The sequence below is a fragment of the Rhinolophus ferrumequinum genome, chromosome 9, assembly GCF_004115265.2.
Source record: "Rhinolophus ferrumequinum isolate MPI-CBG mRhiFer1 chromosome 9, mRhiFer1_v1.p, whole genome shotgun sequence".
In the NCBI taxonomy this organism is placed as follows: domain Eukaryota; kingdom Metazoa; phylum Chordata; class Mammalia; order Chiroptera; family Rhinolophidae; genus Rhinolophus; species Rhinolophus ferrumequinum.
Window position 1 is genome coordinate 57,388,425 of NC_046292.1, and position 1,153,433 is coordinate 58,541,857.

The 1,153,433-nt window shown below is 36.7% G+C and overlaps 11 protein-coding genes, 5 non-coding genes and 6 pseudogenes across 59 annotated transcripts; 11 read left to right on the forward strand and 11 right to left on the reverse strand.

Moving 5' to 3' along the window:
* The first annotated feature begins 1,293 nt into the window (after positions 1-1,293).
* On the forward strand, positions 1,294-206,446 carry AK5 (adenylate kinase 5). Of its 2 annotated transcripts, none has more exons than XM_033115574.1 (14): positions 1,294-1,696; positions 5,955-6,141; positions 10,989-11,084; positions 15,209-15,378; positions 15,477-15,590; positions 45,816-46,007; positions 98,687-98,777; positions 105,784-105,860; positions 141,236-141,278; positions 145,842-145,886; positions 173,235-173,398; positions 174,811-174,927; positions 184,629-184,808; positions 200,795-206,446. In XM_033115574.1, the coding sequence occupies exons 1-14, from the start codon at positions 1,637-1,639 to the stop codon at positions 200,861-200,863; spliced, it is 1,605 nt and encodes a 534-aa protein (XP_032971465.1). In that variant the 5' UTR covers positions 1,294-1,636; the 3' UTR covers positions 200,864-206,446. The 2 variants fall into 2 exon arrangements, with proteins under 2 accessions (XP_032971465.1, XP_032971464.1); XM_033115573.1 differs by having other exon boundaries at positions 10,917-11,084; positions 200,795-200,930.
* LOC117026707 (40S ribosomal protein S27-like) lies at positions 37,425-40,185 on the reverse strand (annotated as a pseudogene).
* Positions 108,625-108,698, forward strand: TRNAK-CUU (transfer RNA lysine (anticodon CUU)). The gene has a single exon. It is a non-coding gene; the product is annotated as a tRNA-Lys (tRNA).
* Positions 206,447-206,485: 39 nt separating the features above from the next.
* On the reverse strand, positions 206,486-298,292 carry ZZZ3 (zinc finger ZZ-type containing 3). 7 transcript variants are annotated; one of them, XM_033115569.1, is made up of 13 exons: positions 298,174-298,292; positions 256,846-256,978; positions 248,447-249,993; positions 223,215-223,353; positions 220,074-220,221; positions 219,872-219,987; positions 219,095-219,166; positions 217,997-218,098; positions 217,034-217,129; positions 214,952-215,104; positions 210,600-210,734; positions 208,082-208,182; positions 206,486-207,774 (listed from the first exon to the last, which is right to left on the reverse strand). In XM_033115569.1, the coding sequence occupies exons 3-13, from the start codon at positions 249,940-249,942 to the stop codon at positions 207,630-207,632; spliced, it is 2,703 nt and encodes a 900-aa protein (XP_032971460.1). In that variant the 5' UTR covers positions 249,943-249,993; positions 256,846-256,978; positions 298,174-298,292; the 3' UTR covers positions 206,486-207,629. The 7 variants fall into 7 exon arrangements, with proteins under 7 accessions (XP_032971460.1, XP_032971457.1, XP_032971461.1 ...); XM_033115566.1 differs by lacking the exon at positions 298,174-298,292 and adding an exon at positions 257,626-257,772; XM_033115570.1 differs by lacking the exon at positions 298,174-298,292 and adding an exon at positions 257,727-257,741.
* A 6,276-nt stretch (positions 298,293-304,568) lies between these two features.
* USP33 (ubiquitin specific peptidase 33) lies at positions 304,569-360,581 on the reverse strand. Of its 3 annotated transcripts, none has more exons than XM_033114042.1 (24): positions 360,496-360,581; positions 334,922-335,053; positions 334,547-334,600; positions 334,075-334,137; positions 332,545-332,697; positions 329,938-330,040; positions 329,373-329,442; positions 326,845-326,958; positions 324,462-324,540; positions 322,861-323,278; positions 320,849-320,989; positions 319,490-319,605; positions 318,204-318,376; positions 318,010-318,104; positions 317,311-317,344; positions 315,059-315,104; positions 314,434-314,614; positions 313,873-313,999; positions 312,675-312,844; positions 311,442-311,523; positions 310,564-310,672; positions 307,208-307,310; positions 306,102-306,170; positions 304,569-305,716 (listed from the first exon to the last, which is right to left on the reverse strand). In XM_033114042.1, exons 2-24 carry the CDS (start codon positions 335,000-335,002, stop codon positions 305,559-305,561), a joined length of 2,739 nt encoding a protein of 912 aa, XP_032969933.1. In that variant the 5' UTR covers positions 335,003-335,053; positions 360,496-360,581; the 3' UTR covers positions 304,569-305,558. The 3 variants fall into 3 exon arrangements, with proteins under 3 accessions (XP_032969933.1, XP_032969932.1, XP_032969931.1); XM_033114041.1 differs by lacking the exon at positions 360,496-360,581 and adding an exon at positions 350,486-350,699 and having other exon boundaries at positions 318,010-318,080; XM_033114040.1 differs by lacking the exon at positions 360,496-360,581 and adding an exon at positions 350,486-350,698.
* Positions 339,373-340,206, reverse strand: LOC117026709 (peroxiredoxin-6-like; annotated as a pseudogene).
* An 89-nt stretch (positions 360,582-360,670) lies between the features above and the next one.
* Positions 360,671-437,665, forward strand: MIGA1 (mitoguardin 1). Of its 2 annotated transcripts, none has more exons than XM_033114045.1 (16): positions 360,671-360,803; positions 363,630-363,743; positions 374,026-374,203; positions 376,198-376,334; positions 378,658-378,784; positions 381,556-381,689; positions 382,439-382,562; positions 407,907-408,007; positions 420,224-420,342; positions 420,604-420,676; positions 421,359-421,445; positions 422,679-422,777; positions 424,725-424,859; positions 426,178-426,231; positions 432,193-432,309; positions 433,932-437,665. In XM_033114045.1, the coding sequence occupies exons 2-16, from the start codon at positions 363,645-363,647 to the stop codon at positions 434,148-434,150; spliced, it is 1,803 nt and encodes a 600-aa protein (XP_032969936.1). In that variant the 5' UTR covers positions 360,671-360,803; positions 363,630-363,644; the 3' UTR covers positions 434,151-437,665. The 2 variants fall into 2 exon arrangements, with proteins under 2 accessions (XP_032969936.1, XP_032969934.1); XM_033114043.1 differs by lacking the exon at positions 360,671-360,803 and adding an exon at positions 360,875-361,068.
* A 4,752-nt stretch (positions 437,666-442,417) lies between these two features.
* On the forward strand, positions 442,418-486,144 carry NEXN (nexilin F-actin binding protein). 10 transcript variants are annotated; one of them, XM_033113168.1, is made up of 13 exons: positions 442,420-442,791; positions 464,111-464,189; positions 465,611-465,802; positions 466,000-466,078; positions 466,164-466,312; positions 472,037-472,234; positions 472,332-472,508; positions 474,749-474,937; positions 478,113-478,310; positions 480,890-481,111; positions 484,718-484,903; positions 485,375-485,732; positions 485,827-486,144. In XM_033113168.1, the coding sequence occupies exons 1-13, from the start codon at positions 442,595-442,597 to the stop codon at positions 485,838-485,840; spliced, it is 2,238 nt and encodes a 745-aa protein (XP_032969059.1). In that variant the 5' UTR covers positions 442,420-442,594; the 3' UTR covers positions 485,841-486,144. The 10 variants fall into 10 exon arrangements, with proteins under 10 accessions (XP_032969060.1, XP_032969059.1, XP_032969061.1 ...); XM_033113173.1 differs by having other exon boundaries at positions 442,665-442,787; XM_033113174.1 differs by lacking the exon at positions 442,420-442,791 and adding an exon at positions 443,460-443,550.
* Positions 486,145-486,863: 719 nt separating this feature from the next.
* FUBP1 (far upstream element binding protein 1) lies at positions 486,864-519,061 on the reverse strand. Of its 21 annotated transcripts, none has more exons than XR_004423777.1 (23): positions 518,756-519,011; positions 512,093-512,183; positions 511,190-511,252; positions 510,340-510,378; positions 509,799-509,838; positions 509,227-509,279; positions 509,070-509,141; positions 508,884-508,941; positions 506,862-507,024; positions 506,666-506,764; positions 506,438-506,539; positions 506,087-506,189; positions 505,881-505,981; positions 505,349-505,490; positions 504,367-504,527; positions 501,885-502,036; positions 501,718-501,797; positions 498,438-498,575; positions 496,814-496,888; positions 492,217-492,276; positions 491,991-492,136; positions 489,352-491,609; positions 486,864-488,444 (listed from the first exon to the last, which is right to left on the reverse strand). XR_004423777.1 is itself a non-coding variant. In XM_033113182.1 (22 exons), exons 1-22 carry the CDS (start codon positions 518,873-518,875, stop codon positions 491,601-491,603), a joined length of 2,067 nt encoding a protein of 688 aa, XP_032969073.1. In that variant the 5' UTR covers positions 518,876-519,011; the 3' UTR covers positions 486,870-491,600. The 21 variants fall into 21 exon arrangements, 19 of the variants coding, with proteins under 19 accessions (XP_032969073.1, XP_032969081.1, XP_032969082.1 ...); XR_004423776.1 differs by having other exon boundaries at positions 486,870-489,398; positions 490,273-491,609; XM_033113182.1 differs by having other exon boundaries at positions 486,870-491,609.
* Positions 519,062-519,116: 55 nt separating this feature from the next.
* Positions 519,117-553,167, forward strand: DNAJB4 (DnaJ heat shock protein family (Hsp40) member B4). 2 transcript variants are annotated; one of them, XM_033114476.1, is made up of 4 exons: positions 519,119-519,210; positions 543,723-543,964; positions 550,236-550,804; positions 552,753-553,167. In XM_033114476.1, the coding sequence occupies exons 2-4, from the start codon at positions 543,754-543,756 to the stop codon at positions 552,984-552,986; spliced, it is 1,014 nt and encodes a 337-aa protein (XP_032970367.1). In that variant the 5' UTR covers positions 519,119-519,210; positions 543,723-543,753; the 3' UTR covers positions 552,987-553,167. The 2 variants fall into 2 exon arrangements, with proteins under 2 accessions (XP_032970368.1, XP_032970367.1); XM_033114477.1 differs by lacking the exon at positions 543,723-543,964 and having other exon boundaries at positions 519,117-519,210.
* On the reverse strand, positions 533,742-533,843 carry LOC117027926 (U6 spliceosomal RNA). The gene has a single exon (XR_004424038.1). It is a non-coding gene; the product is annotated as a U6 spliceosomal RNA (small nuclear RNA).
* On the reverse strand, positions 539,265-539,338 carry TRNAM-CAU (transfer RNA methionine (anticodon CAU)). The gene has a single exon. It is a non-coding gene; the product is annotated as a tRNA-Met (tRNA).
* Positions 553,168-573,502: 20,335 nt separating the features above from the next.
* On the forward strand, positions 573,503-643,971 carry GIPC2 (GIPC PDZ domain containing family member 2). The gene is made up of 6 exons (XM_033113347.1): positions 573,503-573,850; positions 600,759-600,944; positions 610,606-610,786; positions 629,074-629,180; positions 634,080-634,161; positions 643,050-643,971. The coding sequence occupies exons 1-6, from the start codon at positions 573,611-573,613 to the stop codon at positions 643,208-643,210; spliced, it is 957 nt and encodes a 318-aa protein (XP_032969238.1). The 5' UTR covers positions 573,503-573,610; the 3' UTR covers positions 643,211-643,971.
* Positions 643,972-661,490: 17,519 nt separating this feature from the next.
* On the reverse strand, positions 661,491-665,775 carry LOC117027095 (E3 ubiquitin-protein ligase RNFT1-like; annotated as a pseudogene).
* Positions 665,776-680,009: 14,234 nt separating this feature from the next.
* Positions 680,010-680,083, reverse strand: TRNAI-AAU (transfer RNA isoleucine (anticodon AAU)). Its single transcript has one exon. It is a non-coding gene; the product is annotated as a tRNA-Ile (tRNA).
* Positions 680,084-707,972: 27,889 nt separating this feature from the next.
* LOC117027543 (40S ribosomal protein S3a-like) lies at positions 707,973-708,765 on the reverse strand (annotated as a pseudogene).
* Positions 708,766-848,394: 139,629 nt separating this feature from the next.
* Positions 848,395-890,417, forward strand: LOC117027096 (peptidyl-prolyl cis-trans isomerase D-like; annotated as a pseudogene).
* Positions 890,418-919,482: 29,065 nt separating this feature from the next.
* On the forward strand, positions 919,483-952,488 carry PTGFR (prostaglandin F receptor). Its single transcript, XM_033113338.1, has 3 exons — positions 919,483-919,618; positions 921,063-921,932; positions 948,692-952,488. Exons 2-3 carry the CDS (start codon positions 921,135-921,137, stop codon positions 948,992-948,994), a joined length of 1,101 nt encoding a protein of 366 aa, XP_032969229.1. The 5' UTR covers positions 919,483-919,618; positions 921,063-921,134; the 3' UTR covers positions 948,995-952,488.
* Positions 932,786-932,883, forward strand: LOC117027924 (uncharacterized; annotated as a pseudogene).
* A 70,632-nt stretch (positions 952,489-1,023,120) lies between the features above and the next one.
* Positions 1,023,121-1,039,305, forward strand: IFI44L (interferon induced protein 44 like). 3 transcript variants are annotated; one of them, XM_033115969.1, is made up of 9 exons: positions 1,023,121-1,023,245; positions 1,024,387-1,024,868; positions 1,025,382-1,025,430; positions 1,026,621-1,026,816; positions 1,029,924-1,030,076; positions 1,031,598-1,031,769; positions 1,037,749-1,037,849; positions 1,038,156-1,038,330; positions 1,038,493-1,039,305. In XM_033115969.1, exons 2-9 carry the CDS (start codon positions 1,024,397-1,024,399, stop codon positions 1,038,525-1,038,527), a joined length of 1,353 nt encoding a protein of 450 aa, XP_032971860.1. In that variant the 5' UTR covers positions 1,023,121-1,023,245; positions 1,024,387-1,024,396; the 3' UTR covers positions 1,038,528-1,039,305. The 3 variants fall into 3 exon arrangements, with proteins under 3 accessions (XP_032971860.1, XP_032971862.1, XP_032971861.1); XM_033115971.1 differs by lacking the exon at positions 1,024,387-1,024,868 and having other exon boundaries at positions 1,023,140-1,023,245; positions 1,038,493-1,039,302; XM_033115970.1 differs by lacking the exons at positions 1,023,121-1,023,245; positions 1,024,387-1,024,868 and adding an exon at positions 1,024,880-1,025,036 and having other exon boundaries at positions 1,038,493-1,039,302.
* An 8,264-nt stretch (positions 1,039,306-1,047,569) lies between these two features.
* IFI44 (interferon induced protein 44) lies at positions 1,047,570-1,067,274 on the forward strand. Of its 2 annotated transcripts, XM_033113302.1 has the most exons (10): positions 1,047,570-1,047,694; positions 1,047,940-1,048,397; positions 1,057,668-1,057,704; positions 1,058,683-1,058,878; positions 1,059,037-1,059,183; positions 1,063,139-1,063,310; positions 1,064,364-1,064,464; positions 1,065,968-1,066,142; positions 1,066,592-1,066,632; positions 1,067,020-1,067,274. In XM_033113302.1, exons 2-9 carry the CDS (start codon positions 1,047,950-1,047,952, stop codon positions 1,066,615-1,066,617), a joined length of 1,302 nt encoding a protein of 433 aa, XP_032969193.1. In that variant the 5' UTR covers positions 1,047,570-1,047,694; positions 1,047,940-1,047,949; the 3' UTR covers positions 1,066,618-1,066,632; positions 1,067,020-1,067,274. The 2 variants fall into 2 exon arrangements, with proteins under 2 accessions (XP_032969193.1, XP_032969192.1); XM_033113301.1 differs by lacking the exon at positions 1,066,592-1,066,632 and having other exon boundaries at positions 1,067,020-1,067,271.
* Positions 1,067,275-1,112,516: 45,242 nt separating this feature from the next.
* On the reverse strand, positions 1,112,517-1,112,590 carry TRNAT-AGU (transfer RNA threonine (anticodon AGU)). The gene has a single exon. It is a non-coding gene; the product is annotated as a tRNA-Thr (tRNA).
* Between the last annotated feature and the right edge of the window lie 40,843 nt (positions 1,112,591-1,153,433).

Below are 1,153,433 nucleotides of genomic sequence, written 5' to 3' on the forward strand. Positions count from 1 at the left end.
CTGCAACTGGAACACCTGCCTCATTTGAACATCTGCCTCGTGTGGAACATCGGCCACCATGTGACAGATGGTTCACAAGTGTTCAGAAAAACTTCAACTATTTTACAAAATTCAATTAATTCTTGAGTTTCCTCTCTTGGGTAAAACAAAACCGCAACTATCGTTAAGGCTTAAGAAACAGTTGCTTATGTGACATGAAATAGAATCAAGAAAAGATCTGCAAAGATGAACTAGAAATGGACATTCAGACACTGGTTTTTGGAAGCAATTACAGTCTTGCTTCTCTCTCTCTGGCCAGACCCCAGATGTCAGTTCCTCTCAGAGCCTCCTTGTTTTTCACATACCCTCCCACAGAGCCAGGCCTTGCACACAGTTAAAGATCACATTCTCAGGGTGGCACAGACAATGTTTCAAATAGTCAATGAGAAAGATATCTTAATGGGGGAAATGAGTCATCTTGGGAGGTAGGATGATGGGTACACCTTAATAACGGTCTGTAACAGGAAGATCCTTTACCTACATCACTGCGTTAACGAACCCCTCCATAGTCACCCAAGGGTGCTCTGATGGCCCACTGACTGCACACTCCTCAGATGTAATTCACAAAGCCACCCACACCTACTAAGCACGTTTCCAATTTCAGCGGTCTCCAGCTCTCCACCATCACCCACTTTTCTTCTCCACCTTCCACCCTTATTTATGGAGATAACTAACTAGTTGGCTACTTACTAATCCTTCCGTTAATGAAGAGTTTAGGCTCATCCTAAGACCTTATACTGAAATGTATACGAATTAAAAAAAATTAAAAACCTGCTAACAAAACTTTCCTGAAGCATAGAAATATCCAAGATCTGAAACTTAACTTAAGGAGATGGATTCCACACCATGAACCCCCCTTTTCTCATTACCCCCAGCTTCCTATTGTGAAAGATCGGCAACCTTATGAATAAATGACAAATTCTGTGACAGTTAGGTTTCTTCTTGGGAGCTCCTTAAGGATGCAGGAGTAACCGTGGGGTGTGGGGGAGGGCGGGTGGGGGGCGGTTGGAGAAGGTCCGGAGAAAGGAAAAGGTCGCAGGTTCCTATAGCCCCCGATTCTATTCCTGTGGTTACTTGACCCCGGGTTGCTGCGTCCGGGGGGCTGCGGGTTAGCGTGGCGGGTATGACTCCGAGGCCCCGCACACGCCGGCCCCCACCCCCGCACCCCGCGCCCGCCCGCGCAGCGTGACTGGCCGCTGCTGCAGACTGGGCTCCGGGAGGCGCAGAGCGCCGCGCGCTGAGCAGGAGAGGCAGGCGGGCTGCTGTCTGGCGTCCGCGGCGCTGTCCTCCCTCCTCCACCGTTTCCGCCCCTCCCCTGGCGGTCGCGCTGCCTGGGAGCCGGGGAAGCCGCTGCTCGGAGCCCGCAGCCGGGGTGCTCGGGCCAGCACCGAGGCGGCGGCGGGGCGGGAGATCGGAGACCATAGCCCCGGGGGGAGAGGTGGAGGGGGCTTCTGGCCTGGGCGGTCGGAGCTGAGCGTGTGTTTGCGCGCAAGAGTGGGAGCTGCACTGTGCACGGAGCGGACCCGGCCAGCCCCAGCCCAAGTCGCCGCAACCCGGGAGCCTCCCCGCCTGCGCCCAAGGCACGCGCGGCACAGCCATGAACACCAACGATGCCAAGGAGTATTTGGCCCGAAGGGAAATCCCTCAGCTTTTCGAGGTAGGGGGCTAGGGCTGGCAGAGGGGCGGGAGAATGGGGAGGATCGGGGTGAGGAGGGCATCTTGGGGTTCATGGGGAGGAAGCTGCGCCCCGTCCCACCTTGCCGACGTGGGGCACGGAAGTGAAGGGGCTCGCAGAAGCTCGGCCGCCCGCTCGCCCGGGGGTAGCCGCCCTTCCTGGGGGGTTGCCGGGGTCCTTATCCGATGGCTGGGCTCAGGAGCCCGCATCTCCTAGGTCAAGTTTCATTCTTCTAGCGGGTGCTAGAAGCAGGCTGTACCCCTCGGACGCGGACATCCAGGGTGGGCTACAAGCAGCGGCCGCCCGCGCTTTCTGGAGGCGAGGGCCAGGCCAGGTGGGTACGCTGGCGCCCAGGAGCCAGCGAGGACTCGAAACCCGGTATCCAGAGCCCTAACCCCTCCGCGCGCCGAGGGTCGGGGTCCCAGCGGTGTAGACGGAAGCAGCCCTCGTCGGGGACAGCTTGGAGGAGAGGGATAAAGATGCAAAAACAAATCCAAACCCACCTAGTGCAGCGCTACCTCCCGGGTGGCAGGCAACCAGCGCGGCTCTGCGCTTTCGGTCAATGAACTCCTGAGCACGTTTTTCCGTAGCCTTGGAAGGGAGGGTTCACTTCGCCGCCTCCGCGGCCCAGCTTTCGCCAGCCCTCTCCAACCCACCTAGAGGAAGCAGGTCCGAGAGGCAGCGGCGAGGCGGGCGTGACTCCTGTTGCTCTGTCTTCAGACCGCATCACAGCATCATCTGCACCGGGGACCCGGGGGACGCGGGACACATTGTGAATGTGGAAGAGGAGGAGGATTGAGGAACCAAAGGAACCTTGGTTAGCTCCAAACCACAGCCTCCGTCGCGAATCGTTTTGATTCCTTTCATTCTCTCCATATTTGAATTTTAAGACATTTGCTTAGGTTAAAAAAAAAAAAAGGAAAGAAACATGGAAGCCGGCCAAGTTCCATAGAGGGAACCCTGACAGGGGACATCCATCCATTCACTGCAAACCTGGCCCCCTATTTCGGAAAGATGAGACTGTAGACTGATACAGTAAATTAAAGGTCATGGGTTTTTCTTTCCCCTGTATGGGGGAAGGGGGGAATTGCTCTACTGAAAGGAATTTTAAAATACCACTTGGGAAAAGAATTTTGCCCCTGTTTTTCCGAATTATCTTTAAAATGGGATGTAATTACAGATCTTCATTTTGTTGTTGTTCACCTCTGTAAGCCACCGTTTTTCAGGTCCATTTGAAGCCAAGATTTCCAGGTCAATCACCCGCTTAGTCCAAGCCTGGCATGTGAAGCCACAAATCTATCAAGTGTGTTACTTGTGCTTGAAAATAATCAGGAAGTGTTGTGTAAGGACAGGGTCTTGAGAGTATGTAGGATTCTTGTTAAGAGTTTTCCTTTTTCCTTTTTTTATTTTTTATTTTCAAAAAGTAAATATGGAGATGAAGAACTGAACGTTTTTGTCATAAATATTACTACTGAGATCAATTTCATTCCTACATTTCTAAAAGAATAACTAGAAACATCTGTAGGAGAGTCACCTGAGTGTAAAGTGCTGCTTCATAGTACATCTTTTTTCTATAATTGTTTTTCCTCCTTGTTGGAAAGTAACCACAGAGCATTTTGATAGTTTATTCAAGAAAATCACTGTGTATGCAAAACAGGAATTTCTGTTCAGGTGCTGTGCTTTTCTTTCATTGGCTTTTCTGCATTTGAATGAGATTTTAAAAACAGAGCACACCCAAAAAAGGAAGTCAACTGGCTTAGGTGAAATGCAGTAACACAGTGTACTTAAATGCAATCCTGGACAATGGAAGATGGAAAGAGACTGCTGGTGACCTCCAAAGGCCTTCCAGTAAGAAGAATCTGTGTGTGCACAGCAAAGAGAGAAGTAAAAATCTGGCGCTTCTCCATGTGATGAGTGTAGACAACAAAACCAAATACTTTAAGTTTCCAAACTAGATTTTCTCCCTCAAAACCACAGTATAGGTATACAACGTTTAACAATTAGGAATCTATCAAACCCAACACATTGGCCCAGACGTGGATATTAAACACCATTATAGACCAAGTGACTGATTATTGAATTTAGATATTGTCAAACAACTAGGTATAGCTAATTGACTTTTTCAGATTTCTTCCTGACTTGAGAAGAAATCACATAGGCTAAATGGGATATGTCTAGTAGATGCAAGTTTGAAATGTGTTTCCATTTTTAGATTAAATGTTTCTTTTTAAACCACTTTCCCCTGCTTTTTGTCATGATTTTTTAACTCTAGCTTAACTTTATGGTGTATATATCGAACGTATACTGCTATACCTTAGAGCAGAGATTTGGCAATTAATTTGAATACTGTGAAAAGTCAAATTAGGTTACTCAAGTCCTCAATTAACTCAAAGAGACTGAGTAGTAATGTTTGCTAGCTATCTTTGATATTTCTGGTGGCTTGCTACTAGAAGAAAAGACTTAAATTATCCAGGAAGGAGTGGAACCCATCCCCCCTTCTAAAATCAGTACCCTTTGGGGAGTTGATTTTGTTTAGAAAGGCTGGAAATGTTTATTTTCCAGTAAAAAAAAGAAAGAAAGAGAGAAAGAAACTTCATTGAGCATGTAATAATAAGTATTAAAAAAATAAAAGACATAATCTTGATTATGTAATCTTGATTTGGATTATGTATGGGGCAAAGATAATCTGGCATTTTCTTTCTATCCCATATCATATTTTTGCAAGGTGTAGAGAAAGAGTAATATATATGATTTTGAATCAGAAACACTGAGTTGGAATCCTGGGCCTATGAGTTTCTATCTGAGTAACCTTGATCAGTTAACATCTCTGAGTCGTGATCTCCTAATCTATAAAATGTAGACAATAATGCTGCATAAGACTGAGAATGCGTTGTGTTAGCTAATGTATAAAAGACAAAGAGGAATCACTGCCACAGAGTTAGCTACATTAATATAGGAGAATGTGAGAAGTTAAAAGCTGTGTGTGTGTGTGTGTGTGTGTGTGTGTGTGTATGTAGCACAGATTTTAACACAAAAAAACGGCATGGATGCCCAAGTTAGTTTTTTCCACTTCCTCTACAGTTAAACTTGTCTGATTCAACACTCTAATGCACACTATTTAGGATTTCAGAGAACAATTGTACCTGGTAAGAATTGCCTACCATTTTGAGCAAATTGCACAAGAATAATGTGAAAATAAACACTGTACTTAGGAAAGATGTCAACCTTTCAAAGGGTGTGTGTTTTGTGCATTAGTAATGTCTATTGGTGATAATAATCCTCAATGCTTTTTCCATGAAATACTCTAAAATATTGTGTACAGCAGTCCAGTTCCTAGGAATCAGCATTTCCAAATTTGTAGCATTTTTAGAAACTAGTCCATGTAATGCATCAGATACCAGGAACAGAAAAAATAATACAGGATCATGCTTTTACCCCCCTTCTATGTGGGAATTATGGTGACTTATATATCAAATAGCATGTTTTGAGTCTCAGGCTTCATGTTTTGAGTGAATTTTTTTTCCTAATTAGAAACTGTTCAGTATTCACCTAGCATGTGTCAGGAGCTGGAGACTGAACAATAAATAAGACCCACACTGTGCTGTTGAGAGGTTTATAGTTTGGATGAGGAGACCGACAGATAAACTGATGATTGCAGTATAAATGACAGGGTTTTTTCTGAGTACCATAGGAACACAGAAGAAAGGGTCCACAAGCCAACCTGAGGGGTCAGGGGAGACTTTGTGATAATGATAACAATATTAGCTAAAACTGCCAACAACATTTATTGAGCACTTACTGTGTGCCACGTATTTAATATGCATTTTACAAATATTAAATTTTTCAGTCCTTAAGAAAGCCCTCTGAGGTAGGTATTATTACCCCTATTTTACACTAGAAGAAACTGAGGCTTGGAGACTTTAAGGATGGGTAGAAATGTGATCAATAATAACTGGGGTATTTTACACACGGTACTTTATCTCACTTTGATAGAGCTCTTCCATTTTAAACTATATCGTTGCCTGAATTGTTTAAAAAGCAGAGACTGATTAGCTGAAAACTAATTGGTCAAGAATTTAAGGAGTGATCTTAATTAATCAGATCATAATTTCAACTCTAATTATTTATTAAAAGACAAATGCAAAGAATAAAACCCAGAATTTAGAGATGGGACATACATTATTTTTAAAAAGGGGGTTTTAAAACATATTTTATGTGGGCATATTTTGTTGTGTTTCAGAGCCTTTTGAATGGACTGATGTGTTCTAAGCCTGAAGACCCAGTAGAGTACTTGGAAAGTTGTTTACAGAAAGTGAAGGAACTAGGTGGCTGTGACAAGGTGAAATGGGATACATTTGTCAGCCAGGAAAAGAAGACCTTGCCTCCACTCAATGGAGGACAGTCACGGAGATCCTTTCTGAGAAATGGTAATGTATATGCAGAATAATAGTTTATAGCTATAGCAGTTCTCTTTAAACCAGACCATATAGACTGTAGGCAGTAGTTTAATTTATTAGGTGTCCAAATGCCTGAAAGGGTATTTGGCCCTTGCGCATGATTAATCTCCCTCTGCCACTAATTTTAATCACCTCTATGATAAGACAAACATAATTACATACCATTGTCCAGCACTTCATTATAAAGGCTTAGTGAAGTTTTATATTACTGACTTCATTATTTTGCAAAATGAATTACATTAGCAAGCTATGAATTGTTCTTAAAATTCCAAATAAGACTTCAAAATAAATGAGAAGATGACAGACAAAATTAATAGTTATTACTCGCTGGGAAGAGATTTGACTTATTAACATGGTTTCAAATTCAGAGTTCCTATTGATGCATCTGCATAAACGCATGTAGAGTTTATACTAGTTAATTCAACAAGGATTTATTACACAGCTACTGAATGTGATACATTAATTAGGTGTTTGGGTGCTATAAAAGAAGTAAAAGCCATAAACTCATTTAATAGTTTTAGGAATAGTGTGAAACAAAGAACTGGAATTTGCCAGAGGAGATTCGTGGTATTCTGATAGCTTTCTAAACTATGTGCTTATTGAAATAGTGGTTCAGCGTCAGCCAACAAGCCTTTTAGGCTCTGAAGGAAATTGAGAAGTGTAATAGTATGTGCACAATAGAATCAGTTTCCAATCAGGGGAAACTAAATTAATTCTTTCCCAGGAGCCAAGATCATTATATTTTCCAAATTTAAATCATTCTCAAAAATTGTGCCATGAAAAGTTTCTGCTATACAGGCAGAATTTGAAGTGGAGATCATTCTATTTGCAATAAATACAAGGGGAAATATATCTCAGTTTGTTTTACCCTACTTAGTCATGACCCAGTTAGATTTTGTTTGAATGCAGTGTGGGGGAAAATCAAATGTGCGAATTTTTAAGAAACACAGCAGGGAGGGAAAGCAGAAACAACATTTGCTCAGAAACATCTCCAGAGAGGAGAAGAATCCTTTCCTGTCTGTACTGGAATCATCACAAGGTGATTTAGGCTCGGGTGCTCAAGAGAGCACCTTTTGCCAGTTACTGCTGCAGCATGCCGCTAGGTAAATTACTGCTTCGGTGAACACAATGATATTTTCGTGTGTTTGAAGAGTTCAGACACCTTCCTGAAATGGTTACCTTACGTCCCAGGGTGTTGTCATACTCTTAGAATCTGGCTCAATGTTAAATACATGCCCTATGCCCTTGTTAAATCAAGTGAAACAAATATTGGTGGGTAACTGCTTTCTAAACCTTAAAGCACTAACAAACCTCAGGTAGTATTGGATTTAGTCTAAGATATTTTTACGTTTTTAAGTTTAAATCTAAGAGGATATGACATTCACTTAGTCGAAAACTGCTCTCAGAGGGGGTATAGAAAGTGACAGTTTTGCAACAAAATGAAATGTCTCTATTTTATAGTTATTTGGCCTGATTATACATAGAATCCAAACAGGCCAGTGTGTAATAGAGACTGGTGGGGACTGTGGTCAAACTAGAGAGCAGAACTAGAGAGAACAGTTGTTGTCTAAACGCAGTTAAGTACAAATTTTGGGAAAATGTCAAACTGAAAATGTACAAAACACATCTATTGGGCCCACAGATAACCAGTTTGTAACTCCTGATCTGGCAGGAGAAGCTAAAACAGGAATAGAAAAGATAGGTTTAACTCTCATTAGAATTAAAATTGCTTGTTAACTTTAGTCTCCATACCTATTAATACTTCACCAGAATTTCCACTCAGAGATCTTTTAATTAATCATCAATTAGAACTTTTTCATGTACCATGGTGACAAGAATGTTGTATCACACTGTCATTTATCTAAAATGTATGCTGAAAGGCAGAGAATGATTTGTCTTGTAATAATATAATTTTATTTTATGAAAATGCTTTATGCATTTGTGCTTTATAAGTTTTAGCTATAATTTATGAACTAGGTTTTAAATTCAACAAAATTGCTAACTTCCCAGTAATTTAAAGCATTACAATTATTTTTATGAATATAAATTGATTCATGCATTTTTGCTGAAATATTGACATAGCCATGCTAATATGTAATTATCGTGAAACATTATTATGCGAAACAAAATATTTTAATCATTTAAGCAAATTACTTTCCTAAGTAAAAATATGATAAAAGCAAGGATAAATTATTGACTGACAGTTCTTTAAAGCATTTTATTATAAATGTGAAATGAGTATTTATTTTTTTCTGCCATATGTATACAACTGAGCAAAAAATTACTTTTTTTTTTTTTGAATAAAAGTTCTAGTCCCATAGTTCCAAATGTCCATAGAGCTTCTCTCCTGGAATATCTCATTGTCATATTATACTCAACACATCCCAAACCAAACATATTAACATACCATATCTGCTTCAAAACAAGCACTCCCTTCTCATTTTCCTATTTCCATGAAGTCAGTTAATGAGTGAGCTGAGCAAAATAACCATTTATTGAGTACTATTTATTGAGTGCCAGACACTCTCAGGATTGAGCATGTAGCCACCAAGAAAGAACAAACATGGCACCTGCCTCATGGAGCTTACAGTCTAGCGATGAAGTCAGGCATTAAAAATATAAGTAGAAGCACAATGGGTGCTATAGGAAATACCATATGTTATAGAACTAACCATATTAACAGGAGGATGGATCCAACTTAGGCTACGGGACTTAATATTCTAATGGATGAAGACAAATAATGAATGAATAAGAGACCTCTTGGATGAGGAAGTGGAAGGTGTTTTACAGAGTATTATTACAGAGATGTTTTTGAAATTAAGTAGGTGGCTTTAGATTAAAAAGGAAGTAAAGTCCTCTTATAAAAGGTGACATTTAAGGTGGGGTGTGCATGATAAGAAGCAGTCAGCCATGGGACCAACAGAGGAGCATTTTAGGCAACGGATAATGGATTGTGGGGATAAGCATGGAAACAGGCAGACCTGCGAGAGTCTATTATGATAGTCCAGGTAAGGGATGGTGACCTGGGGAAGAATTGTGGTCATGGAGATGGGTAAAGGCATAGGAATTTGGGGATATGTTTTGGAGCTAAAAATCTATAGGAGTGGTTGTGAAGAGTGAGGGAAGAAAGTAATCGAGGATAATGCCTAGTTTCTCCTTGTGTTAGATGAAGTAATTAAATTTCAAGGCAGAACAGGATACTGTTGTCAGTGCCTTCCCTGATATAGCCCTTCCCAGAATTTCCTAAAGACTATCCACTGTCATGTGCAGACTATTCCGTTCCTTTTGTGGAACTAAAATGAGTCCAGTAGGTCAGTAGTCAATGACCTCATTTATTGTATCAACAGAGAATGGAAATTTCTACCTGATAGTAAAAACATCTCGGGAGGAGATGTGGGCATTATGCCACACTAAAATACAGTGGTCCTCTTATCTGAATTTCTCATGGAATGCCAGATAGTATCCTGTTTCCTTTGTGCAGATGCCTTTTGGGTAGTTAGGGCTTCTCTGTGCCTCTTGGAATACTGACACATGGGGTGAGAAAGGAAAGAACCATGCGTTATATATTGACAACTGGTTGAGACCATCTGCTTGATTTGGGATTGCCAGCTCTGTCCTCTTGTTCTTTTGACTACTTCATTTGTATTACTGACTCTGAGTCTTAGTGTTTTGTTTCTACCAATTGAAATATTCCTTCCACATTTTATCACCTGTATTTGTCTTTCAAAGTACCTCTTTCTTGCAAGGCCTTTCCTACCACTCCAACCCAAATGGATCTACCCATTCATTGAACTCCTGTGGTGTTTACCATAAGAAATATTCATTTTAGCACTTACCCTCCTGGTGTGCATACTGCTGTGAAATATAAGCATGTAAGCTCCAGTTTGTAAGCCCTGTGGGGACAGGATTACATTTTATTCTTTTACGGAATCATGCTCAACACACAAACATGTCTAACAATAAATGGCAAATACTTGTAGCCATTGTAGATGTAAACTTAAATCTTCATAGTTACATTTTTAAATCAAGGAGGTTGAAGGTAATAAATATTGGAAAAGTAAAATTCAGTGATGTTGAAAGATATTCCAAATATAGAAATTGCTTGCTATCCTTTTACCTATAATAACAGTACCCTAAGTTTTGGTGCATTATGCCACCAAGCCATTCCACTGGATTACAGTAGAGTGCCTGAATCATAGTGAAGGTGTATCTGTATTTATTGAATAAATAAAATACATTCTGCATAAGCATGGGCTTCATGGCAGCTGCATACAGATGTGAAAGTTTGGAAGTTGTGTACTTCACAACTGTAGGGAGCACTATTTGCAGAGACCAGGATGTATACAAACGACCAAGCAAGACTAGGCCGTACTTAAGAACGTTCCTCTAGAGCAGGGGTTGGCAAACTATGACCCATGGACCAGGTTCAGCTCCCTGCCTGTTTTTATAAATAAAGTTTTATTGGAACACAAGCACATCCATTTGCTTATATATAGTTTATGACTGCTTTCCTGCTACCATGACCAAGTTGACTATGAGACTGTATGTCCCTCAAAGCCCAAAAAATTGACTATCTGACCCTTTAAGAAAAAGTGTGCTGGCCACTTATGAGATGAGGTCTTTTTACAGTTGAAAAAAATTAAACTCATTTAGTTTTTAAATGTCTTCTACTAATTGGTTAAGTGCAAAAAATGTTTTGTTATGCTATTTTTTTTTCGTTTCAAAGTTATCTTACTCTTTTGCAGTAATGCCTGAAAATGCAAACTTTCCATATCGGCGGTATGATCGGCTCCCTCCAATCCATCAATTCTCCATAGAAAGTGATACAGACCTCTCCGAGACTGCAGAGTTAATTGAGGAATATGAGGTTTTTGATCCTAGTAGACCTCGGCCAAAAATCATTCTTGTCATAGGTATGAAGACAGAAAGCAAAATTCTCGTTACTATTGCTAACTTTGTTTATATATTTATATTTCAAAAAATTATGTCAATTATGTGTTGCATTTGTAAATACTTAGTTGGGTTAAAAAATGACAAGCAATAGAAACAAAAGCTCAAGAGACAGTAGATGGAAATATTTTTAGCATAATTTTCAATAAAACAAACTGTTATATAATTTAATGCCTATTGCACTTTTATGGAATCCATTATAATGTCATAGAAGTTCTCTATAATGAATTGAAAGTAAGTACTAATCTTTTCAAGATTTATTGTGCTGTGGTTTTGTGTTTAATTTTTAATATAGATAACTGAATTCATTCAAAGTTTTCTAAACATGATGTGTTTTTTTCCCTTTAACTCTACAAACTGAATTTTTATTCACTATTAACTTTAGAGAGAAAAATAAATAATAATAATATATTGGTAAAGACTCAAAAAAAGGAATATTCCTTATGGCAAACTGGTAACTACAATAAAATATAAGTTTTGATGCTATTAGACAAGCAAATCCAATAGTGTTTTACAGAGCACATAATATCTTGAGTATTAATCAAAATAATGATAATAGTTGATTTTTTTATATTACCATATGTTGAATATGGAAGTAATCAGTTTGATGCCACGTCACGAAGAATAGCTATTGAAAAATAGCTATTTAAGTATTTTTTCCAGAATGCATTTTTTACCACTCTTGCAAATTCTAACTTTCTCAGAATCTATAAAAATCATGAAGAGACCTGTGAACATGCGACATAGATAGTCATTGTCTCACTTTCCAGTTTGACTCAGCTTTCACAGAGATGACCAAAAGCAAACATCTAATGTGAAATGTTCAAAGCTATTCTGGCCAGTAACTGTTAATAGAGGGCAAAATGCATACAGCCTTCATGCAAAGAAGTACTGCTTGCAGAAGATATAATGATGATGGCAACCAGGAAAAAAGCATGCAAATAAACACACCAAGCTATAATAAGAATTTAAGTTCACTAGATTAGAAAAAGTAACATTTGTATGCCTCTAAGTGTAATGAAAATGAAATTGGAAATATATTTAACCTTGAATTATTTAAAATAATATAAGAAGAGAATATAGAAATCAACTTTATAAAAGTCAAAATATTCTTGTAGTGTATGGTAGTCACTCTTACGTCATAAACCTCTATCCTTGAAAATGAGATTTTTTTTTTTTGCACGTGCTTGAAAATGTAAGGTCCTTACCTAGAACACTACGGGTGAAGAAAAATTGAAAATTATTTCACCATTCTATAATGAAATATTCTTTCAATTTTGTTTTTCTTATTGCTCTTAGTAAAATATCATTGATTATTAATGGGATGAACAAGTGGAGGCTTGGTTGACCATAAAAAAGTGTAATATCAAATTTCTCTTGTGTAAAACAGCACATATATGAATTTTTGTGCTTTGTGAATTTTATATGAAATTATTAAAACATTTCAATAAACTAAGATGTTTGGAGAAGATATAAATGCCCAAGTCTCCTCCATTACACACACAGTTCCTTTTTACTCAGTAAAATCAAGTTTCTTCCCAAGGTTATGATTTTGGTTTTAGACTTACATGCTGTATTATAACATTTTATGTATTACAAGAATGATGCAGAACCAATGACTGTAAAAATTTTTAGAAGATTGAGATAACAGATGAAAGGAAAAGACTAACCTTAGGTTATCTGAGAAAATGGGGGCAATTTTGTGATTTTTGAGAAATTATAAAATAATTGTAACTGAAGCTTACAAGTTTTTATTAGTTCCCCATGATATTACATCCAAATAAACCAAATTTCCCTTCTGGTGATACAGAATTATTTTTTTTTTTCAAGCTGGACACCTTGGCATAGATATGAATCTCTCTTATGTTAGTGTAATCATAAAATCTAAGAATTAGATGGATCCTAATATTTTTAAGTATTAGAGATAAATAAATAGAACAAAATTAAACTCACTCTGGTTTGAGAGAGAGACAGAAGAAAGTAAAATTAATTCGTGAAGAAATTTCAGTAATCAAACTCATCCAATAAATTAATGCTATTCTCGTGTCAGTTTTGCCAATCATATTTTTTGTTGTCTGCTACTGCATCCATTAGTTGACAAAAAACAGGTTTTTTTCTGTTAAGGTGCTATAACTTTCTTAGTGTGTTTAAATATATTTTTTTAATTCAGTGGAATTTATAATCTTAGTTTGTTGGTTTGTGAGATCAAGTGTGGTAATACAGTTAATGAAAGATAACTTTCATTCTTCAGGGATCAAATCAGTTTGAATTTGTTGATGGAGTTGGTCATATAATTTTTTTTTTCCCTTCAGTTAATCCATGATTTGTCCATAGGTTAACAGGCCAAAAGCAGCTACTTAGAACCAAAAGTAACTTTTGATTTGCAAAGTCATTAATTTAATCTGGTACCATGTTTCCCCAAAAACAAGACATAGTTGGACCATCAGCTCTAATGCGTCTTTTTGAGCAAAAATTAATATAAGACCTGGTCTTATTTTAATATAAGACCGGGGAATATAATATAATGTAATATAATAAATACCGGGTATAATATAATATAATACCAGGTCTTATACAGTAAAATATAGTATAAGACCGGGCCTTGTATTAATTTTTGCTCCAAAAGACTCATTAGAGCTGATGGTCCAGCTACGTCTTATTTTCAGGGAAACACGGTAATAGTTCATAATGTTAAATCTAATAAGATAGGAGTTAGAGTTTTTTAGAAAGAGAATGATCAAAAATATAAACAAGTTCCTATCCTAAGCTTAATGAAACAATAATAAGATGAAAGCCAGATAGTAGGTACATTATTTGTGGTTGGCGTTAAGAAATGGCTCTCATTATATTAGCTGATCTTAGAATTCTGCACGCTACATTTTTAAATGAGGAAATAAGCCCTGGCCAACCAAGTTACCCAGTTGGAACTTTTCTTTCAAAAAACAAAACAAAACACTTGTCTTTCTTTTTTACTTATATTACTTGCAGCACAAATAAAAGATGTTTATTAAATAATTATGTATAAAATTACTTCTACCCCCAAAAACTTGATATGTTGTATTAGTAGGGAGGACATCAACTCACTTTTCTATGGAATTTTTATTTTCAATATTGCTTAATTATAACTATATTTCAATGAGTGTTACCAAAGCATTTCATTATTTATTAGACATTGACTTTTTAAAATATTTTGTCTGCTTATTAAATAATTTATACTTAGGTATTTGAAAACATTTCATTTTGATAATTGCCAGCAAATAACAAATCACACTGGGCTGACTACTATGTGCTTTACTTTGAAATTTGTTCAGACTTTGGATTCCAATTTGTCTAGGTTGTTTAGAAATATAAATTAACTAAAACAAGAAGATTTGGAAATAAAATTTGAGACATAGATTTACAATTATGCTTTTAAAAAATAAATGTCAATTACCAATGATTAGTATACAGTTATGTTGCAAAATGTTGATTCTTTCACACTACTATATCACAAAATCAAACTTAGCATGAGTTCTGTGAAATTGTTCTACCATAAGGAACTATTCCATTTACTCTGCATATTTATTGCATAAAACTTCTTTCGAACTTAAAGGAGATAAGGCAAGCACAAGCGTGAACAGAAAGAGTTAAAGAAAAAGATTTAAATAAGCCACATCAATATTGGTGTGCCTTTGGTTTAAAAATATTTGTCACATTTCACCATATTGCACGTTAACTCTTTGTTGATATGAAGCACATGTCTGTTATTTCAATCATTGTCTTTTGTAGCCCATAGATTTTTCTTTGATTACAGAGGAAAAACTACTAGAGCTTACACAGAAAAATAGTAATGGTTTCTTTCAACAGCATTGTTCAAAATTTTTAAAATTAGTTATTTACTAAAATAGGTAGAGGAAAAAAATGTCTCTTTCATCTAATGCAGTTGATCACGACAAATCTACCCTTTCCTTGGTTAGGCTAGTGGAACAGTTACCTGCCCTGGCTCTGTTGGTCTGGAATCTGTTTCTCAAGATGAGCTTAGTAGTTGCATGAAAGAGAATTTCTTATTGTATCAGAAGGTCACAGTTTTCTCTGTTTTAAATGATAGGTGGTCCAGGAAGTGGAAAGGGTACTCAAAGTTTGAAAATCGCAGAACGTTATGGATTCCAATACATTTCAGTGGGAGAATTATTGAGAAAGAAGATCCACAGTACCAGCAGCAATAGGAAATGGAGTCTTATTGCCAAAATAATTACAACTGGAGAATTGGCTCCACAGGTACTGCTGTATAATTTACATTTATTTTGCCGTTTGTATACCAGTTGTGAGTATACTAAGTTTAAATGTGGTTTTGCATCTGTTTTTCTTTATAAAAGGAAACAACAATTACAGAGATAAAACAGAAATTGATGCAAATACCTGATGAAGAGGGCATTGTTATTGATGGCTTTCCAAGAGATGTTGCCCAGGCTCTATCTTTTGAGGACCAAGTAAGAATGTCTTCTTATATTTTAAATGACTTAATTTTCACTTAAAATCTTAAGGTTGAAAAAAGAAGATTTTTTTCTGGGAGACTTACTGTTATTTGGAATGAATTCTGGTCTGAAAACAGGCAAGTACATCAGTGTGGGTTGGCAGAGGTTCATTTCCTTGGTGCTTAAAAACTGAAGAGACTCTGCCAAAAAGAAAAGATAAAAACTAATAATAGAAATAATTGTTTTTATTAAAAATGCTAATCTCTGTAATCTTTATTTCAAAATACTTTCCCTAAGATTGTATTTTTAATCTTTAATTACTAAAAGCAAGCCTTATTCAGTACTGCCCAGGATATAAAACATCACCTGTACTTACTCATACATTGTTCCCAATGAAGGAAGCCCTCTTCATTGGGCTTAGTTCTAATTGCTCTGGCTTTTTAGAGAGAAAAACTAGAAAAATCAATATTGTTGTTGTTATTGCTGCCACGTGATATTGCTGTTGAAAATGAGTGCTGTGGCAGCCATTCCCGTGTGATTCTTGGCTCTTGTTGGAAGTATGATAGCCAGGCAGGCAGGCATTCCATCCAACCGTGGTCTACCTTCTGTATGGAATGAATGTACTTGGCGGGCACAAGCGGAAAAAGCTATTTGATTCTCTCTCTACTGCCTTTCAAACATGCTATGTCATGTCTTTCTCTTTCCTCCCCTGGATAATAACTGAGGGAGATCCCATATCTTTTCTGGTCACTTTAAAAACATTAACAGCTACTCTCATTTTTCAGGTATTAAAAAGCCCAGTCCACAATTACTGTATCTCAATAAAAGTGGGAAAACATTTTAATTAAAAAAAAATAGTCTTGTTCAATCTAAATCAAAACTGTACTTTCTCAGTCAATTTAACATATCTCTGCTATCCTCAGATTGCACCTGGTTCAGGATCAGATGCTTAAAGCAATGTCTCAGAATACTGCAATTCTTCCTCATGTGGCTTGCAGTGAGCGGGTAGGGGAAAGGGGCAGGAAATACACAATGCTCCAGGAACTCGCTCTGGGTACCAGATCAATCTCCTCCTTCTCTTATACAGCCTGGACTCAGGTGATGGGTCAAGGGTCACAGTACTGATTTGGGGATACCTGTTCGCAAGTTCTGTAGGATGGTCTGGGATCTATCTCTCTCTTTAGAAGGTGCTGTCACTTGCATGTACTAGTCTCAACCACACTCTGAGTCTGGAGAAGTCCATTTTCACATCTTCTTAGTTTGGCCTCGTGGCAGCCTGGAGGTTCTTGGCCACTGTGGGCAGTACAGCGGTACCCGAGAGCGATGCCGCACCAGCTGACTTGCAGGAATTCAGAGGGCACAGAGGCAAAGTTGAAGTGTTTACGTAAAGCAAAGTGTTAGGGGCAGGCCTGATTACTCCACACCCTGTGGACGGTTACGCTCCTATGGTATCTTTTTTTCTGGTACCATTTCTGACAGCAAATATGTGGGGATTTCCCACACCAATTCTCCAATCCTACAACACCAACTAGGTGTCCAATAATGGAATTCAACTCGGAGACTATCCAAAGTTAGCAGAGACCCCACAGGTTAAGGGCTCAGTTCTCACCTTCTAATCTCACGTTTGGTCTTTCTAGCCACGAGCCCCATCCTGATGCTATCTAGGGGCCCCACCCTAAGTCACCTCGTTATCTTAGACTCAAGTGTAGTTAGAAGGGGTTCATTATGAACAACAAAAGACACATCTATCAGGAAATTCCAAGGGGTTTAGAAGCTCTGCGCTAAAAAGCAGGCACAAAGACTCAATGTATATTTTTGTTACACCACAACTCTTCAAGGTTTTTTTCACATGTGGGCACATACACACACATGCAGAAATTTTCCCCAAGACTTCCTCACAGGTCCAGGGTATGTGAAAAGAGCGATTTCCGATGTCAGCCATACACTCATACTGGTGGTGGTAAGACCAGTGTAACAAAAAGACCTAAAACAAAAAGACCTAACACTTAAGTGGAGTATAAGACAAAGAAGTATGTTTTTCTGTTAGGTAATAGCATCAGACTGAACAGCCCAGATCAGCTGTGCAGCTTTTCTCCTTGAAGTCATTTAGGGATCAGGGTTCCTTCCACGTTGTTTTTCTGCCATCTCCTAGGACACTGTCACCATCTGTATGGTCAAAGCAGGGTTGCCATCACATATGGGTTCCAGCTGGCACATAAAGGAAGAAAATGTGAAAGGCTGAAGTCTCAGCTCTGGAAGTAACATCCATCACTTCTGCTCACGTGGTGGTGTTGAGAATTTAGTCATGTTGTAACTGTGGGAAATACAGTCCAGCTGGGCAGTCAGGTGCCTGGCTACAGTTCTGTTACTATGGAAGGATGGGAGAAGTAGCTAGCAGCTTCTACCACAGTTTGCCCCTCCAGACATCCAAATGTCTGCATGCTTCCTTCTTCCCACACATGGAATGTACTTGTTTACTCCCCAAGGAAAACAACTCCGGGTCCCATCGTCAAGTTCAAAAGTCAAGGATCTTTCCTTGATGTGCAGTTCTCTCTATTAGGTCCACGTTTCACTCTTCATACTCAGTCACCTATAAACTAAACATCAGATTGTCTTTCCTCTCTGCCACCAATAAACAGTAGGAGAGCAAGACCAGGAGAAGTTAAATAAAGGCTCCTATTCAGAAAAAGGAAGTTTGGCAATATACATATATAGTAGTCCCAGAACCATACCAAATAACAGGCCCTGTGAGGCAGGGATTGCAAATGGTCCTTGGCCTGGCGTGCAGTCATTTCCTAGGCTAGCCCACTGGCACCTCCTCTGTCTCATGGAGTAACTCCTTGTCCACTCTCATCGGAAGGCCCCTGGCCCTCTGAGAAGTCCTTCCTGCTATCCTTGTCCTGCATGGACACAGCAGAGTGCTGTGTGGGGGACTCTGCCCTCCCTGGGAGCTATTTTAAGTTTGAAAAAAAACAAGCTTTTGGTTGCTTTGGTAAAACCATTTCCTCAAAAATTTGGTAGACTTCTCTTTCTGTCTCCAGTTACTTCCATATGCCCGTAACCCACCCGAAATTCTTTTCTGGATATAGCATCAAACTACTTTATTTTTTTGTTTTCTCATTTTGCTGTCAGTTACCTTGAGGCCATATAAAACAACAGGCTAGGGTAGGAAGACTATAGTCTGGGTTTTGCCTTGGGGCTGGACCCTCTTTTTTTTTTTTTGGAAGTGGAAGTTAATGGGAGTCCTTTGAGCAATAATAGCCTAGTCTTCTGCTGTTTGGAGGCATAGAGGAAGTTGGCGTTTTCAAACTTTCTTTTTTCTTTATCTGTTTGCAAATTGGCCAGTTCTTTCTCGGGTTTATCTCTTTCTTGGAATGTGTTGCTAAGGCGACAGAAAGCTGTCAACACATACCAACATTCTAGCTCTTTCTAGTTATTTCTTCTCATATAGGAACATGACATGCCTTCCAAATTATCACAAGTAATAGTTGTACCAAATAGCTTGCAATAGCATAACAAGGGTCATCAACTAGCTCAAAATATCTGTGCCCTTACTGCCCGAGCAAAGCAATAGCACACACTTTCGTTTTTGGTATAGTCGTGTTGCCCTTATATTATGTAGAGTAAGTACAAGATGCTATAATAAAAAGACAAAAGGGTATGATGGCATAACACAGAAACTTATATTTCTGTACATAACAGCCACACTGTGAGTGAGAGCAGGGTAGCTTCAGTCCTCACAGGCATTCAGAGATGCTGCACGGTCTTTCCAAGTCATTGTTCCTCCAACCCCTAGTGCAATGGTTTTCAATTTTTTTTTGGTCTTGGGACCAAATAGTTTAAAAACTATTAAAGACATCAAAAAGCTTTCATTTACATGGACTTTATCTATTGATATTTACCATATGAGAAATTAAAACTGAGAAATTTAAAACTATTTATTAAGTCATCCTAAAATAGCAATAAATTCATACAGGTTGATATAAATAACACATCTTTATGATAAGCAATCATATTTTCCAAAACAAACAAACAAAAAACAGTGGTAAGAGAGGCATTGCTTTACATTATTGCAAATCTCTTTAGTTTCTACCTTAGCAGAAGAGAGCTGGATACTTATGTCTGGTTTTGCATTCCAGCTACTGTGACACCACACTTCATGTAACCACTGAAAAACTCTCTTGTACATTTGTGAGAGAATGAGAGTAAAAAGAGCACATAGTTTCTTAGGGTTAATATAAACATAGTTTTGATCTGTAGCCTCCTGAAAGAGTCTCAGCAATCCCCAGGGGTTTCATGAGCACTTTGAGAACCACTGCCCTGGGACATGGTTGACATCTGTATGATGAAAAGCTAGCTCACTGCTAATGGTCATGTTCCAGTAGGTTGGAAGGGGGAAAAGAGTGCAGAAGGTACATGCTCCATTTCTTAAATCCCAGACTCCCAGGAAGCACACATCACTTCTCACAGTTCATTGATGAGAACTTAGATCGCATGGCTCAACTTAACAACAAGGGACGTTGGGAAATGTAGTCCTGTGGTCAGGCGTGGGCCTGGCTACAAAGCTGTTATTATGGAAAAAGGGAGAACAGATTTTGAGAGATAACTAGCAGTTTCTACCACAAGTGACATGCTGTGCATAGCTCCATCTTGACCTTTCACTCTTGCTTCTCAATCCAAGAGCTGAGCTCTCCCATCTCTCAGGGCTGCTATTTCAAGGGGAAGAAAGGAGAGATAGACTCTCTTTGTCATCATACTACAGCTCCTATTCTCCTTGCATTTTATAGTAATTCCTTCCTATCTGAAAACTTTTTTCTCAACTTTCATCTGATTGTTGAAAAGACGTAACAGACTGTGAGGAGAAAGCAATCAAGATAGGCAAGGGTTGGAAGTCGAAGATCTCTTCACCACCAACTGAACATACTGCATAGCCAAAATTTTGCTCCAGAGCCCAGAGTCCGCCGTCAAAACTTAATAAGCCAGGTTTTTTATTAAAGTTGTAGAATTTCATATTCCATGGGAGAGAAAAGCTAGATTTATTTACTGAGGATTTATTAACCAAACAGTAAAGCCGAAACCAACAGGAACTCTATAATGCTATTACTGAAAATGGGGCAGGAAAGCCTACACCAAATCTATATTTTAAAAAAGTACAATATATTCAACTACCTGACCCCAGCTGATTTTCCAGTGTTATGTATCTATTTATGCACTGTACATGCCGGACTGCTTCATACTTCTCACAGTGACCTGCTCCTTCTGTTTCCTCAGTGCTGTTTGTATGATCCCATAACTTGCTTTTCCACTTTGCATTCTGATTTTGAGCTCTATCCGTGTTGATACATATAGACCTACCTCATTCTCATAACTGTTTCATAATGTTACATTCAATAAATATAGCATATCTTATTAGTGGACTTTCAGGTTGCTTAAAATTTCTGCTATTACCAATAACACGATGACTGAAATCCTTATACACATTTCCCTCTGCATATGTCAAAAAGATTTCTCAGGAATATTTCTAGAAATGGATTTTCTAAGCTACAGGGAAGGCGTGTGTGTGTGTGTGTGTGTGTGTGTGTGTGTGTGTGTGTGATTTTAAATCTATATATTGGATTTTTTTAATATGATATTTAAAAATGTTCTCAAATAAATCTATGATTACATTATTCCTATTTCCCCTCATCTCACAATGCTAAATTTCAAACCTTTTTATTTTAGGTGACCTGATGGACTAGAGGTGTTTTTGTACTGCATCCTCCTAATCACTAGTGAACTGAAACATTTAAAAACTATGTTTAATGACCGTTTGTATCTCTTCTTTTGAGAAAACAAAGGGTGGGGGACTGTGCTTTGGACATCTGGATACAATTTAGAGCTCTTCGATTAAAACAAACCACGATATTGGTGCAGGAATATATAAACAGACAAAAGAAGTGAGTGGAGACACCATGGGTCGGTCAGTTTGTCTACTGACTTCTTTTGTCTGTTTATATATTTCTGCACCAATATCGTGGTTTTAGTTGAAGAGCTCTAAATTATATCCCGATGTCCAAAGCACAGTCCCCCACCCTTTGTTTTTCTTTTCTAAATTGGCCATGCCTATGCATTTCCTGTAGTTTATGAAGTTTAGAGTCAGTTTTTCAGACCCATTAAAAAAAAGTTGAGATTTTTATTTGAATTTCAACATAGATTATATTACACATAGATTAATTTTCAGAGAACTGTCATCTTCCCATCCACAAACATTGCCATATCACCCCATTTATTCAGGTTTTGTTTTATGTTCTTCAGTAGATAAAGGTTTATAGTTTTCCATGGAAAAGTTTTATACCTATTTTGTTAGCTTTGTCCCTAGGTAGCTTATAGTTTTGCTACTATTATGAATGAGCTACTTTTTTTTCCTAACAAATTCTTCTTAGTGGTCAGTTGATCTTTGAAGAATTATTGTTTATGAATGTGTCTGTCTGTCTCTCCCCCAGACAGGCTTCTATTCCATTCTCCTTAGGGCAAAACTGCCTCATTCACATTGTAAACATCCTTTCATTCTTCTCCTTTCTCAGCACGAACCACTTGCATGATCCCTGCACCTACCCTGACAACTTAGCGCATTCCTTTACTATATTGGATTTTAAATGTTTGTTGATTTGAGCTGGAAAATAAATATTAGTGTCATGGATATCCAGAAGAAGACAGCATCAAGGGATTGCTTAAAAAGTGATCATGAGTTCGATTTCTCAGATCCCCATATAAGTCAGTGGAATTGGTTACAATGTCAAGGGAGGACAGTGGGATTTGATGCTCATGTACTATGTGCTTTTGACCCTCTTGAAGCTCAGTCTTTTCCTTTGAAGAAAGAAGATAATCATACCTCACAGGATTGTTGTTAAAATTCAGTAAGATTAGCACCTGTAGTTCTTGGCATAGCTCTTGGCTCATAGTAACCACTCAACAAAAGGAAGTGGTTATTACTGTGAGACAGGTTGAGGATAAACACTCCATAAATTTATACAGTAAAAGGGCCCTCACCTACTCTTCCCTTCTTTTGCCAGAGGCTTTGAAGGCAAAAGGGACTTCAGATTCCTTCTAGGGGCTGTTTCCAACTTGATTTATGGAGCCCTTTAGAGGCCTGGAGGTGTTAAGGCAGCCCAGAACAGCTGTTTTATTTTATGTTTGGAGTTTTCCAGGTAAAACTGTTGGAAGAAATTTTTCTACTGCTAGAAATGGCTGGAAACCACTCCAGTCAGTGACCTGTCAGCTGGAGTTCTGGGCCATTCACACTGTGAGCTAGAAATCACTTGGAACCCCACCAGTTAGTGGTGGTGCTCTCAGTACTCATCTTGGTTTTACACATTTAAACAACCAAAATTCCTTCTGTTCTGTGTACCCTCTTTGGATTCCACCCAGTTTCTCCCTCCCCAGGAGCAGTCCCACAGAGCTGCCTCAGTTCCATTTCCTGGCGAGGCTGGTGAATCCACTTGCATGTGATTTTCATGTGGCAGTGGTTTGGTGCCTCGCCTGCTTGTTTGAGACCTGCGCAGGACTTCCTTGATGGTCAAGTTGGTTGGTTTTCCTCTAAGTATAGTCAAAAAACGACATTTTATGTTTCTGTGACCCAGATGTCCCAAAAAGCCAGACTTTTACTTTCTGTTGTATTTATAGATACCAGTTGGTGTTCTACTGACCTGATTTTTCCAGTGTTCCTATACTCTTGATTCTGTTTTTGGTGCAAGCAAAGTATATTGTTTATAGAAATTTATTTGAATACACATGTTCTATAATTGATTTTCATTGTGTTATCACTTTACCCCACAACACGAGCTGTTGCTATTCCAAGTTTCCAGGTAAGGAAACTAAAGCAGACAAGTTAAATAAATTGCCTAATGCCAGCAACAAGTGAAGACAGAGCTAAGATTCCAAGGGAAGTGATACAGGTATTCTAGACCACTAGCTTTCTCTAATCTTGAGGTCATAGTCTAGCATCCTTTAGGCTGAATGTGGGTTTTAGACAACTTTTTTTTTAATGTGTGCCAAATTCTAAAATTGAGAGCTTTCATATTAAAAAGCAGATTTCTGTCTTGCCTTGAAAATTTTGGAGACTTGGTAATTCCCAGTCTGTATTCCTAAATCTGAGTCATGTTGCTGTCATTGGACAGTGGAGGTGCTCTTTAGTTCATGGCAGTCCCCCAACTCCCACCTCAGTCGGATCTCACCTTTGCATCCCTGGCACAGCCCTTACAAGGCATTGGAGTCCATACCCTACAGTGCCATTTGTCCTGCCCTTGTGTCAGCTGTGTCTGATTGTAATTGTTGTTTGTCACAAAACAAAACAAAACAAAACAAAAACACACAAAGATATGTAGACCCTACATAGGTGACGTATGGTTGTCTGACCTAGTGGGGGTCACACAATCAGCCTATATATTAAATATTTATGCAGCTTAGTTTCTCCTACTTGTCAATTTTTTTAAAAAAATTAATTTAAACAGGAGATCTAATATTTCTTCCTGCAGTCCATTTCATCATCTTGAGTCATCCTCCTGGGGTGCATATATCCTTCTTAAGGGATCGTGGATGGGAATTAAATATGCCTGACTCACAACACTTAGAGAGCATATAGGGGAATAACTGAAGTAATGGCTTCTTTAACACAAATCCAAACTCTTGTTAAAATCAGTAGTTCACCATCATTTGTTTTCTGAGGTATGTTATTCATAGTTTTGAGGTATGATGTTCTTAGTTCAAGTACTGATGCTTAGTAATAGCAGGGACTAAGCATTTTTACTTGGGTTATAGTGAAGTGGTGGTGGGGGGTGGTAATGAAGGTACTTTAAAGCCCCCCCAACCCCAAGCCAAGTAGCTTTCACTAGTGCTTGGGGAGTATTTATTTTAAATAAAGTAATGCAAGCAAGATTATCCCCATAATAATCCAGGCTTCTTGAGTGAGACATAAAGGACTCCAGGAGTTTTGCTTCTGAATGGGTTGTGGCCCATGAGCACAGACAGCCCTGGTGAATTCCATTGTGAGATAAAAGGGGGTGAGACCTGCTGGAGCAGGTATATATGAGTCCTTTAAATTTTTTTCTTTTTCTAGTGGTGATTTCCTCTAGGACCTGTAATTTAGCCTTAACTTTGCCATTTAAAAGGAGCCTAAAAGTGCAGTTTTAAGTTCTGAGTTTGAGCGACACAGGATGTATGAAAAATTCTCACCTAGATACAGATGTTTTCAAAAAGCTTAGAGACCAAAGAAATCAATCCTCAGAGGGCTGTCATCCTACTTGCATATCAAGTTGACTTGACAGACTCATAATTCAATTTGCTGTTCTTATGGGAGACAAATATGATTTGGTCGTAACAGGGAGTGGTTTAATTTTAATTACACAATTTGTTCCTAAGTATTAGCACTTCAATGCGAAATACTAAAGAAAATGTGCATGTTTCCCCCTGAAACTATTGACTTAGAAGCTTGCTTATAATTATTTAATAATTAGGTTTTGAAATTGAGAATATATTACTAGATGATTATTCATTTACCTTTTCTGTGATGTGCTATGACTACAAAAGACCATTAAAGTTAAAAGGTTGATGAGATTCTTGTAATTGCCCTATATAAAGTGAAAAGACAATTTCCAAATTTCATACAAAGAAAAAAAATCAGAGTTATCTTTGACTTTGCCATATAAATTAGGTACTGTTGCTGCATAACAAATCACCCAAAACTTAGTGGCTTGAAACAACAATATTTATAATTTCACATGCTTTCTATGGATCGGGAAATCCAGAGCTGCTCAGGTTTTGACTCAGGATCTCTAATGGTGGCTCATTGAAATGGTGGCTGGAGGTAGGCTTCTTTATTCACATGTCTGATGCTTAATTTGGAAAGACTCAAAACAGCTTTGGGCTGAAACAGCTGGAGTTCCTCGGGTATCTCTTCTTATCTTGCCACCTGGAGGTCTCAGGGTGGCTGAACTTCACAGCAGCTCAGGGGTCCAAATAGATGTAACCCAGAGAGCAAGAAGGAAGCCCCATTACCTTTTCTAACCTAGCTTCAAAAGTCATTATGTCACTTCTACCACTTTCTGTTCCTTAGAGTCACTAGAGCTGACCCATAATCAAGGAGAGGGGAATTAGAATACACTATATTTTTATAAGGGGAGTGGTAAAGAAATTTGTCAACATGTTTTAAACCACCACACCATGACACTCAATAAATAAATACTAGCCCATTCTTCACTTTGCTCTTATCTGTCCTTTCCCTTCATTTCCTTTCTTCCTAGTCTTTTCAAGCCAGGTGCTCACTCCAGTCTGTTATCTACCCTTCTTGTCCTTATTCTCTCTACATCCAGTCTGGCATGTGTCCTGATTAATCTTTTAAAAAAGACCACTGTCATGAATTCATTCCTCTGGTTGAAAGCCTTTAGTGCCAACAAATATGTTTCTCTCTATGTGGTTTGTATCAGAACCAGGGGCATGCCTTGTTAAAAAACGAGGATTGTTCAAGTCCCTTCTCAAAATTACTGAATTAGAATTTCTGGTGGGTGGAACCCAAGAATCTACACATTACCAAGTTAACAACCTTTAGCAAGGCGGATTCTTTAGCACACTAAAATGCACATTTTCATTCAGTGTTTAATAGCACACAGCAAAGGTTCTCAGCCGTAGCATGTCGCCATAGTTATTGGCAAGCAGGCTATTGCTAATAATACCAAAGTACTGAAATTACAGCAGGTCCACAATGACCCCAATAATGTCATCTTCAGAGTCTTCACACTTACTTTCTTGAGTGAATAAGAAATTCCTTAGGAGATAAAGAATTTCACATAAGATGTGTTCTCAGTATTAATGTCATAAGGTTCTTGTGTTTCTGTGGAATCACTGCCCCCATGCGACCTGATCTGACTCGGACTTGGTTTGTCTTACCACAATCCCTTGGACGTGTTTTATCCTTGCTCGCTCTGTGTTTGTGTTTCTCCTTGGTAGTCATTTTTTACTTATTAAATCTCACCTTCTCCTCGACACCTTCCCTTAGGCTCCCAAGCCTTCGAGATTTCCCTCTATTTTCAGCTTGTTTTGCAAAACATGGTACTGCCTGTAACATTTAGATGGCACTTACCATACAGTACCTTAAAATGTTAACTATTAGTTCATCAGATTTCTGGGCTAGTCAGGTTCCAACAGGAAAGGTATGGCCCATTCATACAGGCTAAACATAAGTCTTTAGTAAAGCAGCTATTGATACTGTGTACACAAGACATGAGGAAACTACAAAGGGTAGTTCAACACAATGAGGCTAGTAAAAAGTGGGGTATGTTACCATTGTTAGGCCTGCAGATGCTAGATGGGAGAGCAGTCACTTGAACTTAGAAAAGAGACAGATAAATGAAGAAGACTTCCTTACAGGAGCCTTGACCTTCAGTAGAGAGAAGGAGCCAGCCTATAATGATCCCACAGGATAAGAGCCAAGGGAATAAATACCCACATGTTCCTCTCCTCCCTTCCTCTGATCTCCTGCTGATGTTTGCCATAGGCCAACACCAACTGGAAGCCAGAGAGCCAAAGAACCCATTGATTCATTTCAAAAGAGTCAATCACCCAGGGCCCAGAGTTGGGGAAAGAATGATGGAGAATGGAGCTAGAGAGGCAAAGGGAACATAGACAGCACAATTACAAATTTATTAAAGCACAGTCTTGCATCTCCTGTTTGTCTTTCCCACAGCCGTGTAATATACTACACATAGTAGTTGTTAAATAACTATATCTTTATTCTTTGATTCCAGCATACATTGTTTTCAGTTCCCCAGAATGTTTGATAAGTATCAGTGACAAAAGACTTTCTCAATGTTAACGTTTTGTATTTTTTGTACAGTGATTCACTCAAACATAAACTACTGTATTTCCTTAATTTCCAGGCCCAATTCCCTTAATGTCTTTAATAGAAAAGGCCAGTTCCTTGAGAAAATGCAGATACAGCTATAATTTGAATCTCCTAAGTAATTACCAAAAATATAAATTCAAATTAAACTGGCTGTCATATATTTTGGAAGCCCAAAGTACTATTCTCAGATCCTACCAATTTAGCCTCACTAACTATAAACTCATTACGTTCTGCGAAAAAATAAATGTGTGCACAAGTGTGTCTCATGTTAGGAAAAAATAATGTCAGAGATGCCGAATTTCTAAAATGAATAAACAGGATAATTTTTACCCTACAAAAGGTCTCTTCCCTTTATAGAACTATTCAACTGGGATTTTCATTACTTGGGTAAAAGTGAACATACTTTAATTTTTTAAGAGATGCTTTTTAAAAATAAAGACACAGACAAGTTGAAAATAAAGGACGGAAAAAGATATACTATGCAAATACTAAACCTAAAAACCTGGAATGACTTCATTGACAGTAGATAAACTAGACTTTAGGACAAAGAATATTACCAGAGATAAAGAGGAACATTTCATAGTGATAAAAGGGTCAAGTAATCAAAAAAACATAAAAATTATAAATGTGTATATACCTAATAAAAAAGTTCCAAAATACATGAATCAAACAATTTACAGAAATAAAGGGACAAAAATCCACAAATAAACAAACTCACACTCATGGTTGGAAATATTAGCAATCCATTCTCAGTATTTGATTAAAAAAAAAAAAAACCTAGACAAAATAGGACTATGGGTCTAGAAGATGTGAGGAACAATAAATATATCTAGAGTACACCATCCAACCACGGTACTATACATACTATTTTCCAGATCAACTGTAGACTAGGCCATCACACTAGTATTAATAAATTTTAAAAGCTTGAAATCTTGTACAGTATGTTCTTTGACCACAATGGAGAAAAAAAAACATTCAACATTGGTTCATTAAAAAGAACTCAGCAAACTGGGACTAGAAGGGAATTCTTTTAATCAGGTCAGGGATATCTATGAAAGAAAAAACGTAAAACTAATATCATACTTTATTTTTGATGCTTTCCCCTAAGATTGAGAACTGCAGAGAGGTCCACTGTTACCAGTTCTATTGAACATTGTACTGGAGGTTCTAAGATAAGAAAAATAAATAAAAAGCATAAATATAGGAAAGGAAGAAGTGAAACTGTACTTGTAGGTGACATGATTGTTTACAAAGAAAATTCTAAGGACTCTACAAAATGACTGCCAAAACTAATTAATTTAACAAGGTCACAGAGTACAAGGTCAATATAAAATCAAGTGTAGTCCTATATATTAACAATAAATGTCTATATAGTATAAAAACAAGGTGAGCCATCTCTGGCTTATTGTTTAATTTAAATTCCCAAGATTCCTTATTAAAATATTGACTTAGAAGGATATCTTTTTGTAGTATTATTCGAATAGATAGTTATTGGTACTTGTTTACACATGTGGATGGGCTAGAGGGTAACATACAGTACTTAGATTTGCATCAGAAAAGTGGTAGCGACTAATTTTCTAATGTGGTGAGTAGCCCTTGATTATTGCATTTAATTTGTTGTAGTCCTCAGTTCATTTTTTCCCCCATGAGTCATGGACAAAAAATATCTTCCCATTCATGCTTTAAATAATACCTTTCATGAGTACACAGATTCATAGAAGCACGAATTTTAGAAACTACTTTATCCTGAATCTTGTAACTGGTTGTCCCTGCATCTGAGGGTTGCTGAGTCATTGCAGAGGCAAACAAAACTAGGCAAAATAATCATTTTTCCAATCAGCTGACAGCATACATACAGCTTTTAATACACGGAAATTCTTAGTATTTTTTTTTAAACTTTAAATAGAATCTTCAAATTAAAAAAGCTTGGTAGCTACTGATCTCATTTTGTAAATGAGAAAATTGAGACTGAGTAAGGTTAAGTGACTGGCTGAATTTCACAAATCTAGTTAAAGTAGAGCTAAAGTAAGTAACTCAAACTCCTGAGCTGGAAGAAACAACCCACACTCTTTTGTCCAGGGTTCTTTTCACCCTGTATTGTGTCCCTGAGAATAAAAGTGGTTGAATCTAGTCTCAAAAGACTGGGATTTATCATCCAAAAGAACCTCTCTGGAGTTAGATCCAAAAGGTAGTTCCAAAAACATTTTGAATAGTGGACAACATAGTGAAATGAATTTTTAATTTCCCAAAAGGTCTATTTGAAGGAGAAAGCACATCCAGTTTTACAAGTCCGTTATATTCTGATATAAATCACTGTTTGTCTTCAGTCATCTCCTCATAACTGTGTTCCAAGCATGTCTGAGTTTTATAAATAGTATATTGTCTGGTTTTCTCTGCTGAGTAAATGTATTTGTATGTAAGAAAATAGATTTTAATTATATATGAGGAAAATCTTCTTAAAAGTACCAATTGTTAAGCATTAAAGCAAATTATTAGCATCAACCATTCCACTTGCCTAGAAATTTTTAGAAATTCTTTAATATTACTTTTGCACACAATAAACACTCACTATTTACTGAATGAATGAGTAAATGAATTAGTGAATAATAAAATGGTTAACGGTTTAAACCCTCTGGTGGGCCTTTCCATATCCATGGTTCTTTGATTTCTATTAAAATTTAATAATGAACCTTCTGAAAGTTTACTCAAGTGTGTTTTATTTGAACTACCAAATATTCTAATGAATATTATTCTTTAGGCAGTGTGTATGTATGTATGTGTATACATACATATATATAGATGGAAAGGAGAAAAGAAAGAAAAGAATAATACACCCACACAAGAAATATTTGGAAAGGGTTTTCGGCTCTGATTTGTTTCTGCCCAAATCACTCATACATTTCAAAGAACTAAATTAATAATCTAAAAATATCCTGTTAGAGTGATTATACTTCAGTGCTCTGGCTCCCTGATAGAACAGAAAGGCCAAGGTGAAGGCAGCCGCTGCTGAGGCCAAAAGAGACTCGAAAGTCTGGTTTCAAATCAATGGCATCAGCACAATTTGAAAAGATTCTTACAATAGCTGTTATCTTCTAGAGCCTTGGGAAATTACCCATTTACTAGTGAGAAAATCAGCTAAAACTTCGTTCACTGAAAATGCAGAGTATAACAGTAAAAGTGGACATCAACAATTTTGGTATTAATTTTAAAATTAATTGGTTTTAATTTTAAAACCAATTGGTTTTAATTTAAAAAAAATTAAAAATTAAAAAAAAAAACTAAAAAAAAACTAAAAAAAAAACCCAACCTATTCTGTCCACCACTACTTAGCATTGAAATCCAGTTGTGTGTGTGTGTGTGTGTGTGTGTGTGTGTGTGTGTGTGTTCATGATGCCTATAGAATGAGACTGAAACAGAGCCGCCTCACTAGTGTGCATAAACCAGCAGTAGCAAAAAGATTTCATCTTGTAGCAAAAAGATTTCATCATATTCAAATGATAATCGATTCCTGGCCTGCTATGTTGAGAAGGATTTTGAAGCTAAATCTAGAGCGTTGTGATCATTAGCAATGATGATCCTCTGCCCATCCCAGATAGAGATGGGCCATATCTGTGCTGTACAGACTGGAGATCATAACACTTTGAATTCCCATCCCAGATGTTCTAGAACCCTGAATCTTCCAAGCCATTTGTTAGATCTTTATAGGAAAAAGAATAAAAACTTTACCCTTCTCCTAGAAGTGGGATTGTATTTGAAGGAGCATGAGGTTGGATAGGGGTACCCACAGAGACTATTCCTGATTGTCAGAAAGAATCCTGATTTCACATAGTCTACTGGTCGCTTCATTGGATAGTCTTTCAGCTTAGTTTGCTACCCTGGATGTGATGACAGCTATCAGACCATCATCTTCTAAAATAAACCCTGAGTCCATTATATTGTTATGCCAAAGCAATTCAGAGCTGGAGGCCAGATTATGAGCTATTGTTCTGATACAAAATATTTCTGGTACTTGGTAGTACTCAGCAAAATCCAACTAAGTGAACGAGTGAGTGAGTGATAGAATGATTTGATTGTATTAGCAGACTTTCTCATAGGTCTATTTTTGCCTACCAAACATAAACTGAATATAACTTCTTTGTTCCTTTCTCTCCCTACACAATTTCCCCAGAAAAAGCAGAGCCCTGGAAAGTTTAGGGGAAAGAAGCCATTCCATATAGTCATGTGGTATTCACATGGGTCACAAGTTTCCAGAACTCCAGGTCCTCTTATGTGCCTTTATTGTACCCTGTCCTGGCTTCCATTTGGAACTGTATCCCAATAGAGTGGAATTTCCATGTAACTTCACTGTGTTGAAACAACACTGTATGTGTTTGCTTCCATATTGGATTGGGAGGTCCTTGTGGGCAGGGACCATGTCTTACCCATTTTGCATCTCTTTCATCTAGTATGGTAGTTGGTCAATAGTAGATGCTCAATGTTTTTGGAACTGAAATGGACCCTTATGGATACATTTCCAAATGATGCTAGAACTCTACTTATCAGAAGATTTTTTTTGTAATATATTTTATTTTGTCAGTTACAGTTGACATACAATATATTAGTTTCAGGTATACGATATAGTGATTAGACATTTATATAACTTATGAAGTGATCACCCAATAATCAGGAGATTTTTTTAAAAAAAAGAAAAAGAAATGAATGAAAGAATAGTGACCTAGTTTAACTACTTATAGGCACATATTAAAATTTTAATTGTGAATTGAATGAATATAAGAATGAAGTGCTCTTCCTTAGGATATTCAAGAAAATCTTGAGAACAAGATGTCCTAAATACATGTTTCAAATTCTGGCTGGAATTTGTTTGGGTCTTAATGCCTCAAATGTTGTCTGAGGATATGAGTTTAAATTATTTTTCTTCATTATCAATATTAGTGAGAATAGTTATTCTAAGCTAAGCTAAGCAGAGAGATATAGTAATGTCTGAGGAATAGAATGGAATATTATTACTCCTTTTCCAGCCAGTAATAACTTAATAGTCTTTTCTGAATTTCCGTGGAGACGGTTTATGTATTTGAGTGAATAATAAACACTTAACACAGATAAGTATGAAATAGAACTCTATGAGGCATGCATCTTCTTTTGAAGTGTTAACTTCTTTCAGCCATATAAATTCAGAAAGCTTATACCTCTGAGAAAGATAACAATTTTTCTTTGCAATGACACCAGTGTCTTTAAAAAGTATTTCCAACTAAACTTCAAAAGAAAATCTTTAATAATGGCATTTTGTGGGGAATTTTCAGCCTATTTTCCACTCAGTATGTCTGGACATGGAGTATTAAAGGAACTATTAAATGATTTTTTTAATCTATTTTATATTCCTATATCAGTTAGCATTTAATATACTCTTGAATTTTATTTTCCTCCAAGAAATGCTTTTAAAAGATGTGAAAATTCGACACTTGCTTTAAGAATTTCAAAACCACTTTTCTAATGCTTCCTTTGAATGGATGCAATATGTCTCAAAGCATAAAATTCACTTGTCTAAAACGGGTAGATCAGAGAGAAACTTCACTGTTCTTGCTTTTTAAAATGAATATATTTTATATGATAAAATTAAAATATATACAACTATTTACTAGCTTCATTAATTTTTGAAAACTGATTGCTGTACAGATCAAATACGGATCTGGAGCACATGATCTTTAAGAATCCTTCCTTATGTTCTTTGCTTCCTTCCATGAATTTATAACATAGTACACAATACAAGGTCTGACAATTAAGTTTGCCAACTTGTTGCAACAATATTGCTAACCTCTTTTGATTGATGTCAGAAGCATTATTCATTATGAATTTGTACCAACTGGACAAACAGTTCTCCAAGTTTACTATTTGGAAGTGCTGAAAAGGCTGCATGAAAAAGTTAAACGACCTGAGCTTTTCACTGACAATTCATGGCTCTTGCACGAGCTCACACAGCATTGTCTGTGAGGGAGTTTTTAGCCAGTAAACAAATAACTGTATTGGAACACCCTCTCTACTCACCTGATCTGGCCCCCAATGACTTCTTTCTTTACCCGAAGATAAAGGAAATATTGAAAGGAAGACATTTTTATGACATTCAGGACATCAAGGGTAATGTGATGACAGCTCTGATTACCATTCCAGAAAGAGTTTCAAAATTGCTTTGAAGGATGGACTAGGCGCTGGCGTTGGTGCATAGCTTCCCAAGGGGAGTACTTTGAAGGTGACCGTAGTGATACTCAGCAATGAGGTATGTAGCACTTTTTCTAGGATGAGTTTGTGAACTTCATTGTCAGACCTCATATGTGTCAGGTTTGTGTCCACACACCAACAACAGGATGTCATGGATAATTACTCCTATTGTCAATACTATGGATTTAAAAGTTAAATGTTTGTAAAGAGGCAAGGTACAGAGAGGGGCTGGTTTAGAAGTTAGCTAAATGGTGAGCATATGTTGAGATCATACCTTCAAGGTCTGTCCCAATGGTGATTTTCTTGTCTGGGTCTAAAAACATCATCCAACGTCATCACCCAATCCTTTGATGGCTTCTTAATAGATACTCTTTTCTGTGGTCTAATCAGTCATTCATCTCATGCACTAGTAATGAAGAGTTCATAAACTGACCACTACGAGCCAGGCAGGCATGGCTTATCCCTCAGGTGTAGAAACAGTTGATGTATTGTTGGACTCGCCAATTTGCCTTCATTCCTGTCTCCTCTCCAATCTCAGAAAGTCCTTTGGTTTTATTGCAGGGCTGTTAACCTAATGCTGGCACTAATGGTTCCCCCAATTTCCTAAATGACCATTAAAATCAAGCACATCTATAAAGACAATTAAGAAAACAGATCATGTTTTGCATTATATTTTATTTGACCTCTGTTCATAAAGGGACTCATCATTGTAGAGAGGTCAGGCTCATTAGCTCTTCCAGATGATCCTCTTGCCTCCAGTTTCTCCCCATCTAGCCTGCCCTCTGCATTACCACTGATATTCATTCCAAGGCACAAAATGAAACGTAACACTCCCGTGTTTATAAGGTAAAACCCCAACTGCTTAGTGTGGAAGGTGATGCCAACCCATCTAGTCTCAGTCTGCCTTTCCAGAACTTCAACTTCTGGCTCATAATAGGATCTTAGTAAACATTAGAAGAAAGACTAAGTGAATGAAGTAATTGCCTGTATAATCAAATTAGTGGTGGGGAAAAGACACCTTGGAAAAAATAGAATTGTAACTATACATTCTTTTCCATATTGTCGACCTGATATATATTAAACAAAACTTTAATCTTTTCCTCTTCATTAAATGTTCGTGTCTTCACAGCTTAATGTACCCCAGCTACTTTTATTGAAATGAAGATTTGCACCATAAATAGCAAACCACAGAAGTGTACGTTTCATAATCTGATAGTTTTTTGAAACCATTAATGATACACTCTGTTCAGCAGATATGATTAATTTGGCTTGTGACAAATTGTGAAAGACAAAATAACCTAGGTAACTACTTAACTAAAGTAAAAGAAACAGTGTGCATTTTGAACTACAGGAGATCAACACAGGATCATGGAAATTGATAGAATATACCTTTTGAACAAGAAATTCCCAAACTATAAAAATAAGATTTCACATGTTAGTTGTTTCCCTGTTAGTTTCTTTCATTTTTGTACTTAATCATATTGCTGTACTTCAGGGTTTTGTTGTCATTATTTTACTATTAAAATAAAGCTCCTGTTCAATAAGCTCCTGTTTTGAGCACTGATTTCTATATATATATAGGATTTCTTATAATATAACGCAGAGGTTAAAACACAGCTTCCTGAGGCCCATCTCCGGAGATTCTGATTCAGCAGAACAGAGTGGAGCTTATGAATTTGTACATCTAACAAGCTTCCAGGATGTGCCCACATTAGGACCCCTAATGCAAGGAACACTCTTTCAGTAACATAGCTGTAGTCTCCTTCACGTTGTTATCAGAATTTGCCTTTAGCAAAAGAGATTTCATTTAATTCGTGTATTTCATGTAATTGTAATAATAATAGAGAGGGGGGTGGTATTTGTCTTGGAGAAGAGAAGACTTATGGAGAATATGGTTAACTGACATCAGGTAGTATAAGAATTGCCATATGGAAGTGGCCTCTTCTTTATTCCCATGTTTTCTTAGACATTGTGCTAATGATATTGTATTATAATTATTTCTTCACTCAACTACCAGACTATGAGCTCCATAAGGTCAGGGAAAGTGTCTTCTTCTGCTTTCTAATCAGGGCCTCATCCCCAGTACCTACCGATCACTGGAAACATGGGAGGTGAAAATTTTGAGGAAGAACAAATCCTATCCTCAGTCTGTCAGTCCTCCATCATGATCGTTAAATCAATGCATACAGGGACGACAACAACAAAAAGTCTTTTACTGTGAGACTTTGTCTCAAGACTACTCCCTGAACCACGTGGAGAATTCCTGCTATCCAGGCTACCGGAAGACTAGAGCCCAGGATCAAGCAGGCCAGAAGACCTCCTCCAACCCTAATCTCACCCCCAACTCTCAGATTGTAACCACTGTTGTCACAGAAACGTCAATCCAGAGAATGCCCATGAAGGAGAAGACAGGGAGGAGAGCCAGAAAACCATAAGTTGTGCCGGTTCTTAGAGCTGCTCAGTGCAGGCCTTCTGACAATTCAGTCCAGCAGATCTCACCAGCTGCACAGAAAGCAGCACGTTCAAAAAGAAAGATGAGAATCAGAGAGAAAGAGAAATGGATGTCACTTCTCCAGACCCTTGGAAATGAAAGAGGATCCTAGGTGAGAGGAAACACACCCCTCGCTAGTATTGTAGCGCTGCGAAAAGTCTTGCTCTGACCAACTTTAGCCACACTTTTTCTCCTCAAAGTGAAGAGGGCGAGATGAGGAACAATGGAAGAGGAGTCCTGAACTTGCTTTCCTTAGCGATTAAAATTCTCCTACTTTTTATCCTTTTCAATAAACCCAAGGGTCTTAAAGCTCAGGTCGTGGAGTTTATAACCAAGCAGGCACAGGGATTGCAGAGCCCATACATATGAACTGGGAAAAGAGAGTAGACCCCCCCCCCAAAAAAAAGATAACAGAACTTCATTTTTGCCAGGGTCCCAATTCATCTGCTCCAGTGTCTAGAATCTTCCACTGGTAAACATTAAACTTTATTTGGAAAATCCCCCATCAAGACATTAATTGCTTGACCCATCCTGGGGAGAAAAAAATATCTACCTGATTAGATTATGTCCTCTCTAGAAGGCTGATGTCTAAAAGATTCTCATCTTGTAAATTGCATACTTTACATAAAATTTGGATGTTGCATTTCTCTTAGGCCACATGCCTGCTCTTCTTTATGAATTTGTGTTCTCTTGGAGGACCACTCTTCCCTTCCCTTCTTTCTTTAGTTAATCCTTCATCATCTTCAGATCTCAGCTCAATTGTCAGATCTTCATAGGAGCCTTCCATGAACTCCGTGATAAGGTTGGTCTCCCTATCATACGTTCTCATAGTAACATCTACTCCATTTTTATCTTGTGGCACTTACCACAGTTACAATTTTATTTTTACTTGTGAAATTCTTTGATTAAAGCTTGTCTCTGCCAATTAGGCATAAGCTCTGTTGGAGCAAGAACATACCTGATGTAGGCTCATTCCTAGTCCTGGGAGCATAGAATCGAATCTAGCACAGACTAGGTACGAGTGTGCTGTTTGAGGAGTTATCACAAACTTGCTCCCGTTGCTGTATATTCTTGTTAACATTTGGCATTATTAGTATTTATTTTTGCCCATAATTAAAACTTTATTGAAAAACTGACACCAAAATAGGAGAGATCACTGTTGTGTACTTACAAAATTAAATGAAATTACATTATCTTGGCAGATTAACTAGAATTAGTGAATGGATAAGGCTTCCTGTGCTATAAGAAATTCAGGAAGTTGTATGGATCATTAGTGTGGCCTCCTTCTAAATGAACACCCTTCTGTGAGTCTGGTCTTTCCTCCTGTCAGTTGGCACAACACTGTTGAACAACCTGGACATTTTACATCCATAAAATAAGAAAGAATTTAGACTTTGAATTAGCTGTTTCTTTTTATGCTTTTTTCTTTTCTTCTTCCGAGGATGGATGTAGTAAACCTCTAGCCAAAGGTATGTTGATCTTTTCACAAGCCCAGCCTGAGCAGATCTCTGGTATTTTTAATTTTAGTCATTCTGGTGGCTATGTAGGTCCAATTTGCGTTTCCTGGATTATTAATGAGTGGGCACCTTTTCAATCCATTTGTCATTTGGATATCCTCTTTTATGAAAATGCTGGTTCAAGTCTCTTGCCCATTTTTCTATTATGCTTTCTGTTTGTTTGTTTTTAACGATGTTTAGGAATTCTTTCTGTATTTTCAAAACAAGCCCAGTATTGGTTATATGGGTTGCAAATCTCTCCTCCCACTGTGTAGCTGGCATTTTCATTCTCTTAATAGTGTATTTTAACACATAATTTTTTAAAAAATTAAAGCCAAACTTTAAATTTACCAAACTTTTCATTGTGGGTAGGGTCCTATTTAAGAAATTCTGTCTACCCAAAGGTCTAGAAGCTATTGTCTTGTATGTTATATTCTAAAATCTTTATCATTTTACTTTTCACATGTAGATCTGAAAATCCTTTTGGAATGACTTTGCATATCATATAATACAATATGTCGGGAGTCAACAGTCACTGTTTTCCATATGAAAATCAAATTGTTCCAGTACCATGTACTGAAAAGTCTGCTTTTCCCACTGCATTGCAGAGCCACCTTTGTTGTAAACCATATGCTCATATATTTGGGCAGTAGATCTGTTTCTGGGTTCTCTCTCTGTTACAAATGGTTTCTAGTCTTCCTTAGAACCTATACCACACAGTCTAATTACTGTAGATTTGTAATAAGTCCCATCATCTGACAGTAAGTTTTATCAGTTTATTCTTTTCCTCAAAATTATCTTGAAGATTGCCTTGGCTACTCTTGGTCCTCTGCATTTCCAAATAAATTTCAGTGTCAACTTTTCAATTCACACACACACACGCGCACAGAGAGAGAGAGAGAGAAAGAAAGAGAGAGAGAGAGAGAGACTGCTGGAATTTAGGGATTATGAGGAATTTAGAGATCAATTTAGGAAAAATTGACATATTTCATGATATTAAGTGTTCCATTCATGAATATGGCATATGCCTCATTTATTTAAATCTTTAATTTATGTCAAGGTCTGTGTGGTATTTTTATACCATTTTTCATTAGATAGTCCCCTAGGTAATTAAGTGATTTGTTTTTCATTTGGTTATTTAAGTAGCATTTTTGTTTCATTTTAAAATTGTTTATTGCTAGCTTATAGAAATAAAATTGATTTTGGTACACTGCCCTTGTAAGCAGAGAGTATGTTTAATTTGCACATTTATTCTAATGGTTTTTAAATTCTTTTGGATATGTTATGAGTAAAATCATATTGTCTAAAATGACTTCGTAGTTCTTTATTTCCAACCGTATGTTTTAGTTCTTTTTTATCTCTTATTGTACTATCTAAAAATCTTCATGACATTGTTAACCAGAAGTAGTGACACTAGGCATCTTTATCTCATCTCAGAGGGAAAGTTTCAGCATTTCCCAATTAAGTATGATGCTTGCTATAAATTTTATGTATTTGTTCTTTATCAGATTACAGATGTTTTCTTGAATTTCTAGTTTGATAAGAGTATTTATCAAGAATGAATATTGTTTTACCAAATGCTTTTTCCATATTTATTTAATTATTAAGATGGTTATATGATTTTTCCCTAGTATTCTGTTAGTTTGGTAAATTACAGTGCTGGATTTTGAAAGGTAATCCAATTTTTCATTCATGAAATAAGCCCAAATTGGTCATGACATACATAATCCTTTTTATATGTTGATGAGTTCATTTACTAATATTTTACTTAGAATTTTACATTTATGTTCGTGAGTGCGATTGGCCTATAATTTTTCTTTTTTCTAATGTCCTTGATAAGCTTTGGACACAAGATAATGCTGGCATCCTACAACGAATTGGGAAGCATTCCCTCCTTTTATATTTAATGTAAGGGTTTCTGTTAGATTGGCATCTGGTGAAGCCAGCAGGGTCTGGAGTTTTCTTTGTGTGAGAGTTTTGAATTATGGATTTAATATCTTTCATAAATATAGAAGCATTCTGATTCTCTGTTTAATTCTTTTGTCAATATTGGAGAGTTGTGTTTTTCTAGAAATTTGTGCATTTCATAGAAGCTTTCCAACTTGTTTTCATGAAGTTATTCTTAATATCCTCTTTTATCATCTCAATCGCTGTTCCTTTTTAATCTCAGTATTTATTTGTGCCTTTTCTCTTTTTCTTGATTAGTTTTACCAGGGAGAATCAATTTTGTGAGTCTTTTTAAAAAACCCACCCCTTAGCTATAGTATCTTTATTTTATATTTTATCAATTTCTGCTCTTTATCTTTCCATCCTTCCACTTTTTTAGTAGACCTAAAAAGATCTAATTTTTCTTTTTTTTACCATTTTGAGTTGGCTGCTTGGATCAGTAATAAAGGCCCAGAGTCCCAGTGTCGTGTCGCAGTGACTACCTCGCCCCTGCACCTTGGCTTTGGCTTGCCCTCCTCCTCTGCATTCACCCCAGTCTCCCACTCTTGCTTTCCTGTCTATGGCTGTTTTCATGCTACTAGACCACATGGCCTGCAAAGCCTAAAATCTTTGCTATCTGGCGCTTGATAGAAGAAGTTTGCTGACTACCATGCTAGGTAGGGCCTATGCCATGCATCGCTAATTTATGAACGACTCATAGAAATCAACACTTTTACCACTTCCTGAACAAGACCTTAGAACAACTGAACTTAATTTACCTGCCTCATAACTAATCTTTATTATTAAATACCACAAAATACTTGCAGTACTCTTTTTACATGATCAATATTTATTTAGATTTACCCACATATTTATCATTTCATTGCCCTTCATTCATTCCCCTGGGTCAACTTGCTATCTTGGATCGTTTTTCTTCTACCTAAAGAATATTCTTGGATATTTATATTAGTGTAGAATTCTTACTCACAAATTCTCTCAGTTTTCGTTTGTTTGAAAATGTCTGTATTTACTTTTCATTTTGAAAGATTTTTCCTGGATCTAGAAACCTAGGTTGGTAGTTATTTTGTATCAGCACTTCAAAGATATTGTTTCATTGTTTTCTGGTTGTCGTTATTTCTTTTGAAAATGTAGCTATCTGTCTTATTGTTCCTCTGAAAGTAATCTTTCATTTCCTTTTTTCTTTTTTTAAAGAATTTGTCTGTTTAGACTTTCAACAGTTTTACAATGATGGGCTTAGATCTGAGGTTTCTGTTTGTTCTTGGTTTTTATATTCCTTCTTGAATCTGGGACTTGACATTGTTTGTGAGTTTGGAAAATTCTTAGCTATTATATTTTCAAACAATGCTTCTTCATTTTTCACTCTTCTTCTGTGACTTTCCAACCATTGTCTCATATGTCTCTTTTGTTCTTTTCTGTACTTTTCCCTGCCCCTTCCTCTCCTTTACTTCATTCTGGATATTTTCTTCTGACCTTTTAGTTCACTAATTCTCTTTTCAGAATCAGGAGGTAACATGCCAAGGGACAACTGCTGTTAAACACATTTAATCACCATAGTATAGTGAAGATTTGGGATGATTCTAAATGGGATTTAGTTCTATGAGGGCTGGTTCACATATACTCCAATGGTATAGCTCTTTAGAATTCAAACCAAAAGCCTAGGGGACAGCAATAGTATTTTCTAGATTTCCTCCTTGGTGGACTCCGTATTACAGTGTTTGTCCCTCAGTCCCATAGTCTGTTAAAAGCTCTGCCCAGAAATTATCTCCATTTTAAATGATAATGAAGTCGAGTTATCTATTCTTTTTTCTTTTTATGATCTAGCCTCTGTGATAGTGATGTATGTTCAATAAGTATTTGAGGGGTGAAAGAAATAATTTATTTTACATTTTCCCTTTAGGCAGAATAAGGAAGCAAATTTTAGCCCAGCATTAGAACAAAATTCCCAATTATTAGACTCATCCAGTAATAAAAGGTGCTGCCTTTTAAGGAACAAGTACCCATCACAACAAATGTTCACAAGAACATTCAAGTTTAAAGGTTCAAACTTAAAAATCACTTGTCAAGAGATTGTGGAGAAGATTACAGGTTTGGCATTCATTTAGGTTATATAACCTCCAACTTTTTTTTCCGTCTCTTAGTTTCTGTGATTCCAGTTTTTTGTTCCCGCTGTGATCTCTCTTCTTCCCCACCCCCATCTCTCTTTAGAACTTTGCTTCCTGGTTTCTGACAGTGTGATCTGAATTATGGAGTATAGGCCTTCTAACACATCTTCATAAAGAGTAGGGCAGTCAAAAGTGCTGACAGTTAAGAACGCGGAGTATTAAAATAAGCTCACTTTGCATTCTGACACAGCGAATCAACACAACGTTGCTTACCAAAGGCAATCACAAGTTCTTTTTCACAGAGTAAACACTCAGCTAGGGACTTTATGAAAATGGATAGAAGAATATTGATTTGTCTATACAGTGAAAAGGGAAAAAAGGTTGGTTTAGCTGATTCGCTGGGAGGAACAATAACAGCAGTTGGGAAGTTTACTTCCATGAGGACGAAAGCAATATCTCAGCTTTTATTCTTATTTATTTATGTATTTTCTCAATTATTCAATCAGCAAACATATTTTGAGAACATAAGCTGAGAAAAGGTGTGCCAAGGATTCACTTTGTTTGTTGAGACTTTTCAACATTTCACAAGTGAATTTCATGAAAACTTTCTAGGGGCTTCACACCTTTTGGAACTGAATAATGTCTGCTTCTATTTTACAGTTTGGGGAAAGAGCAGACAATTTAAATATTTGTCCTTTAAAATGGAGCTCTGTCGGGAGAACTTAAGGCCCTGTGGTGGTTATTAGGATGGGCATGCTTGTGGCAGCTGTCACTCTGTTGATCAATCAGCTGGCTGTCCCTAGCTGCCAACGTGGTCTGGTCTCTTCTACATTTTTAATATTTTTATTCCTAGTTATCTATTGTTTAATTTATACCAAGGAAAGACAGCAAGTTAGTCACAATTAGCAAACTGAGCAACTTTGCAGATACCCTTCTAAAGTCATCTTTATCAGACCTAAAGGTGCATTCGTTGATCAAAAATCTTAGATATTCCACTCAAGCTTTCTGTAAACCTAAAACTGCTTTTTTAAAAGGTCGATTGATTTAAAAAGATGAATAAACAAATCCAATTTTATTCAAAGTGTAAACAAAAAAATCTCATATGTCTTTCAAGCTGTCTCTAGTATTTCAAAAGCCAATAGTAAAAGACAAAATATAGTCATGATTACATATATAAGTGTATCATTGTGTTATGTAGAAAGAAACACTTACATTGAGGTCTGAAACGAAATATAAAATATATTAACCTGAACCATTTAATTTTTTAAAATGCAAACTACAAGAATTTCCAAATGCGTTTTTATCTGCATTCAGTACAGAGTTAGGAGTTCAGGGGTTTTCCATCTTTTAATGTACATTATGACCAAACCAAGCACAATATAATGTCATTTTAATTTATTTGTCTCCTCCCTTATATAATTTATTTAAAGTCAGTTGAAAAGGATATATTTGTTATATTGGGTAAGGCTAAATGCTACCAAAGATTTTAGTAAGTGTGAATTTTATAATATAATATTTGAAAAAAGTCTTAACTTCGGATAATATCTATATCATATATCACACACAAATTACAAAGTGATTTTCTAAACTGTTGAGATTTCTCAAAAGTTATTTAGAACATTTTTTTTAAATTGGGAATTACTAAGCTACGGAGATGGGGAGTTTTTCCCCTATTTTACACTTGAGAAAACTGAGGTTCAGAGAAATTGAATCATTTGCCCAAGGACAAACAACTAACAGATGGCAGATTCTAGATTCAAATTCACAACAATCTGATCCTAAAATTCATGCTCTTACGTACTTATGCTATGTAGTAAGTAGTATGTGCCTGTGACACACGCAGTGGAAAAGGGGCAAAAGAAGTCTGAATGGCAAAATCCATAGGCAATGGTAATAGAGACTGAAGTTGTGATAAGTAAGGGCTAGAAATGATACTAAGGCTTCTAGCTCAGAGATTTAGGAACGTAGTGTTGCTGCCATAAAAATAAATAAACAATATGGGAATTTCATTTAGGTAAAAATGGGCTCGGATTTATTTTGGCCTTGCTGACTCACAAATAAAACATTAAGACTTACAGGTAGGTAGAGCTGTCATTATAGGCATTTGGCAATATAGGATTTAAGCGCTGTTGAAAGTCAGTGCTGAAAATGTAGATTTGGAATCCATCAACAAAGGGTAGTGGTTGAAACCAGAAGAGTGGAAGGGCACTGAGAGAATGAGAAGAGAATGAGAGTGAGGAGGGGGGGAAAAAAAACATTACCTAAGCCTCGGGGGACAGCCCCCCTTGTAGGTTTGAGGAGAAAAAAATGGAGACAAACAAAAAATAAAATAAAATAACATAAAATAAAATTAAAAAGTTAAAGGAGAACTAGGGCAACATAGACTCTTGAAAATCAAGTGATAATAAATGTAGCTAAAATTTATTGAGCACATGGATCAAGCTTGTGCCGTGTATTTTACATACATTATCTTATTTAATTTTCATAATAACTCAGGGAGGTAGGTTTGTGTATCACTATTAACAGGGGGAGGACAGGGAGGTTTAGCAAAGTTATATTATGTGCCCATTGTTCAGCTGGTATGTCCAAGAGCAAAAACTGGAATCCGTATTTCCAGTCTCCAGAGTCCATTTTCTAACCAGTGCTATTCAGAGGGCACAAGGCAAACTGCTGTGATGTGAGAAGAAATTATAAAAATTAAGATTATTATAACTCATGCTTTTTAAAATGTATTTTTGTACATACTTAGCCCTCTGTATTCACATGTCCCACATCTACGGATTCAACCAACCACAGATGAAAAGTATTCTTTTTTAAATGTTACATTATTGTCGATGTGTATTCTGTAGTTAGAGCTACGCTGGTTGCATCTGTATTGAACATGTCTGTACATGAACTATTTTCCTTGTTCTTATTCCTTAAACAATCCAGTATGTCAACTATTTATATGGTATTTATACTGTATTAGGTATTACAAGTAATCTAGGAGTGATTTAAAGTGTAGGGGAGGATGTGCTTAGGTTACATGCAAATACAACACTATTTTGTATGAGAACTTGAGCACCCGTGGATTTTGGTATTGTGGGTGTCCGGGAACCAATCCCCTGCAGGATTGGGATGACTGTATTTTGATGACTGTATTTTACAACAGGTACTCTATGTTAGTGTGGTAATGCATGCATATCATACATACATGCATAATTTATAAATTAATAAGTATGTATTTATTGGGGTGTATACTCAAATAATTTACTAATGTGAGGATGCAGTAAAAAATTGTGGAGATTATTGCTTTAAACCCCTATGCAAAACTGCCTTTCATGTCTTTTTCCCATCTTCAACAAGAAGCCCCATTCACTGTATATGACCATGTTACCTTTTACATGCAATAGTAGTTCTAACTGAGTTAAATAAAAACTGCTATTTCACAGGTTCTTTCCATGTCATTCTTGGTATTTTCAGAAATTCACAAAGGTTTTTGGGCCATTTAGTGCTTTGTAATAGTGGAAGGAACACAGGCCTTACTCCAGAGAGACCTATGTTCAAATATCAACTTTGACCTTACTGACCATATGGCCTCAGACAAGTACTTAATTTCTCAGAGCCTCAGTTTACTCATCTGTAAAATAGAGGTAATATTTACCTGGCAGACTACTGTGAAGTTTAGCAATATCATAGGAAATAACTTAGCATTGGGCCTAGCATACAGTAGATAGTTTTAAAAGGACATCAAATCATAGTAATGGCAGCAGTACTTATTTACTGTCAACAACCTCTGTGGCCCAATAGTCCTCTAAAATCAGGTCACATTTGGCAAAGTTTGGCCTATATTATTCTTAATTCAACCAGGACACATATTTGAGCATAAACAAAAACTATTTGCTGAAATAAATAGGGTCACTGTATATGGATGGCTGTGTGGGTTGGGGTATGCCATGGACTGTAAGGGCAATGGCTCCTCCTAGCATTGTGTAGAGCGATAGCCCTGGAAATGTGCTGGGGAAAAACACAGAAGTATGGCAGCTGCAACAGAACCAAAAGAGACGAATGCTGCTGCCTGCGTTTGCATTGGTTGGTACGTTGAATGCCTGTCTACTTGTTTGATGCTCTCCACAGATCTGTACTCCCGATTTGGTGGTGTTCCTGGCTTGCGCCAATCAGAGGCTCAAAGAAAGATTACTGAAGCGTGCAGAGCAACAGGGGCGCCCTGATGACAATCTGAAAGCCACCCAGAGGAGACTAATGAACTTCAAACAGAATGCTGCTCCACTGGTTAAATACTTCCAAGAAAGAGGGCTCATCATGACCGTAAGTTAGCTATAGTTTTATATCTCTAGTACAAGAGTGATCTTTCAGATCTCTCATTAGCCTTTTTCTCGGTTAGAAATCTTTACATTAAAAAAGTGCTTTTCTTGGGTGCAGATTCAACGAAAAAACTGATAATTTTGACCTGATTTGCCTTTATTAAGCCATCATGATTTTTAAAAAATACTTTCATTTTAGTTTGATTTTACAAAAGATAATTTTTAACCTTGGCTAGAATTCCGTAGCTCCCAAATTAAAAAAAAAAAAAAAAGAGGATTTTGAAATAATTATTTGTATAATTTTAAGCAATACTTGCCCAGTTTCTCAACTCTTCTGTCTTTGGAAATCTAATAAAATTGATAAACTTAAAAACACAGTTGACGTAGTGCTATATTAGACTTAAATTGCTAAGTTAGGCTTTATCATACTGTACCACATAAAGAAATGAGAGTCTGATGGCATAAAAAAGTTTTCCTAAGGGTTTGACTTGTCATGAAGAAGTGATATTGTCTCAGAATCGAAGGTGTTGATCTTTCCTCTTGACACAATGCAAATATTAGTATTTTCATAAATATTTCATTTGTTTTGTGGTTAATAATACTCAATGTGTCAATGAAGGATGAGGCTGAATCATTAGTTAATATAATTATTAGCATATAGGAAGTGAGAGGTAAAAATTCAGCTAAATTTATGATCCCTACAAACATCATTGACTAAAACACAGGCAATAAAGCGGAACATAGGCCACCTGAAGACAGCATTTTACAAAGGACACCAAAACTGGGACAACTCCATGACTGTCAGATGGAGGCAGACCTCAGCAGATCTCTCCCCTCAGTCCTTTTCACCAGACCGGAGTTTCTTGTCAAATGGGTTACAAGCTTCCGTAGAGAATCTGATAAAAATGACCATGCTTATCCCAATAAAATACACGTTTTTCACAAATTTTAGGTAAATCTACTGAAGCCCACCCACAGAGCTCCTATGACCTAACAATCACTGCGTTAACAATCTCTTAGACTAAGATGCCCTTAGATCTGAAAGAGAATGTCACGACATTTGAATGGTAATCTCTTTGCAGTCTTTTTTAGCACTATAAAGAAGTATTTATTAGAATTTGCTCTTTGAGTCAAAGTTGTCATGTCAGACAACTGTAAATCTGCTCTGAAAATTATTCACAATGCCACAGTTCATTTTATGGTATAAAGAGATATTGATTAACGGGAAAGCTTCCAGAAAAATCAGGGTGCCTGTTTCTGTGGCTGTTTTGTGTTGGGATTACTGCTTGTTTCTCTTGCAAATTACCAATGCTGACTCCTCATTGTGTCTTAAAAATAAATAAATTTACCCAACAGACCAAACCTCCAACGAGAAGGTGCAGAGCCAGAGTTTTAATTGATGTTTGCAAGGCTTAAAGGTGTTACTGGAGCATCTCTGCTTACTCCCTGCTTGTCACGTTCATCATCACAAGCAGAGCAGATTTCCCCAATGAATGCAGAGTGGGGATTGTTAATTTACTAATATTTTGCATGGAAGTGAAACGCTGTTGCCTCTAATTGAGGGAGTCGGTAACAATGTGGATGACAGTGTGTCACCTCACTGCTAAAACCAAATGAGCTTTAAGATAAACGCTTCTAATTATCTGGAGAAGACTTGCCTTGGAAAGTCACCTTTTGAAAAGTGGTGAGCACAAACACAGGCTAAGCTCTGGGGAATATAATTTGAAAATTTAGTCTGACAAAGGAGCAAGTGTTGCATCCTGAAACCACATGTCCTCCTTCAAAACCTGGATCATTGTTCACTCTTACAATTAAAATATGTTTGGTAGTATTTCTGCTTGTAAAGATGAGTTAAATAATACAAATCATTATCCTTATTAATCACAAGCATTTAAAGATTTTAATAAAAATCTGAGGGTTAATAGATCAAACACAGATATTTCCTTTTCTCTGTAGTTTTTTTCTTTTGCTTCTTCTTAAGGACCACAGAGCTCACTCACATCCTCCTTCAGTCCAGTTGAGAAATGTCATCTTGATGCTCCTCTTCTCTAGGGCTTTGGAATCTGAAATCTCTCACTTGGAATTTCAGCTCCACTGCCATTTAATAAATTCATGATGCCCTATAACTTGATCTTCATCCATAATTGGAGATATAGTTACTTGCCGGGTAATGTTGTTACACGGGTGAGATGAGAGAACGCATGTAACATGGCAGACGGTGGCAATTCAGAGGACGTGTTTAAAATGCACCAGGGAGCCACATTGTCTGGTTCAGAGTCCAGCTTCACCACCTGCACCTGTGTGACCTTCTGCAGCTCACTTAGCTTTTCTGTGACTCAGATGCCTGACCTGTAAAATGTGTGTAATCGTTGATCCTACCTCACGGTAATTGTGAGGAGTAAATGGATATTAAGTACTTACAACAATGCCTGGAATGCTGTGCAATTTAAATAATTAATATTTACTTTATAATTTTTTTTTTCTTCCTCTCTTCTTCTCCCTCTAAGGCCCATCTTTTGGAACCCATACTTACCAGTAACAGTTCTGTGCTCTTTGAGGGTACTCTGTTGCTTTTTCTCCCTTAGATTATTGAAGGAATCCAAAGTGAAGAAGTTAGGTTTTAAAAACTTCATGCCACATTCATTTTTTCCTTTAAACGTGTCTATTAATCAGTTATAAAATTGTGCCAGTCTTTTCCTTAACTTCTAATCATCCATGTCATTAAGGCATATAGTGACTGAATAATGTAGTTGAATTTCAACAGATGTCACCACATTGTTTTTTCTTTTTTACTTCATCATTCTCTATCTGTTGATAAATTTGACTAAAGAAAAAAACTAGGGTTTGTTTGTTTGCTATAAAAGAACTAGTTTGACTGAAGAGAAAACCTAGTCAAAATAGCTAGGGAAAACATGCTATTGCTTGAATACTGTATCTTGTTTACATGGTTCCCATCACATGGGCCACTTCATCTTTACTTTTTTATTGTACTTGTCTACATAGAGCCATCTGTGTAGGTATGAATTAAATGAGATGAAGTCACAAGACTACTCTATTAGGGACTTCATAGAATCTTTTCAAACAAGCTTATATGGTGTTTTTTTAACTTACCATTAAGGTTGAATGTCATTGCTCATCACGTCTTTTACAGCTTGATGCTTCTAGTTAATGATTAGGATGCTGTGGGTTCCCAAAGTGTGTCAGAAGTTTTCTTCAAAGTTTGTTTGAGTGATACTGAGACTAGGAAAGCTGCTTATTGAGTCTTACTGAGTAAGCTGTGTCTTATAACATTTTGGAGCACTTGGACTTGATGAAACTATGTAACTCGAACAATAATTTCTCTTTTATAGATTTTTTTAAAGCCTCGATAGTATATTTGTTTTGTGATAATTTTTAGTTTTAAAGCTGTGGAAAAAAAAAACCCACTAGCTTTTTTTTTTTTTTTATCGTCTTCACTAAGTTTGAACCCCTTTTTGAAGAAATAGCATTAGTTAAGACAGGTCAAGACTTTGTGAATTTAATAACTCTTTAAAATATATATATGTAGCTTTGTTTATTTTTTTTAAGAAAGGATGTTTTTAAATGCCTAAAAATAATATGGTAAGATGTAATATTTATGGTATTTTCCAAAATGCATTGTGCCATTGGATATTCTAGTAAGTCGGAATAACATGCATGCAACTTGCCAGGGAAATGGTTGCACAAACGTGTACATTGAACAAACTCTACTTAAGATGGGTGGTAATCAGTGAAAGTCCATATTTAGCTTTAGGTGTGAAGTAAGCAAATAGTTGTTTTTCTTCTGAACTTTTTATAGGAGGAAGCAAGATAAGCTTAATGAAATGAAGCTTAACTTAAATGAAAAGTAAGCTTTAGTCATAGGATGTTTGAGAGGTCTACTAGGGAATACCCAGATTTACTGACTGGATTGCTTCAGCCAGGAAAGGCATAGCCTGAAAAATATTAATATCAGGATTATTTCTTGTTCACCAACACCAATTTTCTTGGGAAATTTGGTGAGGGACTAATTATAAACCACCTTGACATATAACAAGGGCACATAGACCAGTGATTTCCTAATGCTTAATGGAGCAGAAAAATTTTTTTTTTAATTGGGCTAAGATGAAGTTGGCTTTTTTCCCTAAAACTGACTTTAATTTTTAGAGCAGTTTGAGGTTCACAGCAAATTGAGAGGGAGCTATAGAGATTGCCCATATATACTCCCTGCCCCCATATACGAGTATGCACAACCTCCCCCATTAAAAACATCCCCCACCAGAGTGGTGCATCTGTTACAATTGATGAACCTACATATCATAATTACCCCAAATCCATAGTTTACGTTAGGGTTCAGGTTCACTCTTGCTGTTATACTTCCTATGGGTTTGGAGGAATGTATAACATGTATCCATCATTATAATATCATACAGAATATTTTCACTGCCCTAAAAAATCCTCTGTGCTCCACCTCTTCCTGCCTTTCCACCTCCCCCCACCCCCCTACATTGACCCTGACAACCACTGACCTTTTTACTGTCTCCATAGCTTTGCTTTCTCCAGAATGTCATGGAATTATACTCTTACAGTATGTAGCCTTTTCAGATTGGCTTCTTTCACTTAGTCATATGCATTTAAGTTTCCTCCATGTCATTTCATAGCTTGATAGCTCATTTCTTTTTAGTGCTGAATAATATTCCATTGTCTGTTTGTACTACAGTTTATTCATTCACCTGCTGAAGGACATCTCAGTTGCTTCCAAGTTTTGGTGATTATGATAAAGCTATAATACTATTAATATCCACCCATGTGCAGGTTATTGTGTGGACATAAGTTTTCAGTTCATTTGGATACATACCAAGGAGCACGATTGCTGGATGGTAACATAAGTGCATGTTTAGTTTTATAAGAAACCACCAAACTGACTTCCAAAGTGACTGCACCATTTTGCATTCCCACCAGCAATGAAAGAGAGTTCCTGTTGCTCCGCGTCTTTGGCAGCATTTGGTGTTGCCAGTGTTCTCTGAGTTTTGGCCATTCTAATAGGTGTGTAGTGGTATCTCATTGTTGTTTTAATTGTCATTTCCCTAGTTGGCTTTTTTGATTTTACTGAGGGGAAGGGAAAAAAAAATCTATAATTGCCATTGTTTAAAAAGGAATACTTTTAGCACAAAAAAAATTAGGAATAACATAACTCAATAAAGTCTCTAAATGAATCTTTTTGGCTTTAAGAAAAACACCCAATATTTGCCTTATTTTTCTCATTTTTCAGAAAAATGAGCACTTCCTCACAAACTGGCATCAGTGCTGGGGAACCCCTGGCATAGAAAACACATCCTTCTCAAACCCACACTATTATTGAGTCATCAGACATTGTCCCTGAGCTCCAAATAAGTCATTTACACTACATTTGCTTAATTTGCCCTGTATGACTTCCTTCAAGTTTGAGAATACACCTATTATATATTTCAAATTTACCACCAAAACTATGTAATTCCCGTCTACCAGATACTCATAGCCAAAGGGAAAACAAACAAGAATGGTGAAAGGTAATTTAGAACTGCTGAATAGTAATTTGTTAATTAACTTCAAGTCTCATGCAAATCAACACTAACATTTAAAATGCAAGTACACTTATCCCTAAACTCCCAGTGGGCCGCCATTGGTTCCTTATTCCCATCTCCACCAGCATCTCTGCTCAGGGAAGAGGAAAAGAAACCTAAACTGCATAAACCCTCAGGGGATTCCACAACTCACCTGAGACACAACTCAAGAAAGGCAATGAAAACACTTGATAACAGTTTACTCAAACAAACCCATTCTCGTAAAATTATGAGGAGGAAAATTCTGTTACTGCTTCTCAATACGTAACAGGTTGATGAACTTGTAATATGTAACAGTGAAGCTGTATTTCCCGTAAGTACCAGCACTACTTACATCCTATTTAAACATCCATTGTCATGTAACCAAAAGCCCCCACTAATCCTGACTTGGTGGAATTAGTAATCAAGACAGAGAATCGTCAAGGAGGAGTTTTAAAAGGTTAATAAATAGGAAAGGCTGTGGATATACTCTGGAAGATATTTACTTGGGTGACGATGGTGTATATGTAAGCCTGGATATATGGCCCTCTGGATTGTTTTTCGGTTGCCCAAAGTATTTTATATTAAGTAGACAGTACCTTTTGGCATCAAACCTGAGACTGATAAAACCTCCATGTGGAGAGCCGAGAAGTCACATGAGAAAACCCATTTTTGACTCGAATAAAGAGCAGCTTATAAGAAATTGCATTGTCTGGGCAATAAGCATTTACCAAATTCTACTGTGGAGCTGGCAAGAGAGCTCTGCCCTAGAAAAAGTACTGTTGCTTACTTTAGGAGGGTAACCTCTCTATGGATTAGTCAGTGGTGCTCATTTAATTTCCCTATTAACATAGATCGCTGTAATCCTGGTTTAAAAATAGCCAGAATTAAATTGAAAAATGAATCCGATTACTCTCATAAACTGTCATTATTGTGGCCTTTAAACGCTAAAATACTATGATGCCAGTTTCATTCTCTGATCTTTTGTATAGAAAGAAAAATAAAAGCTCTGAAATTATAAAGCCATTTGCTCACAAAGTGGCAACCCACCTATCACAAAGTAAGATCCACAGTTCTGGGGCAGATTATACTAGATCCTAAACAGCATCAAAACAACAGGGAGAATAAGCAGATACTGTATTTATAGGTTATTCTGATATTCTGTCTGTCTTGGTAACGAGCAAGCACCCTGACTCACAGCTTTGCCATACCCAAAGCTCGCTCAGGTTCAGTCCTGTTCATTCTCCACGGGCAGAGAGCAAATCAAATGACTCAGCGAATAAAACTCCTTTCAAAGTGGGAAATTGATGCTGATTACATGGCGACCCGATGGCCAAGGCCAGATGGTAAGAGTTCTCCGACAACGATGGCACTACTCCCATTGTGATGTTTCATTCAGGTGTTTACAGGAAAAATTAGGAGGAACTTAAAGAATGAGCATGATTTCTTCCCCAAAAGGAGGCAAAATATGTTCCTGTTGGCTTTATTATTCCATGTACCCTTGAAATAGAATCCAAAAAGCCCCATGAACAACTTTTTCATTATCTTAAGTATCAAGTAGGGTCCTCACATGATAACCATGAAATAAATGTTATGGATAAAATTGACATATTCAAGTGAATGCATTTGGAAGATTCACATTTAAAAAATGCCAATTCCAAGAACTGTATTGACAAGTCTATCTAAGAATACGTTAGTTGAGGCCTGTACTATTTCTGTGAGACTGGCTTTCACGACAGCTTGTCTTTACTTGTAATTTTTTTAAAGAAATAAAACAGGTTAGTAGATAGTTGGCAGCTGAATGTCATGTCATGCTGACAGCTTTCTATCAACTCTGGTTTCAACTGTACAGTTTCTGACAGGAAAATGTACACACACACACACACACACACACACACACACACATATTTTTCAGCTGATCACTTCTCCAGGAGATGCTCTGTGATCAGAATAATTTTGACAATGGTGTCAACGAACATTCCACACTTTTAGAATTAGGTCTTAGTTTACTTTAATATGTTGTACTGAAACTTATCAGGAACATGAGTAAGAAAATAATATTTTTGGTAAAGTTCTTGGGCTAAAATGTTTTTCATGTTTAATACCAAATTAATTGAAATTCATCGATATCTTTAAAGAGAGGTGGCACTATAGTTAAATTAAGTGACAGAAAAAGAAGACGACAAAGAAAAGAAAAAGGACAGGCACGTAAGGCTTGCCAGTCAGGAAAATAACAAGAAAATATTATGAATAGATGGTGTCTTAAAAAACAGTAGCTAACAGATTCTGAGTGTTAATAAGTGCTTGATTCTATTCAAAGTGCTTCACATATGGCGGGTCGTTAATCCTCACATCTCCCCAAGGCTGGTATTATCATTCTCTCCATTCTGTAAATGAGGAAAGGAAAGCACATGAAAGTGCACCTTGCCCAGGATCCCGAACGAGAGGAGTGTAGCTTCAGCCCAGACCCGGGACGCTGACCCCAGAGGCGTCACTTGTGGTTGCTATGATGTCCCTTCATTAAAACATGACACTTCCACACTGTGGATCTTAAAGAGAAAGTTCATTACTGCTTTCTCCGGGTACTTGTTGTTTGATAAGCACCTCTATTCAGCTGTAATCTCTTCATATCTGTTTCTCAAGAAAGAATAAGTGAGAAAATTAATTCTGTTAGTATATTACACTGAGAGGTTTTTAAAAATAATTTTAGTAGGTAACAGGTGTAAAATAATTAAAATAATTCCTACAGTTGATTAACCTGAGCACATTATTACAAGAAGGAAATTTTACCACAAATGGCAATTCTTGGGCCTTGTCTTTTTGGCTAGCTATCACCTTCTTACCTTGCTCAGCTCTACAAGTCAAATGTAAAGCCACAGCTGCAGCTCGGCTACAGGCAAAGCCCTGTACTTTGAGTCCTTGGAGTCTTACTGTTCCTCTTTCCGATTACGACAGTCCTTGTATAGCCGTCCATTCAGTTTTATCGAGGGCCTATTGCATGCCGGACAATAACACTTCCCCATGTAGGGGACCACGTCAGGACTGTAGGGAGCAGAAGGATAATGTGGGACCAGGTCTGCCTTTGTAGCGTTTGTGTGTGGTCACTGGCATAAACACACATGACACGAATACAACACAGCACAGGAAGGGGGAAGTGCCACACACAGAGGTATAATCGGCCCGGAAGAGTCAGGAGCAGGGCAGTGACCTCCTCCTGGAACGATTGGGGAAGACGTTCCTGGAAACGCTGGACCTTGAGGAGCAGGTGAGAGCTGGAACTCAGAAAGGGGGAGGAAGGGCATTATACACAGACACAAGACATGGAGGGTGTATGACTGAGTCGTGAGAATTAGAAAGGAGGGGCACAGCTGTGCTGGACTCAAACTGGGGAAGGCACAGAAGTGCTAAGCGAAGGAGGAAGCGTTGTTGTGTGGGCAGCGGCAAGCTTTAAAGGCTCTGAGCAAAGGAATGACAGAATTAGAAATATTAAGCGGTAGCTGTGTGCAAAACACTGAATGGAGGAAGTGGCTGGAAAGGACTGGCTCAGGGCCTAAACTGGGATGATAACTGTGTGACACAAGGTTTTACTTCTCCATGGGGCATCAGCTACAACCATCTGGAAATGACTGCAAACATGGGAGCAACTGAAAAGGAGCTCTGAGGAGAAACTGCCCTCATAAATCACCTCCGTAGGAGATGTAACATAAGTTTTACCAATTTAGCCATGTTGATTTCCCATTTGGATAACATTCATGGCAGAGTTGAAAGGAAAGGAGATCGGGAAGGAAGAGTGATGTGTTAAGGACTGTGGTTAGTTAGCTAAAGCACTCTAAAGTAACATTAAAATCTAAGTAAAGAGATAGTGGTCAATGGAATCATCAATTCTTTTTTCCACAAATAATGATTTCACAATAACTCCTCAAGTGAGTAAGTTAATGACTTAAGTAAAAAATTATAAATATATGTGGAACCATTTATGTTCATGGCAGGCAGACCTATATACCTTATGGCCATGAGGACATAGCTCAATTAAGGAACAGCATGGTCATCGGTTATCAAAAAGAAAAGATTTCTATCTATCCGGGATGTGTTTGACTACAGTCAGAATAGGTGAAGAGCTGTGGCTTAAACAGACACATCTATTTGACTTGTGTCAAAATAAGTACAGAGGTGGGTGAACCAGAGCTGGTCCAGTGACTTAATGGTGTCATCAGGGACCCATGGCACCTTCTATCTTTATGTTCCACCCTCTTTAATGTGTTTCCTCACAGTAACAAAATGGCTGTTGCTGCTCCAGTCATCAGATCCACAGTCTAAATAGGACAAATGGGTTAGGGCAAAAGGCTGGGCAGCCACATCTGTTACCCATTATTAGGAAGAGCTTTTCCATAAACCCCCTCTCCCATCCTCATTGAGTAGCACTTAGATCTCATCAGTCAAAACCGGGTTATACGTTTTCCCCTGCCTTCAAAAGACACTGGGAGATGAAGTATTTAGCTTCTCAGCCTCTAATGTAGAAGAAAGCAATGGAAAAGGGAGTTACAATAAATGTGGAGAAGACCACCCTACAATAACCACTACAAGGTTTAAAAAAAACAAAAAACAGTTTTCTCTGTTTAAAAAGATCTGGGAAATACATTTGCTAGTAATTCTATCAAAAATAGAAAGTAAGAAAGCAAGTATCTCTGCTTAATAATAATAGCTACTTTTCAGGAAGCACTTTCAAGTCAGTATTCCAGGATCTTTATTCACTTTATATCTAATTCTCACAACTGTCTTTAAACTTTAGTGAAGGAAAGAGGCTTAGAGAGGTTCAAGAATATACCACAAATGCCAGAACCCAAAAAAGAGAGAACTGAGGTTTGAAATAGGTTCTCTCTCCTAGAGTCCATTTAGTTAGTAACAAGGGATTGAGCCGGGCTTTTATCCAAGCAAAGAGTTAACTCCCGCCACTCAAAACAGTCAGAAAAGATATGGATAATGCCATATTGTGAACTGCTGATGTTGACTGAGAAATCTAATCCTAGCAGAAATCAAGAAGAACTCACATACTATATCCAGTGTTAATGCCAGCTGCTTTACAAACTTTATCTCTTTTTAATAACTCAACCCACTAAGGTAGGCAGTGTTCAAATTATTTAGTGCCTTCTATGTGCCAGGTGTCTTACCTAAATTATCTCACTTCAGGTAAGGACAAGAGTTTGCTTCCTTTGTCGGATAAATCCTAAACTGCCAACCTGTCGCTTGTCTCACGCGTTCCATGTCTCACACCAACATTTCTCTTTCTTCTCTGGTCTGCTCACCGCATGCTGTTGTCTCGTCTGCTATGACTGGCTCCCCTCATCTGTCATCCTGCCTCTCGCCCAGCCAGCCTCTGAAAGGCTCCTACCCAGGCACAGCCCCAAGGATGGTGCCTCCATCTTAGTTAACCCTGACCTAGCAGGTGGGACACAGACAGATAACGCAGGGACGTCCCTGCTCTGAAGGAGCTCATGTAGACAAGGGAGGAGAAGAGACAAACAAATGACCTCAGTGTTATCTGACCATATTATGACAGAAGGATGTAGAGAGAGCTACAGGGTGGAGTAAATTGTGTCTGCCCTGGTAACTCTTGTGGGACTGAGTGAGCTCACAATACTCTGGGACAATCTACGAAGGTTATTCTGTACATTCAAAGAATTAACCAGGCATTTGAAATTACTGAGTAAGGAGTCACAGTCATTACCAAACTCAGGATTGGAACTGGGGATAAGTGGATAGGAAAAAACTGAATCGGGCTGAACAGCCAGGGAAGGAGTAAGGAAATTAAAGAAATTTTATTGTCACCATTCTGATTTCTTCTTAATTCCCTCCTCCCTAATTTAGGAATTTACTTAGCAGAGTATGAAATAACCTTAAAAATATACTCGTTCATCAATTTCTTTTTAGGCAATTGTTTCGAAATTTCTAGCTAACATGGGGTACTCAAATATTAATGAAGACTTTGATTTCTGGCTTTCAGATCTCCTAGCTGAATTTAAAAAAGATGTGTATGGAAAAGAAGCCTGATGTGTGTGAGTTGCAGAATGCCCTTGGCTGCTCTCTTCAGTAACCCTTTAGCAGGAACTGCAACCAAATCAGTACCAGATACATAGAGAGCACTTAAGAGTATTTGTTGGATCAATGCATAAATTAATGAGTTGGACTGAATGAATTAGTTCTAAGAATTTGAGAGTGAACAAGCCCTTCTTTAGACTTCATTTACTTGTGTTGGATAAGTACCTTTAAGGTAGTGTTTTAAACTCAGGCTTTCAAAAATTGGTGCTTTCCACTGTGGTCTGGCCTCTAACCATTCCAGTTCACAGGTTATTTGAAGGTGTCAGCAACCGTGAGAGATTTCTCAGAAAATACCAGAGTGTTACTTCAAACAATTTCTACCACTGCTGTCAAATTCAGGATCCCAAAAAAGAGAAACAATGGATTTATTTATTTATTTATTTATTGGTAAAGCCTCTTTTTCCTTACCTGAAAATTTAATCTGAAGGTATTGAGATTGTTATGCAAGTGAGATATGATTTTTCTTCTATCCTGAAACCTCTGCTTAAAAATCTGAATACAGACATTACCACCATCACTTGATATTTACTTGATAATGTTTATTTTTAGTTTTTCTACCAAAACTTTAGAATTCATATATTCATGAGAACCTAGTTTTGACAGAAGTCCAAAAAGATACGATTCCTTACAATTTGAATTCAGCAGTCATTTCTAACTAAACCCTGTCTCTGAAGATTTTAAAACTCCTCTGGCGAAATTCTCTCAGCTCTATTAGCAAAGTTGTACGACTGCATCTTACTTCTGGTTGCCTATTCATTTCATCAATTCAATCTGAATTCCTAAAACACTGAAATTTGGTATTAATGATATCAATTCATTAATTTCCTAGACTTGCATGGGTAGGCAATTCCCTAATGGCACTGCTCTTCTCCACCACGTTCTGTGAAATGATCGCTGTGCTTTAAAATTGGAAGAGAAAAGAAGAAACATACTAGAAACTTCTATTGGCTCAGATTATCTTCTGTTACTTGCAGTTGCTCACAGTCTGCATTCTCTTCAGCTAGGACCAGTTGCCCAGACTTCTCCCTCTCCCCGAGCCCTGATCAATCCCACCATTCTGCCTTGACCTGGTGGGGCTGTCGTACTTGAGATGGCTTCCTCTGGGAAACCACCCCAATGGGGAGAGATGTCCCGTCTATGCGCTTCCTTAACATCCCTTTTTGATCCCTATCATGGCAGTTCTTACACCATTTTATAATTCTACTTTTTTATGATTCCAGTATCTTTCTACCATAGTTCTGTCTTTATAATTCCACTATCTACTTTCTTCTTCGTAATTTTACTGTTGTCTTCAGTATTTTATTTCCAGCACCTGCCTTGGAGCCCATAAATTCACCTTCAATATATATTTACTAAATAAATACACCAGGGGTTGTTAGTTATATGATGACCCTCATTAAATACACACACACGCACACACACACACACACACACACACACACACACACACAGGATGCCAAAAAAAATGTATACACATTTTAAGAAAGGAAAACTATATTAAAATTGTAATACTCAATATATACTGATAACAAAAGATGAATACAAGTCACATTTGAGCAATGTTGACCAAAGTGTCCACTTTTAGCACTGCCGTATATATACTCATGTGTATACACATTTTAAGAGATGTTATCTATACTCAAGCAGTAGTTCACCATAATCAGAAGTATCTGGATGCTGATGGTAATCACTTTGAGCACCTTTTATAATTGCACAAGTCAAACATGACTTGTATTCATCTTTTGTTATCAATATATATTGAGTATTACAATTAATACAGGTTTTTTTTTCTTTTTAAAAAATGTGTATAAATTTTTTTGGCATCCTCTGTATATATATTTAACAGGAAGGAAAAACAAAGCCAGAAAAGATTTTTCAGCTTGAAAACCTTTTCTCACGTCTTCTCTGAAATTAATCCCAGATAACACCTTTTAATAATTCTAGTCTTACTAACAATTGTCACCCCAATAAATTTAAAAAAAAATAATTCGAGTCTTTACATTGTTGTAAACATGCTTTGTTTTTCTTTTAAGTGTTAAGCCTCTTGATTCAAAATTTAAGTCTTAAATTGCACATCAGATTATGATATCTTTGTTCCAGAATGTCATCAGGCAAATTAGAATTCTTCCATTAATGCAAATTTGAGAATGAATGTCTTATCTCACTGAAGCAAAAGTTAAATGAGGGAAACTATTTTGACTGATCTTTTTACCACTATATCCCAAACTCTTAGAATACTGTCTAGCACATAGGACGTACCCAGAAAATATTTATTGAACAAAATGGAGATTTAAATCAACACCCTCATCACATTCTGGATTTGGAGACATAAAGAAAAGACTCTAGAAAAAAAATGAATGTGCCAGACAATTGAATCATTTATCACAGGAGAAAAACAGGGCCAGTGATGAAAAACTCAGAGGTCAGAGGCAAACTGATCATGGTTCCAGGCCATTAACCAGCTCTCGACCTTGCGCGAGTTACTGAACCTCTCAGCGCCTCAGTTATGACATCTGAAAACAGAACCTTATAATCTCTATCTCCTAGGTAAGTTGTAAAAACTGAGTGAAAAAAATGGTAATTAAAGCATTCAACACAGAGCCCAGCACAAAGACAGTTCTAATCAGACATGGCTATTGTCATTGTCACTATTTTGATGGCATTGCCCCTGTCCTAGCCAGAAGTATTATTAGTGCTATAGCAACCACCTGTGCTGGGCTGCTTTCTCCTCCTAATTCTTTTATTATATTGCATTTCTGACAGGAGAGAAATTTCTATATTCCAGTGACATTTCTTAAGCCTCAGGAAGGTGGCTGCTGCAGCTCCTATGAAATGATGAACTGAGAAAGCAGAACACAGCTTAACAGTCTGAAAGAAACAAGCGTTGCCAAACCCGTCACCAGCTATAAAAGCCTTTCAGAATCTATTTTAAAGACTCTTGGTGTTGATTTCGCTCTCTTCTCTTTTCTTCCTCCAATTTTGCTTTCATTCTCTTTTTTGATTTCCCCCTTTTCTCTCTTCCTAAGGATGCTCTCAGTAGATAACCAGGAACATTGGGTAGGGCTGCCAGTTTCATACATTTGTTCATGCCTATGTCATTCAAAAACCCTGCTCAATCTCTAATATATTCAGAGGAACCCTGTGCTGGGGAAACGCTGCAAGGGACTCTATGATAAATACAACATTAAGTAAAACATAGTGTCTTGTGGTGGACCGAAGCTGGCTTTGAAGTCACAAAGACCAAGGTTTGAATCGTGGCAAGTTTCTTTACCTCTCTAAACTGGAGTACCCTCATCTGTAAAAAGGGGATGGACTTAAATGACTTGCAAGATTAAGGATTAGAAATAATTTGAAGAAAGCCCTCATATCATATGGGTGGTTGAATAAATGAGATCTGTAATTATTAGTGTAGTCTATAGTCCCTGCTCCAAAACACCTAGAAAGGTGTCTAATCAAATTATGTGCTAAATAATAATAATGTATAATAGCTTGTATTTGTTGAGTGATTCACTGCTCTGAACAATACCATGCAAATATGTTTTAGAAAGATGACATGTGCTTACTGGTAACTTCTCCTCTAGCGCATGCTCGATCACATCTAAGGTATATCCATTCAAAGTGATGGTTCCATGGGAAAGCTGAAATCCAGTTCTGAAACCTACTCATTATATTTCAAAATGACTAAATCAGGAAACACCACCAAGAGCTACTTATTTTAAGGGAGACATTTTTCAGAAGAAATGTCAACCACAAATCTGTTTCGGCAGATGCATGTGATGTTATTTTCTGTCATTTTACTTCTCAACATTGGCAAATGGAGCTGCCTGAAGGATGAGCAGCTTTCAAGTTCCTATCTAGAGGAGGAGAAATAGAGTCCTGTTTACTTCTGTTTTTAATTATTTTTATGTAAAAATTATATGCTTTCACTTTAAAACAAGTAGTATTTATGGAGAGGTTGTGTGTGTGTGCACGCGCACTCACCAATGCATGGGTGAGTGTTGGGGGTAAAGAATACAGATGATTATAAGGACAAAATAAAAATTATCCATAATTCTGCAACCCAGAAATAACTAGTGTTAACATTTTAGGTCTTTTCTATGTAGTGTTTTTCTATGATATTATGACATATTGTACTCTGCCTTAAATTTTTTTTAGCTTAAAATTATATCACATGCACGTTTGCATGATATCGGCTGGGTAACTCATTTAGCCTTTCGAAGCCTCAACAGTAATGACATAGTGTTTCCACTTCACAGAACTGACGTGAAGCTCAAATTAGAAAAAAATGTGAGAGTGCTCTGTAAGTCACAGAGCACACAAATGAAATTATTATTTATTCGGATCCACACAACTTGAGGAGTCCAAAGGTCCATATTTATTAGGCATCTACAGAGCAGATCACTGTCGGGATCCAGAAAAGACAGCGCTTTACACCAGAGATTCTACAGTCTGGTCCCAGAGATGAAGTTAAAACATGAAAACATTTGAAAAAAGCAGAAGGTTAAGCTCTCCTATTGATGCAAATAGAACTTTGCCTTAATTATTTAAGAAGAGATTTCATAACTTGAATTCTTTCTATCCTTGGCTCTTTTGATTTTAAAATGAGTCATGCTTTAGGGAATTGTTTTCTTCTTACCTGAGACATAATTATAAATTTACACACAATAATGTAATTAGCCAGTTAAAGAGTACATTTCCAGCACCTCTCAAAAAAGAAAAAAGAAATAAAAAGAAATAAAAAGCCTATTTTTATAAACTCAGATCACTTATAACTATTGGTTTAAATTAAAACTAGTATTTTTATGGAGAAAAAAAATCCCCTGGACTCAAAAAAAGTAAAAGAAACAAAGGGAGAATTTTAAAATGAGAAAGCTACTTAAGATTCTGTTAATGTATGTTATAGAAAAAATTGAAACAATTTCTTTTGGCCACGTCATATACAGAGTATTTGTGCATAATTATCATGTTATTATGGAAAATTCATATGTTTTGTTACATCTGGAGGGTGGAATTATGAATGATTTTTACGTTTTTTTCTTCTTTTCTATAAGTTTTTCTACTACAACATATTCTGCTGATAATCTTAAAAAAATGAATAAAAATTATTAAAAATTTGTATCACTCGAAGATCAAAAATAGCAATAAGTCAGGCAGTTTCAATAAATACAAAGTGGGAGAATTCAGCTCAAATAAACAAAGCACAGCAATGTGATAACTATAGGAAACCAATGAAATGTTTTTTTCATAAGGGAAACACACATACTAAGCTTACTTGAACTCTTTGTAAAACTTCTCCCTAGGTAATTCACTCGCTTTACTTCACTTTATTTATTTGGTTCAGGGTATGTCATATAACTGTCAAATTCAGTGGCAGGGGGTTTTTGTTTTCTGTTTTTTTTGTTTTCCCATTCAATGACGTCTACTGGGAATTAATGCTATCAAAAGTCATCCAAAGCTAAATAACCTGGCCAGTGCCAGGACTTGAATTAACAAACCAAGCAATGGCTCTTGGGTGAGCTGAGGCTCAGGGAGAAATGTATAATGGGACCAAGTAGAGAGTTTAGCAAGATTGAGAAGAAAATGCAAGAAGCGCCTGGGGAAAAGGTCAAACAAAGCAGTTAACACAAAGGAGAAAGACATGGATTTTCTTAAGGCTCAGCTTAGAGGAAAGCACTAGGTTATTTGTCCATTTATTAATTCAGTAAGTATGTATTGTTGTTAATGAATAGATTGTAATTTAATAGCATTGCCGCAAGACAGAGTTTGGGTAAAAGCAACATCTTAAGGCAGATAGAGCAAGAAGAGGCAAGGAGAGGAAGAGAAAGTGGTCAAAGATATGGGAGAAAAGGAGAGAGGAGCCAGTTGTCCAGAGTTGCTTCTGTGAGAAGTCAAGCAAGGTAAGGACTGGAAAAAGCCTGTCTATTTAAACAACTGGAAGGTAGTTTGTGAATTTTATCACCCATTGCTCGTTTGGTAGATTGACAGAGAAACCAGATTGGAGTAGCCTAGACAGAGGACTAAGTGGGAGGTGAGAAAATGGACCTGGTTAGGCAGCTGTTGGAAACTCAAAACATTTGACTGTGAAGGATAAAGAAGAAAACTAAAGCAGTAGTTAGAAGGGAAAATGGAGTTGGGCTGTTGGTGTGTAGGTTTGCTTTGGTTTTATATCACATTATTTTTGTCTTAGGGAAGGGAGACTCGTGTGTGTGTGTGTGTGTGTGTGTGTGTGTGTGTTTTAATGCTGGGAGAAGGGACACAATTGAAAAGAAGAGACTCATACTGCTATGAATAGCAGCCTCATCTAAAAGTCTAGGATAGGTCAAAACCAACAACTTAACTAATTTCAACAAATACGTGTTAAGTCTTTATAAGCTACAAATCAAAAACGAAAAGCATGAATCCCTTGCCTTTTAGAAGTTAGAGTTGGATAGAAACTTGCTCATGGGAAGGGTATCCAAGGAAAAAGACAGAAGGCCACATACTTAATATCTGTCACCATAAAGTCCAGAAGAAAATTACCAGGAGAATAAGAAAGACCACAGCAAGCCCACAAGCCGCTACAAACGCTTCCTTCCAACACATGCCTTCCAGTTCACCCTCCCGAGCTTCGCACCTCTTGCTTCAATTGCCCTTTCTCTTCCATTCTCCCTTTCACATCCTGTCCTGTGTCCCTCATTATTTCTCCTTTTACTCCTGACTCTTGCAGCCTCTATCAATCTTCTTGGTTTCTGAATTCCGTTACTCTTTGACACTTGTGTCAAACATTTTGGCTCTTAACTGTTATTCCCTGGGAGGCAGTGTGGTCTGAGGGGAAGGAACACCACCTTTGGTTTCAAAGTGACTTGGGTCAAATCCGTCTTCTATCACTTTCTCCCTATAGGATCTGATCAAGTCCTGTAACTAAAGTCTCCATCTCTAGACTGGGGAGATAAATCTACCTCTGAAAGCTGCTATGAAGAGTAAATGAAATAATGTGTATAAAACAATAGAAACAGTTGGGGCTCGCGACACAGACTATGTGTGTTAGAGTCCAGGTTCTCCTCTCGCATCTCGGGCAGGTTCCTTAACCTATCTGTGTCTCAGATTCCTCCTCTATAAAAAGGAATTCCTAACTGGTACCTACCTGATAGAGTTGTTGAGAAGAATGGGGCAATATAGATAAAGGGCGTAAAACAGCACTATGCATATAGTAAGTACTATGTAAATGTTTGTTGGCAGTTATATTTTCTTTACTGCCATGTTTTATGAGAGTGAAAAACTAGTTTGTCTAAAATGTGTGCTACTCACCCTTTAGCAACATTAGCAATATTCCTAGTTTTCAGATAATTTCACTTTAGTGAGCACAGTGTTTTAATTTTTAAAAACTTCTTTTGCATTGTTTGGATTTTTCTTTTCATTATGTGCTTTTTTTAAATGGCCTACATTCTGTATGCTTCCCCAATTGTAGTTCAATATTTAAATATTTTAAAACTGCTCCACGTTCTGGATCCAATTCTAATTTGTGTGAGGGGGAAAGGGGTTCCCCGCTCAACAAGCAACGCTTCGACCCCAGCGGGGTGTCCTACGGTTCAATTCAAGTCTGACACAGTCCCCCTGAAGATGATATCAGATCGCTCTGCTTAAGGCTCAGCCCCACCAGAATGCCCATTCACCCGCAATTCAGAAGCTAGTCACAAGCCCAGGTGCTTCTGACCCATTGGCTGTCCATTGGAGGTTCCACCAAACCTTGCCTTGGGTTTGATTAATCTCCTAAAGGGGCTCACAGAACTTAGAGAAACAGTTTATTTACTAGATTACTGATTTATTATTGAAGGATAATAATAAGTTATTCCATCAGGAAGAGCCTGATGGAAGAAATGCTAGGAGAAGGTATGCCCTCTCTCCCTGAATCTCCACATGTTCACCAAGCCAGAGGCTTTTGAAACCACTCTCCTTTACGTTTTTACGGAGACTTCATTAGATAACACGATTGATTAATTCATTAGTCATTGGTGATTAAACTCATTATCCAGCTGCTCTCTCCTCACAGGAGAGGTTCCATGATGGGACTGAAAATTTCAACCCTCTAATTACAGAGTTGGTTGTTCTCTAACCAGCTCCCATCCTGAGGTGGGGGGTCCAAAAATCGCCATTAACATAACAAAAGACATCTTTACCATTCTCATTACTTGGGAAATTCCAAGTGTTTTAGGAGCTTGGTTGGTTCCAGAAATGGGGACAAAGACCAGGTATGTATTTCTTATTATAAACTCAATACCACTGTCATTATCTTCCCAAGCATATAAAATGACTTAGAATGTCACTACTCACCAGTTACCGGAAAGACCACTATGGCATCAATTTGATCCCTCTTCTTAGCTTGTACCTCCTTGTCATATACATAAAAAACAAAGAATAATAAGTAATTAAAATAATAAAGCTATGATTATACAAATTCCATTTTATATCAGTCACCAACAGAAAACTTACTCTAAGCTTGATGTTAACAGCCAATGCACAAAAGAAGTAAAAATGATCAACAAAAACATTATAAAAACTTTTTACTTCACTAATCATCAGAAAGTCAAATAAAAAATAAGATTATTATTATATGAGTGACAAATTAAAAGAGATTCAAGTATAATATCCAATGTTGACTGGTAATATATATATTGTTGCCACCTTGAAAAGTAATTTGGCAATATGTATCCAGAGCCTCATGCATGCCTTTTTGATCCAATAATGTCACTCATAGAAAACTATCCTGATGAAATAACCATAGATAAAGTGTTTATGAATAAGAATAATCATCAAAGATGACCGTATTCACTTCCTTGGTGATCTCATCCACCCTCATAGCTATAAATTCTCTAAACACTGCTGACTCCAAAATTTATTTCTCCAAGTAGAACCTCTTCCTCAAACTGTGGACTCCAATATCCAACTGCCCACTTTGCATTTCCGTTTGGGTGTCTCATAAGCATCTCAGACTTAACATGTACAAACTGACCACCAGCTTCCTGGTCTCCCACCATGCACACACCCCCAACCCTGCTCTACTAGTCTTCTCCATTTCAGTTGCTGGCACCTTCTATAGCAGCTCAAGCCAAAAGCTGTGTAGTCTTGACTCCTCTCTAATCTCACACCCCACATCCAATTTCTCAGCAAATCCTATTAGCTCTTTCCTCCAAAATCCCACTGCTTCTCAGGACCTCCACCACTCCCACCCTAGTCCAGGCCACACCTGGATTATCACACTATCCTCCTAACTGGTCTCCTTGCTTCTAACCTTGCCCACCTGCAGACTAGCCACATAACAGCCCAAGGAAACATTTTTTGGGTTTTTTGGTCAGAATTTTATGTTTTTATTAAAACACACACAATTTGCACACAAGCTGTCTATTCATTTCCTTCACTGTGCAGCCTGGCATTGGGACTGGTGACTGAGGGCCAGATGGGCTGCTGTTTCCACAATGGCTTTGCGGTTTTTTTGTGGAGACGATGTGAGCAGTCTCAGCACAGTGAGGTTTGTTGCACATCAGCAGCACTTCAAGCTCTTTGACGTTGTGGACCAGGAACTTCTGAAAGCCACTGGGCAGCAGGTGCTTTGTTTTCTTGTTACTCCCATCACCAGTGTTGGGCATCAAAATCTGCCCTTGAATCTTCTGCACATCCTGTTGTCACTGCTTCTGGGTTTCTGCCAGTTGCACTTAATTTTGACATGTCGGTCTGACTGGTGCCAGATGAACTTCTTGGTCCCCTTTTGATGATCTTGAGCTTCACGAGTGGTCTGAGGGGCGCCATGATACGGAGTAGGGGATGGCTGCCACCTCCGTAGGCAACGCTGAGGAAGAGCCCAAGGAAACATTTTAAACAGCTAATATAATATGTTCAAATCCTTCAGCGGGTGTCAGGGTGTCTCATCTCAGAGTAAAAGCCAAATTCTTTACAACTTGGCCTGCCTGGTCCTGTGTTTCATGTTTGGAGTCTTGTTATCTTTCTGACCTCATGCCTCCTCCTTTTCCTTTCGCTTATTCCACTCCACTCACTGTCCTCCCCATTGTTTTCTGAATGTACCAGGCACACTTCCCCCAGAGGGCCTTGCTTTGGCTGCTCCCTGTGCCTGGAATGCTATTTCTTGTATCCGCATGGCTTGCTTCTTGCCCCATTTAAGGCTTGTCCAGGTGTTACCTTCTCATTGAGATCCTACTCGACCCACTTTGCAGCATCAAAATTGCAGCGTCCCCACACCCACACTCCCCATCCCCTTTACCTGCTTCATTTTTCTCCAGAGCATTTATTACCCTCTAGGATACCATTTCATTTTCTTCATTGTCTGCCTCTCGCCACTAGATACCCTGTTTCCCCGAAAATAAGACCTAGCGAGACAATCAGCTCTAATGCGTCTTTTGGAGCAAAAATTAATATAAGATCCAGTCTTATATATTACATTACATTACATTACATTACATTACATTATATTATATTATATTATATTATACCCGGTCTTATATTTTAGTAAAATAAAACCGGGTCTTATATTAATTTTTGCTCCAAAAGACGCATTAGAGCTGACTGTCCGACTAGGTCTTATTTTCAGGGAAACGCGGTAGTAAATATTATGAAGGACTAGGCTAAAATGCTGGTAAATCACTAAGTAATTTACAATTGGCTCCTAGGTTACATATTTTCCAAGCAGAGGACTTAGTTTTGTTTTGTTTTTTCTGTTTCTTGAATAATGACAGTTGATGCATATTAGCCTTCACCCATCGCTGTTGATTGTCAGTGGTCGGTGAGTAGCACCATCACACCTCGGAAGTGCTGAGACTCTGCAGTTTCTTTCTGTTGGCCTTTGGTTCCAAAACTAAGTATTCTCAAGAGAGCTTGTGAGGTGTATTATAGAGGGTTCTTTGTCTTCTGATTGAATAATGTGATAATACTTTGTTATACATGCATTTCTAAAGATTAATATATGTAATGTAATCTTCACTTAAGAATCCAGCTCCATTTAACAATCAAAAGTCGCCACACATTAATCCTAAGTCAGCCTACCATTTGCAGTTAATACCAGGTTATCAAATGTTTGGTTCATTGAAATGATGTTCGTTTTCATCCTTATTCAAAGACAGTTTTGTTATCCATTTTACAGATGAGAAAGCTGAGGCTCAGAGAGGATTAAATGACCTTTCTACAATCAGTTAGTACGTGAGAAAGCCAGATTTCAAACCTAGATGGATCTAATTCCAAAGCTTGTTCCCTCTCCAATATACAACTTCAGATGTAGTCAAAAGAATATACGTTAGCAAGACCTACTTTTAAAACATAGATAGCAATCTAAATTTTTAAGGAAGTATTATATTAGCAAATTGTTTTTTCAGTGAAAACAAACACCACTTTTATTTTCCCTAATTTTCATCTTCAAATAAGTTAATATATACATCTTTCTTGTAAAGTCGTTGGCTCTCCTAAATTATTCAAGTTGATAGTCTTCTGTTATCATCACAGTCTGTTATCACACATATAATCTTTGTATCTCCTGTACAATTAAGCATGAGAGATATATTAATTCTGGCTTCTTCCATTTGTCTATCTGAAGACAAAATGGTACTGTACTGCCTTTTGTAAAATACGAAAATGGTAAAGGCAAATTGTGTGAAATAAGAACCTATTAAATTAGAATAATTTGAATTGCAAGGAAATTATATTTTATTTCAGAAGTAATTATTACTTTTAAAAGGTAGTAAACATTTAAATAGTTCCAGGAAACATTTTGACAAAAACATTTGGGATAAATTATTAAAGGAAAATAGACAAGTTTTGGAGCTTAGAGGATTTTTCTGCTTTTCCAAAAAACACACTTTAAAGCCATTGCCAGTACATGCCATTTCCAAAATGGCATTTACTGTTGTTGTGACATAGCAATTATATCTGCTTTGAGAAAGCCATATAATTTCCCGATATTGCTTTTCTTCTGGAGATAGCATCCCGTGCTGTTGGAGGAAACTTTTCTCAGCAGCATGTTTCTGCCCTTGCAGACAGAGGCTGACGTGAAGGGAGCAGCTGGTTGAGTGTGCGGGACTAGAGATGAAGCAGATGCCTATTTCAGGACTCTGATCCTGCCCTGCTGGTTCTCACCTGCTCCCGCCTGTCCCACGCAACGGGTACATGGCTTTTGTTTTCACACTTCACCTCCAGCCCTGTGGAGAATTCCAGCAGTGAGCTTGGCTGCCTGATACTTTTTCCCCTAAGTCACTCAAAGCTGAAAGAAAGCAAATTGTACCTTTCAGCCTCTACCAAAAATCCCCTATGTTGTCTTTCTCACAAACTCTCGGGAAGCCTCAAAGCCTCCCAGGCTTCCTCAGAGTAACCTTTCACACCAAGGAGAAGAAATTGTAATCAGACGGGGGTGCGGGAGGGGGTGTTGGATTACAATTTATATTCCAATTTCACGTGTGATATATGAATAATCCAATATGTCTTAGTTGATTGGGGTGTAAAAACTTCAGCCATGGATCAAGATTGTCAGAAGGGACAATGAATGGGATAGAAATACTGAATGACTTTCCTCTTCTCCATGATTCTCCCCCATTTAGTACAGTTTCTTGTACTGGAAAGCCACAGAGAGTGGAAGGAAAAGAGTATTTTACCTCCCTTGTGCAAGGAGTGAGATACCGGCCTCCAGCCCCAGCCCAGTGCAGCTTAGCAAGCCTGCCAAGCAGGGCATGGCCAGCAGCCTGGGCACCAGGCTCTAAGACCCTCCTCCCAGCTGGGCATTGCTTCAAAATAGCCCAGTGCCTCCTTAACCATTCAAGTACTTTGGGGATTATTCTGGCTGTCCATTGCTATCCTGGAGTTAACAGTGACTGCCATATTTTGTTCTACAACACCTTTCTAAAGCCTTCCTTTACCAGTTCTGCTTTATTCATTTTTTTTTTAAATCACTTATGTTTGGCTGAATGTCACTTTTCATTACCTGCTAACTCCATCCTATGTGGCACAAGAGAGGATGTGGGCATAAGACTGTAAATATCCAAACTCTCTTTCCATTCGCATGTCTTCACACAGTTAAGTGGCTTCTCTCTATTTTTTTTTCATTTTTTTAAATTAGTTTCAGGTGTACATAACAATATAATAGTTAGACATTTACACCCCTCACAAAGTGATAAACCCCCTCCCCCAATCTACTACCCTCTGACATCATATATAGCTGTTACCATTTCATTGACTCTATTCCCTATGCTGTACTCTACATCTTGTGCCATATATATATATGTGTGTGTGTGTGTGTATATATATATACATATGTATATATATTTTTAATTATAGTTGACATTCATTATTATTCAGCTTCAGCTTCAGGTGTACACTGCAGTGGTTAGGCATTTACACTGTCCATGAAATGGTCTCACTCCGGTCAGAATGGCTATCATCAATAAATCAACAAACAACATGTGGCTTCTCTCTTGCCGTCAGAATTCTGCTTAGGCTCTGATTCATGATAGTGTGCGTTTATTCTTAACTACAGTTCTCACATGACCAGGAGCCCTTCTTGGCATTACTTAGAGCCTTCCAAGAACGTATTTATATGGATTACTTTAAAGTAGCTTGTCCAGAAGTTGGCTGTCTAGATAGGCAAAAGGGGGCAGGGGTCCAATCTTGTAATTTTCCCTGCAGTCTAAAACTCTCTAGATGGAAAGAATATTTTATAGCCCTGGAGGTGTTATTTGGAAAAGAGGTTTCAAAGGAGGTAGCAAAAGCAGTAAGTTTGTAAATCAATTCAATGGCACTTCATCATTCCTACCCCCGTCCCATCTAGCAACCCTCGGTTTTTTCTCTATGTCTCTGAGACTGTTTCTGGTTAGTTTGTTCATTTATTCTATTCTTTAGATTCCACATATAAGTGAGATCCTATGGTATTTGTCTTTCTCCGTCTGACTTATTTCACTTAGCATAATGTTCTCTAGGTTCATCCGTATCATTGCAAATGGTAAGATTTCATTCTTCTTTATGGCCAAGTAATACTGGATTAAGAAATTGTGGGGGCGGCCGGATGGCTCAGTTGGTTAGAGCACGTGCTCTTTACAATAGGGCTGTCAGTTTGATTCCCACATGGGCCAGTGAGCTGCGCCCTCCACAAATAAATTAAAGACAACAAGTTGCAACAGGGTTTCCAGAAGGGCAGCCGGATGGCTCAGTTTGTTAGAGTGCGAGCTCTCAACAACAAGGTTGACGGTTCAATTCCTACATGGGATGGTGGACTGTGCCCCCTGCAACTAAAGATTGAAAACAGTGACTGGACTAGGAGCTGAGCTGCACCCTCCACAACTAGATTAAAAGACAACTAGTTGGAGCTGATGGGCCTTGAAGAAACACACTGTCCCCCAGTATTTTCCAATAAAAAAAAGAAATTGTGGTACATTTACACTATGACTTAGTTATTTTTAATACATTTAACTTACTAATGTCAAAATGCCCATGTTTAAGAGTGAATTTCTGAGCCTATTTTCTATTTAATAATAATAATTTTTTAAAAAGTATCTACCAAATTACTTTGGATACATAAGGACTCAGATTTACTCATGCAAAAAAGAATTAAGTAAAAGAAATTCTGGAAATTCTTCTAGTCACCTGAATGCCACTAGAAAAAAATCTTAAGCCACCATTTACAAACATTTGACATTCCTCTAAGTAAAATGTAAATAACTAAATATAGTATATGTGTACATATAAGATGAAAGCATCATGTACATAATTGAGTGCACAATTTTTGTCCCTAGGCTTTTTGCATGAGCATTTACCAATTAAATGCCCCACATACTAATATCCAAAATATATAAGGAACTCATACAACTCAACAACAAAAAAACAAACAACCCAGTTGAAAAATGGGCAGAGGACCTGAAGAGACATTTCTCCAAAGAGGACATACAAATGGCCAATAGACATAAGAAAAAATGCTCCACATCACTAATCATCAGAGAAATGCAAATAAAAACCACAATGAGATATCACCTCAAACCAGTTAGAATGGCTGTCATCAACAAGACAAATAGTAACAAGTATTGGAGAGGCTGTACAGAAAAAGGAACCCTCATACACTGTTGGGGGGAACACAGATTGGTGCAGCCGCTATGGAAGGCAGAGTGGAGGTTCCTCAAAAAATTAAGAATAGAATTACCATATGATCCAGCAATCCCTCTCCTGGGTATATCCACCCAAAAAATCTGAAAACATTTATCCATATGACATATGTGCTCCAATGTTCATTGCAGCTTTATTTACGGTGGCCAAGACGTGGAAACAACCAAAGTGTCCTTTGATAGTTGAATGGATAAAGAAGTTGTGGTATGTATACACAATGGAATACTAGTCTGCCATAAGAAAAGATGAAATAGTACCATTTGCAACAACATGGATCGATCTTGAGATTATAATGCTAAGTGAAATAAGTCAGACAGAAAAAGTAGAAAACCATATGATTTCACTGATATGTGGTATATAAAACTGAAAAGAACAAAAGAACAAGACAAATGAAGAAACAAAAACTCATAGACACAGACAATAGTTTAGTGGTTACCAGAGGGTAAGGGGGAAGGGGGGTGGGAGATGAGGGTAAAGGAGATCAAATATATGGTGATGGAAAGAGAAATGACTCTGGATGGTGAACACACAATGTGATATATAGATGATGTATTACAGAATTGTACACCTGAAATCTATGTAACTTTACTAACAATTGTCACCCTAATAAACTTTAATTAAAAAAAAGTCCCGCATAAACACCATTTTAGGGATGTTTTGTATTCTGTTATAGGGATCTATCTAATTTGCTTAGCTATTTTTTTATTCTTTGATGTTTAGATTTCAAAGTTTTCACTATTATAAAGATAAGACAAGCACCTTTGTTTATCCATGTCCACACTTTCAATTGTTTTTTTCAGAATTTTTTCCAAGAAGGGAAATTTGTGGGGTTTTTTAGATTCTTGATACGTATTGCAAATTTACTTTCCAAAATAAGCTTGTAATAGTTTATACTCCCACTAGTTGCATACAAAGGGTTCTGACCTCACTATGATCTTGCCAGCATTGGACACTACCATTTTTAAAAAATATTTTGTAGTTGAGACATATACTTAAAGATGAAAGAGATCTTAGGTGTCCTTTAATGTAACCTTTTATTCAATAGATAATTTGTTTTCTTGATACTATAACATGGATAAGATAGGACTCTGTCTTATCCAACATTATAATATCAACCTAATATACAATAATATAATAATATTTGTTGAGTTAAAGAATAAATAAATGAATAAATATATGATTGAATAGACATCCTTAGTAGATAGTTGTCCAATTGCCAGATTGTTATCGAACCAAAGTTCATGTGCCCAATGCTTCAAAAGGTCAAAACCGAGAACATCAGAGTTTGGAGTAAGACAGGTTTATTGATCAAGAAGGTGCCATCTCAGAGACATAGAGAAAAACTGAGGGTTGCTAGATTGGAGGGGTGGTGGGGATAAAGGGGAAGGTGAGGAGATTAGAAAGCACAATCAGTAACCACAAGATTGCCACGGGGATATGAAAGTTAATTTGGGAAATGTAATCAGTAATGTTGTAAAGACTTTGTAGGGTATCTGATGGACACTTGTCTCATTAGGGAGACCACCTCAGGGATGATGTAGATGCTTGATCACTGCACTGTGCACGTGAAGCTGAAGCTGAACAATAATGAATGTCAACTACAGTTATATATATATATGTATGTATGAAATGGAGTACAGCATTAGGAATAGAGACAGTGGAAGTGTAACGGCTGTATGCGATGTCATAGGCGTAGTAGATGGGGGAAGGGGGTTATCACTGTGTGAGGGATGTAAATGATAAATGTCTAACTATTACATTGTTTTGTACACCTGAAACTAATAAAACAAAAAAGGTACCAACCGAGAAGATGGGAGACCTAATTTTCTCAAATCCATCTTACGCACTGGACTAGGTTAAGGGTTTTTAAAGGATTACAGGGAGCAGGTATGCAGAAGTGCTTGTGGGGCAAGTTTTAATGGGAGGGCCTTGGAACTTGGCCACTTATGGTAAAGGGGCGTCAACACCAGGTCTTCCTGGACAATGGACCCTGGGCTTCTGACAGGGTTCCAGTGTTCAAGTCCCGGTTATGTCCTGGTCCTTTGGTTCTGTGGGGAGAGGGCAAGACTTTGGTTCCAGGTGCAGCTGGAGGTCAAAGTTCTCTCCTCTGCACATTCTTTGGTTGCATGACCCGAGGTCCCAGTCTGCTGAAAAACAACTCGGCACCTCACGAAACAGGAAAGCACCATTTTGAGCTGGCTCTATGGTTACAAGATCATTATTTAAAATTTAGTTGTGTACTCTCTGGATTTAATTTAAAATGCTTTTGATGTAACAACTACATGCTCAGTTTTAGAATTAATTTCTAAATCTTGAACATTACACCGTAATCAGTATATCATTATATCAGAAGAGTCTTTTTAAAAATATTATTCTACATAACATCAAAAATTGCCCAAGAATTTGTATGTCTCTCAGCCAATAAAATGTGTTGGGAAAATGTGTCATTTCTGCAATTTCCATTTAGAACATGGTCATTTTCCAACTGAATGAATTCTAGCTTGGAATCTGTAAACACTCAACTGAAATTAGATTGGCATCTCAATTTCTTGACCAAAGCATGTGACAAAAATATGGAATTTAGCTTTAGCCTCTTTTTTGTCTACCATTCTTAATACTGTCTCATAATAATTTAAAATGTGTAGGCAAATCTCTTAAAATCCATCCACTCCAGAAAAGCTGTGGGAGTTTGTCTTTGAACAGTTCCTAGCTTAGTTTACTTAGCCAAGCAAATGCCCTTGGGTTTGCTTTTATTCTTTCTCTCCTACCTTGCTTGATAGTGACCTCAATTCTGCAACTTGTTATCATGAAATCTTCCCAAATAAGAATATGCTTTTCAGTTAAAATTCTCTATTACAATAGTTCTTTTATGCCAATTGAGGTAATGCTGTCTTAAGAACCACGAGAAGGAAGCCAAAAGGTCTGGTTTAGCAATATTCCTTCCAATAATGCTTTATTCTTGAGATGCATTTCCATAAGGACAGGTTTGTTTTAAGGACAATATATAATAGAGAAACCTAAAAGTCATTGCAAAAGCAGTTAATACATCATTTTAATGTTTGTTAAGTTTATCTGACTCCTCAATTTTAATGATCTTAGTAGGTACATTCTTCTCAAATATAAAGTTAATCACTCTTCCTTTTCATGTGGTCCTTATGTAACATAAATAACAAGGTCACTGTTTACTCTGTGCTTATTATTGTGTCAGGCAGTGAGCTAAGTAACCCATATTTGTTACCTCATGTGGTCTTTTCAGTAACGCTGTGCTTTAAAGTATTATTAGTCTCATTTTATAGATGAGGAAACTGAGGCTATAGAGAGACCTTAAAGCACTGGCCAAGATCATGCAACTGAAGAGAAAGAGCTCTGTGATTCAAACCAGGTCAAAACCTGTGCTCATGGAGCTGCGATGTAACACAAAGCAGTTTAGATCATTGACGTAAAACAGGAATGCCAAAATATTTTATCTAGCATGTGAAACTTGACAAGTAGTCCACCCAGGTGATACCCTGAGGCAGGTGAGTAATTTGAGCTCTATCAGAAAGTGTGTTTTAGTCACCTAGTAGTGCCTGCTGTAAATGCAGGAAAGGGAGGCGAGGGCTGCGTGCTGGGGATCTGCCGTGCCAGGGCGGAAAGGAACAATACTGAGCAAGTGGCACTGCCCTAGTGTTGAGGCTCTGTGCCCCGTCTACAGTCTCTTCTTGTTTTGTTCAATGTGAGAAGAGATTTTTGTGTGTTCATTTGTTTGTTTTGAGGTTTTGTTTTTAGAATCTCTATAGGTTCCAAATATTTTGATGGACTGAATTTTCAGCTGTTCATTAGGGCTGCTTCCCAGGTCCCTGTCTGGGGTTATTGTACAGTAAGCAGATAATCTGTAAGGCTAGGAAACTGGATCCCACTGGATAATCTTAATGTTGCATTAGCTACTTCTTTTCTAGGCCCATGCAATAAAATGCAGCTAGTAAGAGAGGCTGCAATCATCAAACAGATCCAAAGTGTTGGTTTCATCCTGGAGAGAGTGCCATGTAAGAAAAGGGTCATGGTTTGGAAACTGGAAGCCTGGGATTGACTCTCAGCCCCTGCCACTTGCTACATGCGTGACCTAATTGCTTAACTTCTGACCCTCTGTTTTCTCACCTTTGGAAACGGATAAATCATGGAAATAGCCATTTCACTAGGTTGCTGTGATGCTCAAGTGAGAGAATGTATGTACAAATATATTGTAAACTATCAAGAGCTATGTGTTTTAGTTACTAGAGATTTGTGTAATAGCTAATGATTAATTTTTTAAAAATGTTTCACAGTTTCCTATGGGAAAAAACAGCAGCAAGAGTCATGCTTCAGTGTTGAACACATTCACCACAGCCTCAGACTTCTGGCGTTGCATAAAAACTCAAGAGGACACCACTGGTTTATGTCACTTGAGACTCCAGATCCTGAACAATAATTAGGGAACATGACGATAATTTAATTTAGAGTCTACTGCCACACAGTTCAGGCTCCATCCTTCTCTTGTCATACTCACTTATTGCAAATCAAGAGACAGGGCCAGTGGTTTGAGGCAGGCTCTGAGGGTACCTACTCTACAGCAACTGGGGAGACAGAGCCTGCCATGTCTGCAGTGGTTGCAAAACCAAGCTAAGAAGTGAAAACTTCAGGGCATTTAATGCCAGAAATAAACCTGTCTTACTTTTTATTATTATTATTACTATTATTATTATTATTATTACTGACTTGATCAGTGCTGCAGGTAGCTATTTCTATGGGTCTTCTCTTTGATTTTTTTTTTTTTTTGATTTTCAAAAAGAACCATTGACATTTTGGTTCTGTGTTTACTAGAAAGGTTGTACAATGTCAGCCACAGTAAAAGGGATATGGATAAAATGATAAATAAGCAGGAGTCCCACTTTCATTAACCATTAAATAGCACTGCTCTGTAGTAAAGGTGAAATAAGTCCTTATATCGCTCTATACTTGAGTGTTCAAAGTAATGTGACAATCACTTGCCCCAAAAGAGCATCCTGTCCCCATCTTTTATGGGCTGTGTTTCTCCTCTCAGACTTTATGTTGTCATTCTCTGTTTCTCTCTTGACCTTCTTCTCTTCTCCTCATACTCTGTAGGAGCTCAAAAATAATATATCAGCCTCCCTGAGAATGGGGTCCTCTCTATACTTGGGTGCCCAATGGCCAATTTAACACAATCTGTCCAAGACTGAATTTACAATTTCTGCTCTTCTCCAATCCTGCTTCTGTCCTATATTCCTTATCTCACTAAATGTCAACACTATTTCCCAAGGAGCCCATATCAAAAACCTCGGTCACGCTTGACCACCCTCCCTCACAGAGCTTCATGTCCAAGTTCTCACGTTGGCCTCTCTCCTTTATTCTTGCTGCTACAGCTTTCATTTAGCCTTCCACCTCCCACCCCCCATTCCTTCTTGCTGGCATTGCTACAATAACTCACTGCATACCCTTTTTCCAACCCAGGCCCTTCCAGACAATATCCACAGTTTCATGGGTGATAAGTATTATAGTATCACATCACTCAAATGTTTAAAATCCTTCATTGCTTCCCCATTACCTCTTGAAAAACATGAAGATTCCTGAGCATGAATGTAGGGGTATTCTACCATGTTTCTTTCTGACTCTACTGAAATATTAATGGTTCCTTAAATGGGGGATACTGTTTCATACATCTGTGCTTCTGTGAAAGATGTTACTTGGCATACTTTTTACCCTGGGAGCACCCTCAAAAGACTCAACTTGAATGGCACACTCTCTTGAAACCTTACTCCTTTGTGTTTCTATAGCAACTTGTAAATACCTCCTTGATAGCACTGTCACGTTGTTTTATGATGCTGTTTTTCTAAAAATCATGAGACAATTTTATTCAATACAACTAAGGAAAGAATCCGAGAATTTCAAGACAGGTCACTAGAAATTACCCAAACTGAGACGCAGAAGGACAAAAACAAAGTTTAAAAAGTAAAAAAAGATGAACTAAGCATACCACACAATCTAACATACATGTTATTTGAATCCCAGAATGGGGAAGAAACAGAAAGGGCAGAATTTAAATTTAATTGAAATTGAAGAAATAATTTTGCAAAATTAATAATGCACACTAAACCATGGACACAAGAATCTCAGAGACCACCAAGCAGGATAAATATAAAAACAAACAGAACATCTAAGCATATAATAATCAAACTGCTGCAAATAAGAGACAAAGAGAAAATCTTGAAGTCAAGCAGAAGGCAAAAAAAAGACACATTGTATACAGAGGACCCGAGATGAGAATCACAGCACACTTCTTGTCAGAAAACCTGCAAGCTGAAAAAGACTATAAAATAACATCTTTAAAATGTTAAAATGAAGAAAGAGTCAACAAAGCATTCTTTACACAGTGAAAATATTTTCCAAAAATGAAGAAATCAAGACTTCCTCAGACAAAAACTGAGAGAATTTATTGCCAGCAGACTTACAATTCAAGAAATGTTAAGGAAAACTCATTTTTTTTCCCATTTTTAATTACTCAAAAAGAAAACTGTCTAAGGAAAAATCAATAGGCATGTGCTTTGTGTTTATAATGTATGTAAAAGTGAAGTATGAAAATGTAAATAGTGAAGAAAGAAAAAACGTATGAGCACAAAATATGAGAGGTAGGATTTGGGAATATGCTGTCACAAGGTCTTTACACTACATGTGAAGGAGTGTAATTGTGTTTGAAGGTGGAGTTTAATTAATTAAAGATGTATATTAAAGCAAGTTTGGGCTGACGAAGAATCTTGGGAGAAGTCATCACATGAACAGAAGAGAGGGTGTATGAAGAACTATGCAAAAGGGAGGAAGCTCTCCAAGGAAGATAATTGAGTTGTTAAGGCAACAAGGACGAGGGTTGATGCAATTGAAGTGTCAGAAGTACTTAAAATCTCTAGGCAGAGGCACGTTTTAGATTTCTTAAGACAACAAACTGTCATAGATTGGAACAGAGAAGAGGTACAATAAACAGTGTTTGAGGTGGGTTATTATCTCAGCTGCTCTGTATGAGGTGGACGTGCCTTCACAATCTTGCGAGGAAAAACACACCACAGCAGGCACAAGAGAGAACAGAACTATGTTCCTGCTCTGTAAAAACCATGTTTCTTAATTTTGCTCCCCAGTCCCACTCACCTACATGGCATTATTCCACAGTCTTGTGGTCTGAACACGACATGTGCCTTTGACCTTGGCCCAGGACAATCCAGTAGAAGGACCAGTGATTACATAGAAAGGAGCAGTGTATGGCAGAGATCCCTAGCTCTGGGCAAGTCTTGGCAGAAAGCTCCAGATGGCTGCCTCCCTCACAGATAAGGGGCCCTTTGCAAAGGATGCAGCCGGCATCTTCAGCACCCTCTCTAGAGATTCGCCCACTGTGGTTTGCAGAGCGCATTAATCACCATCATCACAGACCCCTGAAAAGGAGGGGCTCTATGTTTATTTCCTTTCTCTGCTGACAGCAAGTGACAGCGGGATTATTTGTCTTTTGTATTTAGGAGCCCTAAAGATTAGCATCAGAGATGCTCAAAGGCTGGTGCTCTGAATAGACTTAAAGGACCACTGAGTGTCACATTTAGGTCCTTTGTTCCTAGTGATCGAAATATCTTCATGGTGGCGGTGAGCAACCCTGAAAATGTACTAAGTTTGAAGATGGAGGCACGTGGTCTATGTCGTGGATTCATGAGTTAATTAGTGGCTTTCTTAACTCTGTAACTAGAGTACTTGGGCTAAAACAGGGCATATCTGTCTTTAAAGTAGAGGCAACATGACCATGTTGAAATCTGAAAACAAAATAAAGGTAGGGGACAGAAAGAAGAGAGAGTGGGACTTTGTTAGTACTGTGTGATGCCCATGCGTTTATTACATGGCATTTCTCAGATTGTAACTTGTATATCTCATGAACCTTAAAACCAAAAATACTTGATCGTGGTTAGTGCTTAAAATGTGTATTTATATGCACATAAGTGTGCATAAATATGCCTGGTCTAGCAAAAAAACAAAGGCCTTGAAAGCCAGTGGAGCCTAAAACAGGTATTATATCACATCCTTACTAAAATACGACAGGTGGATATTACTGTGTTTTAACCATAAGGAAACTGAGACCCAGAAAAGTTAAATAAATCACCCAAGTCACAGAGATTTAAATTTTGGTTTACCCAAGCTACCACATCGTGCTTGTGCTGAAACAATGCAAAACAAAAACAAAAGGAGAAGGAGAAGAGAAAACAAGGGGAGAAGAGAAGAAAGAAGAGAAAAGTAAAGGAAAGAAAATAAAAGAAGAAGGAAGAAAAGAAATAGGAACCTTTTTTTTTTACTGGTCTATAGGACTCTTAAGGGACCTGGAAATAACCCATACCCAACAACCACGATGAAAGCCGATTCAAAGACTAGAACAACATCTACTAAAAACAGCACGCCCCTTCTATGCAGCATTACTTCTAGGATAATGTGATGATGACACTGTTACTACCAGAGAGTAGCAGGATGCAGGTTATTTAGTAGCTGTGGAGTGAGAAGTCGAGTGGAAATGAATTGCCTGGGTGCAAGCCCTGCCTCTGCCTTTACTGGGTATGGAAGAGTAAGGTTAAATGCTTGAACTCTCTATTCCTCACTTCTTTTGTAAAATGGGGGGAAATAGCACCTACTTGATAGAAACGTTTGTGAACTGAGTGAGTGGATAAGTGCTGAACACTGAGAACAGTCCCTGATCCATGCGTGGCAGTGGAGAAGGACACAAGATGCGATAACATTGATGGCATACAAGTAACTGATCTAACAGGGAAGCGGGAAGTCACAGTTTAAAATGTGTACAAGGAGGTTACGAAAAAGGAAAGCAAACAAAGCCTAGGAGAGGGTCAGGATTTGGACGCAATGAGTGCAGCAGAACATAAAGATAAAGCTCAGCACCAAATACAGAAATTTATGGAAAATTAGCATCCAGAAGAGTTGGCTCCACCCCACTGATACCCACATACAGAACACCGTTATCCCTTCCCCGCCCCCTAGGAAGAATTTTGAAGGCTCTTCTCCATAGAAATTAACCAGAAAAATCTCAAGATGCAGAAATACCAAGCATATGATTAGTTTGCTAGGGCTGCCATAACCAAGTACCACAGACGGGGCAGCTTAAACAGCAGAAATTCTTCTCATAATACTGGAGGTTTACAAGTCTGAGCTCCAGGTGTCAGCAGGGTTGGTTACTTCTGAGCTCTCTCTCCTTGGCTTGCAGATGGCTGCCTTTTCCCTGGGTCCTCACCTGGTCTTCCCTCTGTGTGCTCAGCTCCCTTTCTTATAAGGACCAGTTACACTGGATTAGAGCCCACCCGTATGACCTCATTGTCACTTCGTTACCTCTTTAAAGACCCTATCTCTAAATTCAGTCACCTTCTGAGGTACCGGGAATGAGAACTTCAACATATGAATTTGGGAGGGACACAGTTCCGCTTATAACACCTGGTACAGCAGCCAAGGTGAAACAGAGGCTACAAGTGGATTGAGAACCTGCCCCCAATGCTGTCAGACCACGGACCCCTGTCCTGCCCACTGCACAGCACTAATTCATCAAGATCCTGTCCTGTGACGAGATCAGTCACACCTCTCTGGAGGGACTGATGCACCTGACTGAAGTACCTTCTGACCTTTGAAAGGTCTCTCAGCAAAATGGCCTCACTCATAAATATGCCTGGTCTAGCAAAAAAAAACTTTTGAGGAAATCTTCCAGTATTAACAGGTGTGCAAGACAAACAACAGAAAATAATGAAACTGGAAGACATGGAGATATGCAGAAAGTGAGAGAAAACATTAATAACACTCTGATTACACCTTCAGAGTGATGGGAGAAAACAAGTATCATCATGGAACAGAAGCAGGATGCATGAAAGAGCATTAATTATTTAATGGAAAATAGTGACCTAATATTATTGAAAGATTACAATAGGAGGTGGAAAGTGGCGTAAGAGATAAACCCTAAAATTGAGAAACCAAGACATAACAGTAAGAGTACATTATTTATAAAGCAATAACTTCCAGAAGAAACTAGTTAAATAAAAATGTGTTTTTCTTGCAAGAGAGAGTAGTGCTATTTTTCACCAAGCTTTTCAATAACATACTGTTTTCCTTTGTAACTCTGTGGATGTATTACTTTGATGTAATTATTTTTAAATTTTTAAAAAAGCTAGGAATAATCAAAACCTTGCTTATTATAAGACTTGTGTTTCTGGCGATGTGTATAATTTTTTTTATAAATCAATCAATATTACCTATCTTTGAGCTCTTTTAGTAAGCCCAGTAAATTACTTTAGACTCTATAGAGGAATATAGAGACTTGCAAGACAAATCCCACAAGGCAGCAGAAAGTAAGGGTATTAAAATGTGACAGATGGAAAATTTAAGGATTCACAATATTTTTAGCTCCAAGGAACTTTAAAAATTATTTTATTTTAATTGTCACTGGAAATTTCTAGAATGTCATTACAGCGAATCACAGCCTTTGCTTAGCATGAACTAATCACTGTTACTTTACCAACTGGGCAATGACAAGCAAAGAAACTCAAGGTTTTTGTTGGCTTTTTGAGCATTTCTGTGGACAAAAGTACAATTTCCATTAGGCATTCTGAAATACAAAAGAGACAGAAAAGTAACTTATGGATGTGTGTTATTGCCTTCTGAAACCCCAGGAAGACTCCCAAGTTGGAAACCATTGACTGGACCCAGAATGTCTCTGTTTAAAGGTGAAGATACTTACACAGACAAATCCCAAATCATACTTCAAGTTATTCACAGAATGGAGCCAGAGCAAACCTCCTGCATCTTGTTTAAAACGAGTTACTTTCTGCTGAGTATTAACAGTGCCTGGTGTCTGACTAGTAACACTTTTAGGGAAAAACTAAGTTGCTTGAAAAGCAAATAATGATCCCCTCATTTATTTTTTGCTTGAGACTGTATTTTCCATTACCAAAAGTTTACTTAAAGCAAGGTAAACCTTTATTTTGGGATTAAAATTGGCTGCTAAACCACCTGGATACTTTTTCTAACATTGATTTCTCAGCTGTGTATTTTGTTATCATCCTGCTATTTGAAACAGAACAAGTATTACTGTTTCTTGATCCATTCAGACATAATGGCACATTAACGATCACATTGTTGAAAAGTTCCACAGTTGTTACATAAATAAATGGGGCCTTAACAAATTCAAGGTTTGAACCCCACTTATTTCACTTCATGACATATTTTTTCTTCCCTGACTCTGTAAACGGAATATCACAAGTGCTGGGCATTAAATGCTTACTTAGATCAGCTTCACATATCTCTGTAGTGATGTTCATATTTTATGGTAATAGTCTAGCTGCTAGAGTAGCAGAGATTGTCATTAAAGGGAAGGCAAAGTGAAACAGCAGTCACAGATTCTTGGTCCCTGTTACATGTCACATTTAGGGAACAAGTTAGTATGTTTATTCTCTTCTGAATTATCACCCCAATCGTTCTTTCTCTTCCCTTCCCTTCCCTTCCTTTTCCTTCCCTTCCTTTTCTGTCCCTTCCCTTCCCTTCCTCTCTCTCTCACTCTCTCTCTCTACTATTCTCGGCATTTAGGTATAGCCTTTCTTGCCAAATCTTTAACATCTCAGAGTAACGCAAAATCCATGCAAAATATTCTGGAACTTTCTTTTTTCACATTAAGCATTCCTCAAATGTGGGAAACTATCATAATTTAGAATGGAATGTGGGGAAAATACTTTAAAAATCTTGTCAGCTACATAAAACCTGATGTTTAAGAGAACTATTATGCACTATTGAAAACAAAGTGTGGAAAGGGTGATATCTATGTAAAAAAAAAAAAAAAAAGATTGATTACAGCCTTGAACTTTATCTACTTAGCCAAAAGGAGAATGTAAAGAGTGAAGGCTCTTTGGTGGGGTGACTAGAAAAGTTACTGTTTTAATGGACAGGCTGAGTCACAGACCACAAGTTAAGGAAGCAAATTCAGAATACCAGGGAATTCTGGTGAAGGAAAGTAAGAAAGACGAAAGGAAGACTTGATGAAGAGGAGCTCGCTCATGGAATGAGAATTATCATGTTAGGAAAATAAATAATTTAGTGATAACCAAATAGCCTTTTTAAGGCTCTGTAAAGCTTATGGTATTGAACATAGTAATTGACTTCTTGACTAAACCAAAGCCTGAATTGCAAAGCACTATATTTGGGAGCGCTTCACTGTATTGAAACTAGATATCCTAAGGATGATTTTTAATGTTTCCAGAGGGAGGCTGGGGAACTACTTTGATGTGATACACTATTAGTGAAAGTCAAAACTACATCTGCCTGAGAGAAGAAAATATAATAGTGGACATAGGGAAGGAATAATAGCATTCAACTTTAAAACATGTAGTACAGATATTTGCAAATTCTTGTTCCAAATGCTGGGAAAGAAAGTAAATGAATCTATGGCTACCACAAGAACAGTTCCTGGGTTTCACTAACAGGAAAAAAGAAAGAAGGAGACAAAGTAGCATTATCTGGGGCACAGAGGTTGCGTGGAACAGCAGAGGTGCTGAAGTACATTGAGTAAAGTACAAAAAAGTGACAGGAGAATGTAGTGAGAAGGGAGTAGAAGACTGTAGAGAAGAGGAAGACAGAGGAAATGAATACAATTTTAGCTGTTTAAAGAAATTGATAGTGTGATTAATAAAGAATTTTGGGAACTTGGGGAGGTAAAATAATTGCAAATTTTTTATTACTATATTAACAAATTGTTATTATTTTGAAACCACAGTTTTTCTCAAATTCTTTTAAAAAAAGAGTATGGTTCACATAGCAGGGGCTTCACATTGGGTCTGCCTGAATTCAGGAGTGAAAAGAGGTCTTCAGCTGGACATTCGAGTCCTGATTTCACCCTGTGATTCTGTGATTTGAGGAAGTATCACCAGTTATAAAGAATCATTAACCATTTGATAGAACACTTGCAGAATATAAAGAAGTTCCTTCTGTTCTTGTCTGACTATCCTTACCAATTACAATCAGTTACGCTTAGTTTCATTTAAAAGAGCTGCTTTGATACAACATGATCTCTAACAGTGTGAAATGCCCATACCACACACTCATCCATCGTTACTCATGACTGCATGATTTGTCATCGTTTATAAAACAAAAATGTGAAAGTTTTGATCAGATCGTGTGTTTCACTATGTGAAACATATTTTTCCAGACTACTGTATATATATATATATCTTGGATGGCCCCATTATCAGTATCAGTACACGGCTGATAAAAGTGTTACACTGGACACTTAGGCGAGAGTGGAGAAACCCATTTCAGCTCAGAATGTATGAAGCTAACAACCTACTCACACACAGAATGGTAAACTCAGGCCACTTGTGATGAGTAAAAGAAAAAAATCACTGCAATAAACACTGACCCGTGGAGATAATAAGTCACCAATCCATGAAGGGGGGGAGGGGTAGGGGGAGGAGGAGGAGGAGGAGGAGGAAAGGTTTTTATTTCAAGTTTGAAAATACATAGGAAATAAAAACAAACCCCCCAAATTTGGTAAAGGTTCCTACATGAGTTTTTTGTTCTATTTGCTTTATATCCATTATATAGCATGATTTCTTAGTTTTCAAGGTTAAGGAAGTTCTAAAGAAGCTATGATAGTAGGGAAAGGCAGGGCGAAGCCTTAATAAGAATACTTTAAAAGTACGTATTCAATCACTTTAGAAGACAAATGATTACTTTTACCTATGCATTTTAAAAGAGCTCTATTTTAAAAGAAATTTTTGGTTAGTCATTATTGATATATTTACTTGAAAGCTGCACTATCAAAATTTTTATGAAATAATACATGGGCCTGTTTTGTCTTGGGTTGGATTCTGCAAAGCCTGCAAGGGGATCTACTGATAATGTGCTTTCAGAAGACACCTGCCTTGCAGACAGGGAAACGGGGTGGGCAGGGACAGAAGGCAGACCTAAATAAATTGTTTCAAAAGCATTCCAGCCTCAGCCTGACCTCACCAGCAACTCTATAGGGGGAATTGCACAGAGATGCCCCAGGGATTGAGGGCTGCTCCCAGGTAGCACCCATAAGCCAAGAGTAGTCCTCCAGAAAAGGATCCCGGGGTGAGCTGTTAGCAGCCAACCCGCACAACAGCTGGGGATGGCTGTACCAACCTGGTGTGTGTATATACCAGGGGTACCAAAAAAAAATGTATACAAGTGGACACTTTGGTCAACGTTACTCACGCAGTACTTTGCCGTAATCAGCAGTGTCTGGACACTGATGGTAACCCCTTTGCGCACCGCTTGTAATTGCAGAAGTCAAATGGGACTTGTATTCATCTTTTGTGATTGGTATTTATTGAGTATTACAATTTTAACAGTTTTTTTCCTTTCTTACAATGCGTATACATTTTTTGGCACCCTCTGTACATATACTGTATTTGTCTCTCTCAGTACCTTCTCCATGTAAGAACGTCCCCAGGCTCTTGCATGGTGCCTGTCCATATCAAGTGCTCAATTAATAGCTAATAGGTGAATAAACACATGGATAGATGCCACAGAAAAGACACTGAAGAACTAGATAATAAGAAATAGATAATAATATCCAGCATCTATAAAACATTTGCCATGCACAGACACCATGCCTGGATTATTTTGTCAGGCAGAGACTGTTACTGCCTCATTTTATACTTGCAGAAACTGAGATGGATATGTTTCCCAGATCCTTATAGCCGATAAAGTATGAGAACCCATCCACTTAACCTCTTCATTATACCAAATGCTCAGAAATGAGGAAGGTGAAATAAATGGAGTAAAATAAATATTGAAAACCACTGATCTTGGGTCATATGGAGTGGCTTTGTTTTCTTTTTAGAAGGTGGAATTAACACCTATGATAGATTAAGCATTGAATATTAACAGCTGCATCTCCTTCCTTCTTAAAGGTCAGGTATGTAGACTCCGAGATGGTCCTTAAATAAAAATGAGAAATTCTAGAATCCTTGGGTCATGCCCATTAGTTGAAACATCGAGAAGTTTCCCAGTCTTTGGCTCTGCTCTATGATAGATTAACCATTGAATATACACATATATAATTATACATTCTAAACCGCTTGGTTTTTTTTAGGCCTGGCTGTAGTTTAAAAAAATACATGCTATGAGAGTATTATTGGAAGGCGTAAGATTAAAATGGATATTAATTATTTTTCAGCATTCCTCCAAGGCTCAAGTTTTCAAACTGAAAAGCTCGTGACTCTTACGGGGAAAATCCTCTAACACATTTGGGGCCTTTCTAATGAGTCATTTCACTCTTCTTCAGGGTAATTACCAGTTTGCTCTGCGCCACATATGAGATAATCAAAGTTTAAGCCAAATCCCTCTATAATTCACTTGATACATTTAAGAAAAACTTAAAATGACACATTTTAAATGAATATTAATATTAAAGTGAGGTAAGTATCTGGCTACTTACAAGTCTTTACAAATTATGTATCTGAACTTTAAAAAGGGAACCTGTATTGATTTCTCTTCAATGTGTGCTCAGAAGGTAATGTTGAACCCCCTCGGCCGTCATCCAGCTGTGTTAATTGTCACTGGGCTAACGCAGAACCCACACCGGCACATTCATAGTAATTGTTCTGACTCTCCTGACAGGACAGCTAAGTAGGTCATGATTTTATGCCAAAAGGAAATGGCCTTTTAGTGGCCAAAGGACTGTTGTTTATCCTCTGTGAAAACCTGTTACAGCGAGCTACTATTAACATCATTGTTGTAGTTTCGTATTCCAAATTCATCCCTTTACCCACAATCTCCCATTTTGCCTTTCCACCCAGGAAATAGTGGTGAGATGTCTTATAAAAGATTTTAAAATTCAAGCAAGCATTTTGTGATACTGTAGTTATTACCAGCTCTCAGGGTAAACGCAAATCTAGCCTCGTTTTTTAGGGCATGATTTTTGTAACACTTTATACTTCTTTTTGAGGCAGGAGCACTGAGATTTAAAAAAAAAAAGTCATTTATTTATTCGTTTATTCACTTGCACAGCACCTCTTCTAGATTGGTGACTGTGCTTAGTTCAAAAGAGATTGTGGAAAAGTGAAAGTGAGGCACAGAGGGGGGATTTTTGGCTATTGTGGCTTTTATTTCCTTTATCAATGTTGTAATGGGATTTCTAAACTAAATGTAAACCAGGGAGATTTTCAAAAAGCAAAGCAATTATGAGACCTAGGAAGTTCTCAGAAAGAGATGTAAATCATTTTGGATTTCAGAGGATTTATCTCATTTTTAAATGTTCCCAGAAAATGTGATTTTACATGGATGACCATTAGCCGTCCCCTCAATAGAGTAATAGGTAACACTTTTTTTGAGATTTACTATGTGCTAGCTCTTTAGTGAGCACGGAGATTCTCTTACTTAATTACCCGTTTTAGCAATCCACAACCAAAGACTTAGGCACTACGGTTATCACCTTTTTATGGATGAGGAAAGAGACTTAGAGAATCAGTAACCCCTCCAAAGTTACACAACTAGTAATGGTAGGGCTAGGATTTGAATCCAGGTGGTGTAGCTCGAGTGAGAATCTCACTCTACACCTTATCACATCCCTTGAGCATTATGTGTGGTTAAAGCAAAACAGTGCATTGTTCTTGACATTGTTGAGAAACCTAATTCTCCAACCTGATGAAAAATAGTAGATCTAGCTGAGTGTTTTCTGATTCATAAGTTGTTGTCAGATAAAGAAAAATACCTTTACTAGATCTGATGGAACAGCCAATAATCCAGACAGGGACATTTATGAGTCTTGAATACTTTGGACTCAAATGTCCTCTCTCCTACAACATTTTCTTTAACCCACAATCCCACCCATCCTGTACATTCTTAATTCTCCTTCCCTCTCTGAATAGAGACCAATTAATCCTTTTTTCTCCAATGATCTCCCACTATTCCATACAGCTCTGTTAAAGCCCTTTTTCTGTACTAGTGTTAGGCTTCAAGTGAATGCCCCTGCAACTGGACTATGAACTATTTAAGGGTACTGAACCTCCAGTGTATAGCACATAGTAGGTGCACAATAAGTGTTTTGTATGAATTAATAAAGGTTTCCAAACACTCAGTAGTGTCACTTTCTCAAGTACCTGTAATGGAAGGTCCTACTTGGAGAGGGAGAAGACATTCTTAAGAGCTGAAAACACAATCCTCTCTATTATATGATACCAGAGTAAAACATCTTTGCATACTATACCCACAGCAGATGTTAGGTGCTCAATAAACATTTGTTGAGTAAATAAAAACCAACCATTAGAACCTTCCAATGAGCTTACAAACCCAAGAATTTACTGGGGAATAGGGAAACTGATTGTTTCCCTGACTCACAGCTTTTAAAATACCAGGACTTAAGAATACCCAAGTGATCTTTAAATCTGGAGTTCCCTCAATAATACAGATGGTGCCAAAAAAATGCATACACATTTTAAGAAAGGAAAACTGTATTAAAATTATAATACTCGATATATACCTATAACGAAAGATGAATGCAAGACACGTTTGACTTCTGCATTTACAAGAGGTGCTCAAAGTGGTTACCATCAGCGTCCAGACACTTCTGATTACGGCGAACTACTACTGCTTGAGCAATGGTGACCAATGGTGTGCCCTTGTATACACTTTTTGGCACCCCCGGTATATCTCTTCATCCACTATTGGGGAGATGTAAATATGAGGGCACTCCACTCCCCTAATTGCTTCTGCAATGAAGGATTGCAGTTGAAGGAAAGAGAAAAGACCAGAGACATCCTCAGTGAGTTCCAAGCATGGCGCAGATCCCTAGGCTCCTGGGGAGGGTAAATTCTCTACTTTAGGATAAGGACAGAGCTTTGTTTAGAAAGATAGGGGTCCTTTGGGATGTGATCAATTTTCTAGTAGGGTCCTACAAAGTCACTTTGTCATTTTGTAAGAGCCAGCATACTGACTTTGCTTTTGTGCGATCAAAGCTGCTTCATTCTGTTAGCCTGAAAGTTGCATTTGAAGTTGGCATTAATTTTGTTTCTCTCAGGCTCAGCTTTTTGCCTTGAGGCTCCTAAAAGACTTTGGTTGGCTTTGGTCTCCATTGAAAAAAATAAAGAAAAGAAAAGAGAATAAGCCTGATCCTCCCAGGGCCTAAATTAGCCCCTAGTCACACATCTGGTACTTAGGCAGCACAGCAGTTTTTTTTTCAGGCTTCCAGGGTACCACTTAAGGCTTTGTAGCAGGAGACATTTGAGCACTGGAGAGAATGGAGCCTGTAATTAGGAAAGGTACCAAATGTCACTGAAATTTGACTTCTGAAACTGTTAACTAGTTTCTTTAGTTTGTATGCTTTCTTGGCAAAGGTTTGAATCTTTATCCTACCAACTTAGAGTTTTATAAAAGTCTCAAATTGCTGGAATCTTGGAAGAGAAAATAGGAAAGGAAAAGGGTATTTTAATTAATTGAATTTTCTGGTTAATTCAGTTTGATGAGTATTTGTTGTATAACGGCTGGGCTCAGGACCCTGCTAGGGATCGTGGAGAAAAAATAGCACCTGCACAGTGTGATTCTTGTCTCCAGTGAATATATAATGTCTTTTCTTCTCCGTTTTTTTCTTTTAACCTTTCTTCATGAAGCCTTTTCAAAGTATTTTAGTCCTCATTGGTGCTGTAGTAAGTTCAGGAAAGCTAATATGATTAAATCTTCCCTCTATGTATTTTCAATGCCCAACACATACCTGACACAAAGTAAGTGCTCAATAAATCACTACTGAATTGAATTGCATCATGTAGGTGGTATAAAGAACTGGATAGAATCTATATTGATCCTAAGATGTATTCTAAAACTTTACTTATTTGGCAAAATCCATTACATCAACCTATTTGCTGGGCTACAGATCTAGTCCCTAGTTAGTGAGAAGCAATGTATCATGTAGTAGTACCATCATAATGAAATATTAAATGCTTTTGGCATCTACTAAGGATTTATTTCAGCTACCTACATTAGAATGGATATATATACCATTTATATTCTTTCTCCAGAAATTTTATTTTATTTTACTTTTTTCCAAGCTTCATTGAGATATAATTGACATATAACATTGTGTCAGTTTAAGGTGCACAATGTGATGACTTGGTACTCGTATATATTATGATTACCACAATGAGGTTAGTCAACAACTTCATCACCGCACATAATTATTTTGTAGTGAGAACATTCGAGATCTACTGTGTTAGCGCCTTTCAGGTATATAATACAGTATTGTCAACCGTAGTCGCCACATTGTACATTAGACCTCAGACCACATGCACCTTGTAACTGGATGTTGGTGCCCTCTAACCAACATTTCCCCATTTCAACCACCCACAGCCCCTGGGAACCACCATTCTACTCTCTGTTTTTATAAGTTTGGCTTTTTTTTTTTTTTTTAAGATTCCACATACAGCAACTTAATTTTAAATGTGTCCTATCACAGTGCCCACAGATGAGTGAGCAAAATGTGGGGCACTTGCTACCCGGTTAAGATCTGGATGTGGTCAGAATGAGAATGTCTGCCTAGGTCTCTACCTGAGCCTGCAAAATTTCCATCATCACTCTCCTGCAGCTGCCTAGCCTCCAGATCAAGAATTGTTCCAGACCCCAGTTGCCACCGCCAACTTGGATTCTTTATGCTTTGACCCTTTTCTCTCAACAGCAACCTAAGATCTAGTCTCTTCTTTCATATGTGGGTGGCCTGGCTTTGGCTCTACCATCCCTTAATGAGACAACCAAAGCAAGATGCTCTGGAAAGGAGTATGGAGTGCTGCCCCTCAGTCAGAGGCATGGCTGACGCTGGCAGGGATGTGGGAGAAGCCAGGCCATGCCTCAGGTGCTGGTGGATGGAACCCTGGGGCAGGACCAGAGCGGCTTCCACAGGAAGTGCCAGACCAGAGATGAACTGACATCCGAAATCTATCCTTCAATCCCAGAGACGATCTTAGAAGGAGGGTAGGCCTACTCTTTCTTTGATTACTGAGGGAGAAAGGAGTGGTGGTGATAAAAGGAGAAAAAACAGAATCCACGCTGGATCACTTCAGTCCTTTCAACAACTAAAAGGCAGGGCTGTCTGCAGAGAGAACTTTTGTAAGGCTGTTGGAGGGTAGAACTAGAATCGATATTAGATAAAGAGGGATGGAGAGTAGTAGCCAGCTTCCCTGTAAAATTGATAGTTTTCAAATACAGACCCCCCCCCCTTCCCTAGAGAGATCTCTATTTGGAGTTGGGAAGACATCTGCCTCTTACAGTCAACTTTGCCGGTCCTTTCTCCTTCTGATGCTTCTGGCCTGCCTGCAGGGAGGTTTTTCTGTCAACAGCCACAGCCACCTGGATGGGTACATGCATCATAAAGAGAAAGAAAATCACTCTGGCCCTAACGTGAAGAATAAAATCAAGAATGTTTGAGTATTTTGCATCTGGACCTGGCTTGGCTTGGCTTCTGATGATTCTTTGAGGTTTGTCCTGAGAGAACTCCTAAGAGCCCCGATTTGTTCTGCAAGTACCCAGCTAAGTCCTAAGGCTACTACATGGAACTGAGAGCTGGTCCCGACAGCCTGGTGGGTGTTGGGGCTCACAGTTTCATGGAGATAGATGTGGATTCGTTCCTGGTTCGACCACCTATATGACCTTGGACAGGTTATTTAATTTCTGAGGCTCAGTATTTAAATCTGGGGAAATGGCACAGAAAAGATGCTCAAAAAATATTTAGCACTCTTTTGTTGTTGAATACTGATGAAGATTCTGAAAAATGTCCTCTGAGCTAGTGTAGTAAGAGTAATCAAACCTATCTGGATTTAGTCTTCTTTTCTAGCTCTCTAGAGCAAGATACGTCAGTCATTATTACAATAAGGTTTCAAATTGAGGAAGAAATTTTTTCTTAAAACACTTCCTAACTTTTGCAACAATTTTCTCTGGAATCTCTTTATTGTGTTGACCTTTTCCCAACAAAATTTTCTAAGTTTTGTCTATAAATTGAATATCCAGTGAAATAAAGATTCTGTACAATAAGCGGAGAAAAGAGTTTTTACTCAGATATCCATAGCTGTCTGTCCTCATCAGTTTGCATACCAGTCATTGTCTGTTTTTAGACCTATCTCCCTTCATGTTTTGCCCTTATTTCATTCTGTTAAGAACTATATTCTACACGTTTCAGTTCAGCAGGGCCATACCACAGAGTTCTGCTCATCCAAACATGGGGTTGACTTGACTGTCTCAGACGAATATTGTCTCTACCCAAACATCACCAAAGCCACTTCAGTATTTTTCTTTCAAACTTTGTGATTAATTATGAAGCTTTAGAAACATCATTCTGTAGAATAATATAAACTGACATTACTGCATCTCTGATAACTACAGATTTCACTCCATTTACCGCAAGTTTTAAAATTATTACTATTCTTGTGCAATCTCCAATTTTTGTTGGAGAAAAACAAAGTCACTGTACAGAGAATACCAACCAACCCATTTAGAGGGAAGTCGCTAAACATATAAAAGAAAAAAATTTGAAGGGTGACTTATTTGCACGTTGAGAGATCTTCAGTAGCAAATGACAAAAGCCATTGGTGAAAAACATGCTTAATTGAAATTTTTGCATGAAACCAGGGAGAAATAAAAAATTCAAGAAGCTGGTTTGATGCTCAGAGAATGATACTTATGGGCTATATAAAACTGAGACAATACTAATAACAGAGCCAATTTGTTTCCTCCTCAAATGATGAGACAAACAAAAAATGGGAGACAGAAAGGTGGAATCGGGAAGGTGGAACTGATATCCTCCCTTTCAAGTCCATTTAGGATGTTTTATAGACCAAACATTCCTAGCTGACAGAGGTAAGAATGCAGAAAGCCCTGTCTCTATAGAGAAGACTTGGGCAGCCTGTTGCAGCCTGAAAGCCAAAAGAAGAAAACTCATTTCTGCCATTAAAAATGCAAACTGTCATTGCTGCCTTCTCTTCAGATGGTGCCTAATTCTACTCCATATACTATAATTTCCTTTCCTAATCTAGATATATTTTGTACAATTTTGAAAGCTGTTACAACATGTGTTACTCAAATTAAAACGTGTGAGTGAACTAGGAAATTCAGTAAGCATTTCATTTTGAAATTTCCACTTGACCTCCTAGCCTTCTTATAGTAAATCATAAAACAGATTGCATAGACCATGTCCTCTGTGAGCTCTTCTACTCAGAATGAGAAAAGAGTTTTGTTAATATTGCTAGACATTAAATAGCAATCACTGAAAAGATAAAGTGCCCATCTAATCGCAATGTCAGAGCTGGGAGCAACCTCACATCGTCTAGTCTAGTAGCTCACAATTACATCTGCCCTCTGAAGCTTGTTTCTGACCCACAAGGTGTAAATAAACTTTTATTCCTAGACCCTTCATTACTCTTTACCTGTGCTACCTCCTGCAGCATGATCACTTCTGCTATCTTTTGTATTTTGAAATTTACGTTTTTGCAGCTTAAAACCTTTTTTTTAAAAAAAAAAAAAAAAAGTAAAGAAAAATCATCACTACGTAGTTTCAAAACACTATTTGGAAACCCAAAAGCTGAGAATGCCATGGTGTAGGTGAGGGTTCTTAACTTTGGTCCTACTGACATTTTACACTGGATAATTCTTTGTTGTGAAGGGGCTGTCCTAGAGACTGTGGGACAGCTAGCAGCATCCTTGGGCAGTAGCCTTCCCCCTGCCAGTTGTGACAACCGAAAATGTCTCCTAGCCTTGGCAGATGTTGGGGTCGGGGAGAGGGAGTGGACAAAAATCACTCCTGGTTGAGAACCATTGATGTGTATGGTTTGTACAAAAACAAATAAGTAAAATGTTTGATGATTCAAAAGCCATTCCCTTTTTCCGGTCACGCTTACTGTCCTGGGGTTGCGCGCACACACACACACACACACAGACACACACACACACTCACTCACACATATTCCATCCCCAATAAAGGTTAACACCCATAAGTTTTGCCTTAGGCTCTGTTTTCCAGGGGTCCCTGGCTAAAACATAAGATAATGTTCTTTGATTTATAAAATGACAATGTTCTCACCCATCCCTCAAAAGCCCAAGAAGAAAAAAAGCAAAACCCCTCTCAGTAGATATTACTCTTTACTGCTGATAGGTAACAGATGTTTTGAAAGAAAAAAAACCAGCCATGATATATGATGTGGGCAGCAGCGTTAAGATGGTACTAAGTGTGCCTTCACGGTCTCCTTGTATCTACCTTAACCAGCACATACCTGCTTTTCATCCCTTGCTTTTAGACAAAAGGGCGTGTTAACATTGATTTGAACAGAAGGGCTATGCTTGTTTTACTGTCGTATATGTAGCCTGGTAGGATGGAAAGGCTCAGTCATCCTAAGTTCAAGTCCTGGTACTCCTGCTTATTAGCTGTGTGATTTGAGAACGTCATAATAACTCTGAATAGATATTTCCTCACCTGTAAAATAGAAAACTATCTGCCTCACCATTCCCATGGGCTGATGTGACAATAGTGAAAGCACTTTGAGGCACCATATAGGTGTGCTTTTACTGTGTAAAGGGAGGTAAGGAAGGAAATAACTTTCTAATTTAGGCTTCTAACATTTCCCTCACTAAAAACAATTAAATACTTACAGCAGAAAAAATGTAATGGAATAAATCACTTAAATCTTAAATACCTTCAAGATAATAATTAAGATTAAAAGCTAAAGGGTTGAGACTTCATTAAAAGAGACTGGATTTTAGCTCCCACATGAAAAAAAAAACAGAAAAGTGTGTGTGTGTGTGTGTGTGTGTGTGTGTGTGTGTGTGTGTGTGTGTAATTTTCAAGATATTGGACATCAAGCAATGAGGTGATTCCCTGAGAGAAAGAAACCAAACATGGTGAGCCTTACAGTTGCCCCCACTTACTGCTGGAGCGTTTCCAGGCTACCGGTCAGAGAGAAGGAAGCCTTGTGAGGACTGGTGCACCCCATGAGTTGAGCAGAAGGAGCAGAGTCCAAGAGAGCAAGGTAGCTGGACTTCAGAGGACAGAGTATCAGACGTGCAAGACATGCACAGACAGAGAATGCTGGGCGTCTGCAGAACGTTCCCCTCCAGTATTTAAAACAGGACTAATCAGTGCGTACCTGAAGCTGAGGGTAAAATCACCCAAAAGAATTAGCGGGAACAGCAGTTGGTGCTCACACTAGACATGGAACAGTGCCTATGTCTACCAGCCAGAGTGGACAACCTCTTAATTAACAAAGCACTATATAGAAAAGCTTTGCCTCAACAGTGGGGAATAATTGGCCCTAAACTAAATACTTTTCTGGTCTAGACCAACAAATATTAAAATCAAGACCTGGAAGGATCTACTTGTTTCCAAGTAACTAAACTGCATTCCAGAGCAAAACTCAGTAATATTTACAGGAATACAGAAAAATCTAGCATCCAACATGGTTGAAATGACAATGCCTGGTATCCATTAAAAAATTACTAGGCAGGCAAAGAAACAGGAAAATATGGCTCTTAATAATGGGGGAAAAGATAGCAAACAATCAAAACTGACTCAGAACTGACACCAGATGCTAAAATGAGCAGAGAAGGACATTAAAAGTTGTTATAATTATATTTCAGATATTCAACCCTTAAATAGAGACAAAGATATTTTTAAAGACTCAGATCAGACATCTAGAGATGAAAACTACAGTGTCTGAGCTGACCAATAGGCAAGATGGGATTAGCAGTACGTCCATACAATGGAACGCCACTCAGCAATGAAAATGAATGAACTATGGATACAATATTGACAAATCCCAGAATACTTCTGCTGAGTGAAATTATCCAGACCAAGAAAAAAAAGAGAAAGATTGCATGCTGTACAAATCCTTTTATATGAAATTCTAGAAGATGCAAAATAATATATAGTTACAGAAAGCAGATCAATGATTACCTGGCAGGGGGCAGGAGGAAGGGATTCCCAAAGGACACAAGGAAACTTTGGGGGTGATGGATATGTTCACTATTTTGATTTTTATGATGGTTTCACAGGTGTATATGCATATCAAAACTTATCAGTTTCTACACTTTAAATATGTGTTGTTTATTATATATGGATTATAACTCAGTAAAGCTATTTTTAAAAACTAAAGAGATAAAAGTGTGCTTAAAAAAAAACACTGCACAGCTTGGGATGTAGAAGACATAAATATAACCGCATTTTTTTAATATTTAAAACTTTGTAAATTTTAGAAAGTGGTAAAATAAATATTTAAATCTGTCATTTTTATTACATCTAAATCTGTAGTGTCTATAGACTACATCTACAGTATGGCATCTATAGTACCTAGAATGATAACTAAAATTAAAGTTTGGTTAGGGGTTTCTTTCTTTTTTTTTAACAATATTAGAAAATATTTCCTTCTGTGGTTTAAAACAATATGTTTTCATGGGTATTTAAAAAACAAACATGAGCTGTGCCCTCCTTAAAAATAAAAATTAAACAAATAAATAAGTAAATAAAAAACAAAACAAAACGAAAAAAAACTAAGAGCCAGAAAGGCACAAGGTATATTTCGGTTATCATTTTTTCCAAAGCCTACTTTATAAATTTAGAAAATTCTATACATTTTTCTTAACCATAATTGACTGTACGTTTATTCCCTAATGCCCTTTCCTGTTTGATAGGAGGTCTGGGCTGAAAAACCCTCAAAGTGTCTGATTAAAGACTCAAAGGCTTTCATTCCCATTGTCCTGCTTCATTAGAGATACAGTTGTGTGAAGCATGCTCATTGTATTTTGGAGTGAACTAAGTTATATGTTCTCATGTTTGTGACTTGTCTGTCCTGATTTCCCCCAGTTTGATGCCGACCGAAACGAGGATGAGGTGTTCTATGACATCAGTGTGGCAGTTGACAGCAAGCTATTTCCAAACAAAGAGGCTGCGGCAGGTAAGTCACTGTGTCCTTTGGGCAACAGTACACCCTGATCACCTGCCAGGTGCCTGGGGCTTTCTAGTAAGGTTGGAGCTCAACAAACTGCTGTAAGGTTTTAAGGATCATACTGTCCTCATAGCTTTATACTTTCTGGTTAAAAATAAAGGTACAAAACAAAATAGAAAAAGGGGCTATACATCTGGCTCTTATAGTTAACTTTCTTCCAGTCATTACACGTGTAAATTAGCAGGCAGTCACAATGGAACATAACACCTATGTTACTATAATTGAAAAAATCTAATCTAGCCCATGCTTTGTGCTAGAATTCAAAGTTACAATTCCTCCAGGAGTCCCTAACCCATATAGGTCTCTCCTTTGCCACCTGGAAAAAGCCTGCCCTGGATGTGATAGCCACTCCCACCTGACCCACCGCCCCTTCTCTTCCTCTGTTCTCTGGCCTAGAAGCTTGACATTGGACAGCAATGCAGAGTAATCATACTTACGTAGGCAGTTCTCACAGTTCTGTTCTGGACCCTTCTCTCACTCTCTTTTACTCTCTGACTTGCGGTAACCCGTTGTCCCTCATGGTTTCAACTCTCAGTTATATGGAGAGGACCCTCAAATCTTTGTCCCAATCCTGATCTATTTTCTCAGTAATGGCTTCAGGGGCCAAAAAGTCCGGGGCTGGAAAGAAAAAGGCTAACTAACCACTTACAATTTTAAACCATATTTAAATCCCACGGAGAGCAGCCTCAGAGAATGGCAGAATAAAAAGAAAGGAAACACAGTAGTCTTCCTGAGCAGACCCGTAGACCACAGATAACTGACCTCATTTTCCAGTGATATTTACAAAAACATGGCCTCTTGCACGGAAAGATGGAATATTGAGAAGCATGCAGACAAGACTACCGCTGCTCCGAAAAATGCTATGACACCTGTGCTTGTTAATGTTTTATTTAGAACATTTATGTAGACGTCTAACAACAAATATCTAACTGCTAGATATCTGCAGTTTGCTAATACAGTGGCGTGGAGGAGCTGATTTAAGCTGCCCCTTCTTTAGAACTGGCGGCGTTTTGTGGCGTTTTTCCCAGGTGGCCTCGTCCTGCAGTAATGCAGCTGGGCTGGCTTCTGTGCTAGTGGGTAAACTGCCTGAGGACAGGTGCTGTGGCCTCATTCTCTCCAAGTCCCTTTGGCAGAGTGCACAGTGCCTGGCCCTTAGCAGAAGTTGGAAGGGGCCTACTCTTCTCTCTCTACACCTCCAAGCTTGTGAACAGAGGGGTCTGTGCTCACGGTCCCAACTCCTGCTAGATCCCTTCACTCCCAAGTCCCTGAAAGCTGGGTTCTGCTCCAGCCTTCGAATAAGCTATAGGATCTGTCTATAGGATCCCTGAGTGAAGTGAGCCTGGGAGGGATGGTGAAGGAAGAAAGGATGCCTCCCCTACAGGAGGCAGCCACCTCACAGCTCCAGGCTATGGTTGCCACTAAGGAACGGGCCAGGGTTGTTAGTTTCTGCTCTCTTTCAAGAGAAAACAGAAACCTGCTGTTTGTAGGTGAAATCTCTAAGCTTGTAAATGTTGGTGACTCATCCACTTAAACAAGACTGGTCATGTCCTCTGCTGTGTGAATTTTCAACCCCCAGGTTTTGTCCCTTTATGCTTCACTTCTCTCTGAACTCTCTTTGCAGAATCTCAGCTGCCTTGTGGCTCCTATATTACCTCCCTGTGAATGGCTTTCAGTTCTTCTTTTAAATCTTTTAAATAAAAATTGTATATATTTAGGATGTGCAACATGGTGATTTGATATAAGTATACATAGTGAAGTGATTGCTACAGTCAAGCGAATTAACATATCTTCTTTTCACAGTTCCCATTTTTCTGTGTGTGATCAATGGCCCCTAAAACATAGCAAAAATTCCAGTATTCAATACGGTATTATTAACTACAGTCATTACGCTGTGTGTGAGATCTCTAGGCTTATTCATCCTACCTAACTGCAACTTTGTACTCTTTGGCCAACATCTCCCCACTTCCTCTACATCTGTACCCATGGTAACCACCATTGGACTCTGCTTCTATGTATTTGACTCTTTTAGATTCCACGTGTAAGTGCGATCATGCAGTTTTTGTCTTTTAAGAGAGCCAGGCAGAAATGTCCCCACCCTCACAGCCCACACCCATCGTCACTCCGCAGGGACACCTTGGGCATCCGGTCCTTGTTCTCTGGCCCCACGGCACTCATCTAAGGCGGTGTCATTCCTCACCCGCTTTTACCTCATACTTGGCCTCTGCTGTCTGTCACGAATCCTGTTGCTGCCATGGGGATCCTCACAGAATGCAGCTCAGATCACCCTGCTTCTCTGACAACAAATAAAACTTTCAATGACTTTCCACAGGCTGAGCACCAGTGTAGTTAACACGGAAGAAAATATCCGTAGCTTTCCTACAGCGGTCCTGTTCCTGCAGCGGCGTTACCTCCCTCCTCACTCACCCCAGCTTCCTCCAGGGCTTCGAAAGCCTCAGGAGTCTGCCTGCCTGTGGCCATTTATTTGCACAAGTTACTTGGAACTGCCTGGCCCACGTGCATCACTGTCCTCTCCCAACTCCCAGCCCCATCCTTCCTATGGCCAGATCTTACTTTGTATCTCAGATTAAATGGGATTTTTCTCAGAAAGCTTTTCCAGATCCCATCCCAGACTAAATTAGGCCCTTGAGAAGGACCCCACACTTTTCCTTCAGGGTATTTATCACAACCGTGATTGTATAATTAGATGTGATTGTTTGTTAAAAATCTATTTCCCTTATTAGAGTGTAAGACTTCATGGGGCGATGTGGGGAGAGAGATCCAGTGTGAATCTCACAGGAGACGGCACAGAAGGCCTTTCTTTTCCAGCTGGCCACCTCAGCTGGGCCACTCGTCTGAGTACGTTGACTCACAGCCACGCCAAATTTTCTTTGTCTGCAGAGCAGAGCATGCGTTTGCTGACCCCATGGCATAGAATGCCAGTCTCTCAGACCTGAAACTCCAGCCCCATCTGTGGAGACCCCCCCCTCCCTAAAGTCCTCCATTAATGCTTCTGGTAGAGCCATCTGGCTACAGCACGCACATCTCTCTGGGCCTCAGTTTTCTCATCTATAAAGCGAGGAGAATAATAGCACTGCTTCAGAAGATTGTTGTGAAGAGTAAATAATACACGTGTGTAAAGCATATGGCTGTCACACTGAAAAAACTATATATGCGTTAGTGTCTTCGCTGAGTATTTGAGGGGTCACGAGGAGAGACCACATCGTATGCGACACAACTCTTCCCCATTTCCCTAGGTCTGCTTCTCCTCTGCCTCTCTGTCTTCCTCCCTTTCCTCACCCCTATCGTGGAATAACTGAAAAATCCCCTTTTCTCTTCTCACTCAGAGCTGTCTACCAGTCCGAGATCCCCCAGGAACTCACTTTCTAGTCCCAAATACTATCAGGATATTTCAATAATAATAATAAGTTACACACACACACACACACACACACACACACACACACACACACACACAGAGTGCTTTAAAGCAATTCTAATGCAAACTATTACTAACACTTTCCATGCTTGTTGGAATTAGAGCTGGAGGCCCATGGGTAATGCCTGAGGCACTTAGGGGGATTTCATTCTTGTGGAGCTCATGAAGAAGATCAAGACCTGCACAAATACAATGTCAATGTCCTTTTATTCATTTTTCAGTCATTCAGCATATATGTACCGAATGCATAAAATGTCTCGGTTTCGTTCTTAGATTCAGAGAAGAAATACATCCCTACCTAAAACTGCTTACAGTTTAGTGGAAGAGACAGGACAAGGGAGAAACCACTTTCCTCAGAGGGGGCAGATGAAGTGTTAGAGGAGTTTTATCCACAGACGCCCTTCACTGATCAAGAAGCCCTGCCTCGCAGGACTGTCCCTTTATTTGGTACGCAAAGTGGGAGGAGGACCTTCCTAAACCTTCATTCAGAAAATCCACTAGGAGGAAAAAAGTCTGTAACATTATCCCAGAAAGCAGTATGCTTAGCCTTCTGGTACCTCTAAAGCCAATTTGTATCATCTTCCCACTTAAATTTAAAAAGACAACCTGAAAATAATATTTCCAAAGACCATTCTACATCTAAAACTGGTGACACCGAATGCTCCCTGTGGGGTTCTATTTCAGCTCGTATTTTTCTCTGTTATCTATAAAAAGGATATTTTTAAATCTGAAAAGAAATCAAGTTCAAAATGGGGGGGATGTGAAAGCCATACTATCACTTTTTCAAACTGTCCTAATTTTGCTGTCTTTTTGGAGTAACAAGATCATTGAAGTTGTCTTATATATTAAATGGTCCAACAAAAGAAGGCAAAATGGATACATATGGCTATATTTACCTCCCTATTTTGTATGTCAAACCTTAGGCTATTATTTTCAGCAAACCAAGCAACCAATACAAAAGAAAATGAAAGCTATTCAATCATTATAAGCTGAAAATGACATCCTTTGTCTACTGCCTTTTATGATATGTTAGTACTGTTGCCAAGAGCAACAACGTGTCAAGAAATTCCATCCCTTAACGATACAGTAAAATTTCTGTGAAAAGTGTTTTATTAGGAAAGCCAGTATCATCTGGTTGTTTTGGTTCTGCCTTTTTTTTTTTAACTAAGATCTCTTCATTCTACCGTTGTTGAAAATAGTTTTCTAATAATCTTGCTGCAGTTTCAAATATTAACGTGTAATATCTGCTAACTGGGTTGTTTAAGAGCCCTTCACTTTGTACTTTAAAAAAAAAAAAAAAAACCAAAGGAACAGTTTCTAATTAAGTAAAGTAAGTAGGACACAGGAACTAAAACAGCTATATGTTTCATAAGCCTTTGTGTTCAGATCACGTTGCTTATTCCACATGAATCACTCGAAATGCTTGCCAGGGGAGGGTTACCATTTGCGTACCTATCACCACTTCCCCTAGTCACTGGCGGATAATATCCATACTGTGCAAGTAATAAAATTGGCATCACCTTGAATGATGCTGTCGGTAGCAGGCCCCTTGATAGTCACCGGTTGTAGTGACACTCTTTGATTCTATTTCTGATTCTTCGATTTCTACAGCCACCCAGTGACCCATCTCGTCATTTACCTTTCACTGTTCCTCATTTTCTTAGAATGTAGAAGAGATGGCATACTGCTGTAAGTCCTCTCCTATGGAGTGTTAGAATGAGAAGTTTTCTTTATAAATCCATTTGGGCTTACTCCTGCTTAGAATTGAGAGTCAGCAGGATGTGTTAAGGACAAATGGGAGCTTTGACTGCTGTCTTTATCTCACTCACTTTCTGCATGAGCATGGCCAAGTTATTTAACTGCTCCCTAGCTTATTTTTCTCTTTTCTAAAATGAAGGTGTGAAATACTGATACTAAAATGTCTATGATCTTATAATGGAAATATATACATTTTATTTCTGATATCTTTACTACCTCACAGCTCGTAAGTGCAAACTGGTCTTCAAACTGGGTTTTGAGACAATCAATTATTTAGGCCCTAAGATACACCTTATAAATTTTTTTATTTGAATAATAGCAAAAGCACAAAGATAGAAAAATTATATATAATCCTGTGACTTGAAAAAATTATATACACAATGAAAATTTGTATATCACCCCTCTGGTCTCACTTTGTTAATAGCATATGGTATGCATAGGCTTCCCAACTCCATTTTAGCAAGTGCCTTCTTAACAATGGAATTGTCCAGGGCCAGGGCTGCTCTGACCATCTGGTTGGCATCACCTAAAATTGTGCTGCACACAACTATGCAACTGTACATGGTGACTCGATGGTTAGTTACTTTTCCAAAATGGTTTGATGGGTCAAGTATCTCCATTTTGAAAACCTTGTCATCCTTCAACAAACAAGTGCTGGCGAATATGTGGAGAAAAGGGAACCTTCATGCACTGTTGGTGGGACTGCAAATTGGTGCAGCCACTATGGAAAACAGGATGGAGGTTCCTCAAAAAATTAAAAATGGGACTACCTTATGACTCAGCAATTCCACTCCTGGGTATTTATCCAATTCCTCTCCTGGGTATTTGTCCAAAGAAATCCAAAACACTGATTCAAAAAAATATATGCACCCCTATGTTTACTGCAGTGCCAGTCACAATAGCCAAGATATGGAAACAACCAGAATGCCCATCAATTGACGACTGGATAAAGAAATTGTGGTACATTTATATAATGGAGTATTACTCTGCCATAAAAATGGAATCAAATCTTACCATTTGCAACAACATGGATGGACCTAGACGATATTACGCTAAGTAAAATAAGTTAGACTGAGAAAGACAAATAACATATGATCTCACTTATATGTGGAATCTAAAGAACAGGATAAATGAGCAAACAAAACAGAAATAGACTCATAGATACAGAGAAAAAAACTGATGACTGATAGAAAAAAACTGATGACTGATAGATGGGAGCAGGTTGGGTGATGGCTGAGAAGGTGAAGGCTGGAGGAAAAACTTGTCAGGTTTTCAGGGAGTAAGCAAACAAGCTCAGCATCTCTTATTTCTTGGAACCCTGCTCTTCTCCTGCTCTGTACTTGGCTCATGGTTGGTGTTCCTTCTACCTCAGTTTCTATTGGACACCTCAAACTGCTTCTCCTCTTGGACAACCCTTATTCACTTTCACAATTCAGGCTCACAGATTAGTTCCTCGTGACAAATCCCACCTCCACTTCTTGTCAGAATTGGTAGCCCCTTCTTTTTGGTTTCTGAGCCTTGCTGTTGACAAATCAATCTCCGTCACAAGACTGTCTTCTTTTTAAGGGTGGAAAACAGTGTCCACAGCATCTGCATTTTCTATCTGCAGTCCAAACAGTGCCTGGCAGGTGGGAAGAGTCTAGAAATGTTTGCAAATGTAATATAATCATGAGGAAAATACGGAAGCCTGGTGGGAGATTGTTTGCTTTAGAAACAGACACAGACAGCCTCCATCAGTAATCTTTTCTTTTCTCATCTTAGGCTCAAGTGACCTTGATCCTTCAATGATGTTGGGCCCTGGAGAGATTATTGATACAGGATCTGATTATGAAGATCAGGTAATTAAACTCTAAAAATATTTCTCTATTTAAATATTTTTAATTTTAGCCTTTGTTACCGTTTCATGAAAAGGAGGATTATAAATCATTTTGTGACATGTTCACAGATAACTGGTAACATTATATCCTCTGATAAATTATAATAGCCTACAACTTTCATTCATTAAGCTTGGTCCTTTAGCCCTCCCTTATCACAGATCCAAAATGACAATTAATTAAGGAAAGCTGTGTGGTCAAAAGTTACATGTGAGAGAAATGAGGTTATGTGAAGTTCTCTCGCCCAAGAATTTGCCTGTGTCTGTATCCCTTCCCAATAATAAAATAGTAAACGCTGGCTACAGGATCGGGGCTTTTCTATTTCTAACCTTCAAAAGAGCCTGATGGCAAACGACAACACAGCCAAGGAGTTAAATATATTTTCTATTTGAATAAAGCAAAGAAATTTATCTAGGTCATTTTCCTCTCAACAGAACTCTCCCTACTGCTATATTTTAATGTTCCAAAGTAGTTGTCAAATGATCCAACTCTCTAATTAGGCTTTATTTTTTAAAAACGGATATGTGTGAAACTTCCCTCCACCTCTCATCAGTGCTCCTCTGCCATAGCTGAAAGCCAAGTAAACATGTTCTTCTTGGTTATCCTTCCCATCTTCAATTAATATATGTCACAAATAAAGGTGGATCTGACCATTGTCCAAACGCAGTAGCTGGTTATACATTTTATATACATATTCAGAAGCTATTTATATGAGCATTAAGTTTCTTCCCTTATATCACAAAGCAAGAAGTTTTTGACAAGTGATATAATGGCCACCACGTTCTTATATTCTTTAGCATTTTTAGGCACTTAATACATACTAAACATTGCACTAAGTATATTAATTTGATTATCTCGCTAATTCCTCACAACATCTTTAGGAAATAGGAATTATTATCTCTATTTCATAGACCAGAAAATTAAGCAAAGAGTAATTTGCCTACGGTTACACAACAAGTGTCACAGTGGGGAAGTGAACTCAGAGCACATTCCCTAACACTCATACTATACTGCCTCTCACCCTAGCTTCCAAGACAGGCCGTTCAGTGATACATTTTTGGAGGCTTTTCAGTTGCTAACCCATAAGACCCCAGGCAAAGGAAAACGCCCAACAACCACTATTGAAGATGAGCTCATGATCCAAAATTACAGGCTGCACAAAGGAATGTGCCATAACAAGAAATCCAGCTGATTCAACAAACGGAAGGCTTCACACCCCAAGAACTAGAGATAGCAGAGAAGTCTGAAAGAAATCTTAATATAGGAATATTTTAAATATTCAAGGAGATAAAAGAAAGATTAGGAATCTCGAAATAAGTCCAGGAAAAAAATGGAAAGTACAGGAAGGAAAAGGGAAGAAATAGAAATTCTAGGCACAAAAAAACATTGTCCTTGAAATAAGAATTCAATCAATAGTCTTGAATAGTAGACTAGACACAGCTAAAAAGAGACTTAGTGATAGAGCTGAGAAAATTGTCTCAGAAAAAAAAAAACAGAGAGCTAAATAGTTGTCAAATATGAGAAAGAACTTGGGAGATACTGCGTACAGAATGATTGCGCCAACATATTCTAAAAGTAATTCCAGAAAAATAAAATAGAGGGATAAAGCAGAGGGTATACTTTAATAGTAATAGTTGAGAATTTAACAGAGAAAAGACAAGTCCCCAGATTGAAGGAGCATATCCAGTCCTGAGCAGGATTTAAAAATTCTCATCTATTCTTTTTTCATTTAGTCATTCAACAAATACTAATTGAGTACCTAATGTGTGCCAGGTACTATTTAGGCACTTGAAATATATAACTGTATAAAAACAGGCAAGGAGCTTACATCCTAGTGGGGAAGACAGATAGTTAACAATAAACATAAATTACTAAATTCTCTAGATTTTCAGAAATAATAAGTTCTATGAGAAAAGGAAAAGTAGAACAGGGTAAGAGTTAGGAATGCTGGGGTGGGGGACAGATTACAGTATTAAGTAGGATGATCAGTATTAACTAGGATGACCTCGTTAAAGAGGTACGACGCGAGCAAAGACTTGGCATATAATGTAAAACATCAGAACACAGAGGACAAAAATAAAATACTAAAAATGAAAATGCACTACCTATAAAGGAACAGCAATTTTGGTGGCAGCAGATTCAATGAAGCAAGAACTAGAATTTATTGAGCACCTAATATAAGCCAAACACTGTTTTATGGTTTTATATGCATTATTTTTAATCCTTACAGTCACCCAAGAAGGTAGCTCTGTTTACACCTAATGTACAGCTGACCAAACTGAAGCTCAGAGAAGTTAGATGACTTCTCAGGACCATACAGTAAGCAAGCTGTAGAGTCAGGAATCAAAGTATGATCAGCCTGCCACCAAAATCTAGTTTTACTTTAAGCCACTCCAAATAGAGCCATTGTCAAGGTCACCGGTAATCTTACGTCAATTCCAGTTAACACGTTTCAGTTATCTTTCTTGGCCTTTGCTGCATTCATTCACCAAACTTTTACTGTAAAGAGCCAGGTAGTAAATATTTTAGGCTCTGTGGGCTATAATGGTCTCTGTTACAGTCACTCAAATTCTGCTATTGTACTACAAAAGGAGCCATAACAATACTTAAATTAGTATGGTATATCTGTGTTCCAGTAAAGCTTTATTTATGGATACTGAAATTTGAATTCCATGTAATTTTCATGTAATTTATTTCAACTATCTAAGAATGTAAAATGCTTGTGGGTGGCCGGTTAGCTCAGTTGGTTAGAGCGTGATGCTCTTAACAACAAGGTTGCTGGTTCGATCCCCACATGGGCCACTGTGAGCTGAGCCCCCCACAACTAGATTGAAACAACTGCTTGACTTGGAGCTGATGGGTCCTGGAAAAACACACTTAAATAAATAAACGTTTTTTAAAAAGAATGCAAAATCCATTTTTAACTGGGAAGCCATATACAAACAGGCAGCAGAGTGGATTTGACCTGCAGGCCATAGCTTGCTTAACCCCAGCTGTAAATCAGTCCCCATTCTTGACATTCTCTGCGCCACAAGCTTCTAACATTTCTAGAGTATTTCATACTGCCCTAAGTTCTTCACATTTATTACTTCATTTTATCCTCAGACAATTGTATGAGATAGATATTATATTATTATTATTTATTGTATATTATTTAAAATGTATATGAAAATAATAAAATATATTTTATTTATTATTTGATTATTTATTAGTATATTTATTATAAGGACACTGAGGCACATAAAAATTAAGCAGTTTATTCAAGGTCACACAGCTGGCAAAAGGTAAAAACAGAATTCAAACACAACTGTCTGCAGAGCCAGGACCAGGAAAGATAGTCTAGGTTCTGTTATGGTAACAGATGAAACTCAAAATCTGAGTGCTTTCCTTCTAGAGGTTCTTTTACATGTGGCATCCAAAGGGATGATGGATGGGAAGGAAAAAAAGCATAAGGAAGATAGACCTGCACTTAATTGCACGTTACCTCCTCTCACATTCATTTCCCATCCCCAGTCCCTGGCTCTCCCTATGCGCAAGGAGGCTGGAAAAATGGAGCTTCCTTAGTGTGCAGGAAGGGAGAAATCCATTTGGTGAGCCACAAAGCTCTTGCCCTGCAATGTGCTTGCTCGCTTTTGGTGCTCCCACTACTTCCTGGTTCACTCATTCTTGGTTTCCTTGAACTCCTCTCCATCCGTCCATTATTTAAATGTGGGTGCTCCCCAGTATCCTGGCAGTGGCTTCTTCATTCCTCACTGTACACGTTCTCTTTTAAGAAGCTCAGTCATAGCCATGATTTCTGCTTCACTGCACTTAGAGCTTCCTGGTGAGCTCCTTGTCTCATGTCTGCCAGCTAAACAGCAATGGTTGGGTTTCCCATGTGCATCTCAATTCAACACATCCAAAACCAATCTTGCCATCTTCCCCCACAATATCTGTTCTTCCTTCTGTTTTCACTATTTCTGTGAGTGATACCAATATTCTCCCAGCTGCCCAAGCCAGAAACAGGAGCGTCTTCCCAGACTCCTTTCTTTCTCTCCCTCCTTATATCAGTTTGATCAGGAAGCTGATCACTTCTCCCATGGAGGGAATCTCTCCTTCCCTCTCCGGGTCCACTGCCGCTACCCTGGCCCACACCCTCAGCCTCGCTCTGAGGGACCACTGAGACAGTCTCCTAACCAGTGTCCCTACCCCAGCTCCTCACCCACCAAAATCATCTTTCTGAAAAGCAAAACCAATCATGGCATTCCACTACTTAAAACCCTTCTTGGCTCCTCATTGCTGTCAGAATTAAGTTGGAATCTCTTACCATATACGTGGGAACCTTCAAATCAGAATCTGACCCCCTACATCCGTCCCCAAACTTATCCCTTGCCAATCACCAAACACACTGAATGCTCCATCCACACCAAGCCATTTACAGTTCCCCCAAATGAGTTGTGCTTTGCACAGTCCCTTTCCTTTGTATGGAAGCTTCCCCAACCTCATCACCTCTGTCCCAGATAACACTCATGCTTCTTTAAGGCCAAGCTTCTCCTTGAGAAAGCCCTTCTCTTGTTACATGTTCAGTTCACCTTCTCAGGGGTCCCGTGAGACCCTCTGTTGTGATATTCTCTTGTATTGCAGAGACTGTATTCTGCTCTGTGTATCATTAATGCCTAATACACAACCTGGTACACAGCATGTGCTCAATAAATGTCTATTATTTTTTATTGTTTTATTTTTTTATTAGTTTCGAGTGTACAAAACAATGTAATATTTAAACATTTATCATTTATATCCCTCACACAGTGATAACCACCCCCATGTACCACCCCTCTGACATTGCATACAGCCATTACATTTCCATTGTCTCTATTCCTAAATTGTCTATTATTTTAAAAGCCAATAAAATTATTCCTAGTTCTTCTACTTAATATATGATTTTTTTGATAACTTACTAACTCTTTTGAGCCCTTGTTTTCTTTCCTGGAAAATGATGATGATGACTCCACAAGGAAGTACTGTTGCAGGAAGTAGGGAGTGCAAGTTCCCTCACACAGAACAAATACTCCATAAACGTGAACACCCCTTCTTTCCTCCTCCAAACCCAACTTACTGAACTTTTCAGGAATTGGTGCCTCTCTGTAGCTGACAGAGACCACCATATCTTCAACTAGGTGAATACTAATTGTCTGAACACTTCTGGTTTCTGGTCTGGCAGGATCTTAGAAGTCACCACTCTGCCAAAGAACAAGTAAAAAGCTGAACAAATTGAAAAATCAACAATTCTTAGATCTGTTACAGAATTGAGGTCCCAGGGCAAACCACTGCACCAAAAATTGGAAACACAGGCAGATTCAGGGAATCAAACTTACCAGAGCGGAAACCCACAAGCAAGAAGCTCCACAGGAAACAGTGCCTGGTAGGAAACCCAAACTGTAATCAACAAATTGCTGGAGACTCCGTGTGGGCAAGTCTGAGAGTTAAAAACTCCAGAGTATCCAGTCGTAAGAGTCCCCACGCTTCTGTGAGTTTTATTTCCGAGAATTTGACCAGGTCCCACAGTGAACATCCGAGAAAAATCTCTTTATGCTTCCAGCAGGGGGAGAGAGAAAGGAACCATTTTGAAATACACCAGAGCATTCTGTTCTTAACAAGGTCTACCCTCAGGAGAAATTATTTTACCAGAACCTAACCTGCTAGGGCTTTAACAGCCTAACTTACCTGGCACAATGGAAATACCCAATTCCAGTCCCCTCAAGCCACTCTACCCCACGTAAGGGGTGAAAAAACCTGAGAAGCACTGGTGACGTCCAGGGGCATAGGCTCATCAAAAGACTGACACCTAATCATAGAGACGGGACCTAATCATAAACTACTTGCATTTCATAGAACACTTCCCCCCTCTCCCTACAACTTACCACCACATTTCTAAAAGTTTATTGACTGCAGTTCTTTTTACCTAGTACATCATGTCCACCTTTCAACAAAAAATTACAAAACATATTAAAAGGTAAAAACATAGTCTGAAGAGATTGAACAAGCGTCAGAACAAGAGTCAGATATGGCAGGACTATTAAACTTATCACAAAAGTTTTTTTAAGAAAAAACTATGACTAATATGCTAAAGGCTTAAATGGAAAAAGTAGACAACATGCAAGAACAGATGGATAATGTAAGCAGTGAGATGGAAATCCTAAGAAAGAATCAAGAAAAAATCCTAAGAAAGAATCAAGAAATGCTAAAGGTCAAAAACACTGTAACTGAAATGGAGAATGTCTTTAAATGGGCTCATTAGTAGACTAAAGGAAAAAAATCTCTAAGCTCAAAGATGGGACAATAGAAATTTCCAGAACTAAAAGGCAAAGAAAAAAGGGCTAAGAAAAAAAACACAAAACAGAAATTCAAGAACTGTGGGACCATTACAAGAGGTATAATATGCATGTAATGGTAATACTACAAGAAGAAAGAGAAAAAGAAAGCAGGAGAAATATTTGAAGTAATAATAACTGAGAATTTCCCCCAAATTAATGTCAGATACCAAACCACAGACACAGGAAGCTCAGAGAACACCAATCAGGATAAATACAAAAAAAAAAATTTACCTAGTCATATCGTATTCAAACTGCAGAAAATTAAAGATAAAGAAAAAACTCTTGAAAGAAGCCAGAGGAAAATTACACCTTACCTACAGAGAAGTAAAGATAAGAAATATATTCAACTTCTCAAAAGTCATGTAAGCAAGAAAAGTAAAATCAAATATTTAAAGCATTGAGAGAGAAAAAAACAACAGCCTAGAATTCTGTATCTTGTAAAATTATCCTTCAAAAGTGAAGGAGAAATAAAGACTTTCTCAGACAAACAAAAATTAAGGAAATTTGTTGCCAATCGATCTGCCTTGCAAGAAACATTAAAAGTTCTTTCAAGAGAAGGAAAATGACATAGGTCAGAAATTCAGATCTATATGAAGAAAGGAAGAGTATCAGAGAATGAACAAGTGTATGAAAAGTGAAAACTTTTATTTTTCTTATTCTTAATTGATCTAACAGATTGGAGTTTGTTCAAAACAATCATAGCAACAATGTATGAGTGATTATATATGCTCATGTATAAGTGAAATGAATGACTGCAAGGGACAGAAGGAAGGAATTAGGAATGTTTTGTTACTATTAGGTACTTACACCATCCACCCAGGTCCTTGATCCCCGCCCTTCCATCTCCCCCAGGACCTTGCTCCATTAAGATTATTGCTTTATCTTTCTCAAGGCTCTCATCCTTGAAGTACCTTTCTTTTTCTCTATCTACCAACTCACCAGCCCCACTATGAAGAAAGAAGGAGCCATGAAGAGTGCCAAGTGTCACAGAAATGTCAAATGGGAGACGGTCTTTCTTCTTCCCTTTAACACCAAATTTGGAGAAAGAGAAATCACCTCCCACCTTAAGGAGAAAGTGTCCTTACCTCCCATTCTGCCCTATAAACCAGCTTCTGCCTGCTCTGTTCCACTAAGAGACCATTAAAAGTCATCTCATCACTGCCAGTCAGGAGGTTGTCTCCCATTTCTGACATCCATAGCACGTCTGCTTTCTCAAAACTCTGGGCTCCCTTGGCTTATGCCACTCTGTGGCCATTCTTTTTCTCCTCCCCTCAACATGGTTTTTCTTTTTCTGCCCTCCCCTTAAAATGCTGCGTGCAAGTTCCATCATAGCACCTCTTCTCTCACTACACAAATGTTTCATCTATGCCCATGCCTTCAACTTTATTAATGTACTTATTCATTTAATATTGAGAATATTTGATGTGTCCGACTCTGTATGAAGTGCTGGGGATATAATGTAAGCAAAAGAAGACACAGTTCCTACTATCATGGAGCTTAAAATAGAAATAGATAATAATAAAATAATCACATAAATAAATATAAAATTAAACCTGTGTTAAATGCTTGGGAAAAGCACGTAGGTGTGGTGAGTGAGGTAATGAGAGGCTTTTTCTAAGGTACAAGATGCTTGAGTTGAAATCTAAAAGATGAGTAAAAGGTAGCAGGGATTGTGAGAAAGTGAGGTAACAGGAAAGGAGAAGGGTTCAAAGGGGATGGTCAGAAAAAGGAAATAGCTTGCATAAGCAAGAGGAAACATGGCATCCAAAAGAAGGACAGTGCAGCTAGAAAGCAGGGGAAGGGGAAAGGTGGTGTGAGATGAGCCCAGAGATTAGGGCTCTGTAGAGCAGCTTAGGTGTTTTCATTTTACCCTAAGAGCAACGGGAAGCCTTGAATAGTAGTTTTGTTTTGTTTGGGGGGAAGGAGGCGGGAGGGTGTGTCAACACTATATTTGTGTTTAAAGAAAGGTTGTTCTGGCCGCAATGTGGAGAACACTTGGAGGAAGGCAAGAATGGATCTAGGGAATCCAGTGAAAGGCTGCAGTGGCCCCGACAAGATAGCATGGGTGCCACATTGCACTATGGTGGTGGAGGAGAGGGAAAGAAAGGGACATATCTGAGAGGTACTTATAAGGTAAAATCAACAGCACTTCCTGTTGGAATGGACATGTGAGCCAAGGGAGATGGAATCTGTACAGCTGGGTGGATGGTAGTGGCATTCACTGAGAAAGAACACTAAGAAACACCAGTTCCATAAGGAAAGAGCATGGGTGTAATTTTAGACATGCTGAGTTCAAAGTGTATTAACGCATTCAAATACGGAATTCAAGTGAACAATTAAATAAGGTCTGGTGCTTAGAAGAAAGATCTTGGCTGGAAATATTAATTTGTGAGCTGCTGAATATAGGTAGAAGTTTAAACTATAAGTGGTGATGTGCTACTTAGCGAAAGAAAGCAGACTTGAAAAGAGAAGAGGGTCTAAAGCTGAGCACTGAGGGAACTTAAAGGCTGGGTGGAGAAAGGTGAGGCAGCAAAATGATGTACAAGAAGCTCTTAGAGAGACAGGAGGAAAATCAGTAGAACGTAGTGTTCCAAAGCTGAAGAACACAGTATTTCAAGAAGCAGACAGTGTCAAATGATGGGAGGATGGGGAAGAGGGAGAATGGAAAATGGACATTGTATATAGAAACATGGAGGAAAACGGTGACCTTACAAATTGCTATTGGGGAAGTTGTCTTTGTTTGGGTTTGTTTGTAATGGAAGACACTTGAGCATGTTTAAAAACTCATACAAAGGATCCACCCATTAGAGAGAAAGAGAACACACAAGAGAGAGGAATGCAGTAGGGCTGGGTTCTAATGCACAGGTAGAGAAGGACCACATGTAGTTTGTAACAAGAAACACACATAGGATGGGAACATGGGTTTGTATGTTTAATGGTAAGAAGTTATGAGCTCCGCTGAGATGATTTCCAAGACAGAGCTGTCCACTGAGAGTCCAGGGTTTGAAGCAGGTGGAGGCTTGAATTGTGGAATCCAGCAGAGAGTGAACTAAGGAAACAGCAGACTAGGCAAGCTGTCCGAGAGTCCATTTGACGTTAGTGCCTGCTAACTTATTTTGGCCAAGTGATCCTTTTCATTTTTTCCCCATTTGTTTAGCAAATGTGTATTGGGTATCCCATAGGTGCCAGACACTCTTCTAGGCATTAAAGATACAGAGTACTGTGGAACTTCCATGGGGCACAGAGATGGTTGCTCATTTGCTTCACTCAGTGGTGGAGTTTTACCAAATATGTGCTACAAAGAGACAGAGAGCAGAGCATTAGCAGCATTAAGTGGTGGTGGACCGAGAACAGGAAGGGATGTGACTGGGGGGACAGTCAGGAGGCAGAGCCCAAAGAACTAGAAGTACATGTGACTTCTTTAAAAATTTAACTCCATGGCACAAATATGTGCTAGCTCTTTATCAAAGAACTTGATTAAAGAAGATTTGATCCTAGCAATCCTGCAAGGATCATTTCAAATCCCGCTTCTTTCTTGAGACCTTCTCTAATAATGAAATATTCATTTCTTGCCTGCTCCACTGAACACCTAAAGCATTTGAGGTTCATACACAAAGTCTTAGCACTTGATTATGTTTAATTTTGTACTTCAGTGTATGTTGACTCATATGCTCCCTTACTGTCTCCTACATGCATCCAGTATGAGAAAGAACTATGGAGCCATTTACACCTCCTTCCAATCCAGGGCCACACTTGTGGGTTGCAAGTTACTAAACCTCTTCAAGCCTGAGTTTCTTCATCTATAAAAGCAGACCTTGCAAGCTATTTGTATTAAAAGAGATAATTTTTGTAAAAGCACTTGGAACGGTAGACCATCCAGTAAATATTTCCTCGTCTTTCTTTCCTCTCTAGAGGGAGGACACTTTCAGGTATTTCTTTTGTGTCCACCACACTGACAGACACACTGTCAGGACCAAAACAGACTTACTAAATGAAATCATAATGCCACATTTCCCAGCAGATAACAGAGTTGGAGTTGGGAGGCAGGTATTTCCAAAGAGATATTCAGCTTCTAAATCAAGAAATACTACATTTACCAAAACACGCATTAGCTTGTATTTGTAAAGCTGATTTAAAACAGTGTATTTGAGTAACACAGCACTGATCATAATTTGGGGACTTATCAAGGTGTCGCTGATACACTGAGTCCTGTTCTGATGGATAAATCAGGTTTTTGTTGCGAGTCCTACAAGGGCTGGCTGAAGCTGGGAAGCTGGAGTAGCCAGGTTTACCTCTCAGCACTTGTAGTTGGTGGTGAAAACTAATGGTGGCCTACTAGAAAAATGGAGGCAATGGTGTTGGAGAGGGATGGAGGTCAGAAAAATGTAAGTCTAGCTTTTCCCAAACACTGAAACAAAAATACCTGCTGCAGGTTTAGGAAGCCAGCCCTTCCTGACTGTCTCCATCAGCCATATGCAGTTTGGAGCTAATTGATTATGTAAGAAGAAAGACAAGCCATATTTCTAAACCTCATAAATTAATAAGAATATATTTTCACCATTCTTGACTGCAAAGTCAGGTGTACCCTTCATATTTTCAGGTATAGATATTAAATATTAAATAGTGACATTACAGACAGAAAAGGACAATAACCATATGATTCCACTCACATGTGGCCTATAAAACAGAAAGCAACACATGCACAAAGAAACTCATAGACTCAGACAACAGTATGATGGTTGTCAGAGGGGATGAGGGTAAGGGGGGTGACGAGGGTAAGGGGGGCCAGATATACGATGATGGAAGGAGACTAGACTTTGGCTGGTGAGCACACAATGCAATATACAGAGGATGCATTACTACAAAACTGTACACTTGAAATTTATATAATGTATTTACCAATGTCACTCCGGTAATTTTAAAAAACAGACAATATATCACTTAGGTTACCATTTTGAGCATAGAGTTTGATATATTTCCACACTCTAAAGACATAAAAGTAAATGCCTCATCACTATGCACCTCTCTCATGCCCCTTCACAGGACTATAGGGGAGATCTTTGCAGAAGGAAATAAGAACTGATAGAATTCTTTAGTTGAAAGCAATAAGATATACTCCAGGGGGTAAAAACATATACTGATCAGTAGGGACTGTTTGCTTTTCTCTTTTCAAAAACCTTATTATTCTTGTTAGACAGGCTTTGTAATTAATTTCATGGCTCCTATGACGTCTTACTAACTGGAATAACCTTGAATGCCCTGTCATTTTGAAGGCAAAATGAAAATATTTGTGATAACACAATAGTATCACTGCCTTATAAATGGGAAGAAATAGAACTCACATGTGACCCATCATGTGATGTGCCTTGGAACTGTTCATGGGAAACCAAATAAACTTCTGGGGTTATTGTGTATTTGCAGAAGTAAGGGTGGGGAGAGTATGCAAAAACCTGAAAACCTAATCTAAAAGCAAACACAGGCTTACAGACATTTAAATGTGAGTTAGCAGGAGAGGGATGTAATGAGGTTGTCCTTTGCTCCGTGAAGTTCGTTGCTGAGGAGCAGTTATCATTGTCCACCTACTGATGAACTACCTTTCTCTTTCAATGGGTTTTCAGGTCACAGTGTATATCCTGACTTCAGTTTTCATGTTGAGTCCATATTTTCATTAGGGATGGTGGTTGTGGCTGGAGCAAGTGAAGACCCCCAGGCTTAGAGTCTAGATGGGTTTAAATTGTGGTTCTACAACTTTATCACATCGCTTACTTCTCTAAGCCTTAGTTTCCAAATCTGTAAAATGAAGAAAATAATGTGAAGATTAGAGAACTGAATCCTATCAAGGATTCTGTCAAATGTAAGAGAACTATACATATGGTTATACAAACATAAAGTCTTAACATGATGATTATCTACTATAAGTTTCTCATATCCTCTTTTCAATGTAGATAGAAAATATAGAATAGCGTTTACCACTGAGAATTTTTAAAGGACCCTTCCTTGAAATACATTAAATAATGGCACAGAAAGAAGAAAATAGTAAAATAGTGAAAATAAAGAATTTACTTGGTGTTCCAGGACCATCCTGAAAGTTTTCAGCAGGCTTTCCTTACTTTTACCAGCATGTGTTCCTATTTCTGTTACAGCACTTGTCGTGCGGATTATGGCTACTTGTGTCCACGTCTTTCTCCCACAGTAGATTATACCTAGGGAGATGGTCAATGTGTACTTCACCATAGTTCCTTAATTCTTTACATAATGCTTGACAAAGTACGGGAGGACAATTCAGAAATATTTTCTCCATAAACAGAATGAAGAAGAATCTTAAAGGGAAGTACAGGAAGAAATCTGACATTCTGTAAACTGTAAATGGAGAACAGGACTAAAACAAATTTACTTGGCAATGATTACAATTTTTTTTTTTTTTTTTTTAGTTTACATGTTTTCAAAGGAGGGTAGCTAGGATGTTAAGGGATTCAAAAACTATCGTACAAAAAGTGGTGGGAGGATCTGGAAATACCAAAAGAAGAAGAACATTTTCGTGTCCAGGCTCTTGCTAGCCTGTCCACACCATGGTTGGTGAGGTTTGTGGTCTTGTTTGCAGCTCTGTTCCCAATACGTTTTGCATAGCACCTGACTCATGCTCAATCATTAACTGCTCAGTGAAGCAATTCCATTCTGTAAGGGACTGTATCATTTTAGAAGAGGGAAATAGACTTCTGTATTACTGTGTGAGAGAGAATTGGACTCCAGAGATGGGAATTACAAATAGATGCAATTCAGATCAGTGTACGAGGAGTTTCCTCAATAGCGTCATCCAGTTGACCAACTCATTGAAGATGTTCAAATTCTAGGTAACATTTCCTCATGGATGTTTGTAAAAAACAGTGATTTCTCTGAGTGAAAAAATTATATGCCTCCTAAGGTCTTTTCCATCGCTAAGTCTATTTTTTTAAGAAGGGCCAAGGTGTGTGTGGGGTGTGGGTTTGTGTGTGTGTGATGTCGACTCCCACCACCATTATCCCAGAAATATCTAAATATCCCTCCCACTAACCTGCTTTAGTTCCTGAAATACCATCCCTGAGGAATATAAGGAGGGTGAAATTGTGTCATTAGAAGTTCTCTCTCAATTTTTCATCACGTTATATAATATCATTTAACCAAATGGAACTAACTGCAGCTGAATAAAGTTTCTATCATCTTAGAACATTGTTAATTGTACAGTCCTTTTCAGACTTAAATTCAAACCAGTAAAAATTATTGTACTCAAATATCAAAAAAATCATAGGTTTTCTGTTGTTGTTGTTGTTTTGTTGTGGGTTTTTTTTTTTAAGGGTAACCCTGTGAGGATGAGTAGAAACATATTCATTGTCACCCACTGGCCCTAAAATAAGAATGAATTCTTTATCATTGAGCAAAAGTGACAGTGTACGGGAGAGTACAGTGGTTAAAACCATGGGCCGAGGAGTCAGAGTGCCTGGATGTGAGTTCCAGTTCTGCCAATTACTGATTGTGTGGTCTTAAGCTTCTCTTTGCCAGAGTTTCCTCACTTGCAAAATGGGAGCTTTGTGAGGACTAAATGAGATGATACACACATACACTTAGAACAATAATAATATCTAAAATGTATTAAGTACTTACACCAAAGCAGGCACAAGGCTAAACATTATTTAATTATCTTAACAACCCTACCTCTAGCCCCAAGTTTCAGTTGAGACTTAGAGATATTAAGCAGCTTGCCCCAGGTCACACAGCTAGAGTGGCAGAGCTGTAATACAACTGCACTCTGTCCAGTGTCCAGCGCCAGAATTTGTGCTTCTAACCTCTACATCCTTCTTACTGAGGAAGTTGCTTTCTGGCCTTGTATTTATGAGACATTTTTAGAGCCAGAACCTGGGGGAAGAATAATAATTATAGCTAAAATTTCTTGAGTGCTTTCTATGTTTCAGATACTATTCACAGCACTTTGCATACATTAAGCCTCACTACAATCTTAGGAGGTTTTGCTCTTATTCTCATTTTCCGGATGTAGAACTGAGCCCAGAGAGGTTAAGTAACATGTCAAGGATTCAAAACCAGGCAGTCTGACATCACTGAGACTAAGTTTTAACCACACACACTATAGTTCCACTTCAGGATAGCCTTCGGTGGGGCTAGGGACTTGGGAAATCGGGAAACCATATTCAGTCCCAGATCCAAAGGAAGACAAGGTGTTCGGGTGAAGATGAATCAGAGACAGTCAGTGTCCATTTACCTCTTTGATGATTTGCTAGAACTTCCCACAAAGGCAGGAGCAGGAATGGGCCCAGAGAGAAGCAGGTGGGATAAACGTTTGAGGTATGCCACGTGGTAGTAGGTATGGGCTTTTTGTTTGTTTGTCTCGTCTTTAATTTAGAAGCTTTATGACTCAAGAAGAACACACTTGGTTCTAAACAGTAAATGCAATAACATTCCTTTTAAAAGCATTTTGTTTTCTAGTTAGTCTTGTCTGGGGGAAACCGGCAGAGAACACAACCTAAAACTTGCAGTTTCTTTATTGTAGTGTGTTCATAACCTTGAAGAAAATCCAGAGTCAACAGCTTTTATTAAATACTTATCCTGTGTCAGAAGCTCTTGTGATCTGGTTCAATCCTCCCCACAGCCCTGGAAGGAAAGTATCATTAGCCCCAAGCTCACATAACTACCGTGTTTCCCCGAAAATAAGACCTAGCCAGACATCAGCTCTAATGCGGCTTTTGGAGCAAAAATTAATACAAGACCCGGTATTATATTATATTATATTATACTATACTATATTATATTAACGGCCTGGTCTGATATTATAGTAAAACAAGACTGAGTCTCTTATTAATTTTTGCTCCAAAAGATGCATTAGAGCTGATTGTTCGGCTAGGTCTTATTTTCAAGGAAACACGGTTAATAATGTCTTCACTCCAAATCCCTCTTTCCAATAATGCATACTGCTGCCCCAGAATCCATAATAATGAAAACCCTAGAACACCTCTCCTCATCCCCCAAAAAGAGAAAAACAGCTTGCATTTTATCCTACTATTTGATTAGGAAGAGATTACCCTAATTTCTTCACTGGCTTATAAAATGAGCAAGCCACATAAACAAATGGATGTCTAAGATTGTAAGAAATGTCACGTCTGTGATTACTTCTTTTTCGATACATAATATGCTTCCATTTCCTTGTTATTTTCTTAAATTGAATAACTTTTTTCTTATTTGTAAAAGCAAAACTGTATGCTATGGAAAATTAGGAAAATTATAATCATGAAAAAGAAAATTAGTATTAACATTTGGAGTATTTCCTTGACTGTTAGATATTTAATAATGTTATCAAATTTTTCATTTAATAATATAGAACTTCCCGTGTCATTGAATAATTTTTGTAGACACTTTTTTAATGACAGTATAAAATATAATTTTATAGGTATGATATATTTATTTTTATCATTCTCCTCCTCCAAGGCACTTATTTTTCTTTTCACCTTTTCAATGTTATAAATACAGATGACCTTTGAACAATAGGGGGTTTAAATTGTGCTCGTCCACTTATATGTGGATTTTTAAAACTAAATATGTACAGTACTGTAAATATATTTTCTCTTCCTTATTATTTTCTTAATAACATTTTCTTTTCTCTAGCTTACTTTATTGTAAGAACACAGTATATAATACACATACCATACAAACTAGGTGTTAATAGGCTGTTTATGCAGTGTAAGGCTTTTCTGGTCAACAGTAAATAGGCCATTAGTGGTTAAGTTTTAGGGGAGTCAAAAGTTATACATGGATTTTCGACTATGCAGGAGGTCAGCACCCCTAACCCTCATGTGTTCAAGGGTCAACTGTAATGCTTCCCTGACATATCATTGCACATAAGCTTTGCCCAAATCTCTGATTACTCAAGGAGAGATTCCTAATATGGGGATTATTGAGCCAGAGGGTAAAAAGGGTAATACTGTGGTATTTCCACTTATTTCTAATCAGATATACTTCAATAATAAAGCAAAGAATATTGATGGAACAAAAGGATTCTAAAGAGGAAAGGTTTTAGATAAGGCTGTTCTAAATTATTTGAATAAAAGCTGTCAAACTGAGTCCAATTTAGTCCTGTGTGATTTAGGATGCAGAGCGTACTTTAAATGCTAGAGTATCTGCAGTCCATTGATCAATAAGCTAGTCCTCCAAAATGCCAGTCACCCATGCGACCAGGCCAGGTTAAACCCCTAGAACATGAAGCAGAACCTTTCTCTAGCAACAGTATTATTCAAGACATCCAAGACTTGTTGTGATTTCCAAACACACAGGCTTCCTTAAATACTTACAGCTAGTTCCCAGAACTAACTATATCCATTAGTTCCCAGAACTAGTTAATATCCATTAATCTTTTTATATTCCATTTGACCTCCCTATTATCTGTGGAGGAAAACAGGCTTTTTACAAGAATAAAAGAAATTTGTAGAAGCAAAACTAGAAATAAAAGTAAATAGATTTTTAAAAGATATATAAGACAGATTAAAAGCTATAGAGAATGATATAACAAATATCATCTACCCACTTTCCAGCTTACAAAATAAAACATTGCAAATAACTGAAGCCCTTTTGTGCACCCTCATCCAGTGACATTCCCCTGTGGCCTCATCCAGTGGCCTCCCCAGAGATGTCTACTCTTCCAACTTCAATGTTTATCAGTCTTCTTTATGTACAGCTACTGTGTTTCCCTGAAAATAAGACCAGGTGTTATATTAATTTTTGCTCCAAAAGACACATCAGGGTTTATGTTCAGGGGATGTCATCCTGAAAAATCATGCTAGGGCTTCTTTTCCGGTTAGGTCTTATTTTGGGGGAAACATGGTATGTCACTAGAATGTGGGTTCTGGGAAAGCAGGCACTTTGCTTTATTTACTGCTATATCACCATCACCTAAGACAGCATTTGGCACGTGGTAGGAATTCAATAAATATTTATTGTATGTAAAATAGATAATGTATTCCTAAGCTACGTAAAGGTTTTTTCATTTTATAAATTATACCATGTGTAGATGTCCTTCTCAATCTATGCTGATAATGTAACTTGGCTTCATTCTTTCTCAATGCCTTGTAGTTTTCCAATGGAAGACTATAACACAACTAAGTTATCTGTTCTTCTAATAATGGGAATTTAGGCTGTTTCCAGTTTTTAATATCGTAAATTTGGTGCAATGAACATCCTGATACTATCTCCTTATTCAATTGTATAGAGTTTCTCTATAACTAATAGCAGGGGAGAAAGTGGAAAGGGACTGGCCCTTGGTTCTGCTAAATCTCTTCCTCTTCTAAATCTTTCCTGGGGAAAATGGGAAGTTGGGAAGTCTGCTCAGCCCTCTGGGCGTGGGCTTCCTTACAAGTAAAATGAGACGAGTTGGCCAGCCAATCTCTCAGTGGGTTTGTGCATTCCATTGGCTGTGAACTTAATTACATATTTCCAAGTTGCTCTCACTAAATCGATCCTTTTAAATATTTAAATGTAATGATTACATACCAAAGGTAATTGAATTTTTGCTGTTCTATCACTTCATATAGTTCTATCACTTTATAAAATTCAATCAGTAAAAAATTGTATAAGGTATTATACTTCAAATATATGTATCAATTCTAAATTAGAAACATTTTTAGCAACAATGGTACAGAGTTGGGTTAGGATGGTAGACTGCCTCCATGTAACATTTCTGGATTTTTTGTTTTTGTTTTTAGTTTGGTTCCAAGGCCTATCATTGTAGGTAATGGAAGTTTTATTCTCAGTCATGGTTTAGGGAGCCCCTTCTTCCTCTCCTCCAGGATCTTACTAGAGTCTGGTAAGACTTACCTGGTCCAAAAAGTTTGAGGAAGAGACATCTGGTCTTCAACAATTTAAGATTAACGTAAGATGCATATTGATCAAACCTGTGTGATCAACTCAAAAGTGGGCTGCTCCACTCACAGTATTCATGGTGCTGTGACCAGCTGGACCACAGGGGCAGTTGAGACCCCAGCCATCTACCTGCCAAACCCACCAGAGGTCCTGGCATTTCTTAGGACTGTGCCATTATTCTCTGTGCCTTAAAATAATACAATTGGCTTTGCTGAAAATATTCTAGAGATAGGCTAAGAAGATTATTGTTAACTTGAACCCTGCTTTAATGGAGAAAAGTAGTTCGTATCAATTCTGTGGGAACACCCAAACAAAAAGAAAAAAAAAGAATTTTTAAAAAATGATGATAGTTTAAGGGACCTCTGGGACAACATTAAGAGTAACAACATTCTCATCATAGGGGTATCAGAAGGAGAAGAGAAAAAGCAAGGAATTGAGAACCTATCTGAAAACTTCCCTAACCTAGCAAAATAAAAAGACATACAAATCTAGGAAGCTCAGAGAGTCACAAACAAGATGAACCCACAAAAGCCCACAGCAAGACACATCATAATTAAAATGCCAAACATTAAAGACAGACTCTTAAAAGCAGCAAGAGAAAGACAACTAGTTAGTTACAAGGGAGCTCCCATAAGATTGTCAACTGATTTCTCAACAGAAACTTTGCAGGCCAGAAGGGATTGGCACAAAATATTCAAAGTGATGGAAAGCAAGGGCCTACCACTAAGACTGTTATACCCAGCAAGGCTATAATTTAAAATTGAAGGAGCTATAAAGGGCTTCCCAGACAAGAAAAAGTTAAAGGAGTTCATCACCACCTAATCAGTTTACAAGAAACATTAAAGGGACTCCTTTAAGAAGAATAAAGGGGGTGGGAGCAGGGGGGAGAAGATAAATAAGAATAATAAAATGGCAATGACTATGTATCGATAATCAGTTTAAATGTAAATGGATTAAATTCTCCAATCAAAAGATATAGGGTAGCTGAATGGATAAGGAAACAAGACCTATACATATGCTGTCTATAAGAGACCCACTTCAGATCAAAAGACACACACAGAGAGAAGACAGAAAGTAAAGGGATTGAAAAAGATGTTTCACACAAATGGAAATGAACAAAAAAAAGTTGGTGGCAATATTTATATCAGACAAAACAGACTTGAAAACAAAGGCTAGGGCTAGCCCGGTGGCTCAGGTGGTTAGAGCTCCATGCTCCTAACTCCAAAGGTTGCCCGGTTCGATTCCCATATGGGCCAGTGGGCTCTCAACCACAAGGTTGCCAGTTCAATTCCTTGAGTCCCACAAGGGATGGTGGGCAGCAACCCCTGCAACTAAGATTGAACACGGCACCTTGAGCTGAGCTGCCGCTGAGCTCCCGGATGGCTCGGTTGGAGCGAGTCCTCTCAACCACAAGGTTGCCGGTTCGACTCCTGCAAGGGATGGCGGGCTGCGCTCCCTGCAACTAGCAACAGCAACTGGACCTGGAGCTGAGCTGCGCCCTCCACAACTAAGACTGAAAGGACAACAACTTGAAGCTGAACGGCACCCTCCACAACTAAGATTGAAAGGACAACATCTTGACTTGGAAAAAAGTCCTGGAAGTACACACTGTTCCCCAATAAAGTCCTGTTCCCCTTTCCCAATTAAAAAAAAAAAAAGGCTATAACAAGAGACAACAACATTACATAATGATAAAGGGATCAATTCAACAAGAGGATGTAACCCTAGTAAACATTTATGCACCCAACATAGGAGCACCTAAATATATAAAGCAAATATTGACTGACATAAAGAGAGAGATCAACAGTAATACAATTATAGTAGGGAACTTTAACACCCCATTGACACCAATGGAAAAAATCTACCAGACAGAAAATCAAGAAACAAAGCCTTAAAGGACACACTAGACCAAATGGACTTAATTAGTATTTTTAAAGCATTTCACCCTAGAGCAGCAGGATATACATTTTTTTCAAGTGCACATGGAACATTTTCCAAGATAGACTACATGTTATGCCACAAAACAAGTCTCAATAAGTTTAAGAAGATTGAACTCATATCAAGTGTCTTCTCTGACCACAATGGTATGAAACTAGAAATCAATTACAAGAAAAAAAAAAAAACTGAAAAACACACGAACACATGGAGGCTAAATAACATGCTACTAAATAATCAATGGGTCAACAATGAGATCAAGGAAGAAATCGAAAGATACATTGAGACAAATGAAAATAAAATCCATGACCCAAAATCCATGACCACAGCAAAAGCAGTGGCTAAGAGGGAAATTCACAGCAGTACAGGCCTACATCAAATAACAAGTAAATTCCCAGTAAACAATCTAACCTCACACTTAAAGGAACTAGAAAAAGAACAGCAAACAAAACCCAAAATGAGTGGAAGGAAGGAAATAATAAAGATCAGAATGGAAATAAATGAAATAGAGTCTTAAAAAACCAATACAAAAGATCAATGAAACCAAGAGCTGGTTCTTTGAAAAGATAAATAAAATTGACAAACCTTTAACCAGAGTCATCAAGAAAAAAAGAGGACCCAAATAAATAAAATCAGAAATGAAAGAGAAGTGACAATTGATGCTACAGAAATACAAAGGATTATACGGAAATATTATGAACAGTTATGTGACAACCTGGAAGAAATGGATAAATTCCTAGAAGCATACAATCTTCCAAGACTGAATCAAGAAGAAACAGAAAATCAAACTGACTGGTTACTACAAACAAAATCAAATTGTTAATCAAAAATCTACCAATAAACAAAAGACCTGGATCAGGTGACTTCATAGGCAAATTTTACCAAACATTCAAAGAAGAATTAAACCTATTCTTCTCCAGCTATTCCAAAGAATTCAAGAGGAGGGAAAGCTCTCAATCTCATTTTGTGAGGCTACCATTACTCTGATTCCAAAACCAGACAAAGATGTTACAAAAACAGAAAATTGTAGGTCAATATCCCTGATGAACATAGATGCAAAAATCTTCAACAAAATATTAGTAAACTGAATTCAGCAACACATTAAAAAGATCATACACCATGATCAAGTGGGATTATTCCCGGGATGCAAGTTTGGTTCAATATCCACAAATCAATTAATGTGACACACCACATTAGCAAAATGAAAGATAAAAATCATATGATCATACCAATAAATGCAGAAAAAGCATTTGACAAAATCCAGCATCCATTTATGATAAAAAACTCAGCAAAGTGAGAACATACCTCAACATAATAAAAGCCACATACCACAAACCCACAGCTAGCATCATACTCAACAGGGAAAAGCTAAAAGCATTCTTTTTAATATCAAGAACAAGACAAGAATGCCCACTTTCACCACATTTACTGGAAGTCCTAGCCACAGCAGTCAGACAAGAAAAAATAAATAAAAGGCATCCAAATTGGAAAGGAACAGGTAAAACTGTCATTATTTGCAGATAACACAATACTAGATAGAGAGAACCCTAAAGAATCCACACAAAAAAATATTAGAACTGATAAATGAATTCCATAAAGTAGCAGGATACAAAATTGATATTCAAAAATCTGTTGCATTTTTACATCAATAACCATCAGAAAGAGCAATTAAGAAAACAATCCCATCACAAAGAGCAATTAAGAAAACAATCCCATTTACAATTGCATCAAAAAAACAAACAAACAAACAAAAGAAAAACCTAGGAATAAATTTAACCAAGGAGGTAAAAGATCTGTACTCAGAAAAATATAAGACACTGAAGAAAGAAATTTAAGAAGATACAATCGATAGGAAGACTCAACACCATGCTCATGGATAGGAAGCATTAACACCATTAAAATGTCCATATGACCCAAAACAATGTATAAATTCAATGAAATCCGTATAAAAAACCAATGGCATTTTTCACAGAACTAGAACAAATAATCTTAAAATTTATATAGGACCACCAAAGACCTCAAATAGCAGTCATAAACTTGAGAAAGAAGAACAAAATTGGAGGTATCACACTGCCTGATATCAAACTATACTACAAGGCTATAGTAATCAAAACAGCATGGTACTGGCATAAAAACAGACACATACGAGGCCTGACAATTAAGTTTGCAAACTCATCCTAGAAAAAGTGCTACATACTTCATTGTTGAATATCACTACAGTCACCTTCGAAGTACTCCCCTTGGGATTCTATGCACCAATGCCAGTGCCTAGTCCACTCTTCAAAGCAATTTTGGAACTCTTTTTCTGGAATGGCCATCAGAACTGTTATCATATTACCCTTTGATGTCCTGAATGTCATCAAAATGTCTTCCTTTCAATATTTCCTTTATCTTCAGGTAAAGAAAGAAGTCATTGGGGACCAGATCAAATGAGTAGGGAAGGTGTTCCAATACAGTTATTTGTTTACTGGCTAAAAACTCCCTCACAGATAGTACTGTGTGAGCTGGTGCATTGTTGTGATGTAAGAGGCATGAATTGTTGGTGAAAAGTTCAGGTCATCTAACTTTTTCATGCAGCCTTTTCAGCACTTCGGAATAGTAAACTTGGTTAACTGTTGTCCAGTTGTTACAAATTCATAATGTATAATGCCTCTGACATCAAAAAAGGTTAGCAACATCGTTGCAACAAGTTCGCGAACTTAATTGCCAGACCTTGTAGATCAGTGGAACAGTATAGAGAGCCCAGAAGTAAACACATCCATACGGTCATTTAACCAATTTCAAAGGAGGCAAATGGGGTAAAGACAGTCTATTCAATAAATGGTGTTGGGAAAACTGGACAGATACATGCAAAGAAATTAAACTGGACCACCGTTTTACACCATATACAGGCATAAACTCAAAATGTATTAAAAACTAAAATGTAAGACCTGCAGGCATAAAACTCCTAGAAGAAAACATAGGCAGTAAACTCTCTGACATTGCTCCTAGTAATATTTTTCTGATATATCTCCTCGGGCAAGGGAAATAAAAGAAAAATAAAACAAATGGAACTACATCAAACTAATAAGTTTTTGCACAGCAAAGGAAACCACCAACAAAACGAAAAGACAGACTATTAAATGGGAGAAGATATTCACCAATAATACATCTGATAAGGGGTTAATATCCAAAATTTATAAATAACTCATACAACCAACACGAAAAAAAAATCCAATTTTTTAAAATGGGCAGATGAACTGAATAGACATTTCTTCAAAGAGGGCATATACATGGCAAATAGATGTATGAAAAGATGCTCAATGTCACTAATCATCAGAGAAATGCAAAACCACAATGAGATACCACCTCACACCTGTCAGAATGGCTATCATCAATAAATCAATAAACGTGTTGGTGAGGATGTGGAGAAAAGGGAACCCATGTGCACTGTTAGTGGGATTGCAGATTGGTGCAGCCACTATGGAAAACAGTTTGGATGTTCCTCAGAAAATTAAAAATAAAAATATCTTATAACCCAGCAATTCCACTTCTGGGTATTTATCCAAAGAAATACAACACACTAATTCAAAAAGATATATACACCCTTATGTTCACTGCAGTACTATTTACAACAGCCAAGATATGGAAACAACCTAAGTGCCCATCAATAGATGATTGGATAAAGAAGAGTTGGTACATTTATCCAGTGAAATATAAAAAAAGAATGAAAACTTACCATTTACGACAACATGGATGGACCTAGAGATTATTATGCTAAGTGAAATAAGTAAGACTGAGAAAGACAAATACCATATGATCTCTCTTATATGTGGAATCTAAAGAACAAAACAAATAAAACAAAACAGAAATAGACTCATAGTAGATACAGAGAACAAACTGATGGTTTCCAGAGGGAAGTGGGATTGGGGGGGGCTGGGTGAAAAAGGTGAAGGGTTTAAGAAATACAAATAGGTAGTTACAGAATAGTCATGGGGATGTAAAGTACAGCATAGGGAACATAGTCAATATATTGCAACAACTTTGTGTCGTGCCAGGAGGGTACTAGACTAATCAGGGGGATCACTGCATAAATATGGAAATGTCTAACCACTGTGCTCTACACCTGAAACTAATATAAAATAATATTGAATGTCAACTGTAACTGGAAAAAATAAATAATTAAAAATTCAAATAAATAAAGTGCTGGGAACCAAGCCAAAGGGAATCACCAAGACAAAAAGCTTGTAAATATGAACACATTTCTGTCAGTACATACAAAGGGGACACTTCAACACACCTCTGCCTTTAATCCTCCCTCTGACTTTAAAGAGCTTTGCTGTAACGATCAAGCCAGATCCTCTCATAGGACAGCACAAAAAGCCCCAATCTTCCCTCTGGGTCTGTCACAGTGTTAGAACTGTCTGGAGACACTCTAGGCTCCACTAAAACACAACGAACAACAAGCAGTATTGAAGAATTCTAGGAAATTTGGATCAGTAGCAACTTTTAATTATGAAAACCTAATCTAATAAGAAGGGAGATTTTGAATATTGGGATGTGTGGAGGAGAAAGTATCTAGGGTGATACACTGTGATAACATTAAAGGAGGTTACAGAAAACCAAAAAGAAAAACCCTTTTGCAAGTCACAAAAACCAGTTTAAGCTAGCTTCCACAAAAAAATCTTTGGGGACCTCTCACAAATCCAAGGAAGAATGCACCTAAGCATTATTAGAAATAATGCAGAACTAGTACAGAAAGGCTATTAAGAATTCCTCTCCATGGTATGTCTGCACCCCTCTATGCATGACCTTATTTTTCTCTCTTTGCAGACCTATTTCTTCTAACTCCACTGGGAGATAGGAGAATGACTCGAGTTCAGTCTTAAAATGGGTCTTTTAATAAGAGTGGTAGGCAACGAGACAGGTCATTCTAAGGAAAGATAATAGGCTGAATATAGAGATTAGAAATACAGTGCAGACAGAGAGACAGCCAGGAGGGCTTGTGGGAGTGGACAATGACACAGACGAGCCTGGAGGGATGGCCTGACACAGGTCAGGAAGGTTTTTAAGTGTACACTGGTTGAAATTCCGTGTCAGCCTTGGAGCAGGGAGACACCATCAGATCTGCATTTTAGAAATATATTGTTGCCACCTATGTGAAGAAGAATGGACTAAGTGGGGAGACTGGTTGCAGGGAAGCTGGTTAGGAGAATATTTTAGTAATTCAGGCAACAAGAGATGACAGGAGCTGGGGCCAGGGCAGAAGCAGAGGAATTGATGAGAAGAGAGAGACGTAAGAGGTCACGGGGGAGTGAGCTGCAGGACCTTTCATCCTAATTCCAGGATCATATTCTGGAGACTAACTCTGGGAGCTCTTCGCCAAGAAGGTGCCAATGTCGTGCTGTGCTCCTGGAAAAAAGAGAGCCTCCTCTTCCATTTGCTTCTCTGCTCTCCTGCTCAACACACTGATATTTCAATGTTGTTGACTGGCTGGCAGGTCTGAATCCTGATGAAATTTCCAAACCTTCTCTCATTTTCTCATTCATGAAAGCAAAGGGCTGCCACTTCACGGTCCGTGGGGAGAGAATACTGATATCAAGCCAAGAAAAAAAGGAACAGCTCAAGATTACCTTTTTTTTTGTAAAGCTCGCTGCAACTTTTAGATGAAAAATGTGTATCTGCAATTCATGAAAGACAGTGAGTATGCTGTTCTTGAGTTGCCATGGCAACTGCTCAATTAAGTGAAAAAAATGAAGAAACATATGTACTGTAGTTGCTCTTGAGCTTAACACTCTTTTAAAAAAAAAAAAAAAAAAGGAAAGTCACGTTTGGTGAGTTATTTTCCCCAAGGCTTTTCTAAGACTTTGCATTTCTTCGCTTTGTGTTTCAGACCCATGTCCTGTTCATCCACTCCAAGCCGAGCTCAGTGCTAGGCTTGTCACCTGTGGTCAGAAACACAGGAGCCTCAGAATGTTCTGTGGAAATGTTTGTTTCGATCCAATTCCACCGAAGCCCACTGGATTGATTTTTATTTGTAAGGTGGTAGAGTGGAACCTGTATTGGAAGAATAGGTGGGAATAGAGGGTGGGTTCTAGCACTGGATCTCACCCTAAATTTAACCTCGAATAAGAACTGTGACTTTCCTGAAGACGTGGAGAATAATGGCTGCCTTGATATACTAAGACAAAAAGGATATAATAATACCTTCTTACATTTGGACAACAATTCACTGTTTACAAAATATTTTGACCATCTCATTTCCTCTTAGCCACCAGCCTCGTGGGTGGCCATTGTTCTCCCCACTTTAAACAGAAGGACACCTTCAATCCATGCTCCACACAGAATCTAGAGCAATCTTTATAAAAACACAGAACTGATCACGTCACTTTCCAGGACAACCCTCAATGCCTTTCTTCCCATTGCTCCTGGAATAAAACCTGAGCCCTCACTGGGACCCCAAGCCCTACAGCATGTCTTTAGCTCATCGTCCTCCCAGCGCTTTGCACCCAGGCTCACTGCTCTGCTTCAGCTTCTCTAGGGTGCAGGCTGCACCTCTTTTGGGCCTTGGCGTCAGCTGAGGGCTCTTCCTGGGTCAAGCTTGTACTCCCTCACCCACTCTCTGCTCCATTCCCCACTTAGCCAACTTTAAGCCTACTCCCCAACCCCAGTGCACATCAGAGCTCCTATTTTAATTTTTCTAGAACTCTTTATTTATATGCATCTATATTTGATATACATTTACTGATATGATTATCTAATTAATAAGAGTCTCCCCAACTAGACAGGAAGCTCACGGGCACAGGGACCATGTCTGTCTGCCTCCCCATGCGGGTGCCTGGAAGAGCAGACCCTGGAAGAGCAGACCAAGAACACATACCAGTTTGGACCCATACCAGTTTGAACATATACCAGTTTGGACTCCCAGGAAGGAGTCCAGTGCCTTTCCTAGCATCCCACATTGCATTTCGGTGTTAGAAATGGAAATCGCCTCCATTGTGTGAAGTACTACGTAAATATAAGACATTGAAGTCTAAAAAATACACCATAGGTTCTGTGGGACCAGAAGAACTTCAAGATAGACTTTTTTGGACATATAACAAATAGTAACTGTCCTGTCATATGTGCTAACACACTCCTGCATAGAAAATAATGCCAAGTTTCCTCATTTGCTCACTCATCGATGGGGAAAAGCTCACTGAGTCTGCAGGTTTCAGGTATCGGCTGTCTCCCATGCCAGAGGTGTGACAGCAGTTCTGTCACCCCCCTAGTCCTCAGGTGCCTTTCTTGTGATGTGGAGGCTCCTTCTCCTCCTTTGCAGGGTTTCTTGAACACATTCACAGCAGTGAGTATCTGTCTGTCCTCTCTGTAGATCTCCGTGTACAGCACCTGCTGTTCAGTGGTGAGTCAAATCAGAGCAGGGAAAACGCTTTGGGAGACCAAGGCTGACGATTTATGAGTGTGTTTTTGTGAAGCTAAGTTTAAAGGTAAACAGTGTTTATAGCATAAAATAATTATTTTATGGGCCATCCAGTTCTCATACGGTAATTTTTTTTAACTGAGATATAATTGACATATAACATTGTATTGTTTTCAGATGTACGGCATAGTGATTTGATATTTGTATATATTGTGAAATGATCACCATGATAACATCCCTCATCACCCGTAGCCACACATTTGTTTTTTCTTGTGATGAGGACTTTTAAGATCTCCTCTCTTAGCAACTTTCAGATAATACAGTAAGCATGGCTAATTACAGTCACCACGCTGTAAATCCCCAGGACTTACTTCTCTTGTAACCGGAAGTTTGTACCTTCACCAGTTTCATATGGTAATTTTCTACCCATTTTTTTTCTAAAATACATACCAGTGTCAAGTCCGTGACATAATTTCCTCCGTATTTATTTCTCTTAAGGGTTTTTAATTCTTTTAGCACATAAGCAGAAAAGACATAAAAAGACATTGATGAGACGGATTCATTCCAGCCTTTAGGACATCCCCATTGTCCTTTGAAGTGACAACTTCAGGGGAAGGAGACCACTCCGCGCTCATAAGACGGGTCTATGACCGGTCCTGCCCCTCTCCCAAGGTAAAGCAGTTTCATAATAGTAAGCACACCCTGCGTTTACACCTGCCCTTTCTCTTCAGGCCCCACCTGATCCTCGAAACAGTATCATTGTGTAAGTAGGAAAGGAATGCTAGTTCCTATGTTATGAATCAGGGAAGGAGACAGAGAGGAGGGGCTTAAGTGCTGGCATTGGATCAAAGCGGGGCTAGAGGGCCAGCCCAAGGCCATGTGGGCATCAGAAGCACCAGGCTTATCCTCAGAGCAGCTGGGGTGGCATCTGACTGATACCACAGAAGCCACATTTGCAAGAGCTGGGAACCTCTCTTTGCTTCTCATCCCACCCCTTACTCTTCATTTTTTATTCTGAATATTTAATAGAAGGAAAACTTGGTCAAACTTCATCTCAAGGCAGGCCACTGCTAGCCCAAGCAGTGCCTTTGTGCAAATTAGAAAAATGAATAATCCTCTAGGCATACACCTCCTTGGGGACGCACAGGTTGGTGAGTGGTTCAGTCCCACTGAGCCTCCTAGCCAAGAGTGTTGGCGCAGTGCACAACTGCAGGACTGTACACAGCAGCTTTTGTGCCTCCGAGGCAGAATGCCTCCAGCTTCCGGCCCCAGGGAAAGGGCCTTCTCTCAGCAGCAGGAGTCCAGCCCTGCATTCTGAATGTTCCAGCTTATAAAGGTTAACTTGTCTTACAGGTTTGTCTTTTCTGAGCTGCTCTTATTTGTGCTTTTGGTAGTTGTTGCTTTTCTCTGTACAGCATTCTGTATGAGAGACCTTGAGAAGTGGGAAAGAGCAGGCCAGTTTCCTCGGCTCCTGCATCTGTTGGTTTGTTTGGTAGTGGGTTGAATGTGTGCTTTTCCAATATGATGTCGTCATGCCTTTCAGTATTCCCCAAATACTCTTTGCCAAAGGATTTTCAAAAGATAGCAAAATGTTTCTCTTGTACCTCCTGTGGAACTTGGCGCTAAGATGCTAAAACAAAGAAGAGATGTGAAGGTTGGCCTTCGAGTACGACGTATTCCAGGAGGCACACACCTAGGTCATTCCAGAAACCAGCCTGTTAGCATCTTCTGCATGGTCTTGGGAAAATTATAACTCTGTGACAGCACTGACCTTTATTGCACAGGGCACTGAGGTGTTTAAAGACGTAAATTCTGTAGCTGGAGTAGTATGGAGGTTCACCTGTGAACCATCCAACTTGCAGACCTTAAAGTCTATCCCCAAGACTGTCAGTGCGAAGAAGTACCACCACGCAGGGTAGCACGAAGGAAACAATCCATGACAAGTTAAATTGATAATAATGAAGGTAATCATAGTGTAGAATGAAAAAGCAAGAATAGCAGCAACAAAGCATCCTTCCTGAAAACTGTAAGATTGCCCGTTTTCACACGTCCCCATCACACTCTGTGGGAGCACCAAACGTTACCAGACCTTGTATAGCAGCTGAAAGGAGAGGCAGAATATAAACACGCTCAGGGCAAATGAGAAGGCATTCTAGGCAAGGTAAACATGATAGGCATGGATACAGAGGCCAGATTAAACAGGTCACGTTCTGGGAAAATTAATAGATTCATTATCTCATGTAGAGTTTATCTTATCTAGCTTGGGCAAAACAGCCTGCACTTGATAAAAGTTGTAGATAGCAACTGCTCAGCGGTCTGTCTCTCCCTAAGCCCTTCCTGAGACTTGTTTGGTGCTAATTAAAGCCCCATCATCTCAGGTCTACAGATTGTTTCTAGTGAAAAGAAGACTTCTTTTGATCTGCCTGTCTGATTCAGAATTCCAGCCCAGGTGTCACTTTAGTTCCTCCTTTGCTCTATGCCCCACAGCCACTAACTAACCCTGTCCCACTCCTCACTCAGCCTGACCCTCTAGCACCTCAGAGAATTGAATGCAGGCATTCACGTGGGGGAATAATGAAAGCAATAGAAGTAGGGAAAGGTCAGAGCTGGACTGTAAGTTTAGGGGTAGTCCTAGGAAATCTTTGTTATGACTGACGGTGATCGTCTAGAAGTGCTTCAGACTGCCGAGAAGGCATTGGGGTACACCCGTGATGAGCAGAGAACTCGGAAGGAAGAGCAATAGAGGAGTTGTCAGAGTCCTTGGAACCTTCCTCTTGCTCCCTTCATCCAGGTCTACCTTCCCCAATCTTAGTTCCTTGTTAAAGAAAGATGGTGGGACAAAGGATGACTGACTCCTCTGGGCGATATTTTTCTCCCTGATAAACACATGGACACACAAACAGTTTGTTTTATTCTATTAATTAACCTGATTTTCCATTTTGTGTAGGTAATCTCATCAGGAGTCTATATTCTCATAGCTCCTAACAAAAGGGCTAGAGACAGGCCAGTATGTTCTACAGTTCCCAATGGTTGAAGCTAAACTGCCATTTTTATCTGTGTTTTACAAGGAATCCGAAAACAAAGAGGTAAAGGCCAAATATAATACTTCTTCTTGGTAAGACTCTAGTCAGATGTGACTTTCTGGGCAACATTAACTTTAAATGAAACGAAATCAGAATGGGACCTTTGTTCCTTCCTTTATACCACCAGCCTTAGGAAGCCATGCTTGACAAAGGTGCTGGAAGGGGCAGATGAACACAAGATAGAAGTGTTTCTCACATGCTCTTCTGGCAGTGAGGTGAAAACACCAGGAAAAACTCTTTGCTTCAAAATATCTTATGAGAGGGACGAACATTTCAATTCCCATAACTTTTTATGTATAAATTCAAATTCAATTTATACATAAAAGAAGGGAAAAAGTATTCCAACTAGAGAACTGGATGTGTAAACCATGGTTTAAAGCAGTCCATGTAGAGAACCTGCAATTTAATAAGGCTGGGAAAAGGTTAGGCTAACATCCCCTATATTTTTTCACCCCTGTTTGTTTGCTCATTTATATAAGGGTTTCCACAGCAAGCAGACCTCTAATTGTATATACTTTAGTAAAACAGAAATGTGACTTGCTACAAAATAAATTCTTGGCTGTAACTAAATTACATACCACTTCCCATCTTTTTTTTTTTTTTTCCAACTTGCCTGTTACTTTCAATGAAAACATGCTTTAGCGGAGAACTGTAAACACTCAGAACACGCCTCAAATACCAATCTCCCTTCTTCCTGCTGATAAAATGTAGTTATATTTCTATTTTCTAATAGTCTCCTGCTGGAGATCTAAGTCATTTCAGAACTTCATTCACAGCTTACCAGTAAAATAAGAATTTCACTTTCAAATCACCATAACCCAGCTTCAGTCCCTCTTTTAGCAAATGAATCCATCTTTGTTTCTATTCAATGTAGTCGCCTTCTGTACTCTGTCCTCTTACACGTCGTCGTGAAATAGGAGCTCTGATCAAAAAGGAAAACACACACCAATTAGCTGTTCTTCCTATAAGTAATACCAGAATCCAGTCTTGCCAAAGCAGTTTCTTGCCTATACATCCACATGGGGAAATAAAGTTGAATACAAGTTGCTTTTATTCTCCTTATGGCTCTGGTTTGACCGAAGAACGAAGGATAGAGACCAAAACAAATCTGTTGTCCAAATGTAGTCTCCCCGTAAAGCCACAAATCCTATCTTGATGTTCTAAATGTGTCACTTCAACAGGATTCTAGATTTTCCCCCATCAATGCTAGTGCATGTTACCATATATGTAGCATAAAAAGATGTGGCAACCTGATTTTGGTTTTTGTGTGTGTGTTTTAGTGGTTTTGCTGCAGCTTTTCCCACCGTCATTAGTATTAATCACATCGTTGTTGGCTGTATCTTGATTCCATGCTCGTGAGTCATAAGAGGCAATTACATAAAATCTGTGCCTATATTTGTACTATCTCTCTTCGTCAGTTTGTTCAGATTTGGTATACCGCTCCACGCCCCCCAAAACCTATTTATTACTGTGGAAAGTCATCTATCTCGGTGTACCCACAAAGCCTAACCCCACAGTTTTGACTCACAGGTGACAAAGGGCTGACTGGATGGAGCAACAACACAGTAAAAGGCTGTAACACAAAAAAGCACCACAGGCACGCAGGTGGCACTTGGTAGTCAATACTGTGCTTTCTCGAAGCACATCTGACTGAAGATGCCGCTGCAATGCAACTGGATGTAAACACCTTACCAGACACTTCTCGAATGAGCTTGTATGAGTATCACATTTTGCTCCTTACATAATTGACATTCTGAAATGAATGCCTATCTTGAAGAAGACTCGTACACCTTGTATTTGAAAAGAAAGAGAAGAGTTAGGGTCTCCAGGGGCTCGACAGCATCTTTTTCAACAAAACCAGAAGGATTTGTTATTCATTAGTTGGGTATTGTGTGTGTGTGTGTGTGTGTGTGTGTGTGTGTGTGTGTGTGTCTAAGATGCCAAAATGACTTTATTTCCAAAGATTCACACTGGAATCAGGCTTGTTTTGAGCATCACTGAAAACACCCTCCAGTCAAACATCCCGTTCGCCTGGGCTTTCCTGTCCGTGAGAGTCACGCGCCACATCCCTGGCAGAGCTGATGACCGCTGCATCAGTGCACCAGAAACGTGTTCACTATCGATGCATTCATGAAATAAAGTGGGGGTTCATTTAAAGTATTTGAGCAAACAGAATAGAAGGCTGTGCATAAGAGCTATGGATAAAAACAGGTCAGACACAAGCGACCCAACAGAGGTGAGATCGGCCTCTTTATAACATGGTGCATTGTTTTATGAATTGACATTAACCCTGATCAAACTCCCAAACCATAATGGTCGGGTACAAGAAAGATCTGATACCATTTAGCCTGAAGGGGGATGTAAGTCTGATAATTCAACAATAATATTTAAAATTGAGGGAGAGGACTCGGAGGTTTCCTCTTAACGTTACCTGAATATTTTCAATAGCTGTTTGACAAGCAATGAGCAGAGTCTGATTAAGCAATCCTTTTCTGGAAAGGCTATTGAGCCTCTTTTGATGTAGCTGCACTTCAGGCAAACATAATAACTGCTGCAATTAGGACCCTGTCTCAGGTCGGCTTCTCTAGAAGTAGAGCCTGTGATGGGGATTCTTTGTAAGTGTCTTATTAGGAGGTACTCTTAGGAGGTGGAGAGAGATGCAGGATAGGGCAGGGGTAGGAATTGAGCAAGGATATGGTGCCGGCTGGTCAGCCTGATGTGGTCAGCCTGGTTTCCAGGGGACCACTAGGGGACAACTTACACTAGCGTCATCCCAGCTTGAGGGAGGGGCCAGATTACCTGTGAGCCATAGCAGCAGCTGGGGGATGGATGCACTGGCCAGGTGAGGGCAGGACAGTAACAGATCCACTATAGTAGCTAACTCTCTAGGAGCCATGCTGTGTGGTAGGAGATTTGGTTCTCATCCCAACCCTCGCTTCATTAAGGATAAGATGACATGGCCGTCGGCCCCTCACATGACCTCTCTAACCATCTTTCCCTCAGCTGTAAAATAGAAGAGGGGGACAAAGCATCGGATTAGATGATCCCTATACTCCCAGCTGCAAAATGCAATAATTTCAACAAGGGCAAGGGTTGGGGAGGCTCACTAACGAATAACAGAAGACTTTTCTATTCATGGACAAGAGTTAGTTAATGTAGAGTGTCCCTGAATGACCACTCCACTCAGTCCTCTCCTCTCACCTGGAATAACTCTGGACACAAAGGCAAATGCGAGAAGACAAGCAGTAAAGTTGACCTGAAGGCATAATTTCTAAGAAAGGATGGCAAGGCTCTGTTTTCCAACAAAGCGCTTTCAAGGCAGATCACCTCAAGGGAGCTTAATGCAAGCAGGCAATCTCATTTAACTGAGTCCTGCATCAAAGCGAATTGAGGCCAGAGGCTGGAGTAAAGCGTGAGCCAGAGACTGTCCCTGACAGACACAACCTCTGTGGAGAGCAATTTAGCAAAATCTATCAATTATAAATACATTTACTCTTTGACCACACAGTCTTCTCTCTGGGAATTTATCCTCCGGGTATATGTGAATGAAATGACATTTATATACATTTATTCATTATGCTACTTTTTCAAAAATGGTCCAAGATTGGAAACAACTTAATGAACTATTTAAAAACAACAGCAGCAACTACGGTACCTTCGATACAATAGAATACTGTAGAACCAAGAACATTCTGTGCTGATATGGAAAGTCCTCCAGGAAATACTGACAAGTGAAAATATAAAGGGGAAGAACAGTATAGATCAGTAGGTAATTATAAACACATATGCATGTATAAGTCTGCTTCTTTCTGCATACAAAATGGAGGTAATAAGATTATATACTTATATTGAAGTGTATCCATGGATATCTGAAAGTCAGCTTTTGTGTATTTGGAAAGATACCAAAAAAAAAAATAAAAAAACTTCTATGAGTGGTTACCTATAAGGGATGAGGAAGTGGGAAAATGGGGTGGATGGAGACTAAGTGGGATTGAAAATTCTCACCCAATGCCTTTTTATAAATGATTTTCTGGATTTCTTCCAATCACCATGGATTGGTTTTTCTATAAGGAAAATAGAGAAGATGTTTGCTTTGAAAACAAAATGAAAGCTTAAAAGGCAGGCATCAATCAAAGCTGGTGATTCCAACTTCCCTTATTTCGTGCTTTAGTTTTCAGGGATTGGCAAACGATGGCCAGTGGTTAATATGCACAGAGACCAGATGGCTCACAATGCTGAAAATGTTCAGTGTCTGGCCCTTTACAGACAGTCTGCCAAGTCCAGCTTTAAATTACAGAGTTGTTTGTAAAATAGCTGTGACTATACCTATCAGTGAGCTTCGGGTACTAAAGGGTTTCGTCCTCTTGAAATCAGTTTTTCTGACCACGGATAGATAGTGCAGCAAGAAAATGAGGCAGGATATCTTACCGGATAAGAAGAGCATGAACTCTGGGCTCAGACAGCCCAGGTTCGAATCTGGCCTTGTCCCACACTGCTATGTGGTCTTGTACAACTTAACTTCTCTAACACTCAATTTCTTCATCTGTAAAAGGTGATCATGACAGCACCTCCTTTGCAGAGTTATTTGGAAGCTTAAGTATGTTAGTGTTGGCCAGAAGTTTAACACAATACCTTTAGTATTATCATCTAATATTTTGATTTTTTTATAAACAGGGTGATGACCAGTTAAATATATTTGGAGAGGACGCCATGGGAGGTGAGTTTCCTTTACTGAGCAGACTAGTGTTGTCCTTTTAGTGGCTTTGAGCATGTCTTTTTTATTAAACACCAATAAAAAGATAATAAACTACCAATAGCATGTACTTTTCCCTTAGCCAGGAAACACGGTCAAGATGGGAACTCTTTGGATTTCTCCCTTCTTGGTCCATGTAAAGAACCTCAGGTTGCCTAAGAGATGCATTTCCTCACTGCCAAGAGAACATGACCCCTGAGATACTCAGTGAAAACAGGATGCTCTGGTAAAATATGTTTGACAAACACTTAGCACTCAATTGCCTTTGGAAGAGTCACATGTATGATAACACAGCAAGGCTCCCACAAGCCCTGCATTTACGGAGAGCCCGCTAACTTAATAAAAGATTCTTCAAATTTATTGGACAGTCATTTTCCTGGATTACTATTCTGTGGTGTACCATTGGCACGCAATCTAAGAAACACCCAAATTATACTGCTTTGTCATTTTTGTCATGTTAAAAGTCTTGCAAAAATTTAAAAATCCAACCATAATTAGCTACACATGGAACTGAAAATAGATAAAATTATGTGGATCTGAAGTTGTCCGAGAAAGATAAGGTTCATGATTGCCCTAGGTAAAATACCTTCTAACATTTCCCCTCCGTAATAAATGTTATTATAATTATGGGCCATGGAACTATGTTTACATTGACTATGAACACATACAAGTAAGTGATTCGGCTTTCTAAATAACCCCAGCTTGAATCCGCACTGACCCATGAGCATGAGGTGGTAGATAAGTTGCCACTTGATGGTAATGGCAATAGCAATATGTGAAACCTCAGTCACCAGATGACATCATGGTGATTCATGGGGACAGGCACGTAAACATAAGCCAAGTGCAAATAATCAGCTCAGTCCCCACTGGACAGGGATGGATTGATGGCCTAATAAAGTTTCCTTTTTTCCTGGTTATAAAATTAACACATATTCATAGTGGAAATTTTTTTTGAAGTAGAAAATAAGAGTCATGTAAAACCTTATGACAATATTCTAGTATATTTTATTCCATTATGTTGTTTATATAGGTGTCATATATACCTATTTTACATTGTTGAGAATACATGTGCATATACAAATATTATCTCCAATGTTTTCTGCATATCATAAGTATGTTCCTATATCGTTAAAAACTCTCTATAGGGAGTGACCGGTTAGCTCAGTTGGTTAGAGCGTGATGCTAATAACACCAAGATTGCTGGTTCAATCCCCACATGGGCCACTGTGAACTGCGCCCTCCCTAAAAAACAAAACAAACAAAAAAAAACCTCTCTATAACCCGAATTTGTAATGGCTACATTGCATGAATGTACCATCATTAATTTTAAAAGAATAACTATTTTTTAAAACTGGACTAGAATACAACTATACCAAATCATCATAATAATAGTAACCACAGCCACTTTCCTAGATTTCAAATAGATTAAAAGTTGCTCAGCTTCATAAAAGTAACCTGGAAGTCTAGAGAATGTGAGAGGACCATCTGGTCCCATGTGTTAAGGGCACAATATATTTGCCTTCAATAGAAAGCTCCAGGTAACATAGGATTTTTCCGATCACCATGGGCTACTCTGTAAAGAAACTGTAGCATGTCTTTGATTAAAAAAACCAAAAAAAAAAAAAAAAAGAATCATCTTTCAGTGTGAAAACCAAATGGTTCCAAAGACCCAAAATTCACTTCTTACCTCTGCTTCCAACACTTTCTCCCCTGTCTCCTTCCCTTTCTATTCCCAACCTAATTCTTCATCTCTCTCTCTCTCTCTCTCTCTCTCTCTCTCTCTCTCTCTCTCTCTCTCTCTCTCTCCCCCCCCCACCACCACCACCACCACCACCACCTTGTGAGTTGGGCCTTTCATTCAACTAATAGTGGAGTTCTGTAAAAAGGTAGCATTGTATATATAAATGAACCACTCCAATTCCACTAAAAAGAGGGTTTTATAACTGTCAGAAGAATGATCTAACTTTTGAAAGTACTGATCATCCACATACGATATGAAGTATCTAAGTCAGAGTCCTATAAGTCCATTTTAAGTATAAAAATTGCAATTTTGTCACCAAGATGGGAAATGAAAACATTCTTCTTTCTGTCCGGGTAATCACATTCCACTTGTCATTTTAGTCCATTCACACCCATAGGATGAGCAAAAGCAGCTACTTCCTGAACCAGAAAAAAGCCCAGAGCTCCACCTAGACTAGGAACTCAGGGCTGACTCTATCCAGTCCTGCTCCGCCTTCCAGGGCTCTCCCCACTGAGAAGACTGCCCTGGGAATCTTCCCAGCCCAGGATCTGGAAGTCATACCCCAAGAGTCCAGGCTTCCAACAAAAAACACCTAATACCTTTGTGAACACTAGTGTCTTTACTTTAAAACTGCATGCACAGTTTTCATGAAGTAAAAAAAAAATCACAGTATCCTACATTGTAATGTATTAGTCTATTCGATGTGTCTTGCAGTTTGAAAAGTATCTCCCTTAGCATAGGGGTTAGTAAAGTACTAAAAATTATCTTCAGTTACTCTGTCTGCAGTCACGTCTGTCCAGCTGAGGGAAGCATTCAGCCTCAGATGTTGTTTGTTTGTTCAGCATGGTGCTCCAAAAACTTGACTTTGAAGTTAACTCTTGTTACCATAGTCCAGACACTCCACACCCTCCCACCTCACTGGTTTAGAATCTTTGCCTGGCCTTTGCCTAAGCACATCAAAGAAACCTTTCTGAAAGTTCTTGTTTGTGGACTCAGCCTCCCACCCCCACCGCCACCCCCGTGGCTGTTAGATACACTGCTTAGAGGATGGACCTGAGCATGGTGAGTATGAGTCTCCTAGGGCCTACCTCTTAGCTTCCACCATCCTCATTTGCCCCAACGGCCTCTGGGTTGGAGCAGTACCTCTCCCTAAGTGGCTTCTACCGGTTCTCATTGAACTTCAGAGCATCCTGAACTAGCCTACATCTGTGCCCCTGGCCTGCCCAAACACTCTGCCTCCAGGGCGGAAGCCTGACTAACTCCCTTGTGAGGGTGGGTTCAACTCTTGAGCATGTGTAAAGTCTAATCTTCATACATCAAGTCCTGTGGGCTTAAAGCAATGGTGAATTACTTGTCTGTGCTGCTTGGTGAAGCAGTCTTAGGTAGGACTGCTATTTCCTCTGTCCTCCGGTCCTCACTCTAAACTGATTTTTCAGTTTGAAGACCCCCCGGCTTCCAGACTCAAGCAGCAACCACTGGCATTTTCCAAGTCCAGAGACCCTGAGCTCATGGAGCCATTCCCAATTCAAGTTTTTCACTGTAGTTATCTCTTTGGGTGACGTCACTGTCACCCAAGATCTCTTAGAATTTTGGATTACCTTAGGAAGATGTCTTAAACCTACAATAATAACATCATAATTGTGGCCAAGGGACAATGAGGGCTACTTCCTTGTGTGGCCTATTGACTTATAGGAACCACAGAATCACAAGTATTTGAACCAAAAGCGACATTAGAGATCACTGGGTCCAACACCTTTATTTTGCAGATGGAGAAACTGAGGTCCAAAGTAAGTCACTTGCCTAGGTCAAGTCAGTTGACAACAGGACCAAAACAGAGTTCTTGTCTACCCATCCCCCATGGCTACCTACTACACCCCGTGACAGCTGAAAACCTTTTAGAGCTCCACAAATTCTAGAGCAGGGGTGTCCAAACTGCGGCCCGCGGGCCAACTGCGGCCCATGATCCACTGTTAATTGGCCCGCAGCAAATTCCAAAAATATATTTAGTTGACTTAAATAAACCAGGTGAGGCAATACGTACTCCACCTCGAGTGAGTGGCCCGGCTGTTTGTGTATTTTACCACGTATGGCCCTTGGTGAAAAACGTTGAAAAAAGTTTGGACGCCCCTGCTCTAGAGGACTTCACACTTCACCAAAATTTCTAATCATTTCTTTGCCTTAAAGCAGTGGTTCCCAAAATTTAGTCCTCACTTGCCACCTTCTCGATTTTCGCATCATCTCTGTGCTACTCATTACACTATATATTATTTACTTCATATTTTTCTGTAAATTGACTCACTGTTATTATTTATATACATTTATTTTAAAAAGACATTTTATATCACTACCTTAAATGTGGAAAATAGCATTGTTTTCTGTAAATAGCAACTATTTTTAAAATATTGTCTTCCAGACTCCGTAGTGATGTCTTAACCCCTCTTTATTAAAAGAGAGATTAGCGAATGTTTACAAATGTGAAATAACTCAAAACTGAGACACTTAGAAACTTCTCTAAATATTTTTTTTAAATTATCTTTCTTTGTGACTCATGCTATTTAATGCCTTACCAGTTTTACTACCTAAAAGAGATATTGTATGTTAAAATGAAAATATGTTACCTGGCTCTGGGAAAAGGCTGAAATGGTCATTGGTGCCCTTTAATTATAGCCTATTAACATATTTATTCAACTTCAATTTTATTATCAAAAAAACTACAAGATTTTGGGTTTTACATAACATGAGTGAAACACAGTATTTCTTGCTAATAAATTATTCTTACTTTAAAGGTGTCATGGAAGATTTGAGGAAGTGTAAAATTATTTTCATAATTGGTGAGTAACAAACCTCAAATTTTCTAATGCGATTGCTAATAATAACAACTTGGTAGAAAAGAAAACGCTATTCATTTCTCACCCTGTTTTGAAGTCTTGCCACTTTCTTGGTTAAGATACACACACTCACACACTCACACACACACACACACACACACACACACACACACACACAGGCTTTCAGATTGCTGCTTTATTTACACAGTTTTATGTTACTTTAGGTTTTGTATCTTTTCAGCATAGACAAAGCAGGACTCTAAGTGGTCTCTCCCCGCTTTACCACTCAGTCGTGTGGGTTGATACCCCAACTGTCTCCCACATTCAATCATCCACCAGACACTTAATGAGTGTTGGGCCCACGCTGAGCAATGAGCAGGGATCACAGAGCTTCTACCTTAGACGAAAATAAGAACTAATCAAATTATTGTCGCAAAATTAGGAGGCATACAAAGAGCTGAAACAGAGAACCTGTTGGAGGATTTGAGGTAGAAATGGGTAATTATATAGACTGACCAAGGAAGGTTTCCCTGTGTAAGTGACATTTAGCATGGAACTAAAGGAAGAGATGGGGTGACCGAGGGATTGATGGGAGGTGGGAGAAGGAAGAATTCCAGCCAAGGAGAACATGTCTTAAAGCAGTGACAATCCTTGAGGCCAACGTGAGTTCTGTTTCTGACCTGCTTGCCTCTAGGTGACCATAACCTGGGGAACTGGATGGACTCTTGCCACACTTGTTTCACAATTTCACATTCTTTTCAGAAAGTAAAAGTACACTATTTCTCCTCCTTACTAAAGAGAAACTCATCCTAATTTCACAGAAAATTCCCCTTTCCACATCAACTTTAATCAGCTTTCTTGGCATCAAGGCCAAGACACAATAAATTATACTTTCTGTTTAGCTTTTATCTTAGGAGCCAAATTAGGAAGAGGGGCGACCCTTTAAACTTGGTGTTCTGGAATCCAAAGAATGAGCCTTTATTGTCACACAGATAGCTGCATTTTGAACAATGTGGTCCAAAAATACTTCTACAAATAATATAGCATTTTGTGGTTGTCACTGACTCTAGCAGTAACACTGTTTCAGATTTCCTCATTGTTTAGCACTCACAGTTGAATTTCGATATGTATTTTCAAATGTCGCTTCCTTCTGTTTAGGTATAACTAAGGCTTTCAGCTCACCTGTTCCTAAGTCCTGTGCCCTTCAGAAGGTCAAACAGCACAATATAAAATCTTTGGCATCAGCAAAGGTTGAGACCCCCAAGGGGTCTCCACAGACCACACTCTGAAAACTGCTGCTCTAAACAAAAAGTTTTTCTTATAGCCAACCAAACTCTCCTGTATTTCAACGTATTGGTCAGTTACTCTTCTGGTGAAAAAAGATTTCAGCTTACTGTTTGGGCCGTAGAAGATACAAAATCACTGATAGGAGGGAAAGTAATTGTTGTTCTTCTAGGCTATTTACTGGATTCCGCTTGAACATGAAGGCCTTAGTTCTAAACACTTCCTTGACAGATGGTAGAGTGGTATTTTGGGGCAGTAGTATCGCAGGTCAATTTGAGCTTATAAAAATACTCAGGATGCTATAGACACACCCATAGCAGTTTTGAGTAGTTTTAATGAACAGAGTCAGTGGATTTCAATGAAACAAGTGTGGTTTTTGTCTATATAAGAAGACGACTGGATTTTTCACTTATTAAGTTATTGTCTCGGCACCTACCAGAACCACAGTGGAGCTGTTGTATTAGCAGAGACTAACATCCTCACTGTTAGTCATAAGATAACATTAATATCCCTAAAGCACTCTTTCTATTTCACAGTAACCATCAGTTCCCCTTTGTCCACAAAAAGGGCCAGACTCCTTAGACTGGCCTTCACTGCTCTCTCCTACTGTCTTTTCCATCTCCCACGACACCCCAACTCTTTGCCTCCAGCTCCACCTACATCGTTATTATCCCTTGAACTTTTCTGGCATTTGCCAACCTTTTCACTTGAAATGTCTTCTCCCAGAGTTAATCATGCCCCAGGGTCAGGTTTAAGTTAGAACTTGCTGTGAAGTCTTGTCTAATCAGCCTCCCTCCTCCATGCTCCTTCATCCCTTGTGCCTGCATCCCTCATTTAGATACCCGTAAAGACTAGACAAACAAATATGCGTTGGAATAATGTATTCTTTAGGAAGCCGTGTGGTCAGTTTCCATAACAACCAAACTAGTGATTGGAATTCCTGGAATGGAATTGACAGGCAGGTTGCTGCTGTAGCTGTTTCTGGCAGGATGGTTTGCAGGCTAATTATGAGCCTAATCAGATGCTCCTTACTCCATGTAGCTGCCACCCTCTCACTGAGCACAAGCGATGCCAACTTCCCCCTACCCGCGCTCCCCCACCTACATTGATGGTATTTTCTTGCTCCGTTGCAAAATAGTTATAAGTGGTGGTAGATAATAGCACTGTCATCTGAGTAGAAAAAAATCTTCAGGGAAAGTGGACCAAAGGCAAAGAAAGGGTGGCAAGGACGGACCTAGTTGGCCCTTTGAATGTTGTGTGACTATTACCTCTTGGTTCATGAAGAAGCAGCGCAATAGCTGTTTATGTAGAAGTACCTTCCAAAGGACATACTGTAAGAGATCTCACAGAATAGGACCTGGTGATCAAAAGGACTGAAAAGCGTCCTAAGGACTTTGGTTGTTCACACACAAGATATAAGAACTGTGCTAATATATAAAACTGAGTCTCAGTCAATACTGAAAATGGAAAAATATTTGGAAAAATGTAAAAATACCCTTTAAAGTGCCTCATTATATCCCATTAACAGGATCCCACAGTTTCTCACAACCTTTTCTGGTACATTTCTCTCCTTTTTCCTTTTTTCTTTTTTAGTCTCTCGATCATTATCTTGCTCCAATCCAATCTATTTGGCTTCTTTTTCCTTTCTCTGCTTTTCATAGCGTGCCTGTGCCCAAAAATGTAACACAACCTGAATTCCCATTGATTCCTATCCAAAACCTTGGTAGAAGTGCTTCAATTTGAAAAATCATCTAACTTTATAGGTGAGGCGTGATACTAATGGCCTAATGATCAAGACGTCATTCAATGGCTGTAACTTTCATTGTGTCCGGGACACATATGACCTTGTGTATCTTGGCACTGGTGCTAATAAACTGCTTTTAAATAGTAAGCTTTGGGAGGTACTTGTACAATATTTTTGTATTCTGTGCATTTAACCACTGCACAACTTGTCCTATTTATTTCCTGGAGGAAAATTTGAGAAATGAGAATTTTTGCTCAAAGCTTAATATTTCAGTGCCTGTCATTATTTCATTATAGCTCTATTGTCATTTCATTGTTACCCTATTATTAAGGAACTATGAATAAGCCTAATTTTTAGAGAGTATCTCCTTGCGGCTCAGGTTGAATATTTTTGGTGAAATTGACTCACATATTTGGTTAAATTAAAAATGAATAACAAATCAGATTGCTTTAACTTGATGTAGCTATAATAGAAGCCAATGTCTATTAAATATTTAACAGACACCAGGCACTATATAAAATGTTTTATAATATTATCTTATTTAATGCTTGTATCTATCCTACGGAGTAGTATCACCATCCTGACTTTTTAAGTAAGACTTTAGAGAGTTAAATAATTCACTAGTAAGGGATGGATCGGGGTTTAAAAGCTTGGGTTTTATTATTAGCAACAAATGCTGCCAGTTGTTTTCCTTGAAAGGATGGCTTACTTTATTTCTTTTTAAGAAAATGTCTGCCAGACACTGAAGTCTGAAAAACAATATTTTATCTGTTAATCAGTCTTTCAGAGAGTGAAAATGATGTTCATCTAAAAAAGCAACTAGTTAAACAACTCAACAATCAACACTGTGCTTTTCCTCAAGAAAACCATTATACCTGCATGTGCTGCAGTGCCTTCTGTGTGTGCTGCTCATTTTGTCACACAAAGTATTACAATGAAGTGTGCATGAGAGTTGAAATTACATCAACCTTTTTTACTGCTCATCAAAGGCATTCTTAAGTAACAGTGGCGTTTTACTTCTTTCTTTCTTTTTTTTTTTTTTTGTTACTGTGAGTTCACGGTAGTCAAGAATACATGACTAGCAGACTTGGATGCTGCTGCCTTGATTTGCACTGCTGTTTTACAACCATTGCCTCTGCACCATCAGTAAAAAGCACATAGTTGTAATCAAATAGTGTTGTAATCAAAATAGGGCCCCCCGCCCCCAGAGTCTGTGGACCTCACTTTGAGGACCAACATCCGAGGTCTTGGAGGCAAAAGTCCCTTGTGCCTTGGTTTCACTTGTCCTTTCAAAAGCAAATAACCTCACAAATGTGAGGAAGGGATCTGGGGAAAAGGGGTGCATCTACAAAAAGCCCCTGTTTCTCAAGGCTCCTATGGGTCTGGAAAAGTTCTGAATGTTTCTATGTACCCGATGGTTGCCTGAAAGGAAAGTCTGGGTGCTTGATAGAACTGAACAAAGAGGATACATCAGGAGGACAAGCAGGAGACTCCAAAGCAGAGTCTGGAAGGAAGGTGGAAAGGGTACACCTCAAGGGATCCACAGCACTGGGAAAAACCAGGACTGGAGAAAGGGTAAAGAAAACCCTTGAGGTGGGAGAAGAGCCTTGACATGGAGACTGAACTTTGAACTTGTCTAAATCTGCTTGGGCTGTTATAACAAAATATCATAGACTGAGTGCCTTATAAACTGTAGAAATTTATTTCTTACAGTTCTGGAAGCTGGGAAGTCTAAGATCAAAGTACTGACAGATTCAGTGACTAGTGAGGGCCCACTTCCTGTTTCATAGACAGCCATGTTTTGCTGTGTCCTCACATGGTGGGAAGGGCAAGGGAGCTCTCTGGGGCCTCTTTTGTAAGGACACTATCCCATCCATGAAAGTCCCACCCTCATGGCCTAGCCACCTCCCAAAGGGTCCACCTCCCAATACCATCACATTGGGCTTTAGGATTTAACATATGAATTTTGTAGCTGAAGTGGACTACCAAGGTTATCAGAAATCAATGGATTGGACTAAGAAACCCTAGGCTAGACTCGGTTGAGTTTCCACTACAAAGTGAAGACAGGCAGCTCATGAGCTAGGCTGGGTTCATATAGAGAAATAAGTTTGCATCTGACTCCAAAGCCTATGGCCTGCCTTCACTATGAGACATCTCTAGATGCTCTAGATACAGACCCGTAATTGTCACAGCTCTTTTCCCCTGAAGGGATACAGTTAAGGAAGTGCCCCATTGACATTCTTCTAAGCCTACACCCATATTTTCGAAGTCCAGACTATTCAGGATGGGAAAGTAAAGGAAGACAGATATTGGGCCACTTTCCAAGAGAGCATCAAATGCATTTACAAACCGTGGGGTGTCTCTCTTTCTAATGTTGAATAAATGCAGGCATTTCATGCTGGCAACGACCCTAAACCTCATTACGAAAAGGTTCTAAGTTATGTTGAACTGGAACAAAACACTTTCTTAATTTAATCAGACCAAATTAATAAACCTTTATCAATGGCTCATTATGCATAAAGAGCTTTGAGATTCAAAAGACACTAAACAGTCCTTAGAACCCTGTATCACATGGCAGAAATGGGTTTTCTTTTCCATGTTTTTTAAATTATTTCCTCAAAGACAGCAATGATACTGAGTTAAGGGCAAATTACTGCTAAAAAGAAAGGAACACAGTCATTGAATTTTGCAGGTGAAGTGAATGGAGACCTCATACTCTCACACTCATTGTCTCCCTCCCCATTTGTTGAGATCTTTTTGGAAGCACCATTAACTTACCAACAGAATCTCCTAGTGAAGTTTTAGACGTTCAGCCTGTTCACTCAGCAAGGGCCACATCTCCAGGCCTGACTCACTGAAAGCCTCTTTTGCTTGTTCTCAGACCCACTAAGAATGATCAGTGGACACTGGCGGATGCTACGGACTCTAGAAGTACACAGCACTGAAGATGAGAGAACACCCAAAATCTCGTGTTTGTAGCTAGGCTCTGTGGCTCCAATCCCTTAGGCTCTCTGAATTTCTTTTGAAATGGCAAAATAATATTCGTTCTCTGTCCATCCCAAGTTTGAACAGTCAATGTGTTGACATTGCTAACTGCTCTTTTAATTGGAAGCGTGAATAACAGAGCCATAGCCCTAAGGAAGGAAGTGAACTGCAAAGGCAATTAAATAAGTCCAAGTTTTCATCCTCTACCTCCAAAATATTGACTTGAATTACCTCATAACAATATTAAAACGAATGTATACTGGTGACTATGTTCCAGATATTGTGCTGTCTTTATATACATTATCTGATTTAACCCTCACACCAATCATCAGTACTCCTATTCTTCTCCATTTTACAGATGAAGAAATGGAGCCTCAGAGAAGTTAAGTAACTTTCCCAAGGTTACTCAGTTAATAAGAGACTCAAAGTTTCTCAGATCTCCAAGCCTATGCTCTAAAAGTGTGTGTAGATACGTAGTAAGGAGCCAAAATGTAGGTGAGGTTGTGGGAGTACAAGAGGGGGAGGGAAGGATTTGTCATACTTATTTGAATAAGTGCCTCAATTTTCTGTTTTACTTTGTTCCGGTTTATACAGCTGTTGATGTCTGAAAACAAAGACAAAATAATAAGACATCAAATGAATATCAATGAGACAGACCTCTGAGTGCCCCAGCCATGTTTCTCCCAATTATGTGAAATTCTGTATTAATTTCAAAACAGGAAATGATTTGAATGCATAAAAATATCTGAACCATTACTGAACCCCTTCCTAACACGCACTGATTTCAGCATATTTACACTGCATCTTTTATTAAGAAGACATAGCATGGGAACGTCTTTTATGAGCATTACCAAAACTATTTCAGAGGGCCACAGGCAACAATGAGCAAGTGTTTGCAAACGTGATGCTGGATGCAGCTGAGGGAGCTTGGTGCTTCTGAGATGTTCTTTGTGGGTTGGATGGACCTCAAACAATGGCTTAGTATGGAGATAGAGGAAAAAATAGCCTAGGCCAAGGGATATAAAGACTTTAAGGGTGCTGCTTAAACGTCCCTAATGATAAATAGATGATCTCACCCCTATATTAAATTCTTCCATTAAATATATATTCCTTTGGGTGAGTTTCATTAATTCATTTGATACATTAATTGATTTTCTACTATATATCAGCCAAGTTGTATGTCTGAGCATACAAAGATGAAAGGCAGCACTCTGTAATCTCAAAGAGCTCATGTTATAGGGAGAAAGCGAACAAACAGCACAGCTTGGTACTTACAATGGCAGAGGCCTAGGTGAAAGACTAAAGAAGGGGTATAGGGGTAGAGTGGGGAAGTCAGAGCTGATTCTGGAGAAAGAAAAGAAATTAGCCAAGTGGGAAGAAAGCTAAATTTCTTCCCATGGCAAGGAGAGGGAACAAGGGTTCAAGAGCAAGCGTCAGAGATGAGACGGTGGGAAGCAGTGAGAGGCAGAGCTGGAGACAGAGGCAAAGTCCAGGACACGAAAGGCTGACAACACCGGGCTAAGATGTATGAACTTCATCCTGTGTCGATGGGGACATTTCAAGGCTTTTTACTCCGTCACATGTCATCAGACTTGAATTTCGGAAAGACCACTCTCGTAGCAGTGAGAGGCAGCTTAGGCTGCGGGAGGGAGCCCAGGCAGGAGGTCATGTGGACGGTCATACACAGGAGGAACAAGAAACAGTTGAAATGGAAAAGAAGAAGTATATCCAAGAGATTTTAGAAGTAGAATCAATACACAGAAGGATCCATTTGTGTATACAGGAGAATGTGAAGAGTTAGCAAGACTCAGAAGTGGCTAGCTTAAACAACCGAGTAGACAGAGGTGCCACATTCAAGGAGTTAGGAATGTGGAGAAGAAATGGGTTTTGAGAGATGGATAAAGAATTCAGTTTTAAACATTTTAAGGTTGAGATGTTCATGGAACATCCATGAGGTTGATGGCCACTGAACAAGAGGTTTTTGAGATCTGGTACGCAAAATACTAGTTCTGGCTGTAGACCCAGATGTGGAAATCCCCAGGGTATCCACGGCAGGGAAGCCAGGTATGTGCAAGAGATCATCCAGTGAGCTTAGGCAGAGGGAGGCTGCAGGAAAGCTGAGACCTGGAGTCTAATAAACACCTGGGCCAGAGCCAGAGAAGGAGAGAACAGAGCAAAGTGGAATATCGGGAGCAAATAGTGTCGTAGAAGGCAGGGAAGGAGAGAGTTTCCACCTGGGAAAGTTGGGTTTGGTCTGTTGGGTTTGGCAACCAAAGAGTTATTAGTGACTAATGAGAACAGTTCCAGTGGAACAGAAAGGAGTAACGCCAATGAGTTCAGGGGCGATTGGGTACGGAAGTGAGGATGTGTACAGACCACTTTCAAGAAACTTGACTGAGAAAGGAAAGACTTAGGGCAGTTTCTAAAGCAGAAGGAAGGTCAAAAGTGGAATCTTTTTTAAATATGAGAGAATCAAGCACTTTTGTATCAAGAGAGTCTAGTTAAGAGCATGAACTACTCTAGTTCAAATCCCAGCTCTCCAGTGTTCTGGCTGTGTGACCTTGGGCAAATCCATTGTTCCTCAGTTTTCTCGCCTGTAATGACAGTACCTAGGTCATAGAGTTGATGACCAAGAACACATGTCACAGTGCTCTTGGTAAATATTCAACAAGAATTAGCTATCATTATTACTAGTATATGCTAAGTGAAAGGACACAACCAATAAGAGAGGATCCTGTGGAAAGGGAGACAAGGAAAAGATACCTATAAGATGGGAGAGTCATAACAGAGGTGAGGAGGTTGTGTAAAATCCTGTGTCTGTTTGTGGTGTCATTTGTTAAAATTGAACAGTCCCTAAGGGGCTGACCTGTTGTTAAGTGGCGTTTCTAGCTGTTAAGTGACGGCTAGAGCAGCTGTCAGTTGGCTGGGATCAGGGCCAGTTGAAGTGATAAAGTATCTCTTAGGCCTTTGGCTTAAACTCACCTATCAGCTGCCATTTCCTCCTGTGACACATTCCTGCATTTGTTTACAACAGCACAACACAGGTTTTCCTGTAGGAGACCATTATCTAGCCTTGAGGAATGAAAGAGAATAGCAAGCCAGTGATTCAGGGGACAGTTTTTAGCCTTCCTGAATGTAACGTTCCTGAAGTACTTCCCCCACATTTTGCCCCAAGCTCCATCACCAAGAATTTCATTTTAGCTGTAAATGAAATATATGTAAACCAACCATTAGGTGGTCAAGGCAATGAAAGATTCTTTCCTCTTGCAAATGAGTACAGTTATTTTGCTTTAAGAAGCCAGGTTCCTATGACCCAGCTGATGTGTTTTTCTCATGTTGTCGGAGACACTTACTCTAAAGATGTTCCTCGTGGCTCTCCTATGCTTCGAGGAATGCCTTCTACCAGAGATTCGGCCACCGAGTTACTGCCACATACTCTCCCATCCACGCCAGCCCAATGACCTCGGGTTAAAGTGGAAGAAACCTAAGTAGTCGAATTAACAACATTTTCCTGCTTGCAGCAAGTCTTATAGTAAATTCATGAAAAGCAGACACAGGCAGAGTAGCATGCAGAACAGAGTCTGGTTTTTCTTGGAAGTCCTCAGCTTGGCTGGGAAGAGCTGTTGAGGCAAGATCTGAGACTGCCCCTCATTCCAACATCTGTTCTTGAGAAAGAGAGATTGGTAAGCAGTGCGAAGCACTTAGTAGGCATTCAATATAGGTCTGTAGAGTGAATGAATGAATGAATGAATGAATGGACTTAATTGCAATGCAAGGTGATGAGAGCTCAGATAAATATACTGAACTCAAGTTCCCCAAGCTCAGTTATGGTAAATAAAGACCCATTATCAGAAATAAATCTGTTAATCTGTCTTCTACCAATAATTATTTCAGAGTCATAATGATAAGAGCAGAGGTATGAAGTAAAACCATAGGGCTTGGTCGTTTTTAAGAACCAGCCATAACTAACAGACGCTTCCTCTGGATCGGTCCTGAAAGATTAATATGGAGACTTCATAAGGTTTTCCTGACCCCTTCCCACCAAAACACAAAAACAAAAACAATTGTAGCATTTGATAAATTTTGCTGAGTTGGGTAGCACATGGGTTCTATATCAGAATCAAGTTCCAATCTACTATTACGTAGCTGACATAGATGCCAGGAAGCAAAATACCAAACAAATGGCTAGTAAATCATCGCATTGGTGGTACTAATTTTGAGTGTTACCACCCTTCAAAGAAGGGAGTATGGACGGGGGTTAACGTGTTGTTAAATTCTCATTAAAGATAGAAGAGCAAGCAAAGGCTGTATTACGCATCATTACTGCAATAAGTATGGGGCAGAATTTTGTTTAAAAAATTTTAATGTCCCCACCCCTCAAAGAGCTTATGATCTATTTGATGAAGCAAGAATTGATGCTTATGAAAACGTTAGAACCAATACAGGACAGTGTAGGATTAACTGACAAAGAAGCTATTCAGTGAGTGTGAGCAGGGATGAGAGGACAAAGAAAGCACAATGGCTGAATGTCAGGAGCCTCTTCCTGGAGAAGCTGAGAATCAAAGGGGCCTCAGAGAATGGATGGGGTCCCCTAAGTTCAGGAGAGGGTTGGGGAAAGAAGAGTTCCAGAAGGGAGATTTTAAGTAGAGGACCAGTCTCAGTAGTATGAATATTCTCCTCATGGCCCAAGAACAGGAAGGAGGTGGGCCAGATCACAGAAGCCCTGGATGCTGTGGAATGATGTGGTAAAAATGATATTGACCAAGGACCAGTCCAGGGCTGGTGACCAGGCAAGGTACCACCAAGAGGGAAAAACTTCCCCTTTTTTGCCCATATACATCTCATATTTACCCTTCTAGTTTTACAGGCTGTGCGTGTATGTGTGTTTTAATGCTCTCAGGGAAAATAGAAGTGATTGCAAAACTTAGAGAGGTTTGCCTTTGAAGTATCTCAGACCAAACAAAAATAACTGATTAGAGCACTTGTTTTCAAGTCCTCTCCAAAGAAGAAAGAAGCTTGAATTAAAGTGTTACCTCCAACGCTGCACAACATCACTGGATGGTGTAAAATGAGAGACTGTTCCCACTTTACTCACTCCACTCCGGCAAAAGAAGCACAGAGCTCAGAGAGAGGTCTAGCTTATTTCCCCAACAAATTTAGGAAATGAATTTTGAGCCTCACTGATGAATAATCATCCAACCTTTATTTCAAACTTTAAGGAACAGGGCACTTATTATTTATGAATAATGGAATAACTAATAATAACTAGCCCTATTTGGAGAATGAATCAATGTGGATTTTTTCCATCTCCAAGTTTTTAAAAATAATAATGGCTGCTAAGCAAGTAAAAATATCTCTTTCACATAAAATTCTAGGTGCAAGCAGCCATAGGACTGGTATGATATGCTGTGGTCCCTAACACTCAGATTAAGGAACTATTTCATTACTCTTCTATGTGGCTTCTCCAGAGTCACCTCAAGTCCTAAAACAGCTGCTGCTGCTCCAGCCATTATGTCCTAAGTCTATTAAACAGGAAAGAAGAAATGAGGGAGAAGAATATCATTCTTCCCTTTAAGGCTACTTCCTGGATGTTGTATTCACCATTGCTGCCTTTATCCCATTGGTCACAAGGACACTTTTACCTGCAAAGGAGGCTGGTACATGTAGTCTGTATTCCAAATAGTCATGTGTCCATTTAAAAATCACAAGGTTTAATTGTTTTTAGAATGAAAGGGAAAATAGAAATTGTGTTTCTATAGCAGATTCTAATGCGGGCCTCCTCTTGGCAGAAGGGAAAGTAGGTTTGACTTTTACAAACAAGTTTTGGTTATTAATCATCCCTGAAAGGATTGAGCTTACCAAAACAATAGACAGAAGATGCTCCTCTGTGGAACTACCACCAATATCCACGGCAGCAGTAGAAAGTAGAATTAAGCTAGGCCTCCAAGAGGTCTGCAGTCCATTCTCAAAGCCAGGACAGTAGCCTGGTAAGTGGGCAGAGGCTGCAGCCCTACTTTTGAAGTGTTTCTTCTGGAGCTGCCCAGCAACGCCTCTTGGGCTACCCACCAAAGCCCCAGTAATGCCACAGCTTCTCTCTCATACCCTACTGTGGTGTCTTTGAACTTGAATGGGACTTTCCTAGCCTTGAGCCCTTTTGGAGGGCATGGACTGCATCTCGTTGGTCTCCCCTTTAGCTGGAGGGTCTCTTTCTATTGAACAGCTACTGTCTTTAGCTAGGTCTCCCTAAGCCTCAGTTAAAACCTGCTCTGCAAAACTTCTACTATTTAGTTTAGTACTGCCCTGCAGAGCAACACAGAGCAAATCAGCTTTCCTTCCACCACTGTATCCATTCAAATATTTAAAGACATATATAACTTTCCTAGGAGTCATATCTTTATCTGATTAAAAACATCCAGCTTACTCTGTTATTTTATAGATGTAAGCTTCTTGAGAGCAGGGTACTTGTCTTCTCATCTTTATGTCCTCAGTACTAAAATACAGGATTCTCTATATTTACTTGTGGAATGAGTTAATACATTCTATTTTTATCATTCCCCACTGTCTTATGTCTCTCTGAATACATGTAGCCAAAATCTGTCCTAAATCAAATTGGCCAGAATTTTTTTTTTAATTCAAGGATTTCTTTTCTTTTTACAAAAATAATACATGTTCATTCTAGAAAACAGATATCAACAATAAATCACCCAAAATCTCAAAGCATGAGGATGAATACTATCAAAATTTTTATTTGTATTCCTCTTAGTTTTTTTCTATGCAGATATTTTTTTAAATATACATTTTTTTCATCAAAATGAGATCATGAAACTGAAACCTACTTTTTGTACTTAACAAAATATCATGCCTTTCTGAGACTGTAAAACTTAATATTCTATATCATTTTTTAAAGTTTTTTGGTAACAAAACTGAAACAGGAAAACAGAAAAGCACTCAAATCATAAGTGTTTAGCTTAATGAATTTTCACTAATTGGTTATAGCCATCTTGCTAACATGCAGATCAAGAAATTGAACATAGCCAACCCCCTTGTACCACCTCTTTTTCACTGCCCCCCTGCAAGGAATGCCATAGATATTTTTTAACTTTATATGGAATCATACTGTATGTGTTTATTTGTATCTTCTTTCAATAAATTTTAATGACTGCATACTATTCCTTTGTATTACTATGTTATAATTTATTCAGTTTATCCCTACTGCAATGTAAAACTTAATATTCTATATCATTCCCCCCCCCAATTTCTTGCTTTTATTAAAAATACTGTAATGAATAGCTATGTAACCAAAACAGTGATTTTTCCCCCTTAGGATAAATTCATTAATGTGAAAACTTTTAAGACTTTGACTTACATTACCAAATTGCCTATCAGAAAGATTGTACCAATTTTATATTCTCATCACAGCATAGGAGACTTCCAGTTTCTGTGGTGTGGCCCAATGCAAAACCCCAGAGGTAATCCAACTAACATCCACCAAAAATGCCCTCACCTGTCTTAAATATCCTCACTTCCTTTTACAATACAAAAATAGACAGCAAGCGGAGAGATCCAAGATGGTGGAGTAAATAAACGCTGTGTCTGCATCCTTTTGTGAACACATTAAAACTACAAGTAAATATAGAACAATCAACCTGGAGAACCATCTGAAGTCTAGCTGAACAGAAATCCTCTAACTAAAAAATATAAAAAAGAAGCCACATCAAGACTGGTAGGAGGGGTGGAGACTCAGAACGGGCCCCATACCTCTGTATGGTGGTTGAGAATCAGGAGGGATAGCTCAACCACAGAGGTAACACCTGGAGGAGTGAGGGACCCCAGCCCTCCACACCAGGCTCCCCAACCCAGACTACTGGTGCCAGGAAGAGGAGCCCCCACCACATCTGGCTGTGAAAAACAGAGGGGAGTCATCTGGGTGGGATGGAAGGCGGCAGGAAACCCAGACGGCGTCTTAAACGGCCCTCACACAGATTCACTCGCTCACTCGCGGCAGGCACTCACCTTGTGCTCCAGCGGAGGGACAGTGACTCGAGGGACCTCGGAAACATACGGAAAAACTGAGGTGTGTGGCTTCAGAGGGAAGACTGGGGGACAGTCAGCATTTTCCCTGTGAGGTGTCCTGCTTCTGTGCAGCTGGCAAGCCGGCGCCATCTTTCCTGTGTTGAGCCCGCCCCCACAGGCCAAATCTGAATCTGATTGGCCTGGTGAGCTCCTTTGCTCTGCCCTGCTGACTCAGCTGGGTCCTCATCCCGCCCAACTCGTGCACCACTGGAGGCACTTTCTCCACGAGCAACCAGGCCTTTCCCCTCTGCACTCTTTCTTTGAAAACTGTCAGTCTACAGGTCCCAGGGGAACAGCAACTGGCCTCAGTGGTCTGAGACTTTTGCTGAGTCCCTGCAGGCTCAGCACTGGCACCAAACCAGAGTCTACATTAACCTGGTGACCACAACTTTTCCCAATCTAGTGACTCCCTGAGAACCTGCTTCACCCACTTGCATACCGCTCAAGGCTTTATTGGTAGCTGAAACTTAAGGGAGCCAGCAGGTGGCAGCAGGCCTCTGGGTGTTCTGACTTTTTGTGGAGTTATCTCAGGCCTGGAACCGATGGCTGCTGTCCTTCGTTCACAGCATAGCTTCTCCCACATCCCTCCAAGTTTAGCACAGGCAGCGAACAACTGCAGATTGCTTTATAGCTCCTACTAAGTAGCTCCCCTGTCAGTCACAGGCAGTGGCTGACCTGAGCCTCCAGCAGAGACCCTCCCAAGAGGCCTCAGAACCAACATACTTGGAGGCTGGCTTCAAGACCACAGCACAGCACCGCCCAATTAGCCCCCAAAGTGGCACACAAAGGGCAATTTCAACAGGCACCAGAGCCCACTGGGGTGAATTTCATCCATGGGGTAAGCCCCCACACACAGCAGCCCATAAGTGGATGAGGACAAACCCCACAGCCAGTCGTCCTGAAGGTCGACCCCACCCACTGATGTGCCAATAGCAATCAAGACTCAATAAGCGGGCACGCACAACCAACAAAGGGATACTCCTGGAGCACCCTACTCAGGTGACCAGGGAGACTGTGCCACTGGAACCCACAGGACACCTACTACATAAGACCACCTGGCCAAGACTGGGAGACATAGCAGATCTACTTAATATATAGAAACAAACACAGAGAGGCAGCCAAAATGAGGAAACAAAGACATGCATCCCAAATGAAAGAATGAGAAAATTCCAGAAAAAGAACTAAAAAAAGTGGAGGCAAATAACCTACTAGAGACAGAGTTCAAAACAATGGTGATAAGGATGCTCAAGGAACTTAGTGAGAACTTCAACAGAGAGATAGTAAGCATAAAAAAACGACATAGAAACCATAAAAGAGGGCCAGTCCAAAGTGAAGAATACAATAACTGAAATGAAGAATGCACTAGAAGGAATCAACAGCAAACTAGATGAAGCAGAGGATCAAATCAGTGATCTGGAAGACAAGGTAGCAGAAAATACCCACTTGGAACAGCAAAAAAGAACAAAGAAGCAGAAAAAAAAAGAAAGGAGAGTTTAAGAGACCTCTGGGACAACATCAAGGGTAACAACATTCCCATCATAGGGGCAGCAAAAGGAGAAGTGAGAAAGCAAGAGCTTGAGAACCTATTTGAAGAAATAATGACTGAAAACTTTCCTATCCTGGCGAAGGAAATAGACATACAGGTTCAGGAAGTGCAGAGAGTCCCAAACAGGATGAACCCAAACAGGCCGACACTTAGACACATAATTATAACAGCAAAGTTAAGTTAAAAACAGAGAAAATCCTAAAAGCAAGAGAAAGGCAACTAGTAACTTATAAGGCAGTTCCCATAAGACTGTCAGCTGATTTCTCAGCAGAAACTTTGTAGGCCACCGGGATTGGCACATAATATTCAATGTGATGAAAAGCAAGGACCTACAACCAAAATTACTCTACCCAGCAAGGCTTTCATTTAAAATCAAAGGACAGATAAAAAACTTCCCAGATAAGAAAAAGCTAAAGGAGTTCATCACCACCAAACCAGTATTACAAGGATTGTTAAAGGCACTTCTTTAAGACAGAAAAAAAAAATCAAAATTATGAATAATAAAATGGCAATAGCTACATATCTATCAACAATTACTTTCAGTGTAAATTAAATGTGCCAATCAAGAGACAAAGGAAGGCTGAATGGATAAGAAAACAAAACCCTTACATATGCTGCCTACAAGTGACTCCCTTTAAAAGACACACACAGACTGAAAGTAGAGAGAAGGAAAAAGATATTTCATTCAAATGAAAAGAAATAAAAGATGGGGTAGCAGTACTTACACCAGACAAAGTAGACTTTAAAACAAGAGACAATGAAGGACCCAGTTATCCCACTTCAGGGTATTTATCCAAAGAAACCCAAAATGCTACTTCAAGGGAAACTGTGTATCCGTATGGTCATTGCATCATTGTTTACAATGGCCAAGATGTGGAGGCAGCCTGGGCATCTGTCTATGAAAGAATGGATAAAGAGGAGGTGGTACATATAAACAATGGAATATTGCTCGGCCATGGAAGAGAATGGGTTCTTGCCATCTGCAGTGGCAAGGATGGACCTGGAGGGTGTTGTGCTGAGTGGAATATGTCAGAGAAAGACAGATGCAATGTGATTTAGCTCATATGTAGAATCTAAAGAACAAAATTAATAAACAATACAAACTCATAGATACAGAAAACATTTTGATGATTGACAGATGGCAAGGGGGTTGGAGGTGTGGGTGAAAAAAGGGGAAGGGATTAAAAAACACAAATGGTTGTTATAAAGTAATTATGGGGATGTAGGGTATAGCATAAGGAATATAGTTTTTTTAATTTTTTTTTTTACACTGGAGAAAAACTTTTCTGTATGGGAATTAAAAATAGAAGGGAGAGGCTATGTTTATAAATTGCCTATTATCATCACTTAATGCATGCCTGAGATCATAGGTGAAGGGGCTATAAAATAGGAAATAAGGTGGCTTCATAAGTTTAAGAAGAATTTAGAAAAGACAGAGCACTCTAGAACAATGAAGTCCAAGAATTCAGAGACCAAAACCAGCAGAGCCAGATGAAGCAACGTTTGGAAGACTCCAGTCTATAAATTCGTGGATTAAATCTGGAACAGGCCCTGGAGACCGCTTGGGTGAAAAAACAAAAGACAGATATTTCAGTGGTGTTTCTTCAGGAGTAGTTTGGGAATCCTGTTTCTTTCCCTTTGGAGATGGGGTTAGGATGGAGCTGAGGTTAGGGCGCTAGGAACTATAGGAGCTCCCCCAGCACCACGGGGTGGAAATGTTTAGGAATCACCACCGTGGTTCCTGCTGTTTCCTCTCACCCAAGACCTGAACCTTCTTTGTGTTCTGTCAACATAAGAGTTGGAGTCATGAAATACAATTTCAGAGTCTTGTCTTAATTAGACATTTCACATGTCTTGCTGTGTCTGTGGTGGGTTTCAGCTGAATTAATCACAGAATCATAGACTGTTGGAGTTGTCAAAACAGAGATGAAATCATGTCCCTAAAGTCACCAGGCTAACAAGCGGTGGGGTCTGATAAGGTTGCCAGATTTAACAAATAAAAATACAGAACACCTCGTTCAATTTGAATTTTAGATTAACAGTGACAGTGTTCGTGTATGTCTCTTACACTATTGAACTTGACATCCTGTGTTTCATCTGGCAAGCTTATGGGGCCATGATGAAAGCCCCACTCCTGGTTGACTAGAGAATGTGTAGTATATTTCTGAACAGTGGGTCTCTCTGATTTCCAGAATGATCTTACATATGAAAAGCTCTAGAGCTTAGCAGTTACCAAAGCATAGTGGTTCCTTGGGCAAGTTTTTCATCTGCATAATAGGTTACATATAGCACCTACTTCAAATAATTGTTGTAAGGATTAAATGAATTGTTACAAATAAGACACATAGAACAGATACTTATTAGATCAAATGTCAAGCCCAAAGTGTTGTGAATGGTGCCTTTATCAGAGCAGTCTGCAATGATGTCTCAAAGATGTTTGTCTCTGAACCACTCCACTGGTACAAAACAGGCCACAGTTTCCCTCCTATTTTGTCTGGCTTAACGCTGAGAAAACAAAAAGTTCCCCTCATCTGCCAAAGAGAGGATGGCCCTGCTATTGATAAGGCAATGAGGATTTTTATTAACCATCGTAACAATTCATTATAGAATTATTATTATTATTATATGTCATTATTCATGATAGAATCATTATCTCAGCATTATTGCATTGTAAATATTAAATATCACAAAGACTCCCTACAGTGCCCACTGGGAGTTCACAGCAAATTGCCTTCCTTAGATTATCTTGTCTAGAAGCTCCAAATCGGGTTAATCATCAGAGTCACCGGGGGGATTTTTTTAAAGATCAACTTTTTTCTCACAAAAATATTTCACACATTTGGCAAAGAATTTTACAGTGAACACGTGTATACCCTCCATCTAGAGCCTACCCTGGACGTTTTACTATAACTTGTTTTATCACATATCTGTCCTTCTATCCATCCCTTTATCCATCCATCAGTATATCTTTTTTTTTTCCTTACACATTTCAAAGTTAATTACAGATATCTATCTCTACACTTTTCCTGGGGAACTTTCTAAAACTGTAAATTTCCAGGCCTCAACCCCAGAGGTTGACAGGTCTACTGATTCGGGAAAGCCTCTAATACCCCAGGTGATTCTGATCCACAGTCAAGTTTGGGACAGTTTCAGTCAGAAGAAGCTAGCTTGCAGCATCAAATAAGCCCTCCTAAAAATCTCTATGGTACAGAACAACAAAGATGTTTCTTCTTCTTCCCTTCCCTCCTCTTCCTCCTCTTCCCCTTGTCGTTCTTGTTCGGGATTAATGCTTTATGTTCAGCAGTTGACTGGGCTTCACTCTGGTAGCCATGTTCATGAAGTCCCTGCTATTTGAAACATTGTCAGGCTCATGGCAAAGAGAAGAGACATGGAAAGCCATGTATTGGCTTAAAAGAAAGAAAGAAAGGAAAAAAAACCTCTGCCTATATGATACACATTCACCTCTGCCTACATTTCTTTAGCCAAAGCAAGTGACTTGGGAACTCAAGTTCAAAAAGGTGAGGATGAATAATCTTTCCTCAGGGGAGCACTATGGAAGGGAAGCTGGAATATTTAGGAAGATTAATACAAAATAACACAGGAAACCCCTAATTTAATCCAGATTCTTCAATTCATAGTCAAGGAAGCTAGCATCCTTCCTTGACTATGAGACAAAAAGTCACTAAAGAGACAAAGTGACTCTCTCAAGATCGCTCAGCTAGTCCTATGCGGGAATACTCCAGAAACAAAGTCTCCTAACTCCCAATGCCATATACAGGGCTACCTCCCTGAAGCTTGTCCACCATCCATCCATTCATTCATTCATTCATTTATTCATTTATCTAACAAGTATTGAGTGCCTCCTATGCACCAGAAACTGATAAAAATGAGACACAGTCCCTGTCATCAAGAAGTGCCCAGTGGGGCCGGCCCGGTGGCTCAGGCGGTTAGAGCTCCGTGCTCCTAACTCTGAAGGCTGCCGGTTAGATTCCCACATGGGCCAGTGGGCTCTCAACCACAAGGTTGCCAGTTCAATTCCTCGAGTCCCGCAAGGGATGGTGGGCTCTTCCCCCTGCAACTAAGATTGAACACGGCACCTTGAGCTGAGCTGCCTCCCGGATGGCTCAGTTGGTTGGAGCGCGGGCTCTCAACCATAAGGTTGCCAGTTCGATTCCTCGACTCCTGCCAGGGATGGTGGGCCACGCCCCCTGCAACTGAAATTGAACACGGCACCTTGAGCTGAGCTGCCGCTGAGCCCCGGGATGGTTCACTTGGTTGGAGCACGTCCTCTCAACCACAAGGTTGCCGGTTTCGACTCCCGCAAGGGATGGTGGGCTGTGCCCCCTGCAACTAGAAAACGGCAACTGGACCTGGAGCTGAGCTGCGCCCTCCACAACTAAGACTGAAAGGACAACAACTTGACTTGGAAAAAAAGTCCTGAAAGTACACACTGTTCCCCAATAAAGTCCTGTTCCCCTTCTCCAATAAAATCTTTGAAAAAAAAAAGTGCCCAGTCGCGAAGGAGAGATAAGGAGCTTCCCAGACAAGAAAGCTGAAGGAGTTCATCACCACCAAACAAGTATTACAAGGAATCTAAGAGAGACTTCTTTAAGATGGGAGGAAGGTTAAGGATGGGTGAAAGGGGAAGGGATTATGAAGAACAAATTGGTTGTTACACAGTGGTCATGGGGATGTAGGGTACAGCATAAGGAATATACTCAATAATATTGTAATCACTAGGTGTGGTGACAGATGGGTACTAGATCTATCAGGGTGACAGATGGGAATGGGGTTGGGGGCAGGGTGAAAAAAGTAAAGGCATTAAGAAATATAAATTGGTAGTTAATACAGTATGGGGAATATAATCAACAATGTTGTAAAGATCAGGTAAGGTGCCAGATGGGCACTGGACTTATCGGGGGATCACCTCATAGACTGCGTAGATGCCTGACCAATGTGCTATACACCTGAAGAGCTGAAGTAGAATAATATTGAATGTCAGCTATAACTAAATATATAGGTATATATAGTCACGGGACGTGGAGTACAGCATAGGGAAGATAGTTTATGGTATCGTAACAGCTATATAAGATATCAGAGGGGTGGGTAGTAGCTTGGGGGGTGGGTTATCACTTTATGAGGGGTTTAAATGTCTAACTATTACATTGCTTTGTACACCCGAAACTAATTTAAAAAAAGGAAAAACAAAGAAGTGCCCAGTCCCATGTAAAGTTCTTTCACGTAACCTTCAGCTGCCCCTATCACTGGTATATTTGATCCTATCACCGACTAACCTGAAGCAGCAGTGCATTTCAGACTGATAGAGAGGCTTTCTGAGGATAAAGATCTATTTTTCTTAATTGTTTCCCATCAGAGAGAGTCGATTTCTGGCAACAGCCTGCTGAAACTCGGCATGGCGATACAGCGCATCCCAGACACAGAAGGTTTAAAGTGACTCTCGGGCTCACAGTGGTTGAGGATCATTCCTAGGGCACCGTCAGCTCATGATCTGATAGCATAATAGCTTTTCTCTGAAAGGAATCATTCAGTCATAAAAACCTGAACCCAGCCTTGGAGCCCATTTTCATTTAGAGGGGGAAAAAAATATTTCAAGGTTTAGAAATCTGATCGATTTTAAAACAACTCTGAAAACTTTCCAAAAATAGGATAAGTCGATTTGCAAAAGATATTTGATACCTTCACAAGCTATAACTGTAAAGACTATCCATCTTTAAAGATGTGAAAATAATACCATAATATAAAAATGCTGTGTCTAATCTTTGTAAAAGCACGGACTGTTAGAGCTGGGAGGATGGGAAGTTTCACTAACACTAGCTGCCTTGTTTTACAGATAATAATCACGGTGGTTATTGAGTGTTTTATTGTGCCAGCCACTGTTCCAAGCAATTTACATGTGTGACCTCATTTTGTCCTCACAGCCAATAGGCAGAATAATCATCTCTATTTTGTGTTGAAGAGCTCTAAGCTCATAGAGCACAGGTAATCTGATTAACGTCCTCTAACCACATAAAGGTCTAAGATTTGAACCTGAAACTCAGGTCTTTTGGTTCAGTGTTCCTTTTATGTAAAAGGGAATAGAGTTGTCACTTTTGTGGGGACCACGAGGCTCCTAGACATTGGCCCTATTTACCAATTGCCTGTGACACTATCCCAGCTTCTGTGGGATACAGCCCTTTCTACTGTCTCTGAGCTTCAGCCTGGCAAAGGAAGGAAGAGAGTGTGGGCAAACTGTGTCCTTGAAGACGGGAAGAGAGAACCTCAAGATGGTTATCAGTGGTGTTCACTGCTACTAAACAGTCAAAGATAGTAAAGACCAGAAGGCTATTGAATCATATGACACTTATGCAATCACTGGTGAACTATAAAAGATCAGTTTCAGAGAGTGATTAGGGTAGCAGGTAGTTTGCAAGGGGATAGGGAGTCAATAAAAGAGGAGGGAATTAAAACGGGCAGTTTAGGCTACTGGGAAAAAAGAGAAAGCATATAAAGACAACTAGACAATGTGGACATACTTTCATTTGGATTGGAGAGAACCAAGGGTGTTGTTACACAGAAGAGGGAAGAGATTGTGCCCACTGAGAGGAATCAATTTAATGTGGACAAGAAAGAAAGGATCAAGTTTTTGGAGCAGGGAGGAGGAGGAGATCCATTTGTCATTAAATTATTTGTTCATTTAGCCACTATTATGTTTTTCAGTTTTTCTACTGTGTTTCAGTCACTGGTGAGCAAAAAGCATACACAGACCCTGTACTTGTGGACCACAGTAAATATATATATGGTTATTATAAACATATGTAGTTATATATAATATATAGTTATTATATACATGTAATATATAGTTATATATGTATAATACACAGTGATCACATATTATGTAGATATTATTTAGTGTATGTGCATGTTATTATATACTGGGAAAAGCACGGTGAAGGAAAACGCCGAGGTACTATAAGATCCAAAGCAAAGAAGTTAGCCTTACGTTGAGTAGTTGTATAAAGTCTTCCAAACAGGAGAAAGAAGGGATAGAGGGCAAAGGATGAAGATACATAATATGTGTAGAAAATGTTGAGCAAAGAAGATAATCTTCACCTTCTTAGTGAATAAGAGGATTAAAAATGCGTAAGAGTGAGAAGAATAAGAATACGTTTGAGGATTTGAGGACAACGGGAAATCTATTAGAATCCATTTGTGGACATCCTATTTGGTATCAGCAAAAGAGGAGTACATGTACCAAGAAGCATTAAAAGCTATCATGAAATTGGGTGGTGTAACCCAGTTGGCTTGGTTTTCTGACTTTCTCAGGGCCTTCTTAGCAACCCAGAATAGATGCAAATAAAGAAGTGATGGGGTGAGCAGAGAGAGCAGGCTGGTGGTTCTCATAGCAGGCACAATAGAATTGAAACGACAGACAGGATTCAAAGATACTAGAAAGGGCCTGGTGTCCGGCTGGCTAGGGAGGTAAGTGGAGCCCAAAGGGGAGGGGCCAACTCAGTGAGGTCGCATTGAGGACCAAGAGAATAGAGAACAAGTTGAGAAGAAGTGAGATCAAGGGAAATGAGAAAGGGAGAGGAAGACATGATCAGAGTGGGAGGACAGACCTACATAACGATGAACTCTCAGGTTCAGCCAGATCAATCGGGACCTAAAATTAGGCCAAGGTGATTGGTGCTGAAGAGGTTTAAAGAATGGTGAGGCCGGGGTGCGGTGGGAATTAAGGCCTGGAGAGCTTTCCTGAGAGCAATTCGAATCCAGAGAAGGCTGTCCTCTCTGCTGTGCCTTAGAGAAAACAAACTTTATGCATTCTCTAAACCAGATACATATATTATGTACATATATTGTCAAATATGTGTGTGTGCTCACACACACTGATATATATCTTAATTACCTGCAAGTGGTCTGGACATCCCAAGGTGATGGCTAGTCCCTAGACTTGCTGGATTATGTCTCATTCAAACCTCAATGTGCTAGACGACAGCCTGCAGACGTAACTCAGGAAGAGCTAGAGGGATGAGTAACCTCCCCTCATCGTAAGTAGCCTTTACCAAGCACCAATTTCTTGGAAGAGAGATGGGACAAGGGAAATTTTCAGTGAGATTTGGGACAAAAGGACAGATTTCAGAGACTTTTCAAACGTAGACTCAACTTTTCACAGGTGCGTAGCAACTGGTCGGTATAGGAGATGAGGAAAGAGAGTCCACTCTAGGAGGAGGCAGACAATTGGTGTTCGTTTCCCTTCGCCCCTCCCATTTTACAGATGAGGAAACTGAAGCTCAGAAAAATTAAGACTCATCCATGGCCGCCTGACTAGTAAGTGGCAGAGCCAGGGTCCATGTGTCCTGTGCCCTTTCCAGGACATCATACTCCTCCCCTCGTGCCATTCTCTGCAGGACCCTGTCATACTCCAAGTCCCTTTATTGAATATACCAACCTCAGCCTTATCCTCTTCTTGTCCACGTTTCCCCTGTGTTGGCAAAGATAACTGTGCCTGCTCATCGGTCGCCATTCCCCTGCCTGGCTGAGGAGTCCCTCCCACAGTTCCTGTGAGGCTGGGTTCCCTGTCATCTTCCCGTTAGATTGTGAATTCTCTGGGAGTTCACACAGTATTTCCACTCTCGCAATATAGCACCTTTGGCCTCACATGAAAAACATTTTCAATTACATTGGAGGTTGAGAATAAAGATTTTTCACTTTTTTTTTTTTTTTTTTGGTTTGGTTTTCTTTTTTGCTTTTAGAAGTGTTGACAGACCCCTTCAACGTGGTATGTTATATTCCAAACTCTCGTTGTGAATCACACCACACTGTATTGAGTATAGGTTTGCTCCAGGGGTTAAGGCTTGAATGATACACTAAAAAATCAATGAGATGACAGTAAATGTGACAGCTCATCATCTGCTATCAGTCATATTGTCCTCAGAGAACACAGCCCACTCATTGTGATATGTGGCACCTCAAAAGATTTTCTTTTCCATGCAACAAATTATCCTGGAGAGATATGAAGGCCCCACTGTTTTTTTATTTAAAAGTCATAAGTTAAGGCCTCGAAGACATCTAAGTGACAGTATATGAAAACTCATATTTCTACTAGCAGTTTCTGTGCCTTCATCGCGGTGATAAAAATCACTTTGTTCTCCAGTTTGGAGCCATGGGAAGAATCAAAGCATTGTGTAGATTACTTAAAATTCCACTGTGCCTGCACCATTTGGCCAAAGAATGCTAAGAATTCACAGCTGTTGCTCCCAGGAAGCATTTCTAACTAGGGCGGCTGCTGTTTAACACACAGCTGTTGTTAATTTGAGCTGAAGATTTTTAATTGCCTTTGTGTCGAGATTTGTTAAATAACAGTTTAGAGAAACAAAAACTATAATAGTTGTATTAGTAGGATGCTGAAGGGAGAAAATAACTAGAACACAGCATTTTTGCCTAGTAAGCTGAGTCTGAAAATATCTTTCCCACATGACTGGCTTCCAGCCATCCTAGGAAAAGAGTTTCTGGGTAAATCCGGTCACAGAAGCCCTCATGGCCTCTGCAGGACTGCAGCCCCTTGTTCCCCTTACTCATTTATCTGGAAGCACTTCTTCCCTGAGTGGCCTTTCCTTGTTCTTCCACTCACCCATTTCTATTATCTCAGCAGACAGGAGTCATAGGCTTGGAATAAATGTAGCATTAGCTGGCAGTCGCCTGCTCCTTCTAAGTGGCCTGCAGTATTTTGGTGAGCCTTTGTAATTGCTGTTTTCCTATGACATCTAGCCCATCCGTGACAACAATGGTAGAGATCTGAACCCTCTCCATTTGGCTTAGAGCAGCTGTGCGGATGAGCAGAAGATGGAAAAACGTGGGCCTTTCCTTTCCTTTCTGCCAAGGCAAAGAAGAGATGAGAGGCCCTTCTATGAATGAGAAACAACAATTAATGTTGTCCCTCTTGAGGGACGAGTTTCCAACTGTCCCAAGATAGGAGCTTTGATTCTGAAGAGAGGCAAGCCAGGAAAATTGCAGAATAAGTCATAAATCCTTACTTCCATCCTGAAATCTCAATCATGTATTGCATTTTAATATTCAAAATTCCCTTTAACAGGAAAACCTCGATTCATCAGGCATTTATGGAGCACCTACTGTGTGCAAGGTTCTGTGCTAGTGAGAGACCTAGGGACCAAGGGTAAGACAGGCTAAGGGCATCCAAGTGCTGTATAAGCCACTCACTCCAACAGAGGCGAGGTGAGAGGTCTAATTTATGGCACAGGGGCAAGCATTTGATCTAGCCTAAGGGATGAAGAAGATCCTGATAGAGGAGAAAGGAAGGGTTCTTCAGGCTGAGGACCTGAGGAGCAAAAGCACAGCGGCCTGGAAAAAAATGTCATTGAAGGGACAGTATGTGGTTGGACATGACAGCGTTGGACGAGGATGAGAAATGAAAATATAAGGTTGGAGAGGTTAAATGGAACTAGATCCTGGAAGGTTGAAATGCCCCTTTAAAGTGGATTCTATTCTGTGGGGAATGGCAAACTATTGAATTCTATGGAGCTGGGAAGTGACATGCTTTTCAGGCAAGTCATCCTGCTGACATGTCAGCCCAACTCCAAAGCCTCTCCCATTCCTCCACATAGATGCAGAATGATGGCCGTGTGCCAAGGACATGAGGACCAGAACAGTGCTACAGGGAAGAGAGGAGGGAACGCCTCTGAGAACCACAGTCCAGGCTTCCAATCCTAGCCTTGCTCCTTACTAGCCTAAAGCAGATAACTTCCCTGTGCCTCTGCTTCCCCATCTGTAAAATGGGGATAATAACAGTGCCTGCCTCTTACGACAATTTTAAATTAATACACATACAATGCTTAGGACAGTGACTGGTACAGTAAGCACTTGGCAATAATAACCAGAAAACAACAGAAAAAAATCCTATCAAGGGATGTTACAAAATAACTATAATCTTCAAAAGTGTCAAGGAAACACAAAAGAACTGCTCTATACTGAAGAAAACCTGAAAGACATCATAACTAAAGGCACTGCATGATTCAGAACTTGATCCACTAACTTTAAAGGATATTATGGGGACAATGAAGACGATTGCCTTGAAATCTAAAGGGAGTATAAAGATGTGGTTTATGTACAAGGATGTGCTTGCTTCCATTTTTGAAGGAAATGACACCAAAGTGTTCTGTAGTGATGAGGCATCAGGTTGGCAACTTATCCTCAAATGTTTGAGAATGTTTGTTATACTCTCCTTATAAGTCTTCTGTAAGTTTATGATTGTCTGGAAATGAAAACAATTTATTTAAAAAAGTAACAGCTAGCATTTGGTGAGCACTCAATATGTATTAGGCACTGTGGTCAGTGCTTTACACATGAGCAGATTTATCTCCCCAGGAAGCCTGCACCTGACTTGCACCTCTACCAAAGGGAGTCCTGCATCCCTCCCCATACCCCTTGTAGCGGCCTGAGGTCCTCCCCACTAGACCACCTATAGAAACTTCTTGTTGGTTGTAATACCTGCCCCACTCCACAGACAGTAAGCTCTTTGAGGGCAAGGACTGTATCCCATTCTCCACTGTACCCACATCTCCCAACACAGCTTCCAGTAAATCGTAAGTGCTCAATCCATGCTTTGTGAGCTAAGTCCTGAGGCTTGCCCACCATGGTGAATATAGTCAAAAATGAGGCACCAGACTTGGGATGCATGTCTGATACAGGACTTCTTTTCTAGGTGGCCCTGGCTCTGGCAAAGGCACACAGTGTGAAAAGCTGGTGGGAAAATATGGACTTACACATCTCTCAACTGGTGAGCTCCTGCGTAATGAGCTGTCATCGGAATCTGAAAGAAGCAAATTGATCAGAGACATCATGGAACGAGGAGACGTGGTGCCGTCAGTAAGCAACAGCTTCCTTCCTTGGCTGGGGAGATATTTTGGAATGTTGCTATTAGTCTAAGCTGCTGCAACAAAGAAACTCAAAAGGACAGTAGCTGTACTTTATTTCTTTCTTATGTAACAGTCGGAGGCAAGCAGGATGTCCATGTTGTCCAGGCCCAGGTTCTCTCTGTCTTGTTGCTCTCCCAGCCCCTTGAATATTAGCCTATTTCATATTTTCCACTAAAACTTGTCTCCACTATAGAGTTAAAATATTTAAAGCAGAGATGAGCGTGGTACAACAGAACCTAGAATTAGAACCCTCTGGAAAATAGAAAATAAAGTTTCCATTATTTGGGGGGGAGGGAAGAGGTATGATAGCATTATTTTGAAATTTGGTAACTCCTTATGCAGTTTAAGTAAAGAATGTGTATCTTCTTATGTATCTTTTTTCTTTACAAGTCACCATCCAACTCTGAGAAGCTGTATGCCATTGGGTATCAAAAAATATTCATCCCTTCCATACTAAGTCCCAGGCTCTGTAACTAGGGCGTGTACAATACAGTCCCTATTAGCTAACAGAGCTTTGGGCTTCCTCCTTAACCAGATACAGTCTCTTTCCCACCGAGAAGACAGAATGGTCCTCATGAAAGAAAACAAACCATTGCATTTGCCTCTTAGCTGGCTTCCGTGTGCCTGCTGTTCTTCCCCCCTACAGTTTACTCGTTTTACAACGGACAGAAGGATTTCTTCAAAGTGTCAGTCAAATTGTGTTATTCCCTTCCCCAGAGCCTTCCAATGGCTCCCCGCCACACTGAAAATGAAATCCAGAGTCCTTCCTGTGTCTCTGGCCTCCAGCTACCTCTCCAATAAGATTTCCCATCACTCACCTTGCTCATTCCCACCCTGGCCTCATTGTTCCTCCCACAGGCCAGGCTGTTTCTGCCTCAGGCACTTGAAAGTCTTCTCAAGTCAGTGGACGTCAAATTTTATAAAATATTTACTGGAAAAAAATCAACAATAAAGTACATTTTACACATTGTTTTGCCTAGTTTTAAACAGCCATGATGCCTAATTCATGGAGGGCTACCATATGAAATATGGCCACTATATTTAGTGTAATCTAAGATGGCATTATTTTAAGACACCCCAGTAAAATATAACTAGTAAAAACATACCAGTAAGACAAAACACTTACAATTAAACTATACCCCAGCACTGCTATAAGATTCCTGCCAATTTCATAGACATTAAAATGTGGGTCGGGAGGAAGAGTGACACTTAGAATTAATGAAATACAGCATGTTGGCTGTCTGTCTGTTATTCTTATCTGAAACTTTCTCCCTCCCGCAACGGGATGCCTTAGGAGAACTGAGAATTCTAGTATTGCTTTGGGGAAGAGCGCAGGTCCTGACCACTGTCCTTCTGCTGCAGAGCATCATTCTGGAGCTCCTGAAGGAGGCCATGGTGGCCAGCCTGGGCCACACCAAGGGCTTCCTGATTGACGGCTATCCTCGGGAAGTGAAGCAAGGGGAAGAGTTCAGACGTTGGGTGAGTTTTGTTATGGGGATCATCACAGAAGAAAAGTAGGGGGTATCATTGAGGTTGGAGGATAAATTCAAAATCTGTCCCTTTCCCAATTACATGAATCAAAACTTTCAGTTACAAATGGCAGAAACTCAGCAAAAATTAGCAAAAAAAGAAATAAACAGGAGGGGGCGATGATGGTGGATTTATCAGCGTAAGTAACCAAACCATCCAGGAGTAAGTAGTTCACACTTGGTTGGATCCATCTGTTCAAATTTGTTCATCATTTGTCTTTTTCCATCTCTTGGATTTTCTTTCCTTTGTGTTGACTTCATTTTCTTCCTGTTCCAGGCTTATACTCCCCTATCTAAGTGATCTCACAAAAAAGTGTTTCTATTTTCCAATGGGTCCAGCAAAAGACCCAGGATCTTTCATTATCCTGGATTATTAGGCCATGGCCCATCACTGAACCAACCCACTGTGGCCAAGGGGAAGATGGGATGGCATATGATGGCATATCTGGGAATATCCTCCTACAGCCTGGAGGACCAGGGCAGGGATGGGAATGGAGCAGACAGAATGGGTACCACACCTGAACCAACAGACTGACAAAGGCAAGGGAAATTACCCAAGGGAAAATAGGAATACCCTTAGAAGGCAGGAGAATGGATGTTGGACAGGCAGAATCAAACATACGCACCACTCCAACCTCCCACCATCCCAAAGACCCCCAGTCCCACTCTCTGCACTAGGAGGGGTCACTCACAGGAAAAGAGCACTAGGTAAAAACCATCACAACTATCAATTATTGAACCTACTCTGGGCTGGGTCTCGTGCTATACACTTTATATACATTATCTCTAATTTTACAAAGTCCAAGCAAGAGGGAGACAATTGGCCCCATTTATTAAACAAAGACTCCAGAACCTATAAAAATTAATATTTACATAGCTATCTCTGTAGACTAGCTTTAAAACATTTTCATTTGTATTATTTCATTTAATACATACATTTAATAAGCTTTGTTAGATAGATAAGGAGGTATTTTCTTCATGTTAAAGGTGATTAATTAAGCCCAGAGAAGTTACATGACTTGCCCATAGTCACACAGCTGGTAAGTGACAACTCACTGGTAAGGAGCAACCGCTGATAGAACTAAGATTTGGGGGCCCATCCCCATCCAGCTCCGACACTGCAATATTAAGGTCAATTGTATTCATGTGCCTCCTACGTATTAGTCTGACCTCCTTCTGAGCCTCTGTTTTATTTAACTTCCTAGATGGTATCTAAATCGTTAAAGGACAATTGCTCACCTTCCCCTATATTTCTTGCTTACAACCAGAGTCAAAGAAAAAAATTCCCTGGGTTAGCTGGCAAGGGTGGGCCCTGAAACCACCAGGGCTGCCCTTCAGCTGCAGAGCCTCCATCGAGGTAGGGTGGGCAGGGAGAAATGGATTTGTGTGGTACAGCCTGTGACTGTGGTGAGTCCAGACAATTCCTGATGGGGGAGCACTCACGCCCCAGAATTCTAATGACCTTTTCCCAACAAAACAAACCACTGTAATAGCTCAGACTTCAAGATAAATCAACTACATTTTTACAGAGTAGAGTTGGGAGGATTGTTCTCCTTTGTGTTTTTAATCATGGTAAAATACACATAACATGAAATTTCCCATCTTAACCAATTGTAAGTGCACAGTTCAGTAGTGTTAAGTGTATTCACACTGTTGTTCAAACAATCCCCAGAACACTTTTCATCTTGCAAAATTGAAACCCTCCATATGGATACTAGACGTATTGGGGTGATTACTTTGTAAGGTATATAAATACCTAATCACTATGTTATACACCTGAAACTACTATAATATTGTATGTCAACTGTAATTGAAAAATAAATTTTTAAAGTCATCAATTAAAAGAAAACTGAATCTCTCCAGCCATTAAACAATTCCTGATTTCCCCTTCCCATTAGCTCCTGGCAACCACCATTCTACTTTCTGTCTCTATGAATTTGAAGGCTCTCAGGTACTTCCTATAAGTGGAATCAGTTTTTGTCCTTTTGTGACGGGCTTATTTCACTTAACATAATATCCTCAAGATTTCATTCATGTTGCAACATATTTTATAATTTCCTTCCGTTTTAAGGCTGAGTAATATTTTGTTTATCCATGCATCCATCCAGGGCTACTTGAGTTGCTTCCACTTTTTGGCTGTTGTAAATAGTGCTGCTGTGAACATGGAGGTACAAATATCTCTTCAAGACCTAGTTTTCCCAGCACCATTTGTTGAAAAGACTGTTTTTCCCCACTGAATGCTCTTGGCACCCTTGTTTCTGGGCTCTCTATTCTGTTCTGCTGGTCTATTTTTCTGTCTTTATGTCAGTACCACACTGTTTTGATTACTGTAGCTTTGTCATAAGTTGTTAAATCAGGAAATGTGAGACCTCCAACTTTGTTCTTTTTCAAGATTGTTTTGGCTATTCGGGGTCCCCTGAGATTCCATGTGAATTTTAGGCTGGATGTATCTATTTTTGCAAAAAAATGCCATTGGGACTTTGATAGGAATTGGATTTTCACCTCCGCCATATATTCTGGGCAAGTCACTCAACTTCAGATTCCTCCTCTGTAAAATGGAGATAAAATGCCTGCCAAACCCTATTTAGAGGGTTTTGTGAGCATCTAATGATATAACAAACATAAATGAATTTATAAGCTATAAAAGGCTATAAGCTATTATCCAGTTTGGAATCATTTATTTTTACAGGATTTACACCTGTAAATCCCTGCTCTGTCACACCTCTCTCCTTTGCTTGTAACCCAGTTAGAATGAGCTAAGGCTTTAGACACACAATTGGCCTGTCCCTGGCCTTTGGGTGTGTATGAATTCAAATCACCCATCTGATCTTCCCTAAAGAAAAGCGAAACTTCCTCTCCCACTGTGGGCCCCAGTCAAACAGGTGTTAGAATGGTGCAGAGAAGAAACCTCACTGGAACTTAGGCGTAAGAAGGAGACATCACATGGTGACTAGACAGTTTCAACCAATGCTAAGATTCATGATGCCAGTTTAAAAAATATACAAGTGCACCATTTCATTACTGAACCAATGACCTTCAAGTGAGATGTCTACCAAAACAGACTTTACATAACGCTGGGAGGAGTTGCAAAGATCAAGCATGATATTATTTCTAATACCAGTCAGGCTTGTGTGCAAGAGAACACATGCAACTCACAGAAACAAGCACTTGCTTTACACGTGACCAGAAGAACAAAGATGCTACAAACACAGAATAAGCTGCTATTGATTCATTTATGCCCAGCAGGAACCCCAGCATTTGTACAGCCTTCTCTAAATTACAGGCGAGTAATTAATTTGAAATCTGGCAAAGACCAATACAGACATCTGATTTTCTCCAGAGATTCAGAGCAGTCAGCATGGTTGGCAGCATAGTGAGTGTTTCTTGTACACTCATCAGGCCTGCAACTGTGTTTGAAGCCCATTCAGGCCTAGGAATGGTTTTAACTGGCCTGCAGACATCACACCAGCCTTTCTGTATCATAAAGACTAATGTGCCTGCTCACGGGAGCATCTGTAGCTAAAAAATGCAGTTCTGTTCGCTAGGCTGATACTTGCATACCTATAGCTGAGTTCTCTGAGATGCAAGGTCCTTTGAGGATTTGCTTGGCTACTGTACATGACATCACTGAAAACCAAACGCAGACTACAGCTATGTTCACAACTTAGGGGTAAGTCTGTGTGTGACTTGTCCATTATCTTCCTTTCTTCTATTCCCAAGGCTGGTTTTTGTCCCCATTGGATTGATCTGTGCCTTCCAGATCCACCATGGTATATTAGAAAAGGGCAGGGTATCAGCAGGTGTGTGGGTATGTGTGCACGTGTGCACACGCACACATAGGTTGTGTGTGTGAGAGAGAGACAGGGACAGAAGGAATATGAAAAAGGAGCAGAGCTTTCTAACCGCCATCCCCATCTCCCATCCCAGTTGAGAACCCTCAGTTGCAGCGCCTTCAGTGTTCAAATGCCTGTATTCAGAGCCTGGCTTTACAACTCCCTGGCAAGTCATTTAATTATACAAAGCTCAACTTCCTCTTCTCTACAATATAGATGGAAAATAGCTACCTCAATGCTTGTTGGGAAGATTAGATGGAATCCTTGAAAAGTGCCTTACATGTTTATAAACCTGCACATGGTGCTCAATAAATCATTGCAGTTTTCAAAATTATGTGTATTTTTTGTGATTATAGAAATAAAAATTATTCAGATGAGGCAATACAGAAAAGTATAAAACAAAGAATAACTAATCACCCAGGGGCAACAGGTATTAGCATTTTGTTGTATATTCTTCCCGTCTTTGTTGTACCCATTTGTATAGTTAAAATCGTACAGAATACATAACTACTAGCATAATAGCTGTTATTTTTTTGAGCACTTCAAATGTGCTGGGAACTGAACTAGATGCTTTACACATGTCATGTCATTAATCTTTACAATCCTATTCAGCAGGTATTATCATCCCCACTTACAGATTACCAGCTTGATGAGGGGGATGTGCTTAGCCTGGCTCCCTAGTGTGAAATTGAAACACTTTCCTCTATTAACTCAATGTTTTACTCAAGAAGAGCCAAACTAAACACATTAACAGAAGCAAAATGCATGCGTTTGCTCTTAGTTTTTACCTCCCAACCACCTGTTAGCTGAAATTCGGCCCTTAGCCTGAATATGCAGATAATTTTCCTGGATACGTGAATGATGACATTACTATCCCTCTGCCTGACTACTCTTAGCTATCCCGTAACACTTTCCATCTACAGAATCAATGATTCTGTTTATAAACGTATTCCACCCCGCAGAATGAACTCTTAGTTTAAAAACAAGGTTATGAGCCTGGCCAGTGGACGTTCTAGTGGGTGTGTTCTAGTTGTTCGGAATTGGAATTGTGAAGATCCTTGGGAACCACCTTGGGCTTTTCCACTTGAGATTTTCGGCTCTCTTCATCTGCCATCTGGTTCGTTGTAGAACTCTGAGCTGGGTAATGGCAGTGTGAGCACAGAAGTTATGGTGGCAAGGGGGCAGGGGGTGTTATTATCATTATTAGGGTTGTATATTTAGGAATGCTGGAATGACCTTGACACCCTTCCTCTAGTGAGGTTCCCCAAGGGGATATACTTCAGGGTGAGAGCAAGGGGGAAATTGGCATGCCTCTTTATTGTTAGCCAGCGGCCCTTACCCCAAGAGCAGAGACTGGTAAGTTTGCTGGAGCGTGTGACAAGCTAAAAGCGTGGGTGGGGCCTCTGACTCCTTCTAAATCTAAATTGACCATGAGGGGTCGTTACAATTCAAAGGGATGACTATATTGCCAGACCCACATTAAATAATGTTAGCTCACGTTGAAATGGGCCAGGCGTTTGACCTATATTAACTCATTTAATCCCCACTATCATTCTATTGAGGTAGAAAGTGTTATTTTAAAAGGAGGAAAAGGAGGCACCCAGAGAGAACAAAATAGCTGTCAGTCTCAACAAAAGAGAGTTTCTACGTGGCATGACCCTGCCCACTGGTAAATATGGCCTAACCAGAGTCCTTACTTAATCGGAAGAAAACTGAAGTGAGGGTCAGAGGCGGGCAAGGTAAACCCTCTCGTGCTTCACCTGCTGGAATTACCAAGTCGAAATCGTTACATCACAACTACATCCCAAGAGGCAGCAAGAGCCAGCTTCCAAAAAATAAAACGGCCTCTGACACTGCCCACTTCCTTTCCCACCATCCGGCCCTCCTCTTCTGGCTCCTTTTGGCCCTCCGGGCATCGGACTTGAACCCCATTTTAAAGGCTCTGGTGTCCTCCCGAGGGTGAAGGCACCAGGCTTCAGAGTTACACACAGCTAGCTGAGGACTGTCACAAACTAGCCCGCAGTTACCTGGGGCAAGTTAACCTCTGTGAGCTTCCATTTCCTCATCGTTAAAGCAGAGATAATACCTCCCAGCAGGGGTGCTGAACGGGTTAAAGGGATGGCACTATGTAAAGCCCTTAGCTGCTGAAATGCTGCTTAGGGTATCTCAGCCACCCTTCCAAGGGCACTTGTGCTCTAACAGACATCCTCTGAATACCCAAAGGCCATGAAGAACCCAGTGCCTATGTGGCAGAACCCCAAGGATACCAGCAGGGTGATGTCGGGAGCAGGGAGTTGTCCCCAAGTTTCTGTGAGTCATTCAGACAAAGGCAGAGCTCTCTGCTCTCCCAATCACCTGATGCTAGAGGCTAGAGGCTAACCACAGTCCAGTGAAAGAGATGCTCCTCCAAAGGACTTTCTAAATATACATATCAAAGTGCTTTGAAAAATAATTAAATGGTACCTTATTTGAACATTTCAAAAATGTTTAGGTATTAAAAACATCAGTGGTACAGGCCATTTCCAAATGGAATGATGCTGTATAGCTTTTTGTGCAGGAAGGGAGTACTGATTCCAGGAGAGATAACATTAGTTCAAACCTCATATAGTCTCAGCATGAGGAAATGGCTTGGAAGAGCAGCTTCTCAAGCAATTATTTTGTGAAGAATCCCCTGATCGTCTTAAAATGCAGACTGATTCAGCAGGTCCTGGATTTTACCTGAGACTGCATTTCTAATAAGCTCCTAGATAATGCCTGTGCTGCAGGTCCAAGGACCACAATTTGAGAATCAATGTAGAAGACAAATCTACCTCTACCTCCTACACTTATTTTGGTCCAGAGGGTCATTTACTGACAGCTCCTGCTCAGATACACATTATTTTTATTTGTATCTGAATGAGTTCCTGAATTATCTTTCCTGTCCCCAAGAATGGGAAACCCCCACAAATGGAAAAATCTAGTCTTCTCATGCAGCTCCAACCAGAAACAGCTCCAGGGAGCTCAACTCTGTAACTGAACCCTAGCTCGCCCTCTGCTGGTAGACAAGGGTCACTTTCCTCTAAACCCATCATCCAGCCTTTCTTACTGCTCAAATGCTCATACTTGTTTTCCAATTAATACAGCAGAAAAGTTGCGTGACATATTCCAGAGGTTTATTTCACTCTTCTAGATTTTGGAGACTCTTTTCACTCTGTCCCTTAAAGTACATCCCTCAGAGAGGGTAGATAAATGTTCGATCAACACTTAGTTGCAACTTATCATTCTGTGTGTTTCCTAAAAGTCCTCCCCAGCCTGACTGTCCATGCATCCCAGGCTCTTTCCACAGTGCACTGGCAATCCTCCCTGTATTACTTACAGCCTAATTATTGCAAGATCAGGAGGGAGTCATAGTTTCTTCTGACGCAGAACTGGGGTTGGTAGTAGAGGCAACACAGACACAAAGACATCAGGAGCCAAAGAACATTTAAGAGAAGGGTGGATGGGTAGGTCATGCTACTGATCATATATCATCATTCATTCACTAAGACATTGTTTAATCACCTACCTACTATATATTTAAGACATGAAACCAGGATTTGAGCACTCCTAACCCCTGCACACAGAGAGATCGTAGCCTGATAGAGGAAATGAGCATAATAGCTAATACCTATTATTAAATGCCAAGCAACATACTGACATTACTTAATGTAATCCACACAGCAATTCTGTGATGATCTTCATTGTAAAAATGAGAAAATTGGGATGTAGAGAAGTCGGGTGACACTTTCAGTTAATGATGAAAGTCAGGTAGCTTAAAATAGCAATTTGTTATTTTCTCTAATAGCGTTCTGGAGTTTGATGGACTTGGGTGGCTGGTTGGCACTTGGGGTCCTTTATACAGTCAGATAGTGGCTAAGGCTGAGTGTACATTTCTGGACCCAGGCCTGGGATTTCTAGAACAGCCAAGGGCTGAATGGGTATCCCTATCTGTCCACATGGCCTCTGTCTGAGTGGCTAGCTTGGGCTGCCTCACAGCTTGGCAGTCAGAATGGTTAGATATCTTGGATGGCAGTTGACCAGGCAGAAACTGCAAAATTTCTTAATGATCTTGATTCTAAAAACATACTACATTATTTCCACTGTATTCTGTTGGTCATAACAGTTATAGGTCAGCTTAGAGTCAAGGAGGTGGAGGTATGGGCTCTGTGTCTCAATAGGGGAAGAGCTTGGAGTACATCGAGGCAAGGAATTGATTAAGACTATCTTGGAGACAGGTCACCACACCAGGATTTGACCCTAAGCTGCCTGCCTCTAACCTTCGTGTGTTCAACCATTATGCTTACTAACTCCCACATAAGATAGACACAGTCACACTACACTGCCTCTGGCTGGTGTAAGATAGAACGGTGGGATGGAGAGATCAAAAATGGCAGAGTAGATAAACACTTCCATGAACACATTAAAATTACACTAAATTATAAAATAATCAACCTGGAGAACCATCTGAAGTCTAGCTAAGCAGACTAAAAATATAAAGAAGGAGCCACATCGAGACTGGTAGGAAGGGTGGAAACACAGAACAGGCCCCAACCTCCCTGTGGTGGTTGAGAATCAGGAGGGATATCTCAGTTGCGGAGGTTCCCCCCCAGAGGAGCAAAGCACCCCAGTCCCCCACACCAGGTTTCCCAGCCTGGAGTACTGGTGCCAAGAAGAGGAGCCCCCATACCATCTGGCTGTAAAAAAACAGTGGTGATTCCGACCATTTGGGTGGGATGGAAGGCTGTGGGAAACCCAGGCAACCTTTTAAACAGCCCACACACAGACTCACTCGCAGACCCTTACCTCGAGCTCCAGAGGAGGGACGGTGACTCGAGAGACCTCGGAGACATACAGGGGGCAGACTGAGGTGTGTGGCTTCAGGGGGTTGGGGGGCAGGTTGAAAAAGGTGAAGGGATTAAGAAGTACAAATTTGTAGTTACAAAATAGTCATGGGGATGTAAAGCACAGGGAATATAGTCAATGATATGTAATAACTATGTATAGTGCCAGGTGGGGACTAGACTAGTCAGGGAGATCAGTTCTTAAATTATACAAATGTCTAACCACTATGCTGTACACCTGTAGTTAATATAAAATAATATTTAATGTCAACTGTAATTGATAAATTTTTAAAAGGGGGGAGGGAAGGGGAAAAAGAGGTCCGAATTTCCTGGTATAAAACAAGTCATGGGGATGTAACGAACAGCATGGGTACTATAGTCAATAATGTTGTGATAGCATAGTACAGTGTCAGATGGTTGCTGGACTTATCATGATGATCACTTCTTTAGTTATATAAATGTTGAATAATATGGTCTACCCCTGAAACTCACATAATATTGTATATTAGCTATATTTTTAATAAAAATCTTTTACCAAAAGATATAATGGAGGTACAGAGGAGGAAGTGATTAACTCTGCCTCAGTAGGTCAGGGAAAGCTTCCACGAGGAAACCTCACACACACACACTCACACACACACACACACACACACACACACACACACCTCCCCTTAGTGTGGAGAACAGATCATGACTGCATTGGGTAGCATTCTGTATAATCCCTGCATTACGTGAGGTGACAACAGCTGAGGGCAAGAAAGAGCTCTGAGGCAGCATGTGGAAAGCCACTGACCTGGAAATGAGAAGCCATGAAATCCAGTCCCAACTATGTCACGATGCAGTTCTGGAACCTTGAGAAGAACCAGAAGGCCAAGAATGGGAAGAACTAGGGGTCCCAGGCCTTTCCAGAACATCAAGGAGTAGAATTTCTGACCGTGTTATGCTCCCTCATCCCGCAGATTGGAGACCCGCACTTGGTGATCTGTATGGACTGTTCTGCAGACACCATGACTGCCCGCCTCCTCCAGAGCAGTCCAGGCACAGACAACACGTCCACCATCGCCAAGCGCCTTGAAACCTACTACCGAGCATCCATCCCGGTGATCGCCTACTATGAGACGAAGACACAGCTACGTAAGGTGAATCATTTCCCTTTCCCGCTTCAAATGAGCCAGTTACCCATTGAGAGAGACAGAGAGAGAGAGAGAGAGAGAGAGACAGAGAGACAGAGAGAGAGACAGAGAGACAGAGAGAGAGAGACAGAGAGAGAGAGAGAGAGACAGAGAGAGAGAACAGGACGTTTTTGGTTAAGGAATGTGGGAATTGCAGCTGCACACAGCTGCACGATTTGGGTCAAAATATGGGTCCCTTATTCTCTTCACTTTTGTAGCAATCAAAATTAAATTATTTGTCATCATATGGACCATGAAATTTGGTTATACAATTTCCACAGATGCCTTTATAATTGCTGAAAATAATGCCTTTCCCAAAAAAGGAGAGAAAGAGAGGAAGGGAGGGAGGGAGGCATGGATGAGGCCTTCTAGACCTCAGCCGAACAAAATTATCTAAAAGGTCTCTTCTAGATCTAAAATTCAACGTCTTTGAATTTCTAGATTTTTTCACAGTTCATAATTGGCCCTTGGCTCTTTTGCCTCAATTTCTTACAATTACTATTATTCAAAGAAGCAGTATATGGGGCCAAGAGAGCAGATAATTTGGTAAAACAATGAAGATACCATAGGGAAATGGGTAGTGTCAACTTAATGATCATAAGTGATAATCCATGCTGGAACACATACAGGAATGATTAATTTCATTGATTTGGGAAAACTACCCAACACTATCCAATTCATATACTCATTTAATAAACATGTTTCAAGCACCTCCTATGGGCCATCCATTGCCCTAGTGGTTTGGATGTAGATAATAAGATGTGGTTCTTGCCTGGTAGAGCTTAGGAGTTTAGCATGGGACATACAATAGATAAATCTGCGATCACAATAAGGGGTCAAAGCAAGCAGAGTGATTGCCAAGGGCCCTTTAACCCATTCTAAGGGGAAAGGAAAGGCATTGAAGAAGATCAACTCAGTTGATCCTCGAGATGGGGGGGGGTAGGCTGTGAGGGGAGCAGGGCACTCCACCTGGAAGGAGCCCCAAGTGGAGAAGGTCAGGAGGAACAAGGAATTCACCTTGGCTGTGACATAAAGTGCCAAGGGAAAGAGGGACAAGAGATGGGGCTGGAGAGGCAAGCAAGAAACAGATCAAGATGAACCTTATTTATGTAAGAGCAAATAACTGTCCTTTGGATGATGGGAACGACTGAAGGGGACAGACGTAATCAGGGTTTTCATTTAGACAGCTCACTCCATCAGCCTTGTAGAGAACAGATCCCCAAAACATAAGCTTGAGAGATCACTGGGAGGCTGGGGCAGTATGCCAGGAACAAAATCCTGAGGCCCCAAAGCAGAACGGGGGAGTAAACATCTACTTTCTGCTATTCGCAGTAAGTTGATAGGAGACATCAATCCATAAATAATAAACTTGTCGCTGGCAGCTACATTAACGATTCCTTGGGGAAAACAATTGATAATGAATTCTTAGCTTCTAAACGTGTTAATGGCCCATTTTCCAGAATCCAAGAACTTAGCCCTGGATATAGAGGTCTGAAAGGTGTCCCTTGATTTAACACAGCGATGTCAAATAGGTGGCATTAGAGCCATAGTCCTCAACTTCTGGATCCAGGGCAGACATTGCTAATCCATCGTTGCACTCTTTCCTGCAGTACCAGATGTGGCCTCAATATGTCTGCTTGTTAGCACAACACTCCAAGCAGCTACATCAATTAACAGGACTTGATGTGCAAGATAAAACCTCTTTGCTGTGCTTCGTGTAATCTCTGGTTGCTGCCTGTATAAAATAAAAACTTAGGCCTTTTAAAACAAGCATACAAAAAGTGCATTGTATACAAGCAAGGGCTTAAGAATTCAGTGTTGCAAAGGCCTTTCCAAGATTAGTGATTTCCACCCCGTGGGCAGCCTGGAACACATACAGAAATTATCCAGACAGAAGAGATGTCTTCCACTTTCAAGATCTGTAGAGGTGGGAAAATCCCTAAGTAATTGAGAATTTAACCACTTTCAGAGTCAGACAATCCTTTTGCTTTCTGTCTTGTATTATTCCAACAAAAATTCTACGCACTCACAAATGATTGGCACATGGAGGCAGGGCTAACCGAGTTCTCAGATAAATCTGAGTCCTGGAATCCTCCTTAGAAATATCTAAGTTACTAGAAAAGGAAGTGCCACTTGGCTCACCTCTTCAGCTTCCCCTGCATTTTAGAGATGCTGGCAGCCAGGTCCGCGGTGAACTAACATTTATGATCCACTTCACAAGTATTTAAAACCACTCCAGCCCGGACTCCAGAGCAGTGTGGGCTCCAGCCCGCAGGACTCCTGGAGGACTTCCAGAGGGGCTGCTTTATCCCACTGCCTCTGCCCAGGGCTGTCCTCGACCAACACAGCCGCCTATGGAAATGAGCAGGCTTCCCTCCCACCTCGTATAGAGACTGGGAGGGCAGAGTGCTGGGCCCAGGAGGTGAGAATTGTTTGCAGGTGTTCCTTGGGTGTGTGTGGGGGGATGGGGGGTTGCCAGCGGCTCAGGCTACAGAAGGGGGAGTGGAGGGGAAGCAGGAGAGAGGGAGGGACAGGCTGATTTTTTTCCACTAGAGAAAGGGAAAGTCTCTGTCCCTTTGTGCTCTCTGGCCTGTGGGCTCCTGCCTGGTCTTCTCTCAACAGCTTAATCTTCCCGATTCCAAGTGTCAATTTGTGTCTTGTTCCCGTGACGTTCTTGGATTGTTAGCATCTCCTCCCTTTCTCATTGGTTTACTGAGCCCAAAGCAGGGCTGTTCACCATCCACATGGGCTCCCAAATCATGTAAGGAGTTTTCTTAAAACTAGGTGGGGCTGCTGAATGCAATTCAAGATGCAAGTGAACAAACAGCAGCTCAGTGAGACTTACTTAGAAATTAGAGCCGTACCGCGGTCCAGCCCAGCAAGAGACCACCCGCCACAAACACTTCCTTCAGGCTTCAGTGTGGCCAGTTCTGCTTATGGTGAATCCATCAACTGACACCACTGCCTAATGACAGTCCACCTTTTGGGCCACCAGCTAGCTGGAAAAAGTGCAATGAAATTTCAAACAAAGGTATTAAAAAAGCAAAGCAGAATTTATACAGTCACTACCTTTTTCCTTATGTCCTTATTATGCCATCCTCATAAAATAATGTTAGAACTTCTTGTAACAAACCAAGGGATAGAGGCATATGTGATACAAATAAATCCCCTGAGTGTCCAGCTGTTTCCCCCCCACCCCAACCCCTCACAAAGCCAGCCTCACTCTGCATCTGAGAAAGAGTTAGAACAGAACTTTTCTCCATTCCCTCTCTCCTTGCACTGCGGGTAGATGTCAGTAACCAGTTGTGGCACTTCTTTCCTATCCACTCTGGACGCTGCCTCAGGGTCACTGTTGAAACTTCCTCAACACAGCAGTGCCCCAGTCAGACCCAATTCACTAGCAGTGACCCATAAGAGGAAGCCTTTTCTCCCCAGAGTGAGATAATTTGTTATTGAAAAAATAATTGAAATGTAGCATGTCAGAGTAAAAAGTCCCTGGGTTACTTATTAGTCTTAATCATTAAAGAAAAATAAAAAGAGAGGCCAATGACTCATTAAACATGCATTTTACAGATGCAGAAAATCAAGTTCCTTGGCAACTCTGCTTTTGTAAAGAAGAAAATAAGGTTTTGGTCAGCAATTCTGCTGCTGCAGTGTCCGAACTTCATAAATAGGTTAGCCATTTTTAGTAAGTCCTGAAATACAACAGTACTCATTGTTGTTCTGGGTAGTCACCTAACCTGGCAGGAGACTTCCTGTGAACTGAGAGATAAAGAATGAGAAATGCAGTTCTTGGTATGACCATGAAAGAGTAGAAGCAAAAGACACCGTAAGGTCAAATTTCACCCCTTGGATGCAAAATCCAGTTGATAACCCTTATCGACCAAATTCCTAAGTTTGAAGTCTAATTGTGTTAGACTGTAAAAGAAAACCCCCAAATTACTTTTATATCTTGAACTCTCTATACTTGAATTCTTAATTTTGATTTTTCTTTCCATTGGCTAAAGTGACTCCAACTAATTTTCAGTTCAATTTATCTGTGACTATATGAGAATGTCATTATAGGGGCTTTACATACAAATGACAGTTCCACTGGATATAAAATTTAGGTCATGATATTTTTCGATGTAAAGTCAGTAAACATTGCTCCACTGTTTTCAAGCATTAAGTATTGTGGAGGAAAGGCAGAGACAAATTTGGAAGTAAACTTTTTTGCAACTGGTATCTTTAAAAATTTTTTTTTAATTTTTCCATGCATTTCAAAAGTTGTGTCCAGATCTAAGTCTGCTTTCACTGATTTTTCACTGGCATAGACATATTGTTTTTAACTCAAGAAACTTTCAAAGAGCAATCAATTATTCTTTGATTATTTTTTATGTACCACTGTTCCTTGTATTTCCTCAAAATTCCTCAAAAACACAAGATTCTTGGATCTCATTCTCTTCCTTCATACCAGCTCTGTCCACTAGAAATATAAGGTGAGCCACTTATGTAATTTTAAATTTTCTAGTAGCCACATTTTAAAAAGTAAAAAGGAATAGGTGACACTAATTTTATCAAGTCTTTGAAATCTGATGTGTATTTTATACTGACAGCACATCTCAATTCAGAGTAGCCACATGTCAAGTGCTCAGTAGCAACATGTGACAGTGCCGTCTGCATTGGAGAGCACAGTTATATAACCCACGCCACTATTTTCATTTTTTGCTATCTACATTCTAGGGGAAAATCCCAGATTTGTTTTCCACATTACCGATTCAATTTTTCACATCCTCATTCCTGTTCTTTAGCTACTAACATTGATTTTAATTCTCACGTGTAGTTTTATTTATCTTAGCATACTTTTCCCATCTCATGCCATTGCCTTTTCAGTCTAAGCCTGTTCTCACTTCATGACTTTCTGCTCCTATTTCGGAGCAATCACATCTTCTCACATGCTGTTTAAACTGGCAACAGTGCGCCTTAATTGTCCCGCCTCTGTAGCCTTACAGCACTATTTCTTTCTCCATCTTTGTATTTACCATGATTGGTTACAATTACTTCTTTACTTTTCTATAACTACCAATAAAAAGTAAATTCTCCCGTGGGAAGAATTATTTCTGTCTTGTTCACAGAGTGACCCCCAGTGTGTTGCACCGTGCCTGGTGCAAGGGGGAAAAAGGTACTCAAATATTTATTGTTGAGGATTCAAAAAATTTTACTTAAAATTTTTCTAATTTCTATATTTTGTGATTTTCAGAGGTCTTCTTACCTCCCGAGTCACTGAATGGTGTGCCTTTTGCCTTTTCTGTAGCTGATTTCCTCAGAAACCTCAGTTTTTCTTAAGTTTACTCTTATCTTCTATTCAAGTTATCTATTGCTGTATAACAAACCACCCAAAATTTAGTGGCATAAAGCCACCACCATTATTTGATACTTGTGGCTTCTGTGCATCAGGAATTTGGAAAAAGCACAGGGGGGATGGCTCCTCTCTGCTCCACGGTGTTTGGGGCCTCAGCTGGGATGAGTCAACAGCTGGGGGCCATCACAACGAGGGCTACTGTCTCTACTTCAAAGACCAGTCCTCGTACACATGTCTGGTGCCTGGGCTGGAATGACGTAGCTGCAACTGTCAACCAGAGCAACTACATGTGGCCTTGCTAGAATGGCTTGTACTTCTCCCAGCACTGCTCCTGGGTTCCAAAAGTGGCATCCCAAAGAGAGCCTCCAGGGAGTAAATGTTCCAAGAGACCAAGGCAGTAGATGCAAGACTTCTTCTGACCTAGCCCAGGAGGTCATACAGTATCGTTTCTACTGCATTCTACTGGTTACAAAAATGCTACTAAAGCCACTCCAGGTTCAAGGGGAGGTTGATTATACTTCATCGCTTGATGGGTGAATGGCAAGATCACATTCAGAAGAGGATGTGGGGTGGGACAGATTGTTGCAGCCACGTTTGGAAACTATAATGTGCCACATTCTTCAACTCAAGGGTGGAGGGGGAGGGGACCCTCCAGACCCACAGGAGGGGCAGATTATCATTAATCGCATTTACGTGCCCTTGTTTACCCAAAACTGCTCACACTCAGATCTTACGCTGGAAGGCACAGCTCCTCCTCCCCTAATGTGGTATTTCGGGGCTGAGGCTTGCTGAGCTTCAGGGGTCCCCTAAGACCCCTGGGTGCACTTCCTCCCGGGGCTCTTCTTGCTTGCCCCTTCTGCACCAGGATTGGTAGTTTGGGGTGAGTCCCCCCTCTCTCCTCAGTTGTTCTTTTGGTAATACCGTCTTAAATTAGACACAGAAAAAGATGTCCCGGTGAGGCATAGGGAGAACAGCTCTTGCCTTTGCAAGTCGTGGCACCATAGCAGAATGGGACATATGCCTGCTTTTCTGGTCATTTTCTAAGTCAGGATCAGATAATGGAATCTAGTTCCATTGGCAATAGGTAAGAATCCAATTTATCAGAATGCCTGTGACTATTATCTTTTTCTGGATCTCCATGGGAATTTTAGTGGGAATTTAGAAGAGGAATATATCAAGGAATGCTTGCCACATCCCCATGCCGCAGAAGGTAAGGGAGTAGGAGGAATTGCCCTTGAGATTCTCTGAAGATCAAGTAGGCTAAATACAGGAGAGCATTAGCAGGTGATTCAGTGGTCCTCGTTGTGTTAAAATTGTTGTGTTCATGTTGGTGGCTGGGATTAGATTTATGTCAAAGGATGTTTTTTGAAATTACTAAAGTAATAAAAGCTCACTATCATAAGTGAAAAGTATCTATACTATAAAAAACTAAAAACTAAAAAAAGCTAACGATGCACCTTCCAACCTCGCTCAATAACCAGTGTGAGCAGTTTATGTATCTTTCCAGCCCCCTGTCCCACCCTGCTCCTCCTCCTCCTCTCTCTCTCTTCTCTCTTCTCTCTCTCCCCCGCCCCTCCCCTCTCACCTGACCTATGTACCCTGTATAAACACACACACCCCCATGTGGTGGACAGCTCTGATTTCATAAAAATACTACCACCCTGTACACATCTCTCTGAAACATCTGGAAGTCAATACATATCACAATAATGTTTTCTTTTTAATAGTTATGTAATATTCTGTAATGTGAATGTTCTATAATTTATTCAATCAGTTTGTTTCCAGTTTGGTTGTATTTGTCTAGTACTAACAACTATGCAGTAAAAAAACTTCCTTGTTTAGGCTTTTGTTTCTAGTGGAGAGACTGCTGAGCTACGGTCCGCAGAGGCTTTTTTTAAACCCATTCGTTTCCACTTCCCTTTCTCTGCACATTGCCCTGAGATGAGTCTTTGGATATAGAAACGCTCAGGGATCTCCTAGTTCCCGGCTGTTTGGCCTCTTTTGTCAATGCCCCACCTCCGCTAAGTTCACTTCTCAGTTCTGGGTCTGAAGCCTCCCAGGATTCAATCTGGAACCGCCATGGTTGAGCTCCACTCACAGCCTAGATCTGAGACAACCCTCCCTGCACCCTGCCAGTAGAAAGAAAGGTGCATGCAGGAGAATGGGACTTTGAGGAGCCCTAAGGTTCTGTCCTCTCATTTGACAAAGGGGGCATAAATCTTCCATCTGTCTCCGAGACTGCTATGAAACTCATTTTTATGACTCTGCTTGAAATAGTCTTCTCGCCACCCCCTCCCTTCCTGATTGGCAGGCCTTGACTAGATTCCCCGAAAAGAGCTTTTCATTCGGGGCAATATTCTTTGCACTCCTGTGGTCCTGTTGAAATGAGTTGTGCTCAGGGATTGTTTGTATCCCCCCAGAACAGCAGGCCAGAAAGAACTCCAGACCTTTGTTCTCTTCCGTGCACATTCTTGATTTTCTTCCTCTGTGGTTGTTTTAATCACATGGTGGGCTTTGCCTTGGCCGATCTCAGCTCAGTCCCTTAACTGGGGTCACTTTAACTCAAAACCTCTCCAGGAGCCATTGCCATGGATTCCACAGCAGAGAATTGGTTCTATCCCATATTCAGACATTTAGGGGGCATCTTTAATGTGCGAGCCATGATGCATAATGCTGGGAATTCAAAGAGGAAAAGAAATCTATGAAACTCTTCAGCAAGGATTCACAGAATGTCCCAGGTCTTTTGAAACACAGAGCTTGAGTCTGTAACGGTGGGTAAAGTTTTCAGAGAAAAGAGGACATCTTACCTGGGTCCTAAAGGGTAAGTACAAGTTCTTACCCTTGGACTTAGCCCTCTCAGATGGAGAGGGGACAGCACTGACACGTAAAAGAGCCCAATAGTGTTAGCACAAGATGCAGTGACTTACAGATGAACTACAGTAGGGGGAGACTGGACTGAAAAAAGCAAGGTTGAGGACGGCTGGATGGCTCAGTTGGTTAGAGCACAAGCTCTGGACAACAGGGTTGCTGGTTCAATTCCCACATGGGATAGTGGGCTGCGCCCCCTGCATCTAGAGATTAAAAACGGCAACTGGATTTGGAGCTGAGCTGTGCTCTCCACTAGATTGAAGAACAACGACTTGGAGCTGATGGGCCCCGGAGAAGCATGCTGTTCCCCAATAAAAAAATTTTAAAAATTAGAAAACTAAAAAAATAAAAAAGCAAGGTTGAGGCAAGACTGTGAAGAGCCTTGAATCCAATCCAAATCATTCATTCATTCATTCATTGCTCCCTCAGTCAATGAATTTTCTAGATCAACATTGTCCAATGTGGGCCACATATATAATTTAAAATATTTCAGTAGTCACATTAATAACAAATAAATTAAAAAGCAACATGTGAAATTAATTTAACAATATATTTTATTTAACCTAATATATTCTAAGTATTATCATTTCAACATGTAATCAATATAAAAATTATTGAGATACTTTTACATTCTTTTTAAATATGTCTTCAAAATCTGGTACTTAAGTGTAGCTCAATTAACATGCTAAATTTTCATCAAAAATCTAGAATTGTATTTGTATTTCATAAAATTTATGGTTGAAAAGATAGATTTCACATACCCAAGTTGTTCCGATATAACTGAATTTTCTAATCATGGAGTCAAATACCAGTTTTAAAAGTTAGGCGAATTTTAATTATATAGCATTAAAAATTCCATTCCTCAGCTGTACTAGCCATCAGTCTAGTGTTTAGAAGGCACCTGTGGCTGCTACATTGGATAACACTGTTCTAGACTCTCCTAGAAAGTGTGCACTAAATACTGCGGGTAATGGAGTGAACCATTTTAAACAGGGAATGACTGATCAGATGTGTTTTAGGAAAGTCACTTTGAGAAAGGATAGATTTTTCATATGTTAGTCAAACTTAAATTTCAGACAGAATTGGGAGGAAGAGGAGAAAGAAGGAAAGGCAGTACCATGTAACATTTTAAATGGACAACTGCTTGTCCTTTGGGAAGTCCTGTGTATAGAGAAGCCATAAAAGTGTAGATTATAAACCATTCTCCAGTTGTTGCTAAAGCTTGTCCTTAATGCTCTCTAAAGTAAAGGTATATGTAGTCCTGCTTTCTATGGCCTTGAGGATGAGAAGAAATACGTGGCCTGACTGGACATGTGAAATGCTGACTCCTCAGGAGCAGTCTTTACATAACCCTAACTTTTAAAAATTTCAACTAATGCTTGTCCCCAGATGGGGCGCAGGGGCTGCCTCTGAAGGGCTTTGCCTCGGCTGAGCCTCTGCTGCTTTCCTCTGACAGGGAGGGTTCCCTGCGCTGTGAGGGTCTCATCTCTTAACAGAGGACAAGATTAGAAGAGGAAGAACTTCGGTTGCGCACGCAGTAATCATAAAGCACTTTGTGACAGCTTGGTTTGTCCCAGAAGCCCCGTGGCGCCAAGATATGAAAAACAAAAGTAAAACTCAGGCAATGTTTCCAGTGTGGGAAAACTCAGGAAAAACAACTAGATCTGGACAGTGTTTGAACCAGCCAACTGTTTTAATGGTTTCAAATTCACAGAATTAAAGAGGAAGAGTAGACAAAATGTGCAATTCCCAAAGTGTTGTGACCACTTTCCTCATTTAGTAATATGTTCCACTGACTGATCGGAAATATTATCACTTACTGCTCTCCGAGAAGTCAGGTGAAAATTCGCAAATTTAATCACATTTCCTGTTCATTGGCTTTTAGCTGTTTTATTAAAAAAAAATTGTATACCGATCAGGACATCACTTACTGCATGATTTTATATCAAGTCTCAGACCAAAAACGGTTAAGTTCTTCAAGTCAGAGCAAATCCACTTACCTAGTTTCCAATCAAAATACATTAAAACCTCATACATTCTGACTTTGCTGATTCCAAACTGGAGTTCTTTTGAGTAAAGGACATCATGAAGCTTACTTTTCCTATTCATGGGAAAAGACAGTTGCTGTTAAATTAATATTGTCAGCATTAATTATGGAGCAAAACCTTACTGTATGTTGGAAGACACCTTATTTTTAATTTTGCACAATTGCTGAGGGAGTTCCCTTCACTCAAAACAATCAATATGCTAATTACACACCATTCTTATCTGTTCACTAAGGATGTTCAACACTAGCACCTTGTTAGCTGGTTTAAATTAGCTAAAGTTGTAAGCAGTGAGAATAGTTCCTGTAACTTAAAAAGTACTGAGTAAGCTGGTTTTTTTCCATTTCCTTTGTGTTACACAGTAATACCTGAAAATGTAAAAGCCACTTATTATTCTCCTAAAATATTCTCCATGTGGGAATTAGACGAGCGGGGAGAATATGCTTTGAGATTCAGGAAATGTCCAGGTAACCTGTGAAGAACAGAGGGAGAAATTTGGAGAGTAAACAGAGAAGGCTTTGGTCCCACCCGCTTCAGCTGGGCTCTTTTGTTTCGTAAAAATCCAATTCATCCTTTCCCAACACACACACACACACACACACACACACACCCCTCTATAATTTTTTTTTAATTGCCTCACTGCCTCTAGAATTTTGTTCTCAGAACTTTGTTTCTTGGGCCCTTATGAGGACCCCAGATAGCTTCATAGATTTCCTACGCCTACTCACTCAAGTCAAAATCTGCTTTTTCCATCTAGAAAGCCTATTTATTTGATTTTGTCTTTAAATCTCCTCACGTCCCTGGGTTCCACACATCACACCGAGTCTGGCTGAGTAGCACCGACAAGCTTCCTTTTAATTAAATTAATAAATCCCTGTATTTCAGCCACAAAGCAAAATGAGGAGTTTGGTTTTAGATGGAAACAGAAGCAGGAAATGGTCCAGCTAAAGCCTTCCACCTCCCAGCCTCAGAAAACAAGTATCACCCTTCAGGTGCTTGCGCACATTGGCCCTTGTTTCTGAAACTAAGTTGCCTTGTTTGTATGAGAGAAAACCCCATATTCTTCCATGAAGTCCAGATTGTGGGTCAGAAAATGAGCTCCTACCGTGTATTTCTGCCCCACGCCAGCTGATTCCGTGAGGAGAGGGAAGAGGGAATACGGAAATGAGGATACATTCTTTCACTTGGCTTTTCTTTGCCTACCTATCTAGAGCCAGGAGCTGAGGGTACAGTGCTGAACGTGACCTTACGCTCACAGAGCTACATCTAGCTGGGTGTGTAGATGTGGGAGAATGGGGGGTTATATATGGCCAAGAAGGGAAAAGGTCCACATCACCGTGAATTACGACCAGTTGTTTGTGTTGAAAGAGCCATTGGTTCATTCTGATGATAAAAGGGGGAAGGAAAGACAATGGACTGAAGCGTTGTGATGAACCAATGTGTTTCCACCAGAGTCTAAAAGAAATTCCGGATAACGGTCAGGCCAAATTACGTGAACCCAACACTGGCATTACGTTCAAACACCAGGTTATCAGTTACAAACAATGCAGAAAAATAGGATATAATCAATGCTCTTCAAAAAAACCTTTTTTTGTACTAATAATTTATCAGTGTTAATAGAGACACGATCACTATTGTGAGATAAGAATGGGAAATACAGGCGTGGGTTTCTTTCGGAAGGAAGATCAATTTAGAAAAGCCTGTAAGCATTGAGGCAAGTTGAGTAGTACTCGTTAGAGAATATGTTGGAGGAGGGATGCATTTCAGGCCTAGTTAGGAAACAGCACGTGAAGTCAGTTCAATGCAAGGAACTAGTACAGTTCAGCAAGACACTGCAGAACAGAGGGAAACTGCAGAGTATCAACCACCTTGTGAGGACTGGAGAAGTTCCAGAATATAGTTGGTGTTTGTCCAAATGAAGCAAAGGTTATCACCCACTTTTGAGTCCCATAGGCCCTCCAACTAGGTAATTATAAGAATACTTACAGGCAGACGAAGTAGAAGGTAACTTGGGGTCAATCCCTCGACTAATCAGCTTCCTCTTCTGGGGGAGATCTGAAGTGGACTTTGGGAAGTGTTTGTGCCAGGAACAACGCACTGGGTACTGGGACAGAGAACTTACTTGACCTATAAAAGTGTCGGTCAGCTATACGAATGGCTGGGGCCCCAAGAGGACGAGGGGCTAGTCCAAGCCCTTGCTCACTAGGGACAGTACCAGGCACCGTCACTCCTAATACAGTGCTCTTTGCCTTATGCTTCAAACTTTTTGCAATTCTTTCCAATTAAACAAATAATATTCACAGATTTTTATATACCTGTTTGATCATATCAACCCATTTCTTAAAAACCCTTCATTGACTCCCCATTATTTTCACGTAATAGAGTATACAAGCCTCTTTATAAATCAACTTCTGCCTACCGTTCTAGCTTCCCTCTCGCCACTCCCACCCACTTCAACCATCCAGCCATTTTGAATTGGTGGATGTGGTAGAATAGTCGACAAGTACAAAAACTTTGGAGTCAGAGATACGGGTCTGAACCAGGTCTGTGACACTCACTTAGCTGCATAACCTTGGGAAATACAATTCATCTTCCACAGCCTAGGTTTCATCACCTGTGAAATGGGGATAACACCACCTGTCTTCTAAGGCCATTGTTAGAATTCCCTGATTGTTTGAGAAGCATTTCTAGGGGAGGGAGCTGGGGATGGAGCAGGGGATGGAACAATGGAGAAAGTGAGGAGAGGGAGAGTGAGAGGAGGAGCTAGAAAGGGAGGGTATGCAGTGAGGAAAGCACGGATTGGGGGATTGAGGGCAGGAGAGAGGGAAGAAGGAAGATCACTAACAAGGGCAGCAGTGAAATGAAAGTAGAAGGGATTAAAAAAAATAAGTTAAAAAAAAAAGTAAAAAGCACTTCTGCTTCAGTCAGGAGTGGTCAAGTTTATTATTTTAAATGATGATGACTTTCCTCAGAAAGCTTCTGTGCCCTCCCAAGATTGTGAAGGTGCTCTTTTATCTCTAGCTCCTATGGTTACCTCATACTAGTGTAAATTCCTATTAATTCTTTGAGCTGTGAGCTCCTGAGAGCAGGACTGTTGTGTTTTATTCAACTTGGTATCTCCAGCACATAACACATTGTTCACACCCAGGAAACGTGTTGGTTGAAAGGAAAAGGAAGGTGAGGTAAAGCAAGACAGGTGAGGTGCTGTGAGGGCCACACATGCAGGGGCGAAGTCCCTGGCTCCTCAGCACAGCCTCCAGCCTGGAGGACTCCGTAGGACACATTTATGGGGCTAAGCAGACCTCAATATTGTTGTTTTAATTTCTTCCTTATTGCGAGATATACATGCAGGAATGCATGAAAGCAACATGTGATTTAAAGAATTATAAATGAACACCGTGTAATCACCACGAAAGTCAAAAAAAAATAGAGATTCCCAGCTCCCCCATGTGTTTCTCCTGATCTCAGTTTCCTTCCTCTCCCCAGGAAGTAACCAATATCCTGACTTTTATAATCATTTCCTTGCTTCTCTTTATGATTTTGCCACCTATGCATGGATCCCTAACCAATATAACTTAAGCTTTGCTTGTTTTTAAACTTTATATAAATTGAATCACGCAGTATGCATATTCTTTGGAGACTTGTTTCTTTCCCTCAACTTTGTGTGATTAATCCATGTTGTTGAATGTAGCTGTAGTTTTGTTTTGTTTTTTCCATTATGCCAGCATTCATTATGTAACTATGCCACAGTTTATCCATCTACTGCCAATAGGACTTCTGAGATTTTTCTAGTTTGGGGCTATTACAAACAGTGATTCTATAAACACTGTTGTATCTATTTTCTGGGATATTTAAATGTTTTGTTTTGAGAAGTCATTCTACCTCTAGAATCAGTGCACTCCATAGTGTTGTGAAATTGAAACTAGTTTGCCCAAACAACAGTAAACGAGTTGAAAAAAATCACTGTGTTCCTCAAAGTGTAGTCCAAGATGGTCCACATTAAAATCATCTGGATAATTTTTTAAATATGCAGATGAAGGCTCAGCCCAAACCTACCAAATGAGAACCTCTAGAGGTGAAGCCTGAAAAAGCTGTATTTTAGAAAGCTCACTACCCTCTCCTCCCTTCCCATGAGTCTTACGTGGACCACCAAGCCTCTAGTTTTGTGGATGGTACATATGTGGTGGGACAAAGCTCACTGGTTGGCACGATAGTAGGAATTGTTTAGAAAGGGGTAGTACCGTGTATCCCCGAAAATAAGACCTAGCCGGACCATCAGCTCTAATGCATCTTTTGGAGCAAAAAATTATATAAGACCCGCTCTTACTATAAGACCCGCTATTACTCTAAGAGCGGGTCTCATATAAGACTGGGTCTTCCATTAATTTTTGCTCCAAAAGACGCATTAGAGCTGATGGTCCGGCTAGGTCTTATTTTCGGGGAAACAGGGTAGTGCCTCCATGCCCAGGAAATCAGCTCCCTCCCTCCCTGCTTCCTCTATTGTTGGCTCCTTGCCCTGGTGCATCCGGCTCCAAGCAGACTCTGCCCTTAACACACCTACAAGTGGAGGTCCCAGCTTTCGCTTTCTTCTCCACAGCCTTCCCCCTCACCCTACAACCTCTGCCCTGCTCAAAATGTTCCAACACTCACAAGTCTCATTTTAATTAAGTCCAGTCTTTCCATGACCCTTAGCAATACTTTACCTTAACAGGGCACCTGGTTTTTGTTGTAAACCTTTAATTTTTTGAGAGCAAGTTTTCGGTTCACAGCAAAATTGAGCAGAGTTCTTTTATCCCCAAACACGCACAGCCTCCCCCACTACCAACATCCCATACAAGAGTAGTACATGTTACAATTGATGAAGGCTACATCAACACAGTATCACCGAGAGCCCAGTTTCTGTGGGTCCTGACAAAGGCATGACATGTACCCATCATTAGTACCATACAGTTTCACTGCCATAAAAATCCTGTTCCACCTATTCATTCCTCTCTCCCCACAACCGGTCTTTTGACTGTCTCCATAGTTTTTACCTTTTTCAACATGTCACATAGTATGTAGCCTTTTCAGATGGGCTTCTTTGATTTAGTGATATGCATCTAAGATGCCTCCGTATCTTTCCATGGCTTGATAGCTCATTTCTCTTGAGCGCTAAATAATATTCCTTTATCTCGATGTTCATCCACCTGCGGAAGGACATCTTGGTGGCTTCCCAGTTTGGCGATTATGAATAAAGCTGCTATAAGCATCCGTGTGCAGGTTTTGGTGTGGACGTTTTCAACTCATTAGGGTAAATACCAGGGAGTGCAATTGCTAGATCATATAGTAAGAATATGTTTAATTTTGTAAGAAACTCCCAAACTGTCTTCCAAAGTGGCTGCACCATTTTGTATTCCCATAAGCAAAGAATGAGCCTTCCTGTTGTTCCACATTCTCACCAGCATTTGGTGGTGTCAGTGTTTTGGATTTTGGCCCTTCTAATAGGTGTGTAGTGGTATCTCATTTTAATTTGAACGTTTAGTTTTTGAACAGCTACTCTTCATTTTTTCTGTTTTTGGAGTCTTGTGTTTTAAAATTCTGTATAGCAAGTTGCAAGCAGGTGAATTTTTTTATTAAAGGTTTCTTTAAAATTCATTAAAAACTTACAAACATTTCTGAAGTATAACTGTCTCTCTCTTTTTTTTTTCTTTTAAATATAGGTAAATGCAGAGGGGACACCAGAGGAAGTTTTTCTTCAACTCTGCACAGCTATTGACTCTCTTTTCTGAAGGCAAAATGGCACGTATGTTGCGAGTGAAGACAGAGAAAAATATGAAAAGGTTCATACCTTAACACAGTATGTTTCAGGTTAAACTTTTTGTGTCCCCCCTCAAATCCTGACATTGCTGTTTGCTTCCCAGCCTGACCTGAGAGGCGTCGGGAAATCATGCATGGTGTATTTGGTATTATCCAACCTCTTCGTCTTAATTCAGACAGCTGTCTGGACTCCGCACGCATCCTTTCCCATCAGTAGGTTACGCCTCAGCGCTAAGTTAGTGTGTGGGCAGCGGTGCAGTACCAGTCCGTGGCAGCTGTGCCCTCAGGACTTGCTAGAGTCTGACCATTCGGTCTACTCTCATCAGATGGGGGTTAGCGTGCCTAACTCGCCTTTCTCTCCCCAAGATCTTATCTACATGCTGCTTCCTGATGAAAGCCTTTAATATGGGGGCCAAGCCTGGGCATCTTCCTCTAGTAACGGTCTCTTTGTTTGCTCAAGTCTTATCCACTTGTAGCTCAGAGCCAGAGAGATTAGCTTGACAAGGCCAACTATTGCTAAGAAATCTGATTAAATTTGGTAATTTGATAAGAAAAAAATGTGCAATTATATAGCTTTTCCAAGACAGCAAAACCCAGATAGTTACCAATAACATTTCTCTATTCATTTTGAATGAAACTGGTTAGTTTGGAATACTGTCATAATGGCTAAGAGAACAAACTGGAGAATATTGTCTACCCTCGTCACTTCTGTACCTGGTGGTGTATTTTGGCAATTTTACATTAATACCAATGACGAAATGTAATTTAAAAGCATGAGGTGATTTATTATTGCATCCACTGGACTAATGTCAACTTACACTTTTGATTTTAAATGATCACCAATTTACTTAATACTGTTGCCAAGCAAAAAAAAAAAAAAAAATACACTAACAGTAACAAAACTGATGTGGACGTGAGAGGGGCATGTCAGCGCACAATGTTGAACAGATCCCAATGCTGTATTTGTTTCACATGAGCCTTTTTCAGGGCTTTGCAGACCTTATCTTCCCCAAATGTAAAACTGTTTCTTCGCATCAAGCCAGTGAAGTTTGGGTTCTCTTTTGTGCCGTCAGTTGCCAAAACCAGAGCTTCTTACATATTCTCCTGGAATAACTGCATCTTCTCCATTCAGTCACTACAACAGACCATAGTTCGTTTGCATGATTTTTTTTCCTTCAATGGCTGTGCAGTGAAGAATCCATTTCTGGGACGAAATTGTATTTTTAAAGACTTTTTTTTTCTTGAAATGGCTATGTACGAATAAAGTAAATGGAACACATGATAACTCTTTTTCTATTTATTTGTAACTCACATCATTCTGGAAAGCATTTGAAGCCTTATTCCAAACAGAATTAAAAGCAAACACAGTAATAGTTGAGATTTATGATATGCTCATATGGTTTTAATTTTGGCCATAGATCAGTTTGAAGCTAGTACAGAGAGAACTCTCAGTGTATTCATGATACATGGTAATTTTCATATTTCCTTGTTAGCCAGTCTTGAACAGAAATGTCAGTGTTTGCTAAAGAAATTAAATTTCTTTGGTTACAATTATGCCTCTATTAACAAAAAGGGGCATGTTCCTACAACTCCACACAGTTGTCAAATACTTTATTACTACCCCAAGTTGTCACCCGCTTTATAGGGGAGCACAAGGAGTATTTGAGCAAATTAGAAAAAAAAAAAGTTACAGGATGAAAACGACCAGTTGTGCCAGAAAACATAAAATGACTTCTTTAAACACATACCACATGTTGGCAAACACAGTCCATCCCCACCAGCTTTGACAAGCGTGGGTGAGGGACATGGGACAGCAGGGCAGCAAACTGTAGTTGCCTGCTCTTTTGAAAGAAATCAGCCAAGGTAAATGGCTTTGCCCCTACAGAGTATGTAGAGGTGCAAATCAAGTCTTCTACAGAACTGCTAAAACACATTCCTGATTTGAATGGCATGAAAGGACATCACTTTAAAGTCACAGGATTTTAAAGCAGGAAGGGACCTTAGAGGTCTCTGCCCAGCATTAGACCCTGTGTGTATGTAGAAGACATCAGAACATGATCCAAACTGCTTGACAATGGCCTCCATTCGAGGCCTCACCTGTCTGGCCCTGGACCCTCTCGCCCCGTCAATGACCACTGTCCTTTTGCTCCTCTAGCTCAAGCCACACTGGCCTCTTCACGATGCCTGAACAAGCCAGCTCTTGTTTGCATCGGGGTCCCGTTGTTGCTATCCTTCCACCTCTTCCCCCCCACATTATGCATCCGCAAGCCTAATTCCCTCACTCCATTCAGGTCTGTGTTCGTCTTTACCCTGGTCCTTGAGGTGTTTGATTATTCCATCTAAAATGACAGAACGGTCCCCATCCTCCCATCATTTCTCTTCAAGCATTATTTTTTTTCACAGCATTGATCTCTGCCTAAAATTACATGTTTTTCATTGACATGTTTCTTGCTGGTCTTCTGCATTAGACGGTAAGCTCCATAAGGGCAAGGCTTTGTAGCCTCAGTCCCACACTTAGTAGTTATTGAAAGGCTGACATTTAAATCCTCTGAACCTTAGTTTCCTCCTATAAACAGTACACAGTTGGAGGTCATGACAGCAACCTCACAGAGGTGCTGTGAGGACGAACAAGTTGAATACATGGAAATCAGTTACTAGATCCCAGTGCTCAACGAAAGGGGGCTCTCTGTCAAAATGTACTGAGCGCTTCACTTCCACAATTGGGACTACGACCCAGAATCTCCACTCTAGTGCACTTTCCGTTACATGAGTCTAAAAATATGGCTGAGAATCAAGATACAAGGCCTATCTGGGGTCCCAGAGAGAACCAAAACCTTCTCAGCCACCCACGGCTGAGCCACATCCTCCAGATCCAGATAAGACAGGATGCAATTCCTCTGCCCCTTCCGGGTCCCACAGACACACAGGTACAGGTGTCTCTTACCTTCCTAGAGAAAAAACGTAACTCACCAAAGCATCGGTCATACGACAAAAAAAAATTTATTGAGAATCTACTAAGAATCAGGCCCTAGGGATACAGGCAGACATGGACGGTGTCTGTCCCATGGAGCTAAAGTGACACCACTCTCAAAAATCCACTTAATCAAGTACATGAACTATGAAAAAAAACAAAGTAATGTTTTTGTTTTTTGTTTTCTTCTGAGATCATTAAACAGAAGCACACTTATCATCCAGGTAAGAAATAAAAACAAACACTTTACAGCCTAAAAAAGACAATGCCTCCATAAACTTGTAGAAAAACCCACTTGTTATCTATATGGAGACTTCCGATCCCATCCAATGCACCTAGAACAATGGCCTTCAAATTTTGTTATCCGCAGTAAAAAATACAGTTTATATGGCATGCCATATTATATTTATAACTAAAAAAGACATTTCACAAAACATTTACCCTTACTACATGTGATGTACTATTTTCTCTATTTCTTTGTTTCCTAATGTTCCTCATACCACAGTAAATCGTTCTGTTCTGCAATTTAAACAAAGGGAAAGGGGAGAGAAATGGGCAAGGCAGACTCTTGGGTTATGTGAGAGGCACCAAACCTGTGGAAACAAAGCCGGCCTGAGGCAGGAGACAGAAGCCTCAGTCCCAGCTTTGCCTAAGACGCATAATCACATGCTTGCTGTCAAATTAGAACATGCACATGATGTGTGTGCCCTTCTAATTCATCATGGCAGACCATTTCAGTGCTTCCCCCCAGCCACAGATCTGCGTCTGCATCTTGTGCTATGAACCTGGATCTGTGCTCAGGTTGGTACTCTAGGAACCACACTACACAAGGAAAATAGACTGAAAATCAACCCCTGCACACCTCCACCTCCACAACCTTAGTGATGCCGGACACAAAAGGGAACGGGGAGTGAGGCAGACGCTGACTCTGCAGCAATCTGTCTAGGTTAAAATCCAAGCAACTCCAGTTTACTAACTGCATGATCTTGGGCAAGTTATTGAACCTCTCTGGCTGGATTTCCTCAGATGAAAACAGGATAATAAATGAACCTGCCTCCTAAGGCTGTGAGAATTAAATCCATTACTATATGCTTGCTTGGCACACAGCAAGCACGGTATCAGTGTTTGCTATTATTATTATCATTACTGCACATCACACAAATTAAAACCTCCTCTGCTAAACCTGAAAGCAGTGGTTTTAGGTGTCATTAAAAGTTCCTTCAGTTCTTATCAAAGCACTTGAGCACATTATTTCAGGAAATACTACCTCTGACCTACTGACTACTACTTAACAAGCAACGCTTTTGAACAAGTAGGTCCACCTCGGCTCTCACAGCCAATACCTCTTTTTAGGAGATGGGAGGCCTACTTGCGAATGACAGCCCTGTCCACTCCTGCAGTCCTCAAATTAAAACAACAATGACAACACATTACTACTATTACTACCCGTTCGGGCCTTTTATAGGTATGAGGACTATTAGCTTGGAGTGGAAAAAATGCAAAATAAACTCATCTTTGCTGAAGCAGAAAATAATCCTCTTTGCCACTCAAAGTTCTCAAAATATTTGCCCTTGAAAATACATTTAAGTAGATTTATTTTTTACATAACAACTGTATAATTCATAGCCCTCTTCCAAAGCATAATTCATACTTTATGGGATTTTTGAATGGATCAAAATGGTTCTCCAAAACTAACGGGTATTATTTTTACACAAACGCAGGAAGTTACAGAAGTTACCATCAAGTGCTACTACTGTCTTGCTACCAGTTGAAGGTAGATCTTCTGGCATATTCACTTAACACTTAATATCAAAATGCCCAGAATTCTAATGATTTCTCTCTTCTTCCCCTTAGTAATAATTCCAGGGTGAGAAGTTAAGCTCAAGTCCATTTCCTTTTCTTTCTAATGCAATATATTTTATCAACATCACAGTAACCTTTAATTAATATATTATGTTAAAATTCTCATATTTCTATATTTAAAATTATATTACTTTTCTCAATTAAAAATATTCAGGGTTTGATTTTAGTAACCTACAATGGATTAAAGAGGACTAGTAAATAATGTTCCCTTGATTCAAAATTAGAAAAAAGCAGGTGACTCTAAATATTGGGTCAGTAAAATACTTAATATATTTATATTCTTTTCCAATAGTCAGTAATAATTTCCAGGGAATACAGTAATTTTCAAAATCCACCTATTTAAATTAAATACGTGAAGGGTTTATTTTCATTAAAAAGAATGAATAAAATTTTCAATCTAAGTTTAGTTTTCACGTCTGGACATAACTGTCTTGTTCTTTAACCATGGTATGTGTTCTTTTTTATAACCCAGTTTAATTTAGCATTTCAACACATACTGAATGAAAATATTACCATCTTTATGTAACTTTACTAACAACGGTCACCCCAATAAACTTGAATTAAAAAAAAAAGAAAACATTACCATCTTTTACAGAATTTCGCAAATTCACCCTCTTTTCCATAATATAGTATTACTCTTCTTAAAAGACAGATAAAACAAATCCTTAAAAAAAAAAAAAAAAAAAAATTGGGGTTTTAACACTAGTAAAAAAAAAAAAAATCCAAAACCTAACCAAAGGAAGTCACAACAAGCATTCTATAATATAAACAGACAGTATCCACATAGTTTATTTCTCACAGTTCTCCTGACAAATGAATATTATTCAAGAACATACTGTATACACAGATAAGAAGAAACATACAAAATGTTTTAAATGATGCACAACAAAATCCAGCAGTATAAAAGAATGCATGTGAACTCTTGCTCACTGCGCAGACTAAATTTAATCACTTGTTTAAATAGTAATAAAAATACAATCTTTTATGGATCTTGTGCAGACTACAAAAGAGGGAAATTATTACCATATATATATGATTTTATATTAGGCAGTTTTCTTTGATGAGTTGCACTGACAACTCCAAATACAGAGGCAGAAGGCTGTGTATTTTAAAGGAATTAATGTTGTGAATTAGAGACTTTACACAGTTACTACCACTGGCACTTTTCACCATAGTTTGTACACATCACATGATCATCTTATATAACATTACATTTAAAAAATATATCTGAGTGACAATTTTATAACATTCACACACCATGAGCTGGTTAAGGAAGCAATGCCACCGTTGCCTCCTGTAGTGCTTTGTGTTGGTAACAAGGACAGTTCATTGTGGTTAAAAGAAATTAGACATCAATATGATCAATATGGTTAAGCAGCTCCAATTTACTAAAGGCCACCAGTGGCCACCACGGGGACAGTGAGTTCTTTTAAAGTGTATATTCTAGAAGCAAACACCATCATTGGTTAAAACTTTGTCTAAAGAAGTCAGTTTCTGTGCTGAAAACTATTTTCACAAAACTGAAAGCTACTAAACTGTTTTAATATAAATACTTTGTCTTCTCATTATCATATTTATGACCAAGTTCTTTGAAGCCTTTGGAATTTACTCTCTCTTTAATGTGTGCTCTCGTTTCCATCTCACCGATCACCACCTAAAAAACTGGAACGTGGTGGTGAGAAATTCCCCCAGGAAACCCTTTGCTCACCAGGAATGCGCAGCTGCTGACAGTGATCTAAGCCACAACAGTGCAGAGCTGGACTTGACGAGAACACTCAGGAAGCTGTCATGCTATGAGTGTCATTTCAGGGAAAGCAGAGAATCTTTCCAAACTGTGCACATCACTCACAATGATACCATTGCTATGTGTTGAAGAGGACTAGTATACGATGCTCTCTTCCATGTCATCTGTTTGCTGGAAAGTAGTTTGGGTCAAGGTAATTATAACTGGTGCCCTGGGACACACAGTAGTCTCTGTCTAAAAATGTCTCTGACCTATAAACAGGTTCTAATTGGTGATCTTCCTTGTGAATATCTGTTTCATGTAGACTGCAAAGAGAAAACACACACACAAACACCTTATTACATGGCTGGCACTGGATGCACTTTGGCCTAGATATTACAAAACTTCCTCACAGCTCAACCTGTTTAAATCCATTAATCTATCAAAATCTCTAAAGGAAAGTTACTCGAGACATACATACGGTGATTAAGGAAAATTCCTTAACTGCCTAGAACAACAAAATTTAATTCACGAAATGTGATTTTCTAAGTAATTTGGAAATCAAATCCACTAGTGGCTGAGAAACTCTTCACTTGTCAAAATTTAAGATCTACAATGAAGAAACACGCTTACCAGTCTGAACAAGAATCACAAAAATCCGAAGACATTTCTGGAGGACAGTCCTGGCAATGCCACCGAACCCCCTGGATAGGTTCTATGCCACAGTTATCACACTATGAAAGAGAGAAAAAGTATTAAGCTGTACTGTTCCCAAACCTTGTAGTTTCCTGCTGGAAAACACATGATGTGTGTACACTGATACCCTTTCCTCTCTCTCCCCAGGCACTACACAGTGATCTAACACAAAGGTGGTTCTAAGTTACATACAACTTCTAGCAAACGAGCTGAAATTCCATCCATTCAAGATCAAGCTACATGTGGGTGAGAGGGACATTAGAAGATGTAACATTAGCATGCTTTAATTTATTTTTAAAAATTTTAAGAAAATCATCTACAAAGTTGGGCATTTGATTATTAGTAACTATTTACTGGAAAGGTACCTCACACACCAGTGTACAATGACTGTGACTGAGAACCACTGGCTTAATACCATAGTTAAAACTATCCAAATATGTTACAAAACTACTTAACAGACTACTGTATCTAACATAAACCCAGGTGAACACAAAATCCTTTCTGAACTTTTACCTTACTGAATTACTCTCCAAAGCCTGACGCCTCCTAATAACCAATGCCCATCATGAAGAAAAGACAGATCTAGCTTTTTCTCAGTGTGGTGGCATTGTGGTAGCCCTCAATGTATTCTGTGCAATTCTGGAAATCAAAGCAAACCTCATTTTTGGTTTCTTTGATCATCAGGCCAACTAGAGTGGCTGACAGACTGGCCAACAAGCCACAGCTGGGTCTTGTAGTAAAACTATGAGAAGTGAAGAGAGTTTCCTCTTGAAAGGCCACAGCTGTCAATTAGGAAAATCTCTAATAGAAAAGAAGGGTCACTGAAAGATCAAGAGGAAAAAATCATTTAATATATTCTGCCTAATGACTACGCCAGAAAACCAGAGGTATAAAAATTTTGTTTTAAATTTCAATTTATCAGTCACAGTACACATCTGTATTTTTATGTATACCACTACCAGCAAATCTATAGCTCGTGGTCTCATTATTACTTTCTCCAATCCCATCAAATATAGTCAATTCTAATGCCAAAGCGATCTCAAATCTGTCAATCTCTATTTCCACAGCCAAATTCAGACATTCTCATCCTTTGCGTAAATTACCAAACAAATCTCTAACCCAGTCTCCCTGCTTCCAGCTTGCTTTCTTCCTTTCCATCTGCATACTAAGGCCAGAATGATCTTTTTCTCCTTTCCTTAGTTTTTTTCAATTACATAAATAACATACATGATTATTGTTTAAAAAAAATTAGCAACATGGTAGTCAGAAAATAAGAATTATCTACTCTAAACCCACTGCCTTCCTAAAGGTTGTCAATACTAACAGTTTAAGAATGATCTTTCTGAAATGCAAATTTCATGTTATTCTCTGCTTAAAATCCCCAATCTTTTAGGACAGTATAAACTCCTTAGCAAAATTTCCAAGGCACCTCAATAGCCTCTCACTACTCTGCAGTAAGCATTCTACTCAGACTCAACTATTTTACTTATTTAATTTCTCTAATTCCTTATGAGGTAAAAACAGAATAAGGGCAAGAACTGAGTCTGTCTTGTTTACTTTGGAATCCCTAGCACTTAGCAAGTACCTGAACATAATGGGTATTTGAATAAATGTATTTCTACTAGCCTCTCAAAAAATAGGAGAGATAATTGAATCTGAAAGGGAAAAACATTTTTATGATCCATGAACAATGGCAACAAAAAGAGAAATAGCTCCAGGGATAAATGGATAAAGAAAATGTGACACACACACACACACACAAAATGGAGCATTATGAAATCCTGCCATGTGGGACAACATGGATGAACCTAGAGGACACTATGTAAATTGAAATAAGCCCAACGCAGAAAGACACATGCTGTATGATTTCACTTATAGGCAGAATCGAAAAAAGTCAAACTCAGAAAAGCAGAGAGAATGGTGGTTGCCAAGGGCTGGGGGATAGGAGAAGTTGGTCAAAGTGTACAAACTTTCAATTATAAGATACATAAGTTCCGCAGATCTAATGTACAGCACGGTGATTATAGTTAATTTTCAAGCATGCAAAACTTGAAATTTGCTGAGAGTATACCTTAAGTGTTCTCACCACACACACAAAAAATGGTAACTATGTGAGGTGATTTTTTGACATCTTAACTATATACAATTTTTATTTGTCAATTATGTCTCAGTAAAGCTGGGAGACAGAGATACGGCTAGATAACAACTTTTCATCTCATATTTTACCTCAAAGTATAAGATACCTGCCTGTATGTTTGTCTTCTCTCTCCTGAATCATAAACCTCTTGACATCAGTAATTGTGGCACATTACTTTGTATAAATACACAGGACGAGAGGTAAACATACTTTTACCTGTATGCTTGGAAGCTATGGAGTTTAAAGCTCCAAAATCACTTTAAATATCTCTTATCACTTTCAAAAATTAAATAAATAGTAAGATTAAGGAGAATTTACCTTGAAGCCCACGTGTTGTACAAATCCACTTTCAGCTTGCATTTGCTGAAGTTTCTGCTTCTTCAACTTTTTAAACTGTAATAGTTCCTTATATTCAGGTAAATTCCTATACATGATAGGAATACTCTCTTCATCCTATTGAAAAGAAGAAAACACAAAACAAAATTTTAGTTTGATAATTAAAATGAACTAAATCTAAGAAATAGTGATATAGAATATTTTTGTATCGACAAGGCATTTTTCACTTTTAAGATACATTAGAAAGCTCACAAAAATTAGCGCTATTAGCAATATTTCAGACGGATACTTTTGGAGGGCTTCTTAATGCAATAGTAATGCTGAACTGTAGTAGGCTACCTCATAATGGAAGCACCAGGAGAATAGGGACGACTCCACCTCTGTCACACACTAATGCAGACTCACCCCGTGCACCTTCATGGCTTCTGGAGAAACTCTTTATAATCTACTTCTCCCTGATCTGCAGGAAGTTCCTCTTCTCCAGTCTAACAGATTTTTATGCTTCCTCAGGTAAGTACGACGTTTTCTTAACAACAAGCAAACCAATCTCTGCTTTGTTTTGTGCTCTGTACTCGTAATGATCAAGGGAGCACATTCCTTTCTTACTTAAGGGGATGAAAATAAGTTACAAAGATGATGATTTAGAGTAGAATACAAAATAAATGAATAATAAAAACTATATAAATGTACGAAGTTGAAATTGACGGATGAAACACTAACTGCTTCCTATTCTTCCAATTTATTTGTGCTCTGTCACCCAGAATCCATTTCTTTCCTTTGCTACCTCATGACTGATCCCTGGCCACAAATTTCCATCTCACTCTTAACAGCATCCCCAATTCACTTACTCTTAGTTCTATCAATTCCCAGTCCTGGACAACACAACCCTTGCCCCCTACATCCCTCCTGCTCTTCACGTTAGGTATTAACTACTCCGTTTATTTTAACTCAAAGAAACGGACACTTATAGAAATTAGAACATTTGCCCAAGGTCACATAGCTAATTAGTTGTGAAGTCCGATGATTTGAACCCAGATTTGTCTGACTCTTTAACTCTTTACATTCAGCAGCCCAAAGCCTAAATCAAAGAGTTAGCCTCAATTTTTCACTCTCTTGTATCTAATCCAACAAATTGTCACTACTTAATACTTCCTAATATTGCTCTCAAATAGGTCCTCTGTAGTATCCTTTCTTCTCTCCTCTGCTCCCACCCTTACTTAAAATCTCCACTGTCTATAGCATCTGGTCCAAAGTCCTCAGTTGGATAAAAGAATTTTTACAATCTCACACTTCGCCTCCCTATCTCCCACCACCTTTCATTCGTTTCAAATTCTTGTCAACGAAAGGTACTAAATAACAGTTACTGCCTTCCTATATCACCACTGAGAAAGACAACATAAGTAATCTAATAAACACGTAACACTAATAAATATGATGTGAACGAAATAATTAAATACCATTTCCCCAAAAATAAGACCTAGCCGGACTAATCAGCTCTAATGCGTCTTTTGGAGCAAAAATTAATATAAGACCCGGTCTTATTTTACTATAAGATTTGGTATAATATTATGTTATAATATTATATATTATATTATATTGCATTATGTATATTATATTATATTAATTCTATTAATTATGTTATACTCAGTCTTACAGTAAAATAAGACTGGGTCTTACACTAATTTTTGCTCCACAAGACGCGTTAGAGCTGTTTGTCTGGCTAAGTCTTATTTTCGGGGAAACACGGTAATATAGTAAAAAGTTTTATAGTGAAATTTACTAAATTCAGACATTTTAAGCAATACAAAGCACAAACTCTGCTAAATTTTTAAATTTACATTTTAAGTCTAAGGATATTATTAAATTTGGTCAACAAGACTAAGATTAAGAAAAGTTAAATTACCTCACACCCATTAGGGTGGTTATTATCAAAACTAAATAACAAGTTGGCAAAGATGAAGGGAAATGGAAACCCTGTGCACTCTTGGTGAGAATGTAAAATAGTGCAGCCAGTATGGAAAACAGGATGTTGGTTCCTCAAAAATTGAATATAGAATTTCCACATGACCCAGCAATTCCACTTACGGGTATATATCCAAAACAACCGAAAGCAGGAACTCGAATAGGTATTTATACACTCATGTTTACAGCAGCATTCGCATTAGCCCAAAGGTGGAAGCAACGCAAGTGTCCACTGACATATGAATGGATAAACAAATGTGGTGTGTGTATACAATGGAATATTATTCAGCCTTAAAAAGGAAGGAGATTATGACACGTTACTAGATATATGAACCTAGGAGACATATTCTAAGTGATATAAACCAATCACGGAAGGACAAAAACTATATGATTTCACCTCTTTGACATACCTAGTATAGTCAAATTCATAGAGACATAAAGTAGAATGGCAGTTGCCAGAGACTAAAAGGAGGAAATGGGGAGATGTTGTTTAATGGATGTAGAATTTCAGTTTTGCAAGCTGTGAAGAGTTCTGAAGAACAAATCTGTCTGTGAAACTGCCTAACTTATAAATTAAACTTTATCATAGGTATGTATGTACAGAAAAAACAAGTGTATATATAGAATTTGGTACTATCCGGGGTTTCAGGCACCCACTGAAGGTCTTCGAATACAACATCCTTTATATGTTTTACTTTATAGACTATTCTATCAAATAAATGAAGAAATGAAACATTATCACTATTTTATAACATCTAATGTATTAATGGGCCTACGCAATGATCAATGGCTGCTATATCAAAAAAAAAGAGATGACCAGACTGATGAAAAGTACACACAAAATAGTCCTGCCCACCCTAACAAACAAACAAACACACAAACCTGAATGTGATCAATTATCTAGACATACTATCAATTTACAGGAAATTCAGGAAACAGAGAAACAGGTTAAATGACACCAAGGAGATGCAAACAATAAAATCCACACAGTGGTACATTCTGTAAGACAAATGACCCAGGTTTTTTCGTTTTCTTGAACATAGTAATTATATATCTACCTAGTATGTACCCCAAATGAAAGCATTCTGAAAAGATATATTCAGTAGCATTAACAATGGTTAATTTAGGGTAGTTTACAGTTTGTGTTTTTGTTGTTTTTAAAATTTTGTTTTTACTAATCCTCATTTTTTTTATTATTAGTTTCAGGTGTACAAAACAATGTAATAGTTAGACATTTACATGCCTCACAAAGTGGTAACTCCTGTCCCCCAATCTACTACCCCTCTGACATTGTATATTGCTGTTACAGTTCCACTGACTCTAGTTCTTACGCTGTACTCTACATCCTGTGAATATATTATATATATATAAAATAATAGTTGACATTCATTATTATTCAGCTTCAGCTTCAGGTGTACAGTGCAGTGGTCAGGCATCTACATCGTCCGTGAAGTGATCTCCCTAATAAGACAAGTGTCCATCGGATACCCTACAAAATCTTTACATTATTGATTATATTCCCCAATCTGTCTTTCGTATCCCCGTGGCACTTTTCTGCTTACTGATTGTGTTTTCTAATCCCCTCACCTTCTCCTTCATCCTGACCCCCTCCCATCTAGCAACCCTCAGGTTTTTCTCTGTATCTCTGAGACTGTTTCTGATTAGTTTCCTCATTTATTCTCTTCTTTAGATTCCACATATAAGTGAGATTATATGGTATTTGTCTTTCTCCGTCTGACTTATTTCACTTAGCATAATCTTCTCTGGGTCCATCCATATCGTTGCAAATGGTAAGATTTCATTCTTCTTTATGGCCAAGTAATACTCCATTTCATAAATGCACCACAATTTCTTATTCCAGTCAGCTACCGACTGACCCAGTTTTTTAACAGCAACAAAAAAAGGAAGGAGGGAGGGAAAGAAGGAAGGAGAAAATCTATTTCAATTTATGATTGGGGAAATGTAGATTGCATATTTGGTAATATAAAGAATTAGCTTTTATAAATATGATAATGATATCATGTAATGTCTGGGACTTGCTCCAAAATAATCTGACAAAGTTGGGGTGGGTAGGAAGCATAGATGAAAAACAAGGTTGCCACAAATGGGTAACTGTTGAAGTTGGATGTTGGGTGCATATGGGTTTATTATACTATTCTCTCTATTTTTATATATGTTTGAAAATTTCTTAATAAATTTTTTTAAAACATATTATTAAAAAACTCATAAATTTGACTTGTTAATATAAAGAAATGAAACCAACATTCTCTGAAGAGTAGGAATAACTAGAAAATCCTGGTGCTCTCATTCTGTACCCTAATCTGTATACTACATTGATAAGTATACATATATAGAATGAACAGGTAACTTACTGATGCCTCCTCAATAGCACTGTTCATGTGACTATGAAAACAAGATCGGTCATCATCTTCATCCATGTACACTGGTGGTTCGTGGGAAGTCATGAAAGTGGAAGGTTTAAAGAGATGCTTATTAAGGGGGTGCTGGCGTCTGCTTGTTGAAGACTAAGTGAGAAAACAAATTTTCAATTGAACAGTGGAAAAACATTAAAAGATCAAGAAGATAAAAATATAATGTTACTTCCTGCAAGTCTATTTATTAGAAGGATTTCACCTCTATCTGTCGGCATACTCTTATGAGGCTGTTCATTCTATGTTATCTGGATTTTTAAAGTACAACTAGCCTTAAAAGAAAAAAAATGTACAGGAAATACCCCAAAAACGATACAATGGACCATATGCTCATTAGCTTATATTTGTTATGAACAGCATTTATCATACTCTTGGCATTCAAATACTGCACTGCTAGTATAGTCATCTTATAGAAGATCTGGGGAAGATGAGGTAGTCTAAGCCAGATATAAAACTATCAAGTAAAATGAAGATTTCCACAACATGATGAATGTTTGAAAATAGTACCTAACACTGATTGATTGCTTATTCTATGGCAATGTCATTTAATCCTCACAACATTCCTATAAAGTAGTTATTATCACCTTTAATTTAAAGATGAAGAAATGGAGGCATGGGGAGGTTACGTTTCTTGTTCAGGGTGCTGCAGTGAGGTGGTGGCAGGACCAGTATTACACAGCAGGCCCGTGCGGTGCCAAAGCCCTCACTCTCAGCCTCTGTGCAGACTGCCTCTCTGCGTCGACAGCGCAGCCACAAAGAACGACCTCAGCTACTTGGAGAACCAGTGTTTTATCTGTTTCAAAATTCAAACTCTAACCATGGCCAAGGCATCATTGTGTCTACGGCTGGGTAGATCTCTGCAGTCAAAATGTCTGTTAGCTTAAATTTCAGTGCACCGGAAGGAAGGAACACATTTAGGCTTGAAGTGTTCCTTTTATCATCATCATCTACTCTTAGCTTTGAAAATGTAAGGTGCACAACACATCTCAAGTTAACTTAGAAACTAACCATAAAAATTAGAGCTATTAAGTTGAACGCTGGTTATCAACATTCCAACACTCCAAAGTTATAGGATGAATTCCACATACCTAAAAGAGATAATGCTGTATTTGTGGGAAAACAAAGTCCAAAATATTTAAAATAATTGACAAATTAAAACAAGCTTCGAAAGCTTGGTAAAACGAGTAAAAACAAAGCTTGTAAAACATGGAATTTACAGACAATATTCTTAATGTACAATAGCGTGAATAAGGAAGGGTAACAGAAAGAAGACATACTTTTAGCTTCTCTTTATGTGAAGGATAGCAGAAGTGGAGAAGTACCAGGATGATTTACTAAGGAAACGAAAAAAGGCCAATTATGTGCTTTACTTTTTTGCAATTAAAGCAGAAAACTGGCTACAATTTGTTGCAGTGTTCTCTGTAGGAAGGGGACCAACAGAGAATAGTGGAAATGACTTGGGATCAGAATCAGAGGATCAGTGGTTCCTGGACTTACTAGGTATGTAACCAGACAATTTACTCAACATAATTTTAAGGCCTAGTTTTCTCATCTATAAAGTGATTGCAGAACAGTACCTGGCCCAAAGCATTCAATAGTAAGAAATAAGTGAAGGTGATAATATTACTTATACTTCTAGAATTATAGTGAGGATTAAATAAAATATCTTAACAAACATTTCTATTCTTGGATTTATGTAGCATATCTAAAAAAGACACTAATTATGTCTTCACAAAGGACTTTCTTATATGCATTCAATCTAAAATCTGTAGTAGCACTCATTCACATAAAATTAACCCACTCCTAAGAAAACAAACAAACATCATTAAAGCCCACTGAATTTCACTGAGTAGCAATAATGGAATCCGACCCTGTGTTTACACCCAATATAACAAAATGCTTTGAGTTGAATTTTAAAAATAAAATAATTCTGTTCTGATAAACATATTACAATTTCACACACAGCAGTTCTGACTTGGATGAGTTTAATCTAAGATCTATTTTCATCTATTTTCTTTTTACCTTTTTGGAGTATATATATAAGTTTGGTGTTCTGCCTGGGACTGGAATGCCAGCTTTAGTTAGTTTTATGAAATACTTCTGCACTCGGCTGGCAACCTAAGGAAACACGACAACCGTTTTAACATAATATCAAGACATGCAATACCTGAATACTTTTCTTACTGTACCATGTTGAAATGTATAAATCTAAGTGTATATGTTTTCCACTAGAATATGTCTCCTGAAAGCAGGTAAGGCAGGTCCCGAGGAACTGTCAAATTCAGGGTTCACTGCTAAATATTCTACAGTTATTCATTCTATCTCACACCCTCATTTATTCCTTTTCTAATGATCTTTCCCACGAGCATACAAGTGTGTGATACTAGTTTTTTAAAATTAAAATGTATGTGTATCTAAAGGAATGCTAACAATTTAAAATTTATCATAAATCTAGAAATAATTTTAAACTGCCACCAAAGACATATTTAAAATTCTAGACAAAAAAATATAGTCATTAAAATAAAATTGTTTGATTCCAAAGCTAAATACATATTTTCAACTTAATGAGTGCTTGTACTGGTAACATAAAAACACAACTATTAATATCGATGGAAATGTTAAGGAGAAAACTGCTAGATGTTTTTTTTTAGAGAGACAACCAGGAATAATGACTAAGGCAATGTCACAAATATATTAGCACAATCTAATCAAAAAGTACATAACTGGTGCACTCACTAAGCATTCGAGACAGTAAGTCCATTACATTTTTATTTTTTTAGTATTTAGTAATAATCCAAAGCAGAATTATCTCAAGTTGTCTGAAATCCACACAAAAATATACAACGCTAATATAAAAAAACCCTACGTACTATATAGCACTCTGTAGCTAAAAATGATGCTGATCTGCTGATGTCAGTTGCACTATCCTTCATTAAAAAAACTATCAAAAACATGCCAACAATATGGGGCCATCGCCTCAATTACCTGTTTTGCTGTCCTATTGCCCAGTTCATCAGCTATCTTCTGCCAGCGTCGAGATTCTACTTCTTCAGGAGGGTATTTCAGGAGTAGCTGTTCAAGCTTTTTCTAAGCCAAACCAAGACCAAATTTAAGAAAGTTTAATACTGAGTTTCTAAATATGTTTACATTCCATTTTTAATTATAATACTCCCTCCCTAACTTTGGTGGTTAGGTTCTAGAAATCCTCATGGGAGAAAAAATTTCTAGTAAGCAACTTAAAAGACTTCCCAGAGAAAAATGAGATTAGAGAATAAACCTACAGAAGACCCTATAAAAATTTTCTATTCACTTCAGTAAAAAGACAGCACAAAAAAATTTAATTAATATTTTACACATCTTGGTGATTTCCACTTGACCATCTTCTTTTGTTAGACTACGTTTAGACTTGCCCCTATAGATTTGACAAAAACATATAAATTCATTTGGATTTAAACCGACCACTAAGAGGCTTTTTTCCCTCCTATGTGTGGTCCTCCATTCAAATATTTAATTTTAATCTTCTGACCGGTTTCCTAAATTTTTCTGTAAGTCCTAAAGATGCAGAATAATCTGCATGATTGAAATAAAGATTCTTAAGCTTTTAATAAACTCATTACACTGTAGGATTAATCATCCTATGAGACAGAGCTGTATCTCACATTTTATCTACAAACAATCCCAGTTGTATGCCAAAGTGTGACAGAACATTCTGACCTGACTCTGTCAGCTCTCCTCCACAATGAAAACGAGAACTAACTTTGAGGCACAGTTATAGTTGGCCCCAGGTTTATCTCTCTCCCCAAACTGCATTAAAAAGACTTTATTCCATCCATTTCACTACCTTTTTCAATCCTCTTCCCAAAACCCAGGTTCCTTCTTTAAAAATCATCCCCAAACAGGATTTCATATATTCTCAAAATCCCAAATTCTTGAAGCGTGCAAAAAGGTATACAAAAGTAAGTTTAAATATTTTAAATTCATGGTTAAGAGGGCTTATATACAAAAATACACAATTATAATACTGACTCTAATGTTCACTTTTTAACTTTTTTTTAAACTACACAATGTAGAAATATCTATTACCTGTTCTTCAACAGTCCACAATTGGTTAAATGTTTCAGGTTTGGTATCATCACACAGTCGCCCTCTTATCATCTGCATATAAAACAAAGCTTTTGTCAAAGAGAAAATAACAAAGACTACTCTTTGATACAGCCAAATAACACACAAGTGGTAGAATTTTTTACTAATTTCAAAATATTTTGGTAAATTTATTTTTTCAATGTGCATATTATGTTTTATTGTTTACAAAATGTTTTCACATTCCTCTGTTTCATTTGGTTTTATACTCCTAGCAATCCTGTGATACAGATGACAGCAACTTCATTTTAAAGAAAAGGAAATGTTCTCAAGGAAATGTTAGTTTTTCGTTCGGAACCCATGTATCTGTTGAGCTTCATCTAACAGTGGCAAGGTCGGGACTCAAATCCTGATTCCATTCCACTACACACAAAAAGCTCTTGTTTTTAGAATAACTACTATCTGTCAGGCACTGTACTAGGCATGTTACATGTATTACTCATTTAATCCTTACAACAACTCTATAATGTAGGCTAATATTAGTCACATGTTATATAGGAGGAAACTGTAGCTTGGAGACTTTAATGTAAACGACATCTGGAGCTCCCACAGCCAGTAAGTGTTAGAGTTGGGATTCCAACCCAGGTTTCTCTTAACTTCAGTTTATGTCCTAGCTACCTTCAGTGAAAGACTGTTCGAATTTTAAGAATACAAATCAGCAAAGTGTTAAAATATTTCTACAATTCAAGTTTTCCTACTCCAGCATTTTATACTGCTTACTTGAGGACGACTGTTTGAACCTTCTGGACCATCACTCAAAGGCAACATAGAGTATGAAAAGGACTCTCCATCCTTCTTAGGATCTGAAGGGCTTTTTGGTCTAGCAGGTAACCCTACTAAAAAGAAGATCAAGTATAGGATTATTAAAGCAAGACTTCGCCAGATAGTTCTCTACTTAAGTTCTTATCATATAATTTCTTACCTTTATCAAAAACTAGCTTAACTCTCCTAGTATGTCTTTTACGATTTTTAAATTCTCTTTCAAAGTTCCCAAGGCTATTGGTATATTGGTCCCATACAATCTCGGGCAACTGAACAACTCTCTGTGGATATGGAAGCCCTATATCAGCCTGGAAAAAAAAAAATAAAGTGACAGTCTAAATTTAATTCAAGAAATCATCACCATAGCTAAATTTTCGGATAACTCCAAGTCCAAATAATCATCAACTGGGCCTTTCTAGTCACTTTAAATCCAGTATCTCATAAAGTTAAGATAACATAGTCTAAATATTAAATGGTAAAGACAATAGCAAGTAAAGGAATAATCAATTGAACAAAACAGAAACACTATATTTAGATCTCTAAAGCTAAACTAAATAGATATATTGTACTTTACCACTAACACACTTTAAACATAAAAAGCAAAGAAAGGTTTTTATGTCTAAGAGCATAAAAATGTGACAGCAGACTTGACACAAATAATTCATTTTAAATGTACACCCATGTTCATGACTTAGTCATACAACAATGAATTGTTTTCAAAATATGTAACTCTTAACACATATAAAAAATTATGACATCTTAATAATCACAACTACACCTTTAATTATTTGGACTTCAGTTACTTTACCAACCACCTTTAGAGAAGTCATTAGTAGTCATAATTATTAAAACCAGGTCATTTTGTGAACAATATCTTTTCATAGGGGTTTGGGTTACAAAGATGAATGCATTTGTCAGTACTCACAGAGCATACAATTAGGATTAGTGAATTTCATTATATGTAAATTTCACCTTAAAAAAAGAATTTTAGTTAACTATATGCATTCTGAAGTTTTTTAGTATGAAGTTAGTCTCCAACTTTGAAACGCATCAAATTCATTCCATCTTGAAGTAAGATGGAATGATGGATAGAAGAACTGATATATGATAAAACAAACAGGGTAAAATGATAATTGTAGAATCTAGGGAATACGTGTGTGTTAACTACATAACACTTTCAACTTTTCTATGTACTTAACATTTCTCATAATAAAATATTGAGGGGAAAAAATCAGGTCGTAAGTTATGAAACTGTCAAGCAAAATCTACTTTGCGACACAGAATTCTTAAATTAAAAAAAAATTTTTTTTTTTTATTGGAGAATATTGGAGTACAGTGTGTTTCTCCAGGGCCCATCAGCTCCAAGTCGTTGTCCTTCAATCTAGTTGTGGAGGGCGCAGCTCACTGGCCCATGTGGGAATCAAACCGGCAATCATGCCACTCAGAGCTCGCGTTCCAACCAACTGAGCCATCCAGCCACCCCAAGAATTGTTAATTTTTATTTCGCTTATGACATATTACATTATCACCATTATTATCATAATAATACATATAAATCTAAGGTTCAACGTTTGCAAAATTAGAGTGTCTTTTAAAGTAACGATAGTAATATCAAAGAAAGCTCATGTGCCGTTTATGGCTAAACGAGCCATAAATGTTCCCTGCATTCTATATACTAATACATACCACCATTTCCTCAATTTTAATGAGGAATTTCTAGATGTCCACTAACACAAACAGATTACATGTGACCAACTTAACTAATATGGTAAACACAAAGAAGACAGGCAAATTAAGTATACATGAGTAAACAGAAAAACGAAAGAATCAAACTTCCGAAGTAAATCCTGTAGAAAAAAATTTTTTCTCCAAGGAACCTAAGTCTTTCATGGTTACTCAAGTATCTGATTTTAATGTACATCTGTACATTTTTGTAAAAATTCTTAAGATGGTCAACATCACTTCTATTTCTGAGATAAAAGTGAACGAAATTCAATTCTAAACTAAACCTGGAAATGGAGAACCAGCAAATAACCAACTGCCCATAAATCTAGTAAATGTGCCTAATTGTATCTTTTTGTCTACCCAGGAACATGAATAAAATTAGGGTCAGTAAATTTTTTATTAATATTTACTTTTCTAACACCACCTGTTTTAGTTGGATCCATTGTCAGTAACCCTTGTAAGTACGATTATCTTCTTGCGCCAGCAAACTGTTTAATAACTATAATGCAGAAATCAATAAACACCTAAGTGGGCCCACTGTAAATAGGGAGGATATAATAGGGTTCGAGAAACTAAAAGTTTTAACACATCGATATGTGGATTCTACATCTATTATGATATTCAATGTTCTTAAAGCATGGAGAGAAAGGAATGTTTGCCAAGTAAATATTATAGCTAGAAAAATCCAAACAATAAATTAATACACCTAATGAATCAGAACCTCCAGGGGTGTTCCCTCAACACATGGTAGACCATTTTGTGATTCATTAAAAACTGGTAATTAACAACTACACTCAAGTTGCCAAACTATACAGGTTAGGTTTTCGTTTTTTAGAGTGAAGAAGAGATTTCTTTTTCATAGTTTTTTAGTTTTATTCTTTTCACACAATGGTGATTAATATTATGTCTCTGAAATTTAATGAACAATTAGTGGGTCCCTAATTCAGGACACATACTATGGCATAAATGCACATTTGAATTATCTCCATATTCACAGACCGAAAAAAGTCATTATAAAAACATTAATTACTTTCAAATGGTTAACTATTAAATATGAAAGTTCTGTTTTACGGAAAACAGAAAATTGTATGAAATTTTTACACTAAAATGACATTTCAAATTAAGTAAAATTTATACCTCACTTCCTCCTCATTGACTTGTTTTTATCACCATTGTTTTCTATGTTGAGAGTTACAAAAGTTAACTCCAAAATGAAGCCATTAATAAATCCTGAACTATTTTTTCTTTTAGCTTCACTATTCCTGAAGTCAGGAAAGGACAAGAGGAAAAACACTCTAAGATGGGGAAGGCAACAGGAAAAGATGATATAACTGGCTAGGGAACAGGACATCAAGTTCCTGTACGAACATTCAAATCAAGCTCCTAGCTAGCGTCACTGAGGTATATTTTACATGTTTGGTGGGGGTAAAGGAAGGCAAGATCCTGCCTTCAGTAGTATGGTTAGTTATATAGAAGGAAAAAAATTTAAACATTTTAAAAAGCATATACCCATAGTAAAAAAAAAAGTTATTACCAAATATAGCTCAATAAATCTTTTAAAGTGTTCAATATATACCTTCTTCTGGAGTTTCTCCACAAATCCAATGGGATTTTTTAGTGCTTCTCTCTGGTGTCTGCCTAAACTTTCAAGGTCCTGGACTGCTTGAGAACGCTGAGCCTCGAGTACAGCAATCGTCTGTAACAGTCTCTGATAGCTACAGAGACAAAGAAAAATACCTCACTAAAACTTTCTAGTAACAACAATAAATAAAAACTGAGTTCAAGCCATGATCTATTATTAAGTCACACAGTCTTTTTAAAGTTACCTGAAAGAGTTTAGTAAAACATATTACTGGGAATAAATGAGTCTTCCTGAGTTACGAAGTACCTAGTCAGAAAATATCAGTTAGAGAAAGCAAAGCCTTATTGCCCCATTTTTTAATTCTTGAAGCTGAACCAGCACAGAAAATAAGAAAGCACCTTGACTTTCCAACAATCAAAGTCATCAAGAAATTGCTAAATAAATAAAAATTAAAACCATAAGAGTTTAGCATTAGGAAGAATCACCAAATTCAGCCCCTTTGTTGTACTCTATTGGAATAAGGAATTTGAGGTACATTTTCTTGTGCAGAATTACAGGAAACTCACATAATTTGATATGATCTTAGGCGCCATGATTCTCATTTAATCTATTATACTTCCATTCTAGAGGAAGTTTACTTTTCTGTCAATTCTTAAGAATTGAACATTTTTAAAGAAGATAGGCCTTAAAGACATTTTTTACTTTCCTACCTACAAAAGTCCATTTAGCATAGCTAACATATAATTTTACCCACACAAATCTACTACGTGTCATTATCCTGAAATCTCTCTATGGTACATGCATTCTAAGTAATTTCCTCCACCCCACCCCACCCTGTGGTTCAAATTGTCCTGCCTCTCTAATGTCAAATTTCACATATTGCTACATATATGTAAACATGTTGACTCAAAAGCCCTGAATGCTCAAATACACTTTGCAAAAAGAATCAAGAACAAGTCACTCTAAATTTGCTTCAAAATAAGTGGTTATGTCCTTAAAGTAGTAGTAGAGCATAATTTTTCTTTATGGCTTCAAAACAATTTCATTGTTTCCCAGCAGACTGTAAACTCCATAATGGAAAACACATCTGAAAAGTTCATTCTTTTGTTTATCCAGTGTGCAGCACGCTTCCCAGCATGTAGATGCACAATAAATATTTTTTGAATGAACAAATGAAAACATGGATGTTCTGTGCAATCAAAAGTTATACTGAATCTTTTTAAGGTCAGAAGTCAGCAAACTCAGTAGAAATTTCAAAGGTTAAACAAACACAATTTTGAGCTTCACATAGCATAACTGCCAACATTATCAGAATGCTTTCTCAGCTCCCTGCCTAAAACGTGTCTTATTCTTGTTCTCAAGTCTCTTGTTAACTAATTGTTGATGGAATGTTTAATAATTAAGTAAAAACTGCTAATACTGAAGGGTAAGACTCCTCTCAAGCTAGAGACACAACATTTAAACTTTAGAACTGAGTTGGAAAGCAAGGGCTGTACTAAGTCACTCCTGGATAAATCACAGAGGTTAAGTCTAAACTCGCTTTGAACTAAGCCTGTTTGCTTTGAGGTGTATGGAGTGTACAAACCCTGGCTGTGCTGGTGGTTCCTACCAAGCAGGCTCACCCAGGCTCAGTCTTAGGGTGAGGACAGTGAGCTGAGCAACCTACCTACCCTATCTACAATACTCCTAACTGCCACATCTCACCTCCAAATTCCTACCCTACTAGCTAAGTTACCAAAGACTTTTTGTCATAGCATCTCCATGACTGACCCGTTTCAAACAAGAGTTGCACACTTCTGTATCAACAATATGAAAATGATTGTGAGTGAATTAAACTTTTAGCCACTGCTGAAGCATAATAACCATTCGTAAGAATAGACTTACAGAAAAAACAGGCAGAGGCTTGAAAAAAGTGCCACAGTCAATTAATGACATTGGGAAGAAAGGCCTCTATCTGAAGCCAAGAAATTTAAACGAGTTTTATTGTAAGTAAATTATTCCACAATAATTCTGACTTTAAAGAAATTCCAAGAGAGATGACAAAGAAAGTGTAACTCTTCAACTCCTATTTTGCTTTTAAGTCAAGATAAAATGATTTACCAGATTGAAAGGCCTAAGATAAATATTGACAAAGACTTAAGAGTCCAGAATAAGTGAGAGAACTATAATAAAATAGTGAATTCAAGTCTTCTGGCTTAGCTAATTTGAATTATTTCCTAGAGTGCCCAGAGATTTTACCAGTAAGATAAGATTACCTTATACATCCTTATACAGAAATGGAAGAAATCATTAAAAAACTGGGTTGGCATGGGGAAAAAAAAACCAGTATGATACATACAAACCTATTTTCAATCCCACCCACCCATTTTACTTCTAAAGCAAACTACTGGAAGCTGATACAGGTAGATTCATTTGTTCACTCACTCACTGATTATTTACTAAGAGAACAAGGCACTATTGTAAAAGCTTTAGCAATTATCAAGACAAATCAGGCGCAGAGCTTATGTATAATAGGGACCTACAATTACACCAGAGAATAGAAAAGGAATTGGATGGGAGTGAATGGCACAGGATAGGCCATGTTGTTGAGTGGGAGGGTCCATCATACTAGTCTGCCTATGTTTCATATATTTGAAATTCTGCACAATGAATTAAAAAGAAAACTCCAACTTTAATCCAAATCAATGGGGGATGTGACCAATGTACTCTTCCTGGGCTGGTCAGACTCTTCAAGTCTGTATTTATTTTTACTACCTTTCATTATCATTATCCAAGTCCTCTTGAATTCTTTTATTCACTTCTGTGAATATAAAAAACATTTACATGAAAGAGAATATAGGTAAAAATCCTGATGTCTAGAAGAGAATACCAAGGAATTAGTAATCTAGAAGTTTAATTTTATTGTTCAGTGTCTAGGCATTCTTATTACACACACTGTGAGGGAGGGAGGGAAAGATTTTATTTTCAACAGAACCAGAATCTTTTTCAAGGAATCAGCTTTCCATTTCTACTGTGAAAACAAGTCTTAAGGTTACATGGCATTTGTAATCTTAAAAATTAATGAGTAAACATTTTTTAAAATTCAGGCTGAGGGACATCTGTCAAAAAATTGGTCTGATTCTTCAGTCATTAAGTAGTATCATTAAAGACAAAAAAAAAAAGAAAAAAGAAAAAATAGCTATTCTAGATCAGGGGTCTACAAACTATAGCTTGCCTATTTTTATAAATAAAGTTTTATTAGAATTTGGAAAATAGCTACTCATTTGTTTACATAATGTCTGTGGCTGCTTTCTAGCTGCAATGACAGAGTGGAGTAGTTGTAAAATGGAGCTGATCCCCAAAACCTAAAATGTTTGCTATCTGGCCCTTTAAGAAAGAACCTGCTAGTCCCTGCTATAGATGAAAGGATAGAGAGACATGACAACCAAAAGTAAGGGGCTATCTTGGATTAGATCCCATGGTGGGGGAGAGACAAACAAGGGACAGAGGGAAAACTAGATTGTGGATTATATCATTTTACTGTATCAATGCCAAACTGCTAGGGAGAAAGGAGGTATTTAAGGTTACGTAGGAGAATGTCCTTGTTTTTAGGAGACATATACTGAAGTATAAGGGGGATGAGTCTACAACATACTTTTAAATGGCTCAACAAAAAGAAAAGTTTTATAGTATGTGGGGTAGGGAGGAGGATGAGGGGAAAGGAAAACAGGGAGAAAACAAATGTCACAAAATGTTAAGTTGAATATAGCCAAAGGGCAACGTTCATCATATAATTCTTGCAACTTCTCTGAGATTTATAATTTTCCTAAACAAAAACTGAGTAATGAAGAAGCTGCTCATTATGTTTTGCTACTGGCAATGAGCAGCTTGATTATCCTATGAATACTGACCTTGAGTAAATCCACTGAAAAAAAACTAGAGGACATAAGGTGATGGAAGAATAAATGTATTAGTTCAACTCCACTGTAAGAAGAAAACGGAAGTGGGTATAGAAAAACTTACAATCAGATGAGTTAAACAATATATTTTCACATGTGTGCACAAATGCACACATGTATGCACTTGTGAGATGAAAATAAGAGAAAGAAAAGCAAGATACATATTAGATTACACTTTCAACAGGACAAAACTATGTAAAGTGAACTGGTTCGCAAGAATAACAATTAGGCCACTTGAAGCAATAACAAATTCCATCCTAACAATTTCCCGGTGTAAAATAATCTGGGGGTGGGGAGATTCCTCAATCTACTTTAATTAGGCCATCATTTTAATCAAGTGTGATATTTCTCCTTTCTGCAAAAAACTGAGTTCATTAGGTGTATACATGATTGAACAGAAATTATTTTTAGGTGAGAAGCACACATATTTAAAAAAATTATCTATTTGGTGAAAGAGGAACTGTATAATTGATACTTTCTCTTCCTTCATGAAGGGTTTCAAACACTGAAACTACAGGATCTATAAATTCAGTAATTCTGTAAATAGTTCACAAATGATCTCTTTACTTACTTTCTATAAAAATGCAGAAGTCATTAGAGTATGATTAAAAAGCTTTTTATGATATTCTGTGCTAAGACAAAACCTAATACCTCTCAGCTTCTGATAATGTGTTTCTAGGTATAAAGCTCAACCCTGTACTGAAAGTACAACTAAATTAAAAGTACAATTGAAAGTACAACAGAATTAAAAACAATTAAAAAAAATACCATGTACTTTTAATTTTAAAAGCATGGAAGCACCAGTAAGATACTAAGAATTTTTATTAACAGGCCAAAAGCTAAATGAAGGTATAAATGGGAGAGTCAAACAGCACAAAACTGCTTTGGCCTTGAGGGCAGGTACTGAAGCCTGCAAGCTTGAGCTCAACTGTCTATTTCACTTGGCGAGGGAACAGAAGACAAAGCCACCAAGGCAGGTAGTCTAATAGGAGACCTTCTTCCATCAAGCTGCAACCCTACCCCTCACTTCCATCCCACAGGAGAGTTGCTTTGGAAATAAGGGGAAAAGCAGATAAAAAATTTCAACCACAAAAAGCTGTTATCACAAGACAGTCCTTGTACATATTTGCTGCCCCAAATCTTATTACTTAAGTATCCTGAAGAACTGAAGCCATGACTATAGCTTAAGCAGTGTTTTTTTGGACTGGTACAAACACCCCCACCCCATACCAAGATACCTATAGAAGAAAACGCAACTTTTCTCTGAAGGAATACATCTTCATTGCAGGCCTCATAGATAACCAACAAATAATTTTCCAAAGAAAGTGAACAGCTCACATTTAAAAATTACCAACCATGTAAGAAAGCAAGACACAAAGAATAACAATAAAAGACAAACTTAAAAATAGCTACAGGGCATAGGAAACTACAAAAAATGAATATGCAGAAAACTATAAAAACTGAGTGTGTAGCTTTGAAAAGGAAGAAAATTCAAATTTTTAAAAATATAACAAAACTAAAAGCTCAGTGGGAACAGTATTTCCACTTGCTGAAAAGGTAGACTATGCAAATTCTGAACAAAACCTTCACTGAAAACAAGCTGAAAAAAAATATTTAAAAGCTCTTAAAAGTATCGATGAGCTAACAGAATCATGAGGTATTACCAGGTCAAGATCCCCAAGAAGATGGAAACCAGAAAGTTAAAACATGTTTTGGGGCACTTTTGCCCAGGAACAATTTACTGATCCAGAAGAAGCAACTGAGAAGCTGAGCAGTGCTTCTGATACCTTAAAACGGTAGAAGATGAAAGTTGGAGTCTAGGGCCTACCAAGACTAGAGGCTCTGGGAAACCAGCCTATGCTTTGGCCTGGGATCCGAAAGGACTACACCCTGGGAATACAGGTGAACAGAAAGCATACAGGCCTCTCAGAGGGGACTAGAATACCTCCCTGTGTAATTCACTATTAATAGTAAGGCTGAAAATGCACATACCTCAAGACCCAGACATCCCTTATGCAAGTATGGAAGATCAAGAAACTCTTGAATATACACAACAACATATACTTACAGCAGCCCAAACATGGAAACAACCCAAATGTCCATCTAAGCAGAATAGACAACTGTGGTATAGGTATACAATGAAACACTGTACAGAAATGAAAACGGACACACCACATCTCTTTATATCAACACAGATCAATGTATCAAAAACATAATGTATCACAAAAGAGTACAATGCAGTATTGTTCAAAACTAAAGTAAACTTTGTTGTTGAGGGATATGTACAGAGGTGGTAAAAGCTTTTAAAATAGTAAAGAATGCTTTTTAGAAAAGTAAGATGATGGTTACCTCTAAGAAGAGGAAGGGGCTGTGACAGGGGAACTTGTCACAGGGGACTCCTGGAGTGCTGTCAATACTGTTATTTCCTAATCTGCATCCTAGTTAAACAATTGTAAGTTGTTTGATCTCATAATTACTCTGTATCTGTATGTAAATATTTCATTATTGTTATATGCATGAGCTATGGCACAAATTTTTTTTTTTTTTAAGGGAAAGTTTTCTAGGAAAGAAATGTTAGAGATCACTTCTACTTTTTTAGAACTTTATTTAAGACTCACATAGGAGTGCTGGCTCAAGTCCCAGCTCTATCAGCAACTAACTATGGAGACTTAGTCAAGTCATTAAACCTTAGGTCTTAGATTCCTCAGCTATACAATGAGAAGAATAGACTAGGGAAGTGACTGCAGAAGCTTTTTTCCAAAGTGAAACATTCTAGCATTGTAAGACACTTGTTCAACCTTAGTCACTTACTATTCTACAGTCTTCCTGAGTTAAAAATGGACTCACTTTACATTGTATATAGAAATACAGCATTAAATCACTGTTTTCTTCATAAAGAATTATGTCTAACACCTGGTTTTATCAGCTCTTCCCATAGCGAGAAGTTATGCCAAGTAACTGCTCTCAGAGAGGAAGGTATTTAAAAAGATCTAAGGGATTAAGTTTCCCTTACTTCATACTGTGTTTCCCTGAAAATAAGACCTAGCCGAACAATCAGCTCTCATGTGTCTTTTGAAGCAAAAATTAATATAAGATCCGGTCTTATTCTATTACAAGAAAAATGGGTATAACATAACACATATATAAGACCGGCTCTTATATTGATTTTTGCTCCAAAAGATACACGAGAGATGATTGTCTGGCTAGGTCTTATTTTCGGGGAAACACAGTAATGTCTACTCACAATACATTACTGGCTTCTCTCACAGAGGTTCTTCCAAAAAGAAATTACCGGGAATATAATGGCTGTGGTTTATGAAGGGATTGGTTGTCCCTATGTCATTGATTAGTACACTTCCTGAAGGCAAGAACTTTTAGGTACTCCTATCACTCTAGTTTTTAAAATATGTTGTCTCATTTACTATATTGTGAGATCCTTGAGAGGAAAGCCATTTTTCTACTACTTTGGTACTGTCCCATAGCATATTAAGGTTCAAGAGACATACAGATGAAAACAAACAAAAAACACAAAAGAAAATATGAGCTGAATAGTTGTTTGGATGGATGACTTTTCAGTGGTCAAATCACTGTATACAGAACACTACTGTAGTGGCAAGTGTGTTCCTGTGAGTCCTTTAGGTATGCTAAAGGTCCATATAGCCTCTATCCGTTTTAACACCTAAGACTTAGATGCACACGTAAGAGGCAAAGGTATACTTACCAAATTCATGGATGACATAAAACTGAGAAGGATAGCAAATACTGTAGATGAAAAAGCCAGGATTGAAAAAATAACAAGCAAGCTTTCAGCAGCTGGGAAGCTGGGAAGATCCCAACCCAGGCCAGGACGTCGGAGCTCACTGTCCTCCCTAGTCCTCTGCCCCTCCCCTGAAGGCCCTCAGTGAAATGTTTGACCTCCCTCCGCCCCAAAATAACAAGCAAGGTAGACAACTAGACAAGATGAAATTTAACCACATAAACAAAAAATCTGGAATTGAACTACAAAACCAGACAAGTACAGGATGGCATGAACTTGCCTTAAGATGTACAAAAAATTGTGAGCCTCCCAGCTGATCCTAAGTTCAATTATGAGGTTAAAGTGTGAAGTCGCTGCTCAAAAATACGTATTAGTCTGAACTTGTATGAACCCATTCAAACACTTACCAAAGCACACTCATTGTACATAGCACTGCATCAGCCATTCTGAAGAGCACAGTATAATCAACATGCAGCCCTACCCTCGGGATCATTACAATTTAGGTACGAGGGTGTGCATGTACATACTGGTAGTTTCTTAAATATTGACAAGAAAGCTCGTAAGATTCCTAGTCAATGCCTAAAATTTACAAGAATTATGATTAAGTTACTGTAAGAGAAAAACACACACAAGGTCGGACAATTAAGTTCGCGAACTCATCCTAGAACAAGTGCTACATCCCTCATTGCTGAATATCACTACGGTCACCTTTGAAGTACTCCTATTGGGAAGCTATGCACTGATACCAGCACCTAGTCCACCCTTCAAAGCAATTTTGGAACTTTTTCTGGAATGGCCATCAGAGCTGTCATCATATTACCCTTGATGTCCTGAATGTCATCAAAATGTTTTCCTTTCAATATTTCCTTTAGCTTTGCGTAAAGAAAGAAGTCATTGGGAGCCAGACCAGGTGAGTAGGGAGGGTGTTCCTATACAGTTATTTGTTTACTGGCTAAAAACTCCCTCACAGACAGTGCCGTGCGAGCTGGTGCATTGTCGTGATGCAAGGGCCATGAATTGTTGGCAAAAAGTTCAGGTCGTCTACTTTTTCATACAGCATTTTCATCACTTCCAAATAGTAAGCTTGATTAACTGCTTGCCCGGTTGGTACAAATTCATAGTGAATAATCCCTCTGATGTCAGAAAAGGTTAGCAACATCGTTGCAACAAGTCTGCAAACTTAATTGTCCAACCTGGTATGTAAAGTTGGCTAAACCATGATAAGTACATAAGCATGGTATGAATAAAGTGATCATTCCTTGGACATCCAACCAATATTTCATATAAAAAGTAAAACCAAGTTAAATTCTGAAAAAGATGTGGTATTTAATGGGAAAGGCTAAAGTAGGTTAAGATATACTAGGTACCCTGTTTCCCCGAAAATAAGACCTAGCCTGGTCTTAATTTATTATAAGACCAGGTCTTTAATATAATATAATTAATATAACACCAGGTCTTATAATAATTTTTGCTCCAAAAGACGCATTAGTTCTGATGGGCTGGCTAGGTCTTATTTTCGGGGTAACACAGTAGAATAGTGCAAGAAAAAGCACAAAGGCAGGTCAAGTGTGATACAGAAATACTTCTATATAAATACTTATAGTTATGTGTACATACACAGGTTAGTATATACATATATATTTTATTGCTCTGTTAGCTGAGACAGCTAAATAAAAGAAACAACAGCCCCTAATAGCAATGCCCACACAAAATACCCAAGTATTGGTCTCTAACACTGTTCTCAAATAAAGGGAACAGGGTTCCTCGGAGAGACAGCTGATTCTAGAACAGGGGCAGCAAATATACAGGGGCAGGAAATATACAGATGAGCCTGGAGTATTTTGAAGTAAGAGAAAGAAATTGTTTAAAAAAAAAAAAAAAGGCACAAAAAACAAACCAAAACAAAAAATACCAAAAACAACCACAACAAAAATACGCCACTTTGATGGAGCCCACAGAAAGGTACCCAATGACCAAAGCTAGAACAACTTCAGCAACAAAATAAAGTATACTAAATTATAATCCAAGGTATAAAAATGTTTGAGTCCATACTGATATAAATGAGTGAATGAAGAGAAAGAATTAAAAGAAAGTCTCACGCAGAAGAATTTCAAATAATTTATATAGATAGTCTGCCATCAAGGAGGGAGAACATAACTTGCCAGTCCTAAGTGTGGACTGTGCATAGTGACTTCTTTCCAAAGAATACAGTATGGAAATGGGGGGGGAAAGAATAATTTTACAGTGGAGAAACCTGATAAAGATTACCTCAGGCAGGTAATCAAGGTCAACATCAATAGCAATAAATCATATTAATAGTATATACCAGTTATGATGTGATAAAAACGGCACTTCATCTCTGTGATCTTCATTCCAAAACCTTACAACTCCATTCTAATCATGAGGAAAACATTAAATTCCAGAAGAGAGAAATCTATAAAACCTGACCAGTATCCCTCAAAACTGCCCAGGTCATCAATAACAAAGAAATTCTTGAGAAAATGCCACAGCCAAAGGAAGCTTAAGGAGACAAAAAAAAAACAAAAAAAACCAAAAAAAAAACCCTAAATGTAATATAGTATCCTAGGTGGGATTCCAGAACAGAAAAAATATATTAATTTAAAACTAAGGAACTCTAAATAAAGTGTGGACCTATATTTTATGCATAGTTAATAATAATGTACCAGTTTATTAATTGTAACATATTAATGTAAGGCATTAATAGAGGAAACTGTGCAGAGTATACGGGAATTCTCTGGACTTTCTTAATTTTTTTGTAAACCTACAACTGTACTAAAAAATAAAGTCCATTTAAAAAACTAGTTCTACAGTTCACAAACTCATCCTAGAAAAAGTGCTACATAGTAAAATTTGACTAACATACCCTCAGGACTGTTACACACACAAAAAACGAATTTAAAAGTTTTGTAAGGAATCAAGAATAGAAAATGCCTGATCTGAAAGTCAAAAATACATGGAACAAGTGGCAACTCTGCCACTAATTCTGAAATCTTGAACATGGACTCATTTTTTTTGGTCTAGGTTTTCATACCGATAAATTGAGAGATATAAAAACAGTTTCTAAAACCATTATCATTACACCAATCGTAAAGTGTTAGCATAAATCTCTTTATCTAGTGGGTCATAATAGTAAACAAAGAATTTTGCTTTACCTCTAATTTCAAAGAGAAGAATAAAAGCCAGGTTAAACTATATGAACAATTAGCATATTAGCTCCGCCAGTTCTACTCCGAGGAGTTGACTCCCACCACATTGAACTCTAGATCTATCCTAGCCATTCATTAATTAAATGATCTATTAACTACCACATTTTCCTCCTAAAGTAGCAAAGAAGTAAAGGTAACGAGGATGAATGGATGTAAAAATCAGGAGTACAGTGTTATGACAGGACAGAGTTTATACAGTAAGAGGAGGAGCCTAGCAGGTGCCTAGCTTGCAGTTACAAACCCTACACAATATTCATGTTTATCTACTTTCAAATAAAAATAAAACTTCAGATTCTAACCACAACCAAAGTTATAATCCACTTCTAATATGAGTGAATCAAATGTGAAAAGCACATTCATTCTTCAAAGCAGCACTAATGAATGGTGACAGGAATGAAGACTACACAGCATGGCGGCAACAGCAGAGGTATTCCGGGCCATGAGCCTCCACAGTGGTGCATCCCCAGTTGTTGCCTCCTCTCTTTCAAGTCTCTTTGCTTTCATAACTGATGATCAGCAGACTAAATAATTCAAGGAAACCTATTTAACAAAAAGAAAAAGGGCAATACCACCGTCACAGTAAATGAACTTGGGATTGTCAGGGGTCACTCAAAATTAAACAGCTGCAGAATTATAGAATATAATCAATGAGGGTGGCCTATGAACAGTACGATTTCACAGAATTTCTTACTGTGATGATGAGAAAAATGAGACAGAGAAGGGGGGAAAATATCCATAAAATATTCTGAATCTTTTAACAGGGATGGCAATGATTAAATCAATGTGGAGAAACCGCAGCATGTAAAACAAACTTGGTCCCTCGCTTTAAGAAACTCACAATCTAAGAAAGAAGATAGTTAAATTAACAATTGCTCCACTCTGTATTAAGTGCTAAATGGTGCATATGCAAAATGGCTAAAGAGTTGTTCTGAAATTCTTCAGAGCCAAGTTCATTAGTTACATTTAATTCAGGTGAGTGAAGGATGCAAGAATATCATTTCGTTTATAATTTTACTTTTGACACAAAGAATATATATTCTCCATGTTATATTTCTACACCAAACTTAAGAATCTTAGTAAAAATTAAATATCCTTTAAAAAGAATTGCTGAGAATATTCTGCAAACTGTTCCAAAAGTTGAGTTCCAAAAATATTTTGCACAATGATGGTTGAGTCCAGCAAAGGGAGGCACACTGGTATCTCTAAGGTGAAAAATGTTCTACTTCTTTTTGCTTTTTTAATAAAGCTTAGCAAATCAGAATAGTACCTTATAGTCACATGCTACCTAATATTACCTAATATAACCCACTCAAATTAACTATTTCTTTTTAATCACACATTAAAAAGGACATAACCATAATAACATGGAACCTCCCCAAGGGCTTTAAAGTCTACATACATTATATACTCTGAATTCTTTTTATCTTAATAACCATTTATCTCTTAAAGAATTCTCATTAATTGGCCAGGCATGCTTCGATCTCTGTCCTTGCAAAAACCGTAATTTCCCCCAAATAGTTGAGTTTTCTTTAAATACCCAGTATTTGTATTTATTATCATTGGTATTATTAGCTTCACAGCTTCCCAATATGAAGACTATTCACAAGTCTCTAACTCCCAAGAACCTTTGGTGGTCTTCTTAGGAATAGTCATACTTAAAATGTCCAATTATAATAGGTCATACAATTTGGCTAAAAGCAACCCAAGTTATTTTCAAGACTGCTAAGTGAATGCCAACTGAGCCCTGTAGCTTCCCTAAATATATTATTAGGATTCTATGACCTTTCTGCTTCAAGAGATAATCTGGTAACATCTTTTTAAAACTCCCCTTAAATACTAAAGCAAAAAATTAATTATTTATCAATAATTGGTCTTTCCTTATTAAAAACAATGATTTCCATTATTTTTTTACACTAAATACCTCTATGGTTAAAAAAATAAAATTTGTGGCACGTGCTTCTAATATATGTACTTACAAATTATACATTTTACTATATTTATTATATACATTATAAACATATACAAAGAACCCCAGAAATTCTTTTTTTTCTTTAACTTTTGTTTATTTAAGTGTGTTTTTCCAGGAACCATCAGCTCTAAGTCAAGTAGTTGTTTCAATGTAGTTGTGGAGGGCGCAGCTCACAGTGGCTCACGTGGGGATCGAACCAGCAACCATGTTACGAGCACTGCGCTCTAACCAACTGAGCTGACCAGCTGCCCCAGAAATTTTTATGAATGAGGAATAATACATATAAATAGCATTTTCTTCCTGTCTCCCATTGGATTATCTCAAGCATCCCTGATATGCACATACCTCACCCATACTTTTTTTTTTACATTCTTTTTATTGTGTTAAAATTCACCATTTTAACCATTTTAAAGCATACAATTAAATAAAGTGGTATTTAGTACATTCATAATGTTGTGGAACCATCAGCCCCTGGCCATCATAAATCTGCTTTCTGTCTACAAATTTGCTTATTCTGGATATTTCACATAAACAAAATCACATATGTGTGACCTGCTGTGTCTTACTTCTTTCACTTAGCATAATGTTTTCAAGATTCATCCATGTTATAATATGTAGAAGTACTTCATTGCTTTTTATGGCTGAATAACATTCCATTGCATTGACAATACCTCCTTTTGTATATCCGTTCATCAGTTCATAGACATTTCAGTTGTTTCCACCTTTTGACTATTATGAAGAGGGCTGCCATGAACATTTGTGTGCAACTTTTTATTCTAATACCTATTTTTAATTCTTTTCAGTCTATATCTAAAAGTGGAATTGCTGGATCATATGGTAATTTTATGTTTTATTTATCAAGGAACCAACAAATGGATTTCCACGATGGACACACCATTTTATTTTACATTCCACTAGCAAGGTATAAGGGTTCCATTACTGGTCAAGAATACATTTTGACCCAAAACACAAAATGGTCTATAATGGGCCATGTTTTGACAGCTTACGCTTCCTACCAACCTCTTTTCTGGATGACATCCTTGGGGCAAGAATAAGCCCAGGCAGACTCTGCTTTTCCACTTCACCCCACCCCACTACACCGCACCCCCAACCATTGCTAATTTTGTCAGGGATGCAAACCTGACCCAGGTGAGTCAATCTATTGAATGGTCAATAACCAGGTTCTTTGGAGAATGAAGAGGCTCTGGAGAAGAAAGGTTATGTAGAGTTGGGATCAGGCTAAGCACAGTGGGAAGCCACTACCATTTGCAAACTGAACTTACGGGGAAAAGTGTGCAAAAAAACATTAGTAAGAGAAAAACCAGTCTGCAATGCACAAAGAGAAGCAGAGGTAAGGGTGTAAGTTTAAATACTGACAGGTTACAATTTCTTGAAGCCTGGTTAGGCTTTATTTTCCTGACCTTGGATATTGATAAGATTGTCTACTATTTATTTAAAATAAACCTTTTTTATTTGAAATAGTTTGAATGGGTTTCTGATTTCTGCAACCAACAAGTTCTTACTAAAACAAGCTCTGACTATTTTGATCTTGTAATCATTTCCCTTGTCGGTTTTTTAAATAACCTAGAGGTTCCTTACTAAATTACTGGAAATTAATACCTTATATTCAAATTGAATATTCTGTATTCAAATTGAATACCTTATGAAGTACCATACAAAGGTTTTCACAGGGAATTTTTTAAAGAATGCATCAGTAATTTTTTATTTTAATCCACATTTCCTTCAAAAAAAAATTTTTTTCCCCTCCATAAAGACTCCAGATTTCTTGTGGTAATAAACCTTAAAACCTCAACTTGTTCCTAGTACGATACCTGTTTTTCTAAATCTATTCACAGAATCCTTGAGTTTTCCCTTTTAAAGTAGGAAGCTGAATGCAACTATATTGTGGTCGATATTATAAAAGTTGCACAATTATCTAGAAAAAATCCTGACCAGTCAGTATTTTCCCTATTCCTGAGTTTTAGATCACCCATTATAAGAAACAACCCACTGCAACATCTAAAAGTTCACCTTCTATTCTGGAATTACAAAGACAACAAAAGTTTCTGTTAATAGAGACAAACTAATAATTTCTACTTATAAACTAATACTCTAACAGGCAACACATTTCAAATATAGGCAAACTACATATCTGTTAAGGTATCTGTATGTGATCATTTCACAATAACTTGAAAAAGCACAGGACATGTGTTGTCATTTTTAATTATTTTCAGCATCTAATCAAAATTTTAAGTTTATACAGAGAAAACTGAGTAATATCCCCTATTGAAAATCTTTAAATAATAAGACAGAAATAGACAGGTACATATATTTTCTTTCAAGTCAATAAAGACAACCCAACCAAATTCTTAGCAATCTATGTGCTTTCTAAAGTCTATTGGCAATGAAACCAGACTGCTATCTGTCACTGTGCCCCAAAATTAATTCAAAATGGATTAAAGACCTAAACATAAGACCTGAAACAATAAACTGCATAGAAGAAAACATAGGTACTAAACTTATGGACCTTGGGTTCAAAGAGCATTTTATGAATTTGACTCCAAAGGCAAGGGAAGTAAAAGCTAAAATAAATTAATGCGACTATATCACACTAAAAAGCTTCTGCACAGCAAAAGAAACCATCAACAAAATAAAGAGGCAACCAACCAAATGGCAGAAGATTATTGCAAACAACAACGCCTCCGATAAGGGGCTAATATCCAAAATATATAAGGAACTCATATAACTCAACAACAACAAAAAATCCAATTAAAAAATGGGCAGACGACCTGAAGAGACATTTCTCCAAAGAAGACATACGAATGGCAAATAGACATATGAAAAAATGCTCAACATCACTAATCATCAAAGAAATGCAAATAAAAAGAACAATGAGGTATCACCTCACCCCAGTCAGAATGGCTATCATCGACAAGACAAATAGTAACAAATGTTGGAGAGGCTGTGGAGAAAAAGGAACCCTCATACACTGTTGGTGGGAATGCAGAGTGGTGCAGCTGCTATGGAAGGCAGTGTGGAGGTTCCTCAAAAAATTAAGAATAGAATTACCATATCACCCAGCAATCCTTCTGCTGAGTATTTACCCCCAAAATTATGGATAAATGTTTTCAATTTGAAAACATTTATCCATAAAGACATATGTGCTCCAATGTTCATTGCAGCTTTATTTATGGTGGCCAAGACATGGAAACAACCGAAGTGTCCTTCAATAAATGAATGGATAAAGAAGTTGTGGTATATATACACAACGGAATACTATTCGGCGGTCAAGAAAAGATGATATAGGAACATTTGTGACAACATGGATAGATCTTGACAGTATAAAGCTAAGCGAAGTAAGTCAGACAGAAAAAGCAGAGAACCATATGATTTCACTGATATGTGGTATATAAAACTGAAAACAACAAAAGAACAAGACAAACAAATGAAGAAACAAAAACTCATAGACACAGACAATAGTTTAGCGGTTACCAGAGGGTAAGGGGGGAGGGGATTTTAGAAGAGGGTAAACGGGGTCAGATACATGGTGATGGAAGGAGAACTGACTCTGGGTGGTGAACACACCAAGTGAAATATAGATGATGTATTACAGAATTGTACACCTGAAATCTATGTAACTTTACTAATAATTGTCACCCCAACAAATTTTAATAAAACAAAGTCTTTGGCAAAACTCTAGATTGTAAAAATATATTTGAAACCACATAAAACATACCAATCATAATAAACATGTAAGCTTGTTTTATAATACAGTAACTTCCTTTCTTTGGGGTCTGATATTAACATCCGAGCTTACATTATATACAGCCAGGTAAAAACATTATTTTACCTTCAGGTAATATATTCAGAAAACCATCCCTGATCATGAAACGCACTCTTCTATGCTACCTCCCCAATTCCTGAGTTTAGTGAACTATGAATGATCACGTACTTTATTCATTTATTTTCTTTTGGAAAATCTGAAATCTAGATTTTTTTAATATTAAAAAAGGAAATCATCATTAATATCGAATTAAATTCAGAATCTTAAAAGTCAAACTAATGGTATAAAAAATGTATAAAAAATGTCTACTATGAAGAGCATGCTATTTTTCTGACATTTTCAAAGCAGGATCGGGCTTTACATTTCTCCGATGATACACCAACCAACTAGAAAGACAAGGTTCCTCCAAGAGCGTGAGGTGCATTGTACAAGTTTACAGGCAATTATAATTCGGTATGAGAGAGCACACCTGCAACACGTAACACTTAATGGGAAGATAAGAGACTGTTTAAAAACCACGCCATAATGCATACTAAAGAGTGGATTTTATTCTAAGGACATTTATTCCCATTATGGTAGAGGAGTCCACTGGGAAACAGTACGTGAGCACCACAGAAAGCAAGTAAGAAAGCATTTCCAGTCAGCCAGCAAAGAGATGTTAGTGACCTAAATTTAAGAAAGTTGCACTGAGAATAAAGAAATAAAGTCGACTCAGTAACACTGGTGGGAAACAAAGTTAATAACTGAAGCCTGAGCAGTGCCCAATGTAAAGGAAAGAGCAGAGAAAGAGAATTCAAAATCATGTATGTAAACCATTAATGAGAATTACAGAAATCAAATCCCACCAATTTTTCTTTATAGATGAAAAAAACAACAACCACAGAAGTTAGACATTTACCCAGACTCATACTGCCGGCTAAAAATGGTAATGAAGGGGACCGGAGCCCTCCTCGTATCTAGCCCAACCTTTGTAAATAATTTACAAATAAAAATTTTAAAAAATATTGAGATTCTAGATTTAAATGAGACAGCATTTTAAAAATAAAAACGTGATGACTGGTGACTTAAACACTACTTATGACGTAAATCACACTTGTTTCATTTAACTTGACTTCCAAGTGTTTTGAAATATTATTAAAAAGACATTTTAGGTTTTAATTGTGATCTTCTTTTCAATCTCACTTCTTAGCCGTATTTCCAATAAACTATTAGCATGACCCTTTCCCTCCAACTAAAAGTGTAAACATAACAAAATAATCTTATGCTGTTATAGTCTGAGAACTGTTAGCTAAAATATGATTTTAAAAATACATCATTTAAAAATTAAGGGGAAGGAAAATGTAGAATTAAGGGGAAGGAAAAGTAGCAAAAAAAAAAAAAGTTGAAGTTCTCCAACTTAATACAACTGGTAAAATATTACAGTACCAGAGAAAATAAATTTCTGCAAAATATTCTATATTTAATTTTATCTAAGGAAAAAACATTATAAGAAACTGGATTAAAGAGATAATCATAAAAAAAGCATGTTCACCATGGCTTTCTAAAAATATAACACAGCAAATTTGGTCCAACAAAAAAACCCAGAGTCAAAGAAAAAAAGCTAACTAAATCGCAGATACATTTACTCCTTTATCTCTTCCTGTTACGATTTCAAATCTAGTAAACTTTGTTTCACATCTTCTTGTGTCACTTTCTCTTTTACACATTCTCATGAATTGTATCTGAACCGGTAACTGAATTTTTACTTCTGCTCCAACCAAAGCAACACCTCATCCACACAGCTAAAACAGTCAGTCTTGTTTACCTTCATTCTTCAATTTAAATTGGCATTATTCCAATTTCTCTGACTTCAGCTTCTTAGAAAAAATGTTGCTTAAACTAGGTTTTAGGGTATAAAGACTAGCCCTCAGTCACAGGAAATGTCAACAAAAAATAATCTCCAAATGGTCAAACTGCAGACTGGGGATAAGTGTCAGAGAAGAAAACATACCTAATGCATCTTAAAATCAAATCAGAGACTTCTGCTTCCAGTCATGACAGAATAACTAACACCAAATAGCCTCCTGCCATACACAGTGAGAAAATATAGAAATGATTATTGTTAGACATTGGACAACAGGCAGCACAAGACTGTGACCTGCGAGAGAGGGCAAACAGACGAGACAAGCCCTGTGGTCACACTCCCTTTCTACATGGAAGCACCATCAGGACTACGGAACAGGTCTTGATGAGCACAGACCAAAACCAGGGTTTGGGGAAGCTGAGGCAGCTGGAATGTGAGAGACAGAGCACCAAGGAGGAAGAAGCAAAACAGAACAAGACAGAAATCTGTATAGAGGTCCCCTTGAGTGTTGGGCTGAATATAAACTTGCACATGTAAAACATGTGATTCCACAGGACAAAGCAAACAACAACTATCAAGGAGCTGTACACAGAACAACTATCAATGTTCTCAGGAAGCTCGAGTCATTCAGGTTTCAACCAGCCTGAGCAAAGACCTTTTTAAATGAGACACCAGAAAGGCCATGCCATAGAAGTAAACTAAGCCTAGAATATAGGCTACTCTGAACATCCCCTTAACAGAGATCAAAGAACAAGCCTTACTAGCACTAAGCTTATTATCAAGTAAATTAACTTCCTGTTAGAACAAATTTCAACACTTTAAAGAAAGAGAACAAAATCCAGACCTTCAATAACATATTTACAACGTCCACCATTCAAATATTACTAGACACATGAAAATTAAATCGTAACACTATAGAGAATTCTGCCTACTGAGAGAGCCCTGAATGAATTACTTAAGTCTTCACTCACCACTTTATAAATTGCCCTATGTTAATATCAAAGATTAAAGAGACAAGTAGAAGTAGCTTTCCATAACAATGTAAAAGAAACTGTGGTAAACAGACCCCACAGGAGAAAGGGAGGTGGGAAGGGGAGGGAGGAGAGGGAGAGAAGGAGGGAAGGAGAGACAGGTAGAAACGTCACAAGATAGATCTTCCCATTAATTACTACACATTTTATCTGATAACATGAATCATCACAGAAAAGTATATGTGGTATACTAGTCTGTCTAGGAAATATGTAAAAATACATCTTTAGCCTACTATAAAAATTACTGCAAGTTCCTGCAACTAAAGGCTAAGCTTCTATTAAGTCTCAAATATATGTTAATTGTTTTAGATGCATTTTATTGCTAATGAGCATTTATTGCCACATATAAAGAAACAACTATTGTTTCTCCATTCAGAATTTAGATATTTGGTAACTTACATGAGACGCAGCCTCCAAACCAGAAAGCAAACAAGAAAACACACAAAACAAACATCCCACGCACTAATGCTTATCTATGTATTCAAAGAGAAATTCCTCAGTGTATCGCTCAAGAATCATAATTCTGACAAGCTTGATTATTCTGATTTCCATGTGTAAAGAAAACTAAAAGCAGTCAATTAGAAGAGAAGATGCCATTAGTTATTAGAGGAAGGTACCCTGACAGCACAAGTGACTAATAAAAGCCAACAAAAAGAAAATTATAAGATGCAACAGAACTTAGAAAACAGAGAAAAGAAGCCAAACTTTAAGAACATAAAAAAACAGAGAAGCCCAAATCATTTAACATAGGCGAAAACAGATCTATTCTGTTTTGCCAGAAAGTTTCACTGTATATAACCTGTTCAGCAAAGATGACTGACCCTAAATCAAGAAAAAGTTAAATTATACTTGAGTACAAATATAGTCAGATTACAGCAGAGAATCACTTTTAGAAACCACTGACATCAGGTTTCAAATTTAAAATGTTGACATTCAAAGGAGAAAAAACAAACAAAGAATTCACTGAATTTCTTGATTAGTGACTTACAACCCAAAATTTTACACTTAGGGACAGATATCTCCCTCCTCCCAGTAATTTTTGTGCCAAACTACTGGGGCCAATCTGGCTATTATATTCCACAGCCTTTTCCAATGAATTGAGACGGTGTACCAAGCATAAGCTTTCCCTAGCAGCCTCTAATACACCTACCGTAACTGCATGCTAAACTCCTCCCCCAAAGTATTTTTTTTTGTAAATTATCCAAATCTGCTATTTAAGTTCAAGCTATACGTGGTTTTATTTCCCTAGTTTGTACCTGCCAGTTGTTCCTCAGACACACTAACAAAATGTTTTTTTACAATGAACATGCAAGTATTTCATTCAGTAAATAGAACAGGTTACTTACCTGTAATGCTGATTCTCTGACAGATAAAACCAGATAATCATGATTTCAATTACAGAGTTTAAACTCAGGCTAAAGAATTTTGAAAACTGAGTACCCAAGATCTGCTTCCATGAGAGAACTAAACCTAGAAACCTGAATGTCCTTGGAATATGTCCTTATTGGGTGAGGTAACCACGTGTAGTTCAGACTAGCAAGTAGATGGCAGAAGCTATAATCCCATTTCTATCCAGCCATTCATCTTGATACTTTAAATAAACCTAAAGACCTTAGTCATGTTAGGAAATGGGGAATGTACAATGCCACCTATGTTATCTACTTCTGAGTTATGAGTGTCAAGTAAGAAACTAGAAGAAATTGTTTTGTAAATTATGAAGCACAGTACAAACGTAAAATTATCTTATCCAAGGCAGGACGACTCCTTTAGCGCTTTCTAAGCAAAATCCATCCCTAGGTCTGGAGTTTTCTGGCCTCCTGAAAGAATTTACTTTGACGATCATGAATAGCAGTCTCACAGGAAGTGACTCTAAAGAACTGATGAGGATTTTCTCTACGAGGCTTCTGAAATTAATGAAAATATCAAATGATTCATATTAAGCATGGTGCAACAGAAGGACACATCATCATTTGGTACATTGATGTTTTCAGAGGACCAAATTTGAAACTACCATTCTCGCAAATATTCTTTAATTACGGCTTGAAAATAAGATTCTTACCTGTATACTACATGAGCAATACTCTCAGATGAGCAATAACTATCTTACTCTTATATTTTCATTATCTAGAAATTTAAAAATTGGTACAAACATTAGTAATGTTATCAATGAGTTAATCTTTTATAAGACCTCAAGAATCTAGAAACCCTAAATCTGACTTTTCACCGTCCATCTGTTCAGGAAAGGCTACAAGTTCCCTAAATGAAGGGCTCCAAGGCCCTTCAAATATGTTTTTTGAAGTATTCTTGAACAATGAGAATTCAGAGGCAACAGACCAAAATACAAATTCATCTGAAAATTTTCCCATGATTGCCCTGTGAATTGGAAGACAAGCTCTGAACGTTAAAACCCAGGACCTAAACTCTTCCACACCTGCTCTCCCCAGAGCCAGAACTTCAAAACTTAGAGATCAGTTTCAGTTCTTCTGATTCAAAATCAGCAAAAGGTCAATTCCCAAACAGAAAGGGCAATCCACAGTTCAGTACCTGATCTCAATCTGGCTACTAACGCCCAGGAGGAAGTCACTAGCTATTATCTACCACTGTAACAGATTTCATCAACCTTGAAGATCAAAGAGTTTGAGATATGTTCTTCTGATTCCCCACCCCCTAATCTTTGAGAAGGCACATCTGGTAAAATCACAGCTGGAATCTTGCTGTAGAAAAAGGTACTGCTTAGTTCCTTGCTCATAGTGGAGTTTTCCACGTGGAAAAACACGTATATAAAAGCACACTGTAGGTTTATGTCCTAGAGAAGAGATGAAACAGGGTCTAAGTACCTTGAACATCTACAAATTCAATTCTCTGGCCTCTGGCCTAATTGCCATGAATCGGGTCTAAGGCTAGGACTCTATATACAATATCCTTTCAAATATTACAAGTGATTAGATGACTTGTATGCGATATCCCTGTATGTGATATCCTATATATGATATCCTTGCAAACAAGATGGATAAATAACTGGCTGAATGCTAGGATGGAAGGTTGCTGATTAAATAATCAATGTTAATTTAGAGGAGAGTTGCAGCTGGAATAAAGAAGTGCTATGTCCTCTTAGCTCCAAACAACTATTCCATGCTCACTGTTTTCCATCAACAATATATAGTTTTAAACTGGCTACCAGGAAATACTCATTCCCTAGTGGTAGAGATATTCATGTGTAGGCGAGCAATGCCCATTTCCTAGTTTCAAGAGGCAATCATCTGAAGACATTTTCCAGCATGAGAAGAATAAAGAAGAAAAATACTTGATGGTGTATTATAGAAAACAAATACTATACTCGTACACCTCTGTGTGCAGGAGAATAGTAATCCATGTACCCCAAGTGTCTTTTTTTTCCCCTTTACCCCAAGTGCCTTTTAACAACATTTTCAAACTGCCTGAAATTTACTTGAGACTTGAAAGCACTTAGATAGGTATCATGATGCTATTTTTAACAATGACAATTTGGGTTCAAAAGAGCCAACATTATATCCAACCATCTCTTGGCTCTAGACAAAAAGCATTGAAATAGGGACTTTACTGAAACAGATTACATCTGACATGATCAAACACCATCTCCCCATTTTCCTTAAATGATCTCTAACCAAGATGTTAATTAATCCAGATGCTCCCTCTCCATCTTACTTCTCCTGATTTTGTTTCCTTTAGGGGAAAAAAGTTAAGTGTCAAAAGGTGCTATCTTCAAAAGATTTGGAACAAGGCAAAAATCAAGGAGTGATTTCCTTTTGCCCAGTCACCCCATGAGGCATTAATTTGAGAACACTCTCCTAATAAAGCAACTACTATCCAAATTCAAAGGACTCTGTGTATTCTAAGGGGCCCAAGAAACTGTGTTGCTCTCACTCTCAAAGACTTAGGAATATGGAACGTCATTCTTTAAATTTTATGGCCACTATCTTTAGACATTTGTCGTATAGGAACATCATCCTTCAAATCATCAGGAGAGCTGTTACCAAAAAGTAACATTAATGAATTAACAGGAAAACATTTTCCATCATCAATAACCAGCAAAGCTTTAAGACAGCATCTCTTTTGCCACAGAAACAATGAAAAGAAAGTAATAAAATTAACAGACTATCATTTTGTAAAAAAGCCCATTTCTTGACTTTTTGGTATTTCCCCAAGACATACGCTCTGCTTCCTTGCACCTAGAGATAAAACAACTCTATTTTTAAAAGCTGATACATAATATTAATGGTAAAAACTCAACTTATCTCAAATTGAAAGAAAGTTCACTTGTGAGTTGCTTTTCTATCTCAAATTGGACTTCCAACATTTCAAATACAGGAAAATACTAACAGTTCCACAAATTAATGAATAAAATGCTCAGATAAAATGATCTCTCTATTAAACCCAGTACTAAAATATTATTTATAAAAAAACAAGGAAAACTTTCAGAAGAGAGATCTATGCTAGAAGGCCACCATATTATCATATACAAATTGGAAACTGTCTGTAATGCATGGCAAAAAGATTATGTTCCATAACCGGGATTCATAGTTTGATCTGATACATACCAAGATCTGTTACAATTGTTACAACAAAAACATTACAAAGGTTCCTCAAATCTGTATTTTTACATAGCCTACATAATGATTGTGATATTAATTCAAAAGAGTAAAGGTGATTAACATATATATATATATATAATATATATATATATATATATATATATATATATATATATATATATATATATATCTGTCTTCTACTGCTGATTTATGATAAACACTGTTTGTTAATAGCTCCTTTCAGGTTAGACATAGTTAGCTCCAATTCATATGTGTTACTGCCCAGAATACTTTAAGGGAAATCTAAGCAAAACTGTGATAAATTTGGACTCTGACTTCTTTAATTTAAAAAGTGCCTTTATCACAAAGGTTGAGACCTGATAGTATTTTAAGATACAGTCTCTCCTTATAATTTAGAATCAAGAAAAAGCTGTCTCAAATGCTTTTTGTAAACTATACAGCACACTAATTCTTGCTAATATGCTAATTACAACATACAACTAGCTGTCACAGTATTAACAGTAATATCTATTTCTTTAAGTCACAAAAGTAAGAAATGATGCATAAAGCACTTTTTTGTTATCAAAAGTTGTAATTAGAAATTAGGTATAATTAACTAAGAAAAAATAGATTTCTAGCCTGCCAGATTTCCATTATCTGGATGATGTCTAATTACTCATCATTTGTTCTACACTCTCGAGAAGGCAGAGACACTTCACAAAGCTCGGTAATTATAAATCAAAGTGGACTGTATATCCAAGGCTGTTTCCATTTTATAAATCCATTTAAATAGTATGAAACTTATTAAAAAGCAAAAACATCATCAACCATGTTTCCACATCTCTTCTAATTGAGACCTGTTGAAATACCAAAACTAGAAAACTGTATTGACATTGAGAAAGTAATAAAGTTGAGTTTTAAAGTCTTTCTTTTTGAGGAGTTCTTTTGTAAGAGCAGAAAAAATTATTATGTTAAACCTAAAACTTCTGCTAAAGCATTAATTTTAGTAGTAATAAAAATGCTATGAATAATAGACATTCAGGAATACTGAGAACTTGGGGAATAATAAACAAAGCAGAATTCATGGTTACCATATTTACACATACTCTTTGTTGTGTTTCAATGCCACATGATCTGATTCAAAGTAATAAACATCAGGGTCATCGTCCTCCTCTTCCGTAATGTGCGGATTGGCACTCTCTTTGGCAGATGGCAAATGTCCAATATGGAGTCTTGCCTCTGAGGGTGGCTTACTTTGTCCTTCACTCCCATAATTTTCAGAGTCACAACATATCCCTTTTTCATTCTGAGAAACAACATCGTGATTTGTGGGAGACTCACTTATATTATCACTAACAGTTGCATTTGTTTCATTGGGACTAAGATTATTCTCCTCAAATTGTCCATTTTCTCTGCAAGGAGAACTGTTTTTAGTGGGACTACCTCTGGCAGGGGCCGCCCTTCGTGGTGAAGTTCTCAGAGTGTATCGATGTTCTTGAGGTTCTGATAAAGACATCGTTGGAGCTGAAACACAGTCTAGAACAGAAGATGGTTCCGGGTCTCTGGAGAGTGGCATACTCTCAAGTCTTGTGTCCAGGGCGTTATTGGTGTTTTCATTACACCGCTCTTTTGAGGCATTGCTATCTCCCACCACATCTACTTCCTCCTCAGAATCCCTTAAAGATGACTGAATTTCAGGAAAGGGGACTGTAGCTGGCTCAGGGGTCAGCTGATTAACATGTTCCACAGGCAGGTCTGCAGTTACTATTTTGTGGTCCTCCAACTTGACCTGCACTTCTGAATTCGTGCAAGGCACGTTATGGTCTATGTAACTGTCCTCCTTCCTACTATCAAGGAACACTGAAGTGTGGGTGTCCGAATCCCCATTTTCAGCTACTGATTTTTCCTGCGACACATAAGAACCAGCGCTATTTTGTTTAGTGTTCCCATCAGGCTGACCGTCATCACAGTTTATACCAGCTGAATCACTGTCATCGACACCATTGACAGCCAAATAGCCTGTGATTTCTTCAACTACTGCAGAATTAAGTGGCCCTTCCTCACTGACATTCACCTTTTTAATTTCCCTTTTCTCACAATCATCCAGTATAAGACATCGACAAGCTCGTTTAGTCCCTTGAAACTCTGCATCATTGTCCACTACTGTACTCCTCTGTTCTACTGACTCCTTGTCTGATTTTATAGGAGAATCTTCTTCTGAACTGTTTGGTGCTTCAGATCTAAGACAACGCTTAATTCTTTTTAAAACAGGTTCTGTTTGCCTTCTCTCACAATTTTCTATAGCCTGCCTTTCTATGTTATCTTTTTCTGAAGAAGAAAGTCCTCTTTTCCTAGGGCTTACCCATGATTCTCGAGTACTTTGCTGTTTTAAATCAGTAGTTCTCCCATTATTATTTCCTTTCTGAATTTGCACAGGCTCTGGTCTCTTCTTTGGTGATCTTGATCGCACTTGAGAATGAGAAGAGATTTCTTCAGGGTGAGCAATGCTACGATTCCTTAAAGTTCTACCACAAAAAGATTCATCCAAGCCGTTTAACCCCACTGTTGATCTTGTAACACGAGTAGATCGGGAAGCAGCCATACTATGGCAAGTCCCTACAATACGGCCATCATGATCCACTCATTGGGAAACCTTCAAAAACGTAAACAAAATAATGAGAAAAAGGTAATAGTTAATATACCTAAAGCAAAAGTATAAAGCTACAAATTTTTAATCCCAGTATAGCCAATATTAATAAACTACGTAATACAATTTCTTTCATTAACATTTCCAAAAATGGCATTAATAATAGCTAACAATTATATGGCACTTAAGATGTCCCAGGAATCATTCTATATGCTTTACATTACTTCACTTAAGTCTCACTACAACTAGAATAAGTGCTTTTATCATCCCTACTTTACGAATGAGGGGGTTGAGCCACATAGTTTACGTAATCTGTCCAAAGCCACACACATAAGTGGCAGGGGCAGGGCTACAGAGACCACGCTCTTAACTTGCCTCGCTTTGTATCTGCTTCTCAGATACACAGGCACAAAGGACCCAGAAAAGACCTCTCTCAAAGACAGGATTTCATCTTGGTTATTAAAATAATAATCTCGAACTTATATAACAGCTATCACAAAAACTATTCCAATCTTTTCTCATGTTTTCTCAAAACATTCCTGGGAGGTAAAACGGCAGACGCTGATCTTTTTAATTCATTCTTAGTAAAATGAGTTTCAGATCAAATCCTTTGATAACAAACTATGTGGCGCCTAAAAAATTTTGGTTGCAGTATAATTTTTTGTAAATAAGCAGATGGATAAAAATCACAATCTTGGCTTGCACTGGCTAAGAGCAAAACAGAGTAAAATCAAGCCTCCCAAGTCCCAAGAAGCAGAGCCATAATTAGCAGTTGAAAGGAAGTATTCTAAAGAAGGTAGAAGAAAAAGAAAGAAGCCGCTGAAGCAAATACTACATTTAAGAAATCCGGAACACACATATAACCCACCCTATCCTTTCCTTCTTAGAATTCCTGTATATGTGGATATGCCACAGTTTTAGGGCACGTTGGGGAGATGAGTATTTTCTGGTGTTGATGCTTGGTGTTTCTAAAAGAGAAATGTGAGAAAAACTGAAAAATGCCCTCATTTGATCCATTTAGATAAACTCTGAGTAGTTTCGTGGTTATTTTCCAAAGGCTCTCCCACCAAGCACAATAAAAGAGCTGTTAAAATTTCAAGTCTCCTTTCTCCTCTGCTCTTCTGTTTAGCTTTCGCAAGATACTTTGCCACTTCGCTGCCTAACTTCGAATGGGGTGCAGGATGGATAGAGAAAGAAGCAAATAATGGCTGTAGTACAGTTTCACAGTAACCTCCTTCCTCCCTCCCCGCTTTTGCTATCCTTCCCACAGCCTCCCTATCCTATAACCCCCAAATGCCATTCTATTCCTGCCCCCGCAAATCAAAAACAATTTCTCCTTTGCGTCAACCAGAAGGATCTAACAGTGGAAAGGTTATGAAGAACTACAGAAGACACAACAACATGCCACCACACACAGAAAAAGAAACATTAAGAGAAATTGTCTTGCTGTTCCTGCCTGCTGACAAATGAAACGAGTGAGAAAAGTGCACTAAAGATAATCAATTGCTGTAAAATAATGTAAGTTGGTTGAATTTAGTTTTGTTTCAGAGTATGGCATACTTTTAAATTTTTAATTAACAATTTTTAAAAAGCTTACAAGACTCACAAAACCAGCTCTGGGATTAAAGCGTGAAAACTTGTTCTAGAGAATTCCATAGCAATCACATGAACAATAGGTAGGGGACACAAATCAGAACTTGGAAATACATTTCTCACAATAAACTTTTACTGTTTTGGGATGCATTAGAGGAACGTGACATGTTATTCTCTTTTGTTAAAACCTTATCAAGATTACAATCTATATTTTTATTCACAGGTAATAAACACTGAATGACTCATAAATATCCACTTTTAATTACAAAAAATTTCAGTTAAACTTCAAATGTTTCAAAAGAGCACAGATTAAAAATTATTAATATCAATTTGTTTCATGTACCCAAATCTGAAGCTCTCAAATTTGAAGGTTACTGATTTTTAAATGTCAAATATCTATGTACACATACAAAGAAAACATAAATAACTTTAGTTACAACGTCTAATGCAAATATCCTTAATGCAAATTTGTTTATATTCATAATTTATGGTTTGAATATAATATGGCGATAGTAATATTTTATAAACACAAAAAACCTGCTAAGCTTTACTTTTGAAAATGTGATGCCAATTAGGGCATACAAATCTCAAATGATTCCAGTAACGGGCATTGCCAGCACTTCTTTTCTCTCCACACCAATCAAAATAAGAGCAAAATCCCTGCCTTGTTATTATTAATGAAACAAGCCTATTATTAGTACCCAGAACTACTTATACATCATTATGAAACACCACCAATTAAGGCCTATTTTATTTCTTCACCAGTCCAGTGATCAAAATGAAAGACTAAACCTTTTTTGTTTCTTTTGCGAAAAATGTTTTTAATCCATTCAACAACTACAATGAAGCCCAAGGTTTAGAGTTTTCAAATCCTATGCTATTGGACCATAATTAAAGCAAAAATGTTTTAAAGACTTTTTAGGTATCTCAAATACTAATAACTTAAAGTGTGGCCTGAGAACTAGCATCATGGACATCTGCAATCTTGTTAGAAAGGCAAAATATCAGGCCCTGCCCCAGACCTACCAGTTAAGCAAATTCCTAGGTGATTTACATGCCTTCTAGGGGGTTTGAGAAGCAGTGCCTTAGACTACTGCATCTAGCCAATATTTTATTAAAACACAGTCATCAAGTTTCAAACTAAATTAGGCCTATTTATAATATATCGTTTAATTCTTTATTTGAGTTCAATAACAAAAAAGAACTATAAATAAAGCCAGGATCTCTTCAGCAAAGAAAGCACCAGAGGACTATAAAAATCTGTTGCTGGAAATTAACATACCACATGCACTTAAGGTAATAAGTTGCTTAAAATTCTGAAGATTATTAATTGAATAAAATTTTAAAATTCTTCCCTCTGGTGAATTTTTTCTTCTCTTCTAACTTTTTCTTCATCTCTTCTATTTTGGATAGGCACACATAAAGGCATATACTTTCTCTATCTCATAAACGGAGTGCAAAATTCAATTACCAGAAAGGAACTAAAAATGTCCTGATTATCTCAACCAAGTCTCAATATTGTTTTGCTACCCTTAGCAAGTATTATAGACTAAAGCAGTTGCTTTCCTCATTTAGATACATAAAAGTCACTGGAGAAATTCAGTAAAGAGGTTTGGAGCACAAAATTATATTTCTGTCAAAAATTAAGTTGCTAAGAGAACAGAAAGAAACTCTTTTACAAACTAGTATCTCAGAATATATTCCTGCTAGTTAACTAAACAAGAGGCTCGCGGTGAAAACCTTAGCCAGCACCCAACTGGAACTGCAAATTCAATCATTCTAGTTTTAGACTTAAAGGAAACTGTATGTTAACATATTCATATGGGCAAAACCCAATCCAGCAACTAGAATGAAGTTTTCCCTATATGTTATACAGCAACTAATGGATGTGGCTCTTTCTAGAAGAGAGGGAAGAGAATATGATCAATCATTAGAATTAAACAGACTCCCTTCCTCTCTTCCCCACCGTCATAGTTTTCATCCTATTGGAGGGCTTATCTGAGAGGGATTACCAACCAAATTTCAGCCTCTCCATTCATTTTAAGCCCCAAATCCTACCTATAATTCCACATGTATCACCCATCTATTTGCTGTTGAATTACTTCTCTCCTCAAATTTGAATCTATTTTTGCATCAAATCTAACAGGGTTCTCAAACACTCTCTGAAATAGTACCAGTTTTGTTTCAGATCATAAATTTCTAGCCCCTGTGCTCACATCTGCAGAAATACACCAATAAGAACTGAAAGGAATAATAAACACTAAACTAAAATGGTCCACCTAATGAAACACTATTCCAGCTGTCACCTTTACTTAAGAAAAAGAAATCTCAAAAAGATATTTCAAAGATACTGCCTGTAACTTTTTGCTCCTACTACAATTACCAAAGTAGTATGGTTTATTTTGGGAATTGAGGGACTAGTAATCCTCCATTAACATCAATGTTCTAGCTGATAGTTACTGTCATATTTAGTTTTATTAAGTAAACCATTTTTAGGAAGCTGGTCATGGTACTAGGCAGACAAACCGAAGTGAAAAGCAAAAAGAGCAAGAATAATTGGCAAGTGTTATCAATGATTCTTTTTCTATTTGTCTAGAACATAAACATGAACTGCTTAATGATAGTTCAGACTACCCTTTGCACACAATTCTTCAGACAAGCAATTACCACTGTTTCTATCAGGTTAAATGTATCTATAAGATTAAAAGTATCTATACAGACAAAAGTAGGAAAGTGAAACCTGGGAATTCACCTATGCAATTCAACTTAAGGTTCTTAATATTCACCTCTCTAAAGCCTGGGACTTCTATTATGTACTGTTTTGTATAAGTGGGTCTCTTCTTTCTTTCCCATTAAGAGAGACAGATATATATAATATAGATAGATAGATAGATAGATAGATAGATAGATAGATAGATAGATAGATGAAGCTGAATGAATACACACTTAAAAAGACAACTGGGGGGAAGAGAAGTCAAAGAATTTCATAATGCCCTTGAATCAAAAATACCTAGGGTGTCAAAGATAGGTACAATGATCTAGAGATTCAAATGCACTTAGTTGCTTCATTTATCCCCACTGGGAAAAGAGTAGGAAAATATTTCATCCCCAATCCATTCCCTATAGTTTCCACATTCCTATGAACAGCCAGCCAGACTGTACAATTTTCCATGCAGAGAAGGAAGTGTAGAAAAATAACAAGCTCCCCACCCCCCAAAAAAAATCAAACTATAGTTGTCTTCTCTACTGCAAAACTAAATAACTTACCTGTACAACCAAAGATCTATCATTGTGGAAATATTATCTCTTTTCCTGAAGGAGTTGGAGCTATGATATAGAATAGAGCTTAAGCATCAGGGTTTCAGACTTTCAGCTTCAGCCATGAAGAATACTAGAAACTCTTAAATTCCTTTCTTTAAAATGAAATAATAAAAAAAAAGAATTAAAGAGCAAATTAACTTATGCTAATAGATTTACCCCTCCTATATAGTAAGAGGAAATAGCAGGTAACAGAGTATCTGTTCATAGTAACATCTTTGGTACTTCTTGGTAATTTTGTAGCCTCAGAGATACTAAGAAACTGGAAAAGGATTTTTAGGAACCAACAAAACCAAACCAAACCAAAAAGAGCTTGAAATATACTAAACCCTTACAACAACTCAGTATTAGTTTGAGCCAAAATGTGACTCAGTTCTTTTCTAGAGTCCCGGGCATTATTTTTTTTGAGGTTACCCAAAGGCTGCCCTTGATAAGAGTTCTCATACAGAATTTATAAACTCTTGCTCCCCTTCTAGAGGCTTCTCAAATTTTGGCCTTCAAGTATACACAACTGGGGACTGAACAACAAAAATAATTTAGGTTCTGCACACCAAAAAAATCAACCAAGTCTTCTGTATCTACGCGATGACCTTGATGGTTATTAAAGAACTACAAGACTATTTATTATACAGGAAAATTTCTGTTATTTTTGTCATACGGATTTTCAACAAGGACAAAAACAATATGGATTTTCTGGTTTTAGTATACTGTTGGCTAGATATTTTAATTAACCAAGTTACATTCCATTTCTTAGACAGTATGGTTAATTACCGTGTTTCCCCCAAAATAAGACTGGGTCTTACGATAATTTTTGCTCCATTAGGGCTTATTTTCAGGGGATTTCTTTTTTTTCCACGTACAACAATCTACATTTATTCAAATACAGTCATGTCATCTTCTTCTGGAATGTCGTAATGTACTACATGCGTCTGTCTGGCTTATCTGGCTTACTTAAGATCTTAACTGGGGCTTATTTTTGGGGTAGGTCTTATTTTCGGGGTGACACGGTACAGTTTTACTTTATTATAATGCATTATGATAGCCTTTTCAGAGAACCTGGATGAATGGGTTATGATGGGTGCCCATCTGGAAACAAGGAGGAACACCAGGAAAACGACTAGTGATGTTTCTGATGGAAACTGCTACTTTATTATAAACATAAAACTAGATACTCTAAAAGTGACACTATTTTTCCGTGAAGGACTATAATTTAAAAACTGATGCAATTAACAAGCTTTGTAACTAGAGTTACTGCTTAGTCAAAACAGATCATGGTTTTAGTCAGCTACAAAGGGAGGGCTAATATCTAATATTTATAGATGCAATCTCTCCCAAATATGCCTTGTAAATTCTTAAAAAGCACAAGGTAGGAAAATTGTCTAAGTAAAATAATTTAATACTACATTTAAAAAGACCGAGATTAATACAAGGAGGACATTCAGTAAAAATATAGTCCTATAAAAAGTAACCTTTGACTTGAAAATTCACTCTTCTTGTAACACAGATCCCAACTGCCAATTCCTTTGTATCCAACCCTGAAAGCCTTTCACAAACATGGCAAAACATTACATTCTACACAGTGTGGTGGTGATAGCAATCATGAGAGGCAAGAGGAGCCACAATGAAAGATGCATCTCCAAGCAGACACTGATATGCCCACTCTAGTGCTCTACCAAGTTCTAGTCAGTCGTGTTCCTACCTGATTTAAACAGGGTTTGCTACAGGAACATCACCCATTATGATAACATTTACCAAGCAAGGATGTCTGCATCTGTTATTTTCACAGGAGAACTGATACTTACAGCTGAGTTCTACCCATATTAAGATAGACAGGATAGTGCAGATGTGTTTCTAATAAACCTGATACAGTGAAAAACAAACTTCAGTCAATTACTTCTACTAACTAAAGTCTGCTTGGCCTTAATTAAGATTACATTTTTTTCTTACCTTTTTTAAAGTGTTTCGCCTAGTATCTGATTCCCAAGCGTCTGCATTTATCTGTCATCACTGTTAATGTCCATGTTACATTGAGACTTCAGGTATTAATTATTTACATGGTTGTACTACCACAACTTGATATCTGTGAAGGGAAACCACAATATAGTCACTATGGATGTGTTACTGTTTACAAATTTGTGGATAAAACTGATACTTCTAAACACACAGCACACTGCATTTTCTAATAAATTTCACAAATAATTCCTTAGATTTAGCTATAAGTGTTATCTTCAACAATAGATGATTTACTAACATTCTAACAAATCTTCTCAGCGTACCCATATAAAACATTTCAAAATTTAATTCAGAACTAAAATTTATACAAATTGAGCACTCCTTACATTCCTTTTCTATCAACGGAGATACACATCATTTTCCAGAAGTCTATAATTTCTTAAACATTAATAGAAAAGTACTCTTTCTGTTTTACAGTATTAGGGAATAAATCTATAATGCTTAATAATGCAGTAAAAAAGATCATGACTTTCCCTTAAATGTGACTTTAATACATTCTATGTCTTTTAAAAATAATATTTTGCCTTGGTTAGATTATCCCTCTGTGACTAATTCGTCAACATTATTTTGGAAGTAAATAGAAAATAAATGTGACAAAATCAATGAAGAAATAACCCAAGATGTAGCTGTACAAACAGTCCTTAAAAGTAAGCTTCTTAAAAACATAGACTTGGTTATAGATTACAAGTCTGAGAAACACATTGATGTGCTTACAATGATGAAGAAAAGCATTATGTAAAACTTTAGGGGGCGGCCGGTTAGCTCAGTTGGTTAGAGCGCGGTGCTATTAACAACGTTGCCAGTTCGATCCACACCTGGGCCTCTGTGAGCTGCGCCCTCCACAACTAGACTGAAACAACTACTTGACTTGGAGCTGATGGGTCCTGGAAAAACACACGTAAAATAAATTTAAAAGTTAAAAAAAAAAAAAAAACCTTTAGGTCATTTTTACCAGTTTATTAGTAGGAAAAAAAAAATGAGTTACAAAAAAATACTTATTCATATATATAAAAGAAAGAAACCTATGAATGGCATTCCAAAATGGTTCACCATGGGGTACCATCCCAAATAAAAAGTAAAAATCTACCCAGAAAATGCAGATAGCCTCACACTGTTTTGTGGATAAAATGTGTTATTGGAGTTGTCAACCTGCCAGACCTTCTCAGTGAAAGCTTTCATTAACAACAGAATAGAAACTACTATGTCAATTATATCTTGATTCTTTTAATTGGAGGAAAAAAATAAATAGTAAAAAAAACACTGATATCTATCCTCATACACTGAAAACAAGTCTCTAATTCATTTGTTTTCAATGTTAAAAAAGACTCTCAGTAACGCCATTAAAAAAAATTAACAGTTTTAAGTATTTCTAAATTTTAAAGTTGCTATAAATGCTCTTGTAACAAGCAAGGAAGCTAAACTAGCCAAAATTCATATTCCCTGCACTGCACTCTTCATTTCATTCACTATACATTTCAAATGTAAGCATTCTGCACAAATGCCACATGCTTTCTGGAAGAGATAAACTACTCTGAATTGTGAAAACCTACAAAATAAATTTTTATTGACTTCTTTAACTATAGTGGCTTACTTTCAGAAGTTTAAAAAACATAGCTATTTCATCTTTTAAAAAGCATACAAAATGGAAAACAGACCATTTAAACCCTACTGCTAAGGCCTTCTTATTTATTCCTTGCCACAGAGCTTTGCTTGTTTTCACATACTAATAAAATTCATTGACTATTCAAGAATTCCAAAAGCAAATCCAAAAACTAATCTTGACTGAAAGAATTACTTTTCCTACTGCTTGCAGTCTAACACTGGTATCACTGTGTTGAATAGATTACAGGATCTCAGATTCATGGCACATATGAGATCACTTCAAAAGACTACAGGAAATCTCACTAGAAAATATTATCAGTTCTAGTAATATAGCAAAGTTATAAGCCACGCAACTTACTATAAAAATAAAACTGTGAAGTCTAAGCTAAACACAGCCTAAATTATAAAAGACACTAAATTTTTTTTAGTTTTATAAAACCTTGGAAAAAAACTTAAAGCAAAGGTTATCCTATAGACTCATCTTTAGTACCAAATTCTTCAGTTGTTATAAGTGAAAATATTAAATATGTGCACTGTACTATATCTTTAAATGATTTTAAAAGAAACAGGGATACTCAAAGTCAGTTGGTTGTAAAAAGCATTTGCGATAAAGGTCAAAGACAAACACTCTTCCCAGACAATTAAGCTTATCACAGTTCCTTGCTATAGAAAGCGGAACTGAATTGTTATTTGGTACAAAGTGTGACCAAAAAAGAGCACATTTCTCTGGCTCCCTAAATTGTTTGAAGCCACAGGTCCAGGGTCTTGGATACCTTCTACCAACTTTAGACATCATAAGCGTATTTCAATGTCAACAGCAAAGGAGCAGAAGGAGCATCTTATTTGGTGGAAGGAGATGGAAGAATGATTCCCTGCCTCCAATAATAACTGTTTGACCATAAGCAAACAACTTTATGTTACTACTCTTCATTTCTTCATCTATAAAAGCAGAGACATAATACCTGCCTACTACTTCCCAGGGTTATAGTGAAGATCACAAGAGTCTTATGTCTGTGAAGTACTTCAGTTTATTGGTTTTCAAACTTTAGTGTCCCTACCAAATTTCTGATACAAAACAGCCCAGAAATTCAGTCAGCAGTTCTGGACATGCATGCATAAATCTTTATTTTTAATTAAGCACTTCAAGTCATCCCCTATTCTATTGGATGCTCCCCAAGGATGAGGATCATATTTTGAAAAAACTGCATCAGTTTCTTCTGTGACTTTAGTTGTAAACATTACCCTAGGTACCTGTTTAAAATGCAAATTTCTAAACTTTATCCTTAGAAATTCAGATTCAATAAACTTGGGGCAGGGCACAAAATCTTCATTTCATCAGATACTACAGTGATTCAGATGTAAATGGATCATGATCCATCCTTTTAGAAAAGCTGCACTAGATTCTTCCCCCTACATATTTCTCAAATCATTCCCCGCCTCTCTAGTATAATCAACCACGACCAACCTTAGGCCTCATCACCTGCACTAACCCACCTGCCTTGTAATTGGTCCCTCTACTTTAAAGTCTTGTCCCTTATAAGTGCATGGTGTACAGAGTGACCTAAAATGCACACTATGTCACTCTTCCTAACTAATCCCCTTCCAAGGGACTTCTGCTTCTGGCCAAGACAGAGTAACACGAACGAGATCTGTGCGCCCTATAGAAACAATTAAAAATCTGGACATAATGTATGAAAGTGTTTTTCAGACACTGGTAGGACAGTGATCAGTGAAAGAGGAACATAAAGCAAAGCTTTCAATTGCCCCAGCTTACTGCTTGGAGTTTCCAGGCTACAGAGCAAGGAGGGTGATCCCAGGCAAAGCACAGCAGTCTCCCTAAGAACTGAGGAGTATGGGGAGAACAAAGCTGCTAGGTTCCACAGAACACTGTACCAGAGAGGAGGGAGTTGTAGTAAGACCTCAGAAGATGTGCAGAGATCCCCCTCAAGTCTTAAGCTGAGTATTGCATGCTGTGTATCCAAGGCCTGGAAAAGGCCTGGAAACCCACCCATAAGGAGTATAGGGAAAGATACCCATAGTCAGGGGTATGCTGGAAAATGTGTAACAACTGGGGGCAGTTAGTGGTTTGTAATTCCTGGTTTACCAATTCTGATGGGAGATACTGACCTAAAATGGTGGCCCGAGCCAAGAGAGAAGTCTCCCACCTAAGCCCCAGCCCACTTCTGCATAACTCCTCCAAGCCACACCCTGAGCCAATCACCAGACAACACCTACCCCTTCCCCAACCCAAGGAAGTCCCCAACCCATAAAAACCTGCTCAAAACCTTGCTAGGGGCTCAGTCTTTGGGAAGGATCCCGCTGAGCCCACCAGCGTAATAAAGCTGACCTTCCTAACTCTCTGAGTGCCGCTTGGGTTCTTTCCGGTCCTGGTATCCATAACAATTCCTGGTGTGAATATGCCCACTCATGGCCAGTTTCAAGCTGTCAAGTGATATACTGAGTACAAAGTTGGGAAGAGATATAGGAGATGTAAATTACCACCAGAGCACAAAAATAGTAATATGTAGTAATATAATTAGAAGGTAATGAGTTTGGAGCATTTATTATCTTTGCTCTTAATATAACTGATTAATTTAATTAAGAATTAAATAAGCTCACAAACTTCCTTACATTTTTAACTGGCTCACACAGCTCTAGCATACCAGTGCCCATGGCTGACACAGTATAACTATCAACCAGAGAAGAAAACCTCAAAATTACAGGACATCAAGTACTTAGAAGGTCATTGCCTCAGTATTGAGACAAAATGAATTCCAGACTACAGACTGCTTTGGTGCCACCTAACAAAAATTAAAAGCAAGCCTCAAAAAAATAAAGCCATTTTCAAAGAACTTTTAACTGTGTCCCAGAACAAAACTGAAGAATATTAATAGAATACAAAAGCTTGAAAAACCAAACAAGGAAAAAGTGACAATGCCTGGCATCCAATCAAAAATTAGCAGACATGCAAAGAAGCAGGAAAATACCACCCATAATGAGAAAAATTAAAAAGAAAAGGACCACACATGACAGATTCATCACACAAGAACATTAAATCAGATATTATAACTGTAGCTCACATGTTCGAAAAAGTAAATGGAAAAATTGAGCATGTTAGGTAGAGACATGGAATATTTTTTTATAAAACAAACTGACTTTCTATTAACGAAAAATCCTGACTGGGATTAACAACAGATTAGACACCGCAAAGAAAATACCAATGAACAGAAAGACATAGGAATAGAAACTATACAAAATAAAACAGAGAAACAAGACTGAAAAAAATGCAAAAGCACGAGCTATGGGACAACATCAAGCAGCCTACTCTGGACATGAGTGACTGAAATGCCAAAAAGCAGAAAAAAAATGTCTGAAAAAGTAATGCCTAACATTTTTCAAATTTAATATAAATTACAAACCCACAGATCAAAGAGACTAAATAAACCCAAGCACAAGAAACATGAAGAAAACTACGGTGCGTCACATCATAACCAAGTTGCTTTAAACCAGTAATAAAAAGAATACCTTAAAAGCAGCTAGAGAAAAATGACACATTACGTACACAGTAAGAAAAATAAGACTGAGAGCAGACTACTCACTGGAAACAACACAAGACTCAAGACAATGAAGTTTATCTTTAGTAAAATGATGGCCAGAGAAAATATCTTTCAAAAAGTACGATAAAATGAAGATAATTTAGAATTATAAATGTTAAAAGAATCCATCACCAACAGACATTCACTAGATGACATATTAAAGGAAGTTCGTTAGACAGAAGGAAATAGATACTAGACGGAAGTCTGGATCTACCCAAAGGAATTAAAAGCACCAGAAATGGTAAATGAGGATAAATATAAAAGACTTCTCCCCTTAGTTTTTTTAATCTCTTTAAAAGATAACTGGCTATTTAAAGCAAAAAAGACAGCAATATATTGTGAAGTTTATAACATACGTGGAAGTAAAACACAATAGCACAACAGCCAGGTGGGGGAAAATACAATATTGTAAAGACTCATACTACATATGAAGTGGTATAATACACTGTAATAATTTAAAGATGTATAACTACTATGAACCCTAAACTAACCATGGGAAGGAAGGAGATAAGTTACTTTGGAAAGAATAACAGTAACTTTTAAAGGATGCAAATCATATAAATTATGACCACAATGGAATTAAATTAGAAATCAATAATAAAAATATATCTAAAAAATCCCCAAATGTCTCAAAATAAATACCCTGCTTCTAAATAACCCATGAGTCAAAGATATCATAAGAGAAATTAGAAAATAGAACTGAATGAAAATAAAAACACAGCATATTAAAATCTGTAGAATGCAACAACAGCAGTACTTAAGTACCAACCAGGAAATTTATAGCAGTAAACACATATTAGATAAGAAAAAAGGTTTCAAGTCAATGATGTCTGCGTCTACCTTAAGAAACTAGAAAAAGTATAACATAACCCATATAAAAAGAAACAGGAACAGAAAAATAGAAAATAAGAGAAAAATTAATAAACTAAAAAAATTGGTTCAAGAGAAAACAATAAAATTGATAAATCTTTAGTGAGACCGATCAGGAAAAAAATACAAATTACCAATATTACAAAAGAAAGAAGTGACATTACTATAGATTCTACACTTAAAAGAGAACTATTCCAACAAAGGTATCAAAACAGATCAATGGGAAAGACCAATCATTCCAACAAATGATGCTAAAACTAAATTTCCACATGCAAAAAGAAAGTCGAACCCCTAGTTCACATTATATACAAATAATAACTCAAAATGAATCAAAGACCTATGTGTACAAGCTAAAATAACATTCTTATAAGAAAATAGAAGTATAAATATTTATGATCTTGGATTAGACAATAGTTTCTTACATATGACCTAAAAGCACAAGGACAAATACTACCGTGTTTCCCCAAAAATAAAACCTACCCCCAAAATAAGCCCCAGTTAAGATCTCAGCCAGACGGACGCATTTAGTATGTTACGATGATGTCCCAGAAGATGACATGACTGTACTTGAATAAATGTAGATTGTTGTACATGAAAAAATTAGACACCCCCAGAAAGTAAGCCCTAATGGAGCAAAAATTAATATAAGACTTGGTCTTATTTTCGGGGAAACACAGTATATGCTTCCACTTATATGAGGTACCAAGAATAGTCAAATTCATAGAGGCAGAAAGTAGAATGGTGGTTACCAGGAACTAGGGCAAGGGGGAAATGAAAAGGTATTGTTTAATGGGTATTTGGCAAAATGAAAAAAGTTCTGGAAATGGATGGTGGTGATGGTTGCTCAATAATGTGAATGTACCCAATGCCACTGAACTATACACTTTAAAATGGCTAAAATGGTCAATTTCATGTTATGTATATTTTACCACAATCAAAAAATCTAAAGCAAGGAACCAAAGAAAATTACAGATAAATTGGAATCATCAAAATTAAAACCTTTGTGCTTCTAAGAACTCTATCAAGATAATGAAAAGGTAACCCACAGAATGAAAGAAAATATTTACCAATCATCTGTTTATAAAGAACCCTTACAGCTTAAAAAGACTACCTAATTTAAAAACAGGCAAAGGACTTAAACAGGTTATTTCTGCAAAGAAGATACACAAATACAACAAAAAGATAAACAAGTGTTGACAAGGATATGGAGAAATTGGTACCCTCATACATTGGTGGTGGGAATATAAGATAGTACAGTTGCTTTGGAAAAACTTGAAGTTCCTCCATAAGTTAAACATAGAATTACCATGTGATCCAGAAATTCCACTCCTAGATATATACAGGCATACCTCATTTGTTTTTTAAGTGTTTCTCCAAGACCCATCAGCTACAAGTCAAGTACTTGTTTCAATCTAGTGGAGGGCGCAGCTCACAGTGGCCCATGTGGGGATAGAACCCGCAACCTTGTTGCAAGAGCACCACCACACTCTAACCAACTGAGCTAATTGGCCGCCTCATTTTATTGTGCTTCTCTTTATTGCACTTCAGAGATGTTGCATTTTTTACAAATTGAAAGCAAGACCTGCACTAGCAAAAAAGACTACAATTTACTTGACTGAGATACTTGCTTTATTGCAGTGGTCTGGTACTGAACCCACAATATCTCCAAAGTATGCCTGTACCCAAGAAAAAGGAAACATGTTCACATAAAAACTTGTTCACAAATGTTCATAGCAACATTATTCATAATAGGCAAAAAGTGGAAACAACTCAAGTGTCCATAAACTGCTGAATGGATAAACAAAATGTGGTTTACTGTGGTATACTATTCAGCCATAAAAAGGAGTGATGTGTGGATACATGCTACAACAGGGATAAACCTTAAGAACATTATGCTAAGTGAAAGAAGTCAGTCACAAAAGGTCACGTATTATACGTTCCATTTGTACGAAATGTCCAGAACAGGCAAAATTCATGAGACAAACAGGAGATTAGTGGTTGCAGGGACTGGAGGAGGGGGGGAGATGGTAGAAAGTGACTGCTAACAGGCATGAGGTTTCTTTTGAGTGATGAAAGTAGCCTACAATTAGATACTTTTGATGGTTGCACAACTTTGTGAATATACTAAAAATCACTGAATTGTGTACTTTAAAAGGGTGATTTTATTTAAAAGATTATAAATCAAACGGATGAAAGGACAAATTCCTTGAAAGACTGCAAACTACCAAAGCTCACCCCAAGAGAAATGGATACATAAAATATCTCTACAGAAAATGAAGTTATAGTGAAAAACTTACTAACATATAAAACTCCAGGCCCAGAGGCTTCACTATCAAATTCTGAATATAGTAAGGATTACATACATTTAAGGAAGAAATAACAATCTACTAAAACTCTTCCAGAATAGTGAAGATGATTACTTCTCAACTCATTCTATGAAGCCAACAATACTCTGATACCAAAATCAGACACAAACATTACAGGAAAACAAAACTACAAACCCGTATTCTTCATGAGCATAGATGCAAAATTCTAAACAAATCTATTCCAACATTATATAAAAGGATAATACATCATGATCAAATGATGTTTATCCCCAAAATGTAAAACTGCAACCATGTACATATGGTTGATTCAATGCAATTCACTCTGTATTAACGGACTAAAAAACAAAACCACAAGATCATCTATACAAATATAGAAAAGACAACCATTCACATCCCCATCTATAGTGACCAAAAGGAAATCAATGGTTGCCAGGTTGGGGGAGAAGGGAGCAACAGTAGGAAGAGATTACAAAACATCATTAAATGGAAACTTGGAGGGGTGATGAATGAATATGTTCATTATCCCGACTGCAGTGATGGTTGCACAGTGTATAGATACAGGAAAATTTATCAAATTGTATACATTATTGCACAGTGAATTGTTCCTCAATAAAGCTATTCCAAACAAAACAAACATAAAACACCCTTCCAGGAATATAGGTAAAAATCTAAGCTTCTTAATGGGGATGTACAACTTGTACCTGGTCGTCCCATCTCTTCCTAATTCTCCTCTCTATCCTTCCCTGCAGCCAAGTTGATCTAAATTGCAATCTCCTATCACAGAGGTTTTCAATCATGGCTAAGTATCAGAATCATCTATGACACTTAAAAAAAAAAAGCAGGAGTTTCTGATTCTGTAGGTCTGGAATTGAGTCCTGCTGTAATTTTTTTGGGGGGCAGGGGTATAACTTTTTTACATTTTTAGTATTATTATTATTATTTTTTAAAGATTTTATTGAGGAAGGGGAACAGGACTTTATTGGGGAACAGTGTGTACTTCCAGGACTTTTTTCCAAGTCAAGTTGTTGTCCTTTCAGTCTTAGTTGTGGAGGGCGCAGCTCAGCTCCAGGTCCAGTTGCCATTGCTAGTTGCAGGGGGCGCAGCCCACCATCCCTTGTGGGAGTCGAACCAGCAACCTTGTGGTTGAGAGGACACGCTCCAACCAACTGAGCCATCAGGGAGGCAGCTCAGCTCAAGGTGCCGTGTTCAATCTTAGTTGCAGGGGGCACTGCCCACCATCCCTTGCGGGACTCGACGGATTGAACTGGCAACCTTGTGGTTGAGATCCCACTGGCCCATGTGGGAATCGAACTGGCAGCCTTCAGAGTTAGGAGCATGGAGCTCTAACCGCCTGAGCCACCGGCCGGCCCTTTAGTATTATTTTTAACTTTATTAAAGTATAATATAAAGAGAACTTCACAAATTATTAGTGTATAGCTTGATGAATTATCGCAGCATAGAGGTATATATTTTATTAAGATTTCCAAGGATGATTTTGAACAGTCAAGAATTAAAACTACTACTTCTGCCTCTGTATCTTCCTTCCTTTGCTCAGCTAACATTTATGTTGCCCTTCCAGTCACAGATCAGATGCAACCATCTCCTCCAAGAAGCTGTGTGTTCCGAGGGAATTCTGTGCACAGATCTCATCATACTACTGAGTATATGTGGTCTTTTTCAAACTTTTTAAGGCAATAACTCTTAAGTTCTATGCTGGAGAAACAGAAGAAAGTGAGCTACTCTAGCTAAAAGCAAGGGTGAAGTTACTGCCCAGCAAGCTAGCCAGCCCACCGTCCTCAGGCTCTCCCCCTGGGAGTTTGAAATGACTGTTTACTACACTACACTCATCTATTCACTTGTCTCTTCCACGCACCAAAACTATTTTATAGCAAGGCCTCTCTTATTCTTCATTTCCCTGCTGCCTAGAAAACATTCATTAGACATTATTATTAGGACATCACTCAAAATAAGGGTAAACATGGAGGATAAATTAGTAAGGGAAAGACAGTTTGAGAAACGAAGAACAGTATCTATGGAGGCACTGAAATAGAAAAAGACTCAGTGTATCAGAAGAAGTGGGATGAGGCCAGTGAGGCTGGACCTGGCAGGCAAGGGAGAAAGCATCTGAAATAAGCTTTAAAGCAGACAGCTGCCAGGCCATGAAGAGCTTCGTAAGCTATGCTGGGAATGTGATCTTTGTTTGTTTTTATTTACTTTTAAAATTTATTTTATTTTGGATTATTTATTCTATTTAAGAATTTTAAAGAGGGGAATAATATGATATATATGTGTGTGTGTGTGTGTGTGTGTGTGTGTGTGTGTATATATATATATATATATATATATATATACTTTTTTTTTAACTTTTATTTATTTAAGTGTATTTCTCCAGGACCCATCAGCTCCAAGTCAAGTAGTTGTTTCAATCTAGATGTGGAGGGCGCAGCTCACAGTGGCCCATGCGGGGATCGAACCAGCAACCTTGTTCTTAAGAGCACTGCGCTCTAACCAACTGAGCTAACCGGCCGCCCCCTGATATATATTTTTAAATCATTCTGTCTGCTGTGTGAATGTGAACTCAAGAGTATAATGGGAAGGGAACAAGAAAGGGTACAATAATGAATGTGATCAATGGGAAGACAAGAATAAATAGAAGTTTAAGCAAAAAAGTGGCAACATCCAATATTGTCATTCATTTTCTTTCATTTAATAAATATTAATTGGGACCAACTGTGGTCCTGGCACTGTTCCGGCACTGGGAATGTAAAGAAAAGCTCCTGCTTTCACAAAGCTTACATTTGGTATAAACAATTCAATAGATAAATTACGTCAGGTGAGAAGTGCTACAAAAAATAAAGCAAGATAAGACAATGAAAAATGATGGAGTGGTCAGGAAGGCATTTTCTACTGACCTAACATATAAATAGCAATCATGTAGGGCCTGGTAGGCCACACAGTAAGAACTCTATTCTGAGTGAAATGAATGCCACTGGAGAATCTTAATGATGGCAGTAACATAATCTGACATTTATATAAAATGATCATTTGGACAGTTATGTGTAGAACAGAGTGTAGACAGCAAAAGAGTAGAAACATGGAGGGTGATTTCAGAGGCCATTATTACTAGGAGAAATAATAGTGCGGTATCAGTGCAAGTGGTACAAAATTATCCTCTACAACAGACTTTGAAGGCAAGCCCAACAGAATGCACTAGTATCTTATATGTGGGGCTTTAGGAGAGGTTCTCAAACTACGCTTCCTCTGCTCAGGGAGTACTCCTCAAGGTGCTGACCCAGTCCCTTTTCTGTTACTGCTTTCTTTTACCCTTGCTCAGTAACTTCACTAGTGCTGAGGGCTCCTAAATCTAGCTCGGCTTCTACATTTCCCTTCAGAGGTTCAGTTCCATATATCCAACTGCCTGCTTGCTGGAATCTACAAAAAACTCAAATTCTACTTGTTCAAAACGGAATTCACCATCTTCCCTTTGGCACCAATAGCAGTACCTGGTTCCTCTGTCAGAATTATTTATCTAAATGAATGACACCACAAAAATACCCTACGGTCCAAACCCAAACCCTAAGAGTAACTTTTTAAATTTCCTTTTCCTTTGTCATCCAAATCACCCACCCAGACACATTATCAATCGTTCATCATATTCTTTTCTTTCCTTTTTTGGTACATAATGTGCACTTCAGTAATGTCACCGAACAAGGGTGAGGAAGGTAATTTAACTTGCTTTCTCTGATTTACAGTGTAAAGGTATTAGTATATAAATGAATGCTGTAATATTAATTTAAAGAAAAATCTAAGGGAATAAAACCCTCAGCAAAAAACTACCGTTCCATTTTAGAAGTAGAAGATCTCAGGCTAATTCTCAGAACATGAATAGCCCACAGACGCATAATTTATGAATCACAGCTGAAGGTGTGAAAGCAAATTAATTCAACCAAGGTAAGGGAGACTAGAAGAGGTTTTTGGATAAAACTCTGAAGGAACCAATGTCCATGTACCAGGGTAGAACAGAAGGGACAATTCAACAAATTGACAAAGAACCATAAGAGGGATGGGACAAAAACCTGAAAAGAGTTAACATAACTAAACTCTATGTTTAGCTACTGGGTCCGCAAAACTGATCTTCAGTGAGGTGAATAAAATACAGAAAATATACTTCATTTTCCATAAAGCTAGATTTTATTTACTCAATTTAAAGACTTCCTTTATTCTGAATTTATGTCACTCTTAGCTGGTGTAAAAGGAGGTTTCTGTAAATTTCCTAATGTCATTTTTCTAACAAAATTAAAAGTTGGCAACCCCTCACTGATCCCAAAAACTTTTCTGGGAAATTATATATAAAAATTTTTTAAACTTTTTGTTAATTAAAACAATAACTTGGAACCACTGAGTGTGTACTAATACTGATATTATGACATTGTATATAAAAATAAGTATTAAAAGGACAAAGAACTATCAGGCTGCCATTTCTAAATATTATTCAACAAATCTATTTTATATTAGTGGATCAAAGGAGTACTGAATAAAGTAAAAACATTAAAAATAAGTGAATTAAAGGAGATAAATGGAGTCTTAAAAACCCATTTAGAAGCAATTTTTCTATAAGCTACAGACTCATTGACCAACAAAGACTATTTCCCATTTTTTCTATGAATTTCAGTTATATGCTGATTTCTGTGATACTTCCATTAATTCCACACTTCTCAAAATTTATTATTCATTCCTATCCTGAAAATTTCAGGTAATAAAAGAATGAACTTTTATTTAGGCAGTGTTTATTTTAAGTATCATGAAAAAGGGTAACTAGTGCATCAAACCAATGATTTTATTAACATTTTTAAAAGTGAGGCTAGGCGAGAAACAGTTTAGACAAAGAAAAGCCTACAGTAAAGAACTATACAGACTGAATTCAGATACAACAAAAAATAGTTAAAGAGAAGTGTTAAAGTTTGGGAGACTGTTGTTGTTATGACCTATGCACCAAAATTATCTTTCATAAACACCTATATCTAACTCCACAGAGAAGATAATTCCAAGTTGTTGATAAATTCATGAATCCTTATCTTATTTTTCCAGTGACTTGCAAATTCAACTTCACAGATTGTCAAGAGAAAATCTTAAGAGTCCCAAATACATAAACCTTTTCATAAAAACGGTATTTTAAAAATGAATTTTAAATAAATATAAAGCATCAAGTGAAAGTTTATTTGAATGCTGCCCATTTTACAGCAATGGAGTGCAATATCAAAGCCTGTCATGTAGGAAGTACTTTTAAGAATACTTTAAAGGTCCCCACTAGTTTTCCAAGTTCAACAATAGGACAGCATCAGGAGAGGAAAAAAACCCTCAAAGTCTCCAAATTTCCTTTGAACACAATGTATACTTCTATTTCCCCAGACCCAGTATCAAAAAACTTCACCCAGAGATTTTTAAGGCTAGGTACTTTTTCACTTCTGGGTCTTTTGACCTTTTTCCTTGGCTATACAGTTATTTGAGTTTTGCACTTTAACTTGAAGTAAGCTTGTTACAAAAAGATAATAAAATCAAAGAATATTCTTTCCCCTTCCAGATGTGAAATCTAAAGTTACTCTGTAATACATAGTTAATTCAGCAAAACTCAAGTCTAGTGGTTTGTAAACCAACCATTAACTATTCTTAATTATATGTCAACAAAACATGTTTCTTTTTGTAGTAGAAGCTCTGGCCTATTGAGCAGATTAAAGAAACCTAGGAATGCTGCAATAGAAGATATTTGAAAACTATGGAAATACACAAAATTCAGTCTTTGAAAAATTCAGTAAATGTATCAATCAAAGGTGATTTGTCTACATGGTGTAAATGCAGCTACAGCACATATTTGAAAGGCATCTGAGTATAATGGAAAATAAAAAAAGTTTAGGTTCCAATCCAAACTAAATCACTTATACTAGTTACGTGACCTTGATCAATCAACTTTTAATACTAATTCTGCATCTGTAAAATTGGGAAAAAGTACTCACACACAGAATTGTCCTGTGAATTAAACAAAATAATTTATATAAAGTACCTCAGTACAGAGTGCATAATCAATAGATGTTTATAATGATTTTAACATTTATTGGTATGTCCAATATGCCAGGCACTATATTTTATATGCATTATCTCATTTAAAACTCTCAAAAACCTATGTAGGTTTTATTCCCATTTTACACATGAGAAAACTGAGCCTTAAAAAAGATAAATATTTTATCCAACATTACACAGCAAATTAAGTGGCAGAACATACTCGTATAGAGTCTTAACCATTCTACTGATACTATGCTTTACAATAACAAAGAATTTTCTCATACTTTCACAATAAGCTTAAAAGTAGACAGACTAGGCCCATCTTCATTTCCCACATATGGCAACAGACTCGAGAAATGCCTATGATCACATAACTAATAGAACCAGAAGTGAACCTAGGTCTTACTGCCTAAACCAGGGTTCAATCCATGAGACTCTGGCTCTCTATATTATGCTAATAATTCTATAAAGACTGTGAATGAAGAACTCCTTCCCGGAGAAAATAAGATAGGTTATGTCTGAAAAATAGATTGATACATGATCTATGTTAATTAATGCTTCTTCCCAACGGCTGTCCAGCACTGAAGTTTTCCAGAAATTAAATAACAGATTTACTTCTGTACATCTAAAACTAATTAAAATAATATTGGATGTCAACTACACCCAAATATACATATATACTATATATTCATGGGATGTAAAGTACAGCATAGGGAGTATATAGTCAATGGTATGGTAATAATTACGCATGGTGTCAGAGGAGTAGTGGACTCGTTGGGGTTATCACTTTGTGAGGGGTGTAAATGTCTAATCAATATCTTGCTTTGTACTCCTGAAAGTAATAAAAAATGTGGTAAAAAATAAAGGGAAAAAAATATACAGATTTACTTGAGAATATCAACAACTTTATACTACTGACACGAAACCTGTAAGAATAACAAACAGCCCAGTGCTAATCAAAAGCAGAAGGTATTTTGACAGTTATATTACTGTTTTCTATAGTATGTTTCTTGCTTAATCAATTGCATCATTTAACAGAGAACTACAGAAGAGAGTTTTATACTTCTTTGTAAGTCATTCAGTCTCTCTCGAAAAGACATTCCCTCTCTTGGTTCATAAAGAGGGAAAAGATATCCATCTGTTTATGGAGAGGTGTGAGGCTGAACACAAGATAGTGCATAAGGCTTGGTACCAAAAGTGCACATCGTTTTATTTCCTGTTTATCTTCTAAAACAGAAAAGTTAAGAGAAGCAAGCCAACTAAATAGTTAATACAAACACAACGTGATCAAACAAAGGATTTTTAAAATCAAAATTACAATTGTTTCTGCTAGAATTACCTTTACTTTGACTGGGTTTTTCAGTCATGACAATATTTTTAAATGTTTAAAAGGAATAAGAACTTTTTCTTAAACCAAAATGGGTATGAGATAATATGGCCACCTTTTTATCACAACGGTGAAACCACAGTACAGTGGAGAAAGGAAGGATTTTTCAATATATCGTACTGGGTTAAATGGATACCCACATGGAATAAAATGTGTTTTGACTACTACCTCATGCCATATACAAAAATCAAATCAAGAGAGACAGGATATAAATGTGAAGGGTAAAAAAGAAAGCTTTTTAGAAAAAAACAGGAGAGCATCTTATGATCAAGGAGTAGGCAAAGATTTTCTTAAATAGTTCACAAAACGCATATGACAAAATGGATCAGTTGGATTATGTTACAATTTAGGATTTCTGTTCAGCAAAAGACATCAGTAAAAGAATAAAAATGCAACCCAGAGTGGGAGAAAATACTAGCAATGCATATCTTGATCAACAAAAGGACTCATGTCAAAAACATATTTTAAAAATTCCTATAAACCAATAAAAACAAGACAGACAACCCAATATTTTTTAAATGGGCAAAGACTTGACCAGGCATTTCATATACAAATCAGGAATCCAATTAGCCAGTAAACATGAAATGATGCTCTAATTCAACAGCCATCAAAGAAATGAAAATCAAAACCACAATGAATAAGATTTCTTAAAAAGACGAAACCAAATATTGACAAGAATGTGGAGGAACCAGAACTCTGATATGCTACTGGCCGGAGTGTAAACTGATACAACCACTTCAGAAAACTATTTGGCAATATCTACAGTTCAATAAATAAACACTATCTGACTCAACCATTTCAATCCTAGCTATATACCCAATAACATGCGTACATATGAAAAACAAATAAATGCATGCATATATTCATCTAAAGACATGTACAAGAATGTTCATACCAACATTATTTGTAACTACCTAAATGCTCATCAACAAGGTATATATATAACTTGTTGATCATTCACACAATGAAATAGTATACAGCAATGAAAAGAAGCTAAAATTTCATGCAACAACATAAAGCTCACAAGTATACTGTTTAGCCTAAGACAAACAGAAAGGAAAACATACTGTATGTTTCCATTTATATAAAATTTGAGAACAGGTAAAACTAATGTGTGGTAATACAGTTAATTTAAGCATGTACATGTACATATGTGTACACACACACACACACACACACACACACACACACACACACACGGCAATGATGCAAGCAGCACCAATCACAGTCCCTTGATGAGATCGTGTTATATGGTTCATGAGACAGCCTAACAGACAGGATTCTCTCGAGAGCAGCAAAAAAAAAAAAAAAAGCTGAAACTCTCTGTGGCCAAGCAACAGAAGAAAACAGAGCTCTAAAAGAACATTATTTAAACACTTTAATTCTGCCAGAAGCCAGATAAAAAACCTGAACTTTTCAATTTTATAAGTCAAAAAAATTCCCTTAGTTGACTGATGACTTACAAGAAATGAGATAAGAAAACACCTATGTATTATTCTGAGGTCCAAACTAGCTTGGTTTTTCCTGGAACAAACTGGCTAAGAGACGATTCTTGGACTAGCAAGACCGATTCATTTCAAGATACATTAATTAAGTACATGTTTTGTACTATGCACTTACCATCATTAAGACATGATAGCAGCTCTGCGCAAACATTCATCTTTAATGGACATTTGCAACTTAAGTATTAGTAATTCAGCAAGGTCTGTGAAATGTCTTATGTAAAGATCCCTCTATTACCTTCAATTTTTATAATTTTTTTATCAACTTGCAGTTTTCCTCACTAAAGCTATTTTTCATAGCTGCCTAACTGTACATAGCATTTTTTAAATGCTTCAAAGAATTATGATTCTTAAGCGCCTACTTTAAAATATTAAAAACGAGTCTTGCATTTATAATGATCTAAAATTCAAATTCTGCAATGCTGTATTTAGAGTAATAAATTTGTCAATTAGTAAAATTTAGAGAGAAGGCTAAATTTCCATTAATTTTATTCAGTGGTTTTTATCTTTAAGGATGTTATTTAATGTCAGTTTCTTTAAAAGCCAATCACAGGTAATAAATGATTACTTAACCCTTTCTAAAAGCCATGCTCCACCTGTCCTAAAAATTCTCAATGGTTTTTATCAACACATCAATCAAGAACAATTAAGACTAGGAAAAGTCTTAAGAAAAATAAAATAATCAAGAGGACACAAATCAAGGTAAAGATTCATCATGAGTTAGGACATTTTACTATTCCATTCCTGTCTCAGGACAACGTCCTCAACATCAGAAATATTTTTTGATATCAGTGTCAACGGATGAATATCAAAACACAAAGACCTTGAATCTTACCAGATCTATAGCAATTCTTTTAAGTTCTTGTATTTTTACTGTCGTTCTCTCCTATAGAGGACAAACAATTTTCACCAGCATACTAATCCACCTCTAAATGGTCGCTGTACCACCAAGAATCTATAGTAGTGGAGGTTAAGGAGTTCCCAAGCTAGCTTCAATATTTCAAAAACCTGTAACTGCCATGACAAATCTTACAGTTGATTCTTGTTATTTGCAGTTGTTATGTTCTATAAAGTTGCCACAAACAATGTTAGCCAATACTGAACCATTTCTCCTAAGGGAAATGCAGCGTTAAGTTCCTGCAAGTTCTGGTCACATTTTCATCAGCCAATCGATACACAACCTTGTTTTACATGTGTTTCTATTTAAAGACACCTTACTTAATATATATTGTTAATTTATTAACACTGAACTCACTGTCAACAGCACTGTAACATACTTGAATGAAACTTAATCTAACACACGTATTTTCGCCATAAGATGTATCACAACCTTATTGCACTGAGGAACCCTACACAGCACTTCAGCACTACACTTGGGGGTCATATTAAACAGCAAACTTTCACCGCCCCCAAAAAACACAAAATGTGAAAGATGTGGCACTAAATAGACCAGAAAAGAACACTGTTTACAGTATGACTGGTGAAAGAAGGCAGAGCATAACCTTGTCTGACCTCAGTTGGGAACATGTGCCTTGGGCAACTCAAATTTTCACCACTCTGCACACGTCTGTGAATGACCATGAAAGCTCCAGGAGTACTGATTTTGGGGTTACAAATACATTTTAGCAAGTGGGTGAGTTTGTAAATATGGAACCTGCAAATAAGAAAAATCAACTGTATTTACATTGTATAATAACAATGTAAATTGCTTACAATTTATACACATGATACTGCAAAAACACATTAGAGCATCTCACAAGCATACAGCAAATACACAACTGCAAGGCTTCAGAACTTCAATTTACTGTACCATGTGTGTGGAATACTTTTCTGCTCATTAGTTCCCTCACTTCTTTCAGTTCTCTGCTCAGATATCACATCAGGCTTCCCTGACCACCTGCATACTTGTATGATAGTCCCTGGCAGCCACTCCCTGCTCCCACACAACCACAATCTCTATCCTTTTTACCCTCCTTTCACTGTTTTCTACAGCACTTATCACCATCTGACATATATATTAGGTTGAACCAAAGGAAATTGCCAATTTAGATCAAAAATAGTCAAATAACAGCAATTCAAAAAGGTTCAACCAATTATTTGCTTGCTCTCTCCCACAACTTGAATATAAACTCCACTGGAAAAATTTTACCTGTTTTGTACTTTAATAATTCAGAGCCTAGTCTAGAGCTTGATGTCCAATACATACTTATTAAATGAAATGAATAATTATTATACAATTATTATTAGATACACCCTTAATATAAAGTACAAATATAGCTTAACCCATTTCAACAACTACTTGATATACTGGTGTATTCCCTTCCATGTCTATTTCTATGTGCATTTTTTAAATCAAAATTCACACACATATAGTTTTGCATCCTGCTTCCCCCATACACATACTTAACATGTCACATTGTTAAAGTCTTAAAATTGTTAACGACTACATAAAAATCTTCTTAGTTGTTCCTAATTTAACAATATCTATTCTGTTAGGATTTTTAGGCTACTTCTGATATTTTATTATTGATTATAAATAACACTTTGATGAACATGTTTTGCACACTGTATGTCTGTATCCCTGATTGCTTCTTTAAAACAGACTTACTGGGTCACAGAATATGAACTTTATTAGGCCCTTGATAGACAATGTCAAGTGGCTTTTAATACCTTTAAAGCTACATTTGTTAATGAAAATTCTAAATTTACTTTAAAATGACTCCGCAAAATAGTGCATTAAGATATGCTTATGAACCATACTTTACATAGAAAAGAAAGCTTATAATATGCTTTACTAATTTGCTATCACTCAATGTAGCTTTAAGTGTTTTAATGTTACTAATAAAAACACAATTTTTGATATAGACTAACCAATTTATTATTTCATTTTTTCCCTAATAAACCTAATCAACTTTTTAAATGAAAAAGTTTCATCTAATATTAAAAAAAGAAAAACTTTTCCTTTTAAGGAAAGTATGACTGGAGGTGTGAGGGTAGAGGATCTCAAATGTTTTTAATTCATGCACAATTTTAAAAATCATACCTGAAGATGATGTGTCATAAATACAGCAGAAATCAATAAAGGTTAAAAGAGACACTTGCTAGAAGCTCTAACAAGGCATTTTGATATTCTGCTCAAGGCTACAAAATGGTTATAAATGCTAATTCTAGGGTACTTCAATTTGCCTAAGGAAAATTTTCTTATTTGAAAGACCAGAGTAACTTGACATTGAGGGAGCAACGTTTATCAGAAAAATACACAGGTGCCAAATGTCAAATACCTGATTATCGGAACTTTAAACATATCCCTCAGTAACCACTGTTTTAAGAGTATGATCCAATTTCCCACAGTAAGAAAACCCACAGTGTAAAAAAAGTCCTAGGAAGACAGGACATCAGGGGGGGAAAAAGAAATGATGTCAAGTGCCATCAAGCTTCCCTACTAGAAGAAAGTTTTATGCTGTCCTATCAGTCTAATTTCTGGTTTTAATTAACACTTATCACTAAGTCCTTTATCTTTTTTACATTTCTTTCTTTCTACAATGATACCCCTCTTCCCAATCAGTATGTTCATGAGAAGATTAACACCATCAAAGTCTTATAGAAAAAATACCTAAGTTGGATATTCCAAATTAAATCCTGTTTTACATCTAAACCACTCTTGATGACTTTTTTGTTTTTCACTAAAAAAAGTTTTATCTTTACCCAGAAGAAATAAATTAATGTAATTTCTGTTCCTTTCTCTGGAAATGTCAACAGCAATTTCATCATATAGAGCTATTGAAATTTCTACACATTGATGGAAGCCAGTGCGGTCACATTTTAAACTAATCACACAAATAAAAAGAGAAGCTCTTTCCTAGAAGTGACTGGATAAAATTTTTATGACTCTGTAATAACAAAAGTAGTAAAAATATTTAGGTTTAAAATCCTTCAAAAGTTAATACTACATGAAGTCATTTACATAAAGTTCGAAATCAGAAAACGAATCTATACTGTCAGAAGTCTACATACAGGTTACGCTTGGGATGGGGAAGTAGAAAGTGACCGAAAGGAAGCATTGCTGATGTTCTCTTTCTTGATCTAGTTACTTGTTATTTGGGGAGTGTTCAATTTCTGAAAATTCACTGAGCTATACATTTAATGATGATATGGTTATACTTCAACAAAAAGATTTTGAAAAAGTTAATTACATTTGAAGCTAACAGTACTATATACAAGAAGCCAGAAAACTGAATTTATAGTAGAGATACACCAATAGGAACCAATAGTACTGTTCACTTTCTAGCAGGTAAAGATAGGCCTCTTAAATGAGATGGTCAAGCCACAATTACTTCTATACCATTATTTTATAGCCCAACTCTTATACTGCTTCCCTGCCCTTTATACATTGTGACCAAATCCAACTTTTCTATCATTCTAGGCTGATCTCCATTTCTAATTTATAACTTTAATAGCTGATCTAACAGGAACCGCATATCTATGAACACACAATATAAACACATTTTTCATTTATAAAAACTTTTCCAGGAAAACTCAAGAACCCAAATCCCATATATACTCAAAGTACACTTGTGACCCTAATTTGCCATCATTAAATTGAGCTTTGTTTTAACTCAAAAACAAAAACAAAACTACCCTTCATAAAAATCACCCAGAAAAACCATACAGTTAATAATGGCAACACACAAAAAAAGCAATTTCCAATACAATGGTTGAAAGGGCCTCAGCTGTTATTTAGCTCTGAAGATAGAGCCTAACAGCTTTCTGACACTTAGTTACTCTGTCACAGGAAAATGAATATGGACTTTGTACTTATTTGGTAACAAACTACAACTTGTCTGAGGAGAGAGTAACTACTTTTCTATAAAAGGGAAAAACCTAACCAATCTCAACTACCACATGACTAAAATGAGATGATTGTGGAATGTTGTTAGTGTCCTTTTCCCAATTCAGGGAAGTTTCTAAACTCACAAGACACGCCTCCAGTTTTGAGTTGTTCAAATTTAAAACAAGGTATTTTTAAACATTAGGCAAAAAAACTTAAATTACCATTAATGGAGAAAGGACTTCACTCATATGGAAAGGTAGAAAATGTAAACATACACTGCAGTGATTGGAGAGGAAGGTATCAGTATACAGCTGATTCCTGAACCAGGGTTTGAACTGTGTCAGCGTCCACTTGAATAATGTGGATTTTTTTTCAATACAGTAACTGTATTTTATCTTCTTTATGATTTTCTTGATAACATTTTCTTTTCTCCACCTTACATTATTCTAAGAATACAGTATATAATACATATAACATACAAGATATGTGTTAATCCAGTATTTATATATTGATAAGGCCTCCAGTCAAAAACAGGCTACTTACTAATAGTTAACTTCTTCAGGAGTCAAAAGTTACAGGTGCATTTTCAACTGTGCAGGGGAGGGAGGCCCCCTCATATCTGTGCTGCGCAAGGATCAACTGTGTATGGCCTGAAGCTAACCAAAAGGAAACATCAGAAACACAAACTGAGGTACATTCAACAAAATAAGTGGCCTAAACTCGTCAAAAATGTCAAGGTCAAGAAACATGAACAGTTTCATATTAAAGGAGACCAGAGGAAGGATAATTAAATATAATGTATGATCCTTGAGATTAAAAAGCTATGGAAGTAATTATAAGGATAATTTGCAAAATTTGATTGTGGACTCCAAATTAGATATTACCTTGTTAAATTTCCTGATTTTGATCCTTGTAACTGTAATTATTTAAGAGAATATCCCAGCTCTTAATGAAAAATTTGGCAGTATACTTGGATCTAGTTCCACTCTATGGAACTATTCGTTCCAGCCTTTCCTTAACCTGAAATTAGCTCTCTTCCCATTCCTCACTCATTGCTACCTAGTCATTCCTTCTCCACTGTAAGAACTCTGAATTCCTTCAATGGTTCTCATACACTTTATCATCTGGTTACACTCCTCTTGACACACTCAATTTTTTATTTACTGTTCTTATAATGCAGCTTCCAGAAGCAAGGCCAACATTGTAAATGTGTTCTAACCAGTATGGAATACGTATTATATCCTATATTATGCACAGAATTCTATTAATGCAGCCTGGTACTTTGTTTTGTTTTGTTTCTTTTTTAGGCTGTTAGATCTCAGAATATTCAAAACCAAATTACTATAAGTCTCTATCAAATCCAGCTAATTATTCCCCCAAATGTAAACGTTTCTCTTCTCAGTCCCACCATTTTAAACCCCTCTGAAGATTTTAACCAAGTCATCATTTCTCTCCTTCCTTTGCAATTCCCACCTTTGACCTCCATTTCCTTCTCATTGTCCTGCTTCTAAGATAAATTTTCCAAGTCTCTTCCCCTACATTTTTGTCATGCATTGTGACTCTTCCTCTCTGCTTCGCCGCCCCCCCACATGTACATGTCCCTTTCTAATCCTCTCCCCATAGGTAACATAATTATAACTCTTTCAGATAATTTTAATCTATAAACAGATTTATATGTCTACCCCCAACCTCCACCCCAAACTTCAGACTAGCATATTCTGAGCTCTCAATTTAGATGTCCCAAAAATACCTTGTATTCAACAAGTACAAATCCCTAGTCATTTTCTTCCTATCCCCCCAAATTATCTCCTCCTTATATCAACAATGTCAACGATAAATATCTAACCAACCACACTAAAAAACTTTGAGACATCTTAACTCTTTCTTTTTCCCACCAATATACAATCAACAAACCCTACTTGTAAAATGTCTTGAAAAAAACTGTCTAGTCTTTCTATCCTATTATTATTGCTCCAGTTCAGGCCATCATCGCCCCACTAAACGAGTATAATAGTTTAATTAGCATCCCATTCCAAGCTATTCTTTATCTGCTCACAAATATATGTCTTAATAAGCATAGCCCTGATTCTGATTTTTCAGAAGCAGAATTAAAAAAACAAAGACACAATGACTTTCCCCATCTTAAGTTCCTGGAAAACTTCCTCAAAGCCCAATTCAATGACCCATCAGAATTAATTGCTCTCTCACTCTCTAGCTCCCATAACGGTTCATTCTTCTGTCACAGAATTTGCAATGTAGAGTTTTATATGTCTATATTCCTACTTGATTACAGGCTCCTTGAAAGGACAGTGCAATTCATTTTTATTCTTTGTATAGTGCCTTCAAATTGGCGAACTGAACAGAATTCTGCTCACAGAACCTTTTCAGTTGAATTCCATATTTTTTAAACTCCTCACTTTTAAGCAACTTACATACAGGTTCCTGCGTGTGATTTCAGGCAAAATTTTAAGTTTCTTTAGGCATTTATCCTCACCAGCTGAGCTATTCAGAAATTTTATAAGCACAACTGTTTGGTTATCCAAAGAATTAATAAAAATATTAAAATGGACAAGGACAAAAACAGCCTTTTTAGATACATCCCTAAGTTTGACACCGATTCCTCTGTAACACTATTTAACAAAGGTTATTTTATACCTATTAATGTAATGTTCGTAATGCTGATGAGCTACCCTATATTTCTCTACCTCACCTCAAAGGATTGAGAATGATTCCCAAACCTACTATTTAAAAAAAAAACAACAAGACTTTATATCAGTTTCTACTCTTCTGGCATACTATCTGAGTCACCACAAATTAACAAAGGCTATCAACACCTCCAGTTCCTTTGTCATTTAAATGTCATTTAAAACCTATGACATTATCCAGGTAGAAGAAAATGGATTCTTGGAATCCAATCAAGTGGTGAAGCAACCTGGGTAAGGTTTACAGAATTTGATCAAGCAATGGAGTTAAAAAGCAGTTACAAAATATTTACGAAAGGACGAAAGGCCATAAACCTGAATTCAGAAGAAACCAAAGGGCACTCACAGTCTTGGAGCTCCATTGCGATGATTATTATAGGGGAGATTTTTGTAAAGGTTCAATGTGTCCATCTGTGGCATGAGAAAAACCACCTGGACAGAAACCAAGGCCAATGTCAGGCTAATAATCAGCCTGTCAAGAGATGGTAACTGATCTGTGGTCATAAACTGTAACAGAAATTTCAACTTGCTTGAGACAACAAAATGCTTCCCTTAAACTGTCCAAACTCCAAAATAATTAGAAATACTGAAATTAAGCACAGCAAACCCATGATATTAATATTTCTATTTTAAGTTTAAAACTATGTACTTTTCCTTGTAGTTCTTGTAATATTTAAGAGAAGTTTAACATAGAATCTGACAGCCTTCTGATTCTAAATTTAAGATAACTAACTTCAGACATATGACTTTAAAGGTATGAGTATTTGGTTTGGTTAATAAGCAGTATTGGAATGTTTAAGAGAACCTGTGACTCACTATATTTACAAGTTTCATTTATTAACTTTAAAAGAGTTTTAAGTATTTGGGAAACTCCAGCTTGCTGAAATTTCACATTTACTCCATAAGGCATATGAAGTGCTAAAAAATAAGAGCTGGTATATTAATGTATAAATATAAGGAACATAAGTAAGAGCAGTGTTGGTACTAATAACTAACATTCACAGTGCATTTTGCTACTGACCAACATTGTTCCAAGTACTATATGGTGTCAACTCATTCGTTTAACAAATCACTGAGCATCCACCATGAACTAGGCATCATTCCAGGCTCTGAGAACTAAATTAGTGAACAAAACGTAATTTCAACCATCATGGGTCTTACAATTGAATAAGAAGACACAAACAATAAATACCAGGTATGATAATCACTATGAAGAAAAATAAACCCAGGGAAGTGAAGGGAAGAGGTACTACTACTTTAGATGGCGTAATAAGGGTCACACCAGTGAGCACCATTCATACAGAAATCTATGTAAACGATGCCCCTTGGAAACTCCTTCACCAGGGAAAACCTCTCTAGATCAGGTGACGTGTGAACCTGAGAAGTGAGGGAGCGAGCCATGCAAGTATATGAGAAGAGCATTACAGGAAAAGAAAACAAGTACAGAAGCCATTTTACCAGGGAAGGGCATTTTAAGGAAGATTTAATTTGTTCAACTAGAATTACTAAAATATATTAATCGAAGTGTCATTCCCCCACCGCCACCCAGAAAAATAAAAGTATTCTTAGTTTATATTAAACTTCCTAAATTTATTAATAAAGTTGAACTTAAAGACAAGTTTTTAAATTTATTTTAATTACTCAACATTTTACAAAAAATTATAAATGGTCTTCTCTACAGCCAAAAGTACCCACAGACACAAGAAACAATGAAGCTTCGTTGTCCTAATTCATTAGAGCTAATGCATTGCTCTAAGTAATTAGAACTAATTTTATTTAATGAAACTAGACACTCTTTATCACATAACACATATCACGGAATAAAATTTCCTCTTTAAACAGGACTGTCTGCCTTCTAGTATGAAAATCATTCTCCTAGATCTAAGAGAAAATAGGATTTGAGTAGTTCTCATTATTTAATGTTATCTGCCCAATCATTGGGCCTCTTTCTTCCTTACTGATCTTGCTTTGAATTTAGCTAAAACTAGCCCTTTCTGTTGTCCTGAATCAGTTTTTGAAAACTTTAACTCATTCAGAACTCTAGCCTCCTCACATTCTCATTGACATGACTTTTTTGTATTAACCATTATTTACGTAGGTATTCTTGGTATGTTTTCTTTTGAAACTTATTAGAAATGACTTATGTGGAAGACATAATTTTCTTAAATGACTCATACATTTTTCTTCCCTCAAGGGAAATGTTTTGTAATTTTAATAACAGGTTTTATGTTTAAGGGCCTCCTATCAATATTGACTATACTACCTGTGGTTATTACCAATCTTATTTCTGAACCTTCTGAAACCAGCTTTTTATGAAGTCCTACCTACTATGACTCCAGGATGACACAGTCGCTATCTTTTGATTCCTAAGATTTCCATTTCCATTTGGGAAGCAAAGAACAGTTTTGGAAAAGCATAAGCTTTGGAGTCAGATATTTGTCACTAGCAGTGTTAACAAACTTATCTGAGCCTCCATTTCCACATCAATAAAATAACAAATAGCATTTACTAAGCACCTATTTTATATTTTATATCAAGTACCTCATATACCTGATATACAAGTAGGAAGTACTATATCATTTATAATGAGGAAAACAAAGCCTTAGAGAGAAGTAATTTGCTTAAAGTTATAGAGCTCATAAATGCTAGAGCCAGGATTTATTAAATCCAGGTCTGATTCCACAGCAATATTCTTTTTTACTACACCACAAAGCAACGACCATAAAATGAGTCTGCATGCCCAAAAAAGATGTTCAGTAATCATTACCGTATCTTACTGTGTATACTGCACTTTTTTGTCCAAATTTGTGAGGGAAAAATAAGGATGCACATTATACATGGGTAGTACTAATTCCATATCCACATAAACGTTTTTAATTCTTTTATTTATGCTTACGAGTTAAAAGTGTAACTCTAGAAATCAATTATGATATACATATGCAAAATAATACCCTGGAAAAACGATAACTGGTTTTGTTGAACTTGCAATGACGAATGAGTTCTCGGCCTTCTATGATGCATAAATATCATAAATTTGTTACTGGAACATAAACTTTCTTGTACCTTGTACTTGTTCTTGTGTTTTGCAATTATTTGTTACATAAAATTTCTTGTACCATAATGTTACAAAAGAAATGCTCAGATTTCTTTATAATACAAAAAACAAGTACCTAAAGGCAAACAAATAAAAATTTAAATTAGAAAATTAAAAGGGAAGATTTTTTCCCCCTGAAAGTTTGGGCCCAAAACGTGGGTGTGCATTACATACAGCAAAACACGGTAATTCCATGTCCCTCACTGCTTATCTTTGTTGGTCATAATCAATTTCACACCAGCAAGTCTCTTCAACTTTTAGATTAAACTGCCAGCAAAGCATTTATCAAAAGCTCTGATAATCTTTATTATTAATATATTGTTTAGCCTGCTAATTAAAACCAAAAACTGTTATCACGTCATGTCATACATATTCTTCAGTTATTTTTATGTAAAAAGAGCCTTACATACAAACATAAAAACCTAGGTTTAGAGAGACACAAAAAGTCAGGAAACTGAACTACCTAATTCAACATATTGTGCTATTTAACCTCAAAATTCTTAAAACACACTATGTGGAGAAAAAATTTAAAAAAATTTATAATGAATAACTCATTCTGTGAGTTATTCAGATCAAGGCAACAGAAATGCAGTAGTTTTCCAGAAACCAAGCAACCACCAAACAGAGCAGACCTCTATAGTTGTCAGTCTCATCATGCAACTATAAATAGTAAGTTTCTCTTAATTATCTTCTCATTTCCTCTTCATACAGTAGACTGTGAGTAGCCAACTGGTGAAAGAAAGAATGTCTCCTAGGCCTAAACACTACCATTCCTATCACCTTAAGCTTACCAATCAAGTAAATTGATCTGCGTTGACAGAAATAAGGAGCTAGAATAACAATATATTTTTTTTCAGTTTCTTGTACGTAAAAAAGGTTTCTGGATTAAAGTTTATAAATAAGTTTTTACTACTAAGCTGGAGCATGGTATATATTGAAGGACTTCTAAATGCACCTGCTGAGTTTTTGTAAAAACCCTGTAATAGGACAAACATGAAAATGACTTAAAGTAGGCAAAAGAAAAATTTTTGGACTGGTGGAAATTTTCTAAAACTGGATTCTGGGGATGGCTGCACAATACTGTAAATTTATTAAAAATCATTAAATTATACACTTAAAAAGAATGACTCAGAAATCCTCCCCCCAAAATCTGTAATTAATAAGGTGACCACAGTGCTCCTTCCTTATATTAATACCTTGAAACTAACAACAGCACTTACATCTACTGCTCTGAAAATCTGCATGTCTTACTTGAATTGAACCCCAAAGAGTATTTTAGTGCATTGGGGCCTCCAGGTACTGAACTACATTGTGGGCCTCTTTAATAAATACATTACACTTACCAATGTTGAGAAATTTTACCTGAAACACTAACCAGTAAGAAGTGCCTTACTATAATTACACGCAAAAATAAAGTGTAACAAGAGAACAAAGAGTTTGGATAAGTAACACCTTGATGAATAAACTTAAGAGATTTCTATTTTTAAAGACCAAAGTATTGGCCACCCAGCCAAGACTGGGAGATATAGCAGATCTACCTAATACACAGAATCACAGAGAGGCAGCCAAAACCAGAAAACAAAGAAATGCATCCCAAAAGACAGACCAAGAGAAAATTCCAGAAAAAGAACAAAATGGAGGCAAGCAACCTATCAGATACAGAGTTCAAAACAATGGTTACTTAGTGAGAACTTTAACAAAGAGATAGCAAGAGTAAAAAAGGACACAGAAACAATAAAAAAGAATTGGTCAGAAGTGAGGAATACAATAACTGAAATGAACAACTGCACTAGATGGAATCACCAGCAGACTAGATGAAGCAGAGGATCAAATCAGTTATCTGGGACAGCATCAAGCATAACAATATTCGCTGACAGGGGTACCGGGAGAAGAGAGAAAGCAAGGGATTGATAACCTATTTGAAAAAATAAAGACTGAAAACTTTCCTAACCTGGCAACAGAAACAGACATACATGTCCAGAAAACGCAGTTCCAAAGAAGCCAAAGGTTAAATACAAACAGAGAATCCTAAAAGCATCAAGAGAAAGGCAATGAATAACCTGTAAGGAAGTTCCCATAGGACTGTCAGCTTATTAATCAACAGAAACTTTGCAGGCTAGAAGGGATTGGCACAAAATATTCAATGTGATGAAAAGCAAGGACCTACAAATCAATGGTATTCCACCCAGCAAGGCTATCATTTAAAACGAAGGACTGATAATTAGCTTCCCAGAAAAGAAAAAGCTAGAGTTCATCACCACCCAACCAGTATTACAAGGATTAGAGGAACTTCTTTAAGATATAAAAAACAGACCAAAAATATGAATAATACAATGGCAATAGTTACATATCTATCAACAATTAGTTTCAATGTAAATGTATTAAATGTTCCATTCAAAGGACATAGGAGGGCTGAATGGATAAGAAAACAAACCCTTACATATGCTGCCTACAAGAGACTCCCTTCAGATTGAAAGACACATATTGACTCAAATTAAACAGATGGAAAAAGATATTTCATGAAAAGGAAAAAAAAAAAAGCTGGGGTAGCAATACTTACTCCAGACAAAAGACACTTTAAAACAAAGGCTATAAACAAGAGACACCCACTCTGGGTATTTATCTGAAGAAACCCAAATGCTACTTTGAGGGGGCGTGTGCATCCATATGTTCATTGCAGCATTGTTTACAATGGCCAAGATGTGGAGGCAGCCTGGGTGTCCATGAATGGAAGAATGGATAAAGAGGTGGTGGTACATGTATACAATGGAATATTGCTCTGCCATGGAAGGGAATGGGTTCTTGCCAAGTGCGGTGGCATGGACGGACCTGGGGGGTGTTGTGCTGAGTAGTGTCAGACGGAGAAACACAGATGCAATGTGATTTCGCTTATGTGTGGAATCTAAAGAACAAAATAAAATAGAAACAAACTCATAGATACAGAAAACTTTTTGATGTGTATCAGATGGGAGGGCCTTTGGAGGGGTAGGAGGTGTAAAAGGGGAAGGGATTAAGAAGTACAAATTGGTAGTTACAAAAATAGTCATGGAGATGTTAAGTAAAGCATAGGGAATATAGTCAATAATATGGTAATAACATCTATAGTGCCAGGTGGGTTCTAGACTAGTCAGGGGGATCAGTTCTTAAAATATATAAATGTCTAAACACTATGCTGTACACCTGAAATTAATAAAAAAGAATAATTGAAATGTTGACTGTAATTGAAAAATTAAAGGGGGGAAAAAACGTAAAGGAAAGAGGTCTAAATCTCCAGGTATAAAACAAGTCATGGGGATGTAATGTACAGTACGGGGAATATAGTCAATAATATTGTGATAGTGTGGTTTATATGATACAAGACCCAGTCTTGTATCATATAAAACCCAGTATTATATTATAAGACCCGGTCTTATATTAAGATTGGGTCTCATATTAACTTTTGCTCCAAAAGACGCATTAGAGCTGATGGTCCAGCTAGGTCTTATTTTCACAGAAAGACAGTACTTCCAGTCCTGTTTTCCTGTCTAAAACACAAGATTATAGCAAAAACAATCCTGAATGTAAGATCTGAAAAATGTAAATGTCATTGTAAAATGTGACACAAAAAGTTCATTAGAATTCAATATGTACTATGGTACTGGAACAAAAAGGAAAAAACACATACAACACACCTAAATGGTCCTGATACCACCTCAAACACCAAAAGCAGAATGCTTAGGTTCATATCTGAAATCCGTAATTTAGCACCTGTGTGACACTGAGCAAGATAGGATACCTCTGCTTCAGCTTGCTCATTTGCATTATGAGGGTAACAGTAACCATCCTTCCAAGCCTGTTGTGAGAACTAAATGATAATGAATATAGTATTTATATGTATCTAGTACACTGAAAATTTTCAGTAAATATTGATGTTACTATTACTTTTATAATAGTTTTTAAAATTATCTAGAGAAGCCCTTCATAATCTTCAATATACCTTCAAACTGCCAGGGAATCTAGTTAAAATGAGATTCTGTTATTCAGAAAGATCTGGGTGCCTGAAATTTGCATTTCTAACAAATTCCCGGGCTGGTGCCAAATTTTAGCTTTTGAGTTACAAGAGTGGTTCACACACTTTATTAGCACACATCAGAATCACTGGGAGGGTTATTTTATTAAACAGATTTCTGGATTCCACGCAGGGCATGAGAATTTGCATTTGGAATAAGTTCCCAAATGATGTTACACTGCTATCCCCAGGACCATATTTTGAGAACTGCACAAAGATTCTCAGCTAGGAAGTACATCAGAATCATTTGTGAGGTGTGTACTTTTTTAAAGGTAGGTGTACTTACTGTACCCTAATATTGGTGCTCAAAGTGTGGTCTCTTCACCTACTAAATCTGAAACTCTACGGATGGGGCCCAGTCGTCCATGATTTCTTTAAAAACAACAAATATTCCAGATGATTATGATGCATGCTCAAGTTTGAGAACCACTGCTTTATAGTTACAAATGAATCATTATTTCCTTGGTGAAATTTTGCTAATTATAGAAAGAATCGAATCTACCTATATATGTGGCTTAGGTCAAACTGGAAAATATCCTGACGCATTACCCAAGTAAGGACAGCATTTATTCAAATTTAGTGGTAATTCTATATCCGTTATGTATGTCAATTAGTCTCTCCTTCATTCTTCATGAGATAATGTTCTACCATGTTACCCCAAACATTTAAAATCTCCAGGCCAAGAAAACACCAAAAAACTTTTTTTAGAAATAAGACTAAAACTTTGCATAACGTTGAATTTCCACAAAAGTTCAGCAAATAAAAGACCAGTAGAGTCTGAAATGTAGGTATGTGTTAATCTTAAATTATTCAACAAAACAGCTCATTTCAACAGCTATAGGCCATTTATGATATTCTGGAGCTAATAATTAATGACAGTAAAAAAGATCTATTTGTAAAGAAAATTAAGTGTATCTTTCAGGCTAACAATGGGACTTATCTGAAAGAAAAATTATGTGCATCAACATAGTAATAAATCTTTCACTATGTCTTTCTTTAAAATTAAGAAAGTGAAATGGAGGGGTAGAAAAGGGAGAATTTCTGATAAAAGACAGTTGCACTTACACTTGAAGCCAGCCTCAAATACTAACTAGCTAATAAACTCTTAGCTGATTCTCAATTTTTTGGTAGCCTACAATTTGATTTTATAATCTGCATACCACAGTGTTGTACTGTTCATAAATATCTTAAAAGTAAAATGGCTTAAACATAAACTGGGACTTTTTTCTTGGGGGCAAAGGCACTCACAACATTCTTTGAAATAATAGAGGATACCGGAGGGCGTCTGCCATAAGAATTAGAACGGGAATCACTGCTGAAAAGGAATTCAAAGAATGAAAAGAAAGCTGCCACGTCATAGAATAAAGTCCAAAAAGCCGTTAGCTTGGTCAGGAATGCTGTATTAAAGTATCCAAAACAAAATTTTTAGGTGGAAAAACAAAATAAAATAAAAGCTGAGGTGCTGTTGTAGGTCACCAATGACAGCAATTAAAAGTATCCTATTTGCCCAACTAACATTAAAACAGAAACAGGGTCTACCCATCCGAAAACAAAGAAGGCTTTTTTTCTTTGATATCCCCTTCTAGGGAGTTCTGGAAAACTCTGAATGCCATGAGAAAAATGTCTAAGTGAAAGTGCTGAGATCTCCAGGTATAAATTAGATTGAACTCTAGGATTTCTCAGGTTACGCCTATCAAAACAGGATAAAGATGCAATAACGTTTATAACGAAAATTAAAGTTCAAAGGCAGACAAAATTATTCTATAGTACTAGACATCAAAATGATGGTTTCCCATGGAGGGGTGGTGGTTAATGACCAGAATAAGGAAAAACCCTAGTTTCTGGGGTTCTGACAAGGTTCTGCTGCTTCTTACTAATGATTACACAGCTGTGTTCACATTGTGAAAATTCATTGAACTGTAAACTTATGGGAACTTTCTGAATTAATCATATTTACATTTTTTTATTTAAAAAAAAGCAGGGAGGGAGGAAAAAAAGGAAATTTCTCCTTCGGGAAATGAAATATATTACTGCAAAAACATTAAAATTTTATATTTAATGGAGACAGGATTAAGAATTACAGGTTTGAGGGGGAAGTTAACATAGAGAAGTATTACAAAGTTCCTCAAGGACTATCAGTAGACAAATCTCACAAACACACACACATTTTTCAGGAGAAAAAAATCTTGGTAACTCCTTCTATAATACAGCTAAGCCAATTGAAGCATTATTTCACTTTATAAAATACATAAATCTTCATTCTAATAGGGAAGTGTATATGAACTGCAGGATCTGTTTTCCTTAAACTTCTGACCAATTTAAAAAAACAAACAAACAAAAAAAAAACTTAGTAAGTGCCAAAATACAATTAGCAACTGCTATTTCCTGGACCACTTTAGTACCATTTCGCAAATCAACTCATCCCTTATGAGGTAGCAGAATTCCAATAGAAATAAAAGACAAATTATGTTCCAATCCCTTTAAGTCTCATCCCAAATGAAGCAAAAAAGAAATATCATCACATCAAGTTTTTCATCTGCAATTCTGTGATCCCTAAATACAGGATACACATCTTTTCAAATATTTATTAAGGCTCACGAAGTTAATCTGTTTTTTTCCCCTAGCATTAATGTAATCAATCACACATTAATCTGTAAACAGCAGAAAATACTAAAGTCACTATTTAATAAAATATAAGCTTTGAAGCCACCAGTTTTAAAATGTAAATAAATACCAATATCTCACTTTTTAAAAATGACTAAGATCTTGAATAATTATTTCATAAAGGAAAAAACCATCCTTCCTAAACAAAAAGAACTTTCAATATTAGAAATGCTTTCCTTGGCATGGATGCCCCCACTAATGTCCACCCGGAATTTCTTAGATTATTCACTATTAAATTTCAGTAAATGCACTACACTGCCATGCTGTTCTTAACAGTTGAAGAAGGTATTGTGATTCTGTAACATGAGTACTAGAACTACCAATTAGCACTTTTTCATTAAACATATTAGAGCCATATGTCAAGTTGTATATTACTGTGTTTAATAAAGGAACCTTAGGCACACACCCTAAATTGGTGATCTTATAAGTTTATTTCTCTAATTCTACAAAATCTACCAAAGTAGTTTTTCTCTTTACAGCCTCTAGTACTGTACTATTAGTTTCATATTATGTCATTCAAGAAAGGAGAAGTTGCTGCATTTAATCCTAATAAATTCTGGGGTATGAGAAAAGAATATTTCAAATTTTAGATGACAAGAAATTATAAAACACTGTTTTGTACAGAATGAGCTTTATTATCCTCAATTTAGAAAATACTCTTAAAAATCAATCAGAAAACAAACACCACAATAAAGAGACCAGGGCAAACAACATCAAACATGTCAAATAAGCATCTAGAAAACAATATTAATCTTTTTAAAGTTTAGGGTAAAAATGAATATCAAATATAAATGTAAATTAAAAATGAAACATAAAACAATGGGGAAAATAAAGGATTATTTAATAAACAGAGTTAAGACAATTACCAATTTGGAGGAAAACATTTAGATTCTCACTTCACACCAATGCCAGATGAGGTAATAACTTAATTTATTTAAATCTAACTTAGAAAAATTAAAGAAACAGTATTGAGTATTAAATCAGTATGTTTATTTATTACATTTCTGGAGAAGGGAATTTAAGATCAGTAGTACAAAATTAGGTCAAAAGATCTGTTTACATTAATTTTTAAATTGTTTATTTTAAAAATTCACAAAAGAAATACATCTATTAAGCATAATGTTTCATGTCATTATGTAATCATAGTGGTATAATATGACTTACACCTCATTAAGTTTTTAGAAGTAATATTTAATGTTGAGATATAGAGCAACAGTCACTCCAAGGGAGTATAAATTGATACTTTTGATAAATATTGTGACAATGTGTATTTTAAGAGCCTTTAACTTGTATCTCAAAATAATTTCTGGCAATATAGTAGACCATAATACTATATACAGAAAACATCTTATGTATAAATGTTTTTCACACTGTTATTTATATATGCAAAAAGTTAGAATAGCAGAATGATACATCTACACATGGAACATCATACAACCATTTATAATAATGGTTATGAAGACTCATAGTGAGAATGGGGAAAATGTTACCTAACATAAGGTTAAAAAGCAGGACTTGAAATTAATGTTTTATCTGCAAGTCTATAAAAGACATATACTTAAAATAATGAAAAAAATATATCAAAATGTTTATATAGTTCTATTAATTCCTAAGATTTAAAATCCTCAAGTCAGCCACTGAAATCATTAAAACACATACACATACACTTTAAATCAAGTACTATCTATCATCACTCTATCACTGAAGGAAGCCTGTGGTTTAAATTAACATTAAAAGAGACTAAGAAGGTAGGCAAAGCGACAACAACAAAAAATCCACTACAATATAAAACTGTCAATGACTCCATATGAAACTGAGTCTCACTTCAGGATACTCAGTGTGTACGGATGGAGACTCAACATTGGGGTTCAAAACTATAGAACTGAATCATACAGACAGGACATTTACTAACTCTAATTATCTGCTTTGAAAATTCGTCCATCAACAAATGTTCTATACTCTGTAGACAACTGGTTAATTATTACTAACATCAAATATTAAATGCAATACAGCCTTATTTGGAAGGTAATCCCATGAAATATTAAATAAGGAAATAAATAAAGGCAATACAATGAAATAAAGGAAATTCCATAAACAGCACCATTTTTATTTGTTATCGTCAGGTAAGTTCTGTAAGTGAATTTTCTAGAAAATTGAAACACATTTTTAAAAACTTTGAAAAACTTTTACTTTTATAACAATCTTTTTAAAAAACACCAACTTCTTAGTTCCTTCAACACAGTCCATAGAATAAATGTTTATGATTAAGGTCATCATTGTGACACATCATGTACTATACACTTCTCTACAGAATTTTGATCCCCTCAGAAGTAATGCTTATAAGACTGTACATAGCTACATAATAGCCTTATAATACTATTAAGTTCCATAGTTCCATCTTCTTTTTAATAGCACTTCTTCCTTTTCCCTTGAAATAAATGACATTTCAGTTGTCAGTGTGCCTAATTCCAATGGTCAACCCTATGGATTATAATCTGTGGGCTAAAAAATCAGATAACCAATGCTGTTAGGGCTACAAAATTTAAAGTTATTTTACTCCAATTGGTAATTTCTGAATAAAGACCATAGGATTATTGTACTTGGTTAGTTCTTTTGAAGGCTCAGGATCCCTGCTGCTTCAAGTAGCTGAGATCACTAGCACTCAAAAAGTCGTTGAATTACTAATTTATAAATATAATGGAGTTCCAAAAATAATAAAATAACTGAATACATAGTTTCATAGTCTCCTCAGGGAAAGTTACTCAACTCATTTGTCTCTGACAAGACAAAAATTACCTATATAAATGAGAAAGAAGAGCTAAAAAAAAAAAAAAAAAAAAACAAAAAAAAAAACAGGAAGAGATGAGGACAAGTTCAAATAAAATGGCAAAGTTCATATTCCATGGTTTTACAAGTCAAGATTTATGACTTTGGGAAATATTTACTGACAGTGTTTTTTAAAACATAATTACAGGGCTATCACAGTATTAACTACAGATATTTACACCACAGTGTGTACCATATCTACATTAAATACTACTTTAAAAATCAAAGTCTTCCAGCAAATATTCTTTATAGTTAAATCCAGACTTAATCTTCATATGAATTTAGACAGATTTTTTTGAAAAGCACCTGCAACGTACTTTCATGGAAATTTCTGGTCAAGCAGTTTACTGTAATCTCTTGGACACTGATTCAAGAAGAGGTAAGAAATAAATGTATATTCTTGATGTAATTAATATGTAACATAAGTATTACGAGGTACAGTTTACAGAGTTATAGGTCTATGGAAATTAGCATTATGTCAGACCTTAAAAAAAAAAAATCCAAGTGAGGACAAATCAATATATTATCACTGTTATTTTCTCTGATGACTAAAGCTCATTAGCTCTCATACATCACTTCTATGACAGGAATAATTGAGAAAAGAAAAATAAAATTTCTTGGTTAAGTTTTCCTAAGCAAATTCAAATCATGTAAGACACATTTCTCCTCTTCTTTGGGTTTTCTTAGTATATTTCTAACTAATACTTTAGATAATTTAGTCTGTATGTCTTTTACAGACTGGTAATTCCCAACATCCGCTATCAATAACAGTTTATAAAACAAAGTTGTAAGAGTTAAGGAACATATATTATAGCAAAGGCCCAATTAACAAGCAAAATTTTGTAGCTAGCTTTGCAAAGACCATGAATAGAACTGTGACATTTGAATCCTTTGTCATTTTTACAATTTCCTACTTCTAAAAAACGATTAAAATGCACTCAATAAATGTTATTTAACAAGAGGGCTACACCTAAGTATAATTTCAATTAAGTACCAACTTCAGTTGCTGACTTTTTATGACAGGTGATATTGAGCAATTTTGGTGGAGGACCAAAAACTGTCCAAAAAACTATTTAAGAGGAAAATAAATGCTTCAAATACTGATTCCAAATTCTGGTCAACTCACATTGCCCTCCAACCAACTACCTATTCTTAGACTATGGCTCTGTCAACCTTCTACCATTCTTTCTTTTCTCTGCAACTTCTCCAATTCCATTTCAGCATCGATCTATAGACTCGCATGTCTCCTCTTCCCCTGTCCCACATCACCTCTCTCAACTACAAGTTTTATTCCTCAACAATCCTACTTTAACTATTACAATAGAAAACCACATTGCCCAAGAAAAGTGGACTTTTTTTTTTTTTTATGTGACAGGTCTGGCAAAGAATATTGCTAGTATGTTTGGGTGGAAAAAGACAAAAACAACAATCACAAAATGCTGCTTAGCAACTTTTGAGTATATGTATGTTTATATTAACTACTGATATATCAACCACCCTCCAGTTGAGCTCACTACATTGCAAGGTTGAACTATTATTTTAATTGAGCTGCTAACTTTTAAAACTTCTGAAAAACTCCTTACTCATATTTGGGTCACAGTTTAGAATATGTAGGTATCATAAAATATAAACATGAATATTAGGGTAAATATATAACACAAATTAAACTTAAAAACATAAAACAAGTTATATTTACTTCTTTAAATCCTATTTTACATGAACTTTATTTTTGTACAAAGCTACCAGCATACTAAGTCTCTAATGGAGGAATATTAATGCTATCATTCAAGATATTTTCACAAAACTGTACCACCCCAAAGTCCGTATGAACAAAAAATTTACGTTTTTTAAAGCAAGAATGCATGAGTTAAGACAATAGGCATACATTACTAAATAAAAATTGAACTGAGTAGGAAAAATTTTACTGATTGCTAATGTCGTGACATTGGATCTTAAAACAACATCTCACCAATTCTTTCTCTTTGTTAAAAAAAAACCCAATACATGGAATACATCTGAAAAATACACAGCTACCACTAAAAGTGGTCAGAGATTTAAGACTGAGGAAGAAAACTTGGTAGAGTGTAACGGAAACTTTTATTCTATATACTTCTCTGTATTAAGCATAGAAGCAAATAACACTTTTGTGGTTTCTTAAAAATTATGAATGGATTACTTGAGTTATCTGATTAGTTTTATAATTAACTCCCCACTAAGAATACTAAATAAATCCAAAGAATTATCAAGAATATTAAAGTCTACAGTAAATTCATTAGACATTAGAATTGCAGAAAAATTAATTTGATGTCAAACTCATTGAAGAAAAATTGAACTCAAACTGATACCAAAGTTTAAGAGAAGCTTGCTTTTAATTAAAAATTTGACTTAAAACATTCCAATATTGCCTTAAATATGTAACCTAAAACAACTATCCCTGAACATCAAAGATGGCAACCTGTACCAAAATCTTATCAGTAATTATGAGTTAATAGGCATGTATAAAGATTAAAAGAACAATTTTATTCCAACATCAGGTACTATCAGAGACATCAGGGGTCCCTCCAAATACTGTCAAAAGTTATTGTAGATACAAAGTAAGTTAGAGTGATGAGCAAATTATTAATGACCAAATAAATGGGAGTAAATGATGCCCAGGGGGAAGAAATGGAAGGCACTGTTTTAAGCGTCTAAGAATGGCCAGTGGAGAAAGGTACCGCAGCAGAAACAAGCGACAGAATGGTTAATAGGCTTGGAATTCTTTAGAAAATGGCAACAAGGGGAAAAACTGACAAGAACGTTTGAAAGTAAGAGCAACGGTATCCAATGGAATCCTCACGTCTGCGCGAGCACGGCTCCAGACTTCCAATGAGTTGGGACAGGGGTGGAACTACTACTGCGCGGGGGAGAAGGTGCCCGGGCTGAGGGATGCAGACTGCAGGTGGCCGAGCGCCCGCAGGGGGGTGGGGAGGAAGACCGTGTCGCCTCAATGGGGTCAATATATTCCCTTCAAGACTAGAGGAAGCTGACACAGCACGTCTCTCGGCACTAAGAGGCACTCGCCCCGGCCCCTCCCTAACAACTTGCCTGGTAGAAAGAGTTGCGGGTCCCAGGCCTCGGAACCCAAGGCTCCGCCATCCAGGACAACTGCTCTGCCAACAAGGTCCCGCGAGAATCGAGAGATCTCGCGACACAAACCCACTAGCATCTCGCGAGTTTCCCCTAGCACCAACATGGCGGTACAGAAAAATCAGTAGTTCGGTACTTAAAAAGTGCTTCATTAACGGACTGAAAAACGTGTAAAATAGAGAAAAAGCAGGAAGTCTCTTCCTCCTTACATTTCTTATCCTATTTCCCCTAGTAGAAAAGAAAAGTGGCAAACTACTCTAAAACCCCTGATAACCACGGTTATACTACACAGATATACGGTAGCATCCCTCAGCCTCAGCCAGCCTCCCTGTCACGTGGAAGCAGACTATCAGCGTGCCCGTCACGTGGGCTACGCTACTGGGCGAGCGCGCGCCCGTCTCCCTCCCAAGAGCCCTCCCCGCACCCCTTTCGCCCGCGCACACGTGCGCGCGCACCCCCGCCCCACGTGGGGGCTTCGCCGTTGCCGCCGCCGCCTCCAGTCCACCCCCCTCTCAGCGCTCCGGTGCAAATCCGGGTCCCAGAGCCGATCGTACCCCGGGTTCCCTCCTCCTCTTCCATTCTTCCTCTCCTGAGTCTGGCCCTTACCACGTGCCCTGAGCGCGTGCTCACCTTTCTTGCGGGGCCGATCGCCGCGGGCCACTAGAGAAGGTGCCGCCGCCGTGGCCGCTCTCCAATCCCGCCACAGCACTTGCTCGGGTGGCCGCCGCCGCCGCAGGAAGCTCGACAGCGGCGCCGCGGCGTTTCCAGGTGGGTCCCCGCCTCCCGCTCCTGCCACTTCCCGCAGCACCAGCGGCTCCTTCCGGTCCCCTCCTTTCTGCTCTCTGGGTCGGGCGGGCGGCGGCGGCGGCGGCGGCGGCGGCTGCAGCTGCAGCTGCAGGCGCGCTCACTACACCGCCTGCTGGTAACCGCGGCCGGTGCAGTGCCAATGGGCCGGGGGCCGCCGAGGTCTGCTCGAGCTGTCCGCCTCCGCCCGCGGGCGAGGGTTGGTCTTCGGAGAGCAGAACCCGATCCATCCCGTGCGATAGTCTAACTTGACCCTGCCCAGGGAGGAAAGGCGCCCCAGTAGCTCCGCTGTTGGAAATCCGCTTCATCCTGCCCTTTGTGGGTTCTTGACAGCTTTGCACACTCTTGCCGCTTTACTAGTCTCAGGCTAGGAAAATATTAGTATATGTATATATATATATGCTCCTGCCTACCTCATCTCCAACCGCTCAGGCCCCTCGTTCACTCTAGCTTTCCGCCTGTTCCTACAACACGCAGGCTCAATCCACTTCAGGACTTTGCACTTGCTGTTGTTCCTACTGTCTAGAACACTTCCTCCAGATTTCTTTTAACTCATCGATGTTCAATACGTATTTCAAGTTCCTTCTCAAAGATTAGCATCTGAGACTTGCCAGACCACTATCCACAAGAGCACATTTGCACCACTGTTCTTAACTCTACCAGCTTGTATTTCTTTGTGACAGCTATTGCCTCCTGACTAGATATGTCGGTCACCTGCCACCAAGAAAGTGAGATCCTTAGAGGCAAGGACTTTTAACTTTTGCTCATTTCTGTATCCCGACACCTGTGTTTGGCACAAAGCAGTGTACAATAAATAATCTTAAAGCCTATCAATGAATTATATTGAACAGGCAGGAAAATAAAGCCTAACACATACTGATGGAGATTAAGTACTTACCTTGGGTTGATAGTTCCATTGACAACCTCACCATTTATGAGCTGTGAAAAAGCTGAGTTAAATCTCCTTCCCCGTCTATAGTTTGAAGATTATATTCAAACTATATATTCTTTTATTTATGCTTATGAATTAAAAGTGTAATAATAAATAAATGCTAAAATTCCTTTATAATACAAAAAACAAGTACCTAAATGTAAACAAATAAAAATTTTAATTAAAAATTAAAACAAAAGATTTTTTCCCGAAATAGTTTGGGCCAAAAACGTGGGTGCGCATTATACACAGCAAAATACAGTAGATACTATTAGTGGTGGGCCCTAATACACTAAATGTACTTTTCAGATCCCCTTCAGGAATGAAGGGCTTACTACCCCATCAGCCAGGAGTATTGCCCACAGACAACCATCAGCTCTTAACCCCCTTCTGGCATTGTCTAATATCACATCCCCTCCCAAGGAGGCCACATCCTATGATTGATCAACGCAGGACTACTAATAGGAATCGTTGGAAGGCCCAGCCCTTGGGACAGTTCTGATGGAACATTCCATCTCCAGAACAACCTGTGGCAGCTGAGGTATATCATTAAGACTGCATCATGGCTCGTTTTCACCCTCTGCCAGATTCTTCTTCTCACAAGTGATGGTCCCAAAAGCATTCCCTAATAAATCTGCACACTAATCATGTAAGAGTCTGCTTCCTGGGGAACCCAACCTGTCACACTATTCACATTTTTCTGATGAGAAAATAGGCATAAAGAGGTTGCGTAATTTGCCCAAGTTTGAACTGTGGAAGGTTCTATAGAGAGATAAATGAAGTATTGTGGGAACAGAGTAGGGCTTGGGAAAGGCTTTTTACAAGGGTTGGCATTTGAGTTACAGCATGATTTTGCAAAGCAGAGAAAAAAGACCATTCTCAGTTCTCATGAATGAGAGGTTGGGAATATGAGAGGTGAAGTGCTTGTAGCTCCAAGTGGCTGGATCCTGTGGTCTTTGGAGCAAGCCCTAAAGTGGTGAGGGGAAAGGCTCAGTTCATTGATGGTAAAGAAGGTAGCCAAAAAGAGAAAACTCTAGGTTGGGTTAGCTCGTACTGTGTTTCTCCGAAAATAAGACCTAGCCAGACCATCAGCTCTAATGCGTCTTTTGGAGCAAAAATTAATATATGACCTGGGATATTAATTATGTTAAAGTAAGACTGGGTCTTACATTAATTTTTGCTCCAAAAGACGCATTAGAGCTGATGGTCTGGCTAGGTCTTATTTTCAGGGAAACACGGTAGCTGAGTAAAAAGGGAGAAGAGACCCTCAGATCTTCAGTTATCTAAGAGAGGGAAAAGAGCTTCCTTGCCCGTGGCATAAGGAGCCACTGCCAACTTCACTGGCAAAGACCACTCTCTAATTATGAAATAGCCCTATATGGTCTTGTTTTAAATATTTTTTTAAAAATTTCAACTATACTTGACATACTATTAGTTTCAGGTGTACAACACACTGATTAGACATTTACATAATTTACAAAGCGATCACCCTGATAAATCCAGTACCCTGTCTTATTTTCATCTAGGATCACAGAATATTGAAGAAGAGACTTCAAGATCATCTAATTCAGGGGTTTGTACAGTATTTTCTGAAGCATTGGCATTCCTTCCATAAACACAATCTTATACCAGAATCCAATACTTAATTCAAATAAAAGATGACCAGGGAATGGGCAACCACTGATGTCTCCCTCAGTCCCTTACCATGGCACATAAGGCACTGCCTCAGAACGTGCTTACAAAATCACTGATGTAGTTCATTCATTTATTCTTTTGATAAATATGCCAGGAGGTGTACTAGGTGCTAGAGATACAGTAGTAAACAAAGCAAGCATAGAACCTCACTCTTACACAGCATGTAGTCGAGAGGGAGGCTGACATTCAAGAATAATCACACAAATACTGTACATAAATACAAACCGATAAGTAACATGAATGAAAGGTACTAGTTAACTATGAGAATATGTCCATATGCCCAAAAGTACATGTCTAAGGTGTTTAGATAGAAGGGAAAAGGGAGGCATTCCTGAGGAAATAGCATTCAGGCTGAATGAGACTTGAAGTATGACCGTATATTTAGGAGTTAGTGCGGCAAAGGTTGGGGAAAACATTCTACAGAGAAAGAGAAGTTGATGCAAAGCCCCCTCCCTACAAGGATGGAACTTAATACTACTTACTTCCTACTAATACTAATACTACCAGAAGTTACCATTTTTTCTATGGGTATATATATAATATCGGATGTGAAATATGTATCCTAATTTCTCCTATTTTCCATGTTATTAAATATTCTTTTAAAAGCCCAAGAGATGGTTATATAATTTACTTAACCATTTTTCTATTTGGGAGTATTTGGGCTGTTTCACTTACATGCTATCGTAAATAATTGGTTTGGTGAATGTCCTTGTTTCTAAATATGTGCCCAGTTATTTGGGGAGGTGAAAGTACAAGATTTGGGTAGCTGACTGAATTTGTGGGTAAAAGAATCTAGGGTTTCTGGCATGGGCAACCAGGAGACGGAGGTGTCATTGATGAGTTGTATGTCTGGGAGGTAGGTCCCAGGTCTAAGCTGGAGGTACAGATTTGTGAGTCTTCAAAATACAAGTAGTAACTGGAACTCTTGGTTTAGATTAGGTTATCCAGGGAGAACACAAGGAGTGAAAAAGAGCTGAAAATCAAGACAAAACCCCGAGGAACTAAAATTTGGAGGCAAGGAAACAAAAGTGACAACTAGAAGAGAAACAAGGCCAAGAACAGTAAAAGAAAAACTAGGATAGAATTGTACCCCAAAAACCAGGGAGGAGAAAATGTGAAAGAGGAAGTCATCAACATTAATTTATTAGACAAATTTATCAGATAACTGTTTTGAGCCACACAGTTAAGCACTAGAGGTAAACAAGACAAATCCTTTTGGTGCTTACTGTCTAGTGGGAAAGATGTTGTACACCACTGAAAAGGCCAATATATTTGTCATATTTTAAAAATCTATACCTTACTTATTTCTAAAATACATGTGGCTTACAAAAAAAAGTTTAATAGTAAAATAGAATTTTAAATAATTAAAATGGAAAAATTCAGGCAAAAAAAATAGGAAGAAAAATAATGCACAGAAATACATGTTCTAAGATCCTGAACACTTGCTTAAAGCTTTTTGGCAGATGTTGTAACAAAGAAAAAACAAGATCACTTATGACCTCTCAGTATCCATAGGGTAACAAACCAGTTACTCAGAGGAGGCATTACTATTCTTAGCAGTAAGACCAAAGATAAATTTCTCCCATGAATTCTCAACATAAGATCATGTAACATGATGAATAGTGTCCTCAACAGTATCCTCATAGTAAATCCAACAATTTTATGGAACTCTGTTTATTGTAACATCTCTAAATCTAGACTAAAGGCAATTCTCTAGGCTTGGAAGAGGTGAAAAGCATAGCCAAGTAAGAAACTCTTATAATTCTAATTCACTGCAAGGAAAGATTTAGGAATATTTGAAATATTTAGAATTAGAATATTTGAAATATTTAGAATTGGAGTATTTGAAATATTTAGAAATATTTAGAACTGGGATAGGCAAGATGGATTCTACTTTTAATGAGAGGAACTACAAAGTCACATGGCAAAAAGTGTGGACACAGAGATGTGAACAATTAAGGCCATTAATGCAATCAACCTACCATCTTGCTTTGGCCAGTGCAATATTAGTAGATACGACACATGCAGACTTGAAAAGAATTTGCTCCTCTGCCATGACCAAGAGAATATGCTTATACTTCCTCAATTTTAGCAAAAGAGCAATAAGTTTATCTACTGCAGCCAGGTGATGAGCAAGTTTTGAAAGAGCTGGTGTGGTAGTATGCTATCCTAACGAATTGACATATTTTGTATGTTATATGTATTATATGCTATATTCTTACAATACAGTAAGCTAGAGAAAAGAAAATGTTATTAAGAAAATCGTAAGTAAAATATATTTACAGTGTCTATTGGAAAAAAAGTGTGTAAGTGGACCTACACAGTTCTAACCCATGTTGCTCAAGGGTCAACTGTATAAGTAGACTGATTCCAGAGTCCAAACACTAATTACGTTCATGTTATAAATTGAGGTACTCTTAACCTATGTAGGCTCTCACTATTCCTTGACTGCAGTTTTCCTATTTCTCAGCTTAAGTATTTCCAAGAAAATCGTCCTCAGAGAAACCATGTCTTTTATTCCACACTTATCCACACATACTCCAACCTCTAGCTGAGAGTCTATCGGACTGCTACCACTTTACTTACTATATTGTTATTTTGGTGATTAAAATGTAAAAAAAATTCTATAATCTCTTAGCAGTATTCTTTATCATATATCATATATGTATATATCTCAATGACAAATGCTATTAATGAATAGGACTAATACCATAATCTGTTTCAAAAGAATTCACTGGGAGATAATACCATGGTGAATAAGAATACTGATAGGAAGTTACATTGACTTAAGTTGGAGTCCCATAACTGCCACTTATTTGCTGTATAACTTAGGCCAAGACACTTTACCTAAGCCATAGGGTGTACTGAGGACTAAATGTAATTAAGCACGTTAGTACAGTGGCTGAAATAGCACAAATATTCAATAAATGGCAAGCACTTTAAAAACAAACCTTTTTTGATTATCTCCTAAGTGTCAGGCATTACACTAAACTCATGATTTAGAAACAGGTAAATAATACCACTCAATCCTTAAAGAGGATTATAGTATAATTATGAAGAAGAAAACTAAAAAGTATATATATTTTTAAAAAATTCAAATAGACTTGGGAGCGGCCAGGTGGCTCAGGTAGTTGGAGCGCTATGCCTCTAACACTGAGGTCGCCAGTTCGATTCCCACATGGACCAGTGAGCTGCGCCCTCTACAACTAGATTTAAGAACAACGGTTCAACCTGGAGCTGAGCTGTGAGTGGCCGGCATGGGACTGGCTCAGCTGGGTAGAGAGCAATGCTCATAATACCAACATGGGCCAGTGAGCTGTGTCCTCCAAAACTAGATAGAACAACGCCTTGACTCAGAGTTGGCGGGGAGAGCGGGGAAGGGGGGATAGAGTTGGGGGGGAGGGGAGGGGGCAAATTCAAATAGACTTAATGGCTCATCATTTCATTAAACATCAAAACTTTACTACTGAATAACTTATTTTGCATACTTCTGATTAAAAAATAAGACACTAATATTAACAAATTTTATACCATTCACTATTGATATCTATCAAATAAATTCAACATCCAATTTGTACATTTTAAAATCATTTTTATTGAACTAATTTTAACAACACTATTTTAGCTGGTGGCAGTTGCCCCTAATCAAAACAAAGCCATCATGAATGCTATTCAACATACTCAAAGTAATTTAGTTTTGTTCCGTACTTGAAATATAGTTAAAATTTTGACATCACATAATCAAGCAAATAGCAGTGCACACTATATTAATCAAAGACTTTTGCATTTCATTAAAAAAATCATTTTGCAAGTGGCTTCAGCTTTATCAACAATCTCAGTGACACATTCCATACTTCATGCTCTCAAAATAAAAAGTGCCCTAAAACTAAGTTTTTTACTAACATTAATGCATACTATCCAGGGTTATAGGAATTGAAGTTTAATATTTTACAGTGTAAGAGGCAATAAGTTACTGATATTTGCTGACACAAATTTCACTCAAACTAAATACATCCTTGATACATTCAAAAGACATTTTGTAAATATTAATATGCTAGTTTATATGCTGCAGTGCAAAAGAAGTGACACCCTAACGTTTCCTGAGCTTTAGGAAATTACCATTTTTCTGACTACAACTCTAGATTTAAAATAGGCTCTTTATTATATGAAGCCATGTCAAAACTATACAATTAAATAAGGTTTTTGGAGAACTGAAAAGATTGGTCAGAGTTATGATGGTTTGGGGTAATGAAAAAGTTTTCAAAGCAAAAGTATTTACAAAACTACAAAGGTTACTATGGATTTGAATGTGGTATAAAGATCAAAGATAACCTACTGATTACCAAATGATCACAATTATCGCTCTTTCAAAATTATTACACTGAAAGACTATGGTAAGTTAAAGCATTAAATATACCATCCTGTAGTATATTATACATTTTTAACAGTTTTCCATAATGCCCAGTAAGAAGGAATAAGATACAATATTAAAAATCGAGAAAATAAACATGCTTTTAGGAATGTTTCTACATGTGTACATGAGAGGGGAAGTGAAATTTCTCATTACAACACTATATTCTCAAAATTACAAAGACCGAGTCTCTACTTCAATTTTTTCTTCTGCTTGTAGTATATCTGAGTCAACATGAACAACTGGAGGTCGTAGGATAACTTCAGGCCCTCCACCATATATAGACTGTAGAAAATTCCATGTTTCTTCAGAAATTTGACCAGAATCTGCTCCTAAAATTAAGTATATATAGAAAGAATATTTACCAATGTACAAATTCATATTGTAAGAGCTTCCATAATGTAGCCCCCAGCATGAATCATCTAGGGATAATTGAGAACTTTGGAAACATGAATTTTCAAACTACCAACCCATAATGTTATGAGCTGCAATTTTATGGTCTTAAAAAGTTAGGGATCCTTTTTCCTAGCTCCTATCAACAATCTCAAACCCTCACTCAAAAAGTAAACACTGGCAGCTTTTCCACTATTTGTCCTACTTCATGTAAGAATTACATCACTGAGCTGGGTAAAAAGTGGCACAGATGGCTAATAATGGTATATTGCTAACAGTGACAAATTTCTAACAAGTAAAGGCTTAAGTGTTAGCCAGACTTACCTTGCCTAAGCATCACATTGCCACATTTAGTGACTGCGATTTTAGTGTTATCAATAGGACCGGGAGGATCTAAGTTAAAAGGAAAAACCAGTGATCAAAATGCATACTTTCAAATAAATGCACCAAAGAATTGCATGTTTCTGTGCCTGAAATAACTAAAGGATGTACTATATAATAAGTTTTATTTTTTAGAATATTATAGTCAATTCTTAACTGTCTTCTGAGCTTCTTCCTTCTTGGTTCTTAAGATTCCCCAAAACAGAATCAGGAAAGAAAGCAAAAGAGGCTCTCACTACCATATAAAATCTAACAGAAATGATTTAAGTATTCATTTGAGGATTACAGGTTAAAATGCACTTTTAATACTATGAAAGAACAATTTCTTTGTAATTTAAAAATTCATGCAATTTTCGATTTGTTTTTGTCATTAAACTACAAATTAAAAGCATTATAAAATGAAATATTAAAATGCATCTTTTTTTAATTTAAGGAAAAAAACCCCTTATTTGTTTTCCCCTGCATACAAAAGTACAGTGCATGTTCATTATCAAAAGTTACAAAAAAAAGTACAAGGAAGAAAAAAATACTTTAATCCTGCTACAAAAACACAGGTGAACTGTTTTAATATCTTTGCGGTCTTTTTGCCTTTGCATATGTTGCCTTTTTTTTTTTTTAACACAAAAGGTTCAAACTATGCATACTGTTTTGCAATCTTTTTTGTATATCAAGAATATCTTATTTTTAAATTACTAAAGGCTGTCACAAAAATTATTTGTAAAGTCCATACAGTATCCCATTGTAATAGGTAAACCATAATTTAACCAATATTATTGTTAAGTGGGTTTTTTTAAACTATTCAATATTAAGGCTGCAGATTAGTTTTGTTTTGTTCCTTTATTCCTGCTATAAATATGTTATAATTTATGAAATAGGTTTAAAAATATTAAAAGTTTCCACAAGCAGAATACAAATTAGAATGTAAGATGCCTGTCGGCAGGGATCTTTTTCTCTTTTGTTCACTGGTGTAATCCCAAGTATATACAGATATTCAAAAATGATTCTCAAGAAAATCTGCATAGAATTTCATTTTTCAGTTAACCACTTACCTCCATCTTTACCCTTCACAAAACTTTCCCATTCTCTAAACCACTGCATACTGATGCAATAAAAAGTTGCTGGAGAGTCCTCCTCTTGGAATGCTCTGTTGAGCTATGGGGGGCAAAAATCAGTCATTTAGCACTTGCTTTGTAGCAGAACAATACAATCATTCTACCTGAATATCTGATAAAGCCAATTTCTCTACACAAAGAATGTGCTATACGTTGTGCTAAGTTATCTTAGTACTAGCATATATGGTCATACCTATTAATTAACAATTCTAGGTTTGTCTTAAAATTTAGCATGTACACACATGGGGACATAAAGATTGTATAAGTGAAGATAGTTAAGCTAAAGTCTTCAAAACAATAAATACTCCATATATTTATTAAAAATCTTATGGGTAAATGTTATTCAAACATACCATATCCACTGTCTACATCTTGTGTTCACTTAAGATATTTGTGGACATGTTGCTACTACAAACACAATGCTGCAATGAATAATCTTGTGCATGTTATTTCACAGACAATATACATATATGTATAGGATAGTGTGACAGTCCCTAAAGATGTTCCACTCCCTTCTTTAGTCTTAAGGCCTAAGGGATGCGTATGTGACTCAAACAAGGCAAAACTCTACCAGAAATGGAAATCTTCAGAGGAGTGACCTAATAGTTAGAATGGAGTCATTCCAATGTCAATTTAGTTAGCTATATACTAGGAATACCTTGGTTCCTGAACTTCTGGAGGTCTGGCTACTCGATTTTTCTTTTTAATAAATTTCTTTTTTGCTTATGTTAGCCATTCTGGCTCCCACTAATTTCAACTAAAGAAACCCAATTCATAGAAAAACTGGTATAGAAAGAGAAGTGGAGGCCACAGAGCTTGAGGAAAATGAAGGGTATGAAATTTATGGAATTGTAATAGTGTGGAAAGACAGTGAGATTCCTAAAAATATTTCATGATGGGTAACTAAATGCCCATACTACACATTATCACTTGACAAAGGCAAGTTCAGATCATGTCTCTCCTATAATCAAATCTAATCAAAACCCTGCCATTGTACCCAAAGATCCTTACAGCCCAGAAGCACCTCCATGATCTGGTCACATGATTGACTTTATCTTCTAATACTTTTGTCCTCATTTATTCACTTACGGTCACATGGACCTTTGTTATTCCCAGAACCAAGCAGACACCCTCCTGCCTCTCAAAGCTTTGCATGGCTATCCCTTCTTTTTGCAGATACCTAAACATCTCCCTCACCTCCTTCAAGTCTTTGCTTAAATGTCACCTTCTCAATGAGGCCTATCTTTATCACTCTATTTAAAATTGCACCTCACTCCTCCATTCATCACTGTACTGCTGATCTCTCTTATAATTTTGATACTTTCTATTTCCATAGAACTCATCACCTTTTAATATATAATGTATTATTTATTAAATGTAAGTTCTTTGAGGGCCAGGGTCTTTCTGATATACAAGATAGCTGCTTCTATAGGACACAAAAGGCAATGAAAAATGTGGCTGTCTCTGATGGTTAACAAAGAAATCACAGCTGTTTGTCTCAGGTATAGCATTCAAGTTAGGACCTTCCGTAATGTACAACTTATCTCTAGAGAACTGAGATTTCTGAAATTTAATGTCACGTTGATTCTACTAAATGAATCCATTTAATCCATAGCATTACCAGGTTTAGATACTTTTAGGACTTTATCTTTGGCATTATGATATTTCTTCCTTATGTGTCTTGGTGGGGGCTTTTTAAATTTTAGCTAAGTATAATCACCCCATTAATTGGGAAGCATCTGTTTTTCTCTAGTTTTGGGAAATTTCTCTAAATTGTTGCTCTAAAAGTAGTTTGCCCCCTCTATTCTCTTCTAAAATACTTATTATTAGGTTGGTGCAAAAGTAATTGAGGTTTTTGCAAATTACTTTTGCACCAACCTAATAGAGAAACACTGGCTTCTATATCTGTCCAACATGTTAAAACTTTTCTTTGTTTTCCATCTATTTATCCTTGCACTTGATTTTAGGAGAAACCCTTTTCTAGATCTTCCAGTACACTAATTGGCTCTCCAGGAGTATTTATTCTGCCATTCAATCAACCCATCTATTGAACTTTGTTTTGTTTTCAGGATAAAACATCCTTATGAATCTCCTTGAGGATCAATATTTATTTCATGGCATAGTTTAGGAAATCACAATTCTTTCTAGATAGTACAAGCTACCTAACATAATGCGTTCTTTAACTGGCACAAGTGTCCACATTCAATGCTCTATCCAAGCAAACCCCTTTATGCTTGCTGCCTTATACAGTGCAGGAGGCAGAATGCTGAGGTCACTATTGGTATCTACCACTTCAAAGCTTGAAGCCTGTGTGGTCATTTCCTTTGACCTTTGGTTTACTTCTTCAATTTGATCCAATCTGATTTTTCAATTTTTCAGAAATTCCACTTAAGTTCTAGTCCACCGATTTTTGCACCCTAGTGTTATTTCTTTATACCAACACACAGCTTTGCTTTAAAAAAATAAAAGAGGGTGTGATGGAAGATGAATTTGGATTATAAATAAATAGTTGGAGCTGTGTTACTGACAGCAGCACTTTGAAGAGACTTACTTCTGCTACATAGATAAATGGAATGTACTAGTCCTGTCCATAAAACCTGGTTGCTCAGCTCTTCCTACTGATTCTGTGACCAGACTTTCTGTTGCTTGGAATCAAGGAACACTTCATAATAAACTTACTTTGTGGAAACCAGGTATATTTGTAAGTACAGAGTCCCGCAAAACAATATGCAGTGGTACCTTGGTTTTCGAACGTAATCCACAAGTTCTGAAACGTTCGAAAACAGACAGCTAGGCCTCAGAATCTTGCACTCAGCGGAAGCTGTGTGACATGTTCAACTTCTGAGTCGTGTTCGGAAACCGAAGCATTTACTTCCAGGTTCATGGCATTCATAAACCAAAATGTTCATCAATGGAGACGTTCGAAAACCGAGGTACCACTGTATTTCACAAAGGGATGGAAGTAGAGAATGTAGCCTGGGTAAATGCTTTCACAAAAACACTAACTTAAGGAAATCTATAGTTTACCATTTCAACAAGGAGATTTCTTGCCAGTGCCAATCCATAAAACAAAATTTAGTACCAATCCATGAAAACAAAAACAAAAGGAGAACTCATTACAATTGTCGTGACCTGCCTGGGGTCTCTCACTGTTATATACTCACAACATTTAAACTCTACTACAACTATTTCATGCAATCATTTCATTAATATGATATAATTCTGCTAATTGTCAGTTCTTTATCTTTATCCTAGATCATAATAATAAATTGAAAAGCATCACTTTTTTTTACCCGAATAAAAATTTCCAATTCAGTTTTTCTTCTTTTTTCAATTTTCTCTGCCTCAATTTGGCAAGTGTGACAAATGTACAGATGGTTGACAGCTGGCCCTCCTCCATACCTAAAGCATAAAGAATTTAATAATTATAAAAATCCTGAAGAAAGCTGATGCTCTAGAAAATTTGTCTCCACAACTTTTAGTTAATGGCTAAATCCCTAATTAGTAATAAATCCTCACAGAAAAATTCTCAGTCATATTTAAACTAATGTAAAAATCAAAAAATCGTAAGGACTTGATTTTATGTTTATCAGGGTCAATGACTTTGTATCAGTTTATTAACTAACCTGCTTTACATGTATTTCAACTTTCCTTTATAGTTACTTCTATTACAAAATATGTTTGAGGCAACAACACAAAGTAAAAGAAATGGCTTTCAAAAATTAGCATACAACACATAAACCTTAGTTATACAGTCATACTCTTAATCAAGTTGTACTCAGAAGGAGGCTTCCCCTGCTCACTCAATTAAGAATTTATGGAATAAATGATTTCCAATATTTCACTAAGGAAAACGTAATAATGACATTATGGGTGAAATGCTTTAACATAAAATTTAAAACTCTAATATTCAAGAGTTAAATATCACAGCATACTTTTACAGATACAGATATCAGAACATAAAGAGTTAGAATTAATTATCTAGACTAGGCACACACTTACTACAAAGCCTTCTGACTCACACTCAGAGTGAATAAATGAAGGAAAAGCGGGTTATTCTATATGACCAACATGTAGCACAAGAAGCATATATGAAATAATTCAATCCCCTTCTAAAGAGTTTCATAAACTGATTTTCACAATACTATATTGTCTGATTTAAAAAACAGACCTGCTATATAGGTTATCCCAAATGTTCTGAGGCAGCATCAAAACCAGGTCTTCAATATAACTAGCTTTTCGTGGAGGAACACCTAAAAAAAGTTTAGATGGGTCTGTTTCATTCTTAAATTCCTTTATATTATTCTCAAAGGTTAAAAAATTCATTTTCTTAACTGATTATCACTGGCATTTTTCAATCATTATTCTTGAAACCCCTCCCAAAAAGGTTAAAAAGTAGGCATAATCATTTTTGGTGATTATGGTCCGAAAGATGAATATATTTCTTGAAATAGTGAAAAATCAGTAAACCAAGGTCTTCAAGTATTTAACTTATGTACCTCTTTATTAAGCTTTGACTATGTATTGGGGGATATCTGATATGAGTAAGAAAAACCTTTCATTCATGGAGCTTATGTGGTAGCAAAAGAAATGACGGACTTATATATATAAACAACTACTAAAAATCAGGTATAGATAAGTGGCATAAAAGGTTTATGGGGGAGATTCACAACAGGAGGAGCCTTACTTCAGTCAGGAAATAAGAGAAAAATTCACATACATAAATATTTTGCAAGGCTTCGGTTTCTAATGTAACCTAAGGTAAGATATTCCCACTATCTCTTTCAGTTTCACTGAAAAAGCAATTACTTAATGAGAATATCAAGTCGTCAACCATGAAATGTAATCAGGGCGTCACACTAAGATGTTATTTATCATGGGAACCAACACTAATAGAGCCAGTGACAAAGGCGTAAGTTATGTTAGCACATAACTAACTATAGGAGGCTTTTTTTGTTAAATTCCAAGTAGGAAAAAAGCCAGCTACTCACTTAGACGAAAGTGACAGGAGCCACAGAAACAGTTGGTAGCTGAGTGCCTGCCTCTCAGCTGAGAAAAGTAATGTGTAACATAAGTGCTCGCTGTACCATAATTGGTTGTTTATGTATCTGTCTCTGCTATGAAATTAGAGCTTTGAGAACAGAAATAGTGTCTTTGTTATTTTCAGGCTCTAGCACAGGTTTTGGAACAGATACTCCATAAATATCTGTTCTATGAAGAGGCTACAGATTGCCTACAATTGGAAGAAAAAGCCAATTTCTGAAACCACAGTGAATTAAACACATTTGAGTTGGACTGCAGATGGGGAAATTGGAAATAAATGGAAGAGAAAAATTCTTGGCTCTATTTGTAAATTATTTAATAGCAATCCCCTACTACTACTTTCCATTACAGAATTTCTTACCTCCATGAATACAGAGAAAATCATTATTTGAAATAGGGCCAGGTTCAGCAAAGGTCTTAAATTTATTTAGCCACTGTCGAGAAATATAAAACTGAAGGAGACTTGGTTCCATTATGTTCAACAAATTTGATATCCTTCGCCTCTCTTTTTGTGCCTCTTCGCTGCTCTTCCTATTAAGAACAATGATTCATTAAATTCAATATGCATTTTACTCCATTAGACTAGTAAGCAGATTTTTTCCTCTTCCTTATTTGACTTGGAATACACATTAATACTGTGAATCTTATTAGATATTGGGAATTATTCAAGAGAAATATATTTTGTAACACCCCCAACTACATTATGCATACCTATGGATGATAATGTACCTTAACTACTGGTATCCAAATGAACACAGTAGGCATTTAAATGTTTGCTAATAAAATCAATCTAAATAGTTCATCTGTTTTCTGTTTCAGTAGCTAGTGCTTAATATTTTATAAGATTGGTATTTTTTAGTTTAAGATTTATTTTTATAGTAATACCTCGTTTACTAGCTAGCTATTTTAGGAGAAAATTTGGTATTTAATTCCTACTATCGGTGCTTATTTTATTAAAACCAATCTTTCTAAAACAAAATACGGTTGACCCTTGAACAAAATACAGTTGACCTTTGAAAAACGCAGGGGATTAAGGCACCTGAAATCCCTCTCCCCTACGAATTCGGAAATCTGCATATAAATTTTGATTCCCCCAAAACTTAGTTGTCCCTTGGTATCCAGAGGGATTTATTCCAGTCCCCCTAGGGATATCAACATCCGCGGATTTTGTGGATATCAACTTCCCTATTTAAAATGGTGTAAATCAATGTATACAGTCAGCCGTCCACATCTGCAGACTCCCAACCACAGATCAAAAACAGTACAGGTACTTACTGAAAACAATCCATGTATAAGTGAACCCATACAGTTCAAACCCATGTTGTTCAAGAATCAACTATACATTCCTTTGCCCTTAAACTACATTTAACATATTCTTAAAGGATCATTCTGCACGAAACCTTTCACTTTATTTTACTCACATAATAAAATGAGAGTTAAACAATTCCTAATCTTTACTCAGCAATCCATTTTGAAAGTCTCAGAAGTCACTAATAACCCTGACGTGAGACACTCTTTCGTATTTGTTAGAATAGCCTACCTGTGAGTTCTTTCCTTACCTGTAGAAAAGAACATAAGCTTCTGCATTTTGTACAGTAGATTCTGAAACTTCAGTGACACTTTGATCATCAAATTCATACCAGAGATTATTTAAATTGTTTCGACAGTAGGCAATATAGTGTCCACCTGAATTTAAGAGGAAAAATTTTAAATCATTTCAGTAACACAAGAATGGACGATAAACTACTTTTATACCTCCAGTTCTTAGCAGAGATTGAGATACAGCAAGAACTATGTTAGTATTTTTCCCCACTGCCACCACTTGAGGAAATGAAAATAAGGACAGAATGTAATCTTTAAAAAACCCAGTATAAAAATGATGTTCAAGCCCTTATTGTTTAACTTTACACAAAATAAAATTTCCAGTATTTCAAACTTCAGAGTAAAAGTATTCAATTTCCTATAATTTCCTGACATGTTTTAAATAACCAAAATAAAATAAAGTAATAAAAATCTAGTTTTACAGTTTTTTCTTTTGTTCGATCAGGTCTTACTTAAAAGATCAATTCAGATGTTTACTTTTTTAAAGCTAAGAATATATGTCAAACCTGCATACTTACTACTTGCAGTTCCATGATGACAAATGACTGACAGAAGATCATAGGTAACAATTTGAGCTGGACTGTCTTTAGCAAGAAATGGCTGAAGATCTAGGCCTTCCAGCGGAAATGAAACATGGGTACTGATTTTGGTGGAAAACATCAGTTCATGTCTGAATCTTTTAAGATGGATGCATAAAATCTAAAAGAGAAAGGCAAGATTATTTAAGATTTTATTACTTTATATGCTAGATAAAGGAGTCTATTAAATATACATATTGAATTAAATGTCAGTTAAATATTATTCTGCAATTATGATAACCTGAGTCCAGAGATGCTAAAATGTGGAAATGGTGAAACATGGTATTTATAAGTTTACAGCTACTGCCTTTTCTAATTTTACACTTTAAACCTGCAAGATCCTACAATGTCTGATTAAGCTGTGTTCAACATAGTTTCACTGGTAAGGGCACTTACTTGGTATGTAACTCAGTATTTTTAAAATGGATAATCCTAATAGAGTATATATATATATATAGCAACTGGTCAACAGAACCGATCCATTCTTCCACCATGCACAGAATTTACTACTAATACTTCATGTTCCTACCAGGTAAAATAAATTGAACTATAATAAAGCTCATACCTCAGGAAACTTTTGTACTTTACAAAACTTTACTCCATTCCTCAACCTAATGGGGGAAGGGGAAGAGAAAAACAATTTAAATCAGCCTGTTTCCCATATGAATCAACAAAAGTTTTAGTATTTTCAAATATTCAGCAAAATCTTACAGAAAATGTAGAGACAAAAGGTTATTAGACTAAAAATGCTCACTACTGAATTACATACTACCCATTTAAAAATACATACTAATAAAACATTGGAGTCCCTTATTGTAAAAAATTATTTAAACTAAGATATCAGTAATAAAAATTTAGGGAGTTGCATAATTCTTTGATAAAATTAATTTTTTAATAAATAATCAAAAGAAACAAACTCACGGATACAGGGAACAAACTGACAGTTGCCAGATGGGAGGGGAGTCAAGGGGCTGGGTGAAAAAGGTAAAGGAATTAAGAAGTACAAATTGACAGTTACAAAATAGTCACGGGAATGTGAAAAGTACAGCATAGGGAATATAGTTAATAATATTGTAATAACTATGCACAGTGTCACATGGGTACTAGATTTATTGGGGTGATCACTTTATAAGTTATATAAATGTCTAACCACTATGCTATACACCTATGCTATGCTATGAAACTAATATAATATTGAATGTCAACTATAATTGGAGAAAAGAAAGAAAATTATTTTTTTTAAACAGAAGTCCTACTATCTATGGCCTGGCTATGCCTTTATTAACATCCAAATATCAAGTAAAACTGGGTAAAATAAAATCCCAATTTCATAGAATTGTTTGGTCAAGTCAGTATTATAAGTTTTGTTCTTTTTTTAATAAATTAAATTTATTGGGGTAACATTAGTTAATAATTATGTAAGTTTTAAGTGTACAACTCTACAATTCATCACCGGTATATTGTACTGTGTGCTCACCACCCAAAGTCTAGTCTCGTCCCATCACCGCATATTTGAACCCCTTTACCCTCTTCATCCTCCCCAAACCCTACTTCCCCTCTAGTAACCACCATACTGTTTGTGCCTAGAGTTCGTTTGTTTTGTTTGTTCATTTGTTGCTTTCTGTCTTATATTCCACATATGAATCAAATCATATGGTTCTTGTCCTTTACTATCTGACTTACGTAGCTTAGCATGATACTCTCAAGATCCTTCCATACTGTTGCAAATATAACCTTTATTCTTCAATGTGGAAACAACGTGAGATAAATCAAGGCTGATTATTATTAATAATCAATATTAATAAACACTCGATAGATCTCTAGTGTGGATTTGGGGGTAAATGAAAGGTTCTTTTCCATCTTCACTAGTATGATCTTTTTCCTGTTCAGAAGGTTTCCCGCTTCAGGCCAGCACCATATTCAGCTATCAGCTACAGTTTCAAGGACAAACTGATAACACTTTCCAATTTCAATTCTCTAGGTGTATTTTTTTTTAGAAAGTACAACGCAGCCTTTCATCCTTATTGACCAAATATACCATTACTTTTTGTCATGAAGAAGACCAAAAGCTGCAGATCAACATTTCCCTGGGGTTACTGCCAACAGACAGAAGTATGTTTTATTAAGATTCTAGATCTTATTAAGAGGCCATTATTTTTCTATTACAGAGATTCAAAAAATTTTTTCCAGTTCACTCTATCTCAAACAAATTTGCCTTCAATTCACCAATTACTTTTCTAATCTACCACCAAGAAGCCTTAAAAGCCTGAATTTATTACAACAGAAAAAGGCAACTAGTACTAGATATAAAGAAACAAAATCATACTTTGTCTTTCTATTCTGCTTTCATACAGAAGGTAACAGACAAGTTGGTATAACCTTTCTGAATATTACACATATTTGAAACGTTGTACCTTTATATCTACTTTCACTTTCTGAATCTAACCTGTTAACATAGTAATCCGGAAGAGAATAAGGTGTCATTTATGATGTCAACAGTTAGCCTATGTAACGAAAATGTATGTTATATATCCTAGTATAGCTTTTATATTTATAAAATATGTAATTTTGCATGAAACATTTCTATCTCAAAATATATTTTCACATCTTAGATAAGCCTAGTAAATTTGTCAAATTTTTATCTCAAATTTGTTTTACAGAATAACCAGCCTCTATTTTTACTAGGACAAAGTTTACTGGCCTTTATTTTTCTAAATAAAGTAGAATTTTAACTTCACATGTCCAATTCAAATATTCAAGAAAAATACCATTTAAAATACAAATCATGCAATTAAAAGCATTGTCAATGACACTTACTTTTTGCATTTTTCACAACTGTACATATTGTCACCTGAAAACAGAACAGATCTGGTCACTCTTCTGAAATTAAAAGCAAGTAATTTTCTTTTGGTTCTGCAATTTTTTGAGTTTGCCTCATGCTGACCTTGCAGCAAAGTAACACAACGCTCACATTTTTCAGTCTCTGCTCAGGAGTCAACTAGAAGTCAACTCATAATGTTTACCTTGCCTAAAGCACTCTTCACCTCCCTCTCTTTTCAACCTTTGAAAGCCTATCTCAAATAACATCTTTTCCATTTATTCACTCAACAAAATTTACTAGCTGCTTGTTATATGTCCAAGAAGGGTGTTGCACATACAAAAATATTGAAGGATCCCAAATATTATGGAGGAATTCAGACTAGTCCAGATATGTAAGTCTTTCATATTGGTTGAATTTTCCTTTCTTTGAATTCCAGAGCAGTTTTAAGATACCTCACATGTTATATACCACATTGCCTTATACTATAGAAATTTATATAAATTATTTCAGGATGTGAATTGTGATATTTATATTTATATTGCCATGGCAGATACTGGCACTGTGGCAATATGGGCAAGTCATATTTAAGCTGCCTTAAAAAGCTTTTATGAGTAAGTTTTACATTTAGTCCTACTCTTATTTTATATCACTCCCAAAAATTCAGCCATAGATGAAAACTGTTTCATATTTCTTACCTTTTAGTTCATCTCTTGCGAAGAAGGCAGCTAGACAATCTTGCAAGGTTACTATTGGACCCCAAAACCAGCTAGGGACACATGAGACAACAAACCTGAAACATTATTGACAGAAAAAAAAAAGGAAGTGTTCTGCCAGTACAGCAGAAACAGCAGTTTTAACAATCAATTAATAAAAAAATAATCATACATACCTCTTCACATATTCCATGAAAAAAGCTATCCACCCTTGTGGAGCATATGCTTCGCCACATGATCCTGCTTTGACTATGGAAGTTGGATGACTTGATGAATGCAGCTTAGCAAGGTCTTCCTTGCCAGGAATTGGCAAAGACAGATCTTGAAAGGTCTCGAGGGTTACTGACACCTAAAATTGTTTTGTGTTTTAAGAATGGGATGAAAAAAATCCAGCACGACATTTATGAGGATAAATTTTAGACTTCAAAGATCAAAGCAAGCAAAAAACAACAAAAAAAATCAAACTGCTTTATAGTGATATAAACAGCAAAAACACTTGCTCCGTACCAGGTGCTGTTCTAAATTTAATCTTCACATAAACCTTATGAATAACTACTCATAGACTATTTATTAATCGAAGACACTGTGGCACAAAGGCATACCTCACATTTAGACACTGTAGCTTGAGGTCCAATCTCTCAAGCACTACTGCATTTATTTTTGGAAATTATCTCTCACTATAGTTTTTAATTTTTTTTTTAAAGCTGGAAAACGTAGCATATAATTTTTAAACAGCTGAAAACATTTCAGGATAATTCCATTTAAATATCCGGTACCAAAGTAGCATACATTAAAATGACCCTGTAGAAAGACCTTAGATTTGACTTAACATTTTAACACAATAATTGAAAACTTACTTTTGGGTTCTGAGAGACGTCATTTTATATTCATTAATTATATTCATTACTGCACTGAAGGAAAACCGCTCTTAAGAAAAGCTCAAAGAAACTCAGAGATTTAAAGGTATTATTTATTAAAGAACTCATGATAATTTTAAGGTATGCTCTTGTGTATGAATCTGACACTGCCTTTATTAGCTGAGCCCCAATCTTATAATGGGAAAATATTTACAAGCAATACAACCAAATGTAGAAAGAAGGTACATTCACAGCCTAGTGCCTATGAATTCCAACAGTTTCCCAGCATACTAATTGCATCAGCTTTAGGAGAACGTGCATTTATTACCAATTCTTGTTACTGAGCAACATACAACCTTTGGATGTGACCAGAGATGAAGAACTAAGTTAGTTCTTCCTGCTAATGCATGCCTGCCCAATGATGAGTCGAGACTCATCCTTTAATATGTTGCTATTACTTCCAAAAAACAAATTATACTCCTAGAATCAATTTATACTGATTTAAACACAAGATATACATGTATAATCATCAGTAACAAGGAGGAGTTAAACTTTTCATAACATTTTGTCAGCTTTTTTAAAAAAGAGCATTCTCTCATACTCACCCTGTCACAAGTCAGACACTGCACTGAACTAATGATTGTTCCATCAAATATGTCTGAAATAACACTTCGGTATTTCTTATGCTGTTTTTTTCTCTTTGGGGATGATGCAGATTGAGCTAGGATTGAGAAACAAGTATAGAAAATATTTTTGAAAATCAAAGTAGTTCCTTTAGCATTTTTCTCTGGAACCTTCAACAGTTAAATTTACTATGCTGAAGAACTTTGTCAAAATACCATTCAAGAATATTGCTTAAAAATAAAAATCAAAGAGAAACCAAAATGAAATAGGAGTGGTTTGGTCTCCCTATCTAGACTTCAATCAGGACAGTTTTGCTTTTACCTGTTTGTTTTTTATTCCAAGTAAGGTTATATTTGAAGAAATCATTCTATAATTAAGTTTTTAGAATTCTTTATATGTTCCAGATACAAGTCAACTATGTCATTTGCAAATATTTTCTACCCATCTTATCTTTTCATTCTCTTAACACTGTCATTTGCCAAGAAAGTTTTAAATTTTTTTCTTTTATGGGTCATGCTGATGTCTTTAAAAAATTTTATTGTCTAACACAAGGTCATAAAGACTTTCTCCTAAGTTTTCTTTTAAGAGTTTAATAGTTTTACATTTTATAATACCGGGACTGTCATATATAGCTGGTAGGAATGCAAAATGATACAGCCACTCTAGAAAACAATTTCATACAATATTTAGCATAAAACTAACATAAAACTCAATAACCCCCAAGGTCTTTATTCTACACAAGTGAAAACATGTTCATAAAGAAACCTGTACACAAATATCTAGCATCATTATTCATAATTGCCAAAAACTGAAATAATTCAAATGTGCTTCAATGAATGAATGAATAAACAGTAGAATGAAATACTACTCAGTAATTAACAAGGAACTATTCAGACATGCAACAACGTGACTGTTCTCTCAAATGCATTACACTAAGTAAAAGAAGCCTGCTTCTAAAGACTACATACTGTAAGATTCCATTCATATAACATTCTGGAAAAAGAAAAACAATAGGAATAAAGAATAGGGCCAGGGCTTAAAGGGGGGTAGGGGAATGTTCTGATTACAAAGGGGGGTAGTAGGAAGGAATTCTTTGGGATGTTGGAACTATTCTATATTGTTTGTGGTGGTAGTGGTGGTAATAAGAATCTATGCATGTGTTAAAACTCAGAACTACACCATGAGTGAATTCTACTGTATGTAAATTTGTGCTACACCTACAAAAAATTTCTAAATCATGGTTGTATAAAATTATGCTGTCAATTTTAAAGCAATGAATATTTCATAATTAACACTTTAAATTATCAAAACAAAGGAACCCAAATAACTGAAACATCTACCTTTTTTTGGTGTGGGTGCCAATCCTGGCCACAAATTGCCTGATTTAGGAGGGCGTGCTGATAAACGTGGATTAACACCTTCACTTGATGGAAGGATCTGTGGTGTAGACAGGTCATTCAAATGGACATCAGTAATATATTCTGTAATATTTAAAATTTGTATTATTACCTTAAATAGTAAAATTATTCCATCTGTCAAATAATGGTAATTATTTTAAAGGTTTCTTCATTTGAGATTTTGAACACAATTCAAATTAATAAATGTTGGGTGACATACTTACTAGAAAAAGTGCTTTTTAAGAAAAATAATAGTGATTTCCCCCTTAGGAATCCAATTAATGTTCGTAACACATTACTGTTGTAGACAATTCAGGAAGTGAGCAGTGGAGGTATAAAGCCAAAGAGGAACGTATTTATCCTAATTTAGTCTTTTTTAAAAAAGCTATTTAGGACAATTTTCAAAAAGCTTTTTAAACAATGTGGGAGAAAAACAGATGATCTTCCCAAACTAACATAGTAATCAAAATCTAAGAAAGTCAGGCATAAAATAATCATTAATTATTTTATTCTTACTCTGATAAAAGAAAACACACCACACTTTCTCAGGAAAGGATCTTTTGTGGAATTACGAATCAAGAAAATGTAAGCTCCGTGAGCACTACCTTGATAGTTTGTTGTTGGATTTCCCAGGATATAACATGCATTCCAGGACAAGGAACTGTGCTAAGTGCTTGATTAAAGAAAATTGTTCATAAGAGACCCTGAACCAGAATGATGCCACGGATTTTTCCAAATAATGCAAAACAAAACGACTTACTACTTTCACATAGGCATTTCTCACAATCTCCACCATAAGTGAAAGTAGACTGCATAATGTTGGGGGGGGAAGAGAGGAGAAGTGAAGAGAGGAGACTGACTGTAGGCTTTTCTGAAGCGAATAAAGTTAGTATGATCTAGGTCAGGCATTGGCAAATGTTTCCTATAAAGATCAGAAAGTAAACATTTTAGGTTTCGTGTGCCATATATGGTCTTTGTCACATTTTTTTAATCAGGTTTTTAAAAAAATGTAAAAGCTCAGATCCCTGATGTAGGTCACCAATTAGTCACTATGTATAAGAACAAACCTGCTAAAGAACAAGGAAGGGCTAGACAGCAGTCTAAGCTAAGTCTTTCAATACTGACATCTCATATATTTATTGACTAAACACCTTCTAAACACATCTAAACTCCTAAACATAAGGGCAGTATAATTAAGGAGACTGACATGTTTTCCACAACGCATTTATGCACAGCTAAACCACAAGTATTCCTTTGGTTAAGGAAACATCCTTTACCTCAAGGGAATTTGGGGTTCATTCAAATGCCTAAATAAATTATTTAGTAGTTCTCACTTTTGAGTAATTATAGAAGATAATAAACTTTTTATGTTGCTTGTCTTCCACTTATTTAAAGATAGGAAATTTGATCTTCTGATGGATTAATTTCATGTGCTTTGGAGAACTGAATACCACAATAAACTCCTACACTAAAACATTTACCAAATATTCCATAGCTGATGTGACTCCAATGACAGCAATCTAAATCTAATCGTGTATAAGTTTACAAAACTGCAACTGGATTACTTTGCTATTTCCCAGGATCTCAACAGAATCTACTCAAAATGATATTAACTTAACACTCACATGCAAATATTGCTAAACTCCACTAGAAAGCCCAAACATAACAACTATTTAACTGTCCATGTCTTCAAATTACTATGGCTGAACTATGTCATATACTACCCACAAAAATTAAGCTAAAGCTATTAATCATTCTATTCATTTTTATTATGCTAAACTGTGAAGATTAACATGTAAATCAGAAATGTGTTTTAGTCACATCATGCTAATTTTCTCCTTTGAAAAATCTGAAAATGGTGAAATTATAAGTATAATCTTAAGTACAAATATGATATCTTATCCCCATTACCTACCAATGAAACACTATCATTTTCAAATTATTAAAATTGTCACCTGAAGCTCTGCTGTGTATCTGCACTTTGACAGTTTCCTGGTTGTTGAAGTCAACTGCTTCAGACACAGAGTCTCTATCTTTATCTAATTCTCCTTCAGAATTTACTTTATTAATCTTATTGCACATCTTCTCTTTCTGCCAATCTTTTGACATCTCTGAGTTGTTCTCATCATCTTGAATTAACATTGTTGTTTCATTATTATCTTCAGGAAAACCTCTAGAGCCACTGTCATTTTCAGCTTTATCACTGCTGTTACAAGATTCACAGGACTGAAAATCTACATCTGATTGGCTCTTGTCTTCTTCCATGGTCTCCTCAGTCGTTATCATTTGAGGATCTTCTTCTACCTCCATGACTTGTTCTTTCAATTCTTCATGAAGCAGATCCATTAAACAACGAAGGAATTCTTGAGCATCCTAATACAGAAGAAGCAACACAGATACTAACACTTCATTAAAAATATGTGTACGTATGTAGGAACATAAGGGAAAATATACCAAGTGTGGTTATCAACTGATTTTTCAACATGTAGCATTATACTGAGGAAATAACACATTAGAGGGATGGAAAGCCCCAAGTTCTAAAAAGATGTAAATAAAACAAAAGTAATTAAAAAACTGAAAATGATCTGGAGGTCAGCTTTTAGTTGTGCTGTTATTTTTAAAAAGTGGAGGACTAAGGTATAAAGAAAACACAGATTTGCCTCATGTGACAATAAGATTCAGAGAGATGTCCTAAATTCAAATATTTTATAAGACTGGCTTAAAATTAAAGCTTTACCCAATTTGTACTATATCTCAAATAGAAATCTTCAATCAACCTGAAATGCTTATTGAAAATACAAATTTTTAGGCCCCAACTTACATCTACCAAATCACAGTCTCTGGTGATACAGGAATTTGCACCAGAAAAAATTAACAGGAAATAAGTATTATTTTGAAAAAGAAAAATAAGTGAGGGCCAAGTATTAATATTAAAAGATAGTATACAAAGCCACAATAATTGAAACTGCCATTTGTACTAACATGAAAAAATACAGGTCAATGAAATGAATTGGAAAGCCCAGAAAGAGACCCTATTTTATACTATATTAAGGTAAGCACAAAAATTAATAAGGAATAAATTTTTTAAGTTAGATAAGAAAAGTCTTAAATCTGTAGTTTGGTACAATTTGTCAGCTGTTTGTAAAAATAAAATTTGGATCATATTACAATAAATAAGATACGCTGAAGAATTAATTTTAAAAAATTGAAAGCATAAAATATAAAAAATATAGGTGAAAATTTATCTCTGGAAGTGGAACTTTTCAAAACTAAAAGCACTAGGAGAAATATATTGACGTATTTTCCCAACCCAAAATTTTAAATTTCTAGAAAAATATAAAATGAAAATAAAAGTAGAAAATTATAAGGAAAAAATAAGATTAGGGGTTATTATTCTTGGTAAATAAAGATGCAAAGAGTGAAAAATAATTAATAAATGGACAAATACATTATAAAAGAAGAAATATAAATGACCACATAATAACATAATGCATAACAGCATTTTTCAAATTTTTTTACAAATTAATATTATGAATAAAAAGCAATGAAGACTTACCTGCTGAGAATAGCCTCGAAATGTTGGATTTACAGTTTTAATTCCTTGAAACAGATTAGTAGGTACAACAGATCCTGGCCTAAGGAACAAAACATTTTTAATGACAAATTTATGATTTTCAGTTTTTATTTTAGAAATCAGCCATCAAGACTTCCAGGTGTTAAACTGGAAAGTGTTTGTGTTTCAAAAAATCATTCAAAATTGCCAACTATTGTTTCACATTCTTGTCAGAACAGCTTATCACTAATATTTAAGCTATACTTTATTGTTCTCCTCCCTAATGAAATGATCATGCTCTACTATATGATTTTTCAAAAATATTTCTAATTACTTAAAATTCCTGGGATAATTAAGATAAATAAATGTACGTAGTACACTAAATAAAATTTTAAAACCAGTCATGAAATACCCATGGAAACAAAAATGAAAAGTAAACCAAATGTATTTAGAATTTTGTACTATGACACTTCTGATGTTTAGTAAACTTCCAGGAATATTAAGTTTAAAGTCGAGTTTCAGGACAAAGAAGCTTAAACATAGGAGTTAAGAGCTAGTTCTAGCTATGCAGAAAGGAACTGAGAGAGCCTGTGGCAACACTGGATGATACCCAACAGGGATAAATGACAACGGAGGATTCTGTCTCTTTGATGTTAGGGATGTGAATGACATGTATTTCACACCCCAAAAGAACTGATTAAAACCATCCTCTTTTCCTGGCATATTAAAATGACAGTAACAACAAATTTTTGTTTAACTTAAGAAATAATCTCAGTAGGGAGTCAAGTATCGCAAATAAAACGAAGGCACTTATACATGTTAAAACTTGAAAAACTACTGAAATATTTACATTACAAATCATTAAGATCTCAAAGACTTACATAAAAGTGAAGTTTAAAAAAAAGTAAATAAAGATAGCTTTGGTGATTGTTTTCTTAGAGGTAAGGCTGGGCAGTTCTTAGGAACCATTAAAAAGGACGAATGGGGGTGGCCGGATGGCTCAGTTGGTTAGAGTGTGGGCTCTCAGCAGTGTTGCCGGTTCAATTCATGTATAGGATGGTGGGCTACGCCCCCTGCAACTAAGATTGAAAAACGGCGACTGGACTTGGAGCTGAGCTGCGCTCTCCACAACTAGATTGAAGGACAACGAACGACTTGACTTCGAGCTGATGGGCCCTGGAGAAACATACTATTCCTCAATAAAATAATTAATTAATTAATTAATTAATTAATTAAAAAAGGACTAATGGTAAAAGCAATTTTCTGAACAGTTTTAACACAAAATTAGTAAACTATTACAGCAAACAATTATTGTCCCAAAGCTACACTTTAGAGCAAATAAACATAAGCAGAAAAATGAACATCTGCACAGGTATCTATGGTCTAATTTTAGCATTGTGAGAATGCCTACTCTTGCATTAAAACTCAGGTTCTGAAGTACTCAACATGGAGGAGGAGGTCAATAAGCTGGAATTCACGTTCCAGAAAGCTGACTCTGATCTGGATTACATTCAATACAGGCTGGTATATGAAATCAAGACTAATCATCATGATTCAGCAGGTGAGAAAAATCCAGTTACGTTCTTAAAGGAATTGCCAGGAATAAAGTCTAGATATCAAACTTTGCATGCACGCTTTCAATTCCAGGGAGATTTAGGAAGATGTCTTGTTAGCACTTGATGACTAGAGGTGGGGTAGGGTGAAGGAGGAGATTTGGCCGAGGTGACTAGACAGTGATGCCTTTTTCACAGAGAGGGGACTATAAGAAAGGCAAATAAATGAATACATTTCAGTCAAAAGGATGGAATGGGAATAAAGGGATTAAAAATATATATGCACACACACTTAGTCTTGTAATTTCAGGTAAGGAAGTCTCTTAACAATATTTTCCATCTGTTTTTGTGTAACCAGAATAACTCTTGTCCTATCATAAAAGAATGTTCTTTCCTATCAGTCAAATATGAATGAGCATACTTTGGAAATTAAAGGATAGAAAAAAATATTTGTATTACACCATATATATATACACACACACACACACACACACATACATATGTATAGAATTTTTCTATTTTTGAACATTTTGAGTTCAGATGTGGTCACATTATCAGTGAGAATGCTATATGACCTAGAGTCTCCTATAAAACCAACCTTTCATGTTAAGAAAAAAAAAAACAACTCAAAAGTTTCAGCAATTTAACACTGTACCCCAGTCCAGATGCTTCATTTGGATGTTCAGTATCAAATACAACATACCCCAAAGTAAACTAGTATCAAATCTGTCTCTTCTACATTTTTCAGCTCTATAAATGTACCTGCATTCTTCTAATACTTATGATATTTATTTAAACACATAATAAAGAAAACAAATTTATTAAGTACACACCTGCTTTTATGCCACAGTTCTGTCATCAGTTTGAGATAACTTTTACAAATGGCTGGTTTTTTATCTGTTCGAGCTAGTCCTCCACAATCAAGAAAAAACTGTGTCAAAGGTGGGCTAATTTAAAAAAAAGAAAAATGTTAGTGTAGAATCACGTTTAATACTGATTGCCTTCTAGTTATTCAATGAATTAACAGTACATAAAGCCCTGTATTATTTCTTTGCTCTTTGAGTTTCACATTCGTTTCTTCATATTCTCACTCAACCCATTCATATCACATTTGACTCCACCATATCAGAGTCCTCAGTGCTGCCAGATCCAGTTAATATCTTTCACTTCTCTCTCAATAGCATTTGTCACAGGTGACTTACCCTCTCATTCTTCAGCAACCTTCTCTTAACCAATGTAATGTACTGTTCTACTTTTCTTCTTTAACTCTCTGACAATTCTTCCCCTCTTTATTCTTTCTGCTCTTACCAGATATCTAAATACCAGAATTCCTCAGGACTTGATCCTATGACCTTTCCTCTCTTCCCTACATACTTTTTTCCCTGGGTGACCTTAAATTTTCACATATGCCAATGACAGTGAAATTTACAAAGTCAACCATCTCATCTAAACCTCAAATTTATATCAAATGCCCAAACTGATGGCTATCTTGGGCATCTCAAATTCAATATGCTGAAAATTTAACTTTTAATTTAACTCAAGTGAATCTGCTGTTCCTCCAAGCTTCCACATCCCAGTAAGTGGTACTACTATCCATTCAGTGGCTTGAGTTAACAACTTGTAAAACAACATAGTCTTTTATGAGCTTGATTAGCTTATGAGAACTTCCATGAATCTATTCAGTTATAGAAAACTGATGGGGCAAAGGGCCAAATCCTGGCTTGTGATAAACTGGCTTCCATGCAAGTGAAAACCAAAAGAGAACAACATGGGTAGCCGGCTATACTTATATTAGACAAAACAGTCTTTAACTCAAAAGCTGTAACAAGATAAAGAAGGTCATTATACGAGGTGTGATAAAAAAAAAAAAATACAGTGAATGCTGCTGCCGACTGCCATCCAATGGAAAGGCAGGATCTTCAATACGGGAAGCTGAGCATGGAACCTTAGTAACAGTGTGTGACACGTTTCAACTTGTTTGGTGCAGTCAGTTGGGTGTGAGCTACGGTTGAGAGAAGGTGTGTTTTAAAGTGTGCCGTAAATCATGGATCACGAACAATGCCATTAACATGAAATGGGCAAATGGTTTCATCCTCCATCATGACAACGCTCCGTGTCACACATAGCTTCTGGTACAGCGATTTCTGTTAAATAAAAACATTAAGCTCATCCACCTTATTCACCAGATCTGGCGCTGTGTGACTTCTGGCTCTCCCCCAAAGTCAAAATGACCATGAAAGGTAAATGTTTTGAATTGATTCAGGACATCAAGGCAGCCACAACAGCACAACCAAACACACTCACAAAAGAGGACTTCCAAAACTGCTTCAGAAAGTGGCAAGAATGATGGGGAGTGTTTGAAGTGAGGGGAGGGTGTATTTTGAGCGATATTAACGTGTCCTTTACTGTATAAAATTTTTTTAATTTAAACATTCACCGTATTTTTTTAATCACACCTTATCTAATGATAAAGGGGTCATTTCATCAAGAGGATAACATCTGTAAACATTTATGTACCCAATACAGGAGCACCTAAATACGTAAAGCAAATACTGAAAAATCTGAAGTGATAAACAGACAGCTCTACAATAATAGTAGAGGGTTTCAATTCCCCACTTTCAACAATGGATAGATCATCCAGACAGAAAATCAGTAAGGAAACATTGACCTTAAACTACATTAGCTCAGGTGGGCCTAGCAGACACATACAGATCATTTCATCCCACCTCCACTTCATAGGACTGTGCTTAAGAATAAAAGAAAATCTGAATGTCTTATTAAAGACTCTACAGAAAAATATGAAATATTTTCATAAGATCTCTGAACTAAAAGTGATTTGAAGAATTAATTTAAGCTCATTTTCTAGATGTAAAAACAAGTAACTTGCTCAAAGATATATGACTATCTAGGATCTAGGCCAGGACCAGCAGTCTTAGGAAACTAGAGGCATTAACAGAGTAAATGCACTGGGACAATGGATTATGTCTCAACCCAGTATCTTGCCTACTCTATCTTAAGAGTTACTCAACAAGAAAGGGGAAATAACTTTTCCAGGAACATTTACATACTTAGTTTTAGTTAATCCATATAATTTTCTTAATGGGGGCATTTCAGAAATTGGTGTGGGGGGGTGGTTTACTATGTGTTGAAGTGGGAGAGGGGGAAGTACAGCCAAGGATTTATGGAATCCTGTTGGCCAAAAGAACTGAATTGTTAACTCTTTTCCATATTACTGTTAATATGTATTTCTTTTCTCCTCTCATTGCTCCTTTGTTTTTGAGACTACAGCAGCATGGTTTTCTGCTCAAAGAGTAAGTTTAAAAAGCTATACAAACAAAACAAAATTAATTTGTCTACTTACCAATTAGAAAGAGCTTGCAAAGCTGCATTCATATAACAAGTATTTCCAATATTTTTCAAACCTGTAAGACCTATTAAGACAAATAGTAAGTTATGTCATCATTTAATAATGCAATGACTCAATTTTATAAGTGTTTACTGAATACATAATTATGTATAGTATTATGGATCCCCAACTATGTTAAGAAAATATAAAATACATTAAGGAAATACAAAAAACAACTTGAACAACATAGAGGGTCAGACTTATACCAAAGTGTTACGTTTTGGATAGTTATTTAAATTTACACTTAAAGGATTAAAATTCTAACTTTACTTATACAGATAGTTTATACCAAAAATTGTGGGCTTTAGTAAAGTGATGGCAGAGAAACCACACATCACTCAAAGTTGTCAGTTTGCTTGTTTTGCAAATACAATTTTACTAGGCCAAATTTCAGAATTCTTTTTTTGTAATTATCACCTATAGAGTTCCTTTCACCTCTAGATTTTGAAATTTTCACATTACATTCACTAAAGAAATGGATAGAACCATATAAAGAAGGTTATACAGGAGAATTATTTACCTCTTGCCTTAAATTTATCTTCTTCTTCCACTTCTATATCCAGATCATCAAATACAGCAACCAGAGGAGTTTTTAATGTTGTGTTACTGGGTATTTTAAAATCCTTGATAACAGAAAAGACAGCAGAGTTGAACAAATCCTTATGTTAAAAAATTTTTTTTTTAATTTTATCTCATATACATCTATACTTTAAAAAGTAAGCAATGTTATTTTAACAGAACTCTAAGAATTTAATATATTATCAATTAGAATAAAATTAAATTTATATTTTGAAAGTAATAAGGATCCATACTAGGTAATAACATATCACTCTACCTTTATTAACACATGAACTTGAATAACAAAGCTACTTGTGATTTTTCTGAATTTAAACACAATTAACTCCTATTTAGTAAGATCACATTACAGCTACAGAGACCTAAGTGGACATGTCCTACACAGTCTTTTCAGGTTTTTCTAACTTTTTACAAGAAAAAAAATACTAAAGCTTTTCCATTATAACACACCAGCTTATCTGTAGACTTCTACAATCTCTCCTGATACTTACTACTATACTTATTTTACATCCTTTTATGTATATGAAAAATGCACTTATTTTAAATAGTAATAAAATATTCCAATATTAATTACCAAAAATTGGCTTAACTCAGAGGTTGCTACTGGTGACCTGCTGCTCAAACGCTAGCCCACACTGTTAAAAAAGGACAAAAGCAAAACTTGAGGTAATATTTTAAAAATTGGGAGAGCTCAGATGAAAATCAGATTTTGCAAGTTCTCTTATAAGAGCAAATCAATGCATATGGAACTCATTTAGCTGGAGGAGGAAACTAAACAGCAACATGCAGTTGGCATGCGCTCTGGTTCTCCAACTTATTAAAGCCTTATTCCACCTCTATAAGGCATGCATATGCCCTAATCACCAACCCACTTTATACATTAATTTACCTTTCCTGGCATCTGTAGATACTGAAAATTTGAGTAGACCCCATATGCTCACTTTGTTGTATTTAAATACAGAGAAGTGCAGAGACTTTTTAAAAAAAACACATTCAACATCTTACCTCCTAGAAATTCTCTCTATTTGAAAAATCTTGATGATATTTGAATGATTTCCAATATTGTTATTTTATAATTAATGCTCTGATGAAACTGAGTTCAAACAGCTAAAGATTTATGCCTCTAAAAAATTCTGTACAAATAACTTCTTTTCCTCTAGTAATTTCTTCAACAATGGATCATCAGAAAGTTGCATGAAATTAAATTCACGCCTGTTATGTATTATAAATATAACTCACCAGAGAATTATTTACAAGCCATCAGAAAAGGAACATTTTTTCAACCAGATTCAACATTCACTAAGAGTTTGCAATCGATTCTGGCAGAAATGGCAACAAATGGCTGTTTCAACTTACTCTTCTTTAGTCGGTGATGATTATTTTTCCAATTTGTTTTTATTTATATTTCTTTTTGAACTATCTGCACTTATTCTTTCAACCACCTTTCGAGTAATGCCCTTATAAATTGTTATCAGTTCCTTATGTCACAAAGCTACTTGTGATTTTTCTGAATTTAAACACAATGAACCTTATGTGATTAAACTTTCAGTTATCCCATTTTTGTTAATAATGTAATAATGTAAGAAAACTTATTTTCAAACTACCAGGGCACTCAAAAGACAAAAAAACACATTTCTGAATGATAAACAGGCTTCAGTGGGATAAACTGTAAAGGTGGTGATTTATTAACTAGAACCAATCAACTGTGAAACTAGAAATGCAACAAATATACCCTGTCTAAAATCTAGTCACCTAAAGTTATATAATGTGCAAGGCAAGCAAATTTATTACCCCAAATGTCTACTATCACAATGTAATACAAAGGCTCAACAGAAAAGTCTAAGAGAGTTGGTATCAAGTATAAGTATAGAAATACCATGTGATTTCTATAACACATATGAGGAAAAAGCTCACTAATGTATTAAACTATATAGAGCAAATGATTAGTAGAATAATTTAGAAGCCAACTATTCTAATTTTTTCATTTCCCATTTCCTATTTTCTTTTCTGGACTGGAAAATTCTCAAAATTAAGTGATCCATCTTTGCAAGCCCATATGTATTTTGTAACCAAAAACTGATGCTAGCTTTAATATATCATATCTGATTTTCAACAAATTATAAATGTTCACACTAATACAAATGGGGGTGGAGAGAGGAGGAAAATGAGGAAAAGGAAGCTGCATGAGTATTTGTTATTCCCTATCTAAGAAGGCTTGCCACCCCTCTTAAAATCAGATTTGCTAGAAAAAGATAAACACTATTTAAACCAGTTTTTTTGTGTTTTTAGGTTTGTTTGTTTTTTTAGTTTTTGTAACACGTGAGGTGCTTTGCCATCTTCAGAGAGGTGAGCTTCAGTCTCACCCTAACCTATTAGGGTACAAAAGAACACAGGCCAGCCTTAATGTTTGAATTGAGAAAAGAGGCACATTACCGATATTTTTTAAAGTACAGGTTTGGTAGGATTCTCTTAAACTTTAACTACATGACGAATTCTGAAATTATTACCTGGAAATATTTCATATTTTAATTAAATGGATTTATATTCTTACCTGGACATTATTTTCTTGTGTTTGGTGAAGCGGTCTTACATGAGGCAATGAAGGCTGAGTTCCTAATTTCCTATCCAAAAATACTTCTTTGCTGCAAGCATAACACCATACCCGAAGAGTGGTAAGGTTGACAGTTAGATAATGCTTTGTCTCCTGTATAATTTCACGGGGGATGGAGAAGAAAAACCAAAATTAGGTGTAGCTGAAAACACTTCAAAAGATCATAGAAGATAAACTACTGGCCTTTGATGAATAATAATATACTCAGAAGAGAAGAGTTAAACTCAAATACCAAAAAACATTCTTTCGATAAACTGCTAAAATATAGTAAATGGTAACAATATCTAGGCCTACTCTAGAAGTTATTCTATTGTCATTTTCCACCAATATTCGCTATAAAAATAAAACACAAGAGTATAAGACCCTGCTTTGTAGTTAGTTTACAAGTAAGCATAACACAAGAAAATAATTAACAATAACACAGTAATTATTCTAGGAGATCAGAATGGCAAAAGAATACAAATGGTATGAGTCAAAGTACAAAACAGCTCAAGCAACAGTGAATATGTGATCTTGGACATATAAAACTCTAGCCCAGGGGTGTCCAAACTGCGGCCCGGCCCGCACGCCGATACATTTTTTATTGGCCCGCAGCAAATTCCAAAAATATATTTAGTTTACTTAAATAAACTAGGTGAGGCAATACATACTTCACCTCGAGTGAGTTGCCCGGCTGTTTGTGTATTTTTACCGCATATGGCCGGCCCTTGGTGAAAAACATTAAAAAAAGTTTGGACACCCCTTCTCTAGCCTTTCTCAACTGGATTTCCGCGACAGAATTATGCCCAAAGGGAAATGATTTGAGCAACTCTTTTCTCATTTCTCCCCAGAATGGTACATAACACTACCATTCTAGATGCACAGAAGAGAAGTAAATTAATTATGTGCATGATGCCTGAGTGTCTTGGGGTATTCAGGCTTAATTCATTCATTTGAGGAACCCTGGCTAAGAACAGTTGATGCTATAGAGATATCAGTGTGAAAAAAGACAGTTCATTCTCAAGAAACTTAAGAATTTAGAATGGGAGCTCTATGTAACACCACAAGAGGCACGCCAGAATTATACGCAAGCACCAAACAAGTAGGGTGAAGCAGAAAGGGAACGTTATGAAGACGTGCAAGAAAAGGTTATATGAATTGAAACGAAGTTAGCCAGGCAAGTTATCCTGGCAGTGTCACAGGCTGAGGCATCCACTCTTGACTTCCATCCCCATATCCTCCTAGTATTCCAGCTGTCACCTTCATACATCAGGAGGTATAGTTCTTAAAAATTACTCTAATTACAACCTCATTCTAATCCTGATCGTCTTAGCAATTCCCCTCCCCACCTTTTAAAGAGTATATGCTAAGGTTCATTCATCTGATATAAAAGGGGTTAACATTTCAAATTACAACTTCAATTAATTATGTTGGGTTTCCTTCAGGCTCTGTTTGAAAAATGTCTTGCATGAAAAATTTCTATATACATACCTGAGAGTGTATGGTGCTGTGATCTACTTGTGATTCACCACAGCCAACATATGAACATCTATTCTATAATTATACAAAAAACGAAAACAAGGTATTTTATAACGTGTCGATTTACAATAATAGCATTGTAATTACATTTACAATTAATTTTTTATCACATTTTTAATGCAATAATTAAATGACTTTCCATAGTTATTTTAACTAAAATGTACTAGGTACAAAAGAATAAAATCAGTATTTCTAAGCTGAAAGCTATGTCACCTCTAATAAAAGGCAAGTGTAAAATATTTTCGTGATTTACTATAAAACTCTGTGAAAGCACTATAGATTAAACCCAAAGTTTAAAGTTTAATTTTTATCATCAATAGTGTTCATTTATGAAATCCTTTAAGTGTCAAAAAATCTTCTAGCTATCCTTATTTACATATAAATTATTATAATATCAAACATTTACGAAAAAACATATATATACCTCCAGGCACGCCCAAAGATTTGGTCCTCTGACTTTACAATCCTGACAAGTACCCTATGAAACAAAAATCACATAGACAACATTATCATTATATTGACACAGCCAACCACATACAATTCACTAATAATATCATATATAAAAAATTGGGATTCAGGGCCAGTGCAAGTTGCACCCTCCACAACTAGATTGAAACAACTACCTGACTTAGAGCTGATGGGTCCTGGAAAAACACACTTAAAAATAAATGAAAGTTAAAAAACAAACTAAAAATACATTGGGACTCATAAACATAGAGTATTGTAATAATTTGTAAAAAGCACATGTTCAGGATAAAAATAAATATGATTTTTTAATGAAGGAAACTTATTATCTTACATGAGATTTTTGTATTAAATCTTCTTTCGTTATTTCACCAACTGAATCCAAATGTGGACAATGATTTCGAAAAGCTGACATTTTGTTAGAAATTTTTTCCTGTTTCCCAATGCTTTCCAAATGAGGTAATATCTACAGAAAAAAGTTACCACAAAATTAATTTTAAAATGGTAATATATTAAAATAAGAGATAAAATAAGAAGCACACGTGTTTACAAGTTTGCCCTACAACAGTATATTTTCACATACACCTCGGTTACTTTCATAATTGAAGTTAATTTGAACACTGAAAATTTCTCTACTAACATTTTATTAAAATTGACACCTATGAACCAATGTAAGTATGTTTCTTCATCACTTTTATTGCTTTTTCCCCTTTCTCTGTCTCATTTTACTTTTTAGAGATAAATAAAACGGAAAAAATTCAAGTCGTTCAATTTCAGTATTTTTATCCTTTTAAAAAAAAAAAAGATTAACCCTTAAGCTGGAATAGACATTGAAAAGAAAGAAAATTCAAATGGAAACCCTTATTTTCACACTAGCAGCAGCACCTACTGATGATGTAAATGACGTTGTCTGGTATCCCACCAGGATAGTCACTTTATATCAGAGTTTCTCAATCTTGGCACCACTGACACTTGGGATGAAATAATTCTTTGTTGTGGGGGGCTGTTCTGTGCATTGTAAGATGTTTAGCAACATTCCTGCTTCTACCTACTAGACGCCAGATCACCCTCACTACCACTCTGAGCTTTATCACTACATGGTGTAAAAAATTATGTCCTGTAGGAGGCAAAATCATCCCACGTTGAGAACCACATTATCTATGATCGACTCTGAGGTAGGTACCATTATCATCTTCATTTGCATCTAAGGCTAAAGAGGAAAACCTGACTGAGTTCACATTGTTAACATTTGGCAGAACTAGGATTTGAATCTACCTACACTATATCTACGGCCACGAGAAAGAATTCTGAAGTCAAACCTAGGGATACCAGTAAGAGCAGAATGGCATGCATACCTAACTTATGGGGTCATTGTTAAGGATTAAATGAGACTGTGTGTGTGTATGTGTGTGTGTGTGTGTGTGTGTGTCTGTCTGTCTACACAAACACATAAAATTTCATTAGGCACTTTGCATCATCCCTTTATACAGGTTTTTTTTTGTTTTGTTTTGTTTTAATATAACCAATAAGGTGATACCTCCTTCCCCCAGGAGACCATGAGTTTAAAATTGAGGTAGTTTTCCAAATCAATTATAATTTTCCCAATATTCTTAAGAAGTTTCCTCAATTCCATTAAAATAAACAGAAGACAAAGTGTTTTTGCAATACCAATACACTTAATTTCTTCTAAGATATCACAATGCTATAAATATTGTAATATTTATATAGTATTCTATTATGTCATAGAAATACTATGTCACTAAGTTTTATCGCCACTGAAAATCTTATGAATTATTGAGCCAACTGATATAAAGAGTGATTTCCAAGTAAAAGTCTCAAATCTAATTCAGTATTTTCATGTCTTCTTTGGGCTGTACATTCTTAATAATGGCTTTTCATGCCCTTATTTCCTTTTTGGGGTTTGAAAACACTGAGAAAAAATAAGAAACTTACTAAGAAAGAATAAACAGTTATAAATGCGCTGAAACTTTAACACATTAGAAAAATCATTAAACGAAAACATTCTATCAAATCAAATAATGATCCAATATTATACTGCTACCTACAAAATACAACAGGAATCACTCTGGGATTAATAGTAAATAAATCATTATTTCTAAATATTACATTATTACATGTTAAATAAGCCACGCTCCAAACTTTCAGAGCATGAAGTTAAACTTAAAATAATTATTTTCCATTTCTTATTTACTGGGGGGGAAGGTTTGGCAGTCTTTCCCCCGCTTCTCACTTCCTTTTCTGGTTAGCTATCTCTTCCCTCTTATCCAATTACTTCTCCTGCCAGCCATGATGGGAGTAACAGGGACCAGATTTAGCCTCTCACCTTAATTAAAATGCCGGACAGACAAGATATATAAAACAATGGTTTTCAGACATTGGACGATAGGCAGCACAGGACACTGATCCCTAAGAAAATAAAAGCAAGGTGACTGCCCCAGCTTACTGCCTGGAGAGAATTTCTAGGCCACAGTACAAGTAGAGACAGAGTTGAAAATTCACGTAAACCAAGGTGGCCAGAAATCACAAAGCAAATTAACAGAGAGGAAAGAACAGAATAGAGAGCAAATGAACCCACAAGACTTGCAGAGGACTGCCATTAAGTCTTCAGCTAAATACTGATAAGTACATGCATGTGATTAAACTACCTCCTAAGCAGGAGAAAGAACTACTGGAAAGGAGTCAGTAAAACAATTCTCAAAGCCAACACAGGTTTGTGTTCCCACCAGCCAGAGTTTTAAGACTTCATAATATAGCGGGAATAAAATAGAGTACTCAGAAAGGTCTGCCTTAAAAAAAAAAGCTCAAGGGCTGGCCCGGTGGCTCAGGTGGTTGGAGCTCCGTGCTCCTAACACCGAAGGCTGCCGGTTCGATTCCCACATGGGCCAATGGGCTCTCAACCACAAGGTTGCCAGTTTGACTCTTCAACTCCCGTGGGAGATGGTGGGCTGTGCCCCCTGCAACTAACAACGGCAAATGGACCTGGAGCTGAGCTGCCCTCCACAGCTAAGACTGAAAGGACAACAACTTGACTTGGAAAAAGACCTGGGAGTACACACTGTTCTCCACTAAAGTCTTGTTCTCCTTCCTCAATAAAATCTTTAAAAAAAAAAAAAAAAAAAGCTCAAAAGTATTACAGGGTCAAACTGTTCCCAAGGAACTTAACTGTGCCCCAGAACAAAGTTAAAGGACATCTAAAGGAGTGAAAAAACCTAGCACCTGACAACATAAAAATGACAAGTCTGGCATCTGATCAAAAATTCTAAGACATACAAAGAAGGGAAAAGAGACCCAGAAATAATATAGATGACAAAATAAAGGATACACATGCAAAAGAGCGATATGGAAGATAGAAAGAAAAAAAAAAGCTTCTAGATGTTTAAAACAATCATTATCTGAGGTGAAAAACACAGTGGATGAGATTAACAGCAGATTAGACAATTAAAAAAATTAATAAACTTGAAGACATAGCAAAGGAAACTATTCAAATTGAAACAAAGAGAAGACTGAGAAAGTTAAACAAGAGCATTACTCAGCTGGGTACAAAAAATCTAAACATGATGAAAACTAAAAGCCTGCAAACTGATGCAATACAACAAACTTGAAGCACAATACATATGAACAAATTATACCATGGCACATCAAAAAGTTGCTGAAAACCAGTAAAAAAAAAGATCATCTTAAAAGCAGCCAAGAAAGACCCATAATGTATACTAGAAAGAATGCAATCCAGAAGACAGCAGAGCAACATCTTTATAATGCTGAAAAAACAGTCCACTTAGAAATTCATAAATAGCAAAACATCTTTCAAAAACAAAGGCAAAACAGACAAACAGCAGCCTACCTGCACTATAAAACCTGTGATGTATGCTTCAGTATTTTCCCATGCTCATATAATCATACACAAGTACAGGTACAGAGATACATATGGTCTTTTTTTGGTCAGTAATACTTTGACATCCCTCTGTGTCAACTTTTTCATGTATACACATGTCATGATGCATGCAGTGCATAAATTATTCAATTAATTCTTCGATCAGTGGGCATTCACTGTTTCCATAATCTGCCATTAAAAATATCTTTGTAGGGGCAGCCGGATGGCTCAATTGGTTAGCCCAACCTTGTTCTCAACAACAAGGTTGCAGATTCAATTCCCACCTGGGATGGTGGGCTGCACCCCCTGCAACTAAAGATTGAAAACAGTGACTGGACTTGGAGCTGAGCTGCGCCCTCCACAACTAGATTGAAGGACGACGACTTGGAGCTGATGGGCCCTGGAGAAACACACGTTCCCTAGTATTCCTCAATAAAATTTATAAAAAAAAAAAAAACAAAAAAAAGAAAAGAAAGAAACTCCTTGTAAAAACATATTTTGCAAGATTGTGTTCCAAAAATACTAGACAACTTACAGTTCCATTAATATAAGGGAATACTACTTTCTGCACAGCAGCATTATTTTCTCCACTAGCAATAGATACTATTTTTACTTTTGTCATTTGATTGGTATATTTTACTAGTACTTTAATTTTCATTACTTGATGATCAGTGAGTATCTTTTCATGAATTTTATGGCCTCCTAGATTTGCTCTTTTAACTACTTCTTTAAGTCTTTTGTCCTTTTTATTATTGGGTCAATAGCCTCTTCTTGTAAAATTGATCCTGCCTTCTACACTGCAAATGTTTTGTTCAAGTATTTGTTTATTAAGTGTTTGATTTTTAATTTTGGTAAAATATACAAAAACATAAATTTATGATCTTAAGCATTTTTTTGCTGCCATTTGCTGGCTTTGATCCCACCAGGATGTTTTTACGGAATTGCTGTAGGAAACATGATTGGCAGCTGGCATCCTCTGGCTCACTGTGCTAAGCAAGCAGCTCCAGCACCAACTCCTCAGAGAGATGTATGGGGCGTGTAGTGTAGGTATTTCTTGCCAGCTGGGAGCTCTTTGGTAAAGACTCCTTTAGGGAAAATTTTCTTGGCTTCCTCTTCAGGGATGGTTAGAAGGTCCATCATGCTCTCTCCATTCTTCTAATCAACCGGGTTGGCAATCCTCTTTGCCACTGTCAGCTGGAGAGAGAGAGAACTACTCCGAGCTGCCAGTGACAGCTGGGTAGAGGATAGATAGCTTCAGTTTCTTATCAGGACCAAAAATAAACACCACAGGAGCTGTCGCAGGCATGCCGTGTTCATCCTTCTCTGCTGGGTCCAGTATTCCCAACAGGATGGTGAGGGCCCGATGCTTTTCATCAATGGTGGGGAAAGGCTAACTTTTCTGTGGGCTCCTCACCATTGTAAGCATTGACATCCTTGCTCCAGGCAAGATGGTCTTCAACACTGTCTACTGGAAAAGGCAATCAGCTTGATGTTCCTCTTGGCAAATTCTGATGCCAGCTTTGCAGCTCTGCCAGGCTCAACGGTACACACTGGAGTAAAGTCCCAAGGGGAGAGAAGAGAATGCCCCATGAGTCTCCCAGATAGTCATGGAAACGAATGCAGCTGACAGTATTATTGGCCTCAAAGTTGGGAGCCTCGTCCAGGAGACGTCCGGGTATGGCAGCAGCGGTGCCAGGAGGAAGAGGAGCGGCAGCAGCGGTAGCCATCTGGCAAAGCAGGTGCTACAGAGGAGTAAGTGGGGCTTGGAGCTCATCTTAACCATTTTTAAGTGTATGGTCCAGCAGCATTAAGTAAGTACATTCGCACTGTTATGCAACCGATCTCCAGAAATCTTTTTATCTTGCAAAACTAAAGCTCTACAGCCATTAAACAGCAACTCTCCATCCTTCTTCCCAACACCTGCTGGCAACCACTATTCTTTCTGTCTCTATGAATTTGACTAGTCTGGATACCTCTTAAGTGGAATTATACAGTATGTCTTTTTGTGACTAGCATATTTTACCTAGCATAGTGTCCTCAAGGTTCATCTACTGTAGCATGTCAGAACGTTCTTCTTCTTCCAGGTTGAATAACATGCAACTGTTATGTATATACTACATTTTGTTTATCCATTTATCCATTACAGGACACTTGGGTTGGTTTTACATTTTGGGTATTTGTGAATAACACTGCTATGAACATGGCCATACAAATATCTCCTAGGATCCTTGCTTTCAATCCTTTGGCTATACGTATACCCAAACGTGAAATTGCTGGATCATATGGTAATTCCATTTTTAATTTTTTGAGGAGTCACCATGCTATTCATATACATACATACTGCCAGCCATAATAGCTGCACCACTTTATTCAGTGCTTAAGGGTTCCAATTTCTTCACATCCTCACCAACACTTATTTTAGTGTTATTTTCTGATAGGAGCCATCCTAATGGGTTTAAGGCGGTATCTCACTGTGGTTATGATTTTCTTTCCCCTAATGATTAGTAATGAGCATCTCTGCATGTGCTTGTTAGCCACTGAGATATACATCTTCTTTAAAGAAATGCCTATTCAAGTCCTTGCTCTGTTTTTTAATCAGGTTGTTTGCTTTTTTGTTGTTAAGCTGCCAGAGTCTTTTATATATTCTGTATATTTAAATCCTATCATATATATAATTTGCAAATATTTCTCCCATTTCATAGGTTGTCTTTTCACTCTGTTGATTGCGTCCTTTCATACAGAGAAGTTTTTAATTTGATGCAGGCCAATTTATTTATTTACTTTTGTTGCATGCGGTTTGGTGTTGTATCTACGTAATCGCTACTAAATCCGATGTCACAGAGTTTCCCCCTATGTTTTCTTCTAAGAGTTTTAGTTACTATGTTTAGGCCTTTGATCCATTTGAGTCAATTTTTGTATGTGGTATATATAAAGTAAGGGTCCAACTTCATATTTTTTGCATGTGGATACACAGTTTGCCCAATATGCTCTGTTGAAGACTATTTCTTCCCTCATTGAAAGGTCTTGGCACTCTTGTCAAAAGACACTTGACGACATATGTGAGGGTTATTTCTGGGCTCTCTAAGCTATTCTATTAGTCTATATATGTCTTTCTTAATGCCAATATTGTTATTTATTTTTTTATAGTATCCTGTATCATTAAAGATTTTAATTTTTATAAAACCAAACACATTTCTTACTTTATAATAGCTTCTGAGTTTCTAATCTTTTATATAGCTAAAGCTGGAGAACAACCTTAAATATTTTTTTTTACAAGGCTTTAATCCATCTGGAGTTTATCGTAAGACAAGAACCCAATTTTATTTTCTTCCAGATGGGCCAGACACTTGTACCAGCACCACTTATTACATAATCAACCCATTTGCCACTGAATTGTAATACTATCTTTACCTTTTATTAAATTTGCAATTAATATCATTCTAGATTCTCTATTTTGCTCTACTAATCTGTCTATGCCAATAGCATATTCATCTGATTACAGAGGTTATATAGAATATCTTGATAACTGTAAGATATACTTCCTTCACTATTCCTTTTCACAGTCTCCTTGGCTATTCTGAGTATATTTGGAAAACATGATGGTTTTACCTCTTCTTTTCCATATTAATAACAAGTATTTAATTTTATTATTTTAATGCATTTACTGGGACCTCTAAGCAATCCTGAACATAACAGTGATTGTGAGCATCCATGTTAGGGTCCTTATTTTAATAGTTGTACCATTTAAAACATTTGCTATAACTTCCTTCTATTCTGAATTTACTTAGGTTTTTTATTAGAAATGGTCTTGATAAATTTATCAAATGCCTTCTCAACAGCTACTGATCGCTTACTATACTTCTTGCTTTGTTGACATATTAACAGATTTGATACTAATGATCCTTGCCTTGGTGTAATATTGAGTCAAATGTACTATTAGTCTGCTGCTACCTAGATGCTATTGCCTAATCCTGTATTTAGAAATTTTGCATTTCTAGACATAAGTGAGATTGGCCCTCTTTGGTAGCATTTTTATCAAGGATAAAAATATGTGTGCTTGACAGAATGCACTGAGTAGCTTTGTATCTTTTAAACCATAGAATTGGGCTTTTCTCCTTACTATGATACAGTCTTTATAAATTAAATGAAACTCAGCTGCCTCTTTCAAGAACAGATCTTCAATCATCTTTTTGAACCTTTGGTAGGAATTAGGTCAAGTTTTTCACTAACTGGATCAATGTTACCAATTTAAATTTTGCTACAAAATCATCCATTTCCTCTTTGTTTTTTGTTTTTGTTTTTTTTTTAAGATTTTATTGGGGAAGGGGAACAGGACTTTTATTGGGGAACAGTGTGTACTTCCAGGACTTTTCCAAGTCAAGTTGTTGTCCTTTCAATCTTAGGGCACAGCTCAGCTCTAGGTCCAGTTGCCGTTATTAGGTGCAGGGGGCGCAGCCCACCCACCATCCCTTCGAACAGCCAATCTCGTGATTGAGAGCCCACGCTCCAACCAACTGAGCCATCTGGCCACCCCAGAGCTGAGCGGCAGCTCACTGACTTCATTCTAGTTGTGGAGGGTGCAGCTCGCTGGCCCATGTGGGAGTCGAACCAGCAGCCCAGTTGCCCAGAGCTCGCGTTCTAACCAACTGAGCCACCCATCCGCCTCACCCATTTCCTCTTGATTTTCAACTTTGGCATCATAGCATTGTATGTAATAGTCTCAAGAAGATTTGCATAAAATTCCATTAATCTCTCCTGTATCTGAGTTCTGTGATGTTTCCTTTCTTATTCCTAATCTTGTATATTTTTACTCCAATTTTTTTCCCTTCTTCAAGAGGTTTATCTAATTCATAGGTCTTAGCAAAGAATCAGCTTTGGGATTTATCCTTTCCGCTATTTTTGTTTTGTTTCCAATTCCATTAATTACAGTTTAATCTTTAATCTCCATGTCCGACTTGGATTTGGTTTTATATTCTTAATCCCTAATCATGAGCACCGAGTTCTCTTATTTACTTAGTAATAAAAGTATTTAAACTATACATTTTCCTCTAAATAGCAATATTAGCCAACGAAATAGAAATGTTCTCCTTCTCATTGTTTTCTTGATAGTCTGTAATCTCACTTTTGATTTTAAAATGTTTTAAATCATCATGAGAAGAATGGATATATAAATGGTATATTCATAACTGAATACTACACAAGAATTTAACAGTATGAACTGGATGGATCATTTATCAACATGAATAGATCTAAAAAATATAATGTTGAATGGGCAGAAAGATGCAGAATGACATATACTGTATGATACTAATGAAGTAAAAATGTAAAGCACGCATAACAGCACCTTATACCTGGATGTACACACTCATTGTAGAAGAATAAAAATACAGTCTTGGAGGTTATATACTCTGAATGTTGCCTCAGAGCAAAGAAATTGAGACTTAGGGAAAGATTAAAATAAGTTTGCTTTGTTCTGCTATTAATTTCCTGGTATCTAAACACTTTAATGAGAATCTGTGCGTGTAAACAAAAGCTAACAATTTAATACAGCAGCTATTTAGCATTCCCTACAATTATATGCAACCCTATCATAACAGAAGGCCCTTAATAGTCTAGTTACCTAGTTTTACTCAGTTAATTCACTATAGTAACAAAATCATTCTTTTATTCCTTCTTTTGATAAAGATTTATTGAGAGTAGGGTATTCAGATATAGAAAGGTAGGACAACATGCATTCTTAGCTACTTCAATTTCTTCTCAAACTGTACACCAAAAGGAAGAAGGCATGCATGCTTTCATTCTGGTCTGATAGTTTGTTCAGGGGAGAGAGGTACCGGACATTAGCAAAGACAGTCTGCGTGAAGGCAGTGAAAATAATCATTGTATATGAAAATACTATTTGTTTAGTCTACAGGTGCAGATTCCACAAAACTCTGAGACTCCTCTAGAAGCTTGTGGCTCACAGGTTGGGAATTACTAGGGAACACAAGAAAATTCAAACTCTGAATGGAAATTAAGGCTTTCTTTCCATAATCTGACCTCAATTTGTCCTTCCCTTTGCAACCTTTCATCTGGCAACTTTTCCCTGTATCTACCCTAACAGGACTATTTTAAATTTTCTCAGCCATAAAGATGGTAATAACAATAACTGAAAAAATTTCCAGACTGAAATGACTGCATTCATGCTCTATGATGCTGCTTTGGGGGCTCAACTGCCCATCTGTAGATTCAAAATTGCTTCTGAAGGTATTACTTTGGCGGGGGTGGGGGTATCTTAGCAGTACAATCTCCAAGTTTAAGACTTAAAACTCTAACCCTGCCATCCTAATAAGAGCAGCAGATGTTCAAATTCTAATATTGGAAAAGCATAGAAACCTGTGTTACTAATATTTGTTATCCATCAACATAAAGTTGAGAACCTTTAATATTGAGAAACTGCCTGCATTCCAATGTCCAATCTATTCCAAAAAGCAAAGCTATTTATAGAGTCAGATTCAATCAACTGCGAGAAAAAAATTATGTCAAGAGAAATGGTAGCTAATTTAATAGTTATACAGAAGATTAATATGAATTCAGAAGGAGGCCTGTACTTAACAGTGGCGGAACTGCTCAAAATTTGTAAGAAAAATCTGGATAAAGATACAGAAGGCAGGCTAGTCAAATCTAATTACAAAATTACAAAAAATTAGTTTTAAAAAAAAAAGTAAACTAGAAAAATGAGCTAAAATTAACAAGGGTGGATGTAATAGTCTATATCAGGGTTCAAAGAATCTGTTGTCTGAAGTGAGGTCAAAAAAAGGGTTTCAGGTATTCAGATTCTAGACACTAGGAGACATATAACAACAATGCAATTCATTGTCAATTTTTCAATAGAATAAAAAAAGTAGCCAGTCTTACTGTACTTAAAAACTAAGTAAATTATTATCTGAAGTATCTTATTTATGAAGAATACTAAAAGTTAAAGAATAAGAATGTCTTCTATAGAAGGCCTTAAAATAATTTGAAAGCTGCAGAAAACAACACTGTGCCTAAGAGTAAAGTTTCTAGAGCAAAGCTACTTGGATTCAAATCCAAGCTCCACTATGTCCTTGTAAACATGTTTAAGTTACTTCTCTGAGTCACAATTCCCCCCCCCATCTATAAAACAGATAATTACAAATACCTATCTCATGGAGTTTAGGAGGGATTATATACATAATATAATATATAAATGTTAACTACCGTGTTTCCTCGAAAATAAGACCTAACCGGAAAATAAGCCCCTAGCAGTTTTCAGGATGACATCCCCCGAACATAAGCCCTAATGCGTCTTTTGGAGCAAAAATTAATATAAGACCTGGTCTTATTTTGGGGGAAACACAGTAGTATGAGTAATAAGTCAAAGTATGGATATTTAGACAACAAAGGGCAAAAGTTGGAGGACTTGATACCCTGTTTCCCCGAAAATAAGACCTAGCCGGACAATCAGCTCTAATGCGTCTTTTGGGGCAAAAATTAATAAAAGACCCGGTATTATATATTATATTATATTACATTTTATGTTATATGAGACCCGGTCTCATTATATTATAGTAAAATAAGACCGGGTCTTGTATTATAGCAAAATAAGTCCAGGTCTTATATTAATTTTTGCTCCAAAAGACGCATTAGAGCTGATTGTCCAGCTAGATCTTATTTTTGGGGAAACATGGTATATATGTTCCAGTTATTTGGACATCATGACCAAAGTTAAGAGGGATCCTTTCTTTTTTTAATGTATCTTGAAAAAATTAGAAATAGCAAATCCAATTAATGGTGAAAATTTTCAACCATTAAGAGCTATACAGAAATGGAAGCTCGAACCTTGGGAAATAACTGAATGTTTCCCATCACTCTTACAGAGATTGGATGGGACCAATTGTCAGAGGAGGTGTTTCAAAGGACAGCATTTTTCAGTAAAAAGTCAATTCTAAGATTCTCTGATTAAATTTGATTTGTCTATCTGTAGTTTCAACCACTACTGTTCCACCACTACAACTAACCTGACTGTCCAAGTGTACTGTTTCAAATATTGGGCTTTAGAATTACTTTAATTACAAAAATGCAATACTATAATAAGCTTATGGCTAATTTTTCCATATTCACCATGGAAGAAAATTGCTACCCAAAATAGCAAGTCAAAAAAATTTATGAATGGAGGTATCAGTGAAAAGAGCACAATAACAAACAGAAAAGTTTATTTCATTTTTAATCAATCCATAGTAAGCATTCAAGAGGACTTTTAACCTATAAAATATGCTGGTAAGCACCGTGTTTCCTGTTCTTTAAACAAATATTCTGGTAAACACAAAATCCTTCAAACCTTTACACAGATCTTTTATAGTTCTATAAATCCTCCTCAAACCATTCTTAATTTTCATTCAACCGTAACACAGAAATTTAGTACTAATTTTCTAATTTCCCTCTTCCTAGAAACATGTCTTTTTGACCCTTAACAGTTTAATTAACGAGAGAACCTTATTAAATCTGTTAAGAGAACTGTCTAATCTCCTGATTTCTCTACTGCCAATCTATCTGTCCTAGAATCTTAACACTGCCACTCTCCAATACCCTGCAGCTCATTCTGCATTCATGTGGGTCATACACCTCTTCTGATCAAACACCTTCAATGAAGTCTTTCATAACTTGTCTTTTTCATCTCCTATTACTAACACACAAACCACAAAATAGCAACTCCAATCTGGCAACCCTCACTCTAAATAAACTCCTTTGAGATTTGTGAACATTAATTAGCATTTCTATTAAAGAAAAAAATGTCTAGTAATAGCAAAGTAGTCAACTGTAGCCTTATTTAGTTGAAATAATTGGACAAACACTAGGGGAAGAGGGAAGAGGGGGAAACAGGAGGAGACAGAAAGGGAGGAAGAGAGAGGGAGAACAAGAATAAATGAATATGAGAGAATTGTAATAGAAGGTCAAACCAACTGATGATAATTTTCACCCTAAATCACTTTCGAGCAAGATGAAGCAGTGATTACATAACAGTACATCAGTGTTATGGGACAGTCATTAAAAACACTCATGTTGGACCACGTAGAAACATAGAAAAACAAATGCAACTACCATATTCAAATGAGAACCACTCTAAGAACATTTGTCAATATTTTTTGTTTACTAGAATATTGGTACAAAAAAAAACAAAAATTTATTCATCTAAATAATGCCTCTAGTATAAAAATATTAGAAATTCCTCTTTTGGGATTTCATAAATCATTAAAAACTATAGAAAATGGTCTCATTTTGTCACATTCAGTCCCATGTTTTTCTATATTTTCACTATATTACCTACCATATTTTAGGACTGTGCTAGACCCTGGGAATAGAGAGGTAATTTAACAAAGGCTTACAATCAAGCATTGGCCAGACATTATCAATTTAGTGGAGGTGACAACACTAATCTCCACCTTACTTTCTCTTTTAAATGACTGGTTATCTACACCCAACTTATCAACACTCTTCAACATCCTGCAGCTCATTCTGCATTCATGTGGGTCATATATCTCTTCTGATCAACACCTTCAATGAAGTTTTTCATAATTTGTCTTTTTCATCTCCTATTACTAACTTACACAAACCATGACATTACCGAAGTGGTCTACTAATCGTTTCTCAGGTATAACTTGTAACTTTCCAGGAACCCAACAATCCGTTCATTTAGAAATGTCCTACAAAATCTGCATGTTGAAAATCTTTCAAAGTTCACTCATCTCAAATATCATCTCTACCAAGACGCAATCACAAGTAATGTCTCTCTCACCTAAATTCTTGATTATAATATTCATAAGGCACGTACTGTAGTGTTAAAAAAAATACTTGCCTACAAGCTTGACTATAATAAGTTCTTTGACAGCAGAAACCACGTTTCATTCTTTTTATTTTCCAAAGGGCTTTCCCTGGTAGACTCACAGATACTTACCTACTTAGCTTTCTAAAGTAACTTTTTAAAGGGACATTTCTTTTTGATATATGCATTGCTTCTTAAATATTAGTTCTCTTTATATACTACATTGTACAAAATTCATGCTCCTTTCAAAAGACAATTAAACCACTGTACTCATCTTAGACTCTCTGGAACTATCCTATTTATCAAAATGATCCTGCAATCACATGCAGACTTAAAAATGTTTAAAAACTACACTAAAGAAAGCTGTTCCTTAGTCCTTTCTTTTTTAGGAATAACTACATTTCACATTTCTCACCAAAAATCTTTCACCATTTATGTACTTCATTTTCTTGAAAAGAGTCTACAGTCTGTCATAAGTCAATATAGTTCACAATGCTCCAATACCTATCTGAATTCCAATTTATATCAAAGGTTACTTCAGCAAGTTTATTTCAGGCTTTAAGGATATTCTGATCCTTACACAATCTCTAAATGCATCTGTCATGGGAAAAGATTTTACTTCTTGGCATTCCTAACACAGAGGATTGGCATGAGGATCAGTTAAGATTGTGTATGTGAAAGGTAAATAAAAATTGTAAGAGCAATGTATAAATGAAAGAATAATCTCCTTAACTCAGAACTTCAAAATTTGAAAGAAACCACTACAAACTAATACTATCATTAAACTGCACTGCTACGTTATTTACTTACTAATAGGTTATAAAGAGCTCACATAAAAGACAAAAAAGTAAAAATTGGCAATAAAACAGACCAAAACTAAGAAGCAATCTTAAGTAGAAGATCCCTCTTGCATATAGCAGGAAGTCAAATATTTTATTCCTGGAATATTTTTTGTACTGTCCCTTTTTTTTCAATCCTGCCAAAAAAAATGATATAATGCTCCTGGCAGAGTGTAACTGTTACAATAACTTTTTCTTAAAATTAGCATTGTCTTTCAGTAAGATTCCTAGTTTTTCCCCAATATGTATAAGAGTATGAATTCACTAACAATATTTGTATTGTTCAGGTTCACCAACAGTATTTGTTTGTATAGGTTCAAAGCCAATAGCCTATTATCTGATTTGGTCAGAACTTTCCAGATAATACAATTGTCTCAACCAGAAATGTAACCAGGACAACTTCATTAATTTTGGATATAGGTTTTCTTAAAGGAAAATAATGATTAAACCAAAAAGTTCTATAGATCTACTAAACAAGAAGTCTAGAGATCCTTGGTTTAAAATTCATCCTCAGTTTAGAGCCTATGCTTCTGCCAGAATTCCCCCCGTCTGGCCTAATTTTCCAGTCTAATACTGATTATATGAGTATGAAAACCCTAAATATACTTGAATGCAAAACACCTACAAGAATCTCATCCAACAGCTCAATTTGTATCCTGTAAGTATTCAAGTGTTCTGTAGTTAGTAAACATGTAACAGTAAAGGTCTGCGGCACAAAACTCTTACGAAAATTTCATCCAAACAAAAGCTGCAGATGGACAGACCGTAAGGAGTAACGAACGTCTAAAACAGTATGGATCAAACACTGGTCGACGAAAAATTCCAGGGACGATAACACCTAGGTTTCCCTGTTCACAACAATAAATAACGGGGCCTTGAGGCTGCACGAGTAAGTCCCACCACCCCAATTGCGCCGCAAAGCGAAACCAGGACTCAGAAGCCGGGGCGCTGCGGGGTTTTCGGTCGTCTGCGACCACCGTGACTGGGCTGGCAAGCCGGAATAGGGACACCTCCAAAAAAGGAGCAAACACCTCTCGGGGATTCGCTTCATCCCTCTCGCCTTCCACTTCCCAACGGAGCGCCCCCTGGGATCCCTTCCTCAAATCTACGACTGACTCGCGTCCTCCGCCGACCCCTGCTGGGGCGGCCACCCCTGCATCGCAAAGCACAGAGAAGAACCGAGGCCTTCCTCTCGCCTGCGCGCCCACCACTGTCCCGTACTGAAAAAGCGGCCGCTATAGAGGCCGCAGCACCCAGCGCGCGGAAGCGAGAACCGGCACCAGCTCCTCGCGGCAAGCGAGGCGCCCTTCGGCCCCGTGCCCCTCCCAGCAACGACGCGCTCACCTCCACGGCCTTCCCCACGGGCCCCGCCAGCGCGGCCATCAGTAGCCTGCGACAGCACCTCCACAAGCTCCTCTTTTCTTCCCCTGGCCTCGGAGAGCGGCGGCGTCGCGTCCGGAGGCCAGGAGACGGCTCAGCACCGCAGCCCGCCGGGTCCCCGCCTCCCGCACCCGCCACTTCCCGCAGGAGCCCCGGCTCCTTCCGGTGTTTCCACGACCGCCGCAGGCGTCTCGGGAGTCGAGGGAGGGCGGGGAGGGGCGGGGCTGTGGGGAGAGCCCGCCCCGCCCTTGGGGCGTGGCCGCGGCGTCCGGGCCCAGGTGAGGAGAACCAAGCCTGCCCTCACCTCCAAGTTTGTTAATGGTACAGGAACCGTGTACGTGCCGAGCACTTTTAGGCTTTGGGCACTTTTCCTTTAACACGTGTTCTCCCCCCTCTTCTGTCACTCTACGACCACCAGCAGGTCTTGACTCGATGCATTACAGATTCTGCATTAAGGGTGGCCACGGAAGAGCCTCAGGTTTCTGACCTTGTGCAAAGAAGTATTAGACAACTCAATCCAACGCTGTTTTTTCCCTCTCCTCTTTCTTCTCCCAATTTCTTAGGACCTAGATTCTTTGAAAGTAATTGTATTTCCTTTTCCACATCTGTAAAGTAGAACTTCATCTCTCCCATTTTCCCTTCGGCCAAAATCAAGAAGATCAAATCAAATATTTATTGAAACCTTAGTATCTGCTTAGTGCCTAGAGCATTGGAAGAGACCTGTCTTCTAGTTGATGTAATTGCTAAAATTCATTCAAATGATTTATATACAAACAAAAAGTTAATGAAAATTATTGTTAAAATTGCCAGTTTCAATCTAATTACTTCTTTTTGGTCTCCAAAATGTGAACATGTAGCCAAGAGTTGTACAAGATGCTCAATCTCCATCAGAAACAAGTAGGTTCCTTTGTTTACTAAAACCATGTATTGATTGGTACTTTTAAGCCTCCTGTATTTGATAAAAATTATGATGACCAATTCCTCATCCATAAAGGCAATTTAAAAACTGAAGACGAAAGAAACAAGTAGAAAATATGGGAGCTTCTAATTCTATTTTTATGGTAAAAATGGAAGAAATGAACCTTTGCCAACATTCCATGTGCGGAATGACACCAAGACCTCAGTTTGCACCACACATGGTTACCTATCCTGATCACTGAGCAAGAATAGAAATTTCACAATGTAGAGGGTGCATGTGGTACTACCACTGTTCTCTTTGTTTTCAGAATATTTCAAAATATTGTGGCTTTCATGTCACAGGATGTTAGCAATGTGGTTAATTTTTATTTTAAAAAATGAAATATCTAAATTTTAAAAATTTTATACTCCGCTGTAAAGAGATGAGAATGATCATGAAAATCATTTGTTCTCTGATGTCTTGGCAAAGTACTGGTTGATTTAAAGAGTTTTATAGGTTTACTTGAAAAAAGTCAAATGTTTTAAATTTTTCTATGATAACAAGTGGCTTTTCTATGAAAACAAGTGGCTCTCAGCAATATGCTAACTATGAAATTTTTTTACTGTATATATTTAACCTCTGGCCTCAAAGTGAAAAGTGAAGTTTCAAAAATGAGTTAGGCAGTAACTGTTTTTTTAAAGAAACCTACGCAATGAAGATAGCATTTTGAGGGGCCAGTGGCTCAGTTTGTTGGAGTGCCATTCTCCTAACACCGGCATCGGCATCGGTGGTTCAATTCTCACATGGGCCAGTGAGCTGTGCCCTCTACAGCTAAGATCGTGAACAACAGCTCTCTGTGGAGGTAGGCTGCAGTAAACAGCTGGAGGTTGGCATGAGTTGCTGAGTGCTGCTGGCCGCTGCTGTATGCTGCCGTGAGCGGTCAGCGGGCCAGCGCAGCCAGCGAGAGCTGCCGTGAGCTGCTGTGAGCTGCCCGCCGACAACCGGCTGCCTCAGCCGAGGGGAGTGCAAGGCTCATAATACCAGCATGGGCCAGGGAGCTGTGTCCTACACAAGTAGACTGAGAAAAAACGGCTTGAACGGGGCGGGGGCAGGGGGGGCGGAATAAGGGGGGCAAAAAGGCATTTTGAAAAAGGGGAGTTGAAACTGATTAAGCAATTTTGCTGCCAAAAATTATGTGCCACCTATAAAAACTCATCTTTGCATCAAAAGAGACCATTAAGAGATGAAAAGTCAAGCCAGAAATTAAGAAAAGACATTTATAATATGTATAATTGATAGAATTTTTACATATACATATATGTCCACAAATCAATAGCACAATCAAATAGACAAAAAGGCAAAAGTCATTGCTTCAAAAATTCCTGCGTTGAAAATATATCAAACGTGTTCTGTTATTAAGTGTTCGAGCAAATTTACTTCAACCTCAAAGTCCCCCCACCAATCTGCTTGGTAACCAAGGTACTTTTTGGCTTATGTTTCCTTCAGAGGTTCTAGGACACTGGGAAGACAAATAATGCCACTGCTCAAGACAGGTGTAGCTCATGCCTAGATGAAAGCAAGCAAGTGCCTCTCATGTACACACCAGGTCAAGTCCGTGCTGTGGACCAATCCTCACAAAGCAAATGCACTCTGACAATGCAATATATCTCCCACTTTTAACTTCCGTGGATTCCCACCCTCCCTACCCACCCTAGGATGTTTGCATTTATCCCTTTTTCCCTTAATCCAGAATTCTTAATCCCTTATTTTTCTTCAAATATTATAATATGTGGATAGGCTATAAGGAAGGATGTTATCATTGGGAAATCGATCTATCAACTCCCTTCTCAGAGAGGAGAGATTATACGGGCGGGGGGTGGGGGGAGGTGCCAAAAAAATGTCTACAAGTGGACACTTCGGTCAGCGTTGCTCAAGCAGTAGTTCACCGTAATCAGAAGTGTCTGGACACTGAGGGTAACCACTTTGAGCACCTCTTGTAATTGCAGAAGTCAAACATGACTTGTATTCATCTTTTGTTATTGGTATATATTGAGTATTATAATGTTAGTACAGTTTTCCTTCCTTAAAAATGTGTATACATTTTTTTGGCACCCTCTGTATATTCCATGGTGTAGACAGACACTCAGCTGAATCACACTAATTCTGGAATGGAACTCTACAGATGCCATTTGTATTAAATACGATGTGAATTGTAAGCCCAGGAATTGTGCATCAGGCTCTCCTAATGGGGCATGAGAGGGGGCAGGGGCGGGGAAGGGGGAAGAAGAGAAGAAGAAAAGGAGGGGGAGAAAAGAAGTATGGGTAGGATAGGAAGGAAGACAAATATGAATGGTCATATCAAAACAAATACTTTCTCATTTTTGCAAATGAGTAATGGCAAGTAAAAGTAGCAATGCACAAAACATACATTTTGATGATCGTGTACCTGAGAATGACTAATAATCCTTTGCAACTGTTGTTCCCTCAGTCAGATACACTTTTACCAGATACCTCAAACTCCTCTCTCTCATTCACCTAGCTAACCCCTACCTAGATAGTCCCTAATGAAGCATTCTTTACCCCATTCTCATTTTTGTTTCCTTCACAGAGGGTATTACAAATTTTAATTATTTTAAGATTTTTGTGTGTACTTAATTTTCTGCCTATCTCGTCTGAACTGTAAGGTCGGTGAGAGCAGTTAGCAATTCTATCTTATTCACAATATTCTCAGAGTCCAGCATTAAAGAACTCAAGTACTTGTTGTTTCTCAACTAGGGGTGGTGAATATTCGCATGGTGAATATTTGGCAATATCCCTGAGGAGGGCTGGAGGAAGAAAGATTTAGTTACATTCCTTTGCATTAACGCATCAAGGGAGTCCAAAATGTCTTCAGTGACACTGTTGAGAAACCCTGATTTAAATTAGGCTTTATAATGTTTTTGGTTGTAAGTGACAGAAACCCAATTAAACTGCTGCTCCTAATTTGATGAAGAAGGTGGAATTTGTAAGGGACAAGAAGAAAACAATATTATTCTTCTCATTATGGTCTCTGAAAATCTCTGAGGATCCCTCTCTACTCCTAGGACAAAATCTTACTCATACATAGCCTTTAGCTTTGCCAGTCATTCTCAAGTGATTAAAAAGTCCATCAGTCATTTTCTAGCAATAAACACGTGGCTTTTTTACCCTGGTATTAAAAACCCTGTCTAGTACAATGTCAAAAATCCCAGACTCGTGGAGTTAAAAAATTCTCTGCTATTGCCACCCCACTCCTCCCCACCATTCCTCACCCCTGGCTTTTTGTACCTTCTCCCTTGCTGGCTTGTCATTTTGGGCTCCTCCACAGTTGGAGAAAACAGGGACAGAAAGAATTTTTCTTGACTGGAATAGTTTTAGCCTGAAGTCAATGCCTCTAGGAGTAGCTGAGGTTTCAACTGACCCTCTACCTCACAGAGTGCCTTTGTCAATACATCAGTGGGAATCCTCACCTACAGTGGCTTGGCTCAGCAATGTATCTGCTGGTGTACCTTATGACATATACCTCAGTGCTCTGGTTTCCAGGGTTCATCCCTAGGTTGGGATCATATCACCCATGCAGGCAGTCCTGATGGACAGTCTGCTCCAGGATGACAAGTCCAGCTCTCTTTGTCCTCAGTTGGTCTACAAAAACCATGTGTGTCTTGCACAGCAGTGTTTCCAGTCAGCCCTAAGTGCATCTTCTGCTTGTAGGCAGCCTTAGCCTCTTGCCTTAGGACTTTTCAAATGTGAATGAGTTACCAAGTCTTGTCTCTCCAAGATGCCAGGAGACACATGTCATGTTTTCCAAATGGTCCTCTTAAAGCCCTTCAGACTTGGCTTGAGATGAAAGGGGAGCATCTACTGCTCCCCTTTGATTTGGATGTGTAGGTATTTGGCACTGGCTTTTGGGATCTCTGCCAAAAATCTTATTTGTTCACTCTTAGGATAAGGTTTTAGCTTATTCTAGCTCAGGGTTTCCCAAAATGACACCACAGACGTGTTGGACCAAATAATTCTTTGTTGTGAGGTATAGTTCCTGTGCTTTATAGGATGTTTAGCAGCATCCATAGCCTTTATCCACTAGGTACCAGTAGCACCTCCTCCCAGTGGTGACAAACAAAAATGTCTCCATATATTAGTAAATGTCCCACTGGGAGCAAAATCATCCTCAGTTGATAGTCACTGCTCTAGCTTAGGCTGGTGCTTCTCAAAAAAATTTTTTTTCAGATTACCAGATCAGATCATTCAAAAAAGGATAATACACTGAGATTAACAGACAAGAATGCTTACAATTAGAGGTTTTCTACAGGGATCACTATCTGAGCATACCTGTAAGCCATCACTGAAGCACATCAGAGAGCTGTGGCAGTACCAACTGAGAGATGCATAGGCAAAAAGGGGATTTCTTGGCTCATGGACTCCAAGGAAGGATAGCTAGAACCAGGGACTCAAACATTACAGGACTCGCTCCTGATCTCATCATCATTCATTTCTTGAAATTGCCATCTTAACAGCTTTCTCCAAGAACAGAGTTCCTAGTTTAAAAAAAAACACGAACAATGCATTATTTTTCTTCACCTGGATTAAGTGCCTTCCCAGAGGGTCAGAGTCATGAAAGAAAGCAGCTCCAATGACAATTATGTGGATGGATGGAATGGAAGTTTCCAAGAGAGAAAATAGGGTGCCAAGTCAACCAATATCATAAAAAAAGCTGACACTGGTTTAAAGTCTGAGTAAAAAGACTTCTGATAAACCAGAACAGGAAGGATTTTTTTGGCAGATGGAACAGCATAGGCTGAATCTACTTTTTGACTCTAGATTTGCCTATTCTGGACATTTCATAGAAATAGAATCTTACACTATGTAATCTTTTGTGACTGACTTCTTTACTTAGCATGTTTTCATGCAGTTCACCCATGTTGTAGCATGTCTCAGGTACTTCATTCCTTTTTATGATCAAATAAATTTCCATATGTGGATATACCACATTTTATTTGTCAGTTCATGAGTTGACGAATATTTGGGTCATTTTCACTTTTTAGCTATTATGAATAATGCTTCTATGCACATTCATATAAAAGTTTTTATTTGAATGTATATTCTCATTTCTCTTGGGTATTAGCTAGGAGTGGAATTGGGTCATATGTTTAACTTTTGATGAAATGAATCTGCAATATATGGATGTGTATGGATTAGATGTTTTAAATTAGCATCTAGAACCATACTCTGAGTTTTAGATGCCTAGGTTGGCTTAGTTCTGACAGGTTAGAAGTCCTGTCAAATACTTTGAGGTGGGTGATGAGAACAAAGATACAATAGCCAGTATAAACACTGTGGCGTTGTATAGATTTGAAAGGAAGTCTCGAGTTATTTCTGGGGACTCTGCCAGGTTTTAGCAGTTAATGGAAATTGGATATATGAATTACCTAAAAGAATTAATCTACTTAGGTGATGTAATAGTTTTTAACTCCTCAAAGTGCTAGACTTTGGTCAGGCTTAATGTTGTTTCTTGATAAGTGCTGTTTCCACCAATAATTCATGAAGTACATTGGCCATATATTGTCTTAGCTGGAGTGAGCAGTGATTCTAAATATCCTAGATAAAATATCAAATATACCCATTGGTATAATTAAATCTGACTTGGTGCCTTCTGCAGATGGCCCACTCCTAAATGCCGGCTCCTTTCTTACAGGGCTTTTTTGTGGGTTCCTCAATGACTGCTCCCCTTGCTGGGGACCATTCTCTGTTTCATTCTAACACTGTGAAAAAAAAATCTATAAAAAAAAAAATCTGTGGCTAACCACCTAGATGGTCCACTTAGCTTTTGGGTTGAAAATAGAACCTCTTAAGATAATCCAAGCCTGGCTACCTTCTGTGGCATTTTTATGGCCCACAGGAAAACTTTTCTTGCAAAATTGCAAGTACAGGCCATTTCTACTGCAACCGTCTCTCTCTATTCTGCCATCAAAAGCCTCTTTGGGTTGCCTATTGCCATTACTTTTCCTGATGACTTTAAATACAGGGCACAGAGATCAAGTTGTCCAAGTTTCTTAAAGCTCCTTTGCTAGACTTGAGGTAGGGGTAGGATGAGATAAGTACTCTCTTCTCCCCACTCTTGGGGAAGTGGAAAGAAAATGAACGGCAGTCCAGAAAACTGTCTCCTAGGCATTCTCCAGTCTTCTTCTTCTACTTTTTTTTTTTTTTAAAGATTTTATTGGGGAAGGGGAACAGGACTTTATTGGGGAACAGTGTGCACTTCCAGAACTTTTTTCCAAGTCAAGTTGTCCTTTCAATCTTAGTTGTGGAGGGCGCGGTCAGGCAACCTTATGGTTGACAGGACATGCTCCAACAAGCTGAGCCATCTGGGAGCTCAGTGGCAGCTCAGCTCAAGGTGCTGTGTTCAATCTTAATTCCAGGGGGTGGGGCCCACCATCCCTTGTGGGAGTCGAGGAGTCCAACAGGCAACCTTGTGGTTGAGAGCCCCACTGGCCCATGTGGGAATTGAAATGGCAGCCTTCGGCGTTAGGAGCACAGAGCTCCAACTGCCTGAGGCAACAGGCCGGCCCTCTCCAGTCTTCTCTGATCAATTTTGCCATTTCATTCCCTGGAAATATGCGAGACTGAGGATTGCTAAATGGGCTTCACATTCTCCTAGTATATCCTGGGTGGATAGTCTAGCATCCTTTTTTTAGAATGGTCAAGGCATTTAGCATCTATTTCTCTCAGCTTTAGAGCTTCTGCCAAAAGACATGAGAAAGTCTTACTTAAATGCCATGTACCTTAAAGTTTGCCAGGATCGTTCTAAGTTCTTAACCATTTTTGGGATCATGGACCCCTTTGACATTCTAGTAAAGCCTATGGACCCTTTTCTTTCTTTCTTTTTTTTTTTTTAAGATTTTATTGGGGAAGGGGAACAGGACTTTATTGGGAAACAGTGTGTACTTCCAGGACTTTTTTCCAAGTCAAGTTGTTGTCCTTTCAATCTTAGTTGTGGAGGGTGCTGTTCAGCTTCAAGTTGTTGTCCTTTCAGTCTTAGTTGTGGAGGGCGCAGCTCAGCTCCAGGTCCAGTTGCCGTTGCTAGTTGCAGGGGGCACAGCCCACCATCACCTGTGGGAGTCGAACCAGCAACCGGCAACCTTGTGGTTGAGAGGATGCACTCCAACCAACTAAGCCATCCGAGAGCTCAGCGGCAGCTCAGCTCAAGATGCCGTGTTCAATCTTAGTTGCAGGGGGCGCTGCCCACCATCCCTTGCGGGAGTCGAGGAATTGAACTGGCAATCTTGTGGTTGAGAGCCCACTGGCCCATGTGGGAATCGAACCGGCAGCCTTCGGAGTTAGGAGCATGGAACTCTAACCACCTGAGCGACCGGGCCGGCCCGAGGACCCTTTTCTTAAAGTAATGTTTCCATGTGCATATAAAAAAATACATAAGATTATAAAGGAAACCAATTATACAGAAATAGAGTTTTAGCCTTGGGTTCTACGGAGGTATAAGTAACCCAAGTTAAAAACTTTCAGGAGGAAACTGAGACATAATGAGAGTAAGTACCTTGCTTAAGACCACATACTCAGTAAGTGGCAGTGAAACAATTCAAACTCTGGCAGTCTGACTCCATAGCACTGTTTTGACACTATGCATACAGGATCCCCCAAATTCATTTTAGGTTGAGGTAGCAACTACTTCAGTATTGGGAAAATAGAAACAACAAATATTACTGCATGAACTCCACTCCCCGGTTTGGTGAGCATTACAGGATAGCTTTGGTTATCTGAGGGGAGGGACAAACATTTAGAATTAATCCAAGCCCCATTTTTTTCCCTGGGCCAGGATAGGAGAAGACATCAAGTTCAAATATGAGACTGTGTCCACCTGCTGCTACATCCATGTGGAATACACTGTCTGATGGTTTAAGCCACTATTTATTCAGTTTTCTTTTGCTTGTAGCTAACAGCATCCTAACTGATATACCAAATAATGACTAAGATTGAATATTCTGGCAACCCAGGAGAAGGGAGGCTTGAAGCCAATTACACTGATTAAAAAATAAATAAATAAAATATGGCATTTCTTATTATCCTGATAAAGAGTAAAATTCATACCCAGTGTGTGATAATATCTATCTCGTATGTTTATTGTGGAATTAAAGAAGATAATGTTCTTTGGAAAGCTGCTTTAAGTGGTAGTCATCATTACTACTCTTCCCATTAGGCTGAATATTTGGAAGTTGTGGGAAATAGAGAGGAGGCAGCAGAGAGGAGATAGAAGAATAAGCAAAAATAGTCTTACAAAGTCCAGGTTCATCAAGTGTCAAGAGTGCCGTTTACTTTATAAATGCAAAATATTTCCACATAGAACTCAGCCTGTGCATTTTTAGTTATTATTCATCTAGTAATGCCACACCTTGGTATTGTCATTCTCCCTATTTTCCAGCTTGACTAAATGGGAATTTTGAAAACTAACAGAAAGAATTGTTCATTCTTGTTCCTTAGGTAGGAATAGTAACATTTGCTCTGATGTTTTAATTATCCTTATAAAATTATTTTGGCTTTTCACCACATGTATGCTCAGCAACTGGAATTTTTAAATCTGCAGTTCTGATAGAATGTTTTGGCTCAGGATTGCACATGGAAACGGTATCTTGTTTGTTGTCCCCTCCCACACTAGTTTACAGTGTACTAGATAGAGCCTCAGAGCAGTGAACACCCTGCCTAGCCCCTCATTGTTGGCCAATTTCGTATATTATCTGGCAGCCTAATTAAGTGGGAAACTAAAAGAGGAAAAGCTAAAGGGAATTGAAATCAGTAACTTCACCATCAATGCAGGGTTGGGATGCCCCTTAATATTCATTCGTTTAGGAGCTAAGTATCAATAGTAGAAATTCTGAATCTGGGATCTATGGGTTGGTTTTGGGCATCTGGATTTGTATACATATTTTTTTCTTTTAATAATGTATGAGCGTGTCTATGTGAACTTTTCTTGGGGAAAGGCCCCACAGTTTTCAACAGATTCTCAGAATGATCCTAGATCCCTCAAAAGGTTACAAACTATGGTACTTACTAGGTCTTGACAGCGTTGTAAAAGGATGCAATTCTTCTAATCCAGTTTCTGTATCCTTCTGGCAAGGTGGTGGTGGTGGCGGTGGCGGGGGGAGGGGGAGAGCCTCTACCCTAAACAAAAATGGCAGCAGCTGCTTCACACGCAGCCCCCACGCAGAAAGGCTAGAAGGCCCCCCGCCACTTTCTCTCCACCTTCCCAGTCCTGACCCCGGAAGGACTCCGCCCTCTCTGTCACGCTGCTGTTGCTCAGTGCCCGGCTGCGACGGAAAAGCAGTTGTGGGCTGGCTGCACCTGGTCCTGGAGCACCAGGTACACGGGTGGAGGGGCGGGCATGCGGCGGGTGGGGTCGCGACGCCCGCCGGACAGAGGCGGAAGGCGGGGTGGGGTGGGGTACGGATCCGAGCGCCCGCCTTAGCCCTCTGGACTCCGAGTGCGAGGTGGAGGAACCGAAAGCCGGAGGACGCTGGAGGGAAGCCCGCCCGCAAGAGGCGCTGGATCACGGTGGGCTCGCTCCCACCCCAAGTGAGGGTCTGGACGGCCAAGCCGAGCGGGAGCCCCTTTTCTGATTTTCCCGGTAAAGGAAAAGGACGACCGCAGAGGAGAGGTGGGGCGGGTGGTGCGGTCCAAGTTTCTGCTCGAATGCCACTGGTTCAAGCAGGGAGGGGTTTTTGGATGGGGAAGATTACACTTTCTTTGAAGATGCTTTGACATAAGGTTTGTCACGTCAGAGCCCTTCTGTTAATAAAGTTGTTTCACATTTATTTCATGAAGGGATTACTCTGTAAAGATCTTGCACTTGTACAGACCTTTATTATTATTATTTTTATTTTATCATTGTCGCAACTAAGCATTTTTGCTGTGTATCATCTCAGAATTCGGTTGTACAGATTTATGCTTCACGTCAAATTTGGGGGGGTATTTCAGACTTTCATTCTTGCTTGGATTATAAATCCAATTTGTAGAATAGAATTTTAGGGTGTTTAAGAAGCAAACTCTATTTATGACACATTTTATACTCTCCAGTGGTTAGCATGGAAAGGAGAGTAATATTACATATAGTACAATACATTTGGTGATGTTTTAGGCCCCCTGTACAAATGTGAATAATCATGAAACTGTCTTCATGTTTATTTTAGTTAATACTTATGAAAACAACTGAAATAACTGGTTTTTTATAGTTACTGCATTAATGATTGAATTTGGAATCACTTCTTCAGTAATTTAAATGAAAGATGACGAGGTAGGTAGTATGCAGACTAGACTTCTTTTAAGAGAACCCCTGCAGCAAATTGAACTGTTTATTTTCTTTCTCCTCTGTTTAAAAATTTGGAGCCCTCTATTATGAAGAAAATCACTTTGGGTGAACTACTCTCAGTATGTTTTCTTCTTAATGCAGTAGCACAAGATGGCTTGATAATCAAGTATCTATTTAATTACTAAAAATGTTTCTCAAAAATAAGTCCGTTTTGGGGGTTAGGGTGTGGATAAATAAATGAGCTTTTATTTTATGAGTGTGCATTTTAAAAAAGTAATACAAGTAGGCACTTTTTGAAAAAATCAAATATTAGAGAAGGACTTACAGTGAAAGGCAGTGGTTCCCTCCCAACACCCCTAGTCTCATTCCCCAAAGAACCGTATTTTCACTTGTTTTAACTGTTTCATCATGATTTCCTTTGTATTTCTTGATAACGTTTATATCAGTTTTTTTGGTTGGGATAAATGTACTGTACTTCAGTTAGAACTAGTTATACTGAGCCTTACTTACCATTGTAGTTAGAATATGGGTTAGGGGGAGTTAAGTTTACACTGTGTCACTAATAGGGAGTAAGGTGTTAGTAGTAGCAGTAACCCACCCTAAGAATGTTACTGTGTTTGATTTGAAAGGAAACTACTACTTAATCAGTGGTTTTAATACTTGTCTGAAAAAATAGGGTGGTATTAACAAAAGGGAGTAGTCTACTGGAGTCTAGCAAAAGAAAGCAGAGAGATAAATGCAGAAATATAAAGGATTTAAAGAAAATATAGCAAATCAGCTTTTATAGAGTGATTATTGGTAATTTTTATTTTCTCTTTGGTAATGTTTATGCAACACTATCCATAGAAAAGAAATCATATTATAAATTTGGTAGGGATAAACATACTGGAGAAGCCTATTCTTTTGTGCACCAGAGATAATTCTCAGGCTTTTTCTTGGCCTGGATAAACTATTCCTCGGGACCCATTAATTTTATGCTTACTAGGCAGCGTTTTTTACTTATTATTATTTCAGCTTTCTATAGTCTTTTATCTCACAGAAGATATGTTTTGATAGCCTAAATATTCTTTCATTAGTCTGTTTCCTGATTGTAAATGAATAAATCGGTAAACTAATTTGTACATCAATACTATGTGAATTTGTTCACTGGGTGTTCAGCTGGGTACACTGATAAAATTGGGTGTCTGGCCCTACAAAGCATAGACCGAGACCCTGAGCCATTGTGCTTCTTTCAAGGTCTGCTACCTTTAAGTGTCTCTCTGAGTGACATCTGCATTATCTGTAGACATCTGACTTTTCTTTCTTTGGTTTCAATAGAAGTAGGCATTAAAACAATATCAAAATTTTATAGCATGTATGTGGCAATTCTCTGAAGATCTTTAAAATAGGACTGTAGGAGAATAAATGAGTGAGTTCTGAAGTTCAGTTCCTTTCTAGCTCCAGGAATAGGAGTCATGGTTCCAATCAGATTCCTTTCAGTACCATCCCTTCTTACCCATCCCGACTGTTATTTGAAGGAAATAAATGGGAAGGAATAGATTTTAAATTACTATCTAAAAGCTGAAATGTTTATTTAACAGGAAAAGAGAGAATCTAGAACCTGTAGTTTTCTAAGGAAAATTACTACCTGAATTCAAAGTTCAAATCTAACTCATTTTCTTTTGGCCTGCTTTGGTGATTAATAAATAAACATTTATGCGTAGCTCAAGAAAATTTGGCTCACAATGTTATTTTCTTTAGGTAAGTGTAACATCATGAATAGTTAACTGCAAAATAAAAAAATCTGATAAGAGTTACATTTTAAATTTGTATCTTCCATTTCATAGAGTAACCAGAAATCTTTGTGGCTAATTAATATGTTTTTATGTTTCATAATGAAGATTAGAAGAGGAGTCATGTCAGAAGAAACAGTAAGCGAATCACAGTTTTCCTTGAAGACAGCAGCGCTAAAAGTGTTTGATCTTCCTCTATCTTGGTACTATTCTCTCTCCCAGGTAAAAAAAAAAAAAAAAAAGAAAGAAACTAACACGGAGTTGAATAAGTTTATTGCTCAGAGCATATTTTGTTTACAGTATTTCAATTTCAATTGAAGTTTTAAGTGGTTTAGTCAAAATGTTAAAGTAAAACTTACTTGGTTTTTATTTCATTTTTTGTTACCATATTCATAACTCATAAAAGTGGATTGTGTTACTTTTTAAAAATCTTCCTGCCTTAAGTGAATTTACACAGTTAATTGCAATTATTTTCAGTGAATTTTTATTTGAATAGATCTGTTCTCATTATTATAATCCTTTCATTTTAATTTTATTGTGGTAAAATATATATAACATAAAATTTACCATTTTAACCATTTTTAAATGTGCAATTCAGTAGCAGTAGATATATTCACATTGTTGTGCAACCAATCTCAGAACTATTTCCTCTTCTAAAATTGACACTCTATAGCCATTAAACAGCAACTCTCCCTTCTTCCTCCTACCAACCCCTGAAACTACCATTGTCTACTTTCTGTCTCTATGAATTTGACTGCTCTAGGTACCTCCTATAAATTGGAATTATACTGTGCCTTTTTGGGACTGGATTATTTTACCTAACACAATGTCCTCAAGTTTCATAAATATTGTTGTATGTGTTAGAATTTTCTTCTTTTTCCAGATTGAATAATGTTTGATTATATGTATATATCACATTTTGTTTATTTATTCATCCATTGCTGGACACTTGGGTTGCTTCTACTTTTTTGGCTGTTGTGACTAACGCTGCCTTGAACATGGCTGTACAAATAACTATTTGAGTCCCTGCTTTCAATTCTTTTGGGTATATACCTAGAAGTTAAGTTGCTGGATCCTATAGTAGTTCTATTTTAATTTTTTTGAGGAACTACCATACTGTCTTCCATAGTTGCTGCACCATTTTTCGTTTCTACCAGTAGTGCACAAGGCTTCCAATTTCTTAACATTCTCACCAAAATTTGTTATTTTCTGTTTTTTTGATAGCAGTCACCCTAATGGGTGTGAGTTGGTATCTCATTGTGGTTTTGATTTGCATTTCCCTAATGATTAATGACGATGGGCATCTTTGCACGTGCTTGTTTGCCATTTTTATATCTTCTGTGGTAACAGTCCTTTTATTCTTCATATTTGCTTCCAATGCAATTTGCACTCCATTATATTAAATCAATACATACAAGTTCAGACAATTAAGTTCGCGGACTCGTTCTAGAAAAAATGCTGCGTACCTCATTGTGGAATATCACTATGGTCACCTTTGAAGTGCTCTCCTTGGGAAGCTATGCACCAATGCCAGCGCCTAGTCCACCCTTCAAAGCAGTTTTGGAACTCTTTTTCTGGAATGGCCATCAGAGCTATCTTCGTATTACCCTTGACGTCCTGAATGTCATCAAAATGTCTTCTTTTCAATATTTCCTTTATCTTTGGGTAAAGAAAGAAGTCATTGGGGGCCAGATCGGGTGAGTAGGGAGGGTGTTCCAATACAGTTATTTGTTTACTGGCTAAAAACTCCCTCCAGACAGTGCCGTGTGAGCTGGTGCATTGTTGAGATGCAAGAGCCATGAATTGTTGGTGAAAAGTTCAGGTCGTCTAACTTTTTCACACAGCCTTTTCAGCACTTCCAAGTAATAAGCTTGGTTAACTGTTTGTCCAGTTAGTACAAATTCATAATGAATAATCTCTCTAATATCAAAAAAGTTAGCAACATCATTGCAACAAGTTCATGAACTTAATTGTCAGACCTAGGGAAAGTAGTGTTTAGTTCTCTAAACTTACACCGAGTTTCATCAAATCCAAGATGATCATTTTTCACATTTCAACATTTCTAAAACCTGCTTACATCTTACAATGAATAGTATATTAGATTGATGAAATATAGTGTAATTTTACATTTCTAGGAAAGGATGTTGCACAGATAAAAGATGTATGAGAATAATAGTAGTTACTGCTTGGTGTTCACTATGTGTAAGACATTTTTTAGGTCTTTATTCATAAATGAATACTTAACACATTTCCTGGATGTCTTTTCATATTAATATATGTAGGTGTTCTTCTTTTTCTACGACTACATAATGTTTCTATACATGGGCATTTGTGTTGTTTCTGATTTTGTTGTGTTAAAAATAATGTTATAGTGTATAAGCTTGATATACTTCATTCAGATACAGGTGTAGAATAAAGTTTTAGGCTTTGGATTTCTGGGTCAAATAGTATTTGTATTTTGATAGATATTACTAAATTGGCCTCCATAGGGATAGTATTGTTTTGTACTTCCAATATTTTGGGATTTTTTCCCAACTGATAGGTGAGAATGGTATTAATGGTTTTAATTTTTATTTCTGTTATATGTTAGATTGAGCATCTTTTCATAGATTTAAGAGCAATTTGTGTTAAGTGTGAACATTTTGAAGATTTTAGGTGTTTTTTTTTAAATATTGGAAAATTGCTTTCCAGATTAGCTATACCAACCCATAATCTCACCAGTAATATTTGATGATGCCTGTTTTTCAGTCTAGAAATCAAAAAAACTTCATTAGCATTTTATATTTCTTTTATGAATTATTTTTGTAGCCTTTGTCTTACTGATTCTACTATGCCACCTGCTTTTCAATCCTAGGAATAATTTTCTGAGGCCAGGACTATTGTCCAACTTGTTCCATGGAATATTTAAAAAAATAATACAAAGGAACGTTGCAGGTAAACTTAAAGATACATCCTTTACTCTCAGCCATGGTACTTAGTACCCAAAACTCATTCCATGCTATAAAATGTACTAAGTGAGTCAGCAAACTACAGCCTATGAACCCAATCAAGGCTACCACCTGTTTTTGTAAGTAAAGTTTTACTGATCCACTGCCATGCTCGTTTGTTAATATGTTATCTGTGACTGCTTTTGCATTACAACAGCAGAGTTAAGTGGTTGCAGTAGAGACCTTATGTTCCACAAGCCTAAAATATTTACTACTTGACCTTTTACTGGAAAAATTTGTTGATCCCTGTACTAAGAGAGCGGGCTATAGTTTGAATAGCATTAAAGGACCAAAAAAGGACCAGGGAAAAGCTCAGAGTTCTTATTTGGACAGTTCTGTAGTGTTTGAATTGGATTGACTTTTTATGAAAAAAGACATGAGATTTTTTTGCTCATTAGTTCAGCCTCCAGAAATGGACAGTCCATGTTGGATGCGATTCAGTTATATAATTAATTACATAGTGAGATATATCATCATTGTGACTGAAGCAATTTCAACACATGACATATAACATGCATGGATTTAAGCACAACTTGTCTGGTGCCTTTTGACTCATGTTTCAACACTATGGGACTGTGTGATCTTTGGCAATTACTTAATCTCTTTAAAGCCAATTTTTATCATTGACAAAAGAGATGAAAAACATAGTGTCTGGCACACAGTAAAGATGAGTAAGCACCCCAATAAATATTAACTCCTATTTTATTTCATTTATTAAGGAATAGTGTCATTTATTAAGGAATAATACATTTTCTAAGTATTTTTTCTTTCATTTATGAATACATACTCTAAACAAAATACTTAAGTCCTTTGAGCTTTTGTGGTTTTCTTAAGGATTACTTTGGTATATTACTATGTAACATGTTAATAAAAACCGACTATTTTTCAGTTAGAAACCACCACATGAAGGGGTAAGTAGTTAGTTGATTCTTCATATTCAGTGTTAAGTGAGAAAGATGAAGAATTAACTAAGCACTTAAAAATAAAAATCTACCTAAATGCAGTGTGGTATCCTGAATTGGTTCTGGAATAAATAAGAACATTAGTGGAAAAACTGGTGAAATCAGAATAAAATCTAGTTTAGTTAATAAGATCGTACTAAAGTTAATTTCTCAGTTTTGATAAGAGTACTATGGTTATGTAAGATCTGAATATCAGAAACAACCTGAGTAACGTGGAACTTTCTCTACTATCTTTGCAACTTTTCTGTAAATCTAACATTATTCCAAAATAAGATGTTTGTTAAAATAAACTAAAATATTAAGAGCTCATATTTTTTGAATGCCTTCTATGTGTGAGTTACTACTTTATATGGTGTCTTCTTTAACAACAAACCTGTGAGGAAGATGTTAATACCCCTGTTTGTCCAAAATTTACAGTTAGCATGTGACATGTATGTTCTAGTTATCAGATTTATTCAAAATATATTTATGAAGCATTACTGTGTTTCAGTCAAGCTATACAGTATTGAGCAAGATGTAGATATAGCCCCTGCCCTTATCGAGCTTAGAACCTTAATAAGGCTCTCAGAGCCCCCCTCCCTCACCAAAAAAGAGGTGTGTGGTACTGTGTGTGTAAGTACTGTGTTAGAAGATTAGATCAATTTAGTTCTAGTGAGAAGTTTATGCTGAGTAAAGTGAAATAAGGGTATTGGAACAGGAGACTTGTGTGTGACTCAATAACTATTCTGTTTCCAGAGAACATTCCATGAGGGGGGAAAACTTAACAAGAACATCAAACAGTGGCATCAGGTTATGGAGTGGGGAGGATTGTGAAATCTGAGCACAAGGAACAGTGTCTTATTCCTTTCTTTGTATTTTTAGTTTGTGGCCCATAAGTTGATGCTCAATTCATGTTGAATGAATAGGACATGTGTCTAGTTTTCATTTATCTGAAGGTAAGGAAATGGAATATCATCACCTCAAAAAGCTCCTCTGAGCTTTGGGATTTTGAGATGCTAAATTTCCAGTGTTCCAGGCAATGACATAGGAAGTAATTGACTTTCCTTTGGGGAAAAAAAGTAACTAAACAAAAAGTGATAGGCAAGAGTTATATTAGAGACTTTCAAGCCTTATTTTGTCTAGACTACTTATGATAAACATCTTTCCCTGGGAAATTTGCCTTATTTTTGTCATGGAAAAGTTTTCTTTTTTATAAGATTAGGACTATAAACTTTAATGGATTTTTTTATGTAAAAATAATACATCACATATAAATAGAACTTAGATTTTAATAAAAGTGAATTGATTTATATTGTATTTGAATTCATATTAGTAAAGCACATTATACGTCTGACAGAGTAGTTTTAATTTTGTATTTATATTTCCTAATAGTTCTATAACTTCAGTGGCCTAGGATATACCTTGTTTCCCCCAAAATAAGACGTAGCCAGACAATCAGCTCTAATGCTGTTTTCTTGGAGCAAAAATTAATATAAGACTGGGTATTATATTATATTATATTAGACTCGGTATTATTATATTATTATGTTATGTTATGTTGTGTTATATTAGATCCGGTCTTATATTGTAGTAAAATAAGACCGGGTCTTATATTAATTTTTGCTCCAAAGGACGCATTAGAACTGATTGTCTGGCTAGGTCTTATTTTCGGGGAAACACAGTAGTAAAGTCACAATTTAAGAACACTTGATCACTTAGCTGTGACTGGGCCTATGTTAATAGATTATTATCTTTAGTGGAGGTCTTAATTTTGTTATCTTACTTTTACTCATGTAATAAATACTAATCTTTACATTTGATCTAAGTGCAGTATTTTTTATAATGAAGCCATGGCAGTTTATAAAATATAATGAAGAGTAAGGTGTTCCTAATAGTGCTGTTTTTAGAATTTGTTATTGGATCTTTAGCATGCAAATTCAAGGAACTTTTTCCTCCCCAATCTCATTTGGTTGCTGTGAACACTGGAGGTATGATTCCAGAGGGAAAAACATAGAAATGGAAAGAAATAAAAATTTGGTAATGCCAGTAATAGAGACATTACTGAAAAGAATAATTCTTATTGTTTGTGAAGAGAAAAAAATCTGGGGCAGTATTGGAATGTTTTAATTTTTCATGATAGTTTTAGAGGAATTTGAATGGAAGAAAAGTAGAGTAAAGATAGTTTTAAATTTTTTGTAAGCTCACAGTCACTGAGGCCAAATGCTAATGGCAAGTGGAAGTAAAGCATTTCTGGTATACTAGAAAATGAGCAATTCTTTTGGATTTATGTATAGAACCAAGATGTTATTTTTTTTTTAAAGAAAGGCTTTATTGAGATATGATTGACACACATTAAACTGTACATATTAAAGTATACAATGTAAGTTTTGACATGTGTGTGTAAATAACCATGAAATCCTTGCCACAATCAGAGTATTGAGCATACCCATGATCTCCATACATTTCTCAATCCCCTTTATAATCTCTCTTTGCACCTCCCTTTTCAATTTCCCTCTCCCATGTTTCCCCAGGCAACCAGGAATTTGCTATTTGTCACTGCATATTAGTTTGCACATCTAGAGTTTTATATAAATGGATCATACAGTATGAACTTGCTTTTGTCTGGCTTTTTTTCACTCAGCATAATTATTTTGAGATATATACATGTTGTGTGTATCAGTAGTTAACTCTTTTATAAGAGAATAGTATTCCATTGTGTGGATATACCACAGTTTGTTTACCTGTTCACATGTTGATGGACATTTTGGTAGTTTCCTGCTGTTTTTCTTTTCCTGTTGTTTTTTTCATTATAAATAAACCTGCTAAGAACATTTTTGTACAAGTTCTCGTATATTGTTTGCTTTCATTTCTCTTGGGTCAATACTTAAGAATGGCTGAGTCATAAGGTAAGTATGCGAGTATGTTTAATTTTTTAAGAAAATGCCAGAGTTCTTCCAAAGTGGTTGTACCATTGGTATGACCAGTCTTTTCAATTTTAGTCATTCTCATATAGGTGTCTAGTGAAATCTTATTGTGGTTTTAATTTGCATTTCTTTACTCATCAGTAATGTTTAACATGCTTTCATTTGCTTTTTTGTCATCCTTATATCTTTGTTGTCTTCAGAGCTTTTATACATTTTTAAAAAATTTTTTTGTTTGTTTTCTTATTAAGTTTTGCAAGTTCTTTATATGCCCTGGATAAAATTCCTTTATCATACATGTATATGCTTTGCAACTGTTTTCTCCTCATCTGTGGATCGTATTGTCATTCTCTTAACCGTGCCTTTTTAAGAGCAGAAGCTTTTAATGCTGAAGTCCAATTTGTCAACTTTATAAAAATGGATTGGGGTTTTGGAATCATCTCAAAAAAATATTCGTCTAACCAAAGATCCTAATGATTTTCTCCTATGCTTTCTTCTGGAACTTTTATAGTTTTAGGTTTTATGTTTAGGTCTGTGATCCATTAGTTAATAATTGTATATGGTATGAAGCATAGATTGAAGTTCCATTTTATTGCAATGCATATGGATCGATAATATTTTTCCATCACCAGTTGTTGAAAAGAATACCCTTTCTCTATTAAATTGCCTTTATACCTTTGCCAAAAATTGCCATCCGTGTATCTGTGGGTCTATTTCTGTACTCTCTATCCTGTGTCATTGATCTATTTATCACTCTTTATGCCAATATGACTCCGTTCTTATTTATAGTAGCTTTATAAGTCTGAAATCAGGTCATGTTAACATTGTTTTTCTTTTTCAAAATTGTTTTGACTCTTCTAGATCCTTTTCATATCCGTGTGAATTTTAGAATTAGCTATCAGTATCAAAAACAAAGCTTGCTAGGTTTGTCATTGGGATTGCATTGAATCTACAGATCAGTCTGGGGTCAATTAACATCTTTATTGTGTCTTTCAACCCATAAATGTGTTACATTTTTCCATTTATTTAGGTTTTCTTTACTCTCAGCATTATTTGCTAGCTTTCAGGATACAGGTCTTTCACCTCTTTTGTCAGATTTAGCCTCAGTATTTCATATGTTATGATGCTATTGTAAATGGTATTTTTAAAATTTCAATTTGCAATTATTTGTTACTGTATCTGTAATAAATGAAAATATGAAAACCAGTTTTTGTATATCGCTCTTGTATCCTACAACTTTATTAAACTCACTTATTCTAGTAGCTTTTTGTGAGTTTCATAGGATTTTTCTACATAGAAGATTATATGTTTTTAAGTGGTGATGTATAAATGTTTTTATTCTACTATTACATTATAGTTTGGAAGTTTATATTCAGTTTTTCGTTTTTAAAAATAATTTTATTTTGGGAAATTTTAAGCATGTAGAAAATAGAATAGTATTAGTGAACCCTGTGTACCTGACATCCAGCCTCAACAGTTATCCACACATAGTCTGTAATGTTTTGTTTTTTAATGCCTTTGGTTTTGATAGTCATAGTAATGCTGGCCTAATAAAATGATTGGGAAGTGTCCCCTCTTTCAATGGCATTTATATTTCTTTGTTAAATATTTGATAGAATTTGACCTATAGTTTTCTTTGTTAGAAAGTGTTAACTACATTGTCAGTTTCTTTAATAGGTAGCTAACTATGTTAATCTAGTTCTTCCTGAGTAAATTTTGATAGTTTCTGTCTTTCAAGGAATTGGTCCATTTCATCTAAGTTGTAGAATTTTGGGGTATAAAGTTGTCATAGTAATAATCCTTTTTTACCCTTTTCATATCTGCGTCTGTGGTGATGATCCCTCTTTCATTTCTGCTTTTGGTAATACGTGTATGTGTCTTTTCCTGCTTTCTTTTTAAAAAGTCAGATTGGCTAGAGGTTTTATTGATCGAAAAAAAAACAAGCTCTTGATTTTATTGATTTGCTTTTCTATTTCATTGATTTCTGTTTCGTTTTTGTTACTTCTATCTTCTGCTTGGTTTGAATTGGATTTGCTCTTTCTCTAGTTTAAGGCGAAAGTTCAGATTACAGATTTGATATCTTTCCTCTTTTGTTAATGTAAGCATTTAATGGTATAAATTTCCTTCTAAAGGTAAAGCTGCATGCCACGGTTTGAGGCTTTTGTTCCTTTGTGGTGACCGAGGAGAAGGGTACTGACGCAGTTTTGCTGCTCCACAAAAACTGCTGTTTCCCTTCCCAAGTTCTGCACCATTAGGGAGACTTTCTTAGGATTCTTGTAGTCTTTTCTGTGAGTGCTTGGTGGGATTCGTGAAAATAAACCTGCAAAATGTATGGATTGCCCCTATATTTGCAGCACACCTCCCCTCCCCTCCTCAGGGGCTGCTCCACCCTCTCTTACCAATGCACACTCAGTCTCCACCGGTTTACAACCATAATAGCTGAATGCTTACTGATGTCCTGCTGTGTCTTGTCCCTGTATGCCAGAGTGCATATCTTATCTCTCCCTGCAAATATCTGTGTCTCCTTAGGGTTTGGGGCCAGTTGATTACCCTCCAATTACAGCTTTCTGATGGGTTCAAGAAAAATTGAGAACTTGCCATTCATTTGGCTTCTTTGTTGTTGTAAGGCTGGAAGTGACACACTTTCCAGCTTTCTACATCCCCCAATCCTAAAGCATTATTGTAGAGTTCTGCATTTAGGTGATTAATAGTCTGTCCCCCAAGACAAAGTTAGTTACCTCTTGCTCTGATATGAGTACTTAGTACATACTTACATTACTGTGTCACACTATACTGTAGTTATTTGTGAATATATCGGTCTCTACTATTAGTATACTGCTTGAGACGAGCAAGATCTGTGTCTTCTGTATACTTGGTGCTTCCTGATAGATGGAAGGCATTCACTATATGCTTATTGAATAGAATTAGTACAGTAAGATTTTAATTTTAATTTTCATAATGCAGTCCTTAACACATTGTAAGATGCTGAGTATTTGTTGACTAATTCACAAATAAAGGGGCTTATTCAGATATTTAGAAATTGATGTTTCTCTAAATTGATGTATATTTGTCTAAATTTCCAGATAAAAAAATTTGATTCATTCAGAAAGTCTGGGGCCGGCCCAGTAGCTCAAGTGGTTAGAGCACAGAGTTCATAACACCAAGGTTGCGGTTCGATTCCCACCTGGGCCAGTGAGCTGCTCCCTCCCCAACTAGATTGAAAACAATGACTTCACATGGAGCTGATGGGTCTTGGAAAAACACACTGTTCCCCAATAAAATTTATTTTTTAAAAAAGTCTGATTTAATCATTCCAATAATTTAAAATCTTGCTATGATTCAGACAGAAGATTTAGTTGCATAAACTAATCATTAGTTGTTCAACAAATATTAGTGGGGTTGAATTATTCTGTGCTCCTGTTGACTCTTTGGATAATACTATTTACCTGAGAACTTCAGAGCAGTGGGTAATAAATTACTATATTTTGAGGGGGATGGTTCTAAAATTCAAATTGAGCAAGCTGCTTTGAGTAAAATAATATTACCTAGTAGTATTTAGAACTAGATTAGCTTAAGAATAATTTCAGTTTTTATGTCTTTATTTTAAGTGAACAAATACAAGACTTTTTTATCAATCTAAGTGCATCTTTTCCAGATCAGATTTTCGCCAGTAGCTAAAAAGTTGTTTGTGGTAACTGCAGTGAGTGCTGTATCTGTAATTTTTCTGGCACATCACTTTAAAAGAAGACGTGGAAAGAAGAAAGGAAAAATATTACCCTGGGAACCAGAGCACCTCATACTTGAATATACAAAAAGAGCAGCGTCAGAAAAAGGTATGTAGAAATAACTGAATTAAGTCTGCAAAGGAAAGTTTATATGTAAATCATAACTGGAGTGCAGTAGTTTAGTCTCCAAAATTTCCTTCCTTAATATTTAATTCATAAGTAATACAGATTAATTTTAGAAAGATTAGAAAATACAGATAAGCAAACAGAAAAATATTAAAATCACTGGAAACTTTGTGACCCAGAAATAACTACTGATAATACTTTGGCACATATCTGCTCATTTACATTTACGTTTAAAGATCATATTGAGACATAAAATTTTATACGGTAGTCTCCCCTATCCATGATTTTGCTTTCTGTGGTTTCAGTCAACCATCAGAAAACATTAAATGAAAAGTTCCAGAAATGAACAATTCATAAGTTTTAAATTGTGCGCTGACCTAAGTAGCGTGATGAAATCTCGTGCTGTTCTTCTTCATCCCATTCAGGACATGAATCATCCCTTTGTCCAGCATGTCCTCGCTGTACATGCTCCCCACTCAGTCACTTGGCAGCCTTCTTACGTAGTTACTAGATTGAGTGTCACAGTATCGCAGTGCTTGTGTTCGAGTCGCCCTTCTTTTACTTCATAATGGCCCCAAAGCACAAGAGTAGTGATGCTGACAATTTGGACATGCCAAAGAGAAGCCATAAAATGTATGTGTAGGGAAAAACAGTATACATAGAGTTCAGTACTATCCATGGTTTCAGGCATCTACTGGGGGGGACTTGGAATGTCTTTCTGGCAGATAAGGGTGACTACTGTAGTATATACAAGAAAATAATTTATATATTTTAAGTAAAATGCTGATCATACCTTTTGTAACCTCTTAAAATATTTAATAATATGTAATAATGTCCTTCCAGGTCAATAAAGATATCTCTGTGCTATCATTTTAATTTTAATTTATTCAGTTTTATTGAGAAATAATTGAAACGTGCTATCATTTTTAATATGTACCTAGTGTTAAAATTGTACACATAAACCCAAATTTAACTATTTCCTTATTGTTCCCTTTAGGGTGTCTTTCTTGCTTTGCATATACTTGTCTGATTATTTCCTTAGTATATAAAGTTCTATAAGTAAAATAGCTGTATTTTAAAGAATCTGTAGTTTTTGTTGGCAATATAATACACATTGCTAAATTGTATCAATGAAAATAATTTCTTGAGCATGCTGGAATTTTTATTAATTTTTTTAATTTATAAATTTATGATTTAATGTATCATATGCTTTTGTGATTCGTTTGTACTAATGATTATTTAGTACAAACTAAATAGTGCCAATAATTAATGATTATTTTGTGCCAAGTACAGTGACTATTACAACAATAATGATGGCTCTTAATGAGATTTTATTAGATCTCAGGTACAGTGCTAAATGCTATATATTCATGTGTTGTTTAAACTTTGTATCAGTCCTGTGAATTAGGACTGTAATTCTATGTTATTGTTCCCATTTTATACATAAAGAACTGTGGAAAAGTTAAGTCACTTGCTCAAGTTCATATAACTTGATTTGAATTGAAATGTGTTTTCACTGCTGCATTAAGATAATCTAAGGCACAACATCTGCTCTAGATGAGTGGATAGATGGTTAAGGGAGACAGATGTATAAAAAAGTAATTACAACATAATGCAATATGGATAAGGTTTTGATGTAATTCAGGAGAGGAAGTACTCATATTTTGTTAAATTTATAATTTAAAGGTTCATAGTTGCCGGTATTTTTATACTAATCACAAGAGACATCAAATACCACCCTGATTAATAAGAGGAATGTTTTATTCTTCATTTCAGAAACAGATTTTAGTAGTGTTAAGATTTTAGCATATAGATATGCAGATTTTAATAATGGTGTACATTTAATAATTTACACAATTGAGTGAAATGTGTTTTAAAATCAGCTTTCTGAGTGAATATCACATGAACTTTGAAATTTTACCTAAAATTTATCATTGGACTTACTGATAATTGTAATATATATGTTTGTTTGGTAGGTTCAAGTTGTTCCAGTAGTAGACAAAATTTGACATTATCTTTAAGTTCTGTCAAGGACAAAGGATCTCAGTCTTGTAACTATGCTAATGGAGGACTTTTCAGTAAATACTCAGGTTCTGCACAGAGTTTGGCCTCTGTAAGTAAAGAAAACAATTTATTATTATTATTATAAATTTGTTTTTATATCAGTCGTTATCTCTTGATTTAAGTGTTATACAATTATAGATAGTTCTTAGTATGGAAAGAACCTGAAGAAATCTGATTGAGCCTGTTTTCTTCAGGCAAATAAAATTATTATTTTGCTAAATATTCAGCCAGTTTCTTCCAGGCTTTTTTGAATAGGTGATGTGGTCCTTTGTTGCCCTATGAAAATGGTGGTGATATAGAAATGTTGCTTCAAAGCTAGATGTCCTGCAAAAAACTGGAAAATGCATCCAGTCTTTGTACTAGGTCGCAAAAATCCCTGGATGAGCCTGCTCAGGTAAAAGTGTTCGGCTTGCCGAAGCCAAGTATGGAGTTCCAAACCTCTTTCTTTGGAGTATTAACATAGCATTGATTGACAAGTGAGAAATGAAGTTAGTATTTGTTTAAATCTAATATAGTTTAAAAATCATTTTTAAAACTAGGTAGGAGATACACTTGCTATTAAATAAAGAAGAGGCAAGGAATGTGCAGGAAAAGATGTGTTCCTGATCCTCTCACTTCCCCTCCAGAGACAAACTTTGATAGTTTTTTATGTATATACTTCCAGGGAGTGCATGCCTTTACCATCATGTATATTCATTTAAAAAAATAATTTGTAGGACATCATATTTTGTTCTGTACTTTTTATATTTTGTTGGAATATAGAGCTGCCCCATTCTTAAATGCCTAAAAATATACTAAATTTGTAAAGGCTATTCTGTGGCAGGAACACTAGGTCAAAAGGCCTGCAGACGTTCAGTTCCTCTGTGAAACTGAGAGGATAATGAAGTGTATGTCCATTCTATAATTTGGATTTCCTCTGTGTCAGACAATGCCTCTGTTTTGAATTTTCTCAACTGAAAATGGAAGCTATTCTTAACAAGGAGTAGAGAGAGTTTCATGATAATAGTATGAGTAACAAGCCTTTAGCATCACTTTTCTATACTTGCCTCAACTGACCTAGTGATTCCACTGCCAGGTCTGTAAACAGATTTCTGCCTTTTAATGAATGCCAGAATAGGGTCATAACAACAGGCGTGGAAAGGAGGGTCCACAAAACTAGGGGACTGGATAAGAGAGGGATGGGAAGAGAAGTTAAAGATGACTTTTCGTTTTCCAGTTTGAGAAATTATGGATGGAAGCGCGTACTATTAGTGGACATGGAAGGAGGAAGAGTTGTTTTTGTCCCTTTTGGATACAACCTGTTTGAGATGCCAGCAGAAGAGCCAAATAGGCAGATGGAAATGTGGGCTTAGATTTCTCAAAAGAGTACAGAGCTGGAGTTAGAGATTTGGGAGCTAACTGCATGAAGATGACTGGAATGATTGGCTCAGACTTTGCTAGAGAAGGGAAGATGACAAAGCCCTTTCAGTCTTAGTTGTCTGTTAGCAGAAAAATCAGCATTGTAATAAATTCTAAAAGGAAAATAAGCTAGTGTAAAAAAAAAATAAGCTAGTGTAACATAAATGAAGCCACTTTCAAGTGGAGTTAGAGCTGCCAACCCAGAGGGACTGCCTTGCACGTCTTATTCCTCAAGCCTTTGGAATGTTAAAACAGAGCAAAATAACTTCTGGATTGAGCCTAAAGTAGCTTTATATTCCAAACAACTGCTTTGCAAAGATAACAAGAAATCAGATATGACGACTGCCAGACTGATGACTCCCCGACTGAAAATTAAAACATTCTTCAGAACTAGCATCACTCTGTTAAATTATCTGCACTTAGAAATGCCTTCCTTTGTTGATGTAATTGTTCTCCTTCATTGATGTAATTGTTCCCCTTCCCTTTCTCATAAATACCCCTTGCCTCTGCCTCCTAATCGGAACACTGTTTGGGCTTCTACCTGAATCAGTGCTCCCCAAATAGCTATTCTTTTGGATTTCAAATAAATGCTTGTTGCCTCTCATTTTAACCTTTTATTTTCAAGTTAACACTAGTTACCTCAAATCAAAGTCCGTGTGCATAATATGTATAAGTAAATATCTAATAAAACAGTAAACTATAAAAATAACTGCTTGATTTTTGATGGAAATAACTGCTTTATCAAAATATTTTTTCTACTTGTGTATTTCTGAGTAAATAAAGGCTCAGAATTTTTACGGTCTTATGATTCCCGAGTTTGATTGAATATAATCAGATTTGTTTTTTCAGGTAGAAATTACATGGGTTGTTTTTCCCAAGAATACGATTTACGTAAATAATTTATAAATGTAAAAGATCACAAAATACTATCACAAAAGAGATTTTGAAGTAACTTCTGTTGATCTTAATTTTAGGTCCAGAGTGTCAATTCTTGTCATAGTTGTGCTTGTGGCAATTCTAATTCCTGGGACAAAGCAGATGAAGATGATATTAAACTTGTCAATATTCCTGTGACCACTCCTGAGAACTTGTACTTGATGGGTAGGAATAACAGAATGTAGTTTAAGTTATTGTACTCCCATTTAATGTGAGACTAAAGAACTGAATTGTTCTATGGGAAGCAACGGTAATTGTAAAATGTTCTTATTTCTATTGACTCTAGTCTACATAACACAACCTGTTGTATTAGTTTCCTGAGGGTGCTGTAACAATTGACCACTTGGTGGCTTAAAACAACAGAAATTTATTCTCTCAGAGTTTTGGAAGCCAGAAGTCTGAAATCATTATCACTGGGTCGAAATCAAGGTGTCAGTAGGGCCGTGCTCCCTCTGGAGGCTCAGGAGAGAATCTGTTTCTTGCCTTTTCCAGCTTCTGGTGGCTTCTGGCTTGTGGCCACATGACTCATTTTTGCCTTCCTCTTCATATCACCTCTGTGTGTATCAAATCTCCCCCTGCCTTTCTCTCATAAGGAAAGTTGTGATCGGAGTTAGGGCCCACCAGATCATCTGAGACAATCTCCCCATGTTGAGATCATTCATTTAATCATATCTGCAAAGACCCTTTTTTCTTATAAGGTAACATTTATAGTCGTAAGTTAATCACATCTGCAAAGGATGTGGTAGGACCTGATATCTTTGGGTAGCCATTATTCAGTCTATTATCCTCACCGAACCTAATCTATTGACACTTATCTAATGACTCTATCAGAACCCACTTAATTTGTTTTCATCTAGCTATCATTTGTATGCTTCTTATATCCAGAAAAGATTTTAAGTAGACAGAAGGCCTGTGTTTTACATCCCAGTTGGCTTGACCATGAACATGTCTAGAAAGTCTCACGGGAGCCCAGAAAGAGAACCAGAGAACAGAACACCGCATCAGATTCAAATAATTTTTTCAAATGCTTTCCCCAGTTCTTTTCTACTCTATTTCAGGCTGTATTCCTTTTAATGGAAATGCATACTAATTTAAAAACAAAACCAAAAAAACCTTCATGTAGCCCTGGCCAGTGAGCAGTAAAGGGGATGATGAGTTGGCAGCATTGTGTGCCGCTGAAGCATTCTCACGCACTAGGATAATTAAAGACGTCATCTCTACAGAGAGTGTTGTCACTGTAGGTACTCCTGCCCATGGGGAAAGATGTAAGAGTAGTTCTTTTGCCACTGTTTCCAAAGGTCTCTAGGGAATTAAGTTCACTGTGCTTCTAGATTACTCTAACTATGTCTAGTAAACCCACCTTACGGCTCTGTTGGAATATTGAGAGTTAGAATTGAAGAGACATAAAGCAAAACTAGAGAAGCTGCTAGGAGTCTGAGTATCATAGAATCAGGATTAGTAGAAGCTGTGAATGACGTGATTACCCACCGTCTTGTTTCAGTTGGCTTTACTTGTTTCAGTTGGATGACATTAAAAAAAAAACAAAAGATTGGTGACATATGTTTGGATTCCTGTTACAAAACTGATAGATGATATGTGATAGTTTGGCCTGTGTTCCGCAGTGAGGTGAGATGTGGTACTTCCTGAGAGACAACTCTGCTGTTACATAGTTATTCCTACGTTTAGCCAAAATAATCAGATGGATAGAGAGTGGATGAAGTGAGAAAAGGCTGAAGGAATTAGATTTGTATAGTTTGGAGAAAGGAGAGTAGATAGTGATATACAGTAATTGTCTTTTAAGTGCATACATTTTTAGAAGGAAGATCTAGGCAGTGATTCTTTGCTACAAAAAAATTAAACAAGAAGGAAAGGCCTACGTTGCATTTAAAGAACATTTTATTTTTTTACAGTTATAGGTTCTCCAGATAATGAAGAAATGATTTTTGAGGAGAGGTATTCTTTTTTTTTTAAATAGTTTCAGGTGTACAAAACAATGTAATAGTTAGACATTTACACCCCTCACAAAGTGATAACCCCTCTCCCCCAATCTACTACCCTTTTGACATCGTATATAGCTGTTACAGTTCCACTGACCTTATTCCTTCGAGGAGAGGTTGTTTTTAAACTACCATATCTTAAAAACAGCTTGAGAATGACTTGCTCAGATTCTTAAGTATCTTTTAAATATGTTTTTCTTTTATATGTCTCGGAAAATTAAGGTCATGAAATATTCTTATTTTGATAGGCCCTTTTTTAAATGGAGAAAAAGAGGCACGTACTTGTATTCACCTATTTTCCCACATCAGGGATATGAAATTCCTACTTGAACTATAATCCTTTATGGGTTCATCCCATAATCTTGTAGATTTTTAACTCTGGCCCAGCAATTTATCCATCCAAATCAGCAAGTTGGTATCTTAGTGGTTTCAGACACCTTTTAGTGGGAAAAAAAGATAGAAGAGACTTTATTCTAGACTTCTGTGCTATTATCTTTCCTCTCATTTTTACTCCTGAGAATCTTTATAAACCTGATAGCGTCTTATCAACTAGTTTCTTTTATTTATCTATCAGTTTTCTTTTTAATTTAGGGGGATATTTTGAAAGATGGTTGTGTGACTATAAAAATTAGCCATTATTGTTGGACTTTTGATGAATTGTTAATATTTTCTAGAAAAATTCCGAGCACTATATACGTTTGAATTACATTGGTCATTTCTCTCTGGTTTTCAGTTGACTAGAACTGTAGGCCTGCAATCTATTGGGAAATTATGATTCTGCTATGAAATGATGTGAACATGAAATTAACTCCTTAGTGACAAAATTATAGTCAGACCGTGCCATTGGTGATAACTGTATGAAAAATACTTCAGACCCCAAATGATTTTATTTTGGCATTGGTTTTGCTTATTTACAATTGTTCTGTTCTTAATTTTTAGGTATGGAATTGTTCGAAGAGGCATTACGTCGATGGGAACAAGCTCTAACCTTTCGAAATAGACAGGCTGAAGATGAAGCCTATAGTTCCATTAAACTGGGTGCAGGAGATGCCATTGCTGAAGAAAATGTAGATGTAAGGGTGATTTATTTGCGAGTAGTCTTCATAATACTGGAAGAATCAAACTATTTTTAATGTTGATTCAGTGTACTTGCTTTCTGTGGCATTTAATAGAACTGTTTATTTTTTCCCTTGGGATTATTTGGGGATGTTTCCTATTAGGCTTTTTCTGTTCCATTAGTTGTTAAATCCTAAGTTTGCAATTGATCATCAAGTTTCCTGATTTTCTAAGAATGTATAGAAGTAAGCAGATATGATTTCTAAAGGAATTTTTAAAAGTCTGTTTTGTGTTTTGGGTTACATAAAAATCACATAGAGTTAGAGCTGGATTGGTACTTACAGATCATCTAGAATAGTGATTCCTAGATTTGTATGTGTGTCAAAATCATCGGAAAGGCTTGTTAAAACACAGATTTCAGGACCCCACCCCTAGGGTTTCTAATTCAGTGGGGCTGGGGTAGATCCTTAGAATTTGCATGTCTCACAGGTTCGCAGAAAATAGGGGACCTCGCTTTGAGAACACCTGATCAAGTCCAACTCCTTAGTTTTATAGATAAAGAAACTGAAGTCCCAAGAACTGAGGTGATTTAGCCAGAGGCACAGGTAGAGCCCATGTGTCCAGGCTTCTGTTGTAGCACTTTCACCACTCAACATCAGTTTTTATATCCCTCACTTTCGCTGCCTTTCATTTAAAAGCGGAAAATGTTTAGAAGCTTAACATTACAATATAATATTTACTGTGTGTGCTTTTTGTCTCTTTGTAGGATATTATTAGTTCTGAATTTATCCATAAACTTGAAGCTCTGCTGCAAAGAGCATATCGTCTCCAAGAGGAGTTTGAAGCTACCCTGGGGGCATCTGATCCTAACTCCCTTGCTAATGACATTGGTAAGATGGATATTTTGTATGGTTTTTATTAAGTATATGATTTCCTTTTTTCTATTCTTGGAACCATTAGTGTAAGTGTACTAACATGCTTACATGTTTTTAGAAAATAGCGAAGAGAAAAAAGTTCTTACATATTTTTTTTCTTTCAGTTTTATTTTTCAAGTCAACTTAATGCCCTTAATATATAAATTCAAGTAGGTACCATAGGTAGGATTGTGACATTATTTTAAAATTACATTCTAAGTGGAAGAATACCAGTTAAAGTGTGAGAGGGAGGAAAAACACAATAATATAAAAATGGGGCATCGACACACCACCTCAGAAACATGCATGCTGCTTATGGCGTACATTTAAAATATTTTAAGTAATTATATTTCTTGGACCTCATTTTAATTGCAGGCTAGATTTTGATGTTAGTAGTCGATACATACACTGTTACATGCCATTACCTTTGTTTCCTATTTTAAAAAGAACTTTGAAGAAACTTCTTAAGTGAAGTCTTAAAGGGAAAGAATGATTAAACTTGCTTCTTCAACTTCTGTAACTTCTGTAACTGGTGAAATAAGACAAATTATATTACATTTCTTTTGTTAAAAATAATTTGTCTTTTCACTTGAGGAAGGTTGTTGTTTTCCAGTAAAGAAAAAAAAATAGTTAAGGAGTGTTAAGCTTTTCCACATTTATTTATGAACATAAAGTACTGAAAGTGGCTTCATTTTGAGATATTTATGTATCTGTGCATTTTGAATTTAGGTAAAAGATTTCATTTGTACAGGCACACCTTGCAGATAAGTGTGAGTTCAGCTCAAGACTACTGCAACAAAGTGAATATTGCAATAAAGCCAGTCAGATGAATTTTTTGGTTTCTCAGTGCATATAAAAGTTATGTTTAACCCTATTCTGTAATCTATTCAGTGTGCAATAACGTTATATCTGAAAAAAACAATGTACATATCTTACTTTAAAAATACTTTATTGCTAAAAAATGCTACCCATCTTTTGAGCCTTCAGCGAGTTATAATCTTTTTGCTGGTGGAGGCTTTTGCCTTGATGTTGATGGCTGCTGACTGAGCAGGGTAATGGTTGCTGAAGGTTGCAGTGGAAATTTCTTAAAATAAGACAACAATGAAGTTTGCTGCATCGATTGACTCTTCCTTTCACAAATGGTTTCTCTGTAGCATATGATGCAGTTTGATAGCATTTTACCCACAGTAGAACTTCTTTCAAAATTGGAATCAATCCTCTAAAATCCCGATGCTGCCTTATAAATCAAGTTTATATAATATTCTAAACCCTCTGTTGTCATTTCAACAATCTTCACAGCGTCTTCACCAGGAGTAGATGCCATCTCAAGAAACCACTTTCTTTAAAGCATTCACATATTAATAAGCAACAGAATATAAAAAAAATAGAAAAATGAACAAAGCAGATAAGGAAGCAACTTCAAAAGAAAAATTATAATACTGCAAATATAAAGAAGCATGGGTAAATCTCATTGCTAGAATGGATATGGGAAATAAAGTACTTTCACTATCAAAAAAAGAGAAGAAACTACTTTCTTTGTTCATTCATAAGATCTTTGTGCTTTGAAATTTTTCTTGTCTTTCAAATAAAAGCACTTTTAAACTAAGGCATCAGCACTGTAAAAAGTCAAGGTATCTTTTAAAGTTTTATCATGAGATTACAGCAATTCAGGCTCCATTTCTAATTCTAGTTCTCTTGCTATTTCCACCACAGCTGCAGTTACTTCCTCCACCGAAGTCTTGAACCCCTCAAAGTCATCCTTGAGGTTGGAATCAACTTCTTCTAAACTCGTGTTAATGTTAATATTTTGACCTCTTCCCATGAATCATGAATGTTCTTAATGGCCTCTAGAATGGTGAATCCTTTCCTGAAGGTTTTCCATTTACTTTGCCCAGATCCATCAGAGGAATCACTGTCTTTGGCAGCTGTAGCCTTATGAAATGTATTTCTTAAATGATAAGATTTGAAAGTCAAAATTACTCTCTGATCCATGGTTTACAGAATGGGCATTATGTTAGCAGGCATGAAAACAACATAAATCTCATTCTACATCTTCATCAGAGCTCTGTGGTGACCAGGTACATTGTCAGTGAGCAGCAATATTTTGAAAGGAATCTTTTTCTGAACAGTAGTGCTCATAGTGGGCTTAAAATATTCAGTAAACCATATTATAAACAGATGTGCTGTCATCCAGGCATCCAGGCTTTGTTCCACGTGTAGAGCAGGCAGAGTAGATTTCGTGTAATTCTTAAGGGCCCTAGGGTTTTTAAAATGGTAAATGAACATTGGCTTCAACTTAAAATCACCTGCATTAGCCCCTAACAAGAAGTCAGTCTGTCCTTTGAAGCTTCGAAGCCAGGCATTGACTTCTCCTCTCTAGCTATGAAAGTCCTAGATGACATCTTCTTCCAATAGAAGGCTGTTTTGTCTGCATTGAAAATCTGTTGTTTACTATAGCCACCTTCATTAATTATCTTGGCTGGATCTTCTGGGTAATATGCTACAGCTTCTCCATCAGCACTTGCTGCTTCACCTCCCACTTTTATGTTATAAAGACAACTTCTTTGCTTAAGCCTAATGAACCCACCTCTGCTAGCTTCAAACTTTTCTCTGTAACTTCCTCACCTCTCTTAGCCTTCGTAGAATTAAAGAGCGTTAGGGCCTTGCTTTGGCTTAGGCTTTGGCTTAAGGGAATGTTGTAGCCGGTTTGATCTTCAGTACAGACCACTAAAACTTTCTTCTGTATCTGCGATAAGGCTGTTTCACTTTCTTATCATTTGTGTGTCACTGGAGTAGCATTTTTCAGTTTTTCAAGAACTTTTCCTTTGCATTGACAACTTGGCTAAGTATTTGGTACAAGAGACCTAGCTTTCAACATGCTTTCTCACTAAGCTTAATCATTTCTAGCTTTTGATTTAAAGTGAGAGGTGTGTGACTCTTCCTTTCACTGGAACAGTTAGAGGCCCTTGTGGGGTTATAGATTAGCCTAATTTCAACATTGTTGTGTCTCAGAGATAGGGAGGCTCAAGGGGAGGGAAAGAGAAGGGGCCTCAGTGGAGCGCTCAGAACACATACATTTATCGATTAAGTTCGCTGTCTTATATAGGCACGATTCGTGGTGCCCCAAAACAATTACAATAGTAACATTAAAGATCACCAATCACAGATCACCATAGCAAATTTAATAATGAAAAAAATGAATAACCAAAATGTGACACACAGAAATGAAGTGAGCAAATGCTGTTGGAAAAATGGCCCCAATAGACTTGCTTGATGCAGGGTCGCCACAGACCTTCAATTTGTAAAAAATGCAATATCTGCGAAGTGCAATAACTTGCAGTACAATAAACTGAGGTATGCCTGTATTAGAATTATGAATTACTGTTTATATGTCATAGTAACAGTTATATGAAACCTCTTTGCATTAATTTTGGTCCTTGCTTTTTTTCACACTATTATTGTCACCAAAAATTATTCATTAGACTTGAGTATTTTTTCAGTTTCTCTGCTCTTAGTATAGGTATGATGTTTTGACATATGGAGATTACAGGCTAGAAAAACATGGACAATATTTATGTTAACAAATAGAATTTGTCAAAGCCTTCTTTTTATATTTGTTTCTATGTATTTCTTTTGTGACTTTTAGAATGTAACTTCCTTTTGTAACTTTTTGTAGCTGTTAGAATGGCATTTATTAGAGTAAGTAGTAGAAAGAACAGAAGGAATTTAGAAAGAATTCAAAGGTAGACATTAGAATGGAACAACTAGAAAAGGTAGGAAAGTGGTTAACAGGCAAGAAAACCCACAGAGGAAAAGACGTAGGAAAAAATTACATGTATTTTTTAAGGGGAGAAAAGGAAAAGGGCCCCAAGACTTTTAATGCCTGTTCTAGGAATGGACGCTTTGCCGCTCCCTGTTCCAATCTTCAACTTGCAGTTTTTTTCTAGCCTCATGGGAAGGATCATGTAGCTGTGTAGGTCTTGTACTGTTAGCCTTGTAATATGCATCTCAGATTTTGTTCTTTTTGGCATGCCCAAAGTTTCTTTTTTCTCTTGACAGTAGAGGTTGGTGGAGTCCACCTCTGATTTGTTCAGGTTATCAGCTTATAAAGGTTTCTTAGGTTTTGCCCAGAGGGTCTGCTTTGGCCTCACATTGCATCTGGAAAAACTAAAAAACAAACAAAAAAAACCCCTAAGCAGATGGCTCAATTTCTGTGGCCTTCAAGTTGTTTCTCAGGAAGTTGTTGTTAATTTACAACTCTTAAATGGATAGGATTTCTAGAGTGGGACCCATAATCAATCCATGTATTTGCTTAGCTAAGATTTGGAATAAATTCCTGACCCCACCTATGTATGTCTTTACCTGGGCTGGCACTGGCTGCTAGGCTGGCTGGCTTTTTCCTGCCTTGGCTTGTTATTGCCCTGGCGATTCCAGTTGACATGAAGCTGTTATACTTTGTTCCTTATTGTGAATTGTTTGGATATTGTTCTGTTAAAATTGCAAATTTTCAGTTTTGAACTTCTGGGTTGAAAGCTGAATCTATGGCCAAGACACTAATAGTGGTTTAGGTATTATTATATCTGTTACTTGATATTAATCAAAATTGCTTAGAAGTCAGTTAACTCTCCTCATTCACTAAATCCAAATTCATTTTACACAATTTATATTATTGAGAGGCACCTTACAGGTAGCAGTCATAAATAAAGAGAAGTTAATAAATGCCGTCAGAAGCTCAGAGGTGAGTTTAAACCAAATACTGATCTGACGTCAGTGAATACTTGGTTGTTTTGGAATTTGCTTTGTCTTGTTTGATCAAATTAATTTTTTTCTCCTAATAAGTTGATAGGTTTTCAAGATTTATTAGCAGTTACCTATGTATCTCCTTTTGCCCTGTGTTTAATATCTAACAGCTACAATTGTTTGCATGTCTCCATGTGCCAGGACCTTTGCTAAGCACTTACATACATCATAGTTTCTTGTCTGGGTCAGGCACTATTCTGAGTGAAAATTATCTCAATCCTCACAACAACTTGTATGAGTTAAATATAGTTATCATCCTCATTTTTCAGATGGGGAAAGAGAGGTACCAGAGGTATTAAGTCACTTCCCCAGAGTCACACAGGTATTAAGTGGCAGAACCCAGATTTGGACCCAAGCAGGCTAGTTCAGCATCATATTCTTAACCACCATGCTGTATTATCTCACCACTTACAAGACAGACTATCTTTGAATGGAGGGTTGATTGTGAACTCTTTGTGGCAAAGTTCCCTATAGAAGATGGAATCTTGGATCAGGCAGCTTGGAATTCCCACGGCTGCTGAGCTAAAGAAACTTATTTCTGATGGTGATATAATTTATTTAGTGTGGATCTTCCTTTCCTTTAAAAACGTTGCCTTCCTTTATACCTCTGTGGGATCTGGTTAACTCATTCAGCTTTCCTCCTCTCTCAGAACCTCTAGGCACTGTAGACAGATTTCACTCATTCTGTTGAAGGAAGTTATCAAGGTTTTAATCCAGGAGCAAAAAAAGTGAACTAGGTACTCTATTTACCTGAGGGAAATCGAGGTTGAGGGCGCAGCTGAGCCTGCTGAATTTCGGTAGTGCTTTAATGAGTTACTCTTAGGCCTGGATCTGCAGAATTCAGTATGGTGTAAACAAACCTGTGCTGCCAGCCATATGAAAGTATAGTAGCACTCACAGTCGTGTACAGCACATAATACTCGATAACAGATGACTGTGTTACTGGTGTATGTATTTACTCATTGTATCATTATTTTAGAGTGTACTCTTTCTACTTACAAAAAAAAGGCTTGTTGGAAAACAATATGCCCTTTTACCCTGGCAGCAGCCTCTTATACCTCGTGTTTACCGTTTCTCTTGATTGCACCCTTTTCTCTTGTGCTTGATTTAATCTCATGTTTTTAATAAATTTCGTGTAGCTTAAGTGTACAGTGTATATAAAGTCCACAGCAGTGTACAGTAATGTCTTAGCCTTCACATTCACTCCCCACTCACTCACTGACTCACCCAGAGCAACTTCTAGTCCCGCAAGATCTATTCATGGTAAGTGCCCTGTACAGGTGTACCATGTTTTATGTTTTACACTGTATTTTTACTGTACCATTTCTATGTTAGCTATGTTTAGATACACAAATATTTATCATGTGTCACAATTACCCACAGTATCCAGTACAGTAACATGCTGTACAGGTTTGTATCCTGGGAGCAATAGGCTTTGCCATACAGCCTAGGTGTGTAGTGGGCAATACCATCTGGGTTTGTGTAAGTGAACTCTGATGTTCCCACAACAATGAAATTGCCTAGCAACACATATCCCTGTTGTTAAGCAGTGTATGACTGTAACCAAAAGTACAGACATGAGATTCAGACTAACTGCATTCAAATTCTGGCTTTACCATTTATTAGCTATGTAATTATATAACTTGTCTAAACCTCAGCATCCTCACCTAAAAAATGGACATACAGTACCTGTTTTATAAAGTAATTATGAGGATTAAATGAAGTAATACATAAAATGTTAGGAACAGGGTAATGGTGTTTATTTGCTTGGAATTTGGAATTTCTCTGGGACACTCTGAAGAACTATCATTTACCTTTGGATATTAGGCTATGTTTTTTTTGTTTTTGTCTTTTTCTTATTCTACCTGCTTTAAGTTAGCAAATGTCAAAGTATTCTTTAAAATTTCTGGTCTACTGGTATCCTTTTCATATTATCCAGTGATGCTTTAATTTTCTTCATTAGAAATTTTTTCTGTCACTTTAAATGCGTCTTTGGGGAAAAGTAAATGCCTATGCTCCATCTACCATCATGAAATAGAAATTCTGGACATTCTGGACAAAAATCTAAGTACTACATTAACTTTTATAACATTGCTAATGTTAAGCTTGTGTTAACTGAAACTATTACATTCTTCTTTGCTATTGTTATTTTTAGATTTGTTATATTTAAGCTACACCTTCTCTCATTTGTTCCTGCGCAGTTGTTTTTTTGGACCCATGATTTAGATGCTATATTTAGTATTCCTTTGAAATTGTCATTTCTGATTCATCATCTTGAATTAAGATAGTTTTAGACTTTGATTGGACATCCTCCTCAGCATTCTATCACTGTCTAGTTTGGCTTGTTAGGTCTGGTTGGTCATCAATGCTCTCACTGAAACCATTAACAAAAAGTGCTTAAAGGAAAACTTGTTTTCTTCTACTCATAACATTTATAACACCAAATGTGTGGGTTTTCCATACCAAGCAATTTTCTAATTCTCTACATGCACCAACTGGGTGTCCTACAATGTAATTCAATTCTGACATTGACTCTCCAGAGTTCGTACAGACCTCACAGGTTAAGGTCTCAACCCCACAAGACTGCCCCCCACTCACATGCCAATCACAAGTACAGGCCTCCTGTACTTCTTACCAACTGCCTATAAATTGGAGGTTCCTAGGATGCCCTGCTTAGGCTCCACAATTTGTTAGAATGGCTCACAGAACTCAGGGAAACACTTTACTTACTATTATTGGTTTATTATAAAAGATGGAACTCAGCAACAGTCAATTGGAAGAGATGCATAGGGCCAGGTATAGGCAATGGGCATAGAGCTTTCATGCCCTCTCCAGACATAGCACCCTCCCAGCACCTGGATTTGTTCACCCATCTGGAAGCTCTCTGAACCCTGTGCTTAGCATTCTTATGGAGGCTTCATTATGTAGGCAGGATTCATTAAATCATTGGCCACTGGTGATTAACTTAATCCCCAGTCCCACTCCCCTCGGGGTCAGGGTTGGAACCGAAAGTTCTAATCATATGGTTGGTTCCCCTGGCATCCCCCAGTCTTCAAGAGTCACTTTATTAGCATAAACTCAGGTATGGTTGAAAGGGGCTTATTATGAATAATAAAAAGTGCTCCTCTCACCCTCATTACTTAGGAAATTCCAAGGGTTTTAGGATCTCTGCTCCAAGAACCCTGATAAACATATATTAATTCTTATATCACAATATCATATCTTAAAGTGGACAGGGCCAGAGTCATATCTGAGGCATGACACTTTAAAGTTACCTTAGGTCACCAAGAATTACTTTTTTTTTTTAATTTAAAAATTATTTTGAATTACAGTTGACATACAATGTTATATTAGTTTCACCAAGAATTATTGAGACACTTTGTTGTTCAACTATAAATTGAACTGATTCCACTTTCACATTTTTTATCTTGATCATGAGGAGATCATGTAATACTTTATTATATATCATACTAAAATGTATGTTATGTATCTACTTAACTAGTAATTTAGCAAAATGTAAAAAAATTTTTGAAAAAGAGACTAATATTAATTCATGTTATATTTGGAAATATTGCCAGTGCTGAACTTTTTTGCAGGTAGGTATTTGCCATCAAGTATTCATAGATGGTTTTACACTCACGTGCAAATCATATTAGTTTTGGAAGGCACATATTTCGGGTTTTATTAACAATAGGAGAACCTCCGCAAAACTTACTTCACTAATTTGGAATTCAAAATATAAACAGTACTTAATTTTACATTTGTACTGTCTATAGTAGTTTGCCAAGTTAACGTGGACAAGGTTATAGGACAGTTTAAATTCTCAGCATGATTCTTTTTAAAATATTCTTAGCATTTTTTTTTTCAGATTACAATTTGTTTATTGAAAGTCAATTATACCTATTCCCTTTTTAAAAAAACTTTTGAGTTGTTACGAGTTATTTGGTTACTTTAGATAGGTAAAGTTAATAACACTTTAAAGAACATATAGTATGATTCTAATACTGGATTATGGTGATGTTGTACAACTCTATACATTTATTAACACTCATTGAATTTACACTTCAAAAGGCGGAGTTTTGTTTTTTTTAAAGGGGGAGTTTTATGGTATGTAAATTATACTTTAATAAAGCTGTTAAAAGTACAGTACAGTTCTCTAGAAGCTAATTTTAAGTAAGTGAATTTTCGTGAATTTGAGACAGTGGGAAATAGCGCTTTATACTAAAAATTTTAAATAATGCAAATCCGCAAAATTAAGAAACAGAATTCATCAAGAATCACTTAATTCCACAGCTGGTAAGCCTGGTGAATTATAAACTATGTTTACTCTAGGGGGTGCCACTTCAGCTGGTAACCAGAAATACTGAGCATCCTTTGTCAGTATCTGTGAACCATACTATTGTTTACACGCATAGGCTCTTCTGCAAGTGGTTTTAGTGATTATTTTGCTGTTATTTTTACTTTATTGTTAAATTTACAATCGTTTTTACATTTTGTAATATTGTCATCCACATGGTCGTTAAATTACATGTTGCAAATACTGAAACTAAGATCAAATAACTGCTGATGCTCCTGCTATTAATTTAGTACAGAGCATGCTGGAAATACTGAAACTTATGCTGAGAAAATAAAAGAGCAGAATTAAAGGAGGAGTATTTTTATTTTAAAAATAAAAAACCTCAGGCATCCTGGCTCTAAAATCACAACCACTCTGTGCACTCCTAAGCCAAGTTATCATCTGGGTTAAAATAGGAAATATTTTTGGCGTTTGGGAAGCAAGTGACAGTAACATAAAACACCTTACTACAAATATTTTGTTTTAAAGCATTCTTAAAAACAGATTTTGTTATGTCACTTTTGTGCTTTAAGACTATTCTTGAAAAAGAAATACAGTAAATACTTATAATGTACTTCAACCTCTCTTTATTCCTATAAGAAGAAAGGTTTAATTAGGCAGGGTGTGAATTATATTTTAAGGCATAAATTTCCTTGCATAAAATGCCACTACCCTGTATACTCTAATTTGTCTTTTGCCATTTGTTCTGTACTGGTATTTCCTTAACCATTCTGAATTAGTGAACCTTTATTGGATCTATATGTCTAATATAGGTTCATATATGTGAACCTTTATTGGATATATCTATATTTGCTCTTACACAACAAAAGTTTGCTCCTGGCTTAAACAATAGTTATTTATTCTATTCCTCTTATTATAAAATGAAATGAAGATTTAAATTAATTCTCTAGTAATTAAAAAATGTTTTCCTTCTTCACTTGTAAGACTGTTTAATGTTAAATGCGAGGTGTTGAAATCACTAGAGGGCAGCACATTTTATCTACGTATTAGACGCCTATGACTCACAGATGCCATTCTGTGTTGCTCCCAGCACTGGAAGTTAAATTTAGGTCACGACTCTTTTTCTGGCATGTTTTGTATACACCTGCTACTGTAACTCAGAGTGAGACAGAGTGTGGAGGTTAATCATAGAGACTTGAAATATCATTAGTGTAAATTTCCATTAGTGTGCAAGTTCTTCTAGCTAATAGCATCTAGAAGTGTTATGCTTATTTATAGTTTCTGTTTTTCAGAGAATTGTTAAATTGCCATTATTAATGTATAATTTTGTTATTGTAATTTTTGAAGGTTCAACCGAAAAACTCCAATATGATTTCAATTATAGCTTAGTGGTATAGCTTAGTGGTTAAGAACAGAGTTAAACAGACATGGATTCAAATTCTGGCTCTACCACTCTTATTAGTTATGAACCCTAAGTAAGCCTTGACTTTTCTGAGACTTAGCTTCTTCATCTGTAAGATGCAGGAATATATTAGGATCAACTTTATAAAATTATGAAGATGAAATGCGATAACGTGTATCGTATTTTAGTATAATCACATGGTAAACACTTGATCTGTATTTACATTGTAGTTATATTCTAGCGTTTTTATGAGGCCTATTCTAAGATAATTTTAAAACTGCATGGTTATGGGTAGATGGATGTCAAATGGTCATAACTTCTTTTACAATGATATTATTCAGTCATATTCTCCAGACAACACTCATTTTTTTCTGGGAATTTATTGACTTTTCTCATATGATAGTAGTAACATAAATTTTCATTTCCTGAAACAAGGCATATAAGCCATGTTTAAAGTTATTTAATTAAGAAAGTAAAAAAGATGCTTTTTATAAATCTACTTTTTCTCTGTTAGAAAAGGAAATTGTCATCTGAAGGACAGATACTTTGCACAAGTATTTATTCTAGATATAGCTAAGATTATTGCTTTTCCTTGATCGCTGATCTTGCCATGTACATAGGAGGAAAACAAAAACATAATGGAGATACTCCTTCTTGCCAGCATATCCAAATTATTTAGCGAATTCTGTTGATTCTGCCTCCATAATATAACTCTCATTCTTTCTCTTTCCCCTGCAACCTCATTGTGTTTTGCTGGGATTTAATAATCTCCCAGTCGGATTCCTGCCTCCAGTCTTACTCCCTGCTGGTACCTCGTTTCGGAGTTACCTTCTTGGTACAGAGCTCTCATCTCATCACTCCCAGATTCTCAGATGACTTTCCTGTCCTGTTTGTTTTACTTCCCCCCACCCCATACTCCAGCCAAACGAAATAAGGTCTCTTCCAGAACTGAAATTCTTCCCTAAGATTTCAGTTGTGTAATCAACTCCAGGTTTTTAGTAAATTTTCCTCGTTTTTTTTTGCATTCTTTTGCTGATGCTGTTCCTTTGCATAATTCAACATGCTCTGAACCATTTTCTGTATAGAACACAGTAGTCTCCAAAGTGACTTCCTCTGTGCATTTATCTTTGCTTTTCAAGCCAGAGGAAACCTCTCATACCTTTCTCTGTTGCATAATAATGGCATTTTTTGGTCTAGGGGTACCATTTAAGGATTCATCAGTCACTGTTCTGGGTAAATTGAGAACACAAGAAAAGCCAGATATTGATGATGAAATAGCACTAACTTTATTTTGAATTTTTTTTCACTAATAGCTGCATTGGACAATGTGTGCAGGCTTTATACACCTTCCTCCTTTACCCTCAAAAAAATTCTTTGGGAAAGAGCTGAGAACGCAGAGCAAATTCCTAGCACATTTACGCAGCCGGCTGCATAAGGATTCCCTGCCTGCCTTATAATCCTTGCCATCACTTGTCCAGCTCAGGAGGGGGAGATCCAGCACAAAAGTGATGGGTTTGCAGACCTAGAGATTTCTCTAGAAGACTTGAGAGACAGCGCTCGAATGCTAATGCACATCCAGAACTATGCAGTGAACAATGACTGTACCTCATTTTTTCCTGTCTGCCTGATATTAGGCAGTATTGGCTAAATTACTCTTCTCACAGGGAGGAGCAAATGAAGAAGTGAAGGGAGCAACGTAAAGTGTTAACCCAGCATAGCTTCTTCCTGGAGGATGGAGTGGAAGTCCCATATGAATAGGAAGTCTAATGGTATCCTCAGTGGCATTGGTTACTTTCAACAGTACACTATAATTATTTATGTACATGTCCAGTCTCTTACATTAGACCTTAAGCACCTTGGGGGCAGATGGAATATTTAATTCTATTCTTTTCAATGCCTGATACTGTGGCTTCACTGTAGTATAGACACTCAGTAGGTTTATGGGTCTTACTTAACAAGATGTTTATCAGAATCACCTTTGTTAGCTTTTCAGCAACATAGATTTCTAGGCTTTGCTCTAGATCTACTGAATTTGAAACTTTGGGGTTGGGATTGTGAAATACATTTGTATTTCAAGTTCAGCAGGTGATTCTCATATGCGTTTCTGTTTAAGAGGCCTTCCCATAATATGTGGATAGTAGACATGGATAGGTAAGACGGGTGGCACTAAGAGTCTCTGCAATAAAATTTAAGAAAATTGGTGTAATAATTTTAGTTTATTATTAAATGTAGAACTTTATTTTCAGTTAAGGGGAAATTTAACCAGAACAAATTTCGTCAAAGGATATGAGGAAAACATAATGTATGACTTATGGCTGTTTTCATTTTAGCCTTAAATATATAGTTAAAGTGCTGCTTCCAGTAGGTCTGTTTCTCTATATAAAAATTGCAGAAACTACTGGTGCTTTTATTCCTTTCTCCTCTCTATAAAAAATTCTTAAGTTTTTATAGCTGTAAGGCTGGGTGTTTTGTTTGTTTTGTTTTGTATTTTTATGTTCCCATGCCTTTTTCTTCACTACAAAATGAAAAGCCAAGCATAAAAAGTATAGAGAATATTTTTTTAAGTTTTATCAAATACTAACATTTTGCAGTACATGCTTCAGATTTTTTAAATAATGGACTATATTATTGCAGTTATAGTTGAAGTAACCTATGAACCTTTTCCTGATTCTGTTTTCTCCAGAGTTACTTATTTTGCTCTTTATCATAAACCTGTACTTACACTTACATACATCATGTTCCAGTGAACATGCTTACATGGGTCTCTGTGCACATTTAGAGGCATTTAGGACAGGTTTTTAAACTGTGGTTATAACCTATTAGTATAACCTATTAGTGGTCCTAAAATCAGCTCAGTGGATTGTAGCCAACATTTAAAAAAAAAATTTATACACACACACACACGCACACACACAAAGAGTGCCAAAAAAAGTATACACATTTTAAGAAAGGGAAAAATTGTATTAAAATTGTAATACAATGAATGACGCTAGCATTCATTTGATTAACGCCATCTTTTGAGCGAATGTCATACTACACATTGCTACCGTAATTTAATTCAACTTCGAAAAGTAATTCATAAATAACATCTCTTAAAATGTGCACTTTTTGACATCCCCGGTATATACTATACACACACATATGTGAGTGCATTATTTATCTGTAATGTATATACACATACATATAACAGATACATATATACATATACAATACACACACACACACACACACACACACACACACACATAATGCATTTCTGACTTTGGATCATGGACAGGCAAGAATGACAGCCACTACTATAGATGTGGAATTGATGGATTACCAATTATGCTGGTCTTCAGCTTTATTAGCACAAAATAACTCTTTAGAATTCTTTCTCAGATCCTTCTTTTGTTTAAGGTTTCTGTGGTTGTACCAAGATTTTTAATTTTAATGTTACCACAGTTATCAATCTTTCCTTTATGGTTTGGGCTTTTTGTGTATTGTTTAGAATGTATAAGGGGAATTCTTTTGTATCTTTCTTTGGATAGTTTTACTCTTCATATTTAGAATTTTAATCTGCCAGGAGCTGGTTTTTATAAGTGTTTATTATTATTATTATTATTACTTTTTTTTTTTTTAAGACTTGGGTAACTAGTTGCCTCAGCACAGTTCATTGAATAATATATCCTCTTCTCTGATTTGAAATGCCCTCTGGCATATATGTCAAGTTGCCTTATATATGTATCTTTTCTGGACTCTCTATTTTATTAGTCTAGACACTGGCTTCATATTGTCTTAATTACTATAGTTTTGTAGTTTTATGAGTCTTGACTTTGGTAGGCTGAGTCCATTCGCTATATTCTTTTTTAAGAATTGCCTTGGCTCTTCTTAGCCCTTATTTTACCATGTGAAGATTGGGACGGCTTGCCAAGTTTCATGTAAACCTCTCTTGAGATTTTGATTATTACATTGCATTTGTAGGTCAGCTTGTGAGAATTTACATTTTTATAGCATTAATCTTTCCATCTATAAACGTGGTATGGTTCATCATTTAATTAAGTCTTTTATGTCTTTCATAATTTTTGATAATTTTCTACACAGAGGTCTTATATATCGTTATTCCTAGGTTCCTTATAGTTTTGTTGTCATGGTATCTTTTAAAATTTACGTTGTCTAATTTTTTGTTGCTGTTCTCTAAAATGTTGATACTTGCTTTTGAATATTATCCACAACCCTTCTGAACTCGTGTTAGTTCTGCCACCAGTAATTTATCATAGGTTCTATTGGAATTTTTATTTAGGCCACATATCTGTGGATGATAACATGTTTATTTTCCAACTCATACTACCCTCCACCCCCAATCTTACTGCTCTGGGTAGATTCTTACAGCTTTTTTGCCTCTGAAGAGAGCTGTGTAGAAAGGAGGACCCACCACACAGAATCAAAGACTGGACCCCTATTGCTGTAGCCTCCCAATAAGGTGCAGGAGAGTTATGGCAGGGACTCATGGAGACTGCTGAGGCAAAGGGTAGCTTAAAAATCAACCTGACTATTTAACTGTTTATCGTGTGCTTTGCCTGTGATGAAATTCAGATGAAATAAGGGCTAAAACCCTGTCTGCAGGTTGCTTCTGGTCTGATTGTCCAGTTAAGACTTATGAAGCAGTTAGACAGCAATATAGGTTAGTATGTATCTCAGTACTGAGCTATTTCGAAAGACTCAGAGCCTGAGCTCCCTACACAAAGCAGAAGACCTTTCTTTTAATTTTTCCTCCTCACTTCCATTCTTTCCCATTCTTTTCAACTGAAGTGCCCTTAGACTATTTAAGAGCTTAAGAACTTAAAAGTAAACAGATCTGGTTTGGCACATGTGGTTAATCTTTGGTTATCTGCTGCTGTTTTTTGCCAAAATATCTGAATATCTGTGACTTCTTATAATTCAGATGGAGACCCATCTGAGTAGCAGGTAAGAAGAAGATATGTACAGTACTGTTTTCTGCATGATTATATTGCCTTTTAAGTAAATAATTTGGTAAACTTTGAAAAATGGCTGTAAATGGGTGGTAGATTCATAAATATTTGTTGTAGTATTTTGACTCAAAGTATACATCAATGGTATATATGTAATTTTTGTACATATCAAATATTACACAATAAAAGTATATTTATCTTTCATATTAAACAGAAATTAGTGTTATACGAGTTATTTTGGTAAAAGTTAGCCTTTAGTTGGTCATTAAACACTAGTGAGAGATGGGTAGAATATGGGATTAAAACTTAACATCAAGGAATGATTTATACTTTAGGAGACTTCTCTTATCATATCGTGCAGGGTATTCATCATTACGTGGTTTCATAGTTTGTTTCATAGTTTATTTCAGTATCAATACATACAGAAATTAAGATTATTATTTATTCACTTTGGTTAGGCTATTAGGGCAGGACCAAATTGCTGAATTTAATACCAATGTAAAAATACACCTGATTAACAACCGATGAAGCTTGCTCACAGTTTCTTGGGGACATTATTTAGTTGATATGGTTTATATAAATAAAATTCAGGTTTATTAAGCTACACTTTCATTAGATTTCTTCTACAATTAATTGGGCTTCATAGTTTTCATGCTTATAATTTCTATAAAAAATAGTATGTATTTGCCACAGTAGTATTAGCAGGCAACTCTGAAGCCATAACTTTGATAAATGTTGTTTTTTTGGCTGAAGCAAAGGACTTTGAGATTCTTTTATACTGATGTGTAGGAACAAATTTATCCCCTAAAAACCAACCAGGAATTTTCATAGCTTTCGGAGCATTGCTTTGCATATTTCAGATGTGTGTTTAGGCCTCTTTATAATCTATTTTTATTTTTTTTTTAGCAAAATGAACTCGTAGAATCTTAGGCCTGGAATATATATTTGGCAAACATTTGATTGCCTTGAATATGTCAAACATGGCATAGGCACTGGAGAGACAAGGATGAAGACGATTTCTTTCTTGCTTTTAGGCAACACAAAGTAGTTTGGGAGATAGGCATTAAAAATTATATAGCATAGGAGTAAGTGCTATAATACCGTGTTTAGAAAGTGCTGTGGAAACACCAAAGAAAAGCATATGATTATTAATTGGAGGGCCCAAGGGGGGCTTCATAGGCATGACATTTGAAGAAAGATGGTCCACCAGGAAGACAATTGAGAAAAGGGCATTCCAAACCGAGGGAACCACATGGATCAAGGTGTATAACGGAGCCTGCGTAGGGAACTATATAAGTCATGTAATATATCTTGGGAACACAGTATATGTAGGAGAGTCGTGGGAAAGGAATCTAGAAAGGTGCACAGGAGATAAATCATGAAGGTCCTTTTTTCGTACCTTTAGGCAAAAAGGAGCCAATGAGAATTATAAGAAGTCATAATCACATTTATGTGTTTTCATGAGATTGTGGAAGTCTTGACTGACACAGTATAAATATTTTGTCTTTTTTATTCAGAGGATTTCCTTGAGATAGTGAGACATCCTATAAGGGAAAATTAGAGATTTTTCCAGTCTAGCACTGATTTTACAAATTCTCTGGCAGAGAATAGGAAAAAGCTATAAAGTGGGACCTCCTGACCACTAGAGAGACGTTATTCTTCGTTTTTGGTGAGCAGCCAGATAGAACATTTAGCAATATGTAAAAAGCTTGGCAGCAAAAGGAAATACCTCAACCTATCATCTTGAGTCAAATGTCAGACAGCCCAGAGTTGACACTCTAAGACTTTGTCCTTTTCCTTTTGTGCACAATCACTGTGGTCAGTGGATCAACTCCCTGAGGGTTTATTTTTAGGGAGTGACATGAATTACAGGCTTAACTTGTATACTCAGACCTCTAAATATACAGAGTGCAAATTGCAGAACATATGAGAAAGTTAGCCTAGTAATTTCCTCCCATGCATTAAAGCTTATAATCTTAGTTTCAAAGTTTTTAATAATACCATAAAATGAAGCCTAACTGGTGTTACATATGCAAAGTCAAAATAGGGTCAGAGGTGAAAGCAGTATAATGAAAACTGCTGGGGTGCCAGAAGCAACAGAAAATCCTGCTCCTTGCCTTTGCCTCTTTTGTATTCAGGTCTTGGATTTCGAAGTCCAGGATCTTCACTCACCCATACAAGGCCTTCATGTGCTTTAGAAAAAGGCCCATATAGCTCCTTGGGAAAGGTAGGTACCTTTGTGATAAGAAAAAGGTTCACCTTCTTCCAGGAAGATGCAGGCCCAGATTATTGGCTGGATTTCTGCTCCCACTTCTCTCATTGGCCAGGGGCCTTCGTGTAGTGTACGGAGTGACCAGCTATTCTCGGTGGCCCTGTTAAAGTCTCTTAACTGCAGAGCTAACCTTAATTACGTTTTGCTCACTTTGGTGTATCCAATCACTTCATTCTTCTCCTAAAAAACGGTAGAAGATGCCGTTACTTCTTCTCTTTCCTTCTATTACTCATTTTGCTTTGGCAGCTGTGTTTCTCAGTTACGAATCATCGTTGTTACCGTGTTTTCCTGAAAATAAGTCCTAACCGGAAAATAAGCCCTAACATGATTTTTCAGGATGACATCCCCTGAACATAAGCCCTAATGCATCTTTTAGAGCAAAAATTAATATAAGACCCAGTCTTATTTTCTGGGAAACGTGATATGTTTTGGCCCATCGTGGCATATAAGAATTTGTGATAAATAGGGAAAGCCAGAGACAGCTGTTATAGAAATCTCCATTTGGGTAGTGCTATACTAGTAGCAGGCTGTTTTTTACATGTATTATTTCACATAATACATGTGAGTAAATCATAACACATCAAGGATTGATCAAGAATTCTTTCGTTTCGGTAGATTTCATTGTTACTCTTTTCAATGTTAAGATACATTGAGAAGAAAATGTATCTTAGCTCTTACGCTTTCTGAAACTGGTGTTTTTGATTTTTATATTCAACTTTTTTTCTCTCTCAAACTATACTGTAGCATTTTAAAACAAATCAATAAAAATCTGCAGTATGGATGGGGCAGATAGTAATACAAGATACATGAAGAGCAGCAATATTTTCTACATTTCTTGTTTATTTTAACAGATTATAGCAGACTCTATTTGGAAAATAGCTTATCTTGTCAGCAGCAGGAACTTTTCCATTTTTATTAAAACCAACAAGGTTCCAAATCATACTTAAATTGCTAAAAATCATCTGGAGAGTAGCTGCTGACATAGAAGTCAGATGACATTGAGACATTTGGCAGGCTTCCTCTTCCTGTTGGTGTTACAAAACCCACAGTGGACAGCCTAGATTTTAAAAGAAGACTGGCATCTTTGGAATCTCCACTAGAATCTACTGAGGTTAAAATAGAACCTGATGCCTTCTAAGCGACAGAGAATAGAATGTGCCTTGGGATGGCAAAGTGACGGACACAGAACACCCCCTTGCACTGGTTTAAAGAAACAGATCTAGGCCTGAAGTTCCGCTTCCAGGCCTGAAGTGTCTTCTAGTTTTTTCTTTTTCTTTCTTTCTTTTTTTTTTTTTTTAACTTTAAAGCAAATTCTGCTTTGGAAAAAACTTAAGTAACATATGAATTAGGAGATTGTGAAAGAAGGAGGAAGGCTTGAATCCAGTCAGATTTTTGGCCTAAAATATATGACTGTTTAGTTATAAGTAAGCATACTTTCAATGTTTTTCCAAAGAAAAACATAGTTTATGTCTATGCATGAATATTTTAAGACTTCTGGGTATTTGAGACAGGTGAAAAAAATATTTTGAAATATTTTAGATTTACTATTTTAAAATGTTAGGGGAAAAAAGAGCTACATGGCCAAGTGTCACTGTGTGGGAACTGATAGCACATTTTTTATGTTTAATCACCCAGTTATGTGGAAAGCTTTCTTTTAGGCAATTGGATGTTAATGATGAGTCAGTAAGGGGCTTAAGCTGCATATTTCAGGTTTAGAAGAGTGTCATAAATTTAATTAGGGCTGGGTATTAGAAACATGAGAATGTAAACAGGGCTCTGAAAATAAGTTGAAGTCATATGCAAAATGAAGTCGGGCAAAATGAACCCGAGGAAATACATGAGAGGCTTTTTAAGTTAGGGATTTTCATGTCTTAAGGATGGTCAGTTTATAATAACAAGTTTTATTTAGTTTATATAAATAAATGTTTAAGTGTTTTCAATGTGTTCCATGCTCTATTGAGAACAGTAGAAAACTTCAAAAAAAAAAAAAAGGGAAGAAAACAGAAGAAAGTTCATCCACTTAAGTTATGTCAGTCCAACTGGACAGACAGGTTATATAGTCCGGCAATAGTTAACTAAAAATTCAGTTGGTATGTTAAATGGTACATACTTACCTTTTGCATAATAACGTGAATAGCTAACATGTACTGAATGCTCACTTTACGTGTATTAACTTGTTTAATCTCACATAACTCTATGAGGTGGATTTTCCCCCCCCACTTTACAAATGAAAACATTGAGGAACTGAGAAGATAAGAAACATAACCAAGGTTACACGGCTAATAAGTAGCAGAGTCAGAATTTGAATCCAGGCTGCATAGCTCCTAACCCAACACTTTTGCTGTACTGCCTTGCATGGAAGCAACAAATTACCTAATTTTTGGAGGATACTTGCAGGGAATAGTACTTGAGCTGTGTGTTATAAAGCAGTATGTGTTCCTGGGTCTCCTGGGCCAAGAGAGCAGAAGAAGAGAAATTTGTATGTTGGAGAAGATGCAAGAGGAAACAAAAGCTTGAATAAGAATACATATGGCAATAATAATACTAGCGAAAAATTATTTAGCACTTATTATATAGCAAGAACTGTACCTCCACAAATCTCTTATTTATTCCTTATGACATCTCTATGAAATCAATATTTTTATCCCCAGTTTACCCAGATAGTAAATACCAAAGCGTGGATCAGGATTCAAATGCTGGCTGGCGGACTCTAAAGCCCAAGCTTTTACTCAGTGCATTGCTCCACAAGTGGGAGTAAAGTAAATATACTCACCTAAAACTGCTGGGTCCTTTAGTAATTAATAGAAAACAGGGTTCGATAGGTAGGGTGGACAGAGATTATGGAAAGCTTTGAAAAATAGACAAGGAGCATTGAAAACTTTGAATAGAAAATGGTCTTTTTGTTCGAGTTACAATAAAGCATTGTAGTACATACGTAATTAAACCATTCCTGTTGAACAGTTACTTATATTAAATGAAATAGTCTGTGAAAGCACATAATAGTCACTCAAAAAATATGAGTTGAATCTGAATCCTCTAAAGAACTTGTATGCTCTTTGCACTGTAGATAAGATAGGAGAAAGGAATGGTCTACCAGTGCTCGCTGTCCAATAGAATTATCATGTGAGCCACAAATGTAACTTTAAATTTTCTAGCAGCCGCATGAAAAAGTAAAATGAAAGAGGTGGAATTGATTTTAATAATATATTTTCTTAAACCCAATATATATATTAATAAGATATTTTATATCTTTTGGTACACAGTTTTCAAAATCCATTGTGTATTTTACACTTACAGCCCATCTCATTTCTGACTGGCTACATTTCATGTGCTCAGTAGACACATGTGGCTAGCAGCTACCGTGTTTCCCTGAAAATAAGACCTAGCCAGACCATCAGCTCTAATGCGTCTTTTGGAGCAAAAATTAATATAAGTGGTCTTATTTTAAGACCGGGTATAATATAATATAATATAATATAATATAATATAATATAATTTAATACCTGATCTTACTTTAATATAAGACCGGGTCTAGTATAATATAATACTCGGTCGTATATTAATTTTTGCTCCAAAAGACGCATTAGAGCTGATGGTCTGGCTAAGTCTTATTTTTGGGGAAACACGGTACCAGACTGGACACCACAGTTCCATAGTTTCATAGCATGGAATCTGGTGTCAGATGACCTGGGTTTGAATCCTGCCATTCCATTTCTTAACTGTGTGAGTAAGGACCAGTTACTTAACTTTTCTGCACCTTAGCTTCTTGATATATAAAATGAAAAAGATAATATTACCTACCTCAAAGGGTTATTGTGAGTGTATTATAAGATTTTATGTGTAAAGCATATCACTTGGTTTCTGGCAAATATAAGTGTAAAATAAATGTGTATTAATTTCATTACATTTTTATTGATTTATTATTATGTATTATGTATTATGTATTATTATTTATATATTAATTTCATTACATTTGATTTATTATTGTTGTCATTAAATTGCAAGCATCTCTTATTTTCCATGTCGTCTTTCTGCAAATAGATGATTATCCCCAGGTAAACATTCCCACTTAAAATTCTAAACCAATCACTGAATAGCAAAGAAAGATTGATGAGCTAGGAGAAAAAAGATTGTGAGTGGTGTATGAGTAGCATTAGACTCTACTACTGATAGTGGTATTCCCCTATAGGGTGTAGATAAATTATTATCAATTTGCTATTATAGTTAACAGACTCATCAGATCTTGTGACTTTTTAACCTACCATCATTATAGATGCTTCTACCAGGGAATACAATTCTTGTCCAATAATAATTTGCAGCTTTACTGCCAACATTGAAATACAGAACATATTTCATTGTCTTTTCTGCTTTCAGCCATTTGGGGCCAAAAATATATAGATTTATTATTTTCTTTCCTTCAAAACTCTTAGAGGAAAGTTCACAAAACCAAAAAAAAGTACAGTGATTTATTACACCCTCTTGTGTAACTATCATGTAAATCAAAAAATAAGACATTACCAAATTCCTCAAAGGTCCCCTTGCACCCCCTCCCAATCAATGCCTGTTCACTAGCCCCCCAAATTAACCACTGTTCTGTTCCTCATGATAATTACTTCCTGGTTTTTATTTATAGTTTTACAAACTAAATGTGTAGTCCTGATCACTATAGTTTAGTTTTGCCTGCTTTTGAATTTCAATGCGAATGAAATCATACATATGATTCTTCACTCAACATACTGTGAGATTCATCCACATTCTTGCCTGTAGCAGTAATCCAGTCACTTCGATTGTTGCGTGGTATCTCATTGTATGAATATACTACAATTTGTGTATTCTCTGGTAGATGCACATTGGTTTTTCCCCCAGTTTGAAACTATTGTAAATAGTGATGTTATGAACATTCTTATGCACATCAGCATGCATTTCTGTAAAACACACGCAAGGATAGAATTGCTAGGTCATAGAGAATGCAGTCTTGAACTTGAACACCATAGATAATGCCAATCTTTCCACAGTGATTCTACCAAGTAACATTTCCACCAGTGGTATGTGAAAGTTTCATTGCTGTACATCCTTAACAAAAAAAATCGCCATTTTTCCCAAGTTAAGAATTCTGGTAGGTGTGTAATGATATCTCATTGTGATTTTAGCACATTTTTCTGCTAAGAAAAATTTGGTAAGAGAATATTTCTGCAACTGTTGACTAAGATGAAGCCTTTTCAATTTTCCATACTGTCCTTGTCTTTCAATTGACCACAATCAAGAGTTGATGCTACTTTTTAGAAAAAGTATTTTAAATTTTAATTGGATGCATGAAAGCAGTCAGTCTGAGATATTGCCCAATATTCTTTCTTTATACTTTTTATTGGCTTATCTGAAAAACAGATGTATTGTTTTTCTTCATCATTATAAAGCTGCCATTCCAGGAATCATAACAGTTACTGAAATGAGAGATATGGTCTGTGGTTTACAAAGTTAGATTTAATGAATAAATCTTTCCAGTTCCTCTGAGCCATTTTTCTTTGTTAGGTTTTTTTTTTTTTTTTTAAATAAAGTACAATCATGGTAACTGATCTGGATGACATTGAGAGGCTGGTTTCTGTTGAGTGAAGTAAAACAGACTTTTAACAGCTTGTGGGTAATGTCTCAAAGGTAAAGTGACATGAGATAAATGTCTGTGTTCCATTCTGAAAATAGCAAAAGGCATATGTAACAAAGATTTAACTTAATTGACTTGTAATTTAATTCTGCTTTAAAAGTGCTTTGGCAAAATGAAAATTGTACTGTGATTTCTTTTTGCACAATTAATACTAACAATGGAAAATAATTAGGAAGATAAAGGTTTGAAAGTTGTAAGTGCCAAATCAATTTTACAAATAATCTCAAAGTTTGTGTGAATTTTTAAAAATCATATATGCACTGAAAAGAGAATAATGAAAATTTTTCTGGATAATTGAGTTTCCAAAAATATCAGTTTTTCAGGTATTTATAAATGTAAAACAATTATATTGTTGTGTTCTCAAATTTGATGAAAAAATTTAAATTTCTAAAAGAACATGTATTTTTGAAAATAGAATGATTTAACCTCAGATTTTATTCCATTAATAGTCATTTAATAGTAGAAGGATTTTAAGCTGACAAGATAGGTACTTTAAAAGGATTGCTGTAAACTTCATTTGAAAACAATTATAATTTATTTAAACTTGGAAAATAAATGGTAAAACTGTTAAATATGGTCCCACCAAATGTAAAGTAGTAAAAAAAAAAAAGCAATGTGTATGGTTATTTTTGATACTTAATAGGAATGAACTTTATACCAGTTAGGGCTTATTTGCTTTTCTGTTTGGCTTAGAATTTGGAATATAAATTGTTTGCAAAACTTTTGAGTTTAAACTAAATTAATGGTTTGGATTTTTAAAAGCTTTACACTTTCTGTATAGAATCACAAAATGTGTTTTCTGTTACTTGGAGGTTTTAATCTTGAGACTTGGGAAATTTCTGGTAAAGGTAATGAACTTTATTTAAGGAAAAATTATGGAATAGAAATTTGGCTGAATAAAAGCCAAAGAAATCCTGGTTTCTTTTGAAAGAAGATAAAGTATCTGATAAATTTATCAGATTGAAAATCAAAATAAGAAAAATCTGAATATATTTGTTCTTTCTTTTCTCCTACTTGTGATACATTTTGAAGCGTATCAGTTGTTTACTACAATGTAGTCACATCTGTAAGCAAGTACAGTACTTATTTGAAAATTTAATGTTAAAAAATTCCTGATGACATTAATAGTATGTGAAAATATGGACAGCCACATTCATAATGTTGAATTTTGCTACTAATAGGTAGCCTGTCAAGACAGATTAACTATTTGCAAATGTATTTAAACTTTTCCAGCCCTTTAAAACCATTGAGGCAGTTATATTTGACTCTCAATTAAGTAGAGCGAACATGAGGGACCTAGATGTCATCATTTTTGGCTTTTCAGTGTTTTAAAGTAGGCCTTAAAGACTGAAGAATTCAGACATATCTTCATGAATTGTTATAATTGATCACCATAGCACAAGTGATAAGCCAGGCATTTTATGTTAATAATTCATTTAATTTGAATGAACCTACCAGTTCTTTCAGTTTGAGCGAGGCCACTTGCAACTAAATTGCTCTGTTTCAAACTGTCTTTGGTATATACCTGTGCTGATTTTACCATGTATGGTACATAATATAACTCTAGTTATTATACATAAATTTAAGTTATTATATAATTAAAAACTTTTTAAATCTGAAATTAAGTTTAAGTTATTATATAATTAAAAACTTTTTAAATCTGAAATTAAGTTTAATCCCTTTTCAAAGCAAAAATGTCTACTTTCTAGCACTTTCAGCTCTGCTTGGCAGTATTTCAGAATCAGTTAAACAATGCATACACTTTGAGAGTCCTGTCAGGTTATATCCCATTGATTTGATTGTTTTCCTTTTAGATTCCAGTAGTCTAAGTACTGAAGTTAAAAAAAAAAAAAAAGGAAGAAAAACCAAGTACAGAATATAAAATGTGGCAGTCACAAGGAATATCAATTTCTAAACTTTGCATCTTTTACTTTTAAGATAAAGATACAGATGTCACTGTGAAAGGGAATGTGGATGACTTTGGCCTGCGAGACACCTTGAGCATTGCATCAACCGACTCCTTTGCTTCTGCAGCAGAGGTAGGAAATGTATGTTCCTAATGACGGTTCCTCATTCTTTTTCAGCTGGAGAGTACAGTTCTGCCATTGTGCTGTAATTCAGTTCAGTAGCCATTTATTTAGCTACCATGTAGTACATAGGTACAAAAATGAATATAACATGAATGTAAGTTCCCACAGGAGCTCATAGTCTTTTTAAGGAGTTGAACATGTAAACACATACTTTAGATGGGCCCTTTCATATAATGTGGATTTTGGGTGAGGCATATTATAAGTATCTTGATGGAAAGCAGTTGACCTTATATCAAGAGTCTTAAAATTGTTCAGATTCTTTAGCTCAGAAGTTATACTTCCAGATAGTTTTTCCAGGGAAGTGATAAGATTCAAAGATTTATATATGAAAATATTCACTGTGGCATTTTAATAATAATGAAAAATGGAAACAGTCTAATGCCAAATTATGGGGCATCCATAAATCAAAATATTATGGTGCATAAACATGTTTGTAATCATTTTTAAAGACCTGGGAACATATGTTAAATGAAATGAGTAGTATATAAAGCTTTCTATAGAAAGCATGATTGTGATTTTGTAATAGGAAAAGAAAGAAAAACATATGGTATATAATTATTTAGAGAAAAAAACGCAAGATATAAATATACTAATGTGTAAACAGTGGTGATTACTGAATTATAAACCTATGGGTAATTTGTTTTTCTACTGAGATTTAAATTTTGTATCAAAAGAATGCTTACAAAGTGGTCATCTTTTTATAATTTTTTCTACTTAAAACAGGTTTAAAAAGCACATGTAGCCAATTATATCTTAGAATAATTTCATTTTTATGGTAGATTTTGGATAGTAATGCTGTTTTTTAAAAATACAAGCAGTATCACACATCTGTAATTAATGTGTGAATTCAAGCTCTAGTGTGGAAAGCTTTCGTTATTCCAATATCCTATACCCTAAGCCTGATTCTGCCTTTATTAAAGCTGTACCAACCATAATCTTTCAGCCTCTCAAGATTTTTCTGTATCTGTATATTTTAGTTACTGCTTACAGTGTCATCTCCTGAATTGTTTACATTTTTCTTTGTATTTTTGTACTTGTAAGTTTGCAGTAGACATATTTACTTGTTCATGGAAAAACTATTTCCTCTTTTATAGTTCAACATATATAGCCTTATCTTTCTGTTCTTTTTTTTAAATATTTTTTCCAGCTTTATTGAGATACAGTTGACATACAACATTATGTAAGTTTAAAGTATACAATGTGATGATTTGATACATGTATGTATTGTAAAATAATTACCACAATAAGGTAATTAATACTTCTGTCACCTCAGTTTTGGTGTGTGTGTTGAGAACATTTAAGATCTATTCCCTTAGGAAATTTCAAGTATATAATACAGGATTGTTGACTGTAGTCACCATGCTATACATTAGATCCCCAGGTCTTATTCATCTTCTCACTGGAAGTTTGTACCCTTTGACCAACATGTCCCCCTTTCTCTCACCCCTCAGCGCCTGGCCACAGTCATTCTGCTGTCTGTTTCTATGGGTTTGGTTTTTTTAGATTCCACATGTAAGTGATGCCATACAGTATTTGTCTTTCCCTGTCTGATTTATTTCACTTAACATAATTCCTTCAAGGTCCATCCATGTTGTCACAAGTGGCAGGATGTCCTTCTTTCTCATGGATGAATAATATTTCATTATATATATATATACACACACATATGTATATATGTATATATATATATATACAATTTATATATATGTATATTTATATATAAATCACACCTTTTTTATTTGTTGGTGGACACTTATTTCCATACCTTGGCTATTGTGAAAAATGGCTGCAGTGAACATGGGTGTGCAGACATCTCAAGATAATGATTTTATTTCCTTTGGATATATACCCAGAAATGGGATTGCTGGATCATATGGTAGTTCTATTTTTACTTTTTACAGAACCTCTGTATTGTTTTCCATAGTAGCTGTACCAGTTTACATTCCCATCAAACACTGTACCATGGTTCCCTTTTCTTCACATCTTTGCCAACACTTGTTATCGCTTGTCTTTTTGATAATAGCCGTTCTTACAGATGTGAGGTGATATCTCATTGTGATTTTAATTTGCATTTCCCTGATGGTTAGTGATGGTGAGCAACTTTTTATGTAGCTTCTGGCCATCTGTGTTCTCTGTGGAAAAATGGCTATTCAGAGCCTCGGTCCATTGTTTAATTGGATTGTTTGGGGGTTTTTTTGCTATCGAATTGTATAGGTTCCTCATATATTTTGAATATTAACTCCTTATCAGATAGATGGTTTGCAAATATTTTCTTCTGTACCGTAAGGTGCCTTCTCATTTTGTTGTTTCTTTTGCTTTGCAGAAGCTTTTTAGTTTGATGTAGTCCCACTTGTTTATTTTGCTTTTGTTCCTTATGCTTTTGGGGTCAGACCCAAAAAAATCATTGTCAAGGAACATTTTTTTGCCAATGTCAAGGATCTTTTTTCCTGTGTTTTCTTTTAGGACTTATGTTTAACTCTTTAATCCATTTCAAGTTAGTATTTGTGAGTGATGTAAGATAATGGATCCAACTTCATTTTTTACATACGAGGTCTGACAATTAAGTTCGCACACTCATTCTAGAAAAAGTGCTACACACATCGTTGCTGAATATCATTAGGGTCACCTTCGAAGTACTCCCCTCGGAAGCTATGCACCAATGCCGGTGCCGAGTCCACCCTTCAAAGCAATTTTGGAACTCTTTTTCTGGAATGGCCATCACAGCTGTGTCGTATTACCCTTGATGTCCTGAAAGTCATCAAAATGTCTTCCTTTCAATATTTCCTTTATCTTTGGGTAAAGCAAGAAGTCATTGGAGGCCAGATAAGGTGATTAGGGAGGGTGTTCCATACAGTTATTTTTTTATTTGCTAAAAACTCCCTCACAGACAGTACTTGTGAGCTGATGCATTGTCGTGATGCAAGAGCAATGAATGAATTGTTGGCAAAAAGTTCAGGTTATCTAACTTTTTCACGCAGCCTTTTCAGCACTTCCAAATAGTAAACTTGGTTAACTGTATGTCCAATTGGTACAAATTCATAATGAATAATTCCTTAAATAGCAAAAAAAAAAAAAGGTTAGCAACATCATTGCAACAAGTTCGCGAACTTAATTGTCAGACATTTTGATGGTTCTCCAGTTTTCCCACCATATTGAAGGAACTATCCTTTCTTTATTGAGCACTCTTGGCTCCCTTGTCAAATATCGGTTAACCTTATATGTAAGGGTTTATTTCTTTTTTCTTTTTTTTTTCATTAAAGTTTATTGGGGTGACAATTGTTAGTAAAGTTATGTAAGTTTCAGGTGTACAATTCTGTAATACATCATCTATATACACCACATTGTGTGTTCACCACCCAGAGTCAGTTCTCTTTCCATTACCATATATTTGATTCCGTTTACCCTCATCTACCACCACCCTCCGCGAACCATATGATTTCATTGATATGTGGGATATAAAACTAAGAACAACAAAAGAACAAGACAAACAAATGAAGAAACAAAACTCATAGACAGACAATAGTTTAGTGGTTACCAGAGTCAGGAGACAGGGCTTATTTCTGGGCTATTGATTCTGCCCCATTGGTCTATGTGTCTATTTTTATGCCAGTATTGTACTGTGTGGTTACTATTGCTTTGTAATACAATCTGAAATCAGGAAGTGTGATGCCTCCAGTTTTGTTCTTTCTTGGGATTACTTTGCCTATTTGGGGTCTTTTGTGGTTCCATACAAATTTTAGGATTGTTTTTTCTATTTTTGTGAAAAATGCAATTGGAATTTTGATAGGGATTGCAATGAATTTACAGATGGCTTTGGGTAGTATGAACATTTTAACAATATTAATTCTTCTAATCCATGAACACAGGATATCTTTCCATTTATTTGTGTCTTCTTCAGTTTCTTCATCAAAGTCTTGTAGTTTTCAGTGTACAGACTTTTTCACCTCCTTAGTTAAATTTATTCCTAAGTATTTTCTTTGATGCTATTATTGTGATTGTTTTCTTAATTTCTCTTTCTGATAGTTTATTGTTAGTGTATAGAAATTCATCTGATTTTTATATATTAATTTTGTATCCTGCAACTGTATTGAATTTATTTATTAGTTCTAACAATTTTTTAGTGGAGTCTTTAGGATTTTCTATATATAAGATAATTATCACGTTGCAAACAGAGACACTTGTACTTTTTTCTTTCCAATTTGGATGTATTTTTTTCTTTCTGTTGTCTAATTCCTCTGGGTAGGATTTCTAGTACCATGTTTCCCTGAAAATAAGACCTAGCCAGACCATCAGCTCTAATGCATCTTTTGGAGCAAAAATTAATATATTACCCAGTATTATTATATTATATTATATTATATTATATTATATTATGTTATGTTATATTACATTGTATTTTATTATTATTGTGTTATGTTATATAAGACCTGGTCTTATATTAAAATAAGACTGGGTCTATATTATATTATATTACATTACATTACATTATATGATACCAGGTCTTAGATTAATTTTTTCTCCAAAAGACGCATAAGAGCTGATTGTCCGGCTAGGTCTTATTTTCAGGGAAACATGGTACTATGTTGAATAGGAGTGGTGAGAGTGGGCCCACTTGTCTTGTTCCTAGAGGAAAAGCTTTCAACCTATCACCATTGAGTATGATGTTAGCTGTGGACTTGTCATGTACAGCTTTTATTGTGTTAAGGTGCATTCTTTCTACACCAAATTTGTTGATTGTTTTTATCATAAAAAGGTGTTATATTTTGACAAATGCTTTTTACCTCTCTGTTCTGTAGATGCTTATGTCCGAGATGGTTTTGTAAGGAGAGTAATTGCTAGTCATGTTGCATTTTTTTTCTGTTGTGAAGAACAATATGCCTAATTGTTCTAAAGTTTCTTCATAATACACAACTTTAAAAAATATTTTGCCACATGTTCATTGTACTCACTTTAAATTTGTTGTAAGTTATAAAGTTTTGATAAATTAAAAAGAAATCTTTATAGAAAACAAAATGCATGAATACCACAAGAAGGGCTAAATATCTGAGAAACATCCTAGGAATGCTTCTAGGGTATAAATATATGATCTCAGAATGCGAATGTTCCAAGATAAATTCCTTTCTAAGACATGTTTGTTAAATTATTTTTAATTGCATTCACTATATGTCAAGCACTTAAATTAGGGAAAACTTTTAATGAAGAAAAAGTTAAGAAAATAAGATCAGAACTTCTTAAGAAGTTAAACAGTTAGTTTGTGATCATTGTGAAAGCTTTATTCAGAATTACCGGAAAGATTTCTTGCCTATTTAGATTAAAACAAGTCTTGGTGTAGACTTTTCTCTAAGCTAGGTCAGTCATTTGTGAAAGTAATTAACAAGATTTTTCTACATAACCTTTGCCAAACATTGGTTGGAACGATAGCTTTTTTCTCTGAAAGTCGTTTTGTTTGTTTGTTTTTAAATAATAGCTTTTTTGAGATATAATTCACATAGTATAAAATTTACTCTTTTCAAGTATATGTAACTCATTGGTTTTCAATATATTTATAGAGTTGTGCAACCTGTACCACTTTCTAATTCCAGATTTATATCACTCAAGAAACTATTAGTAATCACGCCCTTTTCTTACCTACCTCCCAGCCCTTGGCAACTGCTAATCTATTTTTGTCTCTGTGGATTTGCCTATTCTGGACATTTTATATAAATAGAATCATACAATATATGCTGTTTTGTGTTTGAGGTCATTTCACTTAGCATAATGTTTTCAAATTCTGAGAAGTCTTTTTAATGTGAGGATACCACTGCATTAAGTACTGTCCTAACCTCTCCCATTTGTTAACGACATTGTTATTTAATAGGTAGAAACTAATATTGCAGAGAACAATTTTTAGCTGTAGATTCCATTTTTCTGAGAATTACCAATCTGCCCTGTGAGGTGTGTCTATGTGTTTAATATATAAATTGTAAATTTATAAACTTAAAGAGAAACTTTTATTTCTTATAATTCAGATACCTCTACTCATAGTATAAATTGAAGTTTTAAAAGCTTTTGTTAAACCTACCTGTGTTGATACCACTTATTAGTAATCCAAAATTATAATGTAATAATATACAAAGTGACAAGGATAAACATTTAGAATAATCATAATCTGTAAAGGGAAGAGGGCTACACCTACCATTTGAAATTTCTATGTCTTGAATTATCTTACTTCCTGTGTTATCAGTTTTGTCTGTTCGTCTTGTGCTGATGGTTTTCTTAATTGGTGCCTGGATTGATTTTCTTAAGTAGATTGTGTGGATTTGCAGTATTGTTTTATGTTTGTCTCTCCCATGACTAGGTGAGCAGGAGGGCCCACTGGGCTAAGTTGACTTGTTTGGTGTTGATTGGCAGTCTTTTCTTTAGGATGAGTGGTCTGGATGTAGCCAGTAGGCAGGGTGCACTTGGATACAGAAAGAAGAGGGCCTTATTCTGGGAGGCTCATTCCTCATCCTAGCTGACTTACTCTCCAGGCAGTCCAAATAATTTTTAAAAAGAAATGTTCTCTGGTTGAATTTTTTTTTTTTTTTTTTTGGCAAGTTGCCTTCCTTTTCAGGGGTGGAGGGAAAGGGGCAGGGAATAGAATAAGATGTTAGACTATTACAGGTGTTTGAATGCAGACTTTCATTTAACCTCCCATTTTCAATCCCTCTTCTTCAATTCTGTTCTCATACCTGCCGACTACAGGCCTGGTGTTTGTTGAGGCTCCTGCTTAGTAAATGTCTTTCCCTTGACAAATGTACCCCTTCTTGAACTTATTCTGGAACTTATTCTGGCTTCCTCATTTGTTTCCTCTGTCCACACACCTCCATTTGCTTTCCATTTTTTGGAAATTTGTTTGTTTTTCAGTTGTTGTTAGTATTGTCTCCACTATTATATTATCTGTTGCTGTATAATAAATTACCCAAAATTTAATGTTTTACGAGTAAAACAACAGTAAAATTCAGGTGTGGGCTTAGGGCTGGTGCTGAGGCTGAGGGGACTGCCCCAGGCCTCATGGGCGTGTCCTTGAGAGGGGGTCCGGCCCCCCAGTTTGGAGATTGTCAGGCAGCTGGCGCATGTCAGCGTTAATCTAGATTAAAGCCTTATAAATCTCCGGGGGCTGCATACTTGGGGTTTAATAGAGGCTCAAGCGTTTTAGGAGTTATCTCCTTAAAATTCAAGGCTTATGAAGGTGATTTTCTGGAGGTCATGGGCCTTACAGTTAGTCCTGTGAGAACTGAGTCCTACAGGCTAATCCAGGGAGACTGTTGTTTTGGTATTTAATTCTGAATCTGCATATATTCGATAAGGAGTGACTCGTGCATGGAGCAGCCCACCTTCTTCCACACTCCATCATTTCCGTAGCATCCTATTGGTTATTACACAGGTTAGCCCTGTTCAGTACGGAAGGAGATAGTACCAGGAAGAGAGAATCATTGAGGGCCAATGGAGGGTTAGTTCCTTTTTTTATTTCTTTTCTATTAGTGAGATGGGATATACAGTCAGCCTGCTTTCTGTAACTTAAGTTCTATTTGTAAATTTATGTGGTTGGTTTGATAGGAAAATATAACCATATAAAAAGTAGTCCAAAATGGAATTTAGCCTATTTCATGACCCAACTTATAATAGTTTTGGGACTTTGGACATTTCTTTCATGGTTGTTCAGAGGATTTTAAAAATATTAAGGCTTTAAAAAATATTACTTCACATTCAGCAAAGTCATTGCTTGCCAAGAAAGAAAAGGCCCAGTCCCTTTTGCACTTCATTGAGGACAGGGGAGAAGTGATTTAGGATGTTTGAAATCTTCAGCTAATCTCCAAACATTCTTTTCACTGGTTGCTACATCTATTTTATCTGTTTTTATTGTTGCTGTTGTTGTTATTGACTTGTTTGATTTCTTACATGGTCATTTTTAGGGTACCTGTGAACTATGGGAGATAACTAATAAGGCGGGATGATGCTTTGGTATAAACCAATATAGTATTACTTTTCTGTTTGAAGATATTGAAGTGAGTTTTTGAAATGTACTCTTTGGGGAAAAGAATAACTTAGAAATAAAGGACATTTCAAAAGTTTCAGCTAACAAAAAAAAAAAAAATTTTTGTTTTTTTGGTAAATTGCATGTTCCCATATGCTGGGATTAAACTGTGTTACTGACCTCTGCTTCTGAAGTAACATTTAAACTCTAGTAAAATGTTACTCTTTCTGAAACCTTTAAAAAAGTTTTTGGAAATTTTGTCAAAAAAATTTTCCTATAAAATACTAAAATGAGAAATTAAATTATCATTTTAGTGATTTGCTTTTTGCTTTAAAAAATTAAGATTCATGATTTAAATGTTTCTGAATTGTCATTATCTCTTAAGAGTTGATGATAATGTTAGCTGGTATCAAATCTGCAATATGATGTATTTCCACAGCTGCAAGCCTATTTTAAGAGATTTACTTAAATGATTACGTCAGCCAAACCAACAAATAAGCAAGGTAGACCAGTAAATCAAAACTTGACTCTGGACTCTTTCATTGTTGGGTTTGTTCACTTCTTATTAGTATAAATTATTTTACGTAATTTATAAGTTTAATTGGAGCCCTTGTTTCCTCCTTAGGATTTTTTTCTACTGTAGGTATACATAGATCCTATTTGTTTTGATAGTGGTACAAAACTTGATTTAATATCTAAAGAATTTCCATTATAAGTTATTTTTTAAACCTGGTAGGTTTTTATAACCACAAAAACACTTTTCCATTAGCAAAATACATTTTCCTTAAAATATGAGGGGAAATATTACTTAAAGCAGAAAATATATTAACATAATGTCAGATATTGTTATTTCTGTTTACCTTTTTTTTCTTTTGCTTCTGCTCTAATAGACCTATTTATACATCTTAAATATTGCGATGCTTAATCTTCTTCCCTCCTGGATTTTTGGATAAGGCTGATAGGAAAGTGTGATTTGACATTTAAGAGTGTAAGCGTTGGAATAAATGCCTAGGTTTCAATTCTGCCATTTAGTGGTGGGGCTTGAGGCAGTGCCTGCTAATCTAAATCTGCTTCTTTATCTGTAAAATGTGGATAATAATAGCACCTACTTTATGAGTTGTAAAGATTAAATGAGATAATCAAGTTAAAGCATTTAGCACAGCATTGAGTGCATATGAAGTGCCAGAACATGGAGAAACACTTCCAGAATAGTAGAGTAAAAACACCTAAACTTCTCCACAAAAGTACAAAAACACTGGAAAAAATTGTCAAAATAAAAATCTTCAGAACTCCGAAAAGTAATGAAAGACTTGTAAAACTTCAAGGAGCATTTATTCAAAAAAAATGGCTGAATCTTCTTTAGAACAGTGAACTTTGTGGATTCATTTGCTCTATTCCCACCCCCTTCTCCACAGTAGTCTTGCAAATCAACAGCCTCACAACTACAGGCTAACTGAAAACCAGAGGCCCAGTACCAGAGGCTCAATGGTAATTGTTTAACATGACAGCTACCCGAGGTGGTGATGCCAGTTGGGGCTAACGAGAAATTGACCAAAAAACTTAAAAGGAAAAATTGGTCAATGAGATGTTTAAAGGGGTCTTTGAAAAGCTCCAGTATATTCCTGGGAATCTAGAAGGCCAGAAACATATGCAGAAATCTGCATATGTTCAAGAAAGACCTTAGATGTCCCTGACTCGCACTCTGGCTGCCTAGATGGCAGCCAAGGCAGACAAGAAGAAAAAAATGACTGAATTGAATTTGTCAAAAGTAAAAACTTTTGCGTTTCAGAGGACACCAACAAGAAAGTGATAAAGGCAGCAGAATGGGAAAAAATATTTGTAAGTCATGTATTTAATAAAGGACTTATATCCAGAATACATAAAGAATTGTTACAGGGCAGCTGGATGGCTCAGTTGGTTAGAGAGTGAGCGCTGAACAACAAGGCTGCCAGTTCAATTCCCACATGGGATGGTGGGCTGTGCCCGCTGCAACTAAGATTGAAAACGGCGACTGGACTTGGAGCTGAGCTGCGCCCTCCACAACTGGATTGAAAGACAACAACTTGGAGCTGATGGGCCCTGGAGAAACACACTGTTCCCCAATATTCCCTAATTAAAAAAAAAAAAATTAAAAAATGATTGTTACAAGTCAACAATAAATAGACAAATAATCCAATTTAAAAACGGGCAAGGATTCGAATAGCCATTTCTGCAAAGAAGATATACAAGGGCCAATAAGGAGATGAAAGATGTTCAACATCATTAGTCATTGTATAAATTAAACCACTTTACACATACTAGGATGGCTATAATAAAAAAGATGGACAATTATAGTTGGAAGAGTATGGAAAAATTTGATTCATCATACATTGCTGGTAGGAATGGAAAATGGGACGGCCAACTTTGCAAAACAGTTTGGCAACTTCTTAAAAAGATAAACATAGAGTTACCATGTGACCCTTCCATTTTCAGGTATATATTCAAGAGAAATTAAAAAACAAAAAAACTTGTACACAGATGTTCAAAGCAGCCTTAATTGTGATAGCCAAAAAGTAGAAACAAGCCAAATGTCTATCAATGAAGAATGGATAAACACAATGTAGTGTATAGCCATACAACTCAGCCATAAAAAAGACTGAATTAGTGATACATACTAGTACATCATAGAACTTTGAAAACATTATACTAAGGGAAAAAAGCCAAACACAAAGGGTCACATACTTTTTCATTTATATGAAGTTTGCAGAGTAGGAAAGTCCATAGAGACGGAACGTAGATTAGTGGTCTCCAGAGACTGGAAAGAAGGCGGGGGTTGGAGCTGACTGCTAATGGGCAGGGCTTTCTTGTTGGGGTGATAAAAATATTCTGGAATTAGTGGTGCTGATTGCACAACCCAGTGAATATACAGTAGTCCGCCCCTTATCTGTGGGGGATTTGTTCCAATACTTCCAGTGGATGCCTGAAACCATGGAGAGTACCGAACCTCATATATACTATGTTTTTTTGGTACATACATATCTTTTCACTTAAAGGAAGTACTTTATGGCTTCTGTTTGGCATATCCGAATTGCCAGCCTCATTGCTCTTGTGCTTTGGGGCCATTATTAACTAAAATAAGCGTTACTTGAACATAAGCACTACGATACAGCCACAGTCAATCTGGTTACTAAGACGGCTACTACGGTAAGTGACTAACAGGCAGGTAGCACATACAGCATAGATACGCTGGACAAAGGGATGACTCACATCCCGGGTGGATGGAGTGGGACAGCACAAGATTTCATCACACTACTACTCCGAATGGTGTGCAATTTAAAACTTATCACTTGTTTATTTCTGGAATTTCCACTTAATATTTTCGGACTGTGGTTGACTTCGGGTAACTGGAAACCGCAGAAAATGAAATCATAGATAAGGGGAGACTACTGTACTAAAAACCACTGAATTGTATACATTTTAAAAGGGTGAATTTTATGGTATGTGAATTATATGTCAATAAAGTTATTTAAGAAACAAAATAAAACAACAAAATCCCTACAGTGTGCCATTTAAATGGATCACATGGTACTGAAAAATAAAATTATTCCAAAGGTTTCTTGCTTAGCTGGCTACTCTATAGTGTTTGCAGTTTTTTTAACAAACTGTCAGAAGACTGGAATTCCATTTGTAGAGTTGTTATATTAGCCAGAGGTTCATAACTATTTTTCAGTTATACAAAGGTTAGTCAGAGCTCCATATAAGAAAAATTCCTTAGAATTAACCTAATTGAGATCATTTCAGTGTTTTTGTAGAAAGTTTTACTTCATTTACAGTTGTGAGTTATAATACTTTTAAGCATTCTTTGGATGATAAAATCCTCTCTTTTTCAGTGCTTCATCTTCAGTTATTTTTGTTGATGAATTATGAGATACTGCTTTTCTGTGCATCCTATGGATTTCAGTAGTTGGATTCAAAATGAACTAAGCTTGTTATAAAGTTTCACTCTTCTTTACAACTGAATTTTGAAATACAATGAATTCAGATCTTACTAGCTGTAAAATCTTATTGAATGATTTTTATAGTTTAATCAAATTGAGTATATTTTGATGTTAGCAAGATCCTATTTTCTATCTCATATAGTTTTTTCTCTTTGTATCATTGTTGTCTGTTGTAATCCACTGTATGCTTAGCTTGCAGAACACAGAGAAGTACGGCATACCTACAGTCTGGAGTCTCTTTGTCACTGTCCTTTTTATGAAGAAGCCATGCATTTAGTTGAAGAAGGAAAAATTTACTCAAGAGTGCTTAGGTACCATTTCAGTTTTGCTTACGTTTATGAAAAAGATTAAGGTGCTGTTGCTATGTTTCTATGATATTTATTAAAAATGGTTATGAGAATAGGAGAAAGTATGTTTTAGGCTCAAAAAAAACTTTTTACATGTTTTGTCAGTATTGAAAAGACATGTGTTTTATATTAAGATCCTGAGGTTAAGCCTTGTTTGAGTCTAGATTTGTAGTAGGCTTGATCTTGAATAGAGTGTAACAGTTGTCTCCCCTGTTTATTACATAGAACTGAAATGTTGGAGTGCCTAGGAGACAGTGATTTTCTTGCCAAACTTCACTGTATTCGACAGGCTTTTCAGGTATTTTTTTTTTTTAAACATTAAGATACTTTACCCAGCCACTCATCCCCACCCTCATATAAACAGCTGCATATAAACAAGACAGCTCTTTGCTTTTTATTACCGTTATTCTTAATGGCAAATATAAAGTCTACTATGTTTATTTTTCCTGCCTGCCGTTTCCCTTCATTTGACTTCACTTGCCATTGTCCTCTTCCATGGCTTCCCAGGTCCTCTACAGTTTGTCAAAACAGGATATTTTGATGCTGGAGATGGGTACAAATGGCTGCTTAAAATAAAAATCCTCTTTCTTGTTATAAATTAGTGTGTGTTCTAGATTGTTTGTTATTTGAGTCAATTGTGAAATCATTGATTTCCTAAAATGAAATAAGGTGATTAAGCAATAAAATTATCTTTACTTTTTATGTGTTGGGGCTATTTAACATTTATTTTAGACTTTCTAATATTGAACAGAATTTAAATCCATATTTATCTCCCTTTAATCTTTTTTGATTAAGTTTCAAGAGCTCATTTTATTTTAGTCAATGAGGACTTGTCTAGGGTTTGCCTAATGAAATAGTGCCACATACAATTCATTGACTGCTAGGGTTATTTGTGCATAGATGTGCTATAAATTCAAATGTCCATTCAAATTAATTACAGGTCTTCTTTTTCTTTATGTGGGGATGGACATTTTTTCCAGGTAATCCTCTCAGAAACAGCCAACAGGATATTCCTTGCTGAGAGTGGAAGGAAAATTTTATCAGCATTAATTGTGAAAGCACGAAAGGTAAACTTATTTTATTGACAAGTTTTTTACTGTTTCAGTTGAACTGAAAATTAAAATACATTAAATTTTTAATAGAAGAAGCAGTTTTTGTAACTAGTCACAAAGGATGTCTCCAATGTGTTTACACTGCCTGCAGGGCTGCAGTATTTGCGTCTGTTCGTCATATTAAAAATAAATAACTCAGAGCATTGATTTTTACTTGGGTTGATTTATTTTCTATGTGTAAAGCCTACACCATTTTGATCAAGTCGTTTCTCATAAATTATTCCCAATTTGCCATTAAGTCTGTGAATGTCCTGATGAGCATTATCATTAGATCTGCTACTACAACCACCACTATTATTATTTCTAATACTTCGTCTCTTACCTCCCTCAATCCTGTTCAGTAAGATGGTTCCAGGAAATAGTGTAGATCTCACAAATCTGGAAATATAAATTGAGCTGCCTCTTACTCTTACTCATCTTCTTGGAACTGAATGAGGCAGAAGCAATGAAAAGAACTTCACAAAGACTATAAGGAACAACTTTTCTTTATGCAAGGTTGTCCAAATGATGAGGAAAACCGAAATAAAATGGGCCTTTCTTGAGCCACTTGAACACCTTGTTTTCAGACCCAAACTATTTGAACCTCAATCCCATCATTATATATAGATGGGTATATATAATTAATTCTATAGTTATATATATAGTTAAATATAATTCTATAGTATTAGAATTATATTTATGGTACCCTATTTCAGAGGGTTCTTATAATGATTAAATAAATGATCAGTGGGAAAGCAAATTTTTTATAAAGTACAAAATAAATGAAAGGTAATATTAATTACTTGCAATTCCCAATGTAAATCTTATGTTGCTTTCTTGGCCTTCCCATGGCCACGATTTGAACTAGAGTTCCTCCTAAAGGAATAGAACTGCATCAGAAGCTTCACATGTATCTTCTGTGAGCACAGTTTTATCCTAAGGACTGACCTAAATACGCATACGTTTTTGAGTAGTAAGCAGTTTGCTTATGACATTTTATTAACAGTGTTAGTCTTGACTTCTGCAAAATGTTGGAACAACAAAATATTAAATCAAATGAATATGGCGTACCTTAAAAAATGTATTTTAATTGTTACCTAGTAGAATGAAGATCTAACAAATATACTTGAAGAGTAACTCATTTGTTTTGTAGGCTTGAGCTTTTATTATAAAGTTGAGTTTAGGATTAAAGTGTGTTTTCTTCTGCAGAATCCAAAGAAGTTTGAAGACGTTTTTGATGAAATGATCTATTTTTTAGAGCAGACTGATCACTGGGATAGTACTGAAATGGAACTTGCTGCTAGAGGAGTAAGTTCAAATTTTTTATATTTATTCTTCTTAGTTATTTACACATAGTATTTACATAATTTAAGGCCACTGTTTCCTTTTCCTTGTTAAATGACAGGAAAACCAATTATGTGATGGTGGTTATGGTCATAAATAATAGCAACCACAATCTTTATATATTGGGGCAATAGTTGAAAATAATCGGTTTTCAAAAAGCCTTTTCCTCCTTCCCTTCCTTCTTTATGAAAATCAAGAACAGGCCCTAGCAGGGTGGTAATGGTGGCCTTTGCAGAGCTGGTTTCAGATGGGACCACAGGCAGCTCTCTGGGGCTAGGGATTTGGCTACATATACAGTATCAAACAAACAAATATATTGAGACTAATTGGAGCCAAGTCTTATTGTCAGATAAGGGAGGTATAAAAAGCTAGGGTTGGAATTGGATCTGTCAGTGTGAATTCATAGTTTACAATGTATATAGATAGATATAGAAATAAATGTAAAGGCTTACATATACATAAATATACATAGACTTCCTTGCTCCACTCACTGAGAAGGTCTGGGAGCAGCAACACCTCAATGGAAATTACTCCTTGCACACAGATCTTGGCTTCTAAGTACCACTCTCCACGAAAAGGAACTAGGTCTCCTTGGAAAAAATGGATGATTTTAGCACTGGGATAGGGAAAGTACATGATGAGCCTGAAACGTGTTGTGACAGAAGCTTAAAGAATGAGTTTGCAACGGGCTGAAAGGCTTTGTAGGCAGAGAAAACAGTAGGTACAGAGACATAGTGGCATCATCTTTCCTTCCCCAGTGTTCCCTCACTTGGTGAAGGAATCGGCATCCACTCAGTTGTGCAGGCCAGAACCTGGGACCTATCCTTTACACCTCCCTGACCCTCGCCTCCCTTACCGTGTTCATCTCTAAGTTTGTCAATTTCAGCTCCTGAATATCTTTCAGTTTCTTCAGGTTTCCTCTGTTCCTGCCAGCCCCCTTGTAGTTCAAGTAACTGTTGTCTTTCCTTGGACTACCTCAGAGTCTTTGCCTTCCCCGATCGCCTGCCTTCTCCACTCCCTGCATTAACTCTTTCTCCTCTCCAATCCATTCTCCATATTGCTGCCACAATGCTCCTTCAAAATACAAATCTGATCATCTTCACTCCACCACTGTCCCCCTAAAATACTGTGAAATAAAAATCCAATATCATTATCATGGGCCATAAACTCAGCAGGAGCTGGCCCTTCTCCTTGTCTCTCCTCTCTGCTGTCGTGAGCTACAGCCTCTTGCCGTGATTTTCTTTGACTCAACGCTGCCGTGTTCCTTCTTACCTTCAAGTCTTTGACAAGGTATTTCCTGTACCTGGGATGCCTCACTCCCTGAATAAAGCCCTCTGTGACATCCAGCCTAGATTAGAAGCTCCATCATAAGCTCTCGTAGTACATGTACTTTTTCCTTTACTGTGCTTATCACATTTTGTTGTTGTGAATCTGTGGGACTATTTGTTGCTGTCTGTTTTCCCCACTAAACTCTAAGCATCTAGTTTGCTTACTGTAGAAACCTGAGCTCCTGGTATAACATCTAGTGCAATACAGTATACATGAATAAATGAGAGAGCAAGAGGTTCATGATGTGCTGGGGAAAACAGATATACCAATAGCTAATGACAAAGCAGTATGAGCATTGTGGGTACCATAATGAAAGCACGAACAAAGGACTCCTAGAATAGAGTGGAGGGAGAGATTAATTTCACCTGATGGGCTCTAAGAAGGAACAGATGTCATGTGAATTATAATTTCTGGTGGTGAGTTGTTTTCATATTTGTCTCTCCTCTTCTTTTTCTTTTTGTCAGAGATACAATCTGACTCAACTAAAAACACCCAGCTGTTTTAAAGTCTGAAGCCCTGGCTCAGAATTTATTTCAGCTCTATGTAATAATAATTTCTGTTTTAATTCATAATTTAATGCAGGTGAAAAATCTAAATTTTTATGATGTTGTTCTGGATTTCATATTAATGGATTCCTTTGAAGATTTAGAAAACCCACCCACATCCATACAGAATGTAGTAAATAATCGCTGGCTGAACTCTTCCTTCAAAGAAACTGTAAGTGGTGGTTTACCTTTCTCAACCATTTACATTTGATGAGAAATGGTCAGAACTGGAAGGATGAATACCATTTACATGTATATCTATCTGTAGAATGACTAGTGTGGACACTGAGCTCATCCTTTGATACTGGGATCAGATGTGTATGATATGTAGCATCTTCAGATGAAATTCCTTTGTAGGCTCTTCTGTCAGTCCCTGTCTTGACCAGAAATATTCAATATTTCCTTAGATCTCAAAAAAAAAAAAAAAAAAAAAGACCAACAACAACAACAACAAAAAACCCCTCAGGCTTTAGTTCAGGTCTAACAAAAATGTCTATAACTGAAATGGCTCTGTGACTTAAATACAGCAGTTGCAATAAAAGGTAATATATGTATTTTTAGAGGAAAATATAGAGATGCATGTTTCCAAGTACTATGAAAAATTAGGGAAGGAAAAAAATAAGCATGTGCCCAAAAAAGGAGACTTAAACTGTATTCTATACTTTGAATGTTTTTGCTTTCTGTTGTTTTTTTATATTCAAATCTCTTTGGCATTTTTGTTGTTGTTCTTGGGCTTTAAGTGTGTACTTGGAAGTAGGTGGGATAGATGTTCATGATGACGTTTGAATGCCTTTAAAAAAATGTTCCAATTGGCTATTTCACAATTATTTTGCAAATTCCTGAGACTAAATTTTAAAATAGTTTTAATGAATCCATGTTTCCCTCAAAGTATGTTTTAAGCATAAAAGGTACATGTTATCTCCATTTCCGTAACTAATTTGGTCGAGTGACCTTGATCAAAGTCTGGTCATGCCAGAATAAGTCAGATTTCTTCAGGATCCATTTGGGCGTTTTTGTCTCTATCCTTATGGTTGTAGTTCTTTATTTGAACAAAACAGTTAGCTCTACCCACAACTATTCCTAGCATTACTGATCTTGAAACAAAAGTACTTTGTCTTCATTGATATGCATAAAACATTTATTGTATATGTGCATCTATGTATACATATTTCTACTCTTTTCCTGTAGGAACAGAATTTAAGAACTCTGGGAGCTGAATTACAATTACTAAGTTCATTGGTACCTGAGTTCATCCTTTTTTTTTTTTTCAGTGGCTCTGTATTTAATTTTAAAATTTATAAAAACAAAACACCTTTCATTAACATTTATAAACAGTAGAAGGCACCTGGACTAGTTCTTATTAGTAGTTAGTTTTGAACATTTTTAGACCCATCAACTTTGAATTTCTAATAAAAACCACTCTTTTCTAAATGGAAAGTTTATATAGTTATACATTTAAATCTTGCTTTTTTTCTTCTGCATATATTTAGGCTGTGGCTTCAAGTTGTTGGTCCGTACTAAAACAGAAAAGGCAGCAGATGAAGGTAAAATTCATCATACCTTGGACTTCTTTGTTAAGTAATTGAAGCGCCTGTCAAGCACCTGAGTCAGTTCTCAAGTGGGGATAGCAGCTCATAAGGACTGTCCCTCAGCCTAGATGAATGATGTATTGGTACTAGGTTAGCTTCTCCTTTTTTGAATTCCTTCTCTTCCTGAACATTCTGTAGAGTTCAATATAGCAAGTATTAAAGCATGCATGGGATTTCTACTAAGTGGGAGAGGGTTTAGGGTTGGAAACTGCTCTGACAGAATTTTAGTGTTTTTTTTTTTCACTAAATGATGTTTTAAGATTTTAAAAAATTGTTTATTATAATGGCTTCCACTTCATGTAATCCAAATGAGAATAATGAATTGATTCCAAAAGCTGTTTTATTCACATGGTAACACTAGTGAAAAGAGTCTCAAAGTTTATATGCTGCCTCCATGTCCTACATCCTTCAGCCCATCTCACCCACTGCACACTGCTCTCATCATACGCTCCAATGGCAAAGGGCAGGGACTCTGAAGTGAGACTTCTGGTTTCAAATGCCACTTACTAGCCATGACCTCTGGTAAGTTGCTGAACCTGTCTATGCCTTAGTTTCCTCATCTCTAAAAAAGAGCATAGTATGTACCTCATGGGATTTTGAGGATTGACTGTATAGTGTTTAGAACAGTGTTTGGCATAGTGTATTATGCAAGTGTTGGTTATTATATTATTATTATTATTATTATTATTATTATTATTATTATTATTTGCCCACTGACCACTGAGTATTTTATCATATACATATTTCTCTGTCTGATCCTTATAACTTTGAGATTGTATTGCCAAGTGCAGTGTTTCCAAAGCACAATTCTCAGAGCGTCTTCAGAAGATTCTTGTTAAAAATAATTCTGGAGACTTTTTTTTTCCAAATGATTCCAGAGATCCCGTGTTTAAATAAGCCACCCAAATGATGACTGTAAATGGTAATGTTTGGGAACCACTGGTTTAGGGCTAGGGAATAGCCTTATAGACTGAGTTTGATTTTCATATAGCTAGTAAATATGATCATAGGCAAGTTACTATCACTGACCTTCAGTTTTCCTATTTGCAAAATAGGGTTAATGCCTACCTCATAAGGCTGCTGTAAGGATGAAATGAGATAATATCAACGAACTTAATTTAACCATAAAATCAGGAGTAAATATTTAAAAATTTAATATGTGGTACTTTCCATAATTATAATATTATCATTATATCTAACTCTATTTCTTATTTCTTAGCATAAATCTTGTGCCTTAAACTACCTTCTTTCTGTATCCACGCAATCCTATGTATCTTACCTCTTGGGGAATGCCATACTCTAGCCTCTGTCCTTAAATAACTCTTACCTACTGTTGAGTTCAGGTCAGTTATTCCTTAGTGAAGCATGTCTCTTCTACTTCAGCCCATGTTAACTTCTAACTTGTCTGAGCTCCTAATACAGTTAGGGTCTGTATTGGATTTTGAATTTTAATTTATGCAGAACATCTCTTAGACCAGCGTGTTAACTTCAGTACATCCCTATTAATTCTTTGGCCTTCACCAGTTAATTGTGTGTGATTTAGGACACGTTATTTAATCCTTCTGAAGTATCACTTTTTACATACTAAAATGTCATGACCTACTTTTTCAGGAACGTTTTATTTAATTAAATAGAACCTAGCACATTATTTGGAATATAATGAGCACTCATTAAATGGTAACTACTGCTATAATATATTTCTTAAATTGAGGTTTAGAAGCTGTCTTGGAGCCTGTAAAATAGCAAATAACCCCTCACAGATACAATATCTTCAGGCATAGTTATCCCCAGTTGATGCTATATGGCAAATCCTATAGGATCTTATTTAACAAAGGAAATTCGGAAAATTATTAATAAACTTAAAGAGTTTCCTAAATCACAGCTGTATGTATTAGTATTTCACAAGAAGAGGCAATTACAAAAAATGCTTCAATAATGTCGGGTTTCTTAACCAAAATTAGAATTCTAGTAAGCATATTTTCATACTTAATCATTTAAAAATTGTTTTTAGTCTGGGATCTGGTCACTATGGCGGAGTTGGTAAACACTGTGCTTGCTTCCTCTCATGACCACATCAAAAGTACAACTAAAATACAGAACAACTATCATGGAGAATCACCTGAAGACTGTGGCTGAGTGAGCTGGAGGACAGCTGCACTCCCAGGTAGTCCTCTTAAAGGGACTACGCATGGACTTACTCGCAGACGGACTCACTCACTCTGAGCTCCAGCACTGGGACAGCAGTTCAAAAGGCGCCAGGGACATATGGGGAGGAACTGATTGTCTGGCTGCAGGGAGAAGGCTGGAGGGGTAGCCATCTCCTGGACGGAGGAGCTAAAGAAAGCCACTGTTTCTTGTGAGCCCTCCCTTTCCTGTGTGCAGACACAGGCAGACACCATATCTGAGTCTCCATCAACCTGGCTAACACCATTTGTTCGCCCCACCCTGGTGATTCCCTGAGACCCATCCAACTCAACTTGCAGGCACACTCAATCCACTTACTGTGGCTTTTTTGTATAAACCTCCTGCCTTGGCCCATGCCACAGACTTTCCTAAAATCTCTCAAAGGTTCACAAAACCCAAGCAGTATCTGGCTTCAGCATGTCCCATACCTCTTGATGAGCAGCCCTAAGCCCTGCACTAGCAATAGCCAGTCTCAGTTTGTGGCTTGGCCTCTCGAGACACTCCAAGCACAGCAAGAGGGAGTCATCTGCAGATTCCTTTGTGGCTCATGCCAGATGGCTCTGGGGAGGGCCCAGGCTGTGGTTGAATTTGGCCTACAATGGGTTCCCTCACAGGAGGCCCCAGGGCTGGCACACCCATTGGTCAGTTTTGAACTGAGCCCGAGCACCAGAGCATCACCTGGTGGCCTCCAAGAACAACACATCCAAAGGGCAGACTAGGCAGGCACCAGAACTCTGCTAAAGTGAATCGGCTCTGTAGGGTCAACCCCTGCACAAGAGCTTCTCCACTGTAGTCACGACCAGTCCTCACAGCCAGTCAGCCCGAGTGTCAGTCTCTTCAACTGACGTGCAAACAGCAGCCAAGGTTCAACTACAACAGGAAGACACACACAACCCATACAAAGGACACACCTGGAGCACCCGGCTCTAGTGACCAGGGAGATTTGACCCCATAAGACACCTACTGCATAAGGCCACTCTACTAAGACTGGGAGACATAGCAGCTCTACCTAACACATAGCAACAATTACAGGGTGGCAGCCAAAATGGGGAGACAAAGAAACACATCCCAAATAAAAGAGGAGAACAAAGCTCCAGAAAAAGAACTAAACAAAATGGAGACAAGGAATCTACCAGATGGAGAGTTCAAAACACTGGTTGAAAGGATGCGCAGTGATTTCAGTGAAAACTTCAACAAAGAGGAAACATAAAAATGGAGATAGAAAACATAAAAAAAGAACCCGTCAGAAATAAAGAATACATTAGAGGAAATCAACAGTAGATAAAGCAGCTGACTGAATCAGTGATTTAGAAGATAAGGTAGCAGAAAACAACCAATCAGAATAGCAAAAAAAGAATCCAAAAATAGGAGAGTTTAAAGGGCCACTGGCATACCATCAAGTGTACCAACATTCACATCATAGGGGTACCAGAAGGAAAAGAGAGAGAGTAAGGAATTGAAAACCTATTTGAAGAAATGGTAACAGAAAACTTCCCTAACCTGGCAAAGGAAGTAAACATTATACAAGACCAGGTATCTCTGAGAGTCCCAAACAAGATGAACCCAAAGAGGCCCACACCAAAACATATAATTAAAATGACAAATGTTAAAGACGAAAGAATCTTAAAAGCAGCAAGAGAAAAGCAATTAGTTACCTACAAGGGAGCTCCCATAAGACTGTGAGCTGATTTTTCAACAGTTAACTTTGCAGGCCAGAAGGGATTGGCAAGAAATATTCAGTGATGAAAAGCAAGAACCTGCAACAAAGATTACCCAGCAAAGCTATCATTTAGAATTGAAGGACATATAAAAAGCTTCCCAGACAAGAAAAAGCTACAGGAGTTAGTTCATCAACACAAATCAGTATTACAAGGAATCTTAAAGAGGGACTTCTTTAAGATGAATAAATTAAATTAAAATTAAAAATATAAATAATAAAATGGTACTAACTACATATCTATCAACAGTTACTTTCAATGTAAATGGATTTAATGTTCCACTCTAAAGGTAGTGTGGCTGAATGGATAAGAAAACAAGACTTTACATTTGCTGCCTGCAAGAGACTCACTTCAGAGATGTAAAAAGATGTAAAGAGATGGAAAAAGATATTTCTTAAAAATGGAAATGAGAAACAAACCAGCTCGGGTAGCAATATTTATACCAGACAAAATAGACTCTAAAACAAAGGCTATAACAAGAGACAATGAAGGACCCAGTAATCCCACTTCAGGGTATTTATCTGAAGAAACCCAAAATGCTACTTCGAAGGGACGTGTGTGTTCATATGTTCATTGCAGCATTGTTTACAATGGCCAAGATGTGGAGTCAGCCTGGGTGTCTGTCAATGGAAGAATGGATAAAGAGGAGGTGGGACATATATACAGTGGAATATTGCTCGGCTATGGAATGGGTTCTTGCCATCTGTGGTGGCATGGATGGACCTGGAGGGTATTGTGCTGAGTGGAGTTATGTCAGACAGAGAAAGACAGATTGTGATTTCACTTATATGTGAAATCTGAACAACAAAATAAACAAAACAGAAGCAAATTCATAGATACAGAGAACATTTTGATGGTTGCCAGATGTGGGGAAGGGGGAGTTGGGAGGTGGGTGAGAAATGGAAAGGGATTAAGAAGTACAAATTTGTCGTTACAAAGTACTCATGGGGAAGTAGGGTATAGCATAAGGAATAAAGTCAATAATATTGTAATAACTATGTATGGTACGATGGGTTCTAGATTTGTTGAGGTGATAGATGGGAGGGGGTTGGGGAGTAGGGTGAAAAAGGTAAAGGGATTAAGAAGTACAAATTGGTAGTTACAAAATAGTCATGGGGATGTCGGGTATAGCATAGAGAGTATAGTCAATGGTATGGCAATAACTATGCATAGTGCCAGGTGGGTACTGGACTAGTCAGGGGGATCACTTCTTAAATTATATAAATGTCTAACTACTACGCTGTGCACCTGCAATTAATATAAAACAATATTGAATGTCAACTGCAATTGAAAAATTTTTAAAGGAGGGGAGAAGGAAAGGGAAATAAGAGGTCCAAATCTCCAGGTATAAATCAAATAAGTCATGGGATGTAATATACAGCATGGGGAATAGAGTCAATAATATTGTGAGAGTGTGGTACAGTGTTAGATGGTTGCTGGACTTATCATGGTGATCACTTCTTAGGTATACAAATGTTGAATAACTGGTGTTCCCCTGAAACATAATGTTGTATGTTAGCTATATTTTAATAGAAAACTTTTAAGGAAAATAAAATAAAAATTGTTCTGGTTTTTTTTCAGTTACTCTAAATGATTCAGTAGAACTTTTTAATAGCTGAAACCATTTCAGTCTTATTAATCCTAAAAATTATACTGCTAAGGAACACTGTAGTATTCTTGTTTTTGCTTGGTTACACCACCAATGTAAAAAAGCAATGTATGATTGCTTTTTTTTTTTTAATGAAGTATTTCCATGAAGTGAAAATGCGTTTAAGAAATAATGTATCTCAGCATATTTGAAACTATTGTCTAGGATATAAAACCTACAGAAAACATGCTGTGACTCTAAAAGTTACGTGTAAGTGTATTAATTTTCTTATTAGGCTGGCTCATCTTTGACGTGGTCTACCATCAAAAAGAGCTGTTCATGTGATAGATAGCAATTTCAGTTTCTACTAGAGAAAGCAAATTCAAGAAGGTAAAAATAACTCGATTCTCCTTAATTTTCCAACAGATCCCAGATGGATTTTTTGCACATTTTTATGCCATTTGTGAGCACATCAGCCCTGTCCTAGCGTGGGGCTTTTTGGGTCCTAGAAATTCTCTCTATGATTTATGTTGCTTCTTTAAGGTATGTTCAGTCATTGGATCATTTCTTTTTTCTAAATCAAAAAGCAGATAAGGTATTATTCTGTTTTGTGTTTGCTTTTGTAGAAGATAGAATGTTATTTAAAGGTAAGTTATAAAAGTCACCTAAATTCAGTGTTTAAATGGCAGTGGAACAGTATTATATAGATTTGATGCTTTATCCTGGAGTACATTCAACAGGTCCATTCATCTTATCAGTTCCTTCTGTAATGGATGCATGTTCTAGGATGGTGTTACGATGTTATAGTCAAATTGCTGTAGGCAGTTTGTTCTTCATGCCTGGATGCTCTTGAAATTTATAAAACAAATAGTATCAGCCTTTATTGCACATGTGGCAATTTGGAAATAAGTTCTGATTTAAGGTAATAATGAACGGTGAAATCCCAGATGTGAAAAATACCATGGGAGATTAAAGTTGTATCCCTTTATCAGCAGTTTAAGTTTGCCAAAACATAGGGTATAATAGCTCACTGCAGAATTTTCTGCCTGGCACAGTGCCAAGAAAAGCCTCACTATTTTAACAGTCTTGAATTTAGGCTGAGTTTCAAGGAGCAAATAAAAAAGTAAATATAATCAAGCATGAATTTGTAGGGTTTTGATATTTCAAAGTTTGATATACCCTTCATTTAAAAAAATAAACTTATGTTTATGTGCTGTTAATGTAGCATTCATGTGAATGGTCTAGGAAATGTTTATTTTACTGTCATTCAAAACTCATTATTTTTTGACTAGTTTACTTGACCTTCCCAATGTAAAGTTTGTGTTTAGTGGGAAAAATTGGGACTGGGAATTAAGTGTGTCATTAATGAGCATCTGGCTCTGGGCAAATCATCCTTTGTCCTCCTTTTCTTCATCTATAAAATGAGAGGGCTTGACAGGTTGATTGCTAATGGCCCTTCTAATTATAAAACCTAGTGAATCTAAGTAGTGTGCCTTCTTAGTACCTCTTAACACTTGATTTGTGTAGGATAGAAATTAAATATTCCTGTTCTTTGCTCTTTGGAATTACTTTTATTTTCATCATGGTGTAACATGATACTTAATGCTTAGTAGTATACAACTTGCTTAAAATGAGTTTCAGCATAAGTATTCACTTACTGGAATGAAATATCCTTCTCAATCTTCCACTGATTTGAGGCCTGAAATTATTTTTATTTTGCCTGTGTCTTATACTTTTATGTACCGAAAAATATACATTTAAAACTTATGAGTTACAATTATTGGAACTATTTTACCTTTCTGTCCTAAAGTAGTACAAGTGCTCACAGGTAACATTGAAAACTTTTATTGGGAAAGGAGTAATAATAGCCCCTTATATTTATACAGCGCTTTTAGGTTTTACAGTCATTCTTGTAGATTCTTTTTTTTTTGATCATCACATCAGCCCCGAGTAGTAACAAGGACAAGTAGTATTGTCCCTTATTTTACAGAAAATGAGACCCAGAAAAGGTTTAATCACTTGTTCAAGGTCCCTTCACCCGTGAGATCTGAAACTAGCACCGGAACTCAGGCCTTCTGACTCCTAATTCAGTGCATGTTACAATATTAGTAACTACTTAGGTTTAATATAATTTTGGTCTAATTTGTTTTATGTTCATTTTCCAGAATCAAGTTCTTTTCTTTCTCAAAGACATTTTTGACTTTGAGAAAGTGCGCTATTCCAGTAGAGAGACTTTGGTGGAAGACCTGAAGCAGTTACTTACTCGCCGCACTGAACTTCTAACGGCCTATCTTGGAGCTGAGGCACTGAGGCATACAAGTAGTTGTATAACTAGTCAAAGTCATGTTATGTCCAGTGGCCTCATGGAAGCCAAAGTGCAATAAGTTCCATAAAAATCATACAATTTGAGTGTGCTATGAAATATATTAAGGTAACTTGATTTTGTAACATATGTTACACAGAATTGGTAGGTATGGACTCAGGGAGGAAAAAATATCTAGTAAAGAATGAGTGACCGTACTGTAGTTACACATAAGTTCTATCACTGAATCCCTATGTAGTGTATCCAAAGCAGCTTTTTACCATCTTTAAATAATAATTTAAGTTGTGAAATGTATATTTTACAGAAATATTGCTTGAATTGAATGAAGCCAGTACTTGGGAGTTAATTGATTTGTCATCTTGAAGCTGTCTGAAATGTCCAGTATGATTCTCAAAGCTCTGATTTTATGCTTTGCACATTGAAAATAGACATTTTAGCTAAGACCTTTGTGACCCACACGTGCAAGAATATATTACACCTAGTGTCAACAAACTTAACTTTGCCTGAAAATGTATTTTTAATTATAAAGTTATTCATTTGTTTAAACAAGTTTAGACAGTAGTGGTGTTTAATATATACTGCTTACAGTATTGCTTGTGCATTTGCTTATGTATTTGAATCAAAGAAATTGTAATGGCTGAGTATCATTATAAAACATTTAAATGAATTGATGCTGAGAAGTTTACAAGTTACAAGTTTATATTAAATTTACTGCAGTTTCCAAAATATATTTTGTTGGTCCTATAAGTTACAATAGAGAGACTGAAGAAATTTTTAAAATCTTTTTATAGATTAGAGCATTTTTCCCTTGAATAAATATTGATTAAAAAGATAACATTTAGGGGTAGTCGGTTAGCTCAGTTGCTTAGAGTGTGGTGCTGATAACACTAAGGTTGCCAGTTCAATCCCCACATGGGGGAAAAAAAAGATAACATTTATTAACAATGACAGGCAATTAAAATTTTTGCTGCGTAGTTTTGAGACTATCTCCCAACATCTGAAGGTATTATTTTTGGTACAGTAAAATGGTTTCTCCTTTCTCTTTCTACGAAACAGGTTTTTAGTTATTCCCACAGAGAACTTAGTACATTTTGTCATATTATGCCCATATTTGTAAAATAGTCATACTTTGAATCTTAGGTTTTAAAGAAGGTTTATTTTTCCCATAAATATAGAACAAAATATTTTTAATGGTATGGAAGTATATTTCATGTTCTTTATGAGAAATATATGAACAAATGGGTTGTTCACATAAAGAAGGTTCTTCAGAGTATATTAGATACTTTCAGAGTTATATTAATTTTGTGTCCAAACCACACACCACTTATTTGAAGTGGATGACTTAGTACATCAATGGATTAGATGTGTTGATTTTGTTTTTAAAGTGGACTTTATTCATTTTAGGAGTGAGTTTCCCAGAAGGATCTAACTATATTTTTTTAGAATGCATTTTTAGATTAAAGTGCCTAGTTTCTGATTAATGAATAGAAAATGAAAAGTGTGTGGGGGGAAGCATAATCTTTTAAGGTTTTAAATTTATGTGTGTGCCACATTTATGTAACGTTAGTTACAAAATTACATACTCAGCATCTTTATGCTGTTTGCATGCACTGTGTTCCATAATGTATAGGTTATGACATTAAACAATTTGAAATATTGCTCTAATAACTTTTGAGTATATAGCACCTTGACTTTTCTTACATATATTCTTAATTTAAGAATTGGCTATTTGTAATTCTTATCATTGATGAAGGGGTATCATTAGAAGTATCAAAGCTAAAAATTCTATTATGTAATGTTTTACTTTTTATTTTGTATCTTGTATTTTTAGCTTCTTGTTGAGGTACCACTGGCCTTGAATGATTCACACACATACACACATGTGGGCACACACACATTCCCATTATCATGGAGGCAAGACATTATTGCTTATATTAAGTTTTCTATTTGTGGGGGCTAAATGTTTTAAGCTGTGGTTGTATAAATGGAGCTATGCGTAAATTTAATTTTTTATTTGAGGAAGATGTTTGAAATCTATTTTGAAGAACTGCACTATTTAATAATGCTGCTACTGCATAAGATAAATGGGGAATTTATTTTATCAGATAAGAAGAATGACTTTTCAGAAAGTATTTTTTCCTTTTCTCTTTTACATTTCAACTTAAAAAAAAAAAGGTTGCTCATATTCAAGAGGTTAGTTTGTCTAATTCAGTTGGTTGATTTTGTTTAGTTTCTGGTCAGTTCAGTAGCTACTCCTTTAGTAAGATGCTTTCTTTGTGGCCTTTAACACAAGAGACAAGAGGGACCAAATAGAATTTAAGGGTAATAAGTATAGGGGGGGGAAACCTCTCTAATGTAAGGGAAGAAACGTGACTTTTTAAAAAGTAACGTCTCTTGAAAATGTTTTTGGGCACAGAAGAGCACTTAAGACATATGTGCCAATTTCTGTTTGCCTTGAAACTGGGTTAAATAGCTAAAGTAATGCTTTAAAAAAATAAGAAAATGATTAAATGAGTTTAAAGCCTTTTAGGATAAAACCCTGTTTAACACTTATGGTAATATTATCAGAAAGTTGCCATTGCCACCATGAATCTTGTCATCTGCTTCCCTATATAAATTATAAGAGGGCTTTCAATTCATCCTGACAAAATGGATATTTTTTTCCTTCTGTTTTTCTGAAAGAAAAAAGGTAAGTGTTCAGGTGATTTATATTTGGTTATTTTTTTTCCCTATTTTTGTTTCTCTACATTTTTGTTCAACTAGAAGGTCTTATTTCTTCTTGAAGGCTTACAGAATGTTTATTAAATATCAAAATGAGATTATCTTTTTAAAAAGAAGCCAAGTTTTTCATACTGTTATACTCAGCTCCAAATAACTTTCTCTCATATAGCATGTTCTTTATTTGCATCCATTTACTATTCATAATTTGTTGAATTTACTGACTTTATAAAAAATATTTACAAGCTTTTTCTTGCCTTAAGATGTAACATTTTCTACCTAAATGATTACCTACGGAGTGATAATTTGCATTACGAGAGTTCTTCAGTTTATCATTCCTTTAGACCTATGAAATAGGAATGCTAAAGTAACATTTAATATACTTCTGTGTGACCTTTCATAATCAGAAATTTTAAATTATGGTCATAATTTACATTTATTTTAATGTGAACACATATTAGGAAATTATTTGGAACATACATTTGAAAGTGATTATATGAATTAGGCTGAATTCAAAATTTTGGTTTTTTGCTTGGATTAATCAAATACAGAAGTATTTCTGTATGTAAGACTTAAGAATTTGTGTAATCTGTGATTAATGGAAACAAGGGCATCCTTTTTTGTTGTTACTAATGATTATGTTATTGTTTTGCTTAGTTTGAGAACAACCATGTATTAGATTTACTTGGCTGATACCAGTAAATGTGTCTATTTCTTAAACGTAAGGACTGCACTTATTAATTTATGTAAAAGTGAAACACTGCAGTAGCAGAAGAAAATAGCACTGGCTCTTTAGCCAAAATAAGCACTTATAACATGGATGTATTTCTACTACTGCCAAATAAAAAAGTGATGATACATCTTGCTGATGTGTTGAATATTTTGTACAATGCTTATATATTTGCAAGGTTACACTTGTTGCATCAAACTGTACCCTATGGGAGCTTCAGTCTCCCATAGTCCTCATGTATACAGGTATAGAGAACACAGGCAACTGCAGAAGCATTATAATCAAGTGTAATCAATTACAATCATTATAATCAAGTATGTTTTCTTTTTGTACTACCTGGGAGAAAAGACAGTTTCATGATGAATAAAGTCAAAAGTACTTGCATTTTAATGAATAATTTAAAGTGTTTTGATTAATATGTCATCAAGCACATAAAAATTTATCATGTTGATGTACGTGTGTCCATCCCTAGACATCTCCCTTTCCCACTACTTTCTGGTAAGGATACAGATACATTTAGTCAAGGAGAGGGATGCTGTCTGGATACCACTGTAGACACCAGATGGTGAGCAGGGTTTACCTGGACATAAAAACACTATTCTTGATTTGAGAATTTTAATAAAGAGGTTTATTTTAGGATAAATATGTATAGCATAGATAAGTGTATATAGTTACATTTTTAATCTATTAAATCAAACATAAACTCAAGTCCATAACTTAATAAGCAAGCCATATAAATATGAGTGGAATCTTTTCCTAGCTAGGATGTAGGGTTGGAGATGGAATAGGAAACCAGATCAGCATCTCAATCTTGTCTTCTGTTTTCTTTGCCATCTGCCATACCCTTTGTTGTCTTATGCCATCCTCTTTGATTCCATTACCTGAACTTCAAGTTTTGCACACTAAACATCTTTCCTATTTTTAGGCTATTGTAGGGCTTTGCTGGACGTCTTTATAAGCTCATTGCGTTCATCCACTGTCACCCTGACTGTTTTTATGCTGCTTTTGACTTCTGTTTTTTATGTAGTGTTTCTTTTTCCTATACAGTATTCTGTAATACTTTACCCTGCCATTTTTTCTCCTTTAATCTCTTTCCCTCCTTATGCTACTGACATCTTTGATCAGGCCACGACTCTTTCGTTGAGGTTCCTTTTTGTTTTTTTCTGCACCTGAACAGTGGAAACCCATAAGTAACCTTCATCGTTTGTGCAGGAAAGGGCTGATTCCAGTACAGAAAAAAAAGCAAACCTTTATTCTATGACACTTTTTATTTTTTACACTTAAAAGCCACAACAAAGCAACTGGTACATCAAATATCACCTCAATGTTTTGCTTTTAACTGAATCTTATGTGTCTCAAAAGCCTTTCACAAAGTACATTTATATATATAGGAAATTCTAGAACTTTTATAATTTTCTATGTTTGAAATAATGCCATAGTACTCATACTTGAATATAGAGAAGCACTTTGATGTTTGAAAGCACTTGAAATATAAGACTTCTAGAACTTTGCTAATTCTGTAATAACACTGTGAGAGAAGCAGCCCAGGGGCTTTAAAGAAGACTGAGTACTTAACGTGATAAAAGATGGATAATTTCAAAAAGTAGGTTAAAGCAGGTGTATTTGTTATCTATTGCTGCATAACAAATTATCCCAAAATTTAGCAGCTTGAAACAGCAAACATTATCTCTCATAGTTTCTGAGGACTGGGCATCAGGAATAGCTGGTTCCCGTGGTTCTAGCTTAGGATCTCTCCTGAGATTTCAGTCATCTGAAAGTTTGACTAGGGCTGGAGGATTTGCTTCCAAGATTATACTGACATCGCTGTTCTCAGGGGGTTTTAGGTCCTTGCCATGTAGGCCTCTTAACAGAGCTGCCTAAGTGTCTTTAAAACTTGGCAGCTGGCTTTTCAGAGTGAGTAAACCAAGAGATATCAAGGCAAAAGACACAGTATCTTTTATAACATAGTGGAAGTGATACTCCATCACTTGTGCCATGTTCTGTTGGTCACAGAGACCAACCCTAACACAATGTGGGAAGAGATTACACAAGTGTGTGAATACAAGGAGGCAGTATCATTTGGGGTCATGTTGGTGGCTGGATAACAGAGCAAAGAATCATACTAAATTATGCATAAATTATATAGACATTTTAATTTTAAATGACTGAGTGCACATTCTTTGGCTAATCTTTTGATGTAGGATCAAGAGCTTTACTTAGAATATAGATCCACTTGGTTTCTGAGATATCTTTGTTGTATAAACTACACCTGTAAACCATCCTCTGGGGTTTCCAGTTTCCTTTTAAAGGAGAAAAAATTTACTTGAAAGCAATGAGTGCCTATTCCCGTTGATTTTTATAATTTTGTACTTAATCTTTTACATTTGTCGTCCCACACTTAGCTTGATAGTAATTATCATAAGCCATTTGCCTTTATCAAGTCTTTAAATCATTCAACTTAGCTTTTATAAAAAGTATGATTCTTTTGTTTTTGCTTTTATATTTTTTCCTTTTTTTAATGTTTATGTAATTTTAGTAACATACAACTAATACGATCAAGTTTGAGAACAAACCCATCTGATTCATGGTAAATATTTAAGAACTGTTTATATAAACTGGCAAATCTTGGATTTCTAATAATTTTCTCAAACTTAGCATGTCTAAAACTGAGCTGCTGACCACACCTGCCTAAACCTGTTTTTAGTCTTTCTCATCTCAGTAAATGACATCTCCATCCTTCCAGATCCTCAGGCCAAAGACGTCTTTTCCTCACACCTCACATTCAATCTGTTACCAAAATCCTACCAGTTCTACTTTTTAAAAATGTATCAATAAAAAAAAACGTGCCAAGCATTTCTCACTAGCTTCACAGCTATCACCTTGGTCCAAACTCCCATGACCTGTCATCCTGGTTATTTTAGAAGTCTAACAGGCCTCCCTGCTTCGTTTAGTGTATTTGCAGCACATCAGCTAGAGTAAGCATGTTAAAAATATGTCATTTCATGTCACTACTTTATTTAAAATCCACCAAGGGCCACCCACCTTACTCAGTATTATAAAAGCCAAAGTCCTCACAATGTCGTACAGAGAGCGTCCTCCACAGGCCTCTGCCCCACTCCATTTCCTATTATTTCGCCTTTTGCTCTACCCACACAAGCCTCTTTGCTCTTCCTAGAACAAGTCATTTGGATCCTTGTCGGGGCCTTTGTACCTCTCCCTGGATGGCTCTCCTACTCCCGCCTCCCTCCCCCCCTTAGATACCTCCAGATATTTACATAGCTCACTGCCTCACTTTCCTCAAGACTTTTACTCATATGAGGCTTTCCCTGGCCATTCCATCTAAAAGTACAATATCTACCTACCCCATTGCCAGCATTCCCTAATTCCCTGCTCTGGTTTCATCCACGTTGTATATCACTAAGTACCACATAGTTGGTTTATTTGCTTATTGTCTGCCCTCTTCCACCAGAATTCCAGGGCTTTTTATTTGTTTCGTCAGTACTGTACCCTCACTATCTAGAACAGAATACTTGCCGAATCAATGATGAATTGGTAAGAGAAGGAGTGGGCCTGCATGTTTGGGTAGCTATCAGTTTTAGAATGGAGAGCTTTGTTTAATCTGGTGAATCTGATGGGTGGATATCAATTAAGAGCTTCATTAATCATTAAAATAAATGGATAATTTTAAATGGATAAGTGTATGGAGGGAAAGGGTAGAATGGGAGTTTACATCAGGGCAGACTGATACAGATTAGGGTGAAAGGAATTCTTCTCTGAGAAAGCAACATTTAGGCAGAGAGTAAAAGCTTATGATGAAATTAAGTAGGTGAAGAGTGGGGGAAAGAGGATTTCATGCAGAGGGAAGAGCTTGTTCAAAGACCCTGCAGCCAGAATGACCATGGAAAGTTCCATGAACTGAAGGTAAAGGTGATGCTATTGAAGGGAGCCTGGCCACGTATCAGTATCTGTATTAGAGTAAGCGTAAAGAGCTGTTTATTTACCAATCTAGTACTTCAGCTGAAGAAGGAATGGCTTACACAGAAGAATTTCCATCCTGAGTAAATAGTGTATGGGGATGTGGTGGAGAAGAAAGTTTACAGTTAGTAGCAGAAGGTTTTTTTCAACATCCCTGAAAATATAACCTGAGCACTATTGTCTGCCCAGGGCTAGAAGTTGGACGTGGTTGTCCCTGGTTTATCTATGTGGATGCTAGTGCAATTTTAAATTAATTTGTTTATATTCATTTTCTGCATGAACAAAGAATTGAAGATCTCCCCCACAGGAAACTGCCCTCTCTGAATAAGCACTTCAAGTTTTCATATGGGTTGTTTCACGGGTATAATTGACAGGCTGGTGGTCCAGGTTGAAAAGGTCTGTGGGTGCTAAGATTCACAGTTGTCTTTATGTAGGTTTAAAAAGACCAAGAGATGAGTTGCCTTCAATTAAGGAAAGATAGAAGATTGTATAAATATTATTTTCCTTTTATACCTCCCCCTCCCCCTTTCCTCTTCCACTTTTCTCTATCAACCACTCTCTTTGGAGTTGAAGACTGGAGCCGAGAAAAGGTGAGCCACGGACAAAGTTAAGTGGTCCCGGAATGCTGCCCTGTGCTCTCAGCAATAAGAGAGAAGTTGGCCGAGGTCAGTCAATGCTTTGAGTGAACATAAGGTAGTGGCCTGGCTTCGTGATTAGAAACCAGGACTGGTAGAGTAGCTGAGAGAAGTGGGCCACAGTAGCTGAGAGCACGCGGCCGTGGGCAGGGGGAAGCCAGCTCCAGCCTATTTATGGATTCCATTCCAGTATCTCCCCTTTCCCACAGTGGGGCAGCCTCCCTTCCCCGGACCCTGACGGGAGACCCCAGGTGAAGGGGTAGCTCAGACACCCAGAGCCGGGCGACCAGCAGGTCCTGGCGGAAAGTTGTCAGCCACCGCCCCCCTAGTCTGCCTTCCTCCTCGCCTCTCCACCCGTCTCCGGGCGATACGCGGAGGGGGTGGGGTGGTTGGGGGGACTGGCCTAGTGTTTTGGAACAGCTGCAGCCGGCGCTGGGCCCGCCTGGAATGCGGGAACAGGCTGCGCACCAGGACTTTTATGGAAACTTGCTGCTGGAGACGGCGGCGGCGGCCAGAGGGCTCCCAGCGGCTAGAGCAGCAGCGGCGGCGGCGGCGGCGCCCAGACCCCTGCCCACACCCAGGCGCAGGACCGCACAGCCTCTCCGCGCAGCCGAGGACAGTCGCTTGTCGTGGGCTCCAGGCGGGTGAGAGGAGTCCGGGGCGCGTGGGGCGGGGGAGGAGGAGCAGAGGTGTTGGGTCTCGGGATGGGGGCGGGGGCTGCAGGGAGATGCTCCCGGGGCCCCAGCTCCGCCGCGGCACCCCAAGCGCGCTGGGCTCCCTCCAGCTGTGGCTACGCGCTGGCCCCCGGCCTCCGCTGAGAGCAGAGCAGGGGTAGCCTCCCTGTCTCCGCGTCCACCGGCCTCTGGCCCTGGTGGTGATTTCCTTGCCCCACTCCCCTGCTTCGCTTCGGCTCTGCTTGAGCCCTGTGGGTTGAGTCTTGGGTGCTTTCTCTCCTCCTGCAGGGGAAGAGCCCTCCGTGAGCGGAGTGGGTGCTACCCCCTCTGCTCTGCCCTTGGGGTCCGTGCAGGTAAAGTTCAGTGTCGTCCCCCACCACGTGCCCCCAGCGCTGTCTCCGTCTTCGCCAGCTGTCACTATAATTTTTAAGAGAAGTCATTCCTGATCTGTCCCTGTGGTGGCTGGGCAGTGAAATGTCGTTTAACAGCTTATCATCTACCCCCACCCCCAACTATTTTCGCGATTCTGTCCGAGGTGGGATGTTGGGGTTTGTGCAAGGAGAACTGGAAATCGGAGTGAATCATGTAGTTACTACCTCCTGAAACCTCCCATGTCTGTATTTTTTGAAACCGCCAAGCCATTCCAGCTGTGTTCGTAAACTGTGAAACGCTCTACAAATGCTAAAAATGTATAATTGGCGTTTGTAAAGAAAATAACCAAGTTGAGAGGTGACTTTATTATTGCAATGGCTTCGGGATCTTCGTTTTATATTTATTAAAGGTCTGTAACGTGAACAAAGAGAGTTGGGGAGAAAAGGAGAGAGGGAGAGAGACAGAGAGAGAGAGAGAGAGAGAGAGAGAGAGAGAGAGAGAGAGAGAAGGAGAGAGAGAGAGAACAAGGTAAAAATAGCATAAGGCTATGTCCTAACAAAATGTCTGTCCTTGGGAAAGAGGTAGGTAGACAAAGCAGTAAGCCATTATAAGAAAGCAGTTCGTTCCATGAGCAGAGCAATGGGAGCATCATTCATCAGCTAAATTTTGTTAATGAATTCATGTAAGGGGCCCATTGGCCAGGGAGTCACAACATAACTGTGTAGGGTAGCGTGATTAAATAAGCTTAAGTATTTATACTACCTTAGTCACACGTCACTGACTGTACCACATTATTTTCGCCCCTAATCCCTTTACAGCTTAAATTGCTGCCATAAACAAACAGAAAACACAACAAACTCAGAATACACACAAGTCTCTGAAATTCTTTTGAGTTTTTAAGATACGGTAAGATGGAAAAATACATTACTCAAATTGAGGGACAAGGTTTTTTTTTGGAAGTATATTTAGTATAAATGAACTTTATTGAATGTAGTTAGTTGAGATTCTTCCTCACAGTATTAGACCCCTATTTTTGAAGATATTTTGACTGGAATAATTTAAAGAAAAATTTGTGCAATTCTGTAATTTATCTGCAACAAGTCCTTTAAAAAACCCTACGCAAAAAACATAAAAAACTTCATTTGAATCCAGTTTCCATCACTACCGTAGTGATGTAATTCGATTTTACTTGAAGATTCACACTTTCAAATCCATTTAAAACTGAAATGTAGTGAATAGCAATTTTTCCTGCTCATCTTAAAATGGGATCTGTGCTATTTTTGAAAATCTGATATGTAAGACTGATCAGTGTGAAAATGTATGTCATCTTGAGATGACTATATTTAGTATCAACAAAGGAATGCATTATCTAGGTTTTTGAAAGGTCTTTCTCTCCTGAAATTACACTTGTAGTATTTAGGCTAGGGTTTCATTTGTGAACAAAATGAAAACCAAGTACGTATATTTCGGAGAGATTAATCGGAGACTTAGATTGCTTAGAACCCAAGTAGCCTGAAATGACATACTTCATTTAAGGGGAGAAAAATAAAACCCAAAATCTGCTGTTTTCTTTGAAGCACCCTAAAGCAAATGAAAGTATTGTTTAAATAAAATTATATGCTTACAATAAAGAAAACAATGCAGTAAATATAGAAAAGTATGTAACAGATGTGCAGATGTCTAAAAGTTTTCATAAAAGAAAACTCAGTACATTTTAAAGTATGTAAGCCACACATAAAACAACAACGACAACAACAACAAAAAACCCCATATTGATAGTCTATTATTTAGAGGGAAAACGACCTACAACATTCTTAACAGTTTTACATATTTCCGATCTTACTTAATCAACCTGTGGTCTACATCACCTCTGTAGTTTCTTTCATGTTCTCTTTCTTCTGGTTTTATAATTGCAAAATTATATATTAATTACATATGCTAGAAATTGTTATTATTTTCACTTTCTATTTAAAAGTAGTATACTTTCTACACTCTAGGATGGGTGGATCTTTACACAGAAATCCAACTTATTTAAGTTTTAATCAAATTTGCTTTTTAATTATAAAGTTAATAGAACCATTTTTATGGTTAAAAATTATGGAGAATAGAAAAGGGGCTCTCAAATGCTGACATGCCTACTTTTAGTATTTTGACATATTTCCCACTTTTCCCTATGTATAGAATGTTTTTTTTCTTGCATTGCCAAAGCATCTGATGCAATATCTTACAGCGAGTTAGTTTCAATAACTGGTTCTTACCCCGTCCTCTACTTTTGTTCCTTCTTGTCAGCTCTTCCTTTTTGCTTTCAAATTAAAAGACAGATTGGGGCTCCCTAGGTAAGGTTTTGAGGTTTTGAGGTGAAACTTAACTTCCACCTTCCTTTCTGTGCCTGTTTTCTGTCCTTTTCCTCCCCTTGACTCTGCCTCCTCCATTCTGACCAAAATAGGCCTTCCCTTGTCTCCATTTTCTCAGTGCTCCCTGTTTATTTAGATCAGGAGCCACAAACTGGCAGCCAAAAAGCCGCTTTCAGCCACAGACATGCTTAAAAATTGGTACATTTTATATTAAAATATGGATTTCCAACCTTTTTTGAAAAATTGGAAGATTTTGGCAAAACTGAGTCCACATAGCTGCGTAGTAACAATACCCCGGAACTAAGTAGTGGCTCCCCTGAGACGACACACGCTGTCCTTGACAGTCTCTGTCATTCCCCATTGTTTTACAACTAGTCATCACGCACTGACATTATCTATCAATTACAGTACATAACAATAACTTACATGACCTGACACCAGACACTTGTGTACACAGTCCCCTAGTCCAAGCTTTAGGGCAAGTGTGAATTCATGATATGATGGAAAGTCTGCCAGACTTGGCATTAGGAGCCGAAACTTTAAATGCTGTAGATATATTTAGGTTAGCAATCCTTCTCTTAAAAAGTGTGATCAGAGGCATGGGAAGAAGAAGTTTACATTCGTTGCCACTAACTGCTAGTGTCATTTTGAGCTAGAAGGGACCATGTATCACTACCTAAAACAAAGAAAATATTTTAATGAGTGGGATTTTAGAAAGCATGGGGGAGATATTTCTGGGAAAGAAATCTTTCCTAGGAACTCCCTCCTCATCCTGGAATTGTTTAGGAGAGTTTTTGCGACCCCTAGAGGTCCTCCATAAAGAGGAGTTAGCTAGGACTCTTCTGCCCCTCCGCGCCTCATACTTGTTTTAGAGGTCTGGGTCTTCCCACTGTCATCTGTGTCCTTCACTGAAAGGGCCATCTTCTACTTGCAGAGAGGATGAGGAGGCCCAGTCTCTTCCAGAGATTGCATCCATTTGCTTGGGAAGTCAACTTCCTGAACTTTCTGGTTTTTCATGATATCTAGTTTAATGTAAACTCACTCCATTTTATTTCACTTTTCTATGATTTCATTAATTAATTACTTCATTCATTCATCTGCATCTTAGGCCCTCCTTTTGGAGATATCAATAGTAAGTTTTATTTGTGCTGATTTTGGATCAGTTTTCCTGTTATCTCTTTGTCATTCATCCACTCACTCAAATATGAATTGAGTTTGTGCTGTGTCCTAGTTATTGTGTGAGATGCTAAGAATAAAGAACGGAGTAGAGCACTGTTTTTACCCTTCAGGGGCTCAGAGGATGGTGAATGCTCTTTGAAAAAGATCACATATAGTCATATGAATGCAAAGTGTCACATATTATTAATACAGAAGAATGTCAAGGCAGGTTGAAAATAAGATTCTTGGTTATCAGTAAGGAATTGTGTATCCGTAAGAAAAAAATATCACTATGTCAAATAGGTAAAATAGAATCTAATTTCAGATTTTTGAATTTTGATTAGGTTAATGATAGATTTTATAACATAATTTTTAAAATATAAGGTTATAACCTTCATCAGTTAAATGTAATAAAGTTACATTATATTTAAGTTTCTATTTCTTTTATAAGTGAAAAACGATAAACATTTATTCATATATTATCATACTCAAAACAATGTTGCTGTTCGTTTCGAAGACTGTAAAGAGGTAGGTTTTAACACTTCCTTGTAGTGTATAGTTAAGTGTTCCATCTAAAACCTTAAAAGTTGAGACTAAGAGTTTACTTGAGTTTAATGAAATGCAGATGTAGAGCTGTCACTGTCTTGACAATTCTGTTCTCGTTGAGAAAGCAGATAACACATTAGCACAATGAAGCAGTTATTGTAAACGATAGAGCTATAATTTAAAATTCTTTTCTTGATTCCTGCATTATTTGCTATCTTGAAATATTTCAACTGCATTATTTAAAAAAGTCAAGGAAATTAATTAAATTTAGAAAATTTAGAGGTCAAACATAGGTCTAACGAAATTCTGTAACAGGAACATTAGCATGCATATTTTAAGGTAAATCTGTTGTACTTAATATTATATTCTATGAGGCGTACATACTGTCTCACAGCTTGAGCTTTGTACCTTAGTATTCAACCTGAAAATTATTTTATAATAGCCCCCCAAAAAGTATACTCTACTCTTTTTCTTTTAATTTTCACATGTTTATATATTGTTTATATTTTATAAAGCTTTAAGATGAACAATCCTGTTATCAAGAAAATTTCTTTCAACAATTAATGGCTAGAAATTAGTTTGGCACGAATTAATTAAAATACTAGATTTACATATTATTTTAGCATTTTTACATTCAGTGCCTTTATTTTCAATTACAGTAGATATTAAATATTATTTTATATTAGTTTCAGGTGTACAACATAGTGGTTAAACATTTATATAATTTGTGAAGTGACCCACCCTGAGAAGTCCAGTATCCACCTGGCACTATACGTAAAGTATACTCTATTCTTGAAACATATTTTATCAGGCCATTAAGTCATTTTCAAAAACTTCTTAAAGGCCTGTCTCACTAACTGCTATGCCAGTTCATACCAACTAGTATTACCGTTGGCGATAGATAGATAGATAGATAGATAGATAGATAGATAGATAGATAGATAGATAGATAGACAGATCGATCGATAGATAGATATAGATATATTTAAATTAGGCAAAATTGGAGAAGGATAGAGTGAAATGAGTAGTTGACTGAAAGTCAAGAACCTGGAGTCTAGTTCCTTGTCCTGCTGCCGTACAGCCTACAATCTTGGATAAGCCACTGAATCTCTCTGTGACTCCCATTTTTTCTTATCGTAAATGAAGGGGTTGGACTAAGTCATCTTTAAGGTCCTTAGATAATGAGCTCTAAAAATCCATGATTCTTAATAATGTATAACCAGACCCCAAATGTAATTCTGACAGGTAATAAAACCTGTTCAAAACTGAACCCATTTTCTGAGCCCTCAAACATGCTTTTAAATGTAATCTCAATTAACGGTCACCCTATGCACCCATTTACTCAAACTAGAAACCTTGAGTTAAATCTTGACAGTATTCCACTCCTCACCTTTAACCCTCGAATTCTAATTGGCCTATGTTCTTGCAATCGTGCCCCACTACACTGTCCATTCCCTGGAGGCAGGGACTTGTCTTTTTGTTCACTTTCATCTCTCCACAGCCTAGTATCCTTGCCTGGCATATAGGAGCTTAATAAATACTCATTAAATAAATGGAGGAATGGGTCACTATGTCCTGTCAAATCTTCTAAAATGCTTCTTACAACCCACCGTTCCTCATGCCACTGTCACAATTCAGGCCTTTACCTTCTCTTGCCAAAATCATTGTACCTGTTCTCCTCCCTGTAGTCTTTCCCCATTTCACTCCAATTTTCTGCACTGCTATCAGCATATCTTTTTTCTTGCTAGAATACATATCTGATTAAGTCACATTCCTGCTTTAAAAAAAATCCTTTGCTGGCTCCCCATTGCCTATAGGATCAAGTCTAAACTTTTTCTTAATATGGCATGTAGGAAATTTCCAGTCTGTATGCCCAGCCTGGCTTTCTAGTTTTACCATAGATTCACTGAACAACTTACATAGCTCCCCAAATTTGCAGTGAGTCATCAGGCATTTGTGTTTTTTTCATGTTGCGTGGGGTGGTTTCTTTTGTTGTCTGTTTTTGTTTTGCCTGGATGCCCTTACCCTCTTTTCCACTTTGGGAAATCTTACCTATCCTTCAACAACTAATGGCTAGAAATTAGTTTGGCACGAATTTAGACCTTCAAGGTCTAAATCAATTGTCACCATTTCTGTGTAACTTTCCTTGTCTACGCCTCCCCTTAACCGCACCATCATTTTTTCCATATTTCTATAGCTCCATATAAAACTGCTATTATAGCACTTACTACTTTGTATTGTAATTAGTTGTGGTGCCATGTATTTCTCCTAATAAAGTTACTTGATTTCAGAGAGTATCTCCTACATTTTGTATCCATCACCAGGCATAATGTTTGGTATACAGTTGATTCTGCTCACAAAAATATGATATTGTAACTACAGACCTAATCTGTCAAATTTGAAAAAAAATGCAACCTTTCTGGAAAATCATGGACAGGTTATGGTACTATTTGCAGTATTCCCTCTGAAACCTAAATGGATACTTAGTTGTCTTCTTTTAACATGACTGCTTAATATGTTAGAATGGCATTATTGAATCCCTTTTTCATCCCAGCCTTTTTTTTCCTTACGACTAAACTCTTGTTGATGAGCCACATGTTCAGCCTTATCCTTTCCTTTTGTGAGTGTTTTCTCTCTCATTCTTTTTTTTTTTTTTTTTTGAGTAACAGTGTGGTTTTTCCAGGACCCCATCAGCTTCATGTCAAGTCATTGTCCTTCAATCTAGTTGTGGGGGGTGCAGCCCACCATCCCATGTGGGAATTGAACCAGCAACCTTGTTGTTAACAGCTCGAGCTCTAACCAACTGAGCCATCCGGCTGCCTCTCTCTCTCTCATTCTTGATAATAATTCAACTGACTTGCCTAAGATCCTAGACACTAGGAAAAGTGCAATGGGGCTGAATAGAGTTGCTGCTGCCGCATTAGGGTGGCCAAGGTCACTGCATCTGCCTGCTCAGACAGCAAAGTCATTTAATACTAGGTTAAGAAAAGTCTGTAAGATTTCAGTAATAAAATCTTTTGGCATTCAGGTTACTGAGATAGGAATTAAGTTGTTAAACTAATCTTCATTTAACATTCTAACATACAGTAAGGGAGTACTCAGTATAACTACTCCCTTTTTAGAATGAGAACTGACATGGTTTTATAGAATGTAGTTTACTATAATTCAGCACATCTCAGAATGTGGTCTTAGAATCGCTGGGAGTCCCCCAGGACCCTTTAGGGGCCCGTAAAGTCCTTTTTCCAGTTACATATCTGTGTGATGCCATATTTTCTTTATATACTTCAGTCAGAACTACATATCACAGTAGTTTTAATGCAGAAGCTGATATGAGAATGTACCTGTTTTTATTAAGCCAGATGTTAAAGAGATGTACAAAAATGTTACCCTTCTCCTTTACTCAGTATAGAGACTCCAGATCTTTCCTCTAATGTAGCTTTTAAAAAAAATCCTTACATTTTATTTATGTTTGTAACTTAATTTTATTAGTGACTTCATCAAATGAGAGCTTACCAATTTTCTTTGGTTATTTTAATGTCTTCCCCAGAAAGAATAAAAGGCAATAATTATGGGGCTTAATTCTGGGCATAAATTCTGAGGGGATATTAGGATGTATTGCATAGTGCTTATGATGTGGTGATTGGAGCTAGAATAGGATTTAAAGTATCTATAAAGTACTTGTGCATTATGCTGAAATAGATGTTGCACAAAATACATAGAGCAGACTTCGTGTTGTTTAAGATAATGGAAAATCACTGATTAATTGTTGAAGTTTGGTGTCATCCATAATATATGGGTGTTGATTATATCAGTCTATAATTTTGTATGTCTGAAATTTTTCATAATAAAAAGTTAAATAAAGAAGACAGATTAGACTGATATATCTGAGACATTTAACAATATAAAAAAATATTAAAGTTTATGCCAGCTACATCTAGAAGCCTAAGTACATTTGGAGGTCAGAGCCTAAAGGAGAAAAAACATGTCCATGCTTAAGGTGAATTGGAGAAAGCCACCATCTCTATTTTAATTAGTTTGGAGAAATACCTTATTGATAAAAAAGTAGCTTAAGAATCGTCTTGGAGGTGAAAAAAGGTTATTGAATATATTTGTCTACCTGGGAAGGTGAAAGAATAGGAGGAGACAGAGAAAGCAGAGAGGCTGAGGGAACCTGCAGAAGGCCTGACAAGCCTAGAGGAGAATTTTAATTCTGATCCATGATGCACTGTGCAGTTAATACCCACAGAACTGGAGTGTAGCCTAGACTTGAGGAGCACAGAGGGGTAGAGTGTGCAGTGGTTGAGCAGACAGCCTAGTGGGCCTGGGTAAAGGCAGAAAGAATGGCAAGCTGGTACCTGGTCATAAGACATTAAAAGAATCGTGGCTAAACGTTACTCTGGAACTTTTGAAACCTCGATTTACTAATCATGTATACTTATAATCATTATTCCGGTAATATTTATCAGTTAAGAACTTTGAAGAACTGCATTTAAAACAGCTTTCCTGTAGCAACTGAGGTAACTTTGTCTTCATTACACTTGGATTCTGGTACCTATTGAAAAGATTTCATAATTTGAAAACGTGTATCGGGATTCTGAAGGAGAGAACACTGTTAAAGTGAATACTTTGAATTTTATAGCTTCTAATTTTGTAAGTGTATTCATCAAAAAGGTAGTGATACAAATGAATACTAAATATACATGAGCATTTCTGGCAAGCATAATTCTACGAACTTGGAGGAGAGGCTGGGGCATCTGTGCTAAATGGAGAAGCAAATTCCACGAGTTTATTGACTAGTAAGTTAAATGTTTACTAATCTATGTATACTTTTACATAGATTAGTAAACATTTTACTTACTAGTCTATAAAAAGTATGAAAAGTGGGAGATGATAAAATAAGTCAAAGATTGAATGACTATTTGGAATTTGAGAGTGTTTCTAAAAGACTAATTTTAAAATCTTCTGTAAATGCCCAATAGCGGACTTAAAAATAGAGTACAGACAGTTTATTAAGGGAAGTTGAGTCAAAGGAATAGGATCTTTCACACTTCTCAGTTTTGATACTATATGAATATTGAAAATCCTTCCATGATGGCTTTTGGGGTTTGCTTTAAATGATAATTTATTATTTAACAGGCATTGGAAAGGAACCAATGCCCTGTAATCTGGGAAGGGAGAATAAAGTCTGCCAGATGTGTAGAGGAAAGCCTAGATAGAAGTAAGAAGTGTGAAATGTGGATGAGAATGGAAGTCTAACTGGGAGGCATCTAACTAGGCATCTAACTGGGAGGTAGGAGTATGGTGGATGCTTCCTTTCAATTCTGTACCAGGTATGGTTGATGTTAGAGCCCTACTTGTATTTGCAGATAGCAAAGCAGACTGGACCACTACAAGTCCTGTTTCAAGGCTTTTTGTCAGGAGACTGTTAACATGAGAATAGGGATAGCATCCAGCTATTCAGTGCTGTATTTTTCAGTGCCTAGCAGAGTGCCTGGCACATAGTACATGCTTAATAAACATTTATGTAATGAATGAACTATTTATAGCATATTCCTGCATAATGATAATCATAATGATAGTAATATATTCAGGCAGTCCTTAAACGTTTTTAAAGTGCTTCACCTTGAAGCTGGCAAGATTTACTTATTCAGTAAACAATTGTTATATACATCTTCTATATGCCAGGCACATGCTAAGTGCCGTGGATACAATGGTGTATAAAGTACAGTCTTTACTCTCAGAGAGCACAAATCCTGGTAAAGGAGGTGTCACTATCATACACTGTGGGAAATGCTACAATCCAGGTAAGCATGGGGGTGCTGTGGAAACACACAGGAGAAGAACCTAACCCAGTCTTGTAGAGTCAAAGAAGGCTTCCTGGAGAAAAGCGATACTTTAAGAACTAAAGGATGAGGAGGAGTTAGCTAAGGGATTAAGGGAATGGGCAGAACATTAAGCTGAGGGAGCTACCTGTGCAAAGGCTTCAGGTATGCTGGTGTTTCAGGATGGGTGGAAGAGTGGGAGGGACATGTAGAGAGAGATGCGGCTAAAGAGGTAATTTAAACTACCGAAGTGCATTAAAACACTGAAGAAAAAGTGTAGAGTGAGAAGAAAAGAGCAAAGACTGGAATCTGGGGCAAACACATCTAAGCAGAGAGAGACAAAGAAGGCCTCAAAGGAGACAGACAAGGAATGGTCAGAGACAGGAAAGCAAAGGGAGAGAATGGAGCCAAGCAAGGAGGATTTCCCAAGTGAAGGAGTGACCAGGGGTGGCAGATGTAGCAGTGAAGTTCAGGAGGGAACTATCCATTTTAGTTGGCAATGTAACGAGAAAATCATATGGAATGCCTAATTTATATATAAGACTGATGTTCACAGAAGTTACCTGGTTTGTCCAAGACTGTACATCTAATAAACAACCTAACAGGAACTCTAATCCAAATTTTCTGGTGCTAGCTTCAGTGCTTCTAATATCACTGTCTTCTTAATGTCTTTGAAAAATCAATAATTAATGTAGAAATTATGTTTAGGGCATGTTTATAATTTTGAATATTTTGCTACCAAGGTCTTTAAGCAACAACAGTTGTAATAGAGTAGTTTGGATGGTTTCAAATTATGTTGAATTAACTTTTTGTCAAATTGAAAAATGCACGGGTTTGTAAATTTTTGTATGAGGGCTTATGGTAAGGTACAAGATTGAACCTGTATATGCCATTTGTTCTGAATTTTTTAAATATTGTAATACCCATTTCACCACGTATAATTATGATCATTTACATATTGAGCGCTATTATTTGGTCCAATGCATGGTCCCTAGTTGGCTGACATAAGTAAGAGAGGGAGGCATTTTAGGCAGAGTTGAAGATGACTGTGGACTTCGAGGAGGACGGGCATGAGTATTTAGAGCGTTGTTGAGTGAAGATGGAGATAGGGTAGTAGGAGACAAAAAGGAGGGGGTTTAAGGAAACTGAAAAATTTCAGCTACAGTTTAGAGAGCATGGCGGCTCCATTTTGTGACTAAAGGTCACCGTCTGTGACTCCCTTCCACAGGAACTTCCATGATGGACTGATGATTTAGTGTTGAAATTCACTAAAATGTGTGACATTCGACTAATTTTTGAACATTTCAGAGTCCATGGCATGACTTTGTTGGAATCAGTTAATACTTTTAAAAGCCTTCATAAAACCAAAATTCTCACTGTCATTATACAACTAAAAGTGAATTTGGTTACTCTAGGAATAGCAAATGTTAAATAATGTTAAATCATGTTCTGTTAGATAAGAAATTCAGAAATCTTCTGTACTTTTGGCAGTTTAACAGAATGATGAGATATTTCAGTGTTTTCCTTAATCAGGAGAATGACATACGTGTAAATACTGTTATTTGACTCCGCACTGTCCTTGATTACAACAATAGGAGTGCTACTTGCATGTCGTTGACTTGGCCCTTTAAAAATCAGAGACCAAAACAGTCCCTGACTTTGTCACAAATGAATGAGTTCACTAAATGAGTTCTAAACCACAACCAGCTGACAGTACCTGAGAATCATTTAAAACCTGACTCTGTGTTTCTGCTTAACTCCAAGTAATTCTAAGAGAATAACTGTTAGCATGAATCAATTTAAAAAGAAATAAAGTTGCTTAAATAAAAACTCTGTGCTGCTCACATGGGGCAAAATACTATGTCTGACTTACTCAGCACAATGCTCTACTGCCAGTTGCCAGCTAAAGATTACAAATTCACTAAATGTGGAGAATACTATCAATCATTCCTTTTTGGCTTCCAACATATTTCTACTGCTCAGAATTGTGGTTCTCAAATAATTGGATTAAAACCTTAAAAACTAGTTGATATTCCCCTCCCACGCCCTATCCCCGCCACACACACCAGTTGTACTTTGTCATCAACATAATACAATGGGTAAGAATGCCGACTGTAGTCAAGACTGCCTGTTTTTATCCCACGCCCACCATTCATTAATTGTGTGGTGCTGGGCAGGTCACTTGACTTGGTTCTAAGTTTCAGTTTTCCCATTTGTAAGAATTTACAGAAGACTTCAAATCTTATTAGACAAACTCCAAGACATTATTCCTGTACTAATACTTTAAGAAATTTTAAATGATTGGGCTTGGATATTTTTTTGAGAGGGTTTGGTAGAGGGTTTGATAATTTATCTGAAAAGATTATTGTGGGGAGTAACTGAAATAATGCTTGTTAACCACTAGGCACATTACCTGGCACACAGTAAAGACTCAATTAATGTTAGTTTGAATTATTTTCTTCATTAATTTTATTTATATTGTGATCAAAGGATGTGTTAGTGAGATAGTGGGTTTAGATAAGACAATACAATCAATGACTGTGGAACAGAGTTCTTTCCTGTGAAGTTACTAAACCAAATGTAGTCAAATTCATACCTTTAACCTGGGTTTAGCTCAGAAAGACAATAGAGTTAGCAATTGAAATACACTGTTGTTTCTACCAGGCAGAGTCACACTTTTATAAAAATATCTATAAAGGAATCCTATAAATATTTATCTGCTTGATTTTGAAATTATTTTCTCTGACATAAAACTATTTATGAGACATGCGTTCTATTGGTTTGTAATCTACACCTTAGAAAACAATTCCATTGTACAAAAGCTAATAAACTTTTTTTGCTAAAACTTTATCCTCAAAATGCAGAACAGAGCAAACTGTCAGCAAAGGATCATTTGCTTATATTTTAACCAACAAGATAAGGTTTAGTAATGTTCAAATTTTCACAAACTTTCAAAATGAGAGCTCAGAATACTGAAATGACATTTAAAAAACTATTTTAAGTGGTTTTACTCATAGTAAATTTAAAAATCAATCTTATTTTCTGAGTCTATAAATAAGTCAAGCTATAATTTGAAGATTTTTTTTTTTTAATTAGATGAAGAGGGGTGGCTGATTCATTTATCCTTCAGGCTAATACTCTTGACAGGCTAATTCTTCACTGTCACCAAGCCACACAATTTTCTTTCATTTCACCAGGGGAAAAAAGAAAAAAGTTCTGTCTGGCCAAATAATTCAGCTAAAACTATCAATCCCTATAATCCCAAGTGAGATTGCTCAAATTTTCTTCATACTCTTCAGTATCTCTCTTTTAAATTACACAAATAATATGTCAATGTATGCTCACTGGCAGGGAAATGTAGATTTTTACTGAAGAGGGAGAACATGAGTCATGAAATTAATGAAAATTATTGATACCTACTAATGTTAGGTATTATTCTAGAGTTTTTCATATATGTTATCTTTTCTAATCCTAGCTAGGAAGCAACAGAGTTGGAATTTGGATTTAGGTTTTATTATCAAATTGTGATTATCAAAATGTGAGGTGAAGGCTTGTATTAGTATGGGGGCAGTGGAAATAGTGAAATAATATATAAGAACAAATTCAAAAGAAAAATTCACAAATCTTGACAATCTATTAAAATTTAGGAGACAGAGAAGAATAAACCAGAAATAGCTCTAAGGTTTGAGAAGCTATGAGAATGAAGGGTAGGTTTTGCTGGTTATGTAAGAAGAAATATCTAATAGGTAACTCTAAATATGATATAATGGCTCAGGTAAGAGAACAGGCCTAGAGCTATTTGTTATTTTCATCTCAGGCACATAGAATTACATTGCTCATAAACCTTGGTTAATGACACACTCTCACCCGTGCATGGTCTGCTTTTATTAGGTAATTGTTGTTAATAATATAATAAGCACCCACAGACCTATTAAATAACAACAGTTGGGACCTTGTTAATAGTTACATGGCATCATGTGCACCCACCCCCATCATATTTACTCCTCTCACAAAGAAAACTTTACCCCAGATGGCTTCACTGGGAAGTTCTTGCAAACATTTAAGGAAAAAATAATATCAATTCTACATGAACTCTTACAAAAAATTTAAATATTTCCCAACTCATTCTGTGAGAACCGTTATTACTCTGCTAACAAAAGCATATATTACAACAAAATAAAACTACAGACCAATATCATTGTAAACATGGATACAAAACTTAACAAAATTTTATCAAACTGAATCTATCATTATGTTAAAGGGATAATGCATCCTGACCCAATGAAGTTTATCCTAGGAATGTAAAGTTGATTTAACATTTGAAAATAATGTAATGCACCATAATAAAAATAAAAACCATATGATTACCTTGACACAGAAAAAGCATTAGATTAAATTCAACATCCATTCTTGAAATTATTCTAGCACCATAGGAATAGAAAGAAACTTAATCAGATGTAGGGCATCTAAGAAAAATTTATAGCCAAAATCATACTTAACAGTGGAAGACTGAACATTTTCTCCCTAAGATCAGGAACAAGGCAAAGAAGTCTGCTCTCACTACTTCTATTTAACATTGTACTGAAAGTTCTAGTTAGTACAGTCAGGCCATAAAAAGAAATAAAAGACATCCATACTGGAAAGGAAAAAGAACTGTGTCACAGATGATATAATTGTCTCTGTAGAAACTCTTATGGAATTTAAGAAAAAAAACAACCCAATGGAACTAATAAGTTACTTTAGCAGGGTAGCAGGATATAAGATCAGAAGACAAAAATAAATTATATTTATATATACTAGCAACACAATTATCAATTGAAATCTAAAAACACCACCATTTACAATAGCATCAACAAATATAAAATTATTTCGGGATAAACCTCACAGAAGATATGGAAGACCTGCACACTGAAAACTACAAAACGTTTCTTAGACAAAATTATAGATGTAAATAAATGGGCAGATACACTGTATTCATGGATCAGAAGACACAATGTTATTAATATGTCAGTTCTCCCCAAATCCATCTACAGATTCAATGCAATCCCAATCAAAATCTCAGCAGGCATTTTTACAGAAATTGACAATCTGATTCTAAAATGTATATGTGAATGCAAATGACAGACAAAACAACTTTGAAAAAGAACAAAGTCCAGGATTCCGGTCAAGATGGCACAATAGATAAAAGCTGTGCTTACCTTCTCTCATGACCACCAAAATGACAACTAAATTACAGAAAAACCATCAGTGAGACTCACCTGAAGTTTTGCTGAACTGAAGCCGTACAACTAAGGACACACAGAAGAAGCCACCTCTAGACAGGTAAGAGGAGCAGAGACACGGAACAGGCTGGTCCCACACCTGCGTATGACCATTAAAAATCAAGGATATCTCAGCTGCAGAGGTCCTCCCAAGAGAAGCGAGGGGTCCCAGCGCCACCCCAGAGTCCCCAGCCCAGAATTCCAGTGCCCAGGAGAGAAGTCCCCATAATTTCTGGTTGTGAAAACCAGCGGAGTTCGGGGCTGAGTGAGATGGCGGGTGGCTGGCGTCCCAGGTGATTCTCTTAAAGGGACTGCACATGGACTTACTTGCTAATGGACTTGCACTGAACTCCAGCACTGGGGCAGCAGCTCGAGAGGCGACAGGGACACATGGGGAGGAACTGAGTTGTTTCACTTCAGGATGAGGACTGGGCAGAGGAACCGGTGGAAGCCATTTTTATTTTGTTGAGCCCTTCCCCTCCCTGCGTGCAGACGCAGGCAGACGTCATATCTGAATCTGCATCTACCTGGCTAATACTCTTGGCCCCACCCTGGTGATTCTGAGACCACGCCTCACCCAACTTTCAGGCACACCCAAGCTGCTTCCTGTGGCTTTTTCATGCAAACCACTTGCCTTGGCTCATGCTGCAGAATTTCCTAAAGTCTCTCAAAGGTTCACAAAACCCAAACAAGCAGCATCTGGCTTTGGCATGTCCCTTACCTCTGGCTGAGCAACCCTAAGCCCAGCACTAGTGGCACCCATTCTGAGTTTGCAGCTTGGCCTCCCAAGGTACCTGCAAGCATAGCACAGGTGGCGGCCATCTGTAGATTGCTTTGTGGCTCATGCCAGGTGGCTCTGGGGAGGGCACAGACTGGGCTGAAGTTGGACTGCAGCAGGTCCTTTGGCACAGCCAGTGGCCAGCTGTGAATTGAGCTGGAGCATCACCCAGCCACCTTCAAGGATGACACACCCAAAGGGCACACTTGTCAGGCACCAGAGTCCTGCTAACGTGAATCCTGTCCATAGGATTCAGCTCCTCCACAATAGCTCCTTCACTATAATCACAACCAGTCCTCACAATTAATCAGCTTGAGGCTCAATCCCTCCAATGGATGTGCAAACAGCAGCCAAGGCTCAACTATAACAGGAGGACACACAAAACTCACCAAAAGGGACACACTTGGAGCACCCAGCTCTAGTGGCCAGGGTGACTGGGCCACTGGGACCTGCAGTACACCTACTATCTAATGCTACTCTACTAAGACTGGGAGGCATAGCAGCCCTACCTAATATATAGAAACAAACACAGAGAGGCAGCCACAATGGGAGACAAAAACCATGTCCCTAATAAAAGAACAGAACAAAGCTCCAGAAAAAGAACTAAACAAAATGGAGACAAGCAACCTAGCAGATGCAGAGTTCAAAACACTGGTTATAAGGATGCTCAATGATCTCAGGGAGAACTTCAATAAAGAGATAGGAAACATAAAAATGGAGATAGGAAACATAAAAAAGAACCAGTCAGAAATAAAGAATACAATAATTGAAAGAAGAATATATTATGGGGAATCAACAAGAGATTAGATTAAGCAGAGGACTGAATCAGCAATTTAGAAGCTAAGGTAGCAGAACACACCCAAACAGAATAGCACAAAGAAAAAAGAATCCAAAATAATGAAGACAGCTTAAGGAGCCTCTGGGACAATATCAAGTGTACCGACATTCACATCACAGGGGTACCAGAAGGAGGAGAGAGAGAGCAAGGAACTGAAAACCTATTTGAAAAAATAATGATGGAAAATTTCCCTAACCTGGTGAAGGAAATGGATATTCAAGCTCAGAAACAGCATAGAGTCCCAAGTAAGATGAACCCACACCAAGACACATTATAAGTAAAATGCCAAAGGTTAAAAACAAAGAGAGAATCTTAAAGTCTGCAAGAGAAAAGCAGTTAGTTACCTACCACAGAGCTCCCTTAAGACTGTCTGATTCTCAACAGAAACTTTGCAGGCCAGAAGGGATTGGCAGGAAATATTCAAAGTGATGAAAAGCAAGGACATACAACCAAGATTACCCAGTGAAGCTATCATTTAGAATTGAAGGACAGATAAAGAGCTTCCCAGACAAGTAAAAGCTAAAGGAGTTCATCTCCACCAAACCAGTATTACAAGGAATCTTAGAGGGATGTCTTTAAGATAGGAAAATAAATAAATAAATAAATAAATAAATAAATAAATAAATAATAATAATAAAATGGAAATACGTATCTATGAACAATTACTTTAAATGTAAATGGATTAAATGTTCCAATTAAAAGACAAAGGGTGGCTGAATGGATAAGAATAAAGATCCATACACATACTGCCTACAAGAGACTTACACAGACTGAAAGATGGAAAAAGTCAGTTAATGCAAATGGAAACAAACAACAACAACAAAATTTGGGTAGCAATACTTATAGCAGAAAAAATATACTTTAAAATAAAGGTATAACAAGAGACAAAGAAGGATCCAATAATCCCACTTCTGGGTATGTATCCGAAGAAACCCAAAATGCTACTTTGAGGGGACGTGTTCGTCCATACGTTCAGTGTAACATTATTTACAATAGCCAAGATATGAAGGCAAACAGGGTATCCCTGAATGATAAAGAAGAGGTGGTACATATATAAAATGGAATATTATTCAGCCATTAAAGAATGAAATCTTGCCATCTGTGACAACATGGATGGACCAAGAGGGTATTGTGCTGAGTGTAGTAAGTTAGACAGTGAAAGACAAATGTCATATTTCACTTATAAGTGGAATCTAAAGAACAAAATAAATAAATGAAACAAATAGATACAGAGAACATTTTGATGGTTGCCAGATGGGAGGGGGCTGCGGGGAGGTGAAAAAGGAATTAAGAAGTACAAATTGGTGGTTACAATTTTTAACAAATTAGTACAAATTAATACAAGAAGTACAAATTAGTAGTCATGATGATGTAAAGTGTAGGGAATTTAATCAATAATATGGTAATAACTGTGCATAGTGCCAGGTGGGTACTCAACTAATTAGGGGGAATCACTTCTTAAATTATATAAATATCTAGCCACTATGCTGTACCCAGATATAATATATAGCATAGATAATATAGTCAATAATATTGTGATAGTGTGGTACAGTGTCAGATGGTAGCTGGACTTAAACCATGGTGATCACTTCTTTAGGTATATAAATGTTGAATAACTATGGTGTACACCGGAAAGTAATATAGTGTTGTATATTAGTTATATTTTAATAAAATGTTAAGAAAATAATATTTAAAAAGAGAAGAAAGTGAAGTTACATTACTTTTTCAAAGCTCGTTATGAAGTACACTACTGAAGACTATAAGGTACCCTAATCAAGGCATAGTGATGATAAAAAAAAAAGAAACTGTGGTATTGGCATCGAGGAAACAAATACATTGATGGAACAGAATGGAGGGTTCAGAAATAGACCCACACATGTATAGTTAATTTATTTTGACAAAGGTGCAAAAGCATTTCAGTGGAGAAAGAATACTTTTTTTCAGTAAATAGTCCTGGAAAAAATTGTTACCATATCAGTAAAAAAAAAAAAAAAAAGTGAACTGGCATCATATACAAAAATTAACACAAAATAGATCAAAAGCCTAAATGCAAAAACCTAAAACTATACAACTTCTAGAAGAAAATTAGGATAAGTTCTTTGTGATTATAGGTTAGGCAAGTACTAACCTATGAAAGGATAACATGAAAAGGATAAACCATGAAAGTAAATATTGATAAAATTGACTTTATCAAAATGAAGAATTTATGCTCTTCAAAAGACACTGTTAAGAAAATGAAAAAACAAGCCAAAAACTGGGAGAGAAATGTTTGCAAATCATGTATCTGATATAGCTTGTATCCAGAATATATAAAGTATTCTCAAAACTTAAAATGGAAAAATAAACAACCCAATGATAAAATGGGCAAAAGGTTTGAATAGATACTTCCACTAAAGAATTTTTACAGATAGAAATGATACATGTGAAAAGATGTTCAATACAAAGTAATTGCGGTTTCTGCAATTATTTTTAACCTTTTAAACTGCAATTACTTTTGCACCAACCTAATAGTTATCAGGGAAATGTAAATTAAAATCATAATGTGATGTCACTACACAGCTTTATAATGTCTCGTCAATCAAGAAGACCAAGAAGGTGAGGATGTAGAGAAAGTATAACTCTCATACACTGTTGGTGGGAAGGTAAAATGGTACAACCACTTAGAAAACAGTGTGGCAGTTTCTTAAAAAGTTAAACATACATCTACCATAAGGCCTAGCCATTACACTTTATATACCCATGAGAAATGAAAGAGCATATGTACACAGAAATACTTGTACATAAATATTCATAACAGCTTTATTTGTAATAGTGTCTGGAAACAATCCTAATGACCCCATCTGTCATCAACGGATAGTTAACAAACTGTGGTATAGTCATACAATGAAATAATATTCAGTAATGGAAAGGAATGAACTATTGATATATGCAACAACAGGGATGACTCGAAATACTTACGCTGGGTGAAAGAAGCCAGACAATTGAGTACATACTATGATTCCTTTTATAGAAAATTTAAACAGATCTACAGTGACAGCATATCTGCCTGGGGATGGGGTTGGGAGACGCAAGAAGAGGAGGGAGACAAGGGGCCTCAGAAAATTTTGGGGGGTAATATATATAGTTATTCTCTTGGTGGTGATGGAGTCATGGGTATATGCATAAGTCAGAACTTATAAAACTGTTCACTTTAAAAAAGTATAGTTTATTCTGTGTCAACTGTACCTTAGTAAAGCTGTTTTTTAAAATATATATGTATATATTTTTTTAAGCCATAGATAAAATAAAACTCTAAAATGTATTCAATTACTCCAGAAGTAGGCAGGAAAAAAGTAACAGAGGAACAAAAACAAGGGGGGCAAATAGGAGACAAATATTAAAATGGTAGACTTAAGTCCATTCATATGCATAATTACATTTAATGTTAATAGGCCAAACATTGCAATTAAAAGATATTATCAGAATTGATTTTTTTTAAGGCAAGGTCCAATTATATGCTGTGTCCAAGGGATGTACTACACATGAGAAGATGTAGTTGAAAATAAATGGCTAGAAAAGTATATACCATGCAAACTAAACTTAAGAAAGTTGGTGTGGCTATTTTAATATCAGATAAGTTCAAGACAATGAGATAAGAAGAGGGAAATTTCATACTGATGAAAGGGTCAATTCAAAGAGACGATATTACAATCATAATGTATATGTACTTAAACGAGTTTGAAATTACATGAAACACAAATGACAGAATTAAAAGAAGAAATAGACAATTCCACATAATTGAAGACTGATAGAACTAGGCAAAACAAAAATAGTAAAGAGAAATCTAAATAATACTATCAACCACCTAGAGCTGGTTAATATTTATAGAATACTACACTCAATAACTGCGGAATACGAATTCTTTTCAAGTGCACTTGATATATTCACCAAGCTATTTTGGGCCATAAACTTACAAGAATCGTTTAACACCATGCACCTTGTTCCTTCTGGACCCTAAATCTTGGGAAAAGGAGATGAGGGTTAGCACAATTTATTACTTGCCTGGATTATGTCAGTATTTCTTAAGAAGCAATTAACATGCTATTTGTTTACAAAAATGCATAGCATATTTTAAAAATTAAGTTATTAAAATTTTATTCAACACTAATATATTTTTTCAGGTGCGAAAATATACAAGACTTCATAATCACCCCAAGACCACATAGAAGGAACATGAATGATATTTCCCAAAAGGCTGAGGTAAGTCTCAAAAGTTAAAAAAAAAAAAAAAATTGGGGTAAACATAAGGTTGACTGTATAACTGCTAAAAGGGCAATTGTTTGGTGGAAAGGTTATATACGGAAGTTCCTAATACCGTAGTATCAAGATGTAAAACCTCAGAAGAGGTAAAAGTCATAGGCTGGTCTTGGGCCCAGTATTTTGACTTGGATTCCTATGAAGGGAAACACGGTTATTAAATTTGTGAATGATAGTGAAGTGGATGTGCTGGCTAGCATCTGAGTAGAATTTTAATATCTTGATAACTTTAGAAGTTATTTTTTCAGTATTAAAAAAACAGATTTGATGTATATTCTTAGAAGAAAACTGTAATTCACTCTCAGGTGAGGATCCTTCTTAGCACTTCTTTCAGCAGCTACAAAAAAACTTCTTAGCCATTTTCTGGTTCTTGGCTGCAGTTACTGAGAGTTGTACTAGTAGAAAATCTCACTCCAAGCTATGCTGACACCCTAAAATTATAAATTTTAAAAAATCTTAAATGGCCAATGACACCATAAGTACATAATAAAATAGAGGCTGTCTATGCCACAGATTAATCAAGAAATTTGCCATTAACATTAGGAGAAAGGATTTGGTGTTCCGAGACACATTTTATTTACTGGAACTTCTTTTAGAGATCAGCTTAATTTTCAAAAACTTTGAAAATAATTTGCTTTCCTGGTTTTAGAGTGGAGGAGAATCTTCTCTCCAGTCTTTTATCAGAGTCCTCCTTTGGGAAGTTCTTTTGCCATTTGGGAATTTCTCTCTTAGAGCTCACCCTATTTGGAATGATACAGCCTTCTTATACATTTTTAATGTTGGCTTAAAGAAGTTCTAGATGGGCAGTGCAACAGGAACAATATTTATCACAAAGACCCCGGCACACCTCAGCCACAAACGAGAAATAAAGGACTGGCCTTCAGTTTGCTCATCTTAGATATGGAAACAAGCAAGAATGTTAATATGTGAAGTAGGCTTTAAACTTGAAAACCTGAACTTCAGCTTTACTTTCAACTTCATTTAATTTATTGAAATTAGCCTTGATATCTTTCAAGCAAGTGAGAGTAGCATGATAAAATACCGGTTGTTTTAAATTAGAATACAGTATTCAATTTTTATATTTTACTAGCCTTCAGTGTCAGTGGAATGCACTTACAAAATGTGACTTCTATATATTTATAAAATTTTTACTCTCATATTTTCTGTAATTTCCTCTTTTTGTTTTTAAACTTCAGAAACTATCTAATCAGATTCCAATGGTTCAGATAAAGGTTTCAAACTCATTTCTATTTTTTGTTTCAATAACTAGTTCTTATATTGCTTATTCTGATCTATCTTTACCTAATTTCTTCCTATCTTTTTTTTTTTCTTAACTTTCTTCTCTTTATTTTCTTCTAACGAAGATTCTGCTTTCTTCGTCTAAACCTGTCCCAAAATCCTATGTGCCAAAACTTGGCAAAGGTGATGTAAAGGATAAGTTTGAAGCCATGCAGAGAGCCAGGGAAGAAAGAAATCAAAGGAGATCTAGAGACGAAAAGCAAAGAAGAAAAGAACAATATATTAGAGAGAGAGAATGGAACAGGAGAAAGCAGGAGGTTATTTCATTTTATTTCATTCTTGTGCAAATATTTGTTTTCATCTTTTAAATGTACATTGCATAAGTCACATTAACCACATTTCATATTAACTATAATTAAAATAATTTTCTGTATTTATAAGCTAACTTCAAACTCTACATATAATGTTAGTCTAAATTTGTGACATGCTCATATTCATTTATTTAACCATCTAGATTAAAGAAATGCTTGCTTCTGATGATGAGGAAGAGGTATCTTCTAAAGTAGAAAAGGCTTATGTTCCAAAGCTAACAGGTAAGAGATTTGAAGGGTAAATTGTAAATGAAATTGCAAAACTGGAAACATAGAAAAATGTCAAGCATGTTTCATATATTCTTAGGAACTGTTAAAGGTAAATTTGCTGAAATGGAGAAACAAAGACAAGAGGAACAAAGGAAGAGAACAGAGGAGGAACGAAAACGCAGAATTGAGCAGGATATGTTAGAAAAGAGGAAGATACAACGTGAATTAGCAAAAAGGGCCGAGCAGGTACACTCTAAATGTTAAGTTGGTATTTGCTTCAGAAACTAATTATATAGAGTAAAACGAAATCATTGTTATTAAATATTAAAATATTTTAATGTAACATGAACCTATTAAGTAGCAGCTCACTTGAAAAGATCTTAAGCACAAATATTTAATATCAAATGTCTAGAAGAATAGGGTAGATTGTGCCTATTTTAAGGTTGAATACTGAGATAACTTTTGTTATATACCATCTTATCATTCTGTCCATATTTCTTACACTGTCCACATTCTTTATTTTTCTTGACATGTTAGAAGATTTTATGAAGAAGTAAGGCAATTTCACACACCCACAAGCACCTAACTCAATGCTGGTCTTTTAATAGAAATCAATAAACACTTGTTGGTTATTATCAAACACTAAGGCATATTTAGCATATCTTCCTACTCAAGTATTTGAAACCAATTAAATCACACTTTATTTAATAATGGTATTATTAGCTAGCTTTACTTGTTTTTTTTGGTTGTTGTTTTTGTTTTTTTAAGTTGGGGATGGAAATGGCAGAGAGAGCAAATGTGAGACAGCCATTTCCTTTGTATAACTGATGTCCATAGCCACAGAGGACAAATTAGAATTAAAGTATTATTATTGTGATTTTATATAGTCTGTTAATGAACTTCAAATCCCATATATTTTAGTTCAGAGCATGAGAATTAAGAGGCTGGTAAGTTCAAAATGCTCAAGAATCTGATATAATTTCCAGAAAAAGATAATCTCTCAAAATGATTAGTGATTATAATGACATAAACTTGAAGTTCTAATAGTCGTATTTTAAATAAAGAGCTAATCAGTTCAAAAAATTTATTTAATATATTGATATTTGTTTTACATTATAAATTATCTAGTCAGAGAATCGAAAAGATGACAGAAGACAGTTTTATTGTTTATGTACTTCAACCTGATCTACCTTGGAAAATCATGAGATGATAAAGTTTTGAGCTCTATGAGATAACAGTAGTTGTTATCTCCTAGAGTTATAAATAAGATTACATGCGTTAATAAATGCAAAGCACTTAGAACAGTGCTTGGTACAAAGTACTGTGTTTCCCTGAAAATAAATCCTAGCCAGACCATCAGCTCTAATGCGTCTTTTGGAGCAAAAATTAATATAAGACCCAGTCTTATTTTACTATAATATAAGACCGGGTCTTACCTAACATAATATAATGTAAGACCGGGTCTTACCTAACATAATATAAGACCGGGTCTTATATTAATTTTTGCTCCAAAAGATGCATTAGAGCTGATGGTCCGGCTAGGTCTTATTTTCGGGGAAACACGGTAAGTGGGCTATACTTACTTAATGTTTCATCTAAATAATAATACATATAGATAAAATTGTCATGAAACCATTTTAGTTTCCCCTCCTTTGCTCTTCAGCGTTTTAACAAATATCCTAACATAGTTTTCACAGCATATTGTCTCTTTAAACATCATTTTAATTGTGAGATTGTACTTGGCTTTTTTTATCCTATTCTTTAAGTGCCTTAAATCTATTTGCTATGCTCCTTTCAGCTTCCACTACCTTTCGAAACAGAAAAGTGACAAAGAAGGCAAAGCATATGCCATCCTTGCATGTCAAAGAAATTTATTTACCCAGATTTTGCAAATAACCACTTCTATGGCACAAACAGCCACTTTTATGGTGGCAAATAATGGCATATACCAGATGAATTATAGAAAATAATTGCTATATTTCCTGTATTTCATGACTTTGTACCTCTTTACCTGATGAAAGGATGGTATCTACTTTACCACTGCCACCTCCAGTCATCAAAGATTAGTATACCTTTTGCAATGAAATTTCACAAGGGAATACAATTACAATAAATGAGATTTATAAATTATATATTATACAGATAAAATTATAACTATATATAATTCTACTCTGATATAAATCATAAAATGGGATAATAAAATTATAATAAAATATATAATTAAAATACATGGTGTTTGGCAGCAAATAGTGCGTGTACACATGGGCTTAGTCTGCTTCTTTGTCTTCTGTCCTTTTTCAAAAAGCACTGATTATTCACCAGACTTTTTAAGACCCATTACAACCCCAAGAACTGAATATGTAGGTAGCGGTTTCTCAAAGGAGAACTACGTGTGTGTTGAAGAGCTGAGTTTTAATATGATGAAGACATAGAATACTCAGAGAGAGATGGAAACAAAATATAATCATGAAAAAGAACCACTTTAGTAACCCTAGATACTACATGGCAGGATGCTGTAGAATTCTTATTAATAAAATTTTGGGCCTATTAAATTATTTAAGACTATATAGGTAGAACAAAATGAACTATTAATAGTAATTTCATCTTGCAAAAATAGAAAGTCTTTTAAAACCTAATTAAGTACGTTTTCTGCTCAAATCTAATAAAATTTAATCTATCTTTGAATATAAGAAATAAAGTATGACATAGATCGTCAAGAAGAGTCTTAATGTTTGTTTGAAAAATCCACTTGAACAAGTCCATATTCAAGAATGTTATAGAACAGATTCCTGAGTCAGGAGGGTGGCTGAGTGACCTCCAAGATAAGTTCCTCCAAGATAAGATTCTAAGATCTTATGATGGATTAAAAATGGGTATACTTCATATAGTATTGATGTTAGAATCAAAGACCAATACAATTGAGGGGAGAATCTTAATTTGGCATAATCTGGTTATCTTTGAGGATACCCTGATGGGTAAGGTTAAGATCTATTAACCTTGTAACTAAGGGAAGTTATTGGTGAGAGACAAAGTGTTGAAAAGAAAGGAAGTTGGTTTCGGAAGGAGCAAAAGGAGTTTTCTTTCCATAAATCAAAAGAAATAGTTGGGAAGCAGCTCTTCAGTGGTAGTTCTGAAAGCCAACACTGTAATTAATAACTAAACTGAGTATCTCAGTTCTCTGTGAATACACTAACACCAAGATCACATAAGTAAATTCATCCTTTTCCTTGTTTGTTAAAACCCAGCAGGGGCGGGGGGATCCATCTTTTGTTGTTTTGGTAATGGCTTGGAAGGAAGGAAGGGAAAAAAAAAAGAACCAAATAAAGAAAAACCCCTCAAAGCCTCCAAATATAGCTTATTATCTTACCATAAGCTAATAAAAATCTGAGATGGCTGTAGCAGCAGAAAAAGAAATTTGGGGTTCAAAAATTCAGAAGTTCTCCTCCCCATACTCTCAATGTCTGGCTTCTAACCCTACCTCCTAGAACTTTTTATCAAGAGATTACTGTGACTTATGGAGGAATTTTTAACATTCTTTTGAAGGGAAATAATTTTGTAATTTTTTTATAGATACATTAAAATTTTTCTTAGTACAATACAGCATTCAACAAAACCTTCACCGTTTACACAGCAAATCAGTGTGATAAATAATTCTGTAACAAAGCCAATTATTTTGTACAAAACTATTAAACTATAAAATAGATTTATTTTTAATGATTTTATTTTAATGATTTCAGTATAATTTACTTTTCAAGAAATTTGGTATCTTAATAAAATACATTATTTCTTCCTTGACAGAGAATATAGAAAAGTGGGATGATGAGAGCACAGGGACTTAGCCAGGCCAGTTGTAGTATGAACGAAATACAACAGAATTCCCTTAGATTGCGTGAGGAATGAACTACTTTCAGGTTTTTTCAGTGGTGTTAAAAATCAAACTAAAACAATAAACAATCTGAATTTTTACTTTTCTATCTTTTCCCATTTCCCCATTATTACTTATGATTCCTTTTCCTGAGATCTCAAACATTGCATTATTTAAATCACCTATCTTCTTTCCTTTCTCAGTTATGTACATTAGCTTGCCCCTCAAGCTAACATAATGATATTTCTTATGACTAATGGCCAAATTGAGCTCTCTCCTTTTGAATCAGGCCCTTATTTACCTTGAGCTGGTCAAAATAAAAACAAGTACGACTTCCAGAATTTTTTTTCTCCTCCTGAACGAGCCATGTGAAAGCCAACACCTTTCACTGCATTTTATTATTGTCAGTTATATTTTTTCCATATACTTATGTTGTAGAATATAGTCATGATGGTTATTTGATTGCTAATGATAGGTTTTCCTTTTACTGGGGCAGAGACAGAGAATGGGGAAATGTTTCTGTATCTCAGTTTAAATGGATAATTTAATTAATAATTGATGCCTGTAAGCTCACAGCTAGGTCATAGATTTTGGTCCATTATCCAAATTCCAGAATTATAAAGGTAGGCTTTATTTTACTTTTTTCTTAATATATTGCTCCCTAGATATTGAAATGTATATCAAAATGCAAAAAGTAATGTCAGGTTTAATCTCCACTTAAAAGGATGTAAATGGCAAATTTGGGACAAAAAAATATTTTAAAAATTATAAATTAGAAAATTTACCATAAGTCACAACTAAATTACTTTTCCGTTGTATGTTTAAAAGCAAAAAGCAGAAATCCAATGTAATGTAATGATATGAAATTCTCATTCAATAGATTGAGGACATAAACAATACGGGAACTGAATCAGCATCAGAGGTAAATGGACGTTTACTTTAATGAAACATTCACCTAAAATTATCTGATTCACAAATAATCTTTTAATTAAAAATTAAGAGTTTTTATTCTTTTTATCATAACTATAGAAACAACATAAAGGACAAAAATATTTTGCAAAGCAAGATCATATTTCTGCATTTTCTAATTTAGTGTTTTTCAAGTATGTTTTTGCTTCCATGGTTAGATTAGAGACATAGTCTCAGTTTGAGATACTCTGCCAAGACTATGTATTTCTTGAACTGTTACCAATAGTTGAGATTGTTGAAAGCTAACATTTAAAAAAGGCAGTTTTCTTTTCATCATTTGTCTTCTTTCCTCAGAGTTCCTGCTAGTTTGTTTTGGTTAAACTAACAAAGTGCAGTATCTGTTACCATGAAGGAACGTTCAACAAGCAGAAAAATTTTAGATACCGATTTTTATCTAACAGAGAAAGTTAAAACTCAATCAATTTGATGGTGTGCCTAATACTACAGCCACATAAATTGGAAGCAATTTTGTTTTAGGGGAATGTGTTACATATTACAACTCTTCACTTTATTTCTGAAAATGGTACAGAGGCAACAATAATACGTTGTGTAATAGAACTAATTAAAATAAATTTTAAAAACAATAAATTTAAGAATATTTTAATAGGATGAAATGCCAAAGAGTTTTGTCTATAATATAAATATTTTGTGACTCACTGGAAATACTGTTTTTTTCTCACTAAATATTAGTTTTGCTAAGTATTTTAAAACTTGCATGGAGAGAAAAATCATATGGAGAAACTTTTCTTATGTGTTTAAACTGAATCTGTCATCCACCATCAAATTGATTTAGAGAACACTCACATGCACATTACCTTTTGTGGGATTAGTGCGCGGATAGCTAAATTCTGATCATGTCATGCAATTTTACCCGAACAGCTGTATTAACACCATTTTCTAGGGAAGAAGATGATCCTTGAACCTGGTGAGCAATGGATTTCCATAAGATTAGCTCATGCTGTACCATAAATTCAGAGAAAGAGCTCTTTGATAGGAACTTGTAAAAATATATAAATTTTTGTTCTTCATAACATTGATGGCAATGTAATGAAATTCACCAATGATGGAGATAAAGTCCCACGAAACCTAAATTTTAATTAGGAAGAAATATGCTAATTATCTATTTTATAACTTAGGAAGGAGATGATTCACTACTTATAACAGTGGTACCTGTCAAACCACACAAAACATCTGGAAAAATAAAAAAGAATTTTGAGGATCTAGAAAAAGATCGAGAAGACAAAGAAAGTGTCAAGTATGAAGAAGATAAAAGAATAAGATATGAAGAACAACAACGATCTCTCAAAGAAGCCAAGTGTCTTTCACTGGTCATGGTAATTTTTTATTTTTTAAGGAACAAATCAAAGCAGTTAAGTTGGTTATAGCACTTCCCTTTATATTAAAAGATGGGTTTTCATAATGTTTTCTTAGGATGATGAACTGGATAGCGAGGCAAAAAGAGAGTCAATTTCTCCTGGGAAACTAAAACTAACTTTTGAAGAATTAGAAAGACAAAGACAAGAAAACCGAAGGAAGCAAGCTGAAGAAGAAGCAAGACAACGTTTAGAAGAAGAGAAGCGTGCTTTTGAAGAAGCAAGGCGGCAAATGGTAAACAAACATATATATATAACACATTTATATATATGTGTATTATATAAATATGTATGTATCATTATGTGATATACGTAACATTTATATATTATTATATAAAGTATAAATTATATATTATATAATTATATTGTAATTTATAAATGTTATATATAAAACATTTAATATTAGGGAAGGTAGCTGGTATTAAATAAGGTTCAGTCCTATAAATTCAAGGACATTTTCTATATAAAAGGGTCTGATTCAGAAACTGTATACATATTCCATATATAATATGCATCTGTATTGTCTAGATTCCATTTTGAGACATTTTATCTAACATGCTTTAAGTTTTTATAAATTGCTGTAATTATGCAAAATAATTACTCAATGAATTTGGTTTCTCTTCACCTGTTATTTCAGCCTGCAATGTGTTTAATGGCAGGGTGCGGCACACTTTCAAGTCTGTTCATGAGTGTACACTTAGTTTTAGTCCAGTTTTTCAAATGTTTGAACATACCAGAGTAAGTTTACTATGGGATATGCAGTTTGCCATATAAGGTACGTGTGTAGATACGAGTTAGGACAATTAAGTTCGCGAACTCAGCCTAGAAAAAGTGCTACATACCTCATTGCTGAATATCACTACCTTCAAAGTACTCCCTTTTGAAAGCTAAGTACCGATGCCAGCGCCTAGTCCACCCTTCAAAGCAATTTTGGGACTCTTCTTCTGGAATGGCCATCAGAGCTGTTGTCGTATTACCCTTGATGTCCTGAATGTCATCAACATGTCTTCCTTTCAATGTTTCCTTTATCTTTGGGTAAAGAAAGAAGTCACTGGGGGCCAGATCAGGTGAGTAGGGAGGGTGTTCCAATACAGTTATTTGTTTACTGGCTAAAAACTCCCTTACAGACAGTGCCGTGTGAGCTGGTGCATTGTCATGATGCAAGGGCCATGAGTTGTTGGTGAAAAGTTCAGGTCGTCTAACTTTTTCACGCAGCCTTTTCAGCACTTCCAAATAGTAAACTTGGTTAGCTGTTTGTCCAGTTGGTACAAATTCATAATGAATAATCCCTCTGATATCAAAAGAAGCTTAGCAACATCGTTGCAACAAGCTCATGAACTTAATGTCAGACTTGGTGTGTACACTTACATATGTAGTGTAGGGGTTAAGAGCATGGATTTTGGAGCCAGACTGTCTGGATTCAGATATCTATTGCTTAAATGTGTAACCATGGACAAGTTATTTAACCCCTCGACGTCTTAGTCTCCTCATTTGGAAATTGGTGAAAATAACTGTGCTTACTTCTTGAATTGTTAAATGAGTTAATATAGAAAGCAATTAAAGTAGTGTCTGGCATTTAGTAAGTGCTTTAAAAAATATCATTATATTAATAGATTTATGAATGAAAAGTAAAATTGTAATAAGAAAGCATTGATCAGATTTCATCATAAGAATTTTAAAATGGAACATCTATAATTTTTTAAAGCTTTCAGAATTTCTTGATCAACTTCATTAATGATGTTCTAATATCTCCAAAATTTTAATTTCTAGACATTTGTTTGAAAATGTTATTACTTTTGGATAATTATAGTTGCATAATATTTACAGTTAGGTATAACTGCTGGTCAATTTAGTGAACTGAAATAGAAATATCATCAATTAATCAAATCATAAAGTTTAATGAATAGTTAATTAATTTAATTTTACATTAGAATTTTAATTATAAAATCATAAAATTTGAATTTTATATAAAATAGTTCCAAATAATAATCTTTGATCTGATTAGTATAAAGAAAAATACATAATTCATAGTAATAAATTCATGAGAATTACAAAATGAGAACTTTATTTTACTACCAAAGAGACTCTCTGTAGGTAGGTATATTAAACCTCAGTTTAAGTACACACACACACACACACACACACACACACACACACGTTTGTTCTGGGAGTTAATGTTTAATAATTCTTAAATGACCCCTTAAATTTTTCTAATGTTCCATCTGATCTATTCAAAAATTTGACTTGCTCGTGAAGTTGTATTTCACTTGAGTACGTAATTATTTGGAATTTCTCCAAATTTGAGTATTTTATCATTTAAGACATTATAAAGGAAGGGGACTTTCATCATGCTAAATCTAAAGTTGTTTTAGAAATATTCCTGTGTGAGCTGGCTGATTCTTTGCCTTTTAATTGATAATTCATTCCTGTCTATGATGAATCTCAATTCTTAGTAATGAGTTGTCTCTTGGTTAGGTAAATGAAGAAGAGGAAAACCAAGACACAGAAAAAATTTTTAAAGAGTACCGCCCTGGTAAACTCAAACTCAGTTTTGAAGAAATAGAAAGACAAAGGAGAGAAGAGGAAAAACGGAAAGCAGAAGAGGAAGCCAGAAGGAGAATAGAGGAAGAAAAGAAGGCATTTGCTGAGGCAAGGAGAAGCATGGTAAGACAACGTAACGAGAATGACATTAGGAGTCGGCTTTGCAGAGTATGTTAAGAGAAATCATTCAACTTTGGGGTATACCTTATTATTTCTGAAATCTGTGCCAAGAGTAGGGATGGCAAGTAAGTTTTGTTTTTTTTTCTGGTCATTACATTTTTTTTTTTTAATTTTTTTTTTAGGCAAGTAAGTTTTAAAGTCTCCTATGGCATAACACCAGACAGCTAAAGGCGTCTGCTTCAATGTAGTGTTGAGAAGATTCTGATTCAATTGCTATGCCTGGCATAGCAGGTTGAATGTTATCTTCCTTCTCTGGGAATGCATTTTTTCCAGAACTAAGTTATCTAAACACGGAGTTTCCTACCCCCACCTTTCCTTCCCTCCTCTCCATTCTAGTCTCCTGTCCCACATTTTCTCCTTTTCTTCTTTCTCTCTTTTCAATTTCTATCCTTTCCAGTAAATATTAAATGATCAAAGCCATTTATTCACAATCATTTAACTCCAAAGTGCTTACCCATCACTTCTGAATATTGCCACCAAACTTAACTCCCACAAAGTTATACTTCTTATACCATTTTAATGCTTGTAAAATGTATAGTTATGACAAACTTTATTTTCTAGCAAGTTGATGTGAACACTGCCATCTCCTTCTTGAAACATTTTAATTATCTTCAGTGATATCACGACCTTCTTTGCTTCCTATGTCTGGGTGAGCTTCAAACACGTATCTATATCCAAGTGTTTGTTTGGCTTCATTACCCAACCAGATACTCAAATCAGAAACTTGGGAGCCTTAAACACTTAGACCTTCTCATTCATGCCTCACATTCAGTCATCCACTAAGTTTCATTTATTCTACCTCCTTAATCACTCTACAAATCTGTTTTCCGCATTTCCCACTTCCTTCACTATAATCCAAGTTGATTAACATCCCTTGTCTCAGGCCAACTCTATAATTTACCTGCTTTCTTGCCTATAATCTATTCTTCCCTACTAAGCCAGGAGTGATCTTTCTTTTCTTTTTTTAAGTAAATTTGATTATTTGCTTAAAATTTTTCCACTTCCTTTAAGCAAAAACTTAAAAATTTCTTTATAATCTTGCCCTAGTATATTTCTCCAGTTTCATTTCTTGATTCTTTGTTAATCTGCCATCTTTGTTCCAGAAGTACTAAATTTCTTTCCAGTTCTTCAAAATGCTTTGCTTTTATCTCTGGATCTTCGTAAATGCTGTTATGAAGCTTATCCCTCTGTCCTTTCCCTGTGCTCCGCTATCTCCTAATATTTCATTTCACGGGAAGCCTTTCCTGGCAACACAAGTTCCGGAGAGGTGTTCCTTTTATGTATTCTTATAGCATTTAGTACTTCCCCAGCATAACAGTAATGCTGTATTGTTGTTGCTTGTTTCTGTCTTTCTCACTTGGTGAGGCTGAGATCATTCATCATGCATGTAGAACAAACAATGCATTCTAGCATAACTTCCTATAAATGTTTGTGGAGTGATAGTAAAACTATCTTATGTGCTCTCTGAGATAATCCTTGCTTCACAAACAGTTTCTACACAGAAACCCTACAAACATTGTGAAAGCACTTAATTTTTGGAGAATAAGCTGGTTCAGAAGTGGTAAATGAGAAGTAGCGGTGAAGATTAGGAGATCTAATCTTGGGGGGGGGGCATAGTTTTAGGCCCAAACTGTCTTTTACCATGATTCACAAGTGGAAAAAATACAGAGATGGAAAACTGTATTAAACCAAGCCTACTTTTCTGGGGACATTTCTGTATCAGGAAAGAAGAAAGTTTTCCCTTTATTTATTTATATATATATTATATAAATTTATACATATATATATGTATAAATTTATATATTTATAAATAAATATATAAATAAATAAATATATATATATTTTTTTATCCAGGGCCAAGTATCATAACTTCATGTTATAACTCAGTCAATTCATATGTTAATAAAAAAAATTTGGCAATCTTTGGATTGCAAGACCATGTAAGCATCGTTTCTGAGTTTAACTGATTCTGTGATAAAGCCTGCCATATATAAATCTTGGAACAAATAATTACACTTTGCCTCTCTCATTCTGCTATGTCTATTTCAGACACAGGGTCATAATTCAAGCTAGAGATTTATGTATATATTTTCAGAAGATAGGAAAAGAAACGTAGGTAATTGCTTTTCATGGTAAAATGTATTCCAAGTCAATGATTTAAAAGCAAAGTTTCTCATTGAAATTTTCAGATTGCCTATATACAGGGAATGATAATGTAATAATAAAACTGCCATTTGGGAGCTTACCATGGTGTCAGGCACACTGCTTAGCGTTTCCAAATTTTATTTCTCATGACAACCCTATGAAAGTTGTGGCAGGTAAGTAAACTCAGACTTACGCTAGATAACTTGCCCCAGATCACATCTAAAAGGCACTTAGACATAGAATTCATGAAATTACAAAAAAGTAGTCCAAATCATTATTTATAATTGCAAAGATTTTAAAGTTTTGAATCCCACCTTTGTCATTTAATTATTTGTGTAACTTGGGACCAGTTACTTTTCAGTGCCTAAGTTTCTATAAAATGGAGATACTAGTAATTCCTACTTTGTAGGGTTAGAGGATAAAATAATCAACACATGGAAAGTGCTTATATTGTACCTGGCAGCTCTAAGTATTAACTATTATTATTTATTTTATATTTAGCCTGACAGTAAATCAATCAGTACAATAAAATCATAGCATTGAGAGATTTCTGCCTGATTATGAAGGGATCATGGTAGGTATCTAATTCATTCAGACTAAACTAAAATGCTGTATTTTAATTTTCAGAATATTCATTTTAATAATTAAAGTGTTCAATATTAGAAAATCTTAATGAAAATCTTAATGTCTTATTCAAATTACTGATAATCTGAAGTCAAAGTATTTCGCTCTATTTATTGGAATGGAGAATAGTCACCAATTCTTCTGGAAGCAACAAAATACCTCAGATCTTATATTTTCTAACAATTCCTCGTTTACTTTTTTATACTTTTGAAGAGAATTTAGGTCTCCTGGTTTTTAGTTCAGTGTGAAACTTTTCTTTCTACTCACATAATCACAATTTCTACAAGAAATATTCCGTTTTTAGTATGTATAATTCTGGCAAGAATGATAAAAGAATTATTTTAAATAGGTAGTAGATGATGACTCCCCAGAGATGTATAAAACAATATCTCAAGAATCTCTTACACCGGGAAAACTGGAAATTAATTTTGAAGAATTATTAAAACAAAAAATGGAAGAAGAAAAACGACGAACAGAGGAGGAACGGAAGCATAAGTTAGAAATGGAAAAACAGGAATTTGAACAACTGAGACAAGAAATGGGAGAGGTAAGATTTTTAAGAACTATCCATTTACATTCCACAAATATTTATTAATCTAAGTATCTTACATGCATTACCTTACAGTAACCTTCTTAGTATTATTATTCACATAAAGGACACGCAACATATTCCAATGAGGCACTTGGTAAAAGTTTCAGCATAGTTATATGCACTTTCTAGCCTGCAGTAACTCCACTTCCATGCTAATTTAAAAAATATGTAAGATTGCAATTGACTGTGATATTACTATAATACCTTAAGTAAATATGGCTTCCTATATACCTCACAATTGTGTGTGGTTATGTCATGACTCAGAACTCTTCTTGTACAGTACTTAATACACCCTTTTATGCTTGTTACTATGTTTGAAACAAATAGAATTTAGATAAATTTGATCAAAATAAGATGGAACTACAGGAGTACCGTGGATACTAATAGAAACATCAGTTTGTCAAGTCTTTGTTTTATTTTACTAAATTACTCCGAGAGAACTCTGATGCTGTTACGTATTTTAGTATGATTGTTGTAGTATTGAAATCAGATACACACACATACACATAGACTGTGTACAGCCATCTTCATGGGCATTCAACTTGTGCCCTCACAGGACCCCATGCTGGAAGGGTCGTGCTTACGCTTTAATGCTCTGAGATTGCCATCTTGGAATGTTTGATAATTTTATCTATGAATTTGTGTGTTGAACATGAAAGCAGATGGGACAATGAAACAGGTGGTAGTCTTGGAGCTTTGGCTCACCCACACATCCTGCTCTCCCTGCCTTCCCATGGTGGGCTCTCAACAGCCCCTCTTCCCACCTCCTGAGGTCCCCAAGGCCCTTTCTCCTTTCTGCCCTGGATGCTGCAGCCCTTTAACTGGATGGCCAACCAGTTGCACAGGCAGAAGAGGGAAAGGAGCGGGAGGGAGGGGGCCAGCATTCCACTGTCACCACTGGCCTCTGGCAGGAGGGCCCCTGGCAGCAACATGAGCAAGGTTGGGGAACAGCACACAGCCCTGACTTGGGACGAGGGGAGCAGTGGCTCCCCTCAGACAGGCAGTGACATGGCATGTTTGGCAGGTGACTTGACGGGAGCCTCTTGCCAACTCCTGATCTAGGAACCAAGTGGGTTCCTGCGCAGAGGTTGCAATCTCTTAGAAGTTGCCTTTGTCGTGGCTTGGGGCACTGGGCCTGTGGGATATTTACTTCCTTGCCCTCGCTGACCAAGTGACTATAAATGCTATATAAATATATACGTAATAGTAAAGTGAATATGCTGTAGGAAAATATTCCAAGGTCTAGCCTTAAAGTAAAAAATAGCATTTATTTTATAAAGAAAGCTGAAAATAAATTGTCTAGAAAAACTAACTTCTAAATTAGAATATATTTCAGTATACTATTGAGATGTACTCTAATTAATATATGGCAGAATGTAACTGTCAGATATTCTTGTGCTGTTGGTGACTAACTCCACTGGGAGTCTTCAAGCAAGTAGCACACCTTGACTGTAGATGGTTATTTCAATTATTAATTATAATCAAAATGATTTGGGAACCATTGTGATGTGTATCATAAATTTGTTAGTTTCTGGTATTTTAGGAATTGCCTATTTTCACCCCTCGACCAAAAAGTAGAGGTAGTATACAGAGTATAAAGGGATAATTTTCCCCTTGTGAACCAGGAAATTAAACCTCATGTCACATCATTCACTGTGACTCCTCCCTCAACCCGTTTTTTTTTTTTACCACCTCCTCAGCCTAGAACTCTAGGTCTTCTCCAGGAAAAATCTATCAGGAATAACTGCAATATTTTAACCACTCCATATAATGAGATTATAGTTTAGTTTAAGAAATATACAAAGAACCAGTAATAATAAATTGTAAAAAGCCAAGGAAATAAGAAGCATTCAAGGTAAAATTATATAAAAAATTAGATCCCAATTTTGGTTAACTCCTTCCTGGCAGAATATAAAATTGAGAATACAAGTGATATGTAGCGAAATGTAGGGAGTTTACTAGACTGTATCTGTAGAAGTGCTTAATTCAGTTAACTTGAATATTAAGAGTAATATTTAATTTTAATATTAGACTATCAGCAAATCAAAGACAGTAGGAATTTTAGAGATACTCTGGCTCTACATGGAGATTAAAAAATCATGTCCAGTGGGTTAAGTGACTAGGCAAAAGTCCACAGTATGGGAATCAGAACTAGAAGTTGTATCTGATTCCTAGCTCAGTGTTCTTCCAATTGTTATTTCTTCACCTTCCTCTAAACAAAGATCTTCCTACAATTCCTAGTAAAAGCTAATCTTGATACACGTATTTCAATTTGAGCAGGTTTTATAATGAAATGTTTAATGAGGTTTTGAACCACATTCCCTAATGAAAAAATATTTTAAATGAAACAAGATGTTATCTGAAGTTTTAAATTTGTAGCACTATTTTTAATTAGTAAGTTTAGATATTGTAATTAGGGAGGTTATTTAACCTTTTTTTTGGCTTCAAATAGGAAGTGGTGAATACTTTTTGGAATGGTTTATCGTACAAACATTCTCTGGTAATTAATGTATAAAATATTAATTTTTTTGAAGGAAGAGGAAGAAAATGAAACCTTTGAACTGAGCAGGGAATACGAAGAATTAATCAAATTGAAAAGGAGTGGCTCTATTCAAGCTAAAAATCTAAAAAGCAAGTTTGAAAAAATTGGACAATTGTCTGAAAAGGAAATACAGAAAAAGATAGAAGAAGAACGAGCAAGAAGGAGAGCAATTGACCTTGAAATTAAAGAGCGTGAAGCAGAAAACTTTCATGAGGTATACTATTTTATATTTAACATGGTACAGATGTATATATAATAAAGAACTCAACAGAAATAACTGACTTTGAAATAAGTTTTGGTACAGTTAATCATAGGTGTACATATAATTAGGAACTAAATAGCAAAAGCCCAGTAAGATCTTAAGAGACTTTGAAATACTTCCCCACTCTAGCATTGTTGCAGAGACTTTTACGAGAATGAAAGCCAATAGTAAACATCAAATGGTTCGCTCTAGCAAAAAATAGCTCAAAAGTATTTTTTGGCACAAATTTTAGTTTGAATTAGTAGAATCAATGTATGTCTGAGTTAAAAAAAAAACCTCCAGATTATTCATACTTTAAAGATGAGGCCAATACACCCTATATGACCTTTTCAAAGTCATGCAGTAATTAGATGGCAGAGCCGAAATCAAAATTCAGGTTTCATGAATTTAATGTAACACGAGGCAATCACTAAATGACCTGCAATGTTCCTTCCAGTTTAAGGACTAGTTCTATGGTTATATTTGTTTAAACATGATTTGGAAAATTTTTTCTGCCAGAATCGCCATATTTAATCAATATTACTCTAATAATTCATTTTCATCAAATATTCAACTAGTAAAACAAGTGTGGGAAGATGGGAGGGCCTTCAGAGATTATGAATAAAATGTGCAAATTCTCAGGTCAGGTTATAAGCAATTTATTATTATTGAGGCAAGCAGAGTGCAAGAACAGCAAAAGATAAAGATGCAAGCACAGGCTAGATGACCATGGAAAGTGTCAGATGCCATGCTAAGGAACTTTTACTGGGGTGAATTGAAGGGATTTTAAAAACATCAAGTAGGCATTTTTATAGCTAGATCATGCTGAATATAAAGATGGTTTTAGATTGATGCATTAAAAAATTACTTGAATGCCTGCTATATTCCAGGGACTGTTCTGGACACTGGGACTATAATGTTTGAGGTATATTTGGATAAGGAAAAAGCAGTCTGAAACACAGGCACTGAGCTCAGGGGAGAGGCAGGAGCTATAGATTCTAACTTTCATGAATAGTTTTTGAAAGTATAGAAGTAGATAAAGCCATCTTGAAAGAGTTGTTTGAAGGTGAATAAAACCCTAGAAAACACCAACATTTAATGGATGTTTGGCCACAAGACCAGTTGATTCTTTAGAGATATCACAGAAGGTAACTAAGTTCCATCAGCATGCACTTGCTTCCCTTTTTTTGGGTAAAGGTAGTGAAAACCTCAAGAGCAGCCATACCTAGCCATACAAAATAGTAGGTAAGAATAAAAGAGCATTTGAGAGCTTGCTCCCCAGCATATGTCGTCAGTTTGGTTCAAATAAACTTATAAAAATTCTCTCTAAAAAAAAATAAATGAGGTGGGTGACTTCGTGTTTTATTGTTATTACTGGCTCTTTTGTATCAAAGGATATGAGAGTAGGACATGGCTGATCTCCTACAACCCATGAGAATGTCCTGACTGGTGTTTCCAGTGGAGGAAGATTAAGTCACTACGATATCCTTTAAAAACTTGTTAAGCATAGTTTGGAATTGAGAGCAATCAAATTCCAAAATAGGACTGCTCCCGCCCCCGCCATCTGATCATGTCTAGTTTCCCCCGTTAGAAAATGTCAATGTTCAACATGTCTTGTTTATATTCCAGACTCATTCACAAAACCTTCCCTAATCAAATAATTCCATCCTAGCTGTTGTAGCCCTTAACCTATACCGCACAACTGGTAGTTAAATCACCTAAATTGCCTTATAGTTTCTTTGTGGTTAGATTTTCCAATAAGGTATACTCCTAAACCATTCCTTATGATCCCTTTATCTCAAATTACTGCCTAATTATACTTTAATATTCATGTGCTGGGGGTATTTGTGCCTTATTAAGAATGCACCTAGAGAAAATAAGTTATTCCATTTATTATGACTCTTAGTAGATTCACTTCCTGGAAGCATTTTTTTTTTTTTAAATGGCTCTTCAGGGATTCAAGAAAAGGCAACAATTGTACTTAATAACAAAGACTGTTCATAACTTTTTCCCAGTTAGCTTAAGAGGAATTCTTTTACTTGTCAAATTTATTTTCTAAAGGCAGATTTGAGGTAACTAAATGAGTAATAGGAATTTACACAAATTTTTATTCTAAAATCCAGAAGGCAAGTTATTAACTGGGAGGAATTCAGTCAGAATAGCAGTTATTGTACCTGGTGAAATATCCTATCGTGAAGATTTGGTAAGCAAATAATAAAATTTACAGTGTGAACAGAGGTCTTTTTTCATTTAAGCCTCGTTAAAGCCTTTCGATAAAACTGCAGTAAGCAAATCATTCAACATGTATTTTTTAGCCTATTTTAAAAATAAAAAAACCGTATCAATTGTCTTTCAATAGCAATAACTGTAGTCATGCATTGTTTATCAACTGAACGTATTCTGTTGGTGCAAAAGTAATTGCGGTTTAAAAGTTTAAAAATGATTGCAAAACCGCCATTACTTTTGCACCATCTTAATAAATTATGGCACATATAACAATATTTAAGCACTAGGTATCTGGTGGTGTCTGATCTAGGATTTTCTAACATCAAATAAAAATCTGATTCAGGAGAACCAGAAAAACTAATTTAATTCCTCCTCCTACATTCCTTAGAACTGAGGTGCAACACCTCAAACTGATGTAAAATATCCATAAATCACGATTTTTCTTATATAGGCAACTATTTTCCAGCTTGTTTCAAAATTTCACTTAGTTAGATGTGGTACCCTGAAGGTTCCTCAGTTCTGTGAAATATAAAAATGGTGAGATCCCACAAAAATCCTAAGTGTTTTGAAAACAAGTCAACTACGCATGACCAAAGTACTTTAGAAACCACGAATTAGCTATCTACATGACCACACTCGATTAAAACTGCTCTCAAAGGCCATCAGTGACTTTATCACCGGATTTTATAGATTCACACTATGAGTTAAAACTCTGCTCTTACTCTCAATTTCCATGGCTTCCAACTCTTACCCCCAAATAGGACTCACAACCATTTTTCACCTCAGTAATTTCCCTAAGTTTCAGACATTGCCTCGCAAGTTGTTTCTCCATTTATTTTACCCGCACACTTCTCTGCCATTTAACCATCACTAATTTGCCAGAATTCATCTCAAAGACAGTTATTAACTAAGGGAATCATAAAGTGAGGAATAAAAAATTGTATTTTCTGTATTATGTAGCAGGGTAAAGAACGACATGGAAACTCTTGTGATAGGAGAGTATTTTAATTATTACAATGTTGTATCCCTACCCTTTTTTGTTATTCAGTGCTCTCAAGATATCAACAAGTGCTGACGGCAAATAAAGACAATGGGATTACTGTGATATTGTGTTATCTTTACACTGGGAGCAAAGGATTCCATTTGATAAGAGAGTGCTTCACAAAATAAAACTTTTCTCTCCCCAACTGAAGGGGTAGAGAAAATCTCTATCTGTAGTATAGCACAAATATGTATACCAGACATGTTAATTATTCTGTGCCTATTAATGACACTTTCAGAACTATCAACAATTTAGTTCTTGGTAATTTTTGGAAAACCAGCAATTCTTATTCTTGACCCACTTTTGTAAAGGAAGAAGATGTTGATATCAAGCCTGCAAAAAAAAGCGAGGCTCCATTTACTCATAAAGTGAATATGAAAGCAAGATTTGAACGAATGGCTAAGGCAAGAGAAGAGGAAGAACAAAGAAGAATTGAAGAACAAAAGTTACTACGCATGCAGTTTGAACAAAAGGAAATTGATGCAGCACTACAAAAGGTCAGGCTTTTATATTCTTTAATTTCCAAAGATACTCTTTAAAACCATAGTTTTATATAAGGGGCTTTCAAATCACTGGAACGTTTTGTAAACATTTCATACTGTAGTTTCACTGTATCTTTTCTGTTTATGCAGATGTTTACATAGACAAATACCACTGTTACAATAACCTACAGTATTTTCAGTACAGTATCATGCTGAACAGGCTTGTAGCCTAGGACTAAAAGGCTATTCCATACAGTCCATGTGTAGTAGGCTATACTACTTAACTTTGTATAAGCGCACTTTATGATGTTCACACAAAATTGCCTAAAGAGGCATTTCTTAGAATATACCTGTTGTTAAGTGGCACCTGACTGAACTTAATGCTTTTTACTTTGGGGGAAAAAAAACATTCACCTTCAAGATTCTATTACTAAACCAGTCCTGAAAATGCTACTGGAGTATTAATGACAATTTATTTTAATATAGAAAAGAGAAGAGGAAGAAGAAGAAGAGGGTAGCATCATGAATGGCTCCACTATTGAAGATGAAGAGCAAACCAGATCAGGAGCTCCGTGGTTTAAAAAGCCTCTAAAAAACACATCGGTTGTAGACAGTGAGCCTGTTAGATTTACTGTTAAAGTAACAGGAGAACCCAAACCAGAAATTACATGGTGGTTTGAAGGAGAAATATTGCAGGATGGAGAAGACTATCAATATATTGAAAGAGGAGAAACTTACTGCCTTTATTTACCAGAAACTTTCCCAGAAGATGAAGGAGAGTATATGTGTAAAGCAGTCAACAATAAAGGCTCTGCAGCTAGTACCTGTATTCTTACCATTGAAAGTAAGAATTAATCATTTTTAATCTAATACTTTTATTCTATTAAAAAATTTTTTTTTCCTTTAAAAAGAATCACTTTTCTTCTTCTCTTTTTTAGCTGACGACTACTAGCTTCCCTTCCCTCTCCCTGGAACACTCTCTCCCTCCAACTTTCTTACTACATCTTTTCTGTGGCGGGGCCAAAAAAGGAAACCAGAAGTGCTACTGTTGACTTCTTATTCCTTTCCTAACAGTCTTCAAAACACGAGCTTGTCTAAAGAATACCTTCTTCCTTTCCAATGAGCATCAGATTCACTGCCATATTATCCAATAGAAGTTAATGTGTATTTAACGGAGAAAGTAGGAAATTTACTCAATTATTGTATCAGAACCTATTACAAAGGCTATGTATTTCCCATAAGTTTACAGCAATTATTTTTAAAAATATCATAAACACAGTATTTTGCATGAAAGAATGCCATTTATAAGCTATTTATACCTAAAATTAGTCTGAAATAGCTGAGACTTAATGAATTTGGAACCTATCAATTTCAGTGGGATTTTTTCCCCCTAGTAGTACATCATTTTGGTAGTTGTAGTTTCAGTCTTTCTAAAGCAGATATACGAGGGAGGAAGGTGTATATCTGTATATTCCCTTTTATGGGAAAAGGGAAGCACAGAGAAAAACAAAATTAAAGTAAGGTTTTTAAGAAACAATTGCCAGAGAAAACTGGATGGAAACCACTGCCTAAACAGAGTTTTGAGTGTTGAGAATAATATTAAATGTACTTTTTCAAATGTGTGTAATATATATTCAAGCTTATAAAGCAAATTCATGTTGTGACCTTGCCTGAACAAATTATATTTTAATGAGAAACTATGTATTAATAGTTCATACAGGAGAAAACTTTCCACATAACTGAAGATTTCACGATGTAAGAGGATTAGATTTAGGGGAAAAAACGGCACACTCTTTAATTTTAAATTCTGGTATTTAAAATGAGTTTGTAAATAATTAGCTTCATGTTCTATTATCAAGTTGTTTTATATTTTAATTTTCTGGAAGACAATTTTATTTTACAATGTAAACCATAATAAAATAACTTCTATATTAAAAAAGTCTTTCAGTATTTCAGAAAAGAGACGAAACACTCCCTTATAATATTTATCAATGTACATTTATTTTTTTATTGCAAAAACCATAATCAATACAAAATTACAGCAATAATGTACCCTTTTACATACAATGTCATTAAAGCAAACTCTAAACCACAGTTTGTAAAGTATTCAATTTACCTCAAGTCCAAGCTGCATCTCCCTAAGACACTGTTCCCATCACAGTAGCCATTTTAAGCCAATCTTCTTTTTACACACGGGTAGTTTCTGTAGAGAACACTTTTCTCAGGACGAAAATGCATCGAGCATGCATAAGAAAAAATATAGATATATGCGCAAATACATTTAAGAGTTTCTATAGGGGTATCAATGAAGAAAATAAAACCCTGGGATTTATTTGCTTCTTAGAAGTGCCAATTTAAAAATTCCCTCAGAAGTTTATACTGTGGCAAGAAAACTCAAGTGACTAAACAAAAAATAAGGTTAAGAGTCAAAATTATCTTTAACTAGGTACTGATAAAACACATTTTAAAACGAGGCAAAATCTTCAGAAAGTAAAAATAAGACATCCTCACTGATTAGTAATTTCTACATCCCTACTCTAAACAGATAACTCTGCAGATAGAACTGATTCTCCTTGCAGAGTAATCACAAATGAAATGTCATTCTTTCTGCATAAACTTCTATATTCCTCTTAAGGTACTCTGCTACTCCTAACCCAAACCCACCCTTATGAATTAACTACTACGAAGGTATTTGTCTAAGGATATAGTTTACAATGTTTATAAATAACTAGTAATAAATCACTAGTTTTAGTATTAAAACAATTTTCATTAATTAAAAATAAAAGCATACTTCTAATTTCTAAAAGAAACATCAAACCATTAAGAATTCTAAGTATCATCACACTAAGATATCTTTTCTTTAAAAAAAAAAACATTGTCAAGTTTTTTAAGTGCTAAGTAAAATAAATCAGTTCAATTTCAATCTAAACATTGTTTCTACCAGTCCTAACATCCATTGCATTCAAATTAACTGGCTCACCTTTTCTGCTTTCCATTTATATCAAGGTTAAGATTAGCTCCATTTAAAAATGCTTGCAGTATCAGTGAAGGCTTATGGTAATGGAAAAAAAAATGCATGATAGAAACAATGCCCCAATATCTACTGGCATTCATCTATATTTTCTTTCATAGAAATGCAAACTACAGCTAACCAAAACTTGACAAGCTCTTAAGGTTCAAAGAGTTCCTTTATATTATCAATCTTAACATACCTATCATTGACTATTAAAACACATACACACACATAAATGTGGTGCAGTAACTCGTAACTTATGAAATTTAACAGTCCACGGAACATTTAAGAGCAAGTGAATAGCACTTTAAAATGAAAAGTGATCAAAAGCAGGTACATTACACCCTATACCATATTATGTATGGGAATACATTTCATTTTCTCAATTATGATTCGCCAATTTTACCTTCTACATTGAGCCCTTCTATGGTCCATGCTCATCGGCTCACCAATGGCATACACTCAAAGGATTCCTCTTTATGGGTAACTATCTCAGGACCTGATTTTATGAGCTATGATTTGGTGCTTGCAGCATCTTCAGCACTGTGTGTGAAAATGAAGGCAGCATTTTTGAATATTTTTTTGTTGTAGAAATAAGCAGGAGTTTTAAAAGGATCAGCACATTTTAGAAATCGAATAAACAAAACTGGTATGATGCTGCTTTAATACATTCATCTTAACTCAAAATATGTACCAGTTAAAATCTATAACACACAAACATTTTAAACTGGCAAAAAATAAAATAAATGCAGTGTCAGTTATTAAAGTATTATAAATCAGAGAAATACTGGTTGCTATTCAGATTATGAAAGGTTATTTGCTATACAGTTAACATTTCACTGATGCACATGCCTTTTATGAAAACATACTGCCAGTATTCTTCATAATTTTTTCCTTTTTCAGTGTATATAAAAGTTACAAAAACTGAATTGTCTAAAAAAAAAGTCATAATAGAACTCTCATCCATAATGTCCTTACTGAATGACTATAGTTCAAGAGTAAGAAAAAAAATAGACTCCATAGCTTTGGAGGGCAAAGACAACGTCCTGTCAATCTTAAACAGACTGTGAAGGCTGTTGAAGTTTCTGAACAAGTGATTTCCTAAATCTTTTTATTGTCTTTGTAATCGTCCTGTCTTAATTTTAACAATTCTTCTATATCTGGGAAAAGATTACAAAAAGTTTGGATATAGTTCAATTACAGCAGCAATCTACTCATCATTCTTTTTTGTTTTAATAAAAAAAAAATAAAATAAAAAACATTACCCAGAAATGTAACCAGTTGTTTGAACAACTTACAGACTTTCCACTGAAAAGGTAGCATAAATAACAAAATACATTTTGGGGAAGCAGTAGCAGATTGCTTTTGAATACACAACCACAAAAACCTCACAGGGACAACATTAATGTACTGAAATATTTATTTATATATGTCCTTAGGTTGTGCTTACCTGTTGCTTTTTGCAGCAGAACCTAAGGTGGAAGGTCTGGGAAGGCACTGTGAAGTATAAATAATTGCACTGTTTGCAATTAATAAAGATTTTAAACCTTAAATGAATCAAAATCAACAGCCTCCAATTTGTGAGTTATGATATTGAATCCAACTGAACTATTTCTTCAATTTAATTAATAAATGCACCACTTTCCTAAAAGGTCATCTATAAAACAGTATCATGCAAAATACTGAAATTATTCATGTCAATACCCTATTCTTAAAGATAACAAACTCCTTAACTATTAAACTCCAAACTAGAACTACATATCCATATCTAAATAAGGATAAGGGAAGTCACTCTAAATTCTATAAAACAATCAAAAACATTTCAAACTATCTACAATAAACTGTACTGCTAATTTTCTGCCCTATAAGTAATCTCAACATTTATGTCCTTGTACATCTTCCTTTATAGTATATTCAGAACAACAAATGGTGCTCCCCATCAATGAAAGTATATTTATGAAATGGTGTTAAAACAGCTACATTGCTTAATATATTTATTTGCAAACTGAAAACCACTTCTGTGTGATACATTTCAAGTCTTTCATTATTAATATAAGATATGCATATTTACACTGAAAAACAATATATTTTAGGAGCACCAATGAGTAATACTATTCAACTTTGTTAATGATCAGTTTTCTTTAGCTATAGCTAAAGCATATCAAAAATACTTACCCATTAAGCTCACTTAAAAAAAAAATACAGACCTATGTATTACTCTATGTTAAATTAAGAAGCAGTTATGGTTTTCCAAGATATCAGCACTGTATTCCAACATAATATTCACACAAAGTATGGCATTTACATTATGTGGAACATTGACAAAAAGATACTGTTGCAGTTCATCAATTTGTCATTCTGATGTACTTACAGTGCAATGCTCCTTGAAGGAACACAATCAAGGATGATACACAGCACAGTCCTCCTCACCCCTACAGAGCTAGTTCTATACTGGCTGGATCAAACCTGCACTTCAACAGACAATGGCAAGACAGACTGTATTTGCATGTAGTCTAATATATTAAAATGCAAAGAGCCAACAAATATGCAAAGAGTAAAACAATGGATTTCAACAAAATATTAGAACTTCAGCATGAGTGTTATAGAGTAATAAAATGATTTCAAGTACATAAAAAAATTAAGTTGATTCAATGACTGGACTTGTGCATTTACAAAACAAAGCTTATCTATACTGCAAAAAAGAAAAAAGCTTGAACATTTCCATACCCCAATAATGTTTCAATGGCAGATGTAACTATATTTTTGCATACTATTCACTTTTCTACCCTAAATTTAGAAAGAAACATACTAATATTGTATACATTGAAAAGAGTTGCTTTACATGAAAATACTGTTCTTATTAGATTACTCATATTCACTATCCGAAAACTGTTTAAAATTAGTTATGCTGAAACAGTCTTGGAAATCAAGTAATTATCAAATTAAGAACAGAAAGGTTAACTGTTATAGCAGCAGTACAGGTCTGAAACAGTGGTCATGTATAAAAGGAAATTTCACTGTTAATGCAATGGAAGTATGCCAAAAGATCATTGTACACACATGCAGTTTTTAATCAAACAGAAGGAAAAAAATGAAGAAATCAGGATTACTTGTGCTGAAACAGCCAAATACAATAAATGGAAAAGATCCTCCAATCTATTACTATACTGCAAGGGGGAAAAAACATGCCAGTGTTTAAAAATTCAATTAATATTTCATGGGGAAAGCTTATATATTTGTGTATATGTATCTTAATTTATCATTGCTAAGAAATTATGAATCTTTTAAATACCCACATATCCAACTTACCGACACAGGAGGTTTCATATCATTTATTGTAAAGCACAAAACAGGCATTTTAAAAGTGAAAGTATACATTGAAAAAGTACATTTATATCACAAAGCATTGACCACATAATAGTTGCAAATACATTTGCTGGAATGTGTACATCTACACTAAATACTAAAAACAAACCAATTTTCATTTCTACACAGAAATATTAACCTCCTATCAGTAGTGATAGATATTTTGTACATTTTCAAAAAAAAAAAAAAAAAAAAAAAAACCAAAAAAAAAAAAACCACTATTTTAAACCAAAAACAAAATTAAGATCTTCATCAAGTCGTCTGCATCCATATATTTAACAAAGGTATTTTTCCCCCACACAATGAAGCAAATACTGTATTGTCCACTTCTTATTATTGGCCCTGTGCAGAAGAGATACATAAGAAATACACAAAAAGTTAAAGAAAATCCTTTAAATGGAGCTAACTCAGGAGTGAATCCTTTAAGAAAGAAAAACTGGTTAATATAAATGATGGTGGCTTCTTGCATGATTTGCAAATCCCTGGGGGAAAAAAATTTAATTTTTAAATCAAAGGCATTATAGAAATATTCAGCACTCAGATGCCAAAAGCATAAAAAAAACCAAAAAAACAAAAAAACCCAAACAATACACCACAGTCCTTCATTTAGTTGTACTTTGCCAGATAAAAATTAAAAAGGCAAACATAATCCCAAACAGACAAAACAGTAAACATGCAGAAAACATGACTGGAGTTTTCAACACATTAGCAAATGTATTATACCTGAGGAGCTGGAGGGTGCTGTGGCATTCCCTGGGGACTTGTCTGGGCATAGTAGGCGGCTTGCTGTCTATAGTACTCAGCCCAGGCTGCGCTATAATCTGGCTGACCACCTGGCGGGGCACCAGCAGGAGCAGGAACTGCTTGACCTTTGAGAAAACAGAAACACTTTGTTGCTGTAACCACAATTAAAAGCCCCAAAGAATCTCATTTCTAATAAAGACAATACCTTGCTTCTTGTAATATTCCTCCCAAGCCTTTGAATAATCCTGTGTCTGCCCTTGTTGACCTAAAAAAAACCCCCTAAATTTTAATACAAAATTGTATCTACTTAAGTACAGCTTATAAAAGACAAAAGCACAGAGGATCAGAATTGCTCCTGTTTTAAGTATTCACCAGTGTCACAAAACTACTCTGAATAAAAAAGAAAAAAAAAAAAGACTTTTTTTTTGCCTTATATTAATCATCACTATTAATTAAAAAAAAAACATTGTTTTAACCAAAAAAAAAAAAAAAAAAAAGTAAAAATTCAGGTATGATGTTGATTCCATTACAGAATTTATAAACTATTAATGTCCTAAACTGAGTTTGGAAAGTACTTTATGGCCAACTATAATCTTAAAAAAAAATGAAAAAGTGCTTCATGTAAGCAGCCAACGGTTTCCTGAGTGACTGGGGGGTGAGGGTGGGAATAGGACTACTGTTTTGGGTCTCTTTTCCATTTGATTCTGTTACAGTACAGTTTAAACAAAATGCAAATCCTCAATGAAAAAACTTTTTTGAGAAACAAACATCCACTTAAAAGTGATTATTTAAAGGCTTTATTATTTTAAGATCTGGCCAAAGATTTTTGTTTTCTGATTATAGTAACCTATAAACTATGTACATAAGGCTAATTTTTAAGGTACCCTTTAATAAGATGTTTAACATTTTAAGTGTTCAAATTACAACACAATTTTACTAAAAATAACCTAATGAAGGCCATAAAGAACAATTACTGAAGAAGTTAGGTTCTAAGCAACAAGATCAATGGAAAACAAAACTCAAGAGCTTTCATGAGCAGATCTTTTCCAAGGCAGGGCGACTTTTCTGAATTTAGGTACTAGATAATAATCACCAAATGAACCTTGAACAGGTTCTGGATTAAAGCAAACATGAAACAAAACCCTACACACTAATAGCCACAAGACATTTTTCTGACAACCAGAGAAATTTAAATATGGTCTGTTGATATTATTAAAATTATTTACTTCGAACAGCCTGCAACTTACTTTGAAATGGCTCAGGTACAAAAAATATGCACACACAAAGTACATATATAGCTCCTTCATTTGAGTGGAATTTTATTTACTTTGTAATTCACCTGGCTTTATAAAATTATAGCTGAACAAAAGAATACTGGAGCACAGACATTCAGAAAGCTGTTTTTCTGTTTTGCTGGATGTTGCCAACAAAGCAACTTTAGAGTCATGTACCACGTTATTTTGGACAATGAACCGCACGCATGATGGTGGTATACCATATAGCCTAGTAGGGTAACAGGCTACAGGGTACCATCTAGGATTGTGAAAGTACACTCTATGATGTTTTGCACAACAATGAAAACGCCTAATGAAGTTTTCAAAAAGTATCCCTGTAGCTAATTGGTGCGTGAGTACAATTTCAGGAATCAGTTTATTACCACCACAAAAGTGATCAAATAAAAGCAACCGAGTAAATAAAAATTTAAGATTTATGACTAACTTTAAAAATGCAAGAAACCCTCTTCTATCGGCAAAAGCAGAGAAATCCCATACAACAAACAAAATTCTCATGTTTTTCTGAAAAGGGTGACAGTTTATAATTTTGATCTTATGAAGAAACACAATTCAAGCAAATTTGAAACAGGTTTAAATATTTAGATAACTGCCACGTATCCCAATACCAGCAGTAATAAAACCACATAATGTCTCTTACAAACTGCACACTAGAAGGCCCACTGACTTGAGGCCAAACCTGGTTAGGAAAGCAACAATTTCCACTTCAGGTTTTCAGAAGGAACCAAATCTCATTAAGAGACACTCATTTTAGAGGTAAAAATAACAACACGAGATGGCAGAAACAGAGATGCATCAAGAAAATTCCTCAAACTCAAATGCCCGTCGCCCCCAACCCTCCCAAACTCAAATATCCCCGTATCCCCGTGAGAAAACAAAAACACTTGGTAAGCCAAATCATCAACATCTGACATTACAATCTTGAATGCATCCGAGGAAAAACTCATTCCACTCCTCCGATCTGAGGAGTTAAATGTGATTTTGCCCGGTTGTGAGTAGTGAAAGAACTCTTCCTATCTATATGGCTTGGTTCTCCCCTAGCCTCTTGTTCCTCCTCTCTGCCCCTTTCAAATATGCCCCCCTTTATTCTTGCTCCCTTTATTCTTTTCCTCAGTTCAAAAACTGTTTTTATGCCAGATAATTTAACTTATACTTTAGAACAGGGGTGTCCAAACTGTGGCCCGCGGGCCAACTGCGGCCCATGATCCACTGTTAATTGGCCCGCAGCAAATTCCAAAAATATATTTAGTTTACTTAAATAAACCAGGTGAGGCGATACGTACTCCACCTCGAGTGAGCGGCCCGGCTGTTTGTGTATTTTACCGCATATGGCTCTTGGTAAAAAACGTTGAAAAAAGTTTGGACGCCCCTGCTTTAGAAGAGCAATACCTAATATTCACATGTATCAATAGCTTTACAATGTGTAGTTTTAATTTCTTTTCATTTAAGAGGTAAGACTTGCTCTAGAGTTTGTATTATTACAACCAAGAGCCAGCCTTGTTTGAATAGTTTTTCACTATGTTATCTCTATACACTGGCATCTTTCCTGCAACCATTCTCCCCTGTCTTTTAGGCTTAAGGTACCTATCATAGGCTAGAAGTTAAGAGTCCACCATATCAGTGCTTAACATTATAAGGGCTTCCCCCAAGTCAAACTTTTTCCACTTACCCTCTTCCAAATAGGAATTGCCTGTCTTGACTCTGAAAACCTGTTTGTTTTCATTAGGGTATTTACTTATTACAAGTTCCTGCCATTCCTTACATGACTTAAAATTTCCTTCTTTAACCCTCTACAATCTCACTTTTAAGAATTTCTCTCTTAAATTCTTACTATTAATCTTAGAAAACTTTTGTTTCAAAAAACAAAACTAAGAAAATTAACCCACATGTTTCAACAGAGGTTTATTTACTAATAAGCAAACAATGACAAATTTAGTGTTGGTGGGAATTATCTGTTCTTAACAGGAAAAGCTATAATTACGCTGCAAAAGCTAGAACAGTCTGCCTCATTTGGTAGAGGGCACCGAATTAGGAATCAGGACATCCAGATTCCTAGGAAATCCTAGCTCTGCCTCTGGAAGAGCAAAACTCCGCCTCGCCAAATAAGGGAGTTAGATTTGGAGATAAAGATCTTTGTATCCCTGATTTTATTACTCCTTTCCTTCCATTTAAAAACCTCAAAGATTGAACTGTGTTAGTTTTATGCTTTAAGGTCTCTTATTTGTGGTTAGACTAAAAAGATCTTAAGGACAAAACTAAGCAACCAATCATTTACAAAAAAGAACTTTGATAGGAAAAAATAAATTGACCTTGTACCTATCATTAAAGACCTGACAACCTAACATTTCCTATAAGATTTATATACAAGAGGGAATCACTCAACTTTGCTTATAAAATTAATACTTAATCATTGTAGCGCTACAAAGAAACACACAACTGAAAAGGTGAGGGGATTAAAGATCTTCAGTCAAGCATAGTGCTACTTAAGTTATTTCTATATCACCTTTCTCCACAAAGGATTCAAGACAGTCTAGCATACCATTTCTACAATTAGAATTTTATAGTCAGCAGAGAAGAGGTAGAAAATGAAAAAGTCAAAAGAAGGACAAGGTGAAGTATCTAGGTGATTATACAGTAGTATTCCCTTATCCGCAGTCAACTGTGGTCAGAAGTATTAAATGGAAAATCCCAGAAATAATTCACATTTTAAATTGTGTACCGTTCTGAGCAGCATGATGAAATCTGGAGCCATCCCACTCCATCCCACCCAGGATGTGAATTATCCCTTTGCCCAGCATATCCACACTATATATGCTACCTGCCCACTAAGTCACTTAACAGTCATCTTGGTTATGACATTGACTGTCACAGTATTATAAGTGCTTGTGTTCAAGTAACCCTTATTTTAACTTAGAATTGTAATTGTCCTATTTTATAATTAGTTACTGTTGTTGATGTCTTACTGTGCCTAATTTATATATTAAAATTTATCACAGGTATGTATGTACAGGAAAAATCAGTACTATCTCTGAATTCAGGCATCCACTGAGAGTCTTGGAATGTATTCCCTGCGGGTCAGGGGGGACTCTACTGTAGTATCACACACAACAAATTTTTGCTCCAGAATTTAACTTAGGCTACTAACATATGTAAAACTGACTCTGACAAAATATAGGTAATATTCAATGTCATGTGCCAGTGGGGAAACTTTTAGTATCTATTAGTACGTGGTTGACAAATGGATTTAGAAAGAAAAACATTTCCTTGTTTTGTAACCACAAATTTTAGATTATTTGTAATAACCTTGATACATCTAAAAGTTCAGTAATTTTGGAATGCATTCTTGCTCAATTATTCTCTTCATTCCTTAAGATTTTAAAAAATCAATGAAAGAAGTCCAAGATAATAAAAAGATGGTACAAAACATGATTTTACCAAAATCTTCAATCTTCTAGTGATATTTACTAAATGTTTCAATTTAATGTATAAAAAAAGAAGTGTAGAACATACCCATTTTCTTGTAGTACTCTTCCCAAGCCTTGGTATAATCAACCTGTCCAGCTGGAGCTGGATTCTGTTGATCTCCTTGTTCAAGAAAAACATAAAAAATTAGATTAAGATTTTTAAAAGGCAATTTTGGCCCCTTCCTTCTGTTCCCTGAGTGGATGGATTGGAAGTGGCCTGCCATGGGAGTGAGGGAGGAAGGAGGTGCTGTGTGACAGTGGCATTCCTGCTGGGGACACAGGACACTGGGACACATAGCTGGTGGACAGAGTCAGTGGTCTGTATTGGGAGGTGTAGTTACACTGAGCAGGTAAGTAAATCCACTTGTCAAACAAGGAAACACGCCAAGGATACCAGGGCCTTCGCCATTTATACGAGTAAACATCAAAAGGGAAAAAGCAAGAATGTAACTGCAGGTGGAATGAATATATAATTTAAAAGAAAGTGCTTACAGAATGACAGGCATGTCAAAAGGATACAGGAGCCTTCTTGAAAGTACTCCTGACTGGCCAAATCTAGGATAACCTGATTATTAAAATAAGTCTACAATCTATTGAATAAAAAGGAATCTGTACTCATATAAAGAAGAGGAAGGGGAAAAAAGGCTCTTCCTTACAGTAGTAAAATACCAACTAATAAAATGTAAAATGAATGGTGAAATAGAAATTACCAACTTAACTGTAGCTGAATCGGGCAGCTACTAATCAATGAAGGCTAAACATAATGGGTAGAAGTTCAATGAGAAAGAGAATAGTGGTATAATCTCAGTTTAGTTCTCCAGAAAACATTAACTTCAAAAAGAAAAAGGGTGATTTTTATATAGAGAAACCTGGCAGACACCAATATGACCAAGTCACCATGGTTACCATCTCCAGGGATGAAACAGGTCAACATTACATGAACCCTGATGTAATGCACTAAGAAGAGCATATCATTTCTGAGGTAGTCTTGCCATTCGGAAAGTAGGACCTCATGATCATGACCTCATCTTCATGACAAAAGGTTGAAGAGACCTAGATCGATTGGTCCTATAAAACAAAAATTCTGTACTTGTTTATAACATAAAAAAGACTGAGGATTATTCCTGATTGGTGAGAATAAATAGACCTGACACCTAAAAAAACAAAAAACATTACCAGATAGGATCCTGGATCAGAATAGATAAAAATGGTTGGGACAAATGGTGAAATCAGAATTAGGGGTTATGCACTGGGACAGTAATTACATATCAATGTTGATTAACTGATGTGGAGGGTTGTATGATGGTTATGGAATTTTGGAGTAATACAAAAAGGAGTATTCAAGGGTTAACAGGGCAACATTTCTACAGCTTGGTTCTGACAAAGACTAAAGATAATAGACATGGACACATGATAGAGAGGGTAACAAGAAATGGGGGTGAGAGTGCAGGGGGATGAAACACTAACAGCTAGGTTATCTGGGTGTTCTTATTCTCTAATGTATGAAAGTTTGCAATTATTTCAAAGTAATTTATCTTTAAAACGAAAATCTGCTTACTGAAGCTATAACTGAACATTAGGAATTTTTAGGTATTATACATTGATGCACTTCATAGATAATTCCAAACACAAGTTTTCACTTTTATATAAAAAATAAATGTTTTAATTACCATAGTTACCTTGTCCATTGGTCTGGGTTGTAGTTGGTGCACCAGCAGGAGCTGCAGGTGGTGGCTGTGCTTGCTGTTGATAATAGTGAGCATAATACGCAGCCCAAGCTGCTGAATTTGGATCCGTTCCTGCCTTAGCTGGAATAAACAAGTTCAACGTTTGTATCTGAAGTCCATAATCAATCTGTGTCTCTATCTCTCTCACTCAGTCTCACACACACACACATACCTCCTTCTCGCAAATATATAGACCCCAAAATACTTATTTTTGGACACCAGAAATAAATAGTAAATGGGAACTTTCAAATTCTTATTATTAATTTCATTGTCATTTTTAGCTTTTAGTATAGAAAACTGAGGCTCACAGAGTAAGTGACTTTCCCAGGTCCTAGAAAACTAATGGGTGGCAGAATTGGGATAGGAAAAAAGATCTTTGGGCTCCAAATCCAGTGCTTTGACTGAAACCGTCCATCCTATGCATTTGTTTTTTTCTAAACTAGCTTTGCCTCAAGCACAGCAGTTCTATGTGACAGATGACTAAAGCGAAGGATTTCTAGGCACTAACCTGTACAAAAAAGAAATAATTATTTTAGAACTATGAACTGTCTTCAATAAAAAGACAACTTAAAAAAAAAACTCAGAAAAAGAGATTATCCATATTTCATCTCATCGTGTTTCAGTGATTATCCTAAAACATAAACTTGTCATAGCCCTACTTGAAATTCTTCATTTATTCCCTAGTGTCTTCAGGAGTGTCAAAGCTTTTAAGTACAGCATATCATTCAATGATCTGGACCCCCTGGGCTTATCCTTTCCATTCCAGCCTCATCTTCCCTCTCTGTCAATATTTTTCCAACACTTACGTCATGGCCAATAAATTGCTTGTACTTTTCGGAAGTTGTCACACTCATATCTGGGCCTGGCATCAACTGATGCATTAACAGCTTGAGACCTCTGTCAGAAACATAAATCTTACTGATTCTATCCTTTACACTAGGAGTATCATTTGATAGTATAGGTATATCTTTATTAGTTTATTTCCTCAAGAAAAATGTAATTTCCTTAGCCAGAGTTCATAAGTCCATATCTATATGTAATCTGTTTATAGCTTCTGTCCCAAACAGGCAGTAATCTCAGCTGCTTAATAAAAGTAAATGAATTTGAGGAAAAAAAGGATTTTTAAGTGATACAATTTCTAAGGTGATACAGTTATAAGGCATTATGGTACCCTCTTAACCTTCCTCAAACAATAAATGTATTGCTTTCCTATGCTGGATATTTATGTCTCAACAGTGTCATTAACTGTATACTAATTAACACAAATATTTTCACTTGACACCAATGTGTGGATAGAGAAAGTGGTACTTGTACTCCTAAATGAATTTCACATAAGAAAACCAGTCTTAAAAGGGCATTAAAGCAATGATAAAATAAAAAGATGTGATACAAGTCACAAGAAAGAAAACCAGCCTCATGTTTACATATAATACATACTGAGAACTTACTAATACTCATTCAACATAATATTTATTCATTTATGTATTACCATTTTATATATAAGAAAATAGATTTAGAGGGGTTCAAAAACTTGCTTGCTATACCACAATTAGGAAGTTGGACGACTAAGATTTATCTACATCGGTTTCATTTTGAAGTCTAAGTTTTTGACTTTTATATAAATCCTTAACAACTCGTTAAATTTTTATAGAAAAAGATTTTAGTTCAGAATATTAACTTTATTGTCAATATAGGGCCATATTTAAATACCAGAATGTTTAATTAAATTCACTGAAACAATTCCATTTAAATAAATTATTTGGTTTTTACATAATGCTAAGTCTAATATAAGCAACATCTAACACTAGCTGCTATCTTTCAGCTAAATGGGTTCTTTCTTTCCCAAAGGCAATGCTAGAAACCCTATTCATTAACCATTTCTTACAGTGGTGACTTTACTACTTCAAGTGGGAAAATGAGACTGTGATAGAAATCACTTCTTTATTCCCATAATTTTTCTTAATCATGCTACCTACCTACACAGTACTTAGAGGTGCAATCCTGCAGATCAATGTTACCAACATAAACCTGCCCCTCAACTTGCTCAAACTCTTGAATCTCTTAAATGGTGATTCCTCTGCTCAATCACAACACCCCAATTAGCTTACAAGAAGGAAAAAAGTCCTTTCATTCTTAAAAGACTAACTTTAGACTACTATAATCATATTGGACCCTTCTTTTGTTAAGTCCTTCCATCACAGTATCACTAAGACTTGGAGTGCACTCGTCTGCTACAGAATGTAAACTCATCTTTGCATACCCAGATCCTAACACACTCAAGTTGTTTCTTGAATGAGTGGAAGTTGTGGTTTTTTGTTGACTGTCATGTTGTGTCATCATATTCCAAAGAACACACTTTCTATGAAATTTAAGTATGTTATAATATAGGGCCACATTTCAATACCAGAATGCTTAATCAAATTCACTAAAACAATTTCACTTAAATCAATCATTCTAGATTTTTTAAAAATATAAATATACTAGTGTGGAAAGGAATCCATAATTCAGTACCTTCCTTGAAACTACTCCAGTGAAAGAGGCCTAAAAGGTAGGTAGGTAGTAGGTGAGAAAAAAGGATCATAAACAAATGTTAATTGGTTTCGATGAATGCCCCATTACCACGGTGGAAAGAAAACTACATAGTGGGAGAAGATGCAAGAATAGAATAGAATGTAATATATATAAAATCCAGATCTGAGCAGAGAAAATATTTAACTAAGTGTATTTCAGATTTCTAACATGCAGATATTAAATAAGGCCTAAGTTTTACAGTATGTATAGTTACTATCTCAGGAATTCTAAAACAGACAACTTATATATCTCATCTGAGAATTTAGGAATTTAATGCCAAGTATAATAGTAAACACTTCATTACACTCTTCACATATTTATGTCTGTCTGTCTGTCTGTCTGTCTATCTATCTGACGGCACTGGTACCTAAAACCTAAGATATTGTACTTCTTTTGGCTTTTAGCACTCTCGCTGTGTAACTTCTAAAGTAGAGAAAGCCAAATGTAGGTTGAATAAAGTTCCATGAAAACAGACCATATTCACGCCAGTTTTATACAATGTGGAAGAACCAGAAACTAACTCCTGCTGAAAGAATGAAACAAGTGCAGAAAATGCACACAATGTAGAAACGCTAGAAAATTTAAGAATGTAACAGGAGTGACAAACAATACAGATTACACTCATCTTTAAAAGATGACAACCATCTTTTACCTGGATCGGGAGGGGCCTGTTGCTGCCAGTGTGGATATGCATTTCCCCACCCCTGGGGAGCATAAGGGGCTGGAGGACCACTGAAAAGATAGAAATCAATTTAAAAATACAATTTACCAAAAGCTGGAAACTTTGGGGAAAAGCACAGAACCAAACTCAATACTTACTGAGGAGCAGGGCCAGGTGGTCCCGGATTATAAGGTGCAGGGTTGTATGGTCCCATTGGAGTTCCAGGTCCTGGAGGCCCAGGAGGCCCATGGGGGCCTGGGACACCATGGGGCCCATGGGGTACAGGTGGCCCTAAAGGATTTACTGGGCCCTGCAAAAAAGGAAAAAGACATACAAAAATCGGAAAAACAGTAAGAGTTGAACAATTCAAAGGCCAAATAATGTTCCATTTCTACCCTCTATATAGCTAAAAGCAGCAAATTTTAGATTTTCCTTCATTTCCTCATTCATGTTGCAAAAACTTTAACACTACCATACTGAAGTGACATAAAATTCATTAAAATCAATAGTATTAGCAAAGAACTGAAACATTTCCTTTACTTCCCTTTTTTTCGGATTATTCCCCTTTCCACTGTTTTCCTTTCCTTTTTAAATTCTTTTTACTAGTATCACTTTATTATAAATCATGGAAGCTTATAAAATATCAGGTTCTATGTTTAGCTCTTCTCTCTCTGCATCTACCCTAACAATAATCAGACAACCATCTTGACAATATATTCCCCAAATTGCTTAGCTGTTATATTGTGAACTAATTACTGAATACTTTACCAATAATGTAACTAGTTCTCACTCAACAAACTGAAGTCCACCTCACAATCTTTGTCACCAAATCCTATAAGATCGATAATTTATTTCATTTCCTCTGTCCTTTACCATAATTTTCTAAATCCATGAGAATTCCCTTTATAATTGATTTAGCAAATCAGGATTTCACATCCCTATCATGCCACATCATAATGAAAAATGCTTAGTTAATGTCTCTTTTGATTAATCCAACTTGTAAAGACCATTAAATTTAACTGTCCTAAAACACTCCTTCTCTTTCATGCAGTTAATATTGACCATGTGACATTTCAGACAAAAATACTTTAACTACATTTGGTTGTCAATTTTCTCAGCACAAAAGAATAAAACTAAAGTTCATGATTTTTAAAGTCCCTTTTATTAACCTGCCTCGTTAAGTCTCTAATTGCTATCATTATCCCTCACTTCTATTATCCATAACCTATTCTTTCCAAATAGTAAAACAGGATTAATGAAAAAGTCACATTTTTATAGGGCTATGCGCTAAGCACTCTTTTATTGATACACACTTCAATCATTTAATCCCTACAACCCTATCAAGTATTATCCTCACTTTCAGAGGAAAAAAATGAGGCAAAGATGAGTGTAACGACCCTCAAGGTCACAATCAGTAAATGATTCAGAGTATTTTGAACCTAAATAGCCTGACTCCAGAGAGAACATGCTCTTAACCACTACGTTAAACTGCTTCTCTAGAACTTATCTTGTTTGCCCATCAATCCAGAAGAAATCCCGATCCATGCATGCTAAGAATAGTAAAATTCAAAACCAAGACGTGCTATTCATTTTTTTGGCACCAATCTCTGCTATTCTCAAGTCCACATTTTTTTCATGTCTCTGTACAATTACACTATTATCCATACAGTATTTGTGTATATTTTATGTATTAAGTATTTTTTATACATCTATTTTTGTCTTCCCAAGCAAAGTATCAAACTTCTTTTGCGCCCTATCCCATTCACAGCATGGCAAATATCAAGAAGAATTTTCCTGAGAAATTCTAATTATTATTAATAACTTAAGATGCTTCATACCCTACGTTAATTCTTCCTAGTAAAAGAACACAGTAAAGCACTTTTACCTCATCTACAAGAAACAACAATCAAGACTTCACACTTTTGGGTACTATCACCAGCACACTTTTCTAGTGGAAAAAGTTCCAAGTTTGGCCATGCATCAGAATCACTTTAATGTCTTTCTAAAATTAGATGATGGTTTCTATTTCAGACATTCTGATTAGAACTGTGTGTGTCATGTGTAGTGGTGGAAAGCACCCAAGAGGTCTTTTGGAGCAAAAATTAACATAAGACCCAGGCTTATTTTAATATCAAGTTAGGTATAAAATATATTTTATAGTATAATACAATGTAATATAATATTATATAGTATAGTATAATACAACATAACATAATACCTGGTCTTATTTTATTATAAGACCTGGTTTTATATTTATTTTTGCTCCAAAAGACGCATTAGAGCTCATGGTCCGGCTAGGTCTTATTTTCAGTGAAACACGGTAAATACTGAATTCCTGATAACTATATCCTTTAAATATGTTCCACAAGCCTCCACCAACCCTGACACATCTGCAAGTAATACTATTCTTATTTACGCACACCCCAATATAAGGTTCTGAACACCTGTAACTATGTTTAATTAGGTTACTTTTATTATTGGAAAATCTTTTGTTTGTTATGTACCTATTATGTGATGAGACCTATAATTTTAGACTAGAAATTAACATTTTTCTGTATAACGTTTATAGGAGCATCTGAATTAATGTCTCATTTAACTAACAAGGACTATGCTATGAATTGAAATTTAAAGCACACTCACACCAATCTTTTCTTCTATGAGTTGACGAGCATAGTCTATTTGCTGTGGAGTGCCACGAATTGTAAATAACTTCATATTAGGATCTGCATTGGGTGGGGGATTTCTCTGAAGTTCTATTCTTGCACCAGATTGTTGGCTTATGCTTTTTATGGTTTCACCTCCTAAAATCAAACCACAGTAATTTCTTTCAAGATTTAGAGGATACAAGAGCTACTTAAAATAAAATGAAAGTAATAATTGAATTAACAAAACAAAAACTCATAGATACAAACAGAATAATAGTAACTGGTGGGGGGAAGGCAAATTGGGCAAAGGGAGTCAAATATATAGTAACGAAAGAAAACTAGACTTTGAGTATAGAGCATGCAATAGAATATACAGATATTGAATTATTACATTGCATACATATTTATATTAATATCACCTCAATAAACTAAAAAAAAGAGAAAATGGTCGCAATTAAATGGGCCATTAAAAGTTTTCACCATCATTCCACCTGCCAATATTTTATTAGGATTTTCCACTTATTCTACCCTTTAAATCAAATTATATAAAGCATTTTATGCTTCTCTTAAAATATATTTAAATTTTAAGGCATAACAGTATTCTGTACCCAATCTTAAAATGGACTATAATTTATCACAAAATTTGAAATTAGAAAAACATGTGAATCAGGAAAAAAGAAAGTAAACAAAAAATACCCAAACCACTTTTGGGTCAAAAGAAAAGTTTCTTACACTAATAATTAAACTGTTGGGCCCTTTCTCTAGAAGCCAATGTGATGCAAACCTCCTCTTTTAAGTATATATAAGGTCCTTCATTGATGTTTAACATTAAGAACACTTTTCTACTAAAATACAGCCCAGGGAAAAAAATACCTGTTACTTATTTACAATAACAGCAGAAATAGCATCCAGAAAAATTTGGTGATATGTTGAATTTTTAATCCCACTTTAAAACATTAAGAGTTTAAAAGACATGCCTTTTCCTATTATTAATCCAGTTTTCCCAGTTGGTACAATGAAATTAAATTCCTGTAGTCCACCAGGTGGTCCCATGTTCCAGTTGCCTTGACCTCTACCTCTTCCTCGACCACCAGGTCCAGGTCCACCAGGATTACCAGCCTAAACAGGGGAAAGACAAGAAGAAACAAAGTCAGTATAGAAATATACTCTTCTTTCCACAATAAAATTATTACATGTCTAGTTTCCTCAACTTTAATTTTCCTAAATCAGATATTTAGAGAAGCTAAAAGATGACTTGGCCCCCCTAAAAAAATCAACCAGTAATAACAACCATTTATTCTTTTGATATTGGAGTAAATAAGGTAGTACACTTACGTAGCTGCCTTCTTGCTCCAAGATGTCTACCTTAAAGCAATTTAAAACTTTCTAGTTATTAATAAACTACTATCAAACAGCTTCTGATATAAAGGGTGGTACATTTTCAGATTTAGTGAAATAAAATTTTTTTAATTAAAACAAAACAAAGAAAGTATTAGCGTTCGATCGAACCTGAACACTTCGAAGAAGGTCTGTAATAATTTCTGCAGCATGCTGACATCGGTCTGGAGGTCCTGTTATTTGTGCTATTCTATCAGGTGTTGTTCCATCATCTTCAAAAACAAAGAAAGAAACAAACTGAATTAATTTAGCATTAAAGGTGTCAGAGTCAAAAGTAATTACTACTAATACTTAGAAAATTAAATGTATGTACTCACCTGGCTTAAATTGAATTCGAACACCAGCATCATTTTGTATTTTTTTAATCATCTCTCCATTTCTTCCTATTACAATGCCAACAGCAAATCTTGGAATGGGGACCTATGCAAAGAAGATAAGTATTAAGGGAGCCGTTTCCTGAAAATCAATCTGCCTCAAATCATAAAAGTATACATAGCATGGTTTACATCAGAAAAGATAACAAGATTCATAATATACTATTGTATTCTAAGGTGGAAAGTGGGGGGGAAAAGAATATACAACGTCAGAGAAGGCTATGGAACACAAAACAGAAAAAACATTTATTTTTATATTATGGATTAATTAGCATACAACCATTTCTTACTTACATCTATTCCTTCATTTCCTCCTATTCTGGACCCATACTCATTTCGAACTTCTCTGAAACCACCTTGATCACGAATTAACTCTAACACCATTTCCTTGGCTTGCTAAAGTAGAAAAAAATTACCCAATTTAGAAAGCATGTCTCAAAACACCGTAATTATTCATGAATATTTTGCTCATTCTGCCACCCACCCCAAATCCTTCTTTGTAAAATATAAACTTAAGTTTACTTGAACTTTGTATGGGTCTCCTGTAATTCTAAGAGGTTTGTCAGCACCGGTGTTCTGAGGTCCATCTTGAATCATAACCATTTTAACTCCAGCCCTCTCCTGTTAATCATAAAAACCATACGTATTAACAAAAGGAGAACAGAAAGGAACTGGCTTCAAAACCAATGAAAAATAATCATTTTACAAATAATAATACCTGAAGTTGTTTAATAGTCTCTCCCCCCTTTCCAATAACTAATCCTGCCTTGCTGGCTGGAATCATTATTTCTTGAACTGCATTTCCTGGTCCATCACCATGATGGAAGCCAGGGGCTGGTCTTCCTTTTTCAACAATCTGGTCCAGTAACCGTTTTGCTGATCTGTTAACAAATCAATAGTCAAGTAAGTTGCAGCATACCCAAAAACTCATCCATATAGAGAAATACAAAATATAATCCGGTACCCTGTCCAATTCCAGTTTAGGTGGCTTAAAGCTGAATTTTAATTCCATAAATTTTATTGGTATTTAATTTTTAATATTTTTGAGAATAATCCAACATTTCCAAAAAGTAAACTCTACTTCTAAAATTATCTCAGAATGAAGCTGATTAAGAACTAAACGATGGATTTATGTTTTTAAACCATCACTTTGGTCACTTAAATGTTAAAATTTATTCATTCAACAAATACTTAAATGTCAACTATATGCTAAGTACTATTCTAGGTAATGGGTTTATAGCACTGAACAAAACACACAGGGTTTCTGCTGGCATGGCTTAACTTCATTAAATATGTAAAAATAACATGTTAAATAAATTACATGTCATTTGGGAAGTGCTATAAAGAAAATCAAAGCATAATAATGATGACAGAACGTGTGTATGTGTGTGGAGGTGTGCAATTTTATGCAAAATAGATATAGGAGACCTTATTTGTAAAGAGACAATTGAGCCAAGACCTGAAGTAGTGGGGGAGGGAAATGAAAATACCTGGGGTAAAATGTTCCAGAGAATAGAAAATGCAAAGGACTCAAATAAGAACATGCTTGGAGTGCTGAAAGAATAGAAAAGATGTTACATGAGAGACTACAAGAGTGAGTTGGGAGAATGGTAAAAAATGAAGTGAGAAAGATGGCAGGAAAGTAGGCCATCATAAAGACACTGACTTTTACTCTAAATCAGGAAGCATTAGAGAACTTTGAGCAAAGTAGTGTTATGAACTGATCCACATTTTAAAAGGATCACTATGGCTATACTATTATAAGAATAGACTATTGTCGAACAAGGTAAAAAGAATGGAGACATGTTATAATATAGGTTAATGGCATCACAGATAAGGTGATAATATAGAAGGTGGCAAGAAGAGGCTGGATTCCAAATAAATTATGAAGAAAAAATGAACAAGACTTGCTTATAGATAATTGCGGCATAAGAGAAAAATGAGGCATAAGAGAAAGATAAAGTATTAAAACAGACTTGCCATACACTGAGATGTGATGAATAAGATGAGTAAAATAGAAGCAGGCTGGGAATGGGATGGAAAACAACTACTCTGTTTTTAACAATCTAAAGTTTGAGATGTTTATAGACATTCAAGTGGAGGTACTGAGCAGTTGAATGAGTCTGAAATTTACGAAGAGGTCAAGGCTGAAGATAAAAATTTAGGAGTACATAAAATCTATAGCACATAAAGCTATATGTTAAGTTCAATAGAGTAAACGAAATCATCTAAAGAATATGTGTAGCTATATCATAACAGAGCTGAATTTTGTGGCACTTTCACGTTGAGAGGCCAGGAAGATAAGGCTGAACAACCAAGAAAGACTGAGAAAGAGCAGCCAGGTAGGTGGGTGTCTCTAGGCAAGCGGTACACAGTGTCAAACAATGTTGACAGGATGAATAAAGTGGAGGACTGTCGTGATCTTGAAAAGCAATTTCAATGGAACAGTGAGAACAAAAACCTGATAGGTGCAAGTTGAAGACAAAATGAAAACAGGCAGATGATATAACGAGTAGAGCTATCTCTTTTTAAAGGAGTTTTGTTGTAAAAGGGAGCCGAGAAATAGAAATATGGGGTTCAAGGATGGTTTTGGTTAAGATGGATCGATTTTTATGCATGTATGCGATTAGAAATTATCTAGAAAAGAAGGGGAAATTAATAGAGAAAGTTGATTCAATTGCAGGGGCAATGTCCTTCAGCAAATAGAAGGGGCTGGCTTAGGCACGATTTCCATACTTACTGGACAGACTCAGGTGTTCCAGTTAACATACAAGACCTTTCTGGAAGGCCACCACTGTCTACAATATAAAACAAACAAAAAAGTTTAAGGCCAACAAAAGATTAACAGATACCATCATTTTGACTAGTGACTTAAAAAAATATGCTACTTTTCTAGTCAGTATGAAAATAGCAAGAATAGCATTACCAGGAGCGATCTGTATTTTGCATCCAGATTCCTGCTGTATGCGTGAGATCTGTTCACCTCCTCTGCCAATTACTAGTAAGAAAAAAAAATTATTGATGAAAGATTGTAAAGTATGTTTTGATTATATGTTTAAAGCTTTAAAAATTAGGTTACTTACTAAATCCAACCATTCCATCTGGAACTTTGTATTCTTCAGTAATTACAGACCTGCTAATAAGAAAGAACAGAAACTAACATTTTCCTTCTAAGAAAGATAATTTGTTCACATATAAAAGGTACTCTACTGATAAAATAGAAGTCTAATGGCTCCTAATGGCTTAAACTAGGTTTCCAGGCACACGTTTAGTCAAAATATGGCTTATGTAGCACATGTTTAGTCAAAACATGGCTTAAGTAAAGCCAGAAACTTAATTAAGGGGACATACATCAGGTGAGGAGGGCATGGTTGATGGAACAGTCTGAAGGCATGAGCTGCAAAGAAGTTATTTTAATTCACCTTAGTTCTAAAACGTGGCTAATTCCACCCATCCTTCCAAATGAAAAGTATATATCACTCAAAAAGAAAAATGATCATTCTGTATCACCTTAAGGTAAAGGAAATGAACTATATATACCACCCCCCCCCCAAAAAAAAGCAGACACATATCCACCATACACTAACTTGGTTGTGCTTTTACATACAGTTCAACTAAAACTGCAAAGTACTCTTTGAAAAGCATTTCACTATACCTTTGCTGCTGATGCATCGGTGGTAACTGTGTCCCAAAAGCTACCAAAAAATTAAATAAAAATAAAATGAAAAATATTAACTTAAGTTCACATATATTTAACAATACAAGCTTACCAAGCAATTCTAAAATCTTTCCAACACACAGACAACACCTTGGAGACAGTAAAATTTTATGCTGAATACTTAAGTCAACATTGATAGTGGGCGAAAAAATCAGTGATTAAGGGCAGATATTACTAGCAAAGATACAGAAAAAAAACTGTCCTTTTTCAGGTGTGCAAGCATAGATTAAGAAATGCAGTTATAAAATAAACAGAATGTAAAACAATTTTGCAGCCTAATCTTATTAATATAAACCTGGTCATAATTGAAGTGGGAGATTATAAAAGATAGGAGGTACATATTTACAAAGAAATTGATTCTAAAAGAATATTCATAACCTTCAACCAACATCAAAGATACCCAACAAAAGATAGGAACAAAACCCCGATTAAAATCCAGTTACTTTAGCTTTTAACCCACCTTTAACTAAATACTTACAGTCATTTTGAGGAGCAACTTTCTTAGCATCTGGTTGATCTGCAAAATTAAGAATCTTTTAATTTTTTGCCAATAAGTACAATCAAGACTTAGTTCCCCCCTGCCCAGGCAAAAATAAGTATCAGTATAAACATTTATTGAAATAGCTGAGGGTATGGTTTGTTATTTGAACCAAAAGTGCCAAAACTCAGCCAAACTCTTAGTAAATGAAAAGAAGAAAAATTACATCTTTCATTCTCTTCACGTTCAAAAATGCACAGACATTTAACAAAAAGTCTTTTTGACTGTATCAAATCACTGACCTTAATGTATGTTAAGCACTTTAGAATGATACAAGACAAAGTATTTAGGTCCATTACTAGCAAAATATCACATGCTAAAGGCTAATGATGCTTCCCACTGTAGGAACTGAAGACTGGAAGGAAAAAAACCTATCAAAATGTGAAAATTTGACATATCAAAAGTTGAGTGTATCTGACAGTGACCACAAAGCTTTGCAAAATAAATTTTAAAATCACATTACAAGGCAATCTCAATCTAAACTGTTCTATTATTCCTCACCAAACATTTCAAGGCATAAACTTTGGGCAGAAAAACTCAAAGCAACTACATGACTACCTTCATCTACATCCTTTACACAGATGAATACAATGCGTACCTTGGAATAGACAACCGATAGCTGAAAGTACTACATGCTCCTCCCCCCTTCAAACTTAAATGATCAAACATCAGAATGTTGTGCAGCAAAAATTCAGACACATAATCCAAGAAATACTTGTGTCCATTTAAGAATCCACTGGTTTATTTCACGTTTACATACTAAACACAGGTAATAAATAAAAATTCCTGCCTTTAAAAGGAGAGGGCATTCCCTCCCAGTGTGTTGTACTGCTCGGACTTGTCCAAGAGCCATCTACACATAAAATAAAAAGAATACATTACATACAACATCTGAAGCATCATTAGCTCATTTTTTTTTTTGTATATTAAAACCTCACTATAAATGTGAAAGTCACTTAAATAAAACCAAGTACCCCTGGTCAAAAGCTACTAATACATTCTATAGGCTCATTCAGAACCCTCCTTGTAAAAAAAATAAAAATAAAAGGACAAAAAGAAATTGTATCAAAATTCATACATCAAATCTAAAACAAAAACATGTGCCAACTTCTAAGTTCAGAAGCTTCAACAATTGTTTTTTTAAAAACATAAGGCACTGTAAGTCTACAGCTTTAAGCCACATTGAATTAAACCTGAAACACAAAACAAGGTACTAAAACAAACAAAAAAGTAACAAAAAAAATGGTATAACCTGCAACACACTAGAGTAGCAAACTATATCAACTTCAACCTTTAAAGTGAAATCCGAAATAGCAAAATAATGAAAATATAACATATAAAAATTAATTCATGTATGATGAGAAAAACCTGTAAAATGTCTCCTAAACATTTTATATGTATTTTCATTTTTTTTCCAGTATATTAACAAGTTGTCTGTGCAAACTGTCAATCTGGCACAATCCTAAAAGAAAGAAAATGATGTTTTTTAATTAAGACGAAACTGGCTGGTTGACTCATTTTACCTACCTTCCCTACGTCTTTTACCCCCTTTTGAGGCCAATATAAACCTTACACTTTTAGAAACCTTATGATAAAAGTAATGTTTCAATAAAAGAACATTTGAAAAATATTGAAAAATCACTTTATAACTAAACTGTGCAAAACAATTAAAATACTTATTGCTATAACTTACCTCCATCTTCCAAAGGTCTTTTTTGTCCCCCATAACCATAGTCGTTTGAATTCAGTGATGTACCAGCATCACCTCCAATTTTTGCTGCAATCTTAAAAAACAAACACACCATAATTAAGGATAGCATTATAATTACTACATGACTTCAGTACTCAATTTTCTCATAAAGTTCTAATACATACCGGGGGTGCCAAAAAAATGTACCCAAGTGGACACTGGTCAACATTGCTCAAGCAGTAGTTCACCATCATCATGTGTCTGGACGCTGATGGTAACCACTTTGAGCACCTCTTGTAATTGCAGAAGTCAAACGTGACTTCATGTATTCATCTTTTGTTATCGGTATATATTGAATATTACAATTTTAATACAGTTTTCCTTTCTTAAAATGTGTATACATTTTTTGGCACCCTCTGTATATTATCAAATATTTATCACATAAAAAGATTAATGATACAAAGACAAATTAGAATTATAGTCGATTACTACCATTAACTTCAGTTAACAAATAATCACGATCTGGAATTAAGCTTCTGCTCTATCTCTATATAAACAAACAAAGAAGTAATCAATTAGGAATCTTTAGAAGACTGACCAAATAGCTTTGAAGAAAATCTGGGTCTTAATTTTATCTTCTGTGGCTCTCCCCCGACTCTTCGAAAGATGTGTGTGGGCACAGAGAACATGAACACCCTGTGGGACTGTAAGGCTGTGCTGTCTTAATAGGACAGACACTAGCCACATGGGGTTACTGAGAACTTAAAATGTGGCTAGTCCAAACTGGAGAAGTACTTTGAAGTGTAAAATAAATACACAAATATTGAAAACATGGAATTAATATAAAGAATGTTAGCATCTCAAAATTTTTTATATTGAGCACATTGAAATTGTAATATTTTAGACATGTTGGATTAAATAAAATGTGACTTGCATTACACTTCTATTGGACAATCTCGTTCTAAGGAAACATAAGAAAGGGGAAAGCCTGGCAAGCTGTACCCCCAAGAAAGCCACAGGCTACAGAGCCATTAAGTAATTTTACCCTAAAAGACTTAACTTTTGGAGTGGGGTAAATAATTACCAGCACTTGACTAAACAACAATCAAATAATAAATGACAGCCTCAAGTCACAAGCAGGACACAACTAGTGGACATTTACTGCATTTTTCTATGAAAAAGGAAATGGAACTAAGTGTTGAGTGCTAGCAACAGACCAAGCTCCACAGTATAAATTATACTGATTTCGTCACTGAATAATCACAATCACCAATGAGGTAGAGAGTACTTAGAGATCCAGTTTGCAGTTGAAAAAAATCCCAAGAATTTAATTTAACTAAGGTTACATAGTTAAGTCACTGGTGGATATGTCCCAATTTCTACAGTTCCATGCTAATAACTGTAAGGGTTACAATCACAGAAGCTGGGTGAATGGCTTTGAGTTCAGTACATTATTCTTTCAATTCTGAGTATGTCTGAAATTTTCCATGATAAAAATTAAACGGAAAATCAAACTTCTGGTGACTGGAATTCCCTCAAAGATGTCCTGATGTGGAACTAAACCAACTACCTCAAGTTTCATTATAACCAGGAAACTAGAGAAAATAAGAGATATTCAGCAAATTGTCTTAAACCCTGTGTGTGTGTGTGTGTGTGTGTGTGTCCGTTCCCAGAAACAAACTGTACTTCCTAGATTTCTCTTTTCCTCATCTGCACACGAAAACACCCATAGCAAAGCATATTAGGATTAAATATAAAAAAGATTGATGAAAAAGGTATAAAATTTTATTTTCCTGACTCCGTACGCTATAGCTTTGGTCAATCAAACCTCCCTTAATCAACTTTCACTTTCTCAAAACCCTGTTTGCATCTTTGATCACCTAATTAAAACCTTTTTTTCTTGAAAATAAAATCAACTTATTTGAAGGAAAAAAATCTACTGATTTAAATGTTAACCTCATCTGAAAAAAATGCCTTCACAGAAATAGTGTTTAATAAATACCCAAATATCTGGGTACCATGGCAAAGCTAAGGTGACACATAAAATTAATCATCCCACTGCTTCTACTGGGATGGTCATATGTGGACATTTAAAAAGTTCTGTACCCTGTGTGATGAATTACATCGATTGATTTTTAGAGGTTTGAGCCATTATGGCATTCCTAGTATAAACTATAATTAAAATTTTGTTTCTCTTCTGAAAGATTTCCTTATCACACCTGAAAACAACTGCTTTTCCATCCTTAAGTATTAAAGCACTTAGCATTGAATCGTTCCTTAAGGAACTTAAAAACATTGCCAGACATAGATCGGCACTGATGTTAAGTATTTCAGGCCAGAGAAAATAGTAATGCTAGTGATAGGAAAACGGTTTAGGCTGTGAATACCTTCTGCAGTTAGCTTTTATAAAGGCTCTATGAATTTGCAGAACAGCACTCCTTGAACTCCAAGAACTTCTGCATAGAGAAAAGATATTTATACATGTCCCTATTTCCCTTGAATTGTTCTAAACCTATCCAAATGAAAATGAAAGTTGATACTTGGTTCATTCAGGCACAAGAACCAGTTATACCATCTCAAAATTCAGAACTAATACAAAGACACAGAGAAGAGCTTTTAGTAAAAATATTATCAACAGACTTGATCAACTCTCCAGGATCAATGGAAGACATACATTTCCTAGGTCACTCCAAAGAGGATTAATTTAAGAGAAATAGTAATTCCTAAAATCCAACCTTCAACTATATAAAGTTTTTATTAGACTAGAATTAAGTGTAAGCAAGTTCTTTGATTTTAATTTACAATAATTGCAGCTTTCCATTTGGACCTTGCTCTACCCAGATTTGTAAATATTTTTCATGCTTCCATTGCTTTTGCATTTTTCACCTACCTTCATTAAATATTCTTACAACAGTTCAAAGGAAATTTAAGAGATTATTTAGTCTTACTACCTGACTTAGATTTTGGAAAAATCAAAAGGTGATTCTCAGAACTATCTAAATACCTAAAACGAGTAGCTCCTAATTTTCAGTCCACTACATGCTTCCTGAGGGTTAAGAGTACGACTGTGATTTGAGGTGGGTTGTGATTCTGGTTCAAATGCTTTGCGTCCTTGCCAAATTTTCCTATGCATTCTGTGCCTTATTCACCTTATCAATACAAAGATAATAGTTTCTATACTTATATTGCAGGATGGTCCTGAGAATTAAATGACTTTATACAAGATAGGTTTAGCACAGAGCCTAACATGTAGTATGTAAACTGCTAGTTATTATGAGTAAATCAGCATACTATAATTCAACTATAAAGCAGGGTCCACATGACTTCAAATATGAGATTTTTAAAATTTAAGAGGCTTTTATTTGTACTGGCCAAAAAGATATATGTAGTTACATTCTATTTGCAAAAACTATCTGTAGGAAAATAGGTACACTATTTCTCTTTGTATTCCTAAGATCTCACATAGCCATACTGTAGGCATTTGAGAAATGAATTTTGAAAGAAGATAATTACTTTCCAAACAAAATTTTATTGCTACTTTAATTCATTAAATATTATTTCTTGATTCAATTCAATAAATACTGAGTACCTACTATGGGCAAGGTCCTGATGAATTCTGTTCCCATGCACCAGAAATGTGAAGGACACTAGAAATACTACTAGGCCACCATTTTATTAACACTAGTTTTCATTGAAAGCATTAAGGGTAAAGTCAGCAATTCTATAAAATTTTCAGTGCATTCAAATGTAACGCAGTCTGAATCATTTTTATAATTATCAAGGAAGAGATTTTAAGAATAACAGAGTACTTAACTAATTTACTAGTTGTTTAGAGCAGAAGGGACAGTTTGATATTCTTGCTTAATTTGTGATCTAACACTCTAGTCATCTAGGTGCAGCCTCTGATTCACTTCTATCTTCATATAACTTAAAGAAAAAAGATAGATACATTTTAATTTTCCAATTTTCAGAGACAGAACTTGGTATGTAGTGTGATCACCAAAGATCTTATCAAATAATCCCAACCTTACCCTCTGGAGTCACAACCTGAAATACAAAAATATAAATTTCTAAAATGTACAGGTTGAAAACCCTAAACTAGGGAAGCAATGTAGTACTTTTGTGCTGGATTTAGCTCAGAGCATTATAAAAACCTGTGAATTTTACATTAAAAATAAGCTATTAGGATTCTCTGGGGAAAAAAGATTTGGCAATTCAGACTAAATTACCAAATGGCAATAATTAACTACAGTAAATGCTACTAGCATTTCCTAGGTAGGGAGCAGGGATCCCAATCACTTATTCTGCTTTCCCGCATAACAAATAAATGTCCAGCTAAAAATGCCAATAGCATCCCCACTGGTACAAAGCACTTCAAGAGCAAGAAGCTGTTCTTATACCTCTTCCTTCCATAGAGCATACAGCATAATACTCTGGACAAAAAATTAAGGTTAAATGGGGATTTGGAAAATTTAATTCAGTATCCTTTAGGAGAAAGTGGTTCAAGTATTAACCTAACTTGTTCCTTCAGTCCAAGTCCTTTTCTCTATATTCATTCCACTTGTAAGACAAGAGGCTACAACTGACAGGGGCATCCTCAAATGTAATCAGAAGGGCTAATTCAACTCAAAAGCAAAATTTGTGAACCTCAGATTTAATACAAATTCTGTAAAGAAACAATCAAATCATTACATCAAAGACATCTGTAAAGAATCATTACTAGGGCAAGTGACGTATTGGCAGGCATATAAAGAGAGTACAAGAAATTCCACAGTTTGAGGAAAATGTCCGTATTAAAAAAATAGTTCAACTTAATCAGGAAATTACAGCTTGGCCTAATAATGAAGTTCAGTTTTTAAATTAAAGTATGGCAACCCAACTTCTTTTAGACTTTGTATCTCTACCTTTTCTCACTCACCTCATTTTCCACCCTCTTTCCCCCACACAACACTACTACTACCCTCCAGTGACTTCACCTCCTGGATTCTCATCATTCCAAAAACCCCACCTTTGCACATGCTGCTTTTCTCCACTGGTCAAACTCTCATTATTTAATGCCTTGCTTAAAATACCAGTCCTTTACTTTGTGGCAGTTAGGCACCTTACTCCCTGGCGTTGTGTAGCGCCTCACTCAAAAAAGAACTCTTAAAATGTTTACAGAACAGGTGCCCTTATTTTGTCCACCCCTCTCTGACAGCATGAATCAGATACTAAAATTCATCTGCATTTGGTTCCTTTAACTGTATCATAGCTTTCTAGAAGGCAGAAATCCAATTCACACATTTCAAAAATCTCCAGTATCTAAGTATAGTGTGTGGCACATATTCAATATACTGGCTGAATAAAAATAATTCAGGTGAGTCTTCCAACCCAATTTAATAAAACCCCACTTAGAGTTCCTGTCATTATTTAAATATTTCAGTCACTATTCTAAACATTTCCAGAAGTAATAAATAAAAATTAGGTGAAAAAACACAGAATTAGTATTGATGATAGCTAGTTGTTGACTCCCCTGAATATTTCTGAATATAAACAAGTACAGGTACATCTTTACTTATAATGTGTTCATATTATAAAAACGTGAGCGATTTGTTACATCACTACAGATTTTATCGATTTTGACTCAAATAATCTTTTAACAACTGTAAGGCAAAAAATAAGTGAACTCCTAATGTAATTAAAGTATACCACAAAATGAGTTTCTGATTACCATTCGCTTAACACTATAGTCTAAAAATGTCTAGCACCTACTATGCATTTTGTCACAACGAGAATAAAATTCTTACTTTTGCTTACATAGAAGTCCATACCAACATCATAAATCTTCCAGTTATAATTATATTAAGGGACTATGCAATAAAAATGAGGTTGAAATTAAAAAAATCTTTCCATTTCCGGGACTACATGTGCTTTATACAGCTTTCGTTTGTGAAAGAAGTGCCTTCAAGGCAAATGTACGCACCTACGTAATACAAAGAGGTCTGGTCAGTTTACGACTCTGCACAGAGAGGCAGATTCAAATAGAAACTTGGGGTATAAGGGGCCTGAAGCCATTTTGAGAAATAAGGGGGAGGACTGGTTTAACACTGACACGTAAATCCCGCCATTGGGAAGGACTCCAACCCGAGATATTCGTGCTCTCTTAAATCTCTTCCTCGTAGGTGTGAAAGTGAATGATACCGAAAGATTAATTGCGAATAGAGTTCGAATGAGCTAGAAGCTGTAAAGACTGCTCTAATGACATATCCCTTCTCTTACTATGGCTTTCCTGTGGACAGACACTAGTTCTTTCCCAAACTCATTACCAGAACCTTCCATACTATTGTGTAAAACTACGCGCGCTTTACCCCACGGGGGAGCAAGTTCATTCTGAGGAAAAGGAAATGCTAAGTGAACTCCTTGGAGAAAGAAGCGCCAGTGCCGCAGAAAGACCTAAAGCCATCTCTGCGTAGCACGCGTTGGGGTTCCAAGTGGCTTAGACAGCAAGAACACAAAACCGACTTCCAGCCTCTAATCGCTATTACCAACGTGGAAACGTGAGTCTCCTCACATTTCGGAGCCCGGAAGGGTACTTCTTTCCTCTTCCTCATGCGCGAAATAGCGGCCTACTCAGCCAGCGGCCAATTACCGTGAGCTGTGGGGATCCCGCCCGCGATCCAGACTTACCTGCCGGGCTCTCTGCAGCGCATCTTTGAAAGCATCGTTAACTCCTCCACCACCGCCGCCGCCGCCTCCACCACCAGCTGAGCCAGAGGAGGGTGGAGGCACTGTTGAATAGTCTGCCATGTCTACCCTACCGTGGCCGCTACCGCTTCTTTGCAGAGACCTTCTCACAGCCAACTGCTAAGAAAGAAAGAAAATGGCGGCCGGCGAGACTGTATCACATTCTTGTGCGACCATCGTGCCGTAAAGGGGCGGAGAATGAAAGAAGAAAATCTCGCGATGGGTTGAAGCAAGGCGCCGTGGGTGGGTGGAGCTGTAAGGGAAAAAAAAACAACGGAGAGGCAGGAAGATATCGCGAGAATTGTGGTTAAGATTGCGCGAGACTGCGGTTTATTTTGGCGCCTTCTCTCCGCGCGTTCTTGAGTGGAGGTTGTACGGCTGTTCCCCTCGGGTAGTGGGTAAGATTGGCGTAGCGACCGCGGTATGCCCGAGTTTCTGAAAGCCTGAAGAAAAGCAGTAGTGTTTCTTAACGGTCGCCGCTTAAAGGAGGCAGTGTCAGTGAATTTTACTCCGGGGGTAATTCAGGGAAGAGGGTGACGTCACTAGCGTAACGAGGACGCTACAGTGTCTTGAGCGCTACAGCCGGGAGTGCGCCCGGGAGAAGCGCGCCGGTGCGCCGCGCAGTGATGCTCCCGAAAACGTCCGCCGGGTGTAACGCGAACTCGCCAGATTTTCAGGGTAGTAAAGTGCCCCTGTAGCTTACTTCTAGATTGTGGGAGTTTTGAGTTTTATCACAGGTGGGGATGAATTCAGGCTGGAGGCCTCCTAGTTTTCGAGGTGATGTCGAAGTTTTTGTGTAATGTAGATGAAGCGATGACAATATGACTGCCCCTTTCTTTACCTTTTAAAAACGCAATTTTTCCTAAAATTCAGTTTTAGCCAGAATTAGTAACCTACTGTTGTGTCTATGACCAATTTTATTGAGGTCCTTATAATTAAGAACAACATCCATTTCTTAACCAAAATTGACTTTGTAGCTTCTTAGAAATAGTTTTCCCCCAGCCCCAACCTGTGAAAATGCAAATGTAATGTTCTGAATTGTCATCTTACAACTAAATAATTTTTTTTTGTATTTCCTGCTATCTGCTTAAGTTACCAAGTAATTTCAGACTTCCTTCAGACCTTCCTTAGTACATAGTGGCACGTAATTTACTATATTAATAGTACTTCCAGACCTACTAGGATGCTTTAGGAAACTATCGCAGTAACTTTTCCAAGTTCTTTACTTTTAGGTAGCAAAGAATGAAGTCAAATGAACTTTACCAACGTGGGCACTTTGTGATTTATTAATTAGGTCTAAAAGAGTACTTTTCCCATTGCTGCTCTTCGTAGTAATAAGGAGATTCTCCTGGAAGTATGGGTATTCTAGGATGGCAACCAATTGGAATCAGTCTAGATCAGGATTTCTCAGCCTCTTCACCATTAACACTTTTTTAGCCAGATAATCCTTTTGTTTGCAGTGCTACTCTGCATTGTAGTGTGTTTAGCAGCATCCTTGGCCTTTACTCATAAGGGCCAGTAACATATCCCCACCAATTATGACAACCAAAAATGTCTCCACACATTACAGATGTCCCCTGGGAGGCAAAATCATCCCACATTGAGAACCACTGCTCAGCCTTGATTCCTGCCTCCATCCATCAGGAAGACCTATTTACCATACTTCTGAAGTATATTCCAATTTCCATTACTTTCAACCACTACTTCTGAGTTACCATCACCTCATTCCTGGACTGTTACAGTAGCATTCTAGTGGTTTTTCTGATTCTACCCTTACATCTGCAATTTACTTTCTAAAAATTATGAAATTTTGTACAGGAAAGTGTATAATATACATGCACATAAAGTCTCAAAGGTAACAAGCACCATGTATCCACTCTCCAGGAATGTTCTCCAAGGAATAGACTGTTACTAGCTAGTACTTTTGAAGCTCAAGGGTGCTATCTGATAGTAATCCAGTTTTTCTTCTTATGGCAGTTTGAATGATGAAAACATAAATCAGATCATCTCATCTATGTTCTTTTCGATTTCACTTTGAATCCTATCTCCTGGAGTGAATGGCCTGAGGGCTTCCTATAACCAGGCTGCTGTCTCTATACACTTCTCCCTCATTCCACTTCAGCTATTGGCAACCATGCTGTCCAAGATCTTCCCTGCCTCTAGGACTTTTTATACCTGCTTTTTCTTCTGCCCAGAATGCCTTTATAGACTTTCATGTGGGTGATTTGTCTTCATTCAGGCCTCAGTTCAGATGTCACCTACTTAGACCATCTTTGACCTCTGGTTGTGCCATTCTGCAACCACTCTATCCCATTACCATGTTCTCTTTATAGCATTTATCTAAAATTACCTTACGTTCTGTGTGTTCACTTACTTATTGTCTTTTTTCCATTAGAATATAAACTGGAGAGCAAGGACCTACTATTGACCAGGCCCTAACACGACTCTTTGTATTCTAGATATTTGTTGAATGAATGAATGAATATTTTTAAAAATCTGCCTCTACATTTTCATTGGTTTTGTGACATTGGGCAAGTGACTTAGTCTCTTTGTCTCAGATTCTCATCTACATAATGATCATGACCTGCCTTGCTATCCTAGGATGAGATATCTCTGAGCGCTTCAGAAACTGTAAAGTGCTATGCAGATGCAAATTGGTATTATTAAACATATAATTTGGCTTCTGATATAGCATAATCAGGAAAGGATAATCCATGGTACTCTGTCCTGTAAATTTTTTGGATTAAACAGCTATGTTCAAATCTTAGTTTTGGTAAAACCCAGGACCCTGCAACAGAACTGAACTGTACAAAACTGTAAGCAGTGACTTCTGATTAGGCTCCGTGTGAGTTTGTTCTGAGTCCACTCAATTTCAAAGCCATTTGTACTTTGCTGGTTATTCTCCAGCCTTTCGTTGTAACTGACGAAATCAGACTTTTCTTTCTTTTTTTTTATTGGGGAACAGTATGTACTTCCAGGACTTTTCAAAGTCAAATTGTTGCCCCTTCAATCTTAGTTGTGGAGGGTGCAGCTCAACTCCAGGTCCAGTTGCCGTTGCTAGTTGCAGGGGGCGCAGCCCACCATCCCTTGTGGGAGTTGTACTGGCAACCTTGTGGTTGAGAGCCTGCGTTCCAACCAACTGAGCCATCTGGCACTGGCCCATGTGGGAATCGAACCGGCAGCCTTCCGCCTTAGGAGCATGGAGCTCCAACCGCCTGAGCCACCGGGCCGGCCCAGAAATCAGACTTTTCTTGACTAACTTTATTCCCCTTTGCAATGTAAGTCGTCTTAAAAGTGGATGTATCATAACTAATCTAAAATTGGTATATTGTGCTTTAGGAGTTGGCTAAATATTCAGCAAAATATATTTTATAATCACACTCTTACCACAGAAATTGGTGATCCATATTTCATCCTCAGGATGAAGCAAAACTTAGTGTTTTTGAGCTTATAGAAGTCTAGCAAGGAGCATTTAGATTTGCCAAATAACTATAAAAAGATTAGTAAAGATAATAAAAGTTGGGCTATTAAATATACTGGCAAGGTTCTTCATTTTACCTTCTGATTTACTGGTTACAGAATGACTGAGTGATTCTTTCTTGACACAACTTTTTACTCTTGGATTTGTTAAATTTGTGAAATATTCATAGATTCTTATTTATGGCTATTAAAGAAATAGTCCTATATGGCTTTTTGAACAGGCATTTTAGAGGGGCAAAATTGTACGGGCTTACTGCCTCACCTATCTCCTAACAACTCTTAGCCAGAAGGATCTGATAACTTCATGTTGTACTTTGTGTGTCATCTAAACCAGGCCTGTGTTTTCTCAGTGAACAGTCAAAAGATTCAGGTTAGATATGAGGGGGGAAGTGGCCACTTCAAATTAAAGTAAATGGTCCAGGATGTTGTTAGGATGTTTGATCATTAGGTTGGTCATTGGTCTTAATGACTTTTATATCACTTCTGGTTGAGTTTCTAGGGTTCTCTTTCAGACTAAGGCATGAATGGAAGCAGGAAATATTTGCATTTTAAAGGACAAAGTTGCTAACAGAAATTTAACTTTGGAACATTGTGGAGAACAACAATTTGACCAGTGTCTGAAACTGGAGGCAGCCCCATATATAGCTTAAAGGACTCTGGACTTGGTCCCAGGGGATCTAGATTCAAGTCCAACCCATATGCCCTTTGGTAAGTCACACAACTTCTTCCTTTTACCAGCATAACAAAAAGAGGAGGTAATTTAATCTGTTTCTGAAAAGTAGCCAACATTAAAGGATAGTAAGTGTTATGTGTTTACACAGTGATTTCTGTTTTCCCTTTCAGAGGTTACCAGAGTATCAATCTCACCCTCAATTAGAAAATTCTTCTGTAATTTGGATGCCAAATTATATGGTATGTCCTGATTGAAGGGCTGTTGGAGGATTGATGAATACTAGGATATTGCTTATGACCATTGATTTGCCCTAAATCCAGCCTTTTACCCTCCTTGTCATTCCCACCTGTAGAGCCTCTGTTTTTCTCTTTGCCAGAAACATTTCTCACCTCTTCCATTTTACTGTTGCCTAGTAACTTCCATTTTTCCAGAAAGCCTGTCCGAAACTCTCAAATTTAGAAATTTCTATTTGTTCTCATGTACCATATCATGGTAATAACACCATAATATCACTTATTGTTTATTTGGAATTCCCTCTAGACTGTAAGATCCATGACAGTAAGGGCTACATCTGCTGTGCCTTTACTGCATAGCACACACTAACACATAGTAATAGCTAATAAAAGCTGGCACTATATACTGGACACTCAGTGCTTTACATGTATTTAGTTCATTCCCACAATGAGAGGTGCTACTAAAAATCTTGATTTTGCTGGGTTATAGATAAGTTAACTATCTTGCCCAGTGTCAAATATTAGTGTTAGAGTTGTGATTTGTACCCAGGCAGCCTGACTTGAAGACATCTATAAAAAGTTGAGTAATGAATGTATCTCTTTCTCATTTCTAGCGTGTGGTTCACAACTTAGTGTTTCTTACTTGGATATTTTAAGTATTTGCATTAGTTTTTATCAAGACTTAGGCCAAAATTCTTCATGGAAAAGCAGCTCTTCATGTAAGGTAATAAAAATAGATTATGTACAAAATTTAAAAACCATGTGTTGTGTAACATGATAAAAGCTGTGTTTCTGTATTGTTAATTGCATTGGATGAATTAGTAATCTAAAGTATATAGTGCTTTGTGGTGTATGTGTATATGCATATATTTAGATATGTACATATATACATGTGTACATATGTATTTGGTGATTAGTGGTATTTTTCAAATACTTTATTCAAGACGTTTATGTGTTTGTAGTCCACATCACTGGATTGTAAGCCTCTTCAAAGCTAGGATAGGATTAATTAATTTTCAGTTTCCCCTGTATTACTACACAGCACCTATGACAGTGTTTCTACTATTTCTGCATATTGGATTCCTCTACAAAATAGCCCATTTGTGAAAAGAAGCATATTAAGAGTTTTCAGATTAGACTAATCTGAGAATTCTGAATAAAGATTTTTAAAATTTAATCTTTTAGAACAATGCTTGAGACAAAGGTTCTCTGTGAAAATAAGATAAATTTTCTCTGTCTCTTTAGGAACACTTCCGCGAAGTTGGAAGGCAGGGGTTTGCTTAAGTGCCATTCCCAACTTTACAGGTTTCTTCAAATGTAATGAAACAATGGACATCTCTCATTACTGTATTATACATAGGGCCTCTTTGAACGTATATAGAGTGTTTGGCTAGTTGCATGCATCTGTTGGCAGCTGGTTTGTAAGTAGGATCTGTCATCTGATAAGGATCATAGGAGATCAAATGCAGCATCATAGAATATATGAGAAATTGAATATCAGTATTTAGTGAGCAAAGTTTAGAGGTGCCTTCCCTTGCTGGTAAGCCATAACACTCTTAGCTTTCCATTACTGTAGGGATAATGCTATGTTGAAAATTTGGGATTCCTGAAAGCATTGTCTCAAAAAACTGGCCTCTACCACCCAGTTCTTGAGTGATTCTAGCTAATTCTACAACACGCATTCCAATAACTTATAGTAAAGCTAATAATGTAATGCTTCAGAATATAATATAAAATGAAACTGCAGAATATGTATAATATATATGGTTTTAGAATTTACTTTAAATTGGCCCTGTACTTATTTTCCAAATGTGTTTTCTAACCTGTGATTCCAGCTACCTCCAAAACTCATTTTGCATGTTGCCTCAAAACAAAAATATCTAAAACAATATATCTGCTGTTCTTATTCTTTGTGGTTAAAAAAATGTTTGTTTTTTTCTTCCCTACTTGGATTATGTATTTATACATCAGTTCTTTCATGTCTTCTGTTACCTTTTTCTTTTTCATGAATTTTTTAGCCAACTAAAGGTCCAGATTAAAAATCATCTTTTTTCATGAAACTTAGCCTGATTAACCAATTCTAGTGATCTCTTAAGTCAGTGGTTGTCTGCATTGGTTAAACGTGAAGGCTGACCTTTTTTAAAATGTGAAGGCTGAGCCCCAACCCCCACTTTCAGAAACTAATTTAATTGGTCAATATCTTATCAATAAAAACTTCCTAAGTTGATCCACAGTTGAGAACTACTGAAATACAACTGAAATATACATGCAGACTTTTGCTTATTTTAATGCCTTGCAGTTTGTTCTCTTGTTATGGGAATATAGTCTTGAGAACTCATGATCTAGAAACAGTTTCTGTGTTTTAACCCAATCAACTTTTTGTTGATCTAGGATAGGGAAGTATTTCTTAAACAAGGGCCACCAGCATCATCTTGGGTGCTTTTTAAAAATGTGGATACCTGCCCCGATCTGGTGAATCATGTTTTGGGACACCTACTTTTTTTTTAAATAAGCATCATAGTTGATTCTTATGCTCATCAAAGTTTGAAAACTGCCCTTTTATGCAAAAACAATTAATAAATGTTTGTAGAATTAAGCTGAATTAAATTCTGTTTCCCTAGCTAGGCTGTAGTAAATGTTCTCAAAATAGAGATCTTGTCCTCTCCACTTTCCCCTCTGTATATGAGGGCTGGTCAAGCACTGGATGGATCTTACTCTGGTTTGCCGCCCAGTATAGCTTAGTACTTTTATGTTGGTAAAAAGCTTAGTAAATGTCAGATTTCTTTGTTGTACTTACACGGTCCTGCAAAGCTGAGCTCAACAAGTTGAATATGTGATTATGAACATCAAAGGCCTTTGAGGGTAAATGGCACTGAAGAGTAGCTTCACTTAAACTTTTCTTAGAATATCAGACTTGGAAAGACCTTGCAGATCATCTATTCCACTTCTTTCATTTTATGGTGGAGGAAATTGTGACCTACGTTGCTTGAATGCCATGTAAGTGACAAGATTAATTGCAGTCAAGACTATATTCCTAAGTCATTGCTCTTTATTTCGTGAAATAACTTCTCTATGAAGCAGCAGTGACTGGGTTAAGTTTCAGATGGAGGTTTTCTGCTGCCTAGGTATGAGGGGAAGAAGAATCTGCAGAACGAAAAACATCTTGATTTCTGTAATCAGAACATCTACCTTCATTCACATTTATTTTTTGAAATAGCTTATTAGAGACGGAGGATCTTTGCCAATGAAATCCTTAACTGAAGATGGATGGGTATGAGATGTAAAACACACTTGGCATACAGTTTCGTTGTTGTTTTTTAGTGGAACTTTTCTTCTCTGTCCTGACATTTCCATGTCTCTATTTATAGCAGTGATCTCTTTGGAATTTGCCTTCTGATTCTGTTCTTTATATGTTGGTTCATATTAACTGAAATAATAAACATCACAGTTGATTCTTATGCTTATCAAAGTTTGAAAACTGCTGTTTTGTGCAACAAGAATTTAATAAATATTTGCAAAACGAAGCTCATTTCACTTTTTAAAAATGTGTTTGAAAGGATGTGAGAAGGAAAAGAAAGAATCAAGATTTTTAGATGTGTGTGAAATTCCTGTTTTCCTGTGAGTTAGCATAATCGGTTTATAACAGGTTATCTTTTTAGTACCTAATGATAAATATTAATATTCCAAGATAGAATGGTGGTTTATTTTTTAAATTTAAATGCACATGAAGTCTAAAATTTCTTTTATTCAGGACATACACTATTTTTAGATTAACAACCTTGCTCCTTAACTATATACTTTGATAAAAGTGAAGATCAAGAGATTTTAGAGTCTCTAATTGGTAAAGTCCTTAAGGACAGTGACTGTCTATTTACCTTTGAGATTAACATAATACTTGGCGTCCAGTATATGCTTAGTAGTCTGTTTATTCAATTCAGTAAAAATGCTGGGCATTGTTCTAGGTGCTGTGGATATACAGTAGTGAACAAAATAGACAATATGTTTGCCTTCGTGGAGCTTATTCCAAATGTTGAATGAAACCATGAATCACTTTGCAAAGACTCCATATTCGTTTTCAGAAAGTTATTTGCGTCAGCCTACAAAAGAATAATCTGTAGTTTATTAAGCAATGGTTCGAAGAATTGGAATGGGAGCTTAATAATTAGATCATCCATTCATTAAACACTTATTTCCTAGTGTGAGTATGTAAAATTATTTGAAATAATCACACAATTGCTAATCATTGTCATTCAGTTCTTGTGTTGTGTTGTCTAAAGCACTCAGTTGCTAGCCAGGCCACCAGAGAACTTCATCTCAAATCAGATACCTCTGAGTGTCTCTGACTTTACTATACACATCAGAGTTCTGGTTGTTATTTGTTTATTGTCTGTACTTCACACCAGAGTATCAGAGTATCAGTTCCATAGGGCACTTTGTCTGTTTTAGTCACCACTGTATAACAACCAAGTGCATTAAATAATGTGCCACAGAGTAAATGTTAGTAAATATTAACTAAGTCAATCCTTGACCACTCAAAATGTAGTCCCCTTCCTACTCTTGGCTGCGGCCTCATCCAGTCTACTCAAACAGTGAAAATCTACTCCAGTATGCTCTCAAGAAGACCTATTATCACTTTAGTTTGTTTACTAATAGACTCCATCTGTTCTAGTCTTTTGGCACTTCCCTTTTCATTCAGTCTCTGTATGTCTTGGCCTTACTTTGCCAGTCACTTGAAGAATTCTCAACTCCCATTTTCCTTTGTCTTTCAGTTGTGTCCACTCTTTAAGTCCACGATGCTTAATCACTTCACATAGACTTTGGAGTTACGTGAGCTTCAATTTACCATGTCCTACCTAAGAGCAAGTTATTTAACTTTGCCAAGTTTAACCTTTTTAGAGTCTCAGTTGGTTCTTTGGTACTCTAAGCGTTATGAAAATTAAATGAGATTATTGTAATCAGATGCTATTGTCCATAGGTAATGAAAACCCTTATTAAATAATAACCAAAAAATCCAGATGCAGAGTGGCTCTAGGGCTGGTTGATTTAGCAGTTCAATAATATATGAGGTGTGGTGTTAATTCATCTTTGCCCTCTGCCATCCTTAGTATGTGGCTTAGTGCCCCTAATGATTGCATAATGGTTGCCACAGTTCCCGGTGTTATGCAGTCAAGATTGTAAAGTGGAAGAAGAAAATTTCTTCTCTTTAAAAGCAAGGAAACCTTTCTACTCTCCCCTTCTCCTGGGTACCAGTCGGACTCAGAGCTGAATCACACAGGTTTACTCTAGCAAGTATCATACTTGATTTTGAATAATTAAGATTCATCTCCTGGGGCTAAGGGAGAAACCCTACCTTCCTAGTAATAATTACTATTACTACTACATTTGTGGCGCTTAGATTCTGCTTGGACCGTTTTTTGTTTTTAAATCTATATTCACTCTAGTATAATCTTTAGTATTGTGATTTTAAGTATCACCTCTACTCCCAATTTTTTAATCTTCCCTCTGGACTGCTTCTAGGAATACTCATAAGACTCATATATCCAATTTTCTATTAGACATTACCTTTTGTAAGTTTAAGAGGCATCTTAAACTTAATATGTCTAGTATTGAACTTTCCCATCTTCCTATTTTAGTAAATAGCAATTTTGTTTCAGTTTGCTGACGCTTAAAACCCTTGGAGTCATTGATTTCTCTCATATCCCACATCTGATTCATTAGGAAATCCTATTGACTCTACCTTTAAAATAAATAAAATAGCACCTCCACTGCTACATCATGATCCAAAACACCTGAATTACTGCAGTATGTTCTTACTAGTCTCCCACTGTTGTCCACCATCCTTCCCCGCTCTATTCTTAACACAGGAGCCAAAGTGACCCCCGTCATTCTGCGTAATACTCCAATGGCTTCTCATCTTCCCTCATACAAGTCAGTCTTTAGTGCTCTATAAGGCTCCGGACCATTTAGCCACCTATTATTTCTCTGACCATCTCCCAGCCTCTTCACCACCTCCCACCCCATCATCCTGACACAGGAGCAGTCAAAGATGCCTAGCATTTCATCACCTCCAGGCTTTTGTACTTGGTATTTCCTTCTATCTACCCAGTATGTTCTACCCCCGCGTATGTATTAATACATAGCTGCTTTCCCCTTTCCTTTTTCAGGTCATAGAGCAAAAGCCATTTCTCAACCTTTTAAACACAATTCTGGCCACCCTATCTGAAAATTTAAATATCTTATTGCCCGTCTTTATTTTCTCTAGCTCCTACCACTATCCAACACTCCATATGGTTGGTTTTAAATGTTTAAAAAAATTTTTTTTAATTTACAATTATGTCTTCCCCATTAAAATGTAAAGTACACGAGGCAGGGATTTTTGTTTATACTGTATCCCCAGTATGAAAGGTGCCTTGGCATGTGGGAGGTCCTTAATACAATGAAGAAATGAATATCCGTTCGTCATGGTTTTTGGTTTGGGCTGGGTCGTCAGTAAGATTTAGTGATCCTTTGCTTGTTTCTGATAAGTTTCCTTCATCTTATCAAATGCCCTACTTTTCTTCTCAGCTCCTTATGAGTGGATGTCCTTTCTATCATCCTTCTTGACTTTCCTGTGTTCTTCATGAAGCACTGTCCTTTGCTTTTGGGACACCAGTGGTATCAGGATGCTTTCAGCTCAAAGTAACAGATTTTTTTTTAATCAGAAGTTCAGTGATAGGTGGTTCCAAGATTTATTCAGAGCTGCAACACACTGTCAAGGACCCAGGCTCTCTCATTCTCTTTGTACTCTACCATTCTCACTCTTTCATTGATGTTTACCTTCAGGGTTATAAGACAGCAAGCATCATATTTTCATCATCAGAAAGGCAGTGCTGCGGTTTCTCCTGGATAGGTATCTCTTTGTAGGGAAGACCATTTCCCCAGAGTTGCCCAGAGCATTTTCCTTACATCTCAGTGGCCAGCCCTACACTAATATCACTGGCAAAAGACATGCAATTACTATGATTGACTTAAATTAATCATGAGTCATTCCCCAGGGGCTGAGGGAAGCTCTCACCTTCCTTGAGTTCATTATTCTGGAAGACATTAGATATCTGTTAGCCAGAAAAAAGATAGGAATGACTGGTTCATAATCAGTAATACCTTCATAATCAGTAATACATTCTCACCTGGTAGGCCTCTGATTGTACCTTCTAAGTCTTTTTCATTTTTTTTTTTTGGTTGGTGTGCCCCTCAAATGCTAGTCATCCCTAAGTTCTGTCTTCGATTCTTTCAAAAATTATCCTTCTTTACCACCTGTGTTACAATTTTTTCTAAATCTTTTATCTTCAGCTAAGACTTCTTTCCTAAGTCCCAGTTCAGAATATGTAACTCCTAGACACCTTCACCCACATTCAATTCAATTGAATATTGTTGTATTAGGTTTTTGGGAGTCAAAAGTTAAATAAACCTTGCCTTATGTGATTTTATATTATAGTAAGGGAGTTCGAGTACAAGGTCTTAGTAATTAGGAATACAATTCAAGCAATAAATTTTGCCAAGTGTAGAGTAGCATAGATGAAGGGGTGAGTGATTAAATAGGGTTAAAGGCATGTTCTAAATGGAACTTGTCTTTCCCTTCAAATGTACTCTTCCCATATTCTGTACTTTCATTAGTAACCCAACTGTGCACATTTTTGTTCAGTCTAGAAGCCAAGGCAATCAAATTTTTTCCAAATCCCCACATACACTTTTATTGGCAAATTGTATGAATTCTACCTCTTTATCACTTAAATTTACCCATTTGTCTTTTTGTATCAGTCATCTTTAGTTCCTCATAATTACTCATTTCATTGAATTATTCACTCATTAAAAATTAATTGAACAGCAATGTATTATAAATAAGGCCTTGTACTAGAAAAAAAGTTCTAGGGAAAAAAAAAGGATCTCTCAGGGAGGTTATAACCTAGTGGGTAAGGCATAAGCAACCCAGTTGTTATGTTGTTGAGATAAGTGATAGAGTTGAGATACTGGGGAAAATGTAGGAACTCAAGGTCAGGGGAAACTAACCCAAGCTGGGGGTCATTTTGCCCAACGAGAGGCTGAGTCCCAAAGCAGTAGTAAACTAAATGTGGAGTGGGGAACAAAAAGGGAATGCGCGTGCGCACACACACACATACATACACACACACACACAGTGTCACTTTATATGTACCAAAGAAATAACACTTTATAGACATTACTTTGGGTGCCTGTGTACTTACTAATGCTGTTGATAAAAAATAATTTTTAAAACTGATTTAGAAGGTTATCAGTAATAGTACATTATACAGTTGATCCTTCATTATTCACCAGTTCTGTACTTTGAAATTCGCCCACCCACTAAAATCTATTTGTAACCCTGAAATCAAGTACTTGGGGTGCTTTGCAGATCCTGTTTTTTGCAGGTTGTTCGCAGACATGTGCATGGGTAGAGCAGCAAGAAATATTTGAGTCTGTTCAAGCTGAGGTCCAAGGCAGTCCTTAGCGTTCTTATTTCAGCTCTCACATTGTAAACAAGTCTTTGTGGACTGTTTAGGACATTTTTGCATTTTTGTGCTTTTTGTTGGTGATTTCACTTTTTAAAGAAATGTTTCAGTGTAGTGCTGAAGTGCTGTCTGAATTGTATTCCTAAGCACAGGAAGGCTGTGATGTGCCTTATGGAGAGAATACATGTGTTGGGTAAGCTTCATTCAGACATCAGTTACAGTTCTATTGGTCTTGAGTTCAATGTTATATTAAAATGTTTTGAAACAGAAACACACATAAAACAAGGTTATTTATTGATGAGTTGACTTAACTGCATTTCCCTTTGGGGCAGTGATTCAGTATTTGCTAATTCAGCATCCACAGCAACTTGATAAAAACATAACTGGCAAATAATGAAAATTGAGCACTTTCAGGGTAAATTTGATGTGGGGAAACAGCCAGTCATTTATAGCCAAGAGTGTTGAGTCAAGCTGGACAATCTAGAAGTATTATTATTAAAGTATTTCTCAACCTTTTAAAACACATGCCTCGCTTTTGATAAACAGACATCTTACTTCACTACCCTATATACTCTTAGCAGACATGCCCAGGTTGAGAATTTGTCTACAAGTTTTATTTTACCATCAGCCAGGCTGATGTTTTATAGTGAAAGCTGAGTCTTTATAGTAAAAACTATAGTTTTTTAAAAGTTTGCTAGGTAGAATAAAATTTTATTGTGTTTAGTGTTTTTTTTTCAAGACTGCCCTCTTACTCCAGTCAGGAATAATTTGTATAAAGTAGGGGTTGACAGACATTTTTTATTTTTTGTTAAGGATCAGACAGTAAATCTTCAGGATTTGTGGGCCATACAGTCTCTGCTACTACTACTCCATTCTGCCACTGTATGGAGAAAGCAGCAATGGACAATAGGTATTCTTTTATACATTATAAGCTCCTTAAGGGAAAGTTTCATGCCTTATACCGATTTATCCTTTACAGCACATAACACAGTAGGGTCTCAATAACTGTTGCCTTGATTTGCTGATTAGGCTAGATAATAAAAAGGCTATACGTATTTTAAAATATTAAAAACTCAAACATTGAAACCCATCTGTTTAAAATTGAATTATTCTAGAAATACTACTTTTTCTCCTATCTATAAATGTCCTTTAAGAAATTACAGTAGTTTGGGCTCATTGTATTTGGAACTGGGCAGTCAATGGCTTAACTTTATAATAGTTGGTGAATACTGTAGAGCATGTTGGCTTATTTTTATACATGCCCTAATACTTATATTTGGTAGTCTTTGAATCATAGTCATGTCTTCACAGTAACAGTGGTTTAATTATTGTGCCTTCATGGATGCAATGTATTATAAAGATAATAGTTAAGGTTAGGTACTGATTTAAATTAAAAGAAATTATTTTAGAGTTATAAATAGTTGAAGAGTTAAACAGATTTGCTAGATAATCAGTTTATTGCTTGGCTAAGAGCCTAACAGTTCCATGAAACAGCAGCCTATCCTCTCCTTTCCTACCTCACATCTGTGCTACAGACATTTTTTCCCCGGTACTACTTGTCTTACTCTAAGGGGGGCTGTTGGTTTCACTTTGGCCACAGACTCCTCACCTCTTTCTGGCCAGCCAATTGGAAAACTTAACTTGGAAAGTTGAGTTTCTGATGCCCTCTCTGGCTACTTGTGAAAGGAGAAACTTTAGAAAAGAATAAAGTGAAAATCACATAAATTCCTCATTTCATAGCGTTCCTTTTACTTTCAACGCTGTTAAAATATATACGGAGAGAGCTTGTATAAATAGAGCCATTACCACTACTTTATTCTAAATGTAACGTGTTATTTCAAAAACTCACAGGTATTTTTTTTTTTTTTTGGTAGATTAAAAATGGAATACTATTTTACTTGATTTTCAACTTTATTGATATATAATTGACAAAGGTATTTAAAGAGTACATTGTGATAATTTGATATATGTATACATTGTGAAAGGATTCCCCCCTCCAGTTAATTAACACATCCATCACCTCACATGTTTATCTTTTTAAAAAATATGGATGCTTCATGAATTTGCATGTCATCCTTGCACAGGTGCCATGCTAATCTTCTCTGTATGTTTATGTGTTATATATTTAAGTTCGTTCATAGGTTGAGGTTTCTGAAAAATTGGATTGTAAGTAGTTCTGGTGATGAGAAGGAACCTCTAGATCTATACTGTCTAATAGAGCAGCCACTAGCCATATGAAGCTGTTAAGTACCTGGAGTGTGGCAATCTGAACTAAGATACTGTGTTAAGTGTAAATTCACACTGGATTCTGAAGACTTAGTGGAAAAACAAGAATGTAAATATCTTGATGATAATTTTATATTGATTATGTGTTGCAATGATAATATCTTGAATTTATTGTGTTAAATAAAATTATTAAAATTAATTTTACATGTTTCTTTTTACTTTTATTTAAGTGGGGATTCTAGAAATGTTTAAATTACATGTGTGGCTTGCATTTGTAGCTCACTTTATATTTCTGTTGGACAGCACTACTCTACATTACACGATCTTTGAACATGAAGCGTATAATCAAATATCAGTTTACAAGACCCATTTAAAATGATGTAGACATTCTATAGTTTCTTTTGGCTCTCTTATTCAGTATCGAAAAGTACTTTGGAGAACACTATTTTAATTGATTCCAAAACTCTAGGAAAGTATGAGATTAGCACAACAGTTCACTAGTCCTCTAGTTACCTTTTCAGTGACTTCTTCTAAAAGAGTAAGAAAGAAGAGGAAGTTGTTACGGTGCTATTTTATTAGGATACATTTTAATATCACCACAGAATAAACCATTTTTACATTCCCAAAAAAGAAATGATGTTTTAAAAAGTATAAAATATTTCTCATCTCTGGATGTTTCCAGATAACTTCAGTAATTTTTATAAACTTCTTAAAGCAATTTTATCTTTTTTTAAAAGGCGTGTACTTTAAAATTTTTTTTAAATGTCACTTTAAATCTTTTTTTGTAAAGACCACTAAATCAGTAAAATTAAATGTGTATTTTACTATAGTGCTTTATGCACGAAAAGAATTATAAAATCAATGATACAGTACTAAAACTTGAAAATTTTGGGAATAACCGATATAACTACAATGATAAAGTATTTGGAAATTTTGATGGTATAGATAATCAAGGAGAATTGTGACAGATAAAGCTCTTTTTCCTACCAACCTTTTGAGGTTAGTTTGATGTCTTTTACTGGTGCTCTTGGAAGCTTAAGAACTCTTTACCTTACTAAGAGAACCAAAAAAATAATTTCACTATCTTCAAAATAAATTGACAAGGAAAGAAGCAAACTTGTAAAATAAGGTTTGAAAGACCTAATGAATTAACACTTTTTGAAGAACATTCATTAAGTAAAAAAATGACATTTAAAACTTTTAACAACCTGACCATAACTTTTTTTCTGTCAGCCTCCTAAGGAGAGCCTTCCTAAGTCCTATGCTTTAATCTGAACAATTTTTTTCCTGTATCAAATACATCTCATTCCCTTATACCTCTGGACTTTGTGTTCTTGGTCCAAATTGCAGACCACCCCCTTGCTCTCTTTCTAAATTCTATCAATCTTTCAAGACCCTGCTTACATTTTCTTTTCTGAAACCTTTCCCATCCTCATCACTTCAGCCCAAGATGAACATGTAATAACATTTGTATTTTACTTTTTGTAACACTGTTTCACATACTTTCACAGTCTTTATGTCAATCTAATAAGGTAGATAATGTTATTCATTTTATAGAATAAGGAAATTGAGGCTGAAAGATGTGATTTTTGCAGAACTCTATGGACACTAAGTAGCAAAGCTAAAAATACTAGAACCAAATCCTCTTACTCCAAGTTACATGCGCTTTCCTCTATGGTCCCTCAATGGTCCCTTAACTTCTGTAATAGTTACATAACACTTATTTGGCCATTAATTGATTAGTCTTTGTATCAAACTAATTTGACTGTTAGCTGTAGACTTGAACGGATATGTACAGTTGATACACGGGGAAGGGAGTAAATGGAGAGCTGGATATCTTGATAACAGAATCAGAGGTCACTAGGCGCTCCTTACCGGTCCATTTGCTTTTCTAAAAACGTTAACCTTTTAAAAAGTATGATACCCTCACTTGCTCCTTTTCCTCTAGCCAAAGTACCTACCTTGGTGCCAAAGTTTTAGTAGAATTTTTAAAGTAGAGCTAAACAGAGAGGCCTTCTCTGGTGACCCTAGCTCAAGTATCTCCTCTCCATCAATCTCTGTTGTAGCAACATTTAAGAATTATCTCTAAAACACTTCAAGCCATCTACAATTACATCATTTCTTTATTAACTTGTTCATTGGTTATCTTCCTCCACTAGAATGAGTTGAATGAGAGCAAAGATGTTGTCTAGTTTATAGCACAAAGTAAGCAATCAGTAAATATTTGCTGAATGAGATACTTTATTCATGAAGAAGGTTCACTATAACATCCATCTTCTAAAACAAGTTTGTGTTGTACCCATCAAAGAATATAAAATGGGCATGCAAATGCTGTTGACTGCCAAATTCCAAATACAAGTCCAAATTACTGTAATTACCTAAAAAAGGATATTTATAGTTAAAAAAATAGGATTTCTAGAACAATTTAATTTTAAATAGATGGGGATTTAAGCTCTTAAAGACACTTGCCTTACATTTACTTTTTCTGCCTTGTAACCTAGATAGAGTAAGAAACTTTCCTATATTTTTTCCCTAAAGATAAAGTTGCATTTGTAACCATGACAAAATTTTTAGGTATTGTAGCTTATGCTCAAAGTCTGAAGCCTTTCCACAGGAACGAGAATGTAGTGTCTGAGTTCCAAAATTACTCAAGAAATTTGCTGTAAGAAATCTATGGTAATGATTTAGTGCTTGTAGGCGTTTAAGGAAAGTACAGTCGTCCCTCTGTATCTTTAGGGGATTGGTTCCAGGACCCTTCTCGGACACCAAAATTCGTTATGTTCAAGTCCCTTACATAAAATGGCATAGTATTTCCACATAACCTATGCATATCCTCCTGTATACTTTAAATCATGTCTAGATTACTTAGAATACCTAATACAATGTAATTGCTATGTAAATTGTTATACTCAACCACAAGGTTGCCGGTTCAACTCCTCGAGTCCCACAAGGGATGGTGGGCAGCGCCCCCTGCAACTAAGATTGAACATGGCACCTTGAGCTGAGCTGAAGCTGAGCTCCCAGATGGCTCAGTTGGTTGTAGCGCGTCCTCTCAGTCTCAAGGTTGCCAGTTCTACTCCCGCCAGGGATGGTGGGCTGCGCCCCCTGCAACTAGCAAGGGCAACTGGACGTGGAGCTGAGCTGCGCCCTCCACAACTAAGATTGAAAGGACAACAACTTGACTTGGAAAAAGGCCTGGAAGTACACACTGTTCCCCAATAAAGTCCTGTTCCCCTTCCCCAATAAAAAAAGATCTTAAAAAAGAAGATATAAACATTGCACTTTTCCCCATTTAGTTTTAATCTTTTAAATTTTTAAACAGACTAGTTTTTACAGCAGTTTCGGGTTCACAGCAAATTGAGTGGAAAGTATAGAGATCTCCCATATACCTTCTGTGCCTCCACCCAAGGTCGCCTCCCATTATCAACATCTCCCACCAGGTGGAATATTTGTTTACAATTTATGAACCTGTATTGATACATCATGGCTTAGAGTTCGTAATTTACATTAGGATTCACTCTTAGTGTTCAGCATTCTGTGGGTTTGGACAGATGCATAATGGCATGTGCCCACTATTTCAGTATCATACAGAGTAGTTTCACTGCCCTACACATCCTCTGTACTCCATGTTTATCCTTCCCTCACCACTAACCTCTTAAAACCACTGATCTTTTTACTGTCTCCATAGTTTTGCCTCTTCAGATTGGCTTCTTTCATTTGTTTAGCAATATGCATTTAGGGTTCCTCCATGTCTCTTCATGGCTTGACAACTGGTTTCTTTCTGGTGCTGAATAGTATTTCGCTGGATGCATCTACACCACACTAAACTGTAGTACACTACAGTTTATTCACCTACGGAAGGCCATCTTAGTTGCTTCCAAGTTTTGGCGATTATGAATAAAGCTGTTACAAATATTCATGTGCAGGTTTTTGTGTGAATATAGGTTTTCAACTCCTTTGAGTAAATAAATACAAGGAGCCTGATCACTGGGTGGTATGATAAGTGTGTGTTTGTTTTTATGAGAAAACACCAAACTGCCTTCCAAAGTGGCTGCACCATTTTGCATTCCCACCAGCAATGAATGAGAGTTCCTGTTGCCCCTCATCTTCAGCTGCATTTGGTGTTACTGTTCTGGATTTTGGCTATTCTAATTAGTGTGTAGTCGTCTCTCATTGTTTTAAATTGCATTTTCCTGATGACGTGATGTGGAGCATCTTTTCGTATGTGTATTTGCCATCTGTATGTCTTCTTTGGTGATGTGTCTGTTAAGGTCTTTGGCCCATGGTTTAGTTGGGTGGGTTGTTTTCATATTGTTGAGTTCTAAGAGTTCTTTATATATTTGGGATAACAATCCTTTATCAGATATGTCTTCTGAATTATTTTCTGTGACTTTTCATTCTGTTGATAGTGTCTCTTAGCAGAAAATTTTAGTGAAGTCCAGTTTATCAATTCTTTCATGAATTATGCCTTTGGTATTGTATTTTGAAAGTCATTGCCAAACCCAAGATTATCGAGACGTTTTCCTATATTCTAGGAGTTTTATAGTTTTGCATTTTACTTTTAGATCTGTGATCCATTTTGAGTTAATTTTTGTCAAGGGTGTAAGGTCTATGTCTAGATTTATTTCTTTGTAAGTGGATGCTCAGTTATTCCAGCACTATTTAGCACTATTTTTGTTCCTTTGTCAAAGATCAGTTGACTGCATTTATGGGTATATTTCTGGGCTCCCTGTTCTGTTCCACTGATCTATTTGCCTGTTCTTTCACCAATATCACACTGTCTTGATTACTGTATTTGAAATACAATGCACACATTTGAAATACAAATGAATGCATTTGAAATGTAGTGAATGCCACCTAAGTGAAGTTTTAATGATGAAATATTAACAGTCAAGATAAGTAAGTAGCAAATATTAACTGGAATATTTGGAAAGAGCCATTCTTAATTGGACAGTTTTTGTGTGTGTGGATGTATATACTCATAAATAAAGACATTTTGTTATACACACGGTAATTTTTTTCTTAAAAAGTTCTTCTAGTTCATATGGTAAAATCATTGTCATCATAATAGCAGATAACACTTCCGTAGTCTTCACTATGTGCCAGTGACATTTAAGTGCATCACACATTTTGCTTGTTTAATCCTCACAACAACCCTATAAAGTTGATATTCATGTTCATCCCATTTGATAGATGAGGAAACTGAGGCACAGAAACGCTACATCCAAGGCCACACAGGATAGTAAGTGGTGTTGCCAAGATTCTTACCCAAGTAGTCTGGCTCCAAAATCTGTGCTGTTTTTTTTTTTTTCTTTTAAGGAGGGTGCAGCTCAGAGTGGCCCATGCAGGGATCGAACCGGCAACCTTGGGGTTATGAGCACCACGCTCTAACCCACTGAGCTAACCTGCCACCAAAATCTGTGCTTTTAACTACTACTCCATCAGGGGGTGCCACCTTAGCAAAGTTTATAACTACTGTTACGTACGTATATTTGAAATTATATATTCCCCTATCTAAAGTACTGTTAACAAGGTATAAAAGAGCCAGTTTGCTTATTCTTGGATAATACCATGTTTCCCCGAAAATAAGACTGGGTCTTATACCATATTTCCCCCAAAACAAGACCAGATCTTATATTAATTTTTGCTCCAAAAGACACATTAGAGCGTATTTCCAGGGGATGTCTTATTTTTTCATGTACAACAATCTACATTTATTCAAATACAGTCATGTCATCTTCTGGAATATCATCATAACGTACTAGTAAATGCGTCGGTCTGGCTGACTATCTTAACTGGGGCTTATTTTCGAGGAAACATGTAAGGATCAGGGACTGGAAATCATAATTTCTAATAGCAATTACAATTTCAAGACTAAATATACCCATCTAAGAATTAAATATTGACAGGAAAAGTTTTCAACAGGAGCATAGGTAAAATATTGAAAGTCATTTGTCTTCAAGTATTTAAGTGTGATGATCTGAATTTTAATATTAATTTTCTGAGACTCTAGAAGGCATGCTGTCCTTCTGTATACTAATTTATTATAAAATGAGAAATTATTTGTGAATTAGAGAGAGAAAACTTATTTTTTATTGTCTATGAATAAAGCCAAAGTAGAAAGTTAAGATGGCATCAGTTCAATGACTACTTACATACTTTTAGTTTTTTGTGATTACAATTACCTTTAGCTCTCATGCTTATTATGTAAACGTATTTAATATTTTCTTTTGTTTCTTATTTTCATATTTAATATTTGAACTGTGATTATAAAATAAAAAACTTCATACTTTTGTAAAAATAATTTCTCTATATTTATTATTAAAGCATAATATCCCAAATAAGGAAGATTTTTAAAGTTATTGAAAACAAAATAAAATATTATTAGAATTTTTACTTCATCCTGGCCTATGGCTCTCTAAAATAGAGTGACATATTTCCCCCAAATGTATTACAAAGCACAAAAACTTTGCTGCCATTAACTTTGATGAACAAAATAATAAACACATTTAATTTTTCTGATTTGGTTGAAAAAATGAAAATCATTTCTTTAAAAATACATTGTAACTTGCCTTAGAGATGTTACTACCCCTACCCCAGCATGAGAACTTGACCTTGTAAACTGTAAACATTGAGAAGAAGAATCTGACTCTTTGTAATTTTCTTTTAATAAAGGAAAGAATTGTGTCTTCATGGAATAATCTCATCAACGTTTGAATAGTTGAAAGTAAAAATTTAAACTAATTTCATAACTTTGTTAAAAATATAGCAGCCTTAAAGAAGTTTAAGGGAAAAAATTGTATGTTGTATAACTCTAGCTAGTTTTTTTTCTCTTCAAACTTTCTGCCACACATATACATACCTGTAACATCAAATAAGCAGGGATTTATGTGGTTTCTAAGTAATACTTCAAATAGACTATTAAATAGTTTTTTTGGTTTTGTTTTTATCTTTACTTTTGATAACGTTTATTAAATGAGCTTTGTTCACATCTTTTCTCTGCTCCATTTCCCCTAAAGGTTGCCACTACTGTTCCCTTTACATACTCTGTTTTTGTCATGATAGTTAATTACAGGGCTGACAATTGCTTGCTTCCCCCCAAAAAAACAACCCCCATTCATCTTATGCAAACTTGTATGATGAACATTTAATGTAAAGTGATTGTGTAATGGATTTTAAACCCCTAAGTGGTGGAGAAGACAGTTCAATCTGAAAATATGAATGTAAGAGTTAAGTGTCTCAAAAATACTATGTAGTTTAATAATGATCATGTTGATCCATTACTCTATTGCAGCTAATTGCCATTAGTGTATTTGTATATATAATAATTTTTTTCTTTGAATTATTTTCTAAGGACAAATTTTCAGGGATGGTATTTACAGGGCTTTTAAAATCATTTTTAATAACTGTTCACAGATGTTTGAAAGAATTATTTACAAAACTTTGCAAAGCTGTAACTGTACAAGTATCTGCTCATATTATCAAAAGCTAGCTAGACTGTTTTATTAAAGTCTTAAAATTATAGTTGCTTCCTTATTAACTTGAAATTTCCAAGTTGAGGTGAAATCTGGCCTTTCAGCTTTACCACTGTGGTTCTTTTTTGTGTTTAAGATACTTGAAGAACTATGAAAATCCATTTATCACCCTTCTTTATGTGTGGAGACCAGATTTCTTCCCGTTTGTTAATATATAATGCACTTCTCAGAAATGTGAAAAACCTAGTCTTTAGGTTCTAAAATCTAACATGTCAAGTCCTTATATTTCTAGCTCTCTGAAAATGATTGAATCATATGAGAAGCTACGTTTTTTTTCCTCCCAGCATTACCCACTGGAACAATTTAGGCTTTTCAGAGATAGCAATGTCAGTTTTCCTTTGGTAATGAATATTTAAAGGAACTCTCTTGGAAATTAAATCTAGAATAGGCTGTTTTTATTGTATTTTATGCTGCTCTAGATGCCGACACCTGCACGCTGGACTCCATCTTGCAAATGATTTTTTTTTTTAAAGTAGGAGTCGTAAAGTGATTTGTATATTAGTATTTTTCTGAATTTGCTGAATAGCTGAGAAACCACCATAACCTGTAAGTAGGCTAGGTTGAGGTTATAAATTTCTAATACCAAGGTATTTTTAAAGTAGAGAGTTTTGAGAAATAGGCAATCTTAACTATCAAAATGCAAAAAGACGTTCTGAAAGAATTGCTGAATCATTAATGTAAAGCTGCTTGGCATATAGAGTAGGTGTTCCCATATCTTTAGAAGTTGACACATGATCATCACCTTTTCATTATAATCTAAACATATATGTACATTTACTTTTCCTCATAAATGTTTCTTTTTTTTTAAGTTTACAGACTTAAGATACTTAAGTATAGGGCTCTATGCAATTCTTTTGACATTTTCTTATTAATCCATTTTTCCAATATTATATTAGAAATGGGGACATTTTTGAAAAGGTGAGGAAACCGCATAGGAGATAAAAGATTAGCTATATACATTCAAAATATTTCTCATGAATACCCTATATATATTAAAAGCAGGTATCAAAAAGATATGTAAATGATATGATATAAACTTTATTGATAAAAATACAAAACCACATCAAATAATCATAAATATAGGATAAAAAGGATTAGAAGGAAATACAGTAATATTTATCAAGGTATAAATAGAGGTTTTTATTTTTGCTGTTTTCTAAAATCTTTGACAATGATTTATATTTCTAATTAGGAAAAGTTTTTAAAAGAAAAACTATTTCTCATATTACTGCCCCATAAATAGCATATCCAGATTTTAGGGTGATCCAGTTAAGGTCTTATAAGAAACATGAGTATTTACTGTCCGTAACCTGATACTTTGCTCCTATCTTTCCTGCCTCACAACAGTTCTTTAAATAGTGACGGTAGGAATGGGGGTGTCTCATTCTGTTTTAGTTGAAGTAACTAAAATCAGATCTGACGATTTCACAAATATTAGTTTGCCAGGTCTGTTAACTCTTGAATACTGCAAAAACCTAGTTAAAATCATTAGCTAAAATCATATTTAAGTCCTTATTTTAAAAGATTGCTTTTGAAGTTTAGGGTATAGCCTTTTTACAATGTGAAATTGGTATATTGACTTCCTGGTATATTTGATTGATACACCCCAGGAATTTTTTTAATGACACAAATTATTTGAAAATTTTAATTTAAACCATATTTTAGTATATTATATGTCTTACATTTCAATAACTGGTAATTGAAATGAAAATACCTAAAATAAGTTCAAGGGTACTTTTATTTGTATAATAACTAACTGATTTGAACATACGCTGCTTAATGGCTATAATTATTTTTGTTGCTTTTTCACCTAGAATGGAGTAAAAAAAAAAGTGTAGTTATGACATTCTATGCTGAAATAATTGGTTTCTCTATCTACTTGGCCTCTTAAAAAGGAAATAAAAATGGTAGAGCCAGGAGAATGAATAGTTAATCATGGAGGAGGAGAAAACCTAGCTCAGTACTTTGACTAGAGGCAGCTGGGGAAGTGACGTCCTGTAGCATTTGCTGTTCTAGAAAGTACAGAGACACGTAGTGAAAATGGGAGGATCTAGAAGGAGGCCGTCTCCTGTGTAGTGTATATTTATCTGTAAGTGAGCTGTTGGGGAAGGAATTAAATACGGAGACGCTGTCTGCTTGCTGCCTTACGACAGCGAAGCTGAATTGCTGATTTGCTTTAACTTTTAAATTACCTAGCTCGGTTTATTTTTTAGAGTGTGTGTACTGCTAAGACTGGGGACGCTGTTTTCTTTCACAAAGGGAAATCTAAGTTCATTTCAAGGCATTCGAAATGGGGAAAGACTATTATTGCATTTTGGGAATTGAAAAAGGAGCTTCAGATGAAGATATTAAAAAGGCTTACCGAAAACAAGCCCTCAAATTTCATCCGGATAAGAACAAATCTCCTCAAGCAGAGGAAAAATTTAAAGAGATCGCAGAAGCTTATGAAGTATTGAGTGATCCTAAAAAGAGAGAAATATATGATCAGTTTGGAGAGGAAGGTAAGTATTCTATGAATATCTTTCTGTCTCTCCAACTGTGTCTTAATCTCTTTTTTCCTTTCTCTCTTTTTTCCTTTTTCTCTCAGCCTTCAGGTTATCATTAAATTCTCAGACATACTAATAAAAGTAGAAAGATAAATAATGGATAAAAGCAACATTTCATTTCTGATCATATGATTATTACATAGCTGTGAATGAAATGGACTTCTTTGCCTTTTATTTAGACTTTGGCATTTTCTAATATCCATATTCTACCATTAGATTTATAATGTTAACATTGTATATTTGAAAAGAAACCTTAAATTCTCATACACATTAATGAATTGTGTCAAAAGTCTTATGCAACCTGTTTTATTTTTTGATGAATTTTCTACCTGAACCAATAAGAATACTTCAGTCACTTAAAATCTTAAGATTGGCAGCTCAGATTCTGGGTAGTTTATATTTTATTCACAAAATCAAAAGAAGTTTTTTGCCTTTGAATAGCAAAGCTAGTTTAGATTGAACAAGACCGAGTCGTCTCACTGAGAAGCAGAAGGCCCAGGCATTTAGCTCTCTAGTTGTTTTTGGCATTCCGCCTGGAGAGGAAAGAATTTTCCTGATGTCATAAAATACCAGAACAAGTTTTTAGCTTAATTGTAAACAGTAATTGTGTGCCAAGAAAACGAGATCTCAGAAATACAGTTTTTGACCTAAAATGGACACCTAGTTAGCACAATTATTGATGTAGGTAACATTATTTCTTCTGAAATTTTACTATCTAGGTATAGAGGAAAGCATGACAACTTCCCTTTCCTCTACCCTGCCATACTTTTGTTTCTTGCATTGTGAGATCAGAAACTTAGTTGAATCCAGTAAATAGGATATTTTAAGATCAATCATCCTTTTATCATTCTGGATTTTAAATTAAGTTTGTCCATCTCCATATAAGTGTAGCTTATAAAGTATATTTTAAATTGCTAATTAACAACAACAAAAAATACTTTAATTCCTACAGGTTCAATTTTTAGTATCAGGACTAAGTTATTTTATTATTTTCTCCCCAAACGTTCTCTTTTAAATCACTATAGTTAAGAAAACGTTTTTTTATTTCTTTGCTTCCTTTATTGCATTTAATGTTAAAATTTTCTAATTAGAAATATATCCTAAAATAAAAACAGTGAGTGCTCATTTTGAGTTAAAAAATTAAATTTAGATAAATGGTGATTATGTGTTAAGGGTTTTTTTCTTTTTCTTTTTTTTTTTTTTTGAGTTGCCAAAAATTGCAGTTTTTGCTGATGGCTTTGTTCTGATGGGGACCTGCAGTGTCAGGTTCTTACAAAGTAAATATTGAAAAAGGCAAATACTGAGCAGTTCAATCCTGCTTGCTCGTATGGCCATACTACTCAAAATACTATGATTTGGTTCATCTCAAAAGCTAAGCAGGATTCTGAGATACTACTAACAGTATAGTACTCTTTCTGAAGAACTTATTTTATAATTTTGTAAAGAAATCCACAAATAAAAATTCCTATGGAAAAGCAGATACTCACTGCTTTAATCCACATCTCACTGATAGCTCCAGTTCATATGACTAAGCCATAGGATTCAGTGTTTACTGAGGATATTTGTCTTCAGAATTTTCAAGTCACCAAATGATATATTTTTCTTGGTTTAACATTGCCTTTTAATAGTATTTTTCTTGAGTAATGTTTCTCCAGTTTGATTTTTACTGGTTATCAGTGAGTGATTTTTTTAAAAAACCTAAAGCAGGATCATCTATGTACCCTGAATCTCTTTTTGTTCTTGACTCAGATAATTTATTTATATAAGCAATAGAGGTAGTAAGTAGTGAGGGGAGAATAAATACTTTCTTTACGTTTTTAAATATGTTATTTAGAAATATCATTCTCTAGTTATGTTACTTGAAAATACAGTTAAATAAAAGTTACTGTATTTGATTCTTTTTTAGAAATTATTCTTCCTTTACAGAAAAGCATTATATTTATTTGCCCTTTATTCAGAATGTCTCATTAATTCTTTTTTAAAAAATCCCCTTTAGGTGTACTGTGAAAATATGGGAAAGTATTTTTTCTATTTGCCTTTCATGGATTTGTTTGTGCCTGCAGACCTGGTTCCATAGCCCTATGGGTTTCTCTAGCAGTACAAAGCACTGAATTTTATGATTGGAGTAATTACTAATTTACCTGACATACTTTTTTTTTTTTCCAATTATTACACTCTGTTTTAAGGCCTGGGACAGTGGGTAAAAGAAATCATGAACTGAGAAGTGTATGAGTTCAACATACTGTATTCTATATTTAGGAACTTAGAGAACCAGTGATCCAGTTTATTCATGTTTAGAAAATCTCCAACATCCACAATTTTAAATGCTGTGTTTTTTAAAAAGTTGCCTAAAAATAGAGATGTTTTAAATTTACTATATGACCCAAGTTCCACTCCTAGGAATCTATAAAAGATAAATGAAAATACAGGTCCACACAAAGACATGTAAGTGAATGTTCGTAGCACTATTATTTGTAATGGTCCCAAACTGGAGACAGTCTGAAAGTACCACCGTTTGGTGAATGGATAAAATGTGGTGTGTACACACACACATACACACACACATGCACACACAGTGGAATACTACTTAGCAATTAAAAGGATTGATTTAATGAAACATGCTACATCATGGACGAACTTCAAAAACTGCTAAATGAAAGTCAGATGTAAAAGACTACATATTCTATGATGCCATTCATATTAAATGCATGGAAAAGACAAATTTGTAAAGAAAGAAAGCAGATCAGTGGTTGCCTAGGGCTAGAGGTAGGAACAGGGATTAGCTACAAATAGAAACTAGAGAACTCTTTGTGTTGATGGAAATGTTCTGTAACTGGATTGTGGTAATGGTCACACAACTGTACAACTTTCCTAAAATCATTGAATTGTATATTTTCAATGGGTTAATTTTATGGTATGTAATAATGCTATTTTACAAAACAAATTTTCTCCCTAGTTGACTCACTTGAAAACAAAAAACAGAGAACTATAGAAATTTAAAATTAGATTTTGAACCAGTCTCCCCAAAATGTTTTAGGTTTAGTTCTTGAATTGTTCACTGGATGTCAACACAAGTTTGTTTTAAAAGACCTTAAAAATTGTTTTTTTCAATAACACATCTTAAAGTAGTCCAGTTCTCTAACATTTCTTTATGCTGTCTTTTTTTGTTTATTGTTTATAATGTAATGACTAAATACTGAAAGGTAGTATTTATATGATGAGACTTTTATTTAGTATATTAATCTCTATACTAATTTGCTTTTTCAGTTCTTTATTTTTTAATCAACTGGATCTCTTTATTTACTATGTATTTCTAAAAATAAGTATATTAGATTTTTGTGAATCACAACTGTTTAAAGGATTTTATTATGCTGGTAACTCTTAAGTCTTGTTATAAATCTGGATTTTTACGTATTGGATCTCTTTAAAGCAAGAGTTGTTAAAGTCTTACAATTTTTTCTTTGAAATCCTAATTTTTCTTCAGTGCTGTTTCTTTTGATAAGCTTTTAGTCAACTAACTAGTGGAAATCATTGTTATGGATAGTATCCCAAACACGTGTTTGTTTTTGGATTGTAAATTTGTTGGTTGTTTTTTAAATAATAACAGTCTTTTTTTTTTTAATTGGGGAATATTGGGGAACAGTGTGTTTTTCCAGCACCTATCAGCTCCAAGTCAAGTCACTGTCCTTCAATCTGGTTGTGGAGAGTGCAGCTCAGCTCCAAGTCCAGTTGCCTGTTTTCAATTTTAGTTGCAGGGGGCGCAATTCACCATCCCATGTGGGACTTGAACCCGCAACCCTTTTGTTAAGAGCTCATGCTCTAACCAACTGAGCCATCCAGCTGCCCCTAACTAATAGCAGTCTTAATAAAGCTTAGACAAATGTTGATTCTAGAGTGCATTCCTTCCTTGATCACAAATTGATGATGGCGTCTAAGGAAACATTTTGGATGGCAGAAGGAATCCAGTTGAATTAAAATTTTCCATGAGAAGTTGAAATGTACGTAATAAAAGAATTGACCGTATAGTTGATGACATGCCTATTACAATTAAGTGCTAGGCACTGCAAGTGCTAGGCAGTGATACTTGCATAATAATTCATATTACATTGAATTTTGGTAGGATTTCTCAGTCATTACAGAAGTCTTGTCGTTTATCTGAGCAATGTAGTTGACTAGTGTCAAGGAAGACTTCAGAGTTCCATTGGAGGCTTTTTGTCAGCTTTGATAAATGTCACTTTACACACTGAATCTTCTCAGGCACTCTGTAATCCTGATTGAGTTACCATTTTTTGGCAGAGGAGAAAAAGGGTTTTAGGGAAAAGCCAAACCCATGAAGTAATAACTTAAAATATTACCCTTTTTATGAATCCATTATGGATTCAAACATTTAGATTTTGTCTTGTGAAGGGTTAGATTGGACAGGCTAATCTACTCAATTTACTTTATTAACTGTTAAATTATTATACTTTATTTGTGGAATAAAAGATGAAATGATTGAAATAATTTAATGGTTTAATCACATTGGTCATGACTTTGAGTTATATACATAGCCTATCATTTTTAAAACAATTTGTCACTAGCTTTTCTTTTTTTTAACATTTGGAGTTATAACTATACCACTAAAATTTAACTAAAAGATGTTTTGGATGAGCTGCATGTTAAAAGTTCTTGTCCTGCTTGAATTTGTTATTCTGTTTCTGCGAGGAATATCCCTAACTGCTATTTGGATGTATCATTCAATACATATATTGACAATTTTCAGATTATTAGATTTCTCTTGGTTTCTCCAGATTTCTATTCATCAGTGAAAGTCAAAATTTAAACATCAGCTGAGACTGTTGGGTGAAGCGGAGTACATGTATACCTTTTGATGGAAGTAGCCAAATAGAATAAGACATGCAAAACTAAGTCTCTTTGAAAGCAGGCTGAATGGTTACAGTAGATTTTTTTAAATTAAATCTCTCATGTGTATGTGTGATTATATTTTATGTTGCTTTTGCTTCTGCCTCTTCTCTATCCTGACACTGAAGACACCTTTTAAAGTTTCCATTTAGGAGACTTTAAGAATTAATTCATTCCCTTTATTCAGTAAACATGAGGGCCTATCATTTTTCAGTCCTGTGTGCATGAGCAGTGCAGAAATGAATAAAATGTATTTCCTGTCCTCAAATTACTCACTGTTTGAACATATTGGGATCTCTTAGTTTAATCTCTTAAATTTTTCAGTTTTATAATTTTTAGATTCTGTTCCTGTTTGTTTCTTTTGTCAGGAATGCCCATAAGGCTCATTTGAGAATGTTTGTTGATACTATAATGATATTAAATTCTTGTCAGTATTGGTCCCTTAAAAGATCACTATACTATTGTTTTGTGGGTTTTAGTAGTGTCTTTTTTTGGTACGTAGTAGAAAATGATGCTTCAAATACATAATCTCTTGTGAGCTACCTATTAATTGAGCCTTAGAGAACAGGGTTAGAGGGTCACTAACTTGGTGTTTGAAACGACTTGTCTACAATAGACAGACAACTGGTCCAAAGGCCTTACACATTACGAGGGTTTACAGCTCTTAATTTCAGTCTCTTTTTACATGCTGTTGTTGAAATTAATGCTATCATATGGTATGCCTAGATGAACAATTTTGTTATCTGGGATAGTGATAACAATATTAGTGTCTAAAAAAATGTTTTTCATAGTATTAGGATTTTTCAGGCACAGAAAGAGTTCTGTTCTAATTCTTAAACAGTAAAAGATGATCTGAAATAAAATTTGTTGGTATGAATATGTTATTTTATATTGTTGATTGTTTTGGTCATTGATGATAATGGTACTTAAAGATTTAGATTATGCATTTTGCATTGATTTCTCAAGGCCTTTCAATTGACATCTTTTAAAAACAAATTTATGTACTTCAGGTTTTCAAACCAGTAGCTTATGAGATAAGAGGTTCCTAATTTTTATTTTCTTATTTACCTGTGGAACAGAGATTCAGGAATAAATTATCATCAAAAATGGGGATTTGGAGGAAGAATTTGAAGCTAAAATTTTAATTTAGGCTGGAATGATCAGAAGTTATGTAGCTGTTCTGTATTTAGTTAAAATAGCATTTCTGGCCAATATTAATGATTACATCCTAAGTTAGTCACAGTTTATTAGTAATACAATTTTTGAAAGTTTAACTTTCAAGAGTTGCAAGCTTTATTCTAATCCTGCTTGTCTCTTCATTTAGGGTTGAAAGGAGGAGCAGGAGGTACTGATGGACAAGGAGGTACCTTTCGGTACACCTTTCATGGCGATCCTCATGCCACATTTGCAGCATTTTTTGGAGGCTCTAACCCCTTTGAAATTTTCTTTGGAAGACGCATGGCTGGTGGTAGAGATTCTGAAGAAATGGAAGTAGATGGAGATCCTTTTAGTGCCTTTGGATTCAGCATGAATGGATATCCAAGAGACAGGAATTCTGTGGGGCCGTCCCGCCTCAAACAAGATCCTCCAGTTATTCATGAACTGAGAGTATCACTTGAAGAAATATATAGTGGTTGTACCAAACGGATGAAGATTTCTCGAAAAAGGTTAAATCCTGATGGAAGGAGTTATAGATCTGAGGACAAAATTCTCACCATTGAGATTAAAAAAGGATGGAAAGAAGGCACCAAAATTACTTTTCCAAGGGAAGGAGATGAAACACCAACTAGTATTCCAGCAGACATCGTTTTTATCATTAAAGATAAAGATCACCCCAAATTTAAAAGAGATGGATCAAATATAATTTATACTGCTAAAATTAGTTTACGAGAGGTAAGTTAGGAAGACCTAGGATTCTGAAACCAAACAATCATGCATTTGATCTAGGGAATTTAAATAATAGCTAACATTTATTTAATGTTTGCTACACTTTATGTTTTAATTTCTCCTAGGAACCCCCTGAGCTGGTACTATTATACCTCTTTTATGGAAAAGATTGTATTTTCTAAGTTTAGTTACCTATACTGACAACTTCAATGCCAATTTTAAGTGCTAACTGGATTATATACTATGAGGCCTAGGGTTTCCAGGAGGGAATTCCCGCCCGTTCTCAGGAATTTTTTTCGCTTTTCCGTTCCCGAATCCCGAGATGCAAACTGTTTTCTGTTCTCCACAATGAATCATTTCCACAAAGTGACGGCTGATACTACCAACAACCTGGGTTCAAGGAGCTGATTTTCCTGATTTCCCAACCAACTTTTCTCAGGATACGGGAAAGGGAAAGCGAAAAAAATTCCTGAGAACAGGTGGGAATTCCCGCCTGAAACCCTAATGAGGCCTAATACTGGGTTAACTCTACTCTGTTTTTACAAGTATGGTTTGAGATCTGCATTGTAATCTCATTACCATATTTCATGTATAAGATTTTTTCCAAAATTGTTAATTTGTAATAATAATTATATAACAAAAAGTATTAAAAGACAAACTAATTTGTAAGCATGCTAGCTTAATACATGAGTTCTTATTTGTTCTATTTTTGGTACTATTTCTCAAATTGGACCATAATCTTGCAAATATGGCCATGTCAGTTCCCTCCTTAAAAATCCTTAAATGATTCCACATAGTGAAGTCCAAACCCTTTAGCTTAAAATAAAGGTCATGTTTAATCTGATTTCTACCCATAAATGTATATTCATTTCCCTAAGTTTGCTCTATTCTCATCTTGTGTATGTCTGTGTCATTGTCTGAGCTCTACTCTGTGGAACACTATTGTTCCTCAGTCTTCTCCATACCAGCTACTGGTCCAATGCTTAACTCAAGCATTCTGTACTCCCAGAAGCTAAGGGGGTAAGGTACAGACTTCTGCACATAGCCGTGCGCCAACATTGTACTGTATTATAATTACTACCGGCTTTCCCCAAAAGTAAGACCTAGCCAGACAGTCAGCTGTAATGCATCTTTTGGAACAAAAATGTTATTTCTAATTATATATTTAATTATATAATAAATATTATTAATTAATTATATTAATAAGACCGGGTCTTATATAAGACCCAGTATTATATTGTATTCTATTCTATTCTATATAATATTATATTATATTATATATTATATTATATTATATTATATTATATTATATTATATAAGACCCGGTCTTAAAGACTGGGTCTTATATTAATTTTTGCTCCAAAATACGCAGTAGAGTTGATTGTCCGGCTAGGCCTTATTTTGGGGAAGCACGGTAGCTTGCTTCTGTATTCCTTGTGCGTTCCTTGAGGTGGGGTCTGTATATGCTTAGCATCTAGCAGGAATGTGTGGCATATGTGTGGCATATGGTAGGCACTCAATAAACATTTGTTGACTAGAACAATAAATGTATTCCTTGTCCTAACATTGTCCCTCCAGAGAAGTAGGTAGTTGCTCCTATCTTGTTCTTTCTAGTCCTGAATTTCTCTCTTCTCCCATTTCATCCATGCATCTTGAATGTTGTTATATCAGCCTCATACTATCCATTTCCTTCCAGGGCAATGTGGAAGACATCCTTTACTTCTCTTTTCCTTTTCCTTTTCCGTCTCCTTTTCCTTCTCTTTTTTCTTTCCTTCTTTTGAAACATGTCTGATTATGCATGTCCCAAAGGGATTTTCTAATGGGGAAATAATCTTATAATACTGATCTTTTGGAGGTTAAAATTTTACCTTAGTGTTATCATCCTACACTTGGTAGTATTTTTGTTTAGAGTTTAAAATTTTGAAGTTTGTTAATTTTATTTTGTCCATTTTAGGCATTGTGTGGCTGCTCAGTTAATGTACCAACAATGGATGGAAGAACCATACCTATGGCAGTAAATGATATTGTGAAACCTGGGATGAGAAGAAGAATTATTGGATATGGGCTGCCGTTTCCAAAAAATCCGGACCAACGTGGTGACCTTCTAATAGAATTTGAGGTGTCCTTCCCAGATTCTATATCCTCATCATCCAAAGAAGTACTTAGGAAACATCTTCCTGCCTCATAGAATAAAAAACTTTGTTATCAAATATTTTGATAAGGCACTGAAAATATAAAAAGACTGGCAGTTTACTGATGTAGATGTGAATTCTGTATAAAGATGTGTAAATTATTTTGAGGGTTCATTAAATTGCATGAACAGAGACGGGTCAAATTAATAGGCAAAAGGGATTTTTATAGTTAGAGATGGAGATAAAACCATTCACTATTTTATTTCATTTCTCCCAAATCAGAAATTTTCAGTATTTAAAATTTGTTTTTGTGGAGTTAGTAGATATATTTCTAATAAAGTACTAGACTATCCAAGTACTTTATTTCTTATATCTTTACATTGTCAGTACGGTAGGTTTTCATTTATAATGAAAATTTTAATTCTTAACTAAACTATACATGTGATATGTATTTCTAGAAAATAAAAACCTCAGTCATCTGAAAATGTGATTAACTAGATTTAAACCACCATCTAAAATGCTGCTATAGGGCTGGTACCCATGAAAGACTATCCTAATGCATATGTTTCACCAGTTTGATTTTTAAAATATGCTGTAGCATTTCTTAATAACGTAGTTGTAATGTTCTTAAGGCAGACCTTTTCTTCATAAAAATGAAATTAATGGCAATTTATCTCCTGTGGAAATCCCAATTGCCTGAATTACTGATATTTTAGAAATAGGCTGTTTTTAAAATGCCATATGTAATTTTATGCAAGTTGACTATATATCTTGGACTTAATAAATTATATGCACATTTTATTGTCCACTAGTTTAAAATAGTTTAATAATAAATGTGTTTTTAGAGGAAATGTTGTTACTTGGAATTAATTTTCCAGTTACACAGTCTTCTATAACTTACTCATAATATGTTGTATGTACCTTATGCAATTTCCCCAAAAAGAATAAACTTAAACTACCACTGTGGTGTTAAACCAAAATATGGGGAAAATAAACACTAACTGCTGCTTATGAATGATGTTGCTACTACTTTATGAATATATATATATATGTATATATATATGTATGTATATGTATATATATTACTTTTTCATATGCATAGATTGCATTTCTTAGGTGTTTTAATCTTTTAAATATATTTACGTTTAAAAAATTGTTTTGTTTTCTGTTCTATAACTATAGGGAGAATGTTTTGAAACAGTGTATGGTTCAAAAGTACTTTTCACGATAATACACAAGGTATACTGGATCCTATCAAATTCTATTTTAGCAGAATATGAAGTCTTCTTTTAGAAATTCAATAAATAGGTTGTAGTCAGCATATACAGACTTGTTAAGATAAAATCCACATGCCTTAAATTTACCCTTTCAAAGTGTACAATTCAGTGGTTTTAGTGTATTCACAGAGTTGTACAACCATTCTCTAATTCTAGAACATTTTCATCACCCCCAAAAGAAATCCCATCTCTATTAGCATTCTCTCCTCATTCTTCTGCCCCTGACAGACACTAATCTACATCTGTCTCTATGGATTTATCAATTCTAGACATTTCATACAAATGAGAGCAAATGATATGTGGCTTTTTTTATTTGGCTTCTTTCACTTAGCATAATGTTTTTAAATTACATCCATGTTACTTTATGTATCAGTACTTCATTCTTTTTTATGGCTGAGTAATGTTCCATTTTATGGATACGTCACAATTTGTTTAACCATTCATTAATTGATGGGCATTTATGTTATTTCCACTTTTTACCTATTATTGAATAATGCTGCTATGAACACTTTTGTACAAGCTTTTGTGTCCATACTTTTCAATGCTGTTGGGTATATACCTAAAATCGAATAGCTTGGAATAACCACACACTTTACTTGCAAATGGAAAATACTTGAAAATGCCAGAGAATTCAGCTAACCATACTTATTATTCCATCTTAACTTACAAATGATTTATAACTTTGTCTGAATGACAGTTAAAACTCTTTAGGGAAATATGAACAACATGGAAATTTTCTCACAGATCTAAAGAGAGAGAGCTGAAAAGCAACAGAGTGGTGGGTGTGGTTTCTACTTTAAACTCACTGTTGTTTATTGAAATTTTCTTGATTAAGCATTTACTCCTAAGTTAAAGGATTTATAGATATGCTATATGAATAATCTTTGGATTATAAAATACTTTTTTAAAGTATAGAAGTATTCTAGTAGTAAAAAATTAATTTGTGTTGGTATATAAAAAGAGTATACCAATATTTTTCTTGTCTTACAGGATACTGATAATGCCTTAGCATAAAGTAAGTGCCCAATTTTTATTTGTTGAATGGCAAATTAATGTTAGAGTTTTAAAGTTTTCTTATTTATTTAAATTATGAAAGTATTTTTGATTTTAAAATGTTCTCTTTAAATTCGACCAGGTTCTTGCATACCTAGAATAGTTTTGAAGTACTGTAGATCCCAGTGAGCTAACTGATGAAGATGTTTATCTTTCTTGCCTACAAGAAAAACCACAAGTTGCTTGTGTTTTTTTAGTTGGGATGTTTTTAGGCAAGCTGTGCCCTATTCAGTTGTCACTGACCTACCCACTCTCTGTTGTGTTACATAAACTACTTCACACATTTAGTTCATTTGCTCTCCTGCTTCTGAAAGCGTCTGAGTTTGTGACCCCTCCTCTAAGTTTTAGCTCATCATTCCTGCCTGTGATGAGTCTTTCTTGGGGACAGGGAATTGAAAATGCTTGTTTATTTTTCAGAAAGTATCATTTGACTAGTTATGATGGATAAAATAAAACTAATATATGTGATTGTACTCAGTAAATGGTGTAGAAGTGATTATCCTCATATTTCAAGGTCTATTTAGTTAATCTCACCGAGTTAAGGGTAAGCATCATCCTTAATCTAGTAACAATGTTTATCCAATAGTGTATAGTGTCATGTACATGCACTGCCTATATATTGGGCTTTCATATATATATATTCCACCCCCTCTTTATCGAGAATTATAGAAAGAAAAGGTAAGTTGGTACTTCTAAATAATAGCTTAATCAATATTTATTTGAACAGATGTTTTATAGATTAAATAGTTCAACCTTTTTTCACATTTTTTTCTGTGATATTTTTTAGTTCATAAAATTCATAAAACTGTTGGAGCTGGAAAAATTTTAGAGATCCCATTTTCTAGATAAAGAAGTAAAGCCAGAGAGGTTAAGTGACTTGCCTGTGGTTAAAGACCAATCTGATGAGGGAATTCTGTGACTTCTTGTCTCTTATTCTCACTCAGTTTCATTTTCCCCCAATCTGCCATGATGTCCTCTGTTGCTAAATTTCCAAGATAAGGTCAAATTTTAACATGCATTTGCCTATTTCTTTGTGTAGTTTGTGTAATTCAGCACATTTAAAATTTTTGAGTCATTTATGAACATGTGAATATAAACTTTATATTTGATGGTACTAACTAGAAAACTTTGAAGCATTAATTAGAAAGTCAGCTACTTTTTAAAAAAAGGGAAGTAATGGCCTAAAATTAAAATGGATGCATCGTTAATTTAAAGAAAATATGTTCTCCAGTGTTACTTTCAAAATGCTGTAAGGCCACAACTGAGCTTTTAGATAAACTATAAATTAAGAGTTTTTTCAAGTAAAATTACTATCCAAAATACATGAAATATTGTAAAAAGAAAACGGAGAGTGTGACATGAAGAGGAACAGCAAGAAGAAAAACAGGAAGAAGAAAAGCATGCAGATTTTATTGAGAAAAATTGGTAATGAGTAATAAGCTCTACAACCATTTGCAAATACAGTAATCAAACAAAATTAATTGGTACATCTCAGTAGCTTTTTGAATTTTGATTTATGTGAATGTAGTTCTTGAGCCATTCTTACAGATGTAATTTCAAAAAGAGGAAAACTGGAGTTTGGATTAAGAAAAGGAGAATACAGTGAAGGGCAGAAGAAAATGAGAAGCTTTGGATGCAGCTGTAAACGTGAGAAATAAAACCAGAGGCAAAAAACTCCATTCCTGTCTCTGTTAAAGGGATGGCGCTGAGATGAATATAAAAAATATGGACAGGGAGTACTATTGTGACATTATGTTGTAACGGGAAGCCTGTATTAGAGAAGAGCTTGAGAAATATTTAGTTACGTTTCTCTAATACAAATTACACAATATTTTTAATCTCAAGTATATACTTTGTATCTCTATGATTGGGAATGGAGGGGTCCAAGAGATGGGATTAACAGAATCATAAAATCTGAAAAGTATGAAACATTTGGAATAAGGTTAGATTAATTTTTTTCTTAATTGCCTTAATATTCCTATTATATGTCTAACAAAGCAAAAATAAATTTCCGAGTATCTTACACAAGCTGTGAGAATGGGAGATCCTGAAAAGTTTCTAGTGAGCAAGGAATGGTAAATCATATAGTATTTATTACTTGTTAAATGTGTAGACTATCATTCTCTTTATTTAATACAATCTTCATTTTAATGAACCTAAAAACTGACTTCTTAGGGTTCTACCTAAAACATTTTTTCCCATAACAATTTAAATTCCTCTGCTAATCATTTTCCTACCACAATGCTTTCAGAAACATAACCCTCTCAGATGGGAAAATTATATTTTACTGTGGCTTTTATAAATCATATTCCCTTCCTTATTAAAACAACCTTGAAGATTGCACATCCAACTTCAGAGTAGTAATTATACAACAGAATAGTTACACATCGTATGCCTTTTATTCCAGAATATTTGATGCATAAATTTTGGAGGAAATGATTCCGATGTTAAAGTTGGAACCCTGAACTGATAATGGGGCCTTAGTAGTATTTAAAAATTGGTTGCTGGCTTATATGGGTTTATTTTCATTTAAGTTTGAAGAGGATAACATTGATGACCAAGTGGCTTTTATTCTAGGTGTACAAGGCTGGTTTAGTATTTGTAATTTCTCCAGTGCAGCATTGTTCTCAGTCACCTTCTTTGCTCCATTGCTGGCAAATATATTTCTATGTTATAGTCACAACAAATACGCATATTGTTTTATACAATGGCTTTTTAAATCAAGAGGAGAAAGGAGAAGAATTACGCATTTACACCGTCTTTTATAAATACATAATTACCTTTATCAGTGCTCTTCGTTCAGATGGATTTGAATTAATGTCTGGGCCACTTGTTTTCAGCCTGAAGAACTTCTGTTAGTATTTCTTATAAAGTTTGTCTGCCATCAACAAATTGTCTCAGTTTTTGTTTATCTGAAAATATCTTTATTTTGCTTTCACTTTTGAAAGATAGCTTTGCTGGAATACAGGATTCTTGGTTGGCAGATTTTTTTCTGTGAGCACTTTGAATGTGTTGTCCCATGATCAGGCCTCCGTTATTTCTGGTTATAAGTCAGCCAATCTTATTCAGGTTTCTTTCTAAGTGATGAGTCATATTACTCTTGCGGCTTTCAAGATTTTCTTCCTGTCTTTGGCTTTCAGCATTTTCACTGTGATGTCTGTGGATCTTTATACCGATCCTATATGGCATTTGTTGAGCTTTGTGGATATATAGATTAAAGTTTTTCAGTAAATTTGGAAAGTTTCCAGCCATTATTTCTTCAAATACTTTTTTCTGCTTCTTTCTTTCCTGTCTTTCTGGTACTCTCCTCTCTTACTAGTACTCCAGTTTTACATATATTGGTGTGCTTAATGGTACCCGACGTTTCTCTGGGGCTTTGTTCATTTCCCACCCCCCTCTATTCTTGGGATTGCATAATCTTTGTAAATCTATCTTCAATTTTCCTAATTCTTTCCGCCAGTTGAAATCTACTGTTGAGTCCCTCAAGTGGATTTATCACTTCATTTATAGTCCTTTCAGCTCCAGAATTCCCAGTTAGTATTCTTAAAAATAATTTCCTGGGCCGGCCCGGTGGCTCAGGCAGTTAGAGCTCCGTGCTCCTAACTCCGAAGGCTGCCGGTCGATTCCCACATGGGCCAGTGGGATCTCAACCACAAGGTTGCCAGTTCAATTCCTCGAGTCCCGCAAGGGATGGTGGGCAGTGCCCCCTGCAACTAAAATTGAACATGGTACCTTGAGCTGAGCTGCCGCTGAGCTCCTGGATGGCTCGGTTGGACCGTGTCCTCTCAACCACAAGGTTGCCGGTTCGACTCCCGCAAGGGATGGTGGGCTATGCCCCCTGCAACTAGCAACAGCAACTGGACCTGGAGCTGAGCTGCACCCTCTACAACTAAGACTGAAAGGACAACAACTTGACTTGGAAAAAAGGCCTGGAAGTAGACACTGTTCCCCAATAAAGTCCTGTTCCCCTTCCCCAATAAAATCTTTAAAAATAATAATAGTAATAATAATTTCCTTTTACTGATATTCTCTATTTGATGAGACATTATCATCATATCTTCTCTTAGTTTATCATGGTTTTCTTTTGTTTCTCAAATGTGTTTATAATAGCTACTTTGAAGTTTTCGCCTGTAAAATCCAACATCTAGTTGCTTCACAAGCAGTTTCTTTTGCCGCTTTTTTTTTTTTTTTGATGTATGGATCATACTTTTCTTTCTTTGCATGTATTATAATTTTTTTGGGGGGGTGGGGCATTATTAGGCATTTAGATAATAGCAACTCTGGCTACTGGTCCCCACCTTCTTTTAGGACTTGTTATTTACTTCCTTAGTGACTAGCTAAATTATTTCAGTGAAGTCTATTTCCCCCTATATAATGTGAAACCCCTGATGACGCTCTTCAGAGGATGCAGTCTTGGGTATGCTTACAGTGACCCTGCAATGACAGTGGTTTTGGCAAAGCTCTCTTTGAGTGTCTCTTTCTGTTAAGCTACACTAATTATTGACCTATATCCTCTTGTTTTCAACAATGCCCTTGGGCCATAAATTACAAATGTCAAATCAAATTAGGTCCTTTGAGTGGTGGAGAGTTCTGACATTTTTAGATTTGTTCTGACCCCAGCAGGGCTCTTCCCACATGTCTCTTTCCTCATCTCTCTGGCAAACTAGTGCTGGGGGTTGGGGGTGGGAAGGGGCAATGTTGCTCTTCTTTCTGAGTGACACCCCTGCTTTAGGAGCTGAGTGCTGGGTGAGTGGGAGGGCAATTTGAGAGTATTCCCAGGTCTCCTCAGCTTGTCTCTCAGAACATAGAATCCCTGTCCCATGAACCAATATAAGGGCACTGAGGGCGCCAATATTCTCAGCAGTGTTTTGCCCAAGATAGATCCACCCCAATAGAGGGCGCTGGAAGAAGGAATCCCCAAGTGTCCTTCACAGTCACCTACTAGAACAGCCTCAGCCACAGTTACCTGGGGTAGGATGAGAAATGGTGAGCTTCTGTCCTTCCCAGGAAGATAACCCTCTGAGTGGGTTATCTCAGAGGGTTAATAGCTCCACAGTTTGAAAAACACAGCTAGGTATTCTCATAAGGATATAATTATAGTGATTGACAAAATTGAAAACTTCACTCTCAGTTCGTCTAAATTCACTTTCTAACTATTGACTGGAAGATTTTAACTTATTATTTGATTATTGGAACAGCAGTAGATACAGCTCTTTCCTGGTCATGAGACAAATTTTAATAATAAAAGGCCATTACTATTTCAATTAATTTGTAGATGGAGTTCATTCCTCTCACTCCCCCAGGACTTAAGATAATTGTAGATAAGAACATAAATTTATATTAAATGTACCATGTGAAAGGCTTATATCAGTTGTGACAATAACATTCGGGTTTCTTTCAAATTCCGTTTATATTATTTTAGCAAAGGAATTAGTTGGTAACATTTTTATAAATTAAATTTACAAACCGAAGACTTTATGACGATGTTACATAAAGAGATGGGAGTTACAGTAAGAAACATAGAAATGTCTTAAATTTCTCATTAGATTTATTTAGATTAGTGCAGAATGTATTTGAATGAGCTGAATTCTGATGTGTTACTATGCCCTAATTGCAAGAAAGATAACTTTTAAATGAAGCACATTCTTACTTTAAAAATGTTTTAAATTTACTGTTTAAAAATTTAATTCTGCTTGCCAGTGTCATAACCATTCCTCTCAGGATTATATATGATGAGACAAAGTACCATCAGAAGTGTCTGACTGAATTCTATTTTCACATTATTTCTTAATTTTATTGTCATCATTAGTGACCACAAAAACAACGTAGGGAAAGGTATGTTTCCCAAGTTGTTATATTCAGTGGCTTTTATTTGTAAGCATTAAATGTAATCTTGATGTTTTAGGAGACTGTACATAGTATGTATGTGTAATCTGTCAGAATTCATAGACCTTTGGGTAAGTGTCCTCTTTATTAGTGTTATTTCAGTCCAAGGTATGCTTCTGGGATATAATTAAATGGGCCACATACATATATCTCTACGGCAGCAGCCAGTAAATTATCTAATAACTGTTCTTCTAAAATTTAGAAATTATTAGAAAGCTAATTTGCATTAAGTGGTGTGTGCATGTACAATTTCCAAAGTCATAAAAATATATTTTCAGAAAAACTAAAGTTTATTCTTTTTTCTACAAAAAAAAATCAGAGTACTAGTTGACTAAATGTATTGGGAAGATATTAGCCCTATTGGGTAAATCATCACACATAGTGTATTAGAATTCTCCAGAGAAACAGAACCAATAGAATGTGTGTGTGTGTGTGTGTGTGTGTGTGTGTGTGTGTGTGTGTAGTGCGCCAAAAGAAGTACACATTTTAAGAGATGTTATCTATGTATTACTTTTCGAAGTTGAATTGAATTATGGTAGCAATGTGTAGTATGACGTTTGCTCAAACGATGGCGTTAATCAAATGAATGTTAGCATCATTCATTGTATTACAATTTTAATACATTTTTTTCCCTTTCTTCAAATGTGTATACATTTTTTGGCACCCTCTGTATATATATTGGGGGTGCCAAAAAAATGTATACACATTTTAAGAGATGTTAACACTTTGGTCAATGTTGCTCAAGCAGTAGTTCGCCATAATCAGAAGTGTCTGGAGGCTGATGGTAACCACTTTGAGCACCTCTTGTAATTTCAGAAGTCAAACTTGACTTATAGTCATCTTTTGTTATTGGTATGTATTGACTATTACAATTTTAATACAGTTTTTTCCTTTTTTAAAATGTGTATGCATTTTTTTTGGCACCTTCTGTGCCAAAATATATTAGGAATTGGCTCAAGTAGTTATGGAGACCAAGAAGTCCCATAATCTGCCATAAGCAAGCTGGAGAACCAGAAAAGCCAGTGGTATGATTCAGTCCAAGTAAAGACCTGACAAAACTGAGAGTCCCTGGTGTAAGTCCCAGAGTCGGAAGGCCCTAGAACCAGGAACTCCAATGTCTCAGGGGCAGGAAAAGCGGGATGTCCAAGCTCAAGACAAGAGAGCGCAATTTGCCTTTGCCCTTTTTGTTCCATTGTAACCCTCAATGGATTGGATGATGCCCACCCACATTGGTGAGGGCAGATCTCTTTTCTCAGTCCACCCAATCAAATTTTAATCTCTTCCCAAAACTCCCTCACAGACACACCCAGAAATAATGTTTTGCCAGCTATCTAGGCATTCCTTAGCCTAGTCAAGGTGACACAAATTAACCGTCGTATACAGCGAACACTTAAATCATGTTATAGTAAAGAAGTATGCTTCTTATTTCCCACTCAGAACACAAAAGGAAATCATAGTTGTTTTCCTTTGAAATCAAGCTCCCTCTCTGATATTCAATCCTAGAAAAACTATTGAGCTAGATGGAAACAGGAGAAACTTGTAGAGATTTAGGCTGTCTTGAATTTGTTAGGGTTGTCAGGGTCGATGGGTGGCAGACTGGTGAGGCAGCAGAAAGAGGATTAGTTGGAGGAAAGCTTGTCTGCTCTTGACTCTGTCCTGTGTTATCTTGTAACAGACGTTATAGGCAGCTTCACTTCTGAAATTGGAAGCAACAGCCCAGGTTACAGATGCTGCAAACTGCAGAGTATTACTGGGGCAATGCAAGGCCTTGGTGTCAGGAAGTGTTGGTGAAAACAAATGTAGACTGACTGGTAGTCCTTGGCTATTTATTCCTCCTCCTCTTCCTTTTAAAGCCCTTGGACTGGTGAATCACTTCTCCCAAGGTGTTTCTCACTAAGGATTTAAAGGTAAAACTCTGACAAAGGAGTTGCCTAATGGATGGCAGCAAACCAGAATGATCAATAGTGTTTCGGCACAAGACCAAAACTCATAGACAGACAACAGTGCTGATGGGGAGGGGGGGGTGGGTGGGAGGAGGTAGAAAAAGATAAAGGGAGTCAAATACATGGTGACAGAAGGAGGTTTGACTTTGGGTGGAGAACACACAATGCAAGATACAGATGATGTATTATAGAATTGTACACTTGAAACCTATATAATTTTATTAACCAATGTCACCCCAATAAATTTAATTTTAAAAAGTAGTGTTTAGGGGGTGGGGTGGGGGGGTGGGGTGGGGGGGCGGTTTCTGTGCTCTTGGGCTCCTCCCAAGACCTTAAACTCACTGATTCTCTCGTCAATTTACATCATCAGCTAGAGTAGCTATAGGAATGTGGCCAAAGTGAAGATACCAGACATTTTTCTTCCATGCAAAGTGGACAATCAAGTGCACTGTCCAAAGTTCTGCACACCTGAGGGCATTTCCCTTCACCAGGTGCCTCAGGGCCACCCCAAGTGGGATGTAATGCATTTCTGGCTGGTGCCAGCATACTGGGCAGACCCAAGCCTCTGTTTTTTTCCTCCTTTATTATTAGTCTTTACCTGGTGTCAGTCTTGCCATATAATTTCTATTTAATGGAATGCATTGTTCTATTAAGTCCATTCATGATGGACTGCCATTTCAACTTTATGATTTGGTTGGTCGAGTAACAACCAATTTACGAGATGCAGCTCAGGTTGCATAATCACTCGGTATCCCATCATCAGGTCTTGAGTCTCTGCCAGCACCCGTCAAGTCAGGAGCTTTTTTCAAAGGGAAAATGGTTGTTAGCAGTGGAGGACGTGCCCTTAGTCCAAAATCCTAGGGCTTTGCACTCTGATTTCCCTATTGGGACTTATCATATGTCCATATATATCTGTATCTGTTGCAATACATCAGATAACCTTGAGCTGAATTTTGAAAAGTGAGCAGGGGGCTATCAGGCTGCCATGTTAGGAAAATTCTTTCTAGAAGTACCACGAGCAAAGGGCAGTAGTATTTAGGGAACTGCCAGCGGAGTAACAGGGCTAAATTATAGGATTTGAGTGGGGAAAGAGGCAAGGAAATAGGTGGGGAACTGGTACTAAATATATGCTATACTCAGGTATTTGTTTTTACCCTATAAGCCAGTGGTTCCCAAATTTAGGGTGCATCAGTCACCGGGAGAGGTTGTTATCACATGATTTGTGGGTTTGGGTTGGGATCTGAGAAGACTCTGCATTTATAAAAAGTTCCTGGGTGATGCTGATGGTGCTGTTTTGGAGACCACACGTTGAGAACTACTGTTGTAAGCAGGGGAAAACAAGTAGTTATAAATGGGGAAGTAACACAATCAGATTTCAGTTTACTAAGATCATTCACAGGTGACATGTGGCAGATGGGTAGGAAAGATAAAGCACTGGAGAAAGGAGACCAGTTGGAAGACAATCAAAATGATTGTGTTAAGAGATTATGAGGGCTTGAGTTAAAGTTAGCAATGAAAATGGGAAGGAAGGAGAAAACTAATTTCAACAAATATTTAACTCTTATTAAATGCCAGATCCTATACCGAAGTATTTTGTTTTGAATTTTTCTGGCACGCTGGGTCTTTTCAAAAAAAAAAAAAAAAAAGTTAAAGCTAAAGGACAGCCAGAAAAAAACGAAACAAACAAACAAAAACATTGGAGATCCTGGCAGAGAAGAAAGTGCTACAATGGCAGAGGATGAAATAGACATTCTTTGAAGGAATATATTTTAATTCTCAGAAAGAAAATGTCTGTTACAAACTTAGAATCAGAGATCAACAAAACTAAACCATCTTCTATTTTAAAAACCACAGGATGGTAAAATTTAAATTTTCTATTTAAGTAGGAATAATACATTTTCATCTTCTAAATGGTAACTGATTGATAAAAAAGTTAAAGTAGCCCTTGATCTTCCTCACTACGATGGAGAAACTGACCTCAAATGGTGGCCCGAGCGGAGAGAGAGGTCCCCAGCCTAAGCCCCAGCCCACTTCCCCATAACCCCCTCCAAGCCACACCCCGAGCACAATCACCAGAGGACACCTACCCCTTCCACAACTCAAGGAAGTCCCCAACCCATAAAAACCTGCTCGAAACCTTGCTGGGGGCTCAGTCTTTGGGAACGATCCCACTGAGCCCGCTGGTGTAATAAACCTGACTCTCCTAAACTCTCTGAGTGCCGCTTGGGTTCTTTCTGATCCTGGTATCCATAACAACTAGACTTGGTTTTCTTGAAAACAGACTTTTTTCCCCTAGCATTTGGGTCAGGTCTTGTACAAAATATTTTCTCAATAAATGTTGGATTGAATTTGTGCTGAATAATTTATAATAGTAAACACTTTGTGGAATTTATTTGTTAATGTTTTATTTAAGAAAGATGTCCAAGAAGGCAGATAATCCAAAATGTTTTTGAAACACAATAGGTTGAAACAATTTGGAAGAAGTAGATTTAATATTTCTGAATTAAAGAAATATTAAATACAATGTATCATGAAGATAGATGGTTTGTTTTCCAGTTTAGTTTAAAACTTGAAATACTCATTTGCTAAATAAATGTATTTCAGGGTTTGATTTAATGAACAGGTAAAAATGTGGTGATTAGCATAATCAATTTTTGAAATTTCCTATTATACTTTAAAATGACTGGATTGGAAGTGATTTTTAACATTTCTCATAACTTATGTAAACCAACTTTTCCTGATCCAAAACATTTGGAATAAAATGTTCTGATTTATTATTTTGAATAATTAAACATATACCGTATTCAGATGGCCTATTTTCAAAATTTGAGTACAATGAAATATGCCACATGAAGACTATTATCAAACAGAACATGTATTTGATTCAGAAAATACTATGGGATCTTACAGTATGTCATTCATTTTCATTGTGAATATCTATTGTGTAATAATAATTAGTATTTCTTAATCATTTACTATGTGCTAGGTACTATGCCACCTGATCTATAAATGTTATTTTATGTAACCCTTATACTAACCATAAGAAGTAAATATCTTGAAGTATAAAAAATTAGCCAAATACACAATAGCTAAGACATGGAAACAACCAAAATGCCCATCGGTAGATGACTGGATTAAGAAACTGTGGTACATTTATACAATGGAGTATTATGCAGCCATAAAGAAGAAAGAAATCTTACCATTTGCAACAACATGGATGGATCTAGAGAACATTATGTTAAGTGAAATAAGTCAGACAGAGAAAGATAAGTACCATATGATCTCACTTATTTGCGGATTCTAAAGAAAAGAATAAGTGAATGAACTAATCAGAAACAGTTTGGGAGACAATGAGGAAATACTGAGGGTTGCTAGATGGGCGGGAGGGGTGGGGGGTGGGAGGGAGGGTGAGGGGATTGGAGGGCAGTCGGTGACCACAGGATGGCCACGGGTTTGAAAATTAATCTGGGGAACGTAATTTGGTGGTTACCAGAAGGTAAAGGGGTTGGGGGGTGGGGGATGAGGGTGAGGGGGATCAAATGTATGGTGATGGAAGGGGAGCTGACTCTGGGTGGTGAATACACAGTGTGATTTATGGATGATGTGATACAGAATTGCACACCTGAAATCTATGTAATTTTACTAACAATTGTCACCCCAATAAATTAAAAAAAAAAAATTAGCCAAGAGAGATGAAAAGATTTGCTTAAAATCAGTCTACTACTATTATATAATAGCATGATGACTTGAATTAGATCTCTTAATCCCAAACTCGTGCACTTAATTGGTATCTTGAACAGCTTCCCTCGTTTATAACAATTGTGGAAAGCCTAGGAAATGATATCATTTCTGTATAACATTCTCTTATGGCTCATTTTTTCCTTTTATATGTATAAACTCACCATTTCTAGTTGTTTACTTGACTTTTGAAAGGAAAGGGGAAAGCAGGATGCCCACTTAAAAATTCCATTAGAATCTTCATGTAAATCAACATTCTCTGCATACAGTGTGGCAGAAATAAACTTCATCTCTTTCTCTGCTAAAATTACAGTAAAACCTGAATTGTTGTTTTAAATGACTGATGTTATATTACAATGATTAGTTTTCAGATCAAAATCTTAATTTAAAAAACTTTTTGGGTAAATTCAGTTGTTTAATTTTAATTACTAAATGTGGCAAAATATTTTTGGAATACATTTACTAGTATAATTTTTTCCAATAAAACAGAGGAACAGAATGAAAAATATTTGGCCATGCTTGAGAACTTATCATTTGCATGTATTTCAAGTTTAAAATAAAACAATTGGAGACAATTATTACCAGTTAATGACTCTCAGGTGCTGACAAACTGTCACCTTTTTCCTCAGCAAATGGAGAGTACAGTGACACCAGAGATCATATTTTTCAAATGTAATATCATTACTCCAGAATTTCTACTAATTTTTCCTTAAGGAAATTATATTTCATTTTGTCTTTGCTATATTTTGATCTTAAAATCACTGTGATTTACTTCAAAAGGTTATTTAGTTTATTGTTTTCATTGAAAATATTTGTTTTATTCTAGCTACTACTTTGGGTTCTGTAGGAAGAAAATTATTTATCCAACTCTGAAAGAGTCATCAAAGGCTTATGTCAATTGATTACTATTTTTAATTTTGTATACAGTTCTTGAATGATGAAAATATGTGACTTTTGAATGTGATGGCTTTCTAAATACCATGCAGCCCTACTATATTTGTTATTGTAGAAGAACTTATGTTAAATTAGCTTACTATTCACATCTGTTTTTGTTTCTGTACTGCTTTATGCACCATAACATTGGAGATGCAGAGTAATTTGGACTCTGCCAGATGGTTTCCTCCAAGTATCCATGGATGAGATAATGTATGTAAAATACTGAGCAGTAAGCTGACACCCAGTAGGTGCTCAGTGAACACCTGCTTGTTATTACTGATTGTTAACTGCATTCTTCCCATTATATCACTTCACCTTCTTTCCCTCTTCCCATTTTCCAGTTCTCTATTTCCAGGTATTCCTAAAATTATTTATTTGAATTTCAGCTAAATAAGCGTTATTTCCTTGCCCACTTGTCATCTTCAGTTGTTCGCTGTTGCCATGCAACTATAAAACATGCTGTCTTTAGTTCCAGGGAAAATTGCTCATGGTTTAACAAATCCTGTGTTTATTTTCTTCCAAGTATTTGCTTACTGGATACATACATAACTGGGGTGGGGAAGGGGAAAGGTGTTGAAGGGGGTGGGCAATGTGAGTTTCTTCAGAAGTCCTAATGTTACATGTAATCAGAGGCTACATTTGCTGAGAAAAACAAGTTAGTAAATTTATCTTATGATTTATTTGATGACTACATGTTTTCTTATAAACAAGGTAATATTATTGCTTTTGGCAGGTACATTAGGATATTAATGTAGATAATTAATTACATTACATTGGCAGATATTAATTTAATCCTAGCATTTTTTTCTATGACTCACTCATATTTGATTTTATAATTGATACTTTTAGGCTGATAAAAACAGCAAATGTTACTGAGTGGAAATAGTGTAGATCAATAATCTGAGTTGAACTGTAAACCTAGATGTAAAGTGAAGACTTAGTACTTTTGATTAATTGTAGTTAATTCATTTATCTTAGGTAGTAACAAAGGTCGCTTTATTTTATACAATCATATTTCCTGATATCTATTACATACATATTCTCACTATGTGAGAATCTGGAGAGGATACCCAGGAGAGATATGAAACATGGCTTCTACTGTAGGGGATCAGAATGAGTCACCCCAGGATGTGCCTCTGTGGTATGTGGATTGTTTTGAACTAAGGCAACCAAGACCCTGCAGGTTCAAGAAAAAGTTCTGCCCTTCACTGTTGCCTTACAGCTGCCAAACCGTTTGTTCCCCTGCGCTCTTCCCAGGATTTCACAAGGGAGTGTCTCAGCAAACTGAGGCCCGATGGAGAGATATCGGAAAAGCTGCTTTGAGGGGAAGTCTCAGCAAACTGAGACCCAATGGAATTATATCGGTCCCTCCCCTTCAACGGATTCCTTGGAGATGTGCGTGTGTGTGAAGGCAAAGTACAAGCTGGAACACAATGGGCACTGTCAGAAAGATGGCCAGCAGGCTACTAACACACAGATCTTGAGATTAACAATCTTTCACCTCTTTAGAAGTTAACCAATAAAAGCTATGCGTTGGCCCGATTCGGGGCTCAGTCCTTGAAGCTTGAGTCCCTTGGCCCTGCTTGCACTCTATTCTTGGCTATTGTCTTTTCTTAGCCCTGCTCCGCCCTTCTCGCTTCCCACAGCTCATGTGCTGGATGCAACACTCCACCTCCCACCCCTGCCCAACTTCCTAGAAGAATTCAAATTAGGGACCTTGTCCATAATAAGAGATTATCAGAGATACCATTTTTGGACCCATCTATAGGGCAGGGCAAACTTCTAATTACTGAACGTCTCTTATTATTCTGCAATGACCTTCTGCCCCTCTGACGCCCCATGGTGATCCTTAGCTCAGAATATCATGTGTACCTTATTTTCCCTTTCTGTCTGTGAACCTCTCATACACTGGAGGGTCTCTGACTCTCTCATGTATGTGTGGTTCCCATTGGCACCTATGTATTAAATTTGGTGATTTTCTCTTGTTAATCTGTCTCATGTCTATTTAATTATTAGACCAGCCAGAACCTTAAGGGTAGAGGAAAGTTTCTTCCTTTTCCATACTATAGTCAAGGAAATGTGTGGGTAGTAGACAATTTATCATATGAGAAAAAAGTCAGCATACATGCGAATAAAAAAACTGTCGTTTTTTAGTAATAGTTGTAAAGAACTGTTTCTAGTAAAATAGATGTGGATTAGGATTTCAGTAAAATGAGGCATTAAGTAGGCCGCTGTGCCCAATCTTCACTTTTTTCAGTGTTTTCTGGAGGCATCTGCAGCCTGGCTCATATCAGCAAAAGACTTCCCCTTGGCATCTGATTTAATTCAACGTTGAGTTTGGGTAGGTGATCTGAGGGAAGGAGGAGAATGAGGTCATCCTCATTTGTGGGACCTGGGGCAAGAGTACAAATGGAGGCCATATCCTAACTATTGAAAACGAATTGCTTAAAAACAAACTCAAATGTGTGCTATTTTCCTATTTTAACCAATGTATTTTCATAATGATCTGAAAGGCCAAGTTCAAATTTACAGTTAATCAGAGTTCCAGACTGGAATGTAGAGATACAGGGAGAAACAGGTTTCTGCCTGCAGCCTATGCCATTCTTTCCCTACCCAGCTCTGGTCTGCACCCCTCTCCCCTACTGTGGCAAAGAGCTGATCTTTGGCCACCCCACAGGCATACGGTTGTGCATACCAGTTTTACTGGCTGCCTGGACCCTGGGAAAGTCTATGCAGTTTCTGGAAGCAGATTTGGGACCACTTATGCACGGAAATGCAGGATCGTGGGTATCCAGAGCATGGTCTAGAAGGAAGGGCATCATGAGTTCTGGGTGGCCATGCCCCCTCAACCCTGTGGACTCCATACCTTGTAGGGTTTTGTGCAGCTGAAGGAAGACCGGAGGAGGCACTGCTTTTGCTCAGGTCTAAGGGTAATATTCAGTCAGGCTATGTTATGAATGTACCTTGACCACCACCTGTCCAATCCTTTTATTAAACCATCACCCAGTATTTCTAATGTGAATGTACCATCTGTTTCTTTCTGTGATTGTGGCTCATACAGCTGATTCCTTAAGTGAGATTTACAGTAAAGGTGAACTTGATGTAGGCTTTGAGAGAAACTTTCACTTTTTAGACAGAGAAAAATACTAAGAAATTAAAGGGAGTTGAAAGGCTATAGAATTTAATGTTCCCACCCTATGCCAATACTTTTGCCCCATTTATTTGATATTTTATTTGACACAGCTTAAAGGCAGTCTTCTCTTTGAAGTTTTTATTAATTTCACACCCTCTTGTGTTTCCTCATATTTGTTTAGTTATTGATAATGTACCTACCACATATACTATAATGATTCACTTCTCTTCCTACTTTAATCAAACGTCAGTGAGCTTTTTATTCATCCACTATATTGTGAAGTTATTTGGCTTTCACTTGATGGGAATGTATCATTTACTTACTAGATTTTCTCTACTCTTTTCTCATTAGCCCAAGATAATTAAACTAATACTTGTTAAGAACGGCCAGAGGAATGAGTCAGGGGAGACCAAAACTGGTCTATTAGAATTTATTTGGTGTGTTTGAGCTATGCGAGGTCAGGCTAGAAAATACCATAACCTCTCCGAGCAAAAAGGGGTATGGAGTTTTATAGAAGGGGGTAAACTAGGCTGTTCCCCTTTCAATACTTCAGTGTGTTTTTGTTTCATTGTCTTTTGCTACAAAGGGTTTTGGGGCATGACCAAACTCTCCAGTTCCACATTCTAGCCCCCAGGCCACTGTCTGGACCGTCCAGGCCTGCTGACCATAAACTCCTAGGAGACAAACACAAGCCAACAGGTACAAAGTACAAAGCAAGACAAGATGGTTTTTAGGATAAGATGGTTTCTACATTCCAGGAGGCTTCTCCAGGCCTAAGGCAAATACAAGCTAGCAGGTACAAGGGACAAAGCAAGACAAGATTTAAGATTAGGGTTTTAAGATTAGGATTCTGCTCCTAGCCTAAATATGGCCTAATAATACTTTTTGGTGTTAGAGCAATCATAAACACAAAGGCAAATTCAAGCCCTGGGATCCTGAGCAGTATTTCATTTTCAGGATGTACCAGAATATGAACCAGAACATGTTTATATAATCTTTTAAACATAAACAGAAACATAAAACACAAAAAGTTTAAAGTTACTCTAAAGAAAATAGACTCCCTGCTTCTCTGCCAGTACATTTGCTAATCTTAATTTGAGAAAATGGATTTTCAGGACTGAATTGATGTGAGAGGTGAGGGAAAAGGAAAAAGCTTGGTATGATGACTCAAAGATGCTGGTTTGGGTCACTGGGTACATGATCCTTTTTACTGAAATAGGAGTGAAAAAAAAAGATGCTTTCAGGAGAAAGGATGAGTTGGTACGAGCTCAGTGTGAGTTTCCTGCAGTACATTTCCTTTCTGGTATACTGAACTGTGGATATAAATCTGGAGGTCCACAACAAAAAACCAAGGTCAACTGCTAAAACCAAGAAACTAGATGTGTTCATTCAGGGAGAGCATGCAGAATAAGTAGAGAAGATGGACAAGGAGAAACAGCCTTGGAGAACACAGCTCCTGGAGAGTAGCAGTTTGCAAAGGGGGAGAGGTAGGGAAGTCAAAATAGGCTTGATTTAAGAATGAAATGGTTGATGCAGTCAGATACTCTCATGGTCAAGATAAAGACTATAAAAAGTTAATATCTGAAGATTAAGAAGTGCTGACCAGAGTTAAGAGCAATTTCAGTGGAGTGTGGGGGCAAAGTCTGATCAGAGAGTCTAAGAGTAAAGGGAGAAGTAGGGAAATGCAGCTATAATTCAAGACTACGTTGTGAAAATGTAGGCAGAGACAACTGTAGGGATGGAGGACTTGAAAACAGTGTAAGAGATTTGGACTATTGACTGTCGATAAGTGACACCGGGTGTGTGTGCGTGGAGGGGTGGTGGTGGGGAGAACAAGAGTCAACAGGAAGCTTAAATATAGATTCTTCAGGAGTGAAGAGATCATCAAATCAAGGGTGAAATGAAAAGATATTTCTTTCGAGTTTGGAGAATGAAGGTGGGTGGAGTTACAGATAAGGGGTGGGGAATTAAGGGAGCTCACAGGTCATTCGGAATAGCCTTGATTTTCTCTGTAGAATAAGAGGCAGGGTGCTCTGCAGAGACCAAGAAGGGCGGAGGTGGAGCAAATGACTTGGGAAGAGGACTGAACTTTTGGGAGAGAAAGCTGCCCAGGACAAAATAAAATCAATTACTGAGAAGGGCCGAGGGTATTTGCTTACGAATTTAATGTATCAGCCATCTCAAACTTTTCCTTCCAATTCTGCCCTGTAGGGTCTAAGGCTCAGAGAAGGCAGGTGGAGGTGAACTTCTAACTTAAATTCATACCCCCAATGGCTCAGACAGACGGACACGAAGGCGTGTGTCCAATCGCGTGACTGCTTATAAAAGGTATCACAAGGGCCAGCGAGTTTGTACTCTCAGACTTGTTCTGTAGCTTCAGCATCCCGGGCTTTTAAAGAAACCGAGCCATTTTTAAAAGAAGGGGGCGGGCCGGGGAGAAGCCGGGAGATGAGATGCAGGAATGGGCACGACTGTTCTTTTCTCCAGATTCATCCGAAGGAAGGCCAGATGGCTACTCCCGGTCCAGATGCCGCTCCTCCGGGTGGACGAAGGGGCCCTGACCGGCGCGACCAGGCGGAAGCGCTATTGCCATTGGTCCAGCCGCGACTTTTACCTGCACGGAGCCCCGGGGCCCCGAGAGCAAAGTCCGTGGCGCCGGGCCAAGGAGGCGGCGGTCGGCAGCGCAGGTGCGCCCCAGCTCTCGGTCAGGCAAGATGCCCCTGGGGCAATGGATAAAGAAGAAAGCCAAGTCCAAGGAGACCGCCCGGCTGGTGGAGGGCGAACAGGAGGGCGCGGGTGACGGCAGCCTCCCGGCGACCCCAGTTCCCCCACGCAGCCTGGTTTTCTACACGCAGCTGGCACACGGCAGCGCCACGGCCCGAGTGGAGAATTTCTCCAACATCCGGGAGCTCTACACCAAGATCGCGGAGGTGTTTGAGATCCCGCTGTCCGAGGTAAGGGCCAGGTGCGCGGTAACAGCCTCTCTCACGCTCTCCCTGCCTCTCCCACGCGCAGCGCGGGCAGAAACTGGCCCCGCTGGTTGAGCGGCGCTGACCTGCGCCTCTCGATGGATACCGCGGGGAGCCCGCCGGGAGCGCTCCAGGAGAAGTGAGAGGGCCTCACCGGGAAGGGAAAAGGTAAGTCCTCGGACCAGAGGAAGTCGCATTCCGCAAGCTCCGAGATCCGACTTCTGGGAAACCGGGGGCGACCCTTCTTCCCCACACAAAGGGTTCTGATTTCGGAGTCTGGGATTCAGCCTTCGGGGCCTGAGCGCCTTTCCAGAGTCCAGCTCTGGCTGCGCGAATGAACACCCTCCACTTCATCAGGACTTTACCCTCCTGCTTCCTCTGCAGGGGTGGGAGGGCCACGCGGAGCATCTCCCCGGTTAAGGGGGGCGGGGTGCCGAGAACGAAGTGCCTTCCAGGGGATACCAAGCCGAGGCCCGCTTTACCCCTCACGTGTCCTGTCCAGGACCAACACCCGAAATCCTTTGGTGGTATTTCCAAGTTTATTATACCAAGGGTGGATAAATTAGAGAATTATATATTTAACTACGTGGGACTAGTTAATAACACTTCCACAGGGGGAACATCTGCTCTAAAATGTACACCACATCCTTGAAAATGGACTGAAATTTGCCCTAATTAGATTGACTGCATACGTGTCTGGAACTGCGGAGTTCTATGTCCGCGTGATTTCGAAAGCACTCTATGTAGACGCGTTTGTGACCACTTCATTTACACTTACCCAAACGAACTGCAAATGTAGGTGTGAGAACCTAGTATGAGAAAGTATTTCGTCAGCCTTTCAAGGAAAAGCACAATGTCTTGTTGCCCTGGGCTTCCCAGTGCAGGGAGCTGACTTTGAGAGACAGAGCAGCATTTGGGTATCTGTTCTTTAACGTTGTTTATCAGGTCTGTTCAAGCGAAATTGAGGTCAAGGCAAGAGTCCAAGAGGAGATGAAAGAGAGCTTCAAGTGTAATCTTTTGTACTTTCAGGGTTCCCAGGCACCCAGGGGGCAAATCACACACCTATTTTGTGAGTTATTTATATTGATATAGAGTAGTAACAATAACACTTCACATTCGTAATAGGACGTTTCAATTCAAAAAGCACTTTCACAGGAATAATGTCCTTTGATCCTCTGGAACAGGAAGGTGGCACGGAGTTCATTGGGTCGTTAAGGGCAGGATTTGGAGACTGATAAACCTGGATGGAGAGACAGCTGTGTGGCCTTGAACACATTAACTTCCCTCAGTTTCAGCCATCTATAAAAATAGATATAAGAGCACCTACTATGAAAGGTTATTGTAAAGACTGGAGTTCATATATAAACTGTAGGGGTTCAGAACAAGTCACTCCAAGATGTACCTCTGTGATATGCAGATTGTATTGAGCTAAAGGCAACCAAGATCCTTTGGGCTCAAGAGAAACTTCTACTCCCCTCTCTTAACTACCTAAAAGATTTTGAATTAGGAGTCTTACCCATTATAAGAGATTATCAGAGATACTATTTTTGGACCCATCTATAGGGCAGGGCAAACTTCTAATTACTGAACGTCTCTTATTATTCTGCAATGACCTTCTGCCCCTCTGACGCCCCACGGTGATCCTTAGCTCAGAATATCATGTTGTACCTTATTTTCCCTTTCTGTCTGTGAACCTCTCATTCACTGGAGGGTCTCTGACATGACAGTCCCATTGGCACCTATGTATTAAATTTGGTGATTTTCTCTTGTTAATCTGTCTCATGTATATTTGATTATTAGGCCGGCCAGAACCTTGAGGGTAGAGGAAAGTTTCTTCCTCCCCCATAAAACCTATCAGATTGTGTGGGATATGGTCAGTGCTTAACAAATTGTAACTAATATAATTCACACCTACCAGTTAAATGAGGGGGTGGAGGTACAAAATAATTGGGGCTTGGCCAAGGTCATGTAGGTAGCAAAAAAAAAAAAAAAGCAGAGCTGTTATTTAAACTTGGATCTTCTTGTTTCTAAGCTAAGTGAGCTTGTTAGCATACTTAACTGACAACTTAAAATGTCTCTCCTGTAACCAGGGACTCCAGATTTAGTTCCTTTGTATTAACAGTCTTCTTCATCATAATATGACATTATTTTGAGCTCATGATGAATGAATTTATTCAGTCCACTTAATTCCTGAGAAATCTTATTATTAATATCCCTGCTTCACAAAGAGGAGACTGAGACTTTGGGGTTCAGAAATGTTTCAGAATTGCACTCAGCAAGTAGCAGAGCCTGAATTTAAACCCATTTTTTTTTCTGACTCAAAATTCCATGAAGTTATATTGCTATATTGCTTCTCAGGTTTTCTATGGTGTCCCAGCAACAGCTTGATGGTCATGTTCAACATTTTCAGTTTTCAGTGCATTGATCTGCAAGATAAAACTCCAAGATAATATAAACAAAGTGTTTTGATGTGCTATATTCAAATTCATAAATTCTTATAATCCCAAATACATATGTATATTAGTATATTTATGCATATAACCAACATTAATGTAAGTTTTTCCATTTGGATTAAAGAGTTAAGTACATTCAGGATAAAGTATTCATCATCACAGTATAGTATAAGTATCTCAATAGTTAATTTTGAAACAGAAGTAATTTATTAAGATAAAATGCATACCAGTGAGATTCCATATCTCATTCCATTCCCCCAGCAAGAGAAACTGTGATACAAACTTTTGAGATGTCAATGGGGAATGAAACAAAAAATTTTTTCCCTTAATAGGTTGAATAGATAGTTCAGTCAGAAGTCCTGCCTTTTTTTCCAGAGAGGTGGCTGTAAGGATATAAATAGCACTGTGTGAAGAGCGGTACCCTTGTTACTGAGGAAAAAAAGGGGAACTTGGCCTGACCTGGTGTCCGGTGCAGCTAGTTCAGGCAAATTTACTGATGGTCCATAATGTACCCATGGATGTCTTCAGTGTGGTCATTCCAACCTCACTGTAGCAGAGAGGCAAGGATTCTTTTGATTTTACAGTTGAGCTAAGGGCGGCTTTGATCAGCTTGCCAGGAGTCACTGGGCAATTATGGGGCAGAGTCAGGATTTGAATCTGTGTTGCCTGGTTCCAAGTCCATTAACATAGCAGCTGTGAGATTCTTGGTAACTGCTTTCAAATTCTAAGTACAAACCTGGAAAAACTTTTTTAAACAAATGATCTTTACAATGAAAGCGTCAGATTCAACCACAAAAATCCTTATTGCTTCAAAAAGACAATGCTGTTGCGATACTGACAATTGTGGATTTCACCTATTTCATGGTACCCGAAGGAGGAAGCTAACAAAACTTTGAATCACTTGCAGGGTACAGTCTGTGATCATTACCTTGAAACAGATGGCCAATTATGCAAAAATCCCTTACAGCTGACATTGTTTTTCCTAAACAACTAAGTGAGCAAATCAGTAAAAAGCAAAAAAGAAAGTAAATTAATCTTGCCTAAAGGAACAGTTAACTCATAATACAAATGCAAAACACTTTTTTCAAAAATTTAATACATCTTCTAAGATATTCAGGTTATGTAAATGAATTGCTCATTAAACTCTTGAGCCATAATCATAAAATTTGTTGAAGGGGCATCTTGAATAATTGACCACTGTAGTTTAGCAAGTAGTTTGTGCCATGGCATGTTTCCTTAATTATCTATTATGTGGAAAGATTATAGGAAAATATAATAATTGAAAGAGATTTTTTCAGAAATCAGTTTTGTAGTTAGATACTTTACATGTCCAGAAACTGAAAACTCAAATTTCTTTATAGATTTCAGAAATTATTTCCTTTGACTTGGTTATACTAAATAGTTCATTGAATAAATGGATTGAGCAAATTTGGCTCCTTCTCTCTCAAATTTATTTGACTACATAAAAGCAGTCAAATAAAGCAGTGTACTTTGGAAGCAGAAAAGGTAAGAATTGTGATTTTCATTTCAAGCCCCATGTTCAACATAAAATCATGCTACTATTTCTCTTAAAAACAACCTTGTCACCTGCTCCCATCCCCTATGCAATTATCCTATTTCTCCCATGTAGCAAAACTCAAAAGTTGCTGTCTCCAAAGAGATATATTCTGTATCTCATCTCTCTGCTCAGAAACTGTCCAATAGCTCTCCATCTCACAGAGCAAAAGCCAAAATCCTAGGATGGGCTACAGGCCATGTTACCTCTCTAACATCATTGTTCCTTCCGCTCCCGGCTGGCTGGCGGCCTGGCTATTCCTTGAACTCGGGAACCTAAGGGCTTTTGCACTGGCTGCCGTCTCTACCAGCAGCTCTTCCTGCAGATTGCTCTTCGTTCTTTAAATCTGCCCAAATGTCACCTTCTCATGGCAGCTGGCACTGATCATCCCATTAAAAATCACAGCACCCCTATTTTCTTCCGCACTGAATGTTCCTCCACAACTTTCTAGCATCTTATGTAGATTTAACGTATTTATTGTGTTTATTATCTTTTTCCTCCCCCCTCCATGTACTAGAATATACGATCCATAAAATCAAGGATTTTGTCCATTTTGTTTACTAATGCAGCCCCAAGGACCTAGAACTGTACTGGAAACATAGTTGGAGCTCAAAAATATTTGTTGAAGAAAAGAATCCTCACAATTACAGCACTTAAAATCCTGGAGCTTTAGCACAAAGCGTTAGTACTGGTTACCATACCGATATCTTATTTTGGTGTTCATTGTTTTTTATATTGTAATGTGAGGAAAGAGACTAGCCTAGGATGGAGGTAGCAGAGAGGAGCATCACTTGTATCTTGAAAGGGGGAGGAGTGAGGGGCTGCAGGTTGGAGGCTGGGAAGCTAAGAGGTATTTGTATCAAATGTGTGCATCTCTACAAATTCCAGAATCTGAAGTTGGAGGCTCTGTTTGCAAGCAAAATTGCTTCCTAGATGAATTACAGGGTGTGGGGAGCTGCTTTGTGAAGCTTCCCAGAAACTACTTCCTTTTCTCTAGTTGCTGGCACCAGCCCTGAGCTCTTGAGAAAGTCAATATTCTGTATTTATTTGAGTGGCACTTCTGAAGAATGTGAACTGCACTGCAGGCTTTATCATTTCCCAGCAATGCAGAGCAAATGGAACTGTGTCTCTTTTGCTTTATAAATGGGAAATCTGGGAAGAACAAAGCAACACAAGGTTCACTGATTTACATATAGACCCCCAAGGAAAACCAAACAAAAACACCCCAGATGTGAAGGAATTGGGATTTCAGTGTGAATTTTACCATTGAGTGCTGAGGACTAGGAAGCAATCTCGACAAAACCCGAGTAGAAAGCGTGTGACAGAGAGAAAAGCAGCCCCTGACATCTGGGAGCTGGCTGGACCCTCATGGGTCAGCCTTGGCATTCTCCTGTTGGACAAAAATGATTTCACAGAACACTGACGTCAGATAAGACTCTGTGACTGTGATGGATCAAGACAAAATAAGACTACTCTGTAATCATGTCTGAGCAGACACACAAACATGAGCGTTTTCCAAACCACAAAAATGACAAGGCGTCCCCTGCCTTGCTGCTCCTTTACCAATCACAACTTTAGCTTTGATGAGTTGCTTATAGCTAGATTCACTAAGATAATCATAGAACTGCCCCCATTTCCTGACAGCACCCTATCCAGACCAATGTTTCCTTAGAGCTGCCCTGAAATCATCTAACATAAGCCCACGTCCTTTCCAACACCGTACTGAGACCTCGTACTGAGACCTTCACTGTTCCCCATAGTGTGCTGTCCCCCTTGTTGCAAGGAGTGAAAATCCCTGGTGGTCTTGGCTGGAGGGCATTGACAGTTGCCACTGCTGGATGATTACAATGCAGTTTCTAAAGAGGCACCCTGAATATGATTTCCCTGTTCCCACCCATCCTCTGTTTTAATATTTTGATGCTCTGATCAAAGCTATTTCAAAAACCTACATTGCTCCCAGTTATTTACTATCTCATTCCTTTTAGGCTGCTATACTAATTACCACTGAGTGGGTAGCTTGCAAGCAAACAACACAAATGTATTGCTTACAGTTCTGGAGGTTGGGAAGTCCAAGATCATGGTACCAGCACGGGCACCTTCTGGTGAGGGTCCACTTTCTGGTTCATGATTGATGCCTTCTTGCTATGTCCTCATTTTGGAGGGGGCTGGTGGTTTCTCTGGAACCTCTCTGATGAGGCACTAATCCCATGCCCGAGAGCTCTACCCTCCTGACTTAAGCACCTCCCAAAGGCCCTACCTGCTCATACCATCCCCTTTGGGGGTTAGCATTTCAACATTTGAATTTTTTTGGGGAAATTGGCACCCAAACATTCAGACCATAGCATTTAAAGACAACCCCCACCAGCCAAGCGATGTCTCCTGTTCCTGCCTGCCTCTTGAGTTCTGTCCTGTGCGGACTGCGCCAAACTCGTCTAACAATCCCCTCTTTACATTCCAGAATATTTAACTGTTTCATTCCTCAATGCATTTTCTCATGCTGTTCTCAGAGCTCCTACTCACCTCTCTAGTCTCAACTGTCACTTCCTCCAAGAAGCCTTCCTTGTGAATCTGCCAATGTAGATTAGATGTAATACCCATGATTGCATGATTTTCACGTCACACTAGTGCTCTGAATTGAATTTAGTTACTCCTCTACTTCCTGAGGTCTGGGACTTTTAAAACATAATTTCATTCCTAGAGTAACTCGATGGTTTAGCTACTCCATAAAAGTCTGATAAATAAAAAATGATGGATACAATAGGCAATGAAGCTGAAGACGTAGATAGTGAGACTACAAATGTCCTTGAAGCTGTATGGATTTTATATAGACAATGAGAATAACTCAAATGTTTTTCAGCAGAGGGATGGATTCCTGACTTGTGTTGTATAAAGTAGAAACATAATCAACCATTCATTTACTATGTTTTCTTTATAAATGTTTGGTTTAAGTTGAGTATAATGGTATTTTTTAGAATTGCAAGGTATCATCTGAGAAGTTCTAAATATATTATAATCATTATGTATGTTTACTATCCCTCATGAGCATCAACCTCATTTTTATATGAAAAACTCAAGCAAAAAAAACAACAAAAAAAACCAAACATGACTCATTTTGAGAAATGGGAGAATAATCTAACAGCTGCCTTACAGACCTCGTTGCTATCAGGAAGATAAGAAATGGATAAGACTGTTGCTTTTTGTGCTGGAAATCCCCTAAAGTTTACTGGCATGTGAACAATTCTAGAATAAAGTCCAAATTCCTGGGCAAGGGCCGACCCATTCCCCAACCTCCTGCTACCTCAAAGACTGATGCGTAACCTCTTCACCTCCCCTCATTTCTCCCACCACTTCATTCTATGGAAGGCTCTTGCAGGTTGCAAGAGGTGGAGACACTAGGTTACCTTGGGCAATTTGTATATGTGTATTTGACTATTTATATTACTAGATTATGCAGGGAGGTAAGGAAGCTTAGGATAGGCTTTGCAGCTGCGCAGTCAGGTTCCATGGACAACTGGAACATTACTGATGCTGTCCAGGTGAAAACAGTAGACTCTGGAGAACCAAGAGCATGTCTAGTTGTCTTTCACCTTCCATTTCAGCTGTTCTCCCTACTTCTTACTCTGTTCTTGACTGATTCTCTCTTCTCATCCTTTTGACTTTGTTCCTTTAAGGGCCTTCTTGTCTCATCTCTCTGTGTCTTTGGTTTCTTCGCCTCTCTACTTTTTTTTTTTTGCACCCCACTCTGTGTCAAATTCAAACTCCCTAAGAGAGCCTCTGTGTTGGTGAGTCAGGGTGCTTTGCAAGGGGGACAGGACCTCTGGGCCTGTGGGTCTGGGGCTTATCTCTGGTCTAGTCAGCAGGACTATGTAGTGGAAAGACAGATGAACAGTAGGTAAGGAGTCCTGTTGGAGAGTACGGTGGGCATGACAGGTATTCTCAGATTTCTTGAATTAGGGGTGTGGCAGATATCTTCTATGTCCTACCCAGAACATGAAACTATTTTCAGTTCATGTAGGGAAAATTGTTCCCCTACATATCCCTAATAACTCTGTTAAAAGATAAACTGAAGCATAGTGAAGAGTTTATTTGAGCAAAACTCAATTCTACTTGGACAGCATCAAACCAGAATTAGTTTGGAATGTGCCACAGGCAGGAGCTAGGGGAAAAGTTTTTATAGAGAAGATATGGAAGCAAAGCAAGGAAATTATTTGACTGGCTATAGTTTAAGCAGTTGCATTGTTTGGGAAATCCTCCCTGACTGTTTGTGATGGGTTGTCCTTGGATTTTAATTTCTTACCCTTAAGGCAAACCTTTTGGTTTGCTTCTGTAGGCTACTGAGATATTAGAACCACCTCAGTCTAATGGCCTTCTTGTTCAGTTAATTTAAGAACTCTTTCTTAAGCTACAGTCACTATCCCAAGCCTTCCCCCACCTCAAGATTGGGCTCCGTGCCTCTGAGCTTGTGTAACTCTTAGACTGACTGGTAATTAATTGTTGATTTACTGTTTTTCTGCTCCGTAAAACTGAGAGCTGCTCTGGGAAGGGACTAGCAGTTAGTATGTGGTAGAAAAATTTTCACTTAGAGCTTGTATTATGGAAATTTTTAAAACAATTGAAATGCAAAGAGAATAGTGTGATTAACTCGCATGGCTACTCTGTGTGTGTTCCTCATCTGTATAATGGCATTCATAATAGTACATATCTATTATAAAGATTGTAGAGAGGGGTAAATGAAATCGTGTATGTAAGCACATAGATCAGTGCCTGGCATATTGCAGGTATTGATCAAATGTTAATTATTATAATTCTAGAGTTGAAATTGCCTTTATTGTATTCCAACTTTTTAACCTGTTTAACTGCCAAATAACTAACTCATACCTGATTACTTATGACTAACTTTTGCTGAAGGAATCTACCCATCTGAGCGCTTATTATGAATTCAGTGTTGTGCTTGATGTTGGGAACATAAAGGTAAAACAAGACATAGTCCCTTCCTCCAGTTGAGTTCCATTCAAAGACAAGACTAGTTTTTCTTTAAGTTAGAAGGATTTTTAAAATATGTTCCAAGGAATACTGTCTCTTCAAATACTATAGAAAAATGCTTTCAGTTGTCAAATAACTTTGGGAAACATATCTTGTAAATTTGTAATACACATTTAAAGGTTCTGAGAAGTCCACTAAAATTTTTGAAAAATGTGGTGTTTCTCATTTTCCACTCTATTTGACTATGCCCCCCCCCTTTCTACATAATACTCCTTGGGATAATATTCCAAGGTACATACTTAAAAAAAAAAAGGCATACATATGTATATTTTAAATCCCTTCCCCTTTTTCATCCACCTCCCGAACTCCCCACCCATCTGGCAATCCTCAAAATGTTTTCTATACCTATCACTTTTTGTTTGTACCTATTTTGTTTGTTTATTTTGTTCTTTAGATTTCACATATAAGTGAAATCATATGGCCTTTGTCTTTCTCTGTCTGACTTTCTCCACTGGGCATAATGCCCTCTAGGTCCATTCATATTGTTGCAGATGGTGAGATTTCATTCTTTTTCTTATGGCTGAGCAATATTCCATTGTATATATGTACCACCTCTTCTTTATCCATTCATCCATTCAGGGACACCCAGGTTGCCTCCATATCTTGGCTATTGTAAACAATGCAGCAATGAACATATGGACGCATGAGTCCCTCAGTGTATATGCCAAACATGTAATTTTGATCCCACAAATGTAAAACTATAACTGTACAGGAAAGTGTGGTAACAAAGTGTGGAAATAAAAAGACTTCAAATCACTTTTAGCTAAAGGAAACATAGCAAAAGTTCTCTCTGTTTTGCAAGTGGATGAACTATGGATATCCTTGAAATTATAGAGACCCTCGTGTATTTAATGGTCTTTTAGAGATCATTTCCTTCTTGTTAGAGAAGTGCTGGGCAGAGAACTTAAAACCGAAGTGCTGATAGTATAGTATTCCCTGCCAATGAGAGCTAGATTTAAAAAAATGAAGTGTTTTAATCTCAATAAAAGAATTTTGGAAAATAGAATTCCATGTATATGATTCAATAAGGCACCGTAACATAAGCGTGAAATCAAATTTTTTTTTAGAAGCTGAGGCATATTCTCTGCTTTTCTAACGTTGAACGTATTGCTTGGAAATTTGGGATGGTGATATCACACAAGTTCTTTTGTTGTTGCCTCAAAACTTTTGGGATACTGGAAGGATAGCTATTATCAATTTGTAAGATCCCTTCCTAATCTTACCTGTCTCATCTTTTGACTTCCTCTCAGTGTTATTAATTGCAACCTACCTCAGGTCCTCCTTTTCCCATCCACCTCTTCTCAATTAATGGGGGTACCGGTGATGTTTGGCCAAAGCCACCAAAGGAAAAACGGTCTCTGTGCTTCTGTGTTATATTTGATTACTAAATCTATTAGCAGAAATTACTCTGTGAAGCAGAAGTCTACAGTGGAGCTACGTGGTAAGTTATGTTAAAACCAGTTTTTATTTTAATTAAAAAAATAGTATATGTACATAGTAAAAGTTGAAAGCAAGTGGATTACCCATTACCATGATTCCCTAGTCTTTTCCCTCAGACAATTTTGTTGTGGCCATTTTCTTGACTGTCCTTCCAGAAAAATACTCTATGAATTTACATGTATATATGTATGTGTGAAGGTCTGTGCATATCTCTGTGAGTATAACCCCCGCTCCCCTGTCAGTTTTCTTTTATCCCAATTAAGAGCATGCTATATATCTGTTCTGTACAGATGGTCATGGAAGATGCAAAGGAAATGAAAGAGATGAAAGGCCTGGCAATGGCACAGTCACTGGGTTCCTTGCAGGGTCCCAGAGAGTCACCAGAGTATTTTTCATCCAGGATAGCTGATACTGTGTCATTAACGGCAACGAGCCAATTTTTAATAATTTGTAAGAAATCTGCATGACTTCTGAAAAGGTTTTCTGTGCTTCTTTGTTCCCGTTTCTCCTTATGATCAACCCGTATTACCTGAGATAACCAAAGGTGTCCCTTGAAACTACTTATTCAGATAGAAGTAACGGGTTAACAGATATCTTTGGGCTAGATGCTTGCTGAGGTAGACAAAGGAAAGAGGAAGCCAACTAAGGGTTGATGTCTGTCACTGCTTCTCAGGATTGGTATCTGAAAAACCTGGCCTTCCTCATTCATCTTAGAAACTCTAGCCCTGCTATTTGGGGTGTGCTAAGGTTTGGGGGATTAAAATGTGGAGGAAGAAGTTGAAGCTTGGGCACGACTAATATCAGAGTGGCCTTGTAGCTTCTATGGATCAGTGAAACGCAGGAAGGGACTTTTGACACTGCCAATAATAGAATATTTGCTTTTGGGAAACATATCTGACCCTTGGTAAGTAATGACTAAGAGGCTGAAGAGCTGGAGCATTTAGAAAGTATGTTTGCTATTGTATAAAAATCTCCCTGGAGATAATCAAATCACATGTAGAGAAACAGTTCCAGGTTTTTTTTTTTTGTTTTTTTTTTAAACGGCTAAAATCTAAGATCTGCATCTCAGTCTGTAAAAGTCACAGCTTCTTAAGTTACAGTGTTAACTTTAAGTGGCTTTAAAGGGATACACAGTAACAAGGTTAAGGAAATTATAATTCCATATCCATTCTTGAAACAGCTTATGTATCTGTATATTATTGCATTAATGCAGCAGTAGTTGTGTGATTGGTATTAATACTGTATCCTTCATGATCCAGGGCCAAAATCTTAACTTAACCTTCTGAACTTTCTCACATTGGATACTCGTAGTGTGTCCTGGGTGTGGTTAGGTGTTAGGTATGGGCGTGATTCCTGTTACTTCCTTTCTCCTTCTGTATTCTTTATATTTTGCTCTTCCTATCTTAATTCTCCAACCTGTATGTAAAGGTGATTGGGGGAAGGGAAGCATATCTTGAACATTAAGGACAAGGGAATTATTGTTGAATACCTACCATCACCACTTAACCTGTGCTCTTATCTGAAATAGTAATACTTACCAGAACCCCCAGAAATTATTAACATCTACAGATGAGGCAACTGGATCTCAGAGCAAAAGTAAATTACTCAAGTCTCACAGTTCAAGAGATGCCTTTGATCTTAGCTGTGGTTCTTGACCTTATTGGATCCAAAGTTCCCCTCTCATAACTATTTACTTATTATTTTTTTTAACTTTTTTTTATTGGGGAATATTGGGGAACAGTTTGTTTTTCCAGGACCCATCAGATCCAAGTCAAGTCGTTTTTTTTTTTTTTTCAGTGTAGTTGTGGAGGGTGCAGCTCACTGGCCCATGTGGGAATCGAACTGGTGACCTGGGTGTTATGAGCACGGCACTCTAACCAACTGAGCCAACTGGCCGCCCAAATTTTTTATTTTTTAAATCAAATTTATTGGGGTGACAATGGTTAGTAAAATTATATAGGTTTCAAGTGTACAATTCTATAATACTTTATCTGTATAATAACAAATATTTTGTGGCACCACATTTACTATCCTGAAATAAAAGTTTAAACAATATTACCTACCTATACACATAATTTTAAAAAATTAATATATTCCTTATCTCTAACAGTAGAACCAAATATGGATTTCAATATGGAAATACTTGGGAAAACTATCTTAGAAGACATAATGAAGCAGTCAGGTGCTTATACCTAACTTCTAGTAAATAAGTTTGGATTTAAAAAGAGTAAGAATAAGACAATATTGTTTATATGTTGCATTTTGAAATAAGGAATAAGTAATATTTGTAGCTATTCATAGAATTACATAACAACAATAGGAGTGGGCTGATATAAATGTTTTAGGTTTAAAATTCAAACAACCTCATCAGCATTGCTGTCAGTGACTTGATTTTCTGAAATGATGAAGAATTCTTAGTAAGTTTCTGCACAAACAAGTAAGTCATCTTGATTTAATGGTAATTGCAGTCCAGGAACATTCTTAACAAAACTTACTTTATCTGTAACACAGAGATAGGTGCTAGGCTTAAATAATTTTACACATCTATCTTCTACTCCCAACATACTCTCTAGTAGGACATTTGAAAGTCACGTGGAATGCCAAATAGTTCTTCACTGAATGGGGCCTTTGAGCATTAGTGTTCATACAGTATCCTTACCTCATCCCCTGTGTCTCTCAAATGCCAGTGAGGTCACACAATTATTATCACAACAAAAAAAGCCCCCACAAAATTTCCAAGTCTTTCATGAGAGGGCAATATCACCCTATGCCCCAGCAGCAGTGCTTTATGTCAGGTTGCTTGAGGTTAAGCACTTGCTCTACACTGTGAAGTTAGGATTAAGGGGGGGAAAAGCAACAAGAAGGGAAAACCAGTAGAAAGACCACCTGTTGGTTTTATACATTTTGTTTTAGGATCGGTCTTACAGCATTGTAATTGTACAGAGCGGTTGGTTTGTTAAATTTGTGATGTTCCAAGGTTTTGTAACATCACAAAGCTACGTATGTGGCAATTTCACATGTTTCCAGGGTGCTATGAGAGATAAGAGAGGGTGGCATATTGAAAAGGTTTGAGGTCAGTCCAGCTGGGAGATGGGTTTCAGGGTAGGGTGGCATGTTCTCCCTGGGTGTGATGCCCGGAGAGGCCCCCTTATAGTCTCAATTTTCTTACTGGGAAAATATACACATAATATCTACCTGATGGGATTGCTGGGAAAGTTGGATGAAATAGCATGTGAGCTATCTAGAACAATGATTCAATAAATCATTGTTAGTTTTCTTTTCCTCTTCCTCAAAAAGATGCTTTTTGGGCATTTTTTTGATACTTTTTTTTTTTTTTTGCAATTTTCCTTGTAATTTTTCTATTCTAGATCTCTACAGTTTCCATTCTCCTACTCTTTGGTTAACCCCAAAAAGTAAGGAAAACAAATTTAAAAGTGTATCACTACATGATCCTCAAACTAAGCTACCTCAGTGTGAGAGTAACTAATTTGGACTCTTCTGAAGGGGGCTTTCTTCGATAAAGTTTAGTGTAAACCTAATAAACTATTTCAGTCAGCAAAGTTGAAGATCTCAGTTAAGTTTGAAAACTATTAACTATACCAATTTATTCAGAGTTGTTCTGCACTGCATTTGTCAATGCTTTTTTTCTCATGAGTCAAAAATACCTCTTTAGTAATACCCATATTTCTTTGTGTCATATCTCTAGGCATAGAGAATACCTGAGACATAATTGGTCTCAGCATAATTCTGTTATTCTACTCCCTTCCCTCCACTGAACATTCAGAGCTCATTTTTAACTTCCCCACACTCACTATGTCTCCTAGAATCTTAATTGTGCTCAAGTCATGGACACGGATAGTTGTTTCCAAGGAGCTTCTGGGGAAGATCATTTAGATGCTAAGGGACAGAGGAAGAGCTCTACCACTGCCTTTCCTCAACATCCAAATCTTATGTTTATCCTTTGCTGTCTTATCATCCTGAAATGGGAACGTGCTTATTTGATCATATAGGAGATGCATTATAAATAGGTGGCCATACAGTTATATTCCAAACCGAGACACTTCAGAGGGTGAAAGGAGTAAACGGGGACTTGGAGTCATCCTGGTTATAACCAAATTGTCTACAAGAAAGGAAGAAAGAAGAAAAGCATGTGAGAAGGTTTATCATACATTTGTTAATTAAACACCAACAATATACAAAGCCAGTTTCCTGGGCGGTAAGGAAGGTTTTGAATTATAGGCATGTAGGGAGGGGGTGGGGAGAGGAGAGTGTGGTTGTAAAAATAGAAGCAGGTAGTGAGGGCGCAGTGTCAGCACTAAGCCTGGAGCCAGGAGACTCTGGTACTCCTTGTCCTGGCTCTGGCTTGGTGACACATTCCTGGGAGTTGAGGATGGAGCCCTGCGGGAGCCTGCCGTCTTCTCTGGGAAGCCTCCTGACACTGCTAGGTCGTCCTCCCCTCTGCTCTCATGCTCTGTCTGCCCAGTCCCAGGAGCCTTACAGGCAGGAATGGCAGTAATGTTGGCAGGCAGAGGGTGGGAAGAAGCTCTTAGAGTGGAGCTTCAACTCTGAGCAAAGGGGAGAGTCTTTGACCGGGGCTGTGCCTAAGTGTCTCCGATTCTGTGCCAGAATTCTATTCTTGGCAGCTTCTCTCTACATTTTCCAGGTCTGTGTTCTTGGGGCTTTCTCTCCCTGGGGTGGCGGACAGTTGAAAATGGAGCAATCCTCAGCCTAGAAGAATCGTCACACACACTCTCCAGATTCTGAGCTAAACTCACTTGTGTCACACCGGCCCTACCCGTAGGTGAAATTTCTTATACTTTTCACATTTTCTAATGACTAAATGTCTGTGGTGGCCAGTGAGTTTGACACCTCTCATGTAGGGAACCCTGTAGTACATTTTTTCTTTGTCATCTCTCACCCTGTCACTCTCTAGTACATTTTTCTAACATCTTTCAGCTGTCCTACTTTAGAATGAAAATCAGTTTCAGTCTTTCTCTCTCAAAATGTTTATAGTTTCTCACATGGCCCATTTTATTTATTTTTCCATAAGGTGCTCATCTCTTTCTGTCAGAAATCCTGTTCTAGGGAATACTAAAGAATAGACCACCCTCCCCAGTCACTCCATCTTGACACTTGAGGGGCCCACCATGATTTATTTGGGTGGTTTTAAAATATTGCATGCTTTGTAGACATTTCATTGTGAGGATTATAAGTCTGCCTCCTTGGGATAATATGAAAACGGTGCTACATGAGCATTTTGTCAAACAGATTTTAAAATTTTGTTTAAGGACTCTTTGGGATCTAATGGCCATTTTAAAACAAGTTATATTTGTATATTTGGTACACTGGAAAGTTTAAAATCACAATTCTCTGAATTATAATTTATAATATTTATGTTTCACAACATTGTTCTCATTGTTTACATTGAGGTGTAAAATGTCTCTTTGTTATATAGTCTCTCCTTGCCCTTTTAAGTTCTCTTTCATCTTAGGTGTCAAACAAGAGGAGGCTTTTGAGAAGATAAGTGTTTTAGAAAGCCAAAATTTTGAGACCGCACCTGACAAGGGGAATAGCCGTGATTTATGATGTCTTTAAAATTGGCATGTAACCTTGCAGCATTATTAGATTAGGGTAAAAAGCTCAGATATCTCCTCTAACTGGGAGACTATTATAGAATAGGCTGATCCATATAGCTATACATATTTGATTTGTCTTACGCATTGGTTTAGTGTCTTTGTAATGTCCACAAAGGCAAGACTAAATCCTCTTTCTATTCGTTTAGCCATTTCTTGAGTTTCAAGAATTGTTTTGAGATTTTGACTTTCTTTGATACACAGTTGCTTTGATTAGATTTCATTAATAAAAAAATGTTCTTTTGGTTACTCTGGGAAGTCATTTGGTAGATGAAAAATGTGATTTTGATTTTCTTTCCTCTTTTTCGATAAAATTATTTTTGTCACAGTATTTTGCTCATTTAAAACACTGGGAAAAAATGTAGTACTGGAGAAGGAAGAGTACAAAGGATGATTCACCTTTTATTTCAGACTTTCCGTTGCTGACCCAGGGCAGCTAATTTAGAAGTGAATCATTTATAGAAAGTTCTACACAGTTCGAGCAGGGCTTTGTACAATATCCCCATGAAGGTCTAAATAGAGCATACAGTATCAGGTTTCTAAATATCTGTCTTGTTGCCAATTTTATATCTTTTCTAAACTGTGAAACTTGTTTCTAGATGACTATAGCCATTGACAAGGTTATATACTAAAATAATGATAAAATAATGTGCTTTTAAAAAACAAATCTTAGAAATTTATTATGCGTATTATACTGGGAAACAATAGACATGATATTTTAAATATCTGTGCTTATAATATAAAGAAATGAATGCAACTTGTCAGTTTTAAAATGATTTAACCAGAAGAAATAATTTAAAAATTATTTATTTACAGTAAATCAGTGTGTTATTAATTTAACATTTTGATATTTATTAACCATCTGATACATTTGACTTTTAAAGTTCAGTTACAAATAACTTTTTATAAGCTGTCTTCACCCCTTTTAGGAAGTGGATGGTTAATTAAATAAATACAGTGTATTTGGCTCCATATAGAGAAAAAAACTGTGTAGTCTCTGCTTTCTGGGGATTTTAAATTAAAGGCTGAGTTTATATTTGCATCACAGCTATAGGATTATGGGTTAAAAAAAGTACAAAAGTCTGAATTCCAGTTTTGACTATTGTTCATTAGCCATGTGACCTTAGACAAATTATCTAACAGGTCTGAGCTGGTTTTCTCCTCTGCACAGGAAGTAGTGATGCCTGCTCTTATGACCTGACTCAGAAGGATCAGTTGAGCTGGTGCTTTCGGAGGTGATTGGTAATTTAGATGTCTCTATATTAGGTGTCAGAGAGACAACATTGCAAGGAAAAGAGTTTTGAGTTTGACAACCATGGCTGGAATTACATTCGCACCAAATACTACTTAACCACAAGCCATTTTATCTTTCTAATGACTTTATTTTCTAATCTGTGAAAAATGGGTATAATATCACCTCACAGAATTGTTGTGAGGATTAAATGAGATAATATATGAAAGTACCTGCTACCCATAAGTAATCAACTAATGTTTCTTGGACCTTAATTTTGATTTTTCCCCATTCTTCTGGAACTTTATCTCCCCAGTTCCTTCAGTTTCACAGTACTTTCCTGGAAGGGGGAGCCAGTATCCAAAGAGGGTTGAGCAGGTTTCCCAGTCTATGAATATAATTGAAGAATTGTTTGAGTTCTAGAAGTTCTTTGATACAACACATTTACCAAGTATTTTTGGGGAATCATGTTAGGTAAGACACCTAGAACTTTTGGAAAGAGTTTTGAGTAACATAATTCTGTCACTATGGCTTGGCTAGCATTCAGGGTAAAAGGGTAATTTTTCTCCCCCAACAATTATTTTGTTCTTAGTTTCAGGTTGTTTTTTAATTCCTTCTATTTTAAGGGCAGTTAATTAGCTGGAGGTAAGATAATCTTTTTTTTTTCTTTTTGAGAAAAAAGTCTTTGAGACTTAGATAATAAGAACAGACCAGATAAAACCTTAGTCATTAACAAAGGAAAAATAATCCAAGTGGTTTTCTTCTATTGAAAAATGTGGTATTAACTCGTGATGAAAGTATGGCTTAGTTAATTACTAGGTTTATTATTATGCACTTTCTGTTCTTTAGTTTCTATAATGACATTGACTGATATTTCTATAATGCTTATTTTAGAAAACATGTAAAATGTTAGCAAGATTGTTGGGGTAGATTGAGATGTAGGAAAGTAGTTGTATTAAAATATTTAGTAACACTGCTGTTTTAGATCACCACAAGAGGTATCTGTTCCAGTTGCTTATATTTAAAATTATACCACAAATACTGTAACACAAGGAATACCAGCTACACAAGCCTGCAATTTCTTTTAGAGATCTTTGGAATGTGTACAATGTTGGGCCAACTCAGTTCCTGTTTAAGGAAAGCATTTAACAAAGGAAAGTTGAAAATGGGCTTCCTGGAGATATAAAAATGCATTTTGATATGTTTTCTGAGAGATTGTAACCTGTTTGTGGGCCAGAACGTCTTTTGAAGCACTAATGAGAAATGATGTATTTAACTCTATTCACAAAACACATTTGTGGAATATATAATAGTGCCATCAGAGAAAAAGCAATATCAAATTATATTAATGGGCTCTATACTGTAGTTCAGACTTTTATCATCCTCACCATATTGAGTTTCAAGGGTGAATAATCATAACCATGTGAGAACTAGAAAATTGCAATATAAAGGCATGGTAAGAATACTGCCCATGAGTTATACTTCAACAACAAAAAAAGTTGAAGGATAATGTAATTTATGGGGAAAATGAAATCCATCCTGGTTATGACATTAAAAGGAGCAAAATCTGATATCTTTAGGACAAGTAATGCAATTTAAGAAGCTGTCAAGCATAGGTGTTGAAGAAGCATTTGTCTTCTAGGAATAATAACAATAGCCTTTATATAGAGCTTTTTGGTTTAAAAAGCACTCTTACGTATAGTCTCTTCCCGAGTTTTTGTAACCACTGTGTGATATAGACCAAGCTTTACTGATTTCATAATGTACATGAGGACCAAGGAGGTCAAATGACTTGACGAAGCTCCCTTGAGAGTACAGAGTTGGGCCTAGATGCGGGTCTCTTACCTCTCAATCCATTGTTTTCTTCTCTTTCCTTTTATTATCTTTCCTTTATTTTTAACAACCATTACAAAAATGACATAGCTCCTCTCTAGAGAGCTGTTTGTTTTGTTGATATTGGAGATAAGGGAGAGGCACTTTTTGTGCCTGAAATTATTTTTTTCAGGTTTTAAGTATTTACACAGTTCTTACTAATGCAACTGTTTTTAAAATACAGCAGTAAAGGGTCATTTACTATTTAAAAGAGATACATAAATGGTATAGAAAAAAAATCTATGTAGTCAGTTAAACTATTAAAGCAGATAACTGAAAATTGTTAAATGAAAATTAAATGTTTGCAGTACTCCCTAAACAGGTAGGAAATAAAAATGCATATGTCCATAGAAATTTGATTATTTTGCATTATTGACTATAAAAAAAAGCAAAGCAAAACTGCTGTGAAAGATAACATCAGGGCTTGGAAAACATTTTACAACAGCAAATAAATGTATTCCAATTTTACATTTAATTATGGTACCACAATAGAAAGTTGACCATTCACATATCTATGTATTTTACAGCAGATTAGTAAAACTGATGCCAACGTTAGAGTTATTTCATAAAGAGGACAACCTTTACCACAATTTCCTCATGGCCATCCTTCAAAATAAAATTCCACACATTATCAAACTAAATTAAGATTTGTTAGTGGCAAAAATCACCATAAATATATGTCTCTGAAACAGCTATCAGTGTATACCAATATCATGTTTGTGCAAAATATACATTATTTTTTAATCTGTCTGTCCTTATCTCAATTCTGAAACAATCTCCTTTAACTGTTATTCTTTTTAATAAGTGTGCCTGAAATTTTTGATAGAGGGGGTAGGATATGAAATTAAGATAAGGATGCATAATATCTCAGTGCATTAAAGGAAACACAATTCACCATGCACCTCAGAGTTTTGTTTTGTTTTTAAGCTTCAAGTGAGATAGTAGATACAAAGAACAATTAAACTATGTGAAGAATTATGAAGATACAAAGGATAATGATTCTATCCGTTAGGAATCTTAGTTGAAAGCAACAGACAGTCCAACCCAGAATGGGTTGGTAAAATTATTGGCTCATGTAACTAAACATTCTGGGATAGGATGTGTATCAGATAGGATGTTTTCAGCTGCAAGTAACACAAAGCTATTCAAAATGGCTAAAACAAGATAATTTATTTTACATAAAGACTTAGAGTGGGCTCCAGAGTTGGTTGGTTAATAGAGCAACTCACCAATGTCAAAGACCTAGGTTTATTCCATCTCTTTGCTCTACCTTTCTTGTCATTGGTCTCTTCCTCAATTGGTAAGTGAGATGGTACTGGAAGTTGCTAGACATGTACTTATAAGGCAACATCCAGGTGAAGGAAAGGGATTGTCTGTTACTGTGTTTGTTTCTTAGTAAAAATAAATATGTTCCAGAAGCTTCCTGGACATCTTCCTCCCATATCTTGACCAGGATTGGGCCACATGCCTATTCCTAAATCACCTCCTAGACTAGTTTAAGTCTTATGCCTAGAACAGGGGATGTGAATCATTTTCCTCCAAAAACACATATGAGGTATGGATGATATCTGAGGGTTACATTCGGAGGGGAAAAGGGTAGACTACTTCCAGTGTCCACTAGTGACTGTCTTTAGGTAAGACTGGATCCGGAGGCTCTTCTTTTCTCCATGTGTCAGCTTTGTCTCCACCCTCATTGTTCTAATGTTGCAGTGATGGCTGCAGTCAGTTTTAGACTTGGGTGGGGGGGTGGGAGAATGGAAAAGGGAATATTCTTTCCTCAGAAATCCCAACAAATTCTTGAATCTTTGGCTTAAATTGTATTGTGAACTAGTCATTAACTGATTTAAACTTAATCATGATTCATTCCCCTTGGAACTAAGGTTGGGGTCACTCCCATCCAGGCTACCATATGGCTTAAAATGGGGAGAGTTTCCAAAGGAAAATCAGGGGAAAAGGGAATGAATACTCTAGCTATTGATGTCCAACACAATAGCAGTTCAAGGCCCTCCATCCTCTGGCCTCAAAGGGCAATAGCTTTCTCCTTCCATTAATCCATCTCTCCTACAGATAAGGCACAGTGACAGGCACAGAATAAGACAAGGTAAATTGTTACTACTAAAAGTTTACAAGGCAGCATATGGTTAAGTTCCACAAAAGAGGTATGCAATTTAATTGGTATGTGGAAGATGAAAAAACGTTAGCCCATGGTGACGATAATACAAAATGTAGTAGTTTAGCTAGACTTTATTGATTGGGGAAGATTTTGACAGATATAGCCTGGGTTTAGGAGTTGTGTTTAAGCTATGGCCATTTGGCCAAGGGAATGACGTGTAGATGTGTGGAGATCGGAAAAATACAAAATATAAAACTGATAAAGACATGAGATTCTAAAACTAAGCTGCCCAGTAAGGTAGCTGCTAGACAACTACGGATAATGAGTACTTTAAATGTGGCTAGTCCAAATTGAGATAGGATATAAGGGTAACTGTACACTAGATCTTAATAAAAATGTAAATTATCTCAATAATTTTTATAGTGATTATATGTTGAAATGGTATTATTTTGGATATATGGGGTTATATAATTGAGTAAATTAAATTAGATTAATTTCACCTATTTATTTTTGTTAATGTGAGTATTAGAACATTTAAAATTATGTGGCTCCAATTACATTTTTATTGGGCAGTGCTGCTCTAGAAAATGGAATAGTCATGAATACTCTTTCTATCTTATGAAAATTGGCAAAGATGGTGGTAAAGCACCAAATATAGATACATCAGATGTTAAGGATTATATTTTACAATGAAAAACATCAGAAAGGTTATATCTAATGAATGAATCGTTTTCCTTATGTGATGCCTTGCTTTGAGTATACTTTTTTTTATGTAGCTTAGTTTGTTTACCAGAGAGTACAAAAAACAATGTTAAGTACTACATTTTACTGCCTTTTGTCTAGTGTATTTGTACTCTGGAAGCAAATATTTCTTAAAGAGCCATTGATAATATGACCGCTTCATTGTTTTTTTCCTTGTTCTTTTAAAAATCTTTTAATATTAAACATTTATTAACTATGTTAATTGGGTAAAATCATAATTTTTTCATCTATAAAATGAAGATAATAAAACCCGGTACACAGGTATATTGTATTAAATGAAGTAAGTAAATGTATGCTGTACATGCCATTTGGATATAAACTGAGCAGGGCACGTTGTAGGGAGGAGATGACTAAGGTCTCACCTCTCTCTGAGTGACAGTGACAAGTATGTGCTACACCAGTTGGACTTTAAGGCAAGGTGACTCAGACACTCGAATGAGGTTACTAGATTTAAATGATGTGAGAAAAGTGGAAAGAATGATGGATTCCACTTGGGCAGTCACATTTGAGCAATCTCAATAGACAAGGGCATATGAGTAGAGGGGCAGACAGGCAATTTAGATTTTGGATTGAACAGAATGTATGAATGAAGGTAGGAAAATTTGCAATATATATTTGAGGTTCCTTTGGTTTAGATAGTCATTGATTTTAACTTATTGTAACTGGCTCATGTTGCCTTACTGTACCTTAATGGAGCATCTGCCAGCTGGGGAGTTCCTTGCATAGACGGACTGGTCGTATTCCTTATTGTACATCCAGCGTGCAGCACAGAACCTGACAAAAAGCAGGTGTCCAATAGGTAATTGGTGAGTGGATGAATGAGCATGAACTTTGCAATGTTTAAATAGTGGTGTATCAGTTTCTTATTTTTCACTTGAAAATACAGTACAGAGGATGTGTTTGCATTTCTAGACCTTTATCACATACTTACAGATATGTTTGCTGATCATTGTGCATTGAGATCCTGTGAGGTTTTTAGTCTCCTATGCAGAACTGATCTGAAGACATGGAGCTTTTTAGTTACCTGCTGCTGCAGAAGGCTCTTTCTACACCGTCCAGTGACCATTTCATTCCTGCAGGTTTTCAACACAATTTCCTGTAGAGCTCCATTCCGTGAAGGATACAGCTGGCTCCACTCTTTTTTCCAGAAAAAAAAAAAAAAATGATGCCGTGCCTGCCAACTTTTGGCTACCTGGAATGTAACATTATCTTGCAAGGCAAGAAGCACAATGGGAAAGTGTTATACCTGTAGGGAAATCTAATTGCTTTGCAGTGAACCATGTGAAAAATTGACAGAAAGGAAGTGGCTTCATAATTAGAATTTCACTTTGTGTGGGATTTCCTTTTGGGGGCTTTCCCCTCTGCTCTGTCATATCACATGCTTTTTTTTTTCTTTTAAGTTAAAAAATTCTTAATTTTTTATTCCTGGTACCACTTCCACAATTTACAGGGCAATATATCTGATGTAATGAAAAGAAAAAGACAAAGACAAAGCTACAACAAATAAAAGATCTCAGGAATGTACATCTAATTGACGCTACGGTGCATTAATCAGTAGCTGTACTTTTAACTGGCCACCCAATAGCTGTACTTTTTGCAAACTGTGATTATGACAGTCCTAAATAAGAAGGGTTTCCCGTTTAAGCTACAGTAACTTTTCTGACTGGATCATCGTTCCTTCTGTGGCAGATTTTTACAGTTCTAATGCATTTGCAGCAACTGTCTCAAAGTAACTTGCAGCTTTCCTAACAACTCCCCACTCTCTCTCTTGCTAAGAACCGTAGCCCTTTTCTGCTACATTTTAAGAAGGTTTTTAGAACCGTCTGCTACCATAGCCACCACTTCTACCACCATCCATAACCACCATCATAGAGAATGCCTGAGCTTCTTCCACCAAAATTGCCCCCTTCATAGATTCATAATTTGCTGTTGTCCATTGTAATTTCCAAAATCATTGTAGTTCCCACCATCACCCTAGTTTCCACCAAAATTTCCCCCCTCATTATAACCATCATATCTCCCACCTTGGTTTCCATATCCTGGTCCACTACTACCACCACCACCACCACCACCACCACCACCACCACCACCATAACCTCCTCTACTGCTGTCACCAGGACCATCACCATGGTTGTCACCATCACCTCCAAATCCATTAAATCCACCATCACCTCCTGCATAACTACCTCTGCTGCCACTTCTACCATCATAGCCTCTTCCACCAGAGTTTCCACCACCTCCAAAGTTTCCTCTGTGACCCATAAAGTTGCCAGATCCACCTCCACGACCTCTTTGTGATCTAGCAGACTGCATTTCTTGTTTACAATCTCAGTTCACTCAGACTGCATTTCAGTTCACAGTAATGCCCATTCATAGTGTGGTATTTCTGAACAACAATTTTATCAACTGTATTATGATCATCAGAAGTTACAAGAGCAAATCCTCTTTTTCCCCCACTCTGCCTGTCTTCCATAACTTCTGTGGTTTCAATCGTGCTATACTTTTCAAAGTAGTCTCTCAAATTACATTCTTCTGTATTTTATTTGATACCACCAACAAAAATTTTCTTCACTGTCAGATGGGCACCAGGCTTTACAGACTCCTCTCTAGAAACAGCTCTCTTTGGTTCCACTCCACACCCGTCAGCCTTGTGTGGTCGAGGGCATGTTGCTGCATCCACCTCTTTAATACAAGAAGCGTAAGTCACAAAACCAAAGCCCCTGGAACTTTTTATTTGGGGGTTTCTCATCACTGCACAATCTGTGAATGTGCCCCGTTTCTCAAAATGTTCTCTTAAACTATCATCTGTAGTTTCAAAGTTCAAACCACCAATAAACAGTTTTGTCAACTGCTCTGGTTCCTTTGGATCATGGCCCTCCATTTTGAGAACTGATTTGCCTCTTCTAGCTTGTGTTCAATATGGCTCTCGTCATTATGTTTTATTTCCTGTCTACCTAGTAAATTGCTTTTATATTAGTGGTCTTTGGGATCCATTATGAATACCGTTAACGGATTTACTGGAAAAAGAACAAGGAGAAAACTATGTTTATTTTTTTATTCACTTCCCATCATTCTGAGAAAGGAAGTATGAAAAGCTGTTTTCTATGCATACTCCCATCACACTCTACCCATTCGTAATAATTTTTGTTAGTGGACTAATTATACCATTGCTTTCACAATTAAAATGAGAAATAGGAACCATTCTTGGCTTAAATGCTTTTTTTCTGTGAATAATACAATTTTTACACTAGAGAATATTTGCAGAAACTTACTCACTACAAAGCTAAAAATATTATGTCCTCCTGAGAACACAAAGAGTTAAATTTAAAGGACAACAGTTAGCACAGCTCATCACAGCCCTGGATGAAAAGAGGGAAGGGTCGGGGCAGTAGTTTTTCTATGTAGGCATCTATTTTTTCATACCCTGCCCCTCAGGTCTCATTTTGTCCTCATCACTAGCTTCTTTCATATACTTCTGGGATTTGGTCAGAGCTTTGCTGACTATGCTGGACCTTTAATTGTATAGCAGAGAAAGCTGTACCAATTCAGATACATTTTGATGTGACTTAAAAAACCATTTAATATGTAGTAATTGCGTTGTTCCTGAGATTCATGAGGCGTATGGATGTGTTAAGGCTCAAGATTCCAGTGGGAATTATGAGTGGTGTGAAACTTAGAAAAACAGGGAAAGGGTTGAAGGAAGGCTCCGGGATGGTGGAAGGGCTAACAATACTTAATAAAAGTATTAAGTATATTGTGGCAAAAATTACTTAATAAAAAAGTTAAAATTTTTTTACTTAGCTATTTTGGTGTAAAATAACTGTAAAAAAAATGTCCTTCTTTGGTTTGATACATTTATTGAGGGTACTCAATAAATATTTGTTGAACCTTATTTTTAAACCAATGACATGCTCTCAACCCTCCTTCTCCTCTTGTATAATTTTGTATTTGGGTCCCATAAATTACCCAAATTATGGTTGACAAACTTAAAAATAGCACTGCAGATTTTAGTAAAATGAATCATATTTTTGAAGGAGAATGAGGTCAACTAAAGACTTGGTAAACATAAGTCTCTTTAAAATTTCCACACAACTTTCCACTGTTCCAAATTTTTATTCTGTCTCTACCATCATGTGAATTTGACCAAATTACATTAAGCTCTCCAGACCTCATTTCCCTCTTTTTTAAAATTAAAGGATTGGATTAGTTCATCTTTAAGGTCCATTTTAGACATTTTCATTTTAGCACCTCATTCACTAATTAAATTACTTTTCTCAAGCACTGTAATGCAAGATAAATAAAAATTTCCTTGTTAAAACTTTTTAAAAATCAGTTTTCAAAAATAATCTTAGCTATACAAGTATTTTCATTTTGGTATACATATCATGACCTTACTTTTGGGAACACAACCTGTGATTTCAGCGTTAAATGGGAGGTAACAAGTTTAAATCATTTTGAAATTGGTAAGACCTGAACTCGAATCCTAACTCTGACAAATACTGGCTTAGTAACTGTAGGCAAATTATTTACTCTCACTAAGCCTGAATTTCCTTATCTGTAATATGGGGATAATAATGTATTTATAAAGTTATTGTGAGGATTAAGATAATGGAAGTAAATTGCTTGGCACAGAGCCTGGTCTATAGCAAACCATACATATTATCTAATGTTATTGATGTAACCTCATATCATACATTAAGGACTATTTCACTCAAATATTTATTAAGTAAACTAATGACTAGAATGTCTTCCTGATGGAAATGGAACTAAAATGTTTTTTTGTCATTGCAGATCTTATATTGCACTTTAAACACACCTAAAGTTGACATGGGAAAATTCTTAGAAGCACAAATAGGTCTTGAAGATTTCATATTTGCCCATGTGAAAGGGATCACGAAAGAAGTGAATGTGTATAAATCTGAGGATTCACTTGGTCTGACCATTACAGATAATGGTGTGGGCTATGCATTTATAAAGGTAAGTCTTAAAAAATAACTGTGTGACCTAACTGAGGTAACACTTAATAAAATTTGCCAGGTCAAAGAAAGTTGGAAATAATCTTTAGAGTGACAGCCAGCTCAGCAGGGGTGGATAGGTTGGTAATGTTTCATTAAAAAAATCTTCCAAAGACATCATTTTTTTGTTTACCCTTTCCTTGAGTTTATTCTGTTCAGTTTTTACTTCCGCTAGAATTTAGAACTTTCTGAGAACCTGGCCCTGGTTCCTACTCATTATCCCTGTGAGCTCTCGGAGGTCTGTAGCTCATTAATGTTTGATGACTTCCATGCTGATTTACATTGATTTAGTGTTCTTTCCAAGTGCACATGTTTTTGGACGCCTTACTTACATCTTTTAAAATGCTCTTCAAAATTTTATGAACTATGTAATTCCTTTATTTAAATACAAAGAGAGCAATGTAGAGCTGCAAAGGCAAGGGAAGGAACTTTGAAGTGGTATGAAAAACCATAAGAACTGAAGAGTGGTAAAAAGAAAACTAGACTCATCTCATAAAAATAACAGTTCTATTATTGTAATAAGTAGTTGTAATAACACTGACATTGAATGCCTGTCATGTACTGGCACTTTGCATGCATTTTCACATTTTAATCCTCACAACAATTCTATTTGTCTGGTACTGTGTTTTTTCTTTTTATTTATTTTTTTGTTGAAGGATAACAATTAATATACAGCTTAATGAATGTTTATATACTCATAACTGTGTAACCACCACCCAAATCAAGGAAGGTTTCATTTCTGCCATCCAGAAGGTTCCTTGTGTATCTTTCCAGTCAGTACTCTTCCCCTCAAAGGTAGTCACTATTCTGACTCAATCACTATAATTTTGCTTGTTCTTGAACTTCATGTAAGTGGAATCATATATTACGTACTCCACTGTTTCTGGCTTCTTTTGTTTAATATAATGCCTGCGATTCATCCATGGATAGACAATGTTATTAACCTCTATTTTATAGGTGTGGAAAACAGGATCAGGAGGTTTTAGTAACTTCCTCAAAGTTTTGCAGCTAGATAAATTCAGGATGTGAATCCAAGAGATCTGACTCCAGAGGTGGCAGTCCTACCCACTGAGCTATAACAGTGATAAACTTTATGCAACAGAACTTGTTTTCATGCCTTTACTATGTCAAAATCTTTGATTTGCTAATGCATTGTCATCATTAAAAAATAGTCTTAGGGGAGTTATCGCCTTAACTGTAAATAGTACCTTATTTAACTTCCCACTTGATAGAATGGCTATTTTTAGCTTTGCAGGAGATGTGACTGTGCTGAAGGTTGAGTGGGTGACCAAATGGAAAATCTGTGAGTTGGGAAAGTCATGTAGGATTATCTGGGGGAAACTCAGGACATGAGGCACATGCAGCAGTGCCTTTCTAATGTCAGAGGGAAGGGCTTGGAAGTTTTGCAAATATGCATGGATATTTTAGATCTTAGCCTCTGATGTTCAGAGCTTGTGTTTCTTTTCTTTTTTTTTTTTTTTTTATGCCTTGTCAAATATGTGCCTACCTCAGAGTACTAGTCACTAGCCCTGTGGAGACAGAGAACATGGTGGCAAAGAGAAGTGGTGTATAATCCAAACTGCCAGCACAGTTCAATTTAGGAGAGAAATGAATTTCATACTCTGTACATAGTTGATAGGATTTTTAAACAGTTGAGGGGGAGATAAATTCAAACTTACTGAAAGATTGTAATAATAACACAAACTACTCCCATAAAACCCTTTACTCAGATCTCCAATTTTTACCACGTGCCACCTTTGCTTCATTATTCTCTTTCACACACACGTATTGTGTATATATACACACACATATACATATATGCAAATTTTCCTGAATCATTTGAAAAAGTGGATTGCATATGAAAAAGTCTGACAATTAAGTTCGCGAACTTGTTGCAATGATGTTGCTAACCTTTTTTGATAGCAGAGGGACTATTCATTACGAATTTGTATCAACTGGACAAACAGTTAACCAAGTTTACTATTTGGAAGTGCTGGAAAGGCTGCATGAAAAAGACTACTGAACTTTTTGCCAACAATTCATGGCTCTTATATCACGACCATGCACCAGCTCACACAGCACTGTCTCTGAGGGAGTTTTTAGCCAGTAAACAAATAACTGGATTGGAACACCCTCCCTACTCACTTGATCTGGCTCCCAATGACTTCTTTCTTTACCTGAAGATAAAGGAACTATTGAAAGGAAGACATTTTGATGACTTCAGGACATCAAGTATAATACGACTACAGCTCTGATGTCCATACCAGAACAAGAGTTCCAAAATTGCTTTGAAGTGTGGACTAGGCACTGGCATCAGTGTATAGCTTCCCAAGGGGAGTACTTCGAAGGTGACTGTAGTGATATTCAGCAATGAGGTATATGCAGCACTTTTTCTAGGATGAGTTCGCGAACTTAATTGTCAGACCTCGGTATATTATCTTTTTATTTCTTAATACTTCAGACTGTAATTACTTAGAACAAAGAGATGCTCTTATATTTAACTACAGTACAATTATGACATTCAAAAAATCTATCAGTGATATCATGCTTTTAAACTAATCTCCTGTGTCCATGTTGAAGTTTTATCAGTTGTCCTAATAATATCCTCTATAGCACTTTTTTTTTCCGGGTATAGGTTGAATATAGGATCATATATTTCATTTAGTTGTCATGTCATTTTAGTTGGCTTTATTCTATCAAAGTTCCTCAGCCTTTTATAGAATATCCCTCAATTTGACTTTTTCTGATTTTTCCTCATGTTGAAAAACAGGTTAAGTATTTTTGGCAAGAAAATGAGATAAGTGATGTGTCCTTCTCAGTGCACTACATGAAAAGGTGCATTATTTTGGTTTGTCTCATTATTTATGATGCTAATTTTTGTCACTTGTCTAATGTAGTGTGTGTTAGTCTTATTCAATGCAAAGTTATATTTTCCTTTTTAGTAATTTGTGGGGAGATACTTTAAGATTATGAAAATATCTTGTTCTCTTACTTGTACCCCGCAGATTTCGCATCTATTGATTAGTCTTGCGTGAATCAGTCTTTACTATAATGGTTGCAAAATTGCAATTTTTCTAATTCCATGATTTCTTATATAAATTTCTTTAAAACATTCTATTATATGAAAGCACTCCACTTATGAGGTGTGATCACAAAATACAGTGAATTTTTAAATAAAAATTGATTACAGTAAAAGACACATTGCCATTAACCCCCCTCAAAATATTCCCTCTCTCTTCAAACACACTTATCCCATCATTCTTGTCACTTTCTGAAGTATTTTGGAAGTCCTCTTTCATGAGTGTGTTTAGTTGTGCTGTTGTGGCAGCCTCGATGTCCTGAATTGATTCAAAATGTTTACCTTTCATGGTCATTTTGACTTTGGGGAAGAGCCAGAAGTCAAATGGTGCCAGATCCTGTGAATAAGGTGGATGAGAACACACTATAATGTTTTTATTTGACAGAAATTGCTGGATCAGAAGTGATGTGTGACACAGAGCCTTTGTGTTGTGATCACAAAATATGGTGAATGCGGCTGCTGCTGAGTGCCATCCAATGGAAAGGCAGGGATCTTCAATATGGGGAGTGGTGCGGCGATCCTTAGGAACAGTGTGTGACAAGTTTCAACTTGTTTGTTGCAGTCAGTTGGGCATGAGCTACAGTTGAGAGAAGATGTGTTTTAAGTGTGCCACAAATCATCTTCCATCATGACAATGCTCCGTGTCACACATCCCTTCTGGTATACAGCAATTTCTGTCAAATAAAAACATTAGTGGTGTGTCCTCATCTACCTTATTCACCGGTTTGGCACCTTGCAACTGCCTGCTCTTCCCTAAAGTCAAAATGACTCAGGACATAGAGGCAGCCATGACAGCATAACTAAAGACGCTCATGAAAGAGGACTTCCAGAACTGCTTCAGAGTATTTTGAGAAGGATTAATGGCAATATGTCTTTTACTGTAATAATTTTTTTTAACTTAAACATTCACTGTATTGTTTGATCACACCTCATATTTATTTGCTTATCTGTTATCAGCATGGGCACGTGATTTCTTATTTTATTCAGTGCATTACCATTATTTGTTTTGATGCTCAAGTTTTTTGAGATTTGGCCTGCAGGAGTCTCTTTCAGCTGGCTCCTGTATCATTTTGACATTGCTCCTGTCGTTTTATTGAGCAGTTCCTTTCTGTCTGGCAAAACAAAATGTTCTACCTAGGGTCATCTTATATCTTCTTTTCCCCAGGTCTGGAATCAACCATTTTCTCCAGGAGCTCTTGTCATTGTTTCTAGGTCCTTTCAGTGGTAGGGTTAGAAAACATGTATTTTAGAAATTATGAATTTATAATTATGCCTCAAATTCTAATCCTGCCCCAGACGCTTCTTCTTAGCTTCCCCATTAAAATATTTACTTTTCAAAATCATTGAAATATTTACTCATTTGCTCAGTCCTACAATATACACAAACTAGTTTTAGAATCACTATATTCATATTATGAAAAATAAACCTATTAAGAACAGTTTAAGATTTGTATGTAATTTTTTGTCTTTAAATTGATGTACATAATCAAAGTTATTCTATTCAAAAGTTACTTGGAATAGATTTTCTCCTCACCCCCCATGATTGTTATTCATTTGAAATACTATGGAATCTAATTGCTTCTCTGAGTTGAGTTTTCCCCTTCATTCTTGTTCGACTTAATTTTTTCCTGAATATGTCACATGTTAACATGATTAAAAAGTCAAAGCTATATTAAAAGATATATTCAGATATATGTCACCCCTTCCCCTATCCCTTCTGTCCCATTACTCATTTCCCCCACTCCTTGGAAGTAATCGATTTCATTGATTTCTGGGTTACCATTCCAGTGTTTCTTTTGCCAAGATAAGCAGGAAAAAAAGGAACTTTCGAAGAGCTTAGTGTTGTCCCTGCACAAGGATCACATGCAATCTTCTCTGTATCATTCCAATTTTAGTGTACGTGTTGCTGAAGTGAGTACTTGATATGCTTTTATCAGTGGCTAGAAGTCAGGGTAGGCTGAAGTAAGAGTAGGACAGTGGTAGGGATTCAGACAAGGGTAAGGTAGGAGCGAGGATTCCATGATTAGGAAGGAAGTGCAGTGGGATGCGTGGGAGCATGGGCCTTACCATCAGACATGCCTGCTTGTCTTGGTTCAACCACTTATTTACTTGCTGTGTGACCTTGGACAAGTCATGGCCTCTTTATGCCTTCTCTCAAATGGGAATATTAGCACCTGCTTTATAGGATTATTTGGGTATAAAATGATGACACATATGAAATGTGTTACAGTACTCATAATTGATAGCTAATACCTTAGTATTAGCAATACCTTAGTAATAACAATAATCACAATCATCACATAATTAGGAGATGAGATAAATGGCAGAGACATATATTTATTAGTATTGCATGTTTCTTGTAGATGAATCTCTTCAGGTAAAAAGATAACAGACTTAAACATTTATGAGTTTAGTATCCAAATGTCAACATTTCCCAGGAAAAAGTATATAAATAACTCAATCAGAAATTCAGAATATATTTAAATAATGAAATCTATAAATTCCTATAACAGTTTAAGACTGGAGTCAACAAACATTTTCTATAAAGGGCCATATAGTAAATATTTTAGGCTTCCTTATAGTTTAGGGTCATACAATCTCTGTAACAACTACTCAACTCAGCCACTGGAGCACAGAAAGGGATATACAATACTTAAATGAGGATCATAGATATCCTCCAGTGAAACCTTATTTATGGACACTGTAATTTGAATTTAGTATAATTTTTACATGTCACAATTATTATTTCCCCCCAATCATTTAAGAAGGTAAAAATCACTCGTAACTCACGGACTGTATAAAAACAAGTGGCTGTATGAGCCACTGTTTGCTGCTCCCTAGTTTAAGAGAAGAAACACTTTGATTCAAAATAAAAATAAGGGCTTATCCCATGTAATTAAGAAATGGGGCTAAATTGACTTAAAAAACTAATTCATTTTGAATTAAGTAATTTATAAATAACCACAAGACTGTCATTCTCAGAATATCGTCTTGTAGAAATCTTTGTGATTTGAGGTACTTTTACTTTAGTAGAACTAAGTTATTCACATCTTAGTGTGATCTTTGTTCTGAGAAATATGGTCCTTATGTATTTCTAGCAATGTGATTGCTTAATTATCCAGAACGAATAATCAGCAAGGGTGGAATTGTAGAAGTTCAAGGGGACAGAGGACTCTAGGGTGGGAGCTGGGATCTGTGAGAAAGAAGCACGTAAAGCCAGAATAGAAGTGGTGATTTGAAAAAATAGATGTTTGAGGTCTGGAAGCCATGCTATAGATGAATAGCTTCAGTAGAAGTAAGCAAAAGTAAAATAAAAAGTGGAGGTTGTAAAAAAAAAAAGATTTCTGAGTTCAAAGATGATAGATCATTTTTTCTTCCAGCCTTATTGAGATATAATTGACATAAAATATTGGCATGTCATGTTTATTGAACTCAATTGACATGTAAGTTTAAGGTGTACAACATGTTGATTTAATATACTTACATGTTGCAAAATGATTACCAAAAGGATAGATCATTTTGGACAACTATACCCCAAAACTCTGCTCTTTTATTTCTTTTTTATTTTTTATCTAGCTATTTGATCTTGAGTTAGTTAGATCCATCTGATTCTGAGGGTTTTGTGGAAAGAGTGTGAAGTTTTATAATGATACCGCCTCTATTTGAAATCTAATTCTGTTGTTTATTAGTTGTGTTACCTTGGTCAAGCTATGTTTTACTGGGTTTTGGCTTCCTCATTCACTAATTGAATATTAAATATACCCCTACTAGGCTTGTTATGGACTCAATGAAATAATTATTTACAATTGTTATATGAATGTCACTTTGTTATTATGAACAAGATTTGAGGACAGTGTCTGGAGGGTCTGCAGCACAGGGCATCAGCTCAAAAAACCTTGAATCTAATGTTTGAGATGTTAAGTATGGTGGGATGCCACTCTGCAGTTCTGCTGGTATCTGTGATGAGAAGACAGAGTTCTGTAAATCTAAGGGGTGAAATAATAGAAGATACTATAATAATGGTGTGAAAAGGTTGGAAACCTCTAAGTTCAATAAAGTTGTAAATCCTATCTTCCAAAAAATATTTAATGTCTTTTTTGCCTTTTTCATCATTAAGTTCCAAAGTCAGATGAGAGAAAGTTCTAAGTGTTAAAGAGAATGATATTGACTCAGTAAATATCATTAGTAAAGAATGAATGCCTCTTTTTCTCCCTAGTCTTTTGTGCCTGAGGAGTACTTTTTAGAATATTATTAATCTCTATCAAGCTGTGGTATGATTACCAAAATATATTAGATTTTAGAAATTTGCCCCAATTGCTACCTCATTCTTTGTTTTATCTACATAGAAAGCTAAGGCTCAGGTAACCCACAAAAATTTAATCAATGTCTGTCCCTTTGCTTCTGTATCTGGTTCACCTTACAATGTTCTCCAAGTTTCTTACGTTGATTTTCCTGTCTCTTCATCCCAGATACTTACCTGTGCTGCCCCTGATGATTAAATACACTTTGACCTTTCTGTTGCCCACCTGGATTCTCACCTTGCTTCCCACTAACTTCTGGTAACTGCCTGTCCTCCCTCTGTCTGGGCACTCTTCTGGTGACCCGTGTGGCTACTCATAGGCCCAGGAGACCCCAGATTTCTGTTACTCTGCCCTTTAATTTACTGGTAAGATTCATACATGTCTTTAAAGTCTTTCTTTGAATTAGTTTTATATAATGCTTATTTTAAATAAAATTATAACAGTAAGTCATAAACTAAAAATAATGTGTGACACACATTAATGTGTGACACACATGAAATTTGTGTGGTGTAGTCGATCAAGGAAAAAATAGGTTCAGAATTTATCAAGAAATAGAATAAAAACTAAGAAAAAAGTCAGATATATAGATTTTCACATTTTCTGAAGGTTTAAGAATGGTTAGGTGACAGAATATTACCTATATATATTTTTCTTTGTTTCTTTGGACTCTAGTGTTCTGTTTAGTGTTGCTTATGTTTGTACGAGCGGAGTGTTGTGGTTACCCTTATTTGTTTCTCTAGCTTATAAGGCTAATATGAACTTATAATAAAACAATGCCAGTTAGATTAGGAAATGTCTGGTTTCTTTGCTTTTACTATTTGTAATGATAAATGATAAGCTCTGTGTGAGTTGGCATTGTGTCATTTGCATAAAGCATATTCGTAGTTGCTATTGCAATGAGCATAGCAGTATTCTTAAAACTTTAGGGTAAAAAAGAAACCTGTTGTGAGTTTTGGCATATTAGCTATAAAATATAAAAATGCCCAACCTTCCCAGGTTAGTCTTTTACAATTTTTTTTATGGCAATATTATGGAGATGCTGGGGTACACAAGATCAGTTTTTCTCTTAATTCATGGACACAGTGATCAATCAGCCTGCTGATTCAGAAGATGTTATTCTTCCACATGGCAAGAGTGGGGAATACTCATGCTTTTATTCCACGACAGCAGCAGTCCCTGATATTTCTCTCCTATCATGCCCGTGAAGGATTTGTGATACTGGAGGCAGATCGTGGCCTTCACTTTGCTCCATCCCTTACCTCTGTGGAGGAACTCGTACATCCTTTGCTGGGTTGTTTCCTGGAGTTCCTTTCCCTAAAATCCTTTCAGAAATTCTTAGTGCTACCCTTGGGAGTCTTAGCCTTCTTTTGGAGACTGCAGTAAAGGTGTATACAAGATAGATAAGTTTAAGAAAGACCAATTTGAGGTTTCTCCTTGGGTCCTAAGTTCTGCTTACCTAAAATATATAAATGAAAAATGATAGTATAAAATCATTTTTACTGGCTTCTCAAATGGTAACTACACCTGTCTCTTATTAGGTATCCATTTTCTTAGCTAAGATTGTACAAAGTCTTGAGTGCTCTGCTTTTGTAACTAAGGTTTAAAACACTTAGCCAGTTGAAAAAGCTCAAGCTCTATTCTTATGTAACGGTCCACATATTGAAATGATGCAACAATCATTTATAGAGGGATTTTCTCTGTAGGCATTGTGCTAGGGACAGGGCATACAATGGGGAATGAGACCATCTTCCTCCTCAAGGATATTACAGTTCAGTAATGGAGACTGACAGGTAAATGAACAATTACACTGTGGTATGTTGAACTTGGCAAATTACTTGATATTCCTAAGCCTCAATTTTCCTGACCAATGACACGAGACTCTCATTAAGGTTATTACCATTAAATGAGATAGTGAATGTAAACTGCTTAGCTTAGAGCTCAGAATATGTAGCGGTACCTTAGAGTGGTACCTTACCTAATCTTGGGGGAGTGGGCTGCGGGAGATGCCAGGAAAAGCTTCTCAGAGAAGGTGGTAACTGGGATGGAGCTGAATTCTGAATGATAAGGAAGAAGAAGAATGGTTGGAGGTAAGATGGTTTCCTTTTGTTGCTTGGTTTTCCATCTGTGAGCTTTAAAATACACTGTTAATATGTCAATATATTGTATATAATGTCTCAAGAGCATGAAAAGTAATGTTACAAAGTTTTATTTTATATTAAGCATTATTCTTGATTTTCTTTCAGAAAATTAAAGGTGGCAGTATAATTGATTCAGCTAAAACAATCTGTGTGGGGGATCATATTGAATCCATAAATGGAGAAAATATTGTTGGGTGGCGTCACTTTGATGTTGCTAAGAAGTTAAAAGAATTGAAAAAGGAGGAACTCTTTACCCTGAAGTTAGTAGAACCTAAGAAGGCAATGGGTAAGTTGGTTTTGTGTGGGTGTGAAATGTTTCCTTCCCCGGCTTATCTTTCTAAGGGAAATGAGTATTTCAGTGTGGTGCAATGTGCTTTTAGTATATCAGTTAAGAGGAAATAATAGACAGTACTGCTTATAAGGAAAACAACTCCTGTAGGAGAAAAAAAAATTGCCTAGAAAGACATTTTCTGACAGCGACATTTGGCATTATGAAGTCTGTCTAGTGACTTTGAATTTGACGTGGTTGTTCCAAACTCTTAAGACAGCACATTGTATTGTATTCTTCTTGCTGAACAGTGAAATTTTTATTGAGCTCTCTAAATGGTAGTAACTGTTGTTCATGGACCTCAACAGCAAAAACTTTAGTTACACACAGAATTGGTATTTAAAATAGTTATCTAGTCTATTTTAAAGACTTCCTTCCATACTTTTCGTCCATTGGCATTTTGAATTGGCAGCATTGGATGGTATGAAATTACTTTGGTATGACATCTGTACTTGCTTGGTTTTAGCCATGGCAGCTGTGTTTCAACTCTTGTTCAAACCTCCCAGGGCCATCTCATCTACACGAAAATGTGCCAGCTTCTCTCACTACCCAGCACTATTTTAATAAGCCAGATGATGGCCTAGTGTTCATCAGTGTTAAAATATCTCCAGAAGCATTCTGGGCCTGCCCTTACTCACCCATGGCCCCACCTATTTTATGTTCTTTCCTTTGCTCACAGAACATAAATATTCCTTATAGTTTGTCTCTAATGGCTATTTTCTCAGGGAAGTTAACGACAATGATGGGGGAAGGCAGTGGGTCTGGGAAATTACATTTCCCCTTCCTTTCGCAAGTAAGTGACAGATTCTAGCCATATGGAGTTGGAAAATTTTCTCTGCTTCCAAGTGATTCTGTGCTATTTAATAGAAATACAGTGTAGGTTATATTACATGTGGGAGACAGAGTTGCAAGAAGATGTAAGAAAAGAATGCTTGATGCCAGTGCTGCTCCTGGGGAGACCATTCTAGGAAGGACTGCTATAGATACCGTGATGCTGCATGGTGCATTGCAGCATCTGAGATCACTTTTCACAGAGGAAGGTGAGCCAGCACTTGGATTTCTCTCCAGCAGCTCCTTTTGAAATGGCTTTGTTTGGTAACCAACTTTCCAGATATTATAGCGTATAAACTGATAGGATGTAGGCAGTATGAGAGAAATATTCTTATTTGGTCTAGACTCTGTAAATCAAAGTCATTCCCCTAGTACAACTCGAGGAATATGATTTTCTTTTTATAGTTATTTCTACCACATAATCTTGTTTTCCAGAGTTAATCTTTTCCTATTTTTCCCTGTTGTAGAAAGTTGCTGATACCCCTTAATGTGAATGTTAGGTTGGTTGTTACAGAGGTCATTGTATTTAGCTATTACTGCTCCATGACTAGATTGTTTTCCTTTAATATCTGAGACACGTGTGTAGGTGGTTGGTACTTCATTGTCTTATGTGCCTGTCTACTATTGAACCTATGCTCTGTAGCCTCATATGGAAATTTAAGAAGAACACCAGGTAAGATTTTCCTAGTGGGGGTATATTATCAGCATCCCAAATTCTGGTGGTGCTGTGGGTTAGGATACCTAGAGATTGATTTTGGAGCAATGACAGGTTTTTATTTTCCAAGGTTTCTATGGCAGCTTAACTCAATTTAAGTCAGCTCTTCTATTTGCATTTTCCACACTGTGGGTTGGTCCTTGCCTCTGGGCCCCAGCCTGGGGACTTTTCTCTTAGAAGTAGGCCTTTGATCAAATATATGGTGATGGTAGGAGAACTGACTCTGGTGATGAACACATAACGTGATATATAGATAATGTATTACAGAATTGTACACCTGAAACCTATGTAACTTTACTAACCATTGTCACCCTAATAGACTTTAATTAACAAAAGAAAGAAAGAAAAAGGCCTTGCTGCCCTGCCCATTCATCAGTCCTTAATTTTGCTGGTTATCTTCCTGTCTCTGAGATAAAGGCAACACTCATTTGTTCCTCATCCTCTGGCTTCATCCCAGCTTAGCTGTTTGCCAGGGAGGGAGTATATTTCAGGAGATACTTGGGGGACCAGGCTTCCCTCAGTTCTCTTAGTCCCAATCTTACCTTTTGCTATGTTTTCTTCCTTCTAGTATTCTTTCTGAGATCTACCTGATAGTGTTTTCCTAGCACTATCACTGATGCGTTAATTCAAATTTCATAGTCCTTCATGATTCTCTGGTTCTCTGTAATCTTGGATTCCTACCAGGAGAAAGGGCCAATCTAGGTGAGGTAGAATTTTCTTGTCTTTGATTCAGATAGCCCATCTTGGCTGAAGCTAAGTCATTTCTGGGATTTTACCAAAAGCTGTCAGAAGTTGCCACATACTCCAGTATTTTCCTACCAACTTCCCTAAAGATTTAACCAACAGAGGAATGAGGACATTGTCCCAAAACACAGGAGGGAGTAGTGTCATTGGCTGCTCTGCAATGGCATAACAAAGATGATGTGTATAACTTCTCAGCCTCTATAGACAGGGGCATCCTTCCATATTTTAGGTCCACCACTAGCCATATCCCACTTCTTTGGGCCATTATATATGTCAAGATTTTTTGAGAGCTATTGAATAAGCACTATGTAATTTAAGGAAAAGGCATATTTTGGAAAGACTATCAGGTAGGTCTCAGAAACAAGGACTGTTGATCAAGCCTTGGGATCAGTCAGGAACCAAGGTCTTCAGGGATGTGTGAATGAGCAACCCTCATGGTACTGGCTGAATTGACTCCTTCCAGTTGTTTTCCACCTTCATGTTACTCTATTCGGGATTCGAATTCCTAGGAGAGAGCGGGGAACTGATTAGGTTACATGCCCATCTTGATAGTAAACAAGGCAAGTACATGATAAATAGGCCCACCAAAGTCACACAAAACAGTGAACGGGAAGTTTCCTTTTGTGTAGGAAAAAGGAAGATGCCCATTTTACCATTTCTCTTAAGCTTGTTCACCTTGTTCTTTAGACAGAACAGTTAGTTTTCTCTTGACTTTGAATCTCACTCTAGCTGTGTAGGATGCTGTCAGTCTTGGTGTATCAGAACGGATCTGCAAGGAGTAGAGAATTGTTAACTTTGGGTGTTGAGTCTTAAGGATTTTATTTTTCTGCTAGGTGTTGGGTGTTGTAAAAATGGCTGTTTGGCAATGGGCTATCTGGAACCATAACGGCATCAAAGTTTTCTTACAGGGGAAGAGTAAAACCATATTCTTCTAGGTGCTAGCCACCAGATTTAGAAGTGGCTACACTCCACAGATATGGACTGTACTTCTGAGAAGATCCTTTACTTATGTATCCCACAAATAATTTGAGAATCTGCTGTGTTTCAGGTACTCTGCTAGTTATAACAGATACTAAGGAAGAAGACTAAGTTATACCCCTGTCTTTTGAGGAGCTCATGGACTAGTAGGAGGCTGTGATGGACTGAATTGTGTCCCCCTAAAATTTGTATGTTGCAATCCTAATCTCCATTACCTCAGTATGCGACTATATTTGGCGATAGAGTCTTTCAAGAAGTAATTAAGTTAAAATAAGGTCATTAGGGTGAACCCTGATCCAATATGATTGATGCACTTATAAGAAGAGGAAATGTGTACGTGGTGACATGCAGAGGGAGGAAGCCATATGAACATGAAGACAGCAATCTGCAAGCCAAGGTGAGAGGCCTCAGAAGAAAGTAGCCTTCGTAACAGCTTGATCTCAGACTTGTCGTAGGGAGTAGGAACAGAATAAGCAAAGATGCAGAGGTATGGAGCAGTATCGTATATCCGTGAATAGGACATATGTCAATTTGATTGGAATAGAGGTTATAGGTGGTGGTGTGGCAAGAAATGAAGCTCAAAGCCAAATCATCAAGGGCTTTATTATGAAGATAAAGAGTGGGCAATGGAATCTGAAGGGGTTTCGGCAGGGGAGTAACGTGATGACACTTGGATTTTAGAAAGATATTTTGGAGACTGTCAGATGGAGGGGTCAATGAGATAGAGGTCAGGAAATCCATAAAGATTCTACTGTGTTTGTTGAAGAGACAGATGAAATCCTGAATTTAGCAGTACCTGTAAGCATGGAGATAAGAAATGGTTCTGAGCAATAGATAGTGATTTGCAGGAGCCGTTTGTCTGTACCTCTTCCCAACTCCACATTCAGTGACATCAAATTGGTTGCTTGAAATTGTCTGTGATATGGTATTTACCTCACAGAAATAGGCAAGTGCTGTAAGTCAGGGCTTTTTTAGCCTGGAAAACTCACTGTTCAATGTTTAGCTGCATACTACTGAACATTAAGGTAGAATTGCTACCCCATTGGATATAGAGGTAAAGGAAAAGGCATTGCAAATGATGATCCACAGATTTGTGGCTTGGGTGAGGGATTGCATGGTGCCATTTTTTGAGATGAGGAATACTGAAAAAAGAATAGATTTGGGTGAGAAGATAGGGAAGAGATTGGATTTAGAATACAATTTTACACCTTAAGTGTTTGAGATCTGTGGGACAATTCAGTTGGGAGTTTGTAAGAGGTAGATGGGTGTTGAGAACTGAGGCTTAGGGAATGGGTTTTATAAGGAGTCATGCACCGCTTAACAACTGGGATACATTCTGAGCAAGGTGTCATTAAGTGATTTTGTAGTTGTGTGAACATCAGAGTGCATTTACACGAAACTAGGTGGTATAGCCTACTGTACAGCTGTGCTATATGATATAGTCTATTGCTCTGTAGGGGAGGAAAAATAATCTTTTGTCTACCCTTCTAGCTCCTTGGTTGAGACAGCTCTGTAAGACAGATTCACAGGAGTGAAAAACAGAAGTTTAATAACATGTATACCTCCTGTATACAGAGACCCAGGAAAACTGAATAATTCGCCAAAATGGCTGAAGCCACCACCTTACACACCATCTTCAGCTCAAGACAAAAGAAGATGTTACGGGTGGGGAGAGTCCGTTATGGGAGGTTAGCAGGAAAAGCACAGTAAATAAGGGTACGGTTGTTATGCAGATTTAAGTCTTCTGACTGTCGTCTGCATTTTATAAGAGTTTCTAGAGGTAAGGTCAGCCCCCCCTCTTGTGGTACAGCTTGGGAGGCACCCTTGCAAATGAAGATTTGCCTTATAAATGTAAATGTCTTTTACAAAGGGTATCTTCTACTTGATTTTCAGAACTCCTCCTATGTCTGCCATTTCTTAAAATTAACCAGCCTAAAATAATCCGTATGTCAAATAGACGTATTTTGGGGGGCACAATTCTGTTCCCCTACGGCTCCTAGGCTACAAATCTGTACACGATGTTATTGTACTGAATACTGTCGGTAACTGTAACACAACAGTAAGTATTAACACTTGCATAATATGTTGTGCTATGATGTTAGGATGGCTATAACCTCTCTAGGTGATAGAAGATTTTCAGTTCCATTATAATTTTATGGGACCGCCGTTACATAGGCAGTCCATCGTTGACCCTGATGTTATGTGGCACATGACTGTAATGTGAAGCCATGGAAGTAGATCCAGTTACTCAGAATAATAAAAGAAAGTGACCAAAAACAGAACTGTGGGGGAACCACAGCATTTAAGGAGTAGAAAGAGAAGGAGTCAGCACAGTGAAGAATGGTCAGACATGGAGGAAGATAGTTTCTGGTGACCCTGACCCAGGCACTCAAAAACAAATCACTTGTCCCAAGAGCACACACTCCATTGCAACTTTCCTAGCTGGCTGTTGGGGTCTGAAGATGGAATAAAGGCCATTATAAAACTTACTCCCAGAATCCCCTGTGCTGTTTTAAATCACTGTTTTTCAATCAGTGGGTCTCAACCAATGTGTTTAGAACACAAACTAGAATAGAATTGAAATTTCATAATGCTTTTTGCCTAGTAAGGGTAATAGTGTTTCGGTTCCATTGTTTCCATGTATGGATATGTGTGTGTTTCAATTATATGTAAATATTTGTATATATTTATGTGTATATATATGTATATATTTATATAACATGTCTCCACAATGAGCTCAACCCTGCAGAGTTTGCCCTGTAAACCTAGATTTTCTCAAGGCGATGAAAATTCGCTCTTCCATTTACCTGGCTCTTCCATTTATGGGTCACGATATATTGTATATATTTCTTACTGTGTGTCACAGCAAAAAAAAACATTTGAAAGCCACCAGTTTAAATGACTCCCTGATTAAAAATTTGTAGTTTTATGGGAAATCTTTCCCATCATGGAAAGATGGAAACCATGGAAACATGGTTTCTCCTGGTTAGCTGCTTTCTGATCCAAATTTTCTTTCTTGTAGCCATGAGTTGATGGCAGCCTTCCCAGTCCTTATCAAGTATCAGCTGGAATGTCTCTAGCGGTATTTTCTTTTTTTTAGGTCATGGCTCACTTCCTTTCCTCTTTTGCCAATGAAAAGGAACATGTCTCCACAATGAGTGCAACCCTGCAGAGTTTGCCCTGTAAACCTAGATTTTCCCAAGGCGATGAGAATTCGCTCTTCCATTTACCTGGCTCTAAGGGCCAGATTAATTCAACTGATTTGGTTTCCTATGAAGCCTTTTAATTGCAGAAAAATAGCTTAAATATATGAGGCTTTGATTGATTTTTATTTAGAGGAGTCTCTACTTGATTTATCCTGGAGAATTTATTTAACTTGTAATTATTGCCCTTTATGGAAAGAGGTTTGTGGAAGGAGGCCTGAAATGTTTTTGTAAAGTGTTTTGAAAATCAGAAAGAGGGTTGAAAGAAATTTCACCTCCTAAAGCTCTGACAGTCTTTATTTGGCAGTTAGATTTTTTAACAAATCTCTGGACTATGTCTTCATTTAGAGCAGGGGTGTTCAAACTTTTTTCAACGTTTTTCACCAAGGGCCGGCCATATGCAGTAAAATACACAAACAGCCGGGCCATTCACTCGAGGTGAAGTATGTATTGCCTCACCTGATTTATTTAAGTAAACTAAATATATTTTTGGAATTTGCTGCAGGCCAATTAAAAATGGATTGCGGGCCGCAGTTTGGACACCCCTGATTTAGAGGCTTCATTTCTGTGCCGTGTGTCTATCAGAATAGGATGTTCAGTATGTGAAGTGCATCTGAGACCTTTGAGTCATTCACAGCTGGAAAACTCGGACTTCATCTTTGTGATTCAGCCTAACTGATGTACTTATTTTAAAAGACTATTTAATTTTTAAAGAGAATTGTTAGCTTTCAGGTTTTATGTGACTTTTTAGATGTTTCACACATTATAAAGTATTTTCTGTTATTCATGCTATGTCTAGTGAAAAACTTTCAAGCAACCAATGCTTTTGGTACTATTTTATATACACTGCATTCTACCAGACATCCTGGGGAATATGCAAAAAGTTACAAAAGAGACAACAAAAGTTCAAGTAGTTAAGTACATAGACTGCCACATATAGGCTGTGTGATAATGTGATACTGGATGAATACTTAACTTTCCGTGCTTGGGTTTCCTCACATGTAAAACTTAAAGATGATGATAGTATCTACCACATTGGGTCATTGTGAGTTTTAAATGAGTGAACATCTGAAAAAAGTCATAGAACTCTCCTTGGTGCATAGTGAGTCTTTAGCAGAAGTTAGATGATATTACTACTATTATTATAAAGGTGTAACCTTTTCTTTAAGGAGTAATTTTAGAAACAAGACAAATCCACATGAAACAGGTAAAACACTGTGGTGAGTTGGTGGTTAGCAAAGTATTTGTTGAGAATTCTGGCACTCTTTCAGATCCTGGAAAGACAGATGGGAATAGTACATCTCATATCAAATAATGAAATATATCAGTATATCATTATAGCTGCCATTCACTTTTCTAAGTACTTGCTAAGTAGGAAATCACTTAATCGTTACAACCATCCTAAAAGGTTAAGCAATTTGTCCAAGGTTTTAGAGCTGACTAGTGAGTGATGGAAGCAGGCTTCTCACCTATGCAGAGCCAATTCTCTAACAAATGTTACGATTGTTGTCCTCGAGGAGCTTACAATTTACACAAAGAAGCAGATACATTAAGAATCAAGTAATTCTATTAATGGCAGTAATAGCTACCTTTTGTTGAACGCTTATTAGAAGCGATGTGGTATAGGGGTCAAGAACATAGACTCTGAGCCAAACTGCTTGGGTTTAATTCCTACCTCTTCTGCTTAAGACCTATGTGCTCTCAGACTAGTTACTTACTCCCTCTATGCCTGTTTACTTACCCATAAAGTGTAGTGAGGATTAAATGAGTTAATGTATGTAAAGTACTAAGAATAGTACTTGGCACACAGTGCTACATAAGTGTTATTTATTGCTACTAGGACTGCTACTATTAACAGCCTGGTTTAATCCTCGTGCCATTCGTATGAGTAATGAATAATTTTCTAGATAAGTAAACTGAGGCTTTGGTCAGTTAAATACCTCACTGAGGTCACTCAGTGGGGGGCGGGAAGTGCAAGGATAGTACTCCAGTGCTGCTTGCTTCCCAGGCTTGTGTTCTTAACATTATGTGTACTGTCTCTTTAGAACTATGATGTGTGTTGTAATGTAGTTTTAACCAAACTAGAATTCAGCTGAGAGCTGACTTGTCCGTGATTGGAAGTGGTTCTAAGTCTTAGAGAGTGATGGTGGTTGGGAGAAGCGGTAAGATTGGGAAGAACTTCCCAAGGAGAAAGCCATTGGATAGATGGTTGTCGGCAGGTCCCACTAGTATCAGTGTCCCATTCCCATGTCACTTCCCTTCAGAGGTGACAGGATGCCTGTTGGAGTTGCATAGGGATACTAGAGCAGTCTGATGTGAAAGGCTGCCTGGACCCTGGCTTGGACACACTGATTTGGACATGGAGCTTCAGGGTAGGCTCTTTGTTAAACTGATCCCAGGAGGGGGAGAGAGACTTCCAAAACACAATTAAGACTCAGTTTCTCACCAGACCTGTGGAGTGGGCAGCTTAAAGTCAGATTCAATGTGACTTCTTTTATCCAGAATTATGGAGTAAAATTTAAATTCACTGCAGAAATTTAAATGGGTGTTCAGAGAAGGGAGAGGTATGAGTAGGCTAGACTAGGTGAAAAAGACCCCTAGAGAAGATCGCACTTGAACTTGGCCTTGGAGCATGCGAAGGAAAGTATAGACAAAGAAGGAGGGTTTTTTTTGTTTTTATTTTATTTTATTTTATTTTATTTTATTTTATTATATATATATATATTTTTTTTTTGTAGGAAGTGTTCAGGACAGTGAACAGCCTAGTCTTGCAGGGACTGCAGCAAATCAGGCTGCAAAAGCAGCTCCAGGCCGTACTAAGAGGAGCTCTGAAAACTTAGGTGGGGAACCTGAGCTTGTCTTAGAGGATAATAGGGAATCATTTAGATACTAGAATTGAAGAATGACATGATGAAATAGAATTTGGGGAATTAAGCCCAGAAGAACAATGTACGTAGCTATATTTGATTAGAGGAGAAACCATGTAAGAGGCCACTGCAACAGTTCAGGAGTAAATGACAAGGGCTGGGATTAGGGGCAGCAGTGGGAATTTTCAGGAAAGAAAAAAGCCCCAGTAATACTGCAGAGGCAGAAATGGAAGTAGGAAGTGGATTGATGATGTTTAGCTAAAGGAGAGAGGAGAAGGCTCAGAGGAAGCAAATGTGACTCCCAAGATTTCTATCCTTGGAGCCTGTGACAAAAGTGATCATCGGAAATGAGGCAGTTGGGTCGTACAAATAGTTCGAGGGGGAAAGTCAGGGAGAGAAGTTCAGTTTTAGATGTTTCACGTTTTACCTGACAGTGGCCCTCTCTTTCATGTATTTTTTTGGCAAAGGTTTAAAGTATGCATGATGACAAATTTCGGGAGTAGAACATGCCATTTAATCTTCTTTTTATGTCATAAAGTTTGTGCTGCTCTTCTTATATCTAGCTAGACATGGGTTTGGCATTTACCACAAAGATACGATGAGAGAAGATAAATGATGAGCCAAGTTCTTTTGTGGGGTGTGGCAGACGTGTTAGATGAATACTGAGTGTAACTGATAAATGTATGTCCAGTATAAAGACCCAGCTGCATAAAGACCCAGGCTAACTATGCACTCTTTACTTTGGTTGTTGTCGTCGTAACAATATCCAAACTTGTAGGTAATTTTGATAAGAATTGATTTGAGCCAAACAGAGGATATGCCTAGGAGCAAGGTCTCAACAGACTTAGAAAAATGCTTTTTGGCATGACAGTTTGCAGCTTATTTTATGCATTTGGAATGAAGGAGGGAACATAAGGAAGATTACATGAAGGTGGGAGAAAGCAAGGTGGTGGGTGATTGGATTACAGGATAATTGATAAGATGATTGGCTTTCTTGAGGGTGGTTTTCTTTTGAGGGGTCTAAAAAGAGGTATTTCAAAGGTGTGTTAACATAGAGGCATAAAAACAATGGATAGAGCTTACTTGAGGCAAAGATAAAACTTTTATGAAATAAGTTATATGCCTGGGGCGTGACTACCCATTTAGAAATTTATGGTCACTGTGTGAAACTTTCCGTTGAATCCGTTTTCATCCACATTGTAAACTCTCATTAAAAGAAAATTCATTAAATGCTCATGTTTTTAATCTGAGATAAGTGCAATTATTATAATTTATAATACTAAAAACTTCGTGATCTGTATTTCCCAAGATACCCTAAGAAGTGATTGATTTCTTAGAACTATGTTTAAGGAGCATTTGGAATGAATATCAACCATGAGAAGAACGTAGGTAATAGTATTCAGCTGTTTTTAAGCTTAGCAATTAAAATAGCAATGTAAGATGAAGGGATCAAAAATGATGCTAAAATGTAAGTGGCTTCCTTCATTTGTCTAAATAGTATGAATATAATGTAACTTATTAGAAAAACAACAACTATACCAATAATACATATTTTATCAGGAAGTATTTGTAGAATGGGAGTTACAATTATAGGAAAAGGAACTTAACAAATTATGCTTAACATTGTGGTCAGAGTATGTTTTCAGAAAAAGTTAAGTGGATAAGCAATTCCCTTCATATGTGAAAAAATGTTTGATATAGTAAGTGAAAAGGCAGGTTATAAAACAATGTACAGTAATATTTCATTTGTGAAAACTGTCTTTAAATGTAGAAAAAATGACTTGCAGTGTATGTATATTGAAATATTATAGGAAAAGGTACTTAACAAATTATGCTTAACATTGTGGTCAGAGTATGTTTTCAGAAAAAGTTAAATGGATAAGCAATTCCCTTCATATGTGAAAAAATGTTTGATATAGTAAGTGAAAAGGCAGGTTATAAAACAATGTACAGTAATATTTCATTTGTGAAAACTGTCTTTAAATGTAGAAAAAATGACTTGCAGTGTATGTATATTGAAATATTATAGGAAAAGGTACTTAACAAATTATGCTTAACATTGTGGTCAGAGTATGTTTTCAGAAAAAGTTAAGTGGATAAGCAATTCCCTTCATATGTGAAAAAATGTTTGATATATTAAGTGAAAAGGCAGGTTATAAAACAATGTACAGTAATATTTCATTTGTGAAAACTGTCTTTAAATGTAGAAAAAATGACTTGCAGTGTATGTATATTGAAATATTAACAGTTGTTATCTTTAGGTGATGAGTTTATGAATAACTTCTGTAGGCTTCATGTTATTTTTCACATTTTAAGTATAAAATGAATACACTCACTTTCATAACCAGAAAACAATTATTTTAAAAGGAAGGCTAGTATACCTAGTCTAGGAAGTAGAGAAACTCTGTCATTCTACTTTTAGTGGCTTTATAATTTTTAACTATATAATTATTCTCATTTGAAACAATTTTCTTTAATATTGTCATAATAGTTCCATATCAGAAATGTGGTAGAATATTACATCGCATCAATTTTTTAAATTGGCAGGGTTGTTTTTGTAACTACTTTTCTTAACCTTTTAAAGGCCACGGGGAAAATATGTGTAATAAACCATAATAAAAATAAACAATTTTTTAATTTTTGAATTCCCATGATAATATCATCCTATGGAATCAAAGAAGGATAAAATGGTAAAAATAAAATATTTCAGCTATCACTCTCTTATTTTTAACTTTCACATATTGAAGTTTAGAGATTTGTAATCTGTTTTTTAATGTGGTCCCCTCTGGATTAAAGCTATGAACCTTCTTCCAAGAGATGCACATTAACTTTTGCCTGTAATTTCAGGGAGTTACAGAAACAGGGCTGAGTTTTTTCTCAAATGATACCTTAAGTAAAGAAGGAGTTTTTGGGCACAATTGTTTTGCTTCCAATATTTGTCATGCACTCCTCATTCTCATCAAAGGAACACTTAAGAGCAACTTTGTGGGTTTATTTTTACTTTTTATGGGGTTGGTTCATGTGTTGCCAATCCTTTCGTTCCAAGAGAAGATGCCTTGTGCACACGGCATCCTCTGGTCTCTTTCTCTTGGCTTTTTATCTGCCCCAGCACCTTAAGAGTTGAATTAAAAAAACACACAAAACAACAAAACCGAAAGGTCTTTTTAGGAGGGCTGCTTCATTGCTTAGGTAGAATTTTATATCTGTGAGGTGTCTTTCAGTTGGGAATAGTGGAAAACCTTACCGAACTGGCTTATGCAGAAAAGAAAATCCTATAAATCAACCATCCATGAGTGATGCTGACATTAATAAAGCTCTGTGTAGAGTCCATACAGTGTGATGGGGACCCAGTTTCTTGCCCTTCTTTTCTGCTTTGCTGCCTGAGGTATCAGCTTCATCATTCATTTATCATCTTAAGGTCAGCTCCACACTGTGTCCCAAGATGGTGGCCAGCACTTGCGGGGCTTCCATGTGCTTCCTTGTTCACATAGAACAGAAAGGGAGAGTGTTCTTGTCTCAGAATTTCTAGCAAACGTCCTTCGATTCATTCTGACTTAACTGACTTTGGTCACATGCCCACCTCGGAAACAATCACTGTGATGAATGGGATCGGTGAGCTTGGCCCATTCCTGTGTCCCATCCCTGAAGATGGGAGCACTTCCCCTGAACCACAGTGATCCTCAAATGACCAATGGGTACGGAGACGACGACCAGCTAATGTCTACTACAATGGCAACTCCCAATCTTTAATAGAATACATTAGTGTACACATCCCACAAAGCTCTGCCTGAGTTCCCATTTGACCACAATTTTGATGTTTCTCTAGATGTTGTATAATTCCCGAGATGGAAATTACTGAAATGGATTAGTGTGTTTGGTGAGGGAGCTTAGTTCACTCACCCTACATGGGTGGTTAGGGGACGGGGCGGTATGTTTTCTTCTCTGGGTTGGAGTGGTGGTATGTCTGGTCATTTGCCCACATGGTGTCATGTGACTCTAATAGGGGATGTTGTGGGTGGGAAGGCAGTCATCCAATGAGATGGCTGCCGGAGAGCCTCCACTGCTGAGTGCTCCCAGGAGGGTCTGGGCTTAAGCCTGGCCACTGTGGAGAAAGTGAGTGGAGCAATGAGAGGGTCATTTGTTGTTTCCACCCTCCTATAAATTGAAGGGGGAGAAACATAGTTTTACAGAAAAGATAAAATAGAATGAAAAAGAGACATTTGTATTTGAAGTGACAGTTTTTCTGAGCATTTGAAGAGAAACCTTTTCATGTCTCTCTTTCTAAGAGAGAAAACCACTGCAAATAGTTTTCATGGGGAGGGTGTGAGAAGAGCAGATGTCTCTCTCTCCAGGCTGTAAAAGATCAGCAGAAGCAAATGTAGTAGCAGCACTCTCTAATTATGAGGAAGGCCACTGTGCTAGACACCTTTCATATACTAGCCCTTTGAATGCTGAAAACAATACCGTATGTAGGTGTTAGTCTCATTTTACAGATAAGGACTTATTCCTCAACTTCACACAATTTGCAGATGGAAGAGCTGGGGTCTTAACTCAGGTTCTCTGATTTTCAAGTCTATCTCTTATTCACTGAGCAACTGTTAGATACACTTGTGTCTGTCTGTGCCCACTACCCATTGAAATCATGGCTCTGCCCCTGCTATGAAAGCCATGATCTATACTCTAGGCCAGGGTGTCCAAACTGCGGCCTGCGGGCCAACTGTGGCCCGCAATCCATTTTTAATTGGCCTGCAGCAAATTCCAAAAATATATTTAGCTTACTTAAATAAACCAGGTGAGGCAATACGTACTTCACCTCGAGTGAGTGGCCCGGCTGTTTGTGTATTTTACTGCACATGGCCCTTGGTGAAAACGTTGAAAAAAGTTTGGACACCCCTGGTCTAGACCAATGAGGGCCCTCGTGGGACCAGAACAAGAGCTTGTTCTGTGCACAAGTGGGTGAATGCCCAGCCTCCCCACTGTGCCATCCTGTGTCAGGTGCATGTGCTGCTCCTGAAAACAGGGCTTTGGCTTCTGTCAGCCCCACTTTTTTCCCTAGGGCTTAAGGTGGGACTAGAGACAGACATCTTTCTGCTTTCTCCATTTTCCCACCTCTCCACCTGAACTTCATGATGTAGCAGAGATTGCGGGTTGGTCTGTTTATGGAAAATGGCCATTGAAATGGGGTAATATAAAGAATGATACAAGTGTGTGTAAACATTTTAAGACATATAAATATACATTCTTTTGCCACTCTTTTGATGTAAAAGGCACTTGTTTTGAGTAGAGGACACAAATTGAAGTTCTATTAAGTCTTTCTTATGTAACCACAACCCTTCATGCATAACCATGGGTTCTGTTTCATTTTTAAAAGCCAGACATATGAAATGATGGCTGTTTAAAGATATTTTTTTCTAATCTCCTAGTGTCATCTTGCCCACACCTAATTTATTTATTTTTTTGCAACTTGCTCTTATGGAGTCTTTCCAAAGCAGTTAACCTAGTTTCCCTAGCAATCATAACTCCTTGTTTCATGCTTGTCAGCTCACGTACTTTTAAATTAAATTATGTAATTAGAGTAAAGATACAATTGCCACAAAAGGGTTTGGGAACAAACAGGACTGCTTCTTTGTGACTATGGGAGCAGCTGTGCATCGTGTCCTGTACCCTAAGTGACCTGCAGCAGACAGGTAGTCAGTCAGTGTGCTTCACAGGAGTGGGGAGCCCTGGGGAATCTAACGAATCCAGCTAGCTGCACCCGATTACTGTCTACTGTATGAACTGCGCCCCCTTTCCTCATTCAGCCCCAACAGAGTCCCCATGCAGAGGAAGTGAAATGACTGATTTAGAGCTTGGCCTGATTGTTTCGACATGCTGAGACAGGCCTGCATCCCCAAAGTAGGCCAGACGGGAAATTACTGACAATCTTCAAGAAATTAAAAAAACACAGAACTTGTTGATTTTCCCTGCAGGTGAACAGAACTAGTCGGCCTGTTTTCATGTATAAATGGGTTGATTTATATTGCTGAATCATAGGATAATAGAGAAAGATGGCTTGTTTCCTTTAGCAGTGAAAACTGCCTTTTTAGAGGCCTGGAAACTAGAACTTAAAATTTAACTTTTGCTTTGGTGCCACCAAGTGGTTGGTTGTGAGATACCACTCTGGAGGAGCAGAAGGCTTAAACACATAACAATAAAAAGAAATCTAGGATGAATAGGCAGAGCACAGAAGATTTTTAGGGCCGTGAAACTATTTTGTATGACATTACAATAGTGGATACATGTCATTATTTGTTTGTCCAAACCCATAGAATGTACACCACTAAGAGTGAACCTTAATGTAAACTGTGGGCTCTGGGTAATAATACTGTGTCACTGTAGGTTCATTGATTGTGACAGTGTGCCACTGGGGTGGGGAATGTTGGTAATAGGAAAGGGGGGCTATGCATATGTGGGGGTAGAGGGTGTATGGGAAATCTCTGTACTTTATGCTCAATTTTGCTGTGAACCTAAAACTGCTTTAAAGAAATGAAGCTTACTAATTAAAAAGAAAAAACAACCTGCCATTCTACATACATTTTCCCTTTGAGCTACTGGTATTGAAGGTAAGAGCAAGATAAGACAGAGATACCCTCTAGGGAGGCCAATGACTTCTCAAGCATGAGATGACAAACCCTGTATGAAGTTCCCACATTTTAGAGTCTGCCTCCTTCACTTTGTAAATCCCAGAAACCTTTAATTTTTTCAGTGTATCCAGGGTTGTTCCATTTTCCAAGATTGTATCATGCTCACCAAACTTTCAAGAGACTTGCTGTTAAGTCAGAATGCCAGTGTTTCTCTTTACAATTAGAAATGTACATGAAGTGATGGACCAGAACACAGGTGTTAGCTGAGCAGTTCCTTTTCCCCTTTGCAGGAAATGATTACGGGAAGACACATTATACTGAGTAGGTCTCTTGGTGCGATGGCAGTGAGGTGGTGTGTGTGGTGAGGGGAGAGAGGGCCGTAGCTTGTTTATCTTGAAGGTTACTGCCACGTTGCTGATACTGTCCTGATCACTTCAGGTCGGTACACAACTCAGCTGAGAACAGTCACACCGCTGGGCAGGACAGGATCCTGCACAATGCAGACAACAGGCTGACCCTGTCTGTTTTTGTGGGCACTCTTGTCAAGTCCCTGCTGAGCATCCTGTTTCTGTTACTCCATTCTTCTCAGGTGGGGCACAGTCTGCCTGGCAAGGACAACGCTGTGGACCTGAGGATGTAGCTCTGGTCTCCTGAGAATCTGTCTGATCACCGGGATTAGCTTTAGCATCATCAGCTACCATGTATAGAGTTTTGCTTAGGGGATCTGGTCTACTTATGATCGCGTTTAATAATTTCATTCTCGGAGGAAAACTTACGTTTTATGTTCTTGGTGATTCCGTCCCTGAATGCAGGGTAAAAGGAACATGTAAAGTCCTTCATCCCTTTGGAGTAGATTTCCAAGAACAACCCAGTACTTGCTGAAGATGGGAGTTATTCTAGGCTCTGAGTCAGTAAGCATGCGTTCGTGCAGGTCACTTGATGCTTGTGTCTTGAGAGCTTGTGTGAACCTCACGACCTACTTGTATTTATCAATCTGTCCTGTGATTCCTCATTGGAAGTCCGTGCAGCATCTCCCGCCCCCACCTCCATCCTTGCCCCAAACTGCTGCCACATAGAGACCTCAGTCAAGGGACTAGGGAGATACTTGCAGAAGTTATGAATGGGTGGTCTGTGGTTGGAATCTGATCTGTGGGTCTCTTTTATTTTTGCCAAAATGTTGTTTTTAAAAGTTTGATTCAATTGCCCAAACATAAAAATCAGGAGATTCATATAAAACTCGGAGTATACAGTTTCTTTGCAAACAAGTACATCTGGCTATGCAGGGCCTACATTCCCACAGGGCAATCATTTATTGGGGTGGCCTGGTTAGGGCGCGTCCCTTCAAGTTTCCTCAGTCCTCACCCTACCTTATTACTCACTTATGTACTGCTTGGTGCTGGAGGTGACTCTAGGGGCACTGCAAAAACAAAAATAAAACACAAAACAAGCATAAAGAAAGGAGTGCCTTCTGTAGACTCTTGCTCCCTGGTCTCTTGCTTGCCTCGTGAGGGCAATTCCTTCCTTGAAACCTGTTTCCAGCCTCTTTTTCTTTAGAGCCCTGCTTTTCTTAGTATGTCACCTCTGAATTTATCTCTGTGCTTTTAAGAGGAGTGCTGTTGAAGTGTTGTTGAGGAAAGCATACAGACTTTGGGATCACAAGACCTGGATTTGAATCCCAGCTCTGCTCCTTAGTGAGCTCAACTTCCTTTTCTGTAAAACGAGGGCTATAACTTGCGTCGTAGATTGGTATGAGTATTAAATGGCACTTTGTATATAAAGTATGGATCAGAAGGTAGGTGCTCAAATAGCAGTGTCTTGGTCCCTCGCTTTTATCAAGACATGACTTTTCCCCTTCTTCATGACCCTGAAGACCAGCTAAATTTCCACCTTGCTTTCCTGCCACATACATCTCTTTACTCTTACAGTAAAGCCAACTGTTTTATTTTGTTTACTCCTTATAATGTCTGGTCTTTCCCATCTGTACCTTTCAAATATTTTCGTCTTCTCCTTCTCCTTTCCCTCCTTCTCCTCTTCCTCCTCCTTTTTCTCTTCCTCCTTCTCCTTTTTTCTGTAGCCAGACCTCTCATAGAGATTCCCATGTGAGAATAATGAATGACCACTGAATTTGTTTTTGGGAAATTCTATAAGAAGGCACACATTTTATCAAACCTCTACAATAATTGTACATCATTTTGGGATAGAAAATACATTAGTGTTTACAGCAGTCTGTTGGAACTCTTTCTGAATATATACATACCTTTCCCCATCCATTGTGTGTTTATAGAAATAGAGCCAAGGTCAAAAGCTGGAAATTCATCAAAAGAAAGAAAGTGTGGTAGAAAGGATACACTTCGCCTGAGATCAACAGGTCCTGCCACCATGGAAGAAGTGGTATGTGATGTTTATTTAGTCCCTCTTCTGCTTGGACATGTACGGACATTTATGTTTACTAGAGCTGGAAATAAAGGTAAAATTGTGAGTATAAATAAAATGCCATACACTTTAATTAAAGCATGGACTTTAATTCATTGCCTACTTTTAAACACTATGAAAATTATTAAAGGATTGAAGAAGGAAATATAGAAATTAAGTGCATGAGACGAGATTGTGATCCATAGCATTCCTCAGCTATCTGCAGAAAACTTTTTCTAGAGTCTGTAGACATTTGCACTGGCTCAAAAAATGTAGAAGATATCAACCAAAGCTCTGAGAGCCAAGAAAAAGTCTCCGAGCCATTCCGTAAGTGTAAACATACGTAAGATTTTGATAAGGAAAGACAATATTCATGAACTCCAGTTTCCTCAGGTGAAGCATTCTGTAGTCATTGTTGACTATTCTCTTTCATATCCCACGTTACTTCTATCAGCGAATCCTGGTGGATCTACCTCCACAACCAGAATGCGAAATCGTCTCACCACCTTTATTTCCACCACTCTGGCCCAAGGCACCAATGTCTTATCTTGAACATTGCAATCACTTCCTACTCAGTCTTCCTGCGTTCACCCTGGCCCGTTCCTTCTGTACTGCCACAGCAGCCAGAATTATCACTTAAAAACACAAGTGAGGTTATATAACTTTTCTGTGCAAAACGCTCCAGTAGCTTTCCAAGTCACTCAGAATGAATGCAAAAGTCCTCAGTGACCGATGCGATCTAACTGTCTTTCTTCTCTGATCTCATTTCCTCCCACTCTCCTCCTGGCTCCCTCTGCCTTAGCCACGTGAGTCTCCTTGCTGTTCCCAAATACACCAGATGTATGTCACCTCATGATCTTTAACTGCTGTTTTCTCTACCTTAATGCTTTGTCCGTTTATGGGCATGGCTTGCCCCTTTGCCTTCTTTAGATTTCTGCCCACATATCACCTTATCCAAAAAGCTACCTTTAAGTACCTTGTATAAGCAGCCATTCCGACCTCCCCTCCCACTGCCCGATCTTCCTTGCCCTTGTTTTTCCTCAAAGCACTGACCACAATAGGGCTCATTATATCCTTGTTTCCTTTTTGTATGCTGGCTAGCTCCTTTGCTCACATGTCTTGTTCACTGCAGTCTCCCCAGCACCAAGAACACTACTTGACACATCAAAGGAGCTCAAATTTTGCTGAATTAATAAATGATTCACTTAAGCTTGAAAAGAGTAAAGGTTTCAGATTGTCAGGTCAGTGTTTGAGTGGAAAACACCAGAAGTAGAAGAGACAAACAGAGGGAAGGAGGCAGCAGGGTTAGGGGCAGCAGTGGTAAGCATTCGAAGAGGCATGCGCAGGTCAGGCCCACTCAGAGCAGCGCTGATGAGGCCCAGGAAGTCAGCCTATAGGCAGGGGGAGGTCAGGCAGGCGCCTGAGGCTGGGGAGCTCCTGCAGGCAGAGGCCCAAGTACCAGGCCTGTCTCGTCCCTCTGTATGAACATATTGTCCTAGGATTCCCCATGTATTTGAAGAGCAAAAGAATGAGGCAGGCGAACAGTTAGGACACTCTTTTCCTAGAGTGGTGGTTCTAGAGCTTATGGGTGACCATGGCCAGCCTCCGTCAGGGGTGTGGTTTGATGGAGCAGACACTCAAGGAACCACGAGGCCAAAGTCTGGCTTTTTGAGTATTTGAGTCACCCAGGATATTGTCAGTTTTGGGGAATCTAGAGGAAGATTTTGAATCTGGTGCCTTGGTTCTGGGTGAATGAAAGGATTAAGTTGGAGGCAAGGGGCAATGAAGAGACCTGGGAGAGTCAAAAGTGTTCTGAAAGGGAGTTATGATTAGGTATGTCAGAAAATCCAGGGATGAATTCTGGTCATTCTGAGTCTTTAGTTTTCCTCTGCCCACCACACTGCCAGGCACATTGCTGCAGGCCAGTAAATGTTTATGAACAAATGAATGAACAAAGGTCAGTGGAAGAAAGGAATCTGTAAGAGAATGGTAGCACAGTGGGAGGGGGCAGGCAGTGAGGGGCTAGGGGAATAGGCTGTAAAGAGAGAGGGACAGACCTTAAAACTGCTTGCAAAGGAAGCAGGGGTGACAGCAAAAACTCCATGTCACTTCAGGAAGAGGGTCATCTTCTAATAGTTAACATGGTTAATAAATATTTTTTAAGTACCTGCTATGTATAAGCTGCTGGAATGAAAAGAGTAACTGAGAATTTATCAGGAGAGGTAAGAAAGATTCATTCGAAGATAACCATGTAAAACTCCATTTCTATTCACATAGCCTGTTTCATTAAATAGGGCAATTAAAATAGCTCATAATGAAAGGAAAAAGCTAGATTCAAAGCTAATATTAAATTTGATACACACGACTTACACTAAAGGATTTATAGATTTGAAATAAATCATCCCCCGGTAACCTAGCACGAATTCTGAAAACTGTGAAAGATACTCCACCCGCACACGTCATAATTTATTCAATATGTGTTTGTTGAGACAGGCATCATCCAGGGGCTGGTGATACAAAAATGAATAAAGATCTGTTTTTCCTCTAAAGGGAGAGAAGCATGAAAAGAAGCGCTTACAAATGAGGAGGATAGGGTTAATGTCACAAAAGAGGGGCTGATCAGCTGCCGTCAGGGATCTGGAAAGAGGAAAGCTCAGGGAGAGTTTCCTCCAGAAGAAATGAGTTGGTTAAAGATGGTGAGAAGAGTTTTATAGGCATAAAACAATGATGGGCTTGGGGACCTTATAAGCATCTAGGGGATGGGAATGATGCTGGAGGTACCTGGTGGAGGGTGATGAGGCTGGAGATATAGGCCTGGGTTAGGATGAAGGACCTGTGGATAATGGGGAGCCATTGAAAAACTGTGAGAGGAGCAGCACAGACAGTTTTACATGTTAGAAGAATCCTTTGGTTCTGGGGGATGGGGTGTTGAACAAGGTAGATTTGAGAGGGTGAAGATTATAGGCAGGGAGACAAATTAGGAAACCTCTGCAAAAAAGAAAAGATGGGAGATATTATTCTGCCATAACAAAGAAGGAAATCCTTCCATTTGTGAAAATGTGGATGGACCTTGAGTGAATTATTCTTAGTGAAATAAGTCAGATAGAGAAAGACAAATACAATATGATCTTACTTATATGTGGAATCTAATGAAAAAACAAAACCCCAAACTCCTATAGATACAGAAAACATGCTGGTAGTTGCCAGAGGTGGAAGTGGGGGATAGGCAAAATGGGTGAAGGTGGTCAAAAGGTACAAATTTCCAATTATAAATAAGTCCTGGGGATATGATATACAACATAGTGACTATAGTTAACAGTACTGTATTGTATATTTGAAAGTTGCTAAGAGATTAAATCTTAAAAGTTCTCATCACAAGAATAAAAACTTTGTGACTGTGTGGTGACAGATGTTAACTAGACTTATTGTGGTGATGATTTTGCAATACATATATATATTAAATCATTATATTGTATACTGGAAACTAATATAATGTTATATGTCAACTATATCTCAATTAGAAGAAAAGATGTGGGCTGAACCCAGGAAATCAGAATGTGAATGTAAGAGAGATGATGAGATCATGAGCTATTTAGAATAGGAAAATAGTGGTGGCCATTTTGTATGAAGTACTGATACTTGTTACAATAACTTACAAAATGGCTGGGTAGGTACAAAGGTAAACGCCTCAGTTACTTTCCGTAGCCTGTTGCTTTACATAGACCATTTAAAATACACTGGAAAGAAGGCAAGAGAGATATATGGTGTCTGTTATTGTTTTAAAGGCTTAGTTTATATAAATAAAAATATGAGAAAGTTGTAACAATATTCTCAAGGAAATATAAATTTTATTTGCAATAAAATGCATATTTTACATTTATAATAGTATTAAATGTATTATGAAAAAACAAATGAAAAAAAAGAAAGAAGAGAAAACCCCCCCAAAACCCCCAAAAACGTATTATGAATTTCTTACAATGTAATCATGAAATAAATGTTTGCACTTATAGTATTTTTCAGCTGTAAAGTCATTTAAAATCAAGTATTGAAATAAACTGAGCATAGGACCAGACTTTACCAAATATAAAGTCAACATTTTGAAAGAAAAATAAATATCCAATCATGACTTTCACTGAAACTTTAAAAAAAAATTGAGATGTAATTGACGTTTAATATATATGAGTTTCAGGTATACAACATAAATGGTTTGTTATTTGTATATATTGCAATTCACTGAAATTTTTAGTAACAGTTTTAGGAAGAACTTAGGAAGACCAAAGTCCTTTCATAGTACCAGGACCGCTTAAGGTCTAGTCAAATCTGGCACTATGTTTCTCATCACATGGGACTTTTTGCAGTCCCTATAGCATACTATAATCTTTTTATCAGACTCTGCGACCTCATATTGACTTTGTGTATTGCTTTTTACTTGCACTGCCCTCTCCTGATTATCTGACATCAGTTCATCTTTGAAAACACAATTCTTGTCACCTTCTTTCTGAAATCTCCCGTGACTCTTAGAGATTGAAATTTACTTCCCCCATGATGCCTCTGTACCTTAAATATCCATTAAAAATTATCCTTATTGTCACATAACTATTTATTTTTCACATCTGTCTCCCCTTTTTAGATTGTTAGCTACTTGGAGACTGAGCTTTTCTTTGAATCCATAACACTTAACACTGACACTAAAAATAAGTATTTACTGTATAGATGTGTATTGCATTACAGAGCATATTCTAGATATATTTCCATTAAGTTAGCTGAAGCATACAACCATGAACTGACTCCACATCAGAGTTTCCCCTCTATATGCCTTGATATTCAAGAGATTTTATATAAAAGCCTAATATCTTATTTCTCTTTTCTTTGATAAAGCCCTCTGAAACCAAAGCCAAGGCAATTGAAAAGATTGATGATCTTCTTGATTTGTACATGGGAATTCGAGATGTTGATTTAGGTAAGATTATACTATTTTAAAAAGTCTTATATTTTTTAACTTAATGGAACTTAATGCTTATTTATGTCTTTCTTGCATTTATGGTTAATGGTACTTTTCAAGATAAAAAGTATTCGTATAGTGATGAAAAGCATGAGAATAAAGATAAAAAGGAATAATGAAAAGAAGACCTGGCCCTTACTTTTTACTAGTGTGAAACCTTAGAGTCAAGTCAATTTTTCTAAACTTTGTTTTCAATCTGTAAACTATAATAACATTTTCTTCATAAGCTTGTTTTATAGTTTTAAAAAATATATATGAAAAGAATTTTGTAAATGATACCTATGAAAGGTATTTGATATATTAGATATACATCAATTAAATTGTATATTTATTATAATATTAAAGCTGTGGGTATTTAATAAGGTTAATGAAACACTGTGAGAAATGAATCGGAAATATGAAGAAGAAGATCACACCTGGTGTATGACTGATAAGGTCAGTTGAGCATTAAATTTCTGTGTATTTCTTATGTCACCATTAGGATGTCAGGTCTTGATTTATCAGTTAAGACTCTGATCAGTTGTAAATAAAAAAACCAACAAGAACAACAAGCTGAACTCCAACTGACTTAAGGAAAGAAAAGGGGCAGAAATGTATTGGTTCTTTTTTTTTTTTAACTTTTATTTATTAAGTGTATTTTTCCAGGACCCATCCGCTCCAAGTCAATAGTTGTTTCAATCTAGTTGTGGAGGGCGCAGCTCACATATGGGGATAGAACAGCACCACACTCTCACCAACTGAGCTAAACGGCCACCCCTGTGTTAGTTCTTATAATTGAAAAGTCCAGAGGTAGAGCTTGGTTTTAAGAATGGCTAGATCTGGAGTGCTCATGCTATCATCAGGATGTGATCTCTCTTGTCTCCACTGTGGTTTCATTTCAGGCCCCCATGGTATCCTGCCCATGGCAGCTTTAGGCCCTCCTTCACGAGGTCAAAATGACTGCCAGGGCTCCACCCTCTACGTCTTGGTGTCAAACAAAATGGGAAAGAGGGAGGGCCTTTTCCAAGTCATGCAAAGAAAATGCCCAGGATTATCTCTGATTGGCTCACTTGAGTAATTCTGAAATACAAGGGCTGAGATTGTGAAAGGCCTTCCATGAAGAAGAAAGATAAATATTCTCTTAAGAAGGGCAGGTAGCTACTGGGTGGGGAAAGAGTAAATGTGTGCTTAGTGGTGGGGGTTTCTGCCTGCTTGCATCCGTGCGCACGTGTGTGTATGGGTGGGTATTATATCAAGTATTTAATACATTTCTTAAAGTCAAAGACTTGGACAATTTTGTTTACCTGCTACCAGGTAAAGTATTTTACTCAATCTCAGAGTACTTGAAGCTCATTCTTCCTTTGCCACTTCGGCTCGTGTTTCTTTTTCCTTAGATAATTTATTCTTATTTTTTCTTCCCTGTCTGAACTTTTAAAATAACATTTCTATGTTGTATGTCCAGATGATATCTGTAATTGAAAAAAAAGTGGTACTTGTTCCTAGCTCATTGAAGAGAAATATAAAATTTGCATATAATAGATTCTTGCTCCACACAGATAAGAATTTAAAAGCTGAGATGATCCTATAGAAAGCCAATGTCTGAAAACTTTCCTCCCCAAGCCTTTTGCATTTGGAAAAATATAGATATAAATGATGTGGGCCTGCAACAGTTATACAAATGCACATACAATGAGGTAAAGGAGTTTTAGACCTGGCATTGCTCTTCAACTCAGGTAGTATTTGTTGGAAAAATATTTCTATTGAATACAGTTGAATAACTATGAATATTATAAGATTCGGGAAGTAGCACATCAATTGCTGGATCATGATAAGCTCAAATTTAGGAGAACCACACTTTTCAAAGGTGAAAACTTAAAGTAATCCTCAACTTGAAACTTAATTTTAGGTATAGACTTTATAATTATTTATGTATAAATTGGGAATAGTTAAGAAAATTAGTTTTTCTTTTTTGTTATTAAAAATACACCAACATACAGGGAAGAGTGTTGGACCATGGTACAAGTAATTATACATGAATTAAGAAACAGTTCTTTAAGAATCAATTTTCTTTCACTTTGACAAATTCAGGGCACTAACATTTCTCACAAATCCCTTGTAAATTAACTAGTAATCCCTTTGTAATTAATCATCTGTAGCAAATTCCTCCAATGACTTGAATAGTCATTATCATTATACATGATTAGCAATGTGATCAGTCACCGAGGGAGGTAAAGTTTAAAGAAAGTAATTATTTGAAGAATGCAGTCATTGTTAAATTAGAAATTTCTCTCATTCAGATCTGATTAGCATGAAATGTAAATCACAAATGTGACACTAATTCAACAGACAGATAAATATATTTGTTTGTAGTCTTAGCTTTCAGGAATGTTAATTCTTAATGAAAATTACATTGGCATCATGTTATTCTGGAGTTGTTAATACAAGTTTATATTAAAAAATGTAAAAAGTAATATGGCAATAAAATGACTAAAACCAAAACACTAACCTCAAAAAAGCATTGGGATGTATTTACCATTTGAAAACAGAAAATAATTCAAATGAGTTTACCTAGCAAGTCACCCTGAAGATGAAAGGGCTTTGGCTGTAAAGTTGTGAACTGTGACTTTTCGAATGATCCAATGCAAATCGTTGCCTTGGAATGTTATCCATTGGGGGAAAAATGGGTTCTGCAAGATTTTGAGTTAAGACTTTATATGGGATTGATCAATTAATGGATACTTGTATCACATAAGTTTCTAATGAATATTAAAAGTGCAAATTTTATGTACCCTGTTTCCCGGAAAATAAGACCTAGCCGGACAATCAGTTCTAATGCGTCTTTTGGAGCAGAAATTAATATAAGACCTGGTCTTATTTTACTCTAATATAAGACAGGGTCTTATATCATACAATATGACATAAGACATCTGACACCATACCTAGTTATTACCATATTATTGACTGTATTCCTTATGCTATACTTCACATCTCCGTGACTGCATTGTAATTACCAATTTGTACTTCTTAGCACCTTCTTCTTTTTCACTCACCCCCAACCCTCTCCCACCTAGCAACCATTCAAATGTCCTCTGTGTCTATGAGTTTGTTTCTGTTTTGTCTGTTCATTAATTTTGTTCTTTAGATTCCACATATGAGTAAAATCGTATGGCATTTATCTTTCTCTGTCTGACTTACTCCACTTAGCACAATACCCTGTAGGTCCATCCATGTTGTTGCAAATGGCAAGATTTCATTCTTTTTTTATAGCTGAGTAATATTCCATTATATGTATATATATATATATATATATATATATATATATATATATATATATATATATATCACCTCTTCTTTATCCACTCATCCATTGATGGACACCCAGGTTGCCTCCGTATCTTGGCCATTGTAAATAATGCTGCAATGAACACACGGATGCACATGTCCCTTTGAAGTAGTGTTTTGGGTTTCTTTGGATAAATACCCAAAAATGGGATTACTGTGCCCTTCTTTGTCTCTTGCTATAGCTTTTGTTTTAAAATCTATTTTGTCTGGTATAAGTATTGCTACTCCAGCTTTTTTCTTTTGTTTCCATTTTCATGAAATATCTTTTTTTCATCCCTTTACATCCGTGTGTGTGTCTTTTGATCTGAACTGAGGCTGTTGTAGGCAGCATCTGTAAGGGTCTTGTTTTCTTATCTATTCAGTCACCCTACACTATCTTTTGATTGGAGCACTTAATCCATTTACATTTAAAGTAAGTGTTGATAGATGTGTAGTTATTGCCATTTTTGTCATATTTTTGATCTTTTTTCTCTTCTTTTTCTTAAAGAAGATTTTATGGTCGTGGTGATGACTACTCTTTATCTAGATCCTGCTGTGTACCATTTTATAGATAGTAACAGATTCAGAGAAGTTTGGTAACTTGCCCAAGTCACCTAACAAAAGCTGAGATTAAATTCTGGGACTTTGATACCAAGATTTTTGAACTGCAGTAATATTGTTTATATAAAGTTCTGTTTAAGTGTTTGAGAACTTAGTGGAAAGTGTAGATTGGTCAATATCATCAAAATAAGTGTCATTAATAATGTAAAAATTGTTTAGTAGTGGTAATAATTTAAAGATATTCTCAAAATGGCCACAAGAGGTCAGCACTTAGCTGCTTTATGTGTTACAACAATTCTCTCATTTTTTTTGGCCAAATTGTATTCAGATGTTAAATATTGCAGTATATTGCAGATCTATATAGTTAACAGATGAGAAGCATTTTAGTAGCTGTCATTATGTTAACATGATACATTTTGCTAGTTTCTTTTGCTTTTCTCTTAAATCAGAGGTACAATACTTTTTAAAAAAGAATAAAATTATATAGTTTATTTCTCCTGTAAGGATGTTTAAAATCTATTTATACTTTATGTATTAGCAAAAATTTATTCTATGTTCGGTGCATGCTCCATTCTTAATTTCTATTAAAATTTATGTAGCAAATTACTGGTTTTTAAAAGATTTATGGAGCACTTTATTACATACAGTATTTACAACATAACTATGAAAACTCCCTAATTGGTATTTTTATTGCTTTTATTAAGACCAGGAGTTCCTTGAAGGCTGATACCACATTTTACTCAGTTTTTAATGTCAGCTTCTACCATAATACTTTTCCCATAGTAAATACTTGGTGAATATTTATTGACTAAATATCTGATGAGAGGCATAAAAATAGTGAGTTCACAGGGAGTATGAGTCCTAATTTCATTAGTTTGAAGCTTTAGCCCTTGGGCAAATTATTGAACTTTGAGCCTTAATTTTCACATCTGTAAAAGGGGTACAATAAAAACAACCTCATAGGGTTGCAAGACATCCAATTGAATAATATGTATAAAGTTCCTTTCACATCATAAAAAATAGGTATAGCTATTATCATACTTAGCAATGATCATTATTAATTATTACTAGTAGGAACAGTAGTGGAGGTAGAACATGTAGGACTGTATAACTATTGGTGTGATCAACATTGGGAGTTCTTTCTTCACTTTTCTGCTGTGCCAGCAAGAATGCCTGAGTGAGATTATACAGTTTGGACTGTGAGGTTATACTATGGGTATCATTTTTCTCATTTCGTGACTAAGGAACCCAAACAGAGGTTGCAAGTGAGAGCAGGCCAAACATGGAGTTTCTGGGTTCCGTGCACTAAACAATGCTTCCTGAGGTACCAGAAAACCATGTATCAAGGTGTTTCTTATAGCTCTGTGTATGTGTGAGTGAGAGAGAGAGAGAGAGAGAGAGAGAGAGAGAGAGAGAGAGAGAGCAAGAGAGAGTTGATTCAGTCTCTGTCGGTGAACATCTGATCCCTGTCATTGTTTCTCCCAGCATTTAAGAGCATCAGTTATCTGCACTGTTAGCTGCTGCTTCAGAATGCTCTGTAGATTTTCTTATATCTTTTATCTATATGCGTCTTATTTCTTCCTCAAATTGATTGTATTTCACCTGTATGTCAGTGTAATCTTTAGGTAACTGTCTCAATAAATGCTATCTGTAGGGTCTATGAGGAAATATTTAAAATGGTAGACCAAGCAAAATTCTGAACTTGAGTCCAACTTTTGTAGTACTTATCTCTACATTTTGACTACTCCTTTTTCACATCCTGGCTACAGGCCCAGAATTCTGGGCTTCAATTTCCCCAGTGCATGCTAACTGTGTGAGTACAAAAATTTTTTCAGTGTAACAAAGCCTCCTGTGCCTACCCATCCACAAGTGTTTGCTATGCAGGAGGCACTTTTATGCCTAAGGGCATAAAAGACTGAGTTTGCTATTCAAGATCCTTTGAGAATTTATTCTCTAATGTGACATCACATCAACCATCAATAAACCCTCAAGGGACCTTGGAGATTAAGAAAATATGTAGGTGAAAATAATGATAAGACAGACAATACAGAGCAAAGTTAAATATGTACTATAAAACCTTATTATTCAAACTGTGGACCAGGGACTGGCATTACCTGGGAGGTGTTGCAAATGCAGAGTCTCAGGCTTTGTCGCAGAACTGCTGAATCAGAACCTGCATTTTGCCAAGATCCCAGGCAATTTCTTTGTGCATTCAAGTCTGAAGAGCACTGGCAAAAGGCTTTAGGGAATGCAGATGTCACTTCCAGGTGTGGTCACAGGGTTTCCTGGGGCAAGGAACCTTGAGGAGAGAAAAGATTTTGATGATGGAGCTAGTGATCAGGAGGGGTTTATCCTGAGCAAAGGCAGGAGGGAAAAAAGACGTCATTTTGGGTGGTTAGTTTATGAGGGCATAGCATTCCTGTAGAGGCATACAGCCATTTGGGAGCCAGGGATGCTCTGGATCAGAATGTTAGATCAAGGTTTAGAGATTTTTAAGACAAGCGTTGATGACCCAATGAATATTTCTCTATGTGGGAATGATACAGACAATCCCAGAGATGGAAAGGAGCTTCCTGGTCCTTTCCTCTTGTTGCCTAGTAGGATCAGAGCTGTGCTTTAGGAAGAGAAATCTATCGTGTCTATGCTGGATGGTTTGCTGACTAGGACTGGAGATTAAGGAGATAGGATGGTGACAGTGGGAATGAATGCAAAGGAGCAGATTATAGAAATTGCAAAGTTGGAATCAAGGTGAGGCAGTTTTTGGTACACAAGCAAGAAGAGAAAGGTTACAGTGAGAATGATCGCACCCTTTATGATGGTGGAAACAGGAGAAAAAGTAGCAATTTCTTCAGAAGGGAAGATGATGTTTGATTTCTGGACATTTTGGTTGATGGCCTAACAGAACACCTAGGAATTCTGGTCTACTAATTCTTCAGAAATGGGTATTTGGAACTCATGAGAGAAGTCAGGAATGGAAGCAGAGGGTTGGGACTTTCAGCAGCAAGGTCACGGTGAAGCTGGGGTTGTGGCTAAGCTCTGCAAGGCAAGAGGACCTAAGGAGAGGAGGGACACAGACAGAACCTCCAGGTTTATGGGGAAATCAACAGAGTACTGTTTCCTGAGAGCTTGGTTTCTTATCTCACTGGGTGAATAAGATACACTATGAGGGCCGCTTTCCTCTTGACAGTAATACTATGACTGTTAAAAGAGCCGAAGCATTCCTTATACACATTAAAGTATTTCTTAATGGATTAGGAAATAATTTCCAAAATACAGCTAGTACTCATGGGCATGCAGAGTAAATTTTACAAGTCAGCCATAGTTTCACTGTGTCAAACAGGCCCTAACTTAAAAAAAAAAAAACCCAAAACTTTCTCTTTAATTTGACAAACTTTCTCTTTAATTTGAATGTATCTACTGTATTTTAAGTTTTCTTCCATTGTCTGTATAGAGGTTCCTCTCTTTGATATTTTATTATGGTGGTAATTTGTAAATGTACAGTACAGTTGAAAGACTTTTTAGTAAGTACTTCTATATCTATCACCTAGATTCTACCATAACTATTTTACTGTAATTGCTTTATCACATCCATTTCAATGAAGGTGGTCAAAGGAATGTATTTACCTCTATATTTTGTAATCTCTCTGTTGAAATATATACACATTTATCTCCACTGATCCCTATAATTCCAGTTCCACAGAGTTCATTCTAGTTTTTTTCTTTCCCTATTATCTTTCTCTGACAGTGACAAACCTGGTTTCCATTATTCTTTACACACACACACATACACACACACACACATTCTTATGTGAGCAATCCTCATGCATGTAACTAATCTCTCATCAATATGGCTGCTGACTTCCCTTCCCCACCCCCCATGCCATCCTTACCACACGTGGACTCTCCACCACACACCAGGCTGTCCAGCCATGTGGAAGCCCTTCCTCACCTTACTAGGATTTTGATCCCTGCAGCAGGTCACCCCATCCACTTCCTACTTCTGCTCTGATTGTGGTGCCTTCTATGGAATCTCCCCCTGCCCCATAGCTGGGTGTGTTAGCACCAAACTGTTTGAGATAAGGAACAGTTCACATATGCTCCTAAGAGTCTTAATGGATTTTAGCTGAAAGACCAGACCTCTTGGCTCATTCAGAGAATCATTCAACCTTTGATTTGTTCAACCTTAACCTGGGAGGAAAGGAGAGATGGGACTTTGGCGTTTACCTTTTACCTGGAGGTTTTTCACCCAAGTTCCAAATCACATCCACATTGTCTCTTTATGGTTGCTACACCAGCTGAGTCTCATGGGCTCCCAGCCAATTGGGGCAGGTCCCATGGGAGTGTGTACTCCTGGAGATGCTTGTTCCCCTGACGTAAAATATGGGGCCCAGGCAACTTACTAGAAAAACAGAACAAGGGCACCACCTTTGTTTTCTATCCCAAACTGGAAAGGGGCTCAGAAAATGTTACCTGAATTTCATGAGTAGAAAGATTATCTTTCCCACCTTCTCCCTGGCTTGACTGTTCCATTGCAAACTCTTATCTTTTATTTTTTTTCCTTTGGGGAGGGAGGACTAGGCACCACCATAATTGAGGGTGGGGGCTGGTGTAGGGGCAGAGAGCTCGTGACTATGCAGAGGTGGGCGCAGGGATGTGCTCTGAGTTTCCTGGCCAGGCTGGCCTCAGGGTGGTCTTTCAGGGGCTCTTGCTCCACCTATGGTAATACAAGAGGGTCCCAACCTACCGGCTACAAGGTGGAGGAGAGGGCAAGGGTGGCAACTGCTAACATGGGTGCAGTGGACAGATTGTTTAAAAATATCTTTGCTATCTTGATATGTGATGGAGAGTATCTTGTTTTATTTTATACTAGAAATATATGATATCTAAGCATGTTCCTTTTAGAAAGTAATTTTCCTGGTGCTATTTTTCTCAGTCCTCTGATGCTGTCTCATGTATTGTTCTTTTTTCAAAATTATTTTTGTTAGCTACCACAATGTTTGAAGCTGGAAAGGACAAAGGCAATCCAGATGAATTTGCTGTGGCACTTGACAGCATTCTTGGAGACTTTGGATTCCCAGATGAATTTGTCTTTGATGTGTGGGGAGCAATCGGCGATGCCAAACGAGAAGGATTATCATGTGGATGATTCATCACTGGAAATGTGAACCATTGTTCCCTTTAAAAAAAACCTGTAGGATCTGCTTTTAGACACTGTTGTGGACTCTGGTCTGGTTTTATGTGTATGGAATACGTTCTTTGAAATATGATTTTGACTTCTGGGGAATTTTTTAGTGCTGTTGTACATGTAATATGTGTAAGATAAATTACTTAAAATACCAATTTTAATATTCATTCAAAAGATTTTTTAGAGTTTTAGGGAGTATTTCTAGATAGATGATTTTGCTCCCCACTAATACCCACCGTTTGTTTTCCACATATACATAGTTGATTGCAATAGCTTTGTAGTTCTTTTACAAAATGTTAATACAGTGAAAATTAGGATTGGAGTATGATTTGCCTCATAGCATCTTTATTTTGTTAACTAGGTTGAACAGGATACATGCAGGAAATTGAAATGTGAATTATGCCTGCTATAGTTCTGGGATCATTGTTTTATTTTTTTAATATAGTGAGTAAGGGGAAGAAAATTCCTATAGCCTGTTGATGTCTATAATCTACTTCCTTTGTACAATAAGGATTGGTTGATTTTCATAGTTTGCTTCTTAAAACCTGTTGTTGAAATCTATTGTGCTGTGTATTTATTTGCATGTGTGGAAGAAGGGTGATAAAGGTAGATAGGATAGAAACCACTTATATTTGATTTTTATAAAACACTTCTTAAAACATTTTCTTTTCCCACCCATACCTACTTTTATGTTACCCTTTATGTGCACTCCAGGGAAGTTTTTTTATAGTCTTTGTAGAACTTTTCTTTTGAAACAGATTTACTCAGAAAATAACTATGTTTGAGAATACTTTTTGGGTGAAAGAGCAATGCTTTTAAGCCCCCTCTAAACTTTAGAGGAATACTGTTAGAAATAGATTTTCCTCCAGTGGAAATAAAGGAGGAAGAGAGAATTGAGAAAATATATTAGCCTATTATTTTAGAGTTCTAACAGATCCTCTCTAAAACCTTACATTATTGAGAAAATTGAGGGTAAATGACTGTCTCATCATTTTTATTTGACATTTTACAGATGTAAGAGAAATGGAAATAAACGGTTTGAACATAGATCATTTAATAAGGCAGAGCCTGGTGTGACCAAGCATTCTTCTAAAGTGTTAGATGGAAAATGGTATGTGCTGCCACGGTAATCAGAAATTATAACCTGTGAGGGATGTATTGTAGGAAATCTGAAGTAGTTCCCGTTTCATGCTGGGTTAATGCTTTAGGATAACTCTGTTGTTTTCTGGTGCAACTTTCCTTTTGCTGCCATCCACTCCCCTTCACACAAGTTTAATGCTGCAAAGCTGATAGTCTTTGTCTCGTTAATCTGAAACCTACACAGAAGACGTTTTAGTGATTAATGTGTAACAGAAGTACTTTATAGAATGTGGATTGTCTTATTGCTTTTGCCCATCATTTGAAAATAGGATCCAGCTCGGGCTGGAGTTTATTGCTACTTGTTTCATGGATTTCTTTGGGAGGTCCCCAAATACCTATAAATTCTTAATATCATTTCTCTTAGAAGGATACACAGAAAAAGAGCTAATGTTTTTAGGGATGGGAAAGTTAATAGATGAATTAGGAGGCCCATAAAAGCATTTTATTTTTTAATTTTTAAAAAGAGTTTTATTAAAATATAGCTAACATACAATATTATATTAGTTTCAGGTGTACACCATAGTTATTCACCATTTATATACCTAAGGAAGTGATCACCATGTTAAGTCCAGCAACCATTTGACACCGTACCACGTTATCACAATATTATTGACTATATTCCCTGTGCTGGACATTACATCCCCGTGACTTATTTGTTTTACACCTGGAAATATGAATCTCTTATTCCTCTTCACCTTTTGCCCCCCTCCTTATTTTTGATTTTTCAATTACAGTTGACATTCAGTAGATGTTAGATTTGAAATGATGAGTCATTGTTTATTATTGATGCATGTGAGTTTCTCCTTCCTTCTTGGGCATGCCTGAAGATTGACACTTGGGACCAATTCCCTGTGATGTATGGTATCTCAAATTCACAGAGTGTGCTCACCCTGATCTTTCTAGAATTTTGGTGTGTAAGGTACCGATGTCCATGTACAGCTGTAACTCTGCTTGTCTGTTAGCATCAAATGGGCAGTAATCATGATTAAGGGCTTCAGCGGGGCACAGGGGCTTTAATGCTCGTAGGTTTTCCCTTCAAATGTCTTTGTCTCTTAACTCTATTGCTAAACTGATAACAAGGTCAGTTTCTTTATGTCATTTGTTCCCTTTCCTGAATCTGTGTCTGTTTGTGAACCTCTTGCCTTTTGGTAACTGTCAGTGCACAAAAGGAGCACAGTCTCTTTTTGGTTGTCACAGTCTACATGTGGGGACAGAGCCCCAAAAAGCAGTTTCCAGGCTCTCGGCCTCACATAGAAAGGTGCTGGCTCAGGTAGTAAATGGCCATCGACTGTGATCAAATGGCCAGCAGCTGTGGCTAGTTGGCCGTCAGCTGTAACCAGTGAGCCATTAGCCATGAATATAACTGCCGTGGCTAGGCTAGTAGCAAAGAGGAAAAGGGGGGAGCTAGCAAGAAGATGGTGGCTGAGTCTGCAAGCGGCACAGTGAGGGTTGAGAATTGTGTTGCTCCTGGTTTCTGTGTCTCCAACCCAGCCGCCAGCGAGAGGATAGTGGTGTGACTCCCCTACCTATGGCTCCGTGGGTGTTCCTTTTTGGCCTCACCATGTCCTGCGTTCTTATGTGGGGAGTGGGACCAGAGACCCTGCCGGACGTCCCGCGTGACACTACAAGACTGGGCTACCCTCCCGCTGTTACAATGAGGCACATCATTTTCTTTTTAACATGCCATTTCATTTGCACCACTAAACATTTTCAGAAGGCCTCTGTCATTTTCTCTTGTTCTATAGTTTTTCTTTTTCCAGTGGAGGATGATTCTTTTATTCTTGATTTCCTTCTGTGCAAAACGGCACCTTTCAGTGGCCACTAAGAGCACTCTGTATGTTTCCTGTGTGGCAGAGCATGTCGATGATGACAACGTCAGGCTCAGGCCTTGCACATAGCTTCGTCCTCATGAAATGTGCACGTTCTGATGATTACAAATCGGCACATTTTGGGTTGCTGTAATGTTTCAAAATATAATTATATAATTGTATGATGTGAAACTCTTTAAGAATTTAATTATAAAAACAGTAATCAGTTACCCTCTGGGGCTGCTATATCCAATATTATAATGTGACAGGGAATGAACTAAATAGAGACATTGTCATGCCAGGTGTCAGGCAGGTCTCTGGTCCCGCTCCCCTCATAAGAATGCAGGATATGGTGAGGCCAAAAATGAACACCCACGGAGCCATAGCTAGGGGAGTCATACCACTATATTCTCGCTGGCGGCTGGGTTGGAGACACAGGAAGCAGGAGCCACACGATCCGCAACCCCCCATCTGCTTCTCTGCCAACCAACTTCACTTGCTAGCTGCAATCCGCTCTTGTTAGCTCAGCCACCACCTTCTTGCTAGCCCCCATTTGCTGCTAGCGTAGCCACGGCAGTTATATTAGTGGCCACTGGGTCACTGGTTACAGCTGACGGCCAACTAGCCACAGCTGATGGCCATCCAATCACAGTTGATGGCCATTTACTACCTGAGCCAGCACCTTTCCGCGTGAGGCCGAGAGCCTGGAAACTGCACTCCTATCTCTGTCCCCTCAGCTATTTTTACAAATGATGTTTAATTTGTAATATTTCCCCCATAACTTTAACAAATAGACATTTTCCATGTAAAGCACACTTTATTTAGGTCCATGTTATTGCTAGACCTTCATCAAGTCTAGAGAGAACCTTCCTGGCGTCTGTCACTTATCTTTGCCTACCTTGCATAGTAGCAAAATGAATTTCATCTGCAAATGAAGTTTTCAAAATAATGGTTCTTTTACATAGAGCACAGTTATCCACCAAAGATGTAAAAGATTGATCATATAATGACCCCTTTACTCTCTGATACATCTAAAATTGGATACTGATACATCTAAAAATGGATACCAATAGTATTGCTATTATTCTGGTGGAAATAATAGGTTAGAAGCTCTAAGTGAATAAAGAGATAGGAGATGCTGTTGAACTCGTAGTCCCAAGTCTTAGTGCTTTGTGTAAAATGCAGATTTATTATTCTCTTGACACAGATTGAAAGGGAGATCAGAATAGTTACAAGTCCTTACACATATCCTGGTTATAAAATGTTTCTAAGATTGTAATGTGTACAAATGGCACAGCCTGTCCCTACCTATTACCTGAAAATCTGTTTCTAAGAAATGACTCATGGTTATTATGTGCTAACGGTGAAAATTGGATATGACATCTTTATTTAAATTGGAGACATTAAGTCTCTATAAAACTTAGGTACAGCCATAGATATTTTTCAGGCAGTAATAAAAAGGGGGAAATAAAAAAAAAATTTCTGAAAGTTAGTCTTAAGTAAAAATTCTATATTTTGAACTGTTTGTGCCATGCAATGGCATTGACTATTTACAGGTAAAATATTCTACTTTTCTGGGGGAAAAAAATGTTTTCTCTTTTATGAAAACTCATAGCACATACTTTAACATGTTTTTTTGAGATTGAATTTTAGAAATCTATTAATATGTGAAGTTGTAAATTATATTTGATATTATTTAAAAGTGTATTACTATATTTCTACATGTAGATGTACAAATTTTCATGTATTAATCAAGAGTAAATTTCTTATAAAGCTATAATAATTTTATAATATTTCATGTATCTAAAATATGACTCCTTAAAATGAAAACTTTTCATGAAAAAGGTGATGAATATTTTATCATGAAAAACATTAAGATTTGGGGTTTTAAATATTAGCCTTTTTAGTTTTGTTTAAATAAATGATGGGAATAACATGTGATTGTTCAGGCCTTTATGTTTTTAACATATCTTTGGTATATTTCTTTTCCTCAGTGTATTTTGTACAAGGTATAATGTCTAAGGTCTCTTATTTTTAGAATCTGCAAATTATTTGCTTTGATGCAGTAAAAATACATTCGATATGCACTGCCACAATATTCTAGGATAAAATAGTCATAAACTGTTTCTGTTTGTAAGATGGAGGTTTAGCCACGGTCACACTTTCCCCTTTGTTCAACCAATTCTATGGCAGTAGTTTCCAAACAATAATGTGAGTAAGTAGAAGAAATACCAGCCCATAGCTCTTTTGGATTCATAGAGCGTTTTCACTTGCTGTCTTTTCTGCCTTGAACACCTCCTACTATTTGCATAGTCAGATCGTTATCACCCTTCAGTTGTTAGTTTAAATGCCACTTCTTTGGAGACACCTTTTGTGACTTTCTCCCACTCCTTATTGTGAGCTTGCTGTTAGCTCTATTTTGTTTCCACCTAATATCATTATTTGTAATTATTTTATTAGTTTGTTCTTATACTGTATCCCCACATAAATATCAGCTTCTTGGGGGTGGGATTGTTTGTATCTTTCTCATCATTGTGCCCTCAGCACTTAGATAGAGCCTGATATACATTAAACAGTAAAAAAATAATTATTTGTTAAAGGAACTTTAACAAATAACTTGTCGTGCCTACTGTGTGTCGAGTTGCAGCATCACCTCCCCTGATCCTCAGCAACCCCTGATGTAGGTAATGATTATCTCCATTTTGAAGATGAAGAAGCAGGTCCGGAGAAATTAAATAACTTGCTCTAAGGCACAGATTTGGTTAGTGGCAAAGACAGGATTTGAACCCAGTTTTGAGTTTAAATCCTGAGAGCTCTTTGAAATCAATCCTGTTAATACTTTACCGGAGCAATGTTCTGAGTCACTCAACTGAGGAAAGTTGTTGGAGGGGATTAAAGCCTGGAGAACAGGGTTAGAGGTTCTGTTAACTGCTCTTGTCAGCCTGAGTAAGGGCACAGCTATGCAGAGGTCAGTCCAACAAACAGACTTAAATGAGTGATGGATTTTAGGTTAGAAACCATATACTGAAGGTTCTTTAGGTTAAAAAAATTATAATTGGTAATAATTGTCCAGATTTAAAAAAAAACACAGCACATTGTAATCACTGACATAATGAGTTCTTGCTAGTTTGACTTAAAAAAAAAAAGATTTAAGAAATGAAGGGGCCGACCATTTCTTGGAGAGTGAATGCTGGCTTTAGAAATCCCTTAAAGCTTCTTCTGGTTAAAATGATTTCAAGCTTTAATTGTTTTTACTTAGTCTGTGGGTAATTTGCTTCTGGAATCATTATTGGTTAGTTTATGTTTCAGAAAACAATTAAGCGTTGATTGCTGTATTCTTTAAACCTTTTTAAATAGTGTGAAACAAATTTTTTAAAAAAGTAGCAGCTTGTTATCAAATGCTCTGTGTCATTTACTCTTTGTCATTAGCATTTGACGTTTCATGGAGCATGGAATCTTACCATTAACCATTTTTAAGTCTCTAAAACACTCGAGTTCTGAGAAATGAATAGGGAAGTTATATTGCCCCAGAAGGCCCATTTCTGAACTAAAACTCTTATTTACATGCCGAAGAGGTGAGTTTATAGAGATAATTTCAAATTCCCTGAATATGTTTCCTACTCAAGTTTTTTCTGTAGATAAGTATGGTCAGTTTCAACATACTAACTCATGAGATGATGAATAGGGAATGTCTGTGAAACTTCCCTCAATATTAAAACCAAAGTCGTCTTATTAGTAACTGTGGAATTTAAAAAGTAAAATTGATCATGTTCCTTTCCAGAGCATCAAATATTCACTGTAGTCAGGACATGTTTTTTGATTCCTATTTAAATGAGGTCCAAAGAAATTCTGAAGTGGGAAGGTATACTGACTGAGAAATTGAGACACATGGCATTTTCAAGAGTGATCATTCTAAAATCCTGTGGAGTATATCTTTGGTTCTCTTTTTTTGACTTTCTTGATAAACATTGTTAATTACCTTGGTTTCATCTTTTAAAATAAATTAGCTAGTTTCCAGAAAAATTCCTCCAGGTGATCTAAAGCTTATTTCACTGACTAGATGGCGATGTCCCAACTTTCCACCACCTTGTTGCCCAATATGGCAGAAGTGAATTCATTAGGCAATTTTTAAAGTCTACCTTGGCTGACCAGTAAGCAGCATTGTCTGTCTTGGTTGCTACTTCAAGTCTATCTGAACCTGAATAGTAAGTCATGTATTTGTTATATTTTTGTTGTATCTGTTCTGACTTGTCCAGTCTGATTTTTGAACTTATCTGTGATCCCACTAAGGATAGCCCCTTGACAGCGAAAGTGTGTTTGATACCCACATAACTTCTCCTCGGAATCTTAGGGATTATATCATGTGGTCTCGGGGAGTATTCAGAGCAAATGACTAATTCTACAAAACCAACCAAGGTTCCTGTAGACCTGAGAGGCAAAGAAATGACTGGCCACTGAAGTACTGCAAAGGTGATTATGATAACTATCCTGTGAAAGTTATAGATGGCTTCATGCCAAGCATAAAATTAAATAGATACATTAAAAAACTTTAAAACCTCATTCTGACTTCAAAACTTATAAATAAGTTTCAAGCAAGCAGTTAATTGTGCCTTTATTTGTTCTTTGTCTGAATAAATAAAACAAGTTGAGCTTCCTCGTATTTAGTAATTAATACGATGTGGATGAGTCACATCACCAAAAGACCTTGTTTCCACTGAGGTAGAATTCTGGCCAGAAATTGATTCAATATTATTGATTCATAAGTACTGTTTCGACAGCTATCACTTGAACTAACTTTTCTTCTCTCTGATGTTTTTCACATTTAACTAATTTACCAACACTTTTGAGGTACAAAACTTTGTACTTACAGGATATTTTTCTTTTATTTATTGTATATTAGCCTGATTATCACCTGATGTTACTGGGGAGAATCATTAGCTATAAGTTACATGACATTTGTTAGAAACAAGAGTTTTTCAAGTTGGAATGATAATATTTTCCCCATAATTATAATAATATAGAGCTGCTTCCTTATAGACTATACTTGTCATTTCAGGTCCAGGGTCTATATGAATGATTTCCTGCCACTGTGTAAGGTAGAGTCTCCCACGAGAGAAGCAGCTAAATCAGAGATTAACACCCTCAATTAAAAATGTTTTCTCGAGGCTTTATAACTGGTCATGGTATAACAGAGGCTCACAGAGAATAGATGTAAAATCAAAGGGGAAGTTGAAAGCAATCAGTGGCTTCTAGAGAATGTCCCCTTACTAGACCTACTGAAAGGCCCTGTTTTAGACATTGATTTTATTTTAAATGTCCAAATTCTTCATGTTGCATTAGTAAGGATTTCATAATCTCTGGTGCTTAGTAATTGGTTCCAGGAATAGCGTGGACAATTAGATGGTGAATGTTGGATGTTAAACTATTGTTAGATCCCATCAAAAACTCCACTGTGTTTTTGTTTTATTTGTATTTTACTTTCCTTACTGGGTGATTGAAATGTTCCAATTTTCTTACTTTTCCTTTAAAAAAAAAATCCTTTCTTTCTATACAATTTGTGGTTCACTTGAAAGAATTTTATTAGGCTTCCTTCATTATTATAGCATATCTCAGTGCAAAGGATATAGACAAATCATATTAAGGAACTGATAGGCTTTAATTGATCTAAATGAACAAATGGCTTTTTTGTCTCCCTCTGGTTCATGTTAAAGCATCTTCTCAATGAATTACATATTACTCTTCAAATTGGATTTTATAAGCAAAGCTAAATGCAGTGATGTTTTCCTTCATTTGTGCTAAGAACTGATCTAAGTGAGCACTTATTCTCCCTTAAGTATTTTAGTCACTGATTCTTAATTAGTGTAATTCCACTCCTGATTATTTGACCGCTGAGGCACTAGTTCAGCATAATAGGTATTTTCACTTTTGTTTTAAAAATTGTAGATAATTAATGTCTTAAATGTCCTCTACACTGAGAAATTCATGCTGCTGTAAATATCTTGGCTCTAAGATATAAAGGTGAGTAAAAATATCATTGCTATATTATTTAATGTACTACAGAATAAGCTCTGCACTTAGAATTTCATTTAGGCTATAAAACGTTGTAGAATGTATAACATTTGTAGATTTTGGAAAAGTCTGGGATTTTCTAGCCTATCCTTCTTGCAAGATGTGATAAAGTATCTAATAGCATCAGATTCTTTTTCCTTCTTTTTTTCAGTTCTGATTCTTTTCATCATCTGCAGCAGGTAAGAGAAATAGTACATGTAAATATATCAAATTAAGTAATACAACATTAAAGAACAATAGAACAAATGGCTCATAATGCGAAACAGTATTGCATAACGGATACGGAAATAGGTTGAAGTCATATAGACTTGGTTGCTAGACTAGCTCTATCTCCTACAGGTTAGATAAATTACTTAACTTCTCCAATAGTCCATTTTGTCATCTCTTAAATGGGAATAATAATACCTACTTGTTGTAAGGTTGTTATAATGATTACATTAGATAATATACCTAAAGCACTTAGCATACTGGAACATAGTAAATATTTAATACATTTATTTATCATCGTTGTTGGTACACTTTCAGGCAGACAGTGAGTTTTCACAAGCTGGTGGAGAGGTTTCTGAATATGATGGCAGCTAGGTTAGAAGTGCCTGATTTGCCCATTTAAATAGTCTTGAAGAATATAGAAAACTAGAATATTCAGCATAATCTGCCCTACTTGAGAAGGAATTTCCACCATAGATAAAACATAATTTTCTTGGAAAAAATACCTAATTGATTCAATCTGAGTAGAAAACCTGACTAGTTCAATAACCATGAACTCTCTACCTCTCAAATGATTCTATGTGCAGAGAGTTAGAAAAGGTGTTTTTCAAATTTTGAAAAAAGATAATTCCTATTTTATAGAAACTGTTACAGAGCATAGAGACATCATGCTCAATTTTTATCAATTAATTTACAAATGCAGAATAATGCTAATATAAAACTTGATAAAATGTGTTGTTAAATACTTGAACAGAGATTTGGATACAAAGAGGATCACCATGATGGAATATCATTAAAGTACTGTATCGAAAAGACATTAACACGAGAAAATGTATACTATTTAGTGAAAAGGAAGGGCACATAACTTTAATTCAGCAGGATTCATTTGTTAGTAAAAAATATAAAAGATAATAATATAAATATTAACAATATAAAATCTAGGTAGTACAATTGTGACTGACTTGTGCACTCTTCCTTGTGTATTTGTCTATTTTCCAAATTCTCTACAATGGTTATATATTATTTCTACACTCAGAAAGGAAAATTATTCAAAAAGAAGACAGTGGCTATATAAAAATGTAGGCATAAAGGATATAGTAAAATTGATAATGTTTATGAAAAAAGATTGGTTAGACAATTTCACATGGTTCACTTTGTCCTCAGAAAGCTTTGAGAGGTTGATCCTTTAATTTTTCTTTTCTTCATTACCCATTTAGTCCTTTAAAAATTGAAAAAAAAATTTTTTTAAGCACATGAATTGTATCTGCTAGAAGCTGTGGAGGAACTTAATTTGGAATATAGGTGATGTTTTAACGTTGATGAGCTTTCTGTTTTAATTTTTTTCCTACTTCCCATAATGTGACAAAATGGAAGAAGGCTGGTTTATTGAAAATTCAGTAGCAAATAATTTTTATCAAAAGTTTAAGGTAGGTACACATAAATCAAATTAATTAGAAAATACTGTTAGACATTTAAAAATGATTTAATATAGCAAACAGGAAAATTTTATATGCTAACTTGGATTTTATGTTTCCAAACTAACAAATTGAATTTTAAGCTATAGCGGTATCTCCCTGCACACAATAGAAACTCAAATAATACATGAAAAAAATAATAAAGGAATTGTCTGAAAACTTTATTAACTTATATTCTAGTCATCTCATGTTCCAAAGACATTTCATCTGGAAGAATTTTAGAGTATTCATTCTCTCTTTTGTTCTTAGGCTTAACAGATATTATCACCAGTGTGATAATGTTCTCTACAGTGATCGTTGTAACTTCCTCAATGTTCTACATCTTTTAAAATCCATTTACATTACTTGAATTTTAAAATTATCTGGTGTTATAAGGATTTTTCAAAGATACTATTAGGGCTTTGTGGATAATGTAGATCACATGATTTAATTAAATAGTAGTAATATATTAGTTTTATTTATTTATTTTATTATTTTTTAAAACAGGACAAAATTTATTTAGTTGTATGTGAATAAAAATTACTTAGACATGTGAGGGGAAAACTACAGAGCACCTAACATAAATATACAATGAACCTTTTATAATATCTTCAATAAACTGTAAATAATATTTTAAACTGGAAATATTAATATATTTGCTGTAATTCTTTATAGCATTCTCTCTTATTCTAGTGTCAACATGAATATTGCAAGCAGGTTTTACTCTATTTTTGTAAAACAGGAACTTCTGATGTGGTAGAAATTACCACTTCCACAATGTACCGTTGTTTGTTGACTTATTGTATTTATATTAGTTTTAGATATTACTTTGTTGAGAGGAAAAGAAGAAAATGCTATTATTCATTATTTATGAATAATATGCATAACATTTAATAAATCTAACAATTTATTTTTAATATATTAATAAAATATTCAGATTCTGAAAGTATTATGAAGGGGAAAAGCACTTGAGATTTTAGTACTGTTAAATATTTTGATGTGTATACTTCCATTAGTATTCCTATTTGTTTGCTTGTATATTTTTAACAAATTGTGATCATACTCTATTTATTGCTTTATGTCTTAATTTTTTTCCTTTACCAATATAGGTGTCATAAATGTTTTTCTAGAACATGATCTTAGTGATTAAATTTTATCCCATCTGATGACTGTATCATGATTTAAATACACTGAAAATTTAGGTTTTAAAATAGCTTGCTGCTATTATGAGTTACATGGTGATAGACTATTTCCTTTTTCCATTAAAGAAATACAAAATTCCTTAAAGACACACATATACAAAAACATCCATCAATTTATCTAAATTTATCTAAAACATCCATAAAAATGATTTTAAAATTATTTGTTCTATCTAAAAACCTTAAAGGGTAAAACAGAAAACTTGATTTTTGTTATATTTATTATTTTTTAAATTTATAGACTGTGAAGGAAGAGATTTTAGGGATGTAAAAGAGAACTGATTCTAAGGTATATCAGCGAAATAACAAAAAGGCAATTGGAAAGAATGATGTGGTAGGCAGACTTCTAGGACGGTTCTCAATGATTCCCACCTATTGGTATTCGTGCCCTTGTCTAATCTCTCTTTAGACGTGAATGTGGGCTGGCCTTAATGACTTAGTTCTAGAAAATAGACTATGGCAAAGGTGATGGGCTGTCACTTCTGTGACTGAGTTACAAAATATTATGACTTCCATCTTGCAAGCAGATCTTCTCTGTTGCCTTCTTGGCTTGTATGCTTTGATGAAGCAAAATGCTGTGTGGGAGGCACACATGGCAAGGAAATGAGAGAAACCTCTGGCCAAAAGCTAGCAAGGAACTGAGGTCTTTAGTTCAACAGCCTGTGAGGAATTGAATGCTGCCAATACTCAACTGAGTGAGCTTGGGAAATCGATCCTTGCCTAGCTGAACTTCAGATGACACTATAGATTCTGGGCCAACCTCTTGACTGAGAGACCATGAAGCAGAGGATCCAAATAAGCTCTGCCCAGACTTATGACTCATGGAAACTGTGAGATAATAAATATGCATTGTTTTAAGTTACTAAATTTTAGGGCAAATTGTTATGCAGCAATAGAAAGTAATACAGATTTGACAAGAAAGAAGGGGCAAGATGAATTCAAAGACCACGGAAAAGGAAAAACTGCTTATATTGAAGATCATAGAAAACACAGAAACTTTTACTTTTTCAGGTAGTTTTGTGAGTGGATGATAGTGACTATTTTCTTTTTACAGTTATTTGTAATCTATTTGATAAAATAATACTTCCTATAGAAAAGTTAGCAAATATGGAACAGTTCAAACAAAAGATAAAAATCACACATAATTTTACCACGCAAATATAACTACAATTATTATTTTGATATGCATTTTTCAGTCCTCTGTCTACAAAATCAGGATTATACATTCAGAGTGTTTTAGAACCTGGCTTCTAATCTAAACACATCTTATATTTTCCACTCCATATTCTTTCACACATCTTTTAAATGGTTGTATAGTTGCCTGTTGTATGATATAATTTATTTAACCAAGCTGCTATTATTTGACACTTAATACACTATATTTTAAAACATGATATTTGGATTATCCCAGAAATCAAGGTTACATGGATATTTGTGGGGTGTTTTTTTCATGCTTTGCTTTATCTTAGATATGTAAGTGACATATTTTTAGAGCGAAAGAGGGACATAATTTTTAAAGCCAGTTCTCCCAGGCAAACGGCATATTATGCTCCAGAAAATGTCATCAGGGGCATTTCTGTCCAGTGTTCAATGAAAGGACTTAGGTAATTGAACCAACTGACTAGTGGAAATAAGCTTGGGAAATGTTAAGTATCTATGACCTCCTGATTTAAACAAAATTTTGGACTCTAGGGGTAAAGTAAGTCATCTTTTGAAATGTAGCTAATGTAAAGAAATAGAGAAATGTTATAATAAAATACCTGCCTCTGTCCGCATTTGTAGAGTTTGAAGCATCAAGCAGCTGACCGATGTCAGTGGGACAGAGATCTCATGTGGGTACCAGAACCAGCAGGGACGTATGTTGTAACCATGGTTTTCACATTTGATTGAGAGATAGAGTACATATGATCTCTTTCAGCCTTCTTCCTTTTGATTGTTAAGCTTGTTTATTTCCTCTGTTGTCTAAAACCAGTCTCAAAACAGGTGCTGAAACATTTAAAAAGCACATATTAGTATTTTTCAAATAACCACCTTTCTAAATGTTTTATACTGTATTTCATTGGTTTTTAGCAATTTTTTAAAAATTCAAGCTGGAAATAAAATTGCCAGTAACTTAAAAAATGCTAAATTCAGGCTTCCCCCCTGCTTGTCTCCAAGCAGATTTCATTAATCGCAAGAGATGAATTAACAAAATATGGATAGTCATGTGTCTGATGCAGTGTTTTGCTCTAGAATCTAGACGCTATGTTAACACCTTCTTGAATCCTAAGATTCTATGATTTTATTAATAAGAGTGGTTAGAAAAATTACTGGGTGACTTCTAACCCTGGGGTTAATGATTTTCATTTTTCTCTGACTACACTTGAATTCTAATGAAATGTCTCCTTCTATATCTACCTTCTTGTGAGCTTACTCTGTGTATATCCAAATGGCTGTGCTTATTCTTTCAGAGAGAATATAGGAGTTTGAAGGAGCACTTTACTCAGATCGAAAGCTCTGGACCCTATCTCTCCTAGGCTAGAGGTTCTGCTTTGCTCTGAAAGCGTTGAGATGACAGTTTTATTTAATTGGTTCTTTACATATATTGATTATGAAACATTTGGATTTCTTCCCAGGAAATGTACTATATGAAATGAAAAGGTTTTCAATTGCTATATGTATATCTACTGTATTTCCCTGAAAATAAGACTTAGCTGGACAATCAGCTGTAATGCGTCTTTTGGAGCAAAAATTAATATAAGACCCAGTCTTATTTTATTATAAGACCGGGTCTTTAATATAATATAATATAATAAAATATAATATAATGTAATATAACCGGGTCTTATATATAACATAAGACTGGGTCTTGTATAACATAATATAATATAAGATCAGGTCTTATATTAATTTTTGTTCCAAAAGACGCATTAGAGCTGATTGTCCGGCTAGGTCTTATTTTCGGGGAAGCACGGTATGTGAGAATTCTGTGGCTTTAAAGGAGTGTCTGACCTCTGACTGCACAAGAATTCCCATAATGCTACACATAAAGTGAAGCTGACCTTCCCTTTCTAACTGGAACTGAGATGGATATAAATCTGTGTGTGTATGTGTGTTTCAAAAAAGATTTTTCTAGCTGAAAAACAGCCCAAATAGCTGTAGGTGGTAAAAAGAAAGATTAGAAAAGGAGAATTAGAAATAAACCTTCTTTCCCCCTAGTTAACTTAGAAAGTTACTAGTTCTTTATTTAATTATTAGTTTCAGGTGTACAAAACAATATAATAGACATTTCACCCCTCACAAAGTGATAACCCCCTCCCCCAATCTGTTGCCTTTCTGACATTGTATGTCTATCACAATTCCATTGACTCTATTCCCTATGCTGTACTCCACATCCTGTGACTATATATATATATATATATATATATATATATATATATATATACACACTAAATTATAGTTGACATACAATATTATTCAGCTTCAGCTTCAGGTGTACAGTGCAGTGTTCAGGCATCTATACCATCCATGAAGTGGTCTCCCTAATAAGACAAGTGCCCATCTGACACCCTACAAAATCTTTACAACATTATGTATTATACTCCCCAGACTGTCTTTGATATCCCTGTGGCAATATTGTAGTTACCAATTTTTGCTGTCTAATCCCCTCACCTTTTCCCTCATCCCATCCCCCTCCTATCTAGCAACCTTCAGTTTTTCCTCTGTATCTCTGAGACTATTTCCGTTTACTTTGCCCATTTATTCAGTTCTTTTCCACATATGAGTGAAATCATATGATATTTGTCTTTCTCCAACTGACTTATTTCAACTAACATAATGTTCTCTAGATCCATCCATATTGTTGCAAATGGTAAAATTTCAGAAAGTTACTAATTTTTTAGGGAAAAAAAATAGCCTGGTGGGTGGAGGATGTAGTAGGTGTTCTTGAATAACTAATTTTTGATGTTTTATGCCATACAGAAGAATATAGTACTGTTTTTTTTTCCCAACTAAGCAAGTAGTATATCAGGCCTTGGGAACGTGCCTTCATGTAAACACTACTCCTTTGATAATTCAAAGAGATCTTGGAGTCAGCCTTAGTACCCAATAAGCCTGTAACAAAGTCATGTCACATGCCTGGATGTGACGTGAGTTTCCTTTTTTTCTAGCCCATTCTGCTAAATTACTTTTCTCCAAATATCCATTCTTTTTTAGCTTCGAAAAATTATTGAGCATCAATTATATATTGCATGTGGGGAACACAAAGGTATGATTCCTATCTGTAGAGAACCCTAAAACTGAAATCTAGTCCTAAGTCTAAGTACAGGAAGGTGGAGAACCTCATTGTTGGTTCTAGACATCATTCTCCTAGCTCTAAAGTTTGTTTTCTTTCTTACCAGGCATTCTATTAACTGCTGTTTGTAATTTTGTCAGTATTTGTCATCACCTGATATAAGTTATATTTGCTGCCTCCTCAGTACTCATTTCCCTGACTCAGACATTTTTTTCTTGTCTTTATCTATATGGTAAATATAAAAAAATAATAAGTTTTACTTAAGATTTTTTGTCAGAAATGAGCTTACTTCTGAAAGCATTAATTTTAAATTTATGTCTTAGTAAGTTTAAGAGTTCCCTGAGGACATAGTGAGTAGAAGTCTACATTTAAAATCTAATCTAAAATTTTAAAATAAGAGATACAAGTGTAAATGATATCCCTAATTGCTATAAAGGAAATTGTGGGTTTTAAAGTATCAATAAATCATGGTGATATTATCCATTGGTTTATTTATTTTTTTCATTCTTATCTGCACTTGTGTCTTAACAAAAACCTAAAGTTTACCCCACTTAAAAAAAACTTGTACATATTTCGATTTACCCTAAATTTGTCCTCACTTAAACTTTAAGCATGTATCTCCTTTATTATATTCCAGATTTTAGTGAACACATTCAGTATACTTCAATACTTTATAGACATTGATCTTTTTTACTTTTGGCTTTGACCATTCCACACTGAAAATGATGATTTGTTTCCATGTTTTATACAGCTTCCAGCTCTCTTACAGCACCAATGTGGGAACATTATAGATAGTTAATACTTCCTCCGCACACACCTGCCCTGATGTCAATACCGTTTGCTAATGTATTGATATTAGAAAGGGAGGTAACTGCCCATTTTCTCCTCACTAAATTGTTTAAGAGAAAATGCTGATATGACATTTTGAAAGTTAATTGTGCTTTTTCTATAAAAGATTGTTTTGCAGTAAAGAAAACTTAGATAAATTGGATTTCCATTTCTTCTAGTTAGTAAGATAAGATATTGGCTCATTAGACAGTCTTAATTTTTATGATACAACTAGGCACTATTTGGGACCTGGGTATAGCACTATTTTTACTTTCCTTGTTCATTAGCACTGAATCCTGTACAGAATTGTCCTTCTCCCATGAGAAAACATCATATATTACCCATCGGTTAAGCTTTGGACCAAAGAGTGCAGTGACTACTGGTGTGTTCAGAATCCACATCCCCAGGGAGTGGGTTTTGGGTTTAAAATTCTAACATTCAGAAAATACTTATCACACACCCACTATGTACATACAAGGTCTATGGCTGGTAGTAGGAATATAAAAGGAGTAGAAATGTTCCTGGTCCTCAGGGGGCTCACAGCTTAGAGTGCAGATTGGACAAGACCAGCAAATCAGAAAATAGCTATGATGCAAAACAGAATGGTAACTACCTGAGTGATAGACATTGATGGGACGTCAAGGGAGAAAACCCTCCCCACTGGAACAAGGGAAAATTTCACAGGAGGAATCTTAGTAGCACCTGAAGTAGTTGCTATTTTTTAATTTATTTTATTTAATTGGGGAATATTGGGGAACAGTGTGTTTCTCCAGGGCCCATCCAAGTCGTTGTCTTCAATCTAGTTGTGGAGGACACAGCTCAGCTGCCATTTTCAATCTTTAGTTGCAGGGGGCGCAGCCCACCGTCTCATGTGGGAATCGAACCAGCAACCTTGCTCTTGAGAGCTTGCCCTCTAACAAACTGAGTCATCCAGCTGCCCCAGTAGTTGCTGTTTTTGGTAACATTAATAAGAAAACACGTTTACAATTTTATACTGCAATTATCTGTCCAGTAATTAGATTAGAAAAAATGTTCACACACATATAAGGTTGAATATTACTTATATGTATTTAAAAACACTGTATCCTTTCTCATTTAATTAAAACATTGAAATATACACTTAAATGTTATTCTAGTATTCTAAAAATGTTTGGAAAACTTTTTCTTAATTTTCAACACTGAAATCTACCTTAAGGCTTTTAGCAAGTCATTGCAACCCAATGAAATTAATGTTTTATGGTCTTAATAGTTTATAGGACTTAATTATATTTGAAGGTGTGATGAAGTAGCCCCATTTTTCCATTTGTTTATATGGTCTGAAATTACAGTTCTGCACAGTGGACATGTTTTATCTCTGTAAAATCATGAGGTAATGCATTCTTCAGAAAATATATGCTGACAGATGGGAAGAAAAACCTTCTGAAATTCATCTTGACACATTGAAAGAATATCATCCACTTCTAAACAAGTCACTCAATAATGTGGTCATGTAAAAAATTTTTACAAAACCTGTCTGAAAGTTCTCAGATATCCAAAAAATCCGAAAGCTTTAAAATGAGGTAGAATAAAGCCAGTAATATCCCAAGAATCTATCTGGTTATATTATCAAACTCCCCATAACTAACAAGGTAATTAAACCAAACTGGTATGGGAACAAAATTCAGTAACATTGACATAATTTTTCTAAGAGCGTATACCAGTAACCCTTGGATTTAAAAGATGTGCTGAAAGAAGGCACCAATATAATAAAGCATTTTGAGCCCATGAAAAGGAATTTCAAAATGAAGCCTAATTCCAATAATCCACAGTACTTCCCAGAAGCTCAAATGATCAAAAGTTAGGATTTAACAAGACTAAACTACAATAACGTGACAGAATGAAAGAGAACAGAAGGTCCTGCTAAGAATGCCAGTAACCAAGCATATCAAATCTTTGAGCACCTTTCTCTTAGAAAAGTAGGTTTACAATGACTTTTTTTTTTGCATAGAAGTTGTTAGAAGACCAGTTCCAAGAGAAATTCCATATATTTTTGGAGCTTAGATTTTCAGCACATTTTTTAGGCATGGAGTTTATCTGGATAGGAACATCTCCAGAATGAAGGCCAGGCCGTTCTCCCATCTGTCATGCTGCATGCCACATTGTGAGGTGCAGGCAGTCTCACTGTCTACAGTTTCTGGAGGACTGGCATGGTCCTTGGATACTTGTTGTCTGACCCAAATTTCTTTGAGTCAGGGCTCTGTTTCCTCTCATGACAGTTGAGTGGTCGGAGGCCTCACAGTGGTGGGAACAACAGAAAGTACTAGTTTACCTTTTCTGTCAGGGTCATCATTCTCAGACTCCACTCTACGTAACTTTGGTTGGCCCAGCAGCAGCAAGAAAGTTAGGTTTTAATGGGCTTTTGTGTTCAAATTTTTCCAAAATTTAAAATTATTAAAATTTGTGGTCTAATAGCTTTTTTTTTTTTTTTTTTTTTTTAACAGCTTTCCTAGTTAGGATCCTAATTTCTGGTCCTTCAATTTCTGCTTGCAAATTAGATGATTATTTCCTGAGCTCATCTCTTATAAGTTTGCCTGAAGTACAAAGCACAGTAAGCCTACAGTTATTCTCTTGCCAACCATTTCCCCCAGAACTACAGACTCAGTAGGCATGTGGCCTGCTTTCCCAGTTATCTTAGGCAACAATTTCATCAAATATTTTGCCCCTGTTAATTTGGGTACCCATTTTTACAGCTCTGTTATAGATTCCTTTATAATAAGTCTTGAAATCAAATTGTGCAAGTCTTCCAACTTTGTTCTTTTTCAAAGCTGTTTTGACTCTTATAGGACATTTGCAGTTCTATATTAATTTTAGACTCATCTTTTCAATTGCTACCAAAAAGACTGCCGGGATCAAAAACTGAAGCTGGAGAAGGAGGGGCTCCAGGAGGAGAGTTGGCAAATCAGGGAAGTCACTAAGTAGCCCTTCTGAAGCACTGGCATGGTGGCCAAGTGAAAGCTAGAGGGAAATCTGCTGACAAGGTTTGCAAAGGACTCTGGTGTCGAGGTCTGTGGAAGGCTGTGACCTTGCTATTGGCTGTGAGTTTGCAGTCAGGCATATGGTAGTGGGTTGCTATTGGTCAGCGGGGTGGGCAGATGGGAAGAACAGCTGGAAGAGGGTGCAGAGTGGAGAAGTCAGACTGGCACCTGCTGGAATCTCTTCATCTATCTCTCCTCACCTTTTTAAGTTGGAATATATCTTAGCCACCTGCAAAATGTATGATTTTAGGCAAGTCACTTAATCTCATGGGCTTCTGTTTCTTTAACTGTGAAATGGGGGAGGAGGGTAAGAATAGTTGTTTTCTCATTAATTTTTGTCAGCATTCATTGAGATGTCAAGGACTTAGTATAGTGACTGGTACATGCTAAATTTTCAATAATAAAATTTGAAATATGCTTATTATTCCTTCTATAGTGTATTCTCTCACCATTGTCCATCCTCACCTTAACTCTATGTTTTAGCTAAACCGAACTCCTTGTAGCGAGTCTCCATGTCATGACCTATCCCACCTCTGCCTTTACACATAGCTGAATGACCTTTTTTTCTCCCCTTGGGTAGAACCTGCTCATTCTCTAGGACTCAGTGACTCATCACTTCCTTCTGGAAGTCTCCTCTGATTCTCCCAGGCTCAGTTAGTGGTTGCTCCTTTGGGCTGTCTTAGCCTTCAGTGCTTAGTTATATCACAGTAAATTCTGTTTTTCTGTTACCTGCCCATCTTTCCCACTCTGTAAGCTATAGACTGTCTCCCTTGTTATGGTCCATGCCAGACCATAAACTCCAGATCATGTTTTCCTGGAGATTAGGAACAGTTTTGCTTGTCTTTGTAATCTTAGCTCCTAATATAGCACAAACTAAGTTCTTAAGAACGTTTGCTATAGCAGGTTCTCAAAAATGTTCATTGAATTAATGAATAGTGATGCATGATGAGGGCTCTACTAGGCATTATTATACTTTAGGGAGAAATATAAAGACAATGGAGGGAACGTTTTGGGATAATGCATGATAGGAATTCTAGAATCTGAAATTTAGTGCTTTGGTTGATTTTAAGGTATGCATGTTTCTGTTAAGAATGGAAATTCTCTTAATAGAAAGAATGACTGTAGACATTTTGTTCAAGGCATTGTTTATTAGCATTTTTTCAATACCTGTTACTTTAAGGCCTCTTCCAAAAATATTATTGAATGATCCATTTTTTAAAGAGTATTCTGTTTGTCAATGGTCATTTGTAATAGCTAAAAATGTAAAGTATCCTTGGCAAATTCTGGATCAGTATCCTGGGAACTATCTGTTAATTCCATAATGTCTGTATGAGTTCAATCATTTTAACAGTATACCTTGCCTCAGTCGATCAATAGCTTATACCTAAAGTTTCTGGCGATCTTTTAATAAAGAGAACAAGTAATTACTCTGAGGTTTTTTCCTTCAAAATTTCAGATTTCCATGTACCAATATGCTTGAAATAAAGTACATCTGTAAGGATTTTTTTTTCCTTACATATTAGAAATTTCTGGACAAATAATCATTAAGTTCCTTAAAATTTGGAATAAAAATGTCAGTGCATAGACTTAATATCAGAAGCTGTTAAATCTAAGGACTTCTGTGGGCTATAGATATTGACCTTTTCCAAAAACTTGTTTCTTTTCAAATAGATTCTTGCTTTGGTATAAATAAAAGTTGTAATAAATATGGAAATAATCACTCTCAACATCATATCACAATTTGTTAGGCTTATGATAATAACTGCCTCTCAATGCATCACAATTCTAAGATTAAGAAGAGTGATTTGTTAAATATTTTTGCATATTACAAATGAGTAAGAATATGATGAAAATCTCACTAGAGGAATGGGCAAAGGGCATATCGAGGGAGTCAGAAAAGAAGAAATAAAAATGGCCCATAAATATATGAAAAAAAAATTTAACCTCAGCAGTAAATAAATGCAAACCAAAACAACGAGATATCATTTTATTCTATCACAACAGCAAATGGTGTGAAGAAACAGATGTTGGAAGTATAAATCTGTACCGTCTTTCCTGCAATTTGATAGTATCTGTGGAGAGGCTTAGAAATGCTTTTAGCTTTGACTTCGGAATCCCACTTACAGAAATTTGCTCTAAGAAAATATTAGGACACATGCAAAAAGGTATAAATGTCAGCCTATTCACGGCAACCTTGTTTTTAAAATGGCATTGTATGGGTAATGTTCTTTTGCCTGGTTTCTGTGTGGAAGGACAGCCACTCCTGTAATACTTCTGGTCCTCCCATCACACGTTCCTCTCCAGGGCAAAAGGAGTAACTTGTTTGGTTGAGGAGTCAGGGCTCTGCTGCCTCCATTCTCACACTTGGGGATCTGCAGAGAGCATGTGTTCCCATCAGCTTCCTGCCACGTGGAGTTTTTATGGGGAAGACCTCCCTCCACTGGGAGGCCTGCAGTTTTCCAGCTCTGCCTGTGACTGTCTGGGAAACTCTCTTTAATTCCAGCTACTGTGTTAGGAATCTCATTGGAATGCATGTCTGATCCATGTCCTCCATCCAACTTTTATCAAAAATAAGGCTGATAATCTGATTTCCGTTGGTCTGACTCCTCTCTATTGCTCAGTTAGTATTGAACTGGGGTTCCTGATACCCTGCAAGAAATAACGATAACAAATAAAATTTGGATATCCCAAACCATGGATCAGTTAAAAAGTTATGTCTGTAAAACTGAATATGATACATCCATTCAAAATGATCCCATTGATGTATATGGGATCCCATTTATGTATATGATAAATGAAGAAAAGAAGACTCTAATATAGCATTTTGCATATGAACACATGTATTTATACAGTCTGTTCTTTTCCTCTCTTTCTTACCTCACCTATATTTTCTAAAGCTCTGCAAATATGTAAAAAATGATTAATTATAGTTTTGCCTGTTATAGGCTGTATTTACAGCTGTGTTTACTGTGTTAATGGTGGCTGGTATGTGCTTTCTCTTATTCTTTTGTCTCTCAGGTGGTTTCCTTGACAGGATGAGAAGGTCTTGGTTACAGACAGGAGATCTGGAATTGAGTCAGCTTTTCCCTGCGGGACAACTACTTTACTTGGACATCTTTCATAGGACCAGGCCCCCAAGTGGTCTGTGGCTACTGACTCCACGACTCTAACTTCTCTGTAGAGCCTTACCTCATCAGAAAGGAACTCACCTGTGGACCTAAATGAGGCAATAGTCATCTTGTTCCTCCCCTGCCCCGTTCAGTCTCCCTCCCAGGAAGCTGGAGCTGCTAAGCCAGTGCCTCAGCCATCCTGAGGCTGCTGAGGGTTGGGAGAATTCTCCCACTCAAGAGAATAAAACCATATGTGATAACAAGCTCAGGGAGAGCTGGTGCACAGAGTTACTTCCAAATTCCCAGAGATGCCCAAATCATTATAATTTGCAATGGCTCCTGGGAAATGGAATTTTCCATATAGGTGACGTTTCTAGATCGCTAAGATTTACTACTTTAAGAGCCTATGCTATTTTTCTTAATCTTTTTTTTGTTTTTTAATTTTTATTGGGGAATATTGTGGAACAGTGTGTTTTTCCAGGACCCATCAGCTCCAAGTCAAGTCGTTGTTATTTTATTTTATTTTATTTTATTTTTGTGTGTGTCAATCTTGTTGTGGAGGGTGCAGCTCAGCTGCAAGTCAAGTCATTGTTTTCAATCTAGTTATGGAGGGCGCAGCTCACTGGCCAATGTGGGACTCGAACTGGCTTCGAATGGGTGTTATGAGCGCTGCGCTCTAACCAACTGACCCAGCCGGCCACCCTCTTAATCATTTTTAATATAAATCTTACTGAAGGACTTTCAGCTTATTTCCACATTCAGCATTTTCTTGATGTTTCAGTCTCATCCTCATACAGAACGTATTTTATTGTGCTGTAGGATAGTGATGATCTCTGAGCACATTGAACCGTGTAGCCTTGAAGAGCAGCTTCTGGTTATATTTTCAAGGTCATGCCTGTGTTTTTTACATTGTCAAAGTACTTCCCCTGCTGGAAACTGTTCCATCTGACAATCTGTGTGCTTTGGTTGAGACCCTGCTATATTGAATTGGCATTTGGTGGGGAATGGCTCTGATAGCATCAAGATGCAGCATCTTATGGCAGACAAATTTCTGCCACCGTGAGGCCATTTCCATTTGGCTCTGAGTTTGCTGCTGGGTTTGGCCATTCTGGTTATAGTGGTCAGCAATCTGACTCCTGATTGAATGGGTCATTCTTATGGTTTGCAACAAGACTTCCATTCACCTGTTTGATGACCAAATTAAAATTCACATTTTGCTTTACAAACAGGTTACCTTATAGATTAATGGTCATTTACATTGTAATTTTAGGAACTGTGGTTCAAACAAATGAAGTCATTTTTCTAATCTTATTCACAATAAAATGTTTGTTAATTCAGGATCTGTTTCTGAGACTATTAGACTAGAAATCACAAGCTATTTCTAAGAGAATTCCGAGGGGACAGTTGAATGATCATGTACTCATCCATTTAATAACTCTATTCAACTTAATTAAGAAATGAAGTCTTTTACTGGTTTTCTGTTGCCTAAAGTATAAAGTACAATTGCTTTAACATTCTATCAGTCAGTTTGGTTGCCTAAAAGCACCCAAAACACAGTGATTTAAAACAAAAAGTTTTTTTATGTTTTATGATTCTGCGGGTCAGTGGGCAGCTCTTTTGGTCTGGGTCAGCTTGGCTGGAGTTAGATGGTCTGGGTTGGCCTCATATATCTGGGATGGCTGGGATGACTGGGGCCTCTTTCCATGAAGATTTTCATCCTGCAGGGGGCTGACTTAGGTGTATTATATTGTGGCAGAAGAGTTCCCAGTAGCAAGACAGGGCAAACCCAAAGTACATGTATTTTTCAAGCCTTTGCCTATGTCACATTTACCAATGTCCCATTGGCCAAAGCAACTTACATCGTCTTCTGTGCATGGGTACAGAGAGACTTGATTTATGAAGGTCATTACTGCAATGATCTATCACAGCATGTTCCAAGCTATTGTTCTAACCCTGCAGTTCCCAAACTGTGACTGAGGTGCCCTGGGAGGCTATGTTGAATTCATAGGGTGCGTGGTTGGATATTTTTAAAATTTGAGGGAAACATAATTATATTCTGTTGGACACAATGCAAGCTTGATGTAGGTCCCAGTGTCAGCACCATATGATACATCCCTTGTGGTGCTGTTGTATCTTTGCAAAGCCTAATTTTTGGTGGTTGCTGTATTTATATTTGTTCCCCATTTTGGAAAACTATATCACCAACAGTCAGGCTGCTTTTGGCATTCTCATCACCAATACAACACACTCAAATCAGTTTATGTTGGTGGATGTCAAATTGCCATGAATTCCACGTATAGATGCACTGACTGCTTCACTAGTCTCCTGGTATAACTGTGACTAAGCCTATTGACATATACATTATTTTATTATAAATTCCATTCTTTTTATTTCTCCTTTGTATTACAATCAGGGAATTACGTTTTTTTTTTTTTTTGTTGTTGTTATGTAGTTATATATATTATGGTAGATTACAATTTGATATGAATTCCATTTTAAGATAGTATTTGGAATCAGTAAAGAGCAGATTTCTTTTTTGCAGGAAAACCCCAGTTATTGACTTTCCCTGGAGGGCATATTGGCTCTGAGGGCAATATTACTGGGCCTGAATTTGAAAGAGTTATTAAATATTTCAAGAGATTATATTCTGTGTGTTAGTTTTCAAGAAACCTGACCTAATTTACCAGAGAAATCAGGCTTTTCAGGTGACCTCCTTTTTTTTTAAGTTAATTTTTGTTCTCTTGGCTGAACAGTGTTGTGCTTTTCATTCGAGGGACCAAGCTTGTCAGAAAAAAAAAAAGAAAAGAAAAAACTCTTTTGACTTAAGTTTTTTTTTTTCCCCTCTTAGGAAAAATATCCTTTGGGAGGTAAAATAACTGTGTGAGACATCCATATGGCAACTCAAAAGGCTTCCTGTTACTAATAACAAGGAGGCTGGAACCAGGAGGGTTTTGAGCAAAATGTCCTATTTGCTGTTTCCTGCTTGACAACATTCTATGTAACCACAGGAGTGCCCTTTTGTGGGAGAGGGTGTCTTACTGCCTGTTATTAACAATGTTACTTTTTCCAGTCAATCATATAATTGTTGAGAAGAAGGTAAAAGTACAATAGTTTGGGTTTGGGTCTTATCTTCCAAACAGGGGGTTGCTCCAATTTCAGAATGGCTGCTCTGCTTGATTGGACTTATCCAGCTTCAAAAGGAGAGGGAGTTCTTTATTCTAGACACTCCTTTGGAACTTCCTTCTTCTTGACACCTCTCCCCCAGCCCTGCTTTGCCCCAATGGGACAAGTGCTTCCCTAGGGACTTGCCTATTAGTCTGCTTAGTCACTGGTCTGGGTTATTGGTCAATCAGGATGGAGGGAAGGGGGGAATTTCTGGCTCTACAATTAATAGTTGCATAACTTAAATTCTCTGTGCCTCAGTTTCCTCATCTGTAAAACAGGAATTATAAGAATACCTAATCCTCACGGTTGTTGTGATAAAATATGTTAATATGTATAAATGGGAAAGAGGGATGGGGAGATAAAACCACACTGACTGAGACATTTAACAAAAGAATGTTTTGTTTGCCTCTGTTTCCCAGCTGGAGTTTTATTACAGATTGGTTGAACTTAATTGACTTCTGTAATCTTTTGATGGTGGGACTAGGAGAAAAAAACATCTAAAAGCAAAGTAGAAGGAGTCATCAGCTTGGGCTTTAGATTTAGAGGTTGGGCTTGTTGAAGTCTGTACCCCAGGTGGACCCATCTTAGCCCAGACAAATTAGTGACTGATAGGAAATGACTGTATTAGTTAACATTCATTTTAATATTGAGTACCTGCAATGTGCTAAGCTCTGTGGATACAACTAGTGACCAAGACAGGCAAGGTGGGGAGAAAAGACCATAAACAAACACAAAAAAAGTAAACAAGATAACTTAATGTGGTATCAATACTTTGAAGACTATAAAACCAAAATGCTACAAAGCAATCTGAGGTTGTTCACTGCCCGTGCTAAAGTTGGAGGCATGTGGGAGAGTCCACGCTGCGAACGAAGGATGGCTGTCACCAATACTAGGCCTGGGGTAACCCTACAAAAAGCCAGAACACTCCAAGCCCTGCTGCCACCTCCCAGCTCCCATAAGGTTCAGCCACTAACAGAGCCTCGTGAGGTATACAAGTTGGGTGAGGCAGGGTCTAAGGGAATCACTAGAGTGGGAAGGGTTGTGGTCACCAGGTTAATGTAAATTCTGGTTTGTTGCCAGTGCTGAGCCTGGAGCTATTCAGCAAAAGTTTCAGAGCACACCCAGACCAGTCACTGCCCACTGGGGCCTGCCAGACTCCAATAGTTTTCCAAGAAAGAGTGCAATGAGGGAGGGGCTAGCTGCTCGAAGAGAAAATGCCTCAGGTGTTGGGGTAGTTGGGTGGGGTGGGGTCCCAGTGAGTCAGCAGGGCGGACCAGTGGATCTCACCAGGCCAATCAGATTCAGATTTGACAGTGGTGGAGGCGGGCTTAACACGGGAAAGATGGCACCCACCTGCTGGCTGCATGGGAGGAGGACCTCACACAAGGAAAATGCCAGGCTGTCTTCCAGTCCTCCTGAAGCTATACACCTCAGTCTGCACCCCTGTATGTCTCCGATGCCTCCCGAATCATCGTCTCTCCACCAGAACCCAAGGTGAGTGCCTGCGAGCGAGTGAGTCAGTGCACGGGCCATTCAAGAGGACATCTGGGTTTCCCACAGCCTTCCGTCCCACCTGGATGGTGAGAATCCCCACTGTTTTTCACAGCCAGATTTTGTGGGGCTCCTTTTCCTGGCACCAGTACTCTAGACTGGGGAGCTTGGTGTGGGGGCTGGGGTCCGTCACTCCTCCGGGGGAACCTCTGCAGCTGAGATATCTCTCTTGATTCTCAACCGCCACACGGAGGTTTGGGGCCTGTTCCGCATCTCCACCCCTCCTATCAGTCTCGACGAGGCTTTATATTTTGAGTCAAAGGACTTCTGTTCGGCTAGACTTCAGATGGTTCTCCAGGTTTATTGTTCTATAATTTGGTTGTAATTTTAATGTGTTCATGGAAGGATGCAAGCACAGTGCTTATCTACTCTGCCATCTTGGATTTCTCCCAGCTGTTTCTTCTCAATCTCTCTTGGTGTTTCATTTTCTTCTCCCTGACCTCTGTATACTGGCATGCTCTCTTAGTCCTCAATTCTCTTTTCTACCTACGATCACCCTTGGAGATCTCATCCAGTCATGTGGTTTAAAATACCATCTACATGTCAGTGATTTGTATTTATATCTCTAGCCAAGATCTCTCACCCAATTTAAATCTAAAAGTGAACTCATGGTGTTCCTTTATAAATTTGCTCCACCCTCAGCCTTCTTCTCAGCTGATGCCTACTTCATTCTTCTAGTTGGTCAGGCTACAAATTTTGGAAGCAACTTTACCCTCTCTTTTTCATACTCTGCATCCAACCCACAAGCAAATCCTGTTGCCTTTACCTCCAAAATACATCCAGAATCTGACCCCTGCTAACCACCTCCACTGCTACCATTCTGGTATAAAACACCATCATCTTTCTTTCAGATCACTGTAATAGCTTCCAAATTGGTCTTTTCTGTGTCTATACTAGCCACTCTACAGTCTATTCTCAACACAGTAGTCAGAGTGATCCTTTCAGAATTGAAGTTATACATGTTATTCCTCTGTTCAAAATGCATTGAAGGGACCCCACTTCACTGAGAGTAAAAACCCAAGACTTCACAATGCCCTGCAAGGTCTTGCATCATCTGGACCCTTGTGACTTCTCTGAGCTTGTCCTCAACTGCTTTCCCCTTTGCACACTTCACTCCAGCCCTCCTGGCCTTCTTGCTAGACTTCTAACATGTCAGGTATGCTCCTACCTCAAGGCCTTTCCTCTAGCTGTACCCCGTGTCTGGAATGCTTTTCACATCAGCATGGCTCCCTCCTGAACCTCTTCCAAATCTTTGCTCAAATCTCACCTTCTTGGTGAGGCCTGTCCTGACCACTCATTTTAATATTGTAACCTGCTCCTCACCTCTACCACTAGCACTTCTGTTCCCTTTACTCTTCTCCATTTTTTTCATCATAATGCCAATGATCTTCTAATAAACCATGTAGCTTACTTACATATATTTATTGGTTCTGATGTGTCTTTCTCTACTAGAATAGAAATTTTAAAAGACTAGGAGATTGTCTTTTTCACTTGTATCTGTAGAGTCTTGAGTTCTTGGCACATAGGAGGTATTCAATACATTTTTATAGAATGAACATATGATTCACCCATTAAGACTGAGCACATTGCTGATCTAATCAAATCAGAGTTCTCTTAGCAAGAAAGAAAGGAGAATAGCTGTTGGGTGAGCAGTTAACAATATCTGACATGGATTCTAAGATGCACAGCTACACACTGGGGAAAATTGAATTATGGATTGATTGAGGAATTATTTGAGCCTTTTCTCAAATCTGTTATGCAAATTAAAGGAGCTGCAGTTTATTTCCTGAACTGACTTTACTTTTAACAAGAAGTAAAGTAGGTCATCTTTATGGATTGTATGAAAGAGTGGTAGCATTGAAATGGTTTTAACCTTGCAGGGATGCCATATTACCAAGGATGGAATGATGTAGGGATTATGTATAAAGGCACATGGTTCCTGGCACAGAGGGAATACTCAGTAAATATCTGCTGAATTTTGCCCAGGGCTATTTTTACCTGTAAAGTAATCAGAGGAATATATAATACAATATGTTGAATATATCATTGAACCTTACTGTTGGAAAGGATTGAAATGATGTACATCCTCTTCAGTGTTCTTCACTGATAAATAAAAATGAGCTGAGCAAAAATGAGCACAGATAAGCTAAAGTCTGCCTTCCTTTAAATTTTACTCTTTGGCACTCCAGAACAAATCTATTCACTTTTATACATGAGATCCTGTCGAATATTTGAAGGCACCGATCATGTCTTCTCTTCCACAACGTAAACATACTCCAGTTTCTTATTTAGCTTAGTTTTGACAATCTTCACCATCTTGGTCACCCTGTTTTTGATGAAATGCAACTTCACAATATAGTTTTAAAAAGTTAGTGGCCAAAGTCGTTGACAGTGCTCCTAATTGAGTCTGATAAAATGAAGTAGAGAGAACTCACTTTTAATAAGGTAATATGCTGAATGTATTAGTAAGGACCCATGGTTGCAAATTACAAAAGATCCAGCTCAAATCAGTTTACCATAATGAATAGATACATGAATACACAAGTAGGTAAATGAAGTAAGTCAGTAAGTAGGTAAGTAAGTAGGTAAGGGGAGGAGGTATATTGACTAACAAATTAAAAGTGAGAGATATGTCTAACTTTAGGTAGAGCTGGAGATCCAGGGGCTCAGATGTCATCTAAACTCTGTCTTCATTGCTAAGCTCTGTTTTCCTTTGTGTTTTCTTTAGTTATAGGCAGGCTCTCTCCAAATATTACTTAGAAGCTCCGGGTTTACATCTTACCAAATTAGCAACTCCACTCAGTACTAAGAACAGAATTCTGGAGAAAAGCCAACATTTAATGGAATAGAAGGACTCTTTGATGATCTTCCAGGATGTAAATTCTGTCATAAAGGAAATGATTTCAGAGTAGTATGTGTACAACATAACTTGCTATAACTGGCTCCATATTGGCTTTTAGTGACAGCTGCTTCCTTTTGAATGTACTCACAATGCTTCTTACTTTGTGTCTTCCAGAATTCTTTCTGGAATTGACCTCAAATTCATGATTTGGAAGTTGTAGAATCTATCCTTTTCGAATTTTGGAAATTAAGACATCATTTCTCTGTCTTTTATCTTTTGATCCTTTTGCAGTTCACACTGATTCTTCAGAGATATGATAGTCTAACAATAATTTATTGTTACTATGTAAAAGTATTTTCCTCATTCATACTTGTATGTTCTTGTCTTCTGAGACAGGAATTCATTTTAGGCTTAGAAACTTGAATCCCTTAAAATCAACCATTTAAATCATGCCTCTTATAATCTGCCCACCTGCCTTGACATTCTAATTCCACGTCAAAGAATTTTTCAGTTTGGATCTTTGGTTTTAAGAAACAGTCAAGCAGGTTAACTGTAGACTGAAGAAAGTCTTATTCTAAGGTTACATGTAGCAGTGAGGAAGAAGGGGAGCTCATAGAATAGAGCTGTGGATTTCATGGAGGTTGGTGCCCATGAGCAGGTCCTCAGCAGAAGAAATTTGTGAGTCTCCTGCCTAGTATCACATCAGTTTTTGACTCAGTCAATTGTGACTGTGATCTGTGACTCACTATTTTTCTTAATATGCTTTTTTTAAAAAAAAATAAACAGCTTTATTGAAGTGTAACTGGCATACAATAAACTTTACACATTTAAAGATACAAATTAATAACTTTTGACAGGTTACGCCTGTAAACCATTACCACAATCAAGACAGTGAACATATTTATCACCTCCAAAACTTTCCTCATATCCTTTTGTAATCCTTCTCTCCTCCTCCCCGCTCCTCCTTGTGTCATCTGTTTTCTGTCACTGTAGATTGGTTTGCATTTTCTAGACTTTTGTATAAATAGAATCATAGTATATACTTTTTTTTTTTTACTATTATCTCTCAGGATAAGTATTTTGAAATTTATCCATGTTATTGTGTATATCAACATTTATTTTTTTATTGCTGAGTAGTATGCATAGTTATTCCACATTTTGTTTAACCATCCACCTGTTGATGGACATTAGGGTTTGAGATTTTGGCCATTATAAATAAAGGTATTTTGAACATTTGTGTATATGTTGTATACTCGTATATGAACACAGACTTTTTTTTTGCTCATAAATAAAGTTTTATTGGAACACGTTGGAGCTCATTTGCATACATATAGTCTATGTCCACTTTTGTGCTGCAAGGGCAGAGTTGAGTATTTGCGACTGAGATAGTATGAACATAGGCTTTTATTCCTCTTGGGTAAATAACTAGGAGTGGAATGGCCGGAACAAACGATATGTGTATATTTAACCTTCTATGAAACTACACACTATTTCCAGAGTGGTTGTATCATTTAACATTCTCACCAGAAGTATATAAGATCATCTTCATCATCTCTTGGTATGGTCAGTCTTTTAATTTTTACCTATTCTAGTATAGTGGTTTTTCATTGTCATGTTAATTTGCATTTCTCTAATGACAAATGATGTTAAATATCTTTTTATGAGCTTACTTGCCATTTATATGTCTTCTTTTTTGAAGTGTCTATTAAAATCTTTTCACCCCAGTTTTGGAGATATAATTGACATATAACATTGTACAAGGTTAAGGTGTACAACACAATAATTTGATACATGTATATATTCTGAAATGATCACCACGATAAGTTTAGTTAACATCCATCACCACACACAGTTACAATTTTTTTCTTGTAGATCTCTTAAGATCTACTCTCTTAGCAAGTTTCAAATATACAATACACTATTGTTAACTATAGTCACTATGCTGTATGTTATATCCCCAGAACTTATTTATCTTATAACTGGAAATCTGTACCACCTTCACCCATTTCCCCGACCCTTGCCTCTGGCAACTACCAACCTGGTCTCTATGACCATGAGTTTAGTTTTTCCATATTCCACATATAAGTGGTATCGTACAGTATTTGTCTTTGCTCTCAAGATTGAATGGCAGGATATCCTTATTTTTTGCCTGAATAGTATTCGTGTGTGTGTGTGTGTGTGTGTGTGTGTGTTTCCCATTTTCTTTATCCATTCATCCATGTTAGATACTTAGGCAGTTTCCATGTTTTGGCTACTGTAAATAATGCTGCAATGAATATGGGTGTGTAGATGTCTCTTCAGGATGACGATTTTTTTTTCTTCAGCTATATACCTGAAGTGGAATTGCTGGATCATTTGGTAACTCTATTTTTAATTTTTTGAGGAAAGTCCATACTGTTTTCCATAGTGGTGATACCAATTTATATTCCTACCAACTGTGTACAAGGGTTCCTTTTTATCCATATCCTTGCCAGCATTTGTTATCTCTTGTTTTCTTGGTGATAGTCATCCTAAAAGATATGAGGTGATGTCTCATTTTGGTTTGGATTTGCATTTCCCTAATGATTAGTGATGTTGAGCACCTTTTCATGTACCTGTTAGCCATTTGAATATCTTCTTTGGAAAAACATCTGTTCAGGTACCTTGCCCATTTTTAAATTAGATGATGATGATGATGGTGATGATTGTTATCTCTTGGGATCAATGTCCCTCCTTGCCTGGTGTTCAGTGTCTTAAAAACCATTGCTTAATATGTTCATCTGGGTTTTTAGTTGTTTCAGATGGGAAGGTAAATCTGGTCCCTATTATGTCATCTGGACCAGAAGTTAGAGATCTTAGACCTGTCTTCTTGCACCTTCTTCTCATTCCAATATGGCTTCCTGTCTTTCTGTGCTAGGATTACATTTACTCATCGTTTTTGCTTGCTCATTGTTTCCTTGAAAGTGTGACTTTCTTATTGCTCCCTTTTTCTTTTTGAATGCATCATTTTTCCTTCAGTTTTTGTGGACAATTCTATAGATGAGTTGCCCTTGTGTTAAATGCCCTCCTCTGACAGGTAGCTGGACGATGTGGAATAGGTTCTGTGATGCAAAACAAGATTGAATACAGTTGCCCCATCTGCAGCCAGATGCTGGACAGTTTTTTTTGGAAGAGCTGTTGGACCTGACAGGCCTATGCAGAGCAAAGGCCATTTGTATTTTATAGAAAGAAAATAGTAGGTGAATAATTCAATTTACCTTTTTCTCATCTTATGCCCCTTTACCAGACTAGAGTGTAAGCTCCTTGAGAACAGATGCAGTATCTCATTTATTACTGCATTCTCACCATCTAATATAATACCTGGGACTTAATATCTATACTTATATCTATGGAACAAATGAACATATACTGTCTGCCCTCAAGTAATCCTACCACTGTTTTTTTCTGACATGAACATAGCTCAACAAAGTCCTTCTCATTGTCCGAATCCTTTCTTAGTTTTATTATAATTATATGCCATTCTTGTTTTTCATCACTGTTTATACTGTAAATTTCACCTTTGGAGACGGTTATTTTGGGATTGCTCTACCACCTAAGAGAAGTTAAAGGTTGGCATTTAGAGGGAGATTTTCAAGAAGACTTTAGCCCTGATCCACTTATCTGAAGTGTGCTGGATTATGTCTTTGCAGAACTTGTCAAATTGTTGTGGTGCGAATGTCCTTTTAAAGTGCTGTTCTGTGCTGATTTGTAGTTTCTAAGCAACATTGTTAGGCTTATGAACTTCCATCTCCACTTAAAAAATGGTGAAATGGCCTGTGGGATAAACCCTAACCTAAATTTGTCCTTAGAAGATGTAATTAGCCTCTGATTCTAAACACTTCAGGAATAGCTTAAAAGGGAGTTAAAAAAGCACTTTGACACATAACTATAGGCATTGAGGAACATTATCCACTGAAATATTTGCTTAATTTTAATAATTGACGAAAAGTGACTCATATTATTTGTAAAGGACTTAGCACACAGTCTGACACAAAATGAGAGTTCACTACATGTTAGCTATTGCTGTTGCTAAAGAATTTTCCTTTGCATCTTTCTTCTCTAGGCCTGTCTCTGTTATGATTCCTGGATACCATATTCTATGGAAATACAAGTTACTAAAAATCCTGTGAAAGAACAGTTGACTTGTGCTTTATTTTTCGTGCACTAAATTCCCATTTGATCTGTTTTCTAGTGTGAAGGCTTGTGTCACTGTGGTTGTAGTTGGTGTTTAATCCCTTTCCCTTTACATCCTCTGCACCATCTCCATCTAAATGCAGCCCTGTCTCTATTGTTCATCTCAACATGGCCCATCAGTGGCTGTAGCTTCTTCAGGTGCTTACAGCCAAAGCCTCCCTGCTTCACTATGGGGTTACAAACAACAATTGCCACAAATAACAACAAATAACAACAAATAACAATTGTTACAAATAACAACAGCTAATATTTGTTGACTGCTTTCTCGGGCTGAACTGTGTAGCACTTAACATCTATTATGTCATTTAACTAACACAACACATTTATGTAGAAGAAGTCAAGTTTGTGAGTTTTGGTGTCCTATTAAGGCAATGCCACTGTGTCATTCCCCAAGTTTTGGGCAAGTCTTATTTAAGTGTTCTATCCATGTCATAGCTTTGCTACTGGGTATCCATATACAGATATACCGCGTCTGTGATTAAAAGGGGTGGGATATGTGTAGGGGAATAAGCATCAGCTCCCAGAGGCTAGAGTGGAGGAGATGTGACACTGAACAAGAAATACAAAGGGAAGTGTATTAGTTTTCTCTTGCTGCTGAAATGAATTACCATCAATTTACTGGCTTAAAACAACACAAATTTATTATCTTATAGTTCTATAGGTTAGAGTCTAATGTGGGTTTCACTGGGCTAAAATCAAGGTGTCAGCAGGACTCCATTCTTTTCTGGAAGCTCTAGGAATGAATCAGTTTCCTTGTCTTTTCCAACTTCCGGGGGCTGCTGGCATTCCTTGGTTGTGACCCTCTTCTGTCATCAAAGCCAATAACGGCTGAGTCATTCTCATTGTGCTATATCTCTCTGGTTCCTTCTCTTCTGTCTCCCTCTTCCATCTGTAAGGACCCTTGTGATTACATTGGGCTCACCCAGATAATATAGGATACTTTCATTTCAAAGTCAGCTGTAATCTTAATTCCATTTTAACTCCCTTTTGCTATGTATCCTAACATATTCACATGTTCCAGGAATTAGGACATGGGCATTTTTGGAAAGCCATTACTTTACCTCCCACAAGAAGTTAAATCCTTCTTGTTGGGGCCTTGTGGACTGGCCATATCTCTCTCATCCCAGGAGAGTCTCCTTATAGGGTCAATGTTGGTGATCCACATTATACTTATAAATAAAATAATGCAGACTTTATTGAATGCCTATGTGCAACATGCCACAGCAACCACAGCAAACATTTTACTTACACTACCTATTTTAATTTTCCCCACAATCTTGCAATGTAGTTATTATGCCCATTTTATATATGAGGATCTATAAGCTCAGGGAGGTTAAGGAATGGATCCAAATTCATTCAGCTACTATGTGTTAATTTTCTTGGCTGTCCAATAAATTACCACAAGCTTTGAAGCTTAAAACAATACCCACTTATTAGCTCACAGTTCTGTAGGTCAGAAGCATGGTCACGATGAAGCTCAGTTCTTTGCTCATGTTCTCACAAGGTTAAAATCTGGGTATTGGTCCAGATGCTTTTTTTTTTCTTTTTTCTTTTTCTTGGAGGCTCTGGGGAAGAATCTGTTTACAACAAGAATGAGCTTCATTCTTGTTGTTGGCCAGATTCAATTCCTTGGGGTTGTAGGACTGAAGTTGTTGTGTTCTTGCTGGCTTTCAACTGAGGTCACTCTCAATTTCTAGAAGCTACCTGCAGCCCCTGCAAGAGGGATCCCTCCATCTTCAAAGCCAGTAATAGAGACTCTCCCTGTGTGGAATCCCTTTCATGCTTCACATCTCTTTTGCCAGGAAAATCTCCATCCCTTTTAAGGGTTTACCTGATTAGGTCAGGTCCACTAGGACTCTTTTTTTTTTAAGGAGAACGCAGCTCACAGTGGCCCATGCGGGGATCGAACCGGCAACCTTGGTGTTATTAGCACCATGCTCTAACCAACTGAGCCAACTGGCCACCCCAAAGCTCTTTTTAAAGATCAACCCTTGCATATAATATAAACTAATTAAGGGTGTGGTATTCCATCATACTCAAGGGGAGGGGATCTTACAAAGGCATGAGTCACTGGGGACATATTAGAATTCTGCTTACCTCAAAGGGGGAAAGCCAGGCTTGAATCCATGTATATTGGATTCCAACACCTGTGCTCTTTTCACTAGGCCAATCTGCATGCAAAGACAAAGATCCATGTTTTTTCCAACACAAAAGGTGGAAATGAAGCAGCAGGCATTGTGCTCAGGAGAGCAGTTCAGGGCCCTAAGTGCTGCTGAAGCCCACGTGTATTGTTTGATCTGCTGGCTCTCTTGGTTGGTGTGGGCCAGCTGCTGTGCCCACAGCTCCTCCAGCTCTTGCTAGATCTCCTCCTTCAACTTCTCAGAGTCCTGGGCCAGAAATGAGTGCATTCCTTGGTAAGGGATGTCAATTTCTTCCACAAAGCACTTGCATTGTTAGTAAGAGACAGATGCGGTTCCAGTTTTTCTTTGTATGCTCCAGTTTTTCCTTACAGGCTCTGTTTGTCTTCGGGTTCTGGTTTGTCCTTGCTGTCCCATAACTTATATCCACTTTTCTTTTTCTTATCTGCCAGACCTGCTGACCCACAGTGACTCAGACTGACCACCAGGCACTGAGGCAACTGCTTTCATTTCTTCCTTCACCAGCTCCCGTTTTTCTGGTCTCTGCGTAGTGACTTTTCTCTGATTCGCCACACTTCCCCTTGTAGACTTTTACTTCCCTAGCTTCTCTTACAGTTGTATAAAGTTTAATCTCTGCAAAAACAACCAAATAAAGAAACAAACAAGCAAGCCCACCAGTCATTGTGATTCTGATTTCCTGATTGAGCTCTGTGTGATAGAATGTCCCTCAGCCTTTGTATACGTTGGTTTCTCTATCAGGAATGCCTTATTCTTTCTTTCTCTGTTGTGTTTCAATCCATCTTCAGGGATGAGCTCAAATATCACCTTTTTTATTAGCATGTCCTTGATACTCTGTCCCTGAGTGCTGCTGCTTCTTGCTCTGAGATTCCACAGGACTCTGGACACATCTCTATTAGGAACTTCTGGTGTTGATCGCTTTATTAGTGTCATTGTCTCTCTGGAACCTAACACAACGTTAGGCTCATAACAAGTACTTAAAATTTATAGAATGAATAGTAATAGTAAAACTGTTGTTCCCAGAGTGTTAGAGTAAACTAGGATGCATATACAGGTTTACAGAATTTATGACTTGTTCAGGGGTATGTAGGTAATCAGGATCCAAGCCTCCTAACTCCTGGTATTTCCAGAGAGCTAAAGACTTCAGTGGATATTCTGAAAATTGAATATTTCTATATAATCTTGTTAAAAGATTGAGAGTAAGACTGAAAAACAGCTTAGTAAAAATGGAGAGAAAAATCCCTGCCATTATAAAAACTGTACTACTTTAAGGAAATTAGAAATAGAAATAATATCCTCTTCTCTTAGACAGTTGTAGTAAGTCTATCCTTGGTGGTCTGATGACACATTGTGTATACTGTTGTTAATTCTTATCCATCTATTTATCCATCCATCCATCCATCCATCCATCCATCCATCCATCCATCCATCCCCATCCATCCATCCATCCATCCTATGTATGTTGAGTATCGGTTTCAGGCTCTGTGCTAGGTGTTAAACAGAGGGATAGGAAAAACATTTTCCCTCTAGGGGTTTATGTATGGTTGGAGAGTTACAGAGGGGATATGAAACACACACACACACACACACACACACACACACACACACACACACACACACTAAGTACAATAAAGGGTAGAAGTATGTGTTCTTTGTTGTTGTAAATAGAATCATTCTTACCCTTCTAATATCTCCCCTCAATTACAGGGACTCAATTCTTGAAACCCCATTTCCCAGACTCCTTTAAGAGCATGGTTCTTGTTAGAGCTTGCTAATGATAGGCACTGAATTGATATTTGGAGGGTGAAAAAAAAGAAGTCATTATTTTATAGCAGTCATGCAGTCATTAGCTGATGGCAGGTATGAGTTTTGCCCACAGGATTATTGGGCATTATTCCTGGGATTATTGGTGATGGCTCCCAGCAGCAACAGAGACTTTCTGAAATTTGCATATTTTGCTGCTGCAGACGTTTCTTGACTCTCTGTACTTGGAGATGTCCAGAACTAACATTGTGGACTTTGATCCTCAGTCTTCCAACAGTGGTATAAACCTCTAATTACCTATATTAAAATTTTTCTTACTCAAAAATCTAGTATGGCTTCTCTTTTTATGACCAAATTCTGCATGACATAGAATAGTAAAAATCCTCAACATTTTTAAAAATTTTATTTTTATTAAATTAATTAGGGTGATATTGGTTAATAAAATTATATCAATTTAAGTGTACAATTCTATAATATATCATCTGTATATTGCATTGTGTGTACACCATCCAGAGTAAAATCTCCTTCTGTCACCATATATTTGACTCCCTTTACCCTCTTGTACTTCCCCACTCCCCCTTTACCATCTGGAAACCACTGAAATGTTGTCTGAGTCTATGAGTTTTTTGTTGTTGTTATTGCTTTCAGTTTTATATCACACATATGAGTAAAATCATATAATTTTGACTTTTTCCATCTGGTTTATTTCGCTTAGTGTGATAATCTCAAGATCCATCCATGTTGTTGCAAATGGCAGTATGTCATCTTTTCTTATGGCAGAGTAATGTTCCATTGTATATATGTACCACATCTTCTTTATCCAGTTCTCTATAGAATGACACTTTGGTTATGTCCATGTCTTGGCCGCTGTCAATAATGCTGCAATGAACATAGGGGTACATATATCTTTACAGATAAATGTTTTTGGGTTTTTTTGGTAGACAGCCAGGAGAAGGATTGCTGGGTCATATGGTAATTCTATTCTTAATTTTTTGAGGAATGTCATATTGTTTTCTGTAGTGGCTTTCCCAATTTACATTTCCACCAGCAGTGTTCCATTTTCTTCAGAACCTCTCTAACACTTGTTATTTTCTGTCTTACAGATAATAGCCATTCTAACAGGTGTGAGGTGGTATCTCACTGTGGTTTTGATTTACATTTCCCTAATGGCTAGTGAAATTGAGTGTCTTTTCATATATCTGTTGGCCTTGTGTATGTCATCTTGAAAGAAGTGTCTGTTCAGGTCCTCTGCCCATTTTTGCATTGGATTGTTTGTTTTGGTGAGTTGTATGAGTTCTTTGTATAATATTTTGTATATTAGCTCCTTATTGGAGGTGTTGTTTGCAAATATCTTCTCCCATTTGGTTGGTTGCCTCTTTGTTTTGCTGATTTTTTTTTTTTTTTTTTGCTGCACAGAAGTTTTTTTGTTTGATATAGTCCCATTCATTAATTTTTGCTTTTACTTCCCTTGCCTTTGAGGTCAAATTTATAAAATCCTTTCTATGACCAAGGCACATATGTTTAGTATGTAAGTTTTCTTTTATGCATTTTATTGTTCAGGTCTTATATTTAGGTCTTTGATTCATTTTGAGTTAATTTTGGTATCTGGTGACAGACAGCAGTTTAATTTCATTCTTTTGCATGTGGCTTTCCAATTTTCCCAGCACCTTTTATTGAAGAGGCTGTCTTTTCTTCATTGTATATTTTTGGCTCCTTTGTCAAAAATTGTTTTCCCATATACATGTTCGTTTATTTTTGGGTTCTGAAATCTGTTCCTTTGGTCTGTGTGTCTGTTTTTCTGCCAATACCATGCTGTTTTGATTATGGTCGCTTGGTATTACAAATTGAAGTAAGGGAGTATGATACCTCAAGCCTTGATCTTTTTTTCTCAGAACTGCTTTGGCTATTTAGAGTCTTTTGCAATTCCGTACAAATCTGATGATTTAAAAAATTCTCAGCATTTTGAGAACATCATTTCAATAATCCTGAGGATGTTGCAGTCAGTGGGATTTTTTTCTTCTTTGTGACTCTTCTTTATTTACAGTATAAGTCTTCAAAAGGTCAAGGCAGTTTTATTTTTTAGATAACACGTCAAGCATGTAAGTCAGTGGGATATTTACTTCTTTGACAAGTAGGAGGTTCTGGATTGACAGCACCTGGTTATGCTGGCCTTTGATGGAGTACATGGTATTTCATTTGGGTTCAGGGTTATGTAGGTTTGGCATATAAAGTATTCAACCTCAGCTTTCGGACCTATTCACTCAGAGATAGGTCCTAGTTCCTTCTTTCTTCACAGAATTTAATTACAACTTTAAGGAACATTTTATTTATTTATTTATTTATTTATTTATTTATTTATTTATTTATTTAGAGAAGGGTCAATCCTCACACTGTCTTTCTTTCCACATATACAGAGATTATAAAATAATTTTTGGCTCAGGTAGTATACCAAAGATGAGAAGAAGCATTTCAGTTTGAAAAACACAAATGTAATATAAATTGAAAAAAGAAAATCTGAGCGAAGCTTAAAGAAATAAATGGAAATCTTTAGGTTCAAGATAGGTAGAGGACAGTCAAAGTCAGAGTGGCAAAGACAGAAGTGAAGCTGAAGTCACCCTGGGGATGGGGGTTCAGGCAGCATCCTCTTGGCTGGAGTCTGGGATTTCAATATGCAAAGTCATGAGATGAGGACTCAGGACTGTCCAAGGTAGAGGAGTGGAGCTGAGACCACTGCGCAGAGCCAGAAGACTCGCAGGAGTGCTCAGTCCATAGAATGGGGACTAGGCAAATGTGGCTCACCAGCCCAGGAAAGCTGAGGGTAGCATCCCATCCTGATATATCATTCTTGTGGGATGCCTGGTTGAAAAATTAATATATACTAAACCAGAAACTGAATTTCGACAGACGACGAATAGGAAATTGTTCTCTAGAGATGGCCAGAGATCATCCATGGGACTCCCATAAAAACAAGTCTGCTAAAGATAAAAAAATAAAATAAAATAAATTACAAATCACACAAGAAAGGAATCACTGGTAGTGGGAGTCAGCAGACATAACGAATAAGAGAATACCATAAGAACTGGAAATAATAGAACCATTTAAAATAGGCCTTGTACTAGTGTAGTTAATATTTTTAAGGAGAAGAAACAAGGAACAAAGCCCATAGAAGAACAGGAGAGTATCAAAAAGGAACCAGGAGATTAGAAAAAGAATTAAGTAGCAATAAAAGAGACATTGAAATGGAAACTCAATAGTTAGGTTAAACAGATTAGTTGGATATAACAGGAGATTGGAACATAGATTTGAGAAAATCACTCAATACAGTATATAGAGAAGAAATAGAAAATCTGAGAGATTTTTTACATATATTTAATAGGATCAAGAAGAACAGAACAGAGAGAATGGGAAAGAGGCAATACCTGAAGAGAAATGGCTGATAATTTTTACAATTGAAAAAAATACACTAATTTTCAGATTAAAGGAAACTATCCATCTGGGTCAAGATAAATAAAACCAAATTTACATCTAGAAACATTGTGCAGAATCTGTAGATCAAAGACAAACAAAAACCTTAAAGGCTTCCAGAGAGAAGAGACACAGTACTTATTAAGGACAATTAGACTGATAATGACTTCTCATCAGCATTAATAGATGCCAGAAAGAAATGGAATGTCACCTTTATTTTATTTACTTATTTAATTATTTGGGGAATATTGGGGAACAGTGTGTTTTTCCAGGACCCATCAGCTCCAAGTCAAGTCATTGTTTTCAATCTAGTTGTGGAGCGCACAGCTCACTGGCCCATGTGGGACTCGAACCGTCTACCCCCGTGTTATGAGCACTGCTCTGTGACCAACTGAGCCAACCGGCCGCCCCAACGAACGTCACCTTTAAAATGTTGAGGGAAAGATAACAGATGCCAACCTGAAAATCTATATATTCAGATAAACTATCGTTTAACAGATTGCTGGAGAATGCCTGTCTCTAAAACTTGATCCACAAATTAAATTTTAAAAATTCGATTTCATGGTTTTAACTGGAGATTTATTTAGGCTAAGGGGTACTGACAAGGAGTAGATTTTTTTTAATGGCTTTTGTTTCTTAGGTGTTTCTTATTCTGGGCATAGGATGAAAGTAAGAAGATGAACAGAGGGGAATTCCCACTACTTTGCACAATAATGCAAATTGCAGTCCTTATCGTGGACAGAGGTACAGATTATGTACATGGGGTCAGGGACATTAGTGTTTTGTCTGAGTTTGAGATATATTGACTCTGAACCATAACATTTGTCATTGGGAGATGAAGGTATATGTGTTTGAGTCAATAGTTAACAAACCATTGGATGATCAGGAAGTACAGAGAGGCACAATTGCCTCTCCCAGTGGTGAGTTGACTCCAGAAGCCAGATGTGAGATTGGCACAGCCTTCCTTGAACTGCCTCAAAGTAGTCCCCAGTGATAATATTCTAGTTTGAATTAACTTAGATTTAAGGAAATATTCTGTTGAGTGATTACTGTATCCTACTAAACCAGACTCAGAGCTGGGATGGGTGGAGAATTGGAGGATGTGCCCTAGAAAAAGACCAATTCCCAATGGGTAGAGGGTGAGGTTATCCTGAAAGGAGATGGAGAGTTTCATTCTGGAGGTCTGATGAAGACAAAGGAACAAGACCAGAAACTGGGATGTGACCAACAGGATAACACTGTGAAGGGTTTTAACTTCTTAGTGATTTTCCCTTGGATTTTAATGGCAGTCTTACTTATATGGTTAAAAATATTCACACTCCACAGCATAATTTCCTTTGGCTATAGCTGACCTGTTAGTAAAGTCTGAGCTATCAGTAGAGTAAAGAATCAAGGGATCAGGCAGTGAAAGGATATGTGGTTTGCCCCACAGTCACGTCTGTTTTGAGACCCAATGGCGGCAGCAGCATCCTATCCAGAGGGCTTGTGATCCCACAGTGACCCACAGTAGGCTTGGAGTGGGGGGCATGGGTGATGGGTGGACGGGTGGGGGTTTGGGCCGGGGGGCAGAGCACATACTGTGCAGCAGGAGTGGCTGCTGAATGGATGGCCCAGCTCACAAGTGGACCTGAGAGAAATTCCCGCTTTCCCCAATGAAGCAAAGTGGATCTGAAGAGCCATTGCACTTGTTTAGAATGATAAACTCTTTTTTTAAAAAGTAAAACAAACACCTTTACATAACTTTTTCTTGTATTTGAATATTATCTTCTAGTTCTGGACCACTTGCATGTGTTCTTAATAAGATGTAATCATACTGTTCATGCTATTTTGTCTTTTGTGTGATCTGGATTTGAATTTTTAGCTCTGTTAGGAGCAGTGTGACACGACAAATTATATAACCTCTTTGAGCCTGTTTCCCTTTTTATAAAATAAAGTAAAATGAGAGTAATAAGAGTTTCCACAAAAATGTTTGATTGAGGGGCTAAGTGCTGGGGAAAGGAAGGTAAACAAGTGCATATATATATGGTCCCTGTCTCCTGGGCTTACTGCCTCATTGAGGGTTGGGGGGCTAGAGATAATAGGTTAACTGTACAGCTGTGATGAGAGCTCTGAGAGGTTCATGGTTCTCTCCAAACCCGAAACACAAGAATCTGACTGAGTTAATTGATCGGGGAAGCTTCCCGGAGGTAGTGAAGCTTTAGCTGAAATCTGAAGGAAAAGGAGGAATTAGGCATGCGTGGAGAACGTGTGATGGGAGAGAGCATGCTGTGTCCAACGTGGTTGGACAGTAGGGACAGCATGTGTGAGAAGCAGACTGGAATGGCCAGAACAAGCAGAGCCAGGGAAAGAACATTCTGACGGTGGAGAGTGGATTGAGGGGGTCAGTGTGGGTGTAGGTAGACCAGTCAGGAGCCATTGCAGTCCTACCCAGCTAGAAGAGGATGGTGTTACGGTGGAAATGAAAGAGATGGAACGGAGTGAATGGATTCAAGAAATATTTAGGAAGTAAAATCTCAGGAGTTGATGATGGATTAGATCAAGGGGAGGAGGGGCAACTGTTCCATGACATCCTCTTGTGAGTGAATCAGGTAGTTCTAAAACAGCTAATGAAAAGTGGCAGACGTGGTTGCACAACCTAAACTATACATAAATTTTCCTCTGAAGACGGTACCTTTAGAAAAGAACAAAAATAACGTGTATGGACATTAAGTTTTCTGATATAGTTACAAAATTAATTTTGCAAACACATCAAGCCTTAGCTTTAGAGTATGTAAAGCACCACTTAAAAAAGTGACATGTGGATTAAAGTCAGTTATTATCAGAATTATTAAGATTTTATCAAATAACATAATTTATATGAGTAGGAGAAATGAAGTGAGACTTCTGAAGCTATTTGATTTAAATAAAATCCACCTTTATTGAAACTCACTGTGCAGGACTAGAAAAAGATGGTTTGTTCAGAGTCAGGATGTAATGGAAAAGGTGTATTTAGGGGTAGTGGTTTTTTGTTTTGATAGAGGACTTGATAAAAGACAAAGGGATATTATGGATATTGATTCACTTAGCAAATATATGTGTTATGTATATACTTTAATATATATTTTTTAATTTAGTTATGACTTTATTCACTTTTCATAACTGCACTTGACATGAAGTAATTCTAACACAGGACCAAGAGGTTTACTCAAAATATAAAATATAATGTAATTTTCTTTACAAAATAATCCATACCAGCCTTGAAAATAACAAGTTCTCCAAATGCCTTTAAAGTAGGCAATTTACAAAAAACAAATATTTTACACACATTTCAGGAACATTTCTGTAATGTAAGCCTCATGACTTTAGATACCATCAATATGCTAATAACTACTAAATCCAAATCTCTAGCCCAAATGAATCCCCTTAATGTGACACTTGTATATCCACTACTTAGCAAATATATTTGAGCTCCTAGTAACTTTTGGACACTATTCTGGATCTCAGATAAACAGTGATGAACAAAATAGCAAGGTTCCTATCCTCATGGGGTTAGTGTAGGAGAGAGTTACACAAATAAACACACAGGAATGTTCCTTCTTTCCTTCCTTCTTTCCTTCCTTCTTTCCTTCCTTCCTTCCTTCCTTCCTTCCTTCCTTCCTTCCTTCCTTCCTTCCTTCCTTCCTTCCTTCCTTCCTTCCTTCCTTTCCTGCCAAAGTGAACATTTATTTAGGATGATAAGTAAATTACAACAAATGACACATTTGGGACTGTAAAGTGAGGGCTCCTGAAGCTTACTTACATTTTTTTATTAGTTTCAGGTGTACAAAGTAATGTAATAGTTAGACATTTACACCGCTCACAAAGTGATAACCCCCCAGTCTACTACCCCTCTGACACCATATATAGCAGTTACAATACCATTGACTATATTCCCTATGCTGTACTTTACATCCCGTGACCATATATATATATATGTATACACACACACACATCTCGTGACCATATATATACCCACACACACACACACATATACACATATATATACATACATATATACATATGTATGTGTATATATATATATTTATACTTTCTAATTTGTACTTTCTTATCCCATCAACTTCTCCCCCATCCATACCCACCTCCCATCTAGCAATCATCAGTTTTTTCTCTATATCTCTGAGTCCATTTGTTTTGTTTGCTTGTTTATTCTGTTTTTTTAGATTCCACGTATAAGGGAGACCATACGGTATTTGACTTTCTCTGTCTGACTTATTTCACTTATAATAATATTCTCTAGGTCCATCGAAGTTGTTGCAAATAGTAAGATTTCATTCTTTTTTATGGCTGAGTAACACTCCATTGTATAAATATACCACAGTTTCTTTATTCAATCGTCTATCGATGGGCATTTGGTTGTTTCCATATCTTGGCTATTGTGAATAGTGCTGCAATAAACATAGGGGTGCATATATTTTTTTGAATTAGTGTTTTGGATTTCTTTGGATAGATACCCAAGAGTGGCATTACTGGGTCATATGGTAGTTCCATTTTCAATTTTTTGAGGAAGCTCCATACTGATTTCCATAGTGGCTGCACCAAACTGCAATCCCACTAACAGCGCTCGAGGGTTCCCTTTTCTACACATCCTCGTCAGCATTTGTTTGTTGATTTACTGATGATGGATATTCTGACTGGGGTGAGGTGGTATCTCATTGTGGTTTTTATTTGCATTTCTCTAATCAGGGACATTGAACACTTTTTCATGTCTCTTGGCCACAGGAATGTCTTTCTAAAGAGTGGCCCAGTGCTTCCATGAAACAGAGATGGGTGAGGCAAGAGAGGAAAGTGTAGAAGACGGCTTCATATTTAGTGGTCAGGAAAGGTCTCTCCAAGGAAGCAACACTCTTAGGCTGAGACCCAAAGGTTGAGGAGGCAGCTGAGCAAGGGATGTACTGCGGAGACTGAAGCAGATGGAGTGAAGGCTTTGACGTGGGAAAGAGCTGGCATGTTTGAGGGACCAAAGGTCAGTGTGCCTGGAATGCACTTTTTGTTTTCATGTTGGCAATGAATCATGGCAGTCAGACAGTGGGGGAGGGGTACTGGGGAAAGGAGGCAAATCAGAGGGGACTTGAAGCTAGATTAAGGAGCCCAGATGTATATATTAAAATTCTTGCTCTTCTTAAGACATCATTCCCTCCCCTCCCATGTAAATTTTGTCTGTACTATTATCTGTTACTTGATCAAGGAAATAGTTAAATACTTTCTCTAGGTAAGTATTTGGAGATTATCTGAAAATGAAAATGCTTTCTCTGATTTATCTTGCTCAGTCATCTGATTGTAGGAGAACATTTTGTGTTTCAATTATTTGTGTGTTAGAAACTTCTGGCCCAGGTTATTTAATATTCACAACAACTAATGAAACAGTTTGTGTGCTTGAAGAAGCAGAGTGGGAAAATTATTACAATTTTATTATTAACTCTTTGTTCATGTATAGTGTTTCTCTTTGTTCAAATAGTGTTATGTTTTTTTTTTTTAAATCAGAGAATCTTATTTATAAAGACCAGTCTGATATTTCTAATTTTTTAAAATTTTACTATGATTCATTAACATGTTACACCATCATTGATCCAATTCATCCAGACTTAGAACATTGCTACATCTATCTTAACTGTCATCAAATTCCTTTGACCAAAGGATTTTTTTTCTTTATTTACTAAGCCTCACCCGTTTCTTAGTCTTTTTTAAGATATGTTTTTCGTTGTTTCAAGAGTATTAGGACTTCTGGGTGGAGCTCCACGTTTAAGCCCACTAGAGCATGCCTTAGTAGCATAGTGGAAAGAGCTTTGGTGTTGGTGTTGAAGTTGGACAGACCTCATTATTTACTTAGCTATGTTATCTTTGGTTAGTTACATAAACTTTTGAATCTTCCTTTTGTCATCTGTAGAATGTTGATAATGATCTCTCCCTCACAGGATAAAGTGAGAGGATATATGGAAAGCATGGCTTTGTGCCTATGACTTGGTCTTTGGCAGATCCAACAGCACTACTTAGAACTGTGTTTCAAGTAGTGGAGATATATTTGCCCTGGTTCTACATTCTTCCAGCTAGTCCCTTTGTGTCCAACGGCACATTTATTGCTCACTTGGGATAGAGGAAAAGGCTGCAGGGTGGCACAAGTCTGCCTGTGGTCAGGAGGGAGCAGCAGAATGTCACAGTACTTTGATGTGAAGGCTCTGCAGCTGGGGTCGGCTGCTCAGGGAAGTCCAGGCCAGTGTTTAAGGAAAAGGTCCCAACCTTGGGGAAGGAAGTGTGGTTGGAGGCCACATTCAGAAGTGCCATCCAGAGTTATAGCCAAGAAGCCAGGTCATTCATTCAAAAACAGTGACTGAGAAACTGCCATGTATCATGCCTTAGGCTGAGCACTTAGCAAAGTGAACAAAGCACAGTGCTGCAGGGGGTTTATGATGCGGAAGGGGAGCCCCGCTGTTATATTACAGTGCAGGAAGTGCTGTCCTAGATGCTGAGCTGGGCAAAGGCGCCGGGATCTGAGAGATTGAAGGAACCAGGGCCATGTTATATTTCCGGGAGAGGGATGGGAGACAAAACGTTCAAGAAACCCACACCTGAGCCAAGAATGAAACCAATAATTTACCGATCAATAACAAGAAGACGAAGATAATTTATGGGCCAACAAGTAAAGAATGAGTACCGAAGCACTCTGTTTTAGGTCCTTAAAGGGGCCAGACAAGGAGCCAAGCAAGCAAGGTAATGAGATTGCTTCTGATAGTACATGTAGGGTGCTTGCTCTCTGCAGGGTTGGACACTGGCCGAAGAATAGAGATTCTGCCTGATGCACCAGGAGACATGCTGTCCCTACTGTCCGACCACACTGCACATGGCATGCTCCCTCCCATCACACGTTCTCCACGCATGCTGTTCCCTGGGCCAGTGCATTCTGTTTCACCTCTTTAATTCCTCCTTATCCTTCAGATTTCAGCTCAAGCTTCACTACCTCAGGGAAGGTTCCCTGATCAACCAACTCAGTCAGATTATTGTGTTTCGGGTTTAGAGAGGAACATGAACCTCTCAGAGCTCTCATCACAGCTGTACAGTTAACCTATTATCTCTAGCCCCCCAACCCTCAATGAGGCAGTAAGCCCAGGAGACAGGGACTATATATATATATATATATATATATATATATATGCACTTGTTTACCTTCCTTTCCCCAGCACTTAGCCCCTCAATCAAATATTTTTGTGGGAACTCTTATTACTTTCATTTTGTTCTATTTTCATTGATTTGAAGCAGAAATGATTTAAAGGGCTCTAGTGACCCGAAATAGCTCATAACGTAACTTTTGCTGGATATAGCCGGAGCAGGGTAAATTTTACCTACAGAGTAGCAAAGTTTCTGTGGATTATATGGGATGGGAGCAATGGCAGTGAGTTATTTACTTGTTACCCTGGAAATTCTAGTGGGCTGCTGTGTTCAGGAACATTTTTGAAACTTGGCTAAGTATTCTAAATATTAACTGGAAATATCCTGACCAAAGATTCCTTGTTTTTGTTGGTTGGGGGAGCTCAGAGGGCTGTCTAAATTTGTTTATTCTGTTCATCTTGTCTGGCTGCACAGATGTAGCGTGATGAGCCTCCAGAGGTTGATATGCAAGAGAATAGCTCATCTGTGGGTGCCAGGAGATCAGTCATTTGTTCAGTTCTGGTTATTGTCATTCTATTCATCTCCTTTTCTCACAAATGCACTCTCAGGAGACCTATGTCCGTGATTGCCTGGGGGAAGATTCAGCTGAAAGAGTAATGCTGGAGAGATTTGAGGTATTTACCATCTTTCTCTGCAGCCAAGTTTTGTCAGGTTGATTTCCTAGTAAGGATTCACTTGAGAATAAACAGCCACACTAATTTGCGTTTACATTATACTTTCAGGATAACTGTGTTCCAAAATTTCCCCAAGTATTGTAATTCTGGGAAAGTGAGGAATCATATAGCAAATACTTTGCCTATTTCTTACTACAGTTTATTTCCATAGTTCCTAGAGTTCCCCATTCCTACATAGGCGTACCTGTTTAAGGCAGTACAACTTCAGAAACCATTTGCAGAGTGAGGTAGAAGGTACTCACTGGTGGAATTATTAAAATCTTTGAATGTAATGTAAAAGTCATCAGGGTATTTAAAAAATCACCATTTGAGTCTATCTCTCCTTTCTGATTGTTGCACACAGAACTCTGTTACCTGGCGTGTTGTTTGAAGCCAGTATGCTTTGGGGTGATTTGTCACACAGCAGTAGATAACTAAAACAATGGATCTATAGCACCTGGTTCATTGCTGGGTCTTGTAGAGACATATAGTCTTAACTGGGCTCAGTAGCAAGCTAGGAGGTGTTTCTTAAAAGGTGAGTAGTTCTCAGCAGAGGAAGACCCTAGGGGCCTTTGTTGTAATTTTTTATTAGGGTTTGCCAGAGACTTCATACCATGTCTTTACCATAGACACTTGAAGTTCCCCTGGATCTACTGATCATGAGCAGTGAGTGGAAGGGTGGAGTGCATCAAAGCTTGGACCTCTTGCAGAGACTTCTTCTTTCTTTCTTTTTTATTTAACTATAGTCACCATGCTGTACATTACATTCCCAGGACTTATTTATGTTATAACTGGAAGTTGGTACCTTTTGATCACCTTCATCCATTTCCCCCATCCCCACTCCCAACCTCTAGCAACCACCAATCTATGTATCTATGAGTTTGTTTTGGTTGTTTTAGATTCCATATATGAGATCATTTGTCTTTCTCTGTCTGACTTATTTTACTTAGCATAATGCACCCCCCATATATACACACACAGAGGATGCCAAAAAAGTATACACATTTTAAGAAAGAAAAAAAACCATTAAAATTATAATACTCAATATGTACCGATAACAAAAGATGAATACAAGTCACGTTTGACATCTGCAATTACAAGAGGTGCTCAAAGTGGTTTCCATTAGCATCCAGACACTTCTGATTATGGCGAACTACTGCTTGAGCAAAGTTGACCACAGTGTCTACTTGTATATATTTTTCTGGCATCCCAGGTATATATGGCATTTTCTTTATCCACTAGTCTATCAATATCGTTGTTTCCATATCTTGGCTATTGTAAATAATGCTGCAATATAGAGGTGCATATGTCTTTTCAAGTTAGTGTTTTTGTTTTTTTTTTGATAAATAGCCAAAAGTGGAATTGCTGGATCATATGGTAGGTCTGGTTTTAATTCTTTGAGGAAGCTTCATTTTGGTTTCCAAGGTGGTTGCTACAGAGACTGCTTTAGCTCTGGGCCCCACTCAAAACTAGTAGCACACTCGAATGTGGTCAGTTCCTCCAACCCAAAACAATGCTGAACTGCTTTCCAGGGCTTATAATTCATACACCTACCAGCAGTTTATGATAATCCCTATTCCTTCATATGCTTACCCAAACTTGTTATTACCATGTCTTTTAATGCTTACCAATTTGTTGGGTGTAAAAAAAAAATTTCCTTGTGGTGTTAATGCATTTTACTGATTTGTAATGAGGTTGAACATCTTTTTACATATTTATAATTTTTGTTTCCTCTTTTGAGACATTTGTTTGTGAATTTTACCCATCTTTCTATTGGATTATTTACCTTTATTATAGCTTTCTTGATGTTATTTATATATTTTGGGTAGCATCCTCATTTGCTTGCTTACTTTTGGCTTGCTTACTTCTGGCTAGAAAGAATAAAATGGTGAGTTTATAGTTAGGAAGATTCTCTTGTCAAAGGGTCTCCAGGGTGTTTCCCTTTCTATTTACTTCTTGCCTCACTGAAGAAATTAGTGAAGTTTCCCCAGGACATTTTCACCTCACCCGCTGTTCTATGGATGGCTTGAGGAGTGGGGGTGGAGGATGGGACAGTGTGAGAGAGTGCAGAGGGAGGAAACATATCTTGATTTCTGGAATCTTCCATTTCTCTTTGTCCAGTCAGTATTTCAAATATTGTCTTGAAGTTGTGTCCTTTCCTTTGCTGCTGGTTTTTAACATTCATCTGGTATTCATTTTGTTAGGTTTGGAGTAGACAAGGGTCTGCATTTTGGCTCTATTTTGCCATTTTACCCTGGAAGTCTGTGAGACAACTTCTTAACGCTGCCCTTGATGTTCATTTTAAACTGATTTTCTCAGGGTAACGATGTTGGAGAGAAGAGGTTATTTTTACCCTTGACTTTATGGTTCTCTAGAGTGGCTCTGCCCATTGATAAAAAACTCTACTAAAGATGGTGGGGTGGACATGAATTTCACTGGATTGTGTAAAAATGAAACCTTTCCCTCTCCCACAACCATACATTTCCAGCCTGAACCCCTATTTTTTCTGAGGCAGAAATCTTGATCCAGCTATTTAGAAATAAACTGAGGCACTTCTGACATTTTTCTTACACATTTCAGGTTTAAACTCAGTCAAATTTAGGATTTTCAACATCCCCCTCCACAACTTCGTTGCCCCTGGAGTTGTTGCTAAGCATGACTTATGGAGAGGTGCAAATGCCTCCCAAATAGATGGGAGATTTCTGTGTCTCAGTTAAAATAAATACTTGTAGGCCTTTGCTGTTTCCCCTGAGCACGTGCTTGTCTTGCTGAGACTTCAGTGTTCCCCTCCATGCTGGCAGCCACAGCGTTGTTACCCATTTCCCATCCAGCCTTTAGCCTAGGTCCAATCCTGAATCCCTCATTCCTGGCTGTGGCAGTTAGTTTTCTATTGCTGCATAAATGACCACAAACCTAGTGGTATAAAACAACACCCGTATATTATCTTACAACGTCTATGGGTCAGAAGTCCAGGCACGGTTTAGCTGGGCCCAATTCTCAGTGTCTTACAAGGCTGAAATCAAGAGGTCAGTTAGGCTATCTGCTCACCTGAAGGTTTTGGGAAAACATCTGTTTCTAAGCTCACTCAGGCTGTTGGCAGAGTTCATTTCATTGGGGTTGTATGTTCTAGGTCCCCATTTTCTTGCTAGCTGTCAGTCAGGAATCACTCTCAGCTTCCAGTGCTACTCTCAGGTCCTTGCCGTGTGGCCCTCCTCACAACTTGGGTGTTTGCTTCTTCAAGGCCAATAGAAGAATCTCTTTCACTTCCAATCTCTCCCTATAGGAAAGCCCTTTAAAGGGCTCCCCCCATTAGGTCAGCCCACCTGGGATAATCTCCTTCATCAAAGTCAACTGATTAAGAACCTTAATTATATCATCAAATTCCCTTCACCTTTGCCATATAAGATAACCTAATGACAGTTGTAAAATCTCATCATATTCCCAAACGCTGTCCACACTCAAGGGAAGACACGAGGGGGTGGAAATCTTGGATCTATATCAGAATTTTGCTGACTACACTGAGGGACCCTCGGGGATGTGGTTCCCTCTGTCTGCTGACTTCTGTGTCTCTCTTGGAGTCTGGGGCATGGGAATTTCAGACACTGCTCCATCACTCAGGGACTGAGAGGAAACTCAGGGCTCTTTGCAGCCCTGTCACACAGTCCACCATTCCTCTCTGTGGCTGATGGCCTGCAGGGTTGCAGGCTTCTCATGGAGTTCTGTCTGAGATCCTTAAACTTAAAGAGAGAACCACCTTTCTTTCGTCCTGCAAGTCCCTGGGTGGGGTGGGCAAAGAACAGGACTCTCAAATCATTTCTATTTTGTTTTCTTTTTCTCCAAGCTCTTACCACTCCCTCCAATCCACAAAGGTTTCATTTGCTTTTTTCATTGAGGGATGGGGGAGGGATGGAAGAGATGGCTGGTTAAATAGTCTTTCAAGTCTATTGCTTATGTAAGGAGCTCAGCTCGGTAAGCGTAAAAGCTAAAAATTAACCTTTTTTGTTCCTATTTGCATTTCAAATATGGTCTAGCTTTTCTGGGACCAGCAGAGGCCAGGATTAATTTAAAGAGGTGGTAGGAGGTACAGGGTAAACAAAGGGATTGCAAGGTTATCTAGAGACTGCCTTTCCCCTTTGTATATGGGTTAACACTTCACATACAACCTGTCACATTAGTTTCTAAAACAGTCTACGTTTTCTGAATCATCCTGAGAATTGGATTAGTTCCCTGTTAATTTTTATATCTCAACTAACTGTATTCTTTCTGAACAATTTCCCCCTTCTCTGAGCAGGTGGACATCCTAGAGAAGGGAAAACGGAAACAGTTCTATAAATTAACAGAATGTTAATTAAGTTTCGCCTTGCTGAGGGGAAAGCTAAACTTGGCATCGTTTCAGAGAAAATAAAGGACTTGTGCTTATACTGATTAAGAGTGTTACTCAAATGAAATAATTGGAAGTCACTATAAACCCCATAGCTTAGTAAATATAAAGAGTGGTTCTGGTTTAGAATAAAAGTAAATGGGTAAAAGGAGGTGTCCAAAAAGCAGTTGAATAGTTATGTTAGGCAAATTTTATACTCAGCTACTACACATCCTTTCCCTCCTTCCCCACCCTCAAACATCTAGGCTTGCTTTTCACGTAAACAATCTGCTAATCTTGTGGCATTAATGAAACACATGGAAAAATCTCTAAAGACAACACAGTGACCTTGGCTGGCCTGCTTCCTCAAAGCCAGATGGGGACATTGTCAGTTTGCTTACTCACCAGGCAGAGCTTCTGGGGTATTTGGTCCTCTTCCTCCCCATTTTCTGTCTTTCTGACTGCCTTCTTCATATTCTTTCCATCCCGTTTTCAAAGGGATAGGTTTATCCCATGCAAAGTCTATGTCATTTCCACATAGCTAATTTCAGAATGCTCATTTCCTCCTGATTTTTAAACTATTTTTTTTCCCCTTTGGAATGTATCTTTGCTTTACCTGGATAGTATTAACTTTTTGGTAAAGAGCAGATTTTTATCTTCGTATCCCCAGCATCTAAGTGGAACACCTGAAACATAGCAGCTGCTCATATTGTTGACAATATGAACACATCAATGAAATATTTATCACTTACCTGTCTGTTTCCCCACTAGACAGTGACCACTTTGAAGGTAAGTATCTGTTTTATCCATTTTTGAATCCCTAGTACCCAACACACTGCCTGGCACATGGTAGATTCTCAAGCAAAATTTAACGAATAAAAGAATAATAACCAGGGGTTTACTGATGTATCTCAGTGTACTGTAAAGAATAATAAGCTCTGATGTTATAATTTCCAAATATATTACCATGGAAGTAGGTAAGGAAAGGTTGCCGAGTTGGTCTTCAAACAATTACTGGGAAATTGGTCAGAAGAGGGATGCAATGAGGAATAATTTTTAAGAGGTTACAGATGAGTTTTCTTTCCAAGCAATCTTGACAAAGTCAATCACATTTCTGATTTGAAGCGGAGAACAACTGCATCCTCTCTTTCCTTGAAATGACATACAAACTTTGAAAGCTCTCTTGAAAATTATTATGAAATCTTTTCAACCAAATGGCTGCAGGGAGTTTAATTCTCAGCTGACGTCTGAGTCAGACAGTTGGAATCATTTTCATTAGCAGTACTACTTGTGCCTCTGCTGATTTGCTAACTACTTCAGCGTACATCCCATTTATTCCCAGAGTGGATGACCTTAATTTTCTTCAGCCAACAATGAACAAAGAAATGATGAATAGAGCCTGTTTCTTTCTCAGTGGGGTGCTCAGGTTTGAAAATAAGATGAGATGATTTTTTCCCCCCATCTCTGTTTCTTTCCAAATTTTCCAAACTCTTGACTCTTTCCTCTACCTTTCCACATAGTTTTCTATACATTTTAATTATTTTGGTATGGCCATTTTTCCTGCCATATTAACCTTATAAAGTCTACTTTCCTCTGGTATTTCTAGATTAACTAAGGTGGTACTTAGTACGATTCCACATGTGCCATATTTTTCTTCTTGTCAGTGCAAACTTCCAAACTGATAACAACATATCCAAATTTGAAGAGTATCTCAGTATCTTTGAGTCAGTGTTATGAATTGGGAAGACAATCGGTTTTAGAATCAGAAATATTTGTTTCAGATTCCTAACTGTTACTTACTCCAAAGTGCACAACCTTGAATGCATTTCTTAATATCTCCTGGCTAGTAATATGTGGAAAAACAACTACATCATAGGAATTGCTTGAGATTTAAATAAGTTAAAAATCATCCTTAATAAATGATTATTTTTTACCCCAAGCACACACTTTAACATTAAAGTTTATTATTGATTGTCTAATCTTACTTTCAAAGAGCTTGATTAATGACTAGCATCAGTAAGTGCAGGAATAATTAAAATTAAGGAATTAAGATTTTGTGACATTTAAAATCAATATTTTGGTGATACAACTGTGTTATCTACAAATTACTTTAAGAATAGTTAAAAACAAAATGACAAGCCATATAATACAATATTTTATTTTACTGATGTGGAAATGTACTTGAACAAGTTGTTGACTGACTTGGTGAAGGTCACACGGATAGTTATGTCTGGTTAAATTCATGTATTTCCACTTCAGGGCTAATACACTGCATCCAGTAATTTCTCACTTTGTCTTCTTTCCATTGGTACACTTTCCATCCTTCTTTAGAAACTCACTATTTCTCACTGGGACTAAATCAAGAGCATCCTACTTGGCACCTCTGTCTCTAAATTGCCATTCTGTCTAACCCATCTTCTTTGGTGTGGCCAGATTAATCAGATTGTTATGTTCTCCTGCTCAGATACCTCTACTGACTCCCCAGGGTCTACTAAGGCAGTTCCAAACTCATCAGCCTATCACTCAGTGTCTTTCACGATATAGCCTCAGGCACATACATTTATTTAATGAGTATTGAGTGCCTACTATATGCCAGCTCTCAGTGCTGGGAATATAACAGTGAACTAAACATAATCTCTGCCCTTGCTGAGTTTATTTTATAGTTCAGTGGTTCTCCAAGTGTAGTCAGGGGACATTGATGAACTCTGAGACACACTTAGGATGTCTGCAAAGTGAAAATTATTTTCATAATAATATTTAGATGTTTGTCATTTTCACTTTTCTTTTCTTTTTTTTTAATGTGTGTACAGTAAAGTTTTCCAGAGGCTACCTAATATGCAATATTACAATTGATTGAATGTGGAAGCAGATGTGGGAATTCAGCAGTCTGCTATTAGATCATTCATTAAGGAGGATTGTAAAAACATAAAACAATACTACTCTTTTGACTTTGTTTGAAATTTTTTCCCATAAAAATGGAAAAAAAATCAATCCACTAACATGTAATGGATTTATTTTTGTGATTTTAAAATGAATTAAGAAATAAATATTTTAAAATGTATCAATTAAAAAAATTTTAAAATAGCTTTATTGAGGTATAATTGATATATACTACATATACTTAATAGATACAATTTGGTGAATTTGGATATATGGATGCAACTATGAAACCATCACTATAATCAAAGTAATAAACATATCCATCACGTCCAAAAGCTTCTTCATGTACCCCACCCCTTTTTCTGTGGTAAGAACACTTAACATGATATCTACTCTCCTTACAAAAATTTTAAGTGCACAATATATTGTTCTTAATTCTGCCCTATCATAAAGCAGATCTCTGGAATGTGCTCATCTTGCACAACGAAACTTTATAACCACTCTAATACAGTATTTATAGATATATTCTACATAAACTAAAGCTTTCTGGGGCCCTTAATAATTTTTAAGAATTTAAAGGGGTCCTGAGACCACAAAATTTGATAATGCAACTCTAGTTATTCTAGAAAATAAATGGCTGACATAGAGTCACTATAATATAGCATCAGATAGCAACAAAGGTCATGAAAAAAATGCAGCAGTACAAGGAAATAGATCAAATGAGCAATAAGTAAGGATCACTATCTACAACTGTGGTCTCATTAAACTGAATCACCTAAACTTCCTTGAACAGTCCATGTTTTTCTACTTTCATGCCTCTATAATGATGTTCCTTCTGTCTGTTTTGCCTTTCTCTCCATTTTCATCTATCAAAATTCGGTTTCAATTTCAGAGCCAATCTCAAATGTCACCTGAGTCATAATTCCTTCATTCATTCTTTTCTAACAGAAGTGATTTCCCTTTTTTTTTATTGTTCCTATTCCCAACGACAATATTTTGATCTAGCGACACTCATGATTTTATGCTTTGCACAAATTTATAGTCATGTGCATACCACTCATGTCCTTTTCAAGTTTATAAAACTTCTTTTTTTTTATGGAAACTAAAACAAATTCATTCATTAAAACTTCTTGAAGTTGGGGACTGCTTCTTATTTATCTGGAATACAAACCTTTTCTGTATCAATGAGGCTTAGGTTTAGCAATAACCGAAAACCTCCAAACAGTGGTGGCTTCATCAAGATAGAAGTGTGTTGTTTCTCACATATGTCACGTTGGCACTCCAGGGCTGGAGTAGTGACTCTTGCTCCAAAAGTTTTCAGGGCTGCAGGCTCCTTCCAGCCCAGGGCTCTACTTTCTCAAGAATATGATCTTCAGCCTCTAGATGGAAGCATCTTTGTTTCAGAAGGAAGGAAATAGGGAGAGACAAAGATAAGGGTGCTAACAGTATACAGCAGCTCTCTTTTAAGGAAAGTTCCTGGAAGCTGCTAAGTTGATTTTCCTATTTATGCCTCCTTGGTAGAACTTAGTCACATGTGCATACCTAACTGCAGGGGAGTCTGGGAAATGTAATCTTTATTTTTTGTTGTCTTGTGCTTAGCAGTGAACAAAGGGGAGAATAGATATTGGGGGCCAACTTTCAATGTTTGTTATACTCTCCAAAGTGTCTACCATAGGCGCTAATATTGGTAAAGGCTTAAAACGAACTTTTAGCAGGTAAGTAATAACGAGCTTCAATATCAGAATTCTTTGGATAAAGAATACAGGGAGACTTTCATTTATTATAATTTGCTTTTTTTTTTTTAAGGGCGGTATTTTAAATGATTAAGAAACTCTACAGTCTATCTTTTCAAACTTAATTATTTCGGGGTTTACCAGTTGATCAATTGCTACTATTAGACCAGGAAGCCTTTTTTATTAGACCTGCCAGCTTGTTGTTTTCACATTTCACCTTCTTCTTCTTCCTCTTCTCCCTAGTGATAGGCTTCACTCAACCCTTTCTTGCCAGAAGTATCCCCAAACTTCCCTGAGTCACATGATGTTCCTGTCCTCAGGTCTCCCTGAGGGCCTATCACAGACAAACATGACTTTCAGAAGAACCCCTTGGTGGCTTGCTCAAGTTATTAGTTTAGTCTGCATATTTGTTCCACATAAAAGCAGATAAAAGAACATTTGTAATTTCAAGGTACTAAAAATATTGGGGCATGAACCTATGCTTTATGTTTACATTTCAATTACTTCTCGCTGCATGCGGATCTTAATGAATGGTAGAGCCTACCTTTAAATTTTGAGTCTGAATCTTTATTTTCACAAAATGTTCTGCTGGGATCTATAGAAGCATCCTCTGACCCACTTCTGCCCCCTGCCACCCCATTCCACACATAATGTCTACTTATGGTTCTTAGAGTTTTCAGGAAGTAGTCAGTCCTCCACAAAGAAAGGCCTGGGGTTTTACACAATTGAATTTATATTTAAAATAGTTCACTTAGTCATATTAAGCAGTCCATGGTTCACGAATGTAAAAACTCGCAATTTTAGGATGTTGGGAATTACCCCAGAGGCCAATTCTTTGAAAAAGTTGAAATAAAAAGGAGAACTTATTAGCAATGGTATTTACTGTGTTTGTTGTTATTTAGTTTTTCATTTGTACGTGTCTTATTTTCTTTGGACCATATACTTCTTCTTTTTTTTAAATTAGTTTCAGGTGTACAAAGCAATGTAAAAGTTAGACATTTACACCCCTCACAGAGTGATACCCCCCCAATCTGCTACCCCTCTGACATCCTACATAGCTGTTACAGTACCATTGACTATATTTCCTATGCTGTACTCCACATCCCATGACTGTGTGTGTGTGTATATATATATATATTTATGTATGTATATATACATATATATACACATATATATGTATATATATAATTATAGTTGACATTCAATATTATTCAACTTCAGCTTGCACCATATACTTCTTTAGGAGCTCGTTTTAGGAGGAAGACACCACTGTGTCTGAAACATGATTATAAAAGTGAAACAAACTTGCCAGTGGCTGACATAAATTAAGACAGTGATGATGACATGGGATTTATTTTACCATGGCATAAAATTTTCACAAAAAAAATGAACACTATGTAGGACTATATTCATCTTCTATTTATTCATCTCACAAATATTTATTAAGCACAGTGCCTAGCACTGTGGTAGATACTAGGAAACAGTGGTGAGCAATACTGATATAATCCCTGTCCTTATGGTATATATAGCTTAGAAGAGAAAGACAGACAAAGAAGTAATAGCTGTAAAATATGCTGACTGCTTGTTGGGGGAAGCACAGATTGCTATGGGAGTATTTGAGGGTGCATTTAATCTAGTTACAGTCTTTATGGAGCTTTTACATTACAAATACCTCATTTGAGCCTCACAAGGCCTCTGCAATGAGTAGCAGAGGGATTATTATTCTCATTTATAGATGAGGAATTAGTTTCAGAAAGATTAGCAAGATCCAAGTTCCCATAGACCCAGATGTGGGCTTGGGACTCCAAACCCAATGCTCTCATCACTGCTCCACACAGCAGCTGGAGTACTAGGGAGTAAGGTCTGTGGCTGTGCTGTGTCTGCTTCTAGCCTTTGTGGTACCCTCATCGCAAGTTTACAACTCCCATTGACATTAATTAACCAATTCTCGGGATGTATCGCAGCAGCCTGGAAGCCATGCAGGGGTTCTGGCCAGCAGAGCCCTAAGTACTGTTTAATGAGGGCTGGCAATCCAGTGTTCATGCTGGGAGCAGCCTCTGCAATTAGGAAAGGGGCCAGGGGACCTTTCAAGCAGACACAGAAACTCTAAAAGCTCAGCCATAAAGCCTTGTTAGGATGAGCCACCATGCAACAGTTTGCTCTGTAGTTTGTTTTCCTGTCCTATTAAATAGAAGTCAGATTCTCCAAAGAGAAGACACCATTAAAATGTCCAGAGTTCATTTTGCTTTCCGTTCAGTACCATTGAACAGAAGAATGAACACTGCTGTTGGGCAGAAAACTTTCCCTCATTGCTCTGTATACCCAATTGTACACAATTCCCAAAGAAATGTGTCCTTTCTTATAAATTTTTGAACTTGTTGGAAATTTCCAAGTGCTATAAGTCTTAATTTGCAGTGTAGTAGAAAGACGATGGGCTTTGTTATCTCTACTCTACCACTTTCCAGCTGTGTCAATTTGGGAAAGTTCCTGCACTTCCTTGAGAGTCAGTTTCTTCAAAGGATGGTTGTTAAGATTAGAAGAAATACATGTAATACAGCTAGTACAGTGCTTGGTACATAGTTGGTCCTCGATAAATGGGAAATATTATTAAAGTGGTTAAAACCTCTCTCTCTTTTTTTTTTTATCCTGAGAACTCAATGTAAACTCCGCATCTCTTCTAAGCCTGACTTTTCTGGCAGTACCAGTTCTTCTGGACCTTTACCTTTATTATAAGTTTCTTACTTTATGTCATCCAAAGCTAGGGCCCATATGATTATTTACCCACAAATACTCAGTAATATTAATTTGCCATCTTTCTGGGGAGATAAGATATTGGTAACAGGAGTAGGCATAGCAAGTGTCAATGAATGATGTAGACAATTGGTGCTATGGGATTTCAGATAAAGAAAATGTGACCATGAACTAGGATTGCTGAGGATTTGGGTAGACACAGTCCATCATTTCCACTTGGATAGACTAGGTGGAGGGGCTGGAACCTGGTGAGGTAGGGACAGTATATAGGGAGATGAGAGAAAGTTTCAGGTATGGATGGGCAAAACATGGTGTCCCAGTGGTAATGGAAACAGATTGGAATCCAACCAAGCAACTGGCTAAAAAGGCAGAGGTAAAGAATCTAAGATGTCCCAATAGGTAGGCAGTGCCGGGTAATGGGGATTTTCGGGATGATGGTATTCAAAAGTCAAAGCAGACACTCACGCATAATGGGTCCTCTGCTGTCTAAATTTCATTTCCTTTGGTAGGAGACTTGGGGAATTAGTGCAGTCATTGGAGGTTTGTAGGGTCCAAAACTGTGGTGGTGGGATGAGATATGGACACTGCAGATGATTCTAAAACTTAAGCGAACATGCGGAACTTAGGACAATACTTTTCAAAGTCTCTGGACCATCCGTTTCAAAATCACCTGGTAATCTTGTAATAAATTCAGATAACTAGAATATCTGGGGGATGTATATATCCATTTTAAACAAGATACCCAGAGGATAGTATGTACTCTAAAGTTAAAGAACACTAAATAATTCATGTTAGATGCCAGACTTGAGAGCCAGGTCTCAGTCCTGAAACAAAGGATCAGTGACTGTAGAAGTTAGCTTTTCCTCACTCTTTGTTGAGTGGTTTGCAGAACGACTGGTTACACGGAAAGGAAATCTGGGGATAAGGCTTTTATCCCTGCAGTAGGATTGCAAGATCTCGGTCTAGAAAGACTGTTGGAGCTTCTGGAACAAGAATCAAGGCAGAAAGAATCTCAAGGACAAGAAATGGAAGAGAGAGACTGGGGATTGGGCAAGATAGAATACAGAATTTGTAATAGGGTTGCCTATTTATTTCCTCCCCTCCCCAACTCTTTGGCTCCATGAGGACTCAGCTCATAATTTCTTCATTCTTATTTCTTTTGCACTTAATATAAGGCCTGACACAAAAGTAAGCTTTCAAATGTGTATTAAATAAATAAGTAAATACATACATACATACATACACGATTGGACTAGTGGCAAATCAAAGGGTGATTTGATGCTGAACTCTGGAATGTGGATAGAGTTACCTAAAGGTCTCCTGGGTCAGCTCATACTTGGTCCTGTGAGTGGAGTTTGGGGCTGCACTTGTAATCCTGAAGTTGGATAGAGGGTGCAACCTTGTCAACTCATGGCATATACTGAACCTAGAGTTAGGACAGTTTAGGATGTATTCTGGAACAAAGTGTGATTTGAATCTGCTTTGAAGACAAGAGAGACATCAAATTCAATACAACTTGACAAACAGTAACCGGGCACCTATTCTGTGCAATGGCTGACAACTCAATGGTAAAATACAGTCCTTGCCCTGAAGGAGACCAAGCGGTAAAGAAATGACCAAAATACAATGTTAGAGGAGAAGTTGAAGAAGACATTATCTAGGGAAATTGAGAGAAGAGATAATGTTTCCTTGGGGCTTAAGAACTGGTCAGGATTTGCTCCATAGTTAAGGCATTGAAGGGCTTTCCAGGTGGAGAAAACAGCCAGAGGGAGGGTAACAAGACATGAAAATGAAAGTGACTTGGGAGGGGTCTTTGTGGTCTGGTGGGTGAGTGCAAAGGACCAATCAAGGGTAGTGGGTTCTGGACCTTGTGGATCGTGTTAACAAGGCAAGGTTTATTTTATCAACATTTGGGTTTGTCAAAGTGTTCTAAACAGTGGAATTACACAATTGAACTTACTAAACATAAGTGAATTTGCACCGCTGGGTAGAGGAAGCCTGGAGGAGGGAGGGAGGCTGGGAGGAATTTGGGCAGGGGAGCAGGGTGAGCAAAAGTATAATTAAATTAATTCCTGCTGAGATATTAATGGTAAATAATGGTTTAAGATAAGAACCCTCTGAGTAAGCTTTTTGTATTTGAGAAGGCTATACCTGGAGGAGGTGTGAATACTAATGGAGAGACATGCCGGCACTTTTGGTTGTCTTTTGTCCAGTTTTCCCACATCCACAGCTGGCCCTTGCTAGCTGGTCTGCCCTGAAAAATGAAATGTAGTTCTATGACCTGGAGGAGAGTTTACAGGCCCCAGAGCACAGGTTGTTCTGTGATTTTGAACTATTGACCAGCATGAGCTCTTTCTGTACTGAAGAGTCCTTCCTCAAATCAAGCCAAATGAGCATTATCTTGCAGGTCTGAAACACTCACTGTTGAGAGCAGAGTCAGTAACTTGGCTTTTCCCCAAGTGATACTCAGCCCTGGGATCAGAACTTATCAGCCTAATTGTTGTTCCTACATGGATTCTTATCGAAGTCTCAGTGTCACATTTTCTCAGCTCTGAGAAAAGTTCTTGTTTTTAGGATCAATAAATATGTTATGAAGTTGTGTGAAGTAAAACAAAATTAAAAAGATATTAAAATTGCTCTCTTTTTCCATTCCTTCATTCTTTCCTACCTACCCTCTTCCTCACAAACCCAGAAAACACACTTTCTTTGCAAGTAAACTCTGTGTTTAGAGAATAACAGAAATGACATATCACATGGTCTGATTTTGTTCTGATTGTGTAGTATTGACATACGGGAAAGAATGTTAGGTCAAAAATAAAAACACCTGGGTTATGTTCTTTTTTTTTCACCAATAGGATTTTTTATTTGTCACCAGTAAAAGTCTGAATTTTAAACAGATTCTTGGACTGGAGGCTCATATCCATCAGCTCACTCAACTTTAGCACCTGTCTCATCCCCAGTAGCTTTTCCAGAACTGCTACCTTCACCATGAAGCTCCATGAGTTTTCCCAGTTTAAACCTGGGCTTCTTCATTATTTTGACTTTTCTAACATAGACATCATGGAGCGGATAAATAGATTGGCAGCCTTTTCTAGGTCTTTTCCAATGCTGTCTGGAATCAATTTATTGACCATTTCTTTCAAGTCCTTTGTCTGCACCTCTTGGGTCATGATTTCCACTATCTTCTTCTGTATTTGGTGGACCTGTTGATACTCAGCATAAGAGGTCTTCCAAATGTGATTGTTGTGTTTTTAAGCAAAACCAGTACAGAATAGATGAAGCAGATAACCATCAGTAGTCTTGACATCAACATGAGCTTCAATCATGGTCTGCATTTTTTGACCATGGAGCACATTTTGTCTCAGGTAAGATCCATGCCATGGAAGTTAGTCAGACAGTTTTTGCCCTGAACATTCTCAGTAATTAGCTTGAATTTTCTAAATGAAACTTTATCATTCTGCTGATCAGCCAGGCTCACTTCAAAAACATGACCCTTGCGACGATCAGATGCAATTTTGGTTCCTTGCCTTCTTGTGACTAGTGTTTTTACAATATTTCTTATATTGAACATAGCTGGTGCTTTCACGTCATACCAATCTTTCTTAGTAAATGGGTCAACCACTTTTTTCTTGTCTCCCTTTTCGCTGCCTTTCATAAGGTGCTTGTTCTTGCCAACTGCCATGGAGCTGCTCAGAGAGCCAAAAGAGTGGGTTATGTTCTTTTCAGAGGCATTAACTAGATGTATAACTTGAGGCAGATTATTTCACTTTTCCGAGCCTTAACTGCTATAATATGAGGGAGTTGGACTGGGCTCTATCTCTCTAATTCCTTATAACTCTAAGAATTGGTGATTCCCTAAGCTATGCAGGAGTGAGGACATATTTTCTCATGAGGTGGAAAAGCTAGAGTGCTGCATTGGAAAAGTCGATTCACCCATGTAATGGGCATTTGTTGATTGCTTCTTTGGTACCATTTTTTTTTCATTTCTCCACCAGCCTTTGGTTTTTTTTCCTTTAGAGACATGTTCTACTTTGCTCAGCTATGCAGCAAACATGGAATGAACACCATTTCTGGCTTAAACCAATGTATCCCATTCCTTGGGTGAGGCAACCGGTTCCAGGATTGGCATCTGGCCGAATTCAGGCCACTGCGAGGGAGAAAATTCCTTTTGCTGGGTGCTCCTGGGAAAGAGGTTTCCTTTTTCTTTTGTGAGAAGTAGGTGAAGAGGTTCTCTTCCAGTGTGGTGGAAGAAGCAAGATTTGGAGTAACTGCTACTATGAGGGAAGCTGAGTAGAGCCCAGAGAATCCCAAAGGAGCCAGAGCCTGGTGACTCTATGGAGCTCTGGAACAAACCATGCTTCAAACAACCTCTGGCCTTTAAAATACTTGTGAGCCAATGAAGGCATAGGTTTAAGCCAACTCGAATTGTTTTTTCTGTTGCTATCAACTCAAAGATTCCTAACTTTTTTGGGGGAGGGAGGGTTCACTAAATATATTTCTGACTAGCAATCTTTTTATCCTTAAGATAAAATTTTGCTTATTCCCATATTTTTATTACAGTCAGCTCCTAAATTATCAACTGCAAAATGTTGACAACAACAAAAATTTTAGAGTCAGTACCTGGTATTCAGAAGTTGCTTTATAAATGTTTGTTAAATGAATAAAAGCAAGTATAAATTAAAAAGAGGAAAGGAAATATTTCCTGGGTGGGTGGTGACGGGAAGGAAAATAGCTATAAAGAACATATTTTTTTTGGGGGTGAAAATGCTAATGAGAAAAGAAATGGGATGATCATAAAGCCAACATTGCTGGGCCACCAGAGGCAATAATTATTCTTTCTCTTCTCTCATGAGATGTTGCCCAATTTTCTTTTTCTTGCAATTTAGAATTCAGGGAGAAAGAAAGACCTAGAGTCACGAAAGAAACTTTGCATCAGTTCAATCAACTGATTAAATTAGCGGGTGTTTATGAGCACCTACAAAGGTCTCTGCCCTCATGAGGTTTACTGTTTAGCAGGGAAGACTGATAAATCAATCAATATTAGTTACAAAACCGGTGAGTGCTATGAGATATGATGAGGAAATATAGGGAGTTTTGAGAACAGAGCAAGGGGTTGTAACACAGACAAGGATAAGCAAAGCCTCTTTGAGGAAATGATGTTTAAGCTGCTAGTTGAGGAGTAAGTAGGTGCCAATCAGATGAAGATGGGGAGGAGAAGGGGAAGTGTGTTCCACGCAATGACCCAATGGCTATAGGAAATTGAGGCAACTGTGAGGACCTGAGAGAAGTCCAGAATGGATGAAGCGAAGATGCGAATGGTGAGATAAAGCCAAGGAGACGACCAGATTTTGCTAGTCTTTACGGGTCAGATGAAGGAGTTTGGGCTTCATTTAAAGGAGTGTGGGAGGTCACTGCAGGGTTTAAGCAGAGGAGCAACATGATCAGATTAGCATTCAACTTGGAGCACATCTGGCACAGGGTCACGAGGTCCCCTCCCTCTAGTTCTGTTTCTTGGTGGGTCTCCATTTTCTCTCTAACTGCTACCTCTTTCCTTTAGAAACACTGGAAAACAGTATGAAATGGGCACTGTTTGTTCTCAGAACTGGTTATAACACTACCTTTGAAGCAATTTGTTTTTCCTGGTAAATCTAATCCTCTCTTTCTTAATTATGGTTTGGGTTTTTAGTATCTCTGACCTCCTATAAATCAGCACTGATTTTCAACTGTTAAATCTTCAAACTGGGATCCAGCAGGGCAAGCGTGGGTTCTACAGGCCTTGTCTGTGACTGGCTTTCCTTTGGCAGACAGCTGCCAATGTGGCTCATGCTCTGGCCCTTTTTTTTGGGGTCTTCTTTTGTGTAGTCAGAGCACAGTTCCACCTAGTTCTTCTCCCAGTGGGATATAGCTACGTATTCTGACCCATAGGTATCTCTCTATCCTCACTCCTTCCAATGGTTCTCCATTAGCCTCCAAAAGTATAGATAAAAGTCTTCAGTCTCCTCTTATATCTGTTGTTTGTACCCCAGGATAAGTGCATTGCTTTGTTTCACTTAAAGAGTTGAGCCTTATTTCTAGGTTTGATTGTGAACTCCTGGATGGTAAGGGTCTCTTACTGCACGTAGAGCTTTGGACGCAGTGAGTACTGGATAACACCAATAGAATGACTGAAAGGGGAAAGACATTACAAAGTTCTGAATCTGGACTGGAAGGGTTATCAGAAACAGTGCTTTGCTGAGAAGAGACTGGCAGCTGGGTGGGAAGATGTGAACATCCGTGGTTGACAATTTGGAGAGTACCTGATTGATTGGTAATCAGAATTATTGCTTTGAAGTATACTCAGGACCCAATTTATTGACTGATAAGGATGCACTTCTCAACAGGGAAGGGTTCTACTCAATAGAGAAGGCTTTCACAGGTCCTTTACTGGACAATTTTTTCCTTGAATGTTCAATATAGTTGAAAGGTCAAACAAGGTTCAAATGAAACCCACATAAAATGCTTAGGAGAATTTTATATGACAGGCAATCAGGCATGTATTGTTGCTATTCTTATATAGGTTGCAATCATTATAGAGAGCGGTATGGCCCGGTGGATGGAGCTATAATCATTCTTCTAGAAAGGCTGTATGTAATTCTTTCACTTATTTGCTGAGCCATTGATTTGTGCAGCAATTATTAGAATATTTAATTGTACCAGATACTAATACTATCCAGTTGGAACAGGTATGTATAAATGTTGCTGAATTTTCTGAGATTCTGGTTTCCTCCTGAAGTATGTCATTCATTCAGGAAATACGAGGTCGGACAATTAAGTTCGCGAACTCATCCTACAAAAGTGCTACATACCTCATTGCTGAATATCACTAAGGTTACCTTCGAAGTACTCCCCTTGGGAAGCTATGCACCAATGCCAGTACCTAGTCCACCCTTCAAAACAATTTTGGAACTCTTTTTCTGGAATGGCCATCAGAACTGTCGACGTTTTACCCTTGATGTCCTGAATGTTACAAAATGTCTTCTTTTCAATATTTCCTTTATCTTCGGGTAAAGAAAGAAGTCATTGGGGGCCAGATCACATGAGTAGGGATGGTGTTCCAATACAATTATTTGTTTACTGGCTAAAAACTCCAGCATAGACAGTGCCTGCCGTGTGAGCTGGTGCATTGTCGTGATGCAAGAACCATGAATTGTTGGTGAAAAGTTCAGGTCGTTTTCATCTAACTTTTCCATGCAGCCCTTTCAGCACTTCCAGATAGTAAAACTGGTTAGCTGTGTGTCCAGTTGGTACAAATTCATAATGAATAGTCCCTCTGATATCAAAAAAGTTTAGCAACATCATTGCAACAAGTTCGCGAACTTAATTGTCAGACGTTGTAGTTAATGAATATTAATTAATGGTGTAGTCTCCTGTTTTCATTTGTGGATCTAGGGCAAGGGGAGATGATATTGGTGGAGTAATATATAGGTTTTTCTGCTTTATCTTGACAAACCGTTATCCACCCTAGCTCTGTTTATTCCCATTTCGTGCTTTCTTTTTCTTTATAGCACATTTCACCATCAGATGTAGTGTATATTTTATATTTTACTAATTTAGTTAGTTATTTTCTGCTTCCCTGCACTAGAGTATGAGCCCTACAAAGGAAGAGTTTTTGTCGATTTTGTTCCATGCTCCTGGCTTCAAATGGTGCCTGGCACATAAGTCCTATAATTATTTATTGAGTGAATCAGCCCTACCTTTGAAAACTCCATCTCACACTCCCGTTTTTCCATCTCTTTCTTAGACTCTTCCCTAGGGCTGAGTTCTCTGGTAGAATATCTGGCTATTTTGATTTCTGTTGCCTTGTTCCATGTTGCTTTGCAGCTTGCACTATCAAGGTATCCAGGTATCTGGAAAGAAGGCAAATGGTGCCTGACCAGTACCTCACTAACCACCTTGAATATTTTGTTTACATGAGAACTATTTGGTTTACTTCAGAATTTGTCAGGAATGATTCTCTTTTGGAAGTAATGTACTCAATGTTTTACTTACGTTTTCTCAATCTTTACAACAAATCTATGAGGTCACTATTAGTATCTAAATCTTGCAGGTGAGAAAATCAAGGTACAGACTGGTTGAGAAAGTTGAAGTTCACACAGGTAATTAGTGTTCATCTCGGACATCAACTGTTGACTTGCTGACTACCAGGCTCATGTATTAACCACTAAGATACCCCTATAGGCTGTTTGGACTTGATATTATGGGCTTCACTTGTATATTTCTATCAATTCTTTGATCTTAAATGAGGAAAATTGATTTGCTTTCATTGATTCTTGAGACCAGAGGTTGTCCTGCCTTGCAGACATTCTTTGTGATAACAAGAACATATTTTAAACAATAAAAGATGGCATTCAGAATTTTATGTTAAGATCACTATAATAGCTTCCAACAGTTTAATAGGTCAGATAGACACAGTTATTGTTAATGCAGTTCATGTTTGTTTCAAATGATGTAAATTTCAAATGATGTAGAACAGTGGTTCTCAAACTTTCATAGGAAGAAGACCTTGTAAAAATTCAAAATTTGAGCCTAAATCCCAGGGATTCTGGTTCAGCTGATTTGGGGAATCTGTTTTTAACAAGCTTACCTCGATGATTTTGATGTCAATAGTCTTGACCACAGTTTAAGAAACATTAATATGGAAACATTAGGAAAAATACAGAATCAAGGAAGTCTTATATGTAGCCCTAAAAAGGGGCTAATCTATAATACCAACCTCAAGAGCCTTCGCATGTCCCAAACAGGCTTCAGATCTCTATTTGCACTTGAATTTGATAGGTGTCCGGAGAATATGGTAAAGAGAGTTTAGAATGTTGATCAGTCCTCAAGATAAGGAGATTATAATTCTCCAGTAAGGTGTTGCGCAAGACTGGGTGTGTGTGCATGTGTGTGCTTGTGTGTGTGTATTGATGTGTGGCATGGGGTGTTGTGTAGGGAGAGATTAAGATACGTTAACTATATCTCTGGAACAGTAATTTTATTTTTAATTAAACTTACTGGGTGACAATGGTTAGTAAAATTATATAGGTTTCAAGTTTAAAATTCTATAATACATCACCTACATAAAATATTGTGTGCTCACCACCTAGAGTCAGTTCTTCTTTCATTACCATATATTTGACCCCTTTTAACCCTTTCTACTCTCCCCTCTCCCCGCTTACCCTCTGGTAACCACTGAACTGTTATCTGTGTCTGTGAGTTTTTTTTTCTTTGTTTGTCTTGTTTCTTTGTTGCTTTCAGTTTTATGTCCCACGTATACGTGAAGTCATATTGTTCTTGAAATTTTTTGTCTGACTTATTTTGCTTGGCATGATAATGTCAAGATCCATCCGTGTTGTTGCAAATGGCAGTATTTCATCTTTATTTATGGCAGAGTAATATTCCATTGTGTATCTATATCACATTTTCTTTATCCAATCATCTATCGAAGGACATTGGCTGTTTCTATGCCTTGGCCATCGTGAGTAATGCTGCAATGAACATTGGAGCACATATATCGTGACGGATAAATGTTTTCAGAATTTTTTGGGTATATACCCAGGAAAAGGATTGCTGAGTCATATGTTAATTCTATTATTAATTTTTTGAGGAAACTCCACGCTGCCTTCCATAGTGGCTGTGCCAATCTGCATTCCCACCAAAAGTGTATGAGGGTTCCTTTTTCTCCACAGCTTCTCCAACACTTGTCTCACCACTATTTGTCTCCACTAATAGCCTCTCCACTATTTGTTTTGTTCAGGATGCCACTCTAACTGGTGTGAGGTGATATCTCATTATGGTTTTAATTTTCATTTCCCCAATAGCTAGTGAAGTTGAGCATTTTTCATATATCTGTTGGCCATTTGTGTGTCGTCTTGGGAGAAGTTTCTGTTCATGTCTTCTGCCCATTTTTTTAAATTGGATTGTTTGTCTTTTTCTTGTTGAGTTGTGTTAGTTCCTTACATATTTTGGATATTAGCCCCTTATCAGAGGCATTGTTTGCAAATATCTTCTCCCATTCAGTTGGTTGCCTCTTTATTTTGTCGATGGTTTCTTTTGCTGTGCAGAAGCTTCTTAGTTTGATATAGTCCCATTCACTTATTTTAGTTTTTACTTCCCTTGCTTATAGGGTCAAATTCTTAAAATCCTCTTTGAATCCAAGGTCCATAAGTTTAGTACCTATGTATTCTTCTATGCAGTTTATTGTTTCAAGTCATGTTTAGGTCTTTGATCCATTTTGAGTTAATTTTCATAAATGGAGACAAAAAGCAGTCTAATTTCATTCTTTTGCACGTGGCTTTCCATTTTCCCAGCACCATTTATTGAAGAGGCTTCTTTTCTCCATTGTATGTTTTTGGCTGCTTTGTTGAAAATTATTTGTCCATATTTATGTGGGTTTATATCTGGGTTCTCAATTCTATTCCATTAGTCTGTGTGTCTGTTTTTCTGCCAGTGCCATACTGTTTTGATTATTGTTGCCCTGTAGTACAAACTGAAGTCAAGGAGTGTGATATCTCCAGCATTATTCTCTCTTCTTAGGATTGCTTTGGCTATTCGGGGTCTTTTGTGGTTCCAAACAAATCTGATGATTTTTTGTTCTATTTCTTTAAAAAATGCCATTGGGATTTTGATGGGGATTGCATTAAATCTGTATATTGCTTTGGGTAATATGGCCATTTTAACTATGATGATTCTTCCAATCATGATCACAGAACATGTTTCCATTTCTTTATGTTTTCTTCAATTTCTTTTAAAAATATCGTAGTTTTCAGTGTATATCCTTCACATCCTTGGTTAAGTTTATTCCTAGGTATTTTATTCTTTTTGTTGCAATTGCAAAAGAAATTGTTTTTTTCATTTCTTTTTCTGAAATTTATCGTTAGTATGTAGGAATGCAATGGATTTTTGTACATTGATTTTGTAGCCAGCAACTTTACTGTATTCGTTTATTATTTCTAATAGCTTTTTGGTGGAGTCTTTAAGGTTTTCTATATAAAGAATCATGTCATCTGCAAAAAATGACAATTTAACTTCATTCCCAATTTGGATGTCTTTTATTTCTTTCTCTTGCCTGATTGCTCTGACGAGGACTTCCATAACTACTATGTTGAATAACAGTGTTGATAGGGGACAACGCTTTCTTGTTCCTGAAATTAGAACAAAAGGCTTCAGTTTTTCACCATTAATTATAATGTTAACTGAGGGTTGTCATATATGGCCTGTATTAAGTTAAAGTATTTTCCTTGTATACCTATTTTATGAAGTATTTTAATCATAAATGTGTATTGTATCTGTCAAATGCTTTCTCTGCATCTATTGACATAATCATATGATTTTTATCTTTTATTTTGTTTATGTGGTGTATTACATTGATCGATTTGCATATGTTGACCCACCCTTGTGCCCCTAGGATGGACCCCACTTGATCATGATGTATACTCTTTTATTTTTATTTTTTTATATATAATCTTTTTGATGCATTGTTGTATTCAATTTGCTGGAATTTTGTTTAGGATTTTTGCATCTGTATTCATTAGAGATATTGGTCTGTAATTTTCTTTTTGTGTGTTATCCTTACCAGGTATTGGTATCAGGATAATGTTAGCCTCATAAAATGATTAGGAAGTATTGCCTCTTCTTTAATTTTTTGGAACAGTTTAAGGAGGATAGGTGTTAGATCCTCTTTGAATTTTTGTTAGAATTTACTAGTGAAGCCATCTGGTCCTGGACTTTTGGTTTTGGGAAGGTTTTGGATGACTGATTCAATTTCCTTAGTGATCCGTCTATTTAGATTTTACATTTCTTCATGATTCAGTCAAGGAAGGCTATATGTTTCTAAGAACTTGTCCATTTCTTCTAGCTTATTGATTTTGGTGGCATATCGTCCTTCATAGTATTCTTGGATGATCCTTTGTATTTCTGTGATACCTGTGGTAACTTCTCCACTTTCATTTCTAATTTTGTTTATTTGTGTCTTTTCTCTTTTTATCTTAGTGAATCTAGTCAAGGGTTTGTAAATTTTATTAATCTTATCAAAGAACCAGCTCTTTGTTGCATTAATTTTTTTCTATTGTCTTTTTTTGTGGTTCTCTATTTCATTTAGTTCTGCTCTGATTTTTATTATTTCCTTCTTTCTGCTGACTTTTGGTTTCATTTGTTCTTCTTTCTCTAGTTCTTTAAGGTGTAGTATTAGGTTGTTTATCTGGGATTTTTCTTCTTTCTTCAGATAGACCTGTAATGATATAAATTGCCCTCTTATTACTGCTTTTGCTGCATCCCAATAATTTTGATAGGATGTGTTTTCATTCTCATTTGTTTCTATGTATCTTTTGATCTCTCCTCTTATTTCTTCTTTGTCTCAATTGTTCTTTAAAAGCATGTTGTTTAATCTCCCCTTGTTTGTGGTTTTACCTGGACCAGTAATTTGTAATCAGTGGCAAGGGACGTTTTGAACAGGTTATTTGAGCTGCCACGCAAATATTTTCTGCCTTAGCCCAGAAGATAGCTTTTATCAAGTTATCTGGAATATAGTCCTGCTGAAAACTAAAAAGGTGAATCTACCCTTTATGGGAAATTTATTTTAAAAATGGAGAGAGCAAGGTCACAGTTAGAAGTCTGAAAAAGAGATGCAACAATAGTGGAAAGAGAATCCTCTCATATAGTTGTGAGAGCAACAGGATCAACCCAGGACACTGGTGGGACAACATGGAGAGCTGCAGAGGGCTGTGGTGAAGGGAATTCATGTTATTGCGGCATCATCAGCAAGACTGGGCAGCATCAGCAGGGGCTACTGAATAGTGTAGGCCATGACTCGGCTACTTCAGTAGGAGAAAGGTGAGGCATTGGATCCCTAACCATTCCTCTTGGTGGTGGCTTCGAGCCCTGTTCAAGTCAGGCTCTTAATAATAATAACTAGCACTTAGTATAGTCTTTACTTTGGCTTCGTCCTTATGTAAGTCTTTTGTATTCATTACTCTGAGGTTAAATTGTTTATCCTAGTTGACCTAGTAAGTTCAGATGTGGAAACTGAACCCAGGCAAACTTCAGAGTCAGTAGGCACAACTGCTGTACTACATGGCTTCTCCCACATGCCTTAGTGCCAGGTAGTCTTTCCTGTTCCAGATGTACAGGTTATGTTGGTGAGACCCTGGTCAGCTGCTCCTCAAGCACATGCTGTTATTAATTGGTAGTGTAAGTGGAGGAGATCACTACGGACCACTACTTGGAAAATGACTCTAAGAGAACTCTCTGGCCCATGCCAGACACATAGACATTATTTAAGACATGTTTACTTGGATGAAGAATGAAAGAATCTTGCTTATAATGGTTTGAGGACATTGTCTTTGAGTACCGTGCACTTGAACAACTCATTCTAATGACAAAAGCCAGACACCGTTTATGGTCATAAACAGAACTGTTTAATGCAGGCTGGTAAAATGAAGCATTTCATATCACAGCCAGGAAAATGATGTTTCTCAAAAAATAAAACAAAACAATGTTTTATTGAAGAACCAAAAAAGTCCAGACCCCTCATATTCTCCTACTCCTCAGCTCAGCCAGGGTCTGATTTGAAAAGAAGATCGGCAGTCCTCTGATTGGCTTATTTTAGTACATTAATAGTATACAATGAGCCACTTACATTATGCTTCTGCCCTTGAAGAACTTATGTTCCATTGAAGGGAAACAAAAGCTGTTTACTTACTTTCCCTGAATCTTAGAGTTTTCCTACTGATTGCTTTTCTTTTTGCTAAAGAAAATAAGATATAAAAGTAGGAGCTGATCCATGAGGCTTGGGAAAGTGGTGTGCTTTTTGAAAGTTAAGCCAACATCTCAGAAGATCAGAGAATGAGCTGTTACCTGAATGATGGTTGTAGCAGTGCAGGTCCATGCAGCCCTCCCCTCCACTCTCTTGCCTCTGGCAGTATTCTCACACGGAGGATACTTCCATCTCTCTGTCCTTTATGAGCCACGCATCCCCAGTTTTTACACTGGGATCCATAGGGAAGACAGCTGTAGTGTGTCTATTTGAAAGACAAGAAAACAGCATAGTTAAATGAAAGAGATTTAGATTGCCTCGAGACTATGATTGGAGTAATTGCAGTTCTCAGTATACGAGTAGAACGCAGATCTGGGTACAAATATCAGGATTAAAGAAAGTATTGTCTGTCATCAAAATTGGTTTTTAAAAAGATGTTAGAAAACAAAACAAATTTGTAACAAGACAAATAATTATATGCTGGCTTCATCAAGAGAATGAATTATTAAGTCTGCATAATGTTAGTTACTGTTTCAAGTGGTTTCTTGCCATTTTGGCCTTCAATTGACCTTGCTATTTTCCATTGAGGGGCATCTGACTGTCTCCAGCACAGCCCTGAGTCTAAGCAAAAGCCTGTGGATTGACCACCTGCTGTTCCTGCTATCCTTGGGAATGGACATACTGGCGAAGTGGGGGAAGTGGGGGAGATTCTCCTGAATGCGTCATTTGTTGGAACATCTCCAATTTGTGGCTTCTAATCATGAAAAAAACCTTAGAAGAGGTTGTAGAGAATGAGAGTGTGAGCATGTGATGGGAAACAACTCACACAGGTGGTGTTGCTGGTTTTATCATCTCTACCCTTCAGTCTGAAAACAGGAACTATTTATCAGGATTTGATGATTCATGTTGCTGATGATATCTGGTCGTGCTGCAAGCATGGGAAGAGTTTCTAAGTGTGTGATAACTTAGTCTTTTTCCTTTTTCAGATGTTCTTTCCTTTTATACCTTGAAAAAAAACAAAACAAAACTGGAAAACAAGTGAGAGGAAAACAAATCTTTGTAGGCTCTCCATGTGCTCAGCGATACCATATTGTAAATAATACTCTTAGTGGTGCTGAGCTTCTAATGAGAATGGAGAAAAGAAGAAATAAATCCCCACCCAGTAAGGCCCTGTTGCACAGAGTAACAGAAAGTGGCTAAGGACTCAAACAGTAGCTGCTCTTTTTATTTCAGAAAACTTTGATAAAACTACTGATTTTATAAAAAAGACAATCTGAACAGCAAACAAGAAATACAGCTGGAGCTATTTCCTATCTATCTAGTAAAGGAAACATCAGACGTCTACTCTGGCTGCACCCACCAGGGCGGAGCAGTGACCTGGTCAGATGCACACCACCATGGTGATACCGGTAGGTGCAGTGGGAATGGGAGAAGGAGCTTGACTCTGCTGCTGCAGAAAGAGAAAGCTTCAAAGAGCAAATATTAAGCTTCTTCTAGTCATCTCTGTGCTGAGCTAGTTGCTGATAGGTTGCTGGGTTGTTTTTTAATGTAACAGCTGACAATGAGTACCTTTGAGATGGGGCTCAGGGAAGATAGATTGGAAGGAAGGATGGATTTGATCACTGTGTGAGGCAGCCAGAGAAGCATTAAAATGTCACCGTCTTGGGGAAGTGGTTACTTACAAGGAGGGCTTCTTCCTGTAGACCTCGTCTTCCTTTTTTTTCTTTTTTTTTTTTTTTTTTTTGCTTTTTATTGTAAGAAATCCAATTACTGTCCTGGGCTCTAAGTGTGACCTGCAATTCCTGCAGCTACTTTCCTCTGGCCTTGCTCAGTATAATTTTAGACTCAAAGGAAAAGAGAAAAAGTGAACATCAGAAGGAGACTGCAAGGTACACGACAGAAATATTTTCTGTTTGGAGACCTTTCTTCTCCGTCTTTGTGACTTGGTAGGGTAAACAGCTCAGGGGATGCATAATCTGTTGGAGAATCAGGAGCCTTTCAAGTAGCTGACATGAATAATGCGAGTGTTCCCTGGCTGAGGCTCCTCCCCTTTTGCTTGAACCATTTCAGGGATTTCCTAGTTTGTTCCATTGTTTCCATCTCCCTCTCCCTATTCAGAGTTCATTCTGATTATAACCACGAAATTAATCATCCTCAGGCAAAGTCTGGATCATGTCATCCTCATGCCCCAAACTCTGTGGTGGCCCTTGAGGGCTCTCAGCTGATGTTCATGTCATTAATCTGCCACTCATTGTCTGCCCTGCTCTGGGGTTCAGAAGGCTGCCTCCTCCCTCCCTTGATATCTGACTTTTCGGCGGGTTTGACCATTGGCAGGCACTGGCAGGCTACTGGAGGGTGACAGCAGAGGGAGATGGGATGCCCGGGTATTTATTCCTCCCCTTTCTCCTTCTGTAGTTCCCTGATTTGGGTGGTAACTAAACCCGTTCCTCTACCTAAGCCATAGCTCATATCAATTCATCCCCTTTCACAGGGTTTTGCTAAATACCTTCCTTCCCTTTGCTACTTTGGAACTACGGGTAGAAATGGCTTCCTGTTACACTAGGCTCTGTAGGCTTTATCATTTTATAATGGGTAATTTACCTTGCCCACTCCTCTTAAATAGTACCTTTATTAAATGATTTCCTTTACTCTTTTGGGTGTGTCATCTCTTTCTTGCTGGAATCCTGACTATCTCCCTCCTGTCCTCTCTTGTCCGGGCAAACTGAGAGACTCTCTATTCTCCAAATATACAACTTCCCCTTCTCTGTGACTTTGCAATTCCTAGTTTTCTTCACCTACCTCCTAGGAATCTCAGGTTTGGAGGGTCTCATTTGGTGGTCAGCTAATTCAGTATCAAATGCTTCAATCCTTTCTGTACATCTCTGCTAAAGAGTTGTCTTTGTTTAAATATTTCTGGTGTCAGGAATTCATTGCCTCTTAAAGTATGAGTATTCATTCACTCAATTCATTCAGTGAACATTTTTGCTGTCTGCTATGTGACAAGTACTGTTTATGGTCTCGTCCCTCAGGAGACTCAAATTAGTGAGGAGGCGAATATATGAATAAGAAGTTTTGATATAACATGATTCATGTTACTTTAGAGATGCTCACAATGCTATGACAGCGTGGACAAGTGATCACCCAGTCTTTCTTGTGCAGTCAGGAAAATCTTCCCTGATGAGTCAATGCATAAATTGAGATTTGGAGGATGAGTGACAGCTCTCCAAGCATGGGTAGGACATGCCAGAAGAAAGGAACAAGATTGGCAAATGTACAGGCATTTAAGAGAGCTTGGTGTGTTTGGACAATGACATATAGATGTGGCTGGTGAGTCTGAGAGAGTGGAAGGAGATGAGTTGTCCCTCATATGCATTCAATATCTATCAGCACGATACCTATACACAATGAGTCTGAATGCACTTTCCACCTGAAAACATTTATATAGTCCACTCTGTTGTTTTTTTTTTACTTAAAGAAGGTACCCTTTAATGACTTATTAACAGTACAGTGCCTATTCTAGAGATGAGGAAACTGCAGCTTTAAGAAGGTAAATGACTAAGGACACACAGCAAGTGACAGAGTTAGGATTCTAACCCAGGCAGTCTGATTCCACAGCCTGAACGTGAAGCCACTCTGTCATTCTGCTCTACTCCTTTTACATGGATTCAGGCTCCTATGTTATTGTCGTGGTTACCTTGAGGTCACTCTCTAGCTCGTCAATATTCATTCTGTGGAAGAACGTCAAGAACTGATAATGTCATAAAATTAAAGGAGTTGTTTGGCCTGTGTAATTTTAGAGTAAGACTAGTGTCTCCATTATTTCATAGACCATTCTCACCATGATGGAGACAGAGATGACATAGCTTTATCTGGTCATGTCTTACAGGTAAGTAAGGATCAGTCCACACTCAACCAATGTCACTGAGTCAACTATTATCCCTTCTTTGCCGGCCTAAATTATTTTAAATCTTACTTTGAATATCAATTTTTGACCTTCTAAACTAGTTTAGGCCCCCCTTGCTATATGCTCTCAGAGTACCTCCTACTTTCTCAAGTATAATGCTTATCACCATTTATGGTAGATGTTTATTTAATAGTCCCTATGTTCCCCGATAGATTTTTAAGCTCCATGAGGATAGAAACCTTGCCTTGATTGTGATGCAATCCATTTTACTTAGCATCTGGTAGGTGTTCAATCTGTACTTATTGAGTGACTAAATCCTTTTTGCAGTATGCTCTTATTTCTATCCCTCCTTGACCCAAAAGGTCACCATTATCTTGATTTCTGGCAGCACTGATTAGTTTTGCCTATTTTGAATTTCATATAAGTGGAATCAAAAAGCATGTACTCTTTTGTGTTTGACTTCTTTTGTTCAACATATCATATATGATAGTTCCCCCTTAATTTGTGGTTTTGTTTTCTGTGGTTTCAGTTACCCACATTCAACAGTGGTCAAAAAAAAAATTAAGTGGAAAATTCCAGAAATAAACAATTCATAAATTTTAAATTGTGCAAAGTTTTAAGTAGTGTGACGAAATCTTGAGCTGTCTTACTCCATCCTGCCTGGAACATTAATCATCCTTTTGTCCAGCATCTACTTCACTTCATCTCATCATGTGGCATTGTATTATCTCACATCATCACAGTACAATAAGATATTTTGAGAGAGAGAGAGAGAGAGAGAGACAGACAGACAGAGAGACAGAGAGATCCCATTCACATCTTTTGTTATAATTGTTCTATTTTATTATCACTTGTTAATATCTTACTGTGCCTAATTTATAAATTCTACTTTATCATAGGTATATATAGGGTTTGGTACAATCCATGGTTTTAGACACGCACTGGGGATCTTTGAAGGTATCCCCCATGGATAAGGGGGGACTACTACTGTACACTGTTTTCAACTGATGTCATTTCCTACCAGAATTCTAGGCGGACCCCAAGATTTTCTAACCCCTTCTCTGGTAAACATATTCCGTCAAATCCCCCAAACTGGGAGTTAGATGGATTTTACTCCCATAATTAGATTATGTTTTACAACACAGTTGACTTTAGGAAGGGAGATTATTCAGGGGAGCCTGATCTAATCACATAATCCCTTTAAATAAATGCAGAATCTCTTCTCTGGTTGGCGACAGCTACCAAGTAAATGGGGACTTTGGTCCTACCACTGCAAACAATTCAATTCGACCCAAACCCAAAATGAGCTTGGAAGTGGGTTTTTGCCCTAAGTTTCATACAAGGTGGCTGACATCTTGATTTCAGGCTTGTAATATTGGGAGTGGAGAACAAGTCCGTGCCATGCTGGACTTCTGATCCATGCAACTGTGTGCTGATATGTAGTATTGTTTTTTAAGCTGCTATATTTGTGGTAATTTGCTACTCAGCGATAGAAAAGCAATAGTCACCCAACTCTTTACTAGTTTGTAGGTAATAATCTCATAAGACAAGTTGCCTCATTATATAGACATTTGTAGTTATTTTATTACAGAGAAGTTATGTTATGTAAAACGAGCAATTTGTTGTCAAAAAGTTATGTTACTTAAAACTAGAAATTTAATGGATGATTTCTTGAAACTGCTTCCTGGTCAAGATGAGTTTTTGACTACACCAACTTTATCAGATTTCAAGATCATAGCAGTGTGGCTTTTTCATTCAGGATATTAGCTCAATTGATTGTCAAAAGCTCTGCATTTACCCGGCAGTATGTAAGCGCTGAATTCTAGATACTCATCAGTGAGTTTGAAACCTGGCTCTGTAAAGTATTTGTTGTGTGCCATGGACAAGTTACTTATTCCCTTCTAAACCTCAAGTTCTTCATTTGTAAAATGGGCATAATAGTTCTTGTGTGCTGTCTCTGAGGCATGGAGATGAGTATATAAACTGCTACTTTACTTTCTTCATACTTTCTCCTTCATTCATCCTTGCTCCTTTATCCCTTTCTTTTTAAAATGTGGTTTTACAAGAAGACACTAACAATAAACAAAGGAAAGGAAAGAGCCAGAAAAACCTTTTGGGTTTCATCATTAGTTTCTTTTGTATATTCACTTGTCTATAAAGTGATACTTGGTACCATAAAGAACACCACAAAGAAATGTTTCCTGCCCTGAGGGGGCTGACATTCAAAAGAACACAGAATGGGCTTGCATATATCATTATATAACTGTTGTGTTTCTCCACTATTATTTTTTTTCTGATGACAAGGGTGTGGTTCCTTTAGGAAGTGGAATTGGCCCAGTGCATTTTATAAGACCAGTGAAGTAATCTTTCCACTGTGAACTATCCTTGAAAGGGAGAAAGGGAATGAGAGGGAGGAAGATGCATTTTTCAAGGTAGTGTCACATGAGTGACAGCCCTGCTGCTTGTGGTGGACAGGAATGTTTCTGTAACAGAACATATAAACACACATTCATGACTAAGTGTTCTGTACAATGGAAAAAATCCATGATTAGACTAGCAAACAAACTGTCATCATAGACTAACACCATGGCAGGCACTGGTGGCACAGAAGGACTCTAGGCTTGATGGAGGGGTTGTTGAAGACACTCAAGTTATTAAAAAAACCTAAAAAAGAAATCAGTTTTAATTTTTCTAATTGTTTCCCAAAACACACAGATGTAAGACATAGCCTTGTGTTGTTGAATTTGGCTGCTGGTATACAAAATTTTATAAAGGTTAGGAGATCTTTCTTGCTTTTTTTTTCCCCCATAAAAACCAGTGTAATTTGAACCCTTCACTTGGGAATTGTATTTGAATTCTGAATAGAGAGATGTGTGTATTTCTTAACTTCCCATCAATACCGATGTTTCCTTCAGAAAGAAAAATTACTGTAGATGCTACCCAGACTCTCACCCAAGATTTTCCACAAGCTTATTATCTTGTATTATTATAAAACAGAGCAGCTGCTGATGTCTTTTACAATTTTTGGAAAAAATTTTTAACTTTTTTTTTTTTTAAAAATGAGCATTTTTGCAGGGGTGAGATAACTTTGTTTTAGTGTAGAATCTCTTCTATCTATGAGCTGAGGGTAGGATAGAGAGAATAGTAGAACTATCGTAGGTGATATTGCTGATATAGATTGCTGTCATGGTAAAATGGAGATAAAAATTGAAAAAATGAAATATTCTTATTTTACAATTGAGAGAAGAAGGTTACACTACTGATGATGGACCTAGATTCCAGTATCAGATGACCACACATTTTATACCATATCTAATCCACAACAAATGAGACACAATTATACTTTTTACTATGTAGAGCTTTCCAAGGTCTAAGTAAAATCAAGTAAACAGGGCACATCATAAGTAGTCTTAAAACATCAATATAATACAGGATTAAAGTATAGTTTACAGATATTTTTATCTAATTCCTCTGTTCCTCTCTTTGCATCAGGTTAGAATGAGAGAAAAGATCTTCATCTCAAGTGTAGAGTGTCTTGCAGTGAGACTTGGTAAATATTTTTGAGAAAGGTTTTTACAAAGATTTGGAACAACTTAAAAGATTTTTAGAAAATGCATCCAGGGATAATTATTTTTGTGCTCCTCTTTTCCCATCTATAAATTTTCCTGTAACAATTTCTTAGGCTTTCTGATAAAGGTGGTGCATCTGTATGCCATTTTCTCTAAGCAATTTAAGAGTTAACATAGATACAAACTCTTGTAACACAGAAAACATACAAGAGTTTTCATATCTTGTATGAAAAGTTCTTTTGGTTGAAGATTTCAGAAAGACTAAAGCTGAAGTTGAAGTTTAAAGTAATAGATAACATAAAATATAGAAATGCTGCACTCTCAGAGGGTGATAAATTATGGAACTTAATATTTCAAAGTTAAATGTATGAATGTAGTTAAGAAGCCCTAATGAAATTATTGAGGGAAGTAGATAATTTGGGATAAATCCAAAGCTTCTGAAGGCAGTAATGTGAAGGATGACCTAAAGAGTATGACGGGTACCACTGTCAGCCAAAGACTTCCAGGGCAGACCACTGGTATTATTCATGAGAGAACTTTTAAAAATGGCAACTTTATGAGTTGTGATACCTCCATCCTTCTATGTGTAGGTAAGAACTGAGACTGTGAAGTAGAAGGTAGAATGCTTACATCAGCATTTTTGAAAAATTGAAGCAAGTTGTTTGATTGTCTATTCAAGTGTGTCAAACATCAATGTTTTGGGATTTTGATGGATTTTCTCTACATCATAATGGTTGTTTGTATTAATGAAGTTTCCAGAGGACGTAAGCCCACCTGACCTCTTTGCAGTTTATAGTGATTCCACCTAGATCCTTTGATAGAAGCCTATTTTTAATATAAATATTTCTAAAAAAATTATTGGTTTCTTGCTTTGCTTCAGCAACTTTTAAACTTTGGACAACAGTGGTGGTTAGGAGCCATTGCTCTCAGTGCTGTAGATAAGTTTTGATGGGTGGTCAAGGATGCTGTAATCTTAAAGGCAACTGGACATAGTAAAAAGAGTAATGACTGAATTCAACCAGTTCTAGGCTAAAACATGGCTTTGTTCCTGAGCATCTCTATCAGTCAAGATTCTCCAGAAAAACCAGAACCAATATCTATTTATTATCTATCTATCATCCATCCATCCATCCATTGAGATTTATTATGAAGAGTCAACTCATGATCTGCCATCTGCAAGCTGGAGACCCAGTAAAGCTGGCAGTATAATTCCAGTCTGGGTCCAAAAGCATGAGAACCAGGGGAGTCAATGGTGTACATCCCGGTCCAAGGATAGGAGAAGACAGATGTTCTAGCTTAAGCAGGCAGACAGGAAGCAGGCAAACTCTTCTTTCTTTTACCTTTTGCTCTATGAAGATCTTCAATGGATTGGATGATGTCCATTCACATTGGGAAGGGGAATTTCCTTACTGAGTCTATCCAATCAAATGCTAATCTCATGGGGAAACACTCTTAGAGATACACCCAGAAATAATATTTAATCAGGGCACCCTGTGGCCCAGTCAACTTGACATATAAAATTAACCATCACAGAATTTGAGTGACTTTGGGAAAATCACTACTGCTTTGTATTCCATTTTCCTCGTTGAAAATGAAGGTATAATAGCTACTTTGTTACTCTATAGTGAGGATCAGAGACAGTCTATTCAAAGTGCCTAATGTGGGGTAGGTAATTTATTATTTTCAATAGGTTTTTGTGAGGGGGTTCTAAAATGAAAATAGTTTCATTTAAAAGCAGCACATATTTATTATAGAAAATTTAGGACTCATACATACACACAAAAAAGAATAAAAATTCCCATAATCCCAACACTGTTAATCTATAAATGGGCATTTTCCCATTTATTTATATATCTTCAGTGTACATTAGTGTAAACCTTTCAATAATTAAATTTTCTTCTAGTGCATTAATTTTAAGGATTGCTGTCTCCAAGAGACACATATCAGCTATAAGGACAAATATAGACTCAAAGTGAAAGGGTGGAAACTGACATTCCAAGCAAATGGTATTCAGAGAGAAGCAGGTGTAGTCATACTGATATCAGGTGAAACAGACTTCAGGACAAAAAAGGTAACAAGAGACAAAGATGGACATTTCATAATGATAAAGGGGACTAGACAACAAGAAGACATAACAGTCATCAATATTTATGCCCCCAATCAGGGAGCACTGAAATATACTAAGCAACTACTAACAGAACTAAAGGGAGAAATAGACCAAAACACAATTAGAGTAGGGGACCTAAATACATCATTGACAGTTATGGATAGATAATCCAAACAGGAAATAATGATATAGCAGCCTTTAATGACACATTAGATGAAATGGACATAACTGACATTTATAGAGCATTTCATCCTAGATATCAGACTATACGTTCTTTTCTAGTGTACATAGAACATTCTCAAGGATGCACTATATATTTGAACATAAAACTAGCCTCAGCAAATTTAAGAAGACTGAAATCATCCCAAGCATATTCTCTGATCACAAGGCTTTGAAATTGGATATCAACTGCAAAAATAAAGCAGGAAAACCCACAAATATGTGGAGATTAAACAACATACCTTTAAAGAACAACTTGGACAAAGAAAATAAGAAGAGAGATCAAAAGATACATAGAAACAGATTAGATGAAAACACATTTTACCAAAATTTTTGGGATGCAGCAAAAGCAGTTTTAAGAGGGAAATTTATATAATTACAGGCCTATCTCAAGAAAGAAGGAAAATTGCAGACAAATAGCTTCATGTTACACCTTAAAGAAATAAAAAAAGAACAAATGAAACCCAAAGTCAGCAGAAGGAAGGAAATAATAAAAAATCAGAGGAAAACTAAATTAAATAGAGAAAAAAAAGACAATAGAAAAAAATTAATGCAAAAAGAGCTTGTTCTTTGAAAAGATTAACAAAATTGACAAACACTTGGCTAGACTCACTAAGATAAAAAAAGACACAAATAAACAAAATCAGAAATGAAAGAGGGGAAGTTACCACGGATGCCACAGAAATACAAAGGATCATCCAAGAATACTATGAAAGATTATATGCCACCAAATTCAATAACTTAGCAGAAATGGACATGTTCTTAGAAACATATAGCCTAGAAATATACAGGCTGACTCATGAAGAATTGGGCAATCTAAATAGACGATCATCAGTAAGGAAATTGAATCAGTCATCCAAAACCTTCCCAAAACCAAAAGTCCAGCATCAGATGGCTTCACTAGTGAATTCTACCAAACATTCAAAGAGGATCTAACACCTGTCCTCCTCAAACTCTTCCAAAAAATTAAAGAAGAGGCAATACTCCCTAACTCATTTTGTGAGGCCAATATTACCCTGATACCAAAACCTGGTAAGGATAATACAAAAAAAGAAAATTGTAGACCAACATCTCTGATGAATGCAGATGCAAAAATCCTAAACAAAATTCTAGCAAATCAAATGCAACAATGCATTAAAAAGATTATACATCATGATCAAGTGGGGTTCACCCAGGGACACAAGGGTGGTTCAACATATGCAAATCAATCTATGTGTTGCACCGCATAAACAAAATAAAGGCCAAAAATCATATGATTATATCAATAGATGCAGAAAAAGCGTTTGACAAGATACAACATCCATTTATGATAAAAACTCTTAATAAAATGAGTATAGAAGGAAAATACCTCAACATAATAAAGGCCGTATATGACAAACCCTCAGCTACTATCATAATTAATGGTGAAAAACTGAAGCTCTTTTACTCTATGTTCAGGAACATAATAGGGCTGTCCGCTATCACCTCTGCTTTTCAACGTAGTATTGGAAGTCATAGCCAGAGCAATCAGGCAACAGAAAGAAATAAAAGGCATCCAAATTGGGAATGAAGAAGTCAAATTGTCACTTTTTGCAGACGACAGGATGCTATATATAGAAAACCCTAAAGACTCCACCAAAAAGCTATTAGAAACAATAAACAAATGCAGTAAATTTGCTGGCTACAAAATCAATATACTAATAATGAAATCTCAGAAAACAAAACAAAACAATTCTTTTTGCAATTGCAACAAAAATAATAAAATACCTAGGAATAAACTTAACTAAAGATGTGAAAGACTCATGTACTGAAAACTAGAAGACATTTGTAAAAGAAATTGAAGAAGACACAAAGAAATGGAAAGATATTCTGTGTTCATGGATTGGAAGAGTCAGCATAGTTAAAATGGCCATATTACCCAAAGCAATATACAGATTTAATGCAATCCCCATCAAAATCCCAATGGCATTTTTTAAAGAAATAGAACAAAAAAATCATCAGATTTGTATGGAATCACAAAAGACCTCGAATAGCCAAAGCAATCCTCAGAAAAAAGAAAAATGCTGGAGGTATCACACTCCTTGTACTACAGGGCAACAATAATCAAAGTAGCATGGTACTGGCAGAAAAACAGACACACAGACCAATGGAATAGAATTAAGAACCCAGAAATAAACCCACATAAATATGGACAGATGATTTTTGACAAAGGAGCCAAAAACATCCAATGGATGTTGGTGCTGGGAGAATTGGAAAGCCACATGCAAACGAAAGAAACTGGACTGCTATCTGTCACTGTGTACCAAAATGAACTCAAAATGGATCAAAGACCTGATATAAGACCTGAAACAATAAAATGCATAGGAGAAAACATAGGTACTAAACTTATGGACGTGGGTACAAAGAGCATTTTATGAATTTGACCCTATAGGCGAGGGAAGTAAAAGCTAAAATAAATGAATGGGACTGTATCGAACTAAAAAGCTTCTGCACAGCAAAAGAAACCATCAATAAAATAAAGAGACAACCAACCAAATGGGAGAAGATTTTTGCAAACAACGCCTTCAATAAGGAGGCTAACATCTAAAATATATAAGGAACTCATACATCTCAACAACAACGAAAAAACAATCCAAATAAAAAATGGGCTGAGGACCAAAGAAGACATACAAATGGCAAATAGACATATGAAAAAATGCTCAACATCTCTAATCATCAGAGAAATGCAAATAAAAACCACAATATCACCTCACACCAGTTAGAACGGCTATCATCAACAAGACAAATAGTAACAAGTGTTGGAGAGGCTGTTGTAGAAAAAGGAACCCTCATACACTGTTGGTGGGAATGCAGACTGGTGCAGCTGCTATGGAAGGAAGTGTGGAGTTTCCTCAAAAAATTACGAATAGAATTACCATATGACCCAGCAGTCCTTCTCCTGGGTATCTACCCAAAAAATCTGAAAACATTTATCCATAAAGACATATGTGCTCCAATGTTCATTGCAGCTTTATTTATGGTGACCAAGACATAGATACAACCAAAATGTCCTTCAATAGATGATTGGATAAAGAAAATGTGGTACATATACACAATGAAATCTGCCATAAGAAAAGATGAAATAGTACCATTTGTGGCAGCATTGATGGATCTTGTGATTGTTATGCTGAGCGAAGTAAGTCAAAGAGAAAAAGTCGAGAATCATATGATTTCACTGATATGTGGTATATAAAACTGAAAACAACAAAAAACAAGACAACAAAAGAATTGCATAGTATTTTGCTGTATGGGTGCACTATGATTTACTTAATTAATTTTTATTGTAATAAAATACAATATGTATAAAATACAAAATACAAAAATACAAACATATATGTATATGTTTTGCTATTACAAACATCCTTATGTATGCATTTTTTGCATATGCATAATTATTTACTTAGGATAAATTACTAGAAATAGAATCACTTGGTCAAAAATTGTGTGCCTTTTCAAGGTTTTTGATATGACTTGCTTACTTGTCTTGCCACCTATTTCATCAATAGACACTCTCACTAGGAATGTATGGGAGTGCTCATTTTCCCTTTTGAAATCTCTGGGAGGCAAAAGTGGCATGTTATTTTTCTTTGCATTTAAAAAACTATTAGTGAGATTAAAATTTGTTTATTGATCTTTTGTATTGCATTTTCTCTTTTTTCGAATTGCGCTTGTCTATCCTCATTTAAAAATTTTTTAAAAAGACTATTTCTTTAGAGTCATTTTAGGTTCACAGAAAAATTGGATAGAAGCTATAGAGATTTCCCATATATCCCCTGCCTCCATACGGGACTAGCTTCCCCCATTATCAACATCACTCACCAGAGTGGTACTTTATTATTATTATTATTATTTTTTTATTTATTTTTTATTTTGTTAATTTATTGGGGTGACAATTGTTAGTAAAATTACATAGATTTCAGGTGTGCAATTCTGTATCACATCATCTATAAATTACATTGTGTGTTCACCACCCAGAGTCAGTTCTCCTTCCATCACCATATATTTGATCCCCCTTACCCTCATCTCCCACCCCCCAACCCCCTTACAGAGTGGTACTTTTGTTATAACTGATGAACCTACGTTGACACAACATACTTATCTAAAGTCCACAGTTTAACTTAGGGTTCACTCTTGATGGTGTATAGTATTCTATAGGTTTGAACAAATGTAAAATGACATATATCCACCATTAAATACCATACAGAGTATTTTCACTGCCCTTAAAATCCTCTGTGCTCTTCCTGTTGATCCTTTCCTGACCCCTGGCAACCACTGATCATTTTACTGTCTCTATAGATTTGCCTTTTTCAGAATAGCATATAATTGGAATTAACAAATATGTAGCCTTTTCAGATTGACTTCTTTTATTTAGTAATATGTGTTTAAGGTTTCTGCATGTCTTTTCATGGCTTCATAGATCATTTCTTTTTAGTGCCAAATAATATTCCATTGGCTATATACCATAGTTTATCCATTCACCTACTGAAGGACATTTGATTGCTTCCCAGTTTGGCAATTATGAATGTGTGCAGGTTTTTTGTGTGGATATAAGTTTTAAAGTCCTTTGGGTAAATACCAAGAAGTTTGATGACTGGATTGCATGGGAAGAGTATGTTCAGTTTTGTAGGGAACTGCCACACTGTATGAAAGTTCCTGGTACTCCGTATCTTCACCAGCATTTGGTGTTATTGTTCTGGATTTTGGCCATTCTCATCGGTGTGTAGTCGTCTCTCATTATGATTTGAGTTCGCATGTTCCTGATAATATATGATGTGGAGCATCTTTCATACGCTTATTTGCCATTTATATATCTTCTTTGATGAGGTATTTGTTAGGACTTTGGCTCATTTTTAATTCTTTTATTTATTTTCTTATTGTTGAGTTTTAAGAGATCTTTCAATATTTTGAATAATGGTACTTTATCAAATGTGTCTTTTGCAAATATTTCTCCCAATCTGTGGCTTGTCTTCTAATTATCTTGATGTTGTCTTTTCTAGAGCAGATGTTTTGAATTTTAATGATATCCAGCTTATCAATCATTCTTTCATTGGTCATGTTTTTGGTATTATATCTAAAACATTGTCACAATATCTAAGGTCATCTAAGTTTTCTCCTATGTTATCTCCTAGAAGCTTTACAGTTTTCATTTTACATTTAGGTCTATGATCCATTTTGAGTTAATTTTTTGAACGATGTAAGGTCTGTTTATAAATACATTTTTTTGCATGTGAATATCCAGTTATTTCAGCATGATTTGTTGAAAAGACTATCTTTGCCCCAGTGTGTTGCCTTTGCTCCTAGTAAAAATCTGTTGGCTATATTTGTGGGGGTCTATGGCTTAGCTGTCTATTCAGTTCTATTGATTTTTGTGTTTATTCTTTCACCAATACCATACTGTCTTGATTACTATAGCTTTATAGTAAGTCTTGAAGTCAGGCAACCTCATTCTTCCTTCCAACTTTGTTCTTCTCCTCTAATATTGTCTTGGCTATTCTGGGTCTTTTGCCTCTCCATATAACCTTTAGAATCAATTTGTTGATATCCACAAAACAACTTTCTGAGATTTCAATTGGGATTGCATTGAATGTACAGATCAAGTTGGGAAGAAGTGACATCTTGACAATGATGAATCTTCCTATCCATGAAAATCCTTTATTTTTCTGATGGTGTGCTTGTATTTTTTTATTTAATTTTTAGAAGAACTTTTTGTATCTTAGAAATACTAACATTTTGTGTGGTATTTTTTTCTCACATTTTTCCCCCAGTATTAATTAAGTTTTTGATTGTATAGAAGTTTTACATTGATTTTAATGACAGCTTTCTAATTAAAGTAGTACTTTTCATTTGCCTTCAAAGGCCTTTTCCCTTCAAAAATAGCTAAATGGTTACATTTATTTTCTTCTCGTTTGAGAATTAAAGGATGGTTGGTCATTATGTAGTCATTTCTTCAAATGTACAACTGGGTTTGATTTGCCAATGTCACATTACTTGCCAGGAATTTTGATTTTATATGTATTTTTCCAGTATTTATATATTTTGTCTTTTTTTTCATGGTTAGTTAGTATGTCCAGAATAGAAAACTAATGGTAACAATAAACATCTTTTTCTTATTTCTGATATTAAGATAGAAATGCATTTATTTTCTATTAGGTAGGTTAATTTCTTTAAGTGGATATTCTTTGTTCTAGCTTTCTAAAATTATATAAAAATGTAGAATGATGTTGAATTTGATTAAATGCTTATATAGCTTCTATTAATGAAGGACAAAATAGAATAAAGGTGAGATCATGAATGATACAAAGATACTAATATAATATAAGAGATACGATAAAAGATATAAGCCACCAAAAAGAAGAGAATTATAAACATTTATACACTAATAACTTCACAATATAAAATGCAAATACTGATTGTAATTTAATAAGAAATTAACAGATCCACAATCAATCAAATAGGCAAAAGATTTAGGATATTTAAGACGATAAATTATATAATATATATAATATCCATAGAGTTTTTTTTGAGCCATTCTTTGTTCTTGGAAATAGATCTTGCACATTTTATGGTTTATTATTCTTTAAATATACTAAAGAAATTGAGTGGTTAATATTTTTAGAATCTTTTTCTATTGCTGTAATGTTTTATGCTGTATTTGTTAGGATTTTTCTCCCTCAAGAATGTACTAGCTTCATAAAATGAGTTGATAAATCTTCGCTTGTATTCTATAAAAGGTTTTTTATATTATTTATACTAGAAAAGTATAAATAGTAAGAGGTAACTGATTTTTCAAAGGCTTGAAAGAACTCACTGGGCTCAGGAAGTTTTTTTGTTATTTTCCTTTTTAAAATTTTATTAAGAACACTTAACATGAGATCTACTGTCTAAACAAAGTTTTAGTACACAGTACATTATCATTGACTACAGGCACAACATTATACAGTAGATCTCTGGAGCTTATTCATCTTTCTTAACTGAAACTTTATGCACTTTGATTAGTAACTCTCCATTTCCCACTCCCCCTGCCCCTGGCAACCACCATTCTACCCTCTGATTCTATGAATTTCATATCTTTTACAAATGGACTCATATAATATTTGTCTTTTCACGACTGGCTTATTTCACTTAGGATAATGTCCTCAATGTTCATCCATATAGTCTCATATTGCAGAAGTTCCATCTTTCTCGAGGCTGAATAATATTCCACTGTTTGTACGAGGTCGGACAATTAAGTTTGTGAACTCATCCTGGAAAAAGTGCTACATACCTCATTGCTGAATATCACTACCTTCAAAGTACTCCCCTCGGAAGCTATGCACTGATGCCAGTGCCTACTCCATCCTTCAAAGCAATTTTGGAACTCTTTTTCTGGAATGGCCATCAGAGCTGTTGTCGTATTACACTGGATGTCCTGAATGTCACCAAAATGTCTTCCTTTCAATATTTTCTTTGTCTTCGGATAAAGAAAGAAGTCTTTGGGGGCCAGATCAGGTGAGGAGGGAGGGTGTTTCCATACAGTTATTTGTTTACTGGCTAAAAACTCCCTCACAGAAAGTGTCATGTGAGCTTGTGCACTGTCATGATGCAAGAGCCATGGATTGTTGGCGAAAAGTTCAGGTCGTTTAACTTTTTCACACAGCCTTTTCAGCACCTACAAATAGTAAACTTAGTTAACTGTTTGTCCAGTTGGTACAAATTCATAATGAATAATTCCTCTGATATCAAAAAAAGGTTAGCAACATCGCTGCAACAAATTTGTGAACTTAATTGTCCGACCTCATATGTACCACATTTTCTTTATTCATTCATCTGTCAGTGGACATTTAGTTTGTTCCTCATCTTGGCTATTGTGGATAGAGATGTGGTAAATATGGGAGTGCTGATCTCTTCAGGAGTCTGATTTCTATTCTTTTGGATAAATATCCAGAAGTGGGACTTCTGGATGATATGGTAGTTCTACTTTTAATTTTTTTGAGGAACATTCATACTGTTTTCCACAGTGGCTGCAGTATTTTGTGTTCCTGCCAGCAGTGTGCAAGTATTCCAATTTCCCCACTTCCTCACTTGTGTTTTGTTTTTTTGATGATAGTCATCCTAACAGGTATGAAGTGATATCTCATTGTGGTTTTCATTTGCATTTCCCTGATGATTAGTAACATTGAAATTTTTTTCATGTACCTGTTGGCCATTTGTATGTTTTCTTTGGAGAAATATCTATTCAATTTCTTAGCCCATTTTAAAATTGGATTATTAGTTTTTGTGCTTTTGAGTTATAGGAGTTCCTTATATACATTGAAGATTAACCTCTTATCAGATATGTGGTTTGCAAATATTTTCATCCAATCTTTTGTACTCTATAGACAATAAAGGCAATATAGATGGTATAAAAGATTGGGTTGGAGCTATACAATATCAGGGTATTTCCCTGAAAAAATTTTCTCTTTTCTTCCTTCCTTCCTCCCTCCCTCCCTTCCTCCTTTCCTCCCTACATTCTTTCTTCCCTTCCTCTCTTTCCAAAATCCCAGCTAACAGCTTCCTTTGTTGTCATTTGTTTCTTTTTCTAGACAATGAAAGAAATACACCTCTTCTCCTTTTCTTTATCACATTCTCCTGCCACCCCCTTAAAAAATTCGGAAATAAATATTCTTAAGTCGCCAACTTAAGAAGAGTAATTTCAAAATATGTGTGCTTGATTCTCATGCGTCCTTTAATGTGGTAGGTGGTGCGTAGTAGAGAAGAGATTAAGAGCATGGCCCTTACAAGAGGAACCTCTGTCACCTTTAAAACGGGACTCGTTATCACAGCTATGGACTAACTGTGAGGGTTAACTGACAAGAACGTTTGTCATGATTTCAGCCCTCTATCTGGGACACAGGGCTAGTAACCATAACAATAGTAATTGAAACCACTATTATGTTATCTAATACATATTTTTGAACTTAACTGATCCCAAGTAACATCTTTTTCTTGACGAGATGTTGGGAGAGGGGAGCAGAGTGTGGTCCTGAATTTCTGCTTGAGGCTAACACACCCCAGCCTAGTGTTTCTTTCCTCTGCGTTTTTGCTCTCTCTGTCCAAACGTCTTCCAGCCTTCATCTTTCCGCCTCTGCGATGAACATCCTCATTGTTAAAGCCTCCAAACTTTTCCTGCCCTTCCCCATTAGAATTAATCATTTTTTCCTTCACCCTATACACTGTACCTGAATATAAGTACATACTTACATTTAATAACATTAACATTTATTGAGTTCTTACCATATGCCAAGTACTATGCACTTTATCGTGTTCTGTAATAATCATCTGAGGTAGATACTATCATGTTCACTATTTTATAACATGTTACTGCATTTGGTTCCCCCCATTTGACCTCCAGGGAACATATTTTATGGATTCTTATTTCCCCAGAATTTGCACAGTATTAGAAATAGGATAAGGTCTTCATAATAGTTGATCTATGGCACTCATCCCTCAAAGTGCCTCATTCCTGTTTCCTGGAGATGTTGCAGTCTTCTCTTAGCCCTTCCCTGCTGCTCCATTCCTCGTGGTACTTACTCTGGCTCTTCACGCTCCTCAGTGGTCTTTTGCTAGAAGTCTTGCCCCAGCTCAGCAGAGCCCCCACCAGGAACACACAGCCTGGTGGACCACAGGCATTGTGAGCAAGAGGAAGTAACAACTGTAGGGGAGATGTGTTTATATGATCCAAGTTTTAGCTTTCAGTGTGCTTTGCATCTGTACTTTTGTACAACCCTTTTATCTGCCTCAAAAACTCTTCCTTCATATGTAAGCACTAGGTGTCCCCCTCCTCCATCACTTCTGTCCATGCTCCTTCCATCCTCTGCATGTTACTGTCACAGCACTGACTGCTCTCTAGTGGATCTGATGTTCTTCTTGTCTGTTCCTGAACTTGTGAGCTCCTTGAAGCCAAAGGCTGCGTTTTCTGTGTTCTGCAACTCTGAATCCCCAGTATGAGCATGATGCCTGGCACATAACCAGTGTTCTAAAAATACTCTTCAAATCAACAGAAACAAGGTTTTCGTGTTGGTAGGTCCCAGAGTACAGTTAATAGAGTGTCTTAGGAACAGTGTGAATTAACAAACATTTGTGGACTGATCTGGGAATCTAATCTTCAGGTACTAGTATATGTTCTATGGGAAAGAATGCCTGGCTGCTCACATTGCTTTTCAGCATGGAAACGTTAGTTCTGCTCTCAAATTCTGAAGGATCCATTGTACTTCTCAGGTTGACATAATTCCATCTGGACTTCGTGGAAATCATATGCCCATGGGAGAGACTCTGGCCACACATGAATAGAAGATGTTGGAGCAACATTAATAAATTTCAGAGTAAATACAGTTTGCATGTGCAATAGCTTATTCCCGTAATTCAGAGTTTTCTGAGTGACTGAGAAGCTCCAAAGGTAGAGTACATCCCTCAGTCATTTCCGCGCAGTGCTGCACTATTGCCAAGCTGTGAACCTTTAAATGTCTCACATAACATCCAGAGAGTTCAGAAAAGCAACCCTAACCAACTTGCTAGTATCGTTTCACAACACAATAGCTTGTGATTCCTGGTGTAGAGGGGATATTAAGAATGTGCAGTTGGCTCATTGTCTCATGAAGAATACACTTATTTACTTCTCCTCCTGTGTGAATTTTTCAGCAATGATGTGGCACTGGTGGGTTCAATTTAATCAAAATTTTCCAAGATCTTTCTTACTGAGGAGTGAATCACTGGGTTTTCTGGTGAATTATGGGAGGAACATATGTGCATTTTCAAGTTTGTAGTGTGCATTGCATTATGTTGTAAGACAGTCAAGTGAGATTTTTCAAAAGTAGTTTAGTTTCTTTTCTAGCTCTCTGCAATCTGTCTGCAACATATATTTTGAACCTCATTTCTTGTTCTCACATTTGTACTTTGCAGTTCAGTGACAGCCTGTGACATGCCCCTGGACACATCATACACTCTGGCTACATCAAAGTTATTACATAGAAGAGTGTTAGGGTTGGCAACCCAGTTGGAATAAAGGACTAGATTCTTACTTTGAAGTTTCATTTGTATAGGAAGCCCACTATTGACCCATAGAAGGGGTGCTGCTCCCTGACGGTAACTCCAGCCTCTGGTAGCTTCAGTCAACATCCTGGGGATCATCTTTGACTCGTTTTTGTTTTGTTTTTCTCACTGTATGTTTAATCTTTTAACTATCTTGTTGATGCCACTTTCACATACGTCCATAATTACATCTATTCTTACCTTCATGGCTACCACTTTGGTCCAAGCTGCTATCATCTCTGGTTCAGATGTTGCAATAATCTCTTAACTGCTCTCCCTACTTTCATCCTTGCTGTTACAATTTGTCTCCAATATATATTTTGAGCCTTGCCTTTTATTCTCACACAGTTGCCCAGGTGATCTTGTTAAAACAGAATTCAGATCATGTCGTTTCTTTGCAGAAACCCATCTGATAGCTTCACATTTTCACTTGGAATAAAAACCCAAGTCCTCGCAATGGCCAGAAAGGTCCTACACGACCAGAACTTCTGTTACCGCTCAATCCCTCTCTTATTCCCCTTGCTTACTCTGTTCCAACCACATGGGCCTCTTTTCTGTTCTTTGAGCATGCCTGAAGTGTTCATGGTTCTGCATGTGCTTTCCCATTGTCCGGACTGCTTTTCATCTGGAGACCCACGGGATACCCCTCCCCATCTCTCATCTATCTGCTTCAACACTTGACTCATCTCACTTGCTCCGTCTACTCCATTTGACATTGTTTATTTCCTCCCACATCTAGAAACTATTCTCTTGGCTCCTCGACACTACATCCTCTTAGAATTATTTGGACCTGTTTTACCATTTATTTTTGATTTCTTTCATGGGCTGTTCTTCCTCTGTCAACCCCTACTCTATCTACTGCCAGGTATCCATTTATAATAATCTATAATTCTTGTTATTTATTATTTTCTTGAGCAATATAATTCTCTTTGAGGTTTTTAATTACCACTTATATGCGCATAAGCTCCCAAATCTCTTTCTTTAGCCCAGCTCTCTCTCTTGAGATTCACATGCATAGGTTCTGCTATTTGCTGAACATCTCCATGTAGATGTCTCACGAGCACTTCAAAATCAACATGTTTCAAAGGAAATCATCTTCTTCATTAAATAGGCTCTTCCATCCATGTTCTCTATATCAGTTGGTGGTACCATGTAAATACCCTATCGGAAAGTTATTCTTGACTCCTCCCTCCCTTCATTCTTCAGTCAATTAAACATCTAAACATCAATTTCTGCTGCCTGTACTTGTTGAATAGTTCTCAATTTGTTTCTCCTTCTTCACACTGTAATGGGTTGAATGGCGGTCTCCAAAAGATATGTTCACATCCAAACCCCTGGAGCTTTTGAACATTATCTTATACGGAGAAAGTCTTGCATATGTAATTAAGTTAATGATCTTGAGATGAGGTTATCCTGGATTATCTGGATGGACTCCAAATTCAATGACAAGTGTTCTTATGAGAGAAAGGCAGAGGGAGAAATATGACAAAAGATGAGAAGACACAGATACACAGAGGAGAAGGCCGTGTGAAGGTAAAGAGAGAGGCAGAGATCGAAGTGATGTGGCCACAAGACAATGAAGCCAACAAATGCTGACAGCCACAAAAAGCTGGGAGAGGCAAGGAAGGATTCTCCTCTAGAGCCTCTAGAGACCTTGATTTTGGACTTTTGGCTCCCAGAAATGTGAGACTGTGAGAGAATACATTTCTGTTGTTTGTAGCCATCCAGTTTATGGTAATTTGTTGTATCAGCCTTTGCTGGTTCAGATCATTATCATCTTTGACTTGGATTAGTGTAATAGCTTCCTCACGGTCTCTCTGCCTCCAGTTTTTGTCCTCTTCAGTTGTATCTTTCACTGTGCAGTCAGAATATAGTCAAAACTCAATTTGGCCTTGTCCTTTCCATGTTTATGTTTCTCTAATTCCCCTCCACCCTTCTGCAGCTTCAGTGCTTGTTCAGCCTGGACCCCTGTGCCCCTCTGCCCCGCCTTTTTTTCTTCTACTTTATTGGTCCTGCAAACTTTCAAACTTAGATCAATCCAGCCATCCACTTTTTCTACTTCTACATTTAGGCTATTGGAAAAATTCATGTAATTGTGTGGATTTTTTCTCTATAAATTTGTGTTTCCCAATCTCAGATGGGCCTTCAAAACTGGCCAGCCCCTTCTCCTAATTATTCTCAGTGACTATTCCAAAGCCTTATCATTGCCCTCAAATCTCTTCCACTTTGTTTTATTTTGCTCCTGCCCCCCAAATGAGTGGATAAGCTTGCCTTGCCCTCATGAGAGAAACTTCAAGGGTCTCCTGATAAAATTACTCAGAGTCCTGTCCCAATCCCCCCAAAATTTCACAGCTTTACCTCAGCTTTCCGCCAGTTTCTGAGAAAGACATATCCACTCATTCCTTCTGTGTTGGTGTTTTTCCCCCCCATTCTTTTAAAAAAAATCATACCAGGGTTCAATTTGTTATTTCCTCTGGGATTATATTTTTAGCTTTTTCTATGGGCTCCTTCCCTATTTCTGCTAAACATTCTGACATCTTTTTAGTTTTAAAGAAAACCAAGTCCTCAACACTTTTAAAATTATGTGACTTGACCTGATAAAGTGAGAACAGTTTTGTAGGGATAAGCTAAGCTGTCTTAAGAATAATAATAATAATAATAATGATGATCCCTCAATCAAAGCTTTAAAAAGAGCTCTGAACTTTTCTTTTGTTTCTCTTCCATTTCATCCAAGATAGAAAAAAGACAAATGAAAGAAACATACTGAATGCTGGCCAGTGTTACCAGAATTTGCTGATAATAACTTTTCTTCTCTTGTGACTGGAAAGAAGGGTAAATTACATTGTTTTCGGCAACAGCTCCCTGCCCTTGCAGTCCTGACTTACTCGGCACTGGCCCGTTCTTGCATGTCTGCCACTATCTACTAATGAATTTATAAATTATCTTTGTCTGAATTGGTCAGAAAATGTGTACACTCATCATGATCATATATGCCATTGAAAATCTTTTCCATCTTTATCTTTAATAAGTTATAGATAAAAATTCTAGAATATTCGTAACGTTGATAAGACCCTGAAGTTCCTGTTCAAGCATTTGCTGTTTCTGTTTTTTAAAAAACAAGAAAACTGATTCTTCTCCTTTTCTTACCTTGAGTTGTATCCCTGTGCTACATGAACTGCTGACTTCGATACATCCCATGATTACCATCTATAGTTTTGAGGTGTGTGTCCTTGCTCACAGAGTGAGGGGACTTGGAGAGGGGAGATACATAACCCAAGAAAAAGCAGGTAGTTGTACCCGATTGTTATTTTCTAGGAGCAACAGTATCATGTTTATATTACAATTTTTAATTGAGAAAAATGAATTGAAATTATAAATTATTACACAATTCTAATTTTTTTCTCTACCCCCCCATTTTTGAGATTTTTGTGTGTGTCACTTTCTTGATTGCCTGTCACTGATAGGAATTTTAGAGATATGGATTTATTGTTTTTTATCAAAAGCTAATTCAGTTTTTAAAATAATTTTTTTATGGATGAATGGGGTAGGTAGAATAATGGTACCCCCAGAATGTTTATGTTCCAGTGCAGGAACCATAAATATGTTACTTTACATGGCAAAAGGCACCTTGCAAATGTGATTCAGTTACATTTTGATGTGGGGAAACTATCTTGGATTATTTGGGTGGGCCCAATGTAATCACACTGGTTCTTACGAGAAGAAGCCAGTAGGGTCAGAGTGAGAAAGTCAGAGACGGAGCTGTGATGATGGAAGTAGAGGTCAGAGTAATGCCATTGCTGAACAAAGTCATGAACCAAAAAGTGAGGGTAGCCTCGGAGCTGGAGAGCAAAGAACAGTTTCCTATAAAGCCTCATGAAGGAGCACAGCTGTTCTGATATTCTAATTAAGCCATGTGTGACCCTTTATAGAATTTTTCAGAGCTGCAAGATAATAAATGTGATGTTCAAGCTACTAAGTTTATGGTAATTGGTTAAAGTAGCAATAAAAAACCAAAACACTGAGTTTTTAGTCAAAAACACAATGTGATTTTCATTCTTTTAACCTAGAACTCAGTGCCAGAGTATTTCCGATCCCATCCGGGGAGCACTGTCACTTTAAAATGTCATGGTGAGTGCATCAAAGCAGCTGAGGGCTTACTCACCCTTAAATCACAGCGACTGACTCATTGTCTTATGGACTTTGTTTTGGATCCCTTTCTCCCCACCTTCTTTATTTCCCTCTATGTTCTTTGGATACCACGTTGCCTAGTCACTTACCCTCACTTGCACCTAGAGTTGTGAGTTACTTTCTTATATGACTAGTTAATGAGCCTTGGAATTCTCAACTTCTCTACATGGTTTGGAGTGTCAGCACATATTGGTCCTTTCTGGCTTAAATCTCCTTGCCAATCTGATTAGGTGACTGGCTTTATGCATACAGGCCCTCAACTCTTGGTGCCTGTTGGGATCAACAAATCCAATCACCAGTTTGGATACATAGGTTCCTGTTTAGGTTTATAGTTGTGCCTGAGCATTTGACTGTTTGCTCACCTATTCATTCCTTCATTAAATGATAATTTGTTGAACAGCTCTTTTGTGCCAAGAACTGGGATAGAAACTATGAATGGATAGATGAATAAGCTATGGTCCATTTCTCAAGGAGTCCATATCCTAATTTAGAAGACCAACAATAAGAGACAGAATTATTAAACAACATGGTAAAGGAAAAAATGGAAATATGTATAGGCTGTCACTGATCCCAGAGAAGAGAGGCTTTTCTGGGAGTGGAGAAAATTCCTGCAAGGAGGAGATGCCTCAGCAGAAACTTTAAAAGAAAGAGTAGACATTTTTCGGACAATGGCAGGGAGGTGTGTATAGAGGAGCGTGTGAATAGAGGAGACGTTGCACATGGTGCTAAGGGTTCAGAATAAGAAGGGAGACATTGAGCAAAAACATAGGGAATTAAGGCAGTGTACAAGGAACAACAAGCAGTTGAATGTTATTGGAGTATCGAGTGTGAAGCAGGGAGTTGGGGAGCAGATGGCTGCAGAGTAGACAGGGGCCAGACCTTGGAGCCCCTTGCATGCTTTGGACAGGAGCTTCAACCATAGCATTTGGATTCTCATCTTTAGAGTGCAGAAGAATTGTTTGTTCAATTCATCAACACTTCAAAACTCTGGAGATTAGTACTGAACAAAATGACAAAACTGCTGCCGTCTTCCGACCCAACATAGCAGGGGAGATAGATAACGTGGTAAACATGAGAGGAGGTGTTGGAGAAGCCTGGATAAGGGTTCACAAAAGTCTTCCCTGAAGATGTAATTTCAGAGCTGAGTTTTGAGGATGGGATTACTTAGGAACTTCTTAAGAAGGGATATCTCTAACCCCCAACCTCAGAGAATCTCATTTACTAGATCTGGGGTAGAGCCAAATGTGGTAGGTGATTCTAATGCAGGTGGATTCAATGACAGGCTCAATTTTTTTTGCCTCCACTAAATAGATCTCAGATGTTGGACTTGGCTGATTCAGGAGGTTCAAACCATGAGTAACCTCACTGAGATATTGTGATACACATGATACTTAAGAAAAACACTATTGCAATAACTGCCTGTTTTACCCACATTGGCAGGGCTCTTGAATGCTTCAGAGGGAAACTTTTCCTGGGATATGGTTAGAAGCAGATTGGGAAGTTCTGTTCAAAAGGTTGAGTAGCATGAGAAACATGCTTCCATAGATAACTGAAGAGTGGAGGAAGCTTCTTTCCTTAACTTCTCCACCAGCACCATCAACTTCCTGCTCCCAATTCCCACTGCTTTCCAAGAAAATAGGACTCAACTACTTAATCCTTAGGCAGAAATTTGGGATGAGAATATGTGGGGACAGAGCCCCAAAAAGCAGTTTCCAGGCTCTTGGCCTCACATAGAAAGGTGCTGGCTCAGGTAGTAAATGGCCATCGACTGCGATCAAATGGCCATCAGCTCTGGCTAGTTGGCCGTCAGCTGTAACCAGGGAGCCATTGGCCACTAATATAACTGCCGTGGCTACGCTAGCAGCAAATGGGGGCTAGCAAGGAGATGGTGGCTGAGCCTGCAAGCGGCACAGTGAGGGTTGAGACACTCCTGGTTCCTGTGTCTCCAACCCAGCCGCCAGTGAGAGTATAGTGGTATGACTCCCCTACCTATGGCTCCGTGGGTGTTCCTTTTTGGCCTCACCATGTCCTGCGTTCTTGTGTGGGGAGCGGGACCAGAGACCCCGCAGGCCGTCCCGCACGACAGAATACTTCTTGTTCCTGTATGGAACTAGTTTCTCTGTGAAACTTCCCAGATACTAAATGATAGGCAAATCATTTAGATCTTTTTATTCCAGTATTAGCATAGTATAGCAGAAATAGCATACAATTTGAAGCCAGCCTTATTAGTGAATATTGACCTACTTTGTGCCAGGCACTGTGCTACGAGCTCAGAAAACAAAGAATACGACCCTGTCCTTGATCTCCAGAAGCTCACAACTGAATAGAAAAGACAGATCATTTTAATAACAATGATGTAGTGAAATGATATAGAGCTCACAGGATAGGGTGGAACAAGAGATGAGACATTTAGCCTAGAGAGAGGATTCACAAAGAGATGAGCCCTGAGCTGGGACTTAAAGTTTGAGAAGGAATTAACTGGGGAAGGAAAGTGGGATTAGGGTATGTTTGATTTTCATCTTTGATACTCTGTGTTTCATTGTGTGTGTGTGCGTTTCCACAGAGCGTCTTTATGGTCTGTATACAGCTGGTCTGATAGAATCACTGTTTACAGATTTTCATTAACTTCTTATTTGACTGGAATGAAAAATCACTTATTTCTCGTTTGAATGACCTAAAACAGCAGTTCATTCAGGGTTTCCTAATGGGTCATGTTCAAAGCAGAATACATTTATTTATAAGAGCCTGCCTTTTGAGATGATACCTAATCACTCCAGTAGGTTTGTTTGAAGTCTCATCAGGGCACAGCTGGTTGTTTTGGGATGCATTATGGGCAAAGTGGATAACCACAGATGTAACGGCCTAATTATGGACCAGTCTGACTGTTAGAGAATGGTCAGGATGGCCTTGCTCAGTTCCTAGAGAATCATAGTCTCTCTCTTTACCCCATTCCCTCTTCTCTCCCACCTTCCTCCCAGCTGTCTCTCTTTTTCTTTTGATGATAATATACTGAACAACCACTCTGAGAAACTGATGAAAACTAAGACTCTTTATTTAAGAAAAATGTGTGAGATCAAAAATGATTAGTGTGGGAAGGTTCGGAGATATTTTTCCACCACATTTCTGCCTCACAAACAGAATCCTCAGTCTCAGGGGAACAATTTTTTCTCTCCCTTTTTTGCAGAAGTTGATCTACACAATAAAGTTCTTAGAAATGGAAGAAGAGATAAAGCTTTGCGCTGTAGGGGGTTGATGGAGGATTGTTTTTCTCTGGGGGTTTTGAGGGACAAGATCCTGGAATAACTATAGGAAAGGAGTAAAGTGGACAGGAGAGCGAAAGGTATTGCAATAAGTGCTTTTATGCATTCTGTGTTTGAATCCCTTTGAACACAATAAGTGATACATGGGGTTTCTCAAACGTTTTTATTTTTGCTGTTGTACTGTGCTTCTTGGATGTGACATGACTTTGAGACTAAATCACATTATGGGTACATAAGCATCCTCATATGATTTGTAGATATGGCATTGGGAAATTGGGGCCCACCCCGCACCCAAGCCTACCCATAGACTCATGGTTAAGAATGTCTGTTTTGGAGTCTGGATTATTGAAAGGATCTCCTAACTTGTCTCCCTATCACCAATTTTTCTCTTCCCCAATCTTTTACACACTGCTCTTAAAATGTAAATTAGATTATGCAATTTCCTATTTGCATAAAATTTATGTGCTGAATTGTGTCCCCCCCCGCAATTCATATGTTGAAGTCCTGATACCTAGTACCTCAAGTGTGACTATATTTGGGAATAGGGTCTTTAAAGAAGTAATTAATTAAAATGAAGGCATTATGATGGGCCTTAATCCAATATGGCTGATGTTCTTGTAAGAAGAGGAGATTAGGACACAGACACACCCATAGGGAAGACCAGGTGAAGACACACGGAAGATGGCCATCTACAAATCAAGGAGAGGAGGCAAGAGTATAATCCGACCACGGACTTGGAAAGAGGAAAGCGAGAAGTATTTTGTGAACAGTACTAGTGACTACCACAGCAAACCTCCAGGTACACAGGAAGAGACTTCTATGAGTCTAGGCTTCCCCCACCCTCCACTGAATTCTGCACAGCCTCTAAGTTCTGGAAGGGCAGGGGCGGTGACTGTTTGTCATTTTTGTATTGCCATTGCAGAGTGTCTGACATGCAGTAGATAGTTATTAAACATTTATTGACTGAGAAAATGAATAAGAACATTTATTGATTGATTACTATATTTCGTGCTTCTTAGGTATTACCTCCTCTAACCTTATAATATACTTCAAGGCAAAGTTTATTATTTTATATGTATCTGCAAGGTGAGCTAGTTTGTCTAAGAAAATACCCTAAGTTTTAATTATCCGTGTGTTCTCTTCATTTGGAATGAAGAAGCAGGTGATCAAGTGTCGTGTCTTCTACTCTCTTCATTGTGTTTTGAATCAGACCTTCTGTAAGGAGAGAATATTACCCAGAATCCCTGCCACCTTTAGTTTACACTTTATTTGTGGATTCTTTACTTGTACTTCTAAAGATATTTTAAAGCTATTTACTATTATTTACTATTTGATTGAAAAGATTCTTTCTCAAATGTGGTTTTGCCTTTTTCTGTATTGATAAAATTTGAACCAGTTCCTTTTCCAGAAGATTGGCTTCCATTTGAAATGGAAACATTATCCAGATTCTAAAACAAATACATTAAAATGGATATTTCTTATGTTACCAGAGATCAGGGTTGGAAGAAGGAGATGAGAGAAATACAAATTTCTGAAATTTTATTTATCACTATTTAACATTGTTGGCCATGACTGGGCTTCCCTTAAAGATTTTCAAGTTAAAACTGTCAAGGAGAACTGGGTGGATGGTCCAAAGAAGGGAGATGGTTGAAGTCTAAACCCATTGCCAGCCAAGTGTTGTCCTAGCCCAGATTTTAAATGAGGCCAGCCTGCTGAAGTCTCCTAAACTTCAATTTCTTGATAAAACACTATCATATTCAATAGTAAATATGTTCAAGAGAGGGAGTCAAGCATTAACCAACTGTCTTGTGGTACCTGTGGGTGGGTCAGTTTATCTGTTCTCTTGGATTAACTGAAAGACAAAAGTCCAGATGGCTGATGACTGGGTTAGCAGTTAGTGAGCGCCCCTCATTTGGTCTCACTTCATTACTTAATTCTAATGGTCCATCTATAGCCTTGTTGTTAGGTAGTTACTGCACTTCAGTAAATCTTATAGCTTGGCGGAAAGCAGTCTAATTAAGACAAAGGGATAAATACCCTGTTCTTTTATTTGTCTTGCCTAAAAAGACCATAATTAAGGAATTATAAAATTGGTTCTTTGCAATAAGTTGATCTCCTTAACTGAATTACTGCTGAGCAATTCAGTGTGGTAAGAAAATGCAGCTAAGCTATTATACTAAATGTCCCATTTGTTCTCAAAGTTAAAGTTTTGGTCATTAGTTTTTAATTTGAGAGTATCCTTAGAATATTACTCTGGATAGGCACAAGCTAACTTCCATGACTATTTTATGGGCTATTAGTGTTACGTGGTACATGCATCCTGTTGGTAGGGGATAGCATTCTTTTAGTTCCTGGCATTTATCTGGTATTAGGGGTATTTGATTACACCAACAATAAGCTCATATCTCCTTGTGTTATAATGAATTGCTTTCCTGCTTGCCCTTCCTATTTGATTGGGAGATGTTTGAGGGCAAGAATGACAACTTCTGCATTTTCCAATTAATTTTAAATTGCAACTTGAAATGCTACATTGCAGCTGGGGCTCTGTTGTTGGGTGACAATGATGCAGTGGGTTTGGGGATTGACCTCGATGGAGATCCTGGGCTTAGCAGAGAACAGCCTTCGTCCCGGTGCGTGTGCCCCAGCCCCGTGTCATGCACTGCCTAACTGGGCCTCGGGCAATTGATACCGACTCTTGGGCTTAGGTGTGTTGGGGCTATCTTGGCCTGCAGTGTCTTCATTTTTGTGATCTCTGCCATCTCCTCCCTCCCTGACTGATCCTAATCCACTGTGTGTGTGTGCTGAATACATGCTTGATGAATGAACAAGTCAGGGCGTGTGTGAATGCCTCAAATACCTCCTGAGCTGGTTTTTCAAATTTCCCATCACAAGAGTCTCTTCTTTGGGATGTAAGCATTATCTAAGACCTGAATGAAAATCCTTTACCTGAGAGAGACATTTATATCAGCAGAAAGTTTTTTATATGAGCAGAAAGCAGGTTTTAGAAAGGAGGATACCACTTAGAACAGAAATAATTTGATAGGAGAAAGGAGGATAGGAGACTGGAATGGCCCAAACTAGGGGTCCTTTCTTAAGATGTCAATCTAAATGGGCTGCCCGTGGGGTCTCTGCGTTTCCAGGGACTAGAATGATGATCCTGAGCCCTGAGGAAGTATAGGATATCATTAAAAGAAGGAGAGCTCAAATGGAGAGGAGGGGATAGCCAAACACCAGTCACTGACTTTTAGGTTTTGTGCAGGGGGTTCTGTTTATCCTGCCCACAACAAAGCTTGTATCTAATGAGATCATGAGTGCAGTGAAAATGAACTCACTAAAGGCAGGGTTGCTCGATGGCCTAAGAGAGCGCCAACTGCCTAACCTTCTTCCCATCTTAGGAACATGTATAAAGCAGGATCAAGGTCATTTTGGAAATAATGAATCAAACAAACAAAAAAAATATAACAGAAAATGTCCCCAATAGCTAATTAGCTTACAGGGCTCTCAAAAACTAAAAGCTTATTTGCTTTACTGAGTGTGGAGCAGAAATGATAACTAATAGCAATAGCTTACACATAGCACTTCATAGTTCATCAAGCAGCTTCATGTATGTCTTTTCAGTATTCCGTTAGAGAAGGTAATTCTGTTTTTATCCCCCATTTACAGTTAGGGACATTGAGGTTTGGAGAAGGTACTTGACTTGCATGTGTTTATTTGGCTGGCAAGAGGTGGAGGTAAAGACCAGAACACAGACCCTCTGGCTTGAGCACTAGATGTCAATATGGAGGTCATGACGCCTACCTTGTGTGATCGTTTTCAGAATTAGAGACCATGTATACATGTGCCTGGCACAGAGATGGCACTCAATAAGTGGTACCCATTATTAATAATTAATGACAATTACTTGAAGTAAGCAGAGCTGGTTCTATGTTGAGGTAGTGGTGAGGGCCACCCACATATTTTGTGGAGTACCTTAGATTGCCTCCTGGAAACAGCTAATTATCAGCCTAAGGGTGCCATATACTTCCATGAGCAACTTCTCTTTTTAAGAACACAGGGACCCAAATAGCACAACATGGTCAAGATAGCAGTAGGCTTTAAATTTTTGCAATCTGCATAAATATCTCTCGACACCATCATCTGCTTCTGTCCCCACACTAAAACACTGTGTAAATATCCTAACCTCAGCTATAGCCAGGAAAACGTTAATAAACACCAGATTTGAGAAATAGAAGCCGTAATTTATTTACTCCCTATCAGTTCAAACCTTCACACTCTTTATTTAGACAACTAACTTTATCAAGGTCAAAACTGAATGCAAGAAGTAATCCTGGAAATGTTTAGGTCAGGATGGCCAAGCAAGAGAAGGCCCTAGACAATTAAGTCTGAACTGCTCTCCCGGACAATGCGTGAGGCAGGCTGCCATCCTAGAAAGCAGGCACTGTGATCTCCATTTTACTGGTAATGGGATTGGAGAGGTTAATTTATACAGGTCCTAAATTTAAGTCAATTTAAACTTGGTCAGTTTCATTCTTGAATCTGAAATGTTAGTAACGAGTGATTCTTTTTTCTTTCTTTTCTTTTTTTAAAGATTTTTATTAAAATCTGGTTAACATATAATATTATATTAGTTTCAGGTGTACATCATAGTTATTCAACAGTGCCCACCTGGCACTCTACAGAGTTATTACCACATTATTGATTATATTCCCTATGCTAAAGAAGTGATCACCATGGTAACTCCAGCAACCATCTGACACTGTACCACGCTATCACAATATTATTGATCTTTTCCCCCTTTTTAAAATTTTCAATGAGAGTTGACATTCCATGTTATTTTACATTAGCTTCAAGTGTACAGCATAGTGGTTATACATTTACATAATTTAGGAAGGGATCCCCCTGACTAGTACCAGCTGGCACTATATATAGTTATTACCATATTATTGATTATATGCTCTATACTTTACATTCTCACGACTGTTTTGTAACTAGCAATTTGTATTACTTAATCCCTTCACCTTTCCCACCCTGCCCCAACCCCCTCCCATCTATCAACCCGATAGATATAGTACCTATCAGACCCCATACCTACCGTGTTTCCCCGAAAATAAGACCTAGCCGGACAATCAGCTCTAATGCGTCTTTTGGAGCAAAAATTAACATAAAACCCAGTCTCATTTTACTATAATAAGACCAGATCTTATATAATATAATATAATGTAATATAATACTGGGTCTTATGATAATTTTTGCTCCAAAAGATACATTAGAGCTGATTGTCCGCTAGGTCTTATTTTCAGGAAAACATGGTAGTTATTACAATGTTATTAACTATATTCCTTATGCTATACCCTCCATCTCCATGACTGCTGTGTAACAACCAATCTGTACTTCTTAATCCCTTTCCCTTTTCACCCACCCCCAACCCCTCTCCCATCTGGCAATGGTCCATTCTATAAAAAGTTCAAATGTACAGAATTTTATTAATTCTTCTTGTGCACCACCATTGATAAGTTAAAAACCATCCTTAGTGAATGTGCCTAATTATAGGACCTCTCTGACCATGTTATTATTTATTCCTCAGGCCTCTGCTCCAGATGTGGTAGATATGCCTGTGCTATACTTGGGGTTTTTTCTTTGGTGGGGGCTCACTGTGTTAGGGGCGAGAAGAACAGTCCTGTGCAGCTCTGACCTTACGTGGATCCCTTTGAGCATCCCATTTCGATTGGTTGAACTTTTCATTTTCTACATTACTTCTGGATCAGTGAATTGAAAGTCTTCATGCTTTTGCTAAAAAGTATATTTAGGGCCAAAGGATTTATTTACCTTAGTGAATGCCCTTCAGGGAGGCATACTGGCTCTTTAGATCAGCACTTAAAGTTGTTTGCAATAACCACTAGCCTGTTCTCCTATATGAGTAATTTCTCTCAGGAAATGACTTGAGTCTTTGGGAACATCTGGCTCAATACACCATCAGCACAGCTGGGCTTAGGAAAAGTTTTGTTGGTGAGGCAGCTGTGGTGGAATAGATTTGACCTGGAATTAGAAGACTGGGCTTGGGTCCCAGCTTTACCAGGCAATCAGCTATATGGCTTTGGCAAGTTCACCTATCTTATTAGTGCCTCAATTTCCGTAATTTGAATTTACGTATATAACCAAAGTTTTAGCTGCTTGGATGAGGGCCATAAATCTCCAGTGCTCTGGGGTGATCCTTAAAAAATGTCTGCAAAGATGAATTACTACTTGGGGTTATCACTTTGTGAGGTGTGTAAATGTCTAATCACAATGTTGTTTTGTATACCTGAAACGAATAAAAAAAAGTCTGCATAAAATACCTTAACTTCCTAACCCATCCACTGTGAGCATGTCGTTGCCAGTATTTTTCTTTGAGTAATTTTCTTTTTCTTTTCTTTTTTAGAGGAGACAATCGGAGAGCTTATGCAGGCTACAATGAAACCTGCTTCTCTATTGACCCTCTTTAAAAAATTTGTAAAAACGACACCAACCCCAAATAGTCATGTGTAGCAGATATATTTCATGAATATTTGGGGGTCATGGAGGGCGGTGTGGTGTGGTTACATCCAAACATAGAGAAATAAACAGTTTGAAATGGAATGTTAGAATCGTTTTACTCAAATTCTCTGGCCACCTCCACCCACTGGTGTCTTCTCAGGGCTCTGAGAGCAGCTCTGCAGCTCAGGCCACTTCTCCTTCCCATCTTCTTCCTCCTTTGTCCCATAGCAGAGTTGACCAAATCTGTGCCTAACCCATCTTGCCAGGGAATACTAAAAATTTCTGTCAATTTATTATAAAGGCCAACTTAACTCTTCTCTGTTTAAACCTCTCCCTTCTAGGATTTGCCTAATGTGTGGGTGATGGGACTTACTATTAATAACCCGAAAAATTTATGTAGGTGTTTTCCAAAGGTGAAAGAGTCTAGCGTATGGAAGAAAGCTTTTCTTTTTATTTTCTTTTGGTTTGTTTCCATAGCAATTGGTTTACTCTGTAAATATAGTCACCTTGTTTGTCCTATAGTCCATGCTCCATGCAGCAAACAGAGTGATTATTCTGAACACAAGTTTGATGGCGTCTCCTTTTCTTAAAACTTCTCACAGTTTGAAGTAAAATTTGGAGTTCTGGCCCTCTTTAAAAATTGGCCTTTGGGGACCAAAGTGCTGCTGCTCCAGGTTCCCTGTCTGACCTCTGACCTGCCATGTCCCTTCTCTCCCTGGCTCTAGCCACGGTGGCTTCTTGGGACCCCCCCAGCTCCTAAATGCCTCAGGACTGCTGCCTCAGATATCAGGACTGCTGCTATCCCTCAGATAGCCAGGCCACCGCTTCTCAGCCTGTTGGCTACGATCAGGTGCAGATAGCCAGCCCACAGCTTCCCGTCACTTCTTTCAGGCCTCTGATGAAATGTCTCAGAATCAGGGAGGCCTCCTGTGACTGAGCTGGAAAATTGCACCTCCACTATTCCTTTACCCTAGCATGTTATTATTTAATCACTTGTATGATTATGTGTTTATTTTTTGTTTCCCGGCACTAGAATAAAAGCTCTAAGTGCAGAGTGTTGTTACTGTTTTCTGGATTAGTGTTTTCTTTCCCCACCTTCTGTAACAACAGTGCCTCGTACATAGTCAGCCCTCGACACATATTTAATGAACAAGTGAATACACTTAGGCAACAGATATTTCTTGAGTAATTTTGTGTGCCAGAGCCTGTGATATCTATCTCTGCAGATTATATTGTGAGAATTAGTTACACAAAAATCATTCCTTAAATGCTGCGTTCCTCAAGTGTAAAGTAAAGCATTGTTACTTCATGTTCCCCATTTCCCCTTTCTTTTTTTCCTCACTTATAGGTATACAAGTAGCCCATTGCTCTGTATTAGGAATTGGTAAACTTTTTCTGCAAAGAGCCAGATGGTAAATATTTCAGGCTTGTGGGCCATACTGCCTCTTTCTCAACTACTCTACTTGGCTATTGCAGCCATAAATAATAGATAAGGAATGAATGTGACTGTGTTCCAACAGCACTTTGGCTCAGTTTGCTAACCACTACTGGAAAGAATAAGAGCTCTTTCACAAGCCAACCCAAAATTCGTTAGAACACACTGTGATGCCTTTCTTACAGTAATTGACATTTTTAATGGATTCCCGAGAGAGAAGGCTTCATTTAACACGGACCAGTGACCAGTGCAATAGTACCCCCTTCTCTTCAGTTTCAGTTACCCACGGTCAACTGAGGCCCCAAAATAGTAAATGGAAAATTCCATAATGAAACAATTTGTAAGTTTTAAATTGTGCACTATTTGTGTTGTTCGATGAAATCTTGTGTTGTCCTGTTCTGTCCCTCCTGGGACTTGAATCATCCCTTTGTCCAGTGTATTCACGCCACATACGCTCACTGCCTGTTAGCCAATTACTAGCCATCTCAGTTTGACTGTTGTGGTAGCACAGTATTTGTGTTCAAGTAATCCTTATATTACTTAATAATGGCCTCAAAGTGCAAGAGTAGTAACATTGGTAATCTGGATATGCCAAAGAGAAGCTGTAAAGTGTATGTATGTATGGGACTCAGGACTTTCTGTGGTTTCAGGCATCCACTGGGGGTCTTGGAATGTATACCCCATGGATAAATGGGGACTACTCTATTAGAATTTGAGGAATCAGCAAAATGTCAGAGGGGAGATTACTTTGGGGAAAGGAACTTTTCCAGTAAACCTCAAACTGTATTTATTGTGCTCAAGTAAGGTCCACTCTATTCCTCAGTAAGAGAATAGTCAATCTAAAGAGATTTAAAACAGAAAACAAATGGGGCAGTAACCAAATCATTTTAACTTCCAATTAACTTCAAAGTGGTATGAAAAGTATGCTTTCATGATTAGGTTTTAGTACATTTACAGATGATCTGCGCCATCTGAGAGTTACAGGTCTTCATTTGCCAGAATTGCCGGAAGCGTGTCTCCAAATATTAGGCTAGATTACAATGCTGGTGCTGGGCAGTTATATATCAGGTTCAAGTTTCAAATTGTCTTATGGTTTATTTTCACGGCTTCATTTGCCGGAAAAAGCTGTCTTTGGTGACCATGCTTGTTAATACTGCTGAATTTCTGGATCTGCGGACAGGCTCAAACTGTTGTAGGCACAGGAGAAATTGTATTAATTTAATTGTTAGGTTACAGGCCCGTCGGTGTGTTCTATATGTTCAGTGTCTTATGCCAGCTTTGTTAATTTGAAACATACTGACATCTGGCAGGGTCAGACACATTTTTGCCTACTCAGTTGTATGTGTATACGTGTAATGTTTCTTTTATTAAAAAAAATACTAAGGGGAAAAAAGAGCTCATGATTCAGATATTTCACAAAACAAAGTTTCCACATATAGATTACAGAGAAAATGAGCCTTATTAGTAAGATGCTATTGTATTCTGGTAACCAAAATTAAAACCATATTTAGGAAGTATTCCATTGCTTTTTCAGGATTCTAGTTCAGTCCAGACTATGTGTTACTATTTAATTTTTTTTTTTTAGCTTTTATTCTTCTTGAATGATAATTAGCTTTTGAGATGATGTTTCCTGATGAGACTTTGAACAGTAATATAATGCCATTGTAGAAAATTGGTTTCTTTGGTTTGATGAAGAATGGATTTTCTTATCACAAGGCTGAATGAAAAACACATTCAGAAGCACACATATGGTAAGAAGCAACGAGACTAGAAAAGCTGTGCTAGAAAGGAAAATTTATTTTGGAACATTGTCCTGTTCAATCAGAGGGAAAAATGGGGAAAGGTGGAGAGGGTATTTTATGGAAGAAAATGACTTTCTTAGATTAAATAATATTAGTAATAAGTTATTCCCAAGAGTTGGAAGGTCATATATTAATATGGGCTTTTTTCATTGGCTTGTATTAATTCCTTACCAAGAGAAAAATATTTTCAATTTTATTACCTGGGAAAGACATTTCTATGTATATCTTATGACGAGATTACAAATATATACATTTCAAACCGGAGTTTATCCATCAGACTGATCACTCACCACATCTCAAATTGTTTTTATTCCTTCCTCCCTTTTTCCTTCTTTTCCTTCCCTTCTCCTGTCTTCCTCCTCCTCCTTTTTGCTTGAATCTATTATTTAAAAAATAGTAACATTAGACAAATATTTAGTTTTAAAATGAGATTTTTGCATAGGTAGACAATTCACATAATGTGTACATTAAATGCAAAGCCAAATAGCTCAGTTAAATTGAAAACAAGCCCTTCTTATTCCTAGAACAAGATGTATTATGTAAAACCCTGATTGTTTTTTCCTTTTATATCCAAGTTAGCTCTATTAGTATCACCAGATGGGTTTAATTTGAGTAATTTTTCACTTTGGACCACCTTACGCTTTTTCCTGAGAGCCAAAAATGAGAGTGATCTCATAGAAGGAATTGCATAAATGATACTCATTAGGGTTGTTTAAGAACTTGAGTGGATATGCCCAGTTGATAATAAAATTTAAAAAAGCAATAATTAAACATTATCAAAAACCCTACCAAAACTCTTTTCCATATGTCTGGATATTATAAGAGCTAAATCAGATATTTTGACTAATATGTTATCTGGAATTCAACAGTAGGGTAGATTTTAATTTTTTAGCCAAGTTACAAATATTATTAGTAGTATATTAATATTATTTTGATTTAGAGATTTAACAGCATTTTTATCTTTACTATTTAATTTGCTTATCATGTCAACCTTGTGAGATGGGCATATTGTCCATGGTTTACTGGAATAGCAACCCCTAGGAGGTAACTCAATCACTGACTACTGGGTGTGAAATTAGACCTGGACATCAGACAGGACTTGACACTCAAATGTGACTACTAGGTGGTGGCTTTGGGCATATGCTATGTGAATTTGTGTGTTTTATTTCAGAATGACTATGAGGTGATAGTTTCCCTAATCTAGATGTAATCTAATGAAAATATTAGAAATAGCTAAAATACTACGTTTGTATCATGGACAGTTACCTAACATAATATACTACTAACGGTTATAATTCAAAGAAACTGGTATATCACCTTACGTTAACGGAACAAAGAAAATTAGTTTCAGTTTAACTTTGCACTATTTGTGGAATCATGCTGTTGATTATAAGTTTGAAGCTATGCTGGGTAGATATCACTTCTGTGCACTGCATCTGATTTCTACCTTTTCCCTCTGGCCATGTGGGAGGGACAGTTCGCTGTCTGTGTAAAGCTAGGTGTGGCCATGTGACCAGCTGTTGCCAATGAAACATGAGGAGAGGAGACATCTGGGTGGAAACATTCGAGAGTCCGGTGTTTCCCCAAGCTGGCTTTCACTTTGGCAGTCCTGGAGGCACATGTCAAGATGGAGATGCCATTACACTGTAGCAGCCAGGAATGCCTGGCCAACATATGGGGGACAGCTGCCCTGGAGAGCATTTGGGACTGGTGATGGACTTTTTGAACAAGAAATATACTTTTGTTGTTTTAAGTCACTGAAATTTTGGTTACTATAGCAACCTAGTCTGTCTTGATCAATTAAAAATAAAACTGAACGTATTGAGCTAACATAGCTTTTTAATTTCCAAAAGGTTCCCACTGGGCCTGGAGTGTTATTACCCCTTTTAAGCGTTCTATTTTCCTCCCACACCACCTTCAAGAAACAATAGTTTTGAGTACCTTGTGGCCATAACATCATAGAGTTATTGAATAATAAATCTGTAGATAGTCTAGAATCATGAAGGACAAGTTGTTCAAAATGTCTTTTAAATTTTTAAATTTTTATTTCAGTGAGGTCAAGCCAATTAGTTTATTTTTTCTGAAATAAAAATATAAAATATATCTTACTAACCCATCAATCACATTTTACCATTAATTACCAATAACATCTCTTTTAAGGTAAAGTCAATGAACCAGATCAAAACTTACTAACTATATATATAATAGTATGTATACTATATATATGTATATATATATATATACATATACATATATGTTATGTATTATATATATGCATATACATATATTTATGTACACATGCACACACATCTATGTGTTAAAAGTTATGGCAAATATTTTATACTTTTTCTTATAATATGCAGAATGCTATAAAAACACATGACCACTCCAGGGATTTTCTGCCTTTCAGAGGAGAGGTAGCAAACTAGATCATAAGCTCCCTGATGCCAGTGACACCACACACACACACACTTTTTTCAGCTCTGTATCCTTGAAGCCTATAGTGCAAAGCCTATAAGAGGGGCTTAAGTAATATTTGTAGCATAAATCAGCCAATGCCAAAAATTTGTGTAGTTATGCCCCCACAGAAAATGAAAGGTGCAGTGCGGATGCCTACAGGTGACTCTCACCTTTCTGAAGCACCCTGGGAAGTGAAATGGCAGATGATCCCAAACTACAGACTTATATATGCTTGTGAAGAGCTGAGATAAAACTCAGTGTGGATGGTAGGAAAAGCTCTGCATTTGGAGTCAGAGGATCCAGGTTCATACTTTTGCTAATCAATTCACTATCTTGAGAAAATTAGTTGACTCCTTTGAGACTCAGTTTTCTCAAATAAGAAGGGATCTAGTCAACTGTCTCACAGGATTGTAAACTTGGGATCTACTTGGAAGCCCTTGGAATTACTATATGCAATTTTTGGGTGTGCATATGTATGAGTATATATTCTCTTTTCCAGGGCTGAGAGTCAATAGCTTGCCTCTTTCTCAAAGGGGTTAATGAGCCAAAACGGTTAACAATAACTGGTACAAGCCTGATATTATCAAGCTTCTAAATCCCAGAGTAAAGAGAGCAGAGGTTGGAAGCGCAGAGGTACTTTTATCTGCAAACATCCATTTCTCTCACGTTGTGCTTAGTGGCTGGTGCCAAGGACCAGTTTTAAATGTAGAACAGGAAAGTCAGTATAAACCATCAATGATTTGTAATGAACATGAGGTTTTCAAACTCTTTACCCGCAGTTTATTATAGAGACAAACAGTATGATGAGTCCTCTGAGTTGCTTTAGAGATCCATTCAGAGCTGTGTGACTTGAATTAGTTGGGGCAGGAGCTGTCTCTTCCCTCAATGACAGTGGCTGTTTCTGACTTCAGGTTCCCTCACCACCATGTCCACCAAGGTTTCCAGGTTCTGGGCTGCTCTGGTTTCCCCACACGCCTAACTAGCTAGCTGTGTGGTGCCTGAGCCTGGCTGTTCATTTCCTTTGTCAAGGATGCACTCATGCTCATTACATAAAAAGAGAGTGGGTGGAGTCCCCCACCAGGAGCACAGCTCCAGGGCACAGCAGTTCTGCTCCAACCCTTGAGTGTCACAGAAGTCTGCAAGAAAGAGATCCTGATGGTCCCAGTGACCCTCTGACCTCTGACTTCCAACCTGCTTCAAAACGACATTTGCTGCTATTTGCCTGAACCTATTGCCTGACACCTACCTCAATTAAAACTGTAATCCTAGAAACAAAATAGTGAGGTAGGTAAACTTCTCCCTTCTCCAGAAAAGGGGGCTCAGAGCATGTGATTGATTTGTCACAGGTTGTAACTGCAGGGCCAGATTTCAAATGCTAGCTATCCTACTCAGGTCTGGGATTCTTGGCCCTTCCTTATTTAATAGTTTTGAACCCTTCCTTCATGTGTAAAACAGTAGTAATAATATCCATATCACAAATTGTCATGGGGATTAAGTGTTATGCGTGTAAAAGGGCTTTGTGAAGGGAAATTTCCATAGCTACAGAGGGGTTAACCTGGCATCTGTCCATATTGTAGTGAATTTTATTCCAGCAGCCGTCTAGGAAGAAGAATGGGAACCTGGAAGAATATGAGCACTTGGGACAAAGATACAGATGTTAGAAGGAAGGAAAAGGATGCTTTCGGGGAGGCGGGGAGAGATTTTCAACCTTTACCTCATTAACAATCTTACCCAGGCTTAGCCCTGATAGGAAACAAGAAGAATCAATTCAATTGCTACCTGGAACTCACGGCTAACTCTTACTGCCCTATGAATATGCGCCTCAGCTCCACGAGGCAGAAAGACCACAACAGCCCCCTACTTGGGTCTGAAAACATTACCTCCTACTGTGGGGCCTCAGGTGTGGTGGGCAGAGCTGACATTTCCCACATTCAGGCTTGTCACTGCCTCCTTTCCCCATTGAGCCAGGGTTTCTGCCACCCTGATTTGGGCCTCACCATGCCTGCTTTTCCACTGGGGATTCAATTTTGTTAAAATCCAAAACAATTTTTTTTTACTATTGTTTTGCCTGGAGCTTTGGGCAAAACTAAGGCCACAGAGTACTGACTGGACTCCAAAAGCAAACAATAAACCTCACTTAACCTCAAAAAAACACTCACTGTCTCCACTTAGATCTTTATGAGCGGAGAACTAAAGTTGTCAGTGTGAAAATGTTTCCATGTTCGCTGTCCTGCCCAATCTGTCTGTGTTCCCCAGTCTAGGCTAGACTTGTCCCTAGTTTTTTGTGATTTAGAACTGGAGAATTGGCAGAAAGGGCAAGTTGGGAGGAAAGAAGGGACAGATAGATGATGTGGCCTAGGGGTCGATGAGGAGAGTTTTGGGGGAACTGGTGAATGAAAATGTATGAAATAATTAGAGGACCAAGAAGAAAGGGATATGACAAGTGTTGCCGGGTATTATGAATCAGATTCCTTTAATATCTTTCAAGAGATGTAAGTAAAGAATGAAATTTCTTTAAAGCTAAATTTTTAGCTGTGAGCATATGCTTTTGGAATGCAGCTTGGCTTGGAGACTGACCCATGTAGGTTATCGTTTCCATAGGGTCACTGATGGACGTCATCTGTCAGAGTTTTAACCAGAGTCTTGAAGTTAATGTGGACATGCTGTCATCATTGTCTTGTGCCAAGACCCCAGATGTAAGCCCTTCCAGTCATTTCTGAAGCTTCAACATACATCCTAACACTGTTGTAATTTTCCTGTTCCCAGCTCATAGCTACCCTGTTTCCCTTTCTGGCAATCTTTACCATTGTGCCTTTTAGAAATCTTCTTCTACCAAGTCTCTGCTCTGTCTCAAACATCTCTACAGAATCCTATTTCTATTTTTCATTTGAACAGAAACCTGCCTTTCTGACAGGAGCATTCCCTCTCTTTCAAAGCCTCTCAGGCGGGGCAGATAACACAAGCGTTGCTGTGTGTGTGTGTGTGTATATATGTGCACATGTGGGTGCACACACACGCAAGGCCTAGAATAGGTTAACTGTATAACAAATAGATCCAAAATACATAATGGCTCAAACAGAATAAAAAATTCGACTGGGTAGATGAAAAATGTGATTGGCATTTTGATATTTCAAGAAAAAAAATGATTACAGAAGGAGTCTTCCTTTTGCTTTTGCCAAATCCTTGACCTGCTGAACGCATCAGCCCTGCCCGCTGAATTCTTGGTCCTGACTCACTGAACATGCCACCTGTACTGGTTAATCCTCGGTTCCAACCCCACTAAACACAGCAGCTGTGTTAGCCTCTTTCACAAGCCTATCTCCAAAACCACTGCGGCTGCATGGACCTCATTACTTACACAGACAGCTCTGACCTTGATGTTGATACTGGCTGGATCCCTGGTTCTAGACTTGCTTTCATCAAGCTACCTGTAACCTGCCAGATCCCTAAATATGGTCTCACTGACCACACAGTTGTGTTACTAGCCATGCTGCAACCTGTACCGCAGTGCTTGAACTACTACAGCACTTGGTCAGGAGAAGATGTGTCTATTATGCTAAGATGTGAACTTATATTTTGGGATGTATAAAAACGCAAAGCGTCAGAAACAGATATATTTGCTGTTATGTAACAAATGCATTTGTGCCCTACAAAGACAAGCGTTCTAATAACATTTTCTTTTGGATGTAGAGGTATAATTATGCATGGTGCATTATTGAATAGATTTTTGATGGGAAAAGATTTCTTTCTAGATTAGGTATTGCTGAGAAGTGAATCCTCCATTTATAATTTTCCTCAACTAATAATTATAAATATTTCCCACAACACTGCTCTGGCTCTGTCCATTTCTAACTTTATTTTTCCTCCACCCCACATATGTCTGGGGCTGGGATGTGGTCACATCACAATGTGACCTCTGGTCCTGCACGTTACTGTCATGATGCTGGCATGGTGATCAGTAGGAGTGTTCCAGCTCTGATGGTGAGCAATAGCTTGTGACGTGTGGAAGTGATTGTGAGCCACATAAATATGTCCCGTTAAGCCTCCACTACCTATGTCACCAACGCAGTGTTCCCTGGCTTCCAAAATGCAGTGAACATAACTTTTATACATTTTTATAAATTGGATAAAACTGTATGACTCTGGGAGCACATTGTAGAGGTCTTGAAGTTTAAGCTTTCTTAGCTTAAATCACTTATTTGGGCATCGGCAAGGGGGGGGCTAAAAGGGAGTGATTAGGAAAGAAGGACATACCAGGAGAAATGGTGGGGAAAAAGAAGGATGGAGCGAGTTTCAAGGAAGAAATACCATCGGTAGCATTTTCCGCAGAGAATCTAAGCAAGATGAGGACCGGAAAAAGTCCTGGTAGATACAAGGTTATTCCTGACCTCATTGTACATGAGCAAATATTCTGTTTGTTACTCCTCTCCCACTCCTCTAGGATGCCTCTTAACAGGAAATAGGGAAGCGGAAGCTATTAGCTGGCAAACATGGTTACATGTCTTAAGATGAAAGAAGATTCATGAATTCTGAGAATGTGTCCTAAAAGAGTTTGGAAAATAATTCTATTACAAAAGAGATCATTGTTTATTTGGTTAGAGAGCCCTCATAGCAGCTATCTACATAACAGCCCCACTGGTTAATGTGTGATGCCAGCATTTTTGTGGATTTGCCCCATAACAAATTTCCTTACACATGTTAACTTTTTTTTCCCCCCAAAAGTTGTATTTTTCATCTCTAGATGTCTCCTTTGGGCCTTTAAAGAAATCTCCCATTTTTCTCCTCTTCACGTTCATGTTTTCCTCTCTCTCTTGAGCATAAGAATTATAGTTGTACTAATTATTTTAATGTCCTTTTCTGCTAATCCCATCATTTCTATGATATCTGGATCTGTTCCTAATGTTTGATTTTTTTTCTTTCTGATTATGGGTCATATATTACTGGTATTTTTTGGTTGGGTGCCAGACTTTGTGAATTTTATGTTACTGGGTGGTAGAGTTGGCCATATTTCTTTCAGTGGTGTCAGGCTTTGTTCTGGTATGCAGTTAAGTTACTGAAAATCAGCTCAGTCATTTTAAGAGTTGCTTTTAAGCTTTATTAGGACAGATCCAGAGCCGTGTAGGGCTAATTTAGTCTTACTTCTAAGATGATACTCTTCTGAAGACTTTACCTTCCACTTTGAGTGTTAGGGCATCTTTCCGTTCTGGCTGGTGGGAACCAAAATACTCCCAGCCCTATGTGAGTTCAGGGAATTATTGGGTCTATTGGTTTTTTACTTGGCCTGGGGCAGTTCCCTCTCATGCATGCTAAGATAGTCACACTGTAACTGTCAAGACTGGAGGGTCCCTCTGCACTTTCTCTGTGCAGTTCCCTGTTCTTTGGTATTCTTTCCCACACATTTTAGCTGCAGCCTGGAACTTCTTCTAGGCAATAAGTAAGACTCATCTGTTTCTATTTTCCCAGTGATCAAGTTTCAAGTGGTCTGTTGTCCAATGTCTGAAAACCATTTTTTCCATATATTTTGTTTGGTCTTCTACTTGTTTATGGAGGAAGGGTAAACCAGTGCCTGTTACTCCATCTTGGCTGGAAGTGAAAGTTCCTGACATGTTGATTTCTGATTGATAGCTAATAGTAATGTGTTTCTCCACAAATATTCTTAGAATATGTTATTTCTTAAACATATAAACAAAGGGCTGCCATGAAAATAACTTGTTTTCTACCTCTTTGCAGGTCCAAACCTCCCACAGTGGAACATTTTCCTTTTCATTATGTTGAACGATTTTTTCTTTCTTTCTTTTTTTTTTTAAAGAATAAGTTTTCAGGAAGATCTGCAGAGAAGTAGATTAAAAGAGTAAAAATCCAGTTCTGACAGTACTTGGCTTCTTGAAAGAAATATCTCTAACCAATAATTAGTTTTTACTGCAGAGTAGTTTTTGCTGCAAGATCTATATGGGTTATAAAATGTGTTGAACAAATGCAGGCCCCTCATATACCTCTTAGTTTATTCAGATATTGCCCTCCTGTGTTATTACAATCTATTAAAAACAAACAACCTAACCAGTCAAATGTGAAATTATTCATTTTATGTGTTCACTGACTATGAAAGAACTGAAATGAACTATAAATTACAAACCAGCAGCTTTCTAATTACTGTAGTGCTATTGTCACTGGTATTTGCACAAGTAATTCCACCTCTTGTTGACTCTAGAGTAAGGAGCGATAGAGTAAGAGGTCCTGAGGCAGCAATCCCTGTATAAGGTGTAAACACTGCAGATGTGTATTCTGAAATTGGAATGGAACATCACCAAATACTGAAGCCTAAGTAATATCTCTATGAAACATTTCTTTTTATAGTGAACCATTTTAGAAACAGATTTCATGGAATTCAATCTTTCTGCCCTACTTATTTTTATATGGAAATTTCAAAGTGAAAAATTCACTTATAGTTAAGGATAGTTTTGAAGAAATTTCAGTTTAGAAAAAGATTATAATTTTCACTAAGAATTCAGGATAAAGGAATGCTATATTGGCCAGACACGAAAAATTATCCTTCATTTATTTGTCAAATGTGTATTCAGGGTCCACTACGTATGAGGATGGGGAATTGAAACAAACTATCCTTATTTTGTCAAAGAGAAGTGACCATATTGAATTTTATTGCCTTTTGAGTTACTTATTTAACATTATACAGTACATTTTTTTCTCCCTTGATTTATAGAACAACATGGGATAGAGGAAAATTCTTTACCATATGATAATTTATTTTCAAGGTTTTGTTTTCACCTACAACGACTACATCAATTTTGACGTTTTTCTTGCCTCCCAAAAAAGAAGGGTTCTTTTCAATTGGTTGTGCTTGTTAAATATTTAGGGCTACTTTTAGCGTTCAAATAAAAGCTCTATTATGTAACAATATATTTTAGTTTTTAAAGGTACTAGGCATCCTTGCCTGTTGTTTGGCATGGTTCTACGGGGCTGTGTTAAGTTCAGTTTCTACACTGGCCTTAACTTTTTTGTATCTCAATTTCATCTCTGCCCAGTTTTGACCCATAATCCTTTCCTCTGGCATTCTGTCTGCTTGGCTGTTCCAGTTTAAGTCCTAGCTCAGTTAAATTCTTTTGGCCCTTGAACCTTCTGCATCAGTTCCCAATCAACGATTTGCTCACTCCTGGCACAGAATTTTCTTGGGATGGCTGTCCTGGTAGTGGTGACTCATTCTCCCACTCTACCCATCTCTAGTCTTTGGCACATGCCTGAGAAAATGTGTACCTTAGGGGAGTCTATAGCCAGGACCAGGTAAATGTCTCTAGCTACTTTCTTCCAAAGGGGTTTGCTACTTATCATTCTTTTGTTTTACTCATGCTTTTATTCTGTATTACTACTTATGAACACCTCTGGACAACATGTATATTGGGTTTATCCAAGGCCTCACAATTTGGCTCTGAAGAATGAAGAATGAAATTTCAGCTCACTATCAACAATCTCATAGTTTATTTTGGTCAGTGTAGCTCCACCACTTGCAAACCACCAGGTTCCATTTAAAGGTCTTTCTTACTTTGAATACATTCTTTTAACATCACATCTATTTAAGTGTTTGATTAATTAGAACAGTGAAAAGATATGTAGTTTAGATGTCTTATTTATTTTCTTAGAACCCTAATCTATACAACAAATCTGGAAGACCGAATTATCAAGCACCTCATTAGGATAAATTATCAATAACTAGTAATTATTAATAGGTAAACTAAGAAAAATAAGTAACATATACACTTACTGATTATCTACTCTGTGACGAGCACTGTTAAGTTGCTGGGGGTATAATGATGAGTTAGATACAGACTTTGCCCTTTCGGGACTCACAGTGTAAATAGGTAGGCCCTTAACAGACAATTTCAAGAAGAGGAACACAGTGCAGTGATAGCACCAGCTGTGCCAGTCCACTACAGGAAAGGGCATGAGGCACATCTAGTCCAGGCTGGGCTAGAGAGGCAGGTGAGCAAGAAAGTTTCACAGACAAGGTGATAATTGAATTGAGTCTTGAGGAGGAATAGAATTACCTAGATAAAAAGGTGGGACATAGAATTATAGGAAGAGGCACAAACCACTTGCACTGAGTAAGAAAGATGATCTCACCTTCTAGAGTGAATTGACTTGGTTGTTATTTTATGTTTTATCTTAAAAATGTGCTTGAATTTTGTGCAACACTCTGTAATATATCCATGTTAGAACACTCTATAATATATCCATGTTAGTATCAAATATGTTCAAAATTATTTACAATTTAGTACAATTATCATTCCAGGAAAATGCTCCATGTTTAGCCCATGATTAAACACACACACACACACACACACACACACACACACACACACGTAAATAGCCATTGCATATCATTTGGTACTCCTGTAAAAACGAGAATCTCAGTTTCAGAAGATTTGGCAAACACTTAAGAATTTTGATTTCGGATTTAGACTGACCTAGTTTGAATATTGAGTCTCCCTATTCCTAAGTGGGCATGTTACTTAATTTCTCTTAAATTTGAGTTCCATTTAGTATAAAACCAGGATTCTGGGAGATGGAAATGAGAGCCTGTATAGCAAGTATCTTATAGAGAACCTGTTATTATACAATATACCACACAACTCATAAATGGAAATTATATGTATTTCTTGAAGTTGGGCAACATGTCTATCTTGTTCTTCTCTGTATGCTCAGCACAGTGCTAGGCACCAAGGAGGCACACAATAAATAGTCACTAAATTAATAAAGCAAGAACTCATTATTTAGCAATGTCATGACAGCTCGTCTTAATGTCAGCCTAGGGAGAAGCTTAGAACAGTGCCAGGAATGTACTAGATCTTAATAAATATTTCCTAATTTCCTGATTTGGTGAATGACTTCACTTTGTGCTTATCCTCAGAAAGTGAGGACTGAATAGAATGCGGACTATATACATCCAAGAATAATTCTCCATCAACACTATGGTACCTATGCTCCACTCTCTACTGTGAGAAATGCCTTAAACAATACTGATGTAGAAAATCATTCGAAACAAATGTATAGAATAATGAGTGAAGACCCTCATAACCACGAAACAAGTGTATAGAATAATGAGTGAAGACTCTCATAACCACCACTCAGGTTAAGAAATGGAACTTTGCCAGCCTCCCCAGAAGCTCCTCTGTGTGTCACATCTCAATCACAGCTCCCTATCCTCCTCCAAAGTAGCCACTGACTTTTATACTAATAATTTCCTTACAGTTCTTTATAGTTCTGTCATCTAAGGTGCACCCCTAGATGATTTGATGTGTTTTTTGTCTCTTTCAATCTATAAATTTCTCTTTCATTCCTATCTTTCTCTTACAAATTATCCTTTGAAGAATTTGGGCTGTTTTGTTTGACTTCTAGAGATTCACACCATCTGGAGTTTACTTATTGAACGCTCATTGTGCAGTTTAACTTGTTCCTTTGTTCCTTGTATATCCTGCAAATTGACAACTGGATCCAGAGAAATGATCAGACTGAGATTCTAACCCTTGAGCAAGACTATAGGTAGTGTTGTTTTCTTTCATCAGAAGGTACATCATGTTATGATTTTCATCAAGTTTTGATTTTTTTTATTGTGAGCAGCTGTTGATGTTCAATGCTTTAATTTATTAATTTAATGATTTATTAATTCAATGGATACATTCTAATTCTATAATTTCTTTTTCATCTCATAATTGGAATACTTTAAAACATATTAAAAAAATTCTTTTTTTTTTTTTTTAAATTGGGGAATATTGGGGAACAGTGTGTTTCTCCAGGGCCCATCAGCTCCAAGTTGTCCTTCACTCTAGTTGTGGAGGGCGCAGCTCAACTCTAAGTCCAGTTGTGGTTTTCAATCTCAGTTGGAGGGGTGCAGCCCACCATCCCATGCAGGAATTGAACTGGCAACCTTGTTGTTGAGAGGTCGCGCTCTGACCAACTGAGCCATACAGCCACCCCTGGAATACTTTTATAAAGAAATGCTTTTGCTCTTCATTTATTTGGTTGTGCTTTCTTTCAATTTATGTAAGAAAGGTAAAATAAATCATTTGATCCCTTATCAAGGCTAAGTCTCTCTTCCTTCCTTTTAACCATTATTTAAGACAATAAATTGGTTCTCTATCATCTTCTGAATTAAAAAAAATTATAGATTTAAACATATTTGATGATTTTTAGCCGATTGCAATTCTTTTTATTTATTTTTTTTAATTGAATCTCAAATTGCCCTATCTTTGACCAGTGGTATCCTCTTTAAGTTGACTCTTAAGTCCTGTGACAGCTTCATGTCTGCAAGATAGTCCAGGTTCTTTTTGAAAATTTCCTGTCACAGCCTTGAAATCAATACTCTCTTCAAGAAATTCTGGCTTCTTTTAATGAGAATTAATTGCACCAATGGGAATTTTGCTACCATTTTGATCAGGTTCTAGGCTTCTTAATTGCACAGCTAGGACATACCTACATAATACATGTGTGTATGTTTATATATGTGTATATATCTACATATACATATGTAGATACATTTTTTTATTAAAATAAAATACCTCACAGAGCTGTTTCAAGTTTAGTGTTTGTTTTCTGTACACAAGCATTTTTAGGCAGAGTAGAGAAGCTGGTTAATAACATGCCGGCTGCCTCTGGAACCACTTGATTAATAATGAATCCCAAAGGTTTTCAAATATTTGATGTAATAACACAATTGGAACTTCCAAATGTTCAAGCAGAAAATGTTGAAAGACTACAAGGATATTTACCGTAGGCTATGTTTCAGTTTTCCAGTTCAAGTTAGCCTATCTTTCTGTAACAGGATTATATATGGTGTAGTGCTCAAAAAATACTAATTCTGAAAGCTCTCTGCATGTTTGTTCATCATTTTATTCCTAGCACATAGTATAGAAGGATGGGCAGGCACATTGTCGGTGCTTAACTAACATTTGTGAAATGAATAAGTATTGTTGCAGGTAATACACTTGACCCTAGAACTGCTCAGGCATTAGGGGCACCACCCTTCCTCCCCTGCAATTGCGGATTCAACCAACTGCTGATAGAAAACAGTGTTTTCAGTTGGTGGTGGTGAATCTGCCATTGGGTAACCGAGGCGAGGAGTCAGTGGTTGGGAAACTGGGGTTGGGAATGTGAAAATACATTTTCTATCCGCAGTTTGTTGAATCCGCAGATGCAAAACTGATAGGAAGGGTTGACTGTATTTATTGAAAAAAAAAAAAAGTCTGCATATAAGTGGACCCCTGCAGATCAAACCCCATGTTATTCAAGGGTCAACTATATACCAGTGAGTAAGTTTTCGGGACTACTGTGCTTCCTCAAAATATTATTCACAGGTATTAACATTAGTTTTATATACTTCATTGGGTCTGTCTGACCTACAACAGCATGTCAATTAGGAGCTTTTAAAGCTCACGGGGGGCCTTAACCTAAGAAACAATATTAAGTGGTTCTTAATATTATTATCACTGTCTGTAAATTTCCTAAGTGCTGTCTGTGATTTGTACCTTGTATTTTTTTCATTACATCATAAAAGTTAATTTGGTAAAACAGATGATAGAAATGCATACGGTTAATACTAATTAAACATTGAAAGACATAATGTTGATGAATAAATTCTGTAAATTGCGGTGAAGTTAGATCTGTAATTGGACATAATGTTAACATTAAAAATTTTTCATTAGATTGCTTTTAATTGACTCCTAAAAGGGTAGTCATTCTTCAGAACCACATAAAATTAGACGATCAGTCACCAGGAATTTTTTCAGAAATTATTCTGGTTTTTCAGACAGATTTTTTTTTTAACTTTATGACTGAGTTATTGAATTTAAATGTGAGTTAAATTAACTGTCTTCCATATCCCCTATGGCTATGAAGATATGTATTTCTTTGTTTCTCTCTGGTAGATTCAGACATTCTGGTACTTTTACTATTGGAAAGCCAGAAAATGACACACTTTCAGATTTGATAAAACAGAAAAAGGGGAGGAAAAGGGAAAGAATGGTAATCTCACTGTGTTAAAGAAAGAAATAAAAAAAAGGTAACTTGACTCTTTCTATTTAAATACTGCCCCAGGTGAGCCTGACAGTAGACCAGAGATCTGTTGTTTTGTTGCTTAACCAGAAGTACAAGTATTTTTCTGCAAAGCTTTGGAACACAGAATTTAATTATCTACCACCATGATCCTGTTTCCTTGGAGACTTTTAAGTTTAAGTATCTTAAATTACCTTTGAATTTGGTAAGGTCACATCAACCACGGAAATACCTTATTGATTGGCATCTTACACAGATCCACCATAGGATACACCTGGCCAACAGTGTGTTTTATCTGAGGTGTATAGTGTTAGAGAAAAATTGAATTATTTGCCAACATTAAACATTGTGAGGTTTTTAAATCTCAAGTGTGTATTTCTGGTACTTCTTGAAACAAGATATTTGACAATGATGAACCTGCATTTTCACATCGTAACTTTTGACTGGAGGTGCTCCATGCCCCGCCTCTTTATAGGTCTCCCTGATACTGAGACTGAGTGTTAATCACCATTTATTAAGAGGGAAATGAAATATTTCTTGTATCCTTGTCTCTAGCATCAGTGACAAAGTAGAAGGTAGATAAAGAAGGCTGCACAAGTCAAGAAAAATGGAAGAGAGCAAGAGGGAATATTTTGTGTGTGTACACATAAGAGAAAAATATTGCATGCATTTAACAATTAAAATATGCCTGTTTTGAAAGAATACAACTTAAGAGGAACATTAGGAGACAAGCCATCCTAGAACTATGACTGATACAAGGTAAAGATAATTGATAAAAAAGGAAAACCTAATAACCTGATAAAGGGACTGATATTTCAGTTGGGCTTGTTTTAGAATGTAAATAAAATAGGTTCAGGTGCTATAAAATGCAATTATGTGTTAATTGAAAAAATTGACCATGCATCAGAAAGTTTTACAGATGGTGAATTTATAACATTATCTACTGAATGTACCAGAAATTGTGTCCTAAACAGAGGCAAGCACTAACAGATATGAGCCTAGCTAGAAATACTGTTTCTCATCATGTTGACAGTACATTTGGGAGCATTTGTAGAGTTTTAAAGTTCTAACTGACGCCCAGTTGTCTATATCTTGGTATTGATGGGAAATTTAGATATGATTGAAGAACTTTTAGATATTGTAGCTATGACAAGTATAACATCAGAAAATGATTAATTTTTGCATGTTGGGAATAATCTTTAAAAGTTTAATATAGACTGGTCAAAGTTAGTTAAGTTATGGAACCCCTCTAATGGTCAGCTTTAATTTATATTTATAATATTATGAAATTTAAATCCAAGGTGGCAACATTTTACAAGGATGTAAGACTTAAATCTATTCATTACAGCATCATCAGGAGTTGCTTTGTGTTAAAAAGTTAAATATAGTGCATGCCATTAACTTCATGGCACAGACCATGGACATTTCAAGCAGAGTGACTTAAATCCCTGATCGATGGTCTGTGCCATATGAATAATGCCGTAGAGTTGTGGCATTGTGCTAAAATGATTTATTTGTACTTTTGAAAGAAATTATTCATATTATCTGAGGAAATATTGTGCCTTGACTCATCAAGAAAAGGAATAAAGACCTGGCATTTTTGGTTGTTATTATAACTTTTAAAAATCTCTGAATATTTCTCTGTAAGCATTTACATGTAGTTACATTACAATAGTGGGATTTGATCTGCTCATTCTTTGTGTTATTGTGTTGTGTTTTGAGAAGGTTGAATATCAAAGCACTACTTTATTAACCCCAAATATAGGGCTTTCCATAGACTGAGTTGGAAAACAAGACTTAGGCCTGGAGCTGAATTGAGACTTACTACTTTCTGCCCCCAAATAGAGCCCTAGGGGCTGCTTGCTGGACACTTTGACAGTGACTCTTGTCTTCTCAGCAGCATGGGAGACAGGCAGTGTGTTTTACATCTATCTCAGTGGCCACAGAAGCAGAGAAAACCTTTAAGAGACAAGATCCAAACCTGCCTTATCCGTTCAAATCAATTGGTTTTATTACATATTTAATATATAAAAGATAACACACAAAAAATAATGGTAAAGCAAACACCTGTCTACTTACCATCCAGCTTGATAAATGGAACCTCTGTACTCTTTCCTTATCCTGTCCATTTCTTTCAGTACCCAGACATGATCACTATTTTGATTTTGTGTTTTCTTTATTGCATTTTGTTTATTTTTATTACAAAACCATTTTCACACAAAAAACCAATTTGCCATAAAGTTGAGTTCTCTTAGATATCAAGAATTGTCCCAGTGCATTTATTTTTTTTGTTTTTATTAAAATATAGCTAACATACAATATTATATCAGTTTCAGGTATATACCATAGTTATTCAACATTTATATGCCTAAAGAAGTGATCACCATAAGTCCAGCAACCATCTGACATTGTACTATTCTATCACAATATTGTTGACTATGTTTCCCATGTTGTACATTACATTCCCATGACTTATTTGTTTTATTCCTGGAAATTCAAACCTCTTATTCCCCTTCACCTTTTCCCCCTCTTTTTAAATTTTACAATTACAATGACATTCAATACTATTTTACATTAATTTCAGGTGTACAGCATAGTGGTTAGACATTTATATAATATAAGAAGTGATCCCCCAAATAGTCTAGTGCCCACCTGGCACTATACATAGTTATTACCATGTCATTAAATATATTCCTTATGCTTTCTTTACCTGCTCTGCCATCTTGTTGGCTTTGTGATTTCATTCTCTAGTTTTTGTCCTTAGTTCTAGAAGATACTCATGTATTCCTAAACAATATATTGTTTACTTTTCAAATTTCTGAATTTATATGTTGTTGCATGTAGTTCATCCATTTTCACTGTTGCATAACATGTCCCTGTATGAATATGCCATACTTTATTCATTTTCATGTTGATGGACATTAGGGTTATTTCCATGTTTTTCCTGCTAAAATTAAAAAAACTATTATTTCAGCAGAATTCCCACGATATGCGACATTGTTTTAAATTCTGGGGATACATCAGTGAACAAAAAAGACAAAAAAAATCCCTACTCTCATGGAACTTATACTCTGGTTGAAAGAGACAGACCAAAAACTAAGTAATTATATGATTGTTGGAATGTAATAAGTGTGTAGAAACAAGGCATAGAAAGTGATAAGGAGTGCTTGGATTGGGAACGGAATTGCGATTTTAAACAGTGTGATCAGAAAAGACCTCATCGAGAATGTGAACAGTTGAAAATCAACTTGAAGATGAGAAAAAGAACCATGCAGTGATGGGGGAAAGAATGTTCCAGGCAGAGGGAATAGTGCAAAGGTTTCGAGGGGGTTGTTTTCCTTACATTTAAAAATGTCTCCTGGTGCACATGCTCAAGAGTTTTTAGAAGGTATGTTATTGGCATAGGACTTCTGGATCATGGGGGCTATGCAGTTATGTAATCTTACTGGTGTATTAGTCTGTGTGGGTTAATTGTTGAAACATACAACCTTCTCTCTCTTTTCTTTTCCCTCTCATTTCACCTCTTCCTTCTCCCATTAATTTGGAAGTTATACACTATTTCTATTCATTTAGTGCTTACCCTAAATATTTTAACATGCATGCTTAGCAAATCTAAAGTTGATCAATAAAATTACTATCTTTGTGAATAATATAATATAACCTTAAACAAATTAACTCAATTATGCTCATCCTATTTTTTAAGCTATACATGTGCAGTATTCTAGCTGTAGCTTTTTAAAAAATTGCAAGTTAGGCACTATCACTGTTGTTTTAGACATATATACCGGTTTTTTGTTTTGTTTTGTTTTTGCTGTTTTACAATAAATGTTTATTCAGCTTTTCCACATATTTTCTAATTTCTCTATTCAGCATTTCTTCTTACATCTCAAACTTCAACCTGGAATTATTTTCTTTCTTTTTACAACACATTTTGTGGAATTTCCTTGCGGTGGTGGTGTTGATCACAAACCCTGTCAGTTTTTGTTTGTCTCAATTTGGTAAAAAAGAATATATGGACTGGCTTGATCAGTTGAGTTACATTTGTATAATATTGTCAACACACAAGTAACTTTCCTTGGATTAACCAGCATAGATGGCAACTGTGTTGTATTATGGGAAATGTTTCTTTTAAATGAGCCAAAATGGAATTTTCTGGAAACTTGGACATGGAAGCAATTTACTCAACATAGAGGCCATCTGATCCCACATGCCTCTCTCTTCATGGGAGATAGGGACCCAAAAGCATATCTGTGGACTGCAGCCATGATGTTTGGGGGAAGCATGACAGTTTTGATTCCTGTGTAAAGAATTCCAAAATATTTCCCAGATACTTGATATAGTCTGCTGCTTTGGAGATGAAGGGAGGATTTAAAGAAAAAAGATTTACCTTTGAAAGTAATTTAAATTTTTTTCTGTTTTCTTTTTGAGTAAAAATCAAACCACTGTGATTTTAAACTTTTTTTCCCCATTGCTACCTTAATTAAGGAAGAAAGGTGAGGGTAGGGTAATGTAAAAGTACTAAATTTTATGAGTAAATGATGAATTCTGGCAAAATCTTCCTTTTTCTTGGATGATTACATCCTTTCTCAATCTCAAAATAAGCCATTTTTCATTTCAGACAGTTTTGCAATTTCGCTATAGTGATCGTTCGAGTTCAGGATCATTGTTATTATTATTTTAGGTGTACAGAACAATGTAATAGACATTTACATGCCTCTCAAAGTGATAACCCCCTCCCCCAATCTATTACCCCTCTGACATGGTATATAGCTGTTACAATTCCATTGACCCTGTAACAGGGGATGCTGTACTCCACATCCCCTGACTCTAGATATATATATATCTAGATACATAATATATATACATAATACATAATATATACATATATACATAATATAGTATTTATATATATATATATTTAATATATATATATATATTAAATTATACTTGACATTCAGTAGTATTCAGTTTCAGCTTCAGGTGTATACTGCAGTGGTCAGGCACCTACACCGTCCATGAAGTGGTTTCCCTAATAAGACATGTGTCCATCTGACACCATACAAAATCTTTACAACATTGTTGATTATATTCCCCAAATATAATACTGTCTTTTGTTTCCCCGTGGCAAACTTGTGGTTACCAATTTGTGCTTTGTAATCCCCTCACCTTCTCCTCCATCCCCACCCCTCCCATCTAGCAATCCTCAGTTTTTTCTCTATATCTCTGAGACTGTTTCTGATTAGTTTGCTCATTTATTCTATTCTTTAGATTCCACATACAATTGAGATCATATGGTATTTGTCTTTCTCCATCTGACTTATTTCACTTAGCATAATGTTCTCTAGATCCAGCCATATTGTTGCAAATGGTAAGATTTCATTCTTCTTTATGGCCGAGTAATACTCCATTGTATAAATGTACCACAGTTTCTTAATCCAGTCATCTATTGATGGACATTTTGGTTGTTTGATGTCTTGGCTATTGTGAATAGCGCTTCAAATAAGCATAAGATCTAAAACCATGAAACTCCTAGAAGAAAATATAGGAAGTAAAGTTTCAGACATTACTCTTAGTAATATTTTTATTGATATATCCCCTCAGGCAAGGGAAGTAAGAGAAAAAAATAAACATATGGGATTACATCAAACTAAAAAGTTTTTTCACAGCAAAGGAAACCATCAATAAAACAAAAAAACATCCTACCAAATGGGAGCAGATATTTGTCAATGATATATCTGATAAGGGGTTAATATCCAAAATTTATAAAAAACTCATTCCACCCAACACCAAAAAAACAAACAACCCAATTAAAAAATGGGGACATGAAGAGACATTCTTCTAATGGGACATACAGATGGCCAAGAGACATGAAAAAATGCTCAACCTCACTAATCATTAGAGAAATGCAAATAAAAACCACAATGAGATACCACCTCACTCCAGTCAGAATGGACTGTTTACTGTTTATCCAGTTTATCATCAATAAATCAACAAACAAGTGCTGGCAAGGATGTGGAGAAAAGGGAAGGCTCGTGCATTGTAGGTGCGACTGCAGATTGGTGCAGCCACTATGGAAATCAGTATGGAGTTATCTCAAAAAACTGGAAATGGAACTACCTAACGACCTAGCAATTCCATTCTTAGGTATCTATCCAGAGAAATCTAAAACGCTAATTCAAAAAAATATATGCACCCCTGTGTTTATTGCAGCACTATTCACAATAGCCAGGATCATTTTTATGTTTTACTTTTTTACAATTATGCTTGATGAAGCATGCAGACATTCAGAACTAAAGTTGAACATCTTTAAAGCAGGAGATACTAATGATTTTTTGTTCTATTTCTTCATGAGTCTGTGTGTACATTGTATGTAAATGTGGTCAGTAGATAATGCCTAACAACTAATAAAATTTTAATTCATAGAGTAAAATTAGACAGTATTTTTGAAAAAGAGGAAGTAAGCTCACGGTATCTTAGAGTTCTCTCAAGAATCGGAGTTTAAAAGACATTTATTTTTTTGTCAGCACATTAGCTAGTTGTTTTAACTATCTTGGGACCAACTTTGCTCAACTTTCATAAATATTCTGGTAATAATGATGTCAGCACCAAGAATTTCTGGCAAAAGAGTTACATCTTCCAACAAAGATTAAAACTGATTGACCTGTGTTTTATTCTTTTTTAAATGATTCAAGTTATTTGCTAACTTAACAATTTATCCAGCTGCTTTTGATACAGCAGATTCCAAATATTGGTGCATTAATTCTTGATTCTTTTTGAGTGCCAGAGGGAGGAGTGAAGAGTATAGATAATATAATAAAAATTCATATATTTTGGACTTTGAAATTTTTAAGTACATTTTTCACTTCCTTCCTGAATCTTGTCTCTTTTAATCACAAACTATGTGGATGACCTTGGACAATGTACCTAAACTCTCAAAACCTCAGTTTCTCATTTGGTAAATGGATAAAATCAATAACAGTACCTAATTCATGGTAATGCTGTCAGGGTTAAATAAGAGAATCACTTAAAACACTAAGAATATTTCTTAGCGAATAGTAAGTACTTAACAAATGAACATGATTTTTGTTATTATTAATACTGGGATAGTACCTGCAGTGGCTTAGAATTGAAGACATTGGAATATAGGAATTAAGAGTATTAAAGGGACGCAATGTGATAAATGGGCTGTTCAAATGGATGTAGAGTCATTCAGGATAATGGCAGGAGAGGGGCAGAAAGTCTGAGTTGTCTGCCAATGTTGTTTGGTTAATCAGGGAGGTGTGGACGGAGACTGGTAAACAACAGTGAAGAGGAATAAGAGAGTCATGACCCTTAAAGGAGCAAGGAGTTTTACGTGAAGGTGATGGAGAAAGATCTGGACAACAGCAGTGGGGAATAAAGAAAAGTCTGACCTGAAAACCTAGCCTGGTATATATCGGAGAATGAGCACTGGTCCCTGAGTGGACTGTGTCCAAGTTTCAGTTAAGGCAAGGAGTTGGGAGAAATTGGGGATGTTGTAAAGATATATTTACTCTGAGAGGAACTTCTCTGAGAAACAATAAATAAGTTTGAGAGAGAGAGGAGCATTATAATTGGTTTAGAGGAAAGAAGCCCAAACAAAATGGGAGTGAGACTGGGGGAAAGGAGAGCTGACTGCTGGGAATTGTATTTTGGATGATGATCAAAAGTAACATGGCTGTGAGGCACAAGGCTTCCAGAAAAAAATAAGTTGTTTTTTTGGTTCCTGTCAAGATGGAGAAATCAACCCTGAAAAAACTATAAAATGACGGAGTGGAGCTAAGGCTATCTGGAACTAGTGTGTGTGTGGTTGCTGCAGTCCCAGAGGCAGTGAGAGGATGGAGGGAATTTTTCAAGTTTTGCTCTTGCCTCTTCCCCATTTCCTTGGGGAGATCGATGGCCACAGAAATTGGCAACAACAGCCTAGGGGTAATAACAGAGTAGCACAAAAGCTCTGCTGGGTTCAGATGTGGCTGAAAGTCTCCACTGAGAAATCATCTACCCTTAGACCTTTATCCTCCATCCCGTCCCCTTCCCAAGTCCCAGGGATAATGGGGTGACAATGTAGGTAGACTGCCTCCTTCCAGTGATACTTCTTCCTAAGTATTTAAGGGTCAAACCCTAACTAAAGGGTCTGCCTCTGGAGGGGCAGCACAGAGAAGTATCAATAGTGGTTTTGTAATGCCTAGGGCTCCCTGCCCTCCCTCTTCTCATCCTCTGGCCTTCAAGCCATTCTCATTACACAATACTGGACAGAATAGCTAATACTCTGCTGTTTGCAAGCACACAATACAAAACAAAATACCACTAGATCCCTATGAGTAGAACTATTATAAATTAAAGACAATAAACCGAGCAAGATATACCATCTTAAGCAGTATTATTTGGGCAAATGTATCAAGAATTTAAAATATGCATGATAAATGTACTTATTAGTAATATGAAGCAAGAACAAGAAATTATAAATAAGAACCAAGGGAAAATATCCAGAATGAAGAATGTGATATTGAAATACAGTATATGCATTGGGGTATTAACAAGGGTGTAGCAGAAGAATGAATCAGTGAACAAGACTGAGGAATTTATCCAGAGGAAAACACAATACAGTAAAGAGGAAAAATATAAAATAAAGGCTAAGAGATATGACAGATAGGAGAAGTTCAAATATCCAGCTGATAGGATTCATAGAAGGAGAAAAAAAAGAGGATTAGAAACTTAAACAAATAATAAGGATTAATTTCCTATTATTAAAGATGAAAAATCCCACTTTGAAAGGGCTCATATAGGGTCAAAAAGAGAGAGAAGGAAATATCCACATCCAGAAATTTAATAGCAAAATTTAGGAATATTGAGGGCAAAGAGACGATTCTAAAAGCTTCCAGAAAGAGATTCCTCACAAAGGAAAATGAACCAGATTGACACCACATTTCTCAATACCAACATTATATATAGGAAAACAATGAAGTAGTATTTTTAAGGTATTGAAGAAAAGTCACTGAACTACTAATAGAATTTTCTTTTTTAAATCCAGCTAAATGTCATTAAATGTGAGAATATAATAAAAATACTCTCGGTCAATAAGGCTTTGTCATACAAATCACCACCAAATAATCTTGGAGAAAGTCCTCAAACAGCAGAGATTTGGGAGTTACAAGTAATAAAATAGTATGTAAGTTTATTGTAAAAAATGAATGCAATATCAAAGAAATCAAAAAAGGAAAGTACAAATACAATGAACCAGAACAAAATATCTAAATATTAACAATGGCTGTGTATAGGGAATTAAAGGCACATGAGAGCATGCTAAAGGACCTTCATTGACAGGGATATCCATGTTGATAACTTCAAGAATGCAATAAGGATAAATAAATAAGTTTTCCATTAAGAGCAACTACCATAGGAATAAAAATAGGATGTTTTCCCTTTAAACCAACAGAAGAAAAGTAATTCTATCCAGATGGAAATCATGGGAGAGTAAAAAAAGAGGGAAAAAAACAATAAATGGAAAATATGAATTAAGATGCTGAAATATATGCATATCTGAAGATAAAGCAAATACAAATGATTTAAGCTTATCAATTAAAAATCTAGAATCTCAGATTGGATTAAGAAAACAACATCCAAGAATATGTGATCTTCATCAGACACACTTAAAACAAAAGACACAGAAAGATAGAAGGATTACAAAAAGAGACCAGCCAACTGGTCTTAGCATTACTTTGGCTATTCAGGGTCTTTTGTGGTTCCAAACAAATCTGATGATTTTTTGTTCTATTTCTTTAAAAAATGCCATTGGGATGTTGATGGGGCTTGCATTAAATCTGTATATTGCTTTGGGTAATATGGCCATTTTAACTATGTTGATTCTTCCAATCCATGAATACGGAATGTCTTTCCATTTCTTTGTGTCTTCTTCAATTTCTTTTAAAAAATGTCTTGTAGTTTTCAGCATATAGGTCTTTCACATCCTTGGTTAAGTTTATTCCTAGGTATTTTATTCTTTTTGCTGCAATTGCAAAAGGAATTTTTTTTTTAATTTCTTTTTCTGAGATTTCATTATTAGAATATAGGAATGCAATGGACTTTTGTACGTTGATTTTGTAGCCAGCAACTTTACTGTATTCGTTGATTGTTTCTAATAGCTTTTTGGTTTAGTCTTTAGGGTTTTCTATATATAGCATCATGTCATCTGCAAAGAGTGACAATTTAACTTCTTCATTCCCAGTTTTGTTGCCTTTTATTTCTTTCTCTTGCCTGATTGCTCTGGCGAGGACTTCCAACACAATGTTGAAAAGCAGAGGTGATAGGGGACAGCCCTGTCATGTTCCTGAATGTAGAGCAAAAGGGCTTCAGTTTTTCACCGTTAATTATGAGATTAGCTGAGGGTTTGTCATATATGGCCTTTATTATGTTAAGGTATTTTCCTTCTATATCTATGTTATTAAGTGTTTTAATCATAAATGAATGTTGTATCTTGTCAGATACTTTTTCTGCATCAATTGATATAATCATATGATTTTTGTCCTTTATTTTGTTTATGTGATATATCACATTGATGGATTTGTGTATGTTGAACCATCCTTGTGCCCCTGGGATGAACCCCACTTGGTCATGATGAATGATCTTTTTAATGCATTGTTGTATTCGATTTGATAGAATTTTGTTTAGGATTTTTGCATCTGTATTCATCAGAGATATTCGTCTGTAGTTCTCTTTTTTTGTGTTGTCCTTACCAGGTTTTGGTATCAGGGTAATGTTGGCCTCATAAAATGAGTTAGGAAGTACTGTCTCTTCTTCAATTTTTTGGAAGAGTTTGAGCAAGATTGGTATTAGATCCTCTTTGAAGGTATGGTAGAATTCACTAGTGAAGCCATCTGGTCCCGGACTTTTGCTTTTGGGAAAATTTTGGATGACTGATTCAATTTTGTTACTGGTGATCGGTCTGTTTAGATTTTCCAGTTCTTCATGGTTGAGGCTAGGAAGGCTATATGTTTCTAAGAACTTGTCCATTTCTTCTAGGTTATTGAATTTGGTGGATATAGTCCTTCATTGTATTCTTGGATGATCCTTTGTATTTCTGTGGCATCTGTGATAACTTCCCCTTTTTCATTTCTGATTTTGTTAATTAGTGTCTTCTCTCTTTTTATCTTAGTGAGCCTAGCCAAGGGTTTGTCAATTTTGTTAATCTTTTCAAAGAACCAGCTCTTTGTCACATTAATTTTTTCTATTGTCTTTTTGTTCTCTATTTCATTTAGTTCTGCTCTGATTTTTATTATTTCCTTTCTTCTGCTGACCTTGGGTTTCCTTTGTTCTTCTTTTTCTAGTTCTTTAAGGTGTAACATGAGGTTATTTATTTGGGATTTTTCTTGTTTCTTGAGATAGGCCTGTAATGATATAAATTTCCCTCTTAAAACTGTTTTCACTGCATCCCAAAAATTTTGATAGGATGTATTTTCATTCTCATTTGTCTCTATGTATCTTTTGATCTCTCCTCTAATTTCTTCTTTGACCCAGTCATTCTTTAAAAGTTTGTTGTTTAATCTCCATGTATTTCTGGTTTTTCCTGCTTTCTTTCTGCATTTGATATCCAATTTCAAAGCCTTGTGATCAGAGAATATGCTGGGTATGATTTCAATCTTCTTAAATTTGCTGAGGTTATTTTTATGTCCCAATATATGGTCTATCCTTGACAATGTTCCATGTACACTAGAAAAAAATGTGTAGTGTGATGTTTTAGGATGAAGTGCTCTATAAATGTCAATTATGTCCATTTCATCTAATGTGTCATATAGGGCTGCTATTTTTATTATTTGTTTTCTGTTTGGATGATCTATCCATAGCTGTCAATGATGTATTTAGGTCCCCTAGTATAATTGTGTTTTGGTCAATTTCTCCCTTTAGTTCTGTTAGTAGTTGCTTGGTATATTTCGGTGCTCCCTGATTGGGGACATAAATATTGATGACTGTTATGTCTTCTTGTTGTATAGTCCTCTTTACCATTATGAAATGTCCATCTTTGTCTCTTGTTACCTTTTTCACCCTGAAGTCTGTTTCATTTGATGTCAGTATGGCTACACCTGATTTTCTCTGGATACCATTTGCTTGGAGTGTCAATTTCCACTCTTTCACTTTGAGTCTATGCTTGTCCTTGTAGCTGAGATGCATCTCTTGGACACAGCATATGGTTGGGTTTAGTTTTTTGATCCAATCTGCTACTCTGTGCCTTTTTATTGGTGAGTTCAGTCCATTTACATTTAGGGTGATTGTTGGTATGTGAGGATTTTCTGTCATTCTATCTTTAGTTTTCCGGTAAGGCTGTGTCTCCATTGTTTCTTTGTCTTTTTGTTGTTGTTTGTTATTTCTGTGTGGTGGTATTCTATGATGTTTCCCTTTGTTTCTTCTTTTATTACAGTGTATATTTCAGTTCTGGATTTTTTTTGTGTGTGGTTATCCTTAAGTTTATGTAAAAGGAAGTTTAATATTTAGAGTATTCCATTTTCTTCAGCATGCCTACTTTCTCCATCCCCATATTCCGGTTCAGGCCTTTACTCTCCCCCTGTTTATATTTTGGTTGCCACAAATTGTCCCTGTTGATGTTGGTCGAATAGCCTCCTTTAATATTTCTTGTAGTGCAGGTCATGTATTAGAAAATTCCTTCAGCTTCTGTATGCCTGGAAAGGATATCTTTGCTGGGTATATTATTCTTGCCTCATAACTTCTCTCTTTCAATAGTTTGAATATTTGTTTCCATTCCCTCCTGGCTTGTAGAGTTTCTGCTGAGAAATCTGATGATAATCTAATGGGCTTTCCTTTGTAGGTTGCCGTCTTCTTTTCCTTGGCTGCCTTGAGGATTCTTTCTTTGTTGTTGATTTTAGACAGCTTCAATACAATGTGCCTCAGAGAAGGCCTGTTGGGATTGAGGTAATTAGGTGTTCTATTTGTTTCTTGGATTCGAGGATCCAGTTCTTTCCACAAGTTTAGGAGGTTCTCATCTCATATTTGTTTGCATATACTCTCTGTTCCCTTGTCTCTTTCTTCTCCTTTTGGTATGCCCATTATTCTTATATTGCTCTTTCTGATGGAGTCAGAAACTTCTTGTAGAGTTCTTTCATTTCTTTTAAGTCTCAGGTCTCTTTCTTCTTCCATCTATGTAATTTCCAGGTTTCTATCTTTGATGTCACTGATTCTTTCCTCCATCTGGTCAACTCTACCACATAAGCTGGCTATTTCATTCTTAATTTCTTCTATTGAGTTCTTAATCTCCTGAAAGTCTATTTGGTTTTCTTATAAAATTTCAGTCTCTTTGGTAAAATGTTCATGTTGTTCTTTGATTGTGTTTCTGAGTTCATTAAACTGCCTTTCTGTGTTTTCTTGCATCTCATTGAATTTTTTTCAGAACTGCAATCTGGAATTCTCTGTCATTTAAGTCACATATTTCCTTATCTTTAAGTTCATTTTCTGAAAAATTTTCATTTTCTTTCTGAGCTGTCTTGTTGCCTTGGTTATTCATGGCAATTAATAATTTATTATTTCTCTTCCTAGACATCTACAAGACTGGGTTCTGCAACAGGTTGGTAGGAAGAGGTCTTTTTTTTGTTTGCTGGTACGTGTTTGTAGAATGTTTTTTTTTGTCTCCGATTACAGCCTTTTTTTTAATGTTTCACACAGTAGTGTTATGTTTTCTCTGCATTATTCCAGCTTCTCACACAATGGGGGGATTCCCTGGAAGGCGGGCTTATCCTCTGTGAACAGTTCACCTGGGTCATAGGACACCGTGTTCCTGTGGGGATGAGGAGAGCTTTTGAAGTTTCAGAGCTCTTCGTACACCAGATTCAGAGCCCTTGTGTTTCAGCAGTTCGGTTTACTCCTGCAGGGATCCGCCCAGATAGATGGAGACAGGGCGGGGTGAGTTGTGAGAATTGGCCCAGAGCAATGGCAGCGACCACCAACACAGCTGGTCCTGCTTCCACAGCTCTCTCCCCTTTGCTGGAACTAGTGGGGCTGTGAATCTCTGTCTGCAGACCACAGTTCTCAGAACAGCAAATATTCTGTTCTTTTGATCTGACTCTGCTACTGTTCCGCTTCTCGCACTGGGCAGTTGGGGGCGGCAGGAGCTCTGGGAGGGTCAGGACGGGGGCAGCTTGTCTCAATGCCTAAGGCTTCCATTCTCTGCTTGGAATAGTGGTTTCTCTGCTTAAACCACTGTTTTCAGCCTTTTTCCTTCAGTCTTTGCTCTGAGGTCTCTGCCCTGAGCGTTGGGTTCAGCCATGTTATATGCTGTCCCCTCAGCCCTGTGGGCCATAAACGGAGCCCTAGCAGTCTGAGTTCTTCCCTTTCCCACAGCTGCCGTAGTTCTGGGATGCAGCAAGTTCGGAGCACTGAGCTAGTTCTGTGCCCTGCATCCGTGCGGCTTCGTGTCCGCACTTCTCCCTTCCTTTCTCCCCTGCTCGCGCAATTTGCCCACCTTTAGGTGAATTCAGTAGTGAGACTCTTCATCTTGTCTGTCTGCTGTGCAGGGAGTCATTTGTGGAGTTACAGTTTTTCAATTAGTTGTAAATTCCAGGGGAGATTTCCAGAGGCTCACCGCATGCCACCATTTTGATGACGTCTCCCCCCCCACCCCCGTATTTCTAATAATACAGGTATAAGGTAAATTAGAGCAAGAAGATATAACTATTATGAACCACATATGTACTGAAAATGCCACATAAGAATGTATAGAGCAGTAAGTTTCAGAATTTTGGGTAAAACAGATAAATCAACAATGAGAGGTGGAGGTTTTAACACCTCTTAGAAACTAATAGATCAAGCAGTCAAAAAAGAAAATCTTTATATATTAGAAAATGCAATTAATAAGCTTATTCTAATATATATGTTGAAGACTATATAATTAATAGGCAGAGTATGTATTCTTGACAGCTTTATCCAGGTCATCCTGAGGTTGTACATGGGTCTGCTTTCAATAGAAAATATCATTTGTTCAGTCAATGAGTTTGTCTGTCGTTGGGCAGATGGCATCCTCTGTCCAATCACACTTTTTTATTGGATTGTTTTTCAATTTCTTGAATGCCAGAGGAATAGAAACCAACCATATTTGTTTTTTCCCTTAGCTTCCTTAACATCACAGGGTTGCTACCAGTCTTAAGAAGAGAAAGGAACTTTGAGCATGATCAAAGTTCATGCTTCGTGGGGACATGAAGACTTCTATTACTCATGTCAGAGCTGCTTGTTATAAAGATAAATTTTATGTCAGGGTTTTCAGCTATTAATATTCATGGTTTTAAGTTCATGACATTATTTTTAAATAAATGAGACAAAACCAGATAAGCACTCTAACAACTAATTAGGATTTTTTCATTGTTGTAAAAACTGTTACTGACCTGATATAAGTTAATTTAGAGAACTTCAGAAATTAGTTTAGATTTTAGTGCTTGAAAATGTCAAATACAAGATCGAATAAATATGTTACCATTATCTTATTCTTCAGGTGACAGTGGCTTTGGTAGTTAAAATATGGATTGTAAAATTTATATTTGTGTTAAGGCTAATTAACTTTTAAACTTTTTAGGGGAGGCAACTTCAAAGAAGCAACAAATTGAGTTGATAAATGTAGAAGATTTAAAGCAAGTAGATCAACCTAAGCTAGAATTTTAATGACAGGTCAATCAAAAGTATATACATACTTACTTCATATGACATTCTAGATATAAATCATTCCGTGACATAAGATACTGGGCAAAAATGAATTCTCTCCCAAAAGGTGATTGTGGCTTGAGGGAACACCTTCTTACGGCAGTGGAGGTAAATGTGATAACTTACAAATATGGGTCTTAAAATGCTTTCAAACACGCTAATGGAGCACAAAGCTGGAACAGCTGGGTTACAGTTACACAAAGCTGGGTCCCTACCCCACCTTACACAATTCTTGGAATTACTTGTGAGCAGTTAGGCCTGTGTGGCTAGAAACAGGATCAGATAGGATTCAGTCAGGGTTCTTCGGGGAAGCCAAATCACTATTAATATTATGGGAATGAGGAATTTATTTTAGGAATTAGACGAATATTGAAAACTAAGGAAGAGAAGGTCTGAAAAGCGAGTTAGAGAACCACAAAGCAACTCACTAACCAGGGCTTCTGAAGCACTCGAGTGGGTGGAGAAGTCACAGTTTGCAAAAAAAAAAAAAAGAAAAAAAATCCAAGAGACCAAGTACATCCAGCTGTTAATGTGAGACTTCAAAGTGGGTGCTTGTGGAGAGATCTGTTGGAAACAATAGCTTATGTAGGTCCATAGCCAAGTTTCTTGTGTTAGGCTTAGGTCTGCTGTGATTAGCAGGGCCAGTAGTTTGGAAGATAAACTGAGGAGTGGATGAGAGATTTACATGCTGTTCATCGTTACTGTGTCTGGCTGTGATGAACTTCCTAGAGTTTTGCTCTTCTGCCTTTAAAGTCTTGCACACATTCCTTTCCATACTATGCTGAGAAGAGGATTCTGGGAGTTGTAATTTTCATTTTAACCAAATTGACAATAGCACAATCCAGCACAGTCTGCCTCCATTAACTTGGCATTTATACATACCTCTTTTGACCACATTTAACATTCAAAAAAACTCAATAGCAAAATCATTTTTCCAGTTTACATAATGTATTCAATTCTCTATACCACCAAAATTATGCTAATTGTCTCCCCAGTGGAGTGAGTATACACAAAGTCTCACTTTATCCACCTTTAGAGGATGTTCACTTCTCTTCTGTGTGAGTCACACTTCCCCTTTAATAGCCAGTATCTTACATACTGAACTATAAAAGTAATCACTACTAACATATTGTCTGTTCAGTAGTAGGGAAATGGGAAAGGGAACAAATAGAAACAAAAATAATTTATAACATTTCAGCTTGTCATACTTCTTTTGTGTATTGGGGTGACCCAAATCTTCCTAAATGAACAGTGTGGGTCATTAGCAGGCTTCTCTGCATTGAGTTGTAGCTTTCTGTTGATTTAAATCATAGGTCTTGGAACTACTCAGATTGTACTCTAAGGGAACTCCTGCATTTTAGACATACTCTTTCTTGCTCTCATTTTATAGTAGCAAACCATTTTTGTTTTGATGAGTAAGGATCAAGCACTTCGATTATCTCTGTTCTCTGTTGGTTTATTGGCATGTGGAACCCAAAGTGGTCAGGTGGTAGTCTCAGCTTCCATAAAGTGACCTTGTATCCAGTGGTAGCCACTCCTCATTCCCCCCTTTCACTTTCTACCTTCGCCTCCCAGTCCTGGGCAACCAGTAATACATTTTTTATCTCTCTATATTTGTCTATTCTGTACATTTTAAATAACTATGATGACATATGTAGTCTTTTTTGACTTGTTTATTTCACTAAACATAATGTTTTTGAAATTCATCCATGTTGCAACTCTGAGTAGTTCATTCTTTTTATTGCCAAATAGTATTCCATTGTGTGAATGTACCGCATTTTGTTTATTCATTCAACAGTGCAAGGACGTTTAGGTTCTTTCCACTTTTTGGCTATTGTGAATAATACTGCTTTGAGCAATCATGTACATATTTTGTGTGTGTGTGTGTGTGTGTGTGTGTTTCATTTTGCTTCAAAGGATAGAGTTTTGCTCTTCTGCCTTTACAGTCTTGCACACATTCCTTTCCATACTATGCTGAGAAGAGGATTGTGGGAGTTGTAATTTTCATTTTAACCAAATTAACAATAGCACAATCCAGCACAGTCCACCTCATCAAGAAATTGGAAATATAACACATATTGGGAGAAAATATTTGAAAATGAATCATGTATTTGATGAGGTACTGTACTTGTATACAGAATAGAAAAGCAACTCTTAATTCAAGAATAAGACAAATTGGATTTGGTAATCCAATTTAAAAATGGCCGATGACTTGAACAGACATTTCTCCAAAAAAGATATATGGATGGCTAATAAGCACACAAAAAGATACTCAATAGTAGTCATTAGGGAAATGAAAATTAAAACCATGAGATACCACTTCACACCTAATATAATGGCTCTAATAAAAAAAAATACAGGCAAATGTTGGTGAGGATGTGGAGATTTAGAATCCTGATATATTGCTGGTGGGAATGTAAAATGAAGAAAACAGTTTGTCATTTCCTCGAAATGGTAAATATAGAGTTACTATCTGATCCAGAAATTTCACACCTAAATATTTAATCATGATGACAATAGCTCTTTGAGTGATCTATTTAAAGACTTTGTTCAAAGCCTCTTTGGGATTAATTGGGTTCAAAAATATTGGTTTCATTCCTTGGTCTCATTTTAAATTTCAATTATATAAACATTAAAAATTATATCATCACATATTCACTGGCACTAGAATCTCACATAGCAGTCAAGACTACACAATAGCAATTTGGCTAAGTGATGTAAATGTGAGTGATTATGGAAACCAGTCAATCTCTTTAGGGGGAAAAATCCTCTGAAAATGGAAGTAAATTTCAAAATTTACTTTATGGGCTTGCCAGTGTTTTCTTTGACATTGCTGGTATTTGTTTCTATGGTTGTCATAACTTTCTCTGTTGTTGGAGATAGGACTTCATAACATCACTAATATTTTCATGTTGGAAATAGCAAATTCTCTAGTTTTCATTCCTAGATGCTTACAAGTGAAGCTATGCTTTAGCTTGGAGGTAGATTTAAGTGAAATGAAGCAGACTGTCCTAGATTTCACATGAATTATCTTTGGAGAATGTTTCTCTTTACTGATTTTATAAAGTAATATATTTTGCAATGAAGTGCTAGTTTACTCTTATCTCTTTAGATGGCTTGCTGATAGAAATTAGTTAATAATTAATAACCACACCTACCAAGAAGATTAGCCATGTCAGCATGTAGACACTGAATAAAGCTCTCTAGAAAAAGTTAAAGTTTTATAAATTCCCATGTACAATATGAGAAATTGTTGAAACAAGATGCAAGAAGAATCAACCTATTCCAAAGTTAATCTATGAGAAAAATCTTTCCTGTGATATTCTTTGGAATAGAAATCCAGAGATATTTTTCTTAAAAAAGGGCATAAATAGAAAATATAAGCCAATGAAAAGTTTACCATATGCTATCAAAAGTAAAATATATTAGCATTAAGAATTCATTTTTTTCCATTTAAAACTTACTATTAAGTTATTCTCAAAGCATTATGTTTGTAATATTAGATAGGCATTTAATTAGCAAATGGATCTCAAAGTTGTCTAGATTATATTAAATGAAAATTAGTCACACAAATCTTATATATAAAAGCATGTATTTATTCCAGAATTAGATTTACTAGTCCTCATCAGGTCAACTCTTTACTCCTATTTTTTTTTCTCTCTCTTTGTCTCTTCTGTCTTCTTTCTCTTCCCTCTCTTTCTTTCTCTCTCCGTGACTCTTTTTCATTTTTCCCCTTTTTTCTCTTCCTCTTTAACTCTTCCTTCTCTCTCCGTATCTCTTTTTCCTTTTCATTTGTTCTCTCTTCCTCTCTCTCCTTTACTCTCTCCTTTCTTTTTTCTTCTTCTATCTCTTTCTCTCTCCCTTTCTTTCACTCTTGATCTCTTCCTCTTTTTCTTCTTTTATCTCTCCCTTTCCATCTCCCAATCTCCCTTCCTCACTCCTTCACTTCCACCTTTCTTTCTCTCTGCACTCTGTCTTCCTCCCTATCTTTCCCTTCTTTTTTCCTCCAATCTCTTCCATTTTGAGTTAGATGTGCTGATAACATTGCCAGGAATGTACTGCATAAGGAACCAGGTGACCCTGATGTACCCATTTGTAGAGGCTTATCTGGAGATCTTGCAGGGTGAGCCCAGTAGAGATTTACTTCCTTGAGGCATGAAGGTGCCTCCTGGGGGAAAAAAAATCTTTTCCCAAGGAAAATACACATGACTTAATCCAGTGTGTATAACTTATAATGGGTCTTTACAGAGGGCCGTGTGATTCTTAGAAAATAAAAATTCGTATTTTTTACATAGTCAGTCATGGAATAACATGAAATATATCAGGATAGTGAGGAAACCATAATAAAATGAGTTATCATTCTCTATACTTTTTCCATTCTTTTTCATCAATAAAGAAGAAAACTGATTCTCTGCATTCATTAGTGACTACTATTGTTCCTAATTCATCAAACTTTTCAGGTGCCTTGTTTGTCTTCTTCCTTTACCTGGTAGCCCCCTCTGCACATTTGATCTTCTTACCCTTCATCGCTCAGCTCTAAATTCATCTTTTGAAGCCCACACTAACCTCACCAGGTAAATGAATTTCTCCAGGCTTTGTTATTCTATAACTATTTACACATACTTTTTTTCTTTCTTTCTCTCTCTCTTTTTTTTTTTTTTCAGTGCTAATTGTAATTAGTCTCTTAAAGATGGGGACTGTGTCTTATTCTTTTATTAAGTTGGTGCAAAAGTAATTGCAGTTTAAAAGGCTAAAAATAATTGCAAAAACTGCAATTGTGTTTGCACCAACCTAATATTCCCAGAGTTCACAAAATATAAAAGAAGAAATACAATATTAATCCATTTACACATGTTTATGGAGCCTTCTATGCCGTAGGAACTAGGCTAGCTGCAGTGTATATATTTGTACAAGGAAGTCAGACGGGAAATTTTTTTCCTCAAAATTGTTGACTGTAATGGTGTCACTTTGCCTTTAAAATATCCCCATGAGAGTTCAGTGAAACAGCTCTTTTATATATTAATTGCTCATTTCTTATATCCACCTTTCCCCTAGAATTCAGGTTTTAGCCTATATGATCTGGCCCATAGGATAAAGTCAGCTACAAATTCAAAAGTACACCTCCCCTAACCCTGAATCTATATCCCTGGACAAAGTTTGTTAGTAACTAGGGGTGATTTTTTTGAATGTTTCTTGATCTCTAGTTAAATAAACTTGTGCTGGGTCCACCTAATCCTCTGTACACAACTGAATCCTAAACACATCTGAATGCTAACGTCAACATAACTTGAGTTCCCAAGTTGGGATGTGACACAACTATTAGAAACATACCTATATAAATGGGAATGTGCAGGGATTTTCTTGAGATCTTACCCTCTGACACATAGTAGGAAACTACATGAACAATTGTTGACTAAATAAATCATTTATAATATTGTCTTCGTAGAGATGCTTTCTTTCTCATTGTAAAATGTATTCATTCCCAGCACTTCCCAGCATTTTTAATCCATTTTGTAATTGGGAAGTACTTCCACAGACAATCCACTAGAGGCAGTATTGCCTATGTGGAAGCTTTTGCTTGGTCATTTCTCCAGCATACCCTTTGAGTATGTCAGTCTCTTGTTTTAAATCTTCGTGTTTGTAAAGATAATATTCTATTACCTCCTTTATGAAGGACGGGGGAGAGAACAAATATTTATTTTCTAATATTTGGTAGAAATTTTAGATTATGCATTATCTATTTCAATCCTTATGACCATACTGTCAAAGAAAGAAACTCTTCCCCATTTTTAATGAAGAAGAAGACTGAAGCTCTGACATGTAAAGAAATGTTTCCAAGTTCTCACCAGTACTAGTAAGCAGCTGAACTAAGACTTAGAGTCATGTCTGCTTCAATCCAAAGTGCATGCTACATCAAGGATACCAGGTATTGTCCACACAGCCATGAAGGTTGCTGAAGGGCCTTTAAATATTCTTCTCCTTGTCTGAGTCCAGCACAGACCAGGAAGCTCTGGACTAAATGAACATTGGTTTTAATTGACTCCAAGTTTAGAATAATTTTTTTCCTTTTAATTGAAATTTATTGGGGTGACAATGGTTAGTAAAATTACATAGGTTTCAAGTGTACAATTCTGCATTTTTTTTGAAAGAAATTAATCTCCTTGTTTTATTATGTAATTCAGTGGCTTTTAGAGCCTATAAGGACTTCAGTTATTATTATTTTATATATATATATATTATTATTTTTTGCTTTTTTAAAATTAAAGTTTATTGGGGTGACAATTTTAGTAAATTACATAGATTTCAGGTGTACAATTCTGTAATATGTCATCTATATATCACACTGTGTGTTCACAACCCAGAGTCAATTCTCTTTCCGTCACCATATATTTGATCCCCTTTACCGTTTGAATTCAGAAAACATTTAGTAAATAGTGATCAGTAAGTACATATAGTTCTGAATAATAAGAATTCTATGATATAAAGCAGTGATGAGGAAATTGAAATAAAACAATAATTGAAATTAAATAATTGAAAAACAAATACAGACTCATTGGACATGGGGCTAACAATGAAACCTAATTTAGTCAACTTTAAGACTAGGGATTGTCTTACATGTTGCTTTGTGGATAATCATTTTATTTTAAGACTATTGAAACCCTGAAGTTGGAGGTGTTGAGCAGCTAATGGTTTCTATTCTATTTTGTAGATCATTTTACTGGTTGTTAAAACTATGAAGTTGATATTAAAGGATGTGCAGCTCTTTGGTTTAAAAATGTTTTATTTTAATACATATTCAAGAAAGTAGCTTTCCAATTATGTTAAAGCTAGAGAACTAGCTTAGAAATTTCTGTAATTCATTTTCATTTTGCAGTGAAAGGAAGAAATGAAGCATAGACTATGAGATCATTAAATCTAATTTCCTTTTCCTTTCTCTCTCTTTCATTTTATTTTTTTTTTAGATAAGAAACTGAGACAGAAAGTAGCTGGGTGGTTTAGTTGATTACATAATTCACTAGTACAGAGCTGTGCTATTTCCAAGTCTCTTGATGCTTAACCTCGTGTATTTAGTAATTAATGGATATATGTGTTTTTCAACTAAAGGATAAAATGTAAAGTAACTTTCAACAATGGAAAAAATTGCTTTATGTAATTAAAGTTCCAAAATAGAATGGTTAAGATAATTTCAAAAGTTCCTACATACTAAAAAAAGTGCCTTTCGTTTTTACTATTTGAGTCAACAGACATCCATTGGTTTTGCTTCCCTTCCAATTTGACCTGGACTCAATAGTCAATTATTTCAACTATTCTCACCATCATCCTCAATTCCCTTAAGACATTTACTATCCATCTCACCCCTTTTCTAGGCTGCCAGCTATGGATCAATAATCTGTCTTCTTGGTTTCTGAGAAGTGCTCAAGAAAGTTGCATAGCCATGCTGATGGTGCCATTACCAGTGCACACGTTCCAAACTCAGCTGGATCTCTGATGGTGCTTAGCAATTCTTTTATTCATTTGTAGTAGGGTTCCGGTTTTAGTTTTATATGTATTTTGTAAACCTCTACTCCTTTTCTCAATCCCCAACTTCACCTGTGTCCCTTACCTGAGCTGGTGATGATTCCACCTTTACTCAGACCATCAAGGCCGACAGGTGAGCATTCCTCAGTATTCCAGTTATCACTCCGAAGTTAAGTATACTTTCCTTTATTCCTTAGAGGAAGCAGGGGCTCTGGAGTCAGACTGAGCATCTCAGCTCTTCAAGCTGTTAGATGTGTGACTTTAGGCATATTACTTACTCACTTTGTGCTTAAGTTGTTTTCTCTGCATTATGGGGGTAATAATGATACTACATAGGCTTAATGTTAGAAGGAATGAGGTGATATCCATAAAGTGTGTGGTGCTTAGCACAAAGTAAGTACACAAGTTAGCAGGACTAGTTGTTGTTTTTATTGTGATTGCCTAGGAAAGAAATTATTCTACCCTTTCCACACATTCTACTATTTCCTATCCATTTCCTTTAAGATTTTGAGCTATATTTTATATACCATCTATGTTTAATCCATCTCACCCCATGTCTTCTTATCTTCAGTTTAAAAGCATGTTCAAGCATCCCAATTCCTAAAAATATCAGTATTGAGGTTTTGTCTATTTCTTTAGTAATATTTAACTCTAACCAATATCCTGCCTTATTCTTGTCCTGTTATCACATAATGCTGGTAATTCTAAGTAGTTTCTGAGCTGCCACAAGAACTGAAGCCCAGAATTCATGGTTGAGTAGGATGGTAATTAAAATTTACTAACTATGACAAAATCATATGATTATACCAATAGATGCAAAAAAAGCATTTGACAAGATACAACCTCCATTTATGATTAAAACACTTAATAAAATGGGTATAGAAGGAAAATACCTTAACATAATAAAGGCATATAGGACAAACCCTCAGCTACTATCATAATTAATGGTGAAAAACTGAAGTACTTTGCTCTACGTTCAGGAACACGACAGGGCTGTCCCCAATCACCTCTGCTTTTCAACATAGTATTGGAAGTCCTTGCCAGAACAATCAGGCAAGAGAAAGAAATAAAAGGCATCTAAATTGGGAATGAAGAAGTTAAATTGTCACTTTTTGCAGATGGCAGTATGCTATATAGAAAATCTTAAAGACTCCACTAAAAAGCTATTAGAAACAATAAACGAATACCGTAAAGTTGCTGGCTACAAAATCAATGTACAAAAGTCCATCGCATTCCTATATACTAACAATGAAATCTCAGAAAAAGAAATTAAAAACAATAACAACAACAACAATAAGAACAACAACCACCAACAGTTCCTTTTGCAATTGCAACAAAAAGAATAAAATACCTAGGAATATGCTGAAAACTATAAGACATTTTTGAAAGAAATTGAAGAAGACACAAAGAAATGGAAAGACATTCCGTATTCATGGATTGGAAGAATCAACATAGTTAAAATGGCCATATCACCCAAAGCAATATACAGATTTAATGCAATCCCAATCAAAATCCCAATGGCATTTTTTAAAGAAATAGAACAAAAAATCATCAGATTTGTTTGGAACCAAAAATGACCCCGAATAGCCAAAGCAATCTTAAGAAAAAAGAACAATACTGGAGGTATCACACTCCCTGACTTTAGCTTGTATTACAGGCCTACAATAATCAAAACAGCATGGTATTGGCAGAAAAACAGACACATAGACCAATGGAATAGAATTGAGAACCCAGAAATAAAACCACATAAATATGGACAGATAATTTTTGACAAAGAAGCTAAAAACATACAATGGAGGAAAGACAGCCTCTTCAATAAATGGTGCTGGGAGAATTGGATAGCCATGTGCAAAAGAATGAAACTGAACTGCTATCTATCACCATGTACCAAAATTAATTCAAAATGGATTAAAGACGTAAGCATAAGACCTGACACAATAAACTGCATAGAAAAAAGCATAGGTACAAAACTTATGGACCTTGGGTTCAAAGAGCGTTTTATGAATTTGACTCCAAAGGCAATGGAAATAAAAGCTAAGATAAACGAAAGGGACTATATGAAACTTAAAAGCTTCTGCACAGCAAAAGAAACATCGACAAAATAAAGAGGCAACCAACTGAATGGGAGAAGATTTTTGCAAACAGTGCCTCCGATAAGGGGCTAATATCCAAAATATACAAGGAACTTATGCAACTCAACAACAAAAAAACAAACAACCCAATTGAAAAATGGGAAGATGACCTGGAGAGACATTTCTCCAAAGAGGACATACAAATGGCAAATAGACATATGAAAAAATGTTCAACATCACTAATCATCAGAGAAATGCAAATAAAACCCACAATGAGATATCACCTCACCCCAGTTAGAATGGCTGTCATCAACAAGACAAATAGTAACAAGGTTTGGAGAGGCTGTGGAGAAAAAGGAACCCTCATACACTGTTGGTGGGAATGCAGACTGGTGCAGCCGTTATGGAAGGCAGTGTGGAGGTTCCTAAAAAATGTAAGAATAAAATTACCATATGATGCAGCAATCTCTCTCCTGTGTATCTACCCCCAAAATCTGAAAACATTTACCTATAAAGACATATGTGCTCCAATGTTCATTGTAGCTTTATTCATGGTGGCCAAGACACAGAAACAACCAAAGTGTCCATGGATAGATGATTGGATAAAGATGTGGTATATATACGCAATGGAATGCTATTGTGCCATAAGAAAACATGAAATAGTGCCATTTGTGACAACATGGATGGATCCTGAGACTATTATGCTAAGCGAAATAAGTTAGACAGAAAAAGTTGAGAACCATATGATTTCACTGGTATGTGGTATATAAAACTGAAAACAACAAAAGAATAAGACAGACAAATGAAGAAACAAAAATTCATTGACACAGACCATAGTTTAGTGGTTACCAGAGGGTAAGGGAAAGGGGGATGATAGACAAGGGTAAAAAGGATCAAATATATGATGATGGAAGGAGAACTGACTCTGGGTGGTGAACACACAATGTGATATATAGATGATGTATTACAGAATTGTACACCTGAAACCTACGTAACTTTACTAATAATTGTCACCCCAATAAATTTTAATTAAAAAAAATATTAGCTACATTCTTAGTCATAGAGTCTTTAGTCATAGATTCATAGCATAATTCAACATACACAAATCAATAAATGTGATAGACTACATTAACAGAATGAAGGATAAAAATTACATGGTTATGTCAATAAATGCAGAAAAAGCATAAAATTCAACACCGTTTTATGATAAAAATGCTCAACAAACTAGGAATAGAAGAAAAGACCTCAACATAATAAGTTCAAATGTAAAAGTCCATAGCTAGCATATAGTCAACAGTCGAAAAGTGAAAGCTTTTCTTGTAAGATCAGTAACAAGGCAAGATTTAATGTAGAACCCTAAACATTCCATACCAAAGGGAAAAAAACCCACAAAATTTGTTAGAACTAATCATGAATTCAGTAAAGTTGCAGAATATAAAATCAATATAACAAAAATTAGTTGCATTTCTATGCACTAACAATATACTAGCTATTAATAAAAAGGTAATTAGGAAAACAATCCTATTTATGATAACATCAACAGAATAAAATACTTAGGGATAAACTTTACCAAAGAGACAAAAGTCTTGTACATGAAAACTAAAAAACATTGCTGAAAAACATTAACTAAACAGAAACAAAAGAAAGCCATGTTCCTTGTAGTGGAGAATAGTATTTAAAAGCCAAGATCTAGACATTAGCTATACTCATTACTATGGAAGTATGGAAGTATCGTTGCTCCCAGGACCTTTTATCACACCCAAAGCTAGGTGATGTGTATGTGTGTGTGTGTGTGTGTGTGTGTATCTGCACATCCCCATATATATGTATGTATGCACACAAAATGCATATATGCATATACATATTTGTATCAATATTTTGATATATATCTATATAATGAAAATCGTGAATTGACACATATCTCTAATTCCAACTCAATGCCACATGGATCATTCTAGTTTTCTCCCTTCCATATTTGTACCTCCTTTCTCTGACAATTAAATACTTGGCTCCCTTTAATGTTAATACTTTTTACTTATTTGATAGATTTCCCTGAGTACAACTAATCTCTCACTTCAGCTGTCACTCCTTCCCCTGTAGAGGTGCCCTCCTGACCCACTCAGACTTTGACACCACATGTCAGGCTCCCTTTCTACAATTCCATGGACTTTAGTAATTCATGGAAGTCTATTCTTCCCCATCACCCCCTTCACGTAGATGTCTTCTCCACACACTGGGTCATCCTTCGGAGACATACTCCTTACCCTCATTGGGCCCCAATAATCTTATGCCAGTCTGCCTTTTCTGTGGATGTCTTCCTTACCCTCCTTGGGCTTTGAAACCCCACATTGATCACCCTCCAGGGCATATACTTTCCTCATCCTACCTCACTTTCACAAGGTTGTCCTCCTTAATCTCTTCCGATAATGATACCCCGCAGCAGTCTGACACTCTGGGTAGACGCCCTCCTCACCCTGGCTGGACTTTAATATCCTGCCCAGGGTCACCATGGCAACCTCCAACTTTCAGCATAAATGAGTATATTGGTATGGCCCCCACTAATGGCTTTAGAATGGAATTGTTTGTGAAAGGAAGGGAAGGAAAAGAGAAATAAACAATTGTGTGGCTGGAATTTGTCCCTAATCCCAGTTTCTGCCTCCAATGCTGACCAATTTTGCCTGCTCATTGAATCATGCATATTGCCAGTTCATCATGATTTCTTACTAATTCCTGTTTGTGGTTTGCTTGGCTCCATATGTACTCACTAAATATGCATCTGGATTAAACATGTGCCACATCGCCATCTCACCTGCGGGCTGCTAGATAGAAGTTCAGGGGCGGTTCCCTTCTGACTCAACTTGCTTCTGCAGCAACCACAACTCTTCCCAGGAGAAAAAGATAGGACGAGTGATACCAAATGAAGAATCATTTCTGAAGGGTGGTTCTTGAAACTGTAAGTGTAGAGGAGGTTGAAAGTTAGGAAAAAAGAAAACTAGATAATATCTTGGGAAGAGTGTTTATGTGTCTATATTTAGGGGTCAGAAAGAGGAAGAAGGAATTAGAAATGCCTTGGGCTAATCTACAGCCTGGAAAAAAATGGAAGTAATTGTTCTAAGTGACTAATTTCTTGAGGAGAATTTGACTCAATGCTGTGTCCACAAACAATTTAAATTGGAAAAGTAGCAGTATTATTATAGACCTGGAGTAAACTAAGAAATATAACATTGTAGAATGATTTGTTACAGTAAGAATGACTCAGTAGATTGAATCAAACCAAGTGATTCATCTTTACAGTTTGTCAAACCATCTGACAACAATTTTGACTGTGGAATTAGGGTCCATTAAAGGTAGGTAGGCTTGCCTTTTCTGTTTTAGTTAAGTTTTGGGTGGATAGTTTATTCTGACAGTAGAATTCTTGTGAAATTTTTACAAAAAGTTTTGTGGGAGAAGTCCTTTGGAAAGCATAGAGCTGTCACTTGGATTGCTTAGCTGAAATTATTTTCTGAAGTTTCTGCTTATGTGACTTTGTTCAGATCAGCAAATTCTCTGAAAACAGGGGTAGCATGTATGTTTATTTTATTCACTGTATCCCCAGTACCTAACCAAAATGTCTGGCATATTGTAGATTTTTCATAAGTACTCTTGAAATGAATGAATGAAGGGAGATGGTTTTGTGTGTCTTTGAGAAGTCGTCCTCTGATGGTGAGATGATGCAATGTGATATATTAAAGATGTAATCTGCAGCCATACTATATTTAGTGTGCATTCTCTCTATAGAAATAGATACCATTCTTTATTGTGCTTATAATTCAAACCTTTCCTAGCGGATCAAATAATAAATCACCTAAGAAGTAGTTGGATGACAAGACAACATTTTGAAATGCTTTTTAGAAACAAGAAGATACAAGGATGCATGCCATGTAAAAGGACACTTGTGCTGATTGAATATCTTCCTCCTTCCCCCACATAGTACAATTGCAAATAACTATGGTGATACAACCACAGCCATTTGTAAGAAAATTATTTCAGTGATTAAGTAGTTCAGTAATAATAGGCCTACTGGATGGCTTCATGAGCATTTTGTAAGATGGTTTTTTCCATCACAATTTTGTTATTATCCCCATTGATAGTTACATTCACCAGATCACTAACTACCTTTTATAGTTTGGGATGTGGCTTTTTAAGAAAACAGCTCCTGAACAAATCTGTCATTTAAATGGGAAGAAGAGAACTAACATTTGTTTAGCTTATACAGTATTCCTAGCAGTATGCTGTTTATCTTTCTGCTAAGTAAATCATAAGTAATAATTAATGGGCTGTGTTTTATTAAAGGAAATCAGTTATAAAAAATCCTAATGGTTAAGAGCTAGGGCACAAGAGTAGACAGATCTTTGTTTAAATTCGGACTTCTCTCTTTTCTAGTTGGACTTTTGGGCAAGTTATCTAATGTTTCTTAGCCTAAATTTCCCCATCAATAAACTGGATTTAATAATAGTTCTTACTTCGGTGAGATGTTTCGAGAATTCAATGAGATAAGGCATGTAAAGCACTTAGCTTAATACGTGGCACATAATGAATACTCAATAAAGATTAATATTTTTCATTATGGAAGGATTTGCCACAGATTTCCTTCCAATGCTATACTCTATTTAAATGAATCGATTTACACAGAGCTTTCTACAAACTCATATATTAAATAAGGCAAGGGATGTATATGGATGAATTATATTTTTTATTAAATTTAACCCATAAATGTGGTTCTCACTGTGAGTAGAATGGGGAATAGGTAGTGCCTCCAGGCAGATGACTTCTGGAAAAGTGTGGGCTCCTTTTGGTCCTCACATACTAGCTAAAGATCTCTTGTGAGTAATGTTTACCTTCCACAACATAAAGAACAGTTCTAGTTAGCATTACCCTTCTCAAGCATGTAGAGTGACAACCGATTTCATAGATGGCAGCAATGCTCATTTCCATTTAGACATTTAGAGTGAAACATTGATAAGATTTGGGATGTATATTCTTGTGCAGTTGCGATTTTTATTCACCAAAATGATTTGGAATGATATTTAATGTAATAAATTGTTGACCAGAAGATTCCAAATGAGTTTGTTTCCCAATAGGAGATGGAAAACATGTTTCCAAGGTTGTTACCCATAAGATTCAGCTTGTTCATTTGTTCATTTATTCATTCAACTTTTGTTGAATTCCTGTTGTGTTTATTCTGCTTTGTTTACTCAGCATATAATCCAATGATTGGTACATACTGGGTGCTTAACAAAGGTAGTTTGGATAATGGATTGAGGAATGAATTTGTAGGGAAATACACTGTCTACGCCTTCTAGGTGATTATACACCAGTGGGCCTGATAAATGGTTTGGAGGACAGAAAGAAAAGATCTCTTTAGAATATCTTTTGTGCCTTTTGCCTTTGCTTCAAACATTAGTATGTAACAGGATGAGCTACGAAATAGAGCAAATTCGCAGATTCTAGAGTCTGTTATACAGATATATCATTAATAGGCCTGGGGCAAAGCCCTGAAATCTACATTATTAGCAAGTATTCCAGGTAATTCTTATACATACACTAGGCTTTGAGACATAATATCTTAGTGCTTGTGTTAGATCCACAGAAAAGTGCCCAAATTATTTTCAAATCACCTTTGCATTTCCTTTTCATTGCTGCTACCACCACCAACAAGAACAAAGCAAAGCAAAACAAAACAGCCTTAGATTGCCCCAGGGAAGGGAGGGAGGGAAGACATAGTGAAAATAATTTGGCTAGCAGTGAGGATATCTTCCTGAATCCAGGAGAGTATGGCTTCTAATCTCAGTTGGATCTCCTGGTGGATGCGCTTGGTGACATGTGGGCAAGCCTCATCCCCAGCCATTTCTGTACCTTTTGCTGTATTTTCATTTTCTCCACATCTTTGGGGGAGAAGTTGTTGGTCATATTAAATTTTTTGGAACTGGTGACAAAGGACACAAAAGGCACTGAAGGCTTATCTTACCTATTTCTGACTTTCTGTTTCTCTAGCTGTGGCTTACATTAGGGCAACGTGACCTTAGTTGTTGTAGGTGCCACTAAGCAATCCATGTAAAATGTGACGGTCTCATAAACAGTTCTGCAAAAGGAAGGATACATACACAGTTCCCCATTTGGGGAACTAATAACAAAAAATAACTTTGAGTATCTTCCTATCACTTGCTGTCACTCTACACTGTCTTAGCATAACAATGTGTTTCAGTTTTCAGAGTGCAACATCTCGAGCACCCCACTTGTCAGAAAGAGAAGGATATTAAAAAATCCAGTTTATCCAGAGTCCCCTTGTGTTTATGAGTGTGTTGGAGGAGAAAATGAGTCTTGCTCTTTTTAATTTTGATGTGTGGCCTTCAGCTGAGGGATTATAGTAGTGACTGAGTAGAAGTTGGCCTTCGTGAATTCTGACCTACAGTATAGTCAGCAGTGAGTATTAGAGCATTCACCCTGCAGTAGCTAGTGTTTTAGAGAACAGTCTTCTTATACCCCCAATGTTATGTTGGGAAAAGACAAGAGAGATTTATCTGGAGGGGCCAGTGCTGCTGGACACCACTTTCTGGACAGCTCAGAAATATGGTGGTAGATAAAGCTCTTCAGTGGAACACACAAAGTTGTTCAGTGTAATGAAGCCAGTTATAAAGTTGGAGCCAGGAGCACAGTGGCAGAAATTGAATCCTTGTTCCAGCTGCTACCATGAGTATTGGATGGGGGCCAGTGAGGAAGATACCCCCTCAGTAGTTTGCTTCGTCGTGAGACCCTCATGCTCTATCAGGCATCAGTCAGGGTATTACAGCTCTTGTCAGAAGATTTTTCAGTTCAAATTCACAGGCACGTTCTGGAGGGCAAGCCCGTCTTGGGCTGCTGGACTGGACCAGGTTTTAGAGTTTACTATATCATGGACCCAGATCCATTGTTTTCTCTGTCTCTTTCAGTATTGACTTTCTAAGGGATGAGGTGCATTTTCTATTTTTTTAAAATTGTTTACTTTTTTATTGAGGTAAAATTCACATAGAATGAATCTTAACATTTTAACTACTTTAACGTGTGCAATTCAGTGGCAGTTAGTACATTCACAATATTGTGCAACAATTATCACTGTCTAGTTCCAGTACATTTTTCTCACTACAGAAGTAACCACAAAGCCATTAAGCAGTCACTCCATTTCCCTCACTTTCTCCAGTGCCTGGAAACCACTAATCTACTTTCTGTCTCTATGGATTTATCTATTCTGGATAGTTCATATAAATAGAATAATATAATATGTGGCCTTTTGTGTCTGGCATCTTTCACCTAGTATAGTGTTTTCAAGGTTCATCCATGTTGTAGACTAATTAGTACGTCATTCCTTTTTACGAGTGGGTTTTACCTTTGTATGCATATACCACATTTTGTTTATCCATTTATCAGTTGATTGACATTTGAGTTGTTTCTAACTTTTGTTGATTGCAAATAGTGCTGCTATGAACATTTGTGTACAAGTTTTGCCTGAATACCTGTTTTCATTTACTTTGGATGTATGCCTAGCAGTGGAATTGCTGGATCATACGATATTTCTATGTTTAATTTTTTTGATAACTACAAACTGTTTTCCACAGTGACTACACCATTTTGCATTCCCACCATGTATGAGGATTTCAAATTTTCCATATTCTCACCAAAACTTATTTTCCATTTAAAAAATGATAACCATCTTAGTAGTCTAAAGTGGTATCTCATTGAAGTTTTGATTTGCATTCATCTAATGACTAATGATGTTGAGAATCTTTTTATGGTTTTCTTTTTTTTTTGTATTTGTATATCTTCTTTGGAGAAATGTCTATTCAAGTCCTTTGCCCAATTTTTTAATTAGGTTGTTTGCCCAATTTTTTAATTGAGTTGTAAGAATTCTTTATATATTCTGACTGCTAGATCCTTATCAGTTATATTATATGCAAGTAGTTCCTACCATTTTGTGGATTGCATTTTTACTTTCTTGATAGTGTCCTTTGATGAACAGAACTTTTCAATTTTGATAAAGTGCAGTTTCTTTTTTTTCTTTTTTTCATGTGTTTTTTGTGTCACACGTAAGGAACCACTTGCCAAATCCAAGGTACTGAAGATTTACCCTTGTGTTTTTTTTTAAAAGTTTTATAGTTTTAAGTCTTACTTTTAGGTCTATACTATTGTAAATGGAATTGTTTTTTTAAATTTCCTTTATTCATTGATGTGAATAGAAACATAGCTTTGCTAATGTTGATCTTATATCCTGCAAGTTTGCTGAATTTGTTTATTAGCTTGTAGTTATGGTTTTTTTTTTTTTTTTTTTTTTTTTTGTGTGTGTGTGTGTATACGTGTGTGTGTGTGTATTCGTGTATTCTTTGGGATTTTCTATAGACAACTGGATATCCACATGCAAAAGAATGAAGTTAGGCTCTTACCTCAGAGCATATACAAAAATTCACTCATAATGGATCAAAGACCTAAATGGAACTATTCTTGCATTGTTGGGACAAATCTCAGTCAGTCATGGTGTACAATCCTTTTAATATACTGCAAGATTTGGTGTGCTAGTCTTTTATTGAGAATTTTTGCATCTATAGTCATCAGGGATATTTATTGGTCTACAGTTTTCTTGTGATATCTTTGTCTGGCTTTGGTATCAGGATAATGATAGACTCATAGAATGAGTTAGGAAGTGTTCTTTCCTCTTCTGTTTTGGAAAGGCTTGAGAAGAATTAGTGATAATTTTTTCTTTAAATGTTTGGTGGAATTCACTAGTGAAGGCATCTGGTCCTGGGTTTTTTTTTGTTTGGTTAGTTTTGATTACTGATTCAATCTAGTGGTCTTTAGTATCAGCTTGAAGGGCTCTCATTAGCATTTCTTGTAGGAAACTTTTACTATTAATGAATAACCTCAGTTTTTTGTTTACCTGGAAATGTTTTAATTTCTCCATTATTTTTAAAGGATAGTTTAGCAATACATAGAATTCTAGGGTGACAGTTATTTTCTTTTTCTTTCGGCACTTAAAATATCATCCAATTCCCTGTGGCCTCCATGGTTTCTAATGAGGAATTGGTTGTTAATCATATTGAAGATTCCTTGTATGTGATGAATCCCTTCCCTCTTGCTATTTTCAAGGTTCTTTTTTTGTCTTTTTCTTTGGCAGTTTGATTATAATGTGCCTGGCTATGGATCTCTTTGAATTTATTTAGAACCAATTGAACTTCTTAGATGTGCAGACTCATGTATTTCACCAAATTTAGGAAGTTTCAATCATTATTTCTTCCAATATTCTTTCTGCCCCTTTCTCCCCCTCCACTCCTTCTGGGACTGCCATTATGGTGTGCTTGATGGTGTCCTACAGGTCTTTTAGGCTCTGTTTATTTTTCTTCATTCGTTTTTCTTTCTTCTTCTCAGGCTGGTTAATCTCAACTGACCTATTTCTAAGTTTGCTGATTATTTTTTACTGCCTGCTCAAATCTTTGTTTAGCCCCTCTAGTGAACATTTCATTTCACTTACTGTACTTTTCACATCCAGAAATTTGTTTTGGTTCCTTTTTATAATTTCTATTTCTTTATTGCTATTTTTTATTTGGTGAGACATTGTTCACTTGGTTTTCTTTATCTCTTTGAGTATATTTAAGACAGTGGATTTAAAATCTTTGTCTAGTAAGTCCAATGTCTGGGCTTCCTCAGGAACGGTGTCTATTAATTTAGATTTTTCTATGAGTGAGCCACATTTTCTTGTTTCTTTGCATGACTTGCAATGTTTTGTTGAAAAAGGAACATTTTCATATTATAATGTGGCAACTCTGGAACTCAAATTACTCCTCTTACCCTGTGTGCTGCATGTTGTAGGTTGTTAATGTTTGTTTGTTTAGGAGCTTTTCAAAACTATTGCTGAAAAGTCTGTATTCCTTGTTGTGTGTGGCCATTGAAGTCTCTGCTTATCAGCTAGTGATTTCACAGAAATTTCTTAAATACTGAAATTTAGCAGCATCTTTCTTCACTATTTCCCTGCATGTTGTAAGTTTTTGATTAGTTTACAGAGTTCCAAACAAGGTAATTATAACCGTTTTGTGGGTTTATTCAGTTCCTTGTGGAGGGATGAAAATTTGGGTTTTCTTGTTTTGCCACTTTTATTGATGACACCTGTTTTTGCTTTTCTTTTTAATCAGGATTTTTTTTTTTTAAAGTCTTTATGTTAGGCTGCATAAGGTCTTTGTAGGTGTGATTAAATTAAGGATTGGAATAATGTAGCCAAAGACAAGGAATGCCAGCAGCCACTAGAAGCTGAAAACAGCATAAAAATGTATTCTCCTTAGAGCTGTTGAAGGGATTGCTGCTCTGTTAACACATTGATTTTGCTTTGGTGAAACTGATGTAAGACCTCTGGCTTTGAAAAACTGAAAGAAGCATTTTCTGTTGTTTTAAGTCACCAGCCCTTGGAAATAAATACTTATCCTTGCCCCAGATTACTGAGCTATTCCCACTATGCCTGTCCTCCAAAGGAAGTGGCATTTAGTGATTCTAAGGTGATTTTTGACAAATATATAATATTAATTTAATTTACACACACACACACACACACAGTAACTATAAGTGGCACTTCCCTTGCTAAAGAAGAGATTTGGCTTGGCATCCTTCCACTAGGGCTTTTCATTGCATATCCTACATATTTTGCACAAACTAGAAGGTAGATATAAACTAATTCTTTGGTAGTTAGCCCCAAAGAAAAGGAGCTCAGTTTAAGTCAGAGGTTTTGTCTGTATTTCATTAAGACAATATGTAAAAGGACAATTATAACTCAATGTGATAACTACTATAAATGTATTAGCAAAAACCTGTGGAATCATAGAGAAAGGATTTGATACTTAGGGAAACTAGAGATGACCTCTCAAAGATGTCCCATTTGAGTCAAATCTAAAAGGATGACAGAAGTTTGCCAAGCAGGGAATATATGAATATGAAACACTGTTCAGAGGCACCAAAGTGTGAAATGATATGACTTATTTGAGGGGCATAATGGAAAGTTTTATTTGGATGCATGGTAGGAGGTAAAGAAAAATGGATTATGCTGCTGGAAAAGTAGTTTGGCACAGAACTGTTGAAGTCTTGTATGCTTTGATAAAGGATTTAATGATTAATCTGTAGGAAACTGGTAGCCAAAGAAGCTTCAAAGCAGAGAAGGAAGGTGATTTTGGAGGTGATATGGGCAATGCACTAGATCAGAAGGTTGGAGGTAAAAGAAGAGAACCGCTTGAACTAAAACATTTATAATGGGATGAACTCAGGCATAAGATTTGAGAAACAATGCTGACATAGAATTGACAGTGATTAATTGGATTTGGGATGGAGGTAGAAAAGAGAGTGTGACATTCAGGAAGAAGTTGATAATTCTGTTGGCTAGTATGTTGCTATGGTCAATGTTTATGCCTCCACCCCCAAATTCACATGTTGGAATCCTAAAGATTAATGTGATGGTGTTAGGAGGTGAGGACCTTGGAAGGGTAATTAGGTTATTAGGGTGGAGACCTTATGAATGGGATTAACGTTCTTGTAAAAGAGATTCCACAGATCTCCCTACTGCCTTCTGCTATGTAAGTATACAACAAAAAAGTCTGCAACACAAAAGAAGGCTCTCCAGCCTCCAGAACTGTGAGAAATACACTTTGTTATTTATAAGCTACACAGTCTGTGGTATGTCAGCCCAAACTGACCAAGACAGATGTATAAATTAAGTATCGAATGTTAGTGGCTTTTGACATACTTGGAAATGAGTGTTGAGCATGAATTAGTTTTGATCAACATAACTTAAACTTAATTCAGAGGATGCAAATCAAAGTAATTACCATTATTGATTGACTTAATAATAGTTTCCAGAGAGTGATGGATGAATGTTAGCTGTAGGATTTATTACTCTCATCATTCGTAATCTCCATTAATTCTGTACTTGGATGTGGGACCAGGAGCTGTGAAATAGATTGGGGAGCCATGGCCAAAACTTTCCTACTGAAAGTTTACAGTTATGTATGTGTTTGTCATTTCAGAGCCTGGCTACATACGCTCAAAAGTTTTGGAAACAGTGAAATCTCAGAAAAAGAAATTAAAAAAAAAATTCCTTTGCAATTGCAACAAAATAAAATACCTAGAAATAAACTTAATCAAGAATGTGAAAGACCTATATACTGAAAACTACAAGATATTTTTAAAGATATTGAAGAAGGACACAAAGAAATGGAAAAACATTCCATGTTCATGAATTGAAAGAATCAACATTGTTAAAAGAACATATTACCCAAAGCAATATACAGATTTAATGCAATCCTCATCAAAATCCCAATGGCATTTTTTAAAGATATAGAACAAAAAGACCATCAGATTTGTATGGAACTACAAAGACCCCAAATGGCCAAAGCAAGCCTCAGAAAAAAGAACAATGCTGGAGGTATCACACTCCCTGATTTCAGCTTGTATTACAGAGCAACAATAATAAAACAGTGTGGTGTGTGCAGAAAACAGACACACAGACCAATGGAATAGAATTGAGAATCCGAAATAAAACCACATAAATATGGACAGATAATTTTTGACAAAGAAGCAAAAAACATACAATGGAGAAAAGACCAGTCTCTTCAATAAATGGTGCTGGGAGAATTGGAAAGCTACATGTAAAAGAATGAAACTAGACTGCTGTCACCATGTAAAAAAATTAATTCAAAATGGATCAAAGACCTAAACATGAGACTTGAAACAATAAACTGCATAGAAGAAACATAAGCACTAAACTTATGGAACTTGGATTCAAAAAGCATTTTATAAATCTGACTCCAAAGGCAAGGGAAGTAAAAGCTAAATAAATGAATGGGACTATATCAAACTAAAAGCTTCTGCACAACAAAAGAAACCATCAACAAAATAAAGAGGCAACCAAACGAATGGGAGAAGATTTTTGCAAACAATGCCTCTGATAAGGAGCTAATATCCAAAATGTATAAGGAACTCATATAACTCAACAACAAAAAAACAACAACAAAAAATCCAAATAAAAAATGGTCTGAGGACCTGAATAGACATTTCTCCAAAGAAGATATACAAATAGACATATGAACAAATGCTCAACATTTCTAATCATCAGAGAAATGCAAATAAAAACCACAATGACATATCACCTTACCCCAGTTAGAATGGCTATCATCAACAAGACAAATAGTAACAAGTGTTGGAGAGGCTGTGGAGAAAAAGGAATCCTCATCCACTGTTGGTGGGAATGCAGATTGGCGCAGCTGCTAAGGAAGGCAGTGTGGAGGTTCCTCAGAAAACTAAGAATAAAATTACCATATAACCCAGCAATCCTTCTCCTGGGTATCTACCCCCAAAATCTGAAAACATTTATCCATAAGGACATATGAGCTCCAATGTTCATTGCAGCTTTATTCATGATGGCCAAGACATGGAAACAATCAAAGTGTCCTTCGATAGATGAATGGATAAAGAAGAGGTGGTATATATATGCAGTGGAATATTATTCGGCCATAAGAAAAGATGAAATAGTACCTTTTGCGACAACATGGATGGATCTTGAGATTATCATGCTAAGTAAAGTAAGTCAGACAGAAAAATTTGAGAACCATATAATTTCACTGTTATGTGGTATATAAAACTGAAAACAACAAAAGACAAACAAATGAAGAAACAAAGACTCATAGACACAGACCATAGTTTAGTGGTTACCAGAGGGTAAGGGGGGAGGTGGGTGGTAGCTGAGGGGATCAAATATATGGTGATGGAAAGAGAACTGACTCGGTGGTGGACACACAATGTGATATATAGTGATGTATTATAGAATTGTGCACTTGAAATCTATATAACTTTACTAACAATTGTCACCCCAATAAACTTAAAAAAAAGTTTTAGAGACTATTTTTGTAACACTGGCAATGGAAGCAGAACTATACATCAGTTACTGAGATTGTTTATGTTTTTTCCGTTGTGTCTGTTATTTATAAAGGTAGAAAAATCCATGAATATAATTATATCAGAGTAACTCACATTAGAACATAGTTTCTTTCTTTATAGAATAAAATACATATCATTTACAAATAATGATCTTATATAGTGCTTCTTTTACTACCCAATCCTTACCCCTCATAATTATCCCTAAGAATTCGTTCCCTTTTCATATCTCTGCAAAGATTTATCAATGGAGTGCCTGGTCATTGCTTAGTGATACCTGATACCATTGACATTTTATTAGTTTTATAAGCTAGCCTTCATTAGGGAAATCAGGGACATTGCCATAAATAGGTAAAATTGAATTGAAATTGATAAATATATTTGCCAAAAATAAAAATCAAAGACCGAAAGTAACTTAGTGATTTGTGAAATGTGGTCATTCAAAAATTGTTGGCTACCTATATTCATATTTGGAAATACTTATATACATGATTGCATTCATTTAGATTCTCATTGTATAATTTCCTATTGTTGCTGGGGAGTAAGATATGTACATCTTTGGGAGCCATTATTGTGCCTACTATGCCTACCAAAATAGTTTTTAATGTAAAGTTGGAATAGAAAATATCCAAATATAAACAGACATTTGTTTGCTATTGCTCAAATTCATATTCTGTTTAAGAATGTGATTGGCTAGCTAATTTAAAATATAGTCACCAAATTCTGGTGTTAATGTATGAAAATAATGGAAAAAGCAAACAAACAGGGAAAAGGTTTTGAAATTAATTAGTTTTGTAGAGTTTTATATTTTTAACATCCATGTTACAAGTGTTTGCGGCTGTTTACTTGTCTTCACCAGACTATGAGTTCCTATGGGGCAGGATCAGCATCTTCCTTTTTTCACATCTTGCATAATAAATGAATTATATTTATTATTTATTTATTTCTTGCATTTTAAATATTAATAATTGTTATAATGACATTAAAGTGTGTCTCCTTATTGTCAAAATTTAATTCACTTTGTGAGCCTTATTATATAACCAACAGTGTGCTAGGTATTAGGGAAGAAGGTGGAAGGTGGAAAGAAAACAGGACTAGTAGTAACCAAAGACTTTAAGAAGTTTGTGATTTACTGGGAGATGTAGATGTATGAAGATGTCTAAAACCTGCATGAGAAACACTATGGGGGTATGTGCAGAGCACAAAATGAGTGCAAAGGGAGCACCATTTGCTGGCTCTTCCTGAGCCACTCAAGGCAGGCTTCGCAGAGGGACTGACAAGTGACCTGAGTCTTTGGAAGAACAGGAGTTGGCCACACAGAGACCTGGGTCAAAGAAATTCTAGGCAGATGGAAAATCTTAGGCAAAGGCAAGCAAGTGGAAAATAGCATGTTGTGTGTATTATTTGAACAGAAGCAAAGGATGTTTCAACAATGAAAATACGATTTATTTAAAGTGTCAACAAATTAAGGAAGCAATCTTATTTAGACTGCCATTAGGTTAACTATCAGTTTTGTGAAAATACAAGAAAAATATCCAAGTGGTGTGAATACATTAAATAGATATGATAGAGCAATGATGGTATAGAATCACTTCATTTTGACACTAAATGGCCCTGTGACCTTGGGCACGTTAATTACTTCGCAAAACAAAAGGGATGGGATAGGGGGCTTTTAAGATTCTAGCCTAACATTCTATGAAGCAAAACAAGCAACTGACTCCACAGTTTTCCTTTTTGACTGAGAAATCTGGTAAAGTCAAATCATTTAGACTGGTTCATGTGTGTGAAAGCAAACATGGACATTTTGTGTCTCATTTCCATATGTCCTATTGATAGCCGTATAGGGCATTTTGCCTGGAAACTTCTCCTCAAAATGTTGAAGAGAACGAGAATTGAAACAGCATGTTGCAATGAAACACTTGTTAGGGTGGTTTTCGTTGTGTGTGAAAAATCTGATTTATCGTGTCCTCTATTATCTCCTCTACTTTCATCCTTCCTTAAAGATCAGTACAACTTCATACAGGTGACTGCTCTGTCCAATACATTTTATCTTAGTTGAGCTTGTTTTCCAGTATTTTTCCCAGGAGTACATGAAACAGGTAGGATAAGTTGTTCTTTTGAAATTTGGCAGATCTTCACATGTGCTAAATTTCCTTGTATCTTAGATATTAGCTGCTTCTTTTTTCTTTAGCCTCCTGCAGGCTTCTTGACAAATTTTTTTTGGCTTTTTGACTTTCATGCTTGTAAATTGGACAGAAAATTTCCACTGGGAACATTGAAACAAAGGCTGATGATCTCATGACTGCCTATAATAGAAGATTATATATTCAAACAGTCATGGTGATAACTCAGGGGATACCTTCATGAAAATCTGTGTCATTTTTCTTCCATTGAAACACCTGAAGTATAATTTAGTGCAAGCCCAGAAATTTATTCATTGTTAATAAACAACAGTTTATTACCTCTGAAGATCCATTAGTAATAGAGGCATGTCTCAACTGCTTCAAATAAATGCTCAGTTTTGTTTTCCAAATATTTGTAGCTCCTGCAAATTGACTAGTATTGCAAACCAACCTAGACTAATTCCATTATGCTGTTTTCAGGTTTCTTTGGTAATTAATGATAGCTGTTAAACATTTTCAGGTGTAAACATTTACAGCTTTGCTATAAGATTATAATGAAATACATCTGAGGCCACACTGGGTCTAACACAAATAGACATTTGCTAAACAAATATTCATTAGCTAGCAGGCATAAAATACCTTTGTATATCCTGTGTTGATGAAGTCTTAGTTTTCTGATCATTTTAGTGATCTGACACCACCTTTGAAGAATGGTTCTCTCTAAGGTGGACACAATGACATTGCAGAGGCAGGATTCTGCTTCTGCTGTGGTTGATATTAGGCAACCCAAAATCCTCCAATAACCAGACCCAGGACCAGTTGAAGATCAAGCTCCAGGCACCGTCCCAAAAGGTTGGTGAGGCTAAAGGTCTCACTAGACCCTTATACTCTGCTCATCCAAGGGTTAGCGACTGTTCCCCAAGCATTTAGCCTATCCACATATCTTGAATCCTTTGAATTCACCAAATGTGAATGGATTCTAACATTCATTTTGCTAAACTAACAAGCCCTAATGTTACCAATAGGATTCTATTTTTGACATGAAAGTATGCTAATAAATAAACATCTATGATGTTCAGTGAAACTGGCAACAGGAGGCATTTGTAATAGCCACCTCTGGAGTATGATCTTAAGGTGTGTAAACCCAGTGACCTCCTCTGGAATTCAAATTCCTGATTAGAGTATTTACTTGTACCTGCTTATAACTCAACGTAATAATGTGCCATCACATTGTCTATTCTGATGACCTTTAAGGGAAATTACAGACAACCACTTAAGTGTACCCTGTGTATTAGTTTCCTATTGCTGTTCTAATAAATCATCACAAACGTAGTGGCTTAAATAATACAAACTTATATGTTACAGTTCTGGAAGTTAGAAGTCCAAAATTATCTTGCCAAGATAAAATCAAGGTATTGGCAGGCTGTGTCCTTTCTGAGGCTCTAAGAGAGAATCTGTTTCCTTGCCTTTTCCAGCTTCTAGAGGCTGCCCTCATTTCTTGGCTCATAGCCCCAGTCTTCCATCTTCAATGCCAGCAAGGGCTGTTTGAGTCTCTCTCATGCTGCATTATGCTGATTCTTAGCTTTCATCATCCACATTTCCTCCTCTGACTCTTTTGTCCATCTCTTTCCTTGTCAGGACACTTTTTATTATTGGGCCCACCTTAACACCTAGCATAATCTTCCCATCTCAAGTTCCTTAACTTAACCACATCTGTGAAGTCCCTTTTACAAGTTCTGGGATTAGGAAATGGACATCTTTGGGAGTCATTATTCTCCAACACACCCTGCTAATATTGTAAATAATTTCCTTAAAGATAATTTTAATTTAACTTCAATTATGGAATTCTATAGTGAGAAAAAAAAAGGCATGGGCTTTGGACTTGACAGATCAGGGTGGTATAAACCCGAAGAAGCTGTAAGCCATGAAATGAAAAATGGAATATTAATGACCTTGCAGAGCTGTCATGAAGATTAAATACAATAATAGATAAAAAGGACCTGGTCCAGTACCTGGCACAAAGGAGACACTAAATAAATGGTAGCTAAAGGTTTTGGAGCTGGGAACAACCCTAGTGATCATTGTATCCAGTGTTCTTTCTTTACCTCTTTCAGCAGCAGAACTACCTACATGTAGTCCCACATAAAATCTTAGGAATCTCAATCTATAGAAAAAGATAAAAGCAATACAGAAGTCCCTTGCGTGGAATAAATTCCCTTCTATTCCTTGTCTTCATTATCCTCCTCTTCCTTTTCTTTTTCGCAGACAATACTTTGCTGTTTCCAGAGCCCTGATCTCTATAGTCCAAGCATAACAGCTTGAAAGTCATGAATCTAGTCCATGCTCTCACTTTGCACTGGAGGAAAAAGGGGTACATAGAAGTTAAGTGACTTCCAAGGTTGCACAACTAGCTACTCAATGGAAGAAGATATGTCAGAATTCAGTATTCTTGATTCATAGTCCAACGCTCTGTTTTTATCACAATGGAGGTGGGTACCATAGAGTGACCAGAAAGCTGTTAGAGAAATGGAGTTTTAGGAAATTTGTTTAAGGCAAAATATCCGAAATGATGTCAAAAATAAGTCTATCTTGCCGAAGAATCTGGTTTTGTATATTGCAACAACAGTACTCAGAAGTACAGAATTTGGCACTTCATCAGCACCACATAAAAGGAATGTTGTTTGTGAGATGTACTAGATTAGAAACAGCTTCTCTTCAGCATAACAGTGTTATAAATTTTGTTTGACGCCTGGGGTTCTCCACAAGGGTTTAGAGTTCTGAATTTAGGTCCCAGAAAACCTGGCCTCTGAGGAAAATCTCAGAACACATTGGTAGGACAAAGCAAGAACTAGCAAAGCAGAGTGTGGCTGTCTCCTCCTGCCCAGTTAGATTCAGGGAGACCAGATGTCTTTGTTTTCTACTTCCCTTTCATCTCTGGGGTCAGAGGGTTCTCTCTAGCAGGTGCTCTGGAGTGTTACAAAAGAGGCAGAATAAACTGCCTGCCAAATTATGCTACAAAAACTCTTAGTTTAGCCTAGCCCTGAAACACAAAATTTCATTTCCAGAAGAACTTCAAAAGTCAACAGTCCAATGAAGCAGTGTGGGCCTTGTCCAAATTAGTACAGAACCAATAGGTCACTAGTCTTAAAATCAATGTCACTTAACTCTGAGATAAACAATATTTAATTATTTAGTCATTTCATGGATAAGCATAAAAGTAAACACTGACTTATGTTTTTCATGGTCATGCTGAATGTGATATCTTACAGTGATACTTCAGGTATACAAACAAAATGTGTCTATTATCTGGACAATAAATTCTATCCACAATAAAAATTTATTCACAGTAAAGGGGCCTAGTTCAGGTTATCCAAGGCATAAATATTATAGATGACTGTTGGAAACTTCAGCAGGAGACCTAATGATGAATTAATACTCTTGCCAAGAATTGGTTCATTTAGCAAAAAACGGAAACAAAAAATATCATGTATCTAAAATCTACCCATTTGATGGTTTGAGTTTACTTTTCATTCTGACTGATTGCATTGTTTGTGTCACCTACTACTAATAAATTGTCTGGGAGAGGTGGCTGGTGAGAAACTTGAGACTAGGTTTTTCCTTTTTAACACTTATTAATTTATTAGTATTGATTTCTCTTACAGGGCACTCTGGTACAGTAATATAATAACATAAACATAGGATTTAGTTAGTTTGGGTTAGAGTTCTAGCTTTAGCTCTTACTAGACTTAGCGACCTAACAACTTTAGGAAAGCTCTCTTATCTGCAAGTTAATATGTTCCTTGCGTGGTTTTTAAGAGTCTTAAATGAAATTCTTATGTGAAAGTTTTTTTGTGAAATATTATAGAATGTTAGTTTTTGTTTCTCTGATAGATGCCAGATACCTCGTCTAGTAAGACTTGAGATGGGACAGAGTGTTTTCCTCTATTCCTTATGTGTGTGGTTGGCTTCATGTTTCATGTAAAACTGGCTGTTGTCTCTTGTAGAAAGTCTAAATTTGTCTTCCATGGGTAACATTTTGCTATTATTCAATTATTCCAATGCTACTGAATTTCTTCACTTCTTTTAACTTGCCATGAAAATTTCTACTCACTTGCAGACTTTGACTTTTGAATCTTGTCTGCGTCCTTGGAATATTTTTCTTTTGGCTTCTTTCTTGAGTGATTTCCTCCATCCTAAGTAGAAATAATTTGTGATGCATATGGAACAGGAGGGAAAAGCCATCCATGTAAAGCTATCAAACCATTTATTATAAAAAATAAAACAACAGTAGTAATTGTTTGTAGTAATTCACTGAAGAAAATAATTGGTAGGGAAGTCATAAAAATAGTTATGTCTCCAGTATGTCTAAAAGCATAGTTAATTACAAAATGCACTTGACTTATAACATAAGGTAATAAATAGAAGAAAATGATACACAGTGAGATGGAACCTAAAATGAGAAATCTATAGAATGGTTCTGCACTCAATTCCAATGTGTGGGGTAAATTTTCCCACACTACCAAGCAATTCTTGGACCCCAGCTGGGTGTCCTACAGTTCAACTCAATTCTGATATTATTTACCTGGAGATAGCATCACATCCCACAGGTCCCACAAAACTGCTGCCCCTACCTCTCACCCCCTTCAGGTGCCAATCGCAAGTCCAAGTTGTCATCTGTGCTTCTGACAGAATGGTTATAGATTGGAGGTTCCAATAATTCCTCCCCCTTGGATTCAGTTAATTTGCTAGAGCAGCTCACATAACTCAGAGAAACATTTTACTTATTAGATTATGGGTTTATTATAAAAAGATATAATTCAGGAATAGCCAGGTGGAAGAGATGCAAAGGACCAAGTATGGAGAAATGGTGTGGAGCTTCAAATGCCCTCTCCAAGCACAACATTCTCCCTAAATCTCCAGGTGTTCATTAACCCTAAAAATCTCTGAATCCTGACCTTTTTATTTTTTATTTTTTATTTAATGGAGGTTTTATTACATAATCATGATTGATTAAAAAAATCATTGGCCATTGGTAATTGAACTCAATCTCTATGCCCTCACCCCTCCCTGGAAGTAGGGGGGATGGGACTGAAATTCCAGCTCTCTAATCACATGGTTGGTTCCTCTGGTGACCAACCCTCATCTTTAGGTGCTTTCTAAAAGTCACCTCATTAATATAACAAAAGGCATTTCAATCACTCTCATCACAGGACATTCCAAGGCTTTTAAGAGTTCTGTAACAGAAACAGGACAAAGACCAAATATATACTTCTTATTGTAAGTCACAATATCACATTATGTTAGAAAAGATACAAATTTGCTAAAGAGGAGAGAATAGATATCCTATATACAAAGTACTTAAGTAGAAATCCACTATAGAGTTGACACATACTGTTGAAAATTATATTTAGGTGAAAATGAGAGGATCATAGAAGAACTAACATTTTGAAATTATATTAAGGGACTATGAGGTGTGATCAAAAGATACGGTGAATATTTTAATAAAAAATTTATTACAGTGAAAGACACATTGCCATTAATCCCCCTCAAAATACTCCCTTTGGCTTCAAACACACTTATCCCATCGTTCTTGCCACTTTCTGAAGCAGTTTTGGTAGTCCTCTTTCATGAGTGTCTTTATTTCATCCTCCATCGTGACAATGCTCCGTGTCACACATCGCTTCTGGTACAGCAATTTCTGTCAAATAAAAACATTACAGTGAGTCCTCATCCACCTTATTCACCAGATCTGGCACCATGGGACCTCTGGATCTTCCCCAGAGTAAAAATGATCATGAAAGGTAAACATTTTGAATTGATTCAGGACATCAAGGCAGCCATGACAGCACAACTAAAGACACTCACGAAAGAGGACTTCCAGAACTGCTTCAGAAAGTGGCAAGAATGATGGGATAAGTGTGTTTGAAGCGAGGGGGAGTATTTTGAGGGGGATTAATGGCGATGTGTCTTTTATTGTAATAATTTTTTTTTTAATTTAGACATTCACTGTATTGTTTGATCACACCTCATATATGAGCAGACAGGAAAAAGTGATTAATGTTCCTTTAATTCAAAATATAAGATTGACATCAGGTTGACTGTCATAGGCAGGAGCACTTTAACTGTCAAGACACACGCTGAAAGTCTTATTCAGCTAAACTAAGCACATCCATCTAATTAAGACTATTTGACTTGTGATGCTGACAGCTTTATTTCCCAATAAGAATGAGCACCTGATTAATGAGGTGGTAATAACAAGAACCGTATGCCAAAGTGATCCTGTCATCTTAGTGCCCAGATCTCTGGATTCATAAAATAAACATTAGCTGTAGGAGAACTGAATGTTTGAAGACACATTAAGATAATGCCTGTAAAATACTTAGTGCAAGGTTTTAGATAGATATTAAATTACTTCTTAGCATTCAAGTGTACAGCACTGTACATGAGACTGTCAATGGTTCTAGATCTTTGACTTTTAAAAGACCAAAATGTTTTGTATTTAATAAGACAAAAGACTTTCCTAATTTGTTAAACATAAAATATTTTACTTAAATTTTAATTTACTTGATTACTAGCAAGGATGAACATCTTTTTGTAGGTTTATTGGCTCCTTTTTCCTTTAATATCCTTTTCTTGAACTTTGCATAATTTTTAAATTATGTCTATGTTTTCTAGTTGAGTTGTAAAAACTCTCTATAAAAGGCTATCAAACCTTTTTGAAGATATTAATTTACAAACCTTTTGAAAGTTTGTAATTTTCTTGAAAATGTTGTTTACATGGCATTTTCTCATGTACATAGGTTTTGATTTTTAAGTATGCAATTTACTTTATTTCTGCCTTTGGCGCTGTGCTTAGGAAGGCCTGCCTCCCCCTTATATTTTGGGTGGATATTCGTCTACTGAAGTGTCATGCTTGTGGGTGTTATAGAAAGCTGAATTTCTCAACTGTCTTTTTGTTTTTAACATCTTTGTCAAGCAAAGCAAACTTTGGACTAGAAACGTAAAGTGTACACTAGAGAGAGAAAACAAAGTTTTAGGAAGAGTGAAGAAACTGGTTAAGTGGCTTCTAGGTTTTTTTTTGCCATGATGAATTAGGCCTTGGTGTAACAGTGACATGCTGGGGTCCTTCTGACTCTATCTTAATTCTAGCCTGCATTTTTCCCATGGCCTTCAGCCAAATATCTCCTGCTATAGGTATGCTAGTCGTTAGAGGAATTCTGCATGAAGCTGAAGGTTTTGGAAGAATAGTCTCTTGCCAGAGGGTGCCTTTCTCGAGGAAGTGGGGAAATATGTGCAAAATAATGATTGTTTATCAAAAATTTACAGGAACCTCAAGACCAGACTCAGATCAGAAGTGGTCCAGAGGGAACAGAGAGATTTAGAGATTTTGCTCTCTTCTTTGGATCCCTCTTGGCGTCCAGATGTCTGGGTAGTCAATCACTTCTTGCCTGGCCTATTCTCCTTTCCCTTGACATAAAAGAGGCCTGAATTCTGGTCTCTCTTAAGATGGATTTGAGGAATCTCTAAGGCCCCCATCTTCTTGAGCTGGCACCTTCTCGATCAATAAAACTTTCCTAATCCAAACTCTCACATTTTGAATATTGGCCTTTTGAAACACCAGGCATGCAAACTTTTGGTCCGGTAACACTAACCTTCCAACACCACCAGCAAAAGAAACTAGAAAACCCTCTCTAATTTTAGTTTTTCTTTAATAGTCTTGGAAGAATTACAGAAAATAGAATGACAATGAACAAATATGGTTTTGATTTTCAAAAAGGGGCAGAGGAATATTTTTCAGATGTTAGACTGATGAGCTTGGTTCAAGAAAATTTCTAGAATGTGTTATTAAAAAGGTACTTGTGATAACTAGTAACTAGTGTGGGTTCACTAAAAATAGCTCACATCCAGTTTAATTAATGCTTTATTTTATTAAAAGTTAGAATAGAGAAATGGTGTGTTTCTCACAACATTCTTGTAGACATGATAGAAACATGTGTTGGATGTTTGTGAAATTAGATAAATGTGTAATTGTTTGATAGACAACACATATAACAGTAACTATAAATGGATTAATTTGAGCCTAAGGGAAATAGTGGCAAAATTCTTCCACTGGCTTAATCTGTTCAAATTTTATCAATGACCTCAGAATAGTTATTTGATAAATAATTTGCATTAGATAAGCATTAGGAATATATTGTGCAAAATAATTAATATAAAAATATAGGCAAGATCTTCATAGACGAAGTTTGATGAAAATAAATGTAAATTATGTTTTCACTAAATAAATAGCATAACTGGTAGATCAAGGAAATATGACTAAGAAGCCCCTCTAAAAATTGTTTAGAAGATGTCAGTAACTTCAGTGTGAATCAACATATGGCTACCAAGAAAGCCAACTTTTAGTTGTTGCATTAGGAAGATTATAACGCCCAGAAGAGGGAGAAGTAGTAGTCATTTCTTACTTAACATTTGCCAAATTGCACATCACATATTGTGGTGACAAATATTAAACACAAAGAGAGACTGATGTGAGAGAAAATGACCAGGATGGGAGAATTAGTAACTGTGCCTCAGAATGATGGCTGAAGGCACATGAAAACAAAAGATTCAGAGAAAACATGAGAATTGTCCTCAGAGATTTGAAGAACTATCATGTGGTGCGTGAAGAATTTTTATCTAGTACGATAATATATTTCAGCTCCACGTAATGAGGAATTCTATAGAGTTCTGAATTGGAGAAGCAAGTATTTAAGAATGGACTAGACAATTACTCAGCCAGTAATGCTACAGAAGGATGAATAGTTTTAAATCTGAGATTCCAACTTAATGAACTTTACAGTTTTGTCAACACACAAAAACATTGAGAGGCATTCTTTAAGCCTTCAAGCTTCATCTAATAAGGCAGGCTGCATTTACAGCATATGTGACTGGTCACCTTGGGCAGAGGACTCTAAGTAAACTATCCAGAGCAGGTCCCTGGAACAGCTCATGCTGCCCAGATCTCTGGGTCACAAGATAATCTTTAGCTTTTTGTGGCTGATTCTCTAACCACATTTGTTTGAAATCATGGCCAAATAGGGGCCAATAGTTAAGTTTTGCAAGTATTAAGTTTAACAGTATGGCAGGTTTGGAAAATAGCTCAACATAACAAGTTTAGATTAACAAATTAATCTAAAATATATGGATTAACTTCAGCTTGAAACAATCTTAGTTTCTGTTTATAGCTTTAGTCACCTCAACTTTAGCATTTAAACTATTTAATCATTTCAGTTACCTCAGTATCTTAAACAAAAGCACCTCCGCTTTGGGGCCTTCGATTTACAAACTGAATCCATAGTGACTGAGGAAGATCATTGCTTGTGCATATTAGCCTTGTAAGGTTACTGCATTGGGGAAGGCTGAATGGGAACAGGCTCGTCTCTCATGGTTATTCCGTATAAACAGGACACCGCTGGGTAAGGGGGTGGAGGTGGGGACAAAAAAATGACAGCATCACTGTGAATAGGAGGAATAAATTAGAGTTAGCAGTGCATTCTCTTCCTGTTTTTGTGCATGGAGGAATAAAAAGGAGTCACTACAATTTGAAGGTTAAGGATCATCTGTGAGGATTGAATGAAATAACGTATATAACACAAGATTTACAGCAGCAAATGCCTGACACACTCAGTAAAAGATGGCTATGGTTAGGATTGTGATTGTCACTATCTAACCAGGTGGTGTAGGGTTACAGACCCTTAAAATGACTTAGCTGTTTCAGGTGGGAGTGGAGGCCTATTCAGAGAGCACAAAATGACTGGATTAGGGCTCAAGCCTGATCAATTTTCCAGGAAGTGGGGGACAATCGTTTTATCAGGGTTCTCTAGTCCACTTCTGTCCTGCCAGTCCAATCCTTCCAGTCACTACCTTTTAGGAGCTCATAGACTAGACAAGAGTTATGCTGCCACAGTCATGGAATGCCTGGGACTATTAAAAGGTGGAAGAGACAAGTGAGGCTCATAGTGTAGACACTTCAGAGGGAGTATGGCCCTGCTGACACTTTGATTTCATAGTTCTACCTTCCAAAATTGTAAGAGAATAAATTCTTCTTCTTCTTCTTCTTCTTCTTCTTTTTTTTTTTAGTTTTTAGTTTTTAAATTAGTTTCAGGTGTACAAAACAACATAATGATTAGACATTTACACCCTTCACAAAGTGATAATTCCCCTCCCAGTCTACTACCCCTCTGATATTGTACATAACTGTTACAATACCATTGACTATATTCCCTATACTATACTTTACATTATATATATATATGTGTGTGTGTGTGTGTGTGTGTGTATATACATATATATACACACACATATAGTTGACATGAAATATTATTCTACATCAGCTTCAGGTGTACAGTGCAATGGTCAGACATCTACACAATCTATAAAGTGATCCCCTGATAAGTCCAGTATCCATCTGGCACCCAACATGATCTTTACATGACTGATTCTATTCCCCACACTGTATTTCCCCACTCTTTTGTGACTACCAATTTGTACTTTCTAATCCCTTCACCTTCTCCCCCACCTCCCAACCTCCCTTCCCATCTAGCAACCATCAGTTTTTTCTCTGTATCTCTGAGTCCATTTCAGTTTTGTTTGCTCATTTATTCTGTTCTTTAGATTCCATATATAAGTGAGATCATATGGTATTTGTTTTTCGCAATCTGACTTATTTCACTTAGCATAGTACTCTCCAGGTCCATCCATGTTGCAAATGGTAAGATTACATTCTTTTTTTGTGTGTGTGGCTGAGTAATACTCCATTGTATAAATGTACCACAATTTCTTTATACAGTTGTCTATTGATGGGCATTTTGCTTGTTTCCATATCTTGACTATTGTGAATATCACTGCAGTACACATAGGGGTGCACATATTTTTTTGAATTAGTGTTTTGGATTTCTTTAGATAAATACCCAGGTATGCAATTGCTGGGTTGTAAGGTAGTTCTATTTTTCATTTTTTGAGGAACCTCTGTACTGTTTTTCATAGTGGCTGCACCAATTTGCAATCCCACCAATAGTGCTTGAGGGTTCTCTTTTCTCCACATCCTTCCCAACACTTGTTGTTTGTTGATTTATTGATGATAGCCATTCTGACAGGATAAATTTCTGTTTTTTAAAAGCTACATAGTTTATGATATTTGTTATGGTAGCCCTAGGAAACATACCAGTAGGGAATGCAAAAGATCTAATGAAGGAAGCAGTAGAAATAGAATTTCATAAATAATGAAAAATATGAGTATTAGGGCTGAAAGTGCTTTTGTCATTATTATTTTTAGGCCAAAAAAGTACTGCTTGTGGATGATGGAAGCTTTAATTTTCAAACAGAAAAACAGAACTGTTTTCTATGTGACTCATGGCATTTTGGATTCTTCTGCATTAGAACAGTGCTTTGGTGAGACTAATAAGGCTTCATGTGCTTCAGAGTAGGACTTTAGTATTCCAGTGAATAGATGCCTGCAGAATTTATTTAATTGCTGCTTAACATAAGCATAATGACAAAGCTGAAGTCAGCCCATTTCAAAATTCCTTGCATAAAAATTTGGTGGTGGTTAGTTAGAATCTTTCTTCTCTTGACAGTGTAAAGCAAAAACTTTAGTTCATTGGGTCCTGAGTAGGCAACATTTTCAAAGGAAGTACAGTTTGATTAATGATCAAAGGCAACTCACTCAACTGTACATTAGAACTAGGCCAGAGCTGAAGGCTGACACTCAGTGGTCTGATTTCCCAAAAAGGTTTTTGGTGATAGCTTATCGGTATGTGGAAAGTTGTGGATGCTTATGAATGAAGGGGGAGGCACGCTCATGAAAGTGCTCACCTGCTGTGGTTGACTGGAAGACATCACCAGGAATGGAGAATAAGCTTGATGTGCAGCTGCAGAGCCATCTTCTTTCTTCAGACTCCAGATCCCACATTTATTGTTCTTAGCTGAGTAACAGAACTAAGCTACTGTGATGGTGTTTGGATTGAAGTCCAATCACTGATGTTTTGCTCTATTTTGCAAATTTTAGTTAATGGCCTAGAATCAGACCTGGAAACAATCTGAGAAAATATCTAGTTCAATGTGTTAATTTGGCAAGTTAGGAAACTGAAGCCAAAGAGATGACTTGGCTAAGTTTATGTTGTTAGACTGCTACATTTTGAAGCTGGGTCTCTTAGGTTGTAGTTCAAGTTTATCCATAATATAGTGCCCCCTACTTTATATTCATGATTACAAAGTCTTTATGGTTTCCTAGTCAACCATGTCATGTTGATTGGAAGCAAATGTGAAAATGTATCATTATACTTTCTATTTTGAAAAGTTTATTATGATATATATGCCATATTATTAATTATTAATTATGATTGAAGTTGAAGGTGCAAGAATTAGTTCCAGTTGTACAACTACCTATTTGCATGACCTTAGATATATTACTTATTCTCTCTTAACTCAAATTACTCTTACCATATTTGAATGAAGTTATGAGGATTTCTGTACTATGAATAAATTGTCATAAATAAGATTGAATATAAAATCACTAAGTATGGTACTGTTTGGTATCCAATAGGTGGTCAACATATATTGATTGAATCTGAAAGTTGTGGTCAAATTTATTATTTGTTTTACTTTCTTCTTATAAATAATAAATTTCATAGTGTCTATTGGGCTGATATGCAGGCTTTTCTTAATTATGATAAACAGAGAAACACAGTATGCAAGGTGGGTACCATGTAAACATTTAACATGAGATGCCTTATTTAACTCTCATCACAATGTGGTGTACAGATATGGTAAAGATCTATGTTTAAGACTAATGTAATTGGGACTTAGAGAAGTTAAATAATTTGCCCAAGACTTAAGAGATTGTAAGTGGTGAATCCAGAATTTGAATTCATGCTAATTTAGAGTTCTTGATGGTACCCACTCGATTATATTGCCTACTTGTGGATCAAAAAAATTTGGATGAGTTGTACACTAATTTTTTTTTTTTAAAGTTAGCATCATATGAAGTAGGAATGTAAATTGGTACAGCCACTATGGAAAACAGTATGGAGTTTCCTCAAAAAAATTAAGAATAGAATTACCATATGATCCAGCAATCCTTCTGGGTATCTACCCACAAAACCTGAAAACATTTATCTGTAAAGATATATGTATCCTTATGTTCATTGTAGCATTAATTATGGGATTATTTTTTATGGCCGAGTAATATTCCATTGTATATTTGTACCACATTTTCTATGTCCATTCCTCCATTGATGGACACCCAGGTTGCCTCCATATCTTGGCTGTTGTAAATAATGCTACAGTGAATATATGGATGCATATTTCCCTTTGAAGTAGCGTTTTGGGTTTCTTTGGATAAATATCCAGAAATGAGATTACTGGGTCCTTTGTCTCTTGTTATAGCCATTGTTTTAAAGTCTATTTTTTTTCTGGTATAAGTATTGCTACCCAAGCTCTTTGTTTGTTTTCATTTTCATGAAATATCTTTTTCTATCCCTTTACTTTCAGTCTGTGTGTGTCTTTTGATCTGAAGTGAGTCTCTTGTAGGAAGCATATTTAAGAATCTTGTTTTCTTATCCATTCAGTCTTTTGATGGAGCATTTAATACATTTACATTTAAAGTGATTGTTGTTAGGCATGTAGTTATTGCCGTTTTATTATTCATGTTTTTGATCTTTTTTTCCTCTTCTTCTTAAAGATGTCCCTCTAACATTTATTGTAATATTGGTTTAGCGGTGATGAACTCCTTTAGCTTATTCATGTCTGGGAAGATTTTTATCTCCTTCAATTCTAAATGATAGCTTTGATGGGTAGAGTAATCTTGGTTGTAGGTCCTTTCTTTTCATCACTTTGAATATTTCATGCCAATCCCTTCTGGCCTGTAAAGTTTGTTGAGATATCAGTTGACAGTCTTATGGGAGCTCTCTAGTAGGTAAGAAACTGCTTTTCTCTTGCTGCTTTTAAGATTCTATCTTGAAGTTCTCACTGAGATCACTGAGCATCCTTATAATAGTGTTTTGAACTCTGTGTCTGGATAGATTGCTTATCCTTCTTTTGTGAGGAGGAGGTTCGTTAGGTAGTTGTTAGGAGGGGAGGAGGCCTTTTTCTAGAGCTTTGTTCTGTTCTTTTACTTGGGACATGTTTCTTTGTCTCTACATTTTGACTGCTGCCTTCCTGTGTTTGTTTCTAGGTATTAGGTAGAGCTGCTATGTCTCATGGTCTTGGTAGAATGGCTTTATGTAGTAGGTGTCCTGTGGGGCCCAGTGACACAGTCTGCCTGTTCACCTGAAACAGGTGCTCCAGGTGTGTCGCTTGTGTGGGTTGTGTGTGCCCTCCTATTGTAGTAGAGCCTTGGTTGCTGTTTGCATGTCAGTGGCAGGGATTGACCCTAAGGCTGATTAGTTGTGACAAATTGATGTGACTACAGTGGAGGAGCTGTTCTGCAGAGAGCAGTTCTGACCCTACAGAGCAGGATTCATTTGGCAGGGCTCTGGTGCCTGTCCAGTCTGCCCTTTAGTTGTGTCATCTGTGAAGGTGCCTGGTGGTGCTCTGGCTATGTGTGAAGCTGGCCTGAGGCCTCCAGGGAGAGGCCCCATTGCAGGCCAATTTCAGCTGCAGCCTGTGCCCTGCCAGGGCCACGTGGAATGAACCACAAAGTAATCTGCAGATGGCTGCCACCCGTGCTGGGCTTGGAGGTGCTTTGAGAAACCAAGTCTCGAATTGAGGCCAGCTGCTACTAATGTTGGGCTTGGGGCTGCTTAACAAGATGTATGGGTAGGGCACACTGAGGCCAGATACTGCTTGTTTGGGGTTTGTGAACTTTTGGGAGATTTTTAAGAAAGTCTGCAGCATGAGCCAAGGCAAGGCCATTTGTATGGAAAAGTCAGTGGAATCAACTTGGGTTGGTCTCAAAGTTGGGTAGGGCAAGGTCTCCAGGAATCACCAGGGTAAGGTTAATGGTGTCAGCCAGGTTGATGGAGACTCAGAATGGCACCCGCCTACTCTCTGCATGCTGGGAGTGAGGAGGGCTCAACAAATGAACAGTGGCTTCTGCCAGCAATTCTGGCTGGAAGAAAGCTGTCCCTCCAGTCCTCGTCCTGGAGCCAGACAACTCATTTCCTCTCCATATGTCCCTTAAACCTTTCAAGCTGCTGCCCCAGTGCTGGAGTTAGTTTAGAATGAGTGAATCTATCAGTGAGTAAGTCCACTGTATAAACCTTTGAAGAGGAACGCCTGGTAGTCCAGCAGCCCTCCATCTCACTCAGCCACGGTCTCCCGTGGTTTCACTGCCAGAAGTTATGGAGAACTTTTCTTCCTGACACTGGAACCCTGAGCTGGGGAACTGGGTGTAAGGCTGGGACTCTTTACTTCTTGAGTGGGACCTTACAGCTGAATATTCCTTACAATTTTTAATTGCCACAAGTAGGTGTAGGACCAGCTTGTTCTGTGTCTCTGCCGCCCCTACCAGTCTCAACGGTGGCTTCTTCTGTAAATTCTTAGTTGTAGGACTTTGTTCAGCTAGACTTCAGGTGAGTCTCAAAGATGGTTATCCTGTAGGTTAGGTGTAATTTTGATGTGGTCATTAGAGAATGCAAGCACAGTATTTACATACTCTTGCCATCTTAACTAGAAATCGCCATAATGACTTTAAATTAAATTAAATTAAGTTAAATTGTTCACTGCTCAGAAGTGATCCTTAGGAGTAATTTGATTTGGTTCTTAAGTCATTTCAATTCTCGATTTACTTTCTAATGTGTTATTTTCACAGATTCTTTTCTTAGGTACAGACATGCATACCCATGCACATCATCCAAAACAATCTTTAAACCATTTTTATAGGGTCATTATCTTATTAAAATGTATATTCACCTACTGTAAAATAAAGTAAGAGCTACATTAAAATGTGTTTTATGTGCAAAACTTTTCTCTTTATAAAATTCAGGAGACATTTTTTGTTTGAAAAATAGTTGGTTTTAGATCTGCAATATGCATGGTCTTCATGTGTGTGTTAAAGCTTAAGAAGGCTTGGGCAAATATTTTTGTAGTGTCCCACAATATTTTTGGAGTGTCCCTGTGGAGAACAAAATGTGCCAATCTCACTCTATGGTTTTAAATTTAACTCTGACAGCAATTAAAACCATTTTATGCCCTGCATTTTTATTTTGTGGCTTTCTAAGGTGAATAAATTTTGGTTGTTCATCAAAACTTGCCTAATTTACCAAAGAATGTTCTTTTGTGTGACTTTCTCTGTACACCCCTTTTACCACCAGAATATTTTTCATTATTCCTTTTACATTGTTTGCCTTCAATACATTGTTAGATCCCATCTAAGGAATGGCAGTTCTTTCCTTTTCTTTCTGCCTTGTGGTTAGAATTGTTTGGATTTTTTTGATGGTCAGAACAATGGAAGTTCAGGAGAACTGACAATCCTGTAAATGAATGAGTAGATACTTAAGTGCAAGCATACCATGTGATTTAATTATTTATTATTTAGATGCTTTAAAAAGCTATTTTGTTCTGACTGTGTTGCTTCTTTTTTCTTTTTCTTTTTGATTCTCCTGAAGACAACATTTATGCCAGATACTTTTTCTAATATCAAGAACTTAATTTGGTAAAATTATATATATAATTAAAATAAAAATTTTGATTTATGGGTCAATAACCATATAATTTAAAAAAGTTTTATAGTTAACACATATATTTGACAATATGAAACTTATCAAAGGTATTTAAAATGGTATCCTAAAAATAATATTTTACATTTTCAGAGTCATATATCAAGATCTTTCTATGCATTAAAGCTTCACCCAAATCTGAGCAAGCCCTGGATAAGAATACATGTGATAGACAGAAATTGGTTAATTATAGTGAGCTTGAATTGGCTGTCAATTCAGAAAACTATTGGACAAATAAACAATAAACAAATAAAATAATATCAGGTAGTCTTGAGTTGGGAGCAAAAAAGCAGAGGATTTGATGGAGAGTGACTGAAGTTGCATGAGGGCTACTTTTGATTGGATGGTCAAGGACGTAGGATTGACAGAAAAAAAGTATAGTACTCTCAATTAAAGTTGAATTTCAGATAAATGATAAATTTTTACAAGTATAATTATGTCTCAAATATTTCACAGGATATACTTACGCTAAAAATTGTAAATTCAAATTTACCTAGGAGACCTATATTTTGCTAATCTGGCAACTCTATAAGGAAGGCCTCTCTGAGGAGGTGACATTTAAACTGAGAGTTGAATGATAAGAGGGAGACAAACGTCAAAAGTTGAGCAAAGAAAGACTTCTGGGCAGAGAGAACTGGTGGGCAAAAGCCAGAAGGTACAAAGAGCTTGGTGTGTTTAAGAAAAACAAAATTTACGGAGGTTGAGTAACTTACCTAAGCTCTCTGAACCTTAGTTTGTTCATTTATAAAATGAGAATGAAAATGAGCATCCTCAAAATTGTTGAGAGAATTCAATGTGGCATGAGATAAGTTTGGATGGATAAGTGGGAACTAGATTAAGGAAGACCTTCTAAACCAGGCAAGATTTGGGTTTTATCCTAAGTGTTAGCCAGTTAAGAGTTTAAGCCAGGGTGTCGTGTGGGTATGATGGGGTTGTGTGTGTGCAGGGAGGATTGGGTTGATATGTGTGGTATAATATTGATTAATAGTATAAAAATGTATTCTAGAGAATGGATTGTAAGGCACCAAGTGTGGAAGCAGAGAGGCAATTAGGAGATATCGCAGTGAGGCAGGCAGGAAAGGATGGAGGCTGGGGCTTGAATGCCAGCAGTAGAGATGGAGAGAAATGAACTCTGTATATGTTGTAGGTAGAACCTACAGAACTTGCTAATGAACTCATTGTTGGGGATAAGGGAAAGAGAGAACTCTTAGCATGAAAGCCTCATGGCACAGTGTCTGGCACTTAGAAGCACTCAATAAGTGTCAGCATTATTAATTTTTTTGTATATGGGAAATTAAATTCATTTGTAGTAAAATTGACAATAGGAATGCTATGAACGTATTACTGTGTGTTGGCAATTTAAGGCTAAGGAAAAAACCTAAATTCTTTATGTAACCTCATTTTATAGTCTCATGTTTCTAAAACTTCAAGGCAAATTCATAAAGTACTGTATTTTAAAGACAGAACAGTTGATTATTCACTTTATCTTTCTGAGCAGTGATTCTCAATCATTGTTTCTCAATAACCTCAGACTCTGTGGTAAGATGCATACATAGCTTGAAAAGTATGTTCAGTATATAAAAGTACATAAATTCACATCTGAAAATGAAAAGGAAACCTACTGTTTTAATAATCCAAATTACAAAAAAGTAAAATTCAACAGAATCTTACTTGATGTGGATATAGAGAAATCACAGTGATTCTCAATTGGGGCACTGTCTTCCAAGGGGGACAATATCACAACCTCTAAAGATGGAGACAAAAATGTTTAGGCAGCTCTGCTCTAGGAGGAGCCTTTGACAAGGCCAGAGCTTTTCTATCCCTGCTCCCCAAGATAGAAAAGCTCTGGCCTTGTCAAAAACAAAATGGAGTTATCAAGTAGTAACTTGGAGTTATTAGTAGTCTTTAATATAAGGGGGTATAATACAATGGAGTCAAAGTTTTCTTTTTTTCATGATTTATTCTTTTGCTTTTCTTCTCTCTCATGCTCTTGGCATCCAGGTGCCTACGGGTTCCTCCTGCTTGGGATGATCAGCGTGAAGTCTTAGGGAGAAGGGTATCCTCCTTCCCTCCCTCCCTCTCTCTCTCTTTCTCTCTTTCTTTCTTTCTTTCACATTAGAGTGGGAAGATCCCGACAGCCAAAAACTACCAAATGAGCCTAAGGGTGAAGGGATGATGGACCATGTTACTAAAGGTTTATTTTTAGCCTACACCTTATTGCAAATGGGCCAGAGGGGTACTTGAAGCCCACAAGGCACAGCTTATCTCAACAAAGAAAAGGAGCTGACAGTAATTTGGAGTTGAAATCTTAGCTAATAATAGAGCATACATTTACCTAGAAAGTCCTTGAGCAGTTTGTAAAGTAGACTGTAGGATTTAGAGTCAGTCCTGGTGTTGAGTACCAGGTCAGCCATATTTAACTGGGGCATCAAATAAATTACCTAAGCTCTCTGAACCTTAGTTTGTTCATTTATAAAATGAGAATGAAAGTGAGCGTCCTTAGGATTGTTGAGAGAATTCAATGAGAAAATGACTATGATAGCTCTTAGCACGGCTGTGCCTGCTCCATAATGGGCTCTCTATAAATTGTTGCTGTTATGACTACAGCTTCACTGAGTTTCTAATTAAAGTTTTTTTCTTGGAGTCATTAGAAAAGGAGACTTTCAGAAGCCGATTGGAAGAAAAAAGTTTTATAAATCAGTTTAGAAGTAAGATATCTTATAGAGAATATGTACATAGGAACAAAGAATAGGAGGCTTTAATCCAAAGGTGTACCTTAGGGAGCCTCTCTTTTGGAGTAACTCTTCTGGGTCACATTCCATGATTGACAGAGGGAGTAATAGGAAAACAGCTTTAGGAGCAGAAATTTCAACAACGTATCTGGTTTGATATAAACCATTTCATGGTCTTAAAAATGAGCAGAAGATGACCTCAGGGGATACTTCTGTTACTTTAAAAGAAGATATTAGGAAGTATATTTAAATGTACACATGAATACACAGGTACTGTACTCAAAAAGAAATTTGATACTGCTTTTATTTTAAGGTCCTGGAAGAAATCACTGTAGCACTTTTAGAATTTTCTAAAAATCTGTGAATAAGTGCAGTTAATTAATGACTGTAAAAAAGAATGTGAAAAGAATCTCCAAATAATAATACTACTACTATGAAAGAAGAGTTCAGTGAGTAGCCATATCATATTAAATGCTTGTGTAAAATGCCAGAGATACTAAATAAGTCTAACTTTCTTAAATGAAAATTTACAATGAAGCATTATATTAATTGAAGTAACTTTAGCTGTGGAAACTCAGCACTTCAATGCAATTTATTTCTTGATAACCTATATTCCAATTAGTGGCAGAGAGAGGTGGTGGCGATGTCTCTGTTCCATGTTATCATTCAGTGAACCAGGCTGATAAATGCTCTATTTTCTAAGAAGGCTTTCAAAGGTGTTGACAAGTGTAGGAGTGACATTCCGCACTTCTACCCACGTCCCATTGGCTTGGCTATGGCTCAGCCCAATAATCATACCTACCCCCCTTCAGGGGAGGCTGGCCAATATAGTTTAGCTGTGTGCCCAGGAGAGAAGGGGAATAGGCTTTATGAACAGTTAGTCAGTCTCTGTCACAAATATGTATTTTGACAATTAAATGTAACACCCAGAATAAAATTATAATCTATAACTTCCAAACATGTAGAAGGAAAAAAGGGACCGTAGAAATCTTTATCCATCCAATAGAAGGCAGAAAAGGAAAAAGAAAGTATCAAAGAAAGAAGATGGAAAACAGAAAATGCAGGATGCAGTAGAAATCACTTCAAATATGTCAGTAATAACAATAAATGGAAATATATTAAACATATCTAAAAAGTTTATGTGATTGGATTAGAACAATCCAGCATTATGTGATGCTTGTAAGACAAATATCTCAAAGAAAACTCATACATAAAGTTTGACAATTAAAGGCATGGAAAAAGTGTACTGGCTAATACTAACAAAAAAAGAAAGGAAGCAATATTAATATTATACAAAAAAGAATTTGAGGCAATTATTTATAGGGATAGAGAAAAATCTGTTAAATTTACTTTCATTATTCTATTGAAAGGATCAAAATACTGTTGAAATAAATCATTTTTTAATTTTTTTCTTTGGTGGAAATTATCTCTGAAAATTCAGACTTCTGTTCTAAAAAGAACAGAATTTATTTCCCTTTGGAAATAAATTTTTCTTCAATTTAAAAATGTTTTAAAATTTTAATGTTCTTACATTTTTGGTCAACAAACACTATTACCTATGAAAGGTGAAGAAGTCAAAATAGAAGCCAAGAACAATTAAATGCAGAACATTTGTCTAAACTTCTCTCATGTCTAATTCATCCTCTGGCTCTGGTTGGAATGAAGTGGCCCCAACTTGGGAAATTAAACATTACCCAGAATAAATATTATACTTTGGTCATAGTCATAAAACTGAACATCAAAGTACACCCAAAGACATCGAATCAGATATAGGATCCATGCTTGTGTTTAGAAAGAATCAATTGAAAAGGTCTGGCCAAAAGCTAGTTTCCTATTTCTCCTCCAGGAGTTGGCTCCTCATCTGCAGGGAACTTTAGACTATCTTTTAATATGCATAATATTTATTTTTCTAAGTAGTTCACTTACAAACTTATATTGAGCAATTAATAATATGCCAGGTACAGTTAAGAAGTGGGCGTACAAAGTCTGTGAGGCCTGGCTCTTTCTCTCCAGGTATGGGCAGACCAGTATGGGAGACAGATAAGTAAACATTGCAAAGCAATGTGGGAAATGGCACAAGGAAGCTCATGATACCATGTGATGTGTGCAAAGAGGCAAGTAACTGTTTCTAAATGCAGAAGCCAAACAAGCTGTTGAATGAATTTACCACATTAGTTTGAGTCTTGTCATTTTGCTGCTGATTTTCAAATCAATAACTACTGAAGAAAACAAAGTGGGCCATGCACAAATGTCTAGGAAGGTGCTCATAGAAATCTCTTTGACTAGCTATTTAGATTCAAAACAAGGTCAGTTAAACATCCTTTGAAGGAATGCCTCTGTCAGTAAGACTTTCCTGAAGACTACAGCTACACATGGCAAACAGGCATCCTGGGAGCAAATCGACCGTTACATGTGAGCCTCTCTTAACTTGCTTAGCTTAGTCATTGTTTCTAATGTTTTGAGGTCTTAAAGAGCCATGTGAGTTAATAAACCACATGGAACCGAGGACAGAAGGTTCTGGCTTAAGGGTATTTATTTATTTTTTTGTCTTTCACAATATTAAAGCAAAAGATTGAAGGATGAGTTGAGAGAGAGAGAGAGAGAGAGAGAGAGAGAGAGAGAGAGAGAAGAAAAGAAGAAAATGTCTTCACTCTTATCTGGATACTAAAATGTCTTTCCTCTTTCAACCTTTATCTACTTTCAGAGATGTTTGTTTACATGAAATGTACTTATTTTGCTGGAGGACTATCCCAGTTATTTATTATTATATAATAAACTACAGTAAAACCCAGTGGTTTAAAACAACATTATTCATTTTGCTTACAAATATGCAGTTTGGACAGGTCTTGGTAGGGGTTACTGTTCTCTTTTTCACATGGTGTCAGCTGGGGCAGTTGTGGATGATGGATCCACTTCCAAGATAGCTCATTTCATGGCTAATAAGCTGGTGCTGACTGTTAGTTTGTAGCTCAGCTGGCAAACAAGGCTGGGGGTCTTGTTTCTTTTCCATTTGGGTCTCTCCTTGGGGTGCTTGGGTTTTCTCAAAATGTGGTCTCTGGGTTCTGAGAGCATGTGTTTCAAGACATAGGAAATAGAACTGTTAGTTTATTTAGGTCTAGACCCAGAAACTGTCACAGTGTTACTTCTATAATCTATTGGTCAAAGTAGACACAGAGTCCATCCATATTCAAGGGGAGTGGACGTAGACTCCCTCTTTCTATTGGAGGGGTGTCAGAGTACGTGTGGACGTCTTTAATCCCCCACAATGTCAAAGCCCAGTCCTGTTTCGGTCATTGTTAAGCATGATGAATCTTGAGGTCAAATACATGGAAGGGGAGGTCATACTAAGGAATTGATGAGTGAGAGGGAGAAGGATAAATCCAGATACAGTAGGATTTTGCATCCATAAATGATTTTTGTTGTGGTTTTATTAACAGTACTCTCTGTAAGGAATGCTACTGCGTTTGCTGTTGCAGAGATACAGGGACAGAGAGGTAAGTGATAGGAGAGATTCCTTTCAGGTCAGTTGTAGTGAACTCATCTTTCTAGAAGTTGCTACCTGTGTTCTATCTTTCTATGCTTCCATCTTTGCTAACTCCAGATTCCAGTTTCGTTCTGTCCTATTTATTGCTTGCTCTGTGCTCATTTCTCAGACTGATGATTGTTTTTTTCTATATATTTTAAGACCATACTACCAACTCCATATTCTTTCCCCCTTTCTTTCGTCTTTCCTTATATCTGCTTCTCTGTAATTTAAATAAAATTACAGAAGTGGTAAAATATTTGCCTACCTAATTTGGCTCACAGAGAACATACTGAGAAGACAAATAAGTGATTTAAAATGCTTTATTATAGGAAAACAACAACAAAAACAAATGGAAATAGTACTATCGTGAGCCAAAAAGCATTTCGTATTAGATTCATTTATTTTATTAGGCAACCTAATACTACTGTATACCTAGATACATTAAATATACTTTCAGCTATTTGTTTGCATCTTGAAGATCTTTGTCAGTTTTAATGTTTTCAAGATCTTAAGGAGTTTTTGTCAATTGCATCAGATCTCTTGCCCACATAGGGATCTTAAGTTAGTCTAAACATACTTAGACTGATCTTAAATTAGTCTAAATATTAAAAAAACTCTTTAAAACATTGAATAATTACCTTAAAGCTTTTCATTGCTAATGCATTTCATTTTTGGATCCTTACTTTGGTCTTAATTTACCAAAATGACTTCATGATTCATGAAGTAATTTTTTTCTGTCTCCATTTTTGTAACATTTTTTTTTCTTCAACAGCAGATAATACAATAGCAAAAAGATAACAAGATAATGAGTTTATTTCACATTATTACTTGCTGAAAGTCAGGTTCTAGAAGTACCTGTTCCTATCTTCTTTGTACTTATGTTCAAAATGGAAACCTTAGATTAGAATCTCAGAGTTAAGATTCCTGTTAGTTCAAACACACTCATATTATTTTTCTCTGAGCAGTGTATACTCTGGCAGTACATGAGGCTGCACTTGATTGGCTGAACAGAAGAACAGCTCTCCTTGGTTAAATCTATTTCACAGGTCAAAGACTGGAGCTGGGCTGGGGGGCTAATTAGAGTAAACCCTGAGCACTTTCTATTAACAGGCAGTGCGAGATTCTTTTTGGCTAAATAAAACTATTATGTTAGAATATAGGAAAAATTCATGTCTTAAACCGTATATCTTTTGAAAGATAATAAGCAGGATGAGATTTTTGCAATATATATATATATATGGAATTTGTGATTGGTGAGAGGATCATTCAATCATTCACTTCGCATTCTTTTATTAAATATTGATTTGATGTAGTTTTGGGACCTCTGATGGAGACCAATAAATAGTACCCCCTCTCGACCAGGTTTTGAACAAATTAATTCAACAAATGGTCAAATATTTATTAACTGCATATTATGAGCTGGACATTGCTCTAGAAGCTGGGATATACTCATTGAACAAAACAGACCCAAATTCCTGGTCACCCAGTTGGTTATATTCTACTAAGAATAGGGAGATCGAATACAAAGGATGATCTTTCTCAATAATAATGGAAGAAGTAGTTTAGTGTGAGACTGAATTTGTCTTTAAATTTAATCCTGGAATTAGTTAGATGTTCCCATCCACCCATTCCCAGGCAGTGCTAGATAGACCTTCTCACGTGGGGAAAGGTCTGTGATGACAGCTGGCTCCCTACAAGAAAAAATGGGGGAGAATGCCGAAGTATTCCCCAATTCATTAGTCTGATAAGCCATTCCATCTCTCCTGTGGTGATGTGAGTCAAAGAGAGAAGTTGGGTGAGTTTTAGGGAGTGTTAGAGGTGTAGAGCAACCATGTTCCCTTCTAAATCTAGGTGTTGGGGTTGGTGTTCTTAATGGTTCATGAGACAGTGTGAGAACTCCAAGGCCAGGGAAAAAGCAAGGGGAAGTAAGCTTCTGCGCCAGGGAATCACACAGATATAGCAATATTCAACAAAACACCTTATTTTTCAGGTCAGATCAAATCTACAATGTTTATTAAGTAGCTGTGGTATTGTGCTGGGCACCAGCAGTGGGAATAGAAATATCACAATTGACATACTCCAGCCCTCGAGGAGTCTTATTCTAGTGGGAGGACAGACAGACACTTACTAATGCCAAAGCTGCAGTAGAATTTGGAAAAAAGTGCTTCTGGGGAGTTTTTGACAATAGGAATTGTGAAGTCTTCCTTTAGGAATGCATTTCAGTTAGGCTTTGAAGTTCCAGATAAAATGTTGTCTTCTCTGTGGAGCCTGGTTTGATTCCTACAGCAAGAACCAATCTCTCTTTACTCTAAATTCCAACAGCAATTTTTCTAACATCTCTTATTGTGCGTTTGAGTCTTATGCCTTATCTACTAGGTCATTGTCATGAATCTATTTCTCCTTACTACCATAAGCTCACTGAAGCCAGGAAGCATGACTCACACAGAGTAGGTATTCGAAAAATGTTTCTCAAGTGAATAAACAGTAAACCTACCGTGGAGACAATCAGTCGACATGGTTACTAATATCTCTCTTCCATGCATGTGTTTTCCTAATGGAAATTGAAATGACGATGACTTCATACCTCACCCTGTGTATCATCATAGCCACACACAAGAAGTTATTCCAATCACTTGTTTATCTGACTAGTCCATGCATTCGAATGTTCATTTACCAACTCTGGTTGTTGGTCTATTTTCTGAGTATCTGTCACTTGTGACCCTTCATATAGGATAGAGAGAACTTCTATCAGAATAATTATATAGACCTTGATCCAGAGCAAGACAAATAAGAGCTGTATGTTATTGCAGCTGTCTTCTATGATCGATTTGGAAACATAAAACCCTATTATGCTTTTTAAACTCTTGTTATTTTATTTGTGGCTCTTTCTGAGCTTTTATGGGCTGTACATAATTTGAATAGCTCAAATACAATAAGAAACAGACTATAATAACACAACTAAATTTTTTAGAGAAAAATTATCTGTAGCTGTTCCTTCCAAATTCTCAAGTCTATAACCATTTGAGATAACTGAAAGATTTGCTGCTGTATTTACCCACTGGTCCACAATAACAGCAAAACAATCTGTGAATGGCACTCTAGAATCTCAAAGGATTCTACGTTTTCAAGGGCTTGAGTATATGACCGAAGACTTGGCAAGACCAATAACCAGTACCGGCAAATGGAGCAATGCTGAAAACTCCATTTCCATGATAGCTTTCTTATTAAGCTGGCCATTTTTATAAGTGTGGCTCTGGTCTGCGCTGACAAAACTTCTCTGGGTTTTGCTTTACTTCTGAAGTTCAATGTTTCAGTTGTGTGGTTTGGCTACTACTAAACTGTATTGAGAGCTTTGGCTGAAACTCCTGAGGTTTGAGGCTATGTGAATCAACTCTAATGAAAAGGCATATTTACAGTACTTTGCTTATTTCTTTTCAAGTTTTCCAGCCCAGTGGTAACTGTAATTCCTGCTCTGCTGGGTGTAGCCCTCTATTCTTGTTTTTACTTACCACCCTAGAGTTATCGTTAAAGAGATTTGTAATTGCAGCCTCTTATAAATATACCTTAGGTACTCTATGTCCTCATGGCATGGAACTTAAATATCATTTTCCAATATAGAGTGAACATTTTCCAGGTTAACTTGGAATCCTGCATGGTTCTGTGGGGCATAGGCAAACTCTATAGAGGACATTATCAACTGGACAATAAATGTTGCAGGCCTGTGGTTTGATTAAGTTAAGCTGCTCCAAATAACGAACACATTTCAGGGTTCTCAGGCTTCCAAGAAACGCCCAGGTCTCTCTTGCATTCATGACATCACTCAGTGTGAATCACATGTCTGCAGTGTGCTATGCTTTAGAACAGTGGGGTTCTCCATCATGGGCGATCTTGCCCCCCAGAAGACATTTGTAATGTCTGGAGATATTTTGGGTTGTCACAACCAGTGGAGGCATCTAGATGAAAGTGGCATCTAGTGTGTGTAGAGGTCTGGGACGTTGCTAAACATCCCACAGTGCACAGAACAGTCCCTCCTCCCACCTCTGCGTTATACTCCCTAAAGATTTATCTGGCCCAAAATGTCAACTTTGCATTGTTAACACTTGTCTATAGATAACTAACAAGTAATCTTGATACTTGTTCTTAATGAATTTTTATATTATAGGAGGGAGGGAGGGAAGTGGAAGACACAGAGAGAAAAACAAAGATTTGAAGGAGTAGTAATTACAGTTAAGATGGTATTTTTCTGAGAGAGAGTGAGCCTGCCATCTAAGAGATGTCTTGAGTGGGGTCATAATGAATTCAGGCTAATCCTCAATGTTGGAAGTTCAGAAAATTAAACTTTAGCAGCTCATTAAGGACAATCAGATATCTGTAAGAGCTTCTACTTTGCTGCAGTAGTCAGTCATTTAAATTGGACAATTTCCAATGTAAATTTATATTTCTATGTCTCTTTTGTGTTAAATGCCATTTTGATTGAAGAAATCTATGAAGAGAGAGAATTCTACCAAATGTGACAGTCACCAAGTTGAGAATATATTTTTCATATCTTGGCTCTCAGGGTACATATGACTTGTTGCCTGATATCCAGCACATGTTCAGCAATATTCAGTACAAATTTGGGACATTTACAATGGGTAAGACACTGCAGGGGCTCTGTTGGGTTTTGAATATTCATGTTTTAGTGATAGAATTACTGTAAGTTTCTGCTTACATATAGCACTGTGGTGTTAATAAGCAAGTGCTAAAGGAGCTGTGCAATCTGAAGAGCTCCATCCTGTTAGCTGCATTAGCTTGAAGGTTGCCATGCCACATCTCTTCAACCTGCCATCTTCTCTTTATTCCTACTGCTTCCCTCCCCCAAGTTGTCTCTTACTGCCTTTCATCTACCATTAGAGTTCTACTTTCCTTGTTGGTCTTCCACCTCTATTTCTGCAACCTAATATCAATTAACCTCCTTAAAGGTTAATTGTGAAACTGTTAGTCCTCTTCTCAAAACCCTTTAATTGTAGGGCATTCCTACGCAATCAAGTTCCACTTCCTGTCACCCGATGATAACCTCCTTATCCTGTCCTTAATGTTTCTTTCAAGCACGTATTTCATTGCTCTTCCCACCCTGTGCTCCAGCCAGCCAGAACCACCTGCCATTTTCCTACATGTTCGGCACTCTCCTGCCTTACGTGTCTTCATGAACCTGTTCCCTGTGCAAGGTACACCCCTTGTCCCCAGTTACTGTGTGTACTGTTCTACCCTTTCTTCAAAGATCATGTTGAATGCACTGTCTAAATCTCTTCAGCTGGAAGTTCCTTGCCTCCTCTGAACTCCTCACTTTTTCCTACATGATGCAAAGTATTTCTGCTCTTGATTTAAAAGCAATGTGTTATTCTTCAGGAGAAAGAAGAAACTTGTGTGAAAAGAAGAGAAACAGTATGGAATAGAGCAATGCTTAAACTTTAATGTACATACAAATCACCTGGGAATCTTGTTAAAATGAGGTTCTGATTCAGTAGTTCTGGGCTGGGGTCTGGGTTCTGCATTTTTAGCAAGTTTCCATGATGTTGCTATGTGGCTCCATGGGCCATACTGTGTGTAGAAAGGTTGAATAATGATTTGAAATAATGCCTGTGAACAAAAAGAATAACCATTGCTTAAGCCTGCTGCAGGTCAGCTCTAAGCACTAACTAGCAGGTTCTATTGTGCTAAACTAATCTAGGATTTGATTATGGCTTTAGGTTGCATTTTTGGCCCTGTCATTTCTTGGCTGTGCAGTCTTACGCAAGTCAATTAATTTCACTAAGCTTTAGCTTCATCTTCTGAAAAATGAGTGTAGTAACCTGCTTGTCAATCTCTGCTGTCTCTGTTGTCTCTAGGTTGGCCCAACTCCCACTAGTAATTTGCTATCTGCTAGCTTAGGCCCCCTAAAGCCATTAGCCAGTAAGAAGTAATTCTAGATCTTGGTTTGGTGTTCCCTCTCAGTTCTTAAGAATAGTTTGACAATGGTGCTTTGTGGATCCTATGACTAGTGTCTGTGTTGGGGGAATCTGTACAGAGAGCACTTGAGTGAGTTTTAGACTTCAACCTTCCTACCTAACCTTTATCATGGGTGGTCATGTTTTAGTTGATTTTCTGAGCTAATACCTGATTTTCACTTAGTTACCTGCTGGGACTATAGCCTGGCTTCTAATTTCTGTTACCTATTAGTGGCCAGTTTTTTACCTCTAGGACTAGCCCCTCCTGCTCTTTGTATCATATGAAATGGATCTCCTTGCTGTGATGCCGAGGTCTTAGTTGCTTATACTTTCCCATCGTTCTGTCCATCCTCAGGTGAACATCTGCATTGTTGTTAGGCCCCAGTAGGATTTGAGGGTTTTAATTAATTATTTCAACATGTAGTTGAGTGTTTATTATGAGCCAGAACTATGCTCACTTCAGCCCCAACTAGTTTTATCCATTCCCTTAATTTCTTATTTCCTGTTGAGAACTTTCTGATGAGGTTCATACTGATTATAGCATTATCTATGTTACCGAATTTTAATGATTATGAATCTTTAAAGGATTAATGATTATGAAAGCTCTCCTTCAGCTAAGTGCTAAAATAATGTCATTATTTTGTATTACAATGTATATATAGACACATGTAAAAAACGTATACTGAATAAACAAACCTATTTCTTGGCTTCTTGTAAGCCTAGTAGGATCTTTCTTGCAGGTGATAAAAATGCAAAGGAGGAAAAAAATTCAGCATTAAATTTCTGATCTAGAAATATCAGTACAACTAAGCTTGGCTTTGTGCATAGATGAAGCATAACTCGAGTGGACACCTACATGTGTTATTACTCAGTCATGTCTTCCCAGTTAAGCTGTCTTTCATTTGGGGCATGTTTCTTTGTCTCCTCATTTTGGCTGCCTCCCTGTGTTTGTTTCTATGTATTAGGTATGGCTGCTATATGTCCCGCTCTTAGTAGAGTAGCCTTATGTAGTGGTGTCCTGTGGGGCCCAGTGATGCAATTTTCCTGGTCACATGAGCTGAGTGCTGCAGGTGTGTCCTCTGTGTGCGTTGTATGTATTCTCCTATTATAGTTGAGCCTTGATTTCTTTTGGCACATCAATTGGAAGGATTGACCCTCAGGTTGATTGGTTGTGGCCATGACTACAGTGTAGCTGTTGTGTAGAGGGTGACCCTTCAAAGTAGGACTCACTTTAGCAGGGCTCTGGTGCCTGCCCAGTATGCCCTTTTAGTGTATAATGAAAATAGTCTTTATTATTTCATTATATATAGAATTATCAAATAGGCTCTGTAAGTATATCTTTTTCCTTAGTTCTTTCATCAATTTACATACTTAAATGCATTATAAATTCTATAACTCATTACATTTTTGTTAATAAAATAATAATAATAATTATTGATTCACATTTTTTCAGGAAATCTGTTTTTGTTCAAGACACCCAATTACTTCGCTGCCTTGTCATACTTGCCAATATTTCTGGTGCTGTATGTTAATGAACTGGCTGAAATTGTTACAGAATTCCCTTAAACTTCAATGTAAAAGTTACAGTTGCTGTAAATGGGTACTGAGATGGCCAAATGATGAGTTTATCATGGGACTGACCACATCTGTAGATGGGAGGAGGTAGAGGCCAGGGAGTGAAGCACAATTATTCATCACTTCCCATTATGAGTCTTATATCCTTCTTTCTCACTGTAGGACAGGGAAATTATGAAAAAGCAATAGAGGGGAAAGAACACTTTAACACTAAAACTCAAATGTAATGCAGAAAATAATTACATTGAGATACTACAATATAAATTGTTCTTTAAATAAATGAAATTGAAGACAGTGACTCTTCATTTGCCAGCTTTTGTTAGAGTCATGATTGCATTAATTTCTTTTGCTGAGGATGGTAATGTTGACTAAGACTAATGTGTAATAAGTCCTCTGCTTTTCTGAAACAACTCATGGCTCTATTGTGTGAATTTATGGTGGAATCTTGTTTGTCTGGTCACATCCCCAAAGCAGAAATGATTCCTCTGTCTCTCTTGTGTAACTTTCTGCAGTGCTAGATGTTTGTGTTTACATATCAAATGGTGAGGGCTGAGCCAACTTAACATGTGTTGGCTCTCTCAACCACTGGGGAAGTTTTGTTACACATTCCATGCTGATTTTCCTGAAGTATTTTGGATTCCTTGTTGATGATGCATTTTGATATTCCCATTAAATGGAAATTTCTCTTGACAGATGGATACAATTATATTGACATTGACCTATTTATAATCTTTCAAGACTACTTTATAGGAGCTCTTACAGAAATGTGGGATTTCCAGCAAAGTTAAAGAACTCCTTGCCACCTAAACTACTCAACACTGCCCATAACTGTTCAAGACAGTTCAAGCCCATGGAGGGAGGAGAAGAGGCTGTTAGAATCTTTGATGAGCTAATGATTGTCTACATAATACTAAAATTTCTCAGTGCTGTTTCGTTATTTCAGGCAGTACACGCATTCTTATGCAGATGACTGATATCTAATATTCTTTAAAAAAAAGTTTGTCATACATTCTCTTTGGCATCTTTTCTGAATATTATGATTCTTACAGATCCTTGCCCATTCCTACCCCCATAGAACCTAATTCAGCTATTATACACTTAACTTTGGATAGAGAGGATTTCTTGTTGTTTTTCATAGTTTTATGAGTGTGCCCCATATCCTTAGTGAAAGATACTAAATACTCCTTGAAAACAGCATTTTTACTTTGACACCTCACCATGACTTGCATGGTGCAAAGCATAAAATACACGCTCAATAAATACTTGTGGAATCAATTCATCCATCTGGTCACATAGCAAAGTATATATCTTCACATGAGACTTATGACAACATAATGCCTCTTTCAAACTTCAATTTCATGGAAGGAATCTGGGAGAAAAGATATTGAAAAAATAAGGCCTCAGTTAATTTGGATCTTTGAGAGACAGAAGACTTTGATAACCCTGGATAATCTACTGAAAAAACATTTTGTTGAACATCAGTTAAAAATATATTAATTAGCTTTTCTACCTTAATAATTGTAATAACATGCAAATAGGTGAATCTATTTTTTAATCATTGAAAACTTTTTCTTGGAGTTCAGTTATTCCAATGCCCATTAGGAAACTGAGGCTTACAGAAATTAAATTATGTATATTATATGTTATATGTTATATATTATATATCACATCATAATTTAAAAAATGTATGTATCACAATTTAAAAAAACAGTATATCTTTGAATACTTAATCTTAAGAGATTAAGAGAAGTTTTCATTCATTCATTTAACAAATATTTATTGAGCATCTACTATGAGCTAGGAATAGTTCTAGGCCTTTGCCATCCTTTCCCTTGTTAGGAAACATTTTTGTGGAGGGTAACAAACCATAAATTTTTGTTAGGTTTACATTTTTGTGGAGGGTAACAAACCATAAATAAGTAAGTAAATAAATAAATATAATCTTATGCATAAGACGGTGATAATCATGGGAAAAAGACAAGAAAGGAGATATAAAAGGGTAATTTTCATCTCCAGGGTTAAGGTACAATGTTAAATAAGTAGTTGGGTACAGGTAATATTTGGTTATAATTTCAGAGTATAGGTAAATATATATTCATTCATTCAGTAACTTAACAAATATATATCGACCACCTACTATATTTAGTCTGTGTCAGGAGCTGGGAAAAAGGAACTATAGTCTTTGGTTGTGTGGGGCTTGCATTTTAGTACAGGAGAGAGATGTTAAAACTACAAATACATATATAATTACACATTGTGTTAAATGTCATTAAAGGAAATAACTAGAGAGGAACATTTTATATTAGGGATTGGGTAGAGCCAAGTTTGGGCTTATAGAAGATAGACTGTGTAAGAGAACTGGAAGGATGGCCTAATGGAGCAGAAAGAAATATAGACATAGAAATGAAAAAAATGAATGAGAATTCAGATGTGACGGGTTGCTCATTTGTGTTTGTGGAATATTTGGGTAGTCAGAACTGAGGACAAGTTAATTTGCAGTTTATTCATTTACAGAAGTCCGCACATTTGACTCTTTACTTTGTCTCCTTCCCACCATAATTCATTCCTTTAGTCTTGGAGATGAAGAGTGTGATTTTCCCTGTGGCCTGGAGGTCAGCCACTGGGAAGAAGTGAACCTTATGACATCGTTGAGCTTCAGTTAATTAGAGCTCAGCTGGTGAGGACTCAGGTAAGGGCTGGGATGCCAGCCCTGGGCCTTACTTCCTACACGACTTCTTTGGGCTGGGTACATAACTCCTCTGAACCTCAGTCTTCTTTTCAGAAAATGGGGGTGGTAACAACGCTGAATCATTAGATGAAGGTTTTCTGCTGTATTCTCAGCAATTAACACAGTGTCTGGTATGCAGTAGATGCTTAATAAATAGTCATTGAGTTAATAAATATATTTGTGAAGAGTGCTGAGGACAGTGGTTGGTTTTTAAATTTTATCCCCAAATGCAGTGTGTTCCTTTCTCTGAAAGCAGCCATGTTGAGAAACTGGTGGCTCTTTTGATCGGCTCTCAGGCTTTGTTTTGGCCTATGGTGAGGTCTCATAAAAAAGGCAAAGAATTCTGTTTTTCTTTCCACTAATGTCTACTAGAAGAACGTGAAAAATCTAAGACCTTGGTCTCTTAGGATCTTGGGAAGAATTAAATTGGCTTAACAGATGTGAAAAGCTCTGAAAAATTTTAAACACTTGGGTCAAATGATGTGTCTTGACTTTCTTTCTGAACACTTTTCTCAAACTATGGCTGCCTTATGTACCATAATGGCCTCCCGTGTCTAGCCAGTAAAGCTTAGGCCGAAAGCATCTTTTCCTCTCACCTCTTACAAAAACCAAAGTACCTTATTTAAAGACTCCTAGAAGGGTATGTGTTTAAAATTTTCTCTTTCAAGTCTAACAGTATTTATTAGTCCACTTGAAGTTTGTAAAGGATATAGAAAAGTGGCTGGCTATGCTTGATCCTGCTTTTGCTTACACAATTCATAAGGGCCATCGTATTGCAGTTTGGCATGGTTTTCTATTACTATCAGTTGGTACTTATGTAGTAATACTTTATAATGGAAAAGTGCTTTCCAGTCATATATTATGGAAGCCTCTGTTATCAAGTGACAAATAGTTCTAGGAGACTGTTCAGCATACAGATTTGTCTACTTTATATTTCGACTAAAACTAGAGTTTGCCAACACGCTCTAAAATGTATATTCAGTACAATGTATATTCAGTACTGACTGTATATGAAGTACTTTTTGTTTTATGACAGTCGTAGGATTTTCGAAACTCTTGGTAAAAAATCGGTTCTTTTGTTGGCATTTTAGTATTGGACAGAGAAATGATGTGGAGGTAATACTGGAGGATTTGATCAACTCTAGATAGGAAAATGATGGAATCTCTTTTTAAGTCAAATATCTGGTAACATATGGAAGTTTCTAGAATTGTTTGGGTGATTGTTTCCCAAGGCAGCCCTCTGTAGTCCATCAGAATTGCAGGAATATTTTAAGCTTTTGAAGCAGAAAAGTCTGAGCTCAAATCCTTGTTCCAATCACTTTCTAGATGACTAAGTGAGAAGGAAGCAGTCAAATTACTGACATTGACTTCTCACTTTGATCTTGGGCAATTAATCTACTTAAAGGCCTTGAACCTGAATTTCCTCAGTTGTAAAAAAAGGATGATGTTGCCTCCCTTGAAGGGTGATTCTGATGGGGATTAAATCGGTAAAGCCCAGAATAGTGCCTACCTACAGCGTACATTTGCCCAATGGTTCCTATTTTTTCTTCTCTTGCTGTCTGCCATCTCACAAAGAAATATAATAGTAATAACAAAAAGGTTATATGGTAAAGGGGGTCAAAAGGTAAAAATAAAAAATCTCCTGGCTGGAGACCTTTCCAGACACCTAATTTTCTTGCTTGCTGTGCATTTCTTTTCTCCTTGAAATTAGTGTGGGAGAATTTTTCTCTATTATAAATCCCATCCTAGTGGGATGTGTAGAGTGTTCAACTTTCAAACAGGACTTTCTAAGTGCTTGGTATACATAGGGCACTGTTTCTGGGCTGGGCCTCCTAGGGATGGAATATGAAAGACTGGGGGAAGGGACAGGTCACACAGAGGAATTTCCATGGACTCTGCATTCAGAGGACATGTAAACTGACCAAGCACTCCTCTGTGTCAAGACTTAGGAAGAATTCTTCATAGGGTTCTCCACAGAAAATAGGGGTGCTTGCATCCTGGGAAGTCATGTACCCCATTCCTTATTCAATCCCTTTTCTCCCCTCACTGACTCACCAAAATTGCAGGAGGCTTGGGCCATTTCTGCAATTGGGCCATGAGAACAAAAGGAAAGCAGAATTGGCCTTCTCTTTTGGGACAATGAACATATTCATATTCCAGAATGAATATATTCATTCTTTTAATAAATACAGAAGTATGTACGTATTATATAGCAGCCCTGTTTCGAGCCCCGGATATGGAGAACTAAACTGCCCCAAGGCCCTGCCTTCAAGATGCTTCCACTGTGGAGGAGACAGATATGTATATATATTGGGGCACAGTGGGAGATGAGGTCGGTACATGGAGAACTGTGTGGGCCTCGTGAAGGAGCCTCTCCTTCATTCTGTTGGTGATAGGGAGCCACTGAAGGGTTTTAGAAAGAGGACTGGTTTGCTTGAATTTCCATTTCCTGAAGTACCGACAAAAGGAGTTGTTAGGAAGATGGTTGACTTGGACTCATCATGGAGGTCCAGGCCTCCCTTGAACCATGAAGAATCCTCGTCTCCCAGCACCTCCCTCAGCTGGACTGGTGCACCTGCCATGAGCTCATGCTGTACCTGGACTTCTCCCTGCTACAATCCTCATCCTGCATGTCAGTTAGCAGTGTCTGTTCTCCTGTATTGTCCCTCATTGGAATGGCAGGCACTATGTCATGCTCATCATTATATCCCAATGTCCAGCAGAGCTCGGAACACTGCTGGTTCTCACTAAATATGTACATACATTTTTAAAAGAATGTCAAATGAAATTATTGCAGTAGTATAGGAGAGAGAAAATTGGGGGCTTCTGGTGACCTGCAGAGCAGTGGTAAGAATGCAGCAGATCTTGGCTTCCTATTTCTCTCCTGCTTTTCTCATTTGTAATGTGGGGGTTTTAACACACACTTACAGAGATATTCAGGAAATGAAACAAGAGTGTAAAGTGACAGCTCACCGCTTGCGTGACTGATAGCTGCTGGCTGCCTTGGTTTCATCAGTGTGATCAGTCTCTTAACTATAGGGAAGTTAAAGGAGCAAAAGGAAGCAAAAGGAAGAAGCATAGTCTGAAGGAGGGAAATTTCACTTTTCTACCTCTTTCTGTATGTAAGAGAGCAGCCACTTTCCTGGGGAGACCACATTAACAAAACAGACATTCTTTTCACTCACAGGCCCCTGGATCCTCTGGTCTCAACAGCCAGTCTTTCTGAAAGATGACAGATCTACACCAAAATCAATTCTGAAAAATTCCAACTTCTCAATGAAGGAAGGAAAGAAAGAAGGGAAAGAGAGAGGGAGGGAGGGAGGGAGGAAGGAAAAAAGGAAGGAAGGAACAAATGGCCTTTAGTCTGAGCTCTGCCACCTTCCCTCTCAGAAACTGAGCCTTAGTTTCCCTACCTCTAAATGAGCATTCGACTATGTTCTATACTGGATTGTTTCAAGAATTCGGTTGGTTAATGCATGTGTGAACACCTCCAAAATTCTAATGTGCAATAGAAATGACTTTTTATCATCATACATAATATTTCTCAAAGGTGCCCAGCATAGAATAGACCCAGAGGAGGACTTTGGCTGAATTTTGAAAAAATAAACAGTGTCTATTTGATTTATTTGTTGTACTGTGGTAGATGGTCTTACTGGTTCTGATGGGCCTATTTTTGACTTTCACTGGTTTTCACCAGGTTGGATCCTGACACTGCTCCTGCTGGAGGTGGCATCTTCCCCCAACTTCCCCATCCTACATGGTAAAACTGAGATATCACAGTGGATGTTGAATGTTTTCAATAGGTGGAGGTAACAGGGGAGGAGACAGAAAGAAATTTCAGATAGAAAAATGAAATGGCCTTGTCTCTAGAATAGCTTTGTCTTCTTCCTGGTAATCAATTGAGTAAGCATATTGATAGTGGTATGTGGTTGCCCTGCTGTGATTATTATCTTGTATTTATGTTATGTGATTTCAAAGCTTGGTTGGCATAATTTCCCTACTATTATGAAGGCCTAAAAGTGGTTTGTGGTCTTTCAAAAGGGCAAGATTTCCCAGAAAAAAATAGTGGATAGATTCTTAGGCTTGGAAAATACTAGGCATGCATTTTTCGCAGGTTTTGAGTGATTCTTAACTGACTGATCTGGGAAGATGACTGTTATTCTATCTCATGCTTTGGACTCTTCTATTTGAACCTCATCTTGCAGAAGGTCATGTCTTAGAATTTATTACTCTTCCAAGTCAAAGAAAACAAGAGCTCGCATTACATATGTCAGGAGCATGCCTTTATTATTTTTACCCCAAATGAGCTGGGGGGCAGATTAAACTCTCTTTTTTGAAACATATTCTGCTAAAAAATGGGAAGTTTCACAGATTTCAATACACAAATACTTAAAATATCTTTACTTAACAAATGTAATAAAAATTTAAAAATAAATAAAAATAGGAAAATATTTATAGCAAATATGATAAAACAGTATTACTCTTAATATATGCACGGTGTATAGAAATTAATGATAGAAGTTCTGAGATCTCAATAGTAGATGGTTAAAGGGCATGAAAAGAAAAAGCACCTTAAGAGAAGAAACACAAATGGCCAACAGACATGTGAAATAATCTTTGATACAGCTAATAATCAAATAAATGAAAAATAAGATAAGAATGAGATTTCATTTTCACCTATCAAATTAGTAGAGATTTAAAAAATGATAATCTTATATTAGGGAGAGAGTGAAAGAGGCAATTGTTTACACTTTGAAAGAAAATTTGGTAATATACATCATATACAGTATTTTTGACCCATTCCTTATTCATGGCCCATTCCTGGCTTTATAGTCTCCCGTCCTAGCAATGTATCCTAAAGAAATAATATTTAAAGAACAAAAAACAGAAAAATAAAAGTCTTATGCATGTCCACTGCAATATTATTTGACTTTGGATTCAGAAAAATCTGGATATATATTTATATTTAAAATATAAATAGGGAAAAAAACCAAAGGAAATACATTGAAATGTTAATTTTAGTTATCTTTGGCAGAGTACTATGGATAAATGTTCTTTATATATTTTAAAAATTTTATATTTTTTCAATTTTTTTATTGAATTAAAAAAGGAAAACATACATTATGCCATATAACCAGAAAAATTTAAGTATAAGAAAAGTGATTTGTTGTGGAAACTAATATTTAGTTTTCTTATTGGTAAAGTACCTGATTTCATTAAGACTATCTGGAGTTCACAATGGGAGCTGTCCAAGATGGCAACACAGAAGGCTCCTGAGTTCTACTTTTCCCGTGGACATACCAAACATACAGCTACACATGGAACGATTCCCTTTGAAAGAGATCCAGAAGCTGGCTGAGTGACTCCTATACATCTGATAACTGAGAAAATACCCCCATAGAAACAGGTAGGAAAGGCTGAGGCACACTGTCACCATAAACCTCATTGCCAGCACAGTGTCACAACATTGGGAGGGAATCCTTAACTCGCAGCTTCTCCCGGAGGAGAAGTTTGGGCCCTACACCTAGCACCCCAACTTTTAAGACTCCCACTGAAGGGATGATCTACTCAAATACCTAGTACTGAAAGCCAACACGTCTTGTGTCCATGGGACCCACAAAACTATAGCAAATGAAGAAGAAATTCTTAATGGGCATGTGAGAACATAGTTAGAAGATAGATCATATTGCACATTTCTAAAATGATGGTTATCAAATTACACAATGTATTGTTTAGGAATTGATTGGAATAATTTTGTTATATGCAGCCTTTACCATTTATCAGTGTAAATGATGGGATGTCAGTTCTTTGTCTTCAGTGACCCTACATTCTCTTTTTTTGCCTGTTAGTATTTCATTCCTATGCCTCTAATACAGACATTCTCTCATCTCACATATAGCCTTCAAAATCTTCCAGGTGGGGTATTACCCCTCCCAGGTATAATATTTCTTAAAGTACCTCTAGACAGAAGGCACTAGAACTTAACATTATGGAAGGAATTACTAATGATGAAATATAGGGATTTATGGGTGTTATGGACTGAATGTTTGTGCCCCCTCAAAATTCAAATGTTGAAGCTCTAATCTCCAGTGTGATGGTTTTTGCGGTGGGACCTTTGGGAAGAAATTAGGTTAAGATTGGTTCATGAGTATGGGACTCTCATAATGGGATTAGTGCCCTTGGAAGAAGAAGAGAGAGAGAGATCTTTCTTTTTGTGCAGGCACTGAGGAAAGGCCATGTGATGATATCACTAGAAGGCTGCCATCTGTGAACCAAGAAAATGGCCGCCATCAGACACTGAATCTGCCAGCACCTTGATCTTGGACTTCCCGGCCTCCAGAACTGTGAGAAATGTGTCTGTTGTCCAAGCCACTCAGTCTAAGGTATTTTGCTCTAGTAACCTGGTCTAACTATGACTGTGGGGACCCCTATTGACTGGGGTCCTTTTGCTTTCCTTTTGTTCCATGGGACTTGTATATTGTTTGTCCGCTTTTATTTTCTCATATTTACCATGTGTCTTCCTGATTGCTGGAAACATGTCCCATAACCAAAGTTCTCTTTTCCTGACTTGTGTTTATATTTTTTCTACTGGTGAATTAGTTGTTCTTTGTTCAAGCAGTAACTCTTGGACGGCTAAGCTCTATTTGTTTATAAATTATTTTGTTTGTCAAGTCAGTTTCCCTCTGGGGCAAGCCATTTTAGGATATAATAAGTCTTAATATCATTTGCAAATCTCTCCCATGATGTGGTTGTATCCACACATGCAGATCAATTTGACTGAATTCAGCCATTAAGTTTCATTATTCTTTGTAATGATGAGTAACTGATTTAATGACATTTTCAGATTTGTGGCTGTTGGATTTAGTCATGTGTAGATATAACCTATAAGAATTATTAACTTATTCAAAATTTTCACAAGTTTTAAAAATCTTTACCACAAAGTAAATAAAATTTTCGTTGGCACCTAAGTCTACCTAACATTGCTAATAAGTTTTAGAATTTAATGTGTAATAAGCTTCCTAACATAGTTTGTCTGGTTTAAAAATACAGCAAGAAAGACCCGTGTCTGTTTTTTTTACTTGTCTTTGAATTCATTGAGATACATTGTCATGAAGAGTTTTACTCAAAAAACATGACAGATTTGTATTGAACAAACAGCTTGATCTATGTGAAATTGCTATTAGGCCATTTTTGACTTACAAAAATGGCAACTAATACTAATAATTATTTTTATAAACTCACTGATTTCCCCTTCAAAATTTAATGTTTCCATCACAAATTTGAAATTAAAGTGCTCTGCTCATTTACTTCTAGAAGTCCAATGGGTCAATGATGAGCTTCTGCATTGTCTGGTTAACTGATTTGTCACATTTTTATATCACATAGTGCACATACCAGTTTTCAGTGAAAACATACATATGATTTTTACTTTTCAGGAGTGGACTTACTTGTTTTGTAAATTCAGCTCAAAATGAAAAGTGCCAGTAATAATTTGGACACCTTTATTTTGCTAAAGATCAAGAGTAGTACTCACATCTCCTGTGTCCATTTGGGCAGGTTTTGTGAATGCTGTTATGTTTAGTCCAGTTCAAGGAATTACTGAGCTCCTATATTGTATGCCAGAGAGTGAGCCAGCTGCTGGGAATATAAAGATGACTAAGATATAAATACAGGGTGAGAACAGGGTGGCATATTGTAGATTAAGGGTAAATATGGTGTAGGTACATTTGTAAAAAATCTCCACAATCATTCAAATAACAATGAATTAATTCAACAAGTATTTACGAAGCCCTGCCATAAACAAGGCACGATGTTAGGCACTGTGTATCCAGTGAGATACAGTAGTAGACAAAACATGCATTCTTCCTGGTCTCCTGGAGAAAAGCACTTAAATGACACATATTTGGTAATAAATATGAAGCCCTTTGCAATTATCTCCAGTTTGTTTTGCTCACTGCTGCTGGGGTGAGCTCTCTGAAACAGGAATCTGATTATGTCACTCTCCTTGCTTAACAACCTTGAGTGACGTTCTTGTTGCCTAATGAAAATAGGTCAAATTCCTTAGTACGGTTTTGCATTCTGATCCTAGATTAATTTTCCAGTCTCTACCTACTCCTTCTCATGTGTCTTAGGCTGTGACCAAACAAGAGTACTTGCTGGTCCCCAAATATATCATGCACTGTCATGCTTCTTTGCCTTTGCTCACATAGTTCCATTTACCTAGAAGGTCCTACCCCTCCTACTTACACACACATGTCCTCCACACTCATGCTTTTGGCAAACTCCTCCTTTCTCATATGTGACCTCTTCAGTGATCTCTCAAGCATAATTTACTATGTTTCCGTAGCACTTTATGCATGTACTGCATAATTTATTATAGTTATTTTTATGTTTGTATCCTGGATTAAATAACAAGTTCTTTGAGGGTTCTAAACTGGATGCATTTTAAGCTTAAATGATCTCTAGTGCTGGGGCTTCCTCCATACTCACTCCTAGGAGATTGCTTTAGTTTCCCAAAGCAAGAACAAAACTATGTCCTACCTTTTCAGGAACTGCTGTGCACATGATCTCATTACAAACTTAGAACTACCTGGTGGAGCATTGAGGGAAAATAGAATTGTTTCCAGTTCACAGTCAAGGAAACTGAAGCTCAGATATGTGAAGTGTTTGTTTCAAAGCAATCAAGGAAGTGCTCCGTTTATTCCATTTTGCTATCTGTCTACACCAAAAATTCTATAGGATTACTATCCACAAAACTGTAGTCATATCAGAAGTGGAACCCAAGCCATGGCTCTTACACTGCCTTGAATAAATATTGACTGAATAAAATATGTAGGATTCCTCTCTGTAGTCCTTTGTTACCAAGGTATCCGAGAATATGGGTAGTCATGACGATGGTTTGCACTCTGATTCCTCAAGGTGGTAACTGGTCTCTTTGGCTCTAACCTGAGTGCTCCTGGCTGTGAGCTGTGGTTTGCAATATTGCTGCAGCCTGTTTCTCTTGTGTTGACCCCAGGCTGCCATCTTTTAGTGTCTTCACTTCTGCCACTGCTTTTGGAGCAGTGTCAGTGGCCCCGTTCTTAGAACTGAGGAATATTCTTCCACAGGGCATGAGATTTTGTGTCCACAAAAGGTAACCTGGGGATATTGGATGGGCCTCACCCCTATGAACTCAAAGTCGTCACTCTCTAGCAGTGATCCAGTTAGGGCCGCCCCTGAGTCTTTTGACATACTCCTACTTTTAAAGTGATTTTCTTACAGTATTTTGGTGGGTATTTCCTACTCAAGTTGGAGCAACTCTTTGTTATGCTTAGTGTATTCATCTTGAACATTATACCACAGTCTTCCTCATTGTTTTTCCAAGGGGCTTACAGGTCTGATACATGTAGATTTTTTATTTAATTTTATTTCAACCAACACTTATTCTGCACTTATTATGTCTTAGGCAATATGCTAGATCGTAGAGTGTTCCATTTAATTTTCTTGAAATTGAAGGTTACCCAGTTAGTTCTCTGTTACAAATGAGGGAATCTAGGATCTGAGAGTTCAATAATTTGCCCAAGGTAACAAAGCCATTAAGTGACAAAACTAGGATTGGAACTTAGGACTATCTGATCGTAAAGGCTTTGTTCTTTCTGTTGCCTCATGCTACTTCCCAGTATGGACAGCACCATGATCTATAGTCAGTTAAGATTTAGAGGATTTAACAAGAAAGAATGACATTGTTCTGAAGCTAGCGTTTAAGAGTTTACTGGGAGAATACTCCTGCTAAACTGCAAGTGCCAGTAGAAACTACAAGATTTGTAAGACATTGTAAATGCCAATAAAAGGCAGCTCCCTGTGCTTATTTAATTTTTGCTCTCCCTCTTTAATTGCAAATGTAGGGAAAAGAAAGACTATTTTTTAGCACTTAACTTTCTAAGTGACTTAGACATCCTGGGGGATTCTTATTTTCTCTACTTTCATGAGCCCTCTAAGGACTGACATGTTAAAAACTGTGATTATTCTTTCCAGATGTTGGAGTTTTGACTGCAAGAAGAATAGGAGTAGCTAAGTGGTGATGGAGCTGGCTTTGCCTAACGGAAAATGTTCAGACAACACACGAAGGCCTGCCAAGTCTCTTGCAGTGTTTTATTTGTATTGATAAGTGTTTGGCTCAATCAGTTTTGCTTGAGGTTGTAGGGTTGACTAGAATGACCAGGCAAAAGAACTCTGGGGGTTTTCCTCTCCCTTCCACTGTAGTTCCTGAGTATTGAACAGATTAAACATATTGATTCTGTATTGAGGTAAGAGATTGGACAAAATATATGTCATCAGTGAATATGTTAAGTGTCTTTAAAAAATTGCTTAATTAAGAAAGGAAATGAGAAATCAGATTGAAGGGAAATTCAGAGTATTTAAATGAATACTTGCCTCTAAAGCTACCACTATGTGATTTGAAAAAAATCATGAATTCACTACTAAATCATATTAATTTGCTTAATTTCATGTTCTGCCTTAAAAAACGTACTTCAAGTCTTGTTCCTTTTTGTACTTCACAGAGATTCCTTGCCTGCCCTAAGAATATGCTTTTATTTCAGGGGTAACTCTTCAGCTTGCCTCTCCATCTGTCTTGGACTTTCTAATGGGAACCAAATTTTGATCCATCAAAGTTTTCCCTACAGAATTAGCTTGTCAGTCTAGAAGCTGAAAAGTACGAGCAATTTTAGCCACGACTGTATTTCCATTTTGAAATAAAAGACAGTTCATACTTTCTATTTGCTGTAAGAACATGTTTGTCACCTAATTTTGGTCTGATTTCTAAATTGCCATAGTCTTTTCAGCCATGTGAGAAGACTGCGGGTCTCACCAGGTAGTGTGGATGTGTTCACTTTAGTGAGAAAACCTCTACCTGAGATTCCTGCATTTTGTCTTTTGGTTTCTGTTATGTAAGAGACAAAATGAGAGAAAGGAATTGTATATTATCAGTCCAAACCTTAAACTGTCCAGGTGATGCTTTTGCACTCTAATATCATCTTCAGTTTTTCTGATATTGGGAAATTATTCTGTGTCACAAAATCAAACTAAAGAGTTGTGTATAGTTTTGTTGAAATAGTGGTGAGGAAATCCCAGACATCTTTTTGGAGTCTTTAGGAATTCTGGACTCAAGAGAAAACAACTTTATAAATTCCGTTTTATTAACAAATTTTTCCAATAGAGGCAGCATGACAAATGGAAAGACTCTGGAGCCAGACAAGTCTAGGTTTGAATCCTGGTTCTGTCACTTACTAACCATGTCAACTTGGCATGATTATTTCACTCTGGGAACCTCAGTTTCTTCTTATGTAAAATGATGAAATGGATATATACCTTTCAAAATTATTATGAGAAATCAATGTATGGAAATTTAGACCACAGAAAGCCTCTCAATAATTGAAAATATTTACAATTATAATATGAAAGTTGTTATTACATGGGTTACATTTGCACTGTGAAGCATACTGGCCACACAAGACGAAAGATTAATGCTATGCAGTCTAAAATGTGGATATGAATCCTTTTCCCTATTGCCTTAGTTGTAAATAATAATACTAATAGCTGCCATTCTTACATTGTACTAGGTGTTGTATTATGTAAACATTATATCATTTAATCTTCAGAACTATTCTATGGGGCAGTTTATGTGATTTCAAGCAACGAGCTTAGCTGAAATTGAAAATTTAAAAATAATTTACTTTGTCATTGTATAGACACAGCCATTAGATTTTTATAAAAATAAGTTAGGCTACATCAACTCTCACAGATCTTAGAAATCGTGGTTTTATATGAGAAAACTCCAGGAAAAAAAGAGTTGTAAATAGAATCTGAGTGTTTTATTTATTTATTTTTTAAAACAGGTATATGTTTGAAAAGATAAATCCTAGGATCTTCCTATCAAGTGTGCTAAGACTGTGAACAATGTGATCTGAATGGTGTTAGTGAACTCTGTGAGGAGGTCAGAATCTTCTTCCATCTTCTCATTGCCAAGCACAGTTCCTTGAAGAAGGTACTTAATACCTACTTAGCAGTACTTACCATAGTAGGTACTTGATAATGCTTATTAAATGAGATTTTTGTTGAATAAATTAGTTAGCCTTTAATATGGGAAAAAATATACCTCTTTGAGCATCAAGATAATTTTTTTCTTCATCAATAATTTTACTTTACAAAAACATTTTAAATAGTTATATTTTAAAGCTATTCTGAGTCTTTCCAAACATGCAATTTTGTCATTTTTTAAATTTTGAAAATATTTTTAAAATGTGAGAAATGTATACATAAGAAAAATCTCATATTTACATCTTATCTATAAGTATTTGAAATGCTGAAATTTATAAAGCTGGCTATATCATGAGTGACCAAAAAAAGAGAAATGATAAAATTTGAAACATTCCAGTGAACTTAAATTTTGAATATAATCCAGTTTCTACATTTTCTGTGAATGCTTTCTGGATTTTGGACAGAGTAAAATAAAAGGATAATAAACATAGCTAATATATTACAGTGCATATAATGTCCCAAACCCTGCAAAGGATTATATCATTATATTTCTTAATCCTCACAACAACCTTGTCGGGCAAGTATTGCTATTTTTTCCATTTTATAGTTGAAAATGCTGAGACATGAAAGTCAAATGAAATACACAAGGTCACACAGTCAACAAGTGGCAGAAATGAGATTGACACCACATCCAGAAATGCTGCTTGTCTGTTGTGTCCAAAACTCAGTCTGAGCTTGGTGGGCACAGCTCCTCTGGGAACTGGTCCTGACAACATGCAGAAATGGGGTCAATGATCAATACATTGAGTCCAGCTAGCAATTAACTTGTTTTCCTTGACATACCCAAAATTATTTGCTCTGGCAAAAGAAATATCCACATACCATCTCAAAAGAATCAGATAAGAGAACTCCAAGATAAAAAAAAAAAGGATGTGTAGAAGAACAAAAGCTCCATTTTGAAACTAACAACTAAAATGGATTTTTTTCGAGTTATTACAGAGTCAAGCTGAATACTGTGGAGCTTCATAAACTGTGAAGTTTGCTTCCTGATTTAACATGCTCAGTCTAGGAGTTCTGAAGAAATACAACTGGTTATCTTTTTCCTTGTGTCACTAGACTGAACTATTTTGCAGACGTAGTTTGGAACGTGCAATAGCAGCTGAAAAACCATTCATAAGGCATCATTCTTCTAGGTTAATTAATAAAAAATTCCAATTCCATGTGCCTTATTCCAAATGGATATTGTGTCGGAGAAAGAAAATTTAAATACAAAAATGATTTTTTATGCAACATTAGATTGAGATTTTCATTATAACACAGCAAACATTAAAATGAAAAGGGCCACACAATAATAGTAATATAAAGATTTTCCCCCTCAGTTCACTTACAATGTCTTTGTTAATATTATATTACCTTCTATATTATAACATATTTCAAATAAAAATTAATAATGGGATAGTGAGGAGAGAAATTTCTACTTCTTGGTAATATGAGAAAGATTAATTTTGAAAAGCCCAAGTAAATAAGTTAGACGTTTGCTCACATACATTTAAGTACGCTTTTCTCTGACTATATTTAATTAGCTAAATTCAAGTGCCTTATCTTGTCTTTGCACCTTTATTTTTATAATAATGTGAATGAAGTCAATAATCTTATGTGTTTTCTGTAGTAGTACTTAAGAAAGCCAAAACCAAGTAGAATAACAAGAACGTACAGTATTTTAATAACTATACTGTCAAAATGGTACCTATATTTATTTGGCTATCTGATCCTCAGAAAGAACTAGATGGGTTTACAAACTTTCCAAAACAAGTGCTAACCAAAAACAAACAAGCAAACAAACAAAAAAAACTTTGCTTCACCCTCAAGCTTAGCAAAAAGCATGAGACTTCCAGCCTAATAGGTAATTGTTTTGGAAACTTAGGTTTCAGAAAAGGGGATTGAGGGGGCAAAATGAAAACATCATCTCAACCATAGCTAATTAAAAACAGTTGGTGAATGACCTGATTTTGGCAAAAGGAAGCGAGTTGCAATATTTGAAGTGACTGGTGTAGAACTCAGAAAGAAGTCCAAGAAATACTTCTTTGCTTTGTGGGCAAAGCTGTCCATCTCTTTAGCCAGCTATCTCTATGAAGGCTGGTAGTATCCAGAAGAATATGTTTATTCTTTGAGATAAGCAGATAACCAGCCTTTTAAGGCACTGGTATTCTCTGAAAATCAAACAAAAAAACTCTCTGGTGCTCAAAAGACATCAATCTCTAAGTAATTTTTTTTTTTCAAGGAGTGGCCTACCCAAATAGATATAATTATTTAATTCCTTAATAATTCAGTTTGTTTCACTGAAATATAATAGTGCTGATAAGGGGAAGGAGAAGAGTCTCATGGGACAACAAATTGTTAAAACCTTGCTGGAGGGCAATTTGTTAGTACTATCAAAAGTCATAATGTGTGTACACATTTTGACTCAGTGGTTTAACTTTTATTATCCAAAGGAAATAATCAGAGATTCAGATAGAGTCAACCGTTTGTCAACTAACAAGGAAATAGGATAGGTACATCTATTCAGGGGAATTCTATGCAGCCAGGTTCTGAAAAATGTTTCTTGACATAAGAAATAATTCTATCTTAATATGTTGCTAAGGGAAGAAAAAAATAGACCAAAGTAAATATATAGAGTATATGTATACACCATTTAAATAAAAATCAATATATGTCCTTGCCTGGGAAACTTGAGAGGATGTAAACCACAATAGGAAAAAAAACCAATTAATTTTGAAAATGACTGAGATTGCCTTTGCTTGTGATGTGTTATAAACTCCCTCCTGGAGCTGGGAGCTTGTGCTGGAACAGCAGAGCCTTTTGAGTCGATTTAAAGATAGAACCGTACATTTGAAACCTATGTAACTTTACTAACAATTGTCACCCCAATAAACTTTAATTAAAACAAGAAAAGATATATCACTATATCTGTGTGGTTGTTAGCTATAGATTCACATTTGCCGTGGCCTAGACCTAGATTATATTTGAGAAACAGTTTTTGTAGATCATTGATTAGATACATTTTATATGTGAAAATTCTCAAATGATTCATCACCAGAGACATAAAGCCCAAGATTTTTTTTTTTTAACGCTGCATTCTGTGTCACCAGTGCTGAACACTGCGTACATCCTTAGGCTGTGTGTTTACTGCTGTGAACTATCAACCTGTCAGCCACTTTAGTGTAGGGTACCTGTCACCTCTTGAATGACACATTCTTAAAACCACATATATCATAAGGTGTGTGTCGGGTACTGAATTAGCCTTATGGAGTGCCAGTTTTAGTTTTAAAAAATTAGCTTGGCTATGAAATCATGATGACATGAAGGGTTTCCCACGCCAGTAGGTAAACAAAGATATGGGCTGTGCTGGTGGATCTCGGAATTCAAAGTTGTCATGGGAACATACTGTGCTCTTACTAGAGACAGAGTCACTTTACTGCTCCAGTGGCTACTAAGTATGTGCTCCACTTGAAAAGCAGTGGCAGAATCAGCTCTGGTGGCAGCAGCCAGACAATCAGAAGTGAAACGGCCATACAACAAACAATAAAAGCATTTTTGTTTTACAAACCTTCATGTAAAACTTGCCAGGTAGCTTGCAGCAATTATTGTTCTGAAAGCTCTGCTTTTGTCTTTTCATTATGTGTTAAAAGTTGTTGAACATCAGTACATTTACATCAGTGTGTTAATTTATAAAAACGTGTTTTTTACATTGAAACAATCTCAAATTTACAGAAAAATTTCAAGAAGAGTATACAAAAAGTTTTCCCCCTAAATTATTTGAGGGCAAGTTGCCTTCATAATTCCATCACCCTTGGATACTTTAGTTTATTTCTTACTACTGCCAGCATGCTCCTAAGGAATCACACACACACACACAAAAACATCAAAATTAGGAAATTAAAACTGATATTTGACTATCATCTTGTCCTCAAACACCATGCAAGTTTCCTAAATAATCTTGAAAATGTCCTTTGTAGCAAAAGGATCCAGGTCAAAATCTCACATTGCCTTCAGTTGCCACGTGTGCCTCTTTAGTCTCCTTCCTCACTTTTTCCTTGACTTCTCTGACCTTGAAGATTATAGAGCATTTATTTTTGTGGTGTGTCCTGAATATATGTTTTCCTTGTTTACTATTGATTAGATTCCATTTATGTGTCTTTGGCAGGAATATCACAGAAGTGGTGCAGGGTTCTTTTCGTTGTATCCCATCATGATTTCTATTTGTCCCTTAATGATGTTCACCTTAATCGTTTGATTAAGGTGGTATCTGCCAGTCTATCTTTGTGATTAATTACTCTTTGTAATAAGCATTTTGTAAGGACATAGTTTGAGACTACCTTGACATCCCCCATTCCTTATCAAACTTACTGTCTACCCATCTATCTAACGTCTATCTCAATATTGATTTACGAATTTTATATTTAGAGGAATCTGTATGGGGAGAATATTCATCCCCAGTATGAAAGCTGTAGAAAGAAAGAGCCAATAAATATTTGCATCATTGCCTTGTTTTGATTCCAAAGGCTACCTCCCACTCCTTTAACTTCTGTTGGTCAGGAGCCAAGTGAGATCATGACAATTTCAACAAATCTTTATGTCTGAAGTTAGGTGATGGCTTCAAGGGCATTGAGAATCTCTCATTTTGTCAATGTTCTCTCTACATCTGCATTGAAGTTGAGTAGCAGAAAATTATTCTGATGACCTGCATGTCACATAATATTGCTGACACCCTGCTGGTTGTTTGGATACCAGCATCACAATGGGGAACACATGCTTAGATTTCCAGGATTTTGCTTTAGTCTGGTGTTGGCCCCTGTTGTAATTATTCAATTGGTATGCTTTAATTCTTCTATAATAAATAGAATGTAGTCTTAGTTTTATAATTTCCTTCAAATAAACAACAATAAACAAAACGTGATTTATGCAAAAAGAAATTTATAGCTTTCTTTCACACAATTATTAAGAAAGAAGACTTTGTAAATGAAAATAGGAGTCTGGCCAAGAGTTATAAAACAAATTCCACCAGACAGCCTAGCCATAAAATTATGAAACTTTGTAGGGTATTATAAAATGTTTGGAACCAAGAATAGGAGAGGAGGGCCAGCCTGAATTTGGCTCTAGGGGGAGGGAATAAAATCGTGTGGCAGGTTCTCAAGGTCTTTCCATTTGCTGTGTTTACTCAAGCAGTCGTTATTCTAATGATGTGATGTTATTGGTATTTACATTATCTTTTTATTTTTTATTTTTTATTTATTTATTTTTTATTTATTTATTTATTTATTTTTTTAAATTTATTGGGGTGACAATTGTTAGTAGAATTACATAGATTTCAGTTGTGCAATTCTGAATCACATCATCCATAAATCACACTGTGTGTTCACCATACATTATCTTTTTATATGAGCCACTCATTGCTTTTAACACTAACTCATATATTTTGACTCTATGCCTGGGTGGGTGAGCAACAAATATCACTATACATATTGTGTAGATGGAGGAATTGATCCTTGTCTATATGAAGTGATGTGGAGAATTGAGCAATTCGTTGGTTTTTCAAGTTAGAAGTTTTAACAGTCATCTTGTAAAACAATCGAGGGCTATTATTGGAGAATTATTTTAAACTTTCTGTGAATTATAAAGTTCTAATGTGGTTTTTGCTTTTGCCAGAGAGCTGGACCCTGCTATGAAGGTTATTTAAATTTTATGACTGAGCTTCATATTGGTGATAAACTGTTGGACCATTTAATCTTAAACAGAAAAACAAATTACTCAGCTGCTTGAAGAAAATAGTATGGCTGCATGCTGAAAACAGGTACTTATTAGGTAGTTACAATATATTCTACAGAAGTGGGAGATAGGGCCACCACTTAAAAAAAAGTAAGATTGTTTCTATGTTTTACTGTTTATTTTAACAAATTAATTTGTATCCTAGTCACACGGATAGAGTAATAAATAGCTAAACTAAAATAGAATAATAAATAGCCAAACTAAAGTAGGGAAAGAAAAGATTTTAGGATATTAAAGGGTTTAAAAACTATTGACATAGGGGAGAAATATGCAATTATATTCTTAAGTGAATTGTAGAGATTCTATTATTGTTGGTATTAGTAATACATGGACATTGCTGCAGTTACTTTGGTTTAAATCTCAAACATATTATTTTGTAGAACCTAGCATAGTGCTGTGCACAAAGGAAGTATAATGTTTCTTAAGTTTCAATAAATACATGTTAGCAATTCAGTAACTATTTAGACAGCTTAATAAAGGTTAGAATTTAAAAATATATGCCAAAATATATCACTCTCAACAATTCACTTTTACGTTATTAACAAGTTTGAAATCTCAAGTATAAAGGAAGTATAAAGGTAGAGGACTTGCATTATATTAATGAATTAGACGTTAATATGGGTCTTAAGAAATAAAAAAAATATATATAAATATTGAGGCAACTCTTTACAGAAAAGTTTTCCAAACATACAAATAAGTTGCCAAACAGGAGTTTAAACTTAGAATACAAATGTGATAGTATGACTAGAGAAACCATCTACCCTAAAATTTGGCTCTATTGTAGTTATAGCATTATTAAATATTGTAGTTATAGGAGGAAAACCCTGCAGTACAAGGAAACCATTAAGTGGTCCCTGTGGGTCAGGGAGCTCTGAATGGAAACAGTACTCAAGACTTAAACTTCAGAGCAGACAGGGAGATACATGAAGAGAGTTGTTGCCTGGCTGTTTGTCCTAACATTGTGATTCTTCAGGGATCTTCAGTGGGCACATTTGTTGTGAGTCAGTGACTAAGAATTCAGTGTTATATAGAGAAGAAAGCAATTAGAGCATAATTAAATAAGTTTTCTCCCAGTACCCTTCAAAAAAGTTCAAGTTTATTGGCCAGGCAGGGAATCGTTTGTCTCCTCTCTGGGTACTTTTCTTCAGTACTAACCAACCAAACTATTGTGTGCATTTCCCCTTCACGTAAAAAAAAAAAAAAAAAAAAAAAAAGTAAGTAATCACCATCTTTTTTTTTTTGACATTCAATATTATTTTATATTAGTTTCAGGTATATAGCACAGTGGTTAGGCATTTATATAATCTATGAAATGAGCCCCCCTGTAAAGTCCAGTACCCATCTGACCCCCTACATAGTCTTTACAACATTATTGATTTTAGTACCCATATTGTATTTGACATCCCTGTGACTATTTTGTGACTACCAATTTATACTTCCTTGTCCCCTCACCTTTCTCACCCATCCCCTAACCCCCGTCCCATCTAGCAACCATTAGTTTGCTCTCTGTACCTATGAGTCTATTTCTACTGTTTGTTCGTTTATTATATTTATTTATTTATTATTTATTTTAGGTTCTGTTTATGTATAAGCGAGATCATATGGTACTTGTCTTTCTCAAGCTGATATATTTTATTTAGCATAATATCCTCTAGGTCCATCCATGTTGTTGCAAATGGTAAAATTTCATTCTTTTTTATGGCAGAGTAACACTCCATTGTATAAATGTACCATGATTTCTTTATCTAATTGTCTATTGATGGGCATTTCAGTTGTTTCCATATCTTGGCTATTGTGAATAGCATTGCAGTAAACATAGGGATGCATATATTTTTTTGACTAAGTGTTTTGGATTTCTTTGGATAAATTCCAATGAGTACAATTGCTGGGTCATAAAGCGGTTCTACTTTTAAGTTTTTGAGTAAACTTCATACTGATTTCCACAGTGGCTGCATCAATTTGCAATCCTACCTACAGTACACAAGGGCTCTATTTTCTCCACACCCTCACCAACACGTGTTTGTTGATTTAATAATGATGGCCATACTGACAAGAGTGAGGTGGTGTTGCATTGTGGTTTTTATTTGCATTTCTCTGATTAGTGACATTGGGCATCTTTTCACATGTGTCTTGGCCATCTGTATGTCCTCTTTGGAGAAATGTCTATTCAGGTCCTCTGCTCATTTTTAAATTGGATTGTTTTGGTATTGAGTTATATGAGTTTTTTATAAATTTTAAATATTAACCCCTTATCAGATGTATCTTTGACAAATATATTCTCCCATTCAGTAGGAGGTCTTTTTGTTTTGTTGATAGTTTTCTTTGCTGTGAAAAAACTTTTTTGTTTGATGTAGTCCCATTTGCTTATTTTTTCTTCTATTTCCCTTGTCTGAGTAGATATATCAGTAAAAATATTACTAAGGATAATGTCTGAGAGTTTATTTCCTATATTTTCTTCTAGGAATTTTATGACATAAGGTCTTTCATTTAAGTCTTAAATAATCCACTTTGAGTTTATTCTTGTATATGCCATAAGACAGTGGTCCAATTTCATTTCTTTTGCTTGTATCTGTCGATCTGTCCAGTTTTCCCAGCACCATTTATTAGGTAGACTATCTTTACAACAATGTAAATTCTTGATTCCTTTGTTATAGATTAAATGACTATATAGGCATGGGTTTATTTCTCAGCTCTCTATTCTGTTTCATTGGTCTATATGTCTATTTTTATGCCAACAACATACTCTTTTGATTACAATAGTCTTGTAACAATTTGATGTCAGGTAGCATGGTACCCTCCTGCTTTGTTCTTATTTCTCAGGATTGCTGTGGCTATTTGAGGTCTTTTATTGTTTAGTATAAATTTTAAGGTTATTTGTTCTAGTTCTGTGAAACATGTCATTGGTATTTTCATAGGGATTTTGTTGAATCTATTTATTGCTTTGGGTAGTATGGACATTGTAACTATATTACTCCTCCTATCCATGAGCATGGTATATGTTTCCATTTATTTGTCTCTTCTTTAATTTCTCTCTTCAATGTCTTATCATACCATCCTTTGTAATGCTTAAAAAAGAGTAGCAATAAAATTTACTTATTTTTAATATTTTATTTAAAAATATAGCTAATATATATTAATTTCAGGTGTACATCATAGTTATTCAACATTTATATACCTAAAGAAATGATCACCATGATAAATCCAGCAACCATGTGGTACCATACCACAATATCACAATATTATTGACTGTATTCCCTGTGCTCTACATTATATCCCCATGACTTGTTTTAAACCTGGAAATTTGAACTTATTCCCCTTCACCTTTCCCCCCCTTTCTTAATTTTTCAATTACAATTGACATTGAATATTATTTTATATTAATTTTAGGTGTACAGCATAGTGGTAAGACATTTATATAATTTAAGAAATGATCCCCCAACTAGTCTAGTGCTCACCTGGTACTATATGTAGATATTAGCATATTATTGACTATATTCCTTATGCAATACTCTATATCCACATGACTACTTTCTAACACCAATTTGTATATCTTAATTTCTTCCCAATCCACCAACCCTCTTCCCATCTGGTGACCTTCAAAATATTCTCTGTATCTGTGAGTTTGTTTCTGTTTTGTTTGTTTAGTTGGTTGGTTCTTTAGATTCCACCTATAAGCAAAATCACGTTATGTCCATTTTTCTCTATCTGACTTACTCTACTCAGCACAATATCCTCTAGGTCCATTTTGGAGATACAGATGGCAAGATCTCATTCCTTTTTATGTCTGACCAATATTTTATTGTATACACGTACCATCTCCTCTTTATCCATTCATCCATCAATGGACAGTCAAGTTGCCTCCACATCTTGGTCATTGTAAACAATGCTGCAATAAACTTATGGATGCACACGTCCCCTCGAAGTAGCTGTTGGGTTTCTTTGAAAAAATACCCAAAAGTGGTATTACTGGGTCCTTCTTTGTCTCTTATAGCATTTGTTTTAAAGTCTATTTTCTCTTGTATAAGTGTTGCTACTTTTGTTTGTTTGTTTCTATTTTCATGAAATATTTTTCTCCATACCTTTACTTTCAGTCTGAGTGTGTCTTTTGATCAGAAGTGAGTTTCTTGTAGGCAGTATCTGTAAGGGTCTTGTTTTCTTATCCATTCAGCCACCCTATGTCTTTTTTTTTTTTTTTTTTTTTTCCTTATTTTTTTTTTTTTTTAATATTTTTTTATTTTTTTAATTTATTGGGGTGACAATTGTTAGTAGAATTACATAGATTTCAGTTGTGCAATTCTGAATCACATCATCCATAAATCACACTGTGTGTTCACCACCCAGAGACAGCTCCCCTTCCATCACCGTACATTTGATCCCCCTCACCCTCATCCCCCACCCCCCAACCCCCTTACGCTCTGGTAACCACCAAATTACGTTCCCCAGATTAATTTTCAAACCCCGTGGCCATCCTGTGGTCACCGACTGCCCTCCAATCCCCTCACCCTCCCCCCCACCCCCCACTCCCCCCGCCCATCTAGCAACCCTCAGTTTTTCCTCATTGTCTCCCAGTTTCTGATTAGTTCATTCACTTATTCTTTTCTTTAGAATCCGCAAATAAGTGAGATCATATGGAACTTATCTTTCTCTGTCTGACTTATTTCACTTAACATAATGTTCTCTAGATCCATCCATGTTGTTGCAAATGGTAAGATTTCTTTCTTCCTTATGGCTGCATAATACTCCATTGTATAAATGTACCACAGTTTCTTAATCCAATCATCTACCGATGGGCATTTTGGTTGTTTCCATGTCTTAGCTATTGTGTATAGTGCTGCAATAAACATAGGAGTGCATAGAGATTTTTGAATTGAAGTTCTGGATTTCTCCGGATAGATACCTAGGAGTGGAATTACTGGATCATAAGGTAGTTCCATTTTCAGAATTTTGAGATACCTCCATACTGTTTTCCATAGCGGCTGCACCAGTCTGCAATCCCACCAACAGTGCACAAGCGTTCCCTTTTCTCCACATCCGCGCCAGCACTTGTTGTTTGTTGATTTATTGATGATAGCCATTCTGACTGGGGTGAGGTGGTATCTCATTGTGGTTTTTATTTGCATTTCTCTGATGGTTAGTGAGGTTGAGCATTTCTTCATATGTCTGTTTGCCATCTGAATGTCCTTTTCAGAAAAATGTCTCTTCAAGTCCTCTGCCCATTTTTTAATTGGATCGTTTGTTTTTTTGGAGTTGGGTTGAGTAAGTTTTCCATAGATTTGTGATATTAATCCCTTATCAGATATATCACTGGCAAATATCTTTTCCCATTCAGTAGGATCCCTTCTTGTTTTATTGATGGTTTCCTTTGCTGTGAAAAAACTTTTTAGTTTGATATAATCCCACATGTTTATTCTTTCTCTTAGTTCCCTCGCGCGAGGGTGTATATCAGTAAAAATCTTACTCCGGGTAATGTCTGAGAAGTTTCTTCCTATATTTTCTTCTAGGTATTTTATGGTTTCAGACCTTACATTTAAGTCTTTAAGCCATTTTGAATTTATTTTTGTATATGGTGTAAGGAGGTGGTCCAACTTCATTTTTTTGCATGTGTCTGTCCAGGTTTCCCAGCACCATTTATTGAATAGACTGTCATTACTCCATCGTACATTCTTGCTTCCCTTGTCGTAGATTAAATGGCCATATAGGCGTGGATTTATTTCTGGACTCTCTATTCTGTTCCATTGATCTATGTGTCTGTTTTTATGCCAGTACCATGCTGTTTTGATTACTGTAGCCTTGTAGTATAATTTGAAGTCAGGTATTGTTATACCTCCCACTTTGTTCTTATTTCTCAAGATTGCCTTTGCTATTCGGGGTCTTTTATGGTCCCATATAAATTTTAGGATTATATGTTCTATTTCTGTGAAAAACGACGTTGGCAGTTTGATAGGAATTGCATTGAATATGTATATTGCCTTAGGCAGTATGGACATTTTAATTATATTAATTCTTCCTATCCATGAACATGATATGTGTTTCCATCTATTTATATCTTCCTTCATTCCTTTCATCAGTGTCTTATAATTTTCTGAGTATAGATCTTTTACTTCTTTGGTTAAATTTATTGCCAGGTATTTTATAGTCTTTGGAGCGATTGTAAATGGGATTGTTTTTTTAATTTCTCCTTCTGATGTTTTATTATTGGTATATACAAATGCAACTGATTTCTGAATATTAATTTTGTATCCTGCCACTTTACTAAATTCATCTATCAGCTCTAATAGCTTCTTGGTGGAGTCTTTAGGGTTCTCTATATATAGTATCATATCATCTGCATACAATGATAACTTTACTTCCTCCTTACCAATCTGGATGCCTTTTATTTCTTTTTCTTGTCTGATTGCTGTGGCAAGAACTTCCAGAACTATGTTGAATAGAAGCGGAGATAATGGGCATCCTTGCCTTGTTCCTGATCTTAGGGGGAATGGTTTTAGCTTTTCCCCATTGAGTATGATGTTAGCTGTGGGTTTGTCATATATGGCCTTTATTATGTTGAGATAAGATCCCTCTATTCCCACTTTCTTAAGGGTTTTTATCATAAATGGCTGTTGAATTTTATCAAATGCTTTTTCTGCGTCTATTGATATGATCATGTGATTTTTATTTTTCATTTTGTTAATGTGGTGTATCACATTAATAGATTTGCGGATGTTGAACCACCCCTGCATACCAGGAATGAATCCCACTTGATCGTGGTGAATGATCTTTTTAATGTATTGCTGAATTCTGTTTGCTAATATTTTGTTGAGGATTTTTGCATCTATGTTCATTAAAGATATCGGCCTGTAGTTTTCTTTTTTTGTGGTGTCTTTGTCTAATTTTGGGATCAGGGTGATAGTGGCTTCGTAAAAAGTGTTTGGGAGTCTTTCCTCCTTCTGGATTTTTTGGAAGAGCTTGAGGAGAATTGGTGATAATTCTTTTTTGAACGCTTTGTAAAATTCACCTGTAAAGCCATCTGGTCCAGGGCTTTTGTTTGTTGGGAGACTGTTGATTACTGATTCAATTTCCGTGGTGGTAATCAGTCTATTCAGGTTTTCTGTTTCTTCTTGAGTTAGCCTTGGAAGGTTGTACGCCTCTAGAAAATTGTCCATTTCTTCCAAATTGTCAAATTTGTTGGCATATAGTTGCTCATAGTAACTTCTTAAAACTCTTTGTATTTCTGCAGTGTCCGTTGTCACTTCTCCTCTTTCGTTTCTGATTTTATTAATTTGGGTCCTCTCTCTCTTTTTTTTAATGAGTCTGGCTAATGGTTTGTCGATTTTGTTTATCTTCTCTAAGAACCAACTCTTGGATTCATTGATCTTTTGTATTGTTTTTCTGGTTTCTATTTCATTTAATTCTGCTCTGATCTTTATTATCTCCTTCCTTGTGTTCCCTTTGGGCTTATTTTGCTGTTCTTTTTCCAGATCCCTTAAATGTGAAGATAAACTGTTGATTAGTGATGTTTCTTGTTTCTTTAGGTAGGCCTGCAAAGCTATGAATTTCCCTCTTAGGACTGCTTTCGCGGCATCCCAAAGATTTTGGGTCGTCGTGTTTTCATTTTCATTTATCTCGAAATATCTTTTGATTTCTTCCTTGATCTCCTGCTTGACCCATTCATTATTTAGTAATAAGTTATTCAGCCTCCATGAATTGGTGTGTCTTCCCGTTTTTTTCCTGTAGTTCATTTCTAATTTCATAGCATTGTGATCAGAGAAGACAATTGGTATGATTTCAATTTTCTTAAATTTATCAAGACTTGTTTTGTGGCCTAACATATGATCTATCTTGGAAAATGTTCCATGTGCGCTTGAGAAGAAGGTGTATTTTGCAGCATTGGGGTGAAATGTTCTGAAAATATCGATTAAATCCAAGTGGTCCAATGTATCATTTAAGGCTGTTGTTTCCATATTGATTTTCTGTCTGGAAGACCTGTCCCTTGTGGTCAGAGGTGTGTTGAAGTCCCCGACTATAATAGTGTTACTGTTGATCTCTGCCTTTATGTCAGTCAGTACCTGTTTTATATATTTAGGTGCTCCTATGTTGGGTGCATAGATGTTTACTAGGGTTATGTCCTCTTGTCGGATCGATCCCTTTATTATTATATAGTGCCCATCTTTATCTTTTAGTATGTTCTTCATTTTAAAGTCTATTTTGTCAGAAATAAGTATTGCAACTCCAGCTTTTTTCTCGTTTCCATTTGCATGAAATATCTTACTCCAACCCTTCACTTTCAGCCTGTGTGTGTCTTTTGTTCTGAGGTGAGTCTCTTGTATACAGCATATACAAGGGTCTTGCTGTCTTATCCAGTCAGCCACCCTATGTCTTTTGATTGGAGCATTTAATCCATTTACATTTAAAGTGATTATTGATAGGTACATAGATATTGCCATTTTTAAATTTGTAGTTAGGTTGTTTTGATCTTTCTCCTATTTACAGAAGACCTTTTAGTATTTCTTGCAATGCTGGCTTGGTGGTAATAAATTCCTTTAGCTTATTTTTTTCTGGAAAGCTCTTTATCTCTCCATCAACTTTAAATGATAGCCTTGCTGGATAAAGCAATCTAGGTTGTAGGCCTTTGTTTTCCATCACTTTAAGTATCTCCTGCCACTCCCTCCTGGCCTTCAATGTTTCTGTAGAAAAATCATTTGATAGTCTTATGGGAGTTCCCTTGTATGTAACCCTCCGTCTTTCTCTTGCTGCTTTTAGGATTCTCTCTTTGTCTTTAAGCTTTGCCATTTTAACTATAATGTGTCTTGGTGTGGACCTGTTTGGGTTAATCCTGGTTGGAACTCTCTGCACTTCCTGGACTTGTATGTTGGTTTCCTTCATCAGGTTGGGGAAGTTTTCAGACATTATTACTTCAAATATGTTCTCAATCCCTTGCTTGCTCTCTTCACCTTCTGGTATTCCTATGATGCGCATGTTGTTGTGCTTGATGTTATCCCAGAGGTCTCTTAGGCCATCTTCATTGTTTTTTATTCTTTTTTCTTTTTGTTGTTCCGTTTGGGTGATCTCTGCTACCTTGTCTTCTAAGTCGCTGATTCGATCCTCTGCTTCATCTAGCCTGCTGGTAATTCCTTCAAGTGAGTTCTTAATTTCGGTAATTGTGTTCTTTAGTTCCAACTGGTTTTTCGTTATGATTTCTACATCCTTCTTTATGTTTTCTCTAAGCTCGTTTGTTATGATTTCTACATCCTTCTTTATGTCTTCTCTAAGCTCCTTAAACATTCTTATCACCAGTGTTCTGAACTCAGTCTCTGAGAGGTTGGTTACGTCTGCTTCATTTGGTTCCAGTTGTGGAAGCTTCTTCTGTTCTTTTATTTGGGACGTGTATCTTTGTTTCCCCATTCTGGCTGACTGTGTTTATTTTGATATATTAGGTAGATCCCCTAGAGTTCTTAGTTCTTGCTAGGTTATCTTGTGTAGTATGTGTCCTTTATATTTGACTCGCACCACGTCGTCCTCCTCTGCGTGTGCTCCAAAGGTGAGTCTTGTGTTGTGTACACTGTCCCGTTCAATAAGATCTTTAATTGCTTCCCGCTAATGAGCAGGTGGGGTCAACTCCTGGGCTGACCTGCCGTGAGACTTGGCTCTGCCCCCCGCAGGGCACTCTGCTGCGTGAGGGTTGACCACCCCAATGTGATTTGGCCTCTATGGGCTCCAGAGCCTGCCGAGAACCCCCTCTAGGTATGTGACCTGTAGGTCAACCCCGGCTGCACTCCGATTTGGTCTGGAGTTGGCCCCCAGATATGCCGAGTCCCGTGCCACCCAAGCTGGGCCCTGGCAGGGAAGTCCCAGAACAAGGCAAATCACCAAGCACAGCAGCAACGACAACAGCAAAGAAGAAGAAAAGAAAAAAAAAAAAAAAAAAAAAAAAAAAAAACAGCCGATAACCCCCGCTCAACACAGGCAAAGATATCAAAGATACAAGATAAAGCAAAACAAAACCAAGCAAAGCAAAACAAAGCAAAACAAAAAGCAGCGACCGTCTCGGCCTGAGCCCATCAAGCAATGACCAGGTTGTCCTCTGCTGTACCAAAGAGCCCCCTGCTTATTGCGCAGGCAGAGCCGGTCATCTGGTGCTCAGAGAGACTTTGGGACTGCAGACTTAAAAGCGTGGGCCTGAGGGGTCTGGATGATAGTCTCCACAAAGTCAGTGCAGCTTCTGCCCTTGTCCGCACGTATGCACACCGAGAGGAGCACCACCAGTCCTTTGTCCAGAGCTCGTGAGTCCTAGGGCACTCCTTCAGTGTGTGTGTATGGGTGCGGGCGGGAGATTTCTGATCTGCTGACCGTGCCTCACAAGCTGGGCCCCGGCAGGGCAGTTTCAGAACAAAGCAAATCACCAAGCACAACAACAACAACAACAACAAAGAAAAATATCAAATACGTTCACATGCAAAAACCACCTGATAACCCCACTCGACAGAGGCAAAGATATCAAAGATATAAAGACAAAGCAAAACAAGACAAAACAAAGCAATACAAAAAGCAGCGACAGTCTCGGCCTAAGCCCACCAAGCAATGTCCAGGTTGTTCTCTGCTGTACCAAGGAGCCCCCTGCTTATTGCGCAGGCAGAGCCGGTCACCTGGTGCCCAGAGAGACTTTGGGACTGCAGACTTAAAAGCGTGGGCCTGAGGGGTCTGGATGATAGTTTTTACAATATCAGTGCAGTTTCTGCCCTTGCCTGCACAAATGCACACTGAGAGTGGCACCACCAGATATGTGACCAAAACTCTTGAGTCTTAAGGCACCTCTTCAGTGTGTGTGTGTGAGTGCGGGCAGAAGATTTCTGATCTGCTGAAAGCCCAGAGCTGCGCCTGCCTCACTGCTGATCTCCGGGTGTGTCTCGGCCGCTGCACCCACCCCACCCTAGGCAAGCCAGGAAGGGTGGGGGCTGGAGATGGAGGGGTCTTCACTCTCCCAGCCCAGCCGTGCGTCGCCCTCTTCCCGCAGGCCAGAAAAGGTGGTGGCTGGGGGTGGAGGCGTCTCTTCTCTCCTAGCGCAGCCAAAATCACGCACACTGCCCAGTCTGCCTGGGTCAGGGCTGCCCGTCAGGCTTCCCAAAGCGTGAGCGTTAGATACCACTTCTCAGTTCAGGGGCCGGTTTAAGTCTCTGGAAGGGCGGGGTAAGATTGGGAGGGCAGGGCGGGGGGGAGGGGCCCAGGTATGGAGACTGCGCCCCCCGTCCGCCGCAGGGCGCGCCGCCTTCCCGGCGGGAGAAATCAGCCGCGGGACGCAGGGAAAGCGCCCGCCTCCCGGTCTCTGCGCTCTGCGTGCCCGGCACAGCGGGGCTGCACCGCGGTTTCCAGTCCCAGTCTCTGGAAGGGCGGGGTAGGATTGGGAGGGCAGGGCGGGGGGAGGGGCCCAGGTATGGAGACTGCGCCCCCCGTCCGCCGCAGGGCGCGCCGCCTTCCCGGCGGGAGAAATCAGCCGTGGGAGCAGGGAAAGGGCCTACCCCCGGTCTCTGCGCTCTCCGTTCCGCCTGGGATCCCGCGCCTGCCCGGCTCCGTGGTTTTCGGTCCTCGCCCCCGCCAGCTGAGGCTCCGCTGGGGGCTGGGCTCTCCCGCCGCTGCCGGCCGGGCGCTCCCACGCCGCTTCTCCTCCTCCTCTCCTTGCTCCGTCCAGTTAGCTTATCCCCAAGAATTTCTTAGCTTCAAGCAATCCACGAATCTCTCCACAATATTGTGTGGTGAGCGAAAATTTCCTCGATGGGTTATAGTTCCCGTTTGCAACAAGATCTGGAGGAGAACTCAGATAGTGCGCCCTGCTGCCGCCATTCCTATGACGTCACTCCCCTATGTCTTTTGATTGGAGCATTTAATCCATTTATATTTAAAGTAATTGTTGATAGATATGTAGTTATTACCATTTTATTATTCATATTTTTGACCTTTTTTTTTCCTATCTTAAAGAAATCCCTCTAACATTCCTTGTAATACTGGTTTGGTGGTGATGAACTCCTTTAGTTTTTTTTGTCTGGCAAGTTCTTTATCTGTCCTTTGATTCTAAATGATAGCCTTCTGGGTAGAGTAGTCTTGGTTTTAGGTCCTTTCTTTTCATCACTTTCAATATTTCCTACCAATCCCTTCTGCCCTGCAAAGATTCTGTTGAGAAATCAGCTGACAGTCTTATGGGAGCTCCCTTGTAGGTAACTAATTGCTTTTCTCTTGCTGCTTTTAAGATTCTCTCTTTGTTTTTAAGCTTTGACATTTTAATTATGATGTGTCTTGGTATGGGCCTTTTGGGATTCATCTTGTTTGGGACTCTCTGCACTTGCTTGTATGTCTGTTTCCTTTGCCAGGTTAGGGAAGTTTTCTGTCATTATTTCTTCAAATAAGTTTTCAATTACTTGCTGTCTCTCTTCTCCTTCTGGCACCTCTATGATACAAATGTTGGTATACTTGATGTTGTCCCAGAGGCCCCTTAAACCCTTCAATTTTTTTTCTTTTTGCTGTTTTGATTGGGTGTTTTCTGCTACCTTATCTTCCAAATTGCTGATCCGATCCTCTGCTTCCTCTAATCTACTTAGAGTCCCTCTTATGTATTCTTCATTTCCATTATTGTATTCTTTATTTCTGACTAGTTTTTTCTTATGTTTTGTATCTCCATTTTTATGTTTTCTATCTCTTTATTGAAATTCTCCAGGAGCTCACTGAGCATCCTTATAACCAGTGTTTAGAACTCTGCATGTGGTAGATTGCCTGTCTCCATTTTGTTTAGTTCTTTTTGTGGAGCTTTGTTCTCCTCTTTTATTTGGGACATGTTTCTTTGTTTCCCCATTTTGGCTGCCTCCCTGTATTTGCTTCTATGTATTAGGTAGAGCTGCTATGTCTCCCAGTCTTAGTAGAGTGACCTTATGTAGTAGGTGTCCTGTGTGGCTCAGTGGCACAGTCTTTCTGGTCACCTGAGCTGTGTACTTCATGTGTGTCCTTGTGTGGATTGCATATGCCCTCCTGTTGTTCTTGACTCTTTGTTGATGTTTGCAGGTCAATAGGAGGTATTGACCCTCATTGGTTGTGAGGACTGGCCATGACTGTAGTGGAGGAGTTGTGGTGCAGAGGCTAACCATGCAGAGCAGGATTTGCTTTAATGGGGCTCTGGTGCCTGTCAAGTCTGTTCTTTGGGTGTGTTGTCTTTGGGGGTGGCAAGGTGATGCTCCCACTTCTCCTGAAGCTGGCCACTGGGCATGCCAGCCTCAGGGCCTCCTGGGAGGGGCCCAGCCTTAGGACAAGTTCAGCCACAGCCTGTACCCTGCCCAGAGCCACCTGGCATGAGCCACAAAGCAATCCGCAGATGGTCGTCACTTGTTTTAGGCTTGGAGGTGCCTCAAGAAGCCAAGCTGAGAACTGAGGCCAGCTGCCACTAGTGCCAAGCTTGGGGCTACTCAACAAGATATACAAGACATGTGGAAATCAGATGCTGCTTATTTCGGTTTTGTGAACCTTTGAGAAATTTTAGTAAAGTATGCAGCAGGAGCCAAGATAGGCTGTTTGCCTGGAAAAGCTATTGGAAGTGGCTTGGGTGTACCCAAAAGTTGGGTGGTTTGGAGTTTCAGGGAATCACGAGGGTGGGGCAGGCAAATGGTGTGAGCAAAGTTGATAGAAACCCAGATATGGCAGCCACCTCTGTCTGCACTCTGGGAACAGGAAAGGCTCAACAAAGAAACAATACATTCTGCCAGCACTCTTCTGGGAGAAAGATGTGCCTCCTGCTCTATCTGAAGCCAGACAACTCAGTTCTGCCCTGTATGTACTTGGTACTTTTCAAGCTGCTGCCATAGAGATGGAGCTCAGAGTGAGTGAATCTGTCAGCGAGTAAGTCTATGTGCTGGCCTTTTAAGAGGAACCCCTGGAACTCTAGTCATCCTCTGTCTCACCTAGCCACAATCTCTGCTGTTTTTCACAGCCACAAGTTATGGGGCCTTTTCTTCCTCTCACTGGCATACTGGGCTGGTGAGCCTGGTGGGGGTCTGGGATCCCTCACTCCTCTGGAAGCACGCTGGCAGCCAAGATATCCCTCCTGATGTTTAATGGTCTCACATAGGTTTGGTACCAACCTGTTCCATGTCTCTACTCCTCCTATCAGTCTTGAGGTGTCTTCTGTATGTCCTTGTTGTACTTCAGTTCAGCTAGACTTCAGGCAATTCTCAATGTTGTTCTGTAGTTTAGTTGTCATTTGGATGTAGTCATGAGAGGAGACAAGCACAGTATTCACCTACTCCACTGTCTTGACCGGAAATACCCCCACTCATCTTTCTTTATGGAAGATGTCACTCTTAAGAATTGACCCTTCTTGAGTATACATATATATATATATATACACACACACACACACACACACACACACATATATGGATATATGTTACATATTATATATATTTTAACATGTATAATACATATATAAGTAAAGCCATATAGAGTATCATAAGCCATATGTTTCCCTTTAGACTAAAACTGCATTTAGTTATGTATTCTTAACTCTTATAAAAAATTTATTGGGGTGACATTAGTTAATAATATTATACAGTTTCAAGTGTTTCAATATTATACAGTTTCAAGTATTACAGTTCTGTAATACATCATCTGTACAATGCGTTGTGTGTTTACTACCCAAAGTCAAATATCCTTTTGTTACCATATATTTGAGTTTCTTTACCCTTTCTGCCTCTCCCCCCTTTTCTCTGATAACCACTGTACTGTTCAGTATTTGTGAGTTTTTGTTTGTCTGATTGTTGCTTTCAGTTTTATAACCGACATATGAGTAAAATCATATTGTTCTCGATTTTTTCTGTTTACTTATTTCACTTAGCATAATATTCTCAGGACTGACTCATCTATGTTCTCACAAATGTCAGTATTTCATTTTTTCTTATCGCTAAGCAGTATTCCATTGTATATATGAATCACGTCTTTATCCATTCATCTATGGAATGACACTTTGGTTGTTTCCATATTTTAGCCACTGTGAATAATACTGAACCATAGGATGGAATGAAAGGCATAGAAAATGAAAAATATGTGCATAACTGTAAAGTACTAACTTTTGTTATTTTTTAATAGATAACTGACTGTTTAAAATAAAAGGAATAAATTGTTATGGGATTTATAGCACATGTAGAAATAAAATATATGACAAAAATGAAATAAAATGGGAGAAATGGAAGGAAGAGGAGAATTGGCCCTTCTTTTTCCCTGAAGAGACACCAAAAGAAAGAAAGGAATCTACTGGAATGTGAGATGACTAAACTCATTTGTCTTTAGTCTTTACTATAAGCCTTGCTGTTTTTGACTTGTGAAAGGATAGACCAAGCAGTAGAAGGGACCTACTTTTTACGGCCGTCTACTAGTCATTCAAACTGATTCTAAAAAGGATGAACAGTGTTTATTAAGCCCAAGACAAGTATTAAATAACTAAACAGCTAAATATACATTTTGCTCTCCTTGTGCATATAAGAGACTTTATGTACTCTCACGCAGTAGGGAAGGGACCTAACTTATGAGTGTTTACTATGTGCCAAGTACTATGGCAGACATTTTATTTAAATTATTTCTTTAACTCTAAAATACCTATTAAATTATTACAGGGTGTTACTTATTGAATTATTACAGGATTGTTGTGGTGATTAAATGAAATAAAATAGGTAGTATCTGGTTCATTAAATTTTGATAACAACCCTATAAATCTCAACAAGGTTAAAGTGACCCAGCCAAAGTCACACAGCTAGAAAGTAATCAAGGTAGTGTTCTAATCTGCACTGACCCCACAGCCCTCACTCCTGCCATACTGAATGACTACAAAATAGTGCATTTGCTAGATAATTGTCTACAACACATGTACTAGGAGGGCTCTCAGGCCAGAAATGCTAAACAAAAAGTGTATTATTGTTAAAATCTATTCTGAGTATTAATTTTTAGTTACTGGGAGGCATGCATTTTTATGCCTCTTTTACTCTTGAAATACAATGTTTTGCAAATTTCTTAATTTCCTTCTTGTAAGCTGAGTGCTGCAGGCAAGCTGTGTTTTCCCAATGGCAAGGTGTTTCTAAATCCACATACAGAGATTCAGTTTGAGGAAATTTGATATCCCAAACTTTGTGTGATAAATGTGACACTTATTTGAGAATTTTGTGTTCTTGTGATGATAATTTAATTTCTCTAAGCCTTCGCGGGTGAAATCCTTTAAATAGTTTCTTGATCTAATAGAATGATATGCTATATAAGCAGAAACTTAATATTCATAGAGATGTCAGGTCTGTGGCTTTTAGTCCTAATATTTATTCATGATATTTTTTGATGCAAACATTATGAAAGGTGCTCAAGTATCAGGTAAAATTGTAAACAACTTAAGAATGAAATACTTTCAATAATAAAAGTGTCAATGTGGCCATAGTTAATCCACTTAATCATATCCTTAAACAAAACATTTAATTGTAAATTATGTAACTACTACTATCCTTTCTGTCTAGTTAATTTTATGATAATATTTTGGAACATAGGCCAAAAGGACAGATTTTTTTGTCAGTTTTGGTCACATCTGTATCCCTAGAATGTAGTAGAATGCCTGACATATAGTAAGTGTCTAATAAATGTTATTTAAAAAAATGAATGAAATACTTAGGCAAAGGTATAGAAGGTTAAAGAGGTAAGCTCCAGTAATGTAAGAATAGGAAGAATTCTCACAGAGGAAGAGAATATTAAAGTGGTAAACTATTAATGTAGGAATATAAATAATTATGTAGAATTAAATCTTCTAATGAAATAGACAAATTTTATTATTGTTGGTATTTTCATTACAGAGAGGCAAAAACCTCTTCAAACTAATGAAGACAGTTTGCATAGTTCTTCCAAATTATTCAGAAGAAAAGATAAAAAGGATTATATTGTGATTTCAAATGTTAAATTCTAAGGTCTCATTTTAAAAGTGTTTGTGTGTGTGTGTGTGTGTGTGTGTGTGTATGTGTGTGAGAGAGAGAGAGAGAGACAGAGAGACAGGTGAAAGAGCGAATGGTAAAGGATGCATAAAAATATTTTAATTAGCTCCCTTGATTACATCTTAGTTTAGAGAACTGACCATCAACGATGGCTTTTTGTCAATTTTTCCTAGTGTCTTTTTGGTGTTAGCATTATCAGTGATAATATGGTACTGTGCAGTTACTTCTTTACATAACTATTGTTCATCTTTGCCTATTCTACACAGACTTTACTGAAGTTGCCACTTTTTTTAGGAGATTAAATTCTTTGCACTAAATTTTCCCATTAAACATACATAATATTTTTTTCTTTAATAAAGTGTAGAAAAAAAGAAATGAAAGAATAGCAAAAAGGAATAAGGGATTAGTAAGAAAATCTCCCCAGTTTTCTATCTTTGTGTTACTCAGAAAAACATGGAACTTTCTTCATTTGTAATTAAAACAAACAAACAAAAAGTCCAGCCTTTTATATTTTAATTACTTTTGGGATCTAAGTTAGGGGGAAAAGGAGAAGAATTAACTAAATTCAAGGAAAAAAAAATTGCCCATTTCTAGGAAAAAAGGCTTTAAAAGATTATTAAAATACTTTTCATAGTTTGTGAAATGTGTCTGTGAACATCAAATAGTTCATACAAAACAATTTTGATTATTTGTGTATAAAATCAGAAACATATGAATTAAATTTCACATAAAATACACATGACTTAAAAAATTAAATGTAAAAAAAGAACTTGGCAAAACTTTTTTGGGGTTTGGTAAAACACAACATGTTTTGGGTTTGGTAAAGCCACAGACATTTGAAAAATATCTTGAAATAATCACCAAACCCAAAGTGTTCTGAAGTTAGCCCATTACTTAGAAACTTTTTATTGTGATGATGTCTGATCATTTATTTCTTTTACTAAAGAAAAAAATCCAATTATAAGAAATTCAAGGGAGATCAAATTTTCTTTTTTCAGTGAATTGCTGGAGTTTGAAAACTCAGTAATTTAACAGGCATGTTGTTTGCTTGATTTTAAAAATCTGCAGCAATACTCTTTTTACAGTTGAACTGTTATATTCAAGAAGTGGCTTCTCTCCATTCATAGCTCGTTTCCTCTTGAAATTTGAAGATAACTTGAGAGTTTATCTCCTTTGTTCCTTCATTATTCTTTTCCTTTCCCTCTCTCCTTCTCTTCTCCCTCCCCCTCCTCTTCCTCCTTCTACTCTTCTTCCTCTTGCTCCTCTTTTTTTATTTCATTTTTTTAATTGAGTATATATCAATAATAGTATCCTTGATTTGATATTGTGAATTGCAAAGTAGGCAAATGTCAACCCTATTCTTCTTCCACTGCAGCAAACCTATTCCTCCTTTGTAACTCTTAGCTTCTCTCCAGGTGCTCAGTGTTCTGTGGCTGTGCCTACTCTTTACAGTCTCAGCCACCCAGATTTATTTAAATTCACCACTGTGGGGTCCCCAAACCATCCTCTCATCACAGTTTACCTTGTGGATAGCCAACACCACGCTGGGGAGAGGAGTGTTGGAAATGTCTTCCATTATTTAATGATAATTGCTCACATTACTTTGTTGAAGAATGACATTAGGCTTTAATTGGACAGTTTCTAATAAATTTCTCTTATGACTCTTTTGGTACAAGCAACAGAATTCCATTTGAGCTCAGTTAAAGCAGAAAGAAGATGTATAGATATCTCATGGCACCCACGGATTGAGTAGTAGTCACGTCTAGAACCAGGTGCTGGTATACTATCAGACTCTGTCTGGGTCTCTCATTAACTACCCTAGATGAGTCTGTATCAGTTTTCTCTCCTCTAGACAGATTTCTTCTACTTTTCTGGTTGACATGGAAGAACATGGCTCCTAGTTTCTGAATTTACTTGTAACAAGTAAACCACTAGAAGAGAAGCTAAATTTTTCTTTTGCTCCAAATTCCAAATTTTAGAGGCAGAACTCTTAGTAGCCCAACTTGGTTAAGATACTTACTTTCACACTAGTCCGTTGCGGCCAGTAGATGGGAGTCATATGAACAAGCATGATTATTGGGAGCCATTCTTTTCCCCACGTAAATGGGGCTGGGTGGATGTGAGGGAGGATGCTGAGCAGAAAGAGGGGCTGGGGGACAATTCAATAGGTACACATTAGAAAAGTTGCTTATATTTAACTGTTCCTTTTCCTCTTAAAAAGATTAGGATATTCCTTGTTTATATTTTATATACTTGAAAGAGTGGATGTCTAATGGAGATTTTATTGGGCATTGCAACAAGCTGGTAGAGATGAATAAAGAGAAAGGAAATGTACAATGCTGCTTTTCATATAACAGTTGTAGACAATTACACAGACCATGTAAACAATATTTTGTTAAAAATTTGTGCAGGTTTTGGCCACCAGGTCTTCGCTCAGAGAGCTGCTCTGGGGTTTCAGCTGCCTGGCCACCACGAGATGCTCTGAGCTGCTTCCAAGTGCATCTGCAGGGCAAGCTGTCACATCCATACCCCCAAGCTTACCCCTCCAACCCCAGTAACCCACAAGTCTTCTTTGATGTGGACATGGGAGCTGAATGTGTTGGTTGAAGTCTTAGAATTATTTTCAGATATTGTACCCAAAACAGCAGAAAATTTTGTGCATTATATATGAGGAGAAAAAGGCATTGGAGCCACCACTGGGAAACCTCTTCATTTCAAAGGATGGTTGTTCCATTGAATTATTAAGAAATTTATGGTTCAGGATGGTTCAGGATGGAGACTTCTCAAATCAGAATGGGACAGGTGGAGAAAGTATTTATGGTGAAAAATTTGAACATGAACATTTCTATTATAAGCATGACCAGGAGGGTTTATTGAGCATGGTAAATGAAGGCTGAAACGCAAATGGTTCTCAGTTTTTTTTATCACAACGCTTCCAACTCCTCACTTGAATGGGAAATGTGTGGTACTTGGCCAGTATTTAAAGGAATTGGTGTGGGAAGAATTCTGGAAAGTGTAGAAGTGAAAGGTGAAAAACTGGTCAAGTTTTGCATTACTGCAGAATGCAGAGAATTGAAGGAAAGGGAATGATTGGGAATATTCCCAAAAGACGGTTCTGGTGAAAGTCATCCAGATTTCCCCGAGGATGTAGATATAGATTTAAAAGATGCATATGAAATATTAATAACAGGAGATTTAGAAAACACTAGAAATACTTTTTTCAAATCCCAGAACTGAGCGATGACCATTAAAAAATATACAGAAATTTGAGGATGGTTCAAAGGGTATTACTGAGAAAGCAGATATATCGAAACTGCAACCTGTAGCTTTTAAGCTGCATGCTGAATGTTGGTATTCGTAAACTGAGGATGTCACATTGGCAGGGAGCAACTGACAGTTGTTTGGAGGCTCTTGAAATAGACCCATCAAATACCAAAGCACTGAACTAAAGAGCTCAAGGATGGCAAGGATTAAAGGAACACAATCAAGCATTAGCTGATCTTAAGAAAGCTCAGGAGATAGCACCGGAAGATAAAGCTATCCAGGCAGAATTGCTGAAAGTTGAATTTAAAAAAAGGCACAGAAAGATAAAGAGAAGGCAGTGTATGCAAACATGGTTTGCTTAATAAGGAATTCAATTTTGCTTAAATATTATACATTGATTGTATAAAGGCAATAAGGAAATTTAAGGGGTTTAATCTATTACATATAATCCCTAATGTGTATCCTTTGATACTTCAGTTCCTCATGGTTTATAGTTTAGGAATACTGATATGGGTTCACTCTTAATAAAGTGTTATAAAATATAATGAAGTTGATCTTTTTCCATGGTGATGTGCATTATTCACAAAGAATAATGGGGTCCAACCTATTTTTAAACACATCTTATTGAATAAACAGATGAAAGCTTAAAAAAACTTTTTTGTGCAAGTTTTAATTTTCCTTGTTAGAAAAAAATTCAGGAATGTTCTGATACTCTCATTAAAGATAAGAAAATGTCCTTTCAGTTCCCAGTATAAATAGTTATTGAATACCTAGACAGGGTGTTAGGTAAGAATACAGAGATGCTTGAGATAGTCTTTGCCCTAAGGGAGCGCATAGTTCAGTAGGAAGACTAACATTAAAAATATCACATTGTGCTCAATACAGTAATAGAAGTATGTACTAAGGACAGTGGTGGCACAAAGGATGGAAAAACACAAAGATTTCCTGTGGGTCAGGGGAAGCCACAGAGAATGAAAACGAGTTCTGCCAGGAAAAAAAGAAGAAAGGCTACTTTAGGCAAAAGAAATATGATCATAGGCATGGATTTATGAGACAACAGTCTGTGAAGAGACCCCAAGCAAGATCCTGAGTCTAAATAGGTGGAAGTAGTTTACAAGTTTACGTTCTTCCCTCCTTTTCTCCCTCCCTCCCTCCCTCTGTCCTTTTTCCTTTCTCTCACCTTAGCTAGCTTAGTATTACTCCCTTTGTACTTTGCAGGCTGACTTTATTTGGAAGCTTCAATGCCGGTCAGCAATAACACCCTATTTCTTTAGTCTACTCTCTTCCACTCTCCTAGATGATTATTTCATTATTTCTCCTCTTTCTTCAAACTTCAAACACTTCCTCCTCCATTCTGACACTTAGGTAATGACCTTGCTTTCTATATTACTAAGGAAATAGAAGCGTTGTGCAGGGAACATCTCTGAGCTTCCATTGCATCCATCCAGCTATGCACAGCTGTACACACGGAGTCTGTGTCTTCTGTATTATTACTGTGTATAAAATGTCCACGCTCCTATCTAAAGCTAATGTCTCCCCTTGCACATGCGTTTTTATCTCTTTCCACCTACGTAAGGCATCACTTAAGAAATTTTCCTTTCTCTCTTTACTGGATGATTTCCAGTAGCACAGAGACGGGCTGTTTTTTCCCCCCCCATCCTCCTTAAAAAAGCAAAACAAACAAAAAGGCACCTCTCTTGATCTCACTTCTGTTTTGGCCATTGTCTCAATCTCCCATTCTCCTTTAGCGAAAGACTGCTTCAGATTGTCTGTGTTTGTAGTATCTGATGCTTGTTGTCTTTTTCTTTTTTGAACCCACTTCAATCATGCTTTTACTTTTATCAGTTCACCCAAGCTGCTCTTGTCAAGGTTACCAGTGACCCCTGCTGCTAAATCCAATAGTCATTTCTTAATTCTCATCTTTCTTGACTTATTAGGGCCATTTGACATAGTTGATCACTCTCATCCTTGAGATCACTCTCATCTCATTTGTAGAGATTCTTGACTGTATCGCTTGATGTCGTTCATTAATTTTGGAAAACTATCAGCCGTTATCTCTTTAAATATTGGTTCTGCTCAGTTCTTTCTCCTTGTCTCTTCTTGGAGCTCCAATTACATGTATGTTACACGTTTACACTATTCCCTTATGTCTCTCTTTGCATCAATCTGGAAATTTTCTTCTGATTAATCTTCCATCCACAAATTTTCTCCTTAGCTGTGTCTCCTGTGCTGTTAAACTCATCTTAATTTCAACTGTTGCCTCTTTAAAATTTCTAGGATGTCTATTCTTTCTTTTTTATTCTTTTCACTTTTTGAACATATGAATAACAACTATTTCAAAATAGTTTCTAATTCTAATATTTGGATCTCCCATGGGTCTGTTCTGTGTTGTTTTTTTCCCCTTAGTTTGTGGTCAGTTCCTTTTTTTTTTCTTATTAAAAATTAACTTCTAGGTAGTTGTACTAGATTGCTAGTGTTATCATAACAAACTACTACAGACTGGGTGGCTTAAATAACAGAAATTTATGTTCTCACAGTTCTGGGGTTTAGAAATCTGAGATCAAGGTGGTATCAGGTTTGGTTTCGCATGAGACCTCTTTTCTTGGCCTTGAGATACTCGTAGCTGCCCTCTCACTGTGTCCTCAGATGGTCTTTGCTCTGTGTATCCCTGGTGTCTCTCTGTGTCTTAATCTCATTTTCTTATAAGGACACCAGTCAGATTGGATTAGGCTTCACCCTAATGGCCTTGTTTTAACTGAATTACCTTTTGTAAAGGCCGTATCTCCTAATACAGTCACATTATGTGCTACTGGGAGTTAGGCTTTAGGGATATGAATTTTAAGTGATACAATTTCACTATAACAGCTTTATTTATGAAGAACTGTAGAGATAATTTGAAGCTGTGGATAATGTTCTTTTTCAGAGAGAATTTACTTTTACTTCTGAGAAGCATGTATAGCTGGGGCAGATCTCTTTAATTCAGTCAAGGACTGATCTGAATAGCAGCTGGTCTTCAGTCTTAGGAAGGACTGATCAGGTCTACTTTACCTCTACCTCTAAGGTATATGCCTTCAAGGACCTGCTTGAAAACTTTAGCTGGTTTATAAGATGCCCCTCCTCCTCCTTGGTAGGTCCTGAATTTCAATTTTTGTCACTTCAGATCCTCAGCTGCAGGTTTTATATCAGCAAATACTTCCAGAGGAATAGCAATTCAAATTCCAGGCTAACTTCTCTGTGCTTTCCTTCTCTTGAGCTTGCATTACTGATACCCGCAAGTAGAGTTTTGCAAAACTGGTATGTGCATATTTTCTCTTTGTTTTTGGCCGCAAGGTAGATTTGAAAAAAGCCAATACATAATTTCCAGAAAGAGAAATCCCATTCTAAGTACCTGAGATCAATTATTTGAATTGCTGTTCACCAAAGAATCAAATGATCAAGTTGTTAGGCACAGCCAGAGGAATGAGTTGCAGGAGACCAAGATTGGTCTATTAGAATTTATTTGGCATGTTTGAGCTGCAGGAGGTCAGGTTAGAGCAGAGGGAACAGATCATAACCTCCCAGATCAAAGAGGAGTATGGAGTTTTATAGGAACGGGGGGTGAATGAGGCTGTTCCCCCTTCAATGCTTCATAGGGGGTTTTCGTTGGCAAAGAGTTTCAGGGCATGACCAGGCCCTCCGGCTCCACACCCCGTCCCCAGGTCGCCGTCCAGACCTCCCAGGCCTGCCCAGGCCCGCTGATCACAGGCCCCTAGGAGATAAAGCAAGACAGGATCAAGACAAATGGCTTTGAAGATAAGGTTTCTGCTCCTGGCCTAAATATGGCTTAACACAAGTTCCTAATTTATCTTTTACTAAATGCTTGTGTTTCTTTTAAATATTTATAAAGTTTATAAAAATTTATATTGGATAGCATAGTAATGCTTTTAATAATTTTTAGCAGTTTTTGATAATTTCTGTTAGGTATTGATGAGTTTTCCTTTTTTCTTCACAACAGTTTTTAAAGGAATGTTGAGTTTGCTCTGCCCCACCACCACGCTACTGCAGCTGAAATGCGCCAGGGCAGAGACAGCGACCTTCTACTGAAGGAAGAAGAAGAGTAGGTCAAGCACAACCTCAACTGTCTATTCTGGAGAGTGGGGAGACTAAGGCGCAGACAGACAGGGAGGGGATGGAGACAGAGGAGAGTCTGAGGAGCTTAGAGTCTTGGCTTCCCACAGTATTTTATTGTAGGGCCATAAACTTATGACAACTTTATAAACATGTAAAAGAAAAAGTTCTTGGTTAATAGATGCATGTGGTAAATTTGGCAAATTGGCATTTAACAAATTGATCTTTAGGCAAATTAACATTCTGCCGTTGTTTATGTTAGTGTTATAGGATGCTATAATATAGACTCTAAGATCTGAGGCCTTAAAATTGAAATGGATTTCTCTTTCATTTAACAGACTGAGCCTAATGCTCCTTCGTATTGGACCCAGACTCTTCCATCCCAAGGTGTTGGCCTGGTGCAAATGGTCAAAGAAAGTCCAAACCATTATAAATCATTACATCCACATCACAGCCAGTGGGAGGGCACAGCAGGGACAAAAGAGGGCCCATTTATCTGTTTTAAGGATATGATGCAAAAGTTGCACGTATCACTTTTGCTTATATCCCACAGACCAATAATTAGTCATGTGGCCATAGCTAGGTATAAGGGTAGCTGAGAAATGTAGGTGCCGTTCTGGGTCGTCATGAGTCTGTTAAAGTGCAAAGATTTTTTGAGTGTAGAAGAGGGGGGATTATTATTGGAGATATCATGCAGTCTTGACCAGGAACAAACTTCGTATAACTTGGTTCATATATTGTTTATTCATTATTTTGCGTGCCTTTATTGACAGGCTGTACTGAGGGACACAGCAGTGCACACAGACCACGCCTTAAAATGCTTACAGATGGTTTGTGAAAATAGCTCTAAAAACGTAAGTGTAAAATAGAGTGTCTTAGCTTAGCATCCCAGGGAAATACACTCTGAGATGAGGTTTATTGGGGAGTGCATTGATCAACCCCTGTGGGACGTGAACAGAAGAGGATCGGGCAGAGGAAGGAGTCGAACTGTTACCATATGGTCCTCCCAGGAGCCCTGGAGCAGGGGTGACACTTCACAGCTGTCTCACTTTGCAGCAAGGGCACTTTTGTATCCTACCCTTTTCATTGACTCATCATGGAATTTGAGTTGCCTTGGGAAAAACAGGGTAATTTCAGCCAAGGAAAATTTCCCTGAAGGTAGTCAACTGAGACTCACTGCCTCAGTTGTGAAGTGGGGATCTGGACAGCACATACGACAGCGTCATACACGGTAGTATGACTCAGTAGTGGAACAATTTGGTGATACTATGGAGAATGAAGAGGCAGTGTATGTGTGTGTGTGTGCATGTGTGTGTGTGTGTGTGTGTGTGTGTGCATGTGTGCGTGTGTCTATGTCAGAGAAAGCTTCCATAGAAATGGCGATGCTTGGGATGCCCTGTGCCTTGGACATTTATCAGGTAGAATAGAAGGAAAGGTATTCCAGGCAGAGAGAGACACATAAACAAAGCCAGGCACTTTCAAGGAAATGTATGTCACTCAGTGTGGCTGGGAGGGTAGGGTCCAGGAGCAGGGAAGGAGGGGAGGAAGAGGAGGATGGAGAGGTGATGGCAAAGGATGCAACTGCAGAAGTAATAGGGACTAGGTTATGGTGGGCTTGTACGATGCTCAGCAATTTGCATTTTATCCTAACAGCAAAACGGGCTTTTAAGCAGAGGAGGGTCTTGATCAGATGGCTTTTAGAAAGATCATCCAGGTTCCTGGATGGATTGAAAGGCAGCAAGAATAGGGGCAGAGATAAGTTAGACACAATTGCAGAGGCTACGTTATTTTCTTCGCTAGATTTTGAGCATCTTGAAAGCAGGGAGTTATATATATTTATATATGTGTGTGTGCATATACCTACATGTATGTGTGTGTACATATACATACATATGTGTGTATACATATATATGTGTATATATATATATACACACTATGATTTTATATGTATATAAATATGTGTGATTATATGTAGTTCCTGCTTTCAAGATATATATCCTCCCTGGTGCCTATAAAATAACTTCATTATTTTATATGCTTAAAAGTAGTAAAACTGTAATTAAAACTTCTTTAATTCAGATTTTTTGTTTGTTTGGACTGTTTTCCCCATAACCCATTACCAATTTTTTAATTTGCAAATTTCTATTCTAGGTGAGGTCAGAGAAGGAGAAAGCATAGAGAAGAGAACTCACATTTGCTATTTCGCTTTACAGGAAGGACGGGGCCTCATCTTTCTGGACTCTTTTAACACCCTTATTCCTGCTGCATTCTTTACTCTGCCTTCTCCCCACTACAGCTACCTTAACTCAGAAAACTGGCATGCTGTGTTATGATGCTAAAATAGATGGTCAATTCAATTTGCCTCATCAATCAGTACATTTAATAAATAGAGTCAGTCAATCCAACGTTTGACTAAAACTTTTTAGTTTTTATTATCTTTATGGGAATTACATATATCCCCATTTTCCTTTTCTATCTTCACATTACATTGCGATTACCTATTATTAATATTTCTTCCTCTTTCTGCCAATTGAAAGCCCTTTGTGGGCAAGGATCTTGGCAATTTAGTTTCCCAATGTCTCCTCAGTGACAGCTCAGGCTGAGTATAATCTACTTAAGGTGCCCAGTAAATATGTGAAAAATTAAAATATGAATTCCCTAGAAAACTAGTAATAACAGGAAATGCTTATTTGAGTCCTGCTTATGTGCTAAGAGCTGAGCTAAGTGCTTTAAGTAGATTACTTAATTTAAGCTTCACAAAAAATCTATAACATAGAAGCTATTGTTGACTTTGTCTAAATATATAACCAGGGAAAAAAATGCACTGAGAGGTTTAGTAATTGCCCAAAGTCACACAACATAATAGACAGTGGAGTCAGAGTTCGAACCTAGGGAATCTGTCTCAGGGGCCTCGGCTCTTAGCTCCCATGTTATTCGACCCCATTTCAGGAATTACATGGTCCTTTGTGTTTCTGGTGTTTAGACACCTTTTGTTCAGAACTTTTTCTAGGTTGCTGAACTTGCTTTTACAGAGGGAGAATATCTTCTTGTGTACTGAGCATTGTTTTCTTAAGGATAAGCTAATTTTCTCAACTCTGACATGGATAAACTTCCTATACATTCAACTTTTTTCTATGCTATCCTTCTCTGAAATTGAACCTCTTGCTACTTTTCTTCCTTATGTCAATGATTTGTACTGACCCTTTCTTCACCATCATCACTTTACTATTGCCTGAAGGTCCCTTTCATCTTTAGTCTTGTGTAAGCTCCTTTCTCATTAGTCAAAGGTGAAAAACAAATCTTCATAGTATATGTACATCCCATTATAGTATTCACAATATTCTGAGTTCATAAGTGTGTCCCCACTAGGCTATGATGTCTTTGCTTGTGTGTCATGCAGCTGTCTCTCCAGTGCCGAGTGTCTAACACATCACGGCTGTCCATCAGTGTTTATCGAACAAAGGAATGAGTGTTGCTTTGAGAGATGTAGCTTCTTTGGGTTACTACATAGATTATAGATCCTCCCTCCAAGAGTTTCCTTGATATCTGATATGATAATGGGTTGGCATGAACTGCTAGGGTGGAATATGAATGGTTTTATTCTGTGAACACTCATAGGTGATATTCTTAATTTCCTCACATGGAACCAACATCATTCAAAACAGTAGTTCATTCTCCTGATGCTTGCAATATATGACATTAAATCCTTGTTTGGACACATTATTGGTTAAATACTATTACATAGGCTCAGCCTTACAATGTATTTAGTTAATTGAGTTTTCCATAACTCAGACCTAAATCTTAAGTTACATATATGACATTATCTTCTTCAAAAAGGCTAACTACTATCCTGAGCAATCTGTTTATGGTAACTGCATTTTTTTTTTTTTAAGGCTGAAAGTTAATTTTATCTGGCAGACAGGAGTTCATGGTTATTTCATGGATTTTATGTGACTATTGTTCAGCCTATATATTCTATGGATCAGTCACTTGATGTAAGTATTTCATCTGGCTCAGTCGGTACCTACAGCTCTAGCAGTTTCAAATAAGAAACCCAGAGAAGCTCATTTAATATTTTTTTGTGTTTCTCAAAACAGCATGTAACTCATGGTATAGGTTTCCTTCTAAAGCTAATGAAGAGGATAGTTATTCTTTGGCTTTTGATAAAGAAATGCAGCTGGAGTAAAGGTTGTATGTAAAAGCTGATTAGGAAAAGGGGTCCAAGGCATTACATCTGCTGCCCTAACTGGAGGCAGCTAGACTCAGTTTGGGTCCTGTAGACCTTTACAACCCTCAGACTGTCCGGTCTTTCTGAGCTATTCAAATAGCTGCAAGGAGAGCCTCTTCTTTGTTAGGGCTGGAGGGCTAATCCATGTCATGACATAATATATTGCGGTCTCCACACTGCTTTTTCTTTTTAAAAAAACACTCAAGCTTTAAATTAATAAAATAATCCTTTCTTTGATTTCTACAAAAGACTTAGGAAAGCCTCTGACTATAATCTCTCCTTGGATTATCTCATTCATGTCTGAGGCTGTAAATACCATCTATTACTGATGGCTAATATATTACAACTCTTCCTTGATCTTCAACTGCCATTGTGATGATCCATTTGGATGTTTTTTGGAATGAATGGCTGGTTGGTGAAAATTAATTCAATTTTGAACATAAGAAATATGAAATTTCTGTCAGATATAAGTTAACATTGCAGAGATAGAAAAGTGAAAAGAGCCCCGGATGGAGCCTCAAGACTTCCATCATTTATGGGTCAGTAGAGGAGGGGACAACAAAGGAGACTGAAGGGACACCCAGTGAAATAGGAAGATCAAGAGGAATTGAGGCATCACAAAACCAGTGAGCACTGTGCTTTCAGAAGCTGGGGGTAGTCACCTTTCCCACTCAGCTGGATGCCAGAGTGAGGTGGAAACCACAGAAGTGACCATTGAACTTGCAGCATGGAGATAGGTAATAATGGGGGGTAGTACAGCAATTGACAAGCAGTTTCAGGGCATGGAAAGAAGGACAGAAGTTAGATTGATGTGGATTCTATCATAATTCATCAAATCAGTAAAGCAAATAACAAATACTTCTTGCCATACAATTTCACACTGTAAGAACAAGCAACAACAACAACAAAACCACTCTATTCATGCATATATGTTTGTGCACATGGAAGAAGGTGTGGACCAATGCAAACCATGTTATTAACATTGGTTACCTTACACAAAACATCCTTAGACCCTAGCATTTCTTCACCAGGCACAATGAATAAGTACCATTTACTTAATTAAAAATAAAGAAACATGTTGAGAAGAAAAGGGAATGGAGGGTAGGGAAGTGGTGGCAGAATATTGTGAAACTTTTTGCTGAACCTTGTTGTGAAGTGGAGCAGGAATATGGGACGATAGCTAGAGGGGGTGTGGGTCCAGGAGGGAAGACCTTAGAGCACGTCTGAATGCTTCAGGAGCATTGAAGAGAGGGGGACACATTGATAAGGCAGGACAGCGGGGATAACTGCAAAAGCAAAGTTTAGGGAAGATTACTGTGTTCTTAATCTCTCAGTTGTAAAATACCACAGGGAATTAGAGACAACTCAGAGCATTGCTTTGCAGAGTTACCTTCCCTATACTATACACCAAGGTATCTCAGTAATTGAGAGGGCTTCAGGGTGAGAGAGGACTGACGGCTATGCTTTCCTCCTTTCTCCTCCGATGGCTCTCACCCAACCCTCTGTCCAGAGATGTGACTGGTGTAGTGTCTTTTAGCCTTTATTATACTTGAATGTGACCACATTTTCCTCAGTCCTGTATTTCAATACCATATTTTTGTTTTCTTCTGTCTACTTATTTTTATACTATAAGTCTTGTATGACTAAGTAGGTTTTACAAGGGCTGCATGGATGATATATATACTTTTGTTTGCTTTTATTGGAACTTTTTTTTTGTTTAGCTATTCTGTTACTACGAATCTGTATAAATCCTTGGGACTAAGAAATTTCTCTTTAACAATGGGCCTCTTTCTCTCTCTCATCTCTCATGTAGAAATGGGTGGTATAATTCTTTTGGCTGACTCCTTACTCAGTAGATGGAATTATTATGAGATTTCTTGAACAACAGAACAAAATGGCAATGAAGAATGTAGTCGTGCTACTTGAACATCTTTCAGGCTGGGACTTACCTTAACCCCAGAACAGACATTTGATAGGCGGGCACCGAAGATTTCAAAAATAGATCAATAATTTGAACAATTTATTTTAAAATCATGACTATTTTACACTAGCAAAGGCAGGGTGTCTTCTGACAACTCATTTTTCAAAGTTTGAGCAAGAAAACTACAGCAATAAAATGATACTCCAGCTGATATTTGTGACTACACATAAACCTGCCTGGACAAATTGTGAGCTCATTGAAAGTAGAAACCAGTTCACATACATACTTACTTTGTATCTAACAACTTATCTAACTTATTGTACTTTTTAAGGTTGTCAATAAGGTTGACTGTCTTGATCTTAAGTTCTCTATGTAGGCAATCATATCATTTACAGATAGTATTTTTTCTTCCCTTTCAATATTTATCTCTTATTCTTTTCCTCTTATTGCATCGGTTAGGTCATCTAGAATAATGGTGGATAGTAGCTGTCAGAGTGGGGATCCTTATTTGTTAGTAATTTCAGTGCACATGCTTTCAGTGCTGTAGAGCAGCCTTTTCTAAACTGTGTGGACACTGGTTCCTAAAGGGTTCATATTAAAAGAAGCTTGGGAAACAGTCCATTAAATTTCCTTTCATGGAAGTCACAGAAAAAACACATCAGCAACTAAAAACCCCTGAGAAATACCCCAGTATAAAAGAAACCTGCTTAATTTGCTTAATAGCTAAACAAATGAACTTATTTGTTCTTGGGAAGACTGTTTTTTTTTTAAACTACTTGCGAACATCTCCTCCTTTAAGACCAGTTTGAGGATCTGTGCTGTTTTGTTTCAGCCTAGAGTATTATGGTTTCTGTTGGCTTTTGAGAAATACTTTATCTGTAGAGGAAGCTGAGTGTTTCTTTTTCTTTTTTTTTAACCAGGAATTGATATTGCATTCTATCCTTTTCTACAGGATGAGTTGTTGATGAATTAATTAACATTTCAACCCCAATTACAATACTTGTTTTTGAACACCAAATCTAGTTTTTCAGGTATTTAACATTACTTCTGTTTTAGATAAACATTTCTGAATTCATTGTTTGATTTAACTTGTACATTAAACAAATGAATTAGGGAATACCGAAATCTGCATTTCATCTTGTACCATGTAGCTTGCCATATTGAATAGTAGTTAAGAGAATGGGTTTAGGAGTTAGAGTCACTTGGGTTCAAATCCCAACTCTGGCACTTAATAGCTGTGTGACCTTGGGCAAATTACTTACTCTTTCTAAGCCTGAGTTTCTTCATCTGCAAAATAAGAATAATGAGAGTGCCCATTTCATAAAGTTGGTGAGAGAATAAAACAAATTAATGCACGTAAGACAACACTCTTTGAAAGACATGTTCTATATGTTTCCTCCTTCTCACTTCCACTCTTAAACCAACTGTAACCTGGCTTCTAGCCCGACATCCCATTGAAACTTCTCTTGTTAATTTCACTAATGACCTTCATGTGGTATTTATGTTGATTTGTCTTTGTTTCTATTGTGCTAACATCTTAGTAGCCTTCCTCTTTTGTTTATCTTCATTTTTCCCAAACAAGGTTATTTCACTCTTAACTATGATTTTAAATACTGTGTACCTGTCAACATTCTCCAAATGAATATCTTCATGTCAAACCTTGCCTTTGACCTCCAGACTCAGATACCCAGCTGTTATTTTCATTTGAGTATCTCCTCAAAGTCCAAAACAGAGCTCTTGATAGTCTTATACTCAGGTCTACAACCTTCCTTCCCTATCCCAATAAACAGCGCTACACTATCTGTCCAGATATGAAATCTAGAAACCTAGGCATTCTTTTCCTCTTCCTTTCACTCACCTCTTCTATAATCCTGTCACTACTGTCTTCAAAATATATTTTGTATCTATCCATTCTTTTGTATCACAAGTGCCATCGTTTTAGTCTTTCCTCTCTCATCTGGATTTCTGCCGAGCTCAAATATCAGTAGATGTATTTTGGGGCCTGCATCTCTTCCAAATGCCAGTTTATAATGACACTTTCTCCCTTACATCACTTAAGTTAAATGAAGCTAACAGGCTTTAGACAGAAAATTAACAATGTAACATACTTCTTTGAATTTAGGTACCAATGCTATGTTTACAATATAAGGATGTTATTGGAATATAACAAAATATTGTAAAAGAATTTGTGGATTACTTGCTTTAGCAGGCCAGACCCTGAATGCCTGGTTTCTCTCCATAGGATCCAGCATGACACCTGGCTGGCCCCATAGAAGCAAGGTTTTTTTGTTTGTTTGTTTTGTTTTTAAACTTTATCTCTAGGACAGCCTGAGGCAACCAGACCCCCATCTTTGCCATGCTGCTTCTTCTGCACCTGCTAAGACTCTCTGGGTCAATTGTTATTCTTCCCTTGACCACAGGAAGCGAGACCAGTCTTTTTTGGAAAACTCATGGCTCACAGATTGGCGCCCGTCCTCCAATTGTATGGGCTGCCTCGTGCCCTGCCCTAAGCTCTCTCCTTCTTTGCTCACTGATTCTAGGGACACAGAAGGAAGCAGTAAGGCCGGATCTTGGTTTACTGCTCTCTTGGGAGTCTGCACTATGTCTGCAAAGTCTGGTGCAATTACAGGAATAAATCTGCTCTTTGTTCCATATGTAGAACTAGAAAATTATCTGTAATCAAATGAACATCTACCTAGTTTCTCTGATGCCTGTTTTGCTCCTGTCAATCCATTTTTTCACACAGCAGCCAGAAACTGAGTTTTCATAAACTTTTAAAATTGAAATATGTACACGGAAGAACACAAATCCTAAGTCTACCTCTTGATAATTTATTACAAACTAATCACTACCCAACTCAAGAAATAGAATATAACCCTTAGAGAGTTGTTGTGATGAAAACTGCCTCCAGCCTGGCAGACAAGATAAATTTAAAACGGTGCATAGTACGTAGAAAGAGAACAGAAAGTTAGGGTCTGAAGATCTAGATTTGGGACCTGATTCCATAACTCAGCGCCCAACTTTTCTCATGACACAGCATATGGCAAAAATTATAGTATTGAAGATTTAATATATATTTTTAGTATATAGTATATATACTCATATAGCATATAGTATATATACTCATATAGCATATAGTATATAGAATTTAGTGTGTAGTATTAATATTTAATATAGTATTTTAGTACTGTATTGTTGTCAAAGTCACCAGAGAGTTCCACTTTCTTTTTTTTTTTTTAATTTATTGGGGGTGACAATTGTTAGTAAAATTACATAGAGTTCAGGTGTACAATTCTATATTACATCACCTATAAATCCCATTGTGTGTTCACCACGCAGAGTCAGTTCTCCTTCCGTCACCATATATTTGATCCCCCTTACCCTCATCTTCCACCCCCCTCCCCCCATACCCTCTGATAACTACTAAACTAGTCTGTGTCTATGAGTTTTTGTTTCTCATTTGTTTGTCTTGTTCTTTTGTTGTTTTTGGTTTATATACCACATATCAGTGAAATCATGTTTCTCTGCTTTTTCTGTCTGACTTATTTCGCTTAGAATTATACTCTCAAGATCCATCCATGTTGTCACAAATGTTCCTATATCATCTTTTCTTACCACCGAATAGTATTCCATTGTGTATATATACCACAACTTCTTTATCCATTCATCTATCGAAGGACATTTTGGTTGTTTCCATGTCTTGGCCACCGTAAAAAAAGCTGCAATGAACATTGGAGCACACATGTCTTTATGGATAAATGTTTTCAGATTTTTTGGGTAGATACCCAGGAGAGGGGTTGCTGGGTCATATGGTAATTCTATTCGTAATTTTTTGAGGAACCTCCACACTGCCTTCCATAGCGGCTGCACCAATCTGCATTGCCACCAACAGTGTATGAGGGTTCCTTTTTCTCCACAGTCTTTCCAACACTTGTTACTATTTGTCTTGTTGATGATAGCCATTCTGACTGGGGTGAGATGATATCTCATTGTGGTTTTTATTTGCATTTCTCTGATGATTAGTGATGTTGAGCATTTTTTCATATGTCTATTTGCCATTTGTATGTCCTTTTTGGAGAAATGTCTCTTCAGGTCATCTGTCCATTTTTCAATTGGGTTGTTTGTTTTTTGTTGTTGAGTTTCATGAGTTCCTTGTATATTTTGGGTATTAGCCCCTTATCAGAGGCACTGTTTGCAAAAATCTTCTCCCATTCAGTTGGTTGCCTCTTTATTTTGTTGATGGTTTCTTTTGCTGTGCAGAAGCTTTTAAGTTTCATGTAGTCCCATTCGTTTATTTTAGCTTTTACTTCCGTGCCTTTGGAGTCAAATTGATAAAACGCTCTTTGAACCCAAGGTCCATAAGTTTAGTACCTATGTTTTTTTCTATGCAGTTTATTGTGTCAGGTCTCATGCTTAAGTCTTTGATCCATTTTGAATTAATTTTGGTACATGGTGACAGATAGCAGTCCAGTTTCATTCTTTTGCATGTGGCTTTCCAATTCTCACAGCACCATTTATTGAAGAGGCTTCTTTTCTCCATTGTATGTTTCCAGCTCCTTTGTTGAAAATTATTTGTCCATATTTATGTGGGTGTATATCTGGGTTCTCAATTCTATTCCATTGGTCTATGTGTCTGTTTTTCTGCCAGTGCCATAATGTTTTGATTATTGTTGCCCTGTAGTACAAGTTGAAGTCAAGGAGTGTGATATCTCCAGCATTATTCTCTCTTCTTAGGATTACTTTGGCTATTCAGGGTCTTTTGTGGTTCCAAAGAAATCTGATGATTTTTTGTTCTGTTTCTTTAAAAAATGCCATTGGGATTTTTATGGGGCTTGCATTAAATCTGTATATTGCTTTTGGGTAATATGGCCATTTTAACTATGTTGATTCTTCCAATCCATGAATACTGAATGTCTTTCCATTTTTTTTGTGTCTTCTTCAATTTCTTTTAAAAATGTCTTGTGGTTTTCAGCATATAGATCTTTCACATCCTTAGTTAAGTTTATTCTTAGGTATTTTATTCTTTTTGCTGCAATTGCAAAAGGAATTTTTTTTTACTATTATTATTTCTTTTTCTGAGATTTCATTGTTAGTATATAGGAATGCAATGGACTTTTGTACGTTGATTTTGTAGCCGGCAAGTTGACTGTATTCGTTGATTGTTTCTAATAGCTTTTTGGTGGAGTCTTTTGGGTTTTCTATATATAGCATCGTGTCATCTGCAAAGAGTGACAATTTAACTCCTTCATTCCCAATTTGGATTCCTTTCATTTCTTTCTCTTGCCCGATTGCTCTGGCAAGGACTTCCAACACTATGTTGAAAAGCAGAGATGATAGGGGACAGCCCTGTCGTGTTCCTGAACTTAGAGCAAAGGGCTTCAGTTTTTCACCATTAATTATGAGATTAGCTGAGGGTTTGCCATATATAGCCTTTATTATGTTAAGGTATTTTCCTTCTATATCTATTTTATTAAGTGTTTTAATCATAAATGGATGTTGTACCTTGTCAAATGCTTTTTCTGCATCAATTGATATAATCATATGATTTTTGTCCTTTATTTTGTTTATGTAATATATCACATTGATGGATTTGCAGATGTTGAACCATCCTTGTGCCCCGGGGATGAACCCCACTTGGTCGTGATGAATAATCTTTTTAATGTATTATTTTTTTTGATTTGCTAGAATTTTGTTTAGGATTTTTGCATCTGTATTCATCAGAGATATTGGTCTGTAGTTTTCTTCTTTTGTGTTGTCCTTACCAGGTTTTGGTATCAGGGTAATGTTGGCCTCATAAAGTGAGTTAGGGAATACTGTCTCTTCTTCAATTTTTTGGAAGAGTTTGAGCAGGATTGGTATTAGATCCTCCTTAAAGGTTTGGTAGCATTCAGTAGTGAATCCATCTGGTCCAGAAATTTTGCTTTTCGGAAGGTTATGGATGACTGGATTCAATTTCGTTACTGGTGATGGGTCTGTTTAGATTTTCCAGTTCTTCATGGTTCAGCCTAGGAAGGCTATATGTTTCTAAGAACTGGTCCATTTCCTCTATGTTATTGAATTTGGTGGCATATAGTCCTTCATAGTATTCTTGGATGATCCTTTGTATTTCTGTGGTGTCCGTGATAACTTCCCCTTTTTCATTTCTGATTTTGTTAATTAGTGTCTTCTCTCTTTTTCTCTTAGTGAGTCTAGCCAAGGGTTTGTCAATTTTGTTAATCTTTCCAAAGAACCAGCTCTTTGTCACATGAATTTTTTCTGTTGTCTTTTTGTTCTCTATTTCATTTAGTTCTGCTCTGATTTTTGTTATTTCCTTTCTTCTGCTGACCTTGGGTTTCATTTGTTCTTCTTTTTCTAGTTCTTTAAGGTGTAACGTGAGGTTATTTATTTGGGAATTTTCTTGTTTCTTGAGATAGGCCTGTAATGATATAAATTGCCCTCTTAAAACTGCTTTTGCTGCATCCCCAAAATTTTGATAGGATGTATTTTCATTGTCATTTGTTTCTATGTATCTTTTGATCTCTCCTCTAATTTCTTCTTTGACCAGGTCGTTCTTTAAAAGTATTTTGTTTAATCTCCATGTATTTGGGTTTTTTCCTGCTTTCTTTTTGCAGTTGATATCCAATTTCAAAGCCTTGTGATCAGAGAATATGCTGGGTATGATTTCAATCTTCTTAAATTTGCTGAGGCTGATTTTATGTCCCAATATATGATCTATCCTTGAGAATGTTCCATGTACACTAGAAAAGAATGTGTAGTGTGATGTTTTAAGATGAAGTGCTCTATATATGTCAATTATGTCCATTTCGTCTAATGTGTCATTTAGGGAGGCTATTTCGTTATTTAATTTCTGTCTGGATGATCTATCCATAGCTGTCAATGATGTATTTAAGTCCCCTAGTATAATTGTGTTTTGGTCAATTTCTCCCTTTAGCTCTGTTAGTAGTTGCTTGGTATATTTCGGTGCTCCCTGATTGGGGGCATAAATATTGATGACTGTTATGTCTTCTTGTTGTATAGTCCCCTTTACCAATGTCCATGTTTGTCTCTTGTTATCTTTTTCACCCTGAAGTCTGTTTCATCTGATATCAGTATGTCTACACCTGATTTTCTCTGGATGCTATTTGCTTGGAGAGTCAATTTCCACCCTTTCACTTTGAGTCTATGCTTATCCTTGTAGCTGAAATGTGTCTCTTGGAGACAGCATGTGGTTGGGTTTAGTTTTTTGATCCAATCTGCTACTCTGTGCCTTTTTATTGGTGAGTTCAGTCCATTTACATTTAGGGTGATTATTGATATGTGAGGATTTCCTGTCATTCTATCTGTAGTTTTCTGGTAAGGCTGTGTCTCCATTGTTTCTTTGCCTTTTTCTTGTTGTCTATTATTTCTGTATGGTGGTATTCTATGATGTTTCCCTATGTTTCTTCTTTTGTTACAGTATATATTTCAGTTCTGGATTTTATTTGAGTGGTTACCCTTAAGTTTATGTAAAAGAAAGTTTGATATTTAGAGTATTCCATTTTCTTCAGTATGCTTACTTTCTCCATTCCCATATTGGTTCAGGCCTTTACTCTCCCCCCTTTTATGTTTTGGTTGCCACAAATTGTCCCTGTTGATGTTGGTCTAATAGCCTCCTTTAGTATTTCTTGTAGTGCAGGTCGTGTATTCGAAAATTCCCTCAGCTTCTGTATGTCTGGAAAGGTCTTTATTCCTCCTTCATATCTAAAGGATGTCTTTGCTGGATATATTATTCTTGGCTCATAATTTCTCTCTTTCAATAGTTTGAATATTTGGTTCCATTCCCTCCTGGTTTGTAGAGTTTCTGCTGAGAAATCTGATGATAATCTAATGGGCTTTCCTTTGTAGGTTACCATCTTCTTTTCCCTGGCTGCCTTGAGGATTCTTTCTTTGTTGTTGATTTTAGACAGCTTCAATACAATGTGCCTCGGAGAAGGCCTGTGGGATTGAGGTAATTAAGTGTTCTATTTGCTTCTTCAATTCGAGGATCTAGTTCTGTCCTCAAGTTTGGGAAGTTCTCATCGACAATTTGTTTGAATATATTCTCTGTTTCCTTCTCTCTTTCTTCTCCTTTTGGTATGCCCATTATTCTTATATTGCTCTTTCTGATGGAGTCAGAAAGTTCTTTTAAGTCTCAAGTCTCTTTCTTCTTCCATTCGTGTAATTTCCAGGTTTCTATTTTCGATGTCACTGATTCTTTCCTCCATCTGGTCAACTCTACTACCTAAGTTGGCTATTTCATTCTTAATTTCTTCTATTGAGTTCTTAATCTCCAGAAATTCTATTTGTTTCTTTTTTAAAATTTCAACCTCTTTCTTAAATTGATCATGTTGTTCTTTGACTGTGTTTCTGAGTTCATTAAACTGCCTTTCTGTGTTTTCTTGCATCTCGTTGAGTTTTTTCAGAACTGCAATCTTGAATTCTCTGTCATTTAAGTTACATATTTCCATATCTTTAAGTTCCTTTTCTGGAGACTTTTCACTTTCTTTCTGAGCTGTCTTGTTGCCTTGGTTATTCATGGCAATTACTGATTTATTATTTCTCTTCCTAGACATCTACAGGAGTGGCTTCTGCAACAGGTTGATAGGAAGAGGTCTTTCTTTTGTTTTCCAGTACTTGTGGGTAGAATGTTTTATTTTCTCTCCAACTGTAGTCTTTTTTTTCTCTCTCACACATTAGTGCTATGTTTTCTCTGCAGTATTCCAGGTTCTCACACAGTGGGAAGATTCCCTGGGAAATGGGCTTCTCCTCTGTTAATAGTTCGTCTGGGTCACAGGACGCAGTGGATATGCGGAGAGCTTTTGAAGTTCCAAAGCTCTTCCTGCCCCTGATTCAGAGCCAGTATGTTTCAGCAGTTCTGTTTACTCCTGCAGGGGTCCGCTCAGATAGGTGGGGCCAGGAGCAGGGTGAGTTGTGAGAGGTGGCCCAGAACAATGGCGGCGACCACCACCACAGCCAGTCCTGCTTCCACAGCTCCCTCCCCTTTGCCGGAATTAGTTGTGCTGCGAATCTGTGTCTGCGGTCCACAGTTCTCAGAACAGCAAATATTCTGTTCTTTTGATCTGACACTGCTACTTTTCCACTTCTAGCACAGGGCAGGTGGGGGCGGGGTGAGCTCTGGGAGGGTAGGGAGGGGGCGGCTAGTCTCAGTGCCTAAGGCTTTCATGCTCTGCTCAGCAGTGAGGGCTTAAACCACTGTTTTCAGCCTTCTTCCCTCAGTCTTTTCTCCGAGGGCTCTGCCATGAGCGTTGGGTTCAGCCGTGTTATATGCTGCCCCTCAGCCCTGTGGGCCATAAGCAGAGCCCTACAAGTCCGAGTTCTTCCCTCTCCCACAGCTCCCTGGATGCAGTGAGCTCAGAGCACTGGGCCAGGTCTGCATCCTGTGCCCACATGGCTCCGTCTCCACCATTCTCCCTTCCCTCCTCCCCCACTCTTGCGATTCACCCACCTTTAGGTGAATTCAGTAGTGGGCCTCTTTGTCTTGCCTGTCTGCTGCACAGGGAGTCCTTTGTGGAGTTATAGTTGTTTGAAGAGTTGTAAATTTCAGGGAAGATTTGCAGAGGCTCACCTCACGCCGCCATTTTGATGACGTCTCCCTGTTCCACTTTCTTAAACATCAATTCTTAGGACTCTGTTTGACCTATTGGTTCCATTTGTCACAGTTGGTCATTGTTTAGTCCTGTAGCCTTTCTTTACCATTTTTTCTCCAGAAGGTCATACTTGTCTGGCTTGCCCTCTGCCTATCTGTTGCTTCTTAGTCTTTTTTGCTGTTCTCTCTTCGTCAACATGAACTGTTAATGTAAGATCCTCTCCTCTTCTTGCCTCTGTCTTTATTTACACCTTTGATGATCTCATTCAGTCTCATAGTTGTAAATATTATCTATAGGTGGACAGTTCCCAAATTTACATTTCTAATCTGATATCCAGTCTTATGTATACAACTACCTGGTCAATACTTCTACTTGTATTTCTAACAGGCATCTAAAACTTACCATGTCTCCAACTGAGTTCCTATCTCTGTTACCAAACCTTTTCTACCCTTAGTCTTACCCTTCTCAGCTAATAGAAAGTCCATCCTGCCAGTTGCTTTGGCGAAGATATTTGGAGGTGTCTGAATCTTCCCTTTTCCCCCCCCCACCCCACATCAAATCCATCAGCAAATCTTATTGGCTCTACCTTCAAAATATGTCCAACCACTTCTCACATTTCCACAGCCTGGTCTGAGCATTCATCATGTCCTTCCTGGACTATATGATTACTTTCTAACTGGAGACTCAAAGTATGAGAGGGAGTCAACAGAGAACATGGTAAGAGCAGCCATAACAGAGGGAACAATTAGTGCGAGGGCCCACTGTCTATTGCCATTAGAATGGGAGCTCCGTGAGGGAAGGGATTTTGGTCTGTTTTGTTCCCTGCTGTGTCCTCACAGTGTTGTCCAATGCCATAGCAATGTCTCAAAAATTATTGTTAAGTAAATGCATTTTCACTTTTAATGATATCTCATGGCAGGGCACCTATGGATTTCTGGTATACTATTTTTAATAAAATTATAAAAAGTTTGCAAATAATTATTATTTTTGTTACTGTTACTTTTCTGCCTTGACTATCTTGTTCTTTTTTATTCCACCTTTTAGTTGTGCTTTATATTTTCACGATCTTTCCACAAACTATTTTTTTGCCACTTCAAAAGGGAAGGAGAGGGGAGTAGGGAAGTTATATTTTGTGATCCAGTTTTTTTTTGCACTTGATATTTTTTCTTATTGTGTATATTAAGATTTGTAATATTGATTAAAACATAACAGGAAAAATTACAAAAATTTACCTCCATGAACACAATTTTTCTTCCTGAATATTTATTTATCTTGTTGTTTGGGAGGAAATATTTTCAAGTTAATCATAATGTATAGTTTTATTTTACAGTTTTTTGAACTTCTACTTAAAAATAATAAAAAAATATATTGCTTTCAGTATCATCTCCAGTATCCATTAGCCGTTGATCAACAGTGTTTTTCAAACAGCAAAAAGAAAACAATTGGATGTACATATTTCAGGTTTTCCTTTGATAAACAATGAAAAATGACTATTTTTCCATGGAAGCTTTTTATGTCTTCCCCTTTCTAATGAGGAATAGTAAGCCTCAAGCATTTTTTTGGAACTCCTGCCCAGCCAATTCCCAGTAGTTTAACACTTACTTCTTCCCCGAAGCCACTGATTTTGGGGAGAACAGGATCCTTCCGTTTTAGACTCCTGCCTGGCTGGACCTGCTGCCTGCAGCTGCTGGGAACAGCCTGAATTAGAGGGTCTTCCCAGAGTTTTTGGACCTCTGCTTTCTGTCCTTCTGAATTACTTGGTCTACTTTCCTGGGTATAACAGTGATGCTGGCTAACATTATTTTTCATATTACCCCATATCTTCCTTTTCTGGAAGATGTCCAGAATCTAGGTTTCATTTCAAAATTATCTTGAACCTCATAAAAATACCAAAGATAATTTTTGAGTGCTATGAGTCATAAAACCTGTCTTCAGTGCTTAAAGAGAGAATATGCTGGTGGACAAAGAAATAACAGTTAAGATTGTTAATGTTTCAGTGATTAAAAATCTTTTTCTTAATTGTCATTTGTTGTTTTAAAAAAATGAATTCATTTGAGCCGCTTGTTGTTACTTCTAATAATTCAAAGTTGGTTAATTTAGCCTGCACAAGTTTCAGCCTACTGCACCCCTCACTGCACACACATACATGCAAAGTCTGTTTTTGAACTTAGATACCTTGGAACCACCAGGAGAAAGAAAAAGTATCAGCTTATACATACCGTTTTTCCTGAGATTTTAAAATCAAATGTTTTTAAGGATTGATCTATACAAATCAACTTTTTTGCTCAGACAATTAGCAATCTAATTTAAAAAAAAAAACCACTGCAAAACCTCTCTGGACGATTATTTTGAAATTTTGCTTTTGTTTTTTAATGCTGTGAAAGAGCTCTTAACATTTAATCAAGTTTTTACTGGCCTCTAGAGAACAACCGTTTTAAGAAAGTGTTTATTATATTAGAAAAGCTCATGTTTGACACCGGGAGAAGTCTTACAACTATATCCACACATAGCAACATCCTTTGTTATTGAGAGTTTCTTAACCCCTTCACATTTGTCAGTTCTAAGAAAAGCTATTTGCTTGGTATTATTAGTAATAATAATAAGCACACATTTATGAATGAGCTTTTTTCAGAGGAATTCTTTTTGCTGCTTGACTTTCACTAGTCTGAGAAGTACTTGCTTTGTCCTTCAAAGAGACTTAAGAATTGATGGTATGTGATAACTAAGGAAATATTTATGGATATTGTTTTTAAGTGGTGCATGTCGTTGTCACTGAATATTCCCTAATATTTTTGATAAGAGTAAAAATAAACATTTATTGAGCATTTACTGTAATAAATGTGAGATTAATTTTTCTCCTTACAACAACCCTGAGGTAGGTAGAAGTGATATTCAAAACATTTAACCTGTAAGACACGAGTTCTGATGCATTAGAATAGATTCAGGACACAGAGCTGGGTCGCGGTAGGAGTGGGGTGTTGGGGTGTGGGGCAGGCTTTTGCTATTCAAGGCGTTAGCTTTTTCTTAATTCAATGTTACGTTATATAGAGGAGACTCAGGGTGTGGGGTCTGGTGGAGGTTGTGGGTGTGGGGGCAGTGGGGTGCTTGATCAGGCAGTTGTTTATCTACTGGCATGAAAGTGTTTCATATTTTAAGAACCAGATCTCCCATAGTAATGCATGCTGGGGAATATTATCACAGTGGTAATATTGTTATTATACCCTGGTATGCAGTTGAGAAAATCAAGACACAAAGAGATCGAGCAAGTTGCTTAAGGTCTCAACTAAAACGTGGTGAAGCTGGAGTTGAACCAGGAAATTGGTGTTAGGGCCGGTACTCTTACTCAGTGTGTAATACAGCTTCATAGAAATGCATTCTGCTTATCTGCTACAATGAATGGCGTAGGGATCGAGTGGAAGATGAACAATGGACTCTAAAATGAACATTCAGGCTGCTCCTTTCTCCATCCCAGGTAACATCATAAAAAAAATTCAGTTGTGAAATGACTTTCAGAAACCATGAAGGAAAAAATCGCAGTAGAATGTGTCTAGTATATATATTTTCAGTTTATAACAGTATGGAAAACTATATAATTACGTATTATGCTTTGTATGGAAACAGGTTGATTTAAAAAGAAATGAGAAAAGGTTATAAAAGTGTTTAATGAAATTGCAATGTGAGAAATGTTATAAATATATAAAATATATAAAATATAAGAATGTATGAGTACATATTTTTTATTCTATTAAATTTCTTGGGTGATATTGGTTAATAAGATTATATGTTTCAAGTGTATGATTCTGTAGTATAGCATCTATATATTGCATTATGTGCTCACCACCCAAAGGAAATACATATTTTTATATATATAAAAATTATGTAAGAAAATGTTACGAATTCATAACATGTTGTGTATCATAAAATGAGTAACAACATGCAGTAATTATACTCTGAGTTTTCCTAGATTCTTTAATTCTTACTATTCCTGATTATGTATTATTCCAACCTCGATCCCTTGTTGGTTTTATTAGAGGTTGAGAATGCAACTGCTGTGTGTGGGGTCAAGATCTGAGTGAAAGATAGCAGCAGGCTGATTACATAGGCCATTGTGAAGTCTATGTTGGGAAAAAGAAACCATTTTACAGATTTATTAGCAGTTATTTTCTAGAAGGTAATACATATCTGGTCAATTCAATTAAACAGTTTTCAATTGAAATAAATTATTGATAGTGTAAACTAGAGGGTAGCCATAGACACAGCGATATCTTCTAAATTAGTTTCAGAACACCAAGCAGTTTAGAAGAATGATATCAGTCAACTGCATATGTGGGTGAGACAAAAGTTTTCCATTGCTTGTGAGTGTAAATATGTAAGGATTCTATTTGAAGCCCACTGAATTTCAGCTGATATCACTGCTTTCTTTTATTTCATAAATTTCTGATTGATTATTTTGAGGTCAAACTTTCATAATTTTGCTGAAATAATTTGTTCAGGTTGTCTAACTTTTTCACGCGGCCTTTTCAGCACTTCCAAAGAGTACACTTGGTTAACTGTATAGTTGGTACAAATTTATAATGAACAATCCCGCTGATATCAAAAAAGGTTAGTAACATTATTGCAACAAACTCATGAACTTAATTGTCAGACCTCATATTATGTTATGTTGTGTTGTATTGTGATGTGATGTTATATTAATATATGTACATAATGTTTATGTACACACACACACTCACGCACAACCTTATTATTTCTGTTTTTCTGGAGAACCTTGACTAATACAGAATCCTAAAGACTGGCCTAGCCATTTGTCCTCTTTTTCTTTCCTTTGCCTGTTGCTCTCCACTATGTAGATAAGACATCTGAAGCTCAGAGAGGTCAAATGACTTGTCCAAGATAAACAGCTAATTCGTGACTAACTTGGCATGTTGACCTATTGGTGGGACGGGGAGAGAGGAGGCATCAACAATGGATTAATATATTGACCAGCTAGATATCTGGGATTGTTTGAAGGAATAGAGATGTCAGAAGGTACATATTTTGAGACAAACCCTCATTCAGTTGTGTTTAAAGCATCAACTTTGGCAGAGATGCAGAAGGCACTCAATGTGCAGGAGAGACATTCTGGAAAGGGAGACATTTCTGTCTGATGATTATCCTATTGAGAATAAAGATTTGATTATGTGAAAGAACAAACTTCCAACATGTGTGAAAAAATCACTTTCCATTTGTTAAGGACACGGCATTCTGACAGCAGCTTTGTTCTCTCTGGTTAGTAATAACTGGCTCTGACACTTTCACAAGATGAGATCCTCTTACTGTCAAAGAAGTCATACTCTGAAAGCCAAGATTTTTTTGAACTTTAAAAAAATATGACAATACAGTGCTTTCAATTTGATTTAAAAAATTTTTTTCAGTCGAAAAATCAGTGTCACCACATTAGGGTAAGTTATAACTAGCTTTTAGAAAATGAGATGTGGTGCTTCAACTATGCCTAGTTGTGAACATGTTGTGGAGAAGGTGGGTAAATAGTTGCAGAGTTCAGGCTGAGAATCACTTTTCTTCTCAGTTTTTTTTCCCCTGCCTTGTGTGTTGAATAATTTGAGAGTGTTTTTTATTTTAATTTATTCAGTCTGTAATTTTGTCTCCACTTCATATTGTCTAGAGAAATACGATTATTGAGACAAGGGAAAACACAACTGTCTATAGTTATTCAATACACGTTAATGAGCATCAACAAAGGAATTATGCTAAGTTTTATCGAAGATTAAAAAAAGGAAGACACAGCCTCTTTGCCAGTTAGCAGGTAGAAAGGTTTTAGTGCCAGAGGAAAAAATTGGTCACTTACCAAGTATTCATTGATTGTATGTCACAGCCTAGGCACTAGGCTAGGGGATGCATCGATGGCTAAGATCCAGTATTCAATGTGTAGAAGCTGGGAGAAATGCAAAAAGCAGGAAGAAAGTGCTGTTAAAGGTATACAATAGAAAAGTTTTTCCTTTTTTTTTTTGTAGTCTCTCATTTTGTCATCGTGTTATTTATTTGCTATTTGATGTTCTAAGTAGAGAAAAATTAAAATGGTAAATTATTAGCATGACTTTTTATCATTCATCTCTGTATTGTGCAATGCCAATTCAAATGCAAATATCAGAATAGTTCACTTGTGTGTGGAGTCACCAAACTCACAAAATTTGTGTTTTGTGGTTTGTCCTTCACGAATGCCTCTAGCTGGTCAGAGACAAACTGAAGACAGAATGAGAAAGGTTGGAAAAAGAGCAGATCCCCCAGGCATGGAGCTGGCTGAGGGCTTCCTTGGGCATAGGGGTTCTCATAGCTCCAATGCAGACCCTCACAGGCACCCAGGGGTGCCCCTTTGTGATTTGGGGTGCATATTCGCTTGGGCCTGATGGCTTCTGTGTTCCTTCTCCCACCAGAGAAGGGACTAACTATGTGCAATGCCTCAGCAGGGGATTGGGGCCAGGGGAGTTGAACCAAGTATCCCCTATTTCCATGGGCCTACTCCTCCAGCCCAAGGTAAGATGGGCAACCACTGTAGATCTTAAGCCTCTGTGCCAGGATGTTTTCAGTACCTGGATGAGGGTGGGTGAAAGGCTTGCCCCTGCCCTGGCCCAGATAAGTCTCACCTGGAGTGGCAATGGCAGCACGTATGCCTGGCCCTCAGATGCCACAGGATGTGTGCCTGACCCCAACCTTACCCAAGCTCATGGCCACGCCCCTTCCTAGCTAAAGAGTGGCAGTAGCGATGAGGAGGGGGGTGAGAGAGGGGGAGTCTGGCTGGGGTCTGGAACAGGGGAAGGGGTTGCTAAGAACCCGTCTCCGGGAGGTGCAACCCAGTAAGGTGGAATCATGCAGGAAGGAGCCAGAGGTTCTAAGCCCTGGTGCATGCCCCATTGCCCCAGTGGAATTTACTTACAAAACACAAATTCAAAAGTAAAATGATTCAGAAATTCAAGATCACACTGGCTGCATACCTAAGAAGCCAGTCCAATTTTGGAGTTTGGCTTTTTGATATTATTTCTACAGCTCTGATGGCTCCATCTTTCAGGGAAAGCAGTTTCCTCTTCATGCTGAGTTAGGGGAACAGTGAGCCTATCAATATTTTCCCGTTCAGTCTCTCTTTACTTGGATTGCAGTTCAAGATTAATTTTTAATTTTTTTTTTAAGGGTTGATTTTCTTTACTTTTCCAAGGATGATCTCATTATTTTCATAGTGGTTTCAGATTTACTTTGGATTTGGTTGCTGCTGGTTTGGATTTGGGTTTTGAAGCATTACTAAAGTGAAGTTCATGTGAAAATTGTAGACAAGTATTGAATGCAGTCAAGGAATCAAGATGACTCCTGATAACCACTTAGCCACGACAGGATATTCCATGACAGCTGCCAATATGTGGACAATCCTGTGGGTCCAACCACAGTGTACAGAGGAGTCTTGGCCACTTATCATTTTCAGTGAGGCAGTGTGGGCCAGGGCTTAAGGCCAAGGGACTCAGGAGTCAACCAGACCTGGGACTGAGTTCATACTGGACTATTGTATGACCCAATCCCTTAACCTTCCTGTGCCTCAGTTGCCCCATGTGCAAAATGAGGATCATGGTTTTGCATTTTTTATAGAGTCCTTATAAAAATTAATGAATGTTTATCATGTAAAGTGTTCAGCATGGTATTCAAGACATAGTCAGTTCTCGAAAGATGCAAATTCTATATCTGTCATATGCAAGTAAGAACAAAAGAAGTGAAGGAGGCAAAGTTTCTTTGCACAACACTGCCCTTCTTTTTGGCACCTCGTGCTGAGGACCCTAGTGCCTTCAGGCATTTCTGTGATACTGCGCCTGGCCCTTTCCCTTCCATGCAACAAACTCTTGCTTGCTAACTTTCACTCTTGTCAAACACTATATGAGGTTGGACAGTTAAGCTCGTGAACTCATCCTACAAAAAGTGCTACATACCTCATTGCTGAATATAACTACAGTCACCTTCAAAGTACTCCCCTTGGGAAGTTATGCACTGATGCCAGCACCTAGTCCACCCTTCAAAGCAATTTTTGGAACTCTTTTTCTGGAATGGCTATCAGAGCTGTTGTCATATTACCCTTGATGTCCTGAATATCATCACAATGTCTTCCTTTCCGTATTTATTTTATCTTCAAGTAAAGAAAGAAGTCATTGGGGGCCAGATCAGGTGAGTAGGAAGGGTGTTCCAATACAGCTGTTTGTTTGTTGGCTAAAAACTCCCTCGCAGTGTTGTGTGAGCTGGTGCATTGTCGTGATGCAAGAGCCATGAATTGTTGGCAAAAAGTTCAGGTCATCTAACTTTTTCACGCAGCATTTTCAGCACTTCCAAATAGTAAATTTGGTTAACTGTCCAGTTGGTACAAATTCATAATGGATAATCCCTCTGATATCAAAAACGGTTAGTAACATCATTGCAACAAGTTCGCGAACTTAATGGTCAGATGTTGTATGTCTTGTGTCCCACCTGCTCAGGGCCATTTAAAAAGATAGTTTACGGGGTAGATTAAAGTTTTTTCTTAATTGAATCCTACATATCTATATCAAATATTGAAATCAGATAAGTCAGGAAGAAAAGTTCCAAAAGAGCAAATGAGAGCCTGGAAAAGGATGAAGGTGAATTGGAAAGTTAAAAAAATAAAATAAAAAAATAAGAGGTTAATGTTAATAAGAAGTAGCATGCCACTCTAGATTTTAAGTTCTTCGAGGGCAGAAACTGGGGCTACACGACCTCTACATTTAAGTGTCCTTAGCATAATACCTTGTTCGTGTTAAGAACCCAAGAAATTTGTAGAATAAATAACAAATAGTGATAGATACCCAGGTTGTGGAGGGCGTGGCCATCTGTAGGGTCCTGGCTGAAGGGAGCTGGGGAATAAACAGGAGGTTTTTAAGAGGGTCTGTCTGAACTGCTGCCTGTCCCCCAAAATGAAGCAGAAAGAGCTGAGTACGTCATGGTTTGGGTTATATCTCATTATTAGCATAGCTTTGTGATCTGGGGCAAATAGTGTATTCTCTCTGGGCTTGGTTTCCTTATCTCTCCTCTGTATCATGAAGATCAAATAACCACCTGCTGGTGTTAATGTGGGCACTAGCAGAGCCTATCACAGTGCTGGGCACAGGACAAATCAATAAATATTATCTTGGTATTTTGCCTCTTTCCAACCTTTCCCTTCTTTCTACCTCCCAGACTTTCTTTTCTGCCCTTGTCACGAACAGTTAACAAAAACATTAGTGCTAAAAAAGTGCCACCATTGGTCTTGAATCTTGTGAAAGAATGTAGATGGATTATTGCAAAACTTTTTGCACTGGTGGAAAAACAATACAGGCATCTGTTCTCCTGGTGGTAGGATTAGCAGCAACAAACCGTGTGTGTAAAGGACAACACTTTATGATTTATTAAACCCAGAGGCAATATAAAGAGTTGGCGTGAGTATGGGTTTTGTGGGGAAACAGACTTGATTTTGTCACATGAGCTTGCCATTCTAATCAGGCAATTTACTTCACTTCTTTGTGTTTGGGTTTCTAAATCTGTGTTCCTTTCCCTCCCTCCCTCCCTCCCACCTTCTCTCCCTCCTTCCCTCCCTTCTTTCCTTCCTTTCTTCCTTCTTGAGCACCTCTGCAGCATGTGCAAGATGCTGGAAACACAATGGTGATGACAGATGTGCAGTTAGCATGATGTGCAGAAAGCACACTAACTTGTGGGGTGTTCAGCCCTGAAGCTTGAATAGGGATCAGGCAATGTGTGAAGGGGTGAAGGTAGGTAGTTCAAAATAGTGGGTGCATGAAAGCAAAGAGACAGGTTTCAGTAGTGAGAATGTCAGTGTTGCTGAGGCATAGAGTTCTAGGGGTGAGGAATGAGAGTTAAGCCTCAGGGGAGAAGTAGCTGGATAGAGTAGGAAGGGCCTTGAAAACCATGTTAAAGAATTTTGAGTTTATCTTAAGGGTGGCAGTAGCACTTCCTGAACAGTATACTTCCCAGTGGGAGGGACCAAGTCCACTGGGACCCACTGAGCATTTTCTCCCTTCCAGAAAATTCACAGTGCACATTAGTATCTATTAACATTCTTTGGTAAAGAATTCTGTTTAACAATTGTTTGATAGTTTTCCCAAACCTAATTAATATTTTTAAAAATTAATCTATTCTGAACTGAGGACCCAGAAAATCTGCTTGGGGGAAAGGATGACAAACTGGAAGCCATTTTATGGTTGTAAGTTGGAGCTCAGTATAACCATATTTGCATTTTATAAGGATATAGTGACAGCTATCACATATGAAATACCAGGTACTCTTCAAAGCACTCAACTAATTTAATTTTTATAAGAAGCCCATGAGGTAGGTATTACTATTTTTCACATTATTGAAATGGGGAAACTAAGGCATAAAAGAATTTGATAATTTCCCAAGGTTATGAAACTAGTTATAAATGGAATGAATATGAATATGAACTTGGCCATCTGGCCTTGGAGCCTATGCTCAACAGATCAATCTGACTGCATTGCGTCATGGAACAAAATGGGAGACAATTAGGAGGAAGTTGTTGCTGTAATTCAGGTGAGAAATAATGGCCACTTGGACTTCATACATTTGTGTAGAGGACTAAATATTGTAACATGATCAAAGTACCGAGTATAGTTTTTACTATATGGTAGGCAGTCAACAAATAATAGTTTTGTCATGCATATATGGAAACTTGATATATCAGAGAGGCATATTCCAAATTAGTGGGGGAAAGGAGGCTGTATAAATTTGCTAGGGATGCCATCAGAAAGTACCACAAACTGGGTGGATTAAACAACAGAGATTTATTGTCTCAGTTCTGCATGCTAGAAGTCCAAAATCAAGGTGTTGGCAGGGTTGATTCCTTCTGAGGTCTCTGAGGGCAGATTCTGTTCCAGACTGCTTTCCTTGGCTTATAGTTGGCCATTTTCATGTTCACATTGTGTTCTCCTTGTATGTGTGTCTGTCTCCAAATTTCCCCTTTTTATAAGGACACCAGTCATACTGGATTAAGGCCCACGCTGATGACTTCATTTTAGCTTGATTACCTGGGTAAAGACCTTCTCTCCAAATAAGGTTACATTCTGAGGTACTGAGGGTTAGAAATTCAACATATAAATTTTTCGGGAACACAATTCTACCCATAATAGAGGAATTATTTAATAATCACACAAAAAACATTGGTTATCCATATGGAGAAAAGCCCTAGATCCTACCTCACATAATACTCAAAAATCATTATCGGAAAGATTGAAGACTTAAATGTGGAAGGCAAAAATGTTAAAATTTTTAGAAATTATACAGTAGAATACCTTTATAATCCAGGTTCTGGAAGGACTTTTAAAATTTGACATAAAAGTGCCAAGACACAACACAGACGATGAGATTTAAAATATTTAAATTTGATTACATTAAAATTAAGAATTGTTTATAAAAAATGATAGCCTAAAGAAAATGAAAAGGTAAGCTGTGATTTGGAAAAAGATGTTTGTCAAACATATAACTGACATGTTCTAGTATCTAGAACAGATAATGAATTAAGAAAAAGACAACCTAGTAAAGCACTGGACAAAAAAGATGAACAGATATTCCATAGGAGAGGAAAAATGAATGCAAAGGGAAATATAATTTAGGTACACAATGAGATATCATTTTACAACCATCTGGTTGTTAATAATTAAAAAGCTAGACAATTCCAAGTCTTACCACGAATGTGACTCAGGGGGAACTCTTATGCACAATTGGAAGGAGTATGAATTGATACAAGATTTAGCATTCTCCTGCAAAGTTGAACAGTCGTATACCCTATGGCATAGTAATTTCATTCTAGGTATATATCCTAGAGAAACTCCTACACAAGGTGATGAGTATGAGATCGTTCACAGTAGAATATTTCTTAAGGACAAAAAACTGGAAATAACCCCTATTATTATTGACAGAATAATCTTGAAATATTTGGATATCCAAACATTGAGGTATTATAGAAAGAACTTTGTAAATGAATAAACTACTGCATATAACAATATGCATGTATGTTATAAATCTTGCATGAAAAAAGTGAGTTTCAGAAGGTTAAGTTACAGAAAAAGAAAAATTAAATAACATTGGTTCATCTGCATGTTTAGGTGACAAAACAATGAAATACAAGAGAATGATGACGAACAATTTAGGATAGTGGTTATCTCTGCTGTGTCTTGGGGAGGGGTACAGAGGAATGGAATGGAGGCAGAAACATACAGATAGATGTCATAATATTACTACTGTTCCAGTGTAGTCCTTGTGATGTGTTGAATTGCTCCCACCACCCTCAAAAGATATGTTGAAGCCCTAACCCCCAGAATCTCAGAATTTGACCTTATTTGGAAATAGGGTCATTGCAGATGTAATTGATTAAGACCCGGTCATACTGGAGTAGGGTGGGCTCCCTCCTTCAATATGAATGGGGGCTTTATAAGAAGATGGTCATGTGAAGACCGACACAGGTAGAATTGCATGTGAAAATGAAGGTAGAGATTGGAGTGATGCACGTGCAAGCTAAGGAATGCTAGAGATTGCCAGGAAGTCACCATAAGGTACATGAGGGATCTGAGGCAGGTTCTCCCTCACGGCCCCTCAGAAGGAACCAACCCTGTCAACACCTTGATTTTGGACTTCTAACCTCCAGACTCTAAAAAAAAAAATTAGTTTCTGTTGTTTAATCCACCCAGTTTATGGTACTTCGGTACAGCAGCCCTTCGAAATTACTGCAGTCTTAAACTAGGTAGTAGGTGAATGGGTGTTTATTTTATATTATCATTTACAACTTACAAATGTGTTACATATGTTACTTTTTATGTATCAAATAGTTATATCATAAAAATAAAAAGACAAAAGAAGTTACTATTATTTTCATTGCTAGTAAACTGGGGCATGTTTCTACTATTAATCTTTATGGGGAATTCCAGAAAAGCTTTTTAGACAGTTTTATTAAAACTATAAAAATCAACTTCCAACAATCCCTTTGATTTTTATGGAGTTTTTATTTCAACCTCAGTGTCAGTGAGTCCCTGTTTCTGTGATTTTCATTATAGTGTGCACGTCTTCTGAGCAAAGTGTCCGGCATCTAATCCTGAATGAAGGTGATTGCCAAGCACCCACCTGTCATGGTATGCTATCTTTTTGCAGACAGGCTGACACTTAACACAAAGGGAATCCTGGACATGTAAAATCACATCAAGGCTTTGAGTATGGATGCCACAAAAGTAAGTGCCTTCCCCTAGCCTAGAAGCCCACCAGAGCAGGGTATGCTTTATTTGCACAGTGCCTGACACAAAGTAGACGCTGAAGAAATTTGTTGAATGAAGGTGTAAATGAATAGTTTCATGTGAGTGTCCACTTCTCAAAAGTAACAATACCAACTACCACTGTTCAGAAGAATTTATCAGCTATTCCCTACCACCCACTAATTTTTTATCTGTTTATTTTCCTCGTTTGCTGATTCAGCAGCAATTCTTCCTTATCTGAGCACTCATGTGTGTGTGTGTGTGTGTGTGTGTGTGTGTTTCTTTTAAGAGTAGGTAGTTCTTTAATTTCCCGTATTACTACGAATTGTAATATATTCTTTTTAGCTTGAGGAAAGGAGGTGTTGGTGCTTTAGAATCTCTTATTGCTACTCAGGTTAAATATATCTTGATTAAGGAATGGGTTCTAAAAAACGAACTCCAAGAATATATGCAAATTAGATAATTTATTTTTTTAAAAATGGGATTTATCTAGTACTTTGAAAAATAAATTAATATTTTTTAATATGTTACATAATGAATATTATAATTTGACACTGCAATAATGAGAATTTTTATTTTTTTATCCGCTAGATAGAGCTGCTGATGTTAGTGAGGTGCACTAGTGAGAGATGGAGAGTTTTCAAGATCTCGAACTATAATACTGGAAATGCTGATTGTAACATTGAATTCAAACAGCATTTGATAAGTAACCAGACATAGTACTAGGTGTGGATGACGAAATGAACTAGATCTCTGCAGGAATTTAGTTCAGTGGGAGAAACATAAATAAACAGATAATTGCAATGTAATGTGGTTAAGTGCTATTAATCATTAAAAGAACGAATAGTGCTCCATGTCATTCATATTTTTACTGTGGTTTATTACACAGTTGTGTTTTTTTTGCCATCCAGATATAATATTTCTCTACTAACTAGAATATTTAATTAACCAAAATTTTCAATTCCCTGACCATACCTGAGTAAGACTTTATTTTACAAGTTATAATCATTTTCATTAAAAAAAAAAACAAACCACCCCAATACCTACCACAGGGAAAACTGTACAATTGTTCTTTTCTATAGTTAATGGCTAATTTATTTCATCTTGCTTAAGCATTTTATGATCCTTTTCAATTTCCAGGAATTTAGAGACCCCTTCTGCTTTTAGAACGGAGAAAAGAGTGTTTATTTCTATGTACTGGTTTTTCGCATAGGTGGTGGCAGTATTTTACTAAAATAAAAAGAGCAAAGGTCAGTAATAGATTCCCATAAATGTTTAGCTGGAAAAATGAGACCCAGTTAATAGGTATGGATCAAAACGATATTAGCAAAAAAAAGTTACATTATTAAAATGGCTCAAATCATAATTCCTAATGAAGTAGTGGATATTTCTTGATCGTAAAATGATCTCCACAAAACTTGTTAGGTTCACATCTCTTTGGGTAAACATATCAGTAGAAATTCTCTCACCATTGGATTTTTGAAATCTTTAAAATATTACTAATCCCTTACCTGCAGGTGTCCTTCAAGAATTCTTCACATCCCTTTCCCTTTTCACATTATTTAGAAAATTGGAAGCATAGTCCAGTCCGCTATGTGGCAGGGAATCCTAAGCGGTGACCCTTTCCATTTACAACACGTGGTTTGCTTGAATCCCTGTTTTTAATCCCCTGGATATTGACCACTATGCCCTTCCTCAAATACACCCCTGGATCTTTCTTTCTACCTGGTTTCTTTATCCTCTTCGGGCTGGATTTTGGAATGAGTTCAGTCTGCAGGCTACAATCTGACAGTCCAACTGTCACGACAGCTTTCTAGACTTTCCTCAGCTTTCCAGATTCCTATTGTGCAACCTTAGAGATGGCGCCTTTAGCTTGAAAATGAGTTTAAAACAAAACTTTTCCCTAAGTGGTCGGGCTGCTGAGAGGGCAGCTCTGATGCTGATGGGAGCTGGGGGGAGGAGGGGGCGTAGCAGTGGGCGCTGTGCCGTGGTCTCTACTGATCCAGCTCTGGGCTCTTTGAAAAGGGGGCGGAGAGGAGAGAGAAGAGGAAGGGGGTGGAAGTCACCCTCGCCCTCCGTCTCGCCCAGCCAACGAGCGCTGCTAGGTGCTCAGGGATCGAAGGAGGCGCGGGTTCCGCGCTGAAGAAGAGCTGGGACGGACGCGTGTCGAGACTCAGCTGGACCTGGAGCGGGAGCCAGACCGGAGGGCTGCGCTGCGCCCGGCAATCTGCGGCGGCCACGGAGCGAAGCGGAGCGGCTGCGGGCGCACGATGGCTCACGGAGCTGCGCGCTCTTCTGCTCCACCGTGAGCCCTGCGAGCGGCCAAGGATGACAAGGTAACCACTCTTCCAACCGCTGGATTCCCACACGCCGGCTGCCCGACGCTCAACGCGACTGAGGTTTAGCCATCCCATCCCCGGCAGCTGCAGCCGGCCGCCCTGGAGGGTACCTTAGCTTGCGCGTGACAAGTTGGGATCAGGTGCCCCAAGTTGGGGTGACCCGAGTGAGAAGGATATTCTGGCTAACCTGTTCCGCTCCTGAGCTGCGGAATGGGGAGCAGCCGGGTAGAAAAGGTCTCAGAGGAGGGAAATGGACAAAGGAAGCGATCCCCTTCGCGCCCTGTGGTTCCCTGCCCGCGACACGAGTCCCGCACCGGGGCCAGCGCAGGCCTTTGGCGCCACCCGGGGTGGGAGGAAAACCGGCCCTCTGGCGTTTGAGCAATCGCAGAAAGTTTCAGCAAGTTAGGAGATTTGGGAAGGATGTTGCAAGCAGTCGCATGAGGGAGGCGGGGTACTAACCGGTGAAAGTCGAGCGGTGAGTAAGATCTGGAGGAGGCGGCTGTCCTCGGGGCAGCTCGGCCGGACCCACCACGGGGGGTACTAGGAAAGGCTGGCTCCAGAATTCCCAGCCTCCGGGAAAGCTGCTCGGGAAACGCCAATCGGATTAGTTCGGGGCGGGGTGGCTGTGGTCCTGGTTATCCAGGGTCTGTGACTCAGGCCTCAACTCCCTAGGGAAAGAGCCACGATAAATATTTCGTTTTGGATGTTGCTACCCTGAAGCTGGAGCTTAATCAACAGCATCTGGGTAGATGTACCCACAGTGAGCAGGACTCGCCTCCTTTCCTATGGAGATCCAGGAATTCTGCACAGGTGGTAGCTGGACCAGGAAACCTTCCTACCACCACTGTCTCCTGTGGGTCACTGATATGAGTGGTTTGCTGTTATTTGATATCAGTCAAGTAGTTTTAGAACTTACTCAGAGAAGCCCCATTTGACATTCGCGAAAGTGACCTTTCTGGTCCACTCTGGCCTCCTCCCAAGTTTTGGAAAAAACTGTTTTGTCTACTTGACAAACAGGTAGTTCATCTAAGGAATAATCTGCAGTTTGGGGACAAAGCCCATCAGAGAAAAAAACAGAAACTTTAAAAGTTCATCTAGTTATTTAAATAGACTGTTATACTTTTAAAAACTTAGTTGGGTTTTAATCTAATCTTGCTAGTGATTTTGTGAATCTGTGCAGGGTCAAGAGGAGATTTACGAGGTGCTCATTTGCAGAGGGGCCATGGAGGTTAATCAAGGAGGCTCACTTTTGCTAGCTTCTTTACCTTGAAAATGAAATGTGGAACCATAGGCAGATGTGGGCTGCTTTCAGTACGATGCCACCTTGCTTATGATAGGTCAGATGAGTCTGACTCCTACACAGGGTGCTGGTGCCCTCCATTCTTAAATGGCAGATGAGCAGTGAGGCAGTGCTCATAATTCCTGTTTCTTTATGCTCCAGACACCTGAACTACAAGCCTGTACCGTTCTGAGAGGGAGATGACTTGAGCGACCAGCTTTTATCTCCACAACAATGTCCATGAACAATTCCAAACAGCCAGTGTCTCCTGCAGCTGGGCTCCTTTCAAATACAACTTGCCAGACGGAAAACCGGCTTTCAGTATTTTTTTCAATAATCTTCATGACGGTGGGAATCTTGTCAAACAGTCTTGCCATTGCTATACTCATGAAGGCATATCAGAGATTTAGACAGAAGTCCAAGGCTTCGTTTCTGCTTTTGGCTAGTGGCCTGGTAATCACAGACTTCTTTGGCCACCTCATCAATGGAGCTATAGCAGTATTTGTATATGCTTCTGATAAAGACTGGATCCGCTTTGACCAATCAAACGTCCTTTGCAGTATTTTTGGTATCAGCATGGTCTTCTCTGGTCTGTGTCCACTTTTTCTGGGCAGTGTGATGGCCATTGAGCGATGTATTGGAGTCACCAAACCAATATTTCATTCTACGAAAATTACATCCAAACATGTGAAAGTGATGTTGAGTGGTGTGTGCTTGTTTGCTGTTTTCATAGCTTTGCTGCCCATCCTTGGACATCGAGACTATAAAATTCAAGCTTCAAGGACCTGGTGTTTCTACAAAACAGAACACGTCAAAGACTGGGAAGATAGGTTTTATCTTCTCCTTTTTTCTTTTCTGGGGCTCTTATCCCTTGGTGTTTCATTCTTGTGCAATGCCATCACAGGAATTACACTTTTAAGAGTTAAATTTAAGGGTCAGCAGCACAGACAAGGCAGGTCTCATCATTTCGAAATGGTGATCCAGCTCCTGGCTATAATGTGTGTCTCCTGCATTTGCTGGAGTCCGTTTCTGGTAAGAGCCTAACATTTTGACAATTTCTTCTTTCTTTCATTTTTTTTTTTCAGGTTCAATACAAGATTTGTTGTCATTTTTTTTTGTTTCAAAATTGTTAGTCTTGATGGGCAACACTGTGCAATCTTTTAAATACTAGAGTTTACTCCTACTCAAAACTTATTTCAGCACTCACCTCTGGCTTCGAATTATGCTATTTATGACATATGGTTATTTTCTCAGAGGCTTTGAGTTGAAAGAAATGTCTTGCTAACCAGTTCTAACTGTATTATTACCGGCTTGTAGTGCAATATAAAGTAATTTTAGCAGAAGTAACATGGTTTTAATATACTGATTATGATTCGTTTCTAAAATGTGAAAATAAATGATAAACTCAAATACAATATTGGAATGGACTCCAGTTAGTCTTGGTAGAAAGTCACACAGACTTTTGATTTATAAAAAAGTGTGCATTAGCTACAGGATTCTTCTAAACACACAATAACCAGGCCTCACCTTGCAAAGGGAGGTGAAAATTTGAGATGGTTGGATAGTTCCAGTGAACTATATGCATGGATCAGGTGGAGAAATCACTAGTTCAGAACCCCAGGAACAATGCCAGTAGTGCAGGGAGAGGTATGATTGACAGGAGAGTCAGGAATCCTTCCCTTATCATTTCATTCCTTTAAAAAAATTGGCTGAAAGCTAATTTGACAGCTTGCTATTTTTATTGGAAATGAAGGCTAAGGTTAAGGAATCATCAACAAATGCAAGTCATTTCTATTACTTTCCAGGTAGAAGAAAAAAATACTTATGATTGATAAGTATACCTTAATTCCCTTCAACATTTTACTTTGTGATGGAAAGAGTGACAACAAGCAAAGAGAAAAAAATCCTTCCGTACGGAGCTACTGATTGTTTTCATTACTTTTTCCGTACCAGTGGAGAAACAGGCTGGTATTCAGAGATCGTGACACAGCTGATATACAGGTAGACATGAGGCAAAGGGGTGAGACAAAGGTAAACACAAAACAAAGGTTATGCTTATACCCTACATGGTAGTATGAGGGTGCTTGTTACTCATATAGTTTTTCCTAAGCACCCAACAGGCTCATTGTCCAAGGATTGTTGCCAGTGAAGTTTTAATAAACAATTCTGATGACCCTGATGCACTGAAAAGTGTGTAACAGCTGCTGCTGCAGGCAGAACCTATGATAACCAATTTTATTTCACAAAATGACTTTTAATTTTTGAATAGGTATTTTTATTCATATTATTTTCTCACCATTTGAATTTAGCATCTTGAATTGTTAAGTCATTTAAATATTTTTTCGTGATGTTCCTAGGAACCCAAACAAGGAGAAGTGAGGCTGGGTCTGTTAATGGCAAGTCAACATTTTGAGGCCCATTTATGGTTAATTTAGGAGGCTTTAGGTGAACTCAAACAGGTCTGACCTGTCCTCATAATATAGTTATTTGAATCTGAATAGCAGAGACCAGTTCTGTCAATACTTGGAATCACTTTAATGTTCATTTTTGAAGAGTTTAATTTATGCCACATCACAAAGGTAACATTCTTAAAATAATGCTCCTTTTTCTTCTTAAACTTTGAATAGAGTAGCTTTTCAAAATAAAAAGTGTGTCTGACTAAAATTGAAATTAATTTGGGGGTTGGAAAGGGAATATGAAAAAGGTGAGAAAAGAGGTAGCTGAGAATACAGACGGTGCCAAAAAAATGTATGCACATTTTAAGAAAGGAAAAAGAAACTATTAAAATTGTAATATTCAATATATACCACTAACAAAAGATGAATACAAGTCATGTGTATACATCTTTTTGGCACCCCTGGTATTTAAAGACATTTTTTAAATGAAGGTCATAGCTCTGTAAAAAATCTGAAAACCATGAATCAGTGAATTCAGTGGGAAACAGATAATATGGGCAACTGAGGTAATTACTAATGCTTTGCTTTTTGTTTGTTCTAAGTCACCTTTAAAACTGCTTAGTTCTGGCTTTTGACTTTGAGAAATCGGAGTGATAGGCTAACTACTGAAGATTGTTGGAAGGCAGCAAATTTCACTTTTGCCATGGATAGTTTGAATTTATGTTTTTCTCTAATGTCTTTTCCTGAATTTTTGGTTTCTTTCACTATTAAAATGAATATTACAATTTTATTCATATTTTGAACATATTTCCTAATGGAATCATAATTTTATTACCATGAAACATTTTCTGGGGTCAACATTTCACCTAACTATAAATTATTGATATACCCATGACACCAATGTAGCAATCCTTCTAAAATGCTTTTTAGTGTGAAAATGATTTCTGTGTTAGATGCCTTGTAGGTATACACCACAGATACTCCTTGATGGACTGATATTTTGTTTCAAGCATTCTTTGCATTCCTGGTTTCTCTTGGGGACACTTGGGTCTTCATGGCAAGTTCAGGCTAACGGCTTTATACTTTTGTGGTCTGGACACAAGTGCCTTGGACATTAGCTTAAGACCATTCAGACAGCTCTAAATGGAGGCCTCATCAAAAACTCAGGCTTGGCAATGCCAAAATAACAGCGAACACGAGTATCTCAGTGGAAACCTTTCTCCCTTTTTCCTTGAATGCCTAGGAGGAATTGCATAGAGGTCGATGACCGAGCCATTGTTCTCCACCCTATATTTTAAAAGCTTTTTAGTTTTAAAAATACCTCTGAACCCAAGCTTCTACATTCCCATGGATGTACTGTGATAGTGACAGCTTCTAGATCAATGCCTTCCTCTATACCACGTGCCTTCTCTCTGGATTGATAAGTATGAATTGTTGCTTTTGTGATTTTGATGAGCATCTGTACACACTCTTCCACCTGTGTTCACTGTTATTTTCAGGACTGAAACTAGAATAAAGGTACATGTGCATACACTAAGAGGAGGAAGTGCAGATGGAGTTTGTGCTTGACATGATTTATTGCACCGACACTTATCAACAGTGGCATAATTTCTAAAATGATTTAAATTTGTAGCTGATGACAAAGGGGGTACGTTATTAATTTTGATGATTGAGTTTAACCCATATGAAGGCAAGACGATCAAGATGTTTATTTGAATTCTCTCTTTCTGTTTTTAATGGACTGCTTTTGTTGAGTGGTTTTAGATTTACAGAAAAATGAGTGGAAAGCACAGAGTTCGCATTTACCCCCTCACGTCTCCCACCATACCCCTTGTCATCCTTATTATTAACGTCTTGCATTGGAGGTACATTGGTTATAATTCATGAGCCATTATCGATGTATTGTTATTGATTAAAGTCTCCGGTTTACATTAGGGTTTTCTCTGAGTGTTTTACATCTTGTGGGTTTTGACCAATGTCTGTTGACATGTTTCTACCTTTACAGTCTCATACAGAATAATTTCACTGCCCTAAAAATCCCCTGTAGTTTTTTTTATTTTTTAAATTTAATATGTCATTTTTCCTAAGAGGAAATGTGTGTGTGTCTTCAGGAATTGAGATTTAGAAATGTAGTACAATCATAATATTAGCTTAAAATATAACTTGTCAGTGACTTTTCAGATTTTCAAAATCTGGATTTTATAGTTAACCAATTTATATGGTTAACACATATAAATTAACTTAATTACAATCACAACTGAAAAATACAGGAAGCTGCAATAGGCATTTATTAGCTGATAATTCCATTTATCAATATCTCAATACAAAATTTTTGAGAGTCAAATGGCAATTTTAAAATTGTCTTATGTGCATAGTAGGTGAATCATTTTCCCTAATAAATAAATCTTGAAGACATTCTTTTGATGTTTTGCGAGTGAGGGGTAAAAAGACATTTGCCAGCATTTTCAAGTAACATTTTCTTAATATTTTTGTTTCTGTCTTTATACAGGTAAGATTCTTTGTGATGTTTCATTTCTAGAATATGTAACCCTAAAAGGAATTTATTATTATTGCTATGCTTATTTTACCAGTTTGGTAGAGCAATAAATACTTGTTGACTGGTTGACTGTAACTTAAGTAGTATGAATGTCAAGAGATTGTAAATGATTGACCAGAATGGGGATTCTGAGTTTTGTAGGTAAGAGTTAATTAAGCAAATACTGAAACCAAATGGTAATTTTTAATCTGTTCTCTAAGTTATCAACTATTGACTTCTGATACTATTAAACTTCAGGGATCTTTCATTAGAAGGCTACACATTTGATTAACTTCTCTTTGGGGTTAGAGGATCATTTTGAATCGGGAAAAGAAGTATAAAGTATATGAAGAACAAAATGATTTCTAATGGAGGTGAGTTTTCCTAAGAAACATGTTCTCCTGCACATGTAGAGTTTGAATTTGATTTTTGTAAGGTTGTTACTCTTAACGCTAGTATTTCTAGTCAATGTAGTTAAACATTTGGTCACTAAGATGTTTGTCAGATATAAATGAAAGACTTAGTCAGTTAATTGGATTTTGACTGAATGACTACCGGTATTGGCATCATAATGACCAGGTCTTAGAGAGCTAATGGCAAATGATGGAACAAAACAACATCATAGAACATCTTGACTCTGAGTGAAAATTGTTTTCTTTGAAAGGTGGGCCCTCATTTTCATATTTAAGAACTGTAATGGCAATCTGTGTATGTGTTTTATGCACTTGCCAGTACACCAAAAAGATGTTTTTAAGTAAAAAGAAAAATGTGGAAACTGTATAAACATGTATATACATAATGTGTACATGTGTAAATTCTTTCCAAAGTTAAAAAAAACATTAATTGGCCAATCCATCTTTGGATCTAACTGCACTAAATTAAAGAGCTTCTAATGGATTAGAAATTAAAAATTAAAAAGGAAATGGACTCTTTTGTTTTAGGTTTGATCTTGGGACGTAAGCCTTTTTGGTTTGTTCTGGATTGCTGCTGATTTTAGAGGCAATATTGCCTTAAATTGTTTTAGCTGGTTTTCTTTATGAAGTGGGGAATACTCCCATGTTTGCAATGTGGAAGCAGCCATGGTAAAGGACTGATGATGGCACTTGGGTTCTACTTCTACAAAATTCTTTAACAACTCAGGCACTTAGAACTCAAAATTCATGTTAAGAAGAAGCAGTATATTTTAGAGCTATATTAATGTAGTTTACAGTATGAGACTTCAGGCTGCTTTTGTGTTTGGGTGGACATGGAATAAGTGGCATGAGATCAATGACAATAGCTGGCAGAGAACCGGTGCTAGGATATTTGAGAGCACATTCCTGTCTCTGAGCCCTGGTGTTCTCTCCCTTACTCTTCTCTTAAATATCACTTCCTTTGTCTAGACTGTCTTAAAAAGCACCCTTTCTTTTCCCTCTTCCCTTCCTCTGCGATTTCTCTCATAGCACTTAGCCATAGCTGATAACATAGAATAGATACATTTCTTTGTTTATTTAGTTGTTGTTTGACTTCTGCCTCGAGCATGTAATATCGTTCAAGAAAGGGACCTTGTTTATTGGTAGACCAATGCTTGGCACATGGTGGTGGTCGATAGGAATTCGCTCAATGAATTTCATGTAAAGGAGGACTCAGTCAGTGACATACTCATTACCACCTGGGAGCCACTCTGCTGATGAGGTTTGGACTCAGCTAGTCAGCCTCGGGGATGCTTCTCATACTTCAAATTGGAATTTAATATGGGAGATGTCTGAGCAGGGGAAATGTGTTCAGAAGTTCCCCAGGAGTATTAGTTGGAAGTGGAGTCTTGGAGCATCCTGTACATTCTACAGTTTGGTGCTAGAATTTAGGAATTTTGTCAGCACCCAGAGAAATTTCATGGATAAACTACAATTGTGTTATTTTATTATGATGGTATTACAATCATTTGTTTTCATGCAAATTCCCTCTGTTAGTCTCAGTGGTCCTTGGTGACTAGGTTCTATATTAGTAGTTTGTATTTTAGTTTCTACAAATGGTAGGCCATAAACCAATGTTTGTTGAATGAATAAACTAAGGAACCAAGTATTGAATGGGAAGTATTAAAGCAAAGGAAAATAATTACGTGATAGAACTTATTGCAAGTTATTTTTGCCCCATTATCTTCAGCACTGCCTTTCTCTGTACCCATACACTTTCTTTCACCACAAATGTATTTATTTTTTATTGATGTTTTGTGTTTGAGGGGGTCACGCCCCGAGACAAGTGGAGAAACTTTGAGTAAAGACCTACAGATATTTGTTAGTCATTGTTGTAAATAAAAATCTCTATAGTAAGAGTTGAAAATTTTCTGTGAAATGGGCTTGCTTACCTAATGTCTCTACCCGCTGATTGAGTGTATATACGAGTATGACTTAGTTTGCATTGCTAATCAGACTAAAAGACTGGGTAGGTTTTACACTTACAGAGGATTAATTCTCAGAAAACTCCAACAGCCTGTTTAGTGGACACTGTGATTCCCCATCCAGATACCCTTTTGGGTAAGTCTTGCTTTTGACGAAATTACCCTCAGCCGAAGGGAGCTGCCGAGCCCATGGCTGTGCTCTCCTCTCTTTGGTCTTTCTGTGTGCAGTGATGGGTGGATATGGGGATACAAAGAACTTACCCCTTTGCCTCGTTTGGGGGACATTTCTGAAGGGTCATCTAAGCTTCAGAGACCTTTCTTGCTGAGGCCTTTCTTGCACCTGCATTGCAGTTTTGCTTCTCCCTCTGCCAAATCGTGCCTCCCTCACTGCTTCACACTCCCCAGAAAACCTCCTGCATGAGATTTCTGTCTCAAAGCCTATTTCCTTAGGACAATCTTCAAGAAGTCCATTTATTCATACATTATCTAAATATAAAGTATAGACTTTATTACACATAGGTTTACAGTATGACTTGATAAATATGTTGAGCTATATATAGACCTTTAAAATTGAACTCATTTGAGTACATTGTCTCCCTTCATGGAAGTGTATGGTGTAAAAACTGGCCTCTTCAAAGGCCAGTCAATTAATAAAAGACAGTTCTGGGCTGAGAATTTACACAGAAATCTGTTGCTTTAGATATGCATGGTAGTCTGGAATACTTTGGTATTTTACGTTCATTTACTCTTGGCAAAACATAATTTTCTGTTTTGATGGAGAAAGATCTATAAACATGCCCAAAGATATCATAGACATTGAGACAGCACTTACCAAACAGTCCTTGAATGATTCAAGTATAAACAAATCAGAAACATGTGGATTAAATTTATATCCTCATGGATATAAAAATCTTCTGGCTTAATGTGTTTTGGGGTTTTTATCAAGCCCCCAAACATTTGAAGAACAATTCCAGATGTTGATGTGCCTCAAATCTCTCTGGGTTACCAATTTTAACTTCATTTGCTTAGTCTTATCCTTACAGGAGGTGTATAAAATGGATTCCATTTATATTTGCTTTGGTAGGCATTTATAGCTACACCAAATTTTACCTGTTATGTGAGTGCCATTTGTCTGTATGTAGAGAGGACTTTATCCAATAGAAATTTGTCTTTTGTTATTTGCAAATATCGCCTTTCAAAGCTTGTGTAAATTTGTCATTCTGTTCATCCTTTGTCATGGGTGTAAGGAAGGTATTGTCACAGAGGAATGGATATATTGTGGTTTTATACAGACAGGCAGGTGGTTTTTCTCACTCTTCCTAACCTAGTGACTCCCTAAATAAAATTCAGACTGTGGAATGCCCAGATAGAGTGTGGCTGTGGCGTGACAGTGAAGGTGACAGAGACAATTGGATTATGGAAAAAGATTTGTTTTAGCTTTTTGTGCACAGTCCCCCATGAAGCCTTCCGTTTAGAATACTTTAGTTACTCAAGTATAGGCAGGGGACAGGGTCCCGACCCCACTACCTCTTGGTGTGACCTGGAGTCACTTTAAGCCAATTTTGTGCATCTGTGAACTTATTATAATATTAGTACTTAAAAGTACTAACAGAAAAAATGATTTGACCTCCCTATAATCTCAGAACACAGCAATTGGCACATAGGAAATGCTCAACCAAAATCCAAAAGCCCTCGAAAAGTCTAATGCTATTATTGGCACCCACCATCTCAATTAGAAATAGTCATCTGTGTTTAGTTTAGATGTTTTCCATTTTCTCCTCTGTTAGGAAGGTTTGATTGCAGTGGAAAAGAACAGAGGGAGCTCTTAGCTTCAGAAAACTTTCTTGGACATTTTCAACTTGAAGTTATTTCACGGTCTCACTAGATGTGAAGATGTTGCCTGCTAATCTTTCACATCTTATTCAAATATAAATATGCTAATAAATTATAGTTATAATAATTTATAAGGTATTAATTTTTAAATTACTGGAATCAAGTTAAAGTGAGCAAAAAGTTATTGAGGCAGTTATGTATAAAGTACTACTCTTGTAGTCATGTTTGCAGGGTGTAAAAGATAAAGCTCTTTCCTCAAAGAGCTTATAATTTAGTTGGTGTAAAAGACGTAGCCTAAGAGTTAAGTTAGCTCTCGGAGAGGTAATATAGTGTTAAGTTTCTGGGTTCAAGTCTTATTTTTTCCACTTCTGGCTATGGGACTATAACGACTCTGCCTCGATTATCCTCATATGCAAAATAAATTTAGTAATACTACCTGATTCTTTGGGTTGTTGTGAGGACTAAATGAATTAATATATGTAAGTTAAATTATTGCCTGACATTGTAAGTACCATATGCTTCAGTTATTATGCTATTACCATTATTGATAGTTACTATTAAATATTAATGCTGCCAGAAAATAATTTTGTCAACAAGATGAGCAAAGGTACTTTTAAATTAGTTATTAAATGAATAGTGGGTACTACAGTAAGGAGCTGTCACTTCCAAATTGGTGATCCACAAGTAATTATATGTTTATTTATTTGACAGATATTTATTGAACAGGTACCATGTACCAGGGAGTGTTCTGGATAGTAGAATAACAATCTCTGTGATTTAACTGTTCATGATATCTATGGCTTTAAGCAACAGAACTTATAAAAAATGAAAAGAGAGGACATGTGTAGTAAATTCAAATCTGAACATATTTAATTATATTTTTTGTTAGAATAAGTATTCTGTTGTGAATGTATATGGATGAGATTATTTTTTATTATTTATAAAAGGGAAAAAACTTTCATAGTATGTCATTTAGAAGGAAAAATTAATGGAAATTAATGTGATCCTGTAAAGTAATGTAAATTGGAAAAACTAAGGAGAAAAGCGATAATAATGCATACAATTTGTAGAGACATAAAAATCTATGAATAAGAAGCTTTTTCAGGATTGACAAGATTAGAATACAGTAGGTTGTAATAAATTAATATTAAAAACTAGAAGAATTTTCAAGTAATGAAGCATGAGTAGTAGAAAAATTAAATCAGATAATAAAAAATTGATAACTCAAATTAATATTGTATACAATCTTTTGATAAGGAAAGTGACTCAGTATTAGAAGAGAAATATCTGATGAAGTATTACAAAAACTAACAACTCTTTCTAAGAATTTAAGTTAAGCAAGTGTTAAAAAGGACTAAAAAGAAGAAAAAACAAATTGCTGTGATAATTAATACTAGGGGTGCCAAAAAAATGTATACAAGTGGATACTTTGGTCAACGTTGCTCAAGTAGTTCACCATAATTAGAAGTGTTTGGACGGTGATGGTAACCACTCTGAGCACCTCTTGTAATTGCAGAAGTCAAACATGACTTGTATTCATCTTTTGTTATCGGTATATACTGAGTATTACAATTTTAATAGTTTTCCTGTCTTAAAATGTGTGTACATTTTTTGGCACCCTCTGTATAAGTGAATAAAATTTAAAATATTCATTAATCCTTTAGTTTACTCATTAATTTTCTCATTCATTTAGTTTTTGGCAGGCTTTTGCTAAATAAAAGCCTGGTTGTCTCTCCACGTGGAGAGTAAAGCATAGAGACAGACACCTGACCTGGGGAAATAATCCTGAGGCAAATTGTAGGAATAATTCTTTGTAGCTACTTTATTTTTTTTATTTTTATTTTTATTTTTTTGCTACTTTATTTTAATCTGCGACCTTTGAACTCCCTTCTCCAACCTCTAATTCTTAGGTGTATCCTCCTTTTCCGTCTCTCTCCACTTTTAATACCGGATAAATATAACTACTTTTCTGGCCTTGTCTGAGAGCAAGGCCAAGGGTTAATTGCTTTAGTAAAAGGGAGGTATCTCTGGTCCCAAAAGGACATTAATAAGTATTAAATAATAACGTTGTAGCAGCAGCAGCAGCAGCAGCAGCAGCAGCAATAGTCATTATTGATATTCCTTTGATTACCTAGTCCTTTATTTTGCTTCTTGCATTTATGTTTACAGCAGAGGCCCAGAAAACAAGGAAAATAAAAGCTGCACGAATGACAGAGAGACAGAATGCAGGAGAGGGGAGAGGAGCAGGGACAAGCTGGTGGTGTACAAGGTACAAGGTGGTGTACGAAGTGGAAGGGTGGAGAGAGGCACTCTCAGATTTTAGGAACTCCATTAGAGAGAAAAGACCTCCCTTTATTTCCACGGACATGTTCTCTTTATTGAAGAATATTAAATTTTGTGTATTATGTTCCCGCAAGCTACTTTTAAAAATGCAGTGTTTTCATTAACTGTAAAATCTTGTTGTAAAAATAAAATACAGTAAGCTGTAACTTAAAATAGAAAGAATCTTTCAAATCACAGTAGTTCTTACTATTAGCATTCTGGGTACATCCTTTTTTACTCATTCAATAGGGAAAATATATTAGTTTAATTTCTTTGATTAATAGAGTAGCTAAACTTTCTCTTCTTATATTATTGAGTATTATCTTCTTTCTTTATGTATAAATGATTTTTAAGACCTCTTTGGTTAACAAAGAACAGGTAATGCTAATATATAAATGTAAATATCGCGCTCGCTTTGGCAGCACATATGAGTATACTGAAATTGGAACAATATAGAGAGGATTAGCATGACCCCTGGGCAAGGATGACATGCAAGCTCATGAAGTGCTCCATATATATATATGATCAATTGTTATAAAAGCAATTGTTTTTCCAGGTTCATTGTTAGCCTTTTAATTTAGTACTTTAATTTATAAAAGTAGTGAATGAATCAATAATTTCTTTTGTGGTTACTGCTTTCTGTTTCATGTCAAGAAATACTTTTCTTAGGCTAAAGTAATACCAGTAGTCATCTCTTTTATCTTATGGCACTTCTGCACTTTCATTTTTTGTATTTATGTTTTTAATACATTTGTAGTTTATTTTGGTTTAGTTTGCAAGTTAATAATATGAATTTTCTTTTGAATGGTTAGCTAGTTGTCCCCAAATCATTTATTAAATGATCTTTTTGCAACTGTTTTAAATTTCTACCTGTATCATTTCAGAAATTCTTAAATATGTTTGGATCTTTCTGGACCCTTTATTTCATCCTATTGATCTAACACTAACTTTCTCTACAACTGTCATCTTCACATTTTATTGAGACTTGTATTCAATTTGTCAATTACAATATAGAGTATTTCCTTTCATGATCATGATCTAGCTGCCCTATTATTGAAATCATGTTTTAAATAATAATTTTGTAGTTTCTTCATAGTAGTATTTAAGAAAGCACTGATCTTGGCACATTTATTTTTCATTTATTTTTGCGACAAAATTTACATAAAAAATTTATTATTTTAACCACTTGAAAGGGTATAATTCAGTGACATTTAGTGCATTCACAGTGTTGTGCAACCATCACTACTATCTCTTCCAAAACCTTTTTATCCTCCAAAAGGAAATCCCATTAAACAGTCATTCCCCACTTCCTGTGCACCACCAACATTTCATATAACATTTATATATTTTTTAAAATTAGCTTTTCCAGACACTTGTCTAGTTCGATAGTTTAAAATTTTCTTATATTGACTGATTAATCGTACTGTTTTCAAATTAGTTAACTTCTTATTATCAGATTTTGTAAATCTTTTGTAGGCATTTGAAAAGAATCTACATTCTCCTTTTTAAAGTCACAAAGTTCAATACATAGCTATTAAATCAAGATTATTATTTATTGAACCCTATTTCCTTATTTTTTCTAACTGTCCTGTCAAATAATGTGTATGAGAACTTAGAATTTCATTACATTCATGTTTTGTTCGTTTATATTTGTGTTTCTAATAGTTTTCAGTGGGTTTCGATTATGTGGATTTCAGTGTAATGTCATCAGGGGTTAAAAATTCATGTCTGAATATTCATTCTTTGTTGTGAATTACTCCTTTTATAAATATAAAGTAACCTTCCCTTTCCACTCTAATACATTTTGACTTGAATTCTTTATCTCATATGAAGGTATTATTATTGCAATAATAGCAATAGTCTTTTTGAGTATTTTGGATTTAGTTGTGCATTTACTATTTTTGGTATAGTCTAAGAAACTTTTAATACCATTCTTATTAATGGAATACAGTATCATCATAACATTCAAACAGAACAAGTAGAGCTTTTCCCGGTCTCTTTCATGCCCCAATACCTCTTGGTTAGGCTCTAGAATTCTAATATTGAAAAAGAAAAATACAATGCAGGCAGTAAATTTTCTTCTTATAGCCTGCTGCTTGTATTCTGATAGCTGCTTCAATCCTGCTAGTTTAGGAAGTATGAAGTTAAATCAGAAGGGAGTCAGTGAATGGAAGAGCATGGGTAAATTTCCTGTTTAGAATGTAGGTCAGTTCTGCCAAGACCTAGGAATTTGCCTCATACAACAGCAGACTTCAGCACCTGTAATTGGCCTGTCGCTCATCCAGTTCTGCTTGAGATTTTAGTTTGGAATTGTTCAAGACTTGAGCGCTAGGAGAAACTTCTGAGAATGTTCCTCCAACCGAACATACCCTTTGGATCTGCTTAAATTAGAAATGTGCTCTTTGGGGGAAAAGATAGACTAGAACTGCATATAGCAAGAAAGAACTGTGTGAATGCCTTCTTACTCCTCATTTCCTAATATAAAAGCTTTCCCCGCCCCCCAAGTTGCAACACAAAAGTGGCAATAGATATTTCTATCAATATTCCTGTGTTCATTGCAGTGAACAGAGAATTAATTTCTGATACAGTTTAATCTTTAAACACTTCTATAATGACATTTTGTGACTGACAATTTCAATATTTCTCTCATATACAATTTTTGAACCAAAAAAACTGCCTGACATACCAAAGAATTTTTTAAAAACTCTGTAGTCATTATAAACTTTGATAGCTTGAGGTGGTTTTAAAGCTCTTATAGGATGTGTGGTGACTCTTTTCTCCACTGAAAGTGCAAGCACAGCTAAGGTAGACATATCGTGTTGCAAAGGAGTATAAAGAATTGCTGTTGTCCATCAGCAAAAATACATCAAGCAGTTCCAAATGCACTGCATTTAGAGATCTTTGCCTTTTTAATTCATCTCCAGGCTCATATCAGGCTCATCTATGGATACAGATGCTGAAGCCAGCTTGCTAAAAGCTTTTGTGGATGGTGGAGAAGATAGCAGTTTATCCAGGAGTAATTTCCATTTTGTGCTGTTTACCTTCTCCTAATTGCCCACTTTAGGTTTGTCTGTTTAGGGCAAATGGTAGGAATATAAAAACCAGTTTACTTATTTACATTGTTTTAGATTGATGTGGATTTCCATGTGGTCTGTTTAGCAAGCCATTTCATATTTGGTTGTAAAGATGAATGAATAACCTGTTTTCTCTATATCAGTGCCCTGGTCCCTAATACCTCCTTTGAGTATGAATTGACATTAATATGTGACCACAGCATTGGTGCCACCTTTCTCTTGGACTTCTTGGTTTGTTTTATATGGTTGCCTAAAACTCAAGTTCAAATCAATTCAACTCACCGAGAGATTATTTATCTACTCACCAGTATAAAGAGACAAGCAAGCAATCAATTAAAAATCATGCATCACAGTGATTTCTGAGTGATGCCCAGTATATTCAGGAACTGAACAAAGGAATAGAACCCAAATGAGTCCTGCTGTATTTGTCTGTTACTCCCCTCCCCCCATCTCCACACCACATCACAATCAGGCCAAGCACTCAAAAATGTTTCAGCTTTGAGGATGAAGTTCTGTATTTTGGAATTAACTTTCTTTTATCTGTCACCAACGGCCACTTGGATCTGTGGCAAACAGTCAGGAGCTTTCTTTGTGGTGGGTGGTGAAAGAAAGTTGGCCTTAGGCCTCCCTATTCAGTCTGCCCACACTGAAGAGGGCAGGGATGAACGTGCTGTCATGACTTTAAGTCCAGGTCAATACGTTCATTCACTAATAATGCTGTTATAATTAAGATGTGTAAAACAGAACACTCCTATACGAATGCTGGTTAAGTAACTAGGTATTTTTACTTTCAAAATTGCTTGAATAAAGTCCAATCTTTCATAAGTATAATGCCAAAATTGCATGGTTTACCATGAAGTGTAGTCAAATGTCCACGTGGCTAAAAATTATCTCTAAGAAGAATGTTACTATAGCACATTAAACTGATTCAAATCTGACTTTCTTATTAGAGAGAATTATAGTTCTGATAGTCTTGATTTGTTTTTATTTAATTTGTAATAATTTTCTTCATGAAACCTGCTTTGATTTTTCTAGTGCACATTTTTATCTCTCTTTCTATGGATAAAAATTTAGCATCTATATCATAAATCATAATCATAAAATAAACATAATCATAAAATTTGCACTGTTTGTTTTGTGACTGTTTAACCTCTTAAATGGATAGGGAGCTCCTCAGTGACAGAGTCAATGTCACATTTTCCTACTCCCTGCGTTGCCTGGTACACTACTTGGAGAGGTCCAAGGAAAATGCAGCTCATTTGTTAGAATTCCTTACTTGCAAATAAATCAGTGAATGAAACAACATTCTTAGAACTGTGATTTATTAAATACATATGATGTCACATAAAGGTTTTCTTAAAACAAATTTTATTTTTTGAAAAAAAGAGTCAAGTTTTTGAAGTATAGCTATAAAACCTTAACTGTGACGATAATTTTAAGTGTAAAGCTCTTGCTTAGAAATTTTTGTTTTGCAGTGTAGGAATCAATTAATTAAAAACCCTCATTTGTAGCTACTACTACTATATGCCAGAAAATGCTCTCAACACTTTATAAATGTTAGCCCATTGAATCCATATTACATTTTCAGTTGTATATTTCCTCAGACCTGGAAAATATTTAGGACTATGTTCAGAGGGTTTACAAAAAGGATGCAATCATGTAAGGCTTGAATTATTTGCGTGTAGCATCATGAGCAGACATTATTGTTGCACAACATTATTGGCTGTATGTTATAACTGAAACTTCAGTGAAAATTAAAATGACTTCAGATTTAAGCCAAGATTTATGGGGAAGAGTTCTGACAAGAAGGCAGCTCAAAGACATTGAATTAGTTGTGATTTGTGAAGAAAGATAAACATGATTAAAAGGATTAGTTTTATACTTTATTGTTGTACTGACATAGGCCTGACTTTGAACAAGTTTGCTAAAAATCTTTAAACAAGTTTGCTAAAAAGTCTGCCTTTAATAAATTTTAAAAAAAATTGCTTTTCTCTCTTCCAGTGCATTGACAATGCCCTTAGTCTCCTACCTTCCTTGTTCCCAAGCTAACTGTGTCCTAATTTATCTGGGTAAATGAAAAGCTTCCAAATTAAAATAACATGGCAGATCTGTTAGTTGGTATTGAGTATTAAAAATAACCTAGATTTTTGTGCAGAATTTTTTTACCCTTCGAGACATGTTTTTTTCTCTCCTGTCATTGAAAGATTAAATCCCATCCAGGGGAGAAAAGGCCTTGCTGAACGTTTTGAGGGACCGGGGAGGCTTTGATTATAAAACCAGAGGGTGCCATGAGGAGCCAGTTTCAGAATTTTGGTTACAACACAACAAACTTTTATGTTGAAAATATGTTCATCTCTCACTGAACAGCCTGTTTATTCCAAACGTCTTGCAAAATCTGATAGTTTTGTTATCAAGACACTACTGTTTGCAGTCATCCCAAGGCGTATCTGCAAGCTGAACAATGCCACAGTTCTTGATTTTTAAAGAGAGCCCAAGACATGTACTTAAGACATGGCAGTATAAAACGATTAAAGCTTATTCATACACATAATATGTTCTTTCATTTATTCAGTAAATATTTCTCTCAGTGCCTTCCACGTGTCAGACATTGTTCTAGGTGCTAAGGCTGTGGCGCTTGACAAGGCAGGCAATATGCCCTCTCCCAGGGAGGGTACATTCTTCTGGGTATGGTGGTTGCCAGGAGCTAGGGGCTCTTTGGAGAGAGGGAGGTAATCAGCAAACAAATAACAGGATGATCTGGAATAGTGGTTAACTGCTGTGACTGAAGGTGGCGATGGGGCTCTTTTAGGCTGGATGGTCAAGGAAGGCCTCATGATGAGGTTAGCCCTAGATGACAGAAGGAGCCAGCTCTGGGTAGACATGTGGGCAGGATGGTCAGGCAGAGGGAACAGCCAGCAGAAAGCCCAGTGGTAGACACGAGCTTCTTGTAGTGAGGGACAAAACCAAGGCCATTACCTGGAGCAAGGGGAGCACAGATGAAGGTGGTAGGATTTGAGGATGGAGAGGAAGGCAAGGGTCAGATTGTCTAGGACCTTGTAGTCCATTGGTGAGTTTGGATTAAAATTTGGTTGGAAACCATGGCAGGGTTTCTTAACAAGGGGAAGATAGGATCTGATGCATGGTGTAAAAAGAGCCCTCTGGCTACTGGATTACAGTGGAGCATGGACTGGAGTAGAAAGTTGTTTGCTTGAAATTTCATTTGACACAAAAGTAATGAATACATTTTCTAGCACTTATATTGGGAAGTAAGGCAAATAATAAATCATTATTAATCATTATCAATGATTTATTAATAAATAATTAATAAATAATTAATAGAGTTTAGCTTGTGAGTAACAGAGGAAACACTTTCAAAATGATTCTCCTTTAGGCTTAAAATACAATTATATTTGTGGCAAAAATTTTAAGGAAAAATTTAGTCATATGTTATCTATTCTACTTGGTTAATAATCTCAATATGTCTTCTCTGCTTGTTTAGCAAAAGGCATTTTGATGAGCATTCATGTAGTTGACAATATGCAATTATCCATTTGCATTTTGCTTTTGAGATGAAGTTATTTGGCTCTCTTTTAATTCTCTTAATTATTGTTAATTTTTTGGTTTGGTACAGCTTCATGCTCATGTGTGCACGCGTGCGTGCGTGCGCGTGCACACATACACACACAAATTAGATTCTATGTTTTAGTTACAAATAGTTTTCTGTTTCTTGATCATCTTTGAAATGCCCTAATAATTATTTTACTACAAACGAGAAATTTTCAGCGATTATTACATTTGTGATTATAGTAAGAAGGGTACACATATACGTATACTTAGAGGGGAACAAGTATTACTTGTCATGGGCCATTGGCCCGGAGTTTGCATATCCCTTGTTTGGGATTTATTTAGGCTTTGAGTCTGGGATAAAAAATATGTATTTTTTACTATTGATTTTAATACCACAGTTCCCATTGTTTAAACTGTGTAAAACATGAATGAAGCATATCATTTTATTTTGCAGAGCTTTTCTATAGGATCTTAAAATATTTTAAAATTTGAATACCCTGTAGAAACGAATCTTTCTGGGCAGAGAAAGAGAGATGGCCCCACCTAACATGCCATACCAAATTCTGACTCAAGAAGTGACTGTGTTTTCCGAGTCAAGGTACTTTACTATTCTCCAGCTTCTGTTATTGGGAAGAAAGGATCAGTATTTGTTCCATAGTTAGGATCAAAAGAGGTCCTGATTTAGAAAAGTAATTGAGTTTCCCACTTCAGTTCTGCATTCATTTACCAAATATTTAGTAGGCACTTACTGTATGCAAAGATATCTTGATTTATGTTGTTTATACCAATGACTCTGCAACATCTGACTATACTAACTCTCCTAAGCCTATACTTGAATCTCTACTTCTCATTAGGTAAGTTGCTATAGCTATTGGAAGGTGCAAAAATTTCTCCCTACCTGAGTTTGGATGTACTAGCCACATGTCCTTTGGCAAATTATTAAGGCTGTGGTGAGCTTCAATTTTTAACTTCTGTACAATATTGATAAAAATACTGGTTATATCACTCATTTAATCATGTGACGTATGAATTTTCACATGATACCTGGTAAGCGTCCAGTGAAAGTGCTGCGTGATTTTTGTTATTACTATTGTGACCATTATTCCATTTGGTACTGAGTTTTAGGAAACTCAGTGGTAATTTGAAAAACATCCATTGAGTGCCTTCCATGGGCTTTGCACATGTGCTATATGGGATATAAACATGACTAAAATGGGATCCCAACTTCAAAGGAATTTGTAGTTTATTTGAGGAGACATGAGAAGAACTGGCTCTGTTACAAAAGAACCATGTGAGCAAATGCGCATGGCCTTCCAAAGAGCAGTTTTGCTGAGAAACTTTGTCTGTGTTTAGTCTATGCCAAATGACGAAGGGTAGAGAGTTCTTGACCAAAGCTTCCTTGAGTTCAGGTTCATTGTGGTCTCTGGTGGTCTTTGGGTTTAGTGAAATAGGTTTTTAATTACCAATCAAAGACTGAGTTCTCTTCTAGAGATACGATTCTTCTCTTTTAATTTTACCATTGATTTATAAACTATTTTTTTTTCTTCTTTGGATTAAATTACTTCATCTTTCCTCACAATGATGTCTTTTCCATAAACTTGTAGCAACTGCCGTTTTAGGTTAGCACCACCTTTTTTCTTTTCATAATGTGCTTCTTAATATGAATGTGTTTAATAAGGTCAATTCTTCTGTAAGATGCCAACCAGAGACCATTTTACCTTTTGGCATTTGGGGCCTTTGAACTTCAAGGTTAGAGAGGTTTTGAATCTTGTGTCTTTCACTGGCTAATCCCACAAGACAAATCTGATATGTAGTTCAACCCATCTTCTTTATCAAATCACTTACCTGAATGCAAAGCCCTATTTCTTGTGGATTACACATGTTTATTTCCTCTTGTTTATTCTGGGAAAAGTCATGTTCTTTTAAGTGAGGCCATTTTTGTGGTATTATTTGCAAAACCTCTCAAGAATACAGTCTCTTCTCTATAACCACAGAAGAAGGGCTTGGCTTTCTGGTATTGCAAATAATACCACAAAAATTGGTGGCTTGATGGAAAAAATTACAGAGAATTTATACAATGGAAAGAAGAGAGTGGAATTGGAGCCACAGTTTTATAGTAGTACAAGGAAGAAATTTCCTGAGATTTTGCTGACAGTCTCCTAAGGGAAGGAGAACCATCTTGATTCTTTTGGTGGTCGTTTTCAGATTGGATTACTTAGATTTACTCTTAGTGAGATGAGTGAATCATCAGTGTAATTTGGTGATGATTTGCCTTCAGCTTGGGATCAATTATGGTTAAAGTATATAGAGAGTATCTCCATACCCTATCTTGAATGTGTTTATAAAGTGAAAACAATTTGACCTTAATCTTAAGAGGCTTTTTATGGTAAATTTATGTACCACTCTGGTAGATTTTGTAAAAGTACTTACGAAGTTATGACAATGTGCTTTAATTACTATCTTTTGATTACTACTGCGGTCTGACAATCAAGCTCCATGAGGGATTTTTAACCTTATCATTTCCTAATTTGAAGGCAGGTAATGTCAATGTCCCCAGCATTCACATTCTTGGAACAACTGAGCTCATGCAGGGAGATTAAATCTGACCTACACATTTACACATTTTTACTCTGTCCTCTCAAGCAGGACAGGATGGTTAGCTTGCTGGTCAGGTGCAGGCCACGTGATAGTTCCCCTTTCTGATTTTCCCATTCTCCGGCTCCATAGACATGCTCTTCACCCTTCTATGTCATCTCTATTTTTTGCTCCCTGCAGTCTTTTAAGTAAGCTATATTGCCTTGTTGATCTGTGTCCTATTCCCTTTTTTTCCTGGCTACAGGAAAGATAATTATTTGAGAGAAATTCTTCATAGAAAGTGGAAGGCTAAAATTTGTCCTTCCCAGCCCATTCTGGGAGAGAAACATCGTAATCTGCTTTCTCCTTCCATCCCGCTGCTTCTTTGGAGTGGATGGACATGTTGGCAGGAGCAGCAGCGATTCCGCAACAGATTCCACGGGCCTCCTTCTGGAGGTCTTGCTGCCGTGAGGTCTCTGTTCCTTCAGAACGTACCTCTCTAAGTGTCTCCCACTATTTAGGCAGCTTTTTCTATTCTCCTGGGTGAAGTCTGGTAGAAGATTGAGCAAGTAAACTGCAGGGCCCCTGGGCAAGCTAACGTAGTAATTAGGAGGACAGGGCCGGGGCAGGCTTTTCTTCAGTCAGTGACACCAGTGGCAGGTTCCCTTATCTTGCTAAAACATAGTTTCCTTATCTGTAAAATACAGATAACAATAAATATGTCATAGGGTTGTTATGAGGATTCATTACCCTACTAGAAAAAGAGCCTTCCTAGCATAAGGACATGCTCAGTTCAAGCTTTTGTTATTATTCATGTCTGAATCTCTCACTCCTGGGTTCCATAGCATGGTGCTCTGCTTTACAGGAAACTTCCTGCCTTTCCCTTGATTCAGGATCCCATAACTGCCAGAAAGACCTGTTCTTGTGGATTGGTGCCAGCCTGTGTTTTGATAGTGGTCAAGTTCTATGATAGAGTCTGCAGTTGGTAATAAGAACGTTCTCTTACCTGTGTAGTTTGTTCTCATTCAGTCATGACTAATTTACTTTCATTGTATGTAACTCAGTACAATCGCTATTTGGTCCGTAGAGCATATCTTTTGATTGTATTCATTTTATACTTCCTTAAAGAAATTACCACACGATATGACATCTATGCCAATGTTATTTAATTTTACTTTTTGTTATATTTGGCATTCTGGGATAAATAACTATATTTTATTCCCTCAAAAAGTGTCATAAAAATAAATTACAACATCATTTTGTAAGGACTAGCAGCAAGGGACCATGTCAGTTATTCCTAGGAGTTCTGGCTTAAAGCTTCCCACCAAACAATGAAGGCCTGGGAGAAGAGACTGAAATAGCAAATGACAATACTTGGATTCTGCAAATGAGAACCTTCTCTAGACAGACTAACTTTTTTGTTTTTCAAGTGTCATACATTTTTTTCTTCTCTATGTACTATGTATTCTATGTATTCCATTTAAAATTTTATATTTTACACATCATTTCCTTAGGTGGCATGAAGGAGTGAAGATGCATATAAAGTATTATGATTTGGGATTGTCCCATTTTGCTGGGAGAACAGTATGCACACAGCATGTCCTGTTTTCTTATTTCTTTGCAACTTTCAAAGTCGTTAGCAGAGACAGGAATGTGCTGTCAATTTTGCCATTGGTTAGTCCTCTGCCAACAAATCAAGCAGAAAAAAGTTAATCTGCACCAGTGTTTGTATTTTGCAGCACTGACGTATACTTTGGGGGGTGAGCAACATTTCACAGCTGTTCTAGAGTTGGTCTGTAAGAATTACCATACACTTTTGTTCTTTTATTCTTCCCTATCGTAATACTTATGTCTTAGCTCTGAATCATTCACCATGTGCAAAGTGCTGCCTTAATTTTAATGACTATTCAATAAATTGGAAATGATTGAAATATCATTACCTTCTATATTCAACAATGTAGAAATTTATATAATTTAGGTATGAAAACAGTTCATTGTTGAAAAATATGTCCTGTTAGAGCCTCTACATTTCAATTTTTTAAAGTTTTTTTTTAAGTCTATTGTAGTGTCACAAGAGTAAGTTTTTTTCTGAAGGTTCTTGTAGTTATCATTGCAGAGATGAAACAATCTCATATTTTAAGACTAAACACTAGTTAAATCACCACACGTATATTTAACTCTAAAAGTCACCTGTTGAATTGAAATGGATTCAGTGATTTATATAATGTGCCTTTTCCAAAATTGCCATTGAAGTTAAATTAAAATGAAATTTCTCACTTGCAAAATCTCCTAGGAACTGTAACATTTAAAAATCAACCATTTACACATAGTTCTTAAGTTGCTAGTTATCCAAATTAACAGATAGATTAAACTTCTCTCATGGAGATGGAATGGAGTAATCCCTTGGCAGAGCTTCCCCAGGGACCTTTTTCATCATCTGTTCAGGCTGGATTGTAATCGCATAATCACAATTAGCCCCTTATCTCTGTGGTAATTCAGGTGCCAAATCTTAAGATCAGTCTTTGGATGATAATGTTATAAAGGACAATAACTTGTCAGTCAATGAATTGTACTTCTGTGTACTGTTTCATTCCCCCAAAGAAACTGTCCCTGAACTAGTCTTCTGTAATGACAGAAAAGAGGAAAGGAGTGGTCTGCCTTCTGGAATAAGGTAACTACATGTGAAAATACATGCGTCAGTGACTAGATGAGAACCATGTATAATTGTCGTAGACAATGTTCATATGAAAATAGGTGTTGATAATATTCTAAAATATGGTGTTGTATCTAAAGAAATTGGATATTCCACCAGAAATGGTTTTGGTTATATGTTCATTTAAATTTCCTTAAAAAAATTGTGCCAAGGAGAAATTCAAACTGCAGTAGAATCACCATAAGTTCACAATTAGTCAAGTCTGAATAACTGATTTTGATGTCCTAGAAAAATTGCAAAAAGTTACACTTTTAAATGACTGCATCTGGCTAGCAGTAAATAGCCTTGTCTGTGACACATTTACATGTCTTTATTAGTCATAACATCGTAACTTTGCTTTTGTCAGTCTCTCCTCAGAGGGACCTCATTCCTTCAAAGAATGTTGAATGCCCTACAGTATACCAGGTGCTGGGCATACAGCAGAGAATCAATCAGACAAGAACATATGCTTTCAAGAAGAGTCTGTTTTAATGTGATAGAAAGTAATAAGAAAAAGATAAACAAGCAAAATATACCATATGTTAGATAGGATTTATCTCTGCATCAGCAGTAGCATCTAGCACAATGCCTGGAAATAGCAGACACTCAAAAACTACTCACTGCTGGATTGGTTTACTTTTATGATTACTCAAAGGAACAGAAGCATAATTCTTGAATTTACTATTGCTTTTAATTATGAACAGGCGCTGGAGTCCTGGTACTGACCAACAGATATATAAACTTAGGGTATGTGTGGGATGATGGAATAACTTCCAGAATAAAACTTTAGTGAATGAGCTCTGCTACCTATGAATAGAGCAGCCTGGCAGATTCATTAATTTTGGTGGCCTTAACAATGGATGTAATTGTCTTATGTGGACTAGATGAGTGGTGATTTTATTGCGAGTGTTACCTATTTTGCTCTTTGCAGCTGACAATGAACATACACTTCTCCCCTCACACATCTTTGACCTCAGTATTTCTCTCTTATCTTAGTATTGAGTGTCTTAGAGGAATCAGGTTAGTTAATTGATTTTTCCAAGGAATAGCTGAATACTTGCCCCTGTCTACTTTTCAGTTAGAGTTCTAATAATCGTTAATAAAGATGAACAAAGCTAACATGCTAAGGTCCAAAAAAGGGATTTTAGAAAATGATGTGTAATAATTCCAGATAGCTCTTATAAACTAAATGAAAGGCTGTGTGTATGATGAGAATCTATACATGACTCTGGAATAGAAGGTCGTGTCACCTGGCCAGAGAAGAATGCTTTCAAGGCTTGTGTGGTGACTCTTGACAGAGTCCGTGGAAAATGGCAGACTTTCCTCATTCTTAACCCAGCTCCCACACTTGTGCCAGTGTTATTAGGGCTTGAATTTTGCAGGCAATTCTGTGGCACCTCACTCACATGCACATAGATATGCAGAAATAATCCATGTTCGTTCTGATATATTTCAATAAATGACTTAAGAAAAAAAGTACAAATTACAAAAGCAATGCATGATCTATTAAAAAATTAGTAAATTCAAGATAAACCAAAGGAAAATCAAAATCCTTTGTCATTCTACTATCTAGTTTACCAATGAAAACACTGAAATACACCCCAGTCTTTTTTCTTTGCATGCACAAAACTTCATATTTGTTTTTTTTTTCAAAATTGAGATCACACAACTTTCTCTTCAAAAAGTTAATCCTGAATTACAAACATTAATGCTTACATATTTTTTCCATGACGTAAAATTACCATACTTTATCTTTTATTGCATATGTAGATTGTCCCAAATTTTTAATAATATACTATCATCAATAATGTACTAATGATAATTGTTTTACATAAATATTCCACCCACATCTTTGTTAGTGGCTAAGTGATTGGTGCTTCTCACAAGCTAGACCCTAGAATACCCTCTCTCCCAGGCTCAGCTGGGGGTGGAAGGAGGGAGAGACTGAGAGATAGTGCTTGGGTACTGCCTGGGTGCTAGTTTCCCCGAGCAGAGGACCTCAATGTCCTCTCATGGCTGGTGACACACTGCTGATTGCAGAAGTGAGAGAAGAATCAGAGAAGTGCATTCCATGTAACTCGGGCATCTCTAAAGTAGGCCCAGCTGTTCCATGCAATTACACTGACCATCTGTTCCCAACTATCCAGAACAACACTGTGGAGCTCTGAGATCCCCACGAACACACCTAGCCATATAGGAAATGCATTCATTTAATACTCGTGAGGCAAGAGAAATATTTATTCATTCATTCTTGAACCAAATCCCCTCCCCAAACCTAGCAAATAGATTTTAAGTTTTACGAGGGCAGGCCGACGCCTGCTTGGTCTGCCATTGTGTCCTCAGTGCTAAGCACATTTCCTGGCACATTATCTGATGATAATCAACAAATATTTGATGAGTAAAGAAAAAATATAATATGAAAATATCTCAACTTAACTGCCAATTGGGTCGTGGCCTTGCTTTTTTCTAAAAGAAACTGGGCCCATATCGGTATATTTCTTGAATCCTGTTGACTAACTTGGGGAACAGTGTTATAAGAGTCTGTACTTGACCCAGGTACTATTGTGTGGGAACTGTAATTTTTTTCTGTGTTGAAACTTGCTTGGCCTTATTTAGCTGTAGACTCTTTAGGCCTGCTGTTCATACATTATTCCCCTAGGAAATGAACCCCAAGGGAAAGAACCTTTTCCCAAGGGATCTGCATGGACTGTAAGTCCTGTTCCTTTTAGTGACAACAAACCATGTCGGTTGGAATCCTTCACTGGTGGATGCTGTCGTATTAAAACTTTTAGAAACATTTTAAGCTTCTGCATATTAGACTATGGTGATGAATGATCAGATGTTTCTCTGATGATTTCTAGAAATAACTTCAATGAGTAAAAATAATACAATTTTATTCATTCCAACACTTACTGTGTACATCTTAGGTGTCAGCTTTTTTTCTGGATATTATAAACAAAAATAAGAAATGCTCACAGATATACAAAATAAAAGCATACTTATCTTACAGTGTGGTAAGTGATATAACAGGGTATGGACAGGATGCTGTGGGAGCACAAACGAAGGAGCTAACTCATCTCAGTGAACTTGGGGAAAGTTTCGTGGAGGTGAGGTTCAAAGGATGGATGGGAGTTCATCAGGCAGAGAAAGGGGGAATGAGAGTTCAAAACAGAGAGTCACACAAGCCAAAGCGCAGAAGGGCAGGGTGCATCTGGGGCAAGTGAGGCCTTCACAGCGGTCAGCGCTTAGGTTATCTGCAGAGGAGGTCGGATTGTAGAGATGCACTTCATATGCATTGTCAAGGGGCCGGCTAAGGAGTTTATACTTTGTTGTGTAGACAATGAAGGTATTGATAAGGAACATTTATCCTTCCACCATGAGTATCATCAAACCAAATTAAGACATTTTCTTCTGATAATCATCCATTAAGAAGACCAAGAAGACTTGGTTTTCTTCTTATTTGGCTTTGTTATATTTTCTCTTAATCCTGGTGGCATAATGGTCCAGGCCTCCCTTAGTTTTTCAGTTTCACCTTTTGTTTATTTATTTATATATCCAAACTGTTTTCAGCCCCCTCCTCTTCTGCCTTGTTTGTGTGTTCTGCAACTATTTATTTGGAAGTTAAAACTGGGCTCAGTGATTAAACCAATTCTAACATGTAACTGGGACCATTCATGGAACTTAATCCACAAAACGATCTCTTACATCCTGGGTGGTCAGGAAATGGACATATAAGACAAAAATCTACAATACATCTCAATGGTAGTACAGAGGGGAACTCATTTCCTCAAAGCCCTTACAAAATTCCATTGCATTTTGGGGAAGTTTTGGCCAAGTTAAATTAAGACTAGGGTGAAAGATAGGGAAAATGAAATAGAAGACATTGGTATCGTTGTAGTCATCAAGCAGACAATTCTAAAAGTAACATTTCAGAAAAATATCATATGCCATGTGCGAATTAATATCAGATGGTGTAAATTCATTTTTAAAAACTCTTATCTATAGTTTTATGTATATTTAACTTACCTATATTTTATTTATATAAATACACTTTAGTTCTCTTCATTGAGATGTACAAATGTGTGTTGGCTTTGAACTTACCATTTATAGAAGTAGAAAAAGGTCAGTTACTAGTATCAGTGGTTGTCCTCTCTTGAGTTATTCTATCTGTGTACATTTGACTTACCATATAAGTTATAAATTTTGTAGGTTTGATGTCAATTTGAATTCAAAGGATTCAGATGTATGCATCAATGTTTCTGCTATTATTCATTTCTTTTGGTCAGTATTGTGTAAAATAACATCACTTTTGTGGAAGATAAAATGAATACTATGTAGCATAGCTAGTTAAGTTAAAATAAAAGCTATAGGACTGAGAAAATGTCTATCAACTGATTTCCCTATATTGTTTGTTTTGCAGGTAACTATGGCTAACATTGGAATAAATGGAAATCATTCTATGGAGACCTGTGAAACAACACTTTTTGCTCTCCGAATGGCAACGTGGAATCAAATCTTAGATCCCTGGGTGTATATTCTTCTACGGAAGGCTGTCCTTAAGAATCTCTTCAAGCTTGCCAGACGCTGTTGTGGAGTGGATGTCATCAGCTTACATGTTTGGGAGCTCAGTTCCATTAAAAATTCCTTAAAGGTTGCTGCTATCTCTGAGTCACCAATTGCAGAGAAAATAAATCAGCAAGTACCTAGTTTAATTGGACAGTAAGTCAGTGTAGGTCGAGGACAGAATTAAGAAAAGTTTTGGCAATGTTTTACTTAATTGTATAGATATATAAAGCCTAACTGGAAAATTCAGACCTTGGTGGGTAGTTTGGGGGCACTTTTGTCAGATTTGGCTTTTGAAATTTGTTAAATTAACTGTATAATTGCATATTTGTTTTGTCAACTGGAGATAAACATGATGAAATAATGCCATGGGAGTCAAATTGAATACAATTTTGGGCTTATCCGTGTTATTTGTGCTTCTTGAATGAGTGACTATTGAATCCTAAAGCATTTACTAGACCCATTTGCCAAAGAACATTGTAAAACTACCTGCACAGTGAAATGGCTATCTGGGGGTCATTGCTCTGCAGATGTTCTGTATGGACTAGGCCCAATGAGATGGAGCACCCTCATTTTTTGATCTGGTCTGTCTTACCCATCATTATGTATCCTCAGTCAATATAAGTGTGGTCAAGTCACATGAGATTCACTGTGGCTTATAATGACCTCTGTAAACACCAGGTGTGACTGTCAGGTTGCCTGATCTTGCATCTTGCTTCGAGTGAGCCTGAGCCTATCCTTGTCATATTTGATAAATATGACTGCTTGCATTTAATATTATGAAGGTCAGTTGTTTGAAGGTTTTCTTGGTAAGTCATAGATTTGCACAGTTTTCAAATAATCCCCCTTTCCTCTGAAAATTCTAGTGTACAGTAACAATTTTTAGAGAAACAAAGTCTCTATCTTAGCACATGTATAAGCAATTTGCATTATAGCAGTTCCTTGAAGTTCTGCCATGGATAATGCAAACAATCGGAACCTACACCCAGTTATAGGCGCAAGAACACTGGCAAAGGCACTTTACCTTGAGTTGTCATTTCTATGTCAGAGATAAAAGATACAATCTATATGTAATATACAAAGACTATCTGTAGGTAATGTGTTTCTGCTTTCTGCTTTCACACACACACACATACACACACACACACACACACACACAAGGACATCAGAAATTTCTGTTGAAAGTGGCTTCATGAAATTTGTAAGATGGCATCTTCTACAGCCTGTGCTACAGTGTCAATGGGAAGATTGGCAATTAGCCAGGCATTTGGAAATCATTCTAATGGTTAACGAAGAGATCAAGGGATAATAATCTCTCCTCAAATTTCCAAGTAATACTTTAGACCTTTTCTTTCCTTATTTGTATAATTCAACCCAAAGAAATTTAGTACTCTTTCAAAATGTCCTAGGTCCATCAGAGCCTAGGGGAAGTAGTTCTGCTTTATAATAGTGAAATGCATTTTTGGAAAAGAGTTCATTGCCTTCATTAACTGAGGTCCATGTTAAAATTAATCTTCCCTGTGAGACTGATTTCAGATTCTCTGGGAAAGTTGTGTAGTTCAATTACACGTAAGTTATTATGTTCACAGATTTTTGCTTTGGACTGGTAATTTACATTGGAAGTCATTATTTTGGAAAATTCTCATGAATAAATTAAAACAAATTAAGCAAATAGCTTTATTGAAGATTTAAAGTCAACCATTTTTTTCCCCCACTAAGTTTAAAGAAGAGAAACTCATATACACTGGTACATGATATAATTAAAGACCAGTAGATGATTAATCCCACAAATTTAGGTTACTCTCCTTTATAGAGCACATAGTAGGTGCTCAATAAATACTCGCCAAATCTCAAAAATTCTTGGTGCAAAATGAGATGAAATTGCAAATTTTTGTACATTTTTAATTTAAACTGACAATTACCTATTGGTTATTGTGATATATACATATATATATATATATGCATATATATTTGTGTGTGCAGATATATAGATATATCTCCAGTGTATATGCTTTAAAAAGCCATTGCAATTTATGACTGCTATTTTATTACATACATGTTCTCTTCAGTTTCAAGAGGACTTAAAGCCCAGAACTTTAAGTTGATTTAAAGGAGGTATCTATTTCTTACAGCTACTTAAAAGTTAGTGTCCTGTGAACAAAAGCACGAGGAACCATAGCTCCATCCTTTTTCCTTATACTGTATAGGATATTGCAGTGAACATTTCCATGTACTGGGACCTAGGACAGATGCGGGGGAGAAACTCTTATTGAGAGTTCCAGGCCTCTTCTTTTTGTAGCTTTTTGTCATCGAATGGCAGAATTGTTGCTCTATTGCCATGATGTCACCCTGGCCATGTGTATCTATATTGAGGAGACATTGTGAAATGACCATGTACGGCAATGCATTAGCATGCAAGGTTTTGAGGAGTGACAGGGGACTCACTCTGTGCATACCCTGGAAGGATTGTATTATTTGAGCACAGGTTTAGAGCAACTAAATTGGTTTTATGATGATGTTAAACCCAAGAAGTAGACACGAAAAATTGAAAAAATATTAGTAAAAGAAAATGCATTTACATCATTTTAGCCTTTTCATCCAAGAAAAATGAAATAATATGTATATATGACTTTGGAATTTTATTCCTGGCATTATACATATATTCTATAGTGTAGTTTGGCAATTTATTGTATAATGAATAATAGAATGAAGCATCCCCCAATAACTTTCATACAAATGTTCAAAGTAGAAGTATATTTATTCAGATTACTGGAAATAAATAGTACAAACAACGTTCAACAAGTTTACCAATTTTGAAGTTTTAAGCTCTATTTTAAAATTCGTAGTTAAAACCAACACAGTAACTGACTTTCTCTTGTCACTGGGTAAAATAGTATCTAAGCAACTCCTCATACTATTTGATTATCTTATTTCTGGACATTATTCTGGGCAAATGACTTGAAAATAGCAAGCTTTTTCTGATGTTAGTGAACTTTTTTAAATTGAGACCAAAAAAGAGAAAGAAATCCAACAGCACATGGGTTTTTATGATTATGAATACAAATACAAATAATGCTTACTCACAATTAGCTGTGGGTGTGTCCCCAAATATTAAGACTTTTTACTATGGATTTAACCAGATAATAGAAATATGCTTTTTGCATTTCTTTTTTCTAAAGGCAGACACTCGCTTCTACTTATCTGTATTGCTGAAGTGGAAGATACCTAAAAGTTCACACACACACACACACACACACACACACACACACACACGCACATATATCTGTCTTACGTAACAAACAGTATTGTTGGCTCATTTTCAGACTTAAAAAGAAAAACCTGCTTTGGTATTGTGCCTAATCTTACAACCCAAACAAGAGATCTTGTTAAATACGTACATAGAGTAAATTTTTTTGTGAAACTTGTTGCTAGCTTCACCTGTATCACCATCATTGCACCAAATTAATAAACTGTCTACGGTCAGAATTTATAGGATGGAAATACACATTTTCTTACTTCTTCATCTCAGTGTCAAAATACTTTACCACCTAGTAAGTAATGTTGGGCTTCAACTTGTTAACTGACACATTTTAACAGTAGATGAATGTCTTACGTGAATAAATGTATTTTGTGTTCTTCAAACTTGTTGGATTGTATCAGAGATTAAATAGTGATACGTGTATTTTGTTGCTTGCATCAGTATGCAACTCATGTAATTTTAGTGCTTTGACTCGTTTAAAACTTCAAACAAATGATGTTATAATAAACTTGCACTAGCATTTATCAAGAGTGATTATTTTCAGCAAGGTCATATAAGACTTCGAACTCTTGAACCTAAGCTCCCATTTTTATCTATTAGATGGGAGGTATTTCAATTTATTTTTCATTATTACCTTTTGCTGTCCCTTTCTTGCCTATTCTTCTGTGACATCTGCTTTCTTTTTCCTTTGCCTCACCTTACCTAGGTAGGTCATAATTCTGATGGGAATCTGATTATTTTCAAAATACAGTGGCCTGTCTCAGTCAGGATAGCCAAAGTATGTTTGGGACAACAAACCCCAAAATCTCAGTGCCATAAACCCACGAAGATTTGTATCTCATCTATGGCTCTGGTTCACTCATAAGGGGAACTCTTATTATTGTAATCACTGTGTGACCTCAGGTGACAAGGTAGCTACCACATTACGTGTTGCTGTTTGCCATGCTACAGGGGAAGAACAGCATGGTGGCTCATGCACTGGCTCTTAGAGCTTCCACCTAGAGGTAACACATACAAGGTCTGACAATTAGGTTCACAAACTCATTCTAGAAAAAATGCTACATGCCTCATTGCTTAATATCACTACGGTCACCTTCCAAGTACTCCCTTTGGGAAGCTATGCACCAACACCAATGCCTAGTCTACCCTTCAAAGAAATTTTGGAACTGTCTGGAATGGCCATCAGAACTGTTGTCATATTACCGTTGATGTCCTGAATGTCATCAAAATGTCTTCCTTTCCATATTTCCTTTATCTTTGGGTTAAGAAAGAAGTCATTGGGGGCCAGATCAGGTAAGTAGGGAGGGTGTTCCAATACAGTTATTTGTTTACTGGCTAAAACTCCCTCACAGACAGTGCCGTGTGAGCTGGTGCATTGTCATGATGCAAGAGCCATGAATTGCTGGCGAAAATTTCAGGTCATCTAACTTTTTCATGCAACCTTTTCAGCACTTCCAAATAGTAAACTTGGTGAACTGTTTGTGCAGTTGGTACAAATTCATAATGAATAACCCCTCTCATATCAAAAAAGGTTAGCAACATTTTTGCAACAAGTTCTGGAACTTAATTGTCAGATCTCATATTACTTTTACTCATACATCTCTAGCCAAAGCAAGTGATATGGCCCTACTAACTTCAAGGTGGGTAAGTACAATACTATGGGTAAGTACAATACTATGATACACCCAGGAAGAGAACTAAAAATCATTGGTGGACAACATTAATGATTTCCACATTAGGTTAAAAAAAAAAAAATTCTTGCCTTCCTAATATAATTGAAACTGGAATCACATTTGTTTTAATTTATTATTAAAACATCATGGAAAACAAAATCTATATTTGGGGACAGAAGAATAAAGAGGAGTCAGCAAAGGAGACCGGGGAGCATTCAGGAAAGTACAGGTAATTTTTATTGAGTACTTACAATGTACTGAAAATTTTACATGTATTCTCTTATCCTCATAGCCTCCCCCAGGAAGAAGAGTTATCCAGTTTGAGCACACTGAGACTGAGAGAAGCTTAAAAATTTCTCCTTAAGGTGAAATAGCTACTAAATAGTAATGCCAGATCTGCTTGACAACAAAGTCTATGTTAACCATTGCAAAAACTCAAATGATCTAATTTTACACAAACCAATGAATGGAAGGTTGTCACTGAGGAAGGGCTGACCAATAGGGCCAGATGGTATACAGTTCAAGAGCAATGTTGTTTGAGAAAAATCCGTTGATTTGATGAACAGGAAACTATTGCTGTGGGTAGAATGGCGGAGTAGGAGCTTCACCACAGGGGTAAAGGCGAGCTTGGGTGGAGTCAACACAGAAGGAATGGGTGGAGACAGCCAATCAAGAAAGGTTCGGTGAAAGGAACAAGAGAAAGGACTAGATCCTAGAGGGATGTCAGGGCTATAGAGGGATATAGGTTAATGGACATAATTCATTCCAGGACAGAGAGACCACTTACAGACATAGATGAAAGGATACAGTAGAGCCAGAAAATGAAAGGTGCCGACAAAATTGATAATTTTTTGAAGAGAACGGAAAGACTGGGCTCTAAAGTCTGGGATATAAAGGACCAATTCTGGAAGGGAGAATGGCAATTGCTTCCTCCAGACCAGAGAGAAAGGCCAAGCTGAATGAAGGGAGCTACTCGTATTCAATTTATTTGAATTAACTGAAATTTCCTTTGCTACACGGATACCAAATAAAGCCAATTTTAATTTAGGTTAGCTCAGAATTAAATTTTCCAATGAAAATATCTGCCAGTTTGTGAAAATGTGGAGACTGTTCTTTAAACTTATAAATAAAAAGTTGATTTATAAGATAAAATTATAATCATTCTTCCAAGTTGTACTCCAGAGTCCTTAATACTTAATTTTCGGAAACAACTATTCCTTCAACTGCTGAGATCACTTCCAGTGCCTGGTCTCTATTCTGACTCTAAAAAATAAAAAAGAAGTGTTACTTAATAAAATACTGTTATTTTGAATACAAAAAACAAAGCCAAACAAAACAAAACAAAAACATCATGGAATGAAAATATTTAGGACTCATTCCTCTAAGTATCTTGCAATCTATAAAGAAAAGGAAGAATGAACGCCACATACATGCTACATGCTCTTTGCAATTAATAGAAATTTTAGATGATAAAAAACCTACCATAAAATAAAAAGTGAAAAACTTGGTTCTTAGAATACAAGAAGTGAGACATTTCTGTATAATGCCCAGGCATTGTCTAATTGCAGTATTGTCTGAAATTATTGCTTCTAATAAATGAGAATATTTGAAATATATTTTTGCCTTTGCACTTTCAGTATTCTTATGCTAGAATATGTGTACCTTGATATACCCCATGCCATTTAATTCTATCAAACTGTCAGAAAAACTGAAGTAGTATTATAGCACTGGAACAAAATTAAGCTACATTTCTTTCCTTTTTCTCCAAGTGAGAACAGCTCCTTCATTTTGAACCCAAACATGACAGTAAATCAGAATCTTGGCTAAAATTAAATCTTAGTACTCTGCAGATGCATGTTTATATACCAAGTGTTCTGTTCAAAGCTTCATAGGGAGTTAGGTGAAGAATTTCTGGTAGAGCCATCTTTCTGCCCTGCAAAAAAGCAACTGAAAATAATATGATAAATATATGATGTGCAATTATGAGAACGTACTTTGAAGGTTTTTAGGTTGTCAAAAATCTCATATTTGCTAAAGTATATATTTGCCTGCATTTCATTTAGTTCTTTTTATGGAGTTTATGGAGTTTTTTCCTGTTCTTTTATTTGGGACATTTTTCTTTGTTTCTTCATTCAGGATGCCTCTATGCGTTTGCTTCTATGTATTAGGTAGATCTCTCATGTCTCTCAGTATTTGCTGGGTGGCCTTATGCAGTATGTGTTCTGAGTGGTCCAGTGGCGCAGTCTCCCTGATCTCCTGAGCAGGGTACTTAGGTGTGTTGTGTGTGTTCTCCTGTTGTAGTTGAGCCTTGATTGCTGTTGACACAACATTGAATGGGATTAACTCCCAGGCTGACTGAATGTGAGGACTGGCTTCACCCACAGAGTATGAGCTGCTGTATATGAGCTGACCCCTTAGAGGAGAATTTGCCCCTTTGGACTCTTGTGCCTATTGAAACCTCCCTTTGTGTGTGCTGCTTGTGGGGCTAACCAGGTAGTGCTCTGGTGTGGTCTGAAGCTGGCCTCTGGGTGTGTTGTTTCTGGTGTCTCTTGGGAGGGGCTCTCATGCAGGTCAATTTCAGCCTTACCTCTTACCAGTCTGCACCTGGTAGGAGCCACAAAGCTGTATTTGGTTGGCTGCTCCCTGTGCTGGACCTGAAGGCATGTAGGGGTGGCCTCACTGTGAACCGAGGCTGGCTGCCACCTGTAGTGGGCCTGAGGCAGCTTAGCAAAAAGCCCAGGCCCCCCTCAGCCTATTGCTGTCTGCCGACAGCTCATCAGACCCAGCCATTGAAAGAACCTCCTTAGGTGTGCGGGTCGGGCTGGCTGACCCAGGGTTGAAAGTGTCCTCAGTGGTGCAGCATTAACTGGGTGGGATGGTGTCCCAGGGAGTCATGAGACATGGCTGATGGTTTTTACAACATTAATGCAGATTCAGTTCTTATGCCAGTGCCCAGCCTGTGACCACTTTGCACAGCACTGAGAACCCTGCAGCCAGCCACCGCTCTTCTTGGGGCAGTGGCTGGCCTGTGACCATTTTGGGAAATGCGCTTAGTACACTGCAGCCAGCCACCACTTGCCTTAGGCTCACAAATCCCCAAGAGTGTCTATGGAGCAGGTTTTGGGTCACTGTCCAACACCAAAATATCTCTGGGCTATCAGGGTCCCTCAGTTGCTACGAAAGGCCTCTGGAGCTTATCAGGGGTGGAGGGCAGCCTCTCCTCCCCTCCCCGGAAATGCAGCTCTAAGTGGGTGGGGTTCCAGGAATCTAAGGGGTATGGTTGATGTTTTCTACAAAGTCAATGCAGTCTCGGCTTCTGCCCTGGTGCTGGGCTCATGACCGCCTTGAGAACTCCATGGCCAATCACTGTTCATCTCAGGCCTGTAGGTTCTGAGTTGCCCAAGAGACACTGTGGCATAGGTCTTGGGTGACCACCCACCAGTAAACATTTTCCAGGCCTCTGAGGGCCCAGAGCCATGGCAAATAGGCTTCCACAGCCTGTGGGGTGGGGCCAGCAGCCAGCACTCAAGAGTGTCCCAGGTAATGTAGCACCAGCTCTGTGGGGGGGGGGGGCGGGTGGGGCAGAGATTCAGGGCATCACCAAGGTGGTGGGCACATGTGCGGATTCCACCAGAACAATGTGGTCATAGAGTTGGCCCTTTGGGTGTGGGCTTAATATTGAAAAGATGGCGTCTTGCTGTAGGCCTCATATGTATCAGGCTCCATAGAGGGAGAACAATGGCTCCTGTCCTTCCAGCTCCTGCCCTGAAGCCACACAAATCAGTCCTTCCTTGCACATCCCTGCGTTTTCTAAGCTGCTGCCCCTCTACCAGAGGTCAGATGAGTGTTTGCCAGCGAGTGGGTCTGTATGCAGGCTTTACAAGAGGGCATCTGGATTTCCAGGTGCCCTCTGCCCCACTGCGAGGAGCAGAGAGAGTCCTTGCTGATTTTCCCTGCCAGATGCCATGGGAACTCCTTTTCCTGGTACAGGACGACTGGATTGGGGAGTGTAGCTTGGGGCTGGGACCCCTCCTTCTTCAGGGGAACCTCTGCCATCAAGGTGTCCCTCCTGTTGTTCAACCACCATCTGTGGGCTTGGAGTCAGTCCGCTTCACATCTCCCCACCTTACTAGTCTCAGTGAGGCCTCTTCTTTATATCCTCAGTTGTAGGGGTTCTGTTCAGCTAGTCTTCAGATGATTATTGAGGTTGATTATTCTATGATTTATTTGTAATGTTGTGTGATCCTGGGATGCCATATGCATAGCATTTGCTAATCCCCATAAAGCTTTTTGACAATGCAAAATGTACCTTTATTCTAGTACTGGATATTTAATTCCTTTCCCAAATACTTTTTTGCTCCAAGCCCAAACAAATTTGACCTGAAAAATCTAAGAGCTAAAATAACATGAGAAGATATAGATTGAGAGTGAAAATCACATACAAAAAACCAAAGCAGACATAGGTGAGGCCGTGGATTAGCTGATTGCAAATCTCTTACTGGCGTCAAAAGAAATTTTGTTGTAGTGTAGGAAAGCAAAATTCCCATAGTAAGCTGAAAATATTGCTTACATTTTATGTTTCTAACCAAAAACCTTTTTTTTTTTTTTAAAGAAAAAGTACAAGGCTATTTGGATAAATTTTGCATTTTCCTCCCTACACTTCAAGTGTTTATAATCTTCTTTGATCCTTGCATTTTCCATTCTTTGAGTCCAGATGGTTTTTAAATAATTTTTTACTCTAGTAAAATAAATCTTTAGTCAGTTGTTGTCTTTCCAAAGAGGTACTGACTTTTTCAGTTTCGAAATAACATACGAGGTGTGACAAGTAAGTTCGCGAACTTGTTCCAACGATGTTAACCTTTTTTTGATATCAGAAGGATTATTCATTATGAATTTGTACCAACTGGACAAAACAGTTAACCAAGTCTATTATTTGGAAGTGCTGAAAAGGCTGCATGAAAAAGTTAGATGACCTGAACTTTTCGCCAACAGTTCATGGTTCTTGCATCATGACAATGCACCAGCTCACACCGGAATTTTTAGCCAGTAAACAAATAACTGTATTGAAACACCCTCCCTACTCACCTGATCTGGCCCTCAATGACTTCTTTCTTTACCCAAAGACAAAGGAAATATTGAAAGGAAGACATTTTGATGACATTCAGGACAACAAGGGTAATACGAAGACAGCTCAGATGGCCATTCCAGACAAAGAGTTCCAAAATTGCGTTGAAGGGTGGACTAGGAGCTGGTGTTGGTGCATAGCTTCCCACGGGGAATATTTGGAAGGTGACCATAGTGATATTCAGCAATGAGATATATAGAACTTTGTCTAGGATGAGTTCACAAACTTAGTTGTCCGATCTTGTATAATACTTATACCTTGGGGACAACTATTAGAGTTGATGTAATTAGAAACAATTATTAGGTTGGTGCAAAAGTAATTGTGTTTTCTCCAATTATTTTTAACCTTTTAAACCACAATTACTTTTGCACCAACCTAGTAGAATGACAGTAGAGCATAAGTGGACCAAAACTGAATAAAAATATTTGAACACAAAATTTCATTCCATACGCAATAAAAATACAAGTTCTTTTATACAATTCCAAATAAATGGTATTTCTAAGGTAAGGGGAAGAAAGCTACAGAAGCAAAAGCCCAAGCTGTGCTTTTTCAAAATACAATTCTACCCAGGAAAGTTCCTCTCCCTCTTAAGAGTAATATATCATTGGTTACTGGGAGACTTGCAAAGATTATCAAGCATAAACACAGATAAAAATGTTTTAAGTAGTCACTTCTTTAAATATATAATTCTGAAATCTCTGTGTAAAATATACTAATTTGCAAAAGTTGAACTATTAGAAGAGTTGAAAACAGCAATAGGATATAGCCTCCTGAAGATTATGACAATTTGTTATCACTTTATGATTTGGGTTTTATAAGATTAGAGATTTCCTCAGGGAAAACTCAAAAGAAAATGAAAAACAGAGAGCTCAAAAACATACAAAGAATTAAAGAATCTAAAATTAGAAGTACTACATAGTTATTTGCTTTCCAAATTGTAATTAGGCAAATATTAAAATTGTCCTTTTGTGATGCTTTTAGTGACGCGTTAAGAAATAATGGCATTTCCCATAAGGTACAATTTTCCAGAAAATCTATCGATGGCTTCTATGTATCTTACCCTCTTTCTGATTTGTGGGACATGCTTCCCAGCCCTTATTGATTGCAATAATCAGAATCTTGTGATGATCAAGAAGAGTTTTTCAAGAAGAATGCCATGTGCCAAGACCTTGAGTGAAAAGGAGCTTGGATACACATGGTGGTTGTATGGTTTTGTGCTATAATAAAGACGTATCATCTGTTTTTTGTCTCCTAAACAAGTTAACCCATCCTCGGTGCCTGTGAATATAGGGTTTTGTCCTCTATTGATTTAAGCCCATTACTACCTATGTCCAACTAAAACATAAATATGTTTTGGATCAGCTTGCCTTTACATGTCAGGAGAAATTATCATTGATTATGATTTGATTAAGAATTGAGACAGCAATTTATTCTGACCTAATGAAACAACATCAACCACTTAGCCTTTGGGCTGCCATTGTTGTCATTCACTTGTACGTGTGTTTAGGAACTTTCCATAGTCCTGATTTGTGGGGAATAAGCATGCGAGGAAAATAATGACTTTAATGTCTCTAGCCTCAAAAGAAAAAAATTCTGCGTATTTCAAGAATGGAAGGTGATCTGTCATTATATTACAACATTGCTCTTGGAAATAATTCAACTCTCATAAACATTACCAATAATTCTTTACAAGATTATCACCATTTCCTGAAGTTCAACATTTAAATAGTAATTCTGAGTATCATTGTTAAATTGGTAACTGTTAATACCATCTGTGAAAAAGCCTGCGATTCAACCTCCACTTGCCTAATGATACATTAATTATGGATACAAGTCATTCTTTGCTCTGATGATTAAATAGTAGATAGCTGTTGAGTCCCAACATGTATGCTTCTTAAATTTGCTCTTCATTGCAATTTCCACTGCAGGTCAAGTGTCATGATATTTTACCTGATGTTTAGCTTCCTAACTGCTTTTTTTTCTCACCCTTTTGTTTCCAACGGGACACCACTTTGACCATTCACATTGAATGTAAAGTTTTCTTTCTAAAAAAAATAGTTATGACTATTTTACCTATCTGCTTTCAAATGATTTTCATTTTTCACTCTCTTTAAAATCAGGTTCGACAACTTAGCATGACAAACAAAGCTCTTTATTTTGTTGTCTGTAGTGGATCCTTTCTGGAGAGTCTGAGAGGCTTATAAACGATCCTCCCTACTCTGAAATTGCTGAGTCTCCTTCTATCATTGCAAGGAATACCAATAACTACACTTGTACCCAAACACTAATTAGATTTGACCACGTGTAGAACTCTTTATCAAGTTGTGAAAATAAGATTCTCTGGCCTAGAATTTTAGATTCATAAACTTATCTAATTTGATCTTTACTTGCTGTTACTATCCCATTATATTAGTATGTCATTTTAAATAGACAAACTCTATAGCTTGGAGAAACTATTTGCTTAAAAGCACAAAGAGAGGATTAAAACACCACTGTCTGAAGCTCCAGGCTACACTGCTGCCAGGAAAAAAAAATTAAATGTGGTGAGATAATTAAGGAGCCACATGAATTATTTAATTTACAGTAGTGGACATTGGAATCATTATTAAGAATTCCATTTATCTAATGTTAATCAAAAGTGATTAAAGGATTCTATGTTTAGTATATCTATGCCAAATACTACTGATTAAATTTTTTATTTTTTCAGAAATATTTGCATTGTAAATATATTTAATAAATTAATATTCAGGATGAATGCACATTTTTATTTTACTTTTAAATATTTTTATTAAAAATATAGCTAACATATAATATTATATGAATTTCAGAGGTACACTATAGTTATTCAACATTTATATACCTAAAGAAAGTGATCACCATGATAAGTTCGGTAACCATCTGACACTGTACCACACTATCACAATATTATTGACTATATTCCCTGTGTTGTACATCATATCCCAAAGACTTATTTGTTTTATACCTGGAAATTTGGACTTCTTATTCCCCATCACCTTTTCCCTCTTTAAAAACTTTTAAAATTGCTATTGACATTCAATATTATTTTATATTAATTTCAGGTCTGCAGGTGGTGGTTAGACATTTATGTAATTTAATACGTGATCCCCCTGTCTGGTCTAGTATCCATCTGGCACTATACATAGCTATTACCATGTTATTGACTATCTTCCCTGTGCTTTATTTTACACCCCTGTGATTATTTTGTAACTACTAGTTTGTACTTTTTTTTTTTTTCTTTGAAGATTTTATTGGAGAGGGGAACAGGACTTTATTGAGGAACAGTGTGTACTTCAAGGATTTTTTTCCAATTCAAGTTGTCCTTTCAATCTTAATTGTGGAGGGCACAGCTCAGCTCCAGGTCAAGCCGCTGTTATTAGTTGCAGGGGGTGCAGCCCACTATACCTTGCGGGAGTCAAACCGGCAACCTTGTAGTAGAGAGGACGTGCTCCAACCACCGGAGCCATCCGGGAGCTCAGCGGCAGCTCAGCTCAAGTGCCGTGTTCAATCTTAGTTGCAGGGGGTGGAACTCACCATTCCTTATGGGAGTCGAGAAATTGAACTGGCAACCTTGTGTTTGAGAGCCTACTGGCCTATGTGGGAATCAAACCGGCAGCCTTCGGAATTAGGAGCACAGAGCTCCAATCGCCTGAGCCACTGGGCCGGCCCCTAGTTTGTACTTCTTAATCCCTTCACATTTTTCACCCTGCCCTGAAACACTGTTCCATCACCCCAATTAATCTAGTATCTATTTGATACCACATGTAGTTATTATATTGTTGACTATAATCCTTATGCTATACTTGACAGTTATTGTATTCTTCACTTCTGATTCTTTTTTATGGTTTCTATGTCATTTTTTATGCTTGCTATCTCTTTGTTGAAGTTTTTGCTAAGTTCCTTGAACATCCTTATAACCGCTGTTTTGAACTCTGTATTTGGTAGGTTGCTTGTCTCCAGTTCATTTAGTTCTTTTTCTGGATTTTTCTCCTATTCTTTCATTAGGGATGCATTTCTTTGTTTCCTCATTTTGGTTGCCTGTCTGTTTGTTTCCATGTATTAGGTAGATCTGCTATGTTTCCCAGTCTCAGCTGGGTGACCTTATTAGTAGGTGCTCTATGGGGACCTGGCATAATCTCCCTGGTCACCTGCTTTGGGTGCTCCAGGAGTGTCCCTTGTATGTGTTGTGTGTGCCCTCCTGTTATAGTTGAGCTTTGATTGCTATTGTCATATCAGTGGGTGGGATTGACCCTCAGGATGACTGGCTGTGGGGTTTGACCACGTCCACAGCTTATGGGCTGCTATATGGGTGGGCTTACTCCATCAAGTGGGATTTGCCCCAGCGGACTCTCATGCCTACTGAGACCACCATTTTTATGTGCTGCTTGTTGGGCTAATTGGGTGGTGCTCTGTTGTGGTCTGAAACAAACCTCCAAGTATGTTGGTTCTGGGGCCTCTTGGGAGGGGCTCTGGTGCAGGCCCAAGTCACCCACTGCCTGTGACCAGCCAGGGACTACCTGATAGGAGCTACAAAATAATCCACAGTGTTTTGCTGCCTGTGCTAAATCTGGAGGCATGTGGAAGAGGCCACGCTGCAAACCAAGGATGGCTTCCACCAGCACTTGGTCTGGGGTAGCTCCATAAAAAACCAGGATACCCAGAGACCTGCTGCCACCTGCCAGTTCCTTTAAGGTTCAGCCACTGATAAAGTCTCATGTAGTATGCAAGTTGGATGAGGCATGGTCTCAGGGCATAACTAGAGTGGGAAGAGTTGTGGTCACCAGGCCAATGTAAATTCTGTTTTGGTGCCAGTGCTATGCCTGGAACTACTTAGCAAAAGTCTCAGAGCACCTGGAGGCTGGTTGCTGCCCATCTGGAGCCTGAAGATTCCAATTTAGCAAAAGTCTCAGAGCACCTGGAGGCTGGTTGCTGCCCATCTGGAGCCTGAAGATTCCAATAGTTTTCCAAGGAAGAATGCTATTCGGGTGGGGCTGGCTGCTCTGGGAGAAAGTGCCTCCGGCATTGGGGCAGTTGTGTGAGGTGGGGTCTCAGTGAGTCAGCAGGACAGAGCCCCGGAGCTCACCAGACTAATGAGATTCAGATTTGGCTGTAAGCGTAAGGGGAGGGCTTAATAAATTAAAGATGGCAGCTGCCTACGGGCTTGATGAGAGGAGGACCTCACACAGGGAAAATGGTGGCTGTCCTCCAGCCCTCACTATGAAGGTGCACAGCTCAGTCTGCTCCCGTATGTCTCCGATGCTCTCTGAGTTACCATCCCTCCACCGGAGTCCAAGGTGAGTGCCTGCAAGTGAAGTGAGTCAATGCTCGGGCTGTTTAAAAGGACACCTGGGTTTCCCTCAGCCTTCCATGCCTCCCAAATGGTCGGAATCCCCATTGCTTTTCACAGACAGATGTTGTGGGGGCTCCCCTTCCTGGCGCCGGTACTCTGGGCTGGGGATCCTGGCGTGGGGGGTTGGGGTCCTTCGTTCCTCTATGGGGAACCTCCATAGCTGAGATATCCCTCATCATTCTCCACCACCACACGAAGGATTTGGGCCCACTTCAGGTCTCCACCCATCCTACCAGTATTTAGTTTTATATTCATAGTTATAAAACTTCTGTTCTGCTAGGCTTGAGATGGTTCTCCAGGTTGATTATTCTATAATTTAGTTGTAAGTTTAATGTGTTCATGGGAGGACTGGAGCACAGTGTTTATTTACTTCACCAACTTGAGTCTGCCCTCAGAATGAATGTACATTTTTAACAAGAAATCTTTACTTCAAGTTGATAATTGGCTTTAAGAAATTTTGGGGCAATAAAATCACTTGACATTACTAATGCTTATATACTTCTGTATCAATTGCAAGGGGCCAGCTGGGAAAGGGGGAATATGTATGTGTATAGGACAGAAGGGTGAAATATACATATTTGAGTACACTCTATTCCAGTGATTTTGCTTGATGCACGTTTATATTTTGGGCAGGTGGTGGCTGTAAGTATTCTTAGTTTTATATTACTAATGGTCTCAAATTTAACTCACATCCACTGGGGAAAATGTGGAGGTTGAAAAAAATATTTTTTATAGAGGTGTACCCTTCCTCTCCATCCTTTCTTACTATATATAATTGGTAATTAATTTAATTCTTAATTTTTAATTAATTACGTGTATAATTGACATTTAACACTATATTAGTTCTATGTGTACAACATAATGATTCAATACTTGTATACACTGAAATGATTACCACAATACATATATTTACTGTTTGTTACCATACAGTTACAAAAACATTCTTCTTATAATGAGAATTTTCAAGATTTACTCTCTTAGCAACTTTCAAATAATAGTACTGTATTATTAATTATAACTGCCATGCTGGGCATTATATCTCCATGACTTATTATTATTTTTTTTATAACTGGAGGTTTGTGCCTTTTGACTTCACTGATTTCACTCTCCTCTACTTCTGGCAAACAACAATCTGTTCTCTGTATCTACTAGTGTGGGTTTGTTTTTATTTGTTTAACTTATATTTTACATATAAATGAAATTATACTGTATTTGTCTTTCTCTGTCTGATTTATTTCACTTAACATAATGTCCTCAAGGTCATCTGTGTTGTCACAAATGGCAAGATACCATTTTCTTTTCTTTTTTTTAATGGCTGAGTGATATTCCGTTGTATTCTACATCTTCTTTAATCATTCATCCATTGATGGGGACTTAGGTTGTTTCCATATCTTGGCTATTGTAAATAATGCTACAGTGAACATGGGGGTGCATGTATCTGTTTGAATTAGTGTGTTCATTTCCTTCAGATAAATGCCTAGAAATTGCTGCATTATTCCTTAATTTTTTGAGGAAACTCCATACTGTTTTCCATAGTGGCTGCACCAGTTTACAGTCCCACCAATAGTGCGCCAGAGTCCCTTTTCTCCACATCCTCACTAACACTTGTTATTTCTTGTCTTTTTGATGATGGTCATTCTAACAAGTGTGAGGTGATATTTCATTGTGGTTTTAATTTGCATTTCCCTTAAATTAGTGATGTTGAGCATCTTTTCAGATGCCTGTTGGTCTTCTATGTCTTCTTTAGAAAAATGTCTATTTAGTCCTCAGCTCATTTTTTAATCAGTTTCTTTTTTTTTGCTATTGTATGAGTTGTATGAGTTTCTTATATATTTTGGATATTAACCACTTATTGGATGTACAATTTTCAAATATTTTCTTCCATTCAGTAGGTTGTCTTTTCATGTTGTTGATGGTTTCCTTCGCTGTGCAGAAGATTTTTACTTTGATGTAGTCCTTTTTTTTTTTTTTTTTTTTGCTTTTGTTGCCTTTGTTTTTGGAATCAGATCCCAAAGATCATTGCCAAGACTAATGTCAAGAATCTTATTGCCTATATATTCTTCTTGGAGTTTTATGGTTTCAGGTCTTATATTCAAGTGTTTAATCTATTTTGAGTTAATTTTTGTGTATTGTGTAGGACAATGGTCTAGTTTTATTCTTTTATATGTAGCTGTCCAATTTTCCCAAATCATTTAGTGAAGAGGCTGTCCTTTTCCAAATTTATATACTTGTCTCCTTTGTCATAGATTAATTAACCATATATGTGTGGGTTTATTTCTGGTGACACACATTTCTTAATTCTCAAGAAACCACATGAGACATGTAATATTATCACTATTTTACAATGACATTGAAATAACAAAAAAGGCCTTGTGCATTTATCACATTATAACTGTATTATTAAATGCTAATGTTGTAGAGGATTTGGCAGGACAAGAGAAATTCTAAGATAGTTAATCTCTCCAGTGAGATCTATGTTTAATTTTTGTCATGGTAATATTAAATAAGTTTACTCTGTGAATCACCAAAGTGTGGTATACAAATATGATGCTTGAGGTTTTCTTTTCTTTTCTTTTTTTTTTATTAGTTTCAGGTGTATAAAACAATGTAATAGTTAGACATTTATCATTTATATCCCTCACAAAGTGATAACCCTCCTTCCCCAATCTACTGCCCCTCTGACATCGCATACAGCTGTTACATTTCCAATGTCTCTATTCCTAATGCTGTGCTCCACTTCTTGTAAACACACACACACACACACACATACATTATTATAGTTGACATTCATTATTGTTCAGCTTCAGCTTCAGGTGTATGGTGCAGGGATCAGGCATCTACATCATGCCTGAAGTGGTCTCCTTAATAAGGCAAGTGTCCATTGGATACCCTACAACATCTTTAGAGCATTATTGATTACATTCCCCAAATTGACTTTCGTATCCCCGTGGCAATCTTGTGGTTACCAATTGTGCTTTCTACTCCCCTCACCTTATCCCTTATCCCCACCCCACCATGAGGTTTCAAATTCCCAGTTTTTAAAGTTATCTGTACCACTTTTGTTCAGTGGTGTAGATGAGGAAGGTTATCTAAAGAAAAATCGCAAATAATTGATTAGGTCAGCACTTGGGGGCAGGCAGCAGAAGATTTAGTGACAGGAGTAACTTAGCTCTAGACATACGGAAACTTTCTTGTGCATGAGGAAGGGCTCTGGTGCAATATTCATGTTTTCTTCTTGACTGGTATTTTGTGCCTTCAAGATTTCTGTTTTCATATGCTAGCGTCTTCAAAACTGTAATGTATGAAAGACTAACTGTTAATTGACGTTGTTTAAACAAAGTTTTTCTTAGTCAAATACATTGAGAAACTCATTCTAAACTTTTTTCAGGGCATGTCAAAATCTACAATAGAATAAAACCTATTTAATTTGTTTAATGAATTGAAAAATATAACTTTACTATCAATTGTCACCCCAATAAACTTTAATTAAAAAAAAAGAAAAAAAGAAAGAAAAATGTCTTATCTGGAGCAAAACTGTTTTGCATGACATACTGAAATCCTGTAACACCGTTTTAGGAAGCACAGTTCTTGATAAGGACAACATATCTTCATGCTGTTCTTAGATTTAATTTGTGACTTTTTCTGAGTACTAATATCTTATATACTAATTATATAAGGAAAATCTAGAAGTGAAATCCATAAAATAATAAAAAAATCCAAGAGTCATCAATACTATTATGTATCCATGGTCTTTGAGAGAATAAATCAAGATGGCTTACTCTCTCCTGAACATTCATATTCATCAAAAAGTAGGATAACCACAAAGGATCAAATAAAGTCACTTTGGGGACTAGATTAAGTAATGCTTAAATTGTTGCTTTATTTTCCAGTGTTTACTTGCTTTTCATAAGCAAAATATATTTTTTGTGCTCACGCTCCAAAGAAGTGCTTGATGTGGTTTTATTCTTGAATGTCTGAGACTAAGTGAAAAGTGCTAAATGGAACTAGCTGAGAAGGAAAATTTTGCCATTCTCTGACATGGATTTAAGACATTTCTTCTGGCCTGAAGAAAACTTTTATCTAATACTAAATTTGCACTGTCCATGGTCATCCCCAATTCTTCCAATTTCTTTTCCTACAACAAATTAAGTAAATCCAAACATTGGTTAATAGTGAAAATACATAGGATTAGTCCATGAAATCAGGTTCCCTGGATTAGTCATAACCAAGAGTAACCTAGTGAAAAGGTACAGTGTATCAAATGTGTCTTTTACCAATAAAATAAAAAATAGAACAAAGAAAATTGAGAAAGTGTAATAATTTGGGTATAATATGTTTCTCTCAGGCTAACTAGTTCATTTCTCTACATGCCTGTGGGATTTTCCCTTTTTTTTTTTTTTTTTTTTTTTTTTAGGATAGGAATCCCTGGAAATATTGCAGATTAAATCTTATAGGATGTCAGACACATGTGAAAATAATCTAGGCCAGACGAAATAAAATCTCCATCTTGATTGTAATATTGTAGTTATGGTGCCTTGTTATTATTGACAATTACTTGGAGAAAGAGAATGACTGATTTCAGTCTATTACACCACTTGAGGGTTTTTTTTTTTGTTCTTTTTTTTTTATTGGGGAAGGGGAACAGGACTTTATTGGGGAACAGTGTGTACTTCCAGGACTTTTTTTTTTTCCCCCAAGTCAAGTTGTTGACTTTCAATCTTAGTTGTGGAGGGCACAGCTCAGCTCCAGGTCCAGTTGCCATTGCTAATTGCAGGGGGCGCAGCCCACTGTCCCTTGCCGGAGTCAAGGAACTGAATCAGCAACCTTGTGGTTGAGAGCCCCCTGGCCCATGTGGGAATCGAACCAGCAGCCTTCGGAGTTAGGAGCATGGAGCTCTAACTGCCGGAGCCACCAGGCCCGCCCAACTTTAGGTTTTTGAAAGAACAAAGTTCTACACTATTTTCCAGAAATGGATGCTGCTCTTTAAAGACTCTTCTTCATGAGGCTAAAGCAGAAAGAGAAAGAAGGAATGAATACAATGCCATCATCACAATGTTGCATAAACCCATAGGACTGAAAATTTCTAATCAGAAGTGGGTCACTTTTCTAGTGACTGTTGAAAATGAAGAGAAGTTTTCCCTACCCTACAGGAAATCTCAATTATCTATCAGAGTAGGTTTCCTTGTGACTTGACTACAATGGCATTCTCTTTGCTGCTGTGGTGCATCTACCAAAAACGTCACAGCTTACCTCACACTGCTACTGTCAGTACAAGAGTGAAAGAGAAGTCCCAAGGGAATGGGGAATTTATTGTGTCACCACAGAAAAATTTAAAACACAACCTTAACCAGTGTTTTAAACAATGATGCATGTCTTTTAAACTAGATGCCTGTCTGGTTAGTAGAGTTCAGTGAAATTACAGCAGTAATTTTGCATTGATGCTATTGATCTTGTAAATTTGCAAGGGGCAAAGTGCCTTGGCTAAAACATAAGACAGTCCTCCATGGCATGAAGTTTCTGAGTTAAGATGTTAGGATTCTTCTGGAAATGTGATTATGTATCATATGGTGTCTACAACTTCTGTATTACCACGTATTTCATGATGTACAAAGTTAGTGTCTGCAGAGATATTAATAGCAGGATGCTAGGTATCTAGACAGAGATATTTACATAGATTTAAGAGATTAAATAATATAAATAAACTAGTAGGTCTTTTCTTTTTCTAGAAAGAAGTAATATGGACAAACTCATTTATTGAAAAATAAATTCACAGAAATCAAATATACAATTTAAAAGATATTCATAGTTTTTGGGAGAAAAAATAAGACATTTCTCAGAAACATTGGAAAAACCAGTGAAGTAAGGGGATTGATGGATTTATCAAGTGAGGTAAAAACAAAGGATGAGAAAATTTCCAGGTTTGGGCGATTCCTGGATTGAAGCTGGGCTGCAGTGAGACTGACGGCATTTATTGGCCTGACCTATCTAACCTGAACTGCATGAATAGTCTGGTAAGAGGCCCTGCCCTAGTGACTTTTGGTCTGCCCATTACCGATTTCCAGACTTCCACCCTCTCAGCTTTCCTCACCCCCTCCTAGTTTAGAAGAAAAACAGAAATGCTTTATTGTTCTTTCTGGGTGTTTTTCCTTCTTTGTCTCCTCTTTCATTTTTTTCCTAAAACACTTGTCTTTGATCTTGGTTCAATTTTCAGATAATGCATGTTGCTGGAAGAAAAAAAAAGTGAATTGTGTGGCTAAGTATCTTATTTCTTCTACTCTGCAGCTTATTTATACTGCAAGTAATATTCCAAGAAGATTTGCTTTGTTCTTACAGTTTTTTATTATTAGTTTGTAAAGCAATTGATTTTATGAAAAGCTCTTGGCAAATAGAGAATTTCCCCTCCTGTGTCCTAGAATTGGCTAAATAAAACCCATTATGAAGAACTTTTGCTAAATATTTTTAATCACGGCCACTCATCTCTTGAATGCTTCAGTAATGTATTCCTGGAATCAATGTGGTTGATATTTTGGAGATATTGACTATACTCATTATGTTTTAAAGAAGGTTTAAAAATACCAGGGTCCCAGAAGGCTTACTTTTTACAGAACAATCAAGTACATTAATCACTAATAAAATGAACCCAATCTTGTAGGTGTGTACCTCTTAAAATACCCATTGATCATCGCAGTGCATTATGGAACTCACTTGGTGAAGAATGGTTTGGGGAAAACTGGAGAACTACATGCAAAAGAATAAAACTAGACTGCTGTCTTACACAATACACAAAAATTAACTCAAAATGGATTCAAAACTTGAATGTAAGACCTAAAACTATAAAACTCCAAGAAGAATATATAGGCAATAAGTTTCTTGACATCAGTCTTGGCAATGATCTTTTGGATCTGATTCCAAAAACAAAGGCAACAAAAGCAAAAATAAACAAATGGGACTACATCAAAGTAAAACTCTTCTGCGCAGCAAAGGAAACCGTCAGCAACATGAAAAGGCAACCTACTGAATGGAAGAAATGGGTTAGAGTAAATGAGTAAAGGGAGTCAAAAGGTACAAATTTCCAGTTATAAAATAAAGCATGGGTATCTAACGAACAGCTTGTTTACTATTGTTAATAATACTGTTAGTACATATTTAAAAGTTGCTAAGAGAATAGATCTTAAAAGTACTCATCATAAGAAAAAAATTATAACTATGTATGATGACGAATGTTAACTAGAGTTATTGTGGTGATCATTTCAATATGTACAAATATCTAATCATTACATTGTACACCTGAAACTAAAATAATGTTATGTGTCAATTATACCTCAATAAAAAAAAATAACGAGAAAACCATTGGTTCTACGCATGGTGATATCCTTTAGAACACATTGTTTGCAGAAACCTAATTATTGGCTTTAGATGGATACTAAAAATATTAATACCCATTGTTTAATGAGGCCTATTTATGAATCAGGCATTTTATGTGGTTTGTTATGAGTTGAATTTTGTCTTCTCAAAATTCATGTTGAAGTTCTAATCCTTAATACCTCAAAATGTGATCTTATTTCAAAATAGGATAATTACAGATGTAATTAGTTAAGATGCGGTCATACAGGAGTTGGGTAGACATCTAACTCACTATGACTGCTGTCCTTGTAAAAGGAATGCTACATATAAAGAAAGGGACTCATGTAGAGGGAAACTGGCCCTCTATAAGCCAAGCAGAGAGGCTGGGAACAGATGGTTCCTTTGTAGCCCTCTGGAACTAACCCTACTGACACCTTGATTTTGGACTTCTGGACTCCAGAACTGTGAGACAGTTAGTTTCTGTTGTTTAAGCGACCGAATTTATTGTACTTAGTTTTGTATCAGCAAACTGATACATATACTCTTATTAAATCTTCACGGCAAATGTATGGGATAGGTGTTATTATTATCTCCAATTTACCAATGAGGAGAAGTTAAGTACCAGTTAGCAAGGGGCGGACAGACCTGTGATGCCGGGTCCCATTTTTATTACTCATATGCTATTTTGCCTATACTCAGAAGCAGAATCATTCCCCTCAGTATTTCTAGAAATTAGAGAATTCAAAACATTCAGGAAAATAAATTTTTGGTGTAAATTAAAGAGATTGAGTTTATATTTCCCCTTCTAAGATCTGAAAAGAGTTAATGTGTTTTCCTGGGACTCTGAGTTGAGAGTGATGTAGACACTGAACCAGCTTCTCAGGCCCCAACCGTGTAATCTTCCTACCTGTCACAATCATGAACACAGGCAAACAAACACATATACTTCCAAACTGGTATTTATTATACAGGAAAGAGCATATCTGGGAATCGTTTCCCCCAGTTTTCTTCGAAAGAACTTCAAACTCATCGGACTGCTTGGCACCGGTACCGAGTGACCGCTGGGACTCTAGTAGCCTAGAATAACTACTGGCTGAGCCAGGAATTACAGTTCCTTTCAGCATGTGAGAGACCCCGTGTTTGCATGACATGCAAATCACACCAGTCCTTTTATTAATAATAACTGAAGGATGGATTGCTTATGCTGCTGGTAAAATGGACCATTATTTCCTGAGATTGTTACTAACACTTCGTGGTGATTTATCATTCCTTTTTATTGCTTGGCTTTTACCTTTGGTGTTGGTGAACTGACTTAACCCAGGATTATAGTGTTTAATGTTCTAAAGTATCATGAGTTTAGTTCTAAAGCAATGTCATGAGGAATGCTTAGTTTTTGTTGTGATAAATGATCTTTCATTTCTCTAAGAATAAACAAAACGAAAAAGACAAGTACATGGCATCCTCTTTGGTACTTTGCGTATGTTTATGTGTAGAGGCATTTAGGAGGAAAATATGCTTTTGTAAACAAAGCAAGAGGTTTGGAATCAAAGTGAGATTGAATCCGGCTTCACTATTTCTGTTTTCATGTTATTTATATCTTTAACAATTTGAGGTTCAGTTTCAACTTAAAAATAGAGATAAAAATCAATCATTTTTAAAAATGAATTTCAAAGTTTAAGTAAGATAATGTAAATGGAAAGTTCATTGTAGAGTGCCTGGCACATAGTAGCTACTATTGTTTCCATTTTCTTTAGTTTGGGAACTTGATAATAAATGCTTTTAAGATACATTTGTATATCTCCAGCAAAAGATGGTAAGATGGAAACTTATACCCATTAAAGCAACAAAAATTTAAAAGCAAATAATACTAATTAGAGGCAATAATATGGGGAGATAAGAACTCATATAAACAGCTAGTGAATGAGCAAAATTTAAAAAAAAAAATGGAGAAATTGAGAAAGTATTGTGGGGACAGAGCCCCAGAGAGCAGTTTCCAGGCTCTCAGCCTCACATAGAAAGGTGCTGGCTCAGGTAGTAAATGGCCATCAATTGTGATTGGATGGCCATCAGCTGTGGCTAGTTGGCCGTCAGCTATAACCAGTGAGCCATTGGCCTCTAATATAACTGCTGTGGCTACGCTAGCAGAAAAATGGGGACTAGCAAGAAGATGGTGGCTGAGCTAGCAAGAGCGGATTGCAAAGAAGTGGATGCTGCCAGCGAGAATATAGTGGTATGACTCCCCCATCTATGGCTCTGTGGGTGTTCCTTTTTGGCCTCACCGTATCCCGCGTTCTTATGTGGGGAGCGGGACCAGAGACCCTGCGTGACTCCCTGCATGACAGTATTTAATGAAATTGAGTAGGTTCACATCTTAAAGACCCAGTGTGGGGACAGAGCCCCAAAAAGCAGTTTCCAAGCTCTTGGCCTCACATAGAAAGGTGCTGGCTCAGGTAGTAAATGGCCATCGACTGCCATCAAATGGCCATCAGCTGTGGCTAGCTGGCCGTCAGCTGTAACCATTGAGCTATTGGGCACTAATATAACTGCCGTGGCTACGCTAGCAGAAAAAGGAGGGAGCTAGCAAGAAGATGGTGGCTGAGTCTGCAAGCGGCGCAGTGAGGGTTGAGAATTGTGTGGCTCCTGTTTCCAGTTTCTCCAACCCAGCCGCCAGCGAGAGTATAGAGATATGACTCCCCCATCTATGGCTCCGTGGGTGTTCCTTTTTGGCCTAGCCATATCCTGCATTCTTGTGTGGGGAGTGGGACCAGAGACCCCGCCAGATGCCCCGCATGACACATGGCGCAGCGAGCAAGGTCCCCTGCACGACACCCAGAAATTCTACTACTAGGCACACTGGCAGATAAATTTTTTCACAGATGTATGAAGAGGTATGCATATGAATGCTCACTGTAGCATTTTTGAAATAATGAAGAGTTAGAAACAACTGAAATTATTAGAAGTGGAAATGGATGAATAAACTGTCTATTCATGTTATGAGATACTACACAATTTCAAAGGGATGAATTAGATCTAAATACATCTAAATTTCCAGATATCAACATTTCAAAAACACGTTTTTAAGGGGAAAACATAGGTATACTACACGGGATGTGTATGGGAGGGCAGAGAGGTAGAAGAGCAGGATTTGGAGATAAAGAAAAACAAAGATGGAGCTGGGCCTGCATCAGTATTGATAAATGTTCTGTGAACTAAGAATAACAGATTGTATCTAATTATGCTTATGTAAGGTTCATACAACACAAATGAAACAGAATAACAATAGTTACATATTTTTATTCCTATCTACATTGAATGCTGATGGAAACAATTTCGGATAATTTTATAAAATTAGGCAAGACTTCTCTTTTCTGAGGCTCTCCCTTCTTCCAGCTGGTCCAATTGAATAGAATGTAAAGACAGTTTCCACATGGGCTCACTCTTGTGTAGCCCCCATCTGGTCCCTATAAACACTTATACAACCTTTGCCTCTGATAGCTCCCAGGCAGTGCCAACGAGACACTTGGCCTTTGATTTTTCTACCAGTTTGTAGTCAGAACCCCAGGAAAACGCATTAAGTCTTTTAAGACCTTAGGAGGAAAAGTATAAAGTCAATCTAATTTGCATGAAAAATTTATTTTCCTGAGTGTTTTGACTTTCATTTTAAAATTTCAAGGCATCACACATCCCTCCATTGTACCTCCTAACTGCAAGGGATACGTTCCCAGAGGAAACTCTCTGAAAACTGTCATAACTGGGGCTGCTATAACAAAGTACTATAGACAGAATGGCTTAAACAAAGACATTTATTTCTCACAGGTCTGGAGGCTGGGATGTCCAAGATCAAGGAGCCTAAAAATTGGGTTCTTGGTGGCAATCCTTTTCCTGCCTTGTTGAGTGCTGCCTTTTTGGTAGATCCTCACAGGGCAGAGAGAGGCGGGATAGAGAGAGGGAACTGGAGTCCTCCTCATGAAGGCAATAATCCCATCATGGGGCTCTACCATCATGACCTCATCTAAACCTAATTATCTCCCAGAGGCCCTACCTCCTAATACCACACAGCAGCTCCTAACTCCTAACATCACATTGGTAATTAGAGCTTCAGTATATGGATTTGAAACAGACAACAAACTTTCAGTCCGTAACAAAACCCAGGCATGAAGTAAAAGGAAAGTGCTCCCTTTTGGAAAGGTGAGTCATGTAGCATAGCTCTCTTCAGTGGAATCTCTTTATAGTTTTTCTTCCTGTAATCTCCAGCAACCTACCATTTTGCACCCTTAAAGTGGGTGAAGGGTTTAACAGGTGAGATATTTTCCTGTCTGTGTGGTATCTTCTCTGTTATCTGTGCTAAAATCTAAGATCCTATTACATTTACTCTATGCTCCTAGAGGCCAACAACAACCCCCCTTTTTTTTTCTTTTAAAAATCTCTCCTGCTTGCACTGTGTCTAGCACAGAGTAGGTGCTTAATAAATGCTTTTAAAACTCACCTGGAAGAGTACAATAATCTCCTGTCTCTCTGCTTCCATTTTTGCCATTCCTGTCATCATTCATTTTCCAACATAGCAAGCAAAGTGAGACTTTAAAAATATACATCTGAAATGTCACTATCTCGCCCCAAACACTTCTACAAACACCTACTTAATTTGAATAAAATTCAGTCTTTACAATGGTCTACAAGGCTCCGCCTGACCTGGGCCACAACTATTCCTTCCACGTCATCTCCTATTGCTTCCCTCTGGCTTGCTCCTCATCAGCTGCATGGGCTTCTTTGCTGTTCAGTCATGCTCCAAGTGAGATGCTACCCCAAGAATTTTGCACTTGCTATTTCTTCTGCTTGGTAGCTTCTTCCCTCAGATATTTTCATAGCTTTCTCCCTGTCTTCCTTCATATCTCTGCTCAACTGTCACCTCATCTAAGTTGCCTTCCAGAATCACTTAACCCAAAATAGCATCTCATCTCAATACTTCTGTCTCCTTCCTTGTGTGATTTCTGTTTTCTCCATAACACTATATGATTTTCATTTTTCTCCTCCCATTAGCATGGGAGTTTCGCCGGGACAGAAATATTGTTGGTTTTTTTTCACTGATATATCCCAAGTACTTAGAAGTCTTTGGCATGTACTATCACTCTAATCCACATTGGATTAACTGCTTCTCTAATTCTGACAGCTTGGTTGGTTGAGCCATTATGGCAAAAGCTCATCAGTATGATATTCAGAACTATACAGGATTTGGCCCAAAATTCTCCACCTTCCCTTTTTCTGTTAATATCTTGTCAATTGCCCAATGCTTTCTCATTCACAATATTCTATGAGCTCAATTCATATTGTGGGTAGTTGAGTTAGTTAACACCATATTTAATTTTTCTTTTTGAAATGATGCTGGAATAACTGGAGATTCAGATGCAAAATAATTAATCTAGACATAGACCGTATACCTTTCACATAAATTAACTCAAAATGGATTATAGGTCAAAATGTAAAATAGAAGACTGTGAAACACCTACAAGATAATATAGGAGAAAACCTAAATGGCCTTAGGTATGCTAATGCCCTTTGAGATATAACATAAAAGACATGATCCATGAAATAAATAATTAATAAGATGGACATCATTAAAATTAAAAACTTCTGCTCTGCAAAAGACAATATCAAGAGAATTGGAAGATAAGCCATAAACTGGTAGAAAATATTTGCAAAAAGCACATCTGATACAGGACTGTTATCCAGAATATACAAAGAACTCTTAAAACTCAGCAATAAAAAAAGCTGACAATCCAATTAAAAATGGGCCAAATACCTAACAAACACTTCATCAAAGAAATAGAAATGTCAAATAAGCATATGAAAAGATGTCCCACATAATATGTCATCAGGGAAATGCAAATTAAAACAACAGTGAGATATTACTACACACCTATTAAAATGGCCAAAATCCAGAATACTGACACCACCAAATGGTGAGGATGTGGAGCAACAGGAACTCTCACATTGCTGGTGGGAATGCAAAACGGTACAACCATTTTGGAAGACAATTTGGTGGTTTATTACAGAACAAAACCTACTCTTATCACATAATTCAGCGACCACACTCCTTGGCATTTAACTAAAGGAGTTAAAAAATGCATGTTCACATAAAAACATAAACATAGGTATTTATAGTTGCTTTATTCATAACTGTCAAAACAAGGAAACAACCATATATTTGTCCATTGGTAAATGGGTAAACTGGTATATCCAGAATATTATTCAGTGCTAATAAAATAAGTTACCAAGCCATGAAGAGTCATGGAGGAAATATAGATGTATATTACTAAATGAAATAAGCCAACTGAAAAGATTACATTCTGTATGATTCTAAAAATATGACATTCTTGAAAAGGCAAAACTATAGAGACAATAAAAAGATCGATGGTTGTCAGAGGTTGGGTGGAGATGAGGGATTTATAGGCAGAGAACAGACAATATTTAGGGCAGTGAAAAATATTCTGTATGATATTATAAAGATGGGTATACGTTATTATACATTTTTCAAAATGCATAGAATGTACAACACAAAGAGTGAACATTAATGTAAACTGGGGACTTTCGGTGATTATGATATGTCAACGTATGTTCATCCCTGATAAAAATGTACCATTCTGGTGAGCGATATTGGTAATGGACAAGGCTATGCATCTATGGTGGTGGAGAACATATGAGAAATCTCTGTCTTCTCCATTTTGTTGTGAAGGTTAAACTACTCAAAATCTTTGTTTAAATAATAGGAATGTAACACTGATATTATACTCCCACTTAATCCAGAGACCCTATTCAGATTTATAGATTGTTGACATTGTTGTATTTTTCAACAAAAGTAAAATCCAAGATCATATGTTGCATTCAGATGCCATGTCTCTTTAGATTTCTTTACTCTGGGAAAGTGTATATAGTTATTCAATTAAACTATAATTTGTGTACAACAATATATGCAGAGATCTTAAAAGCTCAGTTTGATTAATTTTGACAATGTTGTATGTATATAACTGTCACCCAAAATATAATAACATATTTCCTTACCCCAGAAAAAGTTTACCTTGAGCCCTTATCCAGTCAACCCCCTTTCTAATTTCTATCACCACAGGTTAATTTTCTTATTCTTGAAAGTAACATAAATGGAATAATACATTAGTTTTTTTTACTCAGCAAAACGTTTTTTAGGTTAAATAGTGTGTCAGAAATTTGTTCCCTTTTTGTTGCAGAGTAATATTTCTTTGTTTGAACACTTGTTTACCTATTTTCTTGTTGATGGACATCTGGGTTGTTTCCAGGTTTTGGCATATTATAATACAGCTGCTATGGACATTCAAAGATAAGTCTCTCTCTCTCTTTTTTTTTTTATTTCTTGTAGGTAAATAACTAGGAGTGGAATTGAATGAAATGTTAAGCATTTTCTTATGTGCTTATTGACCATTCATATATCTTCTTTTGTGAAGTGTCTGGTCAAGTCTTTTGCTCGTTTTCTAATTTTTTTGTTTTTTGTCTGTTTTTTTTTTTTTGTTTTTTGTAAGAGCTCTTCATGTAATCTGTGTATAAATCTTTGTGAGCTATATGTATGGCAAACATTTTTTCCCAATCTGTGCCTTACCTATTCATTTTTTAGTGGTGTCTTTGGATAAATAAAACTTTTAAATTTTGATGAAGCCCAAATTAGCTTTTTTTCCCCCCTTTTTGTGTCCTATTCAAGAAATCATTGCCTACTCAAAAGAAAAGAAGATATTCTTTTGTAGTTTATCTTAAGAGCTTTTAGTTTAGGGCTTTACATTAGGTGTGTGGGCTTTATTAAATTATTTTTTTTTGTATATGGGGTACCTAAAGGCTAATGCTCATTTATTTCAATATGAATATTGAGTTGTTCCAATGCATTTGTTAAAAACACTTTTCTAACGAACAAACAAAACAGAAGTAGACTCACAGATACAGAGAATAAACTGATGGTTGCTAGAAGGTAGGGGTGTTGGGAGATAGTGAGAAAGATGAAGGGTTTAGGAAGTATAAATTGGTAGTTACAAAATAGTCGTGGGGATGTGAAATACAGTATGGGGAATGCAGTCAATAATATTATAAAAACTGTATCATGTCAGATGGGTGCTAGATTTATCAGGGGGATCATTTCATAAATTATATAAATGCCTAACCAGTATGCTGTACACCTGAAACTGTCGTGCAGGGCGGCCTGCAGGGTCTCTGGTTCCGCTCCCCACATAAGAACGCAGGACATGGTGAGGCCCAAAAGGAACACCCACGGAGCCCTAGATAGGGGAGTCATACCACTATATTCTCTCTGGAGGCAGGGTGAGACACACGCAGTAGTAGCCTCATGAGATCGGCAGTCCACCATTCATGTCTCTGCCTGCCAACCAACCAACCAATCAACACAGCCCCGCAGTTACATCAGTAGCCAATTGGCCAACCCGTCACAGCTGATGGCCAACCAATCACAGTTGTTGATCATTCACTACCCGAGCCAGCACCTCCCCATGCGAGGTCGATAGCCTGGAAACTGCTCTCTGGGACTCTGTCCCCACACTAATATAAAATAATATTGAATGTCAACTATAAGTAAAAAAAATACAGTCATAGAATGTGAAGTACAGCATAGGGAATATAGTCAATGGTATTGTAATAGCTATGTGTCATGTCAGATGGGTAATAGACTTGTTGGGGTTATCACCTTGTGAAGGGTGTAAATGTCTAATCATTATGTTGTTTTGTACATATGAAACTAATAATAATTTTTTAAAAAGCAGAAAAAAAAGATACTTTTCTGATCCCATTAAATTGTTTGGTACTTTAGTTAAAAATTAATTCAATGTGCATATGTGGGCCTATATCTAGACTCTTATCTTTTCCCTATGGTCTATCCTTATATCAATACACAGTTTTGGTATGACAGCAGTTTTACAGTAAGTATCAAAGTAATTTGAAATCAAATAGTATAAGTCCTTTAACTTTGGTTTTCCTTTGTTTTAGTTTGTGTGCAATTTATATTTTCATATAAATTTTAGAATCATTTCGTCAGTTTCTCCAAAAAGCCCTGATTAAATCTGATAATGATTATATTGACTCTAAGATCAGTTTTGGAGAATGGACATCTTAATAATATTGAATCTCCCAATCTATGAACATGGCATATCTATAATATAGGTCTTTTCTAATTTCTCTCAGCAATCTCTTGTATCTCAGATATTTTTGACCTGTTGGGTAGTCTAAGAAATGTATTTTGTCTTTTGATGGTAACATACTCTAACCTTAACAAGTCAATCAGCAATTTGGATCTTTAAAGCAAATAGATCATTTTAGGGAAATATATTCTTTAATTGATTGGTAAAGAGTGGGGGATAGGTTCAGTGGTCTCCAAATGACTAAACTACAAGGTACATTTTCCCCTGGGCCCACTGCTTTCCAGGGAAAACCTATGAGAAAGGTCTTAGTCTGGTTCAAAGAAACTACAATGAACAACTCAAGGTTGCCTTAACTGTCAATCAGCACATAATGAGAAGCATAAAAAATGTACTACCCAAAACAAGAGACTAGATTCTAATAATAAGATAAATAAGGCACATTAATTTCTCTGAAGGATCTTGCAGTAGAAGAGAAACAAGTGTTTAAATAATGATATATATTGTGACAAGTGTTATGTTAGAAGAAGCTACAAAGATCAAGATTTTTTTTAGAAAACAATGAATGGATTCTATAATTTATATTTGAATATGAAATGTTAATATTTAAATATTTTTATATGAAAATAAAAGATCTAGGATTGCCAATACAATCTTGCAAAAAGAAAAATAAAGTTGAAGGGCTTATAGTACCTGATATCAAACTTACTTTGAGACTTACTGTAAAACTGTTCTAATGCAAAAAAGTGTGGTATTGACACAAGAGAGAGAAAAATGATAACTGCTATTTGTAGAGGTCTTTAAAAATTCAAAATGCATGAGAAGAGTTCACCACAATGCCTGGCATGTATTACACACTTAATTAATGTTAATGACTGCCGCTAATTATTTTTTCATATGTGGTCTCATTTTAGCATCATAATAGTTCTGTGGTATTATTATTACTGCACTTCTGGAGTAATAAAATGGAGGCCCAAGGAGATCAAAATGATCCCAAGTTGTTAAGAGTCAGAAGTAGAATTTAAAAACTGATTTTTAATATGTTATTAATTCTTATACACCTTATGTAAAAAATGTATACAAAAAGAAAGCAAAAGTTTGTTAGCTCCAGTTCCCCAGTCACCTCCTAATCAATACTCTTGTTGCCTGCCACACTGGTATTTTGAATAAATACTTAGTGAGCTAAAAATGGAAAGAATTCAGTAGCAAGAGCAAAACCAGTCGAATTAATTACGTGTCTTAAGGTATCTTTTCCTTAAAATATGAAAATATCAGTTATTTTAGATTTATGTACCATTTTGATTATAAGGTGAAGTTAAAGAGATGATACTTTGAAATTCCTATCCCAGTTGGGTGCTATATAGATAACTTTTTCACATGAGGAATAATGCTGATAGGGGAAATCTATCTTATGATGATCTTGTGAATGTTTATTTATTTCACAAATATTGTTTGAGTACCTTCTATAGCTGTACATAATATTATAAATTAAATTTCTCTAAATAAACACATTTGCAATTTGTTAGAGTAGCAGGATTTGTAGTAAGTTTTAATTTTATATTTTGCCTCTTACATATTCTTGTGCTCTGTTTCTTCTCTGTTGCTAACTTTCCAGGCTTAAACTAAGGCAGAAAATTCAGACATAGAAGATAAAAAACACAAAACATAACTCAGTAGCTGGAGGAAACAATGTTGTTGGACTGGTATTTTAATGGAAAATATCTTCCAAGAGCAGTGATGAAATTTAATTTTGTGAAGGTCTTTAAAAATCTTAGTATCTTTTGGTCAGGAATGCTATTGATGAAGCCCTGCCTCCAAACAGAGAAGTGGCATCTCTGAATTGGGAAGATCTTTTATTTAGCATTTTGCTGCCATGAGTAGTAGTTTTTCTCATCATACTGTTTATTTGATTGTTAGAGAAATTTCATTTCCTTTGACTTCGAAATCTAGAGAAGCTCAAAAGGAGAAAACAAACCAACAAAAAGACAAATTTGTTTCATTGATTGATGACATGACCAATTACTGTCTTGACTCCCTCTGTTTTGATTTTAGATAACATCCAGCAGCTTTTAAGTGGTAATAGATTATATACTGATTTGTAAATTTTTATAAGCTTCAGGAAAAGCCTGCTGTACATCAGGTTTTAATGAAAACATCGATTTTCTTTGAAGAACCTTAATAGAGCATCTGTCAGGGGAAGAGAAAAGGTCGAGAAGTTTCAGTATTATGTTTTATCCTCAGCCTCCCATACTGGAGGTGCAAAAAAAAAAAGTACACATTTTGAGAGATGTTATCTATGTACTACTTTTCGAAGTTGAATTGAATTATGGTGGCAATGTGAAGTATGATGTTCACTCAAAAGACGGTGTTAATCAAATGAATGCTAGCGTCATTCATTGTATTACAACTTTAATTCCGTCTTTTCCTTTTTAAAAATGTGTATACATTTTTTTGGCACCCTTTCTATATATTACTTAATTAAAACAAATCATTCTGTTAGTGAAATGTTAAAAATTCCTAACATGGTTGTTGTTATACCAAGAATAATAGATATGGAACATATATCATGCATACTATAAAGAATAGGGGTAATCATACACTTCATTTGTTGGAAACATTTGTACAATCCCTTTCTTGCCCACTTGAGAATGAAGAAAATTCTCAAAACAAAACAAAACAATACAGTTTGCCAGTTCTTTAGAGGTTGTAACCAAAAAGAACATGTAGAAACACATGTATGTTGGATATCTTATTAAATTGTACTTGAAGAATTTTGCATGTTGTGAAAATAGCTTTTAAAGTGTAGATTTTGTTTGAAATCTTAAACTCTTAAAGTCAGGTAGTAAGCAATAAATAAAAATACATTTTAAACTAAGATTTGCACCTTAAAATAATTTCACAACATTGTAGAAGGAGAACATCTTTTGGAGATCAATGTGAAAGATTTAAAAAAAGTTATTTCAGGAATGACTTCATGTTATTGATATTATCTGATTCATAAGACAAACTGTCCCAGGCAGGCAGTCTTGACTAACCCTGTATAAAACAACTGCTTCAGGTTGGATTGTGAATATTAAGCATTACTAAAGAGCTAGCATAAAATTTAACAATGGGCAAGCAAAGTTGAGGTTGATATGTTTCAAAGTATTTTTCAGACAATAAATACAAGTAGACTTTTATATACTTTAATGTCTACATTAAAGCAAGAATACCAATGAATAAAATGTTCTGCAATAATTTTTCCACTATGCTCAGTTTTAACTTAAAATATCCACCAGACAGATAAAATTGGATGGTCTTTTGTTCTCGAAGTGCTAGAAAATAAATGAATGTAAACATCTTAAAACTGTTCACTTTATTTTTGCTTTTGTAAGTAAACAGGCAAAAATCCACTTTTAGATTTAAAATAATGTCATATATCTGTAGTGTTAAAATTAGTCAGGAAGTTATCAAACTTCTTTTCATCCATTGCTATATAGATGTTTTGCAAAATGCTCAAGGGAAATGCTAAAAGAATTCTAAAACATATATATTTAAAAATTTCTCCTAGAATTGAATTCCATAACTTTTTGAGAGTAATTTATTCCAGTGTTCAAATACCTTATTGTCAAGAATTTCTTCCTTATGGCTAATGGAAATTATTTATGTGTGTATAGCATACAGGTCTCTTTATGCTAATCTGTGATCTAAAGGTGGAGAATATCTCCAGAAAATCCAGACTGACATATCCAACTGCCTACACAACATCTCCACTTGAGTATCTCACATATTAATCACATTCAAACCTTAACTCCTGATTCCCCCATCTCCCACAAACCTGTGTACCCCGAGCTTCTCTATCCCAGTAAATGGCATTTCCAGTTTTTCAGTTGTTCAGGTAAAAATCTTACTTGACCTCACACTCTCCACTAAGTCCATCAGCAAATCCTATTGGCTCTTCCATCAAAATAGATCAGATTCTTACCTAAGGCCAAGATATTGGTTTCTCTGTGTCCTTCTTGAATGGCAGTGAGCAGGGCTTCTTGGAGAAATAGTTTATTCTAAGGCTGGATCAGGGAACACATAAGATGAGCCTACAGTATCTTATAGTGACAGAAATTAAGGAAGTATTCAAAAAACAAACACTGGGGGCATGACAAAGGGACACAGGAGGAGCCAACCTGAAAGAGCTCACAATAGCCAAAGCTGAAAGAATTTGAGCAACAAATAACCAATGTCACAGTGGCTTATAACCCCAAGTATAAAATAAATGTCTATAGGTCCATAATATATGTAAATCATTGATGTGAATAAATGATTGGATAAATAAATAAATGGGAGAGAAGAAGCAAATCTTTCGTACATAGTAATTCCAAATAATATATATGAAGATACTCTCCCTTCTACCAGGTGGAATTTAATCCAGGCCAACCGTCCTTCCCAAGTGTGACCTGGACTTAATGACTTGCTTCTAAAAGATAGAGTGTGGGAAAATAAGAACTTGGCAAACACTACCTTAACCAAATGATCTTGATAAATATCACCAGTTGTAAATCATGTTGATAGCTGTGCTCACTGATATGATGTGATATGAAGGGCACTTGAACTTCACCTCTGCGGTATTTTCCGTGATACCCAAAGCCCCAGTCTAATCATGAGGAAAACATTAGACAAACTCAAATTGCAGAACCTTCTATAAAATATCTGATCAGTATTCCTCAAAACTATCAAAGTTATGAAAAACAAAGAAATTGTCATAGGCCGGACGAGACAAAGTGCAGTGTGGTATCTGGATTGGATCCTTGAATAGACAACAGGCATTAGTGGAAGAACTGGTGAAATCCAAATGAAGTCTGGAGTTTAATAATAGTAATGTACCAATATTGCTTTCATGGTTTTGACAAATATACCAATGTCATATAAAATGTTAACAATAGGGGAAACTGGGTGTGGGATACATGGAAACTCTCTATATTATTTTGAAATTTTTTTAAATCTAAAATTATTCCAAAATAAAATACTTATTACAAATATATTAAATCATATTCTGACCATTTCTCACCAACTCAGACTCTACCTACCAACATAGTCTAAGTCACTACGTTATCATCAGTCTTTTCTGGATTATTATACTAGATTCCCAAATATTCTCCATGTTTCTTTCTTTATTTCTTTACAATCTATTCTCCATATTGCAACCTGGACCTCTCCTTTTATAGGTTTCTCACTTCATTCTGCTACTAAAAGTCTTGACCATAGACCATGAAAGCCTACAAGAGCTAACATTAGCTAACTTGCCACGTTTCACTATGGCCATGATGACTTCCTTGTTGGTCCCTAAATGCACCAAACACTTCTGCACTTATAGTTCCTGGAATACTCTTCAGCTGGTTTTTAGAGTGCTATTGTTATTATTAATATTTATTTTTTCCTCCCGGAGCTACAATAAAGCCATACAGGTTTTATTTTGACTCCTTTCACTATGCATGTTTTTTGTTTGTTTGTTTTTTCTCCTCACATCAAGTTTCTCTCTTCTCTGAAGGTCTAAACTTTATGCAGGGTCTCAAGTTCATTTCTTCTAAAGCCTACTTGCTTGTTATCCAATTTTTGGGAGGAGACACAGTTGATTTCCAATACTTTCTTAGAAGTTAAATAGTTTTTAAACATATGTTTCATTTGATCAATAAATATTTATGGAGCATCTAGTTTGTTCCAAGTGCTATTCTAGGCCCGGGAGGTACAGCGGTCAATAAACATCAAAACTTCCCTAATGGGTCTTACAATTCAGTAGGATACACCGCGGTAAAGAAAGAGAAATGTATAAGGTTGCCTCCCTGACCTCACCATTCTTTTATTCTGTATTGAATAATTTTGAACAGCAATCAAATAAGTGGTGATAAATCTTATCTTAAAAAAAATTTCCACTTCCATTAGTATTATGCAAAAGATATGTAAATTATGTGATTCTTTAGAATATTGGAGCAAGAGATAATAAAGTTAGAAATAGCAGAGATTTCTGAAGGATAAATATTATGGACAAGATTTGAATTTGGATAGAAAAAAATGGTAACTATTGTTTTTAAGAGAGACTTTTCAAAATTTTTGTTTTGTTTTTTCTAAATGAGAGGTAAGAATGAATATTAAATTGCCAATGGGAAGGAGAGACAGTAAGAGGGAGTGACCATATTTTAATGCAAAATTATAAAGTGTTTTTCTAAGTATTAGAAATGAGTCTCATAGTTAATTACTAGGTTAAAAAGCATTCAATTCAATTACTTCTTCTCAAGGTACATATCATATTTTGGCTTATTTGTTTCTTTATTATAGTCTTTGTTTACACTTTTGGCAGCAAAGGAACAGCAACATCAGTTCAGAGCATCGATTACAAAAGACACAAACTGTTGGACAAAATAATAGCCACAGATACCAATCAAGAGAGCTTGACCAGAAACTGCTGCGTAACTAACGACTGAACCAGGAAATTGATTTGAACATAGATGAGACTTGAGCTCATCCTCTCAACCCTTCATCAGCTGAGTGGATATGAAGGACTTTGCAGTGCACTTAAGATCTTCACTATATTTACAATTTTATGATGATCAGAAGGGTAGGTTCTTTATATTTTTTAACTTCCTTCATGTACTGATGCAATGATATGCACTGAATAATGTTAAAAATTTTGACTTTCCTTCATTTTACTTTAGTTTCCTCAGCTATTTCAGTGACTCACATATCTTTTTTACTGGACAACAATCTACAGACCCGAGATTTTAACATTTATCCCTAAATCATTCTGTATTCTTCCTACCTAACTAGAAACAATTTATTTCTAGAAAAGCTGTGAAAAAAATTTTGGGTTTTCAATATCATCCAGTAATATCTATAGCAGTCATGATGATAAGAAATTAATACAAAATCTAAGAGGCTAAAAGAAATATAGGTGATTATCTGAGGAAGCAAGTGAAATGGATAACTGGGATAAGTTTTGTAATCATTCAAGCCAATATAACAAGTTCTGTTTCAATTATATGAACAGTTCAACTGAAAGTGACTTGCTGAGGAGAAAGGAAAATCATTTAGGCAGTTTCCACTCAAATTCTTTATAGTTTATTCCTATAGCACAATCTAAGTGGAGTGCTTTCATTCTGGCATAAGTTGAGAAAGGCCAGGTCTAGAAAGAATTAATAACCAACTACCTAGTTAATTTGTCATATAGTCAACCTGGAAGAAATCAATCATATCTCATGTAATTATCCACTAAGATATTTCAACTGGAGATACAGATAATCGGGTTTATGTAAACTTATATTAACAAAAAAAGAGGCAGAAAAATCCCAGACCATTCAGTTATACGACACAACTGGGAGTTCCTATAGCAAGTTATGGTGGATTATTAGGAAGCTATTTGATTTCATCAAACAAAATAAAGATATGTGGACAACTAAATGTCTGATTGGAAGTGAAACTTCCAATGATATTTAAAATTTAATTAAATTAAAATTTGGATGTGAAGGAAGGCACAAAGATTGAAAATAGTTCTTTAATGTATAAATATAAACAAAATAAAGATGGATGACGCTATATTGAATTAGAGGTAAGAACTGGATGGCAAAGATGCAGATATCTGCTTATTAAATTTAATCTGCTTTAATATCACTGACTTCCTTAGGAAGAGCAAAATTACGTGGATTAAATTTCTGAATGATAGTACATTGGACACAATCTCTCTTTCAATAATGTCAGACAAAATTCTACAGAGTTAGAAACCTGTGGAGTATAGTTGGGGATATACTTAAAGATAGAAAGTTGGAAAGGAAGAAATAAAGCTATTCCTATTTTCAAATGACATAAATGTCTACATACAGAATCCCAAAGAATCTACCAAAAAATTCTTAGAAGCAATAAATGAGTTTAGTAGGGTCACAGGATATAAGATCTATACACAAAAAGTCCATCATATTTCTATATACTAGCAATGAACAACTGGAATTGGAAACAAACAAAAAATACCATTTATAATGGCATCGACAAAAATGAAACCTTTAGGTAGAAAGCTAACAAAATATGTACAGGATGTATATGCTGAAAAGTTCAAACATTTATGAAACAAATTAAAAAAAAGATTTAAATTAATGGAGAGAATACCCTGTGTTCATGGATTGGAAGATTCAATACTGTTCCCAATTTGATCTATAGATTCAATGTACTCTTAATCAAAATCCCAGCCAGCTATTTTACAGATATTGATAAATGGATTCTAAAATTACATGGAAAGGCAAAGGAATTAGAATAGCCAAAATGATTCTGAAGAACAAGATTAAATTTGAAGGACTCACATGTTCTGATTTCTTGGCTTGCTAATGTAATGACTGTAAAGCTACAGTGATGAATGAAGACAGTGTGGTGTAGGGCAGAGGATAGACATGTTGACAGGGCTGCCTTTGTGGATGTGTGATCTGTGCAAACAAGTCCTTGCCCTCCAAAGCAGCCTGTGTTTGTTTTATGTGCTGTTGTCACAGTCTTGTAATTCTTAATAATTTTTGAACATGTAGGCTTACTTGACAAATAATATAAAATCTAAATTAAATTACTTAGTTCCTTTTTATTGGTCTTCCAGAAAAACCGCCACATAATTTAAAATTTTATTTTTAGTACTTTCTACATCTTACAGATCAAACAGGAGGAGAAACAAACAAAAAAAAATCAGAAGATCATATATACACCTAGGGCTCATTTTATTTTTCATGTTTTTGTACTAAGCATTTTTTATTTTGGAAAAAAACTTACCAGGTAAATGCTGCCGTCCCGCATCATGGGACTTTTAGCAGTTTGCAAATTTTAGTTTTCATGTCAAAATTTTTGCTATGTTTTTTTGCCATTGTTATGGATACCAGGACTGGAAAGAACCCAAGCAACACTCAGAGAGTTAGGAAAGTCAGCTTTATTACGCCGGTGGGCTCAGTGGTATCTTTCCCAAATACTGAGCCCCTAGCGAGGTTTTGAGCAGGTTTTTATGGGTTGGGGACTTCCTGGAGGTGGGGAAGGGGTAGGTGTCGTCTGGTGATTGGCTCAGGGTGTGGCTTGGAGGGGGTTATGGGGAAGTGGGCTGGGGCTTAGGCTGGGGATTTCTCTCTTCATTCGGCCACCATTTTAGGTCAGTTTCTCCATCACCATCTCTACTGCTTTTACTTTCCATATTTTAAACAATATTTCTTTCTTTCTGTTGCAAGAGTAACATGAGCTATTCATATTTTGAGATGCCACTTAGAAAGTGATGGTAGCAATTTCCCCCATCCAGGCTCTTACAGTCATATGAAGATATAAATCCTAACATCACAGCAGGATAGCAGAAGCCCTGGAAAGAGACTGGTAGAAACGGTACTACAGGTTCATTAAATTCATTTTATTTTGTCCTGGCCATGGAGGAAGACTAGAATTTTCAGTCACTTGCAGTTTAGAAACTGAGTTCTAACCAATGGAACATAGACTGAAGCCATGTATAACTTTCCAGAACTGGCTCCTAAAACCTCCTGCATGATCCTGTGTATCTTTTTCCCTCAAGTACTGGGGGGATGTCATCGCCCAGGGCAACCTTAGTAGCCATATGTTGAAGATGGTGGAGACTTTGTCAGCTTGTGTCCCTGAATGACTGGGCAGCAGGGGACTTCCAGCCCCCTGCCACCTTGTTTTGAACTGTTTGTGAGCAAAGTAAACTTGATTTAATCATTGAGATTTGGGGTGGGAGTAGGGGTGTTGTAGCAGTTATTTCCCATAATTATTATTCAGATTAATGTTTTTATGAACACATTGCCAATGAATGAAGCAATTTCAATTCATTAGCAAAAAAAATTACTTCAAGAATATAAAACTTTTATATGATTTTTGAATTGTTTTATATAAAATTATAAAACACAAAGGTTTTTGTTGAGTTCTGATATAAGAAAATGACATTGTAGTGTGGCCTCCCAAGAGGTAAGTCCAGGGTATACTATTATTATTTACATTTTAGAGGTGAGAAAACTGAGGCATGGAGAGCCTCATCCAGACTCATACTGCTGGTTAAGAAAGTAGTGTGTATACAGAGGTCGTGCCTGTAACCCCCTTGTCATATTGCTAAAAGGCACTGTTCAGCGTTTGGGGAAACCCTTGAGCTACTGACAAATCATCAACTGCACTCCTGTAGCTGTTAAAACACCCAGGAAGAGCAAAAGATAATAACTTGAATCCTGTGATAAATCATTTTCTTGTGAACAATTCTGGCTTCAAATTGCTTTTCAATGATTCATTATGCATGAAGAACTGTGGTATAAAGTTTCAGTTTCAATGCTTACAGCAACTTTCCTGTAGATTCATCTGGAGAAACTTGAGTTTTCTTTTCCTGCAAATTGCTTTAGTGCTGCTAGCTCAGCATGACTCTGTGCTTCGTGCACATTCAAAACAAATAGACATTTTAAAATTGTCATACCAAGACTGATGAGCAAAACTTAGCAATTCAAATGTAGCACAGAGACCCAGAGATATGTCAATCATAAACCTTTTTTTTTTTTTTAAGTTCATGCTAAAATCTTGAATGAGGATTTCTCTGTAACTCACTTGGGGACAAATAACTAATCTAGTCTAATTTAGATACAAATAACTCTTCATAGCAGAGTACCTGTCAACTTTCATTTATTCATCAAATATTTTTTGTGCACCAATTCTGTTGTAGATATTATTTTAGGCACTTGGGATGTATTACTGAAAAAACAAATATTATAGTAGCCTTCATGGGGCAAATTGAAAATGTTTTCCTTAGTGTACCATCCATTAGAATGCCACTGGAAGAAGTTTAAGCACAGTAGCTTGTCATCTTTTCTGCAAGAATGCCACGCATGTGGTATACATACGTTAGGATGCGGTAGGGAAAGTTACACTAGTGTGCTCCCTTTTGGCTTCAACCAGTGACACGCCTGGTAACCATCTTGTTGCTTTTGAGAGGATATATTACCTCTGAGGCACAAAAGATATTTCCCCTGCCACCCCTCCTCACAGGAGAAGTGTCAAAGTCTTGTGCCTTTCTTGGAAGTAATCAAGGTCCACTCGTCAGAAAGTTGAAGCAATGGAGGGGATGGGTGAATCACCTTTTATGTGTGGGTAAAAATGAAATCTCACCAGGAGATTGCTCTCTCACCCCCAAAAATCTATTTCAAAGATCTGGGCTGTATCAGAAACAATCTTTTATCCAAGAAGGTGAATGGAATAAGCTTGTAAATTTTCTAGATGGAAAAATCAAGTAAGCTATTCCTGAACTACCCATTCATCTGTAAAAGGGAATTGAGCTGCTTTTAATTTATTTTTGAAAAAATAATTAAAACAAGTAAGACATCTAAAAATTCCAAGAATTTTGAGGCATTTAAACCAGTTAATATTTAAAAAGCAGAGGAAAAAATTAGCAATTGTTGAAACATTTCCATGTGGTTACTATGCTAAACAATTTTAAGAACATAAATTTTTATGAAATTGATAATTCTTGAGTGCTGTTGCTTAAATTATTTTGTATTTGCCTTCATTTATTTTAAGTCCTAAGCCAGGTTCTATCTAGTCATCCATCCATCCATCCATCCATCCATCCATCCATCCATCCATCCATCCATTTGTATATCTTTCTGTCTACATACATATGCATACCTATGTAGACAATTGTGTGTGCCTATCATGAATAGTAGTATATCACTAGATTGGTAGCTTTCTATTTGCTCAGTAGTTAGAATTTCTACAGTACAAAACCTTCCAGAACATGGCCAAAGAACCAAAACTATGTGAAATATTCTTTCAATTAAGCAGAGAAAGCTTTTATTCCATAATCTCATTTTATTTCCACAACAATCCTGAGAGTTGTGACTTCCTAATAAGCTAAGAAGTAATTTAGGTGAGTTTGAACCCTATCCTGTATGATTCCAAAGCCATTACTAACAGATAAGGATTTATGAAACAGGTGGTATTAAGTTGTAATTTTGTAAAAAGGATAATTACTAAGGTCCTCCTAATGTGACTCCCATATCCTCTGACCTCAGGTCACCGAATTGAGCTGTACTGTCCTTCTTTCTATCCCTCAGCAAGCCAGGCTTGTTACCTCGAGGGGCTCTGCTCTCTCCTGGAAGTACCCTTTCCCAGATCTGTAAGTGATGGTTGGCTCCGTTTTCTTAATCAGACCTCTAATTAATTCAGATAGGCCTTCCTTGATCACTGTGATAAAATGCAGTTATCTATCCACTCTCATGCTTGAACTTTAATCAGATGTTTATTTTTCTCATGGAATGTATTTCCCTGATCATCTTGTTCGTTAGTTTGTTCCCCTTTTCCTCATTGGTTACCCAGTCTAGAAGTTAGGTCCCATTAGAACAGGAACTTTGTCTGTTTTTTTATAACCCTGACATCCAGAATTGTACCTGGCCTTGGAAGGAGCTCATGAGCTTATTGAATGAATGAATCCAAGTTACATTTGACAAAAACAGGTCTGGGAGCCACTGAAAAACTACAGTTTGCTAGATTTCAAAACTACAGTTTGCTTTCATTATATACTTGGAATTTAAACAAAAAAGAAGAGTGTCAGGCTACCATCATCCGATTAATATTGCTAAACATATTTTAATATTTTGGTGAGAATTTAACCTAAAACATTTTCACATTTTGTCTCCAAGTTTCATATATTTTATATGTATACCCACAAATACTAATATATTTAGTTAGAGGAATACGAACACACATAGAAGACAATGAATTAAGCCAGAAGTAGTCAACAGTAGAGGTAGCCTGTAGTGAAGGAGTCAGCAGAAGAGATAGCCTGTGCTTAATAAGTCATGACCTTGAATTGATTCTGTCAAGAAGTGATTATTGAACAATATGTAGCACTTCTGTATCACACAGAGAAATGGCATTTAGACTTAACAGCATGGCCTCAATCCCCGGCAAGTACAATTTTACCACAAATGCTTTTCTTTAAAGTCCTAAACATCTGTGCATAGAGCTCAATTCACAGACGATGCAGAAGTTGAAGAGTTTAATGGGCAGAAAACATTTTTTGCATCGCCCTCTCTGAGCCAACCACTTTACTTGCGAAGTGGATAGACTAATTCCTGCCACATGGGACTTTTGTGAAGCTAAAACAAAACAACATCTGTGGCAGTTAATGTACCCTTAACACAGTATGTACTTTTTAAATATTCATTTACTCATCCAAACGATTGTGTTTGGTATAATTCTAAATTTATTATAAGTAGCTTAGAAAAACTCTACTTGCTAGCACTCAATGGCCTTACTGATTCTCATTTTTCAACTACTATATGTTGGGTAGCCTCTTCTAAACAGTCACTGTGTGTGTGTGTGCACACGCACACACACACGTGTGTATGCTCATGCACACACATGTGCTGGGGATGAGTGAGAAATAAAATGGGGCACAGTAAATTAAAATACATTGGAACTAATTTTTAATTTTATATATTGGAAGTACTGAATGAGGATGTGGGATGGTAGTTGACTAGAAGTCATGCAGCAGCTTGTTCTACGAACTGACATTTGTAAAGCTTGTAAATCTGTGTGATTTAGGGCACTTGACCATTGGAAAACCACGGTAAATATTTTGGGAGATATCTTTATTTAACATTTCCATGCTTCATAACTAATATTCCAATAAAGGCCATTCAAATTTTTATATTTCAGTAGAAGGAAAGGTATCTCATCTGTATTCTGATCCTAAAAGCTTTTATAAATAACATTTATCCCCATGCTAAAGTGATGTATATAAATTGTTCCATTAAATTGGCATAGATGTCACTTCAAAAGTGTGTATTAAAAACTGGTGACTGTAAGTTTCAAAGCCTACCTCTGGATAAATATTTGGCTGTCTCGAAACTTCAGAGAGATAATATAATATTAATAGCTGTCATTTATGATAGCTATTATTAATAGCTATGTATTATATTATGTGTTAAGGTACTTTAATAAGCAATTTGCTCTTTTTATTTTTTAATCCTCCGGTATCAGTGAGGATCTTGGTGGAAAATAGAATTCTGCTCAGATGATTCTATTAAAAAATCTTTAATGAATGCGGGGACAGTGTTAAGGGAACAAACTAAAGATGCTGAGGAACCTGCAGCCCAGCAATAGTAGCAAACAGTTACGACTTAAGGAAACTAGAAGAGTCCAAGGGAGTGTCACCAGAATCCAAGGAAAGGTGGCGACTTGGAGGAGGGGGCAGGAGATGTAGTCCTGAGAGATTTAGCCACTGCCTGAGCTTCATAGTGCTAAAACAGGAGGCAGGGGTGGGAGGGAATAGGGAAGAAATACCACAGCTTCTCTCTTTTCCTGCCCTCCTATCTTCTATTAGTGCCTCATGGCAGACTACACTAGCAGAAGAATCTATGGATGCAGTCTGTTGTTGTCAACCTCCTAGGTATAAATTAGGTCAGAGAAAGATGGAAAAGGATTGGTCGTCTCAAAGGGTAAGACTATGTTATAAATATGAAGATACTGAACTCAGAGAAAGGAAGGAAACTGCAAACCACATAGATTATAAATGGTCAGGTCAGAACCTGAACTTATACTTCTATCCTTTCCATGATAGCATTAGAATTAATTGACTCGGGATGAGAAAGAATAGGTCTAGACTAGCATGTAAGTTGAAGGTGAGTTCCAGAAAAGAGACAAGGTAAATAAAAGACTGTCTTCTGAGACAAAGTGAGAGTCATTACTTCAAATCAAAATAATCCCCCTATGCTTAAAAGAATGGTGAACAGAATTTATAAGCAACTGGCATATAGTAAAATAAGGTTAAGTGTATAGAAAAAGCCTAAAGTTTGCCTTTACTCAGAAGATCTCAAGATAGCTTCTCATAAACTGTGAGTCTGTGATCAACATAGTCTTTTAGAATGATTGTTGCTTCTGTTAGACTTGGGACAACATGAACAACAATATGTATTCAATGTTGCAAACCTCATTGTCTAGTAACAATCTAATACTGTGTTCCAGGCATATGGTAGGTGCTCAATAAATACTTGTAGAATGAATGAAGACAAACATATTGGTAGGTAGGGTCATGAACTCTGGAGGAAAAAAATGACTACATTGGATCCAAGTTCTACAATTTAGGTAATCCAGAACAAATTTCTTAACTTTTACACTGATTCATTAGTAAATTGAGGGAAAATAGCACCTTCCTCACAGGGTTGTTTGGAATAATAAAAATGAATACAAATAACATGCCTAAAAGAGTGAATGCTTGACATGTAATAAGCATTCAGCATGTGTTAACTTTAATCTTTGAATATTTAAAAATACTTGTTATTTGTTACGTTCCTTTGATTAAAAAAATCTAGCACAATTGGAATATGAGTATTTGGGGGAAAATGAAAGAATGAGAAGAAACATTTAGGAAAAAAAAATTGTGAGATAGCTATTGGAGAGAACGGTTTAGGACTCACATCAGAGAAAGAGTAGTTTACAGTGTTGAGTGTTTCGTTGAGCTTGGTGATCAGGAGTTTGTGGCGACAGCAGGTCGTGCGACTGTGATGGTTCTCCAGCAACGTTCAACTGCTTAGAGACAGTGTACCATCTGGCTTTTTCAGTTTGAACTTTTGCCTGTTGGATGTAATAAGGGGTAAGGGACAGAGAGAACTTCAACAAATAATAAAGGATTATGACTAGAGAAATTACTATCAGAATTCCTAAGATGTCAGAGCTTATACTGTTTTCTCATTATTTGTATCTTAAAGGTGACTATGGTATTGGATGGTGAGGTGGAATGGCGGAAAAAAAAAAACCATTAAAGAAATACAGAACAGTATCTGAGAGGCCATGACGTTGGATAAAATATGCATGTGGACATTAGGGCAAAATTATGGACGCAGTAGTAATAGTTCCATTAGATAATGATGAATGACAAAAAGATTTATTTATGACCCAAATGAATGTGGTATGACAGGATGTCATAAGCCTTAAAAGAGCAGGGGCTTTTACAAGAGAATTAGGAAAGACACACGCATATACATGCACACATGCACACACATACTCGTACGTATCCCTACATTTGTTTCCCTATCTATCTATTATCTATCTATCTATCTATCTATCTATCAATCTATCTATCTATCTATCAATCATCTATCTATCTATCTATCTATCTATCTATCTATCATCTATCTATCTATCTATCTATCTATCATCTATCTATCTATCTATCTATCTATCTATCTATCTATCTATCTATCTATTTATTATCTATCTATCTATCTATATATCTATCTATCTATCTATCTATTATCTATCTATCTATCTATCTATCTATCTATCTATCTATCATCTATCTATCTAAAACTATAAGTTCATACATATACCTCCAATTTCAATCCTTTACCATAGGGTTTATTTTATCCTCTCCTCTTTCCATATTTATAAATCCCTTCTCTGACAGTGAGAAACTTGGCTCCACTCTCCATAATCTATTTACTTATTTACTCAATGCCACTATGTACGTAAACTTCCAGCCCAGTTAGGTGAAAACTTGGACCATGACTCCTTGTTGTGCCTCATCTCTGGCTGGGCATACTGGCTAAGGCCATAGAAGGGGTGGGGGAAGGTTATGGAAAGAGAAAGTCTAGTTAGAAAGCCTGGCATGATACACACTGCTCACCTGCTCCTTGTAACTGAAATCACCATCTGAAGGTTTTGTCCAGAACCAAAAATTCTGTCTTCCCTTACCCCCCATCTCAAGGGGAAGAGTTTAATCCATAGTTATTTGATGGCAAAGGGAGAGAATGTTTTCAGTGAGGTACAGTGGGTCCCAGAAGTCTTTCAGGTATAGCACCAAACCTTCCTCTTCTTAATTGTTAATGCTTTTTGGTTGAAATTCTTTAATTTAGTAACCAACACTACTGTTGCTAACTGAGATTAAATTTAGCTTTCAATTTAGCTGACTATTTTAATAAGTGTTTGCAAACTGATGTATTTATTTGGATTAGGTTCTAAAAGAAACCCCAAATGCTGGCTTATATAAGATAAAAGTTACTGTACTTTCACATAAAAGAAAGCTGGAAATAGGTAACCCAGGATTAGTATGGCAGCATGATAACTGCATTAGGCAGCCAAATGCACATCCTTATGTTTTACCCCCCAGGGATGTGGTTTCCTTCGTCAGGTCACCACAGGATCCAAAATGGATGGAGGAGCTTTTGACATCATGTCTGAGTTGCAGAAAGAAGATAGGTATAAGGGAAAATAATGGGCTCCTACTAGCTGTGGCAACTCCTGTCGATCAGTTTTTCTCAAGTTCTACAAAACACATCTACTAATATCCATTGACCAGAATTTTACCATAGGAACCTCACTATCTGCAAGGAATTTTGGGCAGTGCACTCTTTTATTTCAGGTAACCACATGTTTACTCAGCTAAAAATCCATTGCTAAGGTGGAAGGGGTAATTGGTTTAGGAGGAGGATTTGCCAGTATCTTGTACTGGTCAAGCACTGTTGGAGCTTCTAAGTAACTGAGGAGAGGAGAAGCCATACTGATTCGGTGGGAAAATTCAGTAAGGAGAATACTACAAACTCCTATTACGATTCATAGCTTCATTTAATTTTGAAGCCTGCTCTTGGTGTCGACATGTATTCAAACACACACATACTCTCACTCTTCTCATGTGGTCAGGAATGTGTCGATGTAAGAACACCCAAACTTGTAGAGGATGTTTGTAAAAAAATTTATTTGAACCAAATGGAGGACACACCTGGAAGCAAGATCTCAACAGATTGAGATAAATGCTTCCAAGAATAATAGTTTGCATTTTCTTTTATGCATTTGAGATTAAGGAGGAAACATAAGGAATATGACATGAAGGTGGGAGAAAGTAATTCAGGGATGGGGGAGAAAGGGTGATTCGGTGTTAGAATGAGGGGTCTGAACGGGGGCATTTCAAAGGGGTTTTAACCTAGATGCACAGAAACAATGGGCAAGGATCGCTGAAGACAAAAATAAGCCTTTTAGCAAAGACATTATAGGCCTAGATATGACTAGCCATCACGATGTGCCCAGTTAGGACTTTATGATCAGATTACCCTGTGAGGTTACTTTCCTTAGAACCCACTTTTTTCATCCACAAACGTATATGGAAACGGTCCTCCAGGAATTGTGAGACAAAGTAGCCTTCTTCCAGGGACAGTGCTCAGAGTAACGCCTACAAATGCCCACTGCATATGTATTAAGGAAAAAGAAAATTTATTATTAAAATAATTGTTATAAATGAATTTTAGTAAGTACTGCCCCATTGACTTTGAAATGATTGGCTAAGAAGCCAATTCATTCCTTTAGTGAATCTGTTAGCACATTACTCTCTTGTACTTAGACACTCTAGAATACAACTAATGCCAGATTTTAAATTCTGTTGAAGATTGAGCTTCAACAGCAAAAGGTGGAGACAACAAGATAATCATAGATCTAGATAAGGAGATCTAACTTAAATGTTTTAATATACTGGTATTTAAAACAGTGTATGGCATTTAGCAGTTAGCACTCTTAAAGGTGTAAAGTGCTGCCATGTCTCTCACTGAACGCTGAATGGGATAGACATCATGATAAGGATATTCCTTTAGATGCTCTGTCTACTCGGTCCCTATTACTATCCCAAGTGCCTCTCAGTGGAGTTATAGAGAAGATTACAGGTGGATGGAGGACACTGCTCATGGATATAAAAAATAAAGATAGTTATTTTTCTCTCCTCTGATTCTCAGTTGTTGGCCATCTCTGATGATAAGATGCTTCTAATATTAAAGTAGGAGGGAATATATTTTTAAATATGATTGGCATCTACAATCTGTTGAGCTAAAGGGGATCACTTTTAATAATATGGGTGAGCCTCTGTCTACTGCTTGAAGACCTTAAGAGCAATAAATGGGTTTCAATGGAGAAAAAGGAATTCTGCTTCAAGACTTGTAATATAGAAATCCTGCCTGAGTATCCAGCCTAACGACTAGCCTTACAGATTTCAAACTCAATATTGCTTCAACAACTCTTGCCTGAGGTTCTAGACTACTGGCCGGCCCTGTAGATTTCAAACTTGCCAGACGCCACAATTCCTTGATCCAGTTCCTTAAAATAAATCCTTTTGGGTATATTTCTCTGGAGAATCCAAGCTGATACACTGTGTAATCTTGGAAAGCCATTTAATTTCCCTGTTCCTCATTTCCTTGTCTATAAATTTGGAGTAATAACAGTAACCACTCCATAGAGTTGTATACATTGAATACATATAAATTAAATGAATATATGTATATATATACACACATATGCACTCGTATTGCTTGATATAGTGCCTAGCACCTAGCAGTATATAATTGTTATCAATTTTATTTTCTAACAAGCCCACTGTTAAGTCCAACTATTATAGGAACATCATTTGTAATCATGTGTAGTACTTTTGAGCAGACACATTGAGGTATTCAAAATTTTCTCAACACACAAATATAAGCCTATTTTGTATATTGTATCTTTCTTGAACAGTACACCTAAATATTTTTAGTCACATCAAAATACACACTGACACCACATATAGCTGTAATCTCCAGGTGTTTTGATTTATAATTAAATAGTCATTAACTGTATTAGAAGACACAGATGATTTACTATATTTAAAGGTGAAATGAAAGACTTGTTTTGTGTGATTTATCCACTGTACTTTCAATAATCTGATCTGCAGTGTTTCCAGTAGTGCTAACCATACAAATGCTTTTCTTTTTGTTTAGGACACCCAATTTCTGCTGGACTTCATGATCACTTTTTTATGAATTTACTGTCTGCTAAAAGATTCTAATGCCCAGGTCAACTTTCATTTAATTCATCACTCCATTTTAGAGCAAGGTCACATAATTTACTTGCATTTAAAAAAAAAGTCCAGTGGAAATTTCAGTCCTTTTTCTGGTGCATTAGCCTCTATAACGTGCATATTTTCATGCCACAGTTGTAGTTGTCACTATGGTTTATTTTATAATGGAATCTTAAGTTGTATCTTTTTTGACACAGAAATTTTATTTATTCAGACAGGCACTCCACTTGGTTTTATCTTTATTTTACCACTTTTGGCACATTTTCTCCACCTGTCTTTGATTCTGGAGGTGGCTGTGGTGTATGCTTTCCTGCTTCCCACTTCAATCACCAGCTGGATCTCTCAGGTTTCTTCTCCAAACCCATGGGAGCTCCTTCTACCCCGAGCTGTGGGGTAGGATAGACGTGTCCCTAGGTGCAGCCCACAACTAAAGTGGAGTGGGTGAAGCAGTAAATAAAAGACCAGCCTCCCCTTATGTGAAGGAACAATTCTGAGGTGGAGTCTGTGCAGTTCTCAAAGGATCCCTGGGGGTGGGCGTAGGATAGAGGGGGACCCGTCACTGTAGTAACCAGCTCAGTAAAGGATATTCTCTTGTTTTCTTTCCTTCCCTTTCTCAATCTTCCTACTCCCTTATTCTGGCTTCTTGCAATTCCTACCCAAATGAATTGCAAGTACCTGTGTCAGGCTGTGCTTTCTGAGAAACCCAAACCAAGGCACATATTTATAAGTGACATTCTACTCTTCTAACTCTGTTATTAGAAAAACTAAATCAACAATAGCACATAAACAGTGATGTTTGTCTCTTCTTACTCAGGCTGAGTTTTGGAATAAATCAAGGAGTAGTGCAGATGAAATTAAACCGGAGAGAGTATTTCCTATGCAGATACAGAGAAAATTTACTCCAGCCAATTGGAAATTTGTGGGAACAGTGCAGATCTCTTAATTTTTCAAAAGAAGCTTGAAAGTTTTTGAAGTTAAAAAACAATATTAAGAATAAAATGTTGTTCTTGCTTTTAGTCTGGATTCAGCCTTTAGTTTACCAGTTACAAAATAAAATTACAATGTCAGTGGCTGGCTTTTCTGTATGATAGCCAACCAGTTAGCATCAAATATCTAGGAATAAATGCACCAAAAATGTGCAGGATTTAAATAAAAAATACTAAATTTTATTGAAGGACATAATATAATATTTGAAATTGTAAAGATGTAAGTTGTCCCTAAATTAACTTTAGCCTTGCGTTAAAATTAGCACAATATTAATGAAAATTACATCACTATTTTTTTTCTTTTTTGGAACCTGAAAAAATTTATATAAAATTCATTTAGAAAAGTAAACAAACAAAAGTAGCCTTATTGTTTCCAAAGAAATATAGGAAAACGTCAATACATCCCAAGAGCTACTCAAGAGCAAATTCAAAACCTTACCTATTTAATTGTTCAAAGGGATGACATTTAAAAATTGAATTACGTATTTAACCAATGAAACTTGAAAATGAACAACAATGAAAGTGATTGAAAGCACTGTAGACTAAAGAAAAAATTCTGTAGGAAGATGAAAGTAATCTCATTCCACAAATGCAGAGGAAGAACACAACACGAAAACAAGGCACTTAGAGTATACAGCAAATAGGAAATTAATAACTCAGGAAATAGATTATACAAGAAAATAGGTAAACCTCAAAACTGGTTACTTATCTGAGGGAAGTTCGTTCATCCAATGTTCTTGAAATGTAACTGAGATAAAAAAGGGGAAACTAATAAAATCAACAATGAGAAACTGAACATAGTAACACCTCAAATTATTATTATTTTTTTAATTTAAGAAAGTGCTACACACAATCCATGCCAACAATACTAAGAACTAGATAAAGGTGATTGTTTGTATCTATCTCAGTTTCTCCTACCTCAACGTACATTGTAAAAAAATGAAGAGTATTTTACAGTGCACAATGTCATATTGTTAACTATAGGTTAACTATGTTGTATAGTAGATCTCTACAACTTACTTATCTTGGATAACAGAAACTTTGTATATGTCCAAACTCATCAAAAGTTTACATACACTAGATGTGTGCAATATTTTTGTGTATAAATTATACCTCAATAAAGCTAAAAAAATGAATAGCATTTAACTAGTCTTTTACGTTATGGGCTGAATTAGCATCTAGAGCTAGACTCGATTACTGTTTTATTTTTGTCAAAACATTGTTTAATCTATCATTTAATTATTTTGTCTACAGCCCCTTTCTCTAATAATAATTTTATATACTATATCTCTATAAACCTATCTATCTGATAATATATCTATCATCCATCTTTAATCTCTTCTTTCATAGAATGTTACACATATAAACCCTCCAATATTTACAATTCTTTTAAGGTTGCTGGAACTAGTTTACTAGCTCCTAAGATGAAGATCAATTGAAATCTCATTGTAAACACCAAAATATACACTTATTCTGGTAAGGTACCAAGGCATCAGCATAAATTTATTTGGTCTTTTTGCTTGCCCAAAATGCATTATTCCTTCCTGGTCTCAGCTGGATATTTGGGTTAAAATAAAGGACCTCCGATAGAAGTCCACGCTTCATTTGATCTCAGCTTTACTAAGGCCATAAATAATGACAGGTCAATTGTGACTTCTTAGTATTTCCAATGAAGTCATTAGGATTAAAGGCATGGCAGTGGAACAGAGCATTAGGAAATGAGCAGGCTCTTTGCACATTAATAGAAACAACATCTGTTGGATCCCGATCTCTGCACTCTGTGTTCTTCAAAACAGGTGCTTAATTTTCCTGTGCTAATAACCGTGTGTAAATTGTAACATAATATCATTTTCATGAGAAATACTGATCCTTCCTTCCCTTTTGACAAATATTTGTTAAACTCCTTTTTTAAAAGCCATACATTAAGACTATGTATTAATCATTAAGCTCATGGTAACTAAGTGGTCAATATTACTTTCATAAAAATAAAGAGCACAATGGGAATTTGAATCCTATATTGAGTATTATTAATTTAATAACACCTGGCAGTGTTAAGCATCAATGAATTTGTCCTTGGATTCTTATAAAACCTGAAGCTCACTGATTAACATAAGACGGATAAATCTTTTTTTATTTACTCGGGCTCAGGTACATTTACACCATTTTTTCTCATATATATATATAAATAATAATTATATATAATTTATTAACTTCATTAATATGTTAAATATTTCCTTTGGTGACATTTGAACAGATCTTTGCAGTTGCTTGGCAGTTAGTCTAAGAGAAGGTCAGAATGAACAATAGGGGAAGCTTAGTCCCGGCATAGGGAAGAGATACACATGTGTAGAAAGCATGGTGTGCTATAGCATTGAGCTTAGGGTGAAATGTGGTCAAAGCTGAGTATGGAGAGTCTGGTAGAGCTTGGGCTACAATGAATATTGCACCTTCCTGAAAGCCATGAAGAGTCACCAAACCATCTTACAAGGAAAATCACATAAGATCTGTATTTTCGAAGGATCCCTTTCAAAGCAGTGAGCAGACTGTATTGGAGGGACTGTTGCTCTTGTCTAGTCGAGAGCAGTGAAGCCCTTGACTAAGGAGCCATTGATGATTCCAACAGGGACAGTGGCGGTGAAGATAGAGAGTCAATGAGAGAATACTGAGCTCATATTTATCAGGACTTGGTAACAATGGCATTTAGAAGGCAAGGAAGAGGAGAAATAAAGTTTAGTACTAATGACATTGATTTAAGTAAACTAGAGGAAAGTCTATGTGATTCCCCAAAATCAGAGAACAAAGGATGAGCAGGTTTATGAAGGAAATGATGAGTTTTAAGTGCTTTATATCACCATAGATGAAATTCCTATTTCTAGTTGTCAGCCAAATATAAGAGTCTGAGTTTAGTTGGGAGGTCTGTACTCCCAACTATATATAGGTCTGTACTCCCAACTCCCAAGTATAATATGGCGACCTTTAATATACATAATATATATTAATATATAAGCCATAGGAATGGATGAGATTTCTTAAAGTGAGAGGCAGAAGGATGTGTTCTGGGGGACACTGTTTCTAATAGTTAAGCAGAAGATAGAATAGAAACCAAAGTGATACATTTTTAAATGAAATAATGGAGGAACATAATTTATCAGATATAGTACACTGATATTAGGTGCCAGATGAAATATTGGATCTTACTGCTTCATGAGACTGTTTTATTCCAGAACTATCAGGAATTACATTCTGCCTCATAGAGAAAACCCAATTAACATTGATTAGCTAAAAAAGGTGGGATTTTTTTCCCCCTTAGGTAATGAGAAGGTGGAAGGAAGATATTTTAGGTAGGTATAGAAGCTCCACCATATTATTAAGATTCTAGCTTTCTGCTCTGCTATTATTAGAATACGACTTTCCTTCTTCTTTTTGTTTCATAAGTGCAAGATGGTGGCTCTGCTACTGGCTGTTTACCTGTTTTCTAAGAGAAAGTTCTCTTCTCAAGGCCTCGCTGAGGACAGCATGGTGCTCATGTTTCATACCATGCAATATTATCAGCAAAGTATGACTGTATTGAGAGGAACACCTTTAAGATGTCTTAGAAAGGGTTGACGGTAATTAGCAGATGCAATTAGATTCAGTCGTCATCAGGAATTTGAATAGGAAAATATGAAGAAAATTAATTAATTAGTAGCTGGAGGTAAAGTGGACATAATAACTGAGCCACTGGTGACAAAAGACTATAGTGGGATACAGGGACTCCCACTGTAAAAGGGGTGAAAAGCTGACCAGAATTTTAGAGTTGCCCTGGGGCCTGAGAAACTTTCTGGCACCATGAGAATCAACATTACTGTGATATATTTTCTTTCTGTAGGGTATTGATGCTTAGCTTTTCTTGAATTCCCTTGACAACTAACCATGTGCCTAGGATTCCTACTTTCCTTGTTTCCCTGTGCAACCTACCAATTAGGTCCTCATTCATTGAAATAACTTGAGTAAGACTATCTTACAAAGAGAGTCTAACACACACACACACAGAGACACACACACACACACACACACATACACACATGAGTGCACACAAGTGTTTTACTAATTGAACATTCTTCCTAGATTCTAATCAGTGATTTTAAAGGAATAGCTAATACAACTAAATAAAACATTTATGAAATTATGAGAGAAATGTCTCTTAATTCAAGACAAGGAATGAAATAAAAATCATTTTAAAAGTTAGTTGAGTGATACTCATCAAGGTTAATTACTTTGTATAGAAGGGACAAAAAGGTAATGTTAATATTTCAAAAAACAATAGCAGGGACTGTAGAGCATTCTAAAGTTAATTTTTAGATACTTTAAAATTTTAAATGAAGTTGCATCAAATAGAAACATATTATATTAGCAAAAATATTAAGAAGCTGGAGAGCATAACTGCCTATGAAATGGAATTATAAAGGATCATAAGCTTTTTATAAATTATCTACTGTGTTGAAAAAAGAATAAACATAATGTTTATAGAGTATTGAATATATGGCCTATACACAAAACTGAATTTCCCCGAATAAGTTGTCAGACTATATTTCATCAATCATAGATATAGGATTGTATGGTGAGTCAGAAATAATCTAAGTGACCAGGATTTGAGAAACTTAGAGGTTGAAAGCAAAAGAAACACAGATGCAGTATTCTCACTGCACATATTTTTTGTGTGCCAAAGATTTGAGAGGACATCAGAAAACAAATTTTTAAGTTATATACCTCAAGACCACTGGCTAGTCTGTGGTCTGAAGTCACTGCAATCTAGTGATTATGATAATGTTGTTGTCCCTCCTCTTTATTCATCAGTCTATGTGATCTGATCCCATTGCCTTCAAGCTTGCAAATTTTCCATTTAGCTGGATTCAACCCTACCCTTCTGGGACTATTTTGATGCAAACATTTAAAAACTAGTTCTGTTGGGTGATGGAAAAAAGGTTGGAGACTTAAATAGTTATGCTTATCATCTGTACTTTATATCCATTTGTGTGAATGTGTTTTTAAGATCTGTGTCCTGCACTTCATGGAAAGCTCTGCGACAAGGACTGCATTTATTCTGTAAACCACTCTCTCCTCAGTGCTTAACTCAGTAACAAGGCACATCAGAGATGGTCAATATGGGTTTCGTTAATTAATTATAATGGAATATAGTTTTAAAATTTCGCTGTTCAGTCCTCCAACCCTGCTATCTTTATCAGCAGTTAATTCTTTATTTCTTGACCCTAATGGTATAATTTAGATTTACTGGAATCTAATAAAAAATAGTAGAGATTATATAAATAATACAAATGAAGAGGTGCTTTAAAATTTGGCTTTCTAGAACAGTAATAAGTAAAGATGGATCAATATAATTCTCTGAATATTTTATTCAAGTTTCTTGGAGTTTTTTCAGGAGATTAAATAAGGTAGAACTTTGATGATTTGCTGCAGTAGACATAAGAGCTAGAATTAATATTTGTTCATTGGAACTAAACAGAACTAAAGATTCCAATGCAAGTCCTACTAGCTTTAAAGAATTATTTTCAATATACCGTGTTGTTTTCTACCACATGCCATTTATCATCTGAAGTCTGAAAATCAGACTTCAAATAATAAGAAAAACTGTATACATATATTTTCGATTGTCATTCTTTATCTCTCCATTGTTTAAAACCTATAGGGAGCAATGTTTGCTGATCCTGTGGAATGTTTTTTTTTTTTTTTTTATTTCAAACACTGAATGAATTCATGATCATTTTATAGGAAGAAAAGAGAATTTTATTTATAATTCTTTTAACATTTGTTATTTTGTAGATGATTTCCATGCTAAGAAAATATATTTGTTGCCTGATGGTACTGTGATTATTGATATATACTTTTATTATTTTGCTAAATATGTTTTTATGTTTTACTGAACCAACTATGAAACCAAAGATTTTATTTACAGCTCCTCTAAGATGTAAAAACTTATAATTCCCAGAAAACTAAATGCTTATAAACAAACCAATATATTTCCCTGCAATCTGTTTCCTTCTCTCTCTGTCTTTCTCCTTCCCTTTCTCTCCTACTCTCATTATTTTCCATTCTTACTAAAATTACAACATGGAGTTTTAGAAGTAGTTTTCTTTAAATCAGAAAGCAAAGTCATGTGGTGACAATGATATTTAAGTGGTGTTCAATTCTAGTTCAGGTAAATCTCCATCTGTTTTTGCTAAACTGGTTTGGCTACTAGGATTAACTTAACCTAGTATCAGGTTAGTGGAGAAAACAATTTAAGTCAGGCAAACAATGGGCCTTATAAAAAAATTTTCAAAGGTTTGGTCTTTGAGCTGATTTAAAAGGTGTTTTTTAAAAAATAACACTGCTTACATAATCTGTTTAAGTTACCTGTTTTACATAAATATTAACATTGATTCAGGAAATACAAAAATAGACATGAATCAGTTTCTGATACCCGACAATGTTCTACTCTCTGAGGAGAGAAATTAGATACATACATATACAACAAATAAGGCGAAAGTTAAACTGTACTCCCTGTTTTAAGTAATGGCTGCCTGAGGGCATGGTAGGCTGTGTGGGTAGAGGGATAAATTATTGACCATTATCTTAATACAACCTTGGATGTGCATTCTGCTAGTTTCCAAAGATCAGCTGACAGAGGGGAGGGGAAGATAAAGGGATCAATAAATCATGAAGTGACAGGCGCCCTTAAGGAGCTCTTCAGCTTTCCTATGTCTAACAGCCAACTGAAAAACGCCATATGGTTCTTTAACGTCTAACTTTATATATCCAAAATGGAACTTTTAGATCCAGGTGCTAAATCTGATCTTTCCTCAGTTTCCCTTTGGGTCAGAAAATGACACCTCTATACAGTCAATTGCTTAAGCCAAAAAATTTAGGAGCTGTTCTTTGTTTCCGTCTTTCTGCCAGTCCCAAAGGCAATCCATGAGCAAGTCCTCCTGGCTTTACTTCCAAAATATCTTTTCTATCTCTTCATTCATTTTTATCCTGTCCACCACCACTCTAGGCCAATCCATAATGACTCACTTGGGTAATCACCCACTTTTGCCACCTTCCCTTGCAATCTGTCTTCTTCCCAGCAAGCACAGTGATGTTTTTAATCTATTAACCAGGTCATATTTTTCTTCTATTGAAAACCTTCAATGTCTCCCTATTACACTTGGGATTAAACACAAACTCTCTGACATGGCCAATAAGTCCACACTTGCTCTTGTTCTTGCCAACTTTACCGACCTCATCTCATACTTAGCAACCATATGTCTCATCCTGCTCTTGTTCCCTTTACGTTACTTTGAACTTCTTCCTTTTCCTCATCATGATTGTTGCTACCCTAGATCCTTTTTTGTTACTCTTTTCTGTTCTTAAAACTCTTCTTTTGGTTGTTTTAGTAGATAATTCCTCATAATTCAGATCTCAGCTCATATGATTGTTCCTCAAAGAGTTCTTCCCTGACCACCGTATCCAAAATGTCTCTTCTTTCTGTAACTCTCTACTACCTAATCTTGCTTTTATTAGCGTATCAAAGCTTAGTGCTATGTGATATTAGCTTGCTTACTTATTTGCTTTCTTATTTATGTTTCCTTTTTCTCCTGCTGACAATAAAGCTCCTTGAAGATAAGACCTTTGTTGGTCACATTCAAGGTCCTCATCCCCAGCTTCTAGAAAGTGCCTAGTGCCTTGTAGGCACTCCATAAATGTTTGGTGAATGAATGAAAACTTATAAAGAAAAATAATGATCATTAGGTGCCATCATAGATTAGTCAAGGTCCTTCTAGAATAACCTGTTTCTTTGTGAAGTAAGTTTGCTAGACCTAAAGACTCGGTTAATGCTATAGTCATAGGATATATAGATTTCGGGGGGAAAAAAATGGGAGGAAAAGATTACTTAAAATATTATAAAATATATGTGGACAACATAGAGAAATTAACTCTACAATTATTTGGATTCAGTTACTCTGTCCTTGAATATATTATTTTAGCAATTTAAATTAAATGAATATTACTGAGTTATTACTAGCCACTAGGCATGTTAGGAGGTATGGGGCATTCAGTACATTTTATGATAACACAAGATTGTGGAGTCTAGTTTGATAACAGAATTAGATTAAAAATATAGTGATAGTTGAAATGATTATCTAAATTTAACAGAAAGTTTGTGAGGATTAATGGAGTCCTGCAACATGGATGGTACAAATGGTTTAAACATGATAACACCCAGAAAAAAAAAAACATCTGTGGATGTTACCCAACTGTCAACTTATGAACAGTTAGAGACAGGATGTAGTTGATTTCAAAAAGGCCTCAGTTGCTTTAGTAGTAGTTTATATTCTGTTCAAAACAGAAAAATTCAGTCCTGACAGGCAGAGCAAGAACAAAGGCCAGGCATGACAATAATAATAATAAATATTATAATAAAATTTCAGAGTAGTTATGGAGAAACTTCAGGCTTTATATCATATTCTATAGATTTACAGATTTTCAGCAGTATGCCTGTTAAACCCTTCAAAGATAAACAGGTAAAATGTATCAGAACACTAAGAGAATCTGGAAAACATGTAATATTGTAAATGAAGGTGTAGCAAGAGAACCCCCTTGTGGCAGGAGGATTGTAACTAGAACTAGTTAGATTTTTCTTATTATGGACCTGGTACATGTGAATTCTAAGTTAATTATACCATGTACACTAATTTGATGCTGTCATGTTTGTCTGTTTTTGTTTGCTTTTTTTCTCTCTTTAAAAAATAATTTATTGAAGTGTAACACACACAGAAAAGTGTACAAATCACAAGTGTATAGCTCAATGAATTATCAAACATTGAACATAGTATCTATGGAACGAACACCCAGTAATAAGAATATTACTAATATCCAGAACATTCTCCTTGTCCCCTGCACTACCCCTGCAAAGGCAACCACTATTCTGACTTTGTATACCAGAGGGTGGTTTGACTATGCTTGCACTTTAATTAATCATACAGTATACATACAGTATATGTTATTTTTCCACCTGGATTCTTTCACTTAATGCTGTTTGTGAGATTCATCTATGTATACTGTGTTGTACATGTAGTTCTTTTGTTCTCGTTGCTGTATAGTATTCCATTTGGTGACTATACTATAGTACATTAATTTGTTCTGTTGTTAAAGGACATTTGAGTAGTTTTCAGCCTAAGACTATTACAAACAGTAATACATTCTTGTGTATGTCCTACAATGAACACGCATATGAGAACACATAGGTAGTAGAATCGCTGGGTCATAAGGTACACATACGCTCAACTTTTGTTGAAATTGCCTACAAGTTTTTAAAGTAGTTGTGCTAATTTATACTTCCACAACCAGAATTGGCCATTGTGCCACATTCTAGCCAACAGTTGGTTGGTCTTTTTCATTTTAATCAGTTTGATAGGTGAGTCATATATTTAATGGTGGTATTAATTTTCATTTTCTTGATGACTGATGAAGTTGAGTACCTTTGCATGTCTACTGGCTATTTGTAAAGTGCTCATTTTTTCTATTGGTTTGTCTATCCTGATTTGTAAGTGTTCTTGAAATATTCTGGATATGAGTTCTATGTTAAATATACAAATTGGAAATCTCCTCTCCAAATTGATGGGATATATTTTCATTACCAGTGGTGTGTCTTTGGTAAATTCTTAATTATAATATTTTTTACTTTATCAGATTTTATGGTTAGCACAATTTTACATCCTATTTAACAATGTTTTGCTTACTCCAAGGTCCACAAAAGTTCTCATATAATTTTATTCTAAAGTTGTGATTGTTTACTTTCACATTCAGATATGCAATCCATTTGGAATTGACTTTTGAGTATGGATCAAAATTAATTTTTTTCCCTACGGTTGTTAATTGACTCAGAACCATTTATTGAATAAACCATCCTTTCTTCACTGTACTACACAGTATGTTTTTTGTTAATCAGGTGATTGTGTATGTGTACGTGTAAGTCTGTCTCTGGATGCTTCCTTTCAATTGGTCAGTTTGTCTCACTTTCATTAGTTACACATTGTCATATATATGATAGTTTTTCAATAGTTTTATATTAGTGAGTCCTCCAGTTTTGTTGTTGTTCTTCTGTTTCAGTTATCAATATATTATTGCCTCTTAGCTCTTTATTGCCCAGTCTCTGAAAATGGAAATGTTTCCTGTAAATGGGCAGAGGACCTGAAAAGACACTTCTCCCAAAAAGACATACAAAAGGCCAACAGATATATGAAAAGATGCTCAACTTCACTAGCTGTTAGGGAAATGCAAATCAAAACCAAATGAGATACCACCTCACACCTGTTAGAATGGCCATTATCAACAAGACAAGTAATAACAAGTGTTGGAAAGGTTGTGGAGAAGAAGGAAGGAACCCTTATACAATTCTAGTGGGAATGTAAATTAGTATAGCCACTGTGGAAAACAGTGTGGAGGTTACTCCCCAAACACCCAAATTAAGAATAGAGTTATCATATGACCCTGCAATATCTCTTCTACCCCACATTTTTGAAAACATTTATTGATAAAAATACACGTACCCTATGTTCATTGCAGCATTATTCATGATGGCCAAGACATGGAAACAACCAAAGTGTCCTTTGATAGATAATTGGATAAAGAAGATGTAGCACATATATACAATGGAGTATTACTTGTCCACAGAAATGATGAAATAGTGCCCTTTGTGACAACATGAATGGATCTTGAGACTATCATGCTAAGCAAAATAAGTCAGACGAAAAAAGTGAAGAACCATGTGATTTCATTCATATTTGGGATATAAAACTGAAAGCAACAAATGAACAAACAAGGCAAACAAACAAACAAACCTCATAGACACAGACAACAGTATGGTTCTTACTAGAGGGTAAGAGGGGAGGGCAATGGTAGAAGAGGATAAAGGGTCCAAACATATGATGACAGAAGGAGACTTGACTTTTGGTGGCAAACATAAAACGCAATATACAGATGATGTATTATAGAACTGTACATTTGAAACCTGTATAATATTGTAAATCATGTCACCCCAATAAATTTAATAAAATTAAAAAATATAAAAAGTCATCATAGAGGAAAACAAATGGATTTTCTTTGCCAGATGGCATGAAGTTAAGTTTTGTCAGCAGAGGGTACTGGAGAGACATTGCAAGAGAAGGGTTTGCTTCCTGGTTCTGCAAGTTCTGAAGCATGTATGTCTTCTCCAGGGTCGGCTCCTGCAGAATTCACAGCTATTCCAGTGCCAGTCCCCTGCAAGGCATGGTGGCCAGCAGCACCCAGCAGCCTGCAGCTTTGCCCAGTATCTCCTCTTAGGTGGTTTTGTAACCTTGTGACTCTAGTGAGACACGTCTCTCTGACGAGATTTCCCCAGTACCTTAGAGGGTAAATTTCTAGCAATTTCCTCTGGTGCAGTACCACACGCACTTCTTTGCCATTTAGAGAGCCACAGTCATAACCAAGGTCTGGATCTTATCCCTGCTGGGACCTTTTCCTGTGTGTTCTATTTCACCTTAAGGCCAAGACTATTCCTTATATTAATATCTGCAATCTACTAGAGTTTTTAGTTTTTACTTTTAGCCACTTCCTCATTACTACAATACTGTTACTGTAAATAGCTCTTTATATCTCAGATCAAATTACCATGTGGTTTCTTTTTTCTGATTATGTACAGTCTTCTGATTGTATCTGATTGTGTAACATCTTTATAATAAAGTTTTCCAATCTGTGAATATGGTATGTTTTCTCCATTAATTTAGTTCTATTCTTGTACATCATATGATAGATTTATTCCCAAGTTTTTCATGTAAATTGATATTATTGTAAATGATATCTTTTTATCTTATTATTAATTTTGTTATTGTTCTTTTATAGGAATCTAATTGATTTTTGACTTTTATCCATTGGACTTGCTAAATTCCCATAGTAATTCTAACAGTGTGCCTTTATATTCTTCAGGATTTTCCACAAACACAATCATGCTTATGCAAATATCTTGGTTTATTTTTTCCTTTCTAATTCTTATGCCTTTTATTTCTATATCTTGACTTATTGTGTGTCTAGATTTAAGAACTTCAGTGCAATGTTGAATAGACCTGGTAGTAGCAAACACTCTTGCTCATGGGAAAAATTTTCAATATTACATCATTAAGTATGATTCATGTGTTAGGCTTTTATTTGTTTATTTATTTACTTACTTATTAATTATCAGATACTTTTTATAAGATTATGGAAGTTCCTTCTATTTCTAGTTTGTTAAGGGTTTTATTTATTTATTTTAATCATGAGTGGGTGGCAAATTTTATTTAGTATTTTCTTCTATACGAGTTCTGACAATTAAGTTCACATACTTGTTGCAACGATGTTACTAACCTTTTTTGATATCAGAGGGATTATTCATTATGAATTTGTACCAACTGCACAAACAGTTAACCAAGTTAACTATTTGGAAGTGCTGAAAAGGCTGTGTGAAAAAGTTAGATGAAAACGACCTGAAATTTTCACCAACAATTCATGGCTCTTGTATCATGACAATGCACCAGCTTACACGGCACTGTCTGTGAGGGAGTTTTTAGCCAGTAAACAAATAACTGTATTGGAACACCCTCCCTTTTTACCTGATCTGGCCCCCAGTGACTTCTTTCTTTACCTGAAGATAAAGGAAATATTGAAAGGAAGACATTTTGATGACATTCAGATATCAAGGGTAATATGACAGCAGCTCTGATGACCATTCCAGAAAAAGAGTTACAAAATTGCTTTGAAGGGTGGACTAGGTGCTGGCATTGGTACATAGCTTCCCAAGCAGAGTACTTCAAAGGTGACTGTAGTGATATTCAGCAATGAGGTATGTAGAACTTTATCTAGGATGAGTTCACAAAGTTAATTGTCCGACCTCATAGTTATTATCATATTATTTTTATTCGTTTTGTTTATTAATATGTCAAATTGCATTGCTTTTCTAATATGAAAACACTCTGCATTACTGCAGTGAACCTAAGTCATTGCTATTTACTGTCTTTTTTATTTATTGGTAGATTGAATTTGCTAATACTGTGTTTACGATTTTTGTGTATGTTGATATGGGTTTATTATTTTCCTTTCTTGTCTTATAATTTCCTTGTCATGTTTTGTAGATGGGTTATCCTGATCTCAAGTTGTTTATATAGGTAAATCTGATTGCAAGACCTGAAAAGTGTTCTTGAAGATTTTGTGTGAGTTTGCTATTACTTACTCCTCAAATATTTAAAAGAATTCTCTAGCAAAACCATCTAGGTTTGAGATTTTTCTTTGTAAGCCTTTTTTTAAAAAAATTTTTATTTTGCAATGATTTCAGACTTACAGAAAAGTTGCAAACATAGTGCAGACATTTCTCTTATACCCTTGACTCACCTTTCTTTAATGTTCACATATTCCATAACCATAATACAATTATCGAAACTATATATTAACATTGGCATTATAGTATTAACTAAATTACATACATTATTCAAATATCATCAGTTTTTTTAAATTAATTTATATGTCTGTCCCAGGATCCACTGAAGATCCCACATTGTATTTAATTTATTCTTCGTCTCTTCCAGTCTGTGACTTCTTCATTCTTTCCTTTTATTTCATGACCTTGACACCCTTGAAAAATTCTGGTCAGTTATTTTGTAAAATATCCTTCAATTTGAGTTTGTCTAATGTCCTCTCATGATTAGATGAAGGTTATGCATTTTTGGCAAGACAGAAGTGATGTGCCTTTCTCAGTGCATAATTAGGAGTACATAATATCGGTAACTTACTTGGTAACTTGATAACTTACTTAAAGTGGTGTCTACAGACTTTACTTTAAATCACTACTTGTTTCCTTCAAAATTGGTATATATCAGGGGAGATACTTTGATGCTTGCAGAACTTTGAATGAAAACTTTGATGGAGACATTTGGTCCATACTGACCCATCTACCTGACCCTATGTGTCATTACTAGCTAGGCTACTTAAGTAACAAGAGTTATTATTGGTAATATAGCCACAACACAATTTTTGGACAAATAAAACATGATAGTATTTTTTATGTCTGAATACTGTAAACCAGAAGTAGAAATAAACTTGATGGGCTCTTTGAACCCAGGGACATTTTCTAAGTGTGGACATTTTGGACAGAACCAAATTCCCAGTAATCACTTTGGGATCCTGTAAATACCCTATTTCTCCTCAAACTTACACTCATTAATTTTAGCATGCATTGGTAGATCTTGCCTACAAAAATGATTACTATAGAGTTTACCTAACGCTGATTTTCTCTTTCCCTCACTTTTTCTACATTTATTAATTGGAATTCAGAACTGTACTTTATTATTCATTTGTTTATTTATTAAATTATTTATTTATATCACTATGGACTCATGGCTATTTATTTTATTCTGTGGGTTGTAATCCAATACTGTCGTTATTTATTTTATTTCTCAAATTATTCCCTTTTTGCCATAGTGTGTCTTTTCGATATGCCCGCCCATTATTTTGAGCACCTGTTTACTTTCTTGCACTGCAATATAGTCCAGGTTTATTTTGTAATTTTTCTGTGCCAGACCTTGGAATCAAACATTTCTCCAAAGAGCCCTGGTTCCTTGTATTGGAGAATGATAGTCAGGGACCGCATTATGACATTTTCGTCAATGATGGACTGCATCTGCAATGGTGGTCTCATAAGATTATAATGGAGCTGAAAATTCCTCTTGCCTAGTGATGTCATAGACATAGTAACGACTTAGTGCAACATTACTCATGTGTTTGTGGTGATGCTGGTGTAAACAAACCTACTGTGTTGCTAGTTATATAAAAGTGGCAATACAATTATGTACAGTACATAATACTTGATACTGATTTATGTGTTTACTATACTTTTTGTTATTTTAGAGTGTATTCTTTTTACTCATAAAATAAAATTGCTGTAAATCAGCATGTTGTGTTATGCCAGCAGCAGCCTCATACATGTCTTTTTTACTGTGACTTTTGATTGCATCATTTTCTCTTGTGCTTAATCTCATGTTGTTTTATAATTTTAGTGTAGCCAGAGCATATAGTGTGTATGAAGTCTACAATAGAACACAGTCATGTCCTAGGCCTTCACGTGCACTCACCACTCACTGACTCACCCAGACTCACCCAGAGCAACTTTCACTCCTGCAATCTCCATTCATGGTAAGTGTCCTATACACGTGTACCATTTTTTATTTTTTATATCATATATGCAAGCACACGCGCATGCGTGTGAGTGCACATGTGTGTATTTGTGTGTAGCTATCTACCATATTTTTTTCTATACAAACATATCAATGATAAAATTTAATTTATAAATTAGGCACACTAAGAGATTAACAACAACTAATATTAAACTAACAATTACAATAATATACTGTAATAAAAGTTATGTGAATGTGACCTCTCTCTCTCAAGATATCTTACTGTACTGTACTCACCCTTCTTGTGATGATGTGTGATGATACAATACCTGTGTGATGAGATGAAGTGAGATTCTCAGAACGGCATGCAATTGAACTTAAGAATTGTTTATTTCTGGAATCTCCCATTTAACATTTTAGGCCACGGTTGACCCCAGGTGACTGAAACTGTGAAAAGTGAAACTACAGATAAAGGGAGGGAACTGTTCTTGTATTTTGAATTCCTCCCACATCTTAATTGATTAATTATTTATTTATTTTGGTGTGTGAAACTTTAGTATAATTCTAAGAGTAAGAACCAAACAAAAGAGTATACTTAGAGAAGTGAAGCTCCCTCCCCATATGTACTACCTCTTTCTCAGTCCCCCTTTTACTCTACCCTTTCTCACCTGTTAGTAACCAATCTCATTAGTTTCTGGTTTATCATTCCTGTATTTCTTTTGCATAAATGAGAGGATACATGTATATTATATTACATTTTCTTTTTTCTTACATGAAAGATATACTCATTTTTACACCTGCTTTTTTTCCTTAACAGTATATTCTGGAAATTACTTCAATTCATAGAGATCTTTATTCCTTTATAGCTGCATAGTTCCCCATTGCATAATGTATAATCATTTCTTCAACTGGTCTCTTATGTATGGGCATTTAGGTTGTTTCCAATATTTTGGAATACAATATTTTCAACTACAATTCCAATATTTTGCAACTACAAATAATACTGTAATGAATAACCTTATGTGTATGTATTTTTTTCCATTGTTGGAAGTATACCTTCAAGGTAGATATTTATAAGTGGGGTTGTTGGCTAACAGGTAAGAACATGCATACTTTTCTTACATATTGTTCAATTCTCCTCCTGAATGGCTGTACAGTTTGCATTCTCACCAGTAATATATGAGTGCCTGTTTCTCCATAGTTCTACCAACAGAGTATGTTATACTTTAAAATTAAAAAAAAATAATTTTTTAGTTTGATAGGTGAGAAATGGTATATCAGTGCTTTCTACGTTTTCATTTTTCTAATTATGAGTGTATCTGAACACTTTTTCATGTGTTTAGTGAATACGTTTTTAACTTTTTGTCTGTTCATGTCTTTTTGTGGGAAGATTTTAAAGAATGGATTTAATTACTTTATTAGAGTGAAAAATGTAAGTTTTCTATTTTTTCTTCTGTCAGCTTTAAGTTGTGTTGTCTAGAAAATGTTCCATTTTGTACATATTGTCAAATATGTTGATACCAGCTGTTGATAATATCTTCATTATCTTTTTAATGTCTTTAGAATTAAATTAGAAGTTATGTATTCATTCATATTTAATATCGGTAATTTATGTTCTCGCTCCCTCTCCATTTATCTTGCTAGGAGTTGATTAATTTTGTCTTTGCAAAGGATCAACTTTTGCCTCATTATTCTGTGAGAAAGCCAAGTAGTCATGTCAAAGAAAATCAAGACTCCTGGCCGACAGCCCCAGGAGAGCTACTAAACCAGTAGTCAGAAACAACGTCTAACTTCCAGCTTTGGGACTGAGGTCATTTTGGACCACCCATCTGTCCTACACCCCAACTGAAATCAAATAAAGTAGAAGCACTTAGTGGTCAATGCATAGATTCCTGAGAACTAACAAATTGTTGTTGTTTTAGTTCATTGAATGTTAATGGTGCTTTGTTATGCAACAACAGATAACCGAAACACCAACACAGAATTTGTATCATTATCTGGCCTAAACAAGGTAATCGTCTAGACTACGGATATTAGAAAAATTTGTTGTAGTGACAGCTTTACTCATAATTTGGGTATGGGGGTAAAAAAATAAAAAGAGAAATTAAGGAGAATTCCTAGGCTTTGACTTAATAAAACTGGGTGGGTATTGATTTCCTTTACTAAAATAGGGAATGCTGAGGGTTAAGGGAGTTCATGTTTGAAGACAGGTTTTGTTGCTGATCTGTTAAAAATTGAAATGCCTTTAGACGTACTGTGGAGATAGCAAGTAGGCAGCCCGATGTACAGGTCAGGACTGAAGACATACATTTGGGAGTCATTGGCATATCAACATATGTGTTATTTAAAGTAATAGTACTGAATCAAATCATCCATGATGTGAGAGTATTGAAAGAGAAGTGAAGGCAGGTGTGTTAGTCAGGATTTTATTATTGCAAACAATAATAATCAATTCTCATTGGATTAAGAACAGGAATGTATTACATGGAGATCAACAGAAAAGCTGTGGAACTAGGCTTGTCCATTAATCAAGGGAGAAGAGACACAGTCAAGCTCCCGTCATTGGAACAGCTCACTTAGGATGACACCTGCCCTAACTGCTGCAGGACGTGTGTGATCTTGCTGGTAGACTTGGGGTCCTTGGTCTAATGAAAGTGGAAAGGTCCCCAAATGATAGAGAATACATTCCTAACACTCAGGCAGAGGGGTTAGGAAATGAATTTAAATTTGTTTAAATAAAATGATAACTTACACAGTTGAGGAGGAGGAAATTCACATTTCTTTTAAACATATCTTTATTTTGTGTTCATGATTATTGTTATTATGTTAACATGTTATTATGAAATATGCTGTTTCATTAAACAATAAAAATGATAAATGTCCTTGTAGGAAAACTTGTAAATTTGACATTTATCATACCATAATTTATCACAGCCCCAAACTGAAATTATATAAGCATTGTGCGTTATTTTCCCGAGATCTGAGTGTCATGTTTAAATCAATTCATTGTTCATCTATAATACAGAATAATATGAATTGCTAAACGATAAGTTAAATGTTTAACATAAAGACAATATTCATTTTTATTATTTTTCATTTTCTAAAAGAGACATTTTTTTCTTTAAATGTGCTCTACTTTCCCTTTAGAAAAATGGGTCATGTCAAAATGGTCGTGAGCAGGTTCTTTCTTAATCTTGGGAGCTTCTAAATGATCACTCATCTATTTCATATAATTCATTCTTCAAATGCATATTAAGCAGCTAGGGTACAAGAAGCAAAAGTGGAGACAAACTATAACGAGAAGAAAGTCAAGGAGGGAAAAACGTAGAGGAGTCAGAAAATAGAAAAGGAAGGAACTAGCTGATGAGGGAGCAAAGTGAGGAGAAGGAAAATGAAAACTTCAAGGCAAGGCGGTATTGGGTAACAAATAACCCTGAGTCTGTCCCAGGAAGAGGATGCAGAAGAAGAACAGGAAAAACGATGAAGGAGAAGGAGGGCAGAGCCATACCTTAATGTCCTTCAGGTGAGGTAGCTGTGGCTCTCTGGTCTTCCTGACTACCCACACAGTGTGAGGGATACTCACTGCTTGTAGAAGCGGCCCCACTATCCAGCTATAGGACTATCTCAAGTGACAAAAAAGCTTTGGCCATTTCAGTCTTTAAGGCCTGGAGACTCGGATTTAGGACCTTTACTCTAGGCAGAGAGAATGATTTCATCCAGCTGGTATTGCCACCAACTCAGGACTTAGGAGACGGGAATGTCCTCTTCTCATGTTTCCCCATCTTGCACTTTTTTCCTCTTTGAACATCCTTTATATATCTTTTTAAGAAGCTTTATTTCTTTAAAAATTAAAAAAAAAAACATTCTCTAAGATTTGTTTGTGAAAATATCAATATATTTTTATGTATGTGTACTTTTTCATATTTTTACCTGGTGAAAAGTATACAGAGTATTTCCTGTAAGTAGTCCAGTAGCTCAAAGGGATGATTGTGTGAACTCCTAACTTAGCATAGATGACATCACTTCATCCTGTGCTTCTTTCAGTGCAATTGCCCTTGGTCCAATAACTAAAAATATTTTTTAAATAACCAAAAGATTATTGTGTATGTGTCTTAAATTCTTTATCGCACCTCACTGTATTCTTCAGTGCCGGCATTGCCTCGCCTGATGTCCCTCCAGGTTGGTTTCACGAGAACAGAGTTTATATCTGTTTATATCCACAGAGTGGTATACAGGTGCTCAATACATTTTTTATTAAAAGAAAGGAACAATGGATGAATTACTAACTAACTAACTAACTAACCGTGAAAGGGTAAAAACTGATTTGTTGGATCCTAGTCCTTCGTGATAGTCAGAAATCTATGATGGCCCCCTACATCCTTATATAAGTCCCTTCCCTTGAGAATGATGGGATATCACTTTGATGATTACTGGCTTTCAAGAACGAGATGATCTTTAGTGGAGTTGATCCAATTAGGTGAGCACTAAAATGAAAAGGGCTCTTCCTGGAGGGAGAGACTCAAAGCATGAAGATTTGACATGGGGAGATTCTGCTATTAGCCTTGAAGCGTTCTGTTGCTGCTAGGTTGTGCAAGCCTCGGGTGAGTGAGAAGGCCATTGAGAAGGAACTGGCGGCAACCTCTAGGAGCTGAGATTGGCCTCAGGTTGGCTGTCAGCAAAGGAAAGGGGACCTCAGTCTTATACTTGCAAGGAACTGAATTCTGCCAATAACATGAATAAGCTTGGAATCAGAGTCTTTCCCAGAGGAAGATGAGACCATAGCTGGCCAATACCTTGAGTGAGAGATCCTGAGGGAAAAATCCAGTTGAGCCGTGCTGGTCTCCTGATCCATGGAAACTGTGTGACAATAAATAGGAGTTGTTTTAAAGCCTCTATCTTTACGGTATTTGTTATAAGTCAATAAAAAACTAATATATTCTTTCTAAGGTATTAAATTTTGATCATGACATTTTCCTGTTTTTTGAGTTTTAACATTGTCTTCATGATAAAATCTAACTTAAAGAGTTTTTAAGACCCTATTCATCTCTCTAGCCTCATTGCTTACCAATCTGATGCTGTCCCTCTATTCCAGCTAGACCAGAGTACTTCGAGGTCCCTGATGACACCATGCTCTCTCTTGCTTCTCTTTCTCCTGTACTTCATGTCTCAGTTTAAACTTTGATTTGCTAGCAAGGCTTTTATGAATGCCCTAAGATTGGGTGAGGACACCGTTCTGGTTCCTTGGGAATCTTGTTCTTACTCCTCTTATAGCACTTAGCACACTGGGGTTGTAACCCAGGAGCAACACACTTAAGTAGCAGCTTAAATTGTGCTCTGAAAAGAATAAGAAAGGCAAGGTTTATACAGGCAAAAGTCACAAGTACAGTTCCCACCTGGGTCCTCCATGCAAATGAAGGATTGCTGGTTAGGTTAACAGGGATTGGTTTGTTACAATATGCAAATGAGGGAGGAAAAAACTGCAAGGAGATGGTTAAGTCCGTATGTGTCCATGCAATAGTTGTTGCTTTTTGGTTTGGATGTTTATGGTTCAGTCTTGGGCTGAGTTTAGCAACAGGTTAGCAACTTAATAGCAGCTCTGAGAACTGAGGCAGGAAGTGTGCATAGGCTCCACTTCCTGGATAGCCTCCTGACTCTATTTTAAGTGACTCTCTTAGCAATGCTTATTCCATTTTATTTTCTCCATTATCACTAATAAAATTGTCTGTGTACCTGAATGTGTCCCTGAGTAGACAGCATACTTCTTGAGGGCACTGTTTTTATCTTACTCAGCATTATCCTTCCCCAGGGTCTAATCCAGTGTTGAATGAATGGATGTATAAATGGGGAAAGAGCTGTGCAGTGCCTTCTGAATGAATTCAGGAAAAGCTGAGTCTTCATCTGTTTTTCGAATGCAGAAAGACTTGGTTTTGAATACCAGCCAGCTTCACCACTCTGTTAGCTGAATTACTTTGGGCAAAGTCAGTTCATGTCCTTAAATTTCATTTTTCTACTATAAGAAATAGGGATACTAATAGTGTTTATTGTATAATATTGTTTTGAGGAGAAACTATGAAAATGCATGTAGTTGCACAGTGTCAAGTACATAGTTAAATGTACCAGACATGTTAGCTATTAGTTTTATTGCAATTTTTAATGAATACTTGCCATTTCATGCATGCCTATATGCGGGCTGTACAGGGAACCAAAGATCACTTTCATGTGCTCACAATGAATCATATTTGTTTTTGTTTGTTTTCTCTGTCTCTTTCTTTCCAGCAGGGAAATAGAAACTTAAGGGCACCTGGCATGCTGCTAGCTGATTGGTTGCTGCTTTGAGTTTCACTTTCCTTTCTTTCAGAGAGAAGCCAGGGATATTAGCAGAACCTTCTGTCTCCAAACTGTGGCTGGTCCATAAATCAGACAGAGCAGCTAATAACTACAATTAAGCCTGATCCAACTCTTAAAAACAGGTAAGTGACTTCCTGCCATCCAATGTTTCCTAACTGTGTGTGAAGAAAATGGCCTGTTTTCCTTTTTTTGAAAAAAGAGTTTCAGAATGAAATTGCTGCAAATGATCATATTTTTGTCTTTCATTTGGTTTGCTTCTTAATGAAAATTTCAAGCACAGGGAACTATAGAGAATAAATGAACTGTACTGTACTCTCAATATATTTGTGTCAGATTTTTATTTTGTCTTATTGCTTCAGTTGGATTTTTTTCTCCTGACTAATTCTTCCTTGAAGTGTGTTTAACCTCCAGTTAACCTGAAATTTTTAATTTCAGATATATAGATTTTTAAGTCCAGAATATATTTTTGTCTTTTTTATTTTTTTCATTTTTAATGTCAACCTTTCGATCTTATCTTTTAGTTATTTGAACAAACCAAGCATAGGAATTTAAAAATATGTGTGAGTAACTCCAATATCAGTATGGATATTCACTGCTTTGTTAGCTCCCCAATGCTTTCAAATATATGTGTTTTGCAGTTTATCCTGCATTTCTTGTTTTTCTTATTGAAAGAATTGGCATGATGGCTAATGGTCTATTCTGCCATGCTAGGACCTCCATATCTGTTAATACTTTTCATATTTCAGTTTTTTTCTTTGTGGGCTGTTTTCTGTATAAATTTCTCATTTCTATCTTCCAATTCATGGGTTGGCAAACTATGGTCTGTATGCCATAGTTTTTGTAAAGAAAGTTTTATTGGAACACAATCATGCCCATGTGTCTATATGTTGTCTATGACTGCTTTTGCATTACATTGGCAAAGTTGAGTAATCCGGGAGAGACCATAAAGCCTAAAATATTTACTATCCATCAATCATTAAGAAAAAGTTTACTGATCCCTATTCTGACTTATTTTTTTTAAATATTCTTTATCTAATCTGTAGTTTTTCTACTGACTTAAAATAATTAAATTATTTTTAATTTCCAAATTTTCTTTTTTTGTATCTACCTATTATTGTTACATTTCTATTGCCTTATAATCCAAATAACATGTTTTAATTGGATCAGAGAAAAAAACAACTCACTGGAACTAGAAGCAGAAATCTGTACTTTAAATCACTGCACTATACTTGTCTCTTAACCTATTATTTCTTTTTCTATTAGATATAGAACAATGGCAGTGACAACCAGATTGACATGGAATGAGGAAAAACGTCTGCAAAAGCTGCTTGGAAATGTTTCCTTGAGTCTTCTTTATCAGTCTAGTGTCCATGGATGTAGCATTAAAGACATGCTTGCTAGGTGCAGTTGTCAGGGATCCACTATAACAGTGATTTACTTGGGGGACAATATTTTTGGAGCCTTTTTACTTGAGCATTATCCAAAAACAGTTCAAAGTGTTAGAAAGCAAAATTCTTCCTTCTTTTTTTCATTGCAAAATAATAAAACAACTGCATTTTTAAATACATCACTGAAAATTACTGATGAAGAACTGGCATTTCATTCCTCTAATCATGAGGAATGGTTCTTCTCTTTAGTTCCAAAGAAACACAAGCTGTGGCTACTTCATTCGTTAGGAAAAGAATTAGCAATGAATAGTTATCATGACTATTCATACAGGGAATGTGAAGTCTTTCGAGTTGAAGGTTTGTTGAATTACATAATCCTACATTCTCATTCTTGTCTTTGTGTTTGATAGGTCATAATTGATGTAGAAACAGAAAGAAAAATGACAGGAACAAACAAATTTTATGTCACCACATTTCTCTTTCATAAACTTCAAAATGAAACCTGGGAAGCTGGAAAGTATAGGTGTAAGTTGAGAAGTTGAAGTGGTGAGATGGAGATGAAGGGAGGAAGGAGAGGAGAAGGAGGAGAAAAGAGATCCCACTATCAGAGAAGGTCTATTTTTGACACATGATCCCTTTTGGGTCAGTCCTAGGACCTCTGCATAGTTATGTGAGAGTTTCCAGAATGAGTTAATGTGTTGAGAAAATAGTTTCCCCTCTTTTCCTCACTATGCTATCAACCCTAACTCTTAACTGACTAGCTCAGCCCTAGGTTATGCAAGCACACTTAGTGCCCTATTTAGAAGTTAGACTTTTAAAAGGGAAGTAAAGAGGATTAAAAAATTATTGTGCTGTGTTTATTTCCTACAGGAATTAAGAATGAGGCCAACTATGTTAGCAGGATAACAGGAGCCACAGAGTAAGTTAGGTTCTTGGACTGTCTATTACTTATTTCATTTAGATCAATTGTATAAATGGCATTGACAATGATATACTAAGATAAAAATCACTTGGAGTGATAAAACTGAATTATAATGTTACTAATGTAATATGTTCAAGGCAATTTAGAACAGCAAAAACAAAACACTACCAACTGTGATACTTTAAAAATCCACCTGGTGACAATTTGACTTCAGGTTTTACTTGGGACCTTTGATATTCAAAGTTTCCCAGAGTCTAGATGACTATTTTAGATAATGCCTCTGAATCCTTTCCTTGAGAATAAAGTTTTTTTGAGATCTTCAGTAAATTTTCAAAACAAAGCTTCCTTTCCCCAATTCATAGGTAAATACCTGCATTGTGTATGTTTTATTTATTTATTTTTTTTAGAAAATAGTGTAGTATATTCTTGTTATAAAACATTTGTAGGTTGTTGACATGTACTTATCAAAATTTGCTCCTGATAATACATGAAAACATATAACTAAATAAACCATGCATAATAAATCCAGGGCAAATTATATACAAAGAAGCAAAATAAGTAGAATATATTCATGTTGAAAGAACTAATATTAAAATAATATTGAAAGAAAAGGCACTTTCTTATAATGCCATGGCAAGGAAAAAGCAAACAGCCATTTTTCACCTTGCAATAAGTTTAACTACCAATCAACAACACTGCTCTGATGGCCATATCAAGAATGGCCATGCTATACATAAATGCTTTATGCAAATACTTTTACTAACCGGAAAAACAAATATTAATAGTTTCAAATACAGGGTCATGTATAATTGTATTCTGGTGGGAGAAGCTGTCATGAGCACATATTTTACTTTTATTTCTTCTTAATATTATTACTGAAAATAATTCATTTTCAGTGTTGTTGATATTTTCATTAGATTTATGTGGCTTAAGGCTAATAGTTTGACAGTGATTTAGTTGCTGGTTAGTGTTTAACTTCAGTCAGATATAGACGAATGCATTTTTTTCTTCAAGCACAAAGTACATAACATTAGACCATTTCAAATCATATGATGTAGATGTTAATATAAAAATAATAACTAAGTAATTAAAACATACTCTTAAAATTGGAGTAAAGAAGCTTCAGAAGAATTGTGCTAATCTTTATGGAAGTTTGGCTGTTGTATTTAATGATTGCATTTTAACAGGTACAGAAATATGCTCCTAGAACACCTCAGAGCCTACAAACCCTGTGTGGACTTGGTTCCAGAAATTCGTATTCTTCTGCTGGGTCCAGTTGGGTCTGGAAAGTCCAGTTTTTTCAATTCAGTGAAGTCTATTTTCCAAGGCCATGTGACTCGCCAAGCCACAGTGGGGTCTGATATCACCAGCATTACTGAAATGGTAAGTTATTTCAGGATTTCTTGAGAATTTTTATAGATTACAATTATTGGTTTGTTAATTCCTTTGCCATTTTCTCTCAGAACAGTAACTTCTTACTCTATAATTAAGTGCTAAATCAAATGTAGAACAGGAGTAAAAGTTGAATGAGAATTGCCTCCATGGAGTTATCATACAGACAGCCTTTCCATTTTTATGGATACAGGAAGTAGTTATATGAAGAACGGTTTTTAGTACTTGAAAAAAAACAACACAATTTTAAAAACTTTGTGGAAATCTTCATTCTTTATATTTGATGTATTTTTTTACTCATGTCCCATATGGTTTTATCTGGATTGAAATGATTTCCTTTCTATAATAAAATAATGAGAATTATTTTACTATACAATAATAACTTTCCATCATGTAGACCATTCTATAAGAAATTTTAATGAACGGCGAAATTGGTATTCACTTGGGGTGGGGTTGAACCTTCACAGGATAAATCTGTTAAAGCTCCTACAAACCTTATCTTATTTGTAAACAAATATATTTAAGGAAATAAGTACTAATACTATTTTTACACTGTTAATCTAAAGATTTATAAATTATGATGCAATATGAATCTAGAAACGGCCATTCTATGCTTGTCAAAATGTTATCATACAAACAAAAAATAATGAAAAAATAGAAAATTTCATAATCAAGCTGTGCTTATCTATAATTGCTACAACCTAATATTGTTATCTTCTTAGTACTATGCTATATATTGTCTGTGCAAAAATTTAGCATAAAACAGTAATTGTTCATTTTAGTCTTGTGTCTCATTCAATAACTAAAAGCATTTTTTTAGGACTTTCAAAAATCACATCTTGTTTTTTGATGTTGTCCAGATACTATATACTTGAGTGGCTTTATTTTAGTATTTCAACCTAGTCTTAGAAGCCAAGGCAAGATACTACGACTGCAATTCAATATGTTAATCATTGATTGAAATATTTCTGTTTGCTAAATATTGTGTTGGCAATGGCGACCTAAATACAAATAATACTTGGGCCCTTTGCTAAGGGATCTCAGAGACCCATGTAAGTGATAAACAAATAAATACCATTCAGTTTAATAGATGCTGTAATAGAGGTACTCAATCAGGATAGAATTCTCTCCCTTCTTTTTCTGTTGAAAATTCCAAAGGCATTGCTTTAAGATAAGATGCAGATCCTGAACTCTAAATGAAATGCAGATACTATGTAAACTGAAGAAATATAGGACAGAATATTTGTGAGGGAAGCAGAATATTTTGTTGTTCAGAGACCCTTCTTTTTGAAGAATTGAAGTTGCCAATAAAATCAAGGAAATAAATTAATAGTCAATGAAACCATGAATGTGTATACTGACCTTAAAATATAAATGTACTTAGGTATGTAACTCGAATGCTTTGTGTAATTTCTTTCATATTGAGGCAGTCCCATTCATTTAGATCAAAATCTCCAATGGGATCACTCTTAGGCATTTTATGGACCAGTGGAAGTTTTTGACTCCATCACAGATTACAGTAGGTCATAGAGGGGTTTTAAACTTCCTGGTTTGGAATGGGAAAATTGATTAAAGTGTCGTCTGGTGTCTTAAGGTAGTGTGTCTCAAAATGAGGTTTGTGGAACCCTGGGGATCTCTGAGACCCTTTTAGGGGATCTGTAAGTTCAAAACTCTTTTTATGATAGTACTAAGATGCTTTTTGCCTTTTCTAGTGGATTGACATTTGACCTAATCATACAAATTTAGTTTTATCTATCGACACCTTTGTACTAATCAAGCAATGGCACCAAACACTACTAGTAGTCACTATATTCTTCCCTACCACTGAGCTTGCAGTAAACACAAACAAAATGCCAGTTTCACATAAGAATAAAATTGTCCTAATTGAATCAGTAATAATTTCTGATTTTATTTAAACTTAACTTTTAAGTATACATCATCGCCATATTTCATGAGATGAAATGGTAAGTGTATATAAAGTGCTTCTAATGCATATCAAAGCATGGTGGTTGTTGAGCAAAGGCACTGGTGTGATTGCATTGTGAGCTGGAGTTTTCTCAAGTAACATAATTTTAATTGAAAAGACAACTGACAGACTTGCTTATTCATACTTGGATATTTGGTAGACATTTTTTTTGAAAATATATAAAGTAAACCGATCACCCCAACAAAAACAACCAGCATTGCTCGTTTCTAATGATAATATTAATATTTGAGCTGTTAAGAAAATATAATAACTTTAAGAAACTTGTATGCACCACACTGAGCTTGATAGCTTTCCAATACTTATCTGATGAGATTAATGGTAGTATTAATAAATATTATGGTTTAATATGATACAATAAAACGTGCCAATATTTAGAAGATTAGATAAGCCAGTGAACCAATATTTTCAAATAGCCAATGCATCAGGTTACAAAATCATGTGTGGATAAAAGATATATTCAAAGTGTAAGATATACAATGAATTTAATGTAACAGTATGAAAATGTCATAGATTCCACGTTGCAGCCAACCTTTTGGAAATTATCACTTGTTGAGCTTTTATGTATTATTAATGAGGAATATCTACAATTCTCTGAAAGCTGTTAAATACTTTCTCCTTTTCCTACTACATTTATGTGTGTGAAGCCAGATTTGCTTTATACGCGTACACTTTGACCAAAAGGATATATCACAACAGATTGAATGCAGTGGTAGATTTGAGAATCCAGCTATCTTCTATTAATCCAGGCATTAAAGAGAATGGCAAAAGTAAATCAATCCCCCTTTTCTATAATGTTTTTGGAAAGTAATTTTGTTTTTTCCATGGAAATCTATTTAGCTTAACATGTAATAGATTCATAATTGCATTTTAGAATGACAAACATTTAAAATTCTTTCAGTTTTAATTTCCAATATGTTAAATATCAATAGAGATATTGATATCATCAATAATTGGAATCATCAATAATTTTTAAGAGTCTAAGGTGATACTAAGACCAAAATGTTTGAGGACAACAGTGTCAAAATATTGATCTCCGGTCTTCCTATTGTCATGTCTTGAATGCTAGATGAAGAATGCAAGTTTACACTTGACATATATATTTTTTTTACAGTACAGAATATATTCTATTAAAGATGGAAAAGAGGGCAAATCTCTGCCATTTATGATATGTGATTCCATGGGGCTGGATGAGAAAGACGGAGTAGGATTGTGTATGGGTGACATACCCCATATCTTAAAAGGCTGCATGCCAGACAGATATCAGGTAAGAACTCTTTAATCTCCAAAACATTTCAAATAATTTGTATTATGCTTTTTGTTGAATTTTTACTCCATAAAGTAGGTTCAACTATCAAACTGTGGTTTCAACATCAAGCAACACTACTGTGCTTTAAATGAGTAAGTACTCACGTAAGTATAGTAGAGTAGTAACAGCTTTTCTCCTCTATAGCGTTAATACAGCCAAAAAGCAGGATTCTACTCATATAGCTTCCAGGAAAAGGTCGGGAGGAGGTTGTGCTTATATCACTCTTTACTATGATGTAAAATAATAGAGAAGTAGTAATTCAATCTGTTACACTTTTTTGATCACTTAGACAAAACATTGAAACATTTTTTGTTGAAGTGTGATGTTATACTATAAATACTTAGGCTTCGTTAATTAAATACTATTTACGTACCTAGATCCAAGGGTTGGCTCTCCCTCTAATTAGATGTGTACTCGTATTCATAGGAAAGTCATATCTCACAGGGTTGCTGAGAAGATTAAATGAGGTGATGTATTCTAAATTCTCAAAAAGTTAACTATTATTATTACCTTTCTTTTAGATACTGAATGAAATATAGTTAACTTCAATTTTTAAACAGTAACTTTCTTTGCCTCTCAATTGTCCTTGATTGGAAACCTTACCTATGTACTAATTTATTTAAAGATCATTTATTAAAAACATAATTTGTGTCAGACACTATGCTAGTTACTAGAAACACACAGTTGAACAAGAACATAGTTCTTATCCTCACGGAGCTGACAATTTAAGAAGACATGAAGATACAGGGAGGAAGAACAAAGCAGAAAGATGGGAGAAATCATGAGCATACTAACATCTTCATTTTTCACAGCAGAGTCAATCAATTCAGCCCAACACTGAAACATATAGTTAAAAAAATAATGAATCCAGTCTTTTGCTATGTTTTATAATCTATTTTCCTAATCCTAGAAAGATTATTGTCTTATAGCAAGACAATATTAACTTGAAATCTGGTATTTCTTCTGTTTTACTTTAGTTTCTTTTTCTTTTGTAAAATTAAAAGAAATTATAGTATTCTTGTTTAAATGACATTTTCAATATATTTTTCTCTCTTCTCTCTATCCATTTGTTCATCTACGTATGCAAAATGCTTAGAGAGGAGTCTTAAATGATGTCTAACAATGATAATGGCAGCTTTTTCTGGAGACTGGGATTTTAAGTTAACTTAAAAAAAAAAGGCTGTATTTTCCTAAAATATTTCCATTATGGATAATGTAAATTATGGATAATTATAATTTTTACCAAAGAAATGAAGTGGTTTTTTTCTAAAAAAAAAACAAACACAAAAACATGATGGTGTTATGTTCAAAGTGGAGAGAAAGTATAGGAGAGATACCACTGATTAATCTGAGGAAGGAGTAGCTGCGAGGAGGGAAAGTTTCGGGTTGGCATTAGCGGTGCTCGTGTTTGAAGCATGAATTGTGTCTCAAAGAATTGAGCAGAGATTGTCTAAATGTTACCTTATGTTTCTATAACAGTTTAATCCACATCAACCAATTACATCCAGACATTCTGACTTCATCATTTCTCCATCACTGAAGGACAGGATTCACTGTGTGGCTTATGTCTTAGATATCAACTCGATCAATGATCTGTCCTCCAAAATGGTGGTAAAGTTCAAACAAGTTCAAAAAGAAGTATTAAACTGTGGTGAGTCTCACTCATCAAAATTTTTTTTTATCTTGAAATAATTAGAGATTCATAGGAAGTCGCAAAGAGTATTGAAAGGTCCCAATATACCCTTCATCCAATTTCCTAAGCCCTGGGTTAGTTGGTGGAAACTGCAGGCAGAGAACATAGGCTGACTGAATGAAAGGCCCTAAATCCTAGTTTTCAGTCCTTCAAGACTAGAATGGCCATAATTTTTGTCATGTGTAATTTTTCTATGGCTTGATAGGGGAGTCACCACCCCACATTATGTGACTAGACCAGGAAAATCAAAACCAGGAAATTGACACTGTTATATTTGTGTGTATGGCTTTGTCATTTTATCGCATGTGTAGATTCATGTAACCATCACTATAATCAAGATACAGAACTATTCTATCACCACAAAAATCTCCCTGTGGTACCCCCTAATTTCCCATCATCCCTAATTCTTGGCAACTGCTAATCTCTTCTCTATCTCTGTAATTTTGTCATTTTAAGGATGTTATATAAATAGAATCACATAGTATGTCACCTTTTGACAATGGGTTTTTTCACTAAGACTCATATTTTGTGAGTTCTATTGAAGTTGTACCTATTGTTCATTCCTTTTTATTGTTTAGTAATATTGCTTGGTATAGATATACTACAATTTGTTTAACCATTCTCTATCAAAGGACATTTTGGTTGCTTTTTGTTTCTGGCCATTGAAAATAAAGCTCCTATGAACATTAGTGTGTACAGGTTTTTGTGTAGACATTAGTTTTCATTCATCTGGGATAATTCCCCAGTGGTGTGATTGCTGGGTCTTATGGTAAGCATACGTTTAATTTTTTTAAGAACTCACTAAACTACTCTTTAGAACAGCTGGATATTTTATATTCCTACAAGCATTATATGAGAGATTCAGTTTCTCTGCATTCTTGGTAGTATTTGGCATTGGTGCTATACAGAAACATTTTAACTCTTTTAATAGGTTTGTAGAGATTGCTCATCATGGTCTTGATTTACATTGCCCTAATGACTACATTGAACATCTTTTCATGTGCTTATTTGCTTCTGTATATCTTCAGTGAAACAGCTCCACATCTTTGGTCTGTTTTCTAATTAGGCTGTTTTTATTTTTTCCTGTTGAATTTGAAGAGATATAAAAATTCTGAATTTGAGTCAATTGTCTGATACATTACTTGCCAGTGGTTTCTTCCAGTGCATAGTTGTCTCTTCATTGTTTTAACTGAGGTTTTCACAAAACAAAAATTTAAAAATTTTGGCAAACTTCAATATACCATTTTTTTCTTTTAAGGATTTTCATTTTGTGCCTAAAAACTCTTCAACGATCTTTAGATTCCCCCAAACTTTTCTGTTTTCTTTTAAAAGTTTTATAGTCTTGTGCTTTACATTTGGATTATTATCTATTTTGAATTAACTTTTTTATAAGATGTGAGGTTTATTTTATTTTACTAATTTTTGTTTATGGACATCCAATTGCTCCAGAACCATTTGTTGAAAAGACTATCATTTCTCCATTGAATTGCTTTTAGTCCATTGTCGAATATCAGTTGTTCTTATTTGTGTGCATCTGTTTCTGGGTTTGCTATTCTGTTTCATTGATCTATGTGTTTATTCTTTCACCAACACTACACAGTCTATTATTGTGACTATATAATAATATAGTAGGCCATAAATTGGGTAAAAGTGATTCTTCATACTTTATTCTTATTTGTCAAAATCGTTTTAGTTCCTTTGCATTTCCATGGGAATTTTAGAATTACTTTGTTTATTTCTATACAAATTCTCGATGGAATATTGATAACAATTACATTAAAACTGTATATCAATTTTAGGAGAATTGACATTTTTCTGTGTTGAATCTTCCAATCCATGAGCATAGTCTGTCTCTGTTTATTTAGATCTTTGATTTCTTTCATCAGTGCTCTGAGGTTTTCAACATCCAAATCCTCTATTTTTTTAAATTAGATTAACATCTAGCTATTTAATTTTTATGAATGCATTTATGGCATTATTTGTAATTTTGGTTTTCACATGCAATAGAATTTTATATATAGATCTTGTTTCCTGTGACCTTGCTGGATTCTCTTATTAGTTCTAGAAAAATTTTTTTATTGATTCCTTGGGATTTTCATGACATCTCAAATAGGCACAATTTTATTTCTTTTTTTCTAATACATATGCCCTTTATTTTCTTTTCTTGTCTTATTGCCCTGGTTAGGACTTCTAATACTGTGTTGAAAAATAGTGATGAGAGCAGACACCCTTGTCTTATTTCTGATCTTAGTTGGAAAGTATTCAATGTTTCACCATTGTGACATCAGCTATGTTTATATATATATATATATATATATATAATATACACACACATATAAAATGTATTCTTTATCAAATTGGGGAAGTTCTTTATTCTTAGTTCTCTGTGAGTTCTTTATTTCTTTTTTTAATCATGAATGGGTTCTAAATTTTGTTAAATAGTTTTTCTCCATAGGTTGATATAATAATGGGATTCCCCCCCACTCTAGCCTGTTAATATGGTGGATTACAATGACTGATTTTGAATCTTGAGTCAACCTTGTCTCCTTAGAAGAAAAACCATGTATTCATAGTGTACAATTATTTTATATATTGATGAATCTTACTTAATAATTTATTAAGAATTTTTGCATCTCTATTAATGAGAGATATTGGTCTGTAGTTTTAATTCTTTGTCAGGTTTTGGTATCTGGGTAATACCTCATAAAATGAGTTGGGAAGTGTCCTTCTATTTTCTGGAAGAAATTGTGTAGGATTGGTGTTCATTTCTCTTTAAATGTTTGGTAGCATTCTCCAATGAAACCATCTGGGCCTGGAGATTTCTTTTTCAGGAAATTTTAAAACCAGAAATTCAATTTTAAAATAGTTGTAAAGCTATTATAATAAAATGATCTATTTCACATTAGGTGAGTTGTGGTAGTTTGTAGTTTTAGTCTATTTTATATAAGTTGTCAAATTTATATGTGTAGAATTGTTCATAGCATTATTCTTTGTATGTCTGTGGGGTCTGTAGGTATATCCCTTGTCTTTCCTGGTTATGGTGATTTGTGTCTTCTCTTTTATTTTTAGTTTTTTTTGTCCATTTTTTTTGTCAACCTCCAGAAAGAGGTTTGTCAATTTTATTGATCTCTTCAAGGAACCATGTTTTTGTTTCATTGATATTTTAAATTTTGGTTTGTTTCTTTTCAATTTATTTATTGATTTCTGCTCTTTGTGATTTCTTTCATCCTCTTGATTTGGGTATAATTTGCTCTTCTTTTTTCTAGTTTCTTGAGGTAGGAACTTAGATGATTGACTTTGGCCTTTTCCTCTTTTCGGTTATAAATATTGACTGCTACATATTTCCCTGTCAGCACTGCTTTAGTTATGTCCCACAAATGTTGATATATTTTCATTATCATCCAATTTAATACATATTTTTATTTTTATTGAGACTTCCTCTTGACTTATGAATTATTTAAAGTACATTGTTTAGCTTTCAAATTCTTGGAGTTTTTCCTGTTACCATCCTGTTACTGACTGCTAGATTGGTTCCACTGTGGTCAAAAGACACACTCTGGTTTAAATTCTTTAAAATTGTTTGAAGTTTGATTTATGGTTCAAGATATAGTATATCTTGATAGATGTTCCATGTGTGCTTGAAAATAATGTGTGTGCTGCTGATATTTGGGGGTATGTTCTGCCAATGTCAATTAGATTAGATTTTTCTTGTTTTATGATATGACAAGTTATTCCTGATTATATGTTGGATATTTTGGGTATTATAGTATGTGACTCTGGATCTTATTTAAATGTTGTGTTTCAGCACACCTCTTCTGACACTGTGCTGATAGGAGTGAAAGTACAGGTTCCCCACTAGGCTTTGTTTGATACCTTTTGCGGGGCAGGGGAGAGCACTTTGTTATTGACGGGGCTAGGAGTCTCCTTAGGCTCGGTGAATGATGGTTATAGTTTCAGTTTCTCACTTGGCCCCTTCTGTCACTTGGAGAAAGGGAGAGGTCCACCTTATTATTATATTTGGATAGAAGTCTGGGATTCCTAAGTATCCTCCATTGACACCATAAAGGGGGACCTAGCACACCGCAAGTATAAAAGCCCTTGCTCCCTCCTTGCTCTTCCTCTATGATACTACCTTGGCAGGGGATAGTAGTTGGAAAAGGGAAGAGATGCTTCCTGTGGGTGGGACTGAGGTTATTTCTGTGGTGTTTGACTGAGATAGTATAGCTATTGTCCGTAAGTTTTCTGTCTTGCTAGGCTGTGCCTTTCCTCGTGCTTTGCCTAGAGAGAACAGATTTCCTTCCCTTCTCATCCCTTCCCTTCCCTTCCCTTCCTTTCCTTTCCCTTCCCTTCCCTTCCCTTCCCTTCCCTTGCATTCCTTTCCCTTCCCATCCCTTCTTTTCCTTTCCTTTCCTTTCCTTACTTTTCTTTTCTTTGCAACTTCAACTAGCATTTACTAGTTGTAGGCTTCTCCAGCAGCTAATATGGGATATATGAAATAGAAGGAAAACTTAGAGAACTTACCACCACATTGTTCCTTGGATTCTAAGGTCCCTAGCAAGTCTGCCTTCTTTTCCTTACCTTTCAATTTTTATATTTGATTTATATATAATGTCCAGTGTTTTTTTAGCTGTACTTAGCAGGAAAAATAGTGTATCTCCTCTATTTGGTCCTGAACTGGATGGAAATCCTCTTACTGAGCTTCCAAAAAGTTTTAGTATAAAGACTTCTTTGGGCATTTATACTCTAGAGCCTCATTGTTTAGTATATCAATAGAATGATCACTTATATTAAAGTTCTGAAAAACAGCATGTATAGTTTAAAGTATAGAGCATAGTCTTAGTGGCTAAGTAAACCTGGATTTTTTAATAGTCGTAACTTTTGATCTTCAAAAAGTTAACTTAAGTGCACTGAATTTTAGTCTCCTCTTCTGTAAAATGGGCACAATAAATTCTTTATCTAAAGATGGTAATAAACATTGTATATGCTTAATGTAAGTATATAAGCATGTATAAGCATTTAACAGCTCTAAAATTATGGTGGATTTGGGATAAGAGTGGGTTACAGAAGTACTCAGATTTGAAATGAGTTTTTTAAGGACATACAACTACATACCATGCTAGGTAACAATGCTTAAAACATCTAATTGTGCTGATTTTAGCACTTCTACGAAAATACTGCCTTAATTTGGAAAGAGAAGAATTGCATTGTAACAGAAGCTGGGAAAAAATTATATGTGTCAATTGAGTCCTGCCCTCTACAAGAGGCCAGGTTTTATTAATAATTGGCCAGCTTTGCTAGTTATTCATCTGGGACTTGAATAGAGAGAAGACAGTAAAGGCAATCATTGAGTGATAGATATCACAAACACAAGACTTCTGTAAGGAGGAAATTCTAAAAACTCTGGTACAGGAGTCTCAGGGGCATCCTGGACATCTCAGTTTTATAATATTTTTTTTCCTATGGAAGCAGTTGTTGGTAAAGCAGAACTTTGCTTAGTGTAGAAGCCCAGTGTGATTTACTCATCTCATCTCTGTGGTTTGAGGGAGAAGCCAAGAGGTCCTTAGAAGTGTGAAAACAGTGCACTTTGCTTTTATAAATGCTCACACACAACCCTCACTTTCTTTCTTAGGGCTCTTTTTCATTCACAAGATCCAGCAACCACCTTTTCCCCTCCTGGCCACTTTAAAATATGCTATTTGAAGGGAATAGTAGATGATTACAACTTAGTGTGCATTTAGAAATGATCACTCATGTTGGAAGAAAAAGATAATTTCTCCTGAGAGAAGAACTTCATGTACCATATTGAGATGTATTGGGGATATTTCATTTTCCAAATCTTAAAATCATCCTACAAAGTACTGCTTTTGTACATATTTAATTATCTTGTTGACAGTGCTGATTACGATATAAAATAACTGATTTATCTACTTGATATAGGTACAGCACAAGTAGTCTTGCTTACTAAAGTGAATAATTACCATGATGTTCTTCAAGACAACTTTTTAAACATGAAAAAATCTATTACTTCTCAAAGCCAGGTAAAGAATACTGTTTGTAACCAGCTATTATTGTAATAGTGTTATACTGTGTGTGTGTGTGTGTGTGTGTGTTTGTGTGTGTGCATGTGCGACACACACTACATATTCACAGGTAAATAAAAAATGGATCAATTGCCTGGTTAACTCAAGTTTATACCCTATTTTAAAACTACTTATCTAATTATAATTATATTCTGAAGATAATTTATCAAGCCGTTGTTTTTTTGGTTTCTTTCTTGAATTGCATTTAAATTCAGTCAAATTTCAGATATAAAACTTATATTTATTAAATTAACTCTTCCACAGGTAATCAATGTCCACAAAATGCTAAACATTCCTATTTCTAATATCTTGATGGTTGAAAATTATGCTTCAGTGTGGGAGCAGGACCCTGTAAAAGACATTCTGATCCTCTCTGTGCTGAGGCAGATGTTACGAGCTGCAGATAATTCTTTAGAGGACTTGCCTCTTTCGGAAACAGGTAATCTAGCCTCTTTCTGCTCCTCTCATTAAGCACTGGTGCTTTTTGAAAAACCCTAAGCTGTACCTCAGTTGGATAGCTGATGCCCATCTGCCTGCCCTAGTGCTAACAGCCATGTTAAGATATGTATTTTGTTTCTACTGTTTTTTGTTTTGTTTCCAGGTGAAATTTTGGGACAGTCCGAGCTCTGCATGTGAGATCAGTTGCGATTCTGCCAGTTGGCCCAAACCTGAATCAGCATGCCTCAATTAGAGTCAATCTCTGCTGACAGCCTCCTTGAGACTCTGCTTTCATTCATGTTTTACTTTCAGTCCCTAAGAGCATCTAATTGACGGTTACTTCTAAGATCAGTTATACCTCAAGCCCAAAGGCCAACCCTGAGCAGTGGTGGGCTAAGATATGCCCTACCACAAACCACCCTTCATATTTCTGCACGATTTACAATTTAATTTCTGTGGCACCTTCCAAACCTCCCCAGCAAAATTCACTATTTTCTTATCTAGTAATCTATAGCACTTAATTTAAAACTCTATGTGAGTAGAAATCATATTGAATAATAATTATAAAATGATTACATAAATATCTGCATCCCTATATAGACTGAATTCTTCAAGAGGTCGGGTTTGGATTTTACTTACCTTTGTATTCACAGAACTTAACACAGTGTCTGGCAGGGAGCAAGCATACCTGTCATTATGCATTCCTCCCAACCTTCCCAGAGGAATAACATGTACTTAAAAATTTTATCCTTATAAAAGGGAAGACTGGGAAAGAATGGAATGCTGGAGAGAAGAAATGGAAATAAAGAAGGGAGAATGTTACACTTATCTCTGCATAAAAGTATGAATTTAAGTTAATTAAAAAGCGCAAATATTTCTTAAGGACTTAGATCGTATTTCTGTAAAAAAAATAAATTTTATTCCTCTAATAAACTCATGCCTGATTTTCATTAATTGAATTCCAAACCATCCTAGCCAGATCTCCAAAGCAGAGTGATCAAATTAAATTACTAGTACAAGTCAATACGAAGTCTGTCTTACACAAATGCTCCCAAATGATTCCAACATTTTCTGGGCAGCTGCAGAAGTAAGGACTCTTAATAAAGAAAAAAGGAATTCCAGAAGATAGGTTTCAGATTTTCCCCCCTAAAACCTTCTTAACACTCTTATCCAAATTTCTTAGACTTTTTTCAAATGAATATGCTTCGGTTCAATAGTTATCTATATTAAAGCAATCTAATTTATGTTTAATCAGAATTATTGTCTTCTTTGAGAAGTCCTAGGCATTACAAGGGAAAGAATTCCTTAGAGTTACGGAAAAAGGAATATTTTCTAAAGCACAGCTGTAGGTGAAGCTGTGCTCAAATGAATGTTCAGGAACCATGGTTCAATGGAAGAGATGGACAGGATCTTTTAAGAAGATCTAGAAATAGAATTGTCATAGTGAGGAGTAGAGCCAGAATTAGACACTGGGAACAAAATCAGCCAGTATGGTTATGGTATGGATCTAGGGAGTGATACACATAAATCCAAAAAGAAAGATGTGTTTGTCTCCATGTAATTCAGGGAAAAACAAGCCATGATCATTGTCGTTTGAGAGAGACTAAAGGTGATTGAAGACCCACCATTGTCCACACCAGGTACTGGGCAATAATTCATTGTCCACACTAGGTATGGGGCCATAATTCCAAGGTGGAATCAGCAAAAATCTGGGCAGATGAAGATTTTGCTAGGTAGAAAGTCTGATTCAAGGTGGAACTTTGCTCTGTTTGAAGAGGTAGCATGGAGTACCCGTATGAAGTAGATGGAGACCCTAAAAGAAAGAAAGATTATGGAGAGATCAAGAGAGAAAAAATGAGGGACTATCCAGGTGAACCAACATTGTTTGAGAGCGTAAATATTGAGGTTAACAAAAGTTTCCCTTTTTGTACTAAAAAGGACAGTGTTACATATGATATCACAATTTCTAATCCTCTGGCTCTATACTACATTGAGAACACTTAAACATCTTACGGAGTTAAATGTATATTTTGAATTTAGGTTAGAAAAGATTGATGAAGGGGGCCTCAGAAAGGGAGAAAATAAACAAGTGGCACTATATCATACTAAAAAGCTTCACAACAAAGGAAACCAACAAAATGAAAACGCAACTTACTGAATGGGAGAAAATACTTACAAATCATGTATCTGATAAGGGGATAAAATACAAAATATATAAAGAACTCATACAACTCAATAGCCAAAAAACAAAAAAATTGATTAAAAAGGAGTAGGAGATCTGAACAGACATTTTTTTCTAAAGAAGACATACAGATAGCCAACAGATTTATGAAAAGATGCTTTACATCATTAATCACTAGAGAAATGCAAATGAAAACCACAATGAACTATCACCTCATACTTGTCTGAATGGCTATTATCAAAGAGACAAAAATTAAGAAGTGTTGGCAAGGATGTGGAGAAGAGGGAAGGAACCCTTTCCATTGTTGGTGGGAATGTAAATCAATGCAGCCACTATGGAAAACAATATGGAGGTTCCTTGATAAATTAAAATATAGAGCTACCATATGATCCGACAGTTTCATTTTTGGGTGTTTCTTTGAAGTAAAACACTAACTCAAAAATATATATGTAATTTAAAAAAGCCGAACTCATAGAACCAGAGAGTAGAATGGTGGTTTCTGGGAGCTGAGGGGTGAGGGAAATGGGCAAAGCATATCCAGTTATAAGGTGAATAAGTTCTGGGATCTAATGGACAGCATGGTAAGTATAGTTAACAATACTGTATTATATACTTGAAAATTGCTAGGAAAGTGTATCTTAAATGTTCTCACCATACGTACAAAAAAGGTAGTTTGAGGTGATGGATGTGTTACCTTTTCATGGTAATCATTTCATAATATATATGTGTATCAAATCATCACATTGAACATTTTAAACTACATAATGTTATATATCAATTATATCTTAATAAAGCAGTAAAAGAAAGTACAAAACAAAAGTGGCTGTTTCTGACAGAAGTTTGTACGTAGCATTATACAAGTTCACTCAGCATCCACCTTAATGAAATACCAAGATGATAGTTATGATGGGTGATGTGTAAGCCAGTGTCTTCTTTAAAAAATGAATTAAAATTTATCATGATGCTTCTTCATAAAAAGACAGGTCCATAACTAATATGACAGAATTGATTGAGATATTCAAGTAAGTCCCAGATGCTTTAGAGACTAGCTGATGAATAATCATCTTGTAGGGACAAAACTCAATCTGATGCTAAAGTAGCCACTTGACAGCAAAGCTGATTAAAATGCCCCAACACAGCTCTCACAAATAGATTCAGGATGTTCCAGTCTCCGGGACAGGAGAAACAGTGTAAGCAAAAATTCAAGCAGAGATTGTAGGAAAGGGGGTGGTGGTGGGGAAGAAGTCTAACAAGCTCTGCTAAACAAAGGTGTGTAAATAATTATATATATTTTTGGTTTTTTATATTTAAATTTCTTTTGCACATTTAATGATAATGCCTGTCTGACATTAATAAGAGATGCATGGAAATATCTATTTAACATATATTTATGCCTTTGAACCCATTTGTCTTTCATTTGGTGGTGTGTTGTGCTAGTCATTCAAATGTGAATGAGTTCCTACAATTTAAATAAGCATACCAATATACATGCATATAGGCTATTCTGAGACTATGAGACCCTGTCCTGCCTGGTAGATAGATCATCAGTAGTTCTGTTCTCAGTTTTTGATTTATAGAGAGGGGATTGTCAACTCCTAGTGACTGAGGAATTCAGGGAGAAAAAAAATGTAATTCGTCTGCATGGTATGACTTCATATATTTTAAATGGACACTGAGTGTAGCTAGACAATTTCTTAAAATAGCAAGTTTTATATTTTTTTCTGTACTTCTTTGTCTACAGTTCTTTCCCCATTTCCCAGAGTCACTCACATTGTCCTCCTGAGAATTAAGATTGTTTAAACCACAGAGTGAAAAAAAATTCTGTAATAATGCTCAGATGTTTTAACTTTCATAGTAGATCATTGGGAGTCCAGGCCATGAAAGAATCTGAAAATAGAATTTATGGAATTACTATGGATCAAAAAGTTAATAGAGGAAAAGCTGTCTACCATTCCTATTTCTATAGAAACTACAAGGCAGTCACTTATCCTGGCAAAGAAGAGGGAAGAGTAATTGGACATAACTGGTCCAATTATGAGAGAATTATGAGAGATGAACAGGCCTGGGAGGACCAAGAGAAAGGGTGGTCAGCATAGGGGATATTCTGAATATAATGTAAGGGGGTCAGAGCTAGAACACTGTCTGGAAGTCAAGCAACGTGTCCAAATTCTTCATTCCCATTTGAGGAAGACCAACACCTCATGTGGTAGAGAAGAAATACGATCTGTCAGTGTTATCAATGTGGCCTGTGGGCCTTTCATTAATAATGAACTGACTGTCATCTACAGATTATCCAACAGAAGACTTCACCTATCTTCTAATTTTAGCTGAGGCTGTCTCAAGAGTTGGAGCATACCACCTTTATACAGACCTGAGATACTCGGAATACTCCCAACATATAGAATGGGTCCTTGACACTGAAAGGACCAGTAGAAGTATGGGCTCCCTAAATTATTGCATTATTATGTGTGTCGGGGGGCAGTGGGGCAAGTTTGAAACTGTGTCTCAATAAATGCCTACTCTACAATATCTCTTGAAGGAAATATGAGGTAAACCCAGACTACCAAATGATCTCTCTTCCCAGCTCCATGTCTTGTTTCTTTATTATTAAGGAGCTAAACTTTGTTTATTTTGGTTCAATTAATGACACAGGAAAGTTATCAACTATTAATTACCCCAAGATTCCCAGCCTTCTTATTGAACTGACAGCTTTTTCCCAGGCCATGTTAGACCATTCTGCTCCAGGCCGAGTTCTCGAGGCAGTCCGTCAGAAAGAGGGGATCTCCTGCATTTCTGAGCCTGTCAGAAAGCAGTAGGACCTGACCTTAGAAGGGATGCAGACTGTGGTGAGACTGTGCTTGACACTTGCTGATCTCTGAAAGCATTATGTTTTACCAATGTTCTCTGAGACTCCTCCTCCTCTATTACAGCTCTTCAGTGATTTTCTGCTGGATTCATCTTTAAGGTCTTTCTTACTGACAGCAACCTATAAAGCAGTGGGCCCTGATGAGAAAACAAAAGGGCATTTGGCAACAGACGCTCTCCACTGAGCATGCAAATAGGGAAGTGGAACTGTTCACCCTTGAAGATGCATTGTGGCCAGTGCAGGATGTGACCCTCAGATTGCTTGCTAGCAACAGACCACAGCATGTAACTCAGCTTTGTGGAGACACTCTCAGCAGTATTCCTTTTTTTTTTCCTCAACAGAGTTATATTCTCACATCTAGCACTTCCCAGCATTTCCAGGGAAACAATTTACAGGGAGACAATTTACCCTACTGAAATGCCCTCTCCCCGTGGTGAGATAAGGCCATCCTTCAACTTCTCAGCTCCTTAGAAAGAAAGAGTCTTTCTAGTACATAAATGGTGGAGGCTTTGAAGGAAAGAGATTCATCGTTTGATGCAGCTGATCATTTCCTCTTTTGTCACTTGGCTCCTGGGGTGTCTTACTCTTCTGGCTTTTCTCTACTTTTCTGGTCACACTTTCTTTGTCTTCTCAGATAGACCATTTAATAATTATGACCTCTAAATGTTGTGCGGAGGGCCAGGGCCTGGGCCACAGGACTGCTCTCATCAGCTGAAATTCACCCTTAGCTTTAAATACATTTATATTTGATGACTCTCAAATTTAATCTCCAATCCTGACCCTTTCCCTGGTTTCTGAACTCACATATCCAACTACTTATATTATGCATTCCTGTGGGGACAGAGCCAGGAGTGCAGTTTCCAGGCTCCCGGCCTCACGTGGAAAGGTGCTGGCTCAAGTAGTAAATGGCTCAAGTAGTAACTGTGATGGCATGGTCATCAGCTGTGGCTAGTTGGCCGTCAGCTGTAACCAGTGAGCCATTGGCCACTAATATAACTGCCGTGGCTACGCTAGCAGAAAAATGGGGACTAGCAAGAAGATGGGGGCTGGCAAGCGCGGATTGCAGTTAGGACGGCGGGTTGCGGACAGTGTGGCTCCTGCTTCCTGTGTCTCCATCCCAGCTGCCAGCGAGAATATAATGGCATGACTCCGGTATCTATGGCTCCGTGGGTGTTCCTTTTTGGCCTCACCACATCCTGCATTCTTATGTGGGGAACTGGAGCAGAGACCCTGTATGATGATGACGTTTATGTAAATTGCCTGCCCTCCAGAGAGGTATATAGGTTCATGAGGGCAGGAACCTCATCTGTCTTGTTTATTGCTCTGTGGCTAGTCTCCAGAATAGTGAAAGCACATAGTAGGTATTCAATATTTACTGCAAAGAAGAATGAATGGAAGAATCGTTGTTCACAACACAAACAGGATGCTTAACTTGCATTGCTAGAGGCACTGGAGTTAACAGATAATTAATAACTTTTGGGAAGAAGCTTCCATTCAAGTGGAAGGTCCATGATCTTGTAGATGTTATTTTCTTTTATTTTCATATTCATGAAATACATTATTTAAATATGTTTATGTATGTCATTGCCCTTAAACTGTGGCCTGGCATGACAAACCTCCTTACAATACAAGGAAAAGCAGGGTAACATTGTAAGGGTGAAACTTGGTACATCAATGTAATTAAACTTAGCCAGTTTACAGTTTGATTTATCCTGATATTCAGCTGTTTTCTCTTTGTTTCTCCCCTCAGGAATTTCCCCACAGAGTAAAGAAACTTTGTAACTGAGTAAAGAAAGTTTGTTCCCTTTCTCAAGGCTACCCATACCTTACTAATTAACTGTTGTCACACAACAGCCTAGCCGATTGCCCCCCCCACCCCCGACCCCGTCTTTCCTTGAGGAGAGAAAAGTCAGTGAGACTGTGCCTCTTTGGGACTTTGCTTATCTCAATGTTTTACACCTCATGTCTCTCTGTCTGGTCCCCAAAAGATGGTTTGCAGTCAAAGACGAGTAAGATTTCCATGTGGGAAACAACTCAAGCCAGGCGGAACCGAGCGGGGACCCCTAAAAAGAGCTGCCTTAGAAAGATCTGGGAAGGGCCTTTGCCTCCCTTCCCCCTGCCTGGGAAAAGCCACTGCTACTCTGGCTTTCCCCTCTCACTTAATTGTGAGAAGAGTCTTTAGAGGATAACATTAAGCTCTCTCTCACACACACACACCCATATCACTTTCTCTCCCAATCTTTTTGTTTTTGTCTAAATCTATTTTTGTCGGACTCAGAGTCTCTTCCTTAAGTCTCCATCTTATTTTCTCTCTCCCTGTCTTATCTCTCCACTATACCTTTTCTTCACTTACACAGACCTTTTCGACTTACAATTAACATCCTAACCTGAAAAAAAAAGTGGCTTCTTTACTCTTCAGGTGCCCAGGTTTCGGGACTCATGATCTCAACTCCCTACCAGTTCGCCCTGATAACTTTCTGGCTGCAGATGGTAAGATTTAACATAACATTGAGACAGACTTGAGGCCTCAGAAGATGTCAGGAGACGACTTCTCCACTATCAGCCTTGAGGCCCTGCTTTCCTTTGTTCTTTCCCATTTACCTGCCTTATAAAACCTCTTAATCATTTTGGCTCAGGGAAGGTGTTTTTTTTTGTAACATTTTTCAAATTAGTTTCAGGTGCACAAAACAGTGTAATAGACATTTATCATTTATATCCCTCACACAACCCCTCTTGCACATGTTGAAAGTATATAATTTGATCAGTTTTAACAAATGTATGTACCTGAGAAACCATCATCTGTCTTTTACATCATCCGTCTTTTGACAACCCCCCTTAGGGGAAAGTGAGGGGATTAGAAAGCACAGTCGATAACCACAAGATTGCCATGGGGATACAAAGGTCATTTTGGGGACTGTAATCAATAATGTTGGAAGGTGGTTTTTTTAGACGTGAGTCTGCCATCTTCCCTAGCTGCCAGCAGCTAGAATAAAGGACACTTTTTCTCCTCACCAACCCTTCTCCCTCTCGTATTTTGGATTTTTTGGCAAGCGGCGCTGAATATATCGGTAACAATATATTCTTTGGAAAACGTAGACTTTTTTTTTTTAACAGCTATAGTAAGGTATAATTGAGATATTAAATTGCACATGTTGAAAGTGTATAATTTGATCAGTTTTAACAAATGTATGTACCTGAGAAACGATCATCCATCTTATTTAGATTATAGTTCAAGTATTGGCTCTGCCATTCAATAACAGAATGACTTTTGACAAATTATTTAACTGCAAAATTCTGTTTATTTATCTGAAAACTAGAGCTGATATTAATATCTTTCTCCTAAGTTTATTGAAATGAATAAATGAAATACATTTAAAGTGCCTGGCAAATAATAAATATATAACTTCTGGTATTTTTTTAGATGAGTAAATAATACCCAAAAGCTGCTTAAAACATTTTAATTTGATGTTGCTGTTGATTTTTAATAGACTAAAAACTTAAATTCCTTTCTGGGCCAGGCAGGTAATTTAAATTTATCCAGAATCAGGAATAGGGGATTTGTGAGGACAATGAGGAACTGGAGCGTGGATACTCAATGATGCTAAAGCATTCAAATTTAAAATTAAATACATAAAAGAAAAGGAATTGTGTTGGCTCTACAAAACAGATCTGCATGCTGTATTCAGCCTGTAGGACACAAGTTTGTGACATGCAGCAATGTGAAGTTAGAGAAGGGTTTTTAGTGAGAGATTGACGTGATTTAGTATACATTTTACAAACAAAGTTGATTCTGGCTGTGCTAAGGAAAATGGATTGGGGGGGAAGCAGAAAAGCAAAGGAACCAATTCGGAGACTACTATCACAATTTACATAAGGATGTATATTGGTTTGGAATAAATTGATAGCAGAAATCAAGGGAAGTGGATGAGTCTGAGACATATTCTGGAGTTAGAATAGACGTCACTTTTTTGTACATTCACATACAGGAATTGATTTAATTTTCTTTTAAAAAAAAGACTTTAAAAGTTACTTAAAAATATAATGACCTTTTAGGTTATTTTCCATCTGACTATAATTCTCCCAATATTGTTTTTATATGACTTTATTATCTAAAATGAACTTGATCCATTTGTTACCTCATAGAGGGAAGTTGGCACACTGTCAACTGGGCTGGGTCACGCTGAGTTTCAGTTTCCTTTCCTGAGTCTGAAGACTCGAGGTTGCTGAAGAATTTTCTGCTATCATTTTATGCCTGCCTAGCTGTCCAGATAGAGCAGCTACCCTCAGCTTCAGCCCTCGTACAGATTCTACAAACAGGTAAACGACTTTCTGCTTTCCACTTTTCCTAGCCACTTACAAACAATGGTGTGTGTGTGTGTGTGTGTGGTGTTTTTTTTAAATCTTTAAAAATAATTATTTAGCATGAACAACTGGTTAACAATTTTTCTTGCTATTTACCCTCTGTTTACTCACTTATGTAAATAAGAGACATAAATGCAAGTTCCGCAACGGTATATACCTGTTTTTCAATATTTATGGAAAATATATTTGATTTTCACTAGGTTGAGAAATATGGCAATGACAACTTCTTTGACATGGATGCAAGAAAAGATATTGCAGATCCTTTTGAGAGGAAAGAAGTTTAGCCTTCTCTATAAGGCTAGTGCCCATGAATTCTCTCCTAGTAATTTGTTTGAGATATGCTGTAATCAAGGACCTATTCTAATATTGATTTATGGTGATCATGTTATTGGGGCATATGTGTCGGAGAATTGCCAGAGAGAAACGCCAGTTTCCATACTGCTGTTTGCCTTTCAAGAGACTGAAATTTCAAGATGTAAAATAGGACCATATGAACCACTTAAATTGTTTGGTGGAAATGTGTGTGAGTCTAATTTGGAATTCTACATAAATCTACGTAAACAAAAGGTGACTATGAACTTAAAACTAATTAAAATATTAAACCTACCTGAATGCAGCAATATTTCCTTCCAAGAATGTGAAGTTTTTCGATGTGAAGGTAAGTTTAACCAGATAACCTTACATAAAGTTTTCTCCTGCATATTTGGAGAGTTTAAGCTGGCCCATCTCTTTAAGGAAAAAGGGCCTTTCCACTTGTTCTTATCTCTAGGTGACTCAGACTGAAATCTGGCCACAAATTGTTTGGTATAATACAACCATGGTCAAAAGTAGCACATACAGAGTTTTTTGGAGTGTGTTTGTGTGGGGGAAAGGGTTGGGGAGGAGGAGGCAATGTGGAAGGAGGAGAGGGGGGGGGAGGGAGGGAGAGGGAGAGAGAGGGAGAGAGAGGGAGAGAGAGGAAGAGAGAAACAGAAAGAGACAGAGAGAGACAGAGAGACAGAGGGACGGGGGGGGGGAACATAAAGATTGTGTGACTCGAAAAAAAAATCAGAGCTTGAACTTCTCTTGATTGGTACTGGATCCTTTCTGATTCTATTTCATTATATGAGGTCTGACAATTAAGTTCACAAACTCATTCTAGGAAAAGTGCTACATACCTCATTGTTGAATATCACTAAGGTCACCTTCGAAGTTCTCTCCTTGGGAAGCTATGCACTGATGCCAGTGCCTGGTCCACCCTTTAAAGCAATTTTGGAACTTTTCCTGGAATGGCCATCAGAGCTGTTGTCGTATTACCCCTGATGTCCTGAATGTCATCAAAATGTCTTCCTTTCACTATTTCCTTTATGTTCGGGTAAAGAAAGAAGTCATTGGGTCCAGATCAGGTGAGTAGAGAGGATGTTCCAATACAGTTATTTGTTTACTAGCTCAAAACTCCCTCACAGACAGTGCCATGTGAGCTGGTGCATTGTTGTGATGCAAGAGCCATGAATTGGCAGAAACTTCAGGTCAGCTAACTTTTTCATGCAGCGTTTTCAGCACTTCCAAGTAGTAAACTTGATTAACTGTTTGTCCAGTTGGTACAAATTCATAATGAATAATCCCTCTGATATCAAAAAAGGTCAGCAACATCGTTGCAGTAAATTCACGAACTTCATTGTCAGACCTCAAAAGACCAAAATTCATTCACTTGTTTTTCACTAAAGAACATTTAAATTGTTTTCAACATTTGCTGTTATAAACAATGTCCCTGTAATATCTTTATCCATATAACTGTGCACAAAAATACTCTTTTAGGGTAACTTCCTGGAAGTGGAATTGCTGTTTAAGGGTTATGTACATTTGCATTTCTATAGACACCTTTCAAAAGCTTCAGGTGTCTATACTATCCCCAAGAGTGTTGTAGAATGCCCATTTCCCCATGTCCTTGCCAATCTTTGATGTTACTAAATTTTAGAATATTTGCCAATTTATGGTCAAAAGATTCTCTCTCTCTTTTTTGCTTATCCCTGATAACTAACAAGTCTATGTATATTGACCATTAACATTTCTTCTGTGAAATATTTATCTATTCATTGAAAAGAGGGGCTCTAGGGAATAATATTCCTTGAGTTGCATGTTCCAAACTAACTATTAATATCTATAGTCTTTATACTTGAATTGCTAGCAGAGTACATCACTGTTGGATCACCTTTTGTTTCAGGGATAAGTTTCCACAGCATTGATGTTGCCGTGGAAAATCTAAGGCCAGATTTATTTATTTATTTTTGAAGATTTTTATTAAAAATATAGCTAACATACAATATTATATTAATTTCAGGAGTACACCACAGTTACTCAACATTTACATACCTAAAGAAGTGAACATTATTATAAGTCCAGCAACCATCTGACTGTACTATGCTATTGCAATATTATTGACTATATTCCCTATGCTGTATATTACATTCCCATGACCTAATTGTTTTGTACCTGGAAATTTGAACTTCTTATTTCCCTTCACCTTCCCCACCGCTTTTTAAATTTTTTAAATTACAGTTGACATTCAATTATTTTAGATAAATTTCAGGCATACAGCAGAGGGGTTAGACATTTGTATAATTTAGGAGGTGATCCCCTGACTAGTCTAGTACCCATATTATCATATTATTGACTATACTTCCTATGCTTTACATCCCCATGACTAGTTTGTAACTACCGATTTCTACTTAATCCCTTCACCTTTTTCACCCTGGTCCCCAACACTCTCCCATCTATCACCCCAAGAAATCTAGTACCCATCTGATACCATACATAGTTATTACAATATTATTGACTATATTCAATAATATATTCCTTATGCTATGCTATACATCCCCATAACCACTTTTTAACAACCAATTTTTACTTCTTAATCCTTTCGCTTTTTTTTTCACCCACATCTCCAATCTCCATCAAATCTGGCAGCCATCAAAATGTTTTCTGTATCCATGGGGTCTTTTTTTTTTTTTTTTTTTTTTTTTGCTGTTGTTGTTGTTGTTCTTTAGATTCCATATATAAGTACAATCACATTGCATCTGTCTTTCTCTGTCTGACACTCCACTTAGCACACTACTTCCAGGTCCATCCACAGTGCTGCAGAGGGCCAAAACCCGTTCCCTTCCATGGCTGAGTAATATTCCATTGTATACATGTACGACCTCCTCTTTATCCATTCTTCCATCAACAGACACCTAGGCTGCCTCCAAATCTTGGCCATTGTAAACAATGTTTCAGTGAACATATGAATGCAGAGTTCCCCTCAAATAGAGTTTTAGGTTTCTTTGTATAAATACCTAGATGTGGGATTACTGGGTCCTTCTTCTTTGTCTCTTGTTACAACCTTTGTTTTAAAGTTTTGTCTGGTTTAAGTATTGCTACCAAAGCTTTTTTGTTTATTTGTTTCCAGTTTCATGAAATATCTTTTACTTTCCATCTATGCGTGTCTTTTAATCTGAAGTGAGTCTCTTGTACGCAGCACATACAAGGGTTTTATTTTCTTATCCATTCAGCCCTCTTGTTTATTTATTTACTTTTGGTTGTAGCTTTTAATCCATTTACATTGAAAGTAATCATTGATAGATATGTAGCTATTGCCATTTTATTATTTATAATTTTGATTTGATCTTTTTTTTTTTTTTTTCTGTCTTAAAGAAGTCCCTCTAACATTACTTGTAATGCTGGCTTGGCGGCGATGGTGATGAACTCCTTTAGCTTTTTCTTGTCTGGGAAGCTCTTCATCTGTCCTTCGATTTTAAATGATGGCCTTGCTGGGTAGAGTACCCTTGGTTGTAGGTCCTTGCTTTTCATTGCCCTGTTTCCCCGAAAATAAGACCTAGCCAGACAATCAGCTCTAATGTATCTTTTGGAGCAAAAATTAATATAAGACCTGGTATTATATTATATTATTATTATATTACATTACATTATATTACATTATATTAAAGACCCAGTTTTATATTATAGTAAAATAAGATGAGGTCTTATATTAATTTTTGCTCCAAAAGACACATTAGAGCTGATTGTCCGGCTAGGTCTTTTTTTTGGGGGGGAAACACGATACATTGAATAATTCATGCCAATCCCTTCTGGCCTGCAAGGTTTCTGTTGAGAAATCAGTGGGAAATCTTATGGGGATTCCCTTATAAGTTACTAGTTGCCTTTCTCTTGTTGCCTTTAGGATTCTCTTTGTCTTTACATTTGCCATTTTAATTATGATGTATCTTGGTGTGGGTCTGTATGGGTTCATCTTGTTTTGGACTCGCTGTGATTCCTGGTCTTGTGTGTCTATTTCCTTCTCCATGTTAGGAAAGTTTTCAGTCATTATTTCTTCAAGTAGGTTCTCAATTCCTTGCATTCTCTCTTCTCCTTCTGGTACTCCTACTATGCGAATGTTGTTACATTTGATGTTGTCCCAGAGGTCTTTTAAACTATCCTCATTTTTAAAAAATTCTTTTTTTTTCCATTGGATGTTTTCTGCTGTCTTGTCTTCAAATTGCTGATTTGATCATCTGCTTCATCTAGTCTGTTGGTGGTGATTCCTTCTCTTGCATTCTTCATTTCAGTTATTGTATTCTTCACTTCTGAATGGTTCTTTTTTTTTTATGGTTTCTATGTCTTTTTATGCTTGCTATCTCTCTGTTGAAGTTCTCACTAAGTTCCTTGACCATCCTTATAACCATTGTCTTGAACTCTGTCTCTGGTTGGCTGCTTGCCTCCATTTTATTTAGTGTTTTTTCTGGAGTTTTCTTCTGTTCTTTCATTTGGGGTATATTTCTTTGTTTCCTCATTTTGGCTGTCTCTAGATGTACTATTTCTCTGAGTCTTGGCCAGGTGGCCTTATGTAGTAGGTGCCCCATGGAGCCCTGGCACAGTCTGTCTGATCACCTGCTCCAGGACTGTCTGTTGTGTGTGCCCTCCTGTTATAGTTGAGCTTGATTGCTATTGGTACATAGTGGGATTGACCCTCAGGTTGGTTGGCTGTGGGGTTTGGCCATGTCCACAGTTTATGGGCTGCTGTGGCGGGATGGGGGTGCTTACCCCACTGAGTGGGATTTACCCCAGTGGGCCCTGGTGCCTGATGGGACTATCCTTTGTATGTGCCACTTGTGGGGCTAATTGGGTAATGCTTAGCTATGGTCTGAAGCCAGATTCCAAGAATGTTGGTTCTGGGACCTCTTGCAAGGGGCTCCATTGCAAGCCCAGTGCATTTGACTGGCTGGAGATTACCTGGTAGGAGGTACAAAGTGATCTGTTGTTGTTTGCTGCCTGTGCTAACCCTGAAAGCATGTGGGAGAGGCCACACTGTGAACTGAGGACATCTGCCAACAGTACTGGGCCTGGGTAGCTCTGCAAGAAGTCAGGACACATTGAGGCCTGCTGCCACCTCCTGACCCCATTAAGGCTCAACCACTAATAAAAAGTCTCATGTGTTACACAAGTTGGGTAAGGCAGGGTCTCAGGGAGTCACCAGAGCAAGAAGAGTTGTGATCACCAGGTTAATGTAGATTTTGATTTGGTGCCAGTCCTGAGACTGGAGCTACTCAGCAAAAGACTCTGAGCACACTGAGGCCAGTCACTGCCCATCTGGGGCCCAGGGACTCCAATAGTTTTCAAAGGAAGAGTGAAACATGGGTAGTACTGGCTTCTCAACAGTGCCTTAGGTGTTATGGGAGTTGGGTGGGGCAGGGCCTTAGTGAGTCAGCAGAGTGGGGTAAGTGGAGCTCACCAGACCAATCAGATATAGATTTAGTCCTATGGGGGAGGATTCAACACAGGAAAGATGGCATCGGCCTGCAGGCTGCACAGGAGACAGGGAAAATGGCGACAGTCCTCCAGCCCTTGTCCTGATGCCACACATCTCAGTCTGCTCCTTGTATGACACCACTGCCCCCTGAGTCACTGTCCTTTCACCAGTGCCTAGGATAGGTACCTGCAAGTGAGTGAGTCTGTGTGTGGGCCCTTTAAGAGGACACTGGTGTTTCCCGCAGCCTTCCATCTTACCCAGGGATCAGAATCCCCACTGTTTTCCACAGCCAGATGATATGGGGGCTCCTCTTCCCAGCACAAGTATTGAGACTGGGGAGCCGGTTGTGGGGCTGGGGTCTCTCACTCTTCCACGGAGAACCTCCATGGCCGAGATATTCCTCCTGATCCTTAGCTGCCACACAGAGTTTTTGGGCCTGTTTTACTTCTCCGCCCCTCCTACCAGTCTGTATGTGTGTTTTTCTCTATATCCTTAGTTTTAAAACTTCTGTTCAGCTAGACTTTGAATGATTCTCCCGGTTGATTATTTTATAATTTAGTCATAATTTTAATGTGTTCACATAAGGAAGCAGGCATAGAGTTTATTTACATTGCCAACTTGGATCTCAACCATTTATTCATTTAATTTTTTTGTTTCCCTTTGAGTAATTTGATCTTTCTTCCTGGCTGCCCAAATAATTTAAAAAACTTTTGTTGAAGTCTGGTAAATTTCCTTGGATATATTATGATGCTGACTATCCTGTGTCACTTAAGTAAACTTTCTATTGAAGTGTAACATATAAACAGAGAAATGCACAACTGAAAAGTGTACCAATTGACAAACTTTTACAAATTGGACACATTCATGTAATCACTACTTGAATAAAGGACTAGATTATCACCATCATTTCAGAAGACGCCTTTATGACTCAGTTATTACCAACCAAAGGTTACTATATTCTGTCTCATATCAACGTTAATTCATACTTCTTATTTTTGAATTTTATATAAATAGAATCATAACACAGTATGTGCTCTTTTGTGTCTATCCTATTTCATTCAATATTGTGTTTGAGAGATTGAGCTGTTACAAGGGATTAGATTATAAAATCAGACCCCTAAAAATCAGATATCTTACCAGTATCAAGTTTTACTAATAATTTCAGGGATAAAGGCAATAACAATACTCAGAGAAGACAGAAAGAATACCAAGATATTCTGTGTGGCTCCCAGATCCTTCCTTCCCTATCAGACATATGCTTTCTGGCTAAGAACAACAGGCTGAGTTTTTAACTGAAGTTCATGGGCCACCTTACATATTGGATAGTACTTAGGTTATCAAACATTTACATGCCAATGCTATGGATTGAACTGCATTCTCCCAAAATCCATATATTGATGCCTTAATCCCCAATGTGACTATACTTGGAGATGAGGGTCTCAGAGGAAGTAACTGAGATTAAATATGGTCATAAGAGTGGGGCCCTCATTTGATACAATCAGTATCCATATAGGAAGGGACATAGGAGAGCTCTTTCTCTCACCCGACGCACACACAAGAAGAGGTCAATAAATGGCAGTCATCCAAAAACCAAGGAAGAGAACTTAGAATGAAATCTACCTCATTTTGCTGTGTATAATGCAAACCCATGTTTTTGACCCAAACTTTCAGGGGAAAAAAATCTTTTGATTTTTTAATTCAAATTTTTATTTGTTTATATTTAGGTACTTTTTTTTCGTATTATAAAGGAATTTTAGCATTTATTTTCTAACACATTATGGTACAAGAAATTTTATGTAACAAATAATTACAAAACACAAGAACAGATACAAAGTACAAGAAATTTTATGTCCCGGTAACAAATTTACGATACTTATGCATTATAGGAGGCCAAGAACTCGTAAGTTCAACAGAACTGATTATCGTATTCCAGGGTGTTATTTTTGATGCGGATATCATTATTTATTTCTAGAGTTACACTTTTAACTCAGAAGCATAAATAAACGAATTAAAAACATTTATATAGATACAGAATTAGTACTACCCATGTATAATGCACATCCTTATTTTTCCCTCACAAATTTGGGCAAAAAAAGTGTACATTATACATGGCAAAATACAGTATCTTGTCAGTACCTTGATCTTGGGCTTTTTAGCCTCCAGAACTGCAAGAAAGACATTTATTACTTCAGCAATTCAGTCCTTGGTATTTGTATGGCAGCCTGAGCAAACTTAAGACATTCAGTTTACATGACATTGTCCAGGTAGACATGACTCATAAAGCTGTATTATCTGGATTTACTTACTGTAAGTAATTCTGAGCCAAGTACATCCTGTTAAGGATTTGAAGTGATAAATACTTTCCTTGTAGCAAATATCATTGATCTATTTACCAGGAGATAAATTTATTAACATATTTTTAAGGAAATTGGACTCAGTCACTAGTGTTTTTCTCCCTGAGAATATTACTTGGTACAGTGAACGAATGTAGCACAGGTTAGCTCCTACCTCCCTAATGATTCATCCATATTATTATCTGTAGCAGTAATTTGTTCATTTTCATTTTTATATAGTATTCCATTGTAATGATTCTATCACTCTTTTTTTTTTTTTTTTTTTTTTTTTAATCAAATCACTTTTGGTAGATATTTGGGTTTTCCAGTTTGGGGAGATCACAAATAATACTGCTATAAGTGTTCTTGTACATGTCCTTTGCTTTACATATATACATGTTTTCAAAGAATATAAGCATGAAATTGCTGGGTTATAGGATATGTGTACGTTCAGCTTCAGTAGATACTGCCAAAACTTTCCAGTATAGTCGTATTAATGCCCACCATCACAAGCATTGTGAATTTCTGTAACTTTAAATCTTCTCCAACACTATGTATTATTTGTTATATAATCAGTAGCCAATCTGATATGTGAGTGGTATGACATTTTGTGAATTTGTCTGTCTTTGATTAGACTAGTTAGCTCTTTATTTATTTTGTATTTAAGCTAATTACTATATTGATTTTTCCTTTTTTTATTTATAAAATTTGTCTTTGTTTTTTTGTTAATTCCTTTTTTTTATATATTTCTAAGATTTGTACCCTTAATTTTCTGTTTCTATTTTCTATATTCAAAACTTTACTTCTTTTTTGTGGTTATTGAAATGTACATTTATCACAAAGTTGATATAAAAATTGCTTACATTATTTTCTATATATTATTGTAATTGTGTTTTTCTGTTGTTGTTTCCTCTTGGATGTTAAAGTTAAGAGAATGCTTTTGAAAATTCCAAGAGTTTGCTTTTTTGTCTGATTACACTTGTTGTTTTCGAGGTTTATTATATTGTAGTCATCGAATACAATCTTCACTACTTCTACTTTTGGTAATTTAAAGAGGTTTTCTTTTTAACTATACACGTAGCCATAATTGTAAATGTTCCATACAATATTCTTCTTTTTTAGAGAATTGCCAGCATTACTACACCTAATTCTTTCAATTTTAAATCCACAATGAAAGAGTCTTCTTTCCCAAGCAACAAAAGAATTCCGGGCCTGAATCTCATTGGTCAAAATGAAGTGCTCAGCTCACCCCTGAATCACTCACTGTGCTCTGATTGGGTAGGCACAGGTCCTACATACTCTTGTGGAGTCAGGAATAAAGTCAGTTGTACTATAAGTTCTAGGAGCCTCAATTGTTGATAGTAGATTTTGGAGAAAATCTGATGTCTGTGCGTTTCTCATTTGTGTCTGTGCACATGAAGCCTTTTCAGACCTTTTGAACCATGGAGGAGAAAATATCTCAGAGAATTTCCAGACTTTCCTTGCCTGTTCATACCTCTAGGTCTTGCTTCACTGAATCAGAAAGGACCTCAGCCCTCATCTCCCATGTAGGAGTGAGCCACACACAACTGCTGAGTAATTGGGTGAGAAAAGATCTGTTAACATCATAGTTTTGCAGTGTTCACCATGCCTCTAGCTGTAACCTCTTCAAATGAGGTGATGCTAGGATATTTGTCATAATTTTCTCCACGTGCTTTTCACTACACTGCACTATTCTCATAGAAAGGCTAGTTTAGTGTCTTTTCCTAATGAATTCAGTCACTGACATTCATTCAGTTGGCCAACCATTCAACAACTTATAATCTTCATTACTCTTTGATTTTTTCCCTAGATCTATTGGACACAAGGAAGATACAAGGGGTCACTGTGTAAGTCAATGTTTTTTATGTTTTATTATTCTGTTCATAATTTAGACTTAGTCTATTGCAGGTTCTGTCAATAAAATTGGTAGCACAAATTATGACAGCTAACTTGTGGATCATCAAGAACAAGCTATGTTTCTATAAACATAAAACTATTTGGTAATAGTAATGTTCAAACTAAAAGAACACTGACTAGAGGGAAGACATTTCTAATGTTTTTATATACTTGCAGGAAAATAATTATTTGACTGTATATCTATATTTTTGCTTAGAATTCTTGCAGTTATGTTTCATCCACTTGAGACAGGGGTAGTTGGGAGGTGGGAATACCTACGTTGATCTTCCAGAACATTTGAAATGGTCTCCTTCCTTAAACTTCAAAAGTCACATATTACATTGTGATTTTTTGAGGTTTATTATTGATAATTTATCTTCATGTTTAACAAAGTTGATATTTATTTCTAGGTTTTTATGGTCTGGTTGTTCAAATCTGAAAGATTTTTTTTTATATAGTTTTAGTTAAAAATAGGGTTTCTGGGTGGGAATTCCCACCCATTCTCATGAATTTTTTTTGCTTTCCCATTCCTGAATCCCGAGAAAAGTTGGTTGGGAAATCAGGAAAATCGGCTCCTTGAACCCAGGTGGTTGGTAGTATTGGTCGTCACTTTGTGGAAATGATTCATCATGGAGAACAGAAAACAGTTTATATCTTGGGATTCGGGAACGGGAAAGAGAAAAAAATTCCTGAGAACGGGTGGGAATTCCCACCTGGAAACCCTAATTAAAAAGTATAATTTTTGCTTTTCCTTCTTTTATAATAGGATTTGAGGTAGGACACTTTCATGTCTTTTTATATAAGAAGGCAAGTTGCTAATCAAAAATAAATAATAATGTATCAGAAAAAAAATGAATTCAAGAAAAAATCACGGTAAGATCTTGTGATCTAACCATTAGTCAACTGTTAAAATTGTCTTGTCTAAACAGGCTCCGGGAGAGCTTATTGTCTGCCTTAAGAACTTACAAACCATATAAAGAACTAGTTCATCAAACACGAATTCTGCTCCTGGGTCCAGTTGGAGCTGGGAAATCTAGCTTTTTCAACTCAGTCAAGTCTGTTTTCCGAGGCCATGTAACCCACCAGGCTTTGGTGGGCTCTGATACAACTGGGATAACTGAGCAGGTGAGTTCATTCTAGGTCACTCAGACTTAGCTTCTTTGTTCAAGTTCATTGGATTTGAAAAGTTTTTTTCTGATCAACTTCATTATGTAGACTTCATCTCAATGTATAGGTGTTTTTTTAAATTAACTCTTAAAGTTGCTTTTTTTTCACCTCTGCAGTACAGGACATATTCCATTAAGGATGGGAAGGATGGCAAGTCTCTTCCATTTATTCTGTGTGACTCAATGGGGCTGGATGAGGAAGAAGGAATGTGCATGGGTGACATACTCCACATCTTAAAAGGCCACATTTCTGACAGATACCAGGTGTGATTTGGCTAATTATTCAGAAATTATAATTGATATTTGAAATGTTAATTTTTGCCCTTTATGACAGCAGACTCTAGTACAGTGAATCAACATTGATTTTCTTAAACTATACTTGTTCAAGAGCCTTTGTTCCTTCTTGATATTTATTTTACAAATAATTAAAACATCTAAAGTCTCTTCTGTCATAGCTGACATTACAACTCTGCATGTTGTTACACATTCAATTGCTTTTGGCTATGTGAAACAGAACTCCAACTACATAAATGTATTTACATAAGTAATTTTTCTTATGTAACAGAAAGTCTGGAGGTAGGCAAATTTGGGCTAATGTGGCAACTCTGAGGTTGTTAATTTTAAGGGTCCTTCTGACTTTCTGTTCTGAGATCCTCAGCATGAGGTGCTATGGATTAAGTGTTTGCATCCTTCAAAAATTCATATGTGAAGCCCTAATTCACATGTGAAGATATTTGGAGGTGGGGCTTTTGGGACGTGATTAGGTCATGAGGGTGGAGTCCTCATGAATGGGATTAGTGTCCTTATAAGAAGAGACACAAGAAAGATGATCTTTCTCTCAGCCATAACACACAGTAAGAAGGTAGCTGTCTAAACACTAGGAAGAGGGCTCTTACCAGACACCTAATCTGCCAGCACTTTGATCTGGGACTTCCTAATATCTAGAACTATGAGAAACAAATGTCTGTTGGTTAAGCCACCCAATATCGTAATTTGTTATAGTAGCACCCCTAGCTGACTATGACATGTGGCTTTCAAACTCATGCTCTCAAGATGTTCACACTGAGCACTGTTTATGTTCTAGGCAAGAGGAAATGGGAGATTAAAGAGAATAGCCATTTTAGTCTGTCTGTTTTTTTTTTTAACTTTTGCGTGCTTTTCGTAAATATTTAGATCTTGAGTTTTTCATTAATTTACCTTGTTCCAAATGAATAGTCACTTATGCAACATCTTTCATTGAATGCCTTTTGCATCTTTACCCTACCAAATATAGGGATTAGTTTCTGTATTCTCTAGTTTGTTCTATTGATATATCTATCAATTTCTTGATGATTTTCATTACCATATTGTTCATTCATTACCATACTGTTTAATTGTTTTAATTACAATAGCAATCAATTATGTCTTGATAACTCACTGGACAAGTAATTGTCAGTATTCATTTCTTACATTTCTTTTTCTTGACCATTTTCATACGTATATTTTCCCAAGTGAGGTTGCCTATGTTTTATATGATTATTTGTATTCTATTTGTTGGTGTTTTGATTGAAATTACATGAAAATTTTATATTGAAATTTGATTTATATTTTTACCTATCCAGTGTTCCTATCCAGAAACACAGGATATTTTATTTTTATATTCATGCAAGTTTCTTTTATTCTTTAGCATAGAGCTATCTTGTAGGAGTAGTTAAGTTTATTTTTAAATATTATTTTTCCACAAAAAACTTTATTATAGCAAATTTTAAACTTAAGCAAAAGTAGACAAAACAATTCAATGAATTTCCATTTGCTCAGCTTCAAGAATTTCTGACTCATAGCCATTTTTGTTTCATTCATGTCTACCCACTTTCTCTTCTCCTATATTATTTGGAAACAAATTTTAGAAATCATAATATTTCACCCATAAATGAATATATATCTTGAGAATCATCAAGATATAAAAGATATGGACTTGTATATATTTTATTAAGCATATATGTATATGGACTTGTGTATCTTTTATTAAACATAGCCATAGCACCCTATCACACTGAAATTATTCCTTAATTGTTCCTTAAGTTATCAAATATTACCCAATGTCCAAATTTCTAATTTTCTTGTAAGTGTCATGCACCCTTTAAAGCAGTTTTTTTTGAAAAATTAAAAAAATTTATCCAGCGTCTTTTAACCTCCATCTCATTTGTTATTTTTACTTGCAATTTATTTTTTAAGAAATCTGTTCGGTTGTTCTGTACAATTGCTCATAGTTGGACCTTTGCTGTTTCCACCCTTTGATGTAGTTTTCCATAGTTTCCTATGCATCCTGAAAACTGATAGATGAATCTAGAGACACATTCAGATTCAAGTCCACTTCATAGACAGTGTTGTGTGTTTTCATAAGAGCTACACAATTTTGAGTTTCCTCACTTTTCTAATATTGGTATTCATTAACATTTAATGCTTAGATCCCTTTATTTATTAGGGTGTGGAAATAATGATATTCTGCCTCTATCATTCCTTCTTCATTTCGTGTGTGAAAGAGAAACTTCCTCTCATCTACCATTTGATTATTAGTGGTATAGTTAATATAGAAGAGGCAGGGTATCTCTTGATTTATTTTTACAAGCTTTAGAAATAATAAGTTGGTTTCTTTGCATCTGCCAATATTGACCAGTGATTATTTTATTAATGTTAGGAACTCATGAGTTGAACATATTAGATGTGTTTCAGTGCACTGTAGTTTTTCTCTATACTGATGTCAAGTGTAGTATCTTTGACCAATGGGAGCCTCTGAAATTTTGATCCTGAGTCCTTTTGACAATGCACCTAAAAATCTGCTATATTCCTGATTTCTTATGTAATTACATATCCAAATCACATCTTGTATATTTACAGCCCAGACTTTGAATCAGTTATATCTTTAAGAAGCCGTAGTCTGGGTCATTAGAATTGTTCATTGCTACTTTGTTGATCACTGGTGCTTGCTTTTTTTAATGGACAGAGCTAGGAAATATATATTTTTTATGATAAAATACATTAAAATTAATATAGAAACTTGTCATTCAAATTCAGGACTAAACAGTTTTTACTTAATCTCTTCTTTCTTGCATCTGTCTCTGCTTTACGCAACAAAGAATCTCTATTCTCAAGGACACCAGAGATGATAGAATATCATGTCACAACTCATTTGTTTTACCTCACATAATATTCACTATAGTCTCAGAATAAAATCTCTAACACTACTATGAAAAATCTAATCATAATTACATTTAATGTCAATAGAACATAATTGCAATCAAAATTAGAAACAATTTTTAAATTTTAGCTGAATTTTTATATTGTTTTAGGATGTATCATGTAGTAGGAGTATACAAATTACTGTGTTTTAAAGTCAATCAGAAATAGTTTCTCTCTGTGTAGTTATGACCCCAATTGGATGCAAAAATTCACTTGTTTAGTTCAATTTAGGGATTGCTTTTTAAACTTAATTTTGTTTTATATTTATGTTTATAATGTATACTGTTTTAAAGTCAAATCTACAAAATAAGGTATATCACAAGAATCCATCTTCTTTCTCTGCCCCTTCTATACATTTCTCCCCTCTCTATAAGTAACCATTTAAAAAATTTGTGATTTACTTCCCTTTTTAATATATAAGAAAATACTTATAGATTTGTGGTTCCTTCTTTTTTAGAGATATAATAGAATACTATATGTTATTGATGTATCAGAATTTTGCTGCTACAAATAGTCCTGAAATTAATAGCCTATACATACATCATTTTGCATGTTTGCCAGTATAGCTGTGACAGATGCCCAGCAGAGGGATTGGTAGTTTAAGAGTAAATGCATCTCATTTTGAACCACTTCCCTGCTTAGAATTCTGCCTGATGATACCAGATTTCTTTCTAAATGCTCTCACGTCCACTTTTGCCCACATTGCTTCTTCTATCTAGAACACTTTCTGCCATATTCTTATTTCCTTATTTAGATTAACACCTCTATTTCTTTTAGTTTCATATTACATGTCCCTTCCTCACAGGAGCTTTTCCTGACTACATGAAAGGACTGCTAGCTACTTGCATAATGACTGTTTTCTCTACCAGATTGTTAGCCTCCTATTATTAGAGATTTTTTGTTTTGTTCACTGTTTTATTCACATGCAAAGTACTGAGCATATAGTATATGCTCATAAATATTCATTGAATTAAAACATCCATTTATTTTTACCTTACAGTTTAATTTCACGAAACCAATCACACCAGGTCATGGTAACTGGAATGACTTCCCATTGCTGGAGGACAGAATCCATTGTGTGGCAATAGTATTTGACGCCAACTCTGTTGAAGATCTATCTAGTGAGATGGTGGCAAAGATCAAAAGAATTCGAAGAGAGATGATAAAGTGTGGTGAGTCTCATTCCACTTTACTTATAAGGGTTATTGATTATGTTGTAGAATGATTTTTCAACAGGATGAAGAACTTAAGAAATTTCATGTTTAAATCTTCCCTGGCCCATCAGCATGGTTCATTCACTGATGAGCTGTAGGACTTTTCACAAGTGACTTCTGTGCTCTATGCCTCAGTTTCCTAATCTATAAAATTAGTATAATAATAGCACCTACCTAAAAGAGAATTGTTGCAAGGATTAAACAAATTAAATTACATGAAGAATTTAGCACAGCCCTCATTATGGGTACCGCTGCATCCTAGCAAGCATTTCTTTCCCGAGAGCCTTAGACTTACTCTTGAACCTTAAAGGATTAGAAAGTAGAAAAGAACATTTTGGTAAGAAAAAGAGGCAGGGAAGTAAAATATTTGTTAATGAGAGGTAGCACAAAGGCTTTGGAGAAGGTAAACAGGATATGGGAATTAAGATGCCCCACTGGCTTTTCTTGGTCTTATTAGCCATTCTGTTCGGGAAAGAGCCAGTTTATCACAACTTGGATTAAGTTAGAAGCAGGGAGTGATTGACTTACTTGCTTACTGAAATTTAAAACCTTGCAAGGGTGGTATGTAGGGAGGTGCCTGCTGACATTGTGACATAAGAGCAGTTTATTTTTGATATTTTGACATATTCTCTGTCTTCTTGAGGCCACTTCTTCCCCATCTTTTTATAGAGCCCTTCGGCCTTTTCTCTAGTCTGCATAAAAACACAGCTGTAGGACAGGATATGAAATCAATTAGCCATATTGTAGCATACATTTTAGTTATCTCTTCCGAGGTGTGGCTTCATATGAAACCTGATTTCTTACCATAGAAGAAAATGAAAGGGACTTCCTATGTCAGAAAAATTCCAAGTACTAACGAATCGTTCAGGGTAATTTTTTGTGGGGTGTGGGGACCCTCCCAAATCTCTGAAATTGTTCCATAAGTAGCCTATTGTGCAACTGAGCTAATTAACTGAAAAATACTGATGCTGCTATAATGATTAAAATCAATGTATTATCTGTTTGGCATAGGTATGGCACATGTGGTTTTGCTGACTCATGTGGATAACATGGCTCTGATTAGGAAAGGAGACCTTATAGACATATACCGATATATGCCTGTGAAGCTCAAGGTAATGAATGATGTCCTTTTGTAAACACATTTTATGGAATATGTCACTATAATCACATGCTATTATTATGTATAAAAATAAAAATAGATACCAATGGAGTTTAAGAAGAATTGAAACAATTGCTTGGATAATCCAGACTCACTTCCCAAGTTTTAAAAACAAAATATTTATTTATCTTTACATTGACACAAATAATTCCATTTATCACAGCTTAATTCAATTAAGTTCAATCCAACAAATATTTGTTGATTACCTTTAATGATTGGGCCAGGGTGATAGTCTGTAATCAAATATACAGATAATTAAAACAATTCTCCTGCACTAAAAAGCTTACAAATTTATAGGTAGAAGTGAGGGGATAGAGGAATAGGATGAGAAAAAGTTGACAAAAGAACATGATGTGATTGAGTATAATAAATATCATGAAATAACTAAAAATAAAATGGTTTGAAAGTTTAGAGGGGGAAAATATTGTGTTAAAGAGGGTGGGGGAAAATTTCATTACTAGAGTGGCACTAGGAATGGCTTTCAAGGAGGAGGAGCATTTCAGGAAGTGAAAAGACACAAGGGGAAAGCATTCAGGTCGTGGGGACAGCATAAGTATACATCCATGCAGGAAAAGGAAGCATGTCCGGGAAACTTGGGGCTGTTCAGTTTAGTGGAGTGCTGTATCCTTGTAGGGAAAGATAAAGTAAGAAAGTAACTATCACATGAGGTGATTTTACTTAATTAGGTGCATGATGGGGAATCATAGCAAGTTTTTAAAAGCATAGTGATATTACCAAATTAAGCTTCACAAAAATTAATCTGCCATGTGTGAGCAGAATAGATTAGAGTCAAAGGGAACCTGGAGGTGGGAACACCAGTTGGGAGAATGTAATGATAGCTAATATTTGTTGAATACTAAATATGCGATAGATTTTCTTATTTAATACTTATAACTACCTTACAAATTGGGCCCTGTCATTGCCATATTTTATAGATGAAAAAAACAAAAGCACACAAAGGAAAGCATTTGCCAATGTTTATTGACAAGGCTAAGAAGTCACAGAGCCCCATATTGAACCCAGGCAGTCTGGTTCCACACATAAACTAATCTAAGCAAGAATTAAACATTAGCATTAAATGACTCTGGTAAAATCGACTTATATTAAGAATGATTTTTAAAAGGAAAATAAGATAAATTATGGACTTAATGTAAGGGTATTAAAAATGTTTCCATTTCAAACTAGTTTCTATAGAACTATTAGTTACCTTCATTTCTAATTGATATTGAATCTACTATGTGTATTCTAAATGAAAATTAGTAGTGACATTAGAACTTGACTTGTGAAGTGCATTTTAAAAAGCCCTTTATGGGGCCAGATCTCAATCTCCATTTTCCCCAACAGGAAAAATACTGCCAAGCTCCTACCTTTTCTTATTGCTTTCATAATTTATATTGACATAAAATAGTATTTTTCACTGTTTTATGATTTCTGGGGTTTAATTTCTGCATTGCAGCTAGAGGCAGTCCACGAAAAACTTGGATTTGCTCTTTCTGACATCTTGGTGGTCAGTAATTACACCTCGGAGTGGGATGTGGACCCTGTAAAGGACGTTCTGATCCTCTCTGCACTGAGACAGATGCTGTGGGCTGCAGATGACTTCTTAGAAGATTTGCCTCTTGAGGAAACAGGTAGATGAATTTGGTGGTGTAGAAACTTGAAGGTGTCAGTTTTGTGGCTACTTCCTGTTTGGATCTATTGGGTACTTGGCAATTGGGTGTCTCTGTGGGTTGCTGCCCTATGAATAATCCTGCCATTTAACCCATTGGCTGGATGCATTTTTCCCCCTCACATTTCCTGATACCTCCACCCCCACCCAGGGTACAACCTAGAGGATTTGCTCTACATTTCTTCCCTCTCGTCTTAAGATGAGATTTTTGGGAGGATGCACGTCTGTCATTCCCACTGTTTGAATATCCCAAGCTGTATCCTTGCCCTCTTCTAACATTATGTCCTTCTTTGCTTTGTACCTAGAACTAGATCGGATTAGCATTATTCCTGATCAGATGTGATCTTTGTTTATTTGCCCCTTCCTTGGGACCTTATACTTTTACCTTTTTTCACTTAACTGTTTTGACAGGTCTCCCACGTCTGAGTCCCTCTTAATGCGTGTGACATGAGGTACATGCCTTTTATATTCATGGGCTCAGATTTTAGCATTATGTATATTCTCTGTTATCAAGCTGTGCACAATATGTGTTGCACTGTTCCAATCAAAGATCGGACAGAAGTTTCAATTTGTACTCAAATCTTATTTTAGTTTGTGGAAAATCAAGTTAGAATATCATATCCTCGCTAGTTCTCTCACTCAAACTACTGGGATACTCTCATACTACTAACTTTGCTGTCCTGACTGCGCCATCTTGGTTTCTCCATTTCTTCTCTCCTCCTGGTGCATGAACTTAAAGTCAAGATTAGCTTAGACCTCCAGTAGCTCAGTGTTTCCCTTCCTTCTGGTTACTGTCCCTTAAATAATCCATTAAGAATATTTTGTTTCTCATTTCTCAGATATCAGAAGCAAGTATCTTACCAGGTGTGCAAGAGAAGAAAATGACTATGTGAACCCTTGAACCATTAATAATTTTTGTCACATCATAGAAGAGCAAAACTTAAAAAATGAGAAAACACAGGATAAAGAGAAGTAGCTGGAAATGAAGGGGTGTATTTTACTTATGGCGGGGATGAAGATTCACAAAAAATTATAATACCTATAAATGATTAGGAATAAAGGGATTTAAAGATTATAAAAAAATCATAATTTTTTGGTTTTATGTTCTGTTTCTGTGAAAAATTAAAGTTTCTTCTTTAATAAAACCTGACTCTAATGTGTGTGTGTGTGTGTGTGTGTGTGTGTGTGTGTGTGTGAGTGATTTGGGAAAAAGTTTATTTTAATATTACTTGTTGGCATCTTTTGATCTTCGCCCATGTCATCCAAATTTGCCTTGTTATCTTATTTTACTAAAGTACCTGATTTTGTTCTCTTTGGGTCCCCCAATTAATGTTGTATTCTTCCTTTAGCCTAAAGACATTGTTTAATATCTAAAGCCTTTTTTCAGGATGTAGCAATTAATGAGTTCCATAAGACTAAAACTGAAAGGGACAATAGTTTGATTACTCTGTCAATTACACCTATTTCAATTATAAGAAACAAAACTCATCCTTAAAATTACATGAATAAAAAAGAGGACTATAGTATTGGATCAAGTCATTAAACCATGGAAAAGGCTGGGATTGAATTGCACTAGCCTCAGAGCTGGTTGAATCTAGGGATTCACAAGCTATTTTTCTGTTTCAAAATTAAACAGCAAAGATTATTCAAGCAGCAGTTAAATTCATTTGGGACTAGAAAGGATATGCAAACTATGACAAACCATAGGCAAGTCTGAGGAGACAAAAGAGGTCAGTTTTTACTGAGTTTTAGGAGGAAATTGGGAGAGGTTGTGGGGGTTTCTCATTGCTAGCTGGTAGTGGGCTGATAGCTATTACTATCAGCTGGGGGAAGATTATGGGCAGCTGGTCATTATGGAGGCAGAAAAGGAGGGGATCTTTCTTCCTGTTGATTGTAAAAGCTGAAGGTGCTGGTTATGTGAATTGACGAGAGTACATATGTAAGTACATAAGAACTCTTTCTCCGTGGCTTTCATAATCCATTTTGAATAAGGTTTCCTTTATTTTCACATTTTCCCCTTTTAATCAAGATCTTTAAAAGCATGTGTCATGCAGGGTGGCACGCGGGGTCTCTGGTCCCGCTCCCCACATAAGAACGTAGGACATGGTGAGGCCAAAAAGGAACACCAATGGAGCCATAGATAGGGGAGTCACACCACTATAGTCTCGCTGGTGGCTGGGTTGGAGACACAGGAAGCAGAAGCCACACAATCCGCAACCCTCCATCCACTTGTCTCTGCCAAGCAACCTCACTTGCTAGTTGCAATCGGCCGTGCTAACTGCAATCCGCGCTTGCCAGCCACCATCTTCTTGCTAGCCCCCATTTGCTGGTAGCGTAGCCATGGCAGTTATATTCATGGCCAACGGCTCACTGCTTACAGCTGACGGCCAACTAGCCACAGCCGATGGCCATCCAATCACAGTTGATGGCCATTTACCACCTGAGCCAGCACCTTTCCACGTGAGGCCGAGAGCCTGGAAACTGCTCTCTGGGGCTCTGTCCCCACAATAATAAATCCACTTTGTAAAATGGTCCTAAACCTGGAGCCAAAACAAAGGTAATGAGCTAAATAGATTGAAAGACCAGGGGTCATCAGGTGAAGTTTGTTGTAATCAATGGGCTTGTTCTTTAATTTTATGTAGTTGACTTTCTATTTCCCCAGAGGAATTTATCCAAGTGTAACAGGTAGTGTTTGCTAATACACATAGGCCTCCTCAGTAAATAATCAAGAGCAATTTATTGTCTAAAACTACTTTGGTTAAAGAATCAAGTGATTCTTTAGGCAGCTATTGCCTTGGTGATGGAATTGGCAAGTTCTCCCAGTGTCAGAGGGATTTATAATCATATGTTCATTGGTATCTACAATTAAGAATACTACTGTGAGGAGAATTAAATTATGGAAATGTGTGGGAATTCTGTGGAAGAATTAAAATGGGCCACGATAATGACCGCCAGGTAAAACCTGGGTGCTGGCTCATAGGGGTTAAAATGCAAAAGGCTGATAACAATGGTCCATTCCTTGGATGTACGTACTTGGGTACATGTGTAAGCAGGGATATTGTTAAGCTATAAATATTGGGTGGAAACATGACATACTCCTTTATGGAAATTACTAATGTGGCAATACAGTCTGCTGAATGCTAATAGAAAAATGTTTTTCAAAAGATGACTTTGGGTAAGATTCCTTGAAGGCAAGGAATGGCAGGTATACAATGTAGGACCCTTTCTGTGAGCCCCAGGTGGCTTCAACAGGGTCTTAACTAGAATAAACACATATTAGAACTTGATTTTGCTCATCTTTTGTGCATAGCGATGGCTGAGGACACTGTTAGAGACTTGGAACCACACAATGAGAATAAACTCAGTCTCCTAGGTTGTATTTCGTCAAATCAAAGTATACATTTCACTGTTGCCTATGTACAAAAATGAGCTAAGAGACATAACATCATATGAACCTACAAAATTCTATATTATTCATATAGTAGCAATTTGATTAAGAACTGGAATGAGCAATTAAAATATCTGTTGATGTAAAGGGGTGATGATAAGAACATTTAAGACTGACTGGCTTGATTGGGTAAATATGAAGTAGGAAAACCACTGGGGAGGTTCTTGGTATATGGTCGCAAGGATAAAGAGAAAAGTTATGATGCAATCACACAACTCCAACAGAAATTTTCTTTTATCTTGCCAGATTCAATTGTATCAGATTCACTACTACAGTATTATACCCCAGCAGAGGGAGGCATTGGTACTTAGGAAAAGATTTCAATCCCTTTGAATTTGCCTTACATACTGATAGGAACACCATGGATTTGACAGTGACTCACCTCATGTGTCTCAACTAGGACTGACTGTAAGTGCTGTCCTGTTGGTGAGAAGTAGAGTGGTCCCATTACCTACAGGTATAGAAGAAAAATAAATTACAAAGGAAAATGGATGAAAGACTTAAGAAGGCACTCTATAGAAAAAGGAAATTCAAATAACAGTGTCAAATCAAATTCCAGTAACAGAGGAAAGATGTTCTATATCATTAGTAATGAAAATATCCATATTAAATAATTTGATTATTTTACATCTTTATTGAGATTTAATTGACATACCATAAACTACACATATTTAAGGTATAAAATTAGATGAGTTTCAACATATGAATACATCTGTAAAACCATTTTGACAATCAAGTTAACAAACATTTTCATCACACCCCTAAATTTCATAGTGCTCTTATAATCCATTATCTTTATTTCACCTCCTGCCCTCATCTTCAGACAACCATTGGTTTGCATTGTGTCACTATTAATTAGTTTGCACTTTTAGCATTTATATAAATGGAATCATATAGAATATATTCTTTTATGTTGGGCTTCTTTTATTCAACATAAAGATTTTGAGATTCATCCAGATTGTTGCATGTATCAATAGTTGCTTCTTTTTATTGCTTAGTAGTATTCCATTGTGTGGATATACCACATTTTTTAATCCATTCACCTGTCAAAAGAATTTTGGATTGTTTCCAATAAAGTTGAAGATATATAGACAGACTCCATAAGCTAGCAATTTGGCTCTCAGTTATATATCTTAAGGACACTTTTATATGTGCATCAAAATATGTGTATAAAAATTTTTGTAGTAGTATTGTTCATAGTCCAAAACTGGGAACAATCCATATGCCATAAATAGTAAAACAGATAACAAATTGTGGTTGATTACATAGAGCATTTCATTTCATGTAGCAATGAAAATTAAAGAACTATAACTATATACATTAAAGATAAACATTACAAATATAATATTGACCAAAAGGAGAAAGATATGAATGAATCTATATGTTATGAATAGATTCATATGAAGCTCACAAAAGTTCTAAATAAAAGAAAGCAAATGATGACTATAAAAGTGAAGATGATGATTACCTTTCAAGGGGAAGAGATTAGGAAAAGTGAGCAGCTCCCTAGATGCTTATGCAGGAATAGGGTGATGGTGAAATGGATATTTGCTATTTGCTATGCAATTATTTTTAAATTGTACATTTGTATTTTATGGACTCTTGAGTATACATATTTGCATTTCATAATTAAAACAGAAAAAATGAAAAGTCGTATCATACACACACTTTGGAATTAGACAAAACTGGGTCCGAATCCCTAGTCTTCCTCATAATTGAGATCTTTTGAAATCCCTAATATTTCCTCATTTTATGAATGAGGATGATAACACTTTATTCATGATATATTGTAAGAATTAAATAATATACATAACTAGATTATCAGTGTAGACACTTAGAAACATAAACTCAGGTGCTGATGGACATTGCTAATCCTATATAACAACAAACTAAAAACTAACTATTGTCAATTTAATTTTACTGTGGTTGAAAACAAAGTTAAGACTTGGATTTAATAGCTCGTAAGAAAACGAAAGAAGCTGAAAGTTGAATTATGAAAGTTTTTGTTTTTGTTTTTTTGCTTGTTTGATATTCACTTTTACAAAAAATACATCTTTGGCTTCAAGAGTATACTTTACCTCAAATTCAAAACAGCAAATAGAAACATATTAAATGGCTTGGTCGCGTCTGCCCCCTAGTGGCCATGGCTCTAGTAAATAGAGACGATGCTGAAGGTTAAAATTCAGAAGCTTGAGTAAAAACGGTTTAGGCTTCTTCTACTTCTTAAAAAAGCTATCACAACAGAAGACTTTAAAAATACCTAATTTTGTAAAATGTATGTAGTAATTAAATGGGAAATAATTTGCTCCTGGTGTTGAGTATGTGATAGTATTTGGAAATGCTGTGTTCTGCTACTTTTTTTTTTTTTTTAAGTTTCTGACATTTTATCAGACTGTTTCTGACATTGTATTCAGGCATACTTTCATTCAAACTAACATGAATGTATCCTATTTTAGCATGTGTATCAACATTCAGAATTTGAATGTATTATACTCAAGGCTTATGGCAATAAATGAACACATAAAATGGGTACTTTAGCCTTTTGCTTTTCATAAATATGATTCCCAATTACATTACTTTTGAATAATGAAGTTTTGAACCTACTTATACATAAGTCAATTTGTACACGCAAATTACACTCCTGTAGAACAGGAGAAACATTTTGCTTCTAGTGCCTCATTTCCTCAATTTTAGTTTATATTTGTTTTAGGATTATTCTCTATGAACCAAGAGTTTGCAAATTAGTTACTATAGTAAATTGGTACAAAAACATGACAGTATGCTATGTGTCCTTGCCAGTTTCCTTCACAGAGATTTGAAATGGATTCCTTTCAGCTACATAGTATTAAATCCAAAGCATTAAGTCCATCTTATTAAGACAGTTTTCCTAGTTTGGATGTATTTGATCTGAAACAATCAAACAAGAACCTCACTGAGTGACTTCCTCTTCCTGAATGTTTTTATGCATTCTTCTTTTTTCATGCCTTTGTTCATATTTTGGGGCAGTTACTTAATTTCTATTTGTCTTGTTTTCTTCTCTGGTAAATGGGAATAATTATAATACCTACCTAAGGGAGTTGTTTTAAGGATTAAATGAAAAAGTATATGTAAAGTACTTTTTGAAAAGTGTCGTAAACACTGAAAGCACTAAATAAATGCCTATTTTAATGAAAATTAAAGGAAGATTCATCTCCCCAATCTTCCTTTTATAATATTTCTCTCCCTACCCACCTCTGCCACCGACAATCAAGAATTACTTTCTCTGTCATTTGCATTCTGCTGACTCTTTGTAGATACCATTCAAACAATATCACACTATATGTTAATTATTTAGCTACATGGCTGTATACATGGCACATTGCTTTTTGTGGGCAGGAGTTCAATTAGTACAGTTTCTTCACATAATAGATGTTCAATAATGTTTTGGGAGATTAAATGAAGTGATTAGAATACATATGAAGGCTAATAGGATGTGAACCTGATTCATTAAAAACCAATTACCAATTGAGAAAAACAACAAAACCGACTATTTTTAAATGTAGAGGACTAAGGTAAGAAAAAGCAAAGAAAGATGGAGTTGAAGCCATTATTCCTTTTATTAATCAGTCTTAATGGCTACCTGCATTCATCAGAATCCCAGCAGAAAACAGAAACAACTCCAGGTCTTTTAAGCAAAGTAATTTAATGTAGAAATTTGGCTACAAACTGATGGGAAAGCTGAGAAGTCAAATGAAGGATAGAGAATCAAGCCATCTGTTAGCCATGTGGGGTGGCAAAACTATCTCTACCTAGCCTAAGTTTTCAGCTGGGGCTCCTTAACAACATGGCAGATTAACAAGAGAAAAAAATCATTTATTAACACGTATAGTGCACATCATGTGGGAAAAACCTCAGTGAAAAGTAACTGAAAGCCCTGGTTTAGAACTCCAACTTATATAGCATTTTCAACAAACAACAATAAATTTACAGAGAAATGTTAGGATAAAGGAAAGAAGTTTTAGGCTTCCAAGGATGGCAGATTGTGGGAAGGTAAATATATGAGAGGGAACTAAGGGAGCAAGATTTGTTTACAGAATGCTCTATCTGGGCTGATAAGAGTCTGTCTCCAGTAAGGGGAGAATTTATATCCTGCCTTTAGGCAGAAAAAGGGAGAGTAGAGAGAGCTTTTCCCGTTTCTTAATTGCCATTAGCTCAAAATAATGTTTATGTCAAAGAGGTGTATTTTGGATCACATTTTTTTAAAAAGATTTTTATTAAAATATAGCTAACATACAATATTATGTTAGTTTCAGGTGTACATCAGTTATTCAACAGGACCTACCTGGCACTATACACAGTTAATACCATATCATTGATTATATTCTCTATGTTAAAGAAGTGATCACCAAGATAAATACAGCAACCACCTGACATCATATCACACTATCACAATATTGTTGACTAGATTTCCTACGCTATATATTACTTCCCCATGACTTTTTTGTTTTAATGCTTGTTATCTCTTTGTTGAAGTTCTCACTAAGTTCCTCGAGCATTTATAACCATTGTTTTGAACTCTGTATCTGGTATGTTGGTTCCCTCCATTTTGTTTAGTTCTTTTTCTGGAGTTTTCTCCTGTTCTTTCATTTGGGACGTATTTCTTTGTTTCCTCATTTTAACTGCCTCTCTGTGTTTGTCTCTATGTATTAGGTAGGGCTGCTATGTCTCCCAGTTTTACCGGGTGGCCTGATATAGTAGGGGTCCTGTGGGGCCCAGTGGCACAGCATCCCTGGTCATCTGCTTCAGGTGCCCCGGGGAGTGTCCCTTGTGTGGGTTGTGTGTCCCTCCTGTTATAGTTTTGAGCCTTCATTGCATGTCAAGGTATGTCATGGGTGGTACTGACCCTCAGACTAATTGGCTGTTTGATTTGGCCACGTCTGCAGCTTATGGGCTTCTGTGACGGGGGCTTACCCCACTAAGTGGGATTTGCCCCAGCAGGCTCTGGTGCCTATTGAGACTGCCCTTTGGGTGTGCCACTTGTGGGCCTAATTGAGCAATGCTCTGCTATTTTCTGAAGCCAAACTTCAAGTATGTTGGTACTGGGATCTCTTGGGAGGGGCTCCGGTGCAGGCCCAGGTCACCCATTTCCTGTGACTGGCTGGGGATTACCTAGTAGGAGCTACAAAGCAAGTCACAGTTGTTCACTGCCTATACTAAACCTACAGGCACGTGGGTGAGGCCATGCTGCGAACCGAGGATGGCTGTCACCAATTCTGGGTCTGGAGTAGTTCCACAAAAAGCCTCAGGGCACTCTGAGGTCTGCTGCCACCTTCGGGCTCCTGTAAGTTTTAGCCCTTGATGAATCCTCAGGGGGTGAGCAAGTTGAGTGAGGCCACGTCTGAGTGAGTTGGTAGGGTGGAGCAGCAGAGCTCCCCAGGCCAATCAGATTCAGATTTGGCCTGTGGGGGCGGGCTCAACACAAGAAAAATGGCAGCTGCCTGCCAGCTGCACAGTAGGATGGCCTCACATAAGGAAAATGGGGACTGTCCCTCTAGTCTTCACCCCAAAGTTACACAACTCAGTGTCTCCCCCCATGTCTCTGATGCACCCGGAGCCACCATCCCTCGACTGGAGCCCTGGGTGAGTGTCTGCGCGGGCCCTTTAAGAGGACGTCTGAGTTTCCTACAGCCTTCCCTCCTACCTGGATGGTCAGAATCCCCAATATTTTTTCACAGCCAGAAGTTGTGGGGGCTCCTTTTCCTGACACTAGTACTCTGGGCTGGGGTGCCTCTCTCCTTCGTGGGGACTTTTGTGGTACAGATATCTCCCTTGATTTTCAACTGCCACACATAAATATGGGACCAGCCCATTTTGCATCTCCGCCACTCCTATCAGTCTCAACATGGCTTCTTTATATCGTTAGTTGTAAAACTTCTGTTCGACTAGGCTTCAGATGGTTCTCCGGGTTGATTTTTCTATAATTTAGTTGTAATTTTGATATGTTCGTGGGACGAGGCAAGCACAGCATTTATCTACTCCGCTATCTTTGATCTCTTGCAGAGAAGGTTTCTATCCCTTTTTTAAGACAAGGCTACAGAGGGTGAGGAAGTTATAGCCAGTATACTTTTCCTTCACAGGTGATATAGAGGCTGCTTTATTAACACAAATGTTAGGGTTGGTCAGTATGTGCAATATCTATAGTTTCAAACTACATATTTCCCAGTGTATCAAACTACAAATTTGCCAGTATTCTGGGAAAAGATAATTCACCTGTTCAACAACATTTTTTATTGAGTATCCATGTGCTGTGAAGTGTGCAAGTGTCTTAGGAAGGTCAGTTCTGCATGAAGTTTCATCACAGAGATCACTGAGATGGTGAAGCAGTTCGTTTTAGGGATGTGAATTAGGGTTATTGAGGGCCTACCTTAGATTAAAGTAACACAATCTAACCACATCATAGCAATGCCAAGGACATGCATTTCAACATACAGGCCTCAGTCATTTCAAGGTCTCAATATTTAGAAACTTGCAATTATTATGTAATCTCCACAAAGTTGAAATATTCTTCAAGTCTCACACCATGGGTTTTTGAAATTTATTCTTTTACTGCTCTAATTTTGCTCCTTTTCCAGGCATATTTTATTTTTAAAACATTTAGCATTCATCTGAGCTATATTTTCCATGCATTCAACATGCATGGAAAATATGTTTATCCTGAAAAGCATGTGAATTTTAAGTTACAAGAATGGACTCCTACTTGTATTCAAGAAAATCAATTCCCTCCATCCTTCATGATTATTATTCATGAGAATCTCCACTGTGCAGAGTATTGTGCCAGATTCTAGAGTCTGAAGGGGTAGTGTTAAAATGGGATTCTGGAATCATAGATTCAACATTTTGCTTGATTGTTATGCAGCTTTGTGATTTGAGGTTAATTTCTTTACTTCTGTAAGATTTAGATATCTTATTAGTAAAATTAGGAGCTTGGACTTCACAAGATTAATTTGAAGCTCCTTTCCAGGTCTAAAATTCTATGATATTATAACTATAAAAATCCTGATGTAAATATTTGCATATATGGGACAGCAAGTTAAATTTTATGGAAATATGTACCTCTAATATATGAGGTTCTAAGTGATATAACTTGACTTTGAAAGTATCTTTGATGAGCATGGAGTGGAAGAAGTACTTACATAAATACATTGGCACCTGTAAGTTACAAACTATCTTTCTGTGACTTACCTCGCCTTTTTCTACTTTTTCTAGTTACAGCAAGTTTTGTCATAGTTTGCAGTCAAGTAGAATCAAAGTGGGATACAAAATCAATCCATGTTTATTCTGTTTTCATACATCATTTAAAATTACCAGATGATGTATCTGAAATTGGTCCCAGTCTGTCATTTGTGGGACTGTATGTCCAAAAAAACAAGCATATAATTTCTTTACTTCAACCAGGTTAATTGTGTATGACAAAGAAGAGACAAGATCATAACTGGCAATGACCTGGGCAGGGGCAGGAGAATGACAGACCAAGCAGATAGTAAGAAAAAGGAAGAGCACAAGGAGAGAGGACTGGCTAGGCTGGGAATACGCTTGCACCGAGAAGGAACCATCTTAATGCAGGCCCAGGGAGCTTCACCGGTGATAGCTGATCAAGAAGAAAGCTGGGGGGCTCTGTGCAGCTGCTAATTTTATGTTTTCTTTTTTTTGCCATTAGTCACAAAATGAATCGGTTGCATTAAAAGCCAGTATAAACCATAAAACTACAATACATTAATTATGTTGTTTTCCCTGCACCACATTTATGATTGTTGTTTTCCCTTAATGCCAGTTATTATAAATACATTGCAGAAATTTAGAATAATATACAGGATTATAAGACAATGACTCACAAGGACTAATTGTAACCCACTCACTCTTTTAAATCATCATTTATGAATTTATATGACACATCTGGGTAATCAAATCCCTTCACCAAAATCAGAGATAAGGAAAGCTATCAAGGCACAGTAAAACTAAGTTTAAAATATCTACTAAATAAATAAATAAATAAATAAATAAATAAATAAATAAATAAATAAATAAATAAATACATTGTTTACTTCATCCCAGATGCCTGTCAAAAAGTACCTGGATATTCAAACAGGTGGAGAATTAGGCATAATCTTGGCTGTATAAGTCACCAGGGAAAACTGTCTCCATGTCTGAGAGCCCTTCCTAAAACCCTAGCCTTAAATGGGTGCCTCACTGTTCTAATGTGGTACTTTCTAACTGGTGCTGTAAAACTGCATCAGGAAGGGCACTTAAATGTTCAATGGATTTCTGATCAAAGTTCCAAAGTCATTCAACAGGAAATTGCAGCCTTTTAAAAACCAGTGCTGAAAGAAGTTAATAAATACAGGGATAAATGAAACTCCAACCCTTACCTCACCCCATATACAAAAATTAACCCAAAATGGGTCATAAAGTTAAATGTAAGAGCTAAAATTATTGAATATCTAGAAGAAAGCTTAAGAGAAAATCTTGTATGATGTTGGATTAGACAAAGATTTCTTCAACAGGATACGAAAACCACATAAAATTTAAAAAAATTGAAAAGTGGACTAGATAAAAATAAAAAAAATATATTTTCTTTTTGAAACACCTATAGCAACAAAAAGCTGATACCCGATAAAATAAATAAAGACCTATTTAGAGCACATAAATAACTTGTACTCAAAGATTCCACATATAAGTGAGATCATGTGGTATTTGTTTTTCTCTGTCTGACTTGCTTCACTCAGCATAATGCCCTCAAGGTCCATACACGTTTTTGCAAATGGCAAGGTTTCATTCTCTTTTATGGTTGAATAATATTACATCATATATATATATATATACACACACACACACACACACACACACATATACACACATATATATTTACATATATATGTGTATATATATATATATATATATATATATATATATATATACACTTTGTCCATTCATTATCAGTGGACACTTAGGTTGTTTCCATGTCTTGGATATTTTAAATAATGCCGCAGTGAACATGGGGGTGCATATAACTTTTGAATTGGTGTTTTTGTTTTCTTCAGATAAATATCCGTAAGTCAAATTGCTGGATCATATGGTATAGGCATACCTCGGCAATATTGCTGGTTCAATTCCAGACCCCCACAATAAAACAAATATTGCAATAGCAAGTCACACACAAATTTTTGTTTTCCTGGTACATATAAAAGTTATGTTTATACTCTACTATAGTCTATTAAGTGTGTAATAGCATTATCTCTAAAAAAAAGTACATAATTAAAAGCACTTCATTGCTAAAAAAAAAAAAAAAAAGGCTAACGTATTGGGAAAATGGCCCCAATAAACTTGCTTGATGCAGGGTTGCCACAAACCTTCAATTCGTAAAAAAATTCTATAAAGTACAGGTATGCCTGTAGTTCTATTTTTAATTTTTGAGGAGCCTCCATACTATTTCCCTAGTGGTTGCACCACTTTATATTCACACCAACAGTGCACAAGTGCTCCCTTTTCTCTGCATCCTTGCCAACACTTGTTATTTCTAATCTTTTTGATAATAACCATTCTAACAGGTGTGAGGTGATATCTCATTGTGGTTTTGATTTGCATTTGCCTGATGATTAGTGATGTACGGCATCTTTTCATGTACTTGTTGGCCATCTGTATGTCTTCTTTGGAAGAAATGTTATTCATGTCATCTGCCCATTTTTAAAATTAGATCATTTGTTCTTTTTTGTCATTGAGTTGTGTGAGTTCTTTATATATTTTGTATTTTAACCCCTTATCAGATATATGGTTTGTGAGTATTTTCTCCCATTCAGTAGGTGGTCTTTTCATTTTGTTGATGATTTCCTTGGCTGTGCAGACACTTTTTTGTTTGATGTAGTCCCATTTGTTAATTTTTGCTTTTAAGGGAATAGGGGAAACTTAAGATTCTTGATCCAGCATCTGATGATGGATAGATCAGATGTATGAAGAAGAAAGAGCAATGGATTTTGAGAGGAGAGGGGTTGCCTGCATTAGTTCTCATGTTCTCCCTGGAAACCTATTCACTGATGTCTTGGGTTGTAGAATCTATCAGTGACTTCATAGCACCTCACCTCTCTTTCATCTTAGGGTAGGACTCAACAAACTAGAAGCCAGTTAGTAAATATTTTCAACTTTTTGGACCATGTCGTCTCTATTGTGACTACTCAACTGTGCTGCTGTAGTATGAAAGCAGTCAGGGACAAGAAGTAAATCAATGGGAATGGCTGTGTTTCAACATAATTTTATTTAAGGATACCGAAATTTAAATTTCCTATGATTTTCGTGCATTATGAAATATTATTATTCTTTTGATCTTTTTGCCCATTATTTAAATATAAAAAAAAAAAACATTCTTTGCTTACAGACTGTACAAAACCAGGTGGTGGGTGGATTTGTCCCATGGCTGTAGTTCTCTGACCCCTGTTGTAGGATTTTTAAGTCCTCTCTGATATTCAGGATCCTCAGGAGATTCAATTCCATTTCCCTGTAACAACAGCATTATGGTCCTCTGGGATTTGGGGAAATATTCTGAGGACAGTCTGTTCCTGGAATCAGCTTAAGCTGCTTAATAGTCACATCATCAAGGAAGAAAAGATGGCTTGTCAGGTTCGTGGTTATTCTCTGTGTTTGCTCCAGAAATAACTTGCTTGATTTTTCTCCTTCAGAGTAGCAGATACTAAACATGAATAAGAAATGATTCAATAAGACACACTGTTCTGTCAAGACGAGAATGTGGAATGAGACAGGGTTTTGTTGTTGTTGTTGAAACCTTACATTTGTTAATGAATAACTTGTATTTATGAATAGGTGTAAATAAGTCTTGACCAGATTCCTGCACATGTCCAGGGGAATTCTCAGTAATGAAGGAAGGGACTGGCTGTCTGGCTGAAACAGCATTAAAAATACTGACATTTATCCTCTCTTGAGTCGAGCCACAGAATAGTCTGCTAAATGAGGAAATTAAAAAAGAAAGAGAGGAAATAGCAGAAAGATAATAAAGGCATGTGATAATACACATCCAACTGTGAGTAAGATAGAGTTCAGAAATTTACATTGAAGAAAAAAAAAAACCTCTAGAAATCTATCCCCAAGATTATAATCAGTTTATGCAAATTTTTAAAATTCAAATGGGAAAGATTACAAACGCATTTTAGGTGATGTAAGGACACCCCATTCCAATGCAAGTTTCCAGCTTTGGAAAAGAAGAATTTATAGCAAATTTGGGAAATGGTTTTCTTGCTTATATTAGAAACTGCATCCAGTTTTTCCTTGAAAGAGTGCTTCTAAACAAAGGAATTAATTCCACAGAGTTTTGCAACAAAGGAAAAGCTTAAGATGGAACATATCTGTATGGGAGCAAGAAGTTGCTTCACAGACATTTTCTTTAGAAAGAAATAAGAGTATTTGAGTAAAAAGACTCTCATTACTTGCTCCCAAATAGAGAAAGTGTCCAAATCAAGAATTAAGTGAGTTTTGGAAAGGTGGTTAATTGAAAGGACCAGTAGATGGCATAAATAAGTCAGGATAGACTCAGAGGTTCAAAGAAAGAAAAAAGGGCAATGTGGCAGTGCCTTACTTTTATGTCTAACCCTTCTGTCTAAGCTTATACTATTTGTCTCTCTGATCCTACCACTCTGAGCTACTACTGCAGCTTTAGTCTGCATTCAAGAAAGGTCCTATGAGCACATCCTGAGGGACTTAGGACCAAAAACTCAATGAAATGCTATCAGAAGAGAGTTGTATTTACCATTATTATTTCCTACTTCCGTCCCCATGCTCATTTCCCTCCTTCTCTCCCTCCCTCCTTCCCTCTGTGTCTCAGGTACAACTATCTGAGCCACTTATAGTCTGTTCATGATCATCATTAGTTGCAAACCTCTGTCTTGTTTTTTAATTTTTTCCCTCTTTTCCTGGACTTACAAATCAATCTTGCCCATAGGCACTCATGCACATGTATTTGATATCTAATCTTGACACTGTACATTTGTAAAATATGCAGTGTTTTGTGCATGTACATATTTTTAACCTTCATAAATAGTGTTATAGTGTGGATATTTTGTTTTCTTTTTCATTCAACACTAGTTTTATGAGAAATATTCAAGTTACTGTTATTCTAACTGCTATTATTATTCCATAGTATACACATACTGCATTTTACTTCGCTATTCCTTTAGTGATGAACAAAACTAGGCCTCATTTATTTGGGGACAATCATCTACATTTTTCTTTCCTTTTCTTAGGGCATGGTCAGACTTTAGGAAAAAATACGTTTTGTAAAATCGCTTATAACAATGTAATAAACATTGACTAAGTCTGAGAAAACAGGTATGTGTGTTGGGAAAAGCATGCTTAGTCCTCCATTACAGAGCTGTTTTGTTCCTTTAAGGCTTCTAGAAGGGATTTCTGATTCTCAGTGTTACTAATCTTTACATTTTACCATGCATTAGTATAAAAATCAAGAAAATATTTATGTTCATTGTGCTGTTAGGTTTTTTTTTTTCCCTCCATTCTAACAATGTGTTTTGAAGAGAGAGAAAAGATGCAAACATTATAAAATTAAAATAACTGGTTGGTGTTTTATAACCAAAGTCACGGAATTAAATTTCCCTTCTTTTAAGCATGTCTCCTTCTTTCTCTCTCCTTTCCCACCTCTGCACCTGTCACTAGGAAAAAATAGTCTCTTTAAGCTTCATAATTAAAAAATACTTTACTGATTAAAATATTTGTTTATGTAATAACAATATTAATAACTAATTACATCCAGTCTGATGAGTTGTATATTACATTTCAGCCAAGTAGGACTCAAAACAGCTGAGATATTAAATCTTGATAAGTGATAATGGAAAAGACTGCTCAGCCTTCATAGTGATGCTTCCAGCCGCACTATAATTATAATTTCCTCTTCATTAAGGACCATAATTTGCCATTGATTTTTATGTAAAATCCCATTGACTTCAATGGGAATTCTTTATGTTTCATAAGGAATGTATGGCCTTTGATAGTTCCTTGAATGTTTCTAAAACTTTTATTCTTTACAGTATGATTGGGCACTGTATTATACAAATATTCATTCTATTCTTTGTATTTTATTTTCTGTTAAAAGTACACATAAAATTACTACAATTCTGATTAGAATGTTTATTATTTATGGAAAAAGTTGGTATAGAATCATATTACCAAGAGAATAACACAGATTGAGTCTGTTTGAAAATAGATTTAAGTTCGAGAGAACAATCTTAATGGAATCTACAGAATTCCTTTTCCCACATTTCATGCCCCATTTGCCCCATTTTGTTGTTTTGTGTATGTGTGTGTGTTGATAATGTCTGAAATCTGTGAACTGTCTGGGATACGTTCATATGGGATATGAGACATTCTAGAAAGGAGGCAAGTTCCATTTTCCTCCCAGCTATCCACTCACGATTGCAGCCACATGCTCCACTTTCTTGCTCCCTTTATAAATATAGGTCCTTACACCTAGATGCCTTCTATTTCATGGGTACAACCACAGTGATTGTCAGGCAAGCGTGGTGCCAAAAATATCATAATGTCTACTTTTGGTCATGCTTTTTATCATCATGCTTTTGGTCTACTTTACTTGCCATCAAAGCAGTAGAGTGGAGAATGGCATCTTATTATATCCCTTGCCAATATTCTTTGTTCTCCTGCCCCTCCTCTTTTCCATTCCTTCCCCCTCCTCCTCCTGTTTCTCCTCCCTCCCATCCTTTCTCTCTCTTTCCCCTGCTAAGGAATTGATGCTTACTATTGAGAGCATGAGACATTCCTCTCTTGTTAATTAAAGCAAAGGCATGAATAATCTTTATTGTGGGAGGGAACACTCCATCCATAGCACTGACTGAGCATTGGGGATTATGGTTAGCTGTGGATCACCTTTAGGAATGGGGGGAAGTGAAACATGGTTCTCTTTTGCTTATGATTCTCTAAAGCAGAGCATGCACAAACAGGCCAAGGTAAATGTGATTTCAGTAGCATGCGTAAATCTCTGTGTGCATAGGCAGTTCAGCTCTGCCACTCTCTCCAGCTGAACGTGGACAAGTTACCCAAGCACTCTGGGTAAAGTTACTATTACAAGCTGAGGGTTAAGAATCAAGTGACACTAGGTCCTGTATTATCAGTTATTGCTGCTTAACAAGCCAATACAACATTTAGGTGCCAGATAATAATGTGTTCCTGTCCCCATGCCCATTAGTGGCCTGGAGGTGAACAGCTCTAGGGTGAGTGGCACTAGGAGGCTCTGTTTCAAGGGCTGGATCCAGATGGAATTGGCTCCTCTTTGAGAGCTGAATTCAGGCCAGATCTGCTCTACATGTGTTTATTTTGGCTCTAGGCTGAGGGGCCTGTAGGTCATCTGCCGAAGCTCCTTTTGTGGTGATTATCATGGCACAAGAGAGTAAAACCAACTTCCTAAGCACCTGCCAAGACTCATTTTGTGTGACATCTGCTAGCATCCTGTTGGTCAAAGCAAATATGTGACTTATCCTGAAGTTATGGTGTATAAGGGAAGTATATTTCATCCATCGAGGCAGGGCAGGGAAGAAGAGTAACTACAGAAGGTGCCAAAAAAATTGTGTATACACATTTTGAGAAAGGAAAAAACTGTATTAAAATTATGCTGAGGGTAACCACTTTGAGCACCTCTTGCAATTGCAGAAATTAAACATGACTTATATTCATCTTTTGTCATCGGTATATATCATTACAATTTTAATAGTTTTTTTCTTTCTTAAAATGTGTATACATATTTTTGGCATTATTTGTGAACAGTAAGATTGAAAGCAGAATTAATTTTTTTTTCTAGATATTTATTTCCATTTTATATGTTGGTACCTCCAGAAAGGAGTTCTTCAATAAAATATATGTTGGGGGGGGTCGTTAAAATTGTGGAGATAGAGTACTGGGGATAAATGAAAAACAAAGCTTTCAAAGTATTAATTAAATAAACACCATGGGAAACTTCCCTACATTGATTTTATTATTCTTTTTCTTTATTTTACATTTCACCAATTGATTTGATAATATTTATGGACTAGGTAAAACATTAGAAGCAGTGATTTGGGGTCCAGAGAAGATGAATGCATGCAGGAATTTTGGAGGAGAATCTCTCAGTGAAACATTGCTATCTCATTTTATGTAATGTTGTCTTACCAGAAATATAGCAACATAGTAGATATTAATTTTCACAGAATATATAATAACTTGGGAAAAATATAACTTCCTTTTTCTATAACTAATCTTAATTTCTATTTCAAGCCAACATTCCCATCTGAAGGCAGGAGAGGTGTTTATTTTTCCCCCTTTCACTTTCAGGTAAATTCTGTCAATTTCAGGGATTTTGGGAGTGGGGTGGGGGAAATGGGGGTCATTTCAAGTTTAAACTAAAAGGAAATCAAAACTTGCCCACTCCTCTTTCTTCTCTTTGATTATAATTCTCAGCCCTGGCACAATGACCCACTGCTGTGGTGTCAGTGGGAAGAGGAGCCTATCCTATGCTGGCATCCCCTGAGGTGTTCAGACAACCTTCAAATGGTGTCATCTCTTTATGATCCTTGAGTATGAGACTCAAGCATGTAATATTGATCCATAGACAGTTTCTCTCAGATCAACCCTGAGGATCCTTAGATTGATGCCACTCATTTATACAAACTCATGCCATACAGGAGGAATGAAAAGCAAACAAACATTTCTGGCAGTTCTCAGCATCGTGTTGGGGCATGCTGGAGCTCTGTAATGATGCCTGATGACCATTCCAGAAAAAGAGTTCCCAAATAGCTTTGAAGGATGGACTAGGAGCTGTTGTCAGTGCATTAGCTTCCCAAGGGGAGTACTTCAAAGGTGACTGTAGTGATATTCAGCAATGAGGTATGTAGCACTTTTTCTAGGATGAGTGCACGAACTTAATTGTCAGACCTTCGTGTATGGCAGTGGCTTATTTATTGAAGCTTTCCCAGACATACAGACAGATGCGTCCATTCATAGATACTTAGCCTCTCAGAAAATGTCAAGGATTCAACATAAAAGGCACAGCTATTTAAGTTCACAAGAATACCATCCTGTCTTCTCTACTTTATTCTTGCCCACAATACTAGTTTATAAAGTGTGGTGTCCCAGCTGAGCCTAAACGTAGATGTGAAGTTACTGGTCAGTGCACATGTTGGCCCACACCTCCTCAGCTCTGTTTTGCATGAGTCTGTGTGGGGTAGAGCAGGCAGTTCTGAGAAAGAAATTTCATAAAACCCAGAGATAGAAGTAGCAGAGACAGAAAAATGGAATAGGATGGAGCAGTAAGAGGAAAAGGATTAATAAGAAAATTGTGCCTCTATTACCTGACTCTGCCCCTTTGACCTGTTCTGAGCCTTAGAGAAAGAGAGCACAATGAAAAAACTGAAATAGCTTTTCTCAGGAGGAACTTCATGAGACTTTGCCTTGGATCCCAGGTGGTAAAATATTCAGAATGGAGAGAGCATTCTGCCTGTAGCAACCTAACTTTATCTTCACCAACACATAAAAGTTCTAATTGTCAGTAAACTACTAAGCTTTTACTTAATCATTTTCATGGAAATCCATCCTGGGCTCAGCCTCCTGCTTAAGTATGGAGACTAAAAAGGCTACAAGGAAAAACAGAGAGAAAAATTTCACATAACACTGTAAATCATTAGGACACCAACTCATCAAGAGTTTCAGAAAAGGGAAAGCAAGTCATTCTCTTTCTGCCGACTGGTGTTTAATAGCCTCGTTCAAATCCTGTCCCCACAATGTATTAAGCCATGTGACCATAGGTAAGTAACTAAACTTTCTCTGGCTCAATTTATTCATCTCTATAATGGGAACAGTAAGAACAATTATTTCATACTTTTGTTAGGATTAAGTGAGTAAATACAGGAACAAAACCATATGTGGGTTTGGGGAAAACATCGCCACCATTGTTATGGTTATAAGGAGGTGAACCTTCCTTCCTTCCTTCCTTCCTTCCTTCCTTCCTTCCTTCCTTCCTTCCTTCCTTCCTTCCTTCCTTCCTTCCTTCCTTCCTTCCTTCCTTTGAAATTGAAATTACCATCTCCCATCATTTTTCTGATCAAATAAGATTGTTTTAATTAGATCTGTATGCCCCCGGTATTTCTCAATTTTATTTCTATATTTTAAGAATAACACTTTCGTTTTGGAATAATTTCAGGTTTACAGAAAAATTTTGAAGATAATAAAAAGAATTTCCCAGATACTCTTTACCCAGTTTCTCCTAAAATTAACATCTTATCTAATCATGGCTTGTTTGTCAAAACCAAGAAATTAACAGTGGTGTATTACTATTACCTAAACTAAAGACTCTATTTAGATTCCACTAGTTTTTCCCTAAGTGTCATTTTTCTATTATAGGATCCAATGCAAGATACCACATTGCATTTAGTTATTTCTATCTTTAAAAGAAAAAATAACTTCATAAAATACAAATCTTCAGAAAGAATAAACCAAACTCTATCAATTTGTTTATAACACGACGATTTTGATAAATTAGGCAATAAAGTGACAAGAAATTAGAAAGTTTTGATTCTTAAATCCCATTAATATAACTGTATTCTATGAGGTATAATGTCCCAACCCCCTTTTAAATTTCTAAAATGCAGGAGAAAATCTAGTGTAAGCCGAGAAAATACAATTATTTATTCAGTTAGGATCTTTTAAGGTCACTTTCAAGAAAGACATGATATACATTATAACTGCTATTTATTATGTGCAATCATTTATGTGTTTGGACTTTAGTTTAATTGGGATAAATGCTACTCTTAGTTTTTTTATATAACCACATGAATAATAAAAATATACAAATTATCTTAGATCATAATTTGACATTGTTAATTTTTGATACTTAAATACTGGGTGACTTTGGTAAAGTTATTATTATTTTTTTTTTGCTTATATTTGTCATATTAAAAATAAAGAGACTGATTTAGATGGTTTAGAAGGTCCAATTAATTCCAGATCACTTACCTATGTTATATATATTATTATTATTATTTTTAATAGCAACTCCATGAGACAGGCAAGACATGTGGCCCAGTGGGGTTAAATGATTCATCAAGTGAGTAAGTGACAGACTCTGAGGTACCATGTTTTAAAACTGTAAGACCAGTGTGCTTTCCACCCCCTAAAGTTCTCCTCTGTGAAATACTCTAGGAATGGGAAACACACACACACACACACACACACACACACACACACACACACACAGCTTGTTAGAGATGGAGAAACACATTTATTTAAAAAATCAAAACGAGCTCTGAATTACTCACTCTGTAGCACCATTTTGCTTCATTTCCCCCAAGATCAGAACTATTATAATTGTTTTATTTTAGATAATACTATTTCCATGATTTACTTTATTTTGAAAAAATAATCTTGCATTTAACTTTACTTTTGGCAGTTTGTCACCTAAAGACACCACATGACTAATCTTTTTTTGGAAGGGGAAGTCGAAGACTAGAGAAAATTAAATGCCTTCAATCTGTTACCCAAGAGAGCAGTGCTTCACCACTGATGTGATGGCAAGTCTCCGAATTTACTCCTGTGTACATTCTCAGTCCACCGCTAAGGCCACTCTGCTGAGCCTGCTTCTGGTCTGCTTTCAGCACTCTAGTTGCAACGTATTACATGGTTAACTGCTTCTTTTCCTTTCCCTGAATGTCATCTATGCAATAGTGGGGTGCTCATATTACAGGAAAGACCAGAATCTAGCTGTGTTTTCGAATGCCCATGGTCTTGGCTCTCATTTTTCACAAAAGCAAATGAAGGTCTAAATTCTGAGGCTCGTGGGGGATGCACTTGGGTTTCATTATTGCCGGTGTACTGATGCATCCATGCAATCTGTCTTTCTTATAAAGATGTGCTGTTCATCACAGAGCAGTGGCTCTAATGAGCCTTCCAGACAACAAGGATTACATTTTTTAATAAGATTTGGAAAATAAGACCTACGATTTCTTGCTTGTCAGAGAGAAAAAGGAGTGTGAAAGATATACAAAAGTCCTGCCTCATATAAATTGATAGTTGCCTTTTCAAATGACATGTTTGCTAGTAAAATATACAAAGATGCCTTAGCATCTGGAGAGAGCTCCAAGGTTGGTTGGTGTGAAGCAAGTAATCATAAAAAAATCTGAACTTGGGGTGGGGTAAAGTGGGCATAGGAGGAATTAAAAGCTGCTGTGCATTGTTTTGGCTTTCTAAAGATTTGGCTTTCCCGTATTCCCATTATAATCAACCATAATTTTGACTGCACGAATGCTACTAACAGGCAGTTTATGGAGTCTGCCAAACTATCTACTAGAATGAACCACAGCCAACTTAACCTGATAGTTAATTGTTTATCAATAGAATAGGACTTTAAAACTACAGGGGCATGATGACACACAGTAATTATGGGATCATTTGTCCAGGTGAAAAATAGTAAAGCAGAAGGGATCACATTGCCAGCACCCAATTCCATTCTCATTCTGAAGACAGAGCTTTGGTCTTAGCTTAAGAAATGCTTTGGGCAAATTCTGTCGGAGAAATGTGATTTAGATGCCTAACATTGCAAACAGTGGATATGACTTGTTCAATCTGACAAATGGAGAATATTAGAAGAAACAAAGACAGAGTCAAATTTCCTTAGAGATCAGGAACTAGCCTTATGTCTGTTTACTGATGATCAATATATAGTCTTTGTAGCACAGAAAGTCCCTCAATACTTTAGGATAACTCTACTCAGTCTCAGTTACTGATACATATTGTATTTTAAGATTAGTTCTGGGGTTAGGAGAAAAAGCTGCATTTTTTTCTTTTTCTTTTATGCTTTGGAACACGAAAGACAAAAAATGCATGCAGTAGTTTTAGTAGGTGAATATGAAATACTTTATACAATGAAATATTAAAGGTAGCCATTTCTTGTTTCTTCTTATCTGAGTATGATTTAAAAAAGGACAATGCAATTATATTTTGTATAGGAAGGAGTAGAATTTCTTTATAATCTTATGCTCAGCTTGATTGCTTCACTGATAAGAAGAGAGGATGTATGAATGTATATTTTATGAGTAAGGCATTTATTAAGCACAGAGTATACATAATGCATTAGGTTTTATATGAATTGCATTGGATTTATCTTTCTTTTAGAGCATATTTTAAAAATATTTTAAGGCATCTATTAGAACGCCTTTATAGTGGAGGTGTTACTCCATGGTAATAGTGGTTTAGCATGTTAGAGCAACGTGTAAGATGCTATTCAAGGGAAGAAAGATCACTCAGGTATGCATCATTGTGGGGACAGAGCCAGGGGACAGTTTCCAGGCTCTCGCCCTCACGTGGAAAGGTGCTGGCTCAGGTAGTAAATGGCCATCAACTGTATTTGGATGGCCAGCAGCTGTGGCTAGCTGGCCATCAGCTGTAACCAGTGAGCCATTGGCCACTAATATAACTGCCGTGGCTACGCTAGCAGAAAAATGGGGGCTAGCAAGAAGATGGGGGCTGAGCTAGCAAGCGTGGATTGCAGCTAGCAAGTGAGGTTGGTTGGCAGAGAGAAGTGGATGGCAGGTAGCGGATAGTGTGGCTCCTGCTTCCTGTGTCTCTGACCCAGCTGCCAACGAAAATATAGTGGTATGACTCCACTATCTATGGCTCCATTGGTGTTCCTTTTTGGCCTCACCATATCCTGCGTTCTTATGCGGGGAGCGGGAGCTGAGACCCTGCATGACAGCCTGCATGACAACCATTAACAATCAACATGTCTGTTCTCCCCATTTCCCTCTTTTTGCTTGAACAAGTCTTTTTTTTTCTCCTGTAATCTTCCAGTCAGTCCAGTTCACTGACACATCTATAAGGAAAGAATGATTATAAATTAACAGTAGGAGAAATAAATATGTCTAAAAATAGTTTGTAGAAGTAGAGTCAAATGTCTCAGTTTGTGAAAAGTAGCATAAAGCTTGAGAGTGTGTCATGTTCTATGACAAAGTGAAGCAAACTCCTGATTGGTCTTTGTTGAAAACAACTGCAGGCAAATGGAGTTGGCTTCCACAGCCAGCCTCAGAAGGAGACCATTGCAGAAATTATGCACCAGCCACCTGTTTTCCATTAATCACTGCCTGCATATTACCTAATATATTACCTCTAAATCTGTTTTAAGTTCATTCATAAGGATAAACCTTTTGGAGATGTTTTAGAGTTTTATAAACCTCTAATTAAAATTTCCCATATATTCTCAAATCTGGCATAGCATATGTGTATGTCAGTTTAGCATTAACCTGACCACACTCTATCATCTGCAACATGTATAAGCCCTATCTTTTAATGCCGAAATAATCTAACTGGAATAATATGATTCATTCTCCCAATACAAATTCTCAGCTGTTTGGAGGCTTATCAGTATAGATGAGTATTAGAGCTTCTATTTGGTTTAAGTTTGCATAAGAATGTGTAAAGCTTCCCTAGTTTTTTCCTTGCTTTGTTATTCACGAGAAGTATATTGCATATGAATAAAGTTTAAAACAATCCAAATTACACCATAGATTTGAGGTGGGACTCTGAGTATAATCTATTTGCTGAATCAAGTAATAGTAAGGCCTTAGTATTACCCTTTTCTGACATATCTGACCCAAAGTTTTCAACACTCCAGAAAATGTTATATTAATATTATCTCACTATGGTGTCTGTTATGTAGAATTTAATAAAAACAAAGAGATACCTAGAAAACACTAGATCTGATTGCAAGATTCTGAGTGATCTCATTCACCTGCTCTTCTTCCCTGCTGTGCTTTAGTATAATTCTGACTGAGGCTGACATTGTGTTTTCCTGTGCACAGAGAGATTTGGCAGCAGAGTACATGTCACCACTGAGAAAGGAAAGATGTCAACTATTTCCATCATCATTTCTATCACGATGGTATTTTTTCTATATCCTTCTAATAATGCCCACTGTGATAGGACATCAGATTGTTTATAGGCCTGCCTGTTGTCAGCACGTTTCCAATGCTTAAATCCCATGGGGGCCAACACTGCCTGTTTTGCTTACACTATACAGCCACTGGCTGGCAGAGTGACTGGCACATGTTAGGGACTTAATACATATTTATGGAAATGTATAAATGAATGAATGAATTATGCAGCTGTTCTTTGCCATATTTGTTCCACTCAGGATAGTTACACAGAGTGGACATCTCTGTTCCCGTTACTATAACTATGTAACAAACCCAAAGCTTAGTGATTTAAAACAACAACATTTACTTACATAATGAGAATCAGCAGTCTGTGCAGGGCTCTCTAAGGACTACTCATTTCCTTTCCACTCAGCAGGCAGTCCAGTGGTTGAGGGCTGAAACCATCTAAAGACTTCTGACTCATGTGTCTGAAGGCTGGGCAGGGAAGACTCAAATTGCTGAGGGCTAGAACAGCTGGGACTCCTTGGGTATTTCTCTCTCTCTCTCAGTGTAGTCTCCACTGAATCAAAGCTTCATTATAGCTAGAATTTTATAGACTGGTTCAGAGTTTCAAATATATGCCTCTTAAGAAAGAAATAGAAGCTGATTTGTCTTTTATAGTTTGACCTGGGAAGTCACATAGCATCATTCCTACCATACTCTATTGGTGGAGTCTGTTACAAAGGTCCTCCCAGGTAAAGGGGAAGACACGTAGACCCCACCTCTTGATGGAGAAGTATGAACATCATATTGTAAGAAGGGCACGTGGAATGGGCTACATACCAGTATAGTCACTTTTGAAAAAATATCGTCTGTCTCAATTCTCAACCTGTGTTATTATTTTAATTTGGTAGTATAAGAAGATTCTTGACCAGAAATCCACAAATCCCTCTTTTCTAGGAAAAAAAAATCAATAACAACTTAAGTGAATTATAATATTATTTTCACAAGACAATTTAGGACCAGTATGGGCCAATGTGAATTTCTTATTTTATGTTTCTAGAAATATACACAATTATTTACATATTTTACAATCCCCCAAATTTTTAATTTTTGATTTTTGGTAAATTCCAGTTTTTACAAGAGTAGAGAAAGTGGAACAAAAGCATTCACAATCTACTTTCTTATTTTCTGAAGAACACGAAGTACAATATTATCTGAAGAACATGAAAAGTTGATGGCAAACATCTGAAGCATATTCTTAGTTGAATTCCAGTCTAAACCTTGAAAACATGTCATAGCTCTGTGATAATATGCATTATTAACATACCTTTGGGCTTGACACAGGTCAAATCCTGCTCTACAGATCATAGAGTCTCTGGTCAGGAAAACTTCTTCACCACAGTTACAGAGTTTACAACAGTACCTGTTATACCACATTGCAAATAAACATCTGTTAAATTTGTGTGTTATTCACATAATTTAATACATTGCTTATTATAACAGTCCACTGACACTGATTGCAGTCCAATCAGAAAATAATTTTTAAAGGCTGCCTATTTATTTTCTGTTAGTTTTTACAAGCTTAGAAGATTCATTTTAATCAATTTTAATCTTCACATTTGAAATACAAAGCGAAAAAAGGTCTCTGAATTGAATGTTAAGTAAGAAATTTTAAGGAAAAGGCAAGAGTACTCAAATGATGGCAGAGTGTTAGGCTTAAGTCCCCATCAAACCACAACCTTTGCAACCCGTGCAACTCACTTAATCTCTGTGGACTTGGTTTTCAGACTCAGTAACTGAATAAATGGCTGGATGAATAAATGAAAGAATTGTTAATGAGCAGCCCAGAAGGACAGCTCACAGGTTCTAATCCATAAGAGATTCTTAAACATAGCGAAGGTGCTAAAACCTCAGTTGAAATAAAATAAAATGAAGAAAATTGCATTTATAAGTATTTATCAGAAAGAAATTGAATGTAGATGAAAGAAATATAGTACTTTGACAAGACCCTTGGGTGAGGTATGAAACCCAACAAGAGCTGAGAACAGAATTGTCTTCTAAGGTAGTAGGGCTTTGGTTTTGTGTGGTGAAGATTGTGAGGAGGGTTCAAAGTGTTCAATTTGGGGGCATAATAGAAGAGAAGGTAGGCTCTGTCCCAAGGGAATTTCATTCTCTACTTTTCCCCAATGCTGATGATCTTTAACCCTTCCTTCCTTCCCTCCTTCCTTTCTTCCTTCCTTCCTTCCTTCCTTCCTTCCTTCCTTCCTTCCTTCCTTCCTTCCTTCCTTCCTTCCTTTCTTTCTCCCTCCCTCCCTCTCTCCCTCCCTCCCTCCCTTCCTTCCCTCCCTCCCTCTCTTTCCCTTTCAGCTAACATTTATTGGCCACTTATTTTGTGCCAGGTATTATTTTAAGAACTTTCCTTATAATAAGGCATTTGTAAATAAATGTTGGACACTTCCTTAATGAATATTTATTAGCCTGCATAAGCACTGTGCTGGAGCAGTCACATCTGTCACCTCATTTAATCAGATTCCCACTTTTGTCCTGTTCCAGGTCTTGGTTTTTATAATACTAAGATTGTGTGCCGATGAACAAAAACATCTCCTAAGAGCTCAGTTTGTCTAGTTTTTCAGGTTTTCCTGATGACTCATCTCTTAGACCCTTGACAGGTTAAATTCTCAGAAACCAAAATACCCAAATAAATAAATAAATAAATGTAAATTTAAAAAAGATAAATAGAGGAACAATAACAGTTGCCATCACCATTATCACTACAAGAAGGAGGTTAGTTTCTTTGCAAGCTGAGGTATCATGTAAGGTGAAACATAATAAATACCAGGGCATTATGGCCACAACCATGACAGAAGATACAACGAGTGAAATGTCAAGATCAAAGACAAAACTAGAATGGAGAATTAGCTATTGAGTGGTGCTGAGAGGCAAGAAAGGAATAGTAGAGATTAGGAAGCTGATAGAATTGAAATGGATGATTACTGAAGTCTACTAATATTTGTTAAGGAAAATGTAATAAGAATTTTAAAACTACACAGATTTTGGACAAATTACTGTCTGACATATCATGCAAGTATGGAGTTTAAAATAAAAATGATTGTTATTCATGTTTTTAAGAAAAATCACATCTCCTATTGAAAGAGGAGCCTTGTTTTATTTTTCCTTATATCCCCACCACCTAATGTGTTCTTGGTATGCAGTAGGAGGCCAAGAAATATTTGTGAAAGAATTAATTATGAAGTTGATTTGCACAAACATTAAGGAACATAAGTATAAAATTAAAAATCAGGAAGAGGTAAAATTTAAATAATTATTCATTAGAATATCACTTGATATCTCAGTAGTTCGAATTGTATAAGTAAAATACAGAGATTTTTCTGATTACTTTTGCATATTCATACTCATTTATTTATTCCATATCTCTCTATGTTAGTGTTTGTCATTATCTCTGCACGAAACACAAAAGTGATTCTCAACTGTCGGTTCACATCTGAATAACTGTATCTGAATTTCAGAGGGTTGATTCAGACGTCCTTATGTTTAAAAAAGGGTCATAGGTCCTTCTCATAATCTCCCCTATGTTAAAAACCACTGGGTTGCAGTATCTTTTCCCACCTCGTACACATGGCTGATCCCTACTTGCTTTTTTGAGATATAGCAGATTGTTAATAGTCAATATAATAAATAATTAAAATTTTCCTTTTTTTGATGTTTATGAACAAACAGAGATGAACAGTGCCAGTCAGAATCAATATATTTGAGAAGCTTAAAGTGTATTAAAATTTGAAATGGATGTTACCTGGTATTATAATTCAGGACAATAGGGAAAGATATTGCTCTTTTATTGCACAGTAACTCCAACATATTGATATGAAGCTGATGGTTCCTAAGGAAAAAAAATCTCTTAGAGTTTTACAGCATTAAATATGACATTCTACAGAGTTAATATGTGAAAACACACTTGGAAATAAGCTATTACATTTTAAGAGTGAACTTTTATTTTCAAGAGAAAATTATTTATAAATAAAAAAAATCTGTAATATTCTAAGAGAATCTACCTTACACATTTTAATAATGTATGATTTAATTTGGTAGCTTCAAATTCTCTTTCGGTGGGAGGCATAATAAAAATATATTAACTCTCATATTCAGAGTCACTTATCAATATCAGCATGATATTCAAAGTTAAATGGTGATTTAAAGGCGCAATATATATTTTTATTTTCTGGAGTGAGTGGAAGTGCAAATTTTAGTTCATAGACAGTAATATTTCCAACAAATTAAACAGTTGTATTTGTACTTTTAGCATGTAGAAAAATTTTATAATGGACTTACTTTTATAGTCAGATTCTGAATAAGATCAATAAGCTTGATGAAAGCATTCTACAGTTGTCAGGAAATGGTCCAGTTTATAGGCCTAATGGTATAGAACCAAAATTAATGCTTATAATCAACTCCAAAAAAAAATGAATAAAGGGTTTTAGTTCATTAATGAAAAACTGTCTCTAGCTTTTGATTGGGGCGATATGGTTGATTTGCATTTCTACTATTAGGTATGTATGCTCGTGTTCATGTTATGGATTTTGCAGCTCTGATACTAAGTGTAAATTTATGGCCATTGACAGGTATATTTTTTAGTGATTATTGAACAAGCTTAATGTTTATGATTAATGAATGAATGGGTACGTTGGTCTCTCTGTTTTAAACCTAGTTGGTGTTCGTTCACTCACCTACTGTTTTTTTATTCATATTTTAATCTTTCAACAAATGTATAATTTTAAAAAAATTTCATGGTCTAATGATACAGATAGAGTAAGTTGTCAACTCCTTTTTTAATAATTAAAAAAGATTTTCAGTTACAGTTGACATACGATATTATATTAGTTTCAGGTGTACAACATAGTGATAGGACATTTATATGTATAACTTGTGAAATGATCACTCTGATAAACCTAGTACCCATTTGACACTATACATAGTTATTACAACATTATTGACTATATTCCTTATGCTATACTTTATATGCCCATGATTATTTTGTAACTACCAACTTGTACTTCTTAACCCCTTCCCCTTTCTTCACCCATCTCCCCAACCCCCTTCCATCTGGCAACCATCAAAATGTTCTCTGTAGCTATGAGTTTGTTTCTGTTTAGTTTGTTTGTGTATTTTGTTCTTCAGATTCCACATATAAGTGAGATCACATGGCATTTGTCTTTCTCTGTCTAAACATCACTCAGCACAGTAGCTCCTAGGTCTATCCATATTGTTGCAGATGGCAAGATTTCATTCATATTTATGGGTGAGTAATATTCCATTGTATAATATATATGTACCACCTCTTCTTTATTCATTCATCTATTGATGGATACTTAGGTAGCCTTCATATCTTAGCTATTGTAAATAATGCTGCAATCAACATATGGATGCACATGTCCCTTTGAAGTAGTGTTCTGTTTTTTTCCAGATAAATATCCAGAAGTGGGATTACTGGGTCCTTCTTTGTCTCTTGTTATAGTTTTTTAAAGTCTACTTTGTCTGGCATAAGTATTGCTACCCCAGATTTTTTTAAATTTCCATTTTAATGAACTATCTTTTTTCATCACTTTACTTTCAGTCTGTGTGTGTGTTTTAATCTGAAGTGAAGCTCTTCTAGGCAGCATATGTAAAGGTCTTATTTTCTTATCCATTCAGCCATCCTATGTCTTTTGATAGGAACATTTAATCAATTTACATTAAAAGTAATTAATGATAGATATGGAGTTATTGCCATTTTATTTTTAATATTTTTGATCTTTTATTTTCATTCTTCTTTTTAAAGAAGTCTCTTTAATATTTTGTAATACTGGTTTTGTGGTGATGCACTACATTGGCTTTTTCTTGTCTGGGAAGCACTTTATCACTCCTTTAATTCTAAATGATAGCTTCGCTGGGTAGAGTAATCTTGGATGTAGTTACTAACTTTTCATCACTTTGAATATTTCATGCCAATCCCTTCTAGCCTGCAAAGGTTTTGTTGAGAAATCAGCTGACAATTTTATGGGAGCTCCCTTGTAAGCAACTGTTTTTCTCTTGCTGCTTTCAAGATTCTCTCTTTGTCTTTAACCTTTGACATGTCTTGGTACGGGCCCATTGGAGAATATATTGTTTGGGACTCTCTGTGCTTCCTGGGCTTGTATGTCTATTTCCTTCACCAGGTTAGGGAAGTTTTCATTATTTCTTCAAATAGATTTTCAATTCCTTGCTTTTCCTCTTCTTTTTCTGCTACCCTTATGATGTGAATGTGATACGCTTGATGTTGTACCAGAAGCCCCTTAAACTATCCTAATTTTTGAGGATTTTTTTTTCTTTTTGCTGTTTTGATTGGGTGTTTTCTGTTGCCTTATCTTCTATATCACTGATTCATTCCTTTGAGTCCTCTAATCTACTGTTGATTCCCTCTAATGTAGTCTTCATTTCAGTTATTGTATTCTTCATTTTTGACTAGTTATTTTTTATGTTTTCTATCTTCATTTTTATGTTTTCTCTCTCTTTGTTGAAGTTCTCCCTGAGATCATTGAGCATTCTTATAATAAATGTTTTGAACTCTGCATCTGGAAGATTGCTTGTCTCCATTTTATTTAGTTCTTTTTTCTGAAGCTTTGTTCTGTATTTTCATTTGTGACATGCTTCTTTGCCTCCTCATTTTGGTTGCCTTCCTGTGTTTCTTTCTATGTATTAGATAGAGCTGCTATGTCTCCCATTCTCAGTAGAGTGGCCTTATGTAGTAGGTGTCCCGGGAAGCCCAGTAGTGCAATTTCCCTGGTCACCTGAGCTGGGCACTCCAGGTATGTCTTTTGTGTGGGTTGTCTGTACCCTCCTGTTGTAGATGAGTCTTGATTGCCATTTGCACATCAATGGGAAACAGAAGGAATTGATCCTTAGACTGATTGATTGTGATTACTGTCCTGACTACAGTGGAGGAGTTGTTGTGCAGTGGCTGACCCTAAGGAGCAGGATTCACATTAGCAGGACTCTAGTACCTGCCCAGTCTGCCCTTTGAGTGTGTCATATATGGAGGTTGATAGGTAGCACTTTGGCTCGATCTAAAGCCAGTCACTGGGCATTCTGGCCTTATGTCCTCCTGGGAGGGAACCTGCCACAGGCCAAGTTCAGCCACAGCCTATGCCCTGCTCAGGGCTACCTGGCATGAGCCGGAAAGCAGTTAGAAGATTGCTACCACTTGGACTGGGCTTGGAGGTGCCTAGCTTAGAATTGAGGTTGGTTGCTGTCAGCTCTGGCTTGGGGATTCTTAGCAAGAGGTACAGGGCATACCGAGGCCAGATACTGCTTGTTAGGGGTTTATGAGCCTTTCAGAAATTTTTACAAAGTCTGTAGCATGAGCCAAGACAGGCTGTTTGTATGGGAAAACCCCTGGAAATGGCTTGGGTATGCCTGCAAGTTGTGTGGGGCATGGTCTCAAGGAATCACCAGGGCGAGGTGAATGATATTTGCTGGATTGATGGATATGCCAGATATGGAACCCACTTAAGCCTTGGAACTGGAAGCGGGAGGAGGGCTCAACAAGGAACAATGGCATCTGCCAGTACTCTGTCTGGGAAGAAGTGGCCCTTCCAGCTCTAGCCCTGAAGCTAGACAATTCAGTTCCTCCCCATATGTACCTAGTGCCTTTTAAGCTGTTGACTCAGTGCTGGATCTAGGAGTGAGTGAGTCCATCAACAAGTAAGTCTGTGAGTGGGCCCTATAAGAGAAATGCCTGGGACTCAAGTGGCCCTCTGTCTAACTCAGCCACAGTCTCCACTGGTTTACACAACTAAAATTTTTGGATATATCTCTTCCTGGCATTGGAACCCTGGTCTGGGGAAACTTGTATAGGGATGGGGCCCATTGCTCCTCAGGGGGTACCTTTACAACCAAGATAGCCCTCCCAATTTTTAACCACCACATTTGGCTGTAGGACCGAACTGTTTCATGTCTCCACCCCTCCTACCAGTTTCAACATGGTTTTTTCTATATGTTCTTATTTATAGAACTTCTGTTCAGCTAGACTTCAGGTGGTTCTCAATGATGGTTTTTCTGTAGTTTAGTTGTAATTTCTATGTGGTTATGAAAGTACAGTGCTAATCTTCTCCACTATCTTGACCAGAACTTTGATTCCTTTTTCAAGGGACTAAAGGACTGGTAGCTTGACGAGCTTAAAAAAATAATTATAAAGAATATAAAACAGCAATATTTAACAACCCTGCCTTAGAAGGATGAAGATCTTCTGACAAAAAGGTGATATTTAAGCTGAGTCCTGCAGAATGTGTTGGTGTTGACCAGATTGGCTGGAAGGGAAAATGGATACTGCTTTGCATGGTCCCATGGCCTCAGACAGAGTAAGATAAACACTGTACGATTTCACTGATATGTGGAATCTAAAGACAAAATAATCAAACAAACAAAACAGAAACAGGCTCATATATACAGAGAACAAACTGATGGTTGCCAGACGAAAGGGGTGTTGGGGAACTGGGTGAAAAAGGGAAGGGGTTAAGAAGTACAAATTAGTAGTTATAAAATAGTAATGGGGGTGTAAAGTTCAGCATAGGGAAAATATTAATAATATTGTAATGACTATGTATGGTGCCAGGAGGATACTAGACTTATTGGGGGGATCACTTTGTAAATTATATACATGTTAGCAGAGAGTTTTAACATTTGTATGGAAAGAGAGGAAACAGTTTTCCTTGACCCTCTTAGGGTCCCTGGCTAGGTCTAAAAATTGAACTGACAAAGACAGATTAATAGGAGAAGAACATACAAATTTTATTGAATTGTTACATGTGCATGGGAGTCTTCCCAAGAGAATGAAGACCCAAAGAAGTGACCAGAGCAGAAAGCTTTTATATCATTTAGACAAAGAAACAATAAATTAGTGAAGAATTGACACAACAAAGAGTTTTGGGGTAGAGGTAGTAAATGGTGAAGAAGTGAGTAGGAAGATAAGGGTTAGTTTAATAAGCTTTGTTTGTACAGAGTTCTTGACCCCAAATTTTCCTGTCTCTGTTGATAAGAATGTATTCTTTCCTCCTTGCACCACGGGGCAGGGGCTGCCTTTCACATGGGAGTTTTATACCCTGTTTCATGAAAGAGGGGCAAGGTGGGGAGGTCAGAGTGACCTTCCTGCTTCTGCCATTTTCTTTAACTCCAGATGAAGATATTTAATAAGACAAGGTGCCATATTTTGGGACAGTGTGTACTGAATCCCATCAGTATAGTAAAGGTCAGCTGTCCTTCTGTTCACTGGCTTTTGTGAACATGCAAGTGGTCATTGTGGTTGTAAAAGTTAGCACCTTTTAGATTTTCTTAATGTAGGACATTACATATATAGAGTACAGTTATATTAATGGGATTTAAGAATCAAACTTTCTAATATCTTATAACTTTGTTGCCTTATTTATCAAAATTGTTGTGCTATAAACAGATCAAAAGAGTTTTGTTTTATTTTTTCTGAAAATTTATATTTTTCGATTATATTTAACATTAATTTTCTACTAAGAATTAACTCAAATTTCTGATGATGGTGGATTTAAATCCATCACAACAAAGCAAATGATTTTAAATACTAATTCTTTCCAAACTCATTGCTTTGTGTAGTGAACTAATGGGAACAATAACAGGATGAAGATGAAGGCAGAGGGCAATCTATACTCCCCTTACCTCAACTATCACACACACGAACTCCTGACTTTTTTATTCTTTATTTCAATCTTTTGCTTTGGAAATCATGTGCAATTCGGCTTTTCCCAACTTTTTCTCAGCTCCTGAGGTTAAATTTAGCTACTCAAACCTCCCTGCAATGGTCAATGAAGCATATTATTCACCAGTTGCCTGGACCCACACTCCTATGAGGCAGTTTAATTATAATTTTTATTACATAATCATTCTGTTGGAGGCATACCCCCAACATAATACATTCATATAGTTATTTAAAACGTTAAACGCTGAATAAAGTTTGGTGAATAAAGTTTTGTTTATCTTATTACTTACAGGATATATCTCAAAGACTTACTTGTGCCCCTCTTACCTTACTCATATAGATCTAAAAGATCCCTAGTTAGGAACTATTACTGTGAGCACATGAGCACTTATTTTTCTTCCCAATTAATTAAGTTAGCAGTTTAAGTCAGATAATCTGTGTGGCAAAGATGTGTCATGTTGACTATCTCCTTAGAGAAGATGTCTATATAATTCTCTGTATAGTCCATGTTAAATGTATGCGATGTGTGTGTGTGCACGCACGCATGGGGGGCAGGTGTTGATAGAGTTTATTTAAACAACAGAAGTAAAAATGTAAAGTCTGGGATGTGATGTGATACACTATTAAATAGAGCTTAGACAAGAACCCAGGGGGAAGAGAAGCGAGGAGCAAACTGAATTCTTGATGGAAACCTCTCCTGTGTTCACCAATCTCTCTGTCCCTGGAATATTGAAGATATAAACCCCTTGAAGACATTTACTGTAGATTGTTTACCACCATATTATCTGTATTCCTAGTACCCCAACTTGGTATCTAGTAGCCACTTGATATTTGTTTACTGAGTGAAGGAAATATGGTTGAGATGGGAAAGTCAGGTGGTTAAAACATACCAGACTCTCAGAAGTGGAAGATAGATGGGGAGAGGCTAAGGAACAGGTGCCCTGTGTGGAGACTGTAGGGATGGAGGTGGACCCAGCAGTGCCATCTGTGGGCAAGAGGAATTTCTCCTTATTCATCAATATGCTGCTGGGAGGATTCCTTCCACAATAATTGGTTAGAAGAGGTCACTCGCTAGAGACAAAACCTCAGATTTGTCAAATTAGATCAAGTTTCAAAAATAAAATAAAAGTGCTATTTTTGAAAAGAAGTATTAATGAATATTCCTATCTCTTGGCAAGAAGTTTTAGTTTGACCTACTGTTACAAAATTAAACTGCTTTTTTAGATACTGTTGACACTGTTAAATATGATGAAAATTTTATTTTATGGAAACTGTAAGTTCTGTTAACTGAATGCAGAAGTCAAAGGCTAGGTTGATCCCTGTGCTCAGACCAAGAAGAAACAGGTGCACAGGGCACGCTTGCTTAAGAAACTGGTTAGAATAAAACATTACCTGGGAATAATGATGGTGGGCTCTCCTTGTCCCTGAGGGTCCTTGTCTTTGGTAATTTTACCTACAAAACACATAATAAAAGTATGCTGAAAAGCAAGTGGGAGATTCGCCTATGGATACCTGGGTAAAAAGAATATTTGTTGTTTAAATTCACATGTGTTCATGTCTGACCTCCACAAAAGATTTGGGGGCAGGTGAACAAATACACATTGTAAAATAATGGCGAATAGAATTAAGAACAACAGTTTAGAAGGAAGCAGTTATAAGTAACAATGGATTGATAGGACTGCAACAAAATATGTGTAATTTGTTAAAACTGAAATAATTCTGTTGATCTTACCTCAGATTTAGTTGCAAATTTCCTGGGAGCCAAAGTGAAAAGGAAGATACAACCACTAGTATACATTTTATGATAAGAAGGGACAAAGTACACCAACTACTCAAGGGAAGAGACGCTTTTCCTGAAACTGAATTCCAAAAGAAAATTTTCATGTGGGACTTTGTTTAGAGAGCATTTTTTGATGTGGCATATATACTATCTTTAGTAGCATTCCTCTGGAGTGATGGATTCCATATGGCTATTTCCTATAATTACTTTCTATGAAAGCTGAGACAATACTAAAATGAAATTCAGTGTGGGGAATTCTATAAATGGCCATAATTACATGATCTGAGTGTATAACCTTCTCATGGCTCAGAAGGAGCAAAAGATGGTCCCTAAATCAGTGGTCTTTGAACCTAGAAGAATTTTTCAAAAATCATGTACCTTCTTGCTCATCTTTAGGTTGAATTTGAGTTTTTCATCTTCAGTTTAATTTGTTACAAAGTTTGTAATTTATGGAATACTATGAATGTTGTCATTTAAAAATAAATCTTACATTATCCTTTTACATGTATTCGCTGCAACTTAACCAATAAAATAATATGAAACATATCACCCAAATGTACAAACAATATAAGCTCCTTTTGACATTTAGAAATTTTACATAATTTAAATCGTTTATCCTTGAACTTTTAATTCTATTCCACTTGTTTCACAGAATTTAATCCTAATGCAAAAATTTTTTCCTGCAACTTTCTAATGACTGCTCAAACATATTTCTCTGCAACAAAAATATGTATATAAATAATCTTATTTATTTATACAATTTTTTTTTGTTTTTTTCATTTATTCTGTTCTTTAGATTCCATATATAAGTGAGATCATATGGTATTTGTCTTTCTCAGTTTGACTTATTTCACTTAGTAATATATCTTCTAGGTCCATTCAAGTCGTTGCAAATGGTAAGATTTCATTCTTTTTTATGGCAGAGTAATAATCCATGTATAAATGTACCACAATTTCTTTATCCAATTATCTATTAATGGGCATTTTGGTTGTTTCCACACCTTAGCTATTGTGAATAGCACTGCAGTAAACAGGGGTGCATGTATTTTTTCGAATGAGTGTTTTGGATTTCTTTGGATAAATACCCAGGAGTGGAATTGCTGGGTTATAAGGTAGTTCTATTTTTAACTTTTTGAGGAACCCCCATAGTGGCTGCACCATTCTGCAGTTCCATCAAAAGTGCACAAGGATTCCCTTTTCTCCACATCCTTGCTAACACTTGCTGTTTGTTGATTTATTGGTGATGGCCATTCTGACAGGAGTGAGGTGATATCTCATTGTGGTTTTTATTTGCATTTCTCTGATAATTAGTCATATTGAGCATCTTTTCACCTGACCAATGCAGTCTCAGATTTGGCCCTTTGGGGGAGGGTTAAACACAGAAAAGATGACGCCCTCCTGTAGCTACATGTGAGGCAGGCGCCACAGAGGGACAATTGCTGGTCCCTCCAGTTCTCTCACCAAAACCCTACAACCCAGACTTTCCCTGTATGTCTCTGGCACCTTTTGAGTTGCCACCCCTCCACCAGAGACCAGGTAGTATTTGCAAGTGAGAGTTTGTGCAGTCCCTTTAAGAGGTCACCTGGGGTTTCCAGCTGTCTTCAGTCTCATCTGGACGGACAGAGTGCTCACTGATTTTCACTGCCAGATGTGGGAGTTCTCCTTCCCGGTACAGGGTCCCTGGGCTCAGGAGCCCAGTGTGCAGCTGAGACCCCCCTCCCTCTTTTGAGGGGACACTCACCAAAGAGTTATCCCTCCCAGTGTTCAACCACTATTTGTGAGTTTGGGGTCAGCCTGTTTCGCATTTCCATCCCTCCTATCAGTCTTGATGTGGCCTCTTCTTTATATCCTTAGTTATAGGGATTCTGTTCAACTAGTCTCCAGATGATTCTTGAGGTTCATCTATAATTTATTTGGAATTTTGGTGTAATCCTGGGAGGCAGCAGGCACAGTGTTTACCTAACTCACCATCTTGGACCTTCTTGTAAAAATTTTTTGATCATAAGCTTTAAATGTTGAAACGTGCTACCACATTGAAATTATATAATATTATTAATAGATAATGGATCAAAAACATACAGATATGGGTTCAAGTTATGTGGATAATTATTAAGCATAAAAGTAAAAATACTTCTCTTAATGAGATAGGTGGAGCATTTTCCCAATTATTATGACTGAAGGATACCTTCTATTTTATAAAGTGAGAAAAGGACAATTGTGAAAGAGAGTTAATAAAGAAAAACTTGGGCCAAAGGTATTCTCTTAGGAAGATCAATTTTAGGAGAGAACATTATATATAGAAATTAAAGATATGGAAATTTTTTTTCTTCACTCTTTCGATGCATGTTCCTCTGGAAAATTTTTACATGTCCTGATTTGGAAATGTCTGGATCTCAACTTTCTAATCATGGCATACTTATATGGGGCAAAAGAATCTGTAGCCCACGTATCTTTCCCTGTCCTAGTGGCCCATGCGATTCTAAATATGTGCCCATGTGAAAGCACAGTAAGAGTTTACTTGAATTTCTTACTAAAATCCTGAAAAAATAACACTCTGTAAATTTTATGGTATACTTAATTTGGTTTATAAACACCAAGTTTAGAAACTGTACAGTTGCTAAGTTCCTTTAATCACATAAAAAATAAGTCTTGGGAATTTTATGTCTTTCACTATTAATTAAAGAAAGTTCTTGCATGTCTGGATCAATCTGTTGCTCTGCTGGAGGCCATCATAAACAATGGAACTCAGGACAAACTTTGAAAATTACTAACATATTAGAATGGATGGTCTTCGTGGTTTCCAAAACTCCTTTATAGATGTTACCTTTTTAAGCCGAGTTCATAATAATTTGACACCAGGTTTGGTTTCTATGTATTTTCCTTTCTCTTCAATCCATCACTAGTATGCCAAAGGTATACTTAGGCCATACCAAAGCAAAACAATGACTCAAGAAAGTCATTCCTAAGTGAAAGCCAGAAAGATCCAGAAGCTTGCCAACAAAGCTGACTTTTCTGCTCTCAAAGACCATATAAAATTTGGGTTAGCATAGACTATGGAACCAGGCTTTTTGGAATTGAATCCCATTTCTACTACTTACTAACTCTGTGTGATCTTGGGTAAGTTACTTAATCTCTCTGTGACTCAGTTTCTACATCTGTGAAATGGGACTTAAATGAGTTAATATTTGTAAAGATGCATAGGCCAGTGTTCAGTGTATATTAAGTGGTATATAAGAGCTTGTTTATTTACAATACATATGCACATATAACATTCTTATAGCATTTTATACTTTGCACAGCACTCTATTAAGTATATTATTTAACTTTTTCATCATTTTACAGTATATAACTTTCAAGAAAATACAGCTCATTGCTTCTCCTAGATCAAAGAACAATTAACTGACATATTTGCAACTCAAATCCAAAATCTAGTCTATATTTAGTTTTGTTTTGTTTTCACCAAATCTATAGCTGAATTCACTTTACTCCTGGAGTTGTCTTGTGGCTTACTCGTATAAATTGATTTTCTGATATTTAAAGTTTTAATGTACAGAGCATTGTCATGTGCTTAAAGCAGGCATACCTGAGATTCAACCTTAGCCAGGCCTTTCACCATCCCAGTGACTAGGTTTTTCTGGTCCCTGGTCACATCCAGGTCAATTAAAGGACTTAAGGGGAAGATCACTTCAAACAGTCACAGGGGACAGTTACTTGATGTAAAAGACCTCTTCCATACTTATTACATTGTCCGGCTTTTCCCAGGTTTCTGGATAAAAATTGTAGTTAATAGAGGACGATATGAATATGCTAAAAAGTCATATGTTCTCTTTCTGTTTCAAAGTCCTCTAATACAAATTCCATTCTATTCTCTCTGATTGGTAATTATTTTCTCCTATTGTTCGAACTAAACTTGAAGAATAATTTCTTATGGTTTCATTTTATTAAAATGAAATTACTCCTGGTCTAGCATTAAAGAAACCTGCCTTTTACAATTTTTTAAAGCTTCTTTTCTTAATTTCTACTATGTTATTCTTGAAATTTTATATCTGAGTTTGAGGGGGATAATCTATAAAAGATCCTCTCTCATTGGTTGGAATGTAACTGAGGAAACCCAGAGCTCACAGTTGGCTGGGACCATCCTCTCGTTGGTCCCAGCCAACTGTGAGCTCTGGGTTTCCTGTTTCTAGGCCTCTGATAATTTTGCCCAGCCTCATGAAGTTCCAACTTAAACCACAGTAACGCATAGTTTAGAATTTAGCAACAAACTCAAGGATATTTCTTATGCTCTTTTTCTTCCTAGCTACCTCCTTTCCAGGACGCTGCTCTACAAAGTGGAGCCACCCCAATCTCACTGAACTATGATGTCTGCCTCCTTGATTGCCTGAGCCTGTCCTGCTTTGTTTGGGTCTCCCCTTCTTGCGCCATGCCTCTAGGCAAAAACCTTGGGTGATAAGAATTCTCCTCTTGTTAGTTTTCCTTCTCTTAGGGGTCAAAGTGCAGCATTGCCGGTTGTGTAATGTTTGAAAATAACTTGTACCATATTTTTTTTCTGGTGGGATGGCAGGATTGTTACTTCTCACTCCAACATGGTCTGTCTGTTGAATCAAATAACAAAAGGTTGGCTTGTGCTTTGTATGTCTTTACTTTTTAAAAAGATTTATTTTTCTAGCAATTTATTTTTATTATACATTATCCATATATACATTGTACATACCAGTCTGTGATAGACAGGAAATAAAGTCGAGCTTCTTTTAACCATAATGGTTTAAACTTGAATGTACATACACATCACCTGGGGATATTGTTAAAATTCAGATTCTGGTTCAATCTGCCAGGTAATGCCAATGCTCAGCCATAGGACGATGGCCAGTTCAAAGACCATACTTGGTGGAGCAATGCTCTGTGCCATAGCACGGTCAACTTTTAGAGTCAGACATATAATGAACACTGATAACAGTAAGTTAGTTTTACTGAGAGGAGCAAAACCAATGAAGAAATGTCAATACAACCCAGGGAAGGAAAAAGACCTTTGTCTCTTCTCCCTTCTCTCTACTCCAACTCTTAGAGTTTTATTAAAAAGGGGACCAGGAAGAAGAGACTCAGAGAAAGGTCATGTCTCACCTTTACCTGCTGAGGCCACAGAGTCAGGGTCCCAGCTCAAAGCTGTCCGGTGGCAAATGGCTGGGAGCTCATGAAACCTGACTAGAGTTCGAGATTAAACTTTTAAATACTGAAAGTGATAGAATTGGCCCAAGATAACATCAAAGCACGGAAAGATTAAACTATTATACAGAACATAACTGAAAGCAGTGATTGGAGAAAAAAAGTTATTTCATATTTATACTTCTCAATATTAAGATTTTACTTGACAAAATGGTTATGTATATGCAATACTTGCCTTGAGAAAAATTTTCAACCACATTTCAAAGTTTGTATAAAAATGAAATCATGAATAAAATGATTTTTAAATGTTACCATAGTACCGTGTTTATACAAAGATATAAAACATCCTCTTTATTCAGAGCAAAATGCAAACACACATACTAAACATACATTAATTTTTATAATAAAGCCAAGTTATCATTTTTATGAGTCGCGTCTTCTACCATCAGTTCAAGGTTATCCCTTTATTTCTAATGTGTTTATTTTCTTGAATGTAAACTTGTTTGAGTTGAAAGTTATTGTGCAATGCAGTTAAATCTAGGTAATAGAAAACATACAGTGTAAGGCTGATTAACTCTAAAGAGAAAAGTTATTTTGTGATATTGCATAGGCAACAGGATTGGATGATTTCGTAGATGCATAAATTGAATTACAATTACTGCCAAAGGCAAGCTGCACCATTAGAAAGCTCATCAAAATAGTAACCAAACCAGACACACTGCCGGCGTTTATAATGGGTGTCTCAATTGTCCGTGGTGATGTTGAGAAATAACTTGATGAGACTCTTTTTCTGTTGTGCTTAAGAAAAGGGAACTATTAAGATGTACATTCCATTGGCTTAGAAAACAATGCGTGGTTTTGGAGGTTAAGTGAGCCAACTCGTGAAAACTTGTGAGTAAGCATGCGTGCACACATATTCACATGCTCACACATGCATGCACATGGAACTTATGCTGTGGTTATCATTTTGATATTCCAGGTAGAATAGTTGTTCATTAGTCTTCAGCCTGAAAGATGTATTCTCTAACAACTCCTCAGATAGAATTTGGCTTCTTTTTTTCATAATTCTGACATTCGAAGCCCTTTTGCACCTTTCCTATAGGAAAAAAAGAAAAGGGAACAAAAATTTTAAGATGAATCTACTGCTCTTTGGCTGGACTTCAGTTCCACTTCCTTTGTGAGGCTTTTTCTGGACACTTCGGCATAAAACACACTATTCCTCCATCATTTTTAACCCACTAGCCTCTTATCTATATCTATATGTTTGTCATTTAAACATGCTTAACGTCAATAATTATTTTCCTTGGGTTATTTTTCCAAAGCTCCAGAAGGGCAAGGAATCTGTTATTTTGGGGTATCTCACAGCACTTTCACGGTGCATAACACACAGTAAATATTTTATAATAATCACTACCATTTGTTGAGCTAGAAGTATCTGCTAGATACTGCTACATTATTTACATCTAATTCTTCAACTGATTCTTATGGTAACTGTGAAGTAGCCATTTTCTCCATTTTCTAGATGAGGAACCTGAAGCTCAGAGAGGTTAAATGACTTGCTACACCCAAGCATTGGGTTTCAGTGTAGGTCTGACTCCAGTGTTTTAATTCCTGTGATATCCAGCCTTCCTTGTACCCACTATGTGTGTTAACTAATAAGTCAGGAGATCAGATTCTAAGCCCAGCTCTGCCTGTAAACAGTTCACTGATTTTTGATTTAGCCACTTTATTTCTATCAGCTTCAGTTTCTCTCGCTGTAATAAGTCTGTAGAGCTTATATATGTGTTTACAGAACTACATTTATTGAGCACCTATTATGTATCACAAACTATATACTAGTCAACTTCTTCTATACATTACTCTCATTGAATCCTCCCAATGCCCCTAAAAAACATGTATCAATATATCCATTTTGTAGTTGATGAAAGTGAGATCCAAAGAAATTGTGTAAATTACCCAAAGACAGTTAGTCTAAAAATGTTGGAGTCTGGATTTGAACCTCTGTGTACCTGACCCCGAATTCATTATCTTTCAACTTCAACATGCCAACAATTGGAAAAAAAGCTGCTGTTAAGTTAATATACATGTAGACAGACAGTTTTCTATTTTGGGAGGGAGGTATACATAATTAATCCCCTATATTTTTCTTTGAGGTATCAGATTAATCTCACTTTAAAAAAATATTCTCATCAGAAATGTGTAGTTTAAGGTAGTAGTTAATGATGCCATTATAATAAAAAGATGCAAAGTTATCAAATTTATCTGTCTCTAGATATAATTGTAATTTTAATGACCTTTGAGATTCAGCAAAGCCTTGGCAATATTTTAAATATCTAATTCAGGCAAATATTATATATAAGTCTTTGAAGCCATTACAATGTTTTAATTTTCCAGTTTACAGCTAATATTTGTTGGTATCTCTAACATGTTAACATGTTTAATATATCCTCTTTAAGGCATGTATTAAAATGATAGCTTTCCATCTAAAAGTAACTCTCTTTTAACTGCAGGACCTTTTTTATAGCATCTAATTATTCAGGGATGGATTTGGGTATTATTACTGTTTGTCTATTTTTCTCACCCCAATCTGGCACATGGCCTGGTTTCTCCCCTCACCCCACACCCCCATTTCATCATAGGTTATTATATCTGAATTCAGAGTAGTGAGCTGCATTTATGCTGCTGTTAAAATAGTGTAGACTCAGAAAAGCAATTTTCTATTTAGTGGGAAAGAATGAACAAAACCACAACTATTTTTCCCAGGATGTGTCCCAGTGCAATTTTGACCTTGAATTAAACCTTTAAGTTAAAATCTGCAAATAGTGCCAGAAACTTTTTGGCTTAATATTATACAGCAGTTAAGACTATTATTATTTTCTTTTTCTTCAAGTAAGTTCACAAATCAGGTAATTAAAAAGAAGTTATTACTGTTTGCTTTTAGATAATATTTTTTATTTAGCATTAAAGTAGATCTACAAAAGAGCCCTCTTAAAAAATATATACATATATATACACAAAGGAGTTTTCTCTAAACCACATGAAGTTCATCCTAGCTACTAATCTAACTTCAGTGGAAAGGTCTTTCATGCAACTGATAAATAGCGAATGTGCTTATTTCAATTTCTCCCCAGGTCCTGACAACAAATTTTTCCTCAAGGTGATGTTAACATACAAAATGAAGAACTGAAACGAAACTGGTCTTTACATTGTGCAATCTAAATGACTTCTTTATTGTATTTTGCCAGTGAATATATAGCCCAAGAGTTAATTCATATCTACATCGCCGTGTAGTTGGAATAATCTGAGTTGTATGCAGTTCTTAAGGACTACATATTGAGAAAAGCCCCTGACAAGCATATTGAGAAATGCCTATGAGAACTGAGAGTGGGTAGCTCCTGTCACACTAGTTAAATGTGAAGAATGCCAAGACTGCAAATTTTTTATAAGCTGACCATCCAGGGCCTGCTTGCATCAAACCTGAACATGAACAATATTTTGTCATAATTTATCTGTTGTGAAAACCGTTCACAATGAATTTTATGAAAAGTTGAGCACATATCTGTTCTATTCTGCTGCTTCCAGGTGGATGTATTCATGGAACATGTTAGCACTAATTGGTCTCCAACAAACCGGTATCAACTTACCTGTACATTAAGGTAGAATTTGAAGATATGAAATTGTGAATATCACTTAGTAGGTTGCCTTTATAAACTCCTAGCAAATCTATTTACTACCTTTTGTAGAACTTGGTACATCTCTGTTGCCCATTGTTAAATTTATCCGTTGCTGATTCATTCTTGAAAACTTGGGATTCAACTTCTACCAAGGGTTAAGCTTATTAAATAATGTTCAAACTAAAGTTACCTAAGGGAGGGAGACACATATCTTGAATTAATATAGCTGATCCTATAAGAGAACTCTTGGCAATTGCATTGATTTAATTTTGCTGAAAGCGATTTTGAGACATTAAAAAATAATTAAGTATTTTACTCCCTTTACACACTCTGAGACATCTAAATAGGATAAGGGTATTTAGGAGCCATATTATGTAAAATAATACATACTCTATAGTTACAGTTGAATACTTTTGTGCATTTTCTTGGCTGTCTTTGTAGAATATACATCAACGATCAAAATATGTCTTTTTTTACCCCCTCTCTCTTCAGTTTTACAAAGACATACTAGCACCAGTAAGTAAATTCTTTTTTTTTTCTTTTCTTTTTTTTTTTTTTTTAGGAGGGCACAGCTCACAGTGGCCCATACGGGGATTGAACCAGCAACCTTGGTGTTACTAGCACCATGCTCTAAACAACTAAGCTAACTGGCCACCCCAGTAAGTAAACTCTTTATATTGCATTCTGAGAGAATAAATTTCTAGGTGTTATCAATATATTTCTTGCTGTGTTAGGTTAATAGCTTCTTTCCATTATTTACTCCAGAAAATGCATTTCTCCAAGGTCATTCCTGTTTCATTAAGTTATTAGAAAACTGAAAAAAGTAATAACCTCATGTGTAAAAACATTACCACAGCCCTTGATGTTGCTGCCACTGTTGCTGTCACAGCTGCTGCAGTTACCACTCTACTTGCTTGCTGGTGTCCATTTTCTTCTCCTGAATCCTAGAAAGCCATAGTAAACAGGATTATATCTGTAAATGATGCAAAAATGAAATCTTATGTTATATGAAAATATATGTATTTCTTTTTTTTCAAAGAGCCAATTTAGCCTCTCAACAATAGAACAAAGTTGAATTTAAATGCATGAAGTTCTTTATCCAACTGAGGAAAATCAGAATTGATCTAGCAGACTCTTCTTGCTTGTGACTGCCACTGTACCAGCACATGAGTAGAAAATAGCTGCTGGTGTCACTGAGTTAAAATGTAATGCTTTTGGCTTGGAAGCTCTGGTTGAGAAGAAGAGACATCTCTATTTAAAATAAACAAAAATCCTAATAAATTTATTAAATTTGATCTTCAATTTTTGATTTTATTCTACCTGGAAGCAGTAATTTGAGATTACTTTCATGGTGTTAGTGAACATGATTCTTTGAATATAGCAGACTAGTGTAGGACTTGAGAACATGGCAGCTGGAATCAAATTTAATATAAAAGGTAAGTTTAGTCACTTACTTACTACGCTAATCTCTTCATTAGTTCATAGCATCACTGGTAGACTTGCATTTAGACGCATATTCCAGATTTCATACCAAAGACAGCAGCCAAAACAACCATTGCTGGTCCAATAGTTTTCCTGGATACGTGAGTTTTTACAGAGAGCTGTCTCTCTTTTCTGGCATTAGAATCAATCATGGTCATATCTTACAAATCTTGGACTTCCAGTGCCATAGCTCCTTAGAGACAAAGCTATCTCAGTTGACACACACACACACACAATTTTCCAAGGCAAGCAGGTACTACCAGAGCAGGCGGGCCAGGGGTAATTTCTGCCTTAGCCCTGCGAGGTCCCTAAAATCTTAGCAAAGAAGACTGTTTATCATTCATTCAGTCATTCAATAATAAAAATTTTTGAATTTTTTTTTATGTGCTATACAGTGTTCTAGGTGTTGCAGAGGGAATGATGAAAGACAAAGTACCTGTATGGTAGTATGGTAGTGAGGGACACAAATACTAAATAAAATAACTTCAGTAGAGGCAAATCTTACCGGAAAAGCAGAGTAAGTGGATACAAAGTGACAGCTGGATTGGAAGCATGGTCCAAAGATTCCCCTCTGAAGAGATGACATTTGGACAGCTGTAGACAAAATGATCTTTGTCATGTAATGATCTGTAATAAGAGCATTTAAGGCACACGGTACAGAAGTGTAGAGATGTGGGGAAGGAGCTAGCGATGTGTGTTCGAGGACCAACAAAGGGCAGGGATGGCTGGAGTGCAGTGGCTAATGTGTGAAGACTGGAGCATGCTGGGCACAAAATTATAGCAAGGAGAATGTGAGGAGGATCTTTTAATACTCTAGGAAAAATTATGTGGCTTGACGATGGTGGTATTCATGGCTGCAGTAAGAAATGGTTCAGATTTAGAAAATGTGTTAAAGGAGAGTCAGAAGGTCTTACAAAGTGTGAAGAGAGAGAAAGAAATGGTTGTTCCATTAATTGAGATAAGAAAGAGCATGGGTCTGGCTCTTCCCCCACCCTACCCCTACCCCCAATCCTCAAGAGACATCAAAAGTTTGCTTTTAACCATCATGATACATTTGAGATGCTTATTCGACCTTTAAGTGGAAATTTCAAATAGGTATTGGCTGTTTGTGTCTGGAGTTCTGGGGAAATGTTGGAACTGAGAATATACATTTAGGAGTCATCTGCCTATTGATAGCACATAGGTTCACGTGACTGGATGTGATCAGCAAGGGATGCAAATAGAGATAGAGGAGATTGAGAGGAGAAGAGGTCTCGGAACCATTCCCAGGTATGCTGACATAAGAGGTCTAGAAAAAGAGAAGAAACCATTGAAGAGGTTTCACATTGTGAGGATTGATGCCTAATCGTGCTGATGAACATTCAGATCACATAGTGCATCAGAAAACTGTTTTATCTAAGATCTCAACTTGAATTATCATGGACAGTGGGAAAGAATTCTCTATAACTTCTAATAAGAGCAATTGTAGAAGGAAGCAAATTTTCAAAGCAGATGGGATACATACCAGACTAAGGTCAAATGAATAATTAAAATAACCCTCACCCCTCATATTTCCAAAAGTTAAAGATTTAAACCTGACTTTCAATCATATCCCATGATTAGAAATTAATTCCCCTGAAATAGTATTTGTAACATTGAATGCATAAAAATATTTAAGTTAAATCTTTTTTTTTCTTTTTTTTTAATTTATTGGGGTGACATCTTAAAAGAACTATATACTCTTTTAAATCCTTACTTTGAATTCAGCCATTCTTAATGAATCCTTGTGTTGTTTTTTTAATACCAAAGTAAAAGAATTCCTTCAAACCACTGTAATAGATTGAATTCTAAATCCCATTTTTGAAGATCACAGTAGGCAAAAAGCATTCGACCTGTTTCTTTCTTTCAGGATAATATCTTAACAGGGCTTTTTCTTCAATGTGTGTACTAAACATTATAAATGCTCCAAGCATATTGGGTAAAGAGACATCTTCCTTTTCGAGATCTTTTGATGAGGTAACTTTAAGAACAGGAATGAAAGCATTTGAAAAATATGAAAGAAATCCTGTCATTACGTTAGACAGAGTTATTTTCTTACCACTGAATTTGCCCTTCATTTATCAAAGAGTTGTTTACAGGGGTTGAAAAGTGTGACATCACTCTCTATTTTTAATTCTTTGTTTATGAACTGTTGTAATCAAACAAGAGAGTACATAGCATGAGGAGTAGTAAACAACCATTGCTTTGTTATCATAGTTTATAAAACTACAGAATTTCTCAAGAGATTTGAATTATTGTTTGGTGCAAAGCGTTTTCGCTTTAAGAAACAGATTCACTATCAGAGACTCAGTAAACACATATAAATTATTCCTCAACAGTGTCTAAAACCAAATGAATCAGAAGGTAATGTAAATTTCTCCTACTCACTTTGAATTCATTTGAAAGATTTTTAAGTCTGAATATCTTTTGGCCTATATTGTGTACACTAGCCTCATTTTACTTATGCATTTGCAGCCAGTACATTCTTAGAAACTAAAGCTGGTGTCACCACAGGCAATGCTCTATAGAGATGATAGTTTTGAACATAGTTACCTTTGGAGGCACAAAGGAGAGGTCCAGTTAAAATGTGGCTTATCTTCATTTTTGAGGAAGATCAATGTATTTGAAACCTCAGGCTCCCCTGAAAACACCATTTATGGCTTGGAATTTAACTCCATGGAACCCAAAGAAACTAGGAGACTACAAACTAACTGTAGGAGACCCCATAAACTTGTGCTAGATATGACATCCTGGAGCTACTTTTCAGACTGCCACATCTTTGGTTCCTAGAATTCCATTCGTGTATGCTCTATAACATTTCCTTTAATATTAGTGTTCAAAGACCAGACTGAGCCGTATCAATGTTGCAAAGGACAACAGAGATGAAAAATGTGCACCATATCCTGACCCCATCAGATACCTTACCTGCTTCCCTAGTGAAACCGGCAGTTAACAATAAACATGTTTCGGTGTTAGATCACAGAGTTTAGAGATATAGATATAGGCTTTAACTAAATGTTTCAATTGCGTTGGTTGTCATGCAGTTTATAGTCAAAGATTAAGAAGTCACATTAGTCATGTATAGTCAAAAGTTATAAAGTATGTTATTTATGTCCTGAAGACCTGCCTGTAAAGCAAGTTCTAGAAAAATTGTTTAAAAGTACACTTTGTTTGAGATAAAGAAAATGTAGCTAGTTAAGCATAAAACAATGATAACTCAAAAAAATAACAGTGATCACAAGATGTTTAGTTTCTGTCTTTTACTTTAAAGATAGCATCACTGATGCACAATTGTGAGATATTTTGCAGATTCTCAGCTCCTCAACCTGGTTAGATCAGCAGACCACAGTGATGAAGGTACCAGACAAGATGAGGTCAGGAGCTGAATTAATCAGACTAAAAAAAACAACCACTGAAGCTTATACAAGAACTCATCAATCAGCTTCACTCTTGGTCACTGACCCCTAACCCTCAATCTCTGCCTCTAAAAACCATGATCAAAAACCATGGGGAGTGCAGATTCTGAGCACTTGCTCATCTGCTCCTGACTTGGGGACTTGCCAGTACATTGCTTTAATTTCTCTACTGCAAAACTCGGTGTTAGATGTTTGGCTTTGCTACATGTGGAGTGGATGGGCCTCCTTGTTCAGTAACACTAGGGGGCTATAGAGACTGAATGTTTGCGACCCCCTGTCCCCCAAATTCATACGTTAAAATTCTCACCTCAATGTGATGGCATTAGGAGGAGGGGCCTTTTGTAGCTGATCAGATTATTAGAGCCCTCATCCCTTATAAAAGAGACCCCAGAGAGTCCCTGCTGTCTTCTGCCATAGGAGGACACAGCAAAAAGACAGCTATTTATGAACCAGGAAGCAGGCCCTCATGCAGCCTCTAGAACTAAGAAAACAAATTTCTGTTATTTATAAGCCACCCAGTCTATGATATTCTGTTGTAGTAGCCTGAACAGACTAAGACACATAGTTAACAAATGAATAGCTTTCTCAATTTTGTTTTGTCGTGGAGCATTTCATTACTTAAGATTTACTACCTGCTGTAGTGAATCACCTCGAAATATCAGTGTGTTAGTAAAACAGAAGTTTATTTCTCACTCACATAAAATCCAAATTGGGTGTTCTTGTTTGGCAGACAGCTTTCCATATTTAAGGACTCAAGCTCCTTCTATCTTGTGATTCTGTCCTTCTTAATATACATAGATTCCCCCTTGAATTTTGAAAAGGTGGAGAAGGTTCACTTAAGTCTTTATTTTTTGGTTGGTAAGTGTTACACATTGATTCTGCTGACACCATTGACAAGAACCAGTCCTATGGTTCCAGTGTCATAAAAAGGAGCTGAGAGCATTTTTTCATATGTCTATTGGCCATTTGTATGTCCTCTTTAGAGAAATGTCTATTCAGGTCCTCTGCCCATTTTTTAATGGGATTGTTTTTTTGTTGTTGGTATTGGGTTGTATGAGTGCCTTATATGGAGATTGGGGCAGCCACTATGGAAGGCAGTGTGGAGGTTCCTCAAAAAATTAAGAATACAATTACCATATGATCTAGCAATCCCTCTTTTGGGTATCTACCCAAAAAATCTGAAAACATTTATCCGTAAAGATGTATGTGCTCCGATGTTCATTGCAGTTTTATTTACTGTGGCCAAGGCATGGTCACAACCAAAGTGTCCTTCCATAGATGATTGGATAAAGAAGATGTGGTATATATACAGAATGGAATACTATTGTAGAAAAGATGAAATAATGCCAGTTGTGACAACGTGGATGGATCTTGAGATTATTATGCTAAGCGAAATAAATCAGACAGAAAAAGTCAGGAACCATATGAGTTCACTGATATGAGGTATATAAAACTGAAAACAACAAAAGAACAAGACAAACAAATGAAGAAACAAAAATTCATAGCCACAGACAACAGTTTAGTGGTTACCAGAGGGTAAGGGGGGAGGGGGTAGTAGACGAGGGTAAAAAGGATCAAATATATGGTGATGGAAAGATAACTGACTCTGCGTGGTGAACTCACAATGTGATATATAGATGATGTATTACAGAATTGTACACTTGAAGCCTATGTAACTTTACTAACAATAAACTTTAATTAAGAAAAAAAAGAAGGGGCTGGGAAATGCAATCCATTGTTTGGCAGCCATTTCTCCGTAACAACTCTTCATAATGGACAGAAAACCTAAATCTCTGGTTATCCTTTAGACTTATCTGTCTCAAATATCTTTGACATATGCTGAGGGATGGCTTTTCATTTAAAGAAAATTTATTAGGCCCTCACTTAGGAATTTTTAAAAATATAAAGCAATCTGATGAGAACTTCCAGGTGATAATGTATTTTTTAAAGAAGTTTTGTTTTTCTTTAAAAAGAGTCTTTTTTTTTAAGGGAGTATTTGATTTTAAAGTTAGTGCTGCATTGATTTCCAAATAATTTGATTTCCAAATAACTCATACAAATGTTCAGCAGAGGTTAATGAAGAGACAGTGTCTTGTAAATTGTGATTTGAATTGAATGGTGGTGGTGGTGGTGGTGGGTGTTCTTTTCTCAGACATTTTGTCTCAGCTTCTATTTAAAATACTTCATGTAGGGATTTCCTCCATCCATCTTGGAACTTTTTAAGAGCCACACAATAAAATACAATACAAATATTCCTGTACTATAAAAACTGGTATCATTTAAGATTTAGCTTAGGAAAAGGCTCTTGTAAGCATGAGACTCAGTAAGGAGAGGCCTGAGGAAAGAGAGAAACTGAAAAGCCTGAGTATGGTGTTGGAGATGGAAGGATAATGCCAGTGACAATTTTTCCCTATTTCCTAATTGTGCTGAGTGTCAGCTCTGAGTGGGGCTGTTGATTTGGGATACAGTGACCAAGTATCAGTGAGTAAAGAAAAATTGCCGTTTTCTTCTCTCGAAATACTATTTCTAAGTGCTTATTTTTTGAGAAGACATTTTGTGAGAAGCTGGAACTGCATTTTAGTATAACTAAAATTGAATTAATTGTATTGGTAAATTTAGTCAATAATAGTGATGAATAGTAGTGAAAATGGATCTGTAACATTGGTAGTTTCAGTTTTGTTTGCATATTTTGACTTCTAGTAATACATTTTAATTTATATATGTAGTATTTCTATATTGCATATTGATATATTTATATGTAGCTAGAAATTAGATAAAAGGCAGCATAACGGTAGTTTAAACTCCAGTGTAGTATTTGGCACATAACAGGTACTCAGTCAATGATACCGGATGAATGGATGAATAAATAAAATGATCCTGGGAGAAAAACCAGGAGGTTCCAGTTCTTACTGTGATTCTGCCAATGACTTTCATTGTGACATAACCAATGATTCCCTGTTTTAGTTTCCTAATCTGTAAAATGAGATAAAAATACCCATTCTACCTACCTTATTATGTAGATAGTTCCTTGTATAGGAACAAGATAGCAGAAATGTAAGACCTGTGGAATGTTACAATAACTGACAAATAGTCAAAATGGAATATATCTTAGTTAAGATATTTCTATATTCTCTTTTTAGAAATAAGCTTTCTGATTGCTACGTGTCTTAGGGTAGTGAAAATCACTTTTATTTTAGTAAATTTAATTATATTACCACCAGGTGAGACTATTTTGTGAAATCTTAGAACCTAGCAGATCTTAGAAACGTAGCTTAATGGAAGAGACTTGGGGCCCTGGAAAAATATCAAGTGCATCAAATGATAACCTCTCTCCAGTCCTTTCCAATTCATGGACAGATGCCTCCCAGGGTAAATCCTTGGTCCATCTTTTTCAACCTGGATTGCATAAGAGAACTGCTATTTGAAGGCAATCTCACTACAGACTAAGAGGGAGGAGGTGCACACTCACACATTTGAGATTGAGATGAAAGAGGCATGTTTTATTCAAAGTTCAATATCCATTTATTTTGAGGATAGAGGTGTCTGTGTTGTGACTCATGCATACTGTGAGAAAAATGCCAAGTGTCTTGATAACTAATGTTAGTAAAGAAAGATTCACCAAGAGGAGGCAGAAGCTCATGAAATGCTAATCCTTGAATTCAAGAGTGAGATTCAATTTTAGATTCTGATCTTTTTGGAACATTTCAAAGGACTTAATATTTTGGTAAAAAAACAGAAATTTATATATTCTGAGAATAATGATAAACACTTCTCTCTACTACAATTTATCTTTGAGGTTTTCTTTTCTTTCTAACTGCTTCTGCTTTCCCATTTTGCTTTTGTCTTCATGCCACCCCTCGTCTTCCCCCTATGCTTACAGACTAAATAAATGTATTCATTTACCTTTGAAACTTTACCTTTTAAAAAAATCTTATTGTGAATTGCTCCTTTTATGCTGTGCTGGAAAACCGTAAACTTTAAGCTAAGAAGACAGTACTTTCTTCAAAACACCACCTTTAAGAAATGATTTTTTCAGACCATTCAAAATACCTTATAAAGACAGTATATTTTCACCTGCCATTGAATAGTATATGATGAAGGGCACATCCTGAAAGTGAGCAGAAGAACCATTTTATAAAGTCTAAAGAACACACAATAGGGCTTACTTAGTTATGGACAGCACACGAACAAGAGACAGAAGGAAGTTGTGTTGGATGACGGTGGATCAAATTAATCCTGTAAAATGACAAGAACTAACATTGGGACCTCCATTATGAAATACCTTGGAGTGAAGGCTTAGCAAGAAGTCAGTCTTGCATAAGAGCCAAAGACTTTTAGAAAATAAATTGCTGCAGATGATTTATTTTCAAGTAAGAGTAGTTTATTTTTTATTTTTTGATTTTAGACCTTTTTATTGAATAGAAATATTGGTTTGCCTAATAGGAAATATGTATTTTTTCCATCTCAAGGTAACAATAACTTCAAAAGAAGAGGTGAATGGGACTCAAAAGAAACAATCACAGACAATAAGCATAGAATAATTCAGGAACTTTTGCATTTGAGTACAAAAATTGAATTAACAAAACTAGAGCCTCTTCAACTTGTAATTCAAATACGCAAAATACATACTTTACCAGGCAAGGCAAAAGCACACTTGCTTGTAAATTAGTAAGGTGCTTACTGACAGTCAAAGAGAGGGCTTAAAGCGAAGAAAAATGTGTCTGATTAATAATTAATAAAACTGTTGGTTAATGGAATATTTTTGAATCGAAACCTTTCAACATCTTAAATATGTCTTGATGTTAAATTCAATGCTGATGAATAGTTTCAAAAGAAATGTTGGCTCTATATTAAGAAATCTTCATTTAATATATAAATAGATGGATTTAATATCTTTGTTATTAGCCAGTCTTGAAAGAAGCCAGCCACATCCAAATTCATGTATTGTGTAATTTGCATGTTTTGAGTCGGGTAAATGCAGCTACAGAGAATACATGTTTTTTAAAAAGTAATCATGCCACTTGCTCTTTTAAATTTCTAGGCTGCATTTTTAAGAGTTTTAAAAATGTGTACTTGATGTAAATAGAACAGCAACTGTTGCTCATTCTGTCTTTGCGTCTACTTCAGCAAAGGGATATTTTGAAAAGGATTACATTAGGAATACATCAAAATACATAGTGCGATGGAAATAAGTTTTACTTTCCTATTTAACCTTCGTTCCAAGCAGTTTGTCTGCCCTGCAGAAGAGAATGTCTCTCACAAAACCTTCATGGCCACTTAGCACTGTGGCCACATTCATAGCTTGGTCTAGGCAATTGGCCTGGATCAGAAAATATGACATAACTTTAAAAAACAGACTATCCTTCATTAGACTAACCAAAGGATTTTGGATGAAAATCAGCCCAAGCCCAGTTGAATTATTTGTAAGAATGTGGTATTACTGAGTCTGTTGGGAAAGCCACCTTTTCAGACGTTTTTTTCTTTTTTCCTCCATTTTCTATGTCACAATAATTCAGAAAGTTTATTTCAGCTGATAAAAATAGTAATATGAAAAACACCAAAGTAAAAATTTGGATCTCAAAGATGAACTGAGGGACTTCTTTCAGAAGTTTGAAAGATCAAAACTTTGAGTAGAATATATTTCAAACCACAGAATTTGGGAATAATCAGTGATCATAAAATTGGGTACCAGAGTAATCGCTGAGAATTTTGAAACATAAACTGAATATGCAATTGTTTTATATCGCTAACAGCCAAATTCATTTTTAAAGCATGCTAACAGTGCTATGGGCATTTTACAGTCCTTCTTCCATTTATATTTTATATTCAAATATTTAAAAAAAATATGTAAATTATCTTTGATGGATTCAAAATATATGTACACATATTTTAAACATATGTAACACATGTTAGCAAAATAATACAATACACATTGGTGAACCCATTATTCAACCTAAAAACTGAAATGTTAACATGGTTTGCCTCTGCCTATGTACACTTTACTACTCCATGTTTTCCACCAGAGAAAACAATGACAGAGTAGTTTAGCAGCTCTACAATAGTATAGAAAACTAACTATATACAGTTATTTTCACATATGTATGTAAGCCATAGGAAATATATGGCCTAATTTTGCTTGTGTTGAGATTTATAAAAATAGTTTTATATTTTATGTAGTCTTATAGGATATATCTATTCAACATTACATTTTAAGATGCATCCATATTTTTGTAAATAGCTGTGTTTCATTCATCTTAACTGCTTTGTAATTGATTCAGTAAATATAACATCATTATTTATCTATTTTTTTTTTTTTGTCAAAGGGCATACCTTCCAGCATTTTATTTTTATTAATACTGCTGTTACAAATAGTTTGGCCTGTGTTTTCTTGTACACATATGCAAGATTTTCTCTAAGATTTGTACATAAGAATAGAATTCTTGGCTTGCAGAGCATGTGAATGCTTGATTAACTTTGCAAGATAATATCAACAAGTTTTCTGAAAATATAGTACAAATTTGCAATCCCACTAGCAATGTATAAGAGTTTCTGCTGATTTACATCCTCCCAGATTGTCATATTTCTTAATTTTTTGTCATGTGTAATAATTACAAATGATTTGATTAATAATCCCTATCTCATTACAGTCTAAATTACACTTCATTAGTCATAGCAAGTAACAAATATTTATTGAGTGCCTACTATGTGCTAGGTACTGTTGACTATGCTGTGGATCGGCAGTAAAAAATATAATATATATATAAAAAAAAATCCCTGCCCTCGTGAAGGTTGTTTTAATTGGGTGAGACTGAAAATAAACATAATAAATAAGTGAATTACGTAATGCATAAGGAGTAACAAGTGCCATTGAGAAAAATAAAGTGAGATGGAGATTCTGGGAATAGAGAGCCGGTTGCAATTTTAAATAAGGTAATGAAGGTTGGTTTCTCTGAGAGAGAATTTGAGCAAGGACTTGACCTTGGCGAGGCCTCTAGTGATGCAGAGGAAACAGCCAGCACGGGAAGAATCCTGGTTTGTCTGCAGAATAATTAGGAGGCCATTATATCAGGAGCAAATGGAGTGAAAGAATAATAGGCAATGGGATTAAAAGGTAATTATGGGGCCAGAACATCAAGCATCTTATAGGTTATTTTAAGGATTTCAGTATTTATATGGTGAAATGTGAATCTATTGAAACATTTTGAGCACAGAATTTACATGTTCTGAGGCCATGGGTGGAAGTATGGAGACAAGATAGGAGAAGATTAGAGAAATGTGAGAGATGGTGGATTGGGTCAGGGTGATAAAAGTGAAGGTGGTGGAAATTGAGGTGAGTATACACATTTAAAATACTGGATCATTCTATCCTTGAACTTGGGATAGCTCTCTATTTATTTGCATCTTCTTTAGTGTCTCTCAATAATGTTAGAAATTTTTGCACATATCTCTACTTCTTTCATTTCAGTTGTTATTGTAAATAGCCTCAATAATCTCTCTCTCTCTGTCCCTTCCTCTTTCTCTTCCCCATCTATTGCTTGCTCCCTTTTTAAACATTGCTTTAATTACTTGTGTATTGAGATACTGATTAGTTTTGTATAGTGACCTTATAACAAGCCACCCTGCTAAATTCCTATTAATTCTAGCAACTAGTATAGATAATTCTGGGTATTTTATGTGATCAATCATATAATCTATAAGTAATGTTTTCTTTAAGTATTCTTCAAATACGTATGCCTTTAATTAATTTATTTTGCTTTTCTTACTGTACTGGAAAAGATCCCAAATAAAATAGGATTAAATGTAGTTTTATGAGCATCTGACTTATTCCTAATTTTGAATGGAATACATTTAATATTTTACTACTAACAGGATATCTGTGGTAGACTTTTTGGCCCACATCTTTTAGCAGGCTAAGAAACTCCCTTCTGTTCTTAGTTTTCTATTGGTTCTTTACATGAAGGGAGGTAAAAATTTTATAAAGTTACCACATGTCTTAGATGATTTTGTTCTTTTCCCCTTTAATATGTTCATGTGGTTTAACAGATTAAAAAACAATTTTTTTCAATTACAGTTGGCATTCAATATTATTTTATATTAGTTTCAAATGTACAGCATATTGGTTAGACATTTATATAATTTATGAAGTGGTCCCCCCAATTAGTCTAGTACCTTCCTGGCACTATACGTAGTTGTTGCAATATTATTAACTATATTCCCTAAGCTATTTACATCCCTGTGACTATTTTGGAACTGACAATTTGAACTTCTTAGTCCCTTTACCTTTTTTACCCAGCCCCCCAAGCCACCTGACAACCGTCAGTTTGTTCTCTGTGTCTGTGAGTCTGTTTCGGTTTTGTTTGTTCATTTATTTTGTTCTTTAGGTTTTACATATAAGTGAGATCAGATGGTATTTGTATTTTTCTGTCTGACTTATTTCACTTAGCATAATACCCTCCAGGTTCATCCATGTTGTTGCAAATGATAAGGCTTCATTTTTTTTATGAGCAAGTAATGTTCTGTTGTATATATGTACCACTTCTTCTTTATCTAATTATCTATTGATGGACACTTAAGGTGCTTCCATATCTTGGCTATTGTAACTAGCACTACAGTGAACACAGGGGTACATGTATCTTTTCAAATTAATGTTTTCAATTTCCTTGAATGAATACCCAGAAGTGGAATTGCTGGATCATAAAGTAGTCCTATTTTTAATTTTTTGAGGAATCTCTATACTGTTTTCCATAATAGCTACACCAATTTGTAATCCCACTGAGAGTGCACAAGGGTTTTTCTTCTCCACATCCTCGCCAACCCTTGTTATTGATTGAATTATTGATGATAGCCATTCTGACGGATGTGAGTTGATATTTCTCTGATGATTAGTGACATTAGTGACATTGAGCATCTCTTTGTATGTCTATTAGCCATATGTATGTCCTATTTAGACAAATGTCTATTCAGGGCTTCTGCCCATTTTTAAATTGGATTATTTGTTTTTTTTGATGTTGAGTTGTATGAGTTCTTAATACATTTTGAATATTAAACCTTTATCTGATGTATCATTGGAAAATATCTTCTCCCATTCAGGAGGCTGTCTTTTTGTTTTGTTCATGGTTTTCTTTGCTGTGCAAAAAGTTTTCAGTTTGATGTAGTCCCATTTGTTTATTTTTTCTTCTGTTTTCCTTGCCTAAAGAGATATAGTAGAAAAAAATTATTACTAAGAACAATGTCAGAGACTTTATTCCCTGTCTTTTCTTCTAGGAGTTTTATGATTTCAGGTCTTACATTTGTCTTTAATCCATTTTGAGTTTATTCTTATATACGGTGTGAGAAGCTGCTCCTATTTCATTTTTTTCATTTTTTTTTCCTGGATCTTTCCAGTTTTCCGAACACTGTTTAAATAGGCTGTCTTTACTTCATAGTATATTCTTGCCTCCTTTGTCATAGATTAAATGACCGTATAGGCATGGGTTTATTTCTGAGCTTTGCATTCCATTCCATTAATGTATGTGTCTGTTTTTATGCCAGTAGCATGCTATTTTGATTTCTATAGCCTTGTATTATATTTGATATCAGGTAGCATGATACCTCCAGCTTTGTTCTTTCTCAGAATTGCTGTTGCTCTTTGAAGTCTTTTGTGGTTCTACATAAATTTTAGGATGATTTGTTATAGTTTTGTGGGAAATGCCATTAGTATTTTGATAGGAATTGAATTCAACCTATAGATTACTTGGTAGTATGGACATTTTTAACAATGTTGATTTTCTATCCATGAGTACCTTCCATTTATTTGGTTTCCAGCATCCTTCTGTTTCACCTAGATGGATGGAATTCCCACTTTTTTTCACAGCCAGATGTTGGGGAGCCTCCTCTGCCTATCACCTGTGCTCTGGGCTGAGGAGCCTGGTGTGAGGCTGGGGTCCTTTTCTCTTCAGGGGAGACCCCTGCAGCTGAGCTATCCCTCTTCATTCTCAACTGCCACACATGGGTGTGGGGTCAGCCTATTTCATGTCTCCACCCCTCCTAACAGTCTTTTTTTTTTTTAATTAAAGTTTATTGGGGTGACAATTGTTAGTAAAGTTACATAGATTTCAGGTGTACAATTCTGTATTACATCATCTATAAATCCCATTGTGTGTTCACCACCCAGAGTCAGTTCTCCTTCCATCACCATATATTTGATCCCTCCTAACACTCTTGATGTCGCTTCTTTTTTATATCCTTAGTTATAGGACTTCTCTCAGCTTGTCTTCAGATGGTTCTTCAGGTTGATTGTTCTATAATTTAGTAGTAATTTTAATGTGATCATGGGAGGAGGCAAGCACAGCCTTTATCTTCTCTGCCATCTTGCCCCAGAAGTCCTGATTTAATAGATTTTCAATGTTATTCCTGAGCTGAGTCTAACTTGGTCATGGTATATTTTTAAATGCTAGTTTAGATTCAGTTTGTATATCTATTGTTTGAATTTTGGCATCTATATTTTCAAATGAGATAAAGCTGTAATTTTCCTTGCTAAAACTAACCTTTTTAAAGACAGTTTTTAAATGATACCAGTACTTCCAGTTCTCAGCTGTCAAATCCACGCTATTGAATTTGTCCACAGTAACCTCGTGAACAATATTTTAATGCCTTACTTTCATGGATTTTCTACATATTGACACAATTAAAAAATTTTGTGTTTGGATCATTTGGATATTTTACTGTACCAAATACATGATTAATTAATATCCTTAATGAAGTCAACAGCATTCCGTCATCATGTATTCTGTCCATTGTGCTTTTGTAATCCATAAAGGATTATTAATTTATGTTTATATATAAACAGCACAATAATAATTATTCCATAAGGCTGAAGCATTGCAGACAGAGTACTGTAGGAATGCAATATTTTGAACATATGAATGTTAAGTCAAAATCAGTATGTGAAGTGTATACTATTTTGTTTGCATTTCTTTTTCTGTTTTTGCAAAAAAGTTTTGTGCATACACCAGTTCCTAGATCTCTGTCCTAGTCAACTGGCCTCCTGTTGTCTCGTCTTGCCTGCTTTTAGATAACCTAATTAGCACTTTCAAATGAACAGAGTCTTATTAATAATGACATGACTCACTCACCCTAAGCTTGGAGATCTTTTCAAGCTGTAAGTTTCTTAAAATTGTTATTATTTCTAGCTTTGAGTGACCACAAATGTTTCCAAATAAATGTGAATGATTAGGCCTGAAACTTTAAAATAACCAAAGAAAATTTAAAGAAAATTTAAACTAACAACATCAATAAGTTGTTTAAATGGATTGTTTTTTTCTTCTAAGTATCACGGACTTGAACATTTGCTTTATACAATGGCATTAGGTTTGAAAACTCTAAAGATGTTATTTTGTTGAAAAATTTAACTTTCTATGTAGGTTTGCCAGATAAAAATGCAAGACGTAGTATTTGGGACATATTCAAAAACCTTGTTTATTCAAATTTTGTATTTTCAAGTTTCAATTTTAAAAAATTTATCTGTGTGTCCTGTATTTTTGTTTGCCAAATCTGGCAACAGTCTCTTTAGGGGGATTAAAAACAAAAACAAGTTTTCATAAATGCGGTGCATAATTCTAAAGTAGCACCTATCTTATCTGACTAAGACTGTTATGTAATCATTTCAGGCATTTAACATCTGGGCTAGTTAGTCACAAAAAAAAAGCAACAGAAGTCAATTTGGGAAGTTTATTTGTGTACATTTCTACATACATTTAAATAGAATTCTAGACAGTTTGGGGTATATGTTGTATCTTTCTATTATAAAATGGGAATATATAAGACAATAAAAAACAAATGAGAGACAAAGGAGTTGCTGAATCCTCTCCTGACAATGCCTAGAAAGTGAAGACCTGTTTCAGTAGTCTGGGTCTAAGTTTACTTTGAGCAACTAACTCGAGATGATTGTGATGTAGTAGAGACAGATATAAGTGAAGGAAGAGGACAGAACGCAGCAACACAGCTTTTACTTGGAAAATAGACTCCGGGGTCCAAGGCCAGAGGATAATTTGGTCAAAACAGATGAAATAACTGATATTTTCAATTAGTCTTCATAGTTACCAGTCAAGACCCAACTCCCTTAATTTCCCATTCTATGATTTCATATAAATTCCTGGAATATTTCAAAGAGGAAGTACTGATAAATGCTCTTTCTGTGGATAAATTCTCAGTTTCTGAGTTTATTTTACAAACAGAGTAAAAAATAATCCCCATTTTTGTGAACAAACTCACAATGATGTCGAAAAGAACAATTCCAAATAACTTTAACGCTGTCTTGGGAATTTGAGTTAAAACAAATAGAAAAGTCACATAATGACTAAGGTGGCTTTTTAAATGGCTGTGGGCCGAATACGCAAATTATCTCAGATAGTTAATTATTTCAGGTAATATAATATAATATAATATAATATAATATAATATAATATAATAATTTGAGCAGAAAGGATGGAAGCTGTCATTAAATTTCAATGATTAAATAGATTTGTTACTATGATTTGGTAAAAACTATCTGCCTCTTCATAGTACGAGCCCCGCACAGCTTGAGTTTAACTCTCATTTCTGAAAATCAAAGCAAAACAAAACATAAAACTAAACAATATGCAGAAGTTATCAATATTAAGTTTCTCAATTTAATGTATACTTACATTAGTTTCCAAAAATATTTTAGATACAATGTCATTGCATTTATTTTAATACTTTCTCTGATTAATGTGCCTTTAATTAGAAATAGAAGACTACTTTCAAAAAGTTGAATTCCAGTCTAGTTTCAATAACTAGTAATTCAAATGTGGATAGTATTCTGAGTAGCAGAATATTCCTAAAACCTACAGTATTAATGTTAATACTAATTATGAAACACTCTTGCCAATGAATAGCAAATGTCCCACTTTCCAAACTCATTCATGTATTTTGCAAGATAGTTTGAATTGGATCTGTCATTTCTTATTTCAAATACTATACATATAGTTAATTTGATTATTTTTTGATACTCTATTTTTTCATATTTTATAATAATTTTTCTTTGCCTTCAATGGGTTAATATGTAAATAAACTAAAATACTTTAGGGAAAATTACCTGTTAAGATAGAGTTTATAAGTATCCTGGACTGTGGATAACTTAATTTACAGTTAAGTAATATTCCTCATATATTAATATAGATGCTCGTTATCTCTGTAATATGTATCACTTTTACTGGTAATAAACTTGTTTGTAAGGGGTGTTATCGAGCAGTGAACATTTGTTTCATCTTTTGATTCCAGCCATGCCCTGGTCAATTCCTAGTGAAAAAAAATGTCTGAGTGGAGGCGTGTTTTTTGTTACTACTTCTGACTAAGGAATGGAAAATAAAACTTTTCATTGGGTGTTTAGCTCTCCAGAGTGGAGGTCTATAGCTATCTCTTTGGTCTATGAATCAATTACTACTGATTTATTTGACATTTAATAAATTCTAGGTGCTGTGCTGGGTAGCATACAGCATAGTCTGTATCTTCAGGCCTTTCCTATTTATTTAAAAAAAACAAGACATGAATTTGTGGCCAACAAGTCAGATGTACATTTAACTGCGGTAAATAGAGACATAGTACAATGATGTCTCTCTCTATTGTGTTACAAATTAAGTACATACTCCTCAATTCTGGAATTTTTTACTCTCCGTAGTATAAGAACACCTTCTTTCAAGGTCTACAACCCATTGTATCAGTTAAAATAATATTAGTCGTTTTTTGAATGCTAATCATGTGTCAAGCATTTTACATATATGGAATTATGTATTTCTCACAACAATTCTATGAGGTAGTTACCATTGTTATTGTCCTTTTATAACCAGGAAAAAAGCAAAAAAAGGAAAAAAAATGTAAAGGCATGAAGATATTGGGCAACTTGCCCAAGGTCATACCTAGAACTAGAGGTTGACACTGTCAGGATTTGAACATCAGCTGGCTGGTCCCAGCGCCTACAGGTTTAATCACTGTGTTAGGTGTCCTGCTATGTGCTCTTCTGCTTCTGACCTTTTGTTCTTGTTCCTCCCTATGAGGCTTCCTCCCGTCATTAAAGCCCTTCTTCTTATTGAACTCCTACTAATCTTTTAGGGGTGATCTCCAAACTCACCTTTTCTTATTGCCACACTAGGGTACCTTTCTACTACTCTAAACTACTCTATAGCACGTCATTTTACTATCTTCAGCTAGTTATAAATTCTACCTTATGTTATCATAACCTGTGTTTATCTGCATTATGAGATTATAAGCTTATTGACTATAATTCGCTCATTTAGTTATTCAATTGCATTAATTCATTCAATTATTTATTAATTCTCTCACTGTGCTAGTCTCTGCATACATGGAATACGACAGAGTTCTTGACCTTACGAAAAACCTTCTAGAGTGAGAAATAATTACAATAAACAATTACAATGCAGTGAGGTCAGTGCAATAATATAAATGCAGCATAGTAAAACCAGAAGGTGAACTGAACCTAGCTGGTGGTTAGGGAGGTGGGAGACGAAACCAACCAACCAACCAACAAACACAAACTTTTAGGAGTTGTTAATGCTGAGCCTGAGGTTTTAATGTTGAATTGACTGGTGAAGAAATGAATATTACAGTCCACAATGCCACCAGCCATGTTGTTGTACATAATAGCGGCTTAACAAACATTGGTAGAATTTAATCAAGTTAAAATTGCTAAGTGCATTTTCCTGTTTGTTATTCATATGTTTTGCTGTAATGCAGAAACGATGAGAACATTTTTGAAGCCATTAACCAGAAAAGATTTTATAGAAATGAAAAGTTTCAGCTTTCTGTGAAGTTCTGTGTCAAGCAATATCATACTGCACATAATCGTTAATGGTTTGGCAAATGTTATGGGCTTTGTAGTCATTATTTTCTTTAAAACTCTCTATTTTTTAGCGATTCCTCTATAAATAAATGGCAGCATTCCATGCAGAGTGCACAGAACAGATCATTCAAGGATAAATCCTACCAACAGGAAAGGATAAAATAATTTTAAAAAGTCAACTTGCATTTCAGGTGATTTGTGTGGGCACAAAGAAGAGAATAAAAACGACTTTTATTTAGCCCATTCAATAATTCAAATTACTGGAGAACAGTAGTGGTGTAGTCCCCAGGCAGAAAATTATCTTATTTATTTTTTATAATAGCTTTTTATTCTAGTGGTCTATTTCTACCACCTAATAAAAGCTGAAGACCGATTCTTCCTTGGTGAGTACAGAGTTGGCCAAATGTGGCTGCATCACAGGTGACATATGTCAATACTGCGGAATTATACACATAGTAAAAATAGGCAGCCAGAGTTGGCTCTGGGGTTTTAACATAAAGAAATATATATTAAAAAGATATGAGCGCATGTTCTCTATGCTCTTTGAAGAAGCACGAGAATGATAGGTATTTCCAGTCTAAAAGCACTCATATACTTTTTTTGAAATACTGTGGAAAATAGAGTGTCTATAATAGTGAGTATATGTATAAAATGTTTACCTAAAATTTCTTTAAATAACTTTTCCTTAACACAGTATTAAAGAAAAAGAACAGTATTTTCCATGACGTATGCCCACATTTGTTCTTTAATCATAACAGCCTCGTTTTCCAAAGGTTTATTTACATAAGTGCTTTCTCTGTAAATGTTACAATAGAAAAAAAAATACATTCACATAACCTTTTAAATCAACAACTGCTGGCAAGCGGAATGGAGGAGACCAAAGACATATGCCAAAAGTGGTTTCGAAATGTATTTATCCTTCACGCTGTTTGTAAAATTCACTTTAACGTTAATGCCTGATTACATCGCAACACCTCAAGATTTCATCTGCCACTATATGTGTAGTGGATAATCTGTGATGACATGGAATTTGGGACATGTTAAGTACATGCCTCATTGGGATCTTGGACTAGACTTTTCAGGCAGAGGTACTTTGACTGATTGATTTCTGGTGAACTTGACCTTATATGTTCATTTTGTGCCCTGGAGGCCAGCTTTTCCAGAGTAGGCACTCACTTTAGCATATTGTTAGCGGATATTAGTAAGACCAAACGATGCCCTCCTAATGTGGTGAAAGGTATTGTCCTTAGGTATTCCTACTCCTTTTCACTTTCTAGACACATTGTTTACAGGAGCTGATGAAATTGACCAACTGTTTTGATCTTGAGTAGATAGAGTCTGCAAAGATAATGCTAGAACGACAAAAGTCATAAACTTCCTAATGACTGAAGGACATTTCTGATGAATTATTCAAATTATTGTTCAATTCTCAAACTCACTTTTATCATTTGGATGTCATATTTTCTAAATTCATTTGTATATCTGTTCTTTGGTCTAGCATGAACCTAAATGTTGTAACTGAGGGAACATAAAACAAAGTAATTTATTTTAGTTAGGTTCTAGATTATTTTTATAGATACTTTACCTTAGAAATATAAACATGTTTAAAATTGAGAGAGTTACTTCAGTCACTTTTAATGTTAACACTCCAACAGCAATTTAAGAAAATTCTGTCTATGTTATATCTCACCCGGCAAAATTCTTTCTGTAGATTACACTGCCATCTGTTTTCATTAATTTGGTATTTGGTTACAATTATTTTACAGGATATATTTTTTAAATAATAATTAATAGAAATAAATCAAACCTCTCAGAGAAATAATTCTCATATGTTGAATAAGAAAACCGATGAAAGTATCACTGGAAATATCAAGTTGATTTTCAAAGTAAAGGAGTGGGGATTTGGCCTTGTGAACTTTGTCAAGGTTAGTAGGACTCCTGTGAGTAAGTCTTGGCAAAGTGCTCTAAATTGGCTACTCCCTGCAAATATCTAAGGAAACTGGAACCAGGTAAAAAAGTCAAGAAAACACACAGGCACAAAAAGAAAGAAACTCAGAATCCCATTTTTTGGTAAAAGCTAGAATAACATGTTGTATTAAATCATTCAGTATTTTTGGCAGTATTTTGGAGGTAAAATTTTATACTCCAGAGCAACCATGACTAATTCTTCTACCTGCTGTTCCCTTGGTTTCTATATTTTTTTCATTAGTGTTTTCTTTCCTTGGCTCTGCTGCATGTAGCCTTCCCCTCTTGGGGAAAAGTGATGAGGAGTCCAATTTTTCATTATTCAGTATGTTCTAAAAATCTCATCTGCATGTTGATCTCACTTCGAAATCAATGGAGTCTCAGACCCTGAAGAGAGATTTAACTACATGAGAAGCAGCTCATGGGAAAATGACAGGGAAACCATTTTATCATGCTAATGTATATTTTAAATCCAAATGTAAAAACATGATGGACAATTGAAGCAAAACTGTTTGACAAAGGTCGTAATGCAAAGGAACATATTATGTCAAAAATTAATTTAGTCATGTAACAAATGTCTCAATTAGATAAAGGGGGAAATAATAAGAGGCACATTAAATTAATGCAATTAATGTTGAGAGATATTATTACGAGTCAGCATGATTCTGTACTTATCAAACTCTCAAGTCAACAAGAACAATCGTACCTCAGAGATATTGTGGGTTCAGTTCCATAGCACTGCAATAAAGTGAATATTGCAATAAAGGGACTCACACAAGTTTTGTGGTTTTCCAGTACACATAAAAATTATGTGTATTCTCTACTGCATTCTATTATGTCTGCAATCAAATTATATCTACAAAAACAATGTACATCCTTTAATTAAAAAATACTTTATTGCTAAGAAAATGCTAACCATCATCTGAGCCTGTTGGAAAAATGGCGCCAATAGAGTCCCACAACTCAGGGTTGCTACAAACCTTTAATTTGTAAAAAAAAAAAAAAAAAGAAAAAGAAAAAAAGTAACATCTGCAAAGCGCAATGTAGCAAAGCTCAATGAAATGAGGTATGCCTGTAGTACATCAGTGTCTATAATTTTTTATTGTCTATGACTGGAAGCAACATTTTGAGAATTGCAAATAAAACATCTGATTATATTTTATTATAGAAGGTTATCTCTGTTATCTATATTTTATTATAGAATGGTTGTTTCCAGGAATACTCAGAAAACTGGTTATCCCCAGAGAACATAATTTCCCTTGTAGGTCTGTTCGGTGGGAAGGCGCATTCCCTGGTGCTTCTTACTTTCTTTCAAGATGGAGTATTGCCATGCTCCTAAGCCCTTAATACTCATATAAAACCTTTCTATACAAAAGTGGAACAATTTGCTGCCCCTGTGTGTATTCTTCTTTCTATCATTTACTTTTCATTTACATTTATGTAAAGTTAAAAAATTAAAATATAAATTTTCATTCACATTTTGGGCATTTTTTGGAAATAATAACTCTTATTTCAGTCATCCTCACCTCTTTACCTTGTTTTCTCCTATGCGATTTCACCATATAAATCACCCCCAAAATATCCTGAATTTCATGGCTTATTATTTACTCTATATCAATATCTTTCTCTTATATTTCTCTTCAGTAACTTATCTCACGGCTTTATCATGAACTTTGCTTTCACCTGAAATGGAACCTCTACACAGTAGGATTAGAAAGCTGAAGCTCCATTATCTTCCTTTATGATTACAGCATCACTTCTTTTCAAACATGACGCCAATATTCTCTACACTCTTGTTCTTTGATGTTGTTGAAACTATTAACCTAAAAATAAAAGTCCAAAGTGAGAGGAAACAAGCATTTATTTTAAATAAAAAACAATAGCTATCCAGGAAGCACTGATTTAGGCAGAAACCCAAATACTGCTCTGATGAGATGGGAAGACAAAGATCCTTTTTAGAAAGGGGAAGGGATATAATGGCATGAACAGAAGGAAGGAATTTCTGTAGGAGCAAATAAGCGACATTATTCTTTAGCTATATATGGTGGTGCTAATTCTAAAGAATGGCTGTGGTTTTCAATCTGGATGTCTACTTTCCTGTTTGCTTTACAAACAGTTGTTTGAAATACAATGTAGCTTTGGCCCAGTCCAAAGTTTATTTTGCCCAGTTCAAACATTTCAAAGTTTCAAGGAGCAAGAGTTATAAGAAAATTCCTTATATATTATCCCTTTTACCCTCATCTACCACCCCTCTCCCTCTTACCCCAATAAACTTTAATAAAAAAAAAAATAAGAAAATTCCTCTGGAATGGCTGCCCTAGTGCTATTTTAAAATGGCTACACTTATGTCAACTTTTCACAAAATTTCCAGTCTCTTGACAGCTGGCTTTTTCTTCTAGTCTCTGGGCTTACTTTAGGCATTCCTTTCTTTTCTAAACACTCAGTTCACTTTAAATGTACTTTAGCTAACTAGTCTCCATTCCTTTGCCTCCCTTACCTTCTGTGTCATCCCTTATAATCCCCTTGCAAACTAAAAATAGAGGCAATCACACAATTTAATATCTGTTCTCTGATTTATTTTAACAACTATCGTAATTCTTCTCTTTGTGTAACATGCACCTTCCCTTATTCTCCTGCCACTATAGAGATAACCATGACTTCTATTTCAAAGAGTAAAAAGTATAAGCCACCAAGCATGAACTTTCTTCACTAACTCCCCATGCTTTTATAAATATATCTATACATATCTACCACTAGAGTTGTCTTCTTTTCCTCAGTCTCAGCCTGAGACTGAGATTAATCCCCAATTTGTGCTTAAAGCCTTTCCTTTCTAAGATTTTCCATAATGTTGATTCATCAATTCTGCCTTCTTTCTTGTTTTTTCAACCTTTCTCTCTATTTGCCTCCCTTTTATCAGTATTAAAAAAAAAACCCAAACCAAAAATGTATCTCCAGATTATGCACTACCTTATATGGAATCAGTTTGTCATTACAATAGCCCTGTGTGTGTCCCTGGTTAAGTCACTTAACTTGGGATATTCAGGCTCAGTATTATTGAGGGTTTGGCCAATGTCACACAGGTAGTGGTAGAGCACCCATCCATTCCACATCCTTTTCTCCCCTGTCCCAGACTCTGTTAATTGTATTTTCATATGCAATTTTCCAAATTAAAATGTATGCTCCTTATACATGTGTTCATCACAACACGTAGCTTATACCTTACAAGATACTGGTGGAATCTGGGCTTCAACTAGGATAAAGTAATCACAATAATTTGGTCCTTTACATGGTGTACTTGTAAGGTATAATCACGTCAACTACGCTTAAGATGTTCAATTTACAGAAGTATCACAGAAGCTCGTTTTTAAAGGCAGTCCTATGGAGCTTAGCATGATCTTCTGAACACTTGAAAAGAGTAATGGTTTACACCACTAAATTATAAAACTATACTGCTGACTCTTAATGACATTCTTGACTGTTAAAAGATTTCCCTCAGGTTCTCCAAATGCCTGAAATTATAAAATAAGAAAAGTCAAAAATACAAAGATCACATTATAAACTACACCTGGAGAAAATGCTTCCAGGGGTCATAAAACCACTAGGTTATGCAGATGAAACAATTTTGTTTGAAAAATATAAGGAGAAGTTATGCCATGAATCAAAATATCTAAAAAGAGACAGAAAAAAACACATTTTCAGTTTTTTTATTCCATTTGAAATAAATATTTATCAAGTACAATAAATAAAAGTTTTTGTCCAAATAACTATACGTTGTGAAATTATTTGTTAGGTGTTGCTTCTCAGTCATATCATGGATATTGCTTTTCAGTGTAACAATGGAATAACATTGCTCTCACTTTAAGTATGGATAGCTCAAAAATAATTTTCCTGCTTTACTTTGTTTTCTATTTTGTGGGATATTGTTGCCCTTATGTGCAGTGTAACATCTCATTGGAAGCATTTCCATAAGCAATTCTGGCCCTTTTTAAATGTGCATCTCTCTTTATTTTAGAGGATAGATTACAGCAAAAAGATTTAATCCACATTTAAAATCCAGGATCATGAGGAGAAATACCTCAATATCAAGATATTAGCAGTAATCAGATGGAAAAGTGATACCTGTCTTACTTACTAGGTAGTATTCAGGGCATTTCATGTCATAAGAGAATATAAGGAGAAAAGGAAAGACATATCAACACAAGTATGGTTAGATTTTAAAATCACCCAGTGAAGTTTGAACCAATTTACTAATTACCTAATATGACATACAGCATAATATGAGAATGCTGAAAATCCCAACCATAAAACTGATGTCATTAAACAATCATAAGCAGAACACTGTATCTTTGTCCCATTAATGTATATAATTAGAGGCCTCTTGTTCATTTCATGGAATAGTAAAAACTTTTTTTCCAATTGCACCAGCCAGATCATTTGCATTCCTTCACATTATGTGGTATTAGCTCTTGAGGTGTATTAAATAGGAATCACTTAGTGTGATGTAAAAAGGAGATCAAGAAATGAAACAAATGATTCTCTTCAGCTGTTTGAGAAAATTGATGAAGTTTTTGGAAAGAACTATGCTGGATTGTGAACTGTTTTATCAGAGAATAAATTACAGTGAGGTAATTTGATATATTCAGTCATACCTGCTACAACATTATAAGTAAAATAGTAATAAAACCACAGCTAACCTCAGAAACATTTGCCTGTTCTAGGGTTGCATATTCTTTGAACTTACTCCTTTTTGCTCTGGTAGAATTGGGGAATGAGATGTGGCTTTGCATGTAACCATTGTACTTTGAATTAGATTAATAGCTAGTTCCATCAGAATTGGCAGTAGTAGAATTTGCCAGTATCATATTTCATAATTAAAAACAAACAAACAAACAAAACCTATTCGCTAGAGAGATTGTTTGTCAGATGCAGAGTTACAAGTTTTAGAGTTAGTGAATCCTTTGCTGAAGTTTTATAGGAAGATCTTCTTGACTGTCTGGTATGCATTTTAGGCCCTTTTTCTCTCCATGTTTCAACTTTATGAACTTTTATTTGAAATTTATTTATTGAACAAGCAGATTGAAGTTACATTTGGAGAACCGCTCCCCCCCGCCCCCGCCCCAAACTGCTCTTCACCCAGTTCCATTTCACTGGAGTCCACTTAAAGCTATTGGATGCATCATTGTTGTCATAGATTCTCTTCTTGACCTAACACTGATCAGGTTCCTCTAACCCTGTCATGGCCTCCACTTTTAGTGTCTGCTCTTGTTAGGCCTGAGTCTCCCAGTTGTAGCAAGAATTCCTCATCATGATATCTGATCACTCTCGATATCTGATTATCCTTAATACCTGGTCTAATGTCTTTTCCCTCATACTTAATATCTGATCACCCTGGCCTGATTTCAGCAGGAATCCTATGAAGTTGGTTCAGCCAGAATCTCCCCGAATACTTGATGTTTCCTCTTAGTAATTTTCCATCCTTTAATCTCTAACCTACTCCTTGGCTATAAATTCCCACTTGTCTGTACTGTATTTGGAATTGAGCCCAGTTCTATATTGACATCTCTTTTCCCATATTGCAAAAGTTCCTGAATGAAATCTGTTTTCAGCACTTTAACTATATCTAGCTCTGATTTTCTTTAACTTCAATATCAAGAACGTGGATTAAATTTAACAGAACAAGTAAAAAGTAAATACACAGACTTTCATATTGAAGAAAATTTGGCTGGTATTGATTTATGTCAAAACAGTATCTATTGGTACTAAAGAAAATTGATCTGCTAAATACATTTGTAGTGAAGTGTAAAGGAATGTGTGTTATTGCTCCTAGAATTATAGTTAAATAGCAGATTTCTAAAAGTCCTAAGAGAAGGCTAAAAAAGAAGAGGAAAAATACAGAATGGTAGTATTTCAGACATCAGTGGGAATTCTCTGGACCTGAAGATTCAAGTAGCATTCATTTAATTCCATAATGCAGTCAATATTCTATTACCTCTGCATGAAACTTACACTGGTACAGTTATCTTAATTTATAATCTCATATTATATATAGTTATTGGCATTTTAAATAATGGCAAAAACTAGTGTTTAAAGGTAATTAAATGTATAGTTGGATCATTATTTCTTTTTCTGAATTTTTTACTTTACAAACCACTTATTCAAAAATAATGAACTTTTCTTTTGGAATATGTTCTTTTTTCCTATAATCCAAATGCAAACTTATTTTTCTCCTCCATAGAGTTAATTTCCTCATTAATTTGGGTGGTGTATATAATTTATACTTCTCAATAAGTTATTGAGAAATATAAATGTCTTATGATAGTTGACTAGTTTCAGAACACAAGACTCATCCTCCCTGGATAATGTCCAACTCTCCAACTCAACTCTATTGCCTTTAAAGAGAGTGTGGATTAATTAGACTTAATAGAAATGGATACAACACATGCCATATATTTTGGCTATAATTAAGACATTGTTTTCAGTTAGTTATCATGCTATACATTTTTGCCTTTGCTGCTGTTAAAGAATAATTTTCAAAGAAAGTAAAATCATGACTCTTATACTGATGTATAAATGAGTATATAGTAAAGAGTTTTTTTTAAAACATTAATAAGAAATATAAAATGTTACAACATGTTCAAAGGAGAACTGAAAAAGTACAAATTTACATGGAATTATGAAATGTTGAAATAAATGTAAAAATGGAGGCATAATGGCTTTCCCACAGCAGGGGAGGCTGTCTCTTCACAGAACTTATTTACATATTAAGAGACAAGAATTATTACAGGAATTATTTCATGCAATAGCTCCTAAAGAATCATAATTAGATAACCAAGAAGGGTGTGCTACAAATATACATATATATAGTTTTCTGTCAAAACACAAAGTGTTCCTTACACTGTCTAGACATTATGAGCTTGAGTACTGTGTCTTCCTAGACTGCAGCCATGTATCTGATGGTTTGGGTAATATGAGGAAAATGGACCATAATGGAAACTCCAAAGAAAAATTCTATAGTTGAAGTTACCATTTGAGTTGAAGTCTGCAAAGCTGCTCTAGTGACGTCTGTAATTGCTGGCATATGAGGGTAGTCTGGACTTGGTATCTCTGGAATAATCTTAGCAGCTAAATAGCAAGGGAAGCCAAAATTGAAGGATATGATGGCAAATTGGGGTACTTATAATAGATCTTTGTCCTTACAATCTTCTCTCTTGTACTTCTTAAAATATGAATACCTTAATTTTGGGGATAAAAATTAAACATTTGTTTTATGGGGGATATCTGTTAGACGAAAAGCACTACATGATTATCATACTTGGTAACTTGTCCTCACTATATCTTACATTTTTATAGGAAGAAATAAGATAGTCAGTTTAATTCAAATCAACTCAGTTACAGTTATTAATTTATTTTTAAAATTTTTATTAAATTTGGGTGACATTGGTTAGTAAAATTATATAGGTTTCAAGTGTACATTCTGTAATACATCATCTATATATTGCATTGTGTGTTCACCACCCAAAGTCAGTTCTCTTTCCATCACCATATATTTGACCCCCTTTTCCTCTCCCATCTCCCCTTCCTTTAAATCAACATACTTCGACTGTAAGTGTCCTAGAGGTGCTTTAAGTTAAACTATTTTTTATTATTCAAGTTAGATATATTTTGTGTAGGTCTTTGAGATTCTTATGGAAACCTATTTCATAATTACAAGGTACTTTTCAGATTTGTATATAAGCAGTAATCATTTATAAATACTTTCCCGGGTATTGCCAGAAAGCAGTTCCTTCTTATAAAAAAAATAAATTGGTTTGTACCTATAGCTTTACTCAGATGTAGATATTTTTCAGCTGTTTGTGCCAGTAACTTAGCCTTCATTACTACCAAGTAGTTATGCACAATGAAGAGAAAATATTTACCAATGAAAAACACGTTGACATAGAGAAATGATGCATTCTGGCCATTACATTTAGGAAGATAAGATTATATATGCAAGAATCTAATTTGAGGTGATATTTTCATGCGCAATTGTTTGAAAATATTTTTAGGAAGTGCTTATATTCATAATTACCTTGACTAAATATAAACAATAAACAAATATTTTTCAAAGACTTCCATCACTAAGCAATTTCTCAAGACTTTTCTTAGGGAAGCATCCTCTTGTGCATATCTAATGTTATATAGAACCTTGAAATGGAAGGGGTCATGCATTAGTTAGGTCATCTATATTGTTAGGGCTGCTATGACAAAATACCACAGATTGGTTGGTTTAAACAGCAGAAATTTATTTTCTCACCATTCTGGAGGCTGCTGGGAAGTCTGAGATCAAGGTGCTGGCAAATTCAGTTTCGGGTGAGGGTTCTTTCCCTGGGTTGTAGACAGCTTCCTTCTCATTATGTCTTGTTGTTGATGTGCCAGGAGGATGGGGAGAAAGAGAGAGAGGGGGAGAGGGGGACAGAGAAAGAGAAAAAAAGAAAAAGAGCTCTCTGGTGTTACTTTTTATGGGGATACTAACACTATCTGATTAGGGCCTCACCCTTGTTACCTCACTTAATCTTAATTATTTCCTTAGAGACCCCATCTCCAAATACAGCGACATTGGTGGTCAGGGCTTCAACAAACAAATTTTAGGGAAATACAAATATTCAGTCCATAAGAGACCATATAGTTCATCTCTGTTGAAAACTTTTGACTCTGCATGTATACAACGTCAGACAATTAAGTTTGCAAACTCGTCCTAGAAAAATTCTACATACCTCATTGCTGAATATCACTACAGTCACCTTCGAAGTACTCCTCTTGGGAAGCTTCGACCGACGCCAGCACCTAGTCCACCCTTCAAAGCAACTTTGGAACTCTTTTTGGAATGGCCATCGGAGCTGTTGTTGTATTACCCTTGATGTCCAGAATGTCATCAAAATGTCCTCCTTTCAATATTTCCTTTATCTTCAGGTAAAGAAAGAAGTCATTGGGGTCCAGATCAGGTGAGTAGGAAGGGTGTTCCAATACAGTTATTTGTTTACCGGCTAAAAACTCCCTCACAGACACTGCTGTGTGAGCTGCTGCATTGTGATGCATGAGCCATGAATTGTTGGTGAAAATTTCAGGTCATCTAACTTTTTCCTGCAGCCTTTTCAGCACTTCCAAACAGTAAACTAGTTTAAGTGTTTATCCAGTTGGTACAAATTCATAATGAATAATCCCTCTGATATCAAAAAAAGGTTAGCAACACCGTTGCAACAAGTTCAGGAACTTAATTGTCAGACCTAAGAATTTTGTTACAAATTGGACAATGCATTATTCAATCTGAATAATGTTTGCTTACACTATCATACTTATAGCTTATAGAGAAAATATTTATAGTTTTATGAACCCATCTTTAGTGCAAATATAAGACGTATTTACATTCTGTTAATAAAATGTGCTTTCACTATGCAGTGTGATTGGGGAATTCTGACCTATTGTTTCTTCACTTTGAAATAGGACCTTGAATGTAAGCAAAAGTAGAATGTTCACTTACATTACAGCTTTTTGTGAAAAAAAATATATATGTTTATGTTTTCCCATTTCTGTCACAACACACTTTGAAGAATACATTTGTTGATAATCAGAACGAGACTCAGACTCAGCTGAGTATATTATCAACGAAGAAGCCATTCAGGAACTGAGTGCTCATAGACATCCATTGATTCGTTGTGACTCCGCCCTCTGAATATCTACTCTTCAGGACTTGCAGAGGTGCGTGGCTATTATAGCTTGTATTATAGTTTATACACTCTGCCAAGGCAAGCTCCTGTCGACCGATGTGTTTTTACATACGTTACATTTTAAACTTCTCTCCAAGCTTTGTAGATGAACCCACTGAATCATCACCTGCTAGCAGTATCCTAAACACTACAGTGTCTCCTGGTTTAACTGCCTTCTATTTGGCACCTGAAATGCAGCAACTCACCTCAAGCTATGTCACACCAACCTTCTTTCTTCCTACATTCACTTTGCGCAATGATTTATATTAAAGCATAAATGGGAAAAAAAAAAGAAATAAGCCTTTCCAGACCCCAAATAACTGAGATGTATTTGGTTATTGCTAGAAAATTGCTTCTTATCTTTAGTACGTTCTAAAAAAATACAAATGTTCTTTACACGTTTAGTGCACAGTGGCGATTGTATTCCTTTAAGCACGTCTTTCCAAACGTCTCTCAAATTCCTGGTGTGGGTATCTATATTACTATTGGTTCTGTGGTCTGTTTTCTGTTTCTTTTTATTGAAATAGGGATTAAATGCCGTTGTAGAGTAGTATATGGAATTAAAGAGAAGGATCACATAAGCATGTCTGTCAATGATCTCAAAATGCTGCATTCTCATTTAGGGTTTTGTAAATATTTCAGGAGCTTTCCATTGTTTTCCCAGAAATTGACCATTAGTATTATTTTCAGTCACTTTCTTGACTTTAGAAAATACTCCTTGGTGGTCTTCTAATAAATTATGTGGACTCTGTTGCCTTTTGGCAATCTCCCTATATTACTACTTCTATTATTATAATGACTTACAAAAGGGAACACATAAATTGATACAGATGGAGACCCGATCAACGGGGAGTTCCCATGCAAATGTAATTTACTAGGAGCTGCTCACTAAGAATCATAAGAAAAATAGTTGGTATTGACCCAGCTAGAACAGTTCCTGTAATTATCATACTCAGCCATATAAATCACAGCAATATGTAGTCGAAGATCCATGAACACATTTCTCAGTAACATCATTGAAATTCAGTGGACAGACTTTGGAGCCAGACAGACCCAAATTTAAATCCCAGCTTCACTACACACGAACTTAACCCTATGGAAGCTACTAACCTGTTTAAACTTCTGTTTCTTAATTGGAGGTTGATGAAATTATATGTTTTAACCCAGTACAGTTCCTGACAAGTCTCTGAGAGTAAGTAAATTGTAATATTATTGAAGTTTTTTTTGTTGTTATATATCTGTGAGGCAGGCTATTACTTGATTATAGAAGTACATATTATGACACAAATTTAGTTTCTAGTTATGTATGACTTTGTAGAAAATATTAACAATATTAATTTTTTTGTTCTTTTTCATCAGATGAATGGGAAGATCTGAAATATTTAAAACATTTTATTTATAAAATATCATCCCACATAAATTGTGGTGAGTAGATTGCAAAGCAGAAGTGAAGGCATAGGGACCAGTTAGGAGGTTTCTAGTCCAATGTATTGTGATGATACTTTGGGACAAGGTGCTGTCATTTTCGTTGAAATATGTGCGAAATGAATTTGAGAAGTATTTATAAGATAGATTCAGGAAGATTTGGTGATAGAAAAAAGAGTTATACAGGGTAGATTTAAAGATGATTCCTAGGTTTTTGACTGAAGCAAATGTTTTTACTGTCATTTACTAATAAAGAAAGTAATAGAGTAAAATCACATTCAGAGGTAAAGTGAATTCAGTGTGTTAAATCAATACATAATTGGCTTACAATAAAATGCATAAAGCTTAAGTGTTCAATTTGATGTGTTTTGACTGTTTCATGCACAGGTGCAATACCAACACAAAACAACATCTGGAACATTTTCATTACCTCAGAAAATTCCCTCATGTCTCTTTCCAGTCAATTTCAACTTCCCTTCCCTAGACAATGCTTTTCTAACTTCTATTACCATAGATTAGTTTTGCAAATTCTCAGACCACATATAAATGGATTCATATTGAATGTATTCTGTATTCTGTGTCTGGGCTTTTCATTTTAACAAAATATTTTTGAGAATGTTGTGTATGTATTTGTCATTCTTTTACATTGCCAAGTAGTATTCCATTGTATGAAACTATTCAAGTTTGTTCATTCACCTCTCAATAGACTTTTGGGTTGTTTTGTGGTTTTGACTATTATGAATAAAACTTATATAAATATTATTTTTTAAAGATTTTTATTAAAAATATAGCTAACATACAATATTATATTAATTTCAGGTGTATATCACAGTTAGTCAACATTTGTATACCTAAAGAAGTGATCGCCATGGTAAGTCCAGCAACCATCTGACACCTTACCACGCTATCACAATATTATTGACTATATTCCCCATGCTGTGCATTATATCCTGAGGACTTATTTGTTTTATACCTGGATATTTGGACCACTTATTTCCCTTCCCCTTTCCCCCCATTTTAAAATTTATCAATTACAGTTGACCTTCAATATTATTTTAAATTAATTTCAGGTGTACAGCATAGTGGTTAGACATTTATATAATTTAAGAAGTGGTCCCCCTGACTAGTCTAGTACCCACCCAGCACTATACATAGTTATTGCCACATCACTGATATATTCCCTCTGCTTTACTTTACATCCCCATGACTATTTTGTAACTATCAGTTTGTATTTAACCTCTTCACCTTTTTCACCATCCCATTTATCACCCAACAAATCTAGTACCCATGAAACACTATACTTATGCATAGTTATACTATGTATTACTATGTTCTTAGATTCCATATATACGCAAAATCACATTGCATCTGTCTTACTCTGTCTGACACTCCACTCAGCACAACACCTTCCAGGTCCATCCATGCTGCCAGAGATGGCAAGAACACACTCCCTTCCATGACTGAGCAATATTCCATTGTATGTATGTATCATCTCCTCTTTATCCAATGTGAGACAGCCAGGCTACCTCCACATCTTGGCCGTCATAAACAATGTTGCAGTAAATATATGGATGAACACATCCCCTCGAAGTAGGGTTAGCCAGTATTATTGACTACATTCTTTATCCTCTACCTTACATTCCCGTGACTACTTTGTAATAACAAATTTGTACTTCTTAATCCTTTCCCCTTTGTTCACCCCACTCCTAATGCTCCTCTCATCTGGCAACCCTCAAAATGTTCTCTGTATCTAAGAGTTTGTTTCTGTTTTGCTAATTTTGTTCTTAGATTCCATATATACGCAAAATCACATTGCATCTGTTTTACTCTGTCTGACACTCCACTCAACACAACACTCTCCAGGTCCATCCATGCTGCTGGAGATGGCAAGAACACATTCCCTTCCATGACTGAGCAATATTCCATTGTATGTATATAACACCTCCCCTTTATCCATTGTGAGACAGCCAGGCTTCCTCCACATCTTGGCCGTCATAAACAATGTTGCAGTAAATATATGGATGAACACATCCCCTCGAAGTAGCATTTTGGGTTTCTTTGGATAAATACCATGAAGTGGGACTATTGGGTCCTTCACTGTGTCTTCTTATAGCCTTTATTTTAAAGTCTATTTTGTCTGATATAAGTATTGCTACACCAGATTTTTCGTTGTTGTTCGTTTCATTTCCATCTTTGTGGAATATCTTTTTCCATTCCTTTTCTTTCTGTGTGTGTCTTTCAATTTGAAGTGAGTCTCTTGTAGACAGCATATGTAATGGTTTTGTTTTCTTATACATTCATCCCTCCTATGTCTTTTGATTGGAGCATTTAATCCATTTACATTAAAAGTAATTGTTGATAGATATGTAACTATTGCCATTTTATTATTCATATTTTTATTTATTTTTATTTTTTATTTTTTTATCCTAGAGAAGTCCCTCTACCATTCCCCGTAATACTGGTTTAGAGGGGATGAACTCCTTTTTCTTGTCTGGGAAGCTCTTTATCTGTCTTTTGATAGCTTTGCTGGGTAGAGCAGTCTTATTGTTTTGAACTCTGTCTCTGGTAGGCTGCTTGCCTCCATTTCACTTTTCGTCACATTGAATATTTCATGCCAAATGGAAAATACAAAAGACCCATGACTGTTAAGGAAACTAATATCAAAATTTTCCCACAAAGAACTGTAGACTTAGTTCCACTGCTGAATTCTGTCATGTATTTAAGGATGAAATAATACCTCTCATACACAAACTGCAAAGGTCTGCAAAGTTTCTGTTGAGAAATCAGCTGACAGTCTTATGTGAGGTCCCTTATAAGTTACTAGTTGTCTTTCTCTTGCTGCTTTTAGGATTCTCTCTTTGTCTTTAACCTTTGAAACATTATGATGTGTCTAGGTGTGGGCCTCTATGGGTACATCTGTTTGGAACTCTCTGCACTTCTTGGTATGTCTATTTCCTTCACCAGGTTAGAATAGTTTTCAGTCATTATTTCATGAAATAGGGTCTCAATCTCTTGCTTTCTCTCTTCTCCTTCTGCTACCCCTGTGATATGAACGTTGTTACTCTTGATGTTGTCCCAGAGGTCTCTTAAACTATCCTATTTTTTTCTTTTTTTGATTCTTTTTTCTTTTTACTGTTCCATTTGGGTGTTTTCTGCTCCTTTGTCTTCCCAATCACTGATTCCATCCTCTGCTTCATCTAGTCTGCTGGAGATTCCCTCTAGAGAATTCTTCACTTCAGTTATTGTATTATTCATGTTTGACTGGTTCTTTTTTATGGCTTCTATGTCCATTTTTATGCTTGTTTTCCTTTTGTTGAAGTTCTCAGTAAGTTCCTTCACATCCTTATAATTATCGTTTTGAACTCTGTCTCTGGTAGGCTGCTTGCCTCCATTTTGTTTAGTTCTTTTTCTGGAATTTTCTCTTGTTCTTTCATTTGGGATGCATTTCTTTGTTTCCTCATTTTGGCTGCCTCTCTGTGTTTGCGTCTATGCATTAAGTAGGTCTGCTATGTATTTGAGTCTTGGCCTGGCAGCCTTATATAGTAAAGGTCCTCTGGGGCCCAGTGATGCAGTATCCCTGGTCACCTGCACTAGGTACTCTAGGAATGTCCCTTGTGTGGGTTGTGTGTGCCCTCCTGTTATAGTTGAGCCTTGATTGCTCTTGACACATCAGTGGGTGGGATTGACACTTAGGCTAACTGGCTGTTGGGTTTGGCCACATCCACAGCTTACAGGCTGCTGTGTGGGAGGCTTACCCCACTGAAAGGGATTCACCTCAGCAGGTTCTTTTCTTATAATATTTTCACCATAAAGGTATTCTAGTTTTATAAGGTGTATTGGTACATGTTCACTCTTCCATTGATTTCTGAAAGTTTGTGTATGAGAGGTATTATTTCATTCTTAAATACATGATAGAATTCAGCAGTGGAACTAAGTCTACAGTTCTTTGTGGGAAAATTTTGATATTAGTTTCCTTAACAGTCATGGGTCTTTTGTATTTTCCATTTTTGTGTGTGTGTCAGATCAAATTGTCCATATTGTCTAAATTGTCAAATTTATTGGTATAAAGTTGTTCAAAATATTTTCCTATAATTATTTTAATGGTTACAGTACTTTTAATGATTTCCTTCTTTTCATTCCTATATTTTTAATGTGTGTTCTCTTTCCATGAAACTATGGCAGGCTAACTAGTTAGCTTGCAAGAAGGGTAAAAACTTTCATAGCCCTTGACAATAATTTGGGAAAATTTTACAGCAGCCAAAATTTGACTAATTTAAAATTAATAATGATTCATTTGTTATTTTACCAGCTTTTTTCTTTTCCAGCTATCTCAATCCATTATTTGTACAGTATTTAAAAATTGCTTGATGCAAATTAGTCTCAGAGCTAGTATTTGAAAAAGCATATGTGTTAATTTAATTGGTAACTAAAAATTAAATATACAATATTTCTTTCCAGTTGAGAGGTACTTTGGCATTTCCATGTTGACATTGCCAGCACTAGTACTTAAAAATAGATTAATTAATTTATTGAGTCATTCAAGAATTATTGAAAGCCTCATTAAACTAACTCTTCTGCAAGGTGCTGGCAATATAATAATGAAGAACACACAGTTTTTGACCAGAAGGAGCTTACATTTGAATATTGAGAAAGACAAGTTACTATGACTTTATGGTGTAGTCTGATTAGTGATATGACAAAAATAGGCACAAGAAACATAAAAAGAGGTGACTTAACTCAGTCTTAATTAGATAAAGCTTCTAGGAAGAGGTGTCATATAAACTCAGTTCTGCGGAATGAATCAAGAATTAGCTAAGCCTCTTCCAGATTCCTGGGCCTCAGAGACTGCAAATATATAATCCATCCTCATTATTCACATATTCTGTATTTGCAAATCCTCCTACTCACTAAAATATATTTGTAACTCCAAAATAAATACTCATGGTATTTTTACAGTCACTCACAGACATGTGCAGAGCAGCAAAAACTTTGAGAGGCCCAATGTACATGTTCCCAGCTGAGGTCAAATAAAGCGAGGCACTGTCATCTTGCATCAACTGCCAAACTGTAAGCAGGTACTCTTTTCACGGTCTATTTCAGTGGTGTCCAAACTGCAGCCCATGGGGCAACTGCAGCCCATGATCCATTGTTAATTGGCCCATAGCAAATTCCAAAAATATATTTAGTTTACTTAAATAAACCAGGTGAAGCAACACGTACTTCACCTTGAGTGAGTGGCCCGGCTGTTTGTGTGTTTTACCGCATATGGCCCTTGGTGAAAAACGCTGAAAAAAGTTGGGACACCCCTGTTCTATTTGGTGCCACATTTTTTGCTTTTTAAATACTTTTTGGTGGTGATTTTGCTGTTTAAAATGGTCCCAAGCATAGTGCTGAAGTGCTGTTTAGTGTCCCTAATAACAAGAAAGCTGTGATGTGCCTAATGGAGAAAATATGTGTGTTAGGTAAGTTTTGTTCAGGCATGAATTGCAGTGCTGTTGGCCATGAGTTTAATGTTAATGAATCAACAATATATATTAAACAACATATATATATTTAAGCCGTAACGTACCTAAAACAGTTATGTATTGATTCTATGATGAAGGTTATGACCAGTGACTCGCGGGAGCCTAAAGTAAGCCTGTGTTTCTCTACCAAGGGCCAATGGTTCAGTGTTCACTACTTCTGGGCTCACAGTGACTTTATAGTACATAACATCACTACTGTAAATAATGATAATTGACTGTAAATGTTTCCTGTTTTGTGCCACTAAGTTTTGGCGTCGTTGGTTACGTAGTAGTAGGTAACTAATATAATATGTAAAGTCCAATGATATAGCCTTTTTATAAAGCCTACATGATCTGATAACTAAAATACCTCTCCAAGAACATGTCTAACGACTAGCCAAAAATATTTGGGGACAGAATTAATGTGCACATTTGCAGGTGGATAATACAGTTTGTTTGTTTGTCTGTTTTGTTTTGTTTTGCTGGAATTAGCATAGCTCTGTGAACTTTTTATTTAAAATTATTGTGTTTTAAGATATTCTGGGTAGTTTTGTATTTGGAAGCAACTTAGTGTACCAAGAATTGGCTGCATTCAGAGCCTTCTCACTTAACTTTGTTCTCGAGATCTCTTTTAGCAATGTGTTATGAAGAACATATGTATATTAGAAAATACCTGTTTTGCGGGTTTTATGTTATATAAATCAATTTCAAAAACAACCAGACAAGGATATGTAGAAAAAGTAGTATCTTGACAACATAAGATCCCTGTTTGGTTTGTGTCATCCATGATTGCTTTATACTTGTCTCAGACATGTTAAGACAATGATCATTATTTACTTGTAAGCTACAGAAGAACTTTGCCTAGTTCTGATGAGCACACACAGGTGTAGGGTGAGCCATTAGCCAAAGATTAAATTGCTGGCTCCTTATTGGAAAGTCCCATTTAGTTTGTTAAATGGTTCCAGATTGTGTATAAAAATAGAAAATAGCTGAATTGGTCTCAGACATCCTACTGGGATTAGATGAATGGCAGCTGCAAAAACCACTGTGAGATACAAAAGCAGCACTTTAGCCTTCACAGAAAAGACTGTGGGTCTCATTTTCCTTGTAGCTCTGGCCCATGTCTTGTTGCCATCTCAGCTGTTAAGTTACTGTAATATTAGAAAACAAGTTAGAGCTGGCTGTGTTGATAAGGAAAATAATGTAGTAAGTCCATGTGCTCACTCTCAAGTATGACACCTTAAATTAATAAAGAATAATAATCATAATATTAAATTGTATGATGTATATATCAATATCTTAAAAGGTATGTGAAAATATTTTTCTTTCAGAATTAAATATTTATTGAAAATTTATAAAATTGTTCATCTCAGACACAATACTGATTCTGATGCCAGCTTTCTGTGGGGACAGAGATGATGGAAATCAAGCAGTTATTTGACCCAGAAGAAATATAAGGATAGACAACATATATATATTTTTCCATTTATAACTCAAATATCATGTACATCAGATTTTCTTTTAGGTCAAAGATTTTGCCGTTTGAGTACTGCAGTAGAAATCTGGCATTTTCATTCTTTGTAGTCTCCAATATCACTCTGGAAATTTGAGATGTGACCTATTTGAAATTTAGTTCTGCTTAGAAACAGAGTCACAATTCTTGCCTTCATCTGCCATGAAAATAGGAGGAAGAATGGCCTGAGAAGAAATTAATCAAGTGCTTTACTTCTGGTCCTTTCCCGGCCACCACCTCTGCCCCTGTTTCCCCAGGTTAATAATTATTAACCTTCACCCGTTAAGGGTGAAGGTTATGGTAAAGAGACCTTCAATCCATTAGTTTAGAAAAATAAATGAACAAATGGTTATAAAAATAGCAAGTTTTAGAACTGGTGAGAGGCAACTATTATGTCTACTGATTTAAATCTTCATGTTTTAAAAGTCTCAATAATGCTCGTATTCCTTAAAACCACAAAATGGTTTAAATAAGACTTTATTTCCTCTAAATAATTCAAAGAAGCCTGAAATACAACTATTTCTATGAATCACAGCTTAATATATGTATTATTACTTAAACTGACTGTAGTTGTATTGCTTCTTTTCATAGAAATACATTCAACCTAGCCCTTTGGTCTATCCTACTGGAAATTTTCTTCACTGGAAAATCTGTTAAAAACTTTGATTTCTTTTTGAACTTATTAACCAGTTCAGTTCACTGATCTGATCCTAAGCACATGAAAAGACTGAAATAATTGGTTTGCTCTAAATTACACAAGTTCACATGGACAGAATCTATGGAGGTAACAGGAAAGCTGATAATATTATGAATAGATTTCCTTTAGTGGTTTCTTTATTCTGGAAAGAACAATAAATTCTTATTTATCTCTGAAACAAAAAATCACCAACATAAGCTAATGAAATGATATTTTCTTATAATAAAAATGTATAATTTACATGTATGTTAGTTTAACAACAATGAATTTTAAATTTAATTTTTCAAAATATCAGACATATTTGGTAAAATGCCTTAAACTCCATTTTAATTTATCATTATGACCAGATTTATATATAAATAATTCATTAAATCCAGGTGGAAAACAGTTAATGAAATTCACAATTGATTATTTGTGTTTTAGGGATAAGCTCTATTAATGGATTTTTTAAAAATTAATAAACTATTTTTTGGAGAAATTTTTGGTTCACAGCAAAATTGAGTGGAAAGTACAGAAAATTCCATGTATTTCCTGTTTCCACACATCCACAACCTTCTCCACTATTTATATTTTGCATTATAGTGATATTTTTCTTACAATAGATGACACATCATTATCATCAAATGTCCATAGTTTTCATTACAATAGAGCAAACATTTTCCAAAATAGATATAATATATATAACATATACACATTCATACATACATATCTTTATTCATGTGATATCTAAAATTTAGAAATTGTAACAAAGACTGAATAGTGCTTTGATTGTTCTGAATCAGTAAGCTTTGTATAAACACAACCTTGGAAATCATCTGGAAATTGTGGTAATGTCTTTCTTCCAAATAGTTAGATATGCTTTCATTAAAGGTACCA

Excerpts from the sequence above, each read along its gene's own strand:
- AK5 (XM_033115573.1), top strand. The coding sequence starts at position 1,637 with ATGAACACCAACGATGCCAAGGAGTATTTGGCCCGAAGGGAAATCCCT. Across the intron at positions 15,379-15,476 it reads CTGGAGAATTGGCTCCACAG|GAAACAACAATTACAGAGAT; the intron begins GTACTGCTGTAT and ends TCTTTATAAAAG. Across the intron at positions 15,591-45,815 it reads CTCTATCTTTTGAGGACCAA|ATCTGTACTCCCGATTTGGT; the intron begins GTAAGAATGTCT and ends TGCTCTCCACAG.
- ZZZ3 (XM_033115569.1), bottom strand. The coding sequence starts at position 249,942 with ATGGCTGCTTCCCGATCTACTCGTGTTACAAGATCAACAGTGGGGTTA. Across the intron at positions 219,988-220,073 it reads TAAGCTAGTTTTTGATAAAG|TAGGGTTACCTGCTAGACCA; the intron begins GTAAGAAATTAT and ends TCTTCTTTTTAG. Across the intron at positions 215,105-217,033 it reads TATATATATACTCCAAAAAG|TCTTCAACAAGCAGACGCCA; the intron begins GTAAAAAGAAAA and ends TTTCTCACTTAG.
- USP33 (XM_033114040.1), bottom strand. The coding sequence starts at position 350,524 with ATGGCCGCGCTGGCGGGGCCCGTGGGGAAGGCCGTGGAG. Across the intron at positions 330,041-332,544 it reads CACAAGAAAATAATGTCCAG|GATTTTAAAATACCCAGTAA; the intron begins GTAAGAATATAA and ends TCTGTTATCAAG. Across the intron at positions 307,311-310,563 it reads AATTGGAAATTTTTATTCGG|CTCAACAGAGCATTCCAAGA; the intron begins GTAAAAAAAAGT and ends TGCCCCCCATAG.
- MIGA1 (XM_033114045.1), top strand. The coding sequence starts at position 363,645 with ATGTCAGAAGAAACAGTAAGCGAATCACAGTTTTCCTTGAAGACAGCA. Across the intron at positions 363,744-374,025 it reads GGTACTATTCTCTCTCCCAG|ATCAGATTTTCGCCAGTAGC; the intron begins GTAAAAAAAAAA and ends CATCTTTTCCAG. Across the intron at positions 422,778-424,724 it reads TGGAACTTGCTGCTAGAGGA|GTGAAAAATCTAAATTTTTA; the intron begins GTAAGTTCAAAT and ends AATTTAATGCAG.
- NEXN (XM_033113168.1), top strand. The coding sequence starts at position 442,595 with ATGCGGGAACAGGCTGCGCACCAGGACTTTTATGGAAACTTGCTGCTG. Across the intron at positions 464,190-465,610 it reads ATATTTCCCAAAAGGCTGAG|ATTCTGCTTTCTTCGTCTAA; the intron begins GTAAGTCTCAAA and ends CTTCTAACGAAG. Across the intron at positions 478,311-480,889 it reads TGAGACAAGAAATGGGAGAG|GAAGAGGAAGAAAATGAAAC; the intron begins GTAAGATTTTTA and ends ATTTTTTTGAAG.
- FUBP1 (XM_033113179.1), bottom strand. The coding sequence starts at position 518,875 with ATGGCAGACTATTCAACAGTGCCTCCACCCTCCTCTGGCTCAGCTGGT. Across the intron at positions 506,190-506,437 it reads GAGGAAATGAAGGAATAGAT|GTCCCCATTCCAAGATTTGC; the intron begins GTAAGTAAGAAA and ends TTCTTTGCATAG. Across the intron at positions 504,528-505,348 it reads TGGATTAATAATAGGAAAAG|GAGGTGAAACCATAAAAAGC; the intron begins GCATGTCTTTTA and ends GTTTGATTTTAG.
- DNAJB4 (XM_033114476.1), top strand. The coding sequence starts at position 543,754 with ATGGGGAAAGACTATTATTGCATTTTGGGAATTGAAAAAGGAGCTTCA. Across the intron at positions 543,965-550,235 it reads TGATCAGTTTGGAGAGGAAG|GGTTGAAAGGAGGAGCAGGA; the intron begins GTAAGTATTCTA and ends CTCTTCATTTAG. Across the intron at positions 550,805-552,752 it reads CTAAAATTAGTTTACGAGAG|GCATTGTGTGGCTGCTCAGT; the intron begins GTAAGTTAGGAA and ends TGTCCATTTTAG.
- GIPC2 (XM_033113347.1), top strand. The coding sequence starts at position 573,611 with ATGCCCCTGGGGCAATGGATAAAGAAGAAAGCCAAGTCCAAGGAGACC. Across the intron at positions 600,945-610,605 it reads TGGGCTATGCATTTATAAAG|AAAATTAAAGGTGGCAGTAT; the intron begins GTAAGTCTTAAA and ends ATTTTCTTTCAG. Across the intron at positions 634,162-643,049 it reads AATTCGAGATGTTGATTTAG|CTACCACAATGTTTGAAGCT; the intron begins GTAAGATTATAC and ends TATTTTTGTTAG.
- PTGFR (XM_033113338.1), top strand. The coding sequence starts at position 921,135 with ATGTCCATGAACAATTCCAAACAGCCAGTGTCTCCTGCAGCTGGGCTC. Across the intron at positions 921,933-948,691 it reads TTTGCTGGAGTCCGTTTCTG|GTAACTATGGCTAACATTGG; the intron begins GTAAGAGCCTAA and ends TTTGTTTTGCAG.
- IFI44L (XM_033115969.1), top strand. The coding sequence starts at position 1,024,397 with ATGGCAGTGACAACCAGATTGACATGGAATGAGGAAAAACGTCTGCAA. Across the intron at positions 1,025,431-1,026,620 it reads AGGATAACAGGAGCCACAGA|GTACAGAAATATGCTCCTAG; the intron begins GTAAGTTAGGTT and ends GCATTTTAACAG. Across the intron at positions 1,031,770-1,037,748 it reads AAAAGAAGTATTAAACTGTG|GTACAGCACAAGTAGTCTTG; the intron begins GTGAGTCTCACT and ends TACTTGATATAG.
- IFI44 (XM_033113301.1), top strand. The coding sequence starts at position 1,047,950 with ATGGCAATGACAACTTCTTTGACATGGATGCAAGAAAAGATATTGCAG. Across the intron at positions 1,059,184-1,063,138 it reads ACATTTCTGACAGATACCAG|TTTAATTTCACGAAACCAAT; the intron begins GTGTGATTTGGC and ends TTTACCTTACAG. Across the intron at positions 1,066,143-1,067,019 it reads TTTGCCTCTTGAGGAAACAG|ATATCAGAAGCAAGTATCTT; the intron begins GTAGATGAATTT and ends CTCATTTCTCAG.